A 1,153,433-nucleotide genomic window follows, 5' to 3' on the forward strand; every position below is an offset into this window, starting at 1 on the left:
AGTTGCTGATGGACAGGGAGGCCTGACAGGCTGCAATCCATGGGGTCACAAAGAGTCAGATACGACTGAGCGACTGAACTGACTGGAGGCTAACTCATGTTGTTGTATGGCAGAAACCAACACAACAGTGTAAAACAATTATTCTCCAATTATAAATAATAAAGGAAAAATTGCAAATATGAAACTAGAAAAATAGAAATGCATTTTAAAAAATGAGTTCATGCTATAGATGCTACTTTAAGAATTAAGCTTAATTTTACTTTATTTTGCTTCCCTGGTGGTACAGAGGATAAAGCGTCTACCTGCAATGTGGGAGACCTGGGTTCGATCCATGTGTTGGGAAGATCCCCTGGAGAAGGAAATGGCAACCCACTCCAGTATTCTTGCCTGGAGAATCCCATGGACGGAGGAGCTTGGTGGGCTACAGTCCATGGGTCGCAAAGAGGCAGACATAACTGAGCTATTTCACTTTCACTTTCACTTTATTTGAGTAGATACAAAACAGAACTGTTGAACTTCAAATAAATATTTCCTTTAGTAAAATAGAAACAACTTTCTAAAAGATCCCTCCAAAACTAAAAAGAGAATATGAAACATATTGGGAGACTAAATGTGGTGTTGGAGAAGACTCTTGAGAGTCCTTGGACTGCAAGGAGACCCAACCAGTCCATTCCGAAGGAGATCAGCCCTGGGATTTCTTTGGAAGGAACGATGCTACAGCTGAAGCTCCAGTACTTTGGCCACCTGATGCGAAGAGTTGACTCATTGGAAAAGACTCTGATGCTGGGAGGGATTGGGGGCAGGAGGAGAAGGGGACAACAGAGGATGAGATGGCCAGATGGCATCACTGACTTGATGGACATGAGTCTGAGTTGGTAATGGACAGGGAGGCCTGGCGAGCTGCGATTCATGGGGTTGCAAAGAGTCGGACATGACTGAGCCACTGAACTGAACTGAACTGAAAGTCATTACATTTTTCTGTTTTAGACATCAGCACCCATAATTTCTTCCAACTCTCTTTGCCCACTTTTTGATTTGTGTTAGCTGTGTTGTTCCTTTATCCACACTTGAAACTTTCACTCTAATTTCTGTGCATAATTCCCACAGTGGTTTGAAGTTCACTTTGGTTCAAAATTTGACTATATTCAGAAGTATTTAATGCTCACAGCATTTTCATCATGGAAAGTCCATTCTTGAGTTCTTTATTTTTATTTACCTCTATGTGAAATTTTGTGATCTGCAGTTTTTCACAAGTGCCCATGGCTCTGTATTCTTTATTTCATGTGTAATTTTTACTTGAAGGCTTCTTGAATAATGCCAAGTGCACAGGTCACTCTTTCTCTTAGAACTCTGATGATGTTCCTCCTTTACTTTTCTTTCAGCATTTAACACGCATGTAGAGAAATCTGAGGTCAGCCTGTTTTTTATTGTTCCATGCTGGATGCATGGGCTTCCCTGGTGGCTCAGTGGTAAAGAATATGCTTGCATTGCAGGAGCCACAGGGGACCTGGGTTTGATCCCTGGGTCAGGAAGATTCCCTGGAAGAGGTCATGGCAACCTACTCCAGCATTCTTGCCTGGAGAATCCCATGGACAGGGGAGCCTGGTGGGCTATAAACCATAGTGTCACAAAGAGTCGGACATGACTAAAGAGACTTAGCATACACACTGGATGCACGGGAAAAATTTCTTTATCTGTGTTCATATATTGGGTTGGCCAAAAAGTTCATTCAGGTTTTCTTATCAGTTCAGTCTCTCAGTCATGTCCGACTTTTTGCGACCCCATGAATCGCAGCAGACCAGGCCTCCCTGTCCATCACCATCGCCCAGAGTTCACTCAGACTCACGTCCATTGAGTCAGTGATGCCATCCAGCAATCTCATCCTCTGTCGTCCCCTTCTCCTCCTGCCCTCAATCCCTCCCAGCATCAGAGTCTTTTCCAATGAGTCAACTCTTCGCATCAGGTGGCCAAAGTACTGGAACTTCAGCTTTAGCATCATTCCTTCCAAAGAAATCCCAGGGCTGATCTCCTTCAGAATGGACTGGTTGGATTTCCCTGCAGTCCAAGGGACTCTCAAGAGTCTTCTCCAACACCACAGTTCAAAAGCATCAATTCTTCAGCACTCAGCTTTCTTCACAGTCCAAATCTCACATCCATACATGACTATTGGAAAAGCCATAGCCTTGACTAGACGGACCTTAGTCGGCAAAGTAATGTCTCTGCTTTTGAATATGCTATCTAGGTTGGTCATAACTTTTCTTCCAAGGAGTAAGTGTCTTTTAATTTCATGGCTGCAGTCACCATCTGCAGTGATTTTGGAGCCCCCAAAAATAAAGTCTGACCCTGTTTCCACTGTTTCCCCATCTATTTCCCATGAAGTGATGGGACTGGATGCCGTGATCTTCGTTTTCTGAATGTTGAGCTTTAAGCCAACTTTTTATCTCTCTTATACCATCTTACAAAAACTCAGATGACCTTTTTGGCCAATCTAGCATATAGCTAGACTCTGCCTTGATATTCAGTAGTCTGAGTGATTAAGATACTGTATATGAAATGCCCGGCACAAAATCTAAATAGTCCTGGGGCCTGACCAATGATGGCCCACAGACCAGACTAACCTACAACTACTTTGGTAAATGATTTATTGGAACACAACCAGGACCATTCATTCGTGCCTATGGCTGCTTTCCTGCTCTGATGGCAGACCTGAGTTGTTGTGGTAGAGACCTTATGGTCTGCAAACCAAAAATACTTACTACTTATCCCTTTACAGAAAAATATTTACCAGTTCTTGACCTTGACAAAATCTTTTCCCCAATATTCACACTCAGTCTCTTCCCTATAGAATCAGAAAATGTGGCCATTGAAAGAAACTTAACATATCATTTTCTAGTCTAACACCTTGTTTTCTGCAAGAAAAGTTTCCATAAAATCTAGACATGTACCTCCAAAGAAGAGAAGTTCACCTCCATTCTGTAATTTCCAAATTACATGGCATTATCTTTCAAAGATGAATTGATATCTACATCCAGAGACGCATCCACAATTGAAGCAGAAAGATGCTTCAATTTAAAACTATCTACATTCAGAAATTTGCCATATTAACCTTCATAGGATCAGATGGGTCATGCCCACTTGTAAATAACAAATTGATATTAATCACAGCTCCCCAACATTAAATAAGTCTATTGAAATAATTTTGAAATGGTTCAGATTTTTAAAGGGTTTTACTCTAATGACTTGGGAATGCACTTGAGCGAGACCCACCTGCTCCTTCCTCTTGGAGAATGGGCAGCTTTCTGCATAAAGAATGCCTGTAGATATTTCCAGCTGTGAACTGCTATCTACATTCACTATCTCTTATGTACCAATTTGCGGAGAGTGATGAGGGTGACAAGATAGGAGAAAGGATTAATAGTCTGCCTTCTAAAGACTGGGAATGTTGAGAATAGATATTTAGCAGAGGGTGAGATAAGGAATCCATGCTTTATGTGTGTTTGTACATGAAAGGTATTATCAATATATCAACCTTTTAGATATTTTACCTTAGGTCAGTAAAAATTAGAGGCAGAAATTTTGCTTAACTCTGTTATCTACTCTTTGCAACTTGAAGTAGAGGTAGGCTAGTTAACATGATATCTTCAAACGGGTACAAAAATGGGTACATATTTGTGATTTATGTATAAAAGGCTGAAATACAGCTTTTCTATTTCCCCTTCCATGAGGAACAGAGTAAGCATCTATAAGCCTGAGAACTATTATGAACATACCACCTGAGAATCAATAGACCTATTATGTGTGGCCCTGGGCAAATTTCTTAACCTGCTTGGCCTTGGTTTCTCGATCTTTAAGATGGAGAAATACTAACCTTAACTATGTGCTACGTATGATTGCATTTGATTTCCATTAATTGATCTCACTTAATTCTCACAGCTCTTTAAGGCGCATACCATCATCCTCTCTTGCATGAGGAAACTGAACGAGGTTCAAGCCATTAGTAAGGGGGATTTGAACTTGGCAGTCTAACTCCAAAGAGTACTTTTGCCTGCTATTAATACGGAGTTTGTTAAAAATATATTATAGAAAGAGAAAAAGTTCAAGTAAATTTCTTATTATGTGCCTGTATCTAGTAAGCATACGACAAATGGTAGTGATCTGAAATGATGATGACCGTCATGATGAGAATAATTCCGGGGAAAGTAACGAAGAGTGTGGAGAAATTAACAAAATGGCGTTAGTCAGGCTCTCCCACCCGACTCCTCCTCACTCTCTCACCGTGTGTTCTGTAAACAGTGATTTTGCTGACCTTGCATGGTTATGTAACGGTTGAGTTCACCTGTAGCACTGTGCACACCCATCCCATTGTATCCACTTGGCCCCAGGTCACTTTTGTTCTGTACAAGTATATAAATCCTATCTGAGGACCCTGGGTTGCTGTTGCCCGGGGAGAAGAAACATGTCTGCAGTTTCTATGGCTCCTCGAGTGTTTATCCAGCTTCCCCAATCGCGCCTTGTCTACCCTGGGTTCAAAGAACAGTGTGAGAAGCAAGACATGAATAAAAACCAAAGTGATTTAGAAAAGGTGTGGTTAAAAGGTGAAAAAGCTGTTAGCCAGCCCAAGTAAACTATCCCCCTTACCAGAGAGAGGGCTCTCTTTACCTGAGCTTGGATCCCAATTGGGACCAAGACTGTTTCCTTCTGCCACAATAATGTTAGAGCCTAAAGCTGCTGAGATTATTCTCATGGTTCTGGCTTTTGACTTTTGACTGTGGAGCTTGTGCTCAGGTTTTATCTTCTGCCAGAATCCCCAAATCAGGGATGATCTTCACATATTCATGATGGCTTCTGGGTAGAAGTCTGGAAGTATTACTTGTACCTATGGGAGGCTTAGGACTGGGACCCACCTCACTGTTGGGCATCAGTGAAAAAAGATGGGAGTATCCCTTCTATTGGAGAAGGCAATGGCACCCCACTGCAGTACTCTTGCCTGGAAAATCCCATGGACCGAGGAGCCTTGTGGGCTGCAGTCCATGGCGTTGCTAAGTTGGACAAAACTTCACTTTCACTTTTCACTTTCATGCATTGGAGAAGGAAATGGCAACCCACTCCAGTGTTCTTACCTGGAGAATCCTAGGGATGGGGGAGCCTGGTGGGCTGCCATCTATGGGGTCTCACAGAGTCAGACATGACTGAAGCGACTTAGCAGCAGCAGCAGCAGCATCCCTCCTCTTAGAGTCCAGCCCTGGGCTTCTGCCTCTTTCATTGAAGGCTGATGGTGAAAAGGGGAGTTGGGAAAGAAACTGGAGTCTATGAGCTGAAAAGGGACTCAGGGAGGGCAGATAATGAAAAAGGATGGAATCCAAGTAGTTACAGTGAAAGGAATAGGCAGGAACTCTTAATCACAGGGAGATGGAAGTTGGGGTAGAGTCACATGGTGAAGAAGATGAGCAGTGCAATTAAATAGTAGGCAAAAACCAAAAGAAATGAAAGCAGGGACTCAGATATTTGTGTACCCACATTCACAGTAGCATTATTCACAATAGCCAATTTAGAATGTTATAACTCTAAGATGTTTTATGTAAATATCATGGCCACCACAAAGAAAAAAACCTCTAGTAGATACAGCAAATATGAAGAGAAAGGAACTGAAGCATACCACTACACAAAATTACAAGAGCCAAAAGGTGGGAAACAACCCACATGTCCGCTGATAATAAATGAACAGGTAAACAAAATATGGCCCATCCAAACAATTGTTACTGATCAAATATTTGCTGCCCAACATGCATAGAAGTCAATATTATTATAGCACTGTCTTTTGAGAAAAGAAAGAGCTTTATTGTGAGGTGCCCTGGGAAGGATGCAAGGCTCAAATCTGTTTCCTGAATCCAGAGTTTTGAGTGAAATGTAAGAGGTTTGGGAATTTCAAACGTGGAAGCTAGTTGGCTAGTCTTGAATCAGCGAGTGAAGTCTATACAGGGTCCTACAAGTCAGCGTTTCCTCATCAAAGGACTTCTCACTTTGTGAAGGGCTCTGGTGGCAGCATTTCTATTTTTCTCATTTCGTTGACGGAAGCTTCTGAGTTCGGGGGTCGGCCTGGAGACAGGCCGCACATGTCTTGCACATGCACAGTGCTGTCTATGAAATAACTCAAGTTTTGATCAATCGACAGACTCTTTAAGGAGGCAAAGCCAGTGTAAGCTGGTCAGTGTTTTATGTGCTATTTCACACTGGAATATTATACAGCCTTAAAAAGAAACAAAATTTTGATATGTGCTACAACGTGGCTGAAACTTGAAGATATTGTGTTAAATGAAAGAAGCCAGACACAGAAGGGTAGGTATTGTATGATTCCACTTACACAAGGTCCCTAGAGTCATCAGATTCATAGAGAGAATCTAACCAAAGCAGGCTGGTGGTTGTCAGGGGCTGTGTGCTCAGTTGCTCAGGTGCATCTGACTCTTTGCAACCCCATGGACTGTGGCCCGCCAGACTCCTCTGTCCATGGAATTTCCCAGGCAAGAATTTTGGGGTGTATTTCCATTTCCTCTACCAGGAGATCTTCCCGACCCAGGGATCGAAACTGCATCTCGTGTGCCCTGCATTAGCAGGCAGATTCTTTACCCTTGCACCTCCTGGGAAGCCCTGTCAGGGGCTGAGGGGATGGGAAATGAAGAATTACTGGGGTCAGCCTGGACACTGTTTAATGGGTGTTGAGCTTCAGTTTGTGAAGAAAAGTTCTGGCAGTGGATGGTGGTGATGGTTGTAGAGCAATGTGAGTGTACTTTATGTCACTGAACACTTAAAAAATGATTAAAATGGCAACTTTTATTTACATATATTTTACCATAATAAAAATAATTGAAAAATAAAAGAAATTTCACAAAGAGCGTGCAAACATGAATGCTATGACTTAATTACAGCGGTTACTTTCTAATACACATCTATTATACAGACTTATTTTTCTATGTAGAGATGGTGGCAGCTGGGGTGAAGAGGAGACTGGTTAAAAGTGTATAATTTCCATGTTTTGCCATTCTGAATCTATTGGTCAGAAATGAGGCCTATAATTTTTTTCCATAGAGCTGTCACAAAATGTGGGCAGTCCTGCCCTCCCGTCAATTTCTCTCCAGAGAAGCCCATGGTGCCCAGGGGTGGCCTGATGGAGGGTGTCATCACCAGGATCCCTGACAACAACAGCTGGTGGGAGTAGAGCAACAGGAAAGTAGGTCAATGGAGAAGCCGTTTGCCAGCTTCTGGAGACTTCATCTGGGGAGCAGAAGGGCAGGGTTGCTTGCCGGCTGTGATTCAGGGCACAGGCGCCTCCTTATACGCAGTGGTAAAGGTGGTTAATATCGTGAGGTGGCAAAGAGCTCTCTAGAAGCCAAACAGCAAGGCTCAGAGACTCTGGCAAGCTCCCCAGTGCTGGCAAACGAGGGCATCACGGGACTCTAGTCTCCCTACAATTAAACAGATAATTAAGAAATAAGAACATATTTTTCCAATATAAATTGATAGGCGCTGCTTGGTAATGTTAGCATCAGGAATAAATTGAGCAGTAATCTGCAAAGGATGTTATTGCTATTGTAAAAATAAAGATCTGTCTCCGCAACCAATCAATTCAGCAGATATATACCAACAATCAAATTGTTAAAAATGACTTCTATAAATTACCCAGTGTTCCATCTAATGGTGCCAGAAGCAGCTGTGATACAATTTAGGGCTGATATAACCATACATCGAAAGAGCTTCTTCATTCTGATGTGTTTTAATTCCCTTTTAAGCAGTTTTAGTTGAGCCCACAGCTTTGTTTAATGCCCCCATGTGAAAACAAAGTGTATTTCACTCCATGGGTTAGCAAAGTCATTTTGGCAGAAACACTCAGGAATATATGCATTTAATGTGGAAAGAATAATTCAATTTTCTTTCTATTATTTCAGCTACGAGGTTGCAATATCCTTTATTCTGCATTAAACCTTCTGGCTTGTGAGGAAGTTGCAATTCTTTATCAGCTGCCATTCCTCTTTCAAATGAGTGTAGAAAAGACCCACGAAGGGATAGTTACAATCATATATTTTTCAGTCTCACCCACTCCAGTACTCTTGCCTAGAAAATCCCATGGACAGAGGAGCCTGGTGTCCATGGGGTCGCAAAGAGCTGGACACGACTGAGCAGCTCTAGGAATAACCATTTCAATGAGATGATAATAATTTTGAAATTTTTCTTGATACCTGCAGAACTTGAAGACTTCTTCTATCCAAACTTTGATTGTTAATGCCTAATCACCAAGCCAGCCTGCGATCCGTTGGTGGTCTTCTCTTTTTTTCCCCCTTGCATATTCATGTAAGCCTCCAAGGCAGTTAAATGATGGCTGAAGCAATTTTCCCACTTGGGAGCCCTGACACAACAGGCATCTATTTTTAATATAACTCTTCCAAACTTAGTTCTTTCATTGACATTTGTCTAGTAGGTTTAGATGGTGCCCAAGCTGGGCCATGGTTCACTCCAGACAAAATTAACAGTGAGAGCAAAAACAGAAATAGCCGCCACTCATCTCCTATTGAGTGTTAAGTTCTTTCCTCAGAAAACAGGCCACCAGGAGATATATCAACACAATTGAACGTGGTCCCTGCCCTCAAAGAATATCATGAGGAAATGGCTAGTGGTTTGGGAATAACTAAGGGCTTCCCTGGTGGCTCAGAGGTTAAAGCGTCTGCCTGCAATGTGGGAGACCTGGGTTCAATCCCTGGGTCGGGAAGATCCCCTGGAGAAGGAAATGGCAACCCACTCCAGTACTCTTGCCTGGAGAATCCCATGGACGGGAGAGCTTGGTGGGCTACCATCCACGGAGTCGCAAAGAGTTGAACACAACTGAGCGACTTCACTTTCACTTTCACTTTCAAGGAATAACTAAGATCACACTAGAATTCCACTCGGGCTTCCCTGGTGGCCCAGATGGTATGAGTCTGCTTGCAGGGCAGGTGACCCATATTTGATCCCTGGGCTGGTGATACCCACCCAGTATTCTTGCCTGGAGAATCCCATGGACAGAGGAGCCTGGCAGGCTACGGTCCATGGGGTCAGACATGATGGAGTGGCTAAAACTTTCAAGATCATACAAACTAGGGTGAGTCATATGGAAGAGACCTGCTTTAGGAGAGAAAGTTCCTAGTTCTCCCCAAGACGGAGGTAGACAAGCTCTACACAGGACATTATGGAGGGTAAGAAGGAGCCACATACATGTCTTGAGTTCAGTGACCCAGTGATCTAGCTGAGGAAGAAATTTAAAGTGATAGCTCATATAAAAAAGTGAGATAAATAGATCTAAGTGCAAGGTCAGGGGACAGAGAGAGTAGTTAAAGAGGGCTGAGTTCAGGGACAGGTTTGGAGAGGAGTGAATGAGACGTACTCAGTTTGACACAGAAATCATGCCCAGCAATCAACCAAAATCTGAGTCCGAAACTCAGGAGAAAAGTCAAGAACAAAGACGATAGGTTCAGAAGTCCTGTTTTGTGGGATACTACTCAGGTAGACTACAGAATGTCCTAGAAGTCCTGCTTTCTTTGTTTGGCTGCACAGCTTGCAGAATCTTAGTTCTCTGATCAGAGATCAAACCTAGACTGGAAGCACGGAGTCCTAACCATTGGACTGCCAGGGAATTCCCTATAAGTCCTGTTTTCAACCCTCAGAAGTATTTAATTTCTTCCCTGACAAGTATTTATCCTAGAACTCCCACTGAAAACTCCCATCCTTTGTATGGTCTGGGTACTCAAGATGCTGCTCTCCTGCACTCTCTATGAAGTGAAGTGAGGTCGCTCAGTCATGTCTGACTCTTTGTGACCCTACGGACTGTAGCATATCAGGCTCCTCCGTCCATGGGATTTTCCAGGCAAGAGTGCTGGAGTGGATTGCCATTTCATCCCCTGCCAGACCAGTGCCTGCCTCACCAGCACCCTAGTCAAGTCACTGGCCTTCCTACATACTTGCCCCAGGCTCCAGGCCCCAGCTGGCCATTGTTCTAATCAAGAGGGCGGTGCCCCCCTGCTGGTTTCCCTGGTAACTAATGAGCCCACCTGATATCAGTCTATGCTCTACTCACCGCCCCCCGCCCCCCTTCCCCAGAGTGAAGGCTGCTGCAGTGTCCGTCCTGCCCACCACAGCAGTATGTGGGGTGTGTCTTCAGGACCTTGCTTCAGACATGTATCTTCTCCCTAGCTTTTAAACCGTTACTGTTTCCACTGCTGACTTTGGGCTTTCTTTGGTCTTAAAGCTGGGCAAGTGCAGGCTTGCTGAGTACAGCCCAACAATCTTGTATTCTTTTTTTTCTTTTTTTAATTTTTGGCTGTACCTAGGGGAGGCCTCAGAGAAGGCAATGGCACCCCACTCCAGTACACTTGCCTGGAAAATCCCGTGGATGGAGGAGCCTGGTGGGCTGCAGTCCATGAGGTCGCTAAAAGTCAGACACGACTTGACTTCACTTTCATGCATTGGAGAAGGAAATGGCAACCCACTCCAGTGTTCTTGCCTGGAGAATCCCAGGGATGGGGGAGCCTGGTGGGCTGCTGTCTGTGGGGTCACACAGAGTCGGACACGACTGGAGTGACTTAGCAGCAGCGGCAGCAGCAGGGGAGGTCTGGCCTGCTGACTCACGTGGTCGCAAAGAGTCAGATACGACTGAGTGACTGAGCTCAACTGAACTGAGAGGCGTGAGGGATCTTAGTCCCCTGACCAGGGATCAAACTGGCAACCACTGATCCTCCTTCAGTGGAAGCACATAGTTTTAACCACTGTAACCCTTTTCTAGCTCTTCTAATACAATTTTTTAAAAAGATTTATTTATTTATGGCCACGCTGAGTCTTCGTTGCTGCATGCAGGCTTTTCTTAGGTTGCAACGAGCAGGGGCTAGTCTTCGTTGCAGTGGCGGGCTTCTCGTTGCTGTGACTTCTCTTGTTGTGGCTGCCAAGCTCTAGGGCACCACGCTCTGTGGTTGTGGCACAGGGGCTTAGTTGTTCTGTGGCATGTGGGATATTCCTGGATCCAGGGATTGAAACTGAGACCCCTGCTTGGCAAGCAGATTCTTAACCACTGAACCACCAGGGAAGCCCTAATACAAAATTTTGGATCATTCTTAATTGGTGATATACTAGAGATTTTTCTCAATGCACATTCAGATCCTCACCCTATCCTTCTTCATCCTCCTTTGTGACCCAGAGGCTGACCTCGCTGGACTGCATTGTCTTGCCCTCTGGTTGCATAATAGTTTGGCCAGTGGGAGACCCAGGCATAAGATAAGAGTTAGCAGCAAAGTAAGGTCAAGGTGTCTTATGTTAGGGATCACTCTTCGCCCGGCGAAGAGGAGCTGGCTGTCTTTCTCTGCAGTTACTTGCCTTTGGTTCTACTAACCATGCCCCATCCTTGCCAGTCTGGTCTTGAGGTGGTGACAGTTTAGTGATGTTAGCCCATGGGGTATAACACCATCCTTTGTTAGCTTCCTTAAATCATGCCTACACTTTTGTAAATAGTGCCATTATTAAGTGTCATTAACTTTATCAGACTTTGTAAAACTCTTCTCCTTTACCTAGTTTGAATGCACTATTTCCTGCATGACTCGGATAGTTGTTTAGTCACTAAGTCATACCCGACTGCTTTATGACCCCACGGACTGTATCCACCAGGCTCCTCTGTCCATGGGATTTTCCAGGCAAGAATACTAGAGTGGGTCGCCGTTCCCTTCTCTAGGACTCTGATAGAGTCCTTTGCAAATATTGATTGGTTAACTGTATTATCCATCCTTGGTTCTAATATATCTTCCTTTGAAAATTTCTATAACATAGTAATGGTATTTGGGCTGATTTCTCTTCAAGAAAGAAAATAGTTTAAGATAGTTTTCCCAACCTAAGTATTCATCAGTAAGGGAAATGGTTGAATAAATTACAGTTCATTTCTACATATGACACAGAAATAGAAAAAAATAAAGACAGTCTTGCAAATATGGACATGGAAGTATCTTTAAGACACAGCAAGTGTAAAAAAATCAAGTGACGGAAAAATAAACTCAGTATAACCCTGCTTATGAAGACAATATTAAACAAAATAAAACTAGATATTTCATATGAACTCTTGGTCCTGCAAACTGTGTCCCAAACTTCTCCTTTGCCTCATCACTACTACATTCCTGCCTTAAATTTATACTTCAACTGCATTATACAGTAGCTAAGCTAGACTAGGCATTCAGTGCTTTTGGATGAAGGAAGGAATGAATCACAGTTTTCAAAAGTGTCCTGCACCTTCTTTCCCCTTTCTTTATTTACATACGAAGTGAGGTGAAGTCATTCAGTCACTTCCAACTCTGCGACCCCGTGGACTGTAGCCTGCCAGGCTTCTCCGTCCATAGGTTTTCTCAGGCAAGAATACTGGAGTGGGTTGCCATTTCCTTCTCTGGGGGATCTTCCTGACCCAGGGATTGAACCCAGGTCTCCCGCATTGCAGGCAGACTCCTTAACCTCTGAGCCACCAGGGAAGTCCTTATTTACATATAATTGACAAATAAAAATTGTATCTATTTAATATATACAACTTGATATTTTGATATGCCCATACATTCTGAAATAATAGCTATGACTAAGCTAATTAACATATCCATCACCTCACATATTACATTCTTCCTTTTCTTTATTTCAAGAGGAGCTACCCCGCACCCGAGGTAGGAGCAGCAGCTGTGCTTTGCTGGAGCAGCCGTGAAGAGAGACCCTGCGTCCAAGGTAAGAGAAATCCATTTAAGATGGTAGGCTGAGAGAGGGGATCAGGGGGCAGACAGACTGAAACTGTAGTTATGGACAACTAGCCAATCTGATCAAATGGACCACAGCGTTGTCTAAATCACTGAAACTAAGCCATGCCTTGTGGGGCCACCGAAGATGGACGGGTCATGGTGGAGAGGTCTGACAGAGTGTGGTCCACTGGAGAAGGGAATGGCAAACCACTTCAGTATTCTTGCCTTGAGAACCCCATGAACAGTATGAAAAGGCAAAAGGATAGGAACTGAAAGAGGAACTCCCCAGGTCAGTAGGTGCCCAATATGCTACTGGAGGTCAGTGGAGAAATAACTCCAGAAAGAATGAAGGGATGGAGCCAAAGCAAAAACAACACCCAGTTGTGGATGTGACTGGTGATAGAAGCAAGGTCCGATGCTGTAAACAGCAATATTGCATAGGAACCGGGAATGTTAGGTCCATGAATCAAGGCAAATTGCAGTGGTCAAACAGGAGATGGCAAGAGTGAACGTCGACATTCTAGGAATCAGCGAACTAAGATGGAGTGGAATGGGTGAATTTAACTCAGATGAGCATTACATCTACTACTGTGGGCAGGAATCCCATAGACGAAATGGAGCAGCTATCATGATCAACAAAAGAGTCTGAAATGAAGTATTTGGATGCAATCTCAAAAAAGACAGAATGATCTCTGTTCGTTTCCAAGGCAAACCATTCAATATCATGGTAATCCAAGCCTATGCCCCAACCAGTAACCCTGAAGAAGCTGAAGTTGAACGGTTCTATGAAGACATACAAGACCTTCTAGAACTAACACCCAAAAAAGATGTCCTTTTCGTTATAAGAGACTGAAAAGCAAACGTAGGAAGTCAAGAAACACCTGGAGTAACAGGCAAATTTGGCCTTGGAGTACAGAATGAAGCAGGCAAAGGCTAACAGAGTTCTGCCAAGAGAATGCACTGGTCATAGCAAACACCCTATTCCAACAACACAAGAGAAGACTCTACACATGGGCATCACCAGATGGTCGACACCGAAGTCAGATTGATTATATTCTTTGCAGCCAAAGATGGAGAAGCTCTATACAGTCAGCAAAAACAAGACTGGGAGCTGACTGTGGCTCAGATCATGAACTCCTTATTGCCAAATTCAGACTGAAATTGAAGAAAGTGGAGAAAACCACTAGACCATTCAGGTATGACCTAATTCAAATCCCTTATGACTATACAGTGGAAGTGAGAAATAGATTTAAGGGACTAGATCTGATAGAGTGCCTGATGAACTATGGAAGGAGGTTCGTGACATTGTACAGAAGACAGGGATCAAGACCATCCCCAAGAAAAATAAATGCAAAAAGTAAAATGGCTGTCTGAAGAGGCCTTACATATAGCTGTGAAAAGATGGGAAGTGAAAAGCAGAGGAGAAAAGGAAAGGTATACCTATTTGAATGCAGAGTTCCAAAGAATAGCAAGGAGAGATAAGAAAGCCTTCCTCAGAGATCAATGCAAAGAAATAGAGGAAAACAATAAAATGGGAAAGACTAGAGATTTCTTCAAGAAAATTAGAGATACCAAGGGAACATTTCATGCAAAGATGGGCTTGATAAAGGACAGAAATGGTAGAGACCTAACAGAAGCAGAAGATATTAAGAAGAGGTGGCAAGAATACACAAAGAACTGTGCAAAAAAGATCTACATGACCCAGATAATCATGATGATGTGATCACTCATCTAGAGCCAGACATCCTGGAATGTGAAGTCAAGCGGGCCTTAGGAAGCATCACTACGGACAAAGCTAGTGGAGGTGATAGTATTCCAGTTGAGCTATTTCAAATCCTGAAAGATGACACTGTGAAAGTGCTGCACTCAATATGCCAGCAAATTTGGAAAACTCAGCAGTGGCCACAGGACTGGAAAAGGTCCATTTTCATCCAACCCCAAAGAAAGGCAATGCCAAAGAATGCTCAAACTACCGCACAATTGCACTCATCTCACACACTAGTAAAGTAATGCTCAAAATTCTCCAAGCCAGGCTTCAGCAATACATGAACCGTGAACTTTCAGATGTTCAAGCTGGTTTTAGAAAAGGCAGAGGAACCAGAGATCAAATTGCCAACATCCACTGGATCATAGAAAAAGCAAGAGAGTTCCAGAAAAATATCTATTTCTGCTTTCTTGACTATGCCAAAGTCTTTGACTGTGTGGATCACAATAAACTGTGGAAAATTCTGAAAGAGATGGGCATACCAGACCACCTGACCTGCTTCTTGAGAAACCTATATGCAGGTCAGTAAGCAACAGTTAGAACTGGACATGGAACAACAGACTGGTTCCAAATAGGAAAAGGAGTCCATCAAGGCTGTATATTGTCACCCTGCTTATTTAACTTATATGCAGAGTACATCATGAGAAACGCTGGGGTGGAGAAAGCACAAGCTGGAATCAAGATTGCCAGGAGAAATATCAATAACCTCAGATATGCAGATGACACCACCCTTATGCCAGAAAGTAAAGAAGAACTAAAGAGCCTCTTGATGAAAGTGAAAGAGGAGAGTGAAAAAGTTGGCTTAAAGCTCAACATTCAGAAAACAAAGATCATGGCATCCAGTCTCATCACTTCATGGCACATAGATGGGGAAACAGTGTCAGACTTTATTTTTGGGGGCTCCAAAATCACTGCAGATGGTGACTGCAGCCATGAAATTAAAAGACGCTTACTCCTTGGATGGAAAGTTATGACCAACCTAGACAGCATATTAAAAAGCATAGATATTACTTTATCAACCAATGTCCGTCCAGTCAAGGCTATGGTTTTTCCTGTGGTCATGTATGGATGCGAGAGTTAGACTGTGAAGAAGGCTGAGCACCGAAGAATTGATGCTTTTGAACTGTGGTATTGGAGAAGACTCTTGAGAGTCCCTTGGACTGCAAGGAGATCCAACCAGTCCATCCTAAAGGAGATCGGTTCTGGGTGTTCATTGGAAGGACTGATGCTAAAGCTGAAACTCCAATACTTTGACCACCTCATGAGAAGAGTTGACTCCATTGGAAAAGACTCTGATGCTGGGAGGGATTGGGGGCAGGAGGAGAAGGGCACGACAGAAGATGAGATGGCTGGACAGCATCATCGATTCGATGGACATGGGTTTGGGTGGCTCCAGGAGTTGGTGATGGACAGCGAGGCCTGGTGTGCTATGGTTCCTGGGGTCGCAAAAGAGTCAGACATGGCTGAGCGACTGAACTGCACTGAACTTTTTTTATTTCTGTGGATGGTTAAAAACACATAGGGACTTTCCCAATAGCTCATTGGTAAAGAATCCGCCTGCAGTGCAGGCGATGCAGAAGACACGGGTTCAGTCTCTGGACTGGGAAGATACACTGGAGGAAGAAATAACAAACCACTCCAGTATTCTTGCCTGGAAAATCCCATGGACAGAGGAGCCTGGCAGACTCCAAAGTGTTGCAAAGAGTCAGACACAATTGCTGCTGCTGCTGCTAAGTCGCTTCTGTCGTGTCTGACTCTGTGCGACCCCATAATGGCAGCCCACCAGGCTCCCCCATCCCAGGGATTCTCCAGGCAAGAACACTGGAGCAGGTTGCCATTTCCTTCTCCAAGACACGATTGAGCATAGCACAGAAACACTGAAGATGTACCCTCTTAGCACATTTCAAGTACCCAGTGCCGTGTTGTTAGCTGTATGTATCCTCTACTGCCAGGACTCCAGCAGGGTGTTTGTTCATACTGTTCCATCTGCTCAGAATGCTGTTAACCCTTCCTTCATCTACTGTGATTCGATTAGTCCTCCACCATGCCCTCCAAGTGCTTCCTTATCTGTGAAGTCTCCCCCAGACACCTCAAGGGAAAATTTCCTGCCCGTCTCCTGCTATTCTATAGCAATTTGTAACTTCATCTGAGCACTTAGGACATTTTGCTTTGTATTTAGATCTAGTTTGTCCATAAGATTCTAAGATCCTTGAGAAAGCTTTGGCAATTTTGTATTCCTAATACAGAGCCCAGCATCTTGCACATAGTAGGTCCTCCATAACTCATTGCTACATTGTCTTGAATCAAATCTAATTGACGTTAGGGTTTAGCAGAGCAGGTCTTGCTGCCTATTAATTGAATGTCTTCCAAACTAACTAAATGGATGAATTTAATTATGAAATTGAATGTCACCATATTTTAAATAATTTAAAACTTCAGGTAATTTAAATCTAAGATGAAAAGCAGATGGAGAGAGTGACAGCATAAGTAGGGCAATTTTTTTTTTTTAATGTTGGATATCAAAGTCAACTCAGAGAAGCTCAGAGCCTCAAGTAAAGTCCTGGCCTGGCCAAGGTAAGAATGGAGAAGAGAGTTGGCACATATCTGGGGAACCTCCTCTCCCTTGTTCCCACAGGAAAGAACATATTTTAATGTCTCCTTTAGCAGCTATTACCCTGTATGGTTTTCCCAATGAATCTGAAGCTGCCTCTTCACATACTCAGAGTCCATAGCTTGTCAGGAATTCTCAAATCTAATTTATTAAACACTCATTTATTTTCAACAACACCAGATTTCTGATTAATTCCCAGCACCACGGGTTATTTAATGCAGTGGGTTTCATTGTCATTTCTGATTTCCCAAAGTGCTTGATTGATGGGAGCTATTGTGGGCTTAGCCTGTCAGTGTATTGTTCCTTCGTCAAGTGACAACAACAAAAAAAACCTTACTGATGGAACTGCTGGGTGTCTCTTAAATAAGGTAGAAATACAGTGCGGCCCTGGAGACCCACAGGTGTTAGGCATTCACTAGAAAACTAAGTGTCATGCTTAGAAACCTCACTGAAATATAAGACAGACATTCCTGTCTATAGCCCGCCTAGAACAGTTTGCCAGAAAATGTATTTGTGTTTTTGTATCTAATGCCAAGGAAGATAGAGGTTTATTTCCATTTTGCCTTTTTATGAGGGAGATGAAATTCAGTGAAGTAGATTCAGAACCATAAATCACCTTTAAAAGAGGCCAGCCTTATTGCTTGTTTGTTCTTTTAATTTTTCAGAACATTAAAGACCCATCTAAATCTTTGAGGAGAGTAACCCTTAGAAGGTAAGAACGGTCATAAGGCTCAAACAAACAAAGGTAAAATTTAAAAAGTAAGAGACAATGTCATGATGTTTGTGTCGGTATCTGCCATGCTCAAAGGGAGCCCTCTTTAACTCCCTTGACCCCATCCCTGGACTGAGATGACTTCCCCAATGTAGCCATGGATACAAGCTTGGGCTTTAGGTATAAAAGTTGCCATGAAATGTCCATAAAGGAAGAAGAAGCAGGTCTTCCATATACTGCAGAAGTGCTTTCCCAGTCTTGTGTACTCTTTCTGCTACACCGTGGCAAATCTTTCCAGTATACCTTCTACTTGAGTCTTTGTGATTTTATCTCTATACTTCTAGATAGACAAGGCCCCTCATTGGCCTTTAAAAGGAAAATCTCATCCCCTCTGGTTTCTCAGACATGTAGATAACTTCTCAGTGAGGTCTTTCTCTTCCAAGCAGCGCTTTCCACCACCAGAGGGGATGGTAGTCCAGAGATTTGTATTAGCTTCTGTGTCACATTTCTCCCTTTAGCCTGGTGTCTAACAGCTGGGCTCTTGTGCTCTTTGGGAGATGTTCACTGTCAAAGAGACTCTGTTCCACCTTGAACAGCTTAGAGGACACATACTGTGTAAAACTAAGAGCTAAGAAGGCAGGAACCTAAGAAGAAAACATAATTTAGGATAAATTTCCCATCGCCTCTCCTTCACCTCTACTTGCCTTCCTGGAGGAAAGTCCGAGAAGACAAACTAGAGAATGATGGCACAGCACCCAGAGTCTTAAGATGCCACATTCTGAGCCCGTTATTATATACAATCCAGCCCACTCATGTGCAAATTCTCATAAATAAATATAACTCTCCTGGCACTGATAGTAGACACCCTACTGGCACTCCACTGTCAGAAAAGTGAACGTTTGAGATATTTTCCAAAGAGGTATTTATAGTAATTTATCTACAAACATCCGTATGCAAGGGCATGGATTTACTGAATAACTGTATTTAGGATGAATGAGGTCTCAGTGCCCTTTGCAAAATATATTGTTAAAATTGTGCCACCTCCATTTTCCACTAAGATTGACTGAGATTAAAAAATTAACTTATTAAGATGGTGAAGATAGGGAAGGGACACTTTTACAGAGTTTTATATAAATTGGTGCAAACTGTATGGAGGACAATTTGGGAATATCTATCAAAATGAAAATGTGCTATCAGAGATTTCCAATTTTAAGGTAGCAGAATAAAGTTTTTCTGCCTCTCTTCTCAGCCACAACCAACGAGGATGATAAGAAATAAAACATAAACTCCACAGTCTATGAAATTAGGAAGTATTTATAATTACAAACAATAATATATGAAAATGAATGAAGGAGTTTAAATGATGCCGCAGAGAGGACAAAACCTGGATAGTCGGTTACTAATAGGATTTTTAAGGCACTTAATATCACAGAAAGTAGGAATCAAGGAGGGGCTAAACAAGAGCAATTGATTTAACGTCTCTCTAAGGAAAAGAGAGAATCCCTCAAGACCACATTCCATCCAGAAGAGCCAGGGAAACTGTTTCTCACTTTACCTGGACCCCGGGGGCTCAACAGTAAAAAATCTGCCTGCAATGCAGGACACACAGGCGTGTTTGATCGCTGGGTAGGGAAGATTCCCCTGGAGGAGGGCATGGCAACCCACTCCAGTATTCTTGCCTGGGAAATCTATGTGGACAAAGGAGCCTGGCAGGCTATCGTCCATGGAGTTGCAAAGAGTCAGACACGACTCAAGCGACTAAGCACACGGCATGCGCCTTCAAACTCATGGACACCAGCCTAGTGGAAGGCCTGGAATAGGCACGAGGCTAAAAAAGAAGTGAGACAGACAGTGAAACCTACCACCTACTCCACGTTCAGCTGCTGGGACACTGGGGACCAGCCTTATTGCCATGGCCTCCTCCTCCCCTTACCACCTTCTACCCAAAGAAAATAAATTGTAGACTTCTCTGGGATTACTGAATATCCCAGAAAAATTACCTAGAGATACAGATAGTGGTGAATTAGTGTAAGCAAATGATTTAGAAATATAAAGAAACATGAAGATTAAAACCAGAAGAAACAAATAAGAGGATTGAAAGTGGAGGACTTGGCACGTGGGGTGTCAGGAAATGGTGGGGCAGAAGATTGTGGTTTTTGGTTATGTCTTCTAGCACTAATTGATTTTTAAAAATTATCCACCTGTGATAATAAAATAAAAACTAAATATTTGCTTAAAAATAATAACTAGGTCGTATTAGGTGATCTTTCAAATTACACCTAGTCTTAAAAGGCGCTTATTAAAAACTTCAAAGGAAAAAAGCTACTTGGAGGAGAAAACTATGCAATTGGCATGCTGAAAGACAAGACAGAGTCTTTCTGCACAAGCTTTTTATTTCTCCTCTTACACTAACTCCATTGGCTTTGGAGCAGAAAAGAACATCTTTGTATGTTTAGAACCTCTGAGCTTTTGTTGTTGTTTTGTCACTAAGTCAAGTCCAACTGTTTTGCGACCCCATGGACTGTAGCCGGCCAGACTCCTCTATCCATGCGATTTCCCAAGCAAGAATACTGGAGTGGGTTGCCGTTTGCTTCTCCAGGGGATCTTCCTGACCCAGAATCGAACCCACATCTCCAGCATTGGTAGGCGAATTATTTACCATTGAGCCTCCAGGGAAGCCCACTTCTGAGCTTGGCCTAAGTTAATTTCCTAAAGAATACTACTCCATAATAAGAGAGAACTAACTTCTGATACGTGCTACAACATGGATAAATCTTTATGCTAAGGGAAAGAAGCCAGAACCACAAGATTAGATCATGTATGATTCTATTTTATGTGTCATTCTGAAAAAGGTAAAACTACAGGGACAGGAAACAGGTTCATGGTTGCCAGGAGCTGGAGGTAGAGTGTGGGGTTAACTAAAGGTGCCCAGGGATTTTTTTTAAATTGATTAATCAATTTTTGGCTGCACTGGGTCTTCATTACTGTGTGGGGTTTCTCCAGCTGCAGGGAGTGGGGGACCACTCCGCAGCGGTGCACAGGCTTCTCATTGTGGTGGCTTCTCTTGTTGCAGAGCACAGACTTGACAGCATGTGGGGTCAGTAGTTGCCGCTCTCAGGCTCAGTACTTGTAGTGCACAGGCTCAGCTGCTCCACGTGGGATCTTCCCGGAGCAGGGGTTGAACCCATGTCCCCTGCATTGGTGGCTGGATTCTTAAGCACTGGACCACCAGGGAAATCCTCAGAGAGATTTTTTTTTTTGAGGTGGTATAATAAATCTATATTTTGAGTGTTCTGGGTGTTAAAAAACTATGCATTTGTTTTCATAGACATGCACACTAAAAAGGGTAAGAATTATTACATATACATTGTTGGTCAGTCGCCCAGTTGTGTTTGACTCTTTGAGACCCCGTGGACTGCAGACCCCATGGACTGACATATACATTATATATATATAATTTTGTTTTTAAAATGAAATACCACATTTAGATATCCTTGTAATACTGAAAAAGCTAGGTACCTGAGATTGAAATGAGTCATTAGAGAATAGGAGTAAATTAGACTTCTTAAAGTTTTATAAAATAACACTTTACACCTTAAAAACCCTTGTTCCTTATAGGAATTTATTCTCTAGTTATCCTCACAATGGTGTGCATTAATGCCATTCACCAAGTGAGCCCTTATTAGTCTAAATAAAGTTTTATTAGAGCATACCCTTATCCATTCATTTACATATTCCCTGTGGCTGTTCTACAATGGCAGACTTGAACCATCTGGATAGAGATTGTGTATGGTTTCCAAAGCCTAAAATATTTATTATCTGGTTCTTTATGGGAAAAAAAAATTGCTGTTTGCTGGTCTAAACCACTGGCTGTTGAACTTGAGTGTGTCTCAAAATTACCTGAAGGATCTATTAAAAACGGTTGCTTTGACCACCCAAATTTCTGATTCAGTGGGTCTGGATAAGGCCTACAGGTTTGCATTTCCAATTCTTTCTAATGATCCTCAGATTACCCTACATAGGCAACTACCTATTCTGTGTTCTCTCTGAGCTGGTAGTAGAAGGTTCTCTATCAAAATGGCAGGTGTAATTTGGGGCAGCGCATGTAGTATGGCATTGCTCTGCCCACTATGCCCTGAGCATTCTGCCCAGCACTGGGGTTGAGGTTGTAGCTTTCACTTCATCTTATCATAAGTCGTTTAATCTTCCCTCCAGGTATTTGGTATTACCTTTGAATGCAGAAGCCACTTACTGGATCAAAGGGAAAACAATAGAACCTGGAAAAGAATGAGACCTGGGTTCCACTCTCCAGTCCGCTGTGCCTTGGATAAGCCAGGGTACCTCGCTGAAGCCCTGGAATAATCAAATGCTCTTAATGACTTCACATGGCCATTGTGAGAAAATAGGAAATTCTACACTAGTGATTCCATCAATGTTAGCACTTCATAAATTAAAGTTATAAAATTATTGTATATTATTGTTGGTAATCCATTGCATTAATAATGTTGCTATTATTGATAACTCTAGCAATTCAAAGCAGATGTTTCTATGAATAGAGAAAAAGGCTTTGCCCAGAAAGAATTAAGAAAACATTAATGGAATCCATCTTTGATTAAAAGAAAGAACTTCTTTTAATTAAAAAGATGAAACACCTAGTAAGTAGCTTCAGACATTATTCTGCATTCAAAGGTATATATTTGCCTTCATTTTTGGCAGAAAATAAAAGTGTACGGGACCGGGAAGTGGTATTGAGAGATCTGACTTGCCAGATTGGAAGCCCAAGCTGACCCAGCCTGTGTCCCTGCCAGAGCCTCTCCTCCATCTTTGGGTTCCACTCCCACTGGAAGCCAGCCTCCAAGGCCATGCTGGCTTCTGAGCACTTCGAGGTGTTCCAGTGCCTCCTGCTACATTGCTCCAGGAGAACCTAAAGCAGTAAAAACAGCTGCCCACATAGGAGAAACTCAGGGAACCACTGCCAGTCTGTCCGCTCCAAACCACAAAGAGCCACTAGCTGATAATAACCCTTGGAACAGACCAGTCTCTTTGGACATCAATTCACTGCCGTGTGCAATCCAGCACAGCTCATCACCATCCCCTGCAGCCGCCCACCTCCCCAGAGGCACCCGAATCGATGTTGCTGGCTGATCTTATAGAATGTCTCCTCTCCAACCTCACTGCCGTACTTCTTGGGGAGGTTAGCCAGAGGTGGAACCCTGCCTCTCTGCTTCGTGTTTTCTCTGTAGCTATTATTTCAAGGTCAGCTTAGCTCACTGGCAGCCAAGCCCCAGGTTACCCATCAGGCTGGCGTATGCTGCTAGAGTCATGATTCTAAGCACGCTGCTTGCTTTGCTCTCCCTCGCCACACTCTCCGAGGTAGAGATCCACTAATTTCAGTGTCTGTGGCCTCCCAGCAATTCCCAACTGGCACGGGAGACAGGTGATCCTCCTTGAGAGTTCTTGGCATCAGCCACGCTGTTCACATCTCAACAGCAGGAACTAAGAAGGCTCAGCACCCACCAGGGCTGTTAACTGCCTTGGGAGAACAGGTGTTTATCTAGTCCGCATGGAAGTGGAGCCTCCTTATCCAGACTTTTTTAGAAAGTTTTATGCTTCCAGAAGGGCTTCCCTAGTGGCTCAGTGGTAAAGACTCTGCCTGCCAGTGTAGGACATGAAGGTTTGATCCCTGGGTCAGGGAGATCTCCTGGAGAAGGGAATGGCAATCCACTCTAGTATTCTTGCCTGGGGAATCCCATGGACAGAGGAGCCTGGTGGGCTACAGGCCATGGGATTGCAAAGAGTCGGGCATAGTGACTCTTTGTCCAGAAATGAGAATGCAGATGGCTTTGCAGTTTGGAAGAGCTAAGATCATGCATGTGTTTGGGTTTGTCTGGACAACACCAGAATACTCAGTTGGCCCTTCCTTGGAGTAAGGGAATAAGTCAGAAAGGTACATCTGGTTCCTGGTTTACCACCAGGTTACTTTGGGTTCTCACAAAAGTCACATAACCTCTCTGGGCCTTGGCTGCCTCTTCAAAATAAATGAAGGAGGAAGTTGCATTACGATGTGTACGGCTTCTTTGAGTGCCAAGGTTTTATGATTCTCTTGAACTCCAGGGATCCCATTCCTACCACTTCCCCCTACACAACACACACACACACACACACATACTCACACTCACACTCATAGAGAATGCAAACAATTTTTTAATATGAATCCCAGCAAAATGTAATAAGGAAAGTAAATTTGCTGTACAAATTTGCATAATGTATTCTCAAGCCAAGCAGAAATGGCATTTGGACTGTTCCCTGTTTTGAATTATCTGCACCACCGCACCCCTGCATTTGTGCAGATGATTGGGAGGGGACGGTATGTGGGAAAGATACACAGTTGTCACACATGGATCACACCACAGTAATAATTCTCAGTTTGGGTTAACATGATTAACTCAGTTGGTGAAGCCCAAGGGAGACCATGAGTCGGATCTCTGTAGTTTATATATATGTATATAATTTTATTTATTTATTTATTTTTGGCTGTGCTGGGTCTTTGTCACTGCGCAGGCTCTTCTTTAGTTGCGGTGAGTGGAGGCTACTCTAGTTGTGGTGAGCAGGCTTCACATTGCTGTGGCTTCTCTTGTTGGGGAGCCCAGGCTCTAGGCATGCGGGCTTCAGTAGTTATGGCCTATGGGCTCTAGAGCACAGGCTCAGCAGTCATGACGCAGGGGCTTAGCCGGTCCGAGGCATGTGGGATCTTCCCAGGCCAGGGCTCAAACCTGGGTCTCCTGCATTGGCAGGTGGATTCTTTACCTCTGAGCGACCAAAAAAGCCCTCTCTGCAGTTTTATAAAGAGAAAAATCTCTTCTCAGATGTCCCTAATTGTACCTTTAATCATAAAAGTTACACACAGCGAGTAAAAAGTGCATATATTCACTAAATTCTGAATCAGTAGATTCTTGCATTCATGAATTTTGGTTTGTGATCACAGTAACTCCACAGGCAGGTAAGGTGTTCTTTTATGTCACCGAGGCATGAGTTTGGATCACCTGTGCTGGGTGACAAGTAATGGGAAAGGGGCAGACAGCTGGTGGTAGCACCCCTACTGCTGAGCAGCCGTTCAGCATCTCAGCTCTGTCCTTGTATGCAGCAACTTACTCGAACGCTGTGAAGAAATGATGTTACTCTGACACTCCCATAAGGCAAAAAAAGCTATCGGCTTATCTGTGCGGGTGATTTGGAATGCATCTTGGAAGAAAGCCCAGGGCCTGTGCAAATGTTCCCATTCACTTGGATTCAGACATGTGAACAGGCCCTTGTGGGGAAGGTCTCAGGGGCCACTGAGGCAGAACCAAGAAGCTGTCTCAGGAGCTTGGAAGGGGTGATTTTTGGACAAAAACAACAAAATTACTACTTGACAAAGCAGGTAGTAAAGAAATGAAACATGCCGCCCCTGAAGGCGATATAGGCTGAAAATAGAAATAGGTTCGAAAATTGCTTTGGATAAATTCAAGACTTATAAATCTACAACAGAGGGGTTTTCCTCTGTAATAGGAAAGCTGGGTGTACTTGACACTTGACAGAGAATAGCTGAGCTTGCCCACAAAGCACCCTTGTCCTCACTCTCAGACGCTGCTGCTATCCTTGTCATTAAGTGCTCGGTGATAACTAAAAACCTGAGGTGTATTATCTTATTTAATCCTCATAGGTATGCAGTATTAAGTAGTAGTATCCTCATCTCAGAAAAGAGGGAACTGAGTATTGTACAGACCTCCTGGGTTGGCTGTTTGCTTCGTGCAATACCTCGCCCTTGTAAGCACATCTATGGTCGCATGATCCCACCCCTCCCGCCATGGTCTGCTGATGCAAGGGCGCCCTGACCCCAGCTAAGCTGCGCTGGCTGCATCTGCTCTCCCAGAAATGTGAGATGTGAAGGGCACACAGATGTGGAGTGTGCCCGTTAATGGCAGAAATTCAGCTGAAGAAAATATCCTTGGAGAAATTGTAACCCACTCCCATTGCCGATGAGAATGTGAAATGGTGCGCCAGCCGTGGAAAATAGTTTGGCAGTTCTTCCAAAAGGCAGTCATAGAATTGCCATATGATCTGGCAGTTCTGCTCCTCGGTCTATACCCAGAAGAACTGGAAACAGGGACGCAGACTACTTATGCATCTTATGCATCAATGTTCACTGCAGCCTTATTTACAATATGCAAATGATGGAAACAATCAAAATGTCCACCTTACAGATTAGGAAACTGAGGCATGGAGAGGGTGGGTCAGATATTGAGACCATGATCACATAGGTGAGAAATGGTGGAACCGGCATTTGAACTCAGACTGTCTGGTCCTTGAATCCATGCTCTGAACCACTATACACTACTGTTAGAAGGGCCATGCGTGTTTCACCCCACCTAATTATCCCCATCACTCTCTATCTGAGACCCAGTTCTGTTCTCATTTATGTCAACTTGTCAGGCTTCTCTAGACGTTTAAATTTGCAACCTTAGCATGATATATGTTGTGAGGGAAAGCCCAGCCTCTAAATTCAGCATTTTCTCTATGACCTCCCTGGATACTTATCACACCACCAAATTACTAACTCCTGGATCTCAAAGCAAAATCAGTTCAGTTCCATCACTCAGGTGTGTCCAACTCTTTGCAGCCCCATGGACTGCGGCACACCAGGCTTCCCTGTCCATCACCAACTCCCAGAGTCTACTCAAACTCATGTTCATCGGGTCGGTGATGCCATCCAACCATCTCATCCTCTGTTGTCCCCTTTTCCTCCTGCCTTCAATCTTTCTCAGCATCAGGGTCTTTTCAAATGAGTCAGTTCTTCACATCAGGTGGCCAAAGTATTGGAGTTTCAGCTTCAGCATCAGTCCTTCCAATGAATATTCAGGACTGATTTCCTTTAGGATTGACTAGTTAGATCTCCTTGCAGTCCAAGGACTCTCAAGAGTCTTCTCCAACACCACAGTTCAAAAGCATCAATTCAGCGCAAAATAATTCCAAACATTTACCCACATGTATTAATTTTTCAGTTTTTAACCACCATTTGTTATAGTCAATTACCCACCAACCCTCATTCCCTGTGGATTTTAAAAACACTATTTCTTTTTGGTCAATAGTTCAACAAATAGCTGTGTTATGATATGTTAAGGTCAATGTGGTTTGGCAGGCTTAAAGCCCTTTAGGCCTGGAAGTTCAAAGATGCTGATAGAATGGGGCAAAAGGAAGCATTGTGGGCATGGGACCAGGCAACAGAAAGGTTGAGATGATTGGAAGGAAAGCAGAGGGTTCAGAAAAGAGAAAATTATCTGAGCAGAGGCAAATCATTTACAGAGACTTGAAAACAGCAAAGGCTTGCGGGGTTGGGGCGGGGGGTCGACGGGCGGAGGGCACAGATATTTCCACTCAGTTTGAAAGCTCTGGGAGAAGGAAAAGGGGGACAGGGGATGAGGAGCACACTGCTTAGTTCGCTACATAGCTGAGAAATTCATTTTCTGATTGGAAGGAGCAGAGGTTCCTAAAAAGGGCAGAAAAGGACCTTGTTACATTTCTAGGAATGGAGAGAAAAAGAAAGAGAAAGGATAGATAGTGGACATTGACTGCTTGTGCCTTCCTCAAACCTCTTCCCCTTTCCCTTCACGACTTCCAGTCTGCGTCGTTCTGTGGGACTGACCCCCTACAACGGGTCCAGAAATTTGCATGTGACCCAAGCATGGCCAGTCATTTTCCATTTGCTGATGACACTGACTAGTTCGGTGCTGCTAAGCTGCTGGGTATGCAATTTGATACTGGGATTTTTACTAGGATTATTGAGAAAGATAAACTCTTGCAGATACTTCTAGCTATTAAAGCAAGGAAGATAGATTGAAGCTGCTGGAAGCTCCCATATGGGGAACAGCTTCTTGAAAATGATGTTAATGTAGATGAGAAAGAAGAAGAAAACTGAGTTCTAATGATTTGATGTCTTTTAAGCCCCTGGATCCAGCCATATCTGAAGGTCTGTACTTTGCATGAAGAGAACCAAGTTGCTTTTGTGCTAAAGTCAGTTTGAATTAGATGCACTTGCAACAACTACCAAAGTATCTTGACTTCTTTCTTTATACTCAAATTATAATCCACAGCTAGTCATCTAAGACATGATAAAATATAAACCCTTAAAAATTAAGCGAGAGGGGCTTCTGTGGTGGTCCAGTGGCTAAGACTCCAAGCTCCCAATGCAGGGGGTGTGGGTTCGACCCCTGGTCAGGGAACTAGATCCCACAGGCTGCAACTAAGACCCAGTGCAGCTAAATATATTAATAATATATACATATATTTTAATTAAGAGAAAGAGGAAGCAAGAGAAAGAGATGTGGTTAATAAAAGGAGAGAGAGACTGTGTCTAAGGATATATACCGCAGAACTGGCAAGAGAAAGGTGCTGCTGGGAAAGAAAACCGGAAGCTCCTTCTGCACTTCATGGGTTTGTGGAAGCAGGTTGGGCTGAATGAGCCCTGGGAGTCACTCCCTGCCCAGTTTGAGTGTTCAGGTCCCTACACTCTGGAGGGCAGAGTCTGTATTACGTAGAAGATGTGGCTGACAGCCCTGGAGAGAGTAATGATAAATAGCTTTGGACATAAGACTTGGTCTTTCAGAAGCAAGAACTTTGCCTCTCTAGGAGATATGTTTCTGTTGGTGTCACACTAGCCATCCCCTACTCTGGCCAGTTAATCAATGATTTTTCTTGGAATTTCTTTTAGTTTTTCAATATTTTCAAAGTTCATTTATTTGTGATTCCAATATCCATTTTAAAATTGACTTCTTTTAGTTGTGATCACCTTTCTTCCCATTTTTTCACCTTCTTCCTACTTTCCCTTTCCTTTGGGCCAACGTTCTTTTTATTCCATTTTTACATTGTTTTCACTCTACTCTTCCTCAAGTTCAAGAGAGGCAGTTGAGACTGCCGTCAATCATTATTTTATATATAATTGGGTTTTGATTTATACCTATGGAACAAGGTCACATCCTTCACTTAGAATTTCTGGCAGAGTGATGAAAGTGTACCTAATCTTAACTCTGAGCCCCAAACTAAAATACTATGGACTGGGACCAATCGCCTGTCAACATTATTCAACATATACATACGCAAATTGGAAGGATAGGTTTCTCAAGTGTTGTAGTCATGTTTAATCACCGGAAGAGGTCTTAAGTGAGCCCTGATTTTCCACAACTGAGTTTTCTAATTTAAAACTGTATATGTATTTTTTAAAGGTTGAGAATATGGGGTACCATAGTTTTCTCATTTTTGATCAAAGAGTTTCAGGAGAACACTTTTCCTTGTAGGTTTTATCTTTACCTGACTAAGATAAGCATTACTTACTCCCATTGCAGATGGACCTAAGTATTAGTATCATGCGTGTGTGCATGGTAAGTTGATTCAGTCGTGCCCAACTCTTTGCGACCCCATGGGCTGTAGCTCTTCAGGCTCCTCTGTCCATGGGATTTTCCAGGCAAGAGTACTGGAGTAGGGTGCCACACTCTCCTCCGGGGGTCTTCCCACCCAGGGATCGAACCCCTGTCTTTTATATCTCCTGCATTGGCAGGCAAGTTCTTTACCACTAGTGCCATTTGGAAAGTTGAAAGCAATATTGGAAGACTTCTCCCACTGTAATAAAATATTTATAGGATCCTAGAACTAAAGAGCCTGTTGATGAAAGCAAAAAAGGAAAGTTTAAAAGCTGGCTTAAAACTCAGCATTCAGAAAACAAAGATCATGGCATCCGGTCCCATTGTTTCATGGCAAATAGATGGGAAAACAATGGAAACAGTGAGAGACTTTATATTTCTGGACTCCAAAATCACTGCAGATGGTGACCGCAGCCATGAAATTAAAAGACGCTTGCTCCTTGGAAGAAAAGCTACAACCAACCTAGACAGCGCATTAAAAAGCAAAGACATTACTTTGCCAACAAAGGTCCATCTAGTCAAAGCTATGGTTTTTCCAGTAGTCATGTATGGATGTGAGAGTTGGACTATAAAGAAAGCTGAGAGCCGAAGAATTGATGCTTTTGAACTGTGGTGTTGGAGAAGACTTTTGAGAGTCCCTTGGACTGCAAGGAAATCCAACCAGTCCATCCTAAAGGAGATCAGTCCTGGGTGTTCATTGGAAGGACTGATGCTGAAGTTGAAACTCCAATACTTTGGCCACTTCATGAGAAGAGTTGACTCATTTGAAAAGACCCTGATGCTGGGAAAGGTTGAAGGCAGGAGGAGAAGGGGACAACAGAAGATGAGATGGTTGGATGGCATCATGACTTGATGGACACGAGTTTGAGCAAGCTCTGGGAGTTGGTGATGGACAGGGAAGCCTGGTGTGCTGCAGTCCATGGGGTTGCAAAGAGCTGGACACTACTGGGTGACTGAACTGACTGACTTGATTTTTAATTCTATGTCAGTGTAACTATTGACATGCCAAAGTTTTTGTAAGCTAGTAGGTATCTTTTCCAACACACCCTTATACATACATTTTAGTCTCTGCATTAGCTTCCTAAAAAAATCAGAGCTACACACGAGTTAATAATCCTTTTTCCCATATCCCATTTCTACCACCCCATGACATCCATCCCTCATTTCTCAATCTTTCTGTTTCTTTTTTCTTTCTTTGAAGGCCAATTGTGTGGCAGCATTGTCTACTCTGAAATGACACTAAAATGTCCCTTCAGTTAAATTACAGCCGTTATTGTTCCCTATTATTTGACTTAATCCACTAAGGGAATAGTTTTTAATTTCGTCGCTGGAAATTTCTTTAGCTTCTGATTTCCCCTGGGGACTGTGTTAAGCAAGAAAAAAAAAAATTAGTCTGTCTCATTTTTCCTCCTAAGATCTCAGTGAGTTTGAGGGCTGATATACATCATTGAAGTTTGCTATTAACATTAAGTTAGTTAATTATGGCAAGCACATAGTCAACATGCTGTGATGATGGAAGAGAGAAAGAATGGCCCATCAGTCAGAGGCGGCTCTCAACGATTTTGCTCTAATCGGGGGATATTGAAATTGATGGGTCTCAGCCTATCAACCACCCCAATATAGCATCTAGCTCTTACTGAGAGACAGTGCCTAAAGTAGTAAGGAACCTGACATCTAAGTGGTCTGAGGGTGGGTTGCATCATGTCACACCTGAACAAAGAATTATTTCCATGTCCTACGCTTGTCACTAGTGCCAGGACAAATTTGGCTCTATTCTCTACACAATGTACTCTTTGAGCCTTACATCTTTCCTGACTGTGCCATTGCTAACAGACATCTTCAGCTTTGTCCCTGAAACTTGTGACTTGACCACCTGACTTACAAGTGGCCCTGATGGTGTATGCTCAGTGTCCCAGCCACTGCCTCCACTACCAGATCACAGCACCAGCCAAATCATTTTGCTACAAGCCAGGACACAGCGGGGAAAGCACCCATCTGGCTAGGTGACAAGATCCAGGTGGCAGAGCTCCTTCCCTATCTTGATTAATCTGTGGCTGCTCTGGATTGTTAACCCTGAATATCAGCGAAGAGCTGGAGGGCATTTTACCAATTTAGTGCTCTTGCCTGGAAAATCCCATGGACAGAGGAGCCTGGCGGGCTATAGTCCATGGGGTCACAACGAGTCGGACACCACTGAGTGACTCACATCACATTACATCATGTCAGAGATGGAAACCCACTCTCCTATAGGCCTTGTCTGTGACCAATTCCCTTCTCCTTCCCTCACATTCTTCCTCCAGTTACTGAATCTTCTTTTGCTTCATTGTACACAAATGGATATATTCAGAGCGTCCCTATTGTACCAGGGGTCCTGGACTAAACTCAGGGCGGCTGCACAGAGAGATTTATAACCCCAGGTTGGCACCGTGGGAGCTCCACCAGGGTCATTTTCCTATCAGAAAAGATTTTCGAGTCTCTCTACCAACCTGCCCTAAGCATTCTCTCTCGTCTTGAAGCTTGTCTTTGTCTTCATCTGCATACATTTTGTCTCCTTAATAAGAGCGCCAACAGCCTGGAGCACTTAATTTTTCCATCCTGACCTCTTCTGGTGAGAGCTTCCTTCGACTGTGTATCATTTTCTCTGAATAAAACTGAATATTACAGAAGAACACAGAGAGGTTTTAGACCAAACAGGATGACAGCATTTCATCCACAGAGACAGGGGGTGTTAGAATGTTCTATAGTTGTGCGCTGAGGAAATTTCTTTCTGCTCACACCTTTGTGAAGCCTGGAGCTGTGTCTAACAGGCTTTCCATGCCATGTTTAGCACATATTTACAGCCTCACAGCTTCTAGAAGGGGATCTAATCTTGTTTCAAAACAAAGTCAGCTGGGTTGACCACCTTATCAGTCTGAACCTGTTAAACCTGATTTCTTTCTCAGCTGCTAGGGATTCAGGTAATGGTTATTTATGTAGAAATTTGGCAAATATCAGGCGAAGCCAGTGATGCTTGTGTGGAGTCCTGTTTGTGCGAAATGGCAGTAAAAGGGTTCTTCCGTGAGCATTTCCCAGCCTTTTCTCCTAAGATGAGCCTATTTGTGGTCTTGGACAGCAAGATGGAGCAATGTCTAAGCAAGAGTGAAATGGTGTCACTGACTGTCTCACTGCGAGCTGGATACTTCGGGAAGTATTATTTGCATCAGTTGTGCCACTGCACCACAAATTTATGGTGCAGAGATGTTCACAGTCCTTTTGCTTTCTCTATTATGATTTGCCCTACTGCACAACTTTCCCCTAGGCTTACTGGCAGAAAGCCCCAGGATTTCCCTCTTGAAGTTCACCTGATACTTTGAATAATTGATGGACACGAATTAATCCCCAGGGAGAAGATGTTGGGATGGTGGTGAGAGCACATGATAAGAAACCAGTTCACCATCCTGCACTACAATTCTTGAGCAAAGACACCCCTTCCCCATGTTTCCCTTCTAGAGTTGTCTTGGTCTCTGTCTACTTCGCCGCCGCCCCTTCCTTCTCAGAGACAAACCTTTATCCTAAGAAGTACTGTCCGTAAGCAGCCTCACCACCTTCCTCACGCTTCAGCCCCCCTCCCCAAAATACACAGGTGGTCTGCTCAAGTGAATTTCTCTTTTTTAAATTTTTCATTTATTTTTTAAAGACATTTATTTTGGGCTGCATTGGGTCCTCATTGCTGTGCATGGGCTTTCTCTAGATATGATGAGCAGGGGCTACTCTCTAGTTGTGGCATGAAAGCTTTCATTGCAGTGGCGTCTCTTGTTGCAGAGCACAGACTCTGGGGCATGTGGGCTCAGTAGTTGCCGGCTTATTTGCCCCTAGGCATGTGGGATCTTCCCCAACCAGGGATCGAACCAGTGTCCCCTGCATTGGCAGGCAGATTCTTTAGCCACTGGACCACCAGAGAAGTCCTCCCCTTTTTTTTCCTTCTAAAGACTTTTTTCTGTGGACAATTTTTTAAGTCTTTGTTGAATGTTATGCTTTGGATTTTGGGGCAGGAGCCATGTGGGATCTTGTCTCCCCAACCAGGGACTGAACCCACAACCCCTACGTTGGAGGGCAAAGTCTTAACCATTGGACCACCAGGGAAGTCCCAAATGAATCTTCCTTGATAAGACAAGAACAGCCTCCCCTGGAAAGGTTGTCGTTTTAAGTACCATCGTCACTGTATAAGCTCCCCAACTAACCCACGTATCCAAAATCCACAATCTTGTGGCAAAAAGTAAGATGCTTCCTTTGTTGTTAAGACCCGAGATTACGATACAGCTGAATGCCACTTGCCAAACCTCAAGACCCCCATGGTTTCTCCAGGAGGCCCCCTGAGAGCTTGCCTGTGGTAGCATCCAGGAGAGGGAGAATTCATTCACTCTGCAGGCCAGCTAGAGAGTCAACAGCAGTGGGACCTTCTGGGTCTCCTGCTGGCCTTGAGTCTCATCTCTGTCCCCTGACATCAGGCCCCAATGGAATGCCAGGAGAGGCAGCCAGCCGCATGACTCCCTGGGTCTCAGAGGGGTACAGCTCTTTGAGTTTGAAGCCATTTCACCTTGGAGGTCTCAAGTGCTGGGAAGGCTGGGTGAGCCCACAAGTTCTACTCCAAACCAGCACTGTCTGTGGACAGCCTGACCACTCATGCTAAGTCAGCCACCGGCCCAGATCTCCTCCTCTTTTGTGGTGCCTTCTCTCAGTGACCCAAATGTTCTTCAGGCTGGCCCTAGGCTGGAGGACCACATACCGCAAATACGTTATGCCTTATCATACTCGGAGGGACGGAGAGAGGCTCTAATACATTTCCCCCAAAGCGGTGGCACTATTTCCTCTTGTTTCTGAACGCAAATAGATGAGGATGGGTGGGCGGGGTGGGAATTATCCCTCCATCTGGCAGTAGCCCACACCCAACCTAATCCGCACCCCCTTCACTACCCATGGTTAAGCTCCATTTGTTGCCAAGTCTAAAATGGTCTTTTACACGATGACGTGTTTAACACGTAGTGACAGCAATACACTTCACTTACACTGTCCACTGTATTTGTTTCATAATCCTGCTGTAACAAATTACCCCAGATTCGGTGGCCTAGAACAATATCAGCTCATTAAAGTTTTGGAGGTCAGAAGTCCAGAATCAGTTTTGTTGAGCCAGAGTCAAGGTGTTGGCAGGGCTGGTTGCCCAAGAAGCTCTGAGTGGAGGATCATTTCCTTGTCTTTTTAAGCCTGTAGAGGCTGCCTACTCTGCTTGGCTCAAGGTGCCTCCCTCAAATCACTCCAGTTTCTTGCTTCTGTCATCACATCTCCCACTGTTCACTCTGATCTCCTGCCTCCAGAGCTCTTACAAAGAACACTTGAGACTATATCAGGCCCATCCGGATCATACAAGATAAGCTCCCCTTCTCAAGATCCTCGACTTAATCACTTCTTCAATGGCCCTTTTGCTATACAAGGTCACATATTCACAGCTTCCAGGAATTAGGACAATCTTTTGAGCTGTCCATTATTCAGGCTGCCATACTCATTCTGTTTTTTCAGGAACATTTTTAGATAAATTATCTCATGTAATGCTTAAGTCAACCTTGAGAGGCAGGTATTATTTCTATTTTATAAAAGAGGAAATTATACAGGCTGAATCTGAAGTGTCCAATATGGTAGCTATTAGCTACACATGGCTATTGAACCCTTGAAATGTGGCTAGTCCAAACTGAAATATACAATAAGGGTAAATACTGCATACTGTTTGGCCCATTTGGTCTAATGCATAGTTTCAGTCCAATGTTTCCTTATTGATTTCCTATCTGGATGATCTATCCATTGTTGAAAATGGGGTATTGAAGTCCCCTCTGTCACTGATTTGTTGTCTATTTCTTCTTTCAGATTTGTTAGTATTTGCTTAATATGTTAAGTTGCTCCAATGTCAGATGAATGTATTAAATATGTTTATATTTGTTATATCCTGTTGATGAATTGACCCCTTTTTCATTCATGCAATGACCTTGTATGTCTCTTGTAGCCGATTTTGACTTATAGTCTATTTTAAGACCCAGATATTTTGTGTTGCTGTTTTGTGTTTATTTGAACCTCAGGTTCAGATGGTTATGTTGATTATACTCCTCTGTTCATTGCACACTGTCAACATTGGTTAGATTTGTTTTTCAAATCCTAGAACTCAAAGAAGTGTCTTTCATGACTGTATTCTTTTTAGAACCTCCACCCTCCCTGACTATTCATTGATTCATAAGATAATCACATTCACAGAGAGCAAATAACTCGATGTAGAACAAACGAATTCTTTATTCTCAAATGCTAAATCATAGGATAAGATACTTGAGTGAACTTTGACTCTAAAGGGGATCTTTTTATGTGTGTGGTATAAAATGGAAAACTATAATGCAAATTTCTTCTTGCGCTAACAACCAGGTTGACATCTTTTGCTTCTGATAGCTTGTGGACTGAAACAAATACTATAAATCTGATTCTACTCTATCTCACTTCAACAGCACACTTAAATGAGTCTTGAGGAGCAGAAGGGAGATCCCATTCCTTTTTAGTAGCAACTATATTACTCCGTCCCATTCCCTGGAACTCATACCAATATATTATATACCTTTTAGATTAGCTGGTTGCATTCTCTCTTCCCACAGCAAACAGGAATATAAGCATCCTTTTCTTTGGTGTTGGCATAATCTTACTCTTTTGCAATTATCCTCAGGCAAATAATCTCATTGACTCTTATCAAAAAGAAAAGCCTTAAATTAATTGTGCCAATTTCAAAATAGCCACCAAAGTTATATGTGCTCTAGACTAAACAACGTGGTTATTTCATTTAGTTACCAGAAGATATTTTAGTTATCCAAAGCTGTTACCTGAGAAAAATTTTGGCACTGTTTACATATACACCTGAACCCTACCCAGGCTACAAATGGAAAGACCTTCTATGCAGGCAAGAAGATAAATCAAGCTTCTTAGTTTTCATAATAAAAGTCCAGCTTTGTCATCAGCACATCAGATACATACAGTTCCTGAGTCTTATTAACAGTGTCGAGGGACTTCCTTGTTGGTCCAGTGGCTAAGACTCTGTGCTCCCAGTGCAAGGGGCCCAGGTTCTAGCTCAGGTCAGGCCACTAGATCCTGCAGGCTGCAACTAAAGATCCCGCAGGCTGCAACTAAGACTCAGTGCAACTGAAATAAATAATTGCAGGCTGCAACTAAGACTCAGTGCAACTGAAATAAATAATTGCAGGCTGCAACTAAGACTCAGTGCAACTGAAATAAATAATTTAAAAAAAAATCAGTGTAAAAGATCTATGCTTTAGGTCTAAAGTTCCCTGCCATTCATTGTCTGTTAATTACCCACCTGAGACAACTGATAATTAAAAAGAGTTTTCTAAGAAGCATACCTAGAAAGAAGTATTTCTCTAGCCTAAATTCTCCTCTGGCCTAAGTTTTATTCTCATGACAGGTTTAAAAACTAGTAAACTCCTATGATAAACGTCTTTAAACTACTTCTGAGGAAACCTTAACAAATCTATGACTTAACATCTGGTACATATCAAGGATATACTGAGGACTTTGCATATAAAACTGTTTCTATATCACAAATAAAACTGAAGATATTTAAATTTATCATATTAGTTGAATATTTCCATGACAGATAAATTCATTTTAGAATTTGATTATAGGAAATCTTTTTTAAGTTGGTATATTTAATATGTAGTGAAGACTTCCTATCATTGTATTTCTTTTTCTTTTTTTTTTCTTACTGTGTTGGGTAATTTGTTTCACACCAAAAACATTTTCAATTGGGATAGAGGCAATTACTCTTGCCTGGGAAATCCCATGGACAGAGGAGCCTGCGGGCTACAGTCCATAGGGCCGCAAAGAGTCAGACACGACTGAGCAACTGAGAGAGAGCAAGAGATCGCCAGTTAACAATGGTGTGGTAGTTTCAGGTGAGCAGTGAGGGGACTCAGCCATACAGCTACATGTATCCATTCTCCCCTAAATCCCCCTCCCATCCAGGCTGGCACCTAACATTGAGCAGAGTCCCATGTATTTTGATTATAGGAAATCCTTTTTAGGTTGGCATATTTAATTTTAATATGGAGCAAAGACTTCCTGTCATTATATTTCTTACCTTAACTTCCAGGGGGCTCAGAACTGGTTTGGGATCTTACAGTAGTTTTGCTCAGCTGAAATTTTTATGACACAGCTGCAATCTACGTGTTGCTTGGCTTTTTTTCTTTCGCCATGGTTTAGTAGTATTCTAGTATCTTAGTCTTTATTATAAATCACTTCAAGTCTTTCGGGCAGTAGATATAAAATCAAAGTAATATGTAGATAAACTGCACATAATTTTGATCAGTGTTATCACCACTATTCTAGGAATTTGATAGCTCATAGTTAGAGAGAGAATGAATTGCCATAGGAGAAAAGAAGGCATAGATAGAAACAGAATAAAGGTAACTTTCTGCCCAAGGGGTAGAGCAGGATGAAATAATCTAATCTATAGAGCACACTTATTTTCTAAAATGGATTTGAATTTACATCCACTCTAGTTACTGAGATCTCCTACTACTGCTTTGGACAAATAGTTAATAACCTCTTAACCCAAAGAGAAAGATACCATCTCAGTGATTGATCTTAACTTAAGAATAATGAAAAATTATGGAGATCTCTAGACATGATTTTTTATAGTGGTGTGTGTCTGTAGCTTCCTTGCTTGTTTAGGAGGATTTGTTTCTTTTCTCTTGCTTCGTTTCGCTCCGTGGACTGTTCCTAGTTTTGTCATGTCTGAGCCCTCTTGAGATCACCAGCACAAATGTGTTCAGCAGAGCCCCTGTCAGCAGCCCAGCAGTCCTCTGTCCCATCTTCTGTGCCAACCCCTTTACTCTCAGGCTTGTAATTCCCAGTTCAGAGAGAACTGGCCGGATGGTGAGTGTCTCCGACGTCCTTCCACCACTTCAGCTGTGTGGTTGGGCTGTTGCCAGTCAACAAACAAGGTATCAGTCACAGCTGTTTCAACTGTAGAGATTGATCCTTTTTAAATAAAATCTGTCAGGGTGAATAACATGACTCTCAGGTGCTCTGACTGGGAAGGGTCATACTAGCAATGAAATATCAGGCCACAATCAGAGAGGAATGTGTATGGCAGCTCTAGACCTCGCCAATTACAGAAAGAGAGCTAGGGGACAAGTTTGGGCGAAAGAATGGCAATAAGGTTAATATTTTTTTCTGGGTGGGCAGGCAATGAGCCAACTGATTTTGTAGTATAATATTGTAGAACTGAAAAGATAGCCGCAAGAAGCAAAGTCAGGGTGTAATAAGTGACAGTCTGTGAATTGCCTTTACATCTAATGCAGAATTGTGTAGACGTGTGCAAACATTTGTTTTTCTGGAAAAAGGAGTCATATTTTCATCAAACTTCCAAAGAGTCAACAATCAAAGAAAAGGTTCAGAAGCTCTCACTGATCTAATCCAATGCCCTCATTTCGTAGAACCCATCCAATCACAACTCGTCAAGTTGCTGTGCTAAAGCAGAGTTGCCAGGTGAGGGATTAGCAGAAATCAATCACAGGAAAGGAGCTTTCCTAATGAGACTTTCTAAATCCTTTAGCTTGTTGTAAGGCTAAAAGTACCGGAAAAGGACCAAAGAGGGGGTGCATCATCTAGAACAGTAAAGACACTGTTTTTCTGCTCTGAATATTTCAGGCATGATATTTTCCACGATCATTTTCTATGTTCAGGAGTACAATTTCTCCAGAGATAATTGCATCACTTACAGTAGCAGAACCTGCACGTAGGAGGTGCTGACATCAGTTAGCAACACATGCCTGGACTCTTGTGAATCTTCCTCTCACCAAGAATACACAGATGACTCGAAACCCTGATCAGTCAATTCCTGGGTTCACTCAAGACCAATAAAAACCACCTTCACGTTTTCTCTTTGCACCCCTATGGACCGTAGCCTACCAGGCTCCTCTGTCCATGGGATTCTCCAGGGAAGAATACTGGGGTGGGTTGTCATACCCTCCTCTGGGGGATCTTCCCAACCCAGGGACTGAACTCTCATCGCTTAGGTCTCCTGCACTGGCAGCTGGATTCTTTACCACTAGCGCCACCAATAAGTCGGACGCAACTGAAGTGACTTAGCATGCATGCCACTTTTTCTCAGCCATTGGTTTCCAAGGTAGCATTGCTCAATCTTGTCATCACCTAGCGTGTTTCTGTTTCTGAAAGCTTTTGTTTTATTTTATAATTTTTATGTTTTATATAATTTGTAATCATTGCTCTTTTGTAGTTACTACAAAATATTGTCTATATTCCTCATATTGTACACTGTACCCTTGAGTTTATCTTATACCCAATGGTTTGTACCTCCCACGCTGCAGCTCCCATATTGTCCTTCCTCCCCCCTCCCCACTGATAAGGGTTGATGTTAGTTGTTCAGTCATGTCTGACTCTTTACACCCGCATGGACTGTAGCCCGCCAGGCTCCTCTGTCCGTGGAGGTCTCCAGGCAAGAATCCTGGAGTGGCTAGCCATTCCCTTTTCCAGGGGGTCTTCCTGACTCAGGGATTGAACCTGGGTCTCCTGCATTGGCAGGCAGGTTCTTTACCGCCTGAGCCACATGAGAAGCCCCCACTAGTAACCACTAGTTTATTCTCTATATTTGTGGGTCTGCTACTTTTTTGTGTTATATTCAATAGTTCATTGTATTTTTTAGATTCCACATATGAGTGATATCATACAGTTTTTGTCTGAAAGCTTCCATTTTAAAGTTCTGCTCCTGGCAACTAGTTTATCTACCCATTATTCCCCTTTATCTGTTCATTTGCAACTTTGACCTCTCTACTTCCCTGACCGTTTAATTTTCCCCACACTCTTCACCTCTGTTCCCTTGATTTATCTTTCTTCAACTCTCTTGTCTCATTGCTTTCCCATTCAACCACCTGGCCGGACAGCATTCCTTGACTGATCCAACTGCCCACCTTCTCTGTTTCTGTCTGAGTCCCCTAGAGAATATAGGTCTGTATACTATGTGCTGTATTCTATGTAGAATTATATATACAATTAATTATATACAATTCTCTCTCTATGTATTCTCTATGTCTAAAGAATGATATACAATTATATAGAGAGACATCTACATTACATAAAATTAGGTATCATATATTTCATATATATATATAGAGAGAGAGACAGAGACAGAAGGAGGTTGAGATTCACTTAAGGAACTGGCCTCTTGCAGTTATGGAGGCTGAAAAGTCTAAGATCTGTAGTCCCAGGCCTGAGAGATCAGGAGAGTCAATGGTGCAAGCTTCAGTCTGAGTCCAAATTTAAAGGCAGGAGAAAACTGATATTCCAGCTTAAAGACAGTCAAACAGAGAGAGAACTCTTTCTTACTAAGCCTTTTATTCTATTCAGGCCTTTAGTGAATTGGATGAGGCCCACCCATATAATTTTATTTTTTAAAGTGTTTTGAAAATTTTATTGAGTTATAATTGGTGTACAATAAACTAGGCATATTTAAAGTATACAGTTTGAAAAACTTTTATATATGTCTACACTCATGAAACTGTTGCCACAACCAAAATAATAAACACATCTGTCGCCCCCTAAGATTTCACTGTACTCCTTTGTAATTCCTCCTTCTAGCCCCTTCCTCCACTCCCTGTCAGTTGCAATGCAACTGCTGATCTGCCTTCTGTCACTATAGACTCATTTGGATTTTGTAGAATTTTGAAGAAATAAAACCATATAGGATATTCCTTTTTTCTTGGCTTTTTTCAAGTATCATAATAATTATGATTCATCACCATCATTGCGTGTATCAATAGTGAATTCCTTTTTGTTGCTGAGTTGTATTCCATTGTGTAGATATACTACCATTTGTTTGGTCACTCACCTGATGAACATTCGGTTTTGCAACTTGGGGTTATTACAAATAAATCTGCTATAAATTACATTTGTGTATATCTTTGTACAGACATATGTTTTCATTTTTCTTCAGTAAGTACCTAGAAGTCAATGGCTGAGTCATATGGTAGGTGTATGCTTTTTTTTTTTAACCTTTTAATTTCATATTGGAGTATAACCAATTAACAGGGTTGTGATAGTTTCAAATGAACAGCAAAGGGAACTCAGCCATACGTATATGTATATTTCCATTCTCCCTCAAACTCTCCTCCTATCCAGGCTGGAACATAACATTCAGCAGAGTTCCCTGTGCTATACAGTAGGCCCATATTGGTTATCCATTTAAAATATAGCTGCGTCAATCCCTAACTCCCTAACTATGTAGGTGTGTGCTTAATTTTTAAGAGGCCATCAACTATTTCTTAGGGTAGATGTACCATTCTACACTCCCACCAGCAGTGTATGTAGTGAATGAGAATGCCAGTTACTCCACATTCTCTCCAACACTTCATATGATCAGTCTATAATTTTAGCCATTCTAATGGGTATGTTGTGGTATCTCACTTGTAATTTTAATTTGTATTTTTTAATGGCCAGTGATATTGAGCACTTTTTCATGTGATTAATTGTCATCTACATATCTTTTTTGCTGAACTGACTTCTCAAATCTTTTGCCCATTTGAATATTTTAATACAACTGCTTTTTTTCTTTTATTGTTTATATTTTTGGTATTGTTTTAAGAAATCTCTGTCTAAAGTAACAAATATTTTCTTCTGGAAGTTTTATAGTTTTTAGCTTTATAGTTACATCTAAAATCCATTCAAAGTTTTTTTTTTTAAATTTGGCATAAGGTATAAATGAAACTTTTTTTTGCATATAGTTGTTCAGTTGTTCAGAGAAGGCAATGGCACCCCACTCCAGTATTCTTGCCTGAAAAATCCCACGGATGGAGGAGCCTGGTAGGCTGCAGTCTATGGGGTTGCTAAGAGTCAGACATGACTGAGTGACTTCACTTTCACTTTTTACTTTCATGCATTGGGAGAAGGAAATGGCAACCCACTCCAGTATTCTCACCTGGAGAATCCCAGGGATGGGGGGGTCTGGTGGGCTGCCATCTATGGGGTCACAGAGAGTTGGACATGACTGAAGTGACTTAACAGCAGCAGCAGTCCAGTTGTTACAGAATCATTTGTTGCAAAGACTGTCTTTAACTCCATTGAACTGCTTTTGTCTTTGTAGAAAATCAGTTGGCCATATATGTGTGCCTCTGTATCTGACTTCTCTAATTTGTTCCGTTGCTGTACTGATCTGTCTTTACGCAAATATCTCACTGTCTTGATCACAGTATCTTTATAGTAAGTCTTGAGATCAGGTAGCGTTAGTCCAAAATGGAACACATCCTCTCTTTTAACTTAATCTTATACTTTTATTTTTTATCTCAATGAACGGTGGCATGTATTCACGCCAGAGCATCCTATTGGACCTATTCCTCCACTCTTGCATTTTATCAATTACCAGTACTTCTTTCCACCTTTACTGTGGCTATTCTCAGCCACTATTATCTTTTCATTGAATATTCAAACTCAGTCTTTCTGTGAGTGTGTCTGTCTCTTTCTTTCTCCAAATTTTAAAGTTCATAAAGATAGAAATCTTATCTACCTTGTCACCATTGTATCCTAAGTCCCTTGCATGGGGCTCAATAAACAAATTCAATGAACAGATTAATTAGTTAACTTATCACCAAGATTCTTCAACACATGCAAACCAATCTTTTAATGAGTTTTCTCTAGTCTTGGCCCAAATAATCCATTCTCCACCATTTGCTGGAGTAATTTTTTAAGCAACTGTGATTAAGTTCATTTCCTTGTAGACCTCTTCAACGGTCCCTCATTTCCCTCAATATCATTTCCAAGTTCCTTAAATTGATTCCCGCCTCCCTGCCTAACCTGGTCATACTTCATTCTCTGGCCCCAACTCTCCTCATACCCATCCCTAACATTATGTTGTATGCTCTCTCTCACTTTTGAGCTTAGTTTACCTACTTGGCACAATGTTTTACCCTCCTGTTTCCTCTTCCCTTCTATCAGGCTACTTCCTGGTCATCTTTCATACTTAAGTTGTGATGTTATCCCTGACTCCAGCCCGCATGGGTTCAATTTTTTTCCTATTTGCTCCCAGAACACCAGGTATTTCCACTTATCACTACATGCCATAGTTATCCATGTGAAAATAGGGAATGTGACTATTTTGTTGATCATGTATTCCCAGCATCTAGTATAGTACCTGGCACAAAGTGGGTGCTTGATAAATACTTGTTGAATAAATGTTGCATACCCTGACCTACATAATTTAAACTTGAGTGATCTTGAAAACAAGATTAATCTTGTTTCAAATGCATTGTTCCATACTAACAAATTTAAAACTCTTTAGAACAGTCAAACTTAATACCTTCAAGAAAGCTTTTTTATATATATGGATGACTTTCAAAGAAATCAAAGTCTAAATCAGTGCTTCTTAAACTTAGTGTGCATGGAAATCATGTGGAGAATTTGTTAGGAATTCCAGATTCCTGAATTCTATTCTAAGAATTTCCAGTTCAATATAACTTGAAATGGAACAAGGATACTATAAAATTTTTTTAATTAATTTATTTTTATTGAAGGATAATTGCTTTACAGAATTTTGCTGTTTTCTGTCAAACCTCAACATGAATCAGCCATCAGTTCAGTTCAGTTCAGTCGTGTCCGACTCTGTGACCCCATGGACTGCAGCACACAAGGCCTCCCTGTCCATCATCAACTCCCGGAGTCAGCCGTAGGTATACATATATCCCCTCCCTTTTGAAACTCCCTCCCATCTCCCTCTCCATCCCACCCCTCTAGGTTGATACAGAGCCCCTGTTTGAGTTTCCTGAGCCATACAGCAAATTCCCATTGGCTATCTATTTCACATATGGTAATGTAAGTTTCCATTTTACACTTTCCATACATCTCACCCTCTCCTCCCCTCTCCCCATGTCCATAAGTCTATTCTCTATGTCTGTTTCTCCATTGCTACCCTGTAAATAAATTCTTCAGGACCATTTTTCTAGATTCCATATATATATGTTAGAAAACAGTATTTCTCTTTCTCCTTCTAACTCACTTCACTCTGTACGATAGGTTCTAGTTTCATCCACCTCATTAGAACTGACTCAAATGTGTTCCTTTTTATGGCTGAGTAATATTCCATTGTACATATATCCCACGACTTCTTTATCCATTCATCTGTTGCTGGACATCTAGGTTGCTTCCATGTTCTAGCTACTGTAAATAGTGCTGCAATGAACAATGGGATACATGTGTCTCTTTCAATTTTGGTTTCCTCAGGGTATATGCCTAGAAGTGGGATTTCTGGGTCATATGATGTTTTTATTCCTTGTTTTTTAAGGAATCTCCATACCGTCTTCCATAGTGGCTGTATCAATTTACATTCCCACCAGCAGTGCAAGAGCCTTCCCTTTTCTCCGCACCCTCTCCAGCATGTATTTTTTGTAGACTTTTTGATGGTGGCCATTCTGACTAGTGTGAGGTGATGTCTCATTGTACTTTTGATTTGCATTTCTCTAATAATGAGCGATGTTGAGCATCTTTTCATGTGTTTGTTAGCCATCTGTATGTCTTCTTTGGAGAAATGTCTGTTTAGGTCTTTTTCCCACTTTTTGATTGGGTTGTTTGTTTTTTTGGTATTGAGTTGTATGAGCTGCTTATATATTTTGGAAATTAATCCTTTGTCAGTTGTCTCATTTGCTATTATTTTCTCCCATTCTGAGGGTTTTCTTTTCACCTTGCTTATGGTTTCCTTTGCTGTGCAAAACCTTTTATGTTTCATCAGGTCCCACTTGTTTGTTTTTGTTTTTATTTCCGTTAGCAGGTGGGTCATAGAGGATCTTGCTTTGATTTACGTCGAGTGTTCTGCCTATGTTTTCCTGTAAGAGTTTTATAGTTTCTGGTCTTACATGTAGGTCTTTAATCCATTTTGAGTTTATCTTTGTATATGGTGTTAGGAAGTGTTCTAATTTCATTCTTTTACATGTAGCTGTCCAGTTTTCCCAGCACCATTTATTGAAAAGGCTGTGTTTGCCCCATTGTATATTCTTGCCTCCTTTGTCAAAAATAAGGTACCCATAAGTACATGGGTTTATTTCTGGGCTTTCTATCTTGTTTCATTGGTCTATATTTCTGTTTTTGTGCCAGTACCAATATTGTCTTGATGACTGTAGCTTTGTAGTATAAGCTGAAGTCAGAAAGCTTGATTCCTCCAGCTCCATTCTTCTTCCTCAAGACTTCTTTGGCTATTTGGGGTCTTTTGTGTTTCCATATGAATTGTGAAATTTTTTGTTCTACTTCTGTGAAAAATGCCATTGGTAATTTGATAGGGATTGCATTGAATCTGTAGATTGCATCTAGTAGTATAGTCATTTTCACAATATTGATTCTTCCTACCCAGGAACATGGAATCTCTCTCCACCTGTTTATGTCATCTTTGATTTCTTTCATCAGCATCTTATAATTTTCTGTGTACAGTTCTTTTGTCTCCTTAGATAAGTCTATTCCTAGATAGTTAATTCTTTTTGTTGCACTGGTGAATGGGATTGATTTCTTAATTGCTCTTTCTGATTTTTCATTGTTAGTATATAGAAATGCAAGTGATTTCTGAGTATTGATTATGTATCCTGCAACTTTGCTAAATTCACCAATTAGCTCTAGTAATTTTTTGATACTATCTTTAGGGTTTTCTATGTACAGTATCACGTCATCTGCAAACAGTGAGAGTTTTACTTCTTTTCTGATCTGGATTCTTTTTATTTCTTTTTCTTTTCTGATTGCTGTAGCTAGGACTTCCAGAACTATGTCGAATAATAGTGGCGAAAGTGGACACCCTTGTCTTGTAAGGATCCTATAATTTTAATAAACATTGTATTAAGCAAGGTAGCCTATCTGCCATAACAAATAACCTCCAAACCTCAGATGGTTAGCACGATAACAGATCTGTTTCTTGCTATATCCCAAATCCAGATGGATTAGCAGATTTCCACACAGAGTTTCAGGAATCCAGACTGCGTACATTTTGTGGTTCTGTCACCTTCCCCTCTGTGGAAAACCCTGTGTCCAGCAAAGAAATGAAGAAAGATGGAGAATGTCGTGTATGTAGTACATGAGAGGTTTGAGAGGTTTTACAGGTTGTCATAGCAGTGACTATATAAGTCCAGGGCTAAATTCAGTCAAGAGGTCTCCCCTAACTGCACATTGAGAATGTGAATGTGGTCTCATAGTATGTTTATGTCGAAAAGGAAGGGCGTGGATATTAGCAAGCGCTAGCGTTCCGCCTCTGGTTCCCCTTGCTTCGGATGCACTAATCTCTGGGTAATAGCTGGGGAAAACCCAGCTATGTGGCAAAACTCAGTTCATTTCTTAGGAATTCTAAACATGAGTGTTCATAGCATAGTGTGTTTTCCCAAGACTTGATTTTTCAATATCTTTGTAATTTCTCTTTAATTCTTGTTTAAAGTCATATAATATGTCAGAGGGATCAGATCCATAATTTTATTGCCCTAGAGCAAATAGTTATTTTGTAGCTTCTGTCAACTGCTGTTTGTTAAAAGAATTGTTTCAATGACTCCTCCCTTCTAACAGCTTCTGTTGAAGCAGTTCCTTGTAAGTTTCAGCTCTTCACATCAATTCTTTCCATGGAGCAGGGAAAGGAGGAGATTGCGACCAGATAAGGCATTTTAGCACTTCAGAAAAATAAACTTTTAGTAATTAATTCTATTTCTAGATCTCTCTTCGCTTGAGTGCCTTTACATCTTTCCATTTTATTTTCTTTTATGTGAGACCTTACTCTACGTTATAACCATTTGATTGATATTTTATTTTGCACATAAATGATTTTCCTTAGTAACTTCTTAGCAACTGACAACTTTCAGAAACTGCCTTCTTAAGTGAACTGCTTTCTGAGGGAGATTGCATAAGAAAGTAGTTTGTAAAGATTATATGTTGTAAACGTCCTAATAAAAATGATTGTGTGCAAATATTTTTGCCTTCAGAATTCACATGTGGAAGAGCATTTTAACACCAAAAAATGCAAATGGCTTGAAGGAAATGTTAACCTTTTTTCATGACTCAAGGACTGCAAAAATTATTTGCATGATTTGATGAGGGGCAAGGTAGCAAAGAAAATATTACTTCAACTCTAAACATATGGAGTCCATCTTCACCTTCATTTTCTGCCTTGTGGAAAGACAGCTATAGACCAAGTCTAGGGAGTAATCATGCTGAGCTGCCAAGAGATCATTGAGGGGAGAAGGGAGAAAATTGGAAAGCTTCTAGATGAGTTTCATCAACTCATTGTGCGGCCAGATTCTCAAATTTCCCTTTTTCTTTTCTTTTTTTTAAATTGAAATACATATGCTTCCTAGGTGGCTCAGTAGTAAAGAATCTGCCTGCAATGCAGGAGACACAGATTTGATCCCTGGGTCAGAATGATTCCCTGGAGGAGGAAATGGCAACCCACTTCAGTATTCTTGCCTGGAGAATCCCTTGGACGGAGGAGGCTTCTGGGCTACAGTCCATGGGGTCACAAAGAGTCAGAGATGACTGAGCAGGAGCAAACACAAAACATAGTTGATTTACAATGCTTTGGGTATACAGCAAACTGATCCAGTTACAGATTTATATTCTTTTTCAGATTCTTTCCCCTATTAGTTATTACAAGGTATTGAATATAGGTCCCTATACTCTACAATAGGTCCTTGTTATCTGTTTTATATACAGTAGTGTATATCTCAAATTCCCAATTTACCTCTCCCCCCCAAAAAAATTTCTTTTTCTAATCTTGGGTAACTTGGACTGCATCACTCCCCAACTCCCTGACTCAATTTTCCCGCTTTACAAGCCAGGATATCCTTCATTAATTGACAAACTTGAGAATCAAAGATAGAGGAATTAAACCAAATCTGAAAATCACTTTGAATTCTGTCCTTAAAAAATAATAAATGAGAGACTGATGAAAATAGTGTTGGCCAAATGGGGTTCTGTCTCCATTTATTAAAATCATTCTGACTCTCAGACCTTTCTCAAATGGCCAGGGAGAAGGGTGGAGAAGAGGCTCAGCCCCCTTCCAAACAAGTAAATGTTAGCTCTTCTAATGCAATCTAAAGTTCAGAGGATAAGCAGGTGGAACACATCTGGGACTCGGTGGCAAAGGCTCTGTACACATTTCTGGGAATGAATTCCCTTAAGCCCTGGAGAGGGCTAAGAGCCTGGTGAACTATGGCCTTTCTCTCCCACTGCTGGGCTTACTCTCTTACTACTGTTCTAAACGTTGCAGAAGAAAGTTTTGATGGTGTTTCAGGTTAATATTTCCTAGGCTCTACTCTTTGGGCCTGGGTGCTAGGGGTGGGGTAAGTGGGGTTGGTGTTCCCATTCTAGCTATGTAGAGTGGCTTCTGGAGAGAGTTCATCAGGATGGTGGAAGTGTCCCTGACCTATGAGAGCCTACTTCCTTATCCTTAGTTTCCCTAAGGGCTCAGCGGGTAAAGAATCTGCCTGCAATGCAGGAGACACAGGAGATGTGGGTTCGATCCCTGGGTCAGGAAGATCCCCTGGAGGAGGAAATGGCAACCCACTCCAGTGTTCTTGCCTGAAAGATTCCATGGACAGCAGCCTGGCAGGCTATAGTCCATGGGGTCACTAAGCGTTTAACATGACTTAGCACACATACTGATTGACTGACCCCCTTGTCCACCACTGAGATCCTGAGGTCTTGGAACTTCCCTTCTTTCTGCCTTGGTTGGTGCTATCAGCACTATAGTTGTGCAAAGGGGTGGCCAAGGGATAACAAATTATTGAGCATTTTACAGGAAGAATTTCCCTATGGCTTATATGCCTGGCAATTCACATCTCTATGCTTAGATTACTTTTATATCAATAGAAAAGATTAGGATTACTTTTATGTCAAATATAAAAAGAGGCTAATACTAGTGCAGTATCTCATATTAACTTGAGGGCTTATTTAACAGTTGCTAATAAAAGTTCATTGGAATTAGCATAATTATAGCCTCTCTTAAAATCTGTTCAGTTGAATTTTTTTTTAATATTCTTTTACATGATTTTGGGAGGCTGAAAGCAATACAAATTTATTATAATTCAATTCTGGAGGTTAGAAATTCAAAATGGGTCTGGGCTAAAAAAAAAAAATCAAATGTCAACAGGGCTGCATTCCTTTCTGGAGGCTCTAAGAGAGAATCTATTTCCTGACTTGTTCCAGCTTCTACAGGCTATTGTGTCTCTCAGCTCATGACCCCTTGTTCCATCTTCAAAGTCAGCAAGGATGGGTCAAGTACTTCAACACTGCCATTTCTCTTGGTCTTTTGCCTTCTCTTCTATTTTTAAGACTTGTGATTACAGGTTTGATGATTACATTAAGCACACCCAGAAATCTACTTATGTTTTTCTTTTTGCATTAAAATGTTTAATTATTATAAAATACACCCAACTTAAAATCTCAACTATTTTTAAGCATCTAGTTTGTTAGTGTTAAGTATATTCACATTGTTGAACCTCTTCTTGTGTTTAAAAAGGAAATTCAATTGCCCTAAAATACAACTTGGATATTTAGAAGACCCTTATAATAATTCTTGGCTTGAAAAGGAAATCAATGCCAAAATTATAAAAGATTGAGAAATGAATGGGCACAGCAGCCCTATATATCAAAACCTGTGAAGTATCACCAAAGAAACTTTATAGCCTTAAATACATTTATTAAAAAAGAAAAAAGACAAAATAAATGAACTAGTAATTCATCACAAGAACATTTCAAAAAACTACAAAAGGGGAAGTATTATAAAAATTAAAGCAGAAATTGATGAAAAAATATAAATATGGTGGACTTGATCAATATAAACAAAAATGGATTGTTTTCTAAAGAACAGTAGAATAAACATCTTTGGCAATTCTTATAAAGATAAATGAGAAAGAATAAAAATAATAAACCTTAGGAAAAAAGAATGCAAATACACTAAATATCCGGCAGTAGTTTTTTTAATTACAAAATATTAAGTAAATTTCATACCATTATGTTTGAAAATATAGGTGAAATGGATGATTTTCTAGAAAAAAAATTATATATTAATTTAAGGAGAAATAAGAGATAAGAGAACTGCACAATTAAATAAATATAAAAGGAAGTGAATAAGTAATCAAAGATCTATCCTTTAAAAGGTTCAGTTCCAGACAATTTAGAGACAAGTTCTACCAAACTTTGAAGAAACAGATAATTTTTTTTTAATTTTATTGAAGTATAGTTGATTTACAGTGTTGTGTTCATTCCTGCTATACAGCAAAGTGATTCAGTTATACATAAATACATATACCTTCTTTTTCATATTCTTCTCCATTATGGTTTTTCACGGGAACGCCATAGTTCCTTGCGCTATGGAGTGAGGCCTACTTGTTCTTTCATTCTCTATATAACAGTTGCATCCACTAACCACAAACTCCCAATCCACCCTTCTCTCACCCTTCGTCCATCTGGGCAACCACAAATTGGTTCTGTATGTCTATGAGTCTGTTTCGGTTTCACAGATAAGTTCATCTGTATCACATTATTGATTCCACATATAAGTGATATCATATGATATTTGTCTTTTTCTTTCTTACTGACTTCACTTAAGTATAATCATCTCTAGTTCCACCCATATTGCTGCAAATGGCATTATTTCGTTCTTTTTTATGACTGAGTTTCCGTGGTGGCTCAGACAATAGAAGCATCTGCCTGCAATGCAGGAGACACGGGTTCGATCCCTGAGTCAGGAAGATCCCCTGGAGAAGGAAATGCAACCCACTCCAGTACTCTTGCCTGGAAAATTCCATGGATGGAGGAGCCTGGTGGGCTACAGCCCATGGGGTCGCAAATAGTCGGACACGACTGAAAGACTGAGCGATTTCACTTTCACTTTTCATGGCTGAGTAGCATTTTGTTGTATCTATGCACCACATCTTTATCCATTCATCTGTGGATGGACATTTAAGTTGCTTCCATGTCTTGGCTACTGTAAACAGTGTGGCCGAACATGGCATACATGTACCTTTTTTTTTTTTTTTGCATGTATCTTTTTGAAGTATAGTTTTGTCCAGATATGTGCCCAGGTATGGGATTGCTGGAGTATAAGGCAACTCTATTTTAAGTTTTTTGAGGCAACTCCATACTGTTTTCCATAGTGGCTGCACCAATTTACATTTCTACCAACAGTGTAGGAGTGTTCCTTTCTCTCCACATCTTCTCCAGCATTTGAAAGTGAAAGTAAAAGTAGTTCAGCCATGTCTGACTCTTTGCCACTCCATGGACTATACGGTCCATGGAATTCTCCAGGCCAGAATACTGGAGTGGGTAGCCTTTCCCTTCTCAGGAGGATCTTCCCAACCCAGGGATCGAACCCAGGTCTCCTGCATTGCAGGTGGATTCTTTACCAACTGAGCCACAAGGGAAGTCTCCAGCATTTATTACAAAACAAATAGTGCTGGTGGTTAAATAGTATATTGCTGTTTGGAATACTATCAATTTAACTCTAATATCCTTAAAGTTGTCATCAACCTTTTGCTGTTTCAAGCGACATTATTACAAGTATCCTTGAATATGTGCAAATATACAGTATAAATTATTTTAAGTAGAATTTCTGGGTCATGAGCTATGTGCATTTTAAGTTGCTAGAAACCTCCTTTTCTTCCCAACACAGTTACATATAAAATCTGTTCTCAGTATAATGAGTATATAAATATTGTTCTCTGCTAAGCCAACAGTTGTGCCAAAATTAAATTTATTTTCTTGGGCAAATTTTTGCTTTACCTGGAGTTAAAAATACACTCGTTTTTCATTTGCTTAATATTCTTTGAAGGTAGAGTTAAGCTTTCCTGTAGACGCACAGAGAAATGGAAAATGCCACTGCAAAGAATTTTCTTCATAGTCAAACTTGTCAGGAAATTGATCCATTCTAATTTTTATTTCCTGGAAATATTCTTCTTGGTACCACTTCCTTCCTGCTCTGATTGGGACCCTCTCTGGTTTAATTTCTGCAGGTAATAAATTTATTATCTCCTGCAGGAGTGGGTGAGAGTAAGCGTCCTGGATTTGAAGTAGAAGTGGGGATATACGTATTCCTAGACAGCCTTCTACATCATCTTCGTGGTTTATCCCTTTGCCTCACCCGTGCTTCCAAAGAGCCTGGTGCTTCCAATTCTTGAGTTTCCTATGCTTTGCAAAATCATTTCTCATTCCTCATGCAATTTTCCATCTTGACGGGGTGTGATATGAGGTTATACATGACAAGAGGGAGTTTATGCTTCTGTTCACAGCTCTCGTTCTTGTTTTGGGGGTGATTTCGGAGAGGAGAAAGGAGGTATATTTACTGAAGGTCCCAAGAGGAAACACATGGCATACTAAACATTATAGTTTGGAGAATACTCAGTGTAGACATATGGGCTATTTACAAAGGTATGAACTAGATGTGTGAACCATGGGGTATACAACACGCCAGAGGCTATAGCAGAGCTGTTATCACGCCAGCTCCCAGCCTAAGAGGGAATATGGGGAAAGTTAGCCAGGATCCAGAATGGAGAGTTAAACATGCTAGTGTGGACTTCCAGCGTGGTCCAGTAGTTAAGACTCTGCCTTGCAATGCAAGAGACACTGGTTCGACCCCTGATCCGGAAAATCCCACAGGCAGCAGGGGCAACTGGGTCCAAGGGCCACAACTAACGAGGCCATGCTCTGGAGCTCCACTACTGAACCCTTGTGCCCTAGAGCCTGGCTCCACCACAAGAGAAGCCACCACGGTGAGAAGCCTGTGCATTGCTCTAGCGAGTAGCTCCCACTCACTGCAACTAGAGAAAGCCCGTGCACAGTAACAAAGACCTAGGACAACCTAAAAGAAAAAAAAAGGCTAGTGAAGACAATTTGATGTGCCTGATGCACCATAAGGCCAAACAAATGTAAATGACAAAATTTGGAGCAGAGAAATTTTTATCATGGGGCCAAGCAAGAAGACAGGTGGTTCATGTACCTACCCCTAAACCTTGAACACCCCCAAGGATTTCCTAGGTGAAGGAAGCAGGTTGCAAGGTATGCGACCAGCTCCTGCACAGTTCTTTGATTGGTGGATGGTGAGGTAACAGGGTGGTATCACAGGGGTTAATATTATCAATCCTTAGGCTTTGATTCCTGGGTCAGGAGGATCCCCTGGAGGAGGGCATGGCAACCCACTCCAGTATTCTTGCCTGGAGAATTCCATGGGCAGAGGAGCCTGGCGGGCTACAGTCCATTGGGTTGTAAGAGTCGCACATGACTAAAGCAACTGACACACACACACACAGGCTCCAGGAGGTCTGGGGTTTGTGTGCTCATGGTCACCAAGTAGTTATTGTCTTCCATTTGCTGCGGGGTTTTCACACCTGCAAAACAACTGAGGAAATGTGCATTACTTACTGTTACCTAGGCAGTTTAGAGAGGTAGCTAAAACAAAATATGAGGGAAGGGGCTGCCCTGGGAAGGCCCCATAGGGTCTTGCTCAGTTACAGAGGAAGCCGTCTTAAGAGACTAAGCAGGCCTCTGGTTGAGGTCACCACATACAGAGGAAAGCAAAGGACCTTGTTCATCTTTCCTCCCTCTCATCTCCTGGGCGTGGAGGAAGGGCACTCCCCTCGGGTGGAGCTCAGCCAGGAGCCAGAGGTCAGTGAGCCCACAATGATGGCTCCATATATGCATATCAATCGCCTTGAGGCAGAAAGGAGGGTAGAGAGAGGAAGAGAGGGCCTGGAGGGGCAAACTAGTCATCTGACACAGGGGTAGGAATGCCTTCTGCAACTGTTTTAAAACTTTGCAAGTTTGATCTCTTGGCTTTAAAGGCTATCTTTGTTTTTTGACCCCTAAATTGATGTCACGCAGCCTAAATTTGTATCCCAAATCTCAGACGTTAAAATCTAGCTCCAGCTGCCTATTAGGCAACTTCACTTGTATGTCTAACTGACTGACATCTCAAACATAACATAATAGAAACAGAATTTCTGATTTTCACCTCCAGATGTGGGCCTCTCCAGTCCTTCCTGAATTAGCGCTCTAGTCTCCTAATTGTTCACGTCAAAAACCAGAGCCACCATTGACTCTTCTCTTTCTCTTCCTCTTTACTTACAATACTGTTGAGTCAAAGTACCTTGAATCACACCGCTTCTCTCGATATCTGCTGCCCTCCCCTTAACCTGGGCCCCCATCATCTACTGCCCCAGTTACTAATTTAATGATCTTTTTTCTTTGGCCGCACTGCATGGCATGTGGGACCTTAGCTTCCCCCAGGCAGGGATTGAACCCACATCCCTTCCTGCATTGGAACCCACACACCTCCTCTCAACCACTGGACCACCAGGGAAGTCCCCATTTTCAATAGCTTCTAATTGGTTTCCCTGTTTAACTATTGTTCTATGATTTATCCTTCACACAGCAGCCAGAGTAATTTTAACTGAAAACATAAGCTAGATAACAATCCCATGCTGAAAATGCTTTCCAGTAACTCAAGAGTAACTCTTGGGTGAAATTCTTGATTTCAAGAATGAAATTATAACTGCTGATCATGTTGTTTTACAGGTTTTGGTCTGCCTCTCCAACTCCTTATGTTCATTAAAATGTGGACTTACACTTTATGCTATTTTTGTAATTGACCCCTGAGAACAGCCCTCAAACAGTGACAGTTGGGAGTTCAGTTCAGTTGCTCAGTCGTGTCCGACCCTTTGCAACCCCGCGCAGCATGCCAGGCTTCCCTGTCCATCATCAACTCCCAGAACTTGCTCAAGTTCATGTCCATTGAGTTACTGATGCCATCCAGCCATCTCATCCTCTGTCCTTCAATCTTTCCCAGCATCAGGGTCTTTTCCGATGAGTCAGTTCTTCGCATCAGGTGGCCAAATGATTGGTTGACTGTAGGGAACTGATGCATAAACACTGAAGAAGAGCAGACTGTCCAGTCCAGAATGTGACTGAGTGATTTCAGGACAGGCCACCGCAAAATATACCGCATTGGTAATTTGATTTTTTTGAGCTGTAGGTGCTTGGAAAACAGCAAATGCAAGGACAGGTTTCTGTGAACTTTGCTTATCTGCCTAAAGAAAGATCCTCTGGAAAGAAACCCAAGTGTCATAAATTCCTTCCCCAAGTATCTCATCAACCGGGAAAGACTGACTCATCTCAGGAGATGAAGCTAGAAGTCAACACCTGCAGACAAATGTGTCATAAACTATCACATGTAGTCTTCTATGGATCCTCGTACCTTTCCTAAAAATCATTTACCCTCCTCTTGCCCTATTAAGATGGTATTCAAGCCCAATTCTAAGCCACTTGGAGAGTTAATCATTTTTCCCCCAGTGTCTCTTGTATATGTAGGAGGTGTAAGGTTAATGAATTTCTGTTTGCTTTTCTCTTGTTGATCTGACTTTTATTAGTGAGGTGTCAGCTAAGAACTCAACATGGTAGAGGGAAAAAATATTTTTTGTCCCCTTCAATTCCTCATCTCCTTCAACCCTGGGCTTGGATGAGGCAGATGTGTGCTCTGGGTCAGCAGTCCCCAACCTCTTTTGGCACCAGGGACTGATTTCGTGGAAGACAATTTTTCCACGGATGGGGAGGGCAGTAAGTTAGGAAGATTAAGGTGCATTACATTTATTGTGCACTTTATTTCTTTTATCATTACAGATTATGCATCTCAGATCATCCGGCATCAGATCCTGCAGGTTAGGGACCCCTGTTCTATGCCATTTACCAGAGCTTCTTAGGGGATTACTCTTCCGTCTCCCAAGTGGGAGTCTCCCTGGTAATGCCCCTTCCCTGGCTGCTTTCCTGTCCCTGTCTCAGCTCCCTGCTCCCTTAAGGGGTTTGCTTCTCCAGAATAAATTAACTGCTCTTGAATACTTGTCTAAGGGACTTCTTATGATAAAATTCAAAAGTGAGGAAGTACCAAGGATAATACTGAACTGAGAGAAATATTATATCTCATTCTCCTGCCCACCTGCCCTCCCATCCCTCCTCCCATAGTACTTTAGTATGATTCCTAAGATTGAAAATGAAATAGGTCTAGCCATCAAACCTGCATTATACAAGTGAGGGTAAAGCATCCGGGTTCTTACACGGCTAGATGGCCCAATTCTAAAAGACACAGCTCTGACTATTGTTCCAGCCCAACTGATCTCTGTGTTCAGTGGACATTTGAACTAATTGGTCTTTATTGTTGGGCTGGTTGCATCCAGTTGTCCTCCACTTTTGTAGTTAAATTGAATAACTCATTCTTTCACTGATCTGTAAAATTTCAACTCTAACTTATCAGCAGTTATACAACGTAGGTTAATGCCTTGTTTTATTTGAGCTTAAAACATTTTAATCCACGTTGGGCTCAGTAACACTGGCTAATGATTTGATAACGCCATATTTAATGCTTAATGTCCAGGCATTGAAAGAATTAAGGGGAAAAAAAAATAAAAGCAATCCAAATATAAAAAGATTGAACATCTGTTAGACAAAAGTTATTGTCTAGAGGTTACAAATTTCTGTTTGGGATGATGAAAACTTTCTAAAAATGGATAATGGTAATGCTTGCTCAACATTGCAAAAATGCTTGGTGCCATTTAATCGTGCAAGTGAAAATGGCTAAAGTGGTCAATTTTGTGTTGTGTACATTTTTACATAGTCAAAATAAAACCACCCACAACATTTTAGGTTCCAATATCCTTATTTGTTATCAGAAAAAATTGGAGGTTCTTTAAAATGTTTTAAACTAGACCAAAAGTCTATAACATAGAGACTGTTTAATACAGTTCTCTTACTTCCCATCCCAACCTCCATTCCTAGGAGCCCAGGCCAGTCTGTGACACACAGCAGACCTTAAATAATCACTTGTTAAGTTGAATTTTGAATGATTAAATTGATGATGAAACAAGCCTACATTCATTATCTAGTAGCCAATCAAGACTGAAACAGAGCTTATCTCATAGGGTAGAGCCACTTCTCTCTTTTTAAAAAATATTTACTTATTTGGCTCTGTTGGGCCTTAGTTGAGGCACACAGGGTCTTCCTTACATCATGCGGATCTTTCCTTGCAGCATACAGACTCTCTCCAGTTTTGGCTCACGGGTATAGCTGCTCCAAGGCATGTGGGAATCTTAGTTCCCAGGCGTCGAACCCGTGTCCCCTGCATTGCAAGACGGGTTCTTAACCACTGGACCACCAGAGAAGTCCCAAGTTAAAGTCATTCTGATCGCTATTGTCCTTGTCCTGCCACTTTTCTGTACAAGAGTCTTTCATTATCCAGAAGACCATTCCCATTGTTTATTGCACCTCTGCCAAGCTTCCCTCCTTGTTTCTTTAACCACTTGTTTAGATTCTTGATTGCCCAATCTTAAATCACTCCTGTCAGCCTCAGAATAGGGCGCTGAAATGAGCTCAAGGTCAAAATTCAGATACAGTCTGTCAACTCCCTATGAAGTGAGAGCCTTAGGGCCTCACCATGTCAGACTTGGTGTCTAGTTTTTTCTCTCCCTAGACCTTTAGAATAAGCCTGTGCAATCTGAAGGCTGCCATGCTCTCCTTCAGAACCACTGAGGTACAGCCCCTCACTTGATGCCGCCTCCTACCACCTCCATCTGGTTTGTCGCTTCTGCCTTGGTTCTCTAACTCCTGTGTGCATTAGTCACTCAGTGGTGGCCGACTCTTTGCCACCCCGTGGACTGTGGCCTGCCAGGCTCCTCTGCCCATGCAATTCTCCAGGCAAGAGTACTGGAGTGGGTTGCCATTTCCTTCTCCAGGGGATCTTCCCAACCCAGGGATCGAACCCAGGTCTCCTGCATTGCAGGCAGATGCTTTACCATCTGAGTTACTAGGAAAGCCCTCTTTAATCCCCATCTCATTCCAGCTAATTGATGGCTAATTCTCCCTACCACATGCTCAGACCTTGTCCAATGGGTACCCACTCCCATTACCTTGTAAACACAGCATGGATAGTGCAATGTGGTGGTGTACTCTGACCTGTGAGGTGTTTGGAAGTGTTCAATAGTGGTTCTCCAGGCAAAACAAACAAAATAACATGCAAAGAAACAGCAACCACTTGATTTTTGTACCATTTGCTGATTTCTGCAGTAAAATAACCACTCCCCTGGCCAATTTCAAACAATCCAGGTGATGTCACTGAATGTGGAGTAGGGAAGAAATACAGAGTAGCATATGATTGTACTTCTGCCTGTGCCAGCTAGCCTCCAAGATACCCCCTCTGGTGTTCACATCCAATGTTTATTCTTCTCCCACATGGTCCCAGAGTTGGTCTGGGTAACCAATAAATTACGGCAGATGGTATGTTGTTACTCCCAAGGTTAGGCTATAAAAGACACTACAGCTTCTCGTTCCTCTCCCTTCCTCTTACTGCCCCCCTTTTCTGCCTCTCGCTCTCTGTCTCATCACTCACTCTGAGGCTAGCTGCCCTGTTGTAAGCAGCCTGATCAAGACGCTCATGTGGCAGGAACTGAGACCTCTAGCCAAAAGTCATGTGAGTTAACATTCTTAGAAGCAAATCCTCCAGCTCTAGTTAGGTCATGAGATGGCTGCAGCCCCAAAGGTCATCTTGGCTGTAATCTCATGAAAAACCCTGAGCCAGAACTGCCCATCTAAGCTGTTCTCAGATTCCTAATTTAGAATCCTGGTGAGCTAATACACGTTCATTATTTTAAGCTGCTAAATTTTGGGGTGATTTGTTAGGCAGCGGTAGATAACTAATACACCACTGTACAGATGAAATAGACATATATAACTTCAAGAGCATAGATAACAGTAAAATAATAGTAGTAAGATAATTAGGAAGTGTTAAATTTTGATATTTATTAACTTTTGTTTTTAACATAATTTATGTCATTGTAAATTTATATAATCAAAATTTTAATAATTGTTGTATTTAATAGATAGCATGAAAAAAAACCCTGAAAATTTAACAATCAGCTCTCATAAGCCTGTGTGAGCCAGTTCCAGCCCATCAACTTTTACACAGTGGTTGCTAAAATTTTTTTTTGTTGCATATAGCTGTCAGTAAAAATTCTTTGAGTTTACATTACAAAATGTTGACAGTTTTACATCATATATATATATACTGCTTTATTAATATGGCCATTAAATTATTAAGAGAAAAATACTTAAAAATGGATTTTAGTTCATTTATTTGTGTTATAAAACTTTTTCTTTTCATGGAAACAAATTTTTTAAGCAAGAGAAATGTGTCAGCGCTATTAGATTATCATTGATTTCACCTATAATGTGGTTGAGCTAGAGCTCAAACCACAAGAAGGAGAAGTGTCAGCTTCATCAATTTCTTGCTCTTTCTTTGTGCTTGCATTGTTAACATTCAATTCAATTCATGGTCTCTCTGCAGGAATATTTTAAAGCTATTAATACTTCTTCATTTAGTGGATTAAAGCTAAACCATATAATCTGTAATACTGTGTTACTGTATACATGCAAATGGAAATATTTCACAATTCTATGAAATAGAGTGAATGAGAATGGGGGTCATTGTCAGTCTCAATTGATTGTGGAATCTCCACTCGTCCCAAGACCCTTGGCATATCACTGATGACAACTGGCTGAATTGCCCGAGTGAGGGTGGCATTGTCAATCCATAAAATAAATTCTGGGTCCTCTCTGCATTCCTTTAGAGACCTTTGGTCTAATCATTTGCTGGCAACTAGCACTGATTGCTGCTGCTGCTGCTAAGTCGCTTCAGTCGTGTTTGACTCTGTGCGACCCCATAGACAGCAGCCCACCAGGCTCCCCCGTCCCTGGGATTCTCCAGGCAAGAACACTGGAGTGGGTTGCCATTTCCTTCTCCAATGCATGAAAGTGAAAAGTGAAAGTGAAGTCGCTCAGTCGTGTCTGACTCTTCGCGACCGCATGGACTGCAGCCCACCAGGCTCCTCCGCCCATGGGATTTTCCAGGCAAGAGGACTGGAGTGGGGTGCCATTGCCTTCTCCGACTAGCACTGACACATAGTGTTAAATGGCCTTATAGGCCCTCCAGCAAGGACTCCTGAGAGGCACATCTCCTTTGGTAAGAGGCAGGGAATAGCTGTAACTTGGATTTACAAAGCTGGATTGAATGCAAGGATATAAGAACACAGACAGCTAGAAAACACTTAGCTATCTCTGTGGGGCAGAAAAGAAGAGCCCACAAAGAAGAATGCTTTAAAAACAAAGAAACAACAGAAATTCACAGTAGAGACTCAACACAGGTGACGGATGTAACCGTCAGAATTATGCTTTATTGAGAGCAAAAGTCCAAAGGAAGCCAGTAAGATGAAGAGAGGAGTTATAAGTGTGATTTGCAAGCATCTTTAGAGTCCCTAAAGTTTCCTCTTCTGGGAAAATTTAATAGATGAATAAAGCAGTCACCCATCCTCCTGTAGAACATCTATAAATGTGTTATTTCCCCCCCCAAAAAATGTCTTCAAAGATAATCATTCAAATGCATATTTTTCTGCATATTATAAAGTAATTTGTCACTTCCTTTGTGTTTTGATAGATGTTTCCTGGTGTTTAGCTCCTTTCATACCTCTGAAGCTTTAAAAAGCTTCTCTCCCAACCATTACCTGCTCCTGATGGAGGGGCTTAACTCAAGAAATTGGAAGGTGCTGGTGATTTATGCTGGAGGCTGCACTTGGCTCACCTTAGTTAAGCTTCTTCATCACTATTTATAACACCTTTAGTTGTTGGGATTAGGGTGAAGGTGAAGAGAATACAATAACAGTGTTTCTTTTGTAGAAATCAAAGCAGGTATTCGATGTGGTATTCCAAGAGGAAAAAATATATAATAAAATAACCCCCATAATCATAGCCCTTCACATTTTCTAAAGTACTTTCACATGCTTTTCTCAACGGAGCCCCCTTGCAGGCATAGGTTGAGATTATTTTTATTTACAGTTGAAAAACCTGAGGTCAAGTGGCTTTCCCAATTTACACAAAGCTTGTTTCTAAGGTAAATGTACACAGACACAGCAGGTCCTAGATCCTGTCGTATGTGGCAAAAGAGGAAAGTAAAACAGACGATTTTTTTTCTTCTCTTTCGCTTCACATTTCATTGCTTCCCTATCCCCTCTTGGTCCAGCTTGAGGTAAGTTGATCATCCTCATTTTCTTTCCACTTGTTTTGAGAAGACTCTAGAATAAAAGTTGACCTCAGGGCAGGATAAGGAAACAGAGAGAAGAAGACAGTATCATTGGAGGCATAAACCATGAAGTTGATTGCCAGTATGCAGAACAGAAGAGGTTAATTAGAAATCTCTTTGGCCAGAAGGCACAAAAGACAGGAGGCAGTAAGGGAGATCAGGAAAGAAATCTCCAAAGCTGTCAGATCACTAATTTCCGTTTTCATATCATCTTAAGGTAAAATGAACAGAGACCCCCATTTTACCGTGTGTGTGTGTGTGTGTGTGTGTGTGTGTGTATTAGTCGTGCCCAACCCTTTGCCACCCGATGAACTGTAGCCCAACATGTTCCTCTGCCCATGGGATCCTCCAGGCAAGAACACTGGGGTGGGTAGCCATTCCTTTCTCCAGGGGATCTTCCCCACCCAGGGATCGAACCCTGGCCTCCCGTGCTGCAGGCAGATTCTTTACCGTCTTTTTCTGTTTGCAGAGCTACCAGGGAAGCCCAGGTTTTACCATGTAAGACTGTGTAAACTGGATGAGTTACACGTCTTTGTGTCTGTTTCTCTCCTTAACACACACACAGACATATCTTTCCTTAATTCAGGGTTGCCAGATAAAATACAGGCTATAAAATACAGGGTACGCAGCTAAATTTGGATTTCAGATGAAACACTACGTATATTCCAAGCAATGCATGGAATATACTTAAACACTTAAAAAACACGCACTTGGCAGCTCTTGCCTTCTGAGATGGCCCACACTTTGTCTATGGAATGTTTCTCTTTAAAAAAAATCCATTTCTTACCTATCAGGAAAAACAAAAATGTGCTCTTTATCTGCAGTGCATATTTAATTGGATGCCCTGTATTTTTATTTGTTAAATCTGGCAACCTTAACTTAATTAAATTTCAGATCCACTTTCTACCCCTGAATGTGGTCTAGTCAGAGCAGAGGATGTTGTCGCTGTCCCCTGCTGGCCTATATTGGAACAGTTATTTTCTTACATCAGGACAGGCACACTAGCTGCAACTAATGCTTACTTTCTGTCTGTCGTTACTCAAACCTCACACTTCATGTGCTGTTCTCCCTCTGCCGCTGCTGGGGGAAGCTTTTCAAGTAGATAGGTCTTGGAATTTGTTCTCTCCCCAAAGTCCACAGATGCTCAGTTTCTTCCACTACCACCAAGACAGTTTCCTTTGTCAAGCCAGCAAACATCTCCAGCCAAGTCACAAGCTGAACTTCATGTCCACCTCCTTATGGACCACATAGAATATAGTCGCTCAGTCATGTCCGACTCTTTGTGACCCCATAGACTGTAGCCTACCATTGACTGTAGCCTACAGGCTTCTCCATCAACGGGATTTTCCAGGCAAGAGTACCAGAGTAGGTTGCCATTTCCTTCTCCAGGGGATCTTCCCAACCCAGGGATGGAACCCGGGTCTCCCGCATCTCAGGCAGGCGCTTTTTTAGAATATCCCTGCTACTGCTGCTGCTGCTGCTGCTAAATCACTTCAGTCATGTCCGACTCTGTGCGACCCCAGAGACGGCAGCCCACCAGGCTCTGGTGTCCCTGGGATTCTCCAGGCAAGAACACTGGAGTGGGTTGCCATTTCCTTCTCTAATGCATGAAAGTGAAAAGTGAAAATGAAGTCGAGTCGTGTCCTACTCTTAGCGACCCCATGGACTGCAGCCTACCAGGCTCCTCCATCCATAGGATTTTCCTGGCAAGAGTACTGGAGTGGGGTGCCACTGCCTTCTCCAAGAATATCCCTAAGAAGGCTTAATTCTCAGTGTCAGATGATTCTCTTTGGTAGGTCTCACAGATTCTTCTTCTGGGGTATAAGATCACAAAAAATTGTAGAATATCCTCCCCAGGAGTTAATTTAAGAAAGGTCATCTCAAATGGGTTGAAGTCAGGTTTACCAAATGGCAGGGGCAAAAAAAACACAAAAACAATCCTCAGATTACATCAATTGCAATTTTATTTGCAGTAGCCATTTTCCTTTTTTTTTTTTTTTAGAGGATCTATGAAATTGGATTTGACCATTGCACACAAAGAATGTGGAGGGATACTCCTATCTCTGCACTCAACCATGAATCTGACCCCATCAATAGCACCTACATTCAAAAGAAAGTACGATAGCTTTGTGTGTGTGCCCTACAGGGTTGCTATGGTGAGCAGGAAAAAAAACCAAACAACATTTAGAGGTTTTTAAATTGCAGTTGAATGTACTAAATTTTAATGAATTAGAGTCTAAGTTTAATCTGTAAGGTTTTTACTGAGGTGAAATTCACATAAAATTAACCACTGTATTTTAGTTTTTAAAATATTTATTTATTTTATTTTTGTCTGTGCTGGGTCTTCATCGCTGTGCACCAGCTTTCTCTAGCCATGGTGAGTGGGGGCTACTCTCTACCTGTGGTGCCCAGGCTTTGCATTGCGGTGGCTTCTCTTCTTACCGAGCATAGGCTCTCGAGTGCCCAGGCTTTAGTAGTTGTGGCTCCCAGGCTTTAGAGCACAGGTTCAACAGTTAAGAAAGTTAACAGATATCTGGCACATGGGCTTAGCTGCTCCACTGCATGTGAGACCTACCCGGTACAATGATCGAATCAATGTCTCTTGATTTGCAAGGTGGATTCTTAACCACTGGACCCTAAGAGAAGTTTCTAAAATTAACCATTACAAAGTGGAAAAAAGCAATCCCATCAATTCATAGCCATAGCTCAGTCATGTCCGACTCTTTGGGACCCCGTGAACTGCAGCATGCCAGGCTTCCCTGTCTATCACCAAATCCTGGGGCTTACTCAAACTCACGTTCATTGAGTCGGTGATGCCATCCAACCATCTCATCCTTTCTTATCCCTTTCTCCTCCCACCTTCAATCTTTCCCATCATCAGGATCTTTTCAAATGAGTCAGCTCTTCACATCAAGCGGCCAAAGTATTAGAGTTTCAGCTTCAGCATCAGTCCTTCCAATGAATATTCAGGACTGATCTCCTTTAGGATGGACTGGTTGGATCTCCTTGCAGTCCAAGGGACTGTCAAGAGTCTTCTCCAGCGCCACAGTTCGAAAGCATCAATTCTTCAGAGCTCAGCTTTTTTTATAGTCCAATTCTCACAACCACACATTACTACTGGAAAAACCATAGCTTTGACTAGATGGACTCCTGTTGGCAAAGTAATGTCTCTGCTTTTTAATATGCTGTCTAGGCTGGTCATAGCTTTTCTTCCAAGGACAAAGCATCTCTTAATTTCATGGCTGCAGTCACCATCTGCAGTGATTTTGGAGCCCCCAAAAATAAAGTCTCTCACTGTTTCCATTGTTTCCCATCTATTTGCCATGAAGTAATGGGACCAGATGCCATGATCTTAGCTTTCTGAATGTTGAGTTTTAAGCCAACTTTTTCACTCTACTCTTTCACTTCCATCAAAAGGCTCTTTAGTTCTTCACTTTCTGCCATAAGGGTGGTGTCATCTGCATATCTGAGGTTATTGATATTTCTCCCGGCAATCTTGATTCCAGCTTGTGCTTCATCCAGTCCAGCAGTTCTCATGATGTACTCTGCATATAAGTTAAATAAGCAGGGTGACAATATACAGCCTTGATGTATACCTTTCCTGATTTGGAACCAGTGTGTTGTTCCATGTCCAGTTCTAACTGTTGCTTCTTGACCTGCCCACAGATTTCTCAGGAGACAGGTAAGGTGGTCTGGTATTCCCATTTCTTGAAGAATTTTCCACAACTTGTTGTGATCCATACAGTCAATCATTTTGGCATAGTCAATAACGCAGAAGTAGATGGTTTTCTGGAACTCTCTTGCTTTTTTGATGATCCAGCAGATATTGGCGATTTGATCTCTGGTTCCTCTACCTTTTCTAAAACCAGCTTGAATGTCTGGAATTTCACAGTTCATGTATTGTTGAAGCCTGGCTTGGAGAATTTTGAGTATTACTTTACTAGCATGTGCTGCTAAGTCACTTCAGTCATATCTGACTCTGTGTGACCCCATAGACAGCAGCCCGTCAGGCTCCCCCGTCCCTGGGATTCTCCAGGCAAGAACTCTGGAGTAGGTTGCCATTTCCTTCTCCAATGCATGAAAGTGAAAAGTGAAAGTGAAGTCGCTCAGTCGTGTCCAACTCTAGTGACCCCATGGACTGCAGCCTACCAGGCTCCTCCATCCATGGGATTTTCCAGGCAAGAGTACTGGAGCGGGGTGCCATTGCCTTCTCCCTGACTAGCGTGTGAGATGAGTGCAATTATGAGGTAGTTTGAGCATTCTTTGGCATTGCCTCTCTTTGGGACTGGACGAAAACTGACCTTTTCCAGTCCTGTGGCGACTGCTGACTTTTCCAAATTTGCTGGCATATTGAGTGCAGCACTTTCACAACATCATCTTTTAGGATTTGAAATAGTTCAACTAGAATTCCATCATCTCCACTAGCTTTGTTCATGGTGATGTTTTCTAACATGGGCTTAGCTGTTCCATGGCACGTGAGACCTACCCGGTCCAGGGATCAAATCGGTGTCTTGATTCAGCCCACTTGACTTCAGATTCCAGGATGTCTGGCTCTAGGGGAGTGATCTTGCCATCGTACACCATCGTGATTATCTGGGTCATGAAGATCTTTTTTGTATAGTTCTGTGTATTCCTGCCACCTCTTCTTGATATCTTCTGCTTCTGTTAGGTCCATAACATTTCTGTCCTTTATTGTGCCTATCTTTGCATAAAAAGTTCCCTTGGTATCTCTAGTTTTCTTGAAGAGATCTCTAGTCTTTCCCATTCTATTGTTTTCCTCGATTTCTTTGCATTGATCGCTGATGAAGGCTTTCTTATCTCTCCTTGCTCTTCTTTGGAACTCTGCATTCAAATGGGTATATCTTTCATTTTCTCCTTTGCCTTTCATTTCTCTTCTTTTCAAAGCTATTTGTAAGAGCCCCTCAGACAACGATTTTGCCTTTCTGCAAAAAAGGGATGCCTCCTATACGATGTCACAAACCTCCATTCGTAGTTCTTCAGACACTCTGTCTATCAGATCTGATCCCTTCAATCTATTTCTTACTTCCACTGTATAATCATAAGGGATTTGATTTAGGTCATATCTAAGTGGTCTAGTGGTTTTCCTTACTTTCTTCAATTTAAGTCTGAATTTGGCAATCATGATCTGAGCCACAGTCAGCTCCTGGTCTTGTTTTTGCTGACTGTATAGAGCTTCTCCATCTTTGGCTGCAAAGAATATAATCAATCTGATTTCAGTATTGACCATCTGGTGATGTCCATGTATAGAGTCTTCTCTTGTGTTGTTGGAAGGGGGTGTTTGCTATGACCAGTGCATTCTCTTGGCAGAACTCTATAGCCTTTGCCCTGCCTCATTCTATACTCCAAGACCAAATTTGCCGTTACTCCAGGTGTTTCTTGACTTCCTACTTTTGTATTCCAGTCCCGTAAAATGAAAAGGACATCTTTTTTGGGTGTTAGTTCTAGAAGGTCTTGTAGGTCTTCATAGAACCATTCAACTTCAGCTCCTTCAGCATTACTAGTTGGAGGATAGACTTGGATTTATGTGATATTGAATGGTTTGCCTTGAAAACGAACAGAGATCATTCTGTCATTTTCGAGATTGCATCCAAGTCCTGCATTTCGGACTCTTTTGTTGACTATGATGGCAACTCCATTTCTTCTGAGGGATTCCTGCCCACAGTAGTAGATATCATGGTCATCTGAGTTAAATTCACCCATTCCAGTCCATCTTAGTTTGCTGATGTCTAGAGTGTTGACATTGACTCTTGCCATCTCCTGTTTGACCACTTCCAATTTGCCTTGATTCATGGACCTAACATTCCAGGTTCCTATGCAATATTGCTGTTTACAACATCGGACCTTGCTTCTATCACCAGTCACATCCACAACTGGGTGTTGTTTTTGCTTTGGCTCCATCTCTTCATTCTTTCTAGAGATAGTTCTCCAGTGATTTCCAGTAGCATATTGGGCACCATGGACCTGGGGAGTTCATCTTTCAGTGTCCTATCTTTTTGCCTTTTCATGCTGTTCATGGGGTTCTCAAGGCAAGAATACTGAAGTGGTTTGCCAGAGTAAAACCTCTTACTTGTTAAGCAGTTTATCCCTATTTCCTCCTCCTCTCAGTCTCTGGAAACCACCAATTTTCTCTGTCTCTACGAATATATTTATTCTGGACATTTCATATACATGTAATCATATAATCTGTGACTTTTTCTGTCTGACTTCTTTTACTCACAAGGGCTTCCCTTGTGATTCAGCTGGTAAAGAATTTGCCTGCAATGCAGGAGACCTGGGTTGGGAAGATCCCTGGAGAAGGAAAACGCTACCCACTCCAGTATTCTGGCCTGAAGAATGCCATGGACTGTATAGTCCACGGGGTTGCAAAGGGTCGGACATGACCGAGTGACTTTCACTCACTCTTTTACTCAGCATATATTTTGGAGATTCTTCCACATTGTAGCATATATCAGTAGTTCAATCTTTTTTTTTTTTAATGGCTGAATATTTTCCTTAAGTTTTTTAGTTCAACTTATAAATTGTATTCTATTTCACAGAATTAGCAAATTTTGAACAATAACTTTTAAACTGACTGATTAATATTTAGTCCATTTACCTAGTTAATTAACATTCCTTAAAAATTTCAAATAGCACATATACTTAACATATTCAATTTTCTTTAATGCCTTAATGAGTTTTTTAATTGAAGTATAACTCACAGAGAGAAAAGCACACAACACATAAGTATGGAACTGCATGAATTTTTCTCCAATCAACACCCCTATGCAGCTACTACCCGGATCAAGAAGCAGAACATGACAAGCATTGCAGAAGCTCTCTCCCGCCCCTGTGCATTTTCCTGTGAAAGAATTCTCTTTAAGTCCTGAATCTTTCTGATTTGTGGCAGAAGATGTGCTTAACTGCCAAATGTTCTACCAATTATCGGCGAGTCACTTGTGTACTTTAATAACAAAGGCTGCATGGTGCAAAGGACAAGATGCAGAAAGAAGCTCCATGTCAGTCTTGGGGCTCTTAGTATCCCCGGCGTCAGATTGTTCTCTCTGAGCTGAGTACACAGCACATGTTGCCCTTTTTGCGAACAGATTAGAAGTGCAAGAGAAGGACATTGTCTGTCAACCATAGCTCAGGTCAAGATGAAGCTCAACCACTAGTCACAGTATATAAATGTCCCGCTGCTGTGTGGACAGTGAATCCTTCTGTTATGAACACCCTGTATGTAGTACCAGGGCTAGACAAAGGGTCTCGGGGGGCTTTAATGGCATTTGCTGTCAATAGGTTCAGATAAATATGAAAGAGGCTTTGAGAAGAATTTGCTGTTGTTTTTTAGTTGCTCAGTTGTATCTGAGTCTTTTGCAACCCCATGGACTCTAGCCCGCCAGACTCCTCTGTCCATGGGATTTCCCAGGCAAGAATGCTGGAGTGGGTTGCCATTTCCCTTCTCCAGGATCTCCCCAACCCAGGGAGGGAACCCACATCTCCTGTGTCTCCTGCGTTGGCAGGGTTTTTGTTTATTTGTTTGTTTTACCACTGAGCCACCAGGGAAACCCCTTGAGAAGAATTACTTCTTGCTGAAATTGACTTCAGTAGCAGCAGCTAGATGAACAGAAGACCCAGAGCTAAGATAAATGGGGAAAGCAATGTGTCATCCAGTAGAGGGTTTTGAAAGCTAGGGGAGGAAATCAGAGGGTTTTGAAGGGAGTGCTGGTCAGGTGCTGGTCATCCTCCTCCCGTTGGTCATGATTTGTATTTTTATTTTCAGAGGGGGTTTCTGGAGTGAAGCGTTGGATGGATGAGTGATTTGTCACCCACGTGGCTTGTTGGGGGTGGGGGATGAACCTGTTCAGCGAGGCCCTTTATCAACCCTCCAACCTAACCATGGTGTTGGTTGCCTATCCAGGCTACAGAGGAGTTCAGGACATGCTCCCCTCAAATATGCTGCTTTGACACCTCAATTATTTGGATCTGAAGTTACATAAAAATAGTAGGTGCAGGAAGGGCTCCCTGACTTTTCCCATTCCACTAAAAAATGGGCCATGAAATTCCCCATGAGAAAGATGTCTTCCCTGTATTAGGAAGCAGAGGCACATCCTTGTCACCAGAGACTGGGAATTGCTTTTCTACCTGGAGAATGGTGCCCCCTTGATATGTTTGACTGCAGAATGCTAGGAGGGTTTGTTGGAGTACAAGTGGTTTAAAATCCAAGGCAAAATAACAAACAAAGCATGATGGTCTGAGTACTCAGCACATGTTGGACTTCCTGCACAGAACAAAGCCCTCTGGGAATGAGCACTTAAAAGGAAAGATGGTTTATTATCATAATGGAGTATTCAATTACTTGCTCTGATGAGAGGTGGAGGAGTTTCCAAATTCACTGTAGTAATTTAGAGTTTTGAGGGGGAAATAATTAAAAATGTAGGCCACCTATGGGTGTGCGTAATGTGGATGATATAACGTGGTTATAATGGGAATATGATACATTTTATTTATACAGTCTCTGGCTACAAAGAGTGTATTAGGTATTTTGTGGTAGACTCAGAAGCTCAAAACAAACAAGATTAAAATCAGCAATAAAGCAGATCAGGAGGCTCTAGTGAAATTCAGCAATAAACTTGACACAAAGCCAATGAGGTAGGCCGAAGGCCTTTTAGCATTTGCTGCAGGTGGATGCTTGTGTTTTCTTATTTTAGTGATATGTGAGGATATAGAAGGTGGGGTTGATGGCTATGAGCGAAAGGTCAGCCAGGGCACACTTCCCATTGTAGGAAAAATGATCGTGATTTTGTGGGGAGAACAGAATTTTCATAGCCTAGTCTCTTACACAGCAAGGAGATCAAAATATCAAGGGATCAAGGAACACCCCCCTCCCCACCCTGGGCCAGACTCCGTGTGCTCTCTGTCTCATCCCTGTCACAGCCGTCACTACAGGACTTGAAGGCTCACTCCCGACCCACAGACAACCCCCAAGGCCAAGGCTGACTCGTCCGTTTTATTGGGTCGGCACCTATGTCATGTCACTCCTACTGTTTTAAATATTACCCAAGGAATGAAAACCTCGAATCGACATATTCCAGGTTACTCTGTGTCTGTTTCCATTTTCTCCATCTGTTAATGAGATTATTGTTAAAATTATTTTAGAACGTCTGATATTTTATCAAGCCACTTGGTAGGTTTAGGATTAAACAATTTTTTACTACCTAGGGTGTTACATCATCCTCTTAATTCACAGTTCACTACATTTTGCCTCTCATTACACTCATACTTATCTATGGTATATAACAGTTCTATTTATGCCTTCTCAAAGAAGAGTACATTTTCTACCTGATCACTGCAGCCAAAGAATCCAGCAGTCAGTGCTCAGGTGAAAACCATATTTATTAATCTACACATGTTGGCACTGAACAGGAAACAGGTGGCAATGATGTTTCTTTTTTTTTTTTTCAGAATTGTGTGCATATCTGAGCGTTTATTTACTTATATTTTTGAAATTAAGTGTGGAAATTTCACAAACCTGTAAAGTTAAACAAATGTCACCTATTTTGCCTTGACTTCATGCATCGAAGTGTTTCGAAAAGTGCAATTATTTACAGCATCAAAGGAGTTGAAATTTTGAGCAATCATTTAAAAAAATTTAAGTTTTAGAATAAGAACTGTGTGTAGGGAACACTGGGAAAAAAAATATATCAGAACTGCCAATGAAATAATTAGGAGAAATTTTTGGAGCCTGAAATGGAGCATGGATAAAAAGTGCTGAATAAAGAAGATGATTAGAAACAAAATGCCCTAGAGTTTCTCAAACAGAAGCTAATAGTCAACAGGCTGTTATCAGCATAGCACAACAGTGTGAGCAGTGTGGAAGCAGGACATTAGTGACCGAAATAGAATGTAAGTAAAAGCCAGAATATCAAAACTATTTGTCTGTTAAAACAGTGTATGTTATGTCAGGTTAAGTTCATTGTAATAATTTATTTAAACTACTATTTTTTGAACATTTAATACATTTATATGATTCAAGTTTTAAAAAACATATTCCTATCTTTAGACACCCAGTTTCGTCATCAAGAGGCAACCAGGATTATCATATTATCAGCTGCCTGCGTTCTTGTTTCTTTTGTTCTTGTCACTAGGTCATGTCTGACTCTTTTGTGATCCCATGGGCTTTAGCCCACCAGGCTCCTCTGTCCATGGGATTCTCCAGGCAAGAATACTGGGGCAGGTTGCCGCGCCCTCCTGCAGGGGATCTTCCTGACCCAGGGATTGAACCTGGGTCTCCCAGAGTGCAGGAAGATTGTTTACCATCTGGGCCACCTGGGAAGCCCTACAATCCATACCTAAGGATAACCTATTCAGAATACAGATAAATTCAGTAAATCTATTCACATTCAGAAAACAATGTATTTGCCAGTGTATTGTTTTCAGTTTCAGAAAAGTTAGTACAATAGCACATAAAGTAAAATGCAAGTAGGCTGCACAACCAAGTCACCATCTCTGTAACCTCACCTGATCCAGCAGGAGAACATGACCAGTTCCCCTTCTGAACAGGTGCCTCTTACCTAGAAGCTAATTGCTGTTTTGAATTAGTATAGTTTATTGAGTCTGTTTTGGAACTTTAATTAGATTACAAGCAGGGTGCATGCTTTTGTGTCTGTCGATTTTTTCTACATCATGTTTTGGAGATCCATTCATATTGTTGGGTATAGATGAAGCTAGCTGCTTTTTCGTGGCTTGAGAGTATTCTCTTGTATGGCTGTGGCGCTGTTCATGCATGCCACTCTTGGTGTTTCTCTGTAATGTTCACTTTGGGGATATTTTGAAAAATGCTGCTGTGAATATCTTTTACATGTGGTGGTGCATATGTTCTCATATATCTCTTGAAAATATATATAACATAAATACAAGTAAATTTTAACGTTACCCTTCTTTCTATACACACAATGACTTTTTTGCAAGGTTATTATTCAGTTCAGTTGCTCAGTCATGTCCGACTCTTTGGGATCCTATGAACTGCAGCACGCCAGGCTTCCCTGTTCTTCACTAACTCCTGGAGCTTGCTCAAACTGATGTCCATCAAGTCAGTGATGCCATCCAACCATCTCATCCTCTGTTGTCCCCTTTTCCTCTCGCCTTCAATCTTGCCCAGCATCAGACTCTTCCAATGAGTCAGTTCTTCACACCAGGTAACCAAAGTATTGGAGTTTCAGGTTCAACATCAGTCCTTCCAATGAATATTCAGGACTGATTTCCTTTAGGATGGACTGATTGGATCTCCTTGCAGTCTAAGGGACTCTCAAGAGTCTTCTCCAACACCACAGTTCAAAAGCATCAATTCTTCAGCGCTCAGCTTTCTTTATAGTCCCGCTCTCACATCCATACATGACTACTGGAAAAACCATAGATTTGACTATATGGACCTTTGTTGGAAAAGTAATGTCTCTGCTTTTTATATGCTGTCTAGGTTGGTCATAACTTTTCTTCTAAGGAGCAAGCATCTTTTAATTTCATGGCTGCAGTCATCATCTACAGTGATTTTGGAGCCCAAGAAAATAAAGTCTGTCACTTATTTCCACATCTATTTGCCATGAAGTGATGGGACTGGATGCCATGATCTTCGTTTTCTGAATGTTGAGCTTTAAGCCAACTTTTTCACTCTCCTCTTTCACTTTCATCAAGAGGCTCTTTAGTTCCTCTTCACTTTGTGCCATAAGGGTGGTGTCATCTGCGTATCTGAGGTTATTGATATTTCTCCCAGCAATCTTGATTCCAGCTTGTGCTTCATCCAACTCTGCATTTCACATGATGTACTCTTCATATAAGTTAAATAAGCAGGGTGACAATATACAGCCTTGATGTACTCCTTTCCTGATTTGGAACCATGTCTGGTTTCTGTTGCTTCTTAATCTGCACACAGATTTCTCAGGAGGCAGGTAAGGTGGTCTGGTATTCCCATCATTTTTCAGAATTTTCCACAATTTGTTCTGATCTACACACTCAAAGGCTTTGGTGTAAATCCATAAAGCAGTAGTAGATATTTTTCTGGAACTCTCTTGCTTTTTCGATGATCCAGCAGATGTTGGCAATTTGATCTCTGGTTCCTCTACCTTTTCTAAATCCAGCTTGAACATCTGGAAGTTCACGGTTCATGTACTGTTGAAGTCTGGCCTGGAGAATTTGAGCATCCCTTTGCTACTGTGTGAGATGAGTGCAATTGTGCATTCTTTGGCATTGCCTTTCTTAGGGATTGGAATGAAAACTGACCTTTTCCAGTCCTGTGGCCACTGCTGAGTTTTCCAAACTTGCTGGCATATTGAGTGTAGCACTTTCACAGAATTATCTTTTAGGATTTGAAATAGCTCAACTGGAATTCCATCACCTCTACTAGCTTTGTTCGTGGTGATGATTCCTAAGGCCCCTTTGACTTCGCATTCCAAGATGTCTGGCTCTAGCTGAGTAATCATACCATCGTGGTTATCTGAGTCATGAAGATCTTTTTTTGTACAGTTCTTCTGTGTATTCTTGCCACCTCTTCTTAATATCTTCTGTTAGGTCCATACCATTTCTGTCCTTTATTGTGCCCATCTTTGCAAGAAGTGTTCCCTTGGTATTTCTAATTTTCTTTGCAGCCAAAGATGGAGAAGGTCTATACAGTCAGCAAAAAGAAGATCATGAGTTGACTGTGGCTCAGATCATGAACTCCTTATTGCCAAATTCAGACTTAAATTGAAGAAAGCAGGGAAAACCACTAGACCATTCAGGTATGACCTAAATCAAGTCCCTTACTATTACACAGTGGAAATGACAAATAGATTCAAGGGACTAGATCTGATAGAGTGCCTGAAGAACTATGAATGGAGGTTCGTGACATTGTACAGGAGGCAGTGATCAAGACCATCCCCGAGAAAAAGAAATGCAAAAAAGCAAAATGGTTGTCTGAGGAGGCCTTACAAATAGCTTTGAAAAGAAGAGAAGCTAAAGGCAAAGGAGAAGGGAAAGATATACCCATTTGAATGCAGAGTTCCAAAGAAGAGCAAGGAGAGATAAGAAAGCCTTCCTCAGTGATCAATGCAAAGAAATAGAGGAAAGCAATGGAATGGGAAGGACTAGAGATCTCTTCAGGGTTATTATCATCATTTATTTATTTTTGATGATGCTGAGTCTTAGTTGCAGGGCGTGGCTTTCTCTAGCTGTAGGCAGCAGGGGCTACTCTCTAGCTGTGGTTCACAGGCTGCTCATTGTGGAAGCTCCTCTTGTTATAGACATAGGCTCTAGAGCACAGAGGCTCAGTAGTTTTGCCACATGGTCTTAATTGCCCCATGGCATGTGGGATCTTAGTTCCTAGACTCGGGATGTACCTGTGTCCCCTGCATTTGATGGACCCCCTTTTTTTTTTAGAATAAAAAATATATTTTAGTATTGACTTACACATTTTTAAATTTAGTGAAATTCTGAGAAAATTACATTAGAAATGTTTTGTCACTTAGTACTGTTTTCAGTTTCTATACCACAGGGCCGCGCACAGCCATCTTCATTGTACATAGGGACTTTAAAGGTCTTCATCTGGCCCAGTAAGTAGATTCTTAACCACCATTCCACCAGGGAATTCCCTTGCAAGGGTTTTATTAAACAGGACAAATAAAGGCCTGCTAATTTGGGAGAGGTCATCAAATTATGGGGGCTTCCCTGGTGGCTCAGTGGTAAAGAATCTCCCTGCAATGCAGGAGATGCGGGTTTGATCCCTGGATCAGGAAGATGCCCTGGAGAAGGAAATGGCAACCCACTCCAGTTCTTGCCTGGGAAATCCCATGAACATAGGAGCCTGGTGGGCTACAGTCCATGGGGTCACAAAAGAGTTGGACATGACTTAGTGACTAAACAACAACAGCAATCAAGTTATAGTGAACCAATTCAACCTGATCATCTCTATGCAATAGGTGTTCAACCCATACAAAATTATTGATCCCATCTGTGAATCAGGTTTCCATGTGATGCTTTCCAATCTCTGGATATCAAAGGGCATTTTCATAATAAAATGATCCCTGAGGATGGTTGAAAATCCTCTCAGAAAAGCTGAAGCTGATCACGCTATTGTAGCTAGAACCCATTGCAATGAAAAATGTCATTTCAGGGTGTTTGAATTTCTTGAGACATTAATACAGGTATTCCTCGTTTTTTGAAAGTTCACTTTACACCACTTTCCTTTTGTGAAAGACCTACATTGGCACCTATGTTCAGTATCTGAGAAATTTGAAGAGGATTTTCACTTTTATGGAAAAAAAAAAAAAGGCAAAAAGCAAAAAGGCATTCAGAGTTCATTCTGCAGCAAGCCATTATAGAGGCAGCACAGACCCAGAGCAGGCAGAATGGCCCTGGCAAGCTCCTTCCCCAGAAATTATACTCCGCACCTTAGCATCAGGCTGCTTTAGCTCTGAACTGTGTCTGTATGGATTTGTGCTTTATTTTGATTTATTCTGTGCATCCCTTAACAAGATCTTCCCAGAGGTAACTGCTTCTTCTCTTGAGGCCAGTTTAACTTACAAGTGGTTTCATAGGAACCCTCTAACTGGACAGTGGGGGAAACCTGTGCTTGAAATCTCAGAATGGACAGGATCAGTATTAATACATAACTGACTGGCACAAGTTTGCTTTGTTTTCTCATCACTGCTGAGCCATTTAAGGACAAAAAAGAGGATCGGATAAGTAATTAAATAGTAATTCAAATACTTTTATATTTTGTGTAATTGCCCCATTCCACAATAAGCATCTCTAAGCATTTTTACAGAACAAGCACATGGATTTTTGTATTATCTACAGTTCTACCTATACATGTGAAAAATTTAAACAGCGCATTAGAGAATTTTACTGCAGACAATATGAAAAATTTCAGATATGAGATGGTGGTGCTGATTCTGTTTTAATGTTCCTTCTGATTGTACATATTAAGATGATATTACAATCTATAAATCTATCAAAATGTTTCTATTTTTGTTATTGCTCCCCAAAGGTAACTTCAGTTTGAATGAATTCAACTAAATGGTGAAGTCTTTTTAAAATTGCTAAAGAAAATACTGTGTTTGAATCACTTGTTATGAGTTTGATGACTGCAGTGACTTTTACCAGCCTCTCTGGTGTAATTTCCCTTAAAATCAAGTATTTTGGGAAGATTTAGCCTCAGCCTCATCACATAATACAGCAGAGAGGAGGCTTCAGTTCAACAAATATGGAGTCCCTGCTCTGCGGTAGCCACTGAGTGTCTGAAAATGAATTCAAACAAGTGAACAAGACTAAAGGGAACAAACGCATCCTCTAAAACCACTATGTTCTCTTGTCATAACTAACCAAGAATTAAGGCAGCTGTGGTGTGTACACGTGTTGAGCCGAGGTGCTCAGGTGAGCTACTGACCTTGTAATGGACAGGACCCTAGGCGGCCTTCTCAGAATAGACACCCCCACGCATGTCCTCCACCTGCCTTTTGTCTGCAGAAAAATTTTAGTCAAAGGATAAACTTAATCAGAGAAATAAGAAAATACAGAAAGAAAGGAAAATAGTCAGGCAAGACCAAATAATAATACTTAGCCATAAAAAAAAAAAAAATACTCAGCCATTAAGCAGAGCCAAGGACCTTTAGTTCCTCCTCAAGGACTGTGGATAATATTCTGAGCCACGTCCTCTGAGCTCCCTTGCAGACACTCACCAGGTGGAAGAAGTTACCTGTATGCTGCCCGCAAGCACATGGACCCCAGATTGGTTGGAACCAGAAGGTTGATGTTGATTCCCAATTACCTCAGCACCAACTGTCAGAAGAATGTCTACAAACTGATCATGCCCTACGCCTTAAGGGCGTACCCCACAGCCTTAAGGGCGTACCCCACAGTCTGAAGGGCGTACCCCACAGCCTGAAGGGCGTACCCCACAGCCTTAAGGGCATACCCCACAGTCTGAAGGGCATACCCCACAGCCTGAAGGGCGTATTCCACAGCCTGAAGGGCGTATTCCACAGCCTTAAGGGCGTACCCCACAGTCTGAAGGGCATACCCCACAGCCTTAAGGGCGTACCCCACAGTCTGAAGGGTGTACCCCACAGTCTGAAGGGCATCAGTCCACTATGGCCCCCTTTGCCTGACAAAGCCATAAAGATGTTTCTTTCTGCTTCACCCAGAGCTCTGTCTCTAAGCTTTAAACCATTACCTGTGTACTGAGGCCAGATTCCAACAATAACCTTTGGCCTTAAAATGTAAGCAGAATTTGCTACCCCCTGAGTAGATGGGGAAACAGTGGAAACAGTGTCAGACTTTATTTTTTGGGGCTCCAAAATCACTGCAGATGGTGATTGCAGCCATGAAATTAAAAGACGCTTACTCCTTGGAAGGAGAGTTATGACCAATCTAGACAGTATATTAAAAAGCAGAGACATTACTTTGTCAGCAAAGGTCCGTCTAGTCAAGGCTATGGTTTTTCCAGTGGTCATGTATGGATGTGAGAGTTGGACTGTGAAGAAGGCTGAGCGCCGAAGAATTGATGCTTTTGAACTATGGTGTTGGAGAAGACTCTTGAGAGTCCCTTGGACTGCAAGGAGATCCAACCAGTCCATTCTAAAGGAGATCAGTCCTGGGTGTTCTTTGGAAGGACTGATGCTAAAGCTGAAACTCCAATACTTTGGCCACCTCATGCGAAGAGTTGACTCATTGGAAAAGACCCTGATGTTGGGAGGGATTGGGGGCAGGAGGAAAAGGGGATGACAGAGGATGAGATTGCTGGACGGCATCACCAACTCAATGGACATGAGTCTGGGTGAACTCCGGGAGTTGGTGATGGACAGGGAGGCCTGGCGTGCTGCGATTCATGGGGTCGCAAAGTGTTGGACACTACTGAGCAACTGAACTGAACTGACCCCCAAACCACCCCAGAGCTGTGCTAATTCTGCAGCTCCGTGGCAAGCCACGGACTTGGTGCTCTGACTTGCAGAATCGGGTTTATCAAAGTTGTCAAGCATAAGGCCTACTTCAAGACTGTGCTTGGGCTCCTCTCATAGCTCAGTCAGTAAAGAATCTGCCTGCGGTGCGGGAGACCTGGGTTCAATTCCTCGGTCAGGAAGATCCCCTGGAGATGGAAATACCAACCCACTTCAGTATTCTTGCCTGGAAAACCCCATGGACAGAGGAGCCTGGCAGGCTATAGTCTATGGGGTCACAAGAGTCGGACACGACTTAGCGACTCAACCACCACCACCAAGAGTGTGCTGAGTCACTCAGTTGGGTCCAACTCCTTGCAACCACAAGGACTGTAGCCCTCCAGGCTTCTCTGTCCATGGGATTTTCCAGGTAAGAATACTGGGGTGGGCTGCCATTTCCTTCTCCAGGGAATCTTCCCAACCCAGGGATCGAACTCACATCTCCTGCATTGGCAGGCAGATTCTTTACCACTAACCCACCTAGGAAGCCCTACTTCAAGAGATACCAAGTTAAATTCAGAAGATGGAGAGAGGGCAAAAGTGACTGCTCTGCTCAGAAACAATTGGTAATCCAAGTTAAAAATAAGTATCATATACCCAAATATAGAATGATAGTTCGTGTAACCAACAGGGATATCATTTGTCAGATTGCTTACGCCCATATAGAAGGAGATATGACAGCTTGTACAGTTTATGCTCACGAACTCCCAAAGTGTGGTATGAAGGCTGACCTGACAAATGATGCCACAGCATATTGCAGTGGCTTGCTGCTGGCCAGCAGTCTTCTTAATAGGTTTGGTGTGGACAAAATTTATGAAGGCCATGTCGAGGTGGCTAGAGATGAATACAATGTGGAAAACACTGATGGTCAGTCTGGTGTCTTCACCTGTTATTTGGATGCAGAGCTTGCCAGGATCGCCGTTGTTCAGTTGCTAAGTCATGTCTGACTCTTTGCAACCCCGTGGACTGCAGCACGCCAGGCTTCCCTGACCTCCACTATCTCCCAGAGATTGCTCAAATTCATGTCCGTTGAGTTGGTGATACTATCTAACTAGCTGATTCTCTGCTACCCCCTTCTCCTTCTGCTCTCAGTCTTACCCCGCATCAGTGTCTTTTCCAAAGAGTTGACTCTTCACATCAGGTGGCCAAACTATCGGAGCTTCAGCTTCAGCATCGGTCCTTCCAATGAATATTCAGGGTTGATCTCCTTTAGGATTGCCAGGACTGCTACTGGAAAGAAAGTTTTGGGGGCCCGAAAAGGAGCTGTCGATGGAGGCTTGTCTATCCCTCATAGTACCATGTGGTTCCCTGGTTATGATTCAGAAAGCAAAGAATTCAATGCGGAGGGACACCAAAACACATCATGGAGGAGAATACCGCAAATTATGTGTGTTTCCTGGATGAAGAAGATGAGGATGCTTACAAGAAACAGTTCTCTCAATATGTAGAGAGCAATGTAACTGCAGACATGATGGAGGAAAAGCATAAGAAAGCTCACCCTGCAAGATGAGAGAATCCAGTGCATGAGAAGAAGCCTAAGAAAAAATGTTAAAAAGAAGAGGTAAAGAATTCTAAAATGTCACTTGTCCAGAAGAAAGACTGAGTAGTCCAGAAGAAGGGAAGCTTCCTTAGAGCTCAGGAACAGCCTGCTGAGAGTTGATAAACCAAACCACAATTTTCTATCAAGATTTTTCAGATAAAGTCAATATTAAAGTTATTGCACAAATCTAAAAAAAATAAGCAGAATTTTAACCAGGTGAATGGAAAAACATTTTTTCTTAAAAATAACCATAGGCTGAGCTTCCTTACAAGCACGTCTTACTGTCTTTCAAAGTGTGAAAGTGTTAGTTGCTCAGTTTTGTCTGACTCTTTGTGACCCCACGAACTGTAGTCCATCAGGCTCCTCTGTCCACGGGATTCTCCAGGCAAGAATACTGGAGTGGGTAGCCATTCCCTTCTCCAGGGGACCTAGGGATCAAACCCAGTCTTCTGCATTGCAGGCAGATTCTTTACCACTTGAGTCACTGAGTATCTCAACAAACCCGAAGCTAGGTAACCACATTTTCACAGATGTGGTATCTAGGCTCCAAGACATTTTAGGCTGAGTACAAATAGTTAGGAAAAAGAGAAATTTAAGAATACCTGGTAGGAGTTGCCTAGTGGTCCTGGCATATTTGGGTCATAGCTAGAGAGTTGGGTACAACGGGGAGTAATTGACAAGGAAGATGGAAAGACACTTTAGAACTGGATCTCTAGTAAACAATATGAAGAATCATGTTTTGGACAATGGGAGACCTTAGAGGTTTTTCATGTGGGAATAGAAAGATCAGATTCCTGCCTTTTTTGTTTGTTTAGAGGAGAGATTTATTTGAAGAAATACTTCAACATATGAAAATGACACAAAGCCTTAATTTCTACTCATAGAGTGATAGATTTGATATGGTGCATAATTATTTGATATAGTGCATAATAAAATTTTTTAATCTGTAGTGCAAAGTTTGATGACTAAGTCATTTGTTGACAAACAAAACCTCTTAGAACTGTTTAATATCAGCCAGGGTCACAAATGCTGTGCACAATGAATCTGAACTGACAGATTGTGACTAGTGTGGTAAGTAGATTGGAAGAGAGGTGGTGTAAGAGGGGGGAGCAAGTGGGAAGCTATCGAAACAGCTGACAGGAGAGATGATAAAAACCCAATCAAGAGAGTGGGAGTGGGAATGCTGAGAAGGGGACACATTTAAGAAACATTGTGCGGGTGAAATTGATAGAACTTGGCGACCAGATGAAAGAAGACTTAAAGAATTCTACTGTGATGTGTCTCCCCTCTCTCTCTCTAGGCTAGATATAGACATCTTTTTGGGTAACATTTATAATAGTAGATTAACCACTTTAATGTGTACAGTTTGGTGCCATTCAATAGATTCACAGGGTATGTGGCCCTCTTTAGGTCCAGAACATTTAAACGTTTTATATTTAAATTTTGGAGGAACCACCAAACTGTTGCACCAGGCAGCCGCACCATTTTATATTCTCACAGGTTCCATTCTCACTAGGGTTCCATTCCTCCACACACCTGCCAAGACTTCTGATTTTCCTGTTTTAAAAAATCTTAAATTATAGCCACCCTAGTGGTTGTGAAGTGGTATCTCATGGTGTCTTTGTTTGCATTTCCTTAATGACTAATTTTGTTGAGCATCTTTTCCTGTGAGAGTTCGCCATTTGTATATCTCCTTTGGAAAAACGTCTATTCAGATAATTTGCTCATTGAAAACATTGGATTATTTGCCTTTTTGTTGCTGAGTAATAAAAGCTTTTTATGTTTTCTGGATACTAAACTCCTGTCAGATATATAGGATTTGCAAATTTTTTTTTCCCATTCTGTAGCAGGTCATCTTTTCAGCCAAGAGTTTTTTTGAGCCATTTACTGAAACAGGAAACACAGAAGAAGAAGCCAACAAGGATAGAAAGAAGGTAGGAAAAATAAGTTCAGTTGATGGTGTTGATTGGAGATCTTCAGGGGACACCCAGCCAAAGGTATCTGACTCACGTGGTGCCTGTAACACCCTATGCATTTGGTGCTTCTTGACTGATGGAATCTAGAGAGAAGCTGGTGGGCAGCTGCTGCCTTAGCTATAAGCCTTCAGGCTGTATCCCACAGAAACAAAGGTCACTCCTCTTTCAACAAGGCTGTCCTTTATAATTGAAAATACTAGGACTTCCCTGGTGGTTCAGTGGTTAAGACTCCACGCTTCCACTACAGGGGGCACAACTTCTACCCTGCTTGGAGAACTAAGACCCTGTTTGCCCCCACGGAGTGACCAAGATCATTAATTAAATAAAATATCAAAAATCAACTTAAATTAAAAAAAAATCACTTTTGGTCCATTTCCTAAAACAGTCAGAAACTTAAATGCAACTTGAATTAAGCCACAATTCCAAATCAGACAACACAGGCTTAAACCAGGTATGGAGAATACAAAAAACAAAAGCAACCAGGGAGAGACATGGCCTACTGTGATCTACTTATACTCTTTTCCTTCAAACACAATACAACATGTGTATATCTTAATCTAAGCTTATATTTATGTAAGATTTATTTAAACCAAAGTAATTGAAAAAGCTGATATAAAATTCCAATCCTGTATAAATAAAATAGTTTCTTCTTTCATGCTGAAAGCATCATTGACTTTTGCCTTCAGTTTATAATCTATGTGCTCTGCCTTGATTTACTCAGCCATGCCTAAAGCACTTTTTTTTATATCTTGGGTGAGCAGGCAATGTTGATAGGGGCATGAATAGCTCCTTTTTCAGAGTTCTGCCCACATGGCTAATATTATGAGACACTCTTTTTTAAAATCCCTTGGATCTGAGCTGGGTGTCCTGCACAGACTCAGGTCTGGCATTATTATTACTTTTTTTATGAATCTCAGGGAAACCATTCTGCTGCTGAGCTAGCCTCACTCATACATTTCATTTATCCGCCATAATAAGAATATCAATACCTTGGATTTATATAGAGCCTCTCATTCAAAGAGGTCAAAGCTTTTTAATTTAATTGGATGTTCCCGTGGCTTTAAGAGCCTCTGGGTATATTTACAAATGTAATAATAAGAAACAGTCTGCTCTGGTTTACAATATAATAGACAGCATAAAACAAGACCTGAGCATACACTGCTCCTCACCTTCACTGCACAAACATATCCGATGCCTGGCCGTGGGGTTCAAGGTCCTTTCTGAGCGGATCTCCATGTATTTTTTCACCCATGACTCCACTTTTTCTCTATGAAATCTTTGTTTTACTCAAATTAATCGTTTAACATAGGATGCATGTCTTCACTTGGTGTACCTTAATCTGTTCTACAAGGCCCTTCACCTCCTCCTTAGGTGTTTTAAGTCTGTACTCTTTTTTTGTGTGTGGGGGGGTGGGGGAGGTCAAGTTTACTTATAACCCACCTATGAAGACCATGAAGACCACTGTAGAAACCTGGCCTTCCTTGCTTATTTCCCACTGAAACATCTGCAACATAAACGCTCTTGTTCTTTGGGCATTAATGCTGTGGTTTACGGTCATTTCTTTTCCTGTATAGCATGTCAGCCCCTCCACACAGAGAAGTCTATCGTGACATCCCTTGCTTGCATGAGCGTGCTCAGTCGTGTCCAACTCTTTGTGATTCCATGGACTGTAGGCCTCTGTCCATGAGATCTTTCAGGCAAGAATACTGGAGTGGGTTGCCATGTCCTCCTCTAGGGGATCTTCCCAACCCAGGAATCTAACCCCAGGTTTTCTGCATCTCCTGTATTGCAGGAGGATTCTTTACCATGCCATCAAATTAGTTTGATGTTCATAGCCTTAGTTGGTCCAAGTAGCCTGGTGAGTTTGGGAATTTGCGGTGAAGGTTGAATGTTACAAACGAGCAGACACACTGTGCCTTCCCCTAAATTTTTCCCCATTGTTAACAGTTTAGTGCAAGTTTAGAATTAGTTTAGAAGATCACCTAGGATAGAAGCAATGAGAAAAGGTGTGGTTGTCACCTGAAGATGAAAAGTACAATGGTACAAAGGTTTCCTGTGAAAACAATGTATTGAATGAAGGTTTAATTGGGGTGTGTTGATTTAATTATCATGTAATTGCATTTGCAGTATGTGATGAAAGTAGCCTATCATTTTTGATGCTTATCTAATTCTTGCTTTTTTTTTTCAACATTTTCTTTAAAAGTTCTGCTTATAAAAGCAATGCCTATTCAGATAAAATTTGGAAAACACAGTAAAGTGTTAAAAATAATGAAAAATTACCTTTTTATTGCTCCTCAAAACAACTTTGTAATACCCAGTTCAGTTCAGTTCAGTCGCTCAGTCGTGTCCAACTCTTTGCGACCCCATGGACTGCAGCACGCCAGGCCTTCCTGTCCATCACCAACTCCCAGAGTTTATTCAACTCATGTTCATTGAGTCAGTGATGCCATCCAACCATCTCATCCTCATGCCATAAGGGTGGTGTCATCTGCATATCTGGGGTTATTGATATTTCTCATGCCATCCAACCCTTCTCCTGCCTTCAATCTTTCCCAGCATCAGGGTCTTTTCAAATGAGTCAGTTCTTCACATCAGGTAACCAAAGTATTGGAGTTTCAGCTTCAACATAAGTCCTTCCAATGAATATTCAGGACTGATTTCCTTTAGGATGGACTGGTTGGATCTCCTTGCAGTCCAAGGGACTTACCAGAGGCTTCTCCAACATCACAGTTCAAAAGCATCAATTCTTTGGCACTCAGCTTTCTTTATAGTCCAGCTCTCACATCCATACTTGACTACTTGGAAAAACCATATCCTTGACTAGGTGGACCTTTGTTGGCAAAGTAATGTCTCTGCTTTTTAATATGCTATCTAGGTTGGTCATAACTTTCCTTCTAAGGAGTAAGCATCTTTTAATTTCACGCTGCAGTCACCATCTGCAGTGATTTTGGAGCCCAGAAAAATAAAGTCTGTCACTGTTTCCACTGTTTCCCCATCTATTTGCCATGAAGTAATGGGACAAGATGCCATGATCTTCGTTTTCTGAATTTTGAGCTTTAAGCCAACTTTTTCACTCTCCTCTTTCACTTTCATCAAGAGGCTCTTTAGTTCTTCTTCACTTTCTGCCATAAGGGTGGCATCATCTGCATATCTGAGGTTATTGATATTTCTCCTGGCAATCTTGATTCCAGTTTGTGCTTCTTCCAGCCCAGTGTTTCTCATGATGTACTCTGCATATAAGTTAAATAAGCAGGGTGACAATATACAGCCTTGACATACTCTTTTTCCTATTTGGAACCAGTCTGTTGTTCCACGTCCAGTTCTAACTGTTGCTTCCTGACCTGCATATAGGTTTCTGAAGAGGCAGGTCAGATGGTCTGGTATTCCCATCCCTTTCAGAATTTTCCACAGTTTATTGTGATCTACACAGTCATGGCATCCGGTCCCATCACTTCATGGCAAATAGATGGGGAAACAGTGGCAACAGTGGCTGACTTTATTTTTCTGGGCTCCAAAATCACTGCAGATGGTGATTGCAGCCATGAAATTAAAAGGTGCTTACTCCTTGGAAGGAAAGTTATGACCAACCTAGACAGCATATTGAAAAGTAGAGACATTACTTTGCCAACAAAGTTCCGTCTAGTCAAGGCTATGGTTTTTCTAGTGGCCATGTATGGATGTGAGTTGGACTATAAAGAAAGCTGAGCACCGAGGAATTGATGCTTTTGAACTGTGATGTTGGAGAAGACTCTAGAGAGTCCCTTGGACTGCAAGGAGGTCCAACTAGTCCATCCTAAAGGAAATTAGTCCTGAATATTCATTGGAAGGTCTGATGCTGAAGCTGAAATTCCAATACTTTGGCTACCTGATATGAAGAGCTGATGGATTTGAAAAGACCCTGATGCTGGGAAAGATTGAGGGCAGGAGGAGAAGGGGACGACAGAGGATGGGATGGTTGGATGACATCACTGACTCAATGGACATGGGTTTGGATGGACTCCGGGAGTTGGTGATGGACAGGGAGGTCTGGCGTGCTGCGGTTCATGGTGTTGCAAAGAGTCAGACACGACTGAGCAACTGAACTGAACAGTCAAAGGCTTTGGCATAGTCAATAAAGCAGAAATAGATGTTTTTCTGGAACTCTCTTGCTTTTTCGATGATCCAGCAGATGTTGGCAATTTGATCTCTGGTTCCTCTGCCTTTTCTAAATCCAGCTTGAATATCTGGAAGTTCATGGTTCATGTACTATTTACAAAGTGCTGATCATGTATATGTCACAGTTTTACTATAATTGTCTAATAGAAGTTCTATAATCATATGCTTTATAGATAAGGAAACTCATGCCCAGAAAGATTAAGTAACTCACCGAAGACAGTCTGCATCTCTGGTGGCACAGTGGTAAAAAATCTGCCTGCCGATGCAGAAGACACTGGAGACTCCGGTTTGATCCCTGGGTCGGGAAGATCCTTTGGAGGAGGAAATGCCAACTCACTCCAGCATGCTTGCCTGGAAAGTCCTATGGACAGAGGAGCCTGGTGCACTACAGTTCATGGGGTTGCAAAGAGTCGGAGACAACTGAGCATGCACACACTAAGATAATCTAACAAGCATGTGAAGGGCTGGGAGTGAACCACAAGGACCCCTGTGTCTATAAAGCAGTCGTTCTCCATTCCCACCTCCTCTCAACCCCTCCGAATCACCCATCTGCTTTCTGTTTGTATGAGTTCCTCTAATCTACGTGTTTTTTTTTTTTTTTAAATAAATGGAATCATACACTGTGCAGCCTTTTGTGTCTGGCTTCTTTCACTTAGTATATTGTTTTCAAGTTTCATTAATGATGTATCATGCATTAGTATTTCATTTCCATTTATGGTTGAATAATATTCCACTGGATGTTGATATGTCACATTTTGTTATTAGAGAAGGAAATGGCAACCCACTCCAGTATTCTTGTCTGGAGAATCCCAGGGACAGAGGAGCCTAGTGGGCTGCCGTCTATGGGGTCACACAGAGTCAGACACAACTGAAGAGACTTAGCAGCAGCAGCAGCACATTTTGTTGATACCTCAATCATATACACATATCATACCACAGTTTTTTCTAGATTCTTTTTGGCTCTTTGAGGTTCTTTGCCATAGAGTAAATTCCTTGTATTTAAATTTTAGGATCAGGTTTTCCAATGCTGCAGAAAGACTATTGGAATTCTCATAAGGATTGCACTGAATTCGTAGATAGCTTTAGGGAGTATTGACATATTAATGATATTAATTCTTCCAACCCATGCTCACAGGATGTCTTTCCATTTATTTACATCTTCTTTAATTTCTTTCAGCAAGGTTTTGTAGTTTTCACTGTGTAAGTCTTTCATCTCTTTGGTTAAATTCATTATTTAATATTTTATCTTTTTTTGATGCTATTGTAAATGGAATTGTTAATTTCCTTTTTGGATTGTTCATATAGCTAGTGTCTAAAAATACTATTGATATTTTTGTTTTGATATTGTATCCTGCAGCCTTGCTGAATTAATTTATTAGCTCTAATAGTTTTAAAAAAATTCTTTAGGATTTCTATATGTCAACCACGTTGTCTACACATACTTCTTCCTTTCTAATTTGAATGCCTTTTATTTTTTACTTGCCTAATTGTTTTGGCTAGACTTTTCAGTACTTCACTGAATAGAAGTGGCAAAGTGGGCATCTTTGGCTTGTACCTGATCATGGCTGGAAAGTTTTTGACCTTTGAGCATTAGCTGTGTTTTTTTTTAATGAACAACTTTTATTGTATTGAATAAATTCCGTCCTACTTCCAGTTTTCTGAGCATTTCATCATTAAAATGTTTTTCGATTCTGTCTAAAGCTTTTTCTGTTTCAACTGAGATGATTTTTTTTTCCCCTTCTTACTGCCCACATCCTTAGGCACTAGGCTCAATTACCCCTTTTCACATACATGCATTCTTTAATTTTATAATGTGCTTTTTGCAAGTACATCACGAACATGTTTTCTTCATTAAAAACCACTAAAATTATGATTTCCAGTGGCTACATGTTATATTCTTGTGTGGATGTTCTGTAATTTATTTAATACATCTATGTTGTTTTAAAAATTTTAACATTTTGTTCTGTATCTCTATTTCTCTAGAATCAGAATCCCTAGAACTGGAATTATTGAGCTGAAGGTAATGAACACTTAAAAAAATATGTATATGCATGTGTGGGTGTATCTGCAAGTTATTTCATAAAATCACTGTGAACCTCTGCCAGCTGATACCTGCCTAATCAAAGTACTGGAGGTGCTCTGTGCTGGCTATTTCACAGCTCCAGGACCTCTCTGTCTGCTTTCTATTCATCTCTGAAGTTCTTTCATCTCTACTGCTACTAAGCAGATCACTCACTACCTTCCCTCCTCAATTTATGCTCTTTCCATTCTTATGCTAATCTTGTTCTGTTCATTTCATCTACTTAATTTATGACTAAGCCAGTTGAGCCAGATGCAGGACATATGAAAACTTACCAGTAAAAATGTTAAGAAAGCACAGTTGTGCATTATTGCCAGCTATATTTTATTTAGCTTGAGAAGAAAAGGAATCTGCAAGCTGGTCAGTTTTGCTTCTCGGTTTTTCCGTTTTCTTTATCAATATCTATTTGTGTGTTACTCCTTGCATGTTTTTTAGAATTGTCCGGAAATAACAAAATAACTGAATTCACACATTAAGCTAATACATAAGCATTTATTTTTAGATAATACTAAAGAAAAGAATTTCTGTATCTATCCATTTTCGCATTTTATTGGATTTTTAAAAAACCACTTGTTCTTAAAGTAAAAACTTCTGTCATACAGACATCAAGGACAGACTCTACACACCCCATGTACGCACTTTGGCATCGTCAGATAAATATAATTTAAAAACTAATACAATTCTAAAAACAATAAAACTGGGGGAAAAACTAAAGATCAGAATAAATATCAATGAAGATATTAGAAGATTTCACCAAATCGCAACTGGCTTAGTTTTCCTGCGCGCCCTGGAACCGCGGAAGAAAACTACAATTCCCAGAGTGCTTAGAGCGCGCGTGGGGGGCCTGAAACTTACTTCCTACGTCCCGCCTCCTCTCTTCAGCGATTGGGTTATCCAGTTCTGTGACTTTGGACTTCCCCTTTCCCATTGGTGCATTCTCCAGAGAGGTCAATTACAGAGTTTGCACTTGGTTCCTTCCAGCCCACCCGCTCTCCCCCTTGCACCAAGATGGCGGCAGAAGGAGCTGGTGGGAAATACAGAAGCACAGTCAGCAAAAGCAAAGACCCCTCGGGGCTGCTCATCTCTGTGATCAGGTGAGGGAGGCGGGAGGCAGGGGCAGGGGACAGGGGGCAGCGGCTCGATGTCCGCTTTGGAAGGGAGAAGGGTTAGCTGGGTTCCACCCTGCCGAGCCCTCCCTTCCCTCCTTGCCTCCCCCCAGCCCCTCCCAAGGGCCCCCGCAGTTCTCACTTTTTCTCTGGGGTTGGGCCAGAGGGAGGAGCCTGGCCTCTCAGTGTTTGTCTAATTTACTGCCAGAGCTTTCCACTAGGGTCCCCGGGCCCTGAAAGCACGGTCTTTGGGGTTTGGTAGAGACAGCCAGGTGTGTCCACTTACTCACACATGTATTGATTCATTGTCTTAAGCATCGCTCGCTGTGGAAGGCACCTTGTTCCCTGGACTTCTGGGTGTCAGGCCCTGACGTCCGGAGACGTCTGACACGAATTGCAGATTTTGTTTTCACACGTTGAACACCTCCAACCACCTGAAGAGTTGTGGATTTGAAGGCACACATCCGTACTGATTTTTGTTCTGCCTTCGTATTCCGATCTAGTCCTTAAAAAGCAAAACAAAATTCAAGTTATCCTCTATGCATATCATTTTTCCAGACTCTGTATGGTGGGAGTAGGAGTGTCGATCTTCTAGGGGCCACTTTTTCTTAACGTAGATTATAGTAAGAGTGGAGAATTCATTCAAATCCCTCTAAGGATGATATAGGGAGTGGCTAAAAGCAAGCTGAACGAAATGTATTACGACACGTTAAAATGCTGTTAGCATATGAATTTCAACCCATGTATTTTTCATAAAATGAAACATCTCCCTCCCCCTTTCCTCCACCTAAGCTAAGCTTCTGGTTGAGTTTTTGGAGGGCTTCTGATAACCTTTTAAAAACCCAGGCTCAACAGTATCTGGTAGTTAGTAGACATTTGAATGAATGAACAGATCTAAAATTTAAAACAGCCCACCCCATCATGGACTGATAAAGACCCATCTCAAGGGTATTTAGGCTTCTCTGAAAGTAAGATTGTGACATATGGAATCATTATTACTAAACTTTCTTTAGGATTAAGAGGATAATTCTCTGTATGGAAATATGTAATACACTTGGTAGGTCATACAGAGAACATGCAGTTTTCTTGTGGACCCAGTCTTGCCAAGACAAAACACAAGTAGTGTAAATGTTTATCATGATACTAAAACTCCAAGTAGATTATTTTTAGTTTCCCAGCTTCATTCCTGTGGAACTATAATACATGAATTTATTTGGATTCCTTTTTGAACTTGTTTTTATTTTTGCTTTATAGTCAACATTCATTTAAACAGTACGAGTTTAGTGTCAGTGTGTTGTAGAGCCTGGCACTTACTATGTAGTTAGTAAATATTTGTTGAATGAATGAGTGAATGCCCCGAGTTTTGCAAAGATGAATTTGACATGATGGTACCCTTGAGAGTACAGACTACTTGAGGGATAAAATATGTAAGTAACAACGTGACATAAGGCTAGAAGAGACAGATGAAATGTGCTGGAAATCTAGAAGGAGCAGTTATTTTCAACAAAAGTGGAGTGGGGATTAGGGAAGATAGCAGTATATACAAATGTGCCTTCTCAGGTATTTATGATTTTGTAGTCTTTGCTCATTTCTTTTTTTTTTTTTTTTGTATATCAGTTTTCTTAAGTCATTTAAGTTTACCCAAAATGGCCTTTATTTGAAAAAAACCTTTATATCAAACTAAAGCTTTTTTTTTTTAACTGATACTGATTGGAAACATATGTTGCCTTTGGTTGACTGTGCCTGTATGTTCTTCAGGGGGGATCTGCTGGGTGTTATGGATATAATTTGGTGGTTGTCCATGTGTCTCTTATTTCTCTCTGTTCCCTTCACATCACCACTGTGATTTGGACCTGGACATTTTTTACTCTGACTTCTGTTGTATATTGTTAACTCATTTTTCTTCCCTATCCTTGGCCACCTCAGATCGCTTGAATAACATTTTTACGTTATTATAATCTGTTACCAGCATGCTATATTGGAGTGTCCAGATCCAGCATCCTGGGCGAGGTTAGTAAGGATTGGAGTTCATGGTTATGTAGGACCTTGTTTAAGACTGGATGTTACTGGTCTCAGAGTATTTCAACATTTCTGTGAGTCACAGGGAAATTTTGGTGTTGGAGTGAAGATTTGGGTGTTGCTAATTCCTTGTTTCATCCCTGATGTGCTCTGAAACAGCCAGTGGTTTCCATTTCATAAATAATAGCAGCGAATGAGAGGAAAATGGTAGTTTTACTCTGGTATTTGGGATGGGGGAGTTTCGGGGGCGTAATTGAGGGAAGAGCAGAGAGGAAAGTAGTTGATAAGAGAGTAGCTCTTAAAAGTTCTCATCACAAGGAAAAATTAGTGGTGATGGATGCTAACTTATTGGGATAATCATTTTGCAGTATACGTATATCTCAAATCATTATGTTGTATACCTTAAATAATTACAATGTTGTATGTCATGTATATCTCAATAAATTGGGAATAAAAAGAATGAGGATTCATATCTCTTGTTAGTAGATTGTTCTGTGACTCCTAAGTTGCTGCTTTGTCTATCTGTTCAATTTGTATTCTTCCTGTTACTCTTCTTGAACATTGTATTCATGATTGTAAATTCCTCACATGAAACTTTGATTACCTCCTCTTATCCTTAACCTCTTTTCAAATTCTCTCTCAAAGACTGTAGCTTTCCTGGTTGCTTTGGCAACAAGCCTCAAAGAGGAAAACCATTTTAGACTCATGTTTATAAAATCTGAACATCCCTGAAGATGTCTCTGGTACACGCCAGTTCTCTTTCAGCCTTCCTTGGACCTGTCAGTTTGTCACAAAATAAATGGCTTGTGAGTGATAGAGTCCATTGTCCTTTGAAGAGTTTGATTAGTTTAGCTTTATCTTTTTCTATCAATGAGCAGTTGTTTTCCTCTTTTGAATAGTGAATGTTAAAAATTCTCCTTCAGTTCTCCTGCTCTGATATGTAAAAAGTATCATTTCTGTGCTCCATTATGTATTAACATAGCGCTTTATATTCTCGTACTATTCCTATTAGTTGGAACACCATTTATTGTTAGAAGCACCTTTTAACTGGAAAAAGACTGTAGGGGGATGAGGGTTTGACCTGAGGACAGTGTGAGAATAGACATGGGGAATACCCAAGGCTCATCACTATTTGCAGCCATGATACCAAGTAATTAAACGGTGACTATTTTGCTAGTGTGATAATGCATCACTTTAAGGCATTTAAAAGTCAAAATGATGTAAAAAAATACAGTGTAATTGTAATGGAGGGATTACATTTGGTGGATGGGTTATTTAAGTGCTTTGAGACTCATAAGTGCAATTCTTTACCATTTACAAAATACTGAAAAAAACCATTTCAGGATGGCCAGATGATTCAGAGGGTGGACTCTGGGGTTTAACAAAAGAGATTGTTCTTTCATGAGGCGGGGCTTTGATGAGGAGACAGTGTTTAGGATTGATTTTGGAAGCTGCTGTTAACCACAGCTTTTTAAGTCTTGCCCCTGACCCTTTAAAATGAAAGTAATCGGGTGGACCTGATTACTTGCTGATGTACAACTGGGACAGTTTTACAGACACACGCAGACACAGCATTTCCTACTTTTTTATTGATCTTTTTCCCCCTAACCTTTTGCTTGGTGTGAAGTTGGGGCAGGCAGCCTTTCTAAACCGGAAACAAGCAAGATGGCATTTTGGAGATGCTATTTTATTTTTGTGAGGTCTTGTCAGATTTTTAATTGGGAAATGTGTCTACCACTTACTGTTAGGTGATTTACTTCCCAATTAAGTGTTGACTCTCTTCTTTTTATAAGTTGGCCTTTAATAGCTGGCTTAATTGGGAAGACAAACTTCAGCTGTGACTGGAGGAGCCCTCCTTGAAACCTCAGAGCAGAGCTTTTGTGGACAGACACTGCTTACAGATGGCAGGGAGGTCTGAAGGCAGTAAGAGGAGCACACTGTCATCAACTTTTATGTCTTCACAGAAGTTGGAATTTCAGACCCTTAGAAAATCCTTTATTGTAGACCCCTGATAAAGCCCCTTCCTCTTCAGAGTATTTTGGTCACCCCTGTATTTAATTCAAAGTACACTTTGCTGCAGGAGTCCACGTTTTGGTTAGAGCTTTGAACAAAGAGCTTTGAGGTCCATGACACACACTGTGGCAGGAAAGGTCACTGGAGCAGAGCCCTGGAGATTGTCGGCTTCACTCGTGGCTCAGCGGTCAAGAATCCGCCTGCAATGCCGGCAGACCTGGGTTTGATCCCTGGGTTGGGAAGATCCCTTGGAGGAGGGCTTGGCAATCCACTCCAGTATTCTTGAGCTTCCCTGGTGTCTGAGATGGTAAAGAATCCATCTGCAGTGTGGGAGACCTAGATTCGATCCCTGGGTTTTGAAGATCCCCTGGAGGAGGGCATGGCAACCCGCTCCAGTATTCTCGCCTGGAAAACCCCATGGACAGAGGAACCTGGCGGGTCACAGTCCATTTGGTCACAAACGGTTGGACACGACTGAGCAACTACACCACCACCACCCTTCTCCAACCTCCTCTCCCATCCAGGCTGTTTAATGTTGGGTGATATGATCAGCAGTTTTTCATCTTAGTAAAATCCAGCTGTCACTTGTTTCTTTCATGGATCATGTCTTTGATTTAGCTAAAAAGTCACTGCTGTACCCCAGGTCATCTCAGTTTTCTTCTTTGCTAACTTCTAGGTGTTTGATATTTAGATCTCATATTCATTTTGAGTTAATTTTTGTGAAAGCTATAAGATCTCTGTCTAGACTGATTTTTGTTGTGAATGTTCAGTTCTCACATCATTTGTTGAAAAGATGATCTTTTCTCCGTTGTTGTATATATGTGAGGTCTTCACCAACGTTCTGTGCTTTCTGTTCTCTTTTTACGCATGCTTGTCATTGCAACTTTTCCCATTTTCTTTATAAAAATTGTATCACACAAACTTGTTAAAAAAAATAAAGAGAAACATTGTCTAAAACTCCTGTTTCTCAAAATACTGTTGTTGTTTTTAAGGTTTTCATGTAGATCCTGTCCAGGTACATACAGAGGTTTAATAGTTGTAGTTATAACAAAGTTAACATATTTTTGGCATAACAAAAATGGTATAAATATTATATCTTTGTATTTGTATAAATATTTAACTGGGGGGATTAAAAAATATAGAAAATGATAGAGAAATATAAATTACTCATATTCTCTTCACCTAGAATTAACCGTTGTTAATAAATTTTCTTTAAGCTTTTAAAAATCATTGCATTGTTATACAAATGGTACATACTCATTGTAAAGTAATCAAACAATGGAAATGCAGAAAACTGCAGATGAAAGTAAAAAAATATTATTCCAAACTTATTTCCTTAAGTTACCATCACTAGTATTAGCTGAACCGATTTTCAGATCTCTGTCTCTCCCTTTCTCTGTGTGTCTATCTCTCTGTATGAAATGTTGGATGAATAGATAGAAATAGTAAAAAAAAAAAGATTATGATATCATACTCTGTGTGTTAAACTTATAACTTTACTGTCTCCATTTTTAGGGTATATATACATATAGTAAAGTGCACAAATATTAAATATATGACAATTTTTGCTTTTGTAATCACTACCCATGTCAAGATAGACACTCCCGGCATCCTTGTTAATTTTTTTTTCCAGTTCAGCTTTTTTGTAAGGATACCCTGTTGTTCCCAACACCACTTGTTTAAAAGACTATTTTTTTCCCTTGAATTTCTTTTGTACCTTTATCGAAAATCGGGCGGCCAGTGTGTGGATCTATTTTTTGACCCTCTAGTCTGTTTATCTTAATGACAGTGCTGCACAGTCCTGATTTCTGCCTTTGTAAGTCTTGCAGACAGGTAACATAAGCTTTCCAGCTCTCTTCTACTTTTTGAAAGTTAATTTTGGCTCTTCTAGGTTCTTTGCATTTCCATGTCCAAATTAGCCAGTCAATTTCTAAAATAAACCCACTGGGATTTTGGTTAGGATTTCTTTGAATGTCCTGATTCATATGGGAGAATTGACCTCAACAATATGTCTTCTGATCCGTAAACAGTATTATCTCTCTTCACTCAATTCCTCTCCGCAGTTTCTTTGTAGATTTCAAGTGTAAGTCCACGTGTTGTCTGTCAGATTTACCTCTAAGTAGTTTAAGACACTTCCTGTCGTCCCACAGCTCCCTGAGTACTGATGCTGTCTTTCTCTTTTTATTTTTTGGTCTTTTTTTTCCTAGGTGGGTTTCCTTTTTTTTTGGATATGGTTTCTCTTGCTGTGTGTTAAATTTTATTAATCTTTTCTGCAATTCCCATACTGAGGTTAATTCCATGTAATGTAATTTTTATTAGATTGTGGTTTTGCTCTTTCAGAGATTTAATTTGGGTCTTAAAAAAATATTTTCAGTCTTTCCTGTAGTTTCTTGAACATATGGAATATAGGTTAACTCTTTAAGTGTTCTTGTTTACTAGTTTTATCATGCCATCATTTTGGGGTTCGTTTCAGATGATTAATCTCCCCTCCCCTCATATGCCTTGCACTTCTTGGATGCTAGACTTTGTGATTTTTACCTTGTTATGTACTCATGTTGGATATCTTTGTTTTCCCATAAATATTCGTGAGCATTGTTTTCTGGGATGTGGTTAACTTACTCAGAAACAGTGTAGCCCTTTGAGGCCCTGTTTTAGATTTTGCTAATTGGCTTCCCCCCTGTGGTTCAGCAGTAAAGAGTCCACCTGCAATGCAGGAGTCAGGGGTTCAATCCCCAGGTCAGGAAGATCCCCTAGAGAAGGAAATGGCAGCCCACTCCAGTATTCTTGCCTGGGAAATCCCATAGACAGAGGAGCCTGGTGGACTCCAGGCCATGTGGTTGGAAGAGTCAGATGTGACTTAGTCAGTAAACAACAACCAGGAGCCAAGCAGCATTTAGTTCAGGGCAATTTTATCTCAGACTCTGGCAGAATCCTTCTTCGTTCTCCACCTAGATAGTGCTCTGTGAGTGGTGGGATTTTTCACTCTGGCCGTGTGATTCCAGATCATTGTTCTTGCAAGTACTTTCAGGTGGTTCTTATTGTGGCCTGGAGTCGTTTTCTGCCACACATGCATGGGGGAAGACTCTAGGAAGCTTCTCCACAGGTCTCCAGGGTGCTCTGGTTAGCGCTCTCTTCTCCAGGACTGTGCTCAGCAAAGTCCAGCAGCTTTCATGTCCAAGGTTTTGAAATCTTTTGTTTGTTGTTTTGGATGGGAAGGTAAATCTGTTTCCTATGATTTCATCCAGTCCTGGAGCAGAAGTCTATCAGTGCTTCATATTAAAAAAAAAAAAATCTCAAAAGGTTAATTTTCCTGAATCCAAATTTTGGGTTGTCTATGCTCAAAGAGGAAGCATAAGATGCTCTAAAAAAAAGCTGTAGCCTGAAAGTGAACTAGGTACCTCAGCACTGATGGTCTTTCTGATTTTGTAGTATTTTGTGGAGTGTTTAGTTAAAATTAACTTCATATAGTTCTTTTTCAGGAGCTTTTCCTTCAGAACTCTTAGAAATGCCTTGGAACTAGTTTGCATCTGTTTATATGTTTATTTTTTAAAATATAGTTTTTTTATTTGATACCTGTGATGGTATTGTTTGTTAACCTGAGGTCTAGTGTGGCTAGTAAATGTATTTTCTTTGGACGGCATGGTACTTACGATGTTTCTGTTGGTGGTGGTTTTTTTGTTTTCACTGGGGTGTTTCAGCTTGTGCTGGCGTTTTTCGGTTTGCAGTGGTGAGCTCTGCTCCCCCTGGTCCTATACTCTGCTGTTCCTTACATTTTTGTTAACGGCTTTCTAGCTATGGAATGAGTTATGACCTTGGTCTTTATGGTAGCCAGTCCTTTGTGTTTTTCACCTTGAAAAACCAGGGAGCCCCCATTTAACAGGAAGTTATAAGGGAAAATTGTGTATCATTTGACATGGTAAGAAACGTATTTCAAGATCCTTAGGAGAACCTTTAGAACCTTTAATGACTTTTACTTATTCTTTAAAAAATTTTTATAAAACCCTTTCAAAAAATACAGTGGCATGTAATTCAGGTGTTTTTTTCCATCGGAAACTTGCTGTCTAAACTTACTATCATTGCACTGAATATTACGAGAAACAGTGTTTTACACTCAGAATATCGCTTAAGAGCTTGTTAGAAATGCAGAATCTTCGGTACCACCTGAACCACTTGACCCGAATCTGCTGTTTTATAGGAGTCTCAGGTGAGTCCACTACTCATCAAAGTTTTGAGTAGCCCTTAAAGATGTAAGTTGGGAAAGTAAGATACAAGAAACCAGGTAGTGTTGTTAACTTGTTTTTAGCTGAGATAATGGTATGGCTATCTTTTGAAAAGTACTATTCTTAAGAGATACTTACTGAAATAAACCAGTAAAATATCATGTCTAGGATTTGCTTCAAAATAATACAGAAGAAGGTTAGAGCCAGTGAGGGTATAGACAAAACATGATGGGAATGTGCTGCTGATTTTTGAAGCTGAGTTTGATGAGTTCCTTAATTTCTGTTCGTGTTTTGAAAATTTCCGTAAACATGAACATGTATGTGTATAATATATATGCTGGGGAGACGGGGGGTGGCGATTGGTGGGAATGACAAGGTTCTGTAGGTTAATAAATTGCAGAAATGCTGCATAATATATTCATGTTCTGTTCACTCCGTCCCCACCCAAACACTCCCTTCCCAGAGGCACCTTGAACATTAACATATTAAAGTCTCCTGAAAATGAATGTGGTTACGAAACCTGCTTCAATTTGTGTAACCCAGAATTTCCAAACTAGCCTATCAGCGTATAATATGTTAATATAAACATATACGTTAATATAAATAAATAAAACACTGTTTCTGAGGAATTCACAAGAAACTCCTCATTAGGAAATAGCCTACACGTTTAAAATGATCAAATACCGTACTGTGTTGTACTAACAAAGGCATTCCACTGGAGGTGAAAAATGAGATGACTGAAGACGATGCTTTAAGGATGTGATGCTTAAAGTGGGAGTGGAAGAGAGGTGGAGTTAGGTTCACTAAGGGTAGGGAAGATTTTAAGTTGACTTTGTCAACCCTTGACTATTGCAGACTTTGTTAAGAGTGATTCTACTTAATTTTGGTAATGGCCTTCTCTGTTGGCTGCAAGTTTACTGTTTTTGGTCCCCAGAAGTGTGGGTTATATAACCGAATTAATTGAAATACAAAAAATGCATGCGTCGGGTGTGGTAATTGGCCCTAAGTGCTGTCTGAAGCAAGACGCCCGTGAATTTTCAATTGACTTTAAAGCAGAAATTGTTTACTGTCACTTGATATGAAGTGAGTTTCTTTGGAGTGAATTAAGGGATGTTTTTATGCCTCAGAAAATTTTTTCAGAGGAACTTGTCATTGTGAAGATCCATCAGTCGGGGTGGGATTGTCTTGTATTTTGTGGGATCTAATAAAACATAATTAAGAAGTAGTTGCAGTGTCTAATTGAATATAATAAAATCCGATTTAAAAGTGTTACATTTGGTTATGCTTTGAGTGACGACGTCATGTCTTATGTGATTATATAGTGATACACATCACATGTATTTAATGTGTGATCTTTTTTTCTGACAAAACTCAGAATTAGGATGAGGGTCTCTCGTTTTCACAGTTCGTTGGAAGCCTTGGTAGATTCATCTTATCAAAGGACGCTGCCTCACATAACAGGCTTTGAAGACCAGTTTGAAACTTGTTTGGTTCAAGTTCATAGTCTTAGTAACCTCTCTTTCCATCACTTTAGTTTGTACTTAATGTTACTCAGCGGAGAAGGCAATGGCACCCCACTCCAGTACTCTTGCCTGGAAAATTTCATGGACGGAGGAGCCTGGTAGGCTGCAGTCCATGGGGTCGCTAAGAGTAGGACACGACTGAGCGACTTCACTTTCACTTTTCACTTTCCTGCATTGGAGAAGGAAATGGCAACCCACTCCAGTGTTCTTGCCTGGAGAATCCCAGGGACGGGGGAGTGTGGTGGGCTGCCGTCTATGGGGCCGCACAGAGTTAGACACGACTGAAGCAACTTAGCAGTCAGTAGCAGCAGCAGCAATGTTACTCAGAATTATACTGAGTGCCCTTCCTGACATAATAGGTATATGTTAACTATCAGGTGTGTTTTAGGTTGGCTGTTATTAATGTTATTTTCGAGGAAAAGAAAATCTGATTCACACTTTGAAATAAGGGCTGTGGTGGTGGTGGTGGCTTAGTTGCTAAGTCATGTACTCTTTGCGACCCCATGGACTGTAGCCCGCCAGGCTCCTCTGTCCATGGGATTTCCCAGGCAAGAATATTGGAGTGGGGTGCTATTTCCTTCTCCAGGGAATCTTCTTGACCCAGGGATGAAACTTATGTCTCCTGTATTGCAGGTGGTCTCTGGTATTGCAAGCGGATTATTCACTGCTGAGCTACCAGGGAGCCCTTGAAATAAGGGCTAAGTGGATCTAATAATGCTGCTTAATATCTTCTAGTTAAAAGCATTTTAACTAGAAAAAAACAGAGTTCACAATTTCAAGAATCATGTCAGCTCTAGACTTTTTTTTTTCCTTACTCTGGGGCCAATAATAAAGAATATTATGTTCTAGAAAGATCAGTAAATTGTTTTCTTCCTGCTTGGAGTGAGGTTCAAAAATTAGTTTACCCTTGAATGTCTGAGAATTTACCAATTCTCAGTTTGGGGCTTATAAAATGTTAGAACGTTGTAAGGATGACTCCTTGTCTTCTCTTTCCGTGATGCAATTTAAAAAATTCGTAAGAATTGGCCTAATGAGAGAAGGCTGTACTGATGGAGGGATTCAGGTGCTTGATGAGTGGGGAAAAAAAATGCAGGGGCTCAGTGACATCTAGTGTGTCTATTGAGAGTCCCGTTGAGTACTTCCCAGAATGGGGATCACTGAAGAGGTTTGATTTTACTGTGGGTTTTGCTGTGTAGAGCTGTAGCGTCCCGGTAAGTTGTTTCTGGATATGTGGAGTCTTACTTGTAATTAGTTTTTCTGAGTTGCTTGGAGGGATTTCCATTAATTGTTCCGTTACTCTTTATTATTCCTGGAGGAGAGGTCACTGGATGCCGACAAGGAATGCCCTTAGTAGAAAATTAAGCGTATTAACTGTTTTCAGAAAGCCTGACTTAATGCTAATTATACTGCAGGTGTCACCAAAATTCAGGTGTATGATGTTAAATATTTCTTATAGCAGGTTAATTAATTCAGTTATCTAAGACTCTTATCAGGCAGCTGACTCTTCTCGTGGAAGAATCTGTGTTGCTGTGGTTAAGTGGAGGGTAACTGATAACATCTGCCTTGAGATTTTACCCAAGCAGAATAGCACTGCTTGTGTGTTATAGGGTGGTGTACTTGTCTGCTCAGGCAGCTGTAACAAAATACCACAGACTGGGCAACTGGGAGACTAGAATCTCCTAGTCTGTCATCTAGGAGACTAGAAGTCTAAGATGACGGTACAATCAGGGCTGGGTGACTGTTGAGACCTCTTCTTGGCTGGGAGATGGCCACCTTCTCCTTGGGTCCTCAGACGGCCCTTCCTCTGTGAGTGCGTGGAGAGGGAGAGGGCTCTTTGGTGTCTCTTCCTCTCTTTTTAAGGACGCCAGTTCCATCCCATTAAGACCCTGCATGTATGACCTGATGTAATCTTTATGACCTGCCTTCTAGGCCCTGCCTCCAAATGCAGTTATGTTAGGGCTTCAACATAATGAATTTGGTGGTGCTTGGTAGTGTGTGTATGTGTGTGTCAGCGTCACAATTCAGTCCGTAATATGTGGTACTCTGGGCACTCTTATTTGTTAAAATATCCTAAAATGCTTACAGAGTGACAACCTGGCAATCTTGAGAAGCAGGCAAGAGCCCTGGTCGGGCGGATTTTTTACAATGGGTCGTCAACCTTACTACCTGCTTTTCTGTCTTGTAATGTTTAATAGTCCTCTATTAGCCCTTAATACCAAATAGTCGTACTGGGGACTCTCTTCAGAGAATTACTGTCTGGTTAACTTGAACTATCAAAAGGCTTGCTGAAAGGCGGAAATTAATGAAACATAATTTGATTCACTTAGTCCTTTAAATTCCCTAAATTCTCTTCTTAGATGAAAATCGCTGGAAAGCTTAATGCTCTGGACCATATTCAGGGTCTTTGAAAAATCTTTTAGGTCTTAGTTGTATTTTAATGTTACGTTCTTGGAGGAACTTATAAGAAATGGCCATGTAAGATTTGTTACTGTTTCTAGAAGTTTGTTGAGGACATTGTTCACTGTATTATATAATGTCTCCTTGTTTTAAATGAATTTTTTTGAAGAGTTTAGTATTAAAGATTGCTTCCTTGGAGGAACTGGAATCTGGCTTTTTAAGAATGAGAATTACTGGCTAGGTTTCCCTTTTTGCATCTGCTGCTAGGAACCTCAAAGTTGAATTGGGGGCTCCATTTCATACATACTGCATTTGTCCATATGACCTGCATACCTGTTTTACGTTTATACGGCATTGTTCTACGTCTCTTTAACTAGTTCCTGTTTCTTGTTTCTATTGTCCAGATTCTTGTACTAACCGTCTCAGATCTTTTTTGGAAAGAAATGGAATAGAATTGAAATGAAACTTGAAAGTGATTATTGTTACCGATTATTTGCCATTAACTGCTGTTTGAAAGCTGTCATTCTTTGCCTTGGTGCTAACTCTCAGGTGACTTGAGAGAACACTTTGGAGTAAGAGCCTGAAAGGCTGTCCTGATCTGGCCCCCAGCCTCCTCCCTGACCTTGTCTCATATCACTTCCTCGCTTCTCTGAAGCCGTATTGGCTTCTTGGCCATTCCTCATTCCTTTAACAGGCCAACCATGTCCTCCCCCAGGATCTGTGCGTCTACTGCGGTCTCTGGAATCAGCGTTCCCAGGTAGTTAACGTCTGCTCACTCCCCCCTCCCAGTTTTCTAGAAAGCTCTGTTCAAATGCCATCTTTTTATTTTTTTGATTCAAAATTAAAAAATTATTTTTAATTGAAGGAAGATTGCTTTACAGTATTGTGTTCATTTCTGCTGTACATCACCATGAACCAGCCATGGGTATACATGTGTCCCCTCCCTCCCACCTCCCACCTCACCCCTCGAGGTTGTCACGAGCACCAGCTTTGGGCTCCCTGCGTCATACAGCATGTTCCCGCTGGCTGTCTAGTTTACACATGGTGATACATGTTTCCATGCTGCTGTCAACTTGTCTCACTCTCTCCTTCCCGCACTGTCAAGTCTGTTATTTTTATTTTTTTCCTAATTAAAAATTTTTTGTGTGTGTCCTCCTAGGTCTTCATTGCTGTGTGGGCTTTCCTCTAGTTGTGAAGAAGGGACCACTCTCTAGTTGCAGTGTGGAGGCTTCCCATTGCGGTGGCGTCTCTTGCTGCTGAGCATGGACTCGGGGGTGCCAGGGCTTCGGGATTTGGGGCTGCCGGGCTCTAGAGCACAGGCGCAGTTGTTGTGGTGCACAGGCTTAGCTGCTCTGTGGCATCTTCCTGGACCAGGGGTCGAACCTGCGTCATCTGCGTTAGCAGGTGGATTCCTCACCACCGAGCTACCCGGGAAGCCCCTCAAATGCCCTCTTGATCTGAGAGCCCATTCCGGCCTCCTTGTGTCAGGGTCTCCGTTATGCCCTGCCTTCACTTTTCCATAGCTCCTCCCATGCTCTCCCGGCCTCCGTGGGTTGCCTGCTTTCCCCCACTAGACCAGACTGTGAGCTTCATGAGGGAGGGACTGGTTTTATTCACAGCTCTATCTCTAGCCACTTAACAGCCTTGCCTGCTAAGTTGTGGGTGTGTCAGAGGTGTTTGTTCAGTGACTGAATGGACTAAACAGGGTCAAGGTAACTCTTGTGGGCCCTTTCCTCTAGATTTCTGAACAGGCATTTCTTTGTTTGAGATAATCTAGCTGCAGTTGTTTCTTAAGGCAGGAAACAACCCTCCATGACCCGGTCAGATCCTGCATTTTGCTGCTACTCATTATTTAGCTTTGTCTAAGCACTTAATGTGCCAGGCACCATAAGAATACAGAGAAAAGGTCTGATCTCAGTTCATAAATATCCTCAGGCATTTTCTAGTGGGGGAAGCTTTAGGGGGTTGGGGCTAACAGTGTTGTGATTCACAAATGATTTATTTCATTGCTAATAATGTTTCCACCCACGCATTGAGGGCACTTTATATTTTACAAAGTGCATTCACACGCTTCTCCAATCCTCATGATAATGTGGTGGGGCAGGTTCTCTTATGATCCTGTCTGTTTGACAAGGAAAGAAACAGGCCCAAACATGTTAAGTGACTTGCCCAAGGTCAAAGAGCTTGAAAGTTTCGCAAGATGCCTCATGTTTGACATTTGGTCAGTGTGGTAAGGCACTTCTGCTGTATTCCTGATGGTAGAATTCTAGATTTTTTTTGCACCCTCTTATTCTGTCTTTGACAGGAAGTTATCGTTTCTCTTGAGTGATGGGTTACCTTTGGGTGACTAACCCTATTTTCATAGACACGCTTTTTAAAATATTTGATCTTTCCTTTGTCTTTTTTAAGAGTAATATCGACTTTTGTGTACTTTCTCTTGTCTGGGCACCATTACTCTATTAAGTCCAAAGTGAAAACAAAATTGCTCCATTGAAAGAGCCAGTTATGGTGACTAGTTATTTTCCTTTCAAAACACTTGACTGGCTACCCTGAAATACAGAAGCTGGTATCAAGCTTGGGTTTAGATCTGCAGTTATTTACCCTGGGTTTTTATGCTTGTTTATAGGGCTTGCTTGGAGCTGATGGCTATGAATTCACTAGAATCATTTAATGTACATATTTCTTGTAGCTTAGTGTAGGTACCATGGTCCTTGAGGTCCACTGGGGAAATAAATTCCTTCCTGGGATTAATTAATAAATTCTTTCTTGGGATTAATGAGTCACAGCCAGTGATATAATTCATCATGCAAATGCCAGAGCTGTCTTAATGACAAATTCTTAGTGATCCAGAAATGTGTGTGTCCAGTTTAACTGAAATCTATGCTTTTATGCCCCTCCATGGACTGGATAGCCCATTGGGTCACAAAGAGTTGGACATGACTGAGCGACTCTCATGAACTTAGCAATAGTTTGTAAAGCATAATGACTTTGAGATAGGAATGGAAAAAGTTCTGAAGAATGATTCTTGAAAGCGTCTTGGGATGGCAGCTTCAAGTAGTTTCTCCTCTGTTCCATGGCTTCTTTTAGGTCATGCTTTTTAAACCTTCTGTTCACATTCAAGACTGTTACTGTTAAAACTAAAAAAGCTGCCGCGTGCCCTCCTGACATCTCTTGGCTGTCCGCCCCTCTCTCCACATGTGGACTGTAGCTCGATTAGGGTGCAGTCCTGCAGCCCAGTGGCTGAAGCCAGGAAAGGTAGGTTTCATAACATGTGTAGTGGAAAGGCCATGGATTTTGACGTTATTCTCCGCTTTCATTTCTGATGTTAGCTGTGTACATTTGTGCAAGCTGCTTTACCTCTCTGTTCCCTTGATTCCTGACTTGTAAAAAGGTGATGATACTGTCTCGCAGGACCATTTTGAGTGTTACCTTAAACTGTGTGTATAAAATAACCACTTCATGGTTTGTATAATCGATAATCAGTAGCTTATATTCTGTGCCACACTTTGATCTTCGTTACCCAAAATGGTGGGACCCAGGAAGTCATGTAAATCTGTGCATTTAGTTTTCACATCTCCTAAGCAGAGGAAGAGTGAAAGCTGGATTGTCAGCAGTTACTGTCAAAAGGATCTTGGATCATTTTTGGACTCAGTATTTACAAAAATGCTATGTAGTTTTAGGTTACATTGTTAGAAATAGAGTGCTCTAATTTATGGGCTATAAAACCCCTTTATGTTTGGATGGTCACGCTATACTAGGAGTGTGTTGTGTCAGTCGTGAGTACCACATCTTGAGGGGTAGGGTAGCGGAACCTTCTAAGGACCAGACTATCCAGGTTTGAGGCCTGGCTCTGAAACTTAAAAGTTCTGTGCCTCAAACGCACAACTCTGACTCCTCATATGTAAAAAGAGAACAATGGCGCCTCCTTCACAGGTTGTTGTCTGAAATAAGTTAGTATATATAAACCACAGAGAGTAACGCAGGAAGTCCTATGTGTGAGTGTCACTCGCTTTCGAGGGGACTTCAGAAGAAATTAAGAAGGCTGGTGGGCTTCCATGCTGTGGAAGAAATGGATGAAGAAACTGGAGCTGTTGAACGTGAGAAAGTATTAAAGAGTCCTTTACTGTTTCAAGAGAGACTTCATGAAAGAGGGAATAGACTTAAGTTACTGAAAAAGGCAGAACTAGGATCAGTGGGTAAAGAATCGTCTGTCCCTGAGTTGGGAAGGTCCCCTGAAGAAGGATGGAGAAGGCAATGGCACCCCACTCCAGTACTCTTGCCTGGCAAATCCCATGGACAGAGGAGCCTGGTGGGCTGCAGTCCATGGAGTCTCGAAGAGTCAGACACGGCTGAGTGACTTCACTTTCACTTTCCACTTTCATGTGTTGGAGAAGGAAATGGCAACCCACTCCAGTGTTCTTGCCTGGAGAATCCCAGGGACGGGGGAGCCTGGTGGGCTGCCGTCTGTGGGGTCACACAGAGTCGGATGCGACTGAAGCGACTTAGCAGCAGCAGCCTGAAGAAGGAAATGGCAACCCCTTCCAGTATTTTTTCCTGGAGAATCCCATGGATAGGGGAGCCTGGCGGGCTACAGTCCATGGGGTCACAGACTCCAGCGCGACTGCGCGAATAACACTTTCACTTTTTCCCCCTCAGCATCAATGGGTAGAAATTACGAAGGGGAGGATTTTGTTTTAATGAAAGACCTTGTAAGAAGTAGAACAGTTCAGAATTGTGGGGAGTGGGTTTGTGAGCGAGTGATCTTTTCTTTACCCAGAGGCTTAGCAGGCCAAGGAGAGGTTCCTGACCTGGCTGGCAGGGTGAGCTCAATCACAAGCCTTCTCTTCCATCCTGCTCTCAGTTCAGGTCAAGTGACCCACTTACAGTAGGATAATCCCACACTGAAATTCTCTGGGTTTCAGTAGCATATGTGGGGACTCTCTCCCTAGAATTAGTCTGCTCTTATGGTCTATCATTCACTCATTTTGCAGATATTTATTGTGTGTGGTGCTGTCTTTCTGGCCTCATTTTGTTGAAAACAGGTTGGAAAGGAGTCTTTGTTGATGGTCAACTATTGCTCAACACCATGCAGTCCCTGGAGGAACCCAATCAGATTTCATTTTTGTTGAGGGACAGTTCTGCTTGGGAAGGTTATGTTTCTGAGATTCTTGCGAGCGAAGTGTGGGTGCCCTTTGTTTTAACAGACTCTTAAGGATGTTTGTTTGACCTGTTGAGAAGGTACAGAAAATCTTCCCTCCAGAGCAAATGGCAGGCATGTTTACTGTTTAGTGTAAAAACTTCAGTTTTCAAAGCTCAGAGTCCTGTTCAGCAACTCAGCAGGCATCCATCTGGGCCCATCTTCCCACTGCCCGTGGAACTTGGGGGCAAGGAGTCTGTTACAAACATGCTGATGCTCTTGCTACTTGCTGTGCTATGACTAATGAAGTCCCTGGCTTCTGACCCACCCAGGAGTTTTGTGACTTCTCCCGGCATCCACGAAACTGTGGCAGGCTAACTTGTTAGCTTCTAAGTAGAATAAAGTCTCCGACTCTTCACAGTTTTTGACATTAAGGAGGAGTAAAGTGAAAGGGAGGTCAGACCTCATTCCTAGTGCCTAATGATCCAGTATTTGGGGGTGAGGAAATCTGAACCTTTGTCTCTAAAGGATGCCCTTTCTATGACATTGGAAAACTGCTACTGCCTTTACTGCAGTTACTACTATCACTACAACAATGGCAGCCACCAGCCTTTTTTATGGAGTGCTAGCGATATGCCAGGCCTTGTTTAATTTCATCCAGTTCTCACCCGCAACCCTATAAGGAAGGTATACTTACTATCTCCATTTTATAGGTGGGCAAAAGGAGATACTGTGACCGAGGTCACGTGGGCAGCAGCGGTGGATTCCAACCCAAACAGTTTGATTGCAGAGTAGCCCACAAATCTGTAAGAGATAGGAGTGTAACCTGGAAACAGACTGATGTGGGTTTTGAATTCCTGTACTCTGCCTTAGGCTTCCCAGGTGGCACAGCGGTGAAGAATCCACTTGCTACTGGAGGAGAGGCAAGAGGCTCGGGTGTGATCCCCGGGGCGGGAAGATGCCCTGGAGTAGAAAATGCAACCCACTCCCGTATTCTTACCTGGGAAATTCCATGGACAGAGGAGTCTGGTGGGCTACAGTCCATGGGGTTGCAAAGAGTTGGACACAAGTGAGCCAGTGAGCATACATGCACACGCTAGCCCTTACCCTCATTGTGTGAGATGGGGCAAATTTACCGTGTTAAATCTCAGCTATGGCATCTGTGAAAAGGGAGAGGAAGTATGTTAACAGGACCCAGTCCAGTGGGTGGTTCTGTGGATGGAACATAGTTTCTATAAAATGCTCAGCCTCTCTAGATATTAGTGGCTATTATTATTGCTGCCTTCCTTTTCTCTAACTAAAAAACAAAACACTTTAAGGACTTCTGTGGTGGTCCAGTGGTTAAGACTCTGCACTTCCGATCCAGGCGGTGTGGGTTCAGTGCCTGGTTGGGGAAGTGAGATTCCAAATGCTTCCAGATAAAAGAACATAAAACAGAAGCAGTATTGTAACATTCAATAAAGACTTAAAAAATGCTGCACATACAGAAACCCCAAAGCACAAACAAAATTTGAATGGTTTTGTCCTCTCAGAGTGCTCTTATGCAAGAAATTTTTGACTAAAGGTAAATGTCATTCAGCCCAGTTTACATCTAGAGGATGAATTTTGGATGTGGAGGCAAAACATGGCAGAGGGTGTTTCCTTTTACAGATATTTTTTCTGAAAATGAACATAGGAACCGAAACCCGCTTAGAGACCCAGTTTGCTCTCATCTTCATTTCAGTAACCCTTTCGGTTTTCTGAATCGTCCCTGATGTGTGGTGATGTGTTACAGTGATAGCTGATGCCCAAGAAGATGGTCTCTCAGCCCCAACATTTTTCCTTGGTGGTAGTTGTACTAGTAAATGTGAACGATGTCAAATGCTTGGCATGTTTCCTTCTGCAGATGGTGGGGAGGAAATCCTGCAAAGCCTCATAAAGATGGCAAACTGACTGAGTGTAGCTTTGAAAAAAATCTGTGGTGGTTTGCTGCGAAAAGGGGGAACTAATAGTTAAATATCTAGGAACTCTTCCCTTTGGGACAGTTGATAAATTGAAGGCATTTTCTGATTGTGCTTTACTCGAGATTAACAGCCTGGAAGATTTCAGATTTAAAGAGCAAAGTTATGTATCATACAAACAGCATGATGACATGCTCAGCCACCCTATACCCAAATATTGCAAGTAGTATTGGTTGCTCTAGCTTTGAAACCAAGACTCCCCCCAACCCCAAGGTCTCTACTCTGATGTACTTAATTAGCTAAATGCTTCTGTGCTGTTTTCTTCCTGGAAGTAAGCTTCGAGGTAGTCTGGTGTCGGCTTACCAATTGGCAGAGAAGGACACAGGATCTGGCGTGGTAACGGCCTTCCTTCACGTCTTGGGGTTCCCAGTGTGTTGCCTTGGGCGTATCCTGTACCACTACCCATCCAAGCGTCACCTTTCCCTTCATTCCATTTCTGTCCCTCCTGTCCCCCATTTCATGCTGGACATCGTCTCTTGACATCCCTTAACACATTTACAAAATTCTTTCTAGAGGTTAGATTAGTATCAGACTGGCCTGCTGAATCTCCCTCCAAGTTGGAAGATAACGTTTTATATATTGTGTGACTCATGAATTAAGATCTTTTGCTCTAAATGACAGTTTGGAAAAGACCGTTTTACAGTAGTTTGCTTACAAAAATCTGGAAGGGAATATGTGATTGATTTGCTGACAGACCATCTCCGAAAGCAGTTCTAATGATGGATTTTATAATTGATTGCATCCATCACAGAGAGCCTAAACTACCCCCTCCCTAAATTAAAAAAAGATAAATGAAATAAAGTATGCTGAATGTATAAGCTGACAAATCTGAGGGAATTTAATGGAGCAAAATTACGGCAGCCAACAGATAAGAGAAAAAGGTTTCTTTGTCACTGATTATAACACTAAATTAAAAAAAAATTACTGAAGAAGGATAATAGAGGAAACAAAGCTCTGTGGCCCATGTATCAAACTAAGTTATTGAAAGATTTTAATAAGTGTATCTATCTCATTCACTGCTTATTGTTGATTCATATCAATCTTGTTAGTGCTGTTGGAAGAACAGTAAATGCAGAGACTGTCTGGTAGTATAGCTGATATTATTGCTGTTGTAATGGATTTTTAGAATTACCATGACCTTATTTCTGGGTCGCTGGGGGCTCTGTACCAAATTCAGGTCATTTGAATGAACTGTTTGGAAGGCAGTTCCTCAGTGTAGAAGCAGTTTTATAGTAAGTATGCTTTTGGCTCTGTTATAAAAGACCAAGTGAAAGTGACATCAACAATGGATATTTACTATCTCCCTCGCAAGGAGTCCTGGGATAAGGCTGCTGTGGCTCAGCCGCTTTAGTGGCCCGATGATTTGATGGCAGTAGCGTGGTGTTTCTCTTGGCTTTTCCTCCCAGGATTATCACATGGCTAATGTATGATTATCTGAGCTTTGTGTAACGATACCCAGTGTTGGGAAGAGGAACTTGCTTCCTGTTAATCTTCTTAGAAGGAAACTACTCCTAGAAGTCCTTAGGTCTCATTGGTCAGACTTGTCACTGATAAGGGACGTGCACGTAGTAGGATTCATTCAAACAAATCGAGATGTGGCCCAGGCTCTTAGAGAGTTCATGCCGCCTGTTTCCTGATCATGCCCAGGGGAAAAGTGAAGGGGAAGATTCCTTATCTAGAAAACATGTAAATCCACCTACTAGGCTACTGGAGAAGGCAATGGCACCCCCTCCAGTACTCTTGCCTGGAGAACCCATGGATGGAGGAGCCTGGTGGGCTGCAATCCATGGGGTCGCTAAGAGTCGGACACGACTAAACGACTTCACTTTCACTTTTCACTTTCATGCATTGGAGAAGGAAATGGCAACCCACTCCAGTGTTCTTGCCTGGAGAATGCCAGGGACGGGGGAGCCTGGTGGGCTGCCGTCTATGGGGTCGCACAGAGTCAGACATGACTGAAGTGACTTAGCAGCAGCAGCGGCATGCTAGAATCTACTATGCAAATGTTTCTTATTTTCCCTTAGTAACTTGTTTCATTTCCTAGATGCATGTGCTCTCACTGACTTAACTCCACTTGTTTCTACTTTCAGCTTTTAAGTTTGACTCAGCCTGATACTTTCTGTCTTAAACAGGACCCTGTCTACCAGCGATGACGTTGAAGACAGAGAAAACGAGAAGGGGCGCCTCGAAGAAGCCTATGAGAGGTGTGACCGTGACCTGGATGAACTCATTGTACAGCACTATACAGAACTGACGACGGCTATCCGCACGTACCAGAGCATCACGGAGCGCATCACCAGCTCCCGAAACAAAATAAAGCAGGTAAGGCTCCATCCCTCTGATAGCCAGGACTATTGCATCTTCCATCGGTCCAGGTGTTGTAACTGGGGGAGGTTCCCTGGTGGTGTTAATGACCTTAACGAGTGATTCAGGTTTTTTTTTTTTTTTTTTTTTAGCTTAGGCTGCAGAGGATCACAGAGGGCAGCTGGCCTTGCTTCTTTTCTCCCCTAAATCTGACCCTTGGCTTCTGCCACGATTTTTGAGGAAGCCTGAAAGGGGAGCTGTTCTAAGACACTAGGGCCTTTTACTGTTAGAGGCTCTCGTTTTAATGTATCAGATATAGTCACACATTGTGTGTATTGCTGTAGCAGTTGAAAAGTAAAAAAAAAAATTTGGTTTTGAGTGTGTTGCCCCATTTGAAGTTGGTTGTGATTTTCTCCACAGTCATTGTACCGTGTTGGTAGTTTTTGAGAAAATCTAACTCACAAATTATTTAAATATATAATAAAGTATTTATGAATACTGAAACTCCTGAATATTTTTCAGTAGTGACAAGCATGTATTTTCATTTTGTAATTGTCTTCCATATTTTGGAGCTGGTTTTCTTTCACTTTTTCTTTTTCACTTCTCTCTTCCTCTCCTTCCTTCTTTCCTCTCTCCATCCTTCCCTACTCTCCATCTGCCCCCACCTTCCTTTCTTCTGTGAATGGTCTTTGAAAAACTTTTGGTTCCCAGGTATCACATCTTTACTTCCTAAAGAATAAAGTGGGTTCATAAGGAGTATTTTTATATTTGGCCAAAGGATGAATTAATCAAATACAGGTGGTGTACTGTCTCATCACAGTTACGTGGTTCTTGGCTATGTATTTCAAGGGTCACTTCTTTAATACCTTGTATGACAGCTCTCTGATAAATAACAATTGCTACCACTTACTGAGTACTGATTCTTTTCCCCGTAGAATTATGTCTGTTCCTCAGTCCTCAAATTTAGGGTCTGAACTCTGGTCTTCTTGCTCTGAGGTCCTTGAATTCTGGTTTTCAGACACCTTTTAAGCAGTACCCTTCCCCGCTCCCCCCACCCCCCCAGCTCTATGTAAATGAGATTTTGCAGAATCTCAGCATCCCAGTCGCCTCTTGTTGGGTATTGGGGTGAGAGACGCAGAGCCTGATGCTGGGTCCCATCCTTAGCACTCAGCTGCTGACTCCCAAGCACCTCTGTGGCCAGAGGGCTGCATGAACCATGTGAAGATTAGCACTGCCCTGTGCTATTTTATTGGTTCGAGAATTCTCTGGATGTACCTGCCCAGGATGGCTGTGCTTCCGATCTTCTCACATGTTTTCTTTCCTGCCTTCTAGACCTTATATTATAATGTGTAAGCAGGTATCAAAATGATTCTTTTCAGAATGCTGTTATATATATGAGTTTCAGCCTTGGGTCCAGTTCCCCAATCAGTAGGCTCTTAACCTTTTTTGCAGCAATATGCTGACCTCTCTACATTTTAAAATTAACTGGGCATTTTCAGAAGGAATACTGTAATTCTTAGCTTTGACAAGTGGCGAGTTCATCCCATGGATTTGTCTGTGCAACTAGGTAAAGCTATAGATCAGTCGCCCTAGATTTAAAGCGAACTGTAGTCCATTTTGACCCAGTATACTGAGCTCAGGAGGGGTCAGAGAGTGAATGTATAGAGCTGCTGACCTGCCGGCTTTGCCTCCGGTAATCACAGGAAGGGTGCAAGACCTCCTGGTGTCTGTGCTTTCCGGTTCGTCTGCTTGCCTGGAGGGACTGTGTCCTGGTGTGTGTGCTTTCTGGTTCGTCTGCTTGCCTGGAGGGACTTTGTCCTGATCACCGGTGAGGCACTGCAGCGGTTTCTGCCTTGCCTTCTGTCGCTCTGAGTTGATAGCATCTCTGCCCAAACAAAGAGTGTTTGCTGATACCGAGAAAGAGAGGCTCAGTTTGATGATTTCACACTTGTTTTAGTAGCCACAGTCTCTTTTATCATCCTCATAAAATTTTAAGTAGGCTGGAGTTTAGAGCAAAAGGAAAAAACAAGAAAAAAATTTTGTGTTTATTGTATTAGATAGTTGTCAAGTAAATGTCGCATGACTCTGTGTTATGAATTAGCTTCAATGTGGGCGAGAGAAAAAGGACTAAAAATCTCTATTCAAGAAAGCCTATAATGATACATGGGAGAAGAAAAATTTTGGGGAAAAATGAAAGGGAATTTGTTTTCATTGTATAATTGGACAATTTTGTACTGCGAAAGTCCATTCCTTATCACCAAGGAAACACTGATGTTTCCTCATTAATCTTTGCCTATCAATTTTGGCTTTTAATTGCACTTTAGATTATGTACAAAATAAAGGTATGTATATTTCTAAAGTAGAAATGGGGATGATTCAGTTCTCATTGGATTATATTATTTCAGAGCCAAGCAACATGTTGAGAACGTGTGAGTATGAGTTGAAATTTTCTTTCTGTTCTCTGCCAAAAGAATGGGATGAAGATTCACTTAGTAAATATTTGTTGAGTGCCAGCTATGTGCTGGTGGTGTTTTAGATACTGAAATCTGTTTTAGATTTCCATATAATGGACAATGTCAGTCTCTGTACAGTCATGGACCTTACATGCTAGTGGGAAGACACAGGAAATCAGATGCTATTTAGCAGCATTGATTTAGTCTCTGTATATTAAGTATCTGGTTTGTGCTGAGCATTGCTCTGGGTCCTGGGATATAGAAGTGAGTAAAACAGACAAAAATTCCTGTCCTCATGGCGTTTACCTTCTAGTCAAGGGAGGCACGCTATAAATGAGTAAGGAAGAAGGTATAGCAGATGGTAAAGAAGTGCTGTGCTTAAAAAGAAAAAGAACAGGGCATTGCTCTTTTGAATAGAATGGTCAGGGAGGGTTTCACTGAGGTTATATTCAAGCCAGCACTGGCAGAAGGTGAGGGAGAGCCCGGAAAAGGATCACCAGGAAGAGGGGACATCAGGTACAGAAAGATCCTGAAGCAAGAACATGATTGAAATTCGGGGGAGCAGCAAGATTGGAACTGGAGTACAGTGGAAAGGAGACGGGGGAGTGGGATGGAGAGGAGAGAGCTGGAGGTTGGGGTGTCTCGGAGTAGGTCAGGTCACGTGAGGTCTTGATCATTCATTGTAAAGGTTTGCATATGAACTCTTGAGTGTGATGGGGAATCATTTTAAGGTTTTGAGCATAAGAATGGCAGGCTGTGTCTAACATTGTAAAAGGGCCACTCTAGCTGCCCTGAGAATAGATTTTACTGGGGGCCAGGGAAGATGAAGATGTCCACATTCATGCTTTGTTACCTTTTAAAGCTTGAGAACATGGAACCGTTTACACTGTTTACAACTTGGTATTTCACATATGGATTTGTGTTGGTAGAATCTCTGTCCTTGAGGATATATGAGTTGATAGATGGATTTGATTCTTTCCAGATGCCCCAAACTTCTTTATATCAGTCAAGCCCATTTGGAGTTTTTTCAGGATTAAAAGTATAAATGAAATGCCATGTATGATCAGATCAATTATGTGGATACGTAAAATAGTTGGGCTAACTTCTTACCATTGAATATATTATTATTGAGTACAAATGAGATGTTACTACACAAGAAAGCTTCAGAATCTATCGGATCCTACCAGTGTCTCTCATAATGACTGTTAGAGCAACACCAAGAATAGATGAATATGAATGGATATGAGTTGGGGACTTGGGCTATATGGGTAGTGATTGTTGGTAGTAGTTGAATTTGAGTGTTTCTCTCATCCTGTACTAAGTAGATGAGATGACACCAAATTTCTTTAAAGATGCTAAGTACTCATCTAATGCTTATGGAAGCAGGCAGGCTAAAGCTGGGAAAGATTGAAGGCGGGAAGAGAAGGGGACAACAGGATGAGATGGTTGGATGGCATCACTGACTCAATGGACATGAGTTTGAGTAAACTCTGGGAGTTGGTGATGGACAGGGAGGCCTGGCATGCTGCAGTCCATGGGGTCGCAGAGTCGGACGTGACTGAACTGACTGAGGCTGAAGGGAAAACACAGAAAATTGCCTCTGTTGTGATGTGTGCACAAACTCTTTACATTTTGCCCCAATTTTGGCTATTCTGTTGGTGATGGACCAAGCTGTTAAATCCTTTTTCTTGCCTATAATTGGAAATAACCATATGTGAATATTAAAGTGAAGTTGTTAGGGCTTAATCACTGAGTAATGTAACATTCATTATTTAACGTTTAAATAAAATAATTTTGTGACTTTTTACATGAAAGTATACATTGAATGGTGGAATTAGAGCAAAAAATAACCTTGGTTAATATAAAAAAGAAAGTCACAGGAGAATAAGATGATTTTGGTGGGAAGTTATTTTAAGCCCAGATATAAGATAGAAAACTCTAGCTGCTCTGAGAAAGGGAAAAAAATCTAGAAGTGGACACGGTACACTGTGGGCAAGAATGAGATAGCATCATTGAAAATCTAGGCAGTAGTCTGGGTCATGAATGTGGTCACAGGAACTACAAGGGAACCTTTTCATTAAGTTTAACTGTATCTCTATTTGTGTTCTGTATCCAGACTCAGCAACTCAAAAAGATGGTGTTGCCTTTAGAAAGGGTTGAGTGGAGCCTCTCAGAATTTAAGTCCTTAAATTGGAAGCTGAAAAACTAAGGGGCAAAAAGCAAGGAAAGTAAGTTTGAGTGTAATTTTAAAAAGATCTTTAGTTCCAAAGGGCTTTTAAGCAGAGCAGTAAGTAGTGTTTCTGAAGCTCATTCTTTTGAGATAGTGCCTATAAGACTGTGGAAAAAGTGGGTTGGACACAAGGAGGATTCCCATAAAAACGCTTGTATATACGTTTGTTTTTACTACAAAAAGGAGAAAATATGATACTTTTAGAAATAAGAATAGTGTTGATTGCTAGATTTCCATTTACCGTCCCTTGTTTATAGGGAATTTTGCCGGGTATGTCTGGTCTACAGTATCAGTGAGGTGCTTGCACATTTGTTGGACTTTATTACAGATAATGCAGTGCATACTCAAAGGCCTTCCCCTCCTCGCCTTATCGTATACTTAATCCAAGTTCAATGCTTTTCTGGTTTTAAGACTTTAAAGTTAAGGCCCTCCCCACCTCCCCCGTGCCTCCATCAGCATCCTCCTCTATCAGATGCTCCCACTGTGTTGTTCAGAGGCCCTGGTTTGTTTCCTCCTCTCTTGATCTTTCCCAAGGCAGGGCTGCAAAATCTTGATATATATATATATATATATATATATTTTTTTTTTTTTTTTCCTGCTTTCTGTATCTCACATATCTATTCACAATGACCTGTTGGGCCCTGTGTTCTTTATTGTCTCTTTTTCTAATAGTCTCTAATTAAGTGAGTTAGTTTTTACCACTTATTGAAGCTGAAATTCCTTCTATTTCTGAACAGGTGATTTGGAGCAACTATAAACTTACTAAAATTCTAAGGAAGCAGAGGAAACTTGTATTTGAGGAAGGGTTTCTTTACTTGGGTTTTGATGTCACGATTTCAAAAGCTTGACACTTCATGGATTTATTTAAGGAAGAAACAGAGTAACAGAATTTTTGAATCTTGGCTATCTTGATAAATCAGAATGGAATTAAAATGCTGTCACCGCATTTCTAAAAGAACAGGCATTTGAGAAATAAAGGTTTAGGTGGAATATGGTATCTTTCTTACATTTAAAAGATGCCATTCTTCCCATTTTTCACTGATGATCTCCCCTCCCTGTTTCAAAAATTTTATATATTGAGCTAGAGTTTGGATACAATAAAGTGCATTATTTTTAGAGTACAGTTCAATGAGTTTTGCCAAACGTATATATCCTTGAATGTGTTTCCATTGTCTCAGAGGGTTCTCTTCTGCTTCTTTACAGGCAATAACCGCCCCCGCACCCCATCCTGCTTCAAACAAATACTGATTTGAAATCTATTCACATATATTTTTGTTTCTTCTGGAAGTATACACTCTTGCATCTGGCTTCCTTTGCTCATCCTTAGTGTTGAAATTCATGTTTCTTCCCTTTTATTGCTAACGGGTATTCCCTCCATCACCTCAAGTTTTAAAAGAACATTTCTTTATAACTGACTTTCTGATCAAAAAGCTGAAGCCTCAGGGCAATTTAGTTTTAAAAGTTCTTGTAGCTGCTTATGTCTACATCTTTGGTTAAATTCAATTTAGGGAATCATTTTGGGGATGTTCATTTTCCACACAGCCTGATGCCGTCTCTCCTACCCCCAAACCCACCCACACATTCTATCTTCCTTTTTATTTTTCCTCCACTTAATAAGCAAAAATGAGGAGTGAGCGGATTACACTGTATGTATCCTGTATGAAATGCCGTAATGGTCTTTTTCAATCGGAAGGAGGTTTGCCAAGTTTTACTGACACACTGTAAGTTTATCCCTCACTCTCTTGATCAAGAGCCTAGTTGAGTGCTGTATGACATAAAATATATTTTTAACTGTTGTCATAGTAACCATTACGGAGGAAAAAGCTGAGAAGTATAGAACCAAGGTGATATGAGTAGAATATCGGAAATTAGATTTTGATAGATTTCAACTAAGATTTAAAATAGAATGGATTTAATAGCTAGAGTTCTTAACCCAGGGACCAAGAACTCCTAGAGGGATCTAGGAATGCCCTTGAGGAATGTGTTTTTAACAGTCAAATAAAATCACAAATGCTGACTAAAAACCAGCTCTTCCCTACCTCATCCAACCATAAAACTAATTTCATACTTCAATATGAAATTTCTTTTATTTTTTCCCCAGATATTTGTATTTCTATATTTCTAAGTAGTAAGCTTATACTACTTTTCTGGATTTTTCTATTTTAGACATTATATGTGTTGGTTGCTCAGTCATGTCCGACTCTGTGATCCCACGGCCTGTAGCCCACCAGCCTCATCTGTCCGTGGAATTCTTCTGCCAAGAATAGCAGAGTGGGTAGCTATTTCCTTCTCCAAGACATTGTATATGAGGTTCCAGTTTTGGTTCCTCACCTTACTTTATTCCTCCCATCTCACCTCATCTTCCCTCATCCTTTCTGTATAGTTGTATCCTAGTTTTTGGTTAAATAACTGGTGCTTATTTTATTCAGTGCAGTTCAGTTGCGTCTGACTCTTTGCGACCCCATGAACTGCAGCACGCCAGGCCTCCCTGTCCATCACCAACTCCCGGAGTTCACCCAAACTCATGTCCATTGAATCGATGATGCCATCCAACCATCTCATCCTCTGTCGGCCCTTCTCATCCTGCCCTCAATCTTTCCCAGCATCAGGGTCTTTTCAAATGAATCAGCTCTTTGCATCAGCTGGCCAAAGTATTGGAGTTTCAGCTTCAACATCAGTCCTTCCAAAGAACACCCCATCTCCTTCAGAATGGACTGTTGGATCTCCTTGCAGTCCAAGGGACTTACCAGAGGCTTCTCCAACACCACAGTTCAAAAGCATCAATTCTTCAGCGCTCAGCTCTCTTCACAGTCCAACTCTCACATCCATACATAACCACTGGAAAAACCACAGCCTTGACTAGATGGACCTTTGTTGACAAAGTAATGTCTCTGCTTTTGAATATGCTATCTAGGTTGGTCATAACTTTCCTTCCAAGGAGTAAGCATCTTTTAATTTCATGGCTGCAGTCACCATCTGCAGTGATTTTGGCCCCCCCCCAAATAAAGTCAACCACTGTTTCCACTGTTTCCCCATCTATTTGCCATGAATTGATGGGACCAGATGCCATGATCTTCGCTTATTTTATTATAGTGACATAAATGTTTGCATCTAAGCCATCCAGTATACTGTTTTTGTTTGTGTAATATTTTTGTTGTTTTCCTTGGATAATGACTGGACAATCACCTTGTGTTTGTTTTGCATCAGTTTTCCCCTTTGCTGGATCCTGTATGTTCTCTTGTTTTCCTCTTAATTGATGGAGTGTATCCTTCAGTAGCACAAATGAGGTCTGTTTTTTTGAGAGCTTGCATGTCTGAAAATGTCTTTATTTTTTCTTCACACTTGATTGAAAGTTTTTCTGGGAAATAATTCTTAGGATTTTGAAGAAATATTATTCCTTTGTCTTGTGGCTTTTAATGTTACTATTGAGATGTGTTCTGACTTACAGTCCTTTGTGTGGGTGTTTTTTTCTTCCTTTGAAAGCTTTTAGAACTGTCTCTATCTTTGTGTTCTTACAAGTCAGGATAAGGCGCCCTGGCTTTGGTCTTTTTTCACTCCATTGTCTTGAACACTTGGTGTGCCTTTTCATTTGGAAAATTCATATCTTTTGCTCTGGAACATTTTATCTTTTTTTTTTTTCCTCCCCTCTCATTTTGCTTCCCCTGGTATCCTTATTTGGACCTGTTGAATCAATCAACCATTTTCTTTTCTCACCTATTTTTCTTTCTTTGTTTTTCTGTATCTTACTCTTTGGAGATTTCAAGAGTCTCTTTTAACCTTTATTGGATTTTTTTTTTCCCCTATCGTACTTATAATTTCCAAGAGCTGGTTTTCATTCTTTGAGTTTTTTTTTTCCAATAGCATCCTATTCTTGTTTCATTGATGTAATATCTTTTCCCCCAAGGGATACTCATCATAGATTTCAAAAATTTTTTTCCTCCCTTAGTTTCTGTTTCCCTCCTCCACTCAGCACCTTTTTCTTTCACCTGTCTTCCATATCACAGGCTTTCCTGTATGGTGATCCTTGGCTGACTGCATGGGTGGAGGAGGGAGGTGGACTACGCAGCTTGGAGCATGTGGTGGGACTCGTCTTGTGATGATTGGGTAGGGACCCAACAGTTTCCTTGGTGGAGCTTCAAATGTCACCGTTGATAGGTCTTTTCAGTTGGTTGTTTGCCCGGGGAGAGCCATATGTTTCCCGTATCAGGGCTCAGAGTCAAGCTGAGTATTACTGGAGCCAACCCAGCAAGGAGGTTGAGGGTCCAGAGAGGGCTGAGGACCGGCCTTGTTGGTGGGTCCAGTTTGACCTCATCTTCCTGTTTCCTGCTCAGTGCCTGCCTCCCTCCTCTCAGCTGGCTGACATTTCCTGGTCCAGGCTCTTTATAGTTCAGTTTCTTCAGATTGTAAACCTATTTGGCCAGGGTTGAGGGGAGGAAATTACACATCTGTTTGGTTTGATGAAGATGTTTGAGGACTCAAAATACTTTCAGCTCTGTACCTTTCTTTAAAAAAATAAATTGCTACCTATGGGTCTGCTGGCTAAGTTTTTTGGCTGCGCTTTGTGGGATGTAGGATTTTAGTTCCCAACCCGAAGATCAAACCCACAACCCCTGCGCTGGGAGCATTGAGTCTCAATCAGTGAACCTTGAGGGAAGTCCCTCCACCCTGAATTCTTGCCTTTAGTATCTTGGTGCTTCCTTTTCAGTCTTAACAAACCCCGCTTGATGCCGTCCATCTTCTTGTCAGTTTCCAAGGATTTCTTGCCATCCTTGCTGTTCCCTCCTCTCTGTTCTTTCTTTTCTTAGTATTTTATGCTGAAAAGAAGTTATTTCGCTATCTCTTTGGGATTGCAGGAAGGATTAGGGGTCATTAGAATCTTCTTCACTAGATTGTTAAAGGAGTCTGTCACTCCCTCAAAATCTAAGTCATTCTACTAGGCTTATCAGGAGAGATTAGAGTGCCCTTACTTGCTACTGCTGCTAAGTCGCTTCAGTTGTGTCTGACTCTGTGCGACCCCATAGACGGCAGCCCACCAGGCTCTGCCATCCCTGGGAGTCTCCAGGCAAGAACACTGGAGTGGGTTGCCATTTCCTTCTTCAATACATGAGAGTGAAAAGTGAAAGTGAAGTCGCTCAGCCATGTCCGACTCCTAGCGACCTCATGGACTGCAGCCCACCAGGCTCTTCCATCCATGGGATTTTCCAGGCAAGAGTACTGGAGTGGGGTGCCATTGCCTTCTCTGTGCCCTTACTTAGGGCTCTTTTTACATTGGAGAGTTTGATAAAAGTATGATTTGAAAAAAGATAAAAGTTGTTCTTAAGTTGTAAGATTGGATTAGGTACTGTCTCAACATACCTTCTCATTTTAGCAGTCATCCTATTTTCCATGTTTTTTGGAAAGATGTTAAAATTTAGTTTTATAATAAAAAAAAATAGCATCAGCGAGTCTGTGTGCCATGACACTAAATATTGTAGAAGAAGACAGATATTTTAATTGTTACAAACATGGTGGACTTTCTAGAGTGATGGGAATGTCCTGTATGTTAATGAAGGTTTGACTTACGCAGGTGTGTATGCATTTGCTAAAACTCATCAAGTGATATCCCTTCATGTATACATTTTACCTCAAACAGAAAACCAAAACTGTAAACAAATATGAAATTCTAACTTAAATAAAGACACATGTAAAGGAGTATCAAGAGTATATAAAAGTAGTTCTGTAAGTTGTGAAAGCTCATGATTTTTACTGTATCATGCTATAAAAATAAAAAAATTTTAATTAGGGTAGGACGTGGAAAGGTACTTATCCTGAACACTGTGACTACCCCTCCCTACTCCTCTTCTCCTTCGTTATCAAGCTTTGCTTACCGATGCTGGCGCCAAACTGGGCAGATCTATGAGAATGCTGGCAACTGTCTTATTTAATATCTAAAAATCAGAATACATGGCAAAAAATTCTTGGCATGTTTTAATTCTCTTTATTTCATGATTGCCTCTGGATGTGTCTACTCTCCTGGAAGCTGACTTTACTTTCCTTTTAGTCAGTTGAGATGAGCGTCCAGTTCTTTGGTTATAAAATTCAGCTGAAGTTTTGGACCTCGAAGGATGAGCCGGGTGACTCATCAGCTGAATAGGAAATATGCCAGAAAGAATGGAGAAGCGTGGTCTCTCAAATTAGTCACTCCCTTCTAGACATACTAATTTAGGTGTGGAACTTCCTATTTTCAGAGTTCTTTGTGGTCTGAGTAATATTTTTCTAGGTTATTCAGAGGTAGGTTAGGAGTAATTCTCTCATCTCACAGGAAAGGGAATACAGAGAAGTGGAGACCTAAGCAAGTGAGTCTGTGTTAACCAGGATTAGAATTCTGCATATAGATTAGCCTCAGGAGACTGGGTGGCAGTGAGAACTAGGGACCATTACTTACAGCGGTAATGGTGAAAAATACAAACCACACTGTAGGTTTAGTCTGGCAAGACTTTGCACTGACCCAAGATGGAAACTGTTCTGTTGCAGGTAAAAGAGAATCTGCTTTCATGCAAGATGCTGTTGCACTGCAAACGAGATGAGCTTCGGAAGCTGTGGATTGAAGGAATTGAACATAAGCATGTTCTGAACCTGCTGGATGAAATCGAGAATATCAAGCAAGTGCCTCAAAAGCTGGAACAGTGCATGGCCAGCAAGCACTATCTCAGTGCCACCGACATGCTGGTAAGAGCACAGCCCGCACTCCTGGGTGTTTCTGCTCAGATAGGAGAGTGCTTCCTTCTGTTCCCTCTGAATCCTGTCGCTCTCGAAGCACGTGCCCTCGGGGCATTCATGAGCCCTTGGTGAAGCCTGCCTGGTTCTCTTCCTGGTTTCAGTGTTTGCAGTGGTAGGCTATGGTTATTTACCTTGTCTGCCTTGGGAACAATGGCAAGAAGTATGATGGTGAGAAACCAGGACCTGTCATGAATGGTAATGAGAGGTGCTAGTTGGAGTGTCAGAGGAAGATAATTAATGAACCCCATTTTGAAGAATGAAATGTGCATGAGAGAGAACTTTCAGAGATTTCTGAACTGTAGGTTGCACAAATTCTCTGAAAGAATGTTTAGGGTTTTGTCTTTGTTTTTTCCTTTAAGTTGATAAGAAACAAAATAATTTTCAAGGGAATAATTCTGGAAGTAACTTTGTCCAGCAGAAGTATGCCACAAACTAGCCTTTAGCCTGTATCTTTGTCCTCTCTGCTACTTTCTGAATTAGAAGTGAAAATTCAAGAGAGGGTTGCAGCTGGTGGTACACATGGCTGAGAGTCAGGATAATGAATAAAAAATTAAAAAAAAAATACAAATCTTGCTTCCTTACAACCTTAACCTTCAGGGCCTGTGGCTCTGAATGGGAGCTGCTCATTGTACCTCCTCCTTCCACACCAACTCCCCTGTATCCTTCTCACAGTTGTCGGGGAATGACAGAAACTCTCAGAAGCAGATGGACTGTATTTGGATTTTCTTTTCCACGATAGGTGAAGGTCCCTTATCTTTGTTTCAACAAATTAGATTGCCTGCAACTCTGGGAGGGAAAAAAAAACAAAACACTGAGAGGAATTAGTGGGAGCAAAACAGGTTAAATCCTCTAAGTGGTTCTAATTCATTCTGACTTTCAAGAAGAATTTTGCTTGAAGTCTGTCTTAAGAAGGTTTAAAGGAAACTTGATAACCAAGAGATGAGATGTGCCATGATACTCTCTCATATATTAAAACCTGGTTATGTGATAGTGAATTTCCACAGTGGAAGGAGGTTAATAATGGTCTTTTCTTCAGAGTGGCAAAATAATTGGTTATTTTTAGTATCTTTATAGTGTCATCTTCCTTAATAATGACTATATGGTGTCCAATAAAAAATTTACTCACCTCTCGGCTTTACTGTTGGTTTATGTTAGGACGGCATGCGTGCATGCAGGCTCAGCGCTTCAGTCATGTTCGACTCTTTGTAACCCCATGGACTGTAGCCCGCCAGGCTCCTCTGTCTGTGGGATTCTCGAGGCAGGAATACTGGAGTGGGTTGCCATGTCCTCTTCCAGGGGATCTTCCTGATAGAGGGATCGAACCCATGTCTCCTGCCTCTCCTGCGTTGGCAGGTGGATTCTCTTTATCTACTGAGCCACCTGGGAAACTCAGGAAGGCATATATGTACTAAATATTCAAGACTCAGCAGTCAGAATAGGTAAGCTTATATATACATATACATATATATATATATATATTTGTGTAGCATCTATACATCTATTTGAACCATGATTTTTTGTACTGGGCCTGTTTTTAAGTTAGTGCCATATATTAAAAATAGGTTGTTAATGTTTATTTTGGTGTTATGTTCATTTTAGGATTTTAGATTTTAGGACTAGCCTTTATTCTTCAAGGGCTAATTTATTTAAGAGCTAATTAATGATACCATATTTTTTTTTTTGAACTTATTTTCTTAAGGATCTCATTAAATATTTCTGTAAATTCTTAGTTGTAAGTTGTAGAAATTCAGCTCTAGCTAGTTTAGGTAAGAGAATTGCTTTACCCATGTAGCCAGTCTGCTAAAAGAACGGGCATCTATGTGAAAGGCCATCTATATGGTCTTCCTGCCTTAAAAATTTTTTTCTCTATAGACTTTCTTCCTTATGTGGGCAGAGTTTTGGTGTTTGGGGAAAAAGAAGGGTTGTAAGCTATTATCTTACATCTTTCCAGCTTTGCAGAGGAAAATAATCTTCTAATTCAGAAATATGGGCATAAGATCTATCGGTGAGCTTGGGTACTGTGATTGTCAATTCTAAGTAAAATTATGTGATTGAGGGACATGGGAGACCTGGGGAGTTGGTTGAGAAGAAAGGGCAGTCACCTCCAGAAAGGAGTGAAGGTGAGAGGGACAATTCTTGGAAGTGTCTCTTTTTTTCAGTTTGTAGTTCTTTATGTACTCTGGATACTAATTTTTTGTTAGATGGATTGTAAATATCTTTTCCCGGTTGGTAGTATCTTTTTGTTTATGGTGTCTTTTATTAAACAGTTTAAAAATTTAATTCAACAATGTTTTTCAGTCTTTTTTTCCTTTGTTATATGACTTCTTTTGAGAATTTTTTTTTTTTTTAATCCCACTGTCACAAAGAGAATTTCTTATACCGTTGTCTTTGATCCACTTAAAATGTATATGGCATGAACTAGAGATATGATTTTACCTTCTGTATAGCTGCTTGGCTCAAGCCATTTATTGAATTCATTTCCTCCTGGTTTATAATTCCACCTTGGTCACATACCAAGTGTGCATATGTGCATGGGTCTGTTTCTGATCTCTTTATTTTGTTTAGTTGGTCTTGTCTGTATCTGCACTGAAACCATGCTGTTTTAATTACTGTAATTTTATAATATATCTTGATAGCAGATGAAGACATTCCCTCACTTTGCTATTCAGAACTATGCTATTCTTGACACATTTTATTTTTTAATTTTACTCTTTACACATTTATTGTTTATCTTCACACATTTATCATTTTAACTCTTCCATATGAATTTTAGTATCAGCTTGTCAGGTTCCATTAAAAGCATGAGAGGAACTTTAAAAAAAAAAAAAACTTTTTGGCCATGCTCTGCAGCATGTGGGATTGTAGTTCACTAACCAGGGATGGAACTCCATGTCCCTTGCATAGGAAGTGTGGAAACTTAGCCACTGTCCTGCCGGAGAAGTCCCAACATGATGAAATTTTGATTAAATTTAGGAGAATGTCTTCTTTGTAATATTGTCTTTCAGTGAACAGGCTATCTCTCATTTATTAAAATTTTAATTTATGTCCTTTATAATAATAATGCTTAGTAATGTACTCCTTTAGTGACACTACATGTATTTGTTAGTCGTACTTCTGACTGTCAGCTTCTGGTTGCTTTTTAAAGCAGTGGCTCTTAATTATAATTTCTAGTTATTTGTTAATGATGTACAGGGATGGGATAGATTCCTTTTTTTATGAACCATACATTTCTTTAAACCTAATTCTTATCCTTCCTACTTGGAAAATGATGATTTATTCTTTAAGACGTGGCTCAAATTTCATCGAGTTTCTGAATGCTCTAGGTAATTAGATACTTACCTTGTTTTTTAAAAAATGAATTATTATATATTCATTGTAGTATTAATGCTTAACATGAGTAGATTTATTTTCATGAGCTGCGTGTATTTCACAGGAATATAGTTGCTTTTGTTTGTATGGTAGGTCATTAAGGGCAAGGACTATGTCTTACCTATTTTTGTCTACCCTGTACTTAGCATAATGCACTTCACATAGTCAGAGTTCACTGACGATTAGCCAAATGGGTAGCTCTGTGGAAGACTTTCATACCAATAAATAGAAAAGGGCACTTCCTTTCTGCAAGCTTGGGTCTGACTTTTTCCCTCTGATTTGTGGCTTTTGTTATCTTTTTGTTTTCTTAATGGCAAAGTTGTCTCGTTCCTAACCTTTCCTTTCTACAGTGTTTAAATGAACAACAAAAGTATAATTATAATAATAGCTAATATGTATTGAGCCCTCACTATATGCTAGTACCATTTGAAACATGTTACTTTGTTAACACTGAATTCTCACAATACTCTTATGAGAGAGAGGTTTCTGATATCCTCTTCATTTTCCAGATGAGGTAGTTGCTTTGCATGATCTGCGGGTTAGCATTTCCTAACATATAATGAAGATTTCATGGAGGTGGGATTTAAGATGTGCTTAAAAAGTTGGAAATATTCTTCACTTTGCCTTTTGTATGTGAATAAATAGTAAGGTCTATAATTGCTTTTTTATTGGGCTTCATATGAGAAAATAATCACATTGCCTTTCCCCGTGGTTATGTGCTCTTAGAAGTAAAATCTACTTAAGGCATCTCAAGAGTCCAAATGAAAATCTTTGCTAAAAGACATCAGAAGAAAGTGAAGGCAGAATAGTCTCGTCTTTCAAACCCCTCTGATTTCCCTGGATCTTTTTATCAAAAGATTTTGCATTTTCATTTTAAGGCAGGTGCAGATGCCCAGTAATTTAATCCCTACTCAGGTTAATAAATCCAGAGTAAATAAATCAGTGGTGACCCATAGCTTGTGTCAGCTCCTGCAATTCCTGCTTCACCATCAGAGTGGGCTGATGGCTATAGACTCGGCTTCTAGATGGGATATTTATTTCTTTTGATATGATAACCCGAGTATTGCATAAAATAATTAAATTGTCATGACAGGGGATGTCTGCAAATAGGCCTGGCCTTTTGTTTCCTCTTTCAAGGTAAACAGCTGCTGTTAGCTTATGAAAAGCTAAAAGTGATCCAGCAAGAAGCCTGTATCCGTCATGTTGAAATCAGAGACTTGATTAATATTGTAGCCTGTAGCTTTGTGATATGTACGGTTTAAATTAGACCTCTGCAGTCATTGTGCTGGGTTGATGCAAGCACATTAATGACATAATTTCTGGTTGCTGCATCACATTTCTGCAGTCTGTCCTTTGTATTCCACTCACATTAATTGAAGTAATTTTGCCAGTGAAGCGTGTTTCAAACCTCTGCATTTAAATTGAAATTTTAATTCCCTTATTGTCTTGAAAAGACGGCTGAAGATGCCTTGTTACAGGTTTCATTATCACTCAAAACACTCCAGCTGCTGGTTCTAATGTACAATGACTGATTAATTCTGGGAAGAAATATTAATATAAGAATAGCAGCTTCTTTCCAGTGGCGTGAGCCAACCAGGAAGGTATTTCATGATAGTTAATATTTTTACAAACTTTTTTTTTTTTTTTAAGGAGAGTTTTGGGTGGAAGTCTGCATCAAACCGAAATTGCACAGATGAGCTTTGAAAACCACTTACACAAGTTCTGATTTATCAACCTATAGAAGTCAATTCATAATTGCATTCAATCAGTGGAAACCAAGCCAGTACGAGTAGTTTTGAAGCACTTTAGCTGACAGTCACAAGGCTTGGGACTAAAATAAGTTTTTCATTTCTAAGGCTTCCTGAGATTGTAGAGGTTTTGAATGTATCGTGATCATTTTGTCTTTTTTATTTATAACACCTTTTTAAAAAGAATCCGTAGCTGTATAGCCAGATAGGGATTGTTAACAATAGTTATAATAGCATATTTATGTTGGCTGCCTTCTTAGAGGTCCCAGAGTGCTTTGCTGAGAGAATGGTATGGTGGAATTATTTCACTTCCCCTATGAAATTGTCCCCACATTTGGGATAAAGAGAGTAAAACAGCTACTTAATTGCATAGTTTTCAAAGATCCTGTGATAAAAATAACTATTTGTCATATTTTTAGTTTTCAATATCCTTTGCCATTGTTGGACAACATTCAAGGCTGTGAATATGAGCATGGGGCTTCCTGGGGGCCAGGTGGACCTGGGCTTGAATCCCAGCTTTGACTTTTACTAGCTGAATGCCTTGGGGCTAATTATTTAATTTGGCTTAGCTGAAAGTTGGAATTGAGAGTAATTGCATGCCCTCAGGGTTGTTGAAAGGATTAAATGAAGTATTAAGCTGCTGGACTTCCCTGGCGGTTCAGTGGTTAAGACTTCACCTTCCGGTGCAGGCAGTGTGGGTTCGATCCCTGGTGAGGGAGCTAAGATCCTACATGCCTCATGGCCAAAAAAACCAGAACGTAAACAACAGAAATATTAAGCTAGGTATGTAAAGTACGCCAAGTATCTATAGTAAGACCTTAGAAATGCTGTTTGTAATTAATTTGTTTACTGATACTGTAAGAAAGGATGTGGTGATCGCTACCATGTTAGACTCTCAAAAACCAGTCTGAGGTGAACTTGTTTTGAGCTAAGAGTTGAAGTGGGACTAAGTTAGGGAATTCTGATTCCTTTTCTTCTTGCCCTGACTGAAAGACCACTCCAGATTTTATATGGTCAAGGAATCCCTGCAGGCAGAGAGAGAATTTTTCTCAGAACACACATCTCTTCTGCTCTAACACATGCATAGTTGGATGACCAAGACCTCAAAAGTTCTAGACCATGTTTCCGGGATCTGGTGTGGACAAATTCCAGATTGTGTTATCAATCACCTCTTAGGCCTACATCAAGTATATGTTCAGTGGGTACCCACTGACTGTCCAGTGATAAACAATGTAATTTGTTGGTAAGCTACCCAAGATCAGTTTGTTGCAAAATCTGGTCTTAGGTGACCAGATGTGTTAATCTGTTGGGTATTGTAGTCAGATATAAGCCAGTTCACTTTCAGAGGATGCCTATCAAAAGTATTGACTTCAGGTGACTTTAGTATTAGAGTTGTTATTCTTTCTGTCACTGCTTAGATGGCAGGACCAGTGGGCCAGTGAAGTTGGTCCCATTGGTGCCAGTAAACCTGTGTCATTAGCAAATAGACTCTCTTCTCATTTTATGGATAGGCAAGGGGTGATCATGCTTCCATTACAAAATAATGTACAAGTAAGAAACAAGGGGCCGAAATGCGTATCCCCTTACATGGCTTGAAAGTTTCTGAGATCTCACAGGACCGTTTTTTTTCCTCTCCTGAGTCTGGAAGTGGTATTGAGATGAAAGCATTATGGCTATCAGGAGCTGAAACATTCTAGTGAACTTACTGGATATAACGTGAAAGTGGTTCAGTGCCTGCAAAATGTTTCAGTATTCCATATAGATTTCTGTACAACATAAATAAAAATGTATCCGTGATCAATAATGAAATAGCCACCATTAAAACCCATCTGTTCCTAGTGTAGAATATTGATCTTAAAAACTCAAGAGTCTATACTAATAATTGATCAGCAAAGAATTTGGCATGTGTTTTGATAGATGGACAAATGAATATGACAGTGCCGTTGTTGGGACGTGGGTCTGTGAAGGTGACCTTAACCTTGAAGGAGCTTACATGCTGGTAGAAAGAGACAGATGATGAAGAAATAAACAGCATCTCATATCATGGTCACTACCACAGGAGTTCCAGGAATACAGGGGCTGGGAGTGGGGAAGTATGGTTTGCCATTAATATTTTAATAGGCCGGTCAGCTGTAGCTGCTTTCAGCTCTCTTTGGGAACCCTGAATTAAAACACCTACATCTAATTTTCTTGGCAAAAAGATTAAGGAAAAGCTAAAAATAAAGTTAGTAAATAAATAACCTTGGTTTTTCTATCCCTAATTAAGTAAGTAGTTTTACTGTGGCAGTAGCATTTTTCTCCTGGAAAGTAGAAGTACAGGCTTTGTAGTAACTATTTTTCTCACTCATTGACCTTTTGATTTATTTTATTTTTTGTTTATTTTTTATTGGAGTATAACTGCTTGAGCGTATTTTGATGGTTTATGCTCTGCAACAACGTGAATCAGCTCTAAGTATGCATGTATCCCTTCCGTCTTGAGCCTCCCTTGTACCCCTCTCCCACCCCCATCCCGCCCATCTAGGTGAGCACTGAGCACTGGGCTCAGCTCGCTGTGCTGTATACAGCTATTTCCCACTAGCTGTCTACTTTACAGTGGTGGTGTATATATGTATATTTCAGTGTTACTCTCTCCAGTTGTCTCACTCTCCCCTTCTGCCCCTCTGTGCCCATGTTCGTTCTTCACAGCTGCGTCTCTGTTCCTGCCCTGCAAATAGCCTGTACCATGTTTCTAGAGCCTATATATATGTGTGAATTTGCAATATTTGGTTTTCTCTTTCTGAGTTCACTCTGTATGACAGACTCTGGGTCCATCCACATCACTGCAAATGACCCAATTTTGTTCCTTTCTGTTACTTAAGTAATATTCCATTGTGTATGTCTGTGTGGGGGGTGGGTATTTACCCCTGCCCTTTTAATTTATGTTTGATTTTGAAGGCTGGGGTTTTTAAAAGCCACACTCTTTGATAGGCACTGGCTGATTGTAGTAGCTTCCCTTTTCTTTTGCTTTGCTCTTTGTATCTGCTTTTAATTTGCCTCTTTTAAAGCACATAGAAACTGTGTGTTGTTTCACTAAACCTCATCATATTCAGCAGTTTTCATTTGGCTCACTTGGCTGTGGGGCAGTGGTTCCTAAACTCTGTACATCAGGGAATCCTTCAAGAATCCTAAAGCCCAGGTTGCACCCTAGGCTTGAAATCTTTGGGGATGGGACAGTAACTTCTGTTAATTGCTGGCATTCTCCAAGTGATTCCAATGTTTGGACAGGTTTGGAACCAGTGATGTGGTTTATAGCCTATGCTGTAAAATAGACCAAAACCAATTGTCCTTGACCTCATTTAACACTTGCTTTAAGTAGTAGCTGGAAATAAAATATTTGTGTTAAGACAGACATCACATGGCAATATTCATGTGTGTGTAGACATGTTGAAGGTTGACTAAAAGTTACTTGTTGTTTTCCTCTAGTGCAGCTTTCAGATAGAGCCGATGAGTATCAGTCTCTTACTCTGATTTTGTAGCCTGCTTATTTGGTCAATATGAGTTTTGTTTACTGGGTAGATTAGATGCTCTCCAGAGTTGAGCTGACTTGAAACTCTTTAGAGCTGTCATTTTGGTGCTCTGACTTCTGTATCTTTACTGTGTGTTCTTTCTTATCTGACTTATTGCTGGGATTTAATGGATTGAAATTGGGGCCCACATTTATTGACAGGTGGTGGCTAGGTCCGGCGTGGTATAGTAAAAACAAAAATGAGTTGAAAAGCCAGAACTTCTTCATTCTAGTCCTGACCCAACAATTTAGCAGTTTTGTGAGGTTAGACAAATGCATTGCTTTCTTTCTTCCAGTACCCTCTTCTGTAGAGGAATACTTCCCTGTCTATATTATAAGGCGGTGGTGAGAATACAAATGAAATTTTGTACATGTGAAGTACTTTGTGAAATGGAAGGCAATATACAAATCTGTGGTGTAGGGAGCATGATTGTTATCACTATCACATAAGGCCAGGCGAAAAGAAAAAGTGGTAGTCCCGGGCTTGTCACGTTAAGCAGCATTTCTCCCTGGTACCGCCATCACTGATGCATACCTGTTATAAGCAGATGAACAGTGATTGTACGTGCTTACGTGTGTGCACTTCAGGTCTGCAGGAGGAGTGATCTCAGTCAAGAATAACACACAGGTGCTTTGCTGTCTTTGTCTGTAGGGACTTTCTGGAGCAGGATTTTGATGGGTAAGCCTGTGGCTAGCTAGGGACCCTGTGCGTGTGTCAGTGGCAGCAGACGGCAGTGCTTGTCGTCACTGGGGTCCCTCTCTCAACCTGATGGTGGCCTGAATGCTGGTTGGCAGTTTTGGTTGGCTTTGACAAGATAGGGGGAACTTGCCAAGGAAGTCTATTTTCCCTGAGATTCATCCCAATACTAATTACTTATGGTTGCCTACCTCCATTTTTTAAAAAAATACATTCACTTGTAGTTTATTTTGGTTTTTCTCAGTAGAAAAGCACATCATCACATCTGCAAACAATAGGATTTTTGCTTTAGCCCCAAACTCCCAATTTCTTACAACTTTTTGTTCTCACATATTGGCTAGAACAGTCATTTTTGTTGTTTAGTCACTAAGTCATGTCTGACCCTTTGTGATCCCATGCACTGTAGCATGCCAGGTTCTTCTGTCCTCCACTTTCTCCCAGAGTTTGCTCAGATTCATGTCCATTGAGGTGGTGATGCCATCCAACCATCTTATCATCTGGCTCCCTCTTCTCCATTTACCTTTGATCTTTCCCAGCATCAAGGTCTTTTCCAGTGAGTCGACTCTTTGCATCAGGTGGCCACGGTGTTGGAGCTTCAGGTTCAGCATCAGTCCTTCCAATAAATATTCAGGGCTGATTTCCTTTAGGATTAACTGGTTGATCTCACTGCTGTCCAAGGGACTCTCAGAAGTCTTCTCCAGCACCACAATACAAAAGCATCAATTCTTCAGTGCTCAGCCTTCATGCTAAAAGATGATGCTGTGAAAGTGCTACACTCAATATGCCAGCAAATTTGGAAAACTCAGCAGTGGCCATGGGACTGGAAAAGGTCAGTTTTCATTCCAATCCCAAAGAAAGGCAATGCCAAAGAATGCTCAAACTGCCGCACAGTTGCACTAACCTCACACGTTACTAAAGTAATGCTCAAAATTCTCCAAGCCAGGCTTCAGCAATACGTGAACAATGAACTTCCAGATGTTCAAGCTGGATTTAGAAAAGGCAGAGGAACCAGAGATCAAATTGCCAACATCCACTAGATCATTGAAAAAGCAAGAGAGTTCCAGGAAAACATCTGTTTCTGCTTTATTCACTATGCCAAAGCCTTTGACTGTGTGGATCACCACAAACTCTGGCACATTCTGAAAGAGATGGGAATACTAGACTACCTCACCTGCCTCCTGAGAAATCTGTGTACAGGTCAAGAAGCAACAGTTAGAACCAGACATGAAACAATGGACTGGTTCCAAATAGGAAAAGGAGTACATCGAGGCTGTATATTGTCGCTGTGCTTCTTTAACTTATATGCAGGGTACATCATGAGAAACGCTGGGCTGGATGAAGCAGAAGCTGGAATCAAGATTGCTGGGAAAAATATCAATAACCTCAGATATGCAGATGACACATGTGCAGAAAGCAAAGAAGAACTAAAGAGCCTCTTGATGAAAGTGAAAGAGGAGAGTGAAAAAGTTGGCTTAAAACTCAACATTCAGAAAACAAAGATCATGGCATCCGGTCCCATCACTTCATGGCAAGTAGATGGAGAAACAGTGAAAACAGTGGCAGACTTTATTTTTTGGGGCTCCAAAATCACTGCAGATGGTGACTTCATCCATGAAGGTGCTTACTCCTTGGAAGAAAATTTATGACCAACCTAGTCAGCATATTAAAAAGCAGAGACATTACTTTGTCAACAAAGGTCCAGTGGTCATGTATGGATGTGAGAGTTGGACTGTAACGAAAGCTGAGCGCCGAAGAATTGATGGTTTTGAACGGTGGTGTTGAAGACTCTTGAGAGTCCCTTGGATAGCAAGGAGATCCAACCAGTCCATCCTAAAGGAGATCAGTCCTGGGTGTTCATTGGAAGGACTTTGATTGAAGCTGAAACTCCAATTCTTCGGCCACCTGATGTGAAGAGCTAACTCATTTGAAAATACCCTGATGTTGGGAAAGATTGAGGGCAGGAAGAGAAGGGGACGACAGAGGATGAGATGGTTGGATGGCATCACCAACTTGACGGGCATGAATTTGAGTGAACTCCGAGAGTTGGTGATGGACAGGGAGGCTTGGTGTGCCGCAGTCCATGGGGTCACAAAGATTCGGACATGACTGAGCTGACAGCCTTTTTTATGGTCCAGCTCTCACATCCATACATGACTACTGGAAAAACCATAGCTTTGACCATACTGACCTTTGTCAGCAAAATGATTGACTTTGCATTTTAATATGCTGTCTAGATTTGTCATAGTTTTCCTTCCAGGGAGCAAGCATCTTTTAACTTCATGGCTGCAGTCACTGTCTGCAGTGATTTCTGCTTCACCCCAAGTTCTATCTCCAAAGCTTGATTTGGCACTGGTGTATGGAGAGCCTAAGCTTTGGTAAACAATGGGAACTGAGGATGAACAGATCATAGGAAGGAAGAAGGATTTTCTTTTTTTTGAGGGAGGTGCTTTTCCATAAGCAATTACAATCCTTATCTTACAAGATCTTAGGTATAGTTCAATTTCATTAGGAAAGTGATTATGGACAGAGCTCTTAAAAGTCCATTTAGAAAAAATAAGGCTCTTAATATGGCATTATGCATCAGAAGCCCAAAATAACTGTGGACTTGAAATTCTACTTCTTGAATGTTAAGTAAAGAATTCAGAATTTTAATTGTGAGGTGTTCCAAAAAATATATATACAAAGATAGTTATCACAGTAAGATTTATGGAAGTAAAAAAAAAAGCAGTTACTTAATGGGGAGTTGGTTTAAGTCATTTATGGAATATTCATATTATGGACTAGTATGAAAACACTAAAAATCATGTTTGGTGATGGGCGGATATTCCCAATATATTGCCAAGTGGGAAACAAGCATATTGGAAAGTAACTGTTTTTGTAAAAATTTTGTGTGGAAAATAATTGGTGTCAGGTTAAAATGTGTAACTTTATTTGACTGGATATGGATCTTTCCCGTTCGGTTTTTCTGTTTTTCAAGTTTTTTTGATTGTACATCTATTACTTCTGTAATTTTAAAGAAGAATAAAGATAAAGAATAGATATTTGGGGCCCACCTTTCTTTTTTTTAATCTGTAAAGTTGGAGTGGAGCCTCAGTCTTAACAATTTTTAAAGGCCTCTTAAAATAGAAAATTCTTACCTTTCATTTTTCAGATGCTGTCATTCTGCACTAATGGGATGGATATCTTAGAAGACCTGGTTCCCAGTCTTTACAAGAGAAAAAAAAAAAAAAAGATTGGTTTTAATAAAATATAAGAATTAGATGTGATAGAATGCTCTGATGTTTAGGAAAAAGCAAAAATAAGGGAGGACCTTCAGGAAAGGTTAAAAATAGTTTAAAGACTGGTGTGCTTTTATTTGGCTTCCCTGGTGGCTGACAGTAAAGAATTCCCCCTGCACTGCGGGAGACCTGGGTTCAATCCCCTGGTGTAGGGAAGATCCCCTGGAGGAGGGCATGGCAACCCACTCCAGTATTCTTGCTTGGAGACTCCCCATGGACAAAGGAGCCTGGGGTCACAGAGTCAGACATGACTGAGCAATTAAGCACAGCGCACACTTTTATTTATTTATGTATTATTTAGCTGTGCAGAGTCTTAGTTGCCACATGCAGGATCCTTAGTCGTGGCATGCAAACTCTTAGTTGAGGCATGTGGGGTCTAGTTCCCTCCCTGACCAGGGATGAAACCTGGGCCCTCTGCATTGGGAGTGCAAAGTTTTAGCCTCTGAACCACTAGGAAAGTGCCTCTGTATGCTCTTAGAACAAGCCAGTGTTTCATGGCAGTCATAGGATGACTAAGATCATGACATCTGGCCCCATCCCTTCTGGGCAAACAGAAGGGGAAAAAGTGGAAACAATGACAGATTTTATTTTCTTGGGCTCCAGAATCACTCCTGCTGGTGACTGCAGCCATGAAATGAAAAGATGCTTGGTCTTTGGAAGGAAAGCTATGACAAACCTAGAGAGCATATTAAAAAGCAGAGTCATGACTTTCCTGTCAAAGGACTGTCCAGTCAAAGCTATGGTTTTCCAGTAGTCACGTATGGATGTGAGAGTTGGACCATAAAGAAAGCTGAGCGCCAAAGAATTAATGCTTTTGAGTTGTGGTGCTTGAGAAGACTGTTGAGAGTCCCTTGGACTGCAAAGAGATCAAACCAGTCCATCCTAAAGGAAATCAACCCTGAATATTCATTGGAAGGACTGATGCTGAAGCTCCAGCACTTTGGCCACCTGATATGAAGAGCCGACTCACTGGAAAAGACCCTCATGCTGGGAAAGATGGAAGGCCAAAGGAGAAGAAGGTGGTAGAGGATGAGATGGTTAGACAGCATCACTGGCTCAGTGGACATGAATTTGAGCAAACTGGGAAATAGTGAAGGACAGGGAAGCTTGGCATGCTGTAGACTATGGGTCCACAAAGAATTGGACAACTTAGTTACTGAAAAACAGCAGACAGGATGAGATCTTTCATGAAGCTGGAAGGTACATTTGATCTCTTGAATTTTGTTTTCTAAGGTCTATTTGAAGATTCTTTACAGGAGAAATTCACAAGAAAAAGGCCTTTTCTTTGATTTTATAGGTCCTCCTCCCTTCTTCACTTATCAATAACTTCATCTCATTTGCTTTATCCTGTAAATTCCATTATCTCCCCGGCAGTCTATTGTGTTAAGCCTTTAGTACCTAATATGGCCTCATTTACATTGACACGTGGTTGACCTCAGCCCTTGTCCTCTCTTTGTTAATGTGCTGACAAGCACTGATATTTCTCTGGAGCATTATCATTTGGCTGTTAGCTCAGCTAATAACAGCCCTTCATTTGAGCTGATGAAAGTTTATTAAATAAAAACATGCAATAGCCCTGGCAGTAATGAAGGGAGAGCGGAAGTAGCCAGCACCCTGTTCATAGTGGTGAGAGCCTGCTGAGTGTGCGTTATAGGTATTGAGTTTCCTGAGGGGAAAGAAGGGGCGCTTGAATGGGGCTGATCAATATTATTAATATGTTAGCGGACTGACTTTAAGAATGGGCTTTTTCGGTGGCCTGATTTGATCGTTGTTGATTGGCTATAAGCAGGGGAGTTAGTGGGGAGAAAACATGTGTTCTTGCTCCAGGCACTCAGCCATGCCCTTTGCAGCTTTCTTGGGAAGTCCATCTTAAGTACCAAACTGCCAGTTAGCCCTAAGGCCTTCAGTCGAGGCCAGACAGAACCCTAGGGAGCTGAACCCCTCTCCGTAGACTCCAGTGAAGCTGGGATCAGGGATTCTGGTTTTCCGCTGAATTCCTAAGACCTCCTGAAACCACCACAACAGCCTGAGCTGTTTATTCTCCCTTGTATGTCCTATACTTTTGTGTGCAGAGCCTGCTAAGTGTTCAGTCGCTTCAGTCATGACCGACACTTTGTGACCCCTGGACTGCAGCTCACCAGGCGCCTCTGTCTATGGGATTCTCCAGGCAGGAATACTGAGAGGGTAGCCATTTCCCTCTCCAGGGGATCTTCCAGACCCAGGGATCAAATATGCATTTCTTACATCTGCATTGGGAAGCGGATTCTTTACCACTAGCGCCACCTGGGAAGCAAGTCTGAGCCATTCTCTCCTTAGGCCCTGTGTGGTGGTTGGTGTTGTGCTTTAAACACAAATGAGCAGATGCCATTTATACCTAATAAGTGTAAATCCTATTATCGTTTTTATTTAACAGGTAAGATTTTTGTGAACAAAATCCTTTGGGATCACATACTTCTCTGTTTTCTGTCCCATAGGTATAATATGATACTATATTTTGCAAGTAAAATTGTCCCTAGTTCCTCTATGCGGCTAAATATCTATTAGGACTATAAGGATTGCAACATTCTACAAACAGTTCAGTGCTTTCCTGGGTGCATCAAGGCTTTCAGACCGGCTCCTTAATCTATTAGATTGAACCATATGAAACAGCCAATATTTGATCATTTTTGACTGGTAAAAATAGTAGTTTCATACGGTTCAAATTTCAAACTAAGACATGAAGTCATGGTGATTTTTATTTATTTATTTAATGTGTGCTTGGTTTCTTTGACCAGTTTCTGTCTGATAAAATCTCTGCTTTGGGAAATATGGTATAGCTAAATGGGATTTTGGTAAATGAATGTTGAGAAACATCTCCGCTTGTGTTGAGGTGGATGTGAAACATATTTCATTCAGACTGAGACTTCTTGCGTCCATCTGGGATCCCATGAGCCCATGGGGAATTCAGGGTGGAGGACTCTTGAGGAACAGGGCTTTCCCAGTTTGCCTTCCCACAGTTCAGGGGCCAGTGGTGCAGACTGGTGACCTGGGTACTGAGTAAATCTTGGGTCCCAAGGCATATTTCTTTTGTTCATAGCCAGAGATTTTTGGTGTTATTTAGTTGAGACTGTTTAGACTTGTATCTTATATACTTGTGGGGAGGGACAAAATCAATTCTCTGGAATAGTCTAATTTTATATCTTACTATTACATCTGTAAGTTGGGCCACAGTAACATTTTCAGAATGGTTAGATTCACTAGAAAAATGCTTCCAAAAGGGAGACTTACTGACCTATTGGAAGGTGGTAGAACATTTTGGAACCATGTAATTGTCAGAGTCCTGAAGGAAATACTTCTTTTGCACTCAACGGTGGCAACACATTTGTCTCTCTTAGGGAACACTGTTGTCAAAATAAGCACTTTTATTAGCTAACAGATGGTTTAGTTATCAGGTTGGATTTTTTGGCTTATATTTAAAAGGCTTTTCTTTTTGTTGTTGTTGGTTTGTTTGCTTCTGTTTGGCTTGAACCTTAGTTCTGCTTAGAAAGTTGCTATTGTCATTCATCTTTGTGTATCTCACTTCCCCCAACCAGAGAAATAAAGATCAGTGGTTTCTTTCTCAGCACTTTTTTCAGTGAAGCAGATGTTTGAGAATGGCCAACTCTGGTGTTCCTCAAAGACATTTCCATTGGTTCATGTTAAGCACAAAACTAGATCTTTTTACCTAGTCAGCTTGAGTCAGGCTAGTAGAAAGCACTTAACCATGAAATAATTATTTCTAATTTAAACTAAAATGCAATTGAGAAATAGTTATCTGGGAAGGAAAATTAAAGGGCACTGTAGCTCTCATTACGAAGATTTCCTTTGTTTTGGATTCACCTCTCAACTCAAAGCAAATTTTTTTTGGAAAACACCAGACAGTTCTTGTACAGCTTATCTGTTGTTGTGTTAGTCACTCAGTTGTGTCTGACTCTTTGTGACCCCATGGACTGGAAACCGCCAGGCTCCCCTGTCCATGGAATTCTCCAGGCAAGAATACTGGAGTGGGTTGCCATTTCCTTCTCCAAGTTTAACTGTACCTTTGACCTATTTCTTGAATTATGGAAATATTTTTCAGAACTTATTTTCCTAAATGGATTTTTTTTCCCTTCAGCTTTTAATTTTATATTGGGGTATAGCTGATCAACAGTGTTATGATAGTTTCAGATGAATAGTGAACGGGCTCAGCCATGTTTAAACATGTATCCATTTTCCCCTAAACTCCTCTCCTGTCCAGGTTGCTGCATAACATGGAGCAGAGTTCATGTGCTATACGTTAGGTCCTCATTGGTCTAAATGGGTAAGTTCTTAATAGTGAAACACACTGCCCTGTTGTATATCATGTGTTAAAACATTTTGTAGATGTTTGCTTATGTTCACAGTCCTGAAAGAAATATTTCTTTTCAACTCCAGAACAGATTTATCTGTGTGAGTAGTTTCTAACTCTGGTGAGTTAGAACATGAATGTTCTTATTTTATTATTGTAGGTGTTCTCTGAAAAAAATTCCCTGTTGATATCTATCTGTTCCCTATGCCTTCCCCATACTGATTTATTTTTGAAAATATGTGTAAGAAAGCTTCCAAATACATCTGGTTGGTTCATTATTTAGTAATTTGTCTTTTAAGACATAGTGTGGCATATCTGAGAGGTCATGGTAGAGATCATTTGGTACATAAATTCATGGTATTATATCTGTGAGATAAATAGACATTTTCCAGTGAACTATTCCACTGTATGTTGTCTGTTTTACTTTTCACCTGCTGAGTCTTGTCCTAGAATTCTAATATATATTTGTGACATTATTCAGTTTTGTATGCCACACTTTTGAATCCAATTTTGATTATTTCTCGGTGTCCACTTTAATTCATCTGCATCTCCTGAATTTCTGTTGATGTTTCATTAACCTGTTGTTTAAAAAGTGCTCTGTGATCACTAAATTTAGAAAACGTGAAATAATTTATAAAATGACCACTTCCCATACATGAAAAAAAATCCTTTAGTGATATTTTTTCATCAGTGGTTACACACATTTCTAACTGTGTGTTGCTCAGTCATGTCCAACTCTTTGTGACCCCATAGACTGTAGCCCTTCAGGCTTCTCTGTCCATGTGATTTCCCAGGCAGAAATACTGGAGTGGATTGCCATTTCTTCCTCCAGGGGATCTTCCTGACTCAGGGATCAAACCTGCGGTTTCTGCATTGGCAGGTGGATTCTTTACCACTGAGCCACTTTGAGAAAGCCCTTTAGATGGATATTTAAGGATTTCTCTTCTAGTAAAGGCTGAATGTTAGGAAATACCAAAGAATCCGACCCCTCAGTATAACAGCATTAAAAGTGGTGGTTGGATTCACTGCTGCCTACAAAGTTCTCCTTATGCGTAAGCTTTATGGTAAAAGTTACTTAAAACCACAGAAGATAAATGTCAGGTTTCTAAACTGATGTTCTAGAGATCAAATATATATGCTTACAACTGTTTTCTTCAAATTGTTTTGAGTACCACTTAGGAAGGCTAGAGTCAGGGAAGACAGTGGCTTTGCTTAGCTTCCATAATTATAGCTTTATAAATAGACTTTTCATTTGTGAAGGCCAGAAAATAAAGCATTGTGTCTTCATACAGAAATAGAGGTTATTCATGGTAAGGTTTTCAAATCTTGGAAGTTCTGAGACTATTCTTGATTGTATGTTAATTGTACTTGTATTTTGGGTCAAGAAAACATACTCAGAAAATTTGTAGTCTGCATGGTTAATAATAGTTCCATGATGGAAACAGCACTTTACGGCAAAGGCTGCATTAAAACATGTTAGAAACACCCTCTGAGGTTGCTTTATCCATGTGGTAAATAGGTTCTATTAAAAATAATTTGAGTGAGCACTCAGTATAGGTCAGGCACTGTGCTAAGTGCTTTAGCTGTATTTAAGAAAAATTAAGCGGCTTTGAAAGTTAACATTGTCATATAGTTTTATACTTGGAACATGAGCTGTTTGGGTTAAAAAAAATCTTCATGCAGATTCTTACAAGCAAATTGAGTATGGCTGTGCAGTGGGTGGTTTTTAAGCTTAAATATCTCAGCTGGATTTAATTACCTTGAGGGATAAGGCTACATGATGGGCCAGTGGTTTACCAAATTATTTTTCATTTTCTGGATCTTGATGTCACTAAAGGTTAATGCATCCTCTTTTCTCTGCTAGAGACCCGAGTTAAAAATCCATTTTAGAGCATAAGTATAAATGAATTTGTTGTTGTTTTTCCTCCTTGGGGACACTTTGGTCATTTCGTGAGGCAGGCAGTCTTTCTATCTGGAATTGCCCGCAGCTTGCACCAGGCCCAGGGTCTCTCATAGCAGCGGCTGTTGCAAGTCAGCGTGAACAGGAACTGGCAGGCTTCAGAGGGCAGAGCTGGCCCAGGGCTTGTCACTCTTTCATTCCTTGATTCTGTCTTGGTTAACTTATGGAAACTTATTTGCTAGTGACATTTGATTATAGCGCATCACAAAGCAAGTGATGTATTTATGGCTAGGCCATTGCCTTTTCCTCCCTATCTTAGGCAGGTTTGTATTTGGCAGCCACAGAGTTTTCTATATTCACTCTCCCTACTCCCCTAAATTACTGCGTGTGTTAGGATAGATCTGTGATCAACATTTTTGATCACTGATGTTTTATGACTTCTACTGTCTTTCGATTGCTTTTGTGTAAATGCATGATTTTTAAGGTGCATGTTTATATCCATAATTACAATTACCCTGAAGTAGTGCCCTTGCTAGGGTTCCCCAGGTGGCTCAGTGGTAAAAAGAATCACTTGCCAGTGCAGGAGATGCAGGAGACGTGGGTACCATCCCTAGGTGGGAAAGATCCTCTGGAGAAGGAAATACCAACCTGCGCCAGTATTCTTGCCTGGTAGATCCCATAGACAGAGGAGCCTGGCAGGCTACAGTCCTTGGGATTGCAAAGAGTTGGACTTGACTGCACGACTGAGCATGCACATGCAGAGTGGTACTGGTTATTGCCTTTATCTGTGTGAATGAGGACTATTTAGATGTATAACCGAATCAGGGAATAGTCATTGAACATTAATTCCTTGAGGGAGCTTGGTAGGGCTCTTTTCCCTGAGTCCACTTGTAGTCATCTCTTCTCTATTTTTGTTATTACTACTACTAATACTATCATTATTATTGTTAGTCTTGGTGTTTCTCTTTTCCTATACATATAAAAAGACAAATAAAATTTTATATATATGGATAAATGAGATTATATAATACATACTGTTTTTTTTCCCTCCTTTGCACTTAGCGCTTTGTTTTCCAAAGTCCCTGAGTCCCTCATCTTCTCCATTTGTTGTAGGCATTGCTGCACCATTTTTATACATTCAGTGCTTTTTGTCTTAAAATCTTCCAAATTGCACTTTACACCAAGAGAATCTCCCTCTTCATAGTTTATCTTCTGTTCACCTTTCAAATCCCATTTCTTCTATCAAACTGAGTCAGCCCAAGGAGAGGTAAGAACTGCTACTGTTTGCTTGTAGCTTTCACGTAGAACTGCCTTTCCCTCTGAGTGTATGTGAATATGAGAAAGAGCCAGAGAGACTTGACCATGTGTAAAGATGTGTGTAGACTTAGGACAACCAAGCTCTGACTCATAATGGCCCTGAGAATTATTTAAAGAAATTGATATAGTGTGCTTTTACTGAGTCTTAATCTTAAAAGGTAAGTTTGACTAAAAGTTGGTCTAAATTATTAGTACATGGACTTCTTGTAAGGATATAAAAACGATTATTGGGAAGTCATTTTGTTTGTGTCCATTGATAGGCAGTGTGTGTGGGAATAGTAAATAGCACACACAGTGTTGAGGTGCTTGAGGTGCCTTCATGTTTATCGTGATTGTTTTCTTCAGCAATATCTGTTAAACTCTTCAAGAGCAGAGCCAGGCCTGTCCACATTATACTCAACGTCTCCTGTGTGCTGATGAGGTTCTCACAAACTCTTTTGACAGTATCTTTGAAAAGATGAAAGTGAAAGTCGCTTAGTCATGGCCGACTCTTTGCGACCCCGTGGACTATACATTCCATGGAATTCTCCAGGCCAGAATACTGGAGCAGGTAGCCTTTCCCTTCTCCAGGGGATCTTCCCAACCCAGGGATCGAACCCAGGTCTCCCACGTTGCAGGCAGATTCTTTACCAGCTAAGCCAGTAGTCTTTCCTATTTATAATATTGTGGGGCTATTTTGTTGTCTGAATCGTTTTCTTCTCCCTCTCCAGGTGTCCGCAGTCGAATCTTTGGAGGGCCCACTGCTCCAGGTGGAAGGACTGAGTGACCTCAGGCTGGAGCTGCACAGCAAGAAGATGAACCTCCACTTGGTTCTCATAGACGAGCTGCATCGGCACCTGTACATCAGATCCACTAGCCGAGTTGTGCAGCAGAACAAGGAGAAAGGGAGGATGAGGTTAGTCAAAGAGGCTCTTTGGCACAGCGTCTTGTGGCGGTATAAAGCTTTACGGGATATTATTTGTTTTCCAGAATATGGTTGTAGTTTATTTTACCTGTCTTTTTAACATACTGTTTCTGAAAATGTAAGATGGTTTTGTGATAACAAACGCTCCCTGTTCTGAAAGGCTGACATTGAGTGTTTGTTCATCCCCTCACTTCACATTTCTTGTGGTCCTTTTATGTAAAGATACATAGGAAACATTTACTGTGGGCTTTTAATGTCCTCGATCAGAGAGACTCTGGTATATTTCAGAAGGAAGAGAAAAACCCTTAAAATGATAGTGCAGTCCTCCTAATTAAGAAATGTAGGCATATGAACTGAAGTTAGGAGATTGTTACTTAGAGTTGTGTATAATCCTCTTTCTGGGGCAGTTCAGGCGAGGTTGAGTGAGAACACTTGTTTTATCCTTGGTCTGGGTGTAGCTCAGTCCTGTGATGAGGGCCTGGGTGGACTCAGAACATTTATTAAATTAGGGGAGACCTGGTAGGGAATAAGACCAGATGGTAAGATGGTAGGACATTGGTGTCACTAATGTGTGTCAGATAGCTGTGCACTGCGTATGTCCTCCCAACATCGTTTAAAATAGCCCTAAACTAACTGAAGAAGTAAGATTCTTCAGAGGGCAGTTGAGTTGAGCACTCTGTACTATTGGCACTTTTTCATCGGGCTGTAGATGAGAGGAATGCTGGAAGCAGTGCGTGCTGGGAATGAAGTCTATAAAATCCTATCCTGTTCAAACCCAAATTGCCAACTTTGTGTGTGATGCTTCAGTTCAATCAGAGCCTGTGACAGAGAAAGAGGAGTTTCCATCTCTTTTCTGCAGATGGGCACTGGAAAACCTTAGGCACACAAACTAAGCTATAGGCATGTACCTTAGACTTAACCTAAGCACTGGATCTGAATACAACCTTGTTTGAGAGTCAAGTGGTGGGTGGGAGCAGTGCTAAGGAAGTTCCTCCCAGAGTGTCTGGTGGTAAATAGTGGATCTAAATAGATTTGTTCCTGTGTAAGGATTAAAAACAAAAGCCCCTTCCCTTATAAGCATAAGGGAAGAAGCATTACATTGAGGTCTCAAAGAAGAGCATTTATTTGAAGGAAAGGATTTATAAAGCTAAATAGGAAATGTTTAGGAGACTTAAGCTGAAGGTTTCTCAAAAGATGCAAGATGATGTAGATTACGTAATTGCTCAGAATTATCAGCCTTCCCCCTCCACTTGAGTGGGAAAAGTGTATTTCCTTCTTTCTGATTCTTGGGCTCCGGCTTTTGCTGATTGTTAGCATGTAACATGAGGGGCCTGAAATGTGTTGTGCCAGGGAGCATGCCCTGTCACGCGTCTGTCACTGACATGATGGTGTTGGTCCCTGGAGGAGGAGGAGTCATGTGGAATCGAGCCAAGTTCAGCTGAGCTGGCTAGCCTGAGTCATCCAGTCACCAGAATGTGCTTATTATTGAACACGACTGAGATTCTGTCGCCGTATGTAGCAAGCGTGTAGCTTCTATGCAATGATAGTGGGGAGTGATATGAATGGGATTGAGAGAGATGCAAAAAGAACTAAGCAGGAACAAAATGTAAGGAAAATGAAAATATTGATAGGGAAATTAAGTCTTTTTTAAAACACTGGAAGAATTGAATCAGTGATATGAAGGGAAACCTTATCATGAAGAAGGAAAAGATAAAATGATGAAAGAAAGATAGTAGATGTGAAAGATGGAGAATAGTGATCAATGAAGTGACTTTAAGCCCTGTATAGAACGACACTAAAGTGATAATGTTATAGGTTGAATTGTGTCCCCTTAAAATTCATGTGTTGAGATCCTAACTCCCAGAACCTGTGACTAAATTTGGAGCTAGGGTCTTCCAGGAGGTCATTTAAGTTAAAATGAGGTTATTGGCATGGGCCCTCACTCAACATGACTGGTGTCCTTATAAGAAGAGGAAATTGGGACACACACTTCTGCAGAGGGAAGACCATGTGGAGACTCAGTGGGAAGACAGCCTTCTACAAACCTAGGAGAGAGGCCTCGGGAGAAACCACCGCTGCCAACACCTTGCTCTTGGACTCCTCACCTCTGGAATGGTGAGAAAACAGATTTCTGTTGTTGAAGCTGCCCAGCCTGTGGTACTTCGTGGTGACAGCCCTAGCCAACGGATACAGAGAGAAATAGTGGCAGCGCTCGCAGTGTAAAGAAAGAAACCTGCTGAACCAGAAAAAAAGACCTTGGTCTGCAAATCAAAACGATTCAAGGTAAAATTAGTGAAAACCTGACTCTTAGATAGAACCAGAAAGCTTTTTATGAATTTAACCAAGGAATACTATAAGCACCAGGGAGAAAAATTATGTTCCCTGCTCTGACAGAGATAGTTACATGCCCACCCAGCCCATCCTCGCCTTTGTTTTCTTTAATTGTTCGTTTACTCTTCGCTTATTTTTGGCCGTGCTGTGGTTGTCGCTGTGCGCGGGCGTTCCCCGGTTGCGGAGAGCGGGCGCTGCTTGCTGTTGCGGTGGGCGGGCGTCTCCTTGCGTTGGCTCCTCTTGTCGCGGAGCACAGGCTCTGGGTGCTCAGGCTTCAGGGGGTGTGGCCTGAGGGCTCAGGTGCTCTGTGTGGCGTGTGGAATCTTCCTGGGCCAGCGATCGGACCACAGCTTTGGCAGGTGGACACCCATCCACTGTACCAACAGGGGAGTCCCCTTTCCTTCCTTTTTTAATGGCAACTCTTGTTTTGTTCATGGTGGCCATATATCCAGCTAAAAGACCACATTTTCCATCCTGCTGCCGTCCTTCGGTGTACCTGAAGGTGATTAGTGAGACTTCTACTTGCAAGATGTTGAGTCAGGACTCACAGGAACATTCTTCAGAGGTGCCAGCAAAGCTGGTCTGCTCACTCTTTTACCCTTTACCTGCCTGCCTTTACTTCCTGTCAAGGACTTGGACTGGGGCTGTTGTCTTGGACACTAGGTGACCTTGAGAATGGAAATCAGGTCTTAAACTCTTTAATGACATGGAGCCTCCATTACACCTCTGAATGGGCTTTTTGTGTCTTTATATGACAAGAAGGAAATCCTTTTCATTTACTCAGGTCATGGCTGTTTGGGTCTTCTGTTTATATGTAGTGGAAACTAGTCCTGATAATTAGAAAGGAGCAACAGTGGGGCTCACCAGGATTTGCTTAACAAAACACTGGAAGACAGCAGAGCAAAGTCTACAAGGAATGGAAAAGGATTGGGACCAAAAATGTCTATATCCAGCCAAGCGTACATAGACAACACAGCAACATTCTCAGGTATAAATTAACACAAAATACAAACCTGGAATTCTTTTCCTGAGAAAAACGCTCCAAGATGAGCTATAAGATAGGAACCAAAATTAGCAGCTTGAGAACAATAAAGTTGTAGATAGTTTGAAACTGCTGCCAGGACTGACTACACAGCGTTAAATATGTAAATTTGCATATAAACAACTGAAATATTTTTTGTAATAATTTGAAATATTTTGATCAGAAATATAAGCTGAAAACTCTTTTTGAAAAAGAAGGTCTGTGTGATTAAAGAATACTCTGTAACAGTAAATAGAATTTATATCCCTATATGAAGTTAGTAGAGACTGGGAAATATGGGTAAGCTGGAGATGGAAAGGAATGCTGAATTCTTAAGATCAATCAGAAGGATTTTAATAATTATAGAGAAAATATGTTTAATTCATTTAATTTTGTATTTATTAACCTAGATATATATAAAGATTTTTATATTGAAAAGTCAGAAAAGACAGAAGCAAATAAAACATATTCTTTATTATAGAGAACGATGTTTTAGCCAATATTCTTGACTGTGAATAGCAGAGTCAGTCCTGGTAACAAACAAGGACAGAAATTTAGTGGAAAGTTATCAAGTAGGTCACAGAATCTAAGGAAAGTGAGTCTCTATAGACAGGCTCTAAAACCCTGGAGGGACCAAGGGAGATGAAGCAGCTGGGTGTACATCACAGGCAAGCCGCAGGAAGGGTCTGGTCGGGTTGTGACATCATGCCCGCAATTGCTGAATTTTCAAGGTGAATGATCCCTAAATGTCACTTCCCTCTTTCTTTATTTCCTCAAGATTCAAAGCGTAGTCTGGAAGCTTCCAGTTCTTGGAGCCTGAGACATGTCAGCTTGAATAGCGGGAAGAAGTGCCCTCTTTTTCCTGCTTCGACCCAGTTCATGGAGAGTCTCTCCAAATGCAAAGACTGTTCCAGTTGTTGGTATCCAAAAGCAAACACCCAGCAACAGATTTCTACTGTAGGAGAAAATGAAAGAAGTCACACAAAGGCACAGAGAACCTAGGGCTTAATGTTCTATACAGGGCGATCCAGAGGCTGTTGAAAAAGCGTGTGTACATTTTTGTGTGTCTACATGATTGTGTGTGTGTGTGTGTGTGTGTGTGTAGGGATGGAAAGACTCCTTTCTGTTAACTGTTTTGAAAGGCATGTGTGCTTAGTTGCTCAGTCGTATCTGACTCTTTGCGACCCCATGGACTGTAGCCCACCAAGCTGCTCTGTCCATAGGATTCTCCAGGCAAGAATATTGGCGTGGGTTGCCATTCTGTTCTTCAGGGGATCTTCCCAACCCAGGGTTTGAATCTGGGTCTTCTGCATTGCAGGCAGATTCTTAACTTTCTGAGCCACAAGGGAAGCTTATTTAAATTTTCTTTATATTTTAAAAAAAAAGAATACTTAACTTTTTTACTGATTTCATCTTATAAAGTATTATTTTAAAAATGGTTAGTCCATTTACTTCTTGCATGCATCCTGGGTTTAATACTTGATTTGATCTTGCTTCCTTGGACACTCTAGCTCATTGGGGAGAACATTTCAGACCCATGGATTTCAGTGACCATATTTGTCCCTGGATGCATAAAGGGTGTCCTTGACTCTGTTGTATTATTTGCTCCCTGCCTATTTTGTCTTTAAATTGTTTTCCTTTTTATGTGTGTCTGTTTTGTTATCTTTCAGGGCTTTCTCCCTCCCTCTTTTCTTAGATATTAGCTTCACTTTATTTTGAATTGCTTGTCTTCTCTCCTGGGTTATCATTTGATACCATGACTGTTTCTGACTTCTCTACCCTCTGAATCATTCATGATTCTTTCTCTATGTTCAGGCAGATCTTAGAACTATAGAGAATTACCATGCAAGGCATTCCTGATTCATTATTCTGTTACATTTTCTCACTCAGGGCACATTATCTTCGACAGATCATTCTTAGCTGAGTTTGATTTAACCAACTTTTACGAGCACCTGCTCTTTGACAGGTCCTGCACCAGCTGTTGGGTTATAGGGTGAATATATTAGTTATTAGATTTACAACTTAGAGTTCAGATCACCTCTGTTAAGTTTTAGCTTGACAATAAAATCAACCAAATGAGCTGCTGCTGTGAATTTTGGATATAGGTGGACATATTTATTATTAAATGGAGGAACAGAGATAAGTTCTAATTAAAATGCAAACATTTAATAAGCTGTTAGCACTGCTAACCTTTCTTAAAAAAAAAAAAAAGAAAAAGACTTCATGGCTTGAGATACTGAAATGATACACATTTTGAAGTAGATCCTTCCTAGTTGGATGGATATTTAATGGCCAGAAAGTCCTAGGGGTTATAGTGGTAGGGGGTTGTTTTTGGTGTGGTTAATTTCGCTTTATAATTTTCCTGGCTGCCACCATGTGGTTATTAAATATCAAGGCACTCAGTTACAATATACAGTTTCTGATTTTGGGAGGATGGGTGCTATCTTATTCTAGAAAGATTTATGTGTATCATCTCTTTTTTAAGTCAGTTGTGAACGATTCTGAATTGATTTAAAATTTGAGACCACATAGATATTTAAAAAGAAAAGTAGTTTCTATTAATATTTCTTTGAAAATAAAGCCATTTAGATGATTCATATTAATTAGAAGCAACTCACATTAATTGACATTCTAATACTTTTTACTTAAGGCAACATTGGTTTATGCATTGTATGTTTCTTGTCTGCAACGTTGTATTTTGACTTCTGTATGCACTTCAGTGTGCTCATCACCAAAAAATTAGTTTTCCTTTGAAAAAATATTCTTATTTATTTGGCTATACCAAGTCATAGTTGCAACATGTGGGATGTAGTTCGCAGACCAGGGATCGAACCCAGGTCTGCTGCATTGGAAGTGTGGAGTCTTAACCAGTGGACCACCAGCGAAGTCCCAACAAATTAGTTTTCATCCATCACTCTCCAGCTAACCCGGTTCACCTGTTTTGCCCTCCTCCTACCTCTTTTCTCCCTGGTAACACTACTCTCTTCTCTGTGGTGGTTGGTGGTTTAGTCGCTCAGTCGTGTCTGACTGCGAACCTATGGACTGTAGCCTGCCAGGCTCCTCTGTCCATGGGATTCTCCAGGCAAGAATACTGGAGTGGGTTGCCATTTCATTCTCCAGGGGATCTTCCTGACCCAGGGATCAAACTGCTGTCTCATGTATTGCAGGCAGATGTTATTTGTTTTGTTTTGGTTTGATCATTTTTGTTTGATTTTTATATTCTACATATGAGTGAAATCCTAAAGTTATTTGTCTTTTTTACTTTTTTTCACTTATCCTAATACCTTCAAGGTCCACCGCAAATGAGGAAGATCTCATATTTTTATTATTGTGTAGTATTCCATTGTAGGAATATGTATACATATATACATATTTTAACACAACAATAGAAGATGTATACACACACGTGTGTATGTGTGTGTATGCATATATTCTCTTTATCCATTTATATGTTGATGGGCACTGAGGTTGTTTCCTTATCTTGTCCACTGTAAATAGTGCTGCTATGAACATAGGGTGCACATATCTTTTCGAATTTGTGTTTTCATATTCTTCGCATAAATAATTCAGAAGTGGAATATCTGAATAATGTGGTAATTCTAGTCTTAATTTTTCCGGGAATCTCCATTACTGTTTTCTGTAGTGGCTATACCAATTTGCATTCCCACTAACAGTATATAAGGGTTCCTTTTCCCCCACATTTTCTCCAGTGTTTGTTATTGCTTTTAATAACAATCTAGTTTTTATTTTATTTTTTTGTTTTCAAAAACATGTCCTCTGAAGGATTGAAAACCCTTTGAGGCTACTAATACTTCTCAACTTTATTTCTGATGTACAATGAAGACAGGCCTTTTCTCGCTTCTGAAATTGAAACTGAGAGGTTGATATGTGATATGTAACAGCGGGTACCTTCTGTTGAGTTTCCTATCTGTAGTAGCTAAATGAGTGGGTGTGCCCCCTTTCTTTTGAACTTTTATGACTAAGTCCTTCCATAAAAGAAGAAGAGAAAAACCAAAAGTCATTTCCAGAGTTACTTGCCTTTGGGTTAATGTTCACAAAGGAGAAAATTGAAGCCCAAGGGAAAATATTAGAAGGAGAAATGAGTCTATGAAAATAGTTTTGCAGTAAATTGACTTTCTAAGAGTTTATTGATGGAGTTAGAGGGCCCTTCTGGCTCTGATAATAAAGTCAGCAGGTTATGTTTTTTCAAAGTTAAGATGGCAAGCTGTTTATCACCTTATATTTAACTGAAATATATTTTTAGGTTAGAACTGAGAAAGTAGTTTTAGGTTTTAATCTAAAGTGAATTGTGTGCACCTCTGTATTTACAGAAGTGTGTATTATGCTCACATATACATATGACTGCCTACAGAAGTGTGTAGTGTGCTCACGTATACATAGGACTGTGCCTACAGAAGTGTGTAGTGTGCTCACGTATACATAGGACTGTGCCTACAGAAGTGTGTAGCGTGCTTGCGTGTACATAGGACTGTGCCTACAGAAGTGTGTAGCATGCTCGCGTGTACATAGGACTGTGCCTACAGAAGTGTGTAGCGTGCTCGCGTGTACATAGGACTGTGCCTACAGAAGTGTGTAGCGTGCTAGCGTATACATAGGACTGTGCCTACAGAAGTGTGTAGCGTGCTCGCGTGTACATAGGACTGTGCCTACAGAAGTGTGTAGCGTGCTAGCGTATACATAGGACTGTGCCTACAGAAGTGTGTAGCGTGCTCGCGTGTACATAGGACTGTGCCTACAGAAGTGTGTAGCGTGCTAGCGTATACATAGGACTGTGCCTACAGAAGTGTGTAGCGTGCTCGCGTGTACATAGGACTGTGCCTACAGAAGTGTGTAGCGTGCTCGCGTGTACATAGGACTGTGCCTACAGAAGTGTGTAGCGTGCTCGCGTGTACATAGGACTGTGCCTACAGAAGTGTGTAGCGTGCTCGCGTATACATAGGACTGTGCCTGCAGAAGTGTGTAGTGTGCTCACGTATACATAGGACTGTGCCTACAGAAGTGTGTAGTGTGCTCACGTATACGTAGGACTGTGCCTACAGAAGTGTGTAGTGTGCTCACGTATACGTAGGACTGTGCAGGTAGTAACTGTCGCCTCATTTACAGCTGTGGCAGGCAGTATTCTGGCTGTGTACCTCAATTTCCTGTTAATCGATACCTTCATTTATCAATGCTTTAAAAATAGCTCCTCTACTTCTGTTATCAGAATACTTATTGCATTTATCCAGTCTTATTCCTATTATTTAAAGTTGAAATTAACTTTTTCCTGATTACTCAGAAACAGCACTGTTAACAGTAGTGGTTATTCTCTGTTTCTTCGGTCATGTGTGTCCAGAGGCTAGGCAGGTGCACAGAGCTATTTTCGTTATGAATAAGATGGAGGTAAAAGAGAGGTAGCTGAGAAGAAGAAATGAGAAGATAACAGTAGTCAGTGTACAAAAGCTGAATGGATAAATATGTGATTGAATTGGTTTTATAATTAGATGATTATAGCAAATCAGTGGATTGGAAGGCTCTTTTAGATTTTCTTAAGATAGTGTAGGCAAATAGGAACTTACAGCTTTGTATTGGAGAAGAGTTACTGGAGCTAACTATGTCAGTTCAATTCCTGGTAAATGCTATTTCTGTAACTTTTATGTCTTATTCTTCACTTGCGGTTTTGCATTAGTCTGCAAGTGATTCCAGCACTTGGAAATGCGTGAAGTTGGGTTTAGCTCATATCTTAGTCATACTTCTTGGATGCTCAGCCCTGAGCGAAGTGCCAAGCACATGGCAGATACTGAGACTTGTTTGAGTAATGATTCCCTGTTCCTAGTCATAAGTGAAAAGGGAGAAGTTAATGACAGTCATAGTTACCCTCCTGGCCAAAAAAGATAACTGTCAACATTGTTCAGTTCAGTCGCTCAGTCGTGTCCGACTCTTTGCTATCCCATGGACTGCGGCACACCGGGCCTCCCTGTCCGTCACCAGCTCCCGGAGTTTACTCAAACTCATGTCCATTGAGTTGGTGATGCCATCCAACCATCTCATCCTATGTCGTCCCCTTCTGCTTCCACCTTCAATCATTTGCAACATCAGTGTCTTTTCAAATGAATCAGTTCTTTGCATCAGGTGGCCAGAGTATTGGAGTTTCAGCCTCAGCATCAGTCCTTCCAATGAATATTCAGGGCTGATTTCCTTTAGGATGGACTGGTTGGATCTCCTTGCTGTTAACATTGTTAACATTCAATAAAAATAATACCGTAAAGGATAATTTTGCCCTTTAATAAAAGTTAGTTTCTGAAAGTTTTCTGAAAGAACGTATTTTTTAATTTGCTTAAGGATGCACACATACCTGGGTTAAGAATACACACATACCTTTGGATACCTTTGGTTTCAAAGGAGTGGTGGGAGGCAGGTGGGGATGTCACTATCGTCGATGTTCCGACTTCCACACATTTTTTTTTTTTCTCCACTTGGAGGAAGCTTCCTTGAAGGTGTAGTCTTGTTCCTGCTCACCACTGCCTGCTCTCCCTTCCCAGTTCATTTGAGAATCACTTCCATGGCCACTGTGACTGGTGATGTTACTGGGACTGGAAGCTGCCGAGAGCTATGGCTTTGACCTGTCTGTCCTTGGAACATGAGTTAGAGAAGCTTTTCTGTTGGAAATGCAGAGTGATTAGATGATTCAGTTTCTTCAGCCGGTGTTTTTGTCTTGGCAACGCCTACATTCTTGTACTTAACAGATGTCTATAAGTGGGACTTATCTTGAAAATTTGTTTTTTATAGTCTTTGTGTCACTTAAAATTATTGTGTTTATATGGAGACGCTAAAGTTAATAAGATGAGTTGCTGGACCTTTTTGGAAAAGGTGAAATGGGCAATCGAATGCTGAATTAACCTATTTGAGATTTCTTAAATCATCTTTCATAGGTGTGATTCTCAGCTTGATGAAATTTATGAACTTTTTTTTTTAAAGGAAACTAAACATAGTGAATTCCCAGTGTATCTTAAACAAATAAAGATTCCAGCTTGAAAAACACAAGTTACACTGGACTTAACTATTTAAACTTTCATTCATTTATCACAATAAGGTGTTATTTGCTCTTCCTTTGCTGATAAGTTTAATACAGAAACAAAGAGGTACTGAAGTTGCATGGTATAATTTGGTTATAAGGTGGTCATGTAGATCATCAGAATATCCACTAATTTTCTTAACCTAGTATTGAACTAAAAAGATAAAAATGTAAATATTTGGAATCCTTAAAATGCATATTTATTCACTTGTCTGTGACAGTCACTGCTTTATGAAATAGACTGGGGGAATACTTGAAATCAGAGTGTCAAGAGGGTTCATGAGAGAAAGAAAGGAATAAAAGATGGGCATGTCCTGGGATGTAAGTAGATTCTGGAGAAAGTGGTGAGTGAGTAACTACTGCTGTTCTTCCCCTTCAGCTCCCTGGTGAAGGACGCTTCTCCTGTCCCTCTGCTTGATGTCACAAACCTTCCTACACCTCGGAAATTCCTCGATACCTCTCAGTATTCTACTCCTGGAAGCTCCAGTGGTAAGTGTTTAATTCTTCAGCCACTCAACTGCTTTGTAATGGGCTGCAGTTCCTGGGCCGGGGCCAGGGTGGGCATTCCATTTGAGCAGCACTGCTGGTTTTCTTTGAAGTTGAATGCTTTGGATTGGGGGTGTGTGTGTGTGTGTGTGTGGTGTGTGTGTGTGTGTGTGTGTGTGTGTGTGTTTTGCTGTAACGTCTGTTGAGCCTATTAGCTTGTACACAGCTGCTGCACATAGCACATTCCTTGTCTGGGCCATGAGAGCTTTTGCGTGTGTGACCTCTGCTCTAGAGCTACATTCCTTGTGTTTTCCAAGTGGCCTCTCCATGTCTACCTGTGTGTGCATGTGTGGACACGCTCAGTGCACTCTGAGGACATATCCATAAACTAATCTTGTTTCTTCTTGACCTACCTAGTATGGTACTGAATGAGACAAAGGAGAGCCATTTTTGCTGATATTTAAAGTTGGGGAAGCTGAAACTCCAGTACTTTGGCCACCTCATGCGAAGAGTTGACTCACTGGAAAAGACTCTGATGCTGGGAGGGATTGGGGGCAGGAGGAGAAGGGGACGACCCAGGATGAGATGGCTGGATGGCATCACTGACTTGATGGACATGAGTCTGAGTGAACTCCGGGAGTTGGTGATGGACAGGGAGGCCTGGCATGCTGCGATTCATGGGGTTGCAAAGAGTCGGACACGACTGAGCGACTGAACTGAAAGTTGGGGAGGGAAGTTGTATTTTTGATTATGGAAGCGAAGTTTAAGGGAAGTCTTCTGGAGTGGCTCAGCCCTGCCCCATCATAGGGTTCAGTTCATCGCAGTTGGGCTCAGAGCTTCTGGGCTGTTGCAGACACCTTCCCTGCCATTGCAGCCTTAGGTTGGGGAGATGGTGACTGGATTTTTTTTTTTTGTGGGCTCTTCTGCAGTTGCCTTGGTATGACCTCCTCACAAATGCTTTTAAAGAAATAATAATGTCTTTTAAAGGAATAAATATTATTATTATTGACTTTTCAGCTAAAACATACTTCTTACTGGTTCTGTAGTCCTATAGAGTTTGAAATGATGAAAAGGGGGAACAATAATTTTTGAGCTCAGTCAGTGCATTTTGTGCAACTAACTGAAAGTGTTTATTTTGAGAGCCTAACAATATACTATTGCTGAAGCATATTTAATTACTTTATAAAATATAATTAAATTTTAGGATTATTTAAGCTTAGAATCTTGAAGTTTATTGCTTTTACTGTAGGAAAAGTATAAGAATTGCTTTTTTAAGGTGGGTTGATTTTAGTTTTTTATTGAGTTATAGTTGATTTATATTGTTGTCCTAATTTCTGCTGTAAGGAATTGTTTTATAGTAAATTTTACTCATTTTTTAAAACCCATACACATATTACGACAGTTTACAAAGCTGTGCATTCAAACTTCTTCCTGGATAAAAGGTTTTGTTTTCTCCCTCTTTCTTTGCTGTATCACTGTTCTGTGAGTTTTGACACTGCTTTGAGCTGTTGTAGAGTGTGGAATTATGATACAGAAAACACATTTATACTCTTGATTTATATTTTACCTCTGCCTTTTGTGGAAGTTACCGATTGTTAGATCTTTGTGTCTTTATAATGTGAACTGCCGCTTAGCCTGCTTATATCAATTTAGGTAAATATTGCTGAGTCAGTGGCCAAGTGAAATAAAAATTTTAATTGTTCATGAAGAGATGATGGGGCAGGCGTTTTGAAAATGAAAAACATAAATACCAAATAAGCTGAGAAAAGGCCAGTGATGGCAAATTTCAGTGGAAGCTAATTCTGCAACATCTATTACTTTTAATAAGACAGCTTTTCCTCTCTGTACACTTTCTCTGTCAGGCCCCACAGTTAGCCTTTATCACTGAGTGGAGCTCATAGTGACACTTTGACTCCAGCCATCTGTCCCTTCATTTTTGGGAATGACTCTGGAAGAACTGGGTGATAGATTAGTGGAGCTTGGGACTATTATGAAGATGCTTGTAGATCTGGCCGCAAAACTTTCTTCTTAGAAGGGCTCATTTCCTTTTCTGTTTGGAAGATTGATCTCTTGATTTTTCTGGGGGTGACTGAAAAAGAAGATAGTTAATTGATTAAAGTCAATAGTAACAGTAGTTAACATGTGCTTAGTATACATTTTATCTGTGAAACAGTAGAAATAAGTGCTTTATGTGGATTAACTCATGAAGTCCTTCAATGATCTTAGGAGAGAGGCACTGTTAGACCCATTTTACAGGTGAGAAAAGCAAAACTGAGGATGGTTAATGATAGATTTAAGTTGACACAGCTGACACATAGTAGCGCTTGTGATTTCATATCAGGAGCTGGGTTCCAAAGCACGCAGTTTTCCTGCAAATAAACTAGATACTAGGTTTCTGTCACTGCTGCAACAGATTACCACAGGAAACATGTATCATCCTACAGTTTTGTAGGTTAAAAGTCCAGTATGGGTCTCATTGGGCTAAAAGGAAGGTTGGGGACAGGGCTGTGTTCCTACCAGAAGTTCTATAGGAGAATCCATTTCCTTGCCTTTACGTGCTCTTAGAGGCTCTTGCTTTCCTTGACTTGTGGCAGGCTCCCTTTCTCCATCTTCACAGCCAGGGACATCTTCTCACCTTATATCTCTCTGACCCACTCTTCTGCTCCCTTCTTCCTCTCTTGAGGGACCATGTGATTAAATTGATTCCCACCCGATAACCCAGGATCTTTTCTCTGTCTCAGTATCCTTAACCTCAATCACACGTAGAGTCTCCTTTGCCATGTAAAGTAACAGATTCACAGATTCTGGGGATTAGTTCATGAATATCTTTCATGGGCTTCCCTGGTGGTGGCTCAGTGGTACAGAGTTCGCCTGCCCGTGCAGGAGATGGGGCTCCGATCCCTGAGCCAGGTAGATTCCCTGAAGAAGGAAATGACAACCTTCTAGAGCCAGTATTCTTATCTGGGAAGTCCAATGGACAGAGGACCCTGGTGGGCTACAGTCCATGGGGTTGCAAAAGTGTCAGACATGATTAGTGACTAAACAACAACAATCTTTCAGGGCCCATTCTACTTATCACAGTCTGCAAGTACTTATTTTCTGACCTAAGTTATTTTTAAGAGCCAATATATAAAAATTTGACTTTCTTGAAATGATGTGTGAAGTCTTTGAAGTTCTCGTTTTTAGGATGATATTAATCTGGGTCACATTATTAACAGGGATTGTATAAATGAGAAAAATGTAGATTATGTAGAGAACTACATAAAATATTTTTAATAAGTACACATAAAAGTGTGGGGCTGATGAAATATACTATAATAAAGGACAGAAATTTTGTCTTGCTCTAAATAATGGACAGTAAGTCCTGAGAGTCTATTTGTGAAGTGCTCTGCAAGTCAGCCTAGAAAGTAATAGTCTTTTTCAGCAGGGAATTTAACATAGGCTCTTAAAGCTCCTTTCTCATCTTGTGAAATAGTAGGATTGAGGGTGTAATCCATTAGAGCTGACATTTCTATAGAGGAAGTTGCAATAGGGAATCCCTGGGTAGAATTTCATCTCCCATTGGGGTGTCATAAATTAAAGTTGCAGCTGATTTCTGAGAACTTTCAGATTATTATTAATTAAATGAGAATTTTGTTGGCTTGTGAATGAGTCATTTTTCAAATATCTTATTTAGAAATAGAGTTGTGAGTGACTTTTATGTGAGAGGTGTTCTATCATAGTTCACATGCTACTGTTAGTAAGATCCTATACGTCGTTTCACTGATGCAGCCGTCCTAAGGGTAGCTGGGGCAGGTACTGTTACTGTCATTATGATTATTATATTTGTGTCATATTTAAGTGTATTGCCAGATATTTAAGTTATCATAAAATTGTATGGAATTATCTATGTCTGTGTATCATCTAATTAAAAATAAAATCTTTAATTATCAGATGCAAATTCCAGGCACAGATTGGCAGAAGCAAGCAACATGTAAAGAGAAAAATGATTAGCATTTACTTAATTTTCCTGTGTAATCATGAAGAAAAGCAATGGCATAGTAAAGAACCGGGCAAATGGGCAATTCACAGAAGCGTCTATATACATGGAAAGATGGGCATTTATCTGACAGATGTTAAAATATCAAGAATATATAAAGAATCCCTATAAATCGGTAAGATAAGCAAGTAGAAAAATAAGCAAAAATATGAGCAGGCAGTTTGCATAAAGAGACAGCTATATTAGTCAATATATGAAAAACTGCTTATACTCTCTAGTTAATCAAGTGTTATTTTTAAAATAACATGAAAAATCAAGTGTCATTTGACGAATATGGAAGCTGAATTCAGGGATGCTGAGTGATTGGTCCAGGTTTAACCAAAAAGGTATTTGCTGGAGACTGGCCTCTTGCTGTCCTCACTCTAAATAAGTAAAGGATGTATTTTGCAAGCATTTTTTTTCCTATTATTCTCATCAGTCACAGTATTTTATAATGTACAGGAAAACTAATGTCTAATTTAGATGTAGTCATTCAACTATAACTTAGGTAGAAGCATGGAAAAAGTATGGAGAAAAGCCAATAATTATAGTAAAACGTTGGTTTAAGCTTTTGGAGTCTCAGTATGTCTTTTTATTTGGCAAATTGCCTTTGGAATGTTCTGCCTGAGCAATTATTCCCAAGGTACACAGGCATTTCATTTGTGGCTTCTTTATTCATTTTATTCACACTCCTGCTGGGCTTGCTGTGAATATAGCTATAATGAAACTGGACTTTTCTCTCCCTTTCTTTCTGGTACCAGCATAGGTTAAGCAATAAAACGTAAAGAGAGCACAAATGAAATTATTTTTTCTTCTTTTGCTACTGTTTTCTTGATGTGTATTTTATTTCATCAAACCTTGTTCAGAGACTTGATATTTATCTCAAGAATTGGGGGTTTGATGTTTTAAAAATTCTCTACGTGGGTTGGGAGCTATGAATGCTAACATAAAAGGAGATGAAGCTCCTCTTTTTCGAACTCAAATGTCACTTTCAGAATAGTGAAGATCCGATTCTCCAAAATCTTGACATCTTTTGTTTTACTTCTGTCCTTAGGATAGGATCTCCCTTGGTATTTTAAATATAACTGTTTCTGAGGTATCCGTGCATTTGCTCTTAATAAATATCTTTGATTTCTATGATTGATCAGAAGTAGAGTTGAGGAATATATACAAGGGAGACAGAATAGAACTAATAGTTCAAATGTTTCTAAATAGAAAAGTGAGGCAAGACCAAAGTTTATTTATGAAAAATATATTAATTTTTAATATATAAACTGTATTAAATAATGTAGTTTATGTAAATACTATATATAACATATACACATATATAAACATATAGACCCCAAGTTGCAAAGACTCGGTCTGACATGACTGAGCAACTGAACTGAACTGGACTGAAAATTGCCAAAGTAATCCTGAGAAGAAAGAACAAAGCAGGAGGCATAATCCTCCTAGCCTTCAGACAATACTGCAAAGGTACAGTAATCAAAACAGTGTGGTACTGTGACAGAAACACATACAAACCCATGTATAGAAACAATGCCATGTCAGTCGCTAAATTGTAAATTGACTCTTTACGACCTCAAGGACTGTAGCCTGCCACGCTCCATTGTCCGTGGAACTTTTTAGCAAGAATACTGGGGTATGTTGCCATTTCCTTCTCTAGGAGATTTTCCTGACCAGGGGTAGGACCCACGTCTCCTGCGTCTTCTGCATGGGTAGGCGGATTCTTTACCACCAAGTCACCTGGGAAGCCCAATGCATGTAATCTACGTTTACACGTGTACAACATGTATACCCTTTTACTATGTTCATAGTAAAAGTATGAAAGCAACAGGAGAAAGATACAGAATATAAATATAGGTATACCTCGGAGATACGGAGGGTTTGGTTCCAGACCACCACAGTAAAGAGAGTCACAGGGATCTTTTGGCTTCCCAGTGCATATGTGTTACATTTATACTATATATAGTGTAAATGTTATGTAAATAGTTGACAGCATGCATCTAAGTTCAATTTTTGCTTTTGGGAGTTTTCTGGAATTTATTTTCTATCCATAGTTGGCTGAATTTGGATGTGAAACTCATGGATATGGAGTGCCAACTTGTTTGTCTTTATCCATTTTAAAATTTTATTTTTAATTATTAATATCCATTAATGGATTTCTTAATATTGAACCAATTTTTCATTACTAGAATACATTGCTCTTGATCATACTGTATTATTTTCTCAACGTAGTATTGAATTCTGTCTGCTAATATTCTATTTAGGAATTTTGCATCATGTTCATGAGTAATAGTGGCCTGTGGTCCAAATCATACTAGATTTTGGTTTCAATGTAATAATTTGCTGCATAAAAGGGATTAGGACATTCTCTTTCATTTTTCAATGCTCTGAGAAGTCTTTGGAGCTCTGGGAGTATCTGGTGTTTGAAGATTTAGGAATTTCTCTGTGAAACCTTTTGGATATGGTAGGTTTTAATACATTTACTTTTTATTCTTCAATAATTTTGTTTCATCAAGTGTAAATTGTTCTGTTTAAACTTTCTGTTTCTATTGGGGTCAGTTTTAATAATCTGTATCTCCCTAGGCAATTATTGATTTCATTTATTCAATTTTATTTATGTAGAATAATATATATAGAATAATGGCATCATTGACTTGATGAATTTGAGCAAGCTCCAGGAGTTTGGTGATGGACAGGGAAGCCTGGTGTGCTGCAGTCCATGGGGTTGCAAAGAGTGGGACACGACTGAGTGAATGAACTGGACTCATTTATATAGACGTCTGTAAAGTATTTTCTTACTGCTTTAAAATTTTTTGTTTCCTTTATGTCATCTAATTGTGCTGTTTCCCTTTTCTTGATCAAAATAGCTAATGGTTTGTCTTTGGTGTTCGTTTTTTCTCCCAAGAAATAACAAGAATTTTGATGTATTGATTAGGTCCATTTTTTTTGTTCTCTACCTCATTCCTTTATGTTTTTATCCTTTCCTTCTTCATCCTTTCACTTGGTTAATCCTTTTCCTGCACTAGAAACTGAAATCATGCATTTTAATTCTTTCATTTTTTACTGATAAAAGTATTTAGTGATAGAAAACTTTCTCTCATTACTACTTCAAATGTATCCCATAGATACATATCATTTACAAAGATTGTCTTATTTCAGTTTTATTTCTCCTTTGATCCAAGTGTTTTTAGTAAAACAACTTTAAAGATGAAAGGGTCTTTTGTGTGTGTGTGTGTGTTTTAATATTTTCTAGCTTTGTTGTGTTGAATTGAGAATGTTGCTTGTAATATTTTTACTTCATAGGACTTACATTTTCTTTGTGACCTAATATATTATGGTTTGTTATTTTTTTTAATATTCCAGGGGTACTTGAGAGGAAGATGCATTTTCTCTATTAGATGAGGAGTTTGATGTATATTTGTGAAATTCTCATTATGTTATTTAAGTTGTCCATCTGCATTTTTATTTTTAGTGTTTTTCTTCTATGTCTCTTTGACTTACCTATAGTTTTTGTTTAAAAATGGTGATTGCTGTTTCTTGGTATGTGAATAGTCGTGTGTTGTAGTTTCATTTGTGAACTGTGCTTTTTGGTATTAAAAAATGCCCTTCATTGATGTGATTAATGCTTATTGAATGACATACTGTTCATTCAAATGTGGAAAATTCTTAAAGAGAATTCTTAAAGGGAATTCTTAAAGAGATGGGAATACCAGGCCACCTGACCTGCCTCCTGAAAAATCTGTATGCAGGTCAAGAAGCGTTAGTTAGAACTGAACATGGAACAACAGACTGGTTCCAAATAGGGGAAGGAGTACGTCAAGGCTGTATATTGTCACCCTGCTTATTTAACTTATATGCAGAGTACATCATGAGAAATGGTGGGCTGGAAGAAACACAAGCTGGAATCAAGATTGCTGGGAGAAATATCAATAACCTCAGATATGCAGATGACACCACCCTTATGCCAGAAAGTGAAGAACTACTAAAGAGCCTCTTGATAAAAGTGAAAGAGCAGAGTGATAAAGTTGACTTAAAGCTCAACATTCAGAAGACTGAGATCATGGCATCTGGTTCCATTGCTACATGGCAAATAGATGGGAGACAGTGGAAACAGTAACAGACTTCATTTTTTTGGGCTCCCAAATCACTGCAGATGGTGACTGCAGCCATGAAATTAAAAGACACTTGCTCCTTGCAAAACAGTTATGACCAACCTAGACAGCATATTAAAAGCAGAGACATTACTTTGCTAACAAAGGTCCATCTAGTCAAGGCTATGGTTTTGCCAGTAGTCATGTATGGATGTCAGAGTTGGACTATAAAGAAAGCTGAGCACCGAAGAATTGATGCTTTTGAACTGTGGTGTTGGAGAAGACTCTTGAGAGTCCCTTGGACTGCAAGAAGATCCAATCAGTCCACCCCAAAGGAATTCAGTCCTGAATATTCATTGGAAGGACTGATGCTGAAATGAAACTCCACTACTTTGGCTATCTGATGGGAAGAACTGGCTCATTTGAAATGACCCTGATGCTGGGAAAGATTCAAGGTTGGGGGAGAAGGGGACAACAGAGGATGAGATGGTTGGATGGCATCACTGACTCAATGGACATGAGTTTGAGTAAACTCCAGGAGTTGGTGATGGACAGGGAGGCCTGGTGTACTGTGGTCCATGGGGTCGTAAAGAGTCAGACACAACTGAACGACTGAACTGAACTGTTCATTCTATATTTTTAGCCTTTCTAAATTGGCTTTAGTATGTGTATAGCGTATATAGTTTGGTCTTGCTTTGTAAGCTGAATTAAAACCTTTTTTAATAGATGAGTTGAATCCATTGATAAATATTGACATGACTGATGTCTTCAGTCACAGTTGTATCGTAGTGTTTTGTAAATATGTGTATTATGTATGCTATGTTTCTTTCTAAGATATGTGTTCTTTTATTTTATTTATACCGAAATTTTTTGTCTAGGAAGTACTGCCGCCCCCCTTCTTGCCCCCGCCCCCTGCCACCACCAGTGATTGTCTTTTAATGTATACTTTTAAGAAAATGCTCTTAGCTGCTTTTTTTTTTTTTGTTTGGTTAAACCTTTACTCTCGATTTCTCCATTTTTATTGGTATACTTTAGTTTCCATCCTTTGCCTCCATAATAAACAATAAACTTACTCTACTTTCCTCTTTTTCTTCTGCCATTTTTTTAGCTGCATATTTTTACTTCTCAGCAGTGGCCACAGGACTGGAAGTCAGTTTTCATTCCAATTCCAAAGAAAGGCAATGCCAAAGAATGCTCAAACTACCGCACAATTGCACTCATCTCACATGCTAGTAAAGTAATGCTCAAAATTCTCCAAGCCAGGCTTCAGCAATACGTGAACTGTGAACTCCCTGATGTCCAGGCTGGTTTTAGAAAAGGCAGAGGAACCAGAGATCAAATTGCCAACATCCGCTGGATCATGGAAAAAGCAAGAGAGTACCAGAAAAAACATCTATTTCTGCTTTAGTGACTATGCCAAAGCCTTTGACTGTGTGGATCACGATAAACTGTGGAAAATTCTGAAAGACATGGGAATACCAGACCACCTGACCTGCCTCTTGAGAAATCTGTATGCAGGTCAGGAAGCAACAGTTAGAGCTGGATATGGAACAACAGACTGGTTCCAAATAGGCAAAGGAGTACGTCAAGGCTGTATATTGTCACCCTGCTTATTTAACTTCTATGCAGAGTACATCATGAGAAAGGCTGGGCTGGAAGAAACACAAGCTGGAATCAAGATTGCTGGGAGAAATATCAATAACCTCAGATATGCAGATGACACCACCCTTATGGCAGAAAGTGAAGAGGAACTAAAAAGCCTCTAGATGAAAGTGAAAGAGGAGAGTGAAAAAGTTGGCTTAAAGCTCAACATTCAGAAAACTAAGATCATGGCATCTGGTCCCATCACTTCATGGGAAATAGATGGGGAAACAGTGGAAACAGTGTCAAACTTTATTTTTTGGGCTCCAAAATCACTGCAGATGGTGGATGCAGCCATGAAATTAAAAGATGCTTACTCCTTGGAAGAAAAGTTATGACCAACCTAGATAGTATATTCAAAAGCAGAGACATTACTTTGCCGACTAAGGTCTATCTAGTCAAGGCTATGGTTTTTCCTGTGGTCATGTATGGATGTGAGAGCTGGACTGTGAAGAAGGCTGAGCGCCGAAGAATTGATGCTTTTGAACTGTGGTGTTGGAGAAGAGTCTTGAGAGTCCCTTGGACTGCAAGGAGATCCAACCAGTCCATTCTGAAGGAGATCAGTCCTGGGATTTCTTTGGAAGGAATGATGCTAAAGCTGAAACTCCAGTACTTTGGCCACCTCATGAGAAGAGTTGACTCATTGGAAAAGACTCTGATGCTGGGAGGGATTGGGGGCAGGAGGAGAAGGGGACGACAGAGGATGAGATGGCTGGATGGCATCACTGACTCGATGGACGTGAGTCTGAGTGAACTCTGGGAGATGGTGATGGACAGGGAGGCCTGGCGTGCTGTGATTCATGGGGTCGTAAAGTGTCGGACACGACAGAGCAACTGAACTGAACTGAACTGAACTGATGGCTGATTCATATTGTACGGCAGAAACCAATACAACACTGTAAAGAAATTAGCCTCCAATTAAGTTTCTTTTTTAATTTTAAAAAAGGCAGGCAATCATATGCTGAACTGAACTGAACTTTCATGTAGTTTTCCACAACTTTTGTTTTTATATTAAACCTACATTTAAATATTCTAAATGTTCATGAATTAGACATTTTGTTCAAGTTTCCTACTCATTTCTTGGTTGAATGAAGTTTATTATCTAAAAAATTCCTTGAGTCATGGATACAGAGTTTCTTTATTTGAAAACTTTTAATTTCTTTTTCCTAAAGCCTTGATACTTAAAGGGCCACTTGGGGATAAAACTTCCTTAGGTTACACTTTAAATTATTATTATTATTTTTACAAAATACTGCTTCATTTTTTTCTTTTTAGTGCTTTTTGAAATTTCTGATTCCTAAGGTTTTTTTCAGATTTCTTTTGAATCTTAGGAACTGAAAAGATTTAGTAGGATGTGCCTTGGAGTCTTGATTTCTTTAGGTATTAATTTTCCAAGATACCCAATGGGCTGTTGTTTCATTTTGTGCATTCAGTTTTTTTTTTTTCTTTCTGTAAGTTTTCTTGGTTTACAATTTTTAAATGTTCAATCTGTTTACTTTTCCTCTTTATCACTCTATTTTTCTTTGCCTGTTTTCCATTCCTACTACTCTCTCTTTCATTTTTTCATTTCTACTAGTTTTTAAAAAATTCTTCTTTTTATCCTCCACTTTGGGTCCCAGCATTTACTCAATACCCTTTATCGAATAAATGTTCTCAATCTATTCTGTCTTGCTTATCTTGTATTGTATCCTTGAGGTATGAGATAATATTGTCTTTTTCTTCCCTCTCGTTCCTGAGTTTTGTAAGTTTTCCTTTCACGCTTTGCTTTTGATTGTCCGTGTCTGCCATAATTTTTCGATTTTTGACTCAAAGTGGCTTTTCATATCCCCAAATTCTTGTTTGAGTATATTAATTCCACCTAGGTTGTTATCACCCAGATTTCTTGTGCTTCACGCTGTTTTATTGGATGGAATTTTCTTCTCGACGTGTGTTGGATTTTTTTTTTTGTAATACTCTCATAACAATGTGTTCATTATTTTTTTCTATTCATTTTTTTTATGATATTGGGGGTGTGTTTGTAGGATTCCTAGCTCATTGGCTCCCTCTTCTGTCATTACAGCAAACTGCAGATACTTTTATTTCAGCTCAGTTCAGTCACTCAGTCATGTCCGACTCTTTGCAACCCCATGGACTGCAGCATGCCAGGCTTCCCTGTCAATCACCAACTCTTGTCTGTTGTGTCAGTGATACCATCCAACCATCTCATCCTCTGTCATCCCCTTCTCCTCCCACCTTCAGTCTTTCCCAGCATTAGGGTCTTTTCCATTGAGTCGGTTTTTTGCATCAGGTGGCCAAAGTACTGGAGTTTCAGCTTCAGCATCAGTCCTTCCAATGAATATTCAGGACTGATTTCCTTTAAGGTTGACTGGTTGGATCTCCTTGCAGTCCAAGGGACTCTCAAGAGTCTTCTCCAACACCACAGTTCAAAAGCATCAATACTTCGGCGCTCAGCTTTCTTTATAGTCCAACTCTCACATCCATGCGTGACTTCTGGAAAAACCATAGCTTTGACTAGACAGACCTTTGTTGGTAAAATAATGTCTCTGCTTTTTAATATGCTGTCCCGGTTGGTCATAGCTTTTCTTCCAAGGAGTAAGTGTCTTTTAATTTCACCATTTGCATTCACCATCTGTAGTGATTTGGAGCCCCCCAAACATAAAGTCTCTCAGTGTTTTGATTGTTTCCCCGTGTATTTGCCATGAGGTGATGGGACCAGATGCCATGATCTTAGTTTTCTGAACGTTGAGTTTTAAGCCAACTTTTCACTCTCATCTTTAGTGGACTTTTTATTTTGGTGGTGGGGTAAGCTTGTTTGCTCTTTGAATTGTGACTCTCCTCTTTGCCTTTTTGCTTTTTTCTCCCTTCATCATCCCATAGCCAAAGGGCTTTTATCTCTTTTTGTCTCATTTCTCTCTCAGTGGCTATGTGTTTCAAACAGTGCTCTTTCAAATTATGTCTGCTTTTAAGTCCGTATAGTTCAAGGTGTGATCTGCTTGTATATCTTGTTAGTATTGAAACTTAGGGTTGACCTTGTCTTTCTAAAACTTTGATTCTAAATCCATCTTTAGGTTCATCATTATCTCTCTTTAAATTTCTTTATTATAGTTTTTCACAGTATACGTTTGCTTGTAACAGAGCCTTGTGGCAAAGAAGGGGTGGGAGAGGAGCATGATATAACACTTCCTGGCATTAGGTGACTTTTTTTGTTCTTATTTTTATTTTTAGTTATTTTGAATTTGGGGCAATTTCTGTCTTTCAGGTTATCCCGAAAGCATGGTTTTTATGAATTTTGTTTATTTTTATTGTTCTGTTTTGCTTCCGGAGGAAATGTTGAGAAATGGGGATCTAAACCACCATCCTTGTCTTTAGGAGCCCTGAAGTGTTCGTAAAGCTAGAGGTTTTAAAAATGCATTAAAAAAAAAAAAAGTTTGGTGTTTACCTTGGTGTTCATATTATCTCATTTAATTGGCACAATTTTCTTGATAATGTCTCCTCTTCACATTTGAAGAAATTGAGAGAACACGCAACTAGACATGATAATTTGATGTAAAGTGATGCCAAGCTTTGTGTTCTTTCTACTATATCATTCTATCTCTATGGCAATTGAACTTACAAAATCATACATTAACAACCGACTGTAGCCTAATAAAGTTTAGTGAGTATTAATATAAACAATTTATTCACCTGTTCCTAGTCTCTTATCCTGGATCCCTGTTACATTTCTAGTAGCCTCTTCTCCATTGATTGCTACTCTTTGCCCTGCAGAGTGGCATCCTTTTTGCTCTAGGCAATATAATGTGCATTTACTTCTGCTTTATTGACTGTGCCAAAGCCTTTGAGTTTGTGGATCAACAAACTGGAAAATTCTTAAAGAGATGGGAATACCAGACCACCTGACCTGCCTCTTGAGAAATCTGTATGCAGGTCAGGAAGCAACAGTTAGAACTGGACATGGAACAATAGACTGGTTCCAAATAGGGGAAGGAGTACGTCAAGGCTGTATATTGTCACCCTGCTTATTTAACTTCTATGCAGAGTACATCATGAGAAACGCTGGGCTGGAAGAAGCACAAGCTGGAATCAAGATTGCCAGGAGAAATATCAATAACCTCAGATATGCACATGGCACCACCCTTATGGCAGAAAGTGAAGAGGAACTAAAGAGCCTCTTGATGAAAGTGAAGAGGAGAGTGAAAAAGTTGGCTTAAAGCTCAACATTCAGAAAACGAAGATCATGGCATCTGGTCCCATCACTTCATGGCAAATTGATGGGGAAACAGTGAGAGACTTTATTTTTCTGGGGCTCCAAAATTACTGCAGATGTGACTGCAGCCATGAAATTAAAAGATACTTGCTCCTTGCAAGGAAAGTTATTACCAACCTAGACAGCGTATTAAAAATCAGAGACATTACTTTGCCACCAAAGATCCATCTAGTCAAAGCTATGGTGTTTTAGGTAGTTATGTATGGATGTGAGAGTTGGATTATAAAGAAAGCTGAGCACCGAAGAATTGATGCTTTTGAACTGTGGTGGTGGAGAAGACTCTTGAGAGTCCCTTGGACTGCAAGGAGTTCCAACCAGTCCAACCTAAAGGAAATCAGTCCTGGGTGTTCCTTGGAAGGACTGATGCTGAAGCTGAAACTCCAATACTTTGGCCACCTGATGTGAAGAACTGGCTCATTTGAAATGACCCTGATGCTGGGAAAGATTCAAGGTGGGGGGAGAAGGGGATGACAGAGGTTGAGATGGTTGGATGGCATCACCGACTCGATGGAGATGAGTTTGAATAAACTCCGGCGGTTGGTGATGGACAGGGAGGCCTGGCATGCTCTGCTGTCCATGGTGTTGCAAAGAGTCGGCCACGACGGAGCGACTGAACTGAACTGAGTGCATTATATCATCTACGAAATTGATTCAACAGATGTTAGTTTTGTTTTTTATCCTAATAGAGTACTCCACTGTACATTCTCTCCAAACATACCATCATTTTCCCCTCAGCCCACTTTCACTATGGAAGGATCAATGTAGATTCATTGTGTTTTCAAAACTCAATGCAATGTGGGGTTCCATTTTCACCTCTGAATTGAAACTATCCATATGCTGAGGCTGTAAAGTCTCCTAGCTCCTTGGAAATGATTGCCCCCAGTAGCAGCAGCTGTCAACAGCTTTTGGCAGCCTCCTTTCAAGAGTGGGGTGTTATATTGTCTCTAGTTTTCTTTAAAGTAATTTAATCTGCACCTTAGGGGTGCTTAGTTAACAGTTTTGAAGTACCTTAATCAGGAATGCACACTCTGGGGGTAGTTAGTTAACATTTGAAAGACCCTAATCAAGATTCTATACTCCAGAGGCAACCAGTGCATCAGATACTGCTCTCTCAATATGCAGCGGTGGGTACATTAATTAGAATAAAAGATGTTAGAGGTAATTTTTCATTGGTGAACCCAATGGTATTTAAGATAAGCAGTTGACCAAGTTGCTCCACTGGGGCATCAATGGAGGATAAGGATTTGATGAGGCCAGTAGCCTACCAGTGTGGGTCTGGAGCTTGGTTTGGTCTTGTGCTTGCAGCCTTCAAAGGACTTTTGTTATCTGACCTGTCCACTGGAGCGTGGTAAGTCTCTAGCTCCACGTGGGCCAAATCCTGCCTGCCTTTGCCTGCTTCTCCACCCAGAGCTCATTGGACACACACTCTGGCTCGACTTGTTTGCATTTCTTGTCCACAGAGATGTTGTCAATTTTGAGCTTTTTTTTTTTTTTTATTTCTTAGCTTATATTTTATGTATAATTGAGTTTTGAGCAGATTGTGTATCTTAGGTGTGAGTTTACAGTGCCAGGTTGATCAGAAGCATAAGAATTATTTTTAAGCAGTAACTTTCTTATTTTCCCCTTAAGAATATTGTCAGTGTTTTGAGGCCAGGCTCAGAACAGTGAGGGCAGCGTGACAATGTACAGTTCTGTTGATACTTTGTGGTCTAATTAGGCTTGGTAATGTTTTTGAAGGTTTTTTTTTTTTTTTTTTTAATGCTGAATTCTGATTCATAGTAACAGTTCTCTTAAACAGGGATAAGGTTCTTGAATACAACATGTAAATTATATAGGTTGAAATCATATATATGAACTTTATATAATTTATGGACCCTGCATAGTGTAAGGAGTGACATCTGTAGGAATTTCTATAGGAAACACTGCCATTAACTCTTATGCCTTAACTGACAGGTATAACTGTAAACGATAAATAAAATGGCATATTCAATAAAAGGTTAATGTGTATTACCAGGGCCCTTACCTTCTGCAGTTTAATGACGTGTGTATAGGCCTGGCCTGTGTTACCTATCTTCTTACCAAACATACTGAGAAAAATAAAGCACAGGGGCTGGTCTAGGTTGCTTTCTGTATTTACTGATGAACAGAAAAGTAGTTTTCTCTTATGAGATATTTAGCTGCATAAATGGACTATTCACCTTGCTTGTCTGTTACTAAATAGGCTCTTATAATTAGCTGTAGGCCTTGGAAGCAGAGATACCTAAAGTTAACTATGGTTTAATGGAATCATGGAATTATAGAGCTTGAAAAGACCTTAGATAGCATCTAGTTAATTCTTTCATGACTACCTTAGTGTCCTAGTTAAACCCACCTTCCACGATCCCACATATCCACTGAGGTGTAGATATATATGCTTATCTGTCTGCCCTGTCTTGTCTGTTTACCTGTTTAGTAATATGTGTGTGTCTAAAAGAAACAACTGGGACCAGTAACATTCTGGTAGAAATAATTGGTTCAAGAGTATAAAAGTCTTTTAACATTTAACACAGTCCTATAGGTTAAAGTCTTCTAAACCAAGTTCAAGAAATTCTCACTTGATAAGGTCCTCAGCAAAAAGAAAAAAGAAAAAAAAAGGTAAATATAAAAAATCAAAGATAAGAGAACTGGGAAAGGTATAAAGTATTTCTAATTTTCAAGTGTTTTAAAACATTGAATACATAACAGTAGAAGTGCATAGAAGAGGGTGATTTAGGGTTTATCAGTGTTGGGACTTGATGTTTTGTTCTAATGATGGTGTGAAGACTTGCTGAGTTTCAGCTAGATTATTTTTGTACAAGGCTTTTTTCCTTAAAGCACCAATAATTCTATCTGACCTCACCGGGTTTTTGTGATTATTAGATGAGTCTTCATGGCTGATTATATTATTCTTTAGAATTGCCTTTTAATTTTCAGCTGATGCAAGTGAAATAGATAATATAAATTAATTAATATTGGCTCTGTTCAGTGTTTATGCTCTAGGAGATTTTGGGAGACAAACAGAAAAGATAAGTTTGTAAGCAAATGTGCCATTTAGGGCTGTGGCATTTTATTATCCATACCTTGCTTATTTGTTCTTTGTAATAGGCTATCTGTCATATTAGGGTGCATATAAGTATCTGTATGCCATGTAGTCTAGGGGCGTGTTGATTTCAACTGTGTGTACCTCATACCCAGCACGCGTCATCACCTAGCTCGTGTGCAAGGTGCGACGTTTAGGTGGCCCTGATGTGTCCTGTCTGGCTGATGTGCTCGTTCGTGAAGATCATTCTGTCCCAGCTGAATTTCTGTTACTTTTTTCCTGCCTAAAGCTCTACTTGGAGGTTTTGCTTCATTTTCCCTCTCTGCCCAGCTGCATTTAGATGGCTCCCTGGCCGCTAAGTCCTTTTCTTCTGTTGAAGCTGGTTTTGCAGGATGGAGTACTGCGACCTGAGGTGTCCAGTTCTTTATGTGTAAAACAAAGCCAGTAACTAAACTGTCTGTTCTTGGAATGTCATGACTGGAAATATTGATGACTTTTTTTTTCACTTGGCTTCAGAACTGTCATGTCAGTTTAGAGGCTGAAAGCTTCTTGGTTCTACTCCCAGTTTGCTAGTATTAAAATATTAAAAATTAATTACCGTATCATCAGATGCCCTCTATGCTGTGAAGGAAACCATATGGATTTGATCATTCTGTCTCCTTCTCTCTTGTTGTGGGTTGGTCTAGTGAGTTGAAGTTAAGGCAACAGCATTATGGATAATCTGTAGAGGGCTTATTCACTTAGGAACAAATTTGTGTAAGTAATTATATCATGGATGTCATTAAGTGAAGTGAAGTCATTAAGTTTATACGTGCATTTTATGAGTTGGGAGCAAAAAAACAAATTGAGGGGAATAGCGCACATGTTGTCTGAAGCGGAGGTTTCAGAGACTTTATCCAGTGGTTAAAAGGACTTATTCCATATCCTGGGATATTTTCATTCTTTCCTAAATAAATTTCAAAATACTCCAGTGGTGCCGAAGAACTTTGATTGGGTCTGTTGTATAGATGAGCTTGAATCTACTAAAGAAGAATGTGCACACGCTTTCAGGAGCCACATTTTTAAAAAATTCAAAAGCCTCTTTAAAGGCTTTGAAGCGTGGGTTTCAGCAGTTGTGGCACTCCTGCTTAGTTTCCCTGTGGCGCATGGGAGCTTCCTGGACCGGGGATCGAACCGGTGGCCCCTGCATTGGCAGGTGGGTTCTCAACTAGCGGACCACCAGGGAAGTCTTGGAGGGATCACATTTTAAAAGCCTTTCAGGTGTTTAGAAGAGTGAAGGAGAGAGGGGAGGGTGGGAACAACTTGATTAGGGTCCATCCTTAGGCCTTTACTCACTTTTGCTTTTGTCTATTGTAGTCCACCATTTGTAAAACAAGAAAATTATTTTTAGGCCAGAGGTTTTTAACCTGTAGTTCTTCTGGTTGTTGTGGAAACCCCTGAAATTATATGAGAAGTGTTAGTTGTATGTGTGTTAGTTTGAGGGAAAGGCCTGTGGTTTTCAGTAGATGACAGACGTCTCAGAGCCCAGCCCTGCCCTCTTTCCACTCCTATCGGGGTTAAAAGCCAGCGTTAAAAGCTATTTCTTTCATTCCCAAACCTTATGGTTTAGATGAAAGCTGTCGTCTAAAGATCTACTACTCAGAAAACTTACGTGGATTAGCAAGACCTATCTTTAGTAGATAATGATAATATGTTAGACGTGTATTTAAAGAAAAATAGAAACTTTTTTTTTCTTTTGTATTTAGGGGAATATTCTTCTATTCTTCAAGTTGTTTCACGTGTACATACTGTTTTTCCTTTCTTTTTCTTCATCTCTTACATTTTGTTACACTTTTAACTTATATGTCTTTTCTTTTCCACGTGTATTTATGTCTTTTTATCAAGCTACCTATCGCTCCTAATTAACCAATATGAATTTAAGACTACGGTGTGGCTCTTTGGAATTCTGCAGCATCAAGTATGGCATTTTATAAACAGTGAATGTTGATAAATGTCACGAACCAACTGACTCACTGCAGAAGTGTAGAAAATTTTCTGTGGCGATTTGCTTACTTTTAATGTTTCTACCCCTTATTAACTGGGTTGGATATAATTTGAGGAACATAATTTTTTTGTGTGATTCTTAGAGAGTTACTGTGTAAGTATAATTTAATTAGATTTAATTGAAAAACATCTGTGGTTCCTTTTAAGGGCGTGGTCCCATTTTTTAGATCCATACTGGGTTTTCTTTTTTTTTGCATTTCCATACCTTTTTTTTTTTTAACTTTTTATTTTGTATTGGGGTAGAGTCAGTTAACAATGTTTGGTAGTTTCAGGTGAACAGCAAAGGGACTCAGCCCTACGTATACGTGTATCTATTCAGACCCATACTGGTTTTGGATGTGGTTATGCAGTCTGTGGCTACTGATTGATTTTTAGTTTCTTTCTTTCTTCTTTTCTTTTTTTTTTTTTAACAGTGAAGGAAATGAGCCTCCAGGACATCAAGGAGGATTTGGAGTTGGATCCAGAGGAGAACAGCACCCTTTTCATGGGCATCCTCATCAAGGGGCTGGCCAAACTGAAGAAGATCCCAGAGACAGTGAAGGCGATCACAGAACGCTTGGAGCAGGAACTTAAGCAAATCGTGAAGAGGTCTACAACCCAGGTGGCTGACAGTGACTATCAGAGGGGAGAGAACCTCACGGCTGAGAACCAGCCAAGGCAGGTTTTTGCTAACTGTATTTACTATACCTTTTGAAGGGTAGGCAGTGGTAAGTATTATATGTATCTTTGTTGTTGTTTAGTCACTAAGTCGTGTTCTAGTCTTTGTTGATGTTATTTCTTTTTTTAAAAAAACTTTATTTTGTATTGAGGAGTATACCTAATTAACAAATAATATTGTGACCATTTCAGGTGAACACCAAAGGGACTCAGCCATTCTTATATTAATACATGTGTCCACTCTCCCCCAAGGCCCCCTTCCATCTAGGCTGCCACATAACACTGAGCCGAGTTCCCTGTGTGATACAGTAGGTCCCTGTTGGTTATCCATTTTAAATATAGCAGTGTGTACCCGCCTCCATCCCACATACCCTAACTATCGCTTCCCCCATCCTTTCCCCCTCTGGCAACCATACGCTTGTTCTCAAACTCTGTGAGTCTGTTTCTGTTTTATAGGTAAACTCATTTGTATCATTTCTTTTTAGATTCCACATATAAGGGATGTCAAAAGATATTTCCCCATCTGACTTACTTCACTCAGTATGACACTCTCTAGGTCTGTCTATGTTGCTGCAAATAGCATTATTTCATTCTTAAGGACGAGTAATACTCCATTGTATATATATACCAAGTTGATGTTATTTCTTGAACTTTGGATGCAAACTCAGATTGGTGAAAACAGCTTGGATGAGTGTAGCTCAGCTGGTTTTAGATGTAGTTGAGAAGTTATCCATACTCAAAGGTAAGAAAGTAGCAGTTATTGAATATTTCTTAAGCACTAAACTGTATTCAAGGCAATTTATGTATATTACCTTATTTAATTCTCATTACAACTTTTTGAGCTACTTACTTAGTATCCAGATTTTACAGTTAAGGAAACTGGGGTTCAGAGATAAAGTAATTAGCTCAAGGTCACAGAACAAGTGGCTAGTCTTGGAGTTGAGTGCAAGTCCTTGGTCTTTGTTCTGTCCCATGCTTTCTCCTTCAATGTGTGGTGATATTATATTTGCCAATAGGCATCAGTCCAAGGAATTCCTTTATGTACTTAAAACAACTAACATTTCATAATTCTTCTTTCATGGGGGGAAACCACATCATCCTCTGATTCTGACTCTCTTGACTGTCATACACTGGGCTTAAAGCTTAATACTCTGATGTCATCTGATGATGGGAGAAGATATTTCAAATTGAGGCTTTCCTAGAAAATCCAAGATTCACCCTACATGGGTCTCTGTCCCTTCTTCCTGCTTCTCTCTTCTATTCCTCAGCCTGCCATGGGCACCAGATATGGGCAAGGCAAGAATTTGCTGTCAGAGGTGGAAAGGCCAATGGAAACCACGGTTTTATCTGGGAACAGAGGACAAAGGAGAACATTTCTTCTGAGTTGCTCAAATAATATGAGTTCCTGGGAGGTGCTGGACAGTGTGTTCTAGGCAGTATCATAATCAGACTGGCTTGTTGTGAAGGCACTTCTACTGTTTGTACTTAGGACTTTAAAAACTTTTTAAAAAGAAGATAAGCGAATTTAAAGAGAAATAATAGCTTACTTAGTGTGGAGTCCCTAGATGTACTTTAAATTTTTGAAGAAATTGATGTATTCTACTTACGTTTTTTATATTCTTTGGATTTTCTAAATAACACTGATTTTAATTACACATTCATTTCAGTTCAGTTGCTCAGTCGTGTCTGATTCTTTGTGACCCCATGGACTGCAGCGTGCCATGCTTTCCTGTCCATCATCAACTCCCAGAGCTTGCTCAAACTCACGTCCATTGAGTCAGTGATGCCATCCAGCCATGTCATCTTCTGTTGTCCCCTTCGCCTCCTGCCCTCAGTCTTTACCAGCATCAGGGTCTTTCAAATGTGTCAGTTCTTCGCATCAGGTGCCCATAGTATTGGAGTTTCAGCTTCAGCATCAGACCTTTCAATAAATATTCAGGACTGATTTCCTTTAGGATGGACTGGTTGGATCTCCTTGCAGTCCAGGGGACTCTTGAGAATCTTCTCCAACACCATGGTTCAAAAGCATCAATTCTTCGGTGCTCAGCTTTCTTTATAGTCCAACTCTTACATCCATACGTGACTATTGGAAAAACCATAGCTTTGACGAGATGTATCTTTGTTGGCAAAGTAATGTCTCTACTTTTTAATATGCTGTCTTGGTCATAACTTTTCTTTCAAGGAGCAAGAGTCTTTTAATTTCATGGCTGCAGTCACCATCTGCAGTGATTTTGGAGCCCAAGAAAATAAAAGTCTGTCACCATATCCATTGTTTCCCCAACTATTTGCCCTAAGTGGTGGGACCAGATGCCATGATCTTAGTTTGATGAATGTTGAGTTTTAAGCTAACTTCTTCATTCTGCTCTTTCACTTTCATCAAGAGGTTCTTTCAGTTCAGTTCAGTCGCTCAGTCGTGTCTGACTCTTTGCGACCCCATGAATTGCAGCACACCAGGCCTCCCTGTCCATCACCATCTCCCGGAGTTCACTCAGACTCGCGTTCATCGAGTCAGTGATGCCATCCAGCCATCTCATCCTCGGTTGTCCCCTTCTTCTCCTGCCCCCAATCCCTCCCAGCATCAAAGTCTTTTCCAGTGAGTCAACTCTTCACATGAGGTGGCCAAAGTACTGGAGTTTCAGCTTTAGCATCATTCCCTCCAAAGAAATCCCAGGGGTGATCTCCTTCAGAATGGACTGGTTGAATCTCCTTGCAGTCCAAGGGACTCTCAAGAGTCTTCTTGAACACCACAGTTCAAAAGCATCAATTCTTCAGCGCTCAGCCTTCTTCACAGTCCAACTCTCACATCCATACATGACTACTCTTCGCTTTCTGTGAAAAGTGTGGTGTCATCTGCATATCTGAGGTTATAGGTATTTCTTCCAGCAATCTTGATTCCAGCTTGTGCTTCATCCAGCCCAGCATTTCTCATGATGTACTCTGCATATAAGTTAAATAAGCAGGGTGACAATATACAGCCTTGATGTACTCCTTTCCCTATTTGGAACTTCAAAAATTAATTCTCTCGTAAGCTTCATTCTGCAGTACGATTGGTAAAGAAAGCATTTTCTACCCCTCTTCTGCCATGGAGTATGTCAAAGCACATGTTTGGAAAAGCATGGATTTTGGAGTTGAGCAAACTTGACTTTGAATTTCCATTCTGTGACTGCGAAAACTGCTGGGTCAGCCAAAAAGTTCTTTTGTTTTTTCATAAGATGTTATGGGAAAATTCAGATGAACTTTTTGGCCAATCCTGTAATACCTGTCTTACAGGCTAGCTCTCATTAGATGAGGTTATATGGTTAGAGTTTGTTAGAATAGCGCCAGTCAGTACCATTCCTGCATACGTTGTGTATGAATACATAAGTTTATTTATTCTTGATTCCTTTTTCAACTTTCATGTTCATTGATCTCTCACACTGTGGTCCAGAGAAGCTGGGAATGGTTCCAGATTAAACTGTGCTTGTCTTTTTTCTTTGCCTGGAGCCTGTATTTTCCTGAAGGCCTTTTGCTTGCTTACTAATTCTGATTTGCTATTTGCCCTGTTGCTGCAAGTCCTTGGATGAAAACACTGAACTTTCATGGGGAAACAGCACAACTATAATATATACTGGAAATAAAAGGAAAAGGCCATGGATCAGTAACTTTTCTACAGTTCTCATTACAGTCCCCTTAAAAGCAATGCATCTTTCCTAGGATTTTGATCTCTTCTGCTTCCCTTCCCTCAACCCCTTCCAAAATTCACAAGTGGAAATTATAGCAATAGAAGTGGAAATTCAGCATACTGCCCCAGGAAATAATAAATGTTTCTCTGTGAAGAATGAGTCAGCAGGAGGGTTTTTTCCCTTCAAGTTTCGTGTTTTGTCAGTATTTTAAAGGCTTTTGTAGGCAGGATATATTGGACACTGGCTCGTGAACAAGCTGTTTGTCTTGGTTTCATGCCTATAACATGATTTCCATTTTACAAAATCTACGAACCAGAAATTTGGGGCCAAAACTCTTTATTATACAATAACACAGAGAAAGCAAATATTGTGATTCAACCATTCTTTTTGAAAGTCAAAGACTAAATTCTTGGGTTGGTGTTCCAAATAACTGATAATTTAGAGCAAGTCTGTAGTGGCTGTGTACCAACAAATGCTATAAAACTCCAAGAATCAATTACCTGGGAAACTTCATTCCAGAGTGATGGCACTGTTGCTTCTAGAGGTCTAGAATTTTAGAAAGGATGTTGGCAGATGATTCTTGAAGCTTGCGTGGTACTCTGTTAAACTGTACTGGGAGGTGTCAGTGATACTATTTTAGAGAGAAGCAAAGTCTCAGTAGTTTGCATTATTACTATTCTCTTTTACCCTTCAAGGAATCTCATGCTCAAGGGGCAAGAGTCTGTTTTCCATAAAGGAAGATGGAGCAGAGACAAAAGAACCATGAATCCTTCTTTAGCAGAATTCTTCTCTCCATTAGTCCCCACTCCTGATGAGATAACTTGTTCCAGTCATTAGCATGTAAATGCTACTCTGAGGCTAGGTACCAGACTATAACTTTTCCTAGAAGTTTCATTGTTCAGCATCATCATCTTGAATATATTCTGGTTGTGATGCATTGCAGGCCTGTTTTCATTTGTCTTTATGGAAAGCGAATTAATGTTGTGTGCTATTTCTCTAGAAAAGGAGTGGGAACCAGACTAGTGAATTATCTTTTGCTTCCACTTCCTGCAGAGCCAGAGTCCTTTCACAGCCAATTTTCAAAAATCACCAGGTCCCTCACTTTTTATTTTATTTTCTTCTTGACCCCCAATCTATTGTCTGTTTATAGGAGAAACATTTTGTCCTTCCATCCATTTTCTAGTGTCTTAAAACCTCAGTTTACTATGAAAGGAAGATATTCAACTACTGTTGTCACCAACTTGATAGACATTAGGAGAACATGTGCTTTAAGAGCTCCCAGAACTTCCTACTACCCGTAATTTCCTCAGAAAGCCAGGTGGTGTCTTCAGTTTCAGATGGTTGGTGTGGCCTGCAACCTGTGCAGCTCGGAATCAATTTCTTCAAGTCCCATTGCCTAGTCTAGTTATTGGTTCTTTTCCAAAATCTAGCTCATGAATATTTCCTATAATTTTTGTCTCAAAAAAGCTGGAGGCGGTTCTTTATTATTTAGCATATAAGTCCCTGGTGGTGCAGTGGTAGAGAACCTGCCTGCCAATGCAGGAGACACAAGTTTTATCCCTGGGTCAGAAAGGTCCCCTGGAGAAGGTAATGACAACCCACTCTAGTATTCTTGCCTGGGAAATCTCATGGACAGAGGAGCCTGGTGGGCTACAGTCTATGGGGTCACAAAGACTTGGACATGACTTAGCAACTAAACAAGAGCAAGAAAAGCATGAGGAATACAGGGAAGAAACAGAATCTTCTCACAGCTGTTGTAGCTTGTCAAGAATATGGAAGAGAGAAGAACTGGGAAAAGAGAAGGATTGGCCTGTGTGAAACAACCACTCGACTCATTTGAAAATGATCCTATTTAAAAATGAAAGCAGAATGGGGAGGTGCTGAAGGGTCATTCCACCTTGGTAAAACTGCTGGTCTGGCAGGTGGATGCCATGACTGCCAGGGAGACCTTTTCCCCTTTTGGAAGATCATTCTGCCCTGTACCTTCGTCTCTATTATGAATGAGGGAAGGTTAAACGTCTGCTATAAAAAGAGAACATTGCATATTCTGTGCTCACTGTGGTATTGAGGAAAGATTCATGGAAAAATGGGAGAGAAATATGCTTTAATGCTAAAAATCGTTGTGTTTGGATAGTGAGGTTATGGGTTCCCCTCCCCCAATTTTGCAGCTGTTAAGTTAATGTGAAAAATAAATTCATTATTTGAGAATTAATTTACGGTGTTACACAGGTTATTTAAATCAAAATAAAGCATTACAGTACCTCCGTGGGGGTCCAGTGGCTAAGACTCTGTGGTCCCAAAGCAGGAGGCCTGGGTTTGATCCCTGGCCAGGAGCTAGATCCCACATGCCACAGCTAAGACCTAGCACAGCCAAATAAATAAATAAAAACAAATATTAAAAAAGAAAGAAATCATTACAAATGGAAATTCTGATCGGAGATATTAGTGTGGAAAAATACAGTACCTGTTGGCAGACCAACTGGATCATGTTCATTAAGTTGCTTTCTGTGGTATGTGTGTGCATGTGTGATTTTCTTGACTATTCCTGGAATGGAAGCTTCAAGAGCCGAGAGAATGCTTTTGCCTTGTTCAGCACCATATCTCTAGAATGTAGGCACAGTGTCCACCAGACCCATAATATATATTTTTTGAATGAAAGAATGAATTCTACTTATATTGAATATCTGTCATGGACCAGGAACTGTCCTAAAATACCAAACAAATTTGAATGATCTCCATCCTTATGGAGTTTAAAAGTCTAAAGGGGAAGAAGGGCATTAATCAGAGAATCCTTAGATAACTGTATTAATACAAATTGTGTTTAAGTGCTGTGGAGGAAGAACAGATGTGCCCTGAGAACAAAAAGCCATGGGGATGCAATCTGGTCTGGGTAGGTGGGCATTAGGGTGTATGGCATGAATGTTTGAAATAAGTAAGGCAGCTTTTACTTTTTTATGCTGTCTCCACTCATTTGATAACACCTGCTTCTACTTAGTACTAGTTATTCTAGTTGGGCAGTTACCTTGACATTGACATATAAGATGTGGGAAGGAAAGCATCCAGTTCTTGATGTGCCATTTTCAGGTTTTTTTGCTGGCTGATGAGAGTTTTATGGTTGATTAGATTTTGATCATTATTGCCAAGTGTACTTTTCTTGGCGATAATACCAAGTTTTCAGGTCATCAGTAATGTTTGAGAGGTCCTGTATTACCTAGTAAACAGATTGTACTATAAACATTTTTATCTTTGTCAGTCTGATCAGTGAAAGATCGTATTTTCAAGGTGGTTTTGATTTGTAATTTTTAGAGAAAATTTGAGTGATTTAAACTATTTGTGTAACTTTTTTGTTATGATATTTGTTTTATATCTGGATATATTTCTTCAAAATAATCTGGGTTGAGGGTGAGTGTAGTGATAGCTAAAACAAGATTAGTGTTAAATGATAATTATTGAATCAGGGTGATAGGTGCATGATGGTTCATTATCCTTTCCTAAAAGTAGACTTATTTAAATGTTGAAATTTTCAGTAATACAGTGGTCAAATAGTGTTTTATTTCCTTTTCAGTGAACACCCATTTTTCCATTATGTTTGTCTTCTTACTGATTTGAAGGAACTCTTTATATATCAAGAAAATTAGTTCTTTGGAATTTATATTGTAATTTTCCACCAGCTGCATTCTCTTTTGACTTGATGATGTCTGATCATATATACATTGTTTTTATTTTTATGAGGTTGTATTTATTAATATTTTATGTTTAAAGGATCTGGGTTTTGTGTCAGAACTTAGGTCTTCTTCACTCATAGATTATAAATAAAAATTTCCAAACTTTCTTCTAGTACAATCTTAGTATTTATGATTTTGAGAGATTTGGTATCTGAGGGAGTGGCCATGCTACTTTTAAACATCTGTAGCACGTATTACTGGAGAAGGCAATGGCACCCCACTCCAGTAGTCTTGGCTGGAAAATCCCATGGACGGAGGAGCCTGGTAGGCTGCAGTCCGTGGGGTCACAAAGAGTCAGACACGACTGAGCGACTTCACTTTCTCTTTTCACTTTCATGCATTGGAGAAGGAAATTGCAACCCACTCCAGTGTTCTTGCCTGGAGAATCCCAGGGACAGTGGAGCCTGGTGGGCTGCTGTCTATAGAGTCACACAGAGTTGGACACAACTGAAGTGACTTAGCAGCAGCACGTATTACATTGTATTGTAATCAACTGTATACCCTTTTCATTTTTGCCCCCTAAGAATTTGCCATGTAATGGATTGTCAGTGTGAGATGATGCTGGCTAAATAATTGTAACATTTACTTATCTGCTTTATAGTCATGTTTTTCTTTATAGTTGGTATTTGCCTCATTTCTTGAAACTTTTTTTCCCTCTTGATTTCTCAAGATATAGATTTGTGGAGATACACTGAATTATTGCTCTAAAAGTTGGAAAAATGTACTTTCAAATATTTTAAAAATTCAGAGTCCAGAACTTGAAATGAAGCCATACCGTTTTAATAGGCCACTCTTACAAAGTGGTTTTATCTCTGAGACGTCTAAAGGCTCAAGTCCCGAGGTTAGTTTTGTGGTACAAGTACAGTGCTCGTGGAAAGAGAAACGAAATATTTCTCACGATTGCTTTATATCCGTGGCTAGAGTCAGGCCTATATTTTTCAAATAAGTAACGTTTCCTTTCATCTCTTCTTTCTCTGTTAGTTACTCTTCTAAATATCCAAAATATAGGACTTGGTGAAATTGGCCATCTTATTTTACGGAAAAATCGTTTAAGAGCAGCTTTGAAGCAAGGTCGAGCATTTGTCCTGGTGGCTTCTCGTAGCCATTCCCAAGCACTGTGGCACTTGGACGTGCTTGGCATCAGGGAGGGCTTCGATGTGATTTGGATGAGTGGTTAATTCGCATCCAAGCAAGCGGGAAGCAAGTAAATTTAACTTCATTGATTATGATTCCATTTGATTAAATCTCTACTTCTGATTACACATATCAGCGAGAATATGCTCTAAATACACCCAACTGTTAAACACTGAAAGGTATGAATAAGATGACCAGAGATGTACAGAAAAAAATCCCACTGTCCTCAACTGGAATGTCCTCACCTGCAGCCTAACTGAAGTAGTTTTAGGATAAATGAAAGGAACTGCTTCTTTACCTCTGGGACTTATTACACGGTCTGTTAACTGAAATATCCAGCTTATTACCATGAAAGGTAGTACTGGTCCCAAATCTGCATGCTTTCTTGTAAAACTTAAGTTCATTGATGAGATCTTCTTGACATATCAGGTGAATTAATAACATTACCCATGTTATGGGTATGTTTATAGCTCTTTGATAAACGTGCGGTTGGACAGCTGTCTTTCTGATTTTATGTTGTCCTTCGGAGAAAGGGTGCTTGGCTGCATAGGCCAGACATCTTACTCAGTGTTGAACATTTCTTAAATCTTTGTTTTGCCTTTGTCAGGATAAAAGCAAAACATTTGCTTTTGATTTCTCTTTTTTGCATGCTATAGGAAGTTCAATTAGAGATTGGGCCAGTTTAAGGAAATAAGGGACTCTTGAAGAGTCCCTTGGACTGCAAGGAGATCCACCCAATCCATTCTGAAGGAGAGCAGTCCTGGGTGTTCTTTGGAAGGACTGATGCTAAAGCTGAAACTCCAGTACTTTGGCCACCTCATGCGAAGAGTTGACTCATTGAAAAAGACTCTGATGCTGGGAGGGATTGGGGGCAGGAGGAGAAGGGGACAACAGGGGATGAGATGGCTGGATGGCATCACTGACTCGATGGACGTGAGTCTGAGTGAACTCTGGGAGTTGGTGATGGACAGGGAGGCCTGGTGTGCTGCGATTTCATGGGGTCACAAAGAGTCAGACACGACTGAGCGACTGAATTGAACTGAAGGAATTAATGGATAAAATGTGCATTTCGGATTATTGATAACATTACTTATGTGTCAGCCCTCCTGCTGCATCAAGGCCACTTCTCTATTTGGCAGTGGTGGGAACTGCCTTAGATCTTGTCATTTTCTTCGTGCTTGTTGGTGTTATAATATAGACATACTCCACACTCAAACTGGCACTGACTCTTTCTTGTAGCAAAAACACACAAAAACAGACTTGGGTCAAATGAAATTCTTCCCTTGGTGATGTTTAGGAGTGAGGTTACATAGGATTAAAGTACCTTTGTGGGTATCTTAGGCTTTATTTCATGTTTTCTGGGCTCCTCTAGCTCCTGGTCCATGTTCTCATTATGTTCTCTAATCTGACTGAGGTGTAAGTTTGTTAGAGGAGGGTTCACTTTGTGTTTGCAGCCTGACTTAGGGCTGGGCACATACTAAATGCCCAGGAAGTTTAATGAACAAATAGGTAAGAAAAATGCAAAGAAGTTACTTTTTAAATAAGAGTAAGCAATTTTTCTATTAAAAAAAAAATTCTCAGTAATACACACAGTGGGGTCTAAAGGATCAGCAATACTGCTGTCACTTGAGATTTAGAAATGCAAATTCTCCCCATGGTGGAGAAATGATTAAATTGGAATCCCTCAGTGCAGGGCCCACAGGAGTCTCTACTAGACGATTGTACGTATGCTAAAATTTGAGAACACTCTTTATAACATCAGAGACATCATGGAGTTCTGCAGTTTTGTAACGTTTATGCTTTGCAGAGCAGCCTGCCATCTGGCACCTCACCTGAGTGAGGCTCGCTGTTGGCCTCATCACAGGCAGGGGCATTATTATTAATCTCAGATTTGCCCAAGCAAATGTGAGAGCCGCAATCACTTGACAGTTCACAAAGCTGGTTGGTGGTGGTGGGGAGAAGTTGCCTCTTACCTGCCATGGAAGTTTGCTTTCTGGCTTCCATAAGGATGGTGGTCCTAGCTCATTTCCTGGGCCTGATTTTGTCCTTCCCTCAGAAGAACGGTATTCACGGCCACACATCCCTTCTCCCACCCACGCTCCCTGCAGTGATCAGTGGCACCCTCTCAGTGACAGCTGGCCTCCTTAAGAAGTATGATCAGCCACCACAGAGTAAATGAGTTTTAACTGGCTTGAGATGCAGACTGATAACTTAGGTACCTAGACAGTTCCACTAGAGACCTTGTGCATCCTTGTACTAAAGACTAATATACAACTAAGTGATGAGAATAGACGCCTAAAATCATAACTTTTCTTGTCTTGAAGGGGATTTGTGGATAATGTTTCCAATGTTCTGTCACAACAGTATATTATTTTTCAAATGGGTGAAAGGCTTTTCTTCCTCCTAGCTTTATTGAGGTGTAATCGACAGATAGCATTGTGTAGGTTTAAGGTGTACAACATATTGATTTAATGCACTTAAATATTGCACAGTGATCACCACCTTTGGCTAACATCTGCATCACCTCACATAATTACAGTTTCTTTTTTTGTGGTGATAACTTTCGAGATCGACTTAGCAACTTTCAAGTATATAGTACAGTATTAACTATAACACTATGCTTTACCTTAGCTCCTGAGATCTTATTCATCTTATAACTCAAAGTTTATACTCCTTGACCACTCTCTCCCCTTTAACCACTCTGATCTGTTTCTTTGACTTTGGCTTTTATAGTTTCCACATGTGAGTGAACACATACAGTGTTTGTCTTTCTCTGTCTGACTTATTTTACTTAGCCTAATACCCTCAAGGTCCACTTCATATTGTCACAAATGATGGGTTGTCCTTTCTCCTGGCTGAATAATATTCCAGTGTATGTGTGCGTGTTTTATCTGTTCATTGGTTGATGGGCACTTAGGCTGTTTCCATGTCTGGGCTGTTGTGAATAATGCCGCATGAACATGGGAGTGCAGATGTTTCTTTGAGAGTCTTTTCATTTCTCTGGGATATATATGCAGAAGTCAGATTGCTGGGTCATATGGCAGTTCTACTTTTAATTTTTTGAGGAACCTCCACACTGTTTTTCACAGTGGTGCAACGGTTTACCTTCCCACCCAACAGTGCACAAGGGTTCCCTTTAATCCACATCCTCCCGCACACTGGTCATCTCTTTTTTAAGTTATATTTTATTTTTAGAGTGTAATTGCTTTACAGTGTTAATACCTACTGTACACCAAAGTGGATCAGCTATTATAAGTACCCATATGTCCCCTCCCCTTGAACCTCATTCCTCCCGCCATCCTGTCTCTTGTCTTTTTGATGATAGCCCTGGTGTGAGGTGATCTCCTTGTAGGTTTGATTTGTATTTTCCTGGTGGTTAGTGATGTAGAGCACCATTTTGTGTATCTTTTGGCCATTTGTATGTCTTCTTTGGAAATATGTCTTATTCAGTTTCTCTGCCCATTAATCGGATTGTGTTTTGTGTTATTGAATTGTATGTTCTTTATATATTGGATATTAACCCTTTATCAGATATATGGTTTGCCAATATTTTCTCCCACTCCTAGGTTGCTTTTCATTCTGTTGATGGCTTCCTTTGTTGCGCAGAACCTTTTAATTTGATGTTCTACTTGTTTATTTTGCTTTTGGTGTGAAATCCAAAGAGTCATTGCTGAGACTAATGTTGGGGCTATTATCCCTGTGTTTTCATGTATGTTACATGGTTTCAATTCTAGGTTCAAGTCTCTAATTCTTTTTGAGTTGATTTTTGTGTGTGTTGGTGTTAAGAGAGTGGTTCAGTTTCCTTCTCTTGCACGTGACTATTCAGTTTTCTCATCACCTTTTGTTGAGGAGACTGTCCTGGCAAAGGCTTAAAGAATGATACTAACACTTTAATTCAGAGAAAGGGGGCCTGGGTTTATTTTCTAATTTTAGTCACTAATTTGCCACACATTAGAAGTTCATTCGAGCGCATCTACTAAGAATTCAGAGACTGATCATGAGGGGCTGACTTGACAAGTAGGGAAGTGACACAGAAAGGAAATTACTAGAGCCATGGCCCAGTTCTTTTCATTTTCAATGTGTTCTATTCTATATTGCTAATAGTTTTTTCCCTATTCTTTTCATAGCACAGATGGAGAATTAGTCAGCACTCCTTAAATGGTAACTTCTTCTTATGTGAAGCTTGTTGTTAATAAGTGGTAAAACTAATTTTCATCCCTTAGAAGTAGATATTAGATAACCTTGAAGACTAAATGGCATCTATGTCCTGTTTGAAATGAAAAATACTAGCTCAGCCAAGCTTATTATGAAAATGTGTATGTGATATCTCACAGAAGTGTAAATATAAGACCACTTTGGTATGTAACAATCGATGATCAGTTTCTTTTAATTTTTCATAGGAAACCTAAGCTCAGAGGTTAGTATTTTCTTGTCTTTTAGAACATGGAGGTAGGGAAATAAATATTCTGTGCTTATTGCCTTTGTCCGTGGGGAATGCAGAACCTGATATTAAGGTCTCAGCAGATAAGTAGTAGAACAAAACTGATTTTCTACCTTGTGTGTGTGTCTTTGCTTCGTGACCAAGTAAGGCAGCTTCTTGGCTCCTAAAATGGGTTTTCCAGCCAAATGACTAATTCAAGCTTCCTTGGATGTTAAATTTAGATTCAGATAGTCGAATCTCACCTTAAATATTGAACATTTTTCACAGTTTGAGGATATAGCTTTATACCATAGACATTTCTTGCCACGTGCAACTGTGACTATTCTTTGACGTTTTCTTCTTAATCCTCTGCCTTTTTTCATAGTGGCATTCCAACATGAGATGCATAGGGACAGTTCTGGGTGGGAAGTTAGTAGGATACCTAAGAGAATAGGTAACATTTTGCTTACCTCTGTAAGCAGGCTATTTTCAAAACTTGCCAGATAATTGGAAGGATGTTTAAAGAACAAGTGCTTGCTTCACCTGACTCTTCCCTGTTGTTTTTTTTTTTTTTAACACAAGATATATTTTATTACATTATTTTTCAAGTTAGCTCTGGATGCATGTATCTTTCATCTAGTAACTACATTTCTTTTGGCTCTCGCATTCAGGTTGATAAGGCTGTCTTTTGAGAAGAGAATTTTGTGTGAAATGTTTTTTGTTGTGGGGTGCTAAAGCCAGGAGATTATAATATCTAATACACATTTCTTCATCACTTGTTATCTGCAATCGGGTCTCCATCTCTCTCATCTGCTAGAGCTCATTTTTTCATTCATTGATTCAACAAATATTTATTGCCTGTCATACGCTTACTCTTATGACAGATACCGGAATACAGTGATAAATCAGGCAATTCTTAACCTCATTGAGTTTACGGTTTAGAGAGGAGGAGGTGAAGACTAAGGGAAAGACAGCTCCTCTAAGGGCTGTTTCAGCAATCCAGGGAAGAGAAAATAAAGCCTGTATGAGCAGAGCAACAGTGGCAATAGGCTGAAGCCCATTCTAGAGACAGTAAAGAGGTAGAAATAAAAGAAGTTGGTTATTAATTGGCTTTGAGGAAGAGGGGTAGGGAAGGATGATGTGCTGGGATCAAGTGACTCCCATTCACTGACTTAGGTAAGTGGAAAAGCAGGTTTGGGGAAGAGAATGACGAGTTTTATTTGAGAGATGTTGGGTTTGAGGTTGACAGCTCAGGAGAGCCATCTGGATAGAAGATACGTTTGGGAGATTAGGGAGTGGATGTTTGAGGACACAATGGTGAACGAGCTCACCTAGAGCGAGTGTGAGGATTGAGCAGTGTTGACAGCATTTAAGGAGCAGGCTGGGGAAGAGGTTCCTGATAAGGCACCCCCAGAGAGGCAGAAGCAGAGTGGAAGAGTGGGAGGAATGGAGCCTGTGATTTGCTGGGGGCAAGTGATAGCCTTGCTGGAACATTTGCTGGAAGTCAGTGTTTCAAGGAGGAGAGCATGGTCAGTAGAAGCAAGTGCTGCACCTTCTTGGATAAGGACTGAAGAGGGTCTTTCCTTTCTCTCTCTCGCTTTTTCTTTATTAGTATAGTTGACTTGATGGACGTGAGTCTGAGTGAACTCTGGGAGTTGGTGATGGACAGGGAGGCCTGGTGTGCTGCGATTCATGGGGTCGCACAGAGTCGGACACGACTGAGCGACTGAACTGAGCTGATAGTTGACTTACAGTGTTGTGTTACCCTCAGGTGTGCAGCAGAGTAATTCAATTATACGCATATATCTATTTAGATTCTTTTCCCTTACAGGTTATTACAAAGTATAGTGTACTGTTTACCCTGTGCTATAAAGTAGGTAATTGTTGGTTATCTGTTTTACATGGAGTAATGTACGTATCTTATATTGAGCAAAATGCTGATTTGAGACCTCTGTGAGAATTAATAGCGTGCCAGAGGTAAAAACTGGTTGGCAGTGAGAAGGTAGAGGCAGCATAGGCAGTATAGGCAGTTTCATTGACTCTTGGCAGCCTTGGTTTCCCTAACATTGTACGGTGCTAATAACTCTTCTGCCTCTTTTCTTGAATTAGTTCCTTTTTTTTTTTTCTAACACCATTTAAAAGAAACACTGTCCCAAACTGAACACTTTGCTCTCTGTTTCTGAGCTTTAGTGTTTTTTGTTTATAACATGGGGACTACAGGTGGTGCCTTCCTCATAGAGTTGGCCTGAAGATTACGTGGACGCTCCGTGCAGTGCCTGGCCGGTTGTCATCAGTGCGGCTGTGCTGATGTAGTGGTCTCTGTCATGGTCCTTATTGTTGCCATCATTGTCATCGTCTCACTCCTGCCTCACTGTTTGGAGATCTTGTCCATCATGAGAGCGTTCGCTGCGGGCACTATGTAGAAGGAGTCAGCAGGGGGCTTCCCTGGTGCTTCAGATGGTAAAGAATCCCACACGCACACAGGGACTGTGTTCTTACTCTCTGGCCCAGAAGGGCCATATATGTCACTGTTTTGTCAATTCTCTCAGTCCATTGTGATCATCTGCTTTTGTTTGGAGGGATTATACAGTCAAAGAGGAATGAAGGAATTGGCTCTTATAATGTGAATTTAGGCTTCCCAGGTGTCGCTCGTGGTAAAGAATCTGCTTGCCAATGCAGGAGGTGCAAGAGACTCAGGATTGATCTCTGGGTTGGGAAGATCCCCTGGAGAAGGAAATGGCAACCCACTCCAGTATTCTTGCCTGAAAAATCCCATGGACAGAGGAGCCTGGAGCCTGGCTCCATTCCTCCAACTCTTCCACTCTGCTTCTGCCTCTCTGGAGGTGCCTTATCAAGAACTTCTTCCCCAGCCTGCTTCATGGTGTTGCAGAAGAGTCAGACATGACTGAGAGATTGAGCAATGTGAATTAGGACTCTCTTAGTTAACAGTGACAGAACCTGCCTCCGACTAACATAATTAAAGAAGGGTTCTGTTGGGATGGTACTGGTGTATCTTAGGCAATACAAGCAGGACTTCACTAAGCTGGGGGAAGAACAGAGACACCACTGGCCCATGGGGACATCTGAAGTATCACTTGTCTCTCCCTGTTTTCCTGCTCTAGGTGGTAACTGTTAAAGGTACAGAAAGCAGTTTACTGTTGCTCTGAGTTTGCTTTTCAGTATACTTCCACTTCGAGTTTTCTGTTTAATTCTCACAATTGTAATGAGGAAATTCACCTGAGGAAATTTGTGTTTGAGGAGCCTGAGATTTGGAACAGTCTCGTGATATGTTGATAATCCCATGAGTGTTCAGCAGAGAGCTGGTACCAAGTCTAGCTTTCTAATGCCAGTCCTGCATATAGGCATTTATACCACACTGCCATCTCAGGACTGAAATTTTCTTTCACCAACTGTGATGTTATATTAAATATTATTGCATACTATTTTGTGACTCTGGAAATAACCTCTGTGTGTGTGTGAGAGAGAGAGATTTTCTTCTGACTAGTAGAAATTGTAGTTAATGGGAATTCTTATCTCCATGCTTATTCCTGTCTGAGGTCTTTTCTTAACTCAGTTCAGTTTAAGGACTGTCTGGTAGTTTAATGACTGCCTGCTCTTTTGTCTTTTGGATCAGTGGCGAAAACCTTGAGCCTACCAGCATTTAAACAGCTGAGCTAGCTGCAGTGTCCTGTTTTGTTTCTTCTTTAGTTAATATTTTGTGGGGTGGGGAGAGTGGAGTAGGGGATGACACTCGTAGGGCTTTGTGTGGGGGTTATCCTGAGTGTGTCTGCTGCTAAAGGCAAACACTTGTTTTCTCAATCTAGTGCTGTGGAGGCAGTCGGTGAGTGTATACGAATGTTAACAACATATTTCCATTTATTTCTGGCAGCTTTAAATTGGACCAGACCAGTGCAGGGTATGTCCTGTTTATGTGAGTGATGCCTGGTCTCTCTTTGCTGCATTGAGAGAGAGTCATCTTGCTTTTTCATTTTCTTTTTTAGGCAGGCATGTGCTGGTGAGGAATGGTGGGCCTTGGCAAAGTGTGGGACTGACTTGGATTCTTCTTTGTTATTGGCCATTCACTCCTCACCTTGATGCTGAGTTCAGCGTCCATTGCTCCCCTGGAACCCTTCCTCCAAGGTCGCCAGGACCTGTGAGCTTTATATTTCTGTCTTGACCTCCACTGGCCACCATGTGGCCTTGACTCTGTTGCCCTTCTCTTTTTGTCTCCTACAGTTTTCCTTCCTGTCTTTTCTTCCTCCCTCCTTGCTTCCTAACCATCTTTTCACAGCTGCTATTTCAGGAAGTGTTGACGCTGGATCTGGCTTGCTTTTCTTACTCTGCATATTATCCCTGAGTAATCTCATCCCCTCAAATATTTATCACTTTGTAAATTTCCAGTATCAGTCTGTCTCTTGAGCTCCTGACTTGGATATGCAAGTACCAGTGCATAACACCTTAAACTTAACATCTTCAGATCTAAACCCAGAAGGAGCCCTTCAGTAATTTCTGTCTTCACTTTAATTCATTCTCATTCTCTTTCCCTACCCACCCCCATCCCTTTGCCCTCCCCATTCTCTCTCCGTCTTTCTATCAGAAAAGGTAACCATTGTCTTCAGAGTTGCTCAACCCCAACAAAGGGATCCTGAACCATCCTCCCTCTTTAATTATGGTACCATTGCCTCCACGAACTCTGTCCACTTTCTAATGTGACCCATCCTTCAGTCATGTGAGGCTCCTGGAACAGCTATTAATTAATACTTTGGTTTTTCAGATGCGGACACTTGGAGAAGTTGACAGATTTTCTCGTAATTACAAGGTTGGGAATTTTCAATGTTGGGAAAGAGTGTGCATCTTTTTCCTTCTTTGCAGGTTATTTATATAAGAAAGGGGAAAAGGAAACAAAGCAAGTGAACCAAAAGAGGAAAGCTAATGTCCTCCTGGTAATGGGAGTCCACAGGAATCAGTATTAATAATACTTCACTTTTTGAGACACCAGATTCCTTTTTTCACTGTTGTGTATATTTTTGCTTCACCACAGGGGAGGGGTTGAGACCTCAGTGTCCTAATTCAGAGCCACTGCTGATGATTAAAAAAAAGATCTATTGAGATATAGTTCACATACTACACAAATCACACCTTGAAACGTGGTTTTTAGTATATTCACAGGGTGGGAAACCATCACCGCCATGTAATTCCAGAACATTTTTGTCCGCTGCTGCAAAACAAACCCCATATGCTGTGGTGGGCAGTCCCCACCTACCTAAGTCACCACTGACATATTTTCCGTCTGTAGACTTTGCCTGTTCTGAGTATTTCATATAAATAGAATCGCACAATATGTAGTCTTCTGTGACTTTCTTCACTTAGCATAACGTTTTCAAGGTTCATGTTGTCGCCTGTATTAGTACTTCATCTCCTTTGGTAGCTGAATTATATTCTACTGTGTGAATGTACCACTTCTTTTTCGTCCTTTTGTCAGTTGATGGATATTTGGATTATTTCCACTTTTAAGATTTTACTATTATTGTTTTACTAATATTTTAATATTATGAATAATGCTGCAGTCAGCATTTGTGTACATGTGTTTGTACATAAGTGTTTTTTGTCTTTCTTGGCTATGTACCTAGCTTCCCTGGTGGCTCAGAGCATCTGCCTCCAATGTGGGAGATGCGGGTTTGATCCCTAGGTCGGGAAGATCCCCTGGAGAAGGAAATGGTAACCCACTCCAGTTTTCTTGCCTGGAGAATCCCATGGACGGAGAAGCCTGGTAGGCTACAGTCCACAGGGTCGCAAAGAGTCAGACATGACTGAGCGACTTCACTTCACTTGACTTCATGGTAATTCTATGTTTAATCTTTTGAGGGACCACCAAACTGTTTTCCAAAGCAGTTGCAGCGTTGTGCATTCTCACCAGCACTGTTTGAGAGTTCAGATTTCTCGACATCCTTTCCAATGCTTTTTTGCCTGTTTTTTTCATTATAGCCATCCAGGTAGGTTGAAATGGTTATCTCCTGGTTTTGGTTTGCATTTCTCTGATGGCTAAGATGTTGAGCATCTTCTGTTTGCTTATTGTCCAGTCATGTATCTTCTTTGGAGAACTGTGTTTAATATATTCAAATCCTTTGTCCAATTTAAAATTTGGTTGTCGTCTTGTTACTTGTTATAAGAAATCTTGAGATGTTTTAGATACAAATCCTTTATCAGGTAAATTATTTGCAAATATTTTTCTCCTGTTTCTTGAGTTGCCGTTTCACTTTCTGGATGATATCACTTGCAGCATCAAAATTTTAAATTTTACTGTCCGAGCTGCAGGTTTTATTGGTATATTCAAGATTGTTCTGTGGGGAGGCAGAGGAAGGTTTTCCTGTCTTGGAAACTGGTGGATGTTTCAAAGTAGGCAGAGTGGCAGGTAGACTCTCTCCACTTGTGGCCTGGTTCTTCTCCTTCTTTTCTTCCCCATGTTGCCTCTCTTATGACTCTTGATGGTCACACTGCAACAGATCTATCTTGGTCTTGGTCCTCCAGGTGCAGTGGCCCTGTCTCAGCATTTTAATCAGAGATTGCTATTTCCATAATGTTACGATGCCATGGATCTCATTTTACACCTCAATTCCCCCTTAGGTCTCTTTTCTAAACAGAGCACTGCCCCTCATTGCCGAGTTGCTCTTGTCCTGAGTAGTGGTCAAGGTGTGTGCAGTCATGGAGTCTGGTGGCCCTGGAGTTAACCAGCAACAGCCCCTCCCTTTGGAGGAGCCACCTCTCTTCCAGTGTGTTTTATCTCGGGTTTGTTAGGCCTGTACCTAGAACTTCATGCCATTGGGAAGTTGGGCACAAGTTTGTCTCATGCTTTTGAATGTCATGAATCAATATTTCATTTCATTTCAATCAGTATCATTTCAACAGAAACAGACTCAGATTTGGAAAACAAATTTATGGTTACCAAAGGGGAAAGATGAGGGGAAGGGATAAATTAAGAGATTGGGATTAATGTATACCCAATACTATATATAAAATAATCAACAAGGACGTACTGTATAGCACAGGGAACTCTGCTCAGTATTCTGTAATAACCTATATGGGAAAAGAATCCAATAAAGAATAGATAGTTGTTTATGTATAACTAAAGTTGACTCATTGGAAAAGACTCTGATGCTGGGAGGCATTGGGGGCAGGAGGAGAAGGGACGACAGAGGATGAGGTGGCTGGATGGCATCATGGACTCGATGGATGTCAGTCTGAGTGAACTCTGGGAGTTGGTGATGGACAGGGAGGCCTGGCGTGCTGCGATTCATGGGGTTGCAAAGAATCGGACACGACTGAGCAACTGAACTGAACTGACTGAAATTGCTTTGCTATACACCTGAAACTAACAAAATATTATAAATCACCTATGCTGTGCTGTACCAAGTCGTCTCAGCTGTGTCTGACTCTTTGTGACCCCGTAAAAAATCATTTCGAAAATGTTGGGGTATAGCATAGTGTTACTAAATTATAGTTTTGTCAAGTAAGGGCATTTGGCAATGTAGCTGCAGTCATGGAAATAAGATTTTTCTTATCAAGAGAATACCAAAAGGATAAAATTAGATATATTTACTTTTGTAAAACGTCAGTGTATGGTCTTACTTTTCTCTCTGCCACTGAAAAATGCATTGTGGTCTGTGGACTGACATTTGGGAACCACACTTTACCCACTCAACATAAATCTTTATTTGAAAAGTAGAACCTTAGCTTAATCAGGTATATTCTCTAGTATGATGCCAGATACCATTCTTACCCAGATTATTTACCTACACTGAAATTAACTATTTCAGTTGTTAAGTTAGATATATCTTCCTGTCCGTTGTACTGCGCTCTGCTGATATGTGAGTAGATGTTGTAAAACAGAGGTGAATATGAAGAATTATTTTAGGTAAATGTGAGTATAAGTATGAATTGACCTTTACAAGATTAAAAAAAAATCCTCATTCAAAGGTAAAGTGGGTCCTGTTTACAAATACAGTGTATAATTCTGAATTATATGTATATTCCAGACTGAGAGGCCTACATAAATTTTTATTGATTCTGTCTTGTCTAAATTAAAATGTCAAAAAGATATCAGTGTTTTATCATGAGATGGTTACTGGCTGTCACGTTAGCACATTAATTATAGTAATTGGGCAGTAAAGAAGCCATAGGAATAGATAATATGCTATACGTTTTGATGAGATTGTAGTTACAGCCTCTTATTTATGGTAATAAAATCTTGTTAATCGACATCGCCAACAAGCGCTTTTGCTTTCCTTTTGTACTTTCCAGGTTGGTTCATAAGTCTCCTTAGGAACTATGATCCGAGAGCCGCAGATTATATAATAAAAGTCACATTCCAAGATTGTCTGTACTCGTTCATGGTATACACATGAAATTGATTTAGCAGATATTTGCTGATCATTCTTCTGAGTGCTCCAGTGTATACAGAGATATACAGAGCAGTGTCTGCTCTAAAAGACTAGTAATGGGGAAGGGAGGTGAAATGTCTGTATAGAAATAAATGTGACCCACATTGATTGAGTCACGTATGTTAGCCGCATGTGATAAGTTCCTTAGAAGTGGGATGCACTACTATTCAAGTCCAGAAAAGGAAAGAATGATTCCAAGCATGGGTGACCAGTGATGGTGGAAGGCTCGGAGGTGGGGAAATTACTCTGCATCATGATATAAGCTCTGAGCTGTCTCTGAATATACATCTGTGTTGTCGAAAAGTACAGTGAGAGGTAGATGGCTGGATGCACTGACATGGAAATCAGCTTTTGTTCTAGGCTCAGCTGCCTTGCAACCTCATTTTGTGCCCTTGAGTATATAAAATTGATGTAATAATATGTGTCCAGCATCTCTCACTATGAAAAATGAGATAATGCGGAGGCCTTAAGCTGCTCCCTGTGGTGAAAGTCAGATTGCTTGGCAGGTGTTTTTTGTTTTTTTGTTTTTTTTTTCAGGCAAGTTAGGCTACACATTTGAATGGGAGTAAGCTCAGCTTTCCATGACTAAAAGGATTAGTGTCCTTACCAGAGTGCCCAATTTATTGCTAGAGAATAGCATATTCTGTGTAACATTTGAACTGTTGTCTGAAAGATTGCTTGCTTTAGAAAAACTTCTTATCTGAACATCCAGTATAGTGATCACTGAATGATGTTAAAAAGGAAATAGCTGTGTATTGAGCTGCTACTGCTGGTTTATGGCCTTTACAATTCTCTTTAAAATTTTTACACCATGTCCATTTTTAAAAATTGAAGTATAATTGATTTACAACATTAGTTTCAGATGTACAGCAGAGTGATTCAATTCTCTCTATATTTATATATTATTTTCCATTACAGATTTATCACAAGATATTAAGTGTAGTTCTTTCAGTTCAGTTCAGTTCAGTCACTCAGTCGTGTCCGACTCTTTGTGACCCCATGAATCGCAGCACGCCAGGCCTCCCTGTTCATCACAATCTCCCAGAGTTCACTCAGACTCACGTCTATCGAGTCCGTGATACCATCCAGCCATCTCATCCTCGGTTGCCCCCTTCTCTTCCTGTCCCCAATCCTTCCCAGCATCAGAGTCTTTTCCAATGAGTCAACTCTTCTCACGAGGTGGCCAAAGTACTGGAGCTTCAGCTTTAGCATCATTCCTTCCAAAGAAATCCCAGGGCTGATCTCCTTCAGCTGGTTGGATCTCCTTGCAGTCCAAGGGACTCCAACACCACAGTTCAAAGGCATCAATTCTTCGGCGCTCAGCCTTCTTCACAGTCCAACTCTCACATCCATACATGACCACAGGAAAAACCATAGCCTTGACTAGACAGACCTTAGTCGGCAAAGTAATGTCTCTGCTTTTGAATATACTATCTAGGTTGGTCATAACTTTTCTTCCAAGGAGTAAGCGTCTTTTAATTTCATGGCTGCAGTCACCATCTGCAGTGATTTTGGAGCCCCAAAATATAAAGTCTGACACTGTTTCCACTGTTTCCCCATCTATTTCCCATGAAGTGATGGGACTGGATGCCATGATCTTCGTTTTCTGAATGTTGAGCTTTAAGCCAACTTTTTCACTTTCCTCTTTCACTTTTATCAAGAGGCCTTTTAGCTCCTCTTCACTTTCTTCCATAAGGGTGGTGTCATCTGCATATCTGAGGTTATTGATATTTCTCCCAGCAATCTTGATTCCAGCTTGTGCTTCTTCCAGCCCAGCGTTTCTCATGATGTACTCTGCATATAAGTTAAATAAGCAAGGTGACAATATACAGCCTTGACGTACTCCTTTACTGTACAATAAATTCTTAATATCTATTTTATTTATAGTAGTTTGTATCTCTTGATCCCGTAGTACTAATTTATCCCTCCCACCTCCCTTTCCCATTTGGTAACTATAAGTTTGTCTTCTGTATCTGTGATTCTTTTTCTGTTTTGTGTGTAGATTCATTTGTATTATTTTTTAGATCTCAGTGTTGACTGATATTGTAAAATACTTGTGTTTCACTGTCAGATTTCACCATGTCCATTTTATAACAGAGGAAACTGGGGCCTAGATAAAATTTCAGAGATTAGACAACTATTTGAAGTGCAGCCCGTTGAAATGCAACGTGCTGTTTAACATGGCCGTGTGCTGCTTTAGTCTGATGCTTTTCTTGTAGCCCAGTGTCGATCAGGTGTGTGTGTGTGTGTGTGTGTATATATATGTAAATGTTTGTTTTTTTTCACCAGGCTACTTCTAGAACTGCTGGAGTTGCTGTTTGACAAGTTTAACGCTGTAGCCACGGCGCACTCTGTGGTCCTGGGATACCTGCAAGATGCTGTGCTGACTCCACTGAGTCAGCAGGAAGATGTCAAATTGTATGACATGGCAGATGTGTGGGTGAAGATCCAAGATGTTCTGCAGGTAAGGGCCTTTGACAAAGAGTGCCATCTTGATTCAGAATCACAGGTAGGAACATAAAAAAACCAGCCACCTAAAGTATTTCCTTACTCATAAACAGAGTGAGAATGTCGTGTTTCTCTTTAAAGGTGATGGTTGCTGATGTAATGGACTTCTGTCATCTTCAAAATACCTTTAAAATAAAGTGTTTTTGGCCAGACCTTAAAATTGGGACATTCTTAATATGTAGCAATCAGGTATCTTATAGTATTTGACTTCCTGTTGTAATGTACGTTACTTTGCTGGAATTAGTCATATGTTTATGTAATCAATATGAAAATGTTCTTAAACACTGTTTTATAAACATACATGTAGCTTAATTTTATGACCATTTTTCGTACAGTCAGCTCTTGAATATGTTGGGGTAAAAGACAGGTCAAGAGCTTATATTGAGAGATGAAGATAAACCTGTAAAATATAAATGCATCACTTTGGTTTGTTGATGATCGGAGCAATGATATTAATGTTTGGTGTGATGCTGCAGAGGTGGTATTTAGAAATTTTATTATATTTTCTCTCCATGCGCCAGGAAAATGTATTTGATTTGGCCAGATGAAAATGAGAAATACAATTAAGAGTTAGCTGAAACAAATTTGACATAGCTCAATAGAAGTGACTTGGTTAGACATCATCTACTAATAGGAAAAATAATAAGTATATACAGGGAATTGAAAAATGTAGCTATGTAGAAATGAAATTATTTGCATAGCAAATAGGAGTCTTTGCAGGAAAAAATAAATCATGAATGTAAATTGTAGTCATTTTCGAGAGTATAGGCATGCTCTTGGTGGATTGATTGATTCCTGGTTATTCATTAGACAGTTTTTTGGAGGTAGTCTGTGCTTTATTAATGGTTCACTAGAAAGAATATAGATTGCAACTATATTCCTTGAGTTTGTTTTGCTGCTATGTTGATTACCATGCAACCATAGTAGGTGCTTGTTGAATATTTGTGTATTGAATAAAATATCTTTATTTTTCAGAAACTGGTTATTTAATATTTTATGTCTTGGTTTGTTCATCTGTCATGGAAACATAAACTTTTCAGGTTGCATGCTTATTTTAAGGATAAGACAGTAGATTTTTAAAAATTAATTTTTATTGATGTATAGTTGCTAAGATAATAGATTTTTAAAGCTGTTTCAAAAATTGTTAGAATTAAATTCATTTGGTTCTGTCCATGATGAGGTTACCTCCTACCCAAAGTGACTCGAAACTGGATGGACTCAGGTAATCAGAATGGTTAGTTAAGAGAAGAGAATACATGAGGTCAGTTTCACCTTCATCCCAGCTTTTTCTCTGGGGATGCTTTCCAAACTGTGACATAGAAAAGTGAACAGACATTAGCAGACTCTAAGCAGATGAAGCAGAGGTCAGGTTTCAGGGATGTGGAGGCAGCTGCAGTTTGTGGATTAGGACACCAAAGTCGAGGGAATTGCAGTGAAGGAGCCCCAGAAATCTGAAGAGAGTGCTGTTGAGCCTTTGGTCAGAGATGAAGTTTCACACACTCCACGGCGTGGCAAATAGCTATCATGGGACTGTGAGCTGAATGGAAATTGCACAAGTTGCCAAATGCTGGGAAGCACTGGAGTTCAGACCAGCCAGTGTAAGGAGAACTTGGTGAACATCCTGTGCTTTCAGATGTCCCCAGAAAGGTTATGTTTTAGGACTTGGGCTATTCTAGCCCTATAGTAAGGGATACTATACTTTCACGTAATAAAGCTCCAAACCAGGTTTCTACAGTGTTAGCCCTCCACTCGTGAATTAACCTCCTGCCAGAACGAAACTGACTCCAAAGTAACATAATCCAAATTCTCGATAATGATTCACCACATTGTCCAGCATACAATTACTATACTTGCAAAAAAGCCGAAAAATGACTCATCACCAGAATTTTTAAAATGTGATAAAGATTAATATCTGAAATGGAAAATATGCCAGATGTATTTAGCCACAGATTGCATGCTGTAGAAGAAAGAATTAGAAAACTTCAACAAAAATCTATTAAAACCAACCAAAACTATGAAGTACAGGGAGAAATAGACTGAAGAGAACAATGAAGAAAGCCATAATGTCCTGTGGGACAGTATCATGGAATCCAACGTGTGTGTGGCTGCAAGTACAGACAGTGGGGAGAGAGATTGGGGCAGTCAGTTATTGGAAGAAGCTGTGACCCCAAATTTCTAAATTTGTTGAAAAACATAAACCCACAGATACAAGAAGCTCAACAAATCACAAGGAAGATTAACACAAAGAATACCATACCTAGACATATTATCATCAGGTATCTGAAAAGCAAAGAAAAAATCTTCAAGGTAGCCAGAGGAAAAAAGGACACACTGCCTGTAGGGAACCAGTGATAAAATTTTTTTTTTCACTAACTTCTCATTAGAAATAGTACAAGCCAGACAGAAATCGGTGTATATCATCTTGAAAGATCGGGAAAATTTACCTCCAGTTTGATACCTAGTCCCATCCTTGACCTTCTGAAGAAGAATCACTGTGGATAAGCACTGGATTTTGTGGGGTTGTTTCAGCTCCTAAGGTGATTCATTTGTTTGAGATCCTGTAATTGGGAGCTGTTGCTTTGGGCCAGTGGTTCTCAAAGTATGTTTCTTGGACCAGCAGTATTTGTGTTACCTGGGAGCATGTTAAAAATGCAGATTTTTATTCTTACTTCATAGTTACTGAATCAGAAAGTCTAGGGGTGCGGCCATACATTCTGTATTTTAATAATCCTTTCAGGTGACCTATATGCACGTCCAAGTTTGAGGACCTTTGTTTTAGGTGATACTGGCCCATTGTGGATTTTGACTGGCATGTAGTGAGATGAAGTTGGATTCATATGGTAGCATTGAAAGGGCTGGGTGTAGAGGCTGGAGACTAAAGCACGGCTACTATTAGTGTTTTGTATGCTAATGGAGAGTCAGTGGGTTATATGATTGGAGATGCTGTCTTATAGTGGAGTAAGTGACAGGCTTTCATGGAGCATGTTAGAGGAGTACAGTAAAGAGGGAAAGATTTGTAAACCTTCAGGAGTCTTTTGAAAACTCTAAAACCATGTAGTTGACTTTTGCTGCTTTTTCGTATGACAGATATTTTAGTGATGTTTTAGTGTTTAAGCTATTGGGGCCACCTATGTGCTCTTATCGTCTGTCGCCCCCTTCTCCTGCTCTCTATCTTTCCCAGCATCAGGGTCTTTTCCAGTGAGTTGGCTCTTCTCATCAGGTGGCCAAAGTACTGGAGCTTAGGGCCAATTTAGTTTTCTTAAACTTGTTGGTGGAATGCTCTTTAAGTTAAGATCATTCCTGGAGAACAGAGTTGAGAACCATGGATGCCTGCAGTTAAGCATGTACCTGCATGAATGAAGGTGATGGGATCATAAAAATGGAGTTTCAAGTGTTACAGAGTTTGAATTTTAGTGTTTCTTTGAATGGAAAGTGTTTCTTGCTGAAAAATTGAAATGCTCTTTTGTGTATTAAATCTTGGAAAAGAAAACAATTTTTGATCATGTAGACTTTGGCAGCCTTTCTCCACTGGAACCTGGGCTGTCCCTGGCAGGCAGAATCCGTCATGTAGTTGGAAGGCTCATTTGTCTCAGCGTGTTTGTGTCTGGAGACAGCTGTGTGTGGACACAAGGCTGTAGCTATCACAGTAACAGGGTGTCAGCATTTTCTCCTGGTGTCGGCTCTGTGGCCACACACTGTTGAACTCCCTTTTCAATTTTACACTCTTTTTGAAACTGTGATAATAGGAATACGTGTTTTTGTCCCTCTGAGCAGCAGCAGTACCTTCCAAAATGTCACCTGCTTGATGACATGCCTGTCATACCATTGACTGCACATTTTTAAGTGTATAAGACTGCGGTATACTAGAAACACAAAATACTCCATTTCTTGTGGGATTTAACAGAGAAAGTAAGAGGATCACTTTGAACAAACATATATTTCAGGTGTTTTGATTCCGGAAAAAAAAACAACTCATTTTTTCCCTCATCTCTTTTCAAAACAAAACTGCTTGCTTTGTCATTGTTGGCTTACGTGTGTAACCAACCCCTGAATGTACCAGATAGTATTGTGCAGATGGAAGCGGAGGGTGGTAATTACACTGTCGAACCAGTGGCGGTGACACCACAAGACCCTTCACTTTACAGTGCCCCGAAGCAGAGACAGAATGGAACATCATCTTACTTTTGTTAACTGCCACCGAAATGTTTACATAGTGATAAAACTACCCTCATGCAGAGAGAACTTGAAGTTTGCTGTCAGATATGAAAATCCACAAATTGTATTGGTACTGACCCATGACCTGGAGGGTTTTCCAAGGAGACAATTGCAATTTCTATTTTGAATCCGCGTCTGAAACTAGGTTATTCTTAGATTTTTATTTCATTTGATATTTTGGTTAGCTGAGGATTCTATTCCCCTTAGAGGAAAACTAGGTTCCCCTCGGCCCCCAAGTATTTTAGGCTGGAGAACTTGTGAGATTATTCTTGCAGAAATAGTTTCTCTTCATTTTGCAGCCTTTAAAGCTCTTTGATAGCCACTATTTTGAGTGGCATATTAAAGACATGCTGTCAGCCAGGCCGTTGAGTCTTCAGAAAGATGCTAGGATGTTTGTTCTGTCTTGTCAATGGATAGTGTGCTGCCCGATGAATGGAATGCAGTTAACATGTGCAAGTTAAAGTAGAAACCTTCTTCTAAATTTAAGTCAGTTTCCATTGCTTAGGACTCTCCGTATGTTCATTACTGAAAGCAGGAAGCGCTGGGCAGCCAAGGAGATCCCTCTGGTTCCCAGTGCGTTTGTGGCAGTTGCACAAGTTCAAGGCTCCGTTACAGCACTGGAGAGTCATATGTAGAGCTCAGCTTGCCCTGGCCTCCTTTTAAAATGTTTCAGTCAGTGATTTAAATGCCTACCTTGGCTTGGACTTTGACATGTTGACATTCAACTGGAAAACCTATGATATTTTTAGTTGACTCATTTAGTCGAAAAAATTTTAGTTCTTGTATTTTTAAAGATTTTGGGTTGAGGAATATGTCTTCTTAGGAATTTTACCAAGTGTATGTAAAGAAGTTTTATTTATACCTGTGTATATATACATGTTTTCAAATTGTGAAAATTAAGGATTTCAAGATTTAGTGGATATCAGTCACTGAATAGAGATTTAGCTTTTCCAATCCTAAAATGCCAGGTATTTTGTTAAATTCAGTAAAATTGGTTTAAGCCCTTGCTTTACCACATAGGGTCAAAAAAATGATCTCATTTATGTTTGCTGCCAGTGGCTTCAGTTTAGATAACCTGAATGTTCTGAATATCTTAGTAGTCACAGCTATTAGTAGTCATTGAACCTTCCTCCCAATCAGAATGACCTGTGGATCCTACATCTACAAAGCCTCTTTTAATAGAATTCCAACTGATTCTAGTGCACAGTCTGGTTAAGAGCTACGATGAGCAAGTAGTTATAGATGTGGTCATATTAAAACCAAGACTGTTAGGAGACAAGTCTTAAGGGCTGGGAGAAGTTTGTAAGAAGTGAGTTTAGTTTTTTATTTGGAAAGATGTGCCACTGTGGCATGTTTAGGAGGGAATGTGTGTTCTATGAAGTAAATAATGATAGCATGTTGAAGCTCCATGAAGACAGGAAAATGCTGTTTAATATCTACACACTTTAAAGGGGAAAGGAAAACTAAATGACTGTGCTGTAATTAATCTCCATTGAGAGATTTTGGTCAGCTTTACTTAGTAGCCCAAAGAGAGCAAACATAAGAAACAGATGTTTTGTTTCTTCTCTCCCCACCCCTATTTATTACTTATATAAGTTTTTCAGGTTTATATTAATGGAAGTTTGTTATTTTTAATTAAGGGAAAAGACTTTTCTTTTTTAAGATGTATAGGTAAAAGAAGTTTATGAAATTAATTTTGCAGGGAGCTGGGACAAAAACATAACTAACAATAATACAGAGCTGTTTATGGTCCTGGGGAAAAATTTCAGAGGAAGGGGTCAGAATGGGTTAAAGTACTTGAGCTCATGGGCAAGGAGAGATTTGGAACATCCAAACATGATTAGGGTTGAATACGTAATACAAATAGTATTATAGAGGGCTAGGAAGAATGGAGGTTTTTTGGATCAGTTTAGGAAAGTGTTACCAAAAATAAATTTGAATAATTTTGGCTGCCTTAGAGACCTTTAAATAATCGAGACTGGGCAATTTGGACTTGCGTCTTTTGGCCATAGGCTGCCATTACTTTTTTTTTTTTTGGTTTTTATTACTGGAAACATCAAACATGTTCAGAAATACAAAGAAATGTATAACGAACTCCCATGCACCCAGTTTCCAATGCTACCAATATATAGTCCTGTTGTCTCATTTCTACCCCTGCCCATTTCCCTTTTCCTTATTTTAAAAGTCCTAGAGAGCTTATTGTTTTTTCTGTAGTCCAGTGTGAATCTCAGAAAGATAAGGTCTCCTTTTAAAAACTATAATCATACCTAAAGGCATCATTTTCTTACTATCAGATATCCAGCCAGTGTTCATATTTCCCATTTCTCAAATGTCCTAATTGTATGTTTTTTACAGTTTATCTGAATCAGGATTCAAATAAGGTTTAAACACAACAGTGTGCTTATTAAGTTTCTTGAAACTCTTTTAATGTATAATTTCTTGTCCATCTCATTTTTACCTCTTGAAATTTATTTATTGACAAAGCCAGATCATTTGTCCTGTAGAATTTCCTACATTCTGGCTTTTAGTGATTGCTTCCCCACGGTGTCTTTTGCTATTTATTGATGTTCCTAACTTAGGTCAAGAGGCTTCATCAGATTTAAATTGTTCTGAGGAGGGCATGATTACTTCATAGATGATGGTTGATGTTATACTTTTTCAATAGAGGAGTGAGATGGTGAAAGCAGTATTTTTAGGATGAGTTTTCTGGCAGCAGTGTTCACAGTGAATCACTGGAGAAGGAAATGGATGGAGAGATACCAATTAGAAGGCAAGTTCAATGGATACAAGAAGGAGGGGCTAGACTAGGGCAAGGCCCATGAAGAAAAAGAACACAGAGCTAAGAGAGAGCTTTTGAAAGAGTGAATTTTCTGAGCGTTTTAACATTGACTGTAAGAAATGGAGAGTCTCAAGTCAGGGTGAAGTTTTGAGCCTGTGTGGTTGGGAATTAGGATCAAGAAGATAGTGCTTTGTGCTTGTTAAATGTGAGGCGTTAACAGAATATCCCCATAGAATTGCGTTTCAGGCAACTAGAGACGGCACCCTGGAGGCTAGGGGAGAGCTTAGGGTGGGAGATAGAATTTTAGGGACCGTCTGTCTGCCTGTGAATAATAGGTGACTTTATACTAATGGACCAGCTCAGAAGCTCCTGAGTGTAAGAGTGAAGCGAGGACCTTTTTCCTTCGGTGCATGCGTGTGTGCAACTGTTTTGTGACCCCATGGACCATTGCCCATCAGACTCCCCTGTTCATGGAATTTTCTAGGCAAGAATACTGGAGTGGGTTGCTATTCCCTTCTCCAGGGGATCTTCCCAACTCAGAGGTCAAATGTACGTCTCCTGCATTGGCAGGCAGATTCTTTAGCATTGCACCCCCTGGGAAGCCCTGCTTTCCTTTGGTAGTCCATCAGTTCAATCAGCTCTCCAATGTTGCTCCAACCAGCATATGTTATAGTTCCTAGAGATTGAGGCTTCTAACAGTGATGCCACATTTTGCCTTTCTTTGTGTCTGCTTTTTTCCATTATGTATGGTTGATACGGTAGCAATTTTTGAACAGGACCCAAATGCTGTTCCAGTTAGCGATGGTGGCTTTCAGATTCTGGCCATTCCTTAGGGGATGTGGACAGACACCTTGGAGAGGGACTAAAAGCCTATTTTAACAGATCTGCAGGTGATCCCCAGAGGAAGTGAACAAACAAAGCAAGCAGGACAAAAAGTCCATTGGGCCAGCCATTAGGAAGAGACCCTGGAGTTGGGATAATGTGAGGTTTATTTCCCTCATAATCCCTGGACCAGGCTACACCGTGGCTATATCATGACTGAGAACTGGTATGTGAGGCTGGCTCCAAGAGTTTCCTGATATGTTCCCTGTTTCTTCTCTCAGATCCACCAGAACTCCAGGGAATGTGGTTAATGGGAAGCCACAAAAAGTAAATATAGTCATTAAAAGTCCTGCCTGACTTAAAGGAGCTTAAGAAGCTGTTACTCAGAGATCTCTCAAACTGCTTTACAGCATCTCATTCACCACCTGGGTGTCATGTACACTTTCGCTTAGTTATAGAAGGATGGACAGAATACAGTTTTGCTCCCAAATCTATACCCATAATACCATTCAGGTGCTGAAAAAACCTGAGGCCTTCACAGAAGAATTGTCTTCAGAATCATTTTAAGTTATATTATCCTTAAGATTATAGCAAATTGTATAGCATTCAAAGGTGCAATTTTTTTTTTTTTAAGTATTTCTGGTCTTCCCAGAAGTCTTTGTTGGTGTTGTTGGAGTGGCACGGTAGTGAGAGGCATGAATCTTTTTTGATGAGCTCCCTAAAAGTTTTGAAGGATTTTTAAAAAATAAAAAGTGAGCATTGATAGCAAAATGCAACACTTGGGATAGGATTCCATCTAAGGAGAAGAAGAAGGGCTGCCTCCAAGTGAACTGCAGCAGATGATGAAACCTCAGCACGGAATAGCCAGTTTCACGGGGGTGATAAATTTTGACAGCACATTAGTTATGTGTTAGCAGCGTGATATGGCAATGAAAAAGGCCAGCGCTATTTTGGGCTGTGCTGCACGAAACAGCGTCTCCTCCTGGAGCTGAGACTGATCATCTCCATCTCCCCGGTTTGGGGGAGATAGCATCTGGGTTGCTGCCTTGAGTGTCAGGCACGTGTGCACCAGAATGACAGACAAACGGGTGGGAATCCCAAGCCGAGCATCTGTAGTGATGAAGGACTTGAGATGAGGCACGTTTCAGTGCTTTTTGGAGAACTAGCATGTTTAGGGACAAGCACGGAAGCCAACAGAGATTAACCTTTTCGGAGATGGGATGACATTGAAGAAACGAGCGTCATTGTGAAGTTAGTCACTCAGGGAGTCATGACTCTCCAATAGTTGGCATTGATACGATACAGAGCACTTTTCAGGGGTTGCTTAAGTGTTTTCACAGAGAGCAGATCATCAAAAAGGGCCCCAAAGTAAAATTAAGTACTTGTTTATAGTCAACCATGTTTTTAATACAAAGGAACACAAAATCACTACAGATAATGTAGGTCTAATGCTTTTGACTGGAAAATAGAATGCAGGTGTTGAACTTGGAACAATGAGGGTTAGACCTTTACAGTGATTTTTAAAAAATCAAATGTGAAATGAACACAGTAGTATAGATGAGCACAGCAGAAAAACAGACATGCAGAATGTCAGCTGACGTGTCAGGGTATTTCTACAGTGAGAACTGTTGGGCCATAGGATGGTCCCCTAGGAAAGTGGAGTTGAATATCATCGGCCATTTGATCCTGACAGAACTGAATGTGTATCAGTTGGGAAATAGACTGAACATCCTTGCACCTCTTTTATTTCTTTCTTCTCTGATTCTGGGTCCTGGTTGATGTCTGTTCACCTGCTGCGATCAGAAAGAAATACCACCTCTTGTTTTCCTCCACCCAGGCACATTTTAGATGCTCTGCTGATTGACATAAGCTAAAGTGGAGATTCATTGCCCTGAGGTTGACCCAACAACAGAGTCGCCTGATCTTAGAGAATTACTCCCCTGTGTTTGAGATGCAGGTCAATAGGGTCCCTCACTGGAGGCAGATACTTTTGATCAAGAGGGGTGCTGGGTATGGGGTCAGGATCTTCATTAGAGACACCTAATAACCCTGTAGGGTTGCCAGCTGGCCTCCCTGGGGTGCAGCGGAGTAGAAGAGCTTCAGGAGTGAATACCAGTCCCGTCCCACCTGCTCCTCCCAGGATTTTAATTTAAGGAAAAAGGGTATTCAGGTTAGGTGATCATAGACTCTTCCTCTATCCTGTAAAAATGTGATAATTCCAAGATTTTCGATGATTAAGGGCTTGAAAGAAAAGCTTGACTCCTTATGTTATGGTGGTGGTGCACGGGCCAGTCTTTGTAGTAGCATCATTGTAGAGTAAAAGAAGCAAATTGGAAATGCAAATTAAATTTAGGTTTATTACAAATGATCCATTTCCTTGTATTAGTTAGGTTGTGCATAAGGTGTTTTCTTTTTCTCTTAGTCATTCAAGGGTTCCCACAATTTGGACAAAGCCTGTTTTTCCTTCTTTAGTTTACCCTTGTCCTGTGTGCCGTGCTGTGCTCAGTCGTGTCTGACTCCTTTGTGACCCTATGGACTGTAGCCCTCCAGGCTCCTCTGTCCGTGGGATTCTCCAGGCAAGAATACTGGAGTGGGTTGCCATTTCCTTCTCCAGGGGATCTTCCTGACCCAGGGATTGAACCCAGGTCTCTTAGTTTCCTGCCATGGCAGGTGGACTCTTTACCACTGAGCCATTTGGGAAGTCCTATAGAGATGCTGTATTCTAATTAAATTAGTCTCTCTCTGTCCTCCAGATATGACACTGTCCCTTCTCACAGCAATACTTGTTGGTCCTGTACATCCTTCCCACTGTCTTTGCCCTCATGCCTGAATATCTTCTCTAATATACTCCAGTCTTCTCTGTTATCTCATCTGGAAGCATTCACTGAGCATTTCCTTTCAAGAACTCATTGCCCTTGTATTACTACTTGTTCGACACGTCTTGTTAGTTCTCTTTTCTTTGCTGAATCTACATCTTTTCCCAGTCAGGTAGAAGTCCTCTGGAGGATCATTTCTTATACATCAATCAGTTTCTCACCGTGCTTTCCCACATACAGTTTTTAATTCCTTTTTCAACTAGACTTTAAGCCTTTTGAGAGAAGGAGTGGGACTGTTGTTTATTAGCTGTGAGTTCCCTGCCTGCCCCCAAATTTGGTACCACTTCCTATGTTCAGTATGTACCTAATTAACATTTCTTGAATGAATGAATAGTAGATACCCAATACATATCAATTGAACAGTTGATTTTAGGACTGTATTTTAATGTATTTATTTGGGCTGGTCTGGGTCTTCGTTGCTGCCTGTGGACTTTCTCTAGTTGCAGCAAGCAGAGACTGCTCGCTACTTGCGGTGCATGGACTTCTCATTGCAGTGATTTCTCTTGCTGCACAGGCTCAGTAGTTGTGGTACATGGGTTCAGTTGCCCTGCGGCATGTGGAATCTTCTTGGGCCAAGGATCAAACCTGTGCCCCCTGCACTGGCAGGCAGATTCCCAACCACTGGACCACCAGGAAAGTCCTAGGATTGAATTTTAAATGCTTTGTAATTGTGATGAACTTTGTAGATTTAAAAGTCATGTATTAATAGCAGAGGACTCATAAAGCTTTGTGACAACGAAGACTTGAAAGACTGCTGCGTTCCCAGGAGAGCAGTTCATCTTCTCCTTCACTGGATGGCAGTGAAATCATCCCTGGGGTTTCTCTTGACCAGGCAGAATAGCTCCAGGTTCCACATAAGGGGCATGAAATAATGTTGGCAAGAGAAACTGTTAATAATTGAGACCATCACCAGCTTGTTAGTATTGGGTTGGTCAAAAAGATCATTAGAGTTTTTTCTGTAGGATGTTATGGAAAAACCTGAACAAACTTTTTGGTCAACCCCATAGATAACAGTGCTTGCTTATCGGCATCATTTTCACTATGAGTATGACAATACTTTTTAGGGGCTTCCCTGGTGGCTTAGATAGTAAAGAATCTGCCTGCAGTGCTGGAGACCCAGGTTCGATTCCTGGGTGGGGAAGATCCCTTGGGGGAGAAAATGGCAACCCACTCCAGTATTGCCTGCAGAATCCCACAGACAGAGGACCCTGGCAGGCTACAGTCCTTGGGGGTCTCAAAAAGAGCTGGACATGACTGAGCGACTGACACAGGCACTGAGGATACTTTTGGAAGAATGGTGACAATAGTTGGCTAAGTCAAAACGATCCCCAAATTGCCCTTAGTTCTTTGGGAAAAAAAAGATTTTATGGTTTGATTTTTCATTTCGATTGTCTTATCCACATTAAGTAAGTTCTTGTTTATATCTTGCTATAAGTGAACCACACTTGCTGTAAACTGAATCCACTTCTTTCAGTGATGTGTTTTGTGTGTAATTGCCTTCTTTGAGTGCTAAGTCTTTCTTTAGAATCATTAGAGCTGTTATTATGGAATTCTTCTGAGTAAATGCTATTTAATAAGAGCATGCATTTTGCTGAGGGGCAGCTGCCAGGGAGCGGCATGGGGGTGTGTCCTCAGAGTGTGGTTTGTGAGGTGGTCTGTGGTCCTCCAGGGGATGAGGTGCTGTAGAAATGTAAGGCTTTTATTTTAACTCCTGGGGCACTATACAGAAAAAAGCCGTGCTAACATTATTGATGATACTTTGGCATACCAAAGAATTAAAAAAAGTCATCTGAATTTTCAGCTCCATTAGAGATGCAAGAGTCACAAAAGATGTTTGCCAAGTAGGAAGGGACTAAATTGGTAGGCAAAAAAAAATTTAATTTCAAGCTTCAAGAGGATGTTACAAACCTAGCATTAAAAAAGATCCAGCCAAAGGTGACAGTGCCCTTTTTAAAGACCAGCAAAGTTACAAGAGGGGGGAGAATGGTCAAAAGGAACTACAAGAATATGAAATTAAAATTGCCATAATTGAGTCCGTTTATGGTAGTAAATTACTTCTGAGAGCCTCAATTTGGAGGTGCCCAGCTAGTTTATGGTAATTAGTATCATTTTGCCGTGGTCGCCAAGTCTTTATATGTTGTTGCTGGTCAAAGAGTGGTATTTTTGCCTGTCTATTTTTTTTTTTTAAGCTGGTAGCAATTGGAGATGATGAAAATCCATTTACTTGGGGAAGGGTAAAGGTGAAATTCCTAAAATGAAACAAGGATGCTTGGAAATTGCTCACTTGGAAGTTTCCACTTTTAATAAAAAAAATACTCTTATAATTTTCTTCTACCTACATATAAACACCATTCCAGTGTATATGATGAGCTGTTGTTTGTCTTCTGGGATCATTAATCAGAGGAATAGAGAGATGAGAAAGTGTATGCCATGAAGAGCTGTGCTCTTTTCTTTAAAATAAAAACTTGGAGGCAGGCAGAAAAGCTTGGGAAAACACTCATCTTTGTATTTATTTGCTCTTGGTTTTATATCTACTGCAACTCCTCTCATCCATGGCCAACTCAGAACTGATAGGGCAGGAGCAGTTCACAGCATTAAAGGAGCAAGTGAACAGGACCTCAGAACTGTGGTTGTGAGTGCAGTTAGATTATTTTATTTAGACCCTATGTGACTCTGGAGCCAGTGAGTTTTACTGCTTAAGTAAAAAAAAAAAAAAATTTATGTTATACACACAGTATTTAGAAAGGAAAAAGCCATCTGTTCATTCTGCCTTCATTTCTGTGGGGAGTTAATCTGACATGAATCACTTGGGGATTTGTACAGAATAAAACTATGCTAACATTTTATGAAAAAGGCTGTTAGTGGTGGCAAGGGGAACCAAAACTTTCTCTTTAGGGATTATTTAGATCCCAGCTCAGTGGATGTTTCTCCCCTCTCCTTCTTTATTGCATATGTACTTGCAAACTATTATGGTTTTTAATATAAGTCAATTCTGACTCCCTCTGGAGTCTTAAGAAAATTTCTTAGAGTAGACAGTAGCATCAGAAATGACTTTAGACTAATAGTTCAAAGTGTGGTGCCCAGACCAGCCTCATGAGCATCACGTGGGAGCTAGTTAGAAGTGTGAGTTTTAGGATTCTATCCCAGCCTTACTGCTTGAGAAACTCTGGGGGAATGGGGCTCTGCAGTCAGTGTTTAACAAAGCTTCCTGGTTATTCCGATGAGCAGGAGAACCATGGAATTAGATACCAGACTGTCATAAGGAAATACTAGTGTTACTTCAGGAAATTTCAGCGCTACATATACTAATGATATGACCTGAGCCAAGCCTTAAATACATGATTTCCTTCAACCCTCACAACCCTTCAGAGAGCTTGAGAGTCTTAATCCCAGGCTCAGATGATGACACTGTGCCTAAGCTGATCACTAGTAAGTGACAGAGTCAGGCTTTGCATCCTGGTCTGATTCCAACATTTGTCTTAACTACTACTGAATAGGAAGACTCAAAACAGAATGATTTTAAGTGACTGTTTTGTGACTTTTTAGTAACTAAGTATATCATCACTAGGAAGGTACCCCAGAGCTCCTGTGGCAAGTTGGGTGCCACGGGCAAACTAGAAGATAAACCTGAAACTCCGTTCTTGCCACATCTCTTCCTTCATTCTTCCTCAGTCATTTAATCTTATTCATTTACTTGATTCCTTAGATGGTTATCACTGCCTATGAAGAGTGTCACCTCTTTCACAGAACCAGGCTTCCGCTTTAAACGGGAAAAACTAGCAGAGTGGAGTGACTTTTTGAAGGTCTTCATCTCTACTTTCAGTGGAAGAGCAATAGTTTGCTTTTATTCATAATGATGTTGAAATGGCAATTGCTGCCATCCTTTTTCTAAGAGCAAAGAAGTATAAGCTCACCAAGTCGCTGTAGTTCACTTTCACCTACATTTTATTTAGGAGTTCCTTTGGCAAACCTAAACTATTTGACTTACGACTTGCTGTTTATTACAGCAATCATGGTAGTTCTATCCATATCGAGCCTTAATTCTGGATCTATCACAAAAAGAGTCTATCTGATTATCTTACCTCTGTCTCCCTTTTTTAACCCCCCCTGCCTATCACCTAAAGTTGCAGTCTCTTTAGCTGAATTATTAGCATATGGGCATCGAGGACAACTTCTTTGTTTTTTGTCTGTAAACTGTTTCGTAGCAGGCACTCAGAAATTTCATACAGGATTAATATTTCGATCCTGCCTTATCTTGCTATCTTTTCCTAATATTTTCAAGCCTATCCTGTAGGTACTGTGTCACACATCTTTCAGTATTCGTAATTCATTTTCTGTTACCTCTAATCATTTGTATTAACACTTACCATTCCTTTAGAATAGATACACAATTCTTTTCCCTCTGAACTATTTTCTCCATTAACAATGAAAAATGTAAAAATTATAGCTGACATTTACTGAGCATTTGCCACGTTTAGTACTTTGTACACATTATCCCATTTAATCCTCACATTCATAATGCCGTTATTATGCTTTCTCTTGAGGTGACAAAAGTAAGATTTAAAGAGGCGAAGTGACTTGCCTCAGCTATTAAGTGGTGACGTTGAGATGTAAACTCAGATTTGTCTATTCCCAGTTAGACACTTAACCATCATGATATATTGTCTCCATTGGTTTCAAAATTTATATAAACATTTGTGACTTTGTCTCCTTCCCTTTATTATGGTATCTTACCATGTGTTAAGCTTGTTGTAATCTAGGGGTTAAGAAAAAAAGAAAAGATATGTAGAGATTATTAGGCAGACCTTCCAGGCCAGAGCTCCCACACATAAAGTCTTGGGAATCTTCTACCAGATGGACCTAAGCAGCATAAGGACATAGGGCTGCAACCTTCTGGGCTAAGTGTTACTTCACATTGCTCCAACTATCTCCTCACTTTAGTCCATACTTAAGCTTAGTGCCATTGGACTCAGTTGAGTCCAGTGTAGATGTAAGGATAGGGGTGTTCATGATCCTGTTAGGAAATAGGGTTATATCAGCATTTCCCTAGGATGGTTACAGAGAGTTCCTCTCATTCCTGGATCTTAGTGACTTTGTACATGTGCGTGTGAATCTTTTCCTTTATTTTAGACTCACCTTCTGCGTTTGCTTTATGCACATATATGCTTCAGTCAGTGTGTGGACTAAAACATAATGGGGCCAGGTTGTCATTTTAATAACATTGCCTTTCCAGGTATCTCCCCCCCAACCCTTTCTTTCTTGAAGTCAGGAGGACAAAGGGAGCTAAAAGCAAAACAAGGAAGTTGAGTCTTGTCGTCGTCATAGTCCACCTTCTCCACGAAGTCCCGCGGACCACAGAGAACTGATTCCCTGTAGTTCTTTCCGTGTGAGCCTCACTCAGTGACTTCACCTCCAGTTTCTCTAAGTGGAATTATTTGCATGTATCTCAGAGGATGACCCGTGGCTTAATTAGTGTCTCTAAGCTGATTAGAGAACGTAAAGCAGTATGGAAGTGCTTATTATTTTTAAATTACATTTATAAAGGTTAAAATATTGATACCTCAACCATCATTATCATCATCATTTAGAATTTGAATGCCATTTACATTTCCAAAGTGCTTTATTCATGTAATTAGCTGGTCCTCCTGGTATTTCTATAAATTATGTTGGTATTATCCTCTGAAATGTTGACATTTTTAGTTTATAGTTTTTATTGCAGCTGAACTACACCTTGTTAAAAGGGTAAAAGTGATTAATAGCTTTTAAATCACCGAAGGTAAACATTCTTAAATATCCTTGTAGATAACTATGTGCCTGGGGATGACTGAGATGGCTTCCACCTACCAGTATTTGAGAATGAATTTCTTTCTGTTGTACAGATTATTTATCTTAGGTTTTTCTTTTTTAATCCTCTTCACCTTGTCTACCTGTTTATTTTGTATTTTTTATAAATAGAAGAAGGTATATATGTCATAAATCTATATTTTTCTACATATTTTTATGAACTAAGCATACCCCTGTTGTCAGCACTCAGGTCAAGAAATAACACATGTGAGGGACTCGGAAGCCCTCTCATCACTTGTTCATTTGAGGGCAAGATCCTGTCTTTTAGACTAAAGACATAAAGATCAGGATAGTTGAAATGTGGGGCACATTGAGTTTTGATGCTGAGATGTTGCTTCAGTTATGAAACTCATCATTATACGTACCAGACGTTTTATGTCACCAGTTTAAATTAGCCCCTAGTGGTGTAGGCAGAATAAGCTCTTCGACGTCCCAGGAGTGAAGTTGGCCCCTTTTAGAAAGGCTTTACATGGAGGTGGGGTTAGAGCCAGCCTGCTTCTAGGGATAGAGAGCTTGGTTGAGTATTGAGTTATTTACTCTTGGGGGTACAGTAAGGTTGAGTGAAGAGATGGACGAAGGAGGAGGGTAAAGTGGCATGTATTCCAAGAAGGGAAAAGAGAAATAACCTTGCATGTGGTGTTTCTGGTTATGGGGAGTCACTATCCCACTTTGTTTGTAGTAGGTGGTTCTTATAAGGGGATAGTCACCATTCAAGTTTGAGAGGGGAGTAGGGGTCAGATTTTTGAGGAACTTAAATTGTCAGCTCAGGATTCATAGTAAACGGACACTTAATATCATTTGTATGTTAGGCATAATACTCAGTGCTTTTTAGTGTACACTCAGGACAGTCGGTACTGTGGAGGCAGGGATTGGTGGCTCTAAAGACATATAAGCAGCCTGGAATAAAATGGGGAGACTGGAGGCAGAAGAGTTAGAAGAGTAGGGTTAATCAGACATGACATGACGGGACCTTGGATTAGGCTTAGTTCTGAAATTTTTAAGTCCAGCTACTTGAAGGTCTTGGACCTAGAGAATAGAGACTTCAGATTTTCTTGATGATTTTACATATTATCTAATGTAAGAGTTTAAAATAATGAGTATTTACTTGGTTGCTGCTGCTGCTGCTAAGTCACTTCAGTCGTGTCCGACTCTGTGCAACCCCATAGATGGCAGCCCACTAGGCTCCTCTGTCTCCGGGATTCTCCAGGCAAGAACACTGGAGTGGGTTGCCATTTCCTTCTCCAATGCTTGGTTAGATACTTCCCAATCACCTACTATAGATCCATCTCTACTAAATTTGATGGCTTGTTCACTCTGCCCCTGTGCTCACTTGGCATTAGTTAAATTGGGACAGCCATTTAATAAATTGTTTCTAATCGGTCCTGGGTGTTCTTTGGAAGGAATGATGCTAAAGCTGAAACTCCAGTACTTTGGCCACCTCATGCGAAGAGTTGACTCATTGGAAAAGACTCTGATGCTGGGAGGGATTGGGGGCAGGAGGAGAAGGGGATAACAGAGGATGAGATGGCTGGATGGCATCACTGACTCGATGGAAGTTAGTTTGAGTAAGCTCTGGGAGTTGGTGATGGACAGGGAGGCCTGGCGTGCTGCAGTTCATGGGGTCACAGAGTCGGACACGACTGAGCGACTGAACTGAATATTTGTATGTAACCTATCATTTAGGAGTCTCAGTACTGACTGAAGATTGTGGTTTTACAGTGTTTTCTTCATTTTTCTTAGGAATTTTTTTTTCTTTTTTACAGCAGCATGCCAGTGTCAGAGCATTGAGTCTAGTTTATAGTTTATCTCATCATTTAGCAACCAAAGCCAGATCTCTGTGAGGAATTACATCTGACCACTTTTTCCTAGTTTTAGTGCTTGCTGGCCAGAACAACTATCCAAGGTTTGTCGCAAGCCTTTCTTCCCTTCCATCACCCCTCCAGGAGGTCTTGTTCCTGTCTCATGTTGACATGATGAGTTAATAAAATTAGGTAATGAGAGGATGAATGTAGAGATAGGTGGGATATGCTGCTTGGTAGGTCAGTGGGAATTCTGGAACATGTATCGAGTGCTAGGGAAATAAGGAAGGAAAGAACAAGTGCAGGAAGTAAATATACATGAAAACATGAAAAGTATAAGACTTCAGAGTGGTGACTCGAGCTGTGTATAGCCATAGGCTCATGGTTGAAGTCAGGTTCTGAGACTCTTTACCAAGTTGTGCAGGAAGCAATACAAGTTATAAAAAGGACTTTCAAGATCTTTTAACCACCTGGAAGAGTTGCCATGACTTTTCATATCACTTATATGCAGAGTACATCATGAGAAATGCTGGGCTGATGAAGCATAAGCTGGAATCAAGATTGCTGAGAGAAATATCAATAACCTCAGATATGCAGATGACACCACCCTTATGGCAGAAAGTGAAGAAGAACTAAAGAGCCTCTTGATGAAAGTGATAGAGGAGAGTGAAAAAGTTGGCTTAAAACTCAACATTCAGAAAACTAAGATCATGGCATCCAGTCCCATCACTTCATGGCAAATAGATGGAGAAACAGTGGAAACAGTGGCAGACTTTATTTTTTTTGGGTCTAAAATCACTGCAGATGGTGACTGCAGCCATGAAATTAAAAGACGCTTATTCCTTGGAAGAAAAGTTATGACTAACCTAGACAGCATGTTAAAAAGTAGAGATTCCTTTTTGCTTTTAAAAACTAGACGTTACTTTGCCAAGAAAGGTCTGTCTAGTCAAGGGTATAGTTTTTCCTGTAGTCATATATGGATGTGAGAATTGGACTATAAAGGAAGCTGAGCACTGAAGAATTAATGCTTTTGAACTGTGGTAGTGAAGAAAACTCTTGAGAGTCCCTTGGACTGCAAGGAGATCCAACCAGTCCACCCTAAAGGAAATCAGTCCTGAATGTTCATTGGAAGGACTGATGCTGAAGCTGAAACTCCAATACTTTGGCCACCTGATGCGAAGAACTGACTCACTGAAAATGACCCTGATGCTGGGAAAGATTGAAGGCAGGAAGAGAAGGGGACGACAGAGGATGAGACGGTTGGATGGCATCACTGACTCAATGGACATGAGTTTGAGTAAACTTTGGGAATTGGTGATGGACAGGGAGGCCTGGCATGCTGCAGTCCATGGGGTCACAAAGAGTCGAACACGCCTGAGCAACTGAACTGAACTTAATATCACCGCAGAATGCACCTAAGAATCCTGGTTACCATTGCTGTTTGTATACAGTATCATTCCTTGATGTGAGGGCGTTTGTTTATCGGGCAGTCTGAAGAGATGGAACTCTTTCTAGTAGCTTTTATATTAATATTGATCCAAACATGGAGAAGGATCTCTTTTCTTCTCTGTCCGTCCAGTCAGGTTTTGAAACTCAGTGATTTTAGCTGTCCTAACATTTGGTCTGTCGTAGATGGACAGGGCTTTGTGTTCTTTAAGAACTAGAGGATAAATCTTTTGATACTGAGTTCGAACATAAATCAACAGTCTTACGATTTCAGTACCTTTAGACCATGAAATTTTTGCACCATGTCTTATGTCCCTGGCTGTGTTGCAGTGGTCCCCTAGCTTATAGTCTATGGGAACTGAAATAGAATTTATATCCTATCGTTGTGTGAAAATTATATAAATTTTAATTATCTTGAATTGGTTCATGGTGCTTTTCAGGTCTACTGTATCCTTCTACTTTTCTATGTATTGTTTCAATTAATTTTTGAGAGTTTGATATTGAAACTCCAACCAAAAATCTTAATTTATCTACTTAAAAAAATAATTACAATATACAGTGTACCTCTATGGAACTTTCTTCTGTATTTTCCAAGTGTCCTGTAAATGTGGTATCATACTTTCATAATTAAAAAAAATAGAATTACAGGATAAATCATCAGTTTGATTCTTTTAAACTAGATATTAAATAGATTTTAAAAAATAACTAGATATTAAGTAGTGTGCACAGTGATTTTTGCATGACTTTTTAGTCTAAATTTTTGATGTGAGTTTAGCTTCTTCAACCTTTTAATCTATTCCTGAATGTATTATTTTTTAATAGTTGTGGTGTTTATTTTGGAGTGGGAATGTTAATTACCCCTTTTAAGGCAAATTGCTATCCGAAACACATTAACCGTGCCTCCACTAAGAACTGTGGTAACACATTTTCACCTGACAAAAGGGGGTGGGCAGAAAATTAGCTAATGAAATAGTTGTTCCAGACTAGTATATAATTAAGGACTTTGCAAAACCCTTTGGGAAACTAGAAAACTGGAGATGAGTTATAAGTATGTAAATTATCTATTGTTCTGCTAAATATATGTGTAGTGGAAATGAATTTTTTCTCTGGAAAGTATTTAAAACAAGAACAAATCATAATTATATTAGTTCTGCCTGAATATTCTGGCCTACTGAATGCGGGAGATCCTAGAGTTAGTTTTTGACTCTGTGCTGCTGCTGCTAAGTCGCTTCAGTTGTGTCTGACTCTGTGCGACCCCATAGACAGCAGCCCACCAGGCTCCCCCATCCCTGGGATTCTCCAGGCAAGAACACTGGAGTGGGTTGCCATTTCCTTCTCCAATGCATGAAAGTGAAAAGTGAAAGTGAAGTCGCTCAGTCCTGTCCGACTCTTAAAGACCCCATGGACTGCAGCCTACCAGGCTCCTCCGTCCATGGGATCCTCCAGGCAAGAGTACTGGAGTGGGGTGCCATTGCCTTCTCCAATGACTCTGAGCTAATTGCCACTAAGTACTATGTGGCCTGCTTTGTAAGCTGCAGATTTTGAAGGCTGTTGTTGAGTTATTCTTTCAGGTATGAAGGGAGCAAGGCTGATGGTTCATTTTAGCCTTAGGGAAATGAGTTATGGATAAATCCCCTAATTCAGTGCTTCTCAAGCTTTCATGCATATAAATCACCTGTTGCTTTTCTTTAAATATGGACTTCTGTGCAGGAGTTCTGGGGTGCATGTGTGTGCACTCAGTGGTGTCCGACTCATTGCGACCCAAAGGACCATCACCCACCAGGCTCTTGGGTCCATAGGATTTTCGAGGTAGGAATACTGGAGCGGGTTGCCTTTCCCTTCTCCAGGGGATCTTCCTGACCCAGGGACTGAACCCTCATCTCCTGTGTCTTCTGCACTGCAGGCAGATTCGTTACCAGTGAGCCACTGGGGAAGCCCCAGTTCTGGGATTGGGGCTACATAATTTGTGTTTCTAACATGCTACCAAGTGATGGCGGTGCTGTGTGGACCACACTGTCTTTGAGTAGCAAAACGCTAATATCTCTTAAAGGGAGAAAGCTTTTTTTTAAAAATTATTTGTTTGGCTGTGTTGGGTCTTAGTTTGCGGCATGTGTGATCTCAGACTCTCTAGTTGTGGAGCGTGGACTTAGTTGCTCCATGGCATTTGGGATCTTAGTTCCTGGACCAAGAATCGAACCTGTGTCCCCTGCAACGCAAGGTGGATTTTTACCCACTGGACTACTCGGGAAGCCCTGGAGAGAATTCATTTTATTCATGGGAAACACATATATGCCCTCATGTAACATTTTTCATCTTGAGAGACTGGAAGCTGTTGGACTGTCTAAAGACCTGTGGTCACTCACTACTCTTGTCTCTTCAATGTCCTCTTCCCCTAATTCTGCGATCCCACCACATTTGTGGAAGGACTGCTGGCTGAGCATCACATGTGACCCAGAATTCAAGTTCTGAGCTTCTCTGTGGATGGTCAGTGTTGGTAGAAATTAATATGGCCTGTGATAGTGGTTGGCCATTATGATGATGCCAACATTGAGTCCTGTATTTTTACTTAACTCACTGCTGGGTGCCAAGCCAGCTGTGTTCTCCACCTTCTGAATATTACCATTCTAGATGCTCCACATCTTTTAAAAATGTCCTGCATTAATCACTACAGTTTAACAGTTCCACACCTTCACATCTGTAAATCCCTCTAATTTCTCTCCCTCTGCAGGACTACGGTTTTATTTGGGCCACCATTTATTACCCCAGGTCACTGTACTGTTCTCTTAACTCTTCTAACCCTGTCCTGATTTACTCTTGACATTGTGTTCTTAATGTCCCCACTGTGAAGGTTAAGTCCAGACTTCTTGGCATGGCATTCAGGGCCTTCCTCGAGTCTGACTTTGGATGCTTTTACATCTTACTTTTGTTCTTTGAATGGGTCCCAGTCCTTTCTGCCTCCAGACCTTTGTCCTTAACTTACCCTCTGCCTAAGATAGTTCTTCTCAACTTTCCTTCCCTGGCTAACTCTGATTTATCTTTCATTTCTCAATTTTGATGTCAACATTTCTGGGTCTTCCAAGGAAGTATTAGGTATCTCTGTTGTTGGCTTCCTGAAAGCGCTGTGTACTTTCCTATGCACAGCTATACTTTCTTTTTTTTTCCTGGTAAATACATGTCATGTAAAATAAGTCTTAACCATTTTAAGTGTACAATTCAGTGGTATTGAATATATGTAAAATGTTGTGAAACAGTTACCACCATCTGTCTTCATAACCCTTGTAAAACTGAAATTCTGTGTATATTAAACAATAACTCCACATCCCCCCTCCCCACAGCTCTTGAAAACCACCATCCTTCTGTCTCTGATGCTGAATGCTCTAAGTATCTCATTCAAGTGAAATCAAACAGTACTTGTGATTGGTTTATTTCACTTAGCATCCTGTGTTCAAGGCCCATCCATGTTGTTGCAGATGTCAAAATTGCTTGCCTTTTTTAAAATGAAAAAGAAACTTAATTGGAAGCTAATTTCTTTACAGCGTTGTATTGGTTTCTGCCATACGACATGAATCAGCCGTAAATATACCTACATCCACTCCTTCTTGAGCCACCTTCCCACCCCACCTCTCTAGGTCGTCATAGAGCACCAGGCTGAAAACTCGCTGTGCTGAACAGCACCTTCCCACTGGCTGTGTATTTCATACATGGTGCTGCACATATTTCAATGCTGCTCTCTCAATTCGTCCTACCCTTTTCTTCCCCCACTGTCTCCACAAGCCCGTTGTCCGCATCTGCGTTTCCATTCTTGCCCTGCAAATAGGTTCATCAGTGTTGTATTATTCCATTATTTGTATATACTTCATCTTGCTTATCCATTCATCTCTCGGTGGACACTTGGATTGCTTCCATGTTTTAGCTGTTGTGAATAATGCTGCTGTGAACAGGAGTGTATAGGTATCTCTTTAAGACCTTGCTTTGAATTCTTTTGAGTATATACTCAGAAACTGAATTGCTGTCTCATGCAGTAATACTGTTGGTAATTTTTGGGTATAGCGGCTGTACCGTTTTATAAATCCCTCAACCGTGTGTAAGAGTTCCAATTCCTCTGATCTTTGCCAACACTTATTATGTTCTCTGTGTGTGTTTTCATCATGGCTATCCTAACAAGTGTGAGGTGCTATCTTGATGTCATTTTGATTTCCATTTCCTGAATGACCAGTGACATTGGCATCTTTTCATCTGTATATCTTTTTTGCAGAAATGTCTATTCAAGTTCTTTACCCATTTTTGAATTAGGTTGTTTGTTTTATCGTAGAGCTTTAGGAGTTCCTTATATATTCTGGATATAATTCCTTATCAGATAGATGATTTGCAAACCATCTATAGATAGAGATCGATGATTTCTCCCATTCTCTGGGTTGCTTGTTCACGCCTTTGTCTTTTCACACACGTACTTTCTCTGATTCTCACGAAGTCCAGTTCGCCCGTTGATTCTTCTGCTGCCTGTGCTTTTGGTGTCATGTCCAAGGAATTTTTAAAACCAAAATTGTAAAACTTTTGCCCTGTGTTTTATGGTTTTAGATTTTATACATTTAGGTCTTCAGTCTCTCTTAAAGTACTTTTTGTATATGGTGTTAGGTAAGGGTCTAACTTCATTCTTTTGCTTGTGGATATCCAGTCTTCCCAGCATCTTTTGTTCAAAAGACTCACAGCTGTATTCTTAGTGTCGGGCAAGTAGAAATATTTATTGAATAAAACTGAGTGAAAAAGTTAAAAGTTAGATGTTGTATCTTTATTTTGTCTAATGCAGAATTTACAATACTTTTGAGTCTATGGAAATGTTCTGTTTATAAACATCATACAACGTTGATTTGGTAGTAAAGTTTTAATGATGTATGTAGAACAAATGTTGATAAAACAAAATTTATAATTTTATGTTAATATATAGGCAGTGACCCAAGAGATATGTAATAATAATCATAAGACTAATAACAGATATGTGAGAAGGTATAGAGAGGTTGTGGAAAATGGAAAAAATAAATTTTTTTCCCCTTTTTTTGGTTTCTTTATTCACATCGTGGTCAAATAATGTAAGTATTGCTAACAAATGTTCATATTACAATCTCCTGTTTTCTGAATGTGGCTTTCGTTTGCCTTTTGGGACAAATGTACCACCCTAAAATGGTTATATTATTATAATTTAGAGCTAGCAAAAGAGAAACTGCATGCATCAATCTATCCATCTACCCACCTATCCAGCCACCTCCACTTTGCAAATATTTGTGTGCCTACTCTGGGCAAGGCACTGTGTTAGATGGTAAGCAAAATACCTATTATCTTAAAGATAAAATATGTCCAGTAATTAGAAAAACATCTCACTCGTGAGTCTGCTTTGGTGTTCTCAGTATAGTTAATACCTGCATAGTGATTTACTGCTTGAAAACCTCTCTCATGTGCTGTATCTCCTTTTATTCCTATGTCACAGATGAAGAGATGGAAGCTGAGAGTGATTACACAAAGTCATATGCCTTCCCAGGGGAGAAGGTAAACTTGGGCCCAGGATAGATTCCCTTTCCCATGCTGATTTCTTGCATGAATGACCTGTACTGCCTCCACGGGCAGTACTGTGTGAGGACCTCACAGAACCCTAACACATTTTTGAGATGATTGTTTGAAATATACCTTTTTTTAAAATTTTTGTATTTATAGCACATGTTCCAATGCTTAGTGATATTTGAGTGTTGTGGGCCAACATAACTAAATTTATGTCCATTTCATCACCTATTGGGTCTCTCTTTTAAACTTAAAAACATGGTTTTACCCTTATTTTCTAGGATTGTATTTTTAATTTAGGGGTAAAAAGAGGGTGTGTATTTTTTGAAATTTCTTTTGATTCTTTTCACCTCCTGTAATTTCTTTGTTATACTGATAAAATACAAAGGATGAAGTTCTTACAGCTAGAAAGAACTTTAGAGAAGGAAATTTATTATTGGAATTCTAGCATATAAATTACGGAGAAGGCAATGGCACCCCACTCCAGTACTCTTGCCTGGAAAATCCCATGGACGGAGGAGCCTGGAAAGCTGCAGTCCATGGGGTCGCTGAGGGGGGAACATGACTGAGTGACTTCACTTTCACTTTCATGCATTGGAGAAGGCAATGGCACCCCACTCCAGTGTTCTTGCCTGGAGAATCCCAGGGACCGGGGAGCCTGGTGGGCTGCCGTCTGTGGGGTCACACAGAGTCGGACATGACTGAAGCGACTTAACCTAGCATATAAATTAAATATAGTTTTCATAGTTCATTTCAAGTTAGTTTTGTATCTGTTTGTAGAGAAAGTCTTCATTTAGGCAATGGTCATTTATTAGTTGAAGGTATCATTTGATAGAAATGAATGTATCTATGCCCTAAAGTTCTGGTAAAGAATCTGCTGGCAATGTGGGAAATTGTGCTTTGCAATCCTGGGTTCGGTTCCTGGGTTGGGAAGATCCCCTGGAGAGGGGAATGGTGACCCACTCCAGTATTCTTGCCTGGGGTATTCCATGGTCAGAGGAGCCTGGCAAGCTACAGTGCATGGGATTGCAAAGAGTTGGACATGACTGAGTGACTGACACTTTCACCTTATATGTCATATGCTATAGGAACATAAAGTGGTATTATCATCTTCAGCTTGGACAGTGAGTGAGAGGAACAGTCTATTGTTACCAGTATGTATGTCCCAGAGAGTGTGCAATGAGCCTCAAGTTCTTTATCAGGACAACTATTCTTGCCCTCATTCTGGGATTATTTACTCTTGGATTTGAAAGACTGTCAGATTTTAGTTAGGTTCCTCTAAGCCTGTTCTTGACTAGGCCTTGACCTTGGGCATCTGTCTGTGTTCCTCTTTACTGAGTCCAGTTTTAGCAATAATCCTCAGTGAGTTTAATAGGGTATTTGATCACTGTTAATAATTGATTTCTAAATGTATGCTTGGTTTCATTTAATGTGTTTTTGTCTTCTCGGTAATTAAGCAATTATGATGTAGGTGGTGGTGGTGGTGTAGGTATTGGCGGTGATGATGTAGGTGGTGGTGGCATAGTGGGGGCATTCCTTACGTAAGGTTTCTTTTGTTCTAAGCTCTGTGATGATCTCATTTTCCCTATAATGTTCTGTTGCATTTTACTGCCTGGTGCCGAGGGGCAAGGATTGGGCTTGAACCTAAATCAGTCTGGCACCAAAGTCCACCAGAATGTGCTCCCCACATTCTTTTCATTCTACCATGTGTGAATTCTAGACATTTTCACTAGCCGTGGGTTCTCTGTCTGTGGGCTGAGGAGGAGGTGGTCAAACAGGTATCAATGATTCTTCGCACATACCTTTGCATATTTTAATATTCAGTACTTCATATAGAAGACCAGAAGCGCTTTCGGAAGCACCATATGTAGCCTGTGTTGGGACCATCTTGTATAGACAGTTTTCTCTGGCTGGAGCTATCTCGAGTGGCTGCATGAAAAGAGAAGTGTAATCGAAATCAGATAAACCTCCCAGTAGGTTAGTACATAGATAAATCATCATCCTTCTTACTCACAGGCTATGCCTCTGCATTACTCATCAGGGATTGTATAATCAACTAGAAAACGTATAAATGTTTATCTAAAATACCATAACCGGAAAGCTCGAGCCTTATTGCCACTTTATTGAGGTTTGGTTTTTCTGCTACAGAGCTGCCATTTTGATGGCCTAAAAATGCCAGAATTTTAGCAGTCTTTGGTTTCCTTTCACCAAATTAATTTCCCGTGTAGAACCTGCCTGCCGCACACGGGACGGGAAACGTGTGTCATGTGTGTGCTCAGCGCCTTGCTCACCCCGTCTTCCCGAACCACTCCTATGGGAGTGTCACCAGTTCCGAGAGGCAGAAGGTGCTGGAGGCTTCATTTCTTTGTTTGTCTTCAAAATGTTTCCAGAAATGGCCAGAGGAGTTGACTGGCTTTGGCTCTTCTGAGCCATCACTACCTTTCAACATCACCAGCTCAGCGTGTTGGGTGCAACTTCCTTCCACCCTCATCCTGACCCCTTGTTCCACTTCTCTTACTGTGGAACATATCTATTACCAACTAGCCTTGTTCAGCCTTATTCATTTGGCAGCTGTGGTCATTCAATTAATTCCTTCTTTCTGTTCTTTATGTTTTAATTACCCCAGAGATCTGGTATTCTGAAGAATGTTACTTTTGGCCAGCTTGATGAGTGCTGGAAATTCTTGGCTCTTCATAGCTCTGGGTTAGTTAGCTTTGCAGGGCTGGGGAAGGGAATTCAAGGAAAGAACTAGAAAATTATTGGACCTTACTTGCTGGGAATCCTGATGTCAGTTAACATTTTAAAAGAATTTTACATTTTCCTTGTTCTTTATCATTTTTAATTAGTCTATCTGAGTGATATTCTTAAGAGAACATTCAGAATTATTTGCTGTGTTTTACAACCTCAGACATTAGAGTCTCAGCATATGAATTTGCAGGGAGTCTCTTTTTGGGGCTAAGAAATGAAATGCTATTTTATCTGGGCTGGCCTGCTTATCACCTTCTCATTTCTCCCTTACCTCCAGACAGCTCATCCTGCTGAGCCAATATGCAGTGAGCATGCTTTTGAAATGGTTTTATGTCCATGAGCAGTACACAGCCTGCTGGAATCTTCATAATGTATTTGGTGTGTGTTTCAAGGTAGCCCAAAATCTTCGTATCAGGACTTATATCTTACAGGGTATCAGAGGAACCAAGGAAGGCATTGTATTAGAGAAAAAACCCTTATATTAGGGAAACTAGAGTTTTACATAGCTTTGTCTGAAACACATTAAGAGTGATGAATGTATGTCTGTACATGTGTGAATTTCTTCTTTGCATGTGGCTCTCTACATGTTTCACATTGTGCATATGTGGGTATCTGTCACTGTCTTGTTTTGTACTTTGTTTTTGGATAAGTACATCAAAAGTCCCCAAAAGATGGTAGTAAAATTTATTGTTTGAAACCGACATTAGCATCTATAGACCTAGACCATTTGAATCAAGCTGAGTTATGAGCAACCTTGATAGCATATTCAAAAGCAGAGACATTACTTTGCCGACTAAGGTCTGTCTAGTCAAGGCTATGGTTTTTCCAGTAGTCATGTATGGATGTGAGAGTTGGACTGTGAAGAAGGCTGAGCACCGAAGAATTGATGCTTTTGAACTGTGGTGTTGGAGAAGACTCTTGAGAGTCCCTTGGACTGCAAGGAGATCCAACCAGTCCATTCTGAAGGAGATCAGCCCTGGGATTTCTTTGGAAGGAATGATGCTAAAGCTGAAACTCCAGTACTCTGGCCACCTCATGCGAAGAATTGACTCATTGGAAAAGACTCTGATGCTGGGAGGGATTGGGGGCAGGAGAAGAAGGGGACGACCGAGGATGAGATGGCTGGATGGAATCATGGACTCGATGGACGCGAGTCTGAGTGAACTCCGGGAGTTGGTGATGGACAGGGAGGCCTGGCGTGCTGCGATTCATGGGGTTGCAAAGAGTCGGACACGACTGAGCAACTGAACTGAACTGAGGTCAACATCTCACATCTTATTTTACTGAAGTTTAGGACCAGTACTACATTGAAAGGGGCTGTGATCTTAAGAGGCTGGAGTTACAAATACTGGCTGTCTTTGGGTCACTTAACTATGTTTTATTTTTTTGGCTGTTGATTATAAATTACATATCCATGTAAATAAGTTGTGGTCAGCCATCTTAAGATATCCATCATTTATATTAAAAGGAACTTGGTAAAAGAATGTGTGCATATTAGTATAAAATCATATCCTATCCTCTTATTAAAAACAAAACAGTTAAACTTCATGCCTTACATCTGTAAAGTCATTTTTGGATACAGAGGAAGGAGGCTTAAATAGTTAATTCAGTATTAACCAAATACAAGGAATTTGAAGCATCTTTCTACCACCTCTAGATTGTAGATCCTCATTGAATCACTTTACCTGTTAAAGCATTGTCTCTAAGAGTTTATTATGTCATTAGAAATAAACTTGAGAATTATAATCATTAAATGGAAATTTTCTTAGTTATTTATGCATTTTAAAGACATCCCCCCCTTCCCATGCTTGTCCTGACCACTGCCAGTACATTTAGCACATCCTTACAGTTGCAGAATTATAAGTAGATTTTATCACAGATTGTGTATCTGTAGATTTAATGTCTTCAGTACTCAGCATCAGCAAAAGCGGAACAAGTTCTTGGTCTTTACATTTCATTTAAACATGAATTGACATTCTCAAAGTTGTTTGAACAAAAATTCCAACATCAAATATCCTAGTGAAGGTATCTGAAGGGGCAAATTATGACCAGATTATGAGCAACGTACCTTCAAGGTCGCAAAAGCGTGCTGGCTTAGGAAAAGCTGTGTCCCAGTGTCAAGTGGACCATGATAGTTTATTTGGAACGCATGCTGTGTTGTTTATGCTGAAATACTCGAACGTCCGTTCTCACCTGGTGTAGTCTTCAGCTCTCTGAAAGTCGGAGTAAATCATGATAACAGAACACTTTTTTTGCCCTTCATGTTGAGTCGCAAGTTTTTTGTTCCCCTCTAATGCTATAGTTTACTTCTATGTATGGCCTTTGAAAGGAGGAGGTAGGACCCCAAATCTTAAATGGAATCATTAGATAACAATTGCCTTTCACCGAGCTTGTTTGTAGGGCATGTTGCTTTTGAGGTTGTTCCTTGGCTGCTGGCCAAAGTTAGTTCTGCTCTGTAGTGGGCAGTCTTAACTGTAGCCCTTGTGAGACCTTCTAGGCTATGCCGTATTTCTGACTTCGTACTTGCTGAGTACTTGAGTTTTCAGCTCTTTTGGGCCAACAGTTGGTGGGCTGGCATTATCTGATTAAAAAAAAAAGTGGCATGTTGTCATGGGGCATTTGGAGGATTAGACATGTTTTTGTTGAAATATATTTGAATAGTTTAATATTCCCGTCTTTATTTGGGGATAAGCCTAATTCTTTTATGAGCCAGCCATCCACATATATATTTCCCTTCCCCTTTGGACTTCTTTCCATTCAGGTCGCCACACTGAATTAATAGAATATCCAGTGCTATACAGTAGGGCCTCACTAGTCATCTTTTTTATACATAGAATCAATAGTGTATATGTGCCAATCCCAATTTCCCAGTTCCTTCCACCTACCCTTCCATCTCCTTGGTATCTATATCTATTTGTTCTCTGCGTCTGTGTGTCTATTTCTGCTTTGCAAGTAAGATCTTCCATATTCAGGTAGAAGGTTTTTTAGCATCTAAAGGTAGCCCAGTTCTGCAGCCTCACGGTTATATGTTCACCCCAAACAACACATAGAATCAAATAGCCTCTTAATTAAAGCACAGTTTGATCATAAGCCTAATTTATATGACAACAGCAATCATAAGAAAAGCAATTATAAAGGACATTTTCCCATAAATAAACTCCCAAGTTTTATTTAAATTTGAGGGGAGAGATCAATTTTGAGGGTTTCTTTTTTCCCCATGAAAATAGAACTCAAAGTTTATAGTCATTCTGTTGTCTTTCTCAAAACACTTGCTTGATGGCAAAGTACTAGGCAAGCACCCTGTCTCTTTCTTAGAGGTGCTGAAGGCGTTGTTGGTGCTCAGTTCATGTTTAATAATAACATTATTCAGGGTTGAAATGTGGCTGGCACACCAGGGTTAATGCCAGTGTTCTTAGGAGAAGGGTGATTGGCATTTTAATCAGTGCAAATGTTCAGAACCTTTGTCTGAATGACTGTATTTCCAGCTCTTCAAGTTTCCCTGCTCTGTGGCTCAGCAACGATTCAGAGGGGAGAGCTCCATCTACTGAAGGCCCATTTCAGAATGATTCCTTCCATTGAGTTTAGTGATTTTTCCTTTTGTGCAGCTTGTTGAATTTCCTTTGGATTTATAAGCTTCGGTGCAGGTTATGCTGTAACTGATTTGGTCATTTCAAAACCAGATTCCTTGTCGTTTTGCTTAGCACTTACATCCAAAGGAGTTATCAGAGGGCATTCTGAATTTACTCTATTTAATAGTCATGTTTTGTCGGGACCTCGATAGATGGTAAGACTGCCCTTAGGAAAATGTTGCTGTAGTTAGTCTTTCTTTAGTCATCTCTTGATTCTCCTTCCATACCCTCACGTTGGCATTTTATTCTTGATGCCATGGATACTTGAGAAGTGACACTTTGGTGTCACATTGAAGCTTGACTTTGTTTAGCCGCTTTGGCTGCCTCTGGGATATTGTACAAGTGAATTGATTTTTGTAAACCTCAGTATCCTCATAGGGACTTGTGGGCTATGCTTACTGAGTTTAGACTTTGTTGGAAGGACAGTGAAGCTTGTGAAGTTTTAAACGTGGGACTGTTTATAATTGTAGTGTAGGTGAGACTAAGTATGTCAGTGACCAGGAGTCTAGCTATGGAGCCCCTTCAGAGACTGCCAGTGCTGCCAAGAGCTGCATGACCCAAGATGCCTTACATTGTCTGAGCAGTGAGAGGGCAAAGGCCAGGGCATCTCAGCCAAACTCCGGGTGACTCTGGAGGGCCATCTTAGCCCCATGGCTCCACCTAGTGTCAGCTGGTGCATCGTTTGGCCTTTATTGGGACTTAACATCTCTGGCTTTTATTACTTCTCTGAGAAAGGAAGCTGGGTGTTAATCTCAAGAGTCCTCTTGGTAAACATTCTGTACGCCAAACTCTGTCTCAGAGTTGTGTTTTCTGGGCATACCAGTTTGGGAGTTTGGAAGATACAGATTAAATTACAGAATTTGGATGGTTTCCTGTAGTTACAAGGGGTCACTGAGATGATTTGAGCCCCAAAGTAGTATGCTAAAAGCAGTATATGAGGATGTTTGATCTGACTTCCATATGGATCGCACAGGGGAGTCTGGAGTGATAATTTTGAGATTGAATGAAGCAATAGTTAATACGTACTAATGAAACAGGGGAAGAGAAATGGAGTTTTGCCACGTACCAGCTGTGTGGCCTTGAGAAATTGCATAGTCTCTTTAAGCCTTAGATTTCTGCTCTGTAAAGTGAAGGAATTAATATAGATATCATAAAGCTATTGAGAGGATTAAATGAGTTAATGTCAGGCCCATATTTTGATGCTTAGTAAGTGGTACTTCCTTTGAATAGATTTGTTAATCACCATCACATCACTGCGTGTCATGTACACAGACACACACACACCCCTTCCACACTCCTTCTCCTGAACACATAGTTGTCTTTTGGCTAGAAACCTTTCAGCTTTGCCTTTCATGAATTCAGAGAATTGTGGGGTAGTCAAGAGCTTCGACTCTGTTGTGGTGCTTCCCTCTCACCTTCTGCCCTTTATCTTCCCACAGTGCACGCAGCAGTCCAGAATATTTTATGTTCTTCATGCTTCTTTGCTCATGGATGTGCTTTTTACTCTTGCTGATGTGTCCTGGTGATGATCTGGTCCATCTGGATTTATCCTAGGGTAAATCCAGTAAACTTTCAGAGTTTCTGCCTGGATAACCTACTCCTTGAAAAATCAACTTCCTAGTCTGTGTACGGTATACATTTCTGTTTCTTAGCCTTAGTACGCTGTGTGGTAATTTTGTGTTTTTTTAACCATCTTCGTTATGACCTTCTTGGACCCAGTTCCGTCACTTCATGGCAAATAAATGGGGAAACAATGGAAACAGTGACTTGGACTCCAAAATCACTGCAGATTGTGATTGCAGTCAGGAAATTAAAAGACACTTGCTCCTTGAAGAAAAGCTATGACCAACCTAGAGAGCATATTAAAAAGCAGAGACATTACTTTGCCAACAAAGGCCCATCTAGTCAAAGCTGTGGTTTTTCCCTTAGTAATGGGTGGTTGTGAGAGTTGGACTAGCAAAGGAAACTGAATTGATGCTTTTGAACTGTGGTATTGAAGACTCTCGAGAGTTCCTTGGACTGCAAGGAGATCCAACCAGTCCATCTTAAAGGAAATCAGTCCTGAATATTCATTGAGAGGACTGATGTTGAAGCTGAAACTCCAATACTTTGGCCACCTGATATGAAGAAGATCCTGCAAGGAGATCCAACCAGTCGATTCTAAAGGAGATCAGTCCTGGGTGTTGTTTGGAAGAAATGATGCTAAAGCTGAAACTCCAGTACTTTGGCCACCTCATGCGAAGAGTTGACTCACTGGAAAAGACTCTGATGGTGGGAGGGATTGGGGGCAGGAGAAGAAGGGGACGACAGAGGATGAGATGGCTGGATGGCATCACTGACTCGATGAGTGAACTCTGGGAGATGGTGATGGACAGGGAGGCCTGGTGTGCTGTGATTCATGGGGTCGCAGAGTTGGACACGACTGAGCGACTGAACAGAACTGAATCCGAATAGTATTTATGACACACCACTCACTTGCTCAGTTGCGTCCTGCTCTTTGTGACACCATGAATTATAGCCCACCACACTCCTCTGTCCATGGGATTTTCCAGGTAGTAATACTGGAGTGGGTTGCCATTTCCTATGGCATGTCAGAGGCACTCAGTAAATGTTTATTGAAAGTAGCTTGATGAAAGATTCTAGGTTGTACCAACTGTGGTCAGATTCTCATGAGGTTGAGACAGCTTGGTTGTAGCCCTGACAGGTTCCCAGAATCTGGGGTTCCTGCACAGTGCCGGGCTGCCTGTGCTCTGTTACAGCAGCACTTACTTTGGCAACTTACAGGTTTGCTTTGCAGGTCAGTGACTTGGAACTCAGAGTCTTGGGTTAATAGAAGCCCTGATACCTTATCAGCTATACCTTGTGACTTCAAGATGCTTTGTCAGTTGATGGCTTTCTTGTCCTGGGAAGTCTGAAATGAGAACAAGTCGACTTTCATTCTCTGATGAGGAAGTGTCTTTGGATTAGCTTTTTAAAAAAGTTCTGCTTTGATTTAGCTTGTTCTCTCACAGATTTATAATCTTAGCCCCTCACAGACTTATACATTCTTTACTTTTTGTCAGTTTGGGAGAGAGAATTTTAAAGCTATAATTGTAAGAAAATGAGTAAAATTGGCTTCAATAAGTCATTATTATAGTATTTATTAATTACTAACCTAATAATATCCTGCAAGTTGACTACTGTATTTTGAGTTTAAATAATAAAGTAGATGCTAAAAGAAATTGGAAAGTGAGAAAGAGAGGCTAATATTTTTTTAATCTTAGGAATAATATGTTTATCCTAAGGTAAGTATGTTTATTTTAATATTAAGTAACAATCAGCATCTAAGATAAAATGTCCAGAAAGTGAAAGTGAAGTTGCTCAGTCGTGTCCGACTCTGTGCGACCCCATGAACTGTAGCCTACCAGCTCCTCTGTCCATGGGATTGTCCAGGCAAGAGTACTGGAGTGGGTCGCCGTTTCCTTCTTCAGGAGATCTTCCCTGCCCCAGGGATTGAACCTGGGTCTCCCGCATTATAGGCAGACGTTTTACCATCTGAGCCATCAAGGAAGTCCCTGAAATGTCCAGAGGCAGTAGTAATTGAAGACATAGTTGAGAAAAGCAATTTAACTTTCACCTCCAGCTCTTCTTGGGGAGGGTTGCAATTTCAAACATTGAAAAATCCTGAAAGAGTCGTATAATAAAAACTAATATATCTTTCACCTAGATTTGCCACTTCTTAACATTTCCCAATATTTAATTTCTGTCCCTCTGTGAATGTATACATATTATGTTGTATGTATATACATATCTGTACAGAACTATAGAAATACTTGTGAATTTATAACACACATGACATAGCACATATTAGCACCCTTTACTCCTAAATATTTTAGCCTATATCTTCTTACAGTAAGAGCACTCTTTTACATAGCTTTAGTATCATTTTCACATAAAAATTAATACTGATACAGTCATATTATTTAATATGAAGTCCATATTCAAATTTTACCAATTGTCCTACAATATTTCTTACTTTTTGCATTTAGGAATAATTTGGGATCCATACAAGGGTTGTGTGTTAAAGTTTGGTTTGTCCTGCTTATTTAATTTCCTTTAATGTAGAATAGTCCTTTCACTTTTCTTGTTTTTACAAGATATTTTTGAAGAAGTCCAGTCTACTTGTTTTGTAAGAATATTCCACATCTGGATTTGTCTAATTAATTCTTCCTGATTAGATTTAGTTTGGCAAATTTTGGCAAGACTATTGTAGAGGACATGTATACTTGCCATTATGTCATTGCAGGAAGTATATATTGTGTTATTGGTGATGCTGAGTTTGATCTCTTAAGTATTTCTTCCAGTTGTCTGTTTAGAGACACATCTCCTTCATAATTAGTAAGCTATCTATAGAGTGGTACTTAGAGACTATTTGCTTAACCTCTTACTAGTCTATTACCAAATTGTCGTTGATTTTTGGCTGAATCAGTTATTATATTGATGATTATAAAATGACAATAGAGATTTGAAAGTCATATATCAGTTAATGATTAGCGGGGCTAAGAATGGATTTGATAGATAATAAATGAACCTAGAGCGGTTGGCTATTGATTTGGACAAAATAAAAATTAAATGTCCACCTCTTACTGTTTAGAAAAATGAGTTGTGGGTCTAAATGTGAAAAGCCAAACTCTAAAACGTTGGTAGAGGTGACACACAATGCGTATTTTCATGACATTGTGATTGGGAAGAACAAGATATAGAAATCACAAGCCCTAAGAGAAAAGACTGACGTTTTGGAATAAATTAACATAAAAATCTTCATTTTACTAAAAAGCATTAAAACAAGATGAAAAGGCAGATGATAGACTGGGAATATTATGTTTGCAACTCTTCTTTGTGATCACAGTTAAGCATTCAGAGTTCAGAAAAAAGTCCTCAAATCAATAAGGAAAAGACAAACTACTCAGTAGAAAATGGGCAAAGGATATGACTAAGCACTTCATAGAGGAAGAAGGCTGAATGGTCAATTTATCTAAGATGCTCAACATTGCTAATAATCAGGGAAATGAAAAGTAAGACCCTGGTGAGATTCCATTTTACACCTATTGATTGGCAGAACATAGTAAGTTTGCTAACACCAAGTGCTGGCAAGGATGAGAAGAAAACAGGAGCTCTTGTACATGACTGATGGGAATAAATTGCTGTTTTATTTTTAGTGATCAATCTGAAAATACCTGGTACAGTTGAAGATGTGCATATTTCATAATTCAGTTCAGTTCGGTCACTCAGTTGTGTCTGACTCTGCAACCCCATGGACTGCACATGCCAGGCTTCCCTGTCCATCACCAACTCCTGGAGCTTAATCAAACCCATGTTCATCAAATCGGTGATGCCATCCAACCATCTCATCCTCTGTAGTCCCCTTCTCTTCCTGCCTTCAATCTTTCTCAGCATCAGGGTATTTTCCAATGAGTCAGTTCTTCGTATCAGGTGGCCAAAGTATTGGAGTTTTGGCTTCAGCATCAGTCCTTCCAATGAATATTTAGGACTGATTTCTTTTAGGATGGACTGGTTGGATCTCCTTGCAGTCCAAGGGACTCTGAAGAGTCTTCTCCAACACCACAGTTCAAAAGCATCAGTTCTTTGGCGCTCAGCCTTCTTTATGGTCCAACTCTCACATCCATACATGACTACTGGAAAAACCATAGCTTTGACTAGATGGATCTTTGTTGGCAAAGTAATGCCTCTGCTTTTAAATATCCTGTCTGGGTTGATCATAGCTTTTCTTCCAAGGAGCAAGCGTCTTTCTTTTTTTTGAGCAAGCATCTTTTAATGTCATGGCTGCAGTCACCATCTGCAATGATTTTGGAGCCCCCCCAAATAAAGTCTCTCACTATTTCCATTGTGAGAGACTGATCTGATAGAGTGCCTGAAGAACTATGGATGGAGGTTTGTGACATTGTACAGGAGGCAGTGATCAAAACCATCCCAAAGAAAAATAAATGAAAAAAGGCAAAATGGTTGTCTGAGGAGGTCTTACAAATAGCTGTGAAAGGAAATCAAGTGAAAGGCAAAGGAGAAAAGGAAAGATATCCCCATTTTTGGGGAAGGAAATGGCAAGCCACTCCAGTATTCTTGCCTGGAGAATCCCATGAACAGAGGAGCCTGGTGGGCTACTGTTCATGGGGTCACAAAGAGTCAGATGCGACTGAGTGACTAAGTACATACCCATTTGCATGTAGAGTTCCAGAGAATAGGAAGGAGAGATAAGAAAGCCTTCCTCAGTGATCAAAGCAAAGAAATAGAGGGAAAAAAATAGACTGGGAAAGACAACAGATCTCTTCAAGAAAATTAGAGATACCAAGGGAACATTTCATGCAAAGATGGGCACAGTAAAGGACAGAAATGGTATGGACCTAACAGAAGCAGAAGATATTGAGAAGAGGTGGCAAGAATACACAGAAGAACTGTACAAAAAAGATCTTCACAACCTAGATCATCACCATGGTGTGATCACTCACCTAGAGCCAGACGTCCTGGAATGCGAAGTCAAGTGGACCATAGGAAGTATCACCATGAACGAAGCTAGTGGAGGTGATGAAATTCCAGTTGAGCTATTTCAGATCCTTAAAGATGATGCTGTGAAAGTGCTGCACTCAATATGCCAGCAAATTTGGAAAAGGAGTGGCAACAGGACTGGAAAAGGTCAATTTTCATTCCAGTCCTAAAGAAAGGCAATACCAAAGAATGCTCAAACTATTGCAAATTTCACTACTTAACCATTGTAATTTCTTTTAGGGTTCAGAAAGTTGTCACACGTGTAAAACCAGGAGACATGTACAAGGATGTTCATTGTAGTATTACTTCAAATAGAAAAAAAATAGAGTTGGTGAATGTAGTGTAACTTATCTCCCCATGCACTGGAACAGTTAAGGTAAACTAGTTATTCTAAATAAACATAGTACTAAGTGAATAATCTGTAAGAGATTATATGTGTAAATTAATTTATAAATGGGTATATGTAATATAATTATAACATAGTATGTATATACTGTGTTTATATGTAAACCACCCTCATTAACATCCAATCCACATATCATACAATTCACCTCTACTAAGTGTACAGTATTCAGTGGCTTTTAGAGTTGTGCATCTATCATCACAGTCAATTTTAAAACATTTTCTTTACTCCTAAACCCTTAGCTGCCAGCCCCACCCCAGGTCGCCCATCTTCTCTAGTCCTGGGCAACTGTTAATAATCTGCTTTCTGTTCTTATAGATTTGTCTATTCTGGATGTTTCAGGTAAACGAATTCACATGATGTGTTTTTCTTTATGATTTGCCTGTTTCAGATAGATCATGTTTTCAAGGTCATTCATGATGTAGTACATTATCAGTCCTTCATTTCTTCCTATTGCCAAATACTATCCCATTGTATGGATATGCCACCTTTTATTTATCCATTCATGAATTGACGGGTGTGTGGGTTATTTCCACTCTGTGACTATTTAGAATGTTGCTATTAACATTGTGTACGAATTTTTGTATGGACATGTGTTTTCCTTTCTCTTGTGGTATGTACCTAGGAGTGGAATTGCCAAACTACATAGTGACTAAAGTCCGTTGGAACCTCCAAACTGTTTTCCAAAATGGCTACATCCTTTTACATTCTCCCCAGCAGCATATGATGGCCGCACTTTCTGCTTATCCTTGTTGACACTTGCTCCTCTGTGTCTTTATTATAAACATTCCAGTGAAGCAGCGTCTCACTGTGGTTTTGACATATTTTCTTGATAACTAATGATGTTGGTCATTTTTTACATGTGTTTATTGATTGTATATACATCTATAAAGCATAGAGAATATTAGTATGTATTGTTTCTCAATGCTTATATGTATAATCAAAGTGTAAAAATGGGAAGAGATGGGAGAATGGAACTGTAGCTATATTTGTATCATTTTACATCTTAAATAATGAAAGAAAGACATGACATAAGTAAATATTAGCATTTGTTAAATCGTGGTGGTAGATACATAGCTGTCTGTTAAAGTTATACTTATTTTTGTGTATATGTATATAAAACTCTGTATCTCTCTATATTTATATGTAAAGGCAACCATAGCAAAATGATAGTTGATGTGGGAGTCGAAAATTTTTCTGAGGAAGAATAAGAAAATGGAAATCCCAGGAATGCTTTGGTGTGTTTTGGTGAGATAGGAGAAACAGGAGATAAAGACTGGTCCAAAAGGTTTAAGCTGTCAAATGATGTATTAGTACAGATACCATGTCGGGGTTGTCAGCAATGCCACATGTTGCTGAAAGGAAGAGAATGTGGTCTTGTTAAATAAAAACAGCAAGACCTTTTATTTGCTTATCAGTTTATTAATATTCTCCAAGGATGGAGTTTTTTTTATTTTAGAAGTGAAAGTTCAAATTTAAATTGTAGTAGGGAAACAATATATGGTATGTGAGCTTGATTAAGACACAGTAAGAAGGTTGTCAGTGAATTGAAGGAGTGCGGTAAGGCAAGAGCTTAAAAGGAAAGATGGATCAAACAACTTTATTTAGCGTGTGCATCAGGCTTGTGCAGTACTTGACCATCGTTTGTGGGAACAGCTTGGAATTTCTAAGTGCCACAGCAGCAGTGCTGTTCTGACTTAGAAATTCAGGACTGAATGGTACTTGATTCACATCTTCTCTCCTTCCTCCCTCTTTAAAAACATGGTGTTATTTGCATCTGTGGCTCTTTCTAGCTCAGGATCCTTTGGGTGAGGGAATGATGGGTTATCCGTCTTTGTACCTCTGCCAACCACAGTATTTTGCATGTATTAGATGCATGAGTAATATACCTTAACTTAAAAAGAACAACTTTTTTGACATGGAGACACTTTATGGGAAAACCATCAAAGTGATGGAACGATTGATGAGTGTGTATACAGAATGCAAACAAAACACTTAACTCGTGGTCCATAAATGTCAGTATCCCCTCATGGCGCCTTCCCCTCCTGGACATTTGAGAGGAAATAATTAAGGAAAACCAATTAAGAAGACTCAGAAAGGTTGGCAGAGATCAGTTTGGGATGGAGGGAGGGAGCAGAAGGCAGTGTTGGAGGGAGAGGAGAAATGATGACAGGTTGCGTAGTCTGTGACCTCCATGGGGTGAAGTCGGGTCCTGTGTTGATGGAGGAAACAATGTGGGTATTGAAAGGAGTGAAGAGCCTTTGGAATATCTTTGTGTGAGTGAAGAAATAAAAGGTCAATGGCTAAATGCATTGTATGGTAATATTGAGAGTTCACTTGAATTTAGATATTAATAGTCTGAATGAAAACATCTTTATGAATATGCGATTTTAATGCCTTGAAAGTTGGCGTTGAGGAAAAGCATACACAATACGTAATATCAGGGGGATTCGCAGGGCTGCAAAGGAAAGATTTGACGGAGACACAGGCATTTCGTTTTAAATATTTGAACAGGCCCCATATCAATAAGTAGTTCTTTTAATTCTATTTTATTAGAGGACTAAACTGAGGCTAAAGAGTTGGAGTAAGATTCCTGCTCAGTGAAAAAGCAAAACCTTACCAATAATGGGAGCTATCTGATATTGGAATATTCTATTTTGAGAGATGGGGTGTTTCCCATCATGGGGAGGGATTCAGAGAGAGGGTGAGATTTGAAGATGGAAGATCTGACGGCATGTCAACTGAAAACCTTTTTAACACCTTAAGTGATCAAAAGGTTGGTGGGGTAAGATGATGTAGTTTGTAGTTAAGAGCAGAAAAAAAATTTAGTGACTGTGAGGCCAACCCAGTAGATTGGACATCCTTTGTAGCCAGAGAAAAGCCAAAGATCTAACACAGCTGGGGACCATCCATGGCGTAGTTGCAAGCTTTTTTCTGCCTCCTTACTCTTAACATTATCAATATGGTCTTATCAGCTATAGCTTCATTACTTGCAGTCTTGCTCAACCAGCCTATCTTATCAGGGCATTTGGGCTCCATGTGCTTTCACTCTCATTTAGAATTTCATTTTAGAGTGAATTAACTTCTTTGAAATATAAACCAAGGAGTTTTAAATTTGTTTCTGGATTTCACATGGGATACCCAAACATTTTAAATACATTTCCAGTTTTTGCCTGATTTTCTTTTCACTGCCATCAGTGAATAGGTGAATTTTTGATTTTGAGTGAAGATTACTATTACTAACGTAAATTTCCCATTTTTATTATGAATTCTGAAATAATAACTATTTCCTCACTTTACTACCACATTTCATCTCCTCTTAGTAGTTTTATCAGTTTTATTCATCTCCGGGAGAGAACGTCAGAGGAACGTCCAAGACAAGGGACAGCTGGTTCACACATAATTCACAGATTGGTTTCTTTTTTGGCTCGGTGTTAAGTATATGTAAGCTGTAAGCTGTGATCTTGTAGGATCCCAAACTCAACACATTTTTTTTTTTTTTTAATGTGGTACATTGTGTCTGGAAATTTAGTATTGATTATTGTGGTTTCTCTTGCTTGATCTCAGTACAAAAGGACTGGGAAAGTAGCTTGAATCAGAAGGTTTGCCAGTTGGCTCTTTTTGCTTGCTTGCTTTGTGCGTTGGTTTCTAGAGAACACTGAATACTCTGTCTCTTTCATGCCATGCTGCAAAGATACTATTGACTTAAAAGTTCGAATATTGATGAAAAACCCTGTGTTAGAAATTACTAAGAAGAATATCTACAATGTATTATACAGAGGTTGGTGAAGTACTGGAGTGAAAAAACTGGGTCATTACATTGATTCTTTTGGGGTAAGGATGGGGACTACAATCTTAAAGGAACCACAACAGAATCTTTTGTTGAAACTTTTCTAAATACGCATGGTCCATGTCCTGAACCTCTGCTGTAGCCATCACTCCTGGGATTCTACTTTTTCTTTATCCTACTTTGAATCACTGTATATACTCATTATCTGTAACTGCTGTTAGGATTGTTATGATTATTGTTAGATACAAGGTGAATATACTCTGGGCCTAGGAGACCATTGTAATTGATTGCTGAGCTATTTTACAGCAAACTCTTAGGTAGGATATAAGATTAGATAAAGCCCTCATACATAATAAGCTTTTAGAATTTTAATTAAAAATGAAACAAGAATGGACACTTATGGGGAAATACTGTAAGGATGTTATTTTCAGTGTTGAGAGAAGGTCATCCTTGACTGTGTTTAGAAGTGATATTCAATATGGAAAGTGGTTCACTGTGCTTTTCCTGGTATGAGTGAATTTAGGGAGTGCTGAGCAACAGAAGACACGAAAGAGACTCCTCAAAAGCTATTTCAAGTAGCAGGATGTTGAAGCAAAATAAAAGAAGGTAGAGCAGTAATTTCAAGAAAGTAACAGGGAAGTTTTAATTTGAGGGACATCAGAGGAATCATCTAGTGAAAATTTTGGTGATTATGGAATAAGAGCATGGGGGCAGATGAACTGATGTATGGTTTACAGGATTGGGAAAAGGTGCTGAAACAACAGAAAAGGGAGTTCATGGCATAGAACAGATTAAAGGCTTACTTACAGATACTCACGTTCAAAATCCTCCAGTTCTTCAAGTTGGTATTTGTCTTTGAAAGAATTAAGTTTTTTATACCTTACAGTCTTCCAGTTATAAATAGGTACAGTCTTCCAGTTATAAAATAAATAAATCTTGGGATATAATGTACAGCATGGGGTATATAGTTAATAATACGCTATTGTATATGTTAAAGTTGCTAAGAGAGTAGGTCTTAAAAGTTCTCATCACGGACACAGAAATTAACTGTGTGTGGTGGTGGATGTTAACTAGACTTACTGTGGTGATCATATATATGTGTGTGTGTGTGTATGTATGTGTGTGTATATATATACATGGAGAGCCATTATATTAAATCTGAAACAAATATGTATATTTTATAATAATATATCAATTGTTCAGTCACTGAGTCGTGTCCTGGTCTGCAACTCCATGGACGGCAGCATGCCAGGCTTCCCTGTCCTTCACCATCTCCTAGAGTTATATCAGTTATATCCCAATTAATTTTTTTATAAAGTTTTAAGAACCAACAGTAAAGAATTTTACCACCTGTCTAAGGTGTTTTGATATGAAGCAGATTTAAAATGAAAAAGTCTGAATGACTGATACCAGGAAGGTTCTAGTGCATGATCAGATGTGGCCAGCCCTGAAGTGTTCACTGAGTACTGTCCTGGGAATCTTGGTGTATATGGTTGCTGTTTAAAGAATTTTGTAGTGTGACTCAGACCAGAGCAACTTGAAAGGTCAGCCCAAATGGAGGACGGCATAGACTGGTGTCAGAGGAGCCCTGCTGCTGTCCAGAGTGGGCATCTCTGGTCTCAGGCCCCACTCCAGAGCTGCTATATAGGTTTCCTGTGGTTGCCGTACAGATGGCCACAATCTGAGAGAGGCGAAGCCGCACATACGTTGATTCTCTGTTGGTTTCTGTGGGTCAGTGGTCCTGGCAGCTTAGCTGGCTCCTCTATCAGAGTCTGTCACCAGGCTGCTGCCAGGGGGTTGGCCAGGGCTGGGGTCACCCTGGAGGGTCCATAGGAAAGATGGTGTTTCCACTCTTTGTTGGCTGAGTTCAGTCTCCTCGATGCTCTGGGATTCATGGTGGTTTGCTTCTTCAGAGCCAGCTGACAGTGGAGACTGACTGACTAGTAGAGAGTCAGTTTCCCATGAAGACAGAGTTAAAGAATGTGATGTAATATCTCGTCATCTTTATCACATTCTTCAGCTAAAAGCAAGTCACAGGACCCGCTTACACCCAAGGGGAGGGAATTATACAAAAGAGTGGACAGCAGGACGGGGGAATCGTGGGGACCACCTTGAAGTCTGTCTTTGACATGTACTAAATCAGTATCTACGTTTGAACTGTGCTCCCCAGATGATTACATTTTAAGAAGCAGAGTTCGAGATGGTAGCTATCAAAAGAGTTTGATTTAGTGGGCAGAAGAAGATTCTTTGGGCACGGCTTGGCTGGGTCAACTTTTATGACCAGCAAGATAGTTTGTTGTATAAAGTCCTGGTCACATCAGAGAACTTACTGTATCTCTTAGCACTACCCCACCCCACCCCCTCCAGGTAGTATAGTGTTTTTCACTTTTGTGATATTGTTGGCCACTTCTCTCTGTGAGAGTCTGTGAGTTCGTAACTTTGACTTTTTGAAAAGAAGTTGTCCTTTTCCCTGATTCTGTTTTGATCGTGAGAGTTGAGGGGTTGTTTTTAGACTGGAGATTTTTCTCTGCCCTGATAGCTGAGCAACCTCTGGAAAGTCAGTGGGTCATCCTTGGCCTCAGGTCTCTTGTATGTGAGTCTCACTTGTGTCTTAGATGACGATTGTGTGAATGTGGCTGAAGCTCAGCCTCTGTTTATTGATGCCAAATAAAAACATGGAGACGGAGTTTTGCATAAAGTAGAAAAGGATGGCTTTTTTGTTTTGCCAGGTAAATGGGGCCACCACAGGCTAATGCCTTCAAAACTGTGTGTCCCACCCTGAATTTGGGTGGTGTGGAGTCCTGTGGTGTTCAAGGAGCAGGGTGTGATCAGCTCGTGTACGTTCTTCTGATTGGTTAGTGATGAGGTAATTGGGAGTCAGCATCATCTGCCTTTTGGTTCCAAGTGGTCTGGGGGCTCTGAACTTGTGGGCAGCATACAATTAACTTCTTCCACTTGGTGAGAGTTTCATTGTCTGCAAAATAGCTCAAAAGGACGTGACTCAGAATATTATCTGTAGTTCTTGAGGAAGAACTACAGGCCCTTGACTTTGTTTAAAGGCTAAGTATTATTTTGTCTTGCTTGACTATTTTCCTTTCTTTCTGCATTTTCTCACTTCCCAGATTATTTTTCCTTTGACTAAAAGTTTTTCTGCAAACAAAGGATGGGGGAGGACCTGGATGGGGGTCTGTCCTTGAAGGCCTCTTAGAATTGAATGAATTAAGGAATGCTCAAGTTCTTGGTGAACTTAAAGCACTACTTAATGTTGTTGTGCTCTCCTTTTGCTGTAAATGGCAATTCACAGAGCTCCCCTCTTTCCATAGAAGCAGGTGCCTAAAAGCCATGATTGTACCTTGGTCATCTCTGTCTCTCTGACCACCATGTACCAGAGCAGTGTAACCAAACAGGGCCATATGGAGTTTTCCATCTTAAAGTTTGAATTTGGGGCCAAAAGAAGACCGGTCTGGCCTTGGTGACCTAGTGTAAGGAGATTCGAAACCTGGGGAGCTTTAGTGTAGCTATCTTTCACTGTGCGGAATGAGTGACAGAGGGTAGAAGGAAATGAGACTTCATAGAGAACCCCGCGCTTCTAGGGGTCCTGTCTGCTTCCCATTTCCTGCTTGCTTTACCTGCCTTGGCTACATTGTTGCTTCTGAGTTGTGCGTGTGCCTGTGCTCAGTTGTGTCCAGCTCTTTGTGACTCCATAGACTATAACTCACCAGGCTTCTCTGTCCGTGGAATCTTCCAGCAAGGAGAGTGGAACCATTGCCATTTCCTCCTCCAGGGGATCTTCCCAACCCAGGGACTGAACCCTTGTCTCCTGCATTGGCGGGTAGGTTCTTTACCGCTCGTGCCACCTGGGAAGCCCTTTCAGTTGTGTAGTACACCTCTAAATTTGTATGCTAAATGCCCCCTTTTATTTGTTTAGGCTGTTTTGAGTTGTTTTCTCTTGCTTGCAACTAGAGAACTGAAATGAGGGCCCAGTAAGTCAGGTAAACATTTTTTTTAAAAAAATCCCGTAACTACTCATTGCTTTTTTCCCCTCTCATGTCTCCATAGTTTGTTAATTATATTCCTTCCTTTATTGAACAGTCATTGAGTGTTTTTTTCAGGGTACATTAGAGATGTGAGATGAAGAACTATGATCCTTGCCTTCAGTTAATTTTTAATTTGCTGCGGGAGGTGGACATGTAAATGACCAAGTGATTTTTTTTTTTTTTTTTTGACAAGTAACCAGCCTTTTTGTTTCTGATTGATTTTAAGGTCCTGACTCATGCTTCCGGACTTGTTTTTGCCTGTGCCTCTGAAATCTGTAAGCAGGCCAGGAAGTCAGGCCATGTATGCATTTCTTTATTAAACTAGGTAGCAGGAATAAAAATGATGTCGGCAGAACTGAAAGCAAGTCAAAAACAGAAGCTCAGATCTGAAATTAAAAATAAAAACAAAACTCCCTCGGTGAAGTTATTAGCTCTCCTAAGATCACTAAGTCAGCCTTACCTGGGGTGATTTGAGTATTTCCATATTTAAGGTTGATCTTAGAGGTTCTGTATTCCCTATAGCTTACATTATGTATAAAAGAGTGCTTATATGGTTCGTATTATATACTGCTGCTACTACTAAGTCACTTCAGTCATGTCCGACTCTGTGCCACCTCATAGATGGAAGCCCACCAGGCTCCGCCATCCCTGGGATTCTCCAGGCAAGAACACTGGAGTGGGTTGCCATTTCCTTCTCCAAAGCGTGAAAGTGAAAAGTGAAAGGGAAGTTGCTCAGTCGTGTCCGACTCTTAGCGACCCTATGGAATATAGCCTACCAGGCTCCGCCATCCATGGGATTTTCCAGGCAAGAGTACTGGAGTGGGGTGGTATTATATACTGAAAAAGGTGTTTAATAGAAGAACTCTGTTTCCTGTAGCTAGCAATATGTAAGTAAAGTATACTTTTGTAGCTTTCATTGCATAATAAAAAGGTTAACAAATATAAGAGTTCTGTGTTCCCTTTAGTTTGTGTTACATTATAAAATGGGTGTTTAAATTAGATGGAAGCCAGTGAAATTATAGTTAAACTGCATAGGGCTGATTTTAGAACCACATTTTCTTAACATGGAGGTTATATAGGTTATATGTTTTATTGCCTTATGCAGCTCCTCAAAATGACCCAGTTCAGAATGACATTCAGCTTACAGCTGATTGAAGTGGGCATTGGTGGAATATCCCTTGGGGACTTATGGAGCAATTAAAAAACTAGGAACCTCATTCTTTGTAATAACAGAAAAAAACTACTTATAAGGAATTTTGGAGAAACATATGAAGCTCTATCTTACTAATGAAATTGTGGGAAATGCTTAGTTTTTTTTTTTTTTTAAGAAAAAGAACTAATTAATCTTATTTTGAAAATATCATTAGGGAAAATAATAGAATTAATGGAATAACCCAAGGATGAGCTAAATAATTTTCTTTGAAGGAAGAATTATTATAGAGATTAATTCTAAAATTGTTCTGGAGACTTTATAATACAGAGGAATGAAACCTCTGTAGGTAAAACTAATACTGATTTAGATATTCTATCCTGCCTTCTTTTCTTGTTTTAGATAAGCGTCTGTAGTTTTTTTTTTAATATCGCATTACTCTTTATCCTACCTTTATATCATTTTGCTCATTTGGTAATTGTGTATGTATGTGTACATGTGCCTGTATGCACTCATCATGTGTGTACATGTATACATGTTTATTTACATTTATAAGTTTCTTCTCTGATAGATTAAGTTCATTGAAAATGAGAACTATGTGGTTACCTAATTTTCACGATATACCCAGTACTGAGCACTGCCCTTGGACATAGAAGCACTTAGTAATTATTGAATGAATGGATATTTATTACTCATTCACATAACTCTGCACAGTACGAGTATTACTCATACAGATATGCCAGAAATACTTATAAGTAAAATCATTTTTTGGCTCTTAGAATATTCTATATTTGATGTAAGGTTTAGTAAGTACTATAAATGTAGTCAGTCAATACTCCATAAAAAATGTGATCACTTTGATTTCTTTCACTGTCAGAGAGAAGCTAACCTTAATACAAGAAAATAAGAATGAGAGAGGGATCAATAGATGGGACATTTATCATCCTGAACCCATGACTTGGCAAATGACTACTAAAAATCTTAGGAAACAAAGCTTCTAGTAACTAGGCCAATACACAGACAGGTTATGGGAGTTCTTACAGGTGCAAACTAAGTCAGTGGTGGCAGCAATTCCAGTGAAGGAAGGAATGCTGCTTTCTCAAGGCCAGAGCTCCAGAAATGGGCAAGACACTATCATGGTACCCTGTGCGGGAGGGGACTGTGCCCCAGTGCGTTCTAGTTATGGATCTTTAGGGAGAAAGGCTTTGAAGGCCGTGAGCTGAGCAGGCATGAAAACTCCAGAGGATTGGACACTGGTAGGGAGTTGCCCTTTCATGGGAGGATGGAATTTACTAGTTGGATTTAGTGTTAATTGTACCCCACATCCGTTACCCTTATATGTTTTTTTCTGTTTCCAATAATGCTTCTCACACAGAATATATCACTGGCCAATGTGCCTGCCCAGATAGTAGAGGTGTTAACTGAATTCAGCCTTGATTAATTCCACATTTACTTTAAAGTTGGTGACATGGTGCCCCAGTTGGGAGTTACGTCTTAACCGCCACAAAAGCAGTTCTGCACGTTTTGCTTGCAGATGGCTCTGAATCTGCCAGGGAAGGAGCAAGATAAATATTTTCTTATAAATAGAAAAGGAAGAGTTAAACACTTATTGTTTAGAAACCAAGCTGATAAGCATATTACATTGTCTGAGGCACCAGAAGTAAGCAAATTAATTACATGCAAATAACTGTTGCTCATGAAATGTGGGATAATAATAGTATCTGTTTGGATGTTTATGGTAAGTTTATTTACATGGCTCAATTTTCTGCTAATTTTCCTGTGGAAAATGAACAATACTTGGTTCCCTGTGCCTCTCTTTCAGAAATACTTTATAGAAATCATGGAAACCATGACTTTGACTTTCTGTCATTGCCTTGCCAAGGGCAGTTCTAAAGGCAGTATTTGTGTGTACATGGTGAAGAAGGAACTGTTGATTACGTGTGGGTTTTTCCTGCCTAAAACAAGTGGATGTCATTATTAGCTTCATTATGTAATACAGAAATTTTTATTATTGAATTATTGTATGCATGTCATTCAGTCCATATTGACTTTCTGTTGATATTTTTCATGAACATCTTTTGATGTCAGCTTCTTGGTAAACTTCAGACGTTTCTTCTCTTAAGGCAACAGAGGGGACTGAGCAGTTGATATTGACAGTGCGCTCCATGAGGTGGGTCTCTGCCTTTTCCGCTGATGAGTCAGTTCAGTTCAGTTCAGTCGCTCAGTTGCGTCCGACTTTTTGCGACCCCATGAATCGCAGCACGCCAGGCCTCCCTGTCCATCACCATCTCCCGGAGTTCACTCAGACTCACGTCCATCGAGTCTGTGATGCCATCCAGCCATTTCATCCTCTGTCGTCCCCTTCTCCTCCTGCCCCCAATCCCTCCCAGCATCAGAGTCTTTTCCAGTGAGTCAACTCTGCATGAGGTGGCCAAAGTACTGGAGCTTCAGCTTTAGCATCATTCCTTTCAAAGAAATCCCAGGGTTGATCTCCTTCAGAATGGACTGGTTGGATCTCCTTGCAGTCCAAGGGACTCGCAAGAGTCTTTCTCCAACACCACAGTTCAAAAGCATCAATTCTTCGGTGCTCAGCCTTCTTCACAGTCCAGCTCTCACATCCATACATGACCACAGGAAAAACCACAGCCTTGACTAGACGGACCTTAGGTGGCAAAGTAATGTCTCTGCTTTCGAATATGCTATCTAGGTTGGTCATAACTTTTCTTCCAAGGAGTAAGCATCTTTTAATTTCATGGCTGCAGTCACCATCTGCAGTGATTTTGGAGCCCCAAAAAATGAAGTCTGACACTGTTTCTACTGTTTCCCCATCTATTTCCCATGAAGTGATGGGACCAGATGCCATGATCTTCGTTTTCTGAATGTTGAGCTTTAAGTCAACTTTTTCACTCTCCTCTTTCACTTTCATCAAGAGGCTTTTTAGTTCCTCTTTGCTTTCTGCCATAAGGGTGGTGTCATCTGCATATCTGAGGTTATTGATATTTCTCCCAGAAATCTTGATTCCAGCTTGTGTTTCTTCCAACCCAGTGTTTCTCATGATGTACTCTGCATAGAAGTTAAATAAGCAGGGTGACAATATACAGCCTTGACGTACTCCGTTTCCTACTTGGAACCAGTCTGTTGTTCCATGTCCAGTTCTAATGGTTGCTTCCTGACCTGCATGCAGGTTTCTCAAGAGGCAGGTCAGGTGGTCTGGTATTCCCATCTCTTTCAGAATTTTCCACAGTTGATTGTGATCCACACAGTCAAAGACTTTGGCATAGTCAATAAAGCAGAAATAGATATTTTTCTGGAACCCTCTTGCTTTTTCCATGATCCAGTGGATGTTGGCAATTTGATTTCTGGTTCCTCTGCCTTTTCTAAAACCAGCTTGAACATCAGGGAGTTCATGGTTCACGTATTGCTGAAGCCTGGCTTGGAGAATTTTGAGCATTACTTTACTAGCATCACCTGCACTAGCTTTGTTCGTAGTGATGCTTTCTAAGGCCCACTTGACTTCACAGTCCAAGATGTCTGGCTCTAGGTGAGCGATCACATCATCATGATTATCTTGGTCATGAAGATCTTTTTTGTACAGTTCTTCCGTGTATTCTTGGTTCATTTTGAAAAGATGGCTCTAAACTCTGCCCAGTGTTCCGCACACTCGAAAGAGCCTCTTGCATCCCACTGTGTGCCTCCATGCTCCTGTATATGTGTGTTCCTTGAGGTGCATCAGAGGTGATGTGAGGAGTTCTTTTCTTCTTTTGAGATAATCAGTTCTCGTGGGTCATTAACTTGGGATTGTCATAAGCTGGGGAACGTTTTGGTTGGGATGAAGAGTACTTGTTTTCTAGCCAGCTTTCCCGGCTCGGCGCACCTGTGGACTGCCTCCCTCGATGGGGTGATCCTCTCCCCTGCTAGGTTACTATTTTGTTAGTTCTCTGAATGCTCAGTCTCAGGCGTTTTGTTCACCTCTATGCATTTTCTCAGCAACGCTGCCTTTTTAACAGAATTTGGAAACTATTATCTTACAGCATGCCAAACAGTGTGGTTCATCATCTGCTGTTCACAAAACAGAGAGTAGAACCGAAATGGACTTTTGCTTGAATTTTTACTGGAGAAGGAATTTTTAACATCTAATAAAAAAGGAAAACAGCATTTTCTACCTGGGATTAGTGTGTGTCAGCAACTCTCCAACCTCATTTTTCTGTCTAGTGGTTAGGTTCCATGTGGGTTGGGGTGCAGGAGAATATGGGGGTGGTGTAGGAAGGGTAAGCCACTGAATGCTGGAAATCCACATCTTGCCCTGGGGGCCTCCTTGGTGGTCCATTGTAAGAATCCGCCTTGCAATGTAAGGGGAAACTGGTTCGATTCCTGGTCTAGGAAGATCCCACAGGCTGCGGAGCAACTGAGCCCGTGCACCATAGCCACTGAGCTAGTGCCCTAGAGCTTGTGCCCAGCAGCAAGAGAAGCCGCTGCAGTGAGAAGCCCGTGCACCGCAACTAGAGAAAGCTTGCGTGCAGTGACGAAGACCCACCGCAGCCCCCCTTGCCGAGAAAAGTACAGCTTTAAAGCAATAATAAAGATCTTGTCTCAAGGGACTCTCTTGGCCAGTCCTCTACGTTGACTGCCGTGGTGGAGATTAGGGTTTGAAAGGCTGGAGCCCAAATATTTTGTGACTATGTTTCTGGAGGGTGAAGGATGAAGGCAGAACACATCTACACAGCTTGGGGACCCACAGTACCCCTGCCGCTCCTTTCAGATTGAGATTCCAGGTGGAGAACTTTCACTTCCTTTAATAATCCCGATTAAAAGAAAGGGCAAAATCAATGGTTAGATTCTCTGGAGAAAATAGATTCCCTTAACAGAAAAAGGATGAGAGACATAACCACCTTGTGTTTGCAAATTATTTGCTTTCAGTCTGTGATCCTTTCCAGAGTTTGAGAAATAGGGTATTTAGCTTCTCAACTTATGACTGATAGGATCATGGTGAAAGTGCTCCAGCCTAATGGAAGTTGAAAATGCGGCGCTCAGAATTGCTGGCTCATACTTGACAGTGATTTGTATGTCTACGGATTATTAAACCTCAGCATAGAGAATGTCCAGATTTAAAAATTTCCAATTTTATTTCCTTGGTCTGATTTGAGGAGCAGCTATGCCTTCTATATTTTGTATAGTAGAATGCCGATTTCTCAGCCGTGGATAAGTTTCTGATCAGAGCCACCCAAACTGAGCTTCAGGATATTCTTCCCTCTGGGACTTGAATTACTAACATGTCTTTGACCTTTGACTTTGTTCTTCATTGACATCAAATGCTATTTGTTATTCCAAGCAGCTTAACCTGTGCCACAAACTGAAGCACATGCCTTGGAATGACCAGAAAGAAGCCACTCAACAAAAGTTCAGTTCAGTTCAGTCACTCAGTCGTGTCTGACTCTTTGTGACCTCATGAACGGCAGCACGCCAGGCCTCCCTGTCCATCACCAACTCCCAGAGTCCACCTAAACCCCTGTCCATTGAGTCACTGATGCCATCCAACCATCTCGTCTTCTGTCATCCCCTTATCCTCTTGCCCTCAATCTTTCCCAGCATCAGGGTCTTTTCAAATGAGTTAGCTCTTTTTATCAGGTGGCCAAAGTATTGGAGTTTCAGCTTCAACATCAGTCCTTCCAGTGAACACCCAGGACTGATCTCCTTTAGAATGGACTGGTTGGATCTCCTTGCAGTCCACGGGACTCTCAAGAGTCTTCTCCAACACCACAGTTTGAAAGCATCAATTCTTCGGTGCTCTGTACTAATGTTTTATATTTGTAGATATATGTATATATGTAGGCCCTCATACAGTTCTTCTAAAAATCCCTTAAGCTTCTATAGGTTTGGCTAAGAATGCAAAAACTTCATATTCAGAAATTGGGTGCTGTAGAGCTTATAAATCAGGAAACTGATTTAGTACTTGTGGCTTTAAACCTTGTTTAGCGTAACTTCCTTCAGCTGTATTCTACGTCCATGTGTTTTCTTATAATTCCACAACCATTTTTTGGGTGCTTGTTGTATATATTTAGTTCTGAATTGGGTTATACCGGGACTTAAAGTTAATCTTGGTAAAATTGCTTACAGTGACTATTTTAATTTTTGTTTTACTTCTTCCTCTTCACTAATTAAAGGTTACTTTATGAACGTTATTCAGATGTGTGTGTCTGAGAACTCTGACTTGATATAAGTCTGTTGACTTACATAGTCACAGCCTGAAAGTTGAGAGTTATGGTTTATTTGGTGGAAATTTTTAGGACTTCAAACCCAGGAGACAGCATCTCTAGTGACCCTGAGATAACTGCTCCAAGAAGGCGAGGGAAGAAGTCAGGTTATATAGAAGTTTTGTAACAGAGGGCAGGTAGTCTGAACATCGAAAAATTATTGTTAATTAAACCAGATATCCCAAGTTAAGGAGTAGAGCACTTTTCTTCTATGGGAAGATGCAAGAGTCTTGGCCCACTGAAATCACTCCTTTCACATGCATCTCAGCTATCTGGGGCCAATCCTGTGTTTTTCACATCCTGAGCTGCCTTGGGGGCTCACTGTAGCGAGTGGCTGCAGCCGATGGCTGTGACATCCTTGTTTACTGATATAGCAGGAAATACTCCATTTTTCAAATCAAGAGCTGATTAAGGGGGATGGTAGAACCAAGGGAAATATGATCTGAGAGATGACTTGGGAATAGAGATTGAGATAATTAATAATATGGATTAAGAAAAACAGTGAAGGAGAAAGAGAGCATATTGATTTAGTTGGTGCAAGTATACTGAAATGATAGAGTCTTAGAATTATTAGAAACATGGCTTTTCATGTCTTTTAATCTACACTGGCACTGTTTTCCTTCGGACCTAAAATAATGACCAAGGATAAAATTTACTTTGAAATCACAATCTGAATATTTAAAATGTTTCAATAAGCATTTTCTAAAGCGAATCTTCTACATTCTGTTTCAATTTAGCCATTTTGTAAGTTTTGCTAAGGTAAGTGATTTTATTAGATATTGAGCCCAATATTTTTTTCATAATTAAAAAATTTTTTCCCCAATTAAAAATTGAGATGTAATTCACACATCTCATAAAATTCACCATTTTGAAGTGTCAGCTCAGTAATGTTTTGTATATTCATAAGACAGTGCACCTGATTTCAGAACATGTTCATCCTCCCCTAAGGGAACTTGGTCCCTGGCAGTAACCTGCGATTCATTGTCCCTCCCATTCCTCCTCCTCAGCTTTTTGGCAATCCCCAGTCTACTCTCTGTCTCTATGGATTCATTGATTTTGGACATTTCATATAATGGACAATGTGATCTTCCGTGACTGACTTCAAGGGTCATCCATGCTAATTCATGTATGAACACATCATACATTTTGATTGCCTGATAGTATCCCATCATATGGTCATTTGATTTTTCTGTTCATTGGTTGACGGGCATCTGGGTTGTTTCCACTTTTTAGCTGTGATGAATAACGCTGCTCTGAACATTTATATACATGATTTTACATTAAGATATATGTACAGTTTCAGTATACCTAGGAATGGAACTTTTGGTCACATGGCAACTCTGTGTTTAACTTTTTGAGGACTGCCAAACTGTTTTCCAATTGACTGCACAATTTTATATTCCCACTATATTGGATATATTATTTGAAATTTAAGAGACATACTGTTAAAAAAAAAAAAAGTTTAGCTATCCATTGTTTCCTGCCCTTTTGGACATCATGTTTACTGGAATGAGTTATTACCTGAAATTTTGAAAGGTAATAGAATTTGAGAGCTGGAGAGATTCTAGTGGATTCATCTTCTTACCGGAAAGGAAGGTCCCTGAGGTTCAGGCATTTTGCTCAATGCTTTTACTCCTCTGAGATCAGTGCCATAAAATACTAGGTGCTCAGTGTATATTTCTAAATGAATGAATCTTTTCAGTTACCTCTGTTTTAATGAGAAAAATGATGCTCAGAAAAGTCAGGTGACTTCCTAAAGGCCACAGACTTAACTGGCGGAACAATGGCTGGAATACTAGTCTCAATTTCCTTGCCAAGATCTTACAATCACAATCATCTGGAATTCACAATTCTTACTGCGCTTGGTGGTCCATGGCTGACCTGGTACAACATTTTCTGACAGTTCTGTAGCTTGGCTCTGGAGGTTTATTGACGCTTAATGAGTGTTTTTGTTCTTGTGAATTCATTTCCATGTTTACTGCTGAAGCCAGCATTCATAAAAGGAGAGAAACATTTAAATAACTGCATTTTACCTAGGGAAGATAAATTACAGTTGTCCATCAATAAATAGATAACTTTCGTAGCTGCCAGGATTATTAGATTGTGGAAGACAATAAATTTGTCCCCTCCCTTGTGAATCACATGCCTTAAAAATTCACAACTAATTATCTGAAAGGGAGACAAGTTAATGCAGACTTGCTCTCTATTTACTAGCATTCTTTTCTTTCCTAATCACCCTTGTGGATGGGAGAATCCATTCTATCAGTCTTTCCTCCAAACTGTGCTCTTCCAGAGTAATATATGTATAAATTAAATGTAGCTTAGTGTAAGTAAGCATAGATTAGCCTGCATCAGAGGCAGTGTTCTTGGAGCCACATTTGCATGTTAAGTGAATTGTGTGCCATGAAGGATAGGTTTATAGACTGGACCCATAATGAAGTCGAGAATCGTTGTGTAAAGCCTGTAGGCTAGGGGTAGAAATCTAGGGCCTTTTAACGCAGAGTATCTATTACACCTGGAAGTGACAAAGCCATTATTTTATGAGGCCTTATGGGGAGCAGTTTGGTTCCATTACTTTAGTTACAACTCATTCCAGGAAACAGAATATCAAGACATTCTCTGAAGGTATTGAGATTAACCCTTTTTTGAAACTTATCAGCTAATTGATACCTGGTATTAAAGTAAGAGGTTTAATAGACTATTAAGAATTTTCCTCATATTTGTCTAAATCTGTGAGACATGTGCTAGGGAGGATCATTAAGGCCATTAGGGGCCTAATTATATTTCTAATCTACTACATCCCTATACTATTGAAAATATAAAAGAATTCTCCTTTTTGTTAAAGTAAGAACTAAAGGTTTTTTTTTTTTTTTTTTTTTTTAAGGGATTAGCTTGGGGTCGTAGGGAAAAAAACGCAGGGTTATATTTAGAAGATTTATGCTCAAATGTTGGTTCTATGGTTAACTAGTTGTATAATCTTCAAATCACAGAACTTCACCAAGGCTCTCTTTACTCATTTGTTAAATGTGGATAATAATAATTCCTTACAACATAGATTTTGTAATTTCTTGAGATACTCTGTAGGACACGTGGTAGGCATTCAGTAGTTGTGGAATCTGGACCCTGGTGTTCCTTGGACTTCCTTAATAAACTTTGTATGTATACAGAGTTTACTTGTATGTACACATATGTATAGGGCTCTATGTGTACATATGTATCAGGCTCTATGTGTACATATGTATTGGGCTCTATGTGTACATATGTATCGGGCTCTATGTGTACATATGTATAGGGCTCTATGTGTATGTATGTATAGGGCTTCCCAGGTGATGCACTGATGAAGAATCCACCTGCCAGTATAGGAGACGCAGGTTCCATCCCTGGGTCATGAAGATCCCTTGGAAAAGGAAATGGCCTCCCACTCCATTATTCTTGCCTGGAGAATCCCATGGAGAGAGGAACCGGACAAGCTACAGTCCAGTCACAGAGTCGAACACAACTGAGCAACTGCACACGCACAGACACATACACATACGTGTACATACACACAGCACGTGCATGCATGCTCACATCCCTCTTACGCCAGCTGTCTCCACCTCACATCTTGTTTCTAGTAGGATTTAGCTGGCTCAGTGGTTGACAAGATAACTGTTATGTGTATATGGATAATGGGAACCTTTACAGATGATCTTCAAGTGTTGTTTACTGTAAAGACTTGTTCATAGTGGCTATCAATCCGTCACGGGCTTCCCATTCTCTTCCAGTTTCTGCCAGTGCCACCACTACTGCTTAGGTCATCCAAGTTGGAAATCTTTTCTACTTTCTCTTTGATTTGTGATTTTGTTGTCCAGTAGGCTCTTTCTATGCAAAATTAACACTGCATAAAAGATTGTTGACGCTGATGTAAGGTAGACAGTTTATTAGTCAACAGATCACTGAGGTGATAAGCTTCATGTCCATTTATACTCAGAAATACAATATAATCCCAGTTTTGAATTTTTTTTCCACGTGTAATTCTTATTTTCTTTTTTTTTTTTTTCTTATTTTCTAATAATCTTCTAAATGCTAAGCTGATAAATTGGGTCTCTTTTACCTAAATAGTATAAGTGACAAGAACTTTATATTCCATTAACAGCAAGATACCAGGTGTGGATAAACAGAAAAACCTCTAGCAGTCTGGATCTGAGGGTGTGGCAGACCGGCTTACTCTTAGCGATCATTCATTCCCAGCCCACTCCACCACCACCCAGCCCTGCGTCTGTGAAAGCAGTGTTTCCTGTTACCATTGATGCTGGGGCTTCCCTGGTGGCTCAGCGATAAAGAATCCACCCGCCAATGCAGGAGATAGGGGTTCAATCCCTGGGTGGGGAAGATCCCCCTGGAGAAGGAAATGGCAGCCCCTCCAGTATTCTTGCCTGCAAAATCCCATGGGCAGAGGAGCCTGGAGGGCTGGGCTGCTGTCTGTGGGGTTAGAAGAGAGTCAGACACAACTCACTGACTAAACAACAACCAGCCATTGATACTGGGTTCAGACATGTGGCTTCCCATGGCCAGCGCAGTTGGGTACAGATACGCCACTTGTGCAGGCTGGGAAAGTGCTTGTGCCCGTGGACTCGGTCTTTTGGTGAATCCCAACCAACCAGCATATACGTGGGCAAGCCTTCTAAGTTCTGAGGTGGTCTGTCACTCAGCATTGTTGTTGCAGTGACTAACAGATTCAAAGGAATGCTGATTTCTTTTCAAGGTTTTCTTTGGGCACTGATTTGGGAGCCTTAACTTTCCCTGGAGAATCAAAAAACCTCTCTCTTTGATTGTACCTATTCTAATGCCGTTTCTGTGTTCATTCAGGATTGAAAGCTCAGTTAAAAGGAATGGGAACAATTCAGAACTGGAAGAAGGGTGCTGGTTGACCCTGGCTATCTATGCAAACCTGTGTATACTTGGAAGTTATTCTAGGAAAAGATAATGACCAGTGGCTCCTTTCTGGCTGATATTTCCTTGGTGGCTGGCGGAAAGGGCAGTGAATGCACAAAGCTGGTCTCTAATTATGGAAAGAAACTATTAAAATTCCATTTTGTCTTTAGAAGCAAGCATATAAAGGAATCTGAAGGAGCCCAGACACCTCTTTAAAATAATGCTTGTCTTGGGCTAATTCTTCCACTGTGCCTGTGGCATCATTAGATGCCAGGCCTAGTGAGTAGGATCATTTGCAAACAAAACTGATTAGAGCGGGGAGGCTGTGTCCGAGACTTCCCCTAAAGTGGACTTTCAGACACCTGCCCATTGTTTAAACCCCATTACCCTCAGCAGTGCTTTTATTTATTTTCCCTCTACCTAGGGGGAAAAAAAAATAGGGGAAAAAAGATTGTTTATTTCAAAGGGTATTGGAACTCATCCTTCAAAAGAGAACACTGAGAAAAAGAGAAAAAAAGGATATTGTGTAAAAGTGCCAAAGGTTTCCAGAATTTCCCTTTCTTGCCCATTATAAACATGGTCTTTCCCTTTGCTCTGAGCTCCCCCCTCTGGCATTCATGGTATATTTCTCTTTCTATTATTACAAACTTCAAAGCTCTCCCGCCATGTCATTTTGAAAACCCTCTCGACTGTAAGTGATGGTTTGGGCTGCTTTTATTTCCTATTTGGGGGGTTGTGGATTAAGGAACGCAGAGGAACTGCCTGGAACATTTATAAACTTTTAATTCAGTGCAGAGAAAAAAAAGTCGGAAACCCAGTGCACCATTGATGTTGCCTCAAAGATGCTTTGAGCTTGTTTAACCAATTTTTAAGGCTTGTGTGCCAGGACTGAAATGAGGTGCCTTTTCACAGACCTCAGGATTGTGCTCTTGTAACAAATAGATCCATATGGCTCTTTGTTTTTGCGATTCAAGTGTTACCCTTATGCTTTTTCTGTTTAAATGGCTATCTTTGTTCTGATGAAAGCTGATTATATTGTAAGTAAACTCTTAACTATTGAATTCTTTTTTTTTTTTAACAAGATTGGTAATGCCCAATTTGTTTAGCACTGTTTAAGAATCGGATTGTCATTGTAGCTTAATTTTTCAGAAAACAAAATCTCACCCTTTTGAAGCACCAAAGGTTGTATTTTAACACTTTTAAATGGAAAATTTTGTACAGTAAATTAATACATTTTTCTCAAATTGGGTCTGTAGGGGAGGAAGAGGTTTTACTTTCCTTTAGGGTCCCTGGCTGGGTCTGAGCGTTAAACTGATGGGAGACATTAATAGAAGAAAAGTGGCCAAATTTGTTTAATGTTAGTTTGATGTGATAAGGGAACCTTCATAAGGAAATGAAGATTCATAGACATGTAAAACCTACTTGCTAGCTCCCTTGGTGGTCCAGTGGTTAAGAACCTGCCTTGCAACGCAAGGGATAGCTGTTCAGTCCCTGATCCCGGGAAGATCCCACTTGCTGTGGGGCAGATAAGGCCGTGTGAGACAACTGCTGAAGCCCACCCACCCTGGGGTCCATGCTCCACAACAAGAGAAGCTGCCACAATAAGAAGACCCTGCACCACAACCAGAGAAAGTCCACACGGCAGTGAAGACCTAGTGCAGCCAAAAAAAAAAAAAATCTTACTTGCTTTCTTATATTAGGTTGAGCAAAGGGAGGCCAACATGGAAAAGTGACTCAACTCTGTGAGGAGGCCAGAGGAAAATAAGACTTTTTTTTTTCTCCCTGGGGAGGCTGTGCCATGTGGCTTGCAGATCTTAGTTTCCTGACCAGGGATTGAACCCAGGCCCCAGCAGTGAAAGTACCGAATCCTAACCCCTGGACTGCCAGGGAATTCCTGAGAAGAAGGTCTATTTGTATAGACGCCTTTCTGTCTCAACTTATCCTTCATGGTAAGAATGTTCCTTTCCTTCTGTATAGAAAGGACATCTTTTACACAGGAATTCCATCTTTTGGCTTTAAGAAACAGAAGAAAGATCCAAGTGTTTTTCTTACATTTGGTGTTTTTCAAGTGCCTTTGATGCACAAGAATTAACATGCCAAAGTGACGCATTTTGGGGTGACGTGCTCTAAACTCGCCAGTCCCTTTTGTCACAAACTCCTGAGCACATTGGGATTTACCTTGATCGAAGGCTTCGATTTTGAACCGGGTTAACTGATGCTTCCTTTGGACTTGGCAGCCCTGCCCCTTACTGAGTGTGTTTTGCTGTCAGAGATCATGTTATCGCCCATGGAGGCAGGTGAAGTGTTGCCCCCAGTTGGAACCAGCCCCAGACGTCCATGTCTATCTCTTCGTCTGCTTTTCATGCCACCTGCCTTTTTCCCCTTGCTGTGTGGTTGTAGGTTATCATATCTAGCTGTTGATGGTGTTTGTCTCAGACAAGCTCCTCTTGCCTTTGGAATTGCCCAACTCTTTGGTATAAGCTCAAAGACAGAAAGCAGTAAAAGTGGTTAGAATTCTGTGAAGAGTAAGGAAACAGAAGCATCCTCTGGTGTCACGTGCCTGGGTTCTAAGCTATGAGTTTTGCAACAGGAAAATTTTGGCTGTGGATATGTCCTTTTTTCTTTCCTGTTAGGTTCTCAGTGGTCTAGGTTTTCAGATACATTAGGTATTATTAGGCTAACAGAGGATGAGATGGTTGGATGGCATTACCAACTCAATGGACATGAGTTTGAGCAAACTCCGGGACAGTGAAGGACAGGAAAGCCTGGCGTGCTAGGGTCCATGGGGTTGCAGGGTCAGACACAACTTGACTACTGAACATCAACAAGGCTAACAGTGGCAATCGAGTGATACCTAAAACAGGTTATAGACACGCAGATACACACACATACCACATTTTTCTTATCCATTTTTCTGCTGATGGCCGCTTAGGTTGTGGCATTATTCACAACAGTCAAGATATGGAAACACTTGATTTGTTCTTAAGGATAGCATAAGAGTTTTTGAATTATCTTAAGCAGTTTTTTTTTTGTGTGTGTGTGTGTGTTGTTATAAGAAGATAGGATTTACCCTTGACAGTTGTTGTAAGATGTTGGTGCTCTTATATCAGTTTGATTTTTTTTTTTTTCTTTTCATCCAGACAAACTGGATATGAACTGGTCAAACCTAGAGTGGTCTGGTCCTTCCTTGTTCTCTTTTTACTGTCTCAGCTGGTATGCTTATCTCTCCACCCTGAGTTTGGCCTTCTGAATGAGAAGATCTCCCGTTTGACTCTCGAGTCCTCTTTAAACCAGAGCTATTGTTACTCATGTAATGATATTATTATCTTTGAATCTGCTTTCTACTTTGCTCTGCATTTGGCATTGAGACTCATAAGTGCTGAAACCCACTTTCCCCTTAATCAGGACCAATACGCTTTCCCTTTTCTCTTCTTTGTCTTTTTCCCCGAGAGCAGGCAGTGTGGTCAGTTAAAAAAAAGTCGTAACATTATTCCAATCTTATGCAATAGTCTGCTAACCTAACCCTTCTTTACTAAGGCTGTCCATAGGGGTCAGTTTTAAGAACCTGCTCGGAGGACTAGACTGACCTGTGAAGTAAACAGCCTTTGTAAGTATCATATACTTTTCCTGTATGTGAGTTTAGTGGTTTTCAATTTGGTTTAATCAGAGTGTAGTTATTAACATGTACTACATGGAATGCACTATATTGTATACCAAAAGATACCCCCAAGGGAAGTCTCCCTCCCCCTTTTAATTTAGCCTATAAAAAATGCAGCAGGTAGTCTTTTTGGCGTATGTTTATAATTGAGATCTTTTCTTATTAGCTTAGTGGCAGCCTCCTGAAAGAATACTCCTCTCTGTATGTTTGCCCGTCTGCCCTGCCTATAAATTGAGGATAAATTAATAAAAATAGATTTGAGTGTTTCTGGCTGGGGGTTGTGTTAAAATACATGTGTCAGGAACTTCTGTGAATCATTAAATGATATAATAATCACAATAAAGGTAGTTTTTAAGATTTCTGTTTTTGATTTCCCTTTAAACTTAACATGTCTTTCAAATACATTAGAGGATTTCTTTTTAAAGAAAGTCCTGAGAAAATTTGCTCAGATTTATGGTACACACTGTCCTTTTGTTGGCTTTTATTTTGTATTTCTCAAATCTCCTGTATTTATGTTGGCAGAGTTTTTAGGGTTTTGTTCTGATTATAGTTGATGATTTAATTACCCACCAGATGTTCAAGTATTTTACCTTTTGCTATTATGTTATTTCCTACATGAGAGAAAAATGAGCTATAATCTTTCTCTGTGGTACAATTTTCTGCTCAGAAGAAAAGGAAAAGTTTGGTAGCATTCACTTTCTAGCTCTGTGAATGTGTACATGTTCAGCTATCTGATGGTCACTAGCTGTTTGCTGCAGAGTTGGTGCTCATGTTGGGTGGCGAAGAAAGCGGTCAGTGGTCTCCTGGAGTTCACGACCTGTATAGGAGAGAAAGTCACTGATTTCACCACTAACCTTTTCTTATTTGTTTATTATTTATTTTCTTTTAGTTTTATTGAAGTATAATTGATGTACAGCACTGTGTCCGCTTAATGCATTCAGCTTAATGGTTTGACTTAATGGCCATCATGAAATTATCATAGTAACTTGAGGGAACATCCACCATCTCATACAGATGCAAAATTAAATAGAAAAAAAAAAATTCCTTGTGTTGATAACTCTTAGGACTTACTCTCAACACTTTCACATGCAACATACAGCAGTGTTCATTATATTTATCATTACATTACATCCCTAGTAGTTATTTGTAACTGTGAGTTTTGCCTTTTAACAGCCTTCATGCAGTTCTCTTTCTGTCAATCCCCCTGGCCTCTGGTAACCACAAATCTGATCTCTTTCTATGAATTTGTTTTTGAAGTATAACTGACCTCCAACACTATGTTAGTTCCTGTTACACAACATATGATTTGATATTCCCACACATTTCAAAATGATCACCACGATAGGCCTAGTTACAATATGTTACCATACAAAGATATTACAGTCTTACTGACTGTATTCCCCACACTTTACATTTCATTTACCACTAACAGTTTCCATAATGTCTTATTGTAACCATTTTAAGATTGATAGGATATTTCATTATCTAATTTCCTCGCCTTCAAATCTTCTGTTTCCCCGTTTTCTGTGATGTTTCCATAATGATTGGAAATGACTCTTCAAGTGTGTGCGTGAATTCCCTGAAGAGGCTGCACTTCCCATCATGTGGAAAGCTTCCCATCATCCCTACTGATTGGTATGAATTCAGTTTTGTCAAGGTCCCCATCTGCTTTTGTCAGTCGCTATTTTTGCAGAGTCTTCCTTCTCTCTAATTATACAAATATGTCTTCTTCATTTTTCTTGTCAAAGAAATTAAAAAGGATCAGTTCAGCTTCTGAGTGAGTATAGTCTTCATTAATTCCATACCCCACTTCTATTTTCAGCAGCATTTTTCTTTTCTTCCTCCCCCCCACCCCGTTGATACTTTTAAAAGTTCGTCTTCTCATGTCTGGCTTATTTGAGTAGCATGAATTAATTTGCTCCATCTGACTGTCTTCTGAAAGTTTTAGCAGACTGTAACAAGATACTTTTCACTTTTCCCTGTATTTAGTTCAGATCTGTCTTTGTAGATATTTGAAGAGTCATTTGTGAAACTACATTAGGTGTTTCTTGTTCATTATCGTTTTCCCCAAGAGGAATTTTAATCCTATGTGTGTTAATTATTTAATTATCCTAATGAAGTCTCATATGGTACTCCTTGGCCTCTTGCACACTGATGGAATTAATCCTTCATCCCAGGGCTCTTCAGCGTTCCTGGTTCTTTAATGTTTGTACATTTGTATGTAAATGGTTCTTATTCCAGTATTCTTGCCTGGGAAATCCCATGGACAGAGGATTCTGGCGGGCTACAGTCTGTGGGGTTGCGAAGAGTCAGACACTGACATGACCGAGCGACTAACACTCACTCGCTTACCTTAGTTTATAACTCACTTCCCCTTGTTCACCCGCCACCCCATCTCCCAAGTTCTGTCTCTTTTTTCTCTGAAACCTGATGTTCTTTAGGTTTAAATTTTTATTTTCCATGATGTTGTCTCATTTCTTTCCATTGCCTCCAGTGCACATCATTATTTTCGCATACACTCTGGTTCCCAAACTTTAATGGCCATGAGGATCACTATGGATTGCATGTTAAAAGTTCAGATTCCTGGGGCCCAAGCCCAGAAATTCCATTTGGCCTATGAAGAGCCCGGCTATCTTCATTTTTAACAGGCAACCAGGAGGTTTTTAATGAGCTGGTCCACCGACCACACTACTGTACACTGCAGCCGCTGTCTGCTAATTACCTTAAGTGCAACATTCATCCATAAATTAATTTATAAAATGGCTACTATTTGCAAGGCACTGTGCTGGGCACTCAGAATATCATAGTAAGCAAAATGGACTTTGTCTGTGATCTTGCAATGCTTACACTATATTGAATCCTCTTCATGTCTTCCTTAGTTCAAAAACGTCCTTAATTTCCTATTGTTTACATGTAATAGTGAGTTCATCAATATTCTTGCTAGTGGGCTTTTAGAACATAAGAACAGTGATTGAGAATCAGGAAATTTGGAGGCTGGGTTTTATTTTTCCCTCCGATTTTGTGTGGGTTGATAAAAGAATGTGGATTGGCTTAGTTCGGTAATATTCCTTATTCTTGTTACGGGGCTTTTAGAACATAAAAGCAGTTATTGAGAATCAGGAGATTTGGAGGCTGGGTTTATTTTTCCCATTGACTCTGTGTGTGTGTGTGTGTGTGTCTGTGTATGTCTGTATGTGTGTCTGTGTGTGTTAATAAAAGAAGGTGGATTATCTTAGGTCACTAATATTCCTTGCAGTGTTTGAATCTTCATTGGTGCTCTCTGCCTTTAAGTCTTGTAGTCGAGTTTAGATGAAATGTACCCTGTTTCCTCAGTTCTTAATATGTCATTATTTAAAACACCTCTCTCAAGTTGAGCGATGTTAAAATGTGAAAGACTGTGCATCATACAACCAGTGAAATACTGCCTGTGTGTTTGCATGTATTTGTATTCATGAGGATGGTGATACTACATGAAGCTACCTTTAACTCCTGAAACATGATTACCTGGACCCTCCTCCCCCTCCAAAAAAATGTATCACTGGCCTGGCACTCATGGAAGAATCAGGATTTATTAAAAAGACATAAAGCGTATAACACAAAAGAAACAAAGGCAGTGGGAGTCTATCATCCCCTCAGTTCCGATGACTCCTCTTGTGTTTGCCTTGGGTCTGCCTCACTGTTGAATTGTGGAGTGTTTGGAGATCTCTGACAGCAAAGTAATTAGGGTGACTATAACTCAGTGGGCAGGTCTTCCATCTGTCACTCAGTTCAGACAGCTCAAAGAAACCAAACTCAGGGTAACACAATGCTTCTAGTGAGTTACAGCCTCTTTATTTTTTCCTTTTTAATTAAGTGTGTTCATTTAAAAGCATTTTTTAAAAGCAAATGTGTAAATAGTGACCCAGTGGAATAATCACTCGCTGGCACTCTTTCTTACCTCCACATACTTTGAGCTTTGTTTTTGTCTTTTAGTCCCTAAGTTGTGTGCAACTCTTTTGCTACACCATGGACTATAGCCCGCCAGGCTCCTCTGTCCATGGAATTTCCCAAGCAAGAATAATGGAGTGGATTGCCATTTCTTTTCCAGGGGACCTTCCTGACCCAGGGATCAAACTCACGTCTCCTGCATTGGCAGGTAGATTCTTTACCGCAGAGCCACCAGGGCTGGTAAAAAATTTCATCGATATTTTTCCATAAGATGTTACAGAAAAAACCCAAATGAACTTTTTGGCCAACCCAGTATTTCTAGGTTAGGGTCTTGCATGGCTTATTACATCAACCACATTTTTAAACTTTTCAGTAAGTTATTGTAGTTGCTGGAAGACCCCAAGGGCCATTTTACTTCTCTTCATGTTTTCACTGAGTCTTGCTGTTGCTGAATGACATATTAATGCATATGGAGGAAAGTGCTAGAATCAACTCTGTACTTTTATGAAGGCTCTCACTCTTATTCTCATCTTTACCCCTGGCTGCCCGCTCAGTTCCCTCTTCCTTTCAAGCACTTTTAGCCTTAAAATTAGCTTCCCTTGCTACATTTGGTCATCAGTGTTCATCATTTGACTGTGGAGTTATTTTAGTACTACTGGGAGATTCTGGTTGAAATCTTCCATTTCAGAAGTTGTAACTTAAACAGCTTGTGGTAAATGCCAAATAAATGATGTGGCCTCCAGGTAGCAGGGGAGTCATAGGGAAGGAGAGATCACTTGGTTATTGGAAAATGTTTCAAGATAGTAGTGGTATTATGGATGAGTAAGCAAGTAAGGTCTGGGAAGCAATACTAGAAAAAGGTAAAGGCAGAAAGTACCTTTTGGGGGTAGGGGATGTGTGTTTGGGGTTAGGGGATGGGACTGCACAGGGGCTGTACATATGACATGCATGGGAGAAGATCCTGTACAGGTAGGTTTGGACTGAGTCTTCGAGGGTCTAGAAATCCCAGTGAAAGATATTCCATTTTATATTTTATGGAGCAAGAATGTTTTAACATCTTAACAAGATATTTATCACTCCCTGTAAGGCTCCAATCATTCTTTGAGGGTTAGGGCTTGTAAATCACACAGTGGGGCTAATTCTGAGCAAGAATCTAAAATCACTAAGCCTTTGTGTGTTCTGTGTACGTGTCTGTGTAGGTTTGTGCACAAGTACAGTATGCATCCAGTAGATATGCTTGAGATGAGAAGCCCTGAATGGAGTGAAGGAGAGTACAGCAGTGCTGGCTGCGTTCTCCTCTTGTAAACAGTCCTGGAGAGCTGGGAAATGAGATTCTGACCTCTTGGTGTTTCAGATCTCTTAATTTCTAATAACCTACCTGCGACAAGGCCTGCCATAAGCAGTGGGAAACATTGGGGGTTTTGTTGTTGTCTTGTGTTTGTGTTTCAAATGTTGGAATTGATATGGCATGACTGTTTTAGAAAGCATGTGTACTGGGTGTAGTTTTCTGATGAGTTGGAGGGAAGGACTCAAGGCCAATTAAAAGGACCCTTTTGAAAGTGTAGTGTGAGATGAAGAGGGACAGAATAAGGATAGTTAGAAAGAAAGGAACATAGGAAAAATTTATTCACTTAGTAAACACTCATTGAAATTTATGATACTTTAGAGATTTAAAGTTGAAAAACCTGGAATTACTGCTTCAAAGAGCCCTCACTAGCGGGCACGTGATGGACTCAAGGATGGAGCAGTGCTGCAGTGCTATGGACACAGAAGGGGGTCATTCCTCAGCCTAGTGGGGGAGGGAAGGGTTTCAAGGGGAGCCTGAGAGAGGTGGTATTTGAGCTTATTTAAAAGCTAAAGGAGAGAACCTAGTAGAGAAGGGGGGATTGGTTTATGTGCCAGGAGAGAGAAGAGAAAATTAGATGAAATACGGAGAAGGTGGGGGGTAAGTGGATTTTGGCTTCAAGGAGAAGGCATTTGGGGGGACTTAAAGACTGGCTGGATATGGAGGAAAGGAATAAATCACCACTGACTGAGTAATCAGTTTTGTGTAACTAAAAGGATAGTGGTACTGTTTGTAATAAAGAGAAGATGGATTTGTTCTAAGCCCATTTGAGTTTAAGATGCTGACAGTCCAATAGGAAGCTTGTAGTGAAGCTTGATAAGGTTGACCAGGGAAAGATAAGGTTGAGCTCCTTATCGAAGAGGAGGTGCATAACGATGATGTCATCTATTATACTGAGTGTGTGTCTGCAGGGATGGGGGAGCTTGTAAGAGGGGTAGTTGAAAGGAAGCATGGAATGAGTTATCTCATAAAATAAAGTATTTCCCTTTTGGGGTGGCACCATAGCTTCTGGGTCTTCAGATATTCTCCAGAGGTGACACATTTGTCTGGGATCCCAGCTATGGAATGATTGTGGAGGCTAGACCTGGTGTGGGAAATGGGAGAAGTGCTAGAAGCAGCAGGATGACTTTCTAGAAGTCCCAGCAGCAGAGGCCCAGTGCAAGGGGAAAGGTAGGCAGTAGACACACCAGCTTCTCGGCAAACTCCTTCCTGTGCAGTGAACAGTGTGGCCTTATCGCTGGTTTCTTCACCAGAAAGCAGCTGGGTAGGCTTGGATGGAGTCAGAAATCAGGCCTGCAGGTAAGAACTTGGTCTGTAAAGTGTGCAGTTGCCCCCAGAGTCTGTTACTTCATGCCTGTGATGGAAGTTCAAGTACTGAACGCTCCTCGAAGTCCCTTCCTATGGTCGGTCACCAGGGCACAGAATTCAGGTAATCTGGATGAGGGCTTCTTTCTACTGCTCTACGCATTCAGCTATCTGCCTAGGGGCTTGCCCTCCTTTCGGGGGTGGCCGTGGGTGGTAAGAGTGGCCTTTAGCAAAAGTTTCCCTATCTTGTTGATGGTGATGAGGGCCTAGAATCAAGTGTAGGACCTAAAAGGGCCCTGAGGCTGCATCTCTGTCTCTCAGAGTCGTATTCCCAGGAAGGTCAGCTGGAAAATGCTCCCTTAGGGTAGAATGTGGTTAAGTGAGGTGTTGTTTTCTATGCACAGAAAGCCAACAAGAAACCCCTGCAACAAGGTTCGTGCCCAGACAACAAAAGCGGGAGATGGTGGGGGTGGTGGAGTGTTGTCCTAATGTTGGCCATTGTGCCAGAACTGGGGACAAATGACAGACCCCAGGAGCCGTGTGGTTCAAGGAATTATGATCACTGTCTGTTCTCTTGTTCCCAGCAGACTTGGGTATACTGCTGTCCTGGCCAAAAACGCATGCTGAGAACCAGGTCTGCATCAGAGTAGGGTGCAGTTCACTCACTGACTATGGTGGGCCAAGGTTTCAGTCTGAGCATTGCCTTTGGGAGGAGCCAAATTACAGAGACCAGCTGGCTGACCACAGGAGTTTAACTCTGAGGGGGCAATGATGATTCTGGATGAGTGCCACCATAACAGACCAGGGACCAGAAAAGGAAGGATCAGAGCAGAGAGTAGCAACTAGTCTGAAAAAGTGTTTTGCACCAGAGTGAAAACCTTTATATAGGGGTACATGGGATCTCAGGTGTGAAAAGGGAGCTCTTTAAAGAGAGTTTGACCATTTATGAGTAGTTTATTCCTTTTCTATTAATCTCCTTGAATCTTTCTCCTACTATTTGCCTCGATTTAGATGCACACACAGTTAGTTGGAGAGTAATATTTATTGAGGACTGACTTTGTTATCGGATAATGTCTTAGTGTTGGGACCACAGCAGTGAATACCATAGTTGTGGGGACAGAGAAGAGTGCCTTCCTCCATGGAGCATACATCCTGATGGGGAGATGGAGACAATAGGCTCACACATACATATATACATATGAACAATAAGCTCCTTCCTGATGAGTTCCTATGAAGAAGAAAAATGAAGGGACCAGCGCTGTAGGGTATGATTTGTTCTGGAGGTGTCTTCTTCAAGCTAGAATGGTCTCTCTTTGAAGGGCTGACATCTGAGTTCAGTCCTTGATGATGAGAAGCAGTCAGCCACATTTAGAGTGGGAAGAGTGGCTTTTCTTGGCCATGTTGTTTGTGGTGACAGGAGATATAGAGCTAGCAGGTGGTCATATGCTTGTGGGTGCTCAAGGGAGAGACCTGGGCTGAGAGGTTGTATTTTAAAGTCACAGGACTGGGTGAGGTCAATTTATGTTTTTGTGGGGCTTTTGTAATTTTCTGTTTGCCTAGATAAAGTGCATATAAAATTTTGTACTTTAAATAGGACATTAAAAAGATTAAGCAGAAATTTGGGAGCATAAATATAATTTCATATGCAGATTTCCCCTCATATTTCTGGATGATGGTATAGTGATTGCTGGGTTTCCCCTACCATGTACTCAGATGTCAGCCCTTCAAAGAGAGACCATTCTAGCTTGAAGAAGACACCTCCAGAACAAATCATACCCTACAGCGCTGGTCCCTTCATTTTTCTAAGAGCCAGCATTTCTCAAAGTTTTCAACTTTGGTCCTGACAAATTGAAATTTTTCTAAACTCATTACAGAATCTGCTCAAGTGTGCACATGTAGTCATAGGTTTCTGATCTTCAGATTTATAAAGAGCCCCAGAAATCTCGCTCTTAGTACAGTTGGTATTTGAAAAGGATTGCTAAAACCTATGGAAAGCGCTTTCCAGTTAACACTCATCTGACATTCTGAAACTCCTTACAGTAGTGCAGAACAAGGCTTTGGAATGGGAAGTGACTCGACAGGGCAACACAACTGAAAAATTTTAAGGCCAGCTGTAGAACCCACAACTTTAAGGTTTGTGCCAAGGCTCTTCCTACTACTACCTTGGAGGTTCTCAGCCTTCCCTGTGCATTAGAATCATCTTAAAAGAGTTATGCCGGGGCTCTGCACTGGAGGCCTGGACTGTGAGTTTTGTTTCACACTCCCCAGGGCATTCTCCTGTGCAGCTGGAGCTGTGAGCTGCTGGCCTGTACCAGCTGCCTTCCTAGGAGCTGTGTTGACACCAGATGTATTGTCTCTTTTACTCCAAGAGATTACTGAGTCAGCCAGGACTCTTTGTAATGACATTGGTAAGGAAGGCCTCTCTTTTCTTTCCAGTAAAGTTCACAGAGTCCTGATTCTTATTGGGACCGTTTTCCATCTCTGAGAATTTGAAGCATCACACATTGTTTCTTGGGCCACCCGCATTCTCTCTGCGGGCCCATAAGACCAGTGAAGCTGGACCAACTCTTTTCTTCTCTCAGCCCAATATCATTACTGCAGAAGACTGTCGATCAAGCGGTCTTCTCACTTAAAAGGGGACTTTGTCCACATCTTAGGATTGAGAGGCGTTTGTAATTTTTGCTCCATTTTTCATGCTGTAATGTTCCCTCTGGTGATTTCTTTGGGTTTTGAGTATAATGGTGTGTACTCCTAGCTTTGAAAGCAGGTTTGTCTGTGAAATGAAGATGGCTGCTTCTCTCATTTGCCCACTGTTAACTAGTGACTACATGCCAGCTTCTTGCTTGACCAGATTAGTGGTACTAACCCGGCCACACCAGCCAGTATGCTCCCTGGGACCTATCCTCATTGTCATGTCTGGAGATTGAGATTAAACACTTAGAAACTCTTAGTGATTGGACAAAGTAATCTATGTCGGTTGAGCTGAATCATCAAAATAGAATTGGAGCTTAGGTTTTGTTCATGTTTGTCTTTCTAAAATGGTGCTCTTTCTGTGTTTTGAGAAAATATCAAAACTGATCCCTCTTGACAGATGCTTTCAGAAGCCATGGACTATATCTCTGAACCCAGCAGAAACTGGGAGGACTGAGGACCACCTCTCTTTTTGCAGGAGAATGGTGATATCTTTGATTTCGGACTATTTTTGAGGATGTTGAGTAATAAACTGTCTAGTGGTAAACTTCAGGTTTTGGTAATGGCAATCAGCCTACAACTCAGCCTCAATTTACAAGATAAATTTCTAAACCTATTTCCGACAGTTTGTTTGTCACCTGGCTTCTTTAGGCTGCAGTTCTATTTCCATATGTTTGTTTATCCCATCGAAGACACAGGAACATTCTGGTAGGTTTAATGTTGGATTTTTAACCATGAGTCAAGAACTGAAGGGGAAGAATCATTTTTAGTTTGCTTTGTCAGTTTATGTTTCCATTTTCAAGTGAGTCTGGCTAAGTCAATTAAGCATTTTATCATTTTTTATTTTCAGATGTATTTTGACTCTGCAGTGTTATGCTCTAAAAGACGTATATCCTTGTCTAAAGCATCCTGAGGTATGAAAACAGTATTGATCCTTTTTTCCACACATTGATTAAGGCAAACATGGACTTCCACTTGCTCTTTTCCCTACTGGGATATCTAGTTTTTACAGATGAAAAAGATTGGTTCACTCTCTGTGATTTCTGTAGAGTCCACTAGGACTCTCCCCTTGCCTTTTATATTATTATTTCCTACTGTAAGAATAAGACATGACCATTACAGAAAATTTGGGAAATTCAGAAAAATAGAAGGAAAGTTAACTTTTGCATGTTCACGGCACCTGGAAATAACTGTTGCTACATTTTAGTCAATCTTTCTTCTCCACATTTTTGCTTCATTAAAAAAAAAAAAAACAAACACAAAATTATCATTGTATTGGGAATGCAGAAATCTGTGCTTTTTTTTTTTTTTTTTCCTTTTAGCAGAAAAAGGTTTATTGCAAGTCTGAGCAAGGGGAATAGGAGCAGTGAGGTGTGGGGGTTGACTCATCCTCCAAAAAACCCCCAACTCCCTGAAGGGTTTTACAAAACCTGTTCTTTTTTCTTCAAATTGGAGGATAATTACTTTATAATATTGTGTCGTAAAGTGTGCAAGCACATGTTTATATAAGCCATTTTATTCAGTTTATGAAGCATATGCATTATAGATATGCTTAGAAAATAAAGTATAAAGTAGAAAATTTAAAAATCATCCAGAATCCTACTTTTCAAGGATGAATTTTAACTTTCACATACATTTATTTACTTTTGATTTTTTAAAAGCATAGTTGAGTTCATATCATAATTATTATTATTGTTATCATCATTATTATTATTTTTGGCCATGCTGCCTGACTGGCAAGATCTTAGTTCCCTGACCAGGGATTGAACCCAGGTCACGACATGAAAGCAGTGAATCCTAACCACTGGATCACCAGGGAGTGTCTGCTATCCTAATTATTTTTAAGCATCAGGCATAGCCACAAGATGTAAAGCAACGAAGAGTTAATGGGGGGAAAAAAAAAGCTAACGATTTAGGTTATTCAGTATGAGTTTCAAAGTTGTGAAAAATTATTTCTCATGCTTCTTATTAAAAAAAAAAAAACACCAAAAAAGGCTAAGATGTTACCCTATGTGATTATTCTCTTATATTGAGAAAATATAATTTTCATTTAGGTAGTTTTCGCAGGAATATTGTCCTAAATGTGTCTGAAATAGATGGGCTACCATTAGTTGTAGAAAAAAAATAACACTGTTCCTGACTTGTGTGTATGTGCTCAGTCGTGTCCGACTCTTTGCGACCCCACGGACTAGCCCGCCAGGCTCCTCTGTCTGTGGGATTCTCCAGGCAGGAGTACTGGAGTGGGCTGCCATTTCCTTCTCCAGTTCCTGTCGTATATCTAACGGAAAGATTTTGTTTGTGGGTCAGAGAAGTGGTTCAGAGTAAAGGGCAGGAGAGGAAAGGCGCAGGTCTGAGAAGCTTTGGATGAGTGCTCTGCCTGTACTTGGCCCTTGATCTGCATGTTGTGCCCCAGTGTATGCACTCTGGTTGGGTCATTGACGTGGGGGTTGGGAAAATCCACCAGTCATTTTGTATCATGACTTCCTTATGCTTTCAGTCCTAATTTCTACTTATCCCTGATGACCTTAAGTATATCGTAACTGTCCCAGCATAATGGATAGAATTCTGCACCCTCCCCCAAAGGTGTGTTCAAATCCTAACCTCCAGTACTGGTAAATGTAACCTTATTTTGAAATAGAATTTCTGCAAATGTAATCAGGTCAGTCTGAATGCCGAGTTTCAAAGATAGCAAGGAGAGATAAGAAAGCCTTCCTCAGTGACCAATGCAAAGAAATAGAGGAAAAGAACAGAATGGGAAAGACTAGAGATCTCTTCAAGAAAATTAGAGATACCAAGGGAACATTTCACGCAAACATGGGCTCGATAAAAGACAGAAATGGTATCAACCTAACAGAAGCAGAAGATACTAAGAAGAGGTGGCAAGAATACACAGAAGAACTGAACAAAAAAGATCTTCACGACCCAGATAATCACGATGGTGTGATCACTCACCTAGAGCCAGACATCCTGGAATGTGAAGTCAAGTGGGCCTTTAGAAAGCATCACTATGAACAAAGCTAGTGGAGGTGACGGAATTCCAGTGGAGCTACTTCAAATCCTGGAAGATGATGCTGTGAAAGTGCCGCACTCAATATGCCAGCAAATTTGGAAAACTCAGCAGTGGCCACAGGACTGGAAAAGGTCAGTTTTCCTTCCAATGCCAAAAAAAGGCAATGCCAAAGAATGCTCAAACTACCGCACAATTGCACTCATCTCACATGCTAGTAAACTAATGCTCAAAATTCTCCAAGCCAGGCTGCAGCGATATGTGAACCATGAACTTCCAGATGTTCAACCTGGTTTTATAAAAGGCAGAGGAACCAGAGATCAAATTACCAACATCCACTGGTTCATTGAAAAAACAAGAGAGTTCCAGAAAAACATCTATTTCTGCTTTCTTGACTATGCCAAAGCCTTTGACAGTGTGGATCACAATAAACTGTGGAAAATTCTGAAAGACATGGGAATCCCAGACCACCTGACCTGCCTCTTGAGAAATCTGTATGCAGGTCAGGAAGCAACAGTTAGAACTGGATATGGAACAACAGACTGGTTCCAAATAGGAAACGGAGTACGTCAAGGCTGTATATTGTCACCCTGCTTATTTAACTTCTATGCAGAGTACATCATGAGAAACGCTGGACTGGAAGAAGCACAAGCTGGAATCAAGATTGCTGGGAGAAATATCAATAACCTCAGATATGCAAATGATACCACCCTTATGGCAGAAAGCAAAGAGGAACTAAAAAGCCTCTTGATGAAAGTGAAAGAGGAGAGTGAAAAAGTTGACTTAAAGCTCAACATTCAGAAAACGAACATGGCATCTGGTCCCATCACTTCATGGGAAATAGTTGGGGAAACAGTGGAAACAGTGTCAGACTTTATTTTTTGGGCTCCAAAATCACTGCAGATGGTGATTGCAGCCATGAAATTAAAGATGCTTACTCCTTGGAAGGAAAGTTATGACCAACCTAGATAGCATATTCAAAAGCAGAGACATTACTTTGCCAACTAAGGTCCGTCTAGTCAAGGCTATGGTTTTTCCAATGGTCATGTATGGATGTGAGAGTTGAACTGTGAAGAAGGCTGAGCACCGAAGAATTGATGCTTTTGAACTGTGGTGTTGGAGAAGACTCTTGAGAGTCCCTTGGACTGCAGGGAGATCCAACCAGTCCATTCTAAAGGAGATCAGTCCTGGGTATTCTTTGGAAGGAATGATGCTAAAGCTGAAGCTCCAGTACTTTGGCCACTTTATGCGAAGAGTTGACTCATTGGAAAAGACTCTGATGCTGGGAGGGATTGGGGGCAGGAGGAGAAGGGGACGACAGAGGATGAGATGGCTGGATGGCATCACCAACTTGATACACATGAGTTTGGGTGAACTCGGGAGTTGGTGATGGACAGTGAGTCCTGGCGTGCTGCGGTTCATGGGGTCACAAAGAGTCGAACACGACTAAGCGACTGAACTGAACTGAATCAGGTAAGAGGCATGCATGCATGCATGCAGTGCTCAGTCATGTCTGACTTTTTTCGACCCCATGTACTATTGCCCGCCAGGCTTCTCTGTCCATTTTCCAGGCAAGAATGCTGGAGTGGGTTGCCATAGATATGAGGTCATACTGTATCAGGGTGGGCCCAGACTAACCTAAAGACTGAAGATTACTTTTCCTATAAGAAGGGGAAAAGACACGCAGGAGAATGCCATGTGATGATGGAGGCAGAGATGGAGGTGGTCTGTCTATGAGCAACCACCAGATAACTGGAGAGAGGCAAGGAACATCCTCCCCTAGAACTTCGAGAAAAAGCATGGCCTCCCAACACCTTGATACTGTGAGAGAAAAATCACTTTTGTTTTAAGCCACCTTCTTTGGGTCATTTGTTACTGCAGCCCTAAGAAACTAGTACAGTCCTGAAAACCTTGGTTCCTTATTTTCTGAGCGCTCTCAAATATGTATTCTGAACTTTCTTAAGTGTGAGAATAATTTATTTTTGGCATGCACGTTTTCTGTAAAAATCTGTAGACATTATTCGATGGTCTTCTCTTAGTATTGCAGAAAGTATAAAGCTATTCTGATTTTTGTTCTTTTTGTAAGTTCTTAGTTGTGCCCCACTTTTTCCCCATTTGCCTCCTAGATTCCATCTAGCTAGAAAAAGTTCATCACTACCCACTGTCCCATGCCCCCAGATGTGGTAAACTCTTGTTTTAGTCATGGTCTTTTTTCTTCCAAAGCAAGAAAATGTACTTCAGGGTGTGTGTGTGTGTGTGTGTATGTATGTGTGTGTGTGTGTGTGCATCTCTTTTGTAAAAAAAAAATAAGAATTTAAAATTTTAAAATTAATTTTTAATTATATCCATTTTCTTGTATTAAATCCTTGTTCTCAGATCTTCATTTGTTCTCAACCTTTTCAACCTTTATTGTTGTTTTTCCCATCTGAATTTGGAGTTACTTCTCAAGTTTGTTTTTTATACCTCTAATTTGTGCTTGATGGAATGTTGATGATTAACTTTGTGATTTTATTATATAGTTCTCTTTGGTTATGACATTCCCTTTTATTTTCTTTGTAATTTTTCTCATTTTTCCTTTGTGTGTTTTATCTTATCCTGGTGTCTTTTCAGCCTCTCATCTTTTTAAAGATTTTTTTTCTACTATTGCAGGAGGTCATGTGCTTTTATATGCTACTTGAAGATGTGAGAATTTATTGAAGCTTTCTTGTTTCTAGTTTATTGATTGTATCTCTTCCTCACTTTTTCCTTTTTCCTGTATACTCATTCTCAAATGAGAGAAAGTTCATGTAGACACAATTTTTGCCCACTTTTCCGAGAGGAAGACTGCTTCTTTACCCATTACTTAAGCATTTGGGTACTAATGAAATTATTTTCTTAGTTTTACTGCTAGAAGTCAATTTCATGTGTCTTTGCCAGCTCAGTTCCTAGTTTTCAGATACTGCAAATCTGTTTCCTTGAGATAGACTCTTCATACTACATTACTACCTGACTCCCTGGTACACAGAAAATAGATGACATATTAAAACAAGCATAAACATATCTTCCATGATTGTCTTGTCACGTAAGACGATTCTATTTGTCAGATCTCCATTGCCAGCCTTATTCTGCTTTGTGAAAGTGAAAGCGTCACTTGCTCAGCTGTTATTCTTACTCTTTGTGACCCCTTGGACTGTAGCCCGCCAAGCCGCTCTGTCCATGGGATTCTCCAGGCAAGAATACTGGGGTGGGTTACCATTCCCTTCTTCAGGAGGTTTTCCCATCCCAGGGATTGAACCCAGGTCTCCTGCATTGTGGACAGATTTCTTTACCATCTGAGGAGCATATTGTTGAATTGGAAGTGCTGTTTCCAGTGGATATTGGATAAGAAGTGTTAATGTCAGGTAGAAAGCGGAAAGGCTAGCTACCTCTGAAGCCAGCATCTATGTAATTGTGAATGGTTGAACAGTTTGGTTTGGTTTTGAGAGTGCAGACTGTTGGAACACTGAGAAAGGCTTTGTGTACCTATTTCTGAGCAAGCAGACTCAATTTCATTTCCACTGGTGCAACAGTTACCATTAAATTTAAGCCAAAAAGATGTAGGTTTTAATCCCTATTCCATCAACCTTGTATTTTGTGGAAATTCTTTAAAGTTCTGGTGGTAGATGTATGTGGGTCCAGAGGTTTGGGATTATTAATTGTTTTCTCTCTTCTTGTACACTCACAGATATTTTAATAAGTATGTGGGAGAAGCTTTGTGGGGTGCTGCTAGCCAAACACCATTTTTACATTTTAATTTGAAAGTCTGATATTGGTTTGTTATTTCCTGTTGATAGATTTCCTGTTGTATTATGACATAGGGCAAGATCATCTTTTAATCTTATCTTCAGCTTTGAATGGGATTTTAAATGTGTATTTTTAATGCAGATACAGGTAAACATTCAAGTAATTTACCAATACTTCTTGATATATGACAGCATTTTTTTCTTGTGTTCTTGACCAAATGAATTTTTCTTTGATTCATTTGGTAGACTGATAGTATTTAAAAATGTTCACTTTTACCCCCATTTGTGTGTTTTGTTTTTCTTTATCTCCAAGCATATATTATTTTAAAAAGCTTGAGTCAGAGAAAGAGTTAACGGGGTTTATTTATAGATTGTTTATTGTTTATTTATTAATGCATATGTGCATGCTAGGTTGCTTCACTCATGTCCTGTTCTGTGTGATTCCATGGCCTGGAGTGAGTTGTCATTTCCTCTTCCATGGGATATTCCCAACCCAGGGATTGAAGCCATGTCTCCTGCACTGCAGGCTGATTCTTTACTGCTGAGCCATTGGGGGAATTCAGTAATGTTAAGTATATTCACGTTGTTGTGTTTTTTTAAACTTTTTTTTGTTATACTATTGGGAAGGGGCAAAGCTCTAATATTTTGTCTAGCACACTGTAATTTGTTGAACAACCCAGGTTTTCTCATGAAAGAAGTATATAAGAAACAACTGAAGACAAAATAAAATGTAAAATAAGAAAAGGAGGGAAGAAGGATAAAACCTAGATTAGAAATAGTCCCTGTAGCAGCAGTGTTAATGAATATTTCATTTTTTCAATCTAAGTATAAGATTAGGGAAAAAAGAAAAGGTATCTTAAATGTGTACATCTGTTGTTTAAAAAAAAAACTGTTGGTAATTATTTATAAAGATATAATTGCAACCCCATGGACTGTATCCCACAAGACTCCTTTGTTCATGGAATTTTCCAGGGAAGAATACTGGAGTGGGTAGCCATTCCCTTCTCCAGGGGATATTCCTGACCCAGGGATTGAACCCTGGTCTCCTGCATTGCAGGCAGATTCTTTACTGTCTGAGCCAGCAAGGAAGCACCACCTTCCACCTCGTGCCCCACACCCCCACCCCAGAAAACAGCTGTTGATAATTATTAATAAAGATATAATTATTTTAGATATGTTGCAGTATGAGAAAATCTGCATCATAGAATCTAAGAAATACAGGGAAGTGTTAGGCACCGTGATGAGAAGCGGTGCATGTTGTGTCTGAGGAGGAAGCTAGTGAGCGCAGAGGCAGAGTAGTGTCAGAGCATGGGCGTAGAGAACGACGCAGAGCCAGCCTGCCAACCCCACAGCCACTGCCTTCTTCCTACTCCACCCAGCCTCCAGCTCTCTGCCCACCTTCAAGGTCCAGAATAGCTAATGCTCATCGATTCTAGATAATAGGGTTTTTTTTCCCCCCCTGTAAAATTTATTTTAAGATAGATTTCTCTGATTCTCCACCACTATGGGCTGTTGACAGCAACTGACAGTCTAACAAATGGATACTGTGGAAACATGTTCTTAGTGATAATGACTGAATAGCCTACAGAATGTTACATATGTGAGCTACTAACCTTTGTGTTTGCTCCTAGCAAATGAGCAATACATAGATGCTTTGAAATATGTCTGTTTAAAATTCTGTCACGTGAGCTTAGTTCAATTCTATAGTCCATTTTCTGCTTTATTTTTCCTGTGAAAAGTGCCTTATAATGGCATCACCAATTGTTCGTCAATTTCCTTTCCATTATGTAAACTCCTTGTGTGTCCACCCTCTGTCAGTCTGTAAGTTTATCATGACATATATACATGGAATGGATTATTACCTTTTCTGGAAGGAGAATAAACCATAAATATGAACGAGGCTTCAGAAGAACCTAACATAAATCACTGTGAAAAATCTGTAGTAGGCTGTGAGACTATAAAAATCACTGTGAATTATAAATACGACAGCAGGGTTATAGAAATCATTTTATATGAAAGTGGATATATATTTCTTCCTACAGTAGTACTCAGTGATTTTAATAACATTGGTTGACCATATTCAATGTGGAATATGGTAGAAAGTTCCATAGGAAAAATTCTGGGTTATAATTGATAACATGAAACACTGATGCTACTTATGCTATTGGAATTGCATTTGCTTTATGTTATTATCAAAGTATTGTCAAAAGAAATCTTGCCCATTTTTCTTTACATCTGTTCTTAGAAAATAACATGTAGATTTTCAGTCTTTTAAAATTAAAAGCACTATTGAAACATCTCATACTTTGTTTTATTTAAAGTTATTTATCTGAAATTAGTGATTATCTTTTGGGTTACTTATGAAGCATCCAGAGAACCTCCTTAATTTTTTTCCTATCTTAACAAAATTTTCTAAGGAAAATTAATCATAAATATATAAATAACTTTTAAAACATGTTTTAAAGAGAATATTCTTTGTACTAAAGGTATCTTTTCTTGGTTAATTAGCTGTTTTAGCAAACGGTATATTTTGCTTTAAGAATTTTTCTTTAAAATATGTAGTTCTTACAGAGGTAAGAGTTATATGTTAAATGTACAACTTTAGTTTGAAAACAATGGTTCCGTTTCTGTTAAAAGTGCTTTCTTTGTGTCACTGGAATTGACCAACCTGTATAGATAATGTAGGAGATAAAGAAAAAAGTATAAGACAGTGCTTGTTCTTCGAGTGCTTCCTAGTTGAGATCAAACTAATATTTTTAACGGCACTGACATTTCAAGACAATGTATGATTAAGTTCTAAATTGTGTGGTTCAGGCTGCTTTTAAATGTCAGTGTTAAAGGAAACTAGAGACAGGCTACTATTACTTTTTTACCCCTGTTCACACATAACTGGACTGAAAAGCATTCTAAATATTCCGCTTCCAATAGATTAGGAGATGTTTTCCTTAATTCATTTTTAAAAGGAAATTTCTTTCGTATTAAAACAGCCTCTTGTTTTTATATTTTGTATTCTGTTTTAAGTTCTCCAACACTACCTTTATTCCTTGAGAGGATTTGCTTTGGTTTGTTGTTAGGCTGAAGGTTAAGAAACACCAGACTCCTTCCCTACTAAGAACAGAGCATATCTCTAAGGTGGCAGCTTGTTACTGTTGTTTAGTCGCTAAGTCATGTCCGACTCTTTGCAACCCTATGGACTATAGCACACCAGCCTTCCCTGTCCTACACTGTCTCCCAGAGTTTGCTCAGTCTCATGTCCATTGAGTCAGTGATGCTATCTAACCATCTCATCCTCTGCCACCCCCTCTCCAGCATTCAATCTTTCCCAGCATCAGGGTCTTTTCCAGTGAATCAGTTCTTTGCATCAGGTGGCCAGAGTATTGGAGCTTCAGGATAAGTCCTTCCAAGGAACATTCAGGATTGATGTACTATCGGATTGACTGGTTTGATCTCCTTGCTGTCAAAGGGACTCTCAAGAGTCTTCAAAACCATCAGTTGTTTGAAAGCATCAGTTGTTCAGCAATATGTGATTATTATTATTTTTAAATGTTAGATTTATTTTGGGCTGTGCTGGGTCTTTGTTGCTGCACGTGGGCTTTTGTCTAGTTGTGGTGAGAGGGAGCTCCTCTGTAGTTGCAGTGCATGGGCTTCTCATTGCAGTGGCTTCTCTTGTTGTAGACCACAGGTTCCAGGCACATGGACTTCAGTAGTTGTGGCCTGCTGGCTCAGTAGTTGTGACTCCTGGGCTCTGGAGCACAGACTCAATAGTTTTGACACATGGGCTTAGTTTCCCTGCGGCATGTGGGATCTTCCCAGATCAGTGATCGAAACAGTGTCTCCTGCATTGGCAGCAGATGAATTCTTTCCCACTGAGTTACAGGAACTCCTGTGATTATTATTTAATAGAATTTTCATCTTGCCAACTTTCAGCTCATCTGTGACAAAGCTCAGGCATATCACCATCTAGATTCATATCATTTATTTTTAGTTCACATATTGTGGTTGACAGGCTTCCCTTGTGGCTCAGCTGGGAAAGAATCCGACTTCAGTGGGGGAGACCTGGGTTTGATCCCTGGGTTGGGAAGATCCCCTGGAGAAGGGAAAGGCTACCCACTCCAGTATTCTGGCCAGGAGAATTCCATGGAATGTATAGTCAACGTGGCTGCAAAGAATTGGACAAAACTGAGCAACTTTCACTTTCATGATTCGAGCTATAAATTAAGATTATATCAATATGATGTATAGAGGATGAGATGGTTGGATGTATCACCGACTTGATGGACATGAGTTTGAGAAAGCTCTGGGAGTTGGTGATGGACTGGGAAGCCTGGCGTGCTGCAGTCCATGAGGTCACAAAGAGTTGGGCACAACTGAGTGACTGAGCTGAACTGATTGTGGTTGACACATGAGGAAAAATAATATTTTTTATTTCCTAAAGCTGTTAGCTGTAGAACCTTTATTTAATGGAGAGTTTTAGATTTCTTTGAAAACTCAGAGTTGATGAATCTGAAAATTCGAGTGGTAGATATATGTCTGAACCCATATCAATAGATAAGGTTGAGCTGGTGATTGTCTGCATAGGAAAGTGCTGACTGCGGCTTTGAAACTGCGTATATAATATGCCTAATTGACACTATAGATTTATGAGTTTTAACTTACTGCTATTGTGACTTAAGAATTATCCTAGTTACATTTTAAGCTGCAAAAGTAACACAATTCCATAAACATAGGCAGTGCAGCTCTTGCCCTATTTATCATGTCCCAAATCATAACCTATGTTATTTATTAATCTGAGAATTACTGATTATTTAAAAAAAAACATGCTCTGAGAATATAAATTCTAAGAAGTTAATTATATGAACAGTCTGTTTCCTTCCATGTTGGGCTGACCTAGAATGTCTTTGGTTGCTGTGCTATATTCTGTACTCATTCTAAGCGTATTCTGCCTTTATTCATGGAAGCTGTTATTTAATGGGAAATAGGTGTTTTTCAGTTGAAAGTAAATGCAAAGGACATGAAAGCAACTGTATTTCAGCCTGTACCTGGTCATTAATGAGTTACTGTAACTGAATCCTACAGTCACCATATTCATATGGGTCACCACATTCCGAAGTGGCTAGAAAATGTTTAGATAATGGCTTCATGGGTCCAGAAGAAAAGAATAGCTGTACCAAAGCCTCATTACATCTCCTCCACGTGGCAATACGTCACTCTCAGGAATGGTAAGTTCTGTTGCCTTTATGGAGCACACCAGCATCATTTACGTTCATGTGGCCACCCTTAGGAAGAGGGAGGAACTTCCGGTGCAGCTGCTCTGGTAGATTGGAAAAAATAGCGAACTAGATTCTGTTCTGTCTAATCAACGTCTCCTGTAAGAGAAAACTTAGACGAAGCCATGAATTGAGCTGTACGAGTTGCTCTGGATGGTGTGGGTAATCATCTTGTACTTGAAGGTTGATGCGCCTTCTCCAGGTCTCAGAGCTTACTATTGGGTTGCAGATAGAATTATTGCTACCCAGATAGAATAAATTATCAGAGCCCGTGGTTGAAGGATATGATGGGTGATGTGGAGAAATGGGTCACTCCATGTAGTCAGTGAGGTGACAAATGAAGGTACTTACATTAGTGCTTTACACATAGAAAGTGAAAGTCGCTCAGTCTTGCCCAACTCTTTGCAACCCCATGAACTGCAGCCTGCTAGGCTCCTCTGTCTGTGGGATTTCCCAGGCAAGAATACTGGAGTGGGTTGTCATTTCCTTCTCCAGGGAAGCTTCCCGACCCAGGGATCGAACCCAGGTCTCCTGCATTGCAGGTTGATTCTTTACTGACTGAGCTACCAGGGGAAGCCCAAACACATAGCCCCCAACACATAGGAGACACTCATAAATATTACATAATAAAAGGAAGTACAGCGACAAGCCAGAAAATATGGGAAACAAAGATAAGAGTCAAGTCAGTGGCTGGAGTCTCTTCTGACTTAGTTGTACTCTTTTGAACATGTACTTTGGTGTCGTGTTTGTAATATTTTACAGGTTAATTTTATTTGCAGGATTATTTGTGTAAGCCGACAGAGAAAGTGAATGCTATAGTTCAAAGGAATGGAGGACCCTTGCACAATGCTGCAGGCTCTTTCAGGGCATAGACCGTCTTATGTATCAGTGTATGTACAGTGCCTTGCAATCAGAAGTGTTGGTTGAACGAATAGAAATGTCAGTGAAAATTTGATGTTTGCGCTGGGCCTTGAGAGGTGGTTGAATTTGATGTAGCAGAGGGAAATGAGATGGGTTTGTAAATTAGAACACTGAATAAAGGCACAGATGTTGGAATGAGCTTAACTGATTTTGCGAGACCCTGGAGAAGTCAGTCTGATTAGAGGCCTGTGGTGGATATTGTGGTAGTAATGATTGTATGGGGTTGTTTTAAAGACTGGTTCCTCAGAATTTTGTGTTCTGGCTTTGTTGATGCTCTGTCTTGATTATCTTGTTGGGTAAAACTACTTTAGGAGAACAGGGTGTTAGTGAGGGCAGACTTATGGTTTTCGTCTTCAGAAAAACCATTCATTCAGTTGGTATTCATTGCACAAACATACAGAGTAAGATTCAGTGTATGTTTCTTTGCGGGAAATGAGATGCTTCTACTGAAGTTGTCAGACTGATGTCATAACTTCCAACCAAGTGCCTTCCTGTATGCTGTTGCTGGCCCTAGCAGAAGCAAGTTCGATAACTCTGCACACCACCATCCTGCAGCTGAGAGCTCCCCAGATTTGAGTAGGGTCATTTCTTCAGTCAGATTGCTTATTAAAAGTCTTACTGGGCTTCCCTGGTGGCTCAGTGGTGAAGAATCCTCCTGGCGATGCAGGAGACATGGGTTCGATCGCCGATCCTGGAGGATCCCAAAGCCGCGGGGCGATTAAGCCCATGCACCACAATTACTGAGCCTGTGCTCTACAGCCTAGGAGTCGTGACTGCTGACGCCCGTGCGCCCCAGAGCCCGCGCTCCACGAGAGAAGTCCCTGCTGTGAGAAGCCAGTGCACTGCGGAGTGGCCCCTGCTCGCCACAACTAGGAAGGCCCGTGCAGCAGTGAAGACCCAGCACAGCCAAAAACAAACACACAAAATTTTATATGTATTTAAACATATGTCTCTCTCTATATATATCTTACTGATGCTTGGTGGATTGAAGCAAATGTAAAACTCTGAAACTATCCTCAGGAGGAGGGAACCCCCTCTAGTTTAAGGTCTTTGTATCCCATTGTGCCAGCTTTTGAGAGGCACCTACAGATGCTGCTAAAAGGACCACATAATTTAACAGATGCACTTTGCAAAATAACCATTAAGAAAATTCTTCTCTGCTTCTTCCTTTTTCATCTTAAATTGGCTAACTAGTGTATTGTATTACATTCTCACTTAGGGATTAAAAAAAAAAACAACAACTCATGAGCTTTGGTTTGTTCTTCAGAGAAATGTAACCCTAATAACTACAATTATTAGAAATACTCTGACAGCGCTGCTAGATGTAGCTCTGGTTGTAACACTAAGAACCCCTGCTTTTCCCTTCAACTGTGGTGTAGGTACTTTGTGTTGAGCACACCCCGCACTTTTTTCCAGACATTTAGAAGGAATGAAGGAAGGAAGAATTAGAAGTATAATCAGAGACAAAAGCAGAAAATGTAGGTTTGCAAACGGGATTGTTTGCTTCCCTAACTGTGTACCTAGATTAAAGAATCATTATTTTTACTGGCTAGATAGTACACCACAAATGATTTACAGTTCTGAGCTCCGCAGATATTCTGTCTAGAGCACTACACAGCTGTTTATCTTAGTCATTGTCGTTCACAGCCATGGTCGTACCCAGCTCCTCTTAAGCTGGAGAATCTGAGATTGAGTTTTAAGGCTGGAGTGGAGACCTGGTCTGGGGCTTGGGATCTGCTGTTTACCCTGTGGCAGCACTGAAGCACCTGCACGTTCGGTGAAGTGCACTCCAAGGCTGTGGTTTTCCTTCCGACTGTGATGGCAGTATAATTGATCAAACATATTCTTTCAAAGAATCATAAATTCTTATTGGAGTTTGAGGGGATGTCATGTTCATTTGTCAACATGTCACTCCAGGGACACAGGTGCAGCACATTTATGGAGGACGCACCTCGTGTTTCTCCTGAGCCACATAAATATGAAGCCGTCTTGATTGGAAACGTGTGGCTTTCGATTACTCCTCAGGTGGAGAGCAATTAAGATCTCTCCATAGAAGGCATTTCACTGTGATTCTCAGGGTTTCACACAGCACTGGCAGGGATCAGGTCTGAGGGGGGACACCAGAGAAATATTTGGAGGTCTGCAGATGTTGTCTCAGGAAAGAATACTAAGGCCGTTCTTCTCTGGCAGAGTGAATATTGCACATTTTCATCAAGTGCGTGATTAACTTTGACATTTGAAAATAGAACTTCACGTAAAAATAAGCTTCTGCATGTTTAATTAAGATGCTTAGTTCCTGTCAAGACTGATAGTTTTTTGTTTTTTTGGGTTTTTTTTTTTCCCCCCTGTGAAGGGCAATATATTCTCAACTTCTGAAATTTCAGAAACCTGTACTTAACCTTTAATCGTTATTCCATTTACATGGAAATCTGATTAACAACTTTTAAAGTTCATGAGCTCCTGGTAAATGCAATTAAGACCTTTTTGGAGTTTGTTATTAAGAGCTGGCATTTACAGAAGTCTAGGACCTGGCTAGTGTTGCTGTCTTCTCCATTGCAGGCTGTCTTAGGCAATTAGCAGAGAACATGGGGTACACGAATTGTACTATATTGCTTCTAAGTGAACATGGTTGATATTTAAATAGCGTGCAGTCTTTTTCTTTCCTCTGACTTGCTATATGGCATGAGCTTGTTACTGAGTGGTAGAATAGGGCCAAGGATAAATGAGGGGGAGTTGTAGCAATTTGCATACCTGGGAGATTGAGGCTCCTTCTTCTCTCTGATATTCTGAAGTCATGTTTTTACATTCATTCATTCTCAGGTTGTTAGGAGTCAGGTTAATAATCCTACTATATTGCATATTTACTTTTTGTGGGGCTGTGCCACGTGGCATGCACGATCTTAGTTCCCTGACCAGGGATCGAACCCATGGCCCCTGCAGCGGAAGCGTGAAATCCTAACCACTGGACCTCCAGGCTGCATTTGTTCTGAAGTATAGCTGACTTAAAGTATTATATTAGTTTCAGGTATGCAGCATGGTGATTCAATATTTTTGTAGAATAGCCTCCATATAAAGTTATAAAATATGGCTAGACTACCTTGTGCTGTACATTACATCCTTGTGAACTTAGCTGTTTTATACCTAGCAGTTTGTGCATTATAGTCCCAGTTCCCCATTTTGCTCCTTCCTCTCGGCCTTCCTCCTGGCAACCACCAGTCTGTTCTCTGTATCTGCTTCTGCTTTGTTCTATTTATTCATTTGGTTTATTTTTTAGATTCCACATATAAGTGAAAACACAGTGTATGCATTTTTAAAAGTGCATTCTTCTAGAGGGTACGATAGTCTTTTTGAGAGTTAAAATGAACAAAATGTACATTTTGAAGAGAAATGATTCAGGCATGCAACTTCTTTCTAAACTTTTAGGCATTTCAGCTATTGAGACATTTTGCTTGGGTTGTGGGGACAGAAGAGAAGAGGCAAATGTGTTAGAACAGGTCAGTGTCGCATAGTTAAACACTCTGGAATGTGCTATGATGTATGGAGAATGGGAAGTAAATAGTTAAAGGTGAGAAGGATCCTATTGGGCATATACTGCCAATCTGGCAGGTTTTTTTTTCCTTCCCAACAGACTTGGACTCTCTGATAGATGCACAATGCATTTCTTAGGTACTTTGTGCAGAACACTACTTATTAGCATTTAGAGGAAAGACAGGTGAAAATAATGGAAATATCAACATAAGCAAATCATTAAAATATATTGTATATAACAATGTTATGAAAGAATACTTGAATGTTTACATGTTTCCATACCAGCTGAAATTTTTATGAGCATATATTGCTTTTAAATAAAAGATCAAAATAGAGAAATGTGTGGGGAAAAATAAATTCAAATAGAAAAACTGATCTGAAATAATTAAATTCGATGCCAGAAATACCAATGAAGCAGTTCTCCATTTTTGGATCCTAGAGCTTCTATGTTTACTGTGAACTTAAACCAGCAGTGCAGTTAAACTGGTTACTCTTATAAATTGTAGGCTAGACTCAAATGTAGCAAATAAATGAAAATAGTTGAGTCACATGTTTTGAATAAGATGAAAGATTTCAGTAGAAATACCATTTAGTAATTGTAGACCTCTTAAGGATTTGGAAAATTCTTTTCTGGCCACAAAATTGATAAAACAGGATTACTACAACCAAGCTGTCAAGAGTTTTTTTTTTTTTTTTAAATCAGTTTACTATCTTACTTAAGGGAAATATATATGCACACATATTCATATATATAATTTTACCACTTTCAGATAGAAGAGTTTTATTTAATAGACAAAATCTTATAGATGTAAGAGTGAGTATAGAAAGGAGTGACATTAAGTTGCCCTTCAGTTTTAAAGGATTTCAGTTAATGTATTCCAGTTGGCATGAATCTTTGGAAATATAGGGATGTATTAGAGTGCCTTCTCATCAAGTCATGTTGGGAGTTTAAGAGATAAGTAGAGGTTTACCTACTTAAATATCCAGCAGTGCATGATTAATCGCCAAATCTAGGTAATCAACTCTGGGTCCTGTAGGAGTTTAAAGAGATTACTTAAGATAGATTGGTTAGGGAAGGTTTTGTGTATTTGGTAGGAGCTGGCCCTTTAAGGAAGGCTAGCCTTTAGGCGAGTGGGAAGATCCTTCTAGGTAGGTATAATGTTACATGTATGCCAACAGTGGGTATTCACTGAATTTGCCATATGCACAGTTTGTACAGAGGGGTGTAAGATGTGATCAGAGAGATAGAAGCCAGGTTCTGAAGAGCCTTAGAGGAATTCAGTTGAAATCTTTGTGGACTCCTTAATGAAAGGAGCTGCTTTCTCCTTGTGCTTTGTACTTCTCAGTGCCTCCAAATCTTGTTATCTCCCACTCTTAACAGTATTTCCCTCAAGCCCTAATGGAAATGTACTTAACAGGGTTCCTGGCACTCAGTAGGTACAAAATAAAATGTTAATCGAGTCTGAATCTGTACTTGTTAGTCCTAAATAATCCATTTTGAATGAACTATAAGCAAGCATCGTTTTTCTTTTATTTTTTTTGGTAGGTGTGTCAATGTTCACAGATTACAGATAACCAATATGAAGGAGGCTCTAGTAACTGAACTGCTAATTGAAAATTCTGGGTCATAGCCACTTAATTGAATAAACTGTCTCCAGAGAGCAATTTGGGTCTTTTCCAAGATGCATTAACTCTTTCAGGTCATTAGGGTAGCACTTATCTCATTGGAGCAGAAATTTAATAAATGGTATTCCTGTGATGTGAGTAAATTAATGTACCTCAAAAAGCCTGGTTTCACCATGGGTGTTATAGTTCTACTCCAAGGAGCTCGCCTGTGAATGTAAAACATCAATAAGTAGCTGCCCTTTCAAGCATCTTACTTTCAATTTAGGTAACCTACTAGGGAGCATCTACTTTGTTCAAGGCACTGTGCTAGATGTTAACAGAGACACAAAGAAAAGACATGGCTTGAACTGAGAGGCAGGAGAGAAGGCAAATAACCACAAGATAAAATCCGTGAGAGCTGCAGACTGCAGTATGGGTTTTAATGAGAGCAAGATACCATGGTTAACTGTTAGGATAGATGGTAACCTCCCAGAAGGTAGGGACCTTGGCTTCTTGGCACAGTGTTCTCGTTCATGTTTATTTTCTCAGTTGGGAGTTTAAGAGAGAAGTCCAGGAACAGTTAGAGACATATAGATACACACATCTAATGGTAAAATATGAGTTGGATCAATCTGAAGCTTTTTTTTTAAACAATAGTTTGCACATATGTACTTTTCTCCCCCTGTGAGATATGAATTATTAATGTCTGGTGTTAATCTAAAATGAAAGTGGTAAGGATGTGAAAACCAGAAAAATAAGACAGTATCCTTTGGAGGATATGCTCACTGATTGTCTAATTGTCTCAATTTGTCTGTCAGCCTACTGATGGGATATTGACCTTCGAGTAGTAAAAAGGATACGAAGAGTCTCTTGTACTCACCAGCACATGTTACACATTTATATTTGCCGTGAAGGTAGAGGCAGCTACTGTAAGACTAAGGGTAAGTGACAGACCACTGGGGAAAAAAGAAAGTAGAGATAATACCTCCATAAGAAGCTAAAACTTCCAAGATGTAAGACCAGCCTCTGCTTCTGCATGCATGGGATTGGCATCTCCATCGGCATGTGGGCTGTGATCAGTAGCATCTGGATGGTGCACGTGTGTACTATGTTAAAAATCAGTCAAGTTAATACTTAAATTCACTTTCTTGATCTCGTTCTCCCATGCTTGATTAATGGTAGTGGTAGTTACAAGCAGGGGGGAAAAAGGATAAACTCGGACATATGAAAACCCTGGGGATTTACTTGTGGAATATGAAACTATCTAGGTTAACCAAATGGTAATTATGTAAAAACAATGAATAGGAAATACGGTTGTAGAAGTCAGTTAGGGTTGTGGAAGGGGCTGAATGACAGAGAAGATATAGGTTATTTACTGGCAAGGAGGACACCATTGAAGGGTTTGAGCAGACAGATGGTGCTAAGCTCTGTTATGAGCGTAGTGGGTTGTGGGATAGATGATCATAAGAGGTGTAAGGAGGATGGGAGAGTGTGGGGACGTTGTTGGACTAAGCTCTGTGAAGGATAATGAGGATGAGATTTAAAGGCATGAGGGTCGGAATGAAAATACTAGAAGAGGAAAAGGCCATGAGATGTGTAGTATAATATAGGACTTGGCAGTTGATTTGGAGCGTAAGACAGAGAAGAGTGAGAACTAGTTACAGGTTATGGTGCTGGGAGGTCAGAGAAATAACAGTCGTGCTAACAAAGAGGGAAACTAAAGGGACCTTTTTTTCTTCCTTCTTTCCCCCTTTCTCTTTTTGAAGGGAGGTGATGAGAAAGAGTTTGCTTGGTCAGGCTGTTTGTTGAGCCCACGCCCCAATACTTTCGTAACGTCTGCTGTGCTGGGCTCACTTCCTTACTGTGACAAGACCCTCTTGCAGGCAGTGACAGTGCATCTCTGGAGCTTGGAGAAAAGTACAGTGTGATGGCAGAGGAAGATTTGAGAATCGTCTGAAATGTAGATATAACTACAATGGGAGAGAGCAATAATAAGAGTAAGGATACTGGACATTCAGATACTTAAGACAAATGATGTAGTCAAATTCACTGAAGTGAAAACATTCCAAAAGTTTAGTGATACATATTAGCAGAAACCTACATTTAGTGATTGAGAACACCGGCTTCTCATTGTGGTGGCTTCTCTTGTCGGGGTCTGTGGTGCGTGGACGTCTATAGCTGAGGCACACGGGCTCAGTAGTTGCAGCTCCTGGGCTCTAGAGTGCAGGCTTAGTAGTTGGGGTGCAGGGGCTTAGCTGCTCCGCAGCATGTGGGATCTTCCTGGGCCAGGGACCGAACCAGTGTCCCCTGCATTGGCATGCAGACTCTCAACCACTGGACCACCAGCGGATTTCTTCCTTAATTATTAATGAGGTTAAATATTTGTGTTTTTTGATTGGCTGTGTTCCTCTTTAATCAAATGCTAATGTCCTTTGCCCTTGTGATACCTATTGGAGTTGCTTTCTTTTTCATATCAAGTTATAGGATCTCTTTATATAATAAATGTAATTTATATGGCAAAAAAATAGAGATGGGGAACTAAAGTTCTTGGATTAAGAAGGGTAATATCTTAGTTACCTGGGCCTTGGGACTCATTTAAGAAAAAATAACAAATTTCTGAGCCTCCTCCTCAGAGGTAGTAGCATTTGTGAGCCAAGCATTTTCAGTTCAGTTCAGTGGCTCAGTCATGTCTGACTCTTTGTGACCCCATGGACTGTAGCAGGCCAGGCTTCTCTGTCTATCACCAACTCCCGGAGCTTGCACAAACTCATATCCATTGAGTCACTGATGCCATCCAACCATCTCAACCTCTGTCATCCCCTTCTCCTCCCACCTTCAATCTTTCCCAGCATCAGGGTCTTTTCCAATGAATCAGCTCTTTGCATCAGGTGGCCAAAGTAATGGAGTTTCAGCTTTAGCATCAGTCCTTCCAGTGCATATTCAGGACTGATTTCCTTTAGGATGGACTGTTTAGATCCCTTTGCAGTCCAAGGGACTCTCAAGAGTCTTCTCCAACACCACAGTTGAAAAGCATCAGTTCTTCAGCGCTCAGCTTTCTTTATAGTCCAACTCTCACATCCATACATGACTACTGGAAAACCATAGCTTTGACTAGACAGACCTTTGCCGGCAAAGTGATGTCTTTGCTTTTTAATACACTGTCTACGTTGGTCATAGTTTTTTTTCCAAGGATCAAGTGTCTTTTAATTTCATGACTGCAGTCAACATCTGCAGTGATTTTGGAGTCCAAGAAAATTAAGTCTGTCACTGTTTCCACTGTTCCCCTATCTATTTGCCATGAAGTGATGGGACCGGATACTATGATCTTAGTTTTCTGAATGTTGAGTTTTCAGCCAACTTTTTCACTCTTCTCTTTCACTTTCATCAAGAAGCTCTTTAGTTCTTCTTCACTCTCTGCCATAAGGGTGGTATCATCTGCATATCTGAGGTTATTAATATTTCTCCCGGCAATCTTGACTCTAGCTTGTGCTTCATCCAGCCCGGCATTTCTCATGATGTACTCTGCATGTAAGTTAAATAAGCAGGGTGACAGTATACAGCCTTGACATACTCCTTTCCTGATCTGGAACTCGCCAGAAACTGGAAAATTCTTAAAGAGATGGGAATACCAGACCACCTTACCTGCCTCCTGAGAAATATGTATGCAGGTTAAGAAGCAACAGTTAGAACTGGACATTGAACAACAGACTGCCTCCAAATTGGGAAAGGAGTATGCCAAGCATTTTTGTGCGTTTATTTTAATTCTGTGAAGCAGATTGTACTGTTATACTTATTTCACAGTTGAGTGAAACACAGTTTAGCAAGGTTAAGTAACTTGCCAGGGTCACATAGTTGGTTAAGTGGTAGATTTGGTTTTAAGCACACACTTTTTGTATTTCTGAATTGCCCTCTCAATTTATAGTTCTAAGGTGGGGCACGTGAATCTTTAAAATAATTCTTCAAGTGATTCCTATGTATAGATCAGTCTTTCTTTTAATAGAATTTTACCTTAAACTGAGAAGGAAGAGGTGTATGTATTTTGGGGGAGGAGATAAAACATTGTGGTCAGAATTGAGAATTCAGAATTGGAGATGTTGGAGTATTTCCAAAGAAGAAAGAATGTCAAAGAGTAATACGTAGAGGTCATTGAAATTAAGGAGACTGAGGAAGGCTGTGTAATGGTAAAAGGAATTATTAATATATCATGATGAAACATGTTAAGTGTTACTGCAAAGTAAGACTGTTATCATCAGTAGCTAACATTTTGTAATGGTGTAAGAAAATCAGGGAGGTTGTGTCAACTTTGAGAAAAGGCGAGAAAGTGATACAAATATATAGAATGACCCTTAAAATATGTTTTAGTGAAATGGGAAGAGACTATTATGAAGCTGTAGTTAGCAGTATGCCTTTGGGCACTGAGACCACATCTGTGTTTTCCCCATCATAGCCTCATTGCCTTCTGTTTTTTTTTTTTTTTTAAATGGGTGAGCAATAAATAAAAAATCATGAAAATGCTATAGGATCTAAAAGGCATAGAGGAAAAACTGACAGAATTGAAGTCAGTGAAAAACTCAACAATTGTCAAGTTGAAGATTTCAATACTCTTTTAAAATAATTAGTGGATCAACGGGACAGAAAACCTATAAAACTTGAACTGTACTATCAAATGCCATGACTTACCATGACCTCTGGTACCCCTGCCTACCACCATCAGAATACAGATTCTTTCATGAACATCGACTATCATGGGAGATCATGGACTATGAAGTTCATGTCTCAGTACATTTAAAAGGATTGAAATCACAAAAAGTATGTTCTCCATCCAGAACAGAATTAAATAAACAACAGGAAGAAATTTTGGCACGTCTCAAAATATTTTTCAGTAAAACAACAAAGTTCTAAATACACCGTGGGTGTAAAAAGAAAGACATAAGATCAACAATCAAAGTTTGTACGCTAAGATCTTGAAAAAGGAGGGGGAAAAATGAAACCCAAAACAAGCAGAAGGACAAAAATGATAAAGATTAGTGTGAAAAGTCAGCAGAAAATTTTAAAAAAGTAATGATGTTAAAATTGGTTCTTTGAGAAGATCAAAAACTACTAAATCTTTAGACTGATAAATTAAAAAAGGGAGAATTCTCAAAAAATGATGAAATTAGGAGTGACAGAGAAGGCATCACTGTATGCCATATAAAAGTTAAAAAGATTGTGATGAATAACCCCAGTTAGACAACTTAGACGAGGTGGACAAATTCCTAGAAAGTAACAAAATACTGGAACTAGTTCAAGAAGAAATAGAAAATCTAAATTGTCCTATAGTAAATATAGGCATTCCTCATTTTATAGCAGTTTGTTTAATTGAGCTTTACAGACATTGCATTTTTAAAAAACTGGAGGTTTGTGGCAATCCTATGTTGAGGAATTCTGTTGGTGCTATATGTTCAATAGCATTATTTTAAAATTACAGTATGTACATTTTTTCAGACATAACGCTCTTGTACATGTATAGTGTAAACATACATTTTATATGCTCTTTGAAACAAAATCATGTGACTTGCTTTATTTTTATATTCACTATATTGGAATGGTCTGGAACCGAACCCACAGTATCTTCAAGTTATGTCTATAAATTAAATAATTAAAAAAAATTCCTGCACATACATAAGTATACAAGTATTTTATCAAGCATTTGAAGAAGAAATAATACCAATTTCTGTTTTGGAAAACAGAGATGAAGAAACATTTTTCAGCATATCCTTGTGAGTCTGTTATTACCTTGATAAAAATTTGAGATAGCAGAGGAAACTATAGGTCAATATCCGTCGTGAACACAGACGCAACAACATCAAATGAAGTACTAACAAATTGGGTCCTTTAACATATAAACTGTGTTATGTACCACAGTTAACTGGGATTTATCATAAAAAGAATCACTGATTGTAATATGCCATATTCATAGAATAATGGGAAAACCCAAGCAGTTATCTCAGTAGACACTGGAAAACACCTGATACCCACTGACGACTGAAAAGACAAAAGCAAAACCTTTCAGCAAACTAGTACTAGAAGGGAAGTTTCTCAGTCTAATGAAAGGCTCTGTAAAAAACCTGTAACATAATAAGGGAAATTTTTGGAATGTTAGAAATATTTTAAAATGAGTGTGGTGATGGTTGCACAACCTATACATTTACTTAAAAACTGTTGAACTATACATGACAATTATGGTGTGTAAATTGTGCCCCAGCAATGCTGTTCTAAAAATAAAGGATAAAATCAGATTACAAATATTCAAAAATATATGTCCTTCACAGTATCCTTCAGAGAACTCCTAGACAAACACTTAACAGTCCTAATGGAAGTTAATTAGTGTATAAATCAAGGAAATCTCATCAGCATTATTTCCCCTTTCACAATTATGTGTTTGAGGGTGCATATGAATATTCATATGCTTGACAAGGGATTATATTCCAAATGAAATTGATTGTTCCTATCAAACTCATTTTTACTGCATTCCTGATCATTGTTCATGGAACCATATTTTTTTAGTCCCTTGAATGTGCAGTCTTTTTTGCCATTTTAAAACTTGTCTTCTTTCCTTCTAGAATAGCTGGTTAAGTTTTTTTCATTTTTCTTCTAGACATCAACTCAGAAATGTATGCCTAATTGTAAATCTCATTGCCACTACTTTAGCTTAAAATCCTTTTTATGTTTAAAAATTCATCTTGGTAGGTTTTTTTTCCTTGTCCCCTCCCTTTATTTTATTTCCTTAATCATTCATTTTTCCCTTGCAAATCCCATTGCCTTCTAATCTATTATTATATACTAGCAGATTAATTTACTTAGAGTATATCCATCCACATTTTATTTACCTGTTGAAAGCTTTTTCCTGCCTCCTCATTCTGTACTTGACTTCAGTACTAGGGTTACAGACCCTGAGAAGTTTGTGAATTTACCACTTTTCCAGGCTTATCTCTCAGGCTTCATTTTTATGTTACCTGAACTATTTTGTAGTTAACTTAAGAAGGCACCTGAAATTTTCCCAACACTGTTTCTTTGTTTTTTCTGTCCTTTCTGCCTTTTTTTTTTTTTTCGCTTTTTATACATTATAAGATTATATTTTTGTCCTTTTGTGCCGTGATCTTGAAACTCTTTATTGTCCTATGCATGGCTCAGTCACTTCAGTCATGTCTGACTCTTTGCAGCCCTATAGGCTGTGGCCCACCAGGCTCCGCTTGTCCATGGGATTCTTCCAGGCAAGAATGCTGGAGTGGGATTCCTTGCCCTCCTCCTGGGAATCCTCCCGACCCAGAAATCAAACCCGTGTCTCCTGTGTCTCTTGCATTGCAGGTGAATTCTTTACCCACTGAACCACCTGGGTGGGAGCGATCTTATCCTTCTGTAAATGCTCACAACAATTTCTTTGACCCAGTGCTTTCTACTTTCTCTCTTGTGTTGTAGTCATTCTTGTGTCTGTATGACTAGATAAGCACATTGAGGGAAGGTTTGATTGATTTGGCTTGATTTGACTTTTAATTCCCTTAAAATTTTAATTTATATGTAGTAAAATTCACTTGTTTTGATATTAGGATTTTTTTTTTTTAGTCTTTTCATATCCAGGATAATACTTTGCACATTTTACATATTAAGTAAATATATTTAATTTAAAGTAAATGAAAACTTTCTTTTAAAATTGGGATTTCTTTGCTAAAAACTCTTCTTTTGAGGGGACTGAGGGGAGCTAAATGTCTTTTTGAGACTTATCAGGAATTTGACAGAGGACCAGAAAATACTTGTGTAACTCTCGGAATTTTTTGGTTTCTTTTACTTTGAACACTAAGCAACTGTTCACAAGACCATATACATAGTAGTCTTAATGATACAATTGCCACTGATAATGAGTATAGTTAAGCAGGCAGCCTTTTATTTGCAGAATGAGTGGTTTTCTTATGGCAGAATATTTTAGTCTTTATATAATAGGGAAATAAGACTGCTATTTTCAAAAGATAACTTTTTCTGTTTTTCTTTGTTACAAATATTTCACTCATTAGTGACCTTATGGGGGAAATCTGATAGTTTTTAGTAATTGTAAATAGTGGTCCTCATTTTTAAAAATATCATTGCATTGTTTCAGTCTTACTGTTTAGCCTGTCTGGAATCAAGGTGATAGTCTGCGGGGTGGACTACTCTGATTTTGCCCCTCCTCGTCCTCCGAATTTTCTTCTCAAACTCTGGACATCCTGGCCTCCCTTTACCTAGGCCTTGTGTCCGCCATCCAGAGAGCCTGGAGTTTCTGCTTGGTTTCTGCTCTTACTGCGTGGTCCCTGGAAGGGGTGCTCTGGGGAAAGGCCAAGGGAGTTCACCTCGTGTGCTTCCTTTCTTCCAGGGGTCATAACCAAAGTTACTGCCTAATTTGGTTCCTCTATAAGGTCTTCAACTTCTGTTTGTTTTTTTTTTTTTCAGCTTTTATAATTATTATCAGTATGAGGGGTAATCCATTGAAAGCCACTTTGCTGTTCTTAGAACAGAAACTCCTGGGCATCTGTATTTTAAAAGAGCAAATTATTAAAAACTGCAGTATTTATTATAGGCATATAAAAGGTACCACATAAGGAAGTTGAGCCTTAGTTCATAGTGGGAGCTCAAGGTGATTTTTTTTTTTTTTCACCTTAGTACTGCTACCGCCATGTAGTAATCTAATTCTCAGATTCATGGTGGGGAGGGGGCTGGTAGAGGGACACAAATACAGTATGGCTTTGATATAAATCATTGAACATTTGAAGGTTGTAGCTCGGAGAATCGCTCTCCTAGTTGCAAAGGTTGAAATCTGTGCAAACCACTACTCCTGTTTAGATGCATATTAGTATATTATTAGTATATATTTATTTATACATAGAATATATACACAGAATATATTCTGTATACATAGGGTATATACATAGATGCATATTAGTATATATTCATTTATCCAGAGATAGCTTAGTGAAGAAACAAAGACTCATTCAGATTATCATAAGGAAAAAATAAGGAAAACATACTGAAGACTGTAAGGATATATTGCGGGACCCAAGGGTAGAAAGTCTAAGACCTTATCAGATCAGTTTGAGACCTTTGCACTGTGGAAAACTTAGTTTGCAAACTGTGAATCTCTCTCCTGTGAGTCTTCTCATTTCTCTCTGGTCCTCTGGTTCATTCTTTATTCTCTCTGTGCAAATTGGCTTTCTGTGATTTTTCATCATGGTAAAAGATGATTGCCCCAGGGTATTTACATCTCCTCACTTACATTCAGCAGCACAGACTGTATCCCACTAACACATTCCTAGGAGAGAGAAATCTGACTAGCTGATTGAGGGTTGGCTGTTTCCTTGGCAAAGTAGGCTCTGACCTAGAGAGATCCCAGGGTACAGTCCTGGCTCCTCCCAAATCCATTAATGGTTGGGAAACAGTCTTTATGTGAGGCAAGCATTTTGTAAGCTGAAAGACACTAAAAGGATCTACCCTACTAAGTATCTAGAAGGATCTCGATGTTTCAGAAAGTAGCTAGTTGGATAAATGGAGAAGCTGATAATAGGAGATGTGTTAATTCTAAGTCTGTAAATCTCTCATTTATTTAAAAACAAAATTCTTCATGGATAACCACAAGCAGCCATAGTTAATATGTTGAATAAAGAGGACTATATGGTAAATGAAGGATTCATTCAGAATGATGTTATCAATGTTAGAGCATGTTATAAATCTCAACATCTTGGCCTTGCTTTATATATCATGGAATTTCTGACTAGCATCTTACCAACTGCTAATCAGTATTCTAGCAGAAGAGATGCCTGACCATCCCAGTTAGTGTGCTCTGCTAAAGCATTATATTTCTTTGCTTCTACCACAGAACCATCTAACATACCAGATACTCAGTAAATACATTTGAATCATTATATCACTGGTATATATAGATTTTTCAGGTACTTTTCAATTATACTTTCATATTTCTTCTCCTCAATTTTATTAAGTTAAACAGAAAGGCGAGGTTTTTCCGTAATACCATATAGGAAAACCCCAAACAAACATTTTGGCCAACCCAATACAAATGAACACCTTTTCAGTTAAACTTAAAGCACAGATATTAACTATGCCTTTTAATTTTTTGAACTCTTGATCAACAAGAAATAGTACTTCCTGGTACTTACAAAGAGAAAAGAGATGCATGTCTGAGATAAGAAGGAATGTAAAACCAAGAAGAATTATCTTCTGCAGATTTTCTGTGGGCAGAATGTATCTGATACTATATGAATGCCCTTTGACCCTGGAATTCCAATCTTGGGTGATTTTCCCCAGGCAAAAGACAAGCTGTATAGCTTATTTCTTTTCATAAAAATGGAAATTTGAACTCATCCGTGAGTGCTTAGGAAATTTATGTACAATTTCGAAGATGCAGTATGTTATCCACAATGATGTAAAATCACCAAAAAATGATATGGTTATATGTTAATACCAAGCATCTGGTGTTTGTGTCAAGACTCTGTAGTAGAAGATTTAACCTAATTCAGACACATTTCAGGCATCTTAGAGTAGGGGCTATTTGTTCTTTGAGATATTAGAAAAAATTACACCTTTGCCAATTTGAGTGTCAACATAAAACTTTTACCTGTTTTAAAGCAGTATTTTTCAGCTGGTGGTGAATGTTATTAGGAAAAAGAAGGAAACACAACGAAGGAAGCAGACATCACAAAGCCTGTGGTTAAAATTACACCTCTCGCTTTGTCACTTTATTCACAGTGTAGGTTTTTGTACTCTGGAGTCATTCATAGGGCTCTTTCTGCTTTGGAGACTATCGCTAATTTGCATCTAACAACATATATACATCAAGGCTTCTCATCACTTGCTTTTTAAAAAATTCATTGGTTCCCTATATTTTCTGATTGACTGGTATGTTGAATGGCTCTGTGATGGAAGTAAAGAAATACAATGCTTTAAGGAACATAAAGTTCCTCCTGTTTATTAATGGTGAGGCATCTTTTCCTTAGATAATAGCTAATAGTATCGAGCAGTTTTGGATGAATACTTATTTACTGATATGTAAAGTGGGTACTTGAGGAGCTCAGAAAAGGAAACAGCTCATTTCCAATGGCCTGGGAAAGGAGTTGTTGAAGTGAAAATATTGAAACTGTTTTTTGGAAGGGTCTGTTAGGAGAGAGGGTAGTCTAGGATAGACATTCCAGAAATGAGAGGGCCTAGGTGTATACAGGGGAAAGTTAAGTCTGTGATCTTGATTGGAGTGCTGGCTTCATCTTAAGGAGAATAAGATATGATTGGAATATTGAGGTCAGATTGTTGTAAATGATGAGATGGGGAGCCTTGTGATGGTAGCAGCAACTGTGTTTGTTTTTTATTTTTTTTTCTTTATAATTTTTATTGGAGTTGAGTTGATACTGTGTAAGTTTCACATATACAGCAAAGTGAATCAGTTGTACATACATACATCAACTCTCTTTTAGATTCTTTTCCCAGGTAGGCCATTACAGAGCCCTGAGCCGAGTTCCTGTGCTATACGGTGGGCTCTTCTCAGTTACCTGTTTTACGTGGGCTCCTCTGATGTCTCAGATGGTAAAAGAATCCGCCTGCAATGCAGGAGACCTGGGTTTGATCCCTGGGTCAGGACCATCCCCCGGAAAAAGGAATGGCAGCCCACTCCAATATTCTTGCCTGGCGAATCCCATGGACAGAAGAGCCTGGTGGGGTGCAGTCCCAGGGTCGCAGAGAGTCAGACGCCACTGAGCGACTCACACTTTCACTTTTTTCTCTCTTTCAGTGTGTATATGTCAATCCTAATTGCCCTTTGCCCCCCTGGTAACTGTGCATGATTGTTTTCCACATCTGTAACTCTATTTCTGTTTTGTAGATAATGTCACTTTTACACTTTTTTGGAGCAACATCTTTTTAAGGAAGATCACTATATTGAGGGTGTAGGAGGATTGGAAGAATAAGATGGGAGACAGAAAACTCAATGAGGAAAACTCATTGGTGGTGACTGTCAGAATGGACCAGAAGGGCAAACTCATAGAGCTGAGGAAGAGAGATGAATGAATTTGGGCAGACTCCTTTGTGGATACAAAGGATAAGGGAATGTATTAAAGATTGTTCTGAAGTTTTAAACCTGGAGATCAGTGACAGTAAGAAAATACTAAACAGAAAGTTGAAAGAAGGAATTACTACTTTTTATGGGAAGATGATTTAGGTTTCAGAATTTAGGATTGATTTTATGTGAAATAAATGAATAGGTCAGGCATGAAGTCACAGATGTAGGATTGAAGCTTGGGAGAGAAATGAGGATAAAGACCACATTAGGGTAGGGGACGTAATATATGTGGAGACTGCTTTTTAAAGTTTAGAACCAAAAGACAGAAAGGAAAAAATGTAATAGATTGTGAGAACCAAAGCAAGATATTTGTCAACAGAAAAATGTATTAGAAATAGTACATTTGTATAGACAGAAAGGGAGAAGTTGATGAATAGAAAGACTAAGAATCCTGAGCTCTAATAATTAAGGGGATGTGGAGAAAAAGAACAATGATCATAAAATACCTGGATTTTAAGGATGCTGCTTAGTTATGTCCTGGTCAGTCAATATTTTATTATAAAAGGACAGCCATTGATTTCTAGGACAATAATTACTTCAGAAGAATTACTTTGGTGTAGTGTGGCTTTAGTAGAAACATAATTCTGTCATACTGGTGTAATAACCAACATTTAAGTGAAACCAGGGTATTTGTAGACATCATTCTGTGTTAAAATGTGAAAGATGTCAACAAGTTGAAATTCCTTTCTGATTTACTGAACTTCTTTTGATCACAGATTCCTGCAGACTTTATTAACATCAGCGCTAAATCTGCAAAATAATTGAGTCCCTCACTGGAATTGTTACTAGAGACCCAATTCAATTCTCTCTCTGACTGTTGTGCAATTTGGGTGATATATTAACAGAGATAGTACTTGTCATTATATTACTTCCTCAGCATACTGAGTAATACTCCAGGGACCTCATAAAGAAAACAAACAAAACATTGACCAATCTCTTAACATGTTTTCTTCTTTCCCAGTGAACTCTTTATTGTACAGAAAATCAAATGAAGTACTTTAATTGTGTGGAGGATGAAATAAAAGAAGCCCACAGGGGCTTCCCTGACAGCTTCAACGGTAAAGAATCTGCCTGCCAGTGCAGGAGATGCAGGTTTGATCCTTGTGTTGGGAAGATCCCCTGGAGAAGGAAATGGCAACCCACTTCAGTATTCTTGCTGGGAGATCCCATGAGCCTGGTGGGCTACGGTCCATGGGGGTCTCAAAAATGTCAGACACAACTTAGTGACTAAACAGCAACAACAAAAATCCATTCACTGGCAGCTGCAATCGGTCTCATTGATAGTTTTTATGCAGTTAGAGTGGACTGTCATGGGGGAAGATAATAGACTGGTGGGAACTAAACCTGAGTTGAAATCCTGACCTGTTACACTGTAAATATAAGACCTTAGCCTAGTTCTACTTCCCTCCTTTCTTCCCTCTCTTTTTCTTTTGAGTTTTTTAAAAAGCATTTTAAAGCTCATAGTAAATTGATGGGAAACGTACAGAAAGTGAAAGAGAAAGTCGCTCAATCATGTCCGACTCTTTGCAACCTCATGGGCAATACAGTCCATGGAATTCTCCAGGCCAGAATACTGGAGAGGGTAGCCTTTCCCTTCTGCAGGGGATCTTCCCAACCCAGGGATCAAACCCAGGTCTCCTGCATTGTGGGCGGATTCTTTACCTGCTGAGCCACAAGGGAAGCCCAAGAATACTGGAATGCGTAGCCTATCCCTTCTTCAGGAATCTTCCCAACCCAGGAATCGAACTGGGGTCTCCTGCATTGCAGGCGGATTCTTTACCAACTGAGCTATCGGAAGCCGGAGTGTACAGAAATTTCTTGTTAACTCCTGTTCCCCCACACCCATATGGGCTAGTTTTTTTTTTAACACCACTAATTCTCAGTTTAATCATCTCTAAATTACAATTAGTAACACGTTATAGATTTGAGGATTGAGTAAGATCATGTTTTTAAAATGCCTGATATGTGATAAGTACTCAGTAATCATAATAGAGACATAATCGGCTTTAAAACTTACTTGGAGCAATATAGTCACAGGTGCTTCATAAATGTTTTCTGATGATAGTGCTTAATATGGTTCTCACACTTTGATTGAATGAATACACACACACACACATCCCTATGTGCAGGGATACTAGTGATATGGGACCCTGAGTCTGAAAAGTTTTCACTTCTGTCATGGATAGAATTGTTTGCCTACATGTGGTTATCGCGACATTGTAAATGTGGCGAGTTATTATACAAGTGAGTTGATAGACTTTAGTCGCAGGTTAGGAACTGGGACTATTCTTAGGAACCGTGGTGATTTCTATTCCAGATCTGCTGTTTTCTTTACGAATAGTGGGGATTTTTTACTATACTTGTCTTAGAGATGGTACAACTGATTCTAGCTCAGGCCCCTGAACCCTTGAGGCTCTGAAGTGGATTGATTTTTGCAAGCAGGACCTGCTGGCAGTAGTGATTTAAAAACAACAACAAACCTGTTGCTTTGACCCTCTTAGATGAGTATTGGCCTCAGAGTTATTTGCAGGTCAAGACCACCTAGTCCGCTGTGGCCTGCGCTGGCCTGGTTGGCAGGTGTTTTAGATTGCTGGTCCATTTCCTTGTCTGTGTTCTGAGAACTGACCTCCCTGATAAGATTTTGTTCTTTAAATGAAGTAACACATCTAAGTGGATTAGCCCCTCGCCTGCAACGTAGTAAGCCCTTAGTAAACATTATGGCATTACTGCTGATGCTGCTATAATTTGGAATAATGAGGATTAAATTATGACTGCAGGAGTATATTGCTTGACTCACCCAACTTCATGCCTGACACATAGTAGACCCTCAATAAAAACTTCCATTTACCCCCATGTGCAAATGCCCACTATACCCTGTTCTCAGTTTTAGGCATGGGTAGCAAATCGGTGGGGACTTCCTTGGTGGCTCAGATGGTAAAGTGTCTGTCTACATTGCGGGAGACCTGGGTTCAATCCCTGGTTTCAGAAGATCCCCTGGAGAAGGAAATGGCAGTCCACTCTAGTACTATTGCCTGGAAAATCCCATGGACAGAGGAGCCTGGTAGACTACAGTCCATGGGGTCGCAAAGAGTTGGACACAACTGAGCGATTTCACTTTAACTTTAACTCACTTTAGCAAATTGATGACTTTCTGGCCATAATGAATCTTTCCTTAGGTCTACTACTAGAAATAATGAATAGCTAGGTTAATATCCTTCTTAGTCAAGGTGGTTTTAGAATGAGGTCTTCATGGTTTTAAAATTGCATATCGTAAAGGTGCATGCTAATTTTAAGCTGTTTATCTGCTTGTACAGATGCTGTTGACTGAGTACTTGGATATGAAAAATACACGTACAGCCTCTGAACCATCAGCTCAGCTCAGTTATGCCAGCAGTGGACGCGACTGTGCAGCGTTTTTTGCCAAGAAGAAACCTCAAAGGCCAAAAAATTCTCTTTTCAAGTAAGTATCTCACTGCTGGTAAGATAGATGTTGAGATGTGTTAGATCCAAGTTTAATGGTTTTCTACTTTATTAACAGTCATTATTTCACCCAGTTAAAGTTTATTTGAGAGAATTATGGTAGCAATATATAGTCCTCTCATATACTAAATATATATATTCAATTTTGTGTACTTTCGTCTTCTGTAAGAGAAGTGGCTATTTTGGACTATGGTTGCTGGACTATCTAAAACTTTTAATAAAAATTTCTGGAATTCATTTCTGGGTATTTTTATATAAAATGAAGAGAAATTCCCCTCTTGTTTCTGGGGAATTTTATATGGAATGAAAGGAAATGAAATATTTCAGCTTTTGCAAAGGCCCCAAGTGCCAAGAAACAACCGTTGTTAATAAAAGTCATAAAGCTAGCTAAGTAGTATTGGGTTTTATTTGAATTAATAAGAGAATAATGTGGACATTCTTTTTTCCTTATTATGACCAACTACTCTCCTCAGCTGCTCATAAGTTAGTGCCACTTGGTAACAGCTTACAGTTAATATTATTATTAACATTAATAGTAATAACAGTAACAGCTACCATTGCTCAAGTGCTTACTATGTACCAGGCACTGTGATAAATGGGTTTCTCAGGAGAGTCTCAATTAGTCATAATTCAGATTATATCAAATTTGGGCATCAAGAGTAGTGGTTAATGCTTCTGAGTCCGTACTAAGTGCTAGCCAAGGCATAAAGCCATTTTCTTGGATTATCTCATTTACTCATTCATTATAAAAATCTTATGGGTGTGGGTACTATTTTTCATCCTCTTTTACACATGAAAAAAAATTGAGGCACTGACTCCTTCAGTTTAGTTCAGTCGCTCAGTTGTGTCCGACTCTTTGCGACCTCATGAATTGCAGCACGCCAGGCCTCCCTGTCCATCACCAACTCCCGGAGTCCACCCAAACTCATGTCCATCAAGTCGGTGATGCCATCCAGCCATCTCATCCTCTGTCATCCCCTTCTCCTCCTGCCCCCAATTCCACCCAGCATCAGGGTCTTTTCCAATGAGTCAACTGTTCACATGAGTGGCCAAAGTATTGGAGTTTCAGCTTCAGCATCAGTCCTTCCAATGAACACCCAGGACTGATCTCCTTTAGAATGGACTGGTGGGATCTCCTTGCAGTCCAAGGGACTCTCAAGAGTCTTCTCCAACACCACAGTTCAAAAGCATCAATTCTTCAGTGCTCAGCTTTCTCTGTTGTCCAACTCTCACATCTGTACATGACCACTGGGAAAACCATAGCCCTGACTAGAGGGACCTTTGTTGGCAAAGTAATGTCCCTGCTTTTGAATATGCTGTCTAGGTTGGTCATAACTTTCCTTCCAGGGAGTAAGCGTCTTTTAATTTCATGGCTTAGACACATACAATTTAGTAGAGAAGACAGACAAGTGAATACTTGGTGATTTACCATGAGTGCATGGTATTGGTGGAGGCCATGAAGGGACTCCCAATCAAAATCAGCTCTTAAGCGTCTCAGGAGACTACTAACACCTTCCTGGGAGTAAAGCCAGTCCTTCCCCTGAATTAACAGAGCTTTGGGAAACAAAGCCTACCAGGCACTACTGGCATGGTGTGGTTCATTCTCAGGGTCAATGACTTTCTCTGCTCAGCCCTAGTCAGAGGGGATTACTGAACAGCATACATGGTAAAGAAAAGCCCATTGGAAACCAAAGTCTATTTATCAAAATTACACGTGATCTAAATGCAGTGTGGTATCCTGGAACAGGAAAAGATTATTAGTGGAAAATTTTTGTGAGAGTCAAATGAAGTCTGTAGTTCAATATCATACCCATGTTAATTTACTAGATGCAACAAAATGTACTGCAATTATGTAAGACATTAACATTAGGGAGGGCTTGGGGTGAAAGGTATACAGAAACTCTTTGTACTGTTTTGTATGTTTTCTATAAACTTGATTCCAAAATTCAGTTTTTTTAAAAAAAATCTAAAACTTGACACACAAGAGGTTAAGGAACTTACATAAGTTAACATAACTAGCAAGTGGTAGAAGCAGGATTTAAATCTTGGCTAGTCTATGTTCTTGGGAGGATTAATAGATATTTAAAAAATCATATCTGAGCATGTAAAGTGCATACAGAAATACATCCCAGCGTTGTGGATTCCTTCTTTTTAAATATTTGGAAGTCCAGTATCCTCTGTTGATTCACTTTTGAGATTTGTTTTCTATCAGGTATTCATAGAGTTCTTAATCATTAAGGAAGTTGTCAGCAGTTCATTTATCTTGCAGTCTTGAGGAGAGGAGATTTCCTGTGCCCACACTGTAGTAAAATCCATTCTGTTTATTGAATTTGTTCTTTAAAAAACAACAACAAAAGAAAGTTTTATTCACAGGTTATTTGTAGTATGAGTTAAAATGCTTTAGACTGCAAGTAACATAGGACCCCAAGTGAATAGGTTAACTTGTAAGAAGGTTATCACCTCACACGTAGGAGTGACTCTAGAGGATTCCTCAATTCACCAAGACACTATCAACAAGGACTTGGTCCTTTCCTTTTCTCTTCGCATTCAGTCCCACTCCAGTAAAAATGGTGGTGTCAAGGAACGTGTGTGACTCGCCCCACAATCTTTTTCTTTTTAAATTAATATGCTTAATTTTTATAGCCATTTTTAATTACAGAAAAATTGATTTCCTTTATGTACAGAGATTTCCCTTATGTTCCTTTGCTCCATAGTTTCTCCTCTGATTAACATCTTGCTTAGGTGTGGCGTGTTAGTTACAGTTGAGGAACCAACATTGATACATCATTATTAAAGTCCTTTGTTTATATTAGCATTCACTCTCTGTGTTATATAGTTCCACTGGTTTGGAGAAATACATGATGTCATGTGTCTACCATTATAGTATCTAACAGAGTAATTTCACTGCCCTAAATATCCTGTTTTTCACTTACTCATTCCTCCTTTTTTTCCTTACTCCTGAACCCCTAGAAATGACCGATCTTTTTTTGTTTTTAAACTATCTCTGTAGTTTGCTCTTTCTAGAATGCCTTAAAGACAATACCCAGTCTTTTCAGAGTGGCTTCTTTCACATTTAACGTTCATCCATGTCTTTTTGTGGCAACTTCTGTGTTGCTAAATAATACTGGTTTTGTGACTGTACCACAGTTTTCCCTTTCAGTTATAGAGAGACATCTTGGTTGCTTCCAGCTTCTGGCAGTTACGGATAAAGTGGTGATAAGCATTCCTGTGCAGGCTTTAGTGTCGGTGTCAGTATTTGACTCATCTGGGTAAATGCCCCGGAGTGTGATTGCTGGATCACATGGTACGACTATGTTTTTTTTTTTTTTTTTTTTAATTTATTTTTTTTTATTTTACTTAAAATTTTTTTTTTTTAATTTTAAAATCTTTAATTCTTACATGTGTTCCCAAACATGAACCCCCCTCCCACCTCCCTCCCCATAACATCTCTGTGGGTCATCCCCATGCACCAGCCCCAAGCATGCTGTATCCTGCATCAGACATAGACTGGCGATTCAATTCTTACATGATAGTGTACATGATAGAATGCCATTCTCCCAAATCATCCCACCCTCTCCCTCTCCCTCTGAGTCCAAAAGTCCGTTATACACCACTGTGTCTTTTTTCCTGTCTTGCATACAGGGTCGTCATTGCTATCTTTCTAAATTCCATATATATGTGTTAGTATACTGTATTGGTGTTTTTCTTTCTGGCTTACTTCATTCTGTATAATCGGCTCCAGTTTCATCCATCTCATCAGAACTGATTCAAATGAATTCTTTTTAACGGCTGAGTAATACTCCATTGTGTACATGTACCACAGCTTTCTTATCCATTCATCTGCTGATGGACATCTAGGTTGTTTCCATGTCCTGGCTATTATAAACAGTGCTGCGATGAACATTGGGGTACACGACTATGTTTTAACTTCGTAAGATGCAACTGCCTTCCAAAATGACTTTAACATTTCAAATCCCTTTTAATTCATGAGTAGTGGTTAGTCATCCATTGGTCATCTTTTCTGCCAGTGGAAAAGCCCCTCTGCAAGCCCGTTCCTGAACCATTCACTGGCAAGGGGAAAGGAGACCATGGTGACTGTCTTTAAACCAGTCAGAGTTCATCTTTGGTAATAGGTCTCTAGCTAGACAGGGGCCCCCTTCCCCTGAGCTTCCTGCTGAGTGAAGAGGGATGGAGGACACAGATGCCCAGATAGACTCGAGGCTGTGCCAGCAAGCAAGGTACAGTGGGAGAAAGGTGGTTGATGGAGGCAGCTAAGACTGCCTCAGGTACTGCCTAAGGCCTACTGTTAGGCCTTTTCTTTCCTCCCTCCCCTGCCTTCCTTCCTCCACCCCTGCTCATCCTCCTCTTCCCTCCTCAAGGTCAACTGACCATTTTCACTCTACGCATATTGCCAGAAGCAAGTTTCAGGGTGTTTAGATTTGATGCTGTCACCCTTCACCCCTGACTGTGAAGGTCAGACCACATAAGCATTTTTAGATACTTAACCAATCTTGAAATTGTGGTTTTTGAAAACATAAGTTATTGAAAGTGAGTAAGTAAACTTAAGAAATCATTACTGCAGCAATGAAATTAAAAGACGCTTACTTCTTGGAAGGAAAGTTATGACCAACCTAGATAGCATATTCAAAAGCAGAGACATGACTTTGCCAACAAAGGTCCATCTAGTCAAGGCTATGGTTTTTCCAGTGGTCATGTATGGATGTGAGAGTTGGATTGTGAGGAAAGCTGATCACCGAAGAATTGATGCTTTTGAACTCTGGTATTGGAGAAGACTCTTGAGAGTCCCTTGGACTGCAAGGAGATCCAACCAGTCCATTCTAAAGGAGATCAGCCCTGGGTGTTCTTTGGAAGGACTGATGCTAAAGCTGAAACTCCAATACTCTGGCCACCTCATGTGAAGAGTTGACTCATTGGAAAAGACTCTGATGCTGAGAGGGTTTAGGGGCAGGAGGAGAAGGGGACAACAGACGATGAGATGGCCGGATGGCATCACCGACTCGATGGACGTGAGTTTGAGTGAACTCCGGGAGTTGGTGATTGACAGGGAGGCCTGGCATGCTGCGATTCATGGGGTTGCAAAGAGCTGGACATGGCTGAGCAACTGAACTGAACTGAACTGAACACATTTATTATTATTGCATAGTAATAGAATGAAGGAATGGAGCCAAAGCAAAAACAATACCCAGTTGTAGATGTGACTGGTGATAGAAGCAAGGTCCGGTGCTGTAAAGAGCAATATTGCATAGGAACCTGGAATGTTAGGTCCCTGAATCAAGGCAAATTGGAAGTGGTCAAACAGGAGATGGAAAGAGTGAATGTCGACATTCTAGGAATCAGTGAACTAAAATGGACTGGAATGGGTGAATTTAACTCAGATGACGATGATATCTACCACTGTGGGCAGGAATCCCTTAGAAAAATGGAGTACCCATCATGGTCAACAAAAGAGTCTGAAATGCAGTACTTGGGGGCAATCTCAAAAATGACAGAAAGATCTCTGTTCGTTTCCAAGGCAAACCATTCAGTATCACAGTAATCCAAATCTGTGCCCCAACCAGTAACGCTGAAGAAGCTAAAGTTGAACCATTCTATGAATACCTAAAAAATCTTTTAGAACTAACACCCAAAATAGATGTCCTTTTCATTATAGGGGACTGGAATGCAAAAGTAGGAAGTCAAGAAACACCTGGGGTAACAGGCAAATTTGGCCTTGGAATACGGAATGAAGCAGGGCAAAGGCTAATAGAGTTTTGCCAACAGAACACTCTGGTCATAGCAAACACCCTCTTCCAACAACACAAGAGAAGACTCTACACATGGACAACACCTGATGGGCAACTCTGAAATAAGATTGATTATATTTTTTGCAGCCGAAGATGGAGGAGATCTATACAGTCAGCAAAAACAAGACCAGGAGCTGACTGTGGCTCAGATCATGAACTCCTTATTGCCAAATTAGACTTAAATTGAAGAAAGTAGGGCAAACCACTAGACCATTTAGGTTGACCTAAATAAAATCCATAATGATTATACAGTGGAAGTGAGAAATAGATTTAAGGGACTAGATCTGATAGAGTGCCTGATGAACTATGGATGGAAGTTCGTGACATTGTACAGGAGACACGCTTCAAGACCATCCCCATGGAAAAGAAATGCAAAAAATCAAAATGGCTGTCTGGGAAGGCCTTACAAATAGTTGTGAAAAGAAGAGAAGCGAAAAACAAAGGAGAGAAGGGAAGATACAAGGATCTGAATGCAGAGTTCCAAAGAATAACAAGGAGAGATAAGAAAGCCTTCCTCAGGGATCAGTGCAAAGAAATAGAGGAAAACAATAGAATGGGAAAGACTAGAGATCTCTTCAAGAAAATTAAAGATACCAAGGAAACGTTTCATGCAAAGATGGACTCGATAAAGGATAAAAATGGTGTGGACCTAACAGAAGCAAAAGATACTAAGAAGAGGTGGGAAGAAAACACAGAAGACCTGGATGAAAAAAATCTTCATGACCCAGATAATCATGATGGTGTGATCACTCACCTAGAGTCAGACATCCTGAAATGTGAAGTGAAGTGGGCCTTAGATAGCATCACTGTGAACAAAGCTAGTGAAGGTGATGGAAATCCAGGTGAGCTGTTTAAAATCCTGAAAGATGATGCTGTGAAAGTACTGCACTCAATATGCCAACAAATTTGGAAATCTTACCAGTGGCCACGGGACTGGAAAAGGTCAGTTTTCATTCCAATCCCAAAGAAAGGCAATGCCAAAGAATGCTCAAACTACCACACAATTGCACTCATCTCACATGCTAGTAAAGTAATGCTCAACGTTCTCCAAGCCAGACTTCAGCAATATGTGAACTGTGAACTTCCAGATGTTCAAGCTGGTTTTAGAAAAGGCAGAAGAACCAGAGATCAAATTGCTAACATCTTCTGGATCATGGAAAAAGCAAGAGAATTCCAGAAAAACATCTATTTCTGCTTTCTTGACTATGCCAAAGCCTTTGACTGTGTGGATCACAATAAACTGTGGAAAATTCTGAAAGAGATGGGAATACCAGACCACCTGACATGCCTCTTGAGAAACCTGTATGCAGGTCAGGAAGCAACAGTTAGAACTGGACACGGAACAACAGACTGGTTCCAAATAGGAAAAGGAGTATGTCAAGGCTGTATTGTCACCCTGCTTATTTAACTTCTATGCAGAGTACATCATGAGAAACACTGGACTGGAGGAAGCACAAGCTGAAATCAAGATTGCCAGGAGAAATGTCACTAACCTCAGATATGCAGATAACACCACCCTTATGGCAGAAAGTGAAGAGGAACTAAAAAGCCTCTCGATGAAAGTGAAGGAGGAGACTGAAAAAGTTGGCTTAAAGCTCAACATTCAGAAAACGAAGATGGCATCTGGTCCCATCACTTAATGGGAAATAGATGGGGAAACAGTGGAAATAGTGTCAGACTTTATTTTTTTGGGCTCCAAAATCACTGCAGATGGTGAAATTAAAAGATGCTTACTCCTTGGAAGGAAAGTTATGACCAACCTAGATAGTATATTCAAAAGCAGAGGCATTACTTTGCCAACAAAGGTCCTTCTAGTCAAGGCTATGGTTTTTCCAGTGGTCATGTATGGATGTGAGAGTTGGGCTGTGAAGAAAGCTGATCACCGAAGAATTGATGCTTTTGAACTCTGGTATTGGAGAAGACTCTTGAGAGTCCCTTGGACTGCAAGGAGATCCAACCAGTCCATTCTGAAGGAGGTCAGCCCTGGGTGTTCTTTGGAAGGACTGATGCTAAAGCTGAAACTCCAGTACTTTGGCCACTTCATGTGAAGAGTTGACTCATTGGAAAAGACTCTGATGCTGGGAGGGATTGGGGGCAGGAGGAGAAGGGGACGACAGAGGATGAGATGGCTGGATGGCATCACCGACTTGATGGACATGAGTTTGGATGAACTCCGGGAGTTGGTGATGGACAGGGAGGCCTGGCGTGCTGCAATTCATGGGGTCACAAAGATTCGGACATGACTGAGCGACTGAACTGAAAACTCATCACTCACACAGAATTAGGCCATTCTTACAGATCTGCCTTTTTCTTGTTTTGGTTCCACCATTAATGAGTCATGTGAGTCAGGGCTGTTTTCTGTCTCAGTGGCCTTTAATGCCTTTGGCTATAAAATGATCGTGAGACTGGCTAATCCTTCTTGCCTCTTTTACTGTAAAATTGTATGAACCTGTGGCTTGTTTCAAACACAAAAAGGATTCCCAAGTAGTAAAAATACATCAGGTCATAAAGGATTCAGATTCTGGCAAGTCCTCTGTCCTATCACATCCATGAAGAACTTTATTGCTCTCTTTAATTGCCCCTAGCCAAGGTTAATTGGGTGTATTTAAGTCTTCTCTTATGGTATTCCGTGTGCCTTTCTAGTCTTTGCTCGAGTTTTTTTTTTTTTTTTTTCCCCGTTTGCCATTTCTCATCGGTAGCTGTCAGTGTGCTTTTTGGAGGTCAGTGGTTTCTTGTCAGCTCTTGACTGGCGTGTGGCACTTTTGAAGTACCACGCACTTGGTCTTCCCTCTGGCTATTCGTGCCCTCTCAGTTCTTGGCAGGGTGCAGAGAAAGGATCAAGTGACTCAAGTGTTTCCCTCCCAGTGACATTCATCTTGATATTCATCTTTCTTGTCAAAGAATGGATAAAGAAGGCAGAATTAAGAAAATATTGGGGCTCCTTTGTTGTGACCGGAAACCTGTCCCATCATCACGGATGCTCTTTCATTGTGTTTACCCCTGAGTGGCTATAATTCTTCGAAGGATTTCTTCTCTCAGCCTGTTTTCCTGGCTTTGAAAGCCTCAGGTTTGAAATGGGATTTCTTAGCACGTTGAAGGATGTACTGTTTGATACAATCATAATTTTTCCTGTTTGTTGTTCCATATCTGCAAGTTACTCTTTTTTTTTTTTTAAAGAATGAGTGAGTGAACGGACAATGCCTTTACATTTTCTTTTTAATTAAAGAATTTGCTGCCTTTTTATTTATTTATTGTTGTCTGTGCCATTTGGCATTCGGGATCTTAGTTCCCTGACCAGGGATCAAGTCCAGACCTCCTGCATTGGGAGCCCAGAGTCTTAGCCACTGGGCCACCATGGAAGTCCCACTGGAAGTTACTTTCAAGAGTATGATTTGTTTCTGTTTCTATTCACTTTTTTTGGTCATTTTAGCTTTTAAAGACATGTTCTAGATCATGAACCTATCCACCATGTTTCTAGCCTCTGAAATCATTTCTGGGTAGATGTGAACAGACATTGTGTAGCTTGGTATTTTTAAAAGTATTTTATGTGGCAGGTGGCAGGTAAGAATTCTGACAACTGTTTAGAAGGTATATGGTTTTTGAGGACCGTTATGGAGAGACTGCAGATGTCTTGTTTCTCTGGTGTAGCTATTTAACATCATTTCAAACATCCCACTGTGCTCATCCTCTCACTAGTTGGAAAGGGAAGAGTTCAGCTCCAGGGAGCCAGTATTTCTGTGGTGACAGCTGGAAGCCACTGAAGGCTTTTGCATGGTACAGGAGGAAAGTCAGAATGACTTTATGAGATGCTCTTGTGGATTGAGTATAGGCATCCTGGCGAGGGATCTGAAGGCAAAAGAAAGTTGCAAGAGATCAAGTTGTATCAGTTGAAATCAAGAATGAGCAGAAGATCCAAATACTGTCATGGAAGAGCATTTCGCCAGGAATACCATTCCCAAATCACGATCCACGGCACCCTGCCCTGGATCAGGATGTCTTGGTCATGGACCACTAGTGGGCATCCCACGGATGGAGTAGGATACTTTGGGGATATATGTAGCTGGACACCACCTATTTGGTTACTCCCTCACTGTGTTTTGTGCTGCGTTTCATTGCAGGTTCGAATCCTCCTCCCACGCCATCAGCATGAGTGCCTACTTGCGAGAACAGAGAAGGGAGCTGTACAGTCGGAGTGGAGAGCTTCAAGGTGGGTACCTGACCCTCCCGGGAAAAAGTCATTCTCTGGAGGACGATCTGAAGTGTTTATAGCATGTGAATTTGAGGTCTGCATTCATAGGATTCTTTCACAATAGCAAAGATTTAAAGACTTGGTAGTCTGTTTCTTCTATCATTTCCCAGCATCTGCTGCCAAGCAGCTAAAACTGTTACTATGGCTGCAGGATTTATAGACCTGCCACCATTCAGGTGGGAACTCAAAGTGAAAAGAAAAGGAGGGCAGTTTCCTCTTACTTAAAGATGACGGACATGATTCCAGTCACCGTGTGGAGGAATGCCCGTCTTCTGTGGCTGCCATGGTTATTTTAATTATTGTTTTCAGTACTGTCTGAAGTATCACAGGAATGCTTGGGATTTGGAAAAGGGAAAAAGGATGCCTTTAAATAGTGTGTGCTGATGAACATAGCTTTGATACACAGGATATTTGATACTTAGGTGTGGTTACCAAATAGTTGAAATCTGAAGGAGAAAATACTTAAGAAAATAAATAAGTAAATTTAATTAAATAAAATAAAAATCACGCCAATGACATTTTTTCCCCTATGATCAAAAGAATGCTACTCATGAGAAATGTGATCAGTCAAGAAAGGTTCGTGAGGTCTGCTGAATGCAGCACACGCAAGCTCTGAAAGGGATGGAAGTTGTCTGGTACAAATAAAAGATAAGAGCCTGAAGATCCAGTTGTGAAAGTAAGGGAGGAATATTAATATCAGGGAATCTGCCTTGCAATGCAGGAGACGCAGGTTCGATCCCTAGTTGGGGAGTTAAGATGCCCCATGGTGCGCCAACAACAAACAGAGAAAGAAACCCCTCCAGAAACCAAGCAATATCAGACAGTCAGTGGTTAACAGCTAAGCAGATGTTAGGCATAAATTGCTAAGTTTGTTGAGGGAAGGGAATGATTTTTTTAGATTTAATTTCTAGAATTAAAAACCTAGAACTATGTTTCAGGATATAAGGAAAAGGACATTAGCTTACCAGCGTCGTATTTAGTACTAAAGTATTGCTATATGTTCTAGAAAACATGAAGTGTATGTTTTGGAGTCTTGAAGTGGAGGAGTATGGAGAGCAGTTAGATTTGGAATAAGTGAAGGAGTGACCCACTGTGTGGTCAGACAAGGAGCGAGGAGGAGGCGATCCACACCTCTGCAGGCAGCGACCTCCTAGCAATGTAGGATGGACTGCAGAGCTTGGAAGGCAATGGTAGTTTTGGAACACACATTATTGTAGGACTGATTATAGTTGAACTGCCAGGTACGGGGTGTAGCAAACCATCTAGGTTTAGAGAGATCTTCCATATCTCCACTTTTTCATCACAGAGTTCATTTGTGAATTCAGAGTTGGCCTAAGGAATAGTTTAAATTTACCCATATAATTCCTTTCCACCTGGCTTCTAGTATATGACCTCTGGGTCGGGAAGATCTGGAGAAGAGAACGGCAACCTGCTTTGGTATTCTTGCCTGGAACATCCCATGGATAGAGGCGCCTGGTGGGCCACAGTGCTTGAGGTTGTGGAGTCAGACATGACTGAGCACACATAAGCATGCACTAGATGCTTCTTTTTGGGTAGATAGTAAGCACAGTGATTAAGCAGTCTGCTCTAGCCATGTGGAAGGATTTTCTCTGCCCTCCTCCCCATTCGTGGTCCATGATCTCTTGAGAGACAGTAATAGCCACTCAATGAAGAGTAGAGGATTCTGGGCCCATATTGCCTACATTTCAAACCTAGCTCCTGATTTCCCAGCTTCAGAAGCTCTATGCCTCTGCTTATCTCTAGATGGGGATTAAAATAACAGTGCCTACCCCATAAGGCTGTTATGAAAGTTAGGTGAGTTAAGCTGTGATCAGCATTAAGAAAAATGCCTGGCATACAGTAACTCTAATGCCTTCCTCCTCAAATGTTGTTATTACTAGTTGTGTCCCTGTAGAGTTTTCATATACATTCTGTTTGTCTCCTCATTGGGCTAAACACTACTCACCTTTCCTACTTAAATTTGTCATTTACCCTGCTGGTGGTCCCTCCTCTCCCTAACTTACCTCCTGCCCACCACCCAAAAAACCACACACACACTCATCTTTCTACCTCTCTCTGAGCTCATTCCCCCTCCTGTGTGCTCACATATTTAGGGTTCCCTTTTTGGTCACTTTCTGCACTGTAGCGTGGATTAATGCTCACTGTTTGTGTCTGCCACCGAAGTGTAAGCTCTGAGAAGGAAATGCTTCTTTATTTCCTGTGCTTTGCACAGTGCCCGGTATAGTAAATGTTCGATAAAGACTGACTAACTCACTGACAGGAGGAGTATGGATGGCAGAGGTCTAAAGTAGGATGGACAGCTTACCACTGAGAATTTAGGGGCCCCAAAGGAGAAGGGACCACTGACAGCCATTATCAGCTTCCCAGGTTTCCATTAGCTCTTAAGTTTAGGCTGAAGTTGAGCCTATACATAGATATGTTTTTGTTCTTTGCAGATATACATGGCTTTATTAAGTACAAATATTGCCCTTGAGCTGTCTGGCCTATGGCAGCATTGCCGTGTATAATTGAAAAACACTAAAATCCAGTTAAATTATAGAGGACTTTTATTCTGTGAGGATGGTTAATTGAAGAATCATCATAATCTTGACTAGGAACTTCCCCTCTTTCAAAAAGTTTATTGAAATATGGAACTTTCAAGCAACAGTATATTGTACTTATCTGTATTGAGCAAAACAGCATTTATCCCTGGTTATAGGTAGAGAGTAGCTAGCAAACAGACCCATGGGCACAATAGTCATTAAAAAATAATTGAACTGAACTGATACATCACATGATTGGTGAGAGACTATATCACATGACCAATTACTGTACAAGTTTGATAGTGTTTCATTTAGCAGCCAGAGTTTCTCTGAAAGAGTGCTTTTAATATTGCAGGGAAAAAAGGTTGGAGGGAGTCATACCTATTTTCCATTAAAAACGGTCATTCTTTCTCAGTTATTCTGTTAATCTGACTGGTCCAAGGACCACAGTGAGATCCACATTTCAGCTTATCCTGAAAAGGTGTAGCTGAGTAGTTCAGTCACATCATGAGAGACTGGCAGATTTTCGTCCCTTCTCTTAACACCACGTAGCTGCAGTGGTTTGGTTTATGAGGTCAGCTCTTCCTTTTGTTGTAGGAGCATGGTAGAAGACAGACCATCAGAGTAACATTAAAAAACTCAAATCTGACAAAAAGTTCAGTTCCTGCCAACACTTCCAATTCATCATGCAATTAAAAATGTTACCCAACCTAACAACCCGCAAGGGGGAAGAAAAGAATAAAAAAATGAGATTTCTTTGGTACCATCAACCCATCTCAGTTGGCTCTAACTGCCAGGGTACAGATGGTTCATTATATAGTCTGCTGTTGGCAATTGGGCTGAGGAGGTGGGGGTGCGATTTCCAAGTGTGCAGGGTAACAGGTGGAAGTCAAACTTGCGTATGTGTCTCCGTTAATCACAGACGTCCTGTTGTTTCGAGCCTCTTCACTGGTTCATTGTTCTGCTTAGGCAGCCATGTGGTAGCTTAGAAAGATACTCATTTTAATGAATGCTTAGCTTGAATATAGCATCTCAGGTTTAGTGCGTGATTCTTCAGGAGAATAAGATAGCTAATGAACACATTATCTCATGAGGATCAAAAAAAAAAAAAAAAAGTCAAAATACTCACTGCAGCCCATGACCAAAATAAGCTCTTTGGTTAATCAGTCCCTGTGCCTCCATCCTCTCATTTGAAAAATAGAGCTGTTATCATTTCTGACTCTTTTAGGAGGATATTGTGACTGGTAAATTAGATATTAAAACTCTGGAAAAATTAGAATAGCTATAATTGATTGAAATTAAAATGGAGTTTAAAACAATTGATTGTTGCAGACGGAAGGGAGCTGCTACCTCTATCCCTCATTTTCTCCTCCCCTCCCCTCCCGTTGTTTCTCTGGGTCGGCTCTCCTCAAGGTCACCAACGACCTCCATCTTGGCAAATTTTGTGTTTGCTTTTCTGCGTTCCTCTCACTGTCTCTCTCAGTAGCTGCTTTCCGTTTCTCTTTCTCGTGTTCTTTCTGAGTCTTTTCAAGGGCTCCGTGGAGTGTCTCACCGTCTGGTCCTGGAATCTCTCCTGTGCTCCCTGTGTGGCCTTTCCCCAGATGAGCTCAGCCAAAACCAAACTTTGCCTGCGGCCTCAGTACAGCTGACTTCCAACTCTGGGTCTCCTGCCCAAATCTCATTATCGTTTCCCGATATCTTCCAGCATCCTGTCTCCCCTTCTCGCATCCTATCATTCTTAATCTCAGCAGGTTTTTTATGTTCCTCATGATACATGAAAAAAATATATACATCTCCTTAACACATTATTGACTGGTGATTTTTTGCAGAAGCTACTAATGCCTGTGGTCGGCCATTTGTTATGTGTGAATTTTGAAACACTCCGGTCAATAATATTTGGGTAACAAAAGATGTATTAATACTCCTCTGGTCAGTCAGTGGTTAACTTGTTAATTTTCTGCACTTCCCTCAGAATGCAAGCATAGGTAGTGTGTTCCACGGCCTGGGACAGTGCTTGACTTGAATTAGGCACTTAGAAAATACATGATGAAGGAGGAGACCTCTGTCCTCAACCTGATATGTAGGTTCAAGCTTACTTATTTGAGAAACCCTGCTGCTAAGTCACTTCAGTCGTGTCTGACTCTGTGCGACCCCATAGATGGCAGCCCACCAGGCTCCCCCGTCCCTGGGATTCTCCAGGCAAGAACATTGGAGTGGGTTGCCATTTCCTTCTGCAACGCATGAAAGTGAAAAGTGAAAGTGAAGTCGCTCAGTCCTGTCCGACCCTCAGCAACCTCATAGATTGCAGCCTTCCAGGCTCCTCCGTCCATGGGATTTTCCAGGCAAGAGTACTGGAGTGGGGTGCCACTGCCTTCTGCAGTGGGGGGACTTAATAAACAGACTTGTAGTTCTGTGATTTGTCTATGTTCAAGTAGAGTACATTAATTGTCACTGATCCAAGTTGAAATGTATGCTCAGTTTTGATTCCAGTTTCTTCTGTGTCCTGGGGCTACTTAGTGCTTCTATTTGTTCTCAGTTATATCACCTTTAAGAGTATTAGTTTTATTCCCATTAGTTTAATGAGTAGCATTTCTATGGCCCTGACATTGAAATAGTCTGTAAAGCTCCAACCACTTGAGAATTGACTTCTCTAAGAGGATTTGCTTTACATAGTAAATACAGAAGTCCTGGCATCAGGGAAAAGTGGGCTCTTTCACTGACCTGACCTGAATTTTCTGAGTTTTTCTCTCTAACGGGTTGTTGGTAACTGGGGTTGTGAATACTTAATAATATTGTATGTAATTAATCTGCTTGGGGGTGCCTTGCCTTAAAGTAAGGCAGTATTTGAAATAGATTAACCATGAGTTGATTATCCTTTTCGCAGAGAATTTATAATAAGAGTCTCCTAAGTAGCAAGCTGTTCTATAATGGAACATTTAAAGCAAGATTTCACGTATGCATACATTTTCAGGGACATTTTGGCTGAAGTGAGGCACAGTGATCTCATACTCATACCACTCTTTTGTTCCGCAGCCTTAAATACAAGAACTTGTAAAGCTTTATATCCTGAAATCTGATAAGAAAATTCTTGTAGTCTTTAAAATTTTGCTTAATGACTTTGTTAATAACTCAGTAACAATATGCAGGTGACATGGGTTTAAAAAAAAAGTACTTTTTTTGGTTAAAATTGCATATAATTATTTCAAAATAACCTTAATCTGTTAGACTTAGCTCTTCTGTTTTAAGTTCTAAAATTGATTCCCCCTCCTTTGGGGTATTTAATATTCTTTTTAAAAAGACAGATCATAACTTACTTATAGGTAAGATTTGTCTCATAATGAAATTATAATCAAATTTTTATAAGTGCTAATTTCTTTGTTTGTTCCTAAGAAGTAGTATAATAATAAATGTACTTTCCTCAGGTCATGAGCAGACAAATGCATTATTTCAAATCTTGTAGAAAGATGGTAATGATGACCCTGTATGCGAGACAGCAAAAGAGACACAGATGTGTAGAGCAGACTTTTGGACTCTGAGAGGGAGAGGGAGAGGGAGAGGGTGGGATGATTTGGGAGAATGGCATTGAAACATGTATACTATCATGTAAGAATCGAATCGCCAGTCTATGGTCGATGCAGGATACAGGATGCTTGGGGCTGGTGCATGGAGATGATCCAGAGAGATGATATGGGGTGGGAGGGGGGTTCATGTTTGGGAACTCACGTACACCCGTGGTGGATTCATGTCAATGTATGGCAAAACCAATACAGTATTGTAAAGTAAAAAAAGTAAAAATTAAAAAAAAAAGAAAAGTGTTCTTATGCCATGACTGTTATTGAGTGTACCAACTCTTAGCCTTAATCTATCGAATGTAGGTATTTTATTTAAATTTTTTTTGTTTTTGTGGATTTAGTTTATATAGGTATTTATTTTCTGAATAAGTCTAGTTCATACCCCATCCTTTCTACATAGTGGACAAATCACTGGTAGCTGAACCATGGAGAAAGTGGAACAGGGGAGTACAAAGAGGCCATTGCAAAGCCTCATTTAGTAAAGTCTAAGAAACTCACTCTTGACAAAGAATCCGTGGTCGTTATGCAGAACTAGTTGATGACATATAACCGTATTTTAAAAAAGCTTTTGTTCTACCCATTTATTTATTCATCCATACAAATAGGAAAGAAGAGGAAATGCTGCTAAATGAGATATATATATTTGAGTTTTAAAAGTCGTATATATGCATGTCTATTTATGTTATACTTCAGTTAAACTTCCTTTTTAAACCAAAGTATGAAAAAGCTACACCAAAAACTTCTAACATGATGCAACAGAATTTTGAAAGTTAGCTTCTGTCATATTTTTCATCATTTGGTTCACATTAATTTTTTAATAATGTGAAGATAGCAGCTTGCTGCTGTTCCTTATTTTCTTAGACTTTCTTTAGGACCATAAGAAATTGCATTTTGACAACTCTAGTAGTTTTTATGATGTAACTCATTCAGACCTGAGCTCTTTTAGAAGATAGAGAAGACCACAAACATTTATGATATGTAGTGAGGAAGGTAGTTATTAGGAGCTAGTGGGAATGCTGTATAACAAGTTTATAATTGTCTCAATAAGACATGATTCATAAGGTAATATTATATTTTCAAAATGTAATACTAATGAAATACTAAGAGATTACCTTATCAAAAGTGATCTGATATGAAAATTCAGAAGTTGAAGTAAACTTGCCCATAGTATAACATCTAGAAAATAAAGAGGTCGATTTTTAATCCTGGAAAGTGCTGTGGAACTCACAATCTAGTGCTGTTAAGCTCAGCTTTCAGTCATAGAGCCAGTCCTCTGTTTTTGTCTTATTTCACAGTTCAGTATAGAAAAGAGAGGAAGGTGGCAATGGTTTGACTCAGTGAGGCTGGGGGTCAGCCCCTCCCCCACTTAGACCTTTTCTCCATCTGCTCCTTTCCCCTTCCTCTCTGGGGTACCCGAGGTGACTAGCAACTCTCAGAAGCAGACACCTAACCAAAGGAAAATTTGATATCAGGAGAGAAGAGGATATTATAGGTTTGTAGGGATAGGACAGACTTATCAATAATGAGTGGTGAGACAATTGAGTACCGGTAAAGAAAAAAAAAAACAAAAACACATTGGATTTGAACCTCATATCATTTAGGAAAATACATTATTGGTGGGCAGAGAACTCAAATGTGAAAGGCAAAACGTATGGACAAGTGTGTTCATAGCAGCATTGTTTGAATAACAGAAAACTGGAAACAAACGCCATAGACTGGAGAACGGAAATAAATAAATCATGGTATAGCCATGGTTCCAAGGGGAGGGACAGTAAATAGCAATGAAAAAGAATGAACTCTTGTCTGCGTTAGTTTGGTTGGCTCTCAGAAGCAGTCACATGGGACTGTGTATAGGCTTAATTCCATCTACGTGAAGATCAGAAGCAGTCAGACGTGAATAGTGTCTTCTTTAGGCATATGTCTCCTTATGTAATGAAAATGCGACGAAGGTAAGATGGGGCATAAGCATAAAACTCAGGAAAGGGATCACCTCTGGAGAAGATGGAGGAGTATTTGATCCAAGAGAGGAGCACATGAGCCTTGAAGGAGAATAGGAGTGTTGTGTTTCTTAAGCTCCATGATGGAAATGCTCGTGCTAGTCTTATTATTTTTAAAATCATACAAATGCCAAGTACACTCTTACGTATATTATACATTTCATTAAGAGTAGAAATATAAAAATTTTTTAAAAGCCCTCTAGATCTCTGGAGACACAATCATACATTGCAGTGTGATGCTACTGTTTAGAAGTCTAAACCAGATGGGAGTTTTCTGCGATAGCTGGATTCTTTTTTTTAGGCCTGCACCATTTCATTGAAACTCCATGCCCCTGCTGAAGCTGTGAATGATTACTGAACTAGGTTTGTACCTTACGGAGTTCATGAGAGGACAACTTTAAAGTCAGGAAGGCTCTCTCCCCACTGACCTGCGCCTTCCTCTCTCTCATCCTACATCTGGGTGTCAGAACCCAACTTTAATTCAGCTGCTGTTCTCCTTTTTCTTGCTGTGTTTTCTAGGATTTCCTGTTGATTTATTGAATCGGTACAGATTTATCATGTGTATTTGTACTGGAGACGTCACTAGGCCATTAGGATACCATGATGGACAGAAGCAGGTTTTGAATTTTGCCTTTTAAAGTAAAAAAAAAAAAAACAGAAAGGGACTGTGAATGTGTTCCAGAGACTGGCATTTGTCTCCCAGCATTAGTTCTATATGGATAAAACCCCTAATTTTTAGCCGTACACATGGCTACCTCCAAATATAAGCATGTCTAAGCTTTCCTTGCAGCCAGCCAGGGAAGCATAGTTCTAGCCAACTGAATGTGAGTGAAAGTGATATGTGTAACTTGAGGTCTTATGTTTAAAGGGAAGGAGAAGACTCTTCTTCTGTCCGAGCCTGGTGCGTGTGTGCTGTGTGAAGATGTTCACACATACACAGTATGAATGAAGTGTGGTGGCGAGTCATCTTAGACCACGTGGGTGAGGCCGCACTGTAGGGATGGTTGGGCAACAAGTGAAAAAGAGCTTAGGTTTCTGGTCCCATGGAGTGTTACACTCTGATGACCAGAGCCACCATCCCACCCCGACTTCTCGATGAAAGAGGAAGAAGCAGTCTTGTTTGTCACTAATCGTTGGGTTCTCTATAACTTGCAGCTCTACTTACGTTCCAGTTAATTCAAAACAACCATCAAGTGGTCGCAGTGTTGTGATACGTGCTGTGATGGAGCTGTATATATATATATGTATGTAGCTGAAATGTGTGTACAGGTTCTGGAAAAGGCAGGGTGACTTTCATAAGTATTTAAGGTTTGAACTGCCTATGAAGAATGAAGAATAGCTTTCCAGATAAAGAAGGAAGGGGTGGGCATTTCAGGCAGTGGGCGTGGAGGGATAAGTATAGGCTTTTCTTGTTTTGTAACATTAATTGGATATAACTTTTTCTTTAATTAAGGAAATCAGTTCATATATACAGACCTCTACTGATTATAATTTATAACTTTTGGGAACCAGAGATGACAGAAAGGATACCAAAGCGGTTGTGAATGGCTCTGTGCCTCATAGCAATTAAGAGATGAAGAATTGATAGAAACCAGTGGTGTGCTGGTGATGATAGGAATATAAAAGATTATACTAGACCAAAAGCTAAATATAATCACATACTGGATTTTCTGAGTGGTGTTCAAGCAGTATAGCCTTGCCACTTGATTAAAAATCCTATAGGAAAAAAATAACTATTTTAAATGCAATTGCAGTAACAGTATTGTATCAGACTGTACAATAGTTTTGGCTGGAGATCCTGGCAGCACCTGGATCATGAAGGACCAGCCCAACCTAATTCCGAAGTCCCTTGTTCAGCTCAGGCTGCAGATGGCAGCTTGCTTCTGTATGGAGGTGGCAGAGTTGTGTGTTCTCACATTGGATTTCCAGCTTGTCATTGTGGTGTGGATGAAAATATACATCAAGTCGCTGTTGGCTTCACCACAATTTTAAACTCGAAAAGCCCAGATTACAGTAATATATGATAGTCTCTCTGAATGCTACATGAATATTGTAATAGTCATAATATAGGATGTTCATTCCTAGAATTGTGATGACATGTACTGAACTGCAGCCAGTTCATTTGCATATTCATGCCCACTTCGCTCAAATAAGTCCCTGTTTGTTTGCACATTAATGCCTGATTTCAGCACCAGTTAGCTCATTTACATATCCCTGTTCAGTTGGTTAGTGAGGTTCATATGTGGAATATTGGTATGGCTGTTTGCGCTTTGAGTAGCTATGGGAGCATTCTTGTTTAGTGGAAGGAGTACTTAGTACTCACCTTGCTTTTACCAAGCAAGGTATTTTACGTTTCTGAGCCCCAGATTACTCATCCAGGTAATGAAGCCAGCAGTACTCTTACCTTGCCTCTTTCTTAAGGTTCTGGTAATTGATGTGTCGGAGGTGACAACATAGTCAACATTTCCAGGCCAACCATATTTTTGGTGCTGCTCCTAGAATGTCTGCATGTGGACGAGTCCTTGGTGCTGTGGAAGACAAGACATGCAAACAGTTTTCATAAATAAGTACCTTGGGGAGCATGGAGGAGAAAACAGAACATTCCTGGGATAGCCATAGAAGCTGTTATAAAGGAGGAATCTTTATATTGAAATTGGATGGCCTTCCCTGGTGGTCCAGGGGTTAAGAATCCACCTTCCAGTGCAGGGGACTCTGGTTCCTTCCCTGGACGGGGGATTCAGATTGCACATGCCATAAGGCTGCCCCCACTGTCGCAACTAAGACCCTATGGAGCCCAAAGTAAATAAATAAATATTAAAAGAAGAAAAAGTTGAAAAGATGAGTTAACTGGACTGACCGGGGGAAGGGCACTCCCTGCAGGTAGGGAGAGCGTGTAAAACAACACACAGCTGTGTGAGAGCTTCAGGGAGAGGCAGGTGTTCTGTTGTGGTTGAAGCACAAAGGGAAGGTTGGGCCTAGTCGAGGGTGGACAGTTGGGCAGATCTCAAGTGACCTGGTATGACAGCAGGAAGGCTTATGAGTGATGGGGAGTCCTCTAAGGATTTAAAGCAGGAGAGTCACCTAATCAAATCTGCATTTTAGTACAAGTATTCTGGTGGCTTATGGAAGCGAATCGGTGCAGGGAGATTAGACACAAGAGGCACATTGTGGTGTTGTTTCAGGTGAGAGCTTATAGGAGACTATGCCAGCTTTTTAGAAGGGTGGTAGCAGTGAGGATGGAGAGGTGGGAGTAGATCCAAAAGCTAATTTCGACGTTGAGTCACTTGGACAGGATTCATTCTGTGTGGAGTTTGAGCAATAGATAGGCTTGGTTCCCGGTTTTCCAATCTGGTGACTTGGGTAGATCATGATGTTATTTGTTGTAAGATAGGAAGTACAAGAAGAGAAGTAGAAGTAGTTTTTATGGAGTGTTAGGGGTGAAGATAGCTTTTTATAATACATATTTTCATGTTTCCTTTTAGTTTTGTTTAGATCTATCTAACCTTAGCCAACCTAACTAATTGGATTAATCTGTTATCAACTCTCTGGTGATTAAGGCCTTCAGCCTGTTTGATTACCATTCCCCTCCCTAAGTGTAATGGAGTTAAAGGTTTTCTCCTCTTCTTTCTATTTTTAAATTGCACATACTGCTTTCTCCTTTCTAGGATTTAACTGATCTATTAACTTTGGTGCCCTTTCTATGTCTCTGAAGAATAGGAATTCTTTAATTTTTATTTCCAGATATAGCATCTATTTTTGCTATTTACTATCCATCTTTCTTAATAACTTGCTTTTTTTATTCTGTACAAGTTACTTTCTAGTTGTCTTAATTGTAAAAAGAAGTTAAATGACTTCTCTGACTCTCATTCTGCCCAAACCTCTGGATTCTTGAGTCTTACTTAGCCTCTCAGTCAGTCTGTTCTGAGTCTGAGGACTAGGAGCATGGTCTCTGTAGCAGGTTTCCTATCTGGGTGACTTTGGGCAAATTAGTTCCTTTGTATGTCAGTTTTATTTTCTATGAACTGTAAATATATCTATCTCATAGGGCCATAGTGAGGATAAAAAGAGTTAATATGTGTGAAGTGTTTAGAACTGTGCCTGGCACATATTAAGTACTGAATAAATGTTAGTTATTGTTAATTTATCTATATCCGCACCCCACACCCCAGCACTTAGCATCATTCTTCGTATATGGGAGATACTAAAAAAATAAATTCTTCTCAAATTAATGATTGAATAAGCATGCTAATGGACAAAGAAATACTAGTAAAATATCCTATAATGGTCCTCTTTTGCTTGTTTTCTGTTTTCTTTGATAAAAGCTGTTTTAGTTAAAGACTTGAGAAACCATGTTTAACTTGGTGATCATCTCAATCTTATAATGTTAAGTGGCATTTACAGCAGTAATCTGGGCGGCATTTCACATATATCTGTAACCAAGAGGGCAGCACTTAGTGACTCTATAGTGATCTGCCCTTCCTAGTTATTTCCCCTGAAATAAATATGGCCATCATGAAAGTAGCCATTTCTCTGTGCACATCTGTGTCTTTTTTGCTGTCTTGCATACAGGGTCATCATTGCCATCTTTCTAAATTCCATATGTATGTGTTAGTATATTGTATTGGTGTTTTTCTTTCTGGCTTACTTGGACTCAGAGGGAGAGGGAGAGGGAGAGGGTGGGATGATTTGGGAGAATAGCATTGAAACATGTATACTATCATGTAAGAATCGAATCGCCAGTCTGTCTCCGATGCAGGATACAGGATGCTTGGGGCTGGTGCATGGGGATGACCTAGAGGGATGTTATGGGGAGGGAGGTGGGAAGGGGTTCATGTTTGGGAACGCATGTACACCCGTGGTGGATTCATGTCAATGTATGGCAAAACCAATACAGTATTGTAAAGTAAAATAAAGTAAAAAAAAAAAAAAAAGAAAGAAAGTAGCCATTTCTCTTCCAAGTTACTTTGATCTTCAGTGTCACTAAGACTGAATTTTACTACAAAAATAATTTAGGTTGATTAGTATATAGCAAAATAAAGAGGCTAAAATGTAGTGGATATGCCTTCTATTTATGAAGTAATTTCTTTGGATATGAGCATTTGGCAGTATTTTATGTACCTTGTTGCTTTGCCTTCCTCTTTCCTCTGGTTTAAAATCATTGCCTTGCTACTTGTGAAAATGAAAAATAAAAAAGTTATACTCTAATTCATGATTTGCTAACAACTCAACTTAAAATATCCTAGAGCTAGCAGCGGGCTCAAATTAGTATCATAGAGGGAAATAAATGGAAACAATCTATTGAAAACAATGCAAATTCTTAAAAACAACAAACTGTATGACTGAAACAAAGTAAAACAAACAAAAAAACAATTACAGCTAATCTGGAAGGGGAGTTTTTGACTTGTCCCGGAAGGAGAGCAATGAGCCACGTGTGAACAATTTATTTCCCACCACGTGGTTGCAGAAAGAGAATTGATCCAAGTGAGGGTGTGAATGGGACAAACCATTCACTCATTCATTACCTACCCTTTTAGATTCTTTGAATCTTTCTGGAATCCATTGAAATCAATAATTCCAACTCCTCTCAAATGTGTCATTTAAATTTTCTTTCAAGAGAAGTTCAGTGCAGTTCAGTCACTCAGTCGTGTCCGACTCTTTGCGACCCCATGAATCGCAGCACGCCAGGCCTCCCTGTAAATCACCAGCTCCCGGAGTTCACTCAAACTCACGTCCATCGAGTCCGTGATGCCATCCAGCCATCTCATCCTGTCGTCCCCTTCTCCTCCTGCCCCCAATCCCTCCCAGCATCAAAGTCTTTTCCAATGAGGAGTTTCAGCTTCAGCATCATTCCCTCCAAAGAAATCCCAGGGCTGATCTCCTTTAGAATGGACTGGTTGGATCTCCTTGCAGTCCAAGGGACTCTCAAAAGTCTTCTCCAACACCGCAGTTCAAAAGCATCAATTCTTCGGCTCTCAGCCTTCTTCACAGTCCAACTCTCATATCCATACATGACCACTGGAAAAACCATAGCCTTGACTAGATGGACCTTAGTCAGCAAAGTAATGTGTCTGCTTTTGAATATACTATCTAGGTTGGTCATAAGTTTTCTTCCAAGGAGTAAGCGTCTTTTAATTTCATGGCTGCAATCACCATCTGCAGTGATTTTGGAGCCCAAAAAAATAGTCTGACAATGTTTCCACTGTTTCCCCATCTTTTTTCCCATGAAGTGATGGGACCAGATGCCATGATCTTCGTTTTCTGAATGTTGAGCTTTAAGCCAACTTTTTCACTCTCCTCTTTCACTTTCATCAAGAGTCTCTTTAGTTCCTCTTCACTTTCTGCCATAAGGGTGGTGTCATCTGCATATCTGAGGTTATTGATATTTCTCCCAGCAATCTTGATTCCAGCTTGTGTTTCTTCCAGCCCACCGTTTCTCATGATGTACTCTGCATATAAGTTAAATAAGCAGGGTGACAGTATACAGCCTTGACGTACTCCTATGATCTCCTGCCAGAAATGTTCTTTTGTATTTGAATGGTTGACTATCATTTCAAATCTGTTTACTCTGATTAATGTAATAGATGTAGTTTCCTCAGAATAGACACAGAATTTGGTCTTATTTCCTAAGGAATTGGATTCCTTTGTCATCCCTGAATCAGTCAGTATGGTTCTTTCTTTTTTTCCTTCACTTTCACTTCTAGGACATTTTGTGGTAAATATAATGCCCCAAGGGGAATAACTAGCTCTTTTTTAGATGGTGTTTGCTTAGTTTTTGGCCATAATTGTTTTCTTTTACACTTTGAAATTTGTCACTGCCTCAGATATTTTTAGAGTAATCATGTAAATTATATAAACAGAAATTGTCTCTAACATGTGAGGCTAAGAACTGAACCCTTTCTGTTTCTTGCCTGGGAAATCCCATGGACAGAGGAGTCTGGTGGGCCATAGCTCATGGGGTTGCAAAGAGTCAGCTTCGACTTAATGACTAAGCAATAACAGTACCTACACTGAAGTGTGTGAAATATGCTTATCTTGAATATACATACAAAATTTGACATATATATGAAGAATCGTGTAACTAGCAGCCAGGAGGTTTTCCCATGCCTTTTCCCAAGAGGCCTCACCTCCACAAGGCAACCGCAATTCTGATACTAATGCTGTCACTTAGTTTTGCTTATTCTTTCACTCTTTATAAATAGAATCACAAGAGTGTCTTATGTATCTGGCTTCTTTTGTTCAACATCATGTCTGGAGATTCATTCATGTTATTGAAGGTACAGTTTGTTTTTATTGCTATATATTCCGTTGTATGATTGTAGGACAAATAATTCATTTCCTCTGTGAACAGACATTTGTCAGTTCCACTTTGCAGCTGTGATACATTAATATACTGGGAGGAATTTTGTACCTATGCACTCATTTCTCTTGAGAATTAGCCTCGGAGTGGAATTGCCGAGTCATGAGCTAAGCATGTATTCTGCTTTAGAAGATAACTAACAGGCATTTTACAATTAAAGAAATTAATGATAAATTGTATGAAAATTGCATTATTCTACATTCTCACTAATGTGATTGTATAAGCCTGTTAAGTTTTTTCCATTTTGGTGGATGTCTAATCTACTTTATTTAAAGCAAAACAACCCCCCACCCCGCCCCCCCGAACTCTAAGGTCTCCCTACTTCTGGATATGAGTGTTCAGTTTACAGGCTACTTCCTGATTCACTGATTTTTTTCAGTACTACAGGTTTTCATAGTACGTGAGCCTGTGTTCTTCCTGGGAAGTCCTGCTTCTGAACATTCAGTGTTACCCAGATTTCTTGGGAGTCTTTTCCTTTTTGAAGTCACCTGTTAATCTCTTATCACTTTTGTGATGGGATATAATATCTTTTGTCTTCTCTCTTTGTCATTTTTTTTGGTTAGTGACCTTCTACTTGAATTGCATCTTTATTACAGGTATCTTACTGATATACTTACTGATATTCTCACTGATACTCTTACTGATATTACAGGTATCTTACTGATATTTAGAGTTCTTACAGAACTCTAAACTGACACCAATGACATGTGACATTTATAATTCCTCCTCTTGTGTTTGAGCCAGATTGTGACTATGATGGAATATCATCCCCTTGCAAATATGATTAAAGTTGCTAATAATTTGTCTTTGAGTTACTCAAAAGGGAGATTATGCTTGATGGACCCAACTAAATCAGGTGAGTCCTTTAAAGGGGCCAGAAGTAGCACAGATGTTATGCTTGAAAACATAGTTATTGTGAGAAGAGTAGGGTCTGTGGCAAGAACATGAGGTGGACTCTGGGAGCTGAGAGTGACCCCTGTCCAGTAGCTGGCAGGAATACAGAGACCTCAGTTCTATAACTACAAAGAACTATATTCTGCCAACAACCTGAATGAGCTCAGAAGACGACCCCCAGCCTCAGATAAGGTTGCAACCCTGACTAGCACCTTACATTCAGCCTAGTGAGATCCTGGGTACAGGACCTAATTAATCCATGCCTGGACCCCTGATCCGTAGAAGCTGTGAGGTAATCAAGGGTGTTGTCTTAAGCTGCTAAATTGGCAGTAAGTTGTTACACATCAAAAGAAAACTAATATAGTACCCAGTCTTGATACTTCATGATTTTTCCTTTGAGACTCTGAAACATTCCCTTAGATAAATGGATGGAAGTTGCTAAACTAGTTCCCTTATTGTAAGTAAGGAAAAGAATCAGCTTTTTTCTTCCTACTCCAGATTTACTTCAGCTGCCAATCTTGCAATTATTCCTTGTCCCTCTAGTTCTCTGACTTTAATTCAGAAGCTGAGAGGGCCCTTGAGTTAGGATGCAGTTTCTAATACATTTATGTTTCTGTGGACTTTATAGTATGAGATAACAGTTTAAAATTTTTAGTAATAATTTATATATACAATAAAAAACATCATCATGATAGCCCTTTAAGGCAAGCCAGAGGGTTACCTCTCTGGGTTCTCATGGGCAGCAGACACTGAACATGCCCAAGTCAAACTCATGATCTCCTCTTCTCCCCACCACCCCCAAGCCTGCTCTTCCTTCAGTGTATTTGATTTCATTAAGTGGCACTCTTGGCTTATTAATTGCTAAACCCAGAAGTCATTTCTGTTTTCCACCTTTGCACTGTACAGTCTGTTACGAGACACTGCTGATGCCGTCTCTGCACCCATCTACTGTGACAGACCCAGCCACTATTGTTATAAATGGCTCTTGCCTTACCCAGGTTCTAAGTACTGTCAGCTCTTCATTGTTTACTGCCTTAAATTCTTCCAAACCAGTTGGTTATACTGGATCCAGAGTGATTTCTTATGTCTCTTGTACTAAACCTTATGTCCTTAATATGCCTAATAAGATCTGCATTATTTGGCGGCCATTTATACACAGCCTCTTCTTGTCCCCTTTCTCTCGCCATGACCTTCTCATTGGACTTCTTATACTGTTGCACTTCTCAGAAGCTGCCAAACTCATTCAGGCCTTGGGTCCTCCTTACTTGGAATTGGTTTCCCTTATCTTCTCCTTCTCTTTGGTTAATAGCTGTTATCTTAAAGGTAGTTCTTTGCTTTATAGAAAGAATTTTTAAATAAAGCTTATTAAATACCATGTGTCAATCAGTATTTTTAAAAATCTTGCATGGAGTATCTTCTTTTGTCTTCTTAACTATTACTTTCTTCAGGAAGCTTTGTTTGTTTAATTTCTCCCAGACAAGGTTGGTTTCCTTATTTGTAGCACATAGCATGCTTATGGTTATTCAGCTAATTGCTTGTTTGTTTGAAATGTGTACTTAATTTAAGTTGCACACAGGCAGGAACCTTATCAGTTGTGTTTACCTTTCATTCCAAGCTCCTAGTTCAGTGTCTTGCATATAGTAAGTGCCCAATAATTATTCATATATCTTACAGATAAAGAAGTTCAATGTTAAACACTAACCAAATGGTGAATTCAGCAGAAGTTTAGGTCTTTTCTCTCCACAAGTTTAGAGCTTTTTCCAGTGTGTTAGTAATACTTGAGGAGATATATAAATATATCAGAGGTTTTATGAGGAAGGAAGATAAGGGAAACTAATATTGAGAAAAGAGAGTGAAGTTATTGAGATGTCATTTTTTGAGTACTTCCCTGGTAGCTCAGTGGTAAAGAACACACTTGCCGAGGAGACTTCTATTTAATCCCTGAGTCAGGAAGATCCCCTGGAGAAGCAAATGGCAACCCACTCCAGTGTTCTTCCCTAGGAAATCCCATGATTAGAGGACCTGATGGGCGACAGTCCATGGGGTTGCAAGAGTCGAGACATGATTGAGTGACTAAAACAACAATATAATTATCACTTGATTCTCATAGTAATTTTGTCAAGTAGGTCTTGTTTTCAAATTTTTTTATAGCTAAGAAATCACTGCTTATGAGCGTTAACTAACCTAACCAAAGGCACAAAGTGGATAAATGATAGAGATGAACAGTTAATATAATCGAGTTTCATTATATAAGGTTTGCAAATTAACTTGCATTTGAGATGACTTGTGACTTTCTCTATTTTATTGAGATAATGTAGCTTGTTGTATGTAAATTTATTTAAATGAACAATTTAATCAATATGTATACCTGTCAGGAGACTGGACATTTTCGTTGCCCAGAAGTTTCTTTGTGGCCTTTTGAAGTGTGATTCTCCCTCCATTCCCGGCACTAGTTGTTGTTGTTCAGTCATTCCACTGGACAACATGTCCAACTCTGCGACCCCATGGACTGCAGCACGCCAGGCTTCCCCGTCCTAAACCATCTCCTGGAGTTTGCTCAAACTCATGTTCATTGAGTCAGTGATGCCATCCAATCATCTCATCCTCTGTCGTCCCCATCTCCTCCTGCCTTCAATCTTTCCCAGCATCAGGGTCTTTTCCAATGAGTCAGTTCTTCACATCAAGTAGCCAAAGTTTTGAACCTTCAGCTTCAGTCCTTCCAATGAATATTCAGGGTTGATTTCCTTAAGGATTGACTGGTTTGATCTCTTTGCAGTCCAAGGGACTCTCAAGAGTCTTCTCCAACACCACAATTCAAAAGCATCAATTCTGCAGTGCTCAACCTTCTTTATGGTCCCAACTCTCACATCCATACATGACTACTGGAAAAACCACAGCTTTGACTAGATTAACCTTTGTCAGCAAAGTAATGTCTCTGCTTTTCAATATGCCGTCTAGGTTGGTCATAGCTTTTCTTCCAAGGAGCAAGCCTCTTTTTAATTTCATGGCCGCAGTCACCATCTGCAGTGATTTTTTAGCTCAAGAAAATAACGTCTGTCACTGTTTGCATTGTTTCCCCTTCTATTTGCCATGAAGTGATGGGACTGGATGCCACAATCTTAGGTTTTTAAATGTTGAGTTTTAAGCCAGTTTCTTCACTCTTCTCTTTTACCTTCATCAAGAGGCTCTATAATTCCTCCTCATTTTTTGCCTTAAGGGTGGTGTCATCTGCATATCTGACGTTATTGATATTTCTCCCGGCAACGCCTGTGCTTCATCCAGCCCAGCATTTCACGTGATGTACTCTGCATAGTTAAATAAACAGGGTGACAACATACAGCCTTTTCCAATTTTGAGCCAGTCTGTTGTTCCATGCCCAGTTCTAACTGTTGCTTCTTGACTTGCATACAGGTTTTGCAGAAGGCAGGTAAGGTGGTCTGATATTCCCATCTATTTAATAATTTACCACAGTTTGTTGTGATCCACACAGTCAAAGGCTTTAGCATAGTTAATGAAGCAGAAGTAGATGTTTTTCTGGAATTCTTTTGCATTTTTTTAATGATCCAGCCCTAGGCAGCTACTGAAATGATTCATGTCATGAGATTAGCTTGCAGTTTCTACATTTTATATAAATGGAATCATGCAGATACATTTTATGTCTGGCTTCTTTCATTCAACATAATGATTTTGATGTTCATCCATCTTACTGCGTGTATCAGTAGTTTGTGCCTTTTTATCTTATTATTGTTTAGTAGAACTCTATTGTATGGATATACCACAGTAGATATGGACATGTCATATTGTTTATCCTTCCAGCTGTTGGAATTGTTTAAATTGTTTATAGGTTTTGGTTGTTGTAAATAGTGCTACACTCAGCCTTCATGTATAAATCTTTGTGTGGGATGTATATTTTCAATTCCCTGAGTGTGGGATTGCTTTATCATATGGTAGGTGTGTGTTTAACTTTGTAAGGAAGTACTAGTTTTGTAAAGTGAGTGTGGTATTTTATATTGCCACCAGCAGTATATGCCAACCTTGGATTTTTTGGTCTTTAAATTCAGACTTTCAGTGAGTATGTAGTGGTGTTTTATTGTGGTATCTTGTACATTTTTAATATAATATCTTATTGACGTAAAAAGCTATGCAACTGTGGATTTGAACATTTTAAATTCAAATTAGAATCCACCTCAAATCTTTTTTCTCTTGTTGTAATGACTAGTCTAGACCTATTGTTCCATGTAGTTTCTTTTGAAATAACTTTTAAAATATTTAGCTGTATGACATTTCTAAGTATAGAGAAAATAGAAATCCCTATTTTACAAGTCAACTGGAGATATATAGAAGGTAACTCAGCTGGAAAAGAATCTGCCTGCAATGAAGGAGACCTGGTTTCGATTCCTGGGTTGGGAAGTTTCCCTGGAGAAAGGATAAGCTACCCACTCCAGTATTCTTGGGCTTCTCTGGTGGCTCACACAGTAAAGAATCTGCCTGCAATGGGGGAAACCTGGGTTTGATCCTAGGGTTGGGAAGACCCCCTGGAGGAGGGCATGGCAACCCACTCCAGTATCCTTGCCTGGTGAATCCCCATGGACAGAGGAGCCTGGCAGGCTACAGTCTATGGAGTCACAAAGAGTTGGCACAACTGAGGGGACTGATCACATAATGTGTGTGTGTGTGTGTGTGTGTGTGTGTGTGTGTACACACTCAGTCGCTGTCATGTCTGACTCTTCGTGGACCCCATGGACTGTAGCCCGCCACACTGCACTGTCCATGGGATTTTTCAGGCAAGAATACTGAAGTGGGTTGCTATTTTTTATTCCAAGGGATCTTCCTGACCCAGGGATCAAACTTGTGTCTCTTGTAGCTCTTGCATTGGCAGGTGGGTTCCTTATCACTCTGCCACCTGGGAGGCCCTGTGCCACCAGGGCGATATTCATATGTTAACATTTATATGTTAAAAACAGTGGTTGCTGAAAGTACTACTTATTGTATATCTATATAGTTCCAGCATCTTCTGGAAGTGTTTAATATTTTTAAACAGCAGTGAGTGAGTTCTAACTAAGTCCTGCTCTGACGCTAAAAATTCCCAATTGTTGCCTTATTGGTAATCACAGGACTAATGCAAAGTGCTGCTAATTAAGACGTTCTATTTTTCTTTGCATGCCACCACGGCAGCAAATGGTATCTTAAACTGACAAGCTGTAAATTAAAACCTGCCGAATGCAAGACTTAGCCTAGGGAAAATGAAGTTATGTATAGGTGACTTGTTCCATTTGAATTAATCAGGGAGCTGCTGGTGTAGACCAGCTGTGTTCTCTGATGACAAAAACGAATCTTGACATTTGGGATAATGAAAATTCAGTTCAGCACCTCTTAGAGATGTATGATAATATATTGTCACTCAGAAGCAGGGCGAAAGGAGGAAGCAGAAACCCCTGGCTTATTAAAATAGACAGTGTGACAAGTGGACATTGCTGGATCCCCAGTTTCTAGGGGGGAAAAACTGTCAAGGGAAACCTCTTTTACAAAATGATGGAATAGCTGTTTGTGGAAGGAAGGTGAAAAGATTGGACTTTTGATGTCTGACCTCTTTGGCAGTTGGCTTTGTTCATGATTCCTAGTTTCATGGTTTATCTTAACTTGGGTGCAGGGTGAGACATGAAAGGCCTGGAAAGGAGATTCACTTTGTTGGTTTGACAGTATTAATGCAATCATCTAGTTCCTACCTTGTAAGCCCACTTATTATTTCCTCTGCGTGTGTTTTTTCCAGTTTAGCGGATTAGCGGCACTGTCTCTTCAAAGGCTATCCAATCAAGGAGGGGTTATTAAAACCAGGGCGATTTATGTCTGAGAATTAATTAGAGAAGCATTTTCATGCAAAACATCCAATTTTTTGATTAGCAATGGAGCAGGGCTACAATTAACACTCTAGGAAGCTTAAATTTCCAGCTTTTTGATTCTCAGGAAATGAGATTATCAAACCAGGGTCAGACACTTGACAGCAAAGCAGGGGAGGGAGAGTGTGAAATTATATGTAAGAGAAAAAATTGTCTTTTGATTTTAATTCTGAGATTGCTATCAAGGCAATGGAAAATTCAGAGACATGGAAGAGCAAAACATCTGAAAATACAAGACCCTGAAATGCTTGATTCTTTAGTGGTCTATTTGCTATGCAAAGTATCTGTTATAAATGTTTGCTTAGAATATATTTTAGAAACACAGCAATATAGTTTAATTCTGTATTATTACTTATTATTCAGTCTTTCTCCAATACATTCCTTTTAGATATTCAGTGGCTGAACAAATATTTAAAGTGTTTGTATGCTTTGGAGAAGAGCCAAAATTCTTCCTCATTAGAAAAGGAAGTTTCTTTTCTAAATGCTGTTTCTTGGAGTCTATTTATTTTCATTGGTGTTTTTAATTATTTTAAATCACGTGAGGCATAGTTGAGATATTGAGTTATCTCAAGACATAGATTACCATTTAATAATAAGTGACCTCTGTCAAGCTTAGGCATCTGCAGTAAGCAAGCCAACCCCAGACTTCCTGTAAAACAAAGTGGATGCTGTCATCAGTGTAATTGGTGCTCCCCAAGGAAATACAACATAATGAAAATTCATTTGTTCTGGAAAATATTTTTCACCTTCTCTTCTCTTAATTTAGACATCTAATTTCAATTGAGAAATAGAGGAGCAGTGTCTCTTTTGTGTTAGCTCACTCCATGAGGGTAGCACTCTATCCTTCCCTTCTTTATCTATTAGTACTAAGACTCCTGGGTAAAGGGACTCTGTCAGTATTTTAAAATCACCAGTCCTTCTCTGCATTGATTTTTTGCGCTTCGGATGGTGCTTTGTGTATCTAAGGTGTTGATATGTACTGTTTATGGACTGCCTGCTTAATGACATCAAGGAAATCATTGGCATCCAGTGCTAAGATGAACACAGGTGAAGTGCCCCTTCTTTCGCCTGGGACGGAGGTTGAGGGTTAAGATTTGTTGAAAGGACGGTGTGATAGTGGTTTATCTCATGTTCTGCCAGACTTGATTTTTCTGTTTCCATAAAGAGTAGGAGCTTTTGTTAGACCCTTGAGGGTTATTTTTAAAAACAGCTTTATAAGCAGCTTCTGAGCTGTGCTAGCCATGAATGGGGGAGCCCACGTGACATCATATAATCAGTGTTTTCTGTGATGCCATTTTTCTCCCTAAAGCATCTTTGATTTGGGAACATGATTCATTGATCTAGTCTATCATTTTTACAATCCCACTATGGACCCTCAGCTTTATTTGTCAGTTTTGCTTAATCCTTCTTCCATTATTGGTAAAGAGTATCCATCACTGGCCAGATGACAGTTGGCTCCAGTTTAATCTTGGGGAGAGGAGAGGGAAAAACTGCCATTCAGAGGCTGAAGTGTTGGTCTTATCAGATTTGTAGCCATCAGTGTCATTGCTGATCTTCATGTGTTTGAATGTTGATGATTATATGCTTTTTTGCTGAAATATTTGCTGAAGAAATTACAGTGTTAGGTTGATAGATCTTTCTTTGTTGTTATTGGAACATGTTTCTGCATTTCCAAATCTATAACATAGGGATTTAAGCAGCTGAATTAGGGATTGATAACTTATGTGTGCATGTGTTGGGGGGAAAGGTGTATGGATGGCCTACAGGGAATCTGTGACCCCATCATTGTATACAGGTCTATGGGGGAAGGGAAAGAAGTTGCCTCATTTTCATTAGGTTTGTAAAATACTTTTATAATGTGTATGTGTAAACACACATTCATAAATACATATACAAATGCAGTTCTGAACTTTGAGAGTCTTATTGTTTGTGGGGGGAAAAAAAAAATACTTCCCTGGTATCCAGTGGTTAAGACATTGCACTCCTGATGCAGGTTCGATCACAAGTTGGGAACTAAGATTGCACAGGCTGGGTGACGAGGCCAAAAAATTAAAAACAACAAAAACCCAATCAAATAACTTTAATGAAACCACATAAAATGATACCCTTTTGTAACAAGTATGAATTAAATATGTGTAGATGTATATTCAAATGTTTAAGTATCAAAGGTTGGCAGAAATAAATGAATTTATAAAAACTGGGAAAATTAATCAGGAAAGGCATAGTAATTTAATATGAATCATTTTAAAGAAAGCAAGAATTCTGGTTCAGTGAAGTGGAAAAACCAAGAGGATTCTAGGGCCTTTTCTGTAATCGTAGGTTTTTAAAAACTATGGTTTGATATAGCTCAATCAATTATTTAAGGAACTTGGTTTGCTTTAAGAGGCTTACAATTGGTAATAACATTATTACATTCTGGATTTCCCAGGGGTGTCAGCGATTCTACTGGCAACAATTCTGCTTTGTTTGGTTTGCTGTGTGTTGTTTATACAGTGGTGAATGATGGACCTGGAAGATTATTTAAAAATTTTTGATGATGATTAGAAAAGAAAGCTTTTACTTTAACTGTGATACAGTCAACCTTTAATAGTGACTGACTCATGTGTGTTTATATGATTATACACATACACATATAGATATTTAACTATTTAACCTGTAAATACTGGTATGTGTATAGTAAATATTCATAGGTTTTATAGAAACCTATAAATACTTTAAATTTATACTGGGCAACTTATATTGTTGTTGAGTATCTGAAACTCTCTAACCCAATTTCCCATTGAAATACTTGATTTGAGAAGGATATCCTGTTGGCTTCCCTGGTGGCTCAGACAGTAAAGAATCTACCTACAGTTCAAGAGACCTGGGTTTGATCCCTGGATTGGGAAGACCTGCTGGAGGAGGAAATGGCTCCTCCACTATTTTCTTGCCTGAAAAATCCCATAGACAGAGGAGCCTGGTGGGCTACAGTCCATGGCGTCACAAAGAGTTGGAGATGACTGAGCAGCTAACACTTCCACTTTCTTTTGAAGCTGACAAGGTGGTATTAGTGGTAAAGAACCTGTCTGCCAGCGCAGGAGTCATAAGAGACATGGGATCAATCCCTGGATCAGGAAGGTCCCCTCAAGGATGGCATGGCAACTCATGCCAGCATTCTTGCTTGAGAATCCCCATGGACAGAGGAACCTGGCTGGCTACAGTCCATAGAGTCACAAGAGTCGGACATGGCTAAAGCAATTTAGCAGGCATTCTAACAGAAATAGCTGATAGTTAAAAGAAATCCATTCTCTTAGGATTCTGATCGATCTAATTTATGAAATTAGATGTTTGTAAGCACAAGGGTAGGTGTTAGCCAGTTAAATGGAGGGTTGAAATCTCAGGGTTCAAAGCAATGGATTAGAAGAGATTTAGATCAGAGATTGAAATATATGAGCCATTTATGTGGTAGCTATAAACTGTGGAATTGCTGAGCTTTTTAAAAAAAAAAAAGTTAGGGATAAATGCAAAGAAAGGTTCAGGATTGTTTGAAGAAGCACAGCTCGTGAGACATAAGGACATAACTTATCTTGAATAAGTTAGGGAGAAGTGTGGGCACCAGGGATAGCTAAGATTTGTAACTGTAAAAATTCTTCCTCTATCATCTTCTTAAAAAACTCACCTGGATGAGGTCATAGTGATTCCCAGCAACTATAATCAAATACTTTCTTTTGCTTCTGGTGCCCCTTTATCAGTTTTGATAATTATAGCCTTGTCTGTGAACCTAAAATATCCAAAGTGAAAGTGAAGTCGCTCAGTCGTGACCGACTCTTTGCGACCCCATGGACTGTAGCCTGCCAGGCTCCTCTGTCCATGGGATTTTCCAGGCAATAGTACTGGAGTGGATTGCCATTTCCTTCTCCAGGGAATCTTCCTGACCCAGGGATCGAACCCAGGTCTCCTGCATTGTAGACAGATGCTTTACTGTCTAAGCCACCAGGGAAGTCCAAAGCTGTGGGTTTATTTTAATGATGTAATAGTATTCTTGAATGCAAGTTTCTGAGTTAAGATTGTAGGATTTTTGCAACTACTATAATGATCAGTGAAATACAGTCTTTGAATAAATGATGGCATCGCATCTTTAAATGTTTTGCTCTGATGACATGAAATGAATCAGAGCCATGAAAATTTTTCTGACAGATAACACTAAGAATTTCTGTCTCTTTTATGAACCTTCTTTGAAGCCCAGGTAGTTGCATAACCTCCCAAGTTCCTGAGAGTATGCCAAACTCACTCTGATTCTTCTAAGAATTTAGTAGTATGAGAAATCATAGTGTTTTCTGATTTCTCTCTAGTTGCTTGATACCAAAATAGCAAAAGCTTGATAATAACAAAAGCTTGATGTTCTACAGCTGGATTCCCTTAAATAATATAAAACATATTATAAATGACTGTAGCTCAGATGACTTCCCACATCTTTCTCTGGGAGTCCTAAGTGCAGTGTTTTTGTGGTTGTGTTCAACTTAATTGCTGTTAACCACTGCTGAAGTCTCCAGCTTACTCACCATACAGTTGTTTCCTATCAGTGGTATTTAGTATAAGATGAACGGACAGTCCCTACTTTGTGTGTTCAGTGAATATCTACATACTTCAAATGTTCTTCCTCAACTTGAGTTTCTTTGAAATGGGAGATATGCTGAAGAAATATTTTCAGAAATACTTATTCCACAGAAGTTGGCTTACTTGGTAGTTGCATTAGATTTGGCAATTGGATGACAAGTTGTATCTTAGAATAGCTAAATGAATTAAGATATTTTTCTTGATATTTATGTATGATTTATTTAAGTTGAAGGTAAAACGCCATGGTAGTGATTGAGTAATCTAAACATAGTCATGTGTAAATGAAATTTGGATGGTTTCAGTGATATTAAACCCCTCAAAATATATTCTGCTGGGGGGCCTGGAAGCATCTTTTGAGATGATATAGTTTAGTGGTTTTAAAACTGTTTTTATTCTAGAATGCTTAGAAGCTCGATAAGGTTTAGGAAATTGGCCAGTCAATAGTCTTAGTCCTCCCTAGAGACCTTCAAACAGGATGGCTTAATGTCTTTGCTTTTTTGGTTTTATTCAGATTCAGTGTAAGATTTTTTTCTTCCAGTGTTCCTCTGTAAAATTGTTTGTTTTGAATTTTATTCATGACATTGTGGTCCACGTTGATGGAATTTTATACATGAAATTGTGAACCTTTATTAAAACCATTTAACCTCTCATTCCTGTTCATCTACCCAGAGGATCCACTATAAGGAATTTAATATGCATCTTTCTACTTCATGTTCTATGTTTATAATATGTATCAGGTGATCTCACATATACATATTTTCCAAACTGCTAAATCTCAAAAGTTGCAGTGAACACTTTCATGAACATTTTCGAATACTCCTTTAAAACAAATGTCTAGAAAAGGAGCTCTTTGTTAAGAGGATGTCTCTTCAAAACTTCAGTATGAAAATGTGAATCTCTGTAGATTACTCAACTACACTCCAGAAAAGTTAACCGGTTCACACTCCCTCCAAATGCCTATTTCTGTGTGTCTTTGATGTCATTTGACATCAGGTTTTGTAAAACTTTACTGGAGTGTCTACCTGCTCATTGGTCAGGTTTAGCATCTTTTTCTTCACTTATTTGATATTGTAATTCACTGAATTACTACTGTAGAGTGAAAACCCTTTTTACCTGACCCCTTTGCTACTTTTTATTGGGTTGTTAGTCTGTTTTTACTTTAATGATTTTGATATACTTTTTTATATGTTCTAAATTATAAATACTTTTTTCTTCCAGAATCTGACACTTATGCAAGATTTAACTTGGGAAAAATATTATTTTTCGAAAAATAATTTTAAACCCACTAAACTAGTAATGTTTCTGATGGTATGATTTCTTTCAGATGAATAGATAGTTTTTTAAAGATTCTTAAGTAAGTATCTGTTACAGTTTTCATTGGGTACTCAACGTTAATGTCTCAGGTCTTTATAAGCCTTTATTTCCCAACTTACAAAAGCATTATAAGGAATTATGAACATCCTCAATTAATTTGAATATCTCTTTGGCTTAATTAGCAGTCTAAAATATTTTTCTTATCAACATAAAATATCAAGGTTTTATTGTCTTCTAATTAATGTTTCAATTTTTCATGACTTAGTAGCAGCTTCATTCCAGTTTTTCTTCCTGAAGTTAGTTTGCTCTGTAGACTGTGATCATCATAGTATCCCTTCTGGATAGATTGTGTATGCATATCTGCACTCTTTGAAGGGAAGAACAGATGTCTAGTAACTTGCTGTGGGACTGTAACACAGCGGAACCAGAAATCAGAATCTTTGTTTAGATGTGCTCTCAAGTTAAGATACATTTGGCTTGACAATAGGGCATAACTATTTTGTCTAGCAGTAAGTGACTCAGCCTGCGGTCCTTCTTGTAAAGGGAATGAACATCACTTGTGTTCTATTCCTCCAGACCTCCATGAAGAATTACCACCATGGTGGCTGATCACCATAGCTGAGCATGGCTGAAAGAACTCTAGTATAATGAGGTGACTTTTTACTCATCACCATCAGCTAGTGGTGAGGTATAAACTAAGATGTAAAGTACGTGCATGCTCAGTTGCTTAGTCAACTCTTTGCAACCCCATGGACTGTATGAAGCCTGCCACACTCCTCTGTCTGTGGAATTTCCCAGGCAAGAATGCTGGAGTGTTGCTATTTCCTCCTCCAGGGGATCTTCCTGACCCAGGGATCGAAGCTGCATCTCCTCAATTGGCAGATAGATTCTTTACCACTGGGCCACCTGGGGCATTATTACTCCTCTCACAATCCAAAATCAACAAATGCAACATTTATTTTTTTTATCCATGCCACAGAGGTACCTTATTGAATGTGTAATGATATTTCTTATTTGTCCTTGAAAACTTACATCTTTTCAGTGAAAGAAGTGTGATGTGGGTTATATCCTGAGACAGAATTTTCCAACTTTAGGGCACACCAGAAAGCCTGGAGGATTTGTTAAAACAGGGATGGCTATTCCCCATTTCCTGAGTTTCTGATTCCATAAGTCTGGGGTAGAGTCTGAAAATTTCTCCTCCAAACCTGGTAATAAAAACAAGAAAAGATGGTGCTAATCAGGTTAGTCCTGTTGTCTCTGACCAACTACTTTTGTTGCCTCTTTAATGCCTCAGCACCTATGAATCATCTTATTTGCCCTGGAGAAGATCAAACCTAATAGAATTATGCATGTGCATTAAGAGATCATCAACCTTACACCTTGTCCCTTGGGCCTAGAGCAATTTGAAAAGAGACATTCCCATAAAATGTCATAAAACCTGTAGCTATAGTAACAAATTAACAATTACCAGGCTTTATAATTGGGAGTTTGTGCAAGACTCCTTCTTTTGGGTTTATGCATGGATTACAGAGCTGGAGGTGGGAGAATGTTTAGGGACAGGATGAAGGACTATCTTTCAAACTCTGTTATTCCAATAGAAATTGCAGACTCTTAAGTTTATATTAAAAATGAGTAGTCAGTTTAGATGTTTGTAACAGTAACACCACATTCTTGAGAAGAATAAAATAGTGTACAAAGATACTATCTTGGTGCTAGATGTCTAGTTGTATTATATTAGTGCTGAGTTTTTATTCCACACTTTTCTTTTAATTAGTTTTGGTCCTGAGCAATTTTAAAGGGAATTTAGCAGAACCTGCAGAGAAGGCAATGGCACCCCACTCCAGTATTCTTGCCTGGAAAATCCCATGGACGGAGAGGCCTGGTAGGCTGCCGTCCATGGGGTCGCTAAGAGTCAGGTACAACTGAGCGACTTCACTTTCACTTTTCACTTTCATGCATTGGAGAAGGAAATGGCAACCCACTCCAGTGTTGTTGCTTGGAGAATCCCAGGGACGGGGGAGCCTGGTGGGCTGCCATCTATGGGGTCACACAGAGTCGGACACGACTGAAGTGACTTAGCAGCAGCAGCAGAACCTGCTGGTTGCTTAGTCAGATCCATTTACCTGCCTGCTTCTTATTTTTTTTTTTTAAAAAGAAAAACATCCCTTTTCTGATTGTATTCTAGATAATGATGTTCCTAGCTTAAACACATTTCCAGTTGTTGTTTGCAAGTGGGAATGACCTGTGAAATATAAGCAGAGGTAGTTGGATAGGACTTTGGGGACAGTTCCCTAAAAGGAGCTGACTCAGAAGATACCTGTTTGTAAACCCTTCTTTCTCTTTGCTTGAAGTCTTTACGTGATAGCCAAAGTTTCAACAGTCATCCTGATCTGAGGCCACCTTGATCTTGGGAATCAAGCACTGATGCCATTTGAACAAAAAGGACTCTCGATCCCTCCTGACCTTGAGTCAGGATTCCAGCTCTGGACTGTTTACCTTCAGATTGGAGAGAATAATAACCCTCTGTTTTGTTTAAGCATTTACTCGTACTTTCTGCTATTTGCAAGTAAACCGAAGGCAATGGCAACTCACGCCAATACTCTTACCTGGAAAATCCCATGGACAGAGGAGCCTGGTGGGCTGCAGTCCATGGGGTCGCGAAGAGTCAGACACGACTGAGCGACTTCACTTTCACTTTTCACTTTCATGCATTGGAGAAGGAAATGGCAACCCACTCCAGTGTTGTTGCTTGGAGACTCCCAGGGACGGGGGAGCCTGGTGGGCTGCCGTCTGTGGGGTCGCACAGAGTCGGACACGACTGAAGTGACTTAGCAGCAGCAGCAGCAGCATGTAATTAATATTACAGGTGGCATTTCCTCTCTTTTTAAAGAAAAGCTGATCTTTAAAACCTATGGGGTATTTTCACTGTTGACCCTGTAAATTCATTATAAATTAAGCCATATGTGGGACTGGATCCCTGTCATCTTATACCTCTTTTTTTCTTCTTTCCTGTTGGTGAAATTACATATTTTCAGAGCTGGAAACACCTCTTTTATTCTTAAAAGTTTTATTGAGACATAATTACCATTTAAGATTCACCCATTTTAAGTGTACAATTCAGTGTTTTTGATGAGTTTAGTGAGTTATACAGACATTATCACAATCCAGTTTTAGAATGCTCTTCATCCCCCCAGTAAGATCCCTTGTGTCCATTCAGAGTAAATCCTTACCCCAACCTCAATCACTAATCTGCTTTCTGTCTCTGTAGGTTTGCCTTTGGGGACATTTCATATAAATAGAATCCTACAGTTATGTGGTCTTTTGTATCTGGCCTCTTTTAGTTGGCCTACTTTTTTGACGTTCATCTGTGTCGTATTACCCACGAGCAGTTGATTGCTTTATATTGATGGATGATATTTGGTTACAAGGTTATCCTGCATTTTGTTCATTCATCAGCAGTGGACATTTGGATTGTTTCCGCGACTTGGCTATTTTGAATACTGCTGCTTTGAATATTAATCTGCAAGGCTCTGGTGTCCCTGACTTTGAATCTTAGCTCCTCCACTTAATAACTTGGTGCCCTCAGGTAAGTTGCCTTACTGCTCATCTCTAAGAGATGCGATTTCCTCATCTCTCAGAGGTCATGATACAGTCTTCCTTGTGGAATTGCTATGAGAATTAAATGAAGTACTGTAACAGATCATTTATTGAGAAATCTAAGTACTGGAGGCATACAAGCAGTAGTGTTGTTTTAAAAGCATACATTAAAATAAATCACACAACTGTAGTGATTTTCAGGGATGCCCTGTGGATGGTGATGATGTGACCTGCAAATGACTGGTTAATATTGTCATGATCATTTGTTAAGTGTATTATGGGCAGGGTGGTACTGATCATAGCAGAAGTGGTAATGACTGTATTACTATAGTCCTGGTGATGCATTATTTGTGATGTTTGGTTGTTCGGATGGATTGGCAGGTCAGAACCATCTTATAATTCTAAATCTCAGTGTGCAAATACTTATTTTAATGAAAGAGGCCATGAGAATTGACTAGAAATGCAACTTGTAGTCCTGTGCTTGGTATTATTTTTATCTTTAAAATGTTTACCCTTTTCTAAAAAAAAATGGCTCTCTATAATATTTCATGTCTTTCTGAGAATATTCTAAATATAAGATAACTTTTTGTTGATAAATGTGAATCATCATTACATACTTCGAGCAGAATAGTATACTTGGGTTTAAGTCTGTTTGTTCTTGATCCAAGATACCCAGCATCCTGGCTCTGTGTGTCCTTGGTGATTTACATTGCTGTAGGTGATTTACATGGATTAATGATATTGATAATGTTTTAATTTAATATAATTTAGTTTAATTTTCCCACCCCTCTCTCCCTTTTCTTTTTGTCAGATATTTTCCTTTGCTCTTGGCTTTCTTCCTTCTGGTCACTTTTATTGTCATTCTTTTTTCTTGAGACATACAGGTGGGGTATAAGACTGTGTTGCTCTCTATAAAGTACGAATAAATAGACTCGAGGTGAGAAGTAAGGCTTATGAAATCTGTAGCATCTACCTCGTCCCTTTAGCAGCCTTTTGTGTTTACTTCTATTTCTTGATTATTATCTGGATTCCTGAAATTGCTGGGTGTACGTGAGCTCTGTTCTCCAAAGTGCTGTGCAACAATTGGGTAGGAGATGCAGCCAGTTGTTGGATTGAATGGCGTTTTTCTAGCACGCACCATTTGCAGCTTATCCACTGTTCCACATCATGTGTAGTGTGATGCATAACCTTTATGAAATGTCTGTTATATCCAGACATTGCTCAAGGTGATTTACATGGATTAATGATATTGATAATATTTTCTTACAATTCATGGAATTCAGTTTGATTTAGTTCTAATATTCAACTCAGAAGAGCATCCTTATATTTAAAACAAGTAACTATTTTTTCTTCTTCGTATGAGTTCTAACATTCACTTTTAGAATGACTGTTCTAGAAAATTTGACAGTGGGGTGCTTCTGTGCAGCACCAGGTAATTCCTTTAGTATTTAAATTATTGATAGAAGTGTCCCTAGTCTAAGGGATTCCCTGGTGGCTGAGCTGGTAAAGAATCCGCCTGCAATGCGGGAGACTTGGGTTTGATCGCTGGGTTGGGAAGATCCCATGGAGAAGGGAAAGGTTATCCACTCCAGTATTCTGGCCTGGAGAATTCCTATAGTTCATGGGGTCACAAAGAGTTGGACAGGACTGAGCAACTTTCACTTCACTTGCTTCCCAGTCTAGATTTAGAGATTGTCCATGGAGGCAACAGAATGCGCTGAAAGTTACATTTTGTGTGTGTGGTATTACTATATTATTGTTGGTTTTATTTATTATACTGTGAGAGGAACAAAGAAGTGGACAAATATTTTTTTGCAATTGGTTTATTTCAATGCACAGCACAGTGTGTTGTAGGAACTTCAGAATATACTTTCTTTAGGCAGGCTGTAAGAGCTTTACATCTTCTGACCATTGAGGTCGATCCATAAGCATAGTTCAGTTCAGTTGCTCAGTCATGTCCAACTCTTTGTGACCCCTTGGACTGCCATATGCCAGGCCTCCCTGTCCATCACCAACTCCTGGAGTTTACCCAAACTCATGTCCATTGAGTCAGTGATGCCATCCAACCATCTCGTCCTGTCGTCCGCTTCTCCTCTGGCCTTTGATCTTTCCCAGCATCAGAGTCTTTTCCAATGAATCCGTTCTTCGCATCAGGTGGCCAACATATTGGAGTTTCACCTTCAACATCAGTCCTTGCAATGAATATTCAGTACTGATTCCCTTTAGGATGGTTGGATCTCCTTGCAGTCCAGGGGACTCTCAAGAGTCTTCTCCAACACCACAGTTCAAAAGCATCAATTCTTCGGCACTCTGCTTTCTTTTTAGTCCAGCTGTCTCATCCATACATGATGACTGTAAAAACCATAGCCTTGACTAGACGGACCTTTGTTGACAAAGTAATGTCTCTGCTTTTTAATATGCTATCTAGGTTGGTCATAGCTTTTCTTCCAAGGAGCAAGCGTCTTTTAATTTCATGATTGCAGTCACCATCTGCAGTGATTTTGGAGCCCCCAGAAATAAAGTCTGTCACTATTTCCCCATCTATTTGCCATGAAGTAATGGGACCAGATGTTGTGATTTTAGTTTTCTGAATGTTGAGTTTTAAGCCAACTTTTTACTCTCCTCTTTGACTTTCATCAAGAGGCTCTTTAGTTCTTCACTTTCTGCCATAAGGATGGTGTCATCTGCATATTTGAGGTTATTGATATTTCTCCTGGCAATCTTGACTCCAGCTTGTGCTTCATCCAGCTCAGTGTTTCTCATGATGTACTCTGCATATAAGTTAAACAAGCAGGGTGACAATGTACAGCCTTGACGTACTCCTTTCCTGATTTGGAACCAGTCTGTTGTTCCATGTCCAATTCTAACTGTTGCTTCCTTACCTGCATACAGAGTTCTCAGGAGGCAGGTCAGGTGATCTGGTATGCCCATCTTTTTAAGAAATCTCTGCAGTTTGCTGTGGTCTGCACAGTCAAAGGCTTTGGCATAGCCGATAAAACAGAAGTATTGTTTTTCTGGAACTCTCTTGCTTTTTCAATGATCAGTAGCATGGGGCACTGAATTTTCGAATGGCACTTGTTTTTATCAAGCCAAGTTTTTATAGTAGCAAAAATAAGTGCTCTAGTTCAACCAGTTTCTAAAGAATCTGTCAAAAGCCTGTCTTCTTACAGTTTAAAATCCTGATCAAACTAATGAAAATATGCCATTGAAGAGCCTTGTTGTCAGTAACTGGTTTCATCACTCTTAATAGAAAATTTATCTTTGTTAATTGACATCTCATCAATACATCTTTGAGTGGAATCATTGATCAATGGCAGTGCTTTTAAAATCCTGGAAAGATTTTGATGTATCACTGCTACAATTACTGTCTCTAACATGGGTCATATGACAGTCTCAGCAACTGGATGAACACGAGAAGGTTTTAGGGAGCTTTTTCTTGAGATATTTTGCATCTTTTTTCCTATTACTTTAAAAAAAAATCTTTATTTTTGGCTGTGTTTGGTCTTAGTTGCTGCATGTGGCATCTTCACTGTGATGTGCAGGTTTCTCTCTGGTTGTGGCTTGCGGGCTTAGTTGCCCTGTAGTATGTGGGCTCTTGGTTCCCGAATCAGGGGTTGAATTGAACCCACTAGCCTACATTCAAAAATGGATTCTTAGCCACTGCACCACCAGAGAAATCCGTTTCTGTTACTTCTTAATGCAGAACATTATTGAGATATAATTCACATGACCATACAAAGCACCCATTTAAAATGTCATATAATTCAGTGGTTTTCAGGGTATGCACAGTTGTGCAACCATCACCATTATAAATAAAATAAATTGAAATTGTCAGAAAGGCTTTCTGCTCAACAACTAACACCATATTTATTTTTATATTTTAAATCTATGTGAAAGATGTATTCCTTTGGAAACCAGCAGATTGGCAAAGCCAGTTCAGAATATTTGAGAAACTATTTATCTATTTTACTTGTTTATATTTATTGGTGTGAAGTTGACTTATAGTATTTTGTTTTAGATACATAACAATAAATTGATGTTTTAATAGATTGTAGGCTTAATGGTAAAGAATCTACCTGCTAGTGCAGAAGATGTAAGTTCAATTCCTGGGTCAGAAAAATCCCCTGGAGAAGGAAATGGCAACCCACTCCAGTATTCTTGCCTGGAGAATCCCATGGACAGAGGAGCCTGGTGGGCTATAGTGCATGGAATCACAAAGAGTTGTACAGGACTTGGTGACTGACCAACATTTCATACAAAGTTATTATAAAAAAGTCACTGTATATCCTGCGTTTCTCATTCCATCCTTGTAACTCATTTACGCCTAATAGTTTATACTTCTTAATTCCCTTCATGTATTTTGCTTCTCCCCCCATGACATTTGTTCTCTATGTGAGTCTTTTTCTGTTTTATTAGGTTCATTCATTTGCTTTATTTTTAAATTCCACATACAGTTTAAAGCATGCAGTATTTGTCTTTCTCTCTGAATTATTTCACCAAGCATAATACCCTCCAGGTCCATTCATGGTGTCACAAATAGCACAATTTCATTATTAATCAGATGCAATCCTGTTTTGGGTGTACCAGAAGACCTATGCATTTCTCTTAATATACCTACCATGTTCTTTTTTTTATTACTGTGTTTGTATCTGTGGGGGTACCTTATTCATTTTGATGTTTTCAGGGACAAGCACAGAATCTAGCCCATAGAAGGAATTCAGTAGCATCTGAAATATGAAGGAATTGGATTTTGGGGCCCTTGTTTTACTGAAATGTGGAATGTGTCAGTTGATGAACCTGATTTGAGAAAAGGGGAAAACAGTGCTCAGTTAAAGTACTGTACAGATTTTATTAGTACCAAATACAGTATTTGGTGCAGAATGTTTAAAAAGAAAAACATATTCTGATGAAAAAGAATGAGTGCTGAAGTTACATTGTAAATGTAAGTAGCGCAAGTTATTAGTTTACATCGATTAGTCATGGAAGATCATTCTGTTGCTCTTGCCAGCTCTTCTCCCTTTCTGTTCCACAAGTGCTGCCTTGATCCTCTTTCTTTTTTCACCTCTCTCCTTTTTGTTTGGCCCTTTATCTTTTCTCTTTGTTCCTGCTTCTCGTTTTCACCCCCTCCCCTCTCTTTCCTGCCACATAACAAACTCAGCAAGATAGTGAAGATTTTGAGTTTCATTTGTGCCTTTCTCCACCTAGCCATAATAATCAGCCAAGTATGTATTGAAGATGGCCTGAATATGATGGGAAATAAACTTCAGATGCAGGATAATTACTGTCGGTGATGCTGTATAAAATAAAGGATTTCATGTGGAATGTTGACCCTTCAGGGCTAGTATGCACATATTACCTGATTTGGATGGTAAACTGAGCCAGCTTAATAATACTGGCTAGTGGAAATGACAGTGTTTATAAATCTGTACATTGACATTTATATGAAATCAGGCTTTCACTTGTATTGCATTGAATATACTTACTGTTGTTATCTTAGTCATTCTTTTAGAGCTGTTTATGCTATGGGAAACACTAGTCTATAACTTGAAATCTGTAGAAATCAGGTGATTTTTTTTTTATGTTACCTCATCTTTCATATTGGTCGTAATTAAGATTTTATTTGTAAATCACCCTGCCGTAGCACATGAGCAAAAAGGTTTTTCTTTCAAGATGTTCTCACTGAAAATAGTTTTTGTCATTTCTGTTTTTCAAACATTCCCTTAAACCATCAGCATTCCTTATTTATTTCTATAGTGTTTGAAATTTGTATTGTCCCCAGTGTATTTCAACAATAATGGGAAAAATGAAGGATAACCTGGAATTATCCCCCAGAGCAAAATATCATGTATTTATTATTTGTTGTTTATTTCACTTCTGTTTCACTCAGTATTTGTTACTTTCGGAATGCAGTCATAATAATGTGGATTCAGCTTTCCTTAAAAATGGATTTAAGTAGTTTATATAATGATCCTATTTATTAAATTCGAACCAGCAAAGGCATTTCATGAAGACTAATATTCATCCTCGTCAGCCATTTCAGTAAATTTTAAGAAGGGAAAGTGAAGTTTAATATCAACTTTTACATGTTAATACATTTAAATGTTGATTCTTTTAAATGTGCTACAGGTTAATTTTTAAAATAGTCTAGCTGGGAAAAGCTTTCCCCCAATAAACAAGCAAACAGTCCCCCAAACTGCAGGTGTGGGCCATCATTACGTTTTCTGACTTTTGTGCCTTTAATGTGTTTCAAGTCTCTCTGAGGTGCATAATACGTGTAATTTGTTTGAGTTTCAGCCATTATAGACTTTACATATAATGAATTTCATGAAATACATAGCAACAACTTCTCCTTGTAGATAGGCAGTAATATGATGGAGTGATCAAATACAGATGCTCCTTTAATTTATTTTACCAAGACATTTATCTATGTTTTATTTATAAGGCAATTGAAGTCATTCATTTTGTATGGAACTCTTCCCCTCTGAATAACAAATAATATATTATCATATATACTGCACTGGAAGAGAGAGTGATGAAAACCATACTTGAAAATAAAAGTTTCATATTTTGGCCTCATTGGGCACAATTATAGTGGCACTATCTTTGTGAATCATAATTGCATGTGCAGTTTTTTTTTTCCCCTAAATTGAGATGGCACAGTGGTGTAGAAGATAGAAAATTTACTGTTCAAGGAGGGGAAAGGTGTTTCTTTTTAGCTGCAGAACATTTTAAATGCAGAGAATCAGTCTTGGAAATATCCCTTTGTAAGATCCTTGCGCACACATGCCTTTAAGTAGCATCATTTTAAGAGTGACTAGAATAAAACAGGAGCCTTGCTGCCCAAGGATCCATGATACGGCCGTATGAGCCCCATCGTCCACTGTTCCGTTTTGAAGTCTTTTCTGAAACCATCTTATCTGAAGGGCATCTGCAACATTTCATTTCTGAACCAAGTCAGGTTGCCTACTGGTGCTTCACTCTCCACTTTGTGTTTGCTTTTGCCTGATGCCAGACAGAAATACTTCTAAAGCTGCATTGCAGTGATAATTGTTATTTACCCTCAGTTAAAATTCCAACTCGTAACTGTAATGTGCCACCACTTCTTATGCACTGATTGCTTGAGACTGCCCACTTCGAGTTTAATATAGAGGAAGAGTCATGAAAGAGAAGTTGAAAGTTTAGAATCTTGTAACATAAATGGGAGATGGTAGTTAGCTCTTGCACACCTCTGTTAAACCAGAGGCTACATATTGAATGCCGTGAGGACTTACATATATTAATGGTCAACAGATCCCTATATATTAGTTCGGGTAGATGCATGCAACGTTGAGATGGTTTACTGTCACTTTTTTCCTAACCATGGCCCCAGACCACTCAAATCTTACTGAAAGATTCCGTCCAATGATAAGTTCTTTCTTAGTATCTTGAAAGTATCTGACTTAAACCATGGTTTCAGGAATATCTCTTATGCATGGTGATTGGACTATCAAAACATATTTGATAATTATAAAGATGTTGATTTATGATTGCTTTAGAATTTCACAAAGTTGAAATTCTTTTCGCACAAACAGCTTTGACCTGGTCCATCTTGAATGACATTTAGCCATTGGAATTATCCTCCATGGCCCTTCTGCTTGTTACTGCTTTCATACCATGAGGGCAGTATTTGAGTCACTTCAGTGGTCCCTTACGTGAGGGGTCCCCAACCTCCAGGGTCTATTGTCTGATGATCTGAGGTCAATTATGATATAACTATAATAGAAATCAAGTGCACAATAAATGTAATGTGCTTGAATCAGCCCAAAACCACTCCCCGTCCCCATCTATGGAAATAATGTCTTCCACGAAACTAGTCCCTGGTGTCAAAAAGGTTGGGGGCTGCTGCCTTAGGTAGTATTTTGGACAGAGGAAAATGTTTGACAAGTTTGCAGAATTATCTCTGGGCTTCCTTTGCCTTTCCCAAAACAGCCACTGTGGCTAGATTAATAAAGGTAATTGTTCTGTCACCAGTCGTGTCTGACTCTTTGTGACCCCATGGACTGCAGCACGCCAGGCCTCTCTGTCACTCACTATCTCCTGAAGTCCACCCAAGTTCATGTCCATTGCCTTGGTGATACCATCTAGCCATCTCATCCTCTGATGCCCTCTTCTGCTTCTGCTCTCAATCTTTCCCAGCAACACGGACCTTTCCAATGAGTCAGCTCTTCACATCAGATGACCAAAATACTGGAGTTTCAACTTCAGCATCAGTCCTTCCAACAAGTACTCAGGGTTGATTTCCCATGAGATTGACTGGTGTGATCTCCTTGCTGTCCACGGGACTCTCAGGAATCTGTTCCAGCACCACAGTTCAAAGGCATCAGTTCTCTGATGCTCCACCTTCTTTGTGGTCCAGCTCTCACAACCATACATGACCACTGGGAAGATGATTGCCTTGACTATACGACCTTTGTCGGCAGAGTAATGTCTCTGCTTTTCAACACACTGTCTAGGTCTGTCATAGCTTTTCTGCCAAGAAGCAAACGTCTTCTGATTTCATGGCTGCAGTCACCATCCACAGTGATTTTAGAGCCCAAGAAGAGGAAGTCTGTCACTGCTTCCACCTTTTCCCCTTCTATTTTCCGTGAAGTAATGGGGCTAGATGCCATGATCTTAGTTTTTTCAATATTTAGTTTTAAGTTGGCTCTATCACTTTCTTCCTTTACCCTCATCAAGAAGCTCTTTAATTCCTCTTCACTTTCTGCCCTTAGGGTGCTTATCCTCTGCGTACCTGAGATTGTTGATGTTTCTCCCACCTGTCTTGATACCAGCTTGTAACTCATCCAGCCCAGCATTTCTCATAATGTGCTCAGTGTATAGATTAAACAAGCAGGGTGACAGCAGACAGCCTTAATAAAGGTCAACCAATTGGTAAAAAATTATTTCTCTTGAGAAGCAAAATGCAAAGGAGATGCATTTTCAGAAGGATATACCCATCTGAATGCAGAGTTCCAAAGAACAGCAAGGAGAGATAAGAAAGCCTTCCTAAGTGAACAATGCAAAGACATAGAAGAAAACAATAGAATGGGAAAGACCAGAGAGTTCCTCAAGAAAATTAGAGATACCAAGAGAACATTTCATGCAGATATGGGCACAATAAAGGACAGAAACAGTATGGACGTAACAGAAGCAGAAGAGATTAAGAAGAGGTGGCAAGAATACACAGAACTGTACAAAAGAGATCTTAATGACCCAGATAACCATGATGGTGTGATCACTCATCTAGAAGCCAGGCATCCTAAGTATGAAGTCAAGTGCTAGTGGAGATGATGGAATTCCAGCTCAGAGGAAATAGAACATCTTTTGCTTCATCTATCTGCATGACCCAATAGAGCACCTCATCTTATTTAAAATAAAAAGTAGTAGTTCCATAATTAAAAGAAGCTGTTTGATAAACATATAAGATGCTTTGAACCTTGATTTCAGGAACATTCATATTCTTTAGATTGGAGAAGGGTCCATTATAACATGTTTTCTTATGGTTTTAGCAAATATGGAGGTGAAGATGTGAATGTGATGTTAATGTTGTTAACTGAAAATTCTGATTGTTATAAGTTCACTTTAAATGTTATATTCAGACAACGATTTTGAGTTTGGCTGTAGGGATGCCCTGGTTAGGTTTGATTAAATCTGCAGTTATACATTTAAAATTTTTCTGACACATCGTTATATTGTTTTCAGATTGCCACCATCACTTGATTTATGCAGATCTAAATAAGGTCTCAAATTCTCTACTTTGGTCATTTTATTTACTGGTTCATTAAAATTCTGGGTGACCATTTAATGTTTTAAATGAGCCAAGACCCTTAAAAATGCTCAGATTGAGAGGATTTGGGGGTACTCTTCATATTATTTAGTCTTCTGTAAGCCTAAAATTGCCCTAAAATATAAAGTAAGCTGATTAATTTTTTTTAAAGTGCTCAAAGCCAACAAAAAAAGGAGGGATTAGAACATATACATAAGTTTGACAGTTATTGGAGAAGAAAGATCCCAGATGTGCAAGGTGATTTTTTTTTTAAAATCCCTCTTCACTTATACATCCAAGCATCAAGAGATGTATGATTTAGCATTTGCCCTGCACCTCTGGCTCTAGGGACTATGGTGTTTTTGTATATAGATTCCCTGCTGCAGTGAACTCTGTCATTGTTATGAACAGCTGGGAATGGAGTATAGCTCATTAAGACAGGAGATGTTATCCAAGCCTCCCCTGGCATCCTGAAGAGTAGTGAATATGCTTTGCTTCCCCACATCTAAAGTATCCATTTTGTTACCACCTAGTGTTCTCCTTGCTTTTATTGAAAAACTCTACTGGCCCCATTGCCTCTTTGAATGATGTGCACAGTTGATACCAGCTGTTCCCTTGTTATCTCTTCTCCCTCTTCTTTGGCTTTTTATTATGTTTATGGTGCACATTGTGGCTTTTATTTCAAAAAATAAAGCCCTCGTGTAATTTGTACATATCACTTGTTTATGCAGTTTGAAGAATCCTAAGAACAGATTTCCACAAATAAATCCCTAATGTTCAGACATCCTTGCTCCCTTGGGGATGAAAAGCAACTTTGCTGTGGAAGGGTTTGCAATTTAAATTCATCATGCTTATCAGGGAAGGATGCTCACATTTGAATGCTTATTTTGTGCCAGGTGCTTCCCTCATGTCACTTCATTTGATTGTGGTAAAAAATCTGTGAGCTTTAAATACTATGATCCCATTTTGTAGATGGGGTGCTAAACATCACAAAGATCTGATAACTCAGTTATGGAGCAGGGATTCAAACCTGCATTTTTCTGATGCTGTAATCTCTCTTTCTCTCTTACATATGCAAATTTTTGGTGGGTTATATTAATATATGATCTCAAATGCCCATGTTCATTTTTCATATAGGGTATTATTGTTTGCATATGAGGCATGATTATCCAGAACAAAAAGATAACTAGAGAAAGCATGTTAAAAATCCGTTTTTATCTGGAGGTTCAGATTCATATTGAGGTCATCATTTTTCTATTTGGAAGATTATTCAGTCTTCACAGGTGAAATTGGCAGGGGTGATCGGAAATTGTAATCTTGAGCTTTGTTTGTAATAGGAAAGAAGTGTTTTAACCTCTCTGCTAACATATTTTGGGATTTGCGATGTGCCAGCCACACATGTGTATTATTTCACTTAATCCTCTACGAAGTGTAGGAAGAGATATGGAAAATGAGGGCCAAAGCAGTTAAACATTATGGCCAACATAACCTGAGGGGATGCAGTTGGAAAGAGCTGCCTTCAGATTCCAGAACTCACTGTCTTAATCTGTGGTACCTTGCCAAGGAGCAGAAGTTTAAAGAGGTGATATGATAGCCTAGAAAAGGAGAGGTAATTTATTTGAATAACTACATTTCCCCCCCTCCCCCATCTATGAGCTAGAAGTATTAAGCAATTGGAAGGGCGTCTGCCCCTCCTTGAATACTAGTCTCATAAAGAGAAGTTGAAGTACATGTATATTTACCTTGTATACTTTTGATTAATCCAAGAAAGTTGGTTATATGATTTCCAAGTCCCTCTAGTTGAGTATAAAAAGAAAGAACTGGGGATTTAAGAGAATAGAGAAGTTAAAAGCAGTGATGAAGAGGCTAGAGGTTTTGCACTTGTACCGCTTTGTCAAAGGTAAAAGAAGATGAAGGATGTGAATCTGATTCACTTTCTTATCTCAAAGCATCTTTGAGGAAGTCTCTGAGTGATGTCAAGTGCTTTGGCCTGTTGACTACATAACCTTGAGTGTAGTGGCAGAGCTTACCATAATCTTTTTTTTCCTAAAGCACAATAAGATATGTGACTTTTCTGACATCTAGGCAAGACCCAGGGAGGCAGGACCTAGTAGAAACGGCAATCATTGGACATTTGGATGGAGTAATAGACAGTTCTTAGTATCCATATACATGCAAATACTTCTCAATATGCAACACATATACAATATACAGTACATTTGCTTTGCTGCAAAAGTGTAGCAGAAGGGTGAAACTTCTAATGAGGTAAAGATTTTAATTAGCAGTATGGTACCCGTTGTTATTCATACCTTTTAAATATATAGCTGACATTGTCTTTATATGAGAAGTTATTTTTCTTTTATTTTATTGACTGTAAATGCAATTACATGGTCTTTACCAGGTTCATTCCTGAACCACAGATTCTTCTATGGGTGTTTTATGGAATCTTTTTTTTTTTTTTTTTTTTGCTATACAGTTGATTTACAAGGTTGTGTTATTTCTGCTGTACAGCAAAGTGAGTCAGCCATACATATACATATATCCACCTGTTTATAGATTCCATTCCCATGTAAGTCATTTCAGAGCATGGAGTAGAGTTCTCTGTGCTATACAGTAGGTTCTTCTTAGTTGCCTATTATATATATATATATATACACACATATATATATATGTATATATATGTATATATATATATATGGTGTTTGTAAGTCAGTCCCAGTCTTCTAATTTATCCCTCCCTCCTGCCTTACCCACTGGTAGCCATAATTTTGTTTTCTATATCTGTGACTCAATTTCTGTTTTGCAAATAGGTTCATTTGTACTACGTTTTTTAGATTCCACGGACAAATGATATCATATGATTTACCTTTCTTGGACTTCACTCAGTCTGACAATCTCTAGGTCCATCCACGTTGCTGCACATGGTATTATTTCATTCCTTTTTATGGGTGAGTGGTATTCCATTGTATGTATGTACCATATTCTCTTTATCCGTTCATCCATTGATGCTTCCACATCCTGGCTGTTGTAAATAGTGCTGCAGTGAACACTGGGGTGCGTGTATCCTTTCAAAGTATGGTTTTCTCCACATATATGCCTAGGAGTGATTTTGATAGAAAATATAGTACCTCTAATTTTAGTATTTTCAGGACTCTCCATATGGTTCTCCATAGTGGCTCTACCAGTTTACATTCCTATCAACAGTGTAGGAGGGTTGCTTTCATTCCGCACTCTCTTTGGCATTTATTGTTTGTAGATTTTTACATGATAGCCTTTCTGATCAGTGTGAGGTGATACCTCATTGGACTTTTGTTTTGCATTTCTTTAATAATTAGTGTGGTAGTTTGAGCATTCTTGGAGAAGAAATGGCAACCCACTCCAGTACTCTTACCTGGAAAATCCCATGGACGGAGGAGCGTGGTAGGCTACAGTCCATGGGATCGCAAAGAGTCGGACACGACTGAGTGACTTCACTTACTTACTTACTTGAGCATTCTTTGGCATTGTGTTTCTTTAGGATTGGAATAAAAAGTAGTCATGTTTGGATGTGAGAGTTGCACCATAAAGAAAGCTGAGCACCGAAGAATTGATGCTTTTGAACTGTGGTGTTGGAGAAGACTCTTGAGAGTCCCTTGGATTGCAAGGAGATCCAACCAGTCCATCCTAATGGAAATCAGTCCTGAATATTCATTGGAAGGACTGATGCTGAAGTTGAAACTCCAGTACTTTGGCCACCTGATGTGAAGAACAGACTCATTTGAAAAGATCCTGATGCTGGGAAAGATTGAAGGCGGGAGGAGAAGGGGACGACAGAGGATGAGATGGTTGGATGGCATCACTGACTCAATGGACATGAATTTGAGTAAACTCTGGGAGTTGGTGTAGACAGGGAGGCCTGGCGTGCTGCAGTCTAGGGGTCTCAAAGAGTTGGATACAACTGAGTGACTGAACTGAACTGAATAATTAGTGATGTTAAACTTCTTTTCATGTGCCTCTTAGCCCTTTATATGTGTTCTTTGAAAAAAAATGTCTATTTAGATCTTCTGCCCATTTTTGATTGGGTTTGTTTGGTTTTTGATATTGAACTGCATGAGCTGTTTATTTTGGAGATTCATCCCTTTTCAGTTGCTTCATTTGCAAATATTTTCTCTCATTCTGTGGCTTTTCCTTTTGTTCTGTTGATGGTTTCCTTTGCTGTGCAAAAGCTTTTAAGTTTAGAACATCATCTAACACCACACACAAAAATGAATTCAAAATGGATTAAAAACCTAATTGTTAAGACCAGATACTATAAAACACTTGGAGGAAAACACAGGCATAAATCACAGCAAGATTTTTCTTGATCCGTCTCCTGAGAGTAATGAAAATAAAAACAAAAGTAAACAAATGGGACCCCGTTTTATGGAATCTGAACCATCCATGTCAGAGGTATCTATGCTTCTTCAGTTAGGCTTTTAAAAGCATCTTCTGTTTATCTTTAATCAATTTTAATATGGTAAACCACTTCATGTTTAGCCTTTTTGATTTATAGTATAGTATACTTGAATTCTAACTACAGAGCCATTAACTGAATTTGTATTTTTTTGTTAAATTTTACAAGTAGGTGAAAGTTGGAGGGGAGATGAACATTGTAATAAAATCAAGGAAAACTGTTGTCAAGGCTTGTGGCACTAGCACTTCTTTTGAGACCAGGCTAGGCTTGCGAGCAGGTCTATCTACCTCAATAACAAAAAAGACATGAAAAAAAAATTTTCATGTGAAAAAATGGTCTCGTCTTCAGGATATGGATCTTGCTTGGAGTTGCAGTTGAGAATTCAGTTGTACTGCATCTTTTCAATGAATCCGACCTTTAATAATAGATTTTTTTAATATATATATAAAACAAAAGCTTTCCCCTGAGTAGTTTTTAGAAATTAGTTTTGAACAACAGAGACTTACAAGTCCCCAATGTTTATTATTTCTCATTTTGGGGAACCCAGTTCTTTCTAAGAGTTCTCTGAACTCTTTCTTTCTCTATTAGTCTAAAGTTGACTTCTTAACTGTACTCATTAACATATGGCCCATCATAATTGAGTATTTTAGAAGAATAAAAGGAGAGACATTCAAAATGACAAGATGTAGGATAAATCGCTGCAGTGAAAACGGTCTTAGGAAGTGAGTATCAGTTGCCTTCTCCCACTGGAAACGAGAGCCTGGAAGCCAGTCACACTAAGAATGGTGCTTAGTTTCGTGTTGTTGTTTTCCTGAGTGCTTTTCACACATGGTGCTCTGGTTGTAAGTTAACGCCAGGAAGCAAAGCCCCAAAACTCGAAGACAACATTTGACCTACAGGAAAACCTGTCTGTGTTTGATACCCTTTTCTTCTAGAAGTAAATGGGGCTTTCGTGTTGCTAAGACATAAATTAGCATTGTCTGTTCTTAGGTGTGGAAACCATGTTTGAGTTTGAATCTTAGCAGGATGACAAAAATGAATTATTTACTCCCCTATAAATTTGTTTGGAGGTGTTTGTAATTGACTTATTTGAAGCAGTAAGGTAATTCAGATAATTTCAGAAAATTTGCTTTTGAGAAGGAATTCTAATAAAGGATAATTTAGACAATTATGTGTGAGAAAAGGCTGTTTAGTTAGCCTTACTCCCTTTTTAAGTATAGATAGAGGTTAAAATGAGAGATTCTGCCTGAAAATAGTCTCTTCTTGGAGGTTTCAGGGTAAAAATTACAAGGATGAAGTATGACCCAGAAACAAGCCCTGTCAATGATTGCCACTGGGAAGACAGTAATTGAAGATTTTCCTGTGTTGATTGACTTTCAGTATCTGATTACAGAAGCTCTGAGCAGTGTATCTTATTCTTTGATCTGCTTTGTTACCTCTTTGCAGAAACGCTTGTAAGATGTGTCCGGTTTATCTATTGATTTTTGGCATCTTCGAAGGTCATTTAACCATTTAGTAGTTATCAGTAGACTATTTCAGGTGACAACATTATTAACATTATAAAAAACCTGAAGTTTGCTAGAATTTACTAGAATTCTGAGACTGTTTTTCGCATATACTTTTCTCATTTATTCTTTGTAGAACCTCAGATATCTGAATGTTTATGTTGAAATCCTTATTGATCTTCAGTGCTAGATTGAGGGCCTTTGCAAGGGCATTGTAGCTTCTGGATACCAGCCCTTTTAGAATGACTCATTGGTACAGGTGATGTTTTGAGTAAATCCATCTTTAGGAATTTAATTCAATACTATCAAAATGAGAATCTGGTTACTTTATTTAGAGTTTAACGCTGGCAGAATGTATTAATGAACTTAAGGAAAAAAAAAGACATCCGTATCCTATTGTACTCTATCTATGGGGTAGCCTGTGCAGTGTGGATTGTTATAGTCAGCTGTTCATTCACTAAGTCATGTCTGCCTCTGTGACCACATGGACCGCAGCACACCAGGCTTCCTTGTCCTTCACCAACTCCCAGAGCTTGCTCAAATGCATGTTCATTGAGTCAGTGATGCTACCTAAGCATCTCATCCTCTGCCACCTCCTTTTCCTTTTGCCTTCAATCTTTCCCAGCATCAGGGTCTTTTCCAGTGAATCAGCTGACCAAATGTTGTTCACTGGAGGATGGACTGGCAGACCACTCCAGCATTCTCGGTGCGAGAACCCCATGAACAGTATGGTCAGTTGCTTGCCATAAAAAGCTATAGTGGTGCCACAGCTGACTTCCCATTTCTCTGTAGATTTTCTTGTTTTGCTTGTTTATTATTATTACTTTTCTGAAGCAGTACTATGTTACTAGAAACTTTGGTGGATAAATTAAGACTATCCTGGAAAATGGACATACCTTACTAGTTTATTTTTGTGAGGAGTACATTTTGACTTTTGAAAATCCAGCAGTCTACTTCAGTTTTCCCATATATACTGATTTGGCCTGGGTGGCAGGGTAGTAGATGATAAGAAAAAGGAAGCCAGGAAGGGAAGGTGATGTCATTGTCCTGAAGTCTGTGTGTGTGACACCTAACTCGAGGTCTATGAGAGTGACGAGTACATGAAGTCCACATGCTTTCCCTAAGCATTCTCATTTAGCACAGATCAGAGAATTTTATTTCAGCTCCAATAAGCACTTGGTTTGTGTTTCTAGTATACCCTGTATTTTCACAGTCAAACCATACTCTCTACCTTTTGACGTTTTTGTTTTTCTCACACTTTTGTTCATTATATTCATGTTTTTTTTTTTGGTCATTTTTGATTTAGTGTGGGACTTGAATATTACTGACCACCTACATTTTAAACAGTGTCACCCTGGCGGTATGTATTTGTTCAAATTTATGTATAATCAGAAAACATATGTTTTTGGTGTTTCCTTTCTGTGTGACAGATGCATGTTTGGCTGTGGTCATTTTCAAAGCCCCTCTGTTTTGTCCTGGGTTGCAGAGCCTTAGCTAATTTTAATCATCCTGAGCTGTCATTTCTGTTCATCACTGTCACATTAGCATCATTCCTGTTCATCAGTGTCACATTAGCAGCAAATCTGAACTTGCTGATTAGTAAAGTGGATGGAAATCACAGCTCTGTGTGTGTCCAAATAGCTACTCATCAGCGAGGCTTGTGATGGGGTCTGATGGTTTAATGCCGGCCTTAATCAAGGGCTGAGAAATGTTTTCGCTGCAGCTTAACCTCGTAGTATTGAATTACATTAACATGTATATACACTGGCATACACACACAGAAGTTGTGTTCCATTAGTGTTCAGAGTCAGTCAGTCTGAATCAAACAAAGGAAGGAAATGAACAGACTTCGAGCATGGCCTCTCTTGTGATTTCAAGTCAGTAGAAACAGCACATTTACCTTTGGTCTCATTGAGTCATTCGTATCCAGTCGAAGAACTGCTTGATTGAAAATGTACAATCTTTGGGGACAGAAAATGGAAAACTCTGAGGTCAGTGGGGTAGGCTTTCATGTTTAGAACTGATATTATCCCAAATGATGGTTTACGGGTTGCATTTAAGAAAAATTCCTCATATCTTGTGCTTACAGTCCTATGTGAGTGACCTCAGACATTGTGAATCCTCACTTCACCCAGGGTGAGCATTAACGTTAGAAACATGGTAGCGAGCAAGGATGACAACGAGGACTTACACTACCATTCTCTCAGAGGATTGTAGGATTTGCATGCACACACCTGACAGCATGGGGATGAGGACTCTGGCACTATTGATATTTTATGGAAGCCAGTGTAATCCATAGTTGTAAAGTGCCATCAGTTCTTTTATCTGAATAAAACGTATTTTTACCTTCTGGTAGATTTTTATTTTCTTTTATAGAAACTAGTTCTGGAGTAGTAAATATGTATCTTCTAAGCACGCTGTTACTGTCTGCTAAGATTAGTTAGAAGTTAGTGCATGTTTAAGTATTTCCAGCATGTTTTGTTGCTGTTACAAACTCTGAGTGAACATACTCATTTTCTTCCAGAATTTCTGTTACTAACACAGTATCTTTCTTTTCCAGTGGCTCAGATTAATAGGGTGCTATCACATATATTTTTCCTGTCTTTTATACCAAATTGGGTGTTTTACTTTGTTTCTATTCTGAGTCCAGTTAGTTTTGTTCAGAAACTTAACTTTGAGGCAGCAACAGCATGGAATGGAAAGCTGTGTGCCTTTGAGAGAGAGACCCCTGGATCGGGATTCTTGCTTCTCTACTTACCAGCTTTTGGAGTTACTTTTTTTCCAGCCATGCTGTGGGACTTCCCTGGTCGCTCAGCTAGTAAAGAATCCACCTGCAATTCAGGAGACCCCGGTTTAATTCCTGAGTTGGGAAGATCCTCTGGAGAAGGGTTAGGCTTCCCACTCCAGTAGTCTTGGGTTTCCCTGGTGGCTCAGATGGTAAAGAATCTACCTGCAATGCAGGAGACCTGGGTTTGATCCCTGGGCTGGGAAGATCCCCTGGAGGAGGGCATGGGCACTCACTCCAGACTTCTTGCCTGAAGAATACCCATGGACAGAGGAGCCTGGCAGGCTATAGTCCACGAGGTTACAAAGAATAGGAGATGACTGAGCAGCTCAGCACAGCACAGCCACATTATCCTGATCTCTAATAAGAGGGATTAGTTGGTTTATTGTGAAGATTCTCTAGGGTAACTGAAGAGAGTGAGTGTCCCTTAGTCAGAGTGAGTGTTAAATAAATTATAATTTTCTTTTAATATGCAGTACTTTTTACTAGGTATTTCTCTCCCTTTCTCCCCCTCTTCCTCAATTACCCTCTCTCTCCCCATCTCCCTCTCTTTGTGTTTCTCTCTTTGTTTACAACTCCAAAGTCTTAGTGATTCTCAGGAGGTTGCACTTACCCACTTGGAAGATTGCTCTGGTCATTAGCTTACATAGGGTTATCAGTATCGTTTCTAATCAGATTGTTTATTAACATTTGAGCAAAGTATGACTTCATCATGCTACTTTCCAGCCACCCATTGTCTCCCATGTTTCTTAACTATTTTATCTGAGCTTACTTCTTTTTTTTCTGTCAATCCATTTTAAAACTTTCCTTATCAAGTTGACAGATTTCCTGCCAAACATCTTTATCTTGGCCGTAGGAGTAGGTTTGGTTATAAATAACAGACACTCAACCTAACAGTGGTGTAAACAAGATAGAATTTTATTTCTCATTCCTGTCAAAGTCTTTACCATCCAGCTCTCACAACCGTATGTGACCACTGGGGAGATTATAGCCTTGACTATATGGACCTTTCTTGATAGGGTGATGCCTCTGCTTTTCAACACACTGTCTAGGTTTGTCAGGAGAAGACTCCTGAAAGCCCCTTGGACAGGAAGGAAATCAAACCAGTCGATGTTAAGGGAGATCAACCCTGAATATTCACTGGAAGGACTGATGCTGAAGCTGAAGCTCCAATATTTTGGTCATCTAATGTGAACAGACGACTCTTTGGAAAAGTTCCTTATCCTGGGAAAGAGTCAGGGCAGAAGGGAAGAGGGCATCAGAGGATGAGATGGCTGGATGGCCTCACTGATGGAATGAACGTGAACTTGGGCAAACTCTGGGAGATGGTGAGGGACAGGGAAGCCCATGGTGTTGCAAAGAGTCAGACACAACTGGGTGAATGAACAGCAGCAACATGTCAGAGCCTAGCAGTCGGGTCCTGGCATGGTGTCCTCTAGGAACCAGGCTTTTTCTTCTCAAAGTTTCATCCTGTGTGTGCACCCTGTTCCTACCGTCTCCTGTTTGTCCAATATGAGTACCTGCCACCACATCTACTTATTATTTGGTAGGAAGTAGGCAGAGCAGGAGAAGGCAATGGCACTCCACTCCAGTACTCTTGCCTGGAAAATCCCATGGACGGAGGAGCCTGGTAGGCTGCAGTCCATGGGGTCGTGAAGAGTCGGACATGACTGAGCGACTTCCCTTTCACTTTTTCACTTTCATGCATTGGAGAGGGAAATGGCAACCCACTCCAGTGTTCTTGCCTGGAGAATCCCAGGGACGGGGGAGCATGGTGGGCTGCTGTCGATGGGGTCGCACAGAGTCGGACACGACTGAAGTGACTTAGCAGCAGCAGACAGAGGCAAAGCAGGACACGTCCTTCTTCACATATTGTACTTTATCTTTTTGAGTCTGCATGATCTGTGACCATGGGTTCTCTCGTGGCTCAGATGGTAAAGAATATGCCTGCATGCGGGAGACTATGTTCGATCCCTGGGTTGGGAAGATCCCCTGGAGAAGGGAATGGCAACCCACCTAGTATTCCTGTCTGGAGAATTCCATGGACAGAGGAGCCTGACAGGCTACAGTCCCTGGGGTCGCAAAGAATTGGACATGACTGAACAAGTAACACTTATCTGTGGCAATAGAGAGAATACCACCTGTGTTCCTTGATCATTTTCTTACTAAGAAAAGAGCGTCCCTACTTGTCAGATTCTTTGTTGCCTAATGAATCAGCGACCCTGATCTTTGGATGCATGCTTAGCAGGTCTGATAGAATGCCATGTTGGATTGTTTCCCTCCCTGTTCCTATGAAAGTAATTCCACATGTGGATATTAGTACTCTTTTCAACCAAAATAATGTTGCTGTACAACTCTTCAGCTGTTTTTATCAAAATGTCTGTGGAAATACAGTCCATATTTAAGATACGTCAGTCCTCAGGTATAGTTGTGAACTGTTTGAAGATGTGATTATAAAAAGTTTGGCATGTTGGTCACAGCAGCCCATTCTTTTGGTTCAGTTTGTTTTCTTTTATCAATAAATGTTGCCTTTCTTTAGCAGCAGCAACAAGAACTTGCCCTGGCTTTTCCACATACGTTATTGTGGTTGACTGGCCATACGAGTACTTTTAATAGATGAAGCAACTGGGTTCAGGGGTTGGGTAGCTTGTCCAAGGTCATAAGTAGCAGACCTAAGATTCAGACCAAAATCAAATCCAGTTCCTTTTACACTGTGGTAAATACAGGAGCTGGAAAACAAGCGCAGTTTGGGAAGTCTTTGACTTACCACAGATTGTGAAGTCTCAGAATTCCCTGTTGCTGCTTTTTTATAACAGATGGATCAGCCTTCATGGGGAATCCTCATTTCTTTGAAAATGTTTAGCTGGAGCAGAATTGTGTTGCTTTCTTTGCTGTTGAAAGGTTTTCTCCTCATCGATAGAGTAGAAAAGATCTCCTTCCCCTCCTTAAACTCTTTCGCTCTTAGTTTTTTCCCCATGATTGAATTTACTTGTTAAAAATTTGTGTCTGTGCTCTCAAGGAATTTTACATTTTCATTAGGGATACATGATGTATGTATCAGGAAACAGCCACATCGCCACATTTGTCTCAGTGAAATTGCTGCCTGTGTATGTTTTTCTCTCCTTTTAGTGTTCTTTATCCAGTTCAGTTTTAGTATAAACTGATACTACTCTGTCATCCTCTACTCCAGGAATATTTACTCGGGAATGTCATGGGTACAGTTAAGGCTTTGTATTACTCCAGCACTTCTGCAAAAAAACATCTCATATTTATGCACATACACACTCCATCATCTTACAAGAAGTAGAACAGAAGGCAGTGGCAGTTTTCTACCTGGCATGAAAATGGGGATCACACCATTCTTCATCCTGGCCTGCTGCAAGCGCTGTGATGCTTTGATTAAGTAAGAGATTGTCTCTTCTTTTATTGTTGTCAGCTGGTATCTGATGCAAATAGCCATCTCTCCTGTATCTCATTTTGTCCTTAACCTCACCTCCTGGGCTGTATTTTTCCATTTTGCATAACTGCCAATGTCTGAACTTTAAAATGAGTTTAAATCATCCTTACCAGAGTTCCAAATCTCAATTGCATTCTATTCTCTGCTGACTTAACTGAAGACAGGCTATCATACTTAGTATCTGTTAATCAAGAATAGAAAAAAGCCATTTGTCTTAGACATGCACGCATGCATGCTAGGTCGCTTCAGTCATATCCGAATCTTTGCGACCCCATGGATGGTCGCTGACCAGGTTCCTCTGTCCATGGGATTCTCCAGGCAGGAATACAGGATGGATTGCTGTGCCCTCCTCCAGGTGATGTTCCCAACCCAGGGATTGAACCTATGACTCCTGCTTTGCAAGCAGTTCTTTACCATTGAGTCACCTGGGAAGCCCTGTCTTAGACATAGGTCCTCTCTAAAAGCTAACCATAATATCTGTGTAGGTTGTGATAGGTTAGTAACTGGGAATTTTTCCCTTTATTGACCTAACAGTTTTCCACATAGGAAAGGACATTATCATATAGTTTCATAAGCAAGGAAACTTTCCCTAGATCCCATCATGGATATAACTGAATTTTCAGTTGTTTGTCTGGAAAAAGTTCATCACTCAGTAAAGTTTATGAGTCTTTGGATCTGAAAGTTTATGGACTCTTTGCCAGAAAATTCTCAGGAGGCATTGCAGTGGACACTTCAGCTCTTTAGAGGTGGTTGATTTGCTGTAGATAATCTCTCAGAATCCCTTCTTGTTTTATGATTCTTTGATAAATATCTCTATAATTGAGATTAAAAAAAAAAAGAGTACCAGCAACCTCCAAAAACCTGGGAGGAGCAGAGAGCCATTCTCCATTGGTAGTTTTCAGTATTTTAGAAGGAAGGCATTAGATAAACATAAGGCATTTTTTGTTATTACTGTTACCATTACTTGTTATCATTTATGGAGCACCTGTCTCGCTAATGCAATTGCTTACAGGAGCTGCAATTTTATTCCTGATGGCCACTTTTTGTCATTATGTAATCAGTGGTAAATCACATACCATCTAAATGTTGTGGTTGGATTTCTTGTTTCTTTCAAACTCCAGCCTTAGAATACTGTTTCTGTCCCATTTATCAATGAGCCACTAATGGAAATTTTTTAGGAACATATGATGCTGGGTGCACAGGAGAAGAAAACATATTAAAAACCAAGGAAACTCCAACTGATTACCCCATCACAGTTCTTATTACCTCAGAAAACTATTAAAAGAACATTAATAAGTTTTCCATGCCTGGCTTCATTTTTATAACCAATTGCTAAATTGCCTTTTTATTTACTTCCAAATTTGCAAACATAATTTCCAAACCTATGCTTTTATTTACTAATGCACAGCTCATTGTATATCAGTATATGTGTGTTTTTCAGGTAAATTACCATTTTTTTCCTTATTCAAAAACTTTGAGTGTTATTCTGCAAGATTCCTGCCAACAGTTTTCAGTTTGCATGTCATGGGATGATATATTGACCTGATGGACTTGGGCAGTTTCACTTGCAAAACTAATGGCTTCTTCTGATAAAGTAGAGAAAGGCCTTGTTGCAGAAATCAGTTTATTTATTCTTTATTTACTTCTTGTCAAAAAACTTAAAAAAATATTGACTAGAAATTTGGAATCCCTTGAAGTGTGCGGTTTTACATAATGAATCAAAGCACTACTCTCGAGCTATTACCCTTTCTCTGACATTGAAGTGAAATGCTATTTGCTTCGTTGTGTCTCTGACTCTTTGCGACTCCAGGCTGTAGGCTGGGGTTGCAGAGAGTCCTCTGTCAGGCTCCTCTGTCCATGGGATTCTCTGGGCAAGAACAGTGGAGTGCGTTGCCATTCCCTTCTCCAAGGGATCTTCCTGACTCGGGTATCCAATCCAGGTCTCCTGAATTGCAGGCAGATTCTTTACCATCTGAGCTACAAAGTATGTGCTCTTTTTCTGACATTACTAACATTTATATTTTTAATTCCAATAACATGAAAGCTTTCCCATTGTAAAGATAACAATAAGGAAAATCATGGTTCATCTTTTGGATATTTATATCTACAAGAAATAATTAGCCCCAATTAAGCTGATTATAGTCTGTTTATTCCCCCCCCCCCCCGACTTTGGAAATTATTTTCCCTGTTTTTTCAGACAATTGAGAATTTGTGCACTACAGAGAAAGCATAAGTTAGATGTGCCATTTCTAAGAATCTGTGCCCAAATGGCACTTGCATTAATTTTCCATGTCTGAAAGACCATCACTGTTACCTGCTTCATTTTGGGACACTGCTGGTTAGCATCTCTTTAGTTACTTTGAAAGCTATTGGCCATAAACACTTGAGAATAATGATGCATGTGTGCGTGCATGCTAAGTCACTTCTGTTGTGTCCGGCTGTTTGTGACGCCGTGGACTGTAGCCCGCCAGGCTTCTCTGTCCATGGGATTCTCCAGGCAAGAATACTGCAGTGGGTAGCCATTCCCTTCTTCAGGGGATCATCCCGACCCAGGGATTGAACCCACTCTCCTCCATTTCCTGCACTGGCAGGTGGGTTCTTTGCCACTGAGCTGCCTGGGAATTCCTAATAATGATGCATGTGAAAGTCCCTCAGTCTTGTCCAACTGTTAGTAACCCATGGACTCAAAAGTCCATGGAATTCTCCAGGCCAGAATACTGGAGTGGGCAGTCTTTCCCTTCTCTAGGGGATCTTCCCAACCCAGGGATTGAACCGAGGTCTCCTGCATTGTAGGTGGATTCTTAACCAGCTGAGCCACGAGGGAAGCCCAAATTATGATGCATAATGCCCCATAAATAGTTGTGTTGATATTTTTAAATTATTATTATTTTTTAACTAAGGATCATCCACCCAAGTGTATTTGTGTGTGTGTTTTTTTAAATGTTTGTTTGTTTGTTTTAGGCTGAATCAGGTCTTAGTTGCAGCATGTGGAATGTTGCGTTGTGGTGAACGGGCTCAGTAGTTGCGGCGCTCGGGCTTAGCTGCCCTGCAGCATCTAGTATCTTTTTTCTCAGACCAGGGATTGAACCTGTGTCCCCTGCATTGGAAGGCGATTGTTAACCACTGGACCACCAGGGAAGTCCCAGTATATTTGTATTTTAAAGAATAATTCTTTTATGTCTTCTTGGCCCTTTACTTGGTGGGTGCTTCAGCAGTCTGATACGGTAAAAAATTCTCAGCAGTGTTGAAAGCAGTTTTGAGGAAAGAAGTTTTGTCCAGGCCTTATATCTGCATTATGTGAATGAAGGGTTACCAGTGAGGAAGACTGGGCTCAGGGTTCTCTTGTGGGTGGTCATGTACTTAGTCCAAAGTGTTAAAGTCTCATATCAGTCTGTCTCTTCCTTTAGTGCAGTGTAAGTGTCTTTTATAAGTGTTTTGGGGGAGGGGAGCTCAAAACAACAAACATTTATTACCTCACTGTTGCTATGAGTTAGGAATTAAGGAGTCACTTATGTTGATGGTTCTGACTCTTGATTCCTCATCACATTATAATTAAGATGCTGGTCAGGACAGTTGTCATTTAAGACTTGACTGTGGCTGGAGAAGTATGGCTGCTAGCTGGAGACCTCAGTTATAAACTTATTTTTAAAAATACTTTGAGATAATATGTTGCTTGGAGACATTTATTTATATTTTTCCTTTCTAGTATTTAGATATAACTGACATGTAATACTCTAAGTTTAAGGTGTTGCTTTGATATGTTAATGTCTCTCAGTATGATTACCAACACAGCATTAGCTTAAATCTCTATCACGTCACATAATTATCATTTCTTTTCTGTAGTGGGGACAATAAAAAATCTGGTCCCTCAGTGATTTTCAAGTTTATAATGCAGCGTTGTTGAGTATCACTATGCTGTGGATTAGATCTGGGTGCTTGGTGGTGTAGTCCCTAAGTCGTGACCAACTCTTTTGACCCCATAGACTGTAGCCCACTAGGCTCCCCTGTCCATGGAAATTCTCCAGGCAAGAATATTGGAGTGGGTTGCCGTTTCCTTCTCCAGGGATCTTCCCGACCCAGAAATCGAACCCAGATCTCCTGCGTTGCAGGCACATTCTTTACTGACTGAGCTACGAGGGAAGCCCCATAGCTTCCCTGGGACTTACTGATAAATAAATCTGGGACTTATTATTTGCTAGGTCCTTTGCACTGCATCTCCCCACATTCACCACCCCCAGCCTCTGGTAACCACCATTCTACTCCATGTTTTTACCAATTTGGCCTTGTTAGAGTCTATGTTCTGTGTGACTTATCTCACTTAGCATGGATCTATTCACGTTGTTGCAGATGGCAGGATTTCCTCCTTTCTCACGACTGAATAATATTCCACTGTGTATGTGTGTGTTTATGTATATGTGTACACACACATGTACATACACACACACCCCTCATGTCTTCTTATCCATTAATCTTTTTTTATTCATTAATCTGCTGAGGGATGCTTAGATTGTTGCCCTGCCTTGGATATTGTGAGCAATGCTGCAGTGAATACAGGAGCACAGTTTATCTCCTTGCCATCCTGTTTTTATTTTCTATGTATATATACCCAGAAGAGGAATTGTTGGATCATATGGTATTTCTAGTTTTAATTTTCTGAGGAGTCTCCATTCGGTTTTCTAGATAGTGGCTGCAGAAATGTGCATTCCTGCCAACAGTGCACGAGGGTTCCCTTTTCTTCCTATCCTCAGCAACACTTGTTGTTGCTATTATTTTTTTATTTTATTTTAGGGTATCGAGAGAATGCCCATGTAAAAGTGTCCACAAAATGATTTGAAATGGTTTGAAACTTAATGAATGCCATTAAATTCTGATTATCAGTACCAGCTTTTTTTTTTTCTTGTCTGTATCCAGAAAAATTTGAATCGTTTGTTGTTGTTGTTGTTTATGGATTCAGAATTAAAATTTAGAGATTAAAAATAATGTTTGTGTTTAAAATAGAAATGTGCTAATTGAGAGCCATAATGTGATCAAAGTTATAAAAAGAAGCTTTTCCTTCTTTTTAGTTAGCCCACAGACATAGCAGCTTGAGTGTTGTGGGCTTTTTAGATTCATCCTTCAGCTCTTGCTTGGCTTTGTAGTCTGTGTTTTCGATATTTAGGTCCCTTTGGTAATGTCTTAAGAAGGCAATCAGATTTTTTGTAACTCTTCCAAAATCCACTTTGTATGTAAATTGTATATCCTGACATAATCTCAGTGGCCTAAGATTTTTCCCTAAAGTGGATTTTTATGTTTCTATTTAGTTTATTATTTCCATTTAATTCACTATTTTGTGGAGCATCTCAGTAGATTATGGTGAATATCCAGATAGAATTTAATTAATTCTGTTGACTCCATCCAAGCTACTGTTTCGTTGCTGTTCCCTAATATCCCTTTTCAGAGGAGTATTTTTTATAACTTTCAGTATCTAATGCTTATACTGTGGGCACGTTCCTTTCTTCATTTTATGTGATTTCTTCGTTCCCATTTTTGCTAGAGTTGCTCCCTTGAGCAGCTTCACCTATCCTTTATACAATAAACTTTCCTATATTTAATAACTATTATTAGATTATCCTTATGCTGTCTTTTCTTCAGCCACAATAATCTCACTTCCTTTAAGCTTTATTTCTATACTCCTTTTATCCAGGCTTTAATGATTTTAGTGGCTTCTTCTAGATCTTCTTTAGAAAAGAGTAGGATGAGATTATAAAATGAACCTCCTGCTAGAAGTGTGCTTATCGTTTATCCTCTATATCAGTCAAATTCTTGAGACCCTCAAACTGAAGCTTCTATAGGAACATTTATTATTTGTTCAAATATGGCCATAAAAATCGACTTTGCAATCTTATTGAGTCATCTTGACAGTGCTGTGAATGACAGAAACTAATCTTATCTGCTGGCTAGCATTTTTAAGATGATAAATGGACCCTCAGTCTTTAGTTAGCCTATAAATGAAATTAGGTTTATCTTATTTCTCCAAGAAATAGCATTACTTAGAAAATTTTGAATTATACCTTTCTGAACAAAGTTAAATAGTAAAGGCTAGGGGCTACAATTTGATTATTATTATACACATAATTTTCTTGCTTGGATTTTAGCATCTAAATAATGGTGTTCTGGGAATATGAAAGTGTTAAGAACTCAGCACATATTTCCTGAAGAGAACAAAAGAGTCCTCATCATCTATGCCTGCAGCCATGCTTAAAAAATATACCCAGATAGACTGAAAAATACATGCTTAAAATAAATTTTTACCAGGTATTTGTGCTTTGATTTTTTTTTTTTTTTAGCTCTAAAACAAATTTTAAAATCTTGATAATCACACAGCATGTCTAGGACTACTAATGTTTTCATTGTTTAGTCTGCCTTCCGTCTAGTCTCCTGATCATTTAGAGATAAGTTAAATTGAAATCTAGTACAATTCCTGCCGGTAAAGTGATTTTTATAGTAACTTCCACCATTCATTTGTTTTCCTGGTAGGACACTGATTTACTTTATTTTTTTATGTGGTTCAGTCTTTGTTTTGAAACTGTCTTTTCTTTGTCGTCAGGATCAAGGACTTTAGAGCCCATTTTTATCAACCCCTTTAACAAATTAAATTAGGTCACCTCACAGTGTCTAATTCCTTTTTCTTCTACATTTTAGCTGAAATTTTAGAATCTCTACACTGTTGTTTTTTTTTTTCCTATTCTTGATCTCCAAGACCATGCTAGTAAGTTTGTTAAATGGTATTTTGTCAAAGGTGAGGTTTAACCAAATCAAGGGAATTAAAGAAGTCACCTTTTGTGTTCTAACAGGATATTGATGTGCTGGGCTGATTGGCTATGGGAAAGACCTTCTGATCTTCCATTTGTAGATTTCCTTCCTTCTTTCTCCTGGTCAGCATGTTTCAGTTTTGTATCTCATACATCAAATAAGATAAGATTTGAATGAGTAGGAAGATAACTCTTTACCTTTTGTCCTGATTATTATGCTTTCTTTTTAAATTCTCCTTCAGTTTGTGCTTTTAAAAGTCAGGGGATCTGTATATATGCTTGATGTTTGGAAAGTTGCCAGGGAAACAAAAGCCTAGTTAAACAATTTGGTTTTTAATTATGTTACAGTGATTTCTCTGCCAGATACAGAGATGAGAGATTTACACCCAGCCCCCCCCCCCCCCCCACACACACACACTTTTACGCTTTAGGTCAGGACTCCTGCTTTACGGAGAAAACACTACAGCAATGCGTCATTTGTTAGCATCATTAAGAAATGAAGTATCTCTCAAAAGTTAATTTTCCAGATAACTAAATTCTCCCTCTGGGAATCAGATTGGTGTTCAGTGGACATGTAGTTAAATTCAAGTAAGAATCTGAGCTCCTCCAGTGTCTAGATGTTCAGCTAGTGGTTGAACTTCTCTGCACCTCAGTTTCCTCTCTTCTAAAGATGAAGTTATAGTAATACCCACTTCAGTGGGTTATTCTGAACATTAAATGTGTGTAAATTGGACAGCACTTGATACCAAGTAGCCATTTAATTCATATCAGGTTCTTTCATTTTTCCTTTAAAATATGATAACTTGATTTACCTTCCCTTTCTCTTTTTTCTTCAGATTCTCATGGTCGTAGAATCATATAGATTTTACATTCAAGTAATTTTTTTTTTTAATCTTCCTTTCCATATTTGCTGTAGGTTCCCCAGTTCAGATGTTTTTCATCACTGCCTTGAACTATTTTCAGTAAATATTGAAGGGTCTTAACAGTCATCTAGTTTCACTGCTCTTCTAAGACTTGTTCTCTCTGCGTTATTTCTTCAAGTTTTCCAGTCTGTCTCTATTGCTTACACATGCTGGTCCTACTTTGACCCTGTCTAGCCTCAGAGAGTGTCTGATCCCAGTCCCTCTCTACTTGAGGGTGGCCATCATGTTCCTGGCAGTCCTCTTCTTTTTCAAGTGAAAGCCTTCAGTTTCCAGTTTATATTTGTGTTTCCAGTTCCCTTGGCTTCTTTTTGATATTCTTGCCTGTTTCTGTTGGTTCAGATCTCTCTTTAAAAAAGAAAAAGAAACTGTTTTCCAGATAAGATTTTCCCTCTCCAGAGGAGAATTGGATGATGTATTTTTCTTATTCTTGATTCTGTATATCTGCTAATTTAATCCAATGTTACTCTAGGTATATTTTAGAGCTAGTTCCTCTGTTGATTCACATTGACTTTTAAGTGTTCTTCACTGGTGCTATTTTAAAGCTAAATTTGTCCGCTTTGTTTTTTATTAGGATCATATTTGCCAAATAAGCTTTCCAAAGGCAGTACCTGATAACTGGGACCCCAGCATCACACAGGATTACAGACCCATAATAGGTGCTCCCTAAAAACGAATCTTTAACTGTAGGCCTGACCTGTTTCAAAGCAGAATGTACTGTGTTCAGTTGTGTTAAGTACCAGGCACCTTTTAGGTGTAAGAGGAATGGCCTTCCTATTTTTTATTACCTCCAGCAGAATCATTAGTTTAGGTTTTCCTGTATTGTATCACCCGTTTTTATGAATTACAGAAAGCAGAAGCTGAGATACAACTTCAGGAGTGCGGTCTACTGTTGCCTAACCCCGCAAATGAGGGCACAAATGAGGGCACAGTGCCAGATTCCTCATTATTACCTGTGATTCTCTTTCTGATGTGTCAGGTTTAGCTAGGCTGCAGTCTTAGTTCAGTAGAACATGAATCTAGGTGTTGCTGTAAAGCAGGAGTCCCCAGCCCATAGGCCACAGACTGGTATTGGCCCATGGCCTATTAGAAACCAGTCCTCACAATAGGTAGTGAGCAGTGGGCAAACTGGCGAAGCTTCATCTGTATTTACAGCTGGTCCCCATTGTTTGCATTACTGCCTGAGCTCCACCTCCTTGCAGAGCAGCGGTGACATCAGATTCTCGTAGGAGTGAGAACCTTCCAGTGAACTGTGTGCATGGGAGCGATGGTTATGCAGTCCTTATGACAATCATCCTGGAAGCATCCCCCCTCCCTCCCCCATCCTCTGGAAAAATTGCCTTCCACGGGACTGGTCCCTGTGCCAAAAAGTTTGGGAATTGCTGCTGTAAAGCTCTTCTGTAGATAGGATTAAAGCCCATAATCAGGTGACTTGGTATGGAAAATTATCCTGGGTAACCTGGATGGCCTGATTCTGCTAGCAAAAGGTCTGAAAGCAGAGCTGTAAGCTTCCCAGAAGGAGAAATTTTGTGACAGCTTCACCTCCTGCCTGAGGGTTAGTGCCTGCCCTGTGGATTTAAGACTTCCCTCACTAATGCCCAGACCATCTCACCTGCCTGCTAAGAAACCTGTGTGCAGGTCGGGAAGCAGCAGTTAGAATGGGACATGGAACAACGGATTGGTCTACAAATTGGGAAAGGAGTACGTCAAGGCTGTCTGTTGTCACCCTGCTTATTTAAGTTACATGCAGAGTACATTGTACAAAATGCCAGACTGGATGAAGCAAAGCTGGAATCAGGATTGCCTGGAAAAAATATCAATAACCTCAAATAGGCAGATGATACCACCCTTATGGGAGAAAGCAAAGAGGAACTAAAGACTCTCTTGATGAAGGAGAAAGAGGAAAGTGAAAAAACTGGCTTAAAACTCAACATTCAAAAAACTAAGATTATGGCACCCGGCCCCATCACTTCATGGGAAATAGATGGTGGAAACAATGGAAACAGTGACAGACATTATTTTCTTGGGCTCCAAAATCACTGCAGATGGTGACTGCAGCCATGAAATTAAAAGATGCTTGCTCCTTGGAAGGAAAGCTATGACCAACCTAGACAGCATATTAAAAAGCAGAGACATTACTGACAAAGGTCGGTCTAGTCAAAGCTATGGTTTTTCCAGTAGTCATGTATGGATGTGAGAGTTGGGCCATAAAAAGAGCTGAGTCCCAAAAAACTGATGCTTTTGAACTGTGGTGTTGGGGAAAACTCTTTGAGAGTCCCTTGGACATCAAGGAGATCAAGCCAGTTCATCCTAAAGGAAATCAGTCCTGAATATTCATTGGAAGGACTGATGCTGAAGCTCCAATACTTTGGCCACCTGATGCAAAGAACTGACTCCTTGGAAAAGACCCTGATGCTGGGAAAGATTGAAGACAGGAGGAGAAGGGGACGACAGAGGATGAGATGGTTGGATGGCATCACCAACTCAATGAGCATGAGTTGAGCAAGCTCTGAGAGATGGTGAAGGATAGGGAAGCCTGGCATGCTGCAGTCCATGAGGTTGCAAAGAGCTGGACATGATTGAGCGGCTGAACAACGACAACAACAGTTGTTTCCCAATTCCTTGCTATCTCTTAATCTGTATCTCCTACTAGTTCATTCTTTAGTTAAACCATGACCGATACATTACCCTGTTCACAGAGGTGGTTCCTGATTATTTTATAATGAATAGTGTGATGCAAAGCATGGATCCTAACTCATCAGTCTATTCCTAAGTGTATAGGTTATAAAAGACTTTTGCTGTGTGAGGAATGTCTCTGTTTTGCAGACTTTTCATCTTGTAATTTTCTGGTCTAGAGCATATAGGGAGATAATGTTTCTATAATTTTAGTTGTTTTGAAATTGCTCTGTGTACTTCTTTGGAAGGAGAAAAGTAACTGCTGTGCTTTTTGATTTACCGTATTCAGCCGTTCAGTGTCAACTATGTGAGCACAAGGTTTAAATGTGAATGTTCTAGAGCACCAGTGCAGAGAGCTGATATGGGGGAGTGTCAGTTATTCTGAGGTTGCATTCCAGGATTCTGTCACATGCTGATATAGTGCCAAAGCATATGGAATCTCCATATGGTGTTTCTTTTGGGCTTTTTACCACCTGTAATCTAGCTGATTTTCATTCACTTAAATTTGTCCAAGAGGTAAGCAAACTAAATATGGAAATGGAAATAATATGCCAGTGTTAAAATGCTGAAGTTTGGAATGAGTTACTGTTATTATACTAATTACCAAGGGGAGAAAAATCATTAAATGAGTGCATTAGTACGACAGCAGTAGTGTTTCTATCACCTCATTAACAGCGGGAAGCAGCGTATCCATTTCTGACTTGTGGAGTGGAAAGGGAAATTAATTTTTTTATTTTATCGAGTCTTCATTTGAAGATAGAGTTAGATCATTTGGGGCATCTTTAAAAGTAATAATGAATTTAAATATGTCTTCATGGTTCAGGAATAATGGTATTGTGAATGGCATTGATTTGGAGTTTTGATTGTGTTATAAAAAGTAATAAAACTGGTTGCATTCTGACTGCATGGTATTGCAGTTGTTTTGTATCATTAAGAACCTTTGATTTCAGAAATGAAAAGGCAAAAAAAAAAAAAACCACAAAAAACAAGGTTCCATTGGGCCATGATTTTCAGACCTCATAAAGATGCTTCTCTAAGCTCCAGACAGAGTTATTGGTTTATGTGTCAGCCAGCATTGTTTTACCTTGCATCTTAAATGTTTTAGCTTCTCTTCAAAACAGCTGTTTTAATAGACAGGGCAAAAGTCATCAAAGGTGTCTTGGTGCTACTGTTACTATGTAAAACCAAAAGGTCCTTCTTGTTTACAGGCTAGTGAACATTGACAACTTTTAACCAGAGGTATTTTATTTTACCCCCATGTTAGGGAAGTTGAGGGATAATTATTGATATTTGAAATTATTTCAAAAGCCAGATACCCTAGGCATTGCCTCCTTTCCACCACAGCCAACTTCTAGCAACATGTAGCAGATCAGACAGTTACTGAAGGTTTTCTTTGCTAAAACTTGGTGGTGACTTGGAATGGGGAGGCAAGAAGGAGATTTCTTCCAACTGGTGATCATACGCATCTCATCAACACAGCCAGCCCCGTCAGCCTCCACCATATCCATAGCCGCTGGCGGTGTCTGGTGCAAAGTACTAAACATCATCTTTTCTTGAAAGTAAAAATTCGTGTTTTTCATATTTAAATGTTGCTGAAAGCAGGGCATGTCTTACCATTAATGTTATGTTTACCCATCTTTTCAAGCGTTTTTATTAAATATTTGAACACAGTATGTTTGAGCTATCAAAGGAAGGAGCACAGTTTACCCTTCCTTATCTCTGATCTCTTTGCATGTTGCATATTTGAAGGGTATCAGATTAACACACACAGAGCTCTAATATAAAACCCTTGCCATTGACCAGCGGATCAGGAGCATTGGGCAAGTTGCAGTTTATCTCAGGCACTGATTCTTTACTGATAAAATAGGGGCAGCATTTTATATCCTACTTAATTTACAGAATTACTGTGAGAATCAAATAAGTAATTTTATTTTACGCTTAAAATAAATACTCTATGCATTAGTATTTTGTGTAGTGTGATATACATGTAAAAGATTCTCTTATATTACAGTGTGTCTATGATTTATTTTTTTTCCTTCCCACTGCCTCAATTAACTCAAGTCTTTTCCTTCTTCATGTTGGAATTATGTCTGATTTGCTACTAAATAAATTTCCCATCTCTGGCTTTTTTAGACTGTGTCGAGTAGTCCTGAAATGTGATTCCAAATATGCTACTTTCCTTTTCAAGACTTCTTCCTGGTGCCACTTGTCTACTCTGCCAGCTGTTATTTTTCTCCTTATCCTTCCTCCCATTCCATTCCCTCAACTACTCACTACGCTTTAAATTCTCTACTTGCCATCTGTATGCCTTTGAATGTGCTGAGTCCTTTTCTCCCTTTCAAACCTAGTTTGTATTTACTCAGTAAAATCTGATCTGTCTTTTAAGGTCCATCTCAAGTCCTAATTTCCACCTTTATTTATTTCCCGTACTTTGCCAGACCTGATTTTTTCTTTACTAAAGATGGCATAGACAATGGGAACCAGGAATAAGGGTTGAGAGGCATTATGACCCAATTTGACTTTCTGTTGTTCCCAACACAGTGAGAGGTGATCTTAGGTTTTATTCTGCTGTTGGAAAATTAAAAGTTGTGATAGGTCTTTAATCTGTTGTGCACCATGTCGTCCACCACTGTCTTCCGTCCCTGTCCACATCTCTTCTGTGGAACTTATATTCTCCTTTACTTATTAAGTGGGTTGACAGTACGTAGATCTATAAATATTCCCTTTTTATATAATGTAATATACATTTTAAATAAATCTTATAATGTAAATTCTTAGAAAGCATGCTCTTTAGAAGAATACACCAGTGAGCTGTGTTGAAAGTAAAAATTCACTTGGTATATTGAAAAATTTCACAGTTCATCTGTTATTTAGAGTTTTATACATCAGCCTTTTTAAAGTAATACTGATACTCGATCCCATGTTAAGTGGTAATGTCTATAGGAATGCAGCCCTGGCCGATTCCTGAAAGCTGTAAAATGCTCATAGGCCATATTACCTTAGGTTGCTCAAGTTTTAAGTTTTGGTTCTCAGTCATTTAATACTGTGCTCTAGAAGTCTTCTTTGCTAGTACGATTTGAGTAACAAGAATCGTGGAAAATAGGTTTACATTCTAACTTTCTAAGCTCTCTACGTCAGAAATAGATTTGTAATCATCTTTGTCAATTTCAAAGTAAAGCTCTGGATCTCTGGTAGAGAATTTCATTGCTTCTGTCCTCTCGCCTTTATTCAGTGCTAGGCCAGATTTACATGGGCCTGCGTGATCTGCACTTCAAAACATGCCACAATCCGACTTAACCCCCGCCACCCCCAACAAAATTACCATGAACCAGAATTCCAATCACAGGGCTCATTTCAGGTTTTAGGTTTTGTGGCCATTGTGATTTCGTTTTCATTACTGTACCTGAACATGCTCCTTTCCTAGGCCTGCCTCCCATGTTACAGGTGAGCACCCTGCCTGTCACTTTTTATCAGGAGAGCCTCACCTGATCTCTGAAGAGTTTAGTGTCTTCTCTTTCCTGTTCCATTAGCTCTTTATATATTAGCAGCCATCACACTGTATGCATGTTTTCATTTATCTGTTTCTTTTATATATTAGCAGTCATCACATTGTATTGCATGTGTTTATTTATCTGTTTCTTTCCACAAGTCAACTGTGAGACCCTAATGGGCAGGGCCTAATTTACTAATTTTTAAAAACCCTGTGCCTTGCAACCTACATGCAGTAATAAGATTCCTACTGTTTTAATTCCCCTTAGGCACAGCACTGTGTCATGAAACATAGAGAAACCTCCAAGACTGATATGGATGAAAAAATGTTTGGGAAAGCAGTGGATTAGAAGTTATTGGAAAAACTGAATCTAGCCTGTAATGCCCCTTGGGTATGGATTAATTCCTGTAACATAGAATGATCTGGGGCAAGTTATTTATCTAAATAACAGTGAACAAATATTTATTGAGTCCCTATCAGCCTAAGGGACTCTATTAGATGTGGTTATTCTGTGTATAGATTAAGGTGTATAAATAGATTGTCAAACTAGCAATCGTTAAAATGCCTTTTTTCTTTGCTGTTCACTGAGTTTGTGAAGGTTAAGAAGATGGTAGTACTGGGATAGCCTGAAAGTGCATTCATAAGAGCTTACAGAGGAACGTTAACAAATAAGTGAAAGTCGCTCGGTCCTGTCTGACTTTTTGCAACTCCATGGACTGTATAGTCCATGGAATTCTCCAGGCCAGAATACTGGAGTGGGTGACCTTTCCTTTCTCCAGGGGATCTTCTCAACCCAGGGATCAAACCCAGGTCTTCCACATTGCAGGTGGATTCTTTACCCACTGAGCCACAAGGGGAGCCCAGCCCAATATGTTAGCCATGTGTTAATGACTATTTTTGCAGGTCAGACATTTCAAGTCTTATCTTCACAGATAACCTGTGACTTTATTCTTTTAAAGCTGCTTTTATTTCTTTACAATGGTACTATTTTTGAGGAATACTTGTGTTCCCCCATTTTTAATTTTTTCTTTTTAGTAAATTCAAAGACATTAAACTTGCCCCTCTGAGAACCTAGGTTTATATTGAGAAGCTTTAGGGTGTCTTGAGATACATACAAAGAGAAAGCACACAGGCTTTTGAATCAAAGGGCCTGGGTTTAAACTTTGGCTGTGCTACTTCAGCCGCATGATTTGAAAGAATTTACTTCAGCATCTCTGCCATTTTGTCATCTACAAAATACAATTGGGTTACCTACGTCATAGGTAGATAGGGCTTCTCTCATAGCTCAGTTGGTAAAGAATCCACACCTGCAAGGCAGGAGACCCCAGTTCGATTCCTGGGTTGGGAATATCCCCTGGAGAAGGGATAGGCTACCCACTTCAGTATTTGGGGGCTTGCCTTGTGGCTTAGCTGGCAAAGAATCTGTCTGCAATGTAGGAGTCCTGGGTTCGATCGCTGGGTTGGGAAGATCCCCTGGAGAAGGGAAAGGCTACCCTCTCCAGTATTCTGGCCTGGAGAATTCCATGGACTGTATAGGCCATGGAGTTGCAGAAAGTCGGACACAACTGAGCAACTTTCACTTTCACCTCATGGGTAAGTCTGAGGATTAAATGAAATAATGCAAGTAAGACTCTTAACAATGATGGTTTGCTGTTATCACATACACTCCATATGCAACCATTATTGAGGTAAAAATTCCAGTTTGGCATATTCCTCCATAGCACAAAAAATGCGGTTTTGAACTTTCAGAATTTTGAATTTTCACATTTCATATGGAAACAGATAAGGTAACTACTAAGTGAAACTCGCTCAGTCATGTCTGACTCTTTGCAACCCCATGGACTGTATGTAGCCTGCCAAGTTCCTCTGTCCATGGAATTCTCCAGGCAAGAATACTAGAGTGGGTAGCCATTCCCTTCTCCAGGAGATCTTCCCAACACAAGGATTGAACCTGGGTCTACTGCATTGCAGGCATTTTCTCCTCTGCATTGCATAGCCACCATATGAAGTAGCTATGCTTTTTACTGTAGCATTGCCGGATTGGGTAGTTCCTCATGTAAGTGGGGTGTGTGCATCACTGAGAAGATGTTCACCCCTGGATGATTTTTTCGCTGAATCTATTTTTCCTGTCAGGTGTGGCCCACAGTTAAGTTGTTGTAGAGTAGCTTGGCACCTGTGCTCTTCAGCTTGTCACCAGATATGTTCTAATGGATTGTTGTAACTTTAATGAAATCCAGTCTTGCTGAGTCACTGAACTTGTTTTCTCTTGAAAGACCCTTTACAGGACCTGACAGATCACCTCTCCAGAGCCTTCAGACGTCCTGGCCCTCTAATTCTTCTCCATAACGAGTTCTGTGCTGCATGATAAAATATTCATGTTCAAATAGGTTCTAAACTAATTATCTACAGCCAGCAGTTGCCACTGCAGTCATTTGCTGTTAGCTTGGCTCAAGTTAATGGCTTGTATTTCAGTACAAATAGTCCCTTCTGGCTGTTGCTTGTTGCTGATTCTTATCCTAAATGGAATTTCCCTACATATCAGAGTTAATTCTTCTTATTTTGAAAGGAGATTTTTGTTTTTTTTTGCCGTATTGTTTCCATCCCCATTTTTCTCCCATTTTAAGATGACTTGTTCCTTGTAATTTACCTCCCATCTTCAATCCAGCGTCACTGACAAATTCATGACTCTTACGCTGTCCAGATAGAAAAAGTTAAGTCCCAAGTTTGCATTTAGTAGGAGGTACCATGTCAGCTTTTTAAAGAAACAAAGTCAAGTACCATGGTAGGGATGAATGTGTGTATAAGAGATGGTTAGATGCTGGAGACCTACAAAGGGAGTGTTATGATAGGAATTAACCCCTTGGGTAAGAATTGGGGGCTGTATATGAGGGAGATAGGGGGACTGATTTTGTGTGTGTGTGCGTGAGGGCGCTGGGTGGGTGTTGGTGGAAACGATGAGTGAAATGCTAAAAGAGTGAGTGGATTCAGGAGCAGAGGGAGGACTGAGAACTTGGTCTTGGTCTTGGGGAAATCTGCAGTGATGGAGAAATGAGAACGGAAGCAGCCAAGCCAGCAAGGAAACCTTCCTGATAGCTAAGGATCAGCTTCCCTGCCCAGGACTTGCTTAAGATATTTCCTGCTTCCTTCTGTTTCAGCAGCAAGGGCGTGAATGAGAGTGAAAGAACTTAAGTCAGAGAAAGAGAGTATGTTGTTATATTGTTGGAGGGTGGACCTCCTTTGGAATGTTTAAGTGTCTCTACCTCAGTGTTGGTCATCTACCTCTTCAGAAGACAGCAGCTAACCTAAAACAGATAACCGGGGTGTTAGACCATGCAGACAGATACTCAGCCCTTCCAACATCAATAACACAGCTTTTATTCAACCCGATTTTCTTAGAATGCTGTAATCATTACACTTTTCACTACCACCCAGCCTCTTTCCTCCTTCCCAAGTACTGGATTCTATAAAATGCCCTGAAGACCTCAAACAAACTTTTTGGTCCACCCAATAAAACAAGCACAAAAATCTCAGATTGCACCTTGGTTCTCTGCCCGTTAACTGATACATACATCTTCTAAATGGCCTAGAGATATCATGAGCCCAGCGCTGATGTGATTTTAAAAATCAAAGTTTTCCTTTTTTAATGAACTTCTTAAAAAAATGAGAATTTTATTTTGAATAAATAGAGTTGTTAGATTCATACGCTTAGAACCTGTCAGGACGTGAGATACAGGTGTTTGGTACATGAAACATGCATGATTTTTATTGAGTTCTGAATAGTAAAGAAAATTCTCCTGATGCTAACTGTCCAAATCCAACAGTTCGTTCTCCTTCGTACTTAAAAGAGCACGTGCATGGGGAATTAGAATGCTAAGTGTTTTCCCCTCACGCGTTGTTTCTGACCTGTGTCATATGTTTGTTAATTCATCCGCTTTTTATTCCTTGATCAAAGCCAAAATATGTCTGTGAAAACACCCACGGTGAAATGCTTCCTGAAGGAACTGTTAGCTGGCATTTTGGTTCTTTTCTTTTTTTTAGTAAAAACATTTTTTGCCCTGAAATCTGTTATAAATGTAATTCCCAGGAAATGCATAAAAGGAACATCGAATAACAGCATTAGAATTGTGGCTTCTTAGAGTTCAGATACAGCTTGAAATTAATCAAGAATTATTGCATATTTTAATCTGCATTCATTTTCTAGGTACAACTACATAATAATCAATTTCTTCAATTAAATGTATGAATAATGCTTTCTTTTAAGTTCATGAAATACCTGAGGCATTTTTAGGGGCGTGGGTAAAATATTGACTAATTTAGTGTGAAAAATGTGTTTAACCCCTCTTCCCTTTAATGGTGGAACAATAATCTTGGCAATTACAAACAAATGTTGTACATAGTCTTTAAATTTCTATTCCTTTTTTTTCTTTTTTCCTGTTTTCAATTTTAAAGGAGTTAACATATATATATGTTTTTCTGGTAGTCCCCTTAGGCTATGGTTATGCTCACTGAAAAGATATGAGATACGAATTTTGTTTAGTGGTAGCCTGATTGTTTAAGATATTTGACAGTTAACCCTGTTGGTACTTCTTCAAATCATTTCATAAACTTTCAGTTGCTCAGAAAAGGAATGCTGCTAATGGCTGTTTTTAAGAGGAGAGTGAGGGGGCAGAAGCAAGGCCTGTGCTCATCTGTGGTGCCTCCAAGGGGAACAAGCGGCCAGCTTCGTTAGCCCTCTGTATTGTTTTAAGACTAAAGGGTATAAGATGAGAAATACATGATAATATATAGTAATTATGTAAAATGCTCATTACATCTATGATTTTAAGCAGTTAAACTAATCACACCAAACTTTGGCTTGTATTTGGTATATGTTTCTCTTTTTGTTTTTTTCTTTCTGAAGTGCCTGTTCTGATCTCTTGACCATTTTTCTGTACCTTTCTGTTAACTATTTTGTATGTGTTATATATATCCTTTCTCTTACAAGTGTGACACAATCATTTTCTTCCCATCTGTTGCTCACTTTTTAAATTTTGTTTATGGTATTTGTCATGCAGAAGTTTAAACTTTTGTGTTGGTTATTATCTTTCCTTTTTTCTTTACAGCTTCTTATTTCTTAGTATTGTTGAAATAAACCTTCCCAACCTCAATGGACTTCCCTGGGGAATCAGGTGGTAAAGAATCTCCCTGCAATGCAGAGACCCGGGTTCAATCCCTGGGTCAAGAAGATGCCCTGTAGAAGGGAATGGCTACCCACTCAGTCTTCTTGCCTGGAGAATTTCATGAACAGAGGAGCCTGGAGGGCTACAGTCCATGGGGCTGCAAAGAGTCTGATACGACTGAGCAACTAACACTTTCGCTTCACCTCAGTATTAAAGAGAACACTTATTTCTATAGTCCATAATTAGATTTTTCTTTATTATAGCTAAAACTTTCCATCATTCAATTTTCCTTTATCATAGCTAGGTCTTTAATACATGTGGAATTAATTTTTGTGTAAACGTGCAATAGGACATAATTTTTTCAGATGTGAAATTGGTGATGCACTCACCTTTTATTGATTAATCCTGGCCTTTCTCCAGTGATTTGAAATGTATAGTAGTCTCCACATGCATAATTAGGTTTTCTTGATTTCAGATGAAAAGGAGGCAGCTTAGTGAGCGTAAGAGAAAAGGGGTAATTATTCAGGAGAGTGGTCTTTTCCTCTGACCCCCAGAGCAGGGAATGCGGCTGAGCCTTGGGAACAGCTCTGACCAGTGACTCAAGCACCATCAGATTTTCACTATCTTTCTCATTTCTCATCTCTCTTCTTGTCTCCACATACTGGCTTTATTGTTCTTTCTCACTGTAGACTGTCTTTTTATAACTGGTTCCTAAGCTTTTCATCTGCCCAGAAAGAGATGGACTCTTTTGGTCTCTAGTCCAAAAGTCTCAGTTTGGGCCAGCTGCCTTTCTTGTGTCCTGGAAATGAAGTCGTGTAAAAGCACAGCCAGCCCAACCAGAGCCATCTGGAAAAAGGTGTGGTGACTAGTAATAGATTAATACTTCCTTAGATGCCTACTGTTCCTTAGGTATGTGGGTTTGGCTCTGAGCTCTGTAGAAATGATAATTTAGCTGTTAACCCATGCCTGTTTTAATTCAATGCTGTGTGCTGTTGTGCTTAGAAAACTGTAGGTAAGTACCTTTTTTTTTCTCTTTAGAAAATACTACCGGCTGATACTTACTCTTCCAGATGAAGTTTAGAATCAGCATGTCAAGTTCCATTACACATGCCATCATTTTTTCCGTGGAAGTATATTGAATTTATAGATTTATAAGCTGAGAATTGACTTCTTATTCTTATACCCAAATCATGGTATGCCTTTTTTATTTTTTTATCCAGTCTTTCTTGAACGTTAAGCTATTGTACATGGCCATATTAGTGTCAAATGAATGTTCATTCCTAATCTGTGCTTAACCAAATAGTGCTTCATGGAATAATAATAATTTAGACAACACATGTGAGTGAAGTACATAAATAAAGATTTCCTCCCTTCCTGCCACTCATGAATAGCTGTTTACATTGAGGGACGTGATGGGACTGTGTCTTCCATGGGGTAAAACCTGTAGGATACAGCTATTGGCACTTGTATCAGTTAGAAATGCATTCACTTCTGAGTATCAGGAAAGCTCATTATACGGCAGGAGTTATTACTTACATGAAAAGTGTGGAGATGGGCAGTTGGTTCCATGACTCAGTGAAATCCGGGCTGATTCTGTGCAGTTCTTTCGGCTTTTTTCGGCTGGTCACATGATGGCTGCTGCAATGACAGTCATTATATCCATGCTTGAGGCCGGAGGATGTGGGATGGGGTGTGGGATTTAATCCCCTTGTCAGAGACATGAAAGGTTTTTCAGGTCACCTCAGGTCTTGTGACATGACCCATTCCTTTATGCAGGGAAGGTTGACAAAGGCAAGCATATGGCACTTGAGTCTCTGTCTTGGGAAGTGGGGTTGAACTGGCCTTGTGTGGCCATTTAACACCGTCTGTCTTTTCAAATAAGGTGAAAAGTCACTCTTGAAAGTATTTTAAGTTGTATAACCCAGCTTTGTAACATAGGTGATTAAGTTCTGCATCTTCTTTAACCAGGATTTCCTTGTATCCCTTAATTGATTCTTCAGTTTTTCCCCCTCTGGGATTTCTAAGAAGCCTTTTTTCCTACTGGCCTACCACCTGGACAGTGCAAGACAGTGTCTTGGAAACCCTGAAAGTCATTTACATTTCATTTCCATCAGCTTTACATCTTTGCTTCTTTGATACTGGATTGCCTTGGTCATTCCTCATGAGTTGGAGTGGTGACGCTTATTTGTTTGTCCATTTCCTTTTTACTGTGAAGAAATTGTTGAACTTCTGTGAAGGTGCTTTCGCTCTCTCCATCAACTTTGCTCCCTGTTTTGGACTGCCCAGGCCCAGGAGTAGGTTTCTGCTCCAGTGATAAGAAGGCCACATCTGACCTCTAGACTAGACACTCATGGTGCCTCTCTGATTCCTGAGTTCTGCATTGTTAGGTTGCTTTACCTCCCGGAATCGCTGCCTTGTGCTTCTGATTCACGTGCTTCTCTAAATCCCATTCATCTGGCACTTGCAGACTTGTCATTTTTATTAGGTCTCATTGCTTCAGCAGTTGTGGCAGACCCCTGACAAATAGAGTTCTTTCTTACCTCGGAAAAATGTTAGCTTTATTTTAGCCGTAGCTGTTTTCACAAGTGTGTGAAGAACTGGAAAATTGCAATTTGTTTCAGATAAGCACAGCTGAAATATTCTTGTTTTGTACTAAGGCAGTAAATTGGAAGAAGGTTCGAGGGCACTGAGTCATTGTAGTTTCTAATGATACACGAATGTGTTATGGGGTTCATGTGTCCTTCTGGGGCCTTGTTAGTTATGAAATCTGAAAGAAAAGCATCTTAATGTGTCCTTAGTAATCCTCATGCCTCTTAATAACAGCTTTTAATTTTTAGTCCCCGAGTCATCACATTTTTGTTTTGCTAGCCCCCTTGTGGCCAAACTGAATGCTTGACTAATTAATTTTTAATAATAGAAAGACTCATTAGGAATTGGGGATTCCCCAGTGGCTTGGCAGTAAACAGTCCACCGGCAATTCAGGAGACGTAGGTTCGATCCCTGGGTTGGGCAGATCCTCTAGAGAAGGACATGGCAACCTGGTCCGGTATTCCTGACTGGGAAATCCCATGGATAGAGGAGCCTGGTGGGCTACAGTCCATGGGGTAGCAAAAGAATCAGACAGCTGAGGGACTAAACAACAGCAATATTAAGAATGAGCTGGTCTGCTGGGATAGACTGGTGACTCATGAAGACATATAAAGAGGCTAAAGTCAGTTTGGGCCTTTCAGTATCACTTAAAAACAGTTTTTTTAAATGGCTGTTGCAGGACAAGGAGTACTATTTATAGTCAGCCTCGGGAGGTTGAGGGTTATATTTCATTTATTTGATTTGTCCTAGTGGGTTATCACACCCTGGCATTAATGGTCATTTTTAATGGCATATGAAATTGAAAAAAACTGAAGTGTTGGAAGAAAAACTGTAGTTTTTAATTATTAACGTGTCCAGAATGAAATGGTTTTTTTTTTTTTTTTTTTGGTAAGTCTAAAGATGTGTATGTTTTTAAAAAGTAAATCACACTTGGGCATATTTTCTCTTATGAACATCTGTAAGCATTGAGTCTAACTGCCCTGCAGCTGCTGTTGGTTGGGAGGTTTCTAGTAATGTTCCTCCATTGTTACATGTCACTCTCTGCTTTTCTACTGTTGTGTGAGTCACATGGGTTTGCTTGTTTAGAAAAGTTTAAGAGGCTTTAGTTATTTTTAAGGTTCTAAAGATAAGCGTGCTTCTATGTTAAAGTCTTTTCCTCCAAACAGCAGTTAACAGTTGAATCGAATCTCCACCAGCTGGAGCCTAGTTATGTGTGGTTTGAGGGGGAGGCGTCTGATGCGTGGTCTGTCTTGTCTGTGTTTTCATGCAAGTGGATTTGGTAAAAGTAGGTGGCATAAGATAGTTGGAACAAATGAGACAACTCCTGTACTAGATGAAGACCTTGCAAAATATGGCCATAAGACACAGTAGTTCAAATATACTGGCTTTTATACTTTCAACATGAATGCAGAATTGGGTGATGGTATTAATAGAAATTTGTTTTTGCAGAATTGCCAGGTATTGAGTTAATTGCACATTGAAACCACTGATTTTGACATCAGCTACTTTGTCCATCTGAATTTTCCTGCTGAGTTACTCTATGGGGCCTTGTTCTATAAAATGGAGTTATATTTCAGTGGTGGGTTGGCACACTCTGGCATTAGTGGTCATTTTTAATGGCAAGAGAAATTGAAGGAGACTGTGGAAAAAATTAAGGTGCTATCAATGTTTTATTTTTCTTAACTTCGGTATGAATCAAATTGAGCTTTATTGAAAGATCATTTGCTATACAGGAATTCTTTTATTTTGCCTACCCAATTGCTGATCACAGTCTAGTGCTCACCTTTTTGCCCTCTTTCTCCACTTACTTGAAATAAATTATTATTGTTTCAATCACTGTGTCGTGTTTGACTCTTTTCGACCCCGTAGACTGCAACACGTCAGGCTTCCCTGTCCTTCACTATCTCCTGGTGTTTGCACAAACTCATGTCCATTGAGTTGGTGATGATGCCATCCAACCATCTCATCCTCTGTCACCCTCTTCTCCGCCTGCTCTCAGTCTTTCCCAGCATCAGGGTCTTTTCCAGTCACTTCGGCTCTTTGCATTAGGTGGCCAAAGTATTGGAGCTTCAGCATCAACCCTTCCAATGAATGTTTCCTTTTGGATTGACTGTTTTGGTATCTTTGCTATCCAAGGGACTCTCAAGAGCCTTCTCCAACGCGTGCCATACTTTTAACTATACCTTACTAAGTCAACCTCTCATGACCTATTTTGAAGTCAGGACCAAACTGCTGAGTTTTGGTGAGTGACTAATATTAGGTTGACTTTCACTTTTCATTTAATAATGTTTTAATGTAGTATGTTAGGCTTTTGACATGTAACTTGAGGAGAAAGAGGAAAGAGATATAGCAACTCCCTGAGGGTAAAATCATATGCTAACCTAGCGCTAAGCTACAGGTTATTGTGGGACTGCAAATTGAGGCCTTCAGGTTGAGCTTGCTAAGATCAGCTCCAGCTGTCTGAATTGTAGTATTCAAGGAGTTCCATGATCTCAAGTTTCACCCCTCCAACTATGGGTAACCCAGGGTTCTAATCTGGTAAGTGGGGAATTGCAATAGAAATGTCTATAGTAGTAATGTTGAGTTTCCCAGCTGTACCATTTTTAGTTCGAATTACACAGTCCCAGTTAGTGACCCTGGGAAAGACTTTTCCCATTCAGAACCATAGTAAAATGGAGGTAATTAGGAGCCAAGGATTGGGCATGCATGGTGGAGTCAGTAGGGAAGATCATAAACTGGGTGGGCTTTCTCAAGCCTGCTGTATCCAGGGCTTAACATCTTTTATTCTTAGTTTTCTCATCTAGGAGACAGTAATAGTAGTTAATGGTAGTTACCTCATGGGTTTGTTTATGGGCCTTAAAAGAAAATCCATGGAGACTACTTAAAATAGTGCTGGGGTCATAGTGTTCAATGAGAATGTTGGCTGTTACAGATGGTGCCAACTCAATGGAGTTAACTTAGATGCAGACTTGGTTAGAGATAGCTTAGAGAGGAGTTAAGTCTAAGCCAGTGGTTCTCACACTTTACACATGCATCAGAATTAACCTTGAGGATGTTTCAAAACTTTTTGCTGGGATCTACCTTCAACTGTTTTGAATAGGTTTTAACTCTGGTGTAGAGTTGCCAGATAAAATATAATTGTTAGTTGCTCAGTTATGTCTGATTCTTTGTGACCCCATGGACTGTAGCCCATCAGGCTCCTCTGTCCATGGGATTCTCCAGGCAAGAATACTGGAGTGGTTGTTGCCATGCTCTTCTCCCGGGATCTTTCCTACCCAGCAATCGAACCCAGGTCTCCTGCATTGCAGACAAATTCTTTACTTTCTGAGCCACCAAAGAAGCCCTGGTGGGGTTCTCTATAAAATATAGGATGCTCAGTTAAATTTGAATTTCCATAAACAGCAGATAATCTTCAAAATATATCCCTTGGGGTATTTGGAACATACTTATACTAAAATTTGATTTAACTGAGCATCTCATTATTGTTTTGATATTGCTAAATCTGGCAACTCTAGTCTGTGTAGGGCCTGGGAATTTGCATGTTAAGTGAGCTTCCTCCCAGGTGATACAGCTGCTGATGGTTCAGGATCACACTTAGAGAACCTCTCAGTACCTGCCTTGGATGAAACTGAGGACTGTGGTGATAATTGGTTTTAAGTGACTGTAGCTAAAAACTTAGATAAAGTTCCCTACAAACTCAGAGGCCCTCAAAGACAGAATGCAGTAATTATTAGTGTCTAAACAGTGACAATTCAGTGAGGGGTATAGATATATTGTGTAAGTTTTTAAAATAATCAGTATCAACATTGCCAGGAGAAATATCAATAACCTCAGATATGCAGATGACACCACCCTTATGGCAGAAAGTGAAGAAGAACTAAAGAGCCTCTTGATGAAAGTGAAAGAGGAGAGTGAAAAGGTTGGCTTAAAGCTCAACATTCAGAAAACGAAGATCATGGCATCTCCCATCACTTCATGGGAAATAGATGGGGAAACAGTGGCTGACTTTATTTTTCTGGGCTCCAAAATCACTGCAGATGATGATTGCAGCCATGAAATTAAAAGACACTTACTCCTTGAAAGGAAAGTTATGACCAACCTAGACAGCATATCGAAAAGCAGAGACATTACTTGGCCAACAAAGGTCTGTCTAGTCAAGGCTATGGTTTTTCCAGTGGTCATGTATGGATGTGAGAGTTGAACTATAAAGAAAGGTGAGCGCTGAAGAATTGATGCTTTTGTACTGTGGTGCTGGAGTCCCTTGGACTGCAAGGAGATCCAACCAGTCCATCTTAAAGGAGATCAGTCCTGGGTATCCATTGGAAGGACTGACGCTGAAGCTGAAACTCCAATACTTTGGCCACCTGATGCGAAGAGTTGACTCATTTGAAAAATCCCTGATGCTGGGGAAGATTGAAGGTGGAAGGAGAAGGGGACGACAGAGGATGAGAAGGTTGGATGGCATCACTGGCTCAATGGACATGAGTTTGAGTGAACTCTGGGAGTTGGTGATGGACAGGGAGGCCTGGTGTGCTGCAGTTCAAGGTTTTGCAAAGAGTCGGACACAACTGAGTGACTGAACTGAACTGATCATTCATAAAGGTACATAAATGCATTGGCCAAAATGAAGATAATGGATTCCATTTTTTTTTGCATAATTTTAATTTAGCCATATCTTCATGAATTTCAGATTTATAGCCTTTTAATGCCAGCAATTATATTTTGGGCAGGGAGTGACAGGGCCAAGGGCCAAACTTGAAACTCAGCTGTGCTTGATATTTTCTCTTTAAGTCAGAGACCAGAAATTAATCACCCAGGAGGGAGTATGTGAGAGTAGTTAGTTCATGAGCTTTAGAATTAGACAGTTATTTAACCCTTCCATGCCTCAGTCTTCTTATCTGTATACTGCAAATAATAGTACCTATCTCATAGATTGGTTGTGACTTGATAAATTAGAGTGCACATACAGCCTGGTTTAGCATGTTGTCAGCACTTAAAGGTCAGCTAAAATGGGATTAGGATTAACACAACTCAGATCTTCAATTTGATGGATAAATTCTTAAGGCTTCCCTAGTAGCTCAAATTGTAAAGCATCTGCTTGCAATGTGGAAGACCTGGGTTCAATCCCTGGGTTGGGAAGATCCCCTGGTGGAGGAAATGGCAACCCACTCCAGTATTTTTACCTGGAGAATTCCATGGACAGATATGCCTGGTTGGCTACAGTTCGTGGGGTCACAAAAGTCAGACACAACTTAGGGACTAAACAACAAAAGATCCTCGGATTAAAAATGTGTTCTTAAACTTACTTGGTTTATTTCCCACCAGATTATTTCCACCAGTGTAGAAGCCAGGCTTATTTTATTTTATCCTTACTATTTAGAACAGTCTTCTGCATAATAAGTGCTCAGGAAATATTTGGGCAAAGAAGGAAGAATGGCTACCATTGACAAATACTTTAGTAAATAAACCCTATTTAAAAAATTTTAATGTTAGTTATAGGTAATCTTGTTTTACAGGAAGATTGTTTTTATGGGTATAATATTAGACTGAAGGTTTAGAATATTCTACACAACAAACCTTGGAGAAGGAAATGGCAACCCACTCCAGTATTCTTGCCTGGAGAATCCTGTGGACGGAGGAGCCTGGTGGGCTGCTGTCCGTAGGGTCGCACAGAGTTGGACACGACTGAAGCAACTTAGCATGCATGTGTGCATTGGAGAAGGAAATGGCAACCCACTCCAGTGTTCTTTCCTGGAGAATCCCAGGGACAGAGGAGCCTGGTAGGCTGCCGTCTATAGGGTCACACAGATTTGGACATGACTGAAGTGACTTAGCAGCATCAGCAGCAAACAACAAACCTGGGCATATATACAGAATCATACGGAATGTCAAGAATAAATGGAAAGGCTTTTTTATGCATTTGTGCAATTTTTTTGAAGTACTGATGTGAGGATAAAGTCACTTGGTTTTTTCCCCTGTCTTTCTTTTGAACTTTTTGATACACTGAAAGTGAAAGTCACTCAGTCATGTCTTATTCTTTGCGACCCCATGAACTATACAGTCCATGGAATTCTCCAGGTCAGGATACTGGAGTGCGTAGCCTTTCCCTTCTCCAGGAGATCTTCCCAACCAGGGATCGAACCCAGGCCTCCTGCACTATGCTACCTTACATTTTTTTTTCTTTTTAAAAAAATGTCATTGTAAATAGGTAATAAACTCACATGCTTCAGGATTCCAGAGTTTAAAAATGTTTACAGTGAACATCTCCCTACAAGCTCTAACACCAGCCACATTGTTAGCTTTCCTCCCATGAGCAGAGGGAATTAGGACTCTGAAGTCTTTTAGCCTTCGAGAGAATGATGACGCAGTTCAGTCTCATTTTAGGGTTTAGGAGAGGAAAACCTAAAGGAAGTTTCGTGGGTTTTTTTTTTTTTTTCCGCTGAGTGTGCCAGCCCATTTGACGGCAGAGATGTGGTTCACAGGTTCTCCGACTTGCTTTATTGGTCTTTTCAGCATGCGCTGCTCCTTTGTCGTGGTGGTTCTTCATTTTCAGTGCACCCCTAGTGGTACTTGGTAAAAATACAGATTGCTGATCTCCACTCTCAGAGATTCTGTTTTGGCAGATCTGGTGTTTGGGACCAAGAATCTACCTTTCTAAACATGTATTCACTCAGACGAAGATGGTACTTGTACTACTCTGTGAGGAGGATGGCCTCTGTCCTGCATGAAGCTGGAGCACGTGGACGTTATACTGCCGAGGTCGCCCATCTAGGAAGTGGTGAAACCAGGACTTGCGTTCATTCCTCAGCGTTTTTTTTGATGTGTGCTTTTCATGTTGTGAAAAGTGAAGTGGCCAATTCCACCCAAGGTTGGGAACAAGATTTAGAAAGCTGCTAAAATCAGTGATGATTCACGGCTTAGTGGGACATTGGCTTGTTAATTACCAGAGTAAAACTGCCCAGCATCAGCCACCTTTAAGTAGGGATTTAAAAGAAATAAGATTATGACAACTAATGTTTAAAAAATGATTTGATTTGAAACTATTTAGGGATGCTCATCTAAATACTGAGATCTTTGCACTTTCCAATTGTTATGCTATTGAGTATCTCCAGTGGCCGTTCTGAAGCAGACAGTGACATTTAGAATTGTTTCAAAACTCTGCCTAAATAACCTATAGAAGATCTAAGTTAAATATATACAAAATTAAGGAGCAATATTAAAGGGATTATTAAGTGATTAATTGTGTGGCTGTATGTTATGTAATGTTTCCCAAGAGACAGCTGTGAGTCAGAGGCGTGACCAGATAATCCCTTTGATGTTCCGAACAGCCCAGTGGACCAGTGTCACCCGACGGAAGGGAGCCAGTGCAGGCAGACATTACTCATAACAGTGAATACCTTTTGAAGGAAGTTTATTGAAAAATTAAGGGTTTACGGTAAAAGTAGATATGGAGATTTTCTTTGTTGATGAGCCACTGGTTGAAAATAAACTGAAGGATGGTAGAAAGAATCTAATGGAAAAGGCAATGGTATTTATGAATGAAGAATTTGTCAGTAGGTTTCAAGCAACAAGGCAGTTATTTGTGATCACGTTTGTTTGTGCTTAGAGATATTTCAGCACAACATTCCAGTCTATTTTCTTTTGTCTCCCCATCATTACAGCCTGCATTCTTGCCTAGATTGCTGTCTAAATTTTTGTTCCAAATTTGCAGCGATGCAAACGGTAAATCTGAATCATAGCAGTGAATAAATTGAATAGGCTCCAACGTAAACCTGCCTGGAAAAGACGACTGGAACTGAAAAATCAATAAGCTTAGGGGAAAAGCTTGTAGAAGCTTACTCAATATAAAAACAGCAATAAATCAAGAATAATAAACAACCGAGTTGCTTAGATAATCGTTCTACTTTGAACCACATAAACAAAAAGAATTGATAGTTTCTGCCTATGTACATGAAGGATTTCTAGCTTTTGAAAAGTTACAGCAGAATGAAGCAAGTACAAACAAAAAAATAAAGAAATTCCTTCTGGCATGGAAAAATCACTTTGGGACAATAAAATAATAAACTTTAACAAAGGTATGATACTGATTTGAACAACTCTTGGGTGTCTCGGGGAACTTTTGGGACATATCTGAATGCCATCATGCTGAAACAGCATGCTTTTGATTGCTGATGAATAATCCATGAATAGTGATCAATAGCTCAATATGAATCATAGTGACTAAAATGGTGACTTCATCTTCTACTCATGATTACTAGAAAAATTCCCATTTAATAAACTGACTTCCTAACTATGAATATGGAGAATATTTTGATTAAACAGTCTATTATTTTTGAGTGTTTCAGTTAGATATCTTCCATTTATCATGGAGCCCTAGCCAGATTGTAACATAATATTCAAGGATATGCCCATATGATAAAGCACTTACTATATGTAGGGTAATATGAAATTGTACTAATTATGAAAACAGTGTGTGGTCGTATATGACTGTGATAATACATGAATGTTAGAGCTTGAATGCAGTTAATATGTTGATGTCAGGATTTCTGATGAGTAAAAGAAAGCAGTATTAGTCTTCGATGTATATTAACACTCAGTTTACATAGAATATTAGAACTGGAGGGAACCTCATTTTAAAGAGTCTGTAAACTGAGATCTAGAGAGGGGAATTGACTAGTTATGGACAGAACAATAGGAATTCTGTTTTTTTCGGGGTGGTTGGTGTCATCAGTCCATATAGGCCATGAAGCTACTTAGAAAAGTGGAGGAAGGACTAGCTTCAGTGACCCAGTGGAGATAGGGTAGTACTTGCCTCATCCTCTGGCAGGCCTTCACCTCTGGTCCTCTGCTTGGGCCCATGAGGAATCATCAGAGGCAACTCTAATAAACAGGGAATTAGGGACTCAGGAAAGTGTGGTAGTACACCCCAAAGTATATAGAGTCCTGTGGAACTTCACTGGCTTAGAACTTGGCCTTCAACTACCAGCCTGGAGTCTTGATTTGCCGCTCTCAGAGCTGTGTGCTCGTGTGTTAATTGTGAATTAAAGATGCTGGCAACTTTACCTGTGCTGTGAGTAGATATGCCCCAGCCTTGTAAAATGTTTAAAATACCTTTGGTTTTGTAATTATTACATTTATCATTTAGTACATAAAACACATTTTGTGTTTTCAAAGTGCTTCTTAGTATCATTAGCTAACTATTAGGTAAAATTGCTAATAAGCTACTGCTCTTATTAGTGCTTTGGGTGATTAGACATTATTATTTATAATCAATGTCTGAGATGAATAAGTAGAAAGTATGTAGTATGTGAAGAGAGGTCTGGCTCTTGAATTTGCCACAGTGTGTGTGTGTGTGTTTGCACACTCATGCTCACATGTATGTCATGTATGTATATAATACATATATGACTATGTACGGTCATATATATAATTATATATACAATCTATATATAAAAACTATATACAAATATTACATTTAAATATTTATATATACATAGACCAAAGCACATACCAGTGCTTTTAAAGATATATTTAGGGAGAGAATTAGACTTATTTTAGATTATAACCTGTTGAAATAGATTGTAAGCCCCTTGAGCACAGGCAGTTTAAAATAACCTTGTTGTTACTCTCACTTACAGACGCTGCATAAAAATGTGTTGATTGCTGTAGTTTTAGTACTAAGTACGTTTAGCACTAAGTAAGGTGGCGATGTTTTCTGAAGGTGAGGGCTCTTTCTGTTGTCAGTTTGAGTAATGCTGATCTGCCGCTGCTGCTCGCTGCCCTTATCCTGAAGTGTCTGCTTCACGTGGGTGAAATATGAAGCTTGTGATCAGGATAACCATGGCTTCTCTGAAGTGTACAAGTCCCTCTCTTGTTAAATTCTACTTTTGTCTCATGCTGGCTGCTCTCCCTTGCTTCTTACTAGAACTCGCCTCCGCCCTTTGCACCCAAATGCACCTGAAAAGATGTCACCAGCAGAGTTGCTTTTTGGTGACGATTTGGAGCCTCTTAAGCTTGCAACACTATCTTTTATCTTCCGTGGTGCTAAAAAAAATCTGTTAGAAGCAACTTTGTAGAAGGAATATTTTAAGAAAAGTGATGCCATTCATAAAATGGATTCCTGGTTCAGTGGGACTTTGTATTATCTAATCAATGAATTGTTCACCAGTAATCATATAATTGTATTTATGATCATACACATTTGTTAAAAGAAATGTGCTTAATTCTCAGCCTCAAAAGTTTTAAAGTGGCTTTTTACCCCCAAAGAAAGTGAGTATGTATTCATTATATGTACTTCTGGAGGTACTTCTGGAGGCATTTCTTGATTATCTCGTAGATCTAACCTGTCAACCAAATCTTGTCATTTTTCTCTTTCATTTATATTTACCTGCTGTGGCTTCATAATCTCATCTTTCCCACTGTGTCCAAGTCTTCATCACCTCACACTTGCATTGCTGTGCACCTACACTTTTCTCTCCTTTTTCTGATCCATTCTGTATACTGTCTTCTTCAGGGCACACTATGTACATCTTGCCTGGAAAGCATTACAAAGTGGACGGGAGGGGTGTTGACTTGAAGTGGACCATTAACTTTAAAAAGAGCTCCTCCTCATCTTAGAACATCATTATGGGGCCACAGCACATACAGTGCTGCTTTAGATGCTGAAAATATTTAATAAACGTTTAATGAATTGGCAGTATACTTGTGAACATTTTCCTGCTTTAGTGATAGGGTATGGGAATGGGGTAGCTGTAGAGATGGGTCCATCTCATATGTTCAGTGTCAGAATCAGTTCTGGGAATGAGACACTTTCTTGAATTTAAAGTTGTCACAATAAGCACAGTGGAGCCAAGTGGGTTTATAGCATGAATGGTGCCTCTCTTCCTTCCACACTGCTTTGATGCCCAGTGGTGGACCATTCATTCCAGCGTATTCTGGGGAGCGGTTGTAACAATTTTCTAATTTTCCGCTTGCCTTTCTTCACCTCCAGGTTCATCTTAAATGAACGTCTCCCTGGTCCCAGAAGGCCAGTCCATTTTTGCATTCCTCAGTTCTGATTTCTTTTGGCAGGAAGACTAGATGTGGTTGACAGATTATGTCTGAAAAGGGCTCTGGTAATTGCCTGTTCTGTTCGGTGACTGTGTTGCCGACAGATGGGCACAGTGAATATTGAAAGTGTTCTGGACCTCCGCACACTCCTTCAGCTTGCGAGGGGTGAGCCCTGCCAGCATTTTTCTTATTATCTATTAGCAATTTTCGAAAGAATCACTTAGATCTTTACCTCTTTTTTTTTTTTAACCTAAAACTAAATCACATCTATGGTGAGGGTCTCTCCCACGTCTTCTACTCCCCCCTCATTATATATATTTTTTTGGAATAGAGAAAATTCTCAAGATGTTAGTGCAGGCTGGCATGAATGGGTGCCAACAGTTCTTTCAGACTTGTGAAAAGATTTATTTTTTGCCTGAGAATTACACATATGGCCTAGAATGATAATATTAGGATCTGTGTTGGTTGAGATAATTGGCAGATCACACCTTAAGAAAAGTGATTGGTTGGCTTGTCTCTTTCATTTTAATCCCTTGTCTCCATCACAATCAGATCATCATTATGTGGTGTATTCCTGTGCGTTAAAAAAAAAAAACAAAACTCTTAACCCATTTATAGGGGGCATCTGTTCACTGAGCTTGAATTATTGAAAACATTCTCTTACATTGTCCAATTTAGTAACAGCCAACAAATTCTAAATGAGCAAAGGAGGGGATCCCAATAATCCCAGCTCTATAAAGATGATTTCTTAACGGGAAGGGGCAGTCACCACCCTGATAACATTAGAGATGATTTTTTTTTTTTTTCTGTTGTTATTCAATCGCCAGGTTATGTTCGACTCTTTGTGACCCCAGTACTCCAGGCTTTCCTGTCCCTCACCATCTCCTGGGGTTTACCCAAGTTCATGTCCATTGAATCGGTGATGCCATCCAATCATCTCATCATCTGTCACCCCCTTCTCCTCCTGCCCTCAATCTTTCCCAGTATCAGGGTCATTCTCAGTGAGCTAACTGTTGACATCAAGCGGCCAAAGTATTGGAGCTTCAGCTTCAGCATTGAGTCCTTCCAATGAGTCTTCAGGGTTGATTTGCTTTAAGATTGATAGGTTTGATCTCCTTGCGCCCAAGGAGATGATTTTAGATGGTCTCAATAGGAAAATAAATGTTCAGAAGTGAGAAATGAGACCCATGAAACCCTCTCAATGAAGACCAGTTATCACCATGGAGACAGATTATGGGACTGCAGTGTTCTGTTGGAGAGGGAACTGAGAGGCCTGAACACCCATAGAACTCCTCTGTCACACAGCAAGTCTTTATTGAGGTCCTTGAGATCTAGGGCACATGAATCCATTCATTTAATTTCAGTGATGCCATGTAAGAGTGATGACCTTTAAAATATCCACAGTCATGGTAATTATTAATTAAGCCTTTGTGTAATTACTGACATTGTATAACAGTCTCATAGCAGCTGATTCTTGTGAGGATAACAACAGACGTTTATTTCTGCTTATAAAAAGATGCTAAAGGTAAATTAATTTTTTTTTTTTTTTTACTTTCTAGTTCTATTCACTGTTTGTACCCACGTGAGTGCATGAATGAGAGAGAAAAATATGTTCCAGGTTGGATATATGTTTTCATTTTCTAGTAAATGGAGTAAGATGCGCATATACTTGTAGGCACAGAAGCTTGGACTTGGCAGTCTCTTTCACAGTGTAATTTAAAACTGTGTGTATTAAGCACTCAGTTGTGTCCATCTCTTTGAGAACCCATGGACTGTAGCCCCAGGCTCCTCTGCCCTGGAATTCTCCAGGCAAGAATACTGGAGTGGGTTTCCATTCCTTTCTCCAGGGGATCTTCCCAACCCAGGGATTGATCCTAGGTCTCCTTCATTGCAGGTGGATTCTTTACAGTCTGAGCCGTCAGGGAAGCCCAATTTAAAAATAGACACAGTCAAAAAGAATTAATTATACAGATTATGGAGTTGGGATACATTTGTTGAAGTTTGGATAGTATTTTAGATTAGAAAAGTGAAATGTGTTACTGCCACTCACCCTTAAATATCTAGTTTGCTTAATGCATTCATCAGAGCTTAGGAAGCTAGGAAATACCTGATTAAGTAAGAAACTTGTATTTATCTTTTCTCCCCTTTATTTCAATAATATTTTTCTTTATGAAACTATAAAAACATCACTTGGTAATTTTCTGGATCACTTTAATAACTGTTCCTAAACCAACTGTTCTACAAATCATTCCAATGATTTTTATAAAGTTAGAGGTTCTCTTGGATAAAATCTAATTTGCATTATAGAGGATAAAACTGAGCCTTCCCCTTCCCCAAGTTAAGTGACTTCTTTAGGATTGTACAGCATCTTAAGTCACGGAGTCTTTATAAGAACCCAGACCTCCTTGTTTCTGCTCATCACTCTTGATTCCAGTCATGCTGCTCCCTATCACAAGTTGCTTGTAAAAGTTAAGAGAGTGCTGACTTCCCCCCTCAGAAAACGTGAAATTAAAAAAACAAACCAAGATGGATCCGTCTGGTTTGTTTGGAAGGACATTATCACATGGTGAAATACTAGCTTAATTATATTATGAAAATATGTGTTCATAATGAAAGATAAATCAACCCTGTAGAGAGTACAGATTTTCAGAATAGTACAGATGTTTTGTAATCCCCCAGGGCTTCCTGCAACGTGGGAGACCTGGGTTCGATTCCTGGGTTGGGAAGATCCCCTGGTGGAGGGCATGACAACCTACTCCAGTATTCTTGCCTAGAGAATTCCATGGACAGAGGAGCCTGGTGGCTACAGTCCATGAGGTCGCAAAGAGTTAAACAAGACTGAGTGACTCAGCACAGCACAGATGTTTCATAATTCCTCCAGTAGGTAGATTACATATTTTCTCAACTCAGTATGTATATTTGATGTTCTTCTTCTTATATTGTCTTAGTTTGTTGAAGTTGTAGTATTTATCATCTGTTGGTCACATGGGATTCAAAGAAAAGGAAGCCCATGGTTCTGTATAGCCCCCTTTGGCCATATTTCTCCCTTTAAACTTGGCTTCATCTCTTATCAAATACTTACTGGGATTTCATGTTTTACCTAGCCATTCTTAGTCCATAGAAAGAACTCTTTTTACTTTACTTGATGCTTCAGACTCTTGAATCCTGTTCCTACATTGCTGATTTTTTTTTTTTTTTTTGAGAACCAACTTCTAATTCTCCAGTCACATGGTTTTTTAACTTGGGATATACTTTTATATCTCAAAATCAGTGAGAACTTGAGTTTTTCATAGTGATTATATTTCTTATCATCATGGCTCACTTGAAATAACAATATGTCTTAAAATATATAGTAATATAATCCTGATATGGTGAGGTACTCTGGGTAGTCCTTGAATTAATAGATTATTTGTACCTTTGCATCAAAATGAGTTGCTTCACTTTGGGGGATTATCAATTATCAAAAGTATGCAATTATTTGCATACTTTTTAATAATTAAAAAGTAAAGTGAGAAACTGTTAGTTTTACACAACAACTGTCATTGCTGTCAAAGTTCTAAACTTTCTTTGCAGTGTTAGAGTTGGAAATTCCCAGGTCATTGAAAGAAAGCAAAGGAACAGATCTTTATTAACATTGCATTCTTTTTATTCTCATGAGCTTGTAGTGAAGAACAGGTGTTGAAATTAGTTTGGCGTCATGAAAAAATAAAACTCTTTCAGATGGCTAGGGCAAAATAACTTTGGAAGCTCATATTAACCTGGAAAACTCTAGGATTATATAAATAATGAATGGTCCCAAAATGCATTGGTTTTTGTAATGCAGATGAAGGTAAGATAACTTGTCAGGACTGAAATTTACATATTAGAATAATTGATTTTTCTTATCTTGTTCTTTAACAAAATTAATGGCTATGAATATTCATGGTTCAATTAAAATATTAATGGTATACTAATACTTCACTTTTAGGTCTCTAGCCATCCATAAAGAGTTTTATTTAAACTTGATTAACAGTGAAGGGATAGTTTAACACAGAGTGTAATATATTGGCTTTTTGTTTTGGAAATGAAAATGTAGTACTTGGCATGAGTAAACAATTTGTTTACTCTTGTAATGCATCATTTCTTTTGATAAGGAAAGACCATTCTTGAGTATAAAGCATAGACATAATGTTAAGATCTTAGTATAGAGTAAAGCATAGAACATCTTTTGATGCTTAAGTACTCTTTTTTCTTTAAGCACTAGTATTTATCATTATTAGGTAGTTGGAATTTCTTGAGTTGCTTCATTGACTTAATTTTAAAATTTTTAATTGTGGTAAAATACACATAAAATTCACCATCTTAACCGTCGTATACAGTCCATGGAATTCTCCAGGCCAGAATACTGGAGTGGGTAGCCTTTCCCTTCTCCAGGGGATCTTCCCAACCCAGGGATTGAACCCAGGTCTCCCACATTGCAGACAGATTCTTTACCAGTTGGGCCACAGGGGAAGCCCAGTACAATGTTATTAAGTACATTCAGCACTGTCCATCTCTAGAAATTTTTCATCTTACCCAATTGAAATTTTACCTATTAAACAGTAATATGGTTCCCCCTGGTGGCTCAGAGGTTAAAGCGTCTGCTTGCAATGCAGGAAACCTGGGTTCAATCCCTAGGTTGGGAAGATTCTCCTGGAGAAGGAAATGGCAACCCACTCCAGCGTCTTGCCTGGAGGAGCCCGGTGGACTGTAGTCCACGGGGTCGCAAAGAGTCAGACACAACTGAGTGACTTCACTTTCACTTTTCATGGTATATTACCCCTTCTCTGCCCCTACTGCTAAGTCACTTCAGTCGTGTCCAACTGTGTGTGACCCCATAGACGTCAGCCCACCAGGCTGTCCTGCCCCTGGGATTCTCCAGGCAAGAACACTGGAGTGGGTTGCATATTTCCTTCTCCAGTGCATGAAAGTGAAAAAGTGAAAGTGAAGTCGCTCAGTCATGTCGGACTCTTAGCGACCCCGTGGACTGCAACCTACCAGGCTCCTCCATCCATGGGATTTTCCAGGCAAGAGTACTGGAGTGGGGTGCCATTGCCTTCTCTGCCTCTCTGCCCTTAGCAACCACCATTCTACTTTTGTCTCTGTGTGTTTGACTAGTCTAATTACATCAAGTTGGACTGTGAAGAAAGCTGAGCGCCGAAAAATTGATGCTTTTGAAGTGTGGTGTTGGAGAAGACTCTTGAGAGCCTCTTGGACTGCAAGGAGATCCAACCAGTCCATCCTAAAGGAGATCAGTCCTGGGTATTCATTGGAAGGACTGATGCTGAAGCTGAAACTCCAATACTTTGGCCACCTCATGCAAAGAACTGACTCATTGGAAAAGACCCTGATGCTGGGAAGGATTGGGGGCAGGAGGAGAAGGGGACAACAGAAAATGAGATGGCTGGATGACAGCACTGTCTTGATGGACATGGGTTTGAGTAGACTCCGGGAGTAGGTGATGGACAGGGAGGCCTGGCATGCTGTGATTCATGGGATTGCAAAGAGTTGGACACGACTGAGTGACTGAACTGAACTGAACTGAATTACATCAAATAAGTGAAAGTGAAAGTAAAGTCACTCAGCCTGCCCAACTCTTTACGACCCCATGGACTGTAGCCTACCAGGCTCCTCTGTCCATGGGGTTTTCCAGGCAAGGAGCAGGTTGCCATTTCCTTCTCCAGAGGATCTTCTCGACCCAGGGATCGAACCCGGTCTCCAGCATTGCAGGCCAATGCTTTACCATCTGAGCCACCAGGGATGCCATACATCATAGAAGTAGAATAATATAATACTTTACGTGACTGACTCATTTCCCTTAGCAGAATATCCTCAAGTTTCATTCATGTAGCTTGTGTCAGAACTCTCTTCCTTTCTGCATTATATTCCATTGTATGTATACACCACATTTTGTTTACTCATTCATTCATCTGATGGATATTTGAGTTTCTTCTGGCTTTTAGCTATGTGAGTAAGTAGCAGTATAGGGATATTGTGAATAATGCTGCTGTGAACTTTGGTGTATATATCTTCCAGACTCTGCTTTTAATTGTTTCGAATATATACCCAGAAGTAGATTACTGGATCATATGATAATTCTGCTTTTAATTTGTTGAGGAATCAGCATATTGTTTTTCATGTTACATTCTAATCAGTAGCACACACAGGTTCCAAATCCTCTACGTTCTCATTAACACTTGTTATTTTCTGTTTAATCTCTGGATTTTAAGTTATGTGGGTTACATATATTTACCATATAGATACTAATAATGCAGAAAAAGGTACAGTAATTTTGAAAGTACTTCTTCACTCCCTCTGAGTGGGTGGAGGACGGGGAAGGTACAAAGGACAGGGAGAAGTGTGATTTGACCACTGGCGTGGGAAATTAGGTGATGGAAGGTTTAGTTTTGACAAGGGAAGGGCAGGATATAGAGATAAAGAGTTCAGATTGTTGAATTTGAAATGTATGAGATTTTCAGGTAAAATCTGGAGCTTGGGAGAGAGGTCAGGACTGCTTGAGTGTAATTAGTATTTAGGTGGTGGTTGATACCGTGATTGCCTATTTGATCATTCAGGGAGAGAAGAAAAGGAATTGGGGAAGAGAATCTTGGGGGCCTTGACATGTACGAATGTACAGAGGCCACCCTCACCTAAAGTCAGAGTTGTCATCTTTCCCCAAAACCTCCTTCTTCCTAAATTTCCTTGTTGGCTCAAGAAAACGGTATTCTCAGGGTAGTTGGAATGTGAAATTGCCAAGTCTTCTCTGGCAATGATCTTTGCCTAATCTGTCACCAAGCTCTTTTGCTTTTTTCTTTTATAATACTTTTCAAATCTGGCATTTGTTATTTTTTTTTTCCACTTGCATCATTGTTTTTCAGGCCTTTGTTGTTAGTCTTCTGCAGTTTTCTCTTAGCCTACCTTTCTGTCTCTAGGATTTTCTCTCAGACTTTTATCTACTTAACATATCAGATTTCTATGTAAGCTTTCAAATGACAAAGGAAAGTTATTTTCTTTGAGAAAAATAATGTTTGAAACTGATTCTTTGTAAGAAGATAGGTCCTGACATTTAAGGCCCTGTAGGGTCTATCTCTAGTTTATCTTTTTGAATATAAATTTCAGCATAAATGCCAGGTTTTTGCCATTCTTCGATATCTGATGCTCTTGAATTTTCGCCTGCTTCTATCATCACCTTCACTCCTCCTCACTTATACAAAGGCCCAATTCAGCAATTCAAGTCTCATTACCTCTTTGAAGAGGGGGCAGTGTGGTGCTATATAAAGAACTTTGTGTAAACCTTTGTGCAGCTACCCATTATCTGAGTAACTTTGAAGAACTTTTGGAATTTCGTATTCTTTATTTGTAAAATAGGCCATTATGTGGGATAAATTAATAAAGTGAAATGTGAAGCACAGTAGTTAATATTTCTGATCTTCGTCCCTCTGGATCATTTTATTCATTCATTTATTTATCCATTCAACACACAGTTGCTTTGGTACTTCCCTAAGCCATGAGGATGCAGCAGGTAACAAAATGCACAAAAATCCCTTCTGTCATGGAACGAATGTTCTAGAAGAGGAGCTGGATGATAAGCGAGATAAGCATATAATGTTTTAATAACGATAAATGTGAGGGAGGAAAATTAAAGAAGAAAAGAGAGACATGCAATAGCAACAGGAAAGGTGGAAATTTTAGATGGAGTGGCTGGGGAAGGCCTCTGAGAAGTTTTCTCTTTAGAAATCCTGAAATGGTTGATAAAATCATTGTATTATGACATGTTGTTTGCCTAGAAGTGTGTGTTTAAACTCGGTCTTTGACCTCAGCTCCATTAGAACTCCTTGCACCGAGGGATACATTTTTATTAGCTCTGTTGTTTCCTTGCTGCACTTTTATTGCAGTGAAAATATATCATCCTGACAAGGAATTGATACAATATCAAAATATAACTGGAAGTGGTACAAAAAGGCAAGGCCTTCCTATCCAAGAGGAGGTTGATGGGATTCCATGCAAGTTAAATATTTAATACTTGTTTCATCTGACTCTTATTAGGCCAGACACTCCAGAAGAATAAAGACTCCTTGCCTCCATCAGGTGTTATTTATGGCTCTTTGGAGACTGAATGAGGATGCTAGTGCCTTTGAGTTTCATAATGAAGTCTGGAGCTCTTAGGGGAAATTTCCTGAGTGAAATTTCCTAAGTGAAACTCCAGTATTCATGCTGAAAGTGACTGACTAGCCTTGGAAAGGCAGCCTTGGAAAGGTGGAGAGTCTGCAGCCAGTTTTATTCAGATTGTTTGTGTTTTACAAGGTGTTTGCATGTCAGACTGAATAGAAATGATCAAGAAAAGTGCCCAAGTTGTGGCATCATTGCTTGAACCCATCAGAAAAATCAGCTGATGGCTTGAATCTGTAATTAGCCGTTAAATTTTTCCTCCAGATTTCTTTAGCTTCCAGTTTACCAGGCCGGAAATTGGAATCAGGAAGAGAAACCCAGAAACCTGTAACTCTTCATTTCTGGGGTTAGGTTCTTCTAAAGAAAAGTTAGCCTGTGAAGAGTTAAATTTCCTGCCAACAGTGGCATGAAAGCTGTGTTGTTGCTTTTGCTTTTGTTTTGGACTTTGAAACAAAGAAAATTCACCAAACACCATACTTTGATTACTTTGAGCAGTTGTTTTTCCTTAGGGGAGATTGCAGAGTATAATTTCATCCCACAAAAAACTGGTGCCTGAGCTCCAACCAAAGTTTGCGCTTGTTTTTCCCCTTGGGGATTTGACATTTTCTGTTTCCTGACATTTTTACCATTGTTAGGCACACTTCTTCGTGTTCTTGCCCTGTATTCATCCCCTAAGGGAATTTGTGTATTTTATCTACTGGAAAGCAGGTATGCCTTCTGTTTTGGACAGGCTATTTTAATTGTTGAAATAAATCCAACTATAGTGTAATAGACCAATCATTAGGAACTGGGCCATATGGCAGCATTTAGATCCATGACACCCAGACCCTCAGTTTAATCCAGAAAGGAAATTAAATACCATGTACCCCAAATGAATGATTTTCTTTTCTCTCCTTATCCTTACCTGGTCCTTCCTACCCCATCCTTTTAAAATATTAAATAGCATCTTAAAACACAAACAAAATGCCATTTGTCTCAGTGTTTCTGGCTTGCTAATTTATGGTTTTCTATGTGGCAGAATAATCATTTATTAGCCATTAAGTAAACCAGTAATGAAGACTGTCTTTTTGCCATATTCTCTTCTATGTGTTCTAAGTAAATTACGAGGTCCAAATAAACGAAGGTCTAGCAGTTCCTTGCTCCCTTTTCAGCTACTTTAATGTAATTCCATTTTAACAATTTAAAAAATATAGTCATATTTCTTAGCAATACTGCCTCTTTTCCTTTGTTTTTAATACCGTATGTCTTTATTTGAAAAATAACACCTTGCAGAATTTGCTGATATGAATTTGTTTAGGGGCCTACCTATTTACTGTTTGCAGACATGGATTCTCTTAGGTCTGTACACTACAGGACAGAGTGCCAGCTGATTGGCTTATAAAAGTTACTTGGGGATTTGGGGGATTTAATGAATGTAGGTTTGAGAATTGACTCAGTTGCTTTCCTTTGCCCTGTGCTGTGGCATTAAGGTGGGCTCAGTTTCAAAGATTTGTGACAGTGATGTGTGTTGTATTCTGAGACTCTATTTGAGTCTCTTGGGTCTGTTGAGTGTGCTCACCAGTTTTTGTATTTTTTTCGCCATTCATAGCTGTGAAATTCACCTGCTGTGATTATTCTTTGGCCAAATCAAAGACTGCAAGATCTGGACTTGAGTTCTTTACAGCCCAAGAAACCTTTAGAAAGCATTCCCCTTAAGCTACTCTGTTGCCTACAGGAATGTACATACTTGGAATTGCCTCGCGAGGCCTTGAAAGTTCCATCCAGCAGCTATATAGATGTGAATCAAAGGGGTTACATCTTCAAAAAATTAGGAAAGTCTGTCATTTTGGTCTTGGTAATTTTTCTTGGCCTTTGTGAAACACAGGAGAGAAAAATCACTGTTGGAGTTCCCTGGCAGTCCAGTGCTTAAGATCTGCACTTTCACTGCTGAGGACCCGGGTTCTATCTATCATCAGGGATGTAAGATCTCACAAGCCACAAGGTGTGACCAAAAAAATAAAGCAGCTACTAAAAAGTACTGCAAACAATCACCACTTCTCTGCCATAGGTAAGTATTGTAGTGATTTTGTTTTTGTGTTTACAAGTGAAACAGAATGAATGACATCCAGGCAAGGTGAGATTTGATAAGGCAAGCTTGGAGATGCTGAGTTATTGTTCTGGTTGTAGACACTAGCATTTTTTCATTAGCCTGGGTGTTTCCAGTTCACTATCTGAAATTAACTCTGGTAATCCTTACCCAGCAGGCATAACCTTCAGGGCCTGAGATAATCCGGCTAGAAATCTATAGGCCATCTTGCTACCTGAATTACTAATGTGTATGTAATTATAAAATGGGTATCAGCTCATCTCTGGGAGTGTGGTTTGGGAAGAACAGCTGATGAACTTCGGTTGTCAGATTTATATAAACAGAGGAGATCTTTATGGATGGAGGCTCTTGAATTATAGACAGCCCTCCTGATTTTAGATTCTTCAGTTCTGCTTTCTACACATAGAAGGATTGACTTTAAAAGACAATTCTTTTCTTGTTATATCCACTTGTCACAACTTCTGTACCTCATTTTTCCAAAATTCTTGTGGCAGGGTGTTTCTATAATAGATGAGCAAGCATATTAGAGCAAACATAGTAAAATATACATCTTAAAAACAATACATGCAATAAATTATTATGCAAACAAAAGTAAACCTGTTTGTGTTTTATTCTGATTAAATGTTAAAACACAAATAAATGCATTTTAATTTCCTATCAGAATCCACATTTTAAGTGGTTACATAGAGATGTAATTACATAAAGTGGTTACATAAAGATGTAATTACATAAAGATGTGTTACATAAAGAATTTAATAATTTCTTAGAAATGGATTTATGAAACAAATTGCTCTGATACCTAACTGTACATGAGATAAAAATAAGTAATATTTTTCCAGCAAGTGGAATTGTGAGATAATGATTAAGAGACTATTTTCAAACCAAAGATAGTCATATTGACCATTCTAGGTGTCACTGAGGCAAAACTATCACAGCCTGAACTGTGAGAGGAATTTTAGAATCTAATATTCCAGAAACCTTAAAGAAGAACCAGCTTGATGTTAAATGTTGAAATTATGTGGTCTGTGTTTTATCTGAAAGCCTACTTCTTATTTATTATTTGGTTTGGTGTCTGTGATGAGATATTTGGGAGAAAAGTGGTATGATCCTTAATCTACAAAGTACAAATTCATATCCAACTTGACATTATTTCCACTAATATCAGAGAACAAGTTCTAGAGGACAGGTATTGGAAACTAGACAAATCACGTGACCTTTGAGATGTTTGAAAGATCCTCACATTGCCTTGCGTTTTCATTCGTTTTAAACTACTGATCACCTGTGGGTATCTTTGGCAAGATGCCGCACCCTTTGGTATCTTAATTTTCCCATCCATTGCTTCAATAACATGATACTTCAAGGCTCAGATGAAAGTATGATTGCAAAAGCAATTTGGCCATTTAGCAGCTATGGTATTGTAAGGTATTGTTATCTGTGTAGACCTGTTTTCTTCTTCAGTGAAACGAGGGTGCTATGGTTTCCCACTTGCCCAATCATCTAGGAGCAGAGTATCCTCTATTATCTGCGATAATGGAGAGAATCAATGTCAATTTTCCAAAAAGGAAGATGATTAGAAAATCATTTAGAAAATATTTCAGTATTTGCATATTACAATGACATATTTCCAAGAGTTCATAATTCAGGAAACAAAAGTTTAAAAAAAAAAAGCCCATGAGAATTCAGTCTTATTCAGAGGCAAAAAAGCAGCTTTACAACTAATACTATCTTATCCCTTTGTTCCCCCACATCCCCTTGTGGGGTAGAAGTGCATCCATATCTCTAATCAGTGAGGGTTTTAGCTTAAAGCATCGATGGCTTATTTTCTTAAAATTTCAAGCATTTGTATAGTCAGACAGGAACAGACATCTGTGAAATTGTCTTCTTCCTAGCTTGTATAAAAGCATCAACTATATACACAGTATGCCAAGACAGTATATAATTAAGTATTGCCAGTATATATTTGAAAGCAGGTTTGCTGTGAATCACAGATCCTGGGAATAATCCCCTGAAGGTTGTCCTGGTGACAGCGAATAGAAAAGTGACAGGTGTAGAGTCCCTTGCCCTTCTTCCCCCTTGTTTATATACTGCTTTTTTTTTAAGAAATAACTTATTTGGTATGTTTTTTAATTCTTCATCACAGACCTCTTTGTAATTGGGATTTTTTTTTTTCCAGTGGTAAAAAAAATCTCAGATTGGTGCTTTAGTTGATCAGAAAGCTTAATGTTGATGTTTACCGGTGTTGCTGGCCTAAAATACTCACTGATAGTTACATTATTTCTATTCAGAGGAATCTCCCCACTTTTATGAATAGAAAGATCTGGTGGAAATATCTCATGTTAGAAGGTGGTCTGTGAAAATGTTTGAAGGGGTGTGTGTAGATATGTGTGTGTGTATATATATATACACATGTTTGTGTATATATACGTTTGTATATTATATACACATATATGGACATAAATGTTTTTTAAATTTTTTAATATTTATTTGTTTGCACCACTTACTTGTGGCCTATGGGGTCCTTAGTCTTCATCGTGGCATGCAGGATCTTTAGTTGTGGCAGGAAAAGTCTTAGTTGAGGTATGTGGGATCTAGTTGCCTGATCAAGATCAAACCCCGGACCCCTGCATTGGGAGGGGAAGTCCTAGCATATATTTTTTAAGAATTAAGAGTGAACGCATTCCCTTCAATTCTAATAGATTGTAAACCACTGAATGGTTGCATCCCACCACTATATATGGACTTCTCTGGTGGCTCAGATGATAAAGAATTTGCCTGCAATGTAGGAGACCTGGATTTGATCTCTGGTTCTGGAAGATCCACTGGAGAAGGGAATGGCTACCCACTTCAGTATTCTTGCCTAGAAAATTCCACAGACAAAGGAGTCTGGCTGGCTAAAGTCCATGGGGTTGCAAAGAGTCAGACATGACTGAGCGACTAACGCACACACATGCACCATTGTGTGTGTGTGTAATTCCCCTGGTGCAGCTCCCCTTTATAAAAACATTTTAGTACAGCCTCCTTCTCCTCTCCTTGGCTCTCTAGTCCCTGCTGCTCTCCCCAGTTCTGCCATAGTGGGGAGAGAAGTGAAAAGCCCTAGAAGTGGGACTGTTGCAGACAAGTCAAGCTCACAGTCCTGCTTTTCTTTGTTACCCTTCTTCTGGATGACAGAGAACGGCTCTGCTGTGCTCTCTCCAACTACAGGAGCAGTCGTGGCAGCTGCTATCTCTTAAGGTATGATCATGGCCTTTGCCATTCCACCAGGACGCAGCCTAAAAATAGAACTGGTGGCAGAGTTAAGTCAAGCTTCGTGGCTTTGTGAACATCTGGGACTTGTGTCTCTCGCCAGCAAGGCTTGACACCAAAAACACTCTGTCCCAAATTTCTAGTTTGAAGAAAGCTTCCAGATCATCTCTGGGACCTGAGGGTAATCCCATCCAGATCCTGCACCTGCCCACCCAGCTGGTCACCAATTGCACACGTTCACATTTTGCAGTGCTTATGTTGACTATGTCACCTTAACTGTGTGACTGTGTCTCTAAATGGCAGTGTGGATGTGGCTGCACATGTGTGTGTGTTTGTATAAATACACAGTCCCAAGTACAGAAGTGCACTATGGTATCATAAACAAATGTTATCTCGAGAACGTCTATAGATGTAAACTTCTCAGAGTTTTGCTAAATTGGATCCAGCATGATGCCAACACACTGATTTCTATGAAATCGGTTTTTATTAAAGTCTGCAGGTTATTCTTGTACTGGCAATGGCTTTGATTAAGCACTGTATTGGGGTCATATGCTAGAATAACAGTGTTTTGAAATCCCTGGCTGTTTTTGAAACAACTGTGATTAAAGTTCTGGCTCCTTTCCCATGATTACTAATGTGTGCTGAGGGTTGAGTTTCCCTGGTTGTTATTGGTGATTGAGTTGTGTGGCAGCCCCTGTGCTGTCTTGCCAATATCAGTGGCATTCTCCAGGGGAAAGTGATTTTGCATTGAAATGTGAGAACTGAAAGCTATAACAAAATTAACACGGGGTCTAGGGTTTCTGGTGTGGCTGGAGAGCTAGAATGGGAATGTTTCCTAGAGCCTAATTCATCTGTGATTGAATTTCAGACAAAACAATGGGGCCATGATGAGAAGGGAGAGAAACCCATCTAAAAGAGATTATGGATGAACAAGCTGAGGAATACGATATGGCAGAGTTGAGATGTAGACCATCAGATACTTCAGGTTCAGCCAGGCCTTTCTTCTTGACAGGCGTGTTCTGTGCCTTGGCGTGGGTGCCCCGGGCAGTGGCACGCTTGGGAACCCCATGCCATTAGGAATGATGTCTTTGCCTGCCAACGGGAAGTGGACAATGAACTCCTTTCGTATGTGTGCAGAGAAAATATGGAAATAAGTGTGCATGAATCAAGAAGTGTGTGTTCCTAGGTTCTAAGACATACGGTGGAGTTATCGCCATCTAAATAAAAACAATTATCAATAATCTATTGCTACCTACCCCAATTCATAAGTTCTTTGGGAAAATATGCTGAATTAAAAAAATTAGGAATATTGAACATGAGATTTTTTTTATCAGTTGCTACCAATTAAAATCCTATGTAATTTTATTCTTTTATTTGCTAGCCTTTTGTCTTTGCAAATTTTAGGACCTGAGTATTTTCTACCCATACAGGTTATTTTCTCACTGTACTGTAAACAAAACAGTTTTGAAAAAGCTACCTGTGGATTAATTTAGAATTTATCCTTTGTGCTCTACAAAAAGTTATTTTTAAGCTTTAATGCAGTATTATACACAAACCTAAGGTAATTTAAAGTTACCTTAACTTGAGAGAGTTCTAAATGTAAGGAATTGGCACACTTAGTACTTTTTAGTTAGCTTTTTTTGGTTTTACATTTCCATTAACTTTCAGGACTGATTTCAAGATGGGACAGTGGACTTTTGGTCTTATTTCTGCTCATCTTTCACACATCATTAGGTATTGATGTATGAAGCAGAGAGCAAAACTGTAGTAGGTGTGTATACACACACACACACACATACACATACATGTGCATGAACTTCAGAGACTAATTTCATCAGTTATTCAGCAAATATATTCTGAATACCCACCATTGTCAGATGTTGTCATAGGTACTTGAAATAGATATAAGAGCAAACAAAGTTCTTGTAATCTTTTATTAGTTTTATTTTATTTTAAATGTGTTTATTGAGATAAAGTTCACATGCCATAATACTCAGTTTTCCAGTGTGTAATTCAGTGATTTTTAGTGTGCTTAGAGTGTTGTGCAAACATCACGACTCTCTAGTTCCAGAATGCTGTTATCACCCCCAAAAGGAATCGCTGTCTGTCAGCAATCTCTGTCCATGCCTCCTTCCCTCAGCTCCTGCTAACCACTAATCTGTTTTCTGCCTCTCTGGATTTGCCTGTTCCCGACCTTCAGTGTCCATGAAACTGTACAATATGTGGCCTTTTGTGTTTGGTTTCCATCATTTAGCATCATGCTTTTCAGGTTCCTCCATGTTTGTAGCATGAATCGGTACTTTATTCTTTTTTTTTTCAGAGATAAGGAAGGCTGTTTGAGGACCAGGTAGGGAGTGGGAGGTTGGTCTGAGTCTGGTTTTGGATGTTAAATTAGTCATTCTATGAGCATTCCAGCGGAGGTGCCAAGGAGTCAGCTGTACATACCAGTCGTGAGTTCATGACAGAGGTCTGGACTGGAGATAGGAATTGAGGCATCATTGGCATATAGATGATATGTGAAGCCACCAGGTTAAGTGATATCTCCCATGGCATGTATGTAGAGCAGAGAAAGGGTTCAGAGGGTTGAGCTCTGGGGTCTTCAAGTGATAGAAAGTCAGGAAGATAAAGGGGAATGAGCCAGAACAGTGGAGAAGGACTGAGCAGTAAGGCGGGAAATCGAGTGATGATATGGTCCTGGAAGCTAAATGAAGGAATTGTTTCCAGAAAAGAATGGTTAATTGAGCCAGTTGGTGCTGCTGGATCCAATAAGATGGATGAGGATTGAGAATTTTACAAGGGTGGCTTCCATACCATCATCAAACACCTGAAGGCGGGAGCCTCATGACTGGGTGTGTTCCCGTTAATTTCCATGGCCCCCAGTCCCCCGCAGCTCTTACCGGCTCTTCTCAAGTCCAGCTTGTCCTTCTCATCCTGCTCAGCGTCTCATCCATGTCAGTCACCGCAGAGAGTCCAGGGTCCTCAGTTAGCTAACCTGCTCGGGCCCCCTCTCCCTAATACTGTTCTGTGCGTCTCCGTTTCCCTTCTCTCTCCAATGAATTTACCTGACTCATCATTGAGAATCCTTCATATCCTAGATGTCCCAACTGAGTGTTCTTTTAACCTTCTTCCTAGAGCAGTTGGAACTAAAACCCATCTCACCTTGGAAAGCCTGCTTCCCTTGCTGCTGTTTTAAATGGTGGCTCTTTTCTGTCGTATAGAGAGATGCAATAGGTGTCTCTCTTGCCTCTTCCATTTTCTTTGTCTTCTCCAGAAAAATTCCCACACCTTCAGATTATTCCATCTGTTATTATTTCTTGTTGTAGTTATTTACAGACCTGAGCATTGTTCCATTTCTTCCCCCCTAGCTGTGGATCATGCAATCTGTATTCGCTAATAATAATTTGTTTTCCCAATTTGGGCAAGCATCAGTATTTCAGCCTGACTTCAGTGTTTTTTTTTATAATAGCAAGGACAGTTTCTTGAGACCAGTGTTTTGAAACATTAGTAATATGGAAGATGACAAATGCATTAGTTAAGCTCCTGCTGTACTGGCCTGATCTTTTTTTTTAAAAAAAAGTGTAAATTTTAAGTGATTTATATAGTTGAAAAGAGAACTTAATGTATGTGTCAGATATGCTGATCAAATGATAAAGTAGAGGAAAATCGAGCCTCAACCTTTTATGCAGGCAGTGAGAGGAGAGGCACAGAACAGTTTTTGGAGGCAGATGGAATTCGAACAACTAATAAATCAGGTTTTGAAACATTGAAGAACAACTTATTTCAATGCATATGGTGTTGGATCTTAGACAAGATAGTACTGGGAGTAAAAATAGATTAAGCAGCATCAGAAGTCCATTGTACCTAAGTATCCTCTGCAGAACCATATTTAAATACATTTCATGGCACCAAACTCAGAAATTTAGTAAATAAATAATTATAGCGTGCCAGGAGGCGCCTTCAAGATCTCCATGGAGTTGTGCATGAAAGAGATCAGAGTGAAATTGTATTACCACACGCATTCTCTGATCATTCTAATATTTCCGTCCCCATTGTGTTTTAAGAAGATCAGAAGACTATAATCACTTTATAGATTTCTCATAAGAAGCATTAACAGAAGAAATGCAAATGATCAAAATGGACAAATTTGCATCAGTGCTTGTGAGCCTGCTTTATGCTGGGAATGTAGCTGCATGGCTGTCTCTTTGTTCACAGAATGATAGAGAATGAGCCACTGCAGACAACTACATGCAGCTTCAGCATAAGAAGAGATTTTAGAAAAGCAAACAAGTGTGGCTCTGACGTTTGCATTTATTAATTTGCCAAATAAGAATGTAGAGGGACAAGCAAAAATTTATGATTTGAAGAAATTAAGTCATCTTTTATTGACTTATTATAAGTGAAGGAAGGAAGTTTTCTTTTGATTTATTTTTATAAGGCATTTTTAGTAGAAGATGCTTAAAGTTTCTATAGCAAAATGTTCCTTGGAGTTTGTTTTAAACTAGATTCTGGATCTTGAATATCGAACACTTTAATCTGAGACTGTGACTGTTTTTTTGGTTGGGTAAATTGAAGAAAAAGACAGATATTCTCATATTCCTCACAGTTCTCTAGGTTAGCAATATGCTTGATTATGTCATTTGAGTTTGAGTTTCTCAAAATGGTGTTATATTATTGTTCATCAATTATTGAACACTTAGCTAGGACATAAAAAGACCCTGCCTTTTAAGATGGGTCACTGTTCCTGGGAAGAGAGTGTGCAACATATTTAACTGTCTGAAACATACAATGAAATTAAGCATGACATAAAATAATAAAATATGAGATCCATAAGATTAGCTTGGCAGAACAATTATTTATTCTGGGCCCTGAATTATAAAACTTTTATTTAAATATGATAAACTTGCAACAAACTTGCATCCAATTATGATATTTTTACTTTCAGCCTGCCTTATGGTTTGGAGGGATACTATAGGCGTATGTTAAGTCAGCTTACTTTTGATTCCATTGAATGCTACCACTGAAGTAACTCTCGTTAAATGTAATGCTTCCGATGTTATCCGTTGACTGTCATGCTGACGAGCCTTCTGCTTTGCCTAAATTGTGGCTTCCTGAGTATGTTCTATTTGCCAGGCCACTGCTCAGTAAAAGAGACCTAAAATGACTAAAGGCAAGTGTTTACCTCGAGGGATTCCCCCTTAATAGGAGAGCAATCGACAGTGCGCATGCAGTGAAGAAACAAGGTCAGACAAGAACCCTGGCAAGGCCTCGTGGCTTTGTGTGAGTACTTTGGAGGGAAAACGCTATCCACAGTTTCGACTTGAGTAGTTAAACTTTGTTACTATTCTTCAATTGTTTGTAATGATGAATATATATGCAATGTTCCACCATGATGCAACTGGATTCATAGAGGGTGTTTACTAACTCTACTGGATCGAGGGAAAATGAATACATGTTTATTGTGTTAAATCTTCCTCGAGTTATGATGGAGTTACATCCCTGTAAGTCCATCGTGGGTTGAAAATACTCGAAGTCAAAAATGAACTTAATACACCTCTCTTACAGAATGTCGTGACTTTACGCTGCCTACGTTAAGTGTGCTCAGAACACTTACCTGAGCTGTCAGTGGGCAGAATCATCTAAGGCAAAGCCTATGTAACGAGCATTGAATGTCTCATGCAGTTTATCAAATACTGTACTGACAGTGAGATACAGAATGGTTGTCTGGGTACAGAATGGTTGTAAGTGTCATTTGTTTACCTTGTGATCCTGTGGTGACTGGTGGCTACATTCACTGCCGCTGTTGGGCATCCCAAGGGAGCATTGTACTGTATATCAACAGCTCAGGAGGAGAAACTAGGGCTTCTCTCCCTGTCCCACCACCAAAGAGCTGATTATTAAGCATTTACTAACACATCAGTGGTTATAGTCAGTAAAGACCATATACTATTTTGCTGTCTTCTATTTTACACAGTATAACATTTTATATATTAATACTATTTACTAATTTATAGTATATAGTATTTTATGTGTGTGTGGGCTTTGTCGCTCAGTCATGTCTGACTCTTTGTGACCCCACGGACTGTATGTAGCCTGCCAGGCTCCTCTGTCCGTGGGATTCTCCAGGCAGGAATACTGGCGTGAGTTGCCATGCCTTCCTCTGGGCATCTTCCCCACCCATGGCTCGAACCCAGGTCTCTTGCATTGCAGTCAAATTCTTTGCTGTCTGAGCCACCAAGGAAACCCTTAGTATTTTATAGTACTTGTAAAATGAGAGGTTCAAATGCTGCTTCATTGCTCTGTACCGTCAGAATTTAAAAAAAAAAAAAGCACACTTTTTTTACATTGCTTTATGATCATTTGCTCTTCAATATAACTCACCATATGATATGACTCACCATAACTAGATATAATTAGACATATATTTAGCTTCGCATTTGTAATCTATATGACTGTGGCATTTAGTGGTAAACTTTCGGGAAGTTGACTACTACACAGTTCTTAATGATTGTCTTTGACTTAATATTATTTATAGGTTTAATCTCAGTGCATTTTTATGAAATCCCAGAATTTCACTATTTGAATTGATTCTGACTTTCCAGTCATTGCTTTAAATCTCTTTTATGCTACCTTGACAATGTGTATCTGGCTTGTCTCAGGAAAAACAAAAATAAAGATCTTACATTACAAGGGAGAAAACTCTCTCCTAAAACAGGCATTGCTTTTTTATGCTCTACTTATCCTTGGTAAAATTTTCCTTTTATAAAGCCCCATCTGCCTTTTTGAAGCTTCTAACCTATTTGTCCTAATACTGTCTCTAAGACCACAAAATGTAATTTTTTTTTCTTTTTCATCATGTAGCACTTAACAGATCTGAAAAGAACATTCATACTCCTCCCCACTCTCCCATCCCTGTAACCTAGGCATCTCCCATTTCTTCTACCTACCTCCTCATTTTTTAAAAAATTACTGAGAATAAAACTATGACTTAAACCTGCTTACCTCTGAGGATCTGACTCTTAAAGCTTCTTCATAGTGAGGTTTAGCAAAACACAACCAATTCCATGTTACAGTAGCTGTTATTTACACTGTGCTTTTTAAAATTTTAGAAAGAGGTTCACATACATAATTTTCCTTTTTTTTTTTATAAGTCCTCAAGGGCAAAGATGTATTTTTATACTGTTTATAGATGTGTTTATAGATAAAATACTGTTTATAGACACAATAAATGGAGATTGGAAAAGTTGAAATGCCTTGACCAAGGATAGACACAGAGAGAGGAAGTGGTGAAGTTGGGATTTGAATCCAAATCTGACTCCAGAAAATTCTTTTCTGTTTACACCTGAGGGTGCCTGTGCACCCCTGGAATTGCTTGTAAGGTTTTGTCTTAATGTATATGTGCATTTTTTTCTGAGGAAAAGATCCATAGAAGGTCAGATTCTGAAAAGCTTTTCTAACTTTAACAAGGTGAAATATTTTCATGTTGCCTGCCTCTCTGAAAGTGTGTGCACGCATGCTAAGTCGCTTCAGTCGTGTCCAACTCTGTGTAACCCTATGGACTGTGTAGCCCACCAGGCTTGTCTGTCTCTCAGATTCTCAGGGCAAGAATACTGGGCTGGGTTGCCTTGCCTTCCTCCAGGGGATCTTCCTGACCCAGGTATTGAACCTGTGTCTCTTTATGTCTCCAACACTGGCAGATGGGTTCTTTCCCACTAGTACCACCTGGGAAGCCCTCTCTGAAAGTTTACTCATCAAGAAATTATTTAGAGGTAGAATCTTCAGTAAATAAAAGATTTGGCTTTAATACTTCCCGTCTTTTAGAGATACAGCTTTCATTGAGATTCATGTCATCGAGTCAAGATCCTTCCCTTTGGCTGAATCACTGGGCTGTATTATGTGAATATGTATGTAATAAACATCATACATGGGCTTCCCTGGTGGCTCGTTGGTAAAAAAATCCTGCCTGCAATACAGGAGATGCAGGTTCAATCCCTGCATTGGGACAATCCCCTGGAGGAGAAAATAGGAACCCACTCCAGCATTCTTGCTGGGATAATTCCATGGACAGAGGAGCCTGGTAAGCTGTAGTCCATAGGGTTGCAAAGAGGAGGACACTACTGAGCGCGTGCATGCACGCACGCGTGCACACACACACACGCATCTTACCCTTTTTCACTTTTTAGATCTAACCAGATCTCTCTCCCCCTCAACCTTTCTCTTTTTCTCTCTTCCTCTCACACACATGCATATTTCATATTCTCTTATTACACTTTCCATTTGTTCCAAATTTTAAAATTTAGAAATAATTTATTGTTAGTTTTATAAACAATAAGAAAATAAATTTTGAAAAAATCTGGTTTATGGAACTTGTCTTATTACTTTATTGTCACACCTCATTAAATAATATTGAACTTCTGTCAGAGTTTAATGTGTGCTATCAATTCACTTCGGTTATTTTGTGTAGGGCTGTGTTTTCCTTTATGTAATAAACTGAAAAGTGTTCTAGGACTCTTAGGTATTAACATTAGGTTGAGAGAACCGTGAAATGCTTAGAAGAGGTTAGAGTGCGTATAGATGTAGGAGCATTTGTTTTTTTTGGAAAAGAAAAGATGAAGGATGTCCAGGATGTTTATTTTCTTGGTAGGATAAAAAAGCAGGGTCGTCCAGTAAGAGTGAGGGAGAAAGTGGTATAGTTGAGATGCCTGAGAGTGGGGAAGGGTGATACGAATGCTGTGGAGTGGGGAGATGCATTACCCAGAAAGTGTGGTCCACTTGCTGTGCAGTGTTGAAGGACCCGTTTTTGTTAGCCAGTATACTTTGTTTGGTGTCTGTTTATGGCAGTGGCTGATAAAACACAGAGATGGCAGGTAATCGGGCTCCCATGGCTGTCTTTCATCAGGTCTGATGTATGAAAAGATAGAAGGTTGAGTAATGGTGTTAGCAGAGGTGGGCCTTGCACTGTGCAGCTTGAAATCTTTTATGAATAAGGAGGACAATAAAAATATCACTTTATTATTTTTTTTAATTAAAAAAAAAGGTAATGAAATGAGAGAAAGATAAAGGGCCTATTGATGGGAAGTTATGATGTAGGTAAAGAAGATTGAGTGAGTAGAGTGAGAAGTTCATAGTTAGATGGTAAGTCTGGGCAGGGACTGAGGGGGTGGGCAACTGTTGCAGGTGGGGTTATCCAGAAGCAGATACTGAAAGAGACAAAGGTGCAAGATACCTAATGGGAGTCATCACCTACGAAAGAGTCTAGGGAGGAATTAGGATTTAGCAGAGAGAAAAGTGAAATTGGAGACAGCTTCTTGAGAGCCTCTGCCAACACAGCAGGGATCAACTGGGTGGATCTTGCCCATCAGAATTGTCTTGCATTGAGCTGCAATATCCAGGACTTTATTTATACTTATTCACTGGCTGTGGGCCTCCAGAGGAGAGGCTCTGAAATGGCAGACCCTGAGGTGGCTGGCATCTGGAGCCTGCTGGAGGGTTCATATCTGTGTCCGCTGTGGGGCCTGAGGTTGAACAGAGGAAGTCACTGGAGGTGACAGTGTCACAGCTCTCAGTAGCCTTTGTGTTTGATGGGCCAAGAGCGTAAATGTTGACATCATCCTAGATACTGGAGGACCTTTGGGTAAGAAGGAGATTATGGAGCGGAAGTCAGATTCTTAAGTGGTAGGGAAACAAGATAGGTAGGGAGACCCAGCACAGTGGGATGGGCCCTAGAGCCTCAGAATTTTTAAGAAGTTATTTTTCAGATGCTGGAGGTGCAGTGGTCTGGAAGCTGCTTTGGGATACCACACAGGCTACCCCATCTATCCTCCTGCCTCTGAAGGAGGAAATAACCAGTGCTTCTGAGGCCTGTGCAGAGATGGTGTTCATGGGAGAAAACCAGGGATAACAGAAGCTTCGGAGTTTGGAGGGAAGAAGGATCTGAATCCGGAGCAGAGAAATTTGGAGTATTAGAAGGAAGGGAGTAGAGTGGTGACAGATGGTCACGTCCAGGAGATCGACTGATGACACAGGAGTGAGCGATGCGGTAGGCTTTGGGCAGTGGCCTGTGGTTTTGTCGCCTTCCTCTTGGTTGATGGTGGTCCCAGGAGCTACAGATCCTGGGTACTGCTTGGCAGAGGGATTTGAAGGAGGCTTCAGTTTGCTTTGGAGAAGATAGGAGCGGCATTTTGAAGCAAGACTTAACATCTAGATAAAAATTAGGGAGCAGGTTGTGTTAGAGGTTCCTCTGGAGTTTTAAAACACGGAATCTATTTGCATTAAATCACATCACTCTCCTTCTCCAGATATTTTAATAGCTTCTCATTATGCTTAGGATTTAAGGCATCCTTTGCTTGACATGACCTGCTGCTATGTGATCTGGCTCTGCCTACCTCCCTCTCTGTTTCATGCTGCTTCTTCACTAGCCTGCTGACCCTGGACTTGATGTTCTCTGTGCCCTGAATGTGCCGAGCTCTTGCCTCAGGGCCGTCACACGTTCTCCCCTCCTAGTTGAACACCCTTCCTCTACTCGTTATGGACCAACTTCCACTCAGCTTTCAGGCTTTGTATAAGTGTCACTCTGTCTGACCTTGAAGTCAGTTAGCTCCCAATAGATACTAGAGAGATTATTGTTAAGTGTTAGAGAGTTATCATGGTCTTTCCTGTTAATTCTGTTCCAGTCTCACAACATAGAAAACAATTTGTAATTACATACATATTTGTGTGATAGCTTAATGTCTATCTCATAATCCTGTGCTCAACTCCATAAAAGCATAGCTGTATCTTTTTTAATCACTTTCCCCCTCCCGTACCTAGCACAACAGCTGGTATATAGCAGGTTTTCTAATAATTGTTGAATAGTGAATATTTGGTGCATCCCTATAGTATTATGCTATCTTTAAAACCATGTTCTTAAAGAATAGTTAATGACTTGGGCAAATACTCAGGATAGTCAGTCAGGAGGAGAGAGCTGGCTGGGTCAAATTTGTACATGGTTTCAGTACTGTATGTGTGTGCTTCAGCTGTGTGCTTGTGTGAGGCATTTTAGTGGATTCTCTGTGTAGTGTCTTCCTCAGGTTGATATCAGCATGGCCAGGTTTCAGGAACTTAGTTTTTCATAGGCTTATAGTTGCTGGTATGTAGAATATGTCCTTTCTACTGACTAAATGTATTATTTAAATGAACTCATATTTTATTTGATTTTCATTTTGTGTGCCCAGAAAGGGCTTACTGGGAAGAAAATAGTTGAGTAGTCTTGAAAGGAGGTAAGGAAGTGAGCCATTTAATTCTAGCATGTTACCAGGCGAAAGGAACAGGATGGGCAGAGGCCCTGAGGAAGACACATGCACGGTGTATTCACGAAAAAGCAGGGCAGGCCGTGTAATCGGAAGGGGTGGAAGGACTTGAGCCCAGAAAAGGGGCAGATAGTAGAGAGTCTGCTAGTCATTGAAAGGAGTTGGGCTTTGACTTCAGGTGAGAGGAACATCTACCCAGAGAGAGAAACATTCCCGACAAAGGAACATACATTCTAGAGAGCGGAACATTCTGAAGAGAGGGGCAACTGGATTGGCCTTGCATTTTAACAGGATTGCTCTGGCTTGAATGTTGAGAATCTCCTGAAAGGAGGCAAGGATGGAGGCGCGGAGACCAAGTATGAGACCAGTAGTCAGGAGACAGATGGTGGTGGCTTAGTCTGAAGGAGCAGCAGAGATGAGGGTGGTGAGAAGTGGTGGGACTCTTTGTTTAGAAGGCTGAATGGCCAGGACTTGTGTGATGGCTTGGATGGGAAGCATGAAGGAAACAGAAGAGGAGGATAGCTCCAAGGTTAACAGGAACAACCACAGGAGGCTGTTACTCTCACTGCTGCCAAGAGCTTGTTTGGCGCCTGTAATGTGGTTACGTGTGCTTAGCCACTCAGTCGTGTCTGACTCCCTGCGACCCTGTGGACTGCAGCCCACCAGGCTCCTCTGTCCATGGGATTCTCCAGGTAAGAACACTGGAGTGGGTTGCCATGTCCTCCTCTAGGGGATCTTCCCGACCCAGTGATCGAAACTGCATCTCGTATGTCTCCTGCATTGGCAGGCAAGTTCTGTACCACTAAGTGCCACCTGGGAAGCCCCATGGTTGGTACTTTAATAAGTACTTGTTGAATGTATTTGCATTTAACCCACCTCCCATCTTTTTGTACTAATCTCTCTTTAGTTCTGTATTGAGAGAGTGGTGCTTGATCATCTTTAAAAAAAGTTCACACTGAAGCTATATTCATGGACCACCCATTTCTAGGCCTCATTCATGTTGTCTAGTATCTTCAGAGACTTTTTGTTAGTTACCTCTGCCTCTCGGCTCCCTCCTGAGCTAAATTGACAAATCATTGTTTTTGTGCATTTTAATAAAAGACTTGTCGGTATCTTAGACTTTGGGAAAACAACATGTAAAAAGCAGATTCACCGATCTTTGAAGAACTACAAAAGAAAAATATTTTTCCAAGAAGAGGTTGTAGCAATAATTTGATATGATGCACTTAGAAAATGTTGATACGTAGCTCCTTTGTTTTGTGGCTGAGTCACTATTTTTGATCAGTCAGATGGAGCATTTATTGAGTACCAATATTAGGAGTCCTGTAGTATGTGTCAGCTTTGCTAATGTATTTTCTTGTATTATTAATATCAAGGCTGCTCTGTAGAGGAACAGTGTCATATTTTTCCTGTCAAACAGCTGGAACTTCACATATCTTCCCTGGCGTCTTTAGGTTGATTTCCAAAATCAGCAGTGATAGGTATATCATTTTGGAATGCTATTTTTCATTCTTTTAGTACAGTTTATAATACCTTTGTCTCTAACTTTTGGTGTGTTCTTTTTTATACCTCAATCGATATGAACTTCTTAGTGTCATGAACTATGCCTTTCAGTTAGATTTATGTCTCCATGAGATCACTCCTAGGCACAAAACTGCTGAGTTCCTGACTACAGATTGAACTCAAATAATATTTTCCTATTAAATCAGTTTCCATCAGAATTACTTCTTTGAAACCATTGATTATACTGGTTTGTTTAAAGTTCTCATACCTGCTTTGGGGTGAATAATTGAGAAAGGTTAAAATTGCACAGACATGCCATGAGTTTTGCCCATTTTATTTATCCACATTGGGGAATTCTTGTGATAATCAAGACAGAATCTAAGATGCTTCACATAAAAAAGAAAGAGCATAAGATAATCATAATTAGATAGTATAAAAATGTCAGCCCCAAATGATACTAATTATTTTTTCCTGAAGCATAACTAATATCCCAAAGCAAAAGTATAGTTGATTTTCATTTAAAATCCCATTAGAATTATTACATATGGTGATTATAATAACTGGCATAAATATCTACTTGATGAAGGTATATATAGGTTATACAGTGTCAGAAATGTAAATAAAACCATTGAGTAGAATATGTTATAAAGGACATTTTAGATGGAGAATTTTCTCAAGAATACATTCTGTGGTTCATTCTCCTTATTTTATTGATAAGACTCAGGTTAAGCAACTTAACTGCCATATAATTACTTGATATCAAACTTGGAAAGATAACTTCATTCTCATCTCATTTTATAATTTACTATATCAAATTGTGTCTTATTATATATTGTATCTTACTATATCAAGTTAATGATTACCTTTACGACGAGCTGCATTTATTGTTTTTATTTTTTAATTTTTCTTAGATTATTTGTAATCTTTATCTTCAGATAACTATGAAGATTAATTAAAGACCATCAGCCAGTAGTAGGGATATCTGAACAGGCGCCAAAGGTGCTTGGACTGGAAGAAATTAATTCAGAGGGGAAATTATTTGTAGACAGTTCTATGAAGAGTAAGTTGTGTGGAGACTTATCTTCACAGCAGTATGACCGGTACTTTCCCTCTACTTCCCAGGAAAAAAAATTTAAATGTTGGATAAAACACTTAAAAGGTGTTAAGTTGCTTTGATGAGTTGGCAAGTGAGTTAGGATAATTGAAGCAAAAAACATAAAAGGAATGCAGAAAAATATTAAAGAAAGTACTACCAAGGTAATTTTTATCCTGAGGGTATTTGCCAAGCCTGAGTGAACTTGCAAGACACAGAATAGAAGCAAAACCCAGAACCTACCCAACCTGAGGGAGCATACCTCCAGCCTCAACATAGAGTATATGGATCATCTAGAAATACAGTCTATTTTCCACAATCTCTCCACCTCCTGTAAGGGACTCATAGGCCAAAGGGAGGGAAAATTGCTAGCGAAACCAGCTTCGTTGCTAAAATATACATCCTCTGGGGGATGTGAGAAAATTTCACAGTGAGAAGTTCGTTTACAATGGGTTCCAGGTTGGTAGTACCCTTAAGTAAACTAGTAGACATGTTTTACCCTTAAGTAAACTATCACATGTTTTCTGGTGGGATATACCTTCTCACCAGGCCTCAAAGAATTGCTCAAGATAAATTTCTAAGGGAATGATCTTATGAAACATACATACAGAGTACATATAGGATAAAAAGTTCCAGGAATAAGATTCAGCTGGTGAGGAGTGGGGTGCAGGCCTGCCCTGGTGATCCACTGGTTAAGAATCCTTTGCAGTGCAAGGGAGGTGGGTTTGATCCCTAGTGTGGGAACTAAGATGCCACGTGCCATGGGCAACTAAGCGTAAGCCCGAGCGCTGCGACTAAGACTGGACGCAGCCAAAAATGAATGAATAAACCTCGGAAAAATAGCATATTTAAAAAGAAAATAAGATTCAGCTGAGGTGAGAGACAAAAGAATCAAATCAGCAAAGACTTCAGTACTATAATTATGAGGCAGTTCAGTTCAGTCTCTCAGTCATGTTTGCACCTCCATGAATCGCAGCATACCAGGCCTCCCTGTCCATCACCTACTCCTGGAGTTCACTCAGACTCATGTCCATCGAGTCAGTGATGCCATCCAGCCATCTCATCATCTGTCATCCCCTTCTCTTCCTGCCCCTAGTCCCTCCTAGCATCAGGGTCTTTTCCAGTGAGTCAACTCTTTGTATGAGGTGGCCAAAGTACTGGAGTTTCAGCTTCAGCATCAGTCCTTCCAGGGAACACCCAGGACTGATCTCCTTTAGAATGGACTGGTTGGATCTCCTTGCAGTCCAAGGGACTCTCAAGAGTCTTCTCCAACACCACAGTTTAAAAGCATCAATTCTCCGGCGTGCAGCATTCTTCACAGTCCAGCTGTCACATCCATACATGACCACTGGAAAAACCATAGCCTTGACTAGGTGGACCTTTGTTGGCAAAGTAATGTCTCTGCTTTTGAATATGCTATCTAGATTGGTCATAACTTTCCTTCCAAGGAGTAAGTGTCTTTTAATTTCATGGCTGCAGTCACCATCTGCAGTGATTTTGGAGCCCCCCAAAATAAAGTCTGACACTGTTTCCGCTGTTTCCCCATCTATTTCCCATGAAGTGATGGGACCAGATGCCATAAGGCACTTAATACAGGCTTATATCACAATGTTGTTTTAATTTATAACCTTTTACCGTAATGGGCTTCTACCTTTCAGATCTTTATCTTGCCTCATTCCAGTATCTGTATATTTTAATAGCTGCATCATATTCTAGTAATAGATATGATTATCTAATATCTATAAATCTATCTATATCTATAAATGTTTGTATCAGTTATATGCATATTTGTGTATATGTTGGTAATTGGTTCTCTATTCTGCATTTTAAATGATTTTTTGAAGTTTAATATAGTGTTTTGTGATAAACATCTTTGTTGGTCAAATCTGAAATTGATCATGATTTATTTTTATGGAGCATAGGTGGAAATTCCTAGACATTTTTAGGGTCTAGTAGTATAAACTGTTAACATTTAGGGTTATGTGCTTTTCAACAATCATGACTGATCAAATGGAAAATTTTAAATTTTAGAATAAGTACAAGATATAATTTTGACAGAAAAGAAGTGGAGCAAACATGAGTATAAAAATTCACTACAAATTCATTCTTTTTTCATAGGTCGCTGACATTGAACTTGCTGCATTTAATGCAGGACAGAGGTTAAGATTTCATACATAATAGGCTCATTTAAAAAAACATGATTGTCATTATTTCAATTGTAGATGAATGAGAGTAATGTATTTTTTTAAATAATATTATATTCCATTAGAGTAAAACATGTGTTGGCCATTGAGAGCTGCAAGGAATGGAAGGTCTATAGGTTGTAAAACACTGATTATTTTTATCAATTATTGGTTGAGCATCGGGTATGCACGATCCTATTTGGGCTCTACATAACAATAGACAAACAAAATGCCTCCGGCAGGTCTAGTTCTGAATTGAATGCTGATCATGTCATGGTTCATGTTTAGCTGACTTGAAAGACCTGTTTTGTTTCATTGAGAATACTGCAAGAATTGTTGCTTCGGGTGCCTGGAAAGTTGACTATTGCTGATTAAACCTAAACAGTGACTGGTAGAGCTATTTAAAGCCACCTGTGCTTCAGTCATCCAGATGCTTCCAACGAGCCATGAAATAATGTTGTTCCTGTTTAGATCCCAGCTCTGATTGTCTTTGTCAGCGAGCTAAATGCTACCATGTTGTGCCACTTGTATTTCGAATTAATTTGTATTTGAGGAGACCTTTATCTCTCTTACTTCTGATAGTCATTTTAGGTTATTATACTTTATACCTGTCACATAGGACCCTGCAAAATAATTCTGCTTTCAAACTTTGGGAGTGCTTAGACTTAATCATGTCTCTGAGTGTGAAGACACTGACAGCATTTAACAATACCATTTCTTCCAAATGAACTGGGATATTTATGTGCTAATCATTTCCAGTGGCCTGGGCTCTATCGTAGACCATTTCACAGGCAAAATAAGATTGATGGGCCCAATCTGTTTTCAGCTTGGTGCTTATTCGCACCATAAATCTACCACTCAGCTGGCAAGACATCATCAGAAGACTCCTGACTAGTCAAACATACGTGTTAGGTCAGCACTGCGATAGGCTCGTCTGATTAGAGATCTTCACTGCATTCTGTCATCTTTCATATCACTCTTGCTTTATGTTAACAAGAACTACTGAGCAAACAATAAAATCTTCTGCAATCTGAAACTTGAGTGAGGAGAGAAACCTTATTGTCTGTTCTAATCATGGCTGATGAACCCGCATGGAAACAGTACAGAAAGCACAGATAGTTACCAAACTGTACCAATGCCTAAATGCTTGTGCCCTAGTTGTCACCTGTGACACATGGTAATGCTTTGCTAATGATGGAAACAGACAAGGCTGCCCCTACAGGGGGTCTTCCCAGGTGGCTTAGTGGTAAGGAGTCCACCTGTCAAACAGGAGACTTAGGACACACAAGTTCGATCCTTGCATCTGGAAGATCCCCTGGAGGATGAAATGGCAAACCCCTCCAGTATTCTTGCCTGAGAAATCTCGTGGACAGGAGCCTGGTGGGCTATAGTTCATGGAGGCAAAAAGAACCTGACATGACCTAGTGACTTAAGTCGGAGAAGGCAATGGCACCCCACTCCAGTACTCTTGCCTGGAAAATCCCATGGACGGAGGAGCCTGGTAGGCTGCAGTCCATGGGGTCGCTAAGAGTCGGACACGACTGAGCGACTTCACTTTCACTTTTCACTTTGATGCATTGGAGAAGGAAATGGCAACCCACTCCAGTGTTCTTGCTTGGAGAATCCCCAAGATGGGGGAGCCTGGTGGGCTGCCATCTGTGGGATTGCACAGAGTCGGACACGACTGCAGTGACGCAGCAGCAGCAGCAGCAGCAGCAGCAGCAGTGACTTAAGCAGCTGCAGCCACTTCAGGAATTAGCAGATGGGATCTAGGGCTGGCGGGAGAGGGTTTTTCTGGAGAACAAAATACAGTTCCTCTGAGTGCTGACCATTGCACCACACAACTCAAACACACTCACACAAACACACACACATTCAGATTTTATTTTTAAATAATTATTTAAGAATATAACAGTAATGAACATTAGGGCATAGACTTTGTGGAAAATAGTCTGCTAGTTTCTCAAAATGTTAAACATAGATTTACCATATGACCCAGCAGTTCGAATTCTAGGTATATACTGAAGAGGAAATGTATGTCCACAGAAGACTTATCCATGGGTGTTCATAGTGACATTGTTCATAATAGCCAGAAAAAGTGGAAGTACCCACATGTTTATCACTTAGTAAATATATATGTGTGTTATATACTTACAGTGGAATGAATAGCCATAAAATGAAATGAAGTGCTGTACTAATAAATGCAATTCCCCAGTGGCTCAGCGGTGAAGAATCTGCCTGCAACGCAGTAGCCGCAGGAGATGCAGGTTCGATCCCTGGGTCAGGAAGATCCCCTGGATGAGGGCGTGGCAACCTACTCCACTGTTTCTTGTCTGGAGAATCCCATGGACAGAGGAGCCTGGCAGGCTCTGGTCCACAGAGTTGTAGAGTCAGGCACGGCTGAAGCGACTTAGCACACATGCACTGGTAAATGGTACAACGTGGATGAACTTTGAAAACATTTTGTTAGGAAACCAGGGCCCCCAAAAGTAAGGTTGGAACTCCAGCTTACATACGAGAATCTCTGAGTTAGGTATACCTGACTAGCCACAAAAATATATATAATAGATGGAAGATAATTAAAACTAGAAGAGCTGTTAAAGAGTGGAAAGAGAAAAAAAAGAATCAATGCAGTCTCCTGCTGTAGCCTTAAAATAAAGGGAGTTGGAGGATAATGTCACTAAGATAGGAATGTTCCTCACCGATGGTCAGTTAAAGTTCCCTTGTGCCTTATTGATCAACCATTAAAAAATCTGCCTGCAGTGACTGTGGGTCCTTTGGCAATTGGCTCCTACCTCACATTATGCTCTTCTTAGAGCACACATCTCAAACTCCATTCCAGAAACAGTCGGGCCTGTTACTTTCTTTGACTTAATGCTCATGAAGCGCTCCAGGTGAACACGTTTTATAGATGGCTCAGGATGAGTTATTAATAACCTTAAAAACTGTTGTTTCATTTCTCTTTGTTCCTTGGCATCCCAACCTCCAAAACCTCTTCTTATTTATTGTTAGGAAGATAATTAAGGAACTGGTGGGTTTGTTTTTTTTTCCCCTCCTATTTTAAACTAAGAGACCACCCCCCAAATAACAGATTATTATAAATTTCACTGGTTACCTAGGAGCAGGAGTATATTCAGTTCTTGAACTACAAAATGTGATTTTTTACTTTTTACTAAGAATCATTTCATGATCTTTAACTGAAAATCTAGGCGAGATTGTCTTAACTTGAAGCAACTTTGCTTCCCAGTAGCCTGCTCCTGGTGAAACTGAAACTGAAGTCGCTCAGTCATGTCCGACTCCTTGCAATCCCATGGACTGTAGCCTACCAGGCTCCTCCGTCCATGGAATTTTCCAGGCAAGAGTACTGGAGTGGGTTGCCATTTCCTTCTCCAGGGAAGTTTCCAGAAAATAAGTTAGTTCAATGCACAGTACTGTACCATTCTTTGTGCTTCAAAACACATACTATTTATCCTCACAATCACCCATCATTGGGCAGTCCCTTATTTAGATGGTTCTTTCCCTACATAATACCTTATATACCTAGTGAGTGACTCTAGGTAGAACCCAAAAGGACTTCCCTTTTCCCTCTGGTCTGAGGGATCTGGTCCTTGGAATTTCCTTTCTTTCTTTCATTTCTCATTTTTACTCCCAGTCAATGACTGCCCATGCTTCTGACAGGGAAGAATGGCATCCTGAGAGATACATATCATTCCTATTTCATTATAAGCTTTGAGGACCACAGGAATCCACCAGCATCACTTGCTTTTCTCACAGGGTTTGCCATGTTCATATTAAATTATAGGTGGTTGGAAGTCAGAGAACTCCCGGCCGGGGTCCAGCCCTGGTGGATCCAGGGTAATTCGAAGGGGAGACGGAATCGGCGTCCTAGGAAAAAACTTACTTAATTACAGATATAAAGAGAGATTAGTAAAGAATAGTGTAGTAGGAAAATTAGTGGAGAAAAAGAGGCTGAATAACTTGGTTTATGTGGTATACCAATAAAGCTTCGAGACAAGAAGCTTGTACCACCTACGTAGGCCACCGGCGCCCACTTGAATATCGGAGGGTGCCCCGCCTTGGGCTCTCTCTCGCGTGGAACTTAAATGCCAGGGCAGAATTAGCAGGCCTGGCGAGCACCCACGCTCCAGATGGGAATTCAGCCAGAAAAACGGAGAACAAGAAAGAATGACACGGGGGAATCAGTCTTTCCAGAAACTGATACCATTTTTTTATTTTTCAGGTTTGCTTATATACTTTTTGTTATACATAGGGATGAATACAGAGTCATGTGGGGTCAGCAGACCTGACCCTTGTCAAAATCAGGTGCTTCATATAAAATTATACAAAGGTCTTAGGGGTTTTACATCATCTTCTGGCCATGAGGCCTGCTGACATTTTATGGCCCTTTCTGATAATGGTCAGTCAACCAGAAAACTTATATTTTCCAGGGGTGATTTTTTCTTAACCAGGCGCCACCCTCCAAATAAAGTTGCATTCCTATAGGGTGAGGGTGTAGTGGGTTACAATCAAGAAAGGAATTTACTTAGCCTAAGGTTTAACGTGATTAATCTTAAAGGTTAATACTTATTTTTCCTATATGCTAGTTACATTCATTATAAGAGCAGGGAATATGGAGATTTAGCAGCAAATATTGGCTCAACAAATGAAAAACCCTTCACCAATATAACTTCTAATCAACCCACTATACTATACTAATAATTTTCTAACTTCTCAAAAGAGTCTGTATTTAGAAAGTTTTAAAGCATGTCGTGCCTCTCACGGTTGGGAGGCTGTAAACAATCACATGTGGCCATACGAACCTGCTCAGGAAGGCTAGAGAACCTTCAGAGGAGTTTGTAAGTTGAAACACTCTTGTCACGCCCAGGAATTTTTATTAACTGGAGCTGCAAGTTAACTCCTTCTCCAAGAGAGGTGGTGGGGGGTCAGCCCCCTGTAAAGTCAGAGGTATAGGTGAGAGCATAAAACAGTAAAGTAGGCAGACTCTGGTTTAGCGGGTAGATGCTCGGGAACAGGGGGTTTCCTGAGGCTTGATCCCGCCTTTGCGTATGCCGAAGCCTCCTTCCTCATGACCTTTGCCATGAGCGGAGTTCCTCATGCTGGCTCCTGGCAGGCAGGAGGATGTTTTTCATGAGTATTAGCCCAGAATTTATCCTCAGCATTTTCAAAAATTACACAGAGCAGGAGAAATGGAGACAAGGGTATGGTATGATTGAAATGTACTAACAGTGAAACTTAAATATTCTTACCAAAAAAAAAAAGTGAAGTTAGAGATGTGTTAATTATATAGATTGGGCAAATCCTTTCATGATGGACACATAATAGATCAGATTCTTATGGTGTATATTTTAAATATCTTATGGTGTTAACTGTATCTTAATAAAGCTGAAAAGAAAAAGTATAGACAAGGTTTTAAGTTTAAAAAAAACCCTTCATTTACATATTAGGACTGCTCATTTATTGTGAGACCTTTGAGACCCTTTCATCTTCCCCTTTTCATTTGTTGCTAAACTTAAAAATACACAAGACAATATATGGGTCTTAAATGAATAGACATGTAGAACTGACGTGTAGTAACAGTTAAAAAAATAATAATAAAAAGCACCAACAGCAGCAAAGAAGGCTTATTGGAATTGTTTGCTTAAAAGGAGAAACAGATTTTTAAAAAAATGAGTTTCTGTTCATGGTTAGGCATTAATACAAGCAGACTGTACAAGTTCTGTCCTCAAAGGTATCAACCCTTTCTTGTCTTTCTGCCTTCATGTCCCTGGACCCCCAAGGAGCCATCAGGAGTAGTTTGAGTTTGGAGGGGTTATGATATCCTCTACTGGCGAGTCCAGAGAGAGGGGGTAAAGTAGAATTCCAATTCTTGCTTTATCAGGAAATGTTGTTTCTGGCCTCAGGTGAACCATTAAATGTCTTTCCCGTGAAACATTTTCTGCATGATGGTTTTATCCATAGAATGTTGTTTTTCTCAAGCTTCACTTACATTTTTGATCAAGAGGTTTCTTTGTGCATTGACTTGGATAACCAACTGTGATATTTATAGTGTTGATTACATGGAAAATGCATTTTGTGTGTCAAGCTACTGTAAGACCAGGGTTTGTTGCTGTTTAGTCAGTTGTTAAGTTGTGTCCAACTCTTTTGCAACCCCATGGACTGTGCACAAGGGCTTCCCAGGTGACTTAGGAAAACATCCACCTACCAGTGCAGGAGCCAGAAGAGACAGGGATTTGATCCCTGAATCAGGAGGAGCCCCTGGAGGAGAAATGGCAACCCACTCCAGTGTTCTTGCCTGCAAAATTCCATGGACCAAGGAGCTTGGACGGCTGCAGTCCACGTTATCATTGTTGTTCAGTTGCCAATTCATGTCCAACTCTTTTGCCACACCATGGACTGCAGCCCACCAGGCTCCTTTGTCCAAGAGATTTCCCAGGCAAGAATACTGGAGTGGTTTGCCATTTCCTTCTCCAGGGCATTTTCTAAACCCAGGGATTGAACCCAAGTCAAAACCTGCATTGCAGGCAGATTCTTTACCTCTGAGTCACCAAGGAAGTCCCTTAAGAAAAAAAATCAGGACTTGCTGTTCCCCTATTTTAGAATTTTCCTGTGTCTCTCATCATCTACATCATTTGTTTCAACCTGTGAGTTTCTTGGAACTATAAAATGTTAAGCACAGGGGACTTCCCTGGTGGTCCAGTGGTTACCAATCCACCGTGGAACACAGGAAACGCAGGTTCGATCCCTGGTCGGAGAACTAAGATCCCATATGCCTGTGAGCAGCTAATCGCACGCACCACAACAAAAGATCCTGCGTGACACAAAGAAGGCCCCACCTTGCTGCAACTAAGCCCTGACGCAGCCAACAAAGACCCTTTAAAAAAATATTAAAAACATCGTAGCATACATAGTTGGGAAAAAATTGTTTGAATTCTGGACTTAGCATGTGTGTGACCTTGAGCAAGACACATCTCCCAAGCCCCCTGCTGCTGCTGCTTCGACACTTCAGTCATGTCTGACTCTGCGACCCTCTGGACTATACCCCTCCAGGCTCCTCTGTCCATGGGATTCTCCAAGCAAGAATACTAGAGTGGGCTATCTTACAGGGATACTATTATTACCCCTCCCTTGACCTTATTCCTACACCCTGTGTAATACTTTGTACCTGTCTTAATTGTGAACCATGTAACATTACAACTAGCTAGGAATAAAATATTATTGAGCAATGAAATATAGGTAAGCCATTGACATAACTTATGGTTGGAATAACTAATTTGTTTCTATTTCGTAGATTATCTTCTACAAGTAATATTTTAAATGAATATAGTTTTTTAGCACTTTATTGAAACATGGATTCCTCACTGAGTATACTTCATGCAAAACACAACTGCTTGTTCCTGTGTGGTTTGTACATAGAATTCAGTCGGTCTGAAAGAAATATTCTTTATCATTTTCCATTTTTCATTTGCTTATTCATATACTTTTTAATTGAAGTGTAGCTGGTTTACAATATTATTTTAGTTTCAGGCATAGTAGTAGTAATAGTGTTAGTTGCTTAGTTGTGTCCAACTCTTTGCTACCCCATGAACTATGGCCCACCAGGCTCCTCTGTCCATGGGATTCTCCAGGCAAGAATACTGGAGTGGGAAATGTGTGAAGAGAGTAACATGGAAACTTATATTACCATATATAAAATAGATAGCCAATAGGAATTTGCTGTGTGTCTCAGGAAACTCAAACAGGGGCTCTGTATCAAAGTAGAGGGGCAGGATGGGAGGGAGGTTCAAAAGGGAGGGGATATATATATACCTATGGCTGATTCATGTTGAGGTTTGATAGAAAACAACAAAATTCTGTAAAACAATTTTAGTTCAAAGGAAAAATAAATAAAATTAAAAAAAGAATACTGGAGTTGGTTGCCATTCCCTTCTCCAGAGGATCTTCCTGACCCAGGAATTGAACCCAGGTCTCCTGCATTGCAGGCAGATTCTTTATTGTTTGAACTATAGGGAAGACCAAGTTTCAGGCATATAGCAAAGCAGCTTATTTATATACATATATATTTTTTCAGATTATTTTTCATTATAGGTTACTATGGGATATTGAATATAGTTTCCTGTGCTTATTCATGCGTTTATTTAATAAACATTTGCCAAGTGCCTATTGTGTACCAGAAATTATTTTAGGAACAAGGGTTGCATAGTCTGTAAAGTATTTTTGCTGATAATTATACACTAGGTAAGAGTTGAGTCCAAAAGATGATCCTTTCCTCAAAGTGGCTTATTGCCTGTATTTTCCTCCCAGACCCAATAGCAGCAGAATATCATCGCCAATCTTGATTTTCTTGACTTGTCCATAATGTAAGTCATTTGAGGGTAAGGGTAAGTGTTTTATCTTTGTGTGCGTCTTAATCTAGCACTAAACATCAATCACACATGCAGACCCTTGATTGGTGGTGCTGAGAGCAGCAACAACAGCATGAAGTCATAGAGGTAATTTGTGCTTTAAGAATAGGTACTTTCTAAAGGACTTAATCTTTAAAAAGCCCTCTTGTGACAGCTGTGAATTCAGAGAACTCTGAGACCATTCATCTGGCTCATAGAACCAATTTGAAACCCTATTTATTAATGCAATCAGGAATTCCATATTTTTTGTACTGTATGCATGTTCATAATTCTTAGAAAGTATTTATGAAGCAAAATATTTGCTGTAAAAATGTTCACCTTCGAGTCATAAAAAAGAATGAAGTGATGCCATTTGCATGGATGGACCTAGAGATAAACATAGAAAGTGTAATAGATCAGACAAAGACAAATATATGATATCACTTATGCATGGAATCTAGGAAAAAATGATACAGTTGAACTTATTTAGCAAACAGACACTCACAGACACAGAAGACAAACTTTTGGTTACCATTCAGGATAGAGGGGTATAGGGGGACGTGTTGGGAGAGGTAAATTAAGAGTTTGGGATTAACATATACTTGTGTGTGTGCATTCTCAGTTGTGTCCACCTCTTTTTGACCCCATGGACTGTAGCCCTCCAGGCTCCTTTGTCTATGGAATTTTCCAGGCAAGAATACTGGAGTGGGTTGCCATTTCTTATTCCAGAGGATCCTCCCGATCCAGGGAGTGAACCCACATCTCTTGCATCTCTTGCATTGGCAGGTGGATTATTTACCACTGCACCACCTGGGAAGCCCCGACATATACACACTACGTGTATAAAATAGGTGAACACCGGGGACTTACTGTTCAGCACTGGGGATGATAATTCAATATCTTATAATAAACTGTAATGGAAAAGAATCTGAAAAAGCAACCCAGGGATCAAATCCAGGTCTCCTGCATTGCAGGCGGATTCTTTACCAGCTGAGCCATAAGGGAACCCCGCGAAAGTGTGTGTATATATATTTGTATAACTGAGTTACTTTGCTGTACACTTGAAACTAACATAAGAGTCTCAATTATACTTCAAATTTTTTTTTTTTAAGTTAACCTTCATGTGGTTCTTTTCTATGTGGAAAGGCCAACTTTAAGTCCAAAACACATTATAAATGTCAGGTGAGGCATACTGTTTTCTGTGGCTCAGCAACAATGGCTATCTAATGCTATACTATCTTCATCTAATCTCTTGGCACAGAGCATTTATCATTTTGACATCTATACATTTAATGTTGATTTTTTTAAGTTGTTTGTTTGGTTGCACTGGGTCCTCCTGGCTGCATGAAGGGTTTCTCTCGCTGCGGTGAGCGGGGCTGCTCTTTTGCACAGGCAGTACATGGGCTCCAGAGTGTTCAGGCTTCAGTAGCTGCAGAAGGTGGGCTCTCTAGTACAGGTGCAGTAGTCAGGTTGCTCAGGCTTAGTTGCTTCCAGGTTTGTGTTATCTTCCTAGATGGGGAATTGAACTCATCCATAGTCCCTGCATTGGCAGGTGGGTTCTTATCCACTGTGCCACCAGAAAGTCCTAATACTTATTCTTTTTAATTGAAAAATGAAGAGAAAGACTGGTTTTCTTCTGTAAGTATCCTTAGCAATTGTTTCAAACTTTCAGTGCAATGCTGTTGACTCCAAATTAAGACAGACATGTTTTTATTGATCTCACAAATGATATTGACTAGTACGGTATTGCCTAAAGGATCATGGATAATAGTTTTTGAATTTGAACCTTTTGTACTTTTAGTGTATGTTCCTGTGTGTATGTGATCATTTATATCCTTATCTGCTTAGTAATTCTAAAGGGAAAAGTAGCTAATTGTTTATTTGAGATGTACCAGGTGTCAGACACTGTACTGAATGCCCAGGAGTACATTATCCTACTTCTTAAATCGTTGAAAAAGTTTATTGCAATCTTTGTTTTATAAATGTGAAAGTTGACACTCCGAAAATTCGAGTGTTCTTGTCACCCTTAACACTAGTAATAGGTAGATATCTGGAGTCTGACACAAATCTTTTTGATTCTTCCCATTGTACCATAGTCCTCTCTGCAGGAACCTTTCTTTCCCTTTCTTTTCGAGATCTTGGTTTTCTATTTTATTAACATGACTATGTTTATTATAAACGACATCAAAGTCTAGCTGAAAAGAAGTTTGGGAGCTAACAGCTTAGAAGTAGACGGGTTCTTAAAGAAGGGCCTAGCTAAGACGCTGTCCTCCTGAAGTCACTGGGTGGCCCTGGCGGCTTTTGCCGGTCAGCCACTGTCCTGCCTGTTAGGACCAGGAACTATGACGAGGGCATCTCGCCCCCTTCGTTCTGCAGATTATGTGTTCTGCTTGTAGCACGGTTGTCAGTTCCCCGGCCTCTCCAGCCATCCGTCATCTTTCTGCATTTTCCCTGGTGCCTGTCACCTGGCCTGTGACAGCGGGGATTAGACTGCGAGCATAATGAATGGAGGAGGAGGAGATGCTCCGTCCTTCGACCCCTGCTTTTCTGATGTTTGAGCAGCATGTTCCCCAAGAACGTTCATGACAACGGCTCCCAGCTTCCTTGATGACCAGAAGGCATGTGAGGAGAGGTGGTGGGTTGTGTCTCTTGTTCAGAATATTGAAAAGCTAAACGCCAGAGGCGAGAGACTCACAGACCATACGTTTCTTTGGCCAGGGCCTTTACTTTTGGTTCTGACAGCTTTATTTTCAAGACTATTATCACCGGGTTTGTGCTGTTTATTAGTAATTTAGTAAGCTAGATTTGGACTTGTAGCCTGTAGAGAGGAAATCACATCAAATACAGTGTTGATGACGCTTGGTGATGGACCTGGAAAAGTCTACAGAGGTCCTATAGATGAAATTTTGGTTGTTGGTGGAGGTGGGGGGGGGGAGTTTTTCTGTTTTCTTTTTCTTTTCAATTCTGCCCAGTCTCTCCTTTTTGATTAGTTTAACCCTACTGTGTGAATCAGTAATAGTCTTTATGTAGCTAACAGGGATTTAGAGGAATCAAAGCAGGTTGTCTCTTGATGTATTGTCATCATGCCTGTATAGTCCCAGTGAAATCTTCTTCACACCAACATTTCTAGTGGCTCCTGTGCCTTGTTTTTGGTGTCGCACCTTTGTCTTTTATGTGGATCCTCATATGATGGTCATCAACAAATATTGATTAGGCACACCTACCATTTATAGCACTTTGGGGGTACAGAGAAAATTGCTGACACGTGTTATGTTCTTGGCAGTTTATGAAGGACTTGCACATAATACTTTCTCATCTAATTCTGATAACATACTACTAAGTTAGGGCATTGTTTATCCCTTCATTCATTCAACAATATATTTTTTGTAAGTACTTTCTGGGATGTTTACATTCCACACGGGGAACAGGTTACATTAGAATTAGAAAACAAATGACCGTAACAGGAGACTTACGTTAAGGTTGAAGTGAAGTGAAGTGAGCTCGCTCAGTCGTGTCCGACTCTTTGCGACCCCATGGGCTGTAGCCCACCAGGCTCTTCCATCCATGGGATTCTCCAGGCAAGAATACTGGAGTGGGTTGCCATTTCTTTCTCCAGGGGAACTTCCCGACCCAGGGATCGAACCCGGGTCTCCTGCATTACAGGCAGGCGCTTTACCCTCTGAGCCACTGGGGAAGCTACGTTAAGGTTATATGATCTGTATTATAGAAAGTCACTGTTGGGCGTCCCTGGTGGGCCAGTGGTTAAGACTCTGGGCTTCCAGTGCAGGGGGTGTGGGTTCCATCCCAGGTTGGGGAGCTAAGATTCCACATGTCATGGAGCGCTGCCCCCCGCCCCCTAGAAAAAGGCACATGGTAATCCAAGTCTGTACCCCGACCAGGAACGCTGAAGAGGCTGAGGTTGAACGGTTCTATGAAGACCTACAAGACCTTTTAGAACACACACCAAAAAAAGATGTCCTTTTCATTATAGGGGACTGGAATGCAAAAGTAGGAAGTCAAGAAACACTTGTAGTAACAGCCAAATTTGGCCCTGGAGTACAGAATGAAGCAGGGCAAAGGCTAACAGAGTTCAGCCAAGGGAATGCACTGGTCATAGCAAACACCCTCTTCCAACAACACAGGAGAAGACTCTACACATGGACATCACCAGATGGTCGACACTGAAATCAGATTGATTATATTCTTTACAGCCAAAGATGGAGAAGCTCTATACAGTCAGCAAAACAAGACCAGGACCTGACTGTGGCTCAGATCATGAACTCCTTATTGCCAAATTCAGACTTAAATTGAAGAAAGTAGGGAAAACCACTAGACGATTCAGCTTTGACCTAAATCAAATCCCTTACAATTACACAGTGGAAGTGAGAAATAGATTTAAGGGACTAGATCTGATAGACAGAGTGCCTGATGAGCTATTGATGGAGGTTCGTGACATTGTACAGGAGACAAGGATTAAGACCATCACCAAGAAAAAGAAATGAAATAAAGGAAAATGGCTGTCTGAGGAGGCCTTACAGGTAGTTGTGAAAAGACGAGAAGCGAAAGGCAAAGGAGAAAAGGAAAGATATAAGCATCTGAATGCAGAGTTCCAAAGAATAGCAAGGAGAGATAAGAAAGCCTTACTCAGTGGTAAGTGCAAAGAAATAGAGGAAAACAATAGAATGGGAAAGACTAGAAATCTTTTCAAGATAATTAGAGATAACAACATTTCATGCAAAGATGGGCTCAATAAAGGACAGAAATGGTATGGACCTAATAGAAGCAGAAGATATTAAGAAGAGGTGGCAAGAATACACAGAAGAACTATACAAAAAAGATCTTCACGACCCAGATAATCACGATGGTGTGATCATTCACCTAGAACCAGACATCCTGGAATGTGAAGTCAAGTGGGCCTTAGGAAGCGTCACTACAAACAAAGCTAGTGGAGGTGATGGAATTCCAGTTGAGTTATTTCAAATCCTGAAAGATGATGCTATGAAAGTGTTGCACTTAATATGCCAGCAAATTTGGAAAATGCAGCAGTGACCTCAGGACTAGAAAAGGTCAGTTTTCATTCCAGTCCCAAAGAAAGGCAATGCCAAAGAATGCTCAAACTACTGCACAGTTGCACTCATCTCACATGCTAGTAAAGTAATGCTCAGAATTCTCCAAGCCTGGGGGGGATGGTTTGGGGGAATGGCATTGAAACATGTATAATATCATATGTGAAATGAATGGCCAGACCAGGTTCAATGCATGGTACAGGATGCTTGGGGCTGATGCACTGGGATGACCTGGAGGGATGGTATGGGGAGGGAGGTGGGAGGGGGGTTCAGGATGGGGAACACGTGTACATCCATGGCGGATTAATGTTGATGTATGGCCAAACCAATATAATATTGTAAAGTAATTAGTCTCCAATTAAAGTAAATAAATTTATATTTAAAAAAAATTCTCCAAGCCAGGCTTCAGCAATATGTGAACCTTGAACTTCCAGATGTTCAGGCTGGTTTTAGAAAAGGCAGAGGATTGGAGATCAATTTGCCAACATCTGCTGGATCATCGAAAAAGCAAGAGAGTTCCAGAAAAACATCTATTTCTGCTTTATTGACTATGCCAAAGCCTTTGACTGTGTGGATCACAATCAGCTGTGGAAAATTCTGAGAGAGATGTGAATACCAGACCACCTGACCTGCCTCTTGAGAGATCTGTATGCAGGTCAGGAAGCAACAGTTAGAACTGGACATGGAACAACAGACGGTTTCCAGTTAGGAAAAGGAGTATGTCAAGGCTGTATATTGTCACCCTGCTTATTTAACTTCTATGCAGAGTACATCATGAGAAACGCTGGGCTGGAGGAAGCACAAGCTGGAATCAAGATTGCCAGGAGAAATATCAATAACCTGAGATGTGCAGATGACACCACCCTTACGGCAGAAAGTGAAGAACTAAAGAGCCTCTTGATGAAAGTGAAAGAGGAGAGTGAAAAAGTTGGCTTAAAACTTGACATTCAGAAAACTAAGCTCATGGCATCTGGTCCCATCACTTCGTTGCAGATAGATGGGGAAACAGTGGAAACAGTGGCTGACTATTTTGGGGGGCTCCAAAATCACTGCAGATGGTGATTGCTGCCATGAAATTAAAAGATGCTTGCTCCTAGGAAGGAAAGTTATGATCAACCTAAACAGCATATTCAAAAGCAGAGACATTACTTTGGCAACAAAGGTCCATCTAGTCAAAGCTATGTTTTTTCCAGTGGTCATGTATGGATGTGAGAGTTAGACTGTAAAGAAAGCTGAGCACCAAAGAATTGATGGTTTTAAACTGTGGTTTTGGAGAAGATTCTTGGGAGTCCCTTGGACTGCAGGGAGATCCAAGCAGTCCATCCTGAGGGAAATCAGTCCTGAGTGTTCATTGGAAGGGCTGATGTTGAAGTTGAAATTCCAGTACTTTGGCCACCTGATGAGAAGAGCTGACTCATTTGAAAAGACCCTGATGCTGGGAAAGATTTAGGGCAGGAGGAGAAGTGGACAGCAGAGGATGAGATGGTTGGATGGCATCACTGACTCAATGGACATGAGTTTGAATAAACTCTGGGAGTTGGTGATGGACAGGAAGGCCTGACGTGCTTTGGTCCATGGGGTTGCAGAGTTGGACATGACTGAGCGACTGAACTGAACTGAATGGCATTGTGGACATCAGGAGAGGGACATTTGACAATTTGGGCAATACCTCCTGGGCCCTAAAGGAATGGTAGGAGACAAGCAGTCTCCCCAGATAGAGCCCAGTGTGGGCCAAGGCCTTGAGGCAGTCATCATACAATGTGTTCAGGGTCCATGAAGATGCTAATTTGGAGCTGTGTTAATCAGAACTGTGTGTAATGATTGAGTATCTAAACTCAGAAAGCTTCAGAATTTTTAGAAGCTGTTAGCGATCATGCAGTCCACTCATATTTGACCTTTTAAGATATCCTCATACTCATATTGAGTAGATTAGTGCATTTTCTGTAGATTTATTTGTTTCGTAGGAAGTCATTTGAATCATTTATGTTGTTTCTAGAGTGCAGAATTTAACCTGGTTTCTTCTTGCGCATGTGCATGTTTCCTTGGTGATTCAATTGTGACTTGCTTTTATGATCTTGAGAAGTATTAATAAAGATATTTTTATTCTGTGTATTTTTTTTTTTTTTGGTCTGTAACCAAAGCATATGAAGTTTTGAGGATTTTTATTATAGGAGTAGTGTTTGTTGTAGCATTGATTCTCTCCTTTTGTTTTACTTTTAACCAAGCAAAATCATTGACTTAGCAGAACACTGATATCTCCAATGCAAATATAATAATGGATTTTCTTTTTCCAAATGAGAACAAAAGGCTCATCATTTTGAATCAAGAGCTGTACGTGTCATTGCATTTTCTGTATTTCTTAAGAAAAACCATTCTTTGATTCATTGGTGGAAACAGCTGATTCAAATGGGATTTGTCTAAACTCTGATGCCTCTGGGAAGTCTTGATGATCCAGGCTTTAGATTTCTTAAGCTTCACATGTTTTTATCAGTCAATTTCTAAGATACCTCAGAGACCATTAAAACAGATAATAAATCAGGTGAGGTTTAGTTATGTTTGGTATCATGCAAAGAACTATAATTGAAAAGAAGCTGTTTAATTCAGAAAAAAAGAAATGCAGTATTGTATGTGAAGATTTTTAGGGTTTTGAAAGTCTATTAAATAGCAGCTACCTTCCCTATCTAGAGTTCTGATACTATTATGAAATAATATATGTAAGCAAATGGAAGGTAAAATACCACTTCCACTTTTCTATTGATAGAAGGCAGACTGAAAGCGTAAGCTAGTTTGAGAGCAAGAGTTTGCTTGCTGAACATCAGAATTAGACAAATTTGCTTGCTTATAGAAGGTGCTGGAACACTTCATCCTTCTCTCACAAGGTAGGACCTTTATTTGCTAAACTTAGTGAGACAATATTGACCTTGTATAGGCATTCTGATTACTGAAGTGAAATAAGAATGTTGCTAAGCTGTGCATGCCCAGCGTTTTCTTCTGTTTTACCAAAGGAGTTTACTCCCCCAGAGTGAGTGAAAGATGGAGAGAGGCCAGAGATTACTTTAATTGAGCTTCATTTTAGTGCAAAGAAACAGGAATAGTGATCTGGGGGACATTTCTCCCAAAACCCCTCGATGTACTTTTGTCACATTGTAAACTCTGAAATTAGGATATATCTTCAATTAGTGACATCTTAATGGCTATTAACTGGAAAATAGTCATAATGAGTTGTTTTTGCCTCTGTATGTGTGAGCTGAGTGGTTATTCTTCACCTCTTAACCCTTCAGTATTTCAATTAGTGAACCTGTTAAGGACCATATGAGGAAAGAGTATGAATTTTGTTTGGTATAAGAACGCTTTCTCTTTAAACCTTCTAATAGCATCAAGGACATATCAACATTAAACCTTGCAGAATGGATATCAGCAGTTTGAAGTAAAATACTGGATGTACTCAGATCTTAATAAAGTCTTAAATTTATTTATAAATTATTTGATCTAGTTTTATAATTTAATCTATAAAGAACTTTCAAGAAGAAAAAGACAATTCTACGTAATAAGGAAGCATTGCATACTTTAGTTAGCAGGATTTCTTTTTTCTTATTGTTGCTTATAACAGTAGTGTATCTTAAAACTAATGGGGTTTTAGATTTGATGAAATAGGCTTGGTTAGGTTTATGTGGGCCTCTGCTCCAACTTTTGCAGCCCTACCTAGATAAGCCTGAGTGGCTCTTCTTCCTTCCTCTAAACTGTGCTGTCAAAGGTTGACACTGAAACAGTTATTCTTACTGTGCTTCCGTGTTCTCCAAAGTGAGAAATGCTTATTTAATGAGGAAGACTGGATCAAGTCATTCAAAATAATTTAGTAAATATTAAAGGCAGCTGTTTCAAAGTTGATATTCCTTACGATAGTATAACATCCATCAGATAGGCTTTTTTTTTTTCTTTCTAAGTTCTAATAAGCTAATCTCTTCTCTTTTGCTCTTTTTCTGAAAGGGGGTCCTGATGACAACTTAATTGAAGGTGGAGGAACAAAATTTGTTTGCAAACCTGGAGCCAGGAACATTACCGTCATATTCCATCCATTACTAAGGTAAGTCAAATCCTATGTACTTACTGAAGATCAATATTTTCATTATTTATGCTGATATACTGAATGCCAGTAGTTCTGCCAGCATTGAAACAAGTCATAAAAAGACCTTGTTGCATTTTATAGGGCCTCACAATCAATGTTCATCAATGGAAAAATGTTAACCCTACTAAGTAGCTACTTAGTCTCGAGAGTAGTACTTCATAAATACGTTTGTTTGATTTTCTTTCTTTCCCATTCCTTGTCCCTCTCCTCGTTACCATCCCTCTCTTTTTTTCCTCCTTAACTATTTCAGGGTTGGCAAAACCCATGGAGAAATCTAACCTGTCACTTGTTTTTGTAAATAGATTTTTATTGGCACAGTCATGCTTATCCATGTATGTATTGCCCATGGCACTGCTGGGGCTCTAGGTACAGGGTTGAATATTTGAAACAGAATCCATATGCCTCACAAAGCCTGAAATATTTTCTTACTGGCCCTTTACGGGAAAACATTGCGGACCCATGATCTGTCTCACCGATTAAAGCTAATGACTCAGATACCCTTTGAGAATTAGCAGTTCTCTGAACAAATATGACTTACGAAAACTGAAAAGCATTATATCAATCAATATGGTTTAAATGTTGAAGGATAAAACGAGTAGAATGAAATCTATCACAATGCTCAGTTTATTGTGATAATGTGATTTAAGAAAATAAGAATCTGTGATGCTTCCATTTAAAAAACTTATAAGGACTTCCCTTGGTGGTTCAGTGATTAAGATTCTGCACTTCCAATACAGTGGTTGCAGGTTAAATCCCTGGTTGGGGAACTAAGATTCCACAATGCTGTGTGAAATATATAGTGTCAATTAATGTATATAATTCATTATATGCTGTGTGGGTGTATATATATAAGTATGTATATATACACATATATATATTAAGTGAAACATTTAGAATTTCTAAATTAACTATCATATATATCAACTGACTTTGGTAATTAGTGTAGGACTTAACGTTTTTCCAATTACAATTGATTTCTACTTAGTCAGTGTTCCTAATTGTTAGGAAAATAAGAAGATAGCTTAATCATTATAGGCATCTTCTGACCTAGTTCAGACACCATAATTTACTGCTAAGTATGCTATTACTTCAATAAATGTAATCCTAATATTAACATTTGTTTTTAATTATGGAAGAAATCTTTGGGAAGTTTCATTAGCAGTATTGTCACTTTTCAAGAGTTTCCCCCCCCCCCCACATAAACTTATTTTTTTCTTTTTAAACATGAAGTTAGGAGAATAAAAAGTGTATATACTTATTTCACACTAAATAATACATTTCTGGTAAAATACTAGTAGGGTTGAATGTATTCCTGACAATTCTTTTTTTAACTATTTTATCTATGTTGCTTCACTGGAGAGTTGTTTTACAGCTTGATAATACTTTTACCAGTGTAATTCACTTGTTTAGTCTCTACTTTCATAAAGTAGTTTAATTGATTATTGATTAGAACTAGGGAAAATTTTGTTGCATAATGCAGATAGTTAATTATTCTTTCTCTGTATAACTATTAGTGGAAGTCACAAGACTGTTAAATGGTCTACAAGATGATTTACTTCCTTCCTAAGCAAATGATCTTTATAGACTTTAAATTAGCCTTTGGGTCAGATTTTAACCTTGCTTCTTATGGTTCCATGGGCTTTTGGAACTTCAAATGACTAAGATCTTTTAGTGTTGTTGGTTTTTGGGTTTTTTTTTTCTTTTATTTTTGCTTTTACACGTCAGCATTGGCTGATTACTGAATTTATGGTTTCTTCTAAAGTTTACAAGTTTATGAGCGTTCCCTGGTGGCCTTGTAGTGAGGGTTGTGGGCTTCCACTGCTCTGACTCGGGTTCAATTCCTGGTCAGGGAGCCCTGCAGTATGGCCAAAAAGATAAAGAAGTTTAAAAATTTAGTCTTGACAGTGAAGAGAATCAGTGTGCATTATCTTGCTAGTACATTTTACTTTGACAGTTATCATAAATCATTTCTCCTGTAGTCATTCATGTATTCATTTTTGTTGTTGTTCAGTCACTAAGTGGTGTCGGATTCTTTGCTACCCTGTAGACTGCAACACACCAGGCTTCCTTGTCCTTCACTATCTCTGGGAATTTGCTCAAATTCATGTCCATTGAGTTGATCATGCCATCCAACTGTCTCATCCTCTGCTGCCCCCTTCTCCTCCTGCCCTCAATCTTTCCTAGCATCAGGATCTTTTCCAGTGAGTGGGCTCTTTGCATCAGGTGACCAAAGTATTGGAGCTTCAGTTTCAGCATCAGTTCTTCCAATAAATATTCAGGGTTGATTTCCTTTAGGATGGACTGGTTTGATCTCTGTCCTTTCCAAGGGACTCTCAAGAGTGTTCTCCAGCAGCACAATGCTAAAGCATCAATTCTTTAGCGTTCAGCCTTCTTTATGGTCCAACTCTCATGTCCATACATGACTGCTGAAAAAACCATAGCTTGAACTATACAGACCTTTGTAGGCAAAGTGATGTCTCTGCTTTTTAATACATTGTCTAGATTTGCCATAGGTTTTCTTCCAAGGAGCAAGCATCTTAATTTTGGGGCTACAATCAGTGTCTACAGTGATTTTGGAGCCCAATAAAAGAAAATCTGTCAGTTGCTACTTTTTCCCTATGTATTTGCCTTGAAGTGATGCCAGATGTGAAGTGGGACCGAATGCCATATTCTTAGTTTTTGAATATTGAGTTTTAATCCACTTTTTCACTCTCCTCTTTTACCCTCATCAAGAGGCTCTTTAGTTCTCTTTGCTCTCTGACATTAGAATGGTATCATCTGGATATCTCAGGTTGTTGATATTTCTCCCTGCAACCTTGATTCCAGCTTGCGAGTCATCTAGCCCGGTATTTAGCATGATGTACGCTGCATATAAGTTGTATAACCAGGGTGACAGTATACAGCCTTGATGTACTCCTTTCCCAATTTGGACCTAGTCCATTGTTCCATGTCTAGTTCTGTTGCTTTTTGACCTGAATATAGTTTTTGCAGGAGACAGGTAAGGTAGTCGCGTATTCCCATCACTTTAAGAATTTTCCAGCTTTTTGTGATCCACACAGTCAAAAGCTTTAGTGCAGTCAATAAAGCAAAAGTAGATGTTTTTATGGACTTCTTTTACTTTGTCTGTGATCCAGTGGGCATTGGCAATTTGATCTCTGGTTCCTCTGCCTTTTCTAAATCTAGCTTGAACATCTGGAAGTTCTTAGTTCACATACTGTTGATGCCTGGCTTGAAGGATTTTGACAGCTATCTTGCTAGCATGTGAAATGAGGTAATTGTAAAGTAGTTTGAACATTCTATGGCATTGTCTTTCTTTGGGATTGAATGAATACTGACCTTTTCCAATCCTGAGGCCACTGCTGAGTTTTCCAAATTTGCTGATATATTGAGTGCAGCACTTTAACAGCATCATCTTTTAGGAACTGAAGTAGCTCAATTGGAATTCCATCCCTTCCACTAGCTTTGTTCGTAGGTTTGAATACTAAGGCCTACTTGACTTCACACTCCAGGATGTCTGGCTCTAGGTGAGTGATCACACCATGGTGGTTATCTGGGTCGTTAAGACCTTTTTTATATAGTTCTTTAGTTCTTCTTGCCACCTCTTCTTAATATCTTCTGCTTCTTTTTGATCCTTGCTGTTTCTGTCCTTTATTTGCCCATGCTTGCATTGCTCAGCCTAATAAGACATTGTGTGCAATTAAACCCTGTATGTAAGCTTTTAATGGTGAGAGGTCATCTAATCAGTTTTTCTGCCTGTGGGTCTAAAATGAACAAAAGCGTACTGAAATAAAAAGATTTCTAGCCATGCCTAGGTAGATTCTGAGATACTTTGACCAAAATATAAACCTAAAAAAAAAATAGGATTTATATCTGCCTCCTACCACCCCCCCCCAACCATTCCCACTGACATATTTGTTATTTTTTGTTTCTCTGGAAACATTTAACCAGAATGGATGAATTTGCTCTAATAAACTGGTTTTATTTTAAAAGCATTGAATTGGGGGAATGGAAGGAAGATACATTAATGTTGAAACTTGAATGGCATGTTGCCCTTCTTTTGTCTAGGTCTGCCATGAATTTATATTTCCTTAAAAATTTATATTTTTCAGTAATTACATTATGTTTATTATTAACCATCATGTAAATGTTAATAAAGTTAAAAGTAAAGTAAAATGAAGTCACTCAGTCATGTCTGACTCTGTGTGACCCCATGTACTATACCCTGCCAGGATCCTCTGTCCATGGGATTTTCCCAGCAAGAATACTGGAGTGGGTTTCCATTTCCATTACCAAAAAAGTATGTATTTTATTGAGGTGTTAACCACAGTTTTCTATAGAGTAATAAGTTTCAGTTATAATTAATACAAAATCTAACCATTTCAGGAACTTTGAAATTGCTTTGTAGCTGCTGTTTGGGAGGGGGGCGGGGGAGGGAGTGAGAATTTATTTTTCCCTATTTTTAAAATTTCTTATAATTCCTCATTCTCTAAAAGCAGATTATATTGTACCTTAGATTTGTTAGTGGGCTTCCCTGCTGGCTCAGTGTTAAAGAACCTGCCTACAAATGCAGGAGATGCTGGAGACTTGGGTTTGATTCCTGGGTCCAGAAGATTCCCCTGGAGTAGGAAGTGGCAACCGGCTCCAGTATTCTTGCCATGGACAGAGGAGCTTGGTAGGCTGCAGTTTACAGGGTCTCAAGAGTTGAACATAACTTAGTGACTAAGCAACAAGGACAAGGTTTGTTAGTACAATTTTTTCTTATAGCAAAAAAAAATGGGTGAAGATAGAATTGTTACTTGAAGAACTAATTGACTGCAGCCATCAGTCAAGTATTTAGAAAACAGTCTAAAGCTTTACCTCTCTATTCATGCGTTTATTATTGCATGCATTCTGGAATAATTAGGCACATTAGTGTGGCTTGTTACTAATGTGTCTCTAATGAAAACAAAACCATGCATTTGACTTTGGTATTCACCATCTCATATCTGTGTATAAATTTTTGATTTTAAAGGTGGAATCATCAAAGAAAGGTGGTGGGATTTAATGCCAGTGCATCATCATTTGAGAAACAGAAATTCCAAGTGTTTAGAACCAGTCAGACATGAGAACTCAGGAGTTCAAAAAAGTCTTCTCATTGTGTCCTCACATAGCCCCTTCCCCTTCTAACTAGGGCCCTAGTCCTATTGTATTAGGGTCTCACCCTTATGAAATCATCTTTTCTTAATTATCTACTGCAGAGAATATACATTAAATTTTGCAGTTAGAAGAAATTTGGGGACTTAATTTATTAACTGATTTATTTGATCATTCTTTAAGCACTAAAGCCATTGTTTCAATGGAAAGGAGATTTGTGTACTGCATGGTAGAGAGGACAGGCCAATAAAAGTGGCTGTGGGGAAGCGGGTGTCAGTGACCACTTTGTAGTCTTTGGCATCGGTCAAATCACTGTGTGTCTTCATTTTTCTTATATCTATAAAATAGAGGAGTTGGTTGGTCTGAATTTTGTTTTCTTTCTTCCAAGTTTTGCACTTTTGTGATTGGGAAATGCTTCTTACAATATTTAGGTACTCCAACAACCTGACATTTAAAATCTGCAAAGTCCAAATACAATGCATTGTTTCTTTTGCTTATTTGCTTTAACTAGCCTTTAAAAGCTATTTGGCTCTTTAGGATAATGAGCACTTTGCATTTATGAAGTACCTTTCTTATGAGACGGTTGCAAGAACAGATGTTTGTAGTCTTGGGGTGACTTGGCAGATGTAAGAGGCTGGAGACATAGTTTATGATGATGGTATTTAAAGTTGCAAAAATGTCACTGATGCTTCCTCTCTTGAACACAACTGAAATATTCAGTATCTGGGCTGTGAGCATTTTTCACTATTTTTAACCACATTTCATTAAATCAGGCAGCAATTAAACACTTCCTGGGTTGAACCAAAAATATTTATTAGTCAGTAAGGAGTAAGCTGGCATTTAGGTCAGTTAGGGGGATGAAACTTTTATGGCCACATGGGTTTTGCTGATAGTGTCTCTCTGGTTTTCTGTGTGCCTTTCTTTGGGCAAACAACAGTAGGAATGACAGGTAATTGTAATCATACCGTCTAATCATTCTTGTCCATAATTATGGAGAAGAATAGCTTCTAAAAGTTAATCATGTCAGATGTATGATGGAAGCTGCCAGTTAGCAGCTGTGTAGGGAACTGTTTCATAGCTTCAGAGAATGGCTATTAGTAAAAACTATTTTCTAAGATTTCATGTTACTGCTGTTTGAATATGCAGAAAGCACTCTTTTTATGGGTGAAGCCATTAACATTCATCTGTTTGGTACCGTAAAAGTCCTCTGTCCCTCCTAACACTTATGTTTCCCTAAATGGAAAATAACCTCTAATACTGGTCAACGTTGACAATACTATCCAAAGATACTGGGCAAATGCTGTTATGCCATTAGCCTATCAAGATGCTCAGTTCAGTTCAGTCACTCAGTTGTGTCTAACTCTCTGCAACCCTGTGAACTGCAGCACACAAGGCTTCCCTGTCCATTGCCAGCTCCCGGGGCTTGCTCAAACTCATGTCCATCGAGTCAGTGATGCCATCCGATCATCTCATCCTCTGTTGTCCCCTTCTCCTCCCACCTTCAATCTTTCCTAGTAACAAAGTCTTTTCCAGTAAGTCAGTTCTTTGCATCAGGTGGCCAAAGTATTGGAGCTTCAGCTTCAGCATCTGTCCTTCCAATGACTATTCAAGACTCATCTCCTTTAGGATGGACTGGTTGGATCTCCTTGCAGTCCAACGGACTCTCAAGAGTCTTCTCCAACACCACAGTTCAAAAACATCAATTCTTTGGCACTCAGCTTTCTTAATGGTCGAACTCTCACATCCATATATTGCTACTGAAAAAACCATAGCTTTGACTAGATGGACCTTTATCAGTAAAGTATTTTCTCTGCTTTTTAATATGCTGTCTAGGTTTCTTCCAAGGAACAAGCATCTTTTAACTTCATGGCTGCAATCACCATCTGCAGTGATTATGAAGGAGTTATTCTGTGTAACTTTCCATATATGAGAGTTTTTTAATAGTTGTGGCTGTACTATAAATTGTTGTTTTCTCTTGAAGAGGTAGTATGGTTCTGTGGGCAGCTTTGCATAAGTTTTGTAGGTCTTTTTTTTTGTGTTAGTTTTGTAATAAGCGTTGCCAACAAATATAAGTTTTTTATAGAGAATAATTTGGGGATAATCACTTAAAAACTATGAATTATGCAGATTATTGGTCTCAACCTGCTCTAGCTCAAAAGGTCTTTTCAACCTTTTCTGGTACTGGCTTGCTTATAAGTGATTTAATTTGGTAAGACTGTTTTATATGTTCAGAACTCCAAGTCTGTGATCCTATAATATCCTGGATTTTTGCCCTTTGTAATCTCTCTCTCAAATATTTTCCCAACATTACTTCCATAGTAAAGGGAGTCGTGGTTCACATGTATCTTCTGTGTGAATAGGGTACCCAGTAAATATCTGTTTAAAGAATTAATAGGTGACTTATAGGCGTGCTTAGCAATTATTTGTTGATTTGAGGTGAATTTTTTATTAAATATGAATAAAAATATAAAGGGAAATGTTTTAGTAATGATATTGAAGTAGCTCAATCTTTCTTTTGTACCTAAAAATGGTGTGTATATTTCATATATGTGTGTATCAAATATATATATGTATATATATGTGTGTGTGTCTGTGTATATATATATGTACACATATGTATTTTAACATTGTTTTATCTCTATTGTAACTATAGAGTGTTTGTTAAAGGCTAAAAATCACAATGTTAAGGTGAATTTGGAGATTATTTTTTTAATATCATTGATCCTAAACTACTAATCCTTTAGATTCATGTTTTGTTTTTAGTGGTTGTATAATAGAAGCACATCCTTTTTTTTTTCACCTTTTCTTTCTTATTACTATATTGAAAGGTTATGGTTGCATGAAAGAACTTTTTCCTTATTCTTTCATGAATTATGGAAACCCTTTTCAAGATTATAATACCTTTTCTAATAGAAGCAACCTTGCTTTAAAAGCTTTCTTATGTAGCTTCTGATTCTGTTAGGTTGTTTTCATTGTTGTTATTTTTTACTTTATTTACAAGAGTACCATAGCCCCTGGATGCTTTCTTCATACTAGATCAATAGTTACAAAGATACATTGTGAGAGTGTGTGTTTGATTCTTAGAGTTAGAGTAAGTGTGAATGTCTTAAACAAAAGTCGTCCTTCTGTATTTCTCTCTCAACATTTTCGTCTTGGAGAAATGCACGAAGCTTTGCCACCATGTCAGTCTGATGTGTGCATTGGCATTTGGCAGAATATTATTCTGAGTCTTCACAGGTATGTGATATTTTTATACAGATAACATGTTTGTTCTTAATGAGCTAAAGCTTATATAGACATTTTGAAAGATGCTGGTGATTAGACAGTCTAGCAAATAACATTGTAGATCATACATTATTCATGCATGGGAGGAAATGTGGCTACCCTGTTGCATTTTTATGAAACACAATGTGTTTTTTTTCCACTTTCCCCAGAATTATGAAAAATATTGCTGTCTTTTCAGAGTGTCTGACCTGTGAAGGCCTGTGAAACACTTGAGTTGCGGTATATTTAGATTTCAAACTCCACATTTGAGTCACTGTTTTTGAAATTATGTAATAAATATTATTTATATATATTGTATTTTTGAATTTATATAATAAATTTTAAACGCTTTTAATCTTCAAACTAAGTAACCTTTGGCGATTATAAAAGTCTTTTTGAAGCTTTTTTTTTAAGTTTTGTATTTTCAAAATATGATAATGGTGTATGGCTGAACACTGATTGCAACTAACTAGCAATTTAATGGAGTGAATTGGTGAATCAGTCAAGGTTCCAGTCCTCATGTCAGTGCACATTCCAGCAACAATGTCGAGAGAGGTAAGACAGGCCAGTCTAGTTAGCAGAAAAGTGTTGGCTGGTCCTAATGAGAAGAGCAGGAAAAATAAAAAATGTTAGTGAAAAACAGAAGATTTGCTACCTGATTTCAAATATATAAAATACTGCTTAAAAGAAATAAAGCAGTTTGTGTTCTGTTGTCTCATAAATCAGGAGTGGAGCTAGTTGGTCGAATGTGTAAGATTTGACTCTACATGGTGAGAATGAGTGAATGAATGAATGCTTTCTTCTAATGAATAAAGCAGTTCAAAAATAGGAGAGTTTTCCTTGGAAGACGGTATCCTTCCTAGAGATGCTTAATCAAAGGATGAAGTCAAGGTGCAGACACCTACATTCTTTACATCTGTGACTGGAAGTCTTTCTGGTATACTGTGCAGCTTCAGGATTCTGGTTGGAAGCATTTCTTCCAGTCTTGCTCATTCGGGTTAATTTTTATACTTCAGTTTAGTGCTTATGATTATCATTGGCCAAGTGAAGGTGTTACAGTTGACCAGGTCTAACTGGTCAAAGTCATTACAGCTTTGACTTTCTTCTTTCCAATAAAGATAAGAGAGAAATTCAGAGCCTGGCTGTACAGAGAGCAATTATTAGAGGAACTGCACCCTTCGTGACAATGGAGTTCCTTTTACTCTCTCTTTTTTTTCCTTCTCTGCTTCTGTTTTTGTACTTTTCTATTCCCCCCCACCCACCTCCCCCCGTGCCAGTAACTGGTGCATGTGTTATAAGTTAACCCTTTCGGTGACTTATAAGACAAAATGAAAGCATACTTGCTTCTGCTGTAAAGCTAATATGGAACTAAAAGTATATTTTCAGATAAACCTAAAATCATCATGACTGCTGCCATGATTTTGACTTTAAGTTGATAGTTTAGTTGCAGATTTTCTTACTATCAGTGAAGTGTTCTGATGATCAATTAACATTATTGGAAGCTTACATATACGAGACTGTAGAGGAGATTCTTTCCAGTGCAAAAATGTTTACCTAATTTGTATGTTGCTTTTTATGTATTCTGAGCATGTATTTGTCTTGGACTGCGGTAGCCAAAATATGCTTATTCAGCTTGCAATGAACTACGTTTCCTTCCAGCTAGAAGCCCATTTACATCTGATTTTGAGACCTAAATTGATAATATAAGTTGGTATCAAAAATAGCATATGAATACCTAGAGGAAAAACATGGCCTCTCCCTTTAATAACTTATATTCCTTCGGGTGTTGACTATACACTCTGTTTCTCTGTGTCATTTGGAAGATTATTTTACCATTTCCCCTTGCCTCTTCAAAAACACAGGCCCCAACCTCATTCATTTGGTCTCTATTGCTGTTTCGCATACGTTGTCATTAGCAACTGTCTTACTTTCAGTAATTGTCATTTGAATATTTAATCATTAATACTGCCTACTATTTTTTAAAAAATATGTTGTACAGGAAGTTAAATATATTCCATTCTGTGGCCAAGAAACCCTTTTAATTTTCCTTTTGAAGTAAAAAATAAAAAGCAGCCTCCAGCTAAGCATGCGTTTTTTGAGATTTTGTTATTTAATAAATGAGAAAGGAGAGTTCCTTGATTCAAGCAAGAGAATCAACAACGACCAGATTTAAAGAATTGACATGGAAGTGCCATTAAAGAAGATTGAATTTTTAATTACCTTAATTTCATGTTTTGAGTAAGAGCAGGGGTTGTGAACTTGGAAACGCTGGGTGTGTGCCCTCTTTTCTTTTTGCGATTGAAATAAGAGACTCGAGTCTCTGATGTCCTTAAGTAGTTTTCAGCACTTGTGGGAGAATGCTAATGATTTGGTGATTGTTATCATTAAGCTCAGTGAGCATTCTTTTCTAAAATAATTTTATTTATTTATTTATGCCTGTGCTGGGTCCTCATTGTTGGGTGCAGGCTTTCTCTGCTTACGGGCTCAGTAGTTGTAACTTATGGGTTTAGTTGCTCTGTGGCCTGCAGAATCTTCCCAGACCAAGGATCGAACCCATGTCCCATTCACAGGCAGGCGAATTCCCATCTGCTGCGCCACCAGGAGCATTCTCAGTGAGCATTCTTTAGAGCCTATTCTTGTAAGCTACCACACTGTAAATAGGTACAAAAGAATTTGATGCATAGCAGGAAGAAAAAAGTGAAATGCTAGAAAGTTTCTAGGATATTACTCTTAGTGAAAGAATACTCAAGTTATTTTACATAGTTGAACTCTGAAAGTGACAGCTGCTCAGTCCAGTCCCAGCTCCTTATGATGGGATTTCCCAGGCAAAATACTGGACTGGGTTGTTGCCATTTCCTTCTCCAGGGGATCTTGCTGACCCTGGAATAGAACCCAGGTCTCCTGCATTGCAGACAAATCCTTTACCCTCTGAGCCACCAGGGAAGTAGTTGGACTCTATGAGTTCAAAATCTGTAAATATTTTGCAAGCTAATTTCTTTTAAAATTTTTATTGGAATATGACATACATCATTGTGTCCAAATCCTTACAATATTTGTGTATTCATATATTTCTATGAATTTTTACACACACACACACACACACACACATATATATTCTCACATGTAACCACAACCCAGGTCAATATATGAAACAATGATATAGATCTTTTTTTGTGTCCCAGAAAATGGGATGCCTGCTGCCCATAGGCAGCTCTCTCTCTCTCTCTGCCCAGTGTGTTTGGGGCCCTGGCATCAGCAAAGCCACCAATATCTCATTTGCATATTTTATTTTGTTTTTTTTTTCAATGTCAGAGTGGAAATAAGAATAGTAAAGAAAATTGTATGAAAAGAGGCAACTCAATCCATTCTTTAAAATGAAATTAGAAATGCTGAGAGAGTTGGTAGAGGTACATCAATGCTCAAAAATGCATCTAAGTGAATCTACACTTCTTTCTTATTTTGAAGCTTTCAAGCAAATTGAAATGAGGATTTCACTGAAGAATAAAAAGGACTCCGCATCCTTCTCTAAAAGTTGGAAGCCCTCTGCTTTATAAGCCTTAATTCATTACATTTTCTCTTTTACATGTTTTTTGATTGGCAGGATGTTTTTTCAAGATTCAGCTCTGACATTCAGTAGGAGTTGAGTATACTTAAACTGAGTTTTCAAGGGAAATCCTTCTATTTAGTCGTTTTTTCTGCTAATGACTTTTTGCTCATTTGTTTCCTTTTTTCCAGCAAACACTTACTGAAGGATTACTGTGTGCCAGACATTGTCCTTACCTTTTCTCCTTATTAAAGCATCCTGATCATTTTAGAATAAGAAGATCTAAGAGAAAGAAGTGTGTTATCCCTCCCACCAGTGCTGAGTCTCCTTAATTTTTCTTCTTTGCTCTTAGGCATTTATTTGTCATAGAGGTCACACTTCTTTGTGTGGCCTTGTCTTTTTCAGAGGCAGTTTCTCCTCTAGTGTTAATTCCATTTCCTTCCATGCTCTGTGGGATCTTGTTCTTTCTGTTAAGATTCTCTCTCTCCACTGTCCTCAGTCTTTTCCTCTCTTCTGGCTCCTTCCCCAGGGCCTATAAATATTCTTAACCTCTCCCGTTTTATAAAAATCTCTTAATCCTGCATTTCATCCTCACCTCTCCAGCCTATCACTTGAGTTTCTCCTTTCTTTTCTCGCAGTCTCTTCAGGTGTAGCCTGTGCTCCCCATTTCCTTCCCCCTCCCATGCATTTGCACACTCCTGACCAGTCCCTGTCTCACTGCCAATGCTTAAGGGTGTGTTTCAGCCTTGTCTTACCCGATTTCATGAATATTTTATACAACTGATGCCGCTTTTGTATTTCAGCCTTCTCCTCCTCTGCTTCTCCGTCAGCACTATCTCTGACCTCCTGTTCCTCTTCATATCATTTGTCCTCAGGCTCGTGAACATTCCCTCTTCTCTACCCGCTTACTCAACACAAATTCTCCACAGAGCCTTCCTTGACTCTTTTCTGCTTCCTCTGTAGGAAGCCATCTCATCCTCTGTCGTCCCTTTCTCCTCCTGCCCCCAATCCCTCCCAGCATCAGAGTCTTTTCCAATGAGTCAACTCTTCGCATGAGGTGGCCAAAGTACTGGAGTTTCTGCGTTAGCATCATTCCTTCCAAAGAAATCCCAGAATCTTCCTTGTATCCATTCAGTATTTTTAGCTATAATTTTCAAAATGGTAGCTCCAAACTGAACTCTCTCCAAAGGTCCAGGTCTAAACCTAAATAATAATAATCTGTTGAAATTTTCCATCCCCAGCCTCCAGTCCCCGACACATACCTACATCCTCGCCCAATTCATCTTCTGCTTCTCATCTTCCTTTATTGCCTCTCCTGAAAGATGATGCCTCCAGCTCTTCAGTGATCCAGATACCACCACCCCCAAATATCTTGGGGTCCATCTAGAAAACTCTTATCCCCCTCACCTGATTCATGCACTGCCATTCATTTTCGTCCATCCTGCTTTGCAATTATGTCTCAAATCCATTTTCTTTTTCCGATACCTGTTGCCATTGCGTTACTCTCTCCTCTTTCTAACTGGTTGCCACTCTAAGCCTAAACTTCTCTATCTTCCACACCTCTGGTATAATGATCATGTTGCTTCCCTCCTCTTTGTGATTTTGTATTGTCTACTATTCAAGTCGGAATGCCTTTTTGTAGAGCATAACGCCTTCTCTGACCTCATCCACACAGCTCTTGGGCTTCTTGGTGGCTCAGACAGTAAAGAATCCTCCTGCAATGCAGGAGACCTGGGTTCAATCCCTCGGGCAGGATGATCTCCTGGAGAAGGAAATGGCCACCCACTCCAGTAGTCTTGCCTGGAGAATCCCATGGACGGAGAAGCCTGGCAGGCTACAGTCCATGGGGTCACACAGAGTTGGACACGACTGATCTGCTAAGCAAGAGCACAGCACACAGCTCTTGTGCTCACCTCTTATGCTCTAGACCCTCACTGGGGGGTCCTTTTCTTAGATCTGCCAAGCTTGCCCATAGTTATTTATTTCTACCTAAATCAAAATCATGCCAACCTTCTCATTTTCATTATCTGGTATACATTTGATCCTTCCTGATTCAGTCCTGTCTCATCTTCTCTCTCAGCTTTTATCTGGTCTTACACTCACCCACTCTTGTAAGATGTAAGTTAAATTTCCTTTTGAATTATTTGAAATATTTTTTGTGCAAATTTTAAAAATTATTTTGCTTTAGACATCTTCATTGTAGCAGTTAACACATCATCTTGAGATGGCTCAGAGCAGGACACAGTCTTATTTTGAGATTAATATACACATACCCAGTGAAAATGTTAGAAAAATGGCCATCATCTCAGGGGAAAATGGTAACATCTGCAATTACTAGTGAAGTTTAGGAAAAGGAGAAGAATAGGAATGAGGAAGGGAATTGGATTCTATTTAGACTCAAGACCTTGACTTGGATATCTGTTTAATTTCCAAATAGATAAGTAAATTAATTAGATAAATTTAATTAGGTAAATTAGATGAAATTAATTAGATAATTTTAATTTAGATAAAGTTAAAAATTTCCAAACGTGTTTGGTGGTAACGTTATTTAAGGAGAACCTATTTGCCGACTAAGGTCCGTCTAGTCAAGGCTATGGTTTTTCCTGTGGTCATGTGTGGATGTGAGAGTTGGACTGTGAAGAAGGCTGAGCGCTGAAGAATTGATGCTTTTGAACTGTGGTGTTGGAGAAGACTCTTGAGAGTCCCTTGGACTGCAAGGAGATCCAACCAGTCCATTCTGAAGGAGATCAACCCTGGGATTTCTTTGGAAAGAATGATGCTAAAGCAGAAACTCCAGTACTTTGGCCACCTCATGCGAAGAGTTGACTCATTGGAAAAGACTTTGATGCTGGGAGGGATTGGGGGCAGGAGGAGAAGGGGACGACAGAGGATGAGATGGCTGGATGGCATCACTGACTCGATGGACTTGAGTCTGAGTGAACTCCGGGAGCTGGTGATGGCCAGGGAGGCCTGGCGTGCTGCGATTCATGGGGTCACAAAGAGTCGGACACAACTGAGCGACTGAACTGAACTGGACTATTCTTATTTAGGTCACTGTAGAGATGAGGATGAAGCAAAGTGAGAAAGTCACCCATTTTGTGCTCTTTAGCGCTTATGCTTGCTAAGAGGCTGCCTGTGTTTGATTTAAACTGATTGTCTGTAAAACTTCTTAAGGTAGACTGTTAATTTCCCATGACAGCACATAAAGCGCCTCCCCTCCTCTCTCCCCAAACCCAAACGCACACACCAGAGCTACCTCTTGTGTAAGACATTTGTTTAATGTCGCCTGTCAGAAAAGGTGGAACAACAAGTCACTCAGGTTTGAAGTTTGCAAACATCCTTCCACCTTACTGAACATCACAAAGGCTGTCAAAATTTTTATTTCCTCATATTTTCTCTTCTCTGTAGGAGAAAATCCATTACAGATGTAAATATTAGGAGCATTTTGTCATAGGCTTTGGAGAGTCTGTAGGAAGTGTTATTGAGGGTTGGATTGGGGAGAGGAAGAAAGCCACTGCTGATACGTTGAAATCTTTCTAGCAGTTTAAGCAAACTGCACTGCTGGGAACTAGATATTTTTACTTCCAAATATTAGTTATATCTCATTTCCTTTTTCTACTTTCTCTGTAAAATAGGCCTTGATATTTCTAAATATTCATTTTATGTTTCCTTTTAATTTCTTCTCAGTCTTGTAGAGTCTTTCCCAAACCCATTCTTGTGTTAAGCATCCCCTAGGGATTTACCTGGGAGTGGGATGAAATACATTTATATGTGTTACACTTACTTCAGATAGTTTTTGGTCGATAGTGAATAACTACTGAGAAAGAAACCAGTTACTCCCTTAAATATAATTAGCAATCCCAGCCTTCAAGAAGTTTGCATTTGGCTGTGATGAAGCCTGTGGCATGCCCTCTGCAAAGATAAGAAGGGGAAGATGGATGTACTTCTAATGCAATCAGGAAGCCCCTCTGTAATTTAAATATATTATCATATCCTGAGAAAGCTGGTGTTTGAATGTCCTAAGATAACTCACAGTTTCTCCCTAACAAACATGATTGAATTACTTGTGAGAATGCAGCAGGTGTAGTCCGTAATGGATCAATGCTGTCTATGTTCATTATCACAGCAAACTCCAGGAAAACTATAACTGAAGTCATAAGGAGTCAGTTTATTGATGCTGTCTCAGTGATTTTGCTTGTGCTGCTCACATCCAATTTGCCACCAAAAGTTTGATGCCATGCAAACATTGCTTTTCTGGAACACCAATATTGTTTCCTGCTTGTACCTAGAAAGAGGGATGAGTCTCCATTTTGGATGCTTGTGTTTCAGTTTATATATAAAAGTCTAAACAATAGTTTCAAAACATTAGGAATTCTAGGAATGTTAGAGTAATGTGGGATGGAATTGTCATCAAAGTGTGTACTCTGGCTATCACTTTTGTAGTCTGCTTGTAAAGGTCTCAAGTGAATAATAATAAAAATAACTAACATTATTGAGTCCTAGTGGCATACTCAGCTGTGTTTTAAACATTTTAAGGTGTATGTCTAATTCGTTCTTCACCACAACTCTGTGTGATAAGGGTTATGAGTATCCTTATTGTATAGGTGAAGAACCTGAGGCCTAGAAAGTTGAAGTGGCTTGACCAAGATCACTCTATTGAAAATGGAAGGGCCAGGGTTCAAGCCTAGGCAAAAGTACCCCAAAGCCCAAAACCTTTATGTTATTGTTGTTCAGTCACTAAGTCATGTCCGACTCGTTGTGATCCCATGGACTACAGCATCCCAGGCTTCCCTGTCCTTCATCATCTCCCAGAGTTAGCTCCAGCTCATCTCCATTGAGTCGGTGATGCCATCCAACCCTTATAATGGGAGGTTTCTCAGGCTCTAAGACTCTTCTACAGAAGTAGTTCATAAACAGAATTCCCTTACTGGGTTAAAAGAAAGGAATTTTCTATTAAAAAAAAAATGAAGAGCGAAAGACACAATATGATTAGCTGTAGGTCCCAGAGTAATAGCAGGTGAGATTAAGATCAGAAACTCAGAGTACTTTGTTATGATGGTCTAGTCTCATCACGATGTCCTTCTTAGTTTTGCTTCTAAAAGATCAGCAATCAGAGCAGAAAAAGAAATAAAAGGAATCCAAATTGGAAAAGAAGAAGTAAAACTCTCACTGTTTGCAGATGACATGATCCTCTACATGGAAAACCCTAAAGACTCCACCAGAAAATTACTAGAGCTCATCAATGAATATAGTAAAGTTGCAGGATATAAAATCAACACACAGAAATCCCTTGCATTCCTATACACTAATAATGAGAAAGTAGGAAAAGAAATTAAGGAAACAATTCCATTCACCATTGCAACAAAAAGAATAAAATACTTAGGAATATATCTACCCAAAGAAACTAAAGACCTATATATAGAAAACTATAAAACACTGATGAAAGAAATCAAAGAGGACACTAATAGATGGAGAAATATACCATGTTCATGGATTGGAAGAATCAATATAGTGAAAATGAGTATACTACCCAAAGCAATTTACAAATTCAACGCAATCCCTATCAAGCTACCAGCCATATTTTTCACAGAACTAGAACAAATAATTTCAAGATTTGTATGGAAATACAAAAAACCTCGAATAGCCAAAGCAATCTTGAGAAAGAAGAATGGAACTGGAGGAATCAACTTGCCTGACTTCAGGCTCTACTACAAAGCCACAGTCATCAAAACAGTATGGTACTGGCACAAAGACAGACATATAGATCAATGGAACAAAATAGAAAGCCCAGAGATAAATCCACACACATATGGACACCTTATCTTTGACAAAGGAGGCAAGAATATACAATGGAGTAAAGACAATATCTTTAACAAGTGGTGTTGGGAAAACTGGTCAACCACTTGTAAAAGAATGAAACTAGATCACTTTCTAACACCGCACACAAAAATAAACTCAAAATGGATTAAAGATCTAAATGTAAGACCAGAAACTATAAAACTCCTAGAGGAGAATATAGGCAAAACACTCTCAGACATAAATCACTGCAGGATCCTCTATGATCCACCTCCCAGAATTCTGGAAATAAAAGCAAAAATAAACAAATGGGATCTAATTAAAATTAAAAGCTTCTGCACAACAAAGGAAAATATAAGCAAGGTGAAAAGACACCCTTCTGAATGGGAGAAAATAATAGCAAATGAAGCAACTGACAAACAACTAATCTCAAAAATATACAAGCAACTTATGCAGCTCAATTCCAGAAAAATAAATGACCCAATCAAAAAATGGGCCAAAGAACTGAATAGACATTTCTCCAAAGAAGACATATGGATGGCTAACAAACACATGAAAAGATGCTCAACATCACTCATTATCAGAGAAATGCAAATCAAAACCACAATGAGGTACCACTTCACACCAGTCAGAATGGCTGCGATCCAAAAATCTGCAAGCAATAAATGCTGGAGAGGGTGTGGAGAAAAGGGAACCCTCCTACACTGTTGGTGGGAATGCAAACTAGTACAGCCACTATGGAGAACAGTGTGGAGAGTCCTTAAAAAATTGCAAATAGAACTACCTTATGACCCAGCAATCCCACTGCTGGGTATACACACCGAGGAAACCAGAATTGAAAGAGACACATGTACCCCAATGTTCATCGCAGCACTGTTTATAATAGCCAGGACATGGAAACAACCTAGATGTCCATCAGCAGATGAACGGATAAGAAAGCTTTGGTACATGTACACAATGGAGTATTACTCAGCCGTTAAAAAGAATTCATTTGAATCAGTTCTGATGAGATGGATGAAACTGGAGCCGATTATACAGAGTGAAGTAAGCCAGAAAGAAAAACACCAATACAGTATACTAACACATATATATGGAATTTAGAAAGATGGCAATGACGACCCTGTATGCAAGACAGGAAAAAAGACACAGCTGTGTATAACGGACTTTTGGACTCAGAGAGAGAGGGAGAGGGCGGGATGATTTGGGAGAATGGCATTCTATCATGTATACTATCATGTAAGAATTGAATTGCCAGTCTATGTCTGACGCAGGATACAGCATGCTTGGGGCTGGTGCATGGGGATGACCCACAGAGATGTTATGGGGAGGGAGGTGGGAGGGGGTTTCATGTTTGGGAACACATGTAAGAATTAAAGATTTTAAAATTTAATTAAAAAAAATAAAAGGAAAAAAAAAATAAAAGATAAACATCTGAAAATAGTTAGGCTGATTTAAAAGAAAATTTTATGAATTTAACTGGTTAATTAGGTGTAATTATCTGCATAGCTTAGGAACCATTATTATATAAATTTACCCAAGGTCAATTTTCTAAGCCTATTTAAAAGTTAATTTATGTGAAAGAAAATTTCTCTACACAAATTAGAGATGTTTCTATTGCAAGAAAGACTTAGCACTTGGATATATTTAGAACAGAACATTTCGATCTCCCCATTAGCTTTGCCTCTTGATATGAAATGAAATGAAAAGTTTCAATAACCCTTTCTGGAGGAGTATCACCTTCATGAACATTCTCCATTGGCATTATCTTCTGGAAAGCATGCATTTCCATGTGTTTTATGGCATTACATTATTTTCCCAATGATTCCTGGTATTGTAAAATTTTTTTTTTTTTCAGTGAGCTATGACAAGTATCTTATTGGCCTCAGATATGCTTGTCTTTGGGGCTTCCCAGGTGGTACAGCGGTAAAGAATTCGCTACCAATGCAGGAGATACAAAAGATGCGGGTTCAATCCCTGAGATGGGAAGATCCCCTGGAGAAGGCAATGACAACCTGCTCCAGTATTCTTGCCTGGAAAATCCCATGGACAGAGGAACCTGGCGGGCTATACTTCCTGGGGTCTCAAAGAGTCAAATACGACTGACACGGCACATGCTAGTCTTTGTAATGCTATTTCAAATTGACTTTAATCTCATATATCTCTTAATGTACATGATACTTTCCTTGTTCCTTAAAGCAGGACGACATAGGAGAGGAAAAGAATTCTTATGTACCCAGACCATTTGTTTGTGTCATCTTGCTAACCCTCACTCTTACATGAAGAAAGATGGACACATCTATATATTTATCTGGAAAAGTTTGAGTAAGTGATTAGCTGTTTGATTCAGAAACGTCAATTTTTTAAAAGTTAATTTTTATTTTATATTGGAGTATAGTTAATTTACAATATTGTTTCAGGTGTACATCAAAATGATTCAGTTATACATATATGTATATCCATTCTTTTTCAGATTTTTAAAATTTACTTAGTTGTTCATTCAGTGTTTATACTTTTCCAAAAGGAATGTGAACAGCTAACTAAACACAGTTAACCCTTGTTTAATCAGTTAACCCTGAACAATGCAGAGGTTAATCCACCTATAACTTATAGTTGGCCCTCTAGCCAAGGTTCCTCTGCCTCCTTGGATCCAGCTATCCCTGGACTATGTAATAACTGCAGTATTTACTATTGAAAAATAACCACTTGTAAGTGGACCCGTATCGTTCAAACCTAACTTGTTCAAGAATCAACTGTATTTTGCTTGAGGAGCAGTTGAAAAATTAAAGTTATGGGGAAACAATGCCGGAAACAATTGATGAAAGGAAAGCAATAGAGGTTTTAATTTTTCTTAATTCATTTCTCTTTATATACCGGTGCTTTTTCATCACACAGCTTATACATCAGGAAGAAAGAGAAATGAATGGTTTTTCTCTGTGTTGGATTGATTGCAGTGAATATTGAGTAGACTTCTTTTTTTTTTTTTTTTGGTAGTATAGTTAATCTCAGAATACCACTTATAAAGGAAAATAATTTTAAGCTTTAAAATTCAGCTTAGCGTTTTCTTGAGCTTATTATTTCAAAAGAATACCCTCTCCCCTTTTAAAAAAATACTGATATTGCAAACCCTTTGTATAATTTCTCTCCAGTGTTTGCAAAAATCCCCTTGAGGTTTCTTCTGGTTCCATGGAATTTCTCTTCTCCACATATTGACAAAATCATTAAACAAGCCTGAAGCTTCATGATGACTTTTCCAGCACCACTTTCATTGCTCTTTATCATTACGTTTAGTTATGTTTCATCTGGTTTTCAATATATGTGACAGGGTTCATATCCCAGCCAACTGGAATTAATTTGATAGCTAAGCATTTCACGAGCTGGCTCTGTAACACACTCTGCCAGCCCCTGCCATGTGTAAAGCGTTACTACTTTCTTACCAGGAAAGATTATTTATAACTTGACTTCTTCCATGCTCATTTGTGTTTCTCAAGAAGGCAGGGAGGGGTGTGCTCACTCAGTGTTTCTCTTGGCATTCCTCTGTGTAAACCTCACTAATACTTTCAGTCGTCACCTCTTGTGTCTCGCCTTTGGCGCACAAGGAGGAAAATGGAGATGCTTTGAATGCAGGCATTGCTTCTCAGCAAGAGGATGCTCTCCGAAGCTCTGGTGTTGCTCCAACTTCTCTCTCTCTCGCTGCCCCTTAGTGGCTTGAGAGGGTTTTAAGATCGAGAGTGTGGTTTGGTAGGGAAACTGTTGGGAGTTGACCTCAGTAATTAATTTTTTAAGAGCTTAGTCCTTAGAGGTTAGTGTGGTAAGTGACCGGGGAATAATTGAGTATTTTTTCACTACTTGTGGGAAAAATAATTTTAGCCAAACATTTCAGGGATAAGAGAAAGGAAGTGTTTATATTTCTAAGATATGGCATCGTTCCAGATTGCTACCCTTTTGTAAGAAGCCAAAACAGATTTATAAATACTCTGAACCAGTGGAGAATGAGTTTTTTATTCGACCATTTTTCCTTTATTTATCAGTCTGATATTTTAATTTTATGGCCAATACATGTTCCCCAGTTTAGAGATTTCCCTCACATTGGCATGATTAGCAGTCGTGTGTGAAATGATTATGTGGAAACATTACTAGCGAATTACTGCTTGTCTAAATACTGTATGTTTTCACTTGAGAACATTGGCTCTGGAATGTATTTCTGGCACTGTGAAAGGGGGAAAAAAAAGTCTTGATGTTACAGTGCAGCCAGAATTTAATTTGTGAAATGGAGCTTTAAACTCAGTTGTTCCTCCCACTGGCAGCAACTGAAGGTTGCTTATTTCCTTTCTAGAATGAACATTTGCCCTTTCAGACTGCTTAGTCATATTTTTAATCATCAAATTGATAACTTCTTAGAGAAAAAGCCAAAACTTTGCACCATCCATGTTTATGTCTCTGTGTTACACAGGATCTAATTTATAAATCTTAGTACCATTTAAAACTAATGGAGTGGCCATTTCGAGGTCCATAACTACAGCAATTATGCCTTAGAACAGGGAAGTACATTTTATATTAAGATTTTATACCAGTAATTGTGAGTGACTTCTCATACAGTCTTGGACCCTAATCAGCAATAATATTCTTATTATAAATGTAATCAATAACCTATCCTGATGGAGATTTACTGTTGGGGAGGATTGACTCTAATGTATGAAATAGCTGTAGTACAAGAAATTCAGAGGGGGAGAAAAGCCAGGAGACATACTTTTATTTTCTAGGTTATTTTATCTTATAGTTTATCATTTTGCCTTATAAAAAGCTTTATTAGTATTGAGATTGGTTCATTTGATTTCTGGAGGACACATTTCTTCCGTGCGTGCTGAGTTGCTTCAGTCATGTCTGACGCTTTGTGATCTAATGGACTGTAGCCCTCCAGGCTCCTCTGTCCATGGGATTCTCCAGGCAAGAATACTGAAGTGGATTGCCGTTTCCTTCTCCAGGGGATCATCCTGACCCAGGGCTTGAACCTGTGTTTCTTGCATCTCCTGCACTGGCAGGCACATCCTTTACCACTAGTGCTACCTGGAAAGCCCACACATTTCTTATGTATCCCCAAAGCACGAAAAAAGGAGTGGTGGGGGTTTCTTTGTTGATTTCATTATTCTGACCAGAAAAGATTCTCTGCTTATGTCCTAAATGCTCCCCAAGTGAGAAAGAAGAAAAATTGAAAGAAGTCATTCACCACCTCCAAGTTCTGTAATAAAAAGTCACTTTCTCCTCTCTTCCAGCATTTACTGTTGATGACTGACAGTGTGTGGAACCTTAGTCTCATTAGAATGCAGGCCAAGGAAGGCATCATAACCAAGAAGATCAAAACTCAGAACTGAAGTGGGAACTTTTCATTCAAACTTGAGTAAATACAGAGGAAAAGACTGCGATACCATCCAAAAATTAGAAGTCAAAAGAAAATGATTAAAAAATCAGGACCTATATTCTCTTAGCCCTACAGATGTTTGTTGTAAATTGAACATTTTCAGAAAAACATCATGATTCATTAGTCTGAAAAATTACTGCATTATCATAAGAAAAGGATTATTGATTCTAATAGAAGTCAGCTTTGGATCACTTATCCTATGAATTAGCCTCATAGCATTAAACCATGCTAGGAAGATGTAGATTGCTTGTTCACTGAATAAGATGATTTTAAATATGACTCTGAGGACTTCTGTTACCAGAATTGCCCACAAGGACCTTACTTTGTAATTCCAGAACTCTAGTGGGCAAATACTGTTTCATAGATTGATTTCTTAAATTTAGCTTTGAGATAAACAGAAAAACTGATTGGCTTCCTTTTGTAGGTAATTTGGCTATGATGGTGTTGGATTATAACTGCTACTTGTCCTGGTGACATCCACAGTTAAGTCTCAGTGTAAATGAAAAGCTACCAGTATATACTTATCACATGTGAAATGTATACATGAGGGGAAAAATGATTACATTCACAAACAGCCTAAAGGTACAGTGTCTTTTTAGTGAAGATACATGGGACGTGTAGGAGAGAATCTTCTTTGGGTCGCCCCCAAAGAAATTGAAGGCTACATACTGGTGAAATGTGGTTTTCTTTTCTCTCTCTCTTTTTTTGTTCTTAGAGAAATACAAGCTGTTTGATTTGTCTTTAACATAATATAGAGATCGCAGTGCTTAGGGCATCTCAGTTGCATTTAAGTCGTTTAGAGGGAATGGAGCAAAGGGAAAGAGTGGAGAATGGGAGAGGGAAGTTAAAAAGAAAAGGAAGACATGGATCCAGAGTGAAGGGGAAGCAGAGCAGGCAGAGTGGACAGGGTTCAAGGAGGAGGCGGAGTTAAGAGAGAAGTCGATTCAAGGAAGCAGCTGATGAGGGAAAAGCAGCCCCAGGACCAGTGCCCCATTGTCTATTGGCCTCAGAGCAATTGACTGTTTTTATTTTTTTTAAGTAGCATTTTGACTGTTTCTCCATTCTCTAAACTCTCATTCACTGTCTTCTTTTTCACTTGCAGATACAAAAATAAAAATAGCTTTTGTGACATTGTCTTAAAAATTCACAGACCAGGCACTATATGAGAGTGGACTCTTTTTGGATTTAAATAGTAATCCTGCCTTTTCCTGTTTGAAAAGAAGAAAAAGAGTAAAAATCTTTCAGTTCAGTTCAGTCGCTCAGTCATGTCCAACTCTTTGCGACCCCATGAATCGCAGCACACCAGGCCTCCCAGTCCATCACCAACCCCCGGAGTTCACTCAAACTCATGTCCATCGAGTTGGTGATGCCATCCAGCCATCTCATCCTCTGTCGTCCCCTTCTCCTCCTGCCCCCAATCCCTCCCAGCATCAGAGTCTTTTCCAGTGAGTCAACTCTTCGCATGAGGTGACCTAAGTATTGGAGTTTCAAAGAACACCCAGGGCTGATCTCCTTTAGAATGGACTGGTTGGATCTCCTTGCGGTCCAAGGGACTCTCAGAGTTGTCTCCAACACCACAGGTCAAAAGCATCAATTCTTCGGCACTCAGCCTTTTTCACAGTCCAACTCTCACATCCATACATGACCCCTGGAAAAACCATAGCCTTGACTGGACGGACCTTTGTTGGCAAAGTAATGTCTCTGCTTTTGAATATGCTATCTAGGTTGGTCATAACTTTCCTTCCAAGGAGTAAGCATCTTTTAATTTCATGGCTGCAGTCACCATCTGCAGTGATTTTGGAGCCCCCCAAAACAAAGTCTGACACTGTTTCCACTGTTTCCCCATCTATTTCCCATGAAGTGATGGGACCAGATGCCATAATCTTAGTTTTCTGAATGTTGAGCTTTAAGCCAAGCCTTTCACTCTCCTCTTTCACTTTCATCAAAAATCTTTAGGCAGAGAGATTTGACGAATCTAAAACTATAAATAACAGTGCTTACTCTTTTCTAATTTTCTGATGAGAGTACATTTGAGGAAGAGAGAAAATGAGTAAACAAGTGAGACTGTATCCTTTAAGAGTGGTGAAACCTTGAAGCTGTGCATTTTCATCCATCATGGACCAGTTGTGCCTAGTGTTTTCTATGTACAACCTAGATTTGGATGGGCCTGAGTGTATCTTATAATGCAACTTCAGAGAAGAAGGAAAACATTAATATAAACCATAAGAATGTTTTATGTTGTAGGTAGATACTATATTTTCAGCTTCTTCATTACATGAAATTGGTTTGGCATCCCACACCATAACCAGCTTTCAGAACTTTCTTTTCTAAAGGCCAAGGCAAGCCTGTGCAATTTACCAGGATCAAATGTTCCTCAATGTGTTTGTCTAACACAGCTAGAAAATGCCCACTCCACCAACACACCCTTTTAGTTGTAGAATTGTGGCTCAGATTCAGTTTTTGATGGGTTGACAGGGCTGCTCTGCACTGGTTTTGTACTGTTTTTTTATTTGCACACAAGCACAGCAGTTCATTTACCTTTTCAAACTTTTGTTCCTCTCTGTAAGGTTAACAGGACAAATGCCTTCTTTAATTGTTATCTTCCCCACCCTTTCTTGGAGTCTCCAGCTCTGCAAACATCCCCTCACTGCTTGTAAACTCTCTAAAGCTCAGCAAATACCTTTCTGTGTGTAGCTGAATTTTCTTCGCTGCACAGCTCCACTTTCCTCTCTTCTAGCAAGAAGGGAGCCCAACTTTCTGAACCCTCTTCTGTTGTCACTCTCCCAAGAACTTCTCTGTTTCTGAATTGCACAGAACTTGAAGTGGACAGACTAGGAATATGTGAGGGCGGGGTGCTTTCTCTTCAGAGCTCTCATCTTTGTGCTGGCCTGGGAAAAGAGTAAAGGCGTCAGAGTGCTCTGGGCAGCCGAGAAATCAGGGCTGAAAGAATTCAGTTTCTGTTGGGCCAGGATGAGTAGGAGGTAATTAAGAAACCTAGTTTGGAAAGATACAGGCAGTCATGGAAGAAATGAATCTCCTCATAGATAACATGCCCCCCCCCCCCTTGGGGACTCATAAAATAGGGTTTCTAGTATATGGAAGTTTTTTCCTAATAAATCGAATAGTGCACTGGGTGATCTCTGTCATTCAGCAGTGGATCAGTGAATGCGCGAATAAGGGTTTATAAAAATCAGTCCTGCATGAGAGAATATGCCTTAGTAGGAAGTTAAAGGAGTGCCTTAAATTCGTTAAAATTCTGAGAGCTGTAAGTTTAACCCTGAAGGCAGAAATACTGTCGAGATTCAGGTGTTAGAGTCAAACCATCAAAATTCCATCCCCATTGTAGTTACTGAGTGCTGATAAGTCTCAGTTTTTTCATCTGTAAAATAGGAATAATGCCGTTAGCTTAGTGGCATTGTCAGACAGTGAGCCAAGTTAGTTACCTAAATTACTTAGAATTGTACTTGAAACACAGTAAGGTCTGGGTATATGATATTTGTAGAGATTGTTGTGACAGAAACTGAAAATGGATAGTTTAAATGGGTTACTCTTCTAGATGGTCTGAGGGACCTTAGCATTTGGGGGTGTTATTGATAAAGCACACTGAGATGGGGTAAGGAGAACGTGTGGATAATCTGCCCATAATAGGTGTAGAATATCCTCATATCTCTCTACTGGGCTCAGCAACTCTTTCCTTTTCATGTTTCTTTGGGCTCATTCATGGTAAACTCATAGGAAAAATGGCTCCTATATTGATGTATGGAAGAACTGGGAGAACAGTTGCTCACACTTAAATTACTAAAGGCTGAATTTTAAGCTTTCAGTTCAGTTCAGGCACTCAGTCGTGTCCGACTCTTTATGACCCCATGGACTGCAGCACGCCAGGCCTCCGTGTCCATCACCAACTCCTGGAGTTTACTGAAACTCATGTCCGTTGAGTCGGTGATGCCATCCAACCATCTCATCCTGTTGTCCCCTTCTCCTCCTCCCTTCAGTCTTTCCCAGAATCAGGATCTTTTCAAATGAGTCAGTTCTTTGCATCAGGTGGCCAAAGTATTGGAGTTTCAGCTTCAGCATCAGTCCTTTAGTGGCAAAAGTAACATTTGGTGGGACTTCCATACTAATGCATGGAATATGCCATTTTCTTTTCTGCCTATGCAAAGACAAGAGTGAAATTGAGACTGGAAGAAATAGGAAAGTATCCAAAGTATATAACTAAAATAGAATTATTTTTAAATTCTAAATACATATTCTGAGTATATGCAATACAAATGCAAAAAAAACACAAAACCACACTCTACTAAACTGATGAATGACCTGTTAAATAATGGTGCAAATGAAATGACATGTGGGAGATCTGTGTGTTACACCAGCATTCTAAGTTTTTCCCATGCACACCCTGAAGATTGTAACCTACTAGGCTCATTTGGTCTCACTGACTTCCCGTTTAACATAATATTAAGGAAAGCTGCAGTCACTTTCCTGTTCTTTTTACTGTATGAGCTTTCTGCAACTCTGCTTCCTGAGAAACCCTCTTTGCTTTACTTTAAATGGAAAAATGGCCATTTAGTGCTTGTTGGCTGTTGTTCGGTTGCTAAGTCATGTCTGACTCTTCGCAGCCCCATGGACTGTAGCACGCCAGGCTTCCCTGTCCTTCACTATCTCCCAGAGTTTGTTCAAACTTATGTCCATTGAGTCAGTGATGCCATCCAACCATCCCATCCCCTGTTACCCCCATTTAGCAGCCTTCATTTACATGGGTTTTTCCAGAAATAAATAAGGTGTGACTGAACTGTCTTCCTCTCTGGATAAGTCTTCTTTCCCTAGCATCATTTTCTTAAAAACTCAAGAAGCCTGACACCTGTCTACTACCCACCTTCAGTATCATGTAGTTAATAACATGCTTTCTCCTTTCCAATCAGAAAGTTTGTTACTGCCCTTGGGCAATATGTTCAGCACTCACAGCCTGAATGTTCAAAACGAGGTAAAAAAAAAAAAGGACTGAAACTTCTGCGCATGTTTTCATTAACTTTTTTCACAGCCTGGAATTGATTGCTTCCCTTCCCCCAGAGCATACCCGGTGTGACCCTGATTCAGTGTGGTTTAATCAATAGACTGCAGAATGACTCATTTGTTTCCAGTTATTTCTTTACAGAGTATTTTCCAAGCAAAGGTAAATATGGGAAAACTACTGCCTGTGAGTAGGAGTGAAGGGAAATGGAGTCAGAGACAGACGACTCTGTATTGTGTTTACTGCAATAATTTTTTTTTTGTACTTTAAAAAACTGTGAACTTTTTAATATTGATTTGGTGTGACTAAGAGCTTTTGCAATAATTTTTTAAAGAGAATAAAAGGTGGAGAGGAAGAATGGCCATAAAGATGCCTCTCCTTGTAAGATGTTTCTGCCACACTGTGCGAAAGACCTCTTGATAACAGGTGTATAGCACTTTAACTGCCATTGTTTTTATTTTGTACTGATCTCTTTAAGGGCTGATCTCATTAAGCCATGGAAGAAATAAATTCCCTACTGAATGGGTCTGGTGGAACTCTGCAAATTTTCAAAGCATCCAATCAGAAGAATATTAAACCTTTGAGGGCAGTTTAGTATTTTCCTTTTTCTCTTTTCTTCCTCTCTTAACTTGGTTCTCTCTGATGATTTTATGGGAGACCTAGTGCCAGTTTTACTCTGTGGGGATACACAAGTACCTCACTGAAGTCGAGTGCAGAAGGGTGGGTGAGCGAGGTGGTGCGGTCACCTGCCGAAGTCAGCCATAAGCCTGCAGGGAGGGAATGGCCGTGATTCATTTTTTAAAGCCCCTGCTGTGTCCCAACTACTTCTCACGTCCAGTCTTAATTCTCAGAGCAGTCATTTGATTTGAAAAATCAGGAATCTGAGAAAGAGGCAGAGTAATTAGCTCAAGGTCATCGAACACAGTATCATGTGGTGAATTAGATTTGAGCTCACATTTTGCCTGGTATGAAATTTCTTTTGCTTCCCAGCTCACCACGCAAGCCAGCCAGGGTATGTGCTATTGCTTAGGAGAGGAACCTAAGAGAACTGCAAGGACAAAGGGCTCAGCAGCATCCCAGAGAGGGAGAATGGAGCTCAGCCCGAGGCCACAAGTGTGTTCTCGTCTCTGCGGCTCTGTGTCTGCAGTGCAGTTGTGGCCTCAATGAATAGGGCACTGGGAATTACTACTTTAAGAGATGCTGCTGGAGAGAAAGAAACACAAAATCACAGTGAACCATAGACACATCTCACTGTGTTTGGTCATTGAGCCAGACAGGAGAAATTATATACAGTTTCCTAACTACCTCCAAAACCTGAGCCATGGTGGTATTCTACCTCCTTCTTCTGGGAAAAAGTAAAAAGATGGTGGCTACAAAGAATGTGGAAAGCTCACACAGAAGTGGTAAAATACACATTTTACTGGCCCTGTGGATATATTTTATCTGCTGTTTATGGTTAGGCACTATATATTTGTGAAGCAAAAGACAATTTTGATGGCAGTGAAAAGTTATATTTCAAGGCAGATTATTGGACAGTTTATGTTCTGACAAATAGGATTCATTAAAAAGTATGCAGTGAGCTACCTGTTCAGCAGGAGTTTGATGTGACCACATAACTTTAGAAAGTTCTTACAGGTGAAAACGGTACAGGTATGGGTTCAAAGTGTTCTGTTTGTATTCCGTCTAAAACAATTCTTAGAATAAGAGAATTAGATATTTGCAATAGAAATGATTTGTTACTTGAAAGATATTAATATATGCAAGTTTTTAAGAAAAAGAAAATGCCTTGGAAACAAGGGGTTCTGACTATCCAGATGACAATTTCTGGACCAGTGGTTCTTGACAACAGATGTTTCTGTGTTAGTCACTCAGTCATGTCCGACTCTTTACTACCCCATGGACTGTAGCCCTTCAGGCTCCCCTGTGCATGGAACTCTCCAGTCAAGAATACTGGAGTGGGTTGTCATTCCCTTTTCCAGGGGATCTTCCCCACCGAGGGATCTCCCCACCCTAGGTCTCCTTCATTGCAGGCAGATTCTTTACCATCTGAGCCACCAAGACATACAGATGATTCTTGACAAGGATGGGGATGATTAAGTAAATGTACTATTTTATTGATACAAACTGTGCAAATGAAACTTTGATTTAAGGTAATAGTTTTTGAATCTTCCCTGGTGGTAAAGAGTCTGCCTGCAATGCGGGACACCTGGATTCAGTCCCTGGGTCAGGAAGATTTCCTGGAGAAGGGAATAGCAACTCACTCCAGAATTCTTGCCTGCAAAATCCTATGGGTGGAGGAGCCTGGCAGGCCCCAAGCCATGGCATTGCAGAGCCAGATATGACTGAGTGACTAACACACGCAAGAGTACCTAAAGCCCACTTAACTTTTGGCTTCCGTAGTAGCTCGTCTAGTAAAGCATCCGCCTACAATGCAGGAGACCCAGGTTCGATCCCTGGGTTGGGAAGATCTTCCAGAGAAGGAAATGGCAATCCACTCCAGTATTCTTGTCTGGAGAATTTCATGGACAGAGGAGCCTTGTGGGCTACAGTCCATGAGGTTGCAAAGCGTTGGACACAACTGAGTGACTAGCATACACACACACAGTAGTTTTGAACATTTTTTTAGCAAATGAGAGCCTGTGTGATACTTCCTTCATTTCTTTGTCCCATTCCTTCTCACCTCCAAAATAAATTCATTAAGTACATATATAAAACAAAGGTAGAACAAAGTAATAGGATGTCTTCCTTACTGAGAACAGTAGAACAATACCAGAATTTTTTTTTTTTTAAATCTTGCTCAGAGAGACTTACTAAGAACAAGCAGATACAAGACGGCATCAGGTGACGTGCTAAATGTATTAGTGGACTCTATCTAGAGTGAAATTTCCTATGCTTTTTACTGAGATCTCAAAACATTTCACAGACATGCTCGATTCTCATAAATAAAATATGACATGTGTAAGGCTGTTAATTTCCTTTGTGAGGAGGGCAGTAATAGAGAAACTGAAATCGAAACAGAGATAGCATGGGACAAGTATAACCCTCAGGTTTTCATTTCTGTGTCTTCTCTCCTGATCCCCGCTTTCCCTGCTCATCAGAACAAAGTGCTACCACTATTGTGACCAGCTGCTTTGACTTGTTACTAAAGCTCTCTGTAGTATTTGATGTGGTTAATCAATGCCTCCTTCTCAGAAGACTCTTTTGGGCTGGCTCCCAGGATGATATCTGTATTCCTCTCACCTCAGTGGCTCCTCATGAGTTTCTTCCTTGCCTCCCTGACCTCTTAGCCTATGGTACCCAGGCTTCAGTCCTTGGCCGCCTTCTCTTTTTTGATCTACGCTTATTTCTCTTGTGGATCTCACTTTATCGTAGGAATTGAAATACCATCTCAAGCTGTTGACTCCCAAATTTATATCTCCAGCTTGCACTGCTCCAGTGAACTCAGCCTTCTTATGTTTTTAGCTTTCTTGACATTTCTGTTTGCGTGTCATATGGGAATTCCAACTTCAAATTGTCCAGAACTGAGATCCCAACATTTCACACCATCTGTTCACCAACTGCTACCCCCTAGTCTTCCCCACTTCGATAAATGGCACTGCTTTCTTCCAGTTGTTCAGGCCAAAGGTCTAGGAGTCATCTCCCTCACATGCAGAAGCAATCCATCAGCATATCCTACTAGTTTTTCCAAAAATTTCCCGGAACCTAACCATTGCTCAACCACCGTTGTGAGTCCTAGCCTGGTCTATGCCACCATCATCTCTTGCTGAGAGTTAGGCTCTTATCTGGTCTCATGCTTGATCTCTTGCTCTCCTCCTTTTAGCCATAGTGATCCTGTTAGAATGTAAGTCATATCATATAAACCTTTTGGCTCAGAACTCTCCAATAGCAACTCATGCTGAGTAAAAACCAGAATTCTTTACAATGTTTGAAAAGACCCAACTTATCCTTGAGCTATTGAACAGTAGCACAGTTATTCTCTGTTCCTCCACTGGCCATACGTGCGAGTCACCACCTTCACACCTTTGGAGCTCTTTTCAGATGTTACTGGCCCAGTGAAGCCCTGCCTGGCTATCCTATTTGAAATTGTACTATGTTTTGCTTTTTGCTCTTCATTTCCCCAGTTGCTATCTATGGACTGTATCTTTCATCTGTTTTATTGCCTGTCTCCTCCCACTAAGAACGTCAGTGGCACAAGAGCAAGGATTTTTGTCTCCTTTGTTCATTGTTACTTCCCTGTCATCTTGAAACCGGGCCTGGCACATCGCTAGGCCCTCAGTAAATTTTGTTGGAATGAATAAATGAAGTTTCAGAACCTGAAACAGAGTTGTGGAATAAGACTATGTAAATAAACATGTGTCTGTGAATACAGTTTTTCTCCTGGTTTCTGAGCTCCAGTCCTAAGGTGACAATTTCCTATATCTGAACAAAGGTGCCTCTGACTATCCAGATCTTTATCCTTGTGAACAGCCCTTGCCTATTAGAGCCAATGCAATGGGAGAAGGACATATTACCGTCTCCATTTCTGCAAAATCCCTTTGGCCCAGAATGGTTTCAAAAGTGCTATCCCAGAAAGGCAGACAAATCCAGAGACCTTAGTAGTTTCCCTTAGCCTCTGCTGCATTAGCCAAAGATAAATCTATGCAGAGTTCACTAAAGGGAACAGACAACTGCATTAAGCTGTGTAATGATGAACACTAATGGCCTGTGACAAAATGGGTCTCTGTAGGCTCAGCTGCCATGCAAGTTGGGGATTTTTCCTTCTATTTGATAATGGTCATGAAAAGAGCAAAACAAAACCATAACCAAAGATGGGAAGAAACAACCTGCAGGCCAAGTTCAAGGTGATTTTCATGGTGTCTTTGTTTTTCCTTTTTGTAAGTATATACATCTTGAGTGTAAAATGTACATATGCTCTCGTAGAGTGATAGGAGTCTCTGCTCCATTAAATAGAAATGTACTGCCCTTTATTCCTAATAGCAACCTGATACTGTTCATCCGTTTCCTTTTCCAAGGCATATGCATTGTCATGCAAATTGTTAAATTGAGTTTTTTAGCTGCTTGTTATTTTACTCATCGGCACTTAGACTCTTATCATAGTGATCCGTGGTGGTTGATTTCATTTTCTGTGCACTTCCCTCCCATTCCTAATTTAAGTGAGGAGCTTGATTCTTTATGTGTCTTTCTCCTCCCCTTGGCAGTTTCACGTGGCTAGTCTAGTGATCCTGGGGTAAATTAGTTGACTTTTTTCTATTGCACATGATTCTTGTGAGGATCAAATACCTGTGGATAAATATGCTTTCGGAGAAGGCAATGGCACCCCACTCCAGTACTCTTGCCTGGAAAATTCCATGGACAGAGGAGCCTGGTAGGCTGCAGTCCATGGGGTCGCTGAGAGTTGGACACAACTCAGTGACTTTACTTTCACTTTTCACTTTCATGCATTGGAGAAGGAAATGGCAACCCACTCCAGTGTTCTTGCCTGGAGAATCCCAGGGACAGGGGAGCCTGGTGGGCTGCCATCTATGGGGTCACACAGAGTCGGACACGACTGAAGTGACTTAGCAAATATGCTTTATAAACTACTGTAAACAGTTAAATTGATGATACCAGTGTGGATATTAGGCCAGTTGATCTCCAAGACGTTTTTTAATTATAGGACTAAATTTATTCTAATACTTCCCAAAGCAATGTTTCTAGTACATTCTACAAATTTAGGTAATGGGATACATGAGTGTCTTAGGTTCAACTCTTAGAAACCATAGGTTTTACAAATATACATCATATTGAGTAGTCAGGCCTGATCTAGGACTTAAAAAAGAAAAAAACATGCAGAATGTCAGTATGACCTACACATCCTATATTTTTGGCATGTGCCTCTCAGATATTCAGAACACATTTTACTCTCCTGCAGAATTATTTGACAACAGATTTTGTTCTTCACCTCTGACTCTCCATGGATGATCTACCAAAAAATAGCACCTCCACTTGTTACTGAATAAAACCCCAGTATGGCTCTTCTATAAATCCAGTTTTATTACCTTCTTCCAAAGTAATTTCTGACAATCCAGCCAGAACCCTTACTTTTTGTTTGTCATATTTAGGCTTGATTCTTGAAAAAGAGGGCTAGCTCTCATTTTAGCCTAAGAAGAAAAGATTACGAGGCCCATTTCAAGACCTTGGTTTTGCATACCTGATCTACTAAGTTTGTAAATTCTAGGAATCCATTTTATTTTTTTAAATAAGTGTTTCTGTTCTTATTTTCAGCACCAGTTTGTTTCCTTCAGCTTTCCCACACGCATGACTTTTATAGCCCATATAAAGCAGAGTGCTCTGCCATATTGATTTAATGGTATGTTTCAATAAATTTCCCCTGTTACAGTGCTTGCTCCACACCAGGCAGCCAAGTGGGGGAGCAGACAGATGTGCTGGTTAACTAATTTCCAAAGAGAAAAAATTTCATTTTCTCCATTCTTGAATGTCATAGCTGTCCTGCCAGTGACCTGATCCTGAGATGTATTAGGTTCTCCCTGACATATGTTACAGGAAGTAGTGACCTGACCTTTTAAAAATTTTATTAACATTTATAAATTTGTTTTAGTGTATTATGGTGGAAGCAATGATTTTTCTTCAGAATGGATTGGGGTGACTGGTGAACAGATTGATAGCCGTGTCATATATTAAGCTGGTGGACATTTTGTAGGGTAGATAGATGCTATCTTTTTCCCTCTCTCATCTCCTACCTTTCAGGCTTCTGCCGATGGGGATGGTAATATGTAAAGTTTTTCTTTAAAGCATTTTACAAGGAACTGAATCATTACTGAGACCCTTTATGTAGCTGGTGAGATTTTGGTGATTGCTTAATGAAACACTGAGGCACAGGTAGTCCCCCATCCTTTCATTCAGCTGTTGCTCAGTGCCTAATGTATTCCAGGTGCTCCGCTTGTCACTAGGGCTGTAAAGTGAAGGCCTCCGTCCCTGTCCTCAAGTAATTTACAAACTGATGGATTAAGAACCTATGGAAAACCATCAAGATCCTAGTTAAAGTTTTTCTTTTTCTTTTTTTCTTGTCTCAACTCTGTGTTCAAAACCTTGACCTATACCTAAAAATTCTTCTAAACTCATATCTTGATTCTTCCTAGGAACTAATTGCATTTATACGTAGTGTTTGGGTAAAAAATATTTGTCATAGATTAAGAAGGGAAATCTTGATTAATGTTAACTATTGGAACTTAGCTATAGCCAGTATTATTGACTTAGCAATTCTCATCTTTCTCTCCATGCCCTAAGAGACCGAGCAGTGTGTGGTTTTATAAAAAGGACACCTCTCCCAGGACAGGAAACAGGCGAGCTGGCACATTGCCTTTCTAACCTGTTTACCGCAATAGCAGTTGTGATGGTGATGGTGATCGACACACCCATCTATCATCTGCCTTTTCCCAGATGCTTCTGAAACATAAATTAAGCCTCCTAACTCCTCAGTGAGTATGGATTGCTGTTTTATTTTACAGTAAATATTTGGTTATTTTATAGACAGGGAAATTCAGACATTGGGAACCTAAGTGGCTAGATAAATAAGTTATGGACACTGCTGGGAAACATCAGCTAATGTTTTTTGAGCCCGTGTGGAGCATAGTGCTTCCATAAGCCCTGTGCAGTGTATTTTGTTTCTGGCTTTCCCCCTTACTGCCTAAGGAAACAGAGGGGCAATGGCACCCCACTCCAGTACACTTGCCTGGAGAATCCCATGGACGGAGGAGCCTGGTGGGCTGTAGTCCATGGGGTTGCAAAGAGTCGGACACAACTGAGCGACTTGACTTTCACTTTTCACATTCATGCATTGGAGAAGGAAATGGCAACCCACTCCAGTGTTCTTGCCTGGAGAATCCCAGGGATAGGGGAGCCTGATGGGCTACTGTCTATGGGGTCGCACAGAGTCGGACGTGACTGAAGCAACTTAGCAGCAGCAGCAGCCTAAGAAAGGGGTTCCGTGGAACTTATTGGCTCAGTTTTATTTATCTATCCTCATGGAAACTGTTGTTTTGTGGCTGTACGTTTTACTTTTCCACTTGCATTTTCTTAATACTTTTTACTTTAGCTAGGGAAGGACCTAATTAAAATCATTTGCCATATTTCCAGGCTCCAGGCTTTTCTAGTTTAAAAAAAAAAAAAAAAAGTGAACATTGTCATATATCAGGTACTGTGCTAAGGGCCAAGGCCGGAAAGGTGAATTAAGGCACAGTTCTTTTTCCCAAGAACTTTCTAGTACCATACACGTGTAATATACTTTTTGTTCGCTTGATTTTAAAATGAAGAACTGTTTATTGTGGAACTTTTCAGAGCTTTACTAGAAAGGGTTTGTTGTGAATTTCCAGAGGCAAATAGCATATGCAGCCTTTTCTAAGCTGATGGAAACGATAAATCCGTTACTTAAGAAGTATATTTTAGAGTATTCTTTAGGACACATCTTAAAGAACTAATGACATGGCCATTTTTCACCCTCTGCTTGCCAGACAGCGCTAGAAGTGAACAAGGGCAGGCAATCCAGCTTTCCCTGAACAGCTGTTGGGGATGTAATTGAGTTACTCTTTAAAGCTGTTTTCTCCCCCAAATTGAGTAGCAGCCTGTGAAAGAGAAGCAAACTGCCTCCCCACTGCTCACACTTAAGCTGTCTGCAGAAGGTATTTTTGTCCATGAGATCGACTCTTAAAAGATTAGCAGTCCCCTCATTTAGACCCCATATTCAACTTGAGAGGAGACTGATGCTGGTTTACAAAGGCTTTGTGACTGACCTACGATAACAGAACTAGTTAAAAGCATAGCCTGGGAAAAAGCAAAAGCAGAACACATCTCCTGAGTCTACCATTGCACCACACTGTGGCTCGGATGATGTCTGATTAGAAGTGTTCTCCTTCAAATGCTTGAATCCCAACAACCAGTGCATTTGGTACAAACTCCTGAATAACTAGCCTTTACAGTCAAATAGGCTAAAAATAGTCTTTACAATCAAACTTTTAAAAAAATGTTTTCCCACAAAATTCCTGAATAAGCCAACTATTCGTCTTTTACTTTATAGTTTTCTCATCTCATGTATTGCTTATTCCATCATAGTGGTTAGAGTGTTTTACCTAAATAACTATGTCATGTTTTAGGCAGTGGTGAGCCTCTTCCTCCCACCTCCACAAATAAATACTATAGTGACTCACTATTAAAATCTGATGCTCTACAGAAGCCCTGAGTAGGTTATTCTGAATGGTTTTATGTCAGAGAAAGTGCAATAAATGTAGGGAGGGGAATAGAACCCATTAAATGTATGAGTAGAAAATAAGTTATAAGAAGGCCTTGCTTTAAATGCGTTTCAGAAGTGCCATATAAGTCGAATAAAAACACTATAGGTTGTATAATGGACTGTGGGCACCTGTAGGTCACGTTCATGATTATTTGCCAAATGGTCGGCCTGTTTTCTGTGTTTTTTCTATAACACGGTCCTCGGTAGCATCATAACAGTATGTAATTTCATACTTGTGTATAGGTTATATCCATCCATCTGATTTTTTTGTTCTTCAGTTGTTTGTAGCTCAGAATGCATTTCCTCATGGATATAATCCTATTTGGTGCAAACCTCCACAGAACAGTTTTTTCCATAGTATATCTGTAGTCTTACTGTAGCTTTCTCATATTTAACTTAAATATGAGCATGTGTCCTGGAAATGGATTTAGAGTTGGGCTGGAGATTCTAGGAGCACATCTCTTCCTTTTGAAACCTGGCAGTGGGGTCAGAAGTCGTATGCAGTATTGCTGTTGCTGCTATTTATTTACTCAGTTGTGTCCAACTTTTCGTGGCCCCATGGACTGTAGCCCATTAGGCTCCTCTGTCCATGGGATTTGTCAGGTAAGAAAACTGGAGTGGGTTGTCATTTCCTCCTCTAGGGGATCTTCCTGACCCAGGGATTGAACCCTCTTCTCCTGCTTGTCAGGCAGATTCTTAATCACTGAGCCACCAGGGAAGCCCTCATATAGCGTTGAAAAGAGAAAGTGAAAGTGAAAGTTGCTCAGTCGTGTCTGACTCTTTGCAACCCCATGGACTATATACAGTCCATGGAATTCTCCAGGCCAGAATACTGGAGTGGGTAGCCTTTCCCTTCTCCAGGGGATCTTTCCAATCCAGGGATTGAACCCAGGTCTCCCACATTGCAGGCAGATTTTTTGCCAGCCGAGCCACAAGGAAAGCCCACGAATACTGGAGTGGGTAGCCTATCCCTTCTCCAGAGGATCTTCCTGACCCGGGAATTGAACCTGGGTCCCCTGCATTGCAGGTGGATTCTTTAGAGCTGGTGTTGGGATATCGTATATAGAAAGAAATGTGTAGATCATCCAGGCCAGCTTTTATATTTTAGAGATGAAGGGCAACATCCCCAACATGCCCTCGTTGTTACCGGGGCCTGGGGCAGAGTCTTCTGGAGTCACTGGTGTGAGGAGTAGGGTCTGACAGCAGCTGTGGGGTGAGGCATGGGAAACTGCAGTAGTGGTGGGGGTCTGGGCTTGGGAGGGATTGTGTGAGACCCTTCTTGATAGGCACCAAGGAATTGTTCTCCATTTTTGCCTCTCTTTGTACCCCACTCCTCCTTCTGGCCCTTCCTAGTTATTAAGGGATGTCAGGTGAAACCCTTTTCTTTGGGTAAGAGAGCATTCGTCTTTGTCTTCCCCACTGGCACTGTCATGAGTCAATACAGATTTCTCCCCTTACCCACCGAGGCCATGGCTAGAGGGAAGAGGTGAGGAGCAAACTCGATTTGTTCCAGCTGGGTACACAGTCTGCAGTGGCTCATGGGGCTGCAACAGGATGTTTCTGGCAGTGGTGAGGAAGAGAAGCTTCTGTGGCCCCCAGCTGGGGGTGTAGGTAAGCAGACTGCCTGACTACCTGGTGTAGGTAATGGGGCTGGACTTCCACATCACAGTGCCTGGGGAAGCCGGTTTGAGGTGGGGAGAGAGGTTAATATGAGATGTAGAGAGAAAAAAACAGCGCTAACTTTCTGGCTGGGCCGGGGCTCCTGAGTGCCTGTGTGGGTGGAAGAGTGAAGCAGAGCTTCAGTGCTGTTCTGATGAATCGGCATCAACGATACAGGGACAAGTCCTGGACAGTTTGGTGTGGAAAATTGCATTTTAGGAAACAAACATATAAACCCCACACTGAATCAAGAACCATGATCATTGAATGGGCCAGTGGGGTTGGACACACAGGAAAGTATATTCCTTCACCCTGCATCTTCTAAATATTTTTATTTTTAAAATATAGAAATTTCCAGTAGCATGTCATTGTGTATGTTTGAGGTAAAAGAAGATGGTTGAAAAGAGAAGGAGGCTAGAGGGACTGACACAAAATACAGTTCTTCAGAGGGGTCTGAGGAGAATGTCTTGAGTGTGTCTTGATTCACGGCAGCTTCTTGAAGGCCGAGAGAGGACTTTCTCATTTCTGAGAAACACCTACAAGGACTCTGAAGAATGTTCTTTCCCTTACTATGTTTGTACATGGAAATATTATCATATAGGTTGTGGAGTTTTGTTTTTTATCTAATTTGGCTTTGTAATGAGATTGGAGGAGGGGAGCAGTTAGGAAGCTCATTTTATATTTAAGACTGCAGTCTGTGATGAAATGTTCGTAATTTTCTGAAGGTTAGTTATCTCAACTTTTGGACGTACGGTTCACGGTTGGTTTAGGGCTCCCCCAGTAGCTTAGATGGTGAAGAATCTGCCTGCAATGTGGGAGACTTGGGCTCTATCCCTGGGTTAGGAAGATCCCCTGAAAAAGGGAATGGCTACCCACTCCAGTATTCTGGCCTGGACAATTCCACGGACAGAGGAACCTACCGGGCTACAGTCCATGGGGTCTTGAAGAGTCGGACACTGCTGAGAAACTTTCACTTGCATGCACTCACGTTAGTGATGAGCCTTACAGTTGCCAGTAAGTGGTTTGAGTGGATGCTTGTTTGTGATCTTAGTGTCGGGTTCAAAAGTTGGTTCCTACCTTGCTATCAATACTTGAAACACTGCCCTCAGTGGCTATATTAATTTACCGCTGTCTTTGGAGTCACATTTAGGTTGAAATTCTCGCCTTGTGAGCTTTGTGACTTCAGGCAAATTCTTTAATTACCTGAACTTGTTTCCTCACCTGTAAAGTGGGGCAAGTAACAACTAGCCAGCAGTGGTGTTCTAAGTGTCAGCTTAAAATGACCTACGGGAAAGGTCCTGGCATTTACTGGCTGCCCAGCGAATGTCTGGTTTGTTTCAGTGTGATTCCATTTCTGACTGTATGCTGCAGGTCAGTCGCTAACAAGCAGATAGGGAAACAGCAGCAGTCTGGCTGGAGGGGATTTGCTGAGCCACTCAACTTGCAAGACTTCTTTGTCTCTGCCAGGAACAGGAACCCCTGGAATTACCTTCTTTCCTTCCTGGATTCTCTAATTCTCCCTGCTGCATGTGTAACTCGTTACGAGTGCGCCTGCTCCTCTTGCATGTTTGTTAGGGCCTGAATCTCTCTATTTTGGAATAGTGTTTGCCTGATCGAGGTCATCTCAGCTGGTGGACTGAGCTAATAGATCTGGTGAATTTTCTTTTTCTACATCCCTGTGTTAGGGCATGTATCATAATGATGTAATTTTTGTTTATCTTTAGCAAATATTTACCTAGCTCCTATTATGTTACAAGCAATGGAAAGAATAGTCTCTGCTCTCATGGAATTTATATTCCAATGGGAGGAGTCAGACAATAAGCCAGTATAAAATATGTTGGGTATAGTATGTATTGTGAAGGAAAATAAAGCGGGGTGTTCAGAGAGCATGTTCAAGCCAAGGCTGGAATGAAGTTCAGGAGCAAACCATGAGCTATCTGGGAGAAAAGCATTCCAGGCAAAGGAAAAAGTAAACACAAAAACCTCAAAACCAGAATAGCTGAAGACAAGTGAGCAAGGAAGGGACCTTGTCAAAGATGGGGTCAGAGAGATGCTGGGAGCAGTGTTCTTCAGGTCTTGGAGATGGTGGTCAGGACTTTGGATTTTATCCTGAGATGGAAAGCTATTGGAAAGTTTTGAAGAGAAGGATGTCATAATCTGATTTAACCTTTCTCAAGTACTGCTTTGCCTGCCATGTGAAAAATTTGGTGTAGGGGACAGAGTTGTAGCAGAGAGTAGAAAGCCATTTCAATCATTTCGGTGAGACATAATGTCCCGAATGCACTAGGTTGGCAGCAGGGAGTTGAGAGGTGGGTATATTCTGGATGTCTTATGAAGATTTACCAGTGGGTCAAATATGGGTATGAGGAAAAAAAATAAGTCAAGCATTTCTCAAAATTTTGGCCTAAGCAACAAGAAGAACAAAGATATGTTTTCTAGAGAGGGTGAAGACTATGGGAAGAGTTAGCTGGAGAGTAAAAATCATGAATCCGGTTTTGGAAATACTAAATTTGAGATGTCAGATAACCCAGTGAAAATGTTGAGTAACTAGTTGAGTGTATGATGGAAAGTCTGAAAGTGAGAGCTAGACCAGCATTGTCCAATAGCATGTTTGCTGTGATAGAAATGTTTTATAACTTCACTCTCCAATATGGTAGCCACTAGCCATGGATACCGACTGAGCACTTAAAACGTGGCTAGTAAAACCAAGGAACTGATTTCACATTTTACTTAATTTTATTTACTTAATTATAATGAATTTAAATTGAAATTTAAACTGACACAGGTGGTTCAGGCTACTGCATTGGTCAACATGGAAGACAGTATATAAAAATTTGTCTTCAACATTTCATTGCTGCATAAGACCATGGGCTTCCCTGGTGGCTCAGATGGTAAAAAATCTACCTGGAGTGTAGGCGACTTGGGTTTGATCCCTGGGTTGGGAAGATCCCCTGGAGAAGGGAACGGCTACCTACTCCAGTATTCTTGCCTGGAGAATCCCATGGACAGAGGAGCCTGGTGGGCTGCAGTCTGTAGGGTTGCAAAGAGTTAGACACAACTGAGTGAGTTTTACTTTTCACTTAAGGCCATGAGACAGGATAAAATGTGCTTGGAGGAAGTGTGGATAAAGAAGGAAAGATATCAGAGGATCAAGACCTGCAAAGCAGAGAGGTTAGGAAGATACCAGAGCTATAGTCAAACAATATTTTTAAAAAGTAGAAGATTTAAGAATGCAGAAGGCCAAGAGAAAGTGGTAAAGTAGTTTCCAGGAAACCAAGCAAAGCAGATGTTTTGAGCTGAGTTCTGTCAAACTCTGCTGAGCTGTCTGTTCCCCTGTTCATAGTGAATGACTTTTGAACTTGTCTCTAAAGACTGCTCATCCACAAACCTAAGAGTGTTCTTACTGCCTTGTAGGTGCAAGATGAAGAACATGGAACAAGGTCACTCAATCAGCTTTTACAAACTTATTTTCAGGAGATATGCCCCCAAATATGTCATTGCACTGAAATCTTAGAACTATTACCTTTTGGAAATCCCAAACCGTATTCATTACCACTTTCTCACCCGTACTTTCCACCATCTCACCCTCCCTAGTACTAACGGGCTATGATTTTGAAGAAGCTGGGATGGAGACAGCATCAGTACCACCTATGTCAGCAGTTGATGTGAAAGAACCAGATATCTGCCTGGCACTAGGCCCTAGGCCTTCCTTCTCGGAGAAGGCAATGGCACCCCACTCCAGTACTCTTGCCTGGAAAATCCCATGGACAGAGGAGCCTGGTAGGCTGCAGTCCATGGGGTCATGAAGGTCGGACACGACTGAGCTACTTCACTTCCACTTTTCACTTTCATGCATTGGAGAAGGAAACTGCAGCCCACTCCAGTGTTGTTGCCTGGAGAATCCCAGGGACGGGGGAGCCTGGTGGGCTGCCGTCTATGGGGTTGCACAGAGTCGGACACGACTGAAGCAACTTAGCAGCAGCAACAGCAGCCTTCCCTCTAGCTGTGTATACACTCAGTCCACACTGAAGCAACTTAGCAGCAGCAACAGCAGCCTTCCCTCTAGCTGTGTATACACTCAGTCTACACCAACTTTTAGGATCAAATGAAGAAATTACTGAGTATGGCTGGGAAGAAGCAGATGATTTTACCCCAAATCCCTGAAATATTGATATACCTTATTAAATTGACTATTGTGATCAGTTCAGTCGCTCAGTCGTGTCTGACTCTTTGCAACCCCATGAATTGCAGCACACCAGGCCTCCCTGTCCATCACCAACTCCCAGAGTTCATCCAAACTCTTGTCCATCGAGTCAGTGATGCCATCCAGCCATCTCATCCTCAGTCGTCCCCTTCTCCTCCTGCCCCCAATCCCTCCCAGCATCAGAGTCTTTTCCAGTGAGTCAGCTCTTCTCATGAGGTGGCCAAAGTATTGGAGTTTCAGCTTTAGCATCAGTCCTTCCAATGAACACCCAGGACCGATCTCCTTTGGAATGGACTGGTTGGATCTCCTTGCAGTCCAAGGGACTCTCAAGAGTCTTCTCCAACACCACAGTTCAAAAGCATCAATTCTTCTGCACTCAGCCTTCTTCACAGTCCAACTCTCACATCCACACATGACCACTGGAAAAACCATAGCCTTGACTAGACGGACCTTAGTTGGCAAAGTAGTGTCTCTGCTTTTGAATGTGCTATCTAGGATGGTCATAACTTTTCTTCCAAGGAGTAGGCGTCTTTTAATTTCATGGCTGCAGTCACCATCTGCAGTGATTTTGGAACCCCAAAAAACAGTCTGACCCTGTTTCCACTGTTTCCCCATCTATTTCCCATGAAGTGATGGGACCAGATGCCATGATCTTCGTTTGTGAATGTTGAGCTTTAAGCCAACTTTTCACTCTCCTCTTTCACTTTCATCAAGAGGCTTTTTAGTTCCTCTTCACTTTCTGCCATAAGGGTGGTGTCATCTGCATATCTGAGGTGATTGATATTTCTCCCGGCAATCCTGATTCCAGCTTGTGCTTCTTCCAGCCGAGCATTTCTCATGATGTACTCTGCATGTGAGTTATGTATATATTTTTCTTTTCCCAGCTTCCCTTTTAGTTCTTCTTTTCTCTGCATATTGATGATTTATTTGTCCCTCTTGCCTTTTCTTTTGTGTATGTTTTCCCCTTGGTCTTCTCTCCATTTGGTCCCTTCGTTTTTGTTTTTTTTTTTAATAACATCTAAAAGTACCCAGCAATTATTTTATTCATGTGTGTGTTTGTTTATGGCTGTGCTGTGTAGCATGTGGGGTCTTAGTTCCCTGATCAGGGTTTGAACCCATGCTCCTTGCTTGGAAGCACAGGGCCTTAACCACTGGACCACCAGGGAAGCCCTGCCCCTAGTTTTTGAAAGTTCCATTCCTCATTCCTGTGCCCTGACTCAGATTGTTACTTGGTATACCCAGACACATCATTGCTTTGTCTTGCTGTGCCCTCATGCGCCCCCATTTGGAAGTTCTCTGCTGCTTTCAGACCTCTGAGTCTATTCTGTACACCTTCTGGTCCATTCTGTGTGTGTTACACTGATACTGCTGCTGCTAAGTCGCTTAGTCGTGTCTGACTCTCTGCGACCCCATAGACGACAGCCCAGCAGGCTCTCCCGTCCCTGGGATTCTCCAGGCAAGAACACTGGTGTGGGTGCTTCCCATCATCTCTGATTGGCTTAGAAATGTCAAAAACAGAGACAACAGGCGAGTCTTTCTCCTCCGTACCTTTTATATGTTGATTATATTTTCTATGGTAATCCTCTTAAGTATGTTTTTAAGCACTTATTATGATACTTTGTCGTTAATGCTCATTTTTCTTTGTTCTTCGTATCTGTATTGAACCACCTTATAATACAAAATGAATGTTTTAATTTGCACAGAAAATTCATGATTCCTGTTGTTAAAATGCTCGTGGCCACATGCGTAGTGCTGGTGCAGCGTTGTATAAGGAGGAACAGGTGCCAGGGTAGTAAGGGGCTGGACGCTGGAGATCTGCACCGACCTGAGGTAAAATCCAAGGAATTTGTGTCCCTCCCAAGCCTTACTGAGCTTAAGTCTGCCAAGGGAAAAATGCAGAGTTGTAGCTTGCCTTAAATGATTAGAAGTCACATGAGGGTTGGGGAAAGAAAAACCCCAAAGGATTGGTGGCTAGAAAATCTTTCGTAGCAGTTGCATGAGACCTTGAAAATCAGCAATGGAAATGAGAGTGGATTATATATAATACAAAAGACAAATGCACTCACATTCCCTGCCGAATGGGCTTTTAATAGAAGACAAGCCGATTAAGACAAAATGAGCAGTAATTAAGGGACATCTTAGGAGGGGTCAGGGTTGCTGAATTCTTCACACATTCATATATTTAGTTGATTTTGAGTTCTTCTATTATGATAATTACATTATGGTATGAATTCTCACAATCCAGTTACATGAAAATGACAGATTACTCAGTGAGGTTCGTGTGTTTAACCTCGTGATTTGGTTATATGCCATTTATGTGCCTTGCCTACAATGTTTGCCTTCTTATATTTCTGTGTGTTAACCCAGCTGCCTCCGTTTATTGCTCCCATATTACAGTGGATGTTTTCTGCATTTTTATGAAGAGCCTATTAGCAGCTTAGGCTTGATTTAAAGAATTTCTACAGTTTATGAATACCGTTCATCTCTGTGAATGAATTTAGCACTTTAATGCTATTTATTTACTCCACACCATAAAATGTAATATAATAAATAATGGGTCCCTTGGGCTTGTGGTAAAACTCAGTGATCATCCTCTCAGCAGGAAGATGAACACAACTTGAGTGGGGAAATAATGATCAAAATTCACCACACTCACTAGGATGCCATTTATATACCTGAATCTAATAAAGGCTGAATTACAATGCTTAACATTATGCTTATTAGTACTAACATCTGAATGTAGTGAGGCTGGGAAAGGGGAAAGACTCAGTCATATTAGCAACGTTTCAGAAGGTAATATCAATTCCAGGTTAGCGATTCAAGTAAGCAAGTGTTCCTAAAACCATATGATGCCTAATTTCTTGGGCTAAATAAATGTTAGGCTAGTGTTTTCCACCAGCTTCATCCATAGAAAACTGTTGAACTTTGTGAAGAGGGTGAAAGCAGTTCACAATTCCTTCCTTATCAATTTATTATTAATTTGGAGGTTTTCAAGATGACCCTGTTGGTTATCCATACATGAAATATGTGCAAGCCAGACCCTCGACATGATCACTGGTCAATAGAGCCGTTCTGTTTCATTGCTGAAGTCCAGAAAGAGTTAACTCATGAGAGCTCAAAACTCTGTGTGTATAAACGTGTATCTGATTTTATCCCAAGATTATTCGTTATTTTTGTAATATCTTTGCTTTTATTTACCTTTATTAGACATTCATTCTTTGAGATAAAGGTTGCAGGTTTACATGCATTTAGGAGCTTGATTGATAAATGAGTGACTTGGGTGAATTGGAGGACCCTTGTTCCACCTAAGGGGCCAACCTGTACTCAGGTCCAGTCAACCTTTGTCATGTGGAATATAATCTCAGTGAAGACAGATGGACTAAATTTGAAAAAGACACAATGTCATAGTTTTTATTTTCATGTGAAATCTTCATGATCAATTGTTATCTAATTTTTAAAAGTTAAATACCAAATGAATCAGCATTCTGGTGTGGGTTCATAGGTTGCCAGCTTGATAGTTATGCTTGAAATGTAAGTTCCCAAAAATGTTTACACAGTCAAGGCTTCTATTGCACTATTAGCTCCAGTCATCCATTACTAGTTTGAATGTGCCTCCATTTTGATTCTCCTTGGTCCTGCCTATTGACATCATGATACATTGCTAGAGCTTTCTCTTGAAAGAAAATCACTTAAAATTTTAGCATCTTTAAAGAAAAGAATGCTGAATATAGTGAGGCACTGCAAAGTGGAGTAGGTAGCACTCAATAAACACAAAATACTCAGTGTTGTTTATGTTGAATTTTTATTTTTCAGTCTTTAAAGATCAGTACAGTTAAATTTTATTTTATTGTGTATTTATCCAGAAATAAATGAATGGAAGAGGGACATGCTGAGGTTTACCTTTATGGTAATAGAGTCATAGGCAAGTGATAGGGTGATTGTGTTTTTCTACTAGCAAATGATGAACAGACTCACCACCAAATGGAGGAATCAACTGCAAGCTTACCATTTTTTTTTTTAAACAAAAAAAGTGTCAAAATATGTTCTCACTTCACCCAAAGCCGTTTGCCAAAGTCATAATTTGATTATCCAAGAGAGTTCGTACTGATTGGTCCCTATGACCCAGTGTTGCCTCTAGATAAAAATAGATTTAGCATCAGCTAGAATGGTATATCTGCACATGTATGTAATGGCATATTAGTCTATGAAGGCTTTTTGTCTTCATAGTTATCTTTAAGGATATGTGAAATCACCTTAGAAAGCCCCAGGTTATCCATAACCACCAGGCATTGTATTACAGAAACACATGACAGGCTGTGTGTGAGCCTATGGTTCTCAACCAGGGGAGAGTTGACTTTATCCTGCAAGATTCTTAGGGCTGATTTACTAGTTGTCTGCTTCTAGTGTGAACAAATCATTCTACTTTGTAGACCATTCGATTTAGAGCTGACTGTATTCCTGATGGCCCTGCTAAGATAAATAGCTCTGGACTGTATTTCCCGATAACAGGGTAGGAGTGGGAAAGAGTGTAAAATAACCCTCTGATGAGAGCCGTCAGAAAGCACAGTGTTGATTTGGGAAGCCAGAAGTTGCAGTATTTGTTCCTGCTTTGGACAGTTTCAATTATTAGATGGAGATGAAATCCGCCTTCTTGTAATTTTTACTTCTAATTTCCACCTCTAAATTCACATAGTACTGTTTGGTTCTCTTATCTGGCAGTTGATCGTTTCTGCCTTGTACATTATCTGTACTTGTCTCATGAATAAAGAACAGCAGCATTTGGGAAGGTTGCTTACTCCATGAGCCTGCAGATTTACTGAAGCACATGAGTCAGCTCCACTAATGCAACTCAGTCAGTCAGAGGGTCACAAGATCAGCAGGATGAGAGTTGCAATCATTCATTCATTCATTAAAAAAGAAAGTTATAGAGTGCCCATTATATACCAGGCATTGTTCCAGATACAAGGTGGCACTCATAACTTTGTGTCTTATTTTCCTTTCTAGACTCTAGATTCTTTAAGAACAGGATTCTTGTCTGATTACCTTGTATCTTGTACCTCACCTTACACAGTATAGTATATTACATTTAGAATGTGCTCAGAATTTTATTTTTTAAATAAGTAAAAAATCTAATATACATATTTTGGAGAGCACTATAGAATAGGTCTAATCCTTTTGTGACAGCCATTAAATATATTAGGCACATTAACATAATGGCCAGGCTTGTTGTTCTTCAGTCGCTCAGTCATGTCCAATTCTTTATGACCCGTGGACTGCAGCACGACAGGCTTCCCTGTCCTTTACCTTCAGCATCTCCCTGAGTCTGCTCAGACTCATGTCCTTTGAATCAGTGATGCCATCCAACCATCTTATCCTCTGTCATCCCCTTTTCTTCCCGCCTTCAATCTTTCCCAGCATCAGGGTCTTTGTTAATGAGTCAGTTCGTCACATCAGGCGGCCAGAGTATTGGAGCTTCAGCTTCAGCATCAGTCCTTCCATTGAATATTCAGGGTTGATTTCTTTTAGAATGGACTGGTTTGATTTCCTTGCTGTCCAAGGGATTCTCAAGAGTCTTCTCCAGCACCACAGTTCGAAGGCATTCATTTGATGGCCAGGCTCAATAGTCCTAATTTCAACACAAGTTCTTTCTTCTACACAGTTGAATTGCCCTTCTTTAGTATTGCCCCTTTTCATGTGTAGGAACAGAACTGAATACAGCATTCAAGATGAGATGTGATCTTGACAAGGTGGAAGGGAGAGAACTCTGCTTTCTGTGATTCATTCATTTCCCATAAGGCATTTATTAACTACCACCTTTTCCTTTTTTTCCCCCAGGGTTGCCTTACTTTTCTTAAGTAAATATAGTAATTAACAGGACATTAAATATCTGTGTGATATTTAAACAAACATGCTGTAGAACTATTTCTTGTTTTCCTAGTAATTTTCACTAGTGAAAAGATTGTGATTAAGATTTTCTATTTGGAGTAGGAAGTTCTTATGTATATTATAGAAAGCTTTTCAAAAATTCACATACAGTTGTCATTTGAGAGTACAAATATATGGTGTATGTGTGTGTGTGAGAGAGACAGAGGGAATGGGACTGAAGGATCAATCTCCAAGGTTTAGCATTCTTGCCTCTTTTATTTTGATGGTATTATAATTATTCTTTATATTGATATGTTTGTCTTGTTGTTGTTTAGTCATTAAGTCATGTCCAACTCTTTGCGACCCAATGAACTGCAGCATGCCAGGCTTCTCTGTCCATCACTGTCTCCCTGGGGTGAAGTGAAGTGAAAGTTGCTCAGTCGTGTCTGATTCTTTGCGACCCCATGGACTATACAGTCCAGGGAATTCTCCAGGCCAGAATACTGGAGTGGGTAGCCTTTCTCTTCTCCAGGGGATCTTCCCAACCCAGGGATCAAACTCAGGTCTCCCACATTGCAGGTGGATTCTTTAACAGCTGAGCCACCAGGGAAGCCCAAGAATACTGGAGTGGGTAGCCTATCTCTTCTCCAGCGGATCTTCCTGATCCAGCAATTAAACTGGGGTCTCCTGCATTGTAGGTGGATTCTTTACCAACTGGACTATCTCCCTGAGTTTCCTCAAACTCATGTCCATTGAGTCAGTGATGCCATCCAACCATCTCATTCACTGTCTCCCCCTTCTCTTCTTGCCTTCAATCTTTCCCAGCATCAGGGTCTTTTCCAGTGAGTCAGTTCTTCGCATCAGGTAGTCAAAGTATTGGAGCTTCAGCTTCAGTATCAGTCTTTCCAATAAATATTCAGGGTTGATTTCTTTTAGGATTGACTAGTTTGATCTTCTTGCTGTCCAAGGAACTCTCAAGAGTCTTCTCCAGCACCACACTGCCGGCTCTGTGCTTGTCTTGTCTTTATAGAATATTATCCTGTTTTATTTGAACTCCTTATTTCCTATGCATGACATAAAACTAATTAGTTTGGTGGTTCTTAATGTTTCCTTTATTCCTTAGTTTTAAATTCTAGATAAAAAGAATTACAAGATTCTTATTGACATCTTTGTTATAGTTAAGATGTGCTGCTGTTTTATAGGAACAGGTGACAAATTCCCATGTCTTTGTCACTACACATGGATTCTACCAAATCCATGGATCAGAGTACCCTGTCCAGGTGATTTACTGCGCTAGATTTGTCCCATGATTTCATCCTCAGACGCTTCCATCTTTGTCAGCTCCATCTCCACACAAGGGATATGTAGCAGAAATTCTCAGATCTCAGATGTCAAATGTATTGCAGGCAATTAAAAAAAAACAAGTCATCCAAGTTGTCAACCGTGAGAGTGAAATTCCAGAGCTTCAATCTGGAATTCCAGGGTTGTGTTTGAAAGTTTGCTTTGTTCACGTTGCATTTTGCTTTCTTTCTACATTCCAGCTTCTTTTATTCTTCCATTTAATTTAGCAAATATTTAAGTCATCACTGTGTGCAAAAAACTGGGCTCAGTACCTTGATGGTTACAAAGGTAAATGAAAGTTCCATCCCTTTTCCCCCTTCCAAAGCTGCTCAGGAAATAGTCACTCAGAAATACTTCCCTTTCTGCTAAATAGCATCAAAATAGAATTCTTTTTTTCTTTTTTCTTGTTAGCTTTAACTTAAAAATTTGGTGTTTTGTTTATTACGTTCATTGGTAGATATCTCTTAGAGTGCCTTCATCACTTAGTAAATTTGAATGTTTATTTAATGTCCTGTTATGTGTTCAACAGTATACCCAGCTTAAAATACATCACCATAATTGTGCTCTTAAACTTCCATTGACTATTTTTTAATAAGACTCTGCTTTCTCCTGTTTTAAGTTAAGAATAAACTTTTTAAAAAAGGTGAGCTTAATGATGTGGAAATTATGCCTCAGTACAGCTGTTCTGTATATGTGGAGTAACCTCAAAGATCTTACCTAAGTAATATTGCTGTATAAATACAAATAGCCTTCTTTGGTTAGGTTTAATCCCATGTATAACAAATTTGCTGGGCCATTTTGCAGCACTGTAGATGGACTGCTCTCTTCCACATACTAACTCGAGTTCTAAAACTAGATGGAATCTTAGTTAACTAATTGAAACACTCATTTGGATAAGAACTTAAGCAAGGTTCAGTAATTCTCAATTTCCCACTTTGCTTGCAAAACACGATGTAAGTACAGAATTACATTCTTCACAGCTTATTACACTGTGTGTTCACTCACAGGGAAATAATTTAATGCAATTTACTCCCAACTGTTTCCCTCATGCTGACCCCTTTATTAAAGTAACTGATTTCTCAAGGTTATGTTTATTTTCAAAGAAAAAAAAAATTTGGAGGTCATAAATGTCATCACACACCTGGTCTCATTCTCCTTTTGTTTTTTTTTTCCCCCTTTAAAATTTCCACATTGTGTTGCCAGACCAGCTCTTGATAACTTCAACCCTCTCTTTCTGCTTGATTGATCTTACTTCTTTTACTCTGATACTCCATTTTTATTATTTGTCTGGTTATTCTTGATATGTTCAAAGCAATCTCAGTAATTCTGTTTTGTTTAAAATCCCTCTTATCTATTACATGTCAATAACTTAGGCCCTTGCTTTGGAGTATTTTTTCCCAGTGCTTGCATCCTTGGACAAGCAGGACATGTTTGAATGTCCCTGAAAGTCTGATGCTTCTCTCCCACATGTTGTTCTTTTGAAGACAGACAATCATTCTATAGGGGAATGCACCACTTAGGTGCATTCTTTTTTCAGAATTTACAAAGCCTTTTCCTTCCTTAGGGCTTCCCTTGTGGCTCAGCTGGTAAAGAATTTGACTGGAATGCGGGAGACCTGGGTTCAACCCCTGGTTTGGGAAGATCCCCTTGAGAAGGGAAAGGCTGCCCACTCCAGTATTCTTGCCTAGAGAATTCCATGGAATATATAGTCCATGGGGTCGCAAAGAGTCAGACACAACTCAGCGACTTTCACTTTCCTTCCTTGTGCTACCTTTGTTGCAAATCATGCTTTTAAACACTCTCAAAGCATTTTGATAACCATATGATAAGTCTTTAAGTTGCCCTTGTCATATTTGGGCTTCCCTTGTGGCTCAGCTGTTAAAGAATCCACCTGCAATGTCGGAGACCTGGGTTCGATCCCTGGGTTGGGAAGATCCCGTGGGGAAGGGAAAGGCTACCCACTCCAGTATTCTGGCCTGGAGAATTCCCTGGACTGTGTAGTCCATGGGGTTGCAAAGAGTCAGACATGACTGAGCGACTTTCACTTTTTCACTTTTTCTCATAATTGATTGTGATCTAATATATCCCTTTTCCCATCTCTGAAGGCCTCTGAGCCTTCTTCTCACTGTGGATGGCCACCACACAGTCACTCAGAGCAGAGCCTTCAGCTTGATGTTCACAGCACTGCTACTGAGGCTATGTTACCATGCCCAGAGAGCTGGCCCTGCGGAGTATTTTTAGCTTTACTTGAGTTTCACCTAATCCTCATTGAATGGTATAGACACTATATTAACCATATGGCTTTATAATCAGTGGAAATTGCCAGTCATTCTTTGTGGTAGGCATTTATTTTCTCCTACATTTTGCATTTTCTCAGCACAGAACATCAGCAACGTAGGATGTTGATGCTGAAAGATTACTCAAAATGGCCATAGATAACATTAGTCTCCTAATCTCTCTATGATCTAACTGTGGGACTAAAAAGAAAGTTTAAAATGGTTAGCAATCCATATCTCATTGGTAAGTAGTGGGTTGTTGTATTTTTTTGTTTTTAAATTAGGTAAAAGTCTTTTGTACTGATTTAATTCAATGGGTGAGTTTATTTTCTACCTTTATTTCTGAGCATAATCTCTGTGAATCTGAGGCTAAAAATCTTTGTTTTACATTGGGAGAGCAAATGGATGTCCCTTCTTCATTCTTAGACAAGAAGGTGATTGATGGCTTTGATATCATATTATTAACTGAAATAAATTTTGTCTCAATTTGAGAGGAAATAGTGATAACACAGGGTCCTTTCTGTCAGCCAAACCAGGCATATTGGACCATTCTTTCATCTTTATTTACTTGTGTCCTAGACTGAAAATCTCACATTCTCTCCTAAAATTGATGGCAAATGTTTAAAAATACCTAAAACAAAGAGCATAGCACATTCTACTGAAATAGGCCTATAGTTTATACATGCTTGGTCTAATGCATTCCTCACCGTACATAAATCTCCAGAAAAGCTATAGGAAGCAAGCACATTCCCCTGACACGGCAGGGTGTAAAATGGATATAAACCAATTACTTTTTGCAGTTCTTAGTCTCCGGAATACTGACCCTTGTGACTTCATTTTCAAACCAGAACTCTTGACCCCCACCTTACAAAGAAAAGTAATTGAGTAGAATTCCTAGCAAGAGGCAAATCAAGGCTTTCAAAGAAGAATTTTTGCCAGGAACTATGGAGCAAATCACCTCTAAAACATGCCAAAGATAGTTATTTAAATACATTTAAGCTTCTAATCAAAGAGGTCTTTGATGAACTTTTCCCACTTTAAATACATCAAAGTAAGTAAAGAGAGTAGAGAAAGCCATTAGGAAATCATTATAATAAACACCAGCATTGATCCACTTCCCTCTCCTTCAGAACCTCCCCTGCCCGTGTTTTTAATTGTTCATGTGGGCTTTAAATAGTGAAGTAATCAAACTCTCACAGGCCATCATAAAGAAATACATGAGTAAAAAAAATTCTTTTGGATTTCAAGGAACCTGGGCAGTCCTGTGAGTGCCCAGTTTTCAGCAGTGACTTTCAAGTTGAACCTTTTCGATGGTAAATAGACTCCTGCTTATGCCTGTGTGTTTTGGCTTAAAAAAAAAAAAAAAAAAATCAATCTCTGAGAAAATGGGCTTCCATCTTCCTTTCAGCCCTGTCTCCTTTGATGATTGATGTTAATTCAGTAAGCTGCTGACCCAAGAAAAAAGAATTGTTTGTGCTGTTGTTTTGAATAAATAAACTTACAAAGAATCAATGGCTGTAGCTTAGAGAAATTAGATGGTGGAGAGCTTCAAGTCTCTTTCTGCCCTGTTTCTCATGTAAATAAAGCAGGTAAAGGGCATTTCAGCTCCAGATACCTTTTTGAATGATGGAAACTTGCTTTGAAAGGGAATTTTTTCTTCTAGTTAAAAGGAAATGTTCTCTCTGTATCTGTAGTGAGGAAAAAAAAAAAAACTGTATTTATGACAAAATAGGACAACTGCTTATTTCTGTAAACAATTTCAGACTGGCAGTAGCAAGGCAAGCATACCCATGTTCACTGGGTCTTCGCTTACATTCAGTGTTGTTAGTATATGGTCTTAGGTCCTTCTGCATTTCTGAAAGACTCTAGAAGGTTTTCTTTAATTTTAAGATAGAAAGGTAATGTGGTCTGCCAGAACAAAATAATTCACCCAGCAGACTTTTTCTGATCCATCTGGCTGTTTATTGACTGATCATATATGAGTAATTTTGCTTTGCCATGCCGCAATTTCCTTTCCCTAAACCAGATACTATGATCACGGAGAGAAGGTGACGTCCAACAATAATGACTGTTCTTCAGACAAGAATGTCATTCAGTGGGTTTCTGGCCATGAGGCTTAAAATCAGTGTTATAGGCAGTCTACAATAATTGAAAATATAAAGGCTGCCTTGCTTTTTATTACCCTTTTATTTCGGTACCACTTACACAACAGTCTAATAAAAACTGTTTCACTTCATAGTATACTTAATCCACAGTTCCAGGCAAAGCAGAATACATTTATGTTAATAATACATGTCATGTCCGAACTTAACATTAACCATGTTTTATAAATTGTGAACAACCTGAGCATCAAGGAATAGTGGGAAGACAGAGTAGACTGTGGTATTTTCAGTTAGTGTTCTATTATATGGACATGAAGTCAATTTTCTATTCCTTGAAATGGGCTCATAGTGTTGAGATGAAGACTACATATGTTCGTGTATGGTAAGAACTTAGAACCGTTACTAGCAGATAAGCATCATATAGCTTTTTACTATTTTATTAGTGGTAAATGCTAACAAATGTCCATGAAGAATCTTTACTAGCGAAAAGTATATGTGTTTCAACTGAATTTGTGATTATAGATGCAGTTTGATCTTAACTATGTGAAATGTTACTAGGAGGTAATATAATAAATAGCAAACATATTTATCCCTGGGTATTATTTTTCTTTTCTTCATTTTTTTTCTGTATTTTTTGTTTTTATCATATGAACATATGTTCTACAATTTGAAAAAAAATGTGATTTAACAAAGTGTCACAAGCTCTGACATAAAATCCATTCTGTCTAAAAGAAATAATCTGATGCATCCAGTTATGCTAAGGCAAATTCACATATATATAAAAAGAGTGAATATCCGTCAGCGTAGCTCAAATGTAGAATTACAGCATAGTTCTATCTGTTTTCAAGTAGATAGCATTTACTAATGCTAGCAGTAAACACTGTAAAACCTTAGAAGCATCATCTGTAAAATGGAATTAAGGTCATTTTTTCCCCTTTATCTCATAAGATGGTTGAAAGGATAGAATGAGGAAATATATGCAAAACTGCTTTATAAATATTGACCTAATCTATGTAAACTAGTATATCTAGATTTGTTTGTTCTATAGAATTTCAGTGTTACAAACTTTCATATATGAATGGTAGTAACTAAAGATATTTACTATAATTGTTAAGAAAGAATGAGTAAAATTTGGTTCAATAGTTGGAAAATAGGTTTATCTGAAACTCTTAGTCTTCGGTCAACACTATATCCTGCACTGGGATTCAGATTATCTGTGAAGAACTGATTAAGTTGTTCAGAATCTGTGTGTGTTCAGTCACTCAATCATGTCCAACTCTTTGCAGCCCCTTGGACTGTAGCTCACCAGCTCCTCTGTGCATGGAATTCTCCAGGCAAGAGTACTGGAGTAGGTAGCCATTCTCTTCTCCAGCTGATCTTCCAGAGGTGGAACCTCCAGAGTCTTATTTTTTTGGAAAAGAGAATCAAGTAGACATTCTTAAGTTGCTGAACAGTGCTCTCAATTTACAAGAGGAATGGTGATTTTTGTGCACACACAGCTGGAGTATGAAATGTTTGTCTCCAAGCCCAGCCCTCTTTACTTTCTATTCAAGATTAGTCTGCAGGAAAAGGAATTAATCCCAATGAGTGGGTGTGCTTAATTTTTCCCCCAATTTGCTGTTTGGCCACTGAAATCTTCCAATGCTGGTACTGAACAACAGAATTAGCACCGCCTTATAATGTAATCTTACCATGAACTTGGGAATTTTCCGCTTTTCTTATAGTGAGCTGACTTTATTTTTTTCAGGCTCAGTGTATGTATTCATAAGGTAAGGAATTCTTGTAAAGGCCAAAGAAAGTGATATATGTAAAACTGGCTTTGGACAACCCTTAAATTACAGACACAGGTTATTTATATAGCCTTGAAATATCTCTCCTGAAGTATTTATTTCTGGTGGTTTTGAGACCAGAGGGCAGGGCATCACTCTTAAAGAATGACATAGCAGTTGAGAAAACTTGTTGCTGTTTGTTTTTAGAACAAAAAGTAGTTAGAACTCACTGGGCCCAAGATGGCGAAAGATTTGACTTTGACATTGAGCCTCATTATATGTTTATCATAATACATTAGCATATACTAAATGACACTCCCATGGATACCATGATCATTCGGAGGCCAATCATAGGAGGTCAAAAAGTGGATCATGGTCCAATTCTTGGAAATCCCCAACCCTTCCCCAGAATAGTTGGAATAATTCTCCCACACGTTAGCCTATAGTTTTACCCAGCCCATAAAAACTAACCACCCCATCTTTTGAGGTCCCTCTCACTTTCTGAGATAACACCATTCTGCCTACGGGATGTGTATCTCTCTAAATAAACCTGCTTTCACTTTGCTGTGTCTCAGTCTTAAATTCTTTCCTGTATGACGATAGCCCCACCACGCTCCTCTGTCTATGGGATTCCCAGGCAAGGACCCTCACTTGGCAGCCTGTCCTAGGGACTCGCCAAACACCTGGGACATGACCATCCTCTTTTTCCCTGTTCTCCTGTACCAGTTTTAACAATAATCCATAAATTCTTTGACACTCTGCCCCCCTATAGGAGCCAAAGTCAGTTCCCTTGCTATGGAGTATATACTGGACTTGGTGACCTAACAGAGTATCTGGAAAGGGAAAAAGAATAACTTGAAGGTGAGGAAACTTGATAGTCACCACCTTGCAAGTGTTCAGCATTGACAGCACAATAAGGCATAGATATCATGTAGCCCCTGATGTGGTCAGATGAAAAGAGCACTTCATCTCTGTGGGATCCTCCCAGAAAATCTATAACCACAGTCTAATCCTGGGAAAATATCAAAGAAACTATATAACTAGTGAGCACACTACAAAAGGTTTGAAATCATGAAAGACAAAGACCAAGGAACTGTCATAGATTAGAGGAAATTAAAGACATGACAACTAAATTCAATGAAATATGAAGGATTAGACCCTGAAACAGAGGGAGAACGTTTGTGGAGAAACAGGGGAAATCAAAATAAAGTCTAGAGTTTGTAGTAGTATACCAGTGTGGACTTTTCAGTTTTGTTAATTGCACAATGGTTAAATATGAGTGTATAGGAATATACTCTGTATATAGTATGTGTGTGTATATATATATATATATATACACACTCTCAATATAGGAATACTCTCTGTATTGTATTTATAACTCTTCTCTAAGTGTACACTTATTTCAAAATAAAATACTGAAGAAAGGTCTAGTACATTAGGAAGTGTCATGCCAGGTATATTAACAACTTTATTCAGAAGAAGGAATATGCTGGGCATGAATTCAGTTGTATATAATAATAGAGAAAAATCTATGTCATCTGTATAATTAAAAATTTTATTAATCTGGTGAAATTTTGACAATTTCTTTCATTACCATTTTAGAGTAATTAATTTTCATTGGAGTTTTTGTTCTGACAGACCTGCTATTATACTTTGCCTTTATTCTGTTGTTTGTTTTTAGATATACACATGTGACACATTTTCCATTTACTGTCCGTGAGGAATGTTGTGTTCAAATGGTTGAGATGGAAGCTCATAAAAATATGAAAACTGACAAGTTGGATAAATATATGGAAATCAGTGTTAATGGAAAAGATAATGTCATTGGAATAGCTAACAACTTTGGACTGGTATAAATCTAGCACTTTTTAAAATCATCTTACATATATTCATTTATTTAATCCTTACAACTAACTTAGGGTCTATGAGGCAGGCACTGAACTGTCCTCATTTTGTAGATAAAAGAAATTGAGGCGCAGAGGTTAAGCCAAAGTCTTAGAATACATAAACCAGCCATTTTCCTCACTTCTGAGAATTCGTAGACTACTAGATCATACCATGATGTTTATTAAAGTAGCGCCCTGGCAGCGGTGGGTTGGCATCGTGGAACAGGAGTGTACCCTGAACAGTGTCCTAAGCCACCCTTCTCATGCACCCTTGATCATTTCATCGCCCTCAAGTCTTGTTGCTTAGTCACTAAATCGTGTCCAACTCTTTTGTGACTCCCTGGACATCAGCCCACCAGGCTCCTCTGTCCATGGAATTTCCCAGGCAAGGATACCGGAGTGGGTTGCCATTTCCTTTTCCAGGGGATCCTCCCAACCCAGGGATCAAACCCCCGTCTCCTAATTGGCAGGCGGATTCTTTCAGTTTTGTAGCAAGTGTAAAGTAGTGTTTATGATCAGACCCTTTTATACCACCATGTAGGGTCTGAAGTTCTCAGTCAAAAATGATTCAAAGCTACAGCTGTGGGGTCCTGGAGCACACTGTTATTTTCTCAAGCACCAATACATGCTTTTGAAGGAAAGGAGTTGGACCCCAGATGGTAAAAGGCTGTATGGATTTCCTCTCTGTGCTGAGACTATGAAAAGCTTTTCTTTAAACGAGTTGATGTTCTGATCTTGCAGAGACTTTGTCATTCTGTGAATGGGTGGATAACTATGATAGCCCCTTGAAAGACTGCACTTCCCCCCTTGCTTTTCTGAGCCCTAGGACTCTTTTGATTGTCATGTCTCTGCTTCTTTTCCACCTGTCTTTATGGGGCCTCACTTCTTCCCTGTGTTTATATTACATGGCTCATTCCATCTGACACGTTTTGTTAGTGTTACCAGATAGATTAGAAGGAGTAAAATCACCATGAGTGTTGTTTTGCATCCTTTCAGGTCAACAGGCTTACTTTCAAAGATAGCACTCCTTGATTGCTCTGCTTGGGGCATAATTGATCAGTATCAGGTTTGCAGCCTATTCTACATCTGACTTGTTAATTTCACTCACAGTGTGCTGATTTCACATGCAGGATTGGTTCATGTGTTAGGGCTCACAATCTAACATATATTTTAAACTGTTTAGAGACTGGCAGTTGAAGAATGCAATTTACATTTTGCTCATCTAGCCATTATTTTGAATCAAATACTGGTGATTATTATTCTTTCACTTATCATTAATTATTGTTTAAGGTTAGAATTTGTTTAAAAAAAACAGTAATAATTTCCAGCAAAATTCTCATGTAAAAGCCCTACTGTTAGTATAGTTTTGTGTTCTCTACAACATCATGTCTCTTTATCCAACTTTAGGGGAATTCACATGAGATGTAATTTTGAACCAAAGAAAGCAATTTTGCCAGTTTTGTTAAAATGGTTATTACTTGAGTGACACTTTTTTCATATGGAAAGAAAAATCAGGTAAAATTGACATCACGATATGACAAGCTAGTGAATATTTTACCAGTACATCTAAGGATGTAAAATAAAATCCTAAAAAATGGAAATTTCCCTCTTTTTATTAAAACATTGCATAGTAAGCAAATGATCACCAGTTTGTTTATATGTCTATTGCAAGGTGTCCTAGATCTAGACTTTAGAAAGTCAAAAAATCACAGTTGATATTTTAAAGTTGTATTATTCTGCCAGTATAACACATCAGGTTTATCCAATTAGTTGCATTAATAAACCTTAACTAGTACATGCTACTTAGCACACATCTGAGGAACTTCTTATATAAGCATTAGACGTAGCTCAGAAAAAAATATCTCTCAGTGTCATATCAGCCTTCTGCCTTTTGACATGATTACATGTAAACTTCAAAATAGTGTTTTACAAATAAAAGATATTCATGTTTCAAAATGATGTATTAAATTTAAATTCATTAATTTAAAATTTATTTTAAATGCCAGAAAACATGCTTTGAGTTTTAATGCATTCATGTAACTTTATAAATGATGCAAAATTACAGTGTAACCATACTAATGTAAACTTGATATACTTCTTTTAAATTGAAGTGTAGTTGATTTACAATCTTGTGTAAATTTCTATAAAATTACACAATCTTGTGTCAATTTCTGCTGTACAGCAAAGTAATTCAGTTACCTATATATATTTATAAATTCTTTTTTACCTTCCTTTCCATTATGGCTTATCACAGGATATTGAATATAGTTCCCTGTGCTATACAGTAGGGCCTTGTTCTTTATACATTCTATACAGTATGTTTTTAAAGACAAATAATTTTAATACAAAATCACCATATTTTGATTTTTAATTTAAGAACTGGTAATTTTTAAAATGCCCAATTATGTCACCTTTGTAATAATTGGATTTGATGAAGTAAAAAGATCTTGCATAATATGTGACAAATCTGTAGGTTCTAGGTCAGAGGAAATGGGGAGGAAAAACTATTGGAAATAACCACATAAAAATGAAATGAAGGGTCTTGCATTTCTGGCAAGGGGGAAAGCTAAAAAGTCTGGAAAATTTGCCAGTATAAAGCAGTTAGAAAAGCTGCATATAGTGTAATAAACTTTCTTTTAAATGTATTGCTGACCTTGTTTGAGAGTAAGAGGTCCCTTGGGAGTGAAAATAAAGAGAAAAGGAAAAATCAGAGCAGCAAGCTGATACGGATATTGCCGCTGCCTTGGGGGCATTTGTCAGAGTCACTAACCAAGAGGCTTCAGTTTTAACAGCTGCATCACTGCTGAAGACAGGCTCTTGGGCCTATGCAAGAGTGGATATAGAATTAGAACCAACATGTAAAGCCTAGAATTTTTGATGGGTTACATCTTCAGTGCAAGGGTAAAATAGAAAAAAGCGTGCTCATCAGCAAAGAGAGATGACCAAAAAACTTGTCCTTGAAGAGCAAAACAGTTCTTCTCTAGAGAAATAGGCCTATTTTAGGCCTTGATTCTTCTCATGTGTAAACTTTTTTAATACATGAATTCACAACCCCAAATGATAACCGAGAGCTGGAGTCAAGCAGAGGTCATAAGGAGTTGAATTAGTTCCCAATAACTTAAGAAATGGAATTACGAATTGTAGAATATAAAAAGGGTATGTTTCAAACTTTTTAAAAATAAAATTTGCATCAAAAACATGATAAAAGAACAAGATGCTCTCAAAACCAAAAGACTAGGCAGTCTTAACAAAGAACCAAATAGATTTCTATGGATGACATTTTAATCTTTGCATTAAGGATTTAATTAATGGTTTAGACATTAGATTAGACACACTCCAGAGAAAATTAGCAAACTATTTAAAACATCCAAAGAAATTACTTAAACTGCACTGTAGAAAGACAAAAGATTTAGAAAATAGGAAAGAAAGTTAAAATATGTAGGATTCTGTGGCCCTTTTATCAATACAAAGAACCACAGATTCTCCGATGCTCTTTCTATCTTGAAGTCCATGCCCTTGAAACTGGGGAGGCTTGTGACTATTTGAACTGGGTATGTAGCATAAATCCTATTATGTAATTTCAGAGTCCAAATCCTAAAAGACTATATAGCTTCTACCTTGACTGTGGCCATGAAATTAAAAGACAGTTACTCCATGGAAGGAAAGTTACGACCAACCTAGACAGCATATTAAAAAGCAGAGACATTACTTTGCCAACAAAGGTCCGTCTAGTCAAAGCTGTGGTTTTTCCAGTAGTCGTGTATGGATGTGAGAGTTGGACTATAAAGAAAGCTGAGCACTGAAGAATTGATGCTTTTGAACTGCGGTGTTGGAGAAGACTCTTGAGAGTCCCTTGGACTGCAAGGAGACCCAAGTCCATCCTAAAGAAAATCATTCTTGATTGTTCATTGGAAGGACTGATGTTGAGGCTGAAACTCCAATACTTTGGCCACCTGATGTGAAGAGCTGACTCATTTGAAAAGACCCTGATGCTGGGAAAGATTGAAGGCAGGAGGAGAAAGGGACAACAGAGGATGAGATGGTTGGATGGCATCACCGACTCAATGGACATGAGTTTGGGTAAACTCCAGCAGTTGGTGATAGACCAGGAGGCCTGGCATGCTACAGTCCATGGGGTTGCAAAGAGTCAGACACGACTGAGTGACTGAACTGAACTGTTTGTGGAAATCATTGTTCTTGGGATGCTGAGCTGGCAGGACACACATCCAGCTCACCTGTGACTGAAATGGTTTGAAGAATCCCAAATCATATAAAGTTCAGTCCCAACTCTTTGGGTCACTTAGTTGTTTGACTGTTTCAAGCTAAGGTACCAGACATCCTGGAACAAACACAGTTCAACTCTGCTCTGCTCTGTGAATGCTTTAACAACACAGTGGTGGTGACTACTAAGTTTTGATATGGTTTCTTAGTAGTGGGTAAATGGAACAGACAAGATGAGAAGTTCTAGCATATATCTGTTAGAAATTTCAAATGAAAGTAATAGAATGAGGGAAAAAAAGCAATATCTAAGGAAATAGAAGTTTAGAAATTTCCAGAATTGATCAATGACATACATCCTTGGATCCCAGAAGTATAATGAATTTGAAGTAGAAAAGATAGAAGAAACCCATGTCTCATGCAGCAAAGTAAAACTGTAGAAGACCAAAGTCAAAGATAAGATATTAAAAGCAGATAGAAAAGATATATTACTTAGCAGTGGAGTACAACTTACATTAGTTGGTATAGCAGAAATAAACTGGAGATATCTTGATTTTTCATTGGTAGAAGGATTGATGAATATATTGACATGTGACAACAATAAAAAGCTACCCACACTATCCAGCGGTAAGGAGTTGAACGGGAGCTGTGTATATCAAGGTGAATCAGTCTCCCAAGCATAATGTATGGCAAAGAATATGATGTGATGGCATTTATATAAAATGTTATAATATGAGAAACTATGCAAGTGGATATGTCTTCATGTGTGCTTTTTAGCAACACATACATGTGAAAATACAAAGATGTATTTTGAATGATAAACAAAGTCCATATAATGGTCACTTCTAGGGGTGGGAGTAGAAAAGGAAAAGGAATGTAATTGCACTCAACACTTTCACTCTGTAGTGTTTTATTTCTTAAGCTGGGTAGCAACTACATGAATATGCATTATTTTTTATGCTTATCTATACACCTGAATATTTTATAATAAAAATTTGACCAAGAGTGTGAGGATTTACTGAGTGGTAGTAATAGGAATCTTTGTGACATCTCCTTGAAGGAAGCACATATTTAACCTGAAAGGATTTGGAAAGTGGAGATTAACCAAATCCTGTGTACCTTTTGGTTTCAGTGAATGGTGTATCACATAGGAAACAGGTCAAAGCCTTTGGGGCGTAAGATCAGTTCTACTTGATTGGGAGATTTTAAGCCTTAGTAGAGGGGGTAGATGGAGGGGAGGAAGTGAAATGGTAGATATGGAGCATTATGGCCGAAGTCTTGGAATTGTGAGAAATGAAATACCTTGGTTGTAAATGAGTGAGGTAGAATTTGAGCTTTTATATCCTTAGTAATACCATTGAAAAATATTTATATTCTTAAAATTCTCTGAATATCTATAGTAACAAATAGTCTGCTACATTTTGCTGAAGATGACTGTATTTCATTTCTCAAATACCTGGCAATCAACTGTGATTTCCCAGCCATAAACGAAGTCTGGTGAGTCTGAATAGAAAACAGTAGGGATGGGGCTGAGGAGGAGAGACTGGTGAGAGATAGGTGACGAGTGTGAAAGTTGCTCAGTTGTGTCCAGTTGTTTGCGATCCCATGGACTATACAGTCCATGGAATTCTCCAGGCCAGAATACTAGAGTAGGTAGCTGTTCCCTTCTCCAGGGGATCTTCCCAACCCAGGGATGGAACCCAGGTCTCCACATTGCAGGTGGGAGATAGGTGGGAAGTGAAGAAATTACTAATCATAAAGGTGCTAAGAATGCTGCTTGTGAGGGCATTACTGTCAACTTTATTTTTCTCTCCAGTAGTAATCTGGTCAAATGGATAAGGACAAGTGAGTTCCCCTCACAGCCGACTTAGAGATGTAACTCAGTTTTTCAATTTATTGGCAAAGCTTTTGCTCTCTTAGTTGGATCTTTTCTTTGTAAAGAATAGAAACTCATTCAAATTATTCCAGGTGTTATGGCATGTTATGTGATATACTTGAGAGTTATGAAAAATGCAGGGATAACAGGAATGATAGTAAACATTGTAAAGCTGAGCAGAAAGAGACAGCAGAACCTGGACACTTGCCAGCCCACAAATATTGTCTTCCAGTAAATGACTCAGCTATCTTTTTCCTCCTTGTAGTTTTAAAAATTCAACTTACACATCATGACATTGCCAGCATTTCTCTACATAATAATCTTTTAGTCGCTGTCTTTTTTTGTGTGTGTGTAACTACTTTATTTGAATTTCTTACTGGGAGTAGGAATTTGAGCTTGGCTTCTAGCCAGCCTTTGAATTGGCTGTCCTTGGATAGTTGTTGTTGACCTTTGGTCCAATGATAGGGTGGAGTCACACAGTAGAAGGAGGTCTCTAGGCTGATCCCATCAGCAGGTACCAAGCGTGGAGCATATGTACTCAGCGCTTGTGGCAGTTACTTGATCTGATTAATGCACGCAGCTACGTACGGCCAGCAGAGTATGATTTCCATCTAGTCAGCTAGCTCTAGCTGAGACTTGACTGGGCTCCTCCATTTTTGATAAATCTCTAAGCAAAGAATAGTTTTGTTTTGGAATGGTACTACGTTTAACAACTGGATTTCTCTAGTGGCCTTATCATTCCAAAGATAGTATTTTTAGTTCTAAATTTTTATATTGGCATTTGCCCCTCTCACTGTTGCCTCTTAGCCTCTTTGTTCCCCACAGCTTAGAACCTTTTGATACAAGTACTTAACCTTTCTCTAAACTAGTTAAAATTTTCATTCTGGCCTTAAAATATATTCAAGCACTTCATTATTTTAGCTTTCAGTTCAGCTCAGTTCAGTCGCTCAGTCGTGTCCGACTCTTTGCGACCCCATGAATCGCAGCATGCCAGGCCTCCCTGTCCATCTCTATCTCCCGGAGTTCACTCAGACTCAAGTCCATCGAGTCTGTGATGCCATCAACTATCTCATCCTTGGTCGCCCCCTTCTCCTCCTGCCCCCAATCCCTCCCAGCATCAGAGTCTTTTCCAATGAGTCAACTCTTTGCGTGAGGTGGCCAAAGTACTGGAGTTCAGCTTTAGCATCATTCCTTCCAAAGAAATCCCAGGGCTGATCTCCTTCAGAATGGACTGGTTGGATCTCCTTGCAGTCCAAGGGACTCTCAAGAGTCTTCTCCAACACCACAGTTCAAAAGCATCAATTCTTCGGTGCTCAGCCTTCTTCACAGTCCAACTCTCACATCCATACATGACCACAGGAAAAACCATAGCCTTGACTAGATGGACCTTAGTTGGCAAAGTAATGTCTCTGCTTTTGAATATGCTATTTAGGTTGGTCATAACTTTTCTTCCAAGGAGTAAGCGTCTTTTAATTTCATGGCTGCAGTCACCATCTGAACTAGTTATTAATCAATTGCCACAAAATGTGGCTTAAAACTGTTGGATACTGGAATTTATTTAACATAAGTATTTTAATTGCATCTTAAAATGTTACTGTATGAATCCAGCAAACTGTGTATACAGGCATATGTAAAAATTTTAAAAGTAGGTTTAGGAGTATCTATATTTGCCTTAAAGGACTGTTAAAATAGTTGGTCCAGAGTAGAACTACTTGCCTTCACTTTACATGTCACTGAGCTCAGTTAGAATTATGATTTAGACACCCTGTAATGTGAATAGAAATGTCCTGCGGTCATTGCATAATTTTATAGGGATCTTCACCAAAACCGAAAAGAAGGTAGTACATTTTATAGCATGATTCACTCTGGAAAAGCTGGCCTTTTTGTCAAGCCACCTGAAAATGCAGTTCTTTCTATAGGCACTCAATGTATAGAACAGGGGTTATATCATGTACATACCTACATGCATTTTTTTCCTTCGGTCAATATATATATTTAATTAAATAGACGTCTTCCAAAAGTGAAAATATGTATTCAAAAAAAGTGGCAGGAATAAAACAGTAATCTTGCAGGTTTGTTTTTTTTTTTTGAGTCCCGGTGGATTAGTGATTTTACTTTACATTGGAAATAGCGGTGATTATTGCTCCTTTGGGACTGATAAGGAAAGAAATGGTGCCCAATTTTATAAGTCATTAGTATTCTCTGTTATAAATGGTATGGGAAGCTTTGGAACAAGAAGAGCAAGACCTGAATATATATTTTTTTAAACAAGTAAATGATCTTTCATTATCAGTAAAAATGTAGTTTGTCTGCCTTAGAAAAATAAAACCTTTAAATGTAATTTAGCTTGTCTGTCATTATAAACATATCAGAAGACATAGCATCCTGGTCCAGGCCCATTTTTCTTTGTCACGTGATGCTTCGTAGGTTCTTTTATGAAGTTTTAACATTTTTATTACTTCTCAAGTGTGAATACTTGAGAGGGGCTTCCCAGGTGGCGCTAGTGGTAAAGAATCTGGCTGCCAAGACAGGAGACACAGGAGGCCCAGATTTGTTCTCTGAGTCAGGAGGCTCCCCTGGAATAGGAAATGACACCCCACTCCAGTACTTGCCTGGAGGGTTCCATGGGCAGAGGAGCCCGGCGAGCTACCAACCGAAAGACTGACGAAGGCTATTCCCGCTACCGGTCAGACATTCACAGTTTTCTCTGTATGTGCTGAAATTGTTCAAATGCCCGCATTCCTTATGTACATTTTGTTTTATCACTATTTAGCTAAATAGTTTCTTCATATGCAAGCCAGTGCTTCTCATCTCCAGATTCATTGATGTAAATGAAATAGTATGGAAAAGAAATCTAGTCTTGTAACTCTTGAAAGTAAATCCAGTCTCTAAGTAAAGTAGCCAATACATCAGCAAGCAGTTCTTTTAGTAGTGTGATTCTGACCATGCTGAAATGCTTTCCCTGATCAATTTAAGCTTCCTTCTTTAGTGTTGAACCAGTCTCTCTTGCATCTCTCTATCCTACCACGTATAAAAGGCAGAAAACTGATCAGTCTCATGGCCCAGGCTTAATATAGCAGTTTAACCATGAGAGCTGTGCATTAGTACTGATATTTACTTTAAGAGAAAACTCGCTATTTAAAATTCATCTTGAAGCAAAATTGTGTAAAGACCCTCTTCAGATAGCTGTTCCAAACCCCAAAGTTAAGAGTCTCAATGGCTGCTAAACATGTGGCCACAGGCCCCATCTCACTGCGCTGCTTCCTCATTCATTCTTCCTCCTCCTCTCAGGGCCCATGCAGACTCTGCCTCCTGGGACTCCTGGCCTTCTCTGCTGTTGGCCTTGTCTTGGGGGAACTCTGGCAAATAAAATGCTTCATCTCGCCACGCAATTATATTTGTTTATAGTCTGCTCTTTTACACACAGGATTTAAGCTGGTGACTCAGATAGTAAAGAATCTGCCTGCAATGAAGGAAACCCAGGTTTGATCCCTTTGTTGGGAAGATCCCCTGGAGAAGAGAATGGGAGCCCACTCCAGTATTTTACCTGGAGAATCCTGTGGACAGAGAAGGCTGGTGGGCTGCAGTCTGTGGTGTTGCAAAGAGTTGGACACAACTGAGCAAGTAACAATTTCACTTTCATAAAGATAGTTTTCATCTTTCCCCACCTTCAATTCAGTCCAGTTGCTCAGTCGTGTCCAACTCGTTGTGACCCCATGGACTGCAGCATGCCAGGCCTCCCTGTCCATCACCAGCTCCTGGAGTTTACTCAAATTCATGTCCATTGAGTTGCTGATACCATCCAAAAATCGCATCCTCTGTCCTCCCCTTCTGCTCCCACCTTCAGTCTTTCCCAGCATCAGGGTCTTTTCCAATGAGTCAGTTCTTTGGATCAGGTGGCCAAAGTATTGGAGTTTCAGCTTCAGCATCAGTACTTCCAATGAATATTCAGGACTGATTTCTTTTAGGATGGACTGGTTGGATCTCCTTGCAGTCCAAGGGACTCTCAAAGTCTTCTCCAACACCATAGTTCAAAAGCATCAGTTCTTCAGTGCTCAGCTTTCTTTATAGTCCAACTCTCACATCCATAACATGACCACTGGAAAAACCATAGCTTTGACTAGATGAACCTTTGTTGGCAAAGTAATGTCTCTGCTTTTTAATATGATGTTTAGGTTGGTCATAACTTTTTCTTCCAAGGAGTAAGTGTCTTTTAATTTCATGGCTGCAGTCACCATCTGCAGTGATTTTGGAGCCCCCCCAAAATAAACTATGACACTGTTTCCATTGTTTCCCCATCTATTTGCCATGAAATAATGGGACCAGATGCCATGATCTTTGTTTTCTGAATGTTGAGTTTTAAGCCAACTTTTTCACTCTCCTCTTTCACTTTCATCAAGAGGCTCTTTAGTTCTTCTTCACCTTCTACCATAAGGGTGGTGTCATCTGCATATCTGAGGTTATTGATATTTCTCCCAGCAGTCTTGATTCCAGCTTGTGCTTCATTCAGCTTGCCATTTCACATGATGTACTCTGCATATAAGTTAAATAAGCAGGGTGAAAATATACACCCTTGACGTACTCCTTTCCCAATTTGGAACCAGTCTGTTTTGCCATGTCCAGTTCTAACTGTTGATTTTGACCTGCATACAGATTTCTCAAGAGGCAGGTTAGGTGGTCTGGTATTCCCATCTCTTGAAGAATTTTCCACAGTTTATTGTGATCCACACAGTCAAAGGCTTTGGCATAGTCCGTAAAGCAGAAGTAGATGTTGTTCTGGGACTCTTGCTTTTTCGATGATCCAGCAGATATTGGCAATTTGATCTCTTCTTCCTCTGCCTTTTCTAAATCCAGCTTGAACATCTGAAAGTTAATGGTTCACGTACTGCTGGAGCCTGGCTTGGAGAATTTTGAGCATTACTTTGCTAGCATGTGAGATGAGTGCAATTGTGTAGTCATTCGAATATTCTTTGGTATTGCCCTTCGTTGGGATTGAAATGAAAACTGACCTTTTCCAGTCCCTGTGGCCACTGCTGAGTTTTCCAAATTTGCTGGCATATTGAGTGCAGCACTTTCACAGCATCATCTTTTAGAATTTGAAGTAACTCAACTGGAATTCTATCACCTCCACCAGCTTTGTTCGTAGTAATGCTTCCTAAGGCCCACTTGACTTCGGACTCCAGAATGTCTGTCTCTAGGTGAGTGATCACACTATCATGTGATCTGGGTTGTCTGGATCATTAAGATCTTTTCTGTACAGTTCTTCTGTGTATTCTTGCCACCTCTTCTTAATATCTTCTGCTTTGTTAGGTCCATTCCATTTCTGTCCTTTATCGAGCCCATCTTTGCATGAAATGTTCCCTTGGTATCCCTAATTTTCTTGAAGAGATCTCTAGTCTTTCCCATTCTATTGTTTTCCTCTGATTCTTTGCATTAATCACTGAGGAAGGCTTTCTTATCTCTCCTTGCTATTCTTTGAAACTCTGCATTCACATGGGTATATCTTTCCTTTTCTCCTTTGCCTTTAGCGTCTTTTTTCTCAGCTGTTTATAATCATTATTTAATGGCTGGGACCAAACCAAGCCATTAATAGCTTAAATAAGTCTGGGTTGATAATTGTTACACTATTAGTGACAGTAGCTTTTCTAGTCTTCATTATCAGTGATGTCCACTAACTTGTCTCAGAATTTTAAAAGTTTGACATGCAATTCTATGGGCATCTGATTTATACTTATCTGAATAATTATATTGCATGCATCAAATCCTATTATGGTAAAAGCCAAAACACTGTCCAGATTCATTTATTATACTGAAATTTGGCTGCTTTAGGCATTGCTTGAAATAATATTGTTTTATATGAAGTTTTAACACATCAATATATGTCAGGTGTTCTCCATATTTGTACAGGTGAAGAACAAAATGGGCTGTTCCTCAAAGAGCATTTAAAAGCGTGACATGTTAATGCAAAACCAATTGATATTCCCCCTCAAATTTTTGTCTCTTTTTTATATCATCTCTTAGGTTTTGTTGTTGCCATTGACACTGAACATAATATATTGGTTTCTTGAAATTAGCTACTTTAGAGCAGCACATTTATCCCATTCTCCCTTTTGCTGTGTTTCTGCTGTTGCATTTATCACAATTTTATTTTATTTGTTTACATGTCAGCCTCCCTTAATAAACTCTGAAGATAGACATTCTTATTTGTCAGCATCTGCCTGGGATATTATTAGTGTAGTTTTCAGAAATTCTTTTTAAATGATATCACAAATGGTTCACTCAATCACATGCCATGTGTTTATTTAATAAACATTTATTGAGCACCAGTTTTGTGCTGAGGCTGTTACCTGTTTTAGCAATTTTGCTCTAAGCCCATGTCTGGAGTTGGCTACCCCAGAATTACCAAGGTAACTTCAAAACCAGTGTGCATTCCTGGGCTCCATTCTTGGTGATCTTGATAGTGTAAGTTAACGCCCAGGACCTGGGAAACTCCATGTAACCCTCAGAATCTGAGAGATGAAAACATAGTCCTTTCTCTAAACTGGTTAGTCCTCCTTAATTTTTGTCACTTTCTTGATCTTGCTTGTTCTTATCTTTATTCTCATTCATGAAAACAAATAAAATGGGGAGGTGCAGTGGCTTTTTTTTTCTTTAAGCTTAAGGAAGGGGAAGGCACTTTAACATAGATTATTTCATTTAACTGTTGAAGTAACCCTGTGAATTAAGTATATTCCGTTTCTTCCCCCATAAATTACTAAAGGTTGTAAAACCTTAAGGTGAGACATATAGTTAATGGCAAAGTATAGTTCAGAAGGCAGAACTGAGCAACTCAGGAGCCTGGCTTCTTTTCCTTTGCTACAACCAGCCATACCATAAAAATGAAATTAATTGTAAAAATGTGTAGTGCTGGGACTTCCCTGGCAGTACAGTGGTTAAGACTCCAAGCTCTCCCTGCAGAGGACTCGGGTGTCATCCCTGGTTGGTGAACTGAGATTCTGCATGCTACACACTGCATGGTGTGGCCAAAGACGAAAAGTACACACAAATGTACTCACTGCTTATGTGTTCTAAGAACAAAGGAAAAATGCAAATAATTGGATGCCTCATAAAAAACTCAAATGCTCTATGGAAAAAAAACAGTTACATTTATATTTGTGACCTGTGGTTTCATTTTTACCCCCTGTCTTGCTCTGTGTATCAGTGCCTCTTCATGGGTCCTTAGGCTATTTTTATAGATCATTGTGTATAGTTTCAAAGAATGGCTTCATGTTTGAAACTTACGAGTCATAGAAATATTGTACAGCTTTATTTTTGGCACTACAGTCTATTGCTTAAGCTTATGAAAATGCTACCAACACTCAATAGACATATTACTCTGTATCAATATCTAATGTCTTGTTTTTTTCTCATGACACAGATGTTGGCCATTTCTTTCTTCTCTTAATGGTTTTTGAGCCCATGTATTGAAATTTTGCAAAGAATGTTAACGTATAGAGGTTCATGGTTCATTTACTTGTGTGAATTTTGTGCCTGTAATAGGGAAATTAAAAATCGGGTCATCATTAATAAATTAGTCATAAAAGTAGACATGTGCTTTCTCAGTTCTATGCTATCTGTGTATATATTATTTCTATAAAACTGTACACTAACTGGAAGTTGCTTTTTAAAAATGCTGTGTTATTGTTTAGTATTGACATTTACCTTTTTAAGAGCCACACGGATAGGATATAAATATTTGCAAGGGTGAAATTAGAACATTGAAGAGGCTACTGTGAAGAGTATTTACAGAGGAATATACTTAAATTTAAACTGTTTAACGATTCTGATATTCTTAAACTCCTCTCTGTTTGGGCTGCCCACCACCTTCAGCCCCTTGAGCAAATTGAAATTCATCCCTCCGGTCCACTTCTGGAGAGTTTTCTGTGTCTGACCCTTTTTAGGCTGAATCAGTATTTGTTCCTCTGATAGCTGTCTGTAATGATTTACTTAGGTATTTCTTCTCAACCAAGTGTGAACTCCTTCATGTAAGGATTATCTTGAGGGAGCTCCAGCAGAGTCTGAAACATTACACAAGTCACTCAATGTTTGATTTTGGTTTAAGGAATAAAGTTTATGATTTGCCTTGACAAAGAAAATATATTAGAGCAATTAACTTTGAATTGTATAGTTGTGCAATACATTACGACTTTTGGGAAAACTGAAGTCCAGGGTAGCTAAATAGCTTGCTAAAGTCATGCAGAAGGTTCCTTAAATTTAGGCTGGCACCATGTTCATTTCTCTTTCAGCCCCGTACACTTTTTAACACTGGCTTTTGCCAAGCTGTACTCCACAGGACACTAGTGCCCTAGGACGTCATGCAACTGGAGTCATGGCCAGTAAGGGAGAGACTGAAATTTGACAGGGATTAAAAAAAAAAAACCCTTTGGTTAAATAAAATTTGAGGGTTTTTTTTTTTTTAATAACTCCAGGACTCTCCTGAACTGTAATGTGTGAAAGTGCATATTGCCAAAGAGATTGCTATAACATGGAGTAGCTTCCAAAGTTGCATGTTAATAGAATCCCCCTCTTTAAAATTACTTAAAGACATGGAAACAACCTAGATGTCCATCAGCAGATGAATGGATAAGAAAGCTTTGGTACATGTACACAATGGAGTATTACTCAGCCGTTAAAAAGAATTCATTTGAATCAGTTCTGATGAGATGGATGAAACTGGAGCCGATTATACAGAGTGAAGTAAGCCAGAAAGAAAAACACCAATACAGTATACTAACACATATATATGGAATTTAGAAAGATGGCAATGACGACCCTGTATGCAAGACAGGAAAAAAGACACAGCTGTGTATAACGGACTTTTGGACTCAGAGAGAGAGGGAGAGGGTGGGATGATTTGGGAGAATGGCATTCTATCATGTATACTATCATGTAAGAATTGAATCGCCAGTCTATGTCTGACGCAGGATACAGCATGCTTGGGGCTGGTGCATGGGGATGACCCACAGAGATGTTATGGGGAGGGAGGTGGGAGGGGGTTTCATGTTTGGGAACACATGTAAGAATTAAAGATTTTAAAATTTAATAAAAAAAAAAAGAAAAAAAATAAAAAAATTAAAAAAAAAATAAAATTACTTAGAGACTTTTTTCGAAAGATGCAATTTAAAGAAGCTTTAGTAATTGAATTCTGTATGATGTTCATTCAAGTTATTTATGTCAAAATCAGCTTGACTTTGTGAACAGCAAAAAAAAAAAAAAAAAGATATTGGTTGTGGACTCCTTCCCTGGATTTGTCTCTGATTTCTCTATGAGTTTTGACAAATTCCAAAATTGCAGTAAATTGTTTCCATTTATTCATTGGTGAAGGGAATCTCTGGGGAGAAACGTGGTCAGATATTCAACCTTTGGATTTGTGATTTTGAGCCTATAGTCATTGTTTTGCTAATAGGTCCTGGCCAAGATGTATGTGTCAAATCGTATTATAACAGTAATAGCAGACAGTCCACATGCGTTTATTTTACTGAATTTATGTTTTATTGCCTGAAAGAGATTCGCTTGGTAATTGTATTTTATATGGAATCTTTGGCGTCCAGTGTGGTCCAGGGAACGTTACAGGGACCACTCTGTTTTATTGGGTTTGGCCAACCTGATAGTGTGTTAGTTGGTAAAGGGAGAAAAAGAATTCTGAAGTGATATTAAATGTTAATTTAATAGTATCTGTTGTGAGAAAATTTGACTTTATCAAATTCAAATCCTTGACTTAATAGGAATTAAAATTTAATTATAAGATGGTAGTTTGAGGTAGTTACGTTGTAATTTGAGAAGGAAATGTCAGAAAACTATTAGAGATTCTAGATTTGGAGTGAGAATCCATAGCTCTAGTTGCAGAGAGAAAGAACCCATTAGTGTCTGGGATAATCAATGCACGGGAATATCGATGCCAGCGCTATGTGGGATTTGTAATACTAGAAGGGAAAGTTGAGTTTTTATAGTTTGCCCAAGAGAAGAAGTAGCTTAATTAGGTTAAATACAGCCTAGAATAAAACATCCACACAAAAGAAATACTGTAGATTTCAGAATGAGAATATTGGGTCTGTCCTAATTTGAAAGGGAAAGGAGAGCTCTAGACTTAAATTGGAATTTCCGGGTGGCACTAGTGGTGAAGAATCCGCCTGCTGGTGCAGCAGATGCAAAAGATGCAGGTTTGATCCCTAGGTCAGGAAGATCCCCTGGAGAAGGACATGGCAACCCACTCCAGTGTTCTTGCCTGGAGAATCCCATGGACAGAAGAGCCTGATGGGCAACAGTCCCTGGAGTTGCAAAGAGTCAGACATGACTTAGTGACTGAGCCCAAGCACAAGGCTTGAATTAGTCTGGAAGGAGTGCAGCTCACAACATCAGACTCCTCTATTTTCTACCTCTCTGACCTTGGTCAACTACATCACTCTATATACTTAAGAGAAAATGGAAGGTCATACCTCATATGACTAATTCCATGATTCTGAGCTGCTGCTGCTGCTGCTAAGTCACTTCAGTCGTGTCCAACTCTGTGCGACCCCATAGACGGCAGCCCACCAGGCTCCCCCGTCCCTGGGATTCTCCAGGCAAGAACACTGGAGTGGGTTGCCATTTCCTTCTCCAATGCATGAAAGGAAAAGTGAAAGTGAAGTCGCTCAGTCATGTCTGACTCTTAGCGACCCCATGGACTGCAGCCTACCAGGCTCCTCCGTCCATGGGATTTTCCAGGCAAGAGTACTGGAGGATTCTGAGCTAGGAATGTAAAAAGAAGCAGGGTAGACTTGTCTTTGCAATTGAGTCAGCATATTAGAAACATGCTCATAAACAGATTTTTTAAATATCCTGATTTGATAATCTAATTGAATTTTATCCATAAAATACATACTTTAGGAGTTTTTTAATATAAAAATGCTGCCATTGTTACATTTTAAAAAATATCTTCTTTTGGAATTACCTCATGGCAAATTTAGGGCTTCCCTGACAGCTCAGTTAGTAAAGAATCCACCTGCAAAAAAGGAGACTCCAATTTGATCCCTGGCTCAGGAAGATCTGATGGAGAAGGGATAGGCTACCCATTCCAGTATTCTTGGGCTTTCCTTATGGCTCAGCTGGTCAAGAATCCACCTGCATTGCGGGAGACCTGGCTTCGATCCTTGGGTTGGGAAGATTCTCTGGAGAAGCGAAAGGCTACCCACTGCAGTATTCTGGCCTGGAGAATTCCACGGACTGTATAGTCCATGGGGTCGCAAAGAGTTGGACATGACTGAGAAACTTTCACTTCACAGAGCAAATTTAAGGACCCCCAAATTAAGTACAGTTCTTATATATATATATGTTTTATATATACCTCATGTATTATTTTGTGTGTGTTTATGTATATCTTTAAGAACTAGACATGGCACAACAGACTGGTTCCAAATAGAAAAGGGGTACGTTAAGGCTGTATATTGTCACCCTGCTTATTTAACTTATATGCAGAGTATATCATGAGAAATGCTGGGCTGGAAGAAGCACAAGCTGGAATCAAGATTGCCGGGAGAAATATCAATAACCTCAGATATGCAGATGACACCACCCTTATGGCAGAAAGTGAAGAGGAACTAAAAAGCCTCTTGGTGAAAGTGAAAGAGGAGAGTGAAAAAGTTGGCTTAAAGCTCAACATTCAGAAAATGAAGATCATGGCATCCGGTCCCCTCATTTCATGGGAAATAGATGGGGAAATAGTGTCAGACTTTATTTTTTGGGGGGGCTCCAAAATCACTGCAGATGGTGATTGCAGCCATGAAATTAAAAGACGCTTACTCCTTGGAAGGAAAGTTATGACCAACCTAGACAGCATATTAAAAAGCAGAGATGTTACTTTGCCAACAAAGGTCCATCTAGTCAAGGCTATGGTTTTTCCAGTAGTCATGTATAGATGTGAGAGTTGGACTGTGAAGAAAGCTGAGCGCTGAAGAATTGATGCTTTTGAACTGTGGTGTTGGAGAAGACTCTTGAGAGTCCGTTGGACTGCAGGGAGATCCAACCAGTCCATTCTAAAGGCTTTCAGTCCTGGGTGTTCTTTGGAAGGATTGATGCTAAAGCTGAAACTCCAATACTTTGGCCACCTCATGCTAAGAGTTGACTCATTGGAAAAGACCCTGATGCTGGGAGGGATTGGGGGCAGGAGGAGAAGGGGACGACAGAGGATGAGATGGCTGGATGGCATCACTGACTCAATGGACATGAGTTTGGGCAAACTCCACGAGTTGGTGATGGACAGGGAGGCCTGGCATGCTGCGATTCATGGAGTCACAAAGAGTCAGACACAACTGAGCGACTGAACTGAACTGAATATATATATTTTAAACAGCAAATGATACTACCTAATTCATTTACTTTTATATTCATTAGACTGAGGTTTGAATGATTTTAAGTGGTCAGAAAATCTGTAGCAGACAAAGAAAGTTACCATTTACTTTCTTTAAGGCAGTTTCTAAAATATTTAGAATTCTAGAATATTTTTAACAATGGTGGCAGCTCTGAAGTAAATATCTAACATCCATTAACAAGAACTTTGGAAAGACTGACTCTTACTTGGATGTTTAAATTCTTCTATGTTACTTAAAAGTAGCGATTATCTTATAGCATATTCTTACCTGGTGAACTAAACAGAAAGAATTAAGTAAGCAGTAGATTGGAAAATCTAAATTCAGAGATATATGTAAAGAGTACCTTGAATTGTAAATGTTATTACACCAAAGGGTTCATAATACCTAGAAAGTCTTAATTGTCCAAGTAGAATTTTTCCCTGAATAATTAAACTGTAATCCTCAACTTTAGAAATTTTCCATTATCTGAATAGCTCTACATCCTCAAAAAGATCTGTGCAGAGTGTAATAGAATTGCATAATTCACAGTATGAAATGGGATGATTTGAATTGGAGCTAAGCTGAAGCATAATATTACCTTAAGAATTTTAATGAAGAGAATATTAACACTATTAAACAAGATCAGCTGCATCAAAAGCTAATAATCAAAGCATTTTTAGACACTGTTAAAGAGGTTGCTTCCGCTGAGGCTTTGCTGTGCCACTTGTATGTAATTTTTATTTGTGTATTAAATTATACTTTTTACTAGACAGCATTTGACTAGACGTTCCAGTGCATTTAAAACTTTAGAAATGATCAAGCTTCATTTCAAATAGAAGTATCATATTCACCTATTCTGTTAGTGTGTGAATGGATTTTGCTACCGACCATTTAGAATTAATGCCACTATGATGACCACCATGTGCATGCATGGATGCAGGTCTGCATGAAAAGGTATATTTATGTGTATTTCTTTTAATTTGATTAGTTCCATTAGCTTTAATATAATGAAATTATGATGAAAACATCTGGTTAAATACATTCCAGCATGGAACCTTCCTTCTTCATTATAGAAACTTATAGACTTGGTTTATCAGTTACAAAATCATACTACAAAGGTGATTGACACACATGTATATTTCTATTTGTTTGTTTACATTTATACACATATACAGTCTTGTAAGTTCAGTTTAGACATAGCTTTCATTGACAAATGAATGCTCAAATTAGCACTATCTAAAAAAAATATGAGCCACAAAATATAATTTATTTTCAGTAGAGATATATATACCCAATTTTTAAAAAGTATAAAGAAACAGGTAAGTTCTAGTAATATATTTCATTTTACCCAATACCTCCAAAGTATCAGTTCAACCTGTAAGCCGCAGAAAAATTACAAATCTGCTTTGCGTTCTTTTTCATAGTAAATCTTAGAACTGTGTACCTTACGCTGGAAGCACATCTCAGTTTGGCTGCTGCACATCTGAAGTGCTTACTAGCTCTGTGTGGCTTTTGGCTCCTGTGCAGGATGGCACAGAGCTTGATGCTTGTCAGTGTAGACACCCAGGTGAGCGGGGAGGAGGGAGAGGATGGAGAAGATAATGAAGTTAGGATGAAATCATAGCTCATTTAACAGCCTCTCCAATAATCACTGCTTCTCTAGAGAAGGTAGAACACTGGCTAGAAAACAAAAGACAGCTTCCTATATATATGAGAACACAGGGGAAAGAGCTGCCTATATTGTTTTTCTTTCTTTGCTGACAGAAGCAACATTTTTCAAATTCCAAATTAGGGGTAAGACTCACAGAAATTTCCAGACCTTGCTGGCTCCTTCTCAGGCTGGGGAGGAGAAGCCTCCCAGTCTCCCAGCTGCAGGAGGCCTACAGAGAGAAGATGCCTCCACTACCAGTACCGTTCCTGGTGTGGAGGCCTGGGACCAGCCTTCTGGAAGGGGAGGCGAGAGTTGTTTGAGTAATTTGCTTCTCAAGAGAGATTGCACCTGCAGACGCTCAGGCCCAGTTAGTATGAATACAGAGACAGAGTATGGAGGGGTGCCTCAGCTGGGACCTCTGTAACCAAATGCCGTTAACTAGGTGGCTTCATCTATAGAAATAAACTAGGTGGCTTCATCAACAGAAACTTACTTATCACAGTTGTGGTGGCTGAAATCCAAGATCAGATGCCAGCTTAGCTGGGCTCTGTGGAGTTCCCTCTTCCTGGCTGATAGATTCGGCTTCTCTTCTTTCTGTGCCCTCAAGCAAGAAAGCTCTGATGGCTCTTCCTTTTCTTATAAGGACACTAATCCTATCAGGAGGGCTCTACCCCAGACATCAGCAAAACGAAACCTAGGCCTAATCACCACCCAGAGATGCACTTCCAAATACCCTCACATAGGGGGATTAAGGCTTCAAATGTATATTACGGCAGGAAATGAGGGAGCAGGGCAAATATTCAGTCCGGAGTGTGAGAACTGCTTTCATATCTCAAGCGTTCACGATATCCATGCCTGGTAAACCAGCATTCTTACCATATTTTGTGTGTGTACACATGCAGTGGCTGTTCCTTCCTTCTTCTAAAAAATAAAATAAAATTGAAACCAAGAAGTTCATTTTAGCAGATAATTAAGTGCTAGGTGGTTTGAAGGGTTTGCACTGAAGCTTTTATTGGTGAAATTATAGAATTCAACTTATGCCAATGATTAAGGAAATGACGAAAGAAAAGTCATTATAAATAGAAGCAAAGTTGACAATGAAATACCAATTAATAAGATTAATACTTTCTTCTTTTAAAGTAGATTATAGCAATCTGCTTAGTTTTTTCTCAACTCCCAAATTCTCATTTCTGGAAAATACTTGCTATCGTTTTTGTTTCTGACAGATTTGAGGACCTGATATTTCTGATTATATTAAGTGACAATGGGCAGTTACTTAGGTAAACAAATAACAGAAGTAATACCTGAAATTTGTATGATGTTTATAATTCATACTATTTATAAATGTGTTTTTGAAATCCTTAAGATAGAATTTAATGAAAACCTTCAGACTCAGAGTTTTGGGGTCGGGCTGCAGAACGTCAGCTAAGACAATCTTATTTCTCTTGGATCTGTTAGTTCTTCTGTCTACAATACAAGCATATCTCCCAGTGTATAAGAATTGCTGTAAGATGAAGAAGACAGAAAAGTGACTGTGTGGTCAATACAGGAAAAAGGAATTCTTCATAAATGACGGAGTAAAACTAAAATGAATGAAGAATTTGAGGCATTTGTTGTCACAGACTCTTCTTTAGGTTTCAGTACTAACTTTGGGAAATAACAAACATTTTGGATGGTTTGGTAGGGACATACTGGCTGGATTCAGTAACTTACCTAGTCCTAATAAAAACGTTTCTTTGTATTTCACTAAAAAGAGGATCTGATATTAATCAACATTACTAAAAGGAATGAAGCAATCAGTATGTTTATTCTTTTATTACTTATTAAGTATCTATTGAACATTTATTTTGTTCTGCAGAACAGACAGACAAGAGTCTTTGTCATCCTAGAGCTGAAATTCTTGTGGAGGAAGGTTTTGTTTTCTTATAGGCAGTGTAGTAGGTACTTTTTGTATTCTCTTAGAAGTTCCATAGCAAACTATGGCATAATGATTATTTCCAATTTGAAGTTGAAGAAACTGAGTCTTACTAAGCTACTTAAGACTGTATAACCAGTAAGCAACAGGAGTTGGTGCCAGGAGTTAAAGCTTGCTTATCTGACCCCTTCACTTTACAGCTCCACTAATATACCATCTCCTGTGGACCCGTTCTTTATAAGAATACCTTACCAAATGTCATCATTTAATAACATTAAAACCTGTAAGTTTGCTTATCATTCAGTTGCTTTTTTCAGAGCAGTCATTTTGTAGTATTGGGCTTGATTGCATTTTCAAAAGAAATTACACCTGGTACGTTTAGCCTGATCTAGTAGCACAAACCACAGCTTAGCCTCAATAACAACAGGAAGATCCTTAATGGGCACTGTCTTCAGAATGGTAATTCTGATAAGCAGTTGCCTCTTTAATGGTGTAGTTGGAGTAATAGCAAAGGACAGCCAATTATAATCAGGCAGTGTCTGCCAAGGCTGACCTTGGTAGGGGTACTGTAGAAATATATGAATTTATGGATTTTGGGAAGGGATAGTGCTCAGGAGATGACATCAAGAGGGGAAAAAAAGATAAAAGTGGGGAAGACAGTTTTGCACGTTTTTGATTAGCACAGGGAAAAGTTCTGCTAACTGATTATCAACAGTGCCCTGTCATCAGGCACTGCCTGGGCAGGTTAGAGTTGTTATCTGCCAAGTTGTATACCTTGTTTCTATTCTGATTAAGGCATTGGTTACATCTATCTCAATAGAAGGGGGCGTAATCAAATTTAGTATCTGTTTGGTCAAACCTCAGACTTTGAGCTGGGAGATTATATCTGATCATTGTCTATATGACTTTAGCTTTGTTTTTTAAGATTTTCTGTGATGGAATCGGGCTTCCCAGCTGGTGCAGTGATAAAGAATCTACCTGCCAACGCAGGAGGCACAAGAAACGCAGGAATCATCACTATCATAATTTGTTTTCTATTTCATTTTTTTATGGAGGCATGAGATTTTAGTATAGTGATGAAGAACTTCTGGCTTTGTAGCCAGATTGACGTGATGTCAGTCTCTTCCTTGTTGCAAAGCCTTGGGCAGATGACTTAATCTACTTAATCTCTCATTGACTCAGTTTCCCAGTTAAATGGGAGTAGCAGTAGAACCCACCTGGTAGGAATTTTGTGAATAAAGAACTTAGAGAAGTGCCTGGCCCATGGTAAACACTGTGTGCAGTTAGTGGACTGTGATTGTTGATATTGTTGTTACTGTCACAGACATATTATCATGGCATAATTATTGTGGTCACTGTTATCCTCTTAACATCAAGTGGCAGATGAACAAGAGCATTTACCTTTAGCTTCTTAGTACTTTGTGAATGTTGGGACATGTATATATTAGCCATAAGAGAAGTTGTAAGTTCAATGCCATAGTAGTCATGGCAATTAGGACAGGATATTTGCACTGCGTGCAATAGTAGGCATTTAGGGCAGTGTGTTTGGTATCTTGGTTCTGGTTGCTATAATAAGAATTCCACTGGCTTAAACAAGAGATTTTAATTTCTCATAGTTCTGGAAGCTGGAAGTCCAGGGTCAAGGTGCCAGCAGATCACTGATGAGGACCTGTTGGTTGACTTGCAGGCAGCCACCTTCTTACTGTATCTTCACATGGCTGAGTTGAGAAATCCTCTCTCCCATGATTCTTTATATAAGGGCTCCAATCCCAGGCATGAAGGTTCCACATTTGTGACCTAATGGCCTTCTAAATTTCCCACCCCCAAAATATCATCACATTGGGCTATCAGGACTTCAGCATATAGATTTTAGGGGTGCACAGTCCTTTAGTCCATGGCACTTGGGAAGAAGGGCAGCAGAAACAGCACCAGCAGTAGAGGGGCTCATGTACCCAGTTGGGGCAGATCTTGGGAGTAGGCTTATCCTCTGATCTCTTAGGCACCTTCCTTCAGCTTCTCTGTGGCTTCCAGGCCTGGGTCGGTGCAGCTGCTGTGGCTGCTATTGTGTGTGTGGGGATTACACTCAGTAGTGACGTGATCTGGACTTGAAAACTGGTTGTGACAAAAATTGATAGGTGCAGATACAAAATGCTACTATGTGAGACCTCGCCTATAACCTCCACTGTTTTTATTGTGCAGTCAGTCAGAGAGACAGTGGAGTATATTACAAGGCAGCTGCTGCTAATTTCTTTTTCCTTTGTTTCACTTTGACATGACTGCCCCATTCTTTTGATTTTTTATAAGTAATCCTAAATCAGACAGCCATGTCATGTTAGGCTTAAAATTAAACTCTATCAGGCTGAATTTTAACAACCACAAAAAAAAAAAAAAGGAAAAGTCATCACCACAAGTATATCAAATGTGTTACAAAATGAAGGAAGGAGGATAGTAAATTAGGCACACTCTTGGTAAAGTGGAGTTCAAGGTGTGGGGGTACAATATGCCACACTGTCCCCATAGAGCAGTGATAGAAAATAAACTGTATCATTTTTTACTGACTCATTCTGTCAGTGATTGAGGCATTTCAGTGCACAACCAGGAAAATAATAGGTTATTTTCACAATGGTAGAAGTTTAACAAATGCTCAATCATTCTTCTACATCATCACTGTCGTTGGCGAGAGCTTTTCTGTATGATATTGATGCCTTGCTTCTTTCTTATTGCTGTATTCTTTTCAGATTCAATCTTTCTGCAATGGGCCACTAAACATTTCAATTTGCTACCTGTAGAGCTGGATTGCATGGCTCAGACTGAAATAAGAGAGAAATGCATTTCCTGAAACTCCAAGTTGAGGGTGTCATGGATTTTTGTAGAAGGGTGCACAGACTGAAACCACTGAAACCCACTGCTAAGTTGCAGACAATCACTTTTGAGTGTCTCATGAAAGTACATGGTATTAAGCAATTCATGGATGTTTTTTAGGGAAAATAGGCTCAGCTAGATACTGATGGAACCCCTACATTTTGAGGAACTCAGACCATCAGCCTGGGGTGTACGTGCCTATAGTCAGGGCTCTCACAATGACCCTTGAATACTTCTAACACCGCTAGTTTAGGTGCCCTTAAGAGCTCAAGAACTGAAGAAGAGGACAAAGTCTAAATTATTTTCTGGCCCAATCCAACTGAAAGAAAGGGTTTTATTCTACAGTTGGGAAGAGATTTTTTTGTCCTCTGGCAATTTTACCGGTAGGTAACATAAGGACAAGTTGGCTACACAGGAGTGAAAAGCCAGGAGAATCATAGACAACAGGGGACAGGCACCTTGATTTTCCAGTTCCTGATGACCTCCCGCCTTTGGACCGCTTGCTCCAGTGGAAAATAGATTGTCGGTCGTAAGGCTGTTTTCCCTTGCTGCTGAAAGCATACTGATGGCTAGATCGCCTGGAATATTTATATTCCATAATCTGTGTTGTACACTGAAACCTATAGTGTTACTTTAGAAAATAACTCTTGTCCTTTAGCAAGCATCTGACAGAGTGGAAATGGCCTAGAGGGGAAGTGATTTGTCCGAGGCTCAGCCAGGATTGCAGTCCTCATCATTGGAACCCAACTCTATCCCTCTGTCCCATTCCTATCATGATCACAGTCATAATATAATCCAAAATAATTCTGGACCAGAAAGGAGTCGGTGACTGTGCAGGCATGCCTCTGCCCTGTCAATGTATGATCTTGAGCAAGATATCTTATCTCTGGACCTCACTGTTTCTCTTTCATAGAAAGGGGTAGCTTGTATCTGTTGACCTCTGTATTTTCTTGTATAAACTCTGGTTCTATTAGTTTGTTTTTTTTTTTCCTCCATTTTTTCCTTTTTTTTCTTCTGAAAATTGTGAGTATATTCACAAAAGAGCAACAGTTTCTTGCTGGGTTTTAGAGCTAGAGGAAAGCTAGCTGTAGAGGATGGATTTTTGTAGAAGGGCACACAGACTGAAACCCACTGATCAGATGCACACAATCACTTTTGAGTGTCTCATGAAAGTACATGGTGTTAAGCAATTCATGGATGTTTTTAGGGAAAATAGACTCAGGTGGAGAATAATAATTATGAGTAATATTGTACTGAGTTTTTGAGGCTCTGAAATGGTAAAACTGTTGTTTGGGGGCTTCAGAGGTCTCATGGTCCTCTGACCTTCTTGTTAACCACTGGACACTCCCAGAAGGAAATGGTCTTTCTTCATTCAAGGCTATAAAAATGGATCTGGTCTCCCACCATTTCCCTCTGACCCTGAAGTAGTCATGAAAATCATGCATGTTTTCTAATGATTTGGGGAAGGGGGTAGGTAGTAATGTTGAGAATTCAACCAACGGGAAAGATCCAAGGTTAAAGATTCGAAAAGTTAGAAAATTTAGTCTTAAACATGAGGGGCCCCAAATCTTGACTGAGTATTACAGGGACTTTAAAAGACATTTGGCCTTATCCATGTTCTTCTTTTGTGTTTTACTCCTACTTCCTAAGCTGCTTCTTACAGACTTTCTGTCCCAATTAACTTTGATGAATTTAAAGGTGACTCCTCCTCACTTCCGCATTTTGTGTGTCATTTCACGAGACATCACTTGCTTGTTTGTTTCCTCCTCACTATTAGGGGCATGAAGAGAGAAAGAGAGTGAGGACTGGAGAGAAGGAGGGAGTGCGAGGGCACCGGTGCCTTTGGTTATTGAACTTGGAGAGAACAGGGTTCTTGTAGTATAGACACATGAAGTTAGACAGTTTACTTTTCATGGTAACTCTTAATTCTTACTCTAGAAAGCATATTTCTTCATAGGAAAGATACTGTTGAGGATTCCTGTTCAAATGGGGAGAACCATTTATAGGTGATGCAGAGTCATTAAAGCAATTAACATTGCATCATGTCCCATGTAGAAAGCAAAGTATACCATATATCAATCAAGAATTAAAAAAAAAAGATACAGAGAGATTCTCAATGACTATGTTAACTCTACTACCCTCAGAGAAGTTGCTTCTAGCGTGATGCTTGTTAAATATACTTTTTCTAGATTCTATTCAGTTAGTGATTCATTCAACAAACTTACTGAATACTTCCTATGTGCAGAGAATTGCCAAGTGCTGAGGACATAGATGTGAAAAAGTTGAAATGGGACTCTTACATTGATGGGCCTTCAAAATGGTGGAAAAAGCAAATTGAACAGTTGCAAAGTCTTGTTACAAAGCTAAAATACTTGTGTATGGGGGAGACTTCTGCATGAACACAAGCTATTTATAAGCATGAATTTAGAAAATTTTGAGAGTGGGGTACTGGTTTGAGAAGAACCTTTGTGAGAAATTCTCCCTTTTCACAAAATAAATATAGTCAGCTTTCCATGTCCACAGATTGAACCAAATATGGATTGAAAATATTCAAATAAAACAAAATTTCCAGAAAGTTCCAAAAAGCAAAACTTCAGTTTGCCTTACTTTGCAACTATTTGCATAGCATTTACATGTATTTACAACTGTTTACATAGCATCTACACTTATTCCTGTTATAAGTAATCTAGAGGTGATTTATAATAAACAGGAGGATGTGAGTAGGGTATATGTACAAATACATTTTGTGTAGGAACCAGGTACCCAAGGGATGGATTCTGGGAACAACTCTGCACTTTTCATACCTGGCCTTAGCTGTTTGATTTGAGACTTAAAGTGATTTATAATATTATAATATAGATCTGGTTTTCTGGCATGAAATATAAAAATGAGATACCACCAAGTTGGAGCCTTGTCCTAGAGTATTTTGTAATTAAAGAGTTTGTTTTGCGTTAGTTTTAGAAAATCTTCTTTAAAAGCGTAATTCTTCAATTGCCAAAAATTCACACTGGTTCTGTGTTTCTTAGACATAAACAGAAATATGTTATTTTCTGATTCACATAATTTCTTTTTAGTCTTGTTAACAAGTTATTCACCTTGATATTTTCTATGGATTTAGCTTCAGATCTTAAAATAAAAAGTCCAAAGAGCAAAAAGTTGTCAGAACTTCTGAAAGTTTCACTGCTGTTTCTTATCCTTTCAGGTGGCTACTGCCAAATAATGAAATCAATTAAATTGTTCTTTTTTGTGTAATTCAAGATTAATAACTGGTGAATGAAATTTTTATCATTAGGTAAGCTTTATAATTTTACAAATGTTAGGAATCCTCTCCTTTTAAATTAGTATTCTTCATTTAATAGCTGAAGAATTCACGTATATCTCTCATTCAGTTATAGAATCTTGCTCCTTTTTAAGTCTGGTTTATTCATGAGACTATACTGAAATGTGAATGTTCTGCATGTGTGCCCTTCCCTACTCGTTGAGGACACTCTCCACGTTCCCCACTCTACCCCATGTTTTTATATTATCATGTCATCCATCTTTCTGCTAGGTTATGAACTCCTTGTGCCAGAATAGTATCTTTGTTATCTTTGTAAACCCAGTGCCCAGCACAGTGCTTGACATATAATAGGTACTCATATATATGTAGTGATTGAATGAAATGTGGCCTTCTGAAGAACAGAACCTGCTTACACACACACACACACACACACACACACACACACACACACACACACACACACACACACACACGCACGCACAGTCAGCAAATAGGCATTAATCTTTGTTGTATCTAGGATTGCCACTGGGCCTGTTACAGGTACTAAATTTATAGGGTCTCTCCCCTACCTTTGCGAAGATGAAAATTTCATTGGATTCTAAATGCACACAACCATATCTCGTTTTATTGACTTCACAGATATTAGGTTTTTTACATACTGAAGGTTTGTGACCAACCCTGCATCAAACAAGTCTACTGGCACTATTTTTATAACAGCATTTGCTAACTTTATGTATCTGTGTCACATTTTAGTAATTCTCACAAAATTCAAACTTTTTCATTATTATTAATACATTATGGTGATCTGTGATCAGTGATTTTCGATGCTTCTGTTGCCAAAAAGATTTCAACTAACTGAAGTCTCAGATGACACTTAGCATTTTTTTAGCAATCAAGTATTTTTAATTAATGTATATGCATTATTTTTTAAGACCTAATGCTATTGCATGCTTAATAGATTACAATATGGTGTAAACATAACTTTTCTGTGCCCTGGGAAACCAGAACAACCTGTAGGACTCACTTTACTGCGATGATCTGTAAACTTAGAATCTCTCTCATGTCTACATTTGTTAGTGGGAAAGATGCCGTAACCAATAACTTATCAGAGATGTGCTTTGTGTAGAGGCCAGAGGATAAACTCTGCTATAGGATCCTTGGAGCTCCAAGGATCCCCCTTCACTAAGGACAATCAGGAACTTCTTTGTAGAATAAGTGGGACTTTAGCTCAACTGTAAAAGAGTGGTTAACATTTATGCCAAAAGGCATCATAGGTGGTGGCTGTGTCCAGCACATTCCATCTAGATCTTCAATCACCATGTACCAGGATTCAAGACTGATCATACAACTTCACCCTGCGTGTGTTAAGGAATAGATTTTACTAAGGAAATGGGAAACTTAACACGGCTCAGTCAGGAGGAGAAAAGAAGGCACAGTTCCCCGTGTTCCCATTGTCCCCCTGAGATGTGTACTGGGCTTGGGCTTTGTGAGCCTGCAGTGTGGGTTTGAGTTCTCTTGTCATTCTGCCTTACCATAGTGAGAGAATGAGAAAGCATCCTTGGCATTGGAGGAATACTCAGGCTGCTTAGTTCCAAACAGTTCAGTTTGGTGTCCCAGCTGTCTATAGGCATTTCACCTTCTGGACTAGAGACTTTCAGACCCATGGGAACTTTCAGTTTCTTCTTCTGAGGGAGGAAGTCACCAACACTGTGGATAACTGATAGAAAGTACAGTTCTGCTGGGGAAAAGGTGTTCACTTGCTCTGTTTATCATGCAGGTGACGCTGCCTGAGCTCTGGGGTCACCATCAGATAGTCCTGCTCATTGCACCACAGTGGTAAACAGTTTGGCCCTGAAAGTAAAGACCTCAGTTCAAATCTCTGCTTGCCCACTTACTGGCTATGTGACTGTAGGTTCATAACCTCTCTAAGCCTCAGTATTCTGAAATGTGAAGTTAGGATAATAATAACTCATTCTGCATAGAACTGTAATGAGAATGAAATAAAATAGACATTTAGTATGTAGCAAGTGTTTGGTGAACATTAGCTGGAAAGCAAGGATTATAATTCTCCAAGAAAGGAAATAGAGTGTTCCAGAATGTTCCAGTGGGGACAGGCATTGTTCCAGGGGCAGGCATTGTTCCAGGGACAGAGGATGGGCCAGTTTTGTCAGGGAAAGGGCTTATTTGGGGGAGGATAGAACTACTGGGGGAGGGCCCTTAGTGCAAATTAAAGAACCATCCTCCAGTCAGCTTGGAGCCATTGGAGATTTTCTTGTCAACTCATGATATGTAGTGGAATTTTTTCAGAAAAAAACAATGTGGTGGGAGGCATTCTGAGTATATTAAAAGGAAAAGAAACTGAAGACAGGAGTACCTTCTAGGCTAGAAGTAATTTATTTTCCAGGAAGCTGCAGATTTGAGTTCTGTGCCCTTTGACTTCCATTTGCTTTGCCATCACCCTCTTCCAGCGAGTTACAATGTGAGCTGCAATATGCCTTCCGACCGCTGTCCGTCTGCTGCTGTTCTTCGTGTGCAGGCATTGTAATAACAAAAGGTTTAAAAAGTAATCTGAGTTATTTTTAATAGGATATAGGCACAGATAAAAACAGTATAAGACAATACATCTAAAAGGCATTTCTTGGGATTTTGGTGATTTCTCGCTATATTGAATTGACAGACTCAGAAACTCCCCCCTTTTCTTTTCTTTTTCTTTTTTTTTTTTAACTGGAAGATCGTTGCTTTACAATGATGTGGTCTCGGCCATACATCAGTGGGAATCAGTCATAATTATATATCTATCTCCTTCCTCTTGAGCCTCTCTCCCCCTCCCCCTTTTTCAAGAAATATATTTTTTAATGTTATAAGCCAGGGTTTTATAAAGGTTTGCAGTGCTTTACTTAGCTTTCTGTTTTCCAACCCTTCCCTGTGTAATACTTGAAAGAAAGTGAACAGGAATGATGGGTAAATGAATGAACAATATGATGGGCTGCAAAGGAGTTCAGAGTTGTTGGCCTTTGCCCTGTGGGATTGTGCCTCATGGAGCATGATTGCCTGATGTATCTTCCACCATCACCACGACTGGACCGTGGGCCTCTTGGAACAAGGACTGTATCTCTGTTGTTCTCTGTTGTATCTCCAGTTCTTAACTCAGTACCTTGGATGGTTTTTCATTATTTCTGAATAAGTGAATCTGCCCCTGAATTCAGATTAATTATGGGATTTTGAGAGTACATCACTGATGAAGAGTACATCACTGATTGTATCCTGCGCTTTGGGCCACTCACTTAGGATCTTAGTTTCCTTGGCTATAGAAATTCACATAGCACCTATTTTGCTAATAAACAGTAAGTTAAAATATACTACAAATCACTAAGAATTTTAATCACTAAGTCAGCTAAATATGCAACCAATAAAGGGATTTATCTCCTGCATGTTGCCCGTGAGCCATCCTGACAATGAAATTTCAAGAGCCCGGAAGGAAATGACCACTTACCCAAGGAAACCATGATGTGCACACAGCCCACCTTAGGATCTGATTTTGGAGGTATTTTATTTTCTTCATGTAAAACGACAAGGAGTAGTTACTTTGGGGATATTTCAAGTTGTAAAACTAGGAATTTCTGACAATGTGGTAAATTTTGCATGCCTGTCTCAGTTGTTTGCTGTTAAAATATCAGAGAAAAAGAACTTTTAAGAGAGAACAGTGCTTGGCTCACCTTGCATCCTTATGATAGCCCAGCCATGGTGTTTGCTGTTGTCATTTAATCATGCAGTTGCATCTGACTCTTTTGTGACACCATAGACTGTAGCCCTCCAGGCTTCTCTGTCCATGGGATTTCTCAGGCAAGAATACTGGAGTGGGTTGCCATTTCCTTCTCCAGGGGATTTTTCTGACCCAGGGATCAAACCTACATCTCCTACATTGTCAAGTGTATTCTTTACCTCTGAGCCACCAGGAAATTTCCACTGTGGTGTTTACCAGACAATGATATTTCTTTGATGGGTAAATGGAACATAGACCATTTGGAGATATGAAAAATGACCTTTCCAGCAAGGGGATGGACAACTTGAGATGGAGTTGACTGCCATTCGAAATACTTAGTGTTGGTCAAAGTTTAAATTTATCAGATAATTTTAAGGAGAAGCAATTTGAGGCTAAGATAGAACTTCTTAGCATTAAATAGGACCCTTCAATTTTCCTAAGTAAATATCCAGCTCAGCAGTGTTTGATATTAAGCCTGGCCTTTTGCTCCGTTCCTTTTGCTTCTGGTAGACATGTCCTTGCATTTACCATCCACATCCAATTAAGGGAAAATGGAGAACTTGAAATTCAGAGACCTCATTCTTCTTGTCACTAAATTAATGGACTGGCCTTGGTTTGGGGTAGAGATGGGAAACTGTGGAGCTTCATTTCCATTTTTTCATTAAGATTAAGAAAAACAACCATATTTTGCACATTTGTCAGCAGTGGCATCACCTTGCAGTTTGCTATTTTCCATACTCTTAGGAGCTTATTATAAAGAAAAATACTTTGAAACATCATCAAGCTTGCTTTCTGAGTGTTATCTATTTGGGGCTCATACAATATCCCTAGGGAAAGAACTAGGAGTCAGACTGATAATTGGAACCATTGATAAAATAGAGAATCTCTTTTAATACAGATACAGCGTGGTGTAGCAAAAACATTGATAGATTTGAAAGGCAAGATTTGAAAGTCTCATTCCTGTTCCTAATTTTGTTACTACATGAGAGACGAAGTTTTATCCCATTGGATGTTGACTGTTTTAAGATTTAAGACAGAAAGAAGCCAACATAATATGATGCTGAGTGTAAGATGGAGTAGGTTTTTGGACCTTTTTAGTCAGCCAAAAGCACCAGTCTTTTACTTGACCTACTGAATCGAATGTCTCTTTTATGCATAACCACTGGGCAAGTATACATGGCAAGAGATGATGAGTATTGGGAGACAGTTTCCCTTCGGTCTCTTGTGCTTCATGTCTCGCGGACAGAATAGCACGCTTTTGTTGGGGACTGTCTTCTCAAGGTTGATCGTCCATTGGATATCCTTGGAAGAAGAAGTAGTATCTCTCCTCTGGAGCAAAGGGCAGGATTGTTTACAGTCTAGTATCATAAACACAGCTCCCTCCAGGGTGCAAAGGTGTAGCAAGTTTGCTTATAGCCTGTTTTAAAGGATCAGGGTTTCCTGACCTCTGGAGTCCTGTCTTGTCCTGTTCCCCGTTATGTATCATGTACTTAGTTGGCCTGCATCACATGGCTCCATGGCAGTTGAGCCTCAAGGGACTTGAACAAGGAGGTGATGATTCGCTGACTCCTGTTATTGCTGAACATAATGAAATGTACTTTGTCTCTGAACCACAGAATTTTTTTCTTATGCCAGCATCCTTGAAACCGTGGCATGCTAACTTGTTAGCTTGCAAGTAGGGTAAAAACTCAGACCCTTCATGTTCTTGACAGAGTTGAGTTTAAACATATTAATTTTAAAGTAAGATACATAGATGTAATTGCATCTGTTGAAATTGGGAACTGCATATGAGTTCTGGCCAAAAAGGGGTAGAACTCAAGATAAAAACTGTAACTTGAAGACTTCTTACTGAACAGTCTTTACCTATTATCCCATTTGAGACTTGCCTTAAAACCATTCTTTCATTGCCATGAAGTATTAGACATCTATGGATAATGCGCTTTGATTTTGAGAGTTTAAGACAAAAAGAGTAAAGAAAAACTATTTCTTTGGCCACACATAATCAGCTGCTTTACCTGAGTTCTTTAAATTCCTGTTGCTTCTGTGTTTATCTAGGTTTCAGAGGGGAATCGGAGGCTGTGTCAATGGAGGAAATAGTTAATTTCTTTCTCCTTTAGGAAAAAAAAATCAAGATTCTGCAGAATGAGGAATGTTAAAGAAGAAATAAATCTGTTCTCTTCACAAGGAAATGGAAGTTGGCTATTGTCAGAGTCTGCTTTGAGCAATTATATGTCTCTATCAGTAGCCAATTTGGAAACATTACTGAAACTTTAGGTCTTTAATATACTATAACTGGTGCAGTAAGCAGAAGTGATAACCGTTAGGTACTTCAGCTTGAAATCTATGCATTTTAAAGGTCACTGGGAAAGGGAAAATAATCCATTAATTTTTACTAGAGTGTTCATTGAAGTATCTTCTGTGAAAATCAATGTAAAATTTCCTTGCCATTCAAAATGCAGAGTGGTGTATAATATCACCACTCCCAACTACCCTGTGTTGTTGAATTTTTAAACAAGCAGGCTTTTGAGTTACACCCTGACCACATAAATTCAGCTTCTAAGATTGGATTATTTCCATATGGAAGCAGTAGCAGGAAAAGTAAATTTATGTCAGTCTGAATTCTACTTCTGGATTTATTATTTAAGCTGCTCTTAACCTTTTCTTAGGTCAGTGATCATCTCATAGATTTGCTTTTATGCATATGCCTCAGAGAATAAAAAGTCCATTCTTTATGAGTATTACTTGTAAGTGAAATGTTACTTCTCCATTTACATTAGTAATCTTAAATTATTTACCTGCTTTGAAATTCATTCCTTGCAAATTAGAAAGATGAAAGCTGTCAGATGAGTGAATATGTTCGTGCTACTTATCTGTTTGCCCATTATGGTAGCTGGTTTGGGGTTTTTGGCAAAAATAGAAAGTCTGTTTTAGGAAAGTTGGCAGGGGCATAAGTTAGGAGTTTGGTGTTAAGGTAACTCTTTGCAACCACATGGACTGTAGCCCACCAGGCTCTTCTGTCTATGGAATTCTCTAGGCAAGAGTACTGGAGTGGGTAGCCTTTCTCTTCACCAAGGGATCTTCCCAACCCAGGGATTGAACCTGGGTCTCCCACATTGCAGGCAGATTCTCTACCATCTGAGCCACTCGGGAAGCCCAAAGTATACACAGTACTATATATAAAATAGATAATCAACAAGGACCTACTGTATAGCACAGGGAACTCTTTTCAATATTCTATAATACTGCTATGGGAAAATAATCTGAAAAGAATAGACATATATATAACTGAATCACTTTGCTGTACACCTGAAACTAACACAAAATTGTAAATCAACTACTTCAATATAAAGTAAAAATTAAATTTAAAAAAAAAGCCCTCTGTTTTAAAGGACATAAAAGAAGGGAGAAAGAGGTCAGGTGGTTTATGTCAAAATGAGCCCTGCTGCAGCTGGTATCAGCTGACCTGTGGCAGCTTTCACTAAGCCTTGAGCGGCTGCATTCACATTCCTACCTCCTATGTGTTTCCTTCATTAAATCCTGAGAGGAGTTGGTTAGGGTGGAGAAACAGAACACAGTTTCAAACCAGAAAAATATTGTCTCCCTCTGGGCAGCCATATGACAACACCTCCTGACTTGATGGCTAATACATATAATAATATCTTGAATTACTAAAGAAGTCTACTTTCTTTCCATAATGATTTATTCAAAATTAGCAAAGCCCTGACTTATATAAACAAACAAAAAAATCTTTCATGTGATTACTAGTCACGCCAATCTGAGTGCTGTAAGAATCGAAAATTCCATTATTACTATTAATAGTGAACTCCAGGCTGGCAGATTTGGCAATGGCAAATTTTGCCCTTGGACTGGTTGATTTAGTCTGAGGCCTTGGGCTGCTCAATCAGATATGGTTTTCCCAAGCTGGTATTTCCAAAGGCTTTCAGCCTTTCTGGTTGAATGGATTAAGGCAGAGAAGACTCAGTGGCAACTGTTGAGAAAATTTCACTTCATCAGTTACTGCAAATTCAAGGGATAAGAGATTTCAGCAAAACTAAGCTTTGGTGGAAATAAAAGGCAAAATTAAAAAAAAAATTCTTTTATCAAAGTATACTTGATTTACAATGTTGTGTTAGTTACTGGTATACAGAAAAATGATTCAGCTGTGTGTGTGTGTGTGTGCGCATATATATACCTGTATAGATAGATACCTGTGTATATTCCATGTTCATATGTGTGTGTGCATGCATATATATAGATGTGTGTACTCACACATACACTCATACATGCACACCTATGGAGAATGAATTGGCAACTCACTCCAGTATTCCTGCCTGGGAAATCCCATGAACAGAGGAGCCTAGTGGGCTACAGTCCATTAGGTAATAAGAGTCATACATGGCTTCAGTTCAGTTCAGTCGCTCAGTCATGTCCGACTCTTTGCGACACCATGAATTGCAGCACGCCAGGCCTCCCTGTCCATCACCAACTCCCGGGGTTCACTCAGACTCATGTCCATCAAGTCAGTGATACCATCCAGCCATCTCATCCTCTGTTGTCCCCTTCTCTTCCTGCCCCCAATCTCTCCCAGCATCAAAGTCTTTTCCAATGAGTCTACTGTTCGCATGAGGTGGCCAAAGTACTGGAGTTTCAGCTTTAGCATCATTCTTTCCGAAGAAATCCTAGGGCTGATCTCCTTCAGAATGGACTGGTTGGATCTCCTTGCAGTCCAGGGGACTCTCAAGAGTCTTCTCCAACACCACAGTTCAAAAGCATCAATTCTTTAGCGCTCAGCTTTCTTCACAGTCCAACTCTCACATCCATACATGACCACTGGTAAAGTGACTCAGTAATCAGTTCAGTCACTCACTTATGTCTGACTGTTTGTGACCCCATGGACTGCAGCATGCCAGGCTTTCCTGGTCATCACCATCTTTTGGCGTTTGCTCACACTAATGTCCATCAAGTCAGTGATGCCATCCAACCATCTCATCCTCTGTCGTCCCCTTCTCTTGCCTTCAGTCTTTCCCAGCATCAGAGTCTTTTCCAATGAGTCAGTTCTTCACATCAGGTGACCAAAGTATTAGAGCTTCAGCATCAGTCCTTCCAGTGAATTTTCAGGACTGATTTCCTTTAGGACTAAACCACTATATATACCCAAGTATATTCATGTTATTTTCCCTTATGGTTTATTTATTACAGGATATCAAATATAGTTCCCTGTGCTATATAGTATGACCTTGTTGTTTTATCTATTTTTCATATAGAAGTTTGCATCTGCTAATCCTAGACTCTTAATTTATCCTTTCCCCATCTCTTCCCCTATAGTAACCATAAGGTTGTTTCCTATGTCTGTGAATCTACTTTTCGTTTTGTAAATAAGTTCATCTGTATCGTGTTTTAGGTTCCACATATAAGTGACATTATATTTTAAAGACAAAATTTTAAACCCACATCTGGAAGACAGGCCAATGAGGCAGATTTCAAAGAAGATCCTCTTAAATCTGAATTCTTCTGGAGCCTCTTCTACAGGGTGTTCCCATTTATTCATTCACTCACTCATTTACTCAAGAGATATTTATTGAGTACCAATTGAGTAACAGTTGGCATTGTTCTAGGCTCCAGGGATATGCCAGAGAGCAAAAGAAACAAAATTTGGGGCTTACACACTGTAATGGCGAAACACAGATATTAATAATAGTTTATCTTTTGTTGGTGAATCATAAGATATAGATATAATAGGTCAGCTAGTGACGCATGCTATAAGGACAGACAGAGTGGACCAGTGGGCTGGTTAGGAAGGGCTCTCTGTGAAGGTGCTGTCTGAGCAGAGGCCAAGGGAGGGAGGTGGTGATTCCTGCAGATACTTGGAGACAGATGTGAAGACAGCGGGTGCAGAGTGCCTGAGACCAGTGTGTGTTTTCGGCAGGAGGAGGGTGCTGTGATGACCCATATGATTGGAGCAAAATGAGGTGGAGAGAGAGAGGAGATGGGGATGGAGAAGTGGTGGGGCACTGGGGTTGGGAGGTGACCGCATAGTAGGCCTTACCCAAGACTTTGACATTAAATATAAGAGGAAGTTACTGAAGGGTTTTGAGGCACGGAGGGAAGTGACCCTCCGTGTCCAACAGCACTATCCTTGACATACTCCACTGTCTAGAGATAAAACAGACATGTGCTGTGCTGTCAGTTCAGTCATGTCTTACTCTGTGCGACACTATGGACTGCAGCCCACCAGGCTCCTCTGTCCGTGGGATTCTCCAGGCAAGAATACTGGAGTGGGGTGCCATGCCCTCCTCCAGGGGATCTTCCCAACAGGATTGAACATGCAGCTCCTGTACGTCCTGCACAGCAGGCGGATTCGTTACCACTGAGCCACCAGGGAAGCCCTAAAAGGAAGCTGAAACTTAAGGACACAGTAAAGTAGACCGTAGAATGGGTCTGAGCAACCCAGAAAGTGGTGTCCTAGCAACCACATAAAAGCGTGCCTAAGAGAGAGCCGTCAGTACTAACCACGTGCTCTTGGGTATAGTAGGCCCACGTCTATTTGTGGAGTCAAGAATTACTACTACAAGAATTACACACTACTCCATACTGACTGCTTTGAGTTGTAATGTACCATCCCTCTGTTCAGAAGCCTTTGATGACTCCCCTTTGCCAAGTCCAAGACTGGGAATTTATATTTTAATATGACTGAGCTGAACTGCACAGCATTTTACAAGTCTCCAGGAAGCTCTGCAATGTTAACATCTCCTTATTTACTCATTCTGTTCAAATTCCTTTATGTGTGGAATGCTGTTCTGTCCCTCTTTGCCTATGGAAATCTTGGCAGTCCATTAGGGGCTAATTCTGATACCCTCCTCTCCATAAATGCTTTCCCACTTGCCTTTTCTCCATTTCTCTCTTCTCACCCATTCAACCCGTGTCACGGCTCTACCAACACTCCTTCCACTTTACACTTGATTCCAGTTGTTGGCTTTAATTCCCATATGGTGTTTTAGATTCCCTATAATCAGGAGCACGGTACTAGAGTAGACTGATTTTAAGCATGGAGAATGGTATAAAACAGACTTGTTTTTAAATACCATCTCTGCCATGACTGGCTTTTGACTTTTGCTCAGTCACTTAAACTCTTCAAGGTTCCATTTCTGCACCCATAAGTTTAGACATATAAGGTTTCTTGAGAATTAGATGAGATAGTCATATTAAATTTATGCATCTACACTTTGTCAGATTAAAGCTATTTTCCCCCCATGGAAACAGTGTATCGAATAAGTTTGTGCAAGGAGAAATCATCAAGAGGCTGTTGTTATCTCAGTGAAAGTTTATCACTTTCTCTTGTACATACCTCCTTTTCAATTATTTACAACGAAAGGATTAAACATTAGCATATGCCTTAAGTTAATTATAGGTGAATTGTCTCTCATTTGACAATCTTTGTTGCAGTTCCTTTAAATAATTGCCACTTGGCCGTTTATTAACTTGACAACAGCACATAAGTATCCGATTCTTCCTTTGCCCTCAAATGCTACCTTTCTTGCTAATCAACAGAGTATCTCTGAATGAGGAGGAGCTGCAGCTCCAGTCAATACTTATAACTTTTTCATTAGACCTTAAAATGTTATGTTAAAAATTGATGGTGGTACATCAGGTGGAGAAAGGGAAAGTGACATGGAGAGCTAAAGCTTTGCTTAGCGCCTTTGTGAAGCTGCAGCAGTAAGAAGCATCACTGCGCTTTCCCTAAAGTGATGATTTGCTAGTGAGTTGTCTTGAAAGGCTTGTTTCTGCCATAGCTTGTACTGGGGAAAGTTTTATTGAGCCTTTCCGTTGATGCTGTCGTACAGTGTTTATTGAAGACAGCTTTTTATTTCAGAATGGTAGACAACACTGGAAGTTGAAGACTGTCTCAATCATTTTTGACTGTATTGAATCAACCAAAGAATACCTTCCCTTGTCAGATTTGAGCTGGGTTTTCTGCGTTTCCTTTGGGGGGTAAAAAATGGTTGTATCTGCTGACAGTTTGTCTTGATATTATTAGAGGCAAACTTTCCTTATTTCATTGCCTTCTAGCTATTTGTAACTTACATTATGCCTCCCCTATAACATGATGTAAAATCTTATCTATTCTGTGACCTGCTTTTGGGCTCTTAACCCTCTTATTAGTTAGCTTATAACAATGATAAGAATGACTTTTATGTACAGGCCATTTTACTAAGAACACTGAGGGTCTTCTGAGACATGATCTTCTCTATAGTAACTGTTTATCTTGAATTTGGTCTGTTCCAGTGTTTAGACTTTTAGTAATACAAACTCTCCACCTTCTGAGGAAACTTATTTCATCATTCTGTGAAACTGACTTTTAGAAAACATTTTTTACTTTGTTTTGGGGGGGCTTGGGTTTTTTTTTGGGGGGGGGGTCTGTTTTTTGTGCAAACACTTTGTCTCCTAAAAAACCTTACCTGCCCATGCCAGTTCTAGCCTGGGTTTTTTAAGGAAAATAGTCTAATCCCTCTTCCACAGAACAGTCCTTCAAGTGTTTGGATGACAAGAACATGGTTCTATTCTATAAACCCTGCAGGTCCTCAGGTAATATCGATCATTGATGAAGTTTCTCCCTTGATTTTTTTCCTTAGAATTAGTTTCAAGAAAAGTTGCAGACAACAAATGCCCAAAACTTCATTTCTGACTATAAACTTGGGACAGGCTATAAGAAAAAATGCAGGAATGATTGACAGGTGGCTTGTTTACTCTCTGTGGAGTAAATATATACCAAGCTATTAAAACCAAATCTTAGTTGCATGAGTATATTGTGTAATTGTTAAAGCATGACTGTTTGCTTGCTCATCACTAATCAATGGATTTGGACTTGACAAATCTTGCAACCTATTGTATGAAGGAATGAAGAAGAAATAGATGAAAGACACTTTGAGGTAAATATTTAGGTTGAAGGAGACATTGCTGTCAGTTCACTGCGTATTAGGGAGCTGTGGAGAGGACTCATCTGGCTTCCTATTGAAATGATGTTATCTGGCATGACTGGAAGGGGGTTCTTACCTACAGGGTATCTTCTTGGGCCCTTGGAGTGCAGTAAGATTTGTGAAAACTTTCCTTATGTGATTTTGTTTTTAGTTAGAGGTAAGCCTTCTTTTGCTAAGTTGCATACTCAGGTCTTTTATTAAAAATTTTTTTTAAAGAATTGAAGCAGTCAAACTCGACTTTCATGATTCTCTTTTTCTAAATAGTCTCATGAATTCAGGAGATAAGCTCTCCCCTTACTGTAGAAGATTGTTTTTTTAAAGAAAAGCAAAACTTCCTTTTCTATGTCTGAAATAGTCTCATGGTCAAAGGAATAAGATTAATTAAATTTTAATCTGGAAACCTCCCAGAGGAAGATATAAAGTAATTGACTTCTAGAAATTAAATGTAATAGCATATAAATGAGTAGTCATTGACTATTTTGATTACTAGGTTTAGGTAAAGAAAATAGATGATGTAGGCTTTTGACCAAATAACACCATGCCTTTGATTTTCTGTTGTTCCAATAGTGCTACTATTTCTAACAACCACAAAAAAAGAGAGGTTGGGGGAAAAAAAAAGAAAAACAACAAACACACTCCACAGATCTTAAAGGCAGATAAACCATCTTTTTAGTAACCTTCTTTCTTACCTATATACTGCAAATGAAATGCTTGGACCAGGGTAATGATTATTGATGACAATAATGGGAATCTTGTTAAATGGATTTGAAATTATATTCTCTACCTGGAGAGGAATCTAATAGGGGAAATCTAAAGGTTAGCGAGCAGGATTTCCAAGTACAAATTTTTACGATTATCTGCATATGATGACTCTTTACTGAAATGTTCTACATTTATATTCTTCCTTCCAAACAAATGATAGATTGGTAAGATGTTATTAATGGTGCTGTCATATCTTTTGAGCATGGCTCTAGGGAAAAAGATAGCTTTTTGATATGATCAAGTCTACTTGGTGAACTATCGAGTATTTCAGATTTGGCAGAACCCAAGTTTCTTGGATGTGTTCATAAACCATTAGTTTTCCTTCTTTCCCCTTTCTTCTCTCCCTTTCTTTCTTCTTTACTTAATTTTTCAATTTATATATTAAAATTAAAAAATATTGTAGTTTATGACACATTTCAGGTATACAACATAGTGATTCACAATTTTAAAAGATGATACTCCATTTATAGTTATTATAAAATATTGACTATATTCCCTGTGCTATACAACATATCCGTGTAGCCTATTTATTTTACTTGCTAAAGTCTGAACATACAGCAAAGAATAAGACCAGTCTTTGTCTCACGGAGTTTACAATCCAAAGCATTTTGGAAGAATTGTGCAAAAATACCAGTATTAAATATTAAATGATATAGAATTATGTGCTTTATTGCTTCCCCTCTCACCATTTTGTATGAATTAGCTCACATTAACAGATATGGGTCATTATGGTGAGTTTGAGTCATTTCATGTTAATTTTGTGAAAGACATAAGCCTTTCAGTTCAGTTCAGTTCAGTCGCGTCCGACTCTTTGCGACACCATGAATTGCAGCACGCCAGGCCTCCCTGTCCATCACCAACTCCTGGAGTTCACTCAGACTTGTGTCCATCAAGTCAGTGATGCCATCCAGCCATCTCATCCTTGGTCGTCCCCTTCTCCTCCTGCCCCCAATCCCTCCCAGCATCAGAGTCTTTTCCAATGAGTCAGCTCTTCACATGAGGTGGCCAAAGTACTGGAGTTTCAGCTTTAGCATCGTTCCTTCCAAAGAAATCCCAGGGCTGATATCCTTCAGAATGGACTGGTTGGATCTCCTTGCAGTCCAAGGGACTCTCAAGAGTCTTCTCCAGCACCACAGTTCAAAAGCATCCATTCTTCAGCGCTCAGCCTTCTTCACAGTCCAACTCTCACATCCATACATGACCACAGGAAAAACCATAGCCTTGACTAGACGGACCTTAGTCGGCAAAGTAATGTCTCTGCTTTTGAATATGCTATCTAGGTTGGTCATAACTTTTCTTCCAAGGAGTAAGTGTCTTTTAATTTCATGGCTGCAATCACCATCTGCAGTGATTTTAGTAAGACTAAATATTCTTTTACTCTCTTAGATTTCATTTGACTTCATAAAACTTACTTGATAGTCATTGCACAGTGAATCTAGTTGGGAAGTCAAATGGGAAATGAGATTTAGTTCTTTCTGTCTACTTCAGATTTTAGCTAAAGTGTGGGTCACACTTAGAGGAGCAATATATTTAACACAGATAATGAAAAACAGTAGTAATTTCATATACTTATTTACTTTTTTTTTACAGTTCAGATGTTAAATGTGGTTTTTAAAATGTTTTATTATTTTCATTATTGTGATAAAATATGCATAAGTCATATTTGCTGTTTTAACCACTTTTAAGTGTACACTTAAATAATATTAAGTACATCCACATTATTCACATCATTGCTATCCATCTCCAGAACTTTTTCTTCTTTGCCAAACTGCAGTCCTATCCACTAAAAAATAAATCCCTCCTTTCCTCTTTTTATTGCTTTTAGTTTATATAGAACATAAACTTTAAAATATCCTTTATCCTTGGACTCTTTGTAAAATAATAGGTGCTAATTAAAGACTTCGTTTATTGCTGGGATACGATTAAGAAAAAATCATACTAACTTCTGGGGCTACTGAATTTGCAAAACAGGAGAAAGAGGATATAGAGATAAAATAATAATTTGTTTAGCCAAATCTGGATGTTAATGAAAACTTAAGTTTGAATCCTGGCTTCTGCACTTACTCCGGTTGCCTCTGGGCAGGTTAGTCCACTTCAGTTGGTCTGAGTTGTCTCAGCTGTAGAATGGATATAACAAAAGCTTGGTTTACTTACCTCACGGGGCAACTGTAAGGGACCAAGAAGTTAATTCTATCAAAGTATTCTGCAAATCAGAACTCATATTTCATATGTTAATCTGTAGGTTGTTATGCCAGGTGTCCTTTTCCTCTTACTGCCATTCCTTGCCAAGTCTAAAGAGCCTACACTGAGATTTTGTCATTACATTTGACACATGGGCATGTTCTTTAATTATTGTTGTCCTTAAGCTTTAGTTTTTACAAGTTTATGGTGACTCCCTTTTTAGTATTTCGAACCCACCGTATCTCTGTAGATATCTTGTAGTGAACTTTTGAGACACTTCTCTTCTAATTCCCCAAGATACTATGCAAATGATCAGTTCAGTTCAGTTCAGTTGTGTCCAATGATAGTAACCTGTTATTTTGTAAAGAGGGGATGGGTATTGTTGTTTATTGGCCCCCTATTCCAAACATGTCATGTAGATTTAATTTAAAATGCAGATTTTAACTCATTTTTAGTGAAGTCCCAAGAAGATAATTGCCTAAAAGATTAATTTTCTCCTCTTCACCAAATAGTTTTTGCTATTTTTCACCATGTGGCTTGTGACAGAGAAATATAATATTTAAGTAAAATTTGTAGAGTCAAAAAAGTGCCGAAGTTAACAGCTTTTTAAAAAGGCTATTTTACCAACTCCATAATTGACATTCTGTCACTGCTCAGACTTTATTTCATTTCTGCTCAACTCAATATATGGATTTTTATACAAACCATTTACCAAGCACTAGACAATAGCGCCTATGGCAGATCAAATTCATACAGGTAGGGTGTTTGTTATCCAGAGGAAAGCTTCATTGTATCATGGGGACAGCTTCCTTTAACAGGCCAGGGTGAGAGCTGGTGACACTTAAAAACTCAAATTATTGATGGGAACATCCCAAGTACTAGAAAGAGTTCAAAATTAAACCTTTTAAGCCTTTGTAGTCATTATCACATTAAGCAGGGAGATGGTGATGGGTCGTAAATTGGTTTTCCGTTTTATTTAAACAGGACCTGGCAGAATGTAAATGGAATCTTTGAAGTTCACTTATCTCATGATAATTCTTCATTTTTTTTCCAACAGAAATATGAGGTTGAAACTTTAGATAATCTCTGATTGTTTCTGTTAGCCTCCATTTGTTGGAAAAATTGTATTTAGAGTTTTATTTTCTAGTTCATTTTAGTTTCTGAATGCCGTCTAGAAGTTCAGGGATTCCTTGATATTCTAATTTTCCTGTATTGATTTCATGTAACTTTTTGAAACTTTAAGGAATTTAACGAATTGTGATTCTTAATCCATTGTCAGAATTTCTTGAAAGAAATAACATAACTTAGTATTAGTTGCTTTAAGGTCATTCATTGCTTAAAACTTTGATCAGCTCTTTAACTTTCTTGAGACTTAATGTAGATGTCAGTTGAAACTTTGGTTTGAGCCGTCTTTTTCCTTTTTTTGTAAAGCAGTTGGTGTCTGATTCTAATTTGAGCTGTGTTGGCAGTTCACAAATTTATCTGAGTCCTCTCCATGTATTCCAGTCATCTTCCTGACTTTTCTCATAAGAAATCTGATCAGTTACATTAGTAGAAGAGTGTATACCTGCCTCAGTTAAAAGAGATATTGGGTGTTTTGCCTTTGGGGATGTTATGGTTTTTCTCTTCTTGAAACCCCAGCTCTTTCCCTGTTAATCTACCTATTGAGACCATCTGAAGAGGATTCTCTTAGCATGACCCTGCTCCACTCTACCTCAAGTATTTCTCTTTATCTTCCTCTTACTTCTCTTCCATTTTCATTTTTCTGGGAAATAAATCTTTTTGCCACCTAACTTAAGCTCTCGATTCGTGCTTTTAATTGTATCCTCTTTCAAATTTTCCAGAGTCTTGTTTCATTGTTTTCTGTGTACCCCATGTCCAGCTCTATCTCCAAGCCCATATTTATTTTCTGTACACCTACTGATTTCTTTCCCTAAAACGTGCTCATTCTCTCCTTATCCTAAAGAAACCTTCTCGTGACTTGAGATCTTCTCAAGACCCTGCTCTCCTTTCTACACCAAGTTTATCCAAAGATCAGATGTGCTAACTCTATTCTTTTCTCTTTCTCCCTTTTCTTCTTCCTTTTCCTCCATTTCCCTTCCATTTCCTCTTTCTCCTCTTCTCCTTCCTACTCCTGCTGTTTTTTTTTTTTTTAAATATATTCAGGTTTCATCCTTTTGTCTAGAATGGTGGTTTTCAGACCTGGCTGCATTTGAATTATCTGGATGGCTTTTAAAAACTACAAATGCATGGGAACCACCCTGACTCTTCTCCTTTAACTGGTCAGTGATATGCATCCCCACTGATCTTTTAAAAAAATATCTTCCCAGAGGTTTCTAATGTACCGCCAGGGTTGAGAACCACTGTCCTAATGATCACTGTAATTGTTAAATCCAACAGGTTCTCTCCTTATGTTTTCTTTTTGTCTTATTAGTTCAAGATAGGTAAAAACCTTTTCCTTAAGCTCATAGATATTCCTGGTTGTAAATGTACAGTGTCTGTCTGCTCCTATGTGACTGCTCGTTTTCTTTGTCCTCTTTTTCCTCCTCTTTCTCTTTCGTATTCCTAAAATACTGCTTCTGCCCAAAGTATCAGCCTAGATAGATCTTCTAGTCGTTATTAGCTAGATCACAGATCTTATGTCCTTGCTTTACAATTATATTTATGTACTAGTTCTCTGCTCTCTCTCCCTAAATCCAGACTTCTCAGTATAAACTGCCTTCTAGACACTTTTACCTGCATATACCATTGCCACTCATGTCCAAAGAAGAGCTTATCATCTAGCTGGGATTGTTTTTTCTTTTCCTTTCTAGCTTCTGTTTTTTCCGCCGTGAATGCCAGAAGCATCATATTTATCTTCAATTTCATCTTTCTTTTTGCCACTACCATTATCATCTAAATCCTATAGATTTCATCCTAGAAACTTCCCTTTGGTTTGCTCTTATTTTACTATTCCCACAGCCATTAATCTTGTTCTGGTCGCATATGAATAATTACAATATTACATTAGCTGATCTTTCTTGTAACCTATAGCACTGTAGGGTAACTGTACTCAGTGCTGTTATATTCATTTTCAGGCTCAATTCCAATTTTTTCATTATCCTTTAAACCTTCTATGGATCTGTACTGACTATAGTATTAATAGAATATAATTATCAGACAATTCTAGGCATTTGATAATAGGTCCCTGCCAGCATTTTCTACCTAGCCCCGTTTCTCTTCCATAGGACTCTATGCTTCAGCTAAACTGGGCTATTTGGTGTTCCCTCAACTCAAAGCTTTTTCTCTGACATTCTTGTATAAATGTTCTATCTTATGAAGCCTACTGATTTTTTCTGGAATCCTTGGAAAGGAGAATTTTTGCCATAAAAGTTCTAGGCTGCATGGATCCATCTCATATTTGACTTCCAAGGTCAACTAAGTAGCTTAAGGTTTTTAGTTGCTTGAATATAATTTAACCAGAGTATGTTTATAGTTTCGAAGACGGCTTGTGGCTTATTGTGATCCATGGCATATTCTGGGACTTTGTCTAGCTAACTGTTCTTTATTTCACACCATTTCAGGGTAAAGATGAGGTTTTTCTTTTCTTTCTTTTTTTTTTAAGACAGTTCTCATGTTTTCTGTAGGCTGGAGTCTATCTTCCTAACCTGGACCTTTTGATAAAATATGCCATTCAGCCCTTTGAATTCAGCGACAAAATAAATATCCTAGAATGTTGGACTGGTATACTTTTAGGTTCTTTTAACTTTGCATGCTTTCTGTGCCCCACCATTATTAAATCCAAACTGTCCTCCTGCTGTCTCGAAAGAAATGAGATTTCTCAGCAGTAGCAAACAATAATGTCAATCTATTTGAGACTGTTAATGACTCATTTATAATTCTGGCAGACACATGAAGGCTGGAAAAATTAAATGTGCAGCATCATTACCTTTGTGGTTAGCATTGCTGGGAAACAATATAATGCTTTTAGGGCAACGTTTTAAAAGCAGGAAGAATTCTCAGCAGAAGGAGCTTTATACGTGAAGGTGTGGATAATGGTATGGCAAACTGATCACTTCTTGCTATTTGAGCTTTCTGCTACAAGGCATTCAGCAAATATTAACTACAGGCCCTGCGTTTCTGCAAAAACTGAGCTGTTTCTCAGTCACTATGACCTGTTTTACATAGATAGTTTTGGATATGCATTTTTGGCATTTTGAGAACATCATTTTCATAGAACATGACTTAGAATCTTTTTTTTTAAGAGTAGTAATTATTTGAAATCATCTTATTAGCTTCTTCTGATTTGAAGTTAATATTACTTACGTCTCCAGAGATACTGCAGAAAGGAGCTTGGGTATCTGAGTCAGCCTGCCTGAAGCTTCCCTTCCAGTTCCCTTGTGTTGTTAGGTCCATTCCACTGGAATTCTTCCCCAGCAACTGAGATGAAAATGGTCTAGTTTTTCTTTTTTTATATAGAACACAGTTATGAAATGGATGGCGTGTTTTGACAGTTTGTAAGTAGGGGTGAGAACAAAACTAACTGGCCCAGATGGAGCCAAACAAAACGTGAGATGTAAAAAGTGCCATCTAGACTATCCAGGGTAATAGAAATGCAAACTCCGTGTGGTCCTGAGACCTGGCGCTGCTCCCTCTCCTGTTTTTTTTTTTTAAGAAAGCTCACTGCAGTACAGAACTGTGCTTTTTCTAACAGGAAACAGAAGATATTCTTTTTTCCTCGATGATGAATGTGTACCTTTAATTTATCAGAACACCTTTTACAGTTTTAATTATTTCGAATCTGTGTTGTTTCCTTGAGTAACAAGTTCTATACATCTTCTACTCATCATTTATGATACTTTCTTGAATTCGTTCTGAAATGATCTTTAAACTTGAAGATAGGACCCCTCTGTGGTAGAGTTAAGCAGTTTGGTGAATGAATCTGCATATTGTTTTTAGACATTTTTTTTTCAGTGAAAAAGTATGTTTTTGTATCTATTACCAGCCTTATGTTGCCAGATTAAAAAGCCAGTTGATTGTTAAAATGAATAGAGCGTCACTGAGTACCTGGTGTTTGTAAAGCACTATGTACAGTGGAGGGGATGCAGGAAAGGAGAAGATACAGTATCTGCCTTCAGGAGGCTTGCGCCAGCTGGCCCTTAAAAACCACAAACCATTGCTCCATGAAAATCACATCTGTATGCATGTTATTCTGAAATATCTTGAAGTGCCTTGAAATTAGAGACTTGGCATTGGGAAACGTACATTCTGATCAGAGAAAATTGGTTAGACCTAGATGGTTTAGGTAAGGGATCTGAGTAAAGACATTGAGATGAGAGGCATTATATGTTGAAGAACTGATTATCATAAGCAATATTTTTGTTTCAAAGCATTTTGTATGAATTTTAAAATTGTACACTTTTATCCGAGTATATGAGTTCAGGAGTTGGTAAAAGCCTTGTCCTGTTACTTTCCTCTTAGGTGATCCTAGGAAGGCTCTTGCTCTTGTCTTCAGTACAAAGGAGGTAATCATAGTTTTCCAATGTTGTTGAGGTGAACTGTTATATCTAAAACTCATAAAATAGGATTATGCTTTTAGTGAAATTTCACTGTAGAACCATATATGTGAGTGTTAGCTGTAATAATAATTATTCTTGAGAAGACTTCTATTGCATAACCCCTTTGCTCAATAGATGCTACTCTTACCCCTCCTTATAGAGATCTATATATTTAACATATTTTAAATGCTATTTTCATTTTATCATTTCCTCCAATGCATGGGAGTTTCGAAAGCAAAATTCAGCAGATAACTAAGGTTTGGCTTTTGATGCTAAAAGTTAGTTTTGAACTTTTTTCAAGCGGAAATCTCTCTTAATTCTCGCCTCTCTAAGCTTTACTTCTTCTTTTTCTTGATTATTCACACATCTCTCAACTGCTGGATTGTAGGAACTTGTAATAAAGCTCACCTTTAGTCATTTCACTTCAGAATAAATATCTTTGTGGACAGACACAAAACCATGGAATGATATTCTGACAAATTATGGCATTAAATTAGTGGTGTTCAGTCAGAAAAGCAGAAGCACATGTAGGTGTTTGTGTAGATTTGTACACAAACACACATATAAGAAAAAACTTGTTACAGGGACTTGACCTTATGCAGTTGTAGGCTCTGGTTAAGCAGGTCATAGCTCTTACTGTAATCTGGAGTCTATAGGGCAGGTAGAAAGGAGAGAGGGATATAAAGTAAGGGATAGTGTAGACAAGGTTGAACTCATGAAAATGGGCTGGAATTCCTGTGAGTTCTCACTCTCTCCAACCCTGATGATATGAGCGTCCTACAGAAGTCACTCCCTGCACCACTGAGTCAAAGAAGCTTACTGTAAGGGGGTCCAAGTGGAAAGTGGAAGGGTCATGGGCTAAGCAATGCCCCACACCAAGTGGTTGAACAGCATCAGCATTACGAACCCAAGCTCCTGAATATGTAAAACGCAGTGGATACTGCTTCACTTCCACCCCTCAGTCTCAAGCAAGAATGTCTCTTGTAACCCATCTTAACAGAAATACACGGGGAAGGGAATTCAGGGAAATGTTGTTTAGCCTGGCCAAGTTGGCACGTTTCATAGCTATCATACTACAAATTTAGCTTTCCTATATAACTTCTTTATCATTTCAGTAGGGTAATATCATTTCAGGAGGTACAGGTCAAAGCTGCTTCCCACCTTCTCATAACATCTGTATCACAAAATTCTAGGCACAGTAGTGTTAGTCACTCAGTCGTGTCCGACTCTTTGCGATCCCATGAACTGTAGCCCACCAGGCTCCTCTGTCCATGGGATTCTCCAAGCAAGAATACTGGAGTGCATTGCCACTCCCTTCTCCAGGCATAGCCAGGATATATAATTACATCATTAGTGTTACTGTGGGCCTGAGAATCTTATATAATGGCTCATTGTATTTGAGGGTATGATTATAATGTAGTAAAATTAAGAGTAAATAAATGAGAATATTAAGGAAATTCCTTTGAAAGTTCCATCATCAATTTATGAAATCAGTTCCATAATATTTCATATTACAGTGTAATTTGATTCAGTGAATTAACTGTTGCAAGCTGAAAGATACTATAAGCATATTAATAGACAGCCATCCTTGCTACCTTCATTCAACCATAGGAAATGAAATTCCACTGAGTGTACAAAAGAGCTTGAACTTGGCAGGAAGAATTGATCTGCATTAGCTAGTACCCTGTAAGCAACAGGTATGACCCTTCGAAATATCTCGGGCTGTGAAAGTTGCAATTGTCCACACATTTTATATATCAAATGGATACTGGGCTTCCCTGGTGGCTCAGAGGTTAAAGCGTCTGCCTGCAATGTGGGAGACCTGGGTTTCATTCCTGTGTCGGGAAGATCCTCTGGAGAAGGAAATGGCAACCGACTCCAGTATTCTTGCCTGGAGAATCCCATGGACGGAGGAGCCTGGTGGGCTGCAGTCCATGGGGTCACAAAGAGTCAGACATGACTGAGCAACTTCACTTTCACATGGATATTAGCATGTTCATTACTAATAAGCCCTGTCCTCTCAACTTCAGGCTCTCGATCCATGATTACCTGCTAGGATGATGCTTAACGTGCTTCATACACATGGTTGCTTCATTAGCTGAGTGACACTTGCTCGAGAGAGTCTTTCTTAAAAACAACCGAAGAGTTCTGTCTCTAGAAACACTCCAGTAATATTGGGTGGTTTCATGGTTTATTGATTGTCTTCCTTCAGATAGAATCTAGCCCTCTTTTTCCATAATGACAGTATAAAATGCTTCAAAAACACTCATCTCAGCAAATTGCTTTTCCTCAAGGCAATTAGTTGCCCTTTCAATTAACACTATCCAGACAGGGTGGTACTTGCTGAAAACAAAAGTCTTCTTTCATCTGCAGAGGTCTTATATATGCCACTTCATGTGATCCTCCAGGAATGGTGGCCCCCTGGATCATAGGCGTAGGGTATCATAGGAATGATGGCCCTCTTAGATGAGGAGGCAGATACTAACATCCTTGGGTTAGATTTGACGAAGGTAAGACATTGAGAGTTGGAGATAAACAGTTTGCTGCACCTCTGTATTGCCTACCCCCTTCTTCCTAGCTGTCCAGTGCTAATTTTTGTTCTCTTGCAAGGCCATATGCTCAGGGAAGGGTCCTTTTCCTGCTTCTCAGTGTACATCATGATTTATCTGTAGACCAGTCATGCTAATGATATTTCTTTCAGCAGTGATGGTCTGGGCCACGAATGAGTAATACAGTTCCGTTCAGAAAGTCTGAAAGTCTGCTGAGGCATTTGGGGAAGTGTTTTCTTTGATTAAAAGGTAATAGAAAGAAATAGGCCCATTTGTTTCTGTTAACAATGTCCAATGTATGTGTGTTACCTGTGACAGCCATTTTGCCATCAAAGAGGGGTAAGCCTCTGATGCTAAAGTTAGAAAAATGGAAAAACCCTGAGTCCTTAATGGTGTTGTAAAGACACGGAATCAAATAATGCTGAAACTGCTCCACCTTTGGAATTCTTCTCCTGAATGCCAGTACTATTTTTATTGTTTCATCTACCTGTGAATCTGGTGGATTGGTACTCAGAATTCCAGGCTCCTCCTGGTGGGTCCTCGGGAGTACATCTCCTGATCTCCCTGCAGCAGAATTCAGGGGTGAGGTGAGTTCTTATTATTGTGTCTTCAGACACTCCGTCATGTCCGACTATTTGCAAATCCCATGGACTGTAGCCTGCCAGGCTCCTCTGTCCATGGAGAATCTTCATGCAAGAATACTGGAGTGGGTTGCCATGCCCTCCTTCAGGGGATCTTCCCAACCCAGAGATCAAACCCACGTTTCTTGTGTCTCCTGCATTGGCAGGCGAATTCTCTACCACTAGTGCTACCTGGGGTGCCTCTAGGTTCTGATTATTAGGTGCATTCATGTGGCATTTGGAAGGGAAACTTGAGATGAAGGCTCTTTTGAGGGGCTTGGCTCTTTTCTGGGAGCAGGAATAGAGATGTCGATATTTTTGCAACAATGTCAAAAGTCACTCACTAATTTCATGGCTATCAAGAGGTGATTGAAGCCTGGGTAGCCTCTTAATTCCTGTCTTTCCTCATAGTGCTGGAGAAGGGAAAGGCTACCCACTCCAGTATTCTGGCCTGGAGAATTCCTTGGACTGGATAGTCCATGGGGTTGCAAAGAGTCAGACACGACTGATCGACTTTCACTTTCCCTAATAGTGACCTCCTCTGATGGCGTCAGTTCTTTAGTACTACTTTTGAATAATTTCCTAGAAACACGGCTTAAGTTCAGCTCCACCAGCCCTTCCTGTGATACCATAAGCACTCAATTTCTTACATTTAGTTTTTTACATTATTTTCTGCTTGAATTAACTAGTCTTTTCTGTTTCTTACACTTAAACCCTGTTTCCCACTTCGAGTCAGTTTTCTGTTAACTTGAAGTGAAAGATCCCTGGTTGAAACAGTCACATACACAGTATCGGTAAAGAGTGTAGCTTGAACGTCAGTCCAAGTCACATGACAGCAAATCCGTAGCCCTTTCCATTATACCATGACTAGGATGTCAGTAAGAGCTAAGCAATTAAACTTGGCTTCTGGAAGGTGGCTCTGCTTTCCTGCTGTCTGCTTTTCCCTTTGTCTTCCGTAGTCAGCTCTCAGCGGTGTCTCTGCCTCTTCCCACCCTTGTCTTTCTAAACACAGGTTTTCTCTGGTAAGCGCTGGTTTGTCCCTCCCAACTTGAGGCCTGAATTGACCTGAGGATGTTAAAGTCTCTCTTTCCACACTCCTCCAGTCCCGCTGTTCTTCTGATGTCCATTTCAAATATATTTAAAGATCTGCCTTAAATATAACGCTTTTAAACAGTGAAGGCGCTCCTGTTTTTTCCTTTGGCTGGCTTAACATCTTGCTCCTGAGATGATTATCCTCCTATCACACTGTATTAGAATTGTTAGAGTGTTTCTCTCCACCACACAATGACCTTTGTAGAGAGAAAGAGCAGGTCCCATCAGTCTTTGTATCCTTCGTCTGGGACGTAGTAGGCACTCAAAAATACCCTGATCTGCTGAAACATTGTCTAAGTGTTTGAATCCAGCTATAAGCAGATCACAGTGTTATTCGTTGGAGTTCATCCATTCCAAATCCTGAAGATATTTTTCAGTTTTCATTAATGAAATATGTCATTTCCTGAACCAGTCTTTCACTAAAGCATATTTGAAACCTATGTTGTGGACGAATGTCTGTGATTATTATCTGATGGTGTCATGCACAACAGTTGTACAGATTACAGTGTGACTTGGTTTCTCAGTACCTTCCGATGAATTGCTTACCATTTGTTAATCTGGACTGATGATGTAGCCTATCCCTGTGACTCGTTGATGACAGTGATGCCTTCGGGGGTCTGTTGAAGTTATTTTTCTAGAAATCCATTTTCCCTTTCCCTAAATGGCCCCCAAGTCTGTAAACTTGTTCATTTATAATAGACGTGCCTTCACTGTTACAATACTGTGCTTTATGGGGACTGTATTTCCTCTACTCTGCTGCTTCTGCTGTTGAGAGAGCCATTTCAGCTGTATACCAGTCCTTAACCCCCTTCGTTAGTCTAACGATTCTTTCATTTCATTTAGTTTTTTCCTTTGGATCCATTGGCTGCCTTTTCCTGTCGCTTTCCCCTATGCTTCTTGGATTTTGAACCACTCGCTTCGTTTTTATGACTATTCCCAATCCTTTTCTAAGAACACTTCTTTCCTTCTGGAATATGTAATAGAATTTGTGACCAGGGTTTATTTTTTGAGAACTCCCCCATTTAGATATTTCTGGTTTATTTTAGCTTTGCTAACATCTCCTGCTTTATTTTCCTGTAGAGTTGCTTTAAAAGATGAAATAAAGCAGAATGTAGCACGCCAGCCACCCTGGCTTACCAGGGTTTTCTTAACTCCTAAGAAAATTGATTTCCACTCAGGGTTACTAAATTGTGTTTGCTTATATTGAGGTAGACCTCGATAGCAATTTAAGACTCTCAACCTACAACGCATTATTAATGTTCTTGAAAACTGAGATATATGAGAAATTGAAAAGTTTAAAGTACTTGAGAAATAATTATTTTTTAAATGGGTTTCTTGTGATCTATTCTATCACCAGAAAACTTCACATTTCTCCCTGACAAAGGAAGCAGGAACTGTTAAAAGCATTTGTCAACAATACATTAATATGCAGGACAGCTCACCCAATATTGCTAAGGTATTTTCAGATTGAAACTTTCAGTACAACAGCATTTAAAAAGCACACCTGAAGCTCCAAGGGATGTCACCTTCATTCCTGGGCTGCCCAGCCCTCTGGAGTTGTTGACCTGGGAGTTCTAGCAGATTATGTGCTGAAAGTAAGGGACATTGTATTATTTTAACATCAGGAGAGGAACAAAGAAAACGGGATTATTTTTCTTTTTCCCAGCTGCCCCCTGGTGGCAAAGGCAGAACAGACCACAAAGGCATTGAACAAAGATGCTTGCTGTGTAGATGCTGCTGGTGATTCTTAAGAGGGTCCCCCACCAAAGTCTGTGCTGTACGTGTGTGCTTCTGAGAAAGAAGAGCTGACTACTGGATCTGCTAATTCCATCTTGCTTTGCGGCAGCATCTGTTCTTATCACAGTAACACCAGGCTCTCCTGGCTCAGTCAATACTTGTATATTAACAAGAGACGATCGATAGAAAAATTAAAAAGGAAAGTCAAGGTAATTAGGCTAAAGCTGCTGCTTATGAGTTTTCAATAATTACTTTAGCTTCCTCTTGTTTTCCCGTCTCCAGAAAAATAGGGCCTGATTGAAGGACTGGGTCGTGTTTGACTGAGGACATGTCAAAATTACACAAAGCCAGGCAGGAAATAAAATTAAGCCGTATTTGTATGAGAGCAGTAAAAGGGGCTTTGCCTGATGGCACGGGAAGAATAGGCGTTGATTTAAATGCACCCATGAGCAGCTGTGCCATTGTGGATACCTGCTTCATGTCATCAGTTTTTGCACCACTGGCAGAAGCCCACTCAGAAGTACTGTGACATGTCATGTATCAAAGCTCCAGAAGAAGTGGATGAATTTCTCCCAGACACAGGATCTTTGGGGAAATTAGATGCCATCCTTTACAAAACTACAAAATAACTCAAAACCCTATGGCTGCCATACTTTGGCCACTACATCCTATGGACGTTATTGACAGGGTTCACTTACCAGGCTGTTGTAAGCAAGCTGTCCCCATTAGGGGAATTAGCCTAATCTTTGATTTTTGAGGTACTTTGTCATTTTTGTGCCCTGATGCTGGGAGTCCTAAATAAATCAGAGCCACCCTTTTTCTAATTGCTCTGTGTGAGGTTGTTACATCTGCCTCTTTGTGCATGCTCAGTCGTGTCTGACTCTTGGCAATCCCATGGATTGTAGCCCGCCAGGCTCCTCTGTCCATGCAATTTTGCAGACAAGAATAATGGAGTGAGTTGCCTTTTTCTTTTCCAGGGCATCTTCCCAGTCCGGGGATCAAACCCCTGTCTCTTACGTCTCCTGCACTGGCAGGCAGATACTCTACTGCTGCGCCACCTCAGAAGCCTCTTAGAGGAAGGGGAAGGACAGAGAAATCCCTAGTTTGGGAGGGAGAAATCTAAGGAGAAAAGATAGGTTAGTGAGAGAGATATTTCATGTTTTATGTCCATTTACAGTCTTCATTTGCACTATTTCTGTCAACTTAAAGCACTTTATAAACTTTACAACCAAATTATGTACCAACATCATTTCATTTGCTGCTGATATGTAGCTGTTAAACATCTGCCAGATATATATTTCCTAGAGGCAAAAAAAAAAAAAAAATGTGGAAGAGAATGAGACCTGGTTAAATATACAGAGAAAATTTAGATATGGGAGAATATAATAGGAATATATTTATTGAGCATCTGCTATGTGTAATGCATTATAAAAGATTGCCTGGGTACAGGAAATAATGCCACAGACTTTCTGCACACACCCCCAACCCAACCCACCCCACCACCTAAGTTTATAAGTCAGAAGTGAGTTATGGAGCTAAGATTTGAATCCAGGACAGTCTGATTTCAAAGCACAAGCTCTTAACTCTTTGAATACAATATCACTTTACCTTGAGGCTTAATTTAAAAAAGACTTTCTAGGGGAAGATGAAATATGTGACGTATGATCTTTACTCAGTAAACACAAATCTGATTAATTATAGTGATGCTAGGGAGTGGGGGTGGGAGAATATTGAATAAAACATATACATACAAAGTCACTGAAAAGTAAGATGAGGGGTCAGGTAGAACTAGAGCTCTGGTGAGAACTGTTGTCACTAGTTCTTAATATTACAAATGGTTGTATATTATTCCACCACTGTTGGGTCTGCATATGTGAATTTCTGCTCCATGTAGCACTTAGCAGCAAGACAGACCAGTGCTGATTGGTGATTTGGGTCTGTCGCTTTTATAAGATTCTGTGAAGGCTCTCAGAAGATTCTGTGCACCCTTTGGATTAGCTGAGGCCAGGGAATTACAAATGCAGCTAAACTCAGACACATCTAATGCCCGAATTCTTTGCTGCATATTTCCCATGCTGCACATTTCCCAAATGTTGCAAAGGATCTAGCTGATGCTTTTTATCGTGAAAGTAACACATAATAAGCATTTGTTCCTTTACTTAAAAAAAGATGTTATTCTAGGACTTCATTTTTGGTTCAGTGAGACTCCACGCTTCCACTGGAGGAGATGTGGTCTCCTTTCATCTCTGAAAGGGATCTCTGCACGATGGATCATGCATGATGCCTGGCAAGGCTAAAAAAATTATTCTAAGTACACAATCACTTTTGATTAGATATGTTTAGAAATTCGCCTAAGAGATGATTTGTGAGTTTTGTTTTTGGCCACTCCATGCGTCTTGAAGGATCTTAGTTCCTCGCTCAGGGATTGAACCTGGGCCCTGGCGGTGAAAGCACCAAGTCATAACCACTGGACTGCCAGGGAATCCCCTAGGAATTAATTTTTGAAAGCTCATTTTCCTTCTCCCTCCTGACCCAATTTATTTCTACATCCCAAGAAAAACTTTTTTCTACTTCTCTACTTTTTTCCTCCACTTATTGCTTCTGTTGTCACTCCGTATTTTTTTTCATCTTATTGTTTTCATTTTTACTCTATGAAACATTTGAGTACCAAATACCAAATAAGTGGTAGAATATTATGCAGCCATTGAGGCAGTATACTTTATATGATAAGTGCTTAGATGGGAGTCCAAATGCCTGGCTTAAACCTTAGATAATACTTATTAACTGTAATCTTTAATAAGTTAGCTAAACTTACTATCTAATTTTTTGTCTGTAAAGTTAGGATAGTAGAAGTACCTATTTTATAGGCTTGTTATAAAGATTAAATGAGCCAGCACATAGAAAGTGCCTTGTATACAGTGCTCTATAAATGTTAGCAAGAGAGTTCCAGAAAAGCATCTACTTCTGCTTCATGGACTATGCCAAAGCCTTTGACTGTGTGGATCATAACAAGCTGTGGAAAATTCTTCAAGAGATGGGAATACCAGACCACCTGACTTGCCTCCTGAGAAATCTGTATGCAGGTCAGGAAGCAACAGTTAGAACTGGACATGGAACAACAGACTGGTTCCAAATAGGAAAAGGAGTACGTCAAGGCTGTATATTGTCACCCTGCTTATTTAACTTATATGCAGAGTACGTCATGTGAACTGCCAAGCTGGCTGAAGCACAAGCTGGAATCAAGATTGTCGGGAGAAATATCAATAACCTCAGATATGCAAATGACACCACCCTTATGGCAGAAAGCAAAGAGGAACTAAAGAGCCTCTTGAGGAAAGTGAAAGAGGAGAGTGAAAATGTTGGCTTAAAATTCAACATTCAGAAAACAAAGATCGTGGCATCTGGTCCCATCACTTCATGGCAAACAGATGAGGAAATAATGGAAACAGTGTCAGACTTTTATTTGGAGGGGGGCTCCAAAATCACTGCAGATGGTGACTGCAGCCATGAAATGAAAAGACACTTACTCCTTGGAAGAAAAGTTAAGAACTAAGTGCAGAGACATTACTTTGCCTACAAAGGTACATCTAATCAAAGTTATGGTTTTTCCGGTAGTCATGTATTGATGTGAGAATTGGACTATAAAAGAAAGCTGAGCACCAAAGAACTGATGATTTTGAACTGTGGTGTTGGAGAAGATTCTTGAGAGTCCCTTGGACTGCAAGGAGATCCAACCAGTCCATACTGTAAGAAATCAGTCCTGAATATTCATTGGAAGGACTGATGCTGAAGCTGAAACTCCAATACTTTGGCCACCTAATGTGAAAAACTGACTCATTGGAAAAGACCCTGATTCTGGGAAAGATTGAGGACAGGAGGAGAAGGGGCGACAGAGGATGAGATGGTTGGATGGTATCACTGACTCGATGGACATGAGTTTGAGTAACCTCCGGGAGTTGATGATGGACAGGGAGGCCTGGCGTACTACAGTCCATGTGATTGCAAAGAGTCAGACATGACTGAGTGATTAACTTCAAATCGCTACTGATTCAGTTTTCTAAAATACTATTATTGCTATACATTAATGCCTCTTTTTTATAATTTTTATATATCAGAATGCATTGCAGTGACACCCCTAGACGCAATTACTTTGAAAGTAACATAATCCAGAATATCAAGACAAATGTCTACTTAGTAGAAAGAATAAATGGTCAGTGCCACGTTACTCTTGGGGTGGTGGTGGTGATCTCTATTACTGTTATTGTTTTTCTTTTTTGAAATAAATTTGGCTTATTTAACATATAATAACTCTTAGAAGATTAGGAGTAACATAAATTAGTCATGCCAGAAATTGGTATGCTCTGAGGGCCAAAAGAAATAGTGTGAGTTGGTTTCACATGCATTCAGTGCATTCTCATGCATTGAAATGTGTGTTGACAAAATGTTGATGTATCTCTCTAGACCCTTATGTAATTAATTATGATTTGAGCTGTCTTGCTCTTCCTAGAACAGGACTGAGCAAGCAGTGTAACTTAGCCTCTTCATTATTCCCCTCCCCTACCCCCTAAAGCTCAATATACTATTCCTGTTCTGAGGCAGTTTCTAAAATCTGTATGATTCAGCAAGAAAAACCAACAATGAGGAAGAATATTAATTTATTTTCATGCCTATCAGCCATCACCACATAATTGAAGCATCTACATCCTGACTGAAAATTTAGTCTTTCAGACTTAGAATATCTAGTTAACTTTTTGCTCCCTGTTCTCACACTGAAAAAGAAGGATCTAAATGAAGAGGTTAGAAGACCACTAGATTTTCTCTTCTTATGGATACGTCCCTTAAACCTTCCCTTTTGTTCTCCAACCCTATTTACATATCTAGAAATTGCTGGTGTAATGTGAGCTGAAGTACTGCAAAGCTGGTATTTCCCCCAGATACTTTTTTTTTTTTTTTTGACCATGCTTTGTGGCTTGCGGAATCTAGGTACCCCAACCAGGGATTGAACCTGCACCCACAGCAGTGAAAGTGCAGAGTCCTAACCACAGAACCGCCAGGGAGTTCCTCCTCCAAAGATTTCTTATACTGATCAGTTGTTGAACTGACATCTTTCTACCTGGCCTTAGATTTCTACCACCAGAATTCATACTTTGGATTAGATAATGATCCTGAGGATGTTTTCTTGAAAAGAGTACTTGAACATACTTTTGAAGGAAAACCTCAGATCTTAGAAACCTATGATTTTTTGCATTAGTATGGTTTTATGAATAACCTGGAACAAACTTCAAGAGAGGGAAGGTGAAACCATCAGTGAATGAATCCTTGTTACAAGAGGAAATCACATGAAGTCCCAGATTGGAAAGCCATTTCATAGTTCCATTGGGAGTTCAGACGATCACTCTTATTTTTGGAGATTCAGTAGGACTCATGAACTCAACATAGAGTTGTACCATGGCTAAGATTTAAAACAGTGATGTAGTCAGGATACACATCATGGGCTGATAAGGGGAAGAGGCCCATATAGTTTAGTTCAGTTCAGTTCAGTCGCTCAGTCATGTCTGACTCTTTGCGACCCCATGGACTGCAGCACACAAGGCCTCCCTGTCCATCACCAACTCCCAGAGGTTGTTCAAACTCATGTCCATCGAGTCATTGATGCCATCCAACCATCTCATCCTCTGTCATGCCCTTCTCCTCCTGCCTTCAGTCTTTCAGGGTCTTTTCCAATGTGTCAGTTCTTTGCATCAGGTGGCCAAAATATTGGAGTTTCAGAGGCCCATATAGGTCTGCATAAATTCATGTACTGGCTTCCACACCGCCCTACTCCCCATGAGAAGATCATTAAGGGTGCCTTCTTCTCCCAGGAACAGAAATGCAACAATATGTATGAGAAATTCAGTACCCAAGGTCAGGGAGTGGGCACCGGCTCGTGTAGGCACCCTTTGCCAAGCACTGAAAATCCCAGACTACAAGAAAGAAGTTTTTGTTGTTTCCCGGAATCCCTGCTCTAGCTGATAGACTTCAGTGAAGTCCAAAGGGGTAATGAAAAGGGGAGAGATTTCCCCAGAGAGCCTACTTGACAATTTTACTCATGTCTCTGGGTCCTGATAGGTGATGGCCTTTATTAAAACCCATGTAAAATCAGGCTGAAGAACTCAAAACATGTGGCTTGTTTTCAGTGCAGTGCAATAATAGTTAATTCTAAGTTGGTCAGACTTCACAGGGATAATGTTGTGTCTAAAATTCCCAAGTTCAAGCACTGAGCAGGGTCCATCGTGAACTAGTATTTTAATATCATGCCAATTCTTTTTCCACACTAAACTGATTCTCCTTTTATAGTATCTTCCCAACCCAGGGATCAAACCCAGGTCTCCTGCATTATGGGCAAATTCTTTACCACCCGAGCCACCAGGAAAGCCCAAGAATCCTGGAGTGGGTATCCTGTCCCTACTCTAGGGAAACTTCCTGACCTGGGAATCGAACTGGGATCTCTTGTGTTGCAGGTGGACTCTTTATCAGCTTAGCTACCAGGGAAGCCCTTATAGTACCATGAGATTCAGTAAAAGATGATTTCTGGCCACCTGGTTAACATACTCCCTTCTTCCCGCTGTTGGCCTTAGTATAGGCTGGTTGGCTTTCTCTTTGCTAATAGGTTTTAGTGCCTTGAATACTAAACAGACAAGCCTCTGAGACTGAAATGAGATTTGCGGGAAATTTCGCTGAAGTGAAGCAAAGTTACAAGGCCTAATGTTCTGATTTTTCTAGTCATCAAGAGAGTAGATTGTACATTTGAGTTACTTCGGGATTCAAATTACCTGGGCTTCTGTTTCTGGACCATATCTGCCTCCATTGTCTCCTTACCCTCAAGATTCTGGATTCTATGTGCCCTTAATATTGAGCCATTGTTATGAATGGCTGATGGAAATGTGTTTATATTTCAAGCATAATTAGACCCCAACATGTTTAAGAATCACTGGCCCTAGAGCACATTTATCCAGTGTGTGCATTGAACTCCAGTTTCTCAGGCAGAATCTGGCTATTTTGATTTTATTATGCACTTCCTGGGATGGGAGACCCAGAGCACCATTGGTAGATCACAACTTTCTTCTGGAATTAATCTCATATGTAAAGCAGAAATGCTTCTGGTGCTTCATTTTGTGGGGAGTCCAGTTCTAAAATGCTGTAATACCTGAGAGATGAGTAATGGCTGTGCAAGAGGATTATAAACTTGTTTTTATCTTTGTCAGTGGGAAGACCTCAGAAAATCAATTATTGGGAAATATGAAGCTTCCTAAAATGCAAGAGGCACACCACTTAGAGAGAAATCATTTGTGTTTCATACCCACACATGTATATTAACCTGCAGGAGGAGACTCTTACAGAAAGTCCGTTTTCCCCTCAACTAGTTTACTGAATCCTTTGAATCACTCGTGTCATTGAAGACCATAAAAGTATTTGGAGAGCCAGTGTATTTCACAGTCACAAAGGCACCTTTAATTGCTTGCATGAAGTTGGATCCTGTCTTTCTTCTTTCCCAACAAAGTGACATGTATTAGCATTTCTCTGGTAGTTATTTGTAATTGCACTAGTGTTCACCATTCCCAAATGTTACAATTGAATCATTTTGAGAGTCTAGTCACATCTCTAAGCAGATGTACCAAATTATAGCTCAAGACTTCTGCTTGAAATCTAGAGTTCCAATTAGTCAAATAGCCGGCATGAGAAGGGCCAGCAAGGGAAAGACCTGAGAAGACACACAGCCCAAAATAGTTTGAAATTTCCTTGCTGCTCTGCCTCCTCCCAAATTTGATTTGTCAGCATGTGAAAGGGTGTTAGATCATCTAAGAAACTGCTTGGTTTCCATTGCATTCAAGCATAATTGGTTTTCAGGGACTGAATTAATGCAGGAAAGCAGAAGTTGAGTGGATGATGTCAGTGAGCAAATAACTCTGTATGTAACAGCATCTTGACTTGAGTGTTCTTTGTTCTGCATTTTCATCAAAACCACAGTTTCATATGCTGTTCTTTTTGGCATACTGGTGGTCTTTACGTGTTATCTTAAAACAGAACAGTGAAATAATTGTATCTAATTTTCTCTTTTAACTAGTTTCAAGAGAGTTCACACAGCCCTCTTACATATTATTCCTTTCACTTGGAATGGCTACTTTAGCATATCTCCTGAATTTTCTAATTTTTCTGATGACCAGCATCTAAAATCTTTTCTTCTACTTAATCCCCCTTTTCCAGTGGACTCATTTATAATCTCTCTAGCTTGCTTCTGAATTTAGCTAATTCAGTTGCTTTCTCTCTTGCACTGCTGCTTAAGGGAAACTGTGTGATCAGGAAGGAGAATCTGGTGATAGATTCTGAATCACTCTGGCTTTACACTTGGCTTTCTTGTGCACAGTCTCTGAGTTTAGTTACAGCCGCTGACTTTTGGAGTGATGATATTCTCTCATAATGAGATGGGGCCAATGGCATCTGTCTTTCTGGGTTTTTGTTTGTTATTTCAATTGCTCCTTCTTTGGTCTGCATTCTTTCATGAATTCGTTCTCAGTAGGTATTGAGCACTTACTGTGGTGAGCACCATGCCAGCTGAAGGGATGTCAAAATGGACGTGTTCTGTGCATTTAGGATGCTTACAATCTAGTGGGGAAACTGGATATTAAACAAGTAGTTACAAGCATGAAAGAAAGAGAAAAGTTAGTCATTTAGACCAACTCTTTGTGACCCCATGGATTGTAACCCACCAGGCACCTCTGTCCATGGAATTCTCCAGGCAAGAATACTAGAGTGGGTTGCCATTTTCTTCTCTGGGGGATCTTCCTGACGCAGGGATCAAACCCAGGTCTCCCACATTGCAGGCAGACTCCTCACCAACTGAGCCACCAGGGAAGCCGCTGCAAGCATGACCAATGTTTAAAAGCAAAAAAAAAAAAAAAAAGAGTTTAGAATGCCACAGGAGCATGACAGGGTAGAAACAGTGAGAAGCTGTCTTGGTCCATTCCGGCTGCTTCAAGAAAATGCCTAGGCTGGATGCTTTAAACAGCAGAAACTTACTTCTCACAGTTCTGGAGGCTGGGAAGTCCCGATCAAGGCACTGGCAGATTCAGTATCTGGTGAGGGCTGTTCTGCTGGACCGTAGAGGGCCGTCTTTGCATTGTGTCCTCACATGACAGAAACAACAAAGGAGCTTAGGGGGATCTCTTTCATAAGGGCACTAATCCTACTCATGAGGGTTCTGCACTTATGACCTCATCACCTCCCAGCAGCCCCACCTACAAATAGCATCACATTGGGGATTAGGTTTTACATATGAATTTTTAGGAGGACACAAATATTCAGTCTACAGCAGAAGTCATCAAAATATTTTTAATTTTTTTGGCGGGGAGAGAGAGAGGTCATGAGCAGCTTTGCTCAGCAAATAAATGTTGAGTTAATGAATGTTTCCATGGAAGGTGAGCTAAAATAGGCGCCACTTTGCTGACCTTAGCAGATTTTGCGCATCTTTCACCAGGCTCTTAGTTTTCCAATTTGTCTCAATCTTTGAACCCTCAGCTTGCTCTGTCAGACATTATTGCACATAATTGCCTGCATCTGGCCCCTTGTTTTCTAATGCTGCCCTGTGTAGATGAAACCTGCTTCCTTTCCCTGAAATTTGCTTGCTCCTGCTTCTCTGACATCATTCCTCTTGCCCGCAACCTGCGGAATACTCTTGACGTTTTTCTCCACCATTTTGACCATCTCTTTCAAAAAATCAAAGAACTTATCTCTTTAGAATCTGATTTGTGTGTTCTGAATCTTTTCAGCTTAAATTTATAAATATAGGAAACTTGAATCTAATAGGAACATGAACACCAAGAAGCTGAGATAACCGTTCTCTCCTAAGACCAACTTTGTAGTCTTCATTGTACCTGTTTATTTTTTAAATCTCTTACATTATGGCAAGTACTAGAAGTGATTCACTGTTCTATCACTAGCACACCCATGAATATGATGCTGGGTAGGTACTTGCCAGGGCTTCCCTGGTGGCTCAGATGGTAAAGAATCTGAGCTTAGATTACATCTAAATAAACTCTAGAGAAACTCTAGAAATGAGAAATGTAAATATCTAATAGGTACAGCAAGATGTCATTTGAGCTCCAGAGATGCACTGGAAGAATTAAATGCCTAACATGGTCCAGGAAGGCCCTATGACCATTACACCACTGTCTAAGTCCATTCATGCTGCTAGAACAAAATACCATATTGGACAACTTACAAACAACAGAAATTTATTTCTCATTGTTCTGGAGGCTGGAAGTCTGAAATCAAGGTAGCAGCATATTTGGCTGAGGGCTAGGTAACAGCATATTTGGCTGAGGGCTTTCTTCCATATTTGACTTCCCTGATCACTCAGTTGATAAAGAGTCCACCTGCAATGCAAGAGACCCTGCTTCCATTCTTGGCTCGGGAAGATCTGCTGGAGAAGGTATAGGCTACCCACCCCCGTATTCTTGGTCTTCCCTCGTGGCTCAGCTGGTAAAGAATCTGCCTCCTATATCGGAGACCTGGGTTTGATCCCTGGATTGGGGAGATACCCTAGAAAAGGGAAAAGCTGCTCTCTCCAGTATTCTGGCCTAGAGAATTCCATAGACTACAGTTCACAGGGTTGCAAAGAGTCGGACACGACTGAGTGACTTTCACTTTCTTCCAGGTTGCAGACTTCTCATTCTGTCCTTGCATGATGGAAGGACTAGGGAGCTCTGTAGGACCTCTGCTATAACAGCATAATCCTGTTCATGAGGGCTCTGCTCTCAGGACCTAATCACCTCCCAAAGGCCCCAGATGCTCATACATATATCACCTTTGGGGGCTGATATTCCAACACACGAATGTCGTTTGTTGTTTAGTCATTAAGTCGTATCTGACTCTTTGCAACCCCATGGACTGTAGCCTGCCAGACTTCCCTGTCCATGGAATTTTCCAGGCTAGAATACCGGAGTGGGTTGCCATTTCCTTCTCCAACACTAAGGTTGGGAGGACACAAACATTCAGAGCTTCTCAACTACTTATGTTAAAGGATGACAAAAATTTCTCCATATGAACAAGAAAAGAAGCACATTCTAGCTTGAGAATTCAACATGTGAATCACATAAATTTGGAAAGATGTGCTTACACGTTGGTTCAGCTACAAGTTGGTCACGTGACCTGGAGAGCTGGGAGTATGTGGAGGTGCAGTGGCCGTGCAGCTAGAGAGGTGGGCTCAGCCTGGAACCTAAGTGTCTCTGTTGTGTTTTGGGGTGGTGACTTTAGCCTTTAGGAGCTGGGGAGTATTGAAGGACTTAAAAGCAGAGGAATGCTTTCATCACATTTAAACTTAAAGGATAAGGTGGAGAAAACTGAGGAAGAGGTGAGTTATTATAATGTGTTGGGTTGGCCAAAATGTTCATTCAGCTTTTTTCCATAGGAATAAACTTTGTGGCCAACCCAATACCAGCTAATACTCACGCTCTCCACCAGTTCTAACTCAGGTAACCCTCCCATCTTTAAGGCCCACAGTCATGTGTTGGTAGCATCAAGGATATTTTGAAGCAGGCAAGACTGAAGGAATGAGAACAGCATATTATAGCAGGTTGCTTGAGAAATGATGGGGTCTTACAATAAAATTGTTTCAGTAAAAGCTAGAATGAGGAGGTGTTGGTGGCAGAATTGACAGAATTTGGACAGGCTGTTGGAGGTCAAAGGGAGGAGGCCAGGATGCCAGTTCTCCCTTGGGCAGCTGGGAATATAGTGGTACCCTTCTCTGTAATAGACTTTGAGAACAGGAGTGGGTTTCTGGGGAAAGTTGTTACATTTAGGTTTGAGCTTGTGGCATTTGGTCCTGATGAAATATCCAGAAGGCATGCGTTAGTTAGGAACATCTCTCAGGAGTTCAAAAGGGAAGAGGTAGGAGGTCACATGTGAGAGAACTAGTGCTGTTTGCGTGGTGTTAATAGTTGAAGCCATGGCAGTGGTCGAAATGGGCTAGGGAGCTTGTTAAGTGAGAAGGTAAGTGGGTGACACCTGAGGGAACATCACGCTTAAGGAATGGTCAGAGGAAGAGGGCACGCAACTGAAGATACTGCTACTGAAATTATTGTAACTCTTTGCTGTGATAAATGTTGAGGCATTGTAAATGTGTAGCGCCAATTGAGTCTACGAGGTACTTGTTGCATGTGACATTTAAAAATACGTGATTTTACTTTAAATCTAGGAGCTACGAAGTATTATTTATAAGATTCAGATCCAAAGCTGCTGAAAGAAACAGAATTGATGCTTTTTCCCAACATAAATGTTCTTGCTCTTACCAAGGAAGTGTGTGTGTGTTAGTCACTCAGTCGTGTCTGACTCTTTGCAACCCCATGGACTATAGCCCATCAGGCTCCTCTGTCCGTGGAATTCCCCAGGCAAGGATACTGGAGTGGTTTGCCAGTTCCTCCTCCATACCAAGGAAGAATGGTGCACATTTTTCTATAGGTCTGGAAACACAGGACTGCAGTTGTTGATGATGAGTAAATATTTACTGATAAAGACCTTTTTTCCTCTGGAAAGAGAATACCTTGGCAAAAAAGGCTGAGCTTCCATTTCTCTCATGTGCCTTCCTCTGTCAATGTGGTTTATTTAAAATGCAATGGAAAAGATAAAAGAAAATGTAATACAGATGCTGAAAATCTAAGTAAAAACTACTAGAAAATAGGTGCTAACAAGTCCTCAATTCAACAGTTTACCTTCTAAAAGACCTGCTTGATGCTGTATAAAGTTCTTCACACAACTTAAAAGCTTTTGCACAACAAAAGAAACTACAAACAAGGTGAAAAGACTGCCTTCAGAATGGGAGAAAATAATAGCAAAGCACCTGACAAAGAATTAATCTCACAAATATACAAACAGCTCATGCAACTCAATACCAGAAAAATAAACGGCCCAATCAAAAAATAGGCCAAAGAACTAAACAGACACTTCTCCAAAGAAGACATACAGATGGCTAACAAACACTTGAAAAGATGCTTGACATCACTCATTATTAGAGAAATGCAAATCAAAACCACAGTGAGGTACCACTTCACACCAGTCAGAATGGCTGCGATCCAAAAGTCTACAAACAGTAAATGCTGGAGAAGGTGTGGAGAAAAGGGAACTCCCTTACACTGTTGGTGAGAATGCAAACTAGTACAACCACTATGGAGAACAGTGTGGAGATTCCTTAAAAAACTGGACATAGAACTGCCACGTGAACCAACAATCCCACTGCTGGGCATACAAACGAGACAAGTGTACCTCAATGTTCATCGCAGCACTGTTTATAATAGCCAGGACATGGAAGCAACCTAGATGTCCATCAGCAGATGAATGGATAAGAAAGCTGTGGTATATATACACAATAGAATATTACTCAGCTATTGAAAAGAATGCGTTTGAATCAGTTCTAATGAGGTGGATGAAACTGGAGCCTATTATACAAAGTGAAATAAGAAAGACACCAATACAGTATAATAACACATATATATGGAATTTAGAAAGATGGTAACAATGACCATATATGCAAGACAGCAAAAGAGACACAGATACAAAGAACAGACTTTTGAACTCTGTGGGAGAAGGCAAGGGTGGGATGCTTTGAGAGCATAGTATTGAAACATATATATTACCACATGTGAAATAGATGACCAGTCCAAGTTCAGTGCATGAAATAGGGCACCCAAAGCCTAGGCACTGGGACAACCTTGAGGGATGGGATGGAGAGCCAGGTGGGAGGGGGGTTCAGGATGGGGGACATGTGTACCCATGGCTGATTCATGTCAATAATGTATGGCAAAAACCACTACAGTATTGTAAAATAATTGGCCTCCAATTAAAATGAATAATTTTTTTTTAAGTTCTTCACACAAGATTGGAAGGCCATAGGAAGAAATCAGCCTCTCATTTATTTTGTTGTTGTTCAGTCGCTCAGTCATGTCTGACTCTTGACATCCCATGGACTGCAGCATGCCAGGCTTCCCTTGTGTTCCACCAATTCCCAGAGCTTGCTCAAACTCATAGCCATCTAGTTGGTGATGCCATCCAGTTATCTCATCCTCTGGGGTCCCCTTCTCCTCCTGCCTTCAATCTTTCCCAACATCAGGGTCTTTTCTAATGAGTCAGCTCTTTGCATTAGGTGGCTGAAGTATTGGAGCTTCAGCATCAGTCCTTGCAATGAATATTCAGGATTGATTTCCTTTAGGATGGACTGGTTGGATCTCATCGCAGTCCAAGGGACTCTCAAGAGTCATCAACACCACAGTTCAAAAGCATCAATTCTTCAGTGCTCAGCTTTCTTTATGGTCCAACTCTCACATCCATATATGACTACTGGAAAAACCCTATCTTTGACTAGATGGACCTTTGTCAGCAAAGGAATATCTCTACTTTTTAATAACCTGTCTAGGTTTGTCATAGCTCTTCTTCCAAGGAGCAAGCGTCTTTTAATGTCATGGCTATAGTCACCATCTGCAGTGATTTTGGATTGGCCTAATCTGATTTATTGGATTGGCTAAAAAGTTCCTTTAGGGTTTTCCATAAGACAGTATGGAAAACCCCAAACAGACTTTTTGGCCAACTTACTACAGTCTTTCAGAGGAGCTATAGTATAATAAGAGCAGCATGAAATTGTATTTGTGGATACCTACTGTCGTGTAGGCCCTTGGGCAGATAGGCACAATCCATGTCTCTATTGTCCTGATAACTAGGTGTTCACACACTCTGAACTTCTTATACTCGTTCCCTAGTGATTCCCTGTTTTAATTCCTTTGTGTCTTGACTTGAGGTGGAATGTTGGCTCCTGATACCTTGTCTTCCCTTCTTCTCTGATACCTCACCCTCCCTTCTTCTCTGATACCTTGTCTTCCTTCAAGACCTAGCTTGTTTTACCTGAGTCTCCAAGGTGGCTCCCTTCCCAATGAAATCATTGGAAAAACAGTGTAATACTGATGACAGACGTGGATGAAGAAAAAAATTATCACTCCCTTCCAACAGAACAACCTTTTTTAAATTCTGCACCCTCCAGTTATTTTCCTTATGCACATATATATTTATACAAGACTACAGGCACTAATTTATATTCTGCTGTTTTCTTACATATCCTGTTTTCCATATTTTTGTGTAATTTTCATAATTATCATTTTCATCATAAAAACTATGATCCCATTACAGGAAATAAGTCACCTCTAATCACCGTCTTGATGATACTTCCTGCTTGTTTTCTCTAAGTACCTGTGTTAAAGTTTACAGAGGAGGTTAAGGATGTTTCAATGCTTAGGCAGCCTCCTTTGAAACACCTTTGAAATTGATATAACTGTTCTGAACTTCCATTATCCTACCTATTATGCTAAATGAACATGCAAGGAATAACTTGAAAAGACCTTAAGATATTTCCTATCTTACAAGAAATGCACAGTGAGTTATAGGATGTTGCAGAATGTTCAAAGATGGGTAAGAAAAGTCTCAAGAGGATGAAGAGGTTTCCATGGGAAAATGAAGGAAAACATATCCTCCAACTTGTAAAGGCTCAAAGAGAGGCATACTTTCAGTTCAGTTCAGTCTCTCAGTCATGTCTGACTCTTTGCCACCCCATGGACTGCAGCACGCCAGACCTCCCTGTCCATCACCAACTCCCAGGGTTTACTCAAACTCATGTTTGTTGAGTCAGTGATGCCATCCAACCACCTCATCCTCTGTTGTCCCCTTCTCCTGCCTTCAATCTTTCCCAGCATCAGGATCTTTTCCAGTGAGCCAGTTCTTCTCACCAGGTGGCCAAAGTACTGGAGTTTCAGCTTTAACATCAATCCTTCCAATGAATATTCAGGACTGATTTCCTTTAGGATGGACTGGTTTGATCTCCTTGCAGTCCAAGGGACTCTCAAGAGTCTTCTCCAACACCACAGTTCAAAAGCATCAATTCTTCAGTGCTCAGCTTTCTTTGTAGTCCAACTCTCACATCCATATAACCTGTTTAACATAAAACATGTTAACATATCTCACATCCATATAACATATATACTGGAAAAGCCATAGCTTTGACTAGACGGACCTTTGTTGGCAAAATAATGTCTCTTCTTTTTAATATGCTGTCTAATTTGGTCATACTTAGATACTATCAGATCTTTACAGCCTGGGCACAGAGTGAATTCAAAGACATTTGCATCAAGCGCTGATACATTGGAACAACTCCCTGTTGGATCGATCCCACCTGTAGAATGAAGGCATTGATCAGGCTTGTCTCTGAGATTATCTCTAAGTCCTTTTACATGATAACCAGTTTATGACTCTTTTAATGTAATAAACCTCTCTAACACTGATAGTTCTTTATTCTCTTGTGTCTTACACTCCATTAAGAATATGGCAAAAGCTTTGGATTCTCTCCATTTAAAAATACCACTGTGCACAAACACATAAAATGTTTTATGATCAAGGGACCAAGAATTTTTTGCTCTAAGCCAAGAAAAGAAACTGTGGAAATGACATAGAATTCAGAAAGTATTTCACATCTAAGAAAGTAGCAGAAATGATGTGGTTCATTTTTCTCTAATGTTGTGTAACCCAGAAAAAAAATGAGAAGACATCTGGAAGACATGTATAAAACACTTTGAAAAGTTACATAAAAACATTGACCAAAATGAGTTTAAAATATTTGGATGTGATCTAATTATATAATTTAGGAGGCTCGTTATTACTGTAGTAAAAATGGTGACTCTTGGAGCCATACATGGAAGTACTGAGTTCAGGCTTCTAGAATGAGAAGGAACAGTGGGCAAGACCACAGTTGTCTGGCTGTTTTTAGAAAATGTGTACTGATGGACTAAATATATCCCCTAGCTCCTTTGTACATTATTAGAAGCTCTATCTGTGAAGTTGGTTATTTGCAATTTTGTTTTCTATAGGTTACACTGACATTTGACTTTAATACAGATGAGGCCACTCTTTCTTCTAACATCATCTCCTTCTGTGTGAAGTGAGTGGATTCTCACTTTAAACTGAGATTATAGTGGAGAAGTGATATAGTGTTGACCATAAGCCATTGAATATAAGTTGCATTTTGTGGCTCTAGTTAAATTGCTCAGGATTTTTTTGCTGTGCTAAAGTCGATAAAAGAAGAAAGCTGTTTTAGAAAAAGAATATGAAGCGTCTCATTTTTTAAAAGATGTGGACCCTGCTCGCTTTGTGATTCAGATGTTTAAAGGCGTGTCATAAGGATGCTTCAGTTTTGGAAATGTGTAGTTTGAGATGAGAAAGAAGACTGTCATCAGACAGCTCTTTGCCCAAGAGAGTTTGGAGTCAAAACTGCTTGATGAATTCTTCTAAGGGCAGCTTTTTTTCCCATGTTCTTCCAGTATGTATTAAATTGTAGTTTAAAAAGAACAATAATCTTATAATGATATGTCTTGCATAGTGTGTGGAAGAGGCCTTTATATGAACATTCTTGAAGTACTGCACATCTGGGCAAAGACCAGGTATTTGTGGGTCTGGATTTTAGACAAATAATTATTTGTTCAGTGAACTTACAGCAGTTTGTTTTTGAATGCCTCTTCCCTGGTGGCTCAGACGGTAAAGTGTCTGCCTACAATGTGAGTAGACCCGGGTTCAATCCCTGGGTCAGGGAGATGCCCTGGAGAAGAAAATGGCACCCCACTCCAGTACCCTTGCCTGGAATATCCCATGGATGGAGGAGCCTGGCAGGTTTCGGTCCGTGGGGTCACAAAGAGTCAGACATGACTGAGTGACTTCACTTTCACGTTCCTAAGCACCATCCACATCACATCCTATTGTTTCTGTCTGCCTGGAGAACCCTAATCACTATAGTACTGTTTTTATTCCCATCTTGAGGAGTATGAGTCTTACAGATTTTAAATAACTTGTAAAGGTAAGTGGTAAAGCAGGGATTAGAACTCAGGCTCTCTGGCTCCAGAGCCTGCTGTCTTACCCAAAGAGGTTGACGAAGGATTGCTTTTTTGGTTGCTTTTATTTTCTGTTCAGTCAGACAAATTCTGAATTAGTGGGCTGTTTAGGAAACATCTTAAATAGTATTGCTTATAATTTTAACCGAAGCAGAACATCATGAAGTTAGCATATGAGTGTATCGGTGCATAGTTTACCCATTGAGTAGAATGAATATTTATTGAATATGCCACGCTAGGCTCTAGCGGATACAAAGATGAAAGGCCAGGATCTGTACCTGAGGGGCATGGTCCACTGCGTAGAGAGGCAGACCACCAGGTACACTTGGGCTGAGAGCTTCTATAGTGAACAGGTTATATAGACAGAGCATTGGGGATGAACACATGTACTTTCCTTCTCACCCTTATTTTCTGTATGTCTGGGGTTGGCCAGATCATTTGCTTGGCTTTTTCCATAAGATATTACAGAAAAACCCAAACAAACTTTTTGACCAAACCAACATACGCATTTTGTAAAGAAACACAGCACGTGATATAAAATTCAATGTTATATAATACACTGAAAAGTGTGGTGTGTATGTGTAAAGTAGGATTAATTTTTCTTCCCAGATACCCAAAGGATTCTTTATTAATTTTTGTGGTTTGATGACCTAATGTATGTAGTATTTTTTATGTAATACATGGTTCCTTTTCAGTCTTCAGATTAGGAAGTAGAAAGATCATGTTGTTCATTGAGGAAAACCAAGACTTAAAGTACACTTGGCAGTTTCAGATAATTAAGGAATAAATGTTAAAGTTTTGAGGTGTTTCTGGAGGGTGAGGAAAAATAAGGAAATGGGCCAATAGCATATTGATAGAGTGGGTGGTTTTAAATATGATAACATTTTGTGGCATTGAAGGATTGTTCTTCATACCATAAATCCCTCCTGCCAGCTTGTAACATGCCTGCAGTGATGCCATTAAAACCTTCTAGGTTAGAGCACTTCACCCTAAGTTGTATTCTGAAGAATTATCTTGTTTTGCAAGATGCTGAAAGAGGTGCTGAGCATGTAAAGAATTCCATCAGCAAATGAGATTGGAAAATACTATTATTAATCCCATTCTAGGCAGTTCATTACTTCTTAGGACAAAAAAGATTCTAAAACATCCCATAGTAAGAAAAAAATTCCATTTACTTTTGTTATATCAACACTTCACAAATTTATATGACAATAGAATTTTTTTTCGTAGAATACTAGATTAATATATTGTTTCTCTAAGCAGTCTTCTAATGGCTCTTGGGGACAGACCAATAAATGATGAAGAGATGATGATGATGATAGCATTAATGATGTGATAGCCTAGTATCTAAGCTTCCCTGGATATTTACTGTGTCCCAAGGACAGATCTACAGTGGTTTTACATGTATTGTCTCATTTAAATATAACACTTCTATGAGCTTTCTCACTTTGCAAATGAAAAAAGATAAGCTTAATGGAATTACATAATGTTTTTCTTCATGGTCACACACGCAACTAGTCAGTGTCAAAGCCATTGGTAACGTGACTCCGGAACCACTCATCTCTGTCCTTACCTGCACTGTGTAACCCTACACATAAAGTTCTCATCAGATACTTATAGTCTAGATCACTGAGTCATTGTCCCCTTTTCACCCTGACCACAAGCAAGGGAAGAGCCTTGGGGAGTTGGAGTTCTGATGGATGATGAGACAGAGGAGTGAAGAGAAGGGGCCTCAGCCCCTGAACATTCAGAGGAGTGGAGGCAGGGCATAGGGGTCAGAGTTTAGGAAGGAGCACAGTAGAAGGATGGAGAAGGAAATGGCAACCCACTCCAGGATTCTTGCCTGGAGCATCCCATGGACAGAGAAGCCTGGTGGGCTATAGTCCATGGGGTCACAAAGAGTTGGACACGACTGAACAACTTCACTTACTTACTTACTTACAGTAGAAGGAAGGTAAAGTGGGAAGGTAGGTAGTGGTAGGCTTCTTCTGTTTTCCAACTTGGTCTGGAAGCAGCCTCTTTCTTTTCATGAGGATTATGATCCAGAAGAAGAAGAAGCAGGGTACAGGTTAGAATGAATCACTGCCTCTCCAAGTCAGCAGGAGTCTGACCAAAGATGAATATGTCAGGACAAGTCAAATCCCTTACAGGAAAGATCACTGGGAGGAATCTCTGTTTTTACATACCCGATTGTGATGCTCCGTTCCATGGAGTGAGGCTCTTTGGAGAGCCTCTGGATACAGCACATGGTATTAAGTGAAAGCAAATTTGTACAGTGGAGGTATTTAGAGGGCCCTGTTCCTTTTTAGTGAAGAGAGTAGCATTTTGGTGTAGTACCTTTGTACAGTGACTGTATTTGAATATGTATAACTACTCCTATTTAACACAGAAATGCTTTCAAAATATTATTTTAGTCATGGGATATGGAAGGAAATATACCATCTTAATATTTTCCTTGAATAGGATATCAGTTCTTAGAGTGTGCAAGGGAAGAGAGCAGAGAGTGCTGTACAGTCCCTGACAACCTGTCCCCTTTGATCTTAGACTCCAGCGTCTCCCAGGGCAAGTCTCTGATGCTGGTGCCTCTCTTTCTGACCTAACTCCACATCTGCAGTTTTTCTTTCCGATTTCAGGGACTTCCCTTCTTCCCTTCTGCCCTTCTTGCACTATTCTAGGCCTCATTTAGGAAAGACATTGGTAGCAAAGGCAGGACCTAGGTCTCCTGGTTTTTATTCCTTTCTCATCTCTACCCTGGTGGTTCAGACAGTAAAGAATCTGCCTGCAATGCAGGAAACCCGGGTTGTATTGCTAAGTCAGGAAGATCCCCTGGAGAAGGAAATGGCTACCCACTCCAGTATTCTTGCCTGGGAAATCCCATGAACAGAAGAGCATGGGGTTGCGAAGAGTCAGACATGACTTAGCAACCAACACTTTCACTGTCTTTCTCATCTCCACTTGACATATAACTATTTTCTTTAAAAGCTCAAACAATGGGTCTAATGTTTTATCAAGCTAATTTAAAGGAAGTCTTTTTTTTCTGGATGAAAGTTCTGAGTGACAAAAATATTTCCGAGGATTAGGAAATGATCTCCTTATTCTGAGAAATATTCTATATGGGAAAATGATAAAAGAATAAATAGTGCCATCTCATCTTTTGGATTTTCTGTTATCATTCTTTGATTATCATGCTTTACAATTTGATGACAAAAACAAAACAGCAAATTGACAAAATTTACGAAATCTGCAGCAAAATATGCATGTGTCTGCCTATCCACAGTCAAGGAGAGAGCAAACAAACTGGTAACTTGAGATTTAGTATTAATAGTATATCTGCGGGAAGGCAATGGCACCCCGCTCCAGTACTCTTGCCTGGAAAATCCCATGGACAGAGGAGCCTGGTGGGCTGCAGTCCATGGGGTCAGTAAGAGTTGGACACGACTGAGCAACTTCATCAATTTTCACTTTCATGCATTGGAGAAAGAAATGGCAACCCACTCCAGTGTTCTTGCCTGGAGAACCCTAGGGATGGGGAAGCCTGGTGGGCTGCCGTCTATGGGGTCGCACAGAGTCTGACACGACTGAAGCGACTTAGGAGCAGCAGTATCAGCAGCAGTATATCTACTGGAGCCTCAACCCTCCCTAATTAAGAAGTCTTAAAAGAAGATTAACATTTTCTGTTGACATTTACCGCTGAAATTTTAAACAAAACAATGCAAGTAGAAGATACCCTAAGGAGCATTTTTGAAAAAATCCCAACAACTGCATGGAGCCCCACAGATGAAATGATTTAATTAACTTGGATAATGCTACGTCTTATAAAGTATCTGAAACAGACTTGGGAAACTCATAAAGAGCCTTGTGTTTTGTAATGTATGTGATAGTTTAAGGGTGCTTTAGAGCCTACTTTGAAAGATTGGCTCTGAGCCTTTCTTGATGAAATGTAGTATTGCCAGAGTTACAAGGAAAAGAGGCTGACAGTAGTATTAGCCAGTTGCCAGTGTCTTCATAGAACTTAGAACTGGAACTTGGAACTTATAACTTCATAGAACTTAGAATTGGACAGAGACTTTAGAACTCTTTTTACAAAAGAATGAAAGTGATGGATCAACTGTAAATGTCCATCACAAAGGGGGACGACAGAGCTAAGGCAGACCCCAGACTGCCTGAAAGATAAAGAGAAGTTCGCTGCTCTTCCCACCCGGTTGGGAGTTGCTTGATACTGATCAAGCTTTTGCTAATCTGGAGTTGAGATCTATTATACATATCTACAGATCTTTCTTCTTTGTGTGACATCTGAAAAGTGGTGGGAAAGACAAGAAATTCAAACTCAACGATCTCGTTTTGCTCCCAGGTGTGCCATTTGCTAGGTAGGTGACCTTGGGCAGAATATGTAACTTGGCCATTCTCAAATGCTGCATTATTAAACATAGATACTAATCAGTAGGTAACAGGGATTGTTGTGACCATCAGAGAAGGTGAAATGTGTGAAAACTTTATATAACCTGTGAATTCTTATATCAAGGTAGGTGGGACTTGTTAGGCTACAGGCTGCTATTTTTATGTTACACTACAAACATAAGTTTTTTTTGGGGGGTTTGTATGTTTGTTCTGGGTTTTTGGTTTTGTTGTTGTCTCTATAAAATGAGGATATCCTGTTGCTGTGGGAGAGTTTACACTTTGATTATCGAATTAGGATGGCTGTTTTTCCCTTGTTGATTTCAGGACTTAGTATTTAAATGGAAGAGATCTCCAACAGAGTGATGACCCACCTCCCTTTTGATTGGGTTTATCACTGGTTTACCTCTAACCTGTGCTAGGTAGAACTTTAAAAGCTAAATAGTTGGATCTTTTTGTATACAAAGTAGCTAGGATTTTTAAATGGCCTGTTCTCATTTTGAAAACCCAGGATTAATGGAATACTTTTAACAAGGGTAGACTAGGGCGTTAGAAGTTGTGTGTGTCTCTCTAGATGTGTTCTTTTACCATGGGCGGGTCATTTGTTTCTTAATCACTAAAAGCGTCAAGTTTTTGTAAGTATAAGATAAAAACAGAGTGTATTTTAAGGTCTTTGTGTAGCATTTTCTGTTTTCTGCATTAGTCCTTTTCCCCTGTATTATCATCTTTTCTATAAAGAAAACGTCAGGTTAACCCATCATTTTTCTTTCTTCTGTGTTTAAGTAAGCATGTATGCTTTATAAACCGTGAGTCATAATTCCTCTCTCTTTTGTAATTTATTTCCCTTTTCTCTTTTGAGACCCTTTTGGGCCTCAAAGTGACATATGATTTCTGGGTGACTCGCTTCGTTTTTGAAGGACAGAGGACTCACTTGAGGCGATTATGTAAAATCAAGCTCTTAAAAATAGATGTAATTCTCTCTCTGCAGCTGACGGATACTACTCAAAAAGATTGAAGTAAGGATGAACTCTGGTGAAGTTCAGGCAGAGCTAAAGAACTAAAATCAATGGAACTTTTATCGGGAATTCTGAGTGAAATAATTGTTTGCATTGTTCTGTGTTCCCCCTTCAGAAGGATTTCTTTTCTTTGTATTCTTTTGCTTGAATATGGCTTCTAGGAGGCTCATATTTAGATTTTCTGTGCTTATTTAAAAAAAAAAAAAGCTTTATAATTACTATGTAAGGACTTTGAAGTGGGAAGGAATACATTGGCAAGGCTTATTACAATTACTTTGTCATGCATCTGGTTATGTTGGCATATTTGTTTAATTAAATTCCCTGCTAATTATAACTGTATGTACTTCTGTTAATTATTATTTGCTTAACACAGGAAACAGTGTAATTCTTTAAAGGAAAGCAACTCACTCTCTATTTAAATTAAATTTCAACTTAATATGCTTTCTAAAATAATAGTAGTGATGTTTCATTAGAATGGTAGTTGGAAAGTATTTATCAGCCTCAGTGGGAATTTGGACTGGCTAAAATGTAACAGAGCTGTTTTAATATCAAATTATAATTGGAAATCAAAAGCTTCAGAGTATAATGTTCAACATTCTGAAACCATTCCCACCATCCAGTGCTGCATATGACTCATTTACTGAAGGATACATTTTCACCCTTTAAGGTAAACCTTCCCTACCCTTCAGAACCTCATCGCCTACTCTAGAAGAAAGAGGGGGAGAATTAGCACTTGAGAGTGATATCCCCAGACCCAAGTTCACATCTCTTTCTAATACACACATTCTCTGAAGCCTTTGTTTTATAACATTGCCCAGATTGCTTGGTCATGATCACTCATGATATTGAATGTATTTATAGACTTTCTCAAGCTGCAGGTCTTCCATTAGAGTTAAAATAAAATTCCCAATGAAGTTGCTTTTTTTCCATTTCACTTTTTTCATCCTCTCTCACTTTCACAATTCTTATATAGGTTTTCTCTTCCTCCCACTCTTTGTCAGGCATGACTTTTTTTTTTTAAATTTCACCACTTATCTCATGATGAGCTGGGAACTCTTATTCACGTAACTGTCCTCCTTCACTTGCGTGTACCCTGGCACCAGTTCAGAGGGCTCAGTTCTTATCAGTCCCTTTCCTTCATTTAGTTTAAAACGAGTTTTTCTTTCTAAAATAGCAACTTAAAATATTTGCAATATGTTCTTGCTATTAACTCTAATTCACATGAAAAGCTTTCTTTTCTATCTCAAGAGCTTTAGTTTTGGCCCTACACAGAAATGGGCTTCCCTTATAGCTCAGTCAATAAACAATCTGCCTGCAGTGCAAGAGACCCGGGTTTGATTCCCGGGTCAGGAAGATCTCCCGGAGAAGGAAATGGCAAGCCACTCCAGTATTCTTACCTGGAGAATTCCATGGACGGAGGAGCCCGGCGGGCTACAGTCCATGGAGTTGCAAGAGTTGGAGACGACTTAGTGACTAAATCACCATCATCATCTAGACAGAAATGGGTTTAAAACATGCCCCTGTAGGTAAATTACCATTTTTCTGAGTCTCAGGGTTCTTGATTATGAAATGGGGCTGTAAGTAGTGTCTCTACCTTGTAGGGCTAAAGAGGAAGTCAAATGGTAAGACATATTTAAAACATCTAGTTTAAACCATCACCAAGATTAGATAATGAACCTTAATTGGTAAAAGTGGAAATGAAAGTGAAAGTGTAGTTGCTCAGTCATGTCCAGCTCTTTATGACCGCATGGACTGTAGCCCGCCAGGCTGCTTTGTCCCTGGAATTCTCTAGGCAAGAATCGTAGAGTAGATTGCCATTTCCTTCTCCAGGGGATCTTTTCAACCCAGGGGATTGAACCTGGGTCTCCTGCATTGTGGGCAAATTCTTTACTACTGAGCCAGCTGGGCAGCCTAAAAGTGGAAACACTGCATTGTTTTTTTGAACGGGAGTCTTTGTTATCATCTGAAATTTGCATTTGGCTCACAGGAAGGTAATATCTACTAGATACATGATAACACTGCAAGAAATTCCGCAAAATGTAACTGAATTTAGGACAGCTGTTCAATAGATACTTTTTGACTGACTACCATATACCAACCCTGCACTGCGTACAAGAGGAAAAAGTCAAGGCCTCTCTTCTCAGAGAGCCATGCTGCTGCTGCTGCTAAGTCACTTCAGTCATGTCTGACTCTGTGCGACCCCACAGACGGCAGCCCACCAGGCTCCCCCGTCCCTGGGATTCTCCAGGCAAGAACACTGGAGCGGGTTGCCATTGCCTTCTCCAATGCATAAAAGTGAAACTGAAGTCGCTCAGTCGTGTCTGACTCTTTGCAACCCCATGAACTGCAGCCCACCAGGCTCCTCTGCCCATGGGATTTTCCAGGCAAGAGTACTGGAGTAGGGTGCCACTGTCTTCTCTGCAGAGAGCCATAGTCTTGTGGAAGTCAGATCGTTCAGAATATCATGTTAAGTGTTATGGAAGAAACATAACAAGCAGGTTTGGGACCATAGAGAAGAGGATGTCGTGTCTGAGGCCATGACATTGAAAGTGAGTCTCTCAGAATCAGTTAGAAGTTAGACAAGTAAAGACATGGGGTAGGATGCCTTCCCTATATGCTTTGTCTTTGAGTGGAGAACACTTGGTCTTTGTCATCCATCTGATACTCCAGAGACCAGCCAGCCACATGCAAGGCTGTGTGGTCTCACACAGGCCAGTTATTTAATTAACCTCTCTGAACATCACTTTGCACATCTCCATTTAGGGTTTACCGCAAAGCATTGTAAGGATGCATATAAAAGGGCTGAGACCTAATACATAGTTTAAAAAATAAGTTGGTTTGGTTGTAAACACTGAGAGTTTGGCATTCGTTGCCAAGGAAGCCTCATTTTGGTATTTGATAGTGGCTGAATTTGCCAACCACCTACACAGTGGTTGGGCTACTCGAATGGAAAGTTTCCTTCCCAATTAATGCACCATTTTTCTCAGAGACTTTGAACAGGCATATTTTTGATCCATCAAATCTTTTCTGTCCTGGGGTTGTGTCTGGTTTTTATTCCAATTTTAAAGTCTGTCTGCACACATTGTGCCTTGAGCCATGTAGCAGATAGAAAGACAAATGATTTCCTTTTATTATTCTTTTTATTAACAACTAAGGGAAATAACATTTAAGGAAAAAAGAAGACTGGCTTGAGAGAAACTTCTGGTTATTTTCTAATGAGGGAAGAAATCTCTAAACGCAGTATATCAATCCTATTTCCAGGATAACAAAGCAAATCTGAGATAGTTTTAAGCTTTTCCCTTATTCCCTTTATCATGAATGTTTAATATCCAAAGGAACCAATTTTTGTTCAGAATTAGCTTCCAGGTTTGAAGGACTATTAGCAATCACCACAGGGAGCTTCACACTCCGATGATATCTGCCACCCTTTTTTTCTGGAACAGAATCATTTTCCATGTAGTTGTAGCAAGAGCCTTTGTTTTACTGGCCTCGTCAACTCTAATATATTTTAAATATGTCTACCTGTGCCAAGATGAGACATCAAGAAAGTAACCACACTGTATGTTGAGAAAGAGTAGGTCTCTGCTTTAATAAGCTTATAAAACCAACATGTTTAGCCTTCTATACATGATCCTTCATGTAGCTATTTTGATTTGAAATGTTATAAGTATTGTTACAATCATGTTAGAGTCATAATATGAGTTAACTCTTTTTTTAACCACTTAACACATGCTAGGTGCTTCATGTAAGTGTTCTTGTTTACCTTTACAGTGGTCCTGTCATGTAGATGCTCATGTAATATCATTTATCTAGGAAACTAAGGCTTCAAGAAGTCAAGCGACTTGCCTCTTATTCTGTGGCTTACAGGACTGAACTACACACCCCAGCCTGTTTGATTCCAGAGCCCAGGCTCTGATACACTAGCCTACACTACATCTTTTCAGTCCTTCTGTGATGTTCTACAATAGACTTTCCACATGACAGTCCATAATGTCAAGCATTATTTGATGTCTTATTACAGTACTTACTCTTAAGCTAGTACTTACTTAGTACTAGGTTATTAACATTTGTTTATAAACACTGAAAGCAAGATGAAGCTGGTGTAGGCTTAATAAGATATTTATTTAGCAAGGATGTTCTTGCTGCTAATAAGCCAAACATTATACCAGGCATTGGATTTTAAAAAATAAAAAGATATCACTTGACCTTGAGAAGGTCACATCTGGTTGGCAAGATGTACAAGAGTTCCCAAATTTCAAAAACCTCTGAAAAATGAAAGATTTTTGTATGAGGCTCATTTAGCACTAATACCTGACCTGAATTGATAGTAGGCTATACATGGCCTTTGGGAGTTGTTACATAATCTGTAGTAAATGCCCTGCATAACTTTTCTAAATTCTGAACTTTCTCATTTCTGGAATACATCTGGTTGTAAGGGTCTAACAGAGGGGATTGTGGACCCATACAGTGAATTCCGGTGTGGAGGTCCCAAGAAAGGAGTGGTCACTTGACCTGACTGAGTTAAAGATTCACAGAAGAGAGGTTTCAGACACTGAAGATAGAATTCACCAAAAATTCACCAGGCAGAGCAAAACTCAAGGGCAAAGATACACAGTCATGAGAGAATGTGACGAGGGTATATATGGCAGACAAGACTAGAAAGGCAGTTTGGCCTCGGATTACACAGGGTCTTGCATGCCACAGGAAGTGTGCACTGCTTCTTGCTGTGGCCGAGCCCTAGGGAAGCTTGGGAAGGCTTTAAGCAGAGGAGTCATCTCATCAGCTTTCTACATTAGAGAATTCCCTCCTGCCTGCTCAACGAGGATGCTGTAATAGTAAATAGGGCCCGGAATGATGAGGATTTGGACCAAGGTAGTGGCAGTAATTGATCAAGGACAGAGAAGGGGAAGTGAAGAAAAGACCTCAAAGCTGACTTCCGGGTTTTCTAATCTGAGCATCTGAGTCAATGGGAATGCCACGACCCAGGACATGGAATACAGAGGGAGCCACAAGAGCTAGTGATCATGTCCATGTTGAACTTGACTTTCCTCTATATCATGTTTGTGGAGATGGGGCAGGCAATCGAGATTTGGGATCTGAAGCACCGCTTGTAAGTTTTATATTTAGTCATAGATATTTATAATGATTTGAAGCTGCTAGAGTAAATGATATTATCAAGATGAAGACAGTGCAGGTGACCCACATTTAAGGTTAGATGGAAGACATGAAGCTAAAGAGATTAAAGAGAAGCAGTTAGTGGAGGAGGTAAATGGAGGTGTATCAGGGAATGGAAGGATGGCGGTATGTCTCCTTCCTGCATGAGGCATGGTGTCAGGAGATTCTGCCAGATGCTGTGGAGACATCATCAGAGCATGCGCACTCTCACGTCACTTGGCACTTTCAGGCCAGCAGGTTCCGGAGGAACAGCTGAGGTGGCTGAGGGCAGGCGTACCACGAGTGCAGACTGCTCTACAAAACTTGCATGGACTAGTCAGAGGGTTCTGTCATCTTTCAAAATACTAGTATTTCGGAAAGGCAACAATTGATTGAAATAATATGTTAAGAAGCATTAGCTATAACTTATGGCTTACTGCTCATTTCCTGTGTAAATAAGAGAGAGAATCCTACCAGCTAAGCCTCTTGGACTTTGTCTCCAACAGCATGAATTAAAGAATAGCCACTGAATGTGTTCCCAGTGCAATTAGTGAATAACTGCGTAGATTTTGATTTTAAGCTGCAGGGATTAAGGTTTGGTGCCACTGGCAAGCCTTCAGGTGTTCTTTCTAGGATTTTATGGTGCCATATGTTTAAGAAGTACATTGAACTATGGACCCAAGAAACTTCTACCACTTGGTGATCACGTAGCATATCAGTTGCAACTTCCATATTTTCAGGTGAGACATGGAAACGTGATGATGGGAGGATAAGTTGAAGACTAAGTTTCCAAACTGAAGAGAACAAAGGGGTCCAGTCGCTTCATATCTTGAAAATAATGATGCTTGTCTTCTTTCATCAGGAGTTTTTACTTTGCTCTTAATGAAACAGTTTATCATTTTAGGCAGGAAGGTACTGTGGGAAGCAGTTCTCTTAAAAATTTCTTTGTTTTATCCTAATAGAAAATTCTGTCTTATAGAATGTCTGTATTGCTAAAGAAGATAGCCTAAATGCATTTTCTCTAGCAACATGTAAGCAAGACATCTTACACTGATTAATTACTCATGAAAATCCTGAAAGATTAGCATCTTTTACCTGCAAAAGCATCATGCCTGGCCCCTATAGGAAACTGACTCTTGAGAACCAAGTCTCAGCTAGAAGTATAGAAGCTGCTGTTTGCAACCTCCAGACCCATGGTGGTGTGATTGGTGGGGAAAGTGTGGGTAATGACTTAAACTCATAAATCACCTTCAAGTAGGCCGTTGTACGTCATATCTCACAGTCACCCTCCATCTACTCAGCAACATGTTTTATCACTTCGAAGAAATCCACAAAATTACATCACATAGTTGACTCTTCTGATGCCATAACTCTAACTGCAGGGACTGCCCTTCCATAAGTCCTGGGACTCTAATCTCCAGGATTTAATATGAGGGCATGCAGGGACACGTCCATGTCCAAGAGTCTTTTTCCCTTAAGCTATTCAGTTCAGTTCAGTTCAGTCGCTCAGTCGTGTCCAACTCTGTGACCCCATGAATTGCAGCACACCAGGCCTCCCAGTCCATCACCAACTCCTGGAGTTTACCCAAATCATGTCCATTGAGTTAGTGATGCCATCCAGCCATCTCATCCTCTGTTGTCCCCTTCTCCTCCTGCCCTCTATCCCTCCCAGCATCAGGGTCTTCTCCAATGAGTCAACTCTTCACATGAGGTGGCCAAAGTATCGGAGTTTCAGCTTTAGCATCAGTCATTCCAATGAACACCCAGGACTGATCTCCTTTAGGGTGGACTGGTTGGATCTCCTTGCAGTCCACGGGACTCTCAAGAGTCTTCTCCAACACCACAGTTCAAAAGCATCAATTCTTCGGCACTCAGCTTTCTTCACAGTCCAACTCTCACATCCATACATGACCACTGGAAAAACCATAGCCTTGACTAGACAGACCTCTGTTGGCAAAGTAATGTCTCTGCTTATGAATATGTAATCTAGCTTGGTCATAACTTTCATTCCAAGGAGTAAGTGTCTTTTAATTTCATGGCTGCATTCACCATCTGCAGTGATTTTCAAGTTTGACACTGTTTCCACTGTTTCCCCGTCTATTTCCCATGAAGTGATGGGACCAGGTGCCATGATCTTAGTTTTCTGCATGTTGTATTACTGCAATTGAATTCTGCTACTAGAGGTTTATTGATTATTTTCATTTGTTTATCATCCTTTATTTTATCCATTCAGCTATCAAATACATGTTATGTGTCTTTAATGTACTGCTTCTTCCTGGGCACTCTTAAGAAATAAAGATATGGTCCAAACCCCTTGTCAAGGGAGGAGGACAAGGAAGCAGCAGTTTGGAAGCCCCAACTATGTAGGAAGCCTGTAGTAGACACTCTAAGTAATCTTCCAAGCAACTCTAAAACATTGCCAAGAGATTAGGGTACACTCCCTGGGGGTGAAGACAGTTAGGCTGGACATTGAAGATGAGAAATATCACCCAGGCACCAAACTGCAGCTTCTTTTCATCTGGAGACTAGGTGTCTTATTTCTGGATGTCCTATACAGTGCTTTGCTTCAGTTCAGTTCAGTTCAGTTGCTCAGTCGTGTCCAACTCTTTGCGACCCCATGAACTGCAGCATGCCAGGCCTCCCTGTCCATCACCAACTCCTGGAGCCTGCCCAAACTCAAGTCCATTGAGTTGGTGATGCCATCCAACCATCTCATCCTCTGCCATCCCCTTCTCCTCCTGCCCTCAATCTTTCCCAGCATCAAGGTCTTTTCCAGTGAGTCATCTCTTTGCATCACGTGGCCAAAGTATTGGAGTTTCAGCTTCAACATCAGTCCTTCCAATGAACACCCAGGACTGATTTCCTTTAAGATGGACTGGTTGGATCTCCTTGTTATCTAAAGGACTCTCAAGAGTCTTCTCTAACACCACAGTTCAAAAGCATCAGTTCTTCGGTGCTCAGCTTTCTTTATAGTCCAATTCTCACATCCATACATGACTACTAGAAAAAAACATAGCCTTGACTAAACGGACCTTTGTTGGCAAAGTAGTATCTCTGCTTTTTAATAGGCTGTCTAGGTTGGTCATAACTTTCCTTCCAAGGAGTAAGTGTCTTTTCATTTCATGGCTGCAGTCCCCATCGGCAGTGATTTTGGAGCCCCCAAAAATAAAGTCAGCCTCTGTTTCCACTGTTTCCCCATCTATTTGCCATGAAGTGATGAGACCAGATGCCATGATCTTAGTTTTCTGAATGTTGAGCTTTAAGCCAACTTTTTCACTCCCCACTTTCACTTTCATCAAGAGGCTCTTTAGTTCTTCTTCACTTTCTGCCACCATAAGGGTGGTGTCGTCTGCATATCTGAGGTTATTGATATTTCTCCTGGCAATCTTGATTCCAGCTTGTGCTTCCTCCAGCCCAGCATTTCTCATGATATACTCTGCATATAAGCTAAATAAGCTTATGTAGAGGTATAATGAATGTATGAAATGAATATTCTCCAATCAAATTTCCTTTTACCTCAGCGTAGAAGTCAGTGAAGAGAAATCTTGAGGCATACTTTTTTAATTTTCCTTTATAAAAGGTGGTCTTTGGTAAGGTACTTCAGTGATAAAGTCTAGACAGAAAATAACATGAAGGTATTAGGAGGGAGATCTATTACATGTTTTTGAGGAGATAAACCCTGAATAGAGAGGGTCACTGTCAATGACTTCTAAGTGAACTTCTTGGCGCTAGTCTTTCTCCCCAGAGCAGTCTTTCTGAGACACCCAGCCAGTTACTTGTTACCTAACCTACCCTTCCCCACTTTCTGGTTAGAGTCCAGACTCTTGAGTGAGGCGTGCAAGATCTGGCGCTAAGCATGCAGGGTCTTCTTTGCTTTGCCCTTCCTTGGCTCTGTGACTTACTCTCAAATGTTTTCTGTCCACTCCTTCTCCAGCTGGCATTCACCCCAAGAGTCAGCTCTCTGAGGATTAGGCCTTCCTGAGAACCAATTGCTCCTTCCTTTCCCCTCCACCACAGATGGTATATATTTGTATCACAGGATCTCTAATATTTCATGCAGTCATCCTGTCTATATGTAAGTATCCTTTTATTAGATAGTACATTTTTAGAGAACAAAAAATATATATATTTATCTACATATCTTTGTACTTAGCATTATGCCTGCTTCATAGTTATCATTCAGTAAATACTCATTGGATAGAAGAATAGATATATGGACAAATGAAATATTTTGTCCTGAGGGGTCCATTTATTTGGCCACCTATTTCACAAAGTCTATTAGCCTTGTTTTCCCTTTGGGCCAATTCCACTCTCTAAGGCCAGAACCACGTAAGAGTCTGGACAATGTATTGTAGCTGAGCTAACACAGGAAAACTCAGATTTGATTTTCAATACAATAATTACTTATCAGTACTCTCATGGGCAGATGGACATATCTGATGCATAAGTAGATTACTGGATTTTATTGGTCTTGAATATGTTATAATTAAGTGACTGCTTCTGACTATGAGGTGAAGAACATAACATAGCGTTTTAAAAATAGCACATAATTATCTGCTGTGATCATCTAGATTAAATATTACGGCTTATTTTACATTTAAATAATTTGCATAGTAGAGCTTTTTCAACATTTACCAGTGTCCGACATCTCCACTAATTCTTAAATAGAAGTTGGAACTGACTTTAAGAAGTTATGGGTTTATCTTTAGACCTTTGACACTAAGATCATTATTATACTCTCTGATTCCTCCTTGTAGCAGAAAAATGAGAACAGATAAGTCTAATAAGTAGAGTCTGAAGTTAAATTAAGTAGCTGACAAGCAGTAGCTCACTTGAACTTACTTTGAGGTCACCTGTGTATGTAATGAATATTTTTTGTTGACCAATTTCATTGCTTTGGTCCAAGGATTTTCAAATATTTTAGCCATCACTACAATATACAGGCATGCATGCATACATTCTTATGTACATACATATATATACACACACACACACATATATATACACACACACTTATGTATATATATACACACACACATAGGGATATCTGAAAGAAAAAGAAATGCAAAAAGTCAAAATGTCTGTCTGAGGAGGCTTACAAATAGCTGAGAAAAGAAGAAAAGCTAAAGGCAAAGGAGAAAAAGAAAGATATACCCATTTGAATGCAGAGTTCCAAAGAAGAGCACGGAGAGATAAGAATGCCTTCTTAAGTGGATCAATGCAAAGAAATAGAGGAAAGCAATTAAATGGGAAAGACTAGAGATCTCTTCAAGAAAATTAGAGATACCAAGGGAACATTTCATGCAAAGATGGGCACAATAAATGACAGAAACTGTATGGACCTAACATAGGCAGAGGATATTGAGAAGAGGTGGCAAGAATACACAGAAGAACTATACAAAAAAATATTCATGACCCAGATAACCATGATGGTGTGATCACTCACCTAGAGCCAGACATCCTGGAGTGCGAAGTCAAGTGGGCCTTAGGAAGCATCACTACGAACAAAGCTAGTGGAGGTGAGGGAATTCCAGCTGAGGTTTTTCAAATCCTAAAAGATGGTGTGGTTAAAGTGCTGCACTCTATACATCAGCAAATATGGAAAACTCAGCAGTGTTCACAAGACTGGAAAAGGTCAGTTTTCATTCCAATTTCAAAGAAGCGCAACACCAAAGAATGTTCAAACTACTGTACAATTGGACTTATTTCCCATGCTAGCAAAAGTCAAAATGAAAGTCACTCAGTCGTGTCTTACTCTTTGCAACCCCACAGACTATAAAGTCCATGAAATTCTCCAGGACACATTACTGGAATGGTAGCCCTTCCCTTCTCCAGGGGATCTTCCCAACCCAGGGATCAAACCCAGGTCTCCTACACTGCAGGCAGATCCTTTACCAGCTGAGTTACTAGGGAAGCCCCCATGCTAGTGAAATAATGCTCAAAATTCTCCAAGCCAGGCTTCAACAGTACATGAACCACAAACTTCTGGATGTTCAAGCTGGATTTAGAAAAGGTAGAAGAACTAGAGATTAAATTGCCAAGAACCGTTGGATTGTATAAAAAGCAAGAGAACTCCAGAAAAACATATACTTCTGGTTCATTGACTATGCTAATGCCTTTGACTGTGTGGATCACATCAAACTATGGAAAATTCTTTAAGAGATGGGAATACCAGACCACCTTACCTGCCTCCTGAGAAATCTATATGCAGGTCAAGAAGCAACAATTAGAACCAGACATGGAACAATGGACTGGTTCCAAATTGGGAAAGGAGTACATAAAGGTTGTATGTTGTCACCCTGTTTATTTAACTTCTATACAGAGTATATCATGTGAAATGCCAGGGTGGATGAAGCACAAGCTGGAATCGAGATTGCCTGGAGAAATATCAATAACCTCAGTTATGCCAGTGACACCACCCTTATGGCAGAAAGCAAAGAGGAACTAAAGAGCCCCTTGATGAAAGTGAAAAAGGAGAGTGAAAAAGCTGTCTTAAAACTCAACATTCAAAAAATAAAGATCATGGCATCTGGTCCCATCACTTCATGGCAAATAGATGGGGAAACAATGGAAACAGTGACAGACTTTATTTTCTTGGGCTCCAAAATCACTGCAGACGGTAACTGCAGCCACAAAATTAAAAGACACTTATTCCTTGGAAGAAAAGTTATGACCAACCTAGACAGCATATTAAAAAGCAGAGACATTACTTTGCCAACAAAAGTCTGTCTAGTCAAGGCTATGGTTTTTCTAGTAGTCATGTATGGATGTGAGAATTAGACCATAAAGATGGCTGAGTGCTGAAGAATTGAGGCTTTTGAACTGTGATGTTGGAGAAGACTCCTGAGAGTCCCTTGCACTGCAAGCAGGTCAAACCAGTCCATCCTAAAGGAAATTAATACTGACTATTTATTGGAAGGACTGATGCTGAAGCTCCAATACTTTGGCCACATGATGCAAAAAACTGACTCATTGGAAAAGACTCTGATACTGGGAAAGATTGAAGGCAGGAGGAGAAGGGGGCAACAGAGGATGAGACAGTTGGATGGCATCACCAACTCGGTGGACATGAGTTTGACCAAGCTCTGGGAGATGGTGAAGGACAGGGAAGCCTGGCGTGCTACCGTCCATGGGGTTGCAAAGAGTCAGACATGACTGAGCGACTGAACAACAAGAATATCTGACTACATATAACACACTCAGATATTTTCTGTTCTGTTCTGTCCTACCCATTGGATATCAATGCATTCTATGCTGATTATGATATAGTCTGGAAAAGTCTGCTTTGATCCTTATCAGTAACACGTATTTGGCCAAGTCAGAATGTGACCTCCACTCCCAGAAAATCCTACCTGGTTATGGATGTGCATTGTTCTGATAGAAGGGGGTGAGTGGCAAGTACCGTGTTACATGCAGGATCTCATACAACTTCTGTCTGATGACAGTCTTTTATCTTGGTTCATTCAGCCTCATTTGTTCATGTTTCTTGCTTAGTTGCAGAATGTCATGGATCCCTTTGGGGAAACGGATGAGTAATCTTGTGAATGGAATAGTGAACTGAGGGAAATTGTTTATTTTCGGTGTTGATTCAGGCCCCATTTCGTCTTAACCCCTCGTTAGAGAACATCAATAATGATTCTGTTTCTGCAACTCATTCCTAAAGAAAATTAATTGGAAGCTAGATAGCTCCCTAATAACCACACTTGTTTTTACATAATAGAAGGAGAAAAGGATTAAGTTCTTTGTTCTAATTAATAGGAATGAAAATAGAATCACAATCTATGGTATGGCAAAATGAGAGAAAATAAGGCTTGTAAGTAATTTTCATGGTTGTTTAGGAATAATTGTTTCATTATTGAGTTAATAGTTTTTACAAACAGCTTCCATTTCCATATCATATTTCTGCAGTAGCTCTTTATTGAGATTGCCTAGGCAGAAGATGACAAGAAGTTGTTTTAAACCCATCACTTGTCTAAAATATGAGTTCCAGAGTAGTTAGGAGAGGGGGCTACAGCAGGAAAGAAGGAGGTAAGGGAGGGAAAAGGGGGGGCAGATTGAAATCAGTTGATTAATAAGACAACAAAATTCATTCACCAGCTTGTTTCAAAGGAGACTCTTATTATTCTGGAGAGAAATTAGACATCAGATCTCTCATAGGCCCCAGGCTCTGACATGTGTTTTATAATGACAGTTAATTAGATACTGTCTGCAGCAATCATAGGCTGTCATTTCTAATACATTTCTGGGAAGTTGAAGGACAGGAGAAGTCACCCCCTCCCCATCTTCCCCCTTCCCGTAACTGAAATCGGTTGCCAAAATTAACTATGAATATATGAGGCACAAGTTCAACAATTATACAGCCGTTCTGCACATCTACGTTTTCCTACTTAGTATGTGCTCTGCATCTCAGGCTGTGCTGGGCGTGGATTTTGCAGACAGAGTTGTTACTGCAGCCCTGGTAATATTTAGGAATAGCTCACACCGCAGCCTCTCACACCTGGTCTCATGGAACATACCACTCATCTTTGTAGCTTACGTGTTAGAACACAAAGAATTTTTCGCATTGTTGAATTCAAACTCTAGCTCTACCCCACCCGACCCCCTGCCACCCTCCTGCCTTCCATCTTTACTAAAGAACTTGCCATGCGTTACTTAAAATGATGTATTCTCATGTATAAACCTTAAATTTCGATAACTCCTGCAGGGAAACCTAACCTGGATTTTCAATGCCCCCCTTTTGCTGAATGTCATTATAAACATGGTAGTTGAGTACAGTGTACAAGAAGCTAAGCCATGAGGCAGAGATCCTGCTTGAGACAGCTTAAAATCATAGATGGTTAAAGTTTTAAAGGACCTTAGGAATAATCTAATCATTTCCTTTGTAAGCAGGACATTGAGAGAGTTTAAGCAATGTCAGGGCAAACCTGAGCTAAAACCTGGTTCTCCTGACTTCTAGAGTCTTGCTTGTTTCCCTGTGAAGCACTGCCTCCTGCCTGATTATCTGGGTGACTGTGAAAATCACTGGACTTTTCTGACCTTGAGCTTTTTCAGCTGTAGAATGAGCAACCCCAGAGTTGCACTGAGCATAAATGGGAAGGCTACTCCCCGGTCCTTTGTGAGACTCCAGGCAATCTTGTGTTGCCCTCTGATTGCTCTCATCACGTGTCATCTTTCCCCCAGTGCGTGCCTGGCCTCATCACCGCCTGCCAGGAAACAGAAGAAGGTATTCAGTCCCTTTCTGGTTGAAAGCAGCACTCCTTTTACAGGCTACCCACTCAGTGTCTCTTACCTGTTGTTTGAGACATGGCCACTCAAGTCATGTGCAGAAATTCTGTCTTTTTCACCTCGAGGTATCATCCCTGATGTGTTGATTGGTGGTTTCCAAACACGACAAATGAGACTTCCATAGAGTTTCTTAAGGTCTTCCCTGAGAGCGTAGTTGGTAAAGAATCCTCCTACAATGCAGGAGACCCCAGTTAGATTCCTGGGTCGGCAACACCTGCTGGAGATGGAACAGGCTACCCATTCCAGTATTCTTGGGCTTCCCTGGTGTCTCTGCTGGTAAAGAATCTGCTGCAGTGTGGGAGACCTAGGTTCAGTCCCTCGGTTGGGAAGATACCCTGGAGAAGGGAAAGGTTACCCACTCTAGTATTCTGGCCTGGAGAATTCCCTGGACTGTATAGTTCTTGGGCTCACAAAGAATCAGACACGACTGAGCGACTTTCACTTTCAGAGTTTTTTTAAAAGTACAGATTCCTACTCCTCATGGTACTTCAACCCTCCTGTCAGGCCCCCTTGAGAAAAAAACCTAATGTAGTATGTTTGCAGCAGAGCCTGATCATCAGTAGATTAGCTAGGTTTTGTTTTACTTGTTTTTGCTTTTTGAGCTCCCAGGATGACTGCTGGGGAAATGCTGCTTACCCAAGCAGAGCAGATCCCCAAATGTGCTACCTTCTACAGCTGCTAGAATCTCTGGGTACTTCTCCATGGGTTCTAATTAACTTTTACATTTTAGAGGTGAAGTGTCAGCAGTAAGCTGGTACTACAATTCTTGGAGGCAAGAATTGGTTCTCATCTTCTTGCCTTTATAGAGACATATACAAGCACGACCACCCGCATTCCCCACAACTCCACCACCACCCTGTCTGCAGCCTTTCCGACCTGAAATAGACAGTGTAACAAATATCAGTATCAATAAAGGTAAGTCTGCTGTCCACTTCCAGTTTGAGATTTGTTTTGTGGCAGTGGTGATTTTAATCTCCCCACATCCACCTTCCCAGTAATAGGGCTGAGTTTATATTACGCCCTTCTCTCCTACATCTAACCCACTCCAGTACTCTTGCCTGGCAAATCCCATGGATGGAGGAGCCTGGTAGGCTGCAGTCCAGGGGGTCGCTAGGAGTCGGACACGCCTGAAGCTACTTAGCAGCAGCAGCAGCAGCTCCTACATCTGGTCCCCTTATGATTGAAGATGTGTTTTCAAAATACCTTGTTGGGATTAAGGATATGGTGTGTGATGCTGAGTGATTATCTCTGTGCAGAATAAACTGGTATCAGGAAGCAGATTGAGCTAGAGTCTTGACTTTATTGTATGATTCTCTATCCATGAGCTACCAGGTGGGGCAAAGTAGGGAAGGCTACAAGGGTACACACCATCAACATCCCTTGAGATCCAGACTGATATCTTGAACTATTCTTAGGCATGAGCAGAAAGTGGATGCTTAGCCAATTCCATATGTGTTACTATAATGGTTCACTTGCTTTCTAAATGAAGGCAGCCTCCTTACCAGCTGTGGACTCTTCAGTGTTTGTAAAGGTTTAAAGATGTTACAGAAGGAAGTAGAATGATATTGAATAAAGATGTTGGAAAAAGAAGGCAATCAAAGATAATGAGATTTTACATACATATAAAGTTAGTTTAGACAGAGCCCAGTATATAAGTAAGCATGTAATAAATGTTAGCTCCTGTTGAGGTTATTGCTATTATTCTGATGTCCATGCTATTTTAAATCAAGCTATTGCTGATAATCAGTGGCATATTGACCATGGTTATTAAGCATTAAAATTTGAGGACAATTAACTTTTTAGAAAAAAAGCAACTTTAAAAATCCACTTAGTTCAAGCCTAACTTCTTACTCTATTTGTGCATATTATAGTATATGGTCCTTAACTTATGGACAGTGGTTCTGAGTTCATATTTCCATTGGGCTTAGTGAGTTAGATGATTTTAGGTGAATTAAATGGGCTGTATGAATCTCATCCCCAGGCCAATTTCAGGAATCACTGAGGCTTATGGGTAGGTAACTCACAATGTCATTTCAAAGTTTATGATTATTTTTCCCTGAAGCTTCTAATTCTCCATTCAATTTACCCCTCCCCTTTATTAGTTGATTTAATAATGATGAAAATAGAGTTAACCTGACTAAAGTCTGTTACCTCCAGCAATGACTCAGATATATGGCAATAAGATGGAACAATGCATTTATCCCAGAGCTCCAGGTCTATGGATTTTAAGAATATTTAACTCTTTATGGAGTCATAATTGTGACAGTTTTTTTAAAACAGCATAATATTTTACTTGGTTTTGTTGCTTCAGTTGACTTCAGTTCAGTTGCTCAGTCCTGTCCAACTCTGCCATCCCATGGACTGCAGCACTCCAGGATTCCCTGTCCATCACCAACACCTGGAGCTTGCTCAAACTCATATCCATTGAGTTAGTGATTCTATCCAGCCATCTCTTCCTCAGTCGTCCCCTTCTCCTCCTGCCTTCAATCTTTCCCAGCATCAGGGTCTTTTCTAATGAGTCAGTTCTTTGCATCAGGTGGCCAGAGTATTGGAGTTTCTGCTTCAGCATCAGTCCTTCCAAAGAATATTCAGGACTGATTTCCTTTAGGATTGACTGGTTTGTTCTCGTTGCAGTCCAAGAGACTCTCAAGAGTCATCAACACCACAGTTCAAAAGCATCAATTCTTCAGTGCTCGGCCTTCTTTATGGTCCAATTCTCACATCCATATGTTACTACTGGAAAAAACCATAGCTTTGGGTAGATGGACCTTTGTCAGTAAAGTAATGTCTCTGCTTTTTAATATGCTTTAGGTTGGTCATAGCTTTTCTTCCAAGCAGCAAGCGTCTTTTAATTTTATGGTTACAGCCACCATCTGCAGTGATTTTGGAGCCCAAGAAAATAGTCTGACAGTGTTTCCATTGTTTCCCCTTTAATTTGCCATGAAGTGATGGACCGGATGCCATGATCTTTATTTTCTGAATGTTGAGTTTTAAGCCAGCTTTTTCGCTCTCCTCTTTGACTTTCATCAAGAGGCTCTTTAGTTCCTCTTTGCTTTCTGCCATAAGGGTGGTGTCATCTGCATATCTGAGGTTATTGATGTTTCTCCCAGGACTTGATTCCAGCTTGTGCTTCATCCAGTCTGGCATTTCACATGATGTAGTTTGCATAAAAGTTCGATATGCAGGGCGACAATATATAACCTTGACATACTCTTCTCTCTATTTGGAACCAGTCTGTTGTTCCATGTCTGGTTCTAACTGTCGCTTGTTGACCTTCATACAGATTTCTCAGGAGGCAGGTCAGGTGTTCCGGTATTCCCATCTCTTAAAGAATGTGTTGCTTAGTTTGTCTTGTAGGGAGTCAGGAATTTTGGTTCCTTCCAAAACCCTTTACTATGTTGTGTGCATGCCAAGGTGTCTTATTTTCTTTAAAATGCAATATCCCTGTCATTGGGGGAAAGGCATAGAAATCAACATGGATGAAATACAGAGCCTGTAATGTGTTAAGCATTTAAATAAATTAAGAGTGTACATTGACTATTCTTAGCCTGCATTGTGGAAAAATAATTTCTAGCCATTTGTTACGCTATTCAGCAAAATAGTCAATTTGATAAGCCCACAGGGTGATCTGCAAACAGAGTTTCCTTAATCTGGATACACAATGTAGCACTGTCCTTGTAGTCTTGTCTTTTAATTTGTCATCCTTAATGAAGTTTGAAAAGAAGACAAGTTAATTATATCTGGCAAATATAAAGGAGGTGCACCTGGAAGAATACATGTATAGCTACACTTAGGTTATCTGGTGTATATTCGCCAGTACAGCTTTTCTGTGGATTTAGTACAACAGAGAGGCCTGTTAACACACTTAAGGCATCAAAATATCCAAGAAAATAGATGAGGTCATTTCCCTGTACATGGGGGTGTGTGTGTGTGTGACTTCCATCAACCCACAAGTTTACTGTTTCATTCTTCTGTTGAACGTCCTTGGTCCATAAATACATAGGAGATGGTAGGACTAGTGTGGAGCCGTCTCTCAATGCAGGTAAGTCATGGCCATAAACTATTTGGGATGTTGTAGTGTCCACAAAAGAATAACTGAAATTGTGCATACTTAAAACTTCAGGAAAGGATTTCTCAGGAATATAGAGTTAGACTCAGTGCTGGAAGAAATGACATCATCAGTTTTCTTGAAGAAATTGCATGTGTCTTCTTTTTGTTTTCAGTCTTAGTGGACTTAAGGTGCTTTGGACACTTACGGGTATTCTGTGGATTAAAAGCACTCTTAAAGAAATAGGGCAAAATAAATTCAAAATATAGCTCTGGCTGGGCTAGAAAGCTAAAGAAAGTGGGGACTTCAAATTGCAAGCCTGTGTGATCTTTTTTTTTAACACTACCTCCTTATGGATCATCACATCTATTTTCTTTCTCCCCTTTGGTGGCAGGGAATAAAAATGGTGGCACCTTTCGCTGTTGGCTTTTTGTTGCTCAGTGAGGCAACAGTGTGCGTCCTCCTTACAGTTTGTTCCTCTTCCTCCCTCCTCCCTGTGCTGAGGGCACTGACATGATTTGTGTTTATACATTAGTGTTAGTTCTATATTAATTTATTCCATCATCTTTCAGAAGTCAATTGAACATCTTGTCACTTGTTCCAGACATTTGGCACGTGTTGCCCCAAGTTCAGTCTCTTTATATGGAAAAAGGGACCACCCAAGGAGGCTAATTGACCTCCTTGTGAATGAAGGACTGCAGCACGTGAAAGATGAATTGGGTTTCATGTGAATATGGACAGGATTCATTCACTCTTTCGAATTTCTAAGATCATGTGCAATTTTTGAAAAACTCAATTCATGTTTGTTTCCTCTTAAATCATCCACATATTATTTTTTAAGAGTTATCAAATGTTCAAGAGCTAACATTTGGCTCAGAGTAAACCTATTCATATGCCAAATAATTTGGATTAAGTTCAGAAAACCATTGCTTTGAATCTTAAAATTAGTCCTCTTAACAAAGTAAGAATTTTCCTTGTTTCTTCATTGCACGTTACGGGCCATGAATTTATTTGCTTCTTTATGATGTCCTCCTAATTGCTTTGTATCTAAGAATACTTCCATGTAGTTCACTACCACATTAAAAATATGAAATAAAACTGTTTTGGAACAAGAAGGCCCCTTTGGCCGTCTGGAAAGGAACTAAAGTGAAAATAAAAGCAAGCACAAGCTTTCATTTTGTTCTAAATATAGGACCATTTGAGGGCCAAGAAAATTACTTAATTTATATTTTCTGATGCTCTTTCATAACTTTATCATTTTTTTATATTTAGTCTGCTAAGATTATAGGCTTAAAATGATTTTACTCAGATCATTAATGATCCTTGTTCCCTATCAAGGATAATTCTTTGACCATTATTGTACTTACCAGAATTTCTACTGATATTGATTGTTTTGTCAATTGATTTTGCCTTTATAGATAACATCTTCGGAAGATATTCTCAGGAAACCTTATTACTGAGTTGTATACCAAAGTTTGATTCAGACTATCTGAGGATCTGTTTTTGGACCACAATTTATAATAAAAATCCTTCCGGCAGAGCAGAATGTGAGAAGTTGTTACCCTAGAGGTGAAAAGTACTTTCACCTTAATGAATGCCGTTATAAAGAAGAAAACAGTATTATGATTACTGGTGATATCAGAAATGGCTTGCTTTGGAATTGTAGTAAGAAGCTGATGAGCAGTATAGATTAAAGATATACTGCACGTGGTTGAGAATGCAGACTTTACAAAAATATCCTGTCAAGATTCAAATCCTAGCCCAGTCATTTATATTAGCCGCATGACTTTGACCAAGTCACTAAACCTGTTTTTCAGTCTTCATCTGGTATATGGGGATGATAATAACGAACCTATCTTGTACAATTGTTGTAGGGATCAAGCTTGTTAATACACATGAAGTTCTTAAAACTGTCTCTGGCATAGAGCTAGCCAGATACAGCACGTTTATTATGAGCCATTATGAAGATTGTTTTGGTTCAATACCTTAGCCCGGTGATGCTCTGTTCTCCCTGGAACTACATCTCCCCTGTACCCCAATGCTATTTGCAGCCTATATATCTAGTAACATTCATACTTTATATGGACCTCTGTGTAGTCAAAAGAAGGCTTCCCTGGTGGTTCAGATGGTAAAAAAAATCTGCCTCTAATGTGGGAGACCTGGATTCGATCCCTGGGTTGGGAAGATTCCCTGGAGGAAGGCATGGCAACTCACTCATTCTTGCCTGGAGAATCCCCATGGACAGAGGAGCCTGGCGGGCTACAGTCCATGGGGTAGCAAAGAGTCAGACACAGCTGAGCAACTAAGCATAGCACACAGTCAAAAGAAGAATGTCCCTGAAAGGCTTATAGAGCTACACTTGATTGATGAGAGGTGCAGGCATTCTTCTTAGGACATGTTGTCATTAAGACAAAGGGACGGTCCAAAGTATGTAGAATAAGAGCTTTCACTCAAGTTGCCATTAATACTCCCTATCTCTTGATTCAGATCTCAGGGAATAATTAATGAGAAAAAAATATAAACCAAGTTCCTCAGGATTCCCTTAACTTTAAACAATACTTAATCTAAGATACTATCTCACATGACTTTTCCACTATTTCTCCCGTATTGATAGAATCCGGAAGTTGTGATTCACCTCCTATCTTCCCATCGTTACTAATTTCAAAAGTTATACTCTAACCAAGGTTTCAGTTATTTTCCTCTTCATTCTACCTTATAGCAGAAACAATACCAAACAATAATTGCTTTATCTAATCCCTTATTAGTCTATAATGTGGTCTCTGCCTTGTCGATTTTTTTCCTATTAATTTAATTCTCCTAAAATGCCAATAGCAGTTCCCTTCTGAGTTAGCCTCACTTGGGCTGCATCAGAGACTCTTAAGTAAATTGTTACAGTGTTAATTAAGATTTCATGGTCAGGCTCTTTTCCATAATAGGTATGATAGGATTTGGCCTCTTCTGTATCTTCAAATGAACAATCCTCAGACATTCTTATGATGTTTTCTGCTGCCTTAGAAGATTTGATATAATGGAGGAATGATAAAGCAATGAAACTATTGACTATTGAGTCATCTCTGTGAGTATAATTCATATATCACTAAGTACCCTGGATGCCAAATTACCTTCGGAATTTAAATTTAGATTGCAAAGTTTCATCTGAAGGGAAATTTTGTTTTGGTAAGCCATAGGGTTTTGCTTTTAGAGACTGTAAAATATATGTCTGCGTGCCATATTTGTTGTATAAGTGAGAGCTTTAAATACTATGCATTAAAATGACTTTGTCCATAAAAATGAGAGGTTTTCTTCTTAAATGGCTTTCTCAGTACAACTTACTCTTAATTTTGCTGTAGTGCTGGGTGAGAAGTATGGATTTATGAAACAATAAAAAGCAAAGAGTAAAGAAAAAAGAAGGTACAAATATCTTAGAAACTCTACCTTGAAACCTTTTAGAACTCACTAGGCCTTAGGATCATTTGGGAAATTTTGGTTAGATTACTTGATATCTAGGTTGAAGGACTTTCCCTGATGATTTACTAGGGAGGAAAATCAGTATACTCTGGTGGGTTGGAAGAGCAGGGGTTGGATGCTGGAAGGATGGGTTTTGTTTTACAAATGATATTAGCATAAAAGTAATGGGGTACTAATAGTTTTTTTTTTTTAACAACTCATTATATTTTTATTTCTAGTCATCAGCCAGTACCCTGAATGCCTTAACATTCATAGTTAACATGCTTTCCCAAAAAAATCCTTCATTTCCTTTATATTTGAAATAATTTCTTCTTCCTATGATTGCTTTTTAAGAGTGAAAAAGGCCACAATTTTAGCATTTTGCTTGAGAGTGTCACCAAGTCAATGAGAAGGTTTTTTTCTTTTGTTCTGTTTTTGAAAATTTGGAAAAGGAAAGCATTAACGGTGTTAGCAGTCTTTGAGATGAGTTGGATTTGGGGGCTCAGAAATTCGTTTAATCTTGTCACCAAAGATGTTGTTTTTCCTTTGTATGTGTTTCCCCTCTCCCCCAAACTGCCCTTTTATGCTGATAGAGTCACCTTCTTGACTGGACTTAGCAGCTCTCCCAGATTTCCTGGGAGTGTCCCAGAATTACTGTTAATAATTGCCAAGAGCAATGTCTTGTCTTCTTTTTGGAGCTGAAATAGTGTCATAAAGAATCCCACACTGGGTTTCAATGGCCCAGTTCAAGTATGCCTACCACGCTCACTCACTGGCTGGGAGCAACTCCAGAGAACATGGCCACCATGAACACCCAGGGGGTCTGGAGGTGTGGTGTCTGGAAGTTGGCAGTCAGCTCTGCTCCCCACATCACATTCCCTCAGAGGGAGAGCTAAGTGGAGCACCTCTGTGGCTGCCATAACCCCTGTTAGCATGTTGGTATTTTTAAAACTAGGAATTAACTCTTGCCTCCTGAAATGTGAAGTGACTACTTGAGCCTCTAAAGATCGCCGTGGTTAGAATCAGCTCTGCTTCATGCTGACTCCACTTACGAACATCACTAAAATGAGCAGATGATCTTCTGTTAGTTTTTGGAAACATGAGGCCCTAACCGTGCCTTAGCCACGTTGATGAGAGTAGAAAGTGCTGCCTCTGTCACCTCTAACACTTCAGTTCCAAAAGAAAATGATGGCTCTTAGCTTCAGTTTTTTCCTGTATAAGGGAAATATAAAGTATCGAAAAGCAGAAACCCCTCTCTCAGAGAAGGTAGAACTTGAAACAGCCCATGCCACAGGCAGCTGGAGGCTGAAAACTTTCGAAGGCTACATTAGGTTGCCTGGTTCATTTGGTCTGTGGCAGGGGGAGTGGGTTATTAAACCACCATTAAACCAAGGGGGAGTGGATCAGATTATACCAGACTTCTTGGGGTTCCTGGAATCACTATAGAAATAAATTGGCTTTCTGTAGATTCTGAAACCTGAAGATAATGTGTCCACCCTGTGGTAAGGTTCTCTGATAATGGGCTCGGAGTTGGTAGACCTGAGTTTGGGATCTGGTTCTGCCCCTTACTAGTTGTGTTTCTTCCAGCAAATCACTCAGTTTTTCTGGGTTGGTTTCTTTATCTGCAAAATACTAGAATTGAAATACCAGTGAATGCAGAGATGCTTTCCAGTTCTAAAATCTGTTGATTCTGTCTGAGATATTCCCGTGCAATAAAAGCCTATACATTCCCGTACCTGAAGCTTGTGGGAAAAATATATGCATCCCCAGAGAACTTGTCTTACCATGGGCCTCCTTTACCTGTGTGAGTCTCCCACATGGGGCTGAGCATCCCCTGACTATGATCAGTTTAGAGATAGGGACAGAGACCCTCAACTCCCATTTGTGTTCTTGACTTATCGTAGCTCTTATGCCTTTGGGCAACTTGTCTAACTTATCTTTAGTTTCACCAGCCACAAAACACAAATAATAACCTCCTTCCACTTAATGAGTGACAACACAGAAAAAGCTTTTGTTGTGTCAGAATCAACCTCTTATAATTTTAATCATTCCCCTGTGGCTTCTAGTATGTATGTATGTGTGTGTGAGTGAGTGTGTGTATATGAAGAATTGTTCCTTTGTAATCCTAGCCTGTATGATTTTTCCATCTAATTTATCTTTGGGGATGAATACCACCAACTTGGGCCAAAACAAATAGGCTGCCAAGGGTTATAGTACTGTCTACAACTAAAAGCTGTTCATAAAAATTTTTTAAACTTTTGTTTAGAACATGTGAGATTCCTTAGCTCAGAGGGAGTCATCAATTCAGACATCAGCAGTTATTTGTCAAAATGCTCCATCAGGAACTATTATATTTATGCATATCTAGGTTTTCTAAAATAAATGTAACCTCTGAGGGAATACAATCATTCTGGGATCCAAATTAGATAGATACCTGGGCCTCTAGGCTTAACATTACACAAATATCCCTTCTTGGTTTTATAAAATTGTTGAATTATTTCGAGTCACACAAATGCACCCATCCTTGGGGCCTTGAGGGCATTAACATTAATCAAAGTGATGCAAAATTCAATTAGAAATTATCTGATGCTCCCTGCATGTTGATCTCACTAGACAAGAAGTCTCGTTTGCAATAATCTACTTGAACAGATGAGGCTCAGATCAGTCTCTGAAGCTGAAAGCTGTCAAAGGATAAGTTTCAAATCAGGGCAGAAAAATGATCCCAACATGGGAGACTTTTTCAAAGCATCATCCATAGTAGAAGTGGAGCCTGGGGCAAACCACACTTTAATGGGTCCCCTGAAACACTTTCTTTTGTCGCTGACATCTAGTTAAATGAATGGCAGGAATTATTGCCTTTAAATTAAATGTTCCCTGGACCCAGGTACATATGTAACTACAATTATACCGTGCATATGGAGAGAGGGACATGCTATGAAGCGCTTGATAGTATTGTATGGAGTATACAGACAGATAAGGTCACTTGCCACAGACCTGCCCTCTGGCTTCAAGGCCACACTGCTCTGGTCCCTGGCTCAAGCCATTGGAAAACAGGCAGTCACAGAGTGGAAAGACATGGGTGTTAGGCTAGAGTTTGAATCCCAACTATGCCATTTTTATTTCCCTAGTGACTTTGGATAAGTTGCTTCACTGTGCTTCACCTTTAAAATGAAGATGTTTATCTCATGGGAATATTATGAAGGTTAATAATAAATATATACGTAATGCATATAATGTATAAGTGATTTTTATAGTTCATAGTATTCAATGATTTCTTTAAAGAACCTTCTGTAACTCTTCTATCATAGATATGAGCCACTCTACCCCTTGAAAACTTTACTCTTTAGCCCTTTCCCAGTCTTACGGTACTTAGAGAATCCACATGTTTATAGCATTCTTAAGTCTCAGAGCTGCTAAGGACTGGAGATATCCAGAGACAGGGATTATCTGTGGTTAACTGGTGGAAGAGGATCATATCTCATACCTGTGTGGATTTTGACACTTACGTCTGAAGCCCTGGGCTTCCCAGGTAGTGCTAGTGGCAAAGAATCCGCCTTCCAATGCAGGAGACAATGGGTTCAATCCCTGAATCAGGAAGATCCCCTAGAGAAGGAAATAGCCACCCACTCCACTTTTCTTGCCTAAGAAATCCCATGGACAGAGCAGCCTGGTAGGCTGTAGTCCATGGGGATGCAAAGAGTTGAACACTACTGAGTGAAATAAATTGTAAATTACAAGTATGAAGCCCTGCTGTGTGTGACGTCATGGTGTCTAGCCGTGGCCCTGGCCATCATCCTACTTGCAGTTCCCCTAGGGCATAACTATTCTTTTGGACAATGAATTTTATGTGGTTCCTAGTGGCAAAAGCTCAGTGTTCATCTCTTTCACCAGTCCAAATTATTCCTCCACATTTGTGCTCTTGAATTCTTTCACTTAAGTAGTGTAAGAAACTGTGCATTCAGTGAACTGTGTGAAGATATAGTGTAAAGGATCATTGCTTGTAGGTAATTTTTAAAATTGTAAATTATTTGAAAGGGAGGAAGGTTCAGATTTTTGCAGACTAAAAACACTTAATTTTTCTTCCTTTGCTTATGATATACCAATGATATATGTTCTCAGTAACAGGAGGTAATACAGATTTGAGTTATCATGCTTTGAGATTTTGTTAAACTCTCCTATGCAATTTGATTTTTCAGATCCTTAGTTTATGGTGGTGACTCCCAAGAGAAAGCTTCCTGAAGTAGATGAAATGTATTTATTTTTGATTTGTTGGACAACTTAGGGATGTGATGATTTCTTCACATCCCCATCCGTATGTTCTTAAAGAAATAGTAATCACTGGTTTAAAACATCCATTTCATCTGTCCTTCCACTTTCAATGATAATATTAACAATTATTATGTTGATTCAAATCAGCAAAGTTTTTTAATGATTATACCATTTGATTTTTTCTTAAAGCACTTTCTCATTTGATTAACACATAGGCTTTTCCTTTGTTCATGTTTTTTTCCCCTCAGTCTTCATCATCTCTCTCTTACCAGACAAAAGGTCAAGTACAAGTGCTTGTAATGGCGCATAGTAGTTATTGAACCCCAGTGGTTAAGACTTCAAGAGACCATTAAGAGGACAGAAAAATGTACCTTTGATATCTTAATTTGATCATTCTAATTGAGAAAAATACACCTTAATAATTATTCAGTAGGTATATTGACCTAACTATTCATTTGCCTTCTAATTTGTACCCTCAGTCTCTGCTTTTCTGAGTTTTATCTCCATTTAACTAGATGATATATGGAGACCCTCAGACATTAATATTCAGGTGATGGAGCACAGGCCTTGACCTGTGCCTTTTTCTCTTCTTTTTTCCTCCCTGGAGTCCATTCTTTTTGTACATGGCATTGCTGGTGGGTTCCATCAGGGAACTGCCAGCATAGGCTAGTTATAATGATGCTTTCAGATTGCTTCAGAGTCTGTAATTAAATGACATCACTAAGTCTTAAATGCATCTGCTGTGAAAGTCAGAAGGCTAAATTATCCCATTAGAGAAGAGTGTTACTTGCTGTTAAAGAATCCCAAGTTTAGTATGCTGAAGCGTTGCTTCAGGAAAGCTGTTGAAAGCCAGTTGAGCATGGAACATAGTGGGAAGATTGGGAGGCTGGAAGGCCATGTGGTTCAGAACAAGCTGTTCAAGAATCACAGCTGCACTCAGGCTAACTTGTTAAAAAAGAGACATTTTTCCCAAATGCAGTTAACTGCTTGGCTGCTGGTTTTCACTCTGAAGAAATAACTATTTGAGGCAGCTGTCAACTACATGACTCCAGAATAATATGTTGTAGTTTATTAGAGTACAGTTTGAATGAGACCAGTGCTGTGAATTTAGTTCCCATAGGACCAAACAATTTAACTTAATTAAATCACCAGTTAATGTGTCTCTAACCCTAGTTAGCCAAACCACACCCACCCACCACCCACCCACTGCCCCAACCCCGTATTATTGCCTCAGAGCAGAAGAGAATCTGGAGAAAGAAACTGTTGATTGGCCCAAAAGTGCCATCACTGTTAGGATGAAACTAATGAATCTTTGTCTTCTATGCCTGTTTGGGGTTACAAAGAGTCGGACATGACTGAACGACTGAACATCAACGAAATGCCTGTTTGGGCTTCCCAGGTGGCGCTAGTGGGAAAGAACCCGCCTGCCAGTGCAGGAGACATGAGACATGGGTTCGATCCCTGGGTTGGGAAGATCCTCTGGAGGAGGGCGTGGCAACCCACTCCAGTATTCTTGCCTGGTAAATCCCATGGACAGAGGAGCCTGGAAGGCTACAGTCCCTAGGGTTGTACAAGAGTTGTACACGACTAAATTGGCTAAGCAGATTTTATTTGTTTATCTACTTTTATTTTAAAGATTTTTTTTTCTTATGTTGACCATTTTTTAAGTCTTCATTGAATTTGTTACAATACTGCTGCTTTTTTTTTGTTTTGTTTTGTTTTCTTTTTTTCGCCTGCACAGCACATAGGATTTTAGCTTCCTGACCAGAGATTGAACCTGTATCCCCTGCATTGAAAGGCAAAGTCTTAACCACTGAACCACCAGGGAAGTCCCAGGCTAAGGAATTTTTAGAATTAACTTGTAGCATTCTTGTATTATTCCTTGTGCTACTATATGAAATATTTGTTTTGTCTTTGTCCCACGTTCCCTGCAGAAAGCTCCTAACACCTTTGGACTCTCTAGAGTGACAGAGAGAGTGTCTTTTGTATGCTAATGAGGTGACTGGAGGAGAAGGCAATCGCACCCCACTCCAGTACTCTTGCCTGGAAAATCCCATGGACGGAGGAGCCTGGTGGGCTGCAGTCCATGGGGTCGCTAGGAGTTAGACATGACTGAGCGACTTCACTTTCACTTTTCACTTTTCATGCATTTGAGAAGGAAATGGCAACCCACTCCAGTGTTCTTGCCTGGAGAATCCCAGGGGTGGGGGATCCTGGTGGGCTGCTGTCTATGGGGTCACACAGAGTTGGACCCGACTGAAGCGACTTAGCAGCAGCAGCAGCTGCAGAGGTGACTGGTGGCTGGGTATCCCTGGATAGCTTCAGGATGGGGGCTGGTGCCCAGAAAGACCAAAGCATGATTATTGGAACTTTTCAGCCCCACCCCTTTGCCTCCTTGGAGGGAAGGAGGCTAGAGATTGAGTTAATACCCCATAGCCAATGATTTTATCAACCATCCCACCCTCCCTGATGCTGCTGCTGCTGTCATGTCAGTCGTGTCCGACTCTGTGTGACCCCATAGACGACAACCCACCAGGCTCCTGTCCCTGGGATTCTCCAGGCAAGAACACTGGAGTGGGTTGCCATTTCCTTCTCCAATGCATGAAAGTGAAAAGTAAAAGTGAAGTCGCTCAGTCGTGTCCGACTCTTCGCGACCCCATGGACTGCAGCCTACCAGGCTCCTCCATACATGGGATTTTCCAGGCAAGAGTACTGGAGTGGGTCACTAGTGCTCTCCCTAAGAGCCCCTAAACAACAGGGTTCATGGAGCCTCCAGGTTGCTGAACACGTCCACAGGTGAGGAGGGTGGTTGTCCCAGCTCCACTGGGACAGAAGGCCCTTTATAATAAGTGAAAATGAAAGTCGCTCCATCATTTCCAACTCTTTGTGACCCCATGGACTATATAGTCCATGGAATTCTCCAGCCCAGAATACTGGAATGGGTAGCCCTGTTCCTTCTCCAGGGGATCTTCCCAACTCAGGGATCGAACCTAGGTCTCCCGCATTGCAGGCAGATCCTTTACCAGCTGAGCCACAAGGGGAGCCCATTTACTATCATAAATAGTCATAGTAAATCCATTGTTTTCCCCGATTCTGTGACCTGTTCTAGCAAATGACCAAATCAAAGAGGAGATCTTTGTTTCCACAGCCTAGCTCCTGATCTGGCTGGTCACTCAGAAGCATGAAAGACCTGGGACTTAGGACTGGTGTCTGAAGTGGGGGCCTGGTAGGACTAAGCCTTTAACTCGTGAGGTCTAACACTAACACTCGAATCAGTTCAGTTTAGTCGCTCAGTCACATCCGACTCTGCGACCCCATGAACTGCAGTACGCCAGGCCTCCCTGTCCATCACCAGCTCTCGAAGTTTACCCAAACTCATAACACTCGGTAGTTAATGTTAGAATTGAACTGAGTTCCTGGACATCCAGTTGGTGTCCGGAGAGCTGGAGAATCGATTGGTGAAAAAATCTGACACAGTGGGTGTCAGAAGTGTTGTGATTAAAACCAGCTCACACTCATTCAATAATCTTTCTCAGTCATCAATTGTGATGCTCCCTTTTAAATATAAAAAAAAATAATGTAGGTACTTGACCAAGTCTTGGGTTTTCCAGTCACTGTTTTCTGTGGCACTTCTATAGAATTAAGAGGTTTCATCACTGGATTTATTTCCTTCCCATATGTGTCTGGGAACACTGTATCATAATTCAGATTTTATCCTTTGTTTATTGAGTGAGATAGGGAGAATGGTGAGAGAATCTGGAAGTGGATGACAGGGACAAAAACCACCCCATTATTTCTTCCTTCATCCCTAAGCACATACTTAGGTTCTCGAAATTGCCTGACATCTTCCATCCTCAGCCCCTGAGAAGGCCATTACCTCCAAGTCACTGAATGAGACTTCAAAGGAAGAGATAGAGGAAGGAAAGGAGCAAATGTTCTATATTCTTGATTTTACTTTAGAAACCTTTTTACTGAAAGGTCTTCTTCCTTCAAATCTCATACTCTTTCCAGTATCCACATGTATCAATGATAGTTTTTTATTCTATTTTTAAATTCTGTTTGGTTTGTTTAATCTTGCTCTGAGGCATGTGGGATCTTTGTTCCCTGACTAGGGATTGAACCCACGTCCCCTGCAGTAAACGTGTGGAGTCTTAGGGCCTGGACTACCAGAAAAGTCCCAGTTGCTTTTTCTTTTCTTTTTTTTTTTTAATTGTAAGTTTAAAAAGTCAATATTCCCACCCCACCTCAAAAACAAAAAACAAACAAAAATTCTGAAAGAACAGTAATCCAAGGTTTCTTTTGGAAGGACAGAAGCCAGGGCGGCTCTGGGACCTCAGCAAGGGCAGTCTGCGTGTCCTTGGTCTGCAGTGTGCTCGTCACATGACTCAGCTCTCCCACTTCTGCCATTTATCTTTGGACATCATACAAATAAATTCGTGTAAAGACATGGCTGTGCAACAGACAAACTACTCTCAAAGCATCTGTTCTTCTGGGGGTTATAGATTCTTCCCTGAGGAGGGGACTGGATAGGCCATCCTCAAGGCATCTATATTCTTATTGGAGTTTTTAGAGGCTTCATTTCGTTGGGTTGGCCAAAAGTTGTTTTTGGTTTTTTTTCCCCAAATGGAAAAACTCCAGTGAACTTTTTAACCGACTCAGCAGTTCATCCAAAAGTAGATGTCAGAGTCTTTTAGACCAGCACTCATTGCAGAAACGTAATAAAGGCTCTCAGAGCATCTTCAGTACCTGAGAGGCTTGGAACACTAGGCCTAGAAAAGCATTTTTCCTCTGACTGAAGGCTGCATCGAGGGTCTACATTTGGTGCCATGTTACATTTTGCTGGTCTTTATTGAGTTGTTTGCCGCTTCTTCCCGTATCTGACAGAAGGCCAGGTAAGATTTAACAGCGATGACCTCATCATCCTGTCTGATGGTTTATGGATCTCTAAGGAACGTGGCTCAGATGGTAAAATGTCTGCCTACAATGAGGGAGACCCGGGTTCAATCCCTGGGTCGGGAAGATCCCCTGGAGAAGGAAATGGCACCCCACTCCAGTACTCTTGCCTGGAAAACCCCATGGACGGAGGAGCCTGGTAGGCTACAGTCTATGGGGTCGCAAAGAGTCGGACACAACTGAGCGACTTCACTTTCATTTTCCCTTTCAAGGAACATGTTAGTTGGTTGCATATTAAGTTTTCCCTTCCAAGTATCCAGGAAAATGGAGAAGAAAAACCCAAAGACCTATTTCCTTCTTTGCCCTGTTAAAAATGTAAAATAATGAAATTAGTCCACTAATGTATGTGTGTGTGTGTTTGTATGTATTTCAAGCTTCTGCAATGCTCAGAGTCTTGTGCTTGAATTGTGGAGAATACAAGAAGATTGAACTAGTTTCTGAATTCAAATAGCTTACACTTCAGTTGACAATATAACACAGAAACATAAAGTAGTTACCATTGCCCTTCAAGGTTGTAAATAAATCCCAAATGATCAGTACACAGATGGAAAGTGCTTTAGACATGAAAGAGGAAGGATTCATGGAGAACAACAGTAATGAGAAGTAATATTTATTGAACGTTTTCTGTCAGGTCCTATATTGAGCACTTTTTTATGGGTTGTGCCATTCAATCCCTCAACATACAGTTGGTATTGTTTTGTAGATGAAGCAACAGGCTCAGAGAGGTTAAACAACTGATTTAAGTTTGCACAGATAGTAGGGGCATGGCCTTCTCAATGTTCATAGTCTTCACTATTTTTGACAATTTTCTAGAGGAAAGGAAATAAAGTTTGTGTCTATTCAAAATACCATAACAGGTTCTTGGTCAACTCACCCACTCCCTCAGAGCTGTGACCCCCTCCTTGGCTTTTCCCTTTCTGCATTAGGATATCTCAAGGCTCAGTCTTTGTGCCTCTGTTCTTTTTTCTTCCTAATCTCATGCCTTTAAATACCAACCATGCACTAATATATTCTAAAATTTGTTATCTGCCCTGCCAGGCTCTCCTCTCAACCCTAGACTCATATATCCACCTCCCTACTTGACCTCTCTACTTAGATGTCTAATTGGCATCTTCAACTAAATTCGTCTGAAACAAAAGTCTTCATTTCTCCCTAGACTTGTTCCTCTCATTGTCTTACGCATCTCAGTAAATGCCAGCCTCATCCTTCCCTTGGCTCCAACCAAAACTCTGCATGCCATACTTGACACCTCTCTGTCTTTTATACCCCATACACACCAGGTCATTGGCAAAGCTTGTGTGCTCTGCCTTCAGACTACCTAGAGAATCGAGCTACTTCATACCATCTCTACTGCTCCTGCCCCGATCCAGGCTGACATAATCCCTCATCTCCATCACTTTAATAGATGACTGATGCTCTCATGACTTTTCTTGCCTGTTAAACTTCATTGTCCACATGGCAGTCATTTGCATGATCCTAGTTAAAAAAAAAAAAAGACCATGGTACTAGTCAGATTCTTTACCATGGTCTTTTTTTTTTAAGCTTTCTTTCTTTTTAATAATGTGGGCCATTTTTTGTTTGTTTGTTTAAAGTGTTTATTGAATTTGTTACAATATTGCTTCTTTTTTTAACGGTGTTTGGTGGTTTTTTTTGGCCATAAAGCATTAGCTCCCCAACCAGGGATTGAACCCACACCCTCTGCATTGGAAGGGCAAGTCTTAACCACTGGACTGCCAGGGAAGTTCCTACCGTGGCCTTTAAAGCCCTGTTAACTTGTCCTACCTGATACATGTCTATTTCATGTCTGTCTGCCTAACTAGAATGTAAGCTGCATTAGCATCTCTGTCTATTCTGTCCATGGTGTCTAGAACAATGCCTCCCATATAGTAGATGCTCAATAAATACTGTGAATTGATTATCCATTGGGTTCAGATGTTTATGCAACACTAAACAAATCAGTCATTTTAAGTACAGTTCCATGAATCAAATGTCTTCATACCCTGCAATGACCTGAAAGAGCATGTCTGTTAGAAGGTTTTTGCTGTGAGATCCCAGTGCAGGGACAGATTCTGGCATTTTCATAGGGAACCCTGAAGCTGGAAGATGTGATCATTTAATAAATATTTGTTAACTCTGGTTGGACCAGATGCTATTCTAGGCTTTCAGAGAGGTTCAAAGATGTGTAAGACATGGGAGCTGGCAAGTGAGTGGCTCCCACAGCGACGCTGCCTCGTGCTCATGTCGTATTGAGAAATCATAATGAGAACGCTGTGAAACCTGCCGTCTCTGTTTAGTCATATTCCGCGGTGATGCCGCTGAATCTGCACACCAGCACATTCCTAGATAATGTATTGCCTAGTTCCTGAGACCCACATCAATTTCTTTTTGTTATTCCACTGTTAGTTCACAGTTCACTGGATTATTCTTCATACAAATCTATGGCCTTTCATATATCTTTAGACTGGCTTTCAGTTCAATTTTGAATTGCCTTGGTTTCTTCCGTCACTATTCTGTTAGTGATTATGAACAAAAAATAAAAATAGTGATAGCTGTGGACTGTAAGTTAATGAAGAACCCAGAGGAGGGGTTTTTTGTTGTTGTTGTGGTTTGTTTATTCATTTGACTGCTCCAGGTCTTAGTTTTGGGATCTTTAGTTGTGGCATGTGAACTCCTAATTTCTGTATGTGAGATCTAGTTCCCTGACCAGGAATCAAACCTGGGCTGCTTGCATTGGGAACGTGAAATCTTAGCCACTGGACCATCAGGGAAGTCCCAAGAGGAGGGATTATTAGCATGTTAAAAGGCAAGAGTCATCTACCAACTGATGAATGGATAAATAAATAAAATGCACTATATCCATATAATGGGCTATTATTCTGAATAAAGAAGAATGAACCACAGATCCATGCTATAAAATGGATGAACTTTGAAAACATGCTAAATGAAAGAAGCCAGTCACAAAGTCGACCTATTGTATGATTCTGTTTATATAAAAAGTCTGGAACTAACAAATGTATAGAAATAGGAAGTAGATTGGTGGTGGCCTCGGGCTGGAGATAGGGGTGAATTGGGGGAGAATTGGAGAATCACTGCTGATGGGTGTGGGGGTTCTTTTGGGGGTGATGAAATAAATGTTCTAAAGTTGATTTTGGTGATGACTGCACAATTGTGTGAACATACTAGAAATCATTGGATTATAAACTTTAAATGGGTAAATTGTATGGTATGTGAATTATGTCTTAAGGTAGTATGAAGGAAGAAAGGGAATTATTTGAAAAGTTCTGGAACACTGGGTTGAGAAAAGCATTTTCTTCAGGCTTCCGGCTATACAGCAACTCTCTACCTTGTGCCACTTTGCATTTTGCTGACTTTGGTTCAACTCTATGCCACATCTCAGTACCTCATTCTACCCCAACATAAAATAACACACATTTTTCTTTTGTATCTCTTAATTCATTCGATTTTTAATTTCATTCATGCTTTCTAATATAATTTTGTAGTCAACCACACTAACAATATGGGGTCACCATTGGATAATAAAGCAAAACAAAACATTATATTGTAAAGAAGACCAGAGGAAGATTTGAAAGTCCTGGATTCTTTGCCCATTACTGACCTAGAAATAGCGATGCTCAAATTACAGAACTCTATACCTCTGTTATTTACTTCCATTATAAGATTGTGTTACCATTATAATGGTCTTCCCTGGCGGGTCAGATGGTAAAGAATCCACCTGCATTACAGGAGACCCAGGTTCGATCCCTGGGTCAGGAACACCCCCTGGAGAAGGGAATGGCTAGCCACTCACTCCAGTATTCTTGCCTGGAGAATTCCATGGACAGAGGAGCCTGGCGGGCTATAGTCCATGGGGTTGCAAAGAGTCAGACACAATTATAATAATAGCAGGTGTACTGATCAGTCTAAGGCTATCCATTTCAAACAGAAAGTGTTATTTTGATGTCAGTTGTGGAGAAGAAACGACTTTCAGTTTCTAAGAATACAGTGTTGTTGAAAATAATGACAGACTGTGCGTTAGTTTGTGCATTTGAACCATCACAACTGTATTACCATATTTCGTTTCTAACTCTCATCTTAGATGTAGTAGTCAACACATTGATCACCTGGTAGAAGGAGTGTAAGGACTTGCCACGTTTTCTGGCCAGCAAGATCTTCAGCCCATTGACCACATAATTAGTAAAAGTACATATTCTCGTGTAACAGACCTGACATTATAGAGTTAGGTGGCTCCTGAGGGATCCCAGAGCTGCCTCCAACCTGATAAATAATGAGCACATATCTAACACAGCCTGATCTTCCCAGCAGAAGAGTCAGCCTCCTTTATGGTCTGCAGTGTGGGCAATGAATCAGTGCTTGCTGAGTGAACTGTGCTTAGCCCAGCTGGAGGAGGATCAAGCTTTTTTAAGAGCAATAGAGCATGCAATAGAATATAGACGGGAAAGGAATTTGATGAATTGATTTTCACTGGAAAAGTCTAAGAGATGTCTCTACCTAAGATTGCTTAATAATCCTAAAGCTTGAAGCTGCTAATGAGTCCCTGCCCATCCCACTGGAGACACTTAATACAAGTTGCTAAGCACTGAGTAGTCTGAAACAGATGATACAAAAAGCCATGCTTGGATTTCCTGGAACTGTGGGGGTGATCACTGGTGACATCTCAAATTGCACCAAGATGATAGAACTTTGGTAGAAAGTTCTGTTGGAAGAAAATTGGTAGAAAATACGTAGAAGCTCTTTGCTTTTATCACATTGGCACTGTTTTACATAATTTTTATTTTCTGAGTGGCCACATGCAAGCCATTTTAAATAAATGATTAGGCAAATTCTTCATATAATTTATCCCCTATTACTAGAGGTGGGTTACCCTCTTTCTTAAGATTTACAACCAGCCAGTAACTGAAGGGAGGACATCATGACTGAATTGTTCTTCAGCTTCACTAAAGGGCCTTTCCAGCTTGAGATTGTTGGGTAGATGTTCATGGTACATGCTGCGGGGGCCTCTGTGGAGTCTGCTTGTCAAGTAAACAGAATGTTCATCCTCAGGTTTGTGGTCCCCATAGCTTTCCAAGAATTAACTTACTTAGAAAATAATTAGTAATCAGAAAAGACATTTAAACTCAACTCTCTGAAGCATGGAGGCAGATGTACATTACATAAAATGAATTAACGTTATAAATACCTACTTTAGTTATAGACATAATTAGGTTTTCGTGAAAGAAGACATTTATGTAGATTGGGGAGACGTGGGAACGTTTTAATCATTGAAGAATCATTTTTATTGGGGTTGGATAGTCAGGGACTGATATTGAACTATGGGTCCTGTCGTCTCCACTTAGAATGATAAGACCTTAATGTTTTAGAAATCTTAATATTTTAGAACTTAAGGAAGCTGACAGCTGATCTCATTCAGCAGCTGACTATCCTGGATTCCCAGCTTCTAGAAGTCTGTGAAGTTGGTGATAAGATTCATAAGTTATTTTCAGTATTTTCATGTGTATGGATGCACTCATGATATGGCTACAAAATTACTAGTAGGTTTATTTATATTCTGACTGGTGTTATATCACCTCGAGATGTAGTACTTACTGTAGGCGCTATAGCAGTGGAAACTAGTCTAGCTCAGGTATGTGTCCTTAACATCCTGAATAGGTCCTCACACGTGCTCAGAGCTTAATAAATACTTGCTGGTCATGTGGTTAGACAAATGGAATGAAGCACTGATCAGGAGTTCTGTTGGCAGTTATATAAACTTGGATTAATTTTTTAAAGGAGAAACAGATTATTGTTTAATAAGTGCAATTTGGTTAGTAAAAATATTTCAAAACAAAATCTCAGTGAGAGTGCATCACTAAATTACATTTTGGATGTGTTAACTGCTTCTAGTAGTTCTGAACCAGGGCCTGGAAAAGCTCATTAGCTTGCTCCAAGCTGAGCAGCAGGCTGGGTGTAGCATCAGGATTAAAACCCAGAGCTGTGTGTCTACAGTGTCCCCAACCATGAATTATGTTAGCTAAAACTGATCAGGTTTCTTTGTATGTTTCATCTTTATGAACTGAAAATATTATCTAAGATTTAGAAAGCAAACATCTGTGGCTCTAAATAAAACTTACCTCTGTGGTTGCTTCCTTTTACTTTTATGTATGATGCATGGAAACTAAATTGAACATTGTTTGTTCCCATGCAGATGAGAGACTACTGAATTCTGTGGTTTAGGGAATTTGGGAAGGGATGGTACAGCTGCCTGTGAAAATCTGGTGACAGCTGCGGACCCTGGAGAAAGGCTTCTATGCCCAGACCCACACTGCATCGGGTGATTCACAGACCCTGAGTAAAGGACCCTGAGTGAGGGGATCGACTGCCTTTTCTCTTGCCTCTCCCATAGTCTTGGATGTTCTCTTTTGAGCTTTCACATTTACTTCTACTCAGATCACAATTAAATAGCCTGTAACAGTTCATCATTCAAAGCACCCCCAAAGGGACTTTGCATATTGTCCATAGAAAGTGATTATTTGATTTACAAGTAAGGCATTTTCATTATATATATATATAATGGGGAATAAACTGCTAAAGAAGAAAATTGTTCCCAGGAACAAAAGTGTAAATTACTCTGCTATGATGAAGCCCTAAGTGGAGCTACTGTAGAATGTGCATTTTTGCATGGAAATGGAGCTGTAAAGACAGACAGTTTTGCTGCTCTGAAAAAAACAAGTGTGTAAAATGATGTGTTTACAGCTCTTCAGGATTAAGTATCAAATGGGATAGTCAAGTTTGGGTTGTCTGAGTGGGTCTGGAACCTCGTTAGCATAGACAGAGGCCAACAGGGAATTGTTGCGTCCCAGATGGGATGGAACAGTCCTTGCCTTCGGAACCTCTGCAGGACTGGCTCCCAAAAAGCAAAGGTAGACATGCCCTTGGCTTTTTAGAGACGTTCCCTCTTACCCCCACATTTTATCTTCTTTACCTGTAAAAATATGTCAATTAGTGGGAAAAGCACAGTGTGTTTAATTGGCAAATGAAGATATTTAATAAGAGTGAGGCCTCAGAATCCTCAAAGAGGAACTTGATCAGGGAGCCTTGCACCTCTTCTTACCATCTTCACTGATGATTTGAAGAGACTCTGACAGAGGCAATGGTGCCCTGTTGACCCTGACTATATTTATCAGAAGCTCAGGTAACTTTTGAACTCTGACCCCAAGAGGACTTTTGGCTTTACGTTGGCTCTCCTAACACCCAAGAAAATATCCCAATGACTTCTGTAGGTCTTTTTTTCCCCATAGCCTCTCTTGATATAGTAAGAAATGATTCAAGAATTAGATTTGAGGAGCTTGAGCTTGTGGAGCCATTTTATCCTCATATATCTTACCCAGTATTTCGCTCAGTGGGTTTTTCTCCCTAATATCCAATCTTTGTAATTGACTTTGAATCCTTCATAAAGTCTCCTAGTTGGAAAAATAACTCTTCAGAGATACTATCTCATATATGGATACATTCAGGTGACTTCAGTACTCAGAGTGGTATTTTCACTTTTGCTGTCCAGATGATCATAGACTGCTTCCCATTTTAAATGGTGAATTGATTCAGAAGGCCAGTGGCAGCTTAGACCCTTCTCACCCCTACTGAAGACCTTGACACTCTCTGACCTCCCTGGGGCACCTGGAAGCAGAGCCTCCCTCTTCTGCCTTGGAATTCTTACTTAATTTTTAATATTTGTCAAGTCTCCAAATCAAATCACCCTTTTCTTGGGACTGAACTTTAGCCTCTAGGTTATTCCATCTCTTCTCTTAGCACCTGAGCCGCACCACCTTGAATGTAACTCATTCAAGTTTCAGTTCTTCCAGCCGAGGTGTTCTTTCCGTCATTGTATTAGTGTCGCTGGCTATGTCCATGCTGTTGATAACAGCCAGAATGTATTGCAGCTGTCTGCCACTGAGCACCTTCTCTTCTTCAATAGCAGAACTCTCTGGCTCCATTGATCGAGCATCTCCTAGTCTAATCACTTTTAATCCCTCTTTTTATGCAGCAGCTATTCATTATGAGTGCTTTAAGTGTGTTCCATCAAAGAGACTGTGTAGTCAAAGAACTTATAAAAAAAAAAAAGTTAGGTGTTACACAAGCAAGTTCATATATAACTATCATCGAATGTAACTATTATCCTCCATAAATAAGGAATGAAGACACATTGAAAGGGGAGAATGATTGTTCATGGGCCTGCCTTTCCCTTTAGCCACAACCGTGAAAAAATATAATCCTCATTAAAGGGCCATAAAGTTGTCTGCTGTAGTGATTCAGCACGTTCATGCCTTCTTGCTTTTAGTGCTGTTCTAGCTGCTGTTCCCTGCAGCTGGGATTTTGTTGTCTTTGTGGCCTTTGGAAATGAATATTCATAATGAGATAGCAGTGAGACTTCAGGTCCCTTTTAGCGCCCTCAGGGAATTACTCTTAGTTTCTAGGAAAGCGGAAGAGGTCATATTATGCCAGCCTCCCATATTGACTCATGTAAGGTTGTGGGCGGGCGGCATATGCAGAGTGTCCGGGAAGTTCATTTCACCAGTAAACTGAGGCCCAGGGTTTCTAATTATAAATTGGACACCCAGATTGGCATCCAGTCTTTGGATACCCAAGCCGTATTCCTCCATAACATCATGCTGACTCCGTATTAATTTGCCATTTTCATCCCTGGGGTTCTTACCCACTGAATGTTCACTAACTAATCAGAATTTGACCATGATAGTGAGAGGTTTGTGACATAGCTGCTCCAAGAGGGAAGGGAACTGGACAAGGGTCTCTGTCAACCATGTGGGCTCTTAGTAGTAAACTCTCACAATTTTGGGGGGCATTAATTTCACCCACTACATCGCCTTTTTCCTTCTAAAAATTATCATCATGATTATTAACAACTTTGTGATATCCTTAAGTTGATTCACAGAGTTTATGGGATACCTGTTATGAATAAATGGTGGTTGTTATGATAAATAGAGTCCAGAATATAGAAGATAAATGATGGTTCTTCCTTTAAAATTTCTTTTTCTTAATTATACTGTAAGAATCCTATGAAGATTTATAATTATAAGATAACTTTGTTAAAATTCTTGTGACATATTTTTATTTACTGTAGTTACCCAGACCTCACCCTTAAAAGTTTTAGGTTAAGTTCTACTTAACTTTCTCCATAGGGAGCTTATTTTAATGTGTCCTGCTCCTTTAATTTCTTAATGAAATCAGGTCAGATGAAAGAACAGTTTTGCTTTCCCAAGGTGAGGTCACTCGGATCCCAGACTAAACTGTTTTTTTTTCCCCTGGAATGCAGACCAGTCAGATTTCTGGCAGTAAAGGGCTCTAGTGGAAAGATGACCAAAGAGTCACCCTTCCTAATCGAGTCTGCCCAGGCAGGTTCCTAGGTTGGCTGAAGGGTAAGCTAGATGGCTTTGCCTGTTTTAGGCATGGCATCAATGTAACATTAGACTCATGAATTTACTTTTAGTGATCTGTGTCTTTGTTTTTCTTTAGAAGACACCTGACTTTATATAGATGGACTCCTTCCCCAGTTATGTACCCGGGAAGCTAATTATTCAGTCGGAGGGTAATGAGAGACCCGGCCATCTGTCTGCCGATTTAATGGAGAGCCAGCATATCCCAAATAGGAAGTAATTGGATTGACAGACACAAAGCCAGTTATTAGACTGTTACTATCTGATTGGAAAAAGCAGGCGGAGAAGAAGCATACAACTGTAGCAAAACTAATCTGTTGATGTCTGTGGTTCCCGACATGCATAATCCGCCACACAGAATTCATGGGCTTTGAAACTCCTGACTGGCTTAGGAGTATTTGGAGTTCCTGCCTCAGAATTCATCTCTGTATTCTTATTGCAAATCATTATAAGGCAATCTAATAAAACACAGTTTGCATAAAGATGGGGCCCATTTATAAAACTGTCACTGCAGCCTCTCTATTAATAGAGCCATTTTAAAGATTTATTATGAGCATATGTTACTTCTTACAGGGGGCCAGATTGAGAGCTGCAGGATTGGAACACGCGAGAATGTGTTACTTGTGATAATTTAAAAAAAAAAAAAACAACTTTTTTTTTTCAAGTTATTCTGCCCAAAGGAATGTCATTAGACCCATGCTCTTTTCTTACATTCAGGTGTGATCATCAAACAGTAGTCTTAAAGAGACATGAAAGAAAGGTAATAAGACCTAGAATACCATGTTGCATAAACACATTTTTTCTCTCACAGGTTCCAGTTTTACTGTCTGGCACCATTGAAGGTCAGAGGACATGTGGGATGGGCCCAGTGTGAGAGTAGGGCAGCAGATAAGCTCTGCAGCTTTATTCTCAGATCAATGGGCTGGGAGGGCTCTGATGGAGGTGGAGAGAAGTGGTAAATATAGCACTTCCCTTAGTCATTGATGGATTCAGGGATAACTGTCACCTCCTAGAGTTTCTAGTCTTCCGTGTTCATGGCTGGAACTAGACCAGAATCCAGCAAGTGTCTCTAAAGCACCTGCAGCGTCTTATGCACTTTTCTAAGTTGTCCACTGAAAACTAATGCATGGCCTAAAAGCTGAGAATTACGTTTTATTTGGTGATAGCTTAGTTCGTAAAGAATCCACCAGGAGACCCCAGTTAGATTCCTGGGTTGGGAAGATCCCCTAGAGAAGGGATAGGCTACCCACTCCAGTATTCTTGGGCTTCCCTTGTGGCTTCCCTGGTAAAGAATCCATCTGCAAGGTGGGAGACCTGGGTTCGATCCCTGGGTTGGGAAGATTCCCCTGGAGAAGGGAAAGGCTATACCCACTGTACCCACTATAGTCCATGGGGTTGCAAAGAGTCAGACACAACTGAGCAACTTTCACTTGGTGAATTTGCCAAGGACTTAAGCCCAGGACACAGTCTGTCAGCTCTGAGGGACTGTTCTAAAGAAGTAAGGGAGAAGTCAGGATAGTCAAAATATCAAAAGATTCCCATTCATGAAAGAAAACCAGACATCTCAGGGCTTCCCTGATGGCTTAGCAGGTAAAGAATTCACCTGCCTGGCAGGAGACACAGGAGATGTGGGTATGACCCCTGGGGGAAAATCCTCTAGAGGAGGAAATGTCAACTCACTCCAGTATTCCTGCCTGGAGAATCCCACAGACATTGGAGCCTGGTGGGCTACAGTGCCTTGGATCACAAAGACTCAGACAGGACTGAGTAACTAAACACACACAGAAAGACATCTCAATTTAAGAAATTTAGTGCCTTTCTATATATGGGAAGATGCAGTAATTTCAACATCAATGAAATTATTGCTTTGATGAGCACCTGAGCTGTCTGGGGCCAGTATCATATGCTTTCTCATCCTGAGTCTCCTCAGGGTGCATCATTGTGGGTGGCTGGAGTGGGTCACAGCTAAATCGGAGTGTCCTGTTTCCACCCTGAATTTCCTCAGGGTTCACTGTTGGGGCTGCTGTAATGTGATGGCCTGATGGCTGCAACATCCTATTATGCCTGACACAGCAGGCAATATTTTTTCCATTCACATAGTTCAACATATATACCTATAAATCAACCTAACTTCCTGCTCTCCTGGGGCTTACATTGCAGTGAGGCAAATGGAGAATAAACAGATAGGTGAGTAGATATATTGTTGTTCAGTCGCTAAGTCGTGTCCAGCCTGCAGCACCCCAGACTTCTCTGTCCTTAACTATCTTCTGGAGTTTGCTCAAATTCATGTGCGTTGAGTCAGTGATGCTATCCAACTATCTTATCCTGTGCCACCCCCTTCTCCTTTTGCCTTCATTCTTTTCTAGCATCAGGGTCTTTTCCAATGAGTCAGCTCTTCACATCAGCTGGCCAAAGTATTGGTGCTTCAGCATCAGTCCATCATTGAATATTTGGGGTTGGTTTCCTTTAGGATTGACTGTCCGCCCTGAAGAAATTGATCTTGCAGTCCAAGGGACTCTCAAGAGGCTTCTATAGTATCTAATTATAATAAGTTCTACAAAAGAAAAAGAAGGTGGAATTTAAGGTGATAGTAGTTGGGAAGCTATTTTAGATGCCAAGCCTTCCTTGAAATTCTGCAGAAGACATCATGTTTGCAGAGACCTGGCTGAAGTGTGACTAAGGAAGAACAGACCAGAGAGGGGGCCCAGCACTTGCCTAGAGAACATTTGAAGTACATTGCCCATAGACACCAGGTGCTGCCAGGCTGCTTTGCATGAATAAGGTCTCCCGCGTTTCTTGTCTGCAAGTTAAGAAAGACTGATAATATATATGAAAGGGTGTTGTGAGCTCTAAATGGTATGCAGACATGGATTTGGTTAGGAAGCTCCGGGTGATCTCTAGACAGCTCCATTATTGTAAACTGAATCCTTAAATGTTTCAAAGAAGTACTATTTATGGAGACTCAGTGACAGATGAATTTTCATGATACAAATACTTTATCATTTATTTGATAGGCACATTTTCAAATAAATGAACACATTAATTAACTTGGTAGCATTTGTTGTTCAGTTGCTCAGTCATGTCCAATTCTTTGCAACCCCATGGACTGCAGCGTACCAGGCTTCCCTCTCCTTCACCATCTCCAAGAGCTTGCTCAAATTCATGTCCATTGACTCGGTGATCCCATCCAACCATCTCGTCCTCTATCACCCACTTCTCCTCCTGCCTTCAATCTTCCCCAGCATCAGTTCAGTTCAGTTCAGTTCAGTCACTCAGTCGTGTCCGACTCTTTGTGATCCCATAGACTGCAGCACGCCAGGCCTCCCTCTCCATCACCAACATCCAGAGTTTACCAAAACGCATGTGCATTGAGTCGGTGATGCCATCCAACCATCTCATCCTCTGTGTCCCCTTCTCCTCCTGCCCTCAGTCTTTCCCAGCATCAGGGTCTTTTCCATTGAGTCAGCTCTTCACATTAGAAGGCCAAAGTACTGGAGTTTCAGCTTCAACATCAGTCCTTCCAATGAACTGCCAGGACTGATCTCCTTTAGGATGGACTGGTTGGATCTCCTTGCAGTCCAAGGGACTTTCAAGAGTCTTCTCCAACACCACAGTTCAAAAGCATTAATTCTTCGGCGCTCAGCTTTCTTTATAGTCCAACTCTCACATTCATACATGATTACTGGAAAAACAATAGCCTTGACTAGACAGACCTTTCTTGACAAAGTATGTCTCTGCTTTTTAATATGCTGTCTAGGTTGGTCATAACTTTACTTCCAAAGAGTAAGCATCTTTTTATTTCATGGCTGCAGTCACCATCTGCAGTGATTTTGGAGCCCCCAAAAATAAAGTCAGCCACTGTTTCCACTGTTTCCCCTTATATTTGCCATGAAGTGACAAGACCGGATGCCATGATCTTCGTTTTCTGAATGTTGAGCTTTAAGCCAACTTTTTCACTCTCCTCTTTCACTTTCATCAGGAGGCTCTTTAGTTCTTCTTCACTTTCTGCCATACGATGGTGTCATCTGCATATCTGAGGTTATTGATATTTCTCCTGGCAATCTTGATTCCAGCTTGTACTTCGTCCAGCCCAGCGTTTCTCATGATGTGCTCTGTATATCAGTTAAATAAGCAGGGTGACAATATACAGCCTTGATGTACTCCTTTCCCTAAATGGAACCAGTCTGTTATTCCATGTCCAGTTCTCACTGTTGCTTCTTAACCTGCATACAGGATTCTCAAGAGCCAGGTCCAGTGGTCAGATATTCCCATCTCTTGAAGAATTTTCCACAGTTTATTGTGATCCACACAGTCAAAGGCTTTGGCATAGTCAAGAAAGCAGAAATAGATGTTTTTCTGGAACTCTTTTGCTTTTTCGATGATCCAATGGATGTTGGCAATTTGATCTCAGGTTCCTCTGCCTTTTCTAAATCCAGCTTGAACATCTGGAAGTTCATGGTTCATGTACTGTTGAAGCCTGGCTTGGAGAATTTTGAGCATTACTTTATTAACTTGTGAGATGAGTGCAATTGTGTGGTAGTTTGAGCATTCTTTGGCATTGCCTTTCTTTGGGACTGGAATGAAAACGGACCTTTTCCAGTCCTGTGGCCACTGCTGAGTTTTCCAAATGTGCTGGCATATTGAGTGCAGCACTTTCACAGCATCATCTTTTAGTTTTTGAAGTAGCTCCACTGGAATTCCATCACCTCCACTAGCTTTGTTCATAGTGATGCTTCCTAAGGCCTACTTGACTTCGCATTCTAGGATATCTGGCTCTAGGTTAGGGATCACACCATCATGATTATCTAGGTCATGAAGATCTTTTTTGTTCAGTTCTTCTGTGTATTCTTGCCACCTCTTCTTAATATCTTCTGCTTCTGTTAGGTCCAGACCATTTCTGTCCTTTATTGAGCCCATCTTTGCATGAAATGTTCCCTTGGTATCTCTAATATTCTTGAAGAGATCTGTAGTCTTCCCCATTCTATTGTTTTCCTCTATTTCTTCACATTGATCACTGAGGAAGGCTTTCTTATCTCTCCTTGCTATTTTTTGGAACTCTGCAGTCAAATAAGTATATCTTGCCTTTTCTCCCTTGCTTTTCGCTTCTCTTCTTTTCACAGCTATTTGTAAAGCCTCCTCAGACAGCCATTTTGCTTTTTTTGCACATCTTTTTCTTGGGGATGGTCTTGATCCCTGTCTCCTGTACAGTGTCATGAACCTCCGTCCATAGTTCATCAAGCACTCTGTCTATCAGATCTAGTCCCTCAAATCTATTTCTCACTTCCACTGTATAATCGTAAGGTATTTAATTTAAGTCATACCTGAATGGTCTAGTGATTTTCCCCAATTTCTTCAATTTAACGTAGTGTTTTTCTAATAAGTCAGTTCTTCACATCAGGTGGCCAAAGTATTGGAGCTTAAGTTTCAGCATCAATCCTTCCAATGAATATTCAGGACTGATTTCTTTTAGGATTGATTGGTTTGATTTCCTTGCAATCCAAGGGACTCTCAAGAGAATTCTCCAACACCACAGTTGAAAAGCATGAATTCTTTGATGCTCAGCCTTCTTTATGGTCCAACTACCTTGTAATGAGTGCTACTATATGTCAGGAGCTTTCCTTTTATATATTATATGGTGAATACAGGGCATTCGTTTAATGCGTACATCACTGACAACTTTACATTAACCCTCCAAGTGAGGTATTGTTTCCCTGTTTTGTAGATCAGGGGTTGGGGGTGGGGGGAGGCGGTGAGTCAAGGAAGTCCTCTGGTTAAATACCTGGAGAGGTGAGATTTCTACCCAGGTGTGTCTGACCATAAACCTTGTGTATGATGTTGTCCAAAAGGTCATCCCGTGGAGTCTTAAAATGAGTGGCACATTGTGTTAGGAACCATGAAACATAGAGGAAAAAAGTACAAGCACAGTCTCTGTACTCAGAGAAATGAAAATATAGCTGGGAAGAGATGATTACATTAGAAATACCCACAGACAGTGAAAGATGAGATATAAACACATAATTGCATTCCGTGGTCTGTGAAAGCTAGGGAAAAGAGAGAGATGAATGCAGGCTGGGGACAATAGGCCTGAAGCTAAGCTTTTAAAAGAGAGGTGGGATTTAGGTAGGCTGTATCATGGAGTTTCAGTCATATATGAGCATTAGCAGCCTCTCTTGCCCCTAAGGGGAAAATCAGATATCATGATTATCTGTGGAAATCACTTAGCAACTTAGAGATTAACTACCATCTCTTAACATGGTAAATACAATGCAATTAGGTTTTTCTCCTGGGTTTTTCTTTGTTCTTTTTGGTTAAGCTGTAAGAGAAGTATTTCCCTTATTAATGATAGGCATTCTAGTGCATTCAAAATATATATTTTCAAATACCAGGTTACGAAGTTACAGTGGCTAGATGCTGATACCAAAGAAAAGATACCTGAGTCTGATCAAAAGACCTGAATTTGTGTCTCCCTATTTGCATACCCTGGGACCTGTTCTGAGGAAGTAAATGGCACTTTAATACCTGGTAGTATTTACACTGCCCTCTCAGCCCGTGTATGGTTGATTTCATTTATACTGAATATGTTTGTTCTGAAACGTCACTAAAGTGAATTGTGCTTTGAATGAGTGGAAAGGCATAAGTGAAAAGTCCAGAGCAGGAATAATATAGGGTTCTTATGAGATAATGAGCATCCTGCAGAGATGTGGGAGCATAATAATGGGGCCAGGAGAGAGTATTTTCAGGAGAGCCCTGAAACCCAGAGAGAGAATTTTGGATTAATGTAATGGAAGTTGAAGCCATAGAAGGTTTTTGAGAAATGGAATATCACTGTGAAAGGGATCTTCAACGTAGATTAATCAGGTAGGTGGAGCTTAGGGTGGATAGTGAAGTGGACTTGGGAAAGACTGGTCCAGAGACAGTTTGTCAGAGTCTATGAGAAGAGGGATGGACCAGAATGTTAGACCAGTCATAGAGATGGGACTTGTTTGGAGAGAACTTTGTTGCCTTTTTTCCTTACTTGATCTCCTTAAGGGGAATGATGTCCATTCAAAGGAGGAGGTTAAATACAGGTAAATTACTGAAGCATCTAGCTGTAGCTTTTTGGAATGTACATCCATCTATCCATCCTACATTCTTTCCTCCCTTTCTAAATTTATACTTAAGAGTCAAACACATTTCCCCAGGTAACAGTTCCAGTGTAGCACTATGTTGGAGGCATAAAAATAGGTAATGAATATGAAAGTGACTCACATTCTAAAAGCAAATTGGAAACATCATGGTTATTATTATTTAGTTTTCATCCCTTTTGACTTCTGCTAAACTCATGTTTAGAATAGATGGGTAGATATATGTACTGCTTTGTACATTTGAAAACAAATACATCCTTCAGAGATCCAGTTTCTTATTATTCTGATTCCTTCTCCATTTTTATGACAGTACCTTCTACTAGAAAATTAGTTGATCAAGGAAAAAAGAATTCCTTTTCTTCAAGACCTAAAATGATCACTTTGCTTCTCTCTATAATGCTTTGAATGGAAAAGGCACATTCCAAATTTTGTTGCTGTTTTAATAACATCTCTTTTAGTTTCCTCATAAGATAATATTAAAGAATAGTCATATTAAGTTACATTCCTACAATAAATTTTCAGTCCTCTGATAGGGTTTTCTTTCTTTTGTTTCAGAAATTCAAATAGTTTAGGAACAGTAGTCAAAAACAAATTCATTCATTTCGAGTTCAACATTTCATGGACATCTCCTGATCATTGCTTTAAGCTTTAGGTGTTGACATCCAATTAGAACTACCCATCCCAGTGTGGAGACCTAACAGGACAGGCAGACATCCTCTATTCTCCAGTAAAAATGCTACAAAATATTGGGTTAGCTATGGAAAAACACAAACTAACTTTTTGGTCAACTCAGTATTACCACAAAGTCAAGCATGCCGTTTCTCAAGTCAGAGAAAAATATATAAAAATTTAAAGATTATCTGATCCTTTCCTTCCTTTACAGTGTTGTAACTTGCATACTTTACCTTCTGGAATAGAATGGTTCAGCCTTGTAGTCAGAGTTGACCACGCTTATCTTTTCTTCAGATGAAGAAAAGAATTGTTATTTGACAACTGGCCAAAAGCCATGACCTACATGGCAGACACCCATTGAATACTTTAATGTAGGGAGGGCAGATGGTGAAGGCATGGCGTGTGTGGCCGGGGTGACTTGAGAGCTTGAAGGTGACTCTCTTTCTCCTTGTTATTGCTTTCTTAACAATGCTATTTATCCCTGTGCTAATTTCGAAGGTGAGCAACGAGATGAGAAACATGCAGCCCACTCCAGTACTCTTGCCTGGAAAATCCCATGGGTGGAGGGGCCTGGCAGGCTACAGCCCAGGGGTCCTAAAGAGTCGGACACAACTGAGCGACTTCACTTTCACTTTCTTGGCTGTGAGATATTATTTGCTAGCATCCCCTCATGCTTGTATTCTCTTGTTGTTTGGTTATGTCATATTTGCTCTTTATGAATAATCAATAGGCATACTCCCTCTCCTTAAACCACTGCCTAACCAGCTAATAAGAGGCACGATTTGTCTTAGCAGTAATGTTGTTTATAATTTCTGAATACTTCCTATAGGAAGAACTATGAATTAATTAGAGCTTGAACAAATGAAGTTAGATCTAATTGTCATGGGTAGAGAAGATGTAAGCATAGAATGGTCATAAACAGCAAATGGCCAACTGCAAATGAATATACGTTTTCCTCGCATATGCTCAGTTCATCACAGACCTAAGCTCGCTGGCTTATATCAGTGTCATTTTCAGAGACGGCTTCATACACCAGTTTATGCAGGAAGTTTTACACTGGGCTTTCCTGGTGGCTTAGAAGTTAAAGCATCTGCCCGCAATGTGGGGGACCTGGGTTTGATCCCTGGGTCAGGAAGATCCCCTGGAGAAGGAAATGGCAACCCACTCCAGTATTCTTGTCTGGAGAATCCCATGGATGGAGGAGCCTGGTGGGCTACAGTCCACGGGGTCACAAAGAGTCGGACACGACTGAATGACTTCACTTTCACTTTCTACTAGTGTAGTGTACTAGGCAAGGGGAGGGGGGGAATGCAGTGACAGAGCTGACCCACATTCTGCATCAAGGACCCTAGAGTCATGTAGTTGGGTGAGACATATAAGCACGTTATGAAATGGTCTATACTGTGAGTCATATTAGCCTGTCTGGAGAGCATTCTTAAATTCTCTACTCTCTGGATCAATGGCTTGCAAACAGAACAGTGAAGTATGTGTATTTTACACCCTGATCTGGTATACTCCTACAAAGTGTTCGTGGGGAAAAAAAAAGAAATGAATAAATAAATATGTACATATACATATACCTGGGCTTCCCTGGCAGCTCAGTCAGTAAGAATCCACCTGCAGTGCAGTAGATGTGGGTTTCATCACAGGGTCAGCAAGACCCCCTGGAGAAAGAAATGGCAACCCACTCCAGTATTCTTGCCTGGGAAATCCCATGGACAGAGAAGCCTTCCATGGGGATCTCAAGAGTCAGACACAACTTAGCAACTAAATCACCAGCACCATATGTATATCTATAAAGTAAAGATTATACAAATCAATATTTACCATTAATATATGTAATCAGTTCAATTCAGTAGCTCAGTCGTGTCTGACTCTTTGCAACCCCATGGACTGCAGCACACCAGGCCTCCGTCCATCACCAACTCCCAGAGTTTACTCAGACTCATATCCATTGAGTTGGTGATGCCATCCAACAATCTGATCCCCTTCTCCTCCTGCCATCAATCTTTTCCAGCATCAGGGTGTTTTCCAGTGAGTCAGTTCTTCATATCAGGTGGCCAATGTACTGGAGTTTCAACCTCAACATCAGTCCTTCCAATGACTATTCAGGACTGTTTTCCTTTAGGATGGACTGGTTGGATCTCCCTGCAGTCCAGGGTACTCTCAATAGTCTTCTTCAACACCACAATTCAAAAGCATCAGTTCTTTGGCACTCAGCTTTCTTTATAGTCCAACTCTCACATCCATACATGATGACTGGAAAAACCATAGCTTTGACTAGATGAACCTTTGTCAGCAAGGTAATATCTCTGCTTTTCATATGCTATCTAGGTTGGTCATAACTTTTCTTCCAAGGAGCAATTGTCTTTGAATTTCATGGCTGTAGTCACCAGCTGCAGTGATTTTGGAGCCACATAAAATAGTCTGTCACCGTTTCCACTGTTTCGCCCTCTGTTTGCCATGAAGTGATGGGACCAGATGCCATGATCTTAGTTTTCAGAATGTTGAGTTTTAAACCAACTTTTTCACTCTCTTCTTTCACTTTCATCAGGAGGCTCTTTAGTGCCTCTTTGCTTTCTGCCATAAGGGTGGTGTCACAGGCATATCTGAGGTTATTGATGTTTCTCCCAGCAATCTTGATTCCAGCTTGTGCTTCTTCCAGCCCAGTGTTTCTTATGATATACTCTGCATATCAGTTAAATAAGCAGAGTGACAATATACAGCCTTGACATACTCCTTTTCCTATTTGGAACCAGTCTGTTGTTCCATGTCCAGTTCTAACTGTTGCTTCCTGACCTGCATACAGGTTTCTCAAGAGCCAGGTCCAGTGGTCAGATAGTCCCATCTCTTTCAGAATTTTCCACAGTTAATTGTGATCCACACAGTCAAAGGCTTTGGCATAGTCAAGAAAGCAGAAATAGATATTTTTCTGGAACTCTCTTGCTTTTTTGATGATCCAGCGGATGTTGGCAATTTGATCTCAGGTTCCTCTGCCTTGTCTAAATCCAGCTTGAACATCTGGAATTTCATGGTTCACATACTGTTGAAGCCTGGCTTGGAGAATTTTGAGCATTACTTTATTAGCTTGTGAGATGAGTGCAATTTTGCGGTAGTTTGAGCATTCTTTGGCATTGCCATTCTTTGGAACTGGAATGAAAACTGACCTTTTCTAGTCCTGTGGCCACTGCTGAGTTTTCCAAATGTGCTGGCATATTGAATGTAGCACTTTCACAGCATCATCTTTTAGGATTTGAAAGAGCTCAACTGGAATTCCATCACCTCCACTAGCTTTGTTCGTAGTGATGCTCTCTAAGGCCCACTTGACATCACATTCCAGGATGTCTGGGTCTAGGTTAGGGATCACACCATCATGATTATCTAGGTCATGAAGATCTTTTTTGTTCAGTTCTTCTGTGTATTCTTCCCACCTCTTCTTAATATCTTCTGCTTCTGTTAGGTCCAGACCATTTCTGTCCTTTATCGAGCCCATCTTTGCATGAAATGTTCCCTTGGTATCTCTAATATTCTTGAAGAGATCTCTAGTCTTCCCCATTCTGTTGTTTTCCTCTATTTCTTCACATTGATCACTGAGGAAGGCTTTCTTATCTCTCCTTGCTATTTTTTGGAAATCTGCATTAAAATGAATATATCTTTCCTTTTCTCCTTTGCTTTTCCCTTCTCTTCCTTTCATAGCTATTTGTAAGTCCTCCTCATTCAGCAGATTTGCTTTTTTTGCACATCTTTTTCTTGGGGATGGTCTTGATCCCTGTCTCCTGTACAGTGTCATAAACCTCCGTCCATAGTTCATAAAGCACTCCGTCTATCAGATCTAGTCCCTTAAGTCAGTTTCTCACTTTTCACTGTATAATCGTAAGGGATTTGATTTAGGTCATACCTGAACGGTCTAGTCGTTTTCCTTACTTTCTTCAATTTAAGTTTGAATTTGGCAATTAGGAGTTCTTTATCTGAGCCACAGTCAGCTCCCGGTCTTTTTTTGCTGACTGTATGGAGCTTCTCCATCTTTGGCTGCAATGAATATAATCAATCTAATTTCAGTATTGACCATCTGGTGATGTCCATGTGTAGAGTCTTCTCTTGTGTTGTTGGAAGAGGGTGTTTGCTATGACCAGTGTGTTCGCTTGGAGAAACTTTATTAACCTTTGCCCTGCTTCATTTTGTACCCCAAAGCCAAATTTGCCTGTTACTCCAGGTATTTCTTGACTTCCTACTTTTGCATTCCAGTCCCCTATAATGAAAAGGACATCTTTTTTGGGTGTTAGTTCTAGAAGGTCTTGTAGGTCTTCATAGAACTTTTCAACTTTAGCTTCTTCAGCGCTACTGGTTGGGGCATAGGCTTGGATTACTGTAATATTGAATGGTTTGCCTTGGAGATGAACAGAGATCATTCTGTCATTTTTGAGATTGCATCCAAGTACTGCATTTCGGACTCTTTTGTTGAGTATGATGGCTACTCCATTTCTTCTAAGGGATTCCTGCCCACAGTAGTAGATATAATGGTCATCTGAGTTAAATTCACCCATTCCAGTCCATTTTAGTTCGCTGATTCCTAGAATGTCCATGTTCACTCTTGCCATCTCCTTTTTGACCACTTCCAATTTGCCTTGATTCATGGACCTGACATTCCAGGTTCCTATGCAATATTGCTCTTACAGCACCGGACTTTGCTTCTTCTTGTTTTTGCTTTGGCTCCGTCTCTTCATTCTTTCTGGAGTTAATTCTCCACTGATCTCCAGTAGCATATTGGGCACCTACTGACCAGGAGAGTTCATCTTTCAGTGTCCTATCTTTTTGCCTTTTCCATGGGGTTCTCAAGGCAAAAATACTAAAGTGGTTTGCCATTCCCTTCTCCAGTGGACCACATTTTGTCAGAACTCTCCACCATGACTCATCTGTCTTGGGTAGCCCTACATGACATGGCTCATGGTTTCACTGAGTTAGGCAAGGCTGTGGCCCATGTGATTAGATAGGTTAGTTTTCTGTGATTGTGATTTTCAGTCTGTCTGCCCATTGATGGCGAAGGATAAGAGGCTTATTGAAGCTTCCTGATGGGAGAGACTGGCTAAGGGTACACTCTGATATTTTCTATCCTATTCAGCCCACCCTCCTTCCCCCTACTCTGTCTCTATCAGTGCTGATTGCAGTCCTTTCATTTTGTTTCGTGACCCCTCTTAGGTATAAATAATGGTTTGGATTCAGCATTGCTTGAACCCAAGCTCTTTTAAGAGCAGATTCTTTTTTTTTTTATGCAACCTGGATCCTCAACAGTAAGCATGTCGAGTCCTAACCACTGGACCAATAGGAAATTCCCGAGAGCAGGTTCTATGTTTTGTATGTTTTGTCCACTTTTCATTTTTGTCATCTATTGGAGCATGTTGTATAGTAAGCACAGTAAATGTTTGCTGAATGAGTGAAGAAATTTTTGATCCTTCTTGACAGATAGTACAGATATATTCCCTATAATCCTGACTGACAGAAATAAAAAAAAAATTATGTGTCTTATTGTGTCCTCTCTGCTGAGATACATATAACAGGAGTATGATCTAAATATTGGGAAATAATCCATGTAGACCAAGTGGAAGCAAAGCATCTACCACTCTCAATTTTAATACATTTTACTTCTTTAATGCTGTCTCTTTATTCAGTATGCTCTTGAGCTTTTTTTTTTCCTGAAACCATGTCTTAAGGAATGAAATCTACCTTCAATTATTTATGGTTTAAATTAATACAAATAAGACTTTCTGGCTTGCTGTGCTGATACTCATTAATAAATATTTTACTGGGCATTAGGAAGATTCAGATTGACTAAATGAGGTTCTTTTTCAATATAAACAAAAGCCCTTGTGCATATGTGTGTGTGTGTGTGTGTGTGTGTTTTCTTTCCACAACTGTGCCTGCCCAATTCTTCCGTCTGGCTTTCATTAAGGCAAATGAATGTTAGATGGGTGCAACCTCAAAACGATAGGTCTTTGGGGAACTGGAGTCAGCGGGGGCTCCGCTGTGAAATAATCCCCTCGTTAAACCAAATTTAATCTCATTAGCCGGGTGATTGTGCTGTTAGGAGAAATGGCCAAACAGGTTAAAGAGAAGCCCACAGAGTCGAGTTATTCTTTCATTTTTGTCATTGAAAAATGGAACGCTGAACCGAGAGGCAAAAGATGCAGATTTTGTGTTTGGCCTAACTCTGTGATCAAGTCTTAAAAAATTCTCGGTCTCTTGCAGCTCCACTGGCCTGCGTATGACATTGGTGTTATGTCACAACACTATCTGGAATCCTTTCCTATAGAAGCAAACCAATAGCACAGGTTCCTGTCATGTCTCTCCTTTTTATACATGCATTTTGCCCACTCAGTTTTCCAACCAAGATGTATGTATTTGCCTTTGCCAGTGTTTTTAAAACTATCAAAATATCCCAAACTTAGTTGTGAAAAATATGCCTTTCCATCTTTGGAAATGAGCGCATTGGGAAATTTTCTAAAATCATTGAATCTATGACCATTTATTTTGCTTTCTTCTGAATTTCCATGCATATGGGCTTTGCCATTTTTAGGACAGGATATAGAGGAAAGAATGGTGAATAAATGAAGAGCCAGCTCAAAGTACAAGGCATCGTCTTCAAACTTGATAGCAGGGTGACCTTCAGTAAATTACATAACTTGTCTGAACTGCAGTTCCTTCATTTGTAAAACGGAAATAATTATCACTATCAAAACACCCTCCAAAGCAGAGTGAGGTTCAAGTATGTGAAAGTCCTTTGCAAGTGCTAACAAGCACTGTGGATGTGAGAGATCATCCTGTAGCCACTGGCCTTATGACCTGGCATCCCTTGCTCGATGGCATCCCTGGCATCCCATGGGTCATGGCCTATCCATGGTCAGTAAATGTTAACTTTAATGAATGAACAAATTAGATATTAGGGAGTTCACTGCCATGTTTCACACTATTGATTTCACTTGAATGATGATTGCTAAGAATTTGTCAAAAATAGAGTTGCATACTCTTTTAAGAGAGAAAACACAATGAATCTCTCCTGTCCAAGAGGAGCTTATTACAGAGCCACTGAAAGAAAATATGCACGTGGGGACTGATATTAAAAAATACTTTAAGGTGTTAGTAATTGTGAATGCGCATAAGTAACAGTCTGAATACATAAATGATAAATGTAGAGCTAAGTGTTGTGACTGTGGCTATGATTTTGTATTGTTAACCTCATAGAAGTCATCAGTTGTGTACAGTTGGCCCTCCGTATGATGGTTGGCACAGAAGACTGACTGCACTATGCTGTTGTATTTAAAGGATTTGAGCATCTGTGGATTTTGGTATCTGTAAGGAGTCCTGGAACCTAGTATTCCCTAATACCAATAATATTAGGTTATTAATATTATATATAATATATATAATAACTTTCAAAATGATAGTATTAGGTTGCTGCTGCTGCTAAGTCACTTCAGTCATGTCCGACTCTGTGCAGCCCCATAGACAGCAGCCCAACAGGCTCACCCGTCCCTTGGATTCTCCAGGCAAGAACACTGGAGTGGGTTGCCATTACCTTCTCCAGTCCAATGCATGAAAGTGAAAAATGAAAGTGAAGTCGCTCAGTCATGTCCGACCCTCAGCAACCCCATGGACTGCAGCCTTCTAGGCTCCTCTGTCCATGGGATTTTCCAGGCAAGAGTACTGGAGTGGGGTGCCATTGCCTTCTCCGATACATAGTATTAGGTTATATATATTACATGCATAATAGGTATGCATAATTTCTCAGAGGAAATTTACTGCCAGTCTGATCAGTTAGATATTTTTTCAAAAGTTAAATATGAAACAAAGTAGGTTTTTGAAATGAATTTTTCTAGTAAGATGTATTTCATGTTTATGCAATGGTAAATCATATTTTCATTACATTTTTCCATGCTTTGAAAACAGGAAACATTTCTCAAATGAAATCAGGGCTTACATTGGCTTTTTTTAAAAATAATGTTCAAACTACTTCTATAGGCTTTTTCTGTTTCTTGCATATTCAGTAGCAATAACCAGACCAAGAGTGTAACTCACTGAACAGAGTAACCTGACTGTCAACACTGACTGTTGGACAGGTCTTTTATCTGCTCTGTGTTTTAGGTATTTGTCATCAGTATAATCTCAAAGAGTATCAGTTCTGCAGGAACTGATAGTATTGAAATCAAAATTCTTCTCTAGAGTCTAGTTTTTTCTTCAGAAACATGTATATTCCATCATTTTAATGTTTCTTCAATTGATAAATATTAACCTCCAAGTTAATCTGCAGACAAGAGGCTTTCTTTTTTTCTGTATTATTTTTACATACAAATGTAATAATCTATACTGTTCTGTATCTCAAGATTTTTTAGCAGAATTTAAAATTCCAATTTACCCTTACAGAGGATATGAAAACCTGAATAAAGGAAATGGTAGGAGTGATAAAGTATCTAATTCCTCTAATAAGTGGACCTATTTATGAAACTATAAAGAAGAAAATGAGTGAGGCCTCTGGAAGGAAAGGAGGACAATAATAGTAGAATGCCAGCTGAGATGGCTTAAAAATATTTAGCTTAGTTCACATTCAATATTAAGTTGATATTACTCCAGCCCTTTTTATCATGTTAAAACCCTAATAGTGTGATATGACTCTCAGTGGCCAAAAGCAAGGCTCTCGAAACCACATAATCTCTTCTAAGTAGTAAAGAACTCTGTAGGAGATAGATTTGAGGAGAACTTTGAACCAATATAGAAAATAACTTTTTGAATATTTGTAAGATAATTATAGATGTTGGTCTGGAAAACTATGGAGATGGGAGCAGAGCTTGGAACCAGCAGTGTTTATATGAAGACGAGCATGGCCTAATTGAAACAATCAAATATGTGAGTGAAGGAGATAATAGCAAAAAAGTTTAGGCAAGCAATGTCTGTGACTCTCATATATCAGAATCGTCGGCTAAGGGGTCACTCACTGTTTTCCAGGTACTTTTTGTTGGAGCACTTTGCATTCAGGTTGGCAGTTAAGTGATGATAAACCTAAGAGCAGGATATGAAATAATAATAAGCCAAGTTCAGAAACAAGGTTAGCTGCCAAATAGGCTCATTAGAGATAATTCAAACTGAGTTTTCCAAAGCATTCATTTATTAAATATAATCAAATCCATCCTTATTGAAGAACAGTGAAGGAGAGAACCAAGTGGCCAGCCCATCTCTTCCAGCAAATGTATATTGTAATTTTATCCCAGCAGGCTCACAGTTCATGTTTTGACACATGATATACACCAAGCCCTGACTTCTGTCACTGATGCCAAAGTAGTATTCAGTTTAGGCCAGAGTCAGTAAATTTCACATTACCAGGAATGTGATCAGGATTTGACTTGTTAATGGTTTGCCTAAAAAGGCCTCATATGGATAGATTTCACATAATGCATGCATCATTTAACTTCACAGACTTTTCTTTTTCTTTCACTATCTCTGTTCTTTTTTTCACCTTGTTTAGCCAACCATATTTATACCTTAAAACATAGCCTTTCAGTAGCCTATGCGTTGTAACCCTTCAAAAAGCACTGGCCTTTTCGACAAGCCTAACCAACTTGTGATAGAAACATAATATTATCATTTCTTAAAACATTTATTGACAGTGTCCACTGTACTTGACATAGTGTTAAGTGCTTTGAGTGTGATTGGAAATGTACAAAGCACAGTTGCCGCTCTGAAGGAGCTCAATTCTGATAGGAGAAAAAAGCACCTAGGGAGAAGAATGACTAATGCTATCTGATGAAGTAAAATAATTCAAATTAATAAACTGGCTTAAAGAGATCAGGGAAAACCATGAGTGAATGAGCTTTGAATGAGTCCTTGAAGAGAGGTTATAGTGAAAATGACGGTTTTTCAAATATCCACTCTAGCTTACTTGTCACAATATAGAATATGCCTGGATAAGCTAGAAAAAGACCACATGGACATCATGAAAAAACAAACAGTTGGTTTTTTTTTTAATATAGAGAATATATTTTTTTAAAAAAGTGTCCGACTCTTTGCAACCCCATGGACTGTAGCCTACCAGGCTTCTCCGTCTATGGGATTTTCCAGGCAAGAATACTGGAGTGGGTTGCCATTTCCTTCTCCAGGAGATCTTCCCAACCCAGGGATTGAACCTGGGTCTCCCTCATTGTAGGCAGATGCTTTACTCTCTGAGCCACCAGGGAAGTAGAGAATACATAGAAAACAAAATTTGTTGAGTAAAAATTGAAATATGTTACTTGTTTCTTAATTTCCCATTAAGTGCTACTATCTTCAAGGAACAAGACACATCCCCTCTCCTCAAGATGTTTATAAAGTAGGAGGGAATACAGGCACCTCAACAGGAATATTCTTTGGACCTAGGGTGCTATGGGCGGGGGGCACAAAGTGAAAGGCTTTCAACTGCACTCAAGGGACAGGTCTCCTGGAGAAAGTATTTCTAAGCTAGAGGCTGTTGGGCAAATGACATTTTAAATAAGAGGTATGGGCAAAGTGTTTAGGCAAATAGACCACCATGGGGAATACCTGGAAGTAGGAAAGAAAGCAGGGCTGGTTCATGAAAATGCAAGCAGTTATATTCTGTGCTTTAGTGAAATTAATATAGCAGCTGTATGTTAGATATTAATGCATTGAAGGAAGAAGAGATGAAAGATGGAAAAACCAGTTAGGCGATTGTTGTGGGGAAGCCTGGGAAATAAATTACCTTTATTAAGTTCCACCTATTCATCTGTGTCATCTAATTTAATGAAAGGCTAAAGGATGCTGCCAGGTGTTATAAATGGAGATGCAGGGAAGTTTTCCCAGGGTATGGCGTGGAACTGTTGAGGTGGTACCCATTCATATCGTGTGCTGTGGTCATGGCAGTCCCTGGGCAGGGCGATTTCACTGTGAATGCTTTAGCCCCTAGAACAGTCCATGGCCTCAGGTAGATACTCCATAGATACTGCTTAAATAAATGAAGGAATAAACAAGTGAATCAAGAGACAATATAAAGAAAATGTCTCTAAGTCTGGAAGTGTCTTGCATGAGTAACTATGCTGAAAATAGAAGGAAGTGAAAGATAAATAAGTTTGAGACTGGATGACTGAAAGGGGATGGTGCAAAAATAGAGAACCCAGAGGAGAGGATTGAAATCCCTAGAGGGTGGCTCTGAGATTCCATTTTGGACATGGTTTGAGTTATCAAGAAGTTATCCAGAGAAGGTATCTAACAGGTGATGTGAAATGCAGCTAAGGAGCTTGGGGAAAGAAGTAAGGACTAGAAATCAGATTTACTATATTTCAAGAGAAATAATTTATTATTTTCTAATATTTGTATTTAGCAATATTACGGTCTTCAATCCACATAAGGTTCAGTTACATCAACACACATGCTAGGGTTCTCAAAATGAAGCCTGTTGATTGTGTTCCCCTCACCAGCCCTCCTCAAGAGATCTAACCTCAGGAAGGCATAAATGAAGTGAAGCGTGGCAGTTGATTAAAGCACTGCTGGCATGTCATTAGCACAATATAGCTCTCAGCTATTAATGTTACTGTTATTTTTTCATTTGCTCAGTTTCATCATTTGTAAAATACAGATATTAATAGAGCAGATTTCAGGGAGTTATTGTGAAAACTGCAGAAAATAATCCATATAAAGCTCTTTAGTTAGAACATGGTGAGAGCTTCCCAGGTGGAGCCAGTGATAAAGAACCCGCCTGCCAATGCAGGAGACAAGAGAGATGCAGGTTCGATCCCTGTTCAGGAAGATCCCCTGAAGGCGGGCATGGCAACCCACTCTAGTATTCTGGCCTGGAGAATCCCACGGACAGAAGAACTCAGTAGATGTAAGCAGCTATTAGCACTGCTCCTACTCACATCGCAATGGTAGATTTGCCAGATTGCCTTGGAATGCTTAAACTATATTTGATATATCACACATGAGTTTCCAGGTGATGTGATAGACATTTTATAACTTGAGATTCTTTTTCTTGAAAATTTTTCGGACATCCTTATCTTCTATTAAAAAGATACAAAGGAGAGGTGATTTTACTATAAATAAGATAAACGAAAAGGATAAAAACAATTCCAGGCCTGTTGGAAGAAGCAGGATTATCATTTCATCTGAGTTTTATATCAGTAGTCCTTATTTACTTTTTTTTTTTTTTTGGTTAAAAAAAAGGACCACTTGATATTAAGAGTTAGCATTGGAGTTATTTCAGTTTCTAAATTACATGCTTAAAAAATTTAAACAGCTGTCATTATAAAGAGGCTTATTTCATTTTACCTAAAGTGCTTCTCATTCTGGAGGGAACACTTAAGTATAGTCACAAATCACTTGCTATCACAAGTGTAAGATTTTTTTTTTTAACTTAAATTTGTTTACAAGTCTGCAGAGCTCAAATTTGGTAGATAATTTTCTTTTCTACTTTTACTTAATGATTTCTGCCTCTTTTCTCCTCTAGTCCTAGGCATGAATTTCACTTGTTACAAAGAGAACCCAAATCCCTTTTTATTTCATTAGTTCAGTAAATTGTCTCCTAGGGGTTTGGACTGAGGACATGATTGGGCTCTGCAATGATGAGCTTGTTTTGCGCTTTTAGCCAGAAAATCTTTCTATAGTCACAGAAAATAGTTACACTCAGCGTGAACAATTACAGGCTGTTGGGGGAGCCTCCTCCTGATGTGCTGGTGACTTACTCCTATGAATTAAGAGGCAAATGTGCTCCAAAGTGCATTAACCTTTATGGATTTTTTCTTTGGTTTTCATGTTCCTCTGATTTATGGTCTTAAATATGCCTGTTGCTGCTGTTTCTGAACGAGTCCCTTGTAAATCATTTCTAAATGATCTTTTTCGAGTCAGATAATCCAGGTCAGTTGAATATATCCCCAGTCAATTCCTCTGAGGCTTCTTTCCTTCTTTGCCCAAGTTATTTTCAGTTTGCTCCGTGCCTTAAATGTCATGTGTGCTGAGTCGCTCCTGTCATGTCTGACTCTTAATGACCCCATGGACTGTAGCCCGCCACACTTCTCTGTCCGTGGGATTCCTGAGGCAAGAGTACTGGAGTGGGTTGCCATTCCCTTCTCCAGGGCACCTTCCTGACCCAGGCATCACACCTGCATCTGCTGCCTTACAGGTGGATTCTGTACCCACTGAGTCACTTGGTACCAGTCAAGCATGGCAGGGATTTTGAGTGTGTTCTGTATATTCATAAAAGCCCACTGTTCCCCTTAGAGTGATGTGCAGGAAGTGTCATATTTTGAGCACGTAGTTCCCTGTTCTTAGTGATTGGCATCCTTTCACATGGGCCCATGTTTCTCCAGAAGAGTTCTGCATTGAGCAGTCAATGTTCCTTCTGGATACGAGGATTGTCTTGGATTTGAGGGGAAATGTGAGTTTTTTGGTGTCCTCGTAACTAATGTGTCAGTCTGGCTATAGGGTGGCTGTTACTGCTATTGTTTGCATTCTTTCTATAAAATGAAATCACAAAATCAGTTTCAAGAAAATTCAAATTTAGAATTCTGGCTTTTAAAGCACAATATTGTTTATTCATGTCTCTGTCACAAACAGTGCATCGCTGCTTATTGCTAATTAAGTTTTAATGTAGATATTTATAAATACCTATGTGCTGTGACATTATTTAATGTACATACATTAAACGTTATGGTGAGGATGGTGACATGGGGATTTACCTTTGAATATGCTTGATGTCTTGAGAACCCCATGAACAGTATGAAAAGGCAAAATGATACTGAAAGAGGAACTCCCCAGGTCATTAGGTGCCCAATATGCTACTGGAGATCAGCACAGAAATAACTCCAGAAAAAATGAAGGGATGGAACCAAAGCAAAAACAATACCCAGCTGTGGATGTGACTGGTGATAGAAGCAAGATCCGATGCTGTAAAGAGCAATATTGCATAGGAACCTGGAACGTCAGGTCCATGAATCAAGGCAAATTGGAAGTGGTCAAACAAGAGATGGCAAGGGTGAACGTCGACATTCTAGGAATCAGCAAACTAAAATGGACTGGAATGGGTGAATTTAACTCAGATGACCATTATGTCTACTATTGCAGACAGGAGTCCCTCAGAAGAAATGGAGTAGCCATCATGGTCAACAAGAGAGTCCAAAATGCAGTACTTGGATGCAATCTCAAAAATGACAGAATGATCTCTGTTCATCTCCAAGGCAAACCATTCAATATCACAGTTATCCAAGTCTATGCCCCAACCAGTAACGCTGAAGAAGCTGAAGTTGAATGGTTTTATGAAGACCTACAAGACCTTTTAGAACTAACACCCAAAAAAGATGTCCTTTTCATTATAGGGGACTGGAATGCAAAAGTAGGAAGTCAAGAAACACCTGGGGTAACAGGCAAATTTGGCCTTGGAATGCAGAATGAAGCAGGGCAAAGACTAATAGAGTTTTGCCAAGAAAATGCACTGGTCATAGCAAACACCCTCTTCCAACAACACAAGAGAAGACTCTACACATGGACATCACCAGATGGTCAATACCAAAATCAGATTGATTATATTCTTTGCAGCCAAAGATGGAGAAGCTCTATACAGTCAACAAAAACAAGGCCGGGAGCTGACTGTGGCTCAGATCAAGAACTCCTTATTACCAAATTCAGACTGAAATTGAAGAAAGTAGGGAAAACCACTAGACCATTCAGGTATGACCTAAAGCAAATCCGTTATGATTATACAGTGGAAGTGAGAAATAGATTTAAGGGCCTAGATCTGATAGATAGAGTGCCTGATGAACTATGGAATGAGGTTCGTGACATTGTACAGGAGACAGGGATCAAGACCATCCCCATGGATAAGAAATGCAAAAAAGCAAAATGGCTGTCTGGGGAGGCCTTAAAAATAGCTGTGAAAAGAAGAGAGGCAAAAAGGAAAGATACAAGCATCTGAATGCAGAGTTCCAAAGAATAGCAAGAAGAGATAAGAAAGCCTTCTTCAGCCATCAATGCAAAGAAGTAGAGGAAAAGAACAGAATGGGAAAGACTAGAGATCTCTTCAAGAAACTTAGAGATACCAAGGGAACATTTCATGCAAAGATGGGCTTGATAAAGGACAGAAATGGTCTGGACCTAACAGATGCAGAAGATATTAAGAAGAGGTGGCAAGAATACACGGAAGAACTGTACAAAAAAGATCTTCACGACCCAGATAATCATGATGATGTGATCACTAATCTAGAGCCAGACATCTTGGAAAGTGAAGTCAAGTGGGCCTTAGAAAGCATCACTATGAACAAAGCTAGTGGAGGTAATGGAATTCCAGTTGAGCTGTTTCAAATCCTGAAAGATGATGCTGTGAAAGTTCTGCACTCAATATGCCAGCAAATTTGGAAAACTCAGCAGTGGCCACAGGACTGGAAAAGGTCAGTTTTCATTCCAATTCCAAAGAAAGGAAACGCGAAAGAATGCTCAAACTACCACACAATTGCACTCATCTCACATGCTAGTAAAGTAATGCTCAAAATTCTCCAAGCCAGGCTTCAGCAATACGTGAACCGTGAACTCCCTGATGTTCAAGCTGGTTTTAGAAAAGGCAGAGGAATCAGAGATCAAATTGCCAACATCCAATGGATCATGGAAAAAGCAAGAGAGTTCCAGAAAAACATCTATTTCTGCTTTCTTGACTATGCCGAAGCCTTTGACTATGTGGATCACAAAAAACTGGAAAATTCTGAAAGAGATGGGAATACCAGACTACCTAACCTGCCTCTTGAGAAATCTGTATGCAGGTCAGGAAGCAACAGTTAGAACTGGACATGGAACAACAGACTGGTTCCAAAGAGGAAAAGGAATACGTCAAGGCTATATATTGTCACCCTGCTTATTTAACTTGTATGCAGAGTACATTATCAGAAACGCTGGACTGGAAGAAACAGAAGTTGGAATCAAGATGGCCGGGAGAAATATCAATAACCTCAGATATGCAGATGACTCCACCCTTATGGCAGAAAGTGAAGAGGAGCTAAAAAGCCTCTTGATGAAAGTGAAAGAGGAGAGTGAAAAAGTTGGCTTAAAGCTCAACATTCAGAAAACGAAGATCATGGCATCTGGTCCCATCACTTCATGGAAAATAGATGGGGAAACAGTAGAAACAGTGTCAGACTATTTTTGGGGGCTCCAAAATCACTGCAGATGGTGACTGCAGCCATGAAATTAAAAGACGCTTACTCCTTGGAAGAAAAGTTATGACCAACCTAGATAGCATATTCAAAAGCAGAGATATTATTTTGCCAACTAAGGTCCATCTAGTCAAGGCAATGGTTTTTCCAGTAGTCATGTATGGATGTGAGAGTTGGACTATGAAGAAGGCTGAGTGCCGGAGAATTGATGCTTTTGAACTGAGGTGTTGGAGAAGACTCTTGAGAGTCCCTTGCACTGTAAGGAGATCCAACCAGTCCATTCTGAAGGAGATCAACCCTGGGATTTCTTTGGAAGGAATGATGCTAAAGCTGAAGCTCCAGTACTTTGGCCACCTCATGCAAAGAGTTGACTCATTGGAAAAGACTCTGATGCTGGGAGGGATTGGGGGCAGGAGGAGAAGGGGACGACTGAGGATGAGATGGCTGGATGGCATCACAGACTCGATGGACATGAGTCTGAGTGAACTCCGGGAGATGGTGATGGACAGGGAGGCCTGGCGTGCTGCGATTCATGGGGTCGCAAAGAGTCAGACACGACTGAGCAACTGAACTGAACTGATGCTTGATGACCTAAGCAGATCTTCTGCAGGCCTGTAAATATCTCATAACTTTTCACATAGAAAGCTTGAACTTAAGGAAGGGAAAGAGATGGTTCAGATTTTTTAAAATGTCTTTAAAGCCATTATGCTATAGAAGAGATTCAGAGCTTCTTGATTGAGGTAAGCATGTTACCTCTCTGCAGATTTACAAGACTGAATTAGAAGTTACTTTAGCAGAAATGATATGTTGCAAGATCCTGCAAAATGCAGGAAGTCAGAGGAGTAAATCACACGTAACTACTGATTCTAATACATAAGATCAGGAGGAAAACCCCAGGCTTTTCAGGTAAATATTGTGTGTACATAATGCAGCCCAAACTACCAACAGATGTGTGTGATAATATGACAAATCAGGAATAATAAAAGTGAAAAGAATTAAAATGTTTTATGTTGTATGATATACATTATTTACAGATATATGTGTTAAAAACAGACTTAGCAGTAAACAGTGGCATATTGTCTGTGAGAGAGCCATGAATGAATTCCTTGTATTCCAAAAGCCAGAAGTCTTAATTTGAATTTTCTGAAGTGTATACTTTTGATTTGTATATTAGTTCTCTGGAAAGATGTTATTTCCCCATGACTGGATTCACGTTATGCGCTTTTAGGCGAAAATACGCATTTCTGGTAAGAGGTGCTGCTGTTTTCTTCTCTGTACCGTGTCAGATGGTACCTGGTGTCAGTTTGTCCCATCACTACTGTCAGCTGTAGAATCTTTTAAATTACTAGACTGTGAATATAAGGAGTACTTATTTACTCTGAGCAACTATTTTTATTCAACTGAGTATTGCTCTCGTTGCAACTTCTTGAACACAGAGGATCCAAGTTGTATTTTAGGATATTTCCAGCTGGTAGCAGCCATAATTGTTGACTGAGATAAAATGGAGCCTTACAATAAGATGGAATTTGTGATGAGGAGTCTGGGTTAAACAAGGGGCTTGGGAAACTTGAGTGAAATTTTAATTAGTGTAATTTTCCTGGATAGAAATCAAAGCAGAATAAAAATTTTGAAAATACTAGGTTAAGTGTGGGTACTGTGTGCTCATGTATGTGCTCCAAAGTACACATGCTTGCTATAAGAAAGAGTAAATTTAAAATATAGGGGGAACTTGCTATAAAGTACAGGGAGCTCAGCTCAGTGCTCTGTGATGACCTAGATGGGTGGGATGGGAGGGAGGGTCAAGGGGGAGGGGATATATGTATACATATAACTGGGTCACTTCATTGTACCACAGAAACTAACACAAGATTGTAAAGCAATTATATTCCAATTAAAAAGAAAATACAGGTATTACGGACGTACAGATTTTTGGCGATCCCCTGGTTGATGGTAATTTGAAAATAAAACCTTTGGTAAAATAGTTACAAATGGCAACATTAGAATTTAGGAAGTAAGATCCATGCTTTAGACATTCAAAGACAATGAGGATAGATTGCCTACACTCTTTGTTTTCTGGTTTATCCTACTCTACAGCTTGAGGACTGGGAGGCTGATCTGAATAACGTTCTTCAAAAATCCCATAATTAGATACTCTGCATCTTGCACTATGTAGGTCCTTCTCTTTGATTCTCATTGTCTCTCCTTCCATATACACAGATGGACCTGTGCTTTGTGTTTGCCTTCTCATCGTTTACAAGAAGAGGAAATCCCCAGTGTGAAAGCACTTCACGAGATTAGATAATACCCTTTTGACAGGGTTCCATCTGTGTTCCGTCTTAACTTTGAAGTGTTTTCTTTCCTAGTGAGATTCCTTTCACTGTTACAAATTCAATGTTTTCTTACTTCCACAGAGCTGATTAGGAGCATTGTTGGGAAAACTGGGGTTTTTGATGCTTCTCTTCAACACCCTTGCCTCTGTCTTCTGTCTTCCATTCAACAGATGATTTTTCAAGGTACTTAATAGGTGAAAGGAGCCATGCAGCATTCTGTGGGAATCTGGGGGAAATAAAATATAGGCTCACCCATAAAAGATGATGAGGAAGTACTCCTAGTACTTTAACTCATGGAAAGAATTCTGCAGAAGCAAAATGAAGATGTTCACTGTAGGATTATCTATAGTGACGCCAGGAAGCAGCATTGATGTTCCCTAATAGATGTTTGGGCTTCCCTGGTGGCTCAGACGATAAAGAATCTGCCTGCAATGCAGGAGACCCAGGTTCAATCCCTGGGTCCAGAAGATCCCCAGAGAAGGGAATGGGAGCTCACTCCAGTATTCTTGCCTGGAGAATTCTGCAGACAGAGGCTACAATCCCTCTGATCACCAAGAGTCACACATGACTGAGTGACTAACACTAACACTTTTCACTTTCGCAGTAGATGTTTAGGTTAATAATGTGTTCATTAGATGAGGGGACTTCCCTGATAGCTCAGTTGGTAAAGAATCTGCCTGCAAGGCAGGAGACCCCAGATCGATTACTGGGTCAGGAAGATCCCCTGGAGAAAGGATAAGCTACCCACTCCAGTATTCTTGGGCTTCCCTTGTGACTCAGCTGGTAAAGAATCCGCCTGCAGTGTGGGAGACCTGGGTTTGATCCCTGGGGTTGGGAAGATCCCCTGGAGAAGGAAAAGGCTAACTACTCCAGTATTTTCGCCTGGACAATTCCATGGACTGTATAGTCCATGGAGTCGCAAAGAGTCCTACATGACTGAGTGACTTTCACTTTCATTAGATGATAAAGTGAGTCTTAGGCTTACAAGTACTAACCTCTGTGAAATGGCCAATATGAAGCAGTGTGAACAACCTTATTGCATGAAGCAAAAAACAAGTAAGAATGTGGGCATGGAGTAGAGAATACTCTTTCAATCCAAAGCATCTGTGGTTGAGATATAGGATTATTTTCTTTCTTTCTCTTTTTCTTATAATCTTAATCGTTTGGAGAAGGGCACTATTTATCAGAGAGATCACACTCTGGAATTAAGGGTATATGAAAGGACCTATTAATTATTTTATTCAATACTTGATTTAGCAAATATTTCCTGAGACCTACTGTGTGCCGGCAGTAGACTAATCCTAGGCCGTGAAGATACAGCAGTGAGAAATTTACACTTGACCCCTGACCACATGGGGTTTTCGTCATTCCTACATACATGCATTGCTGAAATAGTCCAAGTAATAATCTAATGGCCTAAATTACCAATTATGGATAATTGCATGGGAAAGTAAAGAACAGAGTGAAAAAAAATGATAAAATATGTCACACTTTGCTCTAAATCTCCAACCTCATCAGGATTTATGCACTGATAGTAATTATACAAATAGCAGCAGCCACCACCTACGTAGCAGTTAACTATATGTCAGCCTCTGAGATAAGCACTTGCATTTTATTTCCTTAGTTAATCATCAGAATAAATCCTGTGTGTTACATCCATTTACAGAATACACAAATAGGATGAAGAGAGGCTAAGTAACCTGCCCAAGACACTCAAGATTCAGACTCAGGAATCCCTACTTTCCGTGTTCCACCCTTGGCCATTCCACTTTCCTAAACCTTTCCTCTCTGCACAGACTATGAGTTCGGTTCACCTCTTGGATGCCTAGGGACGATCTTCCTCTGTGTCCTTCCTGCCTAAGAAAGGGCGTTTTGCCCATTTAATGTGGTTGCTTCTCATTCTTGACCAGAGGGGAGAAGAGGCTAGTGAGACAGCCCCAATTTTTCTCTCTCATTCTCCCCTCATGTCTCATGCCTTCTGCACAGTGGGACCCTGACAGCTCCAAAAGCAGATTTGGAAACATGTTGAATGGGTCCCCTCGAGTCAGAGACGACACCGTCAACCTGACTGTGTCATTTTAGACGGATGTGTATGCTTTAGGGAATAAATGATTTGTATTCGAAAAAAATCATTTGGCTGAAGGTGATGGAAGCTGCTCCTTCTGTGCTGCTCAGAGTGGTTTCCTATTTGAGGGGCACCAAAGGCAAATAGGGGACTAGAAAAAAAGAAAAATGGGGTAATTTAGCGCCTTCTGTTACTTTGTTTAGGAGCAGGTTAACTACTAAAAATCTCCTCCAAATAACTGGTTGATTTTGAAAATGCAAGAAGTACTTCTGCTCAGAAAACTCTTCTTCTAAGACCCATGGGAAAGAATAAATAGGGATTCTGATGACAGGTGTATTTATTTGTTATCAGATTAGTAACAGTGGTTGCCTTTCAGAAACAGACCAAGGGAACCAGGATGCTCCTGGGTGGAGGGTTTCTCTGTGAGTTAGATGAGATCAGAGGGGATCACTGTAGCATGATGTGGGACCTGGAGATCTTAAAACTATAACCATAGTTAACTATCTGCTCTTTATTTCTTCATTTCTGCCCCCCCCCACCTTCTACTCAATCTCTTCTTAAAGATTTATTGTATCTTGTTTTGTGTCAGGCTTTAAAAATATATATATATATATATATTTATTTATTTATTTATTTATTTATTTATTTTTATTTGGCTGCACCAGGTCTTAGTTGCAACATGCGGGATCTTTAGTTGAGGCATATGGAATCTAGTTCCCTGCTCAGGGATTGAACCCAGGTCCCCTGCATTGGGATCCCAGAGTCCTAGCCACTGGACCACCAGCGAAGTCCCTTGGTTCAGGCTTTTACTTCCCTTTAGTTGCTGACAACATCAGTTAAGAAACCTCATTGCTGTTTGTCATAGTTTCTCTGTGTCCACTTTCCTGGGTGACTTTTCCACTGTAATAATCCTCTGTGTTTTCTTTCCTACCCCCACTCCCCCTCTGAGGACTTGGAGGTTAATGGAGTGTTTAACTGGTGATATGGAAGAGTAACCATGATGTATTTGTTTATTAAGTAAAGGAAACTCTTTATTAGGTTAAACAGCTGAACTTACGGAACATTTATATCCCAAACTTTAAATGTGATCTAATTAGAAAGCAATTTATGAGAGTCTTTGATAAATGTAGATAATTTTATATTGTCTAATTTAATTTTATTTGAATTGCTAATATATTCACAGTTTTTAAAAAATCAAATGATTATGAAAATTATAATTGAAACGTGTATTCTCACTCCTTTGCCAGACTCCCCGCCCCCCATCCCTGCTTCCTATAAATACTCACATTTACTAATTTTCTTATGAATCCTCCCAGGATGTCTTTACAATAAAACAAATAAATGTATAATTCTTATACAAAGGTGCATATTGGTATGCACCTTGCTTTTCTCACTAAACAGTATAAGTCTTAGAGATCTTTGCATGTAAGCTCATCAGAAGCTTCCATGTTTGGGAGCTGGGTTGCTGCCCAGTATTGCAGCATGTAGATTCACCATAGTTTATTTAACTGATGTCTAACTGATGGATTTTTTGTGTTATTTGTAATCTTTTGCTATAAAAAACAATGCTGCACTGATCTCTGTACCCTGTGCATAGATCATCTCGTCCATATTCAGATAATAGCTGTTGGAAGAATTTCTCAGAAGTGAGATTTCTGGGTCAAAAGGAAATACATTTGTAATTTTGAATGATAGTGCCAATTTGTCCTTCATCAGGGTTGTAACATTTTTCACTCCCATCAATAATATATGAGAATGTCTCTCTGCCCACACTTAAACCAACAGTGTGTTTTCGAACTTTTGGAATCTGGCTGATGCCTGGGTATAAAAAATGGTATCTCGGTATAGTTTACCTTTCATTTTTCTCATTATGAATGAAGTTAAAACTTTTTTCTTATGTTTAATGTTCACTTACTGTAAAATGTCTTTTCATGTCTTTTGATCATTTTTCTACTATGTTCTTTGGTTTTTTTACTGCCTGTCATCTGTGACATAAGTTGCAAATAGATCTTCCCAGTTAATCATTAATTTTTTTCTCTATTTCATTAGATTCTGTTTAATTTCATTTAACTCCTCTTCTTTCTGGAAAAATCTAAAGTGTAAGGCCTTTCTTGCTTTACAGAACATTGTAGAACTGTAAAACTCACCAGGCAAAGCAGTATTATCAATCAATAGGGGAAAATAACAACAGTTTCATGGCCTGAAATTTTTTGGTGTGGAAACGTTACAAAGTCTTCCTGTCAGTTACAAATATATACAGAAATGAAAAATAAAACTAATATGTATTAAGTACCCTGTAACATTAGAAACAATGAGAATCAGAGTTTTGTTTCTTTGTTAAAATCTTACCAAGAGTGGGGTTCCCTGGAGGTCCCACGGTTAAGACTCCCACACTTCTGCTGCAGGGAGCACTGGTTCAATCCCTTAGATCTGGGAACTAGATCCCATACGTCACATGACCTGGCCACAAAAACAAGTCTTACCAAGACCAGTTTGAACAGTGCTTGCCACCGTCTTCTTATTGGGTCACTTACAATACATAGCAAAGATCTTTTTTTCTCTGCCTTGGTGAAATGTCGTACTTCCCTCTCAGTTTGGGTCAGCTGCCCATATTTTATTCTTTGCTTTTCAATGTCATGAAACATCTCCAAGAGTTCCTCTAAGGTAACGTGTTTTGGTCAACGTCACTTCCTCTGGGATGCCTTTCTCTCTTTTGTCACAACTGTTTTAAGGTCAGTTGGTTCACCCTCCCTCTGGCTGCATGTTCCTGTCACATGTTCCCAGGGTCTATTATTTCTTCTATAAATCCACTATGTTCAAGTCAGATTTTGCTCCCAGCACTGCTTTTAGGTTTCTCTCTCTTTTTTTTTTTCTGTACTTTTAGCTTTCTTGGCCAGTCCCTTTTTCAGTTATCCATTTCTGCAAACTGTCACAGGGGTTAATCACTGAAAGACAAGGAGACAACAGCTACCCACGTTGCTGGCTATGGACTGAGGAACAGATGTGAAGTGACCATTCACTGATCGGACTTTGAAAGAAGTGATATGACTGATCATTGATTGTGATGAACGTCAATTATTCACATAGAAATTTCTGGATTGAAGCACTGGAGTTTCTGTTTCATGCCACTACTCACAGTTAGTATACTGTGGTAACTGGAATTCGAATCCTGTTGACCTGGTGTGATTCACTACACTGTAGTAACTTAGATTTATGCATATCAGAACCATGGAAGCAGGAGCTGCCGTCATAGAAAAATACGAAGAATAACATAACAAGTCTCTGTGTACTCATTTGTGAGGCTTGACAGTTAGCCTTCTGCTATAAATGCTTTAAGTGTTTTTTATAAAGGAAATTGATCATTACAAATAAAGTTAAACTTCTCCTTTGTCCCCAGCCCCATTCTGTTTCCTTTCATAACCTCTCAACCCACATTAGCATCATAAATTCAAAGACTGTCCTTATTGGAAAAGACCCTGATGCTGGGAAAGGTTGAAGGCAAAAGGAGAAGGGGGTGGCAGAGGGTGAGATGGTTAGACAGCATCGCCAACTCAAAGGAATGTGAATTTGAGCAACCTCGAAGAGATAGTAGAGAACAGAGGAGCCTGGCATGCTGCAGTTCATAGGGTTGCAAAGAGTCAGAGATGACTTAGAGACTGAACAACAATATCCTTTATTTTCTCTTTTCGAAAGTTCTGTCTACACATACGTAGAGTTTAAGAAATATGAAGAATGGGGTTTGCTCTTTACTTTGCATCATAATTTGTGTTTTTGTTTATCACATTTTCTTTTGCTTCTTATATTTTTATTTCCTTCTTGAATTAATAAATATTTTTGTCTCTCCTTTCTCCCCACTAGTTTGAAATTTTTGTTTCTGTTTCATCCTGTTTCTATTGAATAAGTGAAATAACTTGTGTTTAAAAAACAGACTCATATATAAGTGGATATTAAAGAGGCCTGCCCTGGTTTAGAATTCTGGTAGTTTCCCCAGATCTCTCTGTGGCAGCAAGCAGAGATAGCCATGTTTGGTCATATTTCTGTAACTATCTTTCTGATACGTTTGACAGTGGTTGTGTTCTGTTTGTCTTCCAGATTTATTCAAGAGATAGAGCACGCCCTGGGACTTGGTCCTGCCAAACAGTGTCCTCTTCGAGAGTTTCTCACCATGTACATCAAAAACATCTTCCTCAATCAGGTCTTGGCTGAGATCAACAAGGAGATTGAAGGAGTCACGAAAACATCTGACGCCCTGAAGATCCTGGCTAATGCAGACACCATGAAAGTGCTGGGGGTGCAGCGGCCTCTCCTCCAGGTAATCACATTCTTTGAACTTACTCTTTCTATCAGCAGTTTTCACTGACTTGGCAAGAGTTACAAATTGAAAAGAGGAGAAGAATTACCATCTGTTTCCATGTTCATCAGGGACAAAATAAGAGGAAATAAATTAAATGGGCACTAGGGAAATTAAGGACTAATGTAGAGATAATGGAAAGTCCTGGAGATCTCTAAGAAAAAAATGGTTAGTTTTGAGTATGGGAGATGGTGAGCCTCATTAACATGCAGGCAACTCCTCATTATTGGCCTGAAATTTGTCCTTGAATAGAATTCTCTTTCCAGTGGTGAGTGCATGCTAAAGTAGAAGGATTTACAGGGAGGAAGTGACTCTGCCTAACCTCAGTGACCAACAGTAAACCCTCAGTTCCATTTGAATGCTGATTTGGCTAGCTCACAGTGAATCTGAACCCACCTTGCAAACTGGCTTTTGAAGGTCAGATCATTTGTTAATTCAAGTGATGATCATCTTAATATGAAAATGTTACTTTCCCTATTTTAAGCGATGGTTTCTGGGCAACAGAAGTAAAACAAGTTGTTAGATATTCAGATTAATAGACAAGGTATTTATTTTACATGCTTTAAGCCAGTGACTTGGAGGTAAATAGAAAACCAAAAGCCAATTTGTGTTAATATGAATTTCAATTATGAATATACATTAATTATTGTTATATTGGATAATAATTGGACCTTTGCAGTGTTTCTTCATTTAAGAGAATGATGGGCACAATAGTACATTCTTGCATATGCTGTATGATATGAGGATATGTCAAAATGTGGAAGACTTGAGCTCTTCAAAGAGAAATTGGATAAATGGGATAGTTGCTTTAGTTGCCTTCCTTGACCTGCTTTTACATATGTCATCCTTGATTTTTCCTTCTTTGTACACTAGAATGAATAAAAATGCTGGCCCTCTCGTAGGGAAATGTCCCGGTGTGAGCATCCTCTTTTTTTATGAGCAGAGTCTTCTATGGTTTTGAGAACATAGACGAGAGGCACTCATTTCCCCCAGAACTAGAGTAATAGCAACACATCTAGGAAGGTGTTCATTTGGATTGTCTGAGTCTGCGTTCCTAGTGAAGGATCTGCCCTGAGTGTGGGACGGAGAACAAGGAGAAGAGCAAAGACATGTGCCCACTCACCCTTCTGCGGGCTCATTCTTCTATTGGCTCTTTGCATGGCCGGCCTCTTCTCTTGGTGCCGGTTCAAATGTCACTTCCACAGGGAAGCTTTTCCTGACTCTCTGCCTAAGTAGGTTCCCTTCGTTGGTTATTTTTCATCTTCCCTCCTCCACCATCTCAATTTGTTCTCAACACTGGAGCCACATTTTATGGATGTATCACACAGACTCCCATGCCAGGTGACTTAGGATCAGGTTCTGCCAGTAGGCAGCGTGAGCAGGCAGTTGGAGGGTCAAAAGAGAAGGAGCGATTGAGCTCTTGTCTCCTTCCTCTCCATTTTGGACCAGAGTTCTGGCCTTGGGTGCCTCCCTCCATAACGAGAGGTCCTGCCAGATAACACTTTCTCCATGGCTCCAGCTCTCGCTGGACCGTGTCACCACCATTTCCTGTCCTTGGTCCTTGATGAGAGCTCTCTGCTCTTACAGTCTCTGGGAGCCTCAGCATCCCTTGTTCCTTCCTCCAGTGCTGCCTGTACCTCTGTACGTCATCTCTTCATTAGTATTTCTTTGTTAATCATCTGAATGGAATTCTGTTTTTCATTTAGGATCATGAATAGATTTCCCTAGTTAGTCACTGTTTTCAGGTTTTAATTTTTGTCTTTCTTTGCACAACAGTCATAGTTGTTTATTTTCTGGCTTGTTGATGGTGGGGGACAGGGGAGGCCTGGTGTGCTGCAGTCCATGGGGTCACAGAGAATTGGACACGGCTGTGTGATGGAACAGCGACAACAACAGGCTTGTTGATTTCCTATCTTTTCTCACTAGAAATTAAGTTCCAAAAGCATAGGCAGGAAGAATGTGCTCAGGAGTTTGTTGGATGAATGTATATGTGGGTGGGTGGGTAGATAGATGGTCACAGTGAATAGGTTTTGAGTGTCTTAACTGCAGAGTCAGAGTGGGAAGATGAGAAATAGAGAGTGACAAAAACTTGTTTGCTCGTATGTTACGTCTGACCATATCATTAATTTCTTCTCTATTAGAAAGCCTCTCAGCGTGTATATCCCTCAAGTATCATGCTATATGCTGCAGAGAGCAACTTTAATACACTTAGTACAGTGAAAATAAGAGACTGCCTACAGACTGTATCTGGGACCTAAAGATACTGGCTCATTAGACATGAGGATTTTCAACTTGACTAACAGAGACACAGTAAAACTCCTAACTGGTTGACTACAGTCTGGGCCATGTCAGGGCCACACACCGCTGGCTACACGGCGTCTCTGGGCCGTCCACCAACGTGCTTGTCAAGTCACTCCTAACCTCGTCACCAGCCATTTGTACGTGTTACTACGCCTCTTGTCCTTCAAGTCAGTGACTCCATTCTGAGGCTACCTTCAGAACTCCAGCCTTACCTCTTCTTTCTTTCTTTGACCTTGTCCAGATATGATAGTTACATGTAAGTGAATAAATCTTAAAAGCCATTCAAACTATTCATCTCCAAACAGGTTTGCAGAGCCCAGATACCTGCTTTCTTATTTGGTTGCTTTGTTCTCCCTTTCTTCCTCAGAGCTTTATTTTTCACAGTGAAAATGAGTTAGACCCCATCAATAAGTTTGTTTAATATTCTCAGAGTCAGGTTAAGAAAGCACATGAGGAGGAGGCTATTTTCCTTTCCCACCTTGAGAAAGTCTCTGGCTTTCTGGTGCTTGTAAATTGTTCTCTGACAGTTTCTCTCGTGCTCAGATTTCCAGTGTTTCTTAAATGTGTTTCAGTGTCCCTTTAACATTTTTTTTTATTCCTAGCTAATTATAGGTAGCTAATATAAAGAAAAATAATTGAGAAGTGATTCTCAGTAATTGTAGCTGAGAATCCAAAGCAGTTGTGAAGAAGAGAGCTTGGAGAAATATCTGTATGTGTGAAAGATGCAGGAGGGCTAAGTATGGAATTCTGTGTCCTTCAGCGCCATTCCCCCTGCTCACTGTGGTTTGGTTACAGACTGGAAAGGATCGTGCCTTTCCCTGGAGGCAGCACCCACTGTCATAAAGCATCAGCCCGATGGAGTTCTCGGGGGACAGTGGACAGACAGCTGTCTCAGTGCTGCTTCCGTTTATTTCGTGATGTGCAGACACAGAGAACCCCAGGACACTCGGTCCTTTCCTCTCTGAAATGGCATTTGGTCAGGGTAGACAGTCGGTTATAAGGGGGCATTTATTTGGGCCATAACATCCTTTTACATAGACTTCCCAGGTGACTCAGTAGTAAAGCGTCTGCCTGCCAGTGCAGGAGACTCCGGAGACATGGGTTTGATCCCTGGGTGGGGAAGACCCCTGGAGGAGGAAATGGCAACCCACTCCAGTATTCTTGCCTGGAAAATCCTGTGGACAGAGGAGCCTGGCGGGATATAGTGCACGGGGTTGCAAAGAGTTGGACACAGCACACACGCATGCTCATGCGCTTCTACATTGGTAACTTTACTTTCCAAGCACATGGGAAGGAAGAAAGGAAGGAAATAGGAAGGAAGAAAGTACAAGGACCATTTTATAGGTGACATAACTGCGTAGATGCTGGCCGCTGATACAGCAGCATTGTACTAGAAGTAACAGAAGCAGTAATGATAGCAGTCATAATAGTAAATAGTAATAATGGTGCCAACTCACACTTTAATAGCATTTACTATGAGCCAGACACTATCGAGTGCTTTATGTGTATTGACTTGTACATGTTTTATATGCATTGACAAGAGCTTTGTGAAGGTGGCATTCTTATTGTGGGGAGGAAACTGAGAAACAGTGAAATTAAATAATTTGCCCAAAGTCATTTAGCTAGCATCAATAAAACTGTAATTCAAACCCAGGTGACCTAACCCTGGAACCCGTGTTCTAACTCAATTTTACTCAGTGTAAGAGAATGCTTCCCTGCAAGCTGTTCATTTGCATACTCAGTACTGTCTGACTCTTTGTGACTTCATGGACTATAGCTGGCCAGTCTCCTCTGTCCATGAAATTTTCCAGACAAGAATACTGGAGAGGGTTGCCATTTCCTACTCCAGAGAATCTTTCTGGACCAGGGATCAAACCCATGTCTCTGAATTGTAGGTAGTATGATACCACTGGGCCACCCAGGAAGCCAAGCTTTTTGTTAGCAATCTGCTGTGAGATGGGCAGAATTTGATAGTCAACATTAAGCCTTTTTTTTTTTTTAAAGCAATTTGACATTGTCGGTTGAACCTAATAGTAAAAGATTGGAACTTGTGTGTTTTTATCCCTGGGTGTTTCAATTTTCGTTTTTTTCTAGTAACTCGTTGTTATTTATAAAAGTATCTATCTGCAGCAGACTGGGAGCACAGGGGGAGAGTTTGGAACCAGATTCTCCTTGTAGCCAGAGATGCACTACTCTAAACCCATGTATGGATTGCCTACAGGGAAGTAAAAGTGTAAAGCCAACCATCTTCCTTACCTCAGTTGTCTGAGCCTTTTTCCGGTGGATGGACTAGCTTGGGTATTTGCTGCAGGTGCTTCTCTCCTTGATGCACAGCTCCTACAGCCTTGGCTGCTGTAGAGAAGACATTATTGAGTAAATGGCTGAGCGAATAAAAATGAATGAGCTCATGATGGCTTCATTAATACAAGGGTGTGTGTGAGTATGCAGGTTTTGCCCCCACAGTGTAAGTTTCATGGTCTTGCGTTTAAGACGCATTCAGTTCAGTTCAGTCACTCAGTCGTGTCCGACTCTTTGTGACCCCATGAACCGCAGTATGTCAGGCCTCCCTCTCCATCACCAACTCCTGGAGTTTACCCAAACTCATGTCTATTGAGCCGGTGTTGCCATCCAACCATCTCATGCTCTGTCGTCCCCTTCTCCTGCCCTCAATCTTTCCCAGCATCATGACAATGTTTAAATTAAAACATCACAGATCTTATACCTCAAATGCTGTTAGATGGAAACAGCATGCTCTTACCATCTGAGAGTCCTCTGTTACCATCACTTTTTCTGCAGAGTGGCCTCCATCCATTGCAAGGCAAAGCATGCTGACTCAAATGAAAGAAATCCATTAAGAGAAATTCCTCATTTCTCCTGACTCAGATCTTCTGGCATTCCAGACATAGAGCTATGGAAACAGTTGATTGTTTGAAGTGGATACCCCTTCATGCCTTATATATCACAGCAATCAACCAACTGTTCACTCATCAGACATGAGGAAACATTCTCTCTGTTCCCTAACTTGTCCTTGGTTTGGGGATGTAATTTGATTTATTCCTCTTTAGTGTCTCCATCCAGAAAAGGGGAGAGGAGACTAATGCTTAGGTTTTTCTCCCTTAACTATCACACAGCTGAATGGACATGTTTCGGTGTGAACAAAAGATACAGGTAAAGGTTCACCTCCACCCTCCCGCCAGTGGAATACCTGGTGTCCTTGTTACTTAGAGAGGGACCTGTGGACAAGAACGCAAGACCTCTGAGCCAGAATATGCATGTGTACGGCATCCCCAGGTGATTTGTGCGTACATGAGATTTTGAGGAGCACAGCTTCCCTAGTGGCTCAATGGTGAAGAATACGCCTGCCACTGTAGGAGATGAGGGTTTAATCCCTGGTCAGGAAGATCCCCTGGAGTAGGAAATGGCAACCCACTCCAGTATTCTTGCCTGGAGAATCCCATGGTCAGAGGAGCCTGGTGGGCTACAGTCCATAGGGTCGCACAGAGTTGGACACAACTGAGTGACTGAGCACACACATACTCCTTGTACGAGAGCAACGTGAAACGTGGTCCATGGACTGGTGCATCATATCACCCGCTGCTGCTGCTGCTACTAAGTCGCTTCAGTCGTTTCCGACTCTGTGCAACCCCAGTATCACCTGAGCTTGTGAGAAATGCAGATTCCTCAGCCTCAACTGTGCTCCAGAGTGGAGCTCAGGAATCTCTGGTCCGAGCAGCCCTCTCGGTCATTAATAGAGGTGAAAGTTTTAGAAGCATTGTCTGACATAATACCAGCATTTCCAGCTGGAGACTAGGCAGTGGGGCTCTAATGCTGTGGGCTTCTAGCACTGCGGCAAACAACAGTAGTTACTTCAAAAAAATGATTCAGCTTTGTTTCATACAGACGCCAAATTTGTAAAAACAATATTTGCAGCGGCAGCAGAAGCTGCTTCCTAGTCTAGCACATTGCTGAATGTTGCAGAGTTCTTTCCAGACACAGGCTGAGTGTACGTTTCCTGGCTCGTGTTGAGCAATGTGAGACAAGGACAGCTTTCCTAAAGCCAAGGCTTAGATTCCCACGTTCACTGGAGGAAAAAACCATAAACTGTGCAAGTGAAAAAGTTGAAGCAATATTCAAACATTTAAAGCACATTTTCATTTTCCTCATTGCCCCAGTGTGTGTCAGAGCCCTTCTGAAAAGTGAGATAGTTAGAGGCAGCCTGAAAACCCTACATTCTTCTCTCTTCCTCATCCTTCTGAGCTCCCCACTGCTGCCTGGTGGGGTGTGTGGGTATCAGTAACAATTCTCATTAGAATCACCCAAGAGCTTTCTGAACACACCCAGGGAGTTGGTTCAGTTGATCAGGGGTAAGATTGCATTCCAGAGATACAGTTCAGTAGATCAGGGGTGAGGTCTGGGCATCCAGGTGTTATGAGCTGTCCAGATGATTCCAGCATATACAGACAGTATTAGCATCACTTGTCACTGGCCTGCATCTTTCTACTCCATAGAATCAATTACTGCCCTGAGAAGAAGTACAAAAATGTTATAAATAAGGGATTCTTTTCTTTCAGTCAGTTTTGTAACAAAGGATCTGTTGGACACTTTGCATCAAGCTTGATATATAAGACTTGGGATCAGATACAAATAGATTTAAGTCCCAGATGTTTCAGTGGATACTTTTGTGATCAGGACCAAGTTGCTCACCTCTCCATACCTATTCCCTGCTCTATAAAATAAGAATAATAAAATATGTGTCCTAGGAACACAGACATCATTTCTAGGGTTTGGATGGAATAATGGTTGTAAAAAACATGCCTCCTTCCTTTTCCAGTCACAGATGCCTGGACTTCAGCCTTGACCACTCTGATGCCTGTCCACAGCTTAACTCTCAGCTTCATAGCCTTTTGACTTCTACTGACCGTGCCTCACCAGTCCTGTTGTTTCTTTGTAGATTTCAGCCTGCATCTCCTCTCATCACTAACTTGCTGTTTACTCACTCCTGTTCTCTGTGCTCCCTCACCCAGCTAGTAACTCGTGTTTCCTTCTTCCCATTACCTTAGAGTGACAGCAGGAGATGGTATTGTTTCACTTCCTTCCTCTTTTTCCTGGATTTGCCCACTGATCATTTGTTAGCAGCAGAAACAGCATGCAATATTTATGATCATTAAAGCTAGTATGTTCATTTCCCAGAGCAAGTATAACAAATTACCACAAACTTGGTGGTTTAAAAAATAGAAATTGATGGACTCATAGTTCTGGAGGCCAGAGGCCACATTCCCTTCAAAGGCTCTAAAGGAGGACCCTTCCTTGCTCCTTCCATCTTCTGGTGGTCCTGGCCTTTTCTGACTTTGGGGAGCATAATTCTGAGCCCTGCTTCCATCTTAATATGATCTTCTCCCACAATCTCCATTTTTCCTTTCCTGTTTCTTCTCAGGACACTCTCACTGAATTTAGGGCACACCTTAATCCAGCCATGACCTCGCCTCAACGCTTACCATGTTTATATCCACGAAGACCCTATTTGCGACTAAGGTCACATTCTGAGGTTGCCTGTGGAATGTTGGCAGGACACTGTTCAACTCACCACAGCTAATAATTGGAAGCAGTCTATATAGAATGCAACATATTCAACTTGCTATATTTTCCTAGAAAACCCTCTGGCAGGAAGCAGTATAGAAGTAATGTGTTAAGGCAGTAGGGCCAGAATGGTCTAAATTCTAGATGTCAGCAAGGTTCCAAATGAAAGTTTTTGGTGATTGCTGGAGCTCTAGTTAAGCTTTATTGAAGGTTCGTGGACACAGCTGCTTACAGTATAATGATTTGCCAGAGATAATTACACTGATGCCCAAGCCTATTATCTCCCCGGCTAAGTCAAGGTGCTGCCAGTAACCTCTTGTTGGTTTCCCAGGGAAGTGTGGCCAGCAGAAGTAGCATATTGTTTTCATCATATCAAATTATGTTAATGTGAACAATGTTGGATTTGAGTGGTGTTTGCATTACAGCCAGTTGTTGCCACTCTACTCCATGGTACAGAATAGATTTAGTTTTTATTAGCCTAAATAGATTAGTCCCATTTAAGGTCTGCTGGAAGTCATCATGGAAATCATTAAGTGGAAAAGAGCTGATCAATTTTTTTTTTTCTTCTCCCCTGTAAGCTTGGAGAGGTGGTGCTAATGGTCTCACTGTGCTAAAAATAAGTCTCAGAACCAAGATGCCTTGAGGCCTAATTTGATTCTTCAGTGTTTACCTAAACCTAAAGAAATACTGACTTAAATAGTAACTTCACATTTTCCTTTGATAAAGGTAAAATAAAAGTAAAATAAAATACTCACCAACAATATTATTTAGACCCTTCATGATGCATGAAGGCCTCAAGTAACCAACCACTAGTGGCTGCTTCAGGTTTTATCTGGGAAGATGGGCTACAAGATTCCTTTGTTCTTTTTGATTGTTCAGATTGTCACTGTGGCTTTCAACACTCCCCTGTCCACTTCTGAGACAGCTGAGCAAATTACATCTTTCAATACTGATGTGGACTTTGGGTGTGTCTTCAGATTTTCTTATCAAGTTGTGCTATTTTTGTATGATTAATTTTGTTAATAGTTTAAAGCATTTTATTTGTTGTAGAATTTTTGTTGTGATTCTTCATAGCCATTCAGGAAAATAACTCACAGAAATTTCACCATGGCATGGTAGAAAAAGCATTTAAAATGGGGATCTGGTCTCACTGTCAGTCCAGTGACCTTAGACAAGCCCAAGCCACTTATCGTCCCTCAGCTTCACATTTCTCTATGAGAATGATACTGGCCTAAACCACCTCGTAAGATTAAGATGAGGAATACAGCAAGATGGTGTATTCGGCAGGGCTTTGTGAACTGCTCTACGTATTGCGTTGTCTCATAATTGTTATTATTGCTCCACACACCCACATGATCATTCAGAAAATCCATTAGCATTAAAGGAAATGATGCTAAGAAAACACCTACAGAAATGAAAAATATTTCCTATTAAATGAGAGGCTTCACTAAGTTTTGCCAACAGTTTGTTTTGTAGATGATTGGACAACCAATATAAGAACCTGGTATTTTCCCCCCAGAGTTTATCATGAAAATATTTGAAACATCTAAAAAGACTGAAAAGAAAGAAAACCACCCATAGCTCATTATCCAGATTTTACAGTTAGCACTTTTCTGAATTTGTTCCATAGCATAACCAAACCTGATAAATTTGAATTCTTTTTCAGTCGTTCTAGAAATGAATTCCCAGTCATTCCTGAGCACTTTACCGTGATGTTGTTCACAGATTTTTTAATATCTTAATTAGAAAGTCTGAACATAAAAAGAAATATATTAAGTGAGAAAGTAGTTGCTTTGTGTTAACTGTTCAGTTTCTAAAAGTATCCATCCAGATGTTTCCTTAAAATAGTGTCATGGAACAGGAAATTGACCAACCCATGCTTGTTATTTATCTATTACTTACAGATTGCCTTTATTGAATAGACTGCCTTTATTGAATGATACTACCAGGGAATTTGCCCTTAAAACTCCTGATGAAAAAGGATATGAAGTGAGCAAATGAGAGATGATTTTTATAAACATGCAGAATAGGCACATCATGTGATCAACTTCAACTTTTTATAAATATCTTTATAGTTTATCTCTGGCTGAAGAAGAAATAGGACCTTGTTGTCCATTTGGCTGGTTTTCATAGAAAGTCCCCAGTTAACTAGATGGGAGAAAGGGGTGTGTGTGTGTGTAAATACTCATATATTTAAACTAACTTTATGCAGTATAGCCAGTGAGCCATTTGGAGAAAACCAAGAGGGGCTAGAAACAAAGATATCATTTTTCTTCTGTCTGCAGAAAATCATCTGCAGCCAACACAATGCATTGTATAAAAATCATTAATGATATGAAGTTGTTCTTTTTTGAAGTCAGTTAAAAATACAACTGTTTTCTCCAGCATTCCATCAATTATCAGAATGTGTTTGGGACAGATTTTAATTTAGATGCAACTTTCCCAGAATTCATTTGTTGTATCTGGGTTATGAGTTCAATGTATAACACAGAGGCTGGGAAGGGCTTATCCACAGGGCTGGAGGAGTCATGAGGGGCTGCTGAATGAGAAAGTAATTACAGCCAATGACACTTGTTTACCAGCTTTGCTTGGTACTGAGAAACTTGCTTGAGCACCAGGCTGTTTCAGAATGACATCAATATAGGGATAAGCCCTGGGTTTTAAAGGAGGATTCTGAATTTACTTTCTACGTAAAGGCAGGCCCACTGATGGCCATCTTGGTCTTCACCTAGACTGTGCTATGTAACAGGGCTTATTTGGGGTAACTATTTTGAGACATTTGATTGGCTGCTATCTGTCTGGATCTTCCCTCGGCCCACTCCTTGGTGGATAAGCAGGAGAGAAGGTAATGACTAGTGACAGATCTGCTGACGGGGACTGAACTGCATTAACACTCTGTCATTCAGATCTTTAGAGAGCTGTCTTTGCCCAAAATAGATTTGACTTTACTTGCTAACAAAGGCATCTTCAGATGTATTTCTCTTCCTTAAACACTGGAGAAGAGGAAGAACATCCCATCAAGAGATAGCAGGAAGGGAGAAAAGACTGGCTTGACAGCCCAAGCAGATGATCGTTATCGTTCTTGTGAGCAGCAGAATTGCTGACCTGGCACAATGACTGGTGGAAGCTGGATGAGCATAGACAGAGAACTGCTGCTCTTGGGGAATCTTTGGGTCCTTATCCTAAGTCATTTTTGCCCTGTCTGGATAGAGCAGCTCTGGCTTAGAGATGTTCTAGTGAGCCAAGGAAGAGGAAGAAGACTGCCTCAGCTTGAAAGTTAAACGGCCCTTTCGGATGAACTGTTCAAATAGAGTAGATGTTTTTCTTCATGCTTTTCAAGGATCCTGTCCTGCTCACAACCTAGCGTGTGCTTTGTCTTAGCTTAGACGCCCTAAGATGGGCTGGTGAAAATCTGACACATCAAATATAACAAGAGTGACACGACACAGCTGGTTAATTTCCACTGGTGAAATTCTAATAAAACTAAATGATTACTCACTACACACCTCCTTTGTGCTATCACTGGACAAGGAGATGAGGATATACAAAAGAAATTTAAAGCCCGACTCCCACTTCTCAGGGTCTTCCGGTTTAGTTGGGGAATCAGAATTCCTCACGCCTGTAAATGTGAGGGCAGCAGAGGACCATGGGTACCTGAACACTGAAGGTGATGGTTCAGCAGATTTGCAGTTTAAGAGAAAGATGGTGACGATGACCCTGTATATGAGACAGCAAAAGAGACACAGATGTAAAGAACAGACTTTCGGACTCTGTGGGAGAGGGCGAGGGTGGAATGATTTGAGAGAATAGCATTGAAACATGTATATTATCATGTGTGAAACAGATCACCAGTCCAGGTTCAGTGCATGAGACAGGGTGCTCGGGGCTGGTGCGCTGGGATGACCCTGACGGATGGGATAGGGAGTGAGGTGGGAGGGGGGTTCAGGATGGGGAACACATGTACACTCATGGCTGATTCGTGCCAATGTATGGCAAAACCACTACAATATTGCAAAGTAATTAGTCTCCAATTAAAATAATTAATTTAAAAGATAAGAAAGAATGGAGGACTCAGCTGAGGGCTGGAGAATTCTAGAAACTTTAAACAAGAGGTGGGTCCTGAACTGGACATTGTAGGATATGTAGAAATAGAGAAGGGGAAGTATTACTTGAGCCAAATGATACATGTGAAGACACCAAAGGGATTGTTCCCAAGATGGTGGGATTAGTCTAGGTGAGTGAAGGAATGGAGAGTGAGAAGGAAGGTTCTCAGGGTGCAGAACTCCCATGGAGGAAGGTTTTAAACTTTGCTGAGCTGTTCGCTTTGTAACAGCCTGGAAGGGTATTCTTTAATGGGTGCTCTCTTAAGAGAGAGTGGGCTTGGGCAATTCACAGGTGAGATTAGAAGGCACCCAATGCCTAGAAATTCACTTGATCTGCTGGGCAGAGACATTTCAAACTCAGGGAACACAGAATGGGAATTTAGTTCTCTGTGTCCCAGAGATATGTAATTCTCTTTGTAGATTTTACTTGATAATAGCTGTGCCCCAGAAACCCATCTTGTTTAACCAATGTGATAAGCTGACAAAGTAGTTTTTCTCTCTGATTATTAGGTACTCTGTGTAGTCAGCACACTGCTACCATGTGAGTGTGGTTTCCTCTTTTATTTTATCTCGGTGCACTGTGTTATAAATAGTTAAAAACAAAGCAAAAAGATAAGAGACTAAGAGCCTGGGGTCAGAAGGGGCAGCCAAGATGGGAGTCCAGTAATCCAACCCAGAGAGGAAGATGGTTTCCAATGAGTGTTTCTCTCTCAGACAGAAGCTTCCGGTGGTAACCTCACGGCTACCTGAGGTTCGGTGAACCCCAACCTTTTGCTCGGATTTGAAGTCATTCTTTTGATTGATTGTTGTGATTGGGCAAACACCCCAGATGGGTTTACTTTCTGGGATAAGTATTGTGCTCATTAATCGTCATCTCAAACGGTGGCCACTGGATGGTGTCGTGTCCTTCATCACCTCTGTCCACAAGAGCAGCCGCTTGGCTGCAGCGTGTTCATATTTGTTTAAAGATTAAGCTGTACATTTCTCCCTTATTACCTTTTGCAGACACACAGGAGCTCTGTCAGTTAAAGCCCTGCTTTGGGGAAAAGGCAACATGCAGCTAACTCATTAACACGTTATCTATGTCATTATGTCCTTTTTGGATTGTACATATTGGAAATCGTCTTTTGAGGAGAAAAAAAGAATCCATCTAGGCTTCTAGTTTCCCTTTCTTTTTCTTCCTCATTTTTATCTGCCTTTTTTCCCTCCATAGTTATAACTGTTCCCATGATGGATGGTCATATCTTTGGAGTCCAGAATACCCTGAGTATTCACTTGCAAATAGCTACAAAGTCAAGTTCAGATAACTGCACTTCAATGAGAGCTATTCTGTACTCTCCTCATCGGACCCACGCTACTTCTCTTTGCCCCATTGCAACCACAGGAGCTTAATTGCTTCTTCCTTTTTATTCCACAAAGCATTTTTTAATTTGTTCTCCTCTTGGTTGTTCCAAGGTCAAGGCTGCCTATCAGGTGCTTGCAGAAGTGCTCTGATGACCTTGCTTGCTGTGTTTGCCCGTAGCTTCCAAGGCTGGGTCCAGAATGAGCAGCTTGCCTGACTGAGAGATGGCTAGTTGGTACGTGAATTTCATACCTCTTGAGCAAGACATATCTGTCCTTCCATCCTTTCAAAGTTTTGCTTTGGAGCCAAAAGAAATCTCTAACACATAGTAGGCTCTCATTTGGTGAATGAATAAAATAGAAATTGCCAAAATAGAAATTGCCTTGAACAATTATGTTCAAGGATGGCCTCGAGCTGTTAGGTAAAGGGTGTATAGAAGCAAACCTATGTTGTTTGCCAAGGAAAGGAGCTCTAAATTTTATGGTTCTTTAAATAAACATTTTATTTTAGAAAAGTCCGAGATTTATAGAGAAGTGGCAAAGATGGCACACTTCCCATACACCGCACACTCAGTTGCCCCCTTTTATTAGTATATTATATTCATATGGTGAATTGGTTGCAATTAATGAACCAATATTGATACACTCCTGTTAATTAAAATCCACACTTTATTCAAATTGCCTTGTCTTTCACCTGATGTCCTCTGTTCCCAGGTCCCATCCAAGATATCACACTATGTTTAGTTCTGTCTCTTTAGGCTCCTCCCGGATATGACAGTTTCTCAGACTTTCCTTTTTGAAATGGCCCTGACGGCAGGTTAGGTATGTTGCAGCATGTCCTACAATATGGACTCGTCTGGTGTTTTTCTCACGATTTGACGAGGGGTATGTGTTTATGGGGGGAAGACCGCAGAGGTAAAGCATATTTCTCATCATGTCACATCAAGTACGTATACTGTCGGCTTGATTCATCACTGTCGGTGTTAACCTTGCTCTCCTTGCTGAGGCTCGGATTTCTCATTAGAGAGTCCCCCTGCCCCTTTCCATAGTCTACTCTTTGGAAGGAATTCATGATGCGCAGCAGACACACTCAAGGAGTGGGGAGAAAAAGTAGTGAGGACTTATGCTCCACTTCCGTGAAAATAGAGTGTCTGCCTAAATGATTGGGAAGGCTTCTACCTGCAAGATGTGTCCCTTCTCTCCCGTTTTTGTATTTATTCGATCATTTATGTCACTATGAACTCATGGATTTGTTATTGCGTACAGTGGGTTAAAATCCAATACTGTCTTTGTTTTTCTGTTTTAAATTCCAGCTTTGGCCATTGGAGGCTCCTGTATCATCATCCTTGTGATTTTTTTTTTTTAAAGCACTTATTTTCTGGCACTCCAAGATGCTATGAGCTCCATCTTTGTATTTCTTGCCCCAGTCCTAGAATCAGCCATTTTTCCCAGAAGCTGCAGTTCCTGTTATTAGAGAAAATAGAATTGCCGACCAAGATCTGGGGATTTGATATGATTATTTTTACTTGGGTGTCATTATGTCTGTCCTCTCAGTCTACAGAGAAAGGAAATACATGTGTATGCTAACTCGTGTATATATTCATATCTCTGTATATTTCTGTATGCGGCCCCTTTACTTATTGAGCTAAAATTGACTGACGTCTCTGCCTCAAATGCATTGCCACATGGATCATTCTAACCTCCTCTTCTTGCTTATCTGTTACCTTCCTCTCCAACAGTGAAAGAACCTCTGACCGCCTGTAATCCATGTCCCTAACTGTTCAATTCCAGCCTCCATGCATAGCAATATCAGAGTTGATAACCCACACCCTGTGAAAAACAACTTTATTCAACTCACCATAGTCCTTATGTATAATTTCTCCTGCCTTTAGTTATATAGACTGTACTAATTTCCAGAATTACTTGGGCTAGCACCTTTTTCTCTCACTTTCCTTTCAAGAGGATTATTTTATCCATTTGTGATATAGTTAGATGGTTTTATCGTATTCTGTATGTCATTAAATCAAGGTATTGTAGGATACTTTAACCTCCTAAATGAATTTTAATTTGCATATATTAAGGTGTATTATAAGTTCTGTGGGTTTTGATAAATGCATAATGTCATGTATTTACCGTTGAAGTATCACATAAAATGATTTTTACCCACATCCCCCAAATTCCCTGTACTTCATCTGTTCAGCCTCTGTCTCCTCTCCTCCCCATGCCTTTGACAGTCACCAGTCATTTTATTGTCTCTAGAGTTTTGCACTTTCCAGAAATCATATAATTGGAGTCATGCAGTATTTAGCTTTTCCAGACTGGCTTCTTTAAATTAGCACTCTATGAAAGATTCATTTGTGGCTTGACAGCTCATTGCTTTTGATCACTGAATAATAGTCCATGGTATAGATTATGGATGTGGTATATGATATAGAAATAACAGTTTATTTATTCATTCACCTATTGAAGGATATCTTGGTTGCTCCCATTACAGATAAAGCTGCTGTAAACCTCCACATACAGATTTTTATACGGTTATAAGTTTTCGGATCAGTTGGGTATTGTTTTTAACTGTGTATAGAAGTTGTGCTAGTGGATGGGGTTTTGGGTGGTGGTGAGGACAGACTCACAAATAAGCAAGTACTTTGCGTGGTAAGTGCTCTAATAGACATAGGAATACGATCAGTAAACTGTTGAATCTAAGACAAAGGCAAAAGTAAATATACTTAAATTTACTCTTAAGTTCTATTTTAAAATGTTCCAGTTCAGTTCAGTCGCTCAGTTGTGTCCAACCCTTTGCCATCCCATGGACTGTAGCACACCCGGCTTCTGTGTACATCACCAGCTCCCAGAGCTTGCTCAAACTCATGTCCATCAAGTGGGTGATGCCATCCAGCAATCTCATCCAACAATCTCATCCTCTGTCATCTCCTTCTCCTTCTGCCATCATTTTTCCCAGCATCAGGGTCTTTGCCAATGAGTCAGTTCTTCGCATCAGGTGGCCTAAGTATTGGAGTTTCAGCTTCAACATAGTTCTTCTAATGAATATTCAGGACTGATTTCTTTTAGGATGGACTGGTTGGATCTCCCTGCAGTCCAAGGGGCTCTCAAGAGTCTTTTCCAAGGCCACAGATCAAAAGCATCAATTCTTTGGCTCTCAGCCTTCTTTGTGGTCCAACTGTCACATCCATACGTGACTACTGGAAAAATCATAGCTTTGACTGGATGGACCTTTGTCAGCAAAGTGATGTCTCTGCTTTTTAATATGCTGTCCATGTTGGTCATAGATTTTCTTCTAAAGAGCAAGCATCTTTAATTTTATGGCTGCAGTCACCATCTGCAATGATTTTGGAGCCCTAGAAGTTAAAGTCTGTCACTATTTCCATTGTTTCTCCATCTATTTGCCATGAAGCAATGGGACTAGATGCCATGATCTTAGTTTTTTGAATGTTGAGTATTAAGCCAGCTTTTTTACTCTCCTCTTTCACTTTCATCAAGAGGCTCTTTTGTTCCTCTTTGCTTTCTGCCATAAGGGTGGTGTCATCTGCATATCTGTTGTCATTGATATTTCTCCTAGAAGTCTTGATTCCAGCTTGTGCTTCAGCCAGCCTGGCATTTCACATGATGTACTCTGCATATAAGTTAAATAAGCCAGGTGACAATATACAGCCTTGACGTACTCCTTTCCCTATTTGGAACCAATGCGTTGCTCCATGTCTGGTTCTAACTGTTGCTTTTTGACCTGCATACAGATTTCTCAGGAGACACGTCAGGTGGTCAGGTATTCCCCATCTCTTGAAGAATTTTCCACAGTTTTGTTGTGATACACACAAACTGTGTGATTAGTTTGTGTGATCCACACCACAGAGGCTTTGGCTTAGTCCATAAAGCAGAATAGATGTTTTTCTGGAACTCTCTTGCTTTTTCCATGATCCAACAGATGTTGGCAATTTGATCTCTGGTTCTAAATCCAGCTTGAATATCTGGAAGTTCATAGTTCATATACTATTGAAGCCTGTCTTGGAGAATTTGGGGCATTACTTTGCTAGCGTGTGAGATGAGTGCAATTGTGCAGTAGTTTGAACCTTCTTTGGCATTGCCTTCCTTTGGGATTGGAATGAAAATAGACCTTTTCCAGTCCTGTGGCCACTGCTGAGTTTTCCAAATTTGCTGGCATATTGAGTGCTGCACTTTAACTGCATCATCTTTTAGGGATTTAAAATAGCTCAGCTGGAATTTCGTCACCTCCACTAGCTTTGTTCATAGTGATGCTTCCTAAGGCCCACTTGACTTCACATTCCAGGATATCTGGCGCTAGGTAATTGATCACACCATCATGGTTATCTGGGTCATAAAGATCTTTTTGGTATAGTTCTTCTGTGTATTCTTGCCACCTCTTCTTAATATCTTCTGCTTCTTTTAGGTCCATACTGTTTTTATCCTTAATTTACTCTTAAGCTTCATTTAAAAAAAAAAACAAAACACAATACTTCACATTGCTTTCCAGGAAAACACCCTCCCTCCAGCTTCTTCCCCTTCCCCCCACCAAAACCCACCAATTTACTGAAAACTTTCTGCTTCAGCTACAGTGAAGACCATGAGACAGGTGGTCCAAAATATTCTGCCTGAAAAAAAAAGTCATAGGAATTTGCTGGTGACAGACTCCTTCACAACTTAATAGTGGGGGAGAAAATCCAGAGGGTTGAAAAAACAGCTCTTAGCAATGAGAAGGGGAAAAAAAGGCATAGAGACTTTTAGCTGTTTAGAAATCTGGAAGTAGTAGGATGAAGGAACTAGTAGGATGAAGGAACTGATGTAATTTTTTTTTTTACCAAGTCCAGAACTAAAAACAAGTAATTCATTCTGGGATTTGGGGTTCCTCCCCCAGAGATTTCTTATAGAGCTAAACCCAATGAAACTAGCCACATGGGAAATGAAATCCTGCTTTGTCAAGAGCTACGCCGGTATCTTTCAAGAAGAGCTTTTTTGTTATGTGCCCAGGAAGAGATGCTAGGGAGTCATGAAAAGGCCTCTCGTTTCTTGCTTGTGCACTCTTGGATGTTAGTTGCCTGGGTCCACTGCGCCAACTGCAGCCTGACTTATACACCAGTCGGTGGTAGAGAAGGTGGATAGCGGGAGAAGGAAAGTGTGTTTACTGCCTGGGAGGTGGAATGCACAAGAATTGGTCCATGCACACCCTCCTTGAATGTATAGTGACCTCCATTTTAGTAAAATATAACACAAGCACAGAGGCTTGATTTCATGAGCAAGTTCTCTTCATTTACAGAGTAATTAATAGGAAGGAGTACAAACAGAGATCCAGATTGTAAATACAGAACTTTCTCCAGCACCCTGGATAACAAGAAGTGTGTTGGCTGTAAGTTATCAGAAACTTTTTGATGCGTGGAACATAAATAAGAGTAAATTAAAGATTTCTCCTTAAGTGAAAAACAAAACAATATTCAGAGAGAAGTTGTAATTTATAATGTTACAATTTAGTTGGTGAATATTTTTAATTAGTCCCTGGGTAACTGTCTTTTTAAAAATCTTGTTAGAGTACATATATTTGTCTAAAATGCAATGGTTAAATATTTATGTGATTAGTTATATATTTATAATGTCTGCCTCCTCATAGAGTAGTTTTATAGAAATAATCATAAGTGAGTGGATTGAAAGCTATTTTTACTCTTTCTAAACTAGCTGCATCTAGGGAAAACCAAGCTAATGAATTCATGAAACTACTTCCCAGATCGACCTCATGAATACTAACCCAATTGCAGACCTTGTACCTGGGTAGAAATAATCAATTGCTTTAGAGCTAGCTTAGCAAATGCAAATACTTCAAGTACTGGCCAAAAGTTTAGGTTTATTTGAATTCTACTTCCTTCCTTCCTTCTTCCAGGTCCTGGACATAAGATATTCTTTGTAAGTCATAACTCTGTTTGATCAAGGACTGATTGTGTGTGGTTAGCCTTCCACATGAATTTCCCCCAGCTAGTGTTGGTATTCTCTAGCATATAAAGACTAGACTTCGGCAACATTTTAGTGCAGATTTTTTATCCAAATCTGAGTGAAGTGGAGCTCAGCAAATTTAGTGTCTTGTCTTAGGAGACCAGTGGCAGTTCCAACACTAGAATCCAGATTTCTCTCCTGCTGACCCACTTCTCTTTCTTTTCTTCCTGCAGTATTATTTAAAGCCTGCTACCCTTTCAGGTACTGAGTAATTTATTTATATTAGACTTTTAACAGCACCAACGCTTGTACTATAAGAATACTTGTCTGACCTTCCAGAGAAGCGTCATTTTGAACCACCTCCAATGACTCTGCTTTTCCTTTCGCTTCTTCCTCTACAGGCAGAGCACGTTTCAATCGCAAATCAAATAACAAGCATCTCTCTCCTAATTTATGGTTTTCAGAAATTCAGAGTTTTTCTTTTTTTTCTCTTGCTGTCCAGAATGCTGTCTGAAAAGTCACAATGATTTAAATAATTGATGGCTACTTTATGAAATTGTCAGCCTGAATCCATCCCCCGCCTCCCTCAGCTCCAGGTCCTTGAGCAGCTAATCCTTTTATGTTGTATGCTTGGTTTTTTGGTTGTTGTTTTTTTTTTTTCTTTTTTTACTATTTCATTTAGATAATTATATTATTCACCCCAGAATATAATTACCATTGTACTGTGGGGGAAGGGGGGTGGGGTAGGGTAGGCCGCCTGCTGTTGGCATCTGCAGGTTGTAAAATGTCTGTTATGCTCTAGCCTCTAATTTCTTTGCCATCCCACCTTTTAAAGATTTAATTATACCTGTGTAAAAGCATAATTTGAAATGTGACTTCTGATTCTTTTGGAAGATAAAAGAGAGATTAATCCATTGTTAAACATGAACAACCATGGTACAAGGGAAAAAACTTTGGACTGGCATGCTGGGATCTTTATTCAGCTGAACAAACAATTTTTGAATGCCTACCATATACTTGGCACTGTACTAAGCATTAAGAAATACAAAGAATTAAATGAAAACTGCTGTTAGGAGTGGATATCCTGGTAGTCTGCCACCCAACTTATGACTTTGGGAGGGACCTCTCTGGGCCCAATTTTTATCTAAATGAAGGATATTGTACCTCTTCAGAATGTCCTTCTAGCTGTAAAGTCCCATGATGCTCTGAAGAAAAAGGGCCATAAAGTACCTGCCACATTTCTTCTTTGTAAGATTTAATTGGAAGAATGAGAGATAGTAAAAAAAGCATACATTTCCTGTGACTGAAGTCAGTTCATCACCTCTGAAATCAAAGATGGTCCAGCATGAATGCTCTTAAAGGATTCCTTTATTTTTTTTTAATATATTTTCTACCTGCTATGTCCAGAATGCCCAAAACAGGGTGTGTCTGAGGGCAGAAAGTAACAGTCTCTAAGCAACTGAAAGGTGTTATCAAAGGAGCAGTAACTTTTCCTTGCAAATTATTGCCTGACATCTTTTTACTAGTTCATGGAGCTGTTTTTCCAGTGAGGATTCTGAGTCTAACATTTTTTTTTTACAAGGCTGAACTTTGCCGTCCATTGACTGGAAGGAAAGGTCATAAACTGGTTCTTGTGCTTCTTTATATATTGTTCTTTTCTCTTTGAAAGTGTGTAGTTTGGATACAATGAAACTTGCCAGTTCAAGAAATTAGGAAACTTGGTGTTAAGTATAAACACAACGATAATTCAGGCTTTGCAACTTTTAAGAGGAAATGGTGTTCATCTTTTGTCAGAGCCTTAGAGTGTTGGATAAAGTAAACCCAAAATGACAGCGTATAGCCTGTTTCAAATGGAACATAAATAACACATGTGAAAATAGAGATTTAGAGTGGGATTTCATAACGTTTATTTTCACGGAGCAAATCATAATCCATTTGCCTTATTGGAAAAACAATTTTCTTGTTACACAAGGAAAATGGAGTATTTAAAAAGGAAATGAATATGACAGCCAAATGGACTTGGTCAAAATTGGCAAATTTGTTTCTTATTTACTTGTTTTTGCACTAGGGAGAGTAATATGGTGCCTGAATCTGCTTTCAGCAGTAATGCTTCTTTTTTGAAAAAGACCTAACCATCTGGGGTAAAGTAAGTTGCTCATGTCCCATCTTCTCTAAGGGAAGAAACTGAGGCTAGAAATCTTCCCTTCATATGCAGTATTAATGCTTTCCATAATTTGCAATCTACCTTTTTCCTCCCCTTCATCTTTGTAAAAGCCCTCTATTGTCTAGTAATAAAAACATTGTGACCAGTAGTAAGCCCACCTCTTTTCTGTAATTTTATTTTTTTTAGGACTGTGTTCTTTAGACCAATGCCTCTAAAATTTTAATATTCATGTTAATCACCAGAAATCTTTGCAAAACATATATGCTGCTTCAAGCAGTCTGGTTAAGACCTGAGATTGTGCATTTTGAACAAGCACTTGGGTGATGCTAATGCTTCTAGCTTATGAACCATGCCTTGAGTGGCAAGTCTGTAGACCAGGGATCAACAGGCTTTCTCGTAAAGGGCCAGATAGTAAATATTTCTGTGCGGGTGTGTGAAGCATATGGTCTCTGTTTGAACAATTGTACTATTGTAGTATAAAAGCAACCCTAGATTATGTGTAAATGAATGAGTATGGCTGTATTCCAGTAAAACTTTACTTACCCAAATATGCAACAACCCGATTTGGCTTGTGAGATATATTTTGCCAACCCCTTCTTTAGACATTGTATTTGAAATGAGGTATATATATTTTTAAAACTTGAAGGCTTTTGTCCACATGTTTAAATAGGATTGTTTTACGGTGCTGGGAACATGTATAAAATGGTTAGAATTTAATTTGTGCTCTAATGAGTTATTATGCAAAAAAAAAAAAAAGTAAGCCAAATAATGGTATCTTTTGCCTGTAGAGGACTTAGAATAAGGTAAAGAGGCATAATGTTTTAGCGCTGTTGTGGTATAACGATGACAACATTTTGAAAAACCACTTCGAGCTTGGCAAGCAGTGGTTTACAGTTATACATTGTTAGATGTGTGTCTCTTTCCGAACTACCTCTTTCCTGCATATGTGCGTTTCTTTTATCACATCCCTTGCCGTATCATTTGGCACTGATCCATATTTGGGTAATGAGATAGTTTGTTGTGCCTGCAATGGAGAAAATGATTTGAAATGTTTTTTAATAAGTTAACAGGAGCAAGTGTTGAAATTACTGTAATGAGATAATGACAGTGCAGCATATTGCTTTGAAGATTGTGCCCTGGTGAAAAATGTATGCTCTTAATAAATTCATTTTCACTGGGTTTTCCTTGATGAGGTCAGTTAGCATTTGCCTGTTTTTCTGCCAGTAATGGAGAAATGGACCCAAGAGTTGGAAGTCGACAAAGAATGAAGAGCAAGGCTGGTAACAGTACTCTTGAGTTTTAAGATATCAGCCATGGGAGACCTTGTGCCAGTCTTGCAATTTTGTAATGACAGAGGCTATATGGGAAGATTAGAATCCAAACTAACGAGTGACTTCCTTGGCAGTCCAGTGGTTAAGACTCTCTGCCTCCACTGCAGTGGGCACAGGTTTGATCTATGGTTGGGAAACTGAGATCCCACATGCTATATAGTGTGGCCAAAAAAAATTTTTTAATTAAAAAAAAAAATAAAAGCAACTATAGATGAAAAACTTTAAAAAAAATACAAGCTTAGGAAATTTAGGTCACTGTATTAGATTCACTCTTTTAGTATTTGTTGATGTAAATCACATGTACTTTCTTTGACATTTGAAATGTTATACTTGAACGTTATCTAACTATTCTTTCACATGTTTAGCCAACATGTTGCATGGTGTAAAACACAGAGCCATCCTCATGTTTACTGTTTACTAGAGAGGCAGGCGTATTAACAAGTCATTGTTACATCTGCCATGACCTACGCATATACATGGTACATTGGGAGCTCAGAAGAAAGAGTGGTCATTCAAGAAAGATTTTATAAAGGATATGATATTTAAGCTGAATATATTGATAGAAAGTGGGAGAATTTTTGAAATAGAGGGAAAAGCGTTAGCAAAGATACGGAAGCATACAATAGAATCGCACATGAAGGGAAATATTAATAGATACATGTGATGTGTGCCTATGATAGAATTCTGTATGAAATGACTGCATGGTATACATAGCCTGGATGAATCTAACAAAATAGTGTTCAAAAAAAGTAAGACCCAAAGTTGTATAAATTATGATTGTATTCATAACAGGCAAAATTGTATTATATAGTTTAGGAATATATATATTTATATAGATATATAAGTAGTGCTGCTGCTGCTGCTAAGTCGCTTCCATCATGTCCAACTCTCCATGCGACCCCATAGACGGCAGTCCACCAGGCTCCCCCGTCCCTGGGATTCTCCAGGCAAGAACACTGGAGTGGGTTGCCATTTCCTTCTCCAATGCATGAAAGAGAAAAGTGAAAGTGAAGTCACTCAGTCGTGTCCAACTCCTAGCGACCCCGTGGACTGCAGCCTACGGGCTCCTCCAACCATGGGATTTTCCAGGCAAGAGTACTGGAGTGGGGTGCCATTGCCTTCTCCAAAAAGTAGTACAGTCATAAAGAATAGACAAAAAAGGAGATAACTCAGATGGGAAGGGAGAAGGTTTTGGTTGGTATTGGCAGTGCTTGAGGACCTAGAAAGTTTCGTTTCTTCACCAGGATCATGATGATTCCATTGGGTGTCCACATTATGATCATTGGTTAAGATGTACATACGTACTATAAAAATCCTTATATATGTTATTGTGAGATACATATGTTCTCTTTTACAATAAAAGAGATTTCTTGAAGAGAAGATCAATCCCTGAAATGAGGCAGTAGGAAGTGGAAGAGTAGAAAGGAGATTTGGCAATTACGCAGGGGAATCACGGATGACTGATTCAGTTGAGGATGGAGCGTCAGAGTGATCCCTTGATCCCAGGTTTTTAATTTGTTGACCAGAAAGATGGCCTTTGCTTAAATGGGGAATATATTCAGTATCAGCCACAATTGGCGAGGCCTTTCCTGCTTCAGCCTTCTCTTCTTTTAGGCCCCTTTGCATTCTTCACAAAGGTTGCTATTCATATCTACTTCTTCGGGTAAATGTTGGGTTGGCCAAAAAGTTCATGCGAGTATTTTTGTTGTTGTTGTATCTTATTGTTCGGACTCATTGTGACTCCAAGGGCTACAGCACACATCTTATGGAAAAACCCAAATGAGCTTTTTGATCAGTCCAGTATAAATCGCTACCACCTCCAACAACAGCCCTACCAAGAAACTGCTAAGTTGCCTAACTTCACATCTCCACTCATTCCAACAGTCACCTCAAATTCTTTCTCTCTGCATACACACACACACACACACACACACACAGACACACACACAGACACAAACACACACACACAGTCTTTTACATTTTTAGCCAGCTGGTTTAATTTGGCTGATTCTTCAATATATCACACATTCCTTTCTTACCTGTTTGAAACCTGCAGTCCTTAATGCTCACTGGTCTTCTCCATGTATTCGTCCTTACCTCTCTGCTGTGCTTCTGTAGGTATAACACATTGCTTTGTCCTTCTCCCCAGATTCCACCACTCAGTTTTTACAACCAAATTTAAAATCCCCTTCAGAAACCCATCTCTGAATTAAAAAAAGGTCATTGTTGGCCTTCTCTAAACTAATCCCTGAAAATATCCGTGTTGATGTTAAAACCACACTAGATGTTCTGCTTTGAATGTAATAGGTTTTGTTCTTTCTCATATGGCCTGCTTTCTTTCCTTTCTAATTTAAAGGAGCCTTTCGTTAACTCAAGACTACAAATCCAAACCTGTATCTTGAAATTGAAATTTGTATATGTGTAAGTAGCCTCTGTGTCATGGGAGCTTTGGTTTTTATTGCTTGTGTATTTTCTCTTTATATGAAATAGACTGAACAAGCTGTTACTTTTAGGAAGATGCTGTAGAGGCCTACTGTGACTAGGTAGGCAGCTGCTTTATGCTGCTTTTCTAATGCAAGAGCTTCATTTGCATCATCCATACTTATCCTGTTGCCTGGGTTGTCGTGTGACAGATGGCCCACTGGGAATGTCCCATTCAGTCAAAGTGCGTTGAGGGCCCGGTATGGGCAACTGCTGACTCAAGAGATCCGTGGCTCAGACCCATCCCGCACTGTCTGGTGTCTGATTCTCTTGGAAAGTCAAAAGTCCTTGGTCAGGCTCGGTCCGCTTTCTCCCTGACACAGACACTTAACATACATCCCAGTCATGTTGCCTCCTCTCACCCAACAAAGCACATGTTTTTAAATGCCACTTTGGAACTCAGATGGAACAAAACCCTGCAGTTTATGTTGCCATGCAGTGAGGCAGAGGAAGCTTTGCTTCTTTAATAGACTAGAGGTCCATTTTTGCAATCATGTCATGAACACAGGTCTTAGTAATCTGGTCTTTGCTGTAGTGGCGTCAGAGTGCTGATGCTGCAGTCTTCTTTTGGAACTAGGAGGAAATGAAGTGTCTCTGGTTGACTGGTTGAAGTTGTCAGCCTTCTAGGATGTAAGAGAACATAAAAGGCAGGCATTTTGTTCACTATAGGAAACAAACAGGCTCTGCAATAAATGCAATGATCATCACCCCTTACTCCCCACTGAGAATACACTTACACTCTGGGAAAAAATTAATGTATGGCAAAAACTAGTAAAACAACACACTTATTTAATGTCTTCATGGTTGGTCTTCAGTGAAGCAAAAAAATAGGGGATAAAGTGAAAGAAAATTTGAGAAAAGACGATGCGAAAAGCAAGCTGAGACTGGAATTTTCATAAAATCCACTTCTATCTCCATCACCTGCTTGCTTCATTGAATCTTTGAAACCTTCAGTTCTATCATTTTTATTCAGTTCTTTAGTTTCATTTAAGCCTCAAAATGCTTCATAAGAGAAATCATAGGCCCTCCTGAAATTAGTCAAGTCCTTTGTAAGCTCAGTCTTTCTATCACCCTTAGCTGAGTTGTGGTTGATGGCATCAGTAACATACAACCCGTGCTGGTACCCTGGGCCTGGAGGACCCCTGTCGGGTACTCAGTACCTCTGGATCACTCCACTACAGATGAGACTGGAAGCGTCCGTCTCTTCTGGAAATCTTGGACCACTCTAGAGGCAAGGTGGGGCATAGTGCAGGGTCAGCGAACTTTCAGTAAAGGGCCAGATGGTAAGTATTGCAGGCTTTGCAGGCCATATGGTCTCTTTTTCAGCTCTTCAACCCAGCCTTTGTAGTAGGAAGATCACCGTGGGCAGTACAGGAATAAACACATGTGGCTATGTTCCACTAAAATTTTCTTTACAGAAATAGGTAGCAGGCTTGATGAGGCCCACAGACCATAGTTTAGACCACTGACTCCTAATAAAGTGGCAAGATTACTGGATTTTGAAGTGGGTTTTCACATGAGATCTAAAAGCTGTATATCACAATGTGGTCATAAATGGGTCTCATCACTTGTGTATTCATTTGGTAAAATTTGTAGAACTAACAGTCTCCATGCCTCCCTTAGAAAGTTAAATGGCATAGTATGGATGAATAAGATTTATTCACTGCGAAGTACTGTGTAAACGTAGCCTTTCTCCGGCTGAGTTTTATTAGTGGCAGCAAGGACAGTTTTCCTAGAGGAGCAGCGGATTCAAATTCACTTGCGATCTCTCTCAGTTGTATCAGAGACTTTCGGAATTTATGGGTTTGGGAGCAAAACCCCTATAAGCCATCAGAGAACCTCACTCTGGGATGTAGTCTGTAGCCAGAGATGTTCATGTGCCTATGGTCCTATTTAAAACCCTAGCAACCTAAAAGGGGGCGAAATCAGAGATGGCCCTTTTTGTCTGAGTACACAGCGTCAGGAAGATCACATAGGAGAGAGGAGAGGATGCCAACATGGTCTCTTACAGCTTTTTCATCAGCCCTGGCGTCAGTGGGATGATCAGTATTATGGATGGTCTCCCTCTCATCTAAGTGTTCTTACGTAAAAAGTAATTTTTTACTGAAGTTTGGTTGATTTTCAGTGTTATGTTCATTTCTGGTGTACAGCAAAGGGATTCCGACATACGTATTTTCAGATTTCTTTTCCGTCATAGATTACTACAAGATAGTGAATATAATTCCCTGTGGTACACAAGATGTGTTTGTTGTTTATATATTTTATATAGAATAGTTTGTATCAGCTAATCCCAAATTGCTAGTTTATCCTTCCATACCCGTTTCCCCTTTGGTAATTATAGTTGTTTTCTGTGCCTGTCAGTCTGTTTCTGTTTTGTAAATAAGTTCATTTGTATCATTTTTTTTAGATTCCACATATAAGTGATATCATATGATATTTCTTTCTCTGTCTGACTTATTTCACTTAGTGGGATAATCTCTAGCTCCATCCATGTTGCTACAGATAGCATTATTTCATTTTTACGGCTGAATAGTATTCCATTGCGTGTATAAACCCCATCTTCTTTGCGCATTCATCTGTCAACGGACATTTATCTTGTTTCCATGTCTTAGCTATTGTAAGTAGTGCTGCTGTGACCATTGAGATGCATGTATCTGTTCTAATTAGAGTTTTCTCCAGATCTCATGTGAAATTTTTATGTGAAATCTCACGTGAAATTTTTAACTTGCCAAGAAGGATTTGCTGTACTCAAGGAACAGCATTTTGAAACTTTCCTAGTTTCTGTATTTTTTTTAACACTAATGAATCTAGCTTGTAAATATGTCTCATAAGGGTTAATAGTGGAAGATAATTGTATCTTAGATAGAATGGTATATTCTTTGTAACATGAAGTTTCTAATTCTGGTGACCGTCCTCAAAAGTATTCCTGGCATTTGACTCTTTCATGTCTTGCATGTGACGTGTAACACATGATTGTTAAGTGAAAATATGTTTAGGGAAAGGTAAATTATTTTGGTATGGGAAAGCCTTTCAGAAGCTAAGAATCCCTACCCTGGCCATTTTTTTTAAAAGCTGAAGTATAGTTGATTTACAGTCTTATGTTAATTTCTGCTGTATAGCAAAGTGATTCAGTTATACATTCTTTTTCTTATTCTTTTCCCTTACGGTTTATCACAGGATATTAAACTTAGTTCCCTGTACTATATACACAGCCATTCTGTATATAATGGTTTACATCTACTAACCCCAGACTCCCAGTTCATCCCTCTCAAACACCTGCTCCCCGTTGCAACAAGTCTCTTCTCTATGTCTGTGAGTCTGTGTCTGTTTCCTAGATAAGTTCATCTGTACCTGGTTTTTCCCCACATAGAAGTGATATCATATGGTATTTGTCTTTCTCTTTGTGACTGACTGCACTGACTCTGGGGCTGTCCATGTTGCTGCAAATGGCTTGGGTTCATGCTTCCTTATGGCTGGATAGCATCCCATTGTGTTTATGCTGCATCTTCTTTGTTCATTCCTCAGTGGTTACCTTGGTTGCTTCCATACCTTGGCTGTTGTGAACAGTGCTGTAATGAAGATTGGGATGCATGTATCTTTTCAAATTATAGTTTTATCTGGATATATTCCCAGGCGTTAACCCTGACCAATTTTAATCTACTAATATCTTGGCTCTGAATGCAGTGCTGGAAAGAAATGAACATGATTATATGGAATTTTCACTATAAAGAATCAATGGACATAAATGACTTCAAGAACATGGATAATAGTAATAGTTATGTCTTTAATAATGTCTGGGTTTAAAAACTCATTTGCCAAAGTGGTGAAAACAGTTCACTCTTATGAACAAATAGGAGTCAGCTCCAGCCCATCACTGTTCTTAGCACAATGTATTATAATGGTTTATTTGTCTTTCTTCTTCCCTAAAGAATGAGCTTCCTGAAAGCTTGATTTACTGACCATTACATCACTAATGCCTGGCACATAGTCGGTACTCAGGTACTTGTTGATTAAATGAATTATTCCAGTTGTTTGCATTCTCACCAAATTAATACCCCATGAAACAAAAGAGAGGGTTTCTTTTTCTAAAAACCACATTTTATTCTCTTGGTTTTGACCAGCTTTGACAATATATAATATTTCTATGAATGTTCATCTCTAGGTACTTTAGCTTATGAAATATTAATATTTTCAATATCTTGCAACTAAGGATATGTGAGTTATTCATGGTCATAGTGTTCAAAGAAATAACTCAATATATAAATGTGTCCAGGAACTATATTTCAGTAGAATGTCAATTTTCTTTGATCTGTGTTCTTCTAAACCAACAGAACACTACCAGTTCTTGTGATATGTACATTACTTCTGTTTACAAAATTGAAGAGAGTTATATTTTCCTCTGTATGCTATGTAACTTACATATTTTCAGACTAAAGTTTTGGCATTGACCAAATCTTGAAATTCTAGTATCTGTGCACTTTAAGGTATTCTAAGGTGAAAATAATACCCTCCTATAGTGTAGACCTGATTTCCCTGATGGCTCAGTGGTAAAGAACCTGCCTGCAATGCAGGAATCATAGGTTCCTTCCCTAGGTTGGGAAGATCCCCTGGAGAAGGAAATGGCAATCCACTCCAGTATTCTTGCCTGGAGAACCTCATGACAGAAGAGCCTGGCGGGCTACAGTCCCTGGGGTTGCAGAGAGTCAGAAATGTCTTAGTGACTAAACAAAAACAGCATAGTGTAGGCTAACATTTCTCAAAATGTATTCTGTGGGATCCAGTTCTGCAAAATGTTAATAGGCATTGTGTGAGAACTGGTTCCAAGGTAAGATGGGCTTGGGGAAAAATTAATTTAACATTAAATAGTATTTTTACAATAGCATGTTACAGAGTGGGATACAGTATATACTACTTCCCAGTGAATTTTTTTCATAAGAATTTTATCACAAGGACCTGCTGTTCCCAGGAGCCCTCTTTGGGAAATATCACACTCACAAATGAACAGACTATAGCATCATATAGTGTTGAGAATTGAGACCCCTTAAAAGTTATCTCAGCTACCTCTCCTGACTCCCTCCTCCATGTCAGAATCCATTTTGCATCACCCCTGCCAGGTAGCCATTCAGCTTCACTGGAATGCCAACCTTAGCAGGAAACACCATTCCACGTCTAGCCTCCTTTCCTTTTTTTGTTTTTAAAACAAAGTCCCTACTTACATTTGAACCAAAAATCTGCCATGAATTGTCCATTACTTCTAGTTTTAGCATCTGAAATATTGACAAAACACACTTCCTTCCTTCCTATAAGATAACTGTCATGGAGTCACTCTTCTATTTTGGGCATTTTCAGACGCTGGGAATATAGCAGGCAATTAGACAGGACTGGTAGTGAAAAAACCAGCAAGTAAATGAGGGAAGATGATTGGCAGTCAAAAATGTTATAAAGTCAATCAGATAGGAATGTCTATTATAATAGGAAGTATTTGGGAAGGAGGTGACTTGTTTTAGGTCAGTGGTGCGGGAAGGACGCTAGAGAAGTGATGTTTCAGCTGTTCTCGAATGATGTAGAGGAACCCCAAGGAGGGAACCTCATATTGTCGGTGGGAAGGAAGACCATGTTGGGGAGTTTAGGAAGAGAATGGGAGAGTAACAGGAACTTCTAAAGGGTAATTCCAGTTAATTCTATCTCCATTGATGGTACATTGATAGCACAGTGATCTGCATTTGATTGGACATTCCCCTGCTTCTAATCCAGCCCACAATTTTTGGTTGTTGCTGTTATTTTTTCTACGAATCTGATCAAATTTCTAATTCCCTTTGGGTTTTGATAAATTAAAATCCTTAGGTCTTTGTTTTTTCTTATGCTAATGATAAAGCCAATAATTTAGAATCAGGTGAAAAATATTTGTTGCTCTTAAATTGCATGGATTTGATTTCCTGCTTATCAGGAAAATGTTGGATTCTGACTTTGCATTCAGTGGTAATAACAGCAGTCTCAGGATTCTGTTTTTCTTAAATTTAATAAATAAATTTTATATGCCTTTACTCAAATTTATCAGTAAAATTATTGCACAGGTTGTTGTCAAGGACCATAGTCTGTTAGCCTTTTAGGTTGAAAATACTCCACTAAGCAGTCCTTTCCCAGTATAGCTTTTCAACTGCCTCCTCATAATTGACTCCACGAACCCGCTTCCACCCCAAATTTTTACCATAAGGATAGCCCTTCAGATAATTGAAAACATAGATCACTGAGTCTACTAATCCTATAAGAAAAGAAAATTTATACAATACCTTAGTGAATGCATGATAACTCTTAGATGACATTTCCTTTTCTACATGTTCATAACTCAAAAGATTGAAATTTAATCAATTCTTTCTGAAATACATTCTCTCTCATTAAAAACAAAACAAAAATCCCTAGCATTTTCTGACTCTGGTGTTTGAAATGGAGATTAGGGAGCAAGCAAAACTCTTAATGGAGTCTTCTTTGACAAAAGCATTCTTTCTAAGAGAAGGGAATAGCAACATCTGTTGTGGCCGAAAGCCCCTGCCCAAAGTGAATTTCATACAAAATAAGTTTATATGTTTTGAGCCCTCTCATATTGACCTAGGGACCAATGATTTGTTAAAAACAGAAAATGTAACAAACAAATAAATTAAAAGACAGTCTGGTGTCTCTGCTCTTCAGTCCTCCTTAAAGGCCTGGGAGGTCTGAGAGGGGGTTAAGTTAACCAGAAGCTAGTTTTAGTCAATTGCCTGTCTTTTTCTCCTGATGTTCAGAATCCAGTAAATGATTCTAGCCTAAGGTACACAAGTGCCTGTTAAAGTGCAATTTGGCCGTGAGTTAGGCAATCAAGGTGTTGGGAACAATGCCATCCTTTAGTGTGACACCAAAGATAACTGCGTGCTTCGTCACCAGCCAGAACACCTGCTCCATGTAGCTAGCTGGGTTCTGTTGCCGTCCACTTCTTTCTTCTCACTATTGTTTTTGTCAAGATTTGATTGTTTTGATAGTCATCACTTCTCTTTTATGGAGACAGAAAATCTTTCTTTGCCAAACCTCTAAGATGCTTAGCAGTAAGCTTAGGCATACCTGAGGCCCAGCAAAGTGTTCACATCTGCTCTTATTCCCCGGACATCCCAATTCCATTTGGTCCAGTTCAGCATGCACGTATTGAATCCTTACCATGTGCTTATATTTGTGTTCATCTTGGAAGGGCACAGAGATCCTGCTCTGACATTTGCCACCTCTTCTCACAGGGTTTAACCTCAGAAGAACCTGTCAGGTCATGTTAGCTGAGCAGCACGCATGAATGATACTCTCTTCCCAGCCCCAGGCTTTGCCCCTCCTCCTCAGAGAAAACTCAGTCTCCAGCAGCCTCCTTTTTCTGACTTGTCTGTGAGCACAGAGGTCCTCACGTGCAGGTTCTGGCAGTCCCCAGTCCCCAGTGCCTGGTGCATGCCCCGTTTACATTTGCCCCATGGAGGCAGAGTGTTGAACCCTGGAGAAGATGTGGTGCACACAGAAGAAAACAGCCCTAACCAGGCGCTGGCAGGCAGCTGCCTCATCAGAGGGGCAGTGTTCCAAGGAGAGGGTGTGTGTGAAGTGGTCTATCCCATTTGACTGCGGGGCGAGGGCTCCTAAGAGCACATCAGCAGTGTCAATTCACACCTGGCTCTCCAGGCACTCGCCATCCTGCTTCCTGCTTCTCAGGGTGAGTCGGGGTGGAACTGAGTGATAGACAGCGGGGCATTTGGGGACCTTGGGATTCATGGAGTAAAGTGCCTTCAAAGGCTCTAGGGACAGCGCCCCTCCACACACAGAAATGCCCCTTCTAGACTGGTTTTCTGGTTATGAGGTGTTTTTCTAGCAGGTTCTCCTCCTGGGCTCAACTGTTTAGAAGAAGAAAAAAAATTAATCTTGTACTTTATATGCTCCAAAGCTAAGAGAGAGTGCAAGAGGCAAAAAGTTTACATCAGATCTGACAGTCTTACTGATCGTTGCTGATAAAAACTGGCAAAGGGAAAGGTAATCAGAGCCTCGGGAATTCAATTCACTCCTTTAATCCACTCAGCAGATATTTTATTTTTAAAACACAAGCACAGCCATCAGCAAAATTGAGAGACTGTGTGGGACCCTGAGGCGTATTAAATTTTTGAGCCCTCTTCACTTCCACCCCACCCCACCTTCCAAGAGTCCCTCAGCCGTTTCTTCTTTTTGGATATATCTTCCTGACTACCCTTTTCCTTTATTCCTTGGAAACAAAAAAAAAAAAAACTTACCTGTTGGTATTAATTACAAAGGAAGAAGCCTTTTGATCTACCATCAGCTAGAGACTTGTGCAGTACATCATATCCACTCGTGACTCTTAATTGTTCAGTCACTCAGTCGTGTCCGACTCTTTGCGACCCCGTGGACTGCAGCACACCAGGCTTCCCTGTCCTTCACCATCTCCAGGAGCGTGCTCAAACTCAAGTCCATTGAGTCAGTGATGCCATCCAAGCATCTCATCCTCTGTCATCCCCCTCTCTTCCTGCCTTCAGTCTTTCCCAGCATCAGGGTCTCTTCTAATGAGTTGGCTCTTTGCATCAGGTGGCCAAAGTATTGGAGCTTCCACTCATTTGAAGGAAGGAAATAACACAGGGTTGCCCTGTAGCTGATGATGGACTTGTAAGTGCATTCCCCTTCTGCCCACCCCGCCCGTTCCCAAGGTAGTACTGAACCAGCTGCTTTTACCAGCCAAGAGAAGGGGACAGTTGCTTCTCATGCTCAACTTTTCTCAGACACTTAGTAGAGTCATTCTACTACTTTATATTGCTCTCTCAACCCCTCTCAAGCCTTTCTGGAATAATCTAATAACCTAAAGCAGAAAATTAACTTAGTTTCACCTGTGAATTTTAACTCCTCCTCTGTAGTACAGCAGCTACCCTGGAAGATTTCCTCTGTCTAGTAAGATATGAAGAGAAAACTTAAGAACACCCACGTCCCTGTCTTTGACTTACCAGGCAAGCAGGACTGTCCTCTCAATTCTCAGGATAACCAGCACAAGGAGATGGGGCCTTTGTGTCTGGACCCTGGAATTCACATTTTATCCTTCAGATCTGCAAGTTCATTTTCTCTGCACCAAGTGCCCACGTGGTGATGTAATAGTACTCAACATGATGTAGAATGATGAAGGATTCTGAAAAGCCGAGTGTATATACCTTTTTCTTTGAGGAGAGAGTGGAAGCAATTAGGGACAGGATATGAGGCATTGAGTCTGCTTCCCGTGTTTTGTGTGCCAGTCAGGGCATTGCTCTTCACATTCCACAGTGCTGATGAACAGTTATCACATGTGTAGGCTCTAGTGGAAAACATCAATTTAGAATCTAGCACCTTCTTGTAAGCCTTTAGTTTTATCGCTCATTAGCTGTGTAAATGGAGACTTTCCCTTAACATCTGTGAGCTTCAGTTTCCTTATCTGTCGTCTGAGATGTTTATCTTACGGTGTTGTCTGGAAGATGGAATGATCTGGAACATGCAAAAGCACTTGGTAAAGTGAAACCCTACATGAATTTTGATTTCTGAGAAACCTGGCCCGTATAGTTAAAAAAGCATGGCCTTTGGAATTAGACATGGAGTCGGATCCCAGACCTGCCACTCACTAGCTAGCTACATGGCCTTTCACAGGAAGTTACCTTAAGCCTTTGTTTCCTGACCTATCAATTGCAAATAATACTGTCTTAACTCATGTAGTATTTTCCTCCTTTCCTAGTCTCTCAGTCTTGTCCATCTCTCTGTGACCCCATGGACTATACAGTCCATGAAATTCTCCAGACCAGAATACTAGAGTAGGTAGCTGTTCCCTTCTCCAAGGGATCTTTCCAACCGAGGGATTGAACGCAGGTCTCCCACATTGCAGGCAGATTCTTTACCAGCTGAGTCACCAGGGACGCCCCTTATAGCATTAGTATGTGGATTAAATGAGTAAGGCATATAAAAGTACATAGTGCATGCTAGTTCTGTACAGATTGAAGTTACTGGTACAATTGTAAATGAGATGATGTAGTGACTTGGAGTTCTGAGAGCGTCATGTCAGTTGAGTACCCGGGGCACGCTACTCAGGCGTATTCTTGACACTGCCATTTACCAGCAGTGTGACATCACCTTTTTGTAATGGCTCGTTTACTTCTCTGTCGCCCACAAGTCTGTGAATTCCTTGTATATAGAGCTGTCTTCTTACTGCATATGCATCTCCTAGTGGAGTATCGAACATGTAGTAGCTTGGAACAAGTCTGTTGAATGAATAAATGCATGATTTTTATCATCTGCTATACCTTCTATAAGAGTTTCCCAGGTGGCTCAGTGGTAAAGAGTCCATGTGCCAATGCAGGAGACACTTGAGATGCTGACTTGATCCCTAGATCCAGAAGATCCCCAGGAGTAGGGAATGGCAACCCACTTCAGTATTCTTGCCTGGAAAATTCCATGGACAGAGGAGCCTGGTGGGCTATAGTCCATGGAGTCTCAAGAGTCAGACACTATATGATGTTGTACCTCATAAGTACGGCTCATGTTCATAAAATTAGTCAAACATTTGAATGGTAGGGCAGTGACCAATTAATGTAACTTTTGGTGAAATACACAATGCTGCTTCTATTCTGCATCTCCAGGCTTCTTAACACCTCTTGATTCACGTTCCTTGCTTGATCAGTTCTTATCAAAAGGCAGAAATGCAGTAGGGAAATAGAACATTTTAAAAATAACACCTCCACTTGATCTACCTGGACGATTGTCCTCTAATACCTTGAGACTAAAGAGGCGTCATTTATTTGACAGCTGGGTCCAGTAAAGACGTTCTGAGTGCCTTTTGGAATCACACATTTTGGAAACTCCCTGAGGGTATGGACTTGATGTTGTGCAGGTGCTCAAGAAATGTGGCTTCTGAAATGGGATGGTGTTCTTCTCCGTGCACAAACAGGGAGTTTCCCTATACTTTGACCCCATGGCACTTTTCAAGCCCTGTAATATTGAATTATTTCCAAGTTAGTCAAAATAGTGCCACCATCTCAGGCATCTCTCATGCTTCATCTGTTTTGAACAGCAAGTGGCATCTTGTTGCAGCTTGCTGTCCTGTCCCGGCATGCGGCATCTTGTTGCAGCTTGCTGTCCTGTCCCGGCATGCATTCTAAATTCCAGGTGCTTGTTTTGTGACAGCCGTCCTCTCCAGCAGGTTGTTCTGTGCCATCTTTAGCATCCTCTGGGTCTTTGACTCTTCTCCCCCACAAAACCTTGCCAGACCCCACCCAGTGGCACCAATTTGTTTCTCAAAGACCTCATTTCACTTGTCTCATTGATCCTTTTCAGTTGAGTTAAATCTACACCCATTGTTTGGCAGTCCATTCCCCTGCCCCTGCTGCTCTTAAAGGTAAATGGCACCCCAGCTACTGCCAGGTTTCAGGCACGCGTCCCAAAGGTGGCAAGACTTCCTACATCAATCTTCAGTGCCACCTGGCTCCCTGATAGGCTTTCTTTTTTAGGGGTAGCTCTGTTGTCAGGAGCTTCCCTCCCACTCCTCCCACCACCTCTCTGGAAAAGCTTTTCTGAATATGACAGCCATCTGAAGATGAATTATCTCCTCGAAAAGTTAATTTCTGTTTCTCATCAGGGAGCCACGGGTTCCCACTGGGTTTGAAAGTGCTGTTGTTTGGTTAATGGACGAGTGTTTCTTGGATCCGGAACCCACACTGGAACTGCAGCAGAGTCTGGCTTCCCATTTACTTTAATTTCCTACTTGCAGCTGGCGTTGGAGACCTAAATGGGCTTATTCACAGGGTAGTGGCTTCCGGTTGTTAGCACCGGAAGGAAGTCATACTGCTGCTTCCCTGCCATCTTCACTCACTTGGGAGGATTTGATTGGCTTTTTTTTTTTTTTTTTTTTTTTTGAGAGTGAAGCCACAAAATCCTTCCAGAGGTAGAACAAATGGCTTAACCTAAGAAATTCATCATGGAGTTTTAAGAGTTGATGAAGAATGGGGGTTTTGTATGTGTCTTTGGTGTATAGGATTGTTTGAAAATAAAATAAGATGCTAGGTAAAAATTGCTTTGAGCACTTCTAAATGTAATAATGTTGTCACTCTTTTGTATGCTAAATCTTTTTAAAAATGCAAGAAATTTTGTAACAAATAGTTGTATTATCGTCTAGAAAGCAGAGCCAGAAGCCAACTAGAAAATTCCTTAGAACACATCTATAATGCTTCAATCAGGTTATGAAATCACCTCTTTCCATAGGTCACACAGGGCAAATATTGGCAATTTCATATGGTTTGCCCTATACAGAATTCTGGCTTTTTAGACAGAATTCTGAAGGCCAACAGCATCATAGATGCATTTTTCCCTTTGACAAAAATCCAAAGCCTGTAGGCCAATGCCCATATGTCCTTGAGAGGATCCCAACTCTAAGCTGTTGGCTGTGGGAGTCAGAAATACGCTTTAGAACTGCTCTATGCGGGGAACATCTGGTTATACAGACGGGCTCATGTTGGACAGCTTGCTGTCCCTTTCTGAGCCTCATTTTCCTCAGCGTTTCTACATATGACATAGTCAAGCTAACAGAGCGTAAGAAATCATCAAACTTCAAGTTCCAAGGAAGAAAGGAAAAGAGTCAGCAATTCCTCATTCCAAAACCTGCCACTTAAAATGAAAAACTTTAATTCTATACAAAATAAATTAAAAGCAAGTCTCCTCCTTTCCTCCATACCTCCCTCACTTCTGCCCTTATAGCTGCTGTGTGACTTAGGGCAAATATCTTAATGTCTACTAGTTTTGGTTTCATAAGGTGGGAAATATATTTCAGAGAAATGGTGAACTGAAGCTCAAATAGTAAAGAATCTAGTATAGAGCAAAAATACTTTAGTACTTATGGATGTTACTTCTGCTCTTGCTCTGTTTGTTTCCAGGTTTCAGACCTGGAATTTATTTATTTTGTTTGTTTGTTTTTAATATCCATTGATTTCTTCCTCTTTTTTTTTGGGGGGGGGGCGGGTATAGCTGATTAACAATGTGATAATTTTAGGTGAATAGCGAAAGGGGGAGACTGGATACATGTTGACCTGGAGTTTAAATTTTTTATATCCATGCAATAATGATACCCTGTAGAAAACACTATAAACTTTTAAAAGAATCTCTATATATGTATAATCTCATGATCTACCTAAATGTATCATATGCACAGTACACATGTCAGCATTTATATGTTTCTCTGTACTGGGCTTCCCCGGTGTTGCTAATGGTAAAGAAGCTGCCTGCCAATGCGGGAGACATGAGACATGGGTTCGATCACTAGGTCGAGAATATCCCCTGGAGAAGGGTATGGCAACCCGCTTCAGTATTCTTGCCTGGAGAACCCCATGGACAGAGGAGCCTGGTGGGCTACCGCTCATGGGGTTGCAAAGAGTCAACATGACTGAAGCAGCTTAGCCCTCATGCATGCATACTGTATAACTAGAAATAATTCAGCTCAATGGCTTCTTGTCACCCTTACATGATGAGGGCATTCTTATTCCTTCACTTTTCTCTATTGGGAATGTCTTCCCATCCATTTCCAACTGTCCAGATATTACTGTTTAATAGCTTAACTGCCACCTCCTTTACAAAGCAACTCCTAATTCTCTTCAGCATAAAGTCATTCTCTTCATCTATTCCCAAGTCAGAATGAAATTGAAGCATGAGAAGGGAAGATTCCTTTAAAGCAGACCTGTGATCAGGCAGGGTAGGCACCAAGTTGTAGAAGAGATCCCCAGTGGTTTTCAGGAAATGAGAAAACTTACAGTAGGACCAGAATCAGTGGTTCTCAAATCCAGGTGTGTAAAATTGCCTGCAGCCTTTGTTTTAAAATGGAAATTCCCAGGTCCCTCCGCACAGATTCTGACTCTCTGGATCTGGGCTGGGGCTTGAGAATTGCCAGTTTGAACAGGCACTCCAGGGTGATGCTCATGAAGTTGTTTCTGGGCCATGCTTTGAGAAACACTGGTTTGGAAGTAAGTAGTTCACATGTCAAGATAATGAAAGGTGGAGGAGGCAAGGTTGGAAATGTCAAAAGGATGCTTTCACAGTTCTAAGATCAGACCCATTTTCCTTGGTGACTGCAAATCAGTCATGAAACAGGGTACTTAATCAGCTGTTTACATGCGTAACTTTAGAAATAATCCGATAAAGCCATAAGGCACACACCAAAACTGACCCACATGGTTCATATCTTTAGTTTTCTTTGTTCTTTTTTTTCCCCCTCTTTGTCTTGCTTCATTAAAAAGAGCTTTATTCCTGGAGACTTCATTAACTGAGGCATTTTATTTCTTGAGTTGCTCAATTGATTTATTGATTGATTAACTGAAATCCTAGTTATGACACAAAAGATGACCTTTAGGTAAGCTAAATCATTGCTTTCAGCTGTGAAACTGATGGCTGCTCCTAAGATTTTTCAAAGATCTCTACAAGAAGCCAAGGCTGTTCTTTAAAGTAAATACAGATACATGTATACATACATATACACGTACATGTTTCTTTTTACATTTGGTATTGGTGATAGATTTACATTAATGGTGAGAAGTTATATTAGGACAAAGATTTGTGAGTAAACGCTTTTAAAAATTACTTCTAAAGCAACATTTACAAGGCTAAGAGTGTCTGAGTTTTTGCGAGGTTCATGGATCTGAATAATTATATCTCATACATAAATGGACTCCGTCAATACAGATAGAAGTTATAATAACAATACACTATAATATGATCTATAAACATTACTGAATTTGTAGTATTTTGGTTCACTACATAGTTGCTTTATCAATGAATATTGAAAATACAAATACCACCAGCAGGAGGTTAGCACAGTTTTTCGCATTAAAGATAAATCAGTGAAGCAGAATAGAGGGTCAAAAACAGACAACACCTGATTTATGACAAAAGTGCCCTTAAAGGGCTGTAAGTGAAGGGTGATCTTTTCAGTGGTGGGTGCTTGATCAACTAGATATCCAACTGGAATTTCAAAATAAGGTTTTTGTAGGAATTCTCCTAAGTCTCCTCTTCATGACTTAGCAAAGACTTTTCAAACAAGACATAAAAAGCACAGTAAAGATGGAAATTTTTGGGGTTCATTAAGGTCTGTTCACTAAAAGGCATCTTGCTGCTGCTGCTGCTGCTGCTAAGCTGCTTCAGTCATGTCCAACTCTGTGTGACCCGATAGCCAGCAGCCCACCAGGCTCCCCCCGTCCCTGGGATTCTCCAGGCAAGAGCACTGAACTGGGTTGCCATTTCCTTCTCCAAAAAGACACCGTAAGAGGGAGTAAAAAAGCAAACCTTAGAGTGAGATTTGTACTACATACTTCCAACAAAAGATATGTGTCCAGAATAGATCTAGAACTTCTACAAACCAGTAATAAAAGGCACACAACCCAATTTAAAAATGGGCAAAAGATTTGAATAGGAAGTTATGAAAATAAGCTCTTCCAGTACACATAAGAAAAGATGTTCAGCATCATTAGTCTTAAGGGAAATATAGAATACCATATTGAGATACTGAGATCATTATATAGTATCACCAACTCAATGGACATGAATCTGAGCAAACTCTGGGAGACAGTGGAGGACAGAGGAACATGGAGTGCTGCGGTCCATGGGGTCACAAAGAATTAGATGTGACTTAGCGACTGAACAACAACCAATTGACATACCACTAGCAAACTGGCTCCAAAAGCATTGCCATCCCGAGTGCAGTAAGAATGGAGGAAGTAGAATTCTCACACGTTGCCGGTAGGAGTGCAGATTGACACAACTACTTTGGAAACTCTTTGGTAGTATCTGTTAAAGACAATCATATAAATAAATATTCTGTTATCAGCAGTTCTACCCCTACACATAAACGCAATGAAACTATGTACATATATTCACCAAAAACCATGAACTAAAATATTCATAGAATAACTGGAAGCAACCCAATGTCTATTAACAATATCCAGAAAAATATCGATTTCTGCTTTACTGACTATGCCAAAGCCTTTGACTGTGTGGATCACAATAAACTGTGGAAAATTCTGAAACAGATGGGAATACCAGACCGCCTGACCTGCCTCTTGAGAAACCTGTATGCAGGTCAGGAAGCAAGTTAGAACTGGACATGGAACAACAGACTGGTTCCAAAGAGGAAAAGGAGTACATCAAGTCTGTATATTGTCACCTGCTTATTTAACTTCTATGGAGAGTACATCATGAGAAACGCTGGGCTGGAAGAAGCACAAGCTGGAATCAAGATGGCTGGGAGAAATATCAATAACCTCAGATATGCAGATGACACCACCCTTCTGGTAGAAAGTGAAGAGGAACTAAAGAGCCTCTTGATGAAGGTGAAAGAGGAGAGTGAAAAAGTTGGCTTAAAGCTCAACATTCAGAAAACTAAGATCATGACATCTGGTCCCATCACTTCATGGGAAATAGATGGGGAAACAGTGGAAACAGTGTCGGACTTTATTTTTTTGGGCTCCAGAATCACTGCAGATGGTGATTGCAACCATGAAATTAAAAGACGCTTACTCCTCGGAAGGAAAGTTATGACCAACTTAGATAGCATATTAAAAAGCAGAGACATTGCCAACTGAGGTCCGTCTAGTCAAGGCTATGGTTTTTCCTGTGGTCACGTATGGATGTGAGAGTTGGACTGTGAAGAGGGCTGAGCACCAAAGAATTGATGCTTTCGAACTGTGGTGTTGGAGAAGACTCTTGAGAGTCCCTTGGACTGCAAGGAGATCCAACCAATCCATTCTAAAGGAGATCAGCCCTGGGTGTTCTTTGGAAGGAATGATGCTGAAGCTGAAGCTCCAGTACTTTGGCCACCTCATGCGAAGAGTTGACTTATTGAAAAAGACTGATGCTGGGAGAGATTGAGGGTAGGAGGAGAAGGGAACGACAGAGGATGAGATGGCTGGATGGCATCACTGACTCGATGGATATGAGTTTGAGTGAACTCCAGGAGATGGTGATGGACAGGGAGGCCTGGTGTGCTGCGATTCATGGAGTCACAAAGAGTCAACACGACTGAGCAACTGAATTGATGGTATGTCTACATACTGGAATATTATAATGCAGGGGAAAAGAACAGCCTCTTGCTAAATACCACAACATGGATGAATCTCACAGATATAGTATTGAGCCAAAAAACTATACACAAAAGTTTTTATCAGTTCAAAAGCAGGTTAGAGGAATCAAAGAGATCCAAGTCAGGACAGTGGTAAATTTTGGGCAAGGAAAGCAGCTGGCAGAGTGAATAACAGAGGCTTCTGGAATTCAGACAGTGCTATCCTATTGATTAGGTAGTCATTATATGGATGATTAACTTCATAAAAATGTACTGAGATTTATGCTTCTTCTTAATGCACTTTTCTAGTTGTATTTTATATTTCCTTTAAACATTTTGCCAAGAAAATAAAGGCTGTGTTAGAGGATGCCATCTAGTTTGGAATGGCTTTCTTTTTTAAAAAAAATTCCTAGCTATGAAGCTCTGATATACTCGTGACTGACAGTTGTGATCATTAACACTTCTACTGGAATCTATTGACCAAACAGAGCTTTATGAGTAAACAAACTTCACAGTAGGTATTAGGTGGCTGTTGAGTTATTTTCTATCTATACATGTTTAGGATGATATTAGCAGCAATAATAACTGTATCTTCTCATGTTGTTTCTGGAATTTCTCCTTTACATGTCTAGGACTTAACTACTTTCACCATCATCAGTTCTTCTTTTGATAATGGCTGACCATCTCTGCTATAATCTCTGATGGCTACTTATAAATAGCTCCAGTGAAATGAGCATTGTGTGCCCACAGTGATTATTTATTCATAGGTTTCTGAAAAAAAAAAAAAAAATCTGCCTTCTACACAGTAGACACCTGTGTGATCCCTGGATCAGAAAGATCCCCTGGAGAAGGAAATAGCAACCCACCCCAGTATTCTTGCCTTGGAAATCCCATGGACTGAGGAGCCTGACGGGCTACAGTCCATGGACTTGTAAGAGTCAGACATGACTTAACGAGTAAACTACAACAAAATTGATTTCTGTATGGAAATTGATGAGATCAGTGAATATTTGGACAGCATCTTACCTACAGCTGTGGTATCATGTACACAACAACCTTGTAAGGTAGGTTATTTCTTCCATTTGATAGAGAGGGAAACTTATGACTTAGTTAATGTAGCACAACTAGTCAGTGGTAGAACAGGATCTAATATCCATATCTTCTAACTCTGACTCCATGTTCTTCTCTCTTGACTTCACTGCCTCTTCTGAATCAGGAAAGTTTTAGGGGGTAATGTTAATTTATAAAAGTTGATGAAGCTGTTAGGTATTTCTACCTGCTCCCAAAGTTTTCCTGTAAATATTAGTATTTTTTCCTATAAATATTAGTATTTAGTAACTTACCAAATATCAATCTGTAACATATTGATAAGCAGTAAATTGTCAAATCCTTTTCTTCCAGCCTTTGAGACATTTGTACTCAAATTAGAAAAGGCAGTGGGGTTTGGTTAATATAGGATAGCTTTCCTGCCACTCAAATTTTGGGATTTTGTAAGTAAATTACACATACCAGTTGTGGAAACCTAAATATTGTCATGCCATGGTGTATTTGGATCTAGGAGTCTGACATGGTAGGAGGTAAAGATATAGAAGTAAGCTAGATGATCAGATTCCTCAGAGCAGGAACCCTGAGAGGAGACACCCAAGGAATGGTCTGCTAGTCCTCATCAGTTCAGTTCAGTTCAGTCGCTCATAGTGTCTGACTCTTTGCAACGCCATGGACTGCAGCACGCCAGGCCTCCCTGTCCATCACCAACTCCCAGAGTTGACTCAAACTCATGTCCATTGAGTTGGTGATGCCATCCAACCATCTCATCCTCTGTCGTCCCCTTCCCATCCCGCCTTCCCAGCATCATGGTCTTTTCCAATGAGTCAGTTCTTCACATCAGGTGACCAAAGTATTGGAGTTTAAACTTTAGCATCAGTCCTTCCAATGAATATTTAGGACTAATTTCCTTCAGGATGGACTGGTTGGATTTCCTTTCAGTCTACGGGACTCTCAACAGTCTTCCCCAACACCACAGTTCAAAAGCATCAATTATTCGGCAATCAGCTTTCTTGATAGTCCAATTCTCACATCCATACATGACTACTGGAAAAACCATAGCTTTGACTAAAACAGACCCTTGTCAGTAAAGTAATGTCTCTCATTTTTAATATGCTGTCTAGGTTGGTCATAATTTTCTTCCAGGGAGCAAGGATCTTTTAATTTCATGGCTGCAGTCACCATCTGCAGTGATTTTGGAGCCCAAAAAATAGTCTCTCACAGTTTCCACTGTATCCCCATCTATTTGCCATGAAGTGATGGGACTAGATGCCATGATCTTAGTTTTATGAATGTTGAGTTTTAAGACAGCTTTTTCACTCTCCTCTTTCACTTTCAGCAGGAGGCTCTATAGTTCTCCTTCACTTTCTGCCATAAGGGTGGTGTCATCTGCATACTTGAGGTTATTGATATTTCTCCCAGCAATCTTGATTCCAGCTTGTGCTTCAGCCAGTCCTACTTTTCTCCTAATGTATTCTGCATAGAAGTTAAATAAGCAGGGTGACAATATACAGCCTTGACGTACTCCTTTTCCTATTTGGAACCAGTTTGTTGTTCCATGTCCAGTTCTAATTGTTACTTCCTGTCCTGCATACAGATTTCTCAAGAGGCAGGTCAGGTGGTCTGGTATTCCCATCTCTTGAAAAATTTTCCGCAGTTTCAAATCCTAATAGATGATGCTGTGAAAGTGCTGCACTCAATATGCCAGCAAATTTGGAAAACTCAGCAGTGGCCACAGGACTGGAAAAGGTCAGTTTTCATTCCAATTCCAAAGAAAGGCAATGCAAAGAATGCTCAAACTACCGCACAATTGCACTCATCTCACATGCTAGTAAAGTAATGCTCAAAATTCTCCAAGCCAGGTTTCAGCAATATGTGAACCGTGAACCCCCTGTTGTTCAAGCTGGTTTTAGAAAAGGCAGAGGAACCAGAGATCAAATTGCCAACATCCGCTGGATCATGGAAAAAGCAAGAGAGTTCCAGAAAAACATCTATTTGTGCTTTCTTGACTATGCTGAAGCCTTTGACTATGTGGATCACAAAAAACTGTGGAAAATTCTGAAACAGATGGGAATACCAGACCACCTAACCTGCCTCTTGAGAAATCTGTATGCAGGTCAGGAAGCAACAGTTAGAACTGGACATGGAACAACAGACTGGTTCCAAATAGGAAAACGAGTACGTCAAGGCTGTATATTGTCACCCTGCTTATTTAACTTCTATGCAGAGTACATCATGAGAAACGCTGAGCTGGAAGAAGCACAAGCTGGAATCAAGATGGCCGGGAGAAATATCAATCACCTCAGATATGCAGATGACACCACCCTTATGGCAGAAAGTGAAGAGGAGCTAAAAAGCCTCTAGATGAAAGTGAAAGAGGAGAGCAAAAAAGTTGCCTTAAAGCTCAACATTCAGAAAACGAAGATCATGGCATCTGGTCCCATCACCTCATGGGAAATAGATGGGGAAACAGTAGAAAGAGTGTCAGACTTTATTTTGGGGGGCTCCAAAATCACTGCAGATGGTGACTGCAGCCATGAAATCAAAAGACGCTTACTCCTTGGAAGGAAAGTTATGACCAACCTAGATAGCATGTTCAAAAGCAGAGACATTATTTTGCCAACTAAGGTCCGTCTAGTCAAGGCTATGGCTTTTCCAGTGGTCATGTATGGATGTGAGAGTTGGACTGTGAAGAAGGCTGAGTGCCGATGAATTGATCCTTTTGAACTGTGGTGTTGGAGAAGACTCTTGAGAGTCCCTTGGACTGCAAGGAGATCCAACCAGTCCATTCTGAAGGAGATCAACCCTGGGATTTCTTTGGAAGGAATGATGCTAAAGCTGAAGCTCCAGTACTTTGGCCACCTCATGTGAAGAGTTGAGTCATTGGAAAAGACTCTGATGCTGGGAGGGATTGGGAGCAGGAGGAGAAGGAGACAACAGAGGATGAGATGGCTGGATGGCATCACGGACTCGATGGACGTGAGTCTGAGTGAACTCCAGGAGATGGTGATGGACAGGGAGGCCTGGCGTGCTACGGTTCATGGGGTCGCAAAGAGTCGGACATGACTGAGTGACTAAACTGAACAGAACTGAACTGTTGTGATCCACACAGTCAAAGGCTTTGGCATAGTCAATAAAGCAGAAGTAGATGTTTTTCTGGAACTCTCTTGCTTTTACGATGATCCGACAAATGTTGGCAATTTAATCTCTGGTTCCTTTGCCGTTTATAAATCAGCCTTGAACATCTGGAATTTCATGGTTCCCATATTGCTGAAGCCTGGCTTGGAGAATTTTGAGCATTACTTTGCTAGCATGTGAGATGAGTACAATTGTGCAGTAGTTTGAGCATTCTTTGGCATTGCCTTTCTTTGGGGTTGGAATGAAAACTGACCTTTTCCAGTCCTGTGGCCACTGCTGAGTTTTCCAAATTTGCTGGCATATTGAGTGCAGCACTTTCACAGCACCATCTTTCAGGATTTGAAATAGCTCCACTGGAATTCCATCACCTCCACTAGCTTTGTTCATAGTGATGCTTTCTAAGGCCCACTTGACTTCCCATTCCAGGATGTCTGGCTCTAGTTGAGTGATCACACCATCATGATTATCTTGGTCGTGAAGATATTTTTTGTATAGTTCTTCTGTGTATTCTTGCCACCTCTTCTTAATATCTTCTGCTTCTTTTAGGTCCATACCATTTCTGTCCTTTATTGTACCCATCTTTACCTGAAATGTTCCCTTGGTATCTCTAATTTTCTTGAAGAGATCTCTAGTCTTTCCCATTCTGTTGTTTTCCTCTATTTCTTTGCATTGATATCTGAGGAAGGCTTTCTTATCTCTCGTTGCTATTCTTTGGAACTATACATTCAAATAGGTATATCTTTCCTTTTCTTCTTTTCCTTTTGCTTCTCGTCTTTTCACAGCTATTTGTTTGTAAGGCCTCCTCAAACAACCATTTTACCTTTTTGCACTTCTTTTTCTTGGGGATGGTCTTGATCCCTAGGGGCCTCCTGTACAATGTTGCAAACCCACAGCCATAGTTCTTCAGGCACTCTGTTTATCAGATGTAATCCCTTGAATCTATTTCTCACTTCCACTGTATAATCATAAGGGATTGATTTAGGTCATACATGAATGGTCTAGTGGTGTTCCCTATTTTCTTCAATTTAAGTCTGCAGTTAGCGATAAGGAGTTCATGATCTGAGCCACAGTCAGCTCCTGGTCTTGTTTTTGCTGACCGTATAGAGCTTCTCCATCTTTGGCTGCAAAAATATAATCAATGTGATTGTGGTATTGACCATCTGGTGATGTTCACGTGTAGAGTCTTCTCTTGTGTTGTTGGAAGAGGGTGTTTGCTTTGAGCAGTGCATTCTCTTGGCATAGCTCTATTAGCCTTTGCCCTGCTTCATTCTGTACTCAAGGGCAAGTTTGCCTGTTACTCCTGTTATTTCTTGACTTCCTACTTCTGCATTCCAGTCCCCTATAATGAAAAGTTAGTCCTCATATAGTGTGATAATACTTGATGGCCCAGGGACAGTAAAGGGACAGGGCCTCTCTGAACACTATCTTCCCCAGCCCTGAGCTCCTCCTGTGGTTTCTTGATCTGGTTACATTGTCATTATACCCGTCTTCCCCATTCTGTGCTCTGATAGGGAGATATGCCCACATGGTTGCTTGCACCATCACTGGAAGCCATCGGTTCATTAGATGTAAAAATGCAAACAAAGGTTCCTTTTCTCTAACTCCTGTGGTTATTTCAAGAAGCAAATAATCATTGATTGCTAACTCTATACATACAAGCTACAGCATTAGGTGCTCAGAGATATACAAAAGTGGATAGGACTTAGCTTACATTCAAGAAATGTAAATACAACTCTATATATGAAAAATACATCTCTCGTAAATCCTCTCTTATTTATTGGAGTTCTCATGGTATTGTACTTTTCACACACCTGAGTTACTGTTGTTGGAGAGGATAGTGATGCTTGCATTTAGTTTCCTCTGAACACTTGACTGATACTGAAAGTTGGTTAATACAAGCAAAATTGAATGCTTCCGTGTTACATGAACAGCAGTCATAATAAAACTGGGTACCAAATCCCTTGTGCTTCTCCCTTAGTCAAAGCCTATTTATTCTAGAAAAGTTTGTCTATCTGATTTTCTGATTCACAGTACTTTAAGAAGCAGCAAAATCAGCAGTTGCAGAAACTGAGAGTAAGACTATACTGTTATTTTTTGTTCAGTGTAATGAAATTTTATAGCTGTTCGTCCCTGTAAGAAAAACTTTATAAAACCATAAAATGACATGCTGGGTTGGAGCTATTTAAATGGAGTGCAAACTGCTTTGCCTGCCTTAAGAGCCTTTAAAAGCATGACTGTATTACCAAACAGGTTGATATTAATAATGATGAATCATTAATTTGTAATGAATCATTATGGAGTTACATTAAGTCTTGTGGAATCTTCTCCAACAAGTGGAAATGTATGAATATATTTTTCAAAAAGCATCACAGATGGGCATAGTAAGTATATGGTTGTATGGGACTTTTGTCTTATTAAATATTATTTTGAAATAACTAAATCACCTGTTAGGGGATTAGGATTTTGAAAAACTTTGCCTGAAAAATGAAAGTCAATAGTGAAGGATTATTATGTATATAATTTGAAAGTTGTTTACCACTGTATAATACTTAACATTTTCCTAGATAAATTTCATGGGACAAAGTGGTTATCTTCACTAATTCCATTTGCCTGATCAGATTTGAGATGATTTCTAAGATTTTTATTTTTAGTGAATTTCTTGTTTTCATTTCCTTAAAAAAACAAAAAGAAACCTTTTATTTGTAGAAATGAAGATTAAAAAATTCTTTGACAGTGCATTGAAACAAACAGATGAAAACAAAAGTGTAGCTTGTTTATGATGAAAACCTTGAGAGTCCTCTTATGTGGTTTACTTATGTGTAGAAATGTGTATAAATTCAGTGTATTAACAGGTCTTTTAAATTATGTCAATATTGCCAGCATGTTTTTGCACCAGATTATCTTTTCATCTTTTGCATTTTCATTTTCACTCATTACTCTGTAGAAATACTTGTATCCTAGTTAATTGCTCAATTGTTCAGTTGCTAAGTTGTGTCCTACTCTTTCACAACCCCATGGACTGTAGCCCACCAGGCTCCTTTGTCCATGGGATCTCCCAGGCAAGAATTCTGGAATGGGTTGCCATTTCCTTCTCCAGGGAATCTGCCTGAGCCAGGGACTGAACCCACATCTCCTGCGTTGCAGGCAGATTCTTCACCACTGAGGCACCAGAGAAGCCCTCATTGCTTCGTTATAGCACCTTTATTATTGTCCACTCATCATGAACTTGGAGACATCTATTTTGCTGTGTGTATTTTCTTAGGAAAGACTGTATTTATTTCTCAGTATTTTCTCAGGAAAATTGCATTCATTAAATTATCATTTATGAGGAAGGCAATATGTTTTTCATATATGTGATCTCATTTAATCTTTGCAGCAGTCATGTGGTTGAGAGAAATTACGTGACTTTTTGAGGTTACAGGGCAAGTCACTGACAGAGTCTGTGGTGAATCCCAGTCTTTCTAACTCTTGCCTCTGACTGTACGTGGTCTACTGCCTCCCTCGGACATGGGGCTTAGTGGGTACCAAATGCTGATAGGCCACTCAGGATATTCAGGGCCTTGTGTGTCTCAAGCTCTAAGCTTCATTGAAATGATCGGGAGTTGGGAAAACACATAATTCTGTAGTCACGATTTGTCCAGAGCACTGTGGGAACACAACGGGATGAATGACCAGTTCAGAAAGAGTCAGGAAAAGCTTTGCAGAGAAGGCCAACATTTGAGCTTGCAGATTGAGCAGGGGAGTACCAGGCAGAGAAAGGAGGAGTGACCACTTCATGTATTAGAAGGAGAAGGTCCTAAGGCCCCAGTGTGGCAGCAGTTGTGTGGTTCAGGACAGCCGTGGATCCTGGGGGAAGAAGGCAGGAGATAATTCCAGCTAGACAGGCTATGCTGCTGAGACCACTGGGCCTTTCTTGGTGAGGAGGTGTGGGGTGGGCAGTGGGGTCGGTTCATTTGGGACATTTCCACTTGCTTCTTCCACTAAGTCCCGGCTCTGACCAGTACCTTCCAATTTAATTATCTAATTTCCCTGTTCTACTAGCTGTGTGGCCTTGGGCACATTTCCCACCCTCTCTGTGCCTCAGTTTTCCCCTTTGTTTTATTTACTTATTTATTTTTAAACTTTTAAAATTTTATGTTGAAGTGTAACCAGTTAACAATGTTGTGATGATTACAGGTGAACAGCAAAGGGACTCAGCCATACATGTGCATGTATCCACTCTCCCCCAAAGCCCCCTCCCATCCAGGCCGCCACATAACATTGAGCAGAGTTCCCCATATGATACAGTAGGTCCTTGTCAGTTATCCGTCTTCAGTATAGCAGTGTGTCCATGTCCATCCCAGACTCCCTATCTCTTCCCCCATTCTTCCCACTGAAAAATGGCGATAACAGTACCTTCTTCACAGGGTTGTTGCAAGGATGAAATAAATTACTATGTAAATTTCTAACTTACGTATTAATGTGAACACCTTCTAAGGTGTTAGAACTGTCAGAACTTACTGAAAGTCCACTGTTGTTACCATTCCTGTCCCAGTACTTCCTAAGCATGCAAAACCTCCTGCCCTTTCCCCCGAGGCAATCTAGCTCTTTCCAGAGACCTGGATGGTAGATTTTCTTTTTGGGAACTGCTTGAGGCAAAAGGCAGCTGTTAATCCTTTCCTGGGAAACCAAAGGTTTGCTTTTTCTTTTACAAGTGGGAGCAGAAAAGGAGAAGAATATTCTTATAGAGTATCCCTGCCGGCCTCAGTCCCGCCAAGGTTCCTGTGGCAGTGAGAACAGAAATGAGTCTCTAGAAAATTATCCTGCCACATTCACTTAAATGTGATACATGGTCTGACCTGTAGGATAACAGTGGAAAACTCTAATCACTTACTTAAACCTGCCAAAGACTAATTTTTAGAAACCTCAGAGGTGGGTGTGCATATTAAAAGAGACTGGGTCCTTTCGGTAGAACCTGAGCAAATGTGTATTGATTGACTTAATTAAAGGAAGATTATGACTTGTGCACTGCCCTCTGTGTGTTATCTGACTGTATGGTTCCCAGGGATCTTGAAAGCATGTGTGCTAATGGCCTTCTCATTTAAAGCAGCATGAATCGGAGGTTATTTCATCAATTTGGTAATCAAATAATTGCCAAGAACACAGAAGGAAAAAAACAAGAATTTTCTCTAATAAGTAAATTAAAGGACTTGAAAGTTTCTGTAGTAAGAGTTCCGTATGGAGGTTGGTGCAAAGAGATCCTTTCTAGTTTTCAAATAAGGGTGAGAGCTCTTTAGCTTTTACTTGTTCTTCTGATCTCACTTCCTGGCTTGGGCTGGGGTCTTGGAACCCTAAAGATTTGACTGGATTATTTGTTTGAGATGCCTCCAATGTCAGTATCTTCAGGTCATTTCTCTTGGATCAGACTTCCCAGAGAAAGATTCTCTCATCTGCTGCCGGGAGGTTGAAGGCCTCACTGCCATCATTCAGGGAACCAAATGGGAAGAGGATGGAAGAAAGTCAGGGATTCTTGGCATCTGATATGCACTGAACTCCTTAACTCACTTAACTCCTCTGTTTTCCCCCATCTTTAGTTGTTCATTCTGTCTCTGAGCCCAGAGACCTTCTATTTCACTCTTTCCAAGGAATAAACCTTCATATTTTTACCAGAGTGGAGGAGAGACAATCACCCAACAGGGAGTGTAATCTATGGATCTAATTACTTTTTTTAAATAATAGACTTTCAACTAAGCCTCCTTGTTTTAACCGCTGCTTATATTAGTCGCTCCTCTTGTTTTGCCCTCACATCCAGATAAACCTGGGGCTGTCTGGAACTTGCAGTGGAAAGTGAACTGTTTCTCTGCCTTTCCTACTACTGACATAAGATTCCACTCTCTTGAGCCTGTTAGAGGCATTTACCAATCTGACCTGCTTTCTTGCTTCCAATATTGCATTGTCTTTGTCTTCTCCCTCCTATTTTCTTTGTCCTATAGATTTCTGTCTTGACCAAAAATAGTCTCCTTACTGTTATTTCTTGAGATTTGGGGGTGGAAAGAGAGAGTAAATAGAGGTGTATGATCTTTACCGAGAGGTAAATTCTCCCCTAAGTACATCTTTCTCATCTTCACTAAACATAGTTATTCTGTTTTTCTGTATCCAAGCTGTACCCCATTAGCTATAGCAGGAAGATAGGGTCCGTCCTCTAAACTAGAGTTTTATGGCAGGAAATCCTTATCATTTGAGAGAAGAGATCCTGGAGGAGCTAGAAATACAATATTCAATACAGCTGAAAGGGTCTTAATCTCAGTATTAGCTTTACCAAAGCTAACCAGGGGCTTACATCTGTGCTTCTTCTTAGCAATTAGAAAAGTGAGAACTGTGTTAGCTAACTTCCAATTCAATCCTCAGTTTGCCACTTGGGATCTGGAAGCTAGCTGATTTTTTGACCTAAGGTGCTCCACTATGTAGGGTTGCCAGTTATAATTATATGTTCAGGTGTCAATTAGCAAAACAGCCCATTATTTGGCAGCTTGAAGTAATGAGATGGATCTTACACTAATCTTCCAATTCTACAAGCAGTTGATAAATGCTTTAGCCATAAAATTCTATATTGTACTGGACCTAGTGAGGTTATCTGAAGAGCTGGAGGTCAAAATTTTCAATGTGCATTCCTTTGTGAGCTCATGAATTTTCAAATATTACTAGAATCTTGAGTAACAAATAAGCAGAAAGTTTTCCATAAAAAAACAGTTTCACACCAAACACACACAAGTATTGCTTTGTATACAAAGTGACAAGAATTTCAAAGACCTCATGGAACAGATAGAATGGAAATTAACTTAGTGGAAAAAAAATGACTGAATATGACTGTACTACTCTGTGCTTGACTATGGAGAAACCTTGGTGAGTGAAACGGACTGACTTTCTCCAAAGGTTACTAGTTCCCTGTGATATTTGACTTTTTCTTCTCTCTGTATCAGAGCTTTACATTTTTCTCAGTGCCATGTCAGATCCTAATACTAAAATAGTACTCGTGATGTTTCTGAATCCTCTTTTTATACAGTTTATCGTTTCTGCTCACCTAAGGCCTTTTGTTTCATGAATGTCCTAGTCTATTTCTTTACTTCTGTTTCCTGTGAATAAAGAGCCTATGTAGGACAGAGTGGAGAGGCAGGCCCTCATTTAGAGAGTGTGAGGCTAGGTGGTAGGTTTGTGCAGTGGTCTTTTGTTTGATGCTCATGACCTATGGCATGTTAGAAAACATAGACTCAGGCCTTCTCTGAACTTACCTTCTCAAACTCCCTTTTTTACACTTGACCTCTTGGTCATCTCCTTTCATCAGATTAGAGTGGCTGTTTGATTTATATTTATATATTTATATATATATATATGTAAGTGCTATCATTTTTCTTTGATTGCCTCTTCCTGAATTTATTTCCTGGTGTGGCAAATTTTGGACATTGTGAAGGTCAAGTTTCCACCCCGTGACCCACCCCACTTATTTGAGAATGGATGTATTTGGATACTCACACTCAGTGATGTACAGCCGGCTTCCATAGGCTCCCAAGAGCTGGCTGTTAAAATTTTCAGAAGTTGTGTGAGCCAACTAGTAAACATAGCCATTACTAAAAAGTAAGTCCTATAATATTAAAAGCGAAGGTAATAAATACTAAACTCATCACGTGATTACTTTGCATTTTAGTGGCTTCTCTGTTCTTAGTCTTTTGCACCTATTATAGCTGTGGCAGCAGCCCTGTATCACCAGGTGTGTTACTGTGCATCTCTTCCCACCTCTGAGTTCAGAGACATCACACTGGAAGCTTGAGATAAACTGTGGCTGGAGAGTCTACAAGTGGAAACCATCAAACATTACAAATCAGGACTCCCTCAGCTCCCTAAAAAAAGAAGTGAAAGTGAAGTTGCTCAGTCGAGTCTGGCTCTTTGTGACCCCATGGACTGTAGCCTACTAGGCTCCTCCGTCCATGGGATTTTCCAGGCAAGAGTACTGGAGTGGGCTACCATTTCCTTCTCCAGGGGATCTTCCCGACCCAGGGATCGAACCTGGGTCTCCTGCATTGCAGACAGACGCTGAGCCACCAGGCTGTTAACCTTTTGCCAGCACATGACCAGTCACCCTGTTCTCGTCCACTGCTGCCAGCATTCCAGGCACTGATGATCTTGAGCCGCTTCAGTCACCATTTGTCTTCACGATGGCAACACTCCTCCACCAACGTGGTCACGCCCACCTTACATGTCTTTGCTCCAAGGTCCTGAGAACACCAAGCCCGACTTTTAGAGCGACTCCATGGCTCCTTCTAAGCTGCGCTTCCCTCCATCCTTCTCATTCCCAGTGAATCAGTCGTTCATCTCTCTCATTCTCCCTCTGTTTTCCAGCATCCTTCCTCCTTCTATCCCTCCCCTTCTTCTTCTTCCTCCTTATTCTTATGAGCAAGGGCTCTGGTGCCAGACTGACTCTGGCCCCACATCAGTTCAGTCCCTTCAGTCACTCAGTCGTCTCCGTGCTTTGTGACCCCATGAACTGCAGCACGCCAGGCCTCCCTGTCCATCACCAACTCCTGGAGTCCACCCAAACCCATGTCCATTGAGTTGGTGATGCCATCCAACCATCTCATCCTCTGTCGTCCCTTCCTCCTCCTGCCCTCAATCTTTCTCAGCATCAGGGTCTTTTCCAGTGAGTCAGTTTTTCGCATCAGGTGGTCAGAGTATTGGAGTTTAAGCTTCAATTTCAGTCCTTCCAATCAGGCTCCACCATTCACTAGTTGTGACCCTGGGCTTTGTGCCTCAGTTTCATCATCTGTCAAGTGGAATTCATAGTAGTATCTGCCTCATAGAATTACTCTGGGGATTAAATAAGTTAATAATTTTAAAAGCACCTAAAATAATGCCTGGCATATTGTAAATAATATATGTGTATTTATTTAAGAAACTAAACACTTCCAGTTGCTCTCCATCCTTAACCCACAGGCTTATTGTATGGTAGATAGTTTAAGACAGAAAAGAGAATAGCAAAAGAAACGTCTGAAGGTAAAAAAAGAAGAATGGCCTGGGGTTATAACACAGGATTAGTAGCTCCGGGGAACTAGGAAAAGCTTTAATGAAAAGGGCTTCCCTTGTAGCTCAGCTAGTAAAGAATCTTCCTGCACTGCTGGAGACCCCGGTTTGATTCCTGGGTTGGGAAGATCCCCTGGAACAGGGAATGGCTACCCACTCCAGTATTCTGGCTTGGAGAATTCAGTCCATGGGGTCACAAAGAGTTGGACATGACTGTCTTTCACTTTAATGAAACAACCTGGAGAAAAGGTGCTCAAGAAGGGAGACAAATAGGAAGAAAAACAGTCACATTTCAGAATAATATGCAAAGATTAAAGTATACAAATGTCTATTTTAGGTATACACACCAAGAAAATTAAGGGATGCTGTGTAATGCATAGAAATTTCCCATTCTAATTTAAGCAGTAAAACCAGTTTTGCCCCCTCATCCTATGTAGAAATTTGGTTGTCACACACTGAAGGTACTTAGGCTAAATAAGATTTGTATTGAACAAGAGCCTTGGAGCCCGAATGGGAGATATCCGTCCGTATCTTATGAAAAACGCAAGCCCAGGAGCCCCATACTCATTTGTCTGACCATCTGGAAATCTCGAGTGATCTAAGCACTTAATTTTACCCTCATTTTTAGAACAAAAAGGAAACAATAAAGGAAGAAAATGGGCAGCAGGGACATTCCGCTTTTCATTAAAAAAAAAAAAATCTTAGTGATAAAAGGAGCAGAGAGTTTAAAAGAAAAAAAGAGAAACCATTAAAGTGATTTGAATGCTCTGTCTGTATTTTGCAGTAGGCTCTATTGTTTTCAGTTACATGGGAACGGTGGTAATTTTATGAATCATTAGAGTTTTCTTTCCAAATTATATCTGCCTGTTCTTAAAGTACCTCCTGAGTTACCTACAGTAAGAGGCTGTTGAACAAATTTATTATTCCATTTAGTATGTTTGAGTTTTGTGTTAATTTTGTATTGTAAAAAATCTTATGCTTACAACTTGAAGATAAAATCTTGACAAATGAATCTTTGTGTGCTTAATTTCTCTTAATTTTTAGAACATGTGAGCCGGTCTCTGCTCTCCTCCTTCATCTAATGAGACTCCAGAGTAAATACAAAATCCAATTTTGGTGCAATGATGACCACCCACCCCCTCACCCCTACAGGTGAAAACAGTCACAACAGTTGAACATTGTCCCTTGGCCCTTTTGTCTCACCAGGCATAGTGATCTGTAAAATATGTACACTGTTAATGATACCTAACCCCTCCCTCATAGAGCTGTGGTTCCCAAACCCCAATCTACCAACCTGGCTGAGTCAGCCCAAAGTGAGATCCACAGAGAATGGATAAAGTAAAATCAGCATAGTGGGGGTGCTGATGGGGGTGGAAGTAAAGGTGGGTGCAGGTGGGTGTGATGTGGGTGGGTGGGTGTGAGAGAAAGAAGATTTTTAAGTTTTACTTTTTGGGGAAGAACTGTCCTTTTTTCTGATATTCTTTTCCTCCTCTTTTTTTGCTGCTAAAGCATTCATACTTTTATCATACTTCTGTAAAAACAGTGACAGTGTAGGTGATCTCTTTTGGTTCTGTTTTAAGCCTCATAGCTTAGCACCATCCATTTATGGTCCATTTATGTTTCCTGGCTGGGGATATCCTAAAGTCTATAAATTATCATATACCTAAATGCTGGCTGTATCTTTGCCAGTAACGTGGGCGTTTCCTGTGTGAAGAAATTCTTACAGAAGGAGACACGTCAAAGCTTCAGTATTCTGATTTCTAGCCACTGTTTTTGGACTCAGGAGAAAAGCTGCTTCCCTGGGCAGTGGGTGTGGGTGATTCTGTTATTGCTCCTTCCATGCAGACTTTGGCAGGATGCCATGAGTTGAGTTCATCAGATGCATTGTGAAATTTCTCATCTCATATAGGCACAGATCATGTGCTTTGATAACTAAAATCTAGGGTAAATGTGAATGAGTCACCTCCTACACTTGGGAAAAAGAGGTAAAGCTCAAATCAGCTTTATGGTGGGCAGGCTGAAGATGTCACCATGGGTCATGAAGATTATCACAGCCCTTGCCAATGAAGAAAGAGCGAATATCTTGTTCAGCCTCCCAAGGGCAGTCAGTGTTATAACCATGTTTGGAACTCAGGTCTCCTGACTACTGGTGATTTGATTTTTGCCCAGTGGTACATATTGTTCTGGTGGTGGTGGTTGTGACCCCATGGACCCCACCAGGCTCCTCTGTCCATGGGATTTCCCAGGCAAGCATCCTGGGGTGGGTTGCCATTTCCTTCTCCAGGGATCTTCCCAACCCAGGGATTGAACCTGGGTCTCCTGTGTTGCAGGTGAATTCTTTACCAACTGAGCCACCAGGAAAGACCCTCATACTCTTATGCTCAGCATGCACAGGTCACAAAGAGCAGTTAACTCTATAGAATGAGCTAGAATGCTGGACGTACAACAGCCAGTTTTTGTCAAAAACCAGATCTAGTTTTTTAAATTCATGAGCTCTTCTCAAATTGTATTGGCCCTCCCAGTATAAGTCATAACCGAGTTGGGTCTTTACCCTTGAACAAATTTCCCCTTGTGTGTGCACGCTCGCACGCTTCCTTGCACACTCTCTCTGCAAAATAATCCCATATGTTCTATTTTCCTGAAAGCCTAGCTCCCTTCTCACTCTCCTCCACGGAGGGATCCAGCTCTCACCTCTGAGTAACTGAGGCTGAAACGATTTGGAGGGAAACTTGTCAGCATAATTGATGATTATATGGTGTGAGCCACCAAAGACAGGTGAGCCTGCACCGAGTGGAACAAATGTGTGTGTAGCATGCATTTCCCACTGGGTTCAGCCGGACTTCCTCTTCTGACATGTTGATTTATAAGTTTGTAGCTCTTCCCTAATGAATTGTGCCCCACCGTGGGTCATTGGAACTTCCTGCTACAGAGGCCTTGCTTTAACTGGAAAAAAGAATTGTGAAGGTTCTGCTCTGTGAATTTCCAGGTTTGTGTGTGTGTGTTGGCACTAAATGGAGTGACTGAGGAATGTAATCTTCAAGAGGACAAAATAATCACATATTACACTTAAATGGCACCACTACATCAAGAAAGGGGTTTCTGCTTTGCAGCTTGACAGAAAGTAGTCTTAAGTCTAAAAAGAATTTGAAAAACATAGCCACATGCAAGCATTTAGGACTACCTTTGGTGGCAACTTGGTGTTCTAGAGTTCTTTACAAACCTCTCTCGAACTGTTATACTTGTTCCTTGAAACTGCTTTAAGTGTTAAACTTGTTAAAACATAGGGGTGGTAACGACTGCTCTACTTTCTCACAATCTGTTGGGATATTGATTGAAATATTTATGCAGTACTCTGAGTTCTCAGGAAAAGGGGTGTTAGAAAATGCGACAGTGATGATGTTGGCAGGGCATGGAAAATTATGTGAAAATATAGTCTCCAGAAATATAAGTTCGACACAGTTTGAATTACTAGTCTGAGCCTGTCTGGCAGTCTTCTGTCCTTCTGTCTAAACCTTTTGTCTCAGTTATCAGCTCTGGGTGATGTAAGAGGGCAGGGTATAAGGAAAGCATTAAAAGGTTAGACCTGTTGCTGGCTTAACATTGTCCCCGAAGAGTGTCTTGGCTGCTGGCATTGGAGTGGCCTGTCCTTCCAGATGGCAGGTTAGCCAGGAGAGTCTGGGACCAGGAGTCTCCAGTCTTCACTCCTTGCCCTGATCCATCCTGTCTACTTGCTGAGCTCCTTCATAGCTTCCTGTAGACCTGGTTATGGTCTCACCGGTCCCAACACTGACACTGTCATCTGAAGGTCATCATAACCTTCCATAATCAGTCCTCATGCACCTTGACCATGCTGCACTGGACACTGTGGACTGCCTGGAAAGATTACCTCATCACTTACTCCATTTCTAGAAGCAACTGAAGATTCAGGCTGCCTGGCTGGAACTACAGCTTAATAGTTGTGTGACCTTAAACAATTTGACCTCTTAGTATTTGATTTCCGCAACTATCAAATGGGCTTCCTGGGCACAGTGGGTAAAGTATTCGCCTGCAAATGCAGAAGACAAAGGTTTGATTTCATGGGTGGGGAAAATCCCCTGTAGGAGGAAATGGCAACCCGCTCCAGTATTCTTGCCTGGAGAGTCCCATGGACAGAGGGACCTGGTGGGCTATAGTCCGTGGGGTCTCAAAGAGTTAGACACAACTGAGCAATTGACCACAGCACATAACTACCAAATAGAGACAACAGTACTCTTCTTATAGATAGTAAATACATATTATGTAAATAAAATGTTTAGAGAGTTAAATGAGGTATGCATAGTAGGTGCTCATTAGGTGTTGGACACATTGATGGATGATGAGTAGGTAGCTCATTCTAACGTTTGCTTTTGTATTATAATATACATGTTACTTAATCTTTGCCAGTGTATCCAAAATAAGAAGGAAACAAATATATTTTATCTTAATTAATATAGTCAAGTACTGGCCAGAATTTGATTGTCTAAGAGTATGTGTTTTCTACAGGCTTGTCTATATTTGTTCTTTTTCATGCCTTTTTACTTTTATGTGGCTTTCTGTTATTCATTTTTTCTTTGAGTAAATTGCCTCTTAAAAAAAAAAGAACTTGTATTGGTTGGATTAAGGAGAAGAATGTTTTGATTTTTAAAAATGTATATATAACTAGAGTGTAGAGCATGGGATCATATTGGGCCCTCTGAACAGAAAGAGAACATTTAGAAATATACAGCGGGAAAATAAAATTCCTGGGAAGACTGTTACCCAGAATAAGCCTTCCGTTGAAGGTTCTTACTGCTCCATTTGGGCTTCCCTGATAGTCAGTTGGTAAGGAATCCACCTGCAGTTCAGGAGACCCCAGTTCGATTCCTGGATCGGGAATATCCACTGGAGAATGGATAGGCTACCCACTCCAGTATTCTTGGGCTTCCCTGGGGCTCAGCTGGTAAAGAATTTGCCTGCAATGTGGGAGACCTGGGTTCAGTCCCTGGGTTGGGAAGATCCCCCGGAGAAGGGAAAGGCTAGTATTCTGGCCTGGAGAATTCCACAGACTGTAGAGTCCATGGGGACACAACTGAGCGACTTTCACTTCACTCCTGCATTGGCGGACTTGTGAGTGGTTGGTTTCTTAAAAGTCGGACGTTCTTACATTGCCCCTCTTCTTTGAAACTCTTCTACCTTAGCTTTTCTCATACTTGTTTTCTTGATTATGTTGTCCTTGTCCCTCTCTTTTTCTCCCTGTTGAATCTTCTATTCCTATCGCACTGTCCGAGCCACCCTACACTACCACCAGAGCCTCAGTCAATCCCATCCTCATCTAACACCATTTCCCCCAGGAGAGGTCAGTGTATGGGGTAGTCAAGAGAACATTGAAATGGGAATCCAAAGACTTCCTTTCAAATCTTATTTCTTTTTTTTTCTTGATGTTTTTAAGATTTTTCTATTTATCCTTAATATTCAGTAATTTGATTGTAAAGGGCCCCCCTATAGTTTCTGTCTTCGTCTCTTTTTAAGTTTGTTGAGCTTCTTGGGTGTGTGGGCTTATAGATTTCATCTGGAATTTAGAAGTTTTTCAGCTGTTATTTTTTTCTGCCCTGCCGCCCCCTTCAGGAACTTCGGTTGCACGTATATTAGGTTGCTTGATTTCGTTTTCATCTTTTTCCCCTCTGTGTTTTATTTTGAGTGGTTTCTATTGCCGTGTCTTCCACTTCTCTCCTTGTCTTGTTCATGTTTTTCTTTTATGCTCTTGAGCATAGGAGCACATTTATAATGGCTGTTGTATCTTTATCCTTGTCTGCTTATTCTGTTATCTGTGTTCTTTCCCATTCTGTTTCTCTTATTTTTCCCCTCCTTATGTATTTTCCCACTTTTTTGAAAGCCAGGTAATTTTTGATTAGATGTGTGCATCTGTGCTAAGTCACTTCAGTTGTGTCTGACTCTTTGCGACCCTATGAACTGTAGCCCACCAGAGTCCTCTGGACATGAGATTCTCAGGCAAGAATACTAGAAGGGGATGCCATGCCCTCCTGCAGGAGATCTTCCTGAGCCAGGGGTCAAACCTGTGTCTCCTGTGTCTCCATTGGCAGGTTTATTCTTTACCACTAGTGCCACCTGGGAAATGATTGGATGCTGGACATGTAATTTTTATACATCATTCAGTTCAGTTCAGTCACTCAGTTGTGTCCGAGTCTTTGTGACCCTATGGACTGCAGCATGCCAGGCCTCCCCATCCATCACCAACTCCTGGAGCTTACTCAAACTCCTGTCCATTGAGTCAGTGATGCTGTCCAACCATCTCATCCTCTATCATCCTCTTCTCCTCCCATCTTTAATCTTTCCCAGCATCTATCTATACATCATTGGATGATAGATTTTGCTGTGGTCTTTTCAATATTATCGAGCTCTGTTTAAGACACATTTTAGTGACATAGAATTATATCAGTTATTTCAAGCTTTGCTTTTAGGCTTTGTTATACACGTCCAGGGCAATCTTTAGTCTAAAACTAACTTGTCCCACTACTGTGGCAGTACCTTTCTGAGAACTCAACCGGATTCCTTATCTATAGGGAGATCCTTCCACACTAGCTGGTAAGAACATGAACAATTCTTGCTGCTATATGAACTCTAGGAATTCTACCTGCTCTTTGCACGTAGTTCATTCACCAGCCTTGGGAGTTCCAGCCACACAGGCAAAGATTAGTACTCAGCCAAAGATTCAGAAAACTAAGATCATGGCATCTGGTCCCATCACTTCAAGGCAAATAGATGGGGAAACAGTGGAAACAGTGACAGACTTTATTTTTGGGGGGCTCCAAAGTTACTGCAGATGGTGACTGCAGCCATGAAATTAAAAGATACTTGCTCCTTGGAAGAAAAGTTACGACTAACCGAGACAACATATTAAAAAGCAGAGACATTACTTTGCTGACAAAGGTCCATCTAGTCAAAGCTATGGTTTTTCCAGTAGTCATGTATGGATGTGAAAGTTAGACTATAAAGAAAGCTGAGCACTGAATAATTGATGCTTTTGAACTGTGGTGTTGGAGAAGACTCTTGAGAGTCCCCTGGACTGCAAGGAGATCCAACCAGTCAATCATAAAGGAAATCAGTCCTGAATATTCATTGGAAGACTGATACTGAAGTTGAAACTCCCAGTATTTTGGCCACCTGATGTGAAGATCTGAAAAGGCCCTGGTGCTAGGAAAGATTGAAGGCAGAAGGAGAAGGGGATGACAGAGGATGAGATGGTTGGATGGCATCACCGACTAGATGGACATGAGTTTGAGTGAACTCCGGGAGTTGGTGATGGAGAGGGAATGGCGTGCTGCAGTCCGTGGGGTTGCAAAGAGTTGGAAATGACTCAACAACTGAACTGAACTGAAAAATTTGAGAGGACTCTTTTTTTTCCCCTTTATTTTTTTTTGAAAAATTTTTATGTTTTTATTGAAGTATAGTTGATTCGCAATGTTATGCTAATTTCTGCTTTACAGCAAAGTGACTCAGTTATATACATATAAACATTCTTTATATTCATTTTTATTCTGGTTTATCCTAGAAGATTGAATAGTCCTGTGTGCTATACAATAGGACCTTTTTGTTTATCCTTCCTAATAGTTTGCATCAGCTAACCCTGAACTCCCAGTCCATCTCTCTCACTCCTCCCAACCCTTGGCAAACACAAATCTGTTCTCTCAGTTTATGAATCTGTTTGGTTTTTTTTTTTTTTTTTGCTTGTTTTTTTTTCTTTTAAGTAGGTGCGTTTGTGCTGTGTTTTAGATTCCACATATAAGTGATGTCATGTGATATGTGCCTTTCTCTGCTGGCTTACTTCATTTAATATGACAGTCTCTAGGTCCATTTGCTTTGGTGCAAATGGCATTATTTCATAACTTTTTATGTGAAGAGGAACTAAAAAGCCTCTTGATGAAAGTGAAGGAGGAGAGTGAAAAAGTTGGCTTAAAGCTCAACATTCAGAAAACAAAGATCATGGCATCTGGTCTTGTCACTTCATGGGAAATAGATGGGGGAACAGTGGAAACAGTGTCAGACTTTATTTTGGGGGGCTCCAAAATCACTGCAGAGGGTGATTGCAGCCATGAAATTAAAAGATGCTTACTCCTTGGAAGCAAAGTTAGGACCAACCTAGGTAGCATATTGAAAAGCAGAGACATTACTTTGCCAACAAAGGTCCGTGTAGTCAAGGCTATGGTACTTCCAGTGGTCATGTATGGATGTGACAGTTGGACTGTGAAGAAAGCTGAGCACTGAAGAATTGATGCTTTTGAACTGTGGTGTTGGAGAAGACTCTTGAGAGTCCCTTGGACTGCAAGGAGATCCAACCAGTCCATTCTAAAGGAGATCAGTCCTGGGTGTTCATTGGAAGGACTGATGCTAAGGCTGAAACTCCAGTACTTTGGCCACCTCATGTGAAGAGTTGACTCATTGGAAAAGACTCTGATGCTGGGTGGAATTGGGGGCAGGAGGAGAAGGGAATGACAGAGGATGAGATGGCTGGATGGTATCACCGACTCAATGGACATGAGTTTGGGTGACCTCCGGGAGTTGGTGATGGACAGGATGGCGTGCCGCAATTTGTGGGGTCACAAAGAGTTGGACACGACTGAGCGAGTGAACTGAACTGAACTGAAGCATTCCATTTGTGTATATGCACCACATCTTCTTTATCTGTTCATTTGTAGACTGTTCAGGTTGTTCCATGTCTCGGCGCTTGTGAACAGTGCTGCTGTGAGCATAGGGGTGCATGTATCTTTTTGAATTATGTTTTTGTTTCGGGGTATGCCAGGAGTGGGATTGCTGGATTCTATGGTAGTTCTTCAGTATCAGTGGTAGGGGGATAGACTTGAATTACAGTGATATTGAATGACTTGCCTTCGAAACAAAATGAGATCATTCTGCCATTTTTGAGGCTGATCCCAAGTACTGCATTTTGAACTCTTGTTAATTATGAGGGCTACTCCATTTCTTCTATGAGATTCTTGCCCAGAGTAGTAGATATAATGGTTATCTGAATTAAGTTCACCCATTCCTATCCATTTTGGTTCACTGATTCCTAAGATGTCGATGTTTATTCTTAGCATCTCCTGCTTGACCAAGTCCAGTTTACCTTGACTCATGGACCTAACATTCCAAGTTCCTATGCAATACTGTTCTTTGCAGCATCAAATTTTGCTTTCATTACCAGACACATTCACAGATGAGCGTCATTTCCACTTTGGCCTGGCCGCTTCATTCTTTCTGGGAATATTAGTAGTTCCCTTCCTCTCTTCCCCAATAACATATTGGACACCTTCCAACCTGAGGGACTCATCTTCCAGTGTCATATCTTTTTGTCCTTTTATACAGGTCATGAGGTTCTCACTGCAAGTTTACTGGGGTGTTTGCTATTTCCTCCAGTGGTATTAGATGATACCACTCTAATGGCAGAAAGCGAAGAGGAACTGTAAGAGTCTCTTGATAAGGGTGAAGGAGTAGAGTGAAAGAGTTGGCTTAAAACTCAATATTAAAAAAACTAATATCATGGCATCCGGCCCCATTACTTCATGGTAAATAGAGAGAGAAAAGGTGGAAGCAGTGACAGATTTCCTCTTCTTGGGCTCTAAAATCACTGTGGATGGTGACTGCAGCCCTGAAATTGGAAGACAATTGCTTATTGGCAGGAAAGCTATGACAGACCTAGACAGTGTGTTGAAAAGCAGAGACATTACTCTGCCAACAAAGGTGCATATAGACAAGGCTGTGGTCTTCCCAGTGGTCACGTACGGTTGTGAGAGCTGGAACAATAAAGAAGGCAGAGCACCAAAGAATTGATGCCTTTGAACTGAGGGGCTAGAGAAGACTCCTGAAAGTCGCTTGGACAGCAAGGAGATCAAACCAGTCGATCTTACAGGAGATCCACCCTGAATATTCATTGGAAGGACCGATACTGAAGCTCCAGTATTTTGGTCATCTGATGCCACAGACGACTCATTGGAAATGTCCCTGTTTTCCATAGTGGCTGCACTGTCCTACCATCAACAGTATAGGAGAGTTCCTTTTCCCCCACACTGAGGGGACTTTTCTTGATGATATACAGAGATCTCTCTCTGTTTCTCCCTTCCTCCCTCCCTCCAACTTTCTCCCTCTCTCTCTTTCTCTTTTCTTCCCTCCTCCCTTCTTTCCCCCTTTCTTTGTGCAGCTCCTGCCTTCCCAGTATTTTGCCCCATGAAACTCCAGCTTCCTTAATGTTCCAAACCTCCAAGTTCTATTTCCTCAACTCAGCAAGACTTCCAGGCTCTGTTTAGGTACCACCTTCTGCATTATGGCCTGGAAACACCAGCTGGGGTGGCCATAGGTCTTGCTTCATGCATTTTCCTTCTCTGGCATCTGAAATCTATTACTTTGTGTATCTCATCTGGTTTTCTAGTTGTGTAAGCCAAGATTTCAAGCTGTTTTATACCAAAATAATATTACAGAGCAGGAGCATTTTCTTATCAAAATAACATTATCACTCTTATCAATATTAGCAGTAAACTCTTAATGTCATATAATATCTAGTTTGTTTTTAAATTTCCCAAATGTTACAAAGCTGTTCTTCACAACTGGCTTTTCCAAACTAAGATTCCATCTAGGACCATAATTGTAACGAGGCTTAAGATAATTAGACTGTGGACAGCAAGTTGCTTTGGGCACTAGAATTCAGTTTCTGGGCTCCACTGTCTAATACACTGCCCTCTTTCTCTCCATCTACAGGAAAAGTCCTTCAGCTTGTCATTCAGAGTTTCCACAAACTGATTCTCCTCTGTCTGGTCAACCTTTCTCCAACCACCCTTGACTTCTCTTTGCTATGTGAGACCAGGTCAATCCTCCTTCCCAGCCTGTGCAGCCCCGTTTCTCTAGCCTGAAGTATCTCACCTCTTCCTTTCCATGTATCCAGCCTGACCCATCCTCCAGGTCCCAGTTCAGGCTCCCTGACTCCTCCTCCATTGTCTTTCACACTTAATTTCATCTCTTGGAATGCCACTCGTTTCTTGTTCTGAATGATATTATCCCAAGTAGACAGTCATAACCCCTTTGAAAAGAGACCATGCTTTATACCAAGAACATTGCTTAGCAAAAATGAAGTACTATAGCTGCTAATTTTGTAACTATGATAGTTCTGTGATCCTCCTAACATGTAGCACTAGCTAGTTGGTAGAATAGTAACCTTTGAAATATGTTTCTGTTTAGAGGGGAGGGCAGACTCGGGGATACTTCTTGCAAGTGCTAATGCTCACCTGTTGTTGATTATTTTGCCTCTCTGGGTTCCATTACACATCAAGGGGAACTGATAACCAGGCCATAGAATTACACTGATTTGAAGTGTACAAGTCAGCAAGTATTCCTTTGTTATCTAGTGTTAGCTCAGGAAACAAAGATGCCCCCTGGGATCTCACAGTCTAATTAAGCACAACTGTTCCAGACTTCTTTTCCCTTGCCTGCCATTTGTTTTCTTCTGAATATGAAATCACAACCCCCTAAATAAACCTCATAAAAAGCCAGCTGTGCTTATAATGTTAGGCACAGATTGTATTCAACCATAAATGATCCTCTATTCAAACTGTTAAAAAAAAATAAGTATTATTAGTAATTTGCATCATATGTATTTCAAGTTGTTACTTGGCAGATAAATTTTATGAGCACTTTTGTGACTTCTACAGGGATATAGTCTTTTTGATTGCCCAGAATTTAACCTTATATTTTCTTTGTTTAAGCCTACTCATAAATTCTACCTGACTCTTGAGGCTGCCAGATCTGAGAACATACTTCCCTTTTGGCTATGTTTTGCTTTTCTGAACGGTAGAATAGAGCCTTTTGAAATTGTCTTCCTATACTTGAAGTGGCTCATGTGGTGACTAGTGACATCAGTTGGGATTACTTTGTTTTATTTTCTTGCTAGAGAAGGAATATTCAAACATATTTAGATACCGTGTTTGTACGTGTTATAAAAATGCCTCCAGGATCTAGCTTCCAGGGTCCTCTCTCTGCCTGCCTTCCCAGTCTGCATAGACACAGCACACTCTCACCCCAGCCGTGAGGAAGCCCGTGCAGTTCCCAGAATCCCACACCATTTCCTGATGATGCTATTCCGTCTACCGTAAGTGTTTTTCCTGCCTTCTTTGTCAGTTGACAAGTTGCTGTTTGTCTTTCTGGACTCAGTTCAGTTGTAACTTCCTCTTTCTCAGGATTCCTTCCACCCCTTCTACCCTAGTCCAGTGAACCCTCTCCTCCTCTGTACCTCTACTGCCCTATATACAGATGCCCAGGGTAGCAGTGTCTGTAACACTGTATTGTCCATATTTGTGAACTTGTATGTCTCCTCCTGTGGAAAATTCTGAAAGAGATGGGAATACCAGACCACCTGACTTGCCTCTTGAGAAATCTGTATGCAGGTCAGGAAGCAACAGTTAGAAGTGGACATGGAACAACAGACTGGTTCCAAATAGGAAAAGGAGTACATCGGGGCTGTATATTGTCACCCTGCTTATTTAACTTCTATGCAGAGTACATCATGAGAAATGCTGGACTGGAATAAACACAAGCTGGAATCAAGATTGCCGGGAGAAATATCAATAACCTCTGATATGCAGATGACATCACCCTTATGGCAGAAAGTGAAGAACAACAAAAGAGCCTCTTGATGAAAGTGCAAGAGGAGAGTGAAAAAGTTGGCTTAAAGCTCAACATTCAGAAAACTAAGATCACGGCATCCGGTCCCATCACTTCATGGCAAATAGATGGGGAAACAGTGGCAGACTATATTTTGGAGGGGCTCCAAAATCACTGCAGATGGTGACTGCAGCCATGAAATTAAGACACTTACTCTTTGGAAGGAAATTTATGACCAACCTAGACAGCATATTAAAAAGCAGAGACATTACTTTGCCAACAAAGGTCCACCTAGTCGAGGCTATGGTTTTTCCAGTAGTCATATATGGATGTGAGAGTTGGACTGTAAAGCAAGCTGAGCACCAAAGAATTGATGCTTTTGGACTGTGGTGTTGGAGAAGACTCTTGAGAGTCCTTTGGACTGCAAAGAGATCCAACCAGTCCATCCTAAAAGAAATCAGTTCTGAATATTCATTGGAAGGACTGATGCTGAAGCTGAAACTCCAATACTTTGGCTACCTGATGCAAAGAGCTGACTTATTTGAAAAGACCCTGATGCTGGGAAAGATTGAAGGCAGAAGGAGAAGGGGACGACAGAGGATGAGATGGTTGGATGGCATTACCGACTCAATGGACATGAGTTTGAGTAAACTCTGGGAGTTGGTCATGGACAGGAAGGCCTAGCGTGCTGCAGTCCATGGGGTTGCAAAGAGTTGGACACAACTGAGTGACTGAACTGAACTGATGTCCCTTCCTCCTTTCTAAGATTACTGGAGTCAGGAAGTTTGTCTCTTCTGGATCTTTATCTCCTACAGTTAGGTTAGTATTTGGCATACAAGAAATATTTACTGAATAAATATGTATATATTTAATCAATTTGTTAAATTCTCTGCTCTTTCTCCACCAAACTTCTGTTCTTTCAGAACAGTTCTCATTTATAACAGTGGTCTATAATAATATTGCCAACAATACTGCTGCACCTTCACATTTTAAAAATACACCCTAAGTGAAAATCATTATAATAGAAGCCTTATATGCTTACATATGGTATTCTCAGACAAGAGTTTTGAAGGGATGCCTATTCATTTGTGTAATGGCTGGATATAAATTGTTCAGAGTTGAGATATAACATGTGTGCGTGTAACCACCGACCAGATGTCCCTCCCAATCAGTACCCCCCTCCTCTACTAATCTGGGCTCCCCAGAGAAACAGAACCAAAAGAAGGGGTAGGAGAGATGGCTGTATAGATAAATATGTTCTAAGTGCTTGTAGCAGGAGAACCTAATGAAGGTTAGGAAGAATCTTCCCACAGAAAGGAGTTCTTACCTAAGACCTGAAGGATAGGAGAAAGTGCTCTAGGAAAGGAAGGCAAGGGACTGAACTTTATAGGCAAGTGCAAAGCCTTGAAATGAGAAGGAAAAATGGAAGCAGCCTCATGTAGCCAGATCTTAGAGAGCGAAGGCGAAATGGCAGTATTGAGGCTGGAGGGGTAGAGAGAAGCCATGCCATGAAGGGCCCATGGGTTATATGAGAATGATTGGTTATAGAAGCATGAATGGGAAGAGTGTAGAAGTGGCAGTTTCCTTAGTCACCAATCCTTTTACCAGTCTTTTACCAGTTAGCTTATTAAAGGAGCAAAACAATTCAGATTATTTTAAACATCACATAAATCAAAATATAGATTATAAACCAGAAAGAAGATTTCTGTCGTTATTGTTTACAGCCAACAACAACTTGGAGCTGTTAGTAACTGGAAGGACAATATGCAATGATGAGATCTGGAAACTTGTAGTTGGATATATCCTCCTAAACAGAAATATTGTCATCATTAAGTATTAGGAAAAGCCCCTCCCTCCACAGTTATTGCTGTGTGTCTTGCTGAGGGGATGTGGTGGGGCATGTCTGAAGTGATAGATGGATTTACTCTTTTCTTTCAAATTCTTCCTAAAGCAGTTTCCCAGGACCCTAGGCTATTTGTAGCATCTCTGAAGCATCCCTAATCCAAGGGCTGAAAGAGTACACACACAGAGACCACATTCTCCAAACTAAAGTTTTTTGGTTTTTCCTGAGTTGAGAATTTATTTATTCAGCTTAAAACTTTAAATTAGCAATTTAGTTGTGTGTGTGTATATATATTTATGGATTGTCATTAAAGAAAAATAAAACAATTAGGGGAAATTAGGAGTGTTTTTATAGAAAAGTCTGAGATCTTCAGTCTTTAGAACCATGAGAATGAAGATACAGTAATGTAGTAATAGAGACTGTATTCTGATTCAACATTACCAAATCAGGCTTTTGAGCCATTATCCTGCATTATAATTCTATTCTGTCTTTTCACCTTGTTCTGAATGTGCATCAGTTCATCTGATAACCGTCTGTTGAGCACCTGCAATGTGCCAGATACCTTCTCCTGAGCAGTAGAGATATGAAGGTATAGTCACCCATCAACAGGAATTTGTAATGTGATGAAAGAGACCATAAGTAAGGAAGTGACAGACAGACAAATATCATGATATTGTTTATACATGGAATCTTTTAAAAGGGTACAAATGAGCTTATCTACAAAGCAAAAATAGAGGTCTAGGTACAGAAAGCAAGCTTATGGTTATTTAGGGGTTAAGTGGGGGAGGGATAAATTGGAAGATCAGGATTGACATGTACACACTACTATACATAAAATAGATAACTAATATGGACCTGCAGTGTAGCATAGGGAACTCTACTCAATACTCTGTAATAACCTGTATGGGAAAATAATCTAAAAAAGAGCAGCTATATGTATATGAGTGTGTGTGTGTGTGTGTGTGTGTGTGTGTGTGTGTGTGTGTATGTATATAACTGATTCACATTGCTCTATACCTGAAACTAACATAACAATGTAAATCAACTATACTCCTATTAAAAAAAAAAGTTTACCACTGGTTGCTGTACCCCACTAGGATTTGGCCTAAGTGGACAAGGTCTTTAATGTCCAGTCATGTTTATTCATTTATTCATTCATTAAAAATTTTAAGTGCAGAACCAAAGAGTTGGTCCCTGTATACCGTAATGTTATTTTACATTGCTGATATAGCCCTGTAAGAAACTTTAGTTGTTTATTCTTCATAGCAGTTTTTTTTTTTTGCCTCAGCTATCCTGGGATTTTTTTTTTTTTCCTGTTCTCATTTTTCATGTCAAGCTCAGACTTATTACCTGGTAATAGGTTACAAGAAATGAGAATTGAGTTATTTTTAAACAGATATCAATCATATGTGATATGTTTAATGGCAATTATAATGAATAAAATCAAGGTTTTACTTATGATGAAGTCATTATAGTCACCACTGGCAAATCGCCAAATTAATAATGAGCCAATAAATCATTTGTGATGCCAAAGGGATCAAATAAAAACAGGATTGACCTTGTTAGACATTTGATATTTTCAGTATTTATCTGTCAGAGCCACTGATTTGGAAATGGTTATAAATTCTTGGAAAATGGAATCTTTTTCCCCTGTAAAAATGCCCATCATTTGGCAAACTACAGTGTCATTTTCCTTGAAGAGAATGTAGTGATTGATTATCCAGAGTGCTACCATGACAAGGTAAACCAAGCAAATAGCTGGAAAATTGTATATAATCATATAGCATCACATAGGCTCTGTGTTGAGCACAACCATTAGAATTAAACCATGGCATTCTAATCATTCCCTGCAGGTACTTTCTGTTTACCCTAAAACCTTTATCTCCAGGGGATATTTCTGTGTGCTTCCAATCTCCCCTTCCCCTCCAGCTGATATCAGCACAATTCTAGTCACCCAAAAGCCCTGGGATAAATATAGACCAAACTGAATCCACCCAAAGAGACTTCAAAACGCAAAGATGTGTGTGTCTAGCATCCTTCACATATATGACATCCCTCACATTATTTATATGAGTTAACATTATTAGTCCTGTTTCTTTGATTAGTAGTACTGTGCTGAAGATCCTAAGAAATTACAGAATACTTGAAGAAAGGGAAGGATGGGAAGGTTATGTTTTGTTGTGTTTTTTTTTTTAAGTTGGCTGAATTTAAGATTTTTTTAGTTGGAGAGTAATTGCTTTACAATGTTGTGTTTGTTTCTGCTATACAACAGTGTGAATCAGCTGTGAGTATATACATATCCACTGCCTCATAAGCCTCCCTCCCACCCTCCTGCCTCCCACCTGTGAGAGTAGGCACTGACATATACACTGCCGTGTGTGAAATAGACAGCTAGAGGGAAGCTGCTGTGTGACACAGGGAAGGTTTCAGAAAAGAAGAACACTAGTGTCACTTTTGAGAAGTCGATAGTCTAATCAGGAGGAACAAACACGCCTGAGACGACCTGGAACAGTAACACAGTATTCCCGAAGTCTGCAAGCACCAAGGTACCAACTGAGTGATGAAGGGCCGTAGAGGACCATCACGTTCTCCTTGGTTACCAGAAGGCTCAGATAGAGCCATCAGAAAAGGAGGAGCTCCCCAAAACCGTCCCAGAGTGGATTATCAATAGCATCATTGGAAATAGAACCAGGCCCTTTTTCTCGGTGATCTGAGCCCTCTGCTTGCGCTCATCTTCCCTTCAGTGTTTCAGATTTTAAACGGCCTTTGTTAGGATGGCTGGAGTCCACTCTCCTTTATTAATTGCTGTCCGCGTGTGGTAGGATATCCTGTGTTCTTAATCAGGATGAGGATTTTTGATTCTTCATAGCAGCATAGGGACATGTAGCTGAGCAGAATCAATTGCTGTCACTCACACACAAACACCAAGGAACAGAATTATGGATCAGGGTGAAGCTGCAGTGCTTTAATCTTAAAATCAATACAGAAAAGGAAGTTGAACTTGTGGGGATTCTATAGAGACTGTAATTTGGTTTCCCATGGAGTTTTCCCTACAGGATGTAACTGCTCCTTCCTTTTCATCTTCTGATTATTTTACTTGGGGTGTGGGGAGAGGAGAGGCAAAGAAGAAACTTCTAGAACCAAATTAGCCTAAATAAGCATGTACGTGTAAACTCATAACTTAAGCTGGTCCCCCACTGTGTTGAGAAAAGCTGTACACTTTTGTCCATTCTTTTTGTCTGTAGAAGAAAGAAAACCAAAACCCTGTACCCCATAGTCTGTATTTAAGCATAATAAAATGCCTTTGATTATTTCAAAAGTTACTGTCAGACTGGAAAAAAAAATTTTAATGTTCACTTTTCTGGCTCAGTCTGGAATTCTATATAAATAAATACATATTCATCAAACCAGCTATTGACCAAAGGATTCCAAAATACTAAGCATGCGATTAATATTTACTCCAGTGTAATTGTGCTCTTTGGGAAAGAGGCACAAACAAATGGTTTGAACAATTATACCTTTTCCTTTTTTCTGGCGTGGCTTGCCACCTTTTTCTTATTCTTAAGCAAAAATTTAGAATTTATTGAAAATGTCTCTTTTTAGATATAGCATTGTTTCACTGCACAGTATTGTTAGTCTCTAAAGATGGGTTTATTTTTTCCCTTGGATAGTCCTTTAATTCGCTTTTAAAACACATCTATTTGGACACTGCTTCTACAGGGACAAAAACAAGAAGCACCATGATCTCATGAGAAATGTTTCTAAAGCGCAATGGAGTAGTGAAAAGATTGAAGTCTGGAGTCCTTGCTTTGCTTTTTTCTTTCTCTAAGCCTGTTTCCTCCTTTTTACACTGGGTATGGTTAAGGGATTCAACTGATAGGTTTGTTGAGAGGATTAAATGAGATAAAGCATGTACAGTGTCTAGCTCAGTACTCTGCACTTGTAAGAATCCGGAAGTGTTCATGATTATCATTATTATGTGAGTTTCAAGTGAGGGTAACATATGCTGTATATGTGAAAACATTCTACAAGCTGTAAGGCACAATACAAATGTTATTTGGTATCCTTAATAGATTGATGGTTTTGAAACTTTTAAAAACAACTCCTGGAAGGCTTTTTCTTCAGGCTGCCTGTCATGGATCCCTAATCTGAAAGTAGAACCCTGAGGATGATAAATCCAACTGCAACTGACTATGTATTTCCTTTCTTAAAAGCCACAGAGATATCTTGTGAATGCCAAGAATTTCGTGAAATCAATTTGAAATTCCCTGTCCTGTGTCCTTCCATAAAAAACACCTTCTCAGGTCTTGGGAGGATCAGCATTATGTAAGATGCTTATTTCTTTTTTCATGAGTAGTTTTAAATGTCATGTCCTTCTAGGAAAGTTCAGGTGTCTTAAGTGATAACATCCTTTAGCTGTCCTTCCTTGTCCTACACATTACCTGAGTCAAAACCCTCATCAGCTTCTGTGTCCTCTCTGTGTTCTTTTCCAGAGCACAATCATTGTGGAGAAGACAGTGCAAGACCTCATGAACCTGATGCACGACTTGAGTGCCTACTCAGATCAGTTCCTCAACATGGTGTGCGTGAAGCTGCAGGAGTACAAGGACACCTGCGCTACAGCCTACAGGTAAAGCGTCTGTGGAGCTAAGCAAAGTCAGTTTAGAACTTGACCATTGGGGCAGTGGGTGATACTGCCTTCATAGCCCAAATTTCCACCATTATAGAAAAGGACTGTCCTTCAGTTTGTCAAGAAGCCTGATGAGAACATATACTAAAGCAACAGTCTCCTAGACACAGACATGTGTATCAACAGAGAGTGGGAGGGACAAAGGGACAGAGCCACTTAGGACTGCCACTGAGTGGCTTAGATGAAGTGTCAGCCTTGATTTTTTATGAACATCTAGAATCACAAGGTGTGTCTTCCTCAAGGAAATTCCAGATCTTGATTAACCCCTCTTGTGATTCTAGAAGATCTTTAAAAAAAGCAATTTTGAACTCTTAGCAACCCTTAATAATCCATACGGTTTTCTTTTAGTTCGTACAAATATAGTCCTCCCGATATTTGATCTATAGCATTCCTACTGTCATGAAAGGATGGTTAATCTGTCTTTAGCATCAGTGGAGATGAAAGGTCATTGTTATAAACTTGAAACCTTTCGTTTTCCTCCTGATTTCTTTCTTCTGAATTCTCTTTGAGCTTGTGGGAAAGATCATAGCACTTCTTGTAGAAAGCTAATAATAGGAACAAATTATGGTCTGGTTGACAAGACCTGAAACAATGAGGGGAGAAAAGACTGTATTATAAAATGCTAAATTTTATGTGCTATATAATTAAGGATAGACAGCATAGCATAGCATCAGGTACTCCTTGTACGCTGCAGACTATAAAAGCAGAAGGAATCAAACAGTAAAGAGAGTGACAGGCTGGGGTCAAGAGAAATCTCACAGAAGGTCAGACCGATTCAGAACCTTAGAAAGATGGATGAGATTAAGGAGGTGGAAAGAAGAAATAGGAGCATTGCAGGGATAAAGAATTAGCAAAAGCGTAGTTATCTGATACTCACATGGATGGTTGAGGAGGGAGAGGTTTGAATGGAACAGAGTTCCTAAGAGAAGATAGTAGGAAATAACGTTGAATAGGAAAAGTAAGACCATATAACAAAGGGTCTTAAAAAAGAAGACTTGGAAATTTAGTTGTTGAATAGTAGATGATAAGGAGCCATTATAAGTAAGCCAGGAAGCAGTGTTTAGGGAAGATTAATCTGGCCAAGGGATGTAACACAGATTAATGCTTAACCTCCTTAACTCCAACAATAAATAATATTTATCCACAGTTACATGAACCAAAAAAAAAAAGTCATTTCACTGAAAGATGTTCTCCCAATAACATTTTTTTGTTGTTCAATAATTATTCATCAAGAATGTGAATACATTTAGGTTAAAATCATACATATTATCAACATATATGTTATACTCAATTGTGTAATTGTGATACATAAGTGATAGTTCTAATGGCACATCAAACAAAAATATGTTAACATTTAGTATCTTGATAAATAAAATTTTAATTTAAATTTTTAGATTTTAATTAGATGAATTTTTTTGCAGAAAACTACAAATAGATTAATAATGAAATAATTTTGAGCATTAAGGTATATTCCATTAGGATAAAACTTGGTGAGGAAATGAAATAGAAATAATACTTCAAAGAGAAAAATGAAAAATATTTAACCATTAATAATAATGAAGTCACTTAGTTGTGTCCAACTCTTTGTGATCCCATGGACTGTAGCTTGACAGGCTCTTCTGTTCATGGAATTCTCCAGGCCATAACACTGGAGTGGGTAGCTGTTCCCTTCTTCAGGGGATCTTCCCAACGAAGGAATCGAGCCAGGTCTTCTGCATTGCAGACAAATTCTTTACCAGCTGAACTACAAGCTTATTTTCATGTATTTTAAATGTATTGTGGTGGATATCAAATCCCTAAGGTACTGAGATTCTATTAGTTACACTTAAAATAGTGATTTAAAGTATCAATATTTCAGTTCAGTTCAGTTCAGTCGCTCAGTCGTGTCCGACTCTTTGCGACCCCATGAATTGCAGCACGCCAGGCCTCCCTGTCCATCACCAACTCCTGGAGTTCACTCAGACTCACGTCCATCTATCTAGTCAGTGATGCCATCCAGCCATCTCATCCTGTGTCATCCCCTTCTCCTCCTGCCCCCAATCCCTCCCAGCATCAGAGTCTTTTCCAATGAGTCAGCTCTTCACATGAGGTGGCCAAAGTACTGGAGCTTCAGCTTTAGCATCAGTCCTTCCAATGAACACCCAGGGCTGATCTCCTTTAGGATGGACTGGTTGGATCTCCTTGCAGTCCAAGGGACTCTCAAGAGTCTTCTCCAACACCACAGTTCAAAAGCATCAATTCTTCAGTGCTCAGCTTTCTTCACAGTCCAACTGTCACATCCATACATGACATGACCACTGGAAAAACCATAGCCTTGACTAGACAGAACTTTGTTGGCAAAGTAATGTCTCTGCTTTTCAATATGCTATCTAAGTTGGTCATAACCTTTCTTCCAAGGAGTAAGCATCTTTTAGTCTCATGGCTCCAGTCACCATCTGCAGTGATTTTGGAGCCCCCAAAAATAGTCTTTATAATGTGCCAAAAATTATGTATTTTATAGCCATTGAACTCATGCTTAAAAAAAGAAAAAAAAATACCCTAAATTTCAATTTTAAAATTTGGGAGAGAATACAGTTTTTCCAAATTCCTTTAAGAGATACAGATAAAAATTTTAAAAGCCATTGCCCTTGTTAGTTGCTCTTAGTTAGTTGTCTAAGAGTGGAATTTCTGGACCAAAGCTGTATTTTCAACTTTACAAAACCAAATTCCATAATGGTTGTACCAATGTCACATTAACCAAATGACAGTCAAAAAACATATTTTAAAAATCAATCTTTACATTTACTTTAAGTGGCATTGAATTTTAAGATTTTTTTTAAGCAAGGTATGTCTTCTCTTTCTTATATTTCATTAAGGGCAACCCACAATTTCTAACAAATAGTAATGCCAATGAGTATTAATTATAATGGAGATTGTATAGCTTACTAAATCCTCAGAGCACAGTGATCACTGTTGAACATTCTTGTTTTGAAATGATACTCAGACTGAGTATAGTTCTTTTTCCTGGAGTGTTCCCAAATCAGTTTCATGCTTACACGTGAACATCCCTTCAGATACATAAAGACTGACTGTCATGGTCCATTTAGTAGTTTTGGTTTTTTCACTCCAGACTGAACATCCTTGGTTTCTGATACATCCTGGGTCCACAAACCATCCTCCTCTTCTTTCTTCATTGCCATTAGCCTGGCAGTGTCTATCTTAAAAAAGGAGCACTCCGCTCTGAGCCCAGATGTGCTCCAGATGTGCTCTCATACTTCAGCAAAACCACTGCCTTCTTTTTGTAGGACCCAGTGCCGAAACACACCCTTCATTGCATGTGAATGTGCAGGACTAAAGTAGTCAGTTGCAGATTATATCTTTACTGAGCTTACATTTTTGGTAAAGCATAGAAAGGAAACTAGGAGACAAAGAAAGCAGGCATGTATACCCACAGCATCAATTTATGATGGAAAATACGGTAAGATAGGCAATGACGACATGCTCTAGGGAAGAAGAAATTGCAGAGGAAAAGAAAGACACAGACTTGGACTTGTGAAGAATGCGTAGGATTTTAAAAATATTTGTTTATTTGGCTGCATCTTTAGTTGCAGCATGCAAACTCTTAGTTGTGGCATGCAGGATGTAGTTCTCTGACCAGGAATCAAACCTGGGACCCCTGCGTTGGGTGCGTTGGGTATGCAGAGTCTTAGCTACTAGACCACCAGGGAAGTCCCTAAAACAAGGAGGATTTAGACAGGATTTAAGCTGAAGGGGCTGAAGGAATGAAGGAACGAGAACAATGTCAAGAAGGTAGGGAAGAGCAGGAAAAGGATGAACAAATGATGAATATTTGGGTTTTGGAAAAGATGGCCAAGCCAAAATAGAGGCTGGTGAATACCAGGTTCAAGGAACTTGACCTTTTAAAGTTAGGTAGTGGGAACCACTGAAGATGAATAAGCAGAGAGTGCCAGGGCAGACCTGTGCTTTAGGGAGATGTTTCTGAGCTTGAGTAAGATGATGGATTGGAAAGGCAAGAGTGTGGAGGTGTAGTGCAGAGAGGCAGAGCGCCTGAATTAGAGGAGACGTGGGGGAAATGGAGGGGAAGGGGCAGACCAAGAGACACGAGGGGGTGAATTTGTAGGACATGGTCACTGTCTGGCTGTAGAGGGTAGGAAAGTGTAAGAAGAAATACTAGCTGAAATTGGCCTTATCTTTTCTAAGCTGTATTGGAAGGAAATTTTTTTTTAACTTAAATTCAAGATTTCACAAGTAGCCATTGGACTTAATGTTATTTTTAGCTCATCATTTCAGTCTATTGAGATATTTTTGAATCCAAATTCTGTCATCAAAATAATCATAGCTATTCCTCTAAATTCCATGTCATTCTTGATTTTATAAGCAATCTTTTGGTTTCTTTGCCTATGTCATTTAAAAAATATTTGACGGGACAGGGCTAAATTAAGAACTTTGCGCTGTATATCTCTCAAGACTTCTGTTGAGATTGACGTCCATATACTAGTCAGTGCTTCAGGGGTTCATATGTTTTTCTCACTATAAACCCTGGACTGTAGCTCAAGAGCAGTCTCTGGGGCCTGAATTTCAATACCAGTTTTGTCACCTGTTAGTTTTGACCCTGAACCGAGTTACTCAGCCTCTCTGTGCCTTACTTTTCTCATCTACAGAAAGAGAAAATAATAGTTCTTCTCTCATAGGATTGTTTTGAAAATGTCAACTTTATAGAGCTGTCTTAGTGAAATAGTAAGCCCCCTCCCAAATGATTAGCTCTTCATATTATTCTGATAATGACAGTGATGATGATGACAAAGATTACCTTTACTACCATCCATGATCAATGCCCCTATATTTCATCATGCATCCTGTAAGAGACTTAGATTTCTTACTAGTGTCCTTCTGGTTCTGATCCTTATATTGCAGCTAACCCTTCTTTCTGTATCTCCATGATGGGCATTAGAAGACAGCAGTAGACAATACCTGGTTCTTTGTTCTGGAATCCTCTCAGCCCTTCACTTTTAGGATTCATCACCTCCTGCTTTGCCAGACTTTTTGTTAAGAACGCTCCATCTTAGAAACAAAGTCTCTCGACTTTGAGCCAAATTTTACCATTTCTTCATGCAAGTCAGTGACGTACCCAGTTAGGAAAGGAACGAAGTCATGTTACTTGTTTAATTGTGAGATCTTCCTGTCTCCTAGGGAGTACCACCTCCTAATTGTTCACAAACCATCATTAATAATCTATTCTAGAATTTTTGTCTATAGTTCCAAACTTACCCAATTTCTGTAATTTACCTTCCTTTATGAACATCAGGGCATTTGTTCTCAGGAATTTTTTTATCTGCCAGGATACATCTAAGATTATCAGCAGTGGTTCTATGAGTCTATGCTTTGAATTATTTCTGTGCCCCAAGGTTCTTGCCTAAATTTATTAAACCTATCAAAATATTATTTAATTTCAGTTACTTTTGACACAGTTAATTACTTGATCCTTAAAACAGTTCATTTGCTTGATCTCTAGAATTTCATTCATTTAATGAATGATCATTGAGTACTTATCCCAGGATTTGTAGATACAGCAGTGAACCAAACAGAAAATATACTGCTTTCTTAGGGTTTATACTCTGTTGGAGATGGTAGAGAGGAGATATACAATAAATAGAATACATAAATCCATAAAGAATTTTAGAAGATAGTAAGCCCTGCGGGGGTAAATGGAGTAGAGTCAATAGCCCCTGGGATATAGGAGAAGAAGGTTACAGTTTTCAGTAGGGTGCCCCAGTAGGCCCTGTCATGTTGAAGTTTGATAAAAGACTGGAAGGAGTTTGGGGAGTTAGAGAAGATTATCTGAAAAGAATGCCCTGGCAAAGGACAGAGGCCCTCAAGCATGACTACACATGACACTTTTCAGAACCAACATGGAGGCCAGCGTGTCTGGGGTAAACTGAGCAGGAAGGAACTAGAAAGATATCCGAAAGGGAACAGAGGGCCAGGCCGCGTAGGGCCTTGTAGGCCACTGCAGGGCTGTTGACTTCTATTCTGATTAAAACAGGAGCCATTGCAAGAGCTGTGCCTACAAGCAGATATGGTCTAATTTTTATTTTAAAATGTAAATACTGAGAGTAGTCTGTAGGGGTTACACAGATGGAAGCATGGAGGCTGATGAGGGCCTGTTGTGGTCATCCAGGTGAGGATTGCAGCTCATACTAGTTAGCAGCAGCACAGGGGGTGAGAACTGCTTGAATTCTGAATACATGGTTGATCTTTGAACAGCCCAAGTTTCTACTGCATGGGTCTGCTACTAATATGCACATTTTTTTTCAATAAATACAGTACCTGGATTTTCATTCTGCACATCTTTAAGTGTGGGGGAAAGTTTGTGTTTGATTCCAGCATGTGGAATCAAAAAACAGGGTTTGGGTCCTGATTCTGTCCAGACTGTTTCAGTTTCCTGCCCCTGGGTGAGTCACTAATCAATCTTTGGTTTTTGAGACAGAAATAGTATATGAATTTTTAACTGTGCCTGAAGTCAGTGCCCCAACCCCTGCATTGCTCAAAGATCGACTGTATTTGTAAGGGCCAGCCAACAGAACTCCCTCCCAGACTGGATAAAGTGTGAGAGAAAGAAAGCTTTCAAAAATGACTCAGGATTTTTCATTTAAATGGTGAAAAGTCAGAGTTGCCACTATTGAGATGGAGAACATGTCAGGTTTGGGGGCAGTAGATAAGATTTCAATTTGGAGTGTGTATTAGGCAATCACATGGAGATATGGGATGGGCAATTGGATATATGTATCAAAAGGAAAGAAGTCTGCCCTGGAGATAGGTATTCTCAGCCACCAACATATAAATAGGGTATATAAATGGTATTTAAAACTATGGACTACATGAAATCTTTAGGGGATTGAGTATTACTATGACAGAGAAAAGGACTGTGGAATTTAAGCAGTTTGTAAGATGAGGAGAAACCAGCAAAGGAGACTGAGAAAGCGACCATCAGTGAAGTGGGAGGAAGATGAAGACAGTATGGGGTCCAGGAAACCAAGCAAAGGGGTGGAGGGATCCTTGGGCCCAGTGCTGCTCTGGGATCGTGTTAGAACTCATCTTTGAGTGATAAATGGAACACGGGGCTATTCCTGATTGTCACAAGAGTTGTTTCTATGGACTTGTAGATGGGAAACCTGGATTGATATGGACTTAGAAAAGAATCTGGGAGTAGAGAACTTGTAAATATAGGCAGAACTTTTACAGTGAGTTTTGCTGTGAAAGGAAACAGAGAAATGTAGTGATAGCTGGGGAATTGAGACCACATGAAGGGTTTTTTAATTGTTTTAGCTGTTATTTTAAATAGAAATAAGTGCATGTTTATATTTTAAGAAAATTATTTAGGACAAAAGGAAAATTATCAATGCAGGAGAGAAAGAATGAACATTGCTAAAATTGTGTTTGGGGGTTGGATTCAGTGCAACAAATATAGTAACTGGCTTTAGGCAGGCTCACAGATAGTTTTGTTCACCATGCTCTATCCTCGCAGGAATGATTTCTGTCATTTATAGTTCACCGTTTCATCCAAACAATGCACCAATCTATTCTACTACTGGGTTGGCCAAAAAGTTCATTCGGATGTTTCCATGCCATCCTGTGGAAAAATCCGAATCCACTTTTTGGCCAATGCAATGCTTTTCTCTTGGAAAATACCCATCACTTTTGGTTCTTGGTATCTTGTGGTCAACAGGTATCGTGATTCCTTCTCCCGAGGGACTATATCATTTTGGTGTCCTTCCTGGCCAAATTCTCTGGAATGATGTCGACTTACTGGTGCCCACGATCACATCGTTCCTTCTTCAGAGTCTTCTCTGTCATGGTCTACCACAGTTGCTGAATTTCTCTCAGGGTTCGGAAAAGTACTTCTGTGAAGCTTTGCCAGGGATTAAATAGAAAATCATTTACGTGGTTGTTACACAACAGCGCGCTCACACACACAACACAGAACCCTATGGTGCCTGTTACCTGTCACTTAATCAGGCTTTCCAGGCTCGGAAGAAAGTGTTTCCTTATTGTGTGAGTCTGAAGATGTAAAGTGTCCTTACTTCCTCTCTTCCCACGTGTTGCCCTCCCCCAGACTGGCACCTGCTGAGGAGTAATTAGGGCAGTCCTAATTTGGACAGCCAAATCCTGATTACAGTGAGAGGAAAAACAGGAAATGTTCTAGTTTTGCTGCCAGCAAATGGCTGACTTAAATAGAAAGCCATATACAATTCAAATGATCCAAAGTGATATAACATTGGGGAAGGAGGAAGGGAGCGGGGAAATATCGCAATCGGATTCTTTCTCAGCAGATATCTTTTACAGAAAGAATCTGATCCATAAGCTCACAATGCCCTCTGCTGAGAGCTGGAGTGTTTTCCAGGTTTGCCCTGAGAACCCAAGTGTACCACTGGGAGTTTGGAGATCTAAGGAAGGGTCAAAAACATCTCACCTTTCTCTAAGCCCTTCACTCTGGAGAGAAAGCCTGTTATGTATACTGATGTCATGTTATATGCTTTGGATAAAAAGGTTTCCTAAAAGGGAGATGAGGACTAGAAGTCTACTTCTTACTTAGTCACAACTCTTGAGTCTTAAAAGAGAACTCAGCTGTGAATTCTTGGGTCCTCTGCATTAGTGAGGGGCTTCCCAGGTGGCTCAGTGGTAAAGAATCCACCCACCAATACAGGAGTCACTGGAGACAGGGTTTCAATCCCTGGGTGGGGAAGATCCCCTGGAGGAGGAAATGGCAACCCACTCCAGTATTCTTGCTGGGAAGTCCCGTGGACAGAGGAGCTTGCCGGACTGTAGCCCATGGGATCGCAGAGAGTCAGACACGACTGAGCGACTGAGCATGCATTTATACTGCATTAGTGACAGGCGGCCAGTCTGTTGGTCTGCTACTTGCAAGCTGAGTGTTTCTCTCCCTTTATCATCTTCTTTGTCCTAAGGTACAAGCAGCTGCTCATGTGCCCCCAAATAGTCACTTGAAGATGGAAAATCATTTTTGTAAAGTTTGTCTGTTCCAATTGCGCATCAGCTCATTAATCAAATTTCTAGGCCTTCCTGCATTGTGTTGGGCCTGGTAGAAAATACAAATAAAACATCTTCTAATCTTGAAGAATCAGTTGATACAGGACACAGGCATGTTTTTATTAGGAGAAGGTGGAACCAACCCCAGAGCCCACCTTTCGCCACTTCTCCATGGAGGCCTGAGAACTCATACCGAGGCATGAGTGACATGGAGGTGCACTTACCATCAGCAATGGCAGAAGCCAGCTCTGGCGCAAGCCTGGACACCTTGTGGGGCTTCAAGATGTTTATCTCATGAAGGAGCAAGTTCCTAACAGACTGAAGAGGATGAGCAAGCAGTAGGGAAGCATGGATGGACGTGATGCATGGGGAAGGGGTTGAGAAATGAAAATGACTGGGGGTGGTCAGTATAGTTAAGAATGAGCAGAAAAGGTTTTTCTTCTTTTAAACCTCCCATGTTAAGTACAGGAATACCATCATGGGTATTCGGGAAGAGGATGACCTATCCTCTCTAATCAAAGTAGTGTCTTCAGAAGCTCTCAATGGCTACATTGTGCCAAGTAGCAGAAACTAGACACTATGGTTTGTGAAACCCTGTGGATTTGCTGTGCAAAAAGATGCCAGGGTCCTACAGGAATGAGAGTTTAATTGAGCTGGTCTCACTGTCTCTGCCAGCTAACTGACTCTGAACCTCAGAAGAGCCAAGGGCTGTGCCAGGGAACCCTAGTCAGCTAGCCTGTCTTCTCGTTTGCCTCTTAAACCTATGCTATGTCCCCTATTCTTGGCTCATCTACCACTGATACATTCATTTTCATTAAATAGTGAAGAGATTATAAAGACATTTATAAAAATATGTACAGTATCTGATTCACAGAGCACAGTCAGCAAATGAGAGCTTTTATTATGTGCTCCTATAACTTATTAGGCATAACAGTTTCAATATTTATCCAGCTGTATTATAATTTAAGACTTTTATCATGTGTTATTTGATGTATTTTTGGTTTACATGTCTTTCTCTCTCAAACACTGTGGACTCACAACTTATTTGAGGAGATTTTAAAACACACCACCTGGATTTCTCACATAAGGCTCACAGAATCCTGGACCTGGGCAAGAGTAGTTTAAAAATGTCCCCAAAGTGATTCTTGTATGTGTTACTGATCTGAATTCTGGAGTTCTAGAAGCAAGTTACTGTGTCTTTTTTCCACATAATTGTCCCAACATTTAGCATGATATCTGCATACAGACCTTTCCCTCATGTTTATTGATCAAGTGAATAACTTTACTTTTCTGTTGGCATGTTAAATCACTTCAGTCATGTCCAACTCTTTGCGACCCCGTGAACTGAAGCCCACCAGGTTGCTCTGTCCGTGGGATTCTCCAAGCAGGAATACTGGAGTGGGTTGCCATTCCCTTCTCCAGGGGATTTTCCCCACCCAGGGATAAAACATGCATCTCTTATGTCTCCTGCGTTGGCAGGTGGGTTCTTTACCACTAGTGCCACCTGGGAAGCCCGATATTCTTGTGCCCATCAACTGCCTTCCTGTCAAGTACAGATACTGCCCTTCTAACCAGATGTCCTAGGAGTTCCCTAGCAAGCAGCCAGTCTTCATTTCTCCCACCTAACTCACAATGAAGGAGGAGTCAGTTGCAGTCACTTTGAAGCAAAGTAATAAGGACCCAGAATAGAATGGAAATACACACTTGCGAAGGTACATGGTCATTGTTCAAGGACTCCATAGTTATCTACTCATTTTATCAGTCACAGCAGTTCTCAAGATTAGATTTTCCCAACCTTACAAATGAAGAAACAGAGGTTCAGAAAGGTTCATAGCATGGCTAAGGTCCCAAAGTAAGCAAGTGGTTGTACGTGCATGAGAAGCTAAGACTGGCTCTACAGCCCAAAGAAGAGGAAATGGGAAACTCAAATAATGTTTCAGATCTGAGAGACAGGTTCATTTAGGGTGGAAACTGGGAGTAACCTGGTCTGAGATCTTTTTATAAAGACCTTTATATTTATTTTTAAATTGGCTTATCATTAAAAAAACATCTGAGCCCTGACAGTTGAGGCAGATTTTGTATTCTTGGTCCACTGTGTTAAAATTATTTTTCTTGGTTTTTAAAATATCAAACAGTCATGACCCTTCATGTGAGAGCTTATCTATTTAAAGGTTGTTATTAAATTATCCCCTAAATAATTTCAGTAAGCTCTGAAACTTCAAGTCTTTTCCCCTGGGTCCTCTTAAGATTGTTTCCTTCCCATCACCCACCTCTAGAGTTATCAGATGTTTCGTGAGTTACAATTCCAAGGCGGAGATACACACCATCATAAAGCTCTCTGAGCAGCATTCCGTGTGATATGAGAGACAACCTGATGTTTCTCTGCTCTTTTCCTATTAATTCTGCTCCATCTTTTCTGAAGAGAATCTTCAGTTCTGCATCTGCTTTTGTGTTTGCTTGATTTAACTCAGCGGCGTAGTACCAGCTCTGCATTCTGCGTTCATTGTCATGATCGCCGAGTTGCTGGAGGTCGCTCTGCAGTTTGCCCTGCTATAGCTCCAGTCATTCATGGTCGAAAATCGACCATAGTGGCTTCATTCGGGCCAGCCTTGACGGGGTTCATTTCTCTAGCTTGGCTCCTAGTGTTTTTTAAAGTGTCTGAAAGATTCAGTCTGGGAAAGCAAACATCCTGCCCAGGCTGTCACCAAACAGTTGAATCCAATTAGCCCCACCTGCCCCTGCTTGTTTACCTAATGAAAGACTCAGCACCCCAGCTGTGTCCGGGGACCAGGCACACGTGTACTTCCCAACTGTTCCAGCGAGGAAGCAGTGCACGTCGGAGCCAGTCGACACCAGCAGATGTTTTCTGAATGAAATTCACTCAGCTGTGTCTAGAGGGTGGACTCTTCCCATGGCAGCCCCCTCGCCTGTTCCAAGAGGTATACCTCTTTTCCTCTTCCTCCTGGGAACAGGTACAAATAGCTACACAGATGGCTCTGTCTGTGGCCCATTGAGCCGTGAATTAATCAGTAGATTATAGTTCTGGTAGTGGTGATTAACCCTACCCCTCTTGTGGAGTAATTGTTGTAAATTTAGTTCTCCTCTTTGGAGGCTGTTTGGATATGTCCTAGAATTGTGTCACCCGCATAGTACCATTATCACAGAATTATAAAGTAATGCAGTTGGTCAAGATGGGAACTTTGCCATTTGAATGAAAAATTTCCCTTAGGGTAATCGTATGTTGCTAATCAATGCTAATATTTCAAAGTAGGATATTTGGAATTGCTTTTGGGATTGATGTTCATTACAATATGAATTAATAATTTATGGTTGAGGGCATTATATAGGTGGCTAGCATGCTTGTTAATTTGGATTACTGTTTTTTAATAGGATATATGAATATTAGTGAAGACAGTAATATAATACTGTACTATTGAATTAAACCAGGCTTTAAAAAATACATAAGTAATAGTATGAGTACTTTTAACATAGTATCCCACTAAGCGATACTTTTTCATTCCAACCAGTGCTAAAATGAAAAAGTCTAGATCTTGAAAATGTACAGTACTATCTCATGCCTTTTCCCTGAACCCGGGAACAGATGGGGGCCATCATGGATGGGCTCAAAGATTTACATGCTGAAAAACTGTGCTGGGTTTGGGCTTCTAAGTCTGTAGAACAGAATTTTGATTTGTAATGTGGGCATGAGAGGAATTGAACCACTCAACCATAGCTCTTAATAAATATGGACACTGACATTTAACTTTTTTAAAAAGTTTATTTTTTAATTGAAGGATAATTGCTTTACAGAATTTTGTTGTTTTCTGTCAAACATCAACATGAATCAGCCATAGGTGTGCATATATCCCTTCCCTCCCATCTCCCTTCCCATCCCACCCCTCTAGGTTGATACAGAGCCGCTATTTGAGTTCCCTGAATCATACAGCAAATTCCCTTTGGCTGTCTATTTCACATATGGTAATGCAAGTTTCCATGTGACTCTCTCCATACATCTCACCCTTTCCTCCCCTCTCCCTGCATTCATAAGTCTGTTCTCTATGTCTGTTTCTCCATTGCTGCCTGCAAATAAATTAATCGGTACCATCTTTCTAGATTCCATAGAAATTATATAAAGATTAAATAAATCTGAAATTTAACCTTTATGTAATTTCCATATGTCACAAAATCATTGTCTTTAGATTTTAAAAAAGCATTGAAAATATCAGCACTATTCACAGCTTTTATAACACATAGGAAATTAGCAGGTGAAGCAGATCTGACATGCAGATCATATAATTTGACCAACCCATTGTATAGGACAAAGTCCTAGCTATGAGGTTATAAATTGTAAGTAGAAAAGAAGGGGTTTTGTTCATTTGCTTTCCAAAGAGGAAAATACTGTAGGCTGACACAGTTAACAAGGTCCTCCCAGAGAAAGTGAGGCTTTGAGGCAACTTCCCAGTAATAGGCCATGTAGGAGTAAGTGGAGTGGAAAGGGAAGGCTTGACAGTAATTACTCTTTGGCTCGTTTGTCTTGTGAGTCAGGACTTTTTAATGCTGGACTTTTTATTTTTTCTTTCGAGAGGGGGATACACTCCTATTCATTATTCTAATTTTTGTTGAATTCACAGAGGTATAGTGAGAGCATAGCAGAATGATCTATACTTTGGTCAAAATGCCAGATGGTTTGATGGCTCACCTGAGTCATTTGGTACAGAGAAAGAGAAAAGGAAAACCACTACCATGGTTTTAACTTAATCAGTTACCCAAGATTCCTAAAACTGAAGAGGGCTTATTTTTATGTCCAGTTCAGTTCTTATACACTTTCCAAATACCAGGTATTGTGCATGGCACTGGATGCGCAGCAGCTAATGAGGAATCAACTCTGTCCTCGAGAAGCCATCATCTAGTAAGGGAGACTAGCTTGTAAAGAAGTGTGGTAGGACCAGTGAGAGCAGAGGTGTGTGGGAGGTAGTGGTTCTCACCTTGGAATGCCCACTAGAATCACCTGGGACACTTTATAAAATGTTGATGCCCACATGCCATCCCCAGAGATTCTGGTTTACTAGGTTTTAGATGTGGCCCGGACATCTAGTAATATTTTTAAAGCTCCCCAGGGCATCCCATATGGTGCTAGTGGTAAAGAACCCTCCTACCAATGCAGGAAACATAAGAGACAAGGGTTCAGTTCCTGGGTTGGGAAAAGCTTCTGGAGGAGGGCATGGCAACCCACTCCAGTATTCTTGCCTGGAAAATCGTATGGACAGAGGAGCCTGACGGTTATAGTCGTTAGGTTTGCAAAGAGTTGGGCATGACTGAAGTGACTTAGCATGCATGCACAGATGCAGTCAAGATTGAAAGCCCCAGTAAAGGGTGATAAGGTACAAATGAAAGGACTCAATTGTCTCAAGGGAAAAGCTGATGTAATGTTTGATCAGTAGAGGCATATAAGTAAGATGGAGAAAAGTTCTCTAGGCAGAGATGATACACAGAAGCAGGAAGCATTCAGAAAACATCCAAATTCTGACTGTGGATGGGATGTTCAGCCAACACAGGCAGGGATTTGACTGGGTGTGTGTGTGTGTGTGTGTGTGTGTGTGTGTGTGTGTGTGTGTGTGTGTGTGTGTTAGTCACTCAGTCATGTCTGACTCTTCGCAACTCCATGGACTGTAGCCCACCAGGCTACTCTGTGTATGGGGATTCTCCAGGCAAGAATACTGGTGTGGGTTGCCATTCCCTTCTCCAGGGGATCTTCCTGACCCAGAGATCAAACCCAGGTCTCCTGCATTGCAGAGATTCTTTACCATCTGAGCCACCAGGGAAGCCGTGACTGGGAGTAGTGAATATACAAAAGAGGAAAGCAGCAGTAGGAGATGAAGTTGAAAAGGCAGATGTTCATGACTTGCTAAGTTTGGACTTGGTATTAGAATTAGGAATCAGTGAAGACTTCTAAGAAGGAGAAAATAGGATTGCATTTGCACAGTTTTAGAGAAATGACCCTTCCAATGAACGTGGTGAATTGGACTGATGGTCTTGAAGTTCCAGGCAAGACACCCAGTTATAAGGTCACGGCCAAGTCCAAGTGAAAAGTGACTTGGGCTGCTATAATAAAATACTGCAGACTGGATGGATTATAAACAACAGAAATTTATTTCTCATAGTCCGGAGACTGTGAGAAATAAATTTTGATTCAAGATCAAAGTGCCGGAAGCATCAGGGGAGGCCCTCTTCTGGTTTGCAGCCTGTTTATTGTATTACCACCTGGAGGAAGGGGCTAGGGAACGCTGTGGGATCTCTTTCGTAAGCCACTAATCCCATTTATGAGGGCTGCACCCTTATGACCTAATCACTTCCTAGAAGCGTTACCTCCTAATACTGTGACAGCGGTGGTAGGATTTCAACATGTGGATTCCAGGGGTACACAAACATTCAGATCGTAGCAGAGGAGAAGACCCAATAGGGGCTAGCATATTAACACCTACATGGCCTGGAAGTTTATCTATGCAGGAGTTGTATATGGGGTCTTTCCACCCATATATGAGACTAGGAAAACTTTGTGCTTGAGAATAAGCCACCCTACTCCCAGGAGAAAAGTTCAGTTCAGTTGCTCAGTCATGTCTGACTCTTTGCAACCCCTTGGACTGTAGCATGCCAGGCTTCCCTCAGTTCAGTTCAGTTGAGTCACTCAGTTGTGTCTGACTCTTTGCGACCCCATGGACTGCAGCATGCCAGGCCTCCCTGTCCATCACCAACTCGTGGAGCTTGCTCAGACTCATGTCCATTGAGCCAGTGATTCCATCCAACCATCTCATCCCCTGCCGCCCCCTTCTCCTCTTGCCTTCAATCTTTCCCAGCATCAGGGTCTTTTCATGAGTTAGTTCTTCACATCAGGTGGCCAAAGCATTGGAACTTCAGCATCAACATCAGTCCTTCCAATGAGTATTCAGGACTGATTTCCTTTAGGATGGATTGGTTTGATCTCCTTTCAGTCCAAGGGAAAAAGTGACCTCTAAAAGAAATCAGAATCCTACACGTGTGACGTGTGCAAGTAAGGACCTCAATTTATACCACTCATGTAGGGGGAGAACGTTGTAAGCCAGGATAAGGAAGGAAAAAAAAAACTTAAAAACTTATTTGAAAGTAGTGAAACTCATAGGATCCAGGAGAGGCGAATGCAGCTCATCTAACAGTGACATCTCCAAAGCACAAGGCAAAATGTGGGATTCGTGCAAAGGTCAAGTCCCTCTGAGGTAGAACTTGCAGACCTGAATGGCAAACCACCATCATGAAAAAAGAAGGAAAATGCAACTAATAGGACATTTGACATCCAAGGTGAAAGGGTTAGTGGCTCAGTCATGACCAACTCTTTGCGACCCCATGGACAGTAGCCAGCCAGGCTCCTCCTCTGTCCATGGGATTCTCCAGACAAGAATACTAGAATAGGTTGCCATCTCCTTCTCCAGGGGATCTTCCTGACCCAGAGATCAAACCCAGGTCTCCCGCATTGCAGGCAGATTCTTTACCATCTGAGCCACCAGAGAAACCCCAAAGAACTTCCTGAAAATACAGAGCCACATAAGAACTTTAAAATCTCTGCTTAAAAATGATTCAGAGAAATAAAGGAAGGATAGAATCCACGATACAAGTACAGAACATTTTAGAGGAAAGAAGCGAGTGGGTTTGTAAAAGAGCTAAACCGAAAATCTGGAAGTAAAAATCACTGAAAAAGTTGCAAGAAGGAACAGTTGGGTTAAACCATAGAGTAGATCCTACAGAGAGACTTCAGGAATAGAAAAGGTAAATGAGAGGTGAGAAAATGAAGTGACTGGGTAAAGGCCACGTTCGTTTGATAACAGTGTATGTGGAGGGAGAGAAGCTTTATTAGAAATACTACATCAGGAAAGAGATTCAGTTATTCATTCATTTAAAAAATAAAACACAGGGGATTGAGGAATATATTGAGAGAGATCCCAGATATGCAGGAAAGGGAGGGGTCATTGGAAGGAGGGGCAGAGAAAGGAGCCCCAAGAGCCTAGGTAGAGGAATTATTGCGAGTAAGTGGTGATGAAATGGATTTGGATATATTTCTATGGAGGATAAGAGTTGAGCTGTTTGAAAGCATATACTTCGCTCCCCTCCTTTCTTTGACAGATGGGAAGAATGTGGGGGTCAAACAATGAGGACATAAAAGACAAAGGTTTAAAAGATAGCCATAGAGGGAAGGAGAGAGGAAGTTGACCAGAGACAGGTAAAAAGAATGCCAAAGAATGTTGAGGATTCTTCTGACATGCAGTAGCATAGATTTGTATTCTGTAAGACTGAATACACCACCCCATGTATAAAAGTATAAAGTTATCTTGTGGGATCAGTCCATGTAGATTGCAGGAAGATGCATGAAAATAACAAAAAACCAAACAAAGAGACCAGTCAGAGTAATTTGAGAGGTCTCAGGGCAGAAGATTCTGTAATCTAAGTTTTGTATTGCTGACCACAGTTACTGTTAGAAACCTTTTGCTGTGGTGAGTGAGAATTCTAGAAATCAACTATGGTTCTCTTCTTTATTCTAGTTTATTTTCAGAGAACCAGGGCAGTATTGCTCCCTGCAACACAGAATTTTGTTACCTCAAGTAAGGTTGTCATGAGTCAAGGTTTTTAGGTGTCAGCAGCTTCTGTCTACATATATTGTCTGTTGGGTAAAGGAGGTTTTCTCATAGATCCAAGCATATACACTGTGTATGTATTGTATTATTTAGAAGGACATCATGTTCTTCAGTATAGCCATTATACCAACATAAATTCCTGCCTGTGATGGAGGAGAGAACTTCTTAGCTTCAGAGGGCTTGCCAGCTAATTAGCAGTCCTTTCATAAATAAATGCCATTCTGTCACCTAGAATTGCTGAGGAGGATTTTTAGACCATTGAAATTAGTTACAGTGACAGAAATGTTGAACAGAAAGAGAAGCTTTTTAATTAAGTTGGAATTGAGTGTTCACGATGACTTTCCAGGTATGTTTTGTTAAGAGCAGTGTTAATAGCTCACCCATGGGCCCTATTAAAGGACTTGAAGCCTGTCATTCCAGGTCACTTGTCAGAGCCCACTAGAGAGAACAGTAATCAAAGACTTTTTCTGCCTGACATCAAGGGCAGAAGGTTTCTCTGTGATGGTGGATTTGCTTTGAATACAGGGGTGTCCATGATTCAAAAAACATCTTCAAGTAGAGCTAACCGGTAGTTTAAACCAAGAGGTCAGAGAATAACCTTTTGTAACACTTCCATCACCTTTCAGCTACCATTCATGTTGCTGTTTAATTTCACTGTCTTTACGGTTAACCCACTTTTTGTTTGTTCAACATCTTTCTTGAAAGAATCCCTTCCCACTCCCCACCCCCAAAAGACCTACCATGCACTTTTATTTATCCTTAGGGATTAACTAGGATAAGGGGAGCTAATTAATATTATTAGTTTCACAATTACTCAACAATGAAGAAACTAAGAATGGAATCTAGAAATGATGTTTCCCACAAAGGTGACCTATCAGTGGATATCATGCCTCCAGCTGGATAATGGGTTAGGTTAATAAGAGAGATGAACATGGCATCTTTTTCTAACAGCAAAGATGGAAAATGCTAATGAAGCCAGGCAGTGTCCTGAAGTGTCTCTTTTCTGTTGGTTGTGTTCAGGGGTATCGTCCAGTCTGAAGAAAAACTTGTCATCAGTGCATCTTGGGCAAAAGATGATGATATCAGCAGGCTCTTGAAATCTCTACCAAACTGGATGAATATGGCTCAACCCAAACAGCTGAGGTCAAAGAGGGAAGAGGAAGAAGATTTCATAAGGTAAAAACATTGAAAAAGTCCTTGCCCTTGTACGTATATGTTACATATTGCAGTTGTTCTTAACATGCTCCTTAGTTCATAAAACTTAGGTGAACCTTGCAGAAATGCAGATGTGCTTCCCACATTTGTGCATATACAGTGCTTTATCTCTGATTGTTCCCTACATATTTTGACAAAAGTGAAGTCTCTCAACTTTATCACACAATATTTACCTTTGTACAATGTAAGTAATTTTTTTAGCAGTGAAAATGTGGCCTAATCTGTTGACGCTCTTGAATTTCATATGGCTGGCCTGGCACAGTGAAATATTTTCACCTGTGTCATTTTAGAGCTGTGTAAATTGGTGGTCAGGTAGGGGAGAAGTGGAGGTAATATTTTGTCACATTAAAATAAATAAAATTTATCCTTATTGTCTTTTTCCCTATCCAAGTGAATGAATAAATATTAATAAAATAAAGTAAAAGCACTTTAAAGAAGCAAAGATCAGAAAAAGAATAAAAGAAGTAGTCACCAGTATTTTACTTTTAACTCATCACAGAGCTGTGAGCTTGTCTCCTTCTCAGAATGTGGGCTGCAACTGTAGATAAATAGACCTTTACTCTTCATGAAGTTAACTGTATTTGTACACTGTGGTGCCATATCTTTACTATTTTATTATGAAAAATTGCTATAGTGCCATTTAAAACTTTCTCAAAATCATGAGACTCAAAAGTTCATCCATAATTTAACGTAATGCCTCTTGATGAAGGTGAAAGAGGAGAATGAAAAAGCTGACTTGAAACTCAACATTCAGAAAACTAAGATCATGGTATCCAGTCCTATCACTTCATGGCAAAGGGATGGGGAAAATGAGGAAACTGTCAGATTTCATTTTCTGGGGCTCCAAAATCAATGCACATGGTGACTGCAACCAAGAAATTAAAAGATGCTTGCTCTTTGGAAGAATAGCTATAACAAAGCTAGACAGTGTGTTAAAAAGCAGAGTCATCACTTTGCCAACAAAGGTTCTTATAGTCAAGTCTGGTGTGCTACAGTTCATGGGGTTGCAAAGAGTTGGACACAACTTAGCAACTGAACAACAACAATTTATGTTTTCTTCCTTATATTTCACATTATCTCAGAAAAACTTGTCAGCTAGTTACATTGATATAAGAAAACATATATATATGATACAAGAAAATACACATATATATGAATATATGTGTATTTTTTAATTAATAGATTTTTATTTGTATAAGGGAGCAGTTTTAGGTTTGTTAAAAATATTGAGTGGAAGATGCATAGTTCCCATGTGACCCCTCACCCCCCCTTACCCCCAGTTTCCTCTACTTTTAATACTTTGCAGCAATGAGCTACATTTGTTAAAACTGGTAAGCTGATATTATCAACTGAAGTCTGTAGTTCACATTGGGGTTCAGTCTTTGTCTTGTACATTTTAAGAGTTGAGAAATGTCTAGTGATTGTATGCATTCACTGGTTAAAGTAAATTACAGTTTCACTAAGAATAATAGGTTCTCTGCCCTAAAAATCCTCTATGCTCCTCCTGTTCATCCAGCCCTTCTCTCCTCCAACCCTGGCAACCCCTGTTTTCTTTTCTGTCTCTGTAGTTTTGCCTTTTCCAGAATGTCATATAGTTGGAATCATACAGTATGTAGCCTTTTCGTATTCACTTCTTTTGCTTAGCCCTATGCACTTAAGGTTCTTCTCTGTCATTTTGTGGCTTGATAGCTCTTTTTTCCGCTCATTTGGGTAAATACCGAAAAATGTGGCTGTTAGATTGTATGACAAGAGTATGTTTAGTTTTGTAAGAAATTGCAAGACTGTTCCAAAGTAGCAGTCCCCTGCTGCATTCCCACCAACAGGAAATGGGGGTTCCCACTGCTCCATATCCTCGCCAGCATATGGTGGTGTCAGTGTTTCAGATTTGATACATTACATTCTTATCAGGGTCTGGTGATCTCATTGTTTTCATTTGTATTTCCCTCATGACATATGATGTTTAGCATCATCTCATTTTTTATTTGATAAATAAGAATTTATTAAAGCAGTGACTGCTGCTTAGTCACATCAGTTGTGTTCAACTCTGTGTGACCCTATGGACTGTAGCCCACCAGGCTCCTCTGTACTTGGGATTCTCCAGGCAGGATCTCCTGCATTGCAGTCAGATCCACTTAACCACCAGGGAAGTGTGTGTGTGTGTGTGTGTGTGTGTGTGTGTGTGTCTGTGTGTGTCTGTGTGTGTCTGTGTGTGTGTCTGTGTCTGTGTGTGTGTCTGTGTGTGTGTGTGTGTCTCTGTGTGTGTCTGTGTGTGTCTGTGTGTGTGTCTGTGTGTGTGTGTGTGTCTGTGTCTGTGTGTGTGTGTGTCTGTTTGTGTGTGTGTGTGTGTCTCTGTGTGTGTGTGTGTCTTCTTTAGTTAACAGGTGTTTACAAAAACTTTCATAGAACAGAAATTTTTAGTTGTAACAAAATCAAAATTAATGATTTTTTTAAAAGTGGACTGTGCTTTTCTGATGTCTGGTTTTGAGTGTTTTTGTATAATTCTGCTGTATCACCTTAGTGTATATATTTGTTTTATTTATTTTTTGCTTTTTTAGAGATTGCACTAGAGTTTGCAACATACATTTGGGACTAACAAAAGTATGTTATAACAGAGTAGTCTTAATTCTTTCCTCCCATCCCTTGTAACATTGCTGCCATTTATTCTATTTATCCATAAACTATAGTCACTGTATATAATGTTGCTATTATTATTTTGAACAAACTGTTACCTGTAGATCAATTAAGAGAAAGAGAAATAAAAGGCTTTATTTACCTTCAATTATTCCTTCTTTAGTTATCTTCCTTTTTAAATGTAGGTCCAAGTTTCTAACCTATATTTCCTTTCTTCCTAAAGAACTTCTTTTAGCATTTCTTATAAGGCAGGTCTATTGAAGACAAATTCCTTCAATTTTTGTTTGAAAAAGTGTTTATTTTTCCCTCACTTTTGAAGAATAATTTCACAGGGTTCAAATTTCTAGGTTGATAAATCTTCTAGCACTTTTAAGTATTTCACTTCACTATTCTTGCTTTATGGTTTTTGAAGAAAAGTCCAATGTGATTTTTATCCTTGTTTTTCTGTGAGTAAGGTAATATTTTCCTCTGGCTTCTTGCAAAATTCCTTTCTTTGTTTTTGATTTTGCACTATTCAAATCTTGTATGTGTGTGTGTTTTTCATGGTGGTGATCTCTGAGCTTCATGGATCATGGTGATTCAATGGGTGTCATTGGTTTGGGGAAATTCTCAGTCATTATTGTTTAATTCTTTTTTTTTCTCTTTCTTTTCCTTCTAGTATGCCCAAACATGCATTATACCTCTTTAAATTGTTCCTCTGTTCTTGGGTATTCTGTTCTGTCTTTTCATTCTTTGTCTTTGGATTTGGCTTTTGGAAATTTTTATTGACATTTCTTAAAACTCATTGATTCTTTCCTTGGTTATGTCCAGTCTATTAAATAAGACCATTAAACGCATTCTTCATTTCTGTTATGGAGTGTTTGATTTCTATCATTTCCTTATGATTCTTTCTTAGAGTTTCCATCTCTCTGCTTATATTGCCTATAGTTTACACATGCACATGTCAAAGGCACAGTTTGGCAAATTTTCATACTTTTCATTGTGTACGCAGTATCCAGATCAAGTATGATCCACCTCCCAGAATTCTGGAAATAAAAGCAGAAATAAACAAATGGGATCTAATTAAAATTAAACGCTTCTGCACAACAAAGGAAAATATAAGCAAGGTGAAAAGACAGCCTTCTGAATGGGAGAAAATAATAGCAAATGAAGCAACTGACAAACAACTAATCTCAAAAATATACAAGCAACTTATGCAGCTCAATTCCAGAAAAATAAACGACCCAATCAAAAAATGGGCCAAAGAACTAAATAGATTATCTCCAAAGAAGACATACGGATGGCTAACAAACACATGAAAAGGTGCTCAACATCACTCATTATCAGAGAAATGCAAATCAAAACCACAATGAGGTACCACTTCACACCAGTCAGAATGGCTGCGATCCAAAAATCTGCAAGCAATAAATGCTGGAGAGGGTGTGGAGAAAAGGGAACCCTCCTACACTGTTGGTGGGAATGCAAACTAGTACAGCCACTATGGAGAACAGTGTGGAGATTCCTTAAAAAATTGCAAATAGAACTGCCTTATGACCCAGCAACCCCACTGCTGGGCATACATACCAAGGAAACCAGAATTGAAAGAGACACATGTATCCCAATGTTCATCGCAGCACTGTTTATAATAGCCAGGACACGGAAACAACCTAGATGTCCATCAGCAGATGAATGGATAAGAAAGCTTTGGTACGTATACACAATGGAGTATTACTCGGCCATTAAAAAGAATACGTTTGAATCAGTTCAAATGAGGTGGAGGAAACTGGAGCCGATTATACAGAGTGAAGTAAGCCAGAAAGAAAAACACCAATACAGTATACTAACACATATATATGGAATTTAGAAAGATGGCAATGATGACCCTGTATGCAAGACAGCAAAAAAGACACAGATGTGTATAGCGGACTTTTGGACTCTGAGGGAGAGGGAGAGGGTGGGATGATTTGGGAGAATGGCATTGAAACATGTATACTATCATGTAAGAATCGAATCGCCAGTCTATATCCGATGTAGGATACAGCATGCTTGGGGCTGGTGCACGGTGATGACCCAGAGGGATGTTGTGGGGAGGGAGGTGGGAGGGGGGTTCATGTTTGGGAATGCATGTACACCCGTGGTGGATTCATGTCAATGTATGGCAAAACCAATACAGTATTTTAAAGTAAAATAAAGTAAAAATAAAAATTTTTTTAAAAAAAGGAAAAAAAGAAACAGAATAATAGCAAGAAACAGAACAAAATGATAGTGAGCTTTACAGTTCCTCCTGGTCACTAGTCACCTCTTTAAAAGTTACCTGTATCTTACCTTCAAGTACCTAGATTAGTTTAATCTGTTTTGTGGGGTTTTTTTAATGGAATCATGCAGTTATATATTTTATGACTGGCTCCATTTGTTCCACATTACGTTGACAAAATTCATCCATATTCTTGTGTATAGATCCTTATTACCCTGTACTCTATATCGTATTTCATCATGTGCAGCCTATACGGTTGCAAAGAGCCAGACATGACTTAGCAACTGAACAACAATGAATGTGAATGCACCACAAGTATTTTTTTAATATGGTATTATTTGAATGTGCATGTGTGTATATATGCACTCATTCATTTTACTCCTGTTAGGTACACCTGGGTAGTTTCTAATTTGACACTGTTACAAATGGTGCTTCTTTGTATATTCTACTCTACCTCTCTTGGTAATCATGTGTATATATGTTTGTTTATTGCTTATATTGTAGGATTCAAATTGCTGGTCATAGTATATGCATATGTTCAATTGTCGTGCACACTGCCAAATAGTTTCCCAAAGTGGTAGTAAGAGCTTGCCCTCTCAATCAACTATTTTTATTGGAGTATAATTCCTTTACAATGTTATGTTAATTTCTGCTGTACAACAAAGTGAATCAGCTGTATATATACATATATCCCCTCCCTCTGAAGCCTCCTTCCCCCTCAATCAGTTTTATTAGTTGTCTTCGAAAGCTTAAAGGGAAGGGTTTCTAGCCCTATTTAGAAACAGAATGCTAATCAAGAGATGAGCCTCCCTATACTACCTCATATGTCTGATTTAAAAGAGCTAGAATTTTAGTTCTTGGCTTTGTTCTTTTCTGTGTGTGATTTAAATTGTTACATTCCATCTTAAATTTGAAGGCAAAACAAATTATACATATTTTTAAAATTTTTGGTGAATGATTACATCCATGAAGTAAGATGTTTATCTTAGGTGTATAACTCAGTGAAATGTTACGTGTTATTTTACTCATGTAGCCACCTCCCAGATCAAAATACAAAACTTTTCTTGTACCCAGAAGGTTATCTCAAGGTAACCTTTGTTCTGACTTTCATCACCGTTGTTTAGTTTTGCCTGGGCTTGAATTTTATATAAATTTTTCCATATTATCTGGTTTATTTTGCTGAACGAGATGCCTTAGATATTTGTTCATGTTTTTGCATGCAAATAGACATGGGTTGAAAACACATTCATTCTGTTTGCTTTAACAGAAGAAAAATAATTTTTTATGTCTATTTTGCTTTATATGTGATTGATTCTTTTCTTTTAATCTATCACATTCTCTATCCTGAAACCAAAGGTAAGTGGAGGGGACATTCTTCATTGATATTCCAATGTGGTAGAGTTGACAGAGCCTTGATTTAGCACGTTAGAGTACCACAGGAGCATGGCATGAGCCAAAAAGACTGAAAAATCACACTCTCCTCCTGTAATTAGTTTTTAAAGCTTAGAGGGCTATTTGGCGCCTGGATGAATATAGACTCCAGTGCCCTTTGCATTGAATAAAGGTTATGTTCCCCTCATTACTAAATGAGGCCCTTTTCTATTCTCGTATTTTAACTAAAAAAAAAATAAAATGTATTATTTCCTGGCTTAACTTTGAATAAAGGGGGGAAAAATAGGTCAGGCCAGGGCCTTAATAGAAAAACGAAATATAGCAAATATCCTTTTGTTCCCAAAGTAGCTGAAAGCAGGCTTTCTAGCCCATTGTCTTTGTACCTGTCTTATATATGTATATAGTTATCCTTTTGATATCAGTGGATAGCCACGGATAAAAGCAGTCCTGCTTTCTGGAGATGTAGTTAACAGAAGAGAGGAGGTGTTGGAAGAAGTAAAGGGGTGGGGAGGACCTATGTATTAGAGGCTGTCCCCCATAATCTGTTACACCCATTTCACTCAGGGCCCCATAATTTCAAAGAATAAAAATCATTTCTCTAGAGCCAGGTTTGAAAATCCTTAAGTGGAAGGATGTAATTGGCATCTATCTTGACCAGGAAAAGTGTTAGTCACTCAGTCGTGTCAGACTCTTTATGACCCCATGGACTGTACCCCACCAGACTCCTCTGTCCTCTCCAAGCAAGAATACTGAAGTGGATTGCCATTCCCTTCTCCACTTGACCAGGAAAAGAGTATTCAAATAATAAAAGTTAAAGAATATATAAAACCTAAAAATTGTTCTGGAACTCCAGCATGAAGCAGAATGAGTGATAAAGCATCAAGTTTCTATGAAATTGTTTAATCTATTACAACAATCAGAGTTGACAGTGTGTGGCACTGAATAGGGCTTCCCTGGTGGCTCAGCTGGTAAAAAATACACCTGCAATTCAGGAGACCTGGGTTCGATCCCTGGGTTGGGAAGATCCCCTGGAGAAGGGAAAGGCTACCCTCTCCAGTATTCTGGCCTGGAGAATTCCAGGGACTGTGATTACAGGCACTTTTACTCTCATTCAACAGATAAGGAAACTGAGGTGCAGAGAACTGAGATAATAACTGCTCCCAAATGTGCAGAGCCACTAAGTTGACAGGGCTAGAACTTGAGCCCAGGTAGTCCTGTTCCCAGAACTAGCACTCAGTGACCATCCAGACTTAAGTTGGCCAAGAAGTTTACTTTTGGGCATTTGAGTTATGCCTTCATTTTCATTGACCATCATAATCCTGACTGATATTTTAATAGTAATTTGCTAATGGGTTTCCCTGGTGGCTCAGATGGTAAAGGATCTGCTTATAACGCAGGAGACCTGGGTTCGGTCCCTGGGTCGGGAAGATCTCCTGGAGCAGGGAAAGGCAACCCATTCCAGTATTTATCCCTAGAGAAGTCCGTGTACAGAGGAGCCTGGTGGGCTATAATTCATGGGGTCACAAAGAGTTGGACACAACTGAGTGACTAACACACACACTTTGTTGCAGAAATTTATCATACAGGTACTCTTACCCTTCATTATTATTAGAATTAATTGTATTTCGTGTATTATATTTTTGCCCATTTTTCACCTTTCAGTAACAGGTTGTTAACAGAATATCCAACTGTTTGAGGGAAAGACAGGATAATGATACCAGGAATGTACATGCTTTAAAACTGATTGTCTTACTTCCCTCTGAATCATATGTTTGCCTCATCAAAGAAAAGAAAAAAGAAAAGCAATCATTGTTGGAAAAAAGGATACAAAGGGGATGACAGTATTAAAATGATATAAAGCAAATTATGTTGGTTTCAGATAATGTGTGATACAGACCTGAACAAGGAAGAGAAAATGAAAGGAGATTTTTAGTTATTTTTATTTAGAAGATAACTATTTCATCTGGAGAATCAAATGAGTGATATGTTTATTAAGACTGATTTTTGTTATTTTATGAGCTGTATGAACTCAGTGCTTAAAGAACAGCAGTTTTGGTTCCAAATATTCTTCCCAAAAAGCAAGACAGTTCCTAAGATTTTATTTGGCATGAGTTCTATATTAGATGCTTAATGAAAGAATCAGAATAAAAGCAGAAAACACGTTTGTACTTTTACTTTCCATGGACCCTGCTAGTACTTCATAGACCCTCAATAAATGCTGAATGAGTGAAAATGAATTTAGAAATAGGCGTGATCACTCACTCTTTTCTCAAAAATCATGTTGTTTATCTGTTTATCTCTGGCTGTGCTGGGTCTCTCTTGCTGCCTGGCTCTTCTCTAGCTGCTGTGAGGAGCTACTCTCTAGTTGTGGGGCGCGGGCTTCTCATTGCAGCGCCTTCTCGTTGCAGAGCATGGACTCTAGGGCAGGCTGCCACTGCTGCTGCTGCTGCTGCTGCTGCTGCTGCTGCTGCGTTACTTCAGTCGTGTCTGACTCTGTGCGACCCCATAGACCGCAGCCTTCCAGGCTCCTGTGTCCATGGGATTTTCCAGCCAAGAGTACTGGAGTGGGGTGCCATTTCCTTCTCTAATACATGAAAGGGAAAAGTGACGGTGAAGTCGCTCAGTCGTGTCTGACCCTCAGTGACCCCATGGACTGCAGCCTTCCAAGCTCCTCTGTCCATGGGATTTTCCAGGCAAGAGTACTGGAGTGGAGTGCCATGGCCTTCTCCGCTAGGGCACATGGGCTTCAGTAATTATAACATGTGGGCTTCAGTAGTTCTGGCTCCCAGACTCCAGAGCACAGGCTCAAAAGTTGTGATACACAGGCTTACTTGCTCCAAGGCATGTGGGATCTCCCTGGACCAGGGATTAAACCTGTGTCTCCTGTATTGGCAGGTGGATTCTTCACCACTGAGCCAAGCCCTTTAACCAGGGAAGCCCTCATTCACTCTTCAAATGAAAAAAATGAAATGTGAAGAATGGTAGGTGCCCAATATGCTACTGGAGATCAGTGGAGAAATAACTCCAGAAAGAATGAAAGGATAGAGCCAAAGCAAAAACAATACCCAGTTGTGGATGTGACTGGTGATAGAAGCAAGATCCAATGCTGTAAAAAGCAATATTGCATAAGTACCTGGAATGTCAGGCCCATGAATCAAGGCAAGTTGGAAGTGGTCAAACAGGAGATGGCAAGAGTGAACGTCCACATTCTAGGAATCAGCAAACCAAAGGAATGGGTGAATTTAACTCAGATGACCATTATATCTACTACTGCGAGCAGGAATCCCTCAAAAGAAATGGAGTAGCCATCATGGTCAACAAAAGAGTCCGAAATGCAATACTTGGATACAGTCTGAAAAATGATAGAATGGCCTTTTTGTCCGACATCTTAGCAAGGCGGCAGTGGTTGTAGCTGCTCTCCGGGCTTCGCTATGCCGCCCAAGGACGACAAGAAGAAGAAAGATGCTGGAAAGTCGGCCAAGAAAGACAAAAGATCCAGTGAACAAATCTGGGGGCAAGGCCAAAAAGAAGAAGTGGTCCAAAGGCAAAGTTTGGGACAAGCTCAATAACCTAGTCTTGTTTGACAAAGCAACATATGACAAACTCTGTAAAGAAATTCCCAACTATAAGCTTATAACTCCAGCTGTGGTCTCTGAGAGACTGAAGATTCGTGGTTCCCTGGCCAGAGCAGCCCTTCAGGAACTCCTTAGTAGAGGACTTATTAAACTGCTTTCAAAGCACAGAGCTCAAGTGATTTACACCAGAAACACCAAGGGTGGAGATGCCCCAGCTGCTGGTGAAGATGCATGAACAGGTCCCACCAGCTGTACATTTTGAAAAATAAAACTTTATTAAATAAAAAAAATAAAAAATGACAGAATGATCTCTGTTCGTTTCCAAGGCAAACCATTCAATATCACAGTAATCCAAGACCGTGCCCCAACCAGTAATGCTGAAGAAGCTGAAGTTGAACAGTTCTTTGAAGACCTCAAAAACATTTTAGAGCTAACACCCAAAAAAGATGTCCTTTTCATTATAGGGGACTGGAATGCAAAAGTAGGAAGTCAGGAAACACCTGGAGTAACAGGCAAATTTGGCCTTGGAATATGGAATGAAGCAGGGCAAAGGCTAATAGAGTTTTACCAAGAAAACACACTGATCATAGCAAACACCCTCTTCCAACAACACAAGAGAAGACTTTACACATGGACATCACCAGATGGTCAACACCAAAATCAGATTGATGATATTCTTTGCAGCCAAAGATGGAGAAGCTCTAAAGTCAGCAAAAACAAGACCGAGAGCTGACGGTGGCTCAGATCATGAACTCCTTATTGCCAAATAGACTTGAATTGAAGAAAGTAGGGAAAACCACTAGACGATTCAAGTATGACCTAAATCAAATTCCTTATGATTATACAGTGGAAGTGAGAAATAGATTTAAGGGCCTAGATCTGATAGAGTGCCTGATGAACTGTGGAATGAGGTTCATGACATTGTACAGGAGACAGGGATCAAGACCATCCCCATGGAAAAGAAATGCAAAAAAGCAAAATGGCTGTCTGGGGAGGCCTTACAAATAGCTGTGAAAAGAAGAGAAGCAAAAAGCAAAGGAGAAAAGGAAAGATATAAGCATCTGAATGCAGAGTTCCAAAGAATAGCAAGGAAGGATACGAAAGCCATCTTCAGTGATCAATACAAAGAAATAGAGGAAAAGAACAGAATGGGAAAGATTAGAGATAGCAAAGGAACATTTCATGCAAAGATGGGCTCGATAAAGGACAGAAATTGTATGGGCCTAACAGAAGCAGAAGATATTAAGAAGAGGTGGCAAGAACATATAGAAGAACTATACAAAAAAGATCTTCATGACCAAGATAATCATGATGGTGTGATCACTCAACTAGAGCCACACATCCTGGAATGTGAAGTCAAGTGGCCCTTAGGAAGCATCAATACGAAAAAAGCAAGTGGAGGTGATGGCATTCCAGTTGAGCTATTTCAAATCCTGAAAGATGATGCTGTGAAAGTGCTGCACTCAGTATGCCAGCAAATTTGGAAAAGTCAGCGGTGGCCACAGGACCGGAAAAGATCAGTTTTCATTCCAATCCCAAAGAAAGGCAATGCCAAAGAATGCTCAAACTACCGCACAATTGCACTCATCTCACATGCTAGCAAAGTAATGCTCAAAATTCTCCAAGCCAGATTTCAGCAATACCTGAACCGTGAACTTCCAGATGTTCAAGCTGGTTTTAGAAAAGGCAGAGGAACCAGAGATCAAATTGCCAACATCCGCTGGATCATGGAAAAAGCAAGAGAGTTCCAGAAAAACATCTATTTCTGCTTTCTTGACTATGCCAAAGCCTTTGACTGTGTGGATCACAATAAACTGTGGAAAATTCTTCAAGAGATGGGAATCCCAGACCACCTGACCTGCCTCTTGAGAAACCTATATGCAGGTCAGGAAGCAACAGTTAGAACTGGACATGGAACAACAGAGACTGGTTCCAAATAGGAAAAGGAGTATGTCTAGGCTGTATGTTGTCACCCTACTTATTTAACTTATATGCAGAGTATATCATGAGAAATGCTGGGCTGGAAGAAGCACAAGCTGGGATCAAGATTGCCAGGAGAAATATCAATAACCTCAGATATGCAGATGACACCACCCTTATGGCAGAAAGTGAAGAGGAACTAAAAAGCCTCTTGATGAAAGTGAAAGAGGAGAGTGAAAAAGGTGGCTTAAAGCTCAACATTCAGAAAACGAAGATCATGGCATCCGGTCTTGTCACTTCATGGGAAATAGATGGGGAAACAGTGTCAAACTTTATTTTTCTGGGCTCCAAAATCACTGAAGATGGTGATTGCAGCCATAAAATTAAAAGACGCTTACTCCTTGGAAGAAAAGTTATGACCAACCTAGGTAGCATATTCAAAAGCAGAGACATCACTTTGTCAACAAAGGTCCATCTAGTCAAGGCTATGGTTTTTCCAGTAGTCATGAATGGATATGAAAGTTGTACTGTGAAGAAAGCTGAGTGCTGAAGAAGTGATGCTTTTGAACTGTGGTGTTGGAGAAGACTCTTGAGAGTCCCTTGGACTGCAAGGTATCCAACCAGTCCATTCTAAAGGAGATGAGTCCTGGGTGTGCTTTGGAAGGACTGATGCTGAAGCTGAAACTCCAATACTTTGGCCACCTCATGCGAAGAGTTGACTCATTGAAAATGACCCTGATGCTGGGAGGGATTGGGGGCAGGAGGAAAAGGGGACGACAGAGGATGAGATGGCTGGATGGCATCACTGACTTGATGGACGTGAGTGTCAGTGAACTCTGGGAGTTGTTGATGCACAGGGAGGCCTGGCGTGCTGCAGTTAGTTCATGGGGTCGCAAAGAGTAGGACACGACCTAGCGACTGAACTGAACTGACCTGAAGAATGATGTTCCAGTTGCCTTAATTGCAAGAAAATGCTTTCAGTGGGCTCCCAAAAGCTTATTCCGTTTGGAAGCTCATAGGTCTGAGTTCTAGTCCTCAGCACTGCCATTAATTAATCATTTTTGTTTTATTTGGGGGTTTGTCTTCGTCTTCACACCTCTTTACTTTCTTCATCCTGCTGAAATTAAACAATTAATTTTAGTAGAAATCTTGTAGGCCTAGGAATGTGTTTAGATATAAGCAAGTATCAGTATTAATAAAATAGAACACAAATACATTTCAGAAAAATTCCACGTGGAAATGTCAAGGTTCTCAACATAATACAAGCAATGACTTAAAAGGTTCTTGATTACTATAGCTGTTGAAGAATCTTTAGATAAATTTGAAGGAATAAATAAAAGATCTGATGCAGAGGGGGAAAAAGACTTTATTTAACTCGAACAAAATGTTCATTAGAAGAGAGACATTTATTCTACTATCTGTGAAGACTTAATATGACTTTAAAAATATAATTATAAAAGGAAAGATGAATCAGAAAATATGAATATGTTAAATAAGTACAGGAGTAGAAAATGCTTTGCAAGAATTTTTTTTTTCTCTCGATAATACAAGATGAAGGTCATAGATGTATGTAGGACACAGACAGACAAGACCGGATGAGAAGCAGACTTAAATCTCAAAATTAAACAAAAAGGACAGGTAATTAACTGGAGGATCAGCTACAAACATATCAATTAATGTTCAAGATGATTGAATTAGGCACTTGTTATTATATCAAAATGATATGGCTCTTGTTAGCATAAGATTGGCAATAAATGAAAAAAAATGTAGATCTCTATACAGTGCATAAATGCTAATCTTTTCAGACAGTTATTTGAGGATTTTGATTATCTATTAGTACCATTAAAAAGTCACTAACAATATTTTTGCATTTTATTTTTTGTTTCATTTTAGATCATTCAATTATTTAACTTTTTTTTTTTTTTTTTTTACGTAGATACACATTTAATACCATCCCTCTTTCTCTCATCTGGAGTCTTAATAAAATTTAAAAGTTAATGCTTCCAATTTAGTCTTACTCAGCCCTTCAGAAAGTGAAGCTGAGAATGATGTTTGTGCCATTGTGTTGGTGGGCAGGATACCTGTTACCTCTCTGGGGTAGGAGCAGGAAGAGGTGTTCCTAAGACAGGGGCAAACATGAACGAGATAGTCCAAGGCCATCACCTGCTGTTCTCTCCCCAGGACCATCTCTGCTGGTGGCTGCTCTCTGCTGCAGGCTTAATTCCCTGCCAGATGATGAAGGACTCCTGGCCTTCTCACCCCTGTCTTACTGAACCTTTTCAGGTTCCCAGTCTACCATGCTCTTTCCTCCATGTCTTTGCCCATGTCCATTCCTCTTCCTGCTCATTCCAACCCTGCTTCCTGTGCCTGTCCCATTCAGCTCTCAAGATACAGCTCAAGTATGAACTCCTCCAGCATCTCTCTCCTGTAACCCTCTCCCTTTCTTCATCCCACCCTGCATCCCTCCTAGGTTAGGAGCTCACAGTCTATGGGGGACTTAAATAAGAACTTAGAGCATGGTGAGTACAGCTGCTAGAGGCAAAGATAATATATAAATATATTGTAAAAGAGACCAATAGAAAAACTAAAAATAATAACATAACTGCACTCTGAAGGGGAAATTGGTATAATCAGGGAGTTGCCAGAGGGGACATAAGTAAGCTAATTCCTTACCAATCATGTCCTCCCCTCATACATTCATAAAATGTATATATCAGTGAGTAGTGTTTTACACAGATTATATAAAAAGATGGATGTAACATTGAAAGAATTAGAAACAGAATTTTTTTTTTTTTAAGTTGTAGATGCTTCTTTCTGGGACGAAAGTCTAAGGTGAGAAGGGGTGGGACAAGGGATCACTGCTCATCATTATTGGCTATTTAACCATGAGTAATTAGTACTGAGCTTTTAAATTTTTATTGGTTTAAAATTTTTTTCCACACGTCCTCAAACCCTGTTATTATTTACTACCAGTTCACCAGTTCTCCACAGTCATTCTTTCTGTATCCCTGGGGAAAAAAAAAAAAAAAACTTAATCTGTCTATATTTTTCTGCTAATTTTATGCAAAGCTTTACTCTTCTCTGTAGTAGTTTACTTTGACCTTGAGGTTCCCCTCTCTCTGTCTTCCTCCAGACCCCCCAGCAGTTCCCTAATCCCTTCCCCAGAAAGCTACCTTCAAAACGTGACACTTAGTTGCTTAGTTCTTGAATCATTGCCGTTGCTTGACATCAACTGTTTAATGTCTCTGCTCTGAACAGATGTAAATTTTTTTTTCCAAAGGAAATTGTATGGCAATTTGAGAAATAACCAGAATCTTCAATAAGCTGAAATAGTTGATGAGGAAGTTCAATGCTATATACATTTTGACTTTTAAATCTGTCATCATGCTTGGTAGTTGAAAAACCAGAGTATATGTTCAATTAACAATAAGTAATTATTGGTTATTTTAATCTTATGTATTGATTATCTGTTTTGAAGCTTAAGAAATGTTCTTTTTTCTTTTTATTGAAGTATGAGGTACAATGTTGATTCCTGTTGTACAGCAAAGTGTACAGATGTAGTCTGCACAGATTCAGTTGTGCATACATATATATGTATTCTTTTAAAAATATTATTTTCCAAGAGATGTTCTGTGGACATCTATTGTTGCTTATAGGAATGTATAACTTACAGTGGCTCCTGGTGGAAAAACTGCACACCTCTGGAAATCACAGCACCTACAGAAAAAAATAAATAAATAAATAAACGGGTACCTTTTTGTGTCTATCCCATGTTTCTTGACAACATCCTGCAGAGAAAACAGCAAAGTAACCAGGCTTATTTGAGTGGCTTGGCTAAAGAGAGATGCATTCATGTTCCAAGCTAACAGAGCATTTCCCATGCAACTTTATTCCAAGTTGAGTCTATATTAAAACTCTGAGAGGTGCCATCAGCTTGAAAATAATGTGCTACTTCGCAATTCATTCTTTTCTCGCTCTTACCTAGTATCCATTTTCATGGAAATTTTCACTGACTTCACACACTGATATGTCAGTTTCCTCATCTACTTGGGACCAAAAACAGGGGTACAGAATGTGGAGAAAAGCCTGAGACTCAGCCATGACTTCCTGTCCTAATTCTCTCTATGTCTTTAGCCAGGTTCCCTCACTCCATCCTCATCTATAGATGCCAACTTTTAAAAAATATGATTTTATTGAAGTTTAGTTGATTGGCAATGTTGTGTCAATTTCTGCTGTACAGCAAAGTGATTCAGCTGTATATACATTCTTTTTCATATTCTTTTCCATTATGGTTTATCACAGGATATTGAACTGAATATATAGCTCCCCATGCTATACATTAGATCCTTGTTGCTTATCCATTCTATGTATAATAGTTGCATCTGCTAATGCCAAACTCCCAACCCATCCTTCCTCCAACACTCTCTTCCACTTGGCCATCATAGTTCTGTTCTCTAAGTCTTGTTTCATACACCATTTGTGTCACGCTTTAGATTCCACATATAAGTGATATTATCATATGGCATTTATCTTTCTCTTTCTGACTTACTTAATATGGTAAACTCTAGGTCCATCCAGATTGCTGCAAATGGCATTGTTTCATTCTTTTTTATGGGTGAGTAGTATTCCATTGTATATATGGACCACGTCTTCTTTATTCAGTCATCGTTAGGTAGCTTCCATGTCTTGGCTATTGTGGACAGTGTTGCAGTGAGCACTGAGGTGCATGTATTTTTTCAAATTAAGAGTTTTATCTGGATATATGCCCAGGAGTAGGATTTCTGGGTCATATTTTTAATTTTTAAAAGATTCTGGGTCTATTTTTAATTTTGGGAGGAATCTCCATACTGCTTTCTATAGTGGTTGTACCAATTTACATTCCTACCAGCAGTACAGGAGGGCTTCCATTTCTCCACACCCTCTCCAGCACTATTACTTGTAAACTTTTTATGATTCAGGTCATTTTGACATGTGTGAGGTGATACCTCATTGTAGTTTTGATTTCTGTTTCTCTAATGCCATCATTTCGTGGCAAATAGATGGGGAAACAGTGGAAACAGTGGCTGACTTTATTTTTCTGGGCTCCAAAATCACTGCAGATGGTGATTGCAGCCATGAAATTAAAAGACGCTTACGCCTTGGAAGGAAAGTTATGACCAACCTAGACAGCATATTAAAAAGCAGAGACATTACTTTGCTAACAAAGGTCCGTCTAGTCAAGGCTATGGTTTTTCCAGTGGTCATGTATGGATGTGAGAGTTGGACTATAAAGAAAGCTGAGCGCCGAAGAATTGATGCTTTTGAATTGTGCTATTGGAGAAGACTGTTGAGAGTCCCTCGGACTGCAAGGAGATCTAACCAGTCCATCTTAAAGGAGATCAGTCCTGGGTGTTCATTGAAAGGACTGATGTTGAAGCTGAAAGTCCAGTACTTTGGCCACCTGATACAAAGAGCTGACTCATTTGAAAAGACTCTGATGCTGGGAAGAATTGAGGGCTGGAGGAGAAGGGGACAACAGAGGATAAGATGGTTGGATGCCATCACCGACTCAATGGACATGGGTTTGGGTGGACTCTGGGAGCTGGTGATGGACAGGGAGGCCTGGTGTGCTGCAGTTCATGGGGTTGCAAAGAGTCAGACACAACTGAGCGATTGTATTGAACTGAATGTTTAGAGATGTTAAGCATCTTTTAATGTGCTTGTTGGCCATCTGTATATCTTTTTTGGAGAAATGTCTATTTAGGTCTTCTGCCCATTTAAAGAACTTTTTTTGTTGTTGAATTGTATGAGATATTTGTGTATTTTGGAAATCAAGCCCTTGTATAAACAACAGCCTTTGATTCTTGAGTCTATGTTCTGGTTGTGTGTATGTATGTGTGCACGTGAATGTGCACACATACTTTAACTAGCATGAGAGTTGAGTCTTCAAGAAAGTTCAGTTCCACGATAAGAGGCCATTTTTGTGTCTCTTGGTAAAGAGAAATGTTAGAGTGACTGAAACTTGGGAGAGGCAGCATGGCTTGTGGCCCTGAGTAGTAAGCCAAGAACAAAAACCAGCTCTGCTTCCCTGATGGCTGCAGCTGTGCAAAGTGAGCACATCTCCTGCCATGGGCCTCAGTTTCTTCATAAGATGATTCATAGGAGTTTGCCATCTTCAGGGGACACAGTCAAGGAACACCTTCACAGAGCCAGATTTTAACACAGCATTTTTCAAACTCTGGGTCATGGCATATTAGGGAACCATGAAATGATTCTAGGGGACTTTGAACCCACCACAGAGCCTGAGTAATCGTAGATTCCTAATAAATATCTGATAAAGAAGGCATGGCTTGATAATAAAGAAATAACCCAATTAAAAGTAAGCTCAGGGTCAGAATTGCCAATTCTCTAAAGGAGATAACACAAATGATCAATAAGCATATGAAAAGATGCTCAGTATTGTTAGCCATCAAGGAAATGCAAATCAAAACCAAAGATACTACTTCACGTCCACTAAGATAACTATACTATAAAGATTGGTAATCACAAGTATTGGCAAGGATGTGAAAAATTGGAACCATTATATACTATTGGTGAGAATATAAAATTTTGGGAAATAGTCTGGCATATTCTCAAAAGGTTAGAGTTAGTGTATGAGCTAGCAATTCCATTCCTAGTGTATACACCCTAGAGAAATGGAAACATACATCCATTTAGACGTGAATGTTTAGAGCAATATTATTCATAATAGCCAAATAATGGAAATCACCCAAATATCCATCAAGTGATGAACAGATAAAATGGGACAGATCTATGACATACCCAATGCAGTACTTTATGGTAATAAAAGAAATAGTGTGCATGCTTCAATATGGATGAACCTTGAAACCATGTTAAATAAAAGAAGCCAGTCACAAAAGATGATATGTTGTATGATTCCATTTATATGAATAGGAATTATACATGAATGTCCAAAATAGGGAGATCTATAAAGGCAGAAAGTAGATTAGTAGTGACTTTGGGCTGGGGCTGGAAATAAATGAGAAGTCTGATTTCTTTTTTGGAGGAGATAAAAATGTTCTAATTGTATGATTGATACTGTGAGTAAATTTTGTGGTATGTGGATTCTATCTCAGATGTTGTTCAGTCGTTCACTTGTGTCTGACTCTTTGTGACCCCATGGACTGTAGCATGCCAGGCTTCCCTGCCCTTCACCATCTCCTGGAGTTGCCTCAAATTCATGTCCATTGAGTCAGTGATACCATCCAACCATCTAATCCTCTGTCATCCCCTTTTCCTCCTGCCCTCAATCTTTCCCAGCATCAGGATCTTTTCCAGTGAGTCAGTTCTTTGCATCAGGTGGCCGAAGTATTGGAGCTTCAGCTTCAGCATCAGTCCTTCCAATGAATATTCAGGACTTACTTCCTTTAGGATTAACTGGTTGGATCTCCTTGCAGTCCAAGGGACTCTCAAGAGCCTTCTCCAACACCACAGTTCAAAGGCATCAATTCTTCAGCACCCGATCTTCTTTATGGTCCAACTCTCACATCCATACATGACTACTAGAAAAACCATAACTTTGACTAGATGAACCTTTGTCAGCAAAGGGATGTCTCTGCTTTTTAATATGCTGTCTAGCTCTCTCATAGTTACTCTTCCAGCATCTTTTAATTTCATGGCTACAGTCACCATCCACAGTGATTTTAGAGCCCTAGAAAATAAAGTCTGTCACTGTTTCCAGTGTTTTTCCATCTATTTGCTGTGAAGTGATGGGACTAGATGCCATGATCTTTGTTTTTTGAATGTTGAGTTTTAAAAAAAATTTATCAAAAAAAAAAAAATGCCCATGACTGAGCCCCACCTGTAACCAATTAAATAAAAATTTCTACAAGTCAAATTTGGCATCAAGTATTTTGTTTAAACTTCCCTGGTTAAGTTTTTAATGTCTAGCCAGGATGATGGCTTCTGGTTTAGACTATTTTCCAACTTCTCAGTGTTAAAGCACCATGATTCCTTAAGTCTAGTGTTTTATGTCTGTCCCAGTGAACAAGGTGATTTAAAAGCACAAGGGAATGAACTAGTGGTCACCCCCTCAACACACCTTAATAACAGTCATGATTAATTTCTTTGGCTGACATCTTTGAGTAAGCAACCCAGAAACTCCAATTTCCCTGTAACCAAAAAAATTTATATTTGTATGTGTGTGTGTACACACACACACATATATATATTTATTTGGCAAGTGTATCAAGAGTATTGCAAGTTTCTAAATCATGGACAGACAGTAAACAAAGAAAGCAAATGAAAAAAATCCCTGATTGTGATTACTGAAAGAGGAGACACTTTTCTGAAGAGGAGTAATTGCTTATTAAATATGAAAAATAGCTACTCACATGATCATCTCTGATGAAGACCATTGAAGGATAGACTTAGTGATGAGTTTTAGCAGTTTCTAGGAAGAAAAAAAATGCTATAATCGATAACTAAGCTGTTTTATGCCTTCCTGTTTTTGAGGGCTTAGCCAGGATCATTTTAGAAAGGCAGTTTTTGAAGACCTGAGTAAAGAACTCTTCAGAATGGTTACCACCTCCATTATTTTTGACACAGACAGATTAGACAGGTTTTGAAAGTGTTGAAGATTGAGCAGTTGTAAAAAGCGGGAGTGATAGATGGAGGTGTCATTGTCACATCTCATAAGAATCACTCGGTTTTATTAGGAATTTAGGTAGGTGACCTGACCTTTTTATAGCCTTCATCAGTTTAAGCTCTGACAGATAATAGTGGAGTGATCTTTACAGGTTATCTTAACATTTCTCAGTTTCTCTACCTATACAACAGAACTAATTAATCCCATGCCAAAGAATTTAATCAACTTCCAGCTGCCTTGAATATGGTCAGACATCTTACTAGGTCCAGTATAAGTCAAGGTCTTTCCTAGAAAACAGAAATCCCTTCAAGTAATCCCTCTTCATTAGAAAAGACCCTAATGCTGGGAAAGATTGAAGGCTGGAGGAGAAGGGGACGACAGAAGATGAGATGGTTGGATGGTATTGCTGACTCAATGGACGTGAGTTTGAGGAAACTCAGGGAAATGGTGAAGGACAGGGAAGCCTGGCATGTTGCAGTTCGTGGGGTTGCAAAGAGTCAGACACGACTGAGCTACTGAACAACAACAAAATTCCCTTAACTTGGACTTCCCTGGTGGTTCAGTAGTAAAGAATCTGGCTGTCAATGCAGGAGATGCAAGTTTGATCCCTGAGTCGAGAAGATCCACTGGAGAAGGCAATGGCAACCCACCCCAGTATTCTTTCCTGGGAAATCCCATGGATAGAGGAGCCTGGCAGATTACAATCCATGGTGTTGCAAAAGAGTCAGACACAACTTACCAACTAAACAATGACATTCCCGTAAATTCCTTCAAGTTGGATTTAAATGGAGGGAATTGGTTTCATAGGAGAATGAGGATCTGAGTGTCGAACAGGGGACATTAAGAGAACCCATAGAGCTGCTTCTCACAGAAGCCACTGCCTCCCTTTAGGTGGAGGGCCAAGGGGAAGAGGTTTTTACTGGAACACAGATTAGTCAAAGGAATTGGAGCATGGTAGAAGCTAGAACCAAGAAGGAGATGTGTCTGTTGCTCGAGACATCACCTGAGGCAGAGGGGAGGGAAAGAACAGAAAAGTCCTGGATTCTCCTTTGCCTTTAGCCTTCAGTTTCCCATGAGGGTCCCCTGTGGTCAGAACCTGGAACCCAGCCTGCAGCGAGTCAGTCCCTAACTCCAGATACAGAGCAAAGCAAAAGTGAGGAATGGGTCTTAGGGAAAACAAGCCTAGGGCTTTCAGGGTTCACCCCTTTTTTTATTCTGTATCTATTAAAACTTGGTATTTCTGCCTAATACAAGGTTAACAATTCTCATATAAGGGCATAACCCCCCTCTCCCCAACAAAAGTGAGTTGGCCTCAGGCATCATCGAATTCTCCTCAGAGCTAGTATCTGTGCAGTCCCCTATGTCAAGGCAGAAGTGAGTCCTTACATGTGGTGATCTCTGAGCTAGAAAAAAAAGTTAATGCCACCAGTTCCTCATGTAAAACAGTTTGTAATGAACCTCACATTCATTATGATGACTATCATTTTAAAGTTAAAACAGTAAATAGCAAATTTTGATGAGGATGTGGAGAAGTTGGAAGCCTTGTGCATTGATGGTGGGAATGTAAAATGGTGCAGCCACTCTGGAAAGCAGTACGATGGTTCCTCAAAAGAGTAAACATAGAATTACCGCAGAATCCGGCAGTTGTGTTTCTCTGCATATACCCAAAGGAATTGAAAGCAGAGATTCAAACAGATACTTGTGCACCAATGTTCATAGAAGCATTAGTCACAATAGCCAAAAGCTGGAAACAGTCCAGATGTCCATCCCCAGATGAAAGGATAAACAATATGTGGCATAGCCTTAAACAGAAATGAAGTTCTGATACATACTACAACATGAGTGAACTTTGAAATGTTATGGTGAGTGAAGTAAGCCAGACTGAAAGGGACATATATGAATCCACTTATGGAAGGTACCTGGACTAGGCAAATTCATAGAGGTAAACTGTAGCATAGTGGTTACCAGGGACTGGGGGAATGGGAAGAGAGAATGGGAAGTTCCCCTTTAACGAGTACAGAGTTTCTATTTGGGAGGATGGGAAAGTTCTGGAAACAGTGATACTGGTTGCACAACACTGTGAATGTACTTAATGCCGTTAAACTGTACACCTAGAAAAGGTTAAATGGTAAGTTTTATGTTGTTGTTTCGTTGCTCAGTCATGTCTGACTCTTTGCAACCCCATGGACTGTAGCCCCTCCAGGCAAGAGCACTGGAGTGGGTAGTCATTCCTTTTCCAGGGAATCTCCCTGGCGCAGGGATCAAACCCAGACCTCCTGCATTGCAGGCAGATTCTTTACCATCTGAGTCACCAGGAGCTATTGGTACTATGGCCCTGGAAATACTAAAAGGGGTTCCAGTGAATCCGATGTAGTGCTCTCTTGCCGTTATTGCATAGAAGCAACTCAGTTTGCCCTTGGCAGTTGAGATCAGTCAGTCCTTCCAGGGCTCAAAGTGACCCCTTTCTCCACCTGTTGGTTCAGTAGTGTGAGAAACCTGAAATAGCCAGATGGCAGTCTCTCTTTCCCATGTAATTTAGTCATTGTTGTATTTCCTGGTGGAAGCATTCCTTCCTGAGTGCCTCTAGACCAGTTTAGCCCAAAGCTGTGATAGCAGTAAGAGACCCTCCATGCATGGTTTTAATAATGAGAAGAGGGACCATTCCTACTGCTAACCCTTGGGTTTCCAGATCCATATTTGCTTGGGGGAATATAAAACAGCACTATATATTGGTCTCTAGGTCAGAGTACTCCAGCACTCCAGCCTTGTAAAAGTTGTCTCCCAACTGGACCATAGATGAATCTTGCATCAGCCATTTTCACCCAAGAAGTTTCTTGGCCAGAAACACTGTTGAATAGGATATCGTGATTGCAAATAAGAGCTTGAGTAAATCTCCTGATAATGGTCCTGCCAGAAACATTTCAGGTCAGGAAAGCAATTCCACCCTCAGTGTGGGTACAGCACCGCCCCCTCCGGGATACAAGGAGTCTGGTGATCTGCTTCTCCATCTGAGCCCAGCTGTGTCTTCCCCTCCCTGTCTTCTGGATCACAGGGGGCTTTGGGCAGTGTTTACTGTTTCTGGGAGCAGTATTCTTACAGCAGAGTCAGCAAAGGGAAGCTATGGTACTAACAGAAGACTTGGAGAGTGGAGAGGGTCTGAGCATATATGATATGTGGTCAACTATAGCCTCAATCTGCAAATCACTTTGAAACTATTTGCGCTATTTCTCTCATAAGCACCATTTAGTCTGCTGAAAGTGTACTCTTTCTTTTTTTTTCCTCCCTAAGATTTCAGGGAAAGAAAAACAGAATTATTTAATGACTAAATGGAGACAGTTTGCGGCATCTTTGGCAAACTTGTCTTAAACAAATTCTTGTCAGCTAGACCTCTTGAAAGATTATGATTGTGTGGTAAGATTAAGTCAAACAGGTTTTACACTCTCGGCAAAATTCTCTTAAATGAATTCTTGTCAGATTCAGGCCCTTTAAAGATTATAATTGTGTGGTAAAATAAAACTTAACAGGTTTAACACTCTTCCTTCAGTTTCTTAGGCTTCTGTGTGAGTGTGTTGGCCTACTGATGATAAAAGTGACTTCTCAGATAGGGTTTCAGTGACTGAAACAATGAGTGCTGGGTTCTGAGGTCTGTTCCTGGGTAGGCCAGATAATCTTTGGGCCATAACTGAACACTTCTTACTTCACCTTCTCCAGGTAATGATTTACTCTGCTGCCCATTTCACGCAAACATATGTAATCCCTTCATGAAATAATGTGCTTTCATAATAAGCAGAAGATGAAGGCTAAATAAAAATTCAGATCTAGAAAGAGGAAACACTGCTGACCCGGATGCTGGCAAGCAGTCGTCCCGACAGTGAGACCTCTGTGGTAGCCGCTGACCACCATCTTTTTTTTTTTTTACATTTTTTTAAAAATTGAAGTATAGTTGATGAACAGTGTTTCAGGTGTACAGCAGAGTGATTCAGGTATAGATATAGATGGTTCTTAGATTCTTTTCCATCATAGCTTATTTCAAGATACTGAATGTAGCTCCCTTACTATACAGTAGGTCCTTCTTTATCTGTTGTATATTCAGTAGTGTGTATCTGCTAGTCCCAAATTCCTGACTTATTCCCACCACCCTTTCCCTTTCGGTAACCAGAAGTTTATTTTCTATGTCTGTGTGTCTCTCTGTTATGTAAATAAGTTCATTTGTATTACTTTTATAAGTGATATTTTATGATGTTTTTCTTTCTGACTTACTCAGGATGATCATCTCCAGAGCCATCCATGTTGCTGCAAATGGCTTTATTTTACTTTTTTTATGGCTGAGTAAGATTCATATATAGATATACACGCCTCATCTTCTTCATCCATTCCACTGTTGGTGGACACTTAGGTTGTTAACATGTCTTGGCTATTGTAAATACAACTGCTATGAACATTGGGGTGTGTATATCTTTTCGAATACACAAATAGAGTTTTGTCTGGATATGTTCCCAGGTGTGGGATTACTAGATCATATGATACGTCTTTTTTTTTTTTTTTTAAGGAACCTGCAAACGGTTCTCCACTGTGGCTGCACCAAATTACATTCCTACCTAGTGTGGAAAGGATCCCTACTGACTGCAGGTTGAGTAAGCCTGGAGTCACGGTCCAAACCAGCCTTGAGACCAACCAAACTTGCCTCCAGTTTGGCTCAAATAACTGCAATACCCAAATACTCTAAAATGCTAAATGCTAAAATGCTTGATGCATCCGTTTGAAAGCTTTTTCTCACTTGTAGGGTTTTCAGTTTTTAATTTTTAATTATAAAGTAAATGTGTCCTTTGGAGAAAGTGTAGAAAATACAGAGACGCACAAAGCATAATCGAGTTATGCAACATTTTGATAGATACATATCCAATCTTGTTTCAGTTCATATAGATACGTAATTCTGTTCTTTTTATATATGCAATGCATGCAGTTTTATAACAGTTTTACTCAGTTGCGTATTATGGCTAAAAGTATGCAGTATCAAGCTTTTTTCTGTGGTACCAAGTATTTTCTACTATGTATTAATAATTTCTAATGATTGCATAGTTTTCCCTAGTGTGGATATGCCATAATTTATTTAATAAATTAGAGGGTTTAGGGGAAAAAAATCTATAGTTGAGCATCTAGAGCCATCCCCTTAAGGTTATTGTAACACATAAAAACTGTCCACCAAACTCTTAGACACACACGAATCCTCGAAGGTATGATTTTTCGTGTGAAATGGCTCTAGCTGTCAATCATTGATTCTCCATGTCATGGTTGTGGTGCTCTCTCCAGGTTGTTAGGGGGTGATTATGGATTCCTGTCAAATGAGATGTCTGCTATGTATTCAGCACGAGGCAGTTTGTATTTTTCTCCGTCTATTGCTTTCCCGTCGGAGGGAGTTAAGCAAATCTGTGAGCCAAAGGGGAATGGGATAGGCGTCGAGTGCTGGCAGCAGCACAGCAGACATGCCCTAAGCCCAGAGATCCCCAGATAAGCAGATTAGACTGCTACATAAATACATTTGTCTTGATTGTCACTTTCCACCCAGGGTTACACCTACATGCATAAAAATGGCTCCAAGCCTATTTTTTCAAAGCCAGTTTGCCTCCCCTGTTGCTTTTTAACCACCCAGCTCAGAGGCATTTTTTTGTGTGTTATATCTATCAAAGATGATTAAGGGACTGAGAGAGTTGATGTATAAGGACGGATTGAGAAAAGTAAATATTTACAACTTGACTGAGTGACAGCCAAGGGGAAGATATTATGACTGTCTGCTGAGCTCAAATCATGGAGGAGATATTGTTTTGCCTTCCCCAGTAACTCAATTGTAGGGATATCTAAATTCAGGGAAAGTTTTCTACAGATGACATCACTTATGCTAATTAGATAATTGTGTCAGTTGAAATTACATTTCACTGCTAGTAGCAGAAACTTGCAGTAGCAGTGGCTTAGATAAATAAGGTTTCATTTTCTCTCCTATTATAACACGAAGCCCAGAAATGTATCATCTGGGGCCGCATGGCAGTTCTATGATGTCATTGGTGCCTCTGTATCCTCCTGCCTTTGGCTCCGTTATTCCCAGGGTGGTTTGCATACTCAAGGTCACCTGCTATTTGAAGAAGAGCTATTGTGGCTTCACCCCTCATGGCTGCACTCCAGAAAGAGGGAGGCAAAAGAAATCCCTGCCAGTAAGACTGCTTGGAAGAACTTTCTCAGAAGCCCATTTCCTGATTCCAATTTACATCTCATTGACCACCACATCCACAAGAGAGGCTGGGAAAGTGAGCAGGGTTTTGGTTTGGTTTATTTTGATTTTATATTGGGTATGTTGCTTCCTGCAGCACTCTAGATCCTTTGAGAAGGTGTGGCAGCCCGGAGATCTAGTAGGCAGTTGGTGGTTTCTGTCACAGTGACTTACCTCTTCAAGATTCTGAGAAGTCTGGACTCTGAGACATGGCAACATTTGCTATAATGTTACAAGGTTCCATTTGTAAAACTAGCCGTAGCTATCTAATATATTTACTTCTGATCACTCATCTATTTAAGTTTATTCATCACAGCATATCCTGGGTTGACAGTAAATAAACCCGTCATCTCAACAGACTTCAGAATAATAAGGACTACAACATATTAGCTTTCATCCAGTTCCATGCACTGTGTTATGCATTTAACATTACCTGAATGATTTGCTTCAAAATATTCCAAGAGGGATGGAGAATAGATCTGAATAAATGAAACAATACTCACCATGTGAAAGTGAGAGTGTTAGTAACTCAGTCATGTCTGACTCTTTGCAATCCTATGGCCTGTAGCCTGCCAGGCTCCTCTGTCCATGGGATTCTTCAGGCAAGAATACTAGAGTGGGTAGCCATTCCCTTCTCCAGGGGGTCTTCCCAACCCAGGAATCCAACTGGGGTCTCCTGCATTGCTGGCAGATACTTAACCATCAGAGCCACCAGGAACCACCATGGGTTGCTAGTAATTGAAGCTGAGCAATGGCTACAGGGGAGGTGATTATATATATTCTTTGCTCTACTTTGTAACAATGGAAAATTTCCCAGTGAAGATCTTTAAATCACTTCACCAGGTTCTTACATTATTTCGTATGAGGTTGGTACTATTACCCCTAGCTAACAATGCTCAGGGCAGTTAAGCAGCATTACACAATAAGTGAGTGGCAGTTTGAGGACTCAGACCCAGGTTTGCCAGACTTAGAAACCTGTGCTGTAGCCCTTATTATTCAAAGAAAGTGTGTCTCCCAGGTAAGGAGACTGAAACTTATTAGAAATTCAGACTCTTGGGTCCCACCAAGACCTATTACATGACCCTTATGTGTCATTTGTGTGCCTACCCAAAGTTCCCATGCTCTGTCCCCAGCAGTGTTACTGCCTCCATAGCCACTGCTTACCCAACTCAATCAACGGTGACTTTTCCTTAAAAGAATGTCGCCCTCTTTTAGGGAGAGGACATAGGTACACCTATGACTGATTCGTGTTGATGTTTGGCAGAAACCAACACAATACTATAAAGCAATTACCCTTCAATTACAAATAAATTAATTTTAAAAAGTTACCCTCCTTTGAAACAAGAAGTCTTATCATGAGCCACTCTTTGGTTACATTTAATAACAATTTATTAAGCATTTAATTCAGAGCAGTTACTTCTTTCAACACTGAGCGCCCGCCTGTAGTGCTGGGCATTACATGCCTGTGTCAAGTAAGCATGGTTCTGACCATATTGTCAGCTGCTAATAATCACTGCTTGCTTGAAACTTACTTTGGTTTGTTGTTAAATAATGCTCTTGCTTCTGTTCACTTAAGGTATTGTGAGTTTTAAATGCTTTGGGGCTTATAGAAAACTCCAGGCACCTGTTCTTCTCATCATCTCTATTTACCTGTGTGTACCTTTCCCCAAAAGAAATTTTTTTTTTCCATAACATCTTCAGTCATCTTGTATCATTTCAGCCATGTTTTTGAAAGAAATATGGATTCGTTTTTATGTATCATGCAGGTGAAACTCTTAACCATATGAGCCTCCATCCTTCCTTTTGTACAGTGACTGAGTCACTTCCAATATCATTCTTCTCTAACCTCATGTAACTTGATTTTTCAACCCATCCCCTCCCCCAACAAGAAAACCACAGAAACCTTTTGAAGACACTGGACTGTATGGAAAATGCGCTTGATTGTATTTTCCAGCCAGTTAAAGGATCCCTCACTGATTTGTACTGGTTTCTCTATCCAAATAGTGAATGCCTTGATGTTTTATAGCTTCCTTGCCTCCAGTCCTTTTTAGAACAAGGAGAAGATTCTTGAGAGTCCCTTGGAAAGCAATGAGATCAAATCAGTCAATCTTAAAGGAAATCAACCCTGAATATTCATTGGAAGGACTGATGCTGACGCTGAAACTCCCGTTACTTGGACCACCTGCTGCGAAGAGCCTACTCATTGGAAAAGACCCCGATGCTGGGAAGGACTGAAGGCAGGAGGAGAAGGGGATAACAGAGGACGAGATGGTTGGATGGCATCACTGACTCAAGGGAGATGAGTTTGAGTGAGCTCTGGGAGATGTTGAAGGACAGGGAAGCTTGGCATGCTGCAGTCCATGGGGCTGCAAAGAGTTGGACACAACTGAGCAACTGAGCAACAACCACAAAATGAATTAATGAATGAGGCCTGTCTTCCATTTCAACTATAATCTGCTTTCTTAAGGAGATTGGACCCTCTTTGCTTTTGAACAGCTTAAAACATTTTCTAGCTGCCAAGTTAATATGGCCATTATAATGGCCATAGATTATAATTGCCGGGGTCCAGCCCCGGTGGATCCAGGGTGATTCGAAGGTGGTGACAGAGTCAGTGTCCTTGGAAAAATACATATTTAATTACAGATATAGAGAGAGATTAGAAACGGATACTGTAGTAGGAAGATTAGTGGAGAAAAAGAGGCTGAATAACTTGGATTACGTGGAATAGCATCCATGCTTCAGATGGGAATTCAGCCAGAAAAACGGGAGCAAGAAAGAAGCGACAAGGGGGAATCAGTCTTTCCGGAAACTGATCCAATTTCTTAATTTTTGGGTTTGCTTATATACCTTTTGTTACATATAGGGATGAATACAGAGTCACGTGGGGGTCAGCAGTCCTGACCTTTATCAAAATCAGGTGCTTCACATAAATGTATAAAAAAAAGGTCTTAGGGATATTACATCATCTTCTGGCCATGAGAGAGACCTGCTGACATTTTATGATCCTTTCTTTCTGATAACCAAAAAACTTATTTCTTCCAAGGGTGTTTTTTCTTAAACTGGGCACCACCCTCCAAATAAAGTTACATTCCTATAGGGTGAGAGTGTAGTGAGTTACAATCAAGAAAGGAATTTATTTAACCCAAGGTTAACATGATTAATCTTAAAGGTTAATACTTATTTCTCCTATATACTTAAAGGTTAATGCTTATTTCTCCTATATGCTAGTTATATTCATTATAAGGGCAGGGAATATGGAGATTTAGCAGCAAACATCAGCCCAACAAATAAAAATCCTTTCACCAATGTTCCCCTTAAGATCTATTTAGTCTTAAGATAGTGATAAAGTTACATTTTTACATAGCAAGGACACAGTGATTTATAACAAAGTACAGTGATCTATTACAAAAGAGAAAATTCATTAACTCAAAAAGTCTAGTATTGCTAACCTTAAAAACTACTATATTTCCTTTTCTATATTTCAAATACATTGATTAATATATTCCCAGGTGCCTAAGGATATGGAGGCCTGGCGGCAATCATTGACTCAACAAGAAGAAAAAGCCCTATGCTAATTAAGACTCTCAAAATACTCCAAAACTCTCTGTGCTATTTATGGTTAAGAGGTAGTAAACAATCATGTGGCAGGAGTATGGATAATCCTGTCACACAAGCTAGTCTGTCAGCAGAGAGGTTTAACCTGAGACATCCTTGTCCCACCCAGGGGAGGGAATTAGCAGCAATTATTGACACAACAGATGAAAAACCCTTCACCAATATAATTCCTAACCAACCCACTATACTAATAATTTCTAACTCCCCAAAAGAATTTGCCTTTAGTAAGTCTGAAACATCTCGTGCCTCTCAGATTGGGAGGCTGTAAACAATCACGTGTGGCCAGACGAACCTATACAGGTGGGCTAGATAACCTTCAGAGGAGTCTGTAAGCTGAAACATTCTTGTCACACCCAGGAATTTTTATTACCTTGGAGCTGCACGTTTACTCCTCCGAGAGAAACGGTTATGGGGGAGAGCCCCCCATAAAGTCAGAGGTGTAGGTGAGAGCATAAAACAGACTCTGGTTTGGGGGTTAGATGCTCGGGAACAGGGGTTTCCTGAGGCTTGATCACGCCTTTGCGTATGCCAAGCCTCCTTCCTCATGACCTTTGCCATGGGCGGAGTCCCTCACGCTGGCCCCCGGCAATAATCACCTTCAAACCGTGTATATACTTAACACCCTAAGCTATTATTCAACTTCCACAGCAGAAGAGGCAAGAGGAAAACCTACAAAGAGCAGGTGTTGAAGCCATCTTCAAGGACTGTCCCTGTATAATCAGGCCCACGCTGGTTGGAGTACAAGCATCAGGGTCTTCGTTCTTCCAATAACTTTCTCTTACAACAGGAGAAAGTATATGCATATGATAATGCCAGCATATGTATATGATAATGTTCTGACGAAACAGAATGTAGGAAAAATAGCATGCTCTAAGATAGTGATAATAACAACTATCTTTGCTAGACAAGCGTCAGAACGTCTTGCCACCTCTGTCTTTTCCAGGCTGTAAGTAAAGTGTGCTTCTGATTTGTTATGCAGGGCAGCATTTGGCAAGGAGTCAGAAGTTCTTATTGGGAACCTGGGTGATAAATTAATCCCTCCACAAGACATCCTCTGTGACGTCAGCTACCTCAAAGCCCTGGCCAACATGCACGAGAGCTTGGAATGGTTAGCAGGCCGAACAAAGTCAGCTTTCTCCAGTCTTTCTACATCCCAGAGTAAGTATTGGTGGGGTGGATCTTGTGGGGACAGCTGAGAAACTAGACTGAGTACATTCATTTGCAAGGAGAGAGTGTCTGCACGTCTCCATATGGGCACGTGTCCAAGTTGTCAGAAGATCTGTTCAGGGATTCTTCTTGTGCTGAGCCTCTGGTACTTTGTGGTTCTGTAAAACAAAGAAATCTTGACTTCTGTGTGCTGGGGCGTGGGAAGTCAAAAAAGGTCCATGTTAACATAGCTTGACATTAAACCTTAGAAACCCAGGATCATGTAAGATTGAAACACCATGTCTCAAGAACAGAAAGCAGTATATTTTGTCCTCCTTATGACTTCTCAAGGGTAGAAACTATGTCTTGGAGTTCAAAGTCATGTATTTGGTTGATATTTTCATTTTAATGATAGAAAAGAAATGAAAACTATCTAAAAAGACAATTATATTAATAGAAATGGTTAAGATCCTAGAAAACAGACAATGAGAAAAACAGTTATTCTAGATAAGAGATGGCTGAAAGATAACCTCATTATACATTTCAGGGGAATTGAGGGATAGGGTCTGAAGTGAAAATAGGAAACCTGTTTTTCTATCAAGGACCAATGATCAGTTATTTCAAAATAATTTGAAAACTTTGAGACACAATTTATTCATTAAGTGTAGCATAAATACTTTTTAAAAGCATTAGTTAAGAAGTGTTAAACAGTTAAAATAAAGGCAAAGAAAAAATGATAGTGTGGAAGGAATGAAGGAGATGGCAAATTTGAATGCATGAATGGAGGGACAGAAAACAGGATAGAAAAAAGCAAAATAACAGCAAGAACATGAAAGAAACTAAATCAGCTCTGAAGTTAATATTAGACTGAACTGTTAGAAGATTATTAAAGGAAAAACATATTATTTGGACTGTGAACTTCAAAGAAAGTTATTTTTTATCACTGTCTCTTGAAAAGTTATTATTACTTGATGAACCATGATTTCCAGACCCAAGAGGGAGAAGATGTGGATGAAATAAACTAGAGTAAATTATTTCCTGAAACATGAGTCTCACGGGCAAAGTGTAGGAGACTTTTGAATGCTCACTACTTATGATCTCCCGCAGGTTGTGTAGCTGTCCTGGGGGTCAACAGGGGGTGAGGAAGAAGGATGGAAGGGAGGGGACTTTTGATGTTAGGTATTCTGCTTTAGGAATCTCATTAAAATACTACTCTTTGATAATATTTTATTTTTATACTTTTATTATATAAAATATTGCTTTTAGCTGATAATAAAATTGTACATGTTTACTCTTAGAAATATATTCATCTACTGTGGATAGCTTGGGTGCAGTATCAGTCTGAGCAGACTCTGCCTAAGTAGATACCCTTGAGAGGCTTTCAATTTTATGACCCCTTCGGATCAGGGAACCTGTCACAGGTAGTAGTTAAAATTAGCCATTTTGTCTCCCAGACTCACCTCACTCCACCACCACCACCAACAACAAAAAGCCAGGGAGGAGCTGACTTTCCCTTTTGCTCCATGCAAAATAAACAGCTCTGAAAAGGAACCAGATGCTTCCTGCCCCAGGTTCCTTTGACTCTTGAAACGTAGGGCTGCTTGGGCTGGTGTGTGAGTGATGACTGGAAGGAGTCCTCTCGTTTGGCAGGTCATCCAAGTCTAATATTTAATAATGCAGTCTCTTACTTTGGCAGCACAGCACTCCAGATTTCTATTCTAAAAGGGTTCCACAAGGCAAAACAGGACACAGCCTCTACAGCAAGCCACTGAGTGATCCACACGGGCCAGCCTGGCTTTGACTGCTCTCAGAAAGGGAAAGACATGCTCTCAGAGTTATGCTCAACTCTGTAATTGCACCATTTCACTGTTGTGTTCATGTCACTAAGAGTCCCCAGTACAGTTGATGTCTAATTCATGCCTTCTATTATCTCTGGTTTTCTGACAAAGATCTCTCATACCACGCCCGTTAATACCTCTCGTATGCTCAATTCCATTTTATAATATAAGTTGTACCCTCTCGGTTCCTTTCAGGGTGATTATTCCACCCAGTGAGTGATTTAAGTGACTGTCAGCATTTTGACGATCAGCGCAAAACCCAAGTGAACTGTAATCACTAGTTATGTTGTCTTTGTTAAAACAAAGCATCAAGCAAGCCTGGTTTATTCTGTTAGCAGCATGCCTCGCTCACCCACACTCGCCTAGTCTTCGAATTCCCAGCAGAGATGCCCATTGCTGTTTATAATTTGAACAAAGCAGGGGGTTCTCTGATAATGGGTTACTTTGATTGTTCCATGTCAGTGTGACTTTAGAAAGGGAATCAGGGACAGCTCTTTATATTCTTTTGAAAAACGAACCACATGATTACCTCAGCAAAAGTATTGCCAAGTCTGGAGACTTGATAGCATGAAGAAAATGCCAGCCTTTTGTCTAGCACTCCCAGAGACTCAGGATGAGGGGAAGTCAAGAAAAGAAGTATAGAAGTTTATTTTTTGTCCACATCTGTTCAACTATTTTGGATGATAATACTGTGCCTTATTATAAGTAAGGTGCCTGGAGAAAGTTTGCAGAAAATTATTTTCATAGTAAAAAAAATCTCTTTAGATATTACAACAGGATTCTCCTCCACTTGAAATATTTCATGTCTCTATGAAATATTTCATGTCTTTATGAAACATTTCAAGTAGAGGAGAATGGCAGAGCATGGCTGGCCATGTGCCCAGGAAATAAGAGTTGACCCTTTTTTCAAAGTTAGTTTTTCCATCTCTTTTCGTATTTGCATCCACACCCTTCTGTTTTCCTTACACTTAGGAGAGTCTCCTTACCTCATGTAGATCCTAACTGCACCAAAGACACTGCTCCTTTTTCATCCTTCCACAGTCCTTTGTTCCTGCTCCATTTCTGCCAGTATTCTCCTGCTCAGTCTTCCTTCAACTATTCTACTTAAACTTCTTTGTGTTGAGTGCTGTTACTTCAGTCGTGTCCGACTTTTTGTGACCCCATGGACCGTAGCCCACCAGGATCCTCTGTCCGTGGGATTTCCCAGGCAAGAAGACTGGAGTGGATTGCCATTCCCTCCTCCAGGGCATCTTCCCGACCCAGGGATCAAACCCATGTTTCCTGCATCTTCTGCACTGCAGGCAGATTCTTTCCTACTGAGCCACCTGGGAAGCCTGGTGACAGTCACAGCCCAATTAAAGGACCAAAAAAATTATTTGATTTATAAAATCAGTAAATCAAAGACTTCAGATGTGGCTGAACAGACCTGTTTATGCGCCTGCCCTCTCTCTCCCCCATTCTTTAATTTTGCTGTATTCCTTTATTTCGTCTCAGGGAAGACCTTTTCATATGGTAACATTCTTGGCTACCAGCAGCCCCAAGATTATTTGATCCCAGACAAAAAGAGCATTTTTACTAAGCGCTCCTGAAGCCGTCCTAGAGAAGACTTTAATTGACCTAACTTGGCCTCCGCTCGTGGGTCTCTCAGTTTCCCCTTGTATGCGCCTTTGTTTCTAACTATCCCCCTACCCATGGCTCCGTCTCCCACTCCCACTTCTAGAACCTCTATGTTTAGGATCTGTTTTTAGCAAATATGCTTTCAGTGCAAGGAAGTTGAGCAGGACCATATTTAGTGTTGGACATTCAGGATCTAGATTTATAGATATCTCCCCTCATTGATCAGAGTTTCAACTTTGTAGTAAAGGCACAGACTATCTGTCCTCTGTAATAGCTGCTGTTTGTAAGAGTACTAAATAAAAGGTCTGAAATTAACTTTAAGAAAATTCTCAGCAAAATGTGACCTACATAGAAATTGTTAAAGTGCATTCAATTGGAACACTAATGATTTTCTTTTGTATTTTATCCCTGTGTTTTAAGGAGGTGTTGCTTTTAAAAATAGAGTACAGAGAACTTGAGGGGGGCTCCAGGGCTTATTTTCACTGCCTTGCTTCCTCGGGGGTCCCTTCTTCCCTTCTTGGATTCTGGAAAAATCTCCAGGATTAGAGAATCTGCAGCTTCCTTGATTATATATTCTGCTCTTTACGTAACCTTACCATTGAAGAGGTCATCTAGCTTTTATTAACCTCCCTTTGCTTCAGTCTAAACCTCTTTCTTCAGTCCTATGCCTCAGAAATTAAATGTTGAATATTTTTTCTACAAAATAATGTGCCTGAAAACATTTCCCTGGCCTCTACCTGCCCATCCCTGGATTTAAAGACTTTTGGCCTGAGGCTGCCAGTCTCTCAGTCCAGAACAACCAAGCTGGACTCAGGCTCCTGGCAGCATTAGGAGCCCAGATCAGTCTCTCAGATGGTGGTTTAACAGTTGGCCTTTCTGAATTCGGCTGATATTTTAAGTTCCTTCGGCCCCAGGTTTATCTTGCTCTGGCTCCCTCAACTCCCATGACTGTGGTTCTTGTTGTGCCCACGTACATGGATAATAAAAAGTCATAGCATAATCTTGTTTTTTTTTTGAGAAACCACAGGGTCAAATAAATCTCATAACTTTGTTTCCCAGAATTGGTTCATGAATTATAGTACTAGCTATGCAATTATACTGTTTTTTTGATTGTGTTAAGAAATATGTAACATCAAATACACCATCTTAACCGTTTTTAAGTTACAGATAAGTAGAGTTTTTCAGAATTCTGAAACTTTTCCGTCTCACATAACTGAAACTCTATACCCCTCAACAACACTGTTTCCCCCTCTCCCCTTACTCCTGATGTAACCACTGTCTACTTTCTATTTCTATGAGTTTGACTACTTTTTTCTAATTTTTTTTAATTCAACTTTTTTTTTTTTGCAACTGCATGACATGTAGGATCTTAGTTCACCAACCAGGGATCAAACCCACACCCCCTGCAGTAGACGCCCAGAGTCTTAACCACCAGACCATCAGGAAAGTCCCAAGGTTGACTACTTTAGATGCCCGCATATAAGTGGAGGGGGCTTCCCTGGAGGCTCAGTGGTTAAGAATCCGCCTGCCAGTGCAGGAGACGAATGTTCAACCCCTGGGTCGGGAAGATCCCCTGGAGAAGGAAACGGCAATCCACTCCAGTGTTAGTCTTCTTGCCTGGGAAATCCCATGGACAGAGAAGCCTGATGGGCTACAGTCCATGGAGTTGCAAAAGAGTGTGACATGACTTAGTGACTAAACAACAACAATAAAAGTGGAATTATACAGTGTTTGTATTTTTGTGACCAGCTCATTTCACAGTGTCCTCAAAGTGTATCCATATTATAGCACATGACCGAATTTCCTTTTTTTTTTTAATGGCTGAATAATATTCTGTTGTATGGATATACTGCATTTTCTTTATCCAGGCATCTCTCAGAGGGTATTTATATTTCATCCATCTCTTGGTTATTGTGAATATTGCCACAGTGACACAGAAGGGTGCCAATAATACTTCTTTCTTAGAATGGAACTATTACTAGGGATCTTGGAAATCATCTCGTCTAACTCAAATGTTTTGCACATAAGGAAATTAAGGCTTCAGAATGATCACTCTGCACATCTCTACCTGAACTCCAATGGAAACAAGTCCTCAAATTGCCAGTTTAACTTTCTGCCACATCATTGTCTTGACCATGACCGAGGTTAAGTACTAGAAGTGATAGCACTTCATACCGTATTCCTCCTAAACCACTAGGAAGGTCACCTTTTTTTTTTTAATGAAAGCAGTTAAATGCCTGTAGTTAGCTTGTCATCATTTCTGATCATCATTGTCTTTTATGTAACCAGACTTTCTGTGCTTTAAATATGTTGGCTATTGCATGTACCCCTTTCTGAATTTTATCTTAGTTATAATAAAATAGTTTTTCTTCCTCTTTTTAATTGTTCTATAATCATTTTCTAAGTGAGAAACTCCGCCTGTCTTGTTATTATGTTCAGTTCAGTTCAGTTGCTCAATCATGTCCGACTCTTTGTGACCTCACGGGCTGCAGCACGCCAGGCTTCCCTGTCCATCACCAACTTCCAAAGTTTGTTCAAACTCATGTCCACCAAGTCAGTGATGCCATCCAACCATCTCATCCTCTGTCATCCTCTTCTCCTCCTACCTTCAATCTTTCCCAGCATCAGGGTCTTTTCCAATGAGTTGGTTCTTCTAATCAGGTGGCCAAAGTATTGGAGTTTCAGCTTCAGTATCAATCCTTCCAATGAATATTCAGGACTGATTTCTTTTATGATGGACTGGTTGAATCTCCCTGCAGTCCGAGGGACTCTCATGAGTCTTCTCCAGTACCACAGTTCAAAAGCATCAGTTCTTTGGCGCTCAGCTTTCTTTATAGTCCATCTCTCTTGGATGAGTCCGTCTCATCCATACTTGACTACTGGAAAAACCATAGCCTTGACTAGACAAACCTTTGTTGGCAAAGTAATGTCTCTGCTTTTTATTATGCTACCTAGGTTGGTCATAGCTTTTCTTCCAAGGAGCAAGCATCTTTTAATTTTATGGCTGCAGTCACCATCTGCACTGACTTTGGAGCCCAAGAAAATAAAGTCTGTCACTGTTTCCATTGTTTCCCCTTCTATTTGCCATGAAGTGATGAGACCAAATGCCTTGATCTTAGTTTTTTGAAAGTTGAGTTTTAAGTCAGCTTTTTCACTTTCCTCTTCTTTTCATCAAGAGGCTCTTTAGTTCATCTTCACTTTCTGCCATTAGGGTGGTGTCGTCTACATGTCTGGAGGTTATTGATATTTCTCCTCGCAATCTTGATTCCAGCTCGTGCTTCATCCAGCCCAGCATTTCTCATGATGTACTCTGCATATGTTAAATAAGCAGGGTGACAATATGTAGCCTTGACGTACTCCTTTCCCAATTTGGAACCAGTCCATTATTCCATGTCCAGTTCTAACTGTTGCTTCCTGACCTGCATACAGATTTCTCAGGAGGCAGGTAAGATGGTCCCATCTCTTTAAGAATTTTCCATAGTTTATTGTGGTCCACACAGTCAAAGGCTTTAGCATAGTCAATAAAGCAGAAGTAGATATTTTTCTGGAACTCTCTTGCTTTTTAGATGATCCAATGGATGTTGTCAATTTGATCTCTGGTTCCTCTGCCTTTTCTAAATCCAGCTTGAATATCTGGAAGTTCTTGGTTCATGTACTGTTGAAGCCTGGCTTGGAGAATTTTGAGCATTGCTTTGCTAACATGTGAGATGAGTGCAATTTTGCAGTAGTTTGAACATTCTTTGGAATTGCCTTTCTTTGGGATTGGAATGAATACTGATCTTTTCCAGTCCTGTGGCCACTGCTGAGGTTTCTACATTTGCTGGCATGTTGAGTGCAACACTTTAATAGCATCATCTTTTAAGATTTGAAATAGTGTGTTACACAATATATTCTAGCTACTGTACTGCCCTATACAGCAGCCCCTAATCTTGTGTAGTTATTTATACTGAAATTAATTAGGATTAACTAAAACATATAATTCATTGGCTTAGATATACTAGCCACATTTCAGATATTCAGTGACTACTTAGTGAACATGGCAGTTACAGAACATTTCCATCATCACAGAAAGTTCTGTTAGATCATGTCATAGCTCATCACTTCGGTCACTGTTGATGAAGACCTAAAATAATGCCAGTCCATACAGCTGGCTGTCTGAAACTTACTTGAAATGTCCTCTTAGTTATATCAAGACATCGATAAATACTTCAGTTGTCCAGCCTCCAAATCTCCTGACAGAGAAGTCTGTCTTAGGCCTAGCATTTTCTAAAACGTTTCTGTTGATGTTATAGGCAAGAGAGTTTAGTGACCAAATACACTGGAGAAACAGTAAAGAATGTTAAATATAGTTCCTGCATACAGTGAAACTGTTCAAATCTTAGTATGTTAACGAGGGGTTTCCCTGGGTCCAGTAGGTAAGACATTACCTTCCAGTGCAGAGAGTGCAAGTTCAGTCCCTGGTCAGAGGCTAAGATCCTACATACTCCATGCCCAAAATCCAAAGCATAATACAGAAGCAATGTAGTAACCAATTCAATAAAGACTTTTTTAAACAGTCTAAAAAAATTCTTTAAAAAAATATGTTAATGGAGTAATTACGACAGGGCAGTGTTTCCCAGACTTCTTTATTGATGGAATTCTCTCACCCCAGAGCATCTTACAGGACTTGACTGCTCTATTTATATAATTTGTTCAGAGTCTCTTTATTTCTCCCAACATAATCAGGCACAAGACAGGACATACATTTTCCTGTTGCAGGTGTGCAGTTTCATAATATTGGCAGATCTGCACACTGTCAGATGACTTCTGTTGCAATTTGCTTATTTTGTTACTTGATTTGATTATCTTTAGAAATAGTCAGGCCAACCATTATGAAATGACTATGGCTTCCTTTTTGCTTGTGTCAAACCTGACTGCTCTCCAATCATTACACTTCCTTCATGATTCTCAAAAGATTTCAGCTACTACGGTATTGTGTTGGCCAAAAAGCTCATTAGAATTTTTCCATAAGGTGCTATAGAAAATCCCAAAGGAACTTTTTGGCCAGCCCAGTGATTCCACACTTTAATTCACTGATGAATGCTAATATATCCATTGTGGGACTTCAGAGATTTATTTTTAAGAGAAATTTTAATTTAGAATATTTTTAGATTTTACTTGCAAGGACAGTACAGATTTCCTGTGTATTTCATACCCAGTTTTCCTAATTGTTAGCATCTTAAATTTGGCACAACTGATAAACCAGTATTAATCCATTATCATTCATTAAGGTCTATATTCATCTTACCTTATTTTTTATCTAAAGGCCTTTTTCTGTTCCAGGATCTCATCTAGGGTGTCATAATACATATAATCATAATCTCTTTAGACTATGACAGTTTCCCAGTCTTTCCTTGTTTTCGATGATCTTGACAGTTTAGAGGAATACTGGTCAGATTTTTTGCAGAATGTCCTTCAGTATGGATTTGTCTAATCTCTTTTCATGATTACATTGGGCTTGTAGGTTTGGGAAGGAAAAGCACAAAGATAAAACCATTCTCATCACATCTATCAAGGAAAACTTCTATCAGTGTGACTTATCGCTGGTGATGTTCTAGGATTGATTTTTATGCCTCCAATTCATATAGTCCCCTCTAGACTGCTCCTTCTGAATTCTAGATTGACTTTCCACTTTCCCACCAAAAATTGCTTTTGTCTGTCTTTCTAGTGACACATTTTTTTTTTAACATGATGAATGCATCTATTATAAGGCCAGTGTTTGGACAAGTTGAATAGCTTGCTTAAAAAAATAGTTGTCCACCTTAAGCAGTTATGCAGTTGATAGATTATAATCCTGTGGATCTGAAAACCTTTATACAGAAGATGTTTTTTCCTCCTCTGAGCCACTCAGTTAGGGTCTGTAACTACTTCTTAGTTGCCATGTGTACTAAACAATCTGTAGTAAATGTGTACAATCATATTAATTTCAGACTAGGCCATGCTGAGATTAAAGTGCTCTCTGAATTTTTCTTCACCAAAAATAGCTTTATTTTAGCTCATTTACATTAGGTACTTCTAATATGTATTGTTGACTCAAAACTCATCTGTAAGTGAAAGTTATTTCCTGAAAAATGTCCTTTTAGAGTAGCAGTTCTCAAAGTTAGCTGCATGTCAATTGTAGTCAGTTGGAGAGTTTTTAAAAATACTCATCAACACAACATTGTAAAGCAATTAGCCTCCAATTAAAAAAGAAATTTAAAAGGTTGTCAAAATGCAACATCGCCTCTTTCCCCCAAAAAAATACTGATGCTGGGCCCCACTCCAGATTTTCATTTAATTTGTGCCAAAATGTGGCCTCAGTTCAGTTCAGTCGCTCAGTCGTGTCCAGCTCTTTGTGACCCCATGAATCACAGCACGCCAGGCCTCCCTGTCCATCACCAACTCCCGGAGTTCACTCACACTCACGTCCATCGAGTCAGTGATGCCATCCAGCCATCTCATCCTCTGTCGTCCCCTTCTCCTCCTGCCCCCAGTCCCTCCCAGCATCAGAGTCTTTTCCAGTGAGTCAACTCTTCGCATGAGGTGGCCAAAGTATTGGAGTTTCCTCCTTAAACCATTCAAATCAGAAGTTGAGAACCACTGTTGTAAAGGATTGCTTCTTAACCTCGACTTATATTAGGATGACTTATAGAGTTTCCAGTCACATTCTCTGGGGGACATGCTCAGAGTACCAAGCTTTTAACCATCATCTCAGGCAATTTTGGCTTCCCTGGTGGCTCAGATGGTAAAACAATCTGCGTGCAGTGCAGGAGACCCAGGTTCAATCCCTGGGTTGGAAAGATCCCCTGGAGAAGGAAATGGCAACCCATTCCAATATGCTTGCCTGGAGAATCCCATAGACAGAGGAGTCTGGCGGGCTACAGTCCATGGGGTCACAAAAATTTGCACACGACTGAGTGCTGAAGAATTGATGCTTTTGAACTGTGGTGTTGAACAAAACTCTTGAGAGTCCCTTGGACTGCAGGAGATCCAACTAGTCCCTCCTAAAGGAGATCAGTCCTGCATGTTCATTGGAAGGACTGATGTTGAAGCCAAAACTCCCAATACTTTGGCCACCTGATGCAAAGAGCTGACTCATTTGAAAAGACCCTGATGTTGGGAAAGATTGAAGGCAGGAGGGGAAGGGCATGACAGAGGATGAGATGGTTGGATGGCATCACCGACACAATGGACATGAGTTTGAGTAGACTCTGGGAGTTGGTGATGGACAGGGAGGCCTGATGTGCTGCAGTCAAGGACACGACTGAGTGACTGAACTGAACTGAGCAACTAACACACTCAGATACACTCAGGCAACTTCAACAAATAGCCAAGGTGGAGAGCCACTGATTTTTGACCTGAAATTCCTCCAAAATTTCTTCTTTGAGTAGCTCTTCTATTTGGGAAATACTCTATAGTTACTTTGCCAGGTCTAGTCTCAAGAGTTTGGGGTTAGCACGACTTCCCTTTTTAGACAAGAACACTGGGCGAAGAGTTGTCATACAGAGGCAGGACAGCTGCCCACTTCTGCCCAGCAGTCCCTAGGTAGCCCAACTGTTTCCCCACACCTGATTAAAGATAGACATCTTCCTCTTCCCTTCTTCAAATCAGTTAAATGAGAAGGGCACCGGAATCAGTGTCTCTCTTAACACAAAAGGCTGTGATTGCCAAACCAATTGAATGAATGTGGAAGTGTTTACAAGTGAATTATATCATTGAAAATGAAAATGGACAAGGTCCAAGTGTCTATACACCCCCATCTGTCAAACACATGGTTTTGTGGCAAACCCAGGGGGTCTTTGTGCGCTGCTATGATTTAACATTTTCTAGGAGATGGAATAGGAATTGAATATGAATAGAGCTTGCTATCATGGGCTTTTTCTGCCTTAATGGCAAACAAAAGATAAAATCCAGGCTCCTCCTCCCCTTGCTGTTTGGTTTTCTGCCTTGACACAAATGAGAATAAAAATGTCCCTAGCCAAGATCTCGTGGGACATTGTCCTGCTTCAGCTTCGCTTTTGTCAAATCATTAGCCAGAGTTTTCCTGTCATGATTTCATCCGATTATTTTTAATTAAAACTCCGTGCATGGTAATTTCTCTCCTGCTTCGGTATTTACAAGTTTCAAATATTTGTAGACTGTTATCAGACCAGTTCCTCCTCAACAGTTGCTTAGCCGATCTCTACACATTTAGTTTCTCAAATCGTCTTTTTGAGGTTGGGCTTTCTCTGCCATAATCATTTTTTGGTCTCATTAGCTGTCATTTTCTTCAGCCAGCTCTCATTCTGTGGTTTCATCATTCCTCTTCCTCTTTTGGTGACAACTTCCAAATTCATTGTCATTGTCTGGGTTCGTGAGTATACTGTTTACTGGGAAGATTACACTAACACTGGACGTATACCTGTTCAGGAGTTTGCCACCTTCTGCCCAATTCAGAATTTGTTTTGATCTTGTCTATTAATAATTGATACAACTTCTACTTTTGTGTAAGCCTTGAAATATTTGGAATTGTCCAAATATACTCCCAGTATACTTGGGACATGCCCAATATACTTGGTCTATGTTTTACCAGTTTCTAAACCAATCATCATATGTTTTGCAGGAATAGAAACGCTAAACAATGATTTTATGATGATTCAGCTTTGTTCATTTTCAGTCTTAACTGTATTCTATTGTTCCTTAAAAGTTGATTGAAATTTATTTTAATGAAGAAAGAATTGTGTGCAAAGTCCCTGTGCTGAGGGTGTTCACATCATGTCAGGAGTTTTCTGAGACCATGTTGTTACAAACAATGGAGATGCTGGTAATTCTTTCACTTTATAAGGAAGAACACGTGGCCCCTCCCAACTCCTTCTCCACAGTGATGTACTCTGCACTGTTAGGGATGACATCATCCAGGCTTCAGGCTGACCCATGTGGTTCCCCTATTCCTTTCTTCTTACTGCATCTTAAGTACTGATATGCAGGAGTTAAGTCCCCTTTTTAAACGTGGCTACTCCTTTTTTTCCCTTTCTTCTCATTGAATACCCTCACATGGCTCCTAGATAGTGGTTGTTTGCTTCCCTCTCAACCTCTCTCTTCTAATTCACAGACTCTCTCCCTTAGGCTGCTGCTGCTGCTAAGTCGCTTCAGTCGTGTCCGACTCTGCGACCCCATAGACGGCACCCCACCAGGCTCCCCCATCCCTGGGATTCTCCAGGCAAGAACACTGGAGTGGGTTGCCATTGCCTTCTCCAATGCATGAAAGGGAAAAGTGAAAGTGAAGTCACTCAGTTGTGTCCGACTCTTAGTGACCCCATGGACTGCAGCCCACCAGGCTCCTCCGTCCAAGGCAAGAGTACTGGAGTGGGGTGCCAGTGCCTTCTCTGCCCTTAGTCTAACAGGTATATATATAGTATATACTTGACTTTGAAGTCAAGCATACCTGGGGACAAATGAGACAAGTTATTGTATCACCAAAGGCAGATTATTTAGCCTTTCTGAACTAAATTGGTCTCCTTACTTGTAAAATAGATATGATGCTGGATCCTCATTGGGTTGGTGTAACCACTACATGAGAGGATAAACTTGGAGTTCCTAGTATGTCGCACACCATGGGAACTCAGTACGGGCTTCTTGGGGTTACGGCTGTCAATCCTATCACTGGGGTGCTCACTCGTTGTACTGCTCCCCAGGTACAGGGTCTTCACTTTTTCCTACCCCTTCAGACTTTTCTGTATCTCAAGTCTTACGGGTGCTTTTAAAACCCTGTTAACATCTGTCCTTTGTGTTCTTTGAAACTATGAAGACAGGGTTCCAGTGCTGTTGGAAACCATGTCAGAATCAACTACAGTTCCCTCCTGTCAATTAGCTGGTCATCTGTAGAGTCCGTTGTCCCGGGCTGAGTACTGATTAGAAAACAGCCTCCTACCTCCCTCAGCAAGGAGGTGGTTATCAATTGTGAAGCTACAGAGGGCTAGGGCTGTGGGTGTTCCAAATAATTTTGGAGTTCTGAGTATCTACTGATCATTACATGGCTGTTTCTTTGAGAAGGCCGAAATTTGTCTCCAACAGGGAAATATTTGATGAAAATACGGTAATATCATGGATTGGCTTGAGTGTGGTGGCTGGGAGCTTCCAGCTGAATGATTGACTCTTCCAACAAAACTCTAAAATGGAATCCAGAAGGAGAAATAGGAATGAAAATCTTTGGGGAAAAGGGAAGGCAAAAGAAAGTGGAAAGCAAGAAAGGGCTTTAAAATGACATGCTGAAATAGAACCAGACTGAGGAGAGCACGGAAGTGTGAGATTACCTGGGTTGACACCTTAAGTGGAAGTGAGGAGCAGTGGCTACTCGGGCAGCAGGACTTGAATGAGAAATCGGAGGGGACTGATTTGGCTGCCAAACAGGGAAATAAAAAAACCCTTCAAGTGAATGAGAATCAAGTGAAAGATTGTACCTGAAGGCTCTGATGATGCTATTAAACCCAAGCTTTTATCTGGAAAAGCCTTCAGATCACTGAGTGCTTTAGAACGTGAGATAAGGTCCCTAACCAACATGAAGCCGTGACTTCGTGAACTCCTCGCTAGAAAAAGAGTGTGTCTTTTCGTTTCTTCACCCTTGAAACTCAGCGTGGGTATATGACAAATGCAGGGGACCAGGAAAGACAAATCCTGATTGGGAAATGGAAAGAGGCTAAAGGGTTGGCTTGGATTGGAAGAAATCTCCCTCACTTTGTAGGACTGGATTTAGAAAAATGTTCTACATGTAAACTGGATCTGCCTTTTCAGACACCTTGCTTATTAATCAGTAGTGCACAATGGCCCTTTGCAGTCTGCCGGCCCCCAGGAGAGGGGCGATGTGTGCACACGTGTGTGCCTGTGACAGTCCCAGAGGACGCTGCAAGGACAGTATGGCACTCAGCATGTAGCTTGCATTTCATACTTTCTCAAGGGCCTTTATAATCATTAATTCTTAATCCTTTATCCCTGCCTCAAGCTGGAGTTAACAGCCTTTATTCTCTCCCTTTACAAAGCATGAACATGAAACAGAAGTTTGACCATTGGCCCAAGGTCAAAGTGAGACGATGACGTTAGGCCAAACCTGACTTTTCTCCGAGTGCAGACCACAGTGTTTGGAAAAAACAGCATCATTGCCTGTTGCTAGCGTGCCTCAGAACACGAAACCAGCGCCCTTCTGTTTCCCCTCGCGGTTAATGCTACTCTTTAGCTGTCTCCCCCAGTCACAGCAGTAAGATGAGTGCCAGGCCGTGTCCCTAAATGCGTCTATGAATGGCACTGGATGTACTTTATTTATTTTGACCACACCATGTAGCATGTGGGATCTTAGCTCTCTGACCAGGGGTTGAATCCATGTCCCTTGCATTTGGAAGCACAGAGTCTTAACCTCTGGATAGCCAGGAAAGTCCCTGAATACACTCTAAAAGGAGTGGTCTTGACCTTCACCAGCTATAAAAAAACTAAAACTACCACGTCCCTGCCAGAGATCTATTTTGCAACCAGATTTTTCAGGCATGTATTTAGGGAAAGGTTCTCTGGAGAATTCCAGGGACTGTATAGTACATGGGGTTGCAAAGAGTCGGACATGACCGAGCGACTGTCACTTTCTCTTTTACTTTATTATCCTAAATTTAATATTGTAATTTATATCCACTCATAAACTCTACAAAATATAAAAGACCTCCCTCCTCCTTCATATGAGGTACAGGAATGTATCAAGTGTAGGTCTCCAAGGCACAGTGTTCTTTATGAAGAGCAGTTAATGTTGTGTACTGATGGACAGGGAGGCCTGGCGTGCTGCAATTCATGGGGTCACAAAGAGTCGGACACGACTGAGCAACTGAGCTGAACTGAACATCTTTAAGGTCTGGTCCTCGAACCCTAGACAGATTTGACTGGAGTTCTTAACTAACAACTTAATCCAATTTTTATGAAAGGTAGAATATGGAGGAGTTTTCTATAAGACTGATGAAAAACCTAAGTGTTTTTCTAGATAGAAACCAAGAATATCTGATCCGATTCTTCAAGGAAACAAAAATCCTGTAAATGTCAGAAAGATGTTACACACTGGAAAACCCCTTTGGTCAAATTCATCTAAAGAAGGTACTATTTGTAGGTGACTTTTCAGCAAGTCTGTCAAAAGCTTCCTGCTACAGATAAAAATTCAATAACCTTTCACTGGGGAAGTGCCACAATTATCACTCATTTAAAAACAGTCCCTCTAATAGAGTATTTTATCATGCTGGACAGTCTCTGCATTGTTCATTATTTAGTGTTTGCTAAGCTGATGGCACTTCCACAGCACTTTTCTTATCTCTCCTTTTTCAGAATTGGATTTTATATTTCCGAACCAGTCAGATATGACAAGTCATTTTCTTCCCTCTTGTCTTTTAAGAAACTCAAACTTGATTTCTTTTTTTTTTTTTCCAACCATCACCACTTAAAGATTAAAGTTATGGGAAATGTCTGTATTAACTAGCATCGGGACACGCAGTGGAGGACTATTGCATTTTAACTGCAGTGGGGGGTTTCCTCTTTGTGGTTCTTCTTATTTTCCCATATTTGTGTATTCTGTAGCTCTTCAGAACCTCATTCTTCTAAAACACACAGTGCATGGCAAAGATGAGGTATTAGGAAATCTGATGTTGCTCGAAGACAAGGTATTATCAGAATTATTGTATTACTGAACCTCAGGAAAGGAGGTGATAAGCTGTGTAAGTGGGTCTCTGTATATAAAGATTGTCTTTATATGAGAGACTTACTGAAAGGAAAATGATAAAGTCATTAGCCTAACACCTGGGGGGGATTGCCAGTTCAAACAATATCTCTTTCTATGTATAGCTCATTATTGAGAATCGTTTAACAGTTTAAGTCTGAAAAACTTCAGTGGTTCCAAGTGAATGAGTTTTTTAAAAAATGTGTTGTCTTTATCTAAGCTTTGGACCTGATCCACAACACACACTCCTAGGTGTTTACATTTTATCTCAGGTTTTTATCTTGGCCACTTTCCTGAAATAGTTCTATTTTCAAATTAAGGTCAGGTCTCTTCTCTTTATAATGGGAAATCTCCAGGAGATTTAGGCAAGGCGTCCTGAACAAAGGATCAGAATAAAGTGGACACATATGTTTTTACTTTATTGGAAACTCTTTTCTTGGCCTACTGAGGACCTGTCCATATCCTCCAAGGGTTTCTCTTGTACAATTTTTAGGAAGATATAAAACTTCACTCAAGAAATGATGACAAGATTTTTGACCTTTTCTGCTACAGTCTTCAAATAGTGGTGTCAGAATACTGAGAAAGATTGTGTAGAGAGAAACTCTCTCAGAAATATTAAGACTTACGCATTATGACTGTAAGTATCAAAACAGAAATAACATCAGTGTCTTTTCTCATACACTAATTATAAAGGCCACCCTTTGGATCGGCTTTATGAAAAAAAAAAAAAACATATATATATATATATGCTCAAACTTTACCCAGAGAGAGATGTTCTGAACTTTTATCATGTCTGCTTCTGAGAGAGGGAATGTGACGAAAAATCCACCATCGTTATTATGTGTGTAAAGGTACTGCAAGCCCAATTAACGCATTTGCTCAAGCCAACAGCCTTTGGGCTTTTCACAGGAGTCTTGGAAGTGTGGTGGAGAAACGCCCCCACACCAGAGTCCTGCATATGCTGCTGGGTCTGCCTCGCTCCAGGAAGCAGAGCAGGGGTCACTGACAGACAGATGGCTGCCACAAGCGCCACCAGTGGCTGGAAGCTCCTCCCACCACCTCCTGTTTCCCCAAACAAGCGGGCAGAGATGGCTTTCTTCCACACCATGCCCAGACTCTCTCTCCCTCCAGACCCAGCGCTACCATGGAATATGGAGGCAAGACCGACATCTAATGTTACAGTCCAGCCTTATTTCTCTTCTCGGCACCAACATAACAGAGGAACATGGCCATGGCCTTGACCTTGGACAGGGCACTTTTAACATCATCGATGGTGTTGTCTGTGTTCTAAATCCCTCGCAGTAGCAGTCCCCGCTACCTTGGCACCAGGGGATGGTTTTGTGGAAGACCGTTTTTCCCTGGACGAAGGAGGGAGGGGATGGTTTCCAGGATGATTCAAGTGCATTACGTTTATTGTGCACTTTATTTCTATTGTTGTTACATCAGGTCCACCTCAGATCATCGGGCATTAGATCCTGGAGGTTGGGAATCCCTGCCTCACGCCTGCCTTTGAGGATCAAGTCAACTACTTTATGCATGACACTTGATCTGGTGCCTACCATACAGTGATCTTTCAATAAATGGCAGGTTTTTTCCTTCTGTTTCTTCTCCCTTTAAACTCACTTCCTCATTCTTAGCCATCCGAGTAAGAGTATTTCATTTCTGACTTGTTCATTTTACTCTCCATGTTTCCCCATGATGGAACACAGTGTGGACTGCCCACGTCTGCCTCTAGTTCTTCCCCTTCTCCTATCCTTCCTGTTGATAACCGGGCCTACTTGTCTACTTGATCATTTAATTTCACCATCATGGAATCTTTGGTGAATTGCATTTGAAATTCGACTTTGAGCACTTAAGCTTAACAGCCTTCCAAGATCCATGTGGTCCTTGAGCTCTGGCACCGGGTATGTTTATTCAGGGCCACAGTGAGTGAAATTTAAGATTAAACCTCCACTCTCATTAAATGACTTTCTCTGTAAACTTGTACTTCCAGATCAGGAGGTATGAAAGTGAAGGAGCTGTGCAATTTTAATAAAAACTGTAACAAAATGACAGTCCATCCAGCACCAAGGGCCAGTAGGAGCTCTGAAGCTCTGAGCCTTTTAGAAGCATCAAAGTGTTCTGTGTTCAGCTGCCTCTCTTGTTAATTAGGGATTAACTTGAACATGTCTCACTGAGTTGATTATTCATATGGGCTTTTTTCAGTTAGATATCTTATACATTGTTTTATTTAAAAAAAACAAACAGAATGAAAAGTGAAAGTGAAGTCGCATAATTGTGTCCAACTCTTTGTGACCCCATGGACTGTAGACTGCCAGGCTTCTCAGTCCATGGGATTTTCCCGGCAAGAATGCCAGAGCACGTTGCCATTTCCTTCTCCAGGGGATCTTCCCAATCCAGGGATCAAACCCAGGTCTCCTGCATTGCAGGCAGACTTTTTACCATCTGAGTCACCAGGGAACCACCCCCCCTCCAAAAAAAACCACATAATAACTAAAGATGATTAAATATCTTAGTAGCCCTGAATATCCCTAGAAAGGTGAACGAGATACTGACACTTCAGTAATACCAGAAAGAATGAAAATTTTAAAATAAATATGCATTAATTTAAAATATCTGCCATAACTTTAACATACTAAAATTTTATTAACTATATTCTGTGCATGCATGCTCGGAGAAGGCAATGGCACTCCACTCCAGGGTTCTTGCCTGGAGAATCCCAGGGACAGGGGAGCCTGGTGGGCTGCCATCTATGACGTCACACAGAGTCGGACATGACTGAAGTGACTTAGCAGCAGCAGTGCATGCATGCTAAGTTGCTCAGTCATGTCCTACTCTTTGGGACCCTATGGACTGTAGCCCTCCAGGCTCCTCTCTCCATGGGATTCTCCAGGCTAGAAATACGGGAGTGGGTTGCCATTTCCTTCTCTGGGGATCTTCCCAACCCAGAGATCAAACCTGAGTCTCTATGTCTCCTACATTGGCAGGTGAGTTCTTTACCACTAGCACCACCTGGGAAATTTTATTAGCTATATTCTGTAGTATTCAGTAAAATTCTGATGGCAAAGTATAATCAAGTCCAAAGCAGGATTTTTCTTGTAAGAATCTAAAGGAGTTCAAGCCATTCTGGGATTTAGATTAAGATTTAGATTCAGAATTTTCCTTCTAATTGAGGTATAGTTGATACACAATGTTGTGTTAATTTCTGCTGTACAGCAAAGTGATTCAGTTATCAGTTCAGTTCAGTCGCTCAGTCATGTCCACCTCTTTGCGACCCCATGAACCACAGCACACCAGGCCTCCCTGTGCATCACAAACTCCCAGAGTTTACCCAACCTCATGTGAGTTGGTGATGCCACCCAACCATCTCATCCTCTGTCGTCCCCTTCTCCTCCCACCCTCAATCTTTCCCAGCATCAGGGTCTTTTCATGAGTCATTTATAAATACATATATATATATATGTATTCACATACACTTTCTTTTTTTATAATATTCTTTTCCATTATGCTTTATCGTGAGATTTTCAGCATAGTTCCCTGTTCTGTACAATAGGACCTTGTTGTATATCCATTCAATATATAATAGTTTGTATCTGCTAATCCCAGACTCCCAATTCATCCTTCCCCTACAGTTTCTGCCCCTTGGCAACCACATATCTGTTCTCTATGTCTGAGAGTCTGTTTCATAATTCATTTGTGTCATATTTTAGATTCCATGTGTAAGTGATATCATATGATATTTGTCTTTCTCTTTCTGACTTACTTCGCTTAGTATAATAATCTCTAGGCTTATCCATGTTGCTGCAAATGACATCATTTCATCTTTTAATGACTGAGTAGAATTCCCCTATATATACATACCACATCTTCTTTATTTATTCATCTGTTGATCGACATTTAGGTTATTTCCATGTCTTTGCTATTGTGGATAGTGCTATGAACACAGGGTTGCATGTATCTTTTCAAATTAGAGTTTTTTCTGGTTATATGCTCAGGAGACGGATTGCTGGATCAATCATGAATTTTCAAGTTGTACAGACCCAGAGTGCCCAGCATAGTGGATGAAAATAGACTTAAATTCCCACCAAGTTGATCACTGCAAAATTGCAGAGTCCTCAGAATGAAGAGACAGAGAAGGCGATGGCAGCCCGCTCCAGTACTCTTGCCGGGAAAATCCCATGGACAGAGGAGCCTGGTGGGCTGCAGTCCATGGGGTCACAAAGAGTCGGACACGACTGAGCGCCTTCACTTTCACTTTTCCCTTTCATGCATTGGAGAAGGAAATGGCAACCCACTCCAGTGTTCTTGCCTGGAGAATCCCAGGGACGGGGGAGCCTGGTGGGCTGCTCGCTATGGGGTTGCACAGAGTCGGACACGACTGAAGTGACTTAGCAGCAGCAGAGTAAAGAGAAAGTGCTAAACTGTCTAGGGCAGAGGGGCACAGGAGAGGTTTTAGAGAATCAAGAAGCAGAAAATTACTCCTCAAAGGTAACACCAGAAGCTAGAAAACAATGGAAAAATAACTTTAGATTTTAAGAAAAATTATTTCCAACCAAGAATTATATACTTAGTCACACTACCAGTTCAGTGTGAGGGAAAAAGAAAACCTTTTCAGATACACATAGTCTCAAAAAAACGGACTTTCCATGCCACCTTCCTCAGAATCTACCAAACTAAAAGAGTTTACCTGAAAAATAGAAAGTCATAGTACACAAGGAATAGAGATTCCAGCACAGAGAAGGAGCCCAAAAATGATCATGGCAGGAGGTGCCAAGAAGGCAACAGGCCGTAGAGAGTAGCCCCCAGAGGAACAGTTCAGAAGGTTGTAGTAGAGATTTGTTCAAGTAGGTGATGTTGATCAAAACCCAATATGTTCTGATGTATTGAGAGAGAAGAATTTGAGGCTGAACAATCTCTTAAGTACAAAAAGACTAAGCAAACAAATAACAAGATTGTTGTTAACACCAGAGAAAACACACCTATTGGGCAAGGGGAAAACATGGCCTACAACACGGCCCTAGATGTCAGTAGCATTTAGAGAGTAAAAGAGCTGGCTTAAAACTAAATATGAAAAGAACTAAGATCATGGTATCCAGCCCCATTACTTCATGGCAGATAGAAGGGGGAAAAGTGGAAGTAGTGACAGAGGTCCTTTTCTTGGGCTCTGAAATCACTGCAGATGGTGACTGCAGCCATGAAATCAGAAGCCAATTGCTTCTTGGCAGGAAAGCTATGACAAACCTAGACGTTGTGCTGAAAAGCAGAGATGTTACTCCACCAACAAAGGTCCATATAGTCAAGGCTATGGTCTTCCCAGTGGTCACGTATGGTTTGAGAGCTGGACTGTACAGAAGGCAGAGTGCCAAAGAACTGATGCCTTCAAACTGTGGTGCTGGAGAAGACTCCTGAAAGTCCCCTGGACAGGAAGGAGATCAAACCAGTCAATTTTAAGGGAAATCAACCCTGAATGCTCGTTACAAGGTCTGATGGCCAAAGCTAAAGCTCCAGTATTTTGGTCATCTGATGCTCACAGCCAACTCATTGGAAAAGTCTCTGATGCTGGGAAAGATTGAGGGCAGAAAGAGAAGAGGGCATCAGAGGATGAGATGACTAGATGGCATCCCCAATGCAATGGACATGAACTTGGTCAAACTTCGGGAGTTGGTGAGGGACAGGGAGGCCTGGAGTGCTGAAGTCCATGGGATCACAGTCAGACCCAACTGGGCAACTGAACAAAACAACAGTAACATGAAATACTAATCTAGCCACAGTTATGAGAGTAGTGGGAAGAGATACACATATGTGGAGGAAGTTAAATCCTCATCTTTCTTAGTGGGAGGGCAACAAACACCTGAACATTAAAAGTGAAGAAAGTAGCTAAGTAGACAAGTTCTTTGTACAGGGATAAGCGCTAAGGAAATTGACTAAGAGATGAAAGTTATCACCTAATGAAAAAGCTTATAAAACTACCTGGCTCTTTAATCTATGTGCATATCTAGATTTGATTAAAATAAAAAGTGAACTAAAAATTATTATAGTTCCAAAAGTCCTTGCTAGGTCCTCATTTTTAAGTTTTAATCAACTCTAATGAATAATTTACCCTATTATATGAACCTGTTAGGTAGACCCAATCAAAGAAGAGCCTATGGTCCACAAAGTTTCAGTTCATCTTCCTGGGATCCAAAAACTAGAGAAAAGGGAACCTTCCAAATGTCCCTTGGAATCTGGCCTTTCACCATTTCTCCTGTGAATTTTATGGCTAGATTAACTATGGAATCTGCCCTTGTTCCAAGTACTCTCCACCAAACCCAGCTCTTACCAGAAGAATTTATTTGCTTGGATTTGGGTGAGATAATAAAAGCTCTACCATCCAGCATGTAATAAATTCCCCAGGAGGCTGCTTCTACATTCTGCCTTGCTCATGGATGCACCATCTTGACCACGATGTTTTCTGGTTTCATACAGACTATTATATAGCAAAAATTAATACGATGCCTAATATAGGCTAGATAGAACTAGTTTCTGCTCATCAGCAATAATTCTATGAGAAATAGTAGAACCCTGATCATTTGACTTGAATTTTTTTTAAGATACAGTGAAAAATTTTAAGTCCTTAAGTTATATCTGCACGCATGTATAAATAAATTCACAAGAGAAACATTGGCAAAGTAATTCAAGTCTGTTTAATATTTAGAGATATAATATTATACCCCCGTAAGTAATATTATAAATAATTCGCTGTTGTTAAGATATTTCCACAAGCTGTCTGACAGAGTTTTTGAGGCAAATCCCTATATAGTATGATAATCATCCTAGAAGACTTTACTTACCTCAATTTGCTACCAACAGATTAATCTGGAGAGCCAGATACTTTGCTATAATAATATTCTGACTGTTAACAGACAAGTGTTTATAGATCAGAACTTGGAGCCTGTTTCTTTATGATCAAAACATAAAACTGTTAGCAAAACATTTACCTACATTATAACAGGATTACAGAACTTCCAAGATTGACAGGACCTTAATTACCAGTCAGCTCCAATAATGGGAACACTGCTATTTATTGAGAGTTTTATCATGTGCAAGACACTGTACTGGGAATTTTAGAGTATTATTTCTAACTTTCATAATGCTGCAAGGCTAAGTGTAGTAGGCAGAATATCACTCCCCTAAAAGTGTCAGCATCTTAATCCCCAGAAGCTGTGAAGATGTTCAGCAAAGGGGAATTAAGATTGCAGATGGGTTTAGCCTTGCTTGTCAGCTCACCTTAAAGTGGGGAAATTATCCTGGATAATCCAGGTGAGCCCAATGTAATTATAGGGTCCTTAAAAGTGGAAAAGGGAGAAAGATGAATAGGCCAGAGTGATACAGTGAGAGCCTAAACCCTCTGTTGCTGGCTTTCAAGATGGAGTAAGGGGGCTACAAGCCAAGGAATGCAGACAGCCTCTAGAAGCTAGCTAAGGCAAGGAGACAGATTCACCCCTTGCATCTCTGACACCTCAATTTTAGCCCTTTGAGACTTATGTCAGATTTCTAATCTCTGAAAGTGTAAGATAAGAAGTCTGTGTTCCTTTAAGCTACTGCGTTTATAGTCGTTTGTCATGGTAGCAATAGTAAACTAATACAGTAAGCATTATTGTCTCGAGTTTTCAAATGATAAAAATAAAGTTCTAAGACTGAGTGACTTCTCTACGGGCTTGGAACCTAGGACAGTGTGATTCCCAGATTTCCCAAGAGTGAATGCTGACATTTCGCTTGCAGTTGTAGCTGACATTTATTGAACACCAAGTCTGGAAAATCCCATGGACGGAGGAGCCTGGCAGGCTGCAGTCCATGGGGTCACTAAAAGTCGGACACGACTGAGCGACTTCACTTTCACTTTTCACTTTCCGGCATTGGAGAAGGGAATGGCAACCCACTCCAGTGTTCTTGCCTGGAGAATCCCAGGGACGGGGGAGCCTGGTGGGCTGCCATCTGTGGGGTCGCACAGAGTCAGACACGACTGAAGCGACTTAGCAGCAGCAACCAAGAGTGAGGCAGGCCCTGGTCTCAGATCTCCACCATGCTATCTCATCCTTACAACAACTTATGAGGGACGTGGTGTTACCCTCATTTCTTACAGAACAGAGTTGGGGCTGAGAGGGGTCACAGAGAGTGATGAAGGCAGGGTTTAAATCTGTGCCGTCAGACTCTAATGCCCACACTGTCCATCCCAACACCACTTTGCCTTCTTGCAGATGAACAAAAAAACTGAGTGCCAACTGGCTGACTCTCACGAGGTCACACATCAACGTGGGGCTAGAACCCACGTTACCTCCTGCCTCCCTAAGGCGTCCTCTTCTGGAAGAGTGTACTTAATGTGGAAATATAGGTGGGGAAAAAAAAGACCTGAGACAAAGATACTCTAGAGAGCAAAGGGCACGTTTGCTGTCTACTTCTTGTTGGTGTAGTTCAGTTTTCTGAGGAACTTTACACCTATCCCAAATCATTTCTGTCACAAATAATTGTACAGCTCCCAGGTAGCTCTCCTGTCCATAAGGAAGTGGTTAGAGGCTCATTAACATTATCTTTTACCTTAGAGGAAGCTTCTCATTAGGTTAAATGAGTTAAAAGATGATCACCATGACTACGTAGCTCTAGCTGGGTCACAGATGACCCGCCCTCGACCCTGTGTTTCCTCTGGCAGACCCTGCAGAGAAAAGGCCCAAGAGGTTGAAAGAGCTGCGCTCTTATTTTCTGTCACTTTTACACATAATCTATGTCTTATCACACAAACAGCACTTATCATGCAAGTTAAACAGATTTAAATTTCAGCAAAATTGAGTGTCACCACATGTGCTTCTGCCAGATCTATATAATTCTTCAGAGGTTTCTGGAAACATGAACCAAGCCATTTACGCTTCATAGGAACAGATTATATCATTTGAAATCCTCAATAAAAATGCAGTCTCATATTCTACAGATGGATGTCATTTAATTAAAATATGTATTTAAAATGCAAAGGACTACATTAATTCTGTACTGTGGCTGAGATTTTAATTGCACTTGAGTTAGGAAATTGTGAGTTAATGTTCCCCTGGCATCTCTCATTCAGCCTCTTAGAACAGATGTATTGTGATCCAAGGAGGCTTTCAATATGTTTTCACACGCGGTACGTGTAGGGACGGCTTTGCAATGAGAAGGTGGCAGGCATCATACAAACAAGGAGATGGTTCCACAAGGGGCGAGCAGCACAGCCTGTGGCCACTTCCCCTGGTTCCTCCACTTAATCACGTGGCCCCCAGATAATCACTCCCTGCCCTTGTGCCTCATCTGACTCCCCAGCATCAAATATCCCCAAAAGGTTGTCATGGGCTCCCTTTTAAGAGGGTGGGGTCTGCAATATTTAAAGGGCTTAGGAATTTATTTTTGAAAAAGCAAATTTATGAATGTCTTTCAGGTGTAGAGCATGTGGGGGGCTTTAGTCACTAAGTTGTGTCCGACTCTTCGCAACCCCATGGACTATAGCCCACCAGACTCCTCAGTCCATAGGATTCTCCAGGCAAGAATACTGGAGTGGGTTGCCATTTCCTTCTCCAAGGGGATCTTCTCAACCCATGGATCAAACCTACATCTTCTGCATTCTGGGAGGATTCTTTACCACTGAGCCACCAGGGAAGCCCCTTAGCGCATACTCTGTTTAGTAAATGCTAATTGACCTCCAGGAAGATCATCAGCCTCCCCTAAGTACTGTAGTGGTATAATAAACAACAAAGTATGTTCCATGTGGAAAACAGGAATTTTGAACTCTTAGGGACATCTCTTTAGACTACAGACAATCCAGGGGCAAAAGAAATGCCAGCAATCATTCTGACAAGTAAAGTAAGGAATTTAAAGAAGGTGACAAATAATAGAGGCCATGGGCACCAAACTGGGATCATTGGTGTCAAGGATTTGGGGAAAAGACGGGTTTTTATACTTAAATTATTAGAAAGAAATTTGTGATATTAAAGTATCCAAAAAAGAAAGAGATGAGAATTCCCATGGAGGAAAAAAGGAGGATGAAATTGACGCCAGCCCTTCCATCCCTTCAGTCAACAGCCTGCTCTGTGCCCAGGCCTGGGGGAGGGTGTTCAGTAGTGAACAGAGGATCCGGGGGTCTAGTTGATCTGTGGTCTTAAAGCTTAGTGAGGCCGTTAGCTACATAAGACAGGAATGCAGATACATGGTTAAATTATGCAGAGGGTTGTGTTTAAACACAGTCACCTAGGAAATACTGAAGATTATAGAGAAAGGAAGAAAGGTAGCTCGACTTGAAGGGACGAATGTTAAGAATAAGTTTAGAAATAGCATCCTGTCTTATATATTTTATGAGATTGTTTTTATTATGTATGTATGCCCCTGTGAAATCTTTTTAATTAAAATCTGCAACTCTAATATAAGAGAATATATGAGAAAGAACACGTTGTTAGGGAAATCGGCAATATATAAATCTCTGAGGAAGAAAATAAATTCAAAACTCTTAGAAAAAAGGCAGTAAAAGAACCAATCATAGGACTCAGGTCTTCTGGCTCCTAATCTAGTTCTTTATTTCAGAATACAATACAGTCTCCCTGATGCTAACTTTCTATATTAGAAAGAGAAAGCCAGCTAAGTTGAAGAAACAAACTTTTTTCCCTCAGGCTTATCAGTCCGCACTTCACTGTTTCAAGATTGTCAGCCACAGAACCAACAACAGCCACCAGAAGTTTCTAAATGGCCTTCTCCAGACTCATCTTTCTTAAAAACAACCTGTGGAGCAGCTCGTTTAAGGCTGAAAAGAGAACCTAGGCTTTGACTGTGCAGTCCTTTGTGAGCTTCAGTGGTTATAAGCCCCAGAGAAATGAAATGCAATGATGTGCCTCCGAGCCCCAGGCCTGGCTTTTTAATTCTGCAGGGGAGATAAGGTATAGAGGACCTTGGCTGGGGGAGAAACATGATCGTCAGGGTTAATGTGCAAGACTTGACTAGTAAAAGATTGGTTTCTCTTTAATGTTTTAGAGGACTAACGGGGCTTCAGAGTTGTTGGTTTTTTAAAAATTATTCCCAGCTCGTATCGGGACTCATGTAAATCATGAATATCTATAAAATTTTATGGAAGATTGTTTTCTTTAATCGTTGTAAGATAGAGAAAGGAGGGAGATGAAGGAAGGGCGAGAGAGGGAAGAAGGGAGGAAGGAAAGGAGCACACTTTCTTAGGGCAGGATGTTTGCACAACCTAATTGAAAACAAACTTTTTTTTATAAAGGAGTTATTGCCTCCTTAAAGTGCTGAATTTCCCTGTGAAAGGTGCAACTTGGAGGCAGAGAGGAGTACCTCAGGCAGTTCTCAGGAGACAGTTCATTATAGGAGTGTTCAGCTGGCTCTGTGTGCACCCTCTTCCTTGTTTGTGTTTACTCAGCCGGGGGGGGGGGGGGCGGGGGGGGAAACGGAAGTACGGTCAGGCCTGCTTATTGCAGCTCATCTCAGTGAGTTCACATCACTCTCTGACCTTCCTTGGGCATCCCTCCTGTCTTCATTGAAGTGAGTAGGGCATGGGTACCAAAGAAGCTCTGAGTTATTCTGTCCATTTAAAAAAGTTCTTCCTTTCTCTTTGACTTCCTGCTGTGTCCCCACCAAAACCTCCCTAGCAGTCTCCATTTGTAGCTTATTCCGTAGCCATCCCTTGGTTCATCTGCACAGATGCATCCTGAGCTAATTAGAAAGCTACCATCTTTATTCCCATTTTATAGGTAGAAAAGCTGAAGCAAAAAAGTGTGAATTCTGCTTTGCCAGTGTCTGAGCTGGGCTATTAATCTTGGAGCCTCGTTACTTTTCATCAAACTAAAGCCATTTTACTCTGTTTCTCTTTTTTCTCTTCAAATCCTATATTTCTCATCCTTTCAGCACCCCTCATCGTACATGATGAATCTGTGCGTGTGTGATTCCCTCTTCCTCAAATGACAGATTTTTACCTGTCATTCGTCTGTAGTGCTTTAATTTCCTTCTCCAGAATCCTTTTTGATGATTCTCAGACATGTGTTCTTAATTTCTGGATTAGAAAATCCTTTGTCTCTCTTATTTAAGTTGCTTCCTTACCTAATAAAAGAAGTATAATGACATTTTTTTTAACTTCTTATTTTGTATTGGGTAGAGCCCATTAATAATGTGATAGTTTCAGATGAACATGTGTATACATACACATGTATGCATTCTCCCCCAGACATTTTAACAACCTTGAAATATCAGAATCGCTCAAGTTCAAAGCATGTTTGAAAGCATACTGTGGTAGGATGTGCAGAGGGGATGTTATTCATGTGTCTTCATGTTTAAATAAAACAAATCTTAGATGAACACCACAAATGCAAAATTTTAGGGATTCACTGTATTAGGGGAATTCTTGTGTTTCTTGTGTATTATGGATTGTTTGAATTGCAGAGAATAAGGAAGGGCTGGAAGTGTCATACTCACAAAAGTGAATTTGGCTTCCCCCTGTTTTTACCTTTGACCTCTGACTGTTCTATTGTGTTTCGGCTTTGCCAGCTGCTTTGCCTTCCATCCATCTTCTCCAGTAGGCCTCCCCTATTGAGAAGACAAAAAGACACAGTCAATTAGCTGGAGCGTCACAATGGTTACAGGTTTAGACAAGGATTCATAAATCATGTGTTCTATTGAATTTATCCAATAGTTAATTTCTATTGGCTAAATGGAAAATTTATCTTGTTTAATTTACTAGATCAGTAAAGCGCTATCTCATGAGGCCATCAGGGAAGATACTCATTCATTCAGTAAATATTTATGGATCAACTTGGTTTAACAAATAACAGAGTACTGGCTCTGTGGTAGGGCCCTGAGCACATGAATAAACACGACCCACCCTCAGCCTGCAGGGGATTTATAAGTCATGGAAAAGATGGGCATGAAAGTAATTATACCATATTGTGATTCGGCACCTATGGGGTAAACACAACATACTATGGGAATGTATAAAGAACACATTTTAAAGGAGAATAAATATCAGAGAAGGCTTTCTGGAGAAGGCAGCAGCTGATCTGAGGCTTAAATGATTAAATAGTAATTAGCCAGACAGAAGGGCCTTTTAGGAGGAGAAACCAAGAAGGGAAGGGGAGGGGAGGAGAAAAGACTATGAAGTGGAAGAAAATATGGTGAGTTCAGAGTAATTCACTTATTCCAAAGAGCTGGAACATGAAGTTCACTGTAGGGAAGCAACAAACCATGAAACTGGAGATAGGAGCAAAGATCAGTTGGGATTTTATTTGGAAGACACTGTCATGATATTGAAGTATTTTAGATATGGAGAGTCTAAAATATTAGACTTTTAAGAGAGGGAGAGGGTGGGATGGTTTGGGAGAATGGCATTGAAACATGTATAATATCATATATGAAACGAATTGCCAGTCCAGGTCAATGCATGATACTGGATGCTTGGGGCTGGTGCGCTGGGATGACCCAGAAGGATGGTACGGGGAGGGAGAAGGGAGGGGGGTTCAGGATGGGGAATACATGTATACCTGTGGCTGATTCATTTTGATGTATGGCAAAACCAGTACAATATTGTAAACTAATTAACCTCCAATTAAAATAAATAAATTTATATCAAAAAAATTTTTTTAAAAAGAGGGTACACACAGCTATTAATTATCAAGGACACACAGCTATTACGAAGTGGTGGACCAGACTTTGAACTTACTTAGCTTGCCTCTACAATCTGTGCTTTTGGCCACCACACGGTTGTACAGCACACAGAGAGCTCTCTGATGAGCTCACATAGAAGCATCCTAGATGCACGCATAGCAGACACACAGTAAAGCGTCAGGAAGACAAAGCCCAGAATGACCTGCTGATACCTGAGATACTGAGGATGTTCAGACACAGAAAATAGGAAGTGGATACGCCCACAGTTGGTAAAGTGGTGAAGGTCATTAATAGAAAGCACAGCTGCTCTTTCTCCTTTATTTCTTTCTTTCTTAGAGAAGGGACTCTTCTCCAAACTAAAGGACGAAAGGGCAGGACAGCTCGTGGTAAGAGACAGTTGTGAGAAAAGCATCAGATGGCATCTTGTTATCTGGCACCCCTTTATCTTTGGGGTGTTTAAGGAGATTGGGGGAAATGTGGAACATGTGAAATATGACAGAACACCAGATTGCAGCAGATATGCCTTTTCATGTTTTTGGCACTCCAGGTGGGATGTGGGATCTTAGTTCTCCAACCAGGGACGGAACCTGTGCCCCCTGCAGTGCAAGCACAGATCCTGGCAATTACCACAGTAGGGAACTCCCAGACTTGCCAATTCTTAGAACAGTGAGTGCTAAAGAAATTCTAGACATCATAGACAAGAAGTTGACAATGATGCCTAGAACCGATATGATTGTTGGCACCTAGAAAAGATTGAGTGCCAGGAGTCAGTGTGGTTTCACAGGAGTTAAAGAAGAGCATCATAGCTGCCCAAGGGCGACCAAAAGATACTGGACAGGATCTGTAGAGGAGAGAATGGGGCCCTGTGCATGTCTTTGTGTAATCAGCGGGCAGAGATAAATTTAGCCACAATCTCAAACGTATATGCTTAATTTCCAAATAGATGTGAATATGTTCTTCAGCTTAGCTCTGTGTTTATCAAACCAAGATTTACCACTATCATCTTGTTGTTTCTCCGAAAATGAAATTCTATTAGTGCAACAGGGGGAAATGGGAAAATTTTTAAATGTTACTCACTTTTTAAAAGTGGGTTTTCTAGCAAGCGAAGCAACTGACAAAGAATGAATCTCAAAAATATGCAAGCAACTCCTGCAGCTCAATTCCAGAAAAGTAAATGACCCAATAAAAAAATGGGCCAAAGAACGAAACAGACATTTCTCCAAAGACATACAGATGGCTAACACATGAAAAGATGCTCAACATCACTTATTATCAGAGAAATGCAAATCAAAACCACAGTGAGGTACCATCTCACACCCGTCAGAATGGCTGCTACCCAAAAGTATGCAAACAATAAATGCTGGAGAGGGTGTGGAGAAAAGGGAACCCTCTGACACTGTTGGTGGGAATGCGAACTAGTACAGCCACTATGGAGGACAGTGTGGAGATTCTTAAAAAACTGGAAATAGAACTGCCATATGACTCAGCAGTCCCACAGCTGGGCATACACACTGAGGAAACCAGAACTGAAAGAGACACGTGTACCCCAGTGTTCATCGCAGCATTGTTTATAATAGCCAGGACATGGAAGCAACCTAGATGTCCATCAGCAGACGAATGGATAAGAAAGCTGTGGTACATACACACAATGGAATATTGCTCCGCCATTAAAAACAATACATTTGAATCAGTTCTAATGAGGTGGATGAAACTGGAGCCTATTATACAGAGTGAAGTAAGCCAGAAAGAAAAATACCAGTACAGTATATTAACACATATAGAGATGGGAGGGGCTCCCTGGTGGCTCAGAGGTTAAAGCATCTGCCTGGAATGCGGGACACCTGGGTTCGATCCCTGGGTCAGGGAAGATCCCCTGGAGAAAGAAATGGCAACCCACTCCAGTACTCTTGCCTGGAGAATCCCATGGAGGGAGGAGCCTGGTGGGCTACAGTCCACGGGGTCGCAAAGAGTCGGACATGACTGAGTGACTTCACTAGTGTCACTATAGAGATGGGAATACCAGACCACCTAACCTGCCTCTTGAGAAACCTATGTGCAGGTCAGGAAGCAACAGTTAGAACTGGACATGGAACAACAGACTGGTTCCAAATAGGAAAAGGAGTACATCAAGGCTGTCTATTGTCACCCTGCTTATTTAACTTCTATGCAGAGTACATCATGAGAAACGCTGGGTTGGAAGAAGCACAAGCTGGAATCAAGATTGCTGGGAGAAATATCAATAACCTCAGATATGCAGATGACACCTCCCTTATGGCAGAAAGTGAAGAGGAACTAAAAAGCCTCTTGATGAAAGTGAAAGAGGGGAGTGAAAAAGTTGGCTTAAAGCTCAACATTCAGAAAACGAAGATCATGGCATCTGGTCCCATCACTTCATGGGAAATAAATGGGTAAACAGTGGAAACAGTGTCAGACTTTATTTTTGGGGGCTCCAAAATCACTGAAGATGGTGACTGCAGCCATGAAATTAAAAGACACTTACTCCTTGGAAGGAAAGTTATGACCAACCTAGCTAGTATATTCAAAAGCAGAGATATTACGTTGTCAACAAAGGTCCATCTAGTCAAGGCTATGGTTTTTCCAGTGGTCATGTATGGATGTGAGAGTTGGACTGTGAAGAAGGCTGAGCACTGAAGAATTGATGCTTTTGAACTGTGGTGTTGGAGAAGACTCTTGAGAGTCCCTTGGACTGCAAGGAGATCCAACCAGTCCATCCTAAAGGAGATCAGTCCTGGGTGTTCATTGGAAGGACTGATGCTGAAGCTGAAACTCCAATACTTTGGCCACCTCATGCGAAGAGCTGACTCATTGGAAAAGACCCTGATGCTGGGAGGGATTGGGAGCAGGAGGAGAAGGGGATGACAGAGGATGAGATGGCTGGATTGCATCATGGACTCGATGGACGTGAGTCTGAGTGAACTCCGGGAGTTGGTGATGGACAGGGAGGCCTGGCATGCTGCGATTCATGGGGTCACAAAGAGTCGGACACGACTGAGTGACTGAACTGAATTGAACACATATATATGGAATTTAGAAAGATGGTAACAATAACCCTATATACGAGACAGCAAAAGAGACATAGGTGTAGAGAACAGTCTTTTGGACTCTGTGGGAGAAGGCGAGGGTGGGATGATTTGAGCGAATAGCATTGAAACATGTATATTATCATATGTGAAACAGACCACCAGTCCAGGTTCATTGCATGAGACAGGGTGCTCAGGGCTGGTGCACTGGGATGACCCTGAGGGATGGGATGGGGTGGGAGAGGGGCTCAGGATAGGGGGGAGAAAAGTGGTGTTCTGATGAATAGCATCAGGGTGTTTGATGAACAAAGATCTAAGCCTTTATGGGTCAGTATCTAGGTGATTTCTCCTAAACTTCATGCCTTCAACCTAGTTACCAAAGGGCTGGTGATCCAAACTATACAGCCCAGAAGTAGCTGCACATATAATATTCTCAGGGACATGGAGTATTTCGGGGATACCTCAGTGTTAAGCCAGAGCTTTTATATAATCATTGAAAATAGCTCCAGACTGAGTGACCTCGCTAAGATAAGAAGCCTACTTTGTGGAGTCTACATCTTCAATCTGTGATTTCTTTAGAAAATGGCAGAAATACCCATGGTAGTTTTCTGAAAATTTAGACAGCAAAATGATTCTGTGAAACATTTTTTCTAAGGGAAGATTGAATCTACTTTGCCAGGGAATCTTGGCGTGCATTAGTCAGAATGAGAGCAATGTATAATTTCTTCAATACTCAGTAAATACCCCTAAAATGATCCTACAGTTCATGTAACTAAAATGATAAAGAGAAAGCAAGTTATTTGTTCCCAAGTAAATGTCATTTCTGTTACTTAGATAGCTCTTCCTGCCACTTATCCCCATTCTATAGGAGTTGTGCGGTAGTTTAAACATTTGGCCTTTGTCCCTACTTTGACTGGCTCTGGTGGTTGCAGTGCAGTGGGACATTGTTTGCTAGTGACCAGATCCTTCCTGTTCAAGGGCTGTTACTGTCATTCAGTTGCTGAGTCATGTCTGACTCTTTGCAACCCCCTGGACTGTAGCACGCCAAGCTCATCTGAGTTCCACTGTCTCCCAGAATTTGCTCACACTCATGTCCATCGAGTTGGTGATGCCATCCAACCACCTCATCCTCTGTTGTCCCCTTCTCCTCCTGCCTTCAATCTTTTCCGGCATCAGGGTCTTGTCCAATGAGTTAGCTCTTCGCATCAGGTGGCCAAAGTGTTGGAGCTTCAGCTTTAGCATCAGTCCTTCCAATGAATATACGAAGTTGATTTCCTTTAGGATTGGCTGGTTTGATCTCCTTGCAGTCCAAAGGACTCTCAAGAGTCTTCGCTAGCACCACAATTCGAAAGCATCAATTCTTTGGTACTCAGCCTTCTTTGTGGTCCAACTCTTCAAGGTCAGTGGTTTGCAAATAGCTATTTCAGCAGCAAGCTTGTCCTGCCAAACCTTAATAGGTAACGAGTGAAATTGGAGCTTCTCTGATGAAGGTGGAGGAAGGCAAAACTGAGAGATTAGATTAGGACTGCTACAGTAGAGCACATCTTGAGAATCCTTGCCTTAGTGGTTACAGTGTGCCCTGCAAGGGTAGCCCAGGGGTTCTCGGAGACTCTTCATCCCACTCCTTCCTACTCCAAATGTGCTCTGAGATGGGAGTTGTCATAGCTCAGAAATATGAGTAGAAGGTTGTATTTATTCATCAAGGCTCAGTCAGGAAAACAGAAGTCATTATTTAGGGATTTCAGGCAAGAGGGAATTTAACACAAGGAATTCAGTGTTTTAAAGGTTGCTAAGAGGGCTTAGTTGGAAGGAAGCAAAGAGCAAGGAGAACTAGCAGGTGGCATGTGGGGAAATGAGATACAGGAACCGCGCCAGTGGTTCCACCTGCCCGCAGCAGGGAGGCAGCTGTTGCGGGAGCAGTTCTGGATGCTGCTATGAGCCTCTTATTTGCCATCTGCCTGAGCATCTTTGTCCCACTGCAAGGAGGGCAGGATGCCCTCCCTTTCCTTTTACCTTCCACATCTTTGGGGAGTGCCCCTCACCAGCAGAATCTAAACTCCAAACCCTGCTGGCCGGGAGTTGGAAAATGTCATTCCTGTGCTTCCAGGAAACGGACTGGGGATGATGTCAAGATGACAACAGACAAGGGCACTGGGTATTTTCCCGCCTCACTTTCTACAGTAAATTTATTCTCAGGTGATATCAAATGGAACACAGTCCTAAGAAAGCAAATAATACAGCCAGTCCCCCATGGTGGTAAATAGAAAAACCATCTTTCCAAATAAGCCCGATTCAGCTGTGTCAGCCTTAATAGAAGATCCGACTTGTCATTGTCTTTATGTGCATATTGAAATAATTTATAATGCAGTTTCAGTCTCTTCAAGTGAAATCACAGTTCCTATCATTTCAGGTCAAAATTTCAGAGTCTCTGTGGGTTCATCATCATTGCTCCCTTACCTGTACTACAGGGATACACACTCAGGTGTGTTTCTTCTATCTCCTCATAATGCCTTTGGTAGAAGGGGAAATAAACTGTAACCATGAAATAAATGCTGATTCAAAATATAAATATGACCTTTCAGACCCAATTGAGTAAGGCAGACCTGATCTCTCAAAAACACAGTTTCAAAGCTTTGTTGACATCCGTTTGAAGTCCTAAGATAACACCCAAGTTCACTTGGCTATAGAATCAAGTACTAGGGACATACTTGTCTTGAAAAGAGAGATCCCTGTCATTTCCCCTTCAAAATAAGGTGAGAAACACTGCTTGATCTTCTCCCACGCTGCTTCTGAGAGTCATTCCATGCTTTCCCACCAAACTCCCACCTCCTCTTGCCTAAAAGGCCACCTTTTATTGGATTTGCAACTCTGGGGAAAATCATTCTCCCCCTTTTTGTGGGTAAAAAGATCAAATTTAAGCCTGCCACCCTGAATCCCTTTTTCCTCCTACATGTCTCCACTGATTTGAACTTTGAGAGAATTTTGCTATGTTCTCAGACGTTGGCAGTTTCTTATTTGAAGGTCAAAATGTCATGAGCTGATACAGTTTGAATGTCTTACTATCTCAACATGTCATTTCCTTTCTGTCCCTTAGCCACAGGTACAACTAAGCCTACAGATGTCTAGTTTCTGCAAGGGTTTCCCTGGTGGTGCAGATGGTAAGGAATCTGCCTGCAATGCAGAAGACCCGGGTTCAATCCCTGGGTCAGGAAGATCCCCTGGTGAAGGGACTGGCTACCCACTCCAGTATTCTTGCCTGGAGAATTCCCTGGACAGAGGAGCCTGGCAGGCTACAGTCCATGGGGTTGCAAAGAGTTGGACACCTGAGCAACTAACACATACTTTATCTTGATGAGTAAAGATATGCGTCTAGGAATTTCACTCTTTCGGGGTTCCTTCTTGAAGTCCAACAATAATCACTTAGATGTACTGAGCACTTACTATATACTGAACATTGTTATGAAAGTTTTATGTATTTTATATCATTGAATCCTTACAGTGTCCTTTGGAGGCTGAAACAGTAACTGCACTGACTCAGAGTTTTCACAGTTTGCCCACGGTTATTCAGCTGAATTGAGTCAAGGGGTTGAGTCAGAATTTAACCACTACTTACTGAGGCTAAACATAGGTAGTCAACCCCAAAGAAATGTAAGAAATGTTGTGGTAGCTAGAAAAATCAAGTTTATAATTAATATGAGAACCATATTCTTTTACTTAGTAAAATAAAATGATTTAGAATTTCAGACAGTATCCTGAAATTATATGATGACCTGATAAATGATTACTTCTCTGTATAGCTTATCCTTAATGGTCATAAAAACAGATTATTCTTTTGGTTTTTAGAAAGTTGATTCTGGAAGCATCTCCTTGAACTGTTAATTATCCTAGGGATTATGTGGCAAGACTGGAATGGGTGTGTGAACAGTATTCATGTGTTACTAATGCATAATGACTGAAATATGGCTGTGTATTATGAACCTTCACAAGGCATTAGTCAATAGGTACATGGCATCCATTCATCATTTTAGCCTGCACAGGGAGTATCTGACACAAGAGAAATTAAAGGGGAACTACTGAACTGTTATCTTTACCCCATCCTAGGAAAGTGGCCACACTTATCCTCACAGAGTAGAAATACTCTTAGCAAGATTTACACCTGCAAACCCTGCACTGTGTGTTAGCGAGTTGCTTCTCTCTGTATATCTTACTTCCAGCCTCCTTCCTAGGGAGCTGTCATCAGCTACGCAGCTAGTCTTGGTGATTGTGTGCTTGGTGGCTGAGTCAACTGTGTCTTGCAGTTAAGTCAGTTGTCCGTGTGTTTTCCACATAGCAATAGGATCAGAGTGACCAGTGCTTATAATTTTACCTATTTTCTCTACAATGACAGTAGCTCATCAGATTTTGGCATTAAATGTATCAGTTCGGTTCAGTCCAGTCACTCAGTCATATCCGACTGCTTGCCACCCCATGGATTGCAGCACACCAGGCTTCCCTGTCCATCACCAGCTCCCCGAGCTTACTCAAACTCATGTCCATTGAGTCAGTGATGCCATTCAGCCATCTCATTCTCTGTCGTCCCTTTCTCCTCCCGCCTTCAATCTTTCCCAGCATCAGGGTCTTTCCAAATGAGTCAGTTCTTCGCATCAGGTGGCCATAGTATTGGAGTTTATTTAATGTATAAAGCTAGTTGAATTGTTCCTTTACCTGAAGCTATAGATAAAGGAGAAGGATACTGAGTTTTTGTCATTTTTTTCATTCAGCACATCTTTATTAAATATATAATAGTTTAGCAGCAGTGGTAATAGTAATTGATTTGCTTCCCTGGTGGCTCAAACAGGAAAGAATCTGCCTGCAATGCAGGAGATGTGGGTTCAGTCCCTGGGTCGGAAAGATCCCCTGGAGAAGGGAATGGCAATGCACTCCAGTATTCTTGCCTGGAGAATTCCATGGACAGAGGAGCCTGGCAGGCTACAGGCATGGGGTCATAAAGAGTTGGACACAACTGAGTGACTAACACGCACAATAGGAATCGCCATATATTAAGGACTATTCTTAATATATAAACTATTCTAAGTGTTTATATATTTTCTCATTTACTATTAAGAATCTCATGAGGAAGGTATGAAGATTCTCTTTTACAAGTAGAGAATCTGATATGGAGAAGTTCACCCAAATGGTATAAGAGAATTTGAACTCAGATTTGTCTGTCTCCAAAGGGTACCATCTTGTTCATTGAACTTGATACTTGATGGCTGATTCCAGAAACTACATTATATGCTGGGTCTGCAAAGATAGAAGTGAGATTGTACTTGCTGTCCATCAAAAGGTGATGATGATTTTTCAGCTTGGCCCAAATTTTTGAATGATGTAGCTGCTTGAACAGGAAACTCATGGGGAAAAAATAAAAAGACAACAAGAAAAAATTTAAAAGAAGAGAGACTCCATATGGGACTTTCTAGTTTTATCTTTATTTGTGGAACATTTTTTTGTTTGTTTTTTGGGTTTGGGGTTTTTGCTGTCATATTGGGATCTAAGCTTTTTTCTCTTTGGTTCAATTTCACTGTTTGTAAATGGACCTATATGTTTCTAATTTAGCCAGTGAATAAGCCATCCCCTGAGGCTCTTTGGAAGATTTACAAATGCAAAGCTGGAGGGATCCTGTTTGAACACATGGATAAACTTTATCTCTTTGCCATAAAATATTTTTGCCTCTATAATTCTGTTAAAACTCAAATCTGTGTTGTTTTTTTCACCTACACTCTCTTGTTAAGTAGTTACTAACATTTTAAGATGCTCTATGATGCAGGGATTTACAAGAATACAGAAGGCTTACAAAGTCCATGGAAATCTAAGATAGCTCCACAATAGTGCCTTTTTCAACAGAAGAACGGGAGCTATTCATTAACTCTTCTCCCCACTTTCTCTTTCCTTTCTGGCAGGACCTGAATGAGCCAAACCACACTCGTTTTTAGTAGATGATTAGGTTTTTTACCAAGCCTGGGGGAGGATTATTTGGAATGAAAGGAAAGTCAATCTTAATGTTTTGCCCCCAGGACTGAAAGAGACTGAGGTCTGTTCTGTCATTGTCCCAATGTGTAAAGACCATGTGTGTGTGTTGTTTGCACTGCATGGAGCTCCGTGTAATGAAGGACCAAGGCTTGTTCAGGCTCGTGACCATCAAGCATTGCGTCATGAGAAACCAGATGTGATTTTCCTGCTATGGAACCAGGCGGTGTGTACTGTAAACCGTTGGCTCAGAATTGGCCTCTTCTCCCGTGGTAGCCCAAGGAAACAGCTTTTTTTTTTTTTTTTTGTACCTTGGTTCTTATTTTTGATTTGCTCTTCACATTGGGTCTTACACCAGTCTCCTTTTGGCATAATTTTGCAATTTCAAACACTCATAGGCTTTCCAGAGCTTCAGTTTCTTACCCTGAAAAAGAATAACGTCACAGGCCAATGAACTGTTTGGAAGACATTAGGTTAATGTCATTGTGAAGATGTTAATATAATGGGAAAAAGTTTATGAAATTCTTTGGTCCTTCACTTGAAGATTAAATTGAATAGGCATTATTGCTGAGTGTAAAGAAGAGCTATAGGCTATGAGAGATGCCAGGAGAAATAAGTTATTGCCTCTGTTGTCATAGATCTCACAATCCACTAGGCATTCTGTAGGCAAATACAGCTCAAGATGGAAGTGTTGAGGCTAGAAGGAGGAAGCCGAGAGTTACTGGAGTTCAGAGGGTGATCCCTAGCTCTGTAGCAGGCCCTGTGTTAGGGACCACATTCCCCATTTAATTCTCACAGCAACTCTATGAAGAGAGGAGGAAAACAAGGCTTAGGATTGTTGAGAAATGTCTTCTAGAGGTAATAAAAAGTGAAAGAATAAATGTTACTCCTTTTGGAAGCAGTAGAAAAAGAGTTTGTTTTCTTTGAGATGAAGATTACTCTTGAGCATCATCCTTAAAATTAAATGCGTGTTTTTTTTTTTAATTAAAATATGGTCAGTTTACAATGCTGTGTTCGTTTCTGGTGTACAGCAGATTATTTCAGTCATACATACATACACATGTGTGTATATGTGTGAGTATATTCTTTTTCAGATTCTTTTCCATTATAGTTTATTATAAGACACTGACTATAGCTCCCTGTGCTATACAACAGGACCTATTTACCTATTTTATATATAATAGTGTGTATCTATTAATCCCAAATTCCTAATTTATTCCTCCCCCCCATTTCCCCTTTGGTAACCATAAGTTTGTTTTCCATGTCTGAGAGTCTATTTCTGTTTTATAAATGAGTTCATTTGTATAATATTTTCAGATCCCACATATAGGTGATATCATATTTGTCTTTGACTCACTTCACCTAGTAAGAAAATCTCTAGGTCCATCCAAGTTGTTGCAAATGGCAAAAGTACAAGTTCTTTATAAATTTGGTCTTTGGATTCTTTTGGTTTGGGGTTTGGTTTGGTTTTTGCCTTATCATAATACATTCTGTTATTGAACATCTGGGACATTGGGTTGGCAGTGAGTGGGACAGACATATTTTTTCAGCCCCAAAGAGTTCTATAGTTAGGGGACTGTCCGACATTTCAGAGGAGAGAGAGGGAAGTGAGAGGGAGAAGTTCCAAAAAACACTAAGAATTTATGTTGCCCATTGTCTTATGATTAATAGTGAGAAAAGATGTAACACATGATCATTAAATAAAAAACAGTAGCACAACTGAAATTATTTGCAGGGCAGCAGTGGAGACACAGACAGAGAGAACAGACTTACGGACTCAGCGGCAGGGGGAGGAATGAGAGGGGGGATGTATGGAGCAAGTAATGGGGAAGCTTACGCTGCAATATGTAAAATAGATAGCCAGTGGAAACTTGCTGTATGACTCAGGAAACTCACATCAGGGCTCTGCAACAACCTAGAGGGGTCGGATGGGGAGGGGGGTTCACGAGGGGGAGACATATGCATACTTGGGCTTCCCTGCTGGCTCAGTCAGTAAAGAAACTGCCGGCAGTGCAGGAGACCCGGTTCCATCCCTGGGCCAAGAAGATGCCCTGGAGAAGGAAATGGCAGCCCACTCCAGTATTCTTGCCTGGAGAACCCCATGGACAGGGGAGCCTGGCGGGCTACAGTCCATGGTGTCTCAAGAGTCAGACATGACTTAGAAACTAAACCACCAACCACCACCACCATGGCTGACTCATGTTGATGTTTGGCAGAAACCAACACAGTTCTGTAAAGCAGTTATCTGTCAATTAAATAAACTTTTTAAAAGAAAAAAAACAGTACCACAGAAAAGAAAGTAGGTCCCTGCTTCCTGTAGTCACTGGAAGCATTCTTTTGATCATGAACTTACTATCAATTAGGAGGTTACACCCCAAAAAACAAATGTAAGTAAAACACATTCCCCTCATCCTTCACTTCCCCCCATTCTTAAGTTCTTTTTCCTTCCTGATAATGATTTTTTTCACTTTTCCCTGTTCCAGTTTTAAAAAGTCTCTTTTGTTTGCCCTTCTTCCCCCAAAAGGGTAGACGAGAGAGAGCTCCCTTCCAGAAGCAGCAGTGAAAAGGCTTAGCATTCTTCTTGCATGGCTTTGAGATACAGAAGGATTCCTGGGTTGAGTGTGATGTCTCATGGAGCAGGCTGCATTTCCAAAGCAGGTTATACACATAAGTGTCCATGTGCATACAGTCTGATCTGACTGATGCACAGTGCGTCCCCGTACTTCACAATCACAATTTTTTTAGGTCAAGGAGCAGTTTGCATCAGCGTATTTTGCTTTTCAGTGTCAATTGACTTTGCTAGTTTAAACCCCAAATTTCTAAAGGTATCAGGGCTGAAAAGAGGTAGTTGTTGTTTGGGGACAGGAGAACCAGTGCTTTAAGAAGTCAAATGGAGAGAGCCTAGCAAACATGTTTCTTAGATAGGGCCCATTCTTACATTGAAAAGAACTTAAAACTTGAGTCGTTAGAGGATGGGAGAAAGTGACTATATGACTTAATAATAGGGGTTAAAGCTAGGACTATTGACAAAGAGAAGCTAGGTATTAAAATAGGTTTCAAGAAAGAGAAAGAATGTTCAGAAGAGTCACCATGAAATGTCAGCTTGGAGTAAGTGACTTGGTTAAGGAGGAAGGACATCCCTATGCTAAGAAGATTCAACATAGATGCTAATAAGACAGTAGACCCTTTAGCGTGTGAAGATCACCTCTCCATCCCAGAAGCCTGTAGGTTTCATAAATAGGGAAGTAATATATTTAAGAAGACTTCAAAAGTTCCTACTGCGTACAGAACACTGGGGTGGAGGAAGCTTAGCATGCATGTGTTGCAAATCATTTAAGGGAATGAAAAGTAGGGATAGTGGTGTAGAGACATTACGAAAGCTGAGGATAGAGCTCGCTGGCATTAGAAGTTCAACTTGGACCTGGGGTATTATAGTGTAAGACATTTTTAAATCCTACTGTAGCATTGGGCTTGACAGTAGTATTAGTATGTCCCACAGATATTTAAGGAGAAAAAAATAGGTTAGATGGGGATCTCCTGTTGCAGCCCCTATTAACTCCATAAACCGCAGGAGTTCTTAATGTCACAGGCTGATCAGCATCCTTAATTTTATTTTTTTTTACAATGTATGCCAGATGACAGCATCTCAAAATTATTTGCAAAATCTAATAATACATTGCACCAGGAGTTAGGAAGGTCCTGTTACAATTTTCTAAATAGGAAAACTGAAGATTGAGAATTAAATAATTTTATTCCATGTTCAAGCCGAGATCATTTTGTGGTATCTGTACAAATAGAAAGAGGGGTCAGAAATAACAATTACGCCAAAATTTGATCTTCTACACTGTTTTCCAGTGAGACATCTCATGAGATCATTTTTCATCATCTTTTTCTCTCTTCTAAAAAGTTTGAATTCACAGTTAACCTTCCTTTTCCTGCTGTAACCATCTTCCCCTGTTCAATTTATCACTTTCATGACAGCTGATACTAGTCTAAGCTAATATGGCAACAATTTGAGATAATATTGCAGATGCCCAAGGACATGCTCGTATGAGTCAATTAAAGAAGTCACAGTAAGTTGCCATTGAAAGTGTAGCAGCTGCATCCTTGAAAACAGATGCTCTTCTGGGTCTGAATGAGTTCAATTTTGACTAATTTTAAGACCTAAACAGATTTCAGTCTGGTTAATATTAGGATGTGGAACCACTTGAGACATCCTAATGTCCTAGACTGATTGCTTCTCCATGACAGTTAGTATATGCCTTTCCTTGAGAGATGCTGAGTATTTGATATGCTAGGGATTGTATGTCCGTAGGAAATATAGACCCTCAAGTCTCAGCTGTAGGAAGGCGGACTCGTGAAATCAAGGTGACTTCTGAAGGCAATGCAGTTTTTTGTTGTTGTTTTTTTAAGTGCTTTGACTGTAGGGATTGACCAGAATTGCTTTATACTATAAATATGCAAGATTCCTTAACAGCCCAGGAAACTAGCTATAATAAATGACTTCCCTGTCTTTACTTTGTTCCTTGGGTACACTCAAGAAACTAAAGTGAAAGTTAGTTGTAAATGCCAAGTCATTTCATTTCCTGCCTGATCTTTATCAATCTTTTATTATGTGAATTATTTGTCATGTTATATTGGTCAGTTAAATCATTTGTTCTTTTTGAAAAATCAGGAACTGAGCTCCTGTAATGCCTCCTATTATTCTGCTGGCCCTGAAAAGGGGGGGGGGTGTATAAAATCCCTTACTGGAAGGAGTTAATGATCTGGTAGGCATACATACTGATAAACAGATGATAAACAGCATATGAGGCTAATAGAACTGTGTGAAAAACATAACCAGAGGAACCAGTGACCCTGCCAGGAATCATGAATATTTCAGAAAGAGGAATAAGAGCCATCAAAGATACAGAATCATTAACCACCATGATATGTTTAGGGAATTTGCTTTAAAAGGGTAGCAAGTCAAAGGCCCAGAGCTGGGGTAGGGAGAAGTTTGAGAAAAAGGAGAAAGTGGTGAAAGATGGAGAAAACTGAAGTGTTGGGCAGAAAACAAAAACCATGGAAAGCCTTTCTAAGAAGCTTCATCATATAAGCAATGGGAAACGCTGATGTTTTTACAAGTAATTCTTAATAACATAGTCAAATTTTGTATCTTAGATAAATAACTCCATTGATCTAACTCATATTTAATTAGTTAAATATGGAGTAATTATGTAAAGTAGAGCCAGGCATGAGGCAGAGACATCAGTCAGGAGACTGTTACAGTAATCCATGGAAGAGATGAAGGCTTCACCAAGGAAGTGAGCAGATATATAAAAAAGACAATATATTAAGGAAACATTTAGGGAATAAAGTTGGCAGGAATTAATCTTTGCCGAGGAGAGTGAGGGAAAGGAAAGGAGACATTCAAAGATTACTCTCATGTTTGCAACTGAGATTCCTAGATTTATGTACCACTGATAGAAAAGAAATTCAGGATAAAGAACAGATGCTGAAGAGTTTAGTTTGAACATACTGCATTTGAGAGGCTTGTGGGATCTACAGGTAAAGATAGCTTGGTAACAGTTGATCAAATAAAGTTTAGGAATCAGCAGTTCCTAGATCTTCCAGATCCAGGGATCAAATCCGTGTCTCTTAACATCTCTTACATTGGCAGATGAATTCTTTACCACTAGCACCATCTTGGAAGCCCTAGATAATAGCAAAAGCCATGAAAATTGATGTGCTCACTCAAAGAGAACCATATAGAATGACAAGCAAGGGAGACCAGTAGAGAAAAAGTCCCTGGGAACTCCAGCTTTTATGGGTATGCTAAAGAGAATCCAGTGAAGGAAATTATTAAGGTAATGACAGAGAGGTGAAAGGACAGCCAGAGAATTTTGGTGCCATCCAAGCCAAAAGAAATCAGAATTCAAGAAGAAAGTGGCCAGTCTTATGGAATATAGCAGAGAGCCTTTCTGTGGGTAGCACCTAGTGGATTTGGCAATTAGGATACCATAGGCAACTATTATCAGAATAATTACCTAATAAAGATGTGAAGACTGAAGTCAGATTAAGGCACATGGAAGAGTTAATAGAAGGCATGACTATGGAGAAAGCAAATGTTGATAGTTCTTTTGAGATCTCAGTAAGAATCTGAGGTCCTCAAGAGAGGAGTTAACAGCAAGAAGGACAAAAGGCCTGGGGAGAGCAGCGTGAATTTGGGAAAGTTGTTTAGAAAGGGAAAGGATATGGCCAAGCACTAGTGAAAGATTGACAGGTGATAAGACTTTCGGGGGGGTAAAATCCAGAAAATTCTAGGGACAGCCATCTGTACTTTGTTTGGTTTTCCTGTCAAAAAAATGTGTCATAGAATTAGCCTAGAGTTAGTTAAGAATCAGCCTAGAGGGTCATTGGCCAGACAGTGGCATATGGCCACTACCAGCCACAAGCAAAACTGTGAATGAAGACATTCAGCTTCTCAGAGTCTACTGAGGAATGAGCAAGAGAGAACTGGCAACGTCTTTTCATTCACCTAGCAAGCAGTAGCTCTCCCCAAGACCATGGTTTAGCTTCCTCATGTAAACAAATCAATTTAGTACAGAAAGCCACAGTCATGTAGCCACAAATGCTTAGGAATCTCAAAGATGCCTGCTTTTATGCAATGGTTGTAAGAGGAACAAGGATGTTTTGAATGATGTGATATATTAGAAAAACAGCTCAAAGTGCATATCTTAATAAAATTGTTGTTGTTGTTCAGTCACTCAGTCCTGTCCTACACTTTGTGACCCCATGGACTGCAGCATGCCAGGCTTCCCTGTCCTTCACCATCTCCTGGAGCTTGCTCAAACTCATATCCATTGAGTCAGTGATGCCAGCCAACTATTTGGTCCTCTGTCATCCCCTTCTCCTCTGCCTTCAAACTTTCCCAGCATCAGAGTCTTTTCCAATGAGTCAGCTCTTCACATCAAGTGGCCAAAGTAATGCAGCTTAGGCCTCAGCACATCAGTCCTTCCAGTGAATATTCAGGATTGATTGCCTTTAGGATTGACTGGTTTGATCTCCTTGCAGTCCAAGGGATTCTCAACAGTCTTCTCCAACTCCACAGTTCAAAACCATCTATTCTTTGACACTCAGCCTTCTTTATGGTCCACCTCTCACATCCATACATGACTACTGGAAAAACCATAGCTTTGACTAGATGGACCTTTGTCAGTAAAGTAATATCTCTGCTTTTTATTATGCTGTCTAAGTTGGTCATAGCTTTTCTTCCAAGAGCAAGCATCTTTTAATTTCATGACTGCAGTCACCATCTACAGTGATTTTGTAGCCCAAGAAAATAAAATCTATCACTGTTTCCATTGTTTTCCCCATCTATTTGCCATGAAGTGATGGGACTGTATGCCATGATCTTAGTTTTCTGAATGTTGAGTTTTCAGCCAGCTTTTTCACTCTCCTCTTTCACCTTCATCAACAGGCTCTTTAGTTCCTCTTCACTTTCTAGTATAAGGGTGGTGTCATCTGCATATCTGAGGTTATTGATATTTCTCCTGGCAATCTTAATTCTAGCTTGTGCTTCATCCAGCCCAGCATTTCTCATGATGCACTTTGCATATAAATTAAATAAGCAGGGTGACAGTATACAGCCTTGATGTAATCCTCTCCCAGTTTGGAACCAGTCTGTTGTTCTGTGTGTGGTTCTAACTGTTGCTTCTTGACCTGCATACAGGTTTCTCAAGAGGCAGGTTAGGTAGTCTGGTATTCCCATCTCAATTTTGCACAGTTTGTTGTGAACCACACAGTGAAAGACTTGAGCTCAGTCAATGAAGCAGAAGATGTTTTTTGGAAATTATCTTGCTTTTTCAGTGATCCAGTCGATGTTGGAAACCTGATCTCTGATTCCTCTGCCTTTTCTAAATCCAGCTTGTACATCTGGAAGTTCTTGGTTCATGTGCTGTTTTAGCCTAGCTTGGAGGATTTTGAGCATTTCTTTGCTGACATGCGGAATGAGTGCAATTGTGTGGTAGTTTGAACATTCTTTGGCATTGCCATTCTTTGGGATTAGAATGAAAACTGACCTTTTTCTGTACTGTGGCCACTGCTGAGTTTTCCAAATTTCCTGGCATATTTAGTGCAGCACTTTAACAGCATCATCTTTTAGGATACTTAATAAAATAATCAAGTATGGATATTGTTGAAGGCCGATATATGTGGACTCTGCCAATGAGAAGAGTAATCCCTGACATAAATATACAGACATGAGCCTCTAAAGGTGTACATGCATGCGTGTGTGTGTGTGCGTGCGTCAACTAATCTCTATCTTGACTGTAATCTCCCAAGGAGATTCTGTCAGCTTTGCTTTTTTCGGTAGATTTCCATTTGACATTTAAGAGGTAGTTAATTGTTCATGTTTTCTTTTCCATCCTCAGCATCTCTTTGCTCAATATATCCCTTCTTGTTAAGAAAACTTCGTATGTTTGAGTGAGCTCAATTCTCAAACCAGCTTTTCAGTGGAGCCCTGGGCATCATTTTTCATGTTGCTTTACTGAAATGTTATTTTTGCTGTAGATTACAGTTTCACAAAATATAAAGTGTTGTGCTGCTGTTACAAACTACTTCTACCTCATTCATTGCAAGTTTTACCAATACTGCTTATCTGGCTGTTAATTTACTCTACTTGGATTTTTTTTTTTTTTTTAACATTTGTAGAGTTTGAAAGTAGTCAACTGCTACACATGATGAAATTACATATTTCTGTAAGAAGAAAGGGAGATTTTTTTAACTTGGTGAAATTTGTCCAAAATGATTAGTATAGCCTTGGACCTTAGACCTTGAACAGGGATTCCTAGGTAGTGCAGTTGGTAAAGAATCCACCTGCCAATTCAGGAGACACAAGAAATGCTGGTTCGATCCCTGGGTCGGGAAGATCCCCTGGAGTAGGAAGTAGCAATGCACTCCAGTATTTTTGCCTGAAAAATCCCATGGACAGCAGAGCCTGGTGGACTATAATCCATGGAGCTGTAGCATTGGACACAGCTGAGCACACACACATGTGTGTGTTTAGACTATGAGCCCAATTTCCTTAAGGTCTGATTTCCTCCTTTTTTTTTTAATTGATATATGCTTTGCTCTTCCTGGCACAAGGTCACACAACAGAGGAATTTAAGGGTTCAAAGGCCCTAATTGCCTTGAAATATTAGAACACTGTTGCTTATTGTTGCTTTCACCCAGTCTACCAAAAGAAAACGTTATGAAGGCAGTGATCTCACCTTGTATCAAACAACTTGAAAAACGATAGCATTGGAGAGGAAAAGCAGTGTCTACTTCCAGTCCTGCAGACCAAGTCAGTGAACATCTCAGATAATGCCAAGGCTGATAATAATTTTAAATCTCCATCACTGTGTTTCCTTCCTCCTTACACATCCATTCCCTTAAACAAAATTCTTTTTTAGTGTGTTTACCATACTTTAATTTATTGAAATCTGCTTCCACAAAGGAGAACTTAGCCTTTTAAGCCTTGACTGTCTCTCTGGGCTCGTGCCCATGCTTGGCTGAGTCTAGGAACAGATGCAGCACTGAAGCGCACAGCTGCAGTTACGCCTTCCACTACAGGTGTTGACGCCCTGCTCCGCACGGCAGACACCTTCCAAGTTAGACAGCGTGCCTCGCCAAGTCCCATGGCCCCTAAGGCCAGGGAGCTCTTCTTCCAAACATTTCATCCTCTGAGGAAGAGAATTTTCACATGGAAAAGCAGAAGATACTGATCAATGGAAATTGAACCTCAAGGTGGATGGCTTTATCTGTTAAGAACCTTGTTGCTATAATTAAGCTTAGAACTCTTAGTCTGGGGAAACCACATGCTACAGGATAATTCTTAATATTAAAATTAATATTGCTTGTGTTTATTATTTATATTAATATTGAGTGAGTTTTCTGTGCTACTGTCCTAAGTATCAACATTTTAACTACATTAACCCATTCAATACTCCCAACAACTGTAAACTATTCAAAGTTCCCAGCAACATTCTGTAGGTACAGATCCCCCTTTTACACAAGAAACTGAGGTGGACAGAATTTAAGTCATTAGCTCTTGGTCACAGTAAGTAAGTAAGTAACAGAAACTGAACTCAAGGCCAGCTTTTGAGGCTCTAGAGAACTCAGAGAAGTTTTGAATGAAATTGCCAAATTCTTCTTGGTGATGTTTGAGAAACTGTGGGGAACTGTTTACGCAACAGAAGTCTAGACATAAGGAAACACAGCTCACATTTTTGTTTAGTATTTTGCTGATGAAAAATACCAAATGCTCTTAAATGTTTTATCAGTTACTTGGGAGAGTGAGAGAAGTTAGGTTTATCAAATTTTCCAAAAAGACCTTTTTTATGAATTTTAGCTGATTGTAAGTAAGCTTGATATGAGTTACAGGAAATTGTGGCACACTACTTCCTGCCCCCCACCCTAGGAGATTTTAGGCTTCACACAAGGAGCATGGCTTCTAGAACTTGAGAGTTGGTCATTCTCTCTAGACAGGTCAGACCACTCTGTAGTATTTATTATGTTTGGTTCTGAGTCCCCCGTTTCAAAGGAAATAGACAATTGGAATGTTTTTGTTGGTGGACTATGAGAATTATAAAATGGCTCAGTTGTATTATTTGAAGAATAGTTGAAAATCTTGGAATATTTAGCCCAAAAAAAGAGAAGAGCTCAAGGAAGACAGAAGAGGGATTTTTAGTATTTGAAATACTGACACTTGTAAGAATGATTGTTAAGTTGGTAGAACCAGAGCCAACGATTAGAAGTCCATGACAACAGATACAGATTGACCTAAGATGGCCATATCTTTCTTAGATGGAATAGGCTGTCACAAAAGGGCTTCCCAGGTGGCACAGGGGTAAAGAGTCTGTCTGCCAATGCAGAAGATTCAGGAGAAGCATCTTGATCCCTAAGTTTGATCCCTGGATTGGGAAATGGAAATGGAAACCCACTGCAGTATTCTCTCTTGGAAAATTCCATGGACAGAGGACCCCGGCGGGCTACAGTCCAAGAGAGTCAAGCACAACTGAGTATACACAACCTAGCCTAGCTAGCCTTCCTGTCACAAACATTTGTATGCAGCCAAATGCTCCTGGGTGTGCAACCAGGAGCTGAACAGCCACGTGAAGATGTACAAATAACACAAGCATAGACCACATGTTTGGGCCAGATGACTGAATTCACTTCCAAATCTGAGTTTCTGTTTCTGTCATTCTGTGAATTGATGCAAGACAATCCTCCAGGCTTCTATGTTTAATCAGATACAGAAATAGTCTATCTTGTCTTGAATGTCTGATGCTGCCAACACTGGCATTAGCCAAATTGATAAAAACAACATGATGAACAACAAAATCATATGTCATTTCGAAATATCTCTGCAGGCGTCTAATGAAATGATGGGTGTTCCGTCCTCACCTCTTTCTGCAGATCTGTCTCCTGCTCCAGACAACCATGTGAACGTTGATCTCCCTCCAGTGTCAGAGCAGATTATGCAGACGCTGAGCGAACTTGCCAAGTCTTTCCAGGATATGGCTGACCGCTGCTTGCTGGTCCTACACCTGGAAGTCAGGTATGATTTCTTCAAGTACAAGACTTCGTGATTTAAATGCACTGTGGGTCATAAATCACTCACTTCTTCCCATGGAGTGTCACCATCCATTTTTGTTCGTATTATGGATGTTGTTCTTTTTTGATACTGAAAGTGATTTTTAGTGTTATTCAGTCACTGTTAGTTTTAAGTACATGATGGATTGTGAATATGGTGATTTGGAGTTTGCATGGCCCATGACATCAGAAGTGGTCTGGATCAGAATATCTATATGGGTTGGATAGGCCATCTTAAGTAACTTCATTAACTTGACTAATTCAGTTTCCTCCTCTTAAAAATAAAGACAATAATTTCTAACTTCAGTTCAGTTCAGTCGCTCAGTCATGTCCGACTCTTTGCAACCCCATGAACTGCAGCACACCAGGCCTCCCTGTCCATCACCAACTCCCAGAGTTCACCCAAACTCATGTGCATCGATTAGGTGATGCCGTCCAACCATCTCATCTTCTGTTGTCCCCTTCTCCTCCTGCCCCCAATCCCTCCCAGCATCAGGGTCTTTTCCAATGAGTCAACTCTTCACATCAGGTGGCCAAAGTATTGGAGTTTCAGCCTCAGCATCAGTCCTTCCAATGAACACCCAGGACTGATTTCCTTTAGGATGGACTAGTTGGATCTCCTTGCAGTCTAAAGGACTCTCAGGAGTCTTCTCCAACACCACAGTTCAAAAGCATCAATTCTTCAGCACTCAGCTTTCTTCACAGTCCAACTCTCACATCCATACATGACCACTGGGAAAACCATAGCCTTGACTAGACAGACCTTTGTTGGCAAAGTAATATCTCTGCTTTTGAATGTGCTATCTAGGTTGGTCATAACTTTCCTTGCAAGGAGTAAGCGTCTTTTAATTTCATGGCTGCAGTCACCATCTGCAGGGCATTTTTTTAATATAAATTTATTTATTTTAATTGGAGGCTAATTACTTACAATATTGTATTGGTTTTGCCATACCTCAACATGAATCCACCATGGGTGTACACATGTTCCCCATCCTGAAGCCCCCTCCCACCTCTCTCCCCATACCATCCCTCTGGGTCATCCCAGTCCACCAGCCCCAAGCATCGTATCCTGCATCGAACCTGGACTGGCAATTCATTTCATATATGATATTATACATGTTTCAGTGCCATTCTGCCAAATCATCCCACCCTCTCCCTCTCCCACAGAGTCCAAAAGAGTGTTCTATACATCTGTGTCTCTTTTGCTGTCTCACATACACGCAGGGACTTTTTAAATAAAATAATAAGTGCAGTCCCTGCCACAGAGTAAGTGCTCACTATATGGTAGCTTTTCGACTACGATGACTTTATTGCCATTGATATTTTTATTATGGTACTCTGTTAAGAAAGGAGTGTACAGATGAAAGAACTGTGACTCCTTCCTTTAAGAACTTAAAACCCAATTGAAGGAATTAAGTTCAATCATAATTCAAGAAAATAATTTCTAAGATATGATATTGCTGGGCTCTTGTTTCTTCCCCTGAAGTGTAAAATACTGTGATTAGTTTATTATCTATTATCTGTCTAGACTCTATTATCACACCTATGGAAATGGTAGGAAGAAAAGACTAGGAAGTCTCCAATCATTTATTTATTCATTCAATTAAATATATATTAAGTGTTCTAAGAATTGGGAAACAGCATTGAAAACAACACTGAAGGTCTCTGCTCGCATAGAGCTACATTCTTATTGGGTAAACAGCCAATGAATAAATACAAAGGAAAATTTCAGAATAGTGTAACTAAAAAAAGCGAAAACAATAGCAGAATGGAATTAAATGGTGCTATCAAATAGAAATATAAAGTAAGCTATACATGTGAACCACATCAGTTCAGTTCAGTTCAGTTCAGTCACTAAGTCGTGTTCGACTCTTTGCGACCCCATGGACTGCAGCATGCCAGGCCTCTTTGTCCATCACCAGCTCCTGGAGTTTACCCAAACTCATGTCCATTGAGTCAGTGATGCCATCCAACCATCTCATCCTCTGTCGTCCCCTTCAATCTTTGCCAGCATCAGGGTCTTTTCAAATGAGTCAACTGTTCGCATCAGGTGGCACAAGTGTTGGAGTTTCAGCTTCAGCATCAGTCCTTCCAATGAACACCCAGGACTGATCTCCTTTAGGATGAACTGGTTGGATCTCCTTGCAGTCCAAGGGACTCTCAAGAGTCTTCTCCAACACCACAGTTGAAAAGCATCAATTCTTTGGCACTCAGCTTTCTTTATAATACAACTCTCACATCCATACATGACTACTGGAAAAACCATAGCTTTGACTAGATGGACCACATAAATAATTTAAATATTCTAATAGTTACCTTTAAAAAAATAGAAACACGTGATCTTAATGAATCATATTTTATCCAACCCAGTATATCCAAAATATTATCATTTTAATTTGGAATTCACACACAAATTATTAATGAGATAGTTTACATTTTTCATCCTATACCCTTGAAATCTATGATATCTTATGGCATATCAAAATTTGGACTAATCTCATTTCAGCTGCACAGTAGCCACGTGTAGATAGCATTATCATACTGGACAGTGCAAAGAATGGCTGAGGTTTACTAAAGAGTAGGGTTAGGTAATTTTATGTTTTATATAAAGTATCAGGGAAATCGTGACAAGGTACTAAGGAGGAGTCATCTGTACAAAGACCTTATGGAAAAGAGTTTCAGGCAGAGGGAGGGGTACTCGCAAGATCCTGAGGTGGCAGATTTGCAGAACAGAGAAGACCCCAGTATGACTATAACTCAGTAAACAAGAAGATGACAGGACTGAAAGGAAAGAAGCAGGCTAGAGCCTGATCATGTGGGTCATGGAATCCAACCCATTATAGGATCTTCATTTCAGTTCAGTCGCTCAGTCGTGTTCGACTCTTTGCAACCCCATGAACCGCAGCATGCCAAGCCTCCCTGTCCATCACCAACTTCCGGAGTTCATCCAAACCCATGTCCGTTGAGTTGGTGATGCCATCCAACCATCTCATCCTCTGTCATCCCCTTCTCCTGCCCTCAATCTTTCCCAGCATCAGGGCCTTTTCAAATGAGTCAGCTCTTCCCATGAGGTGGCCGAAGTATTGGAGTTTCAACTTCAATATCAGTCCTTCCAATGAACACCCAGGACTGATCTCCTTTAGGATGGACTGGTTGGATCTCCTTGCAGTCCAAGGGACTCTCAAAAGTCTTCTCCAACCCCACAGTTCAAAAGCATCAATTCTTCGGCACTCAGCTTTCTTCACAGTCAAACTCTCACATCCATACATGACCACTGGAGAAACCATAGCCTTGACTAGACAGACCTTTGTTGGCAAAGTAATGTCTCTGCTTTTAATATGCTGTCTAGGTTGGTCATAGCTTTCCTTCGAAAAAGTAAGCGTCTTTTAATTTCATGGCTGCAGTCACCATCTGCAGTGATTTTGGAGCCCAGCCACTGTTTCCCCATCTATTTGCCATGAAGTGATGGGATCAGATGCCATGATCCTTTTTCACTCTCCTCTTTCACTTTCATCAAGAGGCTCTTTAGTTCCTCTTTGCTTTCTGCCATAAGGGAGGTGTCATCTGCATATCTGTGGTTATTGATATTTCTCCTGGTAACCTTGATTCCAGCTTGTGCTTCCTCCAGCCCAGCGTTTCTCATGATGTACTCTGCATAGAAGTTAAATAAGCAGGGTGACAATATACAGCCTTGACACACTCCTTTTCCTACGAGACTCAGATTTTGTTCTAAGTGCATCAGAAATTTATAGGAAAGTTTTAAGCAAGGGAGAGATAGTCATTCATTCATTCACAGTTTTAGGTCATTTTGGCTATTGTATGGGGGAAAAAAATTGCAGGGAGAAATATGAATGGAAGCAGAGGGATTCGTTGAGACCAGGTATGAGCACCAGAGTGACAGAGGTGAAGGTGTGGAAAGTGTTGAAATTGGGACATATTCTCGAGGTAGAGCTGATAACAGTTATTGATAGATGGGACTGGGTGTAGAACTGGTGGCAGCTGAGAGAAAGGAAGGACTCCCGGAAAACCACCAGCTTTGGGGCCAGAGCAACTGTGGATGCCAAGGCTATGGAGTGAGGTGACAAAGGCTGAGGGATGAGTAACACTCGGGGAGAGGTGGAAATCAAGAATTCCATTTTGGTGACATCTGGTTTGAGATGTTAATTAGACATCTTGGTACCAATGTCAAATAGACAGCTAGATATATGCTTTTGAAATATCAGGATCATAAAGTGTACAGTAATATATTTTCTTCTATATCACCATGAGACATTATTAAAGTTGATAGAGTATTGTCTTTTTGTTTGGAGTCTTTAGTAGACTTGGGTTTTCAAAATGTACATAGGATTTTGGTTTGTATGTTTGGCCTCCAGGTAGAACTTGGCTATCTTGTAGGTGTGCTTAGGCAAAGCTCACTGATAATGTATTGTTAATGTCACTTCTTTTGTATGCTACTTACTTTTTTCATTCTTTATTATCTTGTCCAGTGAATTACTTGCTTATTGCTTGTGAAGACCTTTGAGTAGGGTAAGGCAAGTAGCGTTGTTGATTTGGAGTCTATTTACTCAGCATTATTTTTATTCTTATTTCTTACATTCAGTTGTTTAGAATTAAAGACTATTCCTCTATGCTTTCTGATTTTATGATAATTTTTAGATTTATTTTCTATTTATTTACCAGCTGACAGTGAAATAAATCAGATATTTTCTGTGAATAGATAAATGCAGTTGATGAGAAAAAAAAAACAGTAATACTCTGATGCCTCTGTTACCTGGGTTGTGCAGCAAACCATCAAATTAATTACTATCACAGCTCCTAGAATTTATGCTATTGATCGCGTGTGTACACGATGTGTTCTTCATTTGGAATTATCAGCTGGTAGTGTAGTTAATTTAAAGTGTGATATTTTCAAGGCATTTGAGTAAGATCATTTTAATCCTTAACCTCTAACCTGCTTTTTAAAATTGTTGTACATCTTGGCAATAGTATTTTTAATAATGTTAAGCATATTTTAGTTATTTAATAATTAACTTTACAAGAAACCATTCAATGCTGTAACATCTATTGCCATATCTCCTTCCTCATTAATTTAAAAATAGAAAAAGGATCATTTTAAGACTAAATTACAAAAAAAAAAAAGACTGAGTTTTAGAGTCCTGGATGCAGAATTATCTTTACTTGACTGTAAATGAAAACATTAAATATGTTTGTTTTTTCCAAATTAAATTTTCTTATATCTTCTTTTAACATGGTTTCAACATTCAGGTTGCTTTCCTATGAATGTGCTCCAGATTGTCTTTGCTTTTTCTTAAGTATGGTACAAAAAACGAGACAGAGCATTCCATGTATGGCTCAGATAGTGAATGTTGGCATACTTTATTCATTCCTTGTCACAGTAACAAGATTTTGTTTGTTTGTACAGTTAATGGTAGAAAAGGAATAAGGAGAACCCCAAGTAAATCATTACTGTAGTAGTCCAGTGCTACAATAGAGGAGATGGCTAAGGGCTATGGGTACCCACAGTGCGTGACTGTGGGAGCAACTTTTAGCACCTGGGAAGCAGGAATCAGGTGTGCCTCATTCATTGCTCTGGCTCTAGAACCTGTAACAGTCCTGTTGTATAATAAGTGTTCAGTAAAAACTTCAGTGACTCTGGAGATTTAGCTGGTTTGAAATCAAACCCAGATAAAATAAGTGCAGGTTCCCCAAACAAAACATGCTACTCATCAAAGACAGTGAATTGGTTTGGAACTCACAGTCCACCATATGGATTGGATTGGCCAAAAAAGTCGTTTGGGTTTTTCTATAAGCTGTTACAGAAAGACCCAAACGAACTTTTTGGCTAACCCTGTACTTAAGAGGTACAAAGACTGCATGGCCCGACATCATCCTTGTCATCATAATCAGCGAAAGTTAGTTTTGTTCCCATCCGGTTGTAAAGGAGAATCAGCTTAGGACCTGTGGTCCTGGAGCTGGTGCAATGAAGAAGTGGCTGGTTTGGCACTCTCTGGCACTTTTACCCAAGAAGCCAGTACAGAGAGAAAAAGGACAGGGGGGCCTCAATTAATGGCAAAGGCTAGAAAGAAGTCTAGAACAACTTCAAATACCAAAAATTTGTCTTATTCCCCCAAATATTTTTACATCCATAGCCCAATTTTTTCTTGAACATTGTTAAAGTTCAAACCAAAAATACTCTCAAAGCCAGTAGATTCTGTTTTGAAGGACATAGGACATTTTACCTGTGTCCGTGTAGGTCACATTTAACCACTGAGCAGTGCTTTTTTTATACAGTTTGAAGCATAAAGCATGTGACAACCCCAAGAGATGAAAGACATGGTGAGACCATTAAAAATGGTTGAGGTTTTTTGGTTTTTGGTTTTTTTCCCCTATTTGAACTTTAGAAGAGGATAATTAAGTTGCCATTTCAGTCTGAGATGCTAAGAATGTCACCTTTATCAGCTGACTTCTCTCACCATCAGGAAGGGTTCTAAGTGGGTTCAGCAGTAACTGCCTGTCGCTGTTGGGATCCTAAGTGTGCACTTTCTGAAAATCAACCATCCTGCTGTGTAATCAGCAATATTTGCAGAAAAAATATTAATGCCAAAGTCATGTTAAGGTCAGCAACAACATGCCAAAATTCCAAAGGAAAAAACCCCACTTTTTCTGAACTTGATATTTGCCAATGACTTTTAAGTTCTTTTTCATCTCTGATCATTTGGGGAGAGGAAGGTTGTGCCTCAAAATAGTTTTTCCCTCTCCTCTCTGCCATTCACTTCAGTATCTCATGAAAGTGTTAGTCGCTCAGTTGTGTCCGACTCTTTGCAACCCCACGGACTGTAGCCCACCAGGCTCTTCTGTCCATGGGCTTTTCCAGGCCAGAATACTGGAGTGGGTTGCCATGCCGTTCCCCAAGGGATCTTCCCGACCAAGGAATTGAACCCGAGTCTCCTGCATTGTAGGCAGGTTCTTTACTGTCTGATCCACCAGCTAAGTCCAGTATCTCATAAACACCTCCAATTCATAGTAATTTCCTAAGCAGTCTCTACTTCTAGTTTCTGTCATTCTATACCATTAATTTACTCTTTATGCTGTGCCAAATCATCTTGCCAAAACTCATATCTGATTATATTGTTTCACCTCTTAAAATCCTGTTTAGATGACCTCAATCTTATGACGACATGGTCCCTGACCACCTCCCCAAGCTCACCTCATGCCTCTGTCATGTCATCTCTATGTACTGGAAGGAACTTCTGGTCAGTCCTTAAAACCGTCCTCCATTCACACGCTCATGCCATTGCACATGGTCTTCCCGTTGTCTGAGGCGTGCGTGCGTGCTCAGTCACTCAATCGTGTCCGACTGTTTTCAACCCCATGGACCATAGCTCACGAGTCTCCTCTGTCCATGGGATTTTCCCAGCAGGAATACTGGAGTGGGTTGCCATTTCCTTCTCTGGGAGATCTTGTCAACCCAGGGATGGACTCCAGGTCTCCTGCACTGGCAGGCGGACTCTCTACCACTGAGAGACCTGCGAAGCCTCATTGTCTGAGGTGGTAATGTCTGTAGTTGACTGTGAAAGTATTTTAACGTTGATGACTTGATTTTATTTTCAACTAAGAGTTACTTAGTTTAAATTTCAACTGTGAAATAGCAGTCGATTTCCCCAGGCATGAATCCCACTCCAGGGTTGTTCAATTTTCATTTTATCAAAAATGTCTCATTCTGGAAGGTCTGTAACATGCAGTTACTGGTATCCTGATCAAAACCATACACTTCAAGCATATGAATGTCAGAATGAGTTTTTACCGGAAAAATGAATCTTTAGTTTTTAGTAACTGTTAAAGTGATCACCTATCATAAAAACACACTGATAGTCAAGATATTTGGATTTCCTTAAATGAACAGATTATAAAAATATAGTACATCCTATGCAAAACTTACTTTAAAATGGATCATACATCTAAGTGTAAAACTTCAAACTGTAAAAATCCTAGAAGAAAATACAGGAAGAAATCTTTGTAGCTTTGATTGGGCAAAGTTTTCTTAAAGCTAACCCCTAGAGTACCATCCATAAAAGGAAAAAAAAATGATTAAATTGAACTTCATCGAAATTTAAAACCATTCTTTGAAAGACATTGTTAAGATGAAAAGACAAGCCAAAGATTGGGAAGAAATATTTACAAAATGCATGTCTGATAACTTGCTACCCTGGTGGGTCAGATGGTAAAAAATCTGCCTGTAATGCAGGAGACCCAGGTTCAATCCCTGGGTCTGGAGAAGGAGTGGCAACCCACTCCAGTATTCTTGGCTGGAGAACTCCATAGACAGAGGAGCCTGGTGGGCTACACTTCATGGGGTCACAAAGAGTCAGACACAACTGAGTGACTAACACTTTCTTTTCAGCTCATATAAAAAACCCTCAATACTTAATAATAAGAAAATAAACAGCTCAACAAAAATTTAGGCAAGTGATATGAATACAAAGATGTATGGATGGCAAATAAACATATGAAAATGTGTCCAACATCACTAGTCACTAGTAAAATGCAAACTAAAGCCCCAGTGAGACACCACTGTACATCTATTAAAATGACTAAAAAAAAAATTTTTTTTTTTAACTGACAACACTTGAGGGCAGTATCCTAGAAGAAATAAGCTAGACAAAGAAAGGCAACTACTGCATGGCATCACTTATATGTCAAATCTTTTTTTAGGAAATTGCGGAAACAGAGAAGAAAAGTGGTGGCTAGAGGATGAGAGAAATAGGAAGTGGTTGGTAAAAGGCTACAAATCTCAGCTGTAAGATAAATAAGGTCTGAGGATCTAATGTAAACCAGGATGACTGTACTTGATAACACTGTACTGTATAATTGAAATTTGTTGACAGGGTAGTACTTAAATGTTCTCACTTTTTTTAAAAAAGGAAGGATAAATATGTGACGTGATAGATGTATTAATTATCTAGATGAAGGGAATCCTTTCACAGTGTATACATATATCAAGTTGCCATGATGTACACTAAATATCTTATAATCATTTAATGCCAGTTATACCTCCACAAAGCTTTTTATTAAAAAAAAAAAAAAAAAGCTAACAACAAAAAGTGCTGGTGAGAATGCAGAGCGACTGGAACTCTGGTACATTGCTAGTAGGAAAGCAAAGTGGCACAGCTCCTTTGGAAAACAACTTGGTGGTTTCTTACAAAATTAAATGTACACTTAACGTACAATGCAGCAATCCCACTTCTAGATATTTTCCCAAGAAAAAGAGAAAATTATATTTACACAAAAACCTATACGTGAAGCTGATTAATTCATAATCACTGGAAACAAGAAACAGCCCTGATGTCAGCTGGTGATGGTTAAAGCGTGGCACATTCATAGGCAGGAGGCCACGCAGCAATAACAAGCAATGCACAGCAGCATGGATAAATCTCAGGTGTTCGAGGCAGACTGAAAGACACGAAACCCCAGAGGCTGCATGCTATGTAACTGCATATAGATGGCTTTCCAGAAGAGACAAAACTGGGGACAGAAAATAGATTTGTAGTTGCAAGAGCCTTGGGGTAGAGGTTGACTGCAGGGTGGCACAATGGAGTTCTGGAAGTGATGGAATTGTTCTATAATTTGATTATGGTGATGCTTATAAAACTGGTTGCATTTATCAAAACTCATAAAACTGTACACTAGAAAGGTGAATTTACTGTTTGTAAATTGTCTGTCACCAAGATGATGATTAAGCCTGTGGTTGCAATATTAGGGATGGTGTTCAAGGCTGTGGCCATTTGTTTAGGCATATTCTCATTACCTGATGCCAGCTCTGAGCATAATAGAATCCCGACTCTGGATTATCATCCTGTCTACTTCCAGTAAACCTTTCCTGTCAAGATCAGACAGAGCACGGAAAACAATCACTAAACTTACAGAACAAACCTGTTTGATCTATACCTGCCAGTGGATGGGGGAGGGGTGGGGTAGCTGTATATTTGTTTTTAGTAAATACCTGTATGTGTGGGTGGCCAGTCCTGGGTGTTCATTGGAAGGACTGAAACTCCAATACTTTGGCCACCTCATGCGAAGAGTTGACTCATTGGAAAAGACCCTGATGCTGAGAGGTATTGGGAGCAGGAAGAGAAGGGGACGACAGAGGATGAGATGACTGGATGGCATCACTGACTCAATGGACGTGAGCCTGAGTGAACTCCGGGAGTTGGTGATGGACAGGGAGGCCTGGCGTGCTGCAGTTCATGGGGTCGCAAAGAGTCGGACACGACTGAGCAGCTGAAATGAACTGTGGTAGAACAATCTGGCCTGAAATGTGCTTTCACTGCAGCTTAATAGAAAGGTTATGGAGTAGCCAATCCTTCCCCATCTCAGACTTCTTGACAGTTAATGATACCTACCAAAAAGAACCCTAGAGTTGTGCATGTTCAGACTAACTGATTTCAACATAGGAATGCGCTGTTCCCTCAAGCTCACTCAGATGTGTCTTCTAAGACAAGTATCAGCTCCTGTCCTGAACCTTTCCTAATACCCTCTGCACACTCCCATGATACCCTGAGTACACTTGCTTCTGAGTAAAAAACCATCCTCTTTTGCTTGTTTTTTCTTGGTCGTCCCCATTAAGCCATGGCATTTTAAATGGCACAAACTGTGTCTTATATTTTCACACCTTCTAACAAATTCACACACATTCAGTTAACGTTTTGCTTAAGTAATAGAGTAACAATAATAAATATGATAATAGTGCTACCCCCGTGCCTTTCTGTGTAGTAGTTCCTCAGAGCACCCTGTGAGGTATGTGTTGTTATCATCCCCATTTCACAGATAAGATAACTGAGGTGTGGAGAGATTAAAAAGTAACTTGCCTAAAGTCAAGCAGCTAGCAAATGACAATGGAAACCAAAGTTTCAGAGATCTGTGACCTCTGTCTCTCATTTTCGCTGCAACAGTATCGTTGAAAGAGAATACTTTTCACTATGTGCAAGCAATCTTGTCACAGGAAAGATTTTTTCACTTATCTATTCATCACCCTCAATGTGTGGATTAAACAAGGGAGGATCACAGAAGCTGACTTGCTCAAGATCACTCAGTTTTTCTATAAAATAACTAAGATAGCTTTCTGGGCTTCCTGGTGGCTCAGAGGTTAAAGCGTCTCCCTGTGTCTGCCTGCAATGCGGGAGACCTGGGTTTGATTCCTGGGTCGGGAAGATCCCCTGGAGAAGGAAATGGCAACCCACTCCAGTATTCTTGCCTGGAGAATCCCATGGACAGAGGAGCCTGGTGGGCTGCAGTACATGGGGTTGCAAAGAGTCGGACATGACTGAGCGACTTAATGTATGTATGTATGTATGTATGTGTGTATGTATGTATGTATGTATGTATGTATGTATGTAGGATAGCTTTCTGATGAAGAAGGGGAAGGATGCATAAAAATTTAAAGGGCCACTGCTGTCTTAAATATTTGGGTGCTCTGTCACAAGAAGAGGGTTGTTTTCATCAGGAAGAATCATTGCTAACTTCTTTCCCCCATCTCTCTCTTCCAGGGTTCACTGTTTCCACTATCTCATCCCTCTCGCGAAGGAGGGGAACTACGCCATTGTCGCGAATGTGGAAAGTATGGACTATGACTCGCTGGTGGTGAAGCTCAATAAAGACATCAGCGCCATTGAAGAAGCCATGAGTGCCAGCCTCCAGCAGCACAAGCTCCAGTACATATTTGAAGGTCAGACCCTGCCCCTGTCCCTGAGAGTTTGGGAGGAAAGAAGGGTGAACGTTTTCCTGATTTTCTCTATTACTAAAGCTCAAAATTTGTAGAAAAAGCTTTTTTATTTTTTTGTGTGTTTGTTTTTTGCTTTTTGGATTAAAGCAGCAATACCTAGCCTCTCTGTGTATGGCTAGGTAGGCAACAATATGGCTGCCATCTGCTCTTTCTTGACGAGGAGATTTAATCCAAGATGAGGCAGATGGCAGCCCGGCTGCCTCCTTGACACACCACTCATGAGAGCTGGGTAAGTGTGTGGCGTGGACCACAAATTAACTCAAGAGGAGCTCATAAAGGAAAAAGAAACACACGCAATAAGAGAACCCTGAGAGATCCCCTCATTGGCTAAAATTATCACTGGAAGGGGAAGTTTTCTTTCAGAGGATGAATTCTTGTCTGAAGAGAAAACAGAAACCACTGATGAGCTGCAGTTCTGAGAAGTCTGCATCCATAAAAGCCTTCAGAGTGAAGAAAGCAAGGAAGGGTGTGAACAGCAGTACTGTCCAAAGGTGTTTGCCATCAACATTCAGAAAAATGAGCCGCCAGCCAAATCATTTGCATGATGAATTCCTCCAAAGGACCCTCTTTTAAGACTTCCAATTATACCCCCTTTTCTCTTGTTTCGGTTAGTTTGTACGTAGACCCTGGGGCCAAAAGTATCTCTGGTGTCTCACAGAATTGAGCCAGTGTAACTTAAAACAAGTTAAGAAGGTACTTAGTGCAAAGGACTGTGGCAGCTTGAAGATGGAAAGAAAGTGTCAATGCATGACCACGTCTTGCTTTATGAAGTGATTCTGTTCTAGCAAATGCAGGACCCACCCCCCACCTCCCCACCCCTGCAAAAAAAAATCCTGTTTTCCCATTAAATTATGTCATAGTGAGGAAGATGTGTTCTGAAAGGGAATGTTCCTGAAAGACTTTAGCCAGAACGTGTAAGTGATAAAAAAGAAAAAGGTTCATCAGCCCCAAGGCTCTGTGTCCTGGGGACTGCAGTCATACTGTCTGTCTTAACAGCATAGCACCCATCTAAGAATCACTCTCCTAACCACAGAATTCCCGTCTGGCTTTTGACACTGGCTCTTCCAAGTCCCACATGTCACCATGCACATCCCAGAGTTTTCCTCTCATCTGGACCAGACATTTCTTGACATCTAATCCTTCTGGGAAACAATAGAGGTATAATCCTCTGACACAGAAGAGATTTTAACTAAAAAAAAAAAAATCATAAATTGGAAATTTCCTACCTAAAAAGCTAGCTGTCCCCTGTCATATCTCTTTCTAAATTCAAGGGCATATTATTGAATTTCCCCAGTGGGGGAGGTGACAGTGGTCTCAGTCTTCTTGGTGTGGCAAAGAGAAATATTTTATTATTTTTTAAGGGGTGTATTTAATCACAGATATTGTTTAAAATTCCTGGTGTATAGTGATAATACAAAGCAGACCAACTTTTAACTGGTTTATTATTATAATTTATCATGCTTAATTATTATATACATTTATTTCTGTAATCTATTTTTTAGTCTCGATAACCAGTGCATCACCTCATAGCCTGCGCTTAGAGCAGACCACATTAAACCACTGCAGAACAAAATTCTGCCTGAAGTTATGGGCTCAAGGGCATCATAACAAAAGAACCTACAGAGATTTTTCACATAAATTGTCTAGCTTTAAATGTAAAATCCAAGTGTGTGTTTCTGTCCCTTTGAGTGAAAATCTTTTTACTTCACCTTAGAAGAGTAGCTAATTTGTCATCTTGAAGAAACATTGGGTGAGTGCAGCTGAAGCAATGGAGAAGGCAATGGCACCCCACTCCAGTGCTCTTGCCTGGAAAATCCCAGGGACGGGGGAGCCTGGTGGGCTGCAGTCCATGGGGTCGCTAAGAGTTGGACACAACTAAGCGACTTCACTTTCACTTTTCACTTTCATGCATTGAAGAAGGAAATGGCAACCCACTCCAGTGCTCTTGCCTGGAGAATCTCAGGGACAGAGGAGCCTAGTGAGCTGCTGTCTATGGGGTCGCACAGAGTCAGACACGACTGAAGCGACTTAGCAGCAACAGCAGCAGCTGAAGCAAGAGATGTTGCCTTCTCCTGTCCTTTTCCTACATGTATCTTAATCCAGGGAAAACTTGTTTTGAAGACAGAAGGAGCCTTTGAACCTGAAGTTACACCCTGAGACAAAAATAGTAGACTATTCTCAACTAGTCAGACTAACTTCAGATTTCTGAGAAAATATCTTGCCAGAGTCCAACTTTATAAGAATAAGAGAAGAAAGAGGAAGAGAGGTTTACTTAGTTCCAAGCATTTAGAATTAAAATCTAACTTCTAAAAATGGTAACCCACATGTTCCTTGGGTTGTTCTGAACCAACATTCCTCAACTTCATTACCTAAGATAACCTGAAATGGGATCTCTTAGTTTGTTGACATCCTAACCAGCAATTTGTCGAATTTCACAGACCTTAAGACAGAACAACTCACTTAACAAGACCCCTGCAAACTGCCCGGGAGTCTTGTGTGAGCTCAGCAGTTCATGTGTGATCTGCTTTCCCTTCCCCTTTGTTCCTAATGACATTCTCTCCCGTTACTCCTTTAGAAATGTACTCCATTGTCAGTGTTGGGGTATGTTACCATTAATGCCAAGAATCCAATGTCTTATTGATTTACTTTTATTTACATAGGTTCCCAGTCAACTTCTGAGCCAAAAGTACAACCCCTACCTGTTTTGTAGGAGGAAAAGGAGGCTAAACAGATGATAGTATTTACATATGGGGTACTCTGCTTTAAAATAGCTCAACAGGAAAAACAGAAGTTTTACACAGTAATTTAAAACAATCCAGCATCTACTCTTAAGCCTTGGCATGTGGCTTTAGCTGCATATGGCAGTGCAGAAACCGTGGATGTACCAGCATGAAGTGTCTCCACTGGTAACTCCTTGGGCAGTATCTAACTACTCCAGAATCATTGTAAGATCAGGTGGTCCAGCCATCAGAGCTAGGTTTTCTTCGGTCACTTACATTTTCTGAGGAGTAGAGAGAGGAATCCCGTGTGTCCGTTTCTTCAAGGTGGCGTTAATCTGCCTCCTCCCTCCCCATCACCCTGTGCTCACCCCTCAGGCCTGGGACACCTGATCTCCTGCATCCTTATTAATGGGGCCCAGTACTTCCGGCGCATCAATGAGTCTGGCATCAAGAAAATGTGTAGGAACATTTTTGTCCTGCAGCAGAATTTGACCAACATCACCATGTCACGGGAGGCAGACCTGGATGTTGCAAGGTAAGAGAGGGTAGATCGGACTCAGTTTGTATTCCAAAGCATTCTACCAAGTCATTAATAAAAATGAATTCTTAATCATTAAAAAGCTAGTTTAAAAAATGAAACAGAAGTGATGGATGTTAATTAAACTTGTTGCAGTGATCTTTTCACAATATATCCATATATTGAATTATTACACTGTACCTCTGAAACTAATATGTCAATTATACCTCAGTTTTTGAAAAGGATAAAAAATGGAACTAACAGATGTCCTTTGGTAATAGGGAAGTAAGTCTATAAAATTCTATTGGATGTTTAATGACCGTGAAACCGGTAATTTTTCCTATTGTCTAACCTAAGGTCTTTTACTACAGAACTTCAGTAACTTTGTTTTCTAATTGTAAAAGTAATGTGTGCTCATTGCATAAAATATGTAACATAAAATACAAAGAAAAATATAAACATCACTCATAAACTTTTAATCTAAAAATGCGATACTTGATATACTTTCTCCTGGTTTTTATGCATGTGCTGTGTGTACAGGTGAGTCTCATTTGTGGGCATGTGTATCATTTCTCTTTACAAAATTATTAATGGGTTTTCTATTCATTTAATTTGTGTTTTCCTGTATCATTAGTAACCTTTGAAAACATGGTTTTTCCCATATCCATTAATGTCCCTTGAAAATATTCTTTTTAATGCCTGAACAAATGTTTCATGGGGTAAGTAAATCGTAATTTATTTATCTGATTATTAATATGTGCAGATTTGTAGACATTGGGATTTTTTACATATTCTCTCATTATAAATAACATGTATTGAATGTATTTTTACACGAATCTATTTCTTCATCGCATCTATCTTTCCCAGTTGAAATCCATCCCCTCTTCTTCCTTTCGTTGGGGAGAAAATGGTTACTCATCACTCTCCATGCTATTCCTTCATGTAACTGAGGGTTAATTTTTTAAAATAGTGTTTGGACTTTCTCTTTTCAGGGTTTGCTGATCTCAGTTTTTAGGGTTTCCTTGTAATACTTTTTTTCAGTTGTAAGAGTTAATCTTCTCTCTTTATGTAGTCTCAACGCTACTCATACCTTTCTCTTTTTTTTTCTTTTTTTTAAATTTAAATTTATTTATTTTGATTGGAGGCTAATTACTTTACAATATTGTATTGGTTTTGCCATACATCAACATGAATCCGCCATGGGTGTACACGTGTTCCCAATTCTAGTCAGTGGATCTTTGGGGCTTTAATGAAAACTTTAGAAGTTTTGAAGAGGATGGATGATGATCATGGTGTTGGTGTTTTATTGCTGATTATACCTGGATGACTTTTTCCATGAACCCCTTTATTGCTGGGAAGTTTTTTGTTTTTAATAGTCCAGCATGCTCCTGCCTCTTATTTAGTATTTCTGTCTTTTCACTTGACTTTTTGATTCCTGAAGAAGTTTAATAAAATTTGAAATAATTCTTGAGAAATTTTGGGGAAGATGAAATGCTGTATTACTTTGACAGTCATTAAGACATCCATGCTAGGATCTTTGTCTTGAAATCATATAGCCATACATCTTCACTCTCACCTTTCTTCTCTAAGTTGTGACTCGTTTGTTCCATTGCTACCCTGTTGTTCTGCTTTTCTGTCCTTCTTCTCTGTCATTTTTTTTCTGTTTGACTGTGTGTGTTCATTACATTCCCTCTCTTAGGCTAAATTCGGTGGAAAGCGTTCCCTGCTCAGATCAGGGAAACCAGGTGTGACTGAATGCTGCATTTATTTGGCCTCCCTTATGGGGAATGATCTCATTATTGAATTAGTCTATTCATAATAACATTGAAAATGGGAAGTTAAGAACACAGAGGCCTGAGGGATACAGAGAAGCATTACTAATTCTCTGAGGAATATAATTCCTAAATTCAATCATCCTTTTTTAAATGATTTTTTTTTTATTTTGCTGAAGTAAGTAAATTAACACAGCTTTTGACAGACACTATGGGGCCTGCACACATGCTAAAAACCCTAGCAACTGAATTGTGAAATGATGACTGGGCAGTGTTGAGGTTGACATGGATGGGCCATGTACCAGCAAAGCATTTCTTCAACGAAGCCATGCCTGTCACGGTTGGATTTGGGAGCGATATCCAAGGAAGCGGCTATAAGCTTAAAAGATGACCACTTGGGAGAGATACCGCTCTCATTACTGTTCATGGATTTTGAGAGGAGATAGGCTAGCCTAAGTATATAGCTCTAGATGATTCCGTCCTGATCACAGTTCAGAAAGACGCATCTTTACTAGACTTGTAAGCTCCAGGAAATTTTCTGTTTCCTCGGTGTGTGAACCAGAGTAAGTGCTCACCTTGTATACTGGATGAATGACTCGGTATCAAATCAAGGCTTCTTTTTGTGGTAAGGAGCTTGGACAATGGCAAAGTCTAGTTTAACATCCTGAACATTTTAACCAGCTGATGTGAGATCATTTTCTTATAGGCTGTTGAGAAACAGAGCATCTCCTTTGCAATTCTTTCTTTCTAGAAAGTGTTACAAGAAAGAACACTATATCCCTAACTGTTCACAGGCTCTTTCTCCTTCATTTTCTCTTGCTCTCCTACATACACATGTACTAAATACACTTTACAGCCTTGTTTGTTTTTTTTTTTTTTTTGCCCTGTTCTTGATTTTGGTAGGGACAGGTTTTGTGAAATGGGTTCCATCAATTCTACTGAATGTGAAGTGATGTAAAATAAACATAAGAGTTGATACCAAAATAGCCAGAAATAGTAGACTGCAACAGTGTGTCTCAGCATTCCTTAAGCAATGTCTAATCAAGCATAGACAACATCTGTATTTCCAGCAAACCTCTATAGGAATGTTATCTTCTAATGTAGTAATTAATCACTAGTTGCCATGTGTCAGAAAATTTACTTAACAAGAAGTTGCAAGGTTTTTGTAGCTTTTCACTTTCACAGCCTTCCTGACCAGTGGAAAATAGAACACTCTTCCAAAAAAAAGAAATGAGACATCTGGACTCATTCCGTTTATGTTAACTCTTCTACTCATGGTACTGTTGTCTCTTTCTTCGTACACACCTTTGGTCCAACTAATCTCTAATAGGAATAAATCTTGGGTGGGCAAAGGCTCAAAATAACCCATAATATGACCAGAACTGCTGAGAGACCCTGTCCCCTATGGTAATGATCTCTGCTATGGTTTTGACCCTTTTGACCCAACCGTTGATTTTCAGGCTCAAAATGAGGCATTGTCCTGGGAAATCACTACAGACTAACTAGAAAGTGGAAGGCCACTATGAGTGTGCTCTTTAATTGCCTTAATCAAAGCACATCTTACCCTGAATTGTCACATGCTTCAAAGCAACCCACTAGTCAGGAGTAACTGGAGAAGTCTGAATGAGTACTTCCATCCCCAGGGTCATGAATCTGGCAGCCTTTATAGTTCAAGTGAAGCCATTGTTGGGGGGAAAAAAATCCCAGAATTTTCCTCCTAGTCCTTCCGTCTCTTCACACGTTACCCTTTTGTATTGGTCTCTCTCATTACAGTTGCCTCTCTTCTCCTTTCTCTCTCCTGTTACCTCTATTATCTCTCCTTGATGCTGTGGTCTTTTTGGTTTTCTTTAGACTGATCTCTCTCTCATTATTTAATCTGGCACAGATAAGGAAATGAAAGCTAAGGTTCAGGATGTGGTGAGGTCCTAACACATAAGGAAGTGTCCTCATCCTTTTACTCATTCATTCAACACATGTTTATTGAGTGTGCATCCTCTCTAGGTCCTACCCTTGTGGAATTTATATTATTATGGGCAAGAGAGACAAGCTAATAAGCAAGTAAAATACGAAGTGTGCCAGATGATGATACGTGCTCTGGTGAAAAGTTAGGTGTCAAGAAGAATAGAGTGCATTCAGATATAATGAAGGCAATTTGTGATTTTGAGTGTTCAGGGAAGTCCTTAATGCGATGGCAACGTCTGAGGAAAGGCCTAAAGGGAGAGTAGGTCATGCAAATACATAGAGGAGCTTCTGAGGAAGGGAGCACTAGGAGCAGCGAACTAGAAAGAGGCGTGTGCTTCGCATTTAAAGACAGGAGAGAGGCCAGTAACGCTGAAGTAAATAAGCGAGGAAAGAGTGAGAGATGAGTCGCAGATTTAATCAAAGAAGCTGAGATCTTGAAGACCAGCAATAACGCTGGCCTATACTTTGAGGTTGGAAGCTATTGGAAGAATTGGAACAGAAGAATGCCATGATCTGACTTATAAAAGAGTCACTCTGGCTGCTCTGTGGAAGATAGATGATTTTCTGTTTTTCCTGAGGAGGGGAAATTACAGACAAGGGCAGGAACAGAAGGATCTGTTAGAAAACTATTGCAATAACCTGGGTGAAAAATAGTGGTGATTCAAACCCCAATTGTAGCAGTGGAGAGGCTGAGAAATGGACAGATTAGGATATATTTTAAAAGTAGAGATAACAGGATTTGTTAAGGGATTGGAAGTGAACAAGTGACCCCAAGATTTTTGTTCTGAGCAATTCAAAGGACGGTATTTTCATTTATTGAAATTGAAATGAGCCAGATGATGGGAAAGGCAGGTTGAGTTGAGGGGGCAGAGGCTATCAAGAGGCTATCAAGAGTTTGGGTTTAGAAATATGAAGTTTGAGATGCTGATTAGATGTCTAAATAGAGGTAAAGAAGAGAGACCTGGGTAAACAAATCTAGAGTTCAGGAAAGAGGTGGTGGTTGTTCAGTCTCTCAGTCATGTCTGACTCTTTGTGACCCCATGGACTGCAGCACGCCAGGCTTCCCCATCCTTTACTACGTCCTGGAGTTTACTCAGACTCATGTCCATTGAGTTGATGATGCCATCCAACCATCTCATCCTCTGTCTCCCCCTTCTCCTCCTGCCCTCAGTCTTTCCCAGCATCATAGTCTTTTCCAGTGAATCAGCTCTTCTCATCAGGTGACCCAAGTATCAGAGCTTCAGCTTTAGCATCAGTCCTTCCACCGAATATTCAGGACTGATTTCCTTTAGGATTAACTCATTTGCTCTCCTTGCTGTCCAAGGGACTCTCAAGAGTCTTCTCTAGCACCACAGTTTGAAAGCATCAATTATTTGGCACTCAGGCTTCTTTATGGTCCAGTCTCACATCTGTACATGACTACTGGGAAAACCATGGCTTTGACTCTACGTACCTTTGTTGGCAAAGTGATGTCTCTGCTTTTTCAGGGAAGAGATATAGACTAGAAATGGGATTTGGGGTTCATTAGGCTTATAAATGTGATGTTAAAGCCATGAGACAGAGTGAGAAGGGAGACTGCAATGAGAATGAGTAGAGCAGAAAGAAAGGTGACCAAGAATTGGGTCCTCCACTGCTTAGATGTTGGAATACTGGGAAAGAACCAGCAAAGGAACCTGAAAAGGAGCAGCCAATAAAGTCAGAAAATAACCAGGAGAGGTTTGTGTCCTAGAAATGAAGAAAATGTTTGAAGAGAAGAGTGTCTTCATCTGTGTTAAATGCTGCCAGTAGGTTAAATGAGCTCAGGATAGAGAATCGGCCACTAGTAGACTTGATCGGATCTCTGAAATGCTTTGGTTTTCATTCCTTTATCTGCCCTACAACTTACCAAGTATAGCAACAAACTTGAAACATATTTAGGGAAGGCTGCTCACTCCTCAATTCCATGGTAAGGTCTGAAGCATTCGGTGCAAAGAGAAATGCAGTTAGTGTGATTCTAGTGTGATATATAAAAGACCAAATTGGCAGCCTCTTTTTTTCTCATTGAATAGTTAGAAAGAAAGCCCTGCTCTTCCCAGCATAGGTACTCATCCATTTCCCATGATGAAGCGGAGTTGTGATCACTCTTAGAGAGATACTAACCAATGGGGACTTCCCTGGTGGCTCAGATAATAAAGAATCTGCCTGCCATATGGGAGACCTGAGTTCGATCCTTGAGTTGGGAAGATCCTCTGGAGGAGGGCATGGCAATCCACTCCAGTATTCTTGCCTGGAGAATCCCCATGGACAGAGGAGTCTGGAGGGCTACAGCCCATGGGGTCACAAAGAGTCAGACACAACTGAGCAACTAAGCAGAGCACGCAGTTAAGTGAATTTGCTTTTAATGATGGCAGTCTCTGCTCCTAGGTGCCCTACCCTTCTTTAGCCCCAGTTCCTCTTCCAGAAGCTCCAAGTTAGCTTTGAAGCTGTTCTGTACATGTTGACTTAACCAAGTCCTATATCTCCTATATGTAGTACTCTATGGAGTGGGAACATCTACTCGACAGAAGACAACAGAAAAACCTTCACTGATAGAGAGTAAACCATTTGGTACCTGGGAACAAAAGAAGAAAAATATCTTGCCTGAACTGCCTCCTCTGGACATAGGTCTATATGGAGAAGTACAGTACATCATATTTGTTTGACTCAATAAGAGATTGAATCAAGAAAGTGAAAAGATCACCAATAGAATGGGAGAAAATATTTGGATATCACATATCTCATAGGGATTTATATCCAGAATATATATAGAACTCTTGCAACTCAATAATACAAAAGCAAATAATCTAATTAGCGACTAGGTAAAGATATCCCAGTAGCAATGCTGCATACCTAGTACCCCAGTCTGGTTCTAAGTACTGTTCTTCAATAAAAGGAAGCAGGGCTCCTGCAAAAAATGACTGACTGTAGGACTGGAACAAGAAATAGACAAGATAGCCTGTAGTATTAATACTTTCTGAAGATCCCCTGGAGAAGGAAATGGCAACCCACTCCAGTATTCTTGCCTGGAAAATCCCACAGACGGAGGAGCCTGGCGGACTACAGTCTGTGGGGTTGCAAAGAGCTGGACATGACCGAGCGACTTCACTATAGTACCAGAAAGTAAGGAAGTACTAAACACACGCACACACATAACACAGTGTGTCCAAGAGGCACAGGAACCAACTGGAAGAGCTCCCAGTGACAAAGAGGGGACCATTTGGGCAACAGAATAAACAAAGTACTACTGAATATTAACCCAAACTATCAAGTAAATATCCGTAAGTCCATACCGATGTAAATGGTTGAATACAGTAATAAACAAGGAGGAAGAGAAAAATCTGTGCAGAAGCATTCCGGATAGATTATGGAGCCAATCTAAAGGTAGAGGCCCACTTGTTAAGGCTGGTTACACATAATGACTTCCCTCCAAAGAGTACATGTGGAATGTGGGGGAGTAACTTTATAGTGGAAAAGTCTGACAAATAGTATTTCAGCCATATAATCAAGGTCCACATCAATATGCATAAATCGTGACCCGTATAATAAAAAGTATCAAATAAATTCCAGTGCATGAAGATCCTGCAAAATACCCATGCAATTCTCCTCAAAACTGCCAAGTTTGTTAAAACCAAGGAAAATCTAAGAAGCTGTAATAGCCGAGAGGAACCTAAGAAGACATGATAAGTACATGTAATGTGATATCCTGGGAAGGATTCTGAAACAGAGAAAGGACATTAGGTAAAAACTAAGGAAATGTGAATAAACTATGGACTTCAGTTAATAATTTATCAATATAGGTTCATCAGTTGCGCTAAATGTATCATACTAATGTAAGATGTTAATAGGGAATTTGGGTATAAGTTAAACAGGAAATCTGTTCTATCTTCCCAATTTTTCTATTAGTCTAAAACTGTTGGGAAAAAATAAAATCTGTTAATAAAAAAATGGGCAAAAAATTTAATAAACATTTCTCTAACAAGACATATAGATGGCCAGTGTACATATGAAAAGATGCTCAACACTATTTGTTACTAGGGAAATGCAAACCAAAATCACAATAAAATACCACATCACAGCTACTAGGATTACTATAATCAAAAAGACAATAGCAAGTGTTAGATTACTGTAATCACAAAGGCAGAGTTGGAGAGAATGTGGAGAAACTAGAACACTCATATCAATACATTGCTGATAGGAATATAAAATGGTGCAACCGCTTTGGAAAACAATTCGTAAGTTCCTCAAAAAGTTAGCCATAGAGTTACTGTTTGTGTGTGCACGCACACATGTGGGTGTGTTCAGTCGTGTCCATCTCTTTGGGACCTGGTGGACTGTAGCTCACCAGGCTCCTCTGTTCATGGAATTTTCCAGGCAAGAATACTGGAGTGGGGGACTTCCCGGTAGTCCAGTGGCTAAGACCCTGTACTCTTAATGCAGATGGCTGGGGTTCCATTCCTGGTCAGAGAACTGGATCCTACATGCTGCAACTGAGACCTGGTGCAGCCAAATAAATAAAACTTTAAAAAAAAAAGAATCCTGGAGTGGGTTACCATTTCTTCCTCCAGGGGATCTTCCTGACCCAGGGATCGAACCCACGTCACTTGACATCCATATGATCCAGAAATTCCACTCCTAGGTATATACCCAAGAGAAATGAAAATTTATATCTCCACAGAAATTTGTACATAAACGTTCAGAGCAACATTATTCATAAAAGCTGAAACGTGGAAACTGCCGAGGTAACCATCAACTAATAAATAAAATATGATCAATCCATATGTACAAGAGATTTATTCAGCTATAAATACAAAAGTACTAATACATGATACAACATGGATAAACCTTGCAAACTTTAAGTGAAAGGAGCTAGTCACAAAAGATCATATTGTTAACTCCATTGATATGAAATGCTCAAAATAACCAGTGTTATAGAAGTAGAATGCATAGGGGTTACTTAGAGCTAGTGGGTTGGAAGGAAATGGGACATGGGTACCAGGTCTCCTTTTGGGGTGGTCCTAAGATAGATTGTATTGACAGTTGTACAGCCTTACAAATATATTAAAAGACACTTAAGTGTTCCCTTTTAATGAATGAATTGTATGGCATGGGAATTACCTCTCAATAAAGCTGTGTTTTTTTTGTTTTTTTTTGTTTTTTTTTAGAAAAGAAAAACTGACACAGTGTTATATGGCAGTTATACTTCAATTTTTTAAAAGGTTGAACTTTAAAGATTTTTAAAGTCCTAAATGTTACAGGAAGTAAGTAGCCCAAGTTTTGTACTCACAATAATGGGGAGCTTTGTAAAGGAAATATCTCACTCTTTTTCAGTTTCCCTAACCTGTCTGAGAGAGATCAAGACAGAATTTTGGAGGAGATAATACTTATACTAATCTTTTTTCTAAGTATTTGTTTGTTTGGCTATGCTGGGCCATAGCTGCGGCATGCTAACTGAGTTACAGCATGTGGGATCTAATTCCCTGACCAGGGATCGAACCTGGGTCCCCTGCATTGGGAGCATGAAGTCAGCCACTGGACCACCAGGGAAAATCTCAATACTAATCTTAACTGAAATTATCCAGGATAGGGAGAGCGCCATTTGGAACAGAAAGGGGAGTTCAGGGTGACTGGAGCAGATGCTCAAGGCGGGCAGTGGTGAATTGTAAGACCTGAGGGGAGACCAGAGCTGGCTCAAGATAAGCCCCGCCTTATTAGAGGCCTTCTCTCTACAGTTCCGAGACACGCCTGCTTCTCCTCTCTGCACTCCCTGTATTCCTTACCCTGATTTATTTTTTAGCACATACCACCATCTGACGTATTTAATATATACTTGTTTCTTTGTTCCATGTCTATGAACTCTAGAAGGCAAGAACTCTTGTTCATTTCTGTATCTCCAGGGCTAAGAACAATACCTGGCATGCAGTATTGTTGTTCAGCCACTAAATTGTGTCTAACTCTTTGCAACCCCATGGACAGCAGCACGCAGGCTCCTCTGTCCTCCACTATCTCCAGGAGCTTGATCAGACTCATGTCCATTGAGCCTGTGATGCTATCTAACCATCTCATCCTCTGCTGCTGCCTCCACCTTCTTTTGCCTTCAGTATCTCCCAGCATCAGGATATTTTCCAATAAGTATGCTCTTCACATCAGGTGCCCGAAGTATCAGAGCTTTAGCGTCATTCCTTCCCATGAGTATTCAGGGTTGATTTCCTTTAGGATCAACTGGTTTGATCTCCTTGCAGTCCAGGGGACTCTCAAGAGTCTTCAGTAGGAATTCAGTAACTATTTGTGGCATGATAACTTTAACCTTGTTGTGGCCTAAAGAGCTTTAAGCAGAAAAGTGAGATGGTCAGATTTGTTTTCTAAGAAGATTATTTCAGCAACTATATAGAAAATGGCCTGAGGGCAATAACCCTAGAGGCCTTGCAGACCAATTGGAAGGTAATTGTAGAGAAAGAGAGAGATGTGTAGAGCCTGAACTAGGTCAGTCCTGGTGGAGATGGAGGGGACAGATTCGAGATGTATAAATGAGCTGAAATGTGCAGGATGTAAAGAGTGATTGAATGTTGAGGATAAAGAAAAATGGGTCAGGTTTGACCCTCCACTCTCTGACGTGGATGTCTACGTGGGTCCCCACACTGTTAAATCAGATAAGCCTATAGGAAGAGGGAGGAGTAGGCTTGGCAGAAGGAAGATCATCAGTGGATGTAACACGTGTTAAGATGTGTTTGAGATTTCCAGTGGAGATGGCTCATGTGCAACTGGGTGTGTACGCTAGAGGCTTGGAGAAGAGTGGAGGAGGGGAGGGGCCTGGTTTGAACAGTTTGGGGAATCATCAGCTTGAGGTTGTTATTTAAGACCATTGGAGGACAGGACTTCTGTGGCAGCCCAGTGGTTAGACTAGTGGAACCCCTCCACACTTCCACCGCAGGGGTCGTGGGTTTGGTCCCTGGTCAGGGAACTAATATCCCACAAGCTGCACGGCACACCTAAAAAAAAAAATTGAGAGGAGACGGAGAACACCAGCATGTAAAGGGCATGAGAACGAAGAGGGACCCCAGAAGAGGACAGGGAAGGGATGACCCCACAGTACAAGAACCAGCAAAGAGCACCACATGAAATTGCTACCTGCGCTGACATGGGAGTCTCCCCGCAAAATGATCAGCATCTTTCTTCCCAATCAATGAACACATCTTCTCATTTTAATTTCTCCCAACTCCTCTTTGAGGTAGACTGTTTAAATGCTTTCCTCAAGGCAGCAGAGCGAGTGACAAAGCCAGGCTAAGCATAGCAGCTTGGCCTCCTGCTTTATCCTTGACCTTGTACTTTCTCTAAGGCCAGCGATGACCTCTGGCGTAGCTGAGAATATTGAATTCCTTCCAAGGGAGCTGCTTTGGTAGACGTGATTTCTACAGACCTATTGTCCCAGGGACATTACTTTGGATTTCTGCAGAAAAGGTTATTATGGGTTTTCCTATCTGAAGTGACCAGGGAGCTGTTTGATAGGTAGGGATTAGCAATGACATGCTGCCATCTACTGGAAACACCCACGGACATCCAGACAGACCTGTGGTCTCTTAACTCCCTGTCACTCTGATGAGTCAGGAGCAGGGGGCTGCCTCAGTGGTAGGCTTCAGAGGTGAAAATAATGAAATCTCCTCGCCTATCACGTGAAATTTCCTTAGACTGCCTTGCTTGAAGAGCAACTCTATTCCTAAAATATATATATATATATGTATTTTCCCATTATCTTCACATTTTCCCCCAACTTTATTGTGCTATTAGTCTTATCTGCCTTTCTGATTCTGGGGTAATGCATCCTTTTTCCAACCTTTACCTGTCATATATTCCAGAACTGTGGCTCAGGATTATTAACCATGTGAATTTGTGATTAATTTTGCAGGAGAAATTAGTCTGCTATCAAAATTCTTTCAGTGATGATGCCACTAAAAATTATGTTACATCTCCAGAGTTTCCCAGTGACGCAAAGCTAACCCTGACTTTCCTAGGTGCCCAAGTCATTGGGGAAATACAAGCAGCTACATGGCTTTTGCTCCGTGGAAGAAGGAAATATTCCAGTTATTAAAATTTAGTGACAAAACAAAACTTTGTGTGGCACGATCTCTGAGGCAATTTTGGTAAATATTATTACAAGTAGATTTAAATACCATTACATCCCCCCTAATTAAACTTGTATTTGACTTTGTTCCTGACCATACCTGTTTCTAACAATACCACTTTCTACTGGTCTCCTTTTTCTGTGTTTACTGCACTCATAGTAGGTTCCATACATTCTACCAACTAAGTGGTAATTAATTGCTTTATTAATTAGGTGGGTATGCCTACTGGTCTTCATATCCCTGAGAGCACAGCAGAACAATGAGTACTCAGAAGGCTCTCAAAAAATAATACCTGTCAGTATTGGTGTTTGATTCCTTATAAACCTATCTAGTGTGTGAGCTTTAAGTAAGATTTCTTTTGATTATGCTCAATTAATGTCACCATACCTTGTTCATATATAATGTCAATGTATAATTTAGGGTTACCCGAGATTATTGGCAGCCATAGTCGTCGTCTTTCCTTTGTTGCCCATGTGCTAGGATCGGATGATTCAGAGATTAGCATAGATGGCAGGTGTTATTATATCCAATAAAGATCCTATGGAACAGAAATCACAAGTGACTTGTCCAAAATCTCTCATCAAGTTGTGCTATTTATATCCCCTGCACGGCCTCTGTAGTCACCATAGTGCAGAAATTAAATTTAATTCACCCAGTGAGGCCATTTTTCTGCCAGGAAAGGATTGTATTGTTCTAGAAAGACATTACGCTTATTCCATGACTAAAGCAGGGGAAAGATCATTCTAATGATCACTCTATTAAAATCCTTACTGAAAAACTTGAGACTGGAAGCTGACACCTTTCTTGTCTTGTAAATAAAGGCAGAGGGTTTAATTTTGATGCTTAAAAGGAAGAAACGGGCACAATTGGCTATAGTGGTATCAACAGAGCTACAACCCCTTACAAATCATATGGAGGCCAGACTTCCTTCTGCACTGCCTCTCTTGTTCCATTTTATACAGAAAGCCCTTCTCTCCATTCTCACCCCCTGCTTTGCCAGGTCTAAGAGAATAGTGCTGAAGGGAGGCCAAGTGGCTGCAATGAGCTCAGTGGTCAGCACCCAGCCAGACCATTTTGCTCGCTCAACCCCCGTAACAGTCAGGTCCATATCCATTTCTCACCTTATCATCTCTTTTCCTCTCCACCTCAATTTTCTACCCTCTGTAATTATTAAATAATACCTTATTACATCCATATGGTTCTTCATTTGCTGTTGTTCGGTCACAAAGTGTGACTACTCAAAGTGTCCTACTCTTTGTGACCCCATAGACTGCAGCACACCAGGCTTCCCTGTCCTTCACCTGAACTTCACCCAAACTTCACCCAAACGTTAATCTCCCGGAGTTTGCTCAGACTCATATCCATTAAGTCAGTGATGCCATCCCACCGTCTTCATCTGTACCTATTGTGTAATACTTTATTGCTCTAATTCTTACTAACATGTTCTTCCTCCCCACTTCATTATAAAGTTCTTGTGACTAGTTACTACCATGATTGCGTTTTGCTCTCTTTCGGTTTCTGAAATTTGTCTTTTGTTTTCCTTTTCTTCTCTGTAATAGTCAGCAACCTAAAGTGTTCATGAATGTAATGTGAGTTTCCAAGCATGCTTGATGAATATGAGTTTCCTTGCATGTTTCAGAGAGCATCCATAGCTAATTATAGATAGGTTACCAAGAAATAAACATGTGCCTGATAGACCTGTGGCTGCAGACTGCTTTTACTAAAGCAAAGACAGCATCTAGCAGTCAAGTAACTTTAGTGTGGATCACCTAGAGGCGTAATTATTTACTTTGTCCCAGTGACGATGATGATATATTCCCATTTTAATGAAAGAGTAGTCACTGTTAGTATTATATAATTGAACTCAATGAATGACATGAACCTTAGGAAATGTGTTAACTACACTGGTTCACTGAATCCTTCCTGAAACTCCATATGTAGCTATTATCACCCCATTTTCTAGTTGCAAATAAAACAAAAACTAAAGCTTGAGGAGGCTAAGTGAATTCCCAGTTTACACAATAATGAGCTTCAGTATTCAAACTTAGGTCAGTCCAACCCCAAAGTCTCTGAATGTCCTTAACCATGTGGAACCAGGGCTGTCATTTGGTAAATCCTAGGTTTCTGCTTTGCTTTGTTTAATTAAAACATGATTTTATTTTTCAATTAGGCTCTTCTCTTTTCCGTTCCTTTATTTTTTCTGGTTGTGTGTCTCCATCGAGCTCTGGTCTTGGCAGCTGTAGTTAGCTTTAATTAGCAGTATCACTGGAGGACTGCAGATTCCTCTTTCACGAACGTGTTGGCACTGGTTTTGCTCAGCCAGTAGGTACTCCGTGCTGCTTGCTGGTCACCTGCCCACTTTCCAATCAGCTGTCCAGGAGCAACAGCACTGGATGCCCAAGACCATGCTCTTGGAATCATAGCGCAAATTAGAACCACTACACGATTCATATTTCCAGTTAACGCTATGATTAATCCCAAGTACGTACGCCTTTGCTTTAAAAACACTGTGCCAAGTGGTCCTCAAAAGCCAGAGGGTGTAAGAATTTCCCGGGGAACTTGCTTTTGGTGGAATTCTCTGACGCCATCCATAAAAATTCTGATTTAGACAGTTGAGGGTGGGGCCCAGGCATCTGCAGTTTGTTTAACAGGTGCCCAGGGATCCTGATGCAGGCAGTTTTAGGACTCTTTTGGTGGAGTACTGGTCTAACCTCATGTTCTTTGAGACTCTACAATATCCAGGCCATTTTTCTTTTACCCTCTTATTCTCCTTTCTTCTCCTTTACCCTTTTTTTCTCCTTTTGCAGGCAATGAAAGTAAAAATTATCTGAAAGCACTTTTCATCATTTAAAACCCCTTATGGAGTCACCATTATTGTTTTGAGGAAAAGTCAAGTTGTGTTCTTGGAAGTTTGGGGGTGAACAAAGTAGTGTTTTGTTATCTAGTGGGAGGCTGGTAAACAAATTCAACCCATGATTTTTGCATAAACTTGTGCCCATCACTTCAGCTCTCTTGGCTGAAGTTTCCTAATCTATAAAACGAGTGTTTGACTAGAAAATCAACTCAAGGGTATCTTGTAGATTAGACTTGTGCAGCCAGAGATGGGATTCAGGGGTCTAGAGCTCCACCCCAACCCCTAGCTCTCAAAAGAGACCATCCTAGGAAAGGCTTTTAAAAGGAGGGAAGTGAACTTCAGTCTCATTCCACAAAGACACTGTAAAGATTTCTGAGATACACAGCATGTAACAGGCATTTTAGTGTTTGTTGATAGGATGAACAAATTAATGCATGTGTGTATGGCTGGATGAATGGATGAATGAATGGAGAAAGAAGTGGTGTAGGCCTGTTTCTTTCACAGTCGAGATCATGGTTGTAGCATTGCTCACCCCGTGTACTGGGGAGTTAGACAGATAGAGAAGCTGGCTACTGTTTCTTGCATGACCTATAAAGGTCTCATAAGGCTCTGAACAGTAATTCAAAAAATAAACATGTAGGTACTCAAAAATATAAATGTCACACCAGCTATAGCTCTTCATCTCCTTTGCTGCGCTGTGGTTTTCCAGTTGATGGAAAGGTTTTATTCAGATCAGCCATTTCACTTTTTCCTGGAGGGTCTCTTAATCTTTGTGTTCTAACCTTTAAGGATATGTTGCTGCTATAATGATTTCCATTGCCTGGCATCTACATGTTTAAATTTCTCCAAAGAATTGTACACCTTCCGTTTTTTGTCGATTAGAGATGGAGTCAAATGAGGAAAAAAGCAAGTGGGGGTCGGAGAGGCCGGTTCTTGATTGACATCTCTCTCTTGATACCTGGGTCAAGGAAAGGAGTGGATCAATGGTCTTTACTCTGCAGCCGGCGTTAACACCGTGTCTCTTGATCCTCTGGGCAATCTGTTTCACAAAGATGCTGATTAAACATTTTGGGGTGCCAGGGACAGAGGAAGGAGGGAGAAGTTGGTGATTTTTAGCAGCTCAAGCATTTTATTGACAACATTAAAGGCTACATAATATATTCGACCGGAAATTAATTACAGCCCAGTTTGCCCATTTCTCCCTTAGGTGACAGTCTTCTGTTGATGTGTGCCGCTGTGAAAGTAATAATAGGTTTCAAATGTTTGTGAAAAACATAAAGTAATTACTTGGTGTGATAAATCAGTCATTTGAAGTTTCGACTTCTCTCAGCCCCATGTATGTGGTGGTAGGTTTGTTTCTGTTGTTAACTTTAATTATATAGCACTAAAGAATTTTTACTTTTCGGTTTTCAGAAATTTTGCTTTCTTTCTCCCCTTTTTGGTTTCCTGGTTCTCCAGGGATGAAAGTACTGAAGTGATAATGACGCATAACTAACATTTGAACAGGGGAAGCATATGTCTGCCAGGGAACTGATTGCCTTCGTTAAAGTTTGTAGCTATTGGCTATCAGCTATTTGCCAGTTCCTCTAATGAGCCTTAAATATTTACTTTTTGTTGTGCGGAGGGAAGGAACCTGCTCTCAGGCATTTTGAGGCTCCTCACCAATGGCATATGTTTAAATTATGGGCCCCGAAGCCAGAGAGATTCTAATAACTCTTTTTCGTTTTTTTAAATTACAGGAGAAAAATGCAGTTTTTTCAGTAAAGCCTTCAGTTGCTTTCCTGAGGTCCTTTTCTTCTGACAGCACCTGTGCAGATCTGCTCGGATAATATCCACCCCTCTTTGTTAGCTAACCTGGAAAATGAGAGAGAAATTCCCTTTTGGCAACTGTCTTAAAAGGGATCCTCACCCAGACAGATCCAGTAGGCAGGACTAGACACTGGCCGGCGTGGCAGCCACCACACACTGGTATCCCGCTGTTGGCATGAAGGCTAGCTCACTCCTAAAGACATGAACAATACATTATACATGTTCACAGTTCCTTTTAACTCAATTAATATTAATATTAAGTTTTTCTATTCCGTCTAATCTGTCTTGTCCTTTCCTGATGAGTGAGGCATTATAAATCCTAACTTCAAAGGTTTTCTTAAATCTCCATCAGACTGTCCTTCTCTTAGAACAATAAGTTTGTTTTTCTTTTTCCCATATGAATCTCTTCCTTTGAAATAGTGTTTATATTTAGAACCAAATAGAAGAGCAGCAAGAATTGGTTACTAATAATTCTTCTGCACAAAAAAATCATATAGACTGGTACTTCTGTGTTTTTTCATTGCAATGATAATTGAGGTTCATGATGTTTGCCCCTGAGAATGGAAGATCCTGTCCGCCATCAAAGAAGACTACTGCATTCAGCATAGTTTTAGCATTACATGTATTTTCCTATATTCTGTCTTTTAAAAATTGATGACTCAGTATGATATCTCAGTATAGGCCAGAATATCTGATTAACTGTAACGCTTGATTTTCTTTTGATGCCATATCATGAAGTTTTTATAGCTCTGTAATTCTGTCACATTTCCTTTTTCCACATACAGTAACAGCAAATTGCTTAAAATAAATATTTTTTATTATTTTTATTTGTATTGCTAATAACTGTTGTATTGAGTACTTTGTGTAAGGCATTCTGCTTGCGTGATTTACACACATTATCTTATTTAATCCTTATGATAACTTAGTGTGCCTATCTATTAGCATTTTCGTTCTACAAATGGGAAAATTGAGTCTCTGAAAGATTAAGTAACCCAAGGTCTACACAACTGATAAATGACAGAACTGTGATTCAAAGCCAGGTCTGGCTGCATTTTAGCTGTTGTGCTATACAGCTCATGACAATGTAATGTGTTAGTATTTCAAGAAGAAGATAGACCAGGGCCTCAGTGATTTTATAGACTCTATTAAAACAATGATGATAAGGTGTTCCACCTAGTTGAAAGGGCTTTTAAAGGAGGGGTAATATTTTTTTAATCTTCCTTCAGGGAAAACGAAAGGAGAGATTGTTTTGTAGGCCTGTAGGGATAAACAAAAGAAAATAAAAAAGGTGATGAGAGTGGATTTTAGCATAGCACCAAGGTCCTGTCTAGGAATGTTCAATAGTCATTGTTGAGCTCAACAAGGCCAGGATGGGGGTGGGACATCCAAGAGACCTGGCCCAGCAACAGCAGCATTAGACGGTGTCCAGGTCAGGGAGGAAGGCTAGACCAGAGAGCCCAGGGAGAGAGGGCTCACTGCCAAGTGTACACCTCAATTCTCCAAATATCAGGAAAACACCTATATGCAGTGGTAATACAGTGACTGATGAAGTTGTCTAAAATAGCTTTTAAGAAGCTACTTTGATTTTTTCAAATGAATTTAATATATTCAAAAAGGAAGGGAAGCAAGAAGCTATGTCTTTTTGTTGTATCAGTAGAAAACCCAGTCACTTTTAAAGGAAAATACAGTAGTGATATGAGTGACACGTGTCATTTTTTTGTCCACCTAGCTTCTACGTCTCTTCCTGTGTTTAGGGAATTCCCCACAATGTGGCCTTGGAGAGAGGCAGGGCCCATTTCCCATTATAGAAACACAAAGGCCAGGCCTGCTCACTCTGTGGTGACCCACCCTCAGCTGGGCCATTCGGATGCACCCACTCAAAACTAATCAGGGAGCCCAGGACGAGCCCAGGGGTGGTGGGGAGTCTTGTGGTGTGGCATCAGCAGTAGTGGTAGCTGTCAGTCACCTGAGTCAGTGGCCGTGGCCGTGACGCGGTCAACATCCATTTCTGCCGGCAGCAGAGCAACACGTGGGGTTCTGTGTGTAGCAGCAGCAGTAGTGGTCTCTTCAGAAAACTGTCCTTGAAGAGTGATTCTGGAGTGACTTGGGCCTTGATCCCTAACATCGTTCATTCCTGCTCACTTTCCAGGTCTGATTCTTCAGTCTTTCTGAATCATCTATGACTTACCCAGAATCCTTTCAATAATTTCTTCTCTGCAAACTAAAACCAAGACTATTCCTTACAGACAGAGTAGAATCTAGTGAATCTGGTAAAATTTAGCTTTTAATCCTGTCAATCCTCAGTAAAGCTTGGCATCTTAAATTATTACTCACCACTGTTGAAATTTTGATATAAAGTTACATCATATCTCTTTATCTTGATCAATTATAGAGAATACTTCAATTCATATCAAGAATTTTACTTTAAAAAAAAAAAAGAAAGCAAAATTGGCTGGATTGCATGCCCTGAATTTGGCTCCTTCTGGAGCTGAGAAAACTTAATTATTGGATGTGTACGTTTGTTTCCATTATCTTTTGCTATATAATAAATCATCCCAAAACTTAGTACCAAGAGCAACAACCATTATATTGATTCTCTTGATTTAGAAGATTGGTTCCCAGCTGTACAGTTCTTCTCCTGAAGCATCTTGGGATTTCTTGGCATGACTGTAATCTGATGGCAAATGGGGCTGGAACATCCAAGATGTTTTGCCTCATGTGTCTGGTGGGAGTTGCTGGAAGGCTGGACTCAGCTGGGACACTCAGATGATTGGATCCCTCCTTCCCCCTTCTCCCCATAGTCTCAAAGATTCCTCCTTTTCATATAGCTTTTCCATGTGCTTTCTCCATCAGGGTGGTCCTACTTCTCACACAATAACCTAGGGCTCCCAAAAGCATGCAAGTAGAAGCTTCCAGGCCTTTTTAAGGCCTACCCCCAGGACTGGTGCCGTGATCTCTTTTACCACATTCTGTTAGTTAAAGCAAGTCTCTAGGCTAGCCTAGACTTAGTGTAGGAGAAGACAACACAAAGACATAAATAAGGGAAGGTCTCACTTATTAGGGGTTATCTTTGGAATGTAACTGCCACTCTGTCTAAACTTGAGGCCCTAGATGAGATGTTTAGTGCTTGGTACAGTAAATAGCTCATGTTTGTCAGGATTCATTCAGTTGTAAGGAGCAGAAACCAAATCCAAACTAGCTTAAGCCAAAAAAAAAATGTATTGAATCATGAAATTTGGATATTCAAGGGGTGATTGGTTTTAGACTTGATTTTTATCCAAGGGTTCAAGCCATATCAGCAGGACTCAATCTTTTTGTTTTTTCCTGTCAAACGCTTGCTTCTGTTCATATCTACTAGACTTTATGATTGTATAGCCTAATTCCCCATGTGGCCAAACATTATCCCTGAAGTTACATCATACCCATAGCTAGACATCTTAGCGAAAGAGATAGTTCTCTCTCCTAAAATCCATATAACAGTTGTCTTGAAGAGATTCTGGTGGACCCTGTCCATCTCTGAACCAATTGCTATGGCCCGGGAGAATGGAGCATTCTGATTGGACAGTCCACGTTACATGCCCACATCTATTGTGAAGGGTTGATCCATCCAACCTGGAGACCTCTTAGAACAGGTTCCAGAGAAAATAAAAGTTTCTGTTATCAAAAGAAGTGGGATGAATGCTGGATAAAATGCTGTAATATTAATATTACATCTGATAACTGTTTGCTGGATGAAATTTAATTGTGGCACAGCCAATAACATTTGGAGTTTATCATGTGCCAAAGATGATAGACAATTTAAAAATTATTTTATGGAGAGAGAGAGAGAGGTGCTGCTGGGACATTATTCAGAGTGGACTGGAATAATTAGAGAAAAAATACAAAAGAAGCAATTTTTGAGCTGTCCTTTGAAGAGGTGGAAGGAATGGGATGATATTTTAGCCAGAGGATTACTTTCTGAAGAATCAAAAAGTTATTAAAAAGAAGGTTATAAAGTTTAATTCTGGGGTGCTACTGCTCTCCTTAAACTATACCCTCAAGAAAATTCAGAGGCTGGTTACTATAGTGTGTTGCACTGTATAGTTTCAGATTTAGTTGGTTCTAAGGAAGATTGTCTTTTTAACCCTGAATATGACAAGTGGGTATTTTAAGTGTTTAAGGGACTTATACATAAATAAAGCTTCCAAGGTGATTGCAATCAAAAGAAAAGAAAATCTTTCAAAATATATATTCAACTTGTGTCTTCTGTAACTTTGATTAACAACAGATGCCAAAATTACCAGAAATAATAGTAATCTGCATTTCTGCATATATAGTCCTCTTGTGAGGTTGAAAGTTTCCATGAATGTGAATTAATTTAGCTCCCATCTCATGTGCGAAAGAAGAAAAGAAAGTGAGCCCAGCTCCCTCTCTTCCTCTCTCGGTCTCAAAGTCAAACATAACAGAGTATGAGGAGAGAATAACAAAAATGAACTGTCTAAACTGGCTACAGTTTTAATGAGATTGGTGAAAAGAGAAAGCTGCTGCTGCTGCTGCTAAGTCGCTTCAGTCGTGTCCGACTCTGTGCGACCCCATAGACGGCAGCCCACCAGGCTCCCCTGTCCCTGGGATTCTCCAGGCAAGAACAGTGGAGTGGGTTGCCATTTCCTTCTCCAGTGCATGAAAGTGAAAAGTGAGAGTGAAGTTGCTCAGTCGTGTCTGATCCTCAGCAACCCCATGGACTGCAGCCTTCCAGGCTCCGCCATCCGTGGAATTTTCCAGGCAAGAGTACTGGAGTGGGGTGCCATTGCCTTCTCCAAAAGAGAAGACAGTAGAGGGCAAAGAGGAGCTTAGAATTTGGTGAGTTGGGAGGGAAAGATAAATTAGGAGTTGGGTTTAACATAAATGCCCTATATATAAAATGGATGAACAACAGGACCTACTGTATAGCATAGAGCACTATACCCAATGTCTTGCGGTAACCTAGAGTGGGAAAGAATCTGAAAAAGAATACATACATACATATATATATGTATATGTATATCCATATATCCATATATATGTATATCCTTTTCAGATTCTTTTCCATACATATATTTTTATGTAGTATAACTAAATCACTTTGCTGTATACTTGAAGCAAACACAACATTGTAAATAAACTATATTTCAAGTGAAAAAGAAAATAGAAATGGAATTTCGTGAGAAAAGTTCTGGTGACTCTCAGATGTCTTGGATCATATTGTCTTGCCAGAAACCTTTGTTGGATAAGACTTCGAAATGGTATCACCCGGCCCCTTTCTTTGACACTCACGCACATGGAGTGATAGGACAGTGAAGGATCCTGATAGGAGGAGAGCCCAGACTTCTTGACCCCTCATGCAGGTCTCCCTCCCAGAGACCTCGATGCTTCCTGCAGGCTGATGTCAAAGGGACTTACAAATTCACGTTCACATCAGAAGCCGTGACTCCCCAGGGCAGTTGACAGGCAGCCTGGGGAGAAGAGACATCATCCTGGGTTTGAAACCCCCTCCTAGTTTGTGATAAAACTCTAAGGGTGTTATGTTAACCTCATTCCCCTTGTATTTGCCTTCTCTGAGGCTAACAGAGTAATATGGCTGCTGGCCCCATCTTTATAAACAGAAATTACTATGTGATAACAATTACGACTTCTGTTCACTATCTACCCAGGTGCATGTCCTTGTTATTAAGGAAGCAGAAAACTATTATTAGCTTTATTAGCTTTTAGTATTGATATCGCCATGTTCTTCCTAACCTATAAATATCTGTTCTGCCCACGTCAATTTGAATCTTTTCTTTCTCAAGTAAATTAAAGTAGAAATGATAACATGATTAGTTACTATCTGAATTTCAGGAAACTTTGTTTTTTAAGAGTCATATTTTTTGTTTGGCTCTGGTGGATCTCTGCTGCTTGCGGGCTGTCTCTAGTTGCAGAGAGTGGGGGCTACTCTTCGTTATGGTGCACAGGCTTCTCATTGCACTGGCTTCTCTTGTTGAAGAGCACGGGCTCTAGGGTGCACGGGCTCAGTAGTTGTGGCTCCCGGGCTTAGTTGCTGCACGGCATGTGGGATCTTCCCAGAACAGGCATGAAACCAGTGTCTGTCCCTTGAATTGCAAGACAGGGACTTTTAACCACTACCACCAGGGAATCCTCTGATACACTCTTCAGTTCAGTTCAGTAGCTCAGTCGTGTCTGACTCTTTGCAACCCCATGAATTGCAGCACACCAGGCCTCCCTGTCCATCACCAACTCCCGGAGTTCACTCAGACTCAAGTCCATCGAGTCAGTGATGCCATCCAGCCATCTCATCCTCTGTCGTCCCCTTCTCCTCCTGCCCCCAATCTCTCCCAGCATCAGGGTCTTTTCCAATGAGTCAACTCTTCGCATCAGGTGGCCAAAGTACTGGAGCTTCAGCTTTAGCATCATTCCTTCCAAAGAACACCCAGGACTGATCTCCTTCAGAATGGACTGGTTGGATCTCCTTGTAGTCCAAGGAACCCTCAAGAGTCTTCTCCAACACCACAGTTTAAAAGCATCAATTCTTTGGCACTCAGCTTTCTTCACAGTCCAACTCTCACATCCATACATGACCACTAGAAAAACCATAGCCTTGACTAGACAGACCTTTGTTGGCAAAGTAATATCTCTGCTTTTAAATATGCTATTTAGGTTGGTCATAACTTTTCTTCCAAAGAGTAAGCGTCTTTTAATTTCATGGCTGCAGTCACCATCTGCAGTGATTTTGGAGCCCAGAAAAATAGTCTGACATTGTTTCCACTATTTCCCCATCTATTTGCCATGAAGTGATGGGACCAGATGCCATGATCTTCGTTTTCTGAATGTTGAGCTTTAAGCCAACTTTTTCACTCTCCACTTTCACTTTCATCAAGAGGCTTTTTAGTTCCTCTTCACTTTCTGCCATAAGGGTGGTGTCATCTGCATATCTGAGGTGATTGATATTTCTCCCGGCAATCTTGATTCCAGCTTGTGCTTCTTCCAGCTCAGCCTTTCTGATGATGTACTCTGCATAGAAGTTAAATAAGCAGGGTGACAGTATACAGCCTTGACGTACTCCTTTTCCTATTTGGAACCAGTCTGTTGTTCCACGTCCAGTTCTAACTGTTGCTTCCTGACCTGCAGACAGGTTGCTGTGATTACGTGAGAGGGAGAAAGAGAGCGTAGGAGGGAGACTTCACTTGTTTGTACAAGGAGTAGAACATCAAGTCCTGGTCATCTGGGTCATCCCAGTGTGGAAGATAGCCAGCCTCTTGAGTTTAATGTCGTTGCTGTCTTGTACTAGTCTTCCACCTCCAATGAAGATTCTCCAGAGGTTTCCCTCCTGAGCCCCAGAGTTCATGATGCTTATGTTGAGAAATAGCCATAAAAGGCAGGTAGACAAGTACGCAGGGCGGATCTCTATATGTCTGACCAGTGTACTCTTTAAGTGAGTTAATTATGTGGTACGTGAATTATATTTCAATTAATCTTTTTCCTAAAAACTCCATTAAGAACAAAAATTGAGAGTAGTGGTAATAGAATGACAGAGAACCCTCCCCAACCCCATTTATGTTTCTTTCCCTCTCTCTTCTTCCCACTTCCCTCCCTCCCTCCCTCCCTCCCTCCCTCCCTCCCTCCCTCTCTCTCTCTAAGAAAAGAAATACAACGTTTGTAACGCTGCCTCTGGTAGCACCGGGATGCTTTTATTAATCCTGGTGATTTTTTGTAATTATTATTGAGTTGGTTATGAAGGTAATTATGACTAAAACCCTTTCAGGCAGAGAAAGAGATAGTTTGCACTTGGAGGGAAGAGACAGGTATGACCCATTTCACATCTGACACGTCCTTCCATCCCAGCTGGGAGAAGACTTACTTTTTATAGCAAAAGAGCTGGGCTGCAAGAAGCTATAGAAGAAATAACTCGGAAGTTAAAACAGATGCATCTAATGAAGAGAAAGAAACTTCTGTGCAGATGAAGATAAGACTCCATTATAGATCCACTAAGTTAAGCACAACTAAAGAAATGTCAGGGAATTCTTTTGTTTTTGTGTTTGCAATGAAGTTTTGTCTTTTCTAAATTTTTGTTTCTCACTGCATCTCTCAATTAAGGTTGTTTTAACAAGCAGACAGTGAGTTTAGTTACAAAGTCATGATTAGGATAACAAATGTCTAATCTCCTTGGTAACCCAAGGCATCTGAGATTATAAATTGCAACTCTTTTTTTTTTTTTAACCACCTTGGAAAAGACCCCGATGATGCAAAAGACGGAGGGCAGGAGGAGAAGAGGGCAACAGAGGATGAGATGGTTGGATGGCATCAACAACTTAGTGGACGTGAGTTTGCGCAAACGCTGGGAGATGGTGAAGGACAGGGGAGCTTGGTGCGCTGCAGTCTGTGGGGTCGCAAAGAGTCAGACAAGACTGATCGACTGAACAGCACTAACAGTTGCCACCTGATGACAACAGAGAGTCCAGCCCTTCTAGAAAAAGCAAGCCTTTTTAGAGACAAAATTAACCCCTTGCAAGCTGAAAATCAGAATCTTTGATGGTGACAAAGGTCCTCTATAAGGTCTTCTGGCCGTGGTGTTAGAGCTCTTTCTAACAGAGGCATCTTTTGTCCGAGGCATCTTGAAGCCGGTTGAAGTCTTTTCTCATAGCCACATCACCGAGAAAGTGATTTTCTGTGTCCTGAAAGTGATTGTCAGTCTGTTGCATGCAAGTGTGAGGCATGCGTCGCCCCAGTCTGTCACCGCTTCCTCCTGCAGTGGCGGCTGCCGTCACTGTCCAGTGGCAGTCCCGGGCTGTCATGGCAGCTGCCAGCCTGTTCTCACCACGGCTGCTGCCGTCACCATCACATACAAGCTGATGCCCTTGTGACTGTCATCCTGCTCCTGATGGAAGTGATTGGCACCTCATCATGCCACATCAAGGGGCAGAAGCTGTTCCCCAGCCGCAGGCACAGAGCCATCTGACACCCCTCACTGCCACTGCTCGTCACACCCTCCCAGCCACGATGCCAGCTGCAACCATCGCTTCCCTGGCACAGAGGGTGTGACAGTCCCCTTCCAACCTGTGGAAGCAGCTTCTCAGGGAGGCCAGCCCCGGGCACTCAGAGTATCTTTGCGCTTTAAAGTCAGTGCATCACAGCCCAGCATCTCTCTTCCTTATTTGTTTCTGGAGATGTAAGCAACGTGAAAACTAAGCAGTACTATGCTCCTCCATAGTACAGTGTAAATTTCAGTGCCTATGTTAGAAGTTACTTTAAAAGGTTCTCCATCATCACTAGTATTTTAAGTTGATTCGTTGTATTTTTATTTCTATTCAGTTCAAGAAATTTTCTTTCTTTTCTTTTTGGCTTCGTGGCATACAGGATTTTAGTTCTCCATCCAGAGACTGAACCCTTGCCCTGTGCATCGGAAGCACAGAGTCTTACCCGCTGGACTGCCAGGGAAGTCCCACAAATATTTTAAACAAAGCTGGTGAGGTTGAAAATAATATGTAGGATTCAAGGTGGCAGACCAACTTCTGTCCTTTCATGGAGAAGCAAAAAGGAGTAAATCCACAATTGAGAAAGAATAGGAAAGGATTTACCAAGGAACAAATGAAGTCAACAGATTTCTGGAAGATGAGAAGAAAATGGGACACAGTTAATGGATAAACTAGCCAGTGGGGAGGTGGGGGGGTGGAACCTCACATTGAGAAATGCAAGTGAGTGCTCTGGAGAAGTTCTAAACTCATAATCAACACTACCCACCCCACCCCCACCCCACCCCAAAAAAGTGAGAGTGTCAAGAGAAACTGAAAACAGAGGGATTCGTGAAAACTTTATAAATGGGAATATATATAGCACTATTTTGTTCACCCCTTCAACGTGGTGACACATAAAATTTATTCCTGAAAGGAATCTTAGGAAATACTGTGTTGGTCAAAAAGTTCATTTGGGTATTTCCGTAAAATCTTACCAAAAACCTGAACAAACTTTTTGGCCACCCCAGTGGTTGAGGAAAGTGAAGGCTTCATGGCGTGGATGCTGGAGCCCCAGGATAAACCCTCCTCATAGTGGCACCAGAAAAAGAGGTTCTCAGCCTGACAGCTGACACCCTACCTGCTTACCCTAAAGGAGAAACCTACTTGTTAGCGTTACTTTCTGCACCACCCACATATCCTTCCAGGCAGAACTCCCTCCCACTCAGAGTAGAGGCTTTTTAAGAACCTATACTTAGAGACCTTGTTGTTTAGTCACTAAATCGTGTCCAACTCTCTGCAACCTCATGGACTGTAGCCCACCAGGCTCCTCTGTCCATGGGATTTCCCAGGCAAGAATGCTGGAGTGGGTTGCCATTTCCTTCTCAAGGGGACCTTCCCAGACCAGGGAATCAAACCTGTGTCTCCTTCATTGGCAGGTGGATTCTTTCCTACTGAGCTATCAGAGAAGCCTCATACGTACAGGCCTCAGTTCAGTTCAGTTGCTCAGTCGTGTCCGACTCTTTGTGACCCCATGAATCGCAGTACACCAGGCCTCCCTGCCCATCACCAACTCCCGGAGTCCACCCAAACCCATGTCCATCTCATCCTCTGTTGTCCCCTTCTCCTCCTGCCTTCAATCTTTCCCAGCATCAGAGTCTTTTCAAATGACTTTGAAAAGTCATTCGGCTACCTTTGCATCAGGTCGCCAAAGTAGTGGAGTTTCAGCTTCAACATCAGTCTTTCCAATGAACACCCAGGACTGATCTCCTTTAGAATGGACTGGTTGGATCTCCTTGCAGTCCAAGGGACTCTCAAGAGTCTTCTCCACCACAGTTCAAAAGCATTAATTCTTCGGTGCTCAGCTTTCTTCATAGTCCAGCTCTCACATCCATACATGACCACTGGAAAAACCATAGCCTTAACTAGATGGACCTTTGTTGACAAAGTAATGTCTCTGCTTTTAAATATGCTATCTAGGTTAGTCATAACTTTCCTTCCAAGCAGTAAGTGTCTTTTAATTTCATGGCTGCAATCACCATCTGCAGTGATTTTGGAGCCCCCCAAAATAAAGTCAGCCACTGTTTCCACTGTTTCAGGCCTAGCATCCACCTAATTGGAGTCCCAGGGAAAGATCAGAAAATGAAGGGGAAGGGAAAGTACCTCATAATTAGGAGACATGCTTTTTTAAAACTAAAAAGTGAAAGTAGCTCAGTTGTGTCTGACTCTTTGCAACCCCATGGACTATACAGTCCATGGAATTCTCCAGGCCAGAGTACTGGAGTGGGTAGCCTTTCCCTTCTCCAGGGGATCTTCCCAACCCAGGAATCAAACCCAGGTCTCCCGCATTGCAGGCTGGTTCTTTTACCAGCTGAGCCACAAGGGAAGCCCAAGAATACTGGAGTGGGTAGCCTAGCCCTTCTCCAGGAGATCTTCCCAACCCAGGAATTGAACCGAGGTCTCCTACACTGCAGGCAGATTCTTTACCGACTGAGCAGTGAGGGAAGCCCTTCTTAAAACTAAGGAAGGGCACAAATATTCATAGTAAAGCATATTCGGATCCCAGTGCAGTGAGTGGAAAAAACAGCCTCACCTATACCCCGCCTCCTGAATGATCAGAATGCCTAAAGTCAAGTCCCTAAAAGCGACAGGGGGAGAGGGAGGGGGACGAAAGTCAGCCGGCGTCAGACTTGCAATCAATAGCACTAAGTGCTAGAAACTGGTAGCCAGCTTCTCAGCTCTGAGAAAGAATGATCTCAACCTAGAAGTACATACCCAAAGAGTGTTTCAGTCAGTTCTGAGGGCAAAATAAAGACATTTTGAGATTTATAAGGATTCAGAAAGTTAGCTTCTCATGTTCTTCTTCCTAGGGAACTAATTAAATGTGTGTCTGAGCAAAGAGAGTAAATAAACCAAAAAAGTAGAAAAATGTAGTGTTTAAAAAACACTTGCTCCCACTTAGAAAAACAGTGCAAGAGCATCCACAAAGCAGGCCCAGAGAAGCAGTCCAAGTTGGAGTAAGAAGATAACTGCTCAGGAAGGTCTCCAGGGAGGGGAAAGACTCAGGAAAATAGATGGTAGGATTGAGAAGTTAGGGGGGAAAAAATTGAAGTATGATAAATATAAGTCATGCAAGAAAAAGGAAAGTCAACTGGAAATCTTCAGTGGGGAAAAAGTGCAAGACACTTGTGGTCCAAATACTAAGTAAACTTCTAGAGCAACTTCTCTGAGAGGCCCGAGGGCTGTGACTGACTGATGGAGCAGGAAATATTTTACCTGACTGCACCAGGCCGCACATAGAAGAGTCCTGAGAACACACAGCAGTGTAAATGCTTTTTATAGTTTTTCATGAATAACACCGAGCATGAAAGACTTGATTGTGTTTGCAGCATAGTACAGGCCAAAGGTAAAATGCAGCTGCGAGAAACTGGAAGATGGGGGCAGAGCGAAAGGTGGTCGAGGGATAGTAGAGGGAGGAAGGTTTTAAAAAGGATCACTAGGGACTTCCCTGGCAGTCCAGTTACTAAAGACTCTGCACTTCAGTGCCTGGGGGCATAGGTTCGATCCCTGATCCGAGAATGAGTGAAATCCCATATTTCTCGTGGTATAGCCAAAAATTAAAAAAATAATAGTAAAGAAACTGATAGAACCATTTAAAAAATATTAGACAGTTAAACCTTTAAAAAAGGTCATAGCTGCATCTCAGAAAGTGGGGACGGGCAGGTCACTAGTAGAGGTAAACATAATGGTTTAGGTAGTTTATGTTTAAATTACTAAGAATAGCATTTTCACACTAAAATAAAATATAGGAAGAGGAGAGGAGGACTGTAGGTGAGCTATATCTGTATCTTTCACATCAGGAGGCTTATTAGGATACTTTTGACTACATGTAGCAGAAAACCCTGACTTAAATCGCTTACAATGTTTATTTTAAAAAACATTTGATCTCCCATCACAAGAAGTACCAAGATAGGGGGGCTTGAGGGTCGGCTAATTCAGCAGCCCACTGAAGTAGAGAACCCATGTTCTTGCCATCTCTTTGCTTTTCCTTCCTCAGGGTGTGTTGGCTTCATTGTCCACAGCCCCCTCGGTGGCCCTAGGCTGGTTCCTGCATTTCTAAGCATCATAGAAGTATCCAGTGGCAAAAGAGTATTTTCCTTCCTGTGCTTTAGATTTGTCAAGAAGGAAGCATTTCCAGTGAGTCCCTCAGCAGACTTCCTCTCATGTCTCATTGGCCCCAGCTGTATCACACACCCTTCCCTAAACCAGTCAGTGGCAACAAAAAATGGAAAGCTGCCTTCCTGCAGCCACTCCTCAGGCGACTTGACTTGGCAGAATGTCCCTGGACATGGCAATTTGTATCTCAGCATGAACCTAAGACTTGAACACGGCAACTGTTAATCTCATCCTTCCCTTGTTAAGTGTTCATTCCTACCAATGGACCTATTAAAGAAAAGTGGTCTTTGTCATCCCTGCACTCAGTTTAATTACAGACATAATTCAGAAAAAAAGACCAGAGTGACAATCTGGTTTCCTTCTTTGGTAATCCTTCTTTGAGATAGAGAAATACAGGTTCCTTCTTCCTGGTTGATGCATCAAATCTGAATCCTCAGAACTGTTGAGTGTTTTTTTCTTTATTAAACAGCTTTATATAATTCATAGACCCTGTAAGATCCTTCCTCTCTTTAGATAGTCCTTAGCTTTTCCATATTGTGTAGATTCTATAAAGAGAAGTCTCCTATGTCTCCTCTCAAAACCTCCATGTTTAGTACCTTGGTAAAGTGGAACCAAAGTGCAAACCCAGGCTTGAATCCCAATTCCACCACTCACTAGTAGCTGTATAACCTCCAGTCATTTCTTGATCTTTGGATACCTTAGTTGTCCTATCTCTAAATAGAACTGATCTGCTTACATTTTAGGATGATTGAACTGCCAATAGAAGTACCTAGTATAAACATAAAGAGGATGTGGGCAATTATTAATTCTATTTCTTCTTAGTGTAACACGCAAAAGAACACCCCGTGCCTGGTTTCCCTGTTTTTTTGTTTGATCATTGGTTGACAGTATTGAAAAGTGAGTCAAATTAGGGGGCACGGCAGCGGAATTTAATTCTGATTTGAAACATGAATATAGTAACAAGGGGAGAAATGAAAGGCAGCAAGGATAAAGACCAAAGGAAGGCGATATCAGTGGTTCTGACCAAGTTTTCTCAATCAAAGACCACAAGCTGCTCCCACATTGCCCTGAGCTGGATCCTAGGGAGAGCCATTGAAAGGGGTTTCAGTAGAATGGTTCCTCACAGAAGGAGACCAGGGTAACTTGATTTCTTCGCTGAAACACTTTGAATTATAAAAAGAAATCGGGTTCAGATAATCAAAAAGCAGGAGATGATGGATAAAATATGTTATAGGATTATAAATTCAATAATAATTGAATTTCTGGAGTGTTTTTCCCCTGGTGGAGAAGCTCAAAGAAGTTCAAACATCATCTCAATGAATTACAGCATGTGTCTGTGATCAGTTGATGGCGAAGAGGGCCTGGAGTTAGACTTTTTGCTCATCACATCCTAGATCAGGACACTGAGGCAGAACAATGGTCATATCTGTAGTTTGAGCATCCTGGCTTTAGACACTTCGCCGTGAATATATTAGGCACAACGAAGAAGTAGGTTATCCCCATTCCTCCTCGAGGGCTTTGTTGGTGCTAAATGGAGATACTGTCTTTCCTGTCTCATCTCTGGATGCCCTGTTGCTCTGGTTGAACAAAATGCCTTGACAAAATGGATCTCCCATGACTTTCTGCAAGTTGTTAGCCTGCATCTGTAGCCCAGGAGTTCTTGAAAAGGCACATATTTTTGTTTCCAGTATTCCAATTATAAAAGAGTAATCCACAGCATTTCACGACCAACCCGCTGATTCTCAACCTAGGGAGTTCTTTTCAAACGCCTAGCACCATGAACGGCAAGGAACTGAAATAGGTTAACTTGTCTTTCCACTGCCTGCTTTTAAAAGGTCAAGATGAAAACAAAATCCAGTGCCGGTATCGGCCTCCTTCACCCACAGTGGAACAGACATCGCGTTCTCTGAGGCCTGTCTGAGAAGCATGAGGCTAAGGAGTTGCCGTATTGATTGTGTAAGAATTAGCATATCTGGCAGATGGGGACTGCCTGGACTCACTCAGCTGTGAGGCATCTGGACCAGGTGGACTGGCACTGCTCAGCTTTCACATATCTGATTTTAGGATTTTAACGTGCCGCCCAAGATGTAGCAGCCTGAGAATTTCTCCCATGGAGATCCGGTGAACACATTAGAAGATTTCATTAATTCTAGCACTGAGGCATCAAAGTATTTTCCCCAAGGGCTCTGTTGATACTGTAGGCATTTGTATTTGCATTTCTGCTCTTTGGGAGCCGCTGCCTGTGGTCAGCTCTTCAGATGTGGTTGGGCTCTCTAATTTGTCTTCCATTTCTTTTCAGTTGTCTTAGAGTGCTGAGCTAAATTGTGTGGGTAAATTAATCCTTTTTTTGAGAAACCAGTTGCAAAACATTCTGATTGTGCATCTCTCCCTATCTCTACCTTTTCATCTCTATTTTGCTTCTTTCACTGGTCCTTGCCTTATCTTCCTTTGCTGTCCTCCAGAGCCCCCAGACCTCATCTTCCCCAATAGTACAAGGTGAGGCCCAAACCAAGCAGAGTACACATAGCACAGGATGCTACCAACCTGTATATATTGCCAGCAAAAATAACGAGGGGCTTTTGTAAGACCCCTTAAGCAAGATGTTTGAACCAGAATCTTTCTCAAACTTGACTGGCTCTAGGTCAGGACCCTGAGAATCAAGATAAATGAACATTTGCGTACCCAGCAACCTCAAAGCACTCCAAGTGCACGTGGAAAGATAATCCGTGTATGTGTGTATGCTCAGTCGTGTCTGACTCTTCGCAGCCCCGTGGACTATAGCCCACCAGGCTCATCTGCCCACAGAATTTTCCAGTCTAGAATACTAGAGTTGAGTGCCATTTCCTACTCTAGCGGATCTTCTTGACCCAGGGATCAAACCCGCATCTCTTGTATCTCCTGCATTGGCAGTCCCGTTCCTTACCACTAGTGCCACCTGGGAAGCCCACCTATCTATGTGTCCTTACAATAAATCCCATAGCTCATGTTGCCACTTCTCATGATACTGAGGTTTCTTCTTTTGTTTTCTTTGCCGCAATGTGAAAGGATCCACCTACCTTTCTGCTGTCCCACTCTCTTGCTTCTCTATGGTCTGACTAGAGATCCTGATTAATCAGAAATGGAAGTGCGTAAAAGACAGCCACATGCAGATGCATTAGTAGATAGATACATGTGTTTGTGTAGAAAAGATGCATCTCTCAATATAGATATTTGTGGGAGTCACAATATCCACCTGCCAAGGCAGGAGACAAGGGTTCGATTCCTGTTCCAGGAAGCTCCCCTGTAGTAGGAAATGGCAACCTACTCTAGTATTCTTGCCTGGGAAATCCAATGGACAGAGGAGCCTGGTAGGCTACGGTTCATGAGGTTGCAAAGATTTGGACGTGACTTAGCAAATGAACAACAACAATTTGTGTGTAAGTGTTTGTGTGTGTCTAGGAGTATGGTATTCAGAATATAAACGATATAATCCTAACCTAAAGTGCATGATGGAGCTTCAGGAGCTCCATAAACACCCTCAAATTATATGCAAAATCTAGTTTATGGGATGTTAATTTCCTCTGGCAAGATAATCCCTAATTTCACCAAGTTTTCAAAAGGTGCTGTGAAATTCTAAATCCTTTCTCTTCAGCTCTCTATGATCCTTGGAGCAGAAAGTTAGGGGTCAGAACAGAATATCATGCCAATGATGAAATTATATAATCTTGCCAGGCCTGACAATGTTGGTGCCCTCTTCACTGCCCACCATCCTGATCCTCCATTTAGAACTGACTACTCCTCCCCATATACTCATCCTGCTTTGCTTAGCTGTTTCAATAGAATGGATGATCATGGGCACAGAGTCTCAGAATACACAGGCTTTCACTTTATTGAATCATTTACATTTGGAAAGAGCTCATCTTCTTTCATAAAGCAAGTTCCCACTCCTAAACCTGACAGCGTTCTGCACTCAGGAGAGACTTGGGTAGACATTGGCTCCTAATTCCCTTTCATCACACTTTTCTGGTTCTCGCAGTTCTTCCTTCAAGTTTTCGGATATTAACCGTTGGTCCATTCACTTTAGTTTTGGTTCTCTGTAAGAGCAGGCTCAAAGATGTGCCAGATTTGAACCTGAATTCTGTTCTCCACCCCTTAACCTTAGAGTTTACATTACAGAAAGTTCTAACACCTCTCCGTGGCTCTTCCATCTATCATGTCAACCTCTTACGTCCTTGTTGACTCTTCCCCTAAATGGCACTCAGTTTGATTTCTGTTTTGCTGTTCCCACCATCACTACATCTGGAATAAAGCAACGGTCCTGAAGCTGATGTTTGTCCTTTAGTCTCTTCCCTTTGGTCAGCCTTTGTGATACTGCTTCCCTTAATTTTATGCTCAATACTTGGAGTGACTTTTTGCACATACTCTATCCAGACAAACTTTTTAAGCCTGAATAAAAATTCTGCTAATCACTGTCCTTTCGTAACTAGCCAGCTTCTCCCATTACTTGTTCCAGAATCTTCCGTTCCCAGTGATCTCACAGTCCTCCTTACATGTGAGGTATAGTCCAATCTCCACTTTGTTCTGGCTGTTGTTCCCTTTCTTCTTGTTCTTTTAATTTATTTATTTATTTTACTGTGCTTGGTCTTTGTTGCAGCCATCAGGCTTTCTCTATAGCACACAGTTTTAGTTGCCCCGAGGCATGTGGGATCTTAGTTCCCCAACCAGGGACTGAAGTCATGTCCCCTGCATTGAAAGGCAGCTTCTTCCCCCAGGGAAGTCCCTCGTGTTACTTATTCTTAAACTTCCTCCTCTTCAAAATGCATCACACTCCCACCCCTTTTCTGAAATGATTGACTACGCCAGTTAGCACTCATTTTTCCATTGTCTACAGATATTGGCATCTTATTTGTATCTCCCATAATGCAAGTACAGGACATGTAAGAGCTATTTAGTAAATATTTGATTATTTCAAAGATAGCTTTCTAACCAATGGAATCTTAAGAATAATCAAGGTATGTTTGGGGGGAAAGCAGATAATGGCTGGACCAGAGTAGTCACTGCACAAGTTTTTACAAATACACAGCAAATTCTGAGGTCACTGAGACTCAATTACAATATTTGTCATGTCTTCAGTATTCCTGTATATCTTACGCATGTTTAGTGCTAATGATTCTAAGGGGTAACCAAGTCACCCATGGAAACCAGGAATGGTACTGTCATCAATCAGCTTATATGGTGTAGGTAATTGGGCCTTGTCTTTGACTAGGCAAGTGAATATTTAACACAGCTTCCCAAGTATATTCCTTGACTGAACTGTGAAATGAAGTCAGCTGGTGTATACCATTACCCTCTGACAAATGTAAGAAGGCATTTCCCATCTCCCAACTGATAGAAAACACCACTAAATTTGTATGCACCCTTCTCTCCCTGTGATTATGGTATCAGATGTTGTGTACAGTTCTATTCCAGTTGATCCCAAATAAGGAAGAATTTAACCATTGTAATTGCTGTTCCTGAAGGGTAGCATAAACTGCTTTAGTCAGCAAAATATATATATGTCATCTTTGCCTTGCTATATATTAAATTGCTGACTCTGTCTTCTTTAGACCCAGTAGTCATTTCTTTGCCTCCTTAATTTATGCATGAAGCCAAAAGAAGAATCACTTAGTATTCTTAATAAAATGACATAAGGTTTAGATAATTTTTTACTATATGCAGTAAAAATGCAAATGTGTGTGGCTTATTTGCAAATGCAGACCTTAATAACTGATATTTAAACAGGCTGGATTAGCAATTTTACTGATATCGTCATGAGATTTTTCCAATGATTTGCACACTCAAAATCAATTTGAATACAACAAGTAAATTGAATTTAATTTTTTGATATAAAATTGTAGTTATCAGCTTGAACCATTAAATTTACTATATAATATATCCTTTCCAGCTCACTTGGTTAGAATTTCATTGCTCCTTATCTATATAAATTTAATTAGGCTTGATATCATCAGTATATTATAGAACTAATTAAAGATTTAGATAAGTGCTGAGGGGTCTTATTGAAAACTCCATAAAGTTCCATTTGGAAAATGAGATATTCTTCCTTCAGTTCATTGTGAAAGAATGAAACAGCAAGAAGTGTTTCTTGCAGTGTTTCTGAAAAATTATTTAACTGGATTTAATGGACTTATTCCATTCTTTGAAGAGCTTTTTAATTACTCTATATCTTTGTGCAGTCCAACAACAGTTATAATCTGTATTTAAAGACTTTAAAATGCTCTCCTCCCACTGAACTAAATGTCTTGTATTCTGGTGTGCGTGTGTATGTGTGTATAGAGGTAGGTGGTCCAGGATTTTTACATCCTGATTGAGATCATACAGTATGTAATGATTTTTATGGGGAAATCTCCCAGTCCTCACAAGCAGGATAAACACAGAAACATCAGAGCATGCCAGCCATGAACACAGTAAGAGAAGGGAGAAGATAAGAAACCCTGACCCAAGAGAGAGTACCTGGGCAAGCCTGAGGTTCTGTGTGTGGCTTCTTTGAGTCAGTCATTTTGTAGAAATCACTTTGAATTCCCTTGTATCTGCAGCTCCGCTATAGAATATAAAGCAGATTATTTAAAAGACTGATTTCAACTAAGTGCTTTGTGTCTTCATTACAAAGCACAATAAAGCCTTTTATTACAATGAAGCCACTATTACTTTCCATTGATTATGCACTGAAATAAAGCCGCATCTACTCTATTCCCAGGGTGCTTAGTGCTCTTGTCAAAAAGCACAGTTGTTTTTTTTTTCAGTGCAGATTGAGTGACACAATGTGTGGTTAAAAAAAAAAAAAAAACAGAAAGTGAAAGGCCAAATAACAAATGTAGGCCATCTATGATGGGGCACATTGTTGTTCAGTACATAGGCACCAAGGAAGCCAGCCAGCCAGAAAAACTGTTGAGAGTCTATGTGGTGTAATTGAAAAGTTCCAGGCCTTGGGCTTGGGAGAACAGATTGGAAGCTCTGCTGTTGATTAGCTGTGTGACCTAAGCCTAATCTCTCTGAGTTTCTTTTCCTGGAAAATGGAAATAATAATGATGCCCCTCCTGCCTACTTCAGTCTGCCTCATGGGTCCAAATGGTTTTTAAGTGTCATTTATTCTAGTTTTAATCCCATTTACCTTTCCAGATACAGAAACTGAGGTACAGTGGGATGGAGTGGTACGATCATTGTCACTGATTGAACCAGAGGCAGGGCCAGAATTGGAGTAGGTGCTTCTGAGCTCAGCCTGCACCATCACGTGGAGTATAAAAGAACATGTGGGCATCTTCTTAGTGACATCCTAGCAGCACTTCGTAGCACTGGGATGTTTTTTTTCCCCAAGCAACTATTTCTGGAACACGTCGCTTCAGTTTTCCTGCCCAAATGGTTTGTAAACATTTGCACCCCCTAGTCTGAGAAAACATTTGCAGGAACATTTGGGTCACAAACCAATGTTTGTTTCACCACCACACTTGAAATGTTTCCATTGCAAAACATTAGAAATGTTTGCCAGTGAAGCAGATTCTCAACAGAAGTAAAAGCCTTGAGTGGGAGGGACACCTCCAGCTACCTGCTTGGGGACTTCCAGGCAGCTCCAGGCACAGCAGTTCCTTCCTTGCCCAGAAGGAATGTGCAGCGTCTCCCAGCATGACCTTAGACGTGACATTCTTTGATTTTGAACTATAATAGGTACATGAACTAAGGTACATGAAGAAGCTACAGATTTGTTGTTGTTGTTCAGCCACTAAGTCATGTCTGACTCTTTGCCACCCCATGGACTGCAGTGCACCAGTCTTCCCTGTCCTTCACTTATCTCCCGGAGTTTGCTCAAACTCGTGTCCATTGAGTCGATGATGCCATCCAACCATCTCATCCTTTGTCGCCCCCTTCCCCTTCTGCCCTCAATCTTTCCCAGCATCAGGGTCTTTTCCAGTGAGTTGGCTTATCGTATCAGGTGACCACAATATCGGAACTTCAGCTTCAGCGTCAGTCCTTCCAATGAATATTCAGTACTGATTTCCTTTAGGATTGATTGATTTGATCTCCTTGCTGTCCAAGGGGCTCTCAAGAGACCTCTAGCACCACAGTTCAAAAGCATCAATTCTTTGGTATTCAGCCTTATTTATGGTCCAACTCTCACATCCATACATGACTACAGGAAAAACCCTATCTTTGACTAGATGGACCTTTGTTGGCAAAGTGATGATATCTCTGCTTTTTAATATGCTAACTTTGCCATAGCTTTTCTTCCAAGGAGCAAGCGTCTTTTAATTTCATGGCTGCAATCACCATCCACAGTGATTTCGGAGCCCAAAGAAATAAAGTCTGTCACTGTTTCCATTTTAGGGGGATTTGATTTAATTCCCCTCTACCAATTTCTTCCCGTTTCCTGATCTCAGGTCTCAAGAGCAGCATTTCTCTGGGTCCACAGGAGAACTATCATAAGCCCCATCCTGCTTGCCAGCAGAGCTCCACTAGACTATATATGAAGCACTATGGAAGTTCATTAGACTTTTGAAAGCCCTGGAAATTATGAGATGCTAATTCTGAAGGTAGCAGGTATGAGGAAATGGAATAAGCTCTCTCACTCTTTCCTACTACCTTCTTCTGCAGTATTTGTGGAAAATTGGGTTCAGGAGCCCAGGTTATTTTTACTGTTTTTTAAAATAACGTTTCTCACCAAGGATCAGCATATTTTTCTGTAAAATCTATACCCATCCCACACTAAACCTTCCAGTAGTTACAGTCTCAGTTCAACCCTAAAGAATCACTAGCTACCAGGAATAAAGATCTGAAGGTCAGCTCTGTGAAAGAGCAGATGATTATGAGAAGTCTCAACTTTCATTTTAATTTAGCATAATGTAGTACAACAGTCACACTTTGAGCTGTAGATGAAAAATGAATCTATAGATCTAAGAAAGAGACAGAAGTTTTTATTTAAGCCAAATTTAAGGATTATAGTTGGCGAAGAGCATCTCAGAAAGCTCTAAGAACTGTTCCACCCATTAGAAGTCAAGGTACAGTCATGTAAGGTTTCTTGAAACAGAGGGCTATACATCAAGTAATGTACTATTGGAAGTTTACATAACGCAAATTTAAGTGTCGTCATAGTGGGTCATGTGACCCTGTACAAGCTCAAGAAGGAATGTTATCTTTTAATGGATTGTCTTGTTGATGCTACAAGAATGTTGCTGTTTGTGGTTGAGCAGGTATCCTGCCTGATGGCCGCAATCTGGTCGATGCATAATACGGATCTATAATGCACAGTGGGGGAGAGAAAGGAAACCAAAAGGTAGAGAATTTTTATGTTAAAATTTGTCCTGTCTTTCCATAAAATATGACTTTTATTTCATAGAGCAGTCAGCTTCTGTGAGTATACCTCAGCTTCTCATTTATCCCGCATCTGATACCCAGTTTGAAATAATATTCATGTAGTCTTGCCACATATGTGTATTTGCATTAGCCGTTTACAGTGCTGTCATATATGTGATCCTGATAAGCCTCTTGATTATGAGTAAACACTTTTGTCTCCCCGGACTTGACTCGGGGTGGGAATTGTTTTCTCATGGCCCAAATCAGAGTTTTTCTGGAATGATCTGGGGGAGGTAGGCTAGGGATCTGGCTTTTGTTAACCAGCCTGCCATCCTTAGGTATTTAGCCTTTGTGATGCTCAATTGTGAGGATGAAATCAGGTGAACTTTAAAGCATTTGGCAGTGCCAGCAGTCAAGAATCCACCTGCCAGTGTTAGAGACATGAGAGATGCAGGTTTGATCCCTTGGTCAAGAATATCCCCTGAAACAGGAAACGGCAGCCCCCTCCAGTATTCTTGCCTGGAAAATTCCATGGATAGAGGAGCCTGGCAGGCTAACACCTATGGGGTCACAGAGACAGACATGACTGAGCATGCACACCAAGGGTTAAATAGTAATAAATGGTCACTGTTCCCCTTAATAAAAAATCAGTATAATCATTAGTGGATCTTCGACTCAATTATATTTCTGTTACTCTGTAATCATATACCTAGAATTATTCCCAGTCTTATCCTGTTTTCCTAGTGGAGGTTATTCTTCATGAGTTGTCATAAATTTTTCCTGAGAATAGAGTATAAGGATGGAGGGAGTTCAAAGGCTTTTGGTGCAAAGATGCTGGAAAGTCACAGAACCTACAAAAATGTAGAACCCTGAGAAATGGCTTTAGTTCATTCAGGGCACTCAGTGAAATGTGAGCTGGTGAAAATATTTCTGTATCTGTCAGCTTACAGAATCTTTTCTGCAAATGTCACAGAATAACATGGAACTGCAGCAAATGTCTTGATTAATGGATCAGTCTTCACAACACTATTGGCTGTGGGTATATGTCTTCTGTATGGTTAAGATGGAGTTCTAGTTCATAAAATTAGCATTTTTATAACAGCTTTATTGAGATAGAATTTACATACCATAAACATTAACCCTTTGAAAGTGTGCAGTTCGCTTTTCTTTGTGTAGTCGTAGAGTTGCATAGCCATCATCACTAGCTATTTTTACAGCGTTTCTTATTACCCCCCAAAAGAAACCCAGTAGCCGCTAGCAGTCACTCCTCATCCCTCCACCCCACCCCTGACAACCACTTGTCTACTTTGTCTCTATGGATTTGCCTGTTCTGGGTATAGCATGTAAATAATAGCATGTGATCTTTTGTGATGAGCTTCTTTTAGTTAGTATGTTTTCAAGGTTCATTAAGTTAGCAGTTGTCTTAATGTTAGGATATGAGACTGAATTAGAAAATCCAGGTCCCCACCCCAACACCTAGCGTGTTGCCTGCTCTCTCTTTCTTTTTTATTCAGAGTAGGAAGGGAAGTGGGTAAAGGAAGGAAATATATATTTTATTGAAGTATAATATACATACTGTAAACTGTACAAATCTTAACTATACAGCTTGATTACTTTTTTCATATTTACTTTTATTTATTTGCTTGTTTGGCTGTGCTGGGTCTTAGTTGTAACACATGGACTCTTTTAGTTGGGGTGTGTGGGATCTAGTTCCCTGACCAGACATGGTACCCAGGCTCCCTGCATTGGGTGGGTGCTTGGAGTCTTGGCCACTGGACGACCAGGGAAGTCCTCACAGCTTGATTACTTTTTTCAAAGTGAATACACTCAGCTAAAGATAACCATCACCCAGATAAAAACAGAGAATATCAGAATCCACCCAGAAACTTCCTTGTGTCCCCTTCTTAGTCATTACCCCCAGCACAGGTTATTTCCTAATTTCATTTGGTTTGATTTTTCTGAATTTGATTCCCTGAACAAGTGGGTGTCCCAGCCTCCATGAACTCTGATTTCAGGATGGACATTTCCCTAGCACTCAGGGGCCTCAGTCACTGCGTTCATTACCGCTGGTTCCAAGGGAAGTAAAGCAACACCCAGTCTTCCCAGAGCCCCTGACTGCGCGCTGTGTGCTCCTGACCCCAGGCAGCTTTCCTTCTAAACACAGCGTGGACCATTACTGTGGAGGGGAAAAAAGCGTTCCCTTCCAGGCAGGTACAGTTTGTGACCAGTGTTGACCTCCAAAGGCAGGTCTTTTGAGGGGTGACTCCTGCTTGCCATGAAGGCAGCCCCTACGCTGCCCTCAAACTCCCCTGCTGTGTCACCCTCTGGTTTTTACTCTGAGCAAAAATGTATTCCTCTCATGAAATTCTGTGTGTTAGCCTCTCTGCAGAAATAAGAAAAATCAGACCTTTTATTCCAGAAATTAAGTTTTCATTTTAAATTCACTTTCTGCTCTTTGAAAACTTTAGTTTCTGTGTGGTCCAGAGCTATAGGTTAGCATTAGCATTTAAATAGAGGTATTAAGCGTACTCAAAGACCTTTCTCTCATAACGTTGCCCTTTCGGGGAGGTTTCTCAAATCTGATACTTTTTCTTCCTAAAAAAGAATGCAAATGCTATATATATATTCCCCATCAAAGGCCCTTTTCTCTTTATACAGACTTAGGAGAAAGGCATCGTTGAGCAGTCTCACTGTTAGTCTTTTTATATGGAAAGGGTCAGTTTAAAAAAATTGCTATTCCATCCCTCAATGCCTGATTTTCTCTGCTAACTCTAAAAATTAATTTTCCTGTGGTTAATTTTATCCTGTTATGTCTCATTTCCCTCAGACATCCTCTGGGAACTCAAACCCCAGTTCTAAGAACCTGGCGCCAGCCCTCACCATGTACAGGCCACTCCCAGTGCCAGTGCAGAGCACCCAAAGGCCCAGGGTCTGAATCCAGTGTCAGTCACGAGAAGCGCTTGGCCTTCCTCTCAGGGCCTCTATTTACCTGCCAAACTAAGGTTATTAAGCCTGTTGTATGTCGTTGTCAAGATATTAAACAAGATGGTTACTCTCCTCCTGATTTATAATTTTATATATAATTACGAGCATCTTAAATCTTCCCTCCCTCACATTGAGCTCCCTCAACCAGACCAGTGATGTCAACTAAATGTATATAGAAAGTAGAAAGTAGTGTCAACTAAAGATATATATATATATATATGCACAGCCTAAAAGTTGAGAGTTATGTTTATTCTCTGGGATTACTGGGACTTCGAGTCCAGGAGATAGCATCTCAGGGGCCCCTGAGAGAACTGTTTCTAAGGAGGCTGAGGGAGGAGTCAGTCTACATCATTTTTCCGGAAAGAGCAGGTAATCTGAATATCCAAAGATTATCGTTCATTAAGGAGAACCAGATATCTCAACTTAAGGAATTTATCCCAGGGACAGGGGAGCCTCATGGGCTGCCGTCTATGAGGTCGCACAGAGTCAGACATAACTGAAGTGACTTAGCAGCAGCAGCAGCAGCAGCAGTGCTGGTCTGTGTATGGGAAGTGTAAGCATGCGGGCTCACTGAGTTCATTCCTTTCATATGCATCTCAGCTATGGGGCCAAATCCTGCTTCTTGATTATTCACATCCTTAATTCCTCATCCACACAGGGAGTGGCAGATGTGGGATGCCTGCCTTTCGGGCTTCCTCGAATCCCGCCCCCCACCCCACCACCCCATGGCTGTGACATCCTTATTTACCAACATGGCAGGAAATATTTCATTTCACAGTAGCTTCTGGTGAAAGGTATCCCTCCAGCTTTCTCCTATCCTTACTGCCAGCCTTCCCTTTCCTCTCCACCTAGTGGGTACTCTAATAGTTGATTCCAATGGTGACCTGAACAAAAAGCTACTAGAGGTGAGGGCCTAAATTTTCCTGGCTTTTCTATCAAGGTATTGGTGCCCTTCTCTCTCTTTGAGGTTGATTTTATTCCATTACAAGCTTGGGAACAAGAGTTATGAGGAAACCTAGAAGATGGATATGGCCTAATAGAGGAGATCTGAGCAAAGCAAGGAGAAGCTGGGTGGTCCCACAGCCTGAAGATTCTCTGGCTTCTCAGACCATCTGACCTCCACCTGCAGACCATCTGACCTCCACCTTGAGAGGTCTTTCTAAAACCCAGTTGTCATCATGTCTGAAAATGCAGTTCTGATCTATTTCAAAGACCAGATCGTGAGAAGAGACCGTCTCATGTACAGATAAGACTTTGGCAAGCAGAGAAAGAGCAAAGGGCAAGTGCCTGACTGGGAGGAAGGCCTGCAGTGGGCAGACGGAATAGGAGCCGATAAAGGAAAGAAGGGACTCGGGTTGCTGGGAGAAGAGCTTGATGATGTGGCTCAAAGATGGAAGCTGTCGAGGGGAAAGACCACTGTGTTTGTCCACTAGGATGTCATCAGTGACCTTTCAGTTTCAAACAAAATGGAGGCCTTTGAAGGATAGTGAATACAAATGATTTTTTTTTTTTTTGAGAAATTTGACAGTAAAAGGGAGAAAAGAGACGCGATGAGACACAGAGTGGACACAGGATTGCGTGAAGGGCTTGGAGTTTGTTGTTTCGTTTGTTTTTTCAAAATAGGAGAAACAAGGATGCTTGAAGCAGATGTGAAAGAACCCATGAAAGGGATAGATAGTAGATACAAGAGTTCAAAACAAAACAGCAAAACAAAACCCCAGCAGGATCCTAAAGGCATCGGGAGGGATGGGGATTAAAGGCATAAAACCAATCTTAGAAAGAAAGGAGCAGGGAAGGCTAGAAAAGAAACCCATCTTTTGAGCCTAGAGTTGCAAGGGGAAAGATTAGTAAGAAATCATTTCAGTATGATGCCTTACACAGTTATGATAAAGTAGGATCCAGAGAGATAATATATGTGTGGCCAGTACAGTAAAAGTTAGCTGTGGTTTTTTATTTGTGTGTGTGTTTCGTTACCATTTTTACATGGTGGGTGTCCTACCATGTCATTTGATTTAATCCTCAAATCTCCCATGAGACGTTATATTATCCTACCTCGTTGCATAAATGAAGAAACTGAAGTTCAAATAGGCTAAGAAGTTGCCGAGGTCAAACAGATTAAGTAAATATATGAGATTGATGTCTAATTCTGCCAAAGAATGAAAGAAAAGTTGAGAGGATTGCACATCACTATCCCCAAACACATCTTCCCTCCGTGCCCTCCCCTTTTTCATTTGCAACCATTTATCCCAGACATCCACATCACCACCCTAGAATTTACCCTGTTACACAGAGCCACCTGTCTTATTCATGCTTCCCCCACCCACCGGCGGGGGTCAAAGAATCATCGACTGTTCTTTTATCTTGTGTTCTGTCACTTAATGAAGTTTACCGACTGTCGGCTGTCTCATTCATTCTTTCCCTTTCCTTTATTCACCACTCAGATGCCCTGTACTCAGCCCAGATGGGTAACAACAAATGGTACAGAATTCAACTCTGCTTTCGTACAGCCTGCATTTGAGGATGGGAGACAGACATTTATGTAATCAATACTTACACAGCTCTGTTCCAGCCACTGTTCTTCATCATTTGATCCTTCTAACAACCTCATTTACTTTTGCCTTTCTCAGATGAAGAAATTAAGGCCCAGAGAGAGTCATAAATTGCCCGGGAACAAGAGGCAGAATTGAGATTTGAACCCAGGTTCCTGACTCCTGAGACCATGATCTTAACCACTGTATTATGCTGTGTCTAATTGTGTGTATGTGCACACACATTTTTAAAATATATAACACATATTAAAATATATCTTGGAAAAGATACATATTTTTGATGAGGATGAAAGCTAAAAGGAAAACAAGCTCAGTAAAAGGATAAAGCTTAATGAGGATGGGGCAGGTATCATTTAGGTTAAGGTTGTCAGGGGAAACCTCACTTATTGATAAGCTGACATTTGAGCAAAAATTGTACTGAATTTCTTCAAATCTTCTATTTTCCTCTGGCCTTCTGCCCCTTTAATCCCATTTGATGCTCTTTTCTTATTTTATTTCAATTGGCTTGTAGCATAAAGCAGTATAAACTATGAAGTTCATCATAGTTTTATCAGGTTATCATCACCTTCTTGTCCTATAACTGGCACTTTTTTAATAGTAAGTTAAAGGGAAAAAATGCCCTGATTTAATGCCCTTAACTCAACACACCCTCATGGACCTTTTTTTTTTTTTTTAACTAGTGCTGTTCTAAAGTTTCTCCCAACTATTGAATATGTTGTTGTTTAGTAGCTAAGTTAGTTAATTCGCTCAGTCGTGTCCGACTCTTTGTGACCCCATGGACTGTAGCCCACCAGGCTCCTCCGTCCATGGGATTCTCCAGGCAAGAATACTGGAGTGGGTTGCCATTTCCTTCTCCAGGGGATCTTCCCCACCGAGGGATCGAACCCAGGTCACCTGCATTAGAGGCAGACACTTTAACCTCTTAGCCACCGGGGAAGAGCCAGTTTAGTAGCTAAGTTGTGTCCAACTCCTCGAGACCCCATGGACTTTAGCCCGCCAGGCTCCTCTGTCCATGGGATTCTCCAGGCAAGAATACTGCAGTGGATTGCCATTTTCCTCCTCCAGGGAATCTTCCTGATCCAGAGATCAAACCCAGCATCTCCTATGTCTCCTGCATTGGCAGGTGGATTTTTTTTTTTTTAACCACTGTGCCACCTGGGAATCCCCACTACAGGAGATCAGAATTTCTTCTAGACAGATTCGCCTGGGCTTTTCTAAAAAAGAAATCTCATTCCATTATTTGCCACCCATGAGTCTAAATTCTCTGGCTTCCTTTATACTATTTCTATTACTTTGTTGCTGTTCCCAGCCTTTCCCCATTTGTAGCGTTTGACTTTTTCCACACTGTTTTTATATGTTCCAGCACATTAATTAAAGTGTTAGTTGAGATCGGTTAGAAGGAAGTGTCCTTAGCATTCAGCAGATGCTTTCACTTCTGAATTTGATTTGCCTTCATCATCACCTTTTGTTTATTTTTCAGTCTGTGATCTATCAGGGTAGTCATTTAGAATAAATTCATTTTGCTAGTTGTATTTTTTGAGAGGCACTGTATAAAATGGCTCACTGACATCCAAATATATATCAGCCACAGTGGTCTTTACATCCACCAGATTCATACTGCTATCCAAAGCTATCCATCACGTTTGTCAGAATATTTGGCTCTTTAATTAAACCCTGCTGGATATTGTACACATTTCCACTAGCTCCTTCTGATTTCATTAATTATTTTTCTAATTGACATCCATTCTGAGTCATGTATCCTGGAATCTCAGGTAGCCCAGTTTGTAGCTTTGGCTTATTTAGTTGTTTTTTTGTTTTTTTTTTTCCTCTGTCTTTCATAAATAATCTAAGAGTTTAGTAAACACACCCTTGAATTTTTGCCCTTGGGACCTGCTGATTTCCATATGCTCATACTTTACAAATAATCCCTGGATTTTTTGGTCTCTCTGCCCAGACTATTTTCCTTTCTGGCCCTTCATTCCTAAAAGATACAGTCTTTTGTCTTGGCAAAGTAGAGAAATTTCCTAAACACTACTGAAAAGCATGGGAGGGTCCTTGACTAGGACTGAAAGGTAAGGAAGGAGTCAGTGTTTCAGTAACTCTGCCAACTGTTGGCTGAATACCAGTTCTTGCATCTTAAGCCCCCAGCAGGAATAATGGCTTGCTTGAACTGTCCATTCAACCTTGTCAAAGTTTTGTCTTAACACACTGATGAGGTAGCTGGCTGGGGCAGAGTCGGTTGGATGCAACTAACTGGCACCTACCAGAGTCAATCCATCATCCTGGTCTCATTGGCTTAATATTCTAATGAACATGTTCTCCCATCAAACCATGCATTCTATGCCTATCCTCACGGACCTTTCTCTCCAAGCACTACAGGTAGAGAAGAATCTCCATGTTATAAAAACAAAAACCCAACACCTGTTACCCCTTCACTTCTCCATTTCATCACCTGAAGCAGAAACCTTGGTTTCTGTACCTTCTCTAGGGCCCCTCAACTCTCTTTCTCATGATCTGAAAGAGAGTAGTCAATTATTAAAACATTTCCCTGGTGTCTTAGAGATCTTTGATCTAGGCCTAGATTGGATTTTTTTTTAAGTGTAGATTTAAAAAAAAGCTTCTTGTAGCCAAGGACTATACCTTTGTATATTAGCATTTAAAATGTTATTAGAGCTTCCTAAGCATTAGTAATAATAATATTAGGTTTTCCTTTGAAGAAATCCTTTGCATTATTTATTGAAAAGTTGATCATTCCATTTCATTACTTTAAAACTGAAAAAGCCATAGGACTTTTGAATTATTTTTATCCAGCATATCTCAACAGTTGTCTCCCAGATTGCTAATCTGAGAAATATAGACAATATCCAATACAAAGGCCTTGTGCTAATTGGTAAACAATTTATAGTGTTGAGGCCACCAAAGTGCATAATACTATGTCCTGTTATCAACCCATGATATTAGATCATTTTTTTAATTGAAAAGACTTTCTAAAGTGATATTCAATGAATTATACTTTTTTAATGGAAAAGACTCGTAAATGATAGTCAGCACAGCATACTCGCCTTAACCTGAACTCACCTTTTGATAATCAAAAGAGCATTTACAGGCATATGAGACAAACACAATTATGAAAGTAAAATGAAGGACCTAAATAAAAAATCACAGAACAAGAGGGTAATTCTATTCACTCTTTCATATTTCATTATTTGATAACATCAGAAGATGAATCCATCAGAATTGCTTTGGCAAGTGCAAACAGAAATGTGCCTGATCAATATTTATTAAAACCTTCAAAATGGGAGAAGGAGTCAAGTAGACTTCTTAATGGACTGAATAATTATTCATACCAGTGGGGTTTGACCAAAGGCAGTGCCAGACCAAAGAGACACAGTTTTAATTGTACTGAATTTAAAAATGCAGATCTTCCTCCAGCCCTGTTGCAGAAAACTTAATTTAAAAAATTATCTGATGCAGCAGAGGGTGACACGTGAATCCTTAAGTCGCTGAGGAAGAAATTTTAACCATAGATATTTATAATTTAGAATATGTTCCAAAGATGGGGAGCAAAACTACCAACTAAAGGAACAAAAAGACATTTTCTTCCCGTTTTGGTAACTGTAACTGAGCTTGGGAGAGGTCCTCATCTCAAAAGGGCTGGATCTCAGAGAAGTTCCTCTGAGTAGTTGTATTTTTTGAAGAGACATAAAGCAAGACGCTGGCCACTGCTATCAAAAATATCAGGGTCTGTTACTGAGAGGAATGAACGCAGATGACTTGAAGGTTTAACATCTCCCCTGGGGAGACAGCCCTGCCCCCCATTACTAGTTATCAGAAACAGACCAATGGATAACCATCATTTAAGCATAAGTGCCCAGAGATGACAATGGCACCCCACTCCAGTACTCTTGCCTGGAAAATCCCATGGATGGAGGAGCCTGGGAGGCTGTAGTCCATGCTAAGGGTCGGACACAACTGAGCGACTTCACTTTCACTTTTCACTTTCATGCATTGGAGAAGGAAATGGCAACCCACTCCAGTGTTCTTGCCTGGAGAATCCCAGGGATGGGGGAGCCTGGTGGGCTGCCATCTATGGGGTCGCACAGAGTTGGACACGACTGAAGTGACTTAGCAGCAAGCATAAGTGCCGTTGAGGGAATCTGTGGTATATGTACCACATTATATAAAGAAAATGTAGGTAGATGTCCCATCCAGTTTCTGCAAGCCTTGTAGCAGTGGCCTCCAGGCTCTCCACCTCTTGAAAGGTTTTCAGCTGCCATCAGCTGAAGGAAGTTCTGCACTGTTTTTTCCTAAAGACCATTCTTCACTTCTCTTCTGGATTATCCTGGTCAGAACAAAAACTGCACAACTTGTTGTAAGGAGTGTTAATAACTATCCTCATGTAGAATACAAATGTAATTCTGCCACAAACTCTCAGAAAATTATTTAGCTTTTCTTTACCTTAGTTTTCTCATTCTTAAAATGGAAATAACTTCAGCTCTTTCAAATTAGAATTTTCAATCCTGTCTGTAACAAACTCTGAGCTCTTTGAAGGGGAAGACAAATGAGAGCAATTATATTTATATTTTTAATAAAGTAATTTCTTTTTCTGACACACAGAATTACCATCCATTTTATTATTGGTCTGGAAAGTACATCTGAGCTAAGTTTACACGTGTTCAGAATGTTTTCAAATCAATCAGTACTGCATCTTGCTTCCCAAAGCTTAGGGAAAATCAGCATCAGCTAATTCTAATGGAGGCCCAGCGTGATTTTTTTCAGTGTTTATTATTTATTTATCTGACTGTGCCAGGTCTTGGTTGCTGCACATGAGATCTTTGATCTTTGTTGCAGCATGCAGGATCTTTTAGTTGAGGCACAAAAACTCTTAGTTGTCACATGTGGGAGTCTATAAATAATTCCCTGACCAGGGATTGAACCCAGTACCCCTGCATTCCAACAGAGAAGTCCCGGAAGCCCATGATTTTAAAGGACCAAGCAGCGGATGCTGTTGTTGTTCAGTCGCTCAGTTGTGTCCAACTCTGTGACCCCGTGGGCTGCAGCACACCAGGCTTCCCTGTCCTTCACCATCTCCCAGAGCTTGCTCAAATTCATGTCCATTGAGTCAGCAATGCCATCCAAAGATTTCATCCTCTGTTGTCCCCTTCTCCTCCTGCCTTCAATCTTTCCCCGCATCAGGGTCTTTTCTAATGAGTCGGCTCTTTGTATCAGGTGGCCAAAGTATTGGAATTTCAGCTTCAGCATCAGATCATCCAAAGAACGTTCAGGGTTCATTTCCTTTAGGATTGACTGGCTAGATCTCCTTGCAATCCAAGGGCTCTCAAGAGTCTTCTCCAACACCACAGTTCAAAAGCATCAATTCTTTGGCTCTCAGCCTTCTTTATGCTTCAACTGTCACATCCATACGTGACTACTGGAAAAACTATAGCTCTGACTAGACAGACCTTTGTCGGCAAAGTAATGTCTCTGCTTTTTAATATGCTGTCTAGGTTTTCCTCCAAGGAGTGAGCGTCTTTTAATTTCATGGCTGTAGTCACCATCTGCAGTGATTTTGGAGCCCAAGAAAGTAAAGTCTGTCACTATTTCCTTTGCTTCCCCATCTATTTGCCATGAAGTGATGGAACTGGATGCCATGATCTTAGTTTTTTGAATGTTGAGTTTTAAGCCAGCTTTTTCACTCTCCTCTTACCACACAATTTAGTGACCTATCAACTACTTGTTTTTTATTAAATTACTCATAATGCTGCAAGTATTGGCTAAAAAGAATTTGGGGAGCTACAGTCATTACTAAATTAGATTCAGGTAAATTTCCTTAGAAACTTACATTTAAGAAGTCAGCTCCAGAGCCTATTTCTTTTATTGACATTGATACTCTCATTATGGGAGAAAGGACTACATGAGAAAGTCTTCACAATGAAAAGCCAGAAGTCTTTCCTGTGACTCTTGAATGCTGAATATACAACATGACTTCATTATCTGGTTTAGAGTGCTGAATTCCCAGATCAAATCCAGTGTTATTCAAATATTACTGGGAAATATATAAATGAATTTTGAATTGTCACAGTATTACTTTGTTGCATTACAATGGAAGGCAGAGGGTTGAGTTAGTATGCGAATTTTATTTAATTCATTTTTCCTAGATCATGACTAAAAATGAATAAGCTCAACAAGTATCTTGTGCAGTTAGTACTTTTGCTTTTTATAGTTTCTGTATTAGGGGTGACTTTGGAGCAGGTGTAGGGTTCAGGGTCCTTCATTTTGAGGCCCTGGACAAATCACCCATACTCTCTATAGTTCAGTTTGTTCATTTATAAAATGCGGGTGATTGCAGGGGCTACTTCAAAGGGTTGAATGTGTTAATGTAACTAAAATTTTGACATCACTGTTAACTACTACAGTGATCATGATGGATTATAAAACCCAGTCTGAGACATAGCTGTGTATCTGTGGAAAATATAGTCTCCATTTGGAGATCCAGGAATCTGAACCCTAGCAGTAGAGGGTGGCAGAGGGCAGAGCTTTCTCCAGAGACTGTGGGCAGGCCCCAGGTGGTGCCTTCCTTTCATCCCCACACCCAAGTGTTATGGACTGCCCGCAAGAACAGGGATGAGGGGTCACTGGGTTGAGAGTAACTGGTCTTATTAGGGCTTTCTTCCCTCCCTTGACAAAGAAGAGAATGGAAACTCTTTCCAGAAGCTCTCAGAGATACAGTGATAACTTTGAGTTTGGTGAAGTGGGAAGGAGAGCCAGGGGTGAGAGACTAGAACTCTCCTTGCTTCATGTCTGTGAAAACAGGAAGCACTCTTAAAGAAAAGTAAGAAAAGCACTAATACTCAAAAGATACAAAGATATCAACAGTTTGCTTATACATATATGCATACCCACATACTTTAAAAGGGCTTTCCCAGTGCCGGAGTGCATGGCATCCCACCCCAGTATTCTTGCCTTGAGAATCTCGTGGGCAGAGGAGCCTAGTGAGCTACAGCCCATAGGGTCACCTAGAGTCGGATACGACTGAAGCAGCTTAGCGTGCATGCACACACATTAAAAATACATATGTAGGTAAAAAATTGTCCAACCTCATGTAAATGAAAAGAAAATTAGGAGCTAGGGGCTATCATATGCTATTGGTAGGAAGATATTGATACAACTTTTTTAGAAAGCAATTTGGCAGCATTGCCAAATTCCTAAAAAAATATATACTTATCTTTTGACTAATTCTGTTTTGGAAATCCGAACTCAGGAAAGAAAGTGTTTTAAAATGGAAACAACCCAAATGTCCAATAATGTGTCATCCTAAAGTTTTCAGCTGTAAGAAAGAAATGGTAGACTTCTACATGATGGGGGGGGGAAAATCTAGAAGGAAATGCTAAATGTGGTGATGGAATTATATGAGTAATTTTTTTAAGCTTAATCTTTATATATATTCTGTGTATCCTATGTGAAACTCACTCAGTCGTGTCTGACTCTTTGCAACCCCATGGACTGTATAGTCCTGGAATTCTCCAGGCCAGAATACTAGAGTGGGTAGCCTTTCCCTTCTCCATGGGATCTTCCCAGCTCAGGGATCGAACCCAGGTCTCCCGCATTGCAGGTGGATTTTTTTACTAGCTGAACCACAGGGATAGCTATGACACATGTATTAATAACCAGTCACAGAAAAACAAACTTTATTTTTACACTTGAAAAAGAAGATTTGCCCAGCTTACCAAAATGTCCTTCATATGCTTACTGTTATGAATGTTTTCAGAGAGAATCACTGGGGAGAAAAAGTTGCAGTGCAATACCATTAAAATAAAATAAGGGAAAAAGTAAAGAAGAAAGGTCTGTGGATAAAGGAGAAATGAGGAAGATATGAAAAAATAATGTGCTTGGACCCAAGCAAAATGCAAACGTTGTCATGTTATAGACTGTGAGACCCGTCTATACGACGTCGCTTTTCTATCTTTGCACTGTCTCCCTCTCAGCTCATTAAACTTGGAAACTCTGCCCAAAGGCACTCAGCAAAGCAAGAGAAAAACAGCAGGGAGGAACCACCTCCGCACAGAACGTTCCACCCCTAAGGGGGGACACGGATCTCTGGTTACTGGAATGGGATATTTGGTCCATGTCTAGCAATTGGACTCTGAATATATCACCAGCTGTGAAGAAACTTGCTCTACAAGTCATGGACCAGAAAAAGTCTAAATCAAATGTGTATTCCACTGGTCCTGTCTCGGCAGTCGAGTAGAGTGCCATCTTGTATAAAACGTGGGGCCCTGGAAGCCATGGCTGCTATTTTAATTTGTGATGATAAAGATCAAGCTCTCATTTTCCTGGGGCCTCAATAAGCACTGATAAATTATTTATCCCACTTGGATTACATGTTCATTTCAGTGTGTCAGTGTTTAGCATGGAAGCTCATCCTAACTGTATAGTTGAAGGCATTTTTCTATTTTTCTCCTTAGGGCACCTTGTAGCACCCTTTCTCCACCTCCAAGTAGAACTGTTGCTATGCTGATTTAGTATATCCTTTGCTCCTGGGTACTATTCTGAAAGATGAATGAATTTCATTCTCTCTTTAAATATTTATGTTTCTTTATGATCTAATATATCATTGTAGTTATGGGGAATTTCTTCCCCTTAACTATGGAAAATACACCATCAGTTACCTGTCAATTTTGTTTAATAACTCAGCTTTGCAGTTCTGAGGCACTGTTCATCCGCAGCTCCTGAGGACTCTTTTAGTCTCTCAGTCCACTTTGCAGTGTCATTCTGGGATTTATAAAGGTCTTCATCACACAGAGGATATTGAAACATTAAGGGCTTAAGTAGCATGCCCTTTATCACTTATCACACTGGAGGCTCCAGGACTAGAAATCCAGGCATCTTTGTTTTGTTGTCTGCTCCCAGCATGAAACCGCGGTCTCTGTAGAAAACCAGCCAGTATCCCTGGAAACAATTCATTGGATTTTTCAAAAGAAATCCAATATCACTTGGTCTGGTGGGTTCAGTGTTACTTCTTAAGATAAATAATGAAAATATCAACACCATTGTACAAAGAAACTCAATTCTTTTGGTTTAATCTCAGTGAAAAGTATCACAACTCACCTACTGCTTCTGTCTCCTTCCCTAATGCTTTGAGATCCTTGGCTCAAGGAGGTGGGAATGGGTCTGTAACTATTCACTTACCAAATAGATGCTGGCTCAGAGTCTTGCCTAGCCCTAAACTTTTGGGGATCACAGTCTCTGGGATGGAGATCTTGGGGACCTATTCTTTTCCTAAGTTCCCTAGTAACTCTACAGTTGGCGAAGCACCATTCTAGAGCTTCAGCTCTCAAGTCCCTTCTAGCTTTTTTTTTTTTAGATTTTTTTTTGATGTGGACCATTTTTAGAGTCTTTATTGAATTTGCTACATTGCTTCTGTTTTATGTTTTGGTGTTTTAGACCCAAAGCATATGAAATCTTAGCTCCCTGACCAGGGATCAAACCCACATTGGAAGGTGAAGTCTTAACCCCTGGACTGCCAGGAAAGTCCTGTCTTCTAGCTTTTGAAAGAACCCTGAGCTCCCAATTCTCTTTTATTCCATGTGACAAATTTAGCTTCAAACATGTGTCCTTAAACAATTGTTGCAGTGTTTTCTTAAGTAGTTCCATAAATGGATAGCTGTCTCCCTCAACTGTGCCTTAGGGCCTTGAGCCAAATGGCTCTCAAGTCCCTTCCTTTTTGGTAGAATTATACCTGGTCCCTTCCCAGATCATCCTGCTTTCATAGTGCCATCACAGTAATCTTCCAGAAGCTTGGAGTGCTGCCTCTGTTCTCAGCAGAACCTGGGACCCCACGTGGGGAGTGCTTTGTTGACGTACCTCAGTCTCAAGTTCTCTGTTGACTCAGCTAACCTGATGCCAGACTCTGTACCCTTAGCCGTTAGCGCCTTTTCCCATGGCTCTCCTCTGTTCAGCTGCACTCCCAGGCCAAGCAGATTGCTCCTCCCTGTCTTTGCTCATCTCTTTTCTTTTCCTTTAGTCTAGAATTTCCTTCCTGGAGGCCCCACCTGACAGTGTCCTACCCCATAGGAAGTCTTCCTCGGTCCCTCACGTCCCAGCAACATGGCCTGGTTCCTCCTTCCTCTGCTGTCAGTTCATAGCATTGAGACCTCACCCAGGGCACTTGGAGCGTCATGTCTGTGTCCTTGAAGAAGAGTACTGGACTTAGAGTCCGAAACCTGAGTTCATCCTGGCACAGTCACAGATGTCTCTGTGACATTGGGCAAGTCCTGTCGCGTCCCTGAGCTTCAGTTTTCTTATCTGAGAAAAGGGAGTAATAGCTCCCTAGGTATTACGAGTGTTACATGACCCAGTACATGGAAATTAATTTTGCCAGAAGTTTTCTCTGCTTTTCATTACCTTCTCCTACCTGTCTCTGAGCTATTTGAGGAAAGGGACTGTGTTTTGCTCATCATTATATACTACTGTTTTTATTACTACATTACTATTAATGTATTAGTATAGATCTGTTTCCAGTAATAATAGGTAATGTTTATGGAGCAGGTAGAATTGTGTCAGGCACCATTCTAAGTACTTTATATGGATTAGCTGATTCTTCCAGTGACCCTAAGAGGTGCTATCGCCTCAAGAGGTACTCTTATTATCCCACTTTATGGAGAAAGCCATATATTTCACAGAGCCTCCAATGAATATGTTGATGAATGAGGGACTGAATGAGACAGAAACTACTAGCAATGTCTGCTGGATGGTTCTCTCTCTCTTACTTCTGCATCCCAACTTCTCTTTCTTTTTTTATATCCTGAGGCAAATGAAAAACCAGGAGAAAGTCTTGAGTGATCTGAGACCCTGATGAGAGGTCTCTCTGGGTCTGCATTTAGACTTCTCGTGAAGTGAGTTCCAGGATGACAGATGTCATATCTGTCTTATTCTCCGTCATAGTCACGGGACCTGGAACAACGTCAGCGTGCCTGCTAAGTCACTTCAGTTATGTCTGACTCTTTGCGACCCCTTGGACAATAGCCCACTGGGCTCCTCTGTCCATGGGATTCTCCAAATAATAGTACTGGAGTGGGTTGCCATGCCCTCCTCCAGGGGATCTTCCTGACCCAGGGATCGAACCCATGTCTCCTGAATCTCCTGCACCACAGGCAGCTTCTTGACTGGTGAGCCACTGGGGAAGCCTGGAACAACATCCAGTGATAAGTAAATGTTTATTGAATAGGTAAACACAGTAGCTTCTGAACAGCACATTCATTACCACTGAACCCGTGTAGACTGCTGACCGTGCAGCCAGTGAACCCCGCTGTGTCTTGCTTTCGCAGGCAATACTACGAGATGCTATACAACACGGCCGACGAGCTCCTGAATCTGGTGGTGGACCAGGGTGTGAAGTACACGGAGCTGGAGTACATTCACGCCCTGACCTTGCTGCACCGCAGCCAGACGGGGGTGGGAGACCAGACCACCCAGAACATGCGGCTGCAGCGGCTCAAGGAGATCATCTGCGAGCAGGCAGCCATCAAGCAAGCCACCAAGGATAAGAAAATAACCACAGTGTGAACAGGGTGCATGGCGGGAAGCGGCCAGGGGTTGGGTCGCTTCTGTTTCCTCGGTCACAGCCCCTTCTTTGCTATGTTAGTTGGTATATTCTGAGCTGACTTAGTTTTCTCCACACCGATGCTTGGGTGGAAGGAAGGCGTAAGGCTTCTTTTCTCTTGCTTTTTGGCTTTTCTATAAATGTTAAAGGGACTTCACAGTACAGACTGTTTGGGTTGGACATTTACTTTGATGTGGTCAGTTCCAGAGGGTCTAGGGTGTGATGGGGAGGAAGGTTGTAAGCAATAAAAATGAATGCATGAATGACTAACACCCAGCAATCTTTGGTAAGTAGATCGTTACCTGAGTTCTAGTCCCTTCCTAAAACTGCTCAGTGAGGTTCTATTACATAAGCAGTAGGATTTTTATTCTCTTGACCTTGTCAGTTTACAGTTCTACAAAATAAGTGTATGTGCTTTGCTTTCTGTCTCTGTTACCAGCGGCTTCTCAGCTAGTTGTAGTTTTCAACCAGTTTTCCTAACCAAGCAGGACCTCTTCACCCCTTCAGGTCTTGGGGGATAAAGTCCTTTTATCTCAATCCTTGGGAGAGTTTTGTATGCAGTAGCCTGGACCCAGGTGATCTGTTGGTTTGATGCCTTTTTGTTTTTATTTCTGCTGTATCAAAACCAAGCACCACAAATTAAAGACAAAAACAGAAGAATGAAAAGTGATTCAACTCTTCTTGATTTTTTTTTTTTTCCTCCTCCACTCGCCAAGAGAAAATGATGGTTAGAGAACTTTTAATCTCACTTGACACCTTGCCTGGGTGTTAGTTATTCTTTTTTTTTAATATAATTTATTTATTTTAATTGGAGGCTAATTACTTTACAATATTGTATTGGTTTTGCCATACATTGACATGAATCTGCCACGGGTGTACATGTGTTCCCCATCCTGAACCCGTTAGTTATTCTTAAATGCTCACTCTCCATGGGAGCCCCTAGGCCTTCCTCATCTTAGAAGGTAGCTCCAGCTGCCAGCCAAGTGCAAGGAAACTGGTACAGCCATGACCTTTCTCCTCTGTGCACCCCCCAGCCGAGGCTGTTTCTGCAGTGCTCTCTTTCAGCTGGGGTGGGAGCCCGCTGCTCCCCGCACACTTGCCTCCCCACTGTCCCCACGTCTCCAAGTGCTCTTGCCACCTATGGCTGATATGTCACAGAAGAAAGCGATGCACTGACTGGGACACAGCTGGAAAACACGTGGCAAAGAAAGCAGAAAGGACTTGGACTACATGAGGTCAGAATTTTACACCTGTTTGTACAACTTAGGTCTTGGTGGGAAAAACAGAAAATTTAAAAAAAAAAAATGCTTCAAGAAGCTTAAATGTTGTCTCGTTTTTCTTGTATTTATTCCGCAAACGTGCCCTGAGACCCTAATATGCGCCAAACACTGCGGGGCACAGATCCGCAGTATTGAGGGCTCCCGTATTACCTACCTGGAAGACAGAAGAACAGAAGCTGGACTCTAACCAAAATCCTAAGAGATGTACACCCGGGGCTGAGTTCAAAATCAGGCCAGTGGGGTGGCTGTGAAGGGAACTCAGCAGGCAACTGGAACATGGTCTTCCAGGAGATTCTGGAAGGAATACTGTAAATCTCTGTAGCTTCAGAGGCCCAACGAGGAAGAAGTTGAATCTACATGGGAGATGATCATGTAAGAAGGTACTGTCCCTAAACAACATCATTGGAGTAGTCTCCCTGAGAAGTGGGGGAGAGGTGAGGGAGAGAGGGGAGTCAGAGCTAATTGCTGTGGTTTGGAAGTGCTGGTGGCTGTGGCCTGCCCTCAGCGCTTCTGTGTCCTCCCTTTCTTCCCCTTCCTGTCCACTCTGGACAAAGAGCCCTGGAGTGGTGACAAAGAGACCAGAAGAGCCAGAGTGGGATGGGGGAGTGCTTAGAATCGTTTAATTGGCTGCGGAAAGGGACACGGGTTTGGACAGAGTAGACTGCCAAGAACTTTGAGAACCAACAGACAAATAGCAAATGAACTGTTTCGGGGGAGCATTTAGAAAAGTGAAATCCCTGCCTTGCTTGCAATAATGCTAGGCTTGAAAAATGTCAGTTCTGCACAGAAAAAGCAGTCTGTGATTCTTTGTCCCAAATCCTATGCAGGATGGTGCATCAGTCATTATTCTTTAAGAGATCAAGAATAGCTACTCAGTGGTGATCCCGTGGATGCAGATGGAGCTGGTACAGCCACCTCAAGACCTGCCTCCATCTGGAACACAGTGAGGGTTTCTACTTGTTATGGGCCTACTTTGGGGATATTTTGTGAGCCTGCTTTTGTGCTGTTCACAGCTATGATCAGAAATCACTGGAGAGAGCCAGGGTCTTCCAAGGGCAAGGTCCAGCATCCACTCACACTGATATGTGGCCACAAGAGTTCGTTTCCAGCCTTGAAAACCACTCCCTAAATGTGCTTTGCCATTATAAAGGCCAATAAAATAGACCTCCCAGAAAGGGCATTAAAACAAAGCAAACTCTCATCTTCTACAAAGTGACAGATGGAGTGGACACATGTGGGATACTGTCTGTATCCCATGAGGAAGGGTCTGGAGGTGGACAACAGACAAGAGCCCAAAGAAGGAGGGCTGGGAGCTAAGATCCAGCCCAGTCATCAGAGAACCAACTCCGTAAGCCAGAGCAGCTCTAGGGAGAGCTTCCTTCTATTATCATCACTGGCATCTGCCCTCTGGCACTTAACATGCTGTCCCACAACCATGCCGTCAATACTGTGGTCTTTCAGGTCTTGGAAGACGCTAAGTGGAATCTCTCCCAACTCAGCCTCCCTTAAAATAAATTTTGTGAAAAGGAAGTACTCATTCAGAGCATAGGTTCCTTTGAGCCTTGATAGATTTTGGTCAGTTGTATTCTCAGAACTGCAGACAATGGTTTCTTCTGGGGTGTTTTGTTACTTTCGATTATCTTATTATCACCTGTGATTGTACCTCTTAATGTATAAGTAATACTCTGGATAATGCTGTGCCATTCACCCCATTAGCACTCATTTATACCTGCACTATGGTTACAATTTATCTCAGGGCTTTTTATCCTTGTACAGTGTTTTTATTCCTGCTTCACAAATGGCTTTTTAATCTTACTGCCCAAGTAGAACTTTTCCCACTCACAGGTGGTTACATCTCTGCTGGTTAGATAAGGAACAATGATATAAGTTCCTCGTGAAGCCCTTGGCTGAAGACCCCTGCGTCCAGGCTCTGAAGGACAAGTTCATTTTTGAGTAGGTGAATCAGCTCAAATTCAGTGGTAGGACCAGACCTAAGCTCCCACAGCTCATACCCTTGAGACGGGCAGTCATATGGAATCTGGCAGGGACCCTCCAGCTGGAATCACTACCGTGGGCACAGTGACCTCACCTGTAGAAGCTCCAGCCTCTCTCCAGAACATCATTCTTGCCTAAATATTTTCTTAGCCTGATAGTCATTAATTTGTGTTTCAAATAGCTTGGGAAGAAAACCTCAAAAACAGCCAAGTTGATTGGCAACCAAAGCCTGATCATTCTTACTGTCAAGTCATATCCATGAAAGTCTTAGTGCTAAGGTGTTCACTATCAGTCAAAAAAGATATGATTGCCTGTTACAGCAATAACAAACCCTGATATGGAATAATGTAATGGCAAGCAAAAGAGACAGTCCCTGTGACATGGAGCGGGTAACTGCACTCTCATCTTGCCCTCCCCAGACTCCGTATTTCCCAGGGCTACCCTTTGATCTAGGAAGACATCCAATAGGATTGAGGGCTGAAATCTTCAGCCTAACCCTCTGCTACTCTGAGCTGTGCTCTTCTGGAAGCCAGTACTATGTCTCACTAGTCTCTCTTTCCTCCTTAACTAGCAAAGAGCCTGGAAGTTGATGGAACAAATGAATTCCTGCTCCACAGCCTCTATGAATGTACCAAGGCCATTGTGTTCAAGATTCTTGCTCTGAGACATAGTATGGCTGCTTCCCCAGGACCAGGGCATAGAAATTCCATAGTAAACAACGGAGGATAACAGGGTCCCACCAGCCCAAGCTAGGCTCACTCCAGTGGAGTCAAAATGATAAAGACTGCCAGCCAAGTAGCTTTCCTTCTAGCAGGATGTGAAAAGGAGCTTTGCAAAAGCCAAGTGTGTGCTATAATACACACATCTGAGAACAATTGTCTTAACGTGGCAGGGATGGAAAACAAATTGAGCATAATTTGGAGGGAGGGTAATGAGGTACCAAGAACAAGAAAACAAAGAATGACTGGGCTCAGCAAAGGTCTTGACTCTGTCCTAATTAGGCACAGTTGTCCTAAGAAGTACATAATTAATAAGTGGATGACCAGATGTGAAATACGGAGATGCTTCCTGAGGTGGAAGTTGTAATGAAGTGAACCCAGCTGGAGGTGTTTGTCCTGATTTGGCGGAGGCTCAAGGCCTGCCTGGAGTTTGGAGGAGGTGTAGAGGGAGGCCCACCACAGCTCTACACCTGGAAACAACATACCCTCTTCCAACTGGGCTGGGGTGTAATGAGAGAGCTAATTACCAAGAGTGTAATGAGATGCAGAAGCCCCTGGAATCGAGCTGGAAATTTCTCTCATAGTGAAATGTGCCCGATTTGAGGACTCGCTTTCCCGTACCTGGGCCACAGACTTATGTCTGTAATTAAAAATATCACCAGGGCATTCACACACCTGGAGCGGGAGTCTCTGGGAACCCGAGAACGCAGTGACCTGCAAAAGTTGCACGTGTACTTTTTTTCATGTATGTACAGTTTATTTATGTACATAGAACTGAAAAGAAATAAAAGTCAGGTGCTGTTGGGTGAGTGTAGTTCCCATTTATGTTCAAACTCATTTAGAAACGTGACCTCGGTTTCCTGCTGACTTCGAAAATAGATACTCTAGGAGGAGAAAAATTGGCAATCTCCTCATCCCAAACCTATTTAATTTCCTACCAGGCTGAATTTTCCTTCAGAAGGATTTATTTACTGTGAGAGAGCAGAAAGCTCTCAGTACCTGTTTTTTGTTACTGTATTTATTTTATGATTGTTATTGTTATTTTAGATAATAATAACACCTATTGAATGACAATTACTGAATAATACTTATTGAAAGTTGAATATGTGTCAGGTGCTACACTCAATGTATTAACATTTTTCCACTTAATCCTTGCAGTAATCCTGTGAGACAGGTGTTAGGATCATTCCCACCCACGCCCACTCCCAACCCCTTACAGAGGTAAGGAAACAGAGGCTCAGATAGAGGACTTGATGCTCCAGACAGATGCTGATGCCAGAGTCTGTGTTTGAAATCCCCTCAGTTCTCTATCATGAGCCAAAACCCCTCATCCCGTGAGGCAGAGGGGGGCGCCTCACCTGCTGTATGTGAGTTCCAGGTGACAGTTTCTGGTAGTTTGACCCCTTCATTTGCTCTGCCCTCTCCTGTGGCCCCCAGAGGGAACCACTCTCCAATTTGGAGTTACCTGGCTCTCTCCTCTGCTTCTCCTCAGCCCCCAACTGCCTGAGGCCACCCTTGTGGCCAGTACATCAGCATAAAACTCTTGGAAACCAAAACCTTGGGTGCAGAGGCTGAGCCCAGCCAGCTGGAGACTTAAGAGGACCCACACCTCAGCCAAGTGATGGAGTGACCAGGAGGGTGAGCACAAAATGCTCAGGTTTTAAAATCTGCTCTGCCCTGGCGCAGAAGATCATCTCAGCCTTTTACAAGTGGTTTGCTGTTGTACAAGTTGTTAAATGCCCTAAGCCTCAGTTTCCTCATCTGTGAAATGGGATGATAATAATAGCGCCTATCCAACACTGTTGCTCCATAAAGTAAAAGAGGGTGTTCAGTGCCTGGCACATAAGTATTATATATATATATATACATGATTAATAATAGGCTAATAATATTATTTTGTCAGTTTCTGTGGGATGCTGTTGACCCAATATCTAGAAAACCTGCCCTTTTGATATGAGATGTGAGTACAGCCATCCTGACCAGTTAGAAAAGCCTAGGTTTTGCCAGGTGGAACCTAGGACTTGGAATCCTGAAGCCTCCCTCTGGCCCCCGCCCCAGCTCCTGATTTTATTACTCCACTGTTTCAGCCCCCTCTCCCACAGAGGACAACTGCCCTTGGTGTCTGGTTCTCACACTTGCTTCCTTTTTAGCTGTTGGTGAGTTTGCATCTCATTGTCTGCCAATGTATTATGCACATCTCATTAAACTCTGAAGGCTCCAGTACCCTTTAGGGAACAGACCTTAACAGACAAAGTGGCCTCTGCCTGGGCTTTGACTTTGCTATCAGTCTTCCCACCCGTGCTGAGGAATGTCTGATCCTGGATCTCCAAATTCAGATTGCTCTGTGAAATTGAGGTGAGGAAATTATCACTTTTTTAAAAAAAATTTGTGAATCGAATCTAACTCTGAGCTCTCACTTACCATTCTGAACAGAAGTCCGAGTTCATTCATTTTCTGTGGTTTCTTCCTGGAGGATGGGGTGGGGAGGGGAGGCGTCCCTGAGGACAATATGCTCATCCGTGTGTCCTGATCTCTTCGTCACCTCTGCTGTGGACGCCAGCTGCCCTCAGGTGCTGCAGCTCTGGGTGCAGAGGTCCTCTCCAGTGTTGCCAGGCCTCAGTGACCAGCCTCCAGAGGTGACCCCTTTCCCAGTCATTGCCACCCAAGGTCCTGCCTGCTGGGAGGCACTGAGCGGAATGGGGGTGGGAACTACCATGGAATCTATGGCCCCTGTCTCTATTCTGAACTTTGAGGGTCTCAACACTCTAGGTTGGACAATTCTCCCCTCTTCCTTCCAAATGCCATAATCTCTACTCCTTTCTGCCACTGGGTGATCCAAGGTCCTTTCCCAAGGTCTAGACCTTTCAAAAAACTTGAAAGGGAGTCCTCTCCTTCCCCTCTTCCCTTCTGCCTCTCTGGGCTCCAGGAGCAGTCCCCAGGTAACCTCCCTATTGGGTAGCAGAGGGAGGGAGTGTGTAGTCTAATTGGTGGTGAGGAGATGACATCAGTCAATTTCTCAGTAGGGGCTTCCCAGGTGACACAGTGGTAAAGAATCCAGCTCCCAATGCAGGAGACACAAGAGACATGGGTTCGATCCCTTGGGGGGGAAGATTCCCTAGAGGAGGAAATGGCAACCCACAACAGTATTCTTGCCTGGGAAATCCCATGGACAGAGAAGCTTGGCAGGCTACAGTCCATGGGGTCACCACTGAACAAAGAGTTGACACCACTGAACAACTAAGCATGCATGCAGTTCCTCAGTAATTCACCCTGTTGTGGATTCATAAGCCCTGGAGAGCTGTTGTTCCAACCATCTATGCCTTCTAAGGCGGTCAGGGGAGGAGTTCCAAGAGAACAGAATGGGGACACATAGTGCCTGAGGCAAGACTAGCACCTAGGTCTCTTGACTTAAATTCCAGGGAGGCTGCATTAAGAGCCCAAATGTGCCCCACTCTATTAGGCTGCCAAGGGTAGAAGTAGAAGGCAAGCACCTGACTTCAAAGACATGACTCACATGGAAAGAACCAGGCAACAGACCTGAATCATCTATGGAAAACTGCCAGCCCATGTGGTGCTAAAAGTTCATGGTGTGGTTTAGACTAAATACTTCAAGAATTCGGAAAAAAAGAATTATGGGCTACTGTTAGCTGGATACAGCTTCATGAAGGGGTAGGAACTGGACTATGATCTTGAAGAAAGTGTACAGCCAAGATCATAATAGGGGGACTTGAGATGAAAGGCTGCATTTTGACAAATGTTGCTGTTTAGAAGGAAGCAAAGGAAATTAAGCAAAAAAGAAAACCTTCAGAAATATAAGAAGGATCAGCATGAAAACTAGTCAAGAGGGAACACCAGTCAGGGAGGAGGCCCGGCACATTGAATGTTTTTCATTTGTTCTAAACCTTGCTGGAAGTCAGTGGATACGTGGGATCTTTGAATCTCCTAGGATTACATGGATGCAGCATTTGGAGGGCTGGTTTGTTAGTGCATTATAAGAAATAAAAGTCAGATTTTTAAATCAGGGTCCCCATATGTCCTATTTTTCACCTTGCAGAAATGTAGTAGGTTAGCATTTCCTGGCTCCTTTGTGTTTGGCTGAAACCATGTGATTAGGTGACCAGTGAATTGTGAGTAGAGGTATGTCACTTTCCAGCCAAAGCATTTAATTGCCTGTGTACAACCCTCCACAGTACTGCCCACTGCCCACTGCCCCATCTAGCAATGTTCCAGACCGTGAACACTCAGTGTGCTTGGATCCCACAGGGAGGAAGATGCAGAGCTCCAGCTGACCTGCAGGGGCCATGTGATGTAAGCATGAAATGAATGACTAAGCATGAATTTGTTATTTTAAGCCATTGAAATTGAGGGGGTGGGGGCGGTGTTTGTTACTGCAGCATAACCTTGCATGTCCTAACTAATGCGCAGAACAAAGATGAGAATGGGAAGACCAAGGGAATTTTAATGAAGATTGAAGTATAACATCAAAGAGAATTATCTGAGTGTAGTGATGGGAGCAAGAGGTAAATTTGGAGGCTCAAGGGAGAAGTGGTGCTTTGCTGCTTTTAGTCAGCACATTTGCCCTAGAGACAGAGGCAACAGGGATGTGTTCACTTACGAAAGGACCCTGGAGCCCCCAGTTTATTTATGTCTTTTGCTTTTTCTGCCTCCATCCTTAAACTTATGTAATAATAGTTATAATAATTACATAATGATTATGTAATTATGTAATAATTATGTAATCAATAATGTAATAATAGTAAGGTCTCAGTGTTTCTAAATATTCATAGGAAAGCCTCTATATTCAATACATAAAAAGTTAATGCCTATGATAATTAAAGTTATTAAAGCTTAAAACCTCTCATTTTCACTGAGGTTTAATCATCTCACCGGTGGGCTGCCATCTATGGGGTCACACAGAGTTGGACACAACTGAAGCGACTTAGCAGCAGCAGCAATCATCTCACTGGACCAGCCCCTTTTTCTTTTGAAAGCTTTCTAACACAGGGCCATTCAATGCCAGTCCCCGGAATTGAGTTTTTAATCCTCTGACAATTCAGGTCCATTCACCAAAGCAAGAAGAAGACTGAGAGGGGGAAAAAAAAAATCTACTTTCTGTTTTTCTTCACTCTTCTCCAGTAGCTCAGACTTCGTTATATTTCTCTGATGTCCCAATGGAAGTAAATGTTAATGGCTTTGAAGGAGATAATGAAGTTGCAATTTAAAAATGAAGAAACATAACCCTGAGAAGCTGTTAACTCAGCCAGTTTTAAGAGACTAATAAAGCATAAGGTACTAGGCTTTTGACACTGTCAGAGCTGCAATTTACCCATCTACGATACAGCAAATGTTTAAAGTATTTTCACAGAGGTTATAGAAATCCTTAAGTTTTGCAGTTGTATTAACGTGTGTAAATTTTTTTTTTAATTTTCATTTCCGTGTTTCCTAGATACAGTTAGTTGTGGTGCAGGTCATGCCCCAGTAAACCCCTGAGATGTTTCCACTGTCCCAAACCCTACTCAGAAGGCAAGAAAGCGTATCTAATTCACTTTATATTTCACCCCTTGATTGAGGTCTGTGGTGTAACAAAATATGGTAGACTGGATAGGTTATAAGCAACAGAAACTTATTCATCACAGTTCTGGAGGCTGGAAAGTCTAAGATCAAGGCACCAGCAGATTTGATGTCTAGTGAGGGCCCACTTTCTGGCTCATGGATGGTGCCTTCTTGCTCTGTCCTCACATGGTGAAGAGGGCTAGGACGCTCTGTAGGGTCTCTTTTTTAAGGGCACTGATCCTATTTATGAGGGCTCCACCCTCACAACCTAAGCACTTCCCAAGGAGGGATTTTAATTTGGGGAAAACACAGACATTTAGGTCATAGCATATATCTAAGCCAACTTGATAATTCTGTTTGTCAGGTTCTTTTGGTAAACATTAGCCTTCAAGCATAAGGTAGGAACAACATACCTCTTTCCCATGACTTTGCTAGCAGGTAATATGCTACAAAGAAAGCAGGCCACAGACAGCATTTAGCAAGCAGGGACAAAACTTGCCTTCCAAAATGCTCTGTAAGTTCAGCAGAGTCCCCACTCTCTGTCCCTTCGCTCTGACCATCACCATTATTGAAATGTTCACTTCAAGGGCAAACACGAAAATATTTTAACAGCAGCACCAGACTCACCTTCTAGTCAGATGTGGAGTCAGAGTTCACCATGATTAAGGGGAGTCAAAGACCCCAAGTACTGGGTCCAAAGTCCATAGCTCTCAAGTACTGGATTTACCTGTTTTTAAATTCATTCATGAGAAAGTGGTAAAGCCTGTAGTCTTTATCAGCCAAGCACATGTCTTGAACACATCTCACCACTCATTTCTAACCCCTCTCCTAGCAATTAACCAGCTGTCTGCTACTGGTCAGATTGAGACAGCAAGACTGCAACAGTTTGCCACAGCCACCTCTGGAGAATAGCTCCTGGACAGACGCCCCAGAGTCTGTTCTTTGGGGACAGAATTTCCCAGGGAGGCATTCTACCCTTCATGAATGTCCCACCCTTCAGATGCCCTGTTAGTGGCAGTCTCTAATCCCCCACAGTAGGATATCTGCTGGTTGTCATTTTCCAAGTTGTGGACACAGCTCTGCGCTGAGTGGTCCATGTAACCTTGGGACCTAAAACTCTGATTTGCAGGACAGAACCCAGGCTTTAGTCCCAACCTTCCCCAGAGCACAAGGACACTAACTCCTTGGTCCACTGATAACAAGGCTGGACCCAGCCCCAGTGATATGTGCTTCACTAAACTGTCCCACTCCAGCCACACACAATCAGGAAGCCTGACTCAGAGAGCCCCCCAAACCTCACTCCTACTGCTGTTGCAAACTGCTCCCTGTCCAAGGGGGCAGAGCTTTATACCCTTCTCACACCAAGATTTATAGTCCATTTAACTCACCCTGTTAATATCCAAGGCCACGCCACCAGCCGCTAGCTTATTAATAATGTATCACTGCAGTGTCTGACTTAGTGAAGCTGCAGACGTCCCTCATTTGCATGATTAGCTCTTACCTTACTGATTAGAAAGTTTCATCCTATCCCCAGACCTACCCTTTCTGAATGAATGGCTCTTTTTTAAAGGGAGCCAGTTTCTCTAAAATACATCTTAAATCCAAATAAAGAGAAACCAACCAACAACGAAATTAAAAACCCTGTTATTCTCTTTGTGGAAGGAGAAGAGAGGAGCTTAAGAAGGGTTTTAAAAGTTCAGCACCATGCTTATTGCAGGACAGAGAAGTAGCTATGGTTGTCAGCAGGGACTAGAGGGGCATACAATCTGAGAAGGACTTGGGGTTCACAGGAGATATTAGTGAACTGTTAATGTTTACCTTGAGGAGTGCAGGGTAACCACTAAGGATTTTAAGCAATAGAGTGGAATCAGGTTTTGACCTGACAGCTATTACTCTGGGAAGATGATGAATAATGAACTGGAAGATGGATGACAGGGAGACTAATATAATCCAGGAGGAAGATGATGCTTCACTTTATTGCTCTTGTCAGATATTGCCTTTTTTTTTTTTTTTTTAACACAAATGGAAGGTTTCTGGCAACCCTGCATTAAGCAAGTTTATCAGTACCATTTTTTACAACAGCATTTGCTCACTTCATGTCTCTATGTCACATTTTGGTAATTCTCAAATATTTCAAAATTTTAAATTATTGTAGTGATCTGTGATCAATTATCTTTGATGTTACTACTACGACTCAGATGATGGTTAGCATTTTTTATCAGTAAAGTATTTTTAAATTAAGATATGTACATTTTTAGACATAATAATATTGGATATTTAATAGACTATAGAACAGTGTAGACATAACTTTTTTATGCACAGAAAAAAAAAACAAACTGTGACTCGCTTTCTTGCTATATTCACTTTATTGCAGTGGTCTGGAACTGAACCTACAATATCTCCCGGGAATGTCTATGTGCTCAAATCCATTGAAATTATATACTTTAAAAGTGTGAATATTCTGGTATATATCTCAATAAAAAAGTTTTTAAGATAAAAGTGTCTACTTTCCAACAAAGAAATTATAAGACATACAGAGCAGCAGGAAAGAATGTCTCATACTCAAGGAAAGAAGCAGTCAATAGAAATAATCCCTGAGAAAGCCTGGATGTTGGGCTTACTATACTAAGACTTTCAGTTAGCTATTATGAATACGTTCAGAGAATTAAGAAAATCGTGTAAAGAATTCAAGGGAAGAAAAAGAATGATGTCTCACCAGATAGAAAACATCAATAAAGAGAACTGGATATGGAACAATAGACTGGCTCAAAATTGAGAAAGGAGTACATCAACACTGTATATTACCTGTTTGCTGCTGCTGCTAAGTTGCGTCAGTCGTGTCCGGCTCTGTGCAACCCCATAGACAGCAGCCCACCAGGCTCCCCTGTCCCTGGGATTCTCCAGGCAAGAACGCTGGAGTGGGTTGCCATTTCCTTCTCCAATGCATGAAAGTGAAAAGTGAAAGGGAAGTCACTCAGTCATGTCTGACTCAGCGACCCCATGGACTGCAGCCTACCAGGCTCCTCCATCCACAGGATTTTCCAGGCAAGAGTACTGGAATGGGGTGCCATTGCCTTCTCCAATATTACCTGTTTATTTAACTTATATGCAGAGTACATCATGTGAAATGCCGGACTGGATGAAGCACAAGGTGGAATCAGAATTGCTGGGAGAAATATCAATAACTTCAGATATGCAGATGACATCACCCTTCTCTTTCTTATCAGAAAGAGGAGAACTAAAGGGCCTCTTGATAAAGGTGAAAGAGGAGAGTGAAAAAGCTGGCTTAAAGTTCAAGATTCAAAAATCTTAGATCATGGCATCTGGTCCCATCACTTCATGGCAGATAGATGGGAAAACAACGGAAACAGTGACAGATTTTATTTTCTTGGACTCCAAAATCACTGTGGACGGTGACTGCAGCCATGAAATTAAAAGACGCTTGCTCCTTAGAAGAAAAGCTATGACAAACTTAGCATGTTAAAAAGCAGAGACATCATTACCTTGCCAACAAAGGTCCATCTAGTCAAAGCTATGGTTTTTTCCAGTAGTCATGTATGGATGTGAGAGTTGAACTATAAAGAAAACTGAGCACCAAAGAATTGATGCTTTTGAACTGTGGTGTTGGAGAAGACTCTTGAGAGTTCCTCAAACTGCAAGGAGATCCACCCAGTCCATCCTAAAGGAAATCAGTCCTGAATATTCATTGGAAGGACTGATGCTGAAGCTGAAGCTTCAGTGTTTGGCCATCTGATGTGAAGAGGCGACTCATTAGAAAAGATCCTGATGCTGGGAAAGATTGAAGGCAGGAGGAGAAGGGGATGACAGAGAATGAGATGGTTTGATGTCATCACCAACTCAATGCACATGAGTTTGAGCAAACTTCAGGAGATGCTGAAGGACAGGGAAGCCTGGTGTGCTATAGTCCGTGGGCTCACAAAAAGTTGGACATGACTGAATGACTGAACAACAACGGCAACAATAGATTTTTTTTTAACAGGCAGAGTTTAATTCCATTCCCCTTGAGTTGGGCTGCAGTAAACAACTCAATTCTACTGAGTAGAATAAAGCAGAAGTGATGGTATGTTACCATATTAGGTCCAGTAGGTACTGAGATTTTGCCTTGCTCACTTGCATCACTTGCTCTTGGGGAAGCCAGCTGCCACATTATGAGGACATTCAAACAGCCCTATGGGAAGAGCCACATGGCAAGGACCCGAGACCTCCTGCCAACAACCGTGTGAATGGGTTACCTTGTGTAAATCTTCCAGCTCCCGTCAAGGTTTGAGATGACTGTAAACATACCAACTGATGTCTTCGTAACCATGAGAAACCCTGAGCTGGAACCATCCTGGTACTTTGCTTTTGGATTCCTGACCCTCAGAAACTCTGTCTCACACAGATTGTTGTTTAAATAGCTAAGTTTGGGGATCATTTGTTATGCAGCAAATATTAATGGTAACTAATAATACATGTGGAGAGGGAAAAGGCCTTTAAAATAATCCAAGAAAAGAATTAAGAGCATTAGAGAAATGTTACCAGGGAGCTAATTTTGTTTTAAAAGAGGGAAGAACTTTCTGTCATGAGAGCAGCCCACAGTGGAACAGGTCACATTTTAAAGTAGTGAGTTGCTTGTCACTTAAAGGTTTCAACCAAAGATAGAAGGCCACTTATCATAGATGATGAATATGATTTCCTTCTCCTGTGGTAGATGATTTTTGTGAATGACCTCTTTTCGATTTTGTTTATAATTTGACGCCTACTGCTAGCACTGCCATCTGTTTTCCAGAAACAATGTGAAGGTCTCTGGAGTTATGGCCCACATGCATAAAAAAGCTAAAATAAAAACAAGAAACAGAGATCGGAAATTACCTAGAAGAGTTAGGAAAACTATTGCAACCAAAAATAAGCCTGATAGAAGCTCAAAGAGCAAAGAGGAAGAAATCCAACTCCCAACCCCTGGAGATGTTGACTCGTAGGCATAGTGTGGGACCTGGCCATTTGTTCCTTTTTAAGCCCACTAACATTCTGGTTGGAGGATCTATTGGCCCAGAATGTTCCTCCAAATTCTGTTATCTCCTGTATGCTTTTCTCAGGGACTAAGCATTACCCAGTTTAAGGTAAACTGAAGACTATTCCCTGTTATAGAGTAGGGGAAAAAATATCTCTGTAATGTCTTAAAGCTGTTGCACTGGAACTAATCCCTTAAGGTAAGAGAAAGCCTATCTCCCTCCTTAATGGAAAAAAGCAGATCTCACTGACCATATCTTTCAGGGACTGCCTTGAAGTCTCCTAAAACAAACTATTTAAACTTGCTAACATTGGGAGGCAGTCTCCTTGGTTCACTCCAATGGACTATGAAGGAGGTGGTTTGGGCTCATAGACTATCCTTGCTGAAACAAGCTCCTGAGTAACCCCAGACAAGGGTCAATGGACCAGCCCCAAGGTATCCTGCATGCTGACCAGGGATCAACCACCACAACCTGATGTAGGATGGAAACATCCATGTTCTAACAGATGCCTCTAATCCCTAAACCTTTTCTCCTGGTTCTTTCAGTGCTTCTGAAAAAGACACTAAGATGTTACAGCTCTAATTCTGAGTCTGACTCGGGCCTTGAAAATGTTCATGAACATATAATTTGGCCACCTCAGCCATAAAAGTTTCTGGAAGAACTCTAACTTGGAATTGTACTGCCTTCCAATGAAAACTCAAGATGATCAGTGATACGCAAGGTCCTAATAACTCCTGCGTTCTCAGATTACAGTGCTGTGAGCTTTGGGCGGTGAAATCAGATATATGGAACCTGACGATCATGCATCCCCAGCACTATCATGAAAGGAGGACAAATACTTACTAATCGAAATCAAGTCTGAGACCAAAGTAGAGAAATGGCACTTGATGCTCTTTTCAACCAAAGTCTCTGCTTAATTCCAAATGTATTCTGCAGGCTGGATGTCGGGCAGTTGAAGGGTGATCAGTCTTATGCTGGAATTAAAGCCTGCTGGGAGGTTAATGAAGAAGCACCAGTGGGTTTGCTGGAAGGTAATTTAGATCTACATAATTATGACTTAATCCCTCACCCTGTGACATCAAAAAGGTCCAAACCCAAGTGCAAGCTGCATCATTTCATGCCACAAAGAGTATAGCCAGGTGCCTCCTGTTCGCTTTGGTGTGTAGTGCTCACATCAGTCATGATAGCTTTATTAAATGGTGTGACCCAACCCAATTCTCACACACAGGGCACTGTCTTCTAATCAAAACGGCAAAATGTGCCTGGGCAGGCTGTGGAGAGAAATCAAGATCTGCATCTTAAATAGCAGATTAACTGCTCCAGTCAGGAAAGCTACAGGCAAGCAGGCAGGTTTAGCTCAAAGCAAGCTCAGTTTTTCATGGGAGCAGCTGAAATACAGTTTTGAGTAGTTGGAAGTAAAGGAGGCCTCCGAAACTATCTTCAGAACTCGAGCACTGGTTCTGGACACAACTGCCATAGCAGGATATTGTCACTGGGACACCCCCTCATCACACACAGCAGGTTGACAAGGCCACAGAGACCCCTCTCTGAACCACATGTGCTCCTCTTGCATCTTCTGAGGGAGATGAGAGATGAATGTGGGGACTAGAGGCCCTGCAAGCAGGGTCAACATTCCCTTCAAAAAGCATCTTGGAGCACATTCAAGTACCTGAATCAGATGCAAAGCTAGTGCTTCTGTCATAAAGCACAGAAGAGTTATGGGGGCTACTTAGGCCAAAGGTCATCAAAGAGGAATAGAGATTATGTCAAACTCAGAGTCAGGAGATGGAGACTACACCTGTGAAGTTTCCAGAAGAAGGTGACATCTGAGCTTGGCTGTTAGGATGATGTGATAGATTGAATTTGATCAAATCAAAGTTCTTAAGATGAAGTCCTAACCCCCCAGTACTGCAGAATATGACATTATTTGGAAAAGGGTCATTGTAGATGTAAGTAGTTAAGGTCATACTGTAGTAGGGTGAGCCCTTAAGTCCAGTGCAAGTGTGTTCTTCAAGCGGAAATTTGGACACACACATGCACACACGTGCACACACACACACACACACAGAGATGCCATATGAAGATTGGAATTATGCTGCCATGAGCCAAGGAACTTAACCAGAAGCTAAGAGAGAGGCCTGGAACAAATCTTTCCCTAGTGCCTTCAGAGGTAACATGGCCCTACTGACACCTTGATTTCGGACTTGCTTCCAGAACCGGGACACAATAAATTTCTGTTGTTCAAGAAGTCAGCCAGTTTGCAGCACTTTGTTACAGCAGCTGTAGCAAACTAATACAGATTTGTAGGACTATATGTTTAGACAACGGAAAAGAGGACCCCAGGTGAAGAGAATAGCACAAGCTTATGGAGTTAAGAATGTGCTCTCATCACAGGAGCACCCTGCAGTTCAGTTCTATTGGAAACAAGAGTCTGAACAGGAGCTGGGGGAAGTTATACTGGGGCCAGGCATAGATTTATCTGGGGGAGTTTGCTTCTCTGTTGATTGGTGTTGTGTTTGTATTTGTTTACATCCACTAGGACAGGAAGTGATTTGAGGTGTCTGCCTTTAGTCTGTAGGTCATGGGAAAGCAGATTGGATGCTGGGAGTGACTTGATTGGAGCCTCTACAGGACAATGAACTTGGCCACACATCCTTAGGGAAATGAGAGGCAAGCAGTGCCTAGGTAAGAAGCCACAAGGATAATCTGAAAATAGAAGCAAAGAAGGACTGGAAGAAGCAAATGGCAGCAGAACAGAGAATAGGGGATGAAGACAAAGGGTAAAAGCCTTTGTTGACCTGGTAAACGTTCATGAGTGGAGAGGAAGAGAAAGGGAGGAATCGACAGCGTTCTGAGCCTAGTGACTGGGAGGACGATAGTGCCATTAACACATTCAGTGAGGACTTCCCTCCGGGGTCGGGGGAGTTGAGAGGTTCTAATGCCAAGTTTCAGCCTCTGTAAACTGGTACCAAATCAAATCTCAGAGTCTTGGTGCAGTAGAAAAGAATTGTTTTATAGTTTGCCAGGCAAGGAAGGGGACACAATGGGCTTCTGTCCTCAAAAACTGTGTCTCCCCACCCAGGGGAGTTTGGTGAGGAGTTTTATGGCAACAGTTCAAAGATGGGGTTGCTTATATGATTAGAGTGTGTGCAGGACCTGCATTCCCTAAATGTGGTCCCAGGTAATCTTGATGAGCTTCTCTGGTTCCTTTAGTCGGGCCTCAGGTGGTCTTCTCTGGTATGGAGAATGCTGACATCTTCCAAGTGCTGGGTTTTCATCCTGTAACGGGCATAAACACACTATTATATCTATCCCTTGAGGCCCTGCCCTGCTGCTGCTAAGCCACTTCAGTCGTGTCCAACTCTGTGCAACCCCATAGATGGCAGCCCACCAGGCTCCCCCGTCCCTGGGATTCTCCAGGCAAGAACACTGGAGTAGGTTGCCATTTCCTTCTCCAATGCATGAAAGTGAAAAGTGAAAGTGAAGTCGCTCAGTTGAGTCTGACTCTTAGTGATCCCAGAGACTGCAGCCTACCAGGCTCCTCTGTCCACGGGAGTTTCCAGGCTAAGAGTACTGGAGTGGGTCGCCGGTGCCTCCGAGGCCCTGCCCTAAGGCTGCACTATTGTTCCCTGGCTGCCCCTCCCTTCTTTGCATCCCTTTCCTTCCTAGATTAGCAGCTGTTCCAAATCTACCCTCTGAGACTCAGGGAAGGTGATAGAGGTTGAAGGCAAGAAAGGGGGAACAGAAAGGCTTCCTGCTTGGTTTCACTTCTTCTACACACACTTGTCTATGAGGGCCCCAAGCAGAGGAGTCCAGCAGACAGTTGAACTTGGAAGAAATATGGTATTATTCACCTAGACAAGAGATTTGACATTTTGAATCCAACTGAAAAATAACAATTCTACTATACAAGAAATGAAGTGGGGAAAAAAAACATTGTTAATCCATTTGAAGGTTCTAGTCTATTCAAATATGGGTTGTTTTTCTTTAAAGTACTGTTAACAAAGAAAAAAATTTGGTGAAAAAAACTGCTCGAACCTTGCTTCTGTGGAAGGCTGAAGTAATGAAATGAATAGCTTTTTATCAAGGAAGTTCTCTCCTAACTGGAAAAACAAAAGCATGAACGGAAGCCTGAGGCCCCGCAGCCCCCGACAGTGATCTCCCCACTTTGCTCTTCAGGCCACAGCAGGAAGCAGGGAGCAGAAGAGCCGAGAGAGTAAGAAAGCACAGACCAACAGCAGCTCAGCTTTCTTTGGAGAGTTAATTAGTTGATGAGTACTGAGCTCTCTGACAGAGGAAGCTCCGGTCATCAAAGTATTCTTAATTGATGCATCGGGAGAAAGAGACAAAAGAAGCAGCATCGGGGAAGAAGACCTTGGATGCTTTTAGCGCCAGAATGAGAAAGCACTTTTCTTTAAAGCAGGGTAAGAAAAGCCTTGGTTAAGTTCAACAGTGAAGCGTAGCAGAAGAATATGCTTAACTCATACCTAATCATACTTAACTCCTTGCTTACTTAAGTATTGAGGAAGCCTGGTAACCATGAGCAAAGCTTATACGATCTCACCACCAAAACTTACTAAGCCGAGTAAAAGTGGATAAGAATTCCCATGGTGGCATGTCTACCCAAACTACTCACTACCTCATTGCCTCACATTTACAAATTGAATGTGAGTGTTTTGTTTTGGGGACAAATTATTCTCAGAGGCTGAGATTGTCTTTTCCAATATTTTATTTAACACAAGTTCACCACAGGAATTATAATAATTTCACAAGCCAGTAGCATATAGGACAAGGTCTCTTCGTGAGCCAATAAAGAAATAACATACCCCAATCCAAGGTTAGATTAGTTGCACTGTTAATTCAGGCAAGGGTTTTATTGTTCAGTCACTCAGTCATGTCCGACTCTTTGTGACCCCGTGGACTGCAGCAAGCCAGGCTTCCCTGTCCCTCGCTGTCTCCCGGAGTTTTCTCATATCCATGTCCGCTGAGTCGGCGATACCATCCTCGTAGTCCCCTTCTCCTCTTGCCTTCAATCTTTCCCAGCATCAGGGTCTTTTCCAATGAGTTCGCTTTTCTCATCAGGTGGCCAAAGTATGAGACGAAAGGAATAAGATCCAAATTTCATTCAGTGTGTACCTTTATATGAGTTGGTACTTCGGAGAGATGGCTGACCAACCAAGAACATATCTCCAGCTGCTAGCACAAAAGCAAAAGTCCCTTGTGGCTCAAGCATATTGCTATGGAAGATGGTCCCGGGTGATGGCAGGCAGGGTGATCTCCAGGAGTGGTTGCATGACTTTTCCCACTGTCACTAAGAATCACCTTTACCATGGTCTCGAGGAGATTTGGAAAGCTATTGAGGTCAACCAAGAGTCTCCTGCCCAGATCAAAATTCTGAAATAGTCCTCACATCTCTGGGTATTACAGTCTAAATGTCCCTTCACCATGTTTGCTTCTTCATATGTTTTAACTGATAAGCCCCCAATAGGACCCTTGGGCAGCTGAGCACCTAGTGCTTATCAACAACAACAGATGAGACAATGACATCTTGACCCAGCTTACTTCATTCTTACATCAAGTTCAGTTCAGTTCAGTTGCTCAGTCATGTCCGACTCTGCGACCCCATGAATCGCAGCACTCCAGGCCTCCCTGCCCATCACCAACTCCCGGAGTTCACTCAGACTCACGTCCATCGAGTGCATGGACTCGAGGAGGTTGTCCCCTTCTCCTTCTGCCCTCAATCCCTCCCAGCATCAGAGTCTTTTCCAATGAGTCAGCTCTTCACATGAGATGGCCAAAGTACTGGAGTTTCAGCTTAGCATCATTCCTTCCAAAGAAAACCCAGGACTGATCTCCTTCAGAATGGACTGATTGGATCTCCTTGCAGTCCAAGGGACTAACAAGAGTCTTCTCCAGCACCACAGTTCAAAATAACCAATTCTTCAGCGCTCAGCTTTCTTCACAGTCCAACTCTCACATCCATACATGACCATTGGAAAAGCCATAGCCTTGACTAGATGGACCTTTGTTGACAAAGTGATGTCTCTGCTTTTCAATATGCTATCTAGACTGGTCATAACCTTTCTTCCAAGGAGTAAGCGTCTTTTAATTTCATGGCTGCAGTCACCATCTGCAGTGATTTTGGAGCCCCCCAAAATAAAGTCTGACACTGTTTCCACTGTTTCCCCATCTATTTGCCATGAAGTGATGGGACCAGATGCCATGATCTTCGTTTTCTGAATGTTAAGCTTTAAGCGAACTTTTTCACTCTCCACTTTCACTTTCATCAAGAGGCTTTTTAGTTCCTCTTCACTTTCTGCCATAAGGGTGGTGTCATCGGCATATCTGAGGTTATTGATATTTCTCCCAGCAATCTTGATTCCAGCTTGTGCCTCTTCCAGCCCAGCATTTCTCATGATGTACTCTCCATATAAGTTAAATAAGCAAGGTGACAATATACAGCCTTGACGTACTCCTTTTCCTATATGGAACCAGTCTGTTGTTCCATGTCCAGTTCTAACTGTTGCTTCCTGACCTGCATATAGGCTTCTCAAGAGGCAGGTCAGGTGGTCTGATGTTCCCATCTCTTTCAGAATTTTCCACAGTTTATTATGATCCACACAGTCAAAGGCTTTGGCATAGTCAAGAAAGCAGAAATAGATGTGTTTCTGGAACTCTTTTGCTTTTTCCATGATCCAGTGGATGTTGGCAATTTGATCTCTGGTTCCTCTGCCTTTTCTAAAACCAGCTTGAACATCTGGAAGTTCACAGTTCACGTATTGCTGAAGCCTGGGTTTGGAGAATTTTGAGCATTACTTTACTAGCATGTGAGATGAGTGCAATTGTGCGGTAGTTTGAGCATTCTTTGGCATTGCCTTTCTTTGGGATTGGAATGAAAACGGACCTTTTCCAGTCCTGTGGCCACTGCTGAGTTTTCCAAATTTGCTGGCATATTGAGTGCAGCACTTTCACAGCAGCATCTTTCAGGATTTGAAACAGCTCAACTGTAATTCCATGACTTCCACTAGCTTTGTTCGTAGTGATGCTTTCTAAGGCCCACTTGACTTCACAGTCCAGGATGTCTGGCTCTAGATGAGTGATCACACCATGGTGATTATCTTGGTCTTGAAGATCTTTTTTGTATAGTCCTTCTGTGTATTCTTGCTACCTCTTCTTAATATCTTCTGCTTCTGTTAGGTCCATACCATTTCTATCCTTTATCCAGCCTACCTTTGTGTGAAATATTCCCTTGGTATCTCTAATTTTCTTGAAGAGATCTCTAGTCTTTCCCATTCTGTTGTTTTCCTCTATTTCTTTGCATTGATCACTGATGAAGGCTTTCTTATCCCTTCTTGCTGTTCTTTGGAACTCTGCATTCAGATGCTTGTATCTTTCCTTTTCTCCTTTGCTTTTCACTTCTCTTCTTTTCACAGCTATTTGTAAGGCCTCCTCAGACAGCCATTTTGCTTTTTTGCATTTCTTTTCCATGGGGATGGTCTTGATCCCTGTCTCCTGTACAATGTCATGAACCTCATTCCATAGTTTATCAGGCACTCTATCTATCAGATCTAGGCCCTTCAATCTATTTCTTACTTCCACTGTCTAATCATAAGGGATTTGATTTAGGTCATATCTGAATGGTCTAGCGGTTTTCCCTACTTTCTTCAATTTAAGTCTGAATTTGGCAATAAGGAGTTCATGATTTGAGCCACAGACAGCTCCTGGTCTTGTTTTTGTTGACTGTATAGAGCTTCTCCATCTTTGGCTGCATAGAATATAATCAATCTGATTTCGGTGTTGACCATCTGGTGATGTCCATGTGTAGAGTCTTCTCTTGTGTTGTTGGAAGAGGGTGTTTGCTATGACCAGTGCATTTTCTTGGCAAAACTCTATTAGCCTTTGCCCTGCCTCATTCCATATTCCAAGGCCAAATTTGCCTGTTACTCCAGGTGTTTCTTGACTTCCTACTTTTGCATTCCAGTCCCCTATAATGAAAAGGACATCTTTTTTGGGTGTTAGTTCTAAAAGATCTTGTAGGTCTTCATAAAACCGTTCAACTTCAGTTTCTTCAGCATTACTGGTTTGGGCATAGACTTGGATAACTGTGATTTTGAATGGTTTGCCTTGGAAATGAACAGAGATCATTCTGTTGTTTTTGAGATTGCATCCAGGTACTACATTTCAGACTCTTTTGTTGACCATGATGGGTACTCCATTTCTTCTGAGGGATTCCTGCCCGCAGTAGTAGATATAATGGTCATCTGAGTTAAATTCACCCATTCCAGTCCATTTTAGTTCACTGATTCCTAGAATGTGGACGTTCACTCTTGCCATCTCCTGTTTGACCACTTCCAACTTGCCTTGATTCATGGACCTGACATTCAAGGTTCCTATGCAATATTGCTCTTTACAGCATCAGACCTTGCTTCTATCACCAGTCACATCCACAGCTGGGTATTGTTTTTGCTTTGGCTCCATCCCTTCATTCTTTCTGGAGTTATTTCTGTGCTGATCTCCAGTAGCATATTGGGCACCTACTGACCTGGGGAGTTCCTCTTTCAGTATCCTATCATTTTGCCTTTTCATACTGTTCATGGGGTTCTCAAGGCAAGAATACTGAAGTGGTTTGCCATTGCCTTCTCCAGTAGACCACATTCTGTTAGACCTCTCCACCATGACCCGCCCGTCTTGGGTGGAAACCCAAGTAAGACGGTAGGTGTTGCAAGAGGGCATCAGAGGGCAGACACACTGAAACCATAATCACAGAAAACTAGTCAATCTTACATCAAAGCTACTTCTAAAACAACTTTTTTTGATCTTTGTCATGAACAAGTGGATTTGTTATCCTATTAAACTAACACACAACAGGAAACCATACGAAATTGACTTCCCTGGTGGTTCAGTGGGAAAGAATCCACCTGGCAATGCAGGAGACGTGGATTCACTCACTGGGTAGGGAAGATCACCCCCTGGAGAAGGAAGGGGCAACCTACTCCGGTTTTCTTGCCTGGGAAATCCCATGGACAGGGGAGCCTGTCAGGCTACAATCCATGGGGTTGCAAAAGAGTCGGACATGACTTAGCAACCAAACAACAACAACACCAACAAAGTAGAGATCTTTCTAGAACTACTTCTAAAACTACTTATTTTTATATTTGTCATAAACAAGTAGATCTGAAATCCTACTAAATCAATACACAACAGTGAAACCACAAGTAATTCTAGTAGCCACATTTAGATAGGTGAAAGAGGTCAAATCAATGTTAATAAAATTAATATTTTAATGAAAAGTCTTATTTAACCCAATATGTCCAAAATATTAATATTAATTTTAACATTTCATTAATATTTTAAAATTTTGAGGTGTTTTGTGACACTCACTAGAGTATTTATTACCCAAGGTTGGGGGCTTCCCTCAGGCTTGTATCTTGTACTGTGCTTATCCTAGTGCTTTGCACATAGTAGGTCCTTCATAAGCACTTGTTGAATTTTAGGATAAAAATCTGGGGTATCCTGTGAGCATAAAGTTGTACTGTGAAAAGGTTAAGAGTATAAAGAACACAGAGAATACTGATAGATTCATCTGGATTTGAGAGAGAAATGGGAGGAGGATGCTGAGAGAGGATTGAACTGGGGGAAGAGTTGCACGTAGGGTGCAGACGCTTGAAAAGCCCCAGAGAAATCAGACACCAGGCCTTATCTCATTATCACATTAAAGAGTGCAAGCTTGGGTTGACTGCCCTTTGTTGACAGAGATCTGTTTGATCTTATAAAAGAACGTGGGAGAGATGTTTCCTATGGATTCTGCAAAATTGCTCTGCATTTTACAGAGAAAGCTCTCTAAATTACAAAATAGAAATGAATGTGAAGTGATTACCCCAGACTCCATCAAAAGGGAAAAAAAAAAAAAAAGGCAGTAAATAGCTCCAGGAACGGGTTAACCATTGGGAACATTCAAGAGTGAGTACCATCATCAAGGAAAATAATGAAAGACACAGGTGGTCCTTAATCTGGGCAGAAGGTGGCCATGTTCGGAAATCCAGGCTTTCTGACCCCATCCTGCCACTATAAAGATTGGTGATTTCATGCTAACACAGTTCTAAGAGCACTATGTGAGAGTGTCACCAATCCATGGAAGAAGAGGGCCATATCTGCTTTTGAATCTTTTTTTTTTTAAAGGAAACCTAGATGCCCCTCCCCTGGAGACATTCCATTGGCCAGACAAGTGTCATGTGATCATCCTAAACCAATCACTAGCAAGCAACAGGATACTCTGATTGAAATGAGTCAAGGCCCTCCATCAGCAAAGGCTGCAGCTGAATAGGGTCAGCCTCCTAGAAGCAACGCTTGGCTGCTAGAAGGCAGGGTTCCTGGAGGAGGTTGAATTTCTTTTAGGAAGGAGAGGGTGCAGTGGAGGTTGAGGGAACAGATGTTAGGTCTGCAAGTAGCAAGGAATGCTTTAGCCTGTGTATCAGTTTCTCTTTTTTACTTATTAAACGAATCAGCTTTTTTCCTCCAAGAGATTTCAGTGGTACTTGATTATATTTCAGTTTTCCGTAGAATGCACAGAATGTGGTGGAAAAAGTGTGGACTTTGGGGTCAGAGACCTTATTTTTTTTGCTGTACCACCTACTGGCAGTATGCATTCTTAGGCAAGTCACCTAACCTCTTAAACTCTGTCGTCTGGCTTGTAAAGTGGAAATAATAATTCCCATTGTTGTGAATATGAAGAAACAGAGTATGTAAAGAACCTAGCATAATGCCTACCATATACCAAGAGCCCTTATTGTGAAATCCCTTTATCTTTGTTAGAAATGGTGGCAAATTAGGGCGGCAGCTGCTCCTTAATTAGCTAGGGGTTGACATCCACTGTTTCTTTTCAAGGGAAACACATGAAATAATTTACAGTTCCACAGAGTCTTCTGAGAAACAGTGACAGTGAGGTTTTGTTTTGTTTTTTTGTTTTTTAATAAATACTGGGGAAGCGAGGCATCTCAGGTCAGTCTAGAGAATTAGGGGACCCAAACAAAAGGGAAAACATTGGCATGCCCTCAGTCTCCTCACTCAGGTGACTTTGCCATTGTGCTTGTTGACTAGCCTACGATAGTGAGAACGACTGGGTTCTTAAAAGGTTCGGGTGGCTAATAGCCCCCTCTGCTTTCCCTTAGCTCCTGGTCCATGGCTCCAGCGTTTGTATCTCTCACGTTGTATTACAGAACCCACCCGTCTTGATGAATCATCTGTACTTAGTTCAGTTTCTCCCACTAGATCAAGGGTTAGCATAGGCACCTTTTCTTACTTATCTTGTCTCCCTAAGAGAAATTCCAGGAATAGAAGCTTCTGTTTAGTATGTAAATTCTAAGAGAGACTGCCATTTGTGAACTAAATTGTGACCCCTTTTAGTGCTCTGATGAGGTCATGGGATGTTCATTTTTGTCTTTAAGGGGCAATTGCAAAGCCAGCAGATCGGCCCTCGGAGGAGCCATTAGGAAGGCTGGGAACGGCTGCTGCTCTCGCCCACGTTTCATTTTGAATGGGCTGCCGTCTTGCTGAGTCATTTCTTTCTTATCTCAGCCTCTCTTGGAAGCTGTCTTTTTAACAGTTGCTCCTTGAACGCAAGTTCTCGTTCCTCTATTCTAGCAGAGCAGCTCAACATTTACGGGATCAACTCTCTTCGATTTGCTGCTTTTCTCCAAGAGCTCCTGTTTTTCAGACTTCTTCAAGAAGCATGTCCAGTTTTTTAAACAATCTTGATGGAGGTTTGGCAAGTGGAGAAGGAAATGGCAACCCACTCCAGTATTCTTGCCTGGAGAATCCCAGGGACGAGGGAGGCTGGTGGGCTGCCGTCTATGGAGTCGCACAGAGTCGGACACGACTGAAGCGACTTAGCAGCTTAGTCCCTATTTGGGGATTTCCACACATTTCTCATGCTGTGATGTTTCCTCTTCTTAGATGGTTTGGTTTTTGAATGGTTGAGCTCAGAATTATAACTTTGACAGCCTACAGCTCAGATTCTGCAGTCACCTAATTAAAATGCTTATGCTCTTTTGCTCTCAATTAATACATTAATGGACTTGCTGAACAATGAAATGTATTTCTTTTCGTATTTAATATTGCTAACCAGGAATTAGATGGGTGGCTAGTCCTGGCAACATGAGTAGTAGACCAGCGTTTGTTTGGTGGAGGGGAAGAAAGGATGGTAAATATAACTATGCTATAAATCCAAGTCCTTCTCCCCAAGTAAGTTCTAAATACCACCAGTATTTCAATGATGGAACTTTCCTAAAGACTTAAAACCAATAGCCACACTGTAGTTTGGCATCAACTGAACTTGTCTTTGGCCTTAAATGATGCTCCTAACCTACCCTTTCAAAGCACCTGATCTTTTTCATAGACACCGTGGTGTCCAGGGTTCTCTGCCCTCTGTGTCAAGGTAGGGATCCGGATGCTGTTTCTTCTTACTCTCCTTCACCTGTTTTCCTACTGCTGGAAACAGTAATACTATTTTGCTCATGCTTTTTAGATTCTCAAGCATCCCAGTACATTCTTTTCTTTCCCAATCATCCTCTCTTCTGTTCATCTATTCCTGTCTACATAATTCAAATGACTGCCTCTTATTACAGTGGCAGCCTCTTCAGTGGGTAGTGTTGTAAAACAATATAGATTTTTTTTCCCCCTTCTTTACTCAGAAAAACTAATGTCTTTTGTGGTCAAAAAGAAAATTAGTAGCAGCTGAAAGTAGAATTTTAATGACACTAAAACCTAATTATTATTCAGCTCTAACTTTAAATCCTACCTCCTCTTCTACAAATTCCTATTAATTCATCAGCTAAATAATGAAGCTGCTACTAAAGATTCTGACATCCAATTCTCAGCCTGTGCAGGTTTATTGCCAGGGTGAAAAATACTTCGTCTTTTTACTCTCATTTTTTAAAACAAGCCTAATGAAAATATAAAATATTGTTTAGGATTTATCTAAGAAGGCTTGGCAGCTTCTTTGAGAAATGGTTGGATGGGGAGATATGAATCAAATTTGAAAGTTCTCTCTCCCAGCTTCCTAGTCATTATTTGAATCAATATGAACTGATCGGGCATGGAGAAGTTCTCTCCACCTATAGTTATAACTGCGATCCATATCCATTTATTTCTTTAAAATATTAACATAAAGAGGAATTTTTGAGGTGGCAAAGTACTGAGAATTAGCCCTGAAACCTGATAAGTTGTGAAGATTGCCATCCTTGAAAGGGATTGGGTTTACAAACTACCCTACAGATGGTGCACGGATTATTCTCCTCTGAGGTGTAAACCTGCAACCCTGATAGCTGCTGCCTAGAGGTAGTTGGGGATATTTGTAAGTGCAGAACGATCATCTTATGAATTGAATCAGCAGTGACAGTAGATGGTAGGTGTGGGAAGTGCTGTCATTCTGTGTGCACCCAGGATTCATCCCTAAGATACAAAATTCTAAGTGTGGTTTACAGAACGATTTGATTCAAGTAGATAGCTAGATAATGGAAGCCCCTTCTGGACTCATTCAGAATAGTTCAATAACTGAAGCAAGCTTGGGTGTGGATTGAGTTTGCCCATTAGATTCAAATGCATAGAAGAGAAATGAGACAGGGGATGATACAGTTCCTTTGAGAGGCAACTGAAGGAGCAAGATCAAAAGGAATAGAATACTTGGGTAGTCTTATATTTGTGCCCTCTCTCATTAGCCTCTGATGTATGTTATTGATTAAGGTAGTCCAGACTGATGCTGAAGCGGAAGCTCCAATACTTTGGCCACCTGATGCGAAGAACTGACTCATTGGAAAAGACCCTGATGCTGGGAAAGATTGAAGGCAGGAGGAGAAGGGGACAACAGAGGATGAGATGGTTGGATGGCATCACCGACTCGATGGACATGAGTTTGAGCAAGCTTCGGGAGTTGGTGATGGACAGGGAGGCCAGGCGTGCTGCAGTCCATGGGGTCACAAAGAGTCCGACATGACTGAGCAACTGAACTGAACTGAAGGTAATCCATCCCTGGGTCTAATTCTTTTGCCCAAACTGTAAATGTAGCTTTATGTTCAATAGTATATAAACAGTGCCTTAGTTGAAGCTATGGAAGGGGACCTTCAGACAGGAACCACAGTTACAGAGAGATGCAGCTGTGCGGGAAATTCTGACCAGTTTGTTGCTTATCCCCCCATCGTCTACCTTCCATTGGCCAAAATCTGTGAAAAGACAAAGGGCAAGGGATCCAGGTGATAGTGTCTTCAGGAATCAGCCACTCCAGGGATACAGAGATGGGAAGGAAACCAAAGGGGCAGGGAAAAATGGAGACTAGCCAGTGTCTATGTCTTACAGATTATTAAGTGAACACTGCAGGTGCTCAGTAATGCGTACCCTATAGTCAGTCCCATCTTGTATAGCGTTAATGCTCTCTGCTTGAAGAGACAATCTTGTTTTTAAGGATTGAAAAGATTTTTTAAAGTAATAGTGTCTTTTCAACAAATGATGTTGGGAAAATTGGATGTCCATATGCAAAAACATGAAGTCAGACCCTTGCCTAACACCATATAAAAAATTCACTCAAAATGAATCAAAGACCAAATCATAAGAGCTAAAACTGTAATACTATTAAAAGAAAACATAGGACAAAAGCTTTATGACATTGAATTTGGTAGTAATTTCTCAGATAAGATACCAAAAGCACAGATAACAAAAGTAAAAATAGGTAAATTGGACTAAATCAAAATAATAAACTGTACATCAAAGGATGTAATCAACAGAGTGAAAATGCACCCCTTAGGATGAGAGAAGATATTTGCAAACCATATATCTGATGAAAGATTAGTATCCAGAATATATGATGAACTCCTACAAGGCAACAACAGAAAAACAAGCAGTCTGATTTTAAAATAGGCAGAGGACTTGAATAGATATTTCTCAGCAAAAGACATACAAATGAGCAATAATCACATGAAAAGATGCTCAACATCACTAATCATTAGAGAAATGCAAACCAAAACCTAAGGAGATACAACTTCACACCAATTAGGGTGACTATTATCAAACAAAAATAAACAAAAACCTAGAAAATAGCAAGTGTTGGTGAGGATGTGAAGAAATTGGAAAACATGTGCTCTGTTGGTGGGAATATAAAACGTGCAGCTGCATGGAAAACAGTACGGCAGTTAATTAAAAAGTTCAAGACAGAACTGTCTTACGATCCAGCACTTTCACTCTAGGTATACACCCCAAAGAATGTGTGCAGGGTCTCTGTACACCCATGTTCATAGCAGCATTATTCGCAATAGACAAAATGTGGAAGCAACCCAAGTGTCCCCTGACAGAGTAATAGCTGCAAAATGTGGTGTATGCACACTGTGAAATACGCTTCAGCCTTGAAGAGGAAGAAAATTTTGATATATGCTACAATGTGGATAGTCCTTCAGGATATTATGCTATGTGAAATAAGAAGTCACTAAAAGACATACACTGTATGATTGTACTTAATAGGATATTCCTAGACCAGTCAAATTCATAGAGATAGAAGGTAGAATGGCGATTTCCAGGGGCAGAGGTAAGGGGCAAATTGGTAAGGGGGTTATTGTTTGATGAGTATGGTTTCAGTTTTGCACAATGAAAAGAATTATGAGGGTGAATGGTTACATGACAGTGTTAATATACTTCATGCTACAGAAATGGTACACTTAAAAATGATTATGATGGTGAATTTTATGCTTTCTGTATTTTACCACAGTTTTTTAAAAGGCATAGTATAAGGAGCAGCTCAGTACCTAAATAGTTAAAATCAAATTCCTCCAAGATTATTTTTATTCAAAAGAATTTCATAAAAGCCACAAATCTCTTTCTGAATGAATTCACAATCAAGCTGGACTCTTCAGTACCTGGACTTGGTCAGGAACAAAAATCAGAACAGGACAGAGTGAGAGCTGCTTGAGGGAACCTCAATAATTGATGAACTTTGAAAAATGCCTGAAGCCTCCATTTATTTGTCATGAAAATCCTATGCATATTCAGAGCTGTTTGTATCTGCAAGGCTCTTTACAAAGCAGATAAATAATTCAAACATAAATTTGCTCACCTGGATACCTAATGGTGGTGAGATGCCAAAGGTCAGAATCCTGACCTATTCTTCTGATGCTTACTGATTTCTGTTTTTTTCCAGAAAGTATGTTGCCAGCATCCTGTGACTCACTTAAAGGCCCTGTGGCATGAATCAAGGTATGGTTTCTCTTTACCGTCTTCTTTCTACTTTTGAATATAGACTGTTTCATTTGAAGGGGAAAGTATTTGAAAGCTACCTCTTACCTACCAATACTTTTTCATGCAAGTGTGGCTTTATTATTGTTGTTGTTATCATTTCTATGTACATCCTAGACTTTTTAATACTCTTAGTGGTTTGCGTCATCACAGACCTTAAGGAAACCCAGACTGCTCCCCAGACCAGGGGGACATGAAATGGAGGCTGATATTCAAGCCCACATGGCTGGACGGGATGGTTGGCACTATGATAGTAAAGGATGTGACTTGTTCTTTTTCACAGACTCCAAAGGACTTTCTTTCCATGCCTTACTTAGAAACCACCCATAAGTATCACCTTCTGTGATGGTTAATTTTATATGTCAACTTGACTGGGCCATGGGCTGCCCAGGCATTTCGTCAAACATTATTCTGGGTGCATTTGGGAGAGTGTTTCTGGTTGAGACGAACATCTGAATCAGTAGACTGGATAAAGCACATGGCCTTCCCTAACGTGGATGAGTTAATCAATCAAAGACATGAACAGAACAGAGACTGAATAAGAGGGAACTTAAGCTTGTGGTCGTGAAGAGCTGGACAAGCTGACCAACTGAGCACACAGTGCTTGTCTGACTGTTGAGCTGGGATATCTGTCTTCTTCTGCTCTTGGGCTGAAATTGATACCTTCAGCTCTCCTGAGTATCCAGCATGCCAGTTTCAGATCTTGGGACTTCACATCCTCTACAATCATGTGGGGCAATTAATATACATCCTGTTGGTTTTGTTTCTCTGGAGAATCCTGGCTAATATACCTACCCTGTTGGAAAGACCTGTAGCTTCTCTTTTGGCTTTTATAAAGCAAAGATATGGGTTTAAAAAATTATTTATTTACTTATTGGCTGCACTAGGTCTTCATTGCTGCATGCAGGCATTCTCTAGTTGGGGCGAATGGGTGCTCCCCTTCATTGCAGCACGCAGGCTTCTCCTTACTGTGGCTTCTCTTATTTTGGAGCATGGGCTTCAGGTGCAAGAGCTTCAGTATTTGTGGCCTGTGGGTTTAGTTGCCCTGCTGCATGTAAAATCTTTCCAGACCAGGGATTGAACATGTGTACCCTGCATTAGCAGGCAGATTCTTTACCATTGGACCACCAGGGAAGTCCAAAGATTTGTTTTTGATGGAAGATAGTACTGATAGTAACAAAGGCCAATATGAAAATAATCACCTGAATGAGGGTCAGAAGATAAAGATTCTATATTCAATCTATTACTAGCCAGTTGGGTGAGACTGTAGGCAATTCATGCAGTATATGTTAACTTTTGCTGCCTTTCAAACCATCCCCAACATTAGTGGCTTGGCACAACCATGTATTTAGTTCATGATTTTTCAAGTTAACTGAGCAGTTCTTCTGGTCTGGTTTCTGCTGAGTTCCCTCAGGAATCTTGGATCAGTTGGTAGGTCTGCTGCTGGTACTGGGTGAGCAAGGCTGGCTTCATTTGCATGGCTGGCAATGGGAGGAGCTGATTCTCTTTATCTAGCAGGCTGGCCCTGGCTTCTTCATAGGGTGATCACATTATCCCAAAGCCCTAACACTTTCAAGTCTCTACTGGTGCCCCATTTGCTCCTGTTCTGTTGGCCAGAGAGCGCCATTGGCCACGCCCAGACTCTAGGCGTGGAGAAGGAGGCTCCACCTCTTGATGGGAGGGGCTAAAGTCACACAGCAAAGGGTGTGGACAGGGATAAGAACTGGTGGCCGTATTTACAGTCTACCACACTGAGTCAGTCAATTTCACATTCAATTAATTTTCTCTGTAATCCTGGGAGGCAGGCATGAGGACCGGCTTGGTCTAACTCTGAAGCAGTCTTGTTAGACCCTTTGAATGCGGGTTTGTGTCTTTTTATTTTTTTGGCAGTTCTGAGACAGGCATCCTGCTAACATTTTTATATTTATTTATTTTGGGCTGTACCCAGTGTTAGTTGGGACACACAACTAACACAGCATGAGGGACCTTTCGTGGGCTCTGTAGTTGCGGCAGGCAGGCTTAGTTGCCCCAGGACATGTGGGATCTTAGTTCCCCAACCAGGGATTGAACCTGTGTCCCCTGCATTGGAAAGGGGGTTATTAACCACTGGACTACCAAGGAAGTCCTGGCATCCTGCTGTTTTAATTTAAGTCACTCATCTGCACAGATGTGATTTCACTTGAAAGGAATACAGTGGCAACTGCATTCAGTATTCTCACTGAAAGAACAAGCTTTTGTGGAGTCAATGTTTATAAAGCATTTACTCTGGGCAAGGTGCTTTTTTTGCAAAGAAAGGAAGGGCCCTCAGTGGAGAGAGGTAACTAGGGAAGTTTGGCCATAAGGTGTAGATGTTAATTATGTAAAGTGCCCAAAATATACAGTACATTAGAGACCAACAGAATCTCCTATTAATCTCATGGGAAAGTATTATCTAAGTGAAAAAGCCTTTGTCCTTAATTATAAGGTTTCTGCCTTCCCCTCATGGCTGTCAGAATGTCTCACCAGGCCCATCTTTTCTCTCCCTCTTTTAAAGTCTCATCTCCTTGGTTCTGCTAAGACGTTTTGACATGTGAGGAAATTTCATCCACTTCTTCACTCATGCCCTGTTTCTCCCAGAAAGGCAGCATACTCTTCATTCTTGCCAACTTCTTGTGAGCAGGTTTTATTTCAAAATCAGTGACTTCTCAGAGGCTTCCTAAAATATCCAGGCGACCTTTTCTGCCTCTACTTATGCCACTTCCCATCTGGGGACTGTCCAACACCTCTTCCTACGTGTCTCTTCCCTTCTTGAAGCCCTAACTCAACTTTTACCTTATCTGTGAAGCTTCTGAGCATCCCTGTCTTGGGGCACAGATTTTATCCCAGTGGACAACTCCCACGCACCTGCTGGGGGAGCCCAGCTTTATCTACCTAAAGGAGTGAGTCCCGTGTGCCAAGCCTGGTAAGGGGAAAGTGGTGGTCATGTCGCCTCCGACTCAGCGCCTGCCTGAGGGCCTGAAACATGAGCTAGAAATCATTCAGGTAGGGCTTACCTTCTCCTGTGAGCTTCTTTTAACTTTTTATTTTGTTCTGGAGTATAGTCGATTCAGAGCATCGTGCAGTTTCTGGTGGAGAGCACAGGGATTCTGCCCTGCATATACATGCTCCTTGTGTACTTCTGATTCATTTAGAAAATTTCTATATCCTCCTGTCCCCACCATAACACAAATCTCTTAATTAAAGAGACCTGAACTTTAACTTTTATATCTCCAGCACTTGAAACAGACCCCTCTTACATAGGTTGTGTGATTGGTTGCTGATAATAATGATCTGGGTGTTTCCTGTCCTTTGCATCAAAGCCTACATGATTTGCTGATTTTCCCCAATCTCCGCCATTGCAGACTTGCTCTTAACTAGATGAAGTATGTTGTGCTTTTGGAAGTGTATGGCTAGGGTGGGAATTCTTGCACAGTTCATTCGCCTGACTTCTGTTTGCTCTTCCTTCTGTTTTTATTATGTAGTGCCACTGGGATGCTTTGGTTATTAAACCTCATGTCTCTAAAATGCACTTTCTTTTCTATCCCTTATGTGATGATTTCTTCCTGAATTCCTTCTGGTCTTCTTTGATCTTCTGAATGTCCTTGTATAACATCCTCGCATGTTTGTATCTTTTTCCAAAAGATTTCATATAGTCTCTCTCTGGTCATCATTTGTAACATTTTAATAATTTTGATCTTAAGTGGTTGTGACCTCCCTGATGAAATCCATCTTTTGCTCTGTAAAGAGAATCTCAGAAATTGAATAGTCCTTATCTAGTCCTCTGTTCAGATTTTATTCAAGATCTGATGCTTGCAAATCCTTTGCAAACAATTCTTCCTTGGCTTGATTTTTCTGCCTTTGTCTATGAACTTTTACGATTACCTCTTCCTAGACTGCAGTTTTTGTCTTTGATCCCAACACGAGTATCTGATTCAGGGTATCTATTATTAGTGGGACAGCCCCCAAAATGCTTTTGATATTTGCTTCAGTTCAGTTCACTTGCTCAGTCGTGTCCGACTCTTTGTGACCCCATGAATCGCAGCACGCCAGGCCTCCCTGCCCATCACCATCTCCCGGAGTTCACTCAGACTCACGTCCATCGAGTCCATGATGCCATCCAGCCATCTCATCCTCTATCGTCCCCTTCTCCTCCTGCCCCCAATCCCTCCCAGCATCAGAGTCTTTTCCAATGAGTCAACTCTTCGCATGAGGTGTCCAAAGTACTGGAGTTTCAGCTTCAGCATCATTCCTTCCAAAGAACTCCCAGGGTTGATATCCTTCAGAATAGGTGTTATTTGGCTCAATCAAGTCCTGCCTGGATTTTATCAGGCTCTATGAGCCCAATTCATTACTACCTTCATAATTTTAAGACAGCTGATTTCTGCAAAGATGACAGAGTTTCTCACTTGTACTGTCTTTCCCCAACATTTTTGATAATCCTCGTGAGGCTCAAAATGTCTGACAATTTTAAGGATCCTTCCACCCAATATTGGATCAAGGTGGCCCCAGGTGATGCTCTCATGACTCCTATCTTTTCCCTTCTTAGCCCTTATGGCAGTTGAAACAAATGATTATTCATATAATTATCTGCCTAATGGCTCTAGACCCACTAAGCTGTTATTAGATAATAAACTCCCTTCCCTGTGAATAATCATCCCTTATTCATAGAATGAATAACAAAACATAAAAAGATATGACATTAATGCATTCTCCCTTGTCTTAGGGGAGTTTAAGATTCTCCCCTGTCTTAGTTTGCACTACTATAACAAGAATATATGGACTAGTTTATAGACAACAGAACTTTACTTGCCACACAGTTCTAGAGTTTGGAAGTCCAAGGTCAAGGTGCCAGGTGCTGGTTCTGGTGAAAACCTCCTTCCAGGTTGCAGAATCCACCTTCTCCTAGTAGCCTCACCTGGTGGAAAGCTCTCTGGCCTCATCTTATCCCATTGATGAGGACTCTGTTCTCTTGACCCCATCATCTCCAAGAGGCCTCACCTCCTCCATACCATCACATTGGGGATTGGAGTTCAACATATGACTTTTGGGGGAAGGGGACCCAAAAATGTCCATAATGTTGCCCATAAAGTTTTACTAAAGCAATTGAGTGAAGTACAATGTTTTAATTAAGGATGTGGACTGGGACACCAGACTCCCTCCATCTGAGTTCTATAGAGCTTTGCCACTGGGTGACAAAGTGGGTTGAATACTCTACAGAACCTTTCTATGCCTATCTTTCCTCATCTATAATGTGGGGATAATATTCCTTGTAGGATGCTCTAGGGGATCCTTGTAGGGGATAAAATGAGTTAATATAAGTTAATAAAGTATTTATAAGGGTGCCCAGCACATAGTTATTATTCATAAACATTAGTTGTGGTTCTATTTTTGTTATTATTATATTAGTGGTGCCTTCTACAGTCTATCTATTCTCCCCATTTCAGGATATTCTGTGAAAATTTAAGTGTTCTGTCAAAAACACCATAAGTTCAAGGTGCTGCCATCTCAAACATATCTGAGAAACACGATTAAGCTTGTTTTTCCTCTCATAAAATTGGGGAGGGGTATACATTTTTTTTGCTTTGCCCAAGGTCAACACACCTGGGGAGATCCTCCTCCCAAATGAAGGAAACAAGAGGTTGATCCCTGCCTCTTCTTTCCATTCTCAGTGAAGTGAGGTCTTACATCAGGGTGCTGGCTCCAGGTTGGAAGAGAGCCTTATTCTACATAGAAAAGCTAGGGGTAAGGGTGAATAATACTGCCAGCGCAAAGCTAGCAAGTGGCTGAAGCTGGTAGGTGGCACCTTCTTTTAAACTTAACCTCTTGACCCCTTTGATAGTCCCCTTTCAGTTTCCTGTCCTGGATATCCTCTCGAGAAGAGCTCTTGAGTGTCATGGTGACACTCTTCCACTTTCTCCTTCCTCTCACCCCAGTGCCAAGGATCCAGTGCCATCCCAGAAGACCCTGCTACCCTAGGTCCCCTGATAATCCCCTGTATTATCATAGCCCACTGCCTTTGCCCGCCCACTGTACTTCTCTGGATTCAGAAACCCTGGGTATTCCTGCCCCCCACCACACACACACACACACACACAAACACACTTTCAGTACTCAGGGCCAGGCTCTCTGTGCCTCACAAATGCTTCCTAAGAAACTAATTCATAATTCCAGAGAAAAAGTATTATTGGTTAAGATCAGGGGCTTTAGATCCAGGAAGACCTGAGCTGGAATTTGGGGCTAGATGCAGATTGTGTGACTGGGCAACTTGCTTATCATTTTTGAGCATCATTCTTCTCCTTTGAAAAATGGGGGTATCAATTCCTATTTTGGAGAGCAGTTGGAATAATTAGCTGAGACATATCTATAGCATTGAGCACAGGCCTGGTTTACAGTAAGCAATAAAAAAACAGAAGTAATTATGTTGTCTTATGCTAATAGGAAAACTTTTGACAAAGTAGTCCCTCCCCTCACCCCTGTCCCTCTGCCTAATTCTGTCTTCTCTACCTGGTAAAATAGCTTTCATAAAGATGATGCCTTCTGTTTTGATGCCCAGAATTCCAAAGTAGGAATTCTATTCATACAGTTCCAGCCTACGGGTCATTTTGGTGAACCAGCAAAAGCAAAGATCGAGCAAGGAGAGGTATCCTCCTTGACTGCTAACAATTCAGGTGATTTGGGGCAAGTTATTATTCCTGGAGGGCCATCAGTTTTTCGTCTGTAAAAGGGAGAGTTGGGATAAAATGGGCTTTTAAGTTCTTTCTGTTAATAGTTCTGACATGCTATGGTTCTATACGAAAGGGTTATTCTCTGAGTGAGTTCTTCTATTTACACTTAAGAACATTAGCTGATTACATGTTTTCTTTTTTCTTCTGAGACAGTTTGTGGACCTTTACCTTGCCTCACATTTTCCACCTGCAAAAATAGTAGTTGAAGGTAGACAGTGGATTTGGTCGTTCTAGATTTGGATTGCAACACCAGTGCTTGTCCTTGGGCCATTTATTTAAATTCTCTGTGCGTCAGTTACCTTATCTGTTGAATGGTGATAGAGTAGATGTGAAGGTGAAAAGAGAGAAAGCATAGAAATATTTAACACCAAAGGCTATAGTTTAATGTCCTGTAGCGCATAAACCAGTTTTATCTCTAACCTAGTGGCCTTTTTTCAGAATGTCTTTTTGTGTGGACAATGAATACTCCATTACCATCTTGCTGGTTCCTTCATTAATTAATGAGTTTAATAAAATCCTTCACAGGTGTTTTTATTTTTGTATGACAATCACTGTTTTAACCTTTTGAAAATTACTCTTTGACAAGTCCTACCTAACTCTGCCTTGACACTTTTCTCAATAGACTGACATTGGCAAAACTAACTTTCCTGGAAATGCTGATTCAATTCACTCCAGTCACTCAGTCCTGTCTGACTCTTTGCAACCCGATGGACTGCAGCACATCAGGCTTCCCTGTCCATCACCAACACCCGGAGCTTGCTCAGACTCATGTCCATTGCGTCAGTGATGCCATCCAATCATCTCATCCTCTGTCATCCCCTTCTCCTCCTGCCTTCAATCTTTCCCAGCATCAGGGGCTTTTCTAATGAGTCGGCTCTTCGAATCAGGTGGCCAAACTATCGGAGGTTCAGCTTCAGCGTCAGTCCTTCCAAAGAATATTCAGGACTCATTTCCTTTAGGATGCACTGGTTTGATCTCCTTGCAGCCCAAGGGACTGCCCAAGTCTTCTCCAACACCACAGTTCAAAAGCATCAATTCTTTGGCACTTAGCTTTCTTTATAGTCCAACTCTCACATCCACACATGACTACTAGAAAAACCATAACTTTGACTAGACGGACCTTTGTCGGCAAAGTGATGTCTATGCTTTTTAATATGCTGTCTAAGTTGGTCATAGCTTTTCTTCCAAGGAGCAAGCATCTTTTAATTTCATGGCTGCAATCACCATCTGCAGTGATTTTGGAGCCCAAGAAAATAAAGTCTGTCATTGTTTCCATTGTTTCCCCATCTATTTGCCATGGAGTAATGGGACTGGATGTCGTGATCTTAGTTTTTTGAATGTTGAGTTTTAAGCCAGCTTTTTCACTCTCCTCTTTCACCTTCATCAAGAGGCTCTTTAGTTCCTCTTTGCTTTCTGCCATAAGAGTGGTATCATCTGCATATCTGAGGTTATTGGTATTTCTCCCAGCAATCTTGATTCCAGCTTGTGCTTCATCCAGCCCAGCATTTCCCATGTATTCTGCATATAAGTTAAATAAGCAGGGTGACAATATACAGCCTTGACGTACTCCTTTCCCAATTTGGAACCAGTCCATTGTTCTATGTCCAGTTCTAACTGTTGCTTCTTGACCTGCATAAGATTTCTCAGGAGACAGGTCAAGTGGCCTGGTATTTCCCATTTCTTAAAGAGTTTTCCACAGTTTGTTGTGATCCACACAGTCAAAGGCTTTAGCATAGTCAATAAAGCAGAAGTAGATGTTTTTCTGGAATTCTCTTGCTTTATTACGATCCAACAGATGTTGGCAATTTGATCTCTTTTTCCTCTGCCTTTTCTAAATCCAGCTTGAACATCCGGAATTTCCCAGTTCACATACTGTTGAAGCCTAGCTTGGAGAATTTTGAGCATTACTTTGCTAGTGTCTGAGATGAGTGCAGTTGTGCAGTAGTTTGAACATTCTTTGGCATTGTCTTTCTTTGGGACTGGAATGAAAACTGACTTTTTCCAGCATGGTAGCCACTGCTGAGTTTTCCAAATTTGCTGGCATTTTGAGTGCAGCACTTTAACCGCATCATCTCTTAGGGTTTGAAATAGCTCAGCTGGAATTCTATTACCTCCACTAGCTTTGTTTGTAGTAATGCTAAGCTATTGGAAACTACAAAAATCACACTGAGTTTTTCCATTTTTATACTTTCTTCCCTCTTCATCCTTGTGTCAGTTAGCCAGCCAGGTCTTATGGGGCTGAGGGTAGAGAGAAAAACCCCTTGGAAGAATATTCTACCCAGTGGAAAAAGAAGCAGGCAAGCAGTAAGATGAGCCTAGCAGAAAGAGATACTTTAATTATGGCCTTTACATTTATGGCCAGCAAGATAATGAAGGAAGGTAATTCTGAAAGCTTTCTGTCAGTTTTAATGGGCCCTCAAGCCCTGAGAAAAATAAGAGTCAATGGCTGGTGTCCATAAAGATTTTTTTTGTACTTCTCCCCTGACAGCCATTGACAGGATCATTTTGTATTTGCAACTGCTATCACCGAAGCATGGAGAAAAGGCCTGTAAGGCCAGGAGGATGAGAGCGATCTTCCTGCAAGGATCTCTATGGTCATCACTATGGCGATAATAGTTTCCATAATTTTCATTCTGCTTTTCTATACAGTGCCTACTTTGTGGAGCTCAAGGCTATAGGATTTAGGTCACATGAAATCACACTAGCATAAAATCATGCTTTGTAATCTTGCAAGAGTATTTTATAAAACTGCAAAGAGAACCTATGCAACAAGGTAAAAATTATTACCAGTGCAGATCATTGACTAATACAGTTATTTATGCAATGCTAATAGTTTTACAGAGGCTTTCAGATAAAGTGTGAGTTTGACAGTCGTTTTTTCCCCCTGTATTTGTATTGTTAAACCACTGCCAGTTTTTCTCCCCAAGGACATGGCTTATTATTTTGGGGGAAAAATGTAAATTAACTGCCAACCAGCTCTCAGTCGTCGTCTGGTAGTTTCTCTTTATTATCTGCAATTAAATCATAAGGACAGGAGTCATGCCTTCTATATCATGTATGCGCACTGCACTCTGCATAGAGTAAAATTTCAGTGTTATAAACTTTCCGACAGACAGCTTTACAGACATCTAACACTAAGTACATAAAGACCCTTCATGAAGGAAGCAGGATGGTGCGCTCACCAGTGATCTCAGGGTGGGATGAAAAATCTCCAAGAGGGGTCTCGAGGTCGAGAGAAAACAGTAGAACACTAAAAAAAAAACGGGGACGCAGAGAAAAAAGATGAAAAACGAGAAAGACAAGCCAAAAGAAACAGAGCCAACGACTTAACAGACTAAAAAAGAAAGATCACAGCAAGCGGACAGAAAGCTAAGCTGAAATACAGTGGCAAAGCAAGCTGAAAGGGAGAACGCACGAGGGGCAGAGACTACAGCCCCCGAAACCCCTTGCGGCACCTCCTCCCTGGGCGTCCATCTCCTAGGCAACCTCTGTAAACAAGATGGCGACCTCCGGGAGCGAGCCCAAGTTTCCGAAGCCTTCCTCTCTCCAGGGAGGCATGAGCATTTCACGAACTGGAGCGCAGTCGAAAGTGCTGCACTCAGAAAAGGATCGTCACTCTTGCTGGTCTCCTTTTCCCATGGGTCAGAGACCGAAAAATACTTTATGCAAAGCCTCCTCCTACCTGCTCCAGCACCTCATTCACCGCTATCAGGAGTCAGACGTGGACAGAGATTACTACGACCTGGAAGAGGGCGAGGGCGACGGCGAGGGCGAAGTGGAATCCGAGGAGTCCTCAGAATCCGAAATGCTGAATTTTGAGGTGTGCCTTCCCTCCACCCCTCACCCCCTCAGTTCCTTCTCCAGAGGTCAGAACCCCTTCACCAGCCTGCGGCTGAGCCCCATTCCTAGGGCTCCAGGAGTGCCTCTTCCTTACCGCTCCGAGACTCCCCTTCTCCTCCCCATTTCTGTTAGCCCATTTCCTCACCCTTCATTTTTCATTAGCACATGTGATTCCTTAAGAGTCGTTACGCAGCGTCCTTTAAAAAAGTATTTGTATGAGAGTTGTGACTTTAACTTTTTCAAAATTATACGTCTACAGCGTTGTGAATTGACAAGAGTTCCACCTCTGTACCTTTTCGTCATGACTGTGAAATACTCCAACACTCTCCTCAGTTTCTAGTCCCTTCATCCTCCTTCCTCTAGGAAAAGCAGACAAACCCAAAAACCCCTCTTGAAGTAATCTTAAGTGCTGCTGTTCCCTTCTACGGGATATCTTCCCAACCCAGGGATCGATCCGAGGTCTCCCACATTCCAGTCAGATTCTTTACCAGCTTGAACCACAAGGAAAGCCCATTTTATTCCTCAAAGACCAAGTGTCTTGAAAGTTTTATATATTACTTATGCCAGGGGTATATAATGCATTATACAGACAACACACACATGCACGCACCACTCACTGTGAGAATATTTTAGGATTTGGGGAATGTCCCAACATTCCCATCAGTGATACCTGTTGGCAGCTTGGCCTTTTACACTGATAATACAAATTCCCTCTTTTCTACAGTGTCTCATCTAAACAGCACCCAATTCCACTCCTTACACTTATCATCATCCTATTCCTTCCTTAGTTCCTTACCTGCCTTCTTGTCCCTTTCTACTTCATATTGTACCAATTCCTTCTCTTGACTTCCTAATGAACTGTTTGTTTTCTTTAAAAATGTAAATTGATTTGCTTTCTTTTAGTAAACTGTTAGGTTTTCCTCTTTGTCTTGGCTGCCAGGAAATATAACATTTTTTTTCCCCCTTAATTCAAAAATTTTCTTAATTTCAATAGTTTTTCTCTAGATTACATTTTTCTCTTCCCTTTCTTCCTCTTTGATAGTATAAATTGCTTCAGACTCTTTTCAGAAGTAGATATAATAGAGAAACACTTTCCAACATCTGGTTCTGTGATGTTTTTCTGACACCCTCTCTGTCTCATTGTACCTTTCATTTCCTAGTCCCCTTTCTTTCCCCCTTGAACTCAAACAGGTCTCTCTTTTTTATGCCTGTCCTCATCTCCATTCCTCACTTGTCTTGTTTTTTCTTGTTTTCCCCTCTAACTTGCACTGTATTCTGTCTCTCTGGTTCTACCACTGACTGTCTACACCGTGTCCCTGCTTGGGTTCCCTTCTTTTGTAATGTCCTTTTGTTCAGTTTCCACATTTGGCCCATTTTTTTCTAACCTCACATTCCCCCCCTCCCCAATCTTCTACCTTCCTTCTTTTCCTCCCTCCTTTTACATGGGCTAAACCTCAATTTTTCTTAAAAGTGAGCCATGGAAAATTATTACTTATTTTGTTCATCTTTTGTTGATTTACTTGCCATGCGTAATAGTGACTGTTGCAAAACTGTAGCAATGTTTTTACAACTTTGAGATGTTTATATGGTTTCTACCATCTTTCACCCCAGAGGAATTAACAAATGAATCACCAGTTTACTTTATTATTCTAATTAACGTGTGTTCTTCAGCTGTGGGGTTCATTAATGCCATTGTTAATCTGTCTTCAGTATGCCATTAAAAACCATAGAGGGGGAGGGGGTTGACTTGAACTAGTTAATCCTTTTTCGCTTGTAGGCTCTGTGTGGGAAAAGTGTATTAATTCTTTCGTTTATGTTCCAAATATTAATATTTATTTTATGTCCTCACATTCTATTTTAGTTTTTATAGTGTCTCATATGTTTTTTTTATGTTGAGTAAACCGAAAAGTTTTAAGAGGAAATACCTGAACTTTTTTGTTCAGTGATTTATTTTCCATATCCTAGCCTGATTAAGATTTATAAGGCTCTGATGGTCAAAATGACAAAGTGCCTATAATGTAATTAGGCTCAATGAACTTGAAGGAGGTCGGGCAGAATATTGTTCAGAATGTTGCCTTTGGAATTAGATATTTGTATAAAATCTTTTGTTCGTTGTGAGATCTTGAGCAAGTTATACTCTCTGCATCTCATCCCCGGTATGGGAATTATAACAATACCTACCTCACAGGAGAGTTGTGAAAATTAAATGAGATCCTATGTGTAAGCTACTGAGCACAATATATCATTTATACTAACACAAGTAATAACTTACCTGTTCTTATCTACTAACTGCTGCTGCTGCTAAGTTACTTCAGTCATGTCCAACTCTGTGCAACCCCATAGACGGCAGCCCACCAGGATCCCTCGTCCCTGGGATTCTCCAGGCAAGAACACTGGAGTGGGTTGCCATTGCCTTCTCCAATGCATGAAAGTGAAAAGTGAAAGTGAAGTTGCTTAGTCGTGTCCGACTCTTAGCGACCCCATGGACTGCAGCCTACCAGGCTCCTCCATCCATGGGATTTTCCAGGCAAGAGTACTGGAGTGGGGTGCCATTGCCTTCTCCTACTACACCCTATCAATTGACTTCATTAATTCAGCCTTCATGGAACAAACATTCATGAAACAAACATTCATGAACGATTATTCTATGGGAAGTACTCTTTTGATGATATAGGTCAGAAGAAGTGTCTGGGCCTGTAATACATTTCTGCTGTGTGAAAGCCACTCTTTGCCAATAACTTTATGTGGCTAGTAATGCCTATTCATTGAAAAGTTATAAGCATCAAATCTAATGGGAAAGTCTGTGTTAAAGTTCTTAACATAGTGTCAGATACAGCGTGGGCTCTCAAAAGATTTTATGTGTAATACATAATAGCAACAGTGTTGACTGAGGAAGATGAGAGCGTGATGGAGGACATGCAAGGTCCCAGCTCTCAGGGTGAGATAAGACTGTGAGGAAACCATAGCTATTCAGCCTGTGAACAGATGCCTACAGTGATAGCCGGGTTACAGGGTTGGTGGAAGACATGAAGGGAAGTAAACCCTTGTTTGAGTGCAGAGGTGGGGTATGGGCAGGCAGATGGCACCTTTCCAAGTGATGAATTATAGATAAGAACAGAAAAGGTAGATGGGTCGGAGGCCAGATTGTGGAGAGCTCTGGGTTGTTGTACTTCCTAGGTGGTGCTAGTAGTAAAGAACCTGCCTGCCAATGCAGGAAATAAAAGAGACACAGGTTCGAGCCCTGGGTTGGGAAGATCCCCTGAAGGAGGGCAAGGCAATCCACTCTAGTATTCTTGCCTGGAGAGTCCCATAAACAGAGGAGTCTGGCAGGCTACAGTCCATAGTGTTGCACAGAGTCAGACACAACTGAGGCACACACACACTGGGCTGCTGTAGGGACTGTGGACTTGACTCGTAAGCAGTAGGGAGCCTCTCTTGTGCCCGAGAGGGTTAGATTAGAGGGTGGTAAGTCTGGAGGCAGGGAGATTAGTGAGAAGCTGAGCAGCATCTGTGCAGGAGAGACAAGAGTCTGGATTAAGGCAATTGGAATAGAAAGGAAGCTAGTGATGAATACATATTTAGAATGAGACACTAATTGAACATGGGAAGTGTAGGTTAACTGTCAAGTCTATGGAATGTTCCATGGGGGGTATCAGACCACTAACTACCATGGGAAACAATGACAGGTGGAGCTGTGCAGTCAGGAGGTGGGCATGTGAATCATGGAAATCAGGAGAGGGTCAGAGACCTGGGAATCATTAGCACTGGAGTCTGTGGGATCATCCAGGAAGAGAAGAAAGAAGAGAAGGGGCGGGCTAAGGAAAAAACCCTGGGATACAGGTATCTCAGAAGATGAAGAGGATCTGGGGTTAGGGGAGGGAACTGGAAAGGACTGGTAAGAGAAAAAGAAGAAAGAAGAGCTGTATGGGTGAGAAGGCAGAGCAAGAAAGAATCTCAAGAACAGGGGAGAGGGTTACGTTGCCAAGAGGGTAAGTGGACCATGAAAAGGGCCATTTGTGGGCCATGGGGGATCTCAACCCATATGCATTTTGTGATGTGGTGAAGCCTGCAGCCTAACTGAAGTGAGTTGAGACATGAGTGGGAAGTGAACAAGGGGAAACTGAAGAGTAAAACAGCAACTCTGGAGGAGCTTGGCTATTAAGGGAAACTCCAGCTATTGCTGAAGGAACATGCAGGACCCAAAGGCCCCTTGGAGGACAGAAAGGACTCAGGTGCTCATAGAGCTGGAGAAGTGACAGCTTGGAGAAGGGCAGTGGAGAGTGACTGGTTAAACCACAAGCACAAGAGAGTACTATTGATGGTCCCTGAACATGGTCTCTGGGGAAAGGGAGCAGGACCCTGTGTGAGAAGGAACTGTCCTCCTCTGACACCCCAGCAAGAAGCTGACTCAAGTGTGGCACCAGAATGCATGCTTGTGGGTCTTTGCTGGCTCACTCAGAAGCGGGCACGGAGTAGGCTCATTAATTCGTTCAGCCCATGTTTGCGTGCCCTCCATGTATTAGGTACTGTCTTCCCCACCCAACCTTACACTTTAGCTATTTGAACTCTCGATAGTTTCCCCAGTGGGCCATGCTTGCTTTTGCAGTTTTGTACATGTCCCTTGTGCCAGAGATATTACTTTGCCAACAAAGGTCCATCCAGTCAAGACTATGGTTTTTCCAGTGGTCATGTATGGATGTGAGAGTCACATATGTCATGTATGTCATGACTGGGAAGAAGGCTGAGCGCCGAAGAATTGATGCTTTTGAACTGTGGTGTTGGAGAAGACTCTTGAGAGCCCCTTGGACTGCAAGGAGATCCAACCAGTCCATTCTGAAGGAGATCAGCCCCGGGATTTCTTTGGAGGGAATGATGCTGAAGCTGAAACTCCAGTACTTTGGCCACTTCATGTGAAGAGTTGACTCATTGGAAAAGACTTTGATGCTGGGAGGGATTGAGGGCAGGCGGAGAAGGGGACAACAGAGGATGAGATGGCTGGGTGGCATCACGGACTCGATGGATGAGTCTGACTGAACTCCAGGAGTTGGTGATGGACAGGGAGGCCTGGCGTGCTGCGATTCATGGGGTTGCAGAGTCGGACACGACTGAGAGACTGACGTGAACTGAACTTGGGCCCACAGTACCCTTCTTGGCCCTCTTCTGCCCTTTCTTCTCCTTTGTCAGAATAACTCACAGCTTCGGGTCTCAATAGCTGTCTCTCCAAGGAAGCCTTTGCTAACCCCCTACTCTTCACTAGAACTGCCTTGAAATGGGAACTCTGCTAGTCAAAGCACCCTGCCCACCTCTATAGTAGTTTATGCAAGTCCTGAAATCATTTGCATACTTGTCTAGCATGTGCTTGGCACGCAAGGAAGTTTTTTTTTTATCCCAAATGGATAATGAACATGCATAATCCCTGCCTCGATGCAGGGGTTGACTGTGAGGTTGATTCAGGTTTGGCTTTGCATGGTACAGTTGCAGTCAGGACAGGCAGGCAGAGACTTGAGGGTAGAGAGACATTGAAATTGCCCATGGGAGACCCAGTCAGGAAGGAAGTATATAGTTGGGAGGGGACAGATAGACTCGGAGAAAGGGGTGGATGAACAGACTGGAAATTTTGTTGTGGTCAGTGACCAAATTCAGGGGATGCTGGAAAGGCTGAAGGATGAGCAACTGTGGGATCCGAGAGCCACGGAAGATTTGAGGTCTAAGGTTTCTAAGGTGGAGCAGTTTAGCGTGATGACTGGGTCCAGGCCACAGCCAGGGGAGTGAGTGGCTGAAGTTATCTGGATCCATTTTTAAATGTTTGAGTTGAGAAAGTAAAGGAACATGTGTGTGTGTGCATGTGTGTGTGTGTGTGTGTGTGTGCATGTGCTTGGAGCGGTTGGGATGGTGAGTGGCCTTCCTCAGGGATTCTGAAGCCACCCAGCATGCAGACTGGGCTGGTCAAGGTCTGAAAATGACCAGAGACCAGGAGGGAGAGACGGCACTGAGAAATGGCAGGGACTTAAAGAGGTGTGAGGGGGAGCCATGGAAAGTCTCGCCCTGCGGGTCTGGGACAATGCTGACCATGAGGCCAGTCTCTGTATCAATGGCTGTGTTGAAAAACGGATCTACTGTGAGGAAGGGATGCTGTGGCATCTAGTTTACAGGAGCCGGAGGGAGTGGGCCGTGTGGAAAGTTTGAGAGGTCAGGTGGCACTGTCTTACCTCAATTCCTTCCCAGGCCATCTATAAAAAATAGTAACTGTTGTGAAAAGTAGATCTCTTTCCCCCATTTTGTGAACAGATTGATTGGTATCAATGAATGAGACCTTAAGATGTGGAATTTCTCAGTTCATCAATTCGTACTAACAGCTCCCATTCATTGGGAACACTTGCTGTGTTCTAGGCACTGTGCTAAGAGCTTTATGTTCACAGTTACTTTTAATTATCTTCAAAACATTAAGAGAAAGTAATAACATACCCTATTTACAGATGAAAAATATGAGGCTCAGAGAAAACTTTGTCTCTCAAAGTCATATATTCAAAATGGCGGATCTGGGCTTCAAACCAAGCCTGCCCAACTGTGAGCTGTATTTGATTCTCTAAGATAGTGGTTGGATGGCATCAACAATTCGATGGACATGAGTCCTTCCCTGCAGGACAGGGAAGCCTGCAGTCCGTGGGATTGCAAAGAGTGAGACACGACTGAGCTACTGAAAAATAGCAACAAGATAGTGGAAATTTGAAAGGAAATAAAAACTTTTCACAATAGCACCACACTACTTACTTATGTCCTCAGTACGAGCAGTCTGAACAGCACTTCTGATTCCCAAGTTAATGTAAAGTGATCTAAAACACCTGAAAGAGTGTTTTGCCTTCATAGTCCACGTACCAGTTACACTGATAGTTGTATTGCTGTGACTTAAAAAATTACTCTTTTGTGTCCTAATGCTGATGTTAGTGTTAATGTGTTTGTCATTATAGAGTGGCCAGCAGCTCAAATACAGCACTATTATCTCTTCTCTTGGGGAGAATGGGGAGAGGGGGTGTTGGGCCACCACTGGTTCATGACGTCTGTAGACTAAGGACCAGCCTCCTTTTTGAAATTATTACCCTTTTAATTTTGTAAATGGTATGAATCCAACAAGATTAGCCAAGGCAAAGTGAACCCGAGGACCCATTTTCTCCAACAAGAATGCCAGATGTAGAGAAGTCATTACCTTAATGTGGTGTAACCCTCCTTTAGGGTGTGGACAAGCAGTCAAGTGCAGTTAGTGGTTAGAACTGCCTTGAGGTCAGGCAGATTCTGGTTTGTATTCTGGGCTCTGTGGTTTCAGGCTAGTCTTGGTATGTGAGCCTTAGTTGTATAATGCAGCTAAGAGTACCTCCCTCAGAATTGTTAGGAGGATCAGTGAGTGGACCCACTGAGAGCTCTTAGCACCGAATGGCACTCAATGCTATCAGCAATGAGACATTGATTGGATAGATACATTTTTTAATTGTATGTAATATGCATAGGTCTTCAACACAGTTTTCTTGGGGGCCAGTAAATTTTGGAAGTCTCAGCTCCCAGATGTGTAATATACTAAATAAGTGCTAGATATGACGAAGTGGATTTTTTCTTTTCTAATGGAAGTCCTTTCTTTGTCCACCTGTCTGTTTTGTTTTGTTTTTGCAGGGAGGATTTGATGGGGTCCTGAGGGAGGAGGTTGTGGCTGAGAAGCTCTACCAACTAGGGCGCTCAGGCTCTGGGACGGAGCAGGTCTACCTCAGCCTGACTTTATCAGTGAGTATGACAAGGTCACCATTGTGTGGCTCCATCTTGACCCTGGTTGGACCATATCCATGTTCTCTGCTAACTCACAGTTATTTTGGTGGTCCCAAATCTCTGAGTCTTGCATTTGACAGAAAATGGCAATGAGTTATTTATGTTTGACATCAAAGAGCCCTGGCCAGTCCAGCAATCAGCTGCCTTCCCCCCAATTCCTTTGTTTTCATTTCCTCACAGTCTGTTTCTTTCATCTTAAGCAGTCTATTTTTTAGTAATCAATGCTTTCCTTCTAGGAGGTTGAATTTGATTCTGTAAAACCAATCAAAAACTCTTTTAAGATTTGTTTTTTCCCTCTGATCAGTGGCAGGACTAAAATTTATATCTGAATCCAGGGGAACAAAGTATTTTGGTATTGACTTGGCCCCCCTCCCATAAATACGTAGCTGTGAGCTATAGCTCACTTTCCAAAAGATATCTATTATGAAAGAAAACATGTATTGTTATTCATCAATTTATAAGATTTCGATACTAGCACAGAATCTTGGCTCTAAATTTATCATAAGAGAAGCTGTAAGAGCAGACTACTTAGGATTTCAGCTTTTGTCCTCATTTCGTTTCTTTATAGACACAAAAATGCCATTTATCTCTTTCTGCTTCCTCATATTGTAAAGCATTAACTCCTCCTTGGAGGTCCACAGAGTAAGTGCAGAGATGCTGGTGAAGAAAGCACACTGAAATTCTGCTATGGCACCCTACTTTGGCTCAAGCATATATAATTCATAGCAAGGCTGTTTTGTCTTAGATTTGAACAAGTGAGCTACCTAAGAAATGTTAAAGCCCCTTTCGCCCATGCTGGTTTCATGGCATGTCCCTTGACAACAGCAGACAAAGGCTCTCATCTTTTACTCTTTTCACTTCACGGCATTTTAGGGATGACTCCGCGAGTCAGGCAGTAACATACAGGGAGCGCCTTGGGCGTGTTGCACTGTGTTAGGCTTTGGAATGGAAGATAGTTCCTGCAGCCAGTACCTTTCCACATAAGTTCCTTCTAATCAAAATTCTACTTACATACCCAGTACCTGCCTTAAACTGATCTGCAAAAAAGCACAATTCTTTAAATCATTTCAGCTGGATGGACTGAAGCTTAACTTACTTTGTCACTGATCTCCTTACCTTTGAGATATTATATGTTGATTTACTTTGCCCTAATAACCTGTCTTACTGAATACACTTTCTTAGGGTTGGCCAGGTTAGTGATTTTCCCCCCTTATATCTTACTTATGTTACATGTAATTTTTATTATTTTTATTAAAAATAAATAAACTAATAAATATTATTTTTATTATTTGTGTGCAGTTTCTCTCCTCCCCAAAGTTGTAAATAAATTAATAAATTAATTAATATTATTTTATTATTTTTATTATTTGTGTGCAGTTTCTCTCCTCCCCAAAGTTATAAATTAATTATTAATTAATTAATTAATATTATTTTATTATTTTTATTTTTATTATTTGTGTGCACAGTTTCTCTCCTTCCCAAAGTTGTAAATAAATTAATAAATAAATTAATATTATTTTATTATTTTTTATTTTTATTATTTGTGTGCACAGTTTCTCTCCTCCCCAAAGTTGTAAATAAATTAATTAATTAATTAATAATATTATTATTTTTTTAATTTTTATTATTTGTGTGCACAGTTTCTTTCCTCCCCAAAGTTGTAAGTTTATAAGGGCTAAATGTAGCTCTGGTCCATCATTATATGTGTTTCTCATCATGCCAAGCTTAATGCCTTGTACATAGTAGGTTTCTTAGTGATAATTACTGTTCTAGTGGCCTTCCTTAAACATTCTTATCATTCTCATATTTGAGAACTTGCTTATAATGACACTTTATCGATTGGCTTTGTCTGACTCTGGCATCACAGAGTAGACCAGTGACATGAACCTTTGTTTCAAGTGACCAAATTCCCCTCCAACCCCTCAGGAAGTTCAGTAGATGCAAGATTTCCTGGAGAGCATCTGAGACTTGGATTCTGGAAATTTGGAGTTGCTTCTCTATCGCTGACTTGCTAAGTGATTTTAAGCTATTTGTGTACTTCTCTGTACCCCACATGCCTCCTCACTCCATTGGGGATAATGTGCCCTACAGATCTCACAGGTTTGTTTGATCAGATGAGATTATTGTGAGAGAGCTTTGAAAACCAAGCCTGAGAAAACGTGTAGGAAGTATTGTTATTCATGATCGCTTGATGAGGTGTGAACTTGTCTACACTTTGTTTGAATTCTAGGCATTTGCTTTTTCTTTTCTTCTACAAGATAAAGGCTTTGGCTTTATTGCTTTTATGTGTGTGCATGTTTTTATAAAATATAAAACTCTGCTCTAAAGGTCTTCATGAACACTGCTTTAATTTGCCTTTTCATGTTGTATCTGTTCTTGCTAACAACCCTAATTATCCAAGCTATTATTTCCTTCAGAGGAATGCATTTTTGATAGAGTTTGTAGTCTCTTTTGAGATCCTATTAGTAATAGGCTTCAGGTTTTATCCTCTCATTCCTACAATACTTTCAAAGGAAATTCTGGATTTCTCCATCAACTTTTATTTCCAGATATCTTGAGAAGCCTGAGTACTCTTCTGCTAAAGCCACATTAAAGTCATTTGCCTTTTATTTTCTCAGGATCTTGATTTAACTGACGTTAGCATCCTCTGTGGATATGTTCACCTACAGAAGTTGGATCTTTCAGTAAATAAAATTGAAGGTATGTCGTTGTCATTCTAGTAAATTGATGGATCACTGAATTATTACAAAATTTAAGCTTTGCAGAGGGCAATATACTTTAATACTACCAAACTTGATATAAATGCTATTATGGATCAGTTCATGCATTCATCCTCTATTTTCCATGAGAAGAAAAAAAAAAAGCACCTGTGACTCACGAGAAAAGAAAAATGCAGAGGTCAGCAAATATGCTGTATTATGTGATGGTTGAGACCCATTCAATGATATTGAAGAGTATCAGATGGAACATTTGCTCTTTGCTTTCCAGAGATGGATCGTTACTTCTTTAGTGCTTCCTGAATATTTGATGGCTCCCATTTCTTTCCCTCTATTAGTTTATTCAGTGGAGAGGAATTAGTCCTTTTTCTTTCCCCTTTAATGGATGCTTTTCTTTAATTTGCATTTGTATCTACATCTTAATCCTGGCATGCTGCTTCTGTTCTTATTTGAGCACCAGGGATTCAGAAATATTTTTTCCCCCCTCTCTTTGTTCTCTCTATGTAGTTAATGGGTTCTTACAGGTCTAACCCTGCCATTTATGGTTCCTTATAAGGTATCTGTTGTGATACCTAGCTCACATTTAACGAAATTAGTCACATTTTCTCCAAAGCTTGATCCTTGCTTCTGTAATAATTTTCTGATCTTATTTGAAATTTCTGACCTGCTTTTTTCTTCACTGATAACCTTTCCATTCACTTCTTTAGCTCTTTTTTTAAGACCATTAAGGGTCGCTGATATGGTCTTCTCTGATTCGTTTTCTGATTTCTTCCTCTCATTTGACTGCAGTAATTAAAATTCACTCCTTTCAATGGCTAAGACACATTCCAGCATATTTTAATTCTAAAGTGCTACTGTTTTGAAACACTTTCCATGACTTTTTTTCTAGTTTCATAAAATTTTTTTTTTTTTTGTAAATTACAAACGTGCACAAGTAGAGAGCTTTGTAATGAATATTCAGGTTCAACAATTATCAACCCATGGCCCCTCTTGCCTCACCCATCCTCCCCTGCTCCCCTCCCTAGGGCTATTTAAGGCAATTCCCAGATATCATATCATCAGAAAGACTTTTTAGTGTTACTAGGAGGCTCTTCCCACCTCCAAGATTGTTTTCACTTACTAGATAAGGGGTTGCAGGGACTCCAGGAGCTTTTAGTGCTTGATGAAAGGGAAAGAAATGTGGCTTCAGACCTTTACCCCTTGAGCAAGTAGTCCTTGGGAGCAAATGAAGCCTTCTTCTTCAGATCAGTCTCTTTCAATCTTATATGTCATCTTCTATTAACTCATCAAGTGTCCAAGAACCTACTGTGAGTGAAATAAGTGAAAGTGGAAAGTATTAGTCGTGTCCAACTCTTTGCGACCCCATGGACTGTAGCCTGGCAGGCTCCTCTGTCCATGGAATTCTTCAGACAAGAATTCTGGAGTGAGTAGCCATTCCCTTCTCCAGGGGGTCTTCCCAACCCAGTGATCAAACCCAGGTCTCCTGCACTGCAGGCAGTTTCTTAACCATCTGAGCCACCAGGGAAGCCTGTGTTGTTGTTCTCAACAGTCACTCAGTTCTGTTCAGTCGCTCAGTCGTGTCCAATTCTGTGACCCCACGCACTGCCACACATCAGGCTTCCCTGTCTTTCACCATCTCCCGGAGCTTACTCAAACTCCTCTCTATTAAGTCGGTGATGCCATCCACCATCTCATCCTCTGTCGTCCCCTTCTCCTCCTGTCTTCAGTCTTTCCCAGCATCAGGGTCTTTTCCAATGAGTTGGCTCTTCTCATCAGGTAGCCAAAGTATTGGCGCTTCAGCTTTAGCATCAATCCTTCCAATGAATATTTAGGGTTGATTTCCTTTAGGATGGACTGGTTTGATCTCCTTGCTGTCCAAGGGACTCTCAAGAGTCTTCTCCAACACCACAGTTTGAAAGCATCAATTCAAAAGCAATGTGTAAGGCATAGTATATATTTTTCTTTCCAAGAGAACAGCTTTTTTGATGGCCTGATAAGGACCAGATTTCAACTTGCATCAGTATTACCTGGAGGGGGTCTGTTAAAACAGAGATACCTGTGCCCCACCCTCAGACTTTCTGATTCTGTAGATCTGAGGTGGGACTTGAAAATTTGCGCTTCTAATTACTTGCCCTGAAAGTGGAGACAGGACCACACTTTGAGAACCACGGATGCAGACATGAGGAGCTCCTGCCATCTGGTGGACACCGAGGTCACTACACCGAGTAGAGAGAGGAGTCCAGCAACCCAGACAGTGAATTTTTTCTATCAGAGTAATTCGAAAGCACTGGGCACACACCAGATGTGAAATGTACTCATGATCCAAGTGGTAGCTGCTGCTTCTACTTTAAGACAGTGCTCCATAGTACAGCACTTACCTGCCCACAGAAAAATCAACTTCAAGGGGACATTGGGGCCTGTGGAAATGAAAAGGGTCAATGGAGATAATCGCTGACAGACATGGAGCTGATCTTGTCTGGCGCAAATAGGCAAAACTGTAGCAAACAGGCAAAATTGTGAAGCCATTACGTTTCTCCTTAGCTTTCCTCTTACAGGCAGCCTTCTTGGATTTGCTCATGAATTCCCACCAAAGTGTTGCTGTCTTAATGTTTTGTAATTTCATGAGAAAGACAGGCTAAAGAAGGCTGAGGTTTAGACCAGAGAAATAAAGTAGAAATTGGTAGGAATCTCATGGCTTCTGCCACCCTGAGAAGCTAAGATGTCGAGAGGATGTGTGGGGAGGACCCTCACCTTACCAGCTCCACATTCTTCATGGCACAAGCCCGGGGTTCGGCTATGCTCCCTTCTCCTGGCCTGGGGGTGACTCTGTTACCTGGTGAAGGGAGGAGCACTTTGCTGGGCTTCAGGGGTGTGCAGGCTGTGTTCCCCTCCAGAGGCCATCCTCTGAAGAGTTGTGATGGCTGATTGTGTGATCTAGAGTGAAAAGATGGGTGGAGATGCCCATTAGTGGTAGAGGTGGTGCTGTAAATCCTTAAGATGAGACTCTTCCCGAGTCTCTCCCTGATTCTCCTGCTGCCCCAAAGCCCGTCTCCTGTCAAGCGGCAGAGAGAAGCAGCACCAGGCTTCACTGTTTCTTATGTTGTGTATGTCATGTCATCAGCACCGCCGTCTTTTACTTAGTATTCTAGGTACAGAATACTGGCTGGGGATAAAATGCAAAACCCCGACATGGTTTTGAACCAGCCCAGAATCAAAGTAAAATAATAGCCATAATTTAAATCACTTCAAATAATTAATGAGATTTAAGATTGAGTCCATCTGAAACAAAATGTAATTTATAACGAAGAACTAATTGTGGCATTTGCCGTCCTTCCGAAAAAGACCTAATGCAGTTATTCAGGGGCTAATTATCGAGAGGATTATGGAAAGCTTTAGTTCCTCCAAGCCTGGCATTTTTGAAGCACTGACTGTTAGCAGTCCGGGGAGAGTGAGCTGGAACTCAGGAAACCTTGGCCATTTCTTTCCTGAAGGTGCTGGAAGATGGGAACAGGAGAGCTGAGGGGACCCAGGAGAATTTCCATTGTGGGGGTGGGGGCCCTAGAGAAGACAGTTACATTGTAGACTCATTATGTGCTTTCCACGCTGTGTGTGTGTGTGTGTGTGTGTGTGTGTGTGTGCATGCAGTGTGTGTTGTTTTGCATATTCCTATTTTTGTTCATTTAATTCATCTGGAATAATTAAGATGTGCTGGCAACTAGATAATTTTCAAATGTCCTGATATAACGTTTGCTGTTTTTAATGACTTTGTCTAGTTTTGACTTTATTGGCTTACCTTATTCTGTATTCATGTCCACTGTCCCTCCTCCCAGATTTGTCTTGTGTGAGCTGTATGCCTTATCTTCTAGAACTTAATGCTTCTCAGAATCACCTGAAAACATTCTTCAATTTCAAGCCACCCAAAAAACTCAAGGTAGGTTTTATTAATACACTAATTACATGTGTTAACTGAGTGTAATACATTAACAAGCCAAACAACATCCAAAGAGAATTCAGAGAGAATAAGGTAGAGGGAAAACGAATTTTAAAAAAGGAGGAGGACTTGTGTATCATTTATTTTAGAAAAAAAGATAGAGTCAGGAGATGTTTTTCAGAAGCTTTGCTGAAACCTAGTGTTCAAACCAAAGAATTAACTTCCTTCCTTTTTCTATGCTTCATTTAAATACTAGCTATTGTTTGTTTATTTTTGTTGTAGCGGAACAATTTTGTACCTGAAAAATCTGTAAAAATTTCCTGGGGGCTTACGTTTTGCCTACTTATTGATCCAGCCTTAGCTTCTGTTTAGAAAGCAGTGATTTCAGATCTTCATTCTTGCTTCTCTGCACATGCTTCTGCATTTCTGAGGCAGAACAAAGCTCAAGGAATGTTGATTGATGGAGCAGCTTACTCTGCTGTGGAACCCAGTGTCTCATGCTTTAATGTGAATATAGCTCATGTGGCATTCTTGTGAAAATGAGATTCTAACCTCGTAGGTCTGGGGTGGGCCTGAGACTCTCCTTTCTAACAACTGTCCTGGCAAGCCATTGCTGCTGGTCCATGGACCATACTTAATTAAGCAGAGAGATCACAGACTGATGGTACCCCAATTTTCTGCACATTGGAATCACCTGGGAAGTTTTAAAAACTGCTGATGCCTGGACCCCACTCTCAGAGATTCTGATTCAAGTGGTCCAGAGTAAGGCCTGAGTGTGGGGATTTTTCAAGGACCCCACCCACGTGGCTATAACATGCTGATGAATTTGGAAACCATTGCAACAAACTGGGGTTGGACTCAAGTGTTTCATTAAAATTTATTTTGCAGAATGGAGACCAATTGCTTTTTATTATCTACTAGTTTTACTTTATTTAGGAACCAAATTAATTTAGATCCAAAGTATCCTTCTGGGTCCATTTGAAGTCAAGAATCTGACACCCTCTCCACTGCCAGGGAGCTGCTGCTGCTGCGAAGTCGCTTCAGTCGTGTCCGACTCTGTGCGGCCTGGTAGATGGCAGCCCACCAGGCTCCCCCATCCCTGGGATTCTCCACCCAAGAACACTGGAGTGGGTTGCCATTTCCTTCTCCATTGCAGGAAAGTGAAAAGTGAAAGTAAAGTCGCTCAGTCGTGTCTGACCTTCAGCGACCCCATGGACTGCAGCCTTCCAGGCTCCTCCATCCATGGGATTTTCCAGGCAAGAGTACTGGAGTGGGGTGCCATTGCCTTCTCCGACTTCAACCCTATGTGAACCCTAAGTGATCCCCTTTGTGGACCTGGGAGGGGAACGATCGAGATCTTCCAGAGTTTCCAGTGCAGGATCTTACCAGATCCCCCCAGCAAGAGCTGTGAGGCAGCTGGGATGGTCTCATTTTACACATGGGTTTGCAGAACACAAAAGGTTAAATAACTTACTTAACCTTTGCTGGGAGGTCACAGGGCTGGCACTGAACCCCATGACTGAGACCCAAAGCCCTTTTTTTTTTCCAGTAAATCAGGCTTGTGTATAATATCCCACCCTTTAGGGAAGCTTTGCTTCCATTTCATTTATTATTTTAGTGCCTTGTGCCACCAACCAGAGAAAGCATACGTGTCCCAAAGAACAGGAGCCTTTACTCGTACCCTTTTTATATTTGCTGAAATGATTTTGCTCTTAGTAGGTGAAGAAGTTTCATTTGATTGATGGGCCTTCTTACAAGCTCTGGGCTCCAATGGAACTCCCATTGGGAGTCAGGGCAATGTCTTAACCCTTTTAAGGTCTCCCAACAAGTCCAGTGTAAATAAATGGATGGATGGAGTCCCAACAGGGGTGTAGTTAGATAGGTATCATGAGAAAAAATGTCAGTTGTAAATAAGCCTAGATAATTAGAAGTTTATTTCTAGCCCTTCATTATTATATAGAAGAAAAAAGTAAACATGAAGCTTCATTTTGTTATGCCAAACTGACTTTTTAATTCAGTCATGGGATACATTTTACATAGTTGCAACTTGTATATGCATAAAATTTTATTTCTGACTTTTTGAACTAATGGCATTTTATTTGCATATTTCTATTTCTTTACATGATTCACTTATTTTACTGACTCTGCAGTCTTGTTGCTGTATCGTAATCAATTTAACCAGTTTTCTGCTCTTTCCACTTGAGCTGTTTTCAAAAACAATTTTTTAGTGTTCAGTATTTAAAGGTTTTAGTATTTAAAGTATTTAGTATTTAATATATTGATAAAAATAATCTTAGCACTTTGGGGGGTTAAAATTACTGTTTTAAAGGGCAAAAGAAGATAAGAATAGTACTTATTATATAATTGCTTATAGTTTTCCAGAAAATGATTACAATGTGCCCAACAAAGTTATCAGAGCAGTGTTTAAAAATATTTTTCCATCTTTTGCCAGTAGGTGAATAATTAAAGCTATTTAATATTGTTTGTCTTTCTCATATCTTTGAGTAAGGACAACTGATACTTTTGAAAATGCTTTCCTATAATAAAATAGTCAATTTTGAGAAAGGGTGCTGAGTGGAAGAGGTATCCCCTGGCTTGAGGGATAAATAAGAAGAACTTTTCTGGCATTTAGGGGAGTGACGTGGGAGAGTAAATTGAGATAGAAACAGAGAAAGTGAAGAAACTGGAAACAGGATATACATATACATTAGGTGTACAGAGGCTACTAGGAGTTAGAGAAGATGAGACATGGTGTTAATAAGGGTGAGGTTGAGGTTAAATTCTGAAGGAAGATCAAGAAGGTTTAAAGTGAATGCTGAAAATGGGGAGAGTGACTGCAGAAACAGAAAGCGTTTCTTTTGGGGGGGGGTGTGCACTGGCCACAGGAAAGGGTCTCACCCTTATTTCGCCCCAGAGTAGACAGAGTCCCAGATAGGAAATGATTACACACACGGCAAGTAAGTCAGCCTGAGTGTATTTTGAACTGGTAACTCGTCTTCAGAAAAGACATTCTTCTTGTGGCAGTAATTGTGTGGTTAAGACGAATGACATCCTGCTCTCTTTCTCTCATCAGAAGGTGGATTTTTCCTACAACCAAATTTCAGAAATGTGCAGTTTATCGGCATACGAGTTTCTAACGAAACTAATTTTGGACAGTATCCTTTGAATGAGTAACAGGGAACATTTGGTTAATAGGCCCATGTAGTTAATACATGTGTAATTAATACGTGTGTACTGGATGATACGAAGTAGTGCAGGATAGGCAAATTTACTAGAGATGTGTGACTCATTGAAATGGCTCAGGATTGATACTCACAAAATGAAGGAAGGTTTCTTACTGACCATGGAGTAAGATTGTAAGCAGAGCTTGCCAAGAACTTCTTACACCTGAAAAGCTAAGAAGTCAGTCATTCTTCTGATAAACATAGGCTTACTTTTAATTCTAGAACCAGATAAGAAGTTCTGTTTACCCAACTCCCTTCTTCAAATTTACTTAAACTGGTACCCTACTTTATGTAAATCTAGTATCTGAAAATCCAGATATGACCAAAATGAATGAGTATTTATTTTACAGAAAAATTCACACAAAGCTCCCTTTAACTAGCAATCTTCTCCAGTGTATTTCAAACAGTGCTTTCATAAAAAATGTTTTAACAGTTATTAAACCAACAACGTTTGATTCATAGCCAACTTTAGCAACGTACCTGTTTCTTGAGCCAGGCTCCCGTGCAAACAGAGCACCTACTTTCAAGTTGACACACTCCAGCTTCTGGACCCTAAGGGGCTGACAGGGGATCTGTGAGTTTAATGAGCTTGAACTTCTTTACACCAGAGACTGATGTTCTCTGGGTGATAAGGGAGCAGTGCCTTCTCTTTCTCGGTAAGTATCTTTCTACCCACCTGAGGATTTTTCAGGGCAGAGTGGAGAATGAATTGATTGCCCTCGGGTGCCTCATTCCAGGGATGTGGCAGCAGCTACTACACACTACACTTGTAATGAGGCGGGGATGTGGGGAGAACAGAAGATACATTTTCTTGAAGACATATTTTGTAGGAAAAACCCTTTTTTCGTATATGATGGAAAGCTTAAAACATAGCATCACTCTCTTTAGAACTTATATGTGAAAATGAGCAATTAGTGGAAATTCAGATGGCGCTCTTGAAACAAGCAAGCGTTCCTGAACATTGCCTAATAAGAAAATGATCAAAATGAAACAAAATGAGGGAAGGATTTGTTTTGATGACAAGCTAAAAGTAGTACGCAGTAACAGCACCCATTCACAGAACCTTCACTTGATGCTTGACTGTCGTACGTGTATTGCATTTGCAAAGAGATACAGTCTGACAGCCCTGAAGCAGTCTGGCTTGGAGATCTCATCATCTCGGGCCATCTAGAAGAATGCTCCTCAAGGAGTAGCAGCAGCAGCAGCAGCATTGCCTAGAACTTCTTAGAAATGCAGGCTCTTGGAGGCTACCCCAGACCTCAGAAATCAGAATCTGCATTTTTAACAAAACCCCCAGGTGATGTGAGTCGATACTAAAACTTGAAAAGCACTAGTCTAGAAGTCAGCTGCCCCCTAAGCCCCAAGCAGCCAGAAGAAATTGAGCATCAAGAGCCACTTGTATCCCCCAGGGTACCCTGAGTGACACTGTGACGCAGCAGTCTGGAATTCTGTCTCCCAGAAAAATAGTCTTCCATGTGCAGCATGGAATTGTCAGAGAAAGCATTTCAATGGTATTTTGGACTGAAGATGCTCTTTAAAACATATCATGAAAGTCTCAATTTCTACTAAATTTATCTTTCCATGTAAAAAGCTAAACTATTATGACTTTGTAAATGTCAGTGGAGGAAGAAATCAGGGTTTTTTTAAAACTTCACTTTAGATGTAACAATGGAGTCTTCTCTCCAAAATATAAAAAGCTTTAATTACTATATCAGAATGGATTGAAATTCAGAACATGGACACAAAATTAGAATGTACCATAGCACTGTTGCTCACCTGGGTTTTTAAAAATGCAAAGTACCCAGAACAAGCTGCCCTTCATAAACAACTTCTTAGATAGCTTACAGCTTTGAATGAGGGTAGGCTAGTTTTTAAACAGTACTAACGATGCCTCTTTCTTTTGTTCTGTGCAGGCATATCATGTTGTGTGTAATTATGTAATTAGAGTTTTGAAAAGACTAAAAAGCTTTAAGATAAAGAATTTCTAGACAACTTTTTAATGCCAGTACGTTTGAAAACTTAGATGAAGTGAATAAATCCCTAGAAACATGTTCTGTACCAAAGCCCTGACGTGGAGATAGAAACACTGAGTAGTCCTATAACTATTAAAGTAACTCGTTACAAATTAAAATGAATTAAATATCTTCACACAAAAACCCCACCAGACCCAAACTTTGAAGAACAGACTTTTCAAAAATGAACAAATTCTTTCAAAGATTTAAAACAGAAGGCATATGCACAGTTCATTCTAAGAAGATTACTTTGATACCCAAACCAGACAAGGAAAGATAAGAGAAAGGAAAACGGCAGGCTTATTTCACTTGTGATATAGACATAAAAATCCTAAATAAAATATTAGCGCACTGCATCTGACAATATATGAAAAAGATAATATGCCATGACCAAGTTATGTTTATCTCATGAATGTAAGGCGAGTTTAACAGTAGCAGATTTTAAAATGTCATTAATAACTTGAACAGATTAAGGGAAATAAATCATGTGAGCAATAGATACAGAAAATTTAATAGAATCTATTTTTCCTTCACAATAAAAACTTAGTAAACTAGTAATAGGAAATTTCCTCGACTTGGTAAGAATGTCAACAAAAATATTTGAAACAAACTTGATCTCAACTGGAGGCATGTTAAAAGCACCCTTTATACTCAAGGATGCAAGGCAAGACAACCACCTTTGCCACTTCTAAGCATCATTGTTTTAGAGGTGTTGCTCAGTTCCAAAAGATAAGAGAAAGAAATTAAAGGAAAATATAAAGATGGATACAGAGGAAAAGTCATTTTTATAGATGATGTGATTGTCTACAGAGAATAGGCAAAAGAACTTGCAATAAATTACTAGAAATAATAGAGTTTTGAGAGTTCAGCAAGATAGTTGGATATGATTTCAATAAACAGAAATCAGCTGCATTACTCTACACCACAAACAAGCAAGTAGAAAACACAACCTTTAAAAGAAACACTATTTACAAAAATATATTTCTTATTAAAGATGAGCAAGACCTGTAGAGGGAACATAATAAAACTTTATTGAAGAGTATTAAAGACATAGCTGAAGGGAAATATATTATGATCCTGGATATGAAGATGGGAGAAGGTATGTAAAAATAATTTTATAGAAAATGAATCAGAAAAACTAATAAACATATGAAGACATGTCAACCTCACTTGTACTCAGGGAAATGCAGTTCAAGACCATGAGATACTGTGTCACAGCCATTCAATTGGCAGAATGTAAGAAATCTAAAAATACCCCATGTTGGAGAACACATAGGTCAAGAGAATCTCTGTTTTTCTTCCTATGGTTGTGAAATTAGTTCAGCCACTTTGGAAAGCAATTTTGTGCAGTCTTGTAAGGTTGAACGTCCACATTTTGTGACCTAGCCCTTTCATTCTTATGTCTAGGAAGTTTAGCATACGTGTACCTGGAGGCTTGTGTAAGAATGCTCGTAGCAACATTGCTTATAACAGCAAAAATTGAAATAGCCCAAATACTCCTTGATAAGAGAGAGCATAAATAAATTATGGTATACTGATACAACAGCATTATCATACAGTAGTGAAAATAAATGAACTCTATTTCCATGTGCCAGTTCAGCTGGCTGTTAATAAAACCAAATATAGTTTAGGTATAAAATCAAAGGGAAAAGGAAAGAATAGGCAGTTCAGTCTAGGGGTTATCTCTGAGAGAGGGACATCAGGAAGTTACAGGAGACATGGCAGCTCAGGGCTGTAAGACACAAAAGAGGCCACTGCCAGGCCTTCTTAAGTCTTAGATTTGGAACCAGGACTTTTCTGCCGTATTCTCTGGGTTAAGGCAGGTCATGGGTGCAGCCTGGATTCAAGAGGAGACACCTGTACAAGAGCATGAATAAGCAGAGGCATGTATCAGACGACCACAGACCTGTGTTTCTAAGAATATTCATCAAAATTGTAAAAGTAAATAGAAGCAGGCCGAATATGACCAACAATGTACCCATTTTCCATTAAAAATTTTTTTTAATTTGAAAATTAGAAATGAATTTCCTTGAAAATAATTATTTACCAAACTTCCAACTTTAGCTCTATCAGAATTCCCTGGAGGGCTTGTTAAAACACCTATTGCTGGTCCCCATCCTCCAGAGCTTTTGCTTAAGTAAGTCTGGAGTGGTACCTGAGAATTTGCATCACTAACAAGTTCCTGTTGTTCAGTTGCTAAGTTGTGTCCAACACTTAGTGACCCCATGGACGGCAGCCCGCCAGACTCCTGTCCTTCACTAGCTCCCAGAGTTTGCTCAAATTCATACCTGTTGAGTCAGTAATGCTATCTAACCTTCTCATCCTCTGCCAATTCCTAGGTGATGCTGATATTGCTGGTCTGAGGACCACACTTTCGAGATCCACAGCTCTAACCTAATCAGTCCTTCTCTATTATATTTTGAATATCATGTTTTTTTAATCTGATACCATTCTGCTGCTGCTGCTGCTACTTGTCCTTTTTAAAGTGCTTTAGAAATTTAGCTGTTATGTATTTTAAACTTTTTAAATTTGTTCAAGCTTTCCTTAGTGAGCATCTGTATTATCTATTTGAGGGGAAAGAAATGCAACTTTGTTTAAAATAAAATTAAAATAGAAGTATAATTATCAATCTTAGGAGAAGTTATTTAAAATAAAAACAAATCAGTTAATCAAACCAGTAGTGCTGACAATATGATTATAGTAGATTATGTTAATAACTCAATGTTCAGTTCAGTTGCTCAGTCGTGTCCAACTCTTTGCAACCCCATGAATCGCAGCATGCCAGGCCTCCCTGTCCATCACCAACTCCCAGAGTTCACTCAGACTCACGTCCATTGAGTCAGTGATGCCATCCAGCCATCTCATCCTCTGCTGTCCCCTTTTCCTCCTGCCCCCAATCCCTCCCAGCACCAGAGTCTTTTCCAATGAATCAACTCTTCACATGAGGTGGCCAAAGTACTGGACTTCCAGCTTTACCATCATTCTTTCCAAGGAAATCCCAGGGCTGATCTCCTTCAGAGTGGACTGGTTGGATCTCCTTGCAGTCCAAGGGACTCTCAAGAGTCTTCTCCAACACCACAGTTCAAAAGCATCAATTCTTCAGCGCTCAGCCTTCTTCATAGTCCAACTCTCACATCCATACATGACCACAGGAAAAACCATAGCCTTGACTAGACGGACCTTAGTCGGCAAAGTAATGTCTCTGCTTTTGAATATGCTATCTAGGTTGGTCATAACTTTCCTTCCAAGGAGTAAGCGTCTTTTAATTTCATGGCTGCAGTCAACATCTGCAGTAATTTTGGAGCCCAAGAAAATAAAGTCTGACACTGTTTCCACTGTTTCCCCATCTATTTGCCATGAAGTAATGGGACCAGATGCCATGATCTTTGTTTTCTGAATGTTGAGCTTTAAGCCAACTTTTTCACTCTCCACTCTCACTTTCATCAAGATGCTTTTTAGTTCCTTTTCACTTTCTGCCTTAAGGGTGGTGTCATCTGCATATCTGAGGTTATTGATATTTCTCCCGGCAATCTTGATTCCAGCTTGTGCTTCCTCCAGCCCAGCGTTTCTCATGATGTACTCTGCATAGAAGTTAAATAAGCAGGGTGACAATATACAGCCTTGACATACTCCTTTTCCTATTTGGAACCAGTCTGTTGTTCCATGTCCAGTTCTAACTGTTGCTTCCTGACCTGCATACAGATTTCTCAAGAGGCAGGTCAGGTGGTCTGGCATTCCCATCTCTTTCAGAATTTTCCACAGTTTATTGTGATCCACACAGTCAAAGGCTTTGGCATAGTCAAGAAAGCAGAAATAGATGTTTTTCTGGAACTCCCTTCCTTTTTCCATGATCCAGCAGATGTTGGCAATTTGATCTCTGATTCCTCTGCCTTTTCGAAAACCAGCTTGAACATCAGGGAGTTCACGGTTCAGGTATTGCTGAAGCCTGGCTTGGAGAATTTTGAGCATTACTTTACTAGCATGTGAGATGAGTGCAATTGTGTGGTAGTTTGAGCATTCTTTGGCATTGCCTTTCTTTGGGATTGGAATGAAAACTGACCTTTTCCAGTCCTGTGGCCACTGCTGAGTTTTCCAAATTTGCTGGCATATTGAGTCCAGCACTTTCACAGCATCATCATTCAGGATTTGAAATAGCTCACCTGGAATTCCATCACCTCCACTAGCTTTGTTCATAGTGATGCTTTCTAAGGCCCACTTGACTTCACATTCCAGGATGTCTGGCTCTAGGTGAGTGATCACACCATCGTGATTATCTGGGTCATGAAGATCTTTTTTGTACAGTTCTTCTGTGTATTCTTGCCACCTCTTCTTAATATCTTCTGCTTCTGTTAGATCCAGACCATTTCTGTCCTTTATCGAGCCCATCTTTGCATGAAATATTCCCTTGGTATCTCTAATTTTCTTGAAGAGATCTCTAGTCTTTCCCATTCTGTTCTTTTCCTATATTTCTTTGCACTGATCGCTGAAGAAGACTTTCTTATCTCTTCTTGCTATTCTTTAGAACTCTGCATTCAGATGCTTATATCTTTCTTTTTCTCCTTTGTTTTTCGCCTCTCTTCTTTTCACAGCTATTTGTAAGGCCTCCTCAGACAGCCATTTTGCTTTTTTGCATTTCTTTTCCATGGGGATGGTCTTGATTCCTGTCTCCTGTACAATGTCACGAACCTCCTTCCATAGTTCATCAGGCACTCTATCAGATCTAGGCCCTTAAATCTATTTCTCACTTCCAGTGTATAATCATAAGGGATTTGATTTAGGTCATACCTGAATGGTCTAGCGGTTTTCCCTGCTTTCTTCAATTTAAGTCTGAGTTTGGTAATAAGGAGTTCATGATCTGAGCCACAGTCAGTTCCTGGTCTTCTTTTTGTTGACTGTATAGAGCTTCTCCATCTTTGGCTGCAAAGAATATAATCAGTCTGATTTCGGTGTTGCGCATCTGGGGATGTCCATGTGAAGAGTCTTCTAACGTTAGCTATATGATATTAACTGTTTAGTTTATTATACTATTTTGTCCTTTGTAGGTGGGCAACTGATAATTGATAAGCACCCCAAAATGGAAGAAGAAAAACTTTACCAAGGATAAGTACATTTGTTTAGGTTTAAGAAAGGATGCAGTTTATTCTTTACCTATATATACTAATTGATTATTCATTGGAATTTATTCTATGATTATAGAATCATGAAATTTTGAAAAATTGATTCATAGAATTTTTAGATCTAGACAGGACTCTAGGGATCATCTAGTGCTGTTATTTATTTTATTTTTTTCTTTTCTTTTTTCTGTTTTGTCTTTAGTGCTATTATTTTATGAGTGAAGCCCAAGACCCAAGGACATGTCCAAGATTATTTGGTAAATGGTTGAACCAAGACTAGTCTTCTGAATTCCGTTGTTCTTCCCATGTTGCAATTCATTGAATAATTACTACTTTTATCACATAGCCATTTAAAGTGTATGCATGTTTCATTTCTTAAAGAGATTCACTCTCAGAGTGAAGAACATTTTTCACTGGTAAGGTGATATACATCCTTCAGGATTGATTTTGATTAAAGCCATCACTGTGGTTCTTTCCACTAAGAGAATTGTGATGGATTTCCTACTTATTTCTTAGTAACTGTTTTCTATACACCAGGCCCATATTTTATGATTGTAGACAAATGAATAAGAGCAAATACCAGAGTAGCGAATAATTCATGTCAAGCACTGTGAACTGCTGACAACATCACCAAAATGTAAAAATATATTGCCGGGCTTTTCCCTAGCTGCAAAGTTATGCTTATGTGCCTTTGGGTTCCTTCACTCAGTCTCCATGAGGATCTAACATTCCACAGTAAAAGATTTATTCATAGGATCATAAAACTTTAGAGTTAGGATGCAGTGTGTTGATTCTTAGTTCTTTGAGTCTCTTTCTCCTAATAGTGGCCTTTTAAAATTGAAATATATCTAAGAGAATTAAGCTAGTAAACTAATTCATTGTAACATTTTAATGACTTAACTGATTATATTTCTTCTTACTGAATAGTCCCAAGACCTATTAAAGAATGTGAAAGAATAATGTTAGGAGGAAGGGCAACTAACATTTCATGAAGGTTGTTAAGAAAATGAGATGGGAGAGAGAAAGTTATTCCTGAACTCAGAGCGTTGGATGGACCAGTCCTGCATACTAACTGTTGTCATTGCTGACAGTCACATATGATGTAACTGTGGAAGTAATTAGTGGAGACTTACACCACGGTTAAAAGTACTCTTTACTTAAGAACATGATTGCACTTGATCCTTGAATAATGGTAAGAGTTAGGGACCAACCCAGAGCAATTGAATATCTTCACAGAACTTTATAGTAACTTCTTTGTTAGCCACAGTTCTGCATCAGTGGATTCAACCAGCCTCCGTAGATGATGTATCACTGTAGTATGCATTTAGTGAAAAAGAAAAAACAACTCAAGTATAAGTGGTCCCATAAATTTCAAACCTGTTTTTCGAAGGTCAGGTGTAATTTATAATGCTTGAAATTCCGTGAAATTTAAAGAGGAGTGAAGAGTTGGGAAACAGACAGTTTCGGTGAAATGGAAGTATTTATCAGCAGAGATGTTCAGTCACTTCCTCATCCTTTGCCCCAGTGTAGAAGCCCTGGCCGTGACTGCAGGGGGCATCTGTATTCCTCCTTCTTCTGGCCCTTGCAGTACTAATTTCATAATATATGACCTTCCCTCCTATTCAAAGCTAGAGAGTAAACTGAATGTAGTCTCTCATGTCTTGGAAAGTCATGATACACACAGTCAACAAGCTTTCCTTTTCAATTCCCATTATCTCTTGACGGTTTCTGGATCTCCATATTCTAGTTTTCTAATTCCGGCCTGCTTCCCATGGGAATCCTTCCTGACTCAGCCACTGACAAGCATTTGCTTTACTCTCCATCATGACTGAGTATCTTCATTTCTGCTGAGGCTGAGCTACCCAGACCCTAGTGCTCCTGAAATAGTTCTTAAGAGACTATTGCTTCCTGGGCTAGAGTGAAACAGTTGTCCATTTGAAGTTTTCCATGCTTAATTTTTCTTGCCCAAGAGTGCTACTCTAAGGATATTTTAATTCATCTATGGAGTGATTATTTAAACAGCTCAAAGAAAATGGAAGCAGAAAGAAGGATCCTGTTTATGAGCACGAATGTCTGTCTGTAGAGCTAGTCTGGCGGGAAGCTTTGTGAAAGTGGTTTTGAAATGCATGCTGACAATAAGCAGAATTATGCTTCCACCTAAGGATTGAATCTGGAACCTGTGAGGAAAATCGAGGAATTTCCAGTTCGTTTGGCAGTATTTTCTCATCATTGCTTTTAGTTTCTGAATCAACAGGTGTCTCTGGCCTAGTTCTTTCAGAAGCCATCCTGGCCCAGATCCTCGTTTGTGTGCTATTCGCCAGGAGGCAGAGGATATGATTCCTTAGCTTCATCTGCTTGTAATTTAGTAACAATAACATCATGCCTTGTAAGTGTGAGGTACTTGGTAGTTGGTACAACTCATTCACACCTATTTTCTAAATTTTTTTCCTCATGATCTAACTTTTGGGCTTCATGGCAACCTGGTGTTATCTTCATTGTACAGATGGAAAGTCTGAGCAGAGAGAAATTATGTCACACAACTAGTAAGTAATGGAGTTAGGATAACTACAGATAATTATGAAGCAAAATGTGTGTTTTTTGTGATACGGTCTATTCCTTTCTCTTCAAAGCATTCGTTGGTTCTGAGATTGATCTCCATAGGTGGGGTACTCAAAGTTGACCAGAAAAGGCTTTGAGGAAGAAACAGTTTGTCTAGAGTGAATACCAAGAATAGGAATTGCCCCGATATTTACAGTTATAAGAAACACTGCCAGACTGCCTCCAGAGAGGCTGTACCATAATGAACCCTCTCACTCAGTGGTATGAAAGAATCTATTCTTCAAAACTTTAAAAATGTTTACCAAACTGATAGGCAAAGAGTAACATCTTAATTTACTTTCTCCTGACTACAGGTGAACCAGAGTGTCCTTTCATGTTTTTATGGTGGTGGTGGCGGTGTAGTTGCTAAGTTGTGTCTGACTCTTGTGACCACATGGACTGGAGCCCTCTATCCATAGGATTTCCCAGGCGAAAATACTGGAGTGGCTTACCATTTCCTTTTCCCTGTTATGTTAGCCACTTGGATTTGCTCTTCTGAGAATTTCTTGATTATCTTCTTTCCCCATTTTCTACTGGGCTATAGTCATCTTTATATTTTCTAGATGCTTAATTCTTTGTCTACTCTGTATGTTGTGAATATATGGTCTCCAGATCTGTCACTCGTACTTATTTATGTAATTAAAAAGTAATAGAAGTAGAGAAATGAGGCTACTCATCAAAAATAAATGCTTAATATGCCAGTCTAAAGCAAATGTTAAAAAAACAGAAAGAGAAAACTTAAAAAGTGTAATTTTAAATTAAATCCTGAAGAATGGACAGATTTTAGAAATAATTAGGAAAGCAGTATTAAAAAAAAAAAGAAAGTCAAATGTAAATTCCTGAACTATTAAGAAGATGGACCTGGCAGAATTGGAGAATTCTCACTGGATTATAATGGGGATGAAATTCAATAAATAGGTTTTGCTTAAAGTAAACGGCCTTAAATGCCAGAGTGAAGATTTTGGAATTCATCCTGTAAAAGTTTGTTAATTTAAGCATGATATCCAATCAATATTTTGAAAAAAATTTAACCTGACTATAGGGTGTAAGATGACTTGAAGACAAGAAGAAATGTAAGTTAGAGGTATGCACTGGTACCAAAGCTGAATTAAGGTGGGGATGAAAAACAATGGCATATTTAAAGAGATGTTTTAAAGCAAAAAATGCCAGGTCTTGGTGATGACTGGACGCCCTGAAAATGACAATTGGCTGAGAAAATGGTGATGCCTTAGGCTACTTGGGAAGGAAAACTGAGCTTTGGTGGATAATGACATTAAGTCCTGGAAATTTGCCTAAAAGCTGTTCATCTCCAAATTTTCTCAGTTGACATCTCAGATGGCCCATTTTCTACAGATGACATCTCCCAGGCTGTTTTCCCGGTTATGGGGATGATAAAGCACGTGTGCTTCCCCAGGACAACCCTGGATTCAGAACTTCTGCCTGTAGGAAAGTACAAGAGTTTCCCATGAAGACCATTAAGGGAGCAAAGGAAAAATGCTGCCAAAGAGGCAGCTTTGAACCACCCTGGTGGTTTCACTCTGGAGATTAATTGTTTTTTCCTCACCAATTAAATGAGTCACATATGAATACAGATGCAACTGAGTGCACTCAAAAGCTGTTCCTTTAAAAAAAAAAAGTAGTCCTAGTACTAACTTCTTTCTTTTCTTTTTCTTTTTTTAAAAATTTTTATTGGCGTATAGTTGATTTACAATGTGTTAGTTTCAGGTGTACAGCAAAGTGAATCAGGTATGTTGCTAAGTTGATATATGTAAAGTATACGTATACATACACACACACACATATATACATCCACTCTTTTTCAGATGTTTTCCCCATGTAAGTATTAGCTTACATGTAAAAAATATTTTAGGATTTGGCATGCTTTGTATTGGGCATGTAGTACTTTTTATTTATGCTGTTGTCTGATTTTTCTAATGATGATTTAACACTGATTCATTGTTTCTTCAAAATGTTTCCAGTAACATTTTCCTTAAACATAGTCGTGGTGTACAGGCAATGAGATAACTGAAATCAGTGGACTAGAGCTGTGTAGCAGTCTTAACTACCTTAGTTTGGCCAACAACAAGATCACAACCATTAACGGCTTAGGCATGTTACCAATCAAAATACTTTGTCTGGTGAGTCTACCAAAAGTATTATTCTTTATAGAAGTACTAATTAATGTCTTAGTGACAATATGAATGATAGCCAGGATTTTTCAGTTTTATAAAGAGCTAGTTTCTTTATGAAATGTCATGATCTTCCATTTTGTTTGCTCCTTTTCATATCTGGTTTGTTTATGTGTGTTTGATGAATATTTCATGCTTAAGATAAAATGATTTTCTAACTTGGTATACAAATTCCATTTTTTAAAAGACTGACTTTACCACTGAGAAAGAAAGGCATACTTTTAGCACCTGTTAAGAATATATTTATAATGTCTTATTAATGCAATAATAGTTAAACATATTTAAGCATAATATTTGGACTTCCCTGGTGGCTCAGCAGTAAAGAATCCACCTGCCAATGCAAGAGACACAGGTTTGATCCCTGGGTCGGGAAGATCCCCTGGAGAAGGAAATGGCACTCACTCCAGTATTCTTGCCTGGGAAATGCCATGAACAGAGGAACTTGGCAGGCTATTGTCCATGGGGTTGCAGAGTCGGAAACGATTTAGTGACTAAACAACATGAAGAAGAGTAATATTTATTGCAGTTAAAGCGTCATTGCACAAAAAAAAAAAACCTTCATTACTTTCAAATGAACCACTGGGCACTGAATTTTGGCAATCCTTTTATATCACTATATGCTAGTCTCCCATTCTAGAAAACCAGAATTATGAATAAATTTATTCATAATTTATTACGAATGAATAAGTAAATAAAGTTCATTTATTCTCTCTGGCTGAGAATAAATGAACAATTTCCTTCAGAAAGTTAATATTTTAAATTTTTTTTTTTTTTTTAAATTTTAAAATCTTTAATTCTTACATGTGTTCCCAAACATGAAACCCCCTCCCACCTCCCTCCCCATAACATCTCTGTGGGTGATCCCCATGCACCAGCCCCAAGCATGCTGTATCCTGCGTCAGACATAGACTGGCGATTCAATTCTTACATGATAGTATACATGATAGAATGCCATTCTCCCAAATCATCCCGCCCTCTCCCTCTCTCTCTGAGTCCAAAAGTCCGTTATACACAGCTGTGTCTTTTTTCCTGTCTTGCATACAGGGTCATCATTGCCATCTTTCTAAATTCCATATATATGTGTTAGTATACTGTATTGGTGTTTTTCTTTCTGGCTTACTTCACTCTGTATAATCGGCTCCAGTTTCATCCATCTCATCAGAACTGATTCAAATGAATTCTTTTTAACGGCTGAGTAATACTCCATTGTGTACATGTACCAAAGCTTTCTTATCCATTCATCTGCTGATGGACATCTAGGTTGTTTCCATGTCCTGGCTATTATAAACAGTGCTGCGATAAATTTTTTCCCCATGAAGAGCACTATCCTTAAGCTATATGACATGCTCTGTGACTGTGACTGAATGAAAACATAGACAACTTACTTAAAAATCAGCAGGGTCATATTAGTTCCAACCATATATACAGTATTTTTGAAGTAATAGTCTAGCTCACTAGTTCGGGGGCTGATAAAGTAGTTTGTGGATGATCTAGGAGGCTTTCTGCTTCCTTCCTACCCTTAGATGGCTTTTCTGTTCTTCATTTAATCTGTCACAGGATAGGCAAGGATTTTAAGCCATGAGACTAGTAATTTATTAATTTCTTATGTTAACTATCCCACAGAAGATTGTTGAACTGTTGTTTAGGATGGCATCTTGGGTTATCTGCAGATTTTTTTTACAGATATGATGCATTCTTTCTGTCTTGTTTAACCACAGACAGCTGGTGGTGGGTTATGTGTTAATTTTTCTTTCCCCAAGCTTGAAGCCTGAAGTGCTTTTTCAAGACTCTTCACTCCTTACAGTGAATTAGATGAGGGCAAACTACTGACTGCCAGTAGAGACGTGGTAAAGTTTAATTATTCCCCTGAAGTTTCATATTTTCTGTCCACTAAGGCACAGTGGCAAAGCTGTAAATGAAAATGACTTCAGCAAGTCAAATTGCAAACTTAAAAATTATAAAAGAAAGTCACATTTTAAAATTATGATAATTTGAAGGATTCTTGGCAGTATGTTCTATTCAATTTGCAGCTTGTTGCAACTTTATGCTTTTCTTTATGTATCTTTTTACATTGCATTCCTGTTCACTTTAAGTAGAGCATGGTATGTGGAAAGAGATATACAGCTGCGCATAAGGAATGAGAATTCAGCTCGTTATTAAGAATAACAACACATAGCACTTTTATCGTAAGACCTTGTTTCAATAACTGAATAAGTAAACTGTGTTGACAGTTTCATCTCAAGCAGCTTTTAGAAAAAGCATAAGAAAACTTACTTTTCCTACAAGTAGATTAGATGGATTGTTCCCCATTCCCTTTCCCATCATCCAAGATTAACTAGAAAATACAGAATTTTCCATCATTCATTTTCTTCAAAATGTTTGAGAATGGTAAAGTTTTCTTTTCTGTATATTAATAAAATACATAAAATGAGACTCATTTGTTTCAATAGTTTTTCATGCTTTTTAAAAGAATTGTGGTATCAGTAAAACAATTGTACTGCTGAAAGTAATTCACTTTACTGAGATAAATTCAGAGGAAAAAAAAGAGCCATTCACTATACAAACCAATTGTTAATTCCCTACTTTTACAATAAATATTAAGGGAAAATGTGGTTCACTCATGGTCTGTTCTGCCAGCCACCTCCTTTAGCAAGTAAGGACAATCCATTCCAAACTTCAAAAAATCATTGTGTCTCAGTAAACGTCATTTGTTTTTTTTTCCCCCTCCCAGCTTGGGAGATTGAGACTATTTCTCATTTCATTTATTTAATAAACTAGTTTCTAACTGCTCCCTTTTCCCTGCTCAACATGATGAAAAGTGCAAGAACTGTTCTTGCAGAAACTCGTCATGTGCTTTGAGGAGAGACGCATCAGTTTTTCATCACTGGATAAAAGATTTGACTAGATGACTTTCAACTCAAATTCTGATTTGACATATTTCTCAAGTTCTGCTTTCTCCTATGACCATAGACTATCCAATTAAACATTTCTGTGCCTTACTCTGCTCTTGGGCATCTACCACTTTGAAAGCCATCAGAGACACACTAAAAAAGAATTACAGTTTATCTTCCACATCGATGGCACATCAAAAGTCTTTAGAAAGAAGTGTATTATGTATGTAAATTTGATATGTGGGTGTATTTTAAATAGAATACTGAGGCCCTATTTCAATAAGTTAAATTAATATGGATATTATGTTCAGTATAGTTTTTTCCTTTCCTTTTTCTATTACTGTTTCTAGAACTTTTTTGAACAGTAGGAAATTTGACTTAGGCAAATGGGGTCATTAGTGTTCTTCCTTCTCATTATGGAATTTTTCAGACATATATAAAAATAAAGGGAATAGTTTAATGAATCCCCACGTGCTATCATCTAGCTTTATAGATTATCAACATTTTATTAATATATTTTAAAGAACCATAAAATTATATTAATGAATATAAATCTTGCTCATTATTAAAGTGAAATCTTATGAAAAATTGGGTGAAAATGAGCTCTTACTATTAAATGTATCAGGAAGCATGTACCAGGAAAAATGTTTTAGATGGTAGAGAATACTAAAATTTTTTAGTTATAAGGTCCTCAGTAAAAGTTTTAAAAGTTTAAGGATGGGTATAACATGGCATTAGTAGAAACCTCAAAATTAGTCTTTGTCGTGATTCTCAACTCAGAGTTTAGCTTTACTGGGACATTTTCTTATACTTCAAAGACTAATGAGCCCAAGGAATTTTGCGTGTGTTGGGAAATGTACAAGAAAATGCAAATTGTTGTTACCACCATAATTTGTGTTATGGGTTCATGGGGGTTGGAAAAGAGAACACCATTTAAGTCTTATATCTTTCTCTGTTTCATGGTGTTGTCTAAGAAGATGTTTATGTGTGAATTATTTAAGAACTTAGTTTGTGTGTGTATTGTTCTAGAGCATGCCACCCCAAAATGTAGTGGTGTTGAGAAATTCTATTAGTTAACCATTTTGTTATTTTGCAGTTCTGTAATCTGAGCTGGGCTCAGCTGGGTGGTTCTGCTGGTCTTGCCATGTACAGCTAGCAGATTGACTGGGGGCTGGGCTCAGCTGAGATGCTGCAATAGCTGAGTTTCTTCTCTCTCTCTAGTCTCAGGGCTCCTCTCTCTTTAACATCTCCGCAGATTCTTTCTAGAGGAGCTAGAGTTCTTACATGGCAGCTCAGGGCTCCAAGACACAAAAGGAGCCAATGCCACGCCTTCTTAAGTCTTAGAATTTGTAACTAGGACACTTGTGCCATATTCTTTGGGTTAAGGCAGATCATAGGTGCAGCCTGGATTCAAGAGGAGAGAAAGGTACCAAGAGCATGAATGAGCAGAAGCATATATCAGACTACCACAAACCTTGTGATATGAAGTGATTATATTCAGAATATTTCTGAAGACAGAGTAGATGTGGGAGTTGTAGTGGTCAAGTGGTTTGTTAAAATGGCCATGAAAGAATTGTTGTTAAATTTATATTTCTAAAGAGGAGCATGGAGTCATGCTGCCATTAGGCTTGAGGTTAGCAATGTCCAAATTTTATACTGCCTAGCTTTTATTGTTCCTATTGAACAATGTTCTTATGAACATTCATCTGCTTATCTGTAGCAAAAAATACTATGTTCTGAGTCTTTCAGCTGAAATACCATGATTTCTTTCTATGATGTATGTATATGTGTTTAGGGAGGTGAATGATGGGAATGGAGGGAGACAAGAATGTCTTACTGATTTTAAGTGGTTTGAGGCAGTGTACCCAGAATGAAAACTTGTCACTGCAGTTTTCTCTTTAGGACATTAAGTGTATTTTTTATCAATTTTAGAGCAATAACCAGATTGAGAAGATCACAGGTTTGGATGACCTAAGAGTCCTGCAGATCCTCGATCTGAGCCAGAATCAGATCAGTAGCCTCCAAGGCTTAGAGGGTCATGATTTCTTGGAAGTGATCAACCTCGAGGATAATAAGGTAATGTCATACTTTACGTGTCTTGGTTTTAGTGTCTACATAAGAGGACATATTAGGACCCATTATTAATGTCTCAAGTGCTATCACATTCAGTGCCAGCTCAGAAATATTCTAGAAAGCCTCCTGGAGCAATAGGTGAAGGACTTTTTTTTTTTTTAATATAAATAGTGATTCTTAGCATTTAAACATTCCTGGTTTCATTATTTTGAAGGTTTAACTGGAACTAAGTGCACATGACTTTGTGAAATAGCTATGTTCATGTGAAATTTGGGGTAGAAAGATCGCATTAGGAATGTCTGACATGTCAGAGCAGGGAAACTGGAGCCAAGAGAATAGCCTCAGGCTGGTGTTGCCTCCATTTAATGAGAAGAGACACAGGAAGTGAATTGTCAGAACTTCCCTGGTGGCTCAGATGGTAAAGCGTCTGCCTGCAATGTGGGAGACCTGGGTTGTAAAGCGTCTGCCTGCAATGCGGGAGACCTGGGTTCAATCCCTGGGTCAGGAAGATCCCCTGGAGAAGAAAGTGGCAACCCACTCCAGTACTCTTGCCTGGAAAATCCCATGGATGGAGGAGCCTGGTAGGCTACAGTCCATGGGGTCGCAAAGGGTTGGATATGACTGAGCGACTTCACTTTTTTTATTTGTAACAATAGCCTGTGTTTGCAACTTGAATAAATTTGGAGACTGGACTTATTTAGTTTCCATTTTGGCTTAATGCACACATTACTTCAAAAACTATATCAATTGGCTTTCACTCTGAATTATATTTTATTTTTAATAAAGCGTGTGTGCTCCTAATAATGATATATTCAGTTGGTACCTGTAGCTCACTTCTTGTGCAAAAAGATCTACATTGTGATTTAATTCATCTTGAGTACTTTGTTGTATTTTTGGGAAAGATCTCACAAGTAAGTTGATTATTTACTTCTTGAAAATGAAAAGTCGGCCTGACCCTAAAAGAGACATAGAGACTATCTGGGGTAAGATGCATTTCTGAGGAGACATTTCTCTGTTCAGCCGTGACGGTGCTCATTAGCTAGATCCAATGACTCTTTCTCCAGTGAACTTCCATTCAGTTCAGTTCAGTTCAGTCGCGCAGTCGTGTCCGACTCTTTGCGACCCCATGAATCACAGCACGCCAGGCCTCCCTGTCCATCACCAACTCCCGGAGTTCACTCAGACTCGCGTCCATTGAGTCCGTGATGCCATCCAGCCATCTCATCCTCGGTCGTCCCCTTCTCCTCCTGCCCCCAATCCCTCCCAGCATCAAAGTCTTTTCCAATGAGTCCACTCTTCACATGAGGTGGCCAAAGTACTGGAGTTTCAGCTTTAGCATCAGTCCTTCCAAAGAAATTAAAAAAAGACAGTCTTAAGGACTGGCAAGAGTGGATTTTTAATAAAAGGAAAAACTGTTCCTCCTCATTTTTATGTGACTTGCATATTAAATTGTCAACTTCTAGGGTTAATTCGTTTGTTCACTGTCCCATATGTCGTATGAAGTCAAAGACTTCATAAAGTCATTAGACTTAAGATGTCATAAGACCTAAGAAGTCATAAGACCAGGTTCCAAATCTCTTCATATGGTTTTGTGGTGGTTGTTTTTCAGTCACTCAGTCGTGTCCGAGTTTGCGGCCCCATGGACTGCAGAACGCCAGACTTCCCTGTCCTTAACCATCTCCTGCAGCTTGCTCAAACTCATGTCCATCGAGTCAGTGACGCACCCCAACCATCTCATCCTGTCATCCTCTTCTCCTGCCTTCAATCTTTCCCAGCATCAGGGTCTTTTCCAGTGAGTGAGTTCTTCGCATCAGGTGGCCAAAGTATTGGAGCTTCAGCTTCAGAATCAGTCCTTCCAGTGAACACTCAGGACTGATCTCCTTTAGGATGGACTGATTGGATCTCCTTGCAGTCCAAGGGACTCCCCAGAGTCTTCTCCAACACTGCAATTCAAATGTATCTCTTCAGTGCTCAGCTTTCTTTATACTCCCAACTCTCACATACATACATGACTACTGGAAAAACCATAGCCTTGACTAGACAGATCTTTGTTGGCAAAATAATGTCTCTGCTTTTTTAATATGCTGTCTAGTTTAGTCATAGCTTTTCTTGCAAGGAGCAAGTGTCTTTTAATTTCATGGCTGCAGTCACCATCTGCAGTGATTTTTGAGCTCTCCAAAATAAAGTCTGTCAATATTTCCATTGTTTCCCTATCTATTTGCCATGAAGTGATGGGACCAGATGCCATGATCTTAGTTGTTTGAATGTTGAGCTTTAAGCCACCTTTTTCACTCTCTTCTTTCATCTTCACCTAGAGGCTGTTTAGCTCCTCTTCACTTTCTGCCATAAGGGTGATGTCATCTGCCTGTCTGAGGTTATTAATATTTCTCCTGGCAGTCTTGATTCTAGCTTGTGCTTCATCCACCCTGGCATTTCGCATGCCATACTCTCCATATAAATTAAATAATCAGGGTGACAATATACAGCCTTGATGTACTCCTTTCCCAATTTTGAACCATTACATGGTTCCATGTCTGGTTCTAACTATTGCTTCTTGATCTACATACTGGTTTCTCAGGAGGCAGGTAAGGTGGTCTGGTATTCCCAGCTCTTTAAGAATTTTCCACAGTTTGTTGTGATCTACACAGCCGAAGAATTGTTGCTTTCAATCCATGTTGTTGGAGAAGATTCTTGAGAGTCTCCTCAAGAGTTATGTATAACTCATAAATGTATAGTTTAGCAAAGAGTTTTCAGGTGAAGTCATGTAACATTGAGATCAAGAAATATGTCATACAACTTGCCATTTCTATCTTTTCTTAAAACAGTGACCTCATTGATAAAATGATAGAGCTGTGTGCAGTAAGAAGGCTTCCCCAGTCACAAACAACCACAATAACCAGTGGAAGCAGTGATGGGGACGGGGACTGGGGAACTGAATGCTAGAAGGATGAGTGATCGGGAGAGCCACGTAGCCCATGCGTACCTTTTTTGCATTTTCTCTGTTTCTACATACTATTTTATTCCTGCCTTAAATATGGATGAGATGAGGAACATCTCTCTACCTCACTGTTCTCTATCCAGAGGGGAGAAGAGAAAATGTGGCTGTGAGTTTACATTTATTGAAGGAACACGCAGTAATTCCCTTGTTCTGTGTGACTTTATGGAATTCTTATTGAAAAGCTAGATATTCACAAGAGCAATTTTTAAAATGTCTCTGCTTTTGAATATGCTATCTAGGTTGGTCATAACTTTTCTTCCAAGGAGTAAGCGTCTTTTAATTTCATGGCTGCAGTCACCATCTTCAGTGATTTTGGAGCCCCAAAATAAAGTCTGACACTGTTTCCACTGTTTCCCCATCTATTTCCCATGGAGTGATAGGACCAGATGCCATGATCTTCGTTTTCTGAATGTTGAGCTTTAAGCCAACTTTTTCCCTCTCCTCTTTCCCTTTCATCAAGAGGCTTTTTAGTTCCTCTTCACTTTCTGCCATAAGGGTGGTGTCATCTGCATGTCTGAGGTTATTGATATTTCTCCCGGCAATCTTGATTCCAGCTTGTGCTTCTTCCAGTCCAGCGTTTCTCATGATGTACTCTACATGGAAGTTAAATAAGCAGGGTGACAATATACAGCCTTGACGTACTCCTTTTCCTATTTGGAACCAGTGTGTTGTTCCATGTCCAGTTCTAACTGTTGCTTCCTGACCTGCATACAAATTTCTCGAGAGGCAGGTTAGGTGGTCTGGTATTCCCATCTCTTTCAGAATTTTCCACAGTTTCAAAGGCTTTGGCATAGTCAATAAAGCAGAAATAGATGTTTTTCTGGAACTCTCTTGCTTTTTCCATGATCCAGCAGATGTTGGCAATTTGATGTCTGATTCCTCTGCCTTTTCGAAAACCAACTTGAACATCAGGGAGTTCATGGTTCAGGTATTGCTGAAGCCTGGCTTGGAGAATTTTGAGCATTACTTTACTAGCATGTGAGATGAGTGCAATTATGCGGTAGTTTGAGCATTCTTTGGCATTGCCTTTCTTTGGAATTGGAATGAAAACGGACCTTTTCCAGTCCTGTGGCCACTGCTGAGTTTTCCAAATTTGCTGACATATTGAGTGCAGCACTTTCACAGCATCATCTTTCAGAATTTGAAACAGCTCAACTGGAATTCCATCACCTCCACTATCTTTGTTCATAGTGATGTTTTCTAAGGCCCACTTGACTTCACATTCCAGGATGTCTGGCTCTAGATGAGTGATCACATCATCATGATTATCTGAGTCGTGAAGATCTTTTTTGTACAGTTCTTCCGTGTATTCTTGCCACCTCTTCTAAGGTCTGTCTAGTCAAGGCTATGGTTTTTCCAGTAGTCATGTATGGATGTGAAATTTGGACTGTGAAGAAGGCTGAGTGCTGAAGAATTGATGCTTTTGAACTGTGGTGTTGGAGAAGACTCTTGAGAGTCCCTTGGACTGCAAGGAGACCAAACCAGTCCATTCTGAAGGAGATCAGCCCTGGGATTTCCTTGGAAGGAATGATGCTAAAGCTGAAGCTCCAGTACTTTGGCCACCTCATGTGAAGAGTTGATCATTGGAAGAGACTCTGGTGCTGGGAGAGATTGGGGGCAGGAGGAGAAGGGGACGACCGAGGACGAGATGGCTGGATGCCATCACTGACTCGATGGACATGAGTCTGAGTGAGCTCCGGGAGATGGTGATGGACAGGGAGGCCTGGCGTGCTGCAATTCATGGGGTCGCAAAGAGTCGGACACGACTGAGCGACTGAACTGAACTGACTTTTTAAAATAAGTTGAGTTTAAAGGATCCGAAGTAGCTCCTCTTATATTATGTTCTCTGTTGTCTTGGTACATTTAGCCTGTTGATAATATTTTCTCTGTGTGTGTGTGTTTGTTTTTCGGATAAACAGATTGCTGAGCTGGGTGAAATAGAATACATTGAAAACCTACCTCTCCTTCGAGTTCTCAATCTTCTGAGAAATCCAATTCGGGTAAGACGTCCTTTGTTTTGGGGGTGGGAGGTAGGGATAAGAACATTCTTGGAATTCTTCTTTATGAAATACTTTTGATAGAACATGAAGAATGTGAATACAGTGTGTTTATCACCATTCTCTATTAGAAGGGTAAGCAAAGTCACACCCGTGCTCCCCCATCAGTGCAGGTAAAGCCTGAAATTGAATATTAGTTGTCTGCTCTGTATGACCATTTGTGACTCATCCACGTGGTAATAAAGATTATCAAGAGGGAGCTATTGAGATTATAGAGCAATGTCTTTTTAGTGCAAGAATGCCTGAGGCGTAGATGGAATGTGGCTCCTATTTTATATCAGGGAGAAGTCTAAGATTAGACACCTAAAGAAATTATCCTGGGGATTGCTGTAAAACTGGCATTGTAAAATGATTATAGGAAAAAATCATATATTTCCTAGTGATTCTTCACCTTTGGATATCAAATATGCAGACTTTTTCTTTTTTCTGGATGCTCTCTTTTTTGTCGCCAATGATAGATCCTTTCTGCTCAACTCTGTTTCCCTCCCTTTTTGTGCAAATGTCATTCATTCCCCTTTGAATCTATATCCTCCTCTCACTCTACCGTAGATTCTTGAATTTGTATGTATCTCTGAGTACCTTTCTTTGTGCGTGTACGACTTGAGAAACATAACTAGGCAGGCAAAAAATCAAAATGAAAAATGAAAAGTACAGTCTGAGAGTAAAAACAGTGCTTGGTATGGGAATAGTGGCAGACAATGTAAAAGCATCCCTGGAGAGGAAGGGGTTTAAAGTGGCCATCCCTCCCAGTTCCAGACTCATAAAGAGCACAGACCCTTTCACACATGTTACCTCATTTATTTATAAACCCCTCCCACATATGCACTTTGAAGTACACAAAAGATGCCATTGTATATTCCTATCGAGTGTATTCTCATCTAAAAAATGCATCACCCACTTAATATCTTTGCCTTCAAAGAGACCTAGCTTCTTGGTACAACGTAATTAATTATATTTCTAAAAAGCAGATAATCCTAACACAGCAGATGATAGAGTATTAAGGGAATTGTTCTATAAATGAATATCATTTTATTATTGTAAAACAAATTCATAATTAATGATACAAAATTAATATAAAACAACACAAAGAAATAATGAAGAATTAATAATAAGGACTGCTACTATTATAATAATGAAACTCCTCTAAGTTAGAAGATAGGGTTTCAGTCACTGGCCATGGAACATTGGATGAAATACTTCACCTCCCTGAGCCTTAGGTGTTTTTCTCTTTACAGATGAAGATAATCAGGTTTGTCCTGGTTATCTCACAGGGAGATTGACAAGATCACACATTTGAAAAGCTTTATAAGTTACAAGGCAGAGCCTGCATTTGAGTTGTTAATATAAGGGGACCGCAGTTGTGAAAATGTAAAGACCTAGTGTGTGAGTGTGAATGACCGCATTCGTGGGTAAAAGGCCTTGCTCATGAAAGCAGACTGCTACTGCTTATTAATTTGGGGACAGGAAGGCAACAAAATAACCCTCTTGATATTTTAAACAGGAAAAACCTGACTATTGGTCCTTCGTCATTTTTATGCTACTTCGATTAACAGAATTGGATCAGAAGAAGATTAAAGTGGACGAAAAGGTATATAGTCATATTTCATGTGTTTATGAGTTGATAGGTTCAAAAGCTCATGCCATCTGCTGCAGGACCATTGCAATCCAGAAATGAGCATTTAACAGTATGCTCATTCATTATTTATTTAAGGAGCATTTCCTTGTCCTAGAGTCTAGTTGTTTGACCCTCTGCAGAGCTGAGCGTCAACACAAAGGCAGTGAAAGGCCTGCTTTTGGTACAGTAAGGAGACTGGCTGTGGGAGACTGAAGCAGCCTGCATGTACCTAGGCTGGCAGCTGTAAGGCTGACTACAAGTTTGGAAAATTATCATATGTGGGGGGTGTGTGATTCTGTGTTCCTCTAGATCTTCAGTTAATAATGAAATGCATTACAATGTCATTGTACCACATCACTGTAAAGGACTCAGATCGCTACTCTGGTGTTTTAAGTCCTTTATTCTCCTCTTTAAGATAATGATTCTTTTCTGGACACACAACTTGAGAGTAACCAGACCTTGAACGCTAGCACCTGCTTCCCCACACCATACCTATGGTAGCCAATTTGTCATGCTGTCGTGACAGGTGTCAGCTGAAATCTCCACTAATGAGGGGTTTCTTACACCCGATGCAAATTTGAGATGGGAGTGAAAAAGCAGGTATAAATATGCAGAGAGGCAGATATATTCCAGTTCATAAATGCCTTTCTGAAATCTTGGTTAAAAATAGTTATAGATGCTGGTCTGTTATTATTCTCACACTCAGAGGCACTTATTAGATTTCTCTTTCCCTTTAATGTTTTGCAAAGGGGATAACATTCAAAACCACACATTAGATAAACATGTGGTAGACAAGTATACTGTATTTAGAGTGATAGCAAAGCTGGGGAACAGACAGCTGTCTGTCATGAGGAAAAGGCCTGTATCTTTGGAAAAGAGAAAGTTATATTAAAAGAGGAGGAGGTTTAGTAGAATTTGAGATAATAGGAATAGTTCTTGGTATGATGGCAAGAGGAAAACGTCTACAATAACAGCTACCTGGAATCTAGAACTAAGAATTTTATAACTTCTTCTCTTACTAAAAGTTGAAACATTTACTGTATTAAAGGTAATCTTAGACTTTTGAGGGTTTTTGGTTTTTTTTTTTGCTTTTTCCCTCCCAAACCAGAAAATATAAAGAAATAGGTGACCAAGGGGTTCCAGTTCAATATTTTAAAATAATTATCACTCTTTAGGTTTTAGGAAAGCTAGAGTAGATGTGAACGCAGATTCCTGGGGTGCTTGTCTAGAATATTTCAGTAAAGAAGGTCTTGTCTTTCTTGCACAATGAATTTTTTTTTCCCCTTTGCATTTCTAATTCTGGAAAAGATCTCGGCCGTGAATAAATACAACCCTCCCCCGGAAGTGGTCGCGGCCCAAGACCACATGACCCATGTGGTCAACAGCGTGATGCAGCCGCAGAGGATCTTTGACAGGTATTCTGAGAGACGCCCTGGGTGGAACTTGGGGTGGTCAGCACAGGACAACCTCCTCATTGCCCTAGCCATCTCGCTTGTGACCCACTGCTTTCTCACCTCTCTGAGGAAGGGATCGGGTCTTCATTTCACAGGCTGTGTTGCCTCAGATATAGCATCTCATCATCACATGTTCAAACATGGGACTACCTTGTTGGCATTTTCCCAAGTGTGGCAATCAGTGGATTCAACTTCTCTCTTTCACCTGGACTCTTGAATGGTGGCTAGCCTGTGACATGGTAGTGAAAGTCACTCAGTCATGTCCAACTCTTTGTGACCCCCATGGACTATACAGTCCATGGAATTCTCCAGGCCAGAGTACTGGAGTGGGTAGCTGTTCCCTTCTCCAGGGGATCTTCCCAACCCAGGGATTGAACCCAGGTCTCCCACATTGCAGGTGGATGCTTTACCAATCGAGCTACTACCAGGGAAGCCTGTGACATAGGATGGTGAAATAAAAAAAGAAAAAAAGTTTGCCGATATACCTGCTATAGGAGAGAACCTCAGACCCTCGTCTCATCAGCAGAGAACTGTGATGGTCTCTATCCACTGACAATTTTTCCTTAGCTGTGAGTGGATGCTAGAAACCCCTGCCAAAGAACAACCGTGACCACAGCTTCTATATTAGAGTCCCTAGAGTCCCTGCTCGCTGAAGGGAAACCGAAACAGCCTTTCCAGGGGTTGCACTGAGCTGCAATCAACCCCACAGGGAGGAGTCACCCAGCTTGGCTGAACACAGGTATAGAGACCCTCACCTCTAAGTTTGAAGACAGATTTACCACAATTTCTCCATTTCTTTTTAAACACTCTGTTGAAGCAGATGGCCATTGACACTATAAGTATAATACAGAATTTCTATCAGTACCCAAAGGCATTTTAAAAGTACTTGTAAAATCTCTGGGTTATAAATGGTTCCTCTTCTTCATGTGGTCTGCTCCTGTACTTCACCCGGTTGGTTTCCCACAGAGAGAAAATGTTTTATTTTGCATCCAGGACATGATTTTTTACATGTAATTTAATCATGTAGATGTTGACAGTTTTATATATTTATGGTAGCCCTCTAGGTGAAATGATTTATCATTTATTTGCATACATCTGGAAAAGCACATTTGATTTAAAAGAAGGGCATTTATTGTCCTCATTGTACTTCTTTTTCTAGTTTATGAGATTGCTAGTTGTTTCATGCTTTAGGGTGCATTTATATAACAATATGTATCAAGCAAATTTACAGCAGTGTCTGATAAACACACATTTCTTGATCATTTCTGGCTGTCAGAGAATAGCAAATGGCCAAGCCACCCTGGATGCCCTGGGATGGAGCAGTGTTCATGATGTAAAGCTCGTGGAGGCAGGAGGAGGCATGCCATGTCCTTCCCACCCTGGGTCAGGACACAGCTCCCTGGGGGCCCCAGAAGTCAACCTCCAGGAAAGAAACCCTGACTCTTTCTCTTGGAACTTGTAGGCTGTGATACCAGGGAATCACTGTCCTCTCTCCTGGCGAGACTGAAGTAAGGATCCCAATATGAAAATGGATTTTGCATATTGTCTTGACCCTGGCCTGGTAGTCAGTGATGGCTTTCTTGCTCTCTCATATGACAGGGTTCTCCAGACTGATGTTGTCCAAGCCTTGTCCGAACTCTGAAATCAGCCATTTCTCCAAGAAGCCCTAGTTCGTTTTAGTGAGAAATGGTATTTCCCAATCACAATGTGGGCACTAGAGACAGTCTTGACCACTGGGTTGGTCATTGTTTTGTAGGTGTTTTAGTGGACAGAAGCTAGGAATGGATTTCCTTCCTTCTCTCCCTCTCTCCTTCCTTCCTTCCATTCATTGATCCATCTCCTAATTCTTTTTTCTGTCCATCCATCTATCCATCCATTCATCTATCCATCCATCTTGCCTATTTGTACCTACCTATTACGTCTACTTAATCTTTCATGTTTATCTAATCTGCATCTAGGTAGCTCTATCTGTAAATAGATAGTAAAATACCTCCTTAGTTGATACAGTTCAGCTTCACGACTATAGTTGAGCTTTCACGGAACTTCACCTGTGTTACATCTGTATCTCCTTTTCTCCCTCACCAAAGACATTAAAGAAGATGAAATTAGAACATCCCACGATTACTCTTTTTTTAATGTCCCATACTATACCACAACAGTATCAGAATACCAGTAGTAATAATTACTGAAGCATTAAAACCATTTTGCTGATGTTCTTCCTGTTAACCATCCCCCATTGCTTTTTATTTTGGTTAAATATATATATATTTAAATGTATATATATAAAATGTGCCATTTTAACCACTTGGAAGTGTACAGTTTAGTGGCCTTAATTATATTCACAGTATTGTGCGACCATCACCACCATCTGTTTCCAAGTTTCTCATCACCCGGAACAGAAGCTCTGTAGCCCTTAGGTAATAACTCCCCATTTCCTGCTACCCCCACCCCCTGGTAACTTCTAATACACTTTCTGTCTCTATGAATTTGCCTACTGTATATATTTCATATAAGTGTCAATCACTCCATTTAAAAAATAGTGGCACTATATTTATATTGTCAGAGCATATATCCATCACACACTGTACTTTCTCCTTTGCTGTCATTTAGCCTTAGTTCTCTGGGTAACTGCATATTTATTGCCCACCTCCAGTCCTTATAGTGATGCCTCTTGAGTCATTTTAGTTGTATGAAGCTTGTTCTTTAGCACATTCTTGAGGAAGGGCTGTGCAATCAGTATCTCTTGAAATTGTCCATGTTGATAATATGGACGGTTATCTGCCCTTTACACTTGAAAATCATTTAAGCGATGACTCACACTTTTTTTTTCTTGAATATATTAAAAGTGCTTCTCCATTTTCTTTTTGTGCAAAAATTGCTGTCAAAAATGTGATGACAATTTAATTTTCTCTCCTGTATAAATTGTGTGTTCTCTTTTTAGCTCAATAATTACCCCCACTTCTTCCTTTTTTAAGGAGAAGGAAATGGCAACCTACTCCAGTATTCTTCCCTGGGAAAATCCCATGGACAGAGGAGCCTGGTGGGCTACAGTATGCTGCTGCTGCTGCTAAGTCGCTTCAGTCGTGTCCGACTCTGTGCGACCCCATAGACGGCAGCCCACCAGGCTCCCCTGTCCCTGGGATTCTCCAGGCAGGAACACTGGAGTGGGGTGCCATTGCCTTCTCCGGGGCTACAGTATATGGGGTTGCAAATAACTGGACACAGTTCAGCACACACTGCCTTTTTAAAGTCCAGCAATTTCACTAGACTATGCCGTAGTATTATTGTTACAGCATTTCTAGCCCAGTTGTTCTGGGCTGATATCCTCAGGTATGTTGTATACTGTTTTTTGTTTATTTTTTCAGGAAGCTTTTTTCTTGAATGACAGTCTGTAATATTTGCTCTGTTCTGTAGGTTTTGGTTTTCTCCTTTAGGAAGTAGATCTTCTTTGCCTATCCTCAATTTTCATCACCTTCTTTCAAAATTTTTTCTCTTTAATCACATAAAAATTATCGAGGCAATTTTAGATTCACATGCAGTTGTAAGAGATAATACAGAGAAAGCCTAGATATCTTTCGCCCAGTTTCCCTCAGTGGTAATGTCTTGCTTAGCTGTAGTGGAATATCAAAACCAGGAACCTGACATTGATACAGTCCATCAGCCTTATCAGATTTCACCAGTTTTGCATGGACTCATGTGTACGTTTAGTTCTGTGCGATTTTATCATGTGTAGATTCACGTGAGCATCACTCCAGTCAAGATAGAAATGGGTAACTTCCCAGGTGGCACAGTGGTCAAGAATCTGCCTACCAGGGCAGGAGATGCAAGACACGTGGGTTCAGTCCCTGAGTTGGGAAGATCCCCTGGAGTAGGAAACGGCAACCACTCCAGTATTCTTGCCTGGGAAATCCCATGCACACAGGAGCCTGAGGGGGTATAGTCCATGGGGTTGCAAAGAGTCGGAGACGACTGAGCACAACATACTTCCAGTCAAGATACAGGAGTTTTGTCACGTGAATCCCTTTGCTTCCCTTTAATAGCAACAGCTGCCTCCATCCTTCTCATCTTCCCTGACCCTATATAAATGGAATCATATAGTATATGTATAACCTTTGAGGGTTGACTTTTTTTTTTTTTGCTTAGCCTCATTCACTGGAGATTCATTCAAGTTGTTAAATGTATCAATGGTTCACTCCTTTGTGTTGCTGAGTATTCCTTGTTGAATACACCACAATTAGTTTAACCAACCATCTCTCAAAGGACATCTGGGCTGATCTCAGTGTTTGGTTACTGCAAATACAGCTTTTATGAGCATTCATGTGTAGGCTTTTGGACATGTACAGTTCCAGCCTGCCTGCTTTTCTCTGGATACCTGTTGTTCTGGGGTTCTGTTGTTCTCAAATGCTGCCCATCACTCCCTCCTCCTTCCTCCTGCACAGATTCCAGTGCCATAAAAGTCTTGTGGCTTTGTGGCTTTTCGTCTGGTTTTGTTATCCACATTTTCCATGGACTTCTGTTCTCAAGTTTTTCTGTTTTTCTGTGAGTGTTCAGAGAGATTGAAAACTTATGCTGTGCTGCCCCCGTGCTTCATAGAATCTACACCTCAGCCATATTGTTTTCAAAATATTATATTTTAGTCTGTATTTCTAGAATTTGTGTCATGAGTGAAACCCACACACTTCAGCTCTGCCTGTTGTAAGAGATTTTATGTAAATTAGCCCCAATTGGTCTTTTAGACTGGGAAGCCATGCCTAGATTCATATACCAGCTCTTACTTACTAGCTGTTACTTTGAGCATGTTAATTAACCTCTATGTACTTCAGTTTCTTCGTGTGTGAAGTGGGGAGAATGAATTCATTAGCTTCCTGCAATAACTAAATGAGGTAATGCGGGTAAGATGCCTACATTAGTGCTTGGCACATAGTAATTGCTTATGTAAATGTTAGTGATTATTATTTTCTTTGCACACATGTGTTCTTTTTTATAGTAAATTTGCCATTTTATCTTTATTATTATTATTATTTTGGCTGCCCTGGGTCTCCGTTGTGGCACGCAGGCACTCTCTGGTTTCAGCAGTTGAGCTCTAGAGCCTGAGGGCTCAGTATTTGTGGCACGTAGGCCTCTCGAGTTGTGTGCAGCCTTACCTGCCCCGTGGTACCTGGGATCTTAGTTCCCTGATAGGGACTGAACCCACATCCTCTGTGTTGGAAGGAGGATTCTGAACCATTGGACCGCCAGGGAAGTCTCCACGTCAGTGTTCTAAATCAATAGATAAGAACTGGAGCCTATGATACAGAGTGAAGTCAGTCAGGAAGAGGAAGACGAATACTGTAAACTGATGCATACATATGGAATTTAGAAAGATGGTAACGATGATCCTACATTGAGGGGAGCAAAGGAGACACAGAAGAGACTTTTGGACTTAGTGGGAGAAGGCGAGGGTGGGATGATTTGAGAGAATAGCATTGAAACATGTATATTACCATATGTAAAAAAGATGACCAGTGCAAGTTCGATGCATGAAGCAGGGCACCCAAAGCCCTGGGACAACCCAGATGGATAGGGTGTAAAGGGAGGTGGGAGAAGTTCAGAATGGGGGGACACATGCATACCCCATGGCTGATTCATGTTGGTGTATGGCAAAAACCATCACAATATTGTATAGTAAGTATCCTCCAATTAAAATAAAGTAATTATTAAAAAAAAAAGATATGAAAACTACCTCTGAGAGGGCAAGTCTTATTTCTTTCATTTTGAATTTCTTGGGGGAAAACTCCATCCACCAGAAATGAATATCTCTCCTACCATGTTTTTCCTTCTAAAAATGGTGTTAAAGTAAGTTCTTTGCTATTTTGTAATCAACTTGCTTCTGGAAAGTAGGACCATCCTTCCATACCGTGTCTGCGTATGGCAAGTGCCAGATAGCCGGGTTCACCGTGACTGCGACGTGGGCAGCTTTCCACGCCGGATGCATTAACGCCTGTGCCTGCTCTGCCCTTTATTGCAGCACCCTGTCTAGTCTGGATGCCCCGTACCCCATGCTGGTATTGGCCGGTCCTCAAGCATGTGGTAAACGAGAACTTGCTCACCGCCTCTGCAGACAGTTCACCACTTACTTCAGATACGGGTGAGTTTATTGGCTGCTAAGGCTGTAAAATGTCGGCTGTTGCTCACAATGGCTATTAATTTTAAGCAAGTTAAAAAACATGCATAGCAGGCTTATGAGCTGCTTTGCTGGTTATTACACTGTGATATACACTGTATTTATTTATTTTTTTTTTTTACTTTAACCCTCCAAATGTTTTGATGCACTCAGCCACAGCCAAAATCCTGCTCCAAGATTTAGAGCTACACGTGATTTTAATTAAGCCTCGTGGTATTGGAGTATGGCCTCATGTTGCCATGTGGTGTGACACGCGGATCACAACGTTGTGTTTGGGGGCTTAGGGGGTGGGTCTGCACTCCAGTCACAGCCTCTCCTCATCACTGTTGGAGCGCACGCTGCCAGTGTCCTTTATTTCCGCTCAGGTCTTCCTCTTTGGAGGCATATTTCAGAAGGAAGAAACGAGAAATGAGAGCCAAAGAGTTCCTTTTCCTCACCCTCAGGTTAGCATTCAGTACCCTTTCAGTTTTCTGGGGCAGATATCTCGCTGTGTGATTCCCAGATGACTCAGTTAAGATAGCCAGATATAGCCAAAACACAAGAACCTTCCGGGAAATCATCAGCTGGACTTAGAGACTTTTTAAAGGCTTCCATGTCTCAGTTTTAGAGTTATCGCTGTGGCCTTTTCAACTGGTTTCCTCTTTCCTTTTTTACATATAGCAAAGACCTTACTTTTAGATTAGTGATGTTTCTCAGTGAGCTGAGAATGTGACTGCAAAGATGCTTAAGATGGCAAGAAAAAGAAATGTAAATTATGTTCTAATGCTGTTACAGACAAGTTCCTTCCCTTAAGCTACACGTGTTCAAACAATGTAAACACTATGTTAAACAGGTTCATTTATTTAGAGATCTAAAATTATATCCATCATTTAAACAACTCCAGGAAACAAATACTATAGAAGAATTTACTCATTAATCTATTCTAAACACCCTGAAGCAACAAAAAGTAAATTAAAACTTACTATCAGAATTGAAAAGTACAGAGTGTCTTTATGCTTATACAGAGGTATGGAACCTGCTTCATAAGATAAGTGGAGCATAGTGAATGGATGATCAAATTAGGGCAAAAAAGATATCTCCTGACTATGGTGCTAATGTGTAAACCTGGAACCTTTTAGCGAACCAGAGTAACTTACATGAACCAAGGCTTTCCTGCTTAAAAGTCCTATCACATGTCTGACACCAGTTCTGTTGCAAATGATTCAGAGCCCATCCTTCGTGTTTGTTTGTGGTTTACTCTCTGAGGCATGTAGGGCCAGATGTGTTCTTGGAGATGTCTGTTAAGTCATCATCAAGGTTCTTATCCAGTTGGCCTTGACATTCTCACTGGATAGCCCCCACCTCAACCCCACCAATGTTCATTTTCATTAAATCCTGCTTTTCCACTGTTACAAATGTCTGTCCATCATGCTTTTGACGATGTACTTAATGCCTGGTTCCCCTGCTCGACTGTAAGCCCAGTGAGGGTGGGGACCAATGCCAGCTTTGCTCACGACCAAGTTCCCAGTGTTCAGCAGATGGCCAGGCACTTCTAACTGCATGAGAAATATTTATTAAATGAATGACTAAGTGATTGTCTGAATGGATGGATGAGTTAATTAATGGTATTACATGCAAAATTCAGTGGGAAATTACTGTGCTAAGAAGCATAGGTTTTTTTTTTTTTTTCCAACCTCCACTGATGGGTACATGGAGAGATGAAGAGATTCATTCATTTGTCCATCCATTCTTTCTATAAAGATTTATTGAGTTCTTCCCATGTTTTGGGCCCTGAAGATGCAGTGGGAACAATATTAATGAGGCCCTTGCTTTAATGTCTGTAATGTATTTGGAAATAAATGGAGAGACTCTGAAGGTGGGGAACTCAGACCTTCAATAGTTAGCATCATATGCAATTTGTCTGGAGGCACAAGATGACAAAGCAAAAATCCTAAAATTAGCTTCCTGCTCCTCTAATGGTACTGTTGCCACTGCTGTTTTTCTCCTCTGGATAGGATTAGTGGCGAGTAGAAAGATACCTGAGTGGAAAGACCTGCAGCCACCCTCCCACCTCCCTCATGGGCTCAAAAGCCTTGTCTGACCATACATTGGCATCTTCATGGAGGCAGAGGTCAGGGCTTGTAAATAGGAGGGTCATTCTAAGAATTTCACCAAGTCAAGGATCAAAGAACATGTCATGGGTGCTTGCTAAGTCGCTTCAGTTGTGTCCGACTCTTTGCAACCCTTTGGGCTGTAGCCCGCCAGGCTCCTCTGTCCATGGGATTCTCCAGGCAAGAGTACCAGAGTGGGTTGCCACGCCCACCTCCCAGGGATCTTCTCGATCCAGGGATAGAACCCGCATCTCTTACGTCTCCTGCACTGGCAGGCGAGTTGTTTTACTATGAGCGCCACCTGGGGAGCCCAAAGAGCATATCATTGGACCATAAAGAATATTAGGAAACTACTAATTTCATGCAATAAGAAAGTCAGATAGTACTATGATGATATGCGGCAACTTTCTAATTAAAACAAATGATAAAACCAAAGCGCATCCTCAGGGGCAAGCCATTGCTCTTGTTTAGATTTTCTTTTATTTTAGTCTTCAGTCAACATAAATTTTATTGATTTTTAATTAAATGGGAAAAAAAGGCTTGAATATAGTCTCATTGTGAAACACATAAACATTTACAAGAGCGCTTTCTTTAGCACTTGCTTGGATCTTTTCTTTCCCTCCTAGTTAGCTCATTTTCTCCTGGCATTTTGTCTTCCTTTTTAAATTGCATTTACCCAAGACCATGACATTCAATGAAATATTCACATACTGAGTTGCATATCCAGATGTATAAATATTAAAAATGTATCTCAGTGGTATAACAAATATTGGCATGGCTGAGAGATTGTTCTCTTGCCTCAGAATCTGATTTTACTATTTGTTCTTGGTTTTAGGAATAGGCTGGATGTTCTTTCTTTACCAGTATTAGTTATAAGTGACCTAGAGATGGGGCTTCCCAGGTGGCTCACTGATAAAGAATCTGCCTGCCGATGCAGGAGATGCGGGTTCAGTCCCTGAGTCAGAAAGATCCCTTGGAGAAGGGCATGGCAACCCACTCTGGTATTCTTGCCTGGAAAATCCCATAGACAGAGAAGCCTGGCAAGCTACAGTCCACAGAGTCACAAAGAGTCAGATATGGCTGAGCAACTGAGTATGCATCCATGGCCTAGAGGTAGGCCATGCCTTCTGAGTCTCTCCATTTATTTCCAGTCTTACTATTACTGCACAGATCAGTAGCTTCCTGGAAGAGTGCTGGATAATGAAAGAAACATAAAACAATACCAGCACGCCTGTTCATCTTCCAGATTTAAGGCCTTGAAAGTGATCTGAACAGGTATGAAAGCAAAACTTTATTCTTCTTAGAGAAATCTTTATTTTTATAATCTTTCCCATAATAATACGGTAAGTCAGAGACTCATAGCTCTTGAGCTAAATGAGATGATATGAGCTATAGCTCCCCAGTGCCGTCTAATCTAATGCCCCTTTATACAGATGTGGCAGACTAGTACAATGGTATGTTTATCCTTTCAGTCAGTGTTTCTTAAGCACTATCTATGTGCCTTGTTCCAGCGATAAAACTGTGAAACAAGCAGACATGGGTCTTGTCCTCCTGGCAGCTTACAACCTATATGAGATTCAGTTAAGTAAAGCCGTCTAACAAGATAGTTTGATGGGTGCTATGATGAGGGAAGTGAAGAACCTCTGTGACAGAAGAAATCAGGGGTAAATGGGATGTGAGATTTGAGCAGGGAATGCAGTCCAGGCAGAAAGAACAACAGGCACATTGGATTAACTGAGAGTGTTATACACTGTAGCCTGCCTAAGTGTGAAGCATGGAGGGAGATGGCAGAAGATGGGACCAGAGGAGAAGTCAGGGGTCTGGCCATAAAGGATCTCTAAGCAGAAGGTGTCAGGGTCACAGCTGCATTTTAGGAAGTGGCCCCTGTGAGCAGTTTGGGAAAGGGTTTGGGGAGGGAAGGCTGGAAACTAGGAGACTGGGGAGGATATAGGGACAGGTGCTGGTGGCACAAACTAGAAAGTGGTATTTAGTTACTGGAAAGTGGACTGAGTAGTGGATTCCTGGAATTTGATCGTCAGACACATATGCTGGAATCTTCTGTGTTCCTCATCTCTTAAATTGTATCCAGTGACTTACTGATACACATTTGCGTTGGGCATTGGGACCAATTCGGCATGCCTACCAAGCACCCTCGGAATACCTGGACATTTGTGAACACCCAGTTCCCTTGCTCACAATATGGCATTCTATAAGTGCGCTTGAATTTGGATGCACTCACAGCCAGAATGCGCTCTGCCTAAATATTTGCAGTAGCAAGTTCATTATTTCTTGCGGCAGTCTGGTCCAGAATTGAGATTCTAAATCTGCACACTTCTGAGTCACACTGAAAAATATTCTACTCCCTCAGCCATCTCCTAGCTCTTCTTAGACATCTTTGCTTCTTCCTCTTAGATCTTCCCGGATGTAGTGACATTTCATTGTTTGGCCTGGCTTTCCAGATTCCTTTCTGTCCTGATCATCTCCCCCAGCCCACGGACTTGGTTTGTTAGGATCCTAGATGACAGCTGGCCAGTGAATCGGCCTTTAAGAATCTGTAACTCACCCTTAGACTTTGAGCACCAGTGTTGTAGTCTGAGGTTAATTGCTAACTCAGCTCTTTAGTCTGTTAAATGAAACTAACAGGGAGTATGGCTCCCATCACAAACCAGGCTTTAACTAATTTACCGTGATTTAACTAGTAAGTTAGTCAAAATAAACTCATAGAAATGTAAATTACAATTGAAATTATGTTTAGACTGGGGAGAGGAAAGATATTAAAGGTGATGGCCCAAGCAAATTTCTTTATCTGGTATCGTGTTTATCTAAGTTTAATGAACACTGCTTTCACTATGAAGTATTTCCTTTTTAAGATATTCATGTTTGGACAGCATGCTACAGAGCAAACATTTCTCTTTGTGAAAACTGGATGACAGATTCAAAAACCCGTAGGTCATCTCAGGTCCTTCTTAATAGAAAGTTCCACAGTGGATGCCGGTTCTGTCATCAGCATTCTCCACGTCAGCGAAGCCATCCCTTTATTTACCTGCCCAGAAGCTTCAGATTGCTTCTTTGCTTTGTCTTTCTTTTAGCAATTCTGAGAAAATCCCTGCCACTCAATTCCTTTGTTGGAAAATGCAAATTCAGTACAGTGTGTAAAGGCTGCACTAAGGGTGCGCAGTACCCAAAGCGAAGACACTTGAGTTATCTGTCCTGACTGTCAAGGACACCAACCAACGGAGGGTCTCAGGTCCCTGCCAAATGGTGGGATGTCAGTGCGAGCAAACAGGACAACAAAGGTCATGGTGTTTGGACCGCCTTCTCTTAGAATGTGTGCACATTCTTGAGTATGCAATTTAAGTGTGATCTTAAAACCTTTACATTTATACTATTGTTAGTTCTTGGCTATAAGGCAGGGGAACAATAGCATGAATTATAAAAGCTGGTTTGTTTTTTACTTTGAAATGGAGAAAATTTTGAGGTTGTGACTTTACGCTCTTAGTTCAGTTCAGTAGCTCAGTCATGTCCGACTCTTTGCAACCCCATGGACTGCAGCACACCAGGCCTCCCTGTCCATCACCAACTCCCGGAGTTTACCCAAATTCATGTCCATTGAATCGGTGACAGCATCCAACCATCTCATCCTCTGTTGTCTCCTTCTCCTCCTGCCCTCAATCTTTCCCAGCATCATGGTCTTTTCAAATGAGTCAGCTCTTCGCATGATGTGGTTGAAGTATTAGAGTTTCAGCTTCAGCATCAGTCCTTCCAAGGAACACCCAGGACTGATCTCCTTTAGGATGGACTGGTTGGATCTCCTCGCAGTCCAAGGGACTCTCAAGAGTCTTCTCCAACACCACAGTTCAAAAGCATCAATTCTTCAGCACTCAGCTTTCTTTATAGTCCAACTCTCACATCCATACATGACTACTGGAAAAACCATAGCCTTGACTAGATGGACCTTTGTTGGCAAAGTAATGTCTCTGCTTTTCAATATGCTATCTAGGTTGGTCATAACTTTTCTTCCAAGGAGTAAGCGTCTTTTAATTTCATGGCTGCAGTCACCATCTGCAGTGATTTGGGAGCCCAGAAAAATAAAGTCAGCTACTGTGTCCACTGTTTCCCCATCTATTTGCCATGAAGTGATGGGACCGGATGCCATGATCTTCGTTTTCTGAACGTTGAGCTTTAAGCCACCTTTTTCACTCTCCTCTTTCACTTTCATTAAGAGGCTTTTTAGTTCCTCTTCACTTTCTGCCATAAGGGTGGTGTCATCTGCATATCTGAGGTTATTGATATTTCTCCTGGCAATCTTGATTCCAGCTTGTGCTTCTTCCAGCCCAGCGTTTCTCATGATGTACTCTGCATAGAAGTTAAATAAGCAGGGTGACAATATACAGCCTTGATGTACTCCTTTTCCTATTTGGAACCAGTGTGTTGTTCCATGTCCAGTTCTAACTGTTGCTTCCTGACCTGCATACGGGTTTCTCAAGAGGCAGGTCAGGTGGTCTGGTATTCCCATCTCTTTCAGATTTTTCCACAGTTTATTATGATCCACACAGTCAAAGGCTTTGGCATAGTCAATAAAGCAGAAATAGATGTTTTTTTGGAATTCTCTTGCTTTTTCAATGATCCAGCAGATATTGGCAATTTGATCTCTGATTCCTCTGCCTTTTCTAAAACCAGCTTGAATATCAGGGAGTTCACGGTTCACGTATTGCTGAAGTCTGGCTTGCAGAATTTTGAGCATTACTTTACTAGCGTGTGAGATGAGTGCAATAGTGCAGTAGTTTGAGCATTCTTTGGCATTTCCTTACTTTGGGATTGAAATGAAAACTGACCTTTTCTAGTCCTGTGGCCACTGCTGAGTTTGCCAAATTTTCTGACATATTGAGTGCAGCACTTTCACAGCACCATCTTTTAGGATTTGAAATAGCTCCACTGGAATTCCATCACCTCCACTAGCTTTGTTCGCAGTGATGCTCCTTAAGGCCCACTTGACTTCACATTCCATCATGTTTATCTGGGTCATGAAGATTTTTTCTGTACAGTTCTTCTATGTATTCTTGCCTCTTAGTGTGATCCTAAAAGGACTTGACTTCGGTGTCATCCTGTGGTTGTTACTGAGTCATGTTACTTCACTGCTGTGTCTCAATTTCATCATCTGTAAAATGAGAACAGTAGTAATGAGGTAATAACAGTAGTAATGGTAATGGCAATAATACCTACCTCATATCTTTTTGTGAGGAGTCAATGAAATAGCATGTCATTTGTCTAGCTATTTGCATCTCCTGTTTTAAAGCCATAGGATAATCTAAAAATCAGTTTGCATTCCTAGAACTTAGCATTGGGAAGTCAGCATGTCTGAAATCAAAAGAGTCCTGAGCTAGTTGGGAGTCACAGTTTAGTTCCGGGACCAGTATTGGCCTGCTTTGTGGCCTTGGACAGGTCTTTTTTTTTTTTTTTGGTGGTGGGGACATGCCACCTGTCATGTGGGATCTTAGTTACCCAACCAGGGATCAAGCCTGAGCCCCATGCAGTGAAAATTCCCAAGTCTTAACCAGTGAACCACCAGGGAAGTCCCTGGGCAAATCATTTTTATAGTCATCTTAAAATGGAGCTTATCACAGCTACTGTCCACTTCACATGTTTGATTAATTCATTCATGTTACAGATATTTAGTAAATGCCTACTATGGGCCAGGCACTGTGAATGCAGTGGCAGATAAGATGAACGAGATAAAGTGCTCCCTGTTTACAATAGCTAGGACATGGAAACAGCCTAGGTGTCCTTCAGCAGATGGATAAAGAAGTTGTGGTACATATACACAATGGAATATTACTCAGCCATAAAAAGGAATGCATTTGAGTAGTTCTAGTGAGGTGGATGAACCTAGAGCCTGTTAGACAAAGTGAGGTACGTCAGAAAGAGAAAAACAAATATCATATATTGATGCATGTATGTGGAATCTAGAAAAATGGTAAGGATGAACCTCTTTGCAGGGCAGGAATAGAGATGCAGACATGGAAAACAGACCTGTGGATACAGCGGGGGGCGGGGGGGGGAGGAGAGGCTGGGATGAACTGAGAGAACAGCGTTGAACACATACATTACCATATGTAAAGCAGCTAGCTAATGGGAATTTGCTGTATGACACAGAGAGCTCAAACCCAGTGCCCTCTGACTACCTAGAGGGGTGGGATGGGGAGAGGTAGGAGGGAGGCTCAAGAAGGAGGGGCATATGTATACTTATGGGTGATTCACATTGTGGTATGGCAGAAAATTTTTTAAATTAATTTTAAAAGTTTTTAGGAACATAACATGCTCCCTGTATGATTCATACATCCTCCTGGGGAAAAAAGAGAAAAGAGAAGGAGTAACAGAGTAATTGGGGTGTGGTGAGCTGGGTTGCATGCATGTGTGTGCTCAGTCGTGTCTGACTCTTTGAGACTCATGGACTCTAGCCCGCCAGTCTCCTCTCTGTTCATGAAATTCTCCAGGCAAGAATACTAGAGCGGGTTGCCATTTTCCATTTTCTTCAGGGGATCCTCCCAACCCCGAGATCAAACCTGGGTCTCCTGCATTGTAGGTGGATTCTTTACCATCTGAGCCATCAGGGAAGCTGTGGGGATGCTATTTCAGACAGCGGGCAGAAAAGCCCTCTCTGGTTGAGCTGAGAATTCCATACAGTGTTGGAATCATGGATTCTCTCCGGAAATTCACGTAGATTGATGAGTGTGGCAGGAATGAGGAACAAGCTGGTCTCCACCCTCCAGCAATGGAGGAGATGGGGTCCTGAACAAGGGGGCGGGGGAGGAGTTGGCGGCAGGCATTGAGACTACAGGAGGATAAAGAAGAGGTGCATCACCCAGCCGTGGAGGGTCCAGAAAGGCCTTTCGAGAGTGACACTTAAACTGAGTCCTGAAGACAAGTGGGCTAACCAGATAGAGGAATGGGGTAGGGAGCGTTCCAGAAAATAGCCATAGACCAGGGAGAGTATGAAAACATTTGGGTGAAAAGTGTATGGGTGATAAATATTGTTTTATTTCTTAAAGTTTGATGATGTGATATCAGAGGTCATGACTCAGAAGGTGATAAAGAACAGTAAGTGAAAACTTAGTGTTGATAATCCAACACTAAATTTTAGGGGGCTCTAAAATCACTGCACATGGTGACTGCAGCCATGAAATTGAAAGACACTTACTCCTTGGAAGGAAAGTTATGACCAACCTAGACAGCATATTAAAAAGCAGAGACATTACTTTGCCAACAAAGATCTGTCTAGTCAAGGCTATGGTTTTTCCAGGAGTCATATGTGGATGTGAGAGTTGGACTATAAAGAAAGCTAAGTGCTGAAGAATTGATGCTTTTGAACTGTGGTGTTGGAGAAGACTCTTGAGAGTCCCTTGGACTGCAAGGAGATCCAACCAGTCCATCCTAAAGGAGATCAGTCCTGGGTGTTCATTGGAAGGACTGATGTTGAAGCTGAAACTCCAATACTTTGGCCATCTGATGCAAAGAACTGACTCATCTGAAAAGACCCTGATGCTGGGAAAGGTTGAGGGCAGGAGGAGAAGGGGAAAACAGAGGATGAGATGGCTGGATGGCATCACCGACTCAATGGACATGAGTTTGAGTGAGCTCTGGGAGCTGGTGATGGACAGGGTGGCCTGGCGTGCTGCAGTCCATGGGGTCACAAAGAGTCAGATACAACTGAGTGACCGATCTGAACTGAGTCCATAATTTGTATAATCCCTATCCAGCATGGCTTCCCTGGTGGCTCAGATGGTAAGGTGTCCGCCTGCAATGCAGGAGGCCCGGGTTCAGATCCCTGGGTTGGGAAGGTCTCCTGGAGAAGGCAATGGCAATCCACTCCAGCACTCTTGCCTGGAAAATCCCATGGACGGAGGAGCCTGATAGGCTACAGTCCATGGGGTCGCAAAGAGTTGGACACGACTGAGCGACTTCACTCACTTCACTATACAGTATAGCAAGTGGACGTGTCTAACACTGCCAAACATCAGGGTTTTCAAGGCTATGTTACTTTATGATTTGTGGATCCATTTTAATTTTTAAAACATACTTTATGCCAAACCTTTTCCATTTTGAATTTCAAATTAATAGAAAGAGACAGGAATTATCTACTTTCTCTTTTCAGGGCCTGTCACACAACCAGACCGCCTTACTTTGGAGAAGGAGATCGGGTTGATTATCATTTTATCTCTCAAGACGTTTTTGATGAAATGCAAAACATGGTAAGAATGCTCTTTCTGTGTAATGCACAAGAAATACATGGTCTCTGGTAGAAGTATTAGGAAAGCATGATAAGAAAGAGAACAATTACATGGATGTGTTCTCATTGAGTTGTGTTTTTAATACCTTTGATATATCATCATTCACACATTGCTTTATGATCTTGGAGAATATACTGTAAATTTCCAATGAAACCGAATAAAGAGATGTTTTAAGAAAATGGAAGAAAGAGCACCGTGAAAAATTCTTGAGATCTGTGTTTGTCAGGTGCTGCTATTTATGATCAGATTTTACTCAAGATAAACGACTCCCACAGAACTGATGTTACGCAGCTAACTTATGCATTGAGCACTTCCAGGGAGTTGGCGTGTTCTGTCCACAGACCACTCCCTCTGTTTGCTGTCTTTGGTGCTTTCTAATTGTTGTGACCCTACACACCACTACAGCCAGTTGGTCTGCCCTGGACGCATACACAGCCTTAACCTTCCCCTGAAACATCGCTGTGTGAGAAGTCCTCAGTCCCAGAGAGCCAGCAGGCAGGTCACTAACACAGTTGGAAGCCCTCGACATTAGATCAGAGAAGATTCTTCATTTCTTTGAGGTCTGTGGCTTTCCTGGGTGAGGGTCACTACCCTGCTCTGGTCCCTTTCATAGAAGCTCTGGGCAGTTTTATTCAATTTAAGGCTTTACCCCCCTGAAACCCTGATCATCTAGTCATCGGTAGTAATTCACAACAACCTTGTCGCTGAGTTCATTTCCTTAAAAATAATTTATTTGTTCTTTCTTGGCCCTTCGCATCAAAGGGAATCCTCACAACCCTAGTGTGTTTTATCTGTCAAAGGTATATTGCTAATGTCAATACATTATCCATCCATGACTTCAGTTAAAGCATATCTCATATCTTCATCACTACTGATAAATCTGTAAGCCTTTTTATTCTCTTTTCAGGCATGGGCTTTAACTTTGTTTATCTTATCATCACTTCTTTCTATCACTAAATTAATCCTACACTGCTTTTTTTTTTTTTCCACCCCTGAAGCCTAGTGAAGGACAGGATTAAGGACTAACCTCTGTTTCTGCTTTTGAAAGATTACCATCCAACCAGTGATGCTCTTACTGGCGGAGGCTCCCTCCTCTCTGCCCCTTGTTCCTTCATCTGTCCTTTCTCTGCCCCATCCTCAGATAACAGACCTGGCTTACACCTCAGTGCAGGCAATTGTGGAGCATGTAAGCATAGACTCTGCAGTTACTCTGAGTTTAATTGTGAACCACCAGCCTTATACATGGTACATATTTTCTCTTGCATTCACAGAGAAGCCAAGTGAGAAAGCCCTGTGGTCCCTCGGCCATTTTCTCTCTAATCTTTTCAGAAGAACATCGTGGAAATTCTTTATGATTTTCTCTCCTAGGGCTATATTTTAGAAGTTCGGTTTAATGTACCAAGGGTACACTGAGACTTTCTATTTCTAAAAGCCATAATAGAAATCTGAGGAGTTGTCTTGATTAGTAAGAAGCATTCTCTTAGGACTCTTTGGGTTGAAAGACAACGAGTTCCCCGCACTGCTGTTAATTTCTCGTGGTGGAGTCTGGGGCATTTTTCCTTGATTTAGTTCCACTGATCTCAGTGCCCCGCGGGCTCCCCTGATGTTTCAGACCTTACCTCGTCTGTAATCAAGTAAGTCCAGCAGTCCCTAGTCTAAGGGATCACCGTACGTCTGTGCTGTATTTAGTCTTCCAGTTTTACTCCCACTATGAAAGTTCTTGTGTATGGGAAAAGCGCTCACTTTTACTGCCTGGCCTAACATGCATGACTTCACTGTGATATCATCATCTTTAACTTGAATTTTGTAGTTAAGATCTTTTCTTTAAAGGGAGCTTGAGGCTGTTTCGTGAAGAGAGACAAACCTAGAGAGGAGAAACTCACGACACCTTGTCAGCTGCACCAGTCACACGCACACACTCAGCCTCTGCACACAGAACCCCTCTATGGAACACTCCCCAGCCAGCCTGTCCCCTTCCAAGTCACAGTCCCCCTTAACAGACAGCCCTGGCACACCCCACCCCTGCACACCTGCTGTGGACAGTCACACTTCCCCACTCTGATGGGTACATATAGATGAGCACACACTTCAATATACATTCCACACCCCCCAAAACACAGATCATCTCTCCATGTGCCCACAGACACGTGAACCCTTCTTAGGGCCATACACACAGTCACTCACCTGCAGAGCCTCTTCTTCCCTGGTGGAAATAAGACCACAGATCTGGAGGTGTCTGAGATAAGATTATTGCTATGCATGAAGAAATCCACAGGCCGGAAGCCATGCCAGGAGTATACCTCTCCAGAAGCTGGGGGACCACTCATCTCAACTCTTAACAAATCAGTTGAACAAGGCTTGTTTTATGTACACAAGTACAATGCAAGATTTCTCCCAACCCTACCTTCTTCCAAAAATGTTTTTTGCATCCACTTGTGTGCCCTTGTACACACAAGTAAGCAAACTCATAGTATACATCTGGAAAGTGATTCAAATATATGCTATAAAAAAACAGGATGAGTCACAGTAAACAAGATAAAATAAGTCATGCCTGACAAGAGATTCAGGTATCTGTTTATCTGTGTGTATATATATATTTATATATATAGATAGATAGATATTAAAAGGAAAGGAGTCATCGTGTTTCTTGCAAAGAACACAGAATGACACTGAGTGGGTAAAGTATTAAAGATATTTATTGTTGAGTCTTTAACTTGTAGAATATATAACATAAATTCCATTTGACTATGGAGGGGGTATGGATTTTTCTCATTGCCCACACCAGACACATGCCCCAGAGACTCATCCCACATGAGGGGCACCCTATGTTTCATGGCCTTCCAACACCACCCCCCGACAGGTAGCTCTCCCCCAAACCCCACGGATCTCCAGAACCTCCAGGCCAGGAGGCACAGGGTAGCATCAGAGACCCCCAGACTGCTACTGTTTGTAACAATGGTGCTGGCTGTTGCTGGGCTTCAGGGGATGGGGCTCAGCCTTAGGTGTTTTCACTTCATTATTTATTTCAAAATCATGTATCAAAAGAGTCCTAGCGGCCAAGGATGTTCGCATTTTTCTTCCTTCTGTTGTCATCAGCCTCCACCTTGTGGTTTAGTAAATATCATATCATCAAAGGAAAAGTCAAGACAATTTTGAGAGATGTTTCTAGTTCTTTCTTCTTTCTTTCTTTTTTTTCTTTCTTTCTTTCTTTTTTACACATGACTACAGTTTCAGGAGGAGCTTCCAGAATATAACAAGAAGGCAGTATTTACACCTCAAATGTCTAGAGGGCACACAACAATGCTACTGAATACATTTGGGGCAGTTCCAGTACAAAGCTGTGTTTATGAGGAAAAGCAAGAGGGGTCTGTTTTTTATAGCTTATCTCAGAATGCAAGGGTTTGATGATGCGGCTGTAATTCACAGCCTTCAGGCTTATCTGGGAGTGCAAGGCCTTTGGGAATGAAAGGTTTTGGGGGAGAGCTGGTGAGCTAGGAGAGCCAAAATGGCTGAGGCACAAAGTGAACTATTAGTTTTGCTTTCTCCTTAATGAAGGTTTATAGCACACATTTGGCAGGAAGTGGGTCAGTGGGCAAAATGATCTGTTTACCATAAGCTTCATTGCCTTCACTCTGCTCTAACATTTGGTCAGCAGATTATCTCCAAAAGCCTTTTCTTTTTTTTTGCCAGCCAGGAATTCTGAATGAATTTCTCCATCACAGTTTGATATTAAGTTTCTTAAACCCATTGTCATCCTTATATAATCGCTAATATTTTTAAGTTTTACGGAGTCATATAGAAAGAAGACATCAAGTCATTTAATTTATATTAAATTCCATGATGGCAGCTGTTATTGGAAAGTCTTTTTACTTCTTCCCTCACAGGGGAAATTCATTCTAACCTATAATTACGGTAATCACAAGTACGGATTAAGTAGGGACACCATAGAAGGTATCGCAAGAGATGGTTTAGCAAGCTGTGTTCATATGGAAATAGAAGTAAGTACTTTCCATTCAATCAATTTCTTTTCAGTGTGTAAAACTGTGTATATATTTGGGACTGGGGAGGAGGCTATGGTGTGCAGGAAGCACACTCCTAGGCCTGAAACGAATGCATACAAAAGGTGAGATTTGGGGGACATCCCTGGTGGTCCAGTGTTTGAGACTCCATGCTCCCACTGCAGGAGGCTCGGATCCGATCCCTGCTCAGGGAGCTAAAATTCTGCCTGCCACATAGCGAGGCCAAAAAGTTAAAAAGTAATAATGTAAAATTTTAAAATTCTAATTAGCTTAACTTCACTTCACTTCAGTCGCTCAGTCGTGTCCGACTCTTTGCGACCCCATGAATCGCAGCATGCCAGGCATCCCTGTCCATCACCAACTCCCGGAGTTTACCCAAACTCACGTCCATCGAGTCAGTGATGCCATCCAGCCATCTCATCCTCTGTCGTCCCCTTCTCCTGCCCTCAATCTTTCCCAGCATCAGGGTCTTTTCAAATGAGTCAGCTCTCCACATCAGGTGGCCAAAGTATTGGAGCTGCAGCTTCAAAATCATTCCTACCAATGAACACCCAGAACTGATCTCCTTTAGGATAGACTGGTTGGATCTCCTTGCAGTCCAAGGGACTCTCAAGGGTCTTCTCCAACACCACAGTTCAAAAGCATCAATTCTTCGGCGCTCAGCTTTATTTACAGTCCAACTCTCACATCCATACATGACCACAGGAAAAACCATAGCCTTGACTAGATGGACTTTGATGGACAAACTAATGTCTCTTGCTTTTTAATATGCTGTCTAGGTTGGTCATAACTTTCCTTCCAAGGAGTAAGCGTCTTTTAATTTCATGGCTGCAGTCACCATCTGCAGTGATTTGGGAGCCCAGAAAAATAAAGTCAGCCACTGTTTCCACTGTCTCCCCATCTATTTGCCATGAAGTGATGGGACCAGATGCCATGATCTTCGTCTTCTGAACGTTGAGCTTTAAACCAACTTTTTCACTCTCCTCTTTCACTTTCATCAAGAGGCTCTTTAGTTCTTCTTCACTTTCTGCCATAAGGGTGGTGTCATCTGCATATCTGAGGTTATTGATATTTCTCCTGGCAATCTTGATTCCAGCTTGTGCTTCCTCCAGCCCAGCGTTTCTCATGATGTACTCTGCATAGAAGTTAAATAAGCAGAGTGACAATATACAGCCTTGACGTACTCCTTTTCCTATTTGGAACCAGTCTGTTGTTCCATGTCCAGTTCTAACTGTTGCTTCCTGACCTGCATACAGGTTTCTCAAGAGGCAGGTTAGGTGGTCTGGTATTCCCCATCTCTTTCAGGATTTTCCACAGTTTATTGTGATCCACACAGTCAAAGGCTTTGGCATAGTCAATAAAGCAGAAATAGATGTTTTCTGGAACTCTCTTGTTTTTTCGATGATCCAGCAGATGTATGCATTTGTTTTAAAAACTTATGTAGTTATATTAAATATTTGAGATCTTCAAATACAGTCGATTCTTTTTTTCAGTTACCTTCTCTGAACAGTGTAACATTTTTTTAGTCAGAAAGAAAAAAAGTGATTAAAGGATCCCATTACACCAAACACACAGAAAACAAAATCTAGTGTCAGATTTTCTGTTACTATTGATTACCTCTCCCTTAAACCTTTTCCTCTCTGACTTGGAAGAGCAGGAGACTGTGATCCCTTTTTGGTCTTTTGTGTTGGTCTAGTCCCCACAAGGGCTTCCCTGGTGGCTCAGACAATAAAGGAATCCACCTGCAATGCAGGAGGCTTGGGTTTAATCCCTGGGTCTGGAAGATCCCCTGGAGAAGGGAATGACAACCTGGTCCCATGTTCCTGGAGAATCCCTTGGACAGAGGAGCCTGGTGGGCTACCATCCAGGAGATAAGCGTTGCCTCGCTTCAGTGAAAGTGCTCAAGTTTCTTCCAGCTCATTAATTTTCCTAACTTTAAAGCCCGGCAGTTCTTATCTTCCTGCAATTGATTGGTTGTTCATCCTTAAGGTTTACTTTGTTTCTATGCTAATTAGCCAGAGCAGCAACAACAACTAAGACCTTTCCCAGAAAATCTCTTCCTTGAACAAGGCAGACACCAAAAGCATGCATCTTTGAGTGCAGACACTCCCCAGCTCCAGTGTCCACCTTTTTCCAGTTCAGTGGTTCTGAGTTCTGGCTCCTGCTTTACTTTTTTCCTTCCTGAGAGCTTCCTCCTACTCATTTCCAGGAGGTTGAGTCTATCAACCAGGCTTTATTCCTGGTTCTTCCCACCCAGCTAAATCCTTTTTCCAAACTCTCCTTGTCATTGACCCTTTTAGGCTTTTTTTTTTTTTTAAGAGTCTCTATTTCTTCCCCTTGAATTTTTAAAAACAAAGATTTTGAACACCGAGTTAAACTGCTGATGGTTGCATTGACATGGAAGGAACTTCAGAGTCCATTTGAAAGAACTTCCATTTCACAGAGGAGTTGGCACAGAGTCACAGCAGCCGGCAAGCTGCAGTCCTGACCCAGGCCCCTGGCTCCTCGGAGCACTGCTACCTGCTGCTGCTTCCCTGCTTTGTGGGGGCTCCTGGTTATCAGGGCATCAGGAGCCTGGCCTCCCCATGCTCTGCGTACAGGCTGTGAGATGTAATAGGAACCAGCCAACCACCAGGCTGCTGGCTTAGGAACAGGAAGGGACCAAGCTGATGGCAAAGGGGAAACAGAGGACCCGTTCTCTCTGGTAAGATCTCTGTCTCTTGCCGCTGCAAGGATGCCTTTTGAAAAGTAGAATTGAGATTGCTTTTCAGCTATAAATATGCAGTATTCTGTGAGCATCGCTATTTGTCTCTAGCAATTTTCTTTTTTAACAGTCATGTTCCTTAGAACAGTTGAAGGATAACCAAGTAGGATGAATTCTCATTTTTCTAATGATAATATAATATTTGATACACAAAGAGAAGTAATCCAATCCTGAGGTATTTGTAGGAAAATAATAGCTAATTATACAGAGTAAACTAATTCTTCAGTACAACACTACTGATTAAACCTATGTTGTCACATATTTCCTAAATGATTTCTAAATTGTGTCTCTTTCTAATTTATTATCTTTTCTTTAAATACGTAGGGTGTAAGAAGTTTAAAACATTCCTATTTTGAGCCTCGATATATCCTGGTGGTACCCATGGACAAGCAAAAATATGAAGGCTACTTGAGGAGAAAAGGATTATTCAGTCGTGTAGAGATTGAATTTGCTGTCTCCAGAGTGGACCTTTATATTAAAATTAATCAGAAATATCCAGGGTACTTTGATGCAGTAATCAACGCAGGTCAGTAACTTTCAGCAAAGTTTTATTTTTGAAGTATAAGATCACTGGGGAAAAACCTGCTCCAAAGTGTGTTCTTACTGTTGACTGAAGGCAGTTTCTCACGGTTGTAGGACTGAGGCTCCTGACTGCTGGCTGGCTGGCTGCCAACGGTGACCCTCAGTTTTTAGAGACTGATCTCAGGCGCTGTGCATGTGGGCCCCTCCACATTCAGGGCAGCAACAGCCTATTAAGTTCCTCCTCATGCTTCGAGTGTCCTGTCTGTCTCCAAACAGAAAACCTCCTTTTATGGGGAATCATATGATTAGATTAGGCCCACCTGGGTAATCTCCTTTTTGATTAGCCCAAACTCATAAATAACCCTAATTATTTATTAGGATAATAAATTATTTATTAGGATATTTTACTAGGATATTTATTATTAGGATAGTAAATGATTTATTAGGATCTTGATAAATAACCCTAATTATGTTTGCAAAAGTCCCTTATGCCATAAAACCTAACATAACCACAGGAGTCATAGCTCCTCAGACTCACAGGTTCTGGCCCACAGTCAAGGTATGTGTGTGTGATTAAGCAAGGGTGAAGTGTCACTGGGTCTTAGAATTCTGCCTACCACGATATTCATGCAATTAGATCTAGCTAAACAATTATTGCCACAGATTGGCTCTGTTTTGATATACGTCTGTTGCTAAAGTAAATTCTCTCCTCTGCTGCAGATGATCTGGATGTTGCCTACCAAAAGCTCAGTAAACTCATTAGAGAATACCTTGGATTTTCTGAGGTAACTGCCATGAGTTTGGCTCCAACCACAGGTACGGTCCTGTCCCTTTTGTGCCAGAACTTAATTTGCGTTGAAATGAAAACAAATCTATGGGCTGTTATTTGAGGACTCATCAACCAGGCTAATGCTAGTTCTTTTTTTTTTTTTTTTTTAAAGAAACAAATTTATCTGTGTATTTGGCTGTGCCAGATCTTATGTGTGGCACACGGGATCTTTAGTTGTGGCATGCAAACTCTTGGTTGTCACACGTGGGATCCAGTTCGCCGACCAGTGATCAAGCCTGGGCCCCCTACCTTGGGAGCACAGAGTCTTGGACACTGGACCACCAGGGAAGTCCTCTAAAGCTGGTTCTTGCTCTTTAATCCCTGTCCTTCTTCTGGTGTTACTGTCCGCACAAACAAATTGTGTGAAACAGCCCCTCTGGATGTGTCCCTCTGTTTGTCTAGGTGACCATAATGGATCTCAGAGGACTGTCCTTCACGGATGTGCTGGGCAGTTCCTTGCAGGCTGGTACTAGTGAGATGTGGGTCAGTCCCATGGCTCAGAACTCAGCCTTCTGGAAGCTTGGCTCCTTAGGGGCTGGGGTGGTGTTCTGCCTGACAGCATTGTTCAATCCAAGAGATTCTTTCCCTCTTTGTTTGCGCTGCTCTAGTCCTCAAAATGCGGCCCTTCAGAGTATAATGGAAGAGATGTGAGAGTGGTCCTGGTCCAGCTGCCCCCTGGGACAGGCTGCTAGGCTGTTGCTGAACTGCAGTTTGCCCTCTTGTTAGATGGAGTTAATCCTCCGCACCTGCCTCATGAATCATACGCAGCAAATAAAATGGGATATGTGGGTGCCTCTCCTTGGAATCTAGAAATTCTAAAGCCCTAACTTAGAATTTCAGTACATGAGTATTTTGAGATGTCTTTAACAGTTTTCCCCCAAGTCCACCTCGCACCTATTAGGATGGCTACCATGAAAAAAAAAAAAACAAAAACAAAAACAAAAAATAGAAAGTTTGCTGGCAAGGATGTGGAGAAATTAGAAATGTAAAATGGTGGAGCTGCTACAGAAAACAGTATGGTGGTTCCTCAGAAAAATTAAAATTAGAAACACCATCTGATCCAGTGATTCCACTGCTGGGTATATACCCGAAAGAGCTGAAAGCAGGGTCTTGCACAGATGTCTGTGCATGTTCACAGCCGCATTATTCACAATAGCCAAAAAGTGGAGGTGACCCAAGCATTCATTGGTGGATGAATGCATAAACAATATACAGTTTGTACATACAACAGAATATGATTCAGCCTAAAAAGGAAGGGAATTCTGACACTTGCTTCAGCATGGATAAACCTTGAGGACCTTCTGTTAAGTTAAATAAGCCAGCCACAAAAACACATATACTGCATGATTCCAATTATATGAGGTACCCAGGCTAGACAAATCATAGAGACAGAAAGAAGGAGAGTGGTTGCCAGGGGCTGGAAGAGAGAGAGGAATGGAGTGTTGTGTAATGGTGTCAGAGTTTCAGTTTCGCAAGATGGAAAGAGTTCTGGGGATCGGCTGGAGAATGGTGTGAGTGTACTTAATGCTATTGGACCACCCGTTTAAAAATGGTGAAGATGGCAAATTTTAGGTTACATGTATTTTACTATCATCATCAAAGAATGCCCTCATGAAAGAAGTTCTTCGATGGACTGACCTGCATTCGCGCTTATGAATGCTCAGGCGGTCTGTCGTGTGGTTTGGCCTTTGTGACCCTGCCCAGTAGGATCTTGCTGGCTGGGTTGTGTCCTGGCCAGCCAGCAGCAGGTCAGGTCACGGTTTTTGCCAAAGTTCAAACTAACTGTGTTGTTTTGCAACTCTACACGCTTTCTCGAGGGGAGGTGCCCTTGGAATCCTGGAATGAGATTGGTTTGAAAATGGTGGCACCCAACATATAATGACCAGCGTTTTCCTCCCAGGTGTGTCTCATAGGAGATGAGTGGTAGAAAATACCAGAAGAAAGTGCACACTGAGAAAATGGGCACCCCTGGAGAAAGAAAGGTTTCACTCAGTCTGTGGAGGGGCACATCCAATGAGGGGTGGGCAGTGTCCACCCTGCCTGGCCGCCGCCTCTGCGTCAGGCTCTGTCCTTTAGAAAGCTTTGCCTGTCCAGTTGTACAGTGTTATCTCATGAGGCTTCCATGGAAGCTCCATGTACATTTCTCTTGAGGAAATATGGCTCCCTTTGCTTTAAATCTTTGCTAGCCATCCCAGCAACCTCTGATGTTTAATTTGGTCCCCTGCGTGGACGTGTCCCTATGGGGCTGTCCCCTAAGTGAGAGCACCCTGCCCCATCCCTGCACCAGGCCCATCTCCCATTGTAAATTAATAAGTTGGTGTTTCTGGCTTTTAAATCAGCCCCTCGTGGGTTGGGAGAACCATGAGTCAGTCCCCTGAGCCTGAGCAGTTCCGAGCAACTGAGACATAGCAGCACCAAGGGCACCTCTAAACTGTGACTGTCGAGCAGGACTTAGCACCCCAGGCGATGGGATGTGGCCACCCCCCCCAACCCCCACTCCCACCCCCGCCAACACAGCTCATCTTCTCTGCAGCCATCAGGAGCACTGACTGTTGATTGCAGTGTGCCATTTGGCAAATTAATAGACCAGATAATGTGTGCATAAGGAAATAGACTTCTGTTTTAAACGGTTTTATGAAACTTCATTTATTTGGACTAATTAGGTTAGACCTGTCTGATTTAATGAAAAGTATGACTTATGGAATTTGTAAAAGTGTTCTTACTCTCAGATACATTTAATACCTGAAATTGGGCCATCCAGTTATTGACTAATAGAGTCCCAGCTTGTAATATTAGATGGGAGGGTTTGTACTCACTATATCAAATCATTGGCCTTGATAGAACCCAGTTTTTCTGACAGGCTTACTATTTGGAAACTGATATATTTTCTTTAAGAGCCAAACACTCTATTTGATTTATGCATTCATCTGTGGAAGAAGGTACTTTTTTCAGCTGATGGTTTAAGGGTAAATTTGCACATAAAGTGATTTTGTGGAGGCCAGATATTATTCAAGTATTTAAAAATTCTAATTAACATAGTCCTCATTAAGAAGCTTATACATTGTCTCTAGTGGCCCGAGAGTAGAGCCAGCGGCCCCTCTGAGTCTCCGGGTGGTGAGGTACGCGCCAGGGAGCGTGGAGCAGATGGTAACAGGTTCCCAGCGGGAGAGCAAGGCCTAGCCATAATCACCTTAAGGTGACCCTTGTGACTCCCTGAGAAAGGTCCAGAGCCCCAGAAGGGTCACTGCCACAGGCTCGGCTGGCTCACAATTCTCGGCCTCCCTTCTGAGCTGGGTCAGTCTGAGTTAAAGTTCTGTAGTTTAGGTATGTCTATATAAAGACTTTCATTACTTTCATGCATGTAAATGGGATCCTGAAAAGCAAAACTCCATAATTTTAGTGTGGTGGGATCACGTTCATGTATAATTGAGCTGTCAAAGGTAAGAAATTGAAATTAAAAATATTTAAGATTCTATGATGCCAGTTTTGCCTTAGCAATTAAGAAACTGGACTGGAAAGAGGAAGTCTCAGTTTTGCATTCAAACTTTCACCAATAATCATTAATTTGATTAGAACTCCCAATTTCTAAGAAGCAAAAAAAAAAAAGATATATAATATTCTGGAACATGTTAAAATATGTTCTTCCAGAGCTGAGGTTTTCCACAATGGGCCTAAACTGTCCATCTATGCGGTCAGCTTCACTGCAGACAAAAATCTGATGGCCAGTGGTGTTTTCATAGAAGCAGTGATCCTGTGTCAATGCAGACAGAAAACGATTGCCACACATTTGGATTGCTAATACATAGCTGTATCTTTAGGAATTTCATGTTGCTAATTTGTACTTGAGAATGCAATTTTCAATTCTACACTTAATGATGAGAGTGGGATGCAGTGAAGAAAGTAAGCCCACTGTTCATCAGTTCTGAGTGTAGCAGCCCATCAGCCTGGACCCACAAGTGCAAACCTTCACTGGCGGAGAGACTAATTAAATTTTCATTTAATAAATGTAAATATAAAATAATAACTTTGGGCACAGAGTAACTGTAAACCCTCAGGTTTTTTAGTTGTTTCGTCTCTCCATCATGTCCAACTCTTCCTGACCCCATAGACTGCAGCACACCAGCCTTCCCTGTCCTTTGCTATTCCTGGAGTTTGCTCAAATGCATGTCTATTGAGTCGATGATGCCATCCTATATCAATTAAGGTACAGAATTGCCTTCCTCCCCCCAACAACAGAGCAGGTAATATTCATTTCTAAACCAAGATGGTTAAAAAAAAAATCCTGAGTAAACAATATAATGTCTATAAAATAAAGGAAAACTCACTATATTCACAACCCAGTATATATGATGTCTTTTCTCTCCATTTGTCTCTTTGCAAGTGATTTCTGGAATTGTCAGTACTTCCAGTAAAGCTTTTAAAAAGCTGATCCAACCACCACCCTGAGTTCTCACTACAGAGGTCATAAAACAACATTTTATTTGAAAATCATTATTCAGAATTCTGACTAATGATAGAGAAAAATGATGGCAATGATGAGTCTAGCAAGGGGAAAACTGAGCAATTTACTAGTCCATAAAGTGGTGCCTTTATCTCTAATGAGGGGCCTGGTATCATTTGCCAAGTTATATAAATGGTTAAACTGTGAAAGTGGGGCAGAAAAATCCTTGTATATCTGATTATTGGAAACCAGGGGGGCTCAAAGAACTTTCAGCATTGGATTTCACCATTCTTAGAATTTTCTATGTTTTAAAATACTTTTTATTGTGTTTTAAAAAACAACATGAAATTTGCCATTTTAACCATTTTAAGTGTACGCCTTAAAGGTATTATTTATATTCACAATGTTGCAAACCATAACTACTACCTATTTTAAGTATTTTTCATCACCCCAAACAGAAACTCTATACCTGTTCAACAATAACCAACACCCCACCCCTAGGCCCTGGCAACCTCTAATCTCCTTACTGTCTCTACCAACCTGCCTATTCTAGATGTTTTTTTTACTGTTCTTTTATTTTAACCTTGTTTCTTGACTAAGTTCATATTTTAATTTATAACCATTATAAACTAGGATGTTAAGAACGATGAACAGGGCAGCCCCTCAGAAAACCCATCACGTGGCAAAATTTTCCTTGTTCCCCCTCTCCTTCCTGTCCCCGGTTAACCTCTCTCTTGACTGGACGCACGGGGTGCACACCAGATTAGGAGGTTCAGAGAGAACCAGGAGTGGTCGAATGCCTCCTGCACTGTGGGAGGAGAGGGGCTGGTGGCCAGGAGCCCAGCTGGCTCCTGGAGGTGGGCCACTCTGGGCCCCCCTCAGAGGTCTGATTTGGTTTGGCCTCTGAGTAGCCAGTCTCCCTCAAGGTCAGCTGAGGCTGGTTTCTTGAAGGCTGTTCCAGACTGGTGTGCCACCTCTGACCACTAACCTTTCAGAGCCATGTCCTAAGGGCTGGGTTACAGTGATCCATGGGCCACCAGAATACACCAGGGGTTCTATCCTGAACGAGTGCCTGCTGAGGTGATTGTGTCCAGGAGGCCGGACTCACGTGTGCTCTCACGCAGGTGACTGAAGAAGGCAACCCCCCTCTGCAACATCGGCACAGATGTTGGTCTCTGAGAGTCACTTTTGAAGCCAGGGTGGATCTGGAGGGAAGAGGTTGCCCTGGGCAGGTGGGGGGTGGAGTGGGGATGGGTAGCAGCTTGGATGGTGGAGCCTCAGGTGCAACGTCCCTGAGCCAAGGCGTCTTGTGAGATCCCACTGAATCCTTTCTTTCCTCCTTCCATTCATCACTCACTTACTGAGTGCCTGCTGAGCTTCTGCACCTTGCTAGGTACTCCTTACAGAGCTCACAATTTTTATGTGGGACAAGGAAACAGGCCACTGAACAAGGAAACCGATCGGACTTGGTCTGGCTTAGCTGCCCATCCTCTAGTTTCTACTGTGAAAGCAGCATTGACCTCTAAGCTGGTGAAATGAAAATGTCATTCATTTAGAAAATATTCTGGCTGCTTCTCAGACCTGAATATAAATCGGTTCTGTGAAGAAGCCTCTTCATGTTTATTCATAAAAGTTTATGCTTTCATTGGACTAAAAATTACTCTGCGTGCTCAGTCGTTTCGGTCGTGTCCGACTCTTTGCGACCCCATGGACTGTCGCTCTCCAGGCTCCTCTATGCATGGGATTCTCCAGGCAAGAGTGCTGGAGTGAGCTGCCATTTCCTCCTCCAGGGGATCTTCCCAACCCATGAATCGAACTCGCGTCTCTTATGTCTCCTGCATTAGCAGGCAGGTTCTTTACCACTAGCACCACATGAGAAGCCCCCAAATTGCCCTGATTCCATTAAATAAGATAATTCTACGCACTTAGTATACCAAGGAGAAAGGATTGTTAAATTCTTCTATATGTGTAATTTTATTCTTTTTCAAGGTCCTATGTGCATCAACAAAAAAAAAGAAAGATATTTTTGGTTATTAATTTCTAAAGTTACATTGTTGCATTTGTTAAGATGTTTTTTAGCTAACTTCTCTTTATGTTAAAGCAGGAGCTCCCTCTAGCAAGAAGACTGCCTCTGGGGTGCCCGCACACCTGGTTCCATCCCCAAGGCGCTTGGCAAAACTGCAAGCGGATGGCCAGGTAACAGAGCATCTCTCTGGAATGCAGATCCCCACAAAGGTCCCTGAAAATCAGAGCCTGGCTCCCTCCCAGAACCAGGAGCTGACTCAGGAGGGAGCAGCCCCTCAAAAGGGGCTTTCTCCTGAAAGCCAGGTCAGCGCTGAGCCTCCTGCAGAGGCCAGCCCATCAGCGCCTGGTCTTCTCCAGAAGGTCCAAGACTTATCCCTAGCCCAGATGGAAGGCGATGCTCAACAATCAGCTCTTTCTTCAAATACAGCAACCACAAATCCACCTGAGAATGAGGCCCAGACATCCGAGGTGAAAGCCCGTGAAGAGGGGCAGCCTGCCACCACCCCTTCTCAAGGGCCTCTTCAGCATCCTGACCCACCACCAGCCCAGGGCCCTCAGCTGGATCAGGATGAAGAATCAGGCGAGGCCAGGGTAACCCCCAGCAGCCCTCCCTGCTCTGAACTTCCACAAGGATCTGACCCCGCATCCTTCGGCCCCCAGGGAATGCAGGAGGGGGAAACCAGGTCAGCCAGCCTGCAAGCCAGCAGTTTCCACCATGATCCTCCCAGAGATCCCTCCAGCCCTGACGAGGTTAGGCCTGGACCACCTCCGGGAGACTCTCAACAACCTCCCGAGGAGGGCGTCCCCAAAGCCGAAGTTGCCCGGGTCGACACTCCTTACCCAGAAATGCCACATCCCCAGGACTCAACAGATACCCCACAGACCCAGGACAGGGGGGAACCCGTGACTCTGCCTCCCAGAAGCCGGCTGGCTCCCACCAGGCTGCCCCAGCCCCGGGTCCTCGCTCCGTTCCAGAGTCGGAGGCCCACGCCCAAACTCCTGTCACCCAGCAGGGAGGAGGCCCTCGGAACAGCCTCAGATCAAACCGTGACTCCCTCTCCCAGGCCCCAGGTAGCTCAGGACGAAGACCCCAGTAAACTTCCTCTCATCAGCTCCCCCCATTCCAAACAGCCACCCAACCCCAGCCCCCATCAGGGCCCCGGCCACCAGCAAGTCCAGGAAGAGAAAGTCCAGGAGGTGAAACTCCCTCTTATCAGTCCTCCGGTGCAAGAGCCATTAGCTGCCCCCCACCCACCCCAGGAAGGGGAGACCCACTTAATCAAGCTCCCCCGAATTTCCACTCCTTTCTCAGAACAGCTGCCTCAGAACATGGATCCTTCTGATTTGAGGTCTGCCAAGGAAAGGCAGACTCCCAAGGCAGGCCACTCCTCCAGCAAGAAGATTTCAGATATGCATGCCTCACCCCAAAACCACGAGCCAGGACAGCCCACAGGAGCTAGGAAAAAAAAACTTCCTGGCCACAGAGAGACAGCTAAAGGGCCCACACACCTGAAAAGGATGCCACCTGGAGGTCACCACACAGCATTGCAGCCAGAATCCCAGAGGAAGCCAACCCCCGTCAAGGCCCCCAGCCACCCCAACCCCAGCCCTCCCCGGAGCCCTCAAGGGAATCGGAGAGGAAAAGTCCGAACACCAGACATTCCTGAACCACCCGACACTGAACCAGTGCCTAAAGATGCCCAGGTCCAGGAAGAGAAAAGGGGAAACGTACATCATTCCAGGAAAAAGGTCCATGCCAACCTCCCTGCAGATGACCTGGTTCAGAAAGGAGCCAGGTCGAAGAAAGGACTGGCTTTGAAAAGAAAGGATTCTGGAGGATTATCTCAAGAAAATGCAGCTACCCTCAGTGGTGATCAAGCAACTCCAGAAGGTCAACCCCCTCATCGGAGACCCCCCCAGAGTGAGGAGGTCTCTGTGGAGTCAGCATCGGAGGGCTCTGCTGCCCACGAGCATCTGAGGAGAGAAAAAGAGGATCATAGAAGGGGTAGGTCTCAGACGGGAGAGACCTCTTCGGATCCCCCAGAGCAAGATGGCACGTCCCCCGTCCAGCAGCCTGTCAAAGACACGCAAGCTGAGCAGGGAGCCAGCCAGACTGGGCCAAGCTCTGTCCAGAGGGACCATGCTTCCAACCAGCATGCCAAAGAGAGAGGCACCTGGAAACACAGGGGAGCCCCGGGGAACACCAGCCCGGCTGCGCCCCAGAATCAGGCATCTGCTGGGGAGCAGGGCAACTGGAAGGGGAGGCTTCGAGCTCGGGGCAGTCAGAGCACCAAGATGTGACCCATCCCGGGGCCACTGGGTCATTGACATCTGTGCCCCCAAAGGCGGGGAAAGCTACGGTCAGGGCAGAAGAGCAGCTCTATGGTGGTGGGGTATGCTAGCAAGTGGTTCCCCTGCTGCAGCAGAGAGAGCAGGTCTGAAAGGCTGGTATCAGCAAAGATGCTTTGTGTCCAGACTTATGCGAATTCCAACATAATTGTAGGCTCTGTCTGAAGCAATGCCTTATAGCCACTAAGTTTTCTTTTGCTGTTCTTCAGTCGCTCAGTCATATCCAACTCTTTTCGACCCCATGCACCGTAGCATTCCAGGCTCCCCTGTCCTTCACCATCTCCCGGAGTTTGCTCAGATTCATGTCCACTGAGTCAATGCTGCCATCCAACCATCTCATCTTCTGTCGCTCCCTTATCCTCTTGCCCTCAATCTTTACCAGTTTCAGGGTCTTTTCAAATGAGTTGGCTCTTTGCATCAGGTGGCCAATGTATTGGAGCTTCAGTATCAGTCCTTCAATGAATATTCAGGCTTGATTTCCTTTAGCATTGACTGGTTTGATCTCCTTGCAGTCCAAATGACTCTCAAGAATCCTCTCCAGCACCACAATTTGAAAGCATCAATTCTTCGATGCTCAGACTTCTTTATTAGGAAAATTCATTTCTAGATTAGCAAATTCTCTTACACTTCTTGCATTATCAAGGGTTCAAAAGCAAAAAGAACCCTGAGAAAGGAATCCTTTGTAGTTTCTTGGTCTCTCCCCCAAACATTCCAATCCCACAGTTAATTTGTGTGAAGAGGATAGGTTTTTTACATCCATGACAAGTGATCGAGTGCTTCAGATTTCTATTAGTATGTACTGCCTGAAACTGACTTTGTTTGAAATGAACACCTTCTTTCTCTCTTTGAACCAGAACCGCATGTACATTAGCCCATGCCTTCATTATGCCTAACCAGCTGGCTAAATGAATTAGGAGGGAGAAAACTGAGGCAAATCAGTTTTTTGTTTATCTGTTCATACCATCAGAATTCTTTTGCTGGCAAGTGTCAGGAATCCAACCTGAGCCAGCTTACACAAATCTATCGGAACGGAGGGGAATATCTCACGAAGCCAAACTGGGGAGGGCAGAGTGGCAGAAGAACCTCAGACAGACTGGGGACCATTTCAGCACATCCAAAAGTCATCATCTCCAGGATTTTCATCTTCTACTGGACTCTTGTCATCTCCTAGACTTCGGTCATCTCCAAGACTCTTACCATTTCTCATCTCTGTTTTTGCCTCCATGCTGGCTTCATTCTCTATGACATAAATGACGCTAAATCAGTTTCTGCACTTGGCAGGGAATATGACCATCAATCACTCCTAAAGTTTACATTTGGTTTTACATCTGGCAGCTCCCACTATCAGAGAGGGATTGACTCAGGTGCCCCTTGGTCCCAAGATTAAAAGATACATATATATTTTTTCTCTTTTTTTTCAGGGATATTCTCTGATTGGCCCAGTGTGAGTCAGATGCTCATTCTTCAGCCAGTCTACTCTGGCTGGGGACAGGGGCACATTTAGGTATACTCAATAAGTTCCATTCTGTGAATCCTATCATTCACAGGAAAGAGAATAACTAAAGAAAGCAGCCAGTCTAAGATTTGACTCTGAAGAATTTACAAGACAGTCATTGAGCACTCTTACTGTGTGTTCAGTATCACACTAAACTGTTTGGTATCCTGTGTTTTAAAAATGTCATTGATGACTACATTACCCGTAGCCTGTATAAATATGTCTTTATCTTACACAAAAGGCATGTCTTACCTTAACACATATCCCCCAAAATTGTATGTAGGTCAAGTGTTATTTCAAGTGCCGTAGAGGAAATTGATATTTTTTACAATCCACGGTGCAGAACTCCTATTGTATAATGAAGAGCCTGTGATATACTAATAATTACCCTCTGATTTATCTGGTTTGTCCAAGATGAAATTAATAAGGTGAATTTTTTTTAACATATCATAACTTATTTTTATGAAGTTAGTTCAAGTCCTCCGACAAGCATGGATTGAGTACTTCATATATGCCAGACACTTTGATAGCTTCTACATGGAGTGAAATGATGAGGACACTTCAAGGAGCTCTGTCTCTTATCAAGGGAGATAGATAAGAGTGTTCATTACAACACCATGTGATTGGGGCAGCTGGAGGCCCCACAGCATGCGAGGGTAGGTTTCGCACCAAATAGAGAAGAAAACTCATTTATTAACTTTTCCAGAATGTCACGAGAAGAATACTAAGGAAGGACACTGATTCAGCCTGGGATGTGAGAACTGGATGAGAAAACACTTCCAAAAGGAAGTTACCCTTCAGCTAAGTCCTCAAGGTTGCAGAGTAGTCAGCAGGCTGACAGGAGAGGAGGGAGGTTCTTTCAGAAGGGAACAGCATATGCCTGAGCAGGGAGGTAAGAGCAGGCATGGCATCTTCTAAGGACCCAAATGTCAGGAGAGCTGTAGGTATATGGAGGTATTTGTAGATCCAAAGGGCACTTTGTGCTATGCTAGTGAGCCTGGAAACTTGATCTGTTAGAAAACGGTGGGGAGCCATTGAATGGTTAAATGTTTTATCTTAGGGGCGTCTGTCATCTAGTCAGTATAGAGGATCACTGTAAGGAGGGCAATACAGGTAGCCAGAACAGTGGCTGGAAAGCTATTGGCGTTAGTCCTAACACAATGCTAAGGGGCTGAAACAAGGCACATTGTTGTGGGAACGGGCAGATTCGAGACATTTGGACTGGATGTAGGGCGAGTGCAGACTGTAAAAGAGAGGAGGAAAATCAGGATAAGCACCCATTGTTTTCTGACCTGCATGTGGGGCATTTTAGAGGCACAAATAACTCATTTAGGTGAAAAACTTTAGAAACTGATTTGGTTTCCTCCTTGAGCAGCTGTTTTGGAGGCTCATTAAGGAATTAGGGACTGCATCTTCATTAGGGCTCTAATGCAAAATAAGATGCCAAGTTTCCCATCTTCTGAATTGTAAGAAGCTCTAGCATCCTTCCCTGGGGTCCATGATGGTGTCCGGTTTGTGTTTTGGTCGTATAAACATCTCTGAGTCAGTGCAGCTGGATATTTTGTCTGTGGTTCAAGGAAATGAGTAGAAAAGATTGCTGTCTCCTCTCTCGGTGCGAGATTTTTAACAGCTGTTATTGATTTTCTTGGCATCAGGGACACTTCTGCTTTTTAATCATAGAATATAAATATTTAAAGATTGTCATTTTCCATCTACATTTACAAACAAAGTTCATATCACTTTCATTTGTTTTGTGCCTTAGCAAAGTGATTTTTATGGGGGGAAAGAAACAGCGCTGTTGACTTTGGGCTCTTAGCTAATACAATCCTCAGCTTTTTAGAAGTCTGGTGCCTGGTATTCAAAATCAACAGAGGTAATAGTCCCACTGGGCGCCAAGAACCTTCTTCAAATATTTTAATCAGTTATTTCCAAATCTCAAAAGATAATTGGGCAAAGGATAATTTGGTAATTTACAAAAGAGGAAATAAAAATGGACAAAAACTTATGTCAAAACTTAATTGCTTGGTTCAACTTAAAGATAGTCATTCTAGAAATCTTATTTCTTTATTGACCACACATTCAGAAAAGAATAAAAAGAGACTGTTTCTTTGTGTTGATGATAAATAATGTTAGACCCAAATCTTTCATCTCAAAGGTGATTATGAGAAACTAGTCCTGATTAGCAAAAACTGGGGATCTTTTTTTTTTTTAAGTTTGTAACCTTAGAAATTCATGATTTCAGAAAACATTGAGTCAAAATTATCATTGGAAGTTCCAGTTCCAGTGCAGTCTATTTGTGCGACCTTAGGCAAATTACAAAGCTCTCATGCATAAAATGGAGATACTAGTAGTACCTGTTCGCAAGATTATTGTGAGGATTAAATGAGCTAATATATTGAAAAATACCCAGAATGATGTCTGGCACATAGTAAGTACCTATATATGTGTTTGTACATTAACATGTAAGCAGCAAAAAATTTTTTCTATCATCTTATCCTTAATTGGAAAGGACAACGTTGTTAAAGTAGGTGGAAACACTTGGCAACTGATGTGGTTTTCTCATGGGGCTTTCCAGGTAGCTCAGTGGTAAAGAATCTTCCTGCCAATGCAAGAGACTCAGGGGACTCGGGTTCAGTCTCTGGGTGGGGAAAATCCTCTGGAGGAGATATAGCAACCCACTCCAGGGTTCTTGCCTGGAGAATCCCATTGACAGAGGAGCCTGGTGGGCTACAGTCCATAGGGTCGCAAAGAGTCGGACACGGCTAAGTGACTTAGCACGTATGCACACACAGAAAAGATTTGTAATAGCACCTGAAACATAGTGTGCTCAGTAAATGTTATCTTTTTTTTTTTTTACCATTATTATGTCATTGATAATATCAAAGGTATTTATGTTCCATGTTTCCAGTTGGTTACATCATAAATGCCATCAAGGTATATGATTGAGGAAGAAACCACCAGATAGTGGGCATTTTGGTTTCTCTTTCTGGTAAATTAAAGCAAAGACTGGCTTCTATAGGCTACCAGATCTAAAGTCCCTTAGTTGACAGGGACAAAGATAGCAAAGGTAAGAAATAAAAGAAAGATGTATTTGCTTGAGAAGTGACCAGTGAAACAGCATCTTTGAAAATGTTGTTCTTAAGGGATGAGCCGTTGCAAGCAGAGACCCCTTGCCAAGGTGGGATGTAGGATTGGGCAGAAATCACATCAGAAATTTAGTTCTCAAACATTTTGCTCCAAGGAGAGGAAACCTTTAATCTGTGTTCAAGCTTCCTGAAGGTTTTTATCCTATTTCCTGCCAGCCATAGCTACTCTTTCCTTATCCTCTCCTTTCCCCAAATACTATACACATCCAGATTTTATTCATCGTTTCCACTCTTGAATTTATCTGCCCTACATTTTATCTCCTTCAAAGTGTCAATTAACTACTTCCTGATAAACTCATCCATTTTGACCCTGAAATTCAGGGTAATGTTATTATATGTTTTATTTAGGACATTCTGGATACAGTGTCCAAATACTGAACCCATTAGTTCAACTCTGCTGAAGACATTTCAAAGCATGGAGTTCAACGGATAGAAGCATTCTTTTTGTACCTCATAAATTCTGTCTTAGAAGATACATTCACATGCTTTCCTTTATGGTGTAGAATCTGTTCTCTGTTTAAATAACTGGTTATTCCTTTGATTAGACACTAAAGAATATAGCACTTTACTGTTAGAATAGTTTAGTACAGTATTCATTTCATCCTGTATAACATGAACATTATTACTATATTTTTACTCATATGATAGCTTTCTACTACAAAAGCTTATTTTGCTATGGAAAATTATTATAGATATTATATGGAATGATTGTTTTTCTAGTTGCAATTATTCCTTTCTCAGAAGAACAGATAGACAAGATGTTTAAGATTTAAATCTGTCCGGGAAAAAAATGGCTTCTTTCGGCCCCATTGGTTTTGTATTAATACTTTCTAATGTACTGAGCAATTTTCCACTACAAATTGTGTAACTAGCCTATTAAAAATAAATAAATATTTAAAATTGTGTAGCAGATTATTGCGTTTTAATTTGTTCCTGGTCCTTTTTATGGTTACATATTTCAGCATTGAAACTTTCACAGAGATTTTTGTAGCTATTTGCATTTTATATATGTATATGTATTTAATCATGGTAGGCATATATTACTCTTGCTAACTAAAAAAAAAAAACCTTACTACTACCAAAATAAACATGTATTTTAAGCCCCATTTGAGTGGGGAAAGAAAGGAATGATTCTGGCTGGCTGAGAACTTTTGTGTGAAACTTAAAGCCTATTTCCAAGTCATACGTTCCCGTGTGTTTTCAAAGAGAGACAAACTCTAGTGCTGATTCATTTATTTTGTTGTTGTTGCAAAGTTTTATTTAACTGTTAAAAAAAAATGTATACTTAAAAGTGTTCAGGAGCTTCCCTCCCGGCTCTGTGGTAAAGAATCCGCCTGCCAATGCAGGAGACATGAGTTCAATCCCTGATCCGAGAAGATCCCACATCCTGCAGAGCAACTAAGCCTGTGCCTTGGAGCCCGGGAGCTGCAGCTACTGAGCCCTCTTAGAGCCCATGCTCTGCAGCAAGAAAAGCCGCTGCAACGAGATGTACCACAGCTCGAGCTTAGCCCTACTCTCCACAACTAGAGAAACTCCCGTGTGCCAGTGAAGACCCAGCACCAATCAAAAATAAAGAGAAAAAAAAGTGTTCAGTCTCATGCCTTTAGACAATAGAGCGACTTAGTTGCCTTGCTAAACAAGTAATCTTACAGCTATAGAAAAAGTGGTTATAGAAATAGGGATTTTTATTTTTAAAAATATTTACAATCTGACTCCCAAATTCTAACTTTATTACTAGTTATTAAAATGACTATGTGCCTATGATATCAGATCATCAACATTTTTTCTTTCCTCCTTTTTTTGCAGCACAAGGTCTTATTTCATTTGTGTAATAATGTGTTATGAAATACACACAGACGTTTTATCTTAGGTACATGGCTTCTATTGCGTCCGTTATTTGGTTGGATTCTGTGCTCATTTTTTAAACGTCTTATATAAATATTATTTTAATTCACTGCAAAAGGGTATAATTCTAAATAAAGTCTGTTACTTTGAATTCATTTGAGATATAGTTCTGATTGTTCCAGATATTTCATTTATATTTTCCTGTATTTGGTAATGATACCAATCCATAAAATAACTTGAAAATCTGTTATGCATCAGTAAATTCATTTATGCTTCATTGTAGGTGTTTAAGTAAATATAACTAGCTTATATACTGAAGAACTTGGTAATTTTTGTGGACTGTACAGTGACATATATAATTTAATGTTGCCTCAAGTTTGACTTTAATTTAGATACTTTGAATAACATCACTTTAAGAAACTTTGTTGCAGGATATTATATCCAGTAATTATGATTTTTTAATAACTGAAAAGTAATATCTCTTCTTCATTAATGTATCAAGACATTTGAAACTATATTAAGAACTGTATGAAACTCTTTACTATAGGAGTCCAAGTCTCGAAAGTAGTGGCATTTCAATGTAGTCTAATAGTAGTCTAAACGCATTATATTTACCCAAAATGTTTTGTTGCTGAGAAACCATTAAGACATTCATCTGTTGAGTTATAGCTCCATTGTATCATTGGATAGAACTTGGTTTGTTTACATTATGGTACAATCGACTTATGGATGAGAAAGCTAGAAGAAGGGACCCCGACACAAATACTGTACATTAAGTAAGCTTTTATATAGACAGGATCATTTCTATGGAAATTATAGCTTCTGTTTCTTTAAATTTCATCTTTTTTTTTTTCAGATTCATCGGATCTTTTTCACAATGCTCTATTCTTTTCTTTTTTTTTTTTACAATGCTCTAAGAGTCTCATCAAGAGAACAAATGTTTTAGGTTTTGTTTCTTTGTTTTAATGAGTATAAGGTTCAGTCAGCCCTTCCGTCTCTTCTTGTTTTGTTTGCCTTGCCTCAGCCATGCTGAATTCTTTACTGTAATTCAGTTGTGCTAAGCATGCTTCTGGGTGTTTATACAAAGCCATTCTCTCTGCCTGATATGCTTTTGTCCCATATCAAAGGTATCAAGGTATTTGAATGCCTTCCTTTATCACTTTAGACCACTGTGCAGATGTCACCTCCTTAGGAGGACTTCCTTTGACCGTCATGGTGTCCCTCACTCTCCCTGCTTATCTACCTTCCTGGTTACCCTTATCACCACCTGACATTATCTGGTGTGTTATTTGTCTGTCTAGTCTCCAACATGAAAATGTAAATCCCACATGTCAAGACATTTTATTTACTGCTCTATCCCCAACACTCAGTGTGCTGTCTGGCACATAGTAGGTACTCAACCAATATGGGTTGGATGGCTTTTCCATCAGGAAGACTGAATAGAGGATGTTTCCACATAACAATTGTCTCCTATTATCTCTGTGATTGTTATAAACTTAATTACTTCAGTGTCTCAAATGCTCTGTCACCTGGAATTCCTTGGGTGTGGATTCATGCATTTGTTACATCTTCTGAGTCTCTCCCCTTCAAGACAGGTGCTGAATGGTGGAGCTTTAGACTTCCCTACCATGGTTAAAAACTTATTTGTCTGCAACAGCTTTTACCTTGCTTGTTTTTGTTGGCTGTGGTGGGGATTGCTATGCAATTTGGTAGGAGTTTGAGTTCAGATTCTGTACCAGCACACAGCCCAGAATTAAAGGTCTGATTTCCCATGGTTCCATCCTTGGTGTAGGTGAGCCTTTAATTCCATTCATAAGTCTTCACTGATCGAACACAAAGTGTACTGCCAGAATGTTTCTACTAGGTGACGTGGACTATATTTACAATAATAATTATTATTGTACTCTTAAGACATATTTTTAGTTATCTTACTTTCAAGTTGACATGCACAGACTTCAAGTATACACTTTGTTGTGTTTGAGCAAATCCAGATATAAAACATTTCCCTCACTTCAGAAAGTTGTTGTATCCTATTTTATGCCTTTTATTTTAAACTTTATTTTTTTCCCTAGGAGATATTAAGAAACCTCAGCTGAAACCTGAAAAGACTTCTAGGAAGTTAAGAGTTTCAAATGAGTTTGAGTCCCTGGATTTTGCAGACAGAAACTACTTTGTGAAATTATGGGCCAGACTTTCAGGCAAAAAAACGCCAGTGGTAAGAAGGGGTAGAAGGGGAGGGGGAAGCCGCAACTGAACATTACGCGGTCAGACAAAAAGGATGTTGGATATTTTAACACTAAGTTTCACCAGAACTGTTCTCTGACAGTGTCAGCTGAAGACAAGCCCCCCCCCCCCCCCGCACCCCACACACACTTTCTACACCTCTAAGAATAGGCATGGGTTCTAAAAGTAGAATATTCAGTGTAGATTTTGGGAGTGGCTTTCCCCCAGGCTCCTAGTCAGAGCTCTGACACTCAGTTCTTCTAGTTAAGAGGCACAGAAAAGCGCTACACAGAATACTGTAAAATATGTATATTTCAAGGGAAAACTTGCTTTGATGTTGAGATACAATTTTGAATATTCTTGTGCTGAGCCTTCAAAGCAAGTCCACTCAAAGAGCCCATGTTTTATAAGTTTGCAGTACGTGGACTTGTCCTATAACTTACTCTAATCCCTTCGAGAACTTTGAGAAGTCAGGACGGACAGGAGTTGACCTGCATTCACATTAGGTCATGTTCTTTTCCTGTTTGTGATGGGTTTTCTGTGAATGTTGGGAATATAGAGCCTAAATCATTGCCACTTCCGCAGACGTGATCCTGGAGTGCAGGAAATGTCCCATTTGTTTATGCAAAATAAATTGAATCTAGAATTGTTCCCACCTACTAGAATCTGTGGGAAATCAAATATCAGTCATTAGGAGTGGGAGTCCTCACTCCCAGTCTTTGAATTAAGTTCAAGAATCCTGAGGTTTACACCATCCTGGAAATTTAGGGAAGGGAAGGGCCCCTGGTTACCATGGTTATCATGGTTACCATGGCGATGCACCTTGTCTGAAACCCTGAGTTCCATTCCGAGCCCGTGGTTCTGGTATTCTCCAGATCTCCTCCTCTGAGTACCTTCACCCAGTGCCAACTCCTAAGATCTCACCACACCCTAAGAGCTCCCTCAACATGAGGAGCCCATCAGCCCCTCTCCTTATAGTCCTGGGAAGCCCAGCTCTTTTTTTCTTTTTTTTTTTCCCATCACTTTCTCTCCGTATCTGCTCTCCCACCCTCCTTGGATGGTGCATTTTTATGTTCCTTTGAGCTTAGACTTTCAAATATAAGTTCTCTGTTTAACTTCCCAGGGCATGGTGTATCCAGACTATGAACTCCAGAACATACATTCTTGGCCACCTTTATTCTTTTTTTTTTTTTCTCCTCTAATATATTTTTAAAAATATTTCCACCTTTATGTATTTATCCATTTTGGGGGCAGTGCTACCCATAGCATGTAGGATCTCAGTTCCCAAACCAGGGATCAAACCCACAGCCCCTGCATTGGAAGCCCAGAGTCTTAACCACTGGACCACCAGGGAAGTCTCTTGGCCACCTTTATTCTTTAATGATAAGTCTGTGTCTTAACAACCAGAACCAGCTCATGTTGCAGTTAGGTTGTCCTGCCACTAAACCTCATACACACTGATGGGAAACACACATCACTGCCTCACAGCCGCTGCCTGTTAGTGTGTGTCCGTGCTTTATTTAAACGTGACCAACCTGAATGCTACCTGCTAGAAAGTTTTCAGGTCCAATTAAAGGCAGCTTTTCTCTGGTCAAGGGCACTCAGGTACTCAGGAGTGAGAACAGAGGAACAGACATGAAATACACACACGCTGGGTTCTCAGCTATAATTCATCTCCAGCATTTCAACATAAAATTCATGAACATTATGGAGGAACTGGAGAGCAGAGGCTATGATCAAAAGGCAATATGAAAGTAGAAGGGGCCACGTTGGTGGGGGGAGGGGAGCAGGTAAGCAGACCACATGTTGTCAAAAGTTCTCATGAACTTTGACATGCCCAGGGTCATGCCTTACCTGTTGCCACCTCCCTGAGAAACTGTTCAGCCCCCATAATCCAGGGCTTCTACAGCCTAGTGTGGAACTCTGCTGTGCTCTTTGTTAGAGGGTTGGTGGTTTCTCATCCATGATGGCAACAGCGCTGAAGCCTCTTGCAGCCCGAGGTTCTGGTAACCTCACCTGCCAACCCTGATGAAGATAAAATGTAGCAGGGTAGTTTCATAGAAAAGCAAATCAAATCCCGCCAAGAGCCAACAGATTCACTCCTCAGAAATGAGAGCAGAAGTAGTGCTAAATTGCTGCTGTCATACACATGAGGTGAATTTGCCTGAGATTATTTCAGTGCCTCATTTTCTTGTAAAGATTATGAAAATTTGATGCTATTTTGACATTTTAAGTGTATCAACTTTTAGGATAGTTCATAGGTTATCAACTTCTTGCACAGCTATTATAATGCTGCAAAATGAACAACAACCTTACGATCATCACAACAGAAGTTTAATGAGGTGTTATGATGTTATGGTGGAGATCATAAATGGCCTTTGTTGTTGTTGTTGTTCAGTGGCTCAGCTCAGTCATGTCTGACTCTTTGCAACCTCATGGACTGCAGCACACCAGGCTTCCCTGCCCTTCACCATCTCACAGAGCTTGCTCAAACTGATGTCCATTGAGTCGGTGATGCCATCCAACCATCTCATCCTCTGTCCTCCCCTTCTCCTCCTGCCTTCAACCTTTCCCAGCATCAGTGTCTTTTCTAAACAGTCGGCTCTTCGCATCAGTTGGCCCAAGTATTGGAGCTAAAGCATCAGTCCTTCCAATGAATATTCAGGGATCATTTCCTTTAGGATTGAAAACAGACTTTATGCATCACTTATAATTTGGAAGGGGCTTTCATGTAAATTATCTCATGCAGCCCTCATTGCAACCCTTAGGAGAAGCTATTTTAATTCATTTTACTTTCCCAGCATAAATCCCTATGTATTTTTGAAACTTTTTATTGGATTGGGGAAAGTAATTACAACTTCCTCAGTCAGAGATCTATATCGTAAGTCATTCATCCCCCAAAATAGAAATGTTTGCACTTTTTGGTATTTAGTGATGGTGATGGGGTGTTGGTGAAATACTGGAGAAAAACCTCACAATCTGTTGTATTTCAGATTCATACTTATCATCAGATATATTCAGTCAGTTACTGTGTGTGCAAAAATCTGATAAAACTAAAAAGACAGCACTAGTCTGTATCATCAAGAGATAATCTCATTAGAAAGATGTAGGAAATAATATGACATGTTAATACATTTAAATTGCAGTCTTCATAAAAATATTTTTGTTTTATAAAGTTTTTTTTCTTTCCATTGGACAAATATTGTTTTGTAGACCTTTTTTTTTTTCTTTCCACACATTTGGCAGTCTCTCTCAAGAAGAGGATGATTATAGCTATTTTAATATCTGACATATTTTTAATTCAATATAATTATAGATCATATTTCTTGCCTAGGAAAGAGAGTCTTTGGAGAGACAGTATGAGACAGCCCGGCAGACCCTAATGGGAAATACGCCTCCTCAGCACACGTTCCTATTTCAAAGGTAGATATTTGTCACATGTGTTTATAGTTGGGCATCTTTAGATTGATTTTTTAGTATCCAGGTATACCAAATGAATCCTAAATCGTCAGCATAACCAAGGACCTTTGTACTAAAATGGACCTGGTGGTAGTAAACCTAGTTCTAGAAGTTGTATTTCCCTTTCACTTATACATGTTTTTATTTTTATTTATTTATTTTTAATTTTATTACTTTTGCCATCGGTGTACATGAGTTCCCAATCCTGAACCCCCCCTCCCACCTCCTACCCCATATCATCTCTCTGGATCATCCCCATGCACCAGCCCCAAGCATCCTGTATCCTGTATCAAACATAGACTTGCGATTCGTTTCTTACATGATAGTATACATGTTTCAATGCCATTCTCCCAAATCACCCCACCCTCTCCCTCTCCTACAGAGTCCAAAAGTCCATTCTATACATCTGTGTCTCTTTTGCTGTCTCATATACAGGGTTATCATTACCATCTTTCTAAATTCCATATATATGTGTTAGTATACTGTATTGGTGTTTTTCTTTCTGGCTTACTTCACTCTGTATAATAGGCTCCAGTTTCATCCACTTCATTAGAACTGATTCAAATGTATTCTTTTTAATGGCTGTGTAATACTCCATTGTGTATATGTACCACAGCTTTCTTATCCATTCATCTGCTGACAGACATCTAGGTTGTTTCCATGTCCTGGCTATTATAAACAGTGCTGCAATGAACATTGGGGTACATGTGTCTCTTTCAATTCTGGTTTCCTTGGTGTGTATGCCCAGCAGTGGGATTGCTGGGTCATAAGGCAGTTCTATGTGCAATTTTTAAGGAATCTCCACACTGTTCTCCATAGTGGCTGTACTAGTTTACATTCCCACCAACAGTGTAAGAGGGTTCCCTTTTCTCCACACCCTCTCCAGCATTTATTGCTTGTAGACTTTTGGATCATAGCCATTCTGACTGGTGTGAGATGGTACCTCATTGTGGTTTTGATTTGCATTTCTCTGATAATGAGTGATGTTGAGCCTCTTTTCATGTGTTTCTTAGCCATCCATATGTCTTCTTTGGAGAAATGTCTATCTCGTTCTTTGGCCCATTTTTTGATTGGGTCGTTTATTTTTCTGGAATTGAGCTGCATAAGTTGCTTGTATATTTTTGAGATTAGTTGTTTGTCAGTTGCTTCATTTGCTATTATTTTCTCCCATTCAGAAGGCTGTCTTTTCACCTTGCTTATAGTTTCCTTTGTTGTGCAGTATACATGTTTTTAAAGGCACAGTATGTTCTTGCCTGGAGAATCCCAGGGATGGGGGAGCCTGGTGGCCTGCCGTCTATGGGGTCACACAGAGTTGGACACGACTGAAGTGATTTAGCAGCAGCATACTCACTGTTGCTAGAAACCGATGATTTTTTGCAGTCTTTGAGGACTGCAAAGGATGATATTTCTGGTCATGTTTGAATATAAGTATCTGCCTTCACCAAGGCTTTAATGATGGAAGCTTAATTTTATCCTATTGAATATCCTGTCCTTGTCCTTCCTGAATCTCAAAACAATAGTAGTTAATGATTTGTGGGATCATTTGTTTAATGTCTCCTTTCCACATTAAACTGTAAATTCCATGAGGATGGGGACCATTGTATCTTTATTAGTCCATGAATTCTCCATCCTTAATATGCAATGGCTCACTTAGTCACTGATGCACAGTAGAGGCTTCATAGATATTGGTGGCTATAATAATTACTGTGCTATTAATTATCACATGTGATGAGGCACATTTCAACTTTAAGAGATACTCAAAATGAATAACCAGGATGTTTATGAAATGTTTGTGTTTTATTTTCTCATAAATGTTATAGGCTTCAGTATTCTGAATTCTCTTTTCTGTTTGACTTTTTGGAAAGTTCGAGTAGTAAAGTGACGCCCCCATTTTCAGAAAGTTACTAAGAGCACTGACAAGACCTTAATTATAGTGTTTTAAAGAGCTTTTTAAAGTGCAGTGATTCAAGAAAGCAGAATGCTAAAGCTATTTTAAAATGTTTTTCAATTTCACTTCTTTTTATTGTCTGTAATTTTAAGCTATTTGTTGAAAATCTCTAACCCAATATAAATTGTTTTATCTTTGTCTTCTATGTAGCAAAAAAAAAAAGTGTGATTTCTTTTCTCCATATTGGTAAGCTATCTTTGGATAGTCTGATTCTGAAGGCAGGCTGTATGGAATATACAAAGTTCTACTGGAGGAGGGGGCACGGGTGGTAGTCAGGAGATGGTCTGTATACCCCAGAGCAGCTAAAGTAGTGGCTTGTCCGACCTCTGACCAGCTGAGTGGCCATGCCTACTGACACACTGTGGACATTTTAAATCTGAGCATCTGATGGGTCATACAAGGGCAGAAGGGTGCTCTGAAATTTGCATGCCTTTATATGCAATCGGTCTACTTTGCACATAGCAACTCTATTTAGCAAGTCTAGAGTGAATAGCGGTAGGATTTATTCACTAAAAGTAGTTAATGATTCTTTCAAGTCACTCTGTCTGGAAAAACAGGCTGGTATAGATGAAAAAAGGCTATTGTATACTATAATTCAGTAGAAAGTAAAACAGTCGAATTTTGATAAATATTTTATTCCGATATTATTTCAAAGTATGAGATTACAAACAAAACTGGAAAATACCTATTTCAGTTTTTATAGCAGCTGATATATTGCTGGACTTCATGTAACAAATAGGTGAGGATTTACAATAGAATGTGCACTCATCAACAGGAAGATAATCTGCCTGTATTAATGTCTTAATGGATAAGGAGTATTCAGAAAAATACAAATTTGCTTAATCTACAAATTAAAATGTAATACCAGTGCCTAAAACAAGCTCTGATGTGTTTGTAAGTGTATACATTACATTATTCCAAATAGATTTTGCTGTCAAATGCATTTACTTGCGATGTAAGAGTCAGTATTTAGGTATAACGTGTGTGTATATGCTTGATATCATTACAGAATTCTGTTGATCTTTTTTCCAATTTCAGGGGTCTAGTACCAGCGCCCATCATCAATAATCTACGTTATTTTACAGCATTAGAACTCAAGAAAAGTTTTGAGCTTTATGGGGATTATTTTAAAGCCCCCTTTGGACCTTCTGAAAAGAGGTGAGTTGAGTTTTGTTGGAGAGAATAAATAATTTTCTGCTGGTTAGTTACAGCCATGGTGCTTATCCCTAGACTTCAGAGAATTCCTGATGCTGGGAAGCAGGCCCCACCATGGAATATGAATGGAGTAGATCTGAGCCCTCTAGGGAGGGCACAGCCTTATAATCAAGGTTCACTAGAACCTAAGAAGCTTCTCTTTGGGACTTTGAAACTTGGGGGAATGACACACAGATGCAGGGGCAGTTTGAGATCATTCAAGTCACCAGTGGTGGAATAATCAAGAGTCCGGTATAAAGCACAAGCATTGATGTCTACCAATCTCTTCCAGTACTGCAGCTTGGCTGTGTTCTTGGCACCTAGCTCTTGCCAGGTTTAAAAGCCTGGTTCTCTAGTTTTTCATTAAATCTGCAAACTACCCAATAGCTTTTCAGTGACTCCCTTTTTGAAATTTAAATTAGCCAGAGTTGGTGTCTGTAATTTGTAATCCACATCTCTGATTAGTACAACTGAGAATGTTTGCTAGCTGATGCTCTCGATTTTTATTATAAAAGTCTTTCTTTTTTTCCCCTGGGTCCCGATTTTAATATGTCAAACTGTGATTCAAAACCTGGTATGTGTAGGCTGAGAACTCCACATAGGCCCTCCCACTGGCTTTAGTGCTTGACTTTTGTGTGCATTCCATTTCTGCTTCAGCTGTCCCTGCTACTACCGTTGACTGTCTGTCTATAGGTCTTAAATCCATGCTTCTCAAGCAAAGACGTGGCTAGTTGAGTCAGATTGGGTAGAAATCTCTAGCTGGAATCCTCACAGGTAACATAGGTAACAAGCTGGTCTATAATTGGTGGCCCCTATGTCATATAACCATCTTTTTTTCTAATCATCTGTGGCCAGAGCAGTGACAGAGAACTAAGTAAAGAACTCTTCAGCAGGAGTTTGTGGGTTTGGTCTCTCTGAATGCATGACAACAAAATAGACAAGAAGTGACCGGAAGCAAGCACACTAAAACGTTAGCAGTGGGTATTCCTCTAGAATTATCAGTTATTTTTATTGTCTCCATCTTTTTTTCTGTAAATTCTAAATCATCCACACAGCATATATGTGTTTTATTTTTAATATCCTAAAATGTTTTTTTTTAAAAAGTCATGAGAATTTGATGAAATATTCAGTAAATTGGTCCTATAATACAATTAAGTTGCTCATTGCTTCCATATAGTAATATAAACTTTGGGTAAATTATAAAGTGAAAGTGAAGTCACTCAGTCATGTTCAACTCTTTGTGATCCCACGTACAGTAGCCTACCAGGCTCCTCCATCCATGGGATTTTCCAGGAAAGAGTACTGAAGTAGGTTGCCATTTCCTTCTCCAGGGGATCTTCCCAACCCAGGAATCGAACCCAGGTCTCCCACATTGTAGGCAGACGCTTTACCATCTGAGCCACCAGAGAAGTAAATTACAAAGAGTTAAATACAAATTAAAAGATGCTTGCTCCTTGGAAGAAAAGTTATGACCAAACTAAACAGCATATTAAAAAGCAGAGACATTACTTTGCCACCGAAGTTCCATCTAGTCAAAGCTATGGTTTTTCCAGTAGTCATATATGGATGTGAGAGTTGGACTATAAAGAAAGCTGATTGCTGAAGAATTGATGTCTTTGAACTGTGGTGTTGGAGAAGACTCTTGAGAGTCCCTTGAACTGCAAGGAGATCCAACCAGTCCATTCTAAAGGAAATCAGTCCTGAATATTCATTGGAAGGACTGATGCTGAAGCTGAAACTCCAATACTTTGGCCACTTGATGTGAAGAACTGACTCATTTGAAAAGACCCTGATGCTGGGAAGTATTGAAGGCAGGAGGAGAAGAGACCGACAGAGGATGAGATGGCTGGATGGCATCACCAACTCGATGGACATGAGTTTGAGCAAGCTCCGGGAGTTAGTGTTGGACAGGGAAGACTGGAGTGCTGCAGTCTGTAGGGTTGCAAAGACTGAGTGACTGAACTGAACTGAAATACAAATCAGTGCTTATAATATCAGTGGTGTGTTAAAAGTCAGATGCAAATGTATATCTAGCATATAATGTAGCTTTAAAAAATATTCATGTATATGTAACATGAAAAAGCACTAAAAAGATATATGCCAAAATATTATCAGTTATTATCTCCTAGTGATGGGATTATGGCCAATTTTTATTTTCTTTGTTCTTCCCCATATTTTCCAAGTGAGCATTTTATAATTTTTGAGGTACTAATGTAACTTTAAAATGCCATTTTAGAAGTCTGCCATGGCAAAGGGATGTTTTATGAGGATGATGCTTCATCATGAGAATGCCAACCTAGAAAATGAGTAATAGCTTCCTTTATTTCTAAGTTTTATTGTCATAACATTTTGGGTTTCCTTTGAGAAATCTGATAACAAAAAACTAGAGTCCCCACTGAATGGTTCCCCCAACTATGCCTAGCTCACTGGATACTAGATACTCTCGATTACAATTAGTTAACTCATTATAGTGGCAGTGTTGAGACTGTAGATCTCTGAGCATTTATTCATGCTCTCAGTCTTTAGTACAGTTAGGTAGCTTGATGGAAGCACTGAGAGAAAGAATGTCTCAGTTTAGGCTGTTATAACGCATTACCATAGGCTGAGTGGCTTAACCAAAAGACAGATATTTCTTAAAGTTCTGGAGCTGAGAAGTTTGAGATCAGGAGGTCAGTGTGGTTGGTATCTTACGAAGATCCTCTTCCTAGTGTACAGATGGCTGGCTTCTTGCTGTGTCCCCGTATGGCAGAAGCGAGCTGCCTTTTGTCCTTTTGTGAAAATCGCTCAGTCATGTCCAACTCTTTGTGGGGACCCCGTGAACTACACAGTCCCTGGAATTCTCCAGGCCAGAATACTGGAGTAGGTAGCCTTTCCCTTCTCCAGGGGATCTTCCCAACCCAAGGATCGAACCCAGGGCTCCCGCATTGCAGGCGGATTCTTTACCAGCTGAGCTATTTCTTATAAGAGCGTTAATCCCTTTCAGGAAGGCTGCACCTCTGGACCTAGTCACCTCCCAAAAGTCTTATCTCTTTACCCCATCATATCGGGGGTTAGGATTTCGACATATAAATTTGGGCAGAGTTGGGGAGGGACACAAACATTCAGTCCATAGCAGAATTAAAAAAAAAAAAAAGAATTAAAAATTGCTTACTAGACTGCAATGGGCTTCTCTCTCAACTGTTCCCATGGTGAAAAGGGTGGGTCAGACCTTCACTCAAGTCTGCTCCCACCACATGGTAATGCCTGTGTCTTTCAACCCCACCACTTTTTGACTTGCTGACTTTCAAAGCATTTTCATTTACTACGTTCTTTGATACAAAGGAACAGTAATTGTTTGAAAGGCAGAACTTGCTGTGATCCCTTTCTTGGTATGTGTTTTAAATGAAGAGGTATTCTCTTCTAAAAATAAGAGACCAAACTGTCTGTCTTTTGAGTTGAATTGCGTTCCCCCAGAAATGTGTATGTATTCACATAAATTGATATGGAAAACATTCAGAGCCTCAAAACATAAATAAAGAAAAGAAGTAAATAGTTCATAAAAGCTAATTAATAGATGCAAGAAATAATGATTAACCTTGCTGTGAACAAAGCTCAGCTGTTCACAGTGCTCTCTCTGAGGAATGAACTCCCCCTCAGTGGATTTGCCCCCTCCCAAACCCCTGCACCCTGGAGGAAGCAGGAACAGGTATAACCCAAAGGAGAGCAGCTTGCTGATAGGAAGTGCACTGTCCCAGAGGCAGAGACTCCAGGCATCCAGATCACACCCCAGCTTTGTCCTTAAAAGGGGATGGGAGGAGCCTGGTAGGCTGCAGTCCATGGGGTCGCAAAGAGTCTGATATGACTGAGCAACTTCACTTTCACGTTTCACTTTCATGCACTGGAGGAGGAGATGGCAACCCACTCCAGTGTTCTTGCCTGGAGAATCCCAGGGACGGGGGAGCCTGGTGGGCTGCCGTCTATGGGGTCACACAGAGTCGGACAAGACTGAAGCAACTTAGCAGCAGCAGCAGCAACATCTAGCAACAGTTATGCCCAATGTATGGTCCAGATCAGGCTGCTTAGCATGCTTTCATCTTTTCTGACCTTGAAATAGCAGAGACTGCCTGTATAAATTGCACTTGATTCTAAGGGCTTCCCAGGTGTCTTGGTGGTAAAGACTACACCTGCCAATGCAGGAGATGCAAGAGACGTGGATTTGATCCCTGGGTTGGGAAGATCCCCTGGAGAAGGAAATGACACCTTACTTCAGTATCCTAACCTGGAAAATTCCATGGACAGAGGGGCCTGGCAGGCTACAGTCCATGGGGCTGCAAAGAGTTGGACATGACTAAGTGACTGAACATACACACACACATATAAACACACACTTTAAAGTCCTAGGAATCAGGATCCATGCCTGACTCATCTTGTTGTATAGATGCCAGCACCTCTCACCATGCTCTTTGCAGATATTCAGTGATGTTTTGGATAATGGATGAGAACTTTATGCTAATACATATATGCTACTTAATATGTCAGCTGCTAATAGGTCTTGACTGCCTAAGTATTGTTGAACACTTAAGCTCAACAGAGATACTTTTGCAAACTACTGAATAATTTGACAATGATAACCCAATGGTCATATGGCCATTCATGGTTTTACAGCTCAAAGATATCCATTTTTCATTTTTCAGTGTCATGGATTCCAGTGATTCCATGCAATATCCTGAATTACTTCAGTCTTGTCCATGGCCAAAAGATTTGCCTTTTCGGCCTCCAGAAGACAGTATTTGTTCACACCCAGGCTCAATAATAGGTGATACTGAGGATCATGCCCTAAAAGGTATGAGTCATTTATGTATGGTTCTCTTATGGATATTCATGTTATATCTATTTTCTGCTGTCTTTCTGTTTTCTGATTTTTAAAAATTAAATAAGTGTTTTACATGAGAATCTATCCATTGAGGCAGGATGGGTTATTTATCCCACATTGTAGCAGATGAGAAACAAAAGTTTGAAGAGATCCAGAATGTGCCCAGGGTTACTTAGCGATTCAGGGTGGTCGCTGCTGCTTGGCTCATCTGACCACACTACCTGCAGGGGTGTTGTGGAGCGAGAGGTGCTATTTTATTAATAGCAGCTTGGGCTTCATTCAGTGAAGGTGAAGAAAAGCAGAGAAGGTTTCATGTTACTGACCAATCTCCTGCTCTGGGGGTCTGGCAGAATCCTGATGGTTCAGGGCTTGAAGGATCAGACTCAGCCCGCACTCCCCTGTACCTCCTCTTTACACCCAGCTGCCCAACAGACTTGTGAATGTGTATCACCTAGCTCAGACAGGATGATCATTGCATTTTTGTCTCTGGCACTGTTCATAAAGGACATTGAGTAAAGACCTGAAACAATGTGGGGAAACTGAAGGGCTGGAGGTGAAAATGGAAAAGGGAGAGAGTAGCCCATATGGGGCTCTGTGAGCAAATGATGGAGGGATGAATTAATTGGGGGGAATCCTCTAGGACCTGGAGGCAAGGAGCCACCATGAACAACCTGAGGTGGGGTGGGGTGACCTGCTTGAGCCCAGAAGACTGGAGGATCGCCTTCTTGCTCAGGTGACCATGGGAACCAGAAGGAGGGTACAGACGTGTTAGGTCACCAGCGACAAGAGGACACAGTAGGTGGCATTCTCCAGAAGGAAGGTCCTGAATCAGGCACCTTCTAACCATTTCTCTTCAGGTGGTGTCTTCAGGACAGCTGACCAAGTATCTTCAGGGATTTTACTCATAAGGGTGGACATCAACCATAAGAATTAGAATCTGCTGGACTGGTTAGTAGTGAAGAACCCCCCTGCCAATGCAGGAGGTGCAAGAGACGCACAGTCAATCCCTGGGTCAACAAGACCCTCTAGAGGAGGGAATGGCAACCCACTCCAGTATTCTTGCCTGGAAAATTCCATGGACAGAGGAACCTGGCAGGCTAGTCCATGGGATCACAAGAGTCAGACCCAACTGAGCCTAGCACACGGCCTGAAACAAATAGACTGCCAGGTATTTCTCCAGCAAAGATGGGTTTATTGGGGCTCAAGCTGAGAACTGCAAAATTAGGGGTCTACAACCACAACCACCCACATGCAAGGCCTCACAAGGCAAAAGAAGGAGAAAGCTTTTACAGGGAGGGAACGGAAGTTGGGAGAGCTTTACTAAACAAAGAGTCCATGGCTTTTCATTGCCTGAGTCCGCCCCAAGAAAGAAGAGACTTTCTTCTTCCTGGTGGGCTCTGCTATGGTCACAGGACACAACAGCTCCAACTTCACTTAATTGAGATTTCTGTTTATTAATATATATATTTTCTACAAGTCCCCAGTCTCACATTCCAGGAAATAATCCCAACTTCTCAGGTAGATATACTGTGTCATCTCACAGGATGTGGGAACTGCTCTGGGAACCCTTTAAAGGCTGTGAGCGGCCACTTCAAAGCCTGAGGAAACACAGCAGCCCTGGGCCAAACATGCCCCCAAGGTCCATCATGGTTCTGGCTTCCCATAGGACATCTTCCCAGACCTTTCCCATCTCATTTCTCCTCCTCTGCCTATCTCCTTCCTTATAAATGGAATCCTTAGGGTTGAAAACTATATTCCAAACCTAGTCTAGCTAGAGCAAAGGGGGGATGCTACCTGTGGGTCAGGGCTGTGGAAAGAATATTGCGTTAGGGATCAGAAGACCTGGGTTCCTGTTCCATTTCTACATGGGGCTGGCTGCACAGTGTTGGGCAAATCAATTAATGTCTGAGCCTTAGAATTAATAAGATGTCTCACAATGATATAGTAGTATCCTGTATTACTATAATATATATATATATTATAACATGAGACATAATGTGATAATACAGGACCAGCAAGATGGGGTGTGGTGTAAGTAAGAAGTTAAGTGCTAGATACCTGCCAGGTATTATGATTATAAATTTTTACACACATAGAAGATTGTGGTTGTTTTCTAATGGAATGTTTTGAGGAGATTTATTTCACTGGGATAAATTAGAATGAATGAATGGAATGAATAAAATTGAAATGGGTGAAGTTTTCCTGTTTCTTGATCTGCATTGTGATCTTGTGGTGAAAACTGGGCATTTGAAAAAGCAGCTACCTCTCTCAAGGTGTAGACTGGCTCAGTGCAGGGGAAGCCCTTCACTAACGAGAAGGGTGTGTCCTGAGCCCAGGATCAGCCCAGCCTGAGGGACCAAAGGCTTTTCAGTCCCTTCCTGGGCATGCCCTTTCCCTGGATCTCTGGGGGTGCTTTTTTTTTTTTCCAGTTCCCCAGTATACACAGATGCTTTTAAATGAGTGTATTAATTTTCCTAAATGTCTTCTTGGAGTCTTAGCTGTTCTCTTGTGTTCCTCAAGTAGGAATCCTTTGTCCCAGGCATCTTTGGGTCTGTGCCTCCTGTGGGGTTTTCCAGGAGCCCTGCCCACTGCTTGCCGTGGCTTCCTCTACCCTGAGATCCCACTTCTAGCCATCTGGGCTCTGAGTTAGGTGATGCAGACACCCATAAGGCTGCCCCTAGATGGGTTAGAATATTACTCTCTCTGATTCTCATGAGAGAGCTGGGAGCCAGACCTCTCTTCCCCCAAAATGTACTTTAACCTCCTGGAAGGGGGAGAGACAAAGATGAGTAGAAACTTCATTAGATTTCCTATCCTTGTGCATGTGGTTTTTTCATGACTGGGTATTCACTTGGTCACTATGGATTGCTGACTGATTTCCAGAACTGCTATACAGTTATTTTAGCTAGTCACTAGTTATTCATTTAATGTTTCCCTGGGAGAATAAGGGCCTGGAGCTTCCTAACCTGCCATCTTGCCAACATCTTTCCATGGTTATCTTCTTAGAAATCACAACACACTACTGGTTCTGAGTCAGTTAAACCCACATATATATATATACACATAAATATTTTTTCCCCTACAAACTGCCAAAGTTTTTATTATACAGTATATGTGCCATTGATTATATATATATGTAAATGCAACTTTTATCTTTAGCTTTTTGTTATTTTGGTTTCAGTCCCACATTCCAACTTGATTAGATCATGCAGGATCTCTATTCATCTTCCATATTTACTTCTATAGCTGGGGCCTCCCCAGGTGGTGCTGATGGTAAAGAATCCACCTACCAATGCAGAAGATGTAAAAGACGCAGGTTCGATCCTTGGGTTGGAAAGATCTCCTGGAGTAGAGAATGGCAACCCACTCCAGTATTCTTGGCTGAAAAATTCTGTGGACAGAGGAGCCTGGCGGGCTACAGTCCATGGAGCTGCAGAGAGTCAGACGTGGCTGAAGCACTGGGCACATAGGTTTCTGTTAAGCCAGCAAGCATGCCACTGTGCCTTTGTCATGCTCTCTGTCGACACTGGCACCTAGGACTTGGCCGAGAGTAACGTCCTGTGACAAGTCTCTGGAGTCTCGTGTCCAGGGAAAGTCTACCCGCTTTGTGACTCTTAGTCACCTCTCTCTAGTGTATTCACAAGAGAAACTTTGATGTGTGCCTTGCGTCTTATTAGTCGTATTTTCTAACTCAGAGGCCATCAAGATCTCTGTAAGGGGCCAGATAGTAAATACTTTTGGTTTTGTGACCATATAGACTTCTTAGCAGCGACTCATCCCTACTATTGCATTGTGAGAACTGCTATAGACAGTATGTAAATGAATGGGTGTGGGCTGGGTTCCATTACACTTTTTTACTAAAATGTCTGCAGACCAGATTTTGCCTATGGGCCATAGGTTGTTGACCCCTACCAAAGTAAAAGGGAAATTAAATTAATTCGGAATCATTTTTCTTTGCAAATCTCTTCCAACACTTATCACTCACTACATTGCTTTCTGAATGCACAAACCATTTCTTTCAGTTCAGTTCAGTTTAATCACTCAGTTGTGTCCAACTCTTTGTGACCCCATAGACTGTACCACACTCAGCTTCCCTGTCCGTCCCCAACTCCTGGAGCTCACTAAAACTCATGTCCATCAAGCTGGTGATGCCATCCAACCATCTCATCCTCTGTTGTCCCCTTCTCCTCCTGCCCTCAATCTTTCCCAGCATCAGGGTCTTCTCCAATGAGTCAGTCTTCGCATCAGGTGGCCAAAGTATTGGCGTTTTAGGTTCAGCATCAGTCCTTCCAATGAATATTCAGGACTAATTTCCTTTAGGATGGACTGGTTTGATCTCCTTGCAGTCCAAGGGACTCTCAAGAGTCTTCTCCAACACCACAGTTCAAAGACATCAATTTTTTGGTGCTCAGCTTTCTTTATAGTCCAATTCTCACATCCATACATGACTACTGGAAAAACCATAGCTTTGACTAGACAGACCTTTGTTGGCAATGTCTCAGCTTTTTAATATGCTCTCTAGGTTGATCATAGCTTTTCTTCCAAGGAGCAAGCATCTTCTAATTTCATGGCTGCAGTCACCGTCCGCAGTGATTTTGGAGCCCAAGAAAATAAAGTCAGTCACTGTTTCCATTGTTTCTCCATCTATTTGCTATGGAGTGATGGGACCAGATACCATGATCTTAGGTTTTTTAACCATTTCTTTAATAAACCTGAATTTGCTAAGGATTAAACTCAGGTGTGGAGAAGGCAATGGCACCCCACTCCAGTACTCTTGCCTGGGAAATCCCATGGACAGAGGAGCCTGGTGGGCTGCAGTCCATGGGTCGCGAAGAGTCAGACATAACTGAGCAACTTCACTTTCACTTTTCGCTTTTGTGCACTGGAGAAGGAAATGGCAACCCACTCCAGTGTTCTTGCCTGGAGAATCTCAGGGACAGGGGAGCCTGGTGGGCTGCTGTCTATGGGGTCACATAGAGTCGGACACACTGACGTGACTTAGCAGCAGCAGCAGCAGCAGCAGCAGCAGCAAACTCAGGTATGCCAGTTTGTCAACCTTTATGTTTGTCTTCTAAGTGGCAGTATCATTTACCTCCAATGCTTTTCTTATGGTGATGAATTCTCAAAGACAAGACAGTCTGAAAATTACTCCTGTCTGTTTTTTCAGTGCCCTGAGAGGCAGCTTACCTGGGTCTGAAAAAGGAACTGACTGAGAAGGGAGGCCAACCCTGCTGCTCTCTGCATTCTTCCTACAGGCCTTTGTTTAAGGTGTTTTTATTACCCTTTTCAGCTTAAAAAAATATCTCCATGGTGAACAAAAGAGAAGAACATGAGGAGGAGCCTTTTTGTTTTCTTTTTCTTTTTTTTTTGTCCTCTGTTAACACAATATCATCTTCTCAAGGAGTGTGCTCTTCTTGCTCTGAATATACCTTGAAAGTGAAAGTCGCTCAGTCTATGTCCGACTCTTTGCACCCCCATGGACTATACAGTCCCTCAATTCTCTAGGCCAGGATACTGGAGTGGGTAGCCTTTCCCTTCTCCAGGGGATCTTCCCAACTCAGGGATTGAACCCAGGTCTCCAGCATTGCAGGTGGATTCTGTACCAGCTGAGCCATAAGGGAATATACCTTTAAAAAGGCTCATATTGCCTTTAACTTTGGGATTGCATTGCTTTGCCTGATAAACTGAGTCTTTCCAATCTCACAGGTCGTTCTGTTTTACCCACTTCCTATAGAATCCTCTAGCCTCACTCTCTTCGTTCTTCTTACTCTGCTTTCTCTGCCCACTGAGAATGCAGCTTCCTCTGTTGCCAGCATGCTTCCACCTTCAGTCTCTATCTTCCAAACTCCTCTTGCTTCCACAGACCCTGAAGGGACCTAGCTCAATAGCTCATCCTGTGTCCTCATCCTTGGTGAACAAGCCAACCTTAAGAGCATTAGATAAGGTTTCTCTAGGAAGGACTTCAGTGTGTGTGTGTTGGGGGGGGGGGATTCTGTGAGTGTCTGTGTTAAGCTTGCTCATATATGATTGAAAAGGAATATGTGCAGGGCATTGTTGCAGAGGGTATGAGCAGGGTAGAAGAGTAGCATAGGAATTGCTTGCTGTGGCCACCTTCGGGTCATTGCACAAGTCTATACAACCCAATGTTTGTCTAACCACACACATGATATATTCTCAACCTTATCCCTGCTTTTCTTATTTGGATGTCATTAATTCTTTATAGTTTGTTATGAATGCATTCTAAAAATTATTCTGTTTTTTATGTCATGCAATAAAAAAAGCTTATTTTCTTTGTTTAGTGCAGCAAGGCGTTAACCATACATACTGTATTTTTTTCCTTAATGTTTTACAGCACTATATACAGCATTTCCACATGGAAAAGGTTCTCTCCAACATAGAAGACACACGGTCTCAGCCATCAGTCGCCCAGGTTCCAACATCAAACCCACCCTCCCTCCGATACCTCAGGGCCGCAAGTAGACCAATACTCGATGTTTGACCTTAATGTGGAAAATTCTCTCTGATCATGTCTAGTCCCTCTGTCTTACCTGGCCATGCATCCTGGCTATTCCTCACTCAACCAACTACCCACAAAAGAATGTTCTATGTGCCCTAGTTCTCTCAATCAGCTTCTTTTGTGATTCTCTGAATAGTATCTATCTTTTTTCAAATGTAAGTTATTCTTAGCTTTTATTAATGTAATTTCAGTTTTTCCCATAGCTATGAATGACTCTTCCAGCTGCTTCCTGCTCTGAAATATCAGATGGCAAAAATCTCCTCAGATCTCTGCCTTGCTACATGCATAGTGGTTTGGGGATAAAGCCAATGGAGACTGTGGTCTTAAAACTTCAACATGTCCATTTATAACATTAGTGTATACTTTACAGAATTGAAATAGTTTGTTCTTCTCATTATGAAAAAATTATAGCATTCCATTTAACTTCTGACCAGCATGATATCTCAACTTGCTTTAGCAACATGAAGAAATAAAGAGTATCAGGTATTTCTTTTATTTTACCCTTTTTAGACTCTGATTATGAAAAGCTTATAAACAATTTTCATCATCTTTGTAGTTTCACTTCCTACTATCTGCAAAAAAATTTTTTAATAGTTATAGGTAAAGCTGTCAGCTGATACTTGTGAGCAAGATTAACCAGGCTGTTAAAATGTTGAAACACATCCCTTTGGACTGGCAAATGGCCTCTCCTCTGAATCCTCTATGCATGATGGTTCATGGGAACCAGAGCCTTCACATAGTATTGCACTGATTGTTAAATATTTTAAATATCAAAATCTGCTAATGTTTTCCTTTTTAAAAAATATCAAAAGCTCCTTCAATAACCCTCTTTGCTATAACTCAGATTTGGAAGTAACATGCTATGCTACTGGCTCCTATCTTCCACCTAGCCCTATTCTCAACTGGAGCTGGTTAAATTCTTCTCTTGGGGGTGGGTGGGAGAGGATGGGAGGGGGAACGCGGAGGAGAGTAATAGGCTGAGCCAGAGAAGGAAGGCAGTGGCCTCTGGAGAAGAAGGGGTGCAGAGAGTGGGTCTCATGCCCCAAGAACCTTAGAAAATAAGATTCACCAGCATCATCTAATCTTCTTAAATGTTATTATGAAATATTTTAGACATACTGGAAGGTATAAAAATAATAGTTTCAATTTCAGACAATATGGAAGAGATGCCTTTTAAAATTTTCTCCTACTATGCACAGCTAGAAAAATGTAAGATTGAGAGACAGAAGGGAGAAGGCAGAGCATTGAGGACACTGAGACTTGAGTAATGACATAGTGGTGATTTCTCTGGGTTTCCTTTCGCCATCGACAATTCCTTTACTGGGCGCTGGAGAAGCTACAGTCCCACAACACTAATGATACAGACAACAAAAGTTCCAAAAAAGAGCCTGCTCTCTCTAGCTGAAAGACTAGGGAAGGAGCAGACTAGCAGCACAGAAACCTTTTAGACAAGAACTGCTTTACTCCAGCTAAACACTGTGAATAAAGTCATGGCCCCATTCTTACTCTCACTCTTGTTAGCAAATTGTTGTTTGGTCTCTGAGTCGTGTCGACCCCTTGCAACCCCACGAACTGCAGCATGTCAGGCTTCCCTGTCCTTCACTATCTCCCGGAGTTTGTTCAAACTCATGCCCGTTGAGTCAACAATGCCATCCAACCATCATCTGTCGCCCCTTCCTCTCCTTCCTCAATCCTTCCCAATATCTGAGCAAATGGTTTCATCCTTTCCTAGCTGTAATGATGCTCGCCTTCTCCTCCCTGCTATGATAGTATCAGAACATTTTTTTTTTTGTGGAAAGCCAGGACATTTACCACTACCTAGTGTTGAGAACCCTCTCTCAGATCATTTGAATAATCCTATAAATATATTACAGGAGTTGAATAATTAAAGAATTCTTAATTGAACTATGAAAAAGAAATCTCCAGATCCAGATGCTTTCACTGGAGAATTTTACCAAGTGTTACAAAAGAATTCATACCAATTCTACATTATCCCTTTCAGAAAGTGAAAAAGAAAAGAACAATTCCCAATTTATTTTCTGAGGCAAATATCCCCTGATACCAAAATGAGACAGATCATGAAAAGCTGCAAAAATGTTTTAACAAAATTTCAGCAGATCAAACTGAGCAATACATAAAGAGTTATACAGCATGACCAAGGAGAGTTTAATCCAAGGATGTAAGGCTAATTCACCCACTAGTTGAAATGAACCAATGTAATCTACCATAATAATGGACTAAACAATAAAAATTACATGATCAGATCAATTAATGCAGCATAAGCATTTAACAAAGATTAATACCCATTTATGATAGAATCTTGGCACAGAGGAGACCTTCTTCTATTTGATAAAGACTTTTTGGTACATGTCTCTGTCCTTAAACAACATACACTTTTATTCACCATGACTTTAACAGTATACTGTATATATTCATCAATTAACTTTTTCTCAACTTTATGTTTGTGGGTTTATTCCATGAACATTATTGTATTGGTTTAGTTTTTAGGTTTTTCACTGCTGTATAATATTTCACTATTAGAATATACCACAGTTTATCCACTTTCTTGCTAATGAATGCTAATTTTTTCTACTATAAAAGGTACAGCTAAAAAATTCTTATCTATGTGTGAAATTTCTGTGTTATTAGTATATAGATCTTTAACTTATGGCTTTGGGCTTCCCTGGTGGCTCAAACGGTAAAGACTCTGCCTGCAGTACAAGAGACCCGGGTTTGATCCTTGGGTTGGGAAGATCCCTTGGAGAAGGGAATGGCAACCCATTCCAGTATTCTTGCCTGGAGAATCCCCATGGACAGAGGAGGCTGGTGGTCTACAATCCATGGATTCACAGAGTCGGACATGACTGAGCAACTAACACTTTCACTTTCTTTTCAGATATGGTCACACTGGTTATTGTAATATATCCTCACAAATATGTAAGAGAGTTTTTATTTTCCCACATCTTTAGCAACAGGTGGGGTTGACAAACTTTTTATTGCTAATCCAATAGGTGATAATGTAAATTCATTGTGGTGCTTTGGATTTCTCCAAACCTGAACATTTTTTATGAGTTTTTTGGCCATTTATGGCTTTTCAGTGAGTTGCCTACTTACATGTCCTGTTAAATTTTAAATTGAATTATCTTTTTCTTATCAATTCGCAGGATTTATTTATTTATATATTCTAGTTATTAAGTCTTTAGTTATATGAATCACATATCTTTTCAAAGGCTGTGTCTTTTCACCTTTTAAAAATGTTATATTTTAATGAATAAAAGTTTTTAATATGGCCAAATGTTTCAACCATTTTCTTGATACTGCACTTTTTTTATGTCTCATATATTGCCTGTGTTGACTGCAACTGTAGTCCCTTAGATACTATTCTAAACTCTTTTTTCTAAACAATTTTGCCTTTCCAATTTAGGTCTACACCTGCAATGGATTTTTGTGTATAGTGTGAGGTAGGGATTAATTTTTTTCCAGTTGTTCCACCTCTTTTTCTCTCTAATCTGTAAGACCATGTCTCACATATTATTTCCATAAATGCTTGGGTCTGTTTCTGGGCTTTCTGCTCTATGTTACTGTTTTATTTACTATACATTTATAACAAGACTTACAACATGGTAGGACAAGTTGTGTACTTTTATTTTCCTCAAAATTATCTTGACTATTCTTCACATTTTGCTGTACCAAGTAAGTCTGAGTGAGTGATAGTTGCTCAGTCATGTCCGGCTCTTTGCAATCCCATTGGACTATAGCCTGCCAGGCTCCTCTGTCCATGGAATTCTCCATGCAAGAATACTGCAATGGGCTGCCATTCCCTTCTCCAAGGGATCTTCCCAACCCAGGGATTGAACCTGGGTCTCCTGCATTGCAGGCAGTTTCTTTACTATCTGAGCCACCAGGGAAGCCTACTAATAAGAGACATTTCTAACTATAAAGACAGGTCAATTTTAAAAGTATCAGTAGATACATGCTTAACTTTATCTTATAATCTATAGACAATACATTAGAATGTGTGATGAATCCATACATCTTTTCCAGAGGAATACCCAAGACAGAAGTAGCAATAAATGTAGCAAAAACAACAGTCAGTCAGATGAAATAATTTAGATGAAGCTTGAAGACAAGATGAAGCTTGTCTCTCTCAAACAAACGGGGACTGGCAAGTGGTCGGAATGAAATACAATGTGTTTTTAACTTTGTATGAAAAATAACATACAGTTCTATGTTGGTGAACATAGTTCTGGTTTTGCCACATAAATCCTCTATTTCAAGTAATTTTAGAATTTTTTAAATTTACAAATACCTTATTTGAAGTTAATTAGAATCACATTTAGTTCATAAATTTGGGAAGGCTTATTTCCTTTATGATATTGAATCTCCCTTCCTATAAACATGCTCCCTTTGTATAAACTTTAATTCCTTTAATAAAGTCATATACTTTTCTCCATAAAGGATATATGTATCTTTAGGTTTTATTCCTAGGTATCTTTTATTTTGGTCATTTTAAGTGGAATATTCTTTATATTTTCTATGATTGATATATGGGATGCAATTCATTCCTATAGTCATGTATTATTTATTCTAACAGTATATTTGGAGATTATTTCAGGATTCCATCCAGATATCATCAAAAATGAAAAATTTTCTCTTCTTTACATTCCTATTATTATTCTCTTTTGAAAATTTCATTCCATCATTTTCTTCTTTTACAAACTTCCCTGAAGAGAACCTCTAAATTCAATGTTGAATGGAAACAATGATAGTGGACATCCTTATCTCACTTCTGATTTTAAAAGGAATTTTTCTAATGCTTCATTACATTAAGTGTGAAATTTGCTGTAAATTTTTGGCAGATAATCACCTTTGGAAAATAGAATTTTCATTTAATTCCTGGATTACCATACATTTTACCATGAATGAGTATTGAAAAAAAAAATGTGTTTTCTTTTTTGTAGGGCACAGAAATCTGAGGTATGTATTATATGAATTCAATCATATCACTTGTATTATTCAAACAGTTATTTTCTTAGTTTTTCCTACTTATACTGAAACATTTTAAAAAAATGCCCTCTCACTGTGACTCGATTCCCCTCCCCTCCCCTCCCCCCTTCTTCCTTCTTTCTTTTTTTTTCCTTCCTCCTTCCTTCCCTCCCTTCCCAGATTACCTGTTGATTGTAGAAAAGTTAGTGGTACCTAAAAGACACGCTTACAGAAGCATCAAAAGAAACATCACACAAATTAGAAAAACAGCAGAGCAGCAATTTTATAATCAGACAAAATAAGAGGTCAAGACAACAATCATTAAATGATACATAAAACACCCTTTTCCATTAAAATAGGCACATCCCATTACCAAGGGGTAACAGTCATGAATGCTTAGAAATTGAACCATATAACATCAAAATATATAAGGCAAAAAAAAAAAATGTTAGAAATGTAAATTGCTTTCTATCTGAATCAAAGTGCTCTCATCCATAAATCTAGGATTATAACAGGTTTGCCTGTCAGGACTTTTTGATGGTTAAGCTAAGTGATGTGTATATAGTGAGTGAGTACAGATACCTCAGGCCACAAACTCTTAAGTCAAATCCAAAGTGAAATAAATTTAATCTTATTCTCTATCAATTCAGGACAATCTTAATTCTGTTGCCTCTCCCTTGCTTTTAACCTGGGATCTCATCCAACTTCTAGGGGTTTATAGAGTTTTCAAGGCATCAGCGGAAAGCATCTGGTTCCTGCATTAATGAGAAAGTCTTGGGGGTCTTGCCTGCTCTCCAGGGACCATGCCTGTAGCTGCTTACATGCCCTATTATTTTGACCACTCCAGGTATGTCGACTCTTTTATTATTTTCTAATGTAACTTTGATTACCTTTATGAAAGCACATGATAAACCCACTGCTCCGTTGTACCAATCTGGGGCAAAGGGTGTGTCTTAGTGCCTCTCTCCCCTGATTCCCTTGCAGTCTTCTTACTTTGCCAAGTTCCCAGAACATGGATATATTGGGAACTTGGTCAATTGGCTACCTGGTAGAGTTCCATATGGGAAGCCAAACATTGGGACCCTATTCTTCAAGTCCCAAGTTCAAATAGGATTTCTGTTGTATCCTAGACCTTGAAGTTGTCTCCGGAGTAATGGTTCTCAGCTTGATCCTCAAGTCACTCTCTCCATAAGTTTAAAAAACACCCATATCCAGGCTCCATCCCAAGTCAATTAGATAAGGATCTGTGTGTGTGTGTGTGTGTGTGTGTGTGTGGTTGGGGTGGGGGGGGTGTGTTAAGGCATTGTATTTTTAAAAAATTACCATGGCTCCTGGAGGATTGAGTTGGGAGGCTTTTCTAGAATGATTTTATCAAATGTATTTTTTTTTGTCTTTAACAGATGACTCACCATCTCATCATACTCTTATTACTATAAACTATAAAATAAAAGCCTCTTCATGAAAGTGAAAGAGGAGAGTGAAAAGTTGGCTTAAAGCTCATCATTCAGAAAACGAAGATCATGGCATCCGGTCCCATCACTTCATGGGAAATATATGGGGTAACAGTGGAAACAGTGTCAGACATTTTTTTTGGGGGGGGGCTCCAAAATCACTGCAGATGGTGACTGCAGCCATGAAATTAAAAGACGCTTACTCCTTGGAAGGAAAGTTATGACCAACCTAGATAGCATATTCAAAAGCAGAGACATTACTTTGCTGACTAAGGTCCGTCTAGTCAAGGCTATGGTTTTTCCAGTAGTCATGTATGGATGTGAGAGTTGGACTGTGAAGACAGCTGAGCGCTGAAGAATTGATGCTTTTGAAGTGTGGTGTTGGAGAAGACTCTTGAGAATCCCTTGGACTGCAAAGAGATCCAACCAGTCCATTCTGAAGGAGATCAGCCCTGGGATTTCTTTGGAAGGAATAATGCTAAAGCTGAAACTCCAATACTTTGGCCACCTCATGTGAAGAGTTGACTCATTGGAAAAGACTTTGATGCTGGGAGGGATTGGGGGCAGGAGGAGAAGGGGACGACAGAGGATGAGATGGCTGGATGGCATCGCTGACTTGATGGACATGAGTCTGAGTGAACTCCGGGAGTTGATGATGGACAGGGAGGCCTGGTGTGCTGCGATTCATGGGGTCACAAAGAGTCGGACATGATTGAGCGACTGAACTGAACTGAACTGAACACAGTCAAAGGCTTTGGCATAATCAATAAAGCAGAAATAGATATTTTTGTGGAACTCTCTTGCTTTTTCAATGATCAAGCGGATATTGGCAATTTGATCTATGATTCCTCTGCCTTTTCTAAAACCAGCTTGAACATCTGGAAGTTCATGGTTCATGTATTGCTGAAGCCTGGCTTGGAGAATTTTGAGCATTACTTTACTAGCATGTGAGATGAGTGCAATTGTGTGGTAGTTTGAGCATTCTTTGGCATTGCCTTTCTTTGGGATTGGAATGAAAACTGACCTTTTCCAGTCCTGTGGCCACTGCTGACTTTTCCAAATTTGCTGGCATATTGACTGCAGCACTTTCACAGAGTCATCTTTCAGGATTTGAAATAGCTCCACTGGAATTCCATCACCTCCACTAGCTTTGTTCATAGTGATGCTTTCTAAGGCTCACTTGACTTCACACTCCAAGATGTCTGGCTCTAGGTGAGTGATCACACCATCGTGATTATCTTGGTCGTGAAGATCTTTTTTGTACAGTTATTCTGTGTATTCTTGCTACCTCTTCTTAATATCTTCTGCTTCTTTTAGGTCCATACCATTTCTGTCTTTATCGAGCCCATCTTTGCATGAAATGTTCCCTTGGTATCTCTAATTTTCTTGAAGAGATCTGTAGTCTTTCCCATTCTGTTCTTTTCCTCTATTTCTTTGCATTGATCGCTGATGAAGGCTTTCTTATCTCTTCTTGCTGTTCTTTGGAACTCTGCATTCAGATGCTATATCTTTCCTTTTCTCCTTTGCTTTTGGCTTCTCTTCTTTTCACAGCTATTTGTAAGGCCTCCTCAGACAGCCATTTTGCTTTTTTGTATTTCTTTTCCATGGGGATGGTTTTGATCCCTGTCTCTTGTACAACGTCACGAACCTCAGTCCATAGTTCATCAGGCACTCTATCTATCAGATCTAGGCCCTTAAATCTATTTCTCACTTCCAGTGTATACTCATAAGGGATTTGATTTAGGTCATACCTGAATGGTCTAGTGGTTTTCCCTACTTTCTTCAATTGAAGTCTGAATTTGGCAATAAGGAGCTCAGGATCTGAGCCACAGTCAGCTCCCAGTCTTGTTTTTGTTGACTGTGTAGAGCATTTCCATCTTTGGCTGCAAAGAATATAATCAATCTGATTTCAGTGTTGACCATCTGGTGATGTCCATGTGTAGAGTCTTCTCTTGTGTTGTTGGAAGAGGGTGTTTGCTATGACCAGTGCATTCTCTTGGCAAAATTCTATTAGCCTTTGCCCTGCTTCATTCCACATTCCAAGGCTAAATTTGCCTGTTACTCCAGGTGTTTCTTGACTTCCTACTTTTGCATTCCAGTCCCCTATAATGAAAAGGACATCTTTTTTGGGTGTTAGTTCTAAAAGGTCTTATAGGTCTTCATAGAACTGTTCAACGTCAGCTTCTTCAGCGTTACTAGTTGGGGCATAGACTTGGATTACTGTGATATTGAATGGTTTGCTTTGGAAACGAACAGAGGTCATTCTGTCATTTTTGAGATTGCATCCAAGTACTGCATTTTGGACTCTTTTGTTGTCCATGATGGCTACTCCATTTCTTCTAAGGGATTCCTGCCCGCAGTAGTAGATATAATGGTCATCTGAGTTAAATTCACCCATTCCAGTCCATTTTGGTTCACTGATTCCTAGAATGTGTACGTTCACTCTTGCCATCTCTTGTTTAACCACTTCCAATTTGCCTTGATTCATGGACCTGACATTCAAGGTTCCTATGCAATATTGCTCTTTACAGCATTGGACCTTGCTTCTGTCACCAGTCACATCCACAGCTGGGTATTGTTTTTGCTTTGGCTCCATCCCTTCATTCTTTCTGGAGTTATTTCTCCACTGACCTCCAGTAGCATATTGGGCACCTACTGACCTGGAGAGTTCCTCTTTCAGTATCCTATCATTTTGCCTTTTCCTACTGTTCATGGGGTTCTCAAGGCAAGAATACTGAAGTGGTTTGCCATTCCCTTCTCCAGTGGACCACATTCTGTCAGACCTCTCCACCATGACCCGCCCGTCTTGGGTGGCCCCACAGGGCATGGCTTAGTTTCATTAGGTTAGACAAGGCTGTGGTCCTAGTGTGATTAGATTGACTAGTTTTCTGTGATTATGGTTTCAGTGTGTTTGCCCTCTGATGCTCTCTTGCAATACCTACCGTCTTACTTGGGTTTCTCTTACCTTGGACGTGGGGTATCTCTTCACGGCTGCTCCAGCAAAGCACAGCCGCTGCTCCTTACCTTGGATGAGGGTTATCTCCTCACCGCCGCCCCTCCTGACCTTGAACTTGGAGTAGCTGAAGCTTCATTCTTTTCTCAATAGTGGCTACACCAAATTTATATTCCCATATAATTATCATTACTAATTTGATAGTTGAAAAATGTTAATTTATTGATTAGGTTTAATGTTTTTCATATGCTTATTTTTTTAATTAGTATTTCCATCTTGGTGAATTGTTGGTTCATATCTTTGTTACATTTTTATCCTAGGATGTCACTGTTTTTTTATCTTTTTATGATAGTTTTATCTATTAAATATTAACTAAGTGGCCCCTCTTGTTTTAAATATCCATCCCAATTTGTCATTGGTCCATATTTATTTTCAATAGAGAGGTTTTCAAAACTATGTTTTCTTATAAAGTGCTTATGATCATAAAATGTGTTCTGTAAAAGCAGTGCTTGTTCAATAGAGCTTTGGTGATGATGGAAATATGTAAAAATATCTGCATTATCTGGTATGGCAATCAATAGCTCCATGAGGCTGTTGAGCACTTGATTTGTGGCTAGTGTGACTGAGGAACTGAATTCTTAAGTTGATTTACTTTTAGTTAATTTTGATGTAAATAACTACATGTTACAAGTGGCTACTACACTGAGCAATTGAAAAGTACAACTCTAAAGAATTTATCATTATAGTCTTAGGTGGTGGTTGTTGTTGTTGTGCCTGACAGTTATTTTGAGAGTTCTTTTTCCTTATAAGTTCTAGTTTTGGTGGATTATAATGAAGAAATGAAAATATGGCTTTTGTAATTTATATTTTATAAACTTTATTGATGTCCTTTATGCCTTGGCATGTGCTGAATTTTAAAAAATCATCAATGGGATTTAAAAGAAAGTCTATGGCATAAAATTTTGCTCCATCTACTAATTCACTTTTTCTAATTTACATTATTCAAACAAGATATATCCTCTTATTTTTATCAACTTGTTCTGTCATAAATGATATTGGTATTATAGTATCTCTCTGTAGACTGTAGTTTTATTTCTGTCTCTTCTTAAATATCAAATAATTTTTTGCTATAGTAAATGTTTTCCCTTTATTTTGTTTGCTTTTTATAGTCTTTTAGTTTTCTTGCTATTTAGGTTTTGATGTTATCTTAATCAGTTCATAAATGCTCAGGACTATTTCATAATTAGGATTTCACCTTGTTTCAAAATAAAAGGGTCCTGAAAGAGTCCTTTATGTTTCATAGAATCCTTTTTGCTTTGAAGTTTCCTTTGATAGTATCAGGGCCGCCTCTGCTTATTTCTGTTTCGCTGATGTATTTTACTCTATCTTCTTAATCTTATTCTTTCTATGTAATTTGATTTTGGTCTCACTATTATAAGAAACATGTAGCTGGGTGCTCTCTTCTTTAACTCAGTCTGAGTTTTTGCCTTTTATTTCAGGTGTGGAGCAAAACTATTTTTATTTCTTTTTAATACTGACGAGTTCAGTCCTTTTCCTATCATTTCTTCTCATATTTTGACAGGCTGTCTTTGTTAACCATTTCACTTATAGGTTTATGTCTTTTGCTATAAATTTTGTTCTTTTCATCTATAGTAATTTGAAAGGTATATTCCCCCCTACTCTGATATATATCATGGAATTTAAAATGTCTGTAGTTCTCCCTGCCTTTTCCATTCCCACAATTATACATTTAATTAGGACTTTCGTTATTTTTAAAAAGTGTTTGTTTATTTTTGGTGGTGCTGGGTCTTTGCTGCTTTAAACAGGCCTTCTCTAGCTGCGGCGAGTGGGGGCTATTCTTCCTAGTCATGTACAGGCTTCTGTTTGTGGCAGCTTCTCTTGTTGCAGAGCACAGTCTGTAGGCTCAGGGGCTTCAGTAGTGTGGCTTGCAGGTTCTAGAGCCTGGGCTCAGTAGCTGCAGTGGACACGCTTTAGTTGCCTGCAGCATGTGGAATCTTCCCAGACCAGGTATCGAACCTGTGTCCCCTGCCATTGGTAGGCAGATTCTTTTCCACTCTACTAGCAGGGAAGCCCTACTTAGGAATTTTAGACTCAGTTTATAGAGCCTCACCCCTCTTTCTATTTTCCCCAAATAAATTTTTAAGAGCTGTTTTGGCTTTATCCTCAATTCTTATGTTATTTTATTTCTCTCTGGATTTTTCACTAATGTTAATGTTTACTACCAATTCTTTTATATGATTACATTCTTACTGTCAAATTCTTAAGCTAAAAAATCCTGAAGGGAAAGTGAGAGAAGGGAAGTATTTCAGAAAATAGTTCTAAAGTAATGGAGGATATCTGATTTCTGTATTCTACTAGGAAAAGAAAGAGGTGAGAGCTGACTGAACTCTTTTTACATTTTTAAAATATTTATTCTGCTTTTCCCAAGTCATATTTTCTTTCTGCTCTCCCAGGATCCTGTACTCAATAAGTATTCTAAGATTTTGCATGTGAACTTAACTTTAGATTTCATTCCTAGTACCAGTTGCTTTTGTTACTTTTGTTTTGTTTGCATTTTATAAGGGAAGTGTCTTTCATTATTTATTGAATGGGAAGTTAGGATAGGAGGCTGCTAATATGCTGCCATTTCAACCTAGACACATGCATTTCAATTTCTAGGAAGCACAGCATTTTAAGAGTTCGTAAAGATATCTGTCTCTCTGTGTGGCCTACCACTGCATTCCAGAAAGGTCTGAGGACACATACAGTGGTGCATTCAATTCAATCAGATAACACATGAAAAAGTAAGGATATTGAAGCAAAGAGGGAAAAGAGGATGCTTTAATATGTCAAGTGCAAGCCCTAATTTTTTAGAGGAAAATTGAGCAAAATTAAGCTTTCTAGTTGTTGTTCTGTCACTCAGTCATCTCTGACTCTTTAAGACCCCATGGACTGCAGCACACCAGGCTTCCCTGTCCTTCACCATCTCCCAGAGCTTGCTCAAACTCACGTCCATTGAGTCAATGATGCCATCCAATTATCTCATCCTCTATTGTTCCCTCCTTCTCCCATCCTCAATCTTTGCCAGCATCAGGGTCTTTTCCAATGAATGGACTCTTCACACCACATGGCCAAAATATTGGAGCTTCAGCTTCAGCATCAGTCCTTCCAGTGAATATTCAGGGTTGACTTCCTTTAGGGTTAACTGGTTTGATCTTAGTCACAGTACAAAATAAAGCACGATCAGTGCCACAGTTTCATGATTCATGGTGACCTTAACATAAGACAAGTTGTTGCTCAGGAGCAGCAATAGCCTTTCTTGAGAATAAGACTTGGGGAACTTTTCTCTTCTTGTTCTCCCAAAGTGGGTGCTGTCTGAACACATGGGCCATATTCTCCATATCATGTAGGCATTGAATAGTCTGTTTGACACAGCCATTTCTTAGAATGTCCAGTGATGCAGACTATATGAAATTGTTTGAGAGGCCCTATCTAAATAGGTAGAGAGGCACTATAACATAATTGTTATTAACTATGTAAGGCTGCTATCCAAATTCCTGAGTTCAAGCCCTGGTTCAGCCATCAGCTTGGAGTCTGACCTTAGGCAACTCACTCAAGTCCCTGTTTCTTCCACTGCCAGACTCAGCCATGGAAGGACTGATGGAAATGTCCTTTTGCAGACAGGAGAGTGGGGTAGAGGTGTGGGGTTGTAATTAATCACATTGTAATGAATGAGGTCTCCAACCTCAAGTCTCCAACTCCCTGTGGTGGGTCTTGGTGGAGCATTAATAATCAAGTGGTGGAAAATTGAAGGAAAAAGAAAGTATTCCATCAATTCCGAGAGACACATTTTTTAAAATATTTTAAAAATCAGGGCACATTTTAAAATTGATGGCATGCCATAGCTGAATTGGCAGCGTTGTTTTTCTTTCTTGGTGGAATGTAAAATGATGGTGTATGTTATAATCTATAACACCTTAGATTCAATAAAATATGATAGTGATAATTATTGCAAGAGACCAGCTTTTCATCAGGGACAGCTAAGGTCTGTTTGTGGAGGTAGGATGGATTCCTCTAAACTTCTGGAAATCCAAGAGGGTGATGGCTGTCCAGTTAGGGCTCTGTCAAAGAAGGTGATCAGCAGAAGTATGGCTCTCCCATTTAGAAAAGAAGTCCGACTAGGGCTAACCTTGCATTAGCCATCTTTGCCAGGTCCCTTATAATGAGAGGAAAGGACTGCATGTACAAGGAAATTCCTTTTGTCAACAGAGAAAAGAATTAAACTACACAAAAGCATAAGAATACACAGTTAGAAAAAGGCAGCGTAAGTGGACAGCCTGCCAGGAGCCCCTTCCATACCACTTCTCTATGTGCAGTTGTGTCTGACTCTTTGCAGCCTCATGGACTACAGCATGCCAGGCTTCCCTGTCCTTCACTGTCTTCCAGAGTTTGCTCTAAACTCATGTCCATTGAGTCGATGATGCCATCCAACCATCTCATCCTCTGTCACCCCCTTCTCTTCCTGCCCTCAATCTTTGCTAGTATCAGCGTCTTTTCCAATGAGTCAGTTCTTCACATAAGGTAGCCAAAGTGCTGGAGCTTCAGCATCAGACTTCCCAATGAATATTCAGGGATGATTTCTTTTAGGATTGACTGGTTGGATCTCCTTGCAGTCCAAGGGACTCTCAAGAGTCTTCTCCAACACCACAGTTAGAAAACATCAATTCCTTGGCTGTCAGCCTTCTTGTGGTTAGGTATTATTTCACAAGTCAGTCAGGACTGTTGAGAGACCATTGTCAGTGAACTATTCTTCTGACTTTAAGCCATCAGGAAGAATATCAGAGACTGCTGTGTTTGAACACTCAGAAACTCACATCAGCACAGGAAGGGCCAACTGGGATGCTAACTACACCATCCCAGTTTGGGAAGAAACTACATCTCCCTTCAGGGGAAGTTTACTCCCTGTTCCCTCCAGAACTGTCTACATAAAGTACCTGTCAAATGATAAATGCTCCATAAGCATTAGCTAGTTTTATAAGTACTTTTGGCCACACGTTGTTGGAAAATATGAAAGATCTATTAGGGAAAAAACAGAAATGCTACTGTGATTCATGGTACCTAGGAGTGCTGAAATGGGGAAGGACCTAAAAATTCCCTTATTGATTGAATGATCGTGCATCCTGGTGTTCTTGGGACTGTCCCCAGTTTATGCCCATGGTCCCAGCAAAATTCCTAACAAAACTCCATTTTCATTCTCAAAAGCATCCTAATGTAGATGATAACTGATAAGCACATTCTATGTACGGGTCATGAGCAGTCAGTCTGTCCATTTCTATGTGGACAATGTGAGAAATAAAATAATTTAAATACAGAAAGATAAAAATCCAAATCGTGAGATACATAAAAGCCTAAGAACAAGAACTGAAAAACCAAGAAATCAAGAATAAATAAAAACTAAAACAAAAATAATTCCATAGTAAAAAGCCTACATCTTGGACTCGTTAAATGAAAAACATTTGAGAAGGTGAAACAACTATTTTAAACTAAAAGCTCAAACTAAGTATTCTAGAAATGTTACATTAGAATGTGTAATAATACATTTTAAAATACAAAACAGAGAATGCAGAGACTAAATAAATTGCAAAATGGGATAAAAATATAAACAGAACAATACAAATAGAGTAAGGAAAAACTCACTAAAATAAAACTCACTAAAAATATACACATCTCTGTATATAATACACACAGATAGGCTTGTATTTATAGAATAATTTATATATACATAATGTTTAATTCTTTAACAAAACTAGCCAAAAACTAAAAGAGGAATGAGGGGAAAAATGAAATCTGGGCTGTGGCTAAAAGCCATTGAATGGCAGCAATACCTAGAATTCTGTACTCTGCTTTCTCTCAGTGCAGGACCCAAGCAGAGTCCCTGTGGGTAAGGGAGGTGTCAGGGCACCCAGAGAATGGCCTGACCCTCTTCTCCCAAAGCACATCAAACCCTCTACACAAAGACTTCTCTAAGTGTTGGTGAAATGGTGAGATGTTGCATTTTTGCCATGCAGATCTCCAAGTGCATAAACATCACATCCTAATATTCATTTTCATACTTTTTGGAGACGTGGTCACATGTGTAAAAATTCTTCCCTAGAGTACCCGATTAATGAAAACATCCCTATCCCAAACTGTACTGATAGCCAAGGGTGTCGTTTAGAGAGATGGTGAGATCAACACATAAATAACAGCTCCTCAGTATAATAATCAGCGGAGCACCAGACAGAATTTGCACCATCACTGAAAAAGCATATGCAGCAAGTTTTGTTGAACAAGAACTATGAAAGATGAGAGCAATATTATCCACTAATTAGAAAGCCTCCATGCAATCAAAGTGGCTCAGCTAAGGTCACGTACTTCTTGCTTGCATTTAAGAAGGAGAAGGGTCTGCAGTTCTATATTTTCTCTTATTTATTAACATAAGAAAAGCTCCAGGTTTTTTATTAACCTGGGCAGTTGTTGGCATGGGAGATTAGCTCAGCAATTTGATGAGGTGAATTCACAGCATGTTAAATTAGAATCCCAGACACTAAAGCCCCCCAATCTAATTTTCACTCGAGTTTATAAGGTTCTCTCAAAAATTGTATTATCCTAATGCATACCTCTAATTCCCTAACTCCTATAAGAAATAGTGCTTCCTACAAATTGTGAAGTCAAAAGTATTCGCAATTGCCACTGTAGAATATTTAAATTCTTTATTTCTTGGATCATAGAGCTTAGGTATAGAGATCCAATCTGTTTTTCCCCAAATGGAAGTACTTGTAAATTATAGCAGAATTCCTGATCTAACTATGAATTCTGCCAAATAAAGATTTGGAGGGCGGAGGCACTAATTTTACCTAATAACTCCACTTGCTTGTTTGGGAGGCAGGTCCTTTAAAAACCAATCAATATCTGATTCAGAAAGCTTGGCAAATGAAGGAAAAATAGAAAAGGCACGGAAGTTTTAAGGTGAAGAATATTTTTTGGTTCTGATGCACGTATGAAGTTAAGCTACTGAGGAGAATGTATGAACTTGATGTACCCCTATCTCGGACACTCTTCCCCCAGATAACCACCTGGCTTGCTCCCCTCACCTTTCCAGGTCTCTGTTCTTACATCACTGCCTTAGGTCTTCCTGATCATCCTATGTAAAATCTGTCTAAAGCCCCCGTCCCCTCCACCCAACCCTTACCCCCTTTCCCTGCTTCATTTCTCTCTCCAGCACTCTCACCATTGATTTTCATTATTTATCTTGTTTACCATATATTTCTCCTTATTAAAATGTAAGCCCAGGAGGCAGAAATAACCATAATTCTCAGTTTTCAGCTTGCCATTACCTTTTTTTTTTAATAGTACCTATTGTTTGCAGTTGCTAATTTTTGACCTGTATGAAAATGTTTGTTGTCATCTGAGATTTGCTTTTCTCATTCAACGATAGATCTTTGAGATTCATCTTTGTGGACTTCATTCTCTTGTCAATGACAGTTTTGGTCTTTTTCATTTATTTTTACTTCACAAAGTAAGCAGCACTATTGTGAAGTCTTGGATTTGTTGGCTGGTGCACATGTACAAGAGTTTCTCCTTCGGTAGAGCAAGGAGTGGAATTTCTTGTCCCAAGACAGACATGTGTTCAGCTTTAAAAGGTATCATCAATCCTTTTTCAAGTCTGCTGTGCCAATTTACACTCCACAACACTGCGTAAAAAGTTCCTGCTGATACACTTTTTGTCCACGCTTGCCGTTTTCTGACTTCAGTGTTGGCCAATCTGATGACTGTAGCATGACATATCACTCTGGTTTTAGGATGTATTTCTTTAATTATTAATGAGTTTGAGCATCCTTTCATGGTTAGAGGCCACTGGATGTTATTTATTCTGTGAAATACCGCTCATGTCTTTTTGCCTGCTGTTCTGTTCTATGGCTATTCTTTATTAATTTTAGGAGATTTTTTTTTTATAAATGCTGGATGTTAATTCTTTGTTATATATGTATATCTGATAGAGGAGATCTATATATGACAATATTGTTCTCCTGGTTCATAGGTTAATGCTGGGAGCCAGCGTGAGGAATCCCGCCCATGGCAAAGGTCATGAGGAAGGAAGCCTGATAAAATGCAAGGGCGTGATCAGGCTTCAGGGGTTCCCCCTGGAATTGCCTGAGCATCCAACCCCAAAAACCAGAGTCTGCCTGCTTTACTGTGTTATGCTTTCCACCTACTCTTCTGACATTAACAGGGGGCTGTCCCCCCACCACCTTTTTCTGGAAGAAGTTAATTTAGAGCTTTTAGATAATAAATCTCCTGGGCATAATAAGAGTGTTTCAATCCAAAAACCCCTCTGATGGCTTTCTAGCCTGCCTGCCAGACTCTTACAGCTGTGCATGTGATTGTTTGTGGCCTCCCAACCGTGAGAGGCACAGGAAGCTTAAAACATCCTAGGAATGTAGGGGCTTCCAAGGAGTCAAAATCATTAGAATAGGACTGATTAAAGGTTTCATTTGTTGAGCCAATACTTGCTGCCAAATTTTCATACCTTTTATTTGTAGATATAGTTGGTATATAGAAAAAACAGGTAGTAGACCTGGTATTAGCAACACTAGATCTTTGAGTTAAGTACTTTCTTTGTTATAACCCACTGCACCTTTGTTCTACAGGAATGTAACTTTATTTAGTACTTTGAGGGTGATGCAGAGTAAAGAAAAAACACTTCTAGGGAAAAAGAGTTTTCTGGTTGATAGACATTTATCTAGGAAGAGAGCCATAAAAATGTTAACAGGCCTCTTGGCCAGAAGATAATGTAAACCACCTGAGACCTTTTGTATACGGGAAGGTATGCAAAAAGAAAGCCTGGTCTCAATGAGGGTCAGGACTGCTGCCCCTGCATAACTCTGCATATTCCATTATTTCTTTATGTACAACTTGGGGTATATAAGCTGATTTTGAAAATAAAGTCTTGAGTCTTGCACCGATGCTAGGCTCCCCCATGTCATTCTTCTCTCCCCTTTTCCGGCTGAATTCCCATCTGGAGCGTGGAGGCTCGCCAAGTCTACTTACTTGCCCTGGCTTCTAAGATCCACGCGAGATGGAGCCCAAGGCAGGGCACCCTCTGCTATTCAAGTGGGTGCCAGTGGCCTAACGTAGATGGTGCAAACCTCTTGTCTCAAGGTTTTATTAGTTTTTTGCATAAACCAAGTTATTCAGCCTCTTTTCTCCACTAATTTTCCTACTACACTATTCTTTCCTAATCTCTTTATATTTCTAATTAAATAGTCCTTTCCCAGACTCCAACTCCATCCCTGCTTCGAATTCCCTGGATCCACCGGGGCTGGACCCCGGCAGGTTAATATTTCTCCTTACCTCTTTCTTCCCTTCCTTGTTAGACTTTTCCCCAGAATATCTATGGATTTAGAACAGGAAGGGGAGCCATCATGTAGCTTAATCCATCACATTATATAGAAATTCCCAATAGACTCTTCCTCTTAAACTTTCCCTTTCCTAATATTTTGGGCAATTTTTCTATATGATGTTCTGGAAGGATAGACAACTCTTTTCACATGTGAATTAGTCATTTATATTTTTAAATTGTGAAAGTACAGTAACAGTGTTTTTGTTTCTCTGAGCATCATTTGGAGTTGAATCAATTTCTAATATTCCTCTATAACCTTAACCAACTGAACACATAATTTATGATTTAATCACATAATTTATGGGTAATTTGATTGCTGCTAAAATGCTTAGCAAATTTTAACTTGTTGGAATTATTTGCATAAACGGCATTTGGAGAGCCAAAGTTTTCATTTTGTTATTTTTACCTTATTCAAAACTCTAAATTCTGCATGAAATTTAACATAAATTTACAAAGATTCTTGTTCGCAGGTTAGATCTAGCCGCTCAGTTGAGTATAGGTTCTGTAAAGATAGAGCTTCTATTGATTTTGCTCACCTGTATACTCCTAGTGGCGGAGCACGGTACCTGGCACATTAGCAGCTTGTTCAAAAAATACTTGCCTAACAAATTACGTGAATTATAGAGCCACTAAAACTGGGCCATATGGCTTTAAGAATCTAGAAATGTTCACAGCCTATGGACCAATAGATCTAGTTTGAGGTATGTACTATAAGAAAGAAATCTGATCAGGGCAAACAGATTTATATATACAAGAGTGTTCATACAATCACTATTTATAATAAAGTTTAGGAAATATTAAATATTATTGTTTACCATTAAACATTATTAATATTAAACATTATTGTTAAACAGTGTAATATTTTTGTAATAGAATGACATGAAGTCATTAAAACTCACAATCTCAAGGAATATAAGAACTACAAACAAAATGGTGTTAATAAAACAGACATAAAACTGTATATTTAATTATCTAATTTTGGTATATGGTATCTGGGCATAGAAAAAATTAGAAATGTACCAGTATTTTTCAGTAGTTGTTTCTAGGTGATAGGGACCATCAGTAAGTATAATTACCACATTGCACTGTAAGAGCCTTGAAATTAGTTCCAAGTTGTTCCAGGTTGGTATTTTTATAGTTCGGCACAGTACTTGTGAATTGTGATAGTCAATAATTAATTGGAATAATGCACTTTAAAATATTGAGAATTCTTAATCCTTCATAGCCCATTACCAGTACCTTGTCACTGATTGTGTATTTTAAAGCTTCATTTATCAGCATATATTCCTGCTTGCAAAACAGGCAGTTGGCATGCCCCACCAGTGATATCTGCCAAGGGCAGTCTGTGAACTGAAAGTGGCAGAGGCAAACACAGGCCGCATGTGCCACCAGCACCTTTGAATGCCCGCAGACTGTGCCTGTGACGTGTGTTTGTGTAATCTGTGCCTTAGCTATATGTGACATGAACTCAACCTGCAGTATCCACAGCAGAGTGTGTACATCCTTGATTTGAAATAGATGCATTTTCATACACTCTTGGTGGGAGATTGTCAAGCACAAGGCACTAAGTGTGCTGAGCCCAGATAATCTGTGTCTTCCATAAACTGCCTACAGTGGTTATATTTTGGCTACTTAAGGATGATTCAGAGGTTTGAGACATATGTTTTCAGTATGAAATAATGCTGATTTTGTTGACTCACCTGTTGACTGCCAAGATCTGACCCTATATCAAAATTGTGTGACTCCAGCATTGGTTAATATTAAGCCTGGTCTTCCTGCCTTGCTGGGCTATTCAGTTATAGGATACCAAGTCCTTCTGGCATGAGAGCAGTTAAGGAGCCCCGGCAGGAATGACGAAGAGGGCTTTGGGAAAGTAAGAAAGTGTGTCCCGGTTTCTGCCGCAGAGAGGCTCTGAAAGCAGCGTGGTTGCTCTCATATAAGTTCTAAGATCAGCCAAAATTCCTGTAGCCACTCAGGAAGGAGAAATCTTCCTTCAGGAACTAGAATCAAGCAGTGGACATGGATGCAACAGCAGATGCCAGGGCCCTCCCTAGACCACACTGGGTGCCAGTCGCACCATCCCCAGTCTGGAGGAAGAGGAGTTATGGCAGGGTGGCTAAGTCCTCTTGTAAGCTAGAAGAATTCCAGGTAGACAGAAGGCTCTAAACCTTCTCTCTAAATGGCCAGAGCTCTAAAGGCTCCTCCCAAGGCAGGAGAAACCAGATCTACAGTTGCACAGTGTTTCTCTGAGAACTGATCTGCCTCTGACTTTCCATCCTTCTTCTCCATTAAAAGCCTTTGCCTGTTCTAATTCCCCCTCCAGAGCCTCTGTGCTCCCACACCCTGGGTGAGCCAGGGAAATACTTAGAGGAACACAGACAAGGAGACGCCAAGACAAGTGTTTCCAGGGAAGGCACTGGGGATGCAGGGTCACCAGGCTTCAGGGATCCCAACATCAAGAACGGTCAGAAATCAGAACCTCCCTCCCATTCATTTTCTAAACATCGCAGGAGCCTCCTGGGTCTTTGTTCAATGCCAGGGAGATGCGAGAGCCATGGCAAAGACAGAATTTGGGACTCCCCGCCGAGCCTGGCAGGATGGGAGCTAGGAATCAGTTCTTTTAAGTCAATTTCTTTACATCAATTTTATGTGACATTCTTTTCACAATCCCACTTGTGATCTAAAATTCAAACCGTTACGCTCAACCCCCTGGGATGGTGGGGAGTGTGGGTTTTGAGCACCATTAACAAGTTGGGCTTCCCAAAGACGTTAGGGAAAACACCCAAATCATATCAACAAATATTTGATCCTCATAAGGCAAGGAGAGCCTTCTGTTGTCCAGCACATGACAGCAAAGTGCTAATCTTAGCATCGGTGAAACACCTTCTGTCACCATCAGCTGTCTCCATTTTCTGACACCCTTAAATACCATTCATGGTTATATATTCCGTCAAGGCTGCCCCTCTTTGCATAATTAACAACCTTCTGCAGTGGTTAATAGATGAGGGAGAAACTCTAAGGGGTCGATCTTAATTCATCCCATGCCTCTTGAAGGAAGACACGTGCTTCTGTACCCAGAGTAGACATGACATGATGGGGAATTTACACAAAGCCTTTCTGGAGTAATTCACTGGCAAACTGGGGTGTATATTATTGTAAACTGCTGCCTACCATGTGATTACAAGATTAAGGAAGAAGGAGTGAAAATTTCTAATCTTGTCAATCCAACTGTTTCCTTCCCTGATAACATTTGTGTTATTACACTTTGGGTGATGAAAGATTGTAATTGGCTGTTGACATTGATTGAAGGAAGGAGATGTGGATTTTTTTTGTTTTTAAGAGAATTAATTAGCTTGGTGACTGAGGGAGGTAGCACAATTCAAATCTGCGGCTCTCACAGCTGCAAAACAGAAGTGAACTGTCAAAGAGTGTTTTCATCTCTTTCTTCCCCACCTGTTTTCCTCCTTTTGATGACATTTTTTCCTAGATTTAACACATTTGAAATGGGCCCACCAAAGAAAGAGAGTGGGGGGAGGGGGGCCAGGGAGCCTTCAAAAGAGAAAGGAAAAAATGTCACTTTCAGGATTTTTTTTTTTTTTTTTACACCAGAAACACTGCAAATAGTTGTGTGTTTCATTTGCATGTGTTTAAGTAGCATTTGGGGACGAGGCAGAGACAGACATATTAAGCTAGGCCAACTCCATGTCACTCAAGCTGTTCTAAACCAGAATGAACACCTGAGCCCTGAGTGCTTGTGCGGCAGCCAGGAGGAAAAAAAAAAGGCTCTAGGTTTGTCTCATTCAGTCTCAGTGTGGCCTCATCAGGAGAGCAATTACAATCTGCTGTCCAGCAAGTATCTGCTTAGACCAGTAACCAATACATTGTCCCTTTTCACTCAGAGAGGAAATGTGGGTCCAAGAATTAGGAGGGAGATGTGAAGTGGCTTCACACCATTGCCCCCAAGACACTTGTAAAACGTGTGTTTCTTGTTCTCACAACTTTAAGTGCTTGTTGGTCTATAAGTTTCAGATCCCAAGGGAGAAATGCTGTTGCCAAGAGTGCAACAGATTCAGTTGAGGAAGTTCAGACCGCCACCTGGCCACTTTTGACTTATGTCACTTCAGCCATAGGTCAAGTAGGGGATTGTTATTGTTGCTGGTAGGGGTGAGGGGGTGGAGATTGATCCTGATGATGACAGGGAAACAGAGGGCCTCCGTATCATGGGAATAAGAAATGTTTGTGACTCAAGGCGTCCTCTGGGGAACTTCCTTAGTTTCAATACTTACATGCCCAGAGGCACAAGTTAATGGAAGACACCACCAGCGCAGGCAGCAACTGGCTCAGATCCTTCAGGAATGAAGGTCTGGGTCATTCCACAAGGTAAAGACCCTCAAGCAAAGGGAACACAGCATAAGAAGCAGAATTAAGAGTTGTAACTATACCAATGATGGCCTCACAAACAGTAGCTAAAATGAGGACTAACAGCAAACCTGCATATTTCGCTTCTCGCTTTGTTAGAAATACATTAGTGTATTAACATTAGCAAATTAGTTTTATTTTCAGCTGCAAATCCCCATCTTCTGACCTTTTTCATCTTATATAAGATGTGTGGTGGTTAACTTTTACACTTTGGGTTCAGGTCACAGGATATCAAAGGGGAATTGTGACGGATCTGGGGACTTTAGGGCAAAGAATGCAGGACATTCATCTGCTTGAGCGATGTCACATCTTATTAGGCAGAAGCATGCTGCTTTACTCGAATTGTTAGTCTGGAAGTTATTATTGTTTAATAATCCAGTCACGGGGCACAGTGTGCTTGCTAGCTGGTTTAGTCACTAAGTTGTGTCCGACTCTTGTGACCCAATGGACTGGAGCCCGCCAGGCTCCTCTGTTGGTGGTTTTTCCCAGGCAGGAATACTGGAGTGGGTTGCCATTTCCTTTGCCAGGGGATCTTCCTGACCCAGGGATCAAACCCAGGTCTCCTGCCTTAAAGGTCGATTCTTTACCAACCGAGCCACCAGGAAGCTTGCCTCCTGGCAGTTCAGCTGTTTCCCTAGCTAATCCTACTCTCTCCCCTCTTTGGAGGTCTTGGAGTCTACAGTCCCCAGAATCTTTGCCAGCGGTGTTCTGGGACAGGCTCCTCTAATGACATGCACTTGTGTGGTATAGAAGGCAGAAATGAAACAGGAGCCATCTAGCTCCTCTTTTGGTGATCGTAGGCGGATGGACGCTTTTACAGACATGGCATTTTATGAAAGCTTCTCTTTGCGTTCCTGAGTGGCTGAACCAGCCCTGACCTGCCTACTTCCTGTGAAAAACAAGCCATTAGGTTAAGTTACTATAGTTGGGGGTCTCTATTACTTGTAGTTAAACCTCATTCTGATGAAATGTGTATAAAATGGATGATAGTTAAGTTTTTATTTTCTGACAAAATTACATATGCAAACACATCTGCAGAGACAAATGTTTTCCAGAACTAAAATCTGAGCAATACTATAACATTTATTCTTGTTTGAAAAGGGGATATTAGGCAATCCAGTGGATAATGTATAATGCATTAAAATCCATTTGTGCCAAAGATACTGAATTTGCTGAAAATGAAAACTCTAGTAATGATCCTTGTATAATGGTTGAAGGTTTATTATCAAAGTATAATTCAGGGCTGGCACTGATCTAGGTAGATGAGATAACATAACTTAAATGCTTTCTGAGACAGGACTTGGAGAAACTAAAAGAAGGATTAATGCTTACATTAAACATTCTGTGAATTACAGCTACTTAGGCAGATCACTGATAAAGGTTCTGTGATTTAATTACCTATGTTTCCATGCTGCACATTTGATAATGTTGATTAACCCAAAAGTCATACATCAGGAATAATGAGAATGTTGTGATGTGACATTTAAGAAGCAGAACTGTTTCAGAGTCCTATATTTACTGGTACTTATTTTCTTCTTTAAGATTCAAAAAATCAACTGTAGGTATACAAAATAGCACTTTTATGGCAAAAAGCCCAGAGGCTTCTTAATTGGACTAAATAGTTGATATAATATTGTTTAGTTTCAGGTGTATAGCTTAATGACTCAGTATTTTTGCAGATTAAATTCCATTATAGTTATTACCAGGTAATGGGTGTAATTCCTGTACTATAGGATATATCCTTGTAGCTTATCTATTTTATATATAGTTCTTTGTATCTGTTAATTGCATACCCATAATTTGTCCATCTCAACTTCACTCTCCCCTTTGGTATCCACAAGTTTGTTTTCTATATCTGTAAACCTATTTCTCTTTTGTATGTACACCCATTTGTGTTATTTTTTATATTCCACATAAGTGATATCATATAGTATTTATCTTATTTGGAAGGAATGATGCTAAAGCTGAAACTCCAGTACTTTGGCCACCTCATGTGAAGAGTTGACTCATTGGAGAAGACTTTGATGCTGGGAGGGATTGGGGGCAGGAGGAGAAGGGGATGACAGAGGATGAGATGGCTGGATGACATCACTGACTCGATGGACGCGACTCTGAGTGAACTCTGGGAGTTGGTGATGGACAGGGAGGCCTGGCGTGCTGCGATTAATGGGGTTGCAAAGAGTCAGACACGACTGAGCGACTGAACTGAACTGAATGTTCTGTAGCTTCATCCACATTGCTGCAAATGGCAGAATTTCATTCTTTTTTATAGCTGAGTAATATTTCTGTGTGTGTTTCTGCATCTTCCTAATCCAGTCTATCGATGGGCATTTGGGTGGCTTCCATGGTGGCTCAGACAGTAAAGAATCTGCCTGCAGTGTGCAAGACCCAGGTTCGATTCCTGGGTCAGGAAGATCCCCTGGAGAAAGGAATGCCAACCCACTCCAGTATTCTTGCCTGAAAATTCCCTGGACAGAGGAGCCTGGCAGGTTATGGTCCATGGGGTCACAAAGAGTCAGACATGACTGAGCGACTACACTCATTTTTCCACTTTGGGTTGCTTGCATGTCTTGGCTATTATAAGTGCTGCTATGAACATTTAGGTGCATGTATATTTTTTAAATTAGTGCTTTCATATTTTCCAGATGTATACCTTGGAGTGGAATTGCTGGATCATTTGATAGTTCTATTTTCCATTTTTTAAAGAACTTCCATACTGTTTTTCCTAGTGGCTACACCAAATTTATATTCCTACCAAGTTTACAAGGGGGCCCTTTTCTCCACATCTTCTCCAACATTTATAATTTGTAGACTTTCCTATGATAATCATTCTGACAGGGGTGAGGTGATACCTCATTGTGGTATATTTGCATTTTTCTAATAATTAGCTATGTTGAGCATCTTTTCAAATGCCTCTTAGCCATCTGTAGGGTTTCTCTGGAACACTGTGTATATAGTTATAGTTTGTATATTTGAGGGTATTAACCCCTTGTTGGTTGCATTTGAAAATATTTTTTTCCCATTTCACAGGTTGTCTTTTCATTCTGTTGATGGTTTCCTTGACTGTGCAAAACATTTAAAATTTAATAAGGTCTCATTTGTTTTGCTTTTATTTATTTTGCTTTGGAGTCGCATCCAAGAAAATACTGCTGATTTATGTCAACTGTTCTGCCTACATTCTCTTCCATTCTACATTCTCTTTTATGGCTCCAGGTCTTAGGTTTAGGTCTTTAAGCCACGTTTAGTTTACTTTTGTATGTAGTGTGAATGTATGTAGTGTATATTTGTATATAATATTCTGATCCTGCAGACCCCGGAATTGGGGTGCCTAGTCTGTGGCTTGGCCTGTTTACTCCCTATGATCTCCCTTTTCCTCTTAGTCTGCTCCCAGGAGTACAGGTCCCCACCTGCTGTTTTCTCCCTGTTCTTGCCAGTTCCATGAGAATCTCACAGCCCTGGTTGCATAGGAGATGATCTGCCAGTTTCCAGTTGGGTTTCTGTAAGAGACTTCCCACGTGTAGATGTAATAATTTTTGATGTGTTTGTGGCAGGAGGTGAGCCCCACATCCTCCTCCTCTGCCATCCTGAACCCCTCTTCTGTGTTCCTCTTGTTTATACCACTGATCATAAACTCTTGGAGGAAAAGTAGATTAATAAGCTGAACTCAAAAGACATATGTTAACATAACGGTGAGAAAACAGATCACAGTTGTTGACACAGAGATCAACACCAAACGGGGAGGCGTAGGGTAGAGGAAGCTCAGGCAGCCTCTTCCTGTGATTCAAGAGATGGCATAGTATGGTGATGATGAGTGTGTAGGTGCTGGCCTCGGTCTTCATGGGTTCAAATCTCGACTTCAATCTCACATATGAGTGTCTGAGGCAGTTTAGCTCCTCTGTGCCTAAAAAAACTAGGGTAATTTTCTAAGTTTAGTGATTTGTCCTGAGGATTACATCAGTTAATGTAAGCGGAGCAAGGTGCCTCACACATGGTAAATACACATTTGCTACTGCTACCATTTCATGGCATGCAATTGTTGGAATGAAACCCATCACTGTAACGGTGTTGAAGATGCTGGGAAATTGATACAGATGTGTGGCCTTCATGAAAGGAGGGTGTTCATGCAATAAACGTCATTCGAAGCTATTACAGGAAATCATAAACCTCCAATAATTATCATCATATGCTCCCTCAGCTACAGAAGGCATCTGTGCACCACAGAGCCACATGCAATAATGAAGCCAGATGCTAAGTTCTTGAAGTGCTGATTAAGAGACAATCAAACGTGAACATAACTTAATTTTAATGATGGGATGATTTTATTAAGTTAATTTGCAGATAAAGAACATCACTGAAAATCTCTGACTATTAAATACTTCCATAGCCAGATGTGCTTTTTTTTTTCTTTTAAAGAAAAGTTCTGACATTAATACACACTCCATTCATTCATCTGTGTTCATTTATGATAGGTGATTGAATGCCGAACGTAAGACAAGGACAAAGGAACTGACTCTTTTCTGACATGCACAGAAGTGCTCAAGCCCTTATTAATGAGCAATATTGAAGGCTGAGAAGTGGCTGCAGCATCTGTACTTGTGTTTTGCTGCTGGCACTGGAATCACAGCGTACCTTATAGAAGACTGCTCCACTAAGGTTATACATTTTGCTGAGGAGTTCAACCATGATTTGGTCTTCCCTGGTGGCTCAGCTGGGAAAGAATCTGCCTGTAGTGCGGCAGACCTAGGTTTGATCCCTGGGTTGGGAAGATCCCCTGGAGAAGGGAAAGGCTACCCACTCCAGTGTTCTGGCCTGGAGAATTCCATGGACTGTATACTCCATGGTGTCGCAAAGAGTTGGACACAACTGAGCGACTTTCACTTTAAAACCATGATTTAGTCCCCCAAAGTGTTACATTTTTTAGGCTTTATGGTTTGTAACTTTTTAGAAATACCACCCTCTATGCCTATATGACTTGAGAGTGAAGGGGCTTCAGAAGCAGCTGAGACCATTCTAAACATCCAACTACAGGCTTAGTACTGTTTAAGAGCACTGAGTCCTGTTCTTCTGATGAAGTTGTACTGTGATACTTTTTTTTTTTAATTGTGTGACTTTTTTCTTGATTGTGTGGTTTTAAAAAATCTTTATTTTATATTGGAGTATAGTTGATTTACAATGTTTTATTAGTTTGACAGGTACAGCAAAGTGATTCAGATACAGACACACACATATTTTTCAAATTCTTTCCATTAGGTTATTACAGAATATTGGGTAGACTTCCCTGGGCTATACAGTAGATCCTTGTTGGTTATCTGTTTTATACATAGTAGTGTGTATCTGTTAATCCCAAATTCCTAATTTACTCCTCCTCCCTCCTTTCCCCTTTGGTAAACATTAATTTTCTAAGTTGGTGAGTCTGTTTTATAAACAAGTTCGTTTGTATCTTTTTTTAGATTCTACTTATAAGCAATATTACGTGTTTTTCTTTCTCTGACTTCGCTTAGTATGATATTCTGCAGGTCCATTCATGCTGCTGCAAATGGCATTATTCTTTTTAATGGCTGAGTAGCAGTCCATTGTATATTCGTACCACATCCTCTATACCCATTCATCCGTCAGTGGACATTTAGGTTGCTTCCAGGGCTTGGCTGTTGTGAATAACGCTACAGTGAATACTGGAGAGCATGTATGCTTTGGAACTGTGACTTTTTCTGGGAATAAGCCCCTGGGTGGGATTGCTGGATCCTATAGTAGCTCTATTTTTCGTTTTTAAGGGAACCTCCATACTGTTCTCTATAGTGGCTGTACCAGTTCACATTCCCACCAACAGTGCAAGAGGGTTTCCTTTTCTCCACACCCTCTCCAGCAGTTATTGTTTCTAGGCATTTTGATGATGGCCATTCTGACTGATGTGAGGTGATATCTCATTGTAGTTTTGATTTGCATTGCTCTGATAATTAGCGATGTTGAGCATCTTTTCATGAGCCTATTGGTCATCATTATATCTTCTGTGGAGAAATGTCTATTTAGATCATCTGCCTGTTTTTTTTTATTGGATTGTTTCTTTCTTTGATCTTAAACTGCATTAGCTGTTTGTAAAATTTGGAGATTAATCCCTTGTCAGTCACACTGTTTGCAAATATTTTCTCTCATTCCATGGGCTGTCTTTTCAAAAGCTTTGTTTATGCTTACCTTTGCTGTGCAAAAGCTTGAGTTTAATTAGGTCCCATTTATTTTTATTTCCATTAGTCTGGGAGACAGTTTGAAAGATATTGCTGTAATTTATGTCAAATAGTATTCTGCCTTTTTCCTCTCAAAGAGTTTTTATAGTATTTGGTCTTACATAGGTCTTTAATCCATTTTTATAGGTCTTTTATTCCATTTGTATTTTAAAAATCCAGTTTATTTCTGTGCATGGTGTTAGAGAATGTTCTAATTTCATTCTGCTACATGTGGCTGTCTAGTTTTCCCAGCATCACTTATTGACTGTCTTTTCTCCATTGTCTATTCTTGCCTCCCTCCTTTGTGTTAAATTAATAGCCTTGAATAGTATAAGCATCTTGACAATATTGATTCTTCCAAGAACATGGTACGTCTTTCCATTTGTTTGTGTTGTCTTCTATTTCTTTCATCAATGTCTTATACAGAGTACAGGTGTTTTGTTTCCTTTGGTAGGCTTACTCCTAGGTATTTTATTCTTTTTGATGCAATGGTAAATGGGATTGTCTCTCTCCCTTTCTGGTCTTTCATTGCTGGTGTATAGAAATGCAACAGATTTCTGTGCATTAACTTTGTATCCTGTGATTCTACTAAATTCACTGATGAGCTCTAGTAGTTCTGGTAGGGTTTGCGGCTTTTCTATGTATAGTATCATGTCATTTGCCAACAGTGGCAGTTTTACTTCTACTTTTTCCAATTTGGATTTTATATTTTTCTTCCCTGATTGCCGTGGTGAGGACTTCCAAAACTATTTTGAATAAAAGTGGTGAGAATGGACATCCTTGTCTTATTTCTGATCTTAGAGGAAACGCTTTCAACTTTTCACCACTGAATGTGATGTTATCTATAGGTTTGTCGGGGCTTTCCCGGTGGCTCAGAGGGTAAAGCGTCTGCAGTTATATGGCCTGTATGATACTGAGGTAGGTTCCTTCTATGTGCATTTTCCAGAGACTATCATAAATGGGTCCATTCTGTCAAAAACTGAATTGTCACTAGCTTTTCTGCATGTACTGAGATGATCACGTGGGTTTTTCTTCCCCTGAATTTGTTGATCTAGTGTATCACTCTGATTGATTTGTGGATACTGAAAAAATCTTCATCCCTGGGATAAATCCCACTTGATCGTGGTGTATGATCCTTTTGATGTAATGTTGGATTTGGATTGCTAGTATTGTGTTGAGGATTTTTGCCTCTGAGTTCATCAGTGATTCTGGACTGTAACTTTCTTTTTCTGTTGTATCTTTCTCTAGTTTTGCTATCAGGGTGATGGTGGCCTCACAGAATGAGTTTGGGAGTATTCCTTCCTCTGCAGGTCTTTGGAAAAGTTTCAGAAGGATAGGTGTTAACGCTTCTCTAAATATTTGCTAGAATTTGCCTGTGTAGCATCTGGTCCTGGACTTTCATATCTTGGGAGATTTTGCTTATATTTAAATATTTTTATTTTTAATTGAAGTATAATAGCTTTACAATGTTGTATTAGTTTCTGCTATACAACAATGTGAATCAGCTGTAAGTATACATATGTATATACATATGTATATGCCCTCCCTCTTGAGCGCCCTCTCCCAATCCTGCCCTTCTAGGTCATCACTGGGTGCCAAGGGCAGCTTCCTGTGCTGCAGAGCAGTTTGCCACTAGCCATCTACTTTACAAACGGTAGTGTATATATGTCAATGCTACTCTCTCAGTTTGTCCCACCAACTCCTTGCCCAGCTTGGGAGTTTTAAATGACAGTTTCAATTTCAGTACTTGAAAGTCTACTCATATTTTTTCCTATTTCTTCCTAATTCAGTCTTGAGAGATCATACTTTTCTAAGGATGTGTCGGTTTCTCCTAGGTCGTCCATTTTATTGGCATATAGTTGTTTGTACTAGTCTCTCATGATCCTTTGTATGTCTGTGATGTCCACTAAAACTATTCTTTTTCATTCCTAATCTTATTGATTTGAGCCCTTTTTTTTTTTTCTTGATGAGTCGCTAAAGGTTTATCGATTTTGTTTATCTTTTCGAAGATCCAGCTTTTAGTTTCATTGACTTTTTTCCTATTGTTTTGTCTGTCTGTATTTCTGTCCTGATGTTTATGATTTCGTCCTTCCTACTAACTTTAGGTTTTGTTTGTTCTTCTTACTCTAGTTGCTTTAGGTGTAAGGTTAGGTTTTTTATTTCAGACTTTTCTTGTTTCCTGAGGTTAGACTGTATGCTGTAAACTTCCCTCTTAGAACTGCTTTTGCTGAACTCATAGGTTTTAGATTATCGTGCTTTCATTTTCATTTGTATCTATGTATTTTTTTATTTCCTCGGATTTCTTCAGTGATCCATTGGTTATTTAGTAGCAGCACATTCTTTAGCCTCTGTGTATTTGTTTTCTGCAGTTTTTTTTCTTATAATTTATTTCTAATCTCAGAGTTGTTGTTGGAAAAAATGCTTGATAGGATTTCAATTTTCTTAAATTTACTCAGGCTAGCTTTGTGGCACAGCATATGACCAATCCTGCAGAATGTTCCATGGGAATTTGAACAGAATGTGTATTTTGCTCCTTTTGGATGGAATGCTCTATAAATATCAATTAAGGTCATTGAAGGCCTGTGTTTTCTTATTTATTTTCTGCCTAGATAATCTGTCCATTGGTTTAATTGGGGTGTTAAAGTCTCCATTATTGTGTTACTTTTGATTTCCTCTTTTATGGTTGTATTTGTTAGTATATTGAGGTGCTCCTACGTTGGGTGCATAAATATTTATAACTGTTATATTTTCTTCTTGAATCAAGCACTTGATCATTACTTAGTACCCTTCATTGCCTCTTGTAACATTCTTTAGTCTGTTTTGTCTGATATGAGTATTGCTACTCCAGCTCTCTTTTGATTTCCATTTGCATGTAATACCTTTTGCCATCCCCTCACTTTCAGTCTGTACATGGCCCTAGATCTGAAATGAGTCGCTTATAGACAGCATATATTGACAGATCTTGCTTCTGTATCCATTCAGCCAGTCTATCTTTTGGTTAGAACATTCAATCCACTTATGTTTAAGGTAATTATCAATGTGTGCCAAGTCACTTTGGTTGTGTCCAACTCTTTGTGACCCTATGTACTGTAGCCTGCCAGGCTCCTCTGTCCATGGGATTTTCCAGCAAGAATACTGGAGTTAGTTGCCATTTCCTTGTCCAGGGGATCTTCCCGACCCAGGGATTGAACCTGTATCTCTTACATCTCCTGCACTGGCAGCCAGATTCTTTACTACTAGCACCACTTCGAAATATGCATGTTCTTTCTGCCATTTTAATTGTTTTGGATTTGTTTTCGTTAGGTCTTTTTTTCTCCCCCTTCCTCTCTTTTGTTCTCTTGTGATTTGATGAACTTTATTGTTGTGTTTGGATTCCTTTTTTGTGTGTCTAGTGCAGGTTTTCAGTTTGTGATTTCAATGAGGTTTTGATATAGCAGTCTATTAAAAAAACAAGAATACTTTGTCTTGTCTTTTTCATTTCAAATGCATTTCCAATATCCTACACTCTCCTCTTCTCACAGTTGCTAGTTTTAATATCACAATGGTGTGTGGATTATTTCCTACCTTTACTGTATGTTTGCCTTTAACAGTGGTTTTCCATTCGTAATTTTCTTGTTTCTGTTTGTGACCTTTTCTTTTCCACCAGAAGTTCCTTTAGCATTTGTGGAAAGCTGGTCTGGTGGTGGTAAATTCTCTTAGCTTTTGCTTGGCTGTGAAGTTTTTTATTTCTCTGTTGAATCTGAATGAGAGCCTTTCTGGGTAGAGTATTCTCGGTTGGAGGTTCTTCCCTTTCATTACTTTAAATATATTATGCCACTCCCTTCCGGCTTGCAGAGTTTCTGCTAAAATAATAGCTGATAACGTATGTGATTTCCCTTGTATGCTGCTTTTCCCCTGTTGCTTATATATATATGTATGTCTATATATATATGTTTGTCATATATGTATATTTGTCTTTAATTTTGGTCAATTTGACCACTATGGCATGTTCCTTCTTGGGTTCATTTTGCCTGGGACTATTCTTGCTTCCTGGACTTGCTTCCTTTCCTTTCCCACATTAGGGACGTTTTCAGCTATTATCTCTTCAAATATTTTCTCAGGTCCTTTCTCTCTCTCCTCCTCCTCCTGGGACCCCTATAATGCAAATGTTGGTGTTTACTGTAGTCCCAGAGGTCTGTTAGACCGTCCTCATTTCGTTTCATTCTTTTTTCTTTATTCTGCTCTGTGACAGTAATTCCCCCCATTCTGTCTTGCAGCTCACTTATTCATTCTTCTGCCTCATGTACTCTGCTCTTGATTCCTTCTAGTTAATCTTTCATCTCAGGTATTGTATTATTCATCTGCTTGTTTGTTCTTTAGATCTTCTAGCTCTGTGTTAAACATTTCTTATGTCTTCTCAGTGTGTGCCTCCATTCTTTTCCCAAGGTTTGGCTCATCTTTATTATCATTACTCTGAATTCTTTCTTGGGGTAGATTGCCTACCTCCACTTCACTTAGTTGTTCTTTGATGGTTTTACTTGTTCATTTGTCTGGGAAAAATTCCTCTGCCATCTCATTTTGTCTAATTTTCTGTGATTGCAATTTCTGCTCCTCAGGGCTGTAGTCCTTCTTGCTTGTGCTGTTTGTCCCCTGGTTGATGAGGCTTCTAAGAGGCTTGTGCAGATGTCCTGGTAGGTGGTTTCCTTTCCACTGGTGGGTCTTGTCCCTCTGCTGGGCAGGGCCATGTCAAGGGATCTGTTTAGCAGGCAGATGTAGGCTCAGGAAAACTTCAGGCAGACAGACTGCTGTTGGTTTTGTGGCCCAAGGCATCCCAGCATTAGACCTATAGGCTGTTGGGTTGGGCCAGGTCTTGGTGAGAAAATAGTACTTTGCAGGCAGACTCAAACCAGTGAACACTTCCCAGAACTACCACAACCAATGTCCTTGTGTCTGCAGTGTCCCTCAGCTGGTCCTTGCAGGACACTCTTCAATACCAGCAGGTAGGTCTGACCCAGGATCCTACGAGGTCACTGCTTTTCCCCTGGGTCCTGAGGTACACCCTCCAAGAGTGGAGTTTATTTCCCCTCATCTTGTGGAATTCCTGCAGTGAAACTCCACTGGCCTTCAGAGCCAGATGCTCTGGTGGCTCCTCCCCATGCCAGACCCCCAGGCTGGTGACCCTGATGTGGGGTTTAGAACTTTCACTCCTGTGGTAGAACCTCTGCAATATAGTTTTTTTTCAGTCTGTGGGTAGGCCACCCAGCAGCTATGAGTGGTTTTATTGCGACTGCAATAAACTGATTTCATTGTGACTGTGCCCCTCCTATTGTCTCACTGAGGCCTCCTCTCTGTGGATGCAGGGTACAGTTTTTGGTAGGTTTCAGTGTTTGTTTTTGTTTTGTTTTTTTTTTTGTAGTTGTTGATAGTTTTCCAGCAGTTAGTTGTGTTTTGGTGTTTTCATGAGAGGAGGTGAGTATACATCATTCTATTACACCATTTTCTCTCCCCTATCTGTGCTGCGATTCTTATAGAGAGAAACTTTAATTATGCTACAGTTCGTGTTAATCTGTTTTTTTTTTTCCTTTAGTGTTCTGTACCTAAGGGCCACTGAATAACATAATTAAAGATAGACTAGGGAAAAGGCTCAACATGGCAGAGTAGAAAGACCCTGAGCTCACCTCCTCTTATGGGTGCACTAAAAACTAAAACAATTTACAGAACAACTATCAGTGTTAAAGATTGGAACCTACCAAAACAGATCTACAATTAAAGAGACAAAGAAAGAGTAACACTGAGATGTGTAGGAGTGGAGTTATAGTGAAGTCAAGACCCACACCCCTGAGTAAGGAATCCACAAATGGGGGAATAAGTAGAACTGCAAAGCTTCTCCCCAAGGAGCAAGGGATGTAATTCCCACATAGGGCTCCTGCCCTGGGAAGATGAGACCCCAGAACATTTAGCTCTGAAGGCCAGTGGGGCTTACTTTCAGGAGACCCAATGGCTTGTGGGAAATAGAGACTTCACTTTTAAAGGTCACACACAAAATCTCACAGGCTAAGGTAGGCGCTGAGAGAGGGCATCAGAGGGCAGACAGACTGAAACTACAATCACAGAAAATTAACCAATCTAATCACATGGACCACAGCCTTGTCTAATGCAATGAAACTAAGCCATGCCATGTAGGGCCACCCAAGAGAGATGGGTCTTGCTGGAGAGTTCTGACAACATGTGGTCCACGGGAGAAGGGAATGACAAACCACTTCAGTATTCTTGCCTTGAGAACCCCGTGAACAGTATGAAAAGGCAAAAAGACAGGACACTGAAAGATGAACTCCCTAGGTTGGTAGGTGCCCAATATGCTACTGGAGATGGGTGGAGAAATAACTCCAAAAAGAATGAAGAGACGGAGCCAAAGCAAAAACAATACCCAGTTGTGGATGTGACTGCTGAAGAAGCAAGGTCCAATGCTGTAAAGAGCAATATTGCATAGGAACCTGGAATGTTACATCCGTGAATCAAGGCAAATTGGAAGTGGTCAAACAGGAAATGGTGAGAGTGAACATCGACATTTTAGGAATCAGTGAACTAAAATGGACTAGAATGGGTGAATTTAACTCAGATGACCATTATATCTACTACTGTGGGCAAGAATCCCTTAGAAGAAATGGAGTGGCCATCATAGTCAACAAAAGAGTCCAAAATGCAGTACCTGGATGCAATCTCAAAAACGACAGAAAGATCTCTGTTCGTTTCCAAGGCAAACCATTCAATATCATGGAAATCCAAGTCTATGCCCCATGCAATAATGCTGAGGAAGCTGAAGTTGAATGGTTCTACGAAGACCTACAAAACCTTTCAGAACTAACACCCAAAAAAGATACCCTTTTCATTATAGGGGACTGGAATGCAAAAGTAGGAAGTCAAGAAACACCTGGAGTAATAGGCAAATTTGGCCTTAGAGTACAAAATGAAGCAGGGCAAAGGCCAACAAAGTTTTGCCAAGAGAACACACTGGTCATAGCAAACACCCTCTTCCAACAACACAAGAGAAGACTCTACACATGGACATCCCCAGATGGTCAACACCGAAATCAGACTGATTATATTCTTTGCAGCCAAAGATGAAGAAGCTCTATACAGTCAGCAAAAACAAGACCGAGAGCTGACTGTGGCTCAGATCATGAACTCCTTATTGCCAACTTCAGACTTAAATTGAATAAAGTAGGGAAAACCACTAGACCATTCAGGTATGACCTAAATCAAATCCCTTACGATAGTACAGTGGAAGTGAGAAATAGATATAAGGGACTAGATCTGATAGATAGAGTGCCTGATGAACTATGGATGGAGGTTTGTGACATTGTTACAGGAGACAGGAATCAAGACCATCCCCAAGAAAAGGAAATACAAAAAAGGAAAATGGCTGTCTGAGGAGGCCTTACAAATAGCTGTGAAAAGAAGAGAAGTGAAAGGCAAAGGAGAAAAGGAAAGATATACCCATCTGAATGCAGAGTTCCAAAGAATAGCAAGGAGAGATAAGAAAACTTTCCTCAGTGATCAGTGCAAAGAAATAGAGGAAAACAATAGAATGAGAAAGACTAGAGATCTTAAATTAGAGATACAAAGGAAACATGTCAGGCAAAGATGGGCTCAATAAAGGACAGAAATGGTATGGACCTAACAGAAGCAGAAGATATTAAGAAGAGGTGGCAGGAATACACAGAAAATCTATACAAGAAAGATCATGACCCAGATAATCATGATGGTGTGATCACTCACCTAGAGCCAGACATCCTGGAATGTGAAGTGAAGAGGGCATCACAAACAAAGCTAGTGGAGGTGATGGAATTCCAGTTGAGCTATTTCAAATCCTAAAAGATGATGCTGTGAAAGTGCTGCACTCAATATGCCAGCAAATTTGGAAAACTCAGCAGTGGCCACAGGACTGGAAAAGGTCAGTTTTCATTTCAATCCCAAAGAAAGGTAATGTCAAAGAATACTCAAACTGCTGCACAATTGCACTCATCTCACACGCTAGTAAAGTAATACTCAGAATTCTCCAAGCCAGGCTTCAGCAGTACGTGAACCGTGAACTTCCAGATGGGCAGAGGAACCAGAGATCAAATTGCCAACATCCACTGGATCATCAAAAAAGCAAGAGAGTTCCAGAAAAACATCTATTTCTGCTTTATTGACTATGCCAAAGCCTTTGACTGTGTGGATCACCACAAATTGTGGAAAATTCTGAAAGAGATGGGAATCCCAGACCACCTGACCTGCCTCTTGAGAAACCTATATGCAGGTAAGGAAGCAACAGTTAGAACTGGGCATAGAACAACAGACTGGTTCCAAATAGGAAAAGGAGTACGTCAAGGCTGTATACTGTTACCCTGTTTATTTGACTTCTATGCAGAGTACATCATGAGAAACACTGGGCTGGATGAAGCACAAGCTAGCATCAAGATTGCTGGGAGAAATATCAATAACTTCAGATATGCAGATAACACCACCCTTAAAGCTGAAAGCAAAGAACTAAAGAGCCTCTTCATGAAAGTGAAAGAGGAGAGTGAAAGCTTAAAGCTCAACATTCAGGAAACTAAGACCATGGCATCCAGTCCCATCACTTCATGGCAAATAGATGGGGAAACAGTGGCTGACTTTATTTGTTGGGGCTCCAAAAATCACTGCAGATGGTGACTGCAGCCACGAAATTAAAAGACGCTTACTCCTTGGAAGGAAAGTTATGACCAACCTAGACAGCATATTAAAGGTCTGTCTAGTCAAAGCTATGGTTTTTCCAGTTGTCACATATGGATGTGAGAGTTGGACTATAAAGAAAGCTGAGTACCGAAGAACTGACGCTTTTGAACTGTGATGTTGGAGAAGACTCTTGAGTCCCTTGGACAGCAAGGAGATCCAACCAGTCCATCCTAAAGATCAGTCCCGAGTGTTCATTGGAGGGACTGATGCTGAAGCTGAAACTCCAATACTCTGGCCACCTGATGTGAAAAGCTGACTCATTGAAAAGACCCTGATGCTAAAGATTGAAGCCGGGAGAAGGGGATGACAGAGGATGAGGTGGTTGGATGGCATCACCAAGTCAATGCACATGAGCGTGAGTAAACTCCGGGAGCTGGTGATGGACAGGGAGGCTTGGTGTGCTGCAGTCCATGAGGTCGCAAAGAGTCGGACACGACTGGGCAACTGAACTGAACTGACCCAGAGCAGCAGCAGTAATTTGAAAGGGGCAGACATAGCTGCTGATCTTGGAAGTCTCTTAGAGAAGCAGGAGGCAACTGGAGCTCATCCTGGGGACACAGACTGGCAGCAGCCATTTTGGTGAGTTCTTTCTACCATTTGGACACTGGCGCTGGCAGCCACCATTTTGGAATCCTCCCTCTAGCTTATGAGCCTCAGGGTCTAACCTCACTGCCACCTACCAACCTGTAGGCACCAGATCTGGGATACTTTAGGCCAAGCAACTAGCTGGGCAGGGACACAGCCCTGCCCACTAGAGGGCCCAGGACCCATTGCCACACACAAGGGCTCAGGTGCTAGATTCAGAACTCCCTGAGCTCCGGCCCTGGCCTCACCCACTAGCAAACCTCCTCTACTGTCAGGACCAGCCTCTTCTACTAACAGAGGGCAAAAGCTCTCAGACCTGCTAGGCCATGGCCCCACCTACCAGCAGGCCAACATAAGGTCTGCTGCTTGCTGCTGCTAAGTCGCTTCAGTCGTGTCCGACTCTGTGCAACCCCACAGACAACAGCCCACCAGGGTCTGCAGTCCCTGGGATTCTCCAGGCAAGAACACTGGAGTGGGATGCCATGTCCTTCTCCAATGCATGAAAGTGAAAAGTGAATGTGAGGTCGCTCAGTCGTGTCTGACTCTTCGCGATCCCATGAACTGTAGCCTACCAGGCTTTTCAGTCCATGGGATTTTCCAGGCAAGAGTACTGGAGTGGGATGGCACAAGCTCTAGGACATTCAAAACCCTGTAGCCAGACTTCAGGACCTAGCTTTGTTCATCAGTAGGCTGGAACTAGCCCCAGGACATGACTTCACACCAGTGGGTGGGCACCAGTCCTAAGATCTCCTCCTGGAACCCAAATCCACTCACCAGAATACCAGCATTAGCCCTGGGGCTCTCAGCGGTTTCAGGGCTTCCCTGATAGCTCAGTTGGTAAAGAATCCACTGCAATGTAGGAGACCCCGCTTCGATTCCTGGGTCATGAAGATCTGCTGGAGAAGGGATAGACTACCCACTCCAGTATTCTTGGGTTTCCCTTGTGGTTCAGCTGGTAAAGATTCTTTCCACAACGTGGGAGACCCCAGTTCAGTCCCTGGGTTGGGAAGATCTTCTGGAGAACGGAAAGGCTACCCACTCCAGTATTCTGGCCTGGAGAATTCCATGGACTGTATAGTCCATGGGGTCACAACGAGTCAGACACAACTGAGTGACTTTCACTTTCTCAGCGGTTTCACAGGCAGGTGCATCATGACCTGGCCCTGCCAGCCAGTGGCCAGAAGCCTCCACATGAGGAAGGGCCTGGAAACCAGAGAGGGATCAAGCCACGCCTATCAGACTTCTCACAGTAGTCGGCTCACTATAAGAGAAGGATCCATACACCCCTCAGATGGGGCATCACTAGAGCATAAAGCTCTGGTGACTGAAGAGCAGTGTGCTGCTCAGACTCATAAGAAGTCTCCTACAAAAGGCCACCTCTCCAAGGTCGCGAAACATAACCAGTCTGCCACATACAGTAAAATAAAAACGGCAAGTCGGGCAGAATGAGGTGACAGAACATGTTCCAAATAAAGGAATAAGATAGCAAAAACCCAGAAGAAGTGAATTAGAGGTAAGCAACACACCTGAGAAAGAGTTTAAGAGTCAAAGATAAAGATCTTGCGAATAAAGAGTGAAAAGTTTTGAGTTGTTAACAGAGTTAGAAAATATACAGAACAAAGTAGATGAAGAATAAGTGAAGTGAAAAATACACTAGGAATACAGAAGGAATAAACAGACGACTAAATGATACAGAGGAATGAATCAGTGAGCTGCAAGACAGAACAGTGGAAATAATGAGGTGAACAGCAAAAAGAATAAAAAGAAATGACTGTTTAAGAGACCTCTGGGAAAACATCAAGCATACTAATATTTGCATTATAGAGATCTCAGAAGGAGAAGAGAGAATGGGCAGAGAACATATTCGAAGCAATAATAGGTAAAAATATTCCTAACCTAAAAAACAGATATCCAGGTCCAAGGAGCATGGAGAGTTGCAAACCGGATCAACTCCAAGAGGACCACATCAAGACACATGATAAGTAAAATGCAAAAATTAAAGAGAATATTAAAGAGTGGTAAGGGAAAAGCAACAGGTTACCTACAAGGGAATTCCCATAAGGCTGACTTTTCAGCAAAAACTCTGTAGGCCAGAAGGGAGTGGTATGATATATACCTAAAGCGACGAAAGGGAATAACCTACAACCAAGAATACTCTAACTGACAAAGCTCTCATTCAGATTTGATGGAAAGGTCAAAAGTTTTACAGATAAGCAAAAACTAGGAGTCCAGCACCACCAAATCAGCTGTTTTAATAGACATGTTGAAGGGACTTCTCTAAGCAAAGGCAACATAAAAGGGAAAAGCTCATTGGTAAAGGCAAAAAAAAATACAGCAGAGGTAGGAAGTCAACCATATACAAAGCTAGTGGGAAGGTTAAAAGAGAAAAGCAGTAAAATATATCCATAATAAGGAATTAAGGGATACACAGAACAGATATATAATGTAAAAAACTAACTATGAGGGAAGGAGAGTAAAATGCAGTGTTATTAAAATGTTTAAGGAGTTAGCAATTTAATCACATGTATGTGTGTATACATATATGTGTGTGTACACATACACATATATGGATTCAGATACCTTGTGGTAACCACAAACCAAAAATCTGTAGTACATGCACAAACAAACAGAGGAATTCAAACATAACACTAAAAAAAGAACTACTAAAGTTCATACAATGTAAATTGTTGCAGCCACTGTGGAAACCAGTATAGAGGTTCTTTCCTCAAAAATCTAAAGATATTGACAGAACTACCATATGATTCAGTAATTTCACTCCTGGGTGTATGTATCTAAAGAAAATGAAAACATTAATATACATGTACCTCAATGTTCATAGCAGCATTATTTACAATAGCCAAGACTTTGAAGCAACCTAAACATCCATCAACTGGTGAATAGATAAAGATATGTATAAACATAAGAGAACAGTAGTCAGCCAAAGAAGTTTTGCTATTTGCAACATGGATGGACTTGGAGGGTTAAATTTGCTTAGTGAAATTTAAAGTCAGAGAAAGACAAATACCGTATGTTATTATTTTTATATATTATCTAAAAAATAAAACGAGTGAATACAACGAAAAAGTCACAGACTCACAGATATAGAGAACTAGTGGTTTCCAGTGGGGAGAGGGAAGCAGGGAGGGACGTGATAGAGGTAGGGGATGAAGAGATAGAGTTCTAAGTATAAAATAAATAAGCTACAAGGATATTGTTTACAGCACAGGGAATACAGCCAGTATTTTATAATAACTATAAATGGAGTATAATCTATAAAACTTGAGTCACCAGGTTGTACACCTGAAACTAGCATTATTGAAAATCAACTATACTGCAATAAAAAAGAAAAAAAAGACAGAGTATAGTAAACTGCTATGAAAGCTGCTTCCACATTAAGATTCATTTAAAAGCAACAGATGGAAGAGGAAAAGAGCTGGCCATTGCAACGTTACAAAAATCAATGTGTTTCTATTAAGGCAAAGAGGTTTTGAGAGATTTGCTACAGAACTTACTGCCACGAACCTCTAAAACCTCCCAAAGTAAGCCAATCCTCTTTAAATTTCTGAAGTAGAAACTGACCTGTAGCCAGGGAAGTGGTTTGTGATTGACCCAGCTGCCAGGCAGCAGAAGATAGGTTGCTTACGATTGTGGCAAAATGTCTCACCACTGTATAAGGCAAAAACTGCAGAGCTTTTGAAATGGCACCCAAGCGCTTGAAAGGTAATGGTGATTGGAAACACCTGCAAGATATGTATCACTTTTATTAAGAAACAATGATTGTACAATTCAAGATTAAAAACCAGGTGTCTGATGAGTTGTTTCAGAAGGCAGAAATTTGCTCTTTATAAGAAATCATGGTAAAAAGACTCATTCAATTTGTTTGGCAAAAACATTTTATTCACAAAATCTCCCTTTTCTCTGTAACTCTCTGCTCAAATAACTCAGAAGGCTGGAAGCTGACATTTGATATTTACACAGCTCAAAATCTGAATACTCACTAATGTCTGAGCTGTTCTACATACTCCACTACTGTCTAGCCACCGGCCCCCTCCCACCGCCATCTTTGTTCTTAAATCACAATAAGAATGAAGAGCTCAGAGGCTGGAGAAATCAAATCCCCATCATCCTTCCCCAGCCCCATGCCACATAATCTGTTACAAAATCCTGCTGTAAAAATCATCCTCTTTTTGGGGAGGATGATGCCATTCTCTGGAATGAAAGCAACTAGCACAGAAATGACTTGTGATTGCAAGTGACACACAAGGAACATTTTTATCACGTTGGGGAATAATTACTGCTTCTCCTGGTTCATGGGAGTCTTCTTTACATCTCAAAAGCTATAAATAAATCAGTGTGCCAAAGAATCATTACAACGTTTACTTTAAAAAGTATGAGTCTTATAAAGGAGACCAAGCTTTCCTCCCCACAACCCACCTATCTCTGGTACCCTCGCAGCTTGCCTTACTTGATTGAAATTGAGGGCGTTTGGTAGAACGCTGTGATTTAAGTAGGTAAATCTCCGTGTGATTCTGAGGAGACAAAAAGACAATGAGCTTAAGGCATCAGCCAATGCAAACCCACTATACCAGCTTTGGAGATGTAAGGGACACCCCAAGCAGCCTACTCCAAAAACTTTTAAGCATCTTTAATGGTACCCTGAGGGCCTCTGCTTGCACTGAGCATCAAATGATGCAAGGTGCTAAATATGTAATGCTCTGCCCTCCTCCCACTGGCAGCTGGAGAGCAGAAAGCGGCATTTGCACAACTGGTGTGCATCCTCCCTTCCTTCTCTGGCTTAGAATCTCAGGAATGTTGTCTTATTTGCTTTCTTGCTGACCTACTGATGAAGGGTGGGAACAGGTATCAAGAACCATTAGAAGCTTTCTCAGAAACTTGAGGGAGTAAGAGATCTTGGCGAGGATTTATTTATGGGATGCAAGTCAGATCCTGGTCCCTCCCTCCTCTGCAGTGCCCACTATAAGGAAGGCGCTAGAGAGCACACACAACTATAGTTGTCTCCCAGCCCAGCCTGGTACACACATGTATGTTAATGCTTATTATTAACTTTACTGTTTATACTCATTTCCAAAGGTCACACATCTGTAATAAAAATGGATTTTATCTATCTTGACTGTTCTTTCACCCTAAGACTGAACTCTCATAGGTAACTTCCATGCACATTTTTCAGGATAAAGCTATCGAGACCAAAATGCTATAGTTCTAGTCAAAGAGAAACAAACTACAGCAAATGTAGGATCTTGATTTCCTGTCTCCATGTTAGGGTGCGTTTCACCGTGCATTTGTGGAGATGCTCAGGTCTTTGCTATATTGGCTTATGTGCTAGCCCACCAATAAGCGTGTCCCCCAGCCCAGAACTAATTCATTGGTTTACAATTACTCCTGACCTAATGCGGCCCACCTCCCCTCACCACAGACATTTGGCACTGTGAGTGAAGTCAGCTAGAGGTAGGGTAAAAAGAGCAAAAGACGAAAACTACTGCTTCCCATATATAGAAAGAATGTGGTAGGATTGATAGGATTCTCCACCCCACTTTGAGCTGTAACAGTATATAAACATTTGTACATTAACCCTTCTTGTTCTTACTCATCTACACATACATTCGCTCTGCCCGATATTTGCACCTGTATATATACACACCCCTAGTATCAGTGCTTAAAACAACGTGTAACAAAATACATGCTACACAAATACGTATATCCTATAAAAATCCACAAAAGACACCTAGAGGCCCCAAAGAATAGAGGCATAACTAAATACAACATTATAGGTGTCGCTCAGTAGAAAACTACACAAGTAACCAGAGGCTGCTGAAGAAATCGGAGGTAGGGGTTAGGATGTGAAAAAAAAAATATGCAGAAGGGAGGAAAGGTGCTCAGGGAATGACGCGAGCTATTATAATCCTTACAAAACACCAGGTAATCTTCCCAGAAGAATGGAAGGGGTTTGGTGAGGTTGGCAGAGATCCACTCAGCTTCTGTGTTTTTCTTCACTGGACGCAATAACCAAGTTTCAGGTACTGTATTCACTGTGGGTAACTGTGCAGAAAGAAGGAAAAGACTATCTAGACTGTGTCCAAATACTTCAGAACTTGACAGAAACTTATTAAATGGATTAATGGTTTCAGCTGGATGAAAAAGAATATAAAAGGCCGAAAACAAATTCCTGATAAAAAATGAAAAAGCATTGATAATACAACAATGAAACCGTGGTAAAGGATATGCAGACATTAAATGGAATAACTCAAATATCACCAACTTTCTCCTTTTGCCTCATTTATGACCCTGGTCAAGCTATGAAGTGAGTTCACAGGTACATTTACACACACAAAACTTGTGTTTTCTAGCTAGTCATTTGCTATTTGATCTTTGCTCTAAGGGTAGAGTTTTGGATGCCTGAAACATCAATCTCTTTTGTAAACAAACCATACCCTCTCTGGGGCACAAAATTACATGGCCTTGATCCAGAGAAAGAGGAGAGGCATTTAACAGACGTTTCTTCTCCAGCTACAGATGCGCTGGATCCTCTATAAAATGGTTTATTTGCCCTTTTAACAGGGATTGAAATCAAGTTCAACCAGGACTGAAAAAACAGTTAACCATGGTGGGGAATGAACTGTTTTTAAAAAGTATTAACTAGGATCTGTTACATGTATTTCCTTATATGCAACTACTGGGAAGAAAAACCAATTCCCAGGGCACTGTGTTCTTACATGGACTCATTTCATTGTACGAATGCCCTAAGCTATCCATGCCCATCCTCCTATGAATAAGACCAGCAGAAGTGTTCAGCCTGAGAGAAACACACGCTCCATAAGCAGAACCTAAAACCTCAGGAACCCAGTTAAATGCTGTCTGTGTACATCAACACTGTTTCAGTTACTAAAAATTGTAATATTTCCCATCCACATTAAAAAAATAAAAAAAGTGATACTATTTCATGTAAAGCTCTATAGTTATCCTGTCAAGACTCCAGACATGCAGCAATCAAACAGCCCCTGGGGACAGGTTCTTTTATTATACAGTAAGAAAAGTAGCTTTTGTTCTTAAGAGGCTATTTAACACATGGTATTTATAGCACCACCAGTCTGAGAAACTCTACACAGTTCAAAGAAATTAAATACCTTTTGAGTACATGAACAAATTCACACTTAATTCAGCATCTTTTAGTATAGACTCTCACTGGCACAGCACAGCTGTCAATGTCCAGAACAACAGATCGATCTGAAAACCCTGGGACTTAGATGGAGAAACAGTATCCATACCGTATGTAACAAAAAACCCGAGGCAGCTCAACTGACTTCCCCCAAAGTGACCCAGGGTTTCTAGGACACTCATCTCAGGCCCATCAGAGAACAGCTCCTGAAAGTGGAATAAACACATCATACCTTGGGTGAGCCCAGGAGACTTGGAGAGCCACCTCTCGATTTAAGAACACAATCTGTGCCCAGCACAGAAGAAGAGGCCTCTATGTGCAAAAAGAGAGGCTGGTAAATCTGATGGACCCTCAAAGCACATACCTGGTGAGGCGATGCAGGTCAGGGCTGTTGAAGGATGAGGAAATAAAACACTGACTTTCAGGTTCTCCTCTCACCAGTGATCACAAACCACACAAGAGCATACACATCCCTACACACGCCACCCTAACGCTGTTGTTCTTTCTCAAAATTATCCCATGGGAGGAAAACCAGACATTTGAAATGATTAGCAAAAGGCGGGGGGACAGGTTTCTACATATAAAAAAACACGCTCACCCTCAAACCCAGCAAGAACATTAAGATGCCTTGTTTAAAAAAAGAAAACCCCTCTATTTCTGATGTAGTTTGGCCTGATACACCACACCCACATGTACTGAATATATTGGTTTACCCATTAGCCTGACTGGTCATAACTCTGAAAAGAGTTGCCAGGCAGAGATGAACCTCTCTGATTAAGCAGCATTTCAAAGACTTAACCTCTCTCCCACGTGGAACCCGCCCTGAATGCCTGGCTGGGTGTAGAGGCGGGAGAGCCCGAGGCTCTCCAAGTGCCCTCTTGGCCAGTTTCTCCTGTGTCCTCCTGGCATCACCATCTAACCCTGAGGTTAAATGACTCAGACAACTGAGAGAAGACAGAGAGTAAAAGTCTCTCTTTCCCAATTCATATACAACTCTTCTTTAGCACTGTGCCATAGAGAATTGCTGCAGTAGAAAGCAAAAGGTATGAAAGCACATGACTGTTGCATAGAGGGAGGAAAAAAAGGAAAAATGTGGGAAAGGATTCCCACCAGTCTTGCCCCAGTGTCACCAGGGCACACAGGGATACCTGCTTCTTTCCCAACTCGCGGGAGAAAGCCCAGCCCCACTATCACCGGAGCCTCAGTTCTCTTCCTGGTGAGGGTGCCTGGAGCGTCAGACGGAAAAGTGGAGCTGCGGGTGGCAGGGTGATGGAGCAAGGGGTCAAGGCCCCAGGAGGAGGATGGCTGTTACAGAAGAGAATCATCAGAACAGGGAGAATCTTGTCTGAGACCATGGATATAAAACTAGTAGCTCTGGGGACTCAGAATTCAGTAAGCCAGTACAGTGCTGAATATTTTGGTAAACAAAACAGAAATAACAAATGAACAGGGCTACCCGATAGTGGAGAACCGTTCTCTTTTCTACTTCAGGGTAGAGGGGCTTCTACTCAGGGTCCACAAATGTGGGTCTGCAGAGCCATGAGAAATCTGAGAAGCCCCTCCCTCTGAGGATTCCCTGGTACCCGGCGGGTAATTCAGCATTAACCAAGGTGAAATAGCAGCCAGGCCCCAGCCCATCAGCCTCGGGCCTCTCTACTGCAGGTGGGCCTCAGTTCTTCTTCTCCTCCTTCTGAGGCTGGCCTTTGGTGGCCCCCAGGGTGTTCCACACCTCTGTGTACATGAGGGTCCCAATGAAGACAAACAAGGTGCCCAGCCAGTGCCACAGGGTGAAAGGGTTCTGGAAGTACAAGATGGAAAAGATGAGGCTGACGAACTTGCGCAGCGTCACGACAAGGGTGACGGTGAGGGAGGCGCATTCTGTGGTGAGAATGAAGACGCCCCGGATGCACACATACCTGGAGGGGCGGGGTTAAGGCAGTTTTCAGTAAACAACCCAGAGATTAGCGGGAGAACCTTCTGGCAAGGTTTATGGCTTCATATTCCAGGAACCAGAAAACAGGGCATCGGCCACGGCTGCCCTGAGGCGGCTCCTTGATAGAACACCCTGCAGAATTCCTGTCCTGCCACACCATTTGTGGATCCTAACTTGAAGCTGCCTGAAAACTTCCTATGATAGTTATTTCGGATTTTTTTTGGATTCTTCCCATAGTTTACAGTGAAGGTCACCTCCCAAGTAATGACAGAAGGTAACACTGTCAGTAAAGCTGATCACATCTCCAAAAAGTAACTCTGTAGGGCAAGCATATGAGGTGACTTCAGAGGAATGAGGTCAACTACAATCCGTTCCATTGTTTCAAAGGCTCAAGGGTTTTTCCAATGGGCATAAGGTGTTTCAAGGGCTTTCATTGTGGCTCAGCTGGTAACGAATCCACCTGCAATGTGGGAGACCTGGGTTTGATCCCTGGGTTGGAAAGATCCCCTGGAGAAGGGAAAGGTTACCTACTCCAGTATTCTGGCCTGGAGAATTCCATGGACTGTATAGTCCATGGGGTCACAAAGAGTCAGACATGACTGAGCAACTTTCAAGGTGGTTCAAAAGAGCCATTTAAAAAATTAGGCCTTATTTACTTTGAAATTTCTTGCAGAATTTTGTGGCAGCTTGTGAAGTATCCTAGGATACTGGAAAACTCCATATAGAAATTATAGAGGATGTCTTCACATATTAATTCTTAGTTACCCACTGACTTCTATCCCTCCACCCAGAGGTTTTCCTTCCTGGTGTCTTATGACTTACTGACCCTCCACACCGCCAGCATCTCTTTGCCTCTCTCTCTCCCTGTAAAAAGGAGTTCACTGGATGGGCCTGTCTCCTACTTACTGCAGAAGAGATCAGAGCAAAAGAGAAATTCAAGTCACTGCACTGTTAGAAGAAAAAACATTTTTGTGGCAAAGTAGCACAGCAACGACCACATGGCAGAGGAGTGCAAAGGATACTGAGTGATGACATTCATGAGGAGGTAGAACCACATGACGGGCACTGTCACACCAACGACTGGAACCCGATACAGTTCTGCAGAGATTGAGAGACAGTCGTATCACTGTGGACAGCTTATGTTTTCATCCCTTTGAACACAGTAACACAGATGAACATAGCAGAGATAGCAACGTTATTTCTCTTGCAAACAGACTTGGGTCATGTACTTTACTTGCCTTGATGCCAGGCTACATTGTCCTCAAGAGTCATTACACTGGTTTCTTAAAAAAATTTATATTTTAACTTTAAACTTTTTACCTTTCACCAGACTAGGACCCCACTTTACAGAGAAAGACTGTGTAACACAGAGAAGTTCAAAATGATACGGTCTTAAGTATACTTAAAATACTTGTCTTGAGAGACAAGCCTTAAATAAATGCCATTTGGAAATATGTTCAATCTTACCAGTAATCAAAGAATTCTAAATTATTACAAGGCTATACCATTCTTTATCTATTAACTTAGCAATTAAACACTTATAATCATATCCTGATCTGGCAAGGTGGTGGCAGAACTAGCAGCCATTCAGCGGTGGCAGTATAAATTGGTGTTTTCAAAATCAGTTTCACAATAGGTATTAAGTGGTCAGAAAGGCATTGATTCTTATTCTCAGGAATTAGTCCTAGTTAATTCAAAAGAAGAAACAAGTTCAACATACATTGTGGTGGTGTTTATAATAAAGGAAAAACTAAATGAGTCACAACGCCCAGTGATAAGAGCAAAGACTATGTAAGCAAAGGTACTTTAACTAGATGTGACATTATACACTTGATTAAAAAAAAATCACAAAGATTATATATAGTCACATAAAAAATGCAGAACGAAAGTGAAAAAGAAAGTATAAAATTATATTTACACAAGGATTATGACTGTGTGAGAATATATGTAAATAGTGCCAGGACGGAAACTGGTAAAACGAAATTAGCTCATGTGTAGGACAATAGAACTGTAACTTTCCTTCCTTAAAATACTTCCTTATGTTTAGTTTTATATAATGAGGCTTGCACGGTAAATATGTGGGAGGAAATAAAATATTCAAGATCAAAGAGAATAAGGACATAATAATCCTTGAAGGATCAGTCTTTTTATATTGCTAAACTGTTTGGGAGGCTTGAATTATACAGGCTTCCCTGGTGGCTCAGACAGTAAAGAATCTACCTGCAATGTGGGAGACTCAGATTCAATCCCTGGGTCAGGAAAGATCCTCTGGAGAAAGGAAAGGCTACCCACTCCAGTACTCTTGCCTGGAGAATTGCATGGACAGAGGAGCCTGTCCATGGGGTCACAAAGAGTCAGACATGACTGAATCACTAAAACTTTCCCTTGAATTATACAGCATAACTGAGTAAAGTCTAACAAAGTGATGCTGAAATATGGTTAGTAAATAAACATTAATTTTCTTTTGCAAAAAATAAAAATTTATATACATATAAATAATTTCTGAAATTCTACATCTGGACTAGTGGGAAATCCCAATAATTTAGTGTTCTATTGTCTTTGAAATACTTAGCAAGTACTGAAATGAAAAGAAAGTCAACAAATGTTATTACTGTATAATAACTTGAGAGATTCACTGTATCAGCTTGCTGGGGAAAGACAATCCATATGACGTACAGTATTTAGACGGATGTTCAGTTTCCTTGCAAATAACAAGTTCATCTGAGACGAAAAAATGTATACTTAGGAACAGTTTTAAAGAAGTTGAAGGCAGACCTTAACAGATTTTTTTTTTTATAAAAATACCTATCTCTGTGACTTCTAGAAGGAGCATTCAAGTAACTAAATATCAATCTCAAGGAACTTGATAATGTATTTATTTCAATAGCCCTTTGCTATATGGAGCCTCTTAAGAGACCTTAGAAAACCCTGTGTCAAAAATCATCTATATGTTAATTATATCTCAATTTTTTTAAAAGTCAGAACCAATTGAATAATTCAGAGCCTTAAAAACTCTTACATGCCGTCATCACACATTTTTTTGCAGTTAAATGGGAAATACAACTTTGCAGACTCAGAGAACAGTCAAAGTTCACAACTTGTGACCAGATAGCAAACAAATGTTTACTGAGCCCCTACTGTCATGCTATAAAACACACTTCCCATTTTATAGGTCTGAGCAACATAAAGCCTTAATTTTAAAAATATTTGTTCCCTGTGTATTCATTTGTCTGTACAACATGCTCTGTCTTTTAGTAGATAATTAGTTTATATTGGGGTGACCAAAAAGTTTGTTCAAATTTTTCATTACATCTTATGGCAAAACCCGAAGGAATTTTGGGGCCAACCTAACATTGGTAATTTCTTTTAAGTTAACTAGCAATTACTAGTTAATGTACTAAACAGCCACTGTAAAAAGTAATAGCCAGGTCACACTGTAGATACCTGAACTAATTTTGCTTATTCTTGTGGCCTATCTACCCTGTTGTCATTTCTGTTTCTCCTTGCTTGGAGGCAGCTCGGCCTGTATCTGTGAGCAGATGTGCCTTTCCTAGCAGAGAAGGAGGAACAGGGGAAAAGTAGCTGGACTGCTGTCCAAATTCTCACAGCTCCAGTCACTGCAGTATTATTACTATTTGTTTGCATTCTCAGATCATCATACATTCCCTATTCAAATGCAAACAGCACACAAATTCCAAAGCAAAACAGAAAATTTGAAGACACTATCTTACTTCATTGGCAAATAATTGAGAAGTGCCTGCAAAAGCTTTTGTTTCTGCAACCACTGATTAATGGCACTATATTTCAGGAAGGTGGCATGGGGATGGGTGATCTGGATATGACAAAAACTGCCGAGGTGAAATCATGAGTAAAACTGAGACGTTGCCTCTGAAACCGTCAGGTAATTCTACTGGATAACCCCAAACTCACCAGAATTATTGAACAGAACTGCATGGTCATAAATGTCAGAAGCCAAGAAGATGAAACCAGGAAGTGGAAGGGCGTGCTAGGGGAAGAAACATTTCATGTAAATTTAAATGCAAAAACATTACAGAAGTATAATATAGAGTATCTTTTACAATGATTGAAAGTTTTACAAGTTGTGTAAAAAGCTATATCATGCAGAAGGCAATGGCACTCCACTCCAGTACTCCTGCCTGGAAAATCTCATGGGCGGAGTAGCCTGGTAGGCTGTAGTCCATGGGGTCAGGAAGAGTCAGACACAACTAAGTGACTTCATTTTCACTTTTCACTTTCATGCATTGGAGAAGGAAATGGCAACCCACTCCAGTGTTCTTGCCTGGAGAATCCCAGGGACGGGGGAGCCTAGTGGGCTGCCATCTATGGGGTTGCACAGAGTCGGACACGACTGAAGCGACTTAGCAGCAGCAGCAACAAGCAATATCAAGAAAAACAAGTCAGACTTGTTAAAAGTATCCAATGCTTTTAATAGCCTCCTAGGTGGCACCAATGGTTAAGAACCTGCCTGTCAATGCAGGAGATGTAAGAGACATGGGTTCAATCCCTAGGTTGGAAAGATCCATTGGAGAAGAGAATGGCAACCTACTCCAGTATTCTTGCCTGGAGAATCCATGGACTGAGGAGCCTGGTAGGCTACAGTCCATAGGGTCACAAAGAGTCGGACACAACTTCAGTGACTGGGCACATACGCAGTGCCTTTTAAAGCACTGGATACTTTTAGTAAGTCCTGACATTGTATGGTATGATATCAACCCGAGAATTACAGTCTTGCCCCATAGAAGCTGATGGTCATTACAAAACAATAGAGCTAGCATCCTTTCCTCAACAAAAGGGAATGGGAAATTGAAACACAGTCATTCTGCCTAAAGGATCTGCCTACATCTTACTATTTTTGAGAATGGTTAAACAATATAACAGATTTAAAAATTATACGGAATGTGAAGACAGATTTTAGGGAGTTCATGAAACTAATGGGAGAGAGACTAGAGGATAATATGAAGACAGGGGAAAAGAAATGAAGACAGAGAGACAGACTGAAGAGGAAGTGGAAACAATAGGTAAGCAAACATTAAGGTGCCTGACACCCACCCACCTACCACCACCACAGTAAACATTTACTAAGGAATCACAGTAAACATTTACCAAGCAGTTAACTATATGCCAGGTACTGTGCTAAAAGAAACATGGGAACCAAACAGAATGCTCTTTTATTTTATAAACTCCCAGCTACATACTGTAGCTACAATTAAATATCTCAAATTGCTTGTTTGCAACTTCAGTTCAAAAGGTTCACAGGGAAGGATTCCTTGAGGTTACTGAACCTGGAGGCAACGCTGTCCCTGAGACCTTGAGGAGCTGGGCGTTATCTCAACACAAACGAGTGGGGAGAAAGAAGAAAGCTAGAGAAGGTGGCTCTAGATCAGCAATTTCAAACAAAAGGCAAACGGGCATATAATTAGCTAATTAAGCTCTCTCGCAAAGGAACAGAGACTGTCTGAGCGGCTTACTCCTCAAACCCCCCCAGTTCTCCCCAACTCCCGCCTGCACATCTTTTCCTTGGCATAGGGCTTTTGGAACTTCTGTTCCCTTTCCAGGTTTCCATATTGGTTTTAACTTGATTTCATCTTTAGGAACATTGGGTTCCTAGAAGGGAATGGTTGTTCTTGGTTGGCAGACATATTCTGTTCACACTGACTAATAACAATCACTTCTTGTAGAGAACTACGGCAGGCTATTAAAAGTGCCAAAGTCGGTGGGCCCCAAAGCAGTTTACTAGATAATAAATTGATCCTTCAACTATATCAGAAAGATGGCATATCATACTTGAACTAATATACTACAAAAACAACTCAGTAATTTCCTTTTCCCCGGGTTCAAGAAATTGCTTACATTATAAAACAAAGCCTCCTTGGAGTGTTTCCCGAATTGTTTGTACAGAGTCTCTTGGAAAATACCCATCCTTGCAGACATCAGAAGAGCGAAAGTCAGTGCCCCAATGCCTGAAAAGCAAACATGGAATTAAAAAATGCCCATACTGGCTAACTTCTCAAAAAACATTTATTCTTTTCTTAAAAAAAAAAAAATTATTCAGTTCCACAAATACTACACGCTAAACATGGAACATGTACAAAATTTAAAAAGAAATAAAAATCAACCACCATATTACCATCCAGTCCTAAATAGTTTGCTATCTTTCCCTGCATATGTTACGTAGATATTGGGTTGACGAAAAGTTCATTCGGGATTTTCTAAGATCTTACAGAATGCTCTAAAGAGATTTTTGGCCAACCCAATAGATACTTTATGCTGAGATGGGATCATAATGAGTATGTAATTTCATATCTTTTTCTTCATGATCTTTTCCCTGGATTTTCTTTCAAGTCATTCCATTAAAAATGTCTTCAAAAGTATGATTTAAAAACGGCATACTATTCTATCATGTGGACTGTACCATACTTAAATGTCTTACAAGAGGAGAATGCTTAGATTACTTCTAATTATTTCATCATTAAAATCAATATACATCCTAGTACATAAATCTTTAAACAAAATGTTGATTATTCCCTTAGGGAAAACTCTTATAAGGGGGATTACTGACACAAAAGTTGTAGACATTTAAAAAGCTCAGTACTTAATTTTTTGCCTAGAGAGTCTGTGTCAATTTACCATAAACAATTTATATGAATATGGCTGCCTTGCTGCACCCTCAGCAGCAATGAGAATAATCAATATCTAGCCAATATAACAGACCAAAACAAAAAGGTACGGCATTTTGGTTTCAGTTTACATTTCTTTGTTTAGTAAACCAATGAGGCTGAACATAAGTTTACTGAATATTAATTCTGTGCCCATGAATTGTGTGTTAACGTCTTTCATTCTTATTGGAGAAAGTATCTTCCTAACAGCTCATAAAGATCTTCCTGTGTCAAGAATAGCAACCTAAAGGGATAAAGCTGCAAAGTCAAGAAGCAAGGAGAATCCAGTTCTTTCACTGCTACTTTTCTTCTGTTTGGTCAGGCTCCATCTCTTATCGCTGTCACTGACTCTCCCTTCCTTATAGGATACAGCGAGGGCAAAGCTCTATAGGAGTTGTTTACTTAATTAAACAAAGAGATATCTGTATTTTTAAAAATTACCCAGGAGATTCTGATGACCAGTCAGGTTTGGGAACATTGCCCTGTGGAAGAGCTTATGAAGAAAAGAAATCTAAGATTTAGAAATGGGTCCTAAGGAAATTTAAAGAGTCAACTGCTGTAATGTGCCCTCCTTTTGTAGAAGCTTCTGCTCAGCAGACAGATCATAAAGAAATGGGTGACACTCCCATTGTTCCCAGAGAGTGTGATGGGCAACTAGACACAGACTTTTCTTTCTATACTAGTGGCAACCAGGAAAAACATCCATGTTGTAGAACATGCTACCCTGAACACAGACATTTTCTTTTTAGTTTCTTCAACCCTAAGGTTCAGAGATATATAGTTAAAGGTGCCTCTCTCTTCCATGGCATAATCTGTTCAGTTGAAGCTTCTTGCCAAGAAACATATCCCTTAGGAGAAAACTCTGAACACAGAACTGCAGAGGCAATTAGCTTTACTGTAATTACTGTACTTGCCTAGCAACCACCATGCAAATGCCTGGAATCCATCATTCTCAGTTGAGCTGGACTGGGAAGTCTAGGAAATAAAAAAACATATGAGGTACAGAGACCAGAACTACATGCAAGGGGCCTTGATACAAGGAAAATATTTATGTCACCCATTTCCCTCCATAATTCTCTTTCAAAGATGTAGATCCTTGTATTACATGAGTACTTACATTTATTGTATTATTAATAAGTACCTGGGCATCCCTGGTGAGGAGTGAATAGAAATCATTTGTGAACAGACTCTTACCACTTGCTTCGCTGACATGAAAGTGCAAACAAATATCCCCACAGACACCAGGGCAATGGAGGTATATTTGAAGATACTGTATCTGCAAAAATAATAAAAAGAGCACAGATATGAATTTCCACATGATGCTGACAGTAAAGTGTGGTTCACGAACGTACCGATCACCAAGACATGATCAAGGGGATCACTTCTCAGCAGAGTCCACCTAAGTCTGTGCGTGAAAGAATCAGGATACTGACTCGTTTCTAGACCACACCCTTTCTGGCGGTGTCCAAGACTTCGTACATCAGAAAACTGTTTCATCAGACTGTTTCATCAGAAAACAAAAAGACAGATCAGGCACGACAGTCCACTCTGCTGTTGTGTCTAAATGAAAGTCTGACAGATCTTAATACGGAATTCCTGTTGCTTTTCCTGGTTTCTGGGGCCCAAACATAGTGTGAAGAGACACAGCCTGCAGGGGACGAAGAGGACAGAAGGACTACCAGGACAAGCAGCAGGATTCCACCCTCAGAAAAGAATTCAACTGTCCCTTTTCAGGGGAGGGTGCTGTCTTAATGTCTCTGAATGACTTAAATATTGTTTTTAAATGTTGGCATAGCTGGATAAAGCGAGGAATACTAAACCAATAGGACTATTAGCAGGAATAACGGTGGCATTTCACATTAACTAAAATAGTATCAATTAACATCCCTTTCAGGCTCTTGGTGAAGCAAAACACTTCCGGCGACAATAAAAAGGGGTTAAAACCTTACATCTGAAATTTTCTACTGAAATATTTTGTATAGTTCTGGTCACAGTGTGTCAGAAAAAGGCCAAGGGGTGACTAAGAACCGGCCAAGGGGTGGGGCAAGGAGCCAAAAGCACCCCTCTAGAGAAGAGGGGTGGGTGAGGAGACAGGCACTGCTGCAGCAGATGTATAAACAGACGGGAGCTCTTCAGTCTGCAATGATCAGAGAGAGAGGTCTAGAATTCAGGTCTGAACAATCATGAAGAACACAGTTAAGGTGAATAGAGGTTTGGTCTATAGTGGGGAACACACTATAAACTTGAAGGGGCACTACTCAAGATAAGCAAAAGGAGATGCTAAATGACTAATCCATGATTTAGTTAGCTTAGAGAAGTTTCTGCTCTCTGGGTAAGACCTACTGGACCGAGTCAAAAAGAGAGAGAGAGATGACAGACTCAGAACAGGTTCTTAAGGAAAAATTAGATGTTTGATAAAGGCCCCTGACATTTGGGGTATGTCAGAATATTAATGCATTCCTTTTATAGTAAATTCTTCTATATCCCTGCTATGCACCAAAATCAAAGGTTATAAAGACCACAGGTCTGTCCCAATGTGAATTTTACACTACCAAGAAGCACAGGGGTCACTTCAAAGGTAATGAGCCTGAGCATTATCTCTGTATGCTTGAACAGAAGAGCCTAGAAAAGCAATCAACTACAACGGTGTTCTCATCTGGGGAATATATGAGCCTCGGGAGATAAAGAGCTCATCACCAGGAGCCAGCAGGACAGGACAATTATCCTTTTTATGCCCCAGTCCTTTTTACTTAAAAAAAACCTAGGTTCCCATGCTGAGCTGACAGCTACTTTCCAAGCTGGTACAGAGTTCCAGTACTGGGATTGGGTATGGACTACATTGAAAAGCTGGCACCAACTCACATTTTTGGTCCTAACAGTGAGGCTGAACTTTCCCTAAGAAACGTTCCGGCCTGTATGTGCTGTCTCTGCCCCTTGCCCCTCCTCCTTGGGTGTGAGGGGTGAGGCTCTGAACGAAGGTGAGACACAAATCCCTGGAAACAGCATCCCAGGTACTGCTACTTTTTTTTTAAAGATTGTTTTTTGATGTAGACCATTTTTAAAGTGTTTATTGCATTTGTTACAATAGTGCTTCTGTTTTATGCTTTGGGGTCATGTGGGATCTTAGCTCAACCAGGGATGGAACCCGCACTGCCTGAATTAGAAGGTGAAGTCTTAACCACTGGACCTTCAGGAAAGTCCCTCATGTACTTCTGATACTTCCCAACTGTACCCAGAGTGAGCTGCTCGTGATAGCCACAAACACCAGTCCTAAAACTTTTCCTTGCCTCTTCTTGGCCACTTGGGCCTTTGTTAGGAATCTTCTTTGTAATGGGTATGATTATTCCTTAGTTCACTATGTTGTATGCTTCCTAGGAGAGCCCTGTCCCACAGAACTTTGGTAAATCTGGAAATGTTCCACACCTGGGCTCTCCAATATGGTTACCACTAGTCACACATGGCTACTGAACATTTAAAATGTGACTAGAGAGATGGAGAAACTATATATTTAATTTTATTTACTTAAAAAAATTTTTATTTATTTTACTTTACAATATTGTATTGGTTTTGCCATACATCAACATGAATCTGCTACGGGTGTACATGAGTTCCCAATCCTGAACCCCCCTCCCACCTCCCTCCCTATACCATCTCTCTGGGTCATCCCAGTGCACCAGCCCCAAGCATCCTGTATCCTGCATCGAACCTAGACTGGCGATTCGTTTCTTACATGATAGTAAACACGTTTCAATGCCATTCTCCCAAATCATCCCACCCTCTCCCTCCGAGTCCGAAAGTCTGTTCTGTACATCTGTGCCTCTTTTGCTGTCTCGCATACAGCGTTATCGTTACCATCTTTCCAAACTCCACATATATGTCTTAGTATATAGTCCCATGTAGCCAGTGATGACCATGCGGGACAGTGAAGTTCTAGATCAATTGCTTCGTAAGTTACTGCTGTTATTTAGTTGCGAAGTTGTGTCTGACCCTCTGTGGACTATAGCTTGCCAGGCTCCTCTGTCCCAGACAAGAAGCCTGGACTGAGTTGCCCTTCTCTTCTCCAGGGGATCTTCTCAACCCAGGAATTGAACCTAGGGCTCTTGCATTGGCAGACAGATTTCTTTACCACTGAGCCACCAGGGAAGCCTGGCTTCACACGTTAGTATGGTACTAAAGATTTCATGACAAGAGTCTATTAATTCACACAGAGAAAATGCTGCTCCAAAGACACAGGTAGAGCCTCTTCCCTGATCCACTGCCTCAGGAATGGGCCTCACTGTCACAGACAGAACCAAGAACCAAGGCGGATGGCCAAGAGCAAACTTATCAGCACTATGAGAAAAGGAATCCAGGCAAAACTGTGGCGGGGGTGAGCCTTCCTATACACAAAATAAAAGAGCCCTGCTTACCTTTTTTTCAAAATGATAATTCCCAGAATCATGTTGGCAATTAGAGAACCCTGTAAAGAGAGACAACAGTTTTAGTGCATGAGGGAAAGAAAATAATGTGATTCAAGACAAACATGAAAATAGACAAGGGGGAGAAACAACTACAAAGACAGAGGTTAGGATCAATAACTAGCGAGAATCACTTGTTCTTAGGACTGCAAAAAGGACAAACTATAAAAATCTATCATAGAAAATAACAACACACCTTTTAGAGATGAAATTAAGAATAAAAACGATCAGTTCCCAATATGGTCACAGGTGAAGCTAGGGCTAGCAGGAATATTACAGACTTATTTTGGGCAGATGGTATAATTGTTGTTTGTTGTTTAGTCACGTCCGACTCTTTTGCAATCCCATGGACTGTAACCCATCAGACTCCTCTGTGCATGGAATTCTCCAGGCAAGAATACTGGAGTGGGTTGCCATTCTCCTGCAGGGTATCTTCCCCACCCAGGGATTGAACCCAGGTCTCCTGCTTGACAGGAGGATTCTTTCCTACTGAGCCACCTGGGACACCCATATAATTCACAGGAGCCTTTAATAAGCTTCTCCTGAGCTGCTGTTCGACTGAATGAAGTTGTGCAGGGACCTCTCTATCCTCTCAAAAGGCATCAGTCAGCCAGCAAGTGTTTACTGAAAGTCTACTCTGTGTGCAATGCTCTGAAGGTCATCTTAGTTATTATAATCAGCTCTGGAAAGTTCCTTTAGGGAATCTCACATTTCCTCTCACAAAAATCTCAGGCCACACAAAAAAGTTATTATTCCAATTTTCACCCATTTTGCATTCCTCTACAAGCCTAACTACATTCCCCTTTGAGTTTCTCTCCTGTTCTTCAGGAAACACTGTCCTTATTTATACACAGACAACAAAGCTCTCCCACCATGCCTGAGGCAAAGACGAAAACCTCAGCTGCTTTGGGAGAAACCCTACCTTCCTCAAGAATTTCCCTTTAGCTAATTATCTCAAGTCTCTGCTTTCAAAAAACAGCAGAAAAAAGAAGTAATCTATACCACATACTGAATCTTCCCTGGAGGCTCAGATGGTAAAGTGTCTGCCTGCAATGTGGGAGACCCGGGTTCGATCCCTGGGTTGGGAAGATCTCCTGGAGAAGGATATGGCAACCCACTCCAGTACTCTTGCCTGGAGAATCCCACAGGCAGAGGAGCCTGGTAGACTACAGTCCATGGGGTTACAAAGAGTCAGACACAACTGAGCGACTTCATTTTCACTTTCATACCACATACTAGAAGTAAATATAATTTTACAGATGAAACAAAAAGTGATGAGAAAAAAGTTAAATAACATTCATAGCAAGACTGAATATAAAACCAACCAGAAAATTAAAGGCAAGATCTGTTATCTGGGGAAATTTTAACTTTTCTTTTATTAACTGCCTATAAGCTCTCTGATAAATGAAAGTAAACCATCCACCTTCACATTTCTGTCTCTTTGCTTTCTGTCTCAGATGAAATTCAGTTTCTTTTCATTCATCCATGAGACCTAGTCTTACACCCTAGACTTTACTTCCTATAGGACCTTTGAATTTAATGGACCCACTTAACTTCATTTTCCAGAGGAACATATGCCTGTGAGTCTGCAGACTTACAGATCTAAATATCATGTGCAGGGGCATGGCGATGTTGAGATTCAGGGCGTAGTTGTTCACCACGCTGACAGTGAAGAACATGGTCACCATCACGGCATAGTACCTGAGAGGCAGAGACAGCAGTTCATCATCACACAGGGTCCACAATTTCAAGAAAATCAAGTCGACTAGGAAATACATATTTTTGATTTTAAAAGTATTGTGCTTATCTTCTCTATGTTAAAAGATGGTAACACTATCACATGAAGTCAAATACCAAGTATATATGAAAATATTTCACAAAGCTAGACTAACACAGAAAAAGTTTGAACTATAGAATATGATACTATTTTAATATTCTCCCATAAATGGAGAAGGCAATGGCACCCCACTCCAGTACTCTTGCCTGGGAAATCCCATGGACGGGGGAGCCTGGTAGGCTGCAGTCCATAGGGTTGTGAACAGCTGGACATGACTGAGCGACTTCACTTTCACTTTTCACTCTCATGCACTGGAGAAGGAAATGGCAACCCACTCCAGTGTTCTTGCCTGGAGAATCCCAGGGACGGGGGAGCCTGTGGGCTGCCGTCTCTGGGGTCGCACAGAGTTGGACACGACTAAAGCAACATAGCAGCAGCAGCATAATGATAAAAAACTATTAAAAAATTTAGGAACTCTAATCACTTAGATAAAGGGATAAATACAAATGAAAAAGTTTTATATTTGTATGCCCCCATTTTGAGCTAGAAAATATTTAAGATGACTTTCATATAAATCAGCTTAAGCCATTTAAAATGCTTTTCTCTTTTGGTATGCTAAACATCAGCAATTTCATACGATTCAACCTAATATATTCAAAATGAGAAAAATTGTATTTGAAGTATCAATTCGGTCACTCAGTTGTGTCTGACTCTTTGCAACCCCAAGAACTTCAGCACGCCAGGCTTTCCTGTCCATCACCAACTCCCAGAGATTGCTCAAACTCATGTCCATCGAGTTGGTGATGCCATCCAACCATCTCATCCTCTGTCGTCCCCTTCTCCTGCCTTCAATCTTTCCCAGCATCAGGATCTTTTCCAATGAATCAGCTCTTCACATCAGGTGGCAAAAGTATTGGGAGTTTCAGCTTCAGCATCAGTCCTTCCAATGAACATTCAGGACTCATTTCCTTTGGGATTGACTGGTTGGATCTCCTTGCCGTCCGAGGGACTCTCAAGTCTTCTCCAGCACCAAAATTCAAAAGCATCAGTTCTTCAGGGCTCAGTTTTCTTTACAGTCCAACTCTCACATCCATACATGACCACTGGAAAAACCATAGCTTTGACTAGATGGACCTTTCTCGGCAAAGTAATGTCTCTGCTTTTCAATATGCTGTCTAGGTTGGTCATAGATCTTCCTCCAAGGAGCGAGCATCTTTTAATTTTATGGCTGTAGTCACCATCCACAGTGATTTTGGAGTCCAAGAAAATAAGGTCTGTCACTGTTTCCCCATCTATTTGCCATGAAGTGATGGGACCGGATGCCATGATCCTAATTTTTTGAATGCTGGGTTTTAAGCCAGCTTTTTCACTCTCCTCTTTCACTTTCATCAAGAGGCTCTTTAGTTTTTCTTAGCTTTCTGCCTTAAGGTTGGTGTCATCTGCGTATCTGAGGTTATTGATATTTCTTCCAGCAATCTTGATTCCAGCTTGTGTTTCATCCACCCTGGCATTTTGCATGATGTACTCCTCATATAAGTTTAATAAGCAGGGTGACAATATACAGTCTTCACGTACTCCTTTCCCAAATTGGAACCAGTCTGTTGTTCCATGTCTGGTTTTAACTGTTGCTTTTTGACCTGCATACAGATTTCTCAGGAGGCAGGTAAGGTGGTCTGGTATTCCCATCTCTTTAAGAATTTTCCACAGTTTGTTGTAATCCACACAGTCAAAGGCTTTGGCGTATCAATAAAGCAGAAATAGATGTTTTTCTGGAACTCTCTTGCCTTTTCTGTGATCCAATGAATGTTGGCAATTTGATCTCTGGTTCCTCTGCCTTTTCTAAACCCAGCCTGAACATCTAGACGTTCTTGGTTCATGGACTGTTGAAACCTCGCCTGCAGAATTTTGAGCATTAGTTTGCTAGCATGTGAGATGAGTGCAATTGTGTGTTTGTTTGAGCATTCTTTGGCATTGCCTTTCTTTGGGATTGGAATGAAAATTGACTTTTTCCAGTCCTGTGGCCACTGCTGAGTTTTCCAAATTTGCTGGCATACTGACTGAAGCACTTTCACGACATCATCTTTTAGGATTTGAAATAGCTCAACTGGAATTCCATCACCTCCACTAGCTTTGCTTGTATTTGAAGTTGGGTTGGCCAAAAAGTTTGTTTGGGTTTTTTTTGCAAGATGTTACAGAAAAACCTGAATGAACTTTACGACCAACCCAAAGCAGAGCTAAAGAATTCAGGGCAAATGTGAACAAGTGGTTCCATATTCTTCAGAAGTGTCGGAAGTCTTTGAGCACAGAATCCCATCCTTTTACCCCTTTGCACATCTGGAGAATGTAACAGACTGAGTCTCAAGTTACCTTCCCTAACAAGAACCAGTTTTGTGTTCCTGGTGAGGTAGAGGGCTCTCTGCCCTCATAGGCAGCCATGCCAGGGCAACATTAATCCAGTCTGGGAAGTTTGAAGAGCTTTACAATGAACGCAGAACCCAGTAATACACACATGCAAAGTTACTGCTAAGAGCAATTTCACAGCTTCTGAATAATAAACTGTTAGTGATTTCACAAGCTTTTTTGTCCAATTTTCCTTGTCCTGTCTTGAAAAGATGCCATTTGGAGATAGAGTTCATCAAGTTCTTTCAGGATAATTAATTCCAACTATTCCACCTCACTGCCTACATATTGCACTGCCTAGAAATTGCTTGTGGGGATGAATGACATGAGCAAGATTTTGATTATGCCTTCACCGATAGAAAATAAAATAGCCAGCAAAAACTGCACACATGGGAGCATGGTTGTTAGGGCAAGTTCAGGGGGAGCCTCCAAAGGCAGGTTAGGGAGTTTGGGCTTCACTCTGAGTCCAGTGGTGAACCCTGAGTGCTTGTGAGAGTGGGTGCTATGATACAATTGTAGGAAGCTGACATGGAGGGATGAACAGGTGATGGGCAGGAGGTCAGCCTGCTAGGCTACTAGTATAAAGGTTATGGGGAGAGTGAAAATGTTCTTGAGCTATGCTACTGGCTGCCAGAGTAGAAAGAAATAGTGGAGGGAGGAGGAGAAGAAGGACCCGAGGAATAAAAAAAAGGTTGGGGCACCTACTCTGATGTAAATGCTGGTCTTGGGAGGAGAAAGTTTTATACAGATACTAAAGACACTGGGGATGGGGGTATTTATCCTACTAAATACTCACAACTGGATGGATTACACTTTGTTTTTGTGTGCATGTATCTTTTTAATTTAATTGAACAACAGGACCTAATGTATAGCACAGGGAACTCTACTCAATATTCTGTAATAGCCTGTACAGGAAAAGAATCTGAAAAAGAACAGATATATGTATATGTATGGCTGAATCACTTTGCTGTACACCTGAAACAAATACATTGTTAATCAAAGCCACCCCAATATAAAATAAAAATCAAATTAAAAAAATAATAAATACACTTTGATTTCAAGTATCTCACAGCAAGAACGCTGTTTTTCAATACAGTGTTTATTATAAGATCTGCCCTGTTTGTATCTGGCCCCATGAGTATAATTACACAAATTTAGACTCATGGGGGGACGTCTGGAAATAAGAATCTTACCTTAGCTTGCCATTCATTTTGTTTCGACTGAGGTGAAATTCACACAACAGAAAACCAACCATTTTACAGTGAACAATTCAGTGGTATTTAGTATTATGTTGACCAAAAAGTTTGGGTTACAGAAAAACCAACCCAATATATTACAATGTTATGTAACTACCACCTCTATCTCCAAAAGCCATTAGTTTTTTAAAAAGTAACAACAATACCACTCTTAACATATTTGGTTACCATCATGAGGATAACACACATAAGTACTTAAAAACTGGTTACCACACTAGGCCTTTAACTGACCATATGCCTGACACAGAAGATACACAGACACACACACACACACACAAATGAGTTATTTTAAGTGTTGTGGCAGGAACTGTATTCTAAAAATAGGCTCCCTGCACATATTAAATTCAGAAAATGAACTATTCTACTGATATCTTTGATATAAATCTAATAAAAGGATGCCTCACATTCCTTTTATATGGTTATGAGAAGAACAGCTGCTAAGTTTTACAAAGGGGCTAAAAGAAGACTTCAATGTGCCATACCTTATTGGGATAGCCGGACGCTTCCTTCCCAAATCAGCCTCAAAGAGGAAGCCTTCCACAGCGATAAATAAAAACTGTGCAAATGTCACAATGTTCCCACATCCTGGATGTTTCCTGTGGAGTGGATAAAAGAAAGAAAGAAAAAAAAAGCACAGAAAACTGAGCTAAAGGGCATTAAGACTTGTTTTACTGGTAGTTCAGAATAACAGGGAAGATGGCTTTCTATTACCCACTGTTTGTCTTTATCTGCGTTTTCATATCCCATGGATCTCACACACACAGCAACAGACCCACAGAGAAGAACGTCAGCTTTCTTCCTTCACTCTTCGAGGGTGTAGCAGGGCAGGGGGAAGAACTACTCTGATAATGCTCATTCCCAGAACTATGATACAACTTTCCCAGGGAACTGTAGGAATTTGGTCATAGGTTCTCGTTGGGATCCTCACTTAACCAAGAGGGCTTTAGTCCAGATCCTTGTCAGCTTAGACACAAAGTCCAGGGACAGAAATATGCTCAGGTCTTCTGTAATGTTTTAGCTTCCCTTGTGGCTCAGCTGGTAAAGAGTCCACCTGTAATGCGGGAGACCTGGGTTCAATCCCTGGGTCGGGAAGATCTCCTGGAGAAAGGAAAGGCTACTCACTCCATGACTGAGAATTCCATGGACTGTATAGTCCATGGGGTCACAAAGTGACATGACTGAGCCACTTTCACTTTGACCTGTAATGTTAACACATCCTCCCGACCAGGAATGTCCAAGACAGCTGTCAATCAAAGACTCCTGCCCAGTGTTGACCACAAGAACACTACCTTAGACAGGGACCCGATGCGGACCACAACTGGTTGTGGGGAGAGGGACGCGGAATCTTACTCTTTTTCTAAGTATAAAGCACAGGATAAACATAGAGCATGTAAGTCCATTTACAGTGTATCTGCAGAGGGATGACTAGGGGGAAGGGTCTTTAGTGGGCATTGGGGGAGGGGCAGTGATGAAGACAAGACCGAGGAGCACTGCTACAGTCTGCCAGTCTCCACCATCCTTAACATAAATGTACAAGGCACTCAGCGTACATCCCTGGACTTCACCAGAACCCCTTCAGTCATCTATGTAAGGGTTGGGCAATCTTCCACAGTGACGCTTAGGAACAAATCTACAAGGTAGTAAAATTCTCTGACGTCCCTCTTGAGGCACTTTGTGAAAGTTAGGTACTTAGTGTGTGTGGTTTGTTTTCAGCTTCATTTAGCATCGTGTAGTGCTGCCCCATCACTGGAAGGACAAAATGAGCAGTTTTCTTTGATTTCCTGAGCCCTCCACAGTCCTCACGTTACCATTATTCCCATATTATGAAACAGAGCTTCCCAATTCTGTATCCACATCTTAATCAAAGACATTTACTCAAGCCTAGTGATTAGAGGGATTTAACAATTATCGTATATTAAAATCATGTTCTTTATTAACAACTCCATTCTCTATTGGTGGTGTGTGTGTGTGCTCAGTTGCTCAATCATCTCCTACTCCCTGACCCCCTATGGACTGTAGCCCGCCAGGCTCCTCTGTCCACGGGATTCTCCAGGCAAGAATACTGGAGTGGGTTGCCATGCCCTCCTCCAGGGGATCTTCCCGACACAGGGATTGAACCCACATCTCCTGCACCTACTGTATTGCAGGTAGATTCTTTACTGCTGAGCCACCAGGGAAGCCCCTATTGGTGGTATTAATATTAAAATAGCAATCCCAAGGATCTCATTCTTAAATTCACTAAATAAAAATGAACAATGCCAAGCATAAGCCATTCCTGTATGGAGCTGAGCTTTCCATCTGAAGCAGAACTGTTGCTCCTCTCTAGGCTCTACTGCTTATGAAGGTTTCCTTGAAAACTACTGCTCTGTATTCAACAATCCCTTTTGGCACTCCTTATGTTTGAGGGACAGGGCGAAACACTGCAGGAATTCATACATAATCATGTAAGTCATTTCCCTCATTCAAGGGACTAATCAAGACTATGAGCCTAAATATAAGTGACAGGAGAGGGAACTTCAGCTTTAGCACAGTGCTCTTCAACTCCGGCTGAAATGACAGTGAAAGGTGCTCAGTCATGTCCGACTCTTTGCGACCCCATGAACTATACAGTCCATGGAATTCTCCAGGCCACAATACTGGAGTGGGTAACCTTTCCTTTCTCCAGGGGATCTTCCTAACCCAGGTCTCCTGCATTGCAGGGAGATTCTTCACCAGCTGAGCCACAAAGGAAGCCCAAGAATACTGGAGTGGGTAGCCCCTATCCCTTCTTCAGTAGATCTTCCAGACCCAGGAATCAAACCGGGATCTCCTACATTGCAGGCAGATTCTTTACCAGCTGAGCCACAAGGGACTCAGGCTAGGCTGCTCTTTAAAAACCTGTAAGCCTGAGAAGCCTCACCTTCCCCTGTGCGGAAGCCCTGGAATCTGTACTTTTGAAAGCTTCCCACTAGATCCTAATGTGCACCCAGAGCTGAGAACCACTAGGGTAGGTCTGGGAGGCGTAGGAGTGTGTGTGTGTATAAGATGCACAAGTCTTAAGGGCCGCCATGGGGCTGAGAGTCCGTGTGCTCCACAGAACTTGTGCATGCCAAGTTGCTACAGTCATATCTGACTCTTTGTGACCCTACGGCTTAGAAGCACACAGTGACATGCAGGGCCCAGCTCTGCCACTTACCTGATGATGGTGGAAGTTAACTGCCCTAAGTTTAGTTTCCTTATCTTTAAAATGGGAACAGTACTAGTGCCTATCTCCTTGAGTAAATAAGCCAGTCCCTGAAACGCACTTAACAGAGGGAAAAGGCAAAGAGCAGAACGCTAGGACGCCTCCAACCTAAGTACAGTAGCTCTTTTAAAGACATTTATATTGACCAAGTCTTCTCACCTGTAAAATAGAAGTTTTGTATTTTTAAAGCCATAGTGAAGATTCAATGAGAAATCAACAATCACAGGACTCGGTCCAAGGAGGGCTCATGATACTTCTTGCTTTCCCTTCCATTTCCTCTTTACCAATGGCTTAGGCCAATTGGCTTAGGCCAATTCAACTAATGAATCATTATTGAGAACATTCTGCATGTGCAGTTAAGTGCTGGCTGTGAGGGAGCTGCCAACTGAATGAGACATGATCCCTGCCAAGCATGGATGGAGTAAGAGGGAGAAAGAACCCAGTGCCCTGATCCTTCTTCCTGGATGGTTAAAGGGTGTCCTGTTCATCTTCATGCCTCCAGTCTCTGGGCACTGAGTCTGGCCTTCACTCAAGCAACTGAAGCAAATATGACCTAGAATATTAGGATTGTATGAAAGTTAAAAAGAAACTACTTCAAAAAAAAAATTCCCTTTAAAAGTATATTCTTCACAGGATGTTTTAAAGGGCATCATAACGAATTGGATCAAGATGGCAGAGGAGTAGGACATGGAGCTCACTTTCTCCCACAAACACATCAAAAATACATCTACGTGTGAAACGATTCTCATGGAACACCTACTGAACACTGGCAGAAGACCTCAGACTTTCAAACGGGCAAGGAAATCTCCATGTAACTGGGTGGGACAAAAAAAAGAAAAGAGAAAGGAATCGAGATGGGAACCTGACCCCCTAAAAGGGGGCTGTGAAGGAGGAAAGGTTCCTGCCCCTGGGAAAGGCCCTCTCTAGTAGGGAGATCAGCCAGGACAGAGGGGGAGCTTCAGAGTCCTGGAGGAGAGCACAGCAACCCATCTGTGAAGGGCAAAGAAGAGAAAGACCCACACAGACGGTCAGTGCTGCCCAGCTTTCCCCAGACTGAGATGCTCCTCTACTGGGGTGGGTGAGGGCTGGGTACTGAGGCTCGGGTTTCAGTGCTCAGACTCTGGGGAGAGGACTGGGGTTGGCTGCGTGCAGACAGCCTGAGGAGGCTGGCTAGGATGTGATGTGCCACAGGCAAGGGAGTATGGGAAGATGCCTGGGCCCACCAGAGAAGCAAGGCCATTGTTGGGGGGGGGGGTGGGTGGGTGTGAGGAGGTGGTGGGCCCACCATAGGAGCTTCTTTCTCTGAGTACACTCTCAGGAGGCAAGGCACAGGCTACTTGAACTCTAGGAGTCCCGAGGAAAGAGACACCATCCAAACCCAAAACAGCCCTCATGCCAAAAGATATTAAACTCACACAAGCTATGCGGGGATGCTCCCACATATAAATAGCCTTCCAAGACTACAGTAGATAGTTGTTTTTTCAAAACTCACAGAGTGAGAGGGATATAAGCAAAATGAAGAAGCAGAGGAAACACTCCCAATTAAAAGACCAAGAAGATTTCCCTGAAGGCACAAACAATGACATAGATCTCTTCAGTCTAAAAGACACCAAGTTCAAAAAGGAGGTTAATGAAAATACTGAAGAAATTAACAAAGGCTATTGACAGAAATGCAAATTACTAGAAACATAAAGAGGCAATAAAAATTTTAAAATTCATTGCCAAGACAAAAGTAGAGCTAAAGGGAATGGACGGCAGAATGAATAACGCAGAAGAAAGAATAAGTGACCTGAAAGACAGAATAATGGAAATTACCCAATCAAAACAGCAGACAGGAAGCCAAATGGGGAAAAAAAAAAAAAAGAATGAAAGCAATATAAAAGACTTGTGAGATGATATAAAGCATGCCAATCTACACATAATAGGTATTCTAGAAGGAGAAGAGAAATGGGGATTGAAAATGTATTTGGAGAAATTATGGCTGAAAACTTTCCAAACCTAAAGAAGGAAACAGATATCTAGATACAGGAAGCACAGAGAGTTCCAAACAAGATAAACCCAAACAGACCTATACCAAGGCATATTTTAATAAAAATGGCTAAAGCTAAAGAGAGATTTCTAAATGGAAAGAAAAACAGTCAACTACAGGGCTTCCCTAGCGACTCAGTGATAAACAACTGATCCAGGAAGATCCCACACATGATGCAGAGCAACTAAGCCCATGTACCACAACTACCGAGTCTGTGCTCTAGAGCCTGAGGGTCGCAACTACTGAAGCCTGCACTTGAGGGCCTGCGCTCTGCAACAAGAGAAGACACCACAATGAGAAGCCTGTGCACCGCCGATAGAGAGAAGCCCCTGCTCGCTGCAACTAGAGAGAGCCCGCACAGCAACAAAGACCCAGCAAAGCTAAAAATAAATAAATAAAAGTACTTTTTAAAATGAGTTAATTATAAGGGACTCCCCCCCCCATAAGGCTATGAGCTGATTTCTCCACAGAAACACTGAAGGTCAGAAGGGAACGACAAAACATATTCAAACTCTTGAAAGGGAAAAATCTGGAGCTTAGATTACCCAGCAAGATCATCATTTAGAAGAAATAAAGAATTTCTCAGACAAGCAAAAACTAAACAAATACAGCAACTTTAAAAACGATCCCAAAAGAAATATTGAAAGGGCTTCTCCAAATAGAAAAAAAGCAAGAAGATATAGGAAGGAGGAAATCACAATTGGAAAGTAATTCATTTAAATTGGCCAGTACACAGATTAAAAAAAACAACAACAAACCTACTTGTGAAAGTGATGATCAACACAAGGAACAAGATAAATGAGAAAGATAAACATGTAAACGTAAAAAAAGACACGAAAATCAGAAAATGTGGGGAAGGACAGTAAAAAAATACAGATTAAAAAAAAATGTGTTTGAGCCTATAGTCTAAAGTAATCTAAAGCTTTAGAAGCGGTCAACACAATAGGGAAAAAAAGGTGGGCTACCACAAATCAAAAACATAGATTCACAAAAACCAAAAAGAAGAGAACACAAGCATAAAATATATCAAACCCCAAAAAGAAACAGAAGAATCAAGTGGAAAACAAAGTTTAAAATGACAATAAATACACATGTATCAATAACTACCTTAAATGTCAGTGAACTGAATGCTCCAATCAAAAGAACAAAGTGGCAGACTGGATTAAAACACAAGAGCCTAGAATATGCTGCCTACAGTATGAGAACCACCTTAGGGCAAAGGACACACATAGACGGAAAGTGAGGGGATGGAAAAAACGTATTTCACACAAATGGAAATGACAAGAAAGGAGTTGCAATACTCATATCAGACAAAATAGACCTTAAAGCAAAGGCTATAAACAAAGATAAAGAGGAACACTATATAATGATAAAAGGATCAATACAAGAAAAGTAATTACACTCATCCACATATATGCACCTCATAGAGGGGCACTCAAATGCATACAACAAACACCGCCATAAAAGGAGAAACTGATGAGCATAGTAGGAGACTCTAAGTTCTCACTCACATCAATGGACAGATCTTCTAGACAGAAAATCAATCAGGCAACAGAGATCCTAAATAATACAAAAGAATTGACGTTTTTCAGGACATTATAACCATCTTCTTCCCCAAAAAAGAAAACACATTCTTTTCAAGTGCACCTGGAACATTCTCTAGGATTGACCACACACTAGGGCACAAACTAACCTCAGCAAATTTGAGAGTATAGAAGGAGGCCCCGGAGCGTGTGGTGTGGCGGCAGTTAGGCTGCGCGAGTTGTGCCAGGGAGACACTCTGCGGTAATATCCGTTACGCCTTGCTAACTGGAGTGGAAAGTAAAAGGGACCTCTCCTCCTCCATCTTCTTCTTCCTCTCCCTGCCGGGCAGGCATGGTGGTGGAAGCCGCAGCGACAGGTGCTGGCAAGAGGCTTTGGTGGCGGTGGCTGCCGGGAAGAAGGCTCCTCAGGGCCGGCGGGCTTGCCTCTAGGCCGGGGCTTCTCGAACTACCAGCCCTTCGAGCCCCAGGTATTGGGTAGCAGCCGGAGCTGGCGGCTCACTGGCTTCGGCAGGAAGGGCTGAGCCTTCAAGGTCCCCCAGGAGACACTGCTCAAACCCCGGGCGGGACTGATGCGACCAGAAATGCAACCCGCTATGGGCCGGAGCCTGGTGGGAGGCCGATCTGCCCAGTGAGGGCAGGACCCAGCCCGCCCTTCCCCATCCTCAGCACTGGGATGGACTCTGGCATCATACCCCTGAGGCACAGGGGGCCTGTCCCTGGTGCAGACCACCGACCTCTTTTACCCCTTGGTGGAAGATCCCTACAGTGATAGGGCCCATCACATGCATCAACGTGCTGAGTGACCGCTATGCCGTGCGCATTACTGACTGTGACAACATGCTGATGCTACTCGGCGCCAGCCAGACGCCTCAGCATACGCCTGAGGAAGGATCACACCACCCATGATCAAAGGCTTTCGGGATGCTGCCGAGGAAGGAGGGACTGCAGTGACCGGTGGGCAAATGGTGGTATCATTGGTGGGGTTGCCACTGTGGTATGTCAACCAAATGAATTCGTCTTGCCTGACAGCGGGGCTGTTGGGGATGTGCTTGTGTTAACTAAACCCTTAGGAACCCAACTTGCCTGTCAATGCGCACCAATGGCTGGATAATCCTGAAGGATGGAATAAGATAAAGATGGTGTTGTCCAGAGAAGAGGTAGAGCTGAGCCATCAGGAAGCTATGTTCAACATGGCTACCCTCAATAGAACTGCTGCTGGACTAATGCCCACGTTTTAATGCCCACACAGCCACAGATATCACAGGCTTTGGCATTCTAGGTCACTCTCAGAACCTTGTAAAAGAACAGAAATGAAGTGTCCTTTGTCATTTGTAATCTGCCCATCATTGCCAAGATGGCTGCCATCAGCCAGGCCACAAGGTGCTCTGGTTTCCTGCAAGGAACCTCAGCACAAACTTCTGGAGGGCTACTGATTTGTCTGCCAAGAGAACAGGCAGCTCACTTTTGTTCAGAAATCAAATCTTCGAAGTATGGGGAAGGTCGTCAAGCCCGGATTGTCAGCATTGTTGAAAAGGGAAACCAGACAGCCTGGATCATTGACAAGCCTCGAGTTATTGAGGTCCTGCCTTGTGGGACCACTGCTACTGCTCTTGCTCCTGAGAACTCCAGTGCCTCCTCTGAGCCTGGCTTGTGAGATGGAACAGCAGAAGTTGTACACAGCACGGACCATTCTCTACAGCTGGTTTTAGGAAAAAATTTCCAAAGAAGGCTGCCCACTTAGTACTACCAGCTGCTCTTCCTAGGTAATTTGAATTAGCTCATCAAAAACTGCAGATTCCAAGGCCAGAAGTAACATTCTAGACTTCCAAGGGGTAGATTTGTTCATCTCTTGAGGAGAAAAAGAGCAGGAAACCCCATTTCCTCTTTCCAAGAGCAAGATGAGATTATTCAGGTTTGAGATATATTTCTTGGCACAGGGTTAATTGATTTTTTCACAAGGAGTGAGGTTATTTATTAAAATTACATAGACACCAAAAATAAATTGCAAAATGAAAAACACTTAGATCAGAAGCAAATAAGTTTGGACCAATACTGTTGATAAACTGAAACTGTTATGAGAGATTAAAATGCAATGTCAAATTCTTATTAGACTACTCTGAAATACTGGCTCTTTCCTACTCTGGACAAGAATTGAGCAGCTTGTCCAATGCCTGGGAAAGGAGGACCTCCAACCACCTTACTTGATCGCTGCTAGTGACATCTCTCTCTAAACACCTTTAAGGACTGGGAGAGGCAGAGTAAACGCCAGAGCCCAGGCCTTGGTGGATATTAAGATATTAAATCTTGTGTTGAAAATTCCTGGTGATTTCATCAATAAAGCTATTTTCTAGTGAAGTAAAGAATTTTGTTAGGAAAAAAAAAAAATTACTTCAAGCATCTTCTCTGACCACAACAGCATGAAACTATAGATCAAATACAGGAAAAGAAATGAGGAGAAAAAAAAAAGATTATATGGGGACTAAACATCATACAAAAAACCAATGGGTCAATGAGGAAATCAAAAAGAAAATTAAAAAATACCTTGAAACAAATGACAACAAAAATACAACCATACAAAAGTCTACAAGATGTAGTAAAAGCAGTTCTTAGAGGGACATTCACAGTGATACAGGCCTTCCTCAAAATATTAGAAAAATCTGAAATAATATCCTACCACCTAAAACAATTAGAAAAAGAAGAACAAACAAAATCTAAAGTCAGAAGAAGGAAGGAAATAATAAAGATTGTGTGTGAAAGTTGCTCAGTTGTGTCTGACTCTTTGAGACCCCATGGACAGTAGCCTGCCAGGCTTCTCTGTCTATGGAATTCTCCAAGAAATTCTACTGGCATTAGAAGCCATTCCCTTCTTCAGGGGATCTTCCCAACCCAGGCACTGAACCCAAGTCTCCCCATTGCAGGCAGAGTCTTTGCCATCTGAGCCACCAATGAAGATTAGTGAGAGAATAAATAAAATAGAAATTAAAAGGGCAGCAGAAAAAATAAATCAATAAAACCAAGAGCTGGTTCTTTGAAAGGGTGAACAAAACTGACAAACCTCTGGCCAGGATCACCAAGAAGAAAAGAGAGGAGAGACCAAGTAAGAAATGAAAAGGGAGAAATCTCAACTGATAACACAGAAATACATAAAAACCTTAACAGAATACTATAAACAATTACATGCCAACACAGTTAACAACCCAGAAGAAACAGACAACTTTCTACAAACATACAGCCCACCAAAACTGAATCAAGAAGAAATAATTTGAAGAGACCAGTCACTAGAAGTGAAATAGAATCTGTAACAAAAAAACAAAAACAAACAAAACACCCTATAAACAAAATTTCAGGACCAGACAGCTTCACAGGCGTATTCTACCAAACACACAAGGAAGAACTTATACTGATTCTTCTTGAAGAGGAGGGAACACTCCCAAAGACATTTTACAAAGCCACCATCACCCTGATGTCAAAATCAAAGATACCGCCAAAAAATAAAATTACAGGCCAATATCTCTGAGGAATATAGATGCAAAAACCCTCAACAAAATATAAGCAAATCAAATCCAACAACACACAGAAAAGATCATACACCATGACCAAGTGGGATTCACCCCAAATTCATAAGGATGGTTCAATATACGCAAAATCAATGTAATACACATTAACAAAAGAAAAGTAAAAAACCACATGATCATCTCAATAGATGCAGAAAAGGCATTTGACAAAACTCAACATCCATTTGTGATTAAAAAAAGAAAAACTCTTGCCAAAGTGGGTATACAGGGAACATATCTCAACATAACAGAAGTCATTTATGACAAACACATAGCCATTTTAATTCTCAATATAAACAGAGAAGGCACTGGCGACACACTCCAGTACTCTGGCCTGGAAAATCCCATGGACGGAGGAGCCTGACAGGCTGCAGTCCATGGGATTGTTAAGAGTCGGAGCGACTTCACTTTCACTTTTCACTTTCATTCACTGGAGAAGGAAATGGCAACCCACTCCAGTGTTCTTGTCTGGAGAATCCCAGGGACAGAGGAGACTGGTGGGCTGCCATCTGTGGTATCACACAAAGCCAGACACAACTGATGTGACTTAGCAGCAGCAGCACTCAATATAATACTTTTAGCAAGAAAGCTTTCTTGCTAAAATCTGGAATAAGACAAGGATGCCCACTCTCACCACTTTTATTTAACACTGTATTGGAAGTACTAGCCACAGCAATCAGACAAGAAATTAAAAGTATCCAAATCAAAAGGAAAGATAAAATTGTCACTATATGTAGATGACATGAAACTATATATACAAAACTCTAAGGTCTCCACACAAAAGCTACTAGATCTAATTAAATGAATCCAGCAAAGTGCAGGATACAAGATTAACATTCAGAAATCAGTTGCATTTCTTTATACAAACAATGAAATAACAGAAAGAGAATGTAGGGGGAAAAAAAAAAACCTTTAAAAAAATCACACTAGGAAACAAAACAAAAAAATAGAAATAAACCTGACCAAGGAGGTAAAAGACTTAAATGCCGAGAACTACAAAACACTAATAAAGGAAATCAAATAGGATTCAAAGAAATGGGAGAATATCCCATGCTCTTGATTTGGAAGAATTAATATTGTTAAAATGACAATACTTGGTGGACTGCAGTCCATGGGGTCGCAAAGAGTTGGGCACGACTGAGCGACTAACACAAAAAAATGGCAATACTATCCAAAGCAATCTACAGATTTAATGTGAACCCTATAAAACTACCCATGATATTTTTCACAGAACTAGAAGAAATAACCCCAAAACGTATATGGAACCATGAAAGACCCAGAATTGCCAAAGCAATCCTAACGGGGTGGGGGGGCAGGAGACATAACTCTTCCAGACTTCAGACAATACTGTTAATAAAAATCTACAGTAATCAAACCCTGCAGGAGGGCATGACAAGCCACTCCAGTATTCTTGCCTAGAGAATTCCACAGACAGAGGAGCCTGGTGGGCTACAGTCCGTGGGGTCACAAAGAGTCAGACACAACTGGGCGACTAACACACACACAGAGTAATCAAAATAGTGTGGTACTGGTACAAAAACATATGTATAGATCAATGGAACATAACAGAGAACCCAGAAATAAACCCACACACCTACAGTCAATTAATCTTTGACAAGGGAGACAAGAATATAAAATGGGAAAAAGACAGTCTCTTCAGCAAGTGGTACTGGGAAAGTTGAACAGCTGCATATAAATCAATGAAGTTAGAACATAACCTTATACCACGCATAAAAATAAACTCAAAATGTCTTAAAGTCTTAAACATAAGACATGATACTATAAAACTCTTAGAAGAGAATATAGGCAAAACATTTTCTGACATAAATCATACCAATGTTTTCTTAGGTCAATATCCCAAGGCAACAGAAACAAAAATAAACAAATGTGACCCTACAAGCTTTGGCAGAGCAAGTGAAGTCACTCGGTCGTGTCTGACTCTTTGCGACCCCATAGACTGTAGCCTACCAGTCTCCTCTGTCCATGGGATTTTCCAGGCAATAGTACTGGAGTGGATTGCCATTTCCTTCTCCAGGGAATCTTCCCAACCCAGGGCTTGAACTCGGGTCTCCCTGAGCCACCAGGGAAGTCAAAAGAAACCGTAAAAAAAAAAAAACAAATCTATAGAATGAAAGCCAGAGCATTATTTGCAAATGATGCGCCTTACAAGGGCTTAATCTCCAAAACATACAAACAGCTCATACAACCCAACAACAATAAAAAAACAACCCAATCATAAGACCGTAATAGACAGTTCTCCAAAGAAGACATACAGATGGCCAATGAAAGATATTCAATATCACTGTATTAGAGAAACGCAAATCAAAACTACAATGAGGTACCACCTTACACCAGTCAGAATGACCCGTCTGACTACAAACAACAAATGCTGAAGAGGGTGTGGAGAAAAGGGAACCCTCCTATACTGTTGGTGGGAATATAAGTTGGTGCAGCCACTATGCAAAACAGTATGGAGGTTCCTCAGAAAACTAAACAGACTTATCTTATGTTCCAGCAAACCCATTCCTGTGCATACATCCAGAGATAACTCTAATTCAAAAAGATACACATACGCCAATGTTCAAAGCAGCACTATTCACAATTGCTAAGACATGGATACAACTTAAATGTCCATCAACAGATGAATGGATAAACATAGTACATTTATATAGTACATATAGTACATACAGATATAGTACATACATACAATGGAACATTATTCGGCCATAAAAAAAAATAATGCCATTTGCAGCAACATGGATGCAGCTAGAGAATATCATGCTAAGTGAAGTCAGACAGAAAAAGACCATATGACATCATTTATACGTGGAATCTAAAAATGGCAAAAATGAACCCATCTATAAAACAGAAACAGAATCACAGACATAGAGATCAGATTTGTGATTGCTAAGGGGGAGGGGAGGAGAGGGATGGACTAGGGAGTTCGGGGTTAGCAGATGCAAACTATTATACATAGAATGGATAAATAACAAGGTCCTATTTCTGCTTTATTGACTATGCCAAAGCCTTTGACTGTGTGGATCACAATAAACTGTGGAAAGTTCTGAAAGAGATGGGAATCCCAGACCACCTGACCTGCCTCTTGAGAAATCTGTATGCAGGCCAGGAAGCAACAGTTAGAACTGGACATGGAACAACAGACTGGTTCCAAATAGGAAAAAGAGTACGTCAGGGCTGTATATTGTCACCCTGCTTATTTAACTTCTATGCAGAGTACATCATGAGAAACGCTGAACTGGAAGAAACACAAGCTGGAATCAAGATTGCCAGGAGAAATATCAATAACCTCAGATATGCACATGACACCACCCTTATGGCAGAAAGTGAAGAGGAACTAAAAATCCTCGTGATGAAAGTGAAAGAAGAGAGTGAAAAAGTTGGCTTAAAGCTCAACATTCAGAAAACAAAGATCATGGCATCTGGTCCCATCACTTCATGGGAAATAGATGGGGAAACAGTGGAAACAGTGTCAGATTTTATTTTTGGGGGCTCCAAAATCACTGCAGATGGTGACTGCAGCCATGAAATTAAAAGACGCTTACTCCTTGGAAGAAAAGTTATGACCAACCTAGACAGCATATTCAAAAGCAGAGACATTACTTTGCCGACTAAGGTCCGTCTAATCAAGACTATGGTTTTTCCTGTGGTCATGTATGGATGTGAGAGTTGGACTGTGAAGAAAGCTGAGCGCCGAAGAATTGATGCTTTTGAACTGTGGTGTTGGAGAAGACTGTTGAGAGTCCCTTGGACTGCAAGGAGATCCAACCAGTCCATTTTGAAAGAGATCAACCCTGGGATTTCTTTGGAAGGAATGATGCTAAAGCTGAAACTCCAGTACTTTGGCCACCTCATGTGAAGAGTTGACTCATTGGAAAAGACTCTGATGCTGGGAGGGATTGGGGGCAGGAGGAGAAGGGGATGACAGAGGATGAGATGGCTGGATGGCATCATTGACTCGATGAACATGAGTGTGAGTGAACTCCGGGAGTTGGTGATGGACAGGGAGGCCTGGCGTGCTGCGATTCATAGGGTCACAAAGAGTCAGACACGACTAAGCGACTGAACTGAACTGAACTGTATAGCACAGGGAACTATATCCAGTCTTCTGGGATACACCATAATGGGAAAGAATATTTAAAAACATGTCTGTGGTGGTGGTTGGTGGCTTAGTCGCTAAGTGGTGTCTGACACTTGAAACCCCATGGACTGTAGCCCGCCAGGCTCCTCTGTCCATGGGATTCTCCAGGCAAGAATACTGGAGTGGGTAGACATTTCCTTCTCCAGGGGATCTTTCCAACCCAGGAATCAAACCCAGGTCTTCTGCATTACAGATAGGTTAAGATTCTTAACCTACTGAGCTACAAGGGAAGCACTCCCCTACTCCCACAAAAATGTATGTATGTGTATAACTGAGTCACTTTGCTGTATAGCAGAGATTGGCACATTAGAAATCAACTATATTTCAATTTTTTAAAAATGTTAAAAATAAATGATTGAAATCAAGATCTTGAAAGCATAGCTGTACCCCCATATTCACTGCAGCACTATTTGCAATACCTAGTGATGATACAGAAACAACTGAAATGTCCATGGACAGGTCAATGCTACTGCTGCTAAGTCGCTTCAGTCGTGTCTGACTCTGTGCGACCCCACAGACGGCAGCCCACCAGGCTCCCCCGTCCCTGGGATTCTCCAGGCAAGAACACTGGAGTGGGTTGCCATGTCCTTCTCCAGTGGACAGGTGAATAGATACAGAAAATGTGATATAAACATACAATATTATTCAACCTTAAAAAAGAAGGAAATGATATCATTTGCAACAATGTGGCAGACATGCTAAATGAAGTCAGTCACAAAAGGGGAAATACTGCATGACTCCTCTTACATGAAGCATCTAAAATCAAACTAACAGAAGCAGACAATAGAATGGAGACTGCCAAGGTCAAAGGGGAAGGGAAAATGAGGACCTGTTGTTTAATGGGTATAAGTTTTCAGTTACACAAAGCGAGTAAGTTCAAAAGATAGCTGTGCATTGTAGTACCTATGGTTAACAATTCCATATTATACACTTTAGAATTTGTTAAGAGGGTACATCTTATGTTCAGTGTTCTTATCACAAAATAGAACACAAGAAAATTTTGGAGGTGATGGATATGTTTACTACCTTGATTATGATGGCTTCATGGGTGTTATTTTATAACAATACCTGTCTCCATAGTAGGTATTATTATGCCCATTTCATTGCTAAAGACACCGAGGGCCATATGATACTGAGTTAGGTAAGTCTCTCAGGGCTACCTGGCAAATAAATGGTGTTTGCATTTTATTATTATTCTATTTATTATCACTGTTATTATTTTTTTTTCTTTTTTGCCACGTGGCATGTGGGATCTTAGTTCCCCCACCAGGGATTAACTCATGCCCCGGCACTGGAAGTGCTGAGTCTTAACCACTGCACCGCCAAGGAGGTCCCTTTTTTTTTTTTTAATTCAGTGACTTTTAGTATATTTAGAATTGTGCAGTCATTTCCATTATTTAATTTTAGGACATTCCAAAAGAAATCCCATACCCATTAGGAATCGGTCCCCATTTCCCCCTCCCCTTGACAATCTAATCTACTTTGCCTCTATTTCTATAGGATTTTCATATCTCCCTAATGTGCCCCCATAATTCAATTTTTAAGAAATCAATTTACCGAACTTTTTAAGAACACAATACTGTATAGCTACCAATGGAACAATTTAACTTGAATAATTCTTTTGAAAACATCAGAGTACAAACTTAGATCTTTTTCCCCTAAATCACTTGTTTTCTTGAACTTTATTCCTCAGGAATTATAATCACTAACTGCAAATCATTTCTGTTTGAATTCTCTTTGGCAAGAATCCAAAGTTTTACTTTTAGAAAATGTCCTTATTTAACATTAGGCACTTGATTAAAAAATAAAATGCCGAAAAGAAAATGTTTCAGATTGTTTTCCTGAGACACTTCGCCTAGATAGGGAACTGATGTGTATCTTGATTCCCAAGTAGAAGGTGAACTCTCTCAGAAGGAAGATCGCGGCACTCATTCAATACTTTATGCTTGCCCTATACACTGTATGGGTGCTTTGTATTTTATTATAGGTCTCAATCATAGGTATGAAATCAGAAAGAAAAACCTACATTTGTTTTCCAATTTGGAAGAGAACGGTTAAAAATGCTCACTTTACAAGTCGCTTTAGTATTCCCATTCATACTTGGTGTTCCATACCTAATGATTCCAAGAAAACCATAGAAGAAGCACAGTGCCTGCTCTACAAAATTTTACTAGCATTCCACTACGGAGAAGGCAATGGCAGCCCACTCCAGTACTCTTGCCTGGAAAATCCCATGGACGGAGGAGCCTGGTAGGCTGCAGTCCATGCGGTCACAAAGAGTTGACACAACTGAGTGACTTCACTTTCACTTTTCAATTTCCTGCATTGGAGATGGATATGGCCACCCACTCCAGTGTTCTTGCCTGGAGATGGGGGAGCCTGGTGGACTGCCATCTATAGGGTCACACAGAGTCGGACACGACTGAAGCAACTTAGCAGCAGCAGCAGCAGCAGCATGATGTCCCAAGATAAGAATTACAAATTATGGGAAGCCAAATCTACAAAGAACCGTGAAGACTATCTAGTCCAATCAGTTCTTATTTTCTCAATCTGAAACATGATTAAGTTGGAGTTGCCCAAGCAAATTAGGAAAAAACTGCTATCCAGTCTGGGGTACCACTCATTAAATTAGCAAATGTACCCCTTACCACTGTATGCAAACATTCAGATGAATAATGCAGAAAAACATTCTGTACAGTTATATTTACCCACAACTTTTCAGAAACAGTTAATAAAACAGAGTTGTTGTTTATCACTAAGTCATGTCCAACTCTTTTCAACCCCATGGGCTGTAGCCCACCAGGCTCCTCTGTCCATGGGATTCTCCAGGCAAGAATACTGGAGTAGGTTGCCATGCCCTCCTCCAGGGCATCTTCCTGACCAAGGGATTGAACTCTGATCTTCTGCATTGCAAGTGGATACTTTACCACTGAGCCACCTGGGAAGCCCAATAAAATGGGTATACAAATACTGAAACAAAAGTTGTTAAAAGGGGAACAAACCGAATATGAGCTTCAGGCTTTGCATGTGAATTTCATTTAATTCTTCAAAACCCTGTAAGGCTGGCAGAGCTATCACCACCCTTTCACAGCTCAGAGGACAGACTCAGAAGGACTAAGCAATTTAGCTAAGGGCTCACAACTGGTTAAAAAAAAAAAAGGCTCTCAGTTGCTAGCATATTCTGATGTCATACAGCCTTTGGCAAGATTTAATTTAATGGCATATTCAACATAAACACACTATTATTCTCTGACCTTCATTTCCATGGCTGACCTGATTTCATCACATTTTTATATTTTTAAACCAATTTCCAAAGTGACCTTCCTTTGAAGTGTACCAGCTGACAGCTGGATGCATCTTTTCCTTTTATTTTCATATCCCTCACCACTTACTCCCAAGAATGACAAATGACAGATCTTTATCAACACTTTTTGCATAATAAAATTTCAAGCTCTGTAATTGCAAAAATTAACCTCACAGAATTCCCTTAAGTAAACTGGTTGCTTCAGAATAACTTAACTGACTAATAGTGTCATGAAAATAAAATACAAGTCTAATAGGCATCACACAAGGAATTGGGTGACCAAAACTATGGGCTACTCCAGTTTAAAAATAACAGGAAGGCTGAAAAACATGCTGGACTAGGAGTTTAGATTCTTGGGTTCCAGTTCTGGTTCCGCCACTTACAAGTGATAAAAGAGAACCTAATTTCTTGGGACGTGTTTCACTTTCAGTAAAACAGAGAAAATAATTATTGACCTATTTTGTAAATAAGATTGTTCTGATGGGCAATGGAGATAATCGTGCAGATTTTAAAACAAGGTGTTAAACAGCACAGATATTATTTTATAGGTGGAAAAAGGAAGCCCATGGAGGCTAAATAACTTGAAAACGTCACACAGCTAGGGGAATGACAGAGCCAAAGGCTGAAACTCATGAGATTTTCAGTCTTGAGCTTTTCCAGTCCACCTGTCGCCTTTTCTGTAGCTGTTTCTGCTCAATGACCTTTGCACATTGTTACTTAATACTGTTTGTGTGCCATCTCAATAAAGCTACCCTAGTGTCCTTTGGGAAAGTGTCATAACCATTCTTAATTTATAAAGTTTTACGCCTCAAATTGCAAGCTTCCTAATTTATTCAATAGTATCTTAATGCTGGAAAGTCTATCTCCGGTCAATTAGACAACTTTCTGCCTAAGAATTCGTTCTACTACATCCCCAAGAGGTATGCTGGGCGAAGTATCATAACCATCTCTAAGGCCAATAAAACAAATGTTTTGCAGCCTACTTTAATACAACTGAAACTTTCTTTGCAGTGTAAACCAAGTCAGACTGCTTTTTAAGTCCAAGCTTTGCTCAAGTCATACAAGAGGCATTAGCAGGATCAAGAAGAGCTGGGGGGAATATTGGCTTCTGCCACGAGTTCCCTTCGACCTTGGGGGGTGGGAAACTCTACAGGCTTCAATCCTCCAGGGTATGAAACGGGCGGGTGACGACAGCAAACACCCAGAGGGTTCCCTTCGAGGGATGCTGAGAAACTGTTGGGCAGGAGAGCTGACGGGGCATAGTCCAGAGCAGACCCGGGCGGAGGCGGTTCCATCCCGGCCCGCGCGCGCCTCGGGGTGAGAAAGGAACGGCAACAAGACGGGGCGGGGGGAAGCCGAGCTACGGCGTTCGGGGTCTCCCCTCCTCCCGCTTCTTTTGTGCGACCGACGGGGGTCACTCACCGGGCCAGGAGTTCTAGGAAGATCACATTACTGCAGCAGCCTGCGAAAACCAGGCCCACCGCGAAGGCCGGGCGCATTGCCAAGACAGGGGAAGGGGAGCGAGAGCGCAGAGGAAGCGCCCAACTAGACCACTACCCCTGGAAGCCCGGCTACCGCCTCGCCGCGACACTGAACATCACCACCGTCCTGGAGCGCCGCTCTCCCGGGTGCGTGACGGTCTCCCTTTTCTCAGCGGCTGCCACCAAAGCTGCCGGTCAAGGAGCTGTAGTTCGCAGTCAACCGGAGCCCCATTCATACGAGGGGGCGTCCGAGGCCGTTCTAGACTACAGTTCCCAGAATGCCGCGCACCCGTACGTCAGGCTGCGACGTATTCCGCTTCTGCTGGGCAGCTCAGTCAGAGAGAGAGAGGTGAGGTGCCCGTCATGCCTCGCGCCGTAGCGAGCCGCGAGGCTTGCTGGGAAGTGAAGTTCCAACGCTGTCAATGTTGTTTCCCGTGAGACAGCCAAAGGCTACGAAAGGGATTCGTCCATCATTTTCAGGGCAAACTCATAGCTGAGGGCACTAGAACAACACACCTATTATTGACTGATAATTAGAAGTGTTCTAGGATCTGACAATTCTCCTGAATTGGGAGAAAGTGCAAATTTTCTGAACTTGCTTCTCTACCTTTTGAGAAGAACTTAGGACTCAGGGAGCTGGTGATGGAAGGCAGGCCTGGCGTGCTGCGGTCCACGGGGTCGCGAAGAGTCGGACACGACTGAGCGACTGAACTGAACTTGGACTCAGGAAGTTCTAGTACTCAGTCTTGGCTTAGCCACTAATCAGCTCGGCTAAGGCAACCTGACCTGCAAGGAGATCCAACCAGTCCATTCTGAAGGAGATCAGCCCTGGGATTTCTTCGGAAGGAATGATGCTAAAGCTGAAACTCCAGTACTTTGGCCACCTCATGCGAAGAGTTGACTCATTGGAAAAGACTCTGATGCTGGGAGGGATTGGGGGCAGGAGGAGAAGGGGATGACAGAGGATGAGATGGCTGGATGGCATCACCGACTCAATGGACGTGAGTCTGAGTGAACTCTGGGAGTTGGTGATGGACAGGGAGGCCTGGCGTGCTGTGATTCATGGGGTCACAGGGTCGGACACGACTGAGCGACTGAACTGAACTGAACTGAAGGCAACCTGTTTCTTATTATAGGTAAAGATAGGAACAGTAATGCCCATCTTGCTTTCCTGGTGACTTAGATGATAAAGAATCCGCCATCAATTCGGGAGACCTAGGTTCAGTCCCTGGGTTGGGAAGATCCCCTGGAAGAAGGCATGACAAACCACTCCAGTATTTTTGCCTGGAGAATCCCCATGGACAAAGGAGCCTGGGGGCTACTGTCTAGGGGGTCACCAAGAATTGGACACAATTGAAGCAACCAGTATTTGCCTGGAGAATTCCATGGACAGAGGAGCCTGGTGGGCTGCAGTCCATGGATTGCAAGGAATCGGACATGACTGAGCAACTAACACACAACAGTACATTATATCAGCACTGGAAGGGGCTCTCACTCAACTCCCTCAATTTTGCAGACCATAAAAAACTGAGTCCAAGCAATCCCCCCTTGTACCCTGACCAGGCTGCACTCTACTCTACAACTCTGGTTCCCCACATGTGTTGCCCTTCTGTTTTAGGTATCCCACATCCCAGTACTGGAGAAGGAAATGGCAACCCACTCCAGTATTCTTGCCTAGAGAATCCTGTGGACAGAGAAGCCTGGTGGGCTGCTGTCCATAGGGTCGCACAGAGTCGGACAAGACTGAAGTGACTTAGCAGCAGCAGCAGCAGCAGCAGAAGCAACTAAGCACAGAACACAGCAATGCCCATCTTACCTGGTGGTTGTGAGGATTAAAAGCTATGATCATCTGGGGATCTTGTGAAAGTGCAGATCCTGAGGTTCTGCATTTCCAGCAAGTTCCCAGGTGCTGGTGATGCTACAGATCCATTTACCACACTTTGAAGTGTGTGTGCTATTGTTCAGTTGTGTCCAACTCTTTGCAACCCCACAGACTGTAGCCTGCAAGGCTCCTGTGTCTATGGGATTTTCCCCCTAGATGCCTATTAAATAGTTGACACTGAAGACCTTTTAATCCCACCCCTTCCATTGACTCAGGGATTTAGTGCCCCTTGTGGGTCAGCTGGTAAAGAATCCACCTGCAATGCAAGAGACCTGGTTCCTTCCCTGGGTTGGGAAGATCTCCTGGAGAAGGGAAAGGCTACCCACTCCAGTATTCTGGCCTGGAGAATTCCATGGACTGTATAGGCCATGTGTTGCAAAGAGTCAGACATGACTGGGCGACTTTCACTTTCAGGCAGCCAGCCAGGCTCCTTTTTCCCCCATGGCCTACAATCATGCTCAAATAAGCTACCATGTCTTTCTCCTTCACTTTAACACCGAATATCTTTAAAGAGTAATCTATATTCATGATTTCTTCATTTTACTCTGACTGAAGCCAGCCTATTGAAGGTAGTCTTATTTAAGAAACCTAGTGACTGCTTAATTGTCAAAACCAAATACCACAAGCACACCTTACTCAATCTTGGAATGACTTTTGATAATGAGAGCGCAATGCTCTTGACATTCTCTTGTCCTTCTGCTTATATGACACGAATTTTCTACTTCTCTGACTTAATCTTTTTTCAGTTTTTATTTGGCTTTTTCCTGCTCTGTCCACTGAATTCTCCTAACAAACCTCCACTATCTGTCCCTCCTCCTCTTTCTGTGTATACTTTCTGTTGATGACCTCACCTTCATACCTTCAACCATCACTGTTTGTAACTGAGATGGTACATGAATGTACACGTGCAGCCCCTATCTGTGTGCCTTAAATTTTCCAGTTGCTTATCAGACATTTTCACCAATGAATCCTTGTAACCTCCTCAACATCAACATATACACAGTTCATTATCTACCCTCTCAAAAAGGGCCCTTATTTCTATTAAGGACGTTATCCACCACCTGTTCTCTTTGGGCAAAAACCTGAAAGATATTCACAGTCTTCTTTTCACACTTCTACCTGACAAGTATCTCTAGATTCCAGCCTCTCCTTTCAGTTTACATCCATGCCCACTTTCCCTCCTAACACGTTCTTGGTAGCTTCAGCCCATCCTCCATGCTGTCTCCACACTGCTCCCAAAAATAGACTCTTTATGTCACAATGCTATTCCAACAAGTCTTCCAATTGCTACTACTGTGTAACAAACCACCCCAAAATATGGCAATTGAAAACATAGTATAGGGCTTCCCTGGTGGTCCAGTGGTTAAGAATCCGCCTGCCAATACAGGAGACATGGGTTCAATCCCTGGTCTGGGAAGATCCCATATGCCATGGAGCAACTAAGCCTGTGCAACCCAACTACTGAAGCCTGAGCAGCCTAGAGCCCATGCTCCACAACGTGAGAAGGCGAGAAGCCACAATAAGCCCACACGCCAGAAGTAGAGAGTAACCCCTGCTCGCCACAAGTATAGAAAGCCTGTACGCAAAGCAATGAAGACCCAGTGCAGCCAAAATAAATAAATATTTAGAAAAGATAGCACAGAACGAAAAGATTTTCTCTCATTCACAGTTCTGTATGTTGACAACATCTGACACATGGCTAGTCCGTTCTCCACTGGGGTTTTGGATGTAGCTGTGGCCAGATGTCAGCTGCAGCTGGTGTCATCTGAAGTCTTGGCTGGTGAAGGGTTTCTCCTCATGGCCTCTCTTAGGTTGTGCTTCCTCACAATAAGGTGAGCTCAGAATAGCCAGACTTCCCACAAGACAACTAGCTCCCCCTAGAACAAGCATTCCAAGAAATCAAGTCAGAAGCTGAAGTGGTCTCAGATATCACTTGCACCAAATTCTATTGGTTCCACTGGCCAAGAATGAGTCTCAGATTCATTCTGAGAAGGGACTAGTGAAAGCATCAGCTATGTGGGTAGAGAGGCATCTTTGAAAACTAATTATACTTTGTTTCTTGGCTCCTTGTGTGAAATTCACACTCTGTAGAAGGCATCATCAACCTCAGCTTACATTTGGAATTTCCTCTCCTTCCAAAGCCTCAGTTTACATTTGGAATTTCCTCTCCTGCCATTCTTTCCAGTACTACCTGGATTCCTGCCACATTAAACACTGTTCTCTGAGTTTATGGAGACTCAAAATTCACATCTCCACATGCTGTTTGGCCTGCTCAGAACACCCTTTTCACTTTGGCCAGCTCCCACTCATCCCTTTATGGCAATGGAGGACAGAGGAGTGAGTAGACACTTCTACACTGTGCATGGGGGTCAGTTCCCCGCTGAAACATCACCTTTCTGTGTGTAGTTTTTCAGTGCACCATTCACAGCTTCTCCTCTATATCTCTAGCACCCCATACACACCTGAACCAACCCATGAATCATGTTGCACTGTAGTTTACATGTTCATGTCAGCCTCCTCGTTTATACTATGCCCCTTTATGAACAGGAACTACAATAACTAATTCATCTCTAGATCCTTAGCATTATAGACAGTGACTGGTATCTAATATGTACATATACTTTTTGTTGAATGAATGAGTTTGACTTCATTGGGAAGTGAAAGTGAAAGTCACTCAGTCACGTCTGACTCTTTGTGACCCATGCACTATACAGTCCATGGAATTCTCCAGGCCAGAATACTGGCGTGGGTAGCCTTTCCCTTCTCCGGGGGATCTTCCCAACCCAGGGATCAAACCCAGGTCTCCCACGTTGCAGGTGGATTCTTTATCAGCTGAGTCACAAGAGAAGCCCAAGAATACTGGAGTTGGTAGCCTATCCCTTCTCTAGCAGATCTTCCCGACCCAGGAATCAAACTGGGGTCTTCTGCATTGCAGGCAGATTCTTTACCAACTGAGCTATCATTATTTGAGTCAAATAAGTCACACTTCATAATTTCAATAACTACATAATACATTTCAGCTTGAAACATTTCTAAAATACAAACGTCAAAAATGCGCTGCTCAATGAATTTGCATAAACGATGATATATAACCAATACCCTGGCCAGGAAACAACATTACCAGCACCCCCAAAGATCCCTGTGCCTCCTTTGAATCATTAGTCCCCTCCAGGAATAACCACATTTCTTACTTTCTAGCACCAGAGATTAGTTTTGCCTGGTTTTAGACTTGACATAAATGGAATCCTACAGAATATTTTCTTTTGTTTCTGCTTCTTTCACTTAACATTGTTTGTCAGTTCATCTGTGTCACTGCATATACTTGGGGTTCATTTACTCTCATTGCTGGAGAGCATTCCCTTGTATTAATGTACTACAGTTTCTTGGTGATGGACATTTTGGCCACTGTGAAAAGTGCAACTATGAAATTTCTTGTACATAACTTTTGGTGAACATAAATGCACATTTCTGTTGGGTATCAGTGAATTAATCAAGGTCTTTAGTCAAGAAACAGAAATCATACTGTAATGAACAGGAAAACTTCATATACAAAAGTATTAACTAGTAACAGAGGATTCGTTACCTTAAGGGGTTAAGAAACTCCCAAGATTATAGGAAGAACAACTATGACCTAGGACAGGAGCAGACGCCCCAAGGAAGGAACAAATTTAGAAGAGAGGGCCTTCTCTCCTGCAAACCGAGACTCAGAATTTCCTGCAGAGGGCATGGCTATACAGCCCTCTGGCTAGCAGAGAAGTTCTGTAAGGTCCTGATGAAACTAGCTATGAACCACTCTCTAGGGTTTGGCTGGGGCACTGGCCAAGTCATGGCAAGTTGCTGTGGGGGTGTACTTTCCAGGAAACTGGCTGCGGCTCTGGAGAACTTTCTGGTGACCACCTGGAATGGAACCACTGAATTCAGTGCCACGGGATGTCCCATGTGCTGTGGGAACGAGGAGAGAGGAAAAAGCCCCAGATTCAGGAAGACAAGGCCCTTCCTCCTGCAGTGCTCCTGCAGCACCATTATGACTGAGGTCCACAGTGTGCCACTTGGCAGAGGATAAACAGCCAGAGGATCCACCTCCAGAATCACAAGAGGAACCATGAGAGGAGTCTTCGGAGCCGGGAGGCTCTAAGTCAACACCTGGGACACCCTGGGACTTTGTTAGGTGTCATGTCAACTTCAGTATTTTAATGGTTTCATCATAAAACCAAAGTTATAAAGTGCAGACAAGGCGTCATCTCCCAGGCTCCTTTCTACGTTCCTTTCCAAATTCTAGCATCTTTGAATGAATAGCAATATCTTAGACAGCAGCTGGGCTCAGTGTGTTCAAACCTTCATGCCAACCACTTCCCTTACAAGGAGGACCTATTGTTTTGGGAATGTTCATCATCTTTGCCCCTGGGGTGTCAGCAGGAAAAGGCTGTCATTGTCTTAAAAGCCGTTTGTGCTTCTAGCTCCAGCCACTCAGACATATTTTGAATCATTTATTAAAACCACTTAACCAACTTGTTGACAAAAAATTAAGTAAGATGACTCCTGTGGGATATTCCTCGACAAGTGTCCTCAAGTTGACAATCCTACAGAGATCTGTCACTTGAGTGTTTTTTTAAAAAACCTGTTTTCATATCTTTCACATGAGGATGATTTTCTCCTCCACTACATAAATCCTGAGACACTTGGAGCTGTGCATGGGAAAGGCACACTATAAATATACGTACAGTATTATTTATAAAGTCAAATATTTTTGTTACTTGTTTCATAGGTCAGAGTCAAGCAGTGCCCAGTGTGTTGATACACTGATGTCATCTAGCTTCTTCAAGGACATTATTTAAAGACAGATGATGTTTTTCAGAGTACTACAGAGTTTTGGCGAGGAAGGAAACTTTCTCAATTAGAGCGTTAGTGGCATGAGGTTAAGGATTTTGTCTTATTAATCATGGTACCTTCCATATCTCAATGGCATTTGGCTCATAGCAGATGCTCAAAGAGTATGGATGGAGGTAGAAAGGAAGGAAGGAATGGAGGGACAGAGGGAGGGGAGAGAGGGAGGGAGGAAGTAACGAAGGACCTTTAGAAAAACCAGCTCCTATTTACAGAACTCTTAGATACAAAACACATGAAGGGTTGAAAATGGTACTAGCTATAGTAGAAACTACAAATCAGGCTAAACACCTGAAGGAACAGTCCTGCCTGCTAGGGGCTATGGGCGAGCTCCTGATGTCAGAAACTATGTTTCTTTGATCTGTGTGCCTCCCAGTAATCCTCTTCATTATTACTGAACTGATGTTTGTTAAATTATGTTATTGAATTAAGATGGTAAATCTCACTACCAGAAAAGTTCAGTTCAGTGGCTCAGTTGTGTCTGAATCTTTGCGACCCCATGGACTGCAGCATGCCAGGCTTCCCTGTCCATCACCAACTCTCAGAGCTTGCTCAAACTCATGTCCATTGAGTTGGTGATGCCATCCAACCATCTCATCCTCTGTTGTCCCCTTCTCCTCCTGCCTTCAATCTTACCCAGCATCAGGGTCTTTTCAAATGAGTCAGTTCTTCACATCAGGTGGCCAAAGTATCGGATGGAGTTCAGCTTCAGCATCAGTCCTTCCAAAGAACGCTCAGGACTGATCTCCTTTAGGATGGACTGGTTGGATCTCCTTGCAGTCCAAGGGACTCTTAAGAGTCTTCTTCAACAGCACAGTTCAGAAGCATCAATTCTTTAGCACTTAGCTTTCTTTATAGTCCAACTCTCACATCCATACATGACTAATGGAAAAACCATAGCTTTGACTAGATGGACTATGTCGGCAAAGTAATGTCTCTGCTTTTGAATATGCTGTCTAGGTTGGTCATAGCTTTTCTTCCAAGGAGCAAGTGTCTTTTAATTTCATGGCTGCAGTCATCATCTGCAGTGATTTTGGAGCCCAAGAAAATACAGTCTCTCAATGTTTCCATTGCTTTCCCAACTATTTACATGAGATGGTGGGACCAGATGCCATGATCTTAGTTTGCTGAATGTTGAGTTTTAAGCCAATTTTTTCCACTCCTCTTTCACTTTCATCAAGAGGCTCTTTAGTTCCTCTTCACTTTCTGCCATAAGGGTGGTGTCATCTGCGTATCTGAGGTTATTGATATTTCTCCCGGCAATCTGGATTCCAGCTTGTGCTTCATCCAGCCCGGCATTGCGCATGATGTACTCTGCATATAAGTTAAATAAGCAGGGTGACAATACACAGCCTTGACTGTACTCCTTTCCCAAATTGCAACCAGTCTGTTGTTCCATGTCTTGTTCCAGATGTTGCTTCTTGACCTACATACAGATTTCTCAGGAGGCAGGTAATGTGGTCTGGTATTCCCATCTCTAAGAATTTTCCACATTTTATTGTGATCTACACAGTCAAAGGCTTTGGCGTAATCAGTAAAGCAGACGTAGATGTTTTTATGGAACTCTCTTGCTTTTTCAATGATCCAATGGATGTTGGCAATTTGATCTCTCATTCCTCTGCCTTTTCTAAAACCAGCTTGAACATCTGGAAGTTTCATGGTTCACATACTGTTGAAGCCTGGCTTGGAGAATTTTGAGCATTACTTTACTAGCATGTGAGATGAGTGCAATAGTGCAGTAGTTTGAGCATTCTTTGGCATTGCCTTTCTTTGGAATTGGAATCAAAACTGGACCTTTTCTAATCCTGTGGCCACTGCTGAGTTTTCCAAATGTGCTGGCATATTGAGTGCAGCACTTTCACAGAGTCATCTTTTAGTATTTGAAATAGCTAAACTGGAATTCCATCACCTCCACTAACTTTGTTCTTGGAGATGCTTCCTAAGGCCCACCGTCTGGCTCTAGGTGAGTGATCACACCTTTGTGGTTATCTGGGTCATGAAGATCTTTTTTGTACAGTTCTTCTGTGTATTCTTGCCACCTCTTCTTAATATCTTCTGCTTCTGTTAGGTCCCTACCATTTCTGTCCTTTATTGAGCCCATCTTTGCATGAAATGTACCCTTGATATCTCTAATATTCCTGAAGAGACCTCTAGTCTTTCCCATTCTATTATTTTCCTCCACTTTTTTGCACTGATCACTGAGGAAGGCTTTATCTCTCCTTGCTATTCTTTGGAACTCTGCATTCAAATGGGTATATCTTTCCTTTTCTCCTTTGCCTTTAGCTTCTCTTCTTTTCTCAGCTATTTGTAAGGCCTCCTCAGACAACCATTTTGCCTTTTTGCATTTCTTTTTCTTGGGGATGGTCTTGATCACTGCCTCCTGTACAATGTCACGAACCTCTGTCCATAGTTCTTCAGGCACTCTATCAGATCTAATCCCTTGAATCTATTTGTCACTTCCACTTATACAGTAAGGGATTTGATCATAAGGGATTTGATTTAGGTCATACCTGAACTGGTCCCATCACTTCATGGCAAATAGATGGGGAAACAGTGGCTGACTTTATTTTTCTGGGCTCCAAAATCACTGCAGATGGTGACTGCAGCCATGAAATTAAAAGATGCTTACTCCATGGAAGGAAAGTTATGACCAACCTAGACAGCATATTCAAAAGCAGAGACATTACTTTGCCGACAAAGGTCCATCTAGTCAAGGCTATGGTTTTTCCAGTGGTCACATATGGATGTGCGAGTTGGACTGTGAAGAAAGCTGAGCACATAAGAACTGATGTTTTTGAACTATGGTGTTGGAGAAGACTCTTGAGAGTCCCTTGGACTGCAAGGAGATCCAACCAGTCCATCCTAAAGGAGATCAGTCCTGGATGTTCATTGGAAGGACTGATGTTGAAGCTGAAACTCCAATACTTTGGCCACCTGATGTGAAGAGCTGACTCATTTGAAAAGACTCTGATGCTGGGAAAGATTGAGGGCAGGAGGAGAAGGGGACAACAGAAGATGAGATGGCTGGATGGCATCACCGACTCAATGGACAGGGGTTTGGGTGGACTCTGGGAGTTGGTGATGGACAGGGAGGCCTGGCGTGCTGTGGTTCATTGGGTTGCAAAGAGTCGGACACGACTGAGTGACTGAACTGAACTGAACTGAACTGAATGGTCTAGTGGTTTTCCCTACTTTCTTCAATTTAAGTCTGAAATTGGCAATAAGGAATTCATGATCTGAGCCACAGTCAGGTCCTAGTCTTGTTTTTGCTGGCTGTATAGAGCTTCTCCACCTTTGGCTGCAAAGAATATAATCAATCTGATTTCGGTATTGACCATCTGGTGATGTTCTTGTGTAGAGTCTTCTCTTGTGTTGTTGGACGAGGGTCTTTGCTATGACCAGTGCATTCTCTTGGCAAAACTTTGTTAGCTTTTGCCATGTTTCATTTTGTACTTCAAGGCCAAATTTGCCTGTTACTCCTGGTATCTCTTGACTTCCTACTTTTGCATTCCAGTCCCCTATGATGAAAAGAACATCTTTTTCAGTCTTTCAATGTTTCCATTGTTTCCCCATCTATTTGCATGAAGTGATGGGACTGGATGCCATGATCTTAGTTTTCTGAAGATCTGCCTCCTGAGATGACCTGAGTGGCTTATTTCACTTAGCATAATGTCCTCGAGGTTCAACCATGTTGTCACAGGTGTCAGAATTTCTTTCCATTTTAAGGGTGAATAATGTTCTACGGTCTGTTCACACCACATTTTGTTTACCCATTCATTCAGTGATGGACACTTGAGTTGCATCTTTTGGCTGTTGTCAGTAATGCTGTCATGACCATGTATGTACAAATATCCCATTAAGACCCTGCTTTCAATTTTTCTGGGAATATACTCAGAAGTGCTGGATCTGACAGTAATTCTATCTTTAATTTTTTGAGAAACAATCATGCTATTTTCCACAGCAATCACACCATTTTCTGTTTCTAAACAATGCGCAAAGATTCCCTTTTTTCTGTCTCTTTACCGACACTTATTTTCTGTTTGTTTTCTTTTTAACAGTAGCCATCCTAATGGGTGTGAGGTTGTATCTAATGGTGGTTTAATGATTACTGACATTGAGCATCTTTTCATGTGCTCACCAGTCATTTGCATATCTGCGTTGGAGTCCATCTAATCCACATTTTTAAAGCATGGATTTTTGAGCCAGGTTCTTTCTGCAGGCTGGTGGCTTCTGACCCTGGATCATGCTCTGAGCAACAGAACCAGGAGGAGGGGGTCCTTGTTCAGCCCTCATTTGGCACTTGGTCAATCTGCTCCACTATCTCAATTGCCTTTTCAATTGATGACATTTCTTACTTTTTCCTCATTAAAAGTTTTTTTTGTAGACTTTTGAATTTGTAACACATGCGCGTGGTACAAAATTCAAAAGGTACAAAGGATACCAGCGTAAAATAATTTCCTTCCCTTTCCTGAACCTCAGTCACCCAGCGCCCTTACTTTGAGGCTAGCATTGTCACTAATGTTTTGGGCATCCTTCCACTTACTATAAAATATATAGTTTTTTCACTCAATTTTTTCTTTAACAATACATCTTGAAGAATGTTCCATTTTAACATTTTTTCCCTGTTGTTGGATCTTTAGGTTGTTTACAGTGTTTTGCTCTAACAATCAACACTGCATTGACTTGCCAATGGTATGTACTTTTTAGTAAACTGAAGAAGTGGACAGTTGTGGTCATGACTTAGCTATGAAACATAGCCCAGTTAACTGACTGACTCCGGTTTTAGATTCACGTTCTAGATTGGCAGCGTTGATAGTACCAAGCTTTCTCAATGCAGCATTATTTATAGTAGTCAAGATACAGAACAACCTAAATGCCTATCAGTGGATGAAAGAAGATGCATATATATGGTGCACATGTATATCACATGCACACCATATGTACGTGCTTTCCCAGTAGCTCAGCAGTGAAGAATCCACCTGCAATGGGAGCCATGGGAAACGGGGATTCAGCCCTTGGGTTGGGAAGACCCCCTGGAGGAGGAGCATGGCAGCCCACTCTAGTGTTCTTGCCTGGAGAATCCCATGGACAGACGAGCCTGGCAGGCTACAGTCCATGGGATCACAAAGAGTCAGACACGACTGAAGGGACTTTAGCACGCATGCACATGGTCACATAGCCACGTGAAAGTGAAGTCGCTCAGTCGTGTCCGACTCCTTGTGACCCCATGGACTTGTAGCCTACCAGCCTCCTCCATCCATGGGATTTTCAAGGCAAGAGTACTGGAGTGGGTTGCCATTTATACATACACAATGGAACACTACTCAACCATAGAAAAGAATGAGATCTTGCCATTTTCAAACAACAGAGATAGACCTTGAGGGTATCATGCTAAGTGAAATAAGTCAGACAGAGAAAGACAAATACCACACAATTTCACTTATATGTGGAATCTAAAAAAAATAAAGCGAACAAACATACAAAACAAAACCAGACCCAGACTCATAGGTACACAGAACAGATTGGTGGTTTCTAGAGGGGAGGGAAATATGGGAAGGGCATGCAAAATGGGTGAAGGGGATCAGAAAGTACAAGCTTCTAGCTATAAAATAAATGTCATAGGGATGTACAATACAGCATGGGGGATATAGTCAACAATATCGTAATAACTTTGTATGATGACGTATGGCAATTAGACTTATTGTGGTGATCATTATATACAAATGAATCAATATGTTGTACACCTGAAATTAATATAATATTGTATGTCAATTGTACATCGATAACCCCACTCCAGTACTCTTGCCTGGAAAACCCCATGGATGGAAGAGCCTGGTAGGCTGCAGTCCATGGGGTCGCTAAGAGTCGGACACGACTGAGCGACTTCACTTTCACTTTTCACTTTCATGCATTGGAGAAGGAAATGGCAACCCACTCCAGTGTTCTTGCCTGGAGAATCCCAGGGACGGGGGAGCCTGGTGGGCTGCCGTCTATGGGGTCGCACAGAGTCAGACACGACTGAAGCGACTTAGCAGCAGCAGCAGCAGCAACACATCAATAAAAACAAAATAGAGACTTCCCTGGTGGTACAATGGATAAGAATCTGTCTGCCAACGCAGGGGGCGTGGGTTCATCTCTAGTCCAGGAAGAGTCCACATGCCTTGGAGCAGCTAAGCTCACATACCACAACTACTGAAGCCTGTGCGATCGAGGGCCTACATGCCACAGCTGCTGGAACCCATGCACTTAGAGCCTGTGCTCTACAACGAGAGAAGCCCCCACTCTCAACTAGAGAGCTGCCCCCAACCCTCCGCAACTAGAGAAAGCCTGTGCACAGCAATGAAGCCCCAGGGCAGCCAGAAAATTAAAAATAAATAAAACAAAGCAGGATCCAACCCTCAATTTGCATAGTCACCTCACCCACCTTACTGTATTGAAAACTGTTATTTCATTCATTGTGGCTTTTTCTGCACTGATTTTGATGTTTTAAAATATTGCATTAAAATATTATTTGTCTTTTTACCACAATAAAGAAAATAGAAAAAAAAAATGCCAAACTTTCACAGGACTCCCATAGCACAGGATATTTCTTTCTAAACCTTTCCCAATAACCAGTTTTTTTTTTTTAAAGGAGGCGCTTTATCTAATATTTATATACAAGACAAAATATTATATAGTAAGCCTCATACATTATCTGAAAACCTATGCCCTAACAATAATCCCTCATAGATCTTGTATCACTAGGAAATAAATGTCAGTGCCACAAGGGCAAGATTGCAATGAAGCAAAAATTTCCAGATAATGCATCAATTTAAGAACTGAAAATTGTACTGAAATAATTTTTAATGGAAATCTTCATGTTATTCCCTGCTTTATGAAATAAAATACAGGGAACATTGACGATCCTTATCTTGTGCACTGAACACTATGTTTTTGAGCATCCATTACTGCAGTGTGGTGATTCTTACTGAGTCACTGGATGGACCACAGCCTGAGTGCCCTGATGCTAAATGGCCTCCAATTTTCTCCAGGAAACGAACGCTACCCGATGAAGGCTGATCGACGCTCCTCTAGCGCCCTCTAGTGTTCTGTGCTCACTCTGGCCCATAACTTCACGCTGTATTGAAACTGTTTCCTTGCTTGTCGTCCCCCACCGCACCGTAAGCTCTGCCAGGGCAAGGATGAGGGTCCTGCCACTTTTGTGTACCCAGCTCTTAACAATAGTACCTAGCTAACAATACGACCGAGGATGAGATGGCTGGATGGCATCACGGACTCAATGGACGTGAGTCTGAGTGAACTCCGGGAGATGGTGATGGACAGGGAGGCCTGGCGTGCTGCGATTCATGGGGTCGCAAAGAGTCGGACACGACTGAGCGACTGAACTGAACTGAGCTGAACAATAGTCATCCATAAATATGTGTTGAGGAACTGAATTAATGAATACAGGAATAAAGGGGTGAGTGAGTAGATTCCTGTTTTCCTGTTTTGAATTCTCCTCCTTGCTTTCTATGGTTTTCATTTGATGTTCTTTCGCACTGTTGCTATCTATACATTAAGCTACATTAAGTGTGTTGGCCTTTGGCCCCTGTCCCTTCCAACTCTCTGTAACCTAAGAAACCAGATGGAGCACGTGATTGGGTTTGAAACGTTAGGCCGAGGAGCTCTCTATTCCTAATGTTTTCAAACCCAATCACGTGCTCCATCAGTTGGTTTCTTAGGTTACAGAGAGTTGGAAGGAGGAGCTTTAGCTTGCAATCTTTCTGGCAGGTGTTTGGGGAATTTAAAGACATATTTTGTTTTCCTTCTGGTTCTTGGGTTCCAAATAGAGTTGTCAGTAAACTGATTGCTGGGTTAGAAAGTTATTGCTCTTTTGTAAATCTACAAAAGTTCATTAGGCATTGGGTTATGTGGTCAATGCAATGCTAGGAAGTATGGGATTATACTTCACAAGGCATGTCCGTGGTAAGAGCGTCATATGGATCTGCTGATGGATAAAAGTGCAGAGCATGGGTCTGCTGTCCTCAATGGCAATAGCTTAAGACACTGATGCTGGGAAAGACTGAGGGGAGGAGGAGAAGGGGGGAACAGAGGATGAGATGGTTGGATGGCATCACTGACTAAATAGACATGAATTGCAGCAAACTGGAAGATAGCAGAGGACAGAGGAGCCTGGCATGCGTGCTGCAGTCCACGGGATTGCAAAGAGTCAGACCTGACTTAGTGACTGAACAACGACATATGGACACTTATTCAATGTCCAGCACCTTTCCCAACTTCTCTCATCTAATCTTCATAAAAACCGAATGAGATAGGCGTGGGCACTATTACGAGCTCCATTTTCTAGAGGAGGAAATTGAAGCTTAGTGAGATTAAGAGATCTTTCCAAAGTGATGCAAAGTTGTGACCTTGGCTAACTCCCAGATCTGCCTGATACTAAAGTCTGGAGTCCTAACTGCTCTGCTCCACCGACCCCCGAGGTTTTCAGCTTTGTCAGAGAAGCAAGATCAACTCCCACAAAACCACCACGGTGTCTCAGGGCACCCCAGCTCTAGCCCAGCCCCTGGTGCTTCTCCTCCACTCCTCTCTGGGCCACTTCTCCTCAGCCGCTCTGGGCACCTTGCTGGGTTTTTTTTTTTTTTTGCAGGATGTTGAGCCCATTCCTGCTCCAGGGCTTTTGCACTTGCTATTCATTCTGCCTGAAACACTCTTTCCCCAGCTATATCCATGGCTTTCTTTCTCATTTCTTTCAATTTTGTGCTTAATTGTTACTTCCTCAGAGAGACCATTTTTGACCACCATATCTAAAATAGCATCCCTTGACATTCCATCTGGCCCATCCCCACTTTATTTTCTTTACCATTACCTAACATGATGTTCCAGAGAAAGCAATGGCACCCCACTCCAGTACTCTTGCCTGGAAAATCCCATGGACAGAGGAGCCTGGTAGGCTGTAGTCCATGAGGTCGCTAAGAGTCGGGCACAACTGAGCGACTTCACTTTCAGTTTTCACTTTCATGCATTAGAGAAGGAAATGGCAACCCACTCCAGTGTTCTTGCCTGGAGAATCCCAGGGACGGGGGAGCCTGGTGGGCTGCCGTCTTTGGGGTCGCACAGAGTCAGACATGACTGAAGCAACTTAACAGCAGCAGCAGCAGCAACATGATGGTCATTATCTTTTTATGGATTTTTTTTTTTTAAATTTTCTGTGTCTTCTACTAGAGATTTGGCTCCAGGAAGCCAGGGACTCTGTGTGTACCTCCAGCAATGAGAACAGTGTCTTGTACATAGGAGAACTCAATATACCTGTCGAATGAACAAATTAAGATCATTAAGATAATTGTTCTTTAAGATAATTGGCAAGTATTGAACAGCAGTTCTGTGCCAGGCATTTTGCCAGATGTTTTATGTTACAGCATCTCATATATTACTTTGCCACATTGCTATGAGAGAACTGTATTTTCTTCTCATTTTACAGGCACAGACAAGGTAACCAAAGTCTAGAGAGGTCGTATAACCTGTTCCAAGGCAGTTAGTAGCCAAGCTGGGATGTGAAAATGCTCTTTCCTATAATTCATCACGGGCTTCCCAGGTGGCTCCTAAGGTAAAGAATCCGCCTGCCAAGCAGGAGATGTGGGTTCTATCCCTAGGTCGAGAAGATCCTCTGGAAAAGGAAATGGTAACCTACTCCAATATTCTTGCCTGGAAAATCCCATGGACAGAGGAGCCTGGCAAGCTACAGTCCATGAGATTGCAAAAGAGTCAGACACAACTGAGCGAATAAATATCAACCACAACATTTATGCATCATATCCTGAGAATTCATTTTATCTGGGCTTATTTTTCTGGCACAGCTATGCAGTCAATCTCTCTAAAACTTGCAGCAGAGAGTAGTTTCTCTTCCATGTTGCACTGATGTCAACAAGTTCTCACAGACAGAGAGGACAACTGGAAGATGAGCTTCTCAAGCCTCAGCATCCACAGCATAGCCCCACCAGGGTCACACACGAGGAGCCTGCTTGTCCAGGACCGATTTCCTCCAGGATGCTTTCCGTTCTCTGGTTTTTATTCCAGCCGTGACAGATGGCTTATAAAGGACAGATAGCTCCTTGAGTGAGCGGTAATGAAGAGTGGTCAGAGGACCTCCTAGGCAGAGATTTTGTGTTCCTGCCCACCTCTTTAATACATGGAAATCTTGTTTCTATGCAGAATATTTTCCGAAGCTTTTGATGAAGTGTCAACAGGGTGGTTCCCCCACCCCCACCCCCCACCCCCACCCCCGTTCCCGAGTGTAGTTTTTGCATCCTGCTTTCCTTGAGCTGCTCTGATTGCTGGAAGTTGCATCATGCCCTGGGAAAGTGGAGCGACAATCCCTGATCTCCTGCTGGAGGATAATCATTCTCTGAATGTGGACCTGGAAGATTCTGTCTTTCACAAACCTACCCCACCTGCTTTGGCTTGGTCTTGAGGGGAAGGGTGAGGAAAGGCGGTTCTTTCATACAAAATCAAAACAACTCATAATTACTATCAACTGTTTCCCCTGAGGCACCAGTATGGTAGTCTGAGTTTCTGTTAGAAGTTTTGTTGTTGTTCAGTTGCTAAGTCAAGCCCGGCTCTTTGCAGTCCCATGGACTGCAGCATACCAGGCTTCCCTGTCCTTCACTATCTCCTGGAGTTTGCTGTTTCCCTTGAGGCAACAATATGGTAGTCTGAATTTCTGTTAAAAGTTTTAGCATTTCATTATGAACAAACCCTGTAACAAGACAGATGCCCCTTTGGTCACGGTTATGAGCGACTTCACTTTCACTTTTCTCTTTCATGCACTGGAGAAGGAAATGGCAACCCACTCCAGTGTTCTTGCCTGGAGAATCCCAGGGACGGGGGAGCCTGGTGGGCTGCCGTCTATGGGGTCGCACGGAGTCGGACACGACTGACGTGACTTAGCAGCAGCAGCAGCAGCAGCATAGAATATTTCTGGTGGCTCAGGTGGAAGAATCTGTCTCCAATGTAGGAGACCTGGGTCCAATCCCTGGGTCAGGAAGATCCCCTGAAGAAGGGAATGGCTACCCACTCCAGTATTCTTGCCTGGAGAATCCCACGGACAGAGGAGCCTGGCAGGCTACAATCCATGGGGTTGCCAAAAGAGTCAAATATGACTGAGTGACTAACACACACAGTCAGCACTGGTTTCCTCCCTAAACCCCCCAACACCCACAATTTCATGCAACAGAGAGGAGGGTAGTTCAGAGCAGAGGGGTGGATTGGAAAAGAGGAAGTTCTAGTCGGTTCCACATCAGGCCGGCAGGGGTGACCACTGAGAAAGGAGGCTGCAGCTCAGCCAGAGATGCCATGTGTTGATGAGGCAGCTGGAAGAGACTAGAAAACCAGCATTTTGGCAGCCCACTCCAGTATTCTTACCTGGAGAAGTTCATGGACAGCCCATGGGGTCTCCAAGAGAAGAACACAACTGAATTGACTAATACTTCCTCTGCTCAGGACTGTCCTGACACAGACAGGTCTGTGAGGTGAAGTGGACCTCGTTATCTGCAGTTTTGCAACCCCCAAACAATGAAATGGGAGCTCAGAGAGGTTGATCGTTAGCCCAAGGTTACTTACCTAAGATTCCCTTCTCTATTTAAAACCCTTCATTGATATCCTGTATCTGCACAAAAAAAGAAAACCAAAAAATTCAAACTTCCTTTCGAAAAGGAAGGAATTCACGAAGTGAATTGCCATGCCCTCCTCCAGGAGCTCTTCCTGACCCAGGGATCGAACCTGTGTCTGTCTCCTGCTTTAGCAGGCAGATTCTTTACCACCAGCTCCACCTGGCAGGTGAAACATACACATCACCATACGTAAAATAGATGCCCACTGCAAATTTGCTGTATGATGAGGGCCTTCTCAGCCCATCTTCCCAGCTGCATCTGCTGCCCTCCAGCCCGTGTGCTGGGCCCTGGGTCCTGAGAAGTATCTGGGCCTCCTGAGCATGCACTGACCATCTTTGTCTGGCCTTGCTGCTTTGTGTCTGTTATTTCCACTTCCAAAGTCCTCCCTTTAGAGCTACCTGGCAAATGTCTGCTCATTTCTTCAGTTCTGCTCAGGTGCAACCTCCTCTTTCAGGTAGTTCCCTTGACCTCATCCTGAGTTGGGATTTCATCTTTAAAAGTCCTGTGCTGCCTATTATACAGAGCGAAGTAAGTCAAAAAGAGAAAGATAAATATTGTATATGAACACATATATACAGAATCTAGAAGGATAGTGCTGATGATCGTGTGCGCAGGGCAGCAAGGGAGACATAGACATAAAAACAGACTTTTGGACACAGTGGGGGAAGGAGAGGGTGCGATATTTTGCAAAACAGCATTGAAACATACATATTGCACGCGTGCTAAGTTGTGTCCGACTCTTTGCGACACCATAGACTGTAGCCCACCAGGCTCCTCTCTCCATGGGCATTTTCCAGGCGAGAGTACTGGAGTGAATTGCCATGCCCTCCTCCAGGGGATCTTCCTGACCCAGAGATCGAACCCATGTCTCTTATGTCTCCTGCCTTGGCAGGCAGATTTTCTTTACCGCCAGCTCCACCTGGCAGGTGAAACACACACATTACCATTGCTAAAATAGATACCCAGTGGGAGTTTGCTGTATGACCCAGGAAACCCAAAGCTGGTGCTCTGCTCTGTGACAATCTAGAGGGCTGGGATGGGGAGGAAAGAGGAGGGAGGTGCAAGAGGGAGGGGACATATGTGTATCTATGGTCTGTTCATGTCAATGTATGGCAAAAACCATCACAATATTGTAATTATCTTACAACTAAAAATTAACTATTAAAAGAAAAGTTTCTGTGCTTTGGGTATCCTGCACAGTGCTCCAAAAATCTGACCACTAGTCTTTTCCAGTCTAACACTCCTCAGGAGCGTCCCCTTGCCCACAGGATAAGGTTCAAAGCATGGCATCGGATGTGTGACCCTCCTTATTGTGAACCTTCCCCTAACCTTTTCTTCTAGAACCACACTGATCATCATGGTAGCTACTATCCCCATGTGGCTGCATAAACTTAAAGAATTTAAAAGTAAATAAAATGGAAAAGTCAGTTCTTAGTCACATCAGGCACATCCCAAGTACTAATAGAAATGTGACTTGCAGCTATCATTTTGGATAGATTTAGAGAACATTCGATGGGCAGAACCTCAGATAGGAACAGAAAGTTCTATTGGACAGCACTCTTCTAGAAGCATCTACCCCCACTTCCTGTACCACCTCTGTGTCTTCACTTGTCTTGGTCCTTTCCCAGTCCTTTTTAAACCCCCTAGTCTGCCCCCTTCAAGTCCCAGCTGGGCAAACTGCAGAACCTCATGCTTGGGGGATAATGACCTTCACTGTTGCCACTCCCTTGTTCTTATCTTACCAGGCGGTAGAGCATCCCTGCTGGAGTAAAGGTGATTTGTGCTCTATCTGAAGGTTATCATTTCAAGGCCACCAAATTCCATTGATTCAAGCAGAAAGACACTGTAGAATGTTTCTTACCTTCTGTTGACCTGGGACCCTGTGATTCCTCTGCAGGAGCAGCTTCCATATCACAGTCTCATCGAAAGGATCTCAGCGTCCTTATTGGCATTCTGTAGGAGCCTCGGTGACAATGCTGAGCTGATGGAAGGGTCTTATGCGTCATGAATATGAATATCATTATTGAAATGCCTCTGGTAGATGTCAAAGATAAAAGGAAATATTTTATTTTGTGTTCATTAAGCACTAGAAGGTATGTTTCCCCAGGATGCGACTCATTAAGCCTGTAATGGTTAATGGGAGTTAAATTCCAACATCACATCAAGGGGGAGAAACGATCCCTCAAGTATTTGGAAACTCCTTCCTCCAAACTGCTGATCAAAGCTAGGTTATGAACTTCTGCGCTGTCTTGCTAATGGATTAGACTAACTGTGTTCTTTGAATTTTTTTCCCTCTCCAAATACTAACTTTCCCTAAGTAGAGATGATTACATAAAGTTTACAAGCATGAGAGATTGTGAGGTCTACCAGAGCCAGTCACCATGATCGGGTTTCCCTCTAGGGGAGAGAAACAAACGTATAAACGCCGATTATATATCAGGGGTTTTACTTATGCCCTCTCACAACTCATAGAACCCCAGTGAGATGCTTGTTTCTGTCTTATC

The 1,153,433-nt window shown here is 40.5% G+C and overlaps 3 protein-coding genes, 1 non-coding gene and 3 pseudogenes across 4 annotated transcripts; 5 read left to right on the forward strand and 2 right to left on the reverse strand.

Annotated features, from left to right (window-relative positions):
* The first annotated feature begins 77,265 nt into the window (after positions 1-77,265).
* On the forward strand, positions 77,266-80,116 carry LOC138079738 (large ribosomal subunit protein uL18-like; annotated as a pseudogene).
* A 9,125-nt stretch (positions 80,117-89,241) lies between these two features.
* On the forward strand, positions 89,242-905,672 carry EXOC4 (exocyst complex component 4). Its single transcript, XM_068972655.1, has 18 exons — positions 89,242-89,329; positions 110,783-110,972; positions 122,151-122,345; positions 143,305-143,489; positions 154,302-154,411; positions 173,943-174,186; positions 197,855-198,029; positions 303,323-303,468; positions 313,411-313,499; positions 446,981-447,077; positions 657,465-657,684; positions 732,304-732,440; positions 751,229-751,384; positions 782,657-782,835; positions 833,151-833,292; positions 844,871-845,049; positions 848,202-848,361; positions 904,194-905,672. Exons 1-18 carry the CDS (start codon positions 89,244-89,246, stop codon positions 904,429-904,431), a joined length of 2,928 nt encoding a protein of 975 aa, XP_068828756.1. The 5' UTR covers positions 89,242-89,243; the 3' UTR covers positions 904,432-905,672.
* Positions 441,550-441,621, reverse strand: TRNAY-GUA (transfer RNA tyrosine (anticodon GUA)). Its single transcript has one exon. It is a non-coding gene; the product is annotated as a tRNA-Tyr (tRNA).
* Positions 761,111-761,489, forward strand: LOC138079611 (small ribosomal subunit protein eS25 pseudogene; annotated as a pseudogene).
* Positions 905,673-945,541: 39,869 nt separating the features above from the next.
* On the forward strand, positions 945,542-1,048,699 carry LRGUK (leucine rich repeats and guanylate kinase domain containing). Its single transcript, XM_068973246.1, has 20 exons — positions 945,542-945,862; positions 953,545-953,652; positions 956,313-956,394; positions 960,242-960,342; positions 963,416-963,497; positions 975,304-975,428; positions 980,303-980,446; positions 985,361-985,441; positions 987,000-987,086; positions 988,422-988,528; positions 994,575-994,694; positions 1,004,973-1,005,069; positions 1,008,993-1,009,106; positions 1,012,216-1,012,417; positions 1,013,134-1,013,229; positions 1,030,619-1,030,758; positions 1,034,101-1,034,189; positions 1,037,212-1,037,331; positions 1,042,041-1,042,189; positions 1,048,572-1,048,699. The coding sequence occupies exons 1-20, from the start codon at positions 945,542-945,544 to the stop codon at positions 1,048,697-1,048,699; spliced, it is 2,493 nt and encodes an 830-aa protein (XP_068829347.1).
* Positions 1,048,700-1,095,971: 47,272 nt separating this feature from the next.
* Positions 1,095,972-1,132,515, reverse strand: SLC35B4 (solute carrier family 35 member B4). Its single transcript, XM_068973228.1, has 10 exons — positions 1,132,439-1,132,515; positions 1,113,686-1,113,799; positions 1,109,369-1,109,471; positions 1,107,723-1,107,772; positions 1,104,508-1,104,589; positions 1,104,228-1,104,288; positions 1,102,508-1,102,617; positions 1,100,567-1,100,642; positions 1,097,659-1,097,734; positions 1,095,972-1,096,619 (listed from the first exon to the last, which is right to left on the reverse strand). The coding sequence occupies exons 1-10, from the start codon at positions 1,132,513-1,132,515 to the stop codon at positions 1,096,373-1,096,375; spliced, it is 996 nt and encodes a 331-aa protein (XP_068829329.1). The 3' UTR covers positions 1,095,972-1,096,372.
* Positions 1,120,331-1,121,653, forward strand: LOC138080165 (selenide, water dikinase 2-like; annotated as a pseudogene).
* Positions 1,132,516-1,153,433: the final 20,918 nt, after the last annotated feature.

Source organism: Capricornis sumatraensis, chromosome 5 (assembly GCF_032405125.1).
Source record: "Capricornis sumatraensis isolate serow.1 chromosome 5, serow.2, whole genome shotgun sequence".
In the NCBI taxonomy this organism is placed as follows: domain Eukaryota; kingdom Metazoa; phylum Chordata; class Mammalia; order Artiodactyla; family Bovidae; genus Capricornis; species Capricornis sumatraensis.

Excerpts from the sequence above, each read along its gene's own strand:
- EXOC4 (XM_068972655.1), top strand. The coding sequence starts at position 89,244 with ATGGCGGCAGAAGGAGCTGGTGGGAAATACAGAAGCACAGTCAGCAAA. Across the intron at positions 122,346-143,304 it reads TCAGTGCCACCGACATGCTG|GTGTCCGCAGTCGAATCTTT; the intron begins GTAAGAGCACAG and ends CTCCCTCTCCAG. Across the intron at positions 845,050-848,201 it reads GCTCCAGTACATATTTGAAG|GCCTGGGACACCTGATCTCC; the intron begins GTCAGACCCTGC and ends CTCACCCCTCAG.
- LRGUK (XM_068973246.1), top strand. The coding sequence starts at position 945,542 with ATGGCGACCTCCGGGAGCGAGCCCAAGTTTCCGAAGCCTTCCTCTCTC. Across the intron at positions 945,863-953,544 it reads CCGAAATGCTGAATTTTGAG|GGAGGATTTGATGGGGTCCT; the intron begins GTGTGCCTTCCC and ends TTGTTTTTGCAG. Across the intron at positions 1,042,190-1,048,571 it reads TGAGGATCATGCCCTAAAAG|CACTATATACAGCATTTCCA; the intron begins GTATGAGTCATT and ends AATGTTTTACAG.
- SLC35B4 (XM_068973228.1), bottom strand. The coding sequence starts at position 1,132,515 with ATGCGCCCGGCCTTCGCGGTGGGCCTGGTTTTCGCAGGCTGCTGCAGT. Across the intron at positions 1,100,643-1,102,507 it reads AGGAGGCTTTGTTTTATAAT|CACGCCCTTCCACTTCCTGG; the intron begins GTAAGCAATTTC and ends TTCTTCCCCTAG. Across the intron at positions 1,097,735-1,100,566 it reads AGTTCTGTTCAATAATTCTG|AACTGTATCGGGTTCCAGTC; the intron begins GTGAGTTTGGGG and ends CAATCTCTGCAG.